This window comes from Triturus cristatus, chromosome 2_1 (genome assembly GCF_964204655.1).
Source record: "Triturus cristatus chromosome 2_1, aTriCri1.1, whole genome shotgun sequence".
Lineage (NCBI taxonomy): Eukaryota > Metazoa > Chordata > Amphibia > Caudata > Salamandridae > Triturus > Triturus cristatus.
This window is the reverse complement of record NC_140581.1, coordinates 834,158,728-835,312,160: the sequence shown is the minus strand read 5'-3', so window position 1 is coordinate 835,312,160 and position 1,153,433 is coordinate 834,158,728. Positions and strand designations below refer to the sequence as shown.

At 44.9% G+C, this 1,153,433-nt stretch overlaps 1 protein-coding gene, 1 non-coding gene and 1 pseudogene across 2 annotated transcripts; 2 read left to right on the top strand and 1 right to left on the bottom strand.

The window, feature by feature from the left end:
• The first annotated feature begins 85,850 nt into the window (after positions 1 to 85,850).
• LOC146865948 (2-aminoethanethiol dioxygenase-like) lies at positions 85,851 to 86,369 on the top strand (annotated as a pseudogene).
• A 190,546-nt stretch (positions 86,370 to 276,915) lies between these two features.
• On the top strand, positions 276,916 to 845,369 carry DAPK1 (death associated protein kinase 1). The gene is made up of 26 exons (XM_085632914.1): positions 276,916 to 277,085; positions 277,691 to 277,873; positions 467,153 to 467,374; positions 594,264 to 594,402; positions 605,463 to 605,592; positions 609,356 to 609,404; positions 609,506 to 609,532; positions 609,969 to 610,121; positions 610,432 to 610,477; positions 621,710 to 621,799; positions 623,462 to 623,554; positions 656,089 to 656,208; positions 664,855 to 664,953; positions 665,655 to 665,753; positions 688,684 to 688,782; positions 693,729 to 693,926; positions 700,325 to 700,522; positions 709,145 to 709,243; positions 744,363 to 744,440; positions 766,355 to 766,577; positions 801,823 to 802,011; positions 802,887 to 803,084; positions 814,498 to 814,636; positions 820,702 to 820,822; positions 836,927 to 837,115; positions 842,816 to 845,369. The coding sequence occupies exons 2-26, from the start codon at positions 277,812 to 277,814 to the stop codon at positions 844,046 to 844,048; spliced, it is 4,293 nt and encodes a 1,430-aa protein (XP_085489040.1). The 5' UTR covers positions 276,916 to 277,085; positions 277,691 to 277,811; the 3' UTR covers positions 844,049 to 845,369.
• Positions 845,370 to 902,614: 57,245 nt separating this feature from the next.
• On the bottom strand, positions 902,615 to 902,756 carry LOC146865946 (U4 spliceosomal RNA). The gene has a single exon (XR_014977537.1). It is a non-coding gene; the product is annotated as a U4 spliceosomal RNA (small nuclear RNA).
• Positions 902,757 to 1,153,433: the final 250,677 nt, after the last annotated feature.

Sequence of the window (1,153,433 nt, the reverse complement as noted above, 5' to 3'; positions counted from 1 at the left end):
GGGGACTTTAATTCGGTTGTCTCGGGTGACCTGGACCGTCATCCGCCCAGGGCCCTCCCTGCTGCCCAGGCGTGGCTGGGCGGGCTCCTGGAGACCTTCGGTCTGGTGGACTGTTGGAGGTTAATGCATCCGACACAGTGTCAGTACACCTTTCACTCTGGGGCCCATGGGAGTCTCTCCAGACTGGATTATTTCCTTATGCCCGCGGCCCAGGCTACTCGGATTCGAGAGGTCAAACACCTGGCCAGGGGTATTTCTGATCATTCCCCACTGTGGTTGCTTTTTGACACCGGGTCGCGATCCGCTGGGCGGATCGCTCCTATTAACCCTTGGTACCTGCGAGACCCCAAGATCCGTGATAGCCTGATTAAGTCGATTGATCAATATTTTTCTGAGAATGAGGGGTCGGTGTTGTCCTCGGTGTCCCTGTGGGAAGCTTTCAAAGCAGTGCTCCGCGGGCATGCCCTGTCCCAGATAGTGGAGGCCAAGAGGGTTAAGAGAGAGGCGGTTGTGACGCTGGAGACTGAAATATCGGGGCTGGAGGCAGCCTTGGAGGCGGGTGTCACCCCGGAGGGGTGTATAGGGAGCAGCAGGGTAGGTTGTATGACGCCGGAGACAAGGCGGGTAAGCTGATTGCCTGGTTGGACAAGAAGGAGAGAGTGAATCGTGTGGTCCCGGAGCTTCGGGTGTTGGATGGAGTGTGTGTGACTGAGCCTGGTGAGATTGTTGAGTGTTTTGCTGACCACCTCCGTGCAGTGTACTCCCCGGTGTCTGATAGAGATGAGGACGACTCTCGTCTTCTGCTTCGGGATATTGCCCTGCCCGGCTTATCCGTCGAGGACCGCGAGCTGATGGATGCCCCTTTGTCTGTCGAAGAGATAGCTACTGTGATTCGCTCCCTCCGCTCGGGCAAGGCTATGGGCCCCAACGGTCTGCCGATTGAACTATATAAGTTGCGCCCGGATAAAATCGCGCCTTTCCTCCGTCACATGTTTCAGGAATCGCTCGAGAGGGGTTCCCTTCCTGACGACCAGCGTCTGGCTACTATAGTGGTGATTCCCAAGGAGGGTAAGCCACGTGACCGCTGTGCCTCCTATAGGCCTATTTCCCTGCTAAATGCCGAACCCAAAATCCTTGCTAAGGTCCTCGCCAATCGCTTGCTGAGCGTTATATGTGACTTGATACATCCGGATCAATGTGGCTTCATCCCACATCGTAATACCGCTCTCAACTTACGGCGTCTGCACGGCGTTCTCGCTAGGGCTGAGTACTTCGCTGAACCGGCCATATTGGTTTTCCTAGACGCCACGATGGCCTTTGATACCATTGAATGGCCATTTCTTTGGGCCGTCTTGGCAAAGTTTGGTTTTGGGGAGGGGTTCCTTAGCTGGGTGAAGCTCCTTAATGCTGGACCAATGGCTCAGGTGGTTGTCAATGGGCGGGTTTCTCGGCCTTTCGCTCTCGGGAGGGGAACTAGGCAGGGGTGCCCGTTGTCCCCGCTGCTCTTTGCTCTCGCCCTGGAACCGCTCGCTGCCTGGCTCCGTTGGGAGCCCTCGATTAGAGGGCTCCGGTGGGCCCCGGGCTTCGAGGATCGGGTTTCATTGTACGCGGATGATATTCTCTTGTATCTCACCTCACCGCGGAAGTCGCTCAATGTTCTCTTTGGTGTCCTTACTTCCTTCGGGAAAAACTCGGGTCTGATAATCAACTGGTCCAAATCTTGTGTGTATCCTATCTCTGGTGGTCTTCCTCTCTTGCCGCCTCGGCTTCCGCTTCAAATATCTCAGTCCGGCTTTAAATACCTGGGGGTGTACGTTTCGTTGGATCCGGCGGTCCGCTATGAGCAGAATCTCCTGTCTCCACTCCGGCGTTTGAGGGCAGATACGGCTCGGTGGTGTAAGCTGCCCTTGTCTCCGCTTGGTCGCGCAGCGCTGTTTAAAATGATGTCCCTTCCCAGATTCCTTTATGCACTCCAGAACTCCTTCGATGTCATTCCTGCGACCTACTTTAGGGAGGTGGAGAGTTTGCAGAGGAGACTGGTTTGGGACGGGCGATCGCGTATCGCTTTGGCCAAGCTGACTCTTTCCTGGTATGACGGGGGCATCGCGCTTCCTGATATTAGACGGTACTATTGGGCCTCCCAGCTGTCTGCCATTAATTATGCTACGGACGCTCCTTGTTCGAACCCGGCATATGAGATGGATAAATTCCTGCTCCCCGGCGGTAACTATAACAGAGCGCTTTACTCGCGGTCTGCGGGTAGGGATTGCGGTCAGTGTATGCAAGGCGGCTAACGTTGCGATGGGCTGGAGTGAGCGTTTAACGTGCGCCACTCCTCTATTCGACTCAATCCGCTTGGGAAGCCTCTGGACAACGAAAGGCTTCGAGCGCTGGGATACGATCGGCATCAGCAGAGTGGGGGACCTGTGGGTTAAAGGTGCGGTTAAATCCTTCGCGGCGCTTCAGCGCGAGTCTGAGCTTAGTGACAGAGAGTTCTTCCGTTATGCACAGGTTCGGCACGCCCTGCTTTCGGTCTTTGGGGAGGGGACCACGGTCCCTTCTTCTTCGCCTCTCGAGGACCGCATACTCGATGGTCACGTTCCCGACAGTACTATCTCCCTGATTTACAAAAAACTGATAAACAATCGGGCTGACCTCTTGGTGCGTCTTCGGGAGGCATGGACGGGAGATGGGGTGGAGCTGGACGATGAGGACTGGCAGACTGCACTGTCATCCCCTAAGGAGGTGGCCATCCCGGCCCGTCTCCGCCTGGTCCAGCTTAAGATTCTCCATCGTGTATATGTGACGGGCCCCCGCCTGGTCTCGATGGGGTTTTCAGACGACAGACTCTGTAAGCGTGGCTGCGGGCTCAGTGCTACCTTTCTCCATATCCTATGGGAATGCCGCGAGGTGGCGGAATACTGGCGCCGGGTGCATGATATTATGAGACGAGTCACCGGGGTCGCTCTGCTGCCGGAGGTGCGTCGTTGTGTGCTGAATGAATGGGAGCCCAATGACTGCAATGCGGCTCAGGCTCGGTGGGCGGCCTTGGGGAACATGATTGCAAAGAGAGATATTGCACAGCTTTGGGGTTCCCAGCGGCCTCCCACCGTGTCCGTCTGGAAGGAGAACATGGACTGGTGCATGTTCAGGGAGAAAACGGTGTATGTGGCTCGTGGTAAACCGGGGGCTTGGGGTAGAATTTGGGGGCAGTGGAACGCGTATCGTGGGTCTATCTGTGCTCCCCCTTTGGTGGATACGTCTGGGGTTGCCTCGTCCCCCTGATCCTTGAGGGTTCCTTGTGTATCTCGTACTTTGGAGTACAGATTTGGTTCTCTCGTGGCCCCCCCCTCCCTCTCAGGTCTTCCTTTTTTGACCGCCCTCGGGTGGTCGGGTGTTGACTCCCCCGGCTGGTGTTCGCCGCCCTCCATAAGTCGTTTCGCCTTGTTTGTTGTATTTTTGTATTTTTCTTTTTTGTTGTTATTTATACTAAAAGTGTGTATTCTGATTTCCCTTATGTGCAGTCTGATCTACTGTGATAGTGCGGAGCCCCTGTGGGCCAGTCATTGTTTTCTGATATGCTGGAACACTTCGACTACTAGCGGCTGGCCCTGGTGGTTGTAGGCCCGTGTTTGTAACCCTTTTTATGCACAATAAAATATTTTCATAAAAAAAAAAAAAAATATTATGAAAGTATATTTGCAAAAATATGTGATTTGAATCGAATGTGTTGGCATTAATCACAGTCACATGCAACAGAAATACATTATGAGTTTGGCGGTCCATTGACTGCCAAACTCACAGTGGTCTGAACAGCGTATTACAACTTTGGCGGTCGGACCACCATTGGACCGACGCAACCACCAGGAAACCACATTCGCTGGTTATAGCGCATCAGACACAATATGCTGGCAGTGCTGCTGTGGCACCGCCATGCATATTGCAAGTTTCCTGACCACCAGCAGTCTTATGAAGGTTCTTACTCCATGAAACTGCTGGCGGTCAGGAAAAAAGGGGGCCCTACAGGACCCACTTTGCCCCATGCATGTTGGTGCATACAGGGGGGGCACATGTTGTGCCCCCCCTGTGTGCATGTACCCCCAGTTACAGCACGGCATGGACGTCACAGTCAATGCCATGCTGGAACGCACTGTGGCAGTCCCAAGGCGATGCAGCATTAAGGCTTACATGTGAGTCTTTTTACTACAACGTCGCGAGACCAACTATCAGCATTTTTGGAAACAAGTCTAAAGCAAGGAAAAAGTGCATGTATTATTATCATTTTATTAACTTGGAAAATGCAGGCTTGTGACAAATTGGTACTTCATAGAGATACATCTTTCAGAGACCTATGGGCTTCTCATGTGAGGACAGCTAGGGAGAGAGTTTGTAAACTCCAGCAGTTCTTTAAGTAGGCTTGCAGAATCACGCATTGTCTTTTAAAAGAGGTAGAGGTGGTCCCTGCTGCGTCTAGCAGGTGAGGAAGGCCATCCCAAAAGTCTAGCTTTCAGATTTCTCTTGAAGGACATCAAGGCAGGCTGATTTCTAAGGTCTGAGGTTAGGGTGCTCCACAAGAATGCACCTAGATTCCTGATTTAACATTGTCCATGGAATTTGCAGGTGACAATCAAACATGTTTCCCATGATTTGAGGTCCAGAGAGGGCATGTAAATCAAAGTTATCTTTTCTATGTTTTTCAGGACTATTCTGTTATCTGAGTTCCATGCATAGTAGGGTGAATTTGATCTTTTGCGCCAGTGGTAGCTAGTAGAGTTTTTATAGAACTGAAGTTATGTGTTCAGATTTCTTTGGAGTGAGTCTGGCTCCTTGATTTTGCATCCTCTGGAATATAAGTAAGTCTTTTTAGTGTACTCTGTTGTAGAACATGGTACAGTAGTCTTGTAGTGATAAGATGGACACCATGGTACCTTTAATGTATTCAAACTAGAAACAAAGGGAGATCTTTCTGGTCATCAAGGGGTGGTGGTTGGTAATTTCATGAATATTGATATCTGATGCTTAAATGAAAGATCTTTGACAAACCAGATATTGAGGTTTTCAAGGATTTATTTAGAGCTGGGGTGTCTCCTAGTTTCCTTGGCCACTAGAAGAGGAGGCTGCATGATGTGTTATAGGTGGTTAACAAAATTTCAGTTTTTGAACCCGTTGGGTCCTATTCTTCATCCAGTGGCAGACATGTTTTAGGCATTTTCCTAAGTTTATATATTTTTATTTTGAGGGGTCAGCTGCCGGAGGTGGATTTGAATGTTACATGAATACATTTGTAACTGAAGTTGGAGGAGGGAGATGATCTGTTCATGGAGTCTCATGTAGACGTTAGACAACAACGGGGAGAAAGGAGGCCCTCTGAGGACCCAGTACCTAACGCAAAAGTAAGGCGTCACTACTTTATAATCTACACATCGAATAAATCATAAAATGGGATCACAAAAAATTCAATAGTTATAACTATGTTGCAAATCAGAAGCACTCATTCCTAAAAATGAAAAAAACATTAATTCGTCTATTTATTGTAATAGGATCACTGGACACATTCTCATCATTCCTATATCCATTACAAAGAATGTAATAAAAGTTTATACAGAAGTAAATAAGCACTATCTACATACTAATGAGTGTACATCTGCTCTCCAGTAGCCTCCAGCTGTCAGAAGAAATTGAAACCTTCTGGGGTTTTTTATCCACAAAAGTTGCCACCAAATGTGATGATCGTGGCCCAGCCAAAGAAAACACACATCAGAGGTCAAAGGCTGAAAAGTTTGAGACGGTGGGTCTGGATTTTTTAAAAAAACACAGGATACATGTGATCCAAAATGAGAAACCAGATCCAAAGTAGTTAAAGTAACGTAATGGAAATCAATGAAAAGTTTTTTTTAAAATCCTGAGAAAGAGGAAGAAAGAAGTTCTCATTTTAAAGACTAATAATTGTGGGATATACAAAGTATGACACGCATGTGTCAGAAATATAGGTAAAAAAAGACACAATAATGGGACATATAGCATTTACTATAATATATTTCCCGATCGAAGGTGGCAACCACAGTGATTACTGGGCACCCACGGAAGCCAGATTTTGCAGGTTTAAAAAAATAGTGAATTCATAAATATAACACAACTGCATAACCTATGGTGTAATAGCCCGAGCCGGTGCGCGCAGGCAGTGCACTCAGCTTCGGGCCTGCATGGTATGAGCAGGGGCATAACAAGGGCTGCCGGGAGGGCTTGGGCTTACTCATACTGGAGGGGGGACCCTCAGACCCTACTGATGTGAGTGTGAGGGGCCCCTTCAGCATATTTTGCAGGGGGGCCTCCTAACGTTTTGTTACGCCCCTGGGTATGAGCGTGCTGCATAATAGTAATTACTTGGAGCCACTTATTGGGTAACACAATGCGCGACAGATGATAGACCACGTCCAGCCCCAAGACCTGTCAGTTATTGACATTTATTGACGAGACACATCCATCGGTGTATGATATAGGGCATCCGTCTAGAGTTTCACCCACTCCAGCTCGTTTTGTCCGTTTGCTCCACTGACAAATACTACAGGTGGGTGACAAAAGGAGCTATAGAGTAATTTAAAAAAATAAATAAGTGAGTTTGAGCCACCTCTGCTCATGACGTCCGTAAAATCTGCAAGCTTAAACTCACAACTTATTTAAAAAATTATATTTTTAAAAAATGAAGGCAAAGCAAGACTGGTAGCTAGATAAAAGGATGCACAATTAAGGATGGGACAGGGCGTTTACCAGAGTCAAGACCCCATGAACAGCGCTTCCACATAGGCTAATGCTGCAGGGGTTGTACACAAAAGTGACTAGAAGCAGGCCCTGTAGTGAAATCCCCAGTGCTACGCAGAATGGATGTGCAAATGGTTGACACCAGACAGGCCCTGTGCCAACACCCACATTGCATATTCAAAGGCCATGTTCAACAGGGAATGGTTACAAGGCTGCTTGTGCCAGAGTCTGTCTGAAGGCCAAACATATGCCCAACCAACACAGCACATGGCTGAACGGGTGAACGCTGAAGGGGTTAGCTACAAGGGTGGTAGGACACAGAGCCTGGCTGTGGATGGGCTTCTGTAACTCAGTAGAAAAAAATATGGAACTTTGGGAGATAGATCAGATGTGATTTGCTTTGTTATGCTCAGAAAAAATAATTGATTTTGCTATAAATTATTTTTATACATGATAGTGACCTCTACGATCTGATTATTTTTTCAACACTTCAGAAAGAGCTCGCATTGAATGATAATTGATTCATGTAGATCAGCTGTAGTAAATTCTCCGTGCCATGTTTCATTGTTAGCATGTAAATTAAGGTTATTGTTAAGAATTAGATCATTGAGATTATATCTGTTGTTTTTGGAGAAATCATGCATTGAATGTTAGGTCTTGGAGTATCTAGTGATGGCTGATGATATGTGCAGAGATGTAGAAGGAGTGATGAGGTGTTGAGAGTGAAGGTAAGGTAAGTTAGGAATAGGTGGTAAGGAGAAGGTTGCTAATGTGGAGGTGGGGCATCAGATAAAGGTATGGAGAAAAGGTAAGGGTTGGAAGGGGGTCTAGGAATAAGAGAAGTCAAGTAGTACTGGAAAGTAGACAAAGGGTTGGTCAGACGGTAGAAGAACAGAGAAAGCAACAGTATTTTTTGTTGTTGTGCTTCCTTAATGGAGCATGTGGAGAAGACTTTCGTAGAATTTCCATTTGTGTATGTGTGTGTGTGAGTGTGTTTAAAAAGTAAATAATAAAATGTAGAAATAGATAGCAAGTGATTGTTATTGTTCTTGAAACATGGAGTGGCAAGAAGGGTGGTGTTATACATTTTTTGTGAAAGGGATTGCGGGAAGAGATATTGGGCACTTTTATAAACTGGTTGAGTGTTAGAGAGGGTTGTAGCGCTGTTGAATTAAACTGGAGGTAATATCATAAGAGAAAGGTAGAGCATAAAAATGAGCATGGGGGAAAAAAAGAGTACAGGAAGACTAAAAAAGGTGGGTAGGTTGTGTGTGGAAAGAGTTGTTTTTTAGAGACATTAGAGAAACAGAGAGTGAGAAACAGAGCCAAAGCATCTTATTACGACTTTGGGGGTATTACAACAGACGGTCCCATGCACCATCCGCTGTAGGACCTCCAAAGCCATGGTGCGACTGCCCGCTAGATTTGGAATTAAATCCTGGTCTGGCAAGTGGCCCAGCAGTGGTCTGACAGCAGTGGTCCGTTAGGCTCATAGAAGAGCCTAACATGCAGACCGCCGCTCTGAGCGCCGACTGTAGCTTCCTGCACAATGTGGCATACATGCCACACCATGCTGAAACATGCTACATGCAGGGAGCACATGTAGTGCCCCCCTGGTTTTGCACCCCAAGGTCCAAGAGCACTAGGAGGCCCTGTTAGTGCCCTCTTTGTTGCCTCCCATCACCCTTTTCATGGCAGACTCACTGCCATGTAAAGGGAGTTGGACATGCATCTCCAAATATGATTGCTGCAATTGACACCTGAGGCCTCCCTTCTTCTCACCAAGTTGTGGGATCTCATGTGCAGGGTCCGGTTCCTGGGTGGTAGGACTGAGAACCTACAAGTGTGGTCTCACCATAACAATATCTGATTGGTTGGTCTCTCAGGGTGGATTAAGGGATCTGATATGGCATCATGCCTAGAGAGAGGGATTCAAATAGAGGTGGCTCTCGCAGGGCCTCTCGGGTTTCTTTAATCTTGAATGGCCCCACAGAGTGTGGGCTCATCAGCCGCCACTTAGAGGCTGGTGGTCATGCACATTTTAAATTACAGAGACCGAGATGGACATTTTGTGATAGAAGACTACAATATTATGGTACTCCCTGGCTACTGGTGATACGACAGAAAAGAACGTGGATCTCAAACACTGCCTATGTGAGGCAGAGACCTTACATGTTTTGCTATTCCCTGCCAAGTTCAAAGTAATATTTATATCACAACCACCTTTTTAATGTCCCCCAAAAAGGCATGGGTCTGACTGGACAGCCAGGCTGGTGGAGGTGGAGACCTTGTGCCCCTCCAGAGTCCAAACGAAGACACCGGAAATGTCAGAGAGTGAGATGTCAAACCTCAGGCCTTGATGGCCCGCCATCAGCTCAGCAGGCCAAGAGAAAAAAAAAAAGGTTTGCATGAATCTGACAGCAGAGCACTTGATCACCTAGAGGAATGCCCAACACAAAGCCTCCAAGAACAGAAGATCTAGCTAGGGATTGCATACAGGCACTACAGTTAAGTCTTACAAGGATTGCCAGTACCGACCTACAGAATAGAAGATGACTTGTGATGAACATGGCATACTGTTCTTGTGTAGTTTAAGGGGTGCAATCTGGCAGGCTTAAGACTCAGACTCACCGAGTAAAGGTAGGTCAAAATGCAAGGACTCACAGCATATTTCTATGCATCGCGATTAGCTTAGGAGGCTGCAGCATACGTCAATCAACAATATGCCTTGACACATAGTACTGATACCACCCCACCATCACCATGCCAAATAAAGGTATCTTTGCAATATAGCAGAACAAGAACAAATATCAGTTCTGGATGCGGACAGTTTTAGCCCTATCCAGGGAATGGTCATTTGTTGGGGAACCTTTTGGAGGGAGTTGTGCTTGCAATTTATGCTGAGGATGACGTTGGGGGTTGGAAGTTGGGAGTTGGGGGTGGTTGAGGCAGGTGATGTGCCTCCAGGCAACCATGTTTAAACTGCATTAGGGCCGGAACCAATACCACACTGTCACCTGTGTATAGCAGATACTTCATTATAACTTGAAATGTTAGATGGCTAAACAACTTGCCTAAGCGACATCAGGTTTATTAATATCTGCCAAGCAGAGGTGCAGCTATAGCATTGGTGTGGCTCAGTATTTGTGCAAAATGTTGGCAATAAAATATTGTGATACAAAAATATTGTGTCAGGAATATCGGGATATCAAAAATATCGTCGTCATGAATTTACAAGATAAAAAATAGTTTTTTAGTGTTTCTTTTAATATTTGTGTAAAAAATATCAATGTAGAAGATATCTTTGTATGTAATATTGTTTGTAAATGTTCATTAGTATGTAATTGATTGTAGTGTGTTGCATTGTATGTTTATTATCTTTTTATTTGTAATTTTAGTAATTTTCTAACTTTTTATTTTTTGTTGGATTAATGAATATAAATAATTGTATAATATTTATTTTAGTAGCGAGATATTCGGATTTTAGGGGTAAAGTGTGGGGAGATTTATTTTAAATTATATTTTAAATTACATTTCAAGCTAATAATTTTAAAGAAATGCTAATTAATAATTTAGAAAGTTTAAATTAATTTTGTTATAATAATAGTGGGTCTCATTATGATGGCAGTTGGACGAGCGCCGGACCGCCATCAATTCGGGCACAGGACCGGCCGGCAAGGAGTTGGTGGTCCCGACAGCCCAATTACAATACGACCCCCATGCAGGCGGTCATAAACTTGCAGTTTTCTATTGCGGCAGCAGCACAAGCCACAATAGAAAAAGGGATGTTTTCAAACATCAATGCACAGTATGCCAGGCACCAGGCTAGCTCAAAGTTTATGATTATTTTTTGGGAGTTGTACTTATTTGCTTTATGTTTTATATGGTTTAAGAGGTCATAGTAAGTGCTGCTTTGTTTATTTGGTAGTAGGGTATATATAAAAGAGAGTTTTGTGTTTTGATATTCACCATGTATGGTGTATGACTGAGTGAATGGTTTGGGACACATTTTGAAGGTCCCATCCATCATTCATGTTTGATATTGGCTAGGTTTTACTAAGTTATCTGCTGTAGAGAATATTAGGACTTATTTCTCATTATTTAGGTTGTCGTGCAAAAGGAAAGATTCCTCATTATATGTGATTTTTAAATGTTCAGGTTTGTGTATGTCTTGGTATCTTCTAGGAGTAGGTGGGGTATCACTGGTGACTTTTTTAGTATGTAGTTTAAAGTGGATATATGTGGTAGTTGGCTTGTTAGGTATTCAGAGACATTAGATAGTCTTTAAGGATTTTAGCTGTAGGTTCCTGTGAGCTAGTGCTCCCTTACTTGTATTTCTGTCAAATTTGGGGGGGGGGGGGTGGAGTGGTTGCTCTCTACGTGAATTACAACATCATCTTTTGTAGTTGCCCTCCCATAGCATGCATTGGAATAATACGTAGTTCATTTTCAGTGTATATTTTCTGATGATGCACTTTCTTGGCTGTAAGTGTATCCCATGGAATTTAGCAACTGCTTTGCTTTCTGTGAAGTGATATACTTTGCAGCCGCTGTCATTGAATCTGAAAGTGGCATAATATTATAAATATATTTAATATTTTAAAGTTTATACATTTGTGATTTACATGTAAAAATATGCAACTGCTTCAATTTTGTATACTAACGTGTGTTCTGTTTGGATGTTTCACACAGTTTTGCAGCTTTTCTGTTAGGGCTGTTCTAATGTGGAGCAGGTGCTTTCTTTTCTATTGCATGAAAAAAAACATAAGTTTCATTTTAAATCTCAATTTGTTGGTAGTTTGTAGAGTTTGAGGTCGATAGGTTTATTTTTGCTTGCTAGTTAGTTAAGTTTATAGTTTTTGATTAATTTATTCTTACTTATTTTCCTATATCTGTTTGCTGGTTTGTGATAGTTGTTATTTTTTGGAAGTTTATCAGTTTCTCAATTCGTAGTTTTTTCTGTTAGGAAGTCTATGTAAAGAGATAGAAGTTGGAGAGTGTTTTAATATTTCTTGGCTATATTATGTTTTTAAGTTTGATAACAATTACCTTTTAGTTTAAATATAAGTTTTACTTACTTGGTTAGGTAGTTGTTTAGGTGTATATATTTCTTCTGTAATGGTTTCCTTGTCCTGCAGCGCTTGTCATTTTTGAAGTATTTAGTTGCTTAAATTAGAGTGCCATTTGTATTACTGATTACATTTTTCGTTGGATTTTATTGGTTGCATTTGTTTATAGTTTTATTTTATTGGTTGGTTCAGCTGTGGCCCTTGCAGGCAGGGTCGGATTGGTAACACGGGCACTCGGGAAATGGCAGAAGGGCCGATAGCCGACTTCTAGCTGTGGGATGCTTTTTAGGGCAGCCTGGGGGCTGTCTGTGCTGTTAGGATGCCACCAGCAGCCCAGTGGGTGCCTGAGTGGCCTTTCTAGTGGCAGATATGTAGGGGTATCACTCCCTTTCTCTCGCTGGGCCGGCCCATTAATATATGCTGATTGAGCGGGGCAGGGGGGCTGAGCAGAAGTGGTCTTACTTGCATTCATGTGTGGCTGGCTCAGCAGTGTGAACTATGCTGTGCATTTTTGTTATCTAAGTGATTTAATAAAACATGCCCCCACCCCCTTTGTTTTCATAAAACTTTGGTGAAGCAGTGTTTTGCGAAAAGGCAATACGCAAATGTGGGCCACTTTTTTTTGGGGTGCCCGGGCCGATTTGTTATCCCAATCCAACTCTGCGTGCAGGTAAAAGGGAAAATTAAATAAATAATTAATTTTCCCCCCTGTCATCATCCGTCGAAATCTCCCCAACCCGGCCCCACCTCTCTTACCTGTACAGGCAGTGGCTGTGTTGTTTTAGGTTTTGTTTGAATTTGTTTTTATCAGTTGAGTCCTTCCATGGTAAACGCTTATTTGGGGTATATTTTTGATGTATGAAATATAGTTTATCGTTTGGACTATACATTCATATATATATATATATATATATATATATATATATATATATTTATTAGCATTTAGGTTGGTGTTTAAATGTTTGCAGTTAATGCTAATTTTTTGGGGGGTTGTATTGTTAATATTTCAGTTATATAATTTACTGGGGTGAATAGTAAATATATTTTAATTTAATTTAAATATGTTTATAAAATGTTTTGGATTTATTTGAAGTAAAAGTTTTTGGTGAAAAGTATTTTTTTTAAATAGTCATTAGTGATTATTCAATTATTTTGGTGATAATATTGTAGTCGATATTTTGTGATTTGATATTTTTTACTTATTATGGGGCCGGTTACGATGCGGCCCGGAAAGGATCCAACCGTCAGTCAGTGCCTTTCCGGGCCACATCTCAGTTTGATTTCCGACCGCCGCATTACAATGCTGGTGGTCAGAAATTAAATCAGCCGGTCACTAAGGCTGGCTTCCGATGGGCTCAAGGAGCCCATTGGCCAGTTGGGGGCCGGCCCGTAATCCCAGAGGGTGGCCTTTCTGCCCTTGGGATTACTATACTCAGTCTCCGGCAGGCTTTCCATGTTGGGCTTTCTGACATGGAAAGCCTGTCGGAGAGCAAGTATAGGGGCCCCTGGCAGGGCCCCCTTGCCTCTGCGGCCTCCAGTTGGGGACCGAGGGGGCACCTATGGTGCCCCCTGTTCATCCCTACACTGTGTGGCAGGCACCATGAGGTGCCTGCCACACAGTGCAGGGATGAACACAGATTCCCATTTCTTCATGGGAGCTTGTGTTATGGTTGGTTTGCGGCTGTAACACGAGCTCCCATAGAAGAATGGGAGTATGCAAGCAAAACGAGTTCGGTCGCATAATAATGAGGCGGTTGGGACCGCCGCCCGGAGGTCAGTCGGTCCCGTTTCCGAGACGGTATCGGGCGGACGTAAGTCATCCCCACATCGAAATAGGCCCCAAATGTTTATTTAAAGGCAAGGATATTTTTGTTTCCGATATTTTTATTTTTGGGATAGGTAAAATTTGGCATTATTTACAACGATGTTTGTGTTCTTGATATTTGCGATTTTACAAGTTAAGGTATAGGAAGTCAATAGTTTTGTTATGGATACTTAATTACCGATATTTTTGAGTTTCAATATTCTATGCGTCAATATTATGTCAGTGATCCAGAGGCTCACCTCACATTGGCAGAGGCAAGGACATTTTAAAAAATGGTGGAGGGACAAATTGATCGACACTAAGTATTCAGCCTTCATCAGAAGTGCACTGATCTAGGTAAGGCCTTGAATTCCGTTTGAGATATTGAGACAAGTTATAGATCAGGAGGGAAGGAATGTCTTTCTGTTACGAAGACTAGATGGAGTGGTGGCAATATTGGTGGCCAGTATCTATGTGCTGAACTTGTACGAAGCAGACTTTTATGATGCCCTACCCACAGTGATCCATGGAGTGGAAGATGTAAACACTGATAGATCCCACTCACACTGTCCAGGCAGGCGCCATTGCACATAGCCATACCATTGACCAATTAACAGACACACTAGGCCCTGACAACTACCTGGTTGAAGGCTTACCCAGGTGTTGCCTGGTACTCCTTTTACTCGCCAATCTATGATTTGCATGTAACATTAGTCAAACTATATGGTAGTTGTTGGACGTGACATCCTTGGAGTAGTTTACCCCAAACATTTAGCCTTCAACACTCCTGTTTTTGCTGACTTTGATTTTGTTGGCCTTCGGACTCTGCTCACTTTACCACTACTAACCAGTGCTAAAGTGCTTTTGCTCTCTCCCTAAAACATGGCAACATTGGCTTACTCCCAATTGGCGCAGTTGATTTACTTGTAAGCCCCAAGTAAAGTGGTACTACATGTATTCAGCCTGTAAATTAAATGCAAATGGTGGTTCTGCAGCACTTACTGCGCCACCCACTTAAGTAGCCATTTAAAACATGTCTCAGGCCTGCCATTGCATCTTGTGCCCAGTTTTAAACAGCTATTTTGAACTGACAAAACAACCTTTTTGCCAGGACTAAACATTCCTTTTTGAACAATAAAGTCACCCCTAGGGTGGGCCCCAAACAACCCAGAGGGCAGTGGGCAGTGTATTTAATAAGTGTAACATGTACTTTTAACTTTTACATGCCCCTGTAGTGAAAATCTCTTAAATTCATTTTTCAGTGCTGCTAGGGATACCTCTACCATAGGATAATATTGGACTACCTTATTACATGCAATAAGTGATAACTTTCAATTAATTGCAGGTAGAGATATTGAGTTTGGTATCTAAAGAATTCTATTTTTAAAACTCTCTTTAGTGGTAAAGTCAGATTTTCAGTCCCAATTCTGAAAATGCTACTTTTAGAAAGTTGGCCCTTTCTGGTCCCAACCATTTGGTGCCTGCAGTCTGTAGCCTGGGTCACATGACTAGGTGCAGCTGGCAGGTGGTCTTTGTGCATTGCTTCCAGGCAGTGAGACAAAGGAGGGAATAGGTGTTGGCAGGATGGGCCATCTCTGACTTGATAGAAGGGTGGAGCTATAACCTACCACACTTGCATATCACAAATGCTCTGCCGCAACAAACTTACAAAGTGTTTCACAATAGTCTTCTGAACCTTAAACAAGCTGGTGCCAGTGCAGGGAGTCAGGAAATTTTAAGCAACTCTGGGCTGGAAACCTCCAGTACCTTCTCCTACTTCAAAGTGGGCAACGGGTAATCATAATGGACCGTCAGACCCAACTCTTCAGTGCACCTGGACCTGTGGAAGACTCAGAAGTACTGCTGTATAGCAATAAGGACTGCTAAGCTGCTGCCCTGCTGTCTGCTGCCCTGCGATCTGAGTGAAAAGGACTGAACCTGCATCCTAAACAAAGGACCACCTGAGTGACTCCAAGGGCTAGTTGGCTTACCTTCTGATCAGAGACTCAGGGACAGAAAAGGCTCAAACCACTTTGAACCCAGTACCTGGGCTCTGTCTGTGTGAGTCTTGCCCCCAGGTGGTGCCATCCCAATCCTGTATCCTTGGAGGTGGGTCTGAAGGTGCTCTGCCAGCCCAACTGTAGTCTTTTGGGCAGCAGTACGTATCTCCTCACAGTTCCACATCAGAACCACCTGTGTGAGAGGCATCCCCAACGCAGGACCTCACTTTGAAGCCCACAGCTCCTCGGAACCGCCGCTGCAGGATATATTCCAGATGCAGGACCTTGCATCACAAGCCTCATCAACGGCTTCCTATGAACCACCGCTGCATGATGCATCCTCAATGCTGTACCTCTCTTTGCCACCCACAGTTCATCGGAACTGATGCTGTGCAACGCACCCTCGACGCCTGATCTTGCAACACTCCGCAACCAGGATTTAAGGTACTTTGTTCAACTGGCCTAACTTGGTCCCTGTGTCCAGCCCATGCTCCATCGTGGTCGGCCTGAACTTGTGACTTTATCCCCGTCCGGAGTGACCAGAAAACCAGAGTTGGCGCTTTGTGTTTTCAGGCACTCACTTAAATCTTTCAAATTGCATATCTTCGGTTCAATGGATTTTTGTTGTTTTGGACAAAAATAATTTATTATATTTAACTTTATTTTCCTAACTTAGCATAAGATTTTCTTGTTTTCTGTTTTCACTTTATTACTGTTTTCAACTCTGCACAAATATTTTACACACTGCCTCTAACTTAAGCCTGATTACATTTGAGCCAAGCTACCAGAGGGTTAGGCATAGGGTAAATTGGGATTTTCTTGTGTTTCACACTGACAAGAATTGTGGCAGCTGCTTGAGTAGGGTTTCAACCCCCTAAGCCAGTCACCCAATTTCCTACAGTAGTGCAAACTTGCTCCCCCTTGCATCATGTGCTGAGCATTTGAATAGTGACCACAACCCCTTCACCATACATCTTACGCATGGCTGACAGTGGTAAGCAATCCCAGTGTGGAGATTGCAGCCCACAATTATAGATGATGTAGTGTTCAAGGCCAGAATAGGGGAGGAAATAGACTGCCACTATGATGCAAATGAGGGTACAGCGGAGGGAACCATCAATAACTGAGAGGGTACCAAAGGGATCTTGCGGGGAGCACGTATAGCAAGCAATCAATGATTTAGAAATACACAGATGTTGGATCTGGTCTGTATACAGGAACCGTTATGCACTATACAGCAGATAATACAGAAAAAGGAAGCTGACGAAGAGAGAAATGCCAAACTGCCGGAACAAGATGCACAGCAAACACACCAACTTGAATGTCACAACTATAAGCCTTACCAAATCACTAGGCATGCTGAAAGGGACAGGGTAGAAAGGCTTCTGGCATTGCTCATAGTCCAGGATCTGAGAGGGCTGTCCATTGTGCAAATAAAAGATAGCACAGGGCAAATTAAATACACCCAAGCAGATATCGATGGAGTCTTCCTCACTTAATATGCAACCCTATACACAGAACAGCAGGCCACCTGTAGGGGGCCTTTGGGGAATATCTGAGGGATTACAGCTCACAAACCTCACAAATAATCAAGAGAAATACATTAAGGGCGATTATGGAACAGGAAATAGAGACTGCAATAACACACCTGACCTCGGGTAAGACTCCAGGGCAATTGGCCTCCTGGCTGAATTTTATAAGACATAACCAATCATGGTTAGTCCCAATACTATTGGCGCTATATGATAGGGTGTGATGGTTGCTTTCCAAAATCCATGCGAGAGGCACTCATAGTCCCCTTTCCGAAACCAGGCCTAAAGGCAGGCAAAGGTGGAGCACATAGACCAATTTCAATGTTAAACATCTACTACAAAACTGTAAGTAAAGTAAGAGCTACGTGCCTCTTGGGGATGATGACAAACCTGGTTCACTCAGACCAGTGAACATGTAGCCCCTGACGCAACACTTCCTTGAACATACGAAGACGTGTACACATCATGGACTCAAGGCTGGATGAACACATTACACTGGGAGTGACACATTAAAGTGACCTCCACAAGGTGTTCAACATGATTAGTTGGCACCAATTGCTTGCAGTGTTAGAAAAGATGTGGTTGAGAAACAGAATACTCAGTGGTTAAAATATTGTACCTGGACCCACAAGCAGTGGATAAAGCTGGGCTATTCACCCTGGTAATGGAGCCTTTTGGTGCCTTGATTCCAAGCTGAGAGCTTGTCCCAGATTTGTAGGGACCATGCACACAATGTCTTTGTATGTGGGTGATGCCCAGTGCTTAATTTGTGCCGGTGGTTTCCGGTGCTTAGCACCGGCACCTATTTGACAGGGTCTACATAACACCGCCACGCAACTCTGAGACTGCACGTCATATACTTAGGCATATGGTAGGTAATGTGTGTCAGTATATAAAACTAAATGATCTCCGGCTCAGACGCGGCGCGCATCACATATTATTCATATTTGACTCCACAGACCTCGTATTCCAATGATGCAGCGTGATGACGCATTTCAAATTTGCTTTAAGCGGCGCGAAGCCGCAGCGGATAGCCAGCGGCCCTTCGGTGTTGCTGCCAATGGGCGGGCAGTGGCCCCGGGACACTGATTGGGCAGGGGGCTGAGTTTTGTGTTCTGCGGGGTTTGGGCTGTGCTCTGCGGCAGGCAGCGTGTGCGCGTACTTTTTTTTTTCAGTAAGCCACGCCTCAGCACACCTACGCGCACGCCTGTCCTCGCCATTACCAGGGTTCACAGGCAGAGGGTTAGCCTGACATCGAGTGCAGGCTGCAGCAGGCCTAGGCAGCCTATTAAATAAAGGCAGGCAGGACAGTGCCCGGCCGCCCACCACCACCAGCAAACCGTAAGTAGCAACGCTACTTTTTTTATATTTTGGAGCGTGGTGTTTGGAGTGACACGGTCTGCGACCGACGGTCACAGGCGTGTTGGGCGTAGGCTAGCTCCTGCTCCCGCTCGGTGATGAAGTCCAACCCTCCGGGGTTAACTTTAGAGGCCTTGCAGGCTGCACCACCCCTGCTGCCCTTCATCACCCTGCGTGTTTCCCTCACCTGGGCCAGTGGGCTCCCAGGCAGCTTTGGGTCATGGCTGCGAGGCTGGGGCCCCTCCTCCTAGGCTTGCAGCGGTACCGTAAATCATGGCTGTGCGGCCTACTCAGGACCCCTACCAAGGCATTGTACTTGCACACGGACAGTGCCGACTGCGGAGGCATGATTGCTCAGGGCAGACCTTGGACAGTGGACTTCACAGTTCACTTCATGTGAGTCCAAGCCGGCATGCTCTGAGCAATCATGCCTCCGGCACCGGCCATGTGCAAGTACAATGCCAAGGTCTACTGTTGCGGGACCTGTGCTAGTAGGGGCCGGGGCCCCAAATAGGCCTTGCAGTCACAACCATATTTTACCGCAGCTGCTCAGTGTATACTATCAGAACCATTATGCAAACTGCAATAGTGCACCTTCCAGTGGCATTCTGAAAAATAGGCAACACGTGTATTAATTATGCGTTGCCAAAACGTGCAGTCAGTATTTTTATGGGTACTGTACATGTACATCGCTGACAAACTTTTAAAACTTGCAGTGCGTTTTTGTTACAGAATTTTGATTACCCCAGACAATGTGTGTGTTCACTAGAGCACCGTGAAAACTGGGGAAAGTAGATTATATTTAGAGGTGAAACCGGTATGTTATTAAGAAAAACTGCATAGTGCTTAGAGGCTCTATGCAACCTAGAACTCATATGAGAGGAGAGGAATTAAAATTCCAACCATGCCTGTAAAATATTGCCCACACGAGCACAACAACTGTGTTTAATAAGTCAAAATACATTTTAAAAAAGTCTGAATTGTATCACTTTTAGGACTGAGGTGGTATGTAGTTGTGTTGGTACTGTCACTGGCAGGGGCAATGGGAGGTGCAGGCTGTCGTGATATCCCGAAAAGGTCCCTGGCACTTTTTATTTTACAAATTAAGCACGGGTAGAACAAATAGTCAGTGGGTGGGGCCACTGGAGAAAGTGGGTGTGGCCTCCTAAAAAATTAGAGCACCTGCACTTCATATTTTACAAATTAAGCACTGGTGATGCCCAAATTTACGTAGGATAAACAGACCGAGACCTGTGTCGCATGACTAAATTGTTAGAGGACTCTGAAGCCATTTCAAAGTTCATGGAAAATTGGTCCACAACATGCGTATTCCTAATTAAGTCCGACACCCCGGAACCCACGAGAGCGAAGTAGGGAGGAAACTTAAAATGCGAACCTAGCTTGTTCATATGTTTAGGAATACAAATAATGCAGAGCAAACAAGACATTCTTGAGGCCCATAGTGTAAGAGTCGTGAGGGGTTTGAAATCCACAAATCCTTTTTGGAGGAAGTTTGCTTTAAGTATAATGGGAAGGGTTGTGTCGACTAAATTGGTGATGTTTCCCAGGCTCTTGTTCTACTACAATTTCCCATATAAATTGTCATTGAGCTATTATAGAGAACCTGGCTCCATGATGGTAATGTGCTGTGGAATTATGGTAGACGACGGACAGTGATACATACACTGAAGTTGCCAACAAGCAGAAAGGGATTAAGGGTGCCAGTTCTCGAATATTATCATATGGCGGCTGCTAATTTACGATGGCTGGCGAAGTGGTTAATGCAGCCAGTGCAGGGAGAATGGGCATGGATATGTGCCTGGAAAACTCCCAATGATATAACAAAACATTTCATTATGCTGTTGGCAGTGGGTGCGGGTGGGCAGTCAGTCTTGGTGGTGACTCTGAGCTCATGGTGGTCAGCATTCCAACGCAAATGTGGCCCGTCTCAGGTGTACTCACCTAGCATACCACTGGGAAGCCTATCTGGAATTTCAAGGAATACAACACAAGTCTGGGCCCGATTGGGAATAGAGGCAATGGGGGATCTTTATGGGGACAGTGCATTGCATACCTTTGCTGAGGTACTGGAAGTTTATGGTGCCCGGGCAGGGCTATTTCTGTATCATATGACAGCATAGTGGACAACCTACGCATGAGGTGGGACTTAGTGGCTATCACAGACCACACCAGAATCACACCCTGCACACAATATAGATGTTGTGCAGGGGACACAAGACTGTCACACAGCTATACACGGCACTGCAGATGGACCTCAACAGGATTCTTGATAATTTAGACTTAATTGAGGAAGACTGGGACAAAGTAATGGCCCACCCAACTGAAGTGTTACAAAATGCCACGTTTAAATTCCAGCATTTTTGTTTTGTGCAGAGGATCTAACTCATCCCGAAGAGGCTGAACATAATGGCACGGAATGAGATCGCAGGCCTCCCTAGATGCAGAGTGGAGGGGCAGACTCCTACCATATATGATGGACTTGCCTGCATATTGTGGACTATGGGAGGGGTGTGACGAGTAAGCTTGAAAGGGAAATAGGACAATCAACATTGTTCAGCCCTCAGTGCTGCCTGCTGGGATTGCATCTCCATCCTACAAAGGGCAGGATGACCAACAGATTTTTAGACCTGGCCCTAGCATTGGTGAGGCGAGTTATCATCTCCTCCCGGAGATCCCCAAAAGTTTCAAGTCTATGCCAGCCCAGTGGCTCATTAGTGAGCCACTGGACAGTGGCAGTCCAGAAGCATTGGCAGGGGAGTGTATCAGAACCACCTCGAGAGGAGGGATGCCGCTATATCATAACCTCCTTGAGTACGTATGAAGCAATCACCTGTCTTTATCAAAGCTCACAGAGAGACATCCTGACACCCCTAGAGAGCCAGGTTCAAATTGATTAATTTTTATATTTTCTACAGGGCATACCTCACACCAGATAGAATTAATAGGTGCTTCGCTGTGGAAGGTGCACAGTGCCCTGGGTGTGGGGAGGTAGGGGCAGAGTTCATTCATATGTTCTGAAGTTGCCCAAAATTGGTTGATTATTGGAAGACGGTTGTGGGAACATTGACTGAGGTCACTGAGCGGGAGGTGCAATGTTCGCCTGTTTATTGCTTATTGCACTTGTTTCCTCATACAGCTAAGAATAAGACCACAAGCAGGGTCCGAGACCTTGCTCTCCTCTTGGCGAAGAGGGAGATAGGCAGAAATTGGAAGGTTCCGGAGGGGGGGGGGGGGGGGGGGCAGGGAGGCTATATGGAGAAAAGAACTGCTAAGGTGGGCAGGGTATGAAGGGGAAGTGCAGCTCTGAGAGGCCAGGAGAGGATGGGGCTCACTGGATACAGCTAGAGCTTGGGAGGCCCTGATGGAAATGCCGCAACTGCCTGATCCATCTACGCCAGACGAATGACTTAGGCATCCATGAACTCCAGGTGGGTTGAGTGGACTTACTGCTCACTAAGCTTCACAGCTGAAATGATGGGAAGAGGTGGGCAATGGGATTCTTTTTGATTGCTAGGTTAGCATTCCAACACACAAGGAATACCAATTTGAGTCCAGCATGCCAAGGTTGCGGCAACATCAATAGCTACTGTATGGACAACAAGGGACGACCACGGGTGGGGGAAGGGGTATATGGGGCTTGTACATGTTGTTGAGCCCTTATGGTTGGGCAGGCATTTTTTTAGGCCAGTAGTCTGCTTTGGGTCAAAGTTCATATTGTTGGAATTGGTGATTTCTGCCTCTATCTGCTTTAAGATGTAAGACATAGCTGCATATAACAGGAAACTGATTTGTATATGTGCTTACTGTCCATGTGTCTTTGGAGCAAAAGTGCAGTCCTACTTGATAAACTATGTATGGATGTAAGATCTGTCTTTTACTGAAAATTCATTAAAATATGTTGACAACAAAATAATTGTGAGCCACTGGACTGGCATAGAACTTGACAGATTGTACATAGATAATGGCGGGAGACTGGTCAACCACGAACGCACTGGGGCCTACCAGGAACTACCGGGAACTGATGGGCACTGCAGACAACCAGGCATCTTAAGTGGGGGTGAGTTTCCTAAAACTCCCCTATAATCAACTGACCCTCCCTCACATTGGGCCATGCCAATTGAAGTCCAAACCTCCCCAGCCAATAATGTCATGTGTTATAAAGACCTTACATTTGTAATATGTTTAAGGTCTAGTTGTCCAAGTCTGTCTTTCGTTGAATGGCACCTGTTGACATATTAATGTGTATCCGGGCTGCCACCATTCAACAGTGTCATTGCTTTCCTTGCCTCAAACATCCCGAGTCTGCATGTGATCATGATTATGCTGTTTACTGAACATAATAAAATAAATAAACACATTAAAAAAATTAAAAAAGATATTTGAATCTTGGAGTTTTGAACTTTAGTTCATAAAGCAAATTTCACTTAAATCAAATTAAGCAAAAGTTTATTTCTGTGACTGGACCCACAGAACCAGAGAGAAAAATGTTATTAAAGCAATGATTGTCCCGTCGTATCTCTTCTTCCTCCTTCAAACTGCATTGCTTTCTTCTGTAGTATTTATGCAGCCCTAAGGATCCTCTGAAGCCATGAGGCGCTCTGATACACAGGGGGTACCTAGGACCCCTTTTTGGAAGCTATAGAATATATTATGTTTGGCTTCTGCCGCCTATGCATAGAGGCCACGGGAACGTTTAAGGGAAAGAGCACATTTTAAGTTAGCATTGTTCAAGGTAGTGTCTGCCTCAGCACGTACAGCGTCCCCAAACCTCGAGAGATTTGCGGTTTCTCATGGGAGACGGGATTATCTGTGCTAATGAGAAATCCGCGCTTTTTGCTGCAGTGCGTAGAGGTCATTAAAGTGACAAACGGGAAGTATTTCTCCAAAGTTAGAGTCCGTGTTCCGACCTACTTCCTGTTTACGATCATTATCCCTGCACACTGCTGTCTGTACAAGAGGGGCTTCTGCTTCTGTCTGAGCAGAAATCAAGATTTGGATGGCACACTGGCCTTCTGACTCAGCCACCCTTTCTGACAACTTCAGTTATTTGGAAATGACTCTTCCACATTGTTAGCATGTTGCTTTTGAAAATGATTCCCCATCAATCAGTCTGACAATTTCTGTTCAGCATATATTGCCTTTCACTTTTTTCTTGAAGCATTGCCAGTGTTTTTTTAAGACTCTCGATTTCCAGACTCACAAGCCCACGAGCTTTGACTTGATTTTACCTTCACATGTGAATGCTTATTTTGCCTGCTGATGTGATTGCCCTGGGAGCAGAATGTGCCACAGAATCATCACTGATGCACGTGACACGCACCTTCCTGCACAGAAACAATTCATAGAAGCATTTTCCTCTTTCGATGTGTGCTGCTGCAGCACACATCGAAAGAGGAAAAAACGAGGAGAAATAAAGATATTTTTTCTTGTTACAACTCATCTGGCAGGGCGCATCTTTTTGGCGCATTGCCAGGGCTACCAGGTTTGGAAAATCTGGGAATGCATCAAAAACCATGGGATTTGAGTGGGAACACCAACCGCAACGCCCATGGAACACCACCCTTGCTCTAGGCAACGCAGTAATTTGCGCTGCGTTGCCTTACTCCAGATTTATGAAGCCTTTCAAAGCCACATAATGTGGCTTTGTGTGGCTTTAAAAATCTGACTTAGAGGCTTGCGTCACACATATATCCCTTTGCCTGGTGCAAACGTGGCATAGCTCTCATAAATATGCTCCACAGTGTGGGACCAGAATATTGTTGTCAGAGTATCGTCTGCCATACATATGGTGCCAGAAATATCATTTACAAAAATATTGCCCAATTGGAGTTAATAATAGAAAATGTACATCCAGATGCACAATAGTGTTATACACAAATCTAAGATATAATGGTCATGTCACACAATATTCCTGTTTACAAAATGTCTGCTGTGCAGCCAAGATTGGGCTGGTCATGCTGCCCCTGTGGCAGTCCCCTAATGGGCTACAGGTTTGGAGACTCCTTTCAGAGGAGGACGGGCTAGGCCCATGCTGCAGAAGATCACGACTAAGATGTGGTCATGGAGGCATGGTTGAGTCATACGGGATGCAACCATGCCTCCATGACCACATTTCAGTCATAACCTCCTGCAGCATGGGGCTAGTTTGACTATTTAAGCGAGGGCTGACTTTGGTTTCCAGTCTAGCCCTGACTGAAGCAGTCAGAATATATAATTTGTGTTACACTGAGATTACCTGGTAGCTTTACAGTTCTTGCGTAGCAGAGATGTGTAATACACAAGGATTATTTTTACAGCTATTTATTTCTTTTGTTTATATGCACATATTTGGTAACCAAGCAGCCAAGCACAGTTACCTTATTTCAAAGGTCAATGAAACAAGGGACACCGACATGACGTGTCTTGTAAATAAACAGGCAACACATCCGGTGTGGAATTTACTCTGCTTGAAAAGCCTGTTGCTATTTAAGTTGTTAAGGAATTGTATACTCTGAATAATTTTGTTTCCCACAATTATATGGTAAAAATGGCCTGTTCCTTAAACCGCAACCTCTTTTCAGAGATCTGTGCACCAAGTGTTGTTCCTACTTCCCCAACATTTTTTTCATTTAGTCCGCTCTAGGTACATGAATCTACTTTCAGCAATCTACAGGTTAAACAATCATTTTACACCTATAAAAGTTGTGATTCGAATGGACCAATGCTGTCATTTCCTTACAATGCACAAACAATGAAAAAGAATGCAATTTCTACATTAAGACTTTTATTATTGCATTTTATTGCAGGTTTTTGCACACTGTCATTGTGATGGAATTATTGCTGATGCTACAACCTGCTATAGTCACATTTTCTTAAATGTTTTTGTCGTGAAATGAACAAGTTAATGGATTAATGGTTTTAAAGAATCATTTTTATGTATATTATGTACTTAATGCTCTGCTCAATGAAAATTAAAAGAAAAATAAAATACTGTCATTTAGAGTCATACAGAACCAGGGCATCCAGCAAAAATTCAGTGTATGTCCTGTCTATTCAACTCAGTTAGAGGTGGGGGAAATGCTTGGTTTCTGACAGCAGAGCCTCGCCTGGCTTGCTGTTGGAAACCCTTAGTTAGTCTGCACTGTTAAAGACTGGCATTCCAAAGCTGTTTTCCCTGTTCATGACAGCTATGAAATGCTTAGTGGTGACATGAAGGAAAAAGCGACAATGACCTCCATGCACTGGGAGAAAATTGGCTTTTCGTTGTACAAAAACCATCCCTTGGTTCTGAAGTGTGTTTCTGTAAAACCAAAAGTGTAGACTGGGTTGCCATGACAGGGCAGCTGAATTAGGATTGCATTTTTGCCAAACATGCTCCTGCCATACTGCTTGGTGCACTTTTAGTGAAAATTCACAGCTGGCATGGCAGAGAACTTTAAATATCCAGACTTTGCAGGGAGAAGAACATGTTCTCTTTTTTTCCATCCCATAATTAGATGGGCTGTGCTCATTCCGAATTTGTTATATGGCCAAACCAAAGTTTGGAGTCAACATATGGGGGATGAACATTATGCTGCCTAGACTCTGGCACTTACAATACAACTAATTTGCTGGTGTTTGTGAGAATGAGTCAAATTGCACTTATGAACTCAGAGATTTGCAAAACGATGTTTTAATTGCAGTATGTAATTGTAAAATCAACATTTTATCTCTGCCTATAATAAACTTTCTTAAATCCTATTTTAATATTTACTCTTTCAATCCAAAAAACATATCACATACAGCAACCATTTTTGGAGGACAACAGACTGACAGTCCTGTTGATCTGTACATACATTTTCTTACAATCGGCTATGAAAGTGAAACTTTGTCCAACTTCCATGATAATGAGAAAAATAGGAGAGGGACATACTTGAGGGGACACCAGATGGATTTTAGCTGGGATAAAATTTAAACATTTAAAAAATCATTCAGACTGTCCCATTGAGGTTGATGGAGGCTTTTTTGGGGAGAGTATCCCTCTCAACGCTACTTAACCCAAAGCTAGCACATTGTGAAACCCAATAACAATTGAGCAAGTGACCTTGTGCATTTTCCAATTAAAAACACAAATATCACTCGGCCTGACAGCTTCACAGCGTTGTTTATTAAGACTTTTTGCCATGAGCTGGTGCCCTTCTTACCCAGGTATTTAATGCAATGGGGGAGACAGGATTGTTTGAGGGTCGATCCAGGAGGTCTCCATCACAACCATACCCAAACTTCGCATAGACCTCTATTCTGTGAGCCCGACCGCTCCATCTCTTTACTTACCATCAATGCCAAATTACTAACTAACTTTCTGGCACATTGTCTGGGTACTTATACATGCATACTGGCAGAACTGGACTACTCCGGATTCATAATGCAATTTCTTTGACAACACTAAACAGATATTGCCCTCTACCAATAAGGTGTGCCGGACAAGGAACAATGGGAACCCTGCCTGAAACTGTTCTCTACTTAGTTTAATGAGTTGACCTGCCCCAGATACCTTAAAGTTCTCCGGCTCAAACTGCCAAAGGAGGCACAGCCCAATAATTAAACCTAATACAAGGACTGCTTTCTATCATTCTAGGCAAACAAAGGCCATACTGTATGCAACTTTCTTGAATTGAGCTAGAGGTGGGAGTGGCAAGGGGGAGAGGGCTGGGCGGTGGTAGGTAAAGAGGGTATCGTTTCCTTTCTTGTTCTTTTTTTTTGTCTGATATTAACTCTCCGGCCATCGGTTGTAGGCGGGATGATGTTGTGTTTAACATAAAATCAATAAACAGAATTGAGTCTAAAAAACCCTTCAGAATATCCCAAATACATTTTGGAAAGAATTGTGCCTCTAATAGTGAAAATGTGTCTGTAAATTTGAATAAGGAATCACGCTTAGCTATTTGATATTCTTTGCCTGCAGGTCCTGAATAATGACCATCTAGACATCACAAAACCAAAAAATACATTTCTCCAGAAATGTATTGAAATTGAGTTGCAATTGTTTGTGGGTTTACAATAATACCTATCTAGAGCCTATCATTTTCACAAACCTGGTATATAGTTGCATTCCCTTTCATATTTTGCCTAAATGCAGTCCCTTTAAATTAAATGCAATACTTCATTTAAGTTGACGATATAATGTCCTAGAATATTGTAGACTGAATGGTACAATTCAGAATATACATAAAAAGATCTGGCATTTGCATCATAATATTGGCAAATACGGGGATAGCATATGTATGGTATCTATAGGCATTTGAATGTATTTTCTCAGTGCTCTTATTGCAGACATTATTCGATTTCACATGACTGATGATTTCAGCCTTTCAAATAATGTCAAGCAGAAATTCTTTCATAAGAAAGTAGACTACCAGGTAGAAAATATGGATCAAACCATTGGAAATAAAAAAATAAATATTGTCAAGAATGTCAAATTTCCCCTAACTCTTTCCAGTACCACAAGCCATTCATCCCTCATCACCAAGTGTCCAGAAGCATCCATGCTCAACTTCTCCTTCAGCTTCCAGAAAATGCTTAAGCCCGGAACCAAGTCACCTTCTCTCTTACACCCAGACTTAATACACTTTAATACTTCCTGCAGTATACTACCAGTATCTGTGGCCTTTTCCCATTACAACAGAGTTACTGCTACTCCATCTAATTCTAATGCATCCTTTATGTTTTCTACAACGCACTCTGTTAAATCACATTCACGGATATCATTAGCAAGTCTTCCCACTTCAATGGCATTCTTGATAAACACGCTGCTTGGATATTCCTCCAATCAGCTACATACTCACCCCATTATCAAAACTTTTGTGGTCTTGAAGCAACCGCCAACCTCAGTGAGCTATTGCCTGCACCACCAAATAGTAGAACTTTGAAGAGCAGTTTGTGATCTACATCCAACTTCAAATCTAACCCCCATAGGTATATCGAAAAATACTTGTACCTCATGATGTCGCTGTGGCCTCTGTCTATAACCGAATAGTTGTGTTCCACTTCATTCAAGGATCTTGAGGCGTAAGACATCAGTCTTTCCTTCCCCCTGTGTCTGCAGTCTTGACATGAGCTGAACCACTTGGTTTGCTTCTGATGATAACCCTGAAGTTGAATATCCACACGTAGGTTCTGCTCGACAAACGCTAATCAGCGGATGGCAGGTGCACTTGCAACCAAATGGAAGTAAAGGCAGCCTCGCAAGACCTTATTTTCCACAAAGAGCTCCCTGTGCCTGTGCGGGAGCAACTGACATCACTGCCTTGCAACTGACATCACTGCCTTGCAACTGACATCACTGCCTTGCAACTGACATCACTGCCTTGGAACACAGTGACCTCAGACCACACATTGGTTATGTTATGTTATGTTGTTATGTTATCTTTATTTGTGAAGTGCACTATCACACATGAGGGTATCCACATAAACATTCTAGAACTCAAGCAAGGGTTCGATGCAGCCGCCATCTGCAACAAACCAGATTCCATGGCATAAAAGGTGGCATCACAGTTCTCAGAAGTAAACCTCGTCGACATCTCGAGATATCAACACTATGATTAGGAGTTATGGTGTTATTTATTGCACCTGAAAATAACGATACCATGGGATATGACGATTCCATGGGATACGTCATTCATCTAGTGTAAAAAAATAAAACAATTCGATTTTGGGGGAAAAGATGCGGAATTTGGTGTTTAAAGCCCCACAATCCGCATGATGCGAAAAATACCATATGCTTTAACCCTGTTAAATTTCAGCAGGTTTGACCTGCCGCAATGTAACTATGGTTGATGTTTTAAATGCATCCGATTATTATCAGATGCATTAAATACCTACCAACTGGTAATTCCGACCCCTGAGTAAACAAGCTTGTATGCAAGGGTCAGAATATACCGACCAACTCATAACCAGGCCCTTAATAAGAATTTCTCACTGAAGCAATCACCTTCTGAAAACAAATATGAAATGAACTACCCATCCATTTCCAAAGGGCCCCCTCCATTCCCATCTTCAGCACGAGTCTTAAGTATGGCCTCCTTCACAGCCATAGAAACCACCGATTTCACTCAATCATTTTGTAAACTTAATATTTGTAGCCCTTCTATGAAACAGTATAAACTCCTTATCATCTATTTAACATATATGGTCATCTTATTGTCAAGGACTCTGTCACCCTGGTTTCGGGTCTTGTCCACGCTATAGAAAACGAAAAAAAAATGGAAAATTCAGTATTATTGTGTGATGTTTCAACAGGTATGGCGCTTCATTAGATGAAAGGCAAAACTGCGTCACCAGGAAGGCAGCAAACCCTTCACGAGTTCCAGACTGACTGAACGCTTTAAGATGAGTGTGTCCAGCTATGACGCACCCAGTGCATTCTTCCAGAATCGGCATTTAAATGCAAGTCTAAAAGTAGGGAGCAGACATTTGAAGGGGCGGAGTCTTCCCGGGGAGGATCGGACTACATTTCAAAAGCAAACCAGTTTTTCACTACAAATGTTCCAGTTTTCTAGGTACTGTCACGTGGACACAGTGTGTTGATCGATCTGTCCAGGCATATAGGGCCTGTCTGTTTACTTTGTTGTGTTTGCTGGTCAGTCCAACAGCCTTCCCGCACAACAATGCTGTATTGTCCAAAGTTCCGTCCTTTACATTTTGAGGCTGAATTACTTTCTGAGTGACAATACATTGATTGTTATGTGATAGCAGGACCACCAGTGGTGCGTCTTTGTCCCCCGTTACCAAGCGAGGCGCCATTGTTACGGCTTCGGACTATGTCCTACGATGTAAACAGTCCAGTTTGCCGAGCCTGTGACCCCATTTGCTGCATGTAATTGCAGCGATGCTCAGGCGTGGAAAAAACGGGTCCCTTTGTGCCTCGCCGAATTGCCTTTGAAAGTTTACTTAAACTGGGAAATGAGGTTGTGGGAAAATAGCATTCCTGCAACACCTGCCTAATCTCAGTGACCTTTACGAAATGTATTTTTATCTGCTGTGTGGGCAGAGTGCCATGCAATGCCCTGCGGTCCAAAACTTTATGGGCACGTTTTGAAAACAACTATCCCACTGTTAACATAAAAAACTGAGAGAAACGCACAACGGATACAGTCAAATTAACAAAAATATTTAAAATGTAAATTGACAGTAAGGCGTGCACAATTAGAGTCCCCTTTTCATGGCATGCGCAGTTCTGGGTACCACAGCATTCAAACGTCAGATTGTGCCTGCCCTTGCATATGTTTTCCATACAATAAATGAAAGACAGGGGGGCCTAGCATGAGATCCCCTAACAAAAGCGTTGGTGTCCGGGGCGTTCGTGGAATTACTTGTTTGTTATGCAGACCACAACATTTCAAGAGTTGCTGGTCCGCACAAACCAATGGGTGTGTTAGGCGTGGTTGACTAGATATGTCCCTACAAAAGCAATGTATATCAAGAAATGTAATCAAGCCAAATTCAATGTACAGAGAGGGCTTTACTGGATCTAACTTTGCCACAGATGTCTTTGCAATAAGGCCTAAGCATCAATGTGATTCCAAGTGTTTGAGTGGCTGTAGCATGTGGAAACAAATCCCAGCAGTTGGATATTTGAAGAAATAGGTTTATTCCATATAAAGGAAGCCCACCACCAGAGGAGCACCTAGGCCGTCTGACGGATATGCAGCGACTGTCCCAGCAGAACCCAGAGACCTCTAGAAGTGGGACATACATTAGAATAGCAACACATTTAGAAAGTATATAGGTGGAAATTAAGAACATTAGAATGTAGAATGCTACGAGTTAAATAAGAACATTGGGTATAGCGTCATCCCCTTTTCCTACAAATGAACACAAAAGTAAAATAATTTACTCACAACAAGTCATAATCAGCTAGATTTTATGGGAAACATACCACGGGTCCTCCCACCCCATGTGTCATCAACAAATTCTTGAACTTCCCCAGTCATAGGTTCTCCCACCAAAGTAGGTCTTGAAGATGGTTAGGTAGGAATGTAAATTGAGCTGGACGACGAAGAATCCTCAGAGACATTCCTTTTCTCTGATGAGATGTTGGAACGAGAGGAAAGTGGAAGATTGTGTGAAATGGCAGGAACGTTTCCTTTAAATCGAGCAGGAGCACTTCTCGTTCTGCTTTTCTTTGACAGTCTGAAATCTGGACCACATGCTGTTATTGGGTCCACAGTTACTATTGTACTATCGAATCCTACCTAAATTACCGACCTTGGAAGGATGTAAAGCTCGGTCGGACAAGTCAGGATTCGATGTAAATGGGAAACCTGTCATGTACAGCGCTTGGAACTGGGGAATCATGTTCAAGTCTCAGCGTCGGCTCAACAGCACCCTGTGATTCTGGGCAAATCACTTAATCTCACACGGTCGACATAAGGCGCTGCATACAACTGTTTCAAACTTTGTAAAGCAAGGAGTGCAATATTCTGTGCACATACTGCGCTGTAATTTTACCCGTAGCTGTATAGGGCTGCAAGATACCGGCAAAGTTAGGTTCCTGTCGTGTCATTCATGCATTTTTTTAGGAGCTGCGGTGTAGTTCAGTTCATCTTCGTGTGCTTGGGACTGTTGCTTGCCTTTAGAATACCTATAAGTGCCTGACACTGCCGTCAAAAGCAGTGCCCGGCCTCTGATTGTTTTTTTTAAAGATTTGGCTTTGCTATTCTAAGTGCCTTCCATACAGTTACAGCTTTCAGCCTTGCTCTTTCTCAAGGCACTTGACTCGGATGCCTGGAGGTTCTTCGGTTAGTAGTTTTGTGCATTAAAGGGGGCTTGTTTTTTGCCACTAGTTGGCTTTTGCATCGTTGTCTACCTGCTTATTATGCGTACATTGAGCCGCCTGACCGACCTTCAGAGTGCCTAGTGGTGCTTAACTTTACTCTCCTGAGCGCACTTGTACTTGTGTCTGTCTTCCAAAGTGTTGAAAGCTTCCTTCACTGTACCGAACACATGTACGCTTCACTGCCATTATTAGTGTTTTGAGGCGCCTGTGTCTGAGTGCCAAAGGAGCTTACCTTTGTCATTATAACTGCTTAGATGTGCTTGACTGTGCCTTTTGAGTACTTTGAGGCACTAGACTACATAGTGCATTCTAGCAGTAATTATATACTTATATCTCACAATACTCCTTGAAGGTTCCAGGCGCTTTCTGAGTTTGACTCCAGACGTGACCATGTGCCCCATTCGGACGTGCGCTACGAAGCCTCATATCACAGTGGTGTGCGCTGGAAATGCATGTGTCATGGCGGCTGTTTGTGCCTCATCCCTGTGGGAGTCGAGAGGATTTGGGGAATTTTAGTCTTGTTGAAGCTCAATTTGACTTATACACGCGAGGGCTATTAAACAGAAAACACAGGCTTGTGAAATGAGTGGCAAAGAGGCATCTGTAAATTCACCTGATTAACTAAAGAAAATGAATTAAAGCAAAGTGCAACGCTCTTTATTTCAATTTTCTCTTAACACGGTTAAACATTGCGAACCAAGGCAGTATAAGAGAAGCATACTGGCCACTTACGAACAACACCAAAATGCTTCCCACTATACCATTCATCCAATAAGTTGTTCAGGCCTCACACATTTTGTCCAGCATAGCCCATATTGGCCGTACTACAAACAAACACTACTACAAATATACACCCGGAGGAATGAAGATGTTAGAAATTACAACCGCGGTAATGCAAGATTGAAACCACATATAGCGCTTAAAAAATTCGACCCCAGCAAATACAGAATAAATGATACATAGAATTCTTAAGCAGTTACAAGCGGAATTTCTTATTCGGGGGCTGTCATGATGATGAAATCCAATTCAGAGCACAATAGCAAACCGAAAACATTAGTACATATCTGACAAAATCTGGAAGCAGAATAAGTATATCGGTATGGTTAAACTATAGGTTCTTTTTAGAGGGTCATGATGTAATTGGAATCAGGAAGAAGAGCTTTCTTAAGAGATGACTTAGGACAGCTTTTGGGAAAGGTGCAATAAACCAACATAAAATGGGTAAAAATAAGATCAAGAAAAGTGTGTTACATTTGGGAGGAAGCTGTTTTGAAGACCCAGTTGGTTCAAAAGTTTTAAATAAAAATGTTCCATTTATAGTATACATATGCAAAGATACACAAAACAACACATGCCTACCTGAGGGTTCCTTATTAATGCTATCAATAGAGGCTTGGACCAGGAAGCAGGAAAAGCATACTATTCACAGCTATATGAGACTCCTAACTGGAATGTATTTCATGTTGGATGTACCGTGGTTCTATCCAGTATGATTAAGAATAGTTTTGCTACTGCGGTACCAGTAAATTGTTGTTCATTTTAGTTCCATATTCCCAGAGCATTCTCACTATGTGTCAAACTTCTATAAGATCTCTTAGCTCCCACAACTCTAAACAGTAGTATTGAATGACCTTCTGGTTTGCTTGAAAATGCACCATTTGCCCACTTGTTTTTCAAAATTTTCTCAGGGGAGAACCCCCCCCCCCCCCGAACACTCCATAGGTGGTTCAGGCTCGCACGCTAGGCTCGCTTGCCGCAGTGAAGTACGACAATTGTTTTACGCTCACCACTTTCAAATATCACCAGCCGCCACTGCTGTTGGATCTAAGTGCAGCTTTTGACACAGTCTCCCACGGCCTCCTTCTCCAAAGATTAGAGACGTGCAGCGTGAAGGGCTTGGCACTGCGCTGGATGAAATCTTTCCTGTCTTCACGGTGTTTCCAGGTTCCTCAACACTCATATACATCCAAGTGTATTCCCCTGTTACAGGGAGTCCCACAGGGCTCAATTCTGAGCCCCACACTGTTCAATTTATACATGGGGCTGCTTGCAGATATAGTGGAAGGTCATAACGTGACCATTGTATCATATGCTGATGATACTCAGCTAATTGTCACACTGTCTCAAAATCCGAAATGGACAGCCCACCAATTCTCACAATGTTTGGAGGAGGTAGCAGCATGGATCACTAACCATTGCCTGAAGCTCAATGGAAACAAAACAGAGGTGCTGATTGTGGGAAAGGCTCCATCTGTCTGGACATCTACGTGGTGGCCTGAGATACTTGGTCAACTACCAACCCCTAATGCAGAAGTTAAAAACCTGGGAGTGTGGTTTGACTCCAAAATGACATTTGATAGTCAAATCCGGAAAGTGTAAAGGTAAATGCCTCCGGACCCTGAAAGTCCTGAGGAAGATCCTCTATCTATTACTAGTAAATGCAAGAAAAACAATAGTGCATGCCATGGTCACCTCCCAGATGGACTACGGTAATTTTCTCTATTTAGGTTCATCCAAAAAAGGGCTAAAAAAGCTGCAATTGATACAAAATGCTGCAGCCTGCCTAGTAATGAATCTCCCAAAAAGAACATCTATAACAAAAGCCCTGGCAAGCATGCATTGGCTACCTGTGGAGAAAAGAATATTGTTCAAGACAATGTGCTACTGCCACCGAATCCTGTCGAAAAAAGGTCCACAGTATCTCCAAGCAATGATAACAGCCTACACACCCAGCCGGAACCTTCGATCCAAAGGAAGGGCTCTGGTAATTGTACCGAGAATACAGAAGGCAAGGATGGGTGGACGCTCTTTTAGATACCTGGCAGCCAAACACTGGAACACATTGCCAGCAGACATTAGAATGGATCCCTGTGAAGCCACCTTCTGCAAAAACCTAAAGACAAGTTTTTTCCCCACCATCAAACCAGATTAGACTTTCGAGATCTCCAGTCAACTGCCCGAGGGCTGAGTGGGTTACTCTATACTTTCCATTTTCTGCCATCTGATAGTCTGCTACCAGCGCGGGGACACACAGGAGGTGTAATCAAGCGCTTCATAAATGGATAAATAAATAAATATGTAGTTTCTTAACTTCATTGAACGCACTTTCAACATATGACGACCAATCAAATTTGACGCCTTTGTTGAGTATAGATCTCAAAGGTTGTGCAACCATAGTATACCTAGGTACAAAACTGGCATTGTATTTGCATAAACCTACAAATGAGTGTAGTGTATCTAGGTCTGGAAGTGAAGGAGCTTTCTGTATAGCTTCAAGATTGCTACATTGTGGATGAATCTCCTCTGATGATATGGTGTGCCCCAAATAATCCACTTCTGTGGTACAATGTTTACACTTTTCAGCCCTGACTGTCATCCCTTTGTCTTTGAGAATATTCAAAACATGTTCAAGAGCAATTAAGTGTTGTTTAGGATCTCAATATAAATCACAATATCATCCTGAAACACTTGAGTGTTTGGCACATTACTAAATAAAACATCATTTTCTGAAAAACACTTGCAGCTGGTGCAAGTCCAAAAGGTAAACGTAATACTTATGTAACGAAGGTGATGAGATCTTGAGAATTTTTAAAAAGTCATATCTGGTGGTATGCCAAACGTAAGTCAATGATGGAGAAAAATATTTAGCCTTTCCAAGATTTGCAAACATTTCTTGGATGTGGGGAAAAGGATGGCAATCCACCACAATGTTCTTATTAACAGTATGTAAGTCAACGCACAGATGCAAATGTCCCGAGCTTTTGCGCGCTGAGACAAAAGGTGGCAGTCATTCTGGTTGGTTCAATTATGCCATGAGCACATAAATTGTCTAACAACATTTTAAGATCATCCAGAACACTTAATGCCACAGGCCTAACTTTCTGAAACACTGGAATGGCAGCAACCTTAAGTTTAATATCATGAACAAATCCTTTAACCATGCCCATTCTTTTGTTGAAAACTCCGGAAACTTTTGTGACTATATTTTTGGCCAAATTTCATCAAGATTAATTGTGAAAACAGGAAGTTGTCCTAACCCAATAGGATTATTGTATCCTGGTGTTAAATAGAGATCAAACCTTGCTCGGTCCATCCACCCAATTATGTCCCTTCCTTTAACAGTTCTGTACATTTTGGTTTCAATTTTTCTTCCTAAACACTCAAGAGTACTTGACCTTTGGGTTTACATCAGTGCACTGTAACTTTTTTCCTTCCGGACAATGTTTAAAATACGTGGTGTCAGCAATGATTGTTACCAGTGCCTTGAGACCCTCACGGGTGAGTAGCCACGCTGTATAAACCCCGATTGTTATGGGTGCACCTGAATCAGCCATTACCTTAATAATAATACCCCCATTGATTACATCACATAAGGGACCTTTGATGTTCCTATTAACTGTTTCTAAAACATCCACACCACAATCAATCATTAGCACAAAATCATTCAACCTGCTCTCACACTCACTAATGTCCCCACTACTGATCTTTGCGCCACTCTTGTTAGCACTACAGACAGACTGGAAATTACCTATTTCTTTGCAAACATTACATTTTTTCACCTATAGCAGGACATGTTGTGCTGTTCCCAACGTGCCCTCTAGAATCACACCTATAACAATTAGTCATTTTGTTCCAATTGGAATTCCTCTGATTTTTACTCCTAGTGCTTAACATACTCACAGCCTATACATCACTCACATAACTCACAGGTGAGAGACCTTCACCAGCAGATAATGCTTTGCCTGAAACCATTGATCTTTCAATGATCTTTGCAATGTCAATTGGTTCATTCAAAGTGGGATTTCTACATGTGAGGAGACGTTCTTGAATCTTTTTAGAGAAACAATTAAAAACAAACTGATCTCTAATATATATATACCTATACCTCGCAAGTTGAAGCTACAATGTGTAATGCTGTAACATATTCTTCAACACTTTCACCACTTCAATGCTGCCTTCTGGACAACTTATGTGTTCTAATAGCTCACTTGTTTCCTCTGAAAATTACTTTCTCATTATTTCTTTGGCTTCTGTATAAACATCCCAGACACCAAATTGGTCTTGTGGGGCCTCAGCTTCTGCGACGTTATCGAACACCCTATGTCCAGCTTGACTGAGATGATTGAACAGTATGGTGGTTTTCCTTGGAGTGTCAAACTTAGTAGCATCATGGGCCACCAAAGGATTTTCAAATATGCGTATCCTTTCTTTGCACTTTATATCTTATTTCCCTGTCCGTTTTAAAAAGGGAGGTAGTTGCGGTCCGTTGTGAATGGAGGCAATTACAATGAGAGGTATAGACGAAATAAAAGATATTCAATAGACTTGAGAAAAGCTATGGCAAGAGGCAGTAGGCAGAAGGAAGATGCAATTACCTTTATGAAAAAACTGCTTTCATTGAAAGGAAAATAATAAAATACCAGGAGTGAAAAACAAGGAAAGACAATGTTACTGTTAAACTTTCACAAGGATTAAATATCCATATAATATATTAAGCAAAGGTATAAACTAAACCAGGCAGTCCGGTGGAGTAAGTTGTTTTCAATCAGTGTAGCCAAACAATACAATAAAACTGTCCCAAAGAAAAATTGCCACCAGAGGTATCCAGACATTGCATGTATAATATAATGGAAACTGTTCAAAATAAAGATGGCTGCCTGCATGTGATGTCACACCCTGTTCTGCTGCTTCATGGGATGCAAGTCAGAGAGAAGCAGATAGCACACGGTGGGGAAGCACAAGCTTCTACTGGTAAGTAAACAGGCAGAAACTGCAAGTGCAAGCAAATAAGATCCTTTTTATCTGCTTGAAACACGTGCGCCCAATAAGTGCATTAGTCCAGCACCACTGTTATTATTTTTGCCCGAATAAATTCTCACCAATACAGGGTAAAAGAGTTGAGGTACCACTCTCTGCTGAGTCCACAATCAGGATAAAGCAGAAGCGGCAAATACAAAAGTATTCCCAAGAACAAATTCCAAGCAGTTGAGTTTTTGAAGAAAAAGGTTTATTCAATATAAAGGAACCCCACAAACAGAAGAGGATCCAGGCAGTCTGAGGGATCAGCAGTAAGTGTGCCAGCAGAACCCAAACATCTTCTAGAAGTGGAACATACACATTTCGAATGTAGATATGTGGAACACAAGAATATGAGAATGTAGAATGTTACAAGTGAAATAAGAACAGCACATAACAGTGACATTGGTATACTGGTTACACGGAAAATATTCATTAGTGTAAAAAAGTATACACATCGAGCCCCGTGGTCGGGTCTGTCACAAAGGCATTTTGGAGTACATAAAGTAGTGCTCTGGAAGTGCTTTTTAACCCCTTCGATGCGTGCGAGCACTACCTCCGGAGTGCTGCGCACGTCTGTTGGCCGACGCGGCCCTGCCCGCCAACGGAAACGCCCACACCGCGGCGGATTTTACACCGCGGTAAACGGGTTAAAATACTCTTACGAGCCTTTGTGAATTATCCCCAAAATATCTAAAATAACATAACAATAACATGAGAATGTATACTTGATGGAACTGATATGAATGAAAGTGTGATATTAACTATGGCAAGTGAGCTGCCATTTTAACAGTATCAGTGTCTGCTAAAAACCGAAGCCAGGGCATACAGTCAGTATGCAGAACAAAAGATCACTTTACTAGAGAGGCTTAAAATGCCCAACATTTCAAGTGAAGGCTAGGGTTGATGGAGCAGGGTTTTGCGGAAATAAAATCTGCTCGGATCAAACTTCTCATTGTGTGGATTATTAACAAAATGGTGTGAAAATTAACAGCGTAAAACTAAAAATGGGAGAAGAAATTGCGCAAACGCGGGCTGGACAGAAATCAGTATTTTCAGTGCTTTTCTAGTAGCTGCAAATGTGAATGAATAATGCAGAAATAACAGCCAAAGAAAATATTAATAGAAGCCATAACTTTAAAAGAGACATGACATTTTCTTTTCCAAGAACCGTTTGGAAATAATGCGCATAACGTAGAAAGAAATGCAAAGAAGCATTAATAGTGTTTTGTAAAATGACAATGATAATCACATGTGTATTTGTTTTCCCTAGAGCACATTTTACTGTTCTGCAGAGAAGACCTCAAGAGTCTTTTTAGGTTTTAATTTGCTTTCTAAACGTAGGCTGCAAAGAAATGTATTTTGTCCTCGTGAGTTCCTGAATGGCCAAGGCTGTGTGGAGGAGGTAATGAACGTTATTAATGGAATTTCCTTGCCGACCAGAGTATGTGGACACTTGTGCTACAGGTTTGATACATTAGCGAGTTGGAGAAATGTGCAAGCCGCGGAAGAGACTATCGGAGTTTCCTCTGCTGAAGGACAATGACGAAAGCTCTCTAAAGGCAAAGGAACTGTTGAAAAGTTAGGTACACTGGAAGTGGGGTGATCAGACACCCCCCGGTCGAGACCAATGGGATTTGTGGATTTTTCGTGTATTGACACATAATGAGGTTGGATATTTGGTGAATTAGGGTATAATTATTAGTGCTAGAGATTATATTTAGGACGGGCTTGATTTTGACTTTGCGAGTGGAGAGAGCTGTGTTGTTGTTTACTAACTTAACTGGCTGGCTGTTGTTCTGCTGAACCTGACTCTGACTTTGCTTCTCATAACTCCCTGAGGGTGCCCCAGCATACTCTTCCGGCCGGAGAGGAGCTTTCAGACTCCTAGCGTTCTGTGCTATAGGTTCGTATGATATTCGGAATTTGCATTTATTTTATTTGCAAATGTTCTTTACCTTTTGTCTCTACGCCTATCCACTCTCTCATGACACAGTTTTGAGATGTTGTTATGAATTAGTGTATTGTTGATTCTCTTGTGTGATGATCTATGATTCAAGCTGTATTGTGCTTGATGAGCATTCACATTAATTTAGATAAAAGCATATTGATAAATAACAGGAGACTGTCTTTATTAATGCCATTTGGTTATATTGAATGATTATTTCTTTATTTAGGTCCTCATTGTTAGAATTCTGTCAACCCTTTGCCAATCCCTGTCAACTATACAAGATTCATCATAGGAGAGAGGACATTATAGATAGTAGAAATTTGGTAACAACTCACGCAGTGTGAAAGGGACTGTTATGTATTAAATTGGGTCCTGATGGTAAAATTTGGCAAAGCCCCTTTCCGCTGCATCAGGGTCTATTCCTCAATCATGGAAAACTACCATTCTGACTGCTCTAATCTGTTAGACTCGAACACTAAGGTGAGTTTGTCATCTTCATCCAATTAAATCAGGCTGGAAACACGGCCATACACACACATTGCAGCATTAGCAACATAAGCCTGTTAGGCCTCACAGGGAGTATACCAATACCCTACCACACCATAGATGTCAGGGTCGGATCATCAGATAAAGAACTCATGCTTCTAACAATCTGGTTTTTTAACCTAAAATTTTTGTTGCTTGTGATTGCTTCAACAGAACTTCACTCTCTACTGGAGTAGCTCCTTGCATACTTCTGTTTTAATGGAAAAGGAAGCTTATAATCTTGCAAAATACTTACAAATACCCAAAAAGAAGCAAACCGATTACTGTCACCTGTTGGCCTTGGTTCTGATATAATATCTTCTTTTGATATTATATGTTCTAAATACATACAACTCAGGAAAACACAGTAACCATAATGCAGTGATACACATCACTGCTTTAAGAGCACACAGGCTTGTAGAGCCCTATCACAATATCTCCTTAAAGTAAGATGTCATGCTTTAATGCCATTACACCACAAATACTCCTAAACAGTGTTTAGGATGATTATTACTGCACACTCAGCCCTAAGTTTATGCAAAAGCTTTGTTTTCAAATGAAAGCAAAGGAGATAGAATATATAGGAAAGAGTAAATATTAGATATACAAAACTGATTTAAAGTAAAAGTGGCATATCACTCGATGTCTGTTAAACCTTGTACTGTTGAAAGCACTATGTTTCCAGTGGATCAATGAGACAGTACCGATCAGCTTATTCCATTGTAAGGATGGAACTCATCCAGAATTGAAATATATAGCTGATATATTAGATGACAGAATATAGATAAATGAAATGTAAGTCGAAATGGCAGCTAAAGGACATTGAGGGAAAATACACTCATTCATTTGGAGTATAATTGACCTAGACATATTATGTGACATTAACTGCATAAATATACATTGCACTTTCTACCATTGGTATGGTCTTCTAACAGTGGTGGCTCCTCGAGCGAGTGCTGTGGGGCGGTGGGGCAGGGGAGGGGCAGGGTGGGGGTAGTAAAGTCTGGCATATGGCTGAGAGCAGTTAAGTATATAAATAAATAAATAAAATGAATTACATTGCGCGTGCCGCATCGCGGTGTGTGTGTGTGTGTGTGCGCGCACGTGTGTGTGCGTGTGTGGGTGTGCATGTGTGTGTGTGTGTGTTTTCCATGGTCCTTTTACAGTGCAGGGCTCTAAAAAACAGTATGAGTGTCAATAAAAAGGGGGTGGTGCAGAACGGTGGAAAGGTAAGTGAATAGGAACCTATAAGTTATGGTGAATCTTGGTTAGCAAGGAGTGGAGTAGTGAACATCATAGTTAATACATATCTAAATATAGGGTTGAGGTTCTTCTAGGATCAGCAAAGATGGGGTTTATGAGAAGTATGCCAAAGTTTCCATAGTTTAGGCTTGATCTGATGATGAAATTACTGACTGTGATTTACAAGGCGAAAAATTACTTAGTTGTTAGAAAAATAATTTTTGGCTATTGGGGGAGGGTCCACCGAGGTATGGTTCAAAAGGTATGCAGAGAGCTAAAAGAAAATCACTTCTGTGACATCACAAGATGTGGAAAAAAGGAAAAAAGAGATTGATATACTTCTCCATAAAGGTATTTGTGAGTTCCACCCAAAAAAGTAGCATAAGAACATGGGATGTTTCTCAGTTCCTTGCAAGATTTTTGTGATTCTGCCCAGATGTCAATTAACATAGAGAGTTAAGGAGTTCTTATTGATTATTTGCGAGAGGTATGATTGTGTTGTAGCATCTCAAATATAATCGTATATGTGAAAGACTGACTAGGGGGAAGACTACCAGCAAGGCCTGCATTGTTAGACGGTTAGACGGTTAAAGAAAAGTAGAAAAATAACATCCATATTTCTTCAATTAAGGTAGTTTACCATCTTTGGACTGGTGGGTGGGAAGCAAGACAATGGAACTTCTGTTCGATAGGGGGCAGTTAGAAACATAAATGCTCAAGCTGTGAGATAAAGCAAAAAGCAAAATACTATCTTTTAGACTCTCTCAAAATTGTTGCAAGAACGTGAGCAAAAAACTCTCTTGGGGCTGGCCAGATAAGAGAGAGTATGAACAATGCACTGTTTTAAAGAAGGCATGCATGTTTGAACTTGAAAGCAATATTTGCTGCATGTGCGTCACCATTACATTGCTCACATACTACAGTTCCTAAATAAATGTCAGTATCAACTATTTCACTGATTAAACCTTTCGCAAAATCGGACTTGGAATTCATCTAGATGAGCCCAGTGGTTTCATTTATAGTATTAATTATTGGTTGGAAATATTTAACAATGCTGCATAGAAAGAAATGGCAGTAATCAGCAGGTCAAGATACTCTCCTTTCTGCCATCAGTAATCATTCTTTAAAAGCATGTATGAGAGAAAATATATAAAAGGAAAGCAGTAGTGGAGATATCATATCTGATGATTGTCTGATAAAATATCACAGAGAAACAAACCGTGTGGACAGAATATCTTGTCAAAAATAGTGAGGATCAAAATGTACATACATTGAAGATATATATATATATATATCATCAAGGTACATATATGTGGAGTTATATTGTGTAAAACTTTGCTTACCCACAGAAACGATATTTTGCCCTCAATATTCTTGCTACAATATTTTGTCCACACAATATTTTTAACTCAATATTTTGTTCGATCATCTATCTTCTTTAGCTTGTGAAATGGCCAGAGGGGCACAGTGGGAATACAGTTTTCCAACATTCCTGCTTCAGCCATAAACTCCAGAGCTGGTTCACAAAGGCATTTATGAGTACATTAATCAGTACTCCTATAGTACTACTTTATGAACACTCAAATCACCTTGTAAGTTGACCCCGAAACATCTCAAATTGGAAGTTTCATATACAATTAGTAGAAACAGAGAGTACTGCACCATATTTGTGCTTTTAATTTTAAGGAGTTGGACATTTCGGAGCCGATTGACAACGCCATTTCCGAGTAACTAAAGTAGTACTCCTGAGGTACACTTCACATACTCATGAATCCCTTTTTAAATCAGCCAATGTATTCCCAGCCAAGTCAGGAATGGGCCTTAATGTTTGTGGCAATCAATGTTTTACATTGCTAGCATGTTTTTAGGTCTCACCTACGCAGCGCGCAAGCGGTGCTTTGGAGTGACCTCTTGGAATCACTCCGGGCTTTTGTGAAAACTCGTGCAAGTTCTACACTGTTTCCAATGCGCACTCGTGCATGTACAGTGTTTACCTTACGGGAGCGAGCAGCGGCACCATCTGTTTGCAATTATCGCGCTCGCTCCTGCAAGGTAAACGCTGTACATGGACTGAGGCGGCAGCATCGCCCCCAGGAAGTCGCCTCGCGATATCTCCTCTCCCTCTCACACGCATGCGCTCATATAGCATGGAGACTTATTTTCCCACTTTTAAACAGCGGGTATTTTTTGTAACTTATGTATTCGTATATATACTCCAGCTTTCATGAGCCCTACTGCTCGTGCCGCCGCTGCTCCGCTTCAGCTGCAGTCTCTTTTTTTCCCAGAGGATCCTTTTATTTATTTATTTATTTTCATTTGCAAAGAAAACTTCACAAGTTTTTTTTGTGGTTCGTGTCTTTGTGCCGAAATGGATTTTGAACTGATCTTCAGTAATTTCAGCCCATGCAACGGCAGGATGTGGCCGGGGGGTCCTGCGCCCCTCATGCAGCCAGGGGCTCTTCCGAACCAAGTCTGGAGGGGCCGTGTCCCCGGTCACCAACCTGACCCTCAACCTCAACAAGCTGGGCGGTCTGGGCAGGTAAGGACCGCGCCTTCGCCAACTTTGCAACATCCCCACTTTTTCTACTCTCTACCGTGCTTTTGCACTTTCCTGTCTTCACCACTCCCCGCCCCACCCCCCCTCCAACTACTGCACTGACACTACGCCCATCACCCAAACTCTGTACCGCTTTTGGAGTTTGTTGATAACTAGGCCTGGTTCTTGGCCCTGCGTTTTTTTGTTACATTTGCATCGGTGCTGGCGTGTATTCTTTGTGTAGGTCCTGATGGTGGTTGGGGAGTCCATGGCCCACTAGGGAAACTGCTTCTTGTGTGTGCAAAACAGGCCTTGCACGCACCCTGCAGCTCCTACTATAACTTGCATAGAAGTCCCCTCCTCATTAGATTTGTGTCTGCATTGTGCCCCCTACATTGGATTTGCTCAGAGAGGCTCTTTCTGTCCACGACATTTTATTGCTAGACTATGTGCATGTTAAGTTATTTGTCCATCACACAATTCATTCATCAGCTTTGCTGTTGGGTGTGTTTTATGAACACCTAGTCACTGTCACCAATCCTTTACTACCTCTCCTGAATGTGAACTTTGGTGTGTACCTTATGACAAAGTTGTGTTTTATATTTACACAGTTATAGAATATCCACCGGTTGTGTTTTTACACTAGGGGCCTGTGCTACAAGAGAAGTCCTGCCTCTTCCCGTATCCTGAGGGGTGGCAGGCTCCTTCTGCACCCCCTCTTTTCTCTTAAGGGAAAAGGCCCAGGAGTAGTGCATTCACACACATTGTGAATCTGTGTTTTGCTTTTACATTAGTGATCTTTACTAGGAGGTCATCGCAGCCTGTGCCTGTGTGCTGTGGTCATTTCCCAGCTGCGGTGGGATGGCAGGTTCCTTCTTCACCCCCTCTTTTCTCTTAAGGGTTAAGGCTCAGGGTAGTGGATTCACACACATTGTGGACCTGTGTTTTTTTTTTTACACTAGTGATCTTTGCTAGATGGGAAATGCACCTCGTGCCAGTGCGTGTTATGATCAGTGCCAAGCTGCAGTGCGATGACAGGCATCCCCTCCTCTCTGTTAAGGGTTATGGCCGGGCAGTATTCCATCCACACACCTTGTGACTGTGTTTTGTTTTACACTAGTGATCTTTGGTACGAGAGAAGTCCACCCGCTGTCTGTGTGCTGTGGTCATTTCCCAGCTGCGGTGAGATGGTGGCTTCCTCTGCTGCAGCCCCTCTTCTCCCAATGGTTAGGGAGTGTTGCAGTCACGCGTTGTGATACTGTCCTTTGTTTTGCACTAGTGATCTTTTTGTGCCGGGTTCATTTCTCCCCTGGTGACCCGCCGGCAGCCTGTGCAGCGCTGATCCATCGGGGGATGCCGCATCCCTTCTTATCATCTGAGGATTATGGCCCTGGGGGGGGGGGTGTGGGTGATGTATGCACGAGCCTGGGGGCTGTGACACAACAGCTGTGCTGGTGGTGGGCTACCATGCTCATTACCATGAGAGAGATTACAGGCTGTCACCGGGGGGGGGGTGCTTTGTGCTGCTGGGGTTCACAGCTCGGGACCAGCAAACCGTGCAAGTGTCAGCACCGACGCCTTTACGTGCACAGGGCGTCACACCGACCACTTCACAGACTCTCGGATAAATAGGAGGAAAATGTGTGTCATTGAACACGCTGCAGGAATAATTTAGAGACAATAGGGGTTTGGCCATGCCAGGAAAGCTAAATGTAGCCAGATAAAATCTTCTTGTAAGCAAGTGTGCAGATGAATTCACTTTTATTGCTACAGCATCTTGCTTCGGGGAGAGCACTGGACTTTACAGAAGTTTATAGTACAGTTTTCCTGAGCCCCAGAGTCTCGGGTTGCCAAGACCTATTGGCTTTGAACCCAGGATAATGTGCTGCATGGCTAAACACTTATAAAGTCCAAAAGGCGAGAACTATTGGCTATGCCAATGCTTGTTCATTATTCTGTCACATGTGCTGTTTGTGCTTATATCCCACGTCCCTTCATACATAATGTGACATTCTCTGACAACAGCACCACTTCTGCTAGCCACATAACACCACATCAGCTCTGTGTGACGATCACAATAATGGGTCTCCAAGGCAATCGCCTTTGACACTTATTGACAGTGATGTTTTCCTTCGCTTTCTGAGGAGGATTAAAAAGCTATTGTGTGTGTCAAAGTAATGGGAACATGTTAATCACAATGAGTAAGTGCCTGTGAGACAAATTTACAGAACCCATGTCCACTCTGTAGAACAGCCTGCTTCTAAGTGCGGACTCGGAATAATCAACTTGCTTTTAGCAATAAACCCACTCCCCATTGGGGGTCCAGGCCCAAGAACAGCTGCCCTCTTCTGGTGAGTCAGATGTAGGTGAAGACTAGCACTTTCTTTTATTGAGGAAGCAGACAGGAAATCCTGGCTGACTCACTGACTAGCATAGGTGCTGGAATTAGGGGTGAAGGCGTGCTGCAGCACCCTCGAAATAAGCATGCTAGAGTTTAGAAGGTAAATGAGCAATAAAGATGCCTTTAAATTTCGTTTCTATCTTGACACTATTTCTGTGATTTCAAAGACAGAGCTCCGATGTCAGACCATGTTTTCTGACAAACTGCTACTTATTTTTTTAACATGGAGATTGGTATTTATTTTTCTTTCTCTGACTGCAAAGTGAGTGGATTTTGTAAAGTGCACTACATGACAATCTTGCTGGAGTTGTGGGAGTCTTAAAGGGAAGGATCCAGGATGTAATGTTTTCTAAAATACAACATTTAAATACCTGTAAATGATTTGTACAAATATTTCAAAATATATCAGTAGTTAGGAAAGCACAAATGAAGCACAGTTGTAATTCTGAAGTGCAATGAAAACAAAGATTTTAACTGGATCAGAACAAAACAAGACACTTTAATTGGTTACGGACAAGTTCTAAATATTTGCTGAAACCTGTTTTCCACACATTATGGTTTAATCAATAAAAATATATGTCTGCAAATTTACTGCCCATTGCAATGGAAAATGTGCTGCCTGTAAATACCAGAGTGCTACTACATCAAACGTTAGATATATATTTGTGACAGTGTGGTCCAAAATGCACCACCAGCTACATACTACATCCTTACCTCTCTTCTGCTGAATGATCTTGTCTCATCTGCAACACCAGTGTGACACTTGGATTTTTCACAGTCCCTATGGCTTCAGTGATGAAACATTGATGGCAACACCTCCACGCTGAAAATTGTTCTGGCACCACTGCTGATGAGGTGACTGCATACGTTTGGGTAGCACTTCACACCTCACATAGGACCTAACGATGCTAAGGCTATGCCACCCTGAAAACTACTTTATCCAGTGACTAATGGAGATTGGGACTACAGATGTGATGCTGAAGTAGTTTGAATAATTTCTGCCAGGATGGTTTCAGATCTTTCACTTCCCCCTTTTAAATCAGCCAAGTCAGCCATTTGGTGTGGTGTGCTAGAGATCTTTCCTATCCCCTATTATGTGCACTGCATATGTCCAACCCCTATGTGACCTGATAAGATCTTTCGGATGAAGGGCCCTGTCCTCAATTGATGGCGCGCAGCTTGTCATCAGGCTTGACAATCACCCTCACACATGGGTTGAGCAAGCCAAAAAGTTAGTAGGGAGACATATAAATCAACAAATGTCACATAAAAATATGATAATTACTTTTTTAAATTGTGAATTTCTTTAACATTTGCTCTTTAACATTTTGAAGCATTTCACTTTAGTACATTATATTATATTACTGCATTGAGTGTCAAACTAAATACAAGAGGTTTTTGTACAGAGCACATCCTGAGCTAATGTATTTCAAGATGCTCTCATATATGATGATGATGGAAAAGGAGGCACAGTGAAGTAAAGCAGCTGCCTAGGATCACACAGCTTGGTCAAACAAGGAAACCAAGATTGATCCCAAGTTCCCTGGTTTCACATTGTTCAGTTCAGCCACCAGATGGTTACCTCTTTCTCTCTTTCCTGTTTTACGTCAAAGGTTAATGCTTTGTCGTTATTTTTTTGAGAAGCCAGATCATTATTCTTTGCTAAATAAATACACCTGTGTGTATGTTGCATTAGCTTGACACAAGAAGCCATTCTAAAGAGACTGATTTCAAGTGAGGCTCATCTCCTGAGTGGAGTCCATTACCCACAGTAGAAAAACAAAGGTCTGGTAGAGCCCACAGAGTCACAGGTCTTCAATGAGCTATAATTGAAAATCAGAGCTCAGCTGCACATAGATTCACACACAGCTCACATCAAGCGGGCCTACTGCATTTTTGTTACGTCCCTGCAGAGGGGGTATATGGTTGATCTTAGCTGCTCCATCAGACTCTGTATAGTGCAGAGTACATGCTAAGAAATGGATGCAATGCTAGTGATTTTTTATATTCTCTGATCTCACGATAAATTGTTGAAAAGTCATTAGCATAGCATCCGTGTATCTATCAAAAAGCACCACCTCGAATATTCACTATCAGCCCACCTACAAAAAGACCATGCTGCAGTGATACTGTGGTATTCGTTACATAAGCATTTAGGTCTTGTCTCTTTAATTAGAACATTCTGTGTTAGAATACAGACTAGGTCATAGGATTGTGGAGTTCAGTGTGGCAGTTATGATTTAACCAGGATCCTGATGAGACGCTCATCTTATATCTCTTGTAACCTGATATCTAAGCTGCACAAGATATAAATGGCAATAAACCTATATCGGATTTATCTTATCGTGTGAGTTGGAGTTCGTGCAACGTGCTACAATTTGGTACCAGGAGAGGGGTTGAGTCATCGTGCTGCAAATCAACACGTTTGATCTCGGAGGACCTCACGGGACTAATTGGACTTCAGTTCACGGTGCGTTTCAACTTGAATGTTAACTGAGCCATCGTGTTCATCTTACAACTACTGGATGGATTGGCGCCTGGTGAAATTGTTTATTTGATTGTTTGATACTTGAATCTTATCGTGACAGCCTGCAGTGTGAAGTGCATTCAAGTGCCAGGTTGACGATCTTTATGAAGAAACGCCGTATTGTATGATTCCAGCTTCTTGTGGCTATCGAGTGTATTCGAGAGCATCCTGATTGGGAAAAATCGTTGACTGGCAACATTTTAAATAACGCTTACCTTCTGACATCGTTCGGACGCAGGAGTCACAGGCGGAGCTCAAGGTTCCATGTTCTGGCGTCTTCTCCATCTCAGCGCTCTTCCTCATTCTCTTCGACTGCGGTGCATTCTGGGATAAAAACGCGCTGACGTCACGCGCACGTTGGCGGCCATCTTGGATTGGGAAACATTTCAGACGAAGAGAAACGAGAATCATTTCCAGGCGGAAAACAGTAGAAAATACATAATCGGAATACACGGATGACCTACGCTTATCAGTGTGACGGTGATTCACACACCATTAACCAAGGATTTGTGCACTGTGAGTTTTTTAAAGAACATTGTGGGGAGTAAATAATAATTGTGTCAACAACTATAATAATACCAAGAATTAGTTCATAATGGCATCCAGCCAGGGTGTTATCCAACCTGCGCCATTTCTACCAAAAGCAGGCAAACCTGATCTGAAATGGGTAGAATGGCTCAGAGATTTTGAAAACTACCTCACAGCCATAGATGCAGACAATTACTCGCCTAAAAGGAAGTTGGCTTTGTTGGTTAATCACCTAGGTACGGCAGGCCGTAGGGTCTTTGACAATTTACCAAGACATCCTGCTCCCTCAGCTGAAGACACAATTTGGAATGTATATGCTGAAGGGAAACTACGTATGGCTAAACAATACTCGGACACTCCGAGTGTTCTCCTAGAGCGATATAACTTCGCAATGTGCAAACAATCCAGTGAAGAGTCAGTTGAAGACTACATAGCGACTTTGCGTGTTTTAGCTGAAAAATGTGAATTTGGATCCGAAATTGACACTTATATTAGGGACCAATTTGTGTTTCATTGTTTCTCAAAGAAAGTTCAAGAACGATTACTTGCTTCACGTAACCCTAATTTGACTGAAACAATTGATATAGCGAAAAGCATAGAGAGATCAATTGTTACTTCCAAAGTATTGTCAGGGCAGCCAAATCAGACTTTAAGTACTGATTTACAAACATCGGTACGACCGGTGTGTGCTTCTAATGTAAGTTTGGTTTCTGATGAGAACATAGTGGGTGCTATCAATAATAGACAACCCTATAACAGGAATAGAGGTTACAAAAACCAGGCTCAAAGGGGTCAATTGGTTTGTTTTCGATGTGGGTCAAGAACTCATATCGGGAACAACCTTAATTGCCCTGCTTTGAATAAAAGATGCACTAAATGCCCAAAAATTGGCCATTTTCAAGGCTCTTGCAGGAGTAATGTAAACCCTAGCTTGAACAGAGTCAGAATATCTAACATTGCATTGGATGAACAAGAGGTTCAAGAGTGTATGACAGAATTTGAAAACATTGTAGTCACCATTGAGGTACCGGAATCACTTGGTAAACCGATAAAAGGACCGTTAGTTGACATGAGTATAAGTGGTAAGATAATCCCAGCAATGGCTGATTCAGGTGCACCTGTCACTATTCTTGCAGATTGTACATTTTATCAGCTGTGGCCCAAGGATATGTCTCTTATTGCTCCTGACATTAATCCCAAAGCATTTGGGGAGCAAGACATAGATCTTTTGGGTTATTTTCTAGACAAACTAGAGTGCTTAGGAAGGGCTGTCAGGACAAAGATATATGTAGCCATAAAGGGAAGAAACATCATAGGTTGGAAGGATCTTGCCTTGTTAGGGATCATACTGCGGCCTGGTCAAGACCCTCCAATTGTTCTTGGTGATCTCCCTTCGAGCATGGTGGCAAGTATTCAAATTGACATGAAGGTGGATAACATCACGAAGTCCTTTCCCAATGTGTTCAGGAATACTGTAGGTGAGGTAAAAGGGTATGAACATAGCATAAAGCTAAAAAAGAACCCAGTACCAATAATACACAAAGTTAGACCAGTACCTCTTACGGTCAGGAAGGAGTTGAAGGTTTTGCTTAATAATTTAGAGGCTGAAGGAATAATATCGCCGATTGATTCATCAGAATGGATTTCTCCGGTGGTTTTGCGAAAGAAAAAGAGTGGGGAACTCAGGCTGTGTGTAGATTTAAGGTCATTAAATCAGAATATCCTTGTAGATTGTCACCCACTACCCCTTATACACGAGATGCTAGCAAAGATAGGGAAATCTAAAATCTTCTCCACTATAGATTTACACTCTGCTTATCATCAGATTAAACTCACCCCAGACTGTCAAGCACTCACTGCGTTTGTAACTCCCTTTGGAGCTTACAAATACTTAAGATTGCCGTTTGGGTTGGCATCGGCGGCAAGTGTTTTCCAAAAATTGATGGATGGTCTTTTTGGGGATACACCACAAGTACAGGCATATCAGGATGATGTACTAATACACACTGAAACTGAAGAGGAACATATAGAAATTCTAAAGAAAGTTTTGTCCATTTTGCAAGACAGAGGCATGACAGTTAAGGCCAATAAATGCAAATTGTTAGTTGATAATGTTGAATATTTAGGCCACAACATTTCATGTGAAGGTATAAAACCTAAATTCTGCAATGTAGAAGCAATACGCGATGCACCACCACCCACAGATAAGGATGCTTTGCGATCATTTTTAGGCTTGTGCGAATATTACGCTAGGTTTGTTCCAGGCTATGCACAATTAATTCAACCATTAAGACTCCTTTTAAAAAAAGGAATGAAATTTGAATGGAATGACATATTGCATGAAGTCTTCAAGGAAGTTAAGTTGTTAGTTATTAACGCCCCAGCTTTACACCCATTTGTTTCAGATGCAAAATCTTTCATTGCAGTGGATGCCAGCCAGAAAGGTCTTGGTGCAGTTTTTGGCCAATGGATAGATGGAAAGGAAAAAACTATTGCGTTTGCCTCTCGCACTTTGACTTCCACAGAGTGCAACTACAGCACAATTGAGCGGGAGGCACTCGCTATAGTTTGGGCGGTACAGAAATTCAAAACGTACGTTTGGGGTACTCGTTGTGAGATTTTCACAGACCATAAACCGTTGGTTTCTTTACTGAGTGGCAATGGGTTGGGGAAATCTTCAGCGAGACTAGTTAGATTATTGTCCAAATTGCAGGAATATAATCTAAATATTGTGTATATTCAGGGTGGTAAAAATACTCGGGCTGACTGTTTGTCTCGTATACCTCTGCCTGATTGTGGTGAAGGTGAGGATGATTGTCACAAGGATTGCGTAGTAGGTCTCATAGATGCTGTTGACAAGTGCAATGGGAGCATTTCTCAGGAAGAGTGGGCTGCTGCAATGGATATTGATGAAACACTCAAGAAGGTGGAGATTTTCAACAAAAGTAAATGGCCAGCTGAAAAGGGGTTGAGTAATGAGTTAAGAAGTTTTGCTCAAATCAGTGAGCAAATTTCGTTTGAGAACGGGGTTTGTGTGAGGAATGGATTGTTTGTCCCTCCTGCATCGTTAAGGAATAAGATCATAGATATTGCACACGAAGGACATTTAGGAATTTCTGCAACTTGTAAAATTCTTAGGAACATATTCTGGTGGCCATCCATGGATAAACAAGTAGCATTGTTTGTAGAGAATTGTCCTAGTTGCGTGGTATCAGACAAACACTGGAAAGTTCATGTAAAACCTTTGATCACGGTACCCTTTCCAGAGCTACCTTGGGACAAAATCGCTCTAGATTTCTCAGGTCCATTCAACATATTGCCCTCTGACAAAAAAATATTGCATAGTGGCGATAGATTATCATTCTAAATGGATTTATTATTCATTTGTTGAAGCAGCCAATTCGAACAATGCTATTTTATTTCTTCAAAACATCTTTAAAAGTGAAGGTACTCCCAGTTTTGTAATTACAGACAATGGCCAACACTTTACCTCACAGCAATTTACCAATTTCCTTGAGAGTGCTGACATAAAACATTGCCGTGTAGCGCTTTATAGTCCATCATCTAATGGATTTGTTGAGAGGGCTAACAGATTTATTAAAGAAGGGGTACAGACAGCCATTGCAACAAAGGTTGAGGTAGGTGCTTTCTTACAAAAGAAAGTATGGGCTTACTTGACAACGCCTCATTCTACTACTGGTGTTTCACCCTTCAAAGCACTTAGGGGAAGGGAAGCCAGATCTAAATTGGTGCCACAATGGTTTAGGTATGTGGAGGCTGGCTCTTTGTTGTTGGAGAAAAGGAACATCATGACGAATCTTCAAGAGGTGAAAACTAGGGTTGAAAACAAGCAATTGGTTCAAAAAAGGAACTATGATGGCACTTCTGCTCATCATGTTCCTTTTATCAAAGTTAATGATTGGGTTATCATAAAGAAACCTTTTAAAGTGGTTAAAGGCCAATCTAAGTTTACTTTGCCAGTTAAAGTAGAGAAAGTTACTGAATCTTCTGTGTTCTTAGGTAATAAGGGGTGGTGGAACAAAAACAGTGTGGCAAAGGTTTCTGATAATCAAGTTAAGATTTTCAACAAAGTTTATTCTGATGTGCATGATGAAGAAGATGATGGGTTTAATTTTGGTCTGGACTTGAATGACAACTTTAGTCTGGATAACATTACTCCCAATCATGATTTGAATGTCAATCCTGATTTGAATGTCAGTATTGATTCTTCAGATCAAGCCACCTGTTCCATGGACGAGGTATCTGCACGTGTTCATCGTGTTTGTAAGATGCCTCAAAAATTCAATGACTATGTAATGTATTAATTTTTATTATTGTTTTAGGCTTTGTTGTTTTTGTTTATGGGGGGGGTATGTGGTATTCGTTACATAAGCATTTAGGTCTTGTCTCTTTAATTAGAACATTCTGTGTTAGAATACAGACTAGGTCATAGGATTGTGGAGTTCAGTGTGGCAGTTATGATTTAACCAGGATCCTGATGAGACGCTCATCTTATATCTCTTGTAACCTGATATCTAAGCTGCACAAGATATAAATGGCAATAAACCTATATCGGATTTATCTTATCGTGTGAGTTGGAGTTCGTGCAACGTGCTACAGATACGCTCTACCTTCTCTGCTGCAGGAGGGGGGGGGGATGATCAGGGGTAGAATCTACATGATGGCTTTCCTCATTATTGGCTTATGGGTCTAAGAGGACATCGGCCAAGTCAGAACCAGGCAGCTTGCTCAAACCGGGTTCAAGCCTTCGATGGCTTGCCTACCTCCCACTTCCACTTTGAGACAGATGAAGTATATAGGACACTCCATGAATAGATAGGCCATTGCTTCTTGAAGCACAGAGCTGGGAAACAGAGCTGGTTGTTTAAAGAAATGACACAGATCGCTGGAACAGTGCCCTGTGTTCTGCCTGTATTAGATCAGGAAGCGTCACTGAAGACGCAGATCAATGCTGTGGCTAGTTCGTTTCAGCATGCTCAGTCTTCTGAACGAAATCTGTCCAGTTCTCCCAAAGAGTAACAATGCATCCATAGCTGCTTCCTGCATTCTCTCCAAGACCGACTATTGGAACTGTCTTCACTTGGGCTTGCGTGCTTACCTGCTGGCCATTTTAGAACTATTTTACAACAGGTGCAGAACATTTCGGTTGTGTAGATGTGTAACCACTCTGAAGTTCAATTGCGTTTGAAAGCTCAAAAAGAGGCTCAATTTTAAACCCAGGATTGGTTTTTTATGGGTGTGAAAAGTCAGGGCTTGCCAATGTATTGCAAACCGTTCACCCCAGCCTTGGCTGTGCACTCAACAAATCAGCGCTTGTGGTGCACCACACTTTTTAAGCAAGACCGGACTGGAGGACACTACATTAGTCTCCTGAACCCAAAACTTTGCAATAAACTGCCCCTTGAGCTAAGAAATATAGAGGATCACTTGCCTATCAGAAAGTCTTTAAAACATTCCTGTCTTGATAAATATTGTTTTGTTATGTATGGCTCTGATAGAGAGCCTCTATCACTTATTGCAGTTTGATGAATCTCTAAACCCACTGCAGTGACAAAGCAACAGTTGACAACACAACTGGTTGACCACGGTTGTGATGTCATAAAGGCCTTCCAGTCAATGCTGACCGGCCTCCCTGAGAGCCTGTCAGCGCAGCACTGCTTGTCTGCTTTGACTGAACGCCGAAGCACAGACACAAGAGGGAGAAGGAAGGCAGGGAAGGTGGTGGGGCTTGATGAAGGATGGCGGGTACGTTTTTTAAAAAACGTTTGGGACAGGAATACATGACAAAGGCCATCTTATATGCAGCTCCCCCATTAACCCTCTGCCACTGCGAAGCAGGTGAAAGTAGGGGCAGATGATTTTGGCAGCCATATATAACATGAAATTATAGGTGGGCAAAAAGTAAATTACAGGACTGATTTTCACCTTGGGGCTCTGAGTGACATCATAGACAACTCAAGCTTCAATGTCGTTGTCTATTTGATGTCACTCGGAACCCTCAGTGAAAAACATCCCCTTAATTCAGTTACCCATTTGTAATTCTATATATGGCTCTTGGCTCAGTCAGCTGGTGGTCTCTCCTTTATTGGCTCAGCATTCGGGAGCCTTTCGTATCCATTTGCACTTTATAAATGAAATAATGAATAAATACAGCATGCAATAAGGCACTGGCTGTGAAACCATAAAATCTGAATAGCATGATAGATCATATGCTGTCAGTGGATTAGATATTGGACAAGGAGAAGCACATTAGACCTTTAAACATGAAGTGATAATGAATGTTTCTAGTGGGTTTTGCATCCAGAGAAATATTCCAAATATTAGCTGCTGGAAATCTAAAGGTGCAACCTCCTTGGAGGCAAGTCGGGATTCAGACATATGGGGTAAACACAAGTTGCAAGATGCTTGAAGAATTGTGACATTCTCTGCTAGGTGTCAGGATTACAACTTTTAAATAAAAGCAGGCCACCTTAAATTAAATTATTTCGGGAACTGAGAGCTTGCAGAGATTAATTCTGGTTTCTGAGCCTTGCTTTTTTCATTATGCACTAGACAATGCTTAATTTGTACCGATAGTTGCCGGTGTAGGCCACCAGCACCCATTTTTAGGCACCGGCACTTATGTTTTTGCATCACACATTTATCAAGAGCAAGTGCAGGAAAAACACAGACAGGTGAAAGTCAGAGGAAATGAAAGACAGATAACAGTCACAAAGGAAGAAAGCAGCAACATATGCATCCCCGGTACTCAGTGTGCCTGCATTTACTTGCACCAACTACAGGCTTCTGAGAAGTGCGTTGGGCACCAGCACTTATTCTTTTGCAAATTAAACCCTATAACTTGACACACTAAGCACTCACCCACATTTTCTGCACACTGCAGTTTATTAATCAGTGTTATGCAAAGTCCAGCATACAATAATTCCCCCTTAAATGAATTATGACCACTACTAATTTTGATTAGCACCCCCACAAGAGCAGGGGAAGAATTCTCTCCAGTCTGAAACTATGAAGAATCCAACTTTAGACAGACAACCTATTTGGAACTCGGGCCTGGGAAGGCAAAGCCGGACCCGATGGGGGCCCGGAACAAATGCCGCCCGGCGGGAAACATGCCCTCCTTCCCAGTAGGAAGCCTGCGAATAGGGGCGACCAGGATTGGTTGTCCCCGGGCAAGCTAGGACGCCCCAATCAGGGGGTGAGGTTACTAGCGGCTAGGGGGGTTAAAAGAGGGGCACAGGGCCCTAGTAAATCACTCATTACCCCCCTGGAAGTGAAGAACTGAAGAAGGCTCACCTGGTTAAAGGACCGAACCAGGCGAGATGGCGGTGTGACTCCGGCATCTAGGTTCGGCAGCGGGAGGATCTTCACGAACCAGCAAGGACTGCCTGGAGCTTGAGTGGGGCAGCACTCGCCTGCAAATTGGAAGGCGGCCTGAAGACCACTCAACTGCCGGCAGGAGCAAGCATAGATCTGAAGCCGGCCCGCCTCGAGGTGGACTCCCGCTCCCTTTAACGGCATATCAGACTGCGCCTTGGCCCCCCCCTAACGTCCATAGGCGGCGGAGCGAACAGAGCTCAAGGCTGCCGGCAGGAAGAGTGCGTTAGCACTCCACGAGGGCTCCGGAAGCAGACGGGGCCGGGCAATTACTCGGCAGCCCTTAAAAGGGCAGGAGACATGTTTGAAAGGGTTGTTGAGATAGAGATCCAGAAAATCATTAAAAATGAAAATCCGCACAATTTCAATTTAACTAAAAATCAAAGAATAGCCATTAGCACTTTAAAAGAGGACATTTCTATTACTATCAAGCCCGCCCACAAAGGCGGTGGAGTGGTAGTTTTTGACACGCCAGATTATGAGAACAGGATGTTTAAATTACTAGAAGTGTCAGAACATTATGAGAAGATACAGGACACTGAATTAACAGTCTTAACAAGGAAATGTAGTCATCTCTTAATGGAGGCAAATGAAAATAATTGGATTTGTGAGGCAGAGTTGAGATTTCTAAATAATCAGAACCCTAAAATTCTTGCTCTATATGAGTTACCAAAAATACATAAGGATAATACAGATCCCCCAATTCAACCCATTGTTAGTTCCTTGGGCTTCTTGCTTGAGCTTGAAGCCGCTGGTGACCAAACTAAAATCTTATGTAAGGAATTCCTCACATATTATCAGCATGGTGGAGGGTAAACAATTTGTGGGGGAGACTCAGTGTCTAGTTACTCTGGACATTGAGTCTCTCTACACAAATATACCCCAACAGACCACAGTTGGGGTTATAAAAGGTATTCTGGAGAATATAACTTTGTAGGGAGTTAGTAAGGAATTGATAGTGCAGTGCACTGAGATGGTTCTCAAGAATAATATATTTTTCTTTTTAAAGACCAATTGTATCGCCAGAAGAAAGGGACCAGCATGGGGGCGACCTGTACCCCCAGCTTGGCGTGTCTATATGTTGGCGAGTTTGAAGAACGCAACATATAATAAGCTGGCACCGTTCTATGAGAACGTGTTAGAGTGGCATCGTTTCACAGACAATGTTTTCTTTATCTGGGATGGGCCTAATGATCTTCTGGCGGATTTTCTTATCTGGTTGAATCTAGGCGATGAGAATTTGAAATTTACTGCACATTAGAGCAAAGAAAAGGTGGATTATTTAGACATTACTGTAAAGGCGAATGAAGGGAGATTGGCAGTAGAATTATATTCTAAGCCTATGGCAAAGAACACCTTATTGCACTATTCTAGTTTCTACCCTAAATCGCAGAAAGATAAAATACCTTTCAGTCAGTTCCTCCGGTTACGGTGAAACTGTACTGACTTGAAAGATTTTTATGCTCATTCAGAAGTGTTGAAAATGAAGTTAAAAAACAGATGATACCCCAAAAAACTGATATCCCACTCGTTCAAACGGGCTAGTTTCTATGACTGAGATGCAATGTTGAATAGGTCGACAAAAGAACAGGAAAAGTCTAAAATAGTATTTGTTAGTCAGTTCAGTACCATGAGAATTCAAATAAAAAATGTAGTGAATAAGAATTGGAATATTCTTAATGACGAGGAAAACGTTAGATTAAAGAAACCGTTGTTTGCTTATAAGAAAAACATGAACTTAAGCAAACCAGCTGGTGCATACGTACAGAGAGGGACCTAAGAACAGACAGAGAACATGGACAATACTGTGGCAAAGGGCAATACACGTTGTGGTAACTGTTTAATGTGTGCACAATGCATTGTGGCAAAAAAGGTGACACACAATGATAGAACAATAGAGGCTCACATTTTGAGCAACTGCCGCAGTAAAAATGTTATCTACTTTTTGCGCTGCCCCTGTGGCTTAGCTTATGTAGGGGAGATAGGTCGTGAATTTAGGGTCAGATTGGCTGAACATAAATCAGCAATTAAAACTAAAACGTTAAATGCCGTTTGGTTTCACATTTTTGGAGCATGGACACAAGGAAACGGATTTCATGTGGTTCATTTTGGAAAGGGTGAACATGAATAGAAGAAGTGGCAACATGGAAGAAAAGCGCACAGTTAGGGAGCAGTGGTACATATCTTTAATACCGTAAGGGGTAGGGGTGAATAATCTAGCTATGGGGGCACCCTGGCCGATACCACCTTAATGGCAGATTAAAGGGGCCAGTCCCGAATTCAGGATTGTCGAAGCCTGGTGAATATACAGGGCGGCAGGAGGCAACCTGCACTGTAAAAAAACAAAAGGGGTACAAAGATCGACACAAGCAGGTGGGGCAGGGGCCAACAACCGGCAGCCAGCTAATATCGAGGGGCAGGAGCCCATAAACACTCTAAGGGAGCAGTTTGCAGCACAACCACAGCCAACCCAGTCAGGACAAATTCTAGCAAGCTCTCCGGAGGGGGCAGCAAACACACAGGAGTAGCCCATCCACCCCCTTCAGCAGCAGGATGGCCGGAAGACGTAGGGGGGACCGGAAGAGAGGCACGAATGCCAGCACGGTACAGGGAGCCGCAGAGGCAGCCCGAGACCCCCAGAAAAGGCGGGAAAAGACTGAGAGAAGACGCAGGACCGGATCTGGATGCTGATCTGCAGGCCATGTTGGAGAAGGCCAGGGTCCTGGTGGCCCTGAAAGGAAATAACATGGATGGACCAGCAAATCAAGGAAGGGGCGCTCTGGAAGGGGAAGAGACCTAGACAGGCACCCTCCCCGGAACCGCCTCCAAAGAAACCGGGAGACAAGGGGCATGCAGCCAAAATGGCGGCCCCCAAGAAAAGTGCAGACACCGGCCCTAAGGAGGGGAATGAAGGAAAAACAAAGGGCAGCAGGAACAGAAAGGCCCATGACATGAGGCAGAGGGCTGCATCCCCCGAGACGGTGCGTAGCTCGAACACCGAGGACAGCAGCAGAGATAAAGTGTCTGTGGCCATCACGGTGGCCCATCAGAATCCACACCGAGGAAGGAGCAACACGGAAGATGATGGCTGTGGTAAGCATCGCACACAAAGAGCAAAAGGAAGGCGCAAAGAGTTGCAGCGCACAATAACAATGGAAGGGGACCCAGGGCAAATAGTGAACCATGAGACACAGCAAGGGGTGAATAATCTAGCTATGGGGGCACCCTGGCCGCTACCACCTTAATGGCAGGTGGGGCAAGGAAGTTACCAACAGGGCTTCGAGGGAGAAGCATGGGGACAGGGAGAGACCCCCCCCCCCATGGCTTGATTGCCCTGGTGGCATGGCACGGGCAGGGCCCCCTTTTGGGGGGCACCCAACTGCAACACCGGGAAAAATGGGACAAGTCAGGGGCCGGACAACAGAGCAGAGACTAGGGGGGACCCCAAAAGGGTGAGAGGCAGGGCTTATGAGAACACCCAAGAGGCAAACCTGGACACAGAAACAGCGTCCTGGAGCTCAATAGAAGGGAGCACCGGCATGAGGAAACCAGCCAGCGAATATACACGTCCCTCCCCAGGTGACCCAAGCAGGCATAAACCTCAAAGCACAGGACAAAAAGGATGATGATAGGAGAGACAGGCATAAACTAAGGGTGGAAAGGTCCCTGAAGAATTGGCTGAGGGCTTTTAGGACCCTAGCATGTATGTGTTCATTGAAAAATTCCCACAAAGTGTGGCGGCACTCATTCTATATGAACAGAGCGTGCACCACGGCCAGCAAAAATACCAGGGGGATGGTTAGCTGAAATACAATGGAGAAAATGCAGACTTGGCCCATGATTGAATGGGATTGCCAAGACATGGAGGGCTTCACCATGCAAATGGTGGCGGCCAGAGAAGGGGTCGACACAAGGGAGCCCAATTTTCATCGTTACGGGAGTAAGGGAAAACAGGAGGGACAAGGAAAGGCCTTCAAAGAGAAAAAGCAGAGCGGTGGCAAAACTGGGAAGGCCTGTGGGGGCAGAATGCAGGTTCAAGAACGCATGTGGGTCCTGTGAAGGAAGCCACCATGCACTACCCTGCAAAGAGACCCAAGGGACAGGGGCCACCAAAGAGTAAGGGGGCCCAAAAAAATAGCGAGCAGGGAGTCCCACCAAAAGGCAGAAGAGGGGTAGACGGGGGGCACACACTCCTTCCCACCCCTATCAAAATAACCAGACTGCTATATTCATTAAGAAGTTACCCCAAGACAGCGGACAAACAAAGATTAGCGGAAAGTTTCACAACAGGTTTCCCAATTCCTTACAAGGGATCCAGGGGTGCCAGGGATAGCAAAAACTTGATATCAATTGGAGACAACCCGGAGGCCACAAGACAAAAAAGTGGTAAAAGAAGTGCAGCTGGGGAGGGTGGCAGGCCCATTCACCTCCCCCCTCTGGAGGACCTGGTAGTGTCCCCTCTGGGAGGGGTACTCAAAAAGGACGCAGGCAAATTTAGTCTAATACAACATCTGTCTCACCCCCACGGTGACTCCATCAACGATTGGCTAGACCCCGGGATTTGCTCACTAGCATACACATTAGTGGATGATGCGGTTGACCTAATTAGACAAGCAAGCAGGGGGGCACTGTTGGCAAAAACTGACATAGAATCAGCCTTCCGGCTTCTGCCAGTCCAGCCGGACAGCTACCCACTGTTGGGGTTCCGTTTGGACGGACAGTACTATTATGATAAGTGCCTTCCAATGGGTTGCTCCATATCATGTGCCTCCTTCGAGGCTTTTAGCGGGTTCCTGGAGTGGGAACTGGGTACATGGGCCCCGGCAGGGGGGAGGGTCAACCACCTAGATGACTTCCTATTCATCAGCGAGGCAGGTTCGAGCGAATGCACAAACCTCCTCCACAAATTCATAGACTTGGCACAAAAACTGGGAGTCCCACTCGCCCAAGACAAGATAGAGAGCCCAACAACAAAGCTATCCTTCCTCTGGATAGAGCTAGCCTCAGTGGCTGGGACATGCAGGCTACCTCCTGAGAAGGTGGCTGATCTAGGGTGGATCATTGGCCGCTCGAAACAACAGAAAAAGGCAACACTAGGCGAAGTACAGCAACTGCTAGGGAAGTTGAATTTCGCCACAAGGGTAATTCCCAGGGGGCGCACCTTCACGAGGCACCTAGCTTGGATGATCAGAGGGATGACGCAGAAGCACCACAGGGTACGCCTACCACAAGGGGTAAAGGAGGACCTGGGGCAATGGGAAATTTTCCTGACAGACTTCAACGGGCCCCTCATGTGGAGAGAGCCATGGGTGCAGGCAGATCAACTAGAACTTTTCACAGACTCCGTGGGTGGGTTCGTTTTCAGGGCCATCTTAGGCAGAGCATGGACAGTCGGGGCATTGCCTGAGAGCAGGAAAACAGCAAGGCTTACTGCTAACATATCACCACTGGAATTATTCCCATCATACGTGCAATCCACATATGGACACAAAGGCTGGCCAACAAGCAAATAGTTATTTGGTCAGACAACCACGTGGTAGTACAGGCGATCAACACGGGCACGGCAAAATGCCCCGCAGTGGTCAACCTGCTGCGTAAAGTATTCGCTAGCCATTTAAAGGCAAACATTGTGCTTAGGGCTCGACACATCCGAGGGGTAGACAACTCAATTACAGATGCCATTTCACATTTTCAGTGGGGCAGAGTCCGGGAACTTGCCCCGAACACGGACCAAGGGATTACCCCGGTGCCGAAAGAGGCAAGGGCATGGGTGGACCTGGGGTACTCGCTCGCATGTCATCAACTTAAGGTCCCCAGGCTACCACTTAGAAGACAGAGTACACCTGACGGGTGTGGGGATGGATATGTTCCTGCTAAACATCGTAGGGGTATACGAACAGATCTGTCTCATAAAAGGGGGAGGAGCAAGGAGCGAAGGGGGAGCTCCCTCCGGTAAAGAAACTGTAGGTAGCATGGTGGAAGAATCTTAGCAAAATTAAAAAAAAGAGAGCTAAAAATACTTAAGGTAAATGGAAGGCTCACACAGTGTCCTTGGAATGCCTCACGGCATGAGCAGTGAGGGAGCTAAGGATGGCGCAAAGCGGATGTGATGCTCCTACAGGACCCTTGGGATGCTTGAGGCAGGGGACTGAGGGAGCAGAATGTCAGGGTGCTGCTCTGGCAGAATAGATGAAAGGCTCACACTGGGTCCTTGGGGATGCCACACGGCAGGGCGCCCAAGAGAAGCAGGGAGGGGCCAACAAAGGGTCCAGGGCAAAGCAGAACGGCACTTGCATCCCAGGCCGGTCCTGACGGACACCCACCCATTCGGTAGCAAGTTGAAGCATGGAAGCCCCAAACAAAGGGCGAAAACGCTGAGGCCCTCCCACCAATAGACTGTTTGGGAGCACACAGCGACAATGAATGGACATTCTTAAAATTGCAAAGACAATGAAGTGTGAGTTATCATGGATATTGTGAATAACCAATGAATTGCAAATGATAATCATGTGATGTTTTTAATAAACTGCGACCCTTTAAGGCACCAGAGCACATTGTTAAGCGGTGTAATTTAAGTGAAAAGGGACGCAGTTGAAGGTGAGGGGAAGGGGAGGTGGACTCGCCCCTGTGAGGGGTTGTGGTTTTTTATACATCTCATGATAAAACATTATCTTAGGGAACAGATTTGCAATTTTTCGCACTCCTAAATTGAACCAAGGTGAACAAAAACATGTAAATTCTGCATTTCGTTTTATGTTCGGAACATGTATGCCAGAATTGGCACCATCAAAAGTGGTAGGGCTAGGGGTGGGCTTGTGGACATTTGTGGGTGAAACACCCTGCAAAAGATTATACATTTCCACAAACCGATAAGTAAGTCATTTAGGATTTCTATACCTGTTGCAAGTAGTCTTCTTACCATAAAAATATCTATGCTTGTGCTTGTCAAAAGTTGGATCAAGGTTTTTTGGATGGAGAGTGTGGAAAGGAGCAACCCAAATATTTAAACGTGGTGTAGGGTGAATGGGTCCTCCAGAGGGAGAATTGTTTTTCTTTGCAGAAAAAGAAATGACCTGCTAAAGCACATTTCCACCATGTTTACAAATAAGGAATTTTCCACGCAGTGCAACGTTTACGCACACACTAACATTGAAGTACTCCTGAAGTACTCCTGAAATTTAGAACTGTTGTACATTTTTTGAAGCACTCCTCTGCCCTTTTGTGGATTGTGTTGGAGTAATCCCAAGGGAGCTGATTCCTAATTTAAAAACATTTTAAGGCACTATGGGCCAAATGTACTAAGATTTATTTTGCAAAATAGCAGTTGCAAATTGCGCACCAACGTTTTAAAAATGAAATCAGATTTTACGAACCAGCCTATTTATAGATTGGTTTGCAAAATCACCATTCAGAGTGGGTTGTAATTCGACCTACTTCATCAATATTCATGAAGTACGTCACAAACTGCGACTCAATATGATTGGATACCATCCCAGGGATGGTGGCCTGCTGAGATCAGCAGCCCACTAAGTCTGTGATACCATTTAAATAAAGGACACTTTTTTAATGCAGCTTGTTTTCCTTAAAGAAAACGGGTCTGCATTTAAGAAAAAGGTGCTTTTCAAAAAAGTTTGTTTAAAAGTTGGTAGTTGTCACTCCCAAAGAAATGTTTTAATTTCATTCACAAAGTAGTAGGGGTCCCCAGAGGGATCCCTTCCCCTTTGTCACTAGGTTACCACCACCTTAGTGGAGGCAGTAACCCATCAATGGTGTGTGACCAAACTAGCAGTCACAAGCCATTGATACATAGCACTGTGAATCAGAATTTGGAAGGGACGCCCTAAACAAATTGATATTGGTAATGAAGTTTTAAACCCATTTTGAGATTCGGTAACCAGTTTCCAAATCGCAAAATGGGTTTAGTAAATTTGTACCATTACTGGCTGAATGACTTCATTTCCCATTCAACATCCAGTCCATGAGTTTGAACAGAGAGTCATGAAAGGAAGCAAATGAGCCAGGCTCTGCAAGCACTTCCAGAAGAAGTGGTTTGATATTCATGTGTGCTTGAATTGTTGCGGACAATTCACCCAAGAAAGCAAAGGTGCCATGTAACGGCTAAATATCAGCAGAATCCATGGTGACCATTGAGACACACCTGAGGCCAGAGAGCACTTCCTGGACAATTCTTTTGGCCTCTCAGTATGCTCCCAAACCACCTCAAGAACTTACCCTGGGGTCTCCACAACCATTGCCAGCCCATCCAAAAGGACACTTAGATGCACCATGTCAATGTCTGTGGCAAGTCCAATACGATACAAATGGCTGTGCTGCCCTCGTCAAACATCCACAGCAGTTTATCACAGAAAACAGCCAGCTTCCCCCCCACAAGGATGAAATACAAATAGACGATGACGTAGATATCCATGCTATTCCAAATAAACTTTGGAATTGGAAGGTCACCCCCTAATATTTGAGCTAAAATGAAGAGGAATGGAGTTGTTCACACCTGTGTTTTTCTGGAGGGGGGTCGTCAAAACCTCAGATCATTGTTTACCTCTCAGTCTTCCACTTCTGTAGGAACATTTTGAAACATAGTGTTAAAACCAATGACTGCATATAAAAATCAAAGTTCCCTAGAGCATAAATCACAAGGAAAGCGAATGTTCTTTCTCAATGCAGATTTGAGTCTCTTTGGGGCTTAGTTGCATGAAGCTGCTATTCCACACAACAGTAGTCTTTTATATACATGAAGCCTGCAATCTGCCTTCCTTATTACAGCCAAATTGTGATGCCTCTAGTCACATGCAGCAAGAAAATAATGTAGCTGCTCAACTGTAATAACTTATTACAACAGAGTCATAATGTCATAAACCCTGCCATTATGTCAGGGCCAGCTGCCAAGATGGAATGCAGGCCAAAAAGCCTCATCACAGCTACAGTTTAACCACTTTTATTTCTTATGTTTTTCAAAAATGAACAGCAATCCGCACAAAAGAAAGACTGATGGCAAAATATTTATTTTTGCATGCTGTAGAAAAAAAGAACATCTCAGCATTTTACTGCTCACTCTGGGCTACAAGCTTATTCTAACATGTTTTTGAAATAAATTGCTAATTGCCTTTTAGATTGTTTAATTTCACACTTTGGATTCTGCTTTTATTCTCCATGCTTATACCATATAACTTCTTTCATATAAAGTAACAAAACACTAATGACATAAGCAGTTTATATGATGGGTGATGGTGTAACTATGTATTATAAGGAATAAAATACCCTCTGACACTCAGTAAAGGGATTTTGAAAGGCAAAACAGAGAATCCTATAACCCTCTGGAGGAACTCTATGATAAACAGAATCTACTGGTATTTTTGTCTAAATAAGACAAAATATAAACAAATATTTTTGCTGCTACCACTGGGTGTATGGTCATCCCCTTGTTCCACCTGCTTACCGAAGCACTCACACTCTATCCAAATGAACAGGTCCATCCTTCCTCTGTCTACAGCGAATATGTGTCCTATTTTCCACTTTGAAGACATCTCTGCACCAGCAGTACCTGAACCTGATAGAAAACGACATTAACAACGCGGTCAAAACACCGCAATACATTTACATCGCTACTTTTACAACGCAAGTCATTACAACGACTTGCGCTGGACGGCACTATAGACTAAGGAATAGTGTGATTTACTATTCCAACACCTTCCCTACTGTACGTAGGCTGGAGTTGGAATAGTAAATCATACTATTCTTAAGTCCAGCGCCCTCCAGCGCAAGTCGTTGTAACGACTTGCGTTGTAAAAACAGCAATGTAATGTACCGCGATCAAACTGATTGCGTTGTAACATCATACATCCAACCTGACAGGTGGGGTTTCATGTGAACAACAGATTAAAGTTGTTATTTGTAAGGTGATGTTTTGTTAGAAAATAGTAAAGAAAACTGATAAAATTCACAGCACTTAAAGAAGGATCCTGATTCCATACCGAATTACTAGTGCTTATTTGTATTAAAGTAATAATAGTGATGATAATAATATTAACAACAACAACAATAATAATAACAATAATAATAATTATAATAATAGACCCCATTTTTTTCATACAACTCTGCCACCGGCTCTTCCAAATGAAAGGGTCACCAAACACCAGTGGTGTCTGGTTTTGCATCCACTTCATGCCTCTTTCTTCCACCACATCACACTTTCTGGTACTATACCAGACTCGTGAAGTTTCTTTTTCATACCTGCTTCCCCCCTATTTACCTGTTTTCCTACCTTTCTCTCCTTCCTTCCTTCCTTCTCACTTATGTGCCTTTCTCTCTCCTTTTCTGGCTCAAAGTCTGGTGATGAAAAACAAGCCCAAGTCTAAAAATGAGTGCTGGTGACCACTAGATGAAACTACTGGCACAAAAGGAGGGCTGCATTGTGTGGCCCCAGTTACCCCTTACCCTACAAAAACTCCTGGGAGCTTATGTGGACCAGCATCATTAGCACAATTACTCTAAAAGCAAGCAGTGGCAAAGCCAATAGGTTTGACGTGTGTATGTTGGGAGGATCGGCGTTCACATGCTGAACAAATGTCAAACGTATTGGCTAAGCAGTGGGAAGTGAGTGCAGACAAAAAGAATGTGACAAATAGAGGTGCTGCCTTATCAGTAGCATCTATTTTTCCAAACCTTTAAACAAAACTCTCAGTGCTTCCAGGCATCTCAGCTTGGGATTTCAGATGTAAAAGAGATCCTCATGCATTTCAGTTGAGGCAGAAAGACACATCAAAAGAACTAATGGAACAAGCATTAGCAAAGCCAATAAGCCTTGCCTTTTGTCTTTGCCAATGCTTTGTGCTTATGCAGCAAAAAGAAAAAATGCTTACTTGTCGATGCTAAACAGCACTGGCAAAAAAAGAAAGAAAAAGGTGTTAAACCCCATTTTAGAAGCAAATCATCGTATCACTGTGACTGTGAATGAAGTGTGTGTAGAATTAAACACTTCACAAATCAAGACAAGTGAACAAACAGGTTGAATGCTTTTTTAGTATAGAGCACCTGAGAATGTGATTCAACTAGCACACTATCAGTGGTGGAATATGAAGCTTGCTCTTCCTGGGAACTTTAACTAAATCATTTCACTGTTTCTACCTACACCAATTTAGGAGTATGCTAAATTCAAATTATGCTGGCAAAGTCTTGCAAACGGGATAACTAGGCAAAAAGCATATTTTCCAGTTGTTGCTACAGCAAAACTGACTTGTTGCAGGATTTTTAGTTGCTGTTTGTTTTTAAACTTCACCACTTTTGTGAAGATATCAAAGTTAGTCAAACTTTATAAAATACCCACAGATGTTTTGACTACCAGTTTCACAGGACAATGTATAAAATCTCTTGAAATACTGCAGGAACAAAACTCAGATTCTTAAAGGATAACACAAGCAACTTTCTTTTCAAATAATACTTTTACAGGAGTCAGGGGTTGCGTTCCCAGTGGACACTAGTAACATTGTGGTTCATAAAGCATATATGTGCAACAATAAATGGATGTAGTCACGCGTAAAATGACATCAGAATTGTACCATTTTCCTTACCCTGATGTATCCATGAGCACAAAGACAAGAATGACTTCAAATAACTGATCTTATACTGGTAACGCTAAGAGTATTTTTGTCAAAGTTAGGGATAACCGTAGACTGGGTTATGCAAAGGCATTCTATTTAGGTATTTCAAAGAAAGTAATTGACAAAAGGCACAACACGCATTGGTCTATCTAACTGCAGTTCTCAGACAAAGAGATTATAGGTCTGATGTCTCAAAGGGTTTTACACAAAGTATGTCTATAGGAAAGCATCCTTACAGTATTAAGACTTATGTTGCAAGAGAAAAGAGAAACTTGCACCCTGCGGAAGCCAGGAAAACGTGTACTCCATTTAGATGGGTCACCACTATTTTTCCTACAACACATGTGCATAACACAGGTCCCTGTAGGCCATGCGATGCATTGGGGCCCCAACTCTTCAAGAATCCCCAAATCCTTCCTAGGGTCCCATTCTGCCTGGGCCCCATGATTATCTGGGAGATATGAGAGATGCAGGGGCCTCTCTTCATATTATACAAGGATGCCCCATCATCACATTATGCAAGGAAGCCAATGCTACAACAAAATGTGACTCCGGCTATCATGAAATAAGGACATTAATAAACCATATCGGAGAAAGCTTTGCAGCCCAGGGAATGTGGTGGGAAGAAGAGTTATATCAAGCCACCACAATAACACCAAAATAATGCCTAACTTCCTCAATTTTAGAAGAAGAAATGCAGGGGGAGAATTCAAGGATTTCATTCGATACCCCACGTAGAAATCTTCGCTCCTACAATCTGCTGCTGGCCAATGTCCCCTGTTTTAAAAAGAGTCAGGAGGTAAGGCTCTCTCCTTCCTTGGACCTTTCCACTGGAACAAAATGCCCCTCCATCTGAGAAGCATTGAATCCACACCCTTGTTCCGAAATAAACCTGAACACCTGCCTTTTGCCCCTAAACCTTCTTCCATGCTACTACCACTCAGTTTTAGCACCAGGACACTCCTTGGAGTAGCAGTGTGCTCTACAAGTATCCCCAAATAGAGATGAGCCATCTACAGGACATGACTGGCCAATCTGCCACCTTGGCATTTACCTGGTAGGATTCAAGCCTGGAGTCTGCTTTCAGAGCAAGATGGGTCATCATGACCAAGTCATGCTTTATGGCCCCATTCTAACTGTGGCATCCTGTGCTCAGGTGCTGGTCTGAACTTATTTGCCAGGGCTGATTTTGGTTCTAATCTGACCCCAGTGATCTGGCAAAAATATCTACACGTTAAGGGAGTAACACCTCCGACCCTCGGTCTAGGTCCACTCTCTCCCCGCAGCTCCGCTGTGCCGTCTCTTGCCTCCAGACCCCGACCTCCTCCTTGGGAGGTTCGAGGCAGCTGCCTGCTCCTGCGCCTGCTGCCCACTCCAACTGGGACCAGACTGACTGCAACCACCGTAACCTTTCTCTGCCATTTTTTAATCTTAATTTTTCCCTGTTGTGCCACTGTTATTGTGCCCATCTGTGTCTTGCTCTAATTCCACCACTGTTTTTATTTTCTCATGCCTGCCTGTTCCTTTTGCCTTTTGGCGCTGCTGCCCCTGCGGCCCCTCCCCCCCTAGAATTCCCCCCCGGAATTCACCCCCAGGAATTCCCCCGCTCCCGCCTCCCAGCCTCTCCTCCCTCCCGCCTCCCCTACTTAATGGCAGCTGCTGCGTGGTCGTGCCACCGGCGTGCCAAAGGCAAGCCCATCTGCGCCCGTCCACGACCCGACCGCGGCCAGCACCATGAACCCTGGGCCTCCCACTACCCATTGCTACAGCACCACCACCCTCCTCGCACTCAACCCTCGAAGACATAGAGAATGCCAACAGGCCTCGCCGAACACAACCCACGGCAAGTTCTCCTGCCTTCACTGCCGCCAGACCCTCACTGCCACCCCAGCCTCCAACACCGGCAACGCCAGCACCGGTGACGCCCTAAAATGCATCCTCCTCAACGTACGCACCGTACACAAACACACCATGGAAATCTGGAACCTACTCGACTCTCTCTCGCCCGACATCGCCTTCTTCACAGAGACCCGGACAAACGCATCCTCCGCCCTCGACATCAGCACTGCCGTCCCAGACGGATACAAGATCCTGAGGAAAGACTGTCCCAACCACCCAGGAGGGGGCCTCGCCATCGCCCACAAGAGCGCCCTCCGCCTCACCACCTCCAGCGAAACCTTCCCCTCCGCCGAACACCTGCACTGCCAGATCCAGACCACCCCCAAAGCCACACTCCGAGGAACCCTTGTCTACAAACCCCTCCGGCCCCCAAACACCCTTCCCCACCACCATCACCGACTTCATCGCACCCTATGTCATCGCCTCAACAAACTACATACTCATTGGAGACCTGAACTTCCACCTCGACAACCCCAACGACCCCAACCCCACCATCCTTCGTGACAACCTTGCCAGCATCGGACTTAAACAACTCGTCAACACACCGACCCACAGAGCAGGACACACCCTCGATCCCATCTTCGCGGCAGGAAACAGCATCCAATTCAGCCACACACAGCAGCCGCCATGGATCGACCACCACTGCGTACACTTCGCCATCAATAAACCCAAGGCACCCAAACCAGCCCCACGCCCACCATGAAGGAACTGGAGCAACGTTACCGACGAGCAACTTAACTCCACCATCACCCATGACAAACACACCTGGGCCCCTGACGCAAACGATGCAAACAAAGCAGCCAGAGAACTCCACACCTGGATCTGCAATTGCGCAGACAAGCTCGCCCCGCTACGCAACCCGACAGACAATGCCCCAGGAAAGCCGCCTGGTTCACCACCGCTCTCCAAGAAGCCAGATGCTCCTGCAGACGCCTGGAGAAGAACTGGAGAAACACCAAGACAACCGAAAACCACACCACCTACAAGGACACCATGACGGACTACCACAACCAGATCAGAGCCACCAAGAGGAACTTCATCCACAACAAAATCCTGGCCAACTCCAGCAACTCAAAGGAACTTTTTAGTGTCATTTAAGAATTCACCAACCCACGCAGCGAAGCCACAGACATCTCCCCATCCCAAGACCTCTGCGACAAGCTTGAAACCTATTTCCACCTCAAGATCAAAAACCTCTACGACAACTTCATGGACCATCCACCAGGCCCCACAGACGGCCCTCCCCCCCCAGAAACACCGGCCAGCCCACCATCTCCAACTGGACACCGATCACGGCCGAAGACACCGCCTCGACCATGAAAAGCATCCACTCAGGGGCCCCCACCGACCCCTGCTCCCCTCACATCTACCACAGAGCAGTGGCCACCATCACACCCGAACTACAATGCACCATCAACACCACCTTCAAAACAGGCACCTTCCCAGACGACTAAAAGGGCGCAGAAGTCAGACCCCTGCTCAAGAAGCCCACAGCTGACCCCACCGACCTCAAAATCTATCAGCCCATCTCGCTCCTCCCCTTCGCAGCCAAAGTTGCAGAGAAAACAGTCAACAGGAAATTCACATGATTCATTGAAGAGAACACCGTCCTCTACCCGTCCCGATCCAGATTCCGAAGTAACCTCAGCACAGAGACCACCCAACTCACCGCCACAGACGACATCCGCACCCTCCTGGAACAAGGACACTCCGCAGCCGTCATCCTACTCGACCTATCAGCGGCCTTCGACACCGTCTCCCACCACACACTAGTCGCCAGACTACACGACGTAGGCATACAAAGAACAGCCCTGGACTGGATCCGATCATTCCTCACCGGAAGAAGCCAGAGAATCAGACTCCCACCCTTCCTCTCCGACCCCAAGAAAATCACCTGCGGAGTCCCAAAAGGTTCATCACTGAGCCCCACCTTCTTCAACATCTACATGGCCCCCCTCACAGCCATCGTCCGACAACACGGCCTCAACATCGTATCCTACGCCGACGACACCCAGCTCATCCTCTCCAAAGACCCCACCACTGCCAAACTCAACTTCCTGAAAGGAATGCAAGACGTCTCAGTCTGGATGACCAACAGCTGCCTGAAGCTCAACGCTGAGAAGACAGAAGTCCTTGTGCTCGGTACCAGCCCTTCTGCATGGGACAGCACCTGGTGTCCGACCACCCTTGGAAGCCCACCAACCCCCTCAGACAACGCCAAGAACCTCGGCATCGTACTCGACTCATCACTCACCATGAACCGACAGGTCAACGCAGTCACCACCAGCTGCTTCAACACCCTCCGCACTCCCGCAAGACCTTCAGGTGGTTCCCTCAACAACAGAATCAACTTCCATATACCCAAAAGAAACCTCCGATCTTCCAACCTCGCTCTGGCCGAAACCCCGCGTATCCACAGAGCCAGAGCAGGCGGAAGATCCTTCTCTCACATTGCAGCCAAGACCTGGAACGAGCTACCGGCAGACATCAGACGCGCCCCCTCCCTGAACACCTTCAGGAAGACCCTCAAGACCTGGCTCTTCGGCTAAACAGATCTGCGGAACACCCCCCCCCCCCTCAGCGCCTTGAGACCCTCACAGGTGAGTAGCGTGCATACAATTCCCTGATTGATTGAATGATTGATTGATTAAGTAGGTGAACTAACTCCTTTACCCAAGAAGATGGAATTCACCATGTTTTGGTGGAGCCAAAGGCAAAACATCTTGGCGAGGCCCTGTAACTCAAGAAGTGCATTGACCTTGAAAGGATGAAAGGTGAGAGGGTCTGCAGGCATCAAAATCTGTGATTTACAGGTTGCATAGAAATAGCTACAGAAGGCATCTTAACCCAGTAACCTATTCCGATTGTACAGACACATAGAGAGTGGGCTTAATAGCAGGTGGCACACCAGAACTATAAGGATTGATTATTTTGCATCTTGAGAGGGGGCAACTGATGTTCATGTTTTAAAGTGTGCTCCAATGACACTATATTCACACAATAACCTCTCTCCCGCTGTATTTCCTCCATTTACCCCCCTCTAGTAATGTGCCAATGTGTGCTTGTGAACACTGAAAAATGTCACCCATAGGACAGTGTGCACATGCTTTCCTGTAGTATTTCATTTTGCAGGAAGAGCCATCCTTCCTCCAAAAATGGGCCTCCTTGGCTCCAGCAAGGCACCTGTTAGCCTAATTTTACTGGGTGCTATTAGTCCCATATTGTCAGCTAAATTGCAGGGTCATGTTTTGAACGGGGCCCAGATAGGTTCTGAGAATGACAACATTTGCCAAGAGAGTTATATAAAGATAACTAGCAGGAACATTAACCGACTGAGCTGTGTTACTGGTCAAACCTGTGACTAGCAGCTTGTACGAAGATCTACGCACTTCCCATGTGGAGGGAAGTCCGAATTTTCAGATCCCATATTGGTTATTTTGATATATGTTTCATATTTGACCCTTTAAAATTTGTTAAGAATTGCTACGTGGCCTCATGTCTTCTGTATCAGACATAAGGCCACGTGGCAATTCTGAACATGTTTTCCTCCATGTACATGGTGGAACGAGAAGAGCCTAAAAGTCCCAGAATGCAAATCAATGTTTGATAAAATGCCAGAGCTGACAGAAGGTGTCACATACATATGGGGTTACTTGGCTGTACTCAACCCACTTCAGTTGGGACCTGGATGCTGCTCTCTTTGACCTATGGATGTTAGGGATTATATTTGCCATGGGAGACTGACACGAGTCTCCAGACCTGGGATTTTATATGACAATCTCATCTATTCTGGGAGTTGCAGCCTTGTTTAGCTTTCATTGAAGTAGCTGGACTGAAGCGCCTGATCACAATGATTTGCACCAGAATTGGAAATGTGATGTCCTGACAACATGAAGTCTAATCCAAAGCTGCCAAGTGGCCGTAGGACTTGCATGATACCTTTAACCAATCCCGTCTATTCAGCCAACAACAATCTGCATGATGGGCATTTTGAACACACTTACATCGTTAAAAGTGAAACTGAGACTTTCATCATGCAAGGTGCCATTGTCTTAAAAAGTCCAAAATGACTGATGCATCAAGCGACTTAGGACCACTTGTTAACCTGTATGAGATCCTCTACCTTCTCTCTGCTGACACTCCCCAGGTCCTTCAGAGAGAGGAGGACAATGGTAAATGTTTTCTCAGGTCCAACACTTTTCAGGCCCTCCAACTCATGCCCAAAAACGTATTTATAGATTTTGAATCACGGTCCCCCTTTTATGAATGATGAAGCTAGTACCACAGTTCATACTACAAGACTGCACCAGGCACTGCAGCTTCAGTAATTTCTCTGTCATGTAGGGCATTTCTTTTTTAAATTTAGAAACAGGTGTTTATGCTATGTGAGCCCTACATGAGGTTTTTTTAACCGGAGCCCAGAAAATCACCTGACCTGCCTGAAGCTCCCACATGACCTTGGAAAGATTAGAAGTTAAATGTACTTGTTTTCAGTCTGCTAAGAAGTCAGCAGGTGAAGAGAAGTACCATTTGACCACCATGGTGCTTAATTTGAGCCGATGCTCGGCAGTAGGTGCCACCAGCACTTATTTTTGGGGATCATCACTTATTCTTCCTCATCAGACATTTCCCAAGTACCAGATAAGGGAAAACACAAAAAGGGGAAAGAAGGAGGAAGAGGAAGATGGAAAAACCATCATCCTGGAAGTAAGCAGGAACCTGCAAGAGTGAGGTAAGGCACCAAAGAGTTTCTAGAAGTGGATTAAAGAGGTCTGAGGTGGATTAAGGACTAGCCATCTTGGTATCAGGCACGCTGACATTTAATAGAGCTGCCCGCGGGCTTCTGAGCAGTGCTTTGGGCACCAGCAATCACTATTTTACAAACTTAGCACTGGACCATCATCAAGAAAATGTTGCTAAAACAAAAGTTATTCAAATGTGAATTTCAACAGAAAATGTTGCATTGAATGTCTCTATCTCGCACCATGATTTAGGCACTTAACAGAACAATAAAAAGCAACATTTTAAGCAGAGCACAAAGGAAAGCACTAGCATTGGTTAGAGCATATTGTGAGTAAAGCAAACATAGATCACCTAAAATGCAAGATAGCTCCCCTTTAATAGCAATTTGCAGTTACTCAGTCATAGCCCATGATTTTCAGAGAGCCAAGCAAGCAGGACCACCTCATCCAAATCATTACTGACTCTGTTTTCAGTCCTTGTCTTTCATGTGACAACCTAACTTCCTAGGAGCTCTTGTCTTGGTTTCCATTTTTTAAACTAATTCGATCAGCATACAGAGAGCAATGATTTGTGGGATAAAAATCCAGAGTTGCTGAAATTGAAGGATTATGACATATTTTCCAGTCCTCAGCTTTCATGGGACAACCTAATGACTGGTTTGTCTTAGTTTTGCATCTATTGGACCAATTGGATTATCCTACCTGAGAGCAATGATTTGTAGGATCCACATCCACAACTGGAAGCAGTGCTCATGATGACATGGAGTGATGCACTCGCCCTAATCCAGTCTTGGCGAAACTGAAGGATCATGACATCTTTTCCGGTCCTCAACTTTAATGCAACTATCTAATGTCTGGTTTGTCTTGGTTGGCATCTATTGAACTAGCATACTCGATAGCATTGCTTTGTAGGATCCACATCCACAACTGGAAGCAGAGCTCGTGATGACATGGAATTATGTACTCACCCTAATCCAGACTTAGTTAACATGAAGGCTATGGTACTCCCTCTGCCCATGTTCTCCATTATTGCATGATTATTTGATGTCTCTCAGGAGCCATTAGCCATCTCAATCATAAATCATTGTGCTGTAGATGGGATCAAAATAGTGAGAAGAGATGTAGCTTAATAGAATTTACCAGCTGACGTTCTTGCCATACTTTTCTTCTAGTCAAATTCTGAATCGTTTTTTAGAGTAAACTATTTCACTTCCCAACTTTAGGTGTTGTAGATTGGAGCTACAGGTGAAGATCTGACACAATAGAACTTTATCAAAACTAAATCCCATATCAAATATCTGTGAGTACTGTTTGCCGAAATGTTTCACACCTCTTAGTAGTATATGAAGAACCCAACCAGGAAAAAACTGAAAGTAGGTACCATCTGCTTAAAGTAAAGAAGCCTCTTAGTATGGGCAATGTCAAATACAACAAAAACGGATGTTCTTCCAATGGATGTTCTTCCAATCTTTCATTAAATACTTTGTTGATGAGGGCCCCAGAATATATTCTCGAAATTTGATTACCTTAATAAAGCATTCCTTTGAAGGATATTAAGCATCTCACCATCTCTTTCAAGATGCCAAACGCCTGCATTAAACGAAGATGTGCTTACCTGGATCTGAAGGAATACCATGAGGCATTGGTGCTCCGTTAATCGAGATTTTAGATGGCGGGTCTAATAGGGCATACCCGCCATTGAACCCAGGTTGAGAAGAGATTTTCTACTATTAAATCAAGACTAATCATCAGAAAAGTGTCAGAAGAGAGAAAATGGTTCTGAGTTGGTATAAGAGTGGACACTAACCTACAATCTACTTGCTCTCTAATTCTGAGTATTTGCTCTAGGCCATATCAACTTACCAAGGATATAATGTAGCAAGTTAGCTCTGTCTTACTCCAAGGTGCACAAGCAATCACTTACACAAGGACTGGCTTGAACATAAATCCTACAAGGCAAGCATATCGGTATATAAAACCAAAAAGAGAAAAAGTGATGCACCAAGCCTATAGGTATTGCTCAGTGCTTAAAGTGGAAAAATAGAAGAGCAGGTACCCTATATAAGAGCACCTAAGAAGTGCTGGTATCTCCAATTCAAAGTGCTGCACCTGTGCTGAGAAGAGCAGGTTCTCCCCCTCTCAAAATAAAGAAGTGCAGGTACTGAGCACCTGACAGCACCTGCCCATTTGAAGCACTAGTGTCGGCTTTAAGACCTATCGGCTTCGCTAGGTGGATCGGTATACAGTTTTTTCAAATGTAACCCAAAAACGAGGTTAAAAAATATATATAGCGCTTTAAAAAAAAAATGTATCAGCAGTAGTATGTAAGGGAAGAGGTGGGGGTGAAGTAGCAAGGTGGGCAGGGGGAGAATCAACATAGTGGGAAGGGGAGAAACAACACAAGGGAGAGAACATAGAGCAAAGGGAAAAACACACAGATGAAACTGGAATGTGGAGCATAGGAGGATAAGCACATGGGCAAGTGAGAGCAACACAAGTGTGGGTGGGGGAGAAAAGCACATGGTAGAGAGAGCGAAGGGGAGAAAAGGCATACAAGGCAGACAGCTGGAATACACATGTGTGCTCATCGAGAATGTAAAGGAAAACAAAGTAGTTCCCTGGAAGCTGGGGAAGCATAGATGCAGCCAATGAAAGAGAAGGGTAAAGAAGTAATGGTCCATGGGAGGAACAAACACAAGATTGGCAAAACACCTATCACATAAGTAGCAGCCAAATGAGAGTAAGTGACAGGAAATCTGCTGGCAGCAGCACACAATACAAAGACAGTACTTAGCACCTTATCTTTTAGGAGGAGAAGGCAAACACTCTCTACCTCTAAAAAATGTGTCTTTTCACAGTTACCATCAACACTGTAATAAGTGGCCGAAGGCCTGAGGGAATGCGGGCAGGAGGGCACTTTTGTGGGAGTGTACGGTCTTCAGGAAATACTGGTCCTCAGTGACGGAGTGTATGGAGCAAATAAAAGGCAATAAGATCGACTGTAACATAAAACTATGCCTCCTGAATATTTGGGGCCCTACAGATTTAAACACTAAATAGAGAATATGGGTGACACATGGAATGATGGTTGCTAAAAGAAATATTGCAAAAAAGTGGAGGGCGCAAGAACCACCAGCACTGGATGAGTGTGGGAAAGACATGGATTGGTGCATGGTGACAGAGAGGACGGTATACGAATCCAGGCGGTGACCTACTAAATTGACGCATATTTGGGAAAAATTTAATGACTATAGGGGGGGACTCTGTGATCCCTGCAACCTAGACGGGGTACTGATCCGGATAGCCTTGCCATAAGTGGATCCAATGTAAATTGTGTGTAATAAGCTATGGTCTCAGGTTTGTTGTTAACTTTTCACCAGCACAAAACTCCAGATATACATGTCTGTATGATGTCTAATATGTTTAACCTTGTCCTCAATATAAAAGTTATATTAAAAAAACACTGTAATAAGTGAGTTTACAACCTTAGTGGAATTCAGAAAAAAGAAAATATCTATCTAAATCTATGAAAATCATAAATCAATGTGTTTATGCATAACACTAATCTATTGCATTTTCTGTTGAAGAAAAATCTGTTCACTCACCTTAACTTTTGTTTTTATTTTTTTTTTCACTTGAAAGAAAATATTTTCCAAGTGAGGAAACTTCCTAAACATTCTGTAAATTTTGATTTATGTGGGGAAATATTTGTACCTCCACACAGAAATGATGTTGACCTTTTTTTGCAGTAAATGTATTTGTGTAAATAGGATCAAAATAAGTAATTAACCATCCACAATATTATGAGCGGTCATCCCTTTGCCCCTTCCCTAGGAAGACCCATGTTCCAATGCCTAACCCTAAGAGTACCCCAGTAGAAAGCCCACGATCCTAGCAGATTTTCTGTCACAAGTACAATTTACATTTGTAAAATGACGTTGCTCATGCCGCGTTTGCTTTCATGCATGCAATTTAATATCATTTTTCATCCCTGCTTTTTTGCCTAGCAATTTTGTTAGCTGTAGAACGTTTTATAGCATGTTAGATTTTGTTTAAATTCACAGAAATGGTTTCTTTCTGTTGATTTTAAACTTGTCACTTCCCAAACCCCTCCTCGCTTAAGAACCTGGCAAATCTCAGGGCTGTGAGACCCCTCTTGAAGGGCTTCTGTGCAGGGCAGGCCAAACAGGGTCTCCTGTGAAGCAGCCTGCAGAGGGGACCTGGGAGCCTGTCCATCTCCCCACTTAAATGAACTCACTTATTGAGCCCAGTGCTTGTGCTGCTGACCCCACACGGTGCCTTGGCTCACGAGACAGAGAGTCTGAGGCTTGGAATAGAATGGCTTTGTTTCCACCAAGCTGGCTACCGTCGAGCTCCCGCTTTTAAATGCCGATCAAGCCCAATTTGCCATTTGTCACATTATGGACCTTTTCCAATGTAAATGACTTCAGACCAATGTGCAGGGCATTTATCAATGGTTTGAGGATGCTCGGAGCTCTCTGCATCCCTTGCTGATAATCCTCAATGTTCTCCTGAGTATCTCAATGGCGTTTGTTAAGCTTACCCTTTGATGTCTGTAGATTTAGAGTTTCATTCTTTGAGATCAACAATTCTCTGCAGAAAAAAGACTCAGACACACATCACACAACAGCAACAAACACAGCTAAACGCCCACATGACAAACTGGGAGCTTATCAAGCGCCCGGAGCATACTGATTAGCAAATGTCAAGTCAATGCATGCCCAATACCGCTGGCTTTACTCCTGCAATTTGCTTTACTTTTGAAGCAATTAACAAGCTCAAATGGGTTCTCGTGTATTGCATAAAAACAGCCACAGAGAAAAGAGTTGCAAAATAGTTTCAGAGGTTTTGTTACTCGAAGCACGTTTTGGGAAGAGTCTTACGAACAGGCCTGGATTTCTCACAAAGAAACACTTCTACTCAAGGGTGGACTGACTGTGTACCATATTTCCATCTGTGTTGCAAGCAGTGTTAACACATGCAGGTATTTTCACTCAGAACAAGGCACAAATACACCTGCTGCACAATCGAGTACTCGACTACTGGGCAAAGATTTAAAAAATGGGGCAGGCACCTAGATAGAGGCAGCAGCCCCACCTGGCCCGTAGCAGATTCAGCATCCCGAAGTCCAGTGTGCCCCATGCGAATCTGCAGTCGCCACCCGCTGAGCGGTATTCTTATACTATTAAATGATCAGTGCCCTGCAAACTATCCTGTTGCCATTACATGATCAGTTCCCTGTAAACTGTACCAACATGACACAGAATAGTCAGGATCCCATTGAACTGCACTCCCAACCCATTCAGAGAAGGCACCCTGCTGTGCCATAGAGAGAGTGGGACCCTCCTCAGTGGTACCCACTTGTGTAATCTGCATCCACTGAACTGTGCCTCTGGGTGATCGATACAGATAAAGTATCAGGGAGTGTCTGGAAGTGGGCTAGAGGGGCAGGAGGCTGATTCCAGAGTATGCCGCCCTGGTATGATGTGCGCCGACTCTGGGCTTCTGAGCAAAGCTTGGAGCACCGGCACTAATTCTTCAACAAATGAAGCACCGCCGCTTCATAAGATTGAATGATGGAGACTGGGCTGAAGCTGTGCCCTCTTGCTAATCCGTGCCAATGTGTTATTGAGTAAACTGTGTGCTGCTGAAATGGATCCATATCATATCTTGAGAGACTGGTGCCTTTACCATACAGGTGCTGTCAAATTTCACTCTTGTGCACTCTTTAGTAAATCATATTTCACCCACTGATTGAGTGGCTGATACCTCTAGTGATCCATACCCATGCCAAACTGAGTCACTCTCTGAGGACCTGGCCACTGAGTATTGGCACACTCCCTCATTGACATTCACTCTCTCCCATTTGACTGAACTGTGTGTAGCTAGATCTGAAATTATCAGTATGGTATGGAGTCATTTAGCAAAAGAGAAAAAACAAGGAAAGATGGTTGACTTAGTTAACGGGTGAACTACATTTTACGATTTTGGTAGTTGAAGGCAATCTCAGCAAAAATAACAATATTGCATAATATCTCAATCGTGCACATTTGAACCAGAACCTTGAGGCTGCAGGACACACAAGTGTGCAAAAACATGATGCCATTGGCGCTTTCAGTAATCATATTATACAAGCTGATAAGGAATTTACAAAATTGAAAACAGAAGTTGAGCTTAAGCAAATGCACCGACAAGAAGCTGAGACATTAAATGGAATGCTGGTGGTGGAAAGAATCATGCAGACAAGATTGTTTGTTTGTGAACGCTGAGAGGTTAAAGCAAACGTGTGATTACTGCAGTAATGATGCCTTGTGAATGATGGTCGAAAGGTGCAGGCAGAGAATGCCCTTAAATTGCACAAAGCCGATAAACAGGATTTATTGCAACAGCCACGTGCATTTGACGAAGAGCTCAGAGATGCGCTTGAAATGGCCAATCGTTTTGAGGAGACAAATGAGAACCCAGCTTTGATTTCTTGCTTTCACTGACAGTAAAATATAGTAAAGAAGAGCCTGGATTTTTGAAGGTGCAGATAGAGGCTTCTGATATGCACTCTTTGGGTCGCCATCTTGACTTAGGGTAAGCCAGAGCAGCAACTCATAGACTTCAAACAAGAAAAGCAGCAATACCACATCTCTGAGCCAGCAGCATGGAACAACCCAGGTACAAACACACCACATTGCCTGACAAAGGACCCTCAATACACAAAGGCAACAACTGGGAGTGCACCAGACACACTGAAATTTTCAATTCTCACTATCTTATACTTTATTATTGTCTGTGCGGTCTTCAGTATATGTATCCCTACACGGAGCCCGACATAGTGGAGGTGTAAAAAATATCCCTGACAAATAACCGTATTTATTAGTAAGATTAGAATAGTCACTAATTCTGACGGGTCGTAGGTAAGGAAGTAAAACAGCAGAGTAGGGTATCACATATCACTTTCATTTCTCAACCATTAAAATCAGATTTCTCATGTCTTTCCATTGTCTTTTTCATTCTTTCTCTTGTTTATTATCTCGCCAGACCTTTTTTGTGTACTCCTTTTTCAGATCTCGCCTACGCTGCGCGCATGCGCTGCATAGGCTAAAAGACCTTTTGGAATGGCTTCGGCTTTTCAGCCAAAAACGTGCACGCGTTCCATTGCCTTCAATGGCAACGCGTGCATGTGTGGCGATTGCCTTGCGGGAGCGAGCTTGACACCATATGTTTGTAATTAACTTACAAACACATGGTGCCCGTGGCTCTCTCCCTCAAGGGAAACGCTTTGTGTGCTCTCGCACTCCCCCCACCCCTCCCACTTTCAGCGCAAGGCACGCGCTGGTTCTTTTTTGCCATCTCTCTCTTTCTTGTTTTTATTCTGATCCTGCTGTTTGTGATCTCGGCTTTGATTTGCTTTAGTATTTAATTTCAATGTTTTCTATTTGCTTGAATACATTTTTTATATCAAGTTAGGTGATGTCATACAACTTTATTCAGAGCACCACCTTGATTCTTTCATTCTTTAACCTTTTTCCAATCTTGATGCTTCTGGTTTTCTAATGAGTATTACTCACTTATAATCCATTTAGTCATAATTTCTGGAACATCAGGTGCACAGCGCATTGGACTGTCTGTGGGAATAAATCATATTATTGATAGGGTTTAAATTATTTTTTCCATGAAAAATCATGTGGGTAAAACCACAGGATATCAAATGAGTGTCAGGCCTTGTGCCAGTTCACCTGGTCCATTGTGTCCTTGAGGGACTGTTCAACCCGGCAGAAGGAGTCGGGCCAGAATCATGGTAATTCCAATCTAAGATCTTCTTACTGCCGCAAATGCCAGAGTGACGAAGCATCTCACCACGAAGCTAGTAGCTCATTTTCAATCTAATATGGAAATTTCCATAACACTCACCCACTCCAAAAACTATTCCGCAAATGAGAATCCAATTAGCTAATGCAGGCATAATCATTCCAGATCCAACAGACTTATGCCCGATTGCTTCATGCTCTCAGCAGAAATATATTATTTGTCATTTCTCATAGTGTGACTAACCACCACAAAACATTGCACTTGCTGAAAAATCCCCATTCACACTTCTCTTATACTATCGAGTCGTGAACGGAAAAATAGCTTAGTTTACTTCAACATATCGCAGACTACCACTCGTGAATCACAATTTTAGACAGGGTCACTCTTTGCCACCCAATCGCTTTTACATAAAATGTACAGTTAACACTTGGATCTCCCCTCTAGACATAACATTTGAGCAAGCCTTGTACTTTTCTAAAGTGTAACTGCTCTAGCCCCCAGGGTAGATACCCTTAAGTGCGGGTGGCATTAGACTGCTACCTGGGAATAAAGAGGACAAAGCTTCTCACATGTTGATGTAGGACGCAGACCCTTTCTCCCATAACCATTCATGCCCAAAACTGATACTCACAGAAATCCTTCCAGCGGACTTGAGGAAATGAGGTACAAATCTAACAATCCACACCGACCTCCTACTCCGTCTCCATCTCCTTTCTACATCTGTTTTCCAGACTCAGTGGCCCTAAATAACTTTGCCGACTTAATTTATACAGAAAATACAAGTTGAACTTGAATTCTTCAAATATAATTACAAATTTTGCAGTACACAAAATGACAAAGCGACATTTCCCAACAGAAGCGTTGCTTCTGAAAAATTATATCACCCAACAAATATTCAATTTGCTCAGTTTGCATCCTATTAATATTATTGAAAAAGCATCTCAGAATATTTCACTTACTTTGCGGGAAGGAATCTACAATATGTAACACACTGCATGTTTTCCAGTTGTGTATGTGGAAATAATTGTAAGGTGTTTGGCTGAGTTGTGTTTTATTTAAGTGCTGCAAATATGCCACTATATAATGTATTTTATAGATTTTTCTCGCACAATTTAAAGGAAACGTGCAAATTCATTAAGTGTTTAGAAGAGAAGTGTTTATTTACAAACTCCTAGGTTTAAAATGTGCACGTTTCTTAATGTCCAACAAAAAGGCCAACATAGTGCATATTGTATAATGGTGGTTCATCCAGATATGGGCTGTCGCTAGATATCCATGGCATCTTATTGCCCTTTGAGAAAACACAGAGGCTGGAACAACTTACATTTGGATGCTAAACGTGCCCCTGGCTCGCACGTGTTGAAATCCTCTGGCCTTCTTTCCGTTCGACGCTTCCCCAGGTCGGAAACAAGACCATCGTCCATTAAAGTTCACCAGGACTAATACAGACAAAAAATCTATTTCATCACTTTATGCCGCACCAACAAGTTGCCATGGCCAGTTCAGAGTGCTGTACTAAACAACTGAGGATACGAGTCGCAACTGTGAACTGATACGCTACCTATGACAACTAATAATGTCCCTGAAGTTAACCCAGTATTAGACAACAATGGTTATCAGTCACTAGACCACAATTGCACAGATGCATATGTACCACATAATATGACTGACAGCTAGAAAAAACAAGCATTGGCATAGCCAATAGGTCTCACCTTTGGGACCTTATAAGCGTTTAGTTATCCAGCACAATATCCTTGGTGCAGCAACTGTTGCATGGCTAAACACTTATAAGGTCCCAAAGGCGAGACCTATTGGCTATGCCAATGCTTGTTATTATTTTCCTTCCTCTACTCATTTTCCTTTTTTCTCCTTTCTCTTTCCCTTTCCTCCTTATTAGGTCTCGCCCGGCGAAAGCAGCGCATACGCTGCCCTCGCCATGGAGAGGACCTTTTGGAATCGATTCAGCCAAAGCTGAATGCACGCACGTCCAGATGGACAAAGATGGCTGCTCTCGCTAAACATGCACGCATAGGGACAAAAAAATGCACGTGCATGTGGACAGCCCGACGCCATCTTTCACACACACGCGCATTTTTTTGTCCATACGCGTGCTTTCGCTTTTCCTCCCTCCCCCCGTCGGCCCCTAGGTACAGGTACACGCGCGTAATGTTTTTCGGGAGGAGGGGGCGAGGAGGAGGAGGTTGTTTTATTGTGTTTCCTGGAATGCGCGTTGCAGGTTTGACATAGGAGGGTTGTGTTTATAGTCAAAGGCTGGCTTGTGATTGGCAAAATGCTTTTAATGGGCGCGCATGCCCACTTTCACTTTGAAAGTGCAGCGGGGTAATGTGGCTGTTGTAGGCTTGACTTCACGCCCCCATACTGGAGTTTGCCATTAACATGAATGGATCCGGTAAGGATTGAAGGTTGTGGGGTTCAGGCTGTGCCTGCAATGTGTTAGCTTGACCACGGCGACCAGCTCGCGAGGCCACAGAAGTTCAGGTCAGCGCCGATTCGTAGGGAGACGAGGAAGATGCCACGGGATAACATGGACTCCCTCATCCAGCAGATTGCATGTCAAGCCTGGCTCATCTTCCCTGGCGCCACAGCCGCGGCCCCCATAGGGAGTAGCAAGACCTACTCCAACAACCTGAACCAGCTCAAGAACCTGGTGAACGAGTTGCGGGTCGAGTACCTGCAGATCACGCCGCGGAGCTGCAAGGGCGGTGCTCCGCCAGCCGCTCCACACAGCCCGCCCGTCACCTACATGCACATCTGCAAGACGGAGAGCTTCAGCATGAGCGTCTTCCTGCTGCAGAGCGGGTAGGGGTGTATCCCACTGCACAACCACCTGGGCATGCACGGCATGATGAAGGTGCTCTACGGCACCCTCAGCATCTGTGGCTTCGACCGGCTGCAGGAGATATCCGGTGCCACATCGCCCCCGCCATTCAGCCCGCTCCTCCAGCCCTTTCAGAGAGACGCGCTGCGCCGAGCCCTGAACCTTACCCGGGGTCCAGCGTGCCACCCTGAGAGCATCGGTGACCTGTGAGCACCTTAGTCAGAACTGTGTCAGCCACCCAGGAAAGCATAATATCTGTGCTTGGGGCCCTGGCTCTTTGAGACAGTGGGTGTGCGCTCCCATGTGTTAGGTGGATGCACAAGCAGACTGCCTGACTGCGTGTGGAGGTCACAGGATGGACCTGGCAGGAAGAGGTAGGCAAGGGGTCAAAGGACTGGGTCTAAAACAAGTTCCATTACTGGCCGGAATGTGTATGTTTGTGGGAGGGGGCAGTGCCCATGGATGGCACTCCACACGAGTCTCTGTGAAAACAGTTTATCTGTCATCGCTGTCCCTTAGTATTCCCTCTTGGGTATTTGAAGATTTTACTTTCGGAGTCAATCACTTTATCTCCTCTTACCTACCAAAAATGAATGTGTCCTTGTGTTATGTAACTGGTGCCCATGTAAAGCGCCCCAACACATTCTGGTCGAGTTAGCGCTATATAAAAAACAACAAAAGGCAGCAGCTTTCTTAAAGTATGCACCCAGGTTAGAAAGTCATCCATATCCAACAGGACTGCCTCACCAATGCTCCAATTAGAAAACTCACCACTTAAAAAAAATACTGCATTACGATGCAGTAACACTTTCGCTCTTAGTAACCAGCTATCCCTCCAAACACATGCTAACTGTGTCTTTGCCTTGGGCCCTTTGCAGTGCCGTGCTGCTTCTCGGCTACGTTTCATCTTCAATTAATCATGTGTATGCATACATTCATACATGTACATAGTTAGTGTTACTAGGTTGTTAAAACACGTCTACCTCTTGCGCAATCATAGAGATTAGACATCTACACTAATTACATGATTGGTCAACACCTAAAAGGCTATTTATTGCTGGATTCCATTCCAAAAAATATGTTTGAACACTGAAGATACAAGCACTTGCTATGTAATAGGTCTTGCATTTACGCGAGTTTGAGCTGTTGGCAGTTAAAGCCATTTGCTTTGCTATACAATACCGTTAGCAAAGCATATGGCTTTAATTTAATCAAAGGCGAGACCTATTGCATTTTTAATGCTTGTTTATACTCTGTCTCTTACCTTATCTATTTTTATATTTTAACATTGTTATCTTTTCAGAGGAGAATTTATCCAACTGCTGAAATTTGTAGTGTTATCCCAGGGGCACTTGTTGGGATTAGGTCTAAGGAATCAACCATAGCTGTGCCGCTCAGATGCTCTGCACCTCTACTTGAAAAGAGGTGGAGCAAGGCAATCCTACTGAACTTTGCAGTCATTCACATGTGCCACTGTTTTGGCCTCTGCCCATAATTAACACCCTCACCACTTCGCAGCATCTCACAGACCTAGGCACAAGCCCAACAAATGTTAGTGCTTGCCACTGCCGATTCCACCTCGTTGCCCTTGGCAAAACAATCATTGTCCTCACAAAACCCCCATGCTACACATATCATTCCCATACAAATACAGACTTCAGTGCCACATTTGTATGATTTCAAGCACATCCTATTCTTGTAATACCAACAGGTCGAAAATTATTTTGTGCAGAAGATGCAATTTGGCTTCTCAGTCCATTGCCAAAAGATGTCATCAACGATCTTCTTTCTGCTGATAGCTATCATTGTTACGTGGCAGGCCATGATTTGACCCACGACGCCTCCATCTACACTGCCATGGGCCGTGGTTCAGCCTGCAGCACCTCCAGCCTCCACTTGGGCATGCTGCAGTCCCCCGCAGTGACCCACTATTGTTTTCAGCTCATCTCGAGTGCTCTACCCAACGCTTACATCTACACCACCACAGGACATGGTTCAATCTGCAACATCTCCCTCCTCCTCTTGGGCACACAGCGGATCCATGAGGCGGCCCGCTATTATTTCACTAGCATCAAGGGTATGCCTCGGTTGCAGGTTTGGAACCACAGCTCCCTGCCCAGCGCTCTATTTGGGCCCTGATGTTCTTACCTCACTCCTGGGAGGCAGAGTTGATGAGTCCTCCAGCAACCATTCTCCTGCCCAGGGACCATTTTCCTGCAGGTCTTCACATGATTCTGCAGCTTTGTTCCCAGAATGCCTTGGGAAGGGTTTTCTTGCACCATTCTAAGATGGTGGCCTTTCTAATCTTTTTCACATCTTCTTCCCAATCCAAGGTGGTGACTGCTCACTTCCTGTCACATCACTTCCTGTCTACGGGTATGTAAGGGGTTGAATCTTTCATTTCTTTGCATTGCAACACTCCTCATTCCTTCTGTTGTATCCTCGCTCTTGTAGGTATATCTTCATCCCTATTGACCCTTCTTGTTCCTATTTTGAATTTCCTTTTGGACCTTCATTTCTGTTGGACTCTTCTCTGTTTCCTGGTCTGACCTCTCCTTGCTGGTTATTTTTTCCTTGCCTAGTCCTGCTCCCTGGTTTTCTGTTGTCTTCTTTCCGTTCCTGGAGTCTCCACTTCAGCTATAGGTTTTTCTCCCTTTGGGGTTTTCTCTCTTGGGACTCCTTCTTGAAGGCAGTATCTGCCCTGGTGTTACATTGTCAGCAGCACCGTGGCTACTGGAAAGGGACACCCCTACCTCAGGCAGACCAGAACCTACAAGACCAAGAATTGGGAAACATCTCTGCACACCAGAGTCAGAAAACGAAGTTTCAAACCAAAATTATAAAAATCCAACATACACAAGTCAAGTTAGGAATTTTGCAAGATGAAATCAAAATGCTGTGCTTAGAAATCAATAGCTTCAACTGGGGCTAGCTGGTCGTGCTTGATCGGGGCAAATCCAAAAGTTCAGAATGACCGCAATGAAGCACGGGCTGGATGCGGGAGTCATGCAGACCCACAGACAGCACCTTGGATGCTTAGAAGCTCTGGGATGATGCTTTGAGCAAAGGAGAGGATACGTCGGTCTCGAAGGCGATGCGTTGTATCCAACGTCCGGCAACGTCGTTGAGGAGTGAATGATAAGGAAGATTCTTCCTCTTCTTCCTTTTGATGCCAGACGGGTGTTAGTCCAGTCGCTGATACTTTCGCGACTGGACTATGCAAATGCAGTGTACCTCGGCGCACCCCTGGGTGCTACCAACAGGTTACAAATTGTTCAGAACTGTGCTGCCTGCCTACTTATGAACATTCCCAAACATAGTTCAGCTAAACCAGCACTTGCCGCCCTGCACTGGATTCCGGTTCAGGCCAGAATAAGTTTTAAGGCGATGTGTATTGCTCACAAAGCCATCTCTGGGAAAGGTTCCCCTATGATTCAGTCGCTGGTCCAACTTTATTTCCCTAACAGGATGTTGTGATCTAAGCACAAACGCTTACTCATAGTGCCTATGATTAAGCGAGTTCGTTCAGGCGGTCGTCGGTTCTCATACAACGTAGCCAAGTTATGGAACCGTTTGCCTGAGCATATTCGCTTGGAACCTAACTATTTCAGTTTTAGGAAACAGCTGAAGACCTTCCGTTTTCCCTGAGCTGTGCCTGTTGAGTGAGGTGTCATAGTAAGCGCTGGGATGCCTACGGTTAGCCATGCGCTATACACATGCGTATTCATTCATGAGTCGATGTCAAGAAGATATGTGCATCTGGCCGATGAGTCCATGTTGAGCCAATGGGTTGCATCGGGGTCATAAGACCGTGCATCACAGACATTGGCTATGCGGTGTCCCGGGCTCGGGCAGCAGCGGTAATGTGGAGGCGCTGCTTTGGCAAAGTTGGGCTGCATTGTAAATTGCAGTTTGCACCTCAGTTGGTGAGTGGTGTTGCGGCTCCGGTGCAGGCAGCGGCGGTGCGTCGAGATCGCAGGGAAATATGCCTGTTCCAATTGATGCTTCCTGATGGAATGTCTTCAGTTCCAGAAGCGCTCTGGGTATATGGCGCCAGAGATCCAGTACTTATACCCATTTTAGCCTTTAATTTAGAAAGAAAGGTCTTTGTAGTGCACAGGTCCCACCCCCCAATTCTGCCCTGGCTCCAGACACACTACAGGGGGGTATGCAACTCTTTGTGTGGGGGCAGACACAGCCCTATACAGGTGCAAGTGTCAGTTCCTCCCTCTCACTTTAGCTCAAGAAGACCAATAAGCCTGGTGATGGGCCATCAGGATATGTAGGGCACACCTCAACTTGCTTGTTGTGCGACTGTCTAGGGGAATGCACAAAGCCCATTTGTCACCCAACCCATACATGTATTCCAAAACCAGACAGAGGCATAGAATGGTTAAAATAAGAAAATGAAAATTTTCTAAAAGTGGCATTTCCAGACCTGTAACTTAAAAAGCCACTCCATTAAAAGATGTGCTTTTAGATTTTGAGTCCAGAGACACCAAATTGACTTTCCCCATCTTTTTCCAATTGAAAGTTACATTTGTAAAGTGTTTCAAGGCAGCTCCAATGCTAACCTATGGGAGAGATTGTCCTTGTGGTAGTGGAATTTTGTTTTGCAGCTTTTCACTACCAGGACATGTAAAATGTAAAAGTACATGTCCTGCCTAATAAATACACTGCACCCGGCTCATAGCGCTACCTAGGGGTGACATATGTAATAACAGGGAAGGTTTGGGCATGGCAAGTAGGTGAACTTGCCAGGTCGAAAAGGCAGTGTGAAACGGCACACACAGGCTCTGCAGTGGTAGGCCTGAGGCATGTTTTAAAGGGCTACTCATCAGTGCTGCAGGCCCACTAGTATCATTTAATATACAGGGTATGGGCACATGTAGCACACTGTACTAGGGGCTTATCAGTAAATCAGATATGCCAGTCATGGAGATAACAAATGCCATTACATTTTAGACACAGAGCACATGCACTTTAGCACTGGTCAGCAGTGAAAAAGTGCACAGACTACTAAAGCCAGCAAAAACGGAGTTCAGCACACAGTCAAAAACAGGATGTCCGAAGGCAAAAAGTCTGGGGAAACCACACCATAAGATGTGGGGTCTAACAGAAGCCAAATGGATGTTGGTCCAAAACGCAAGCTGCAAAGGAGAACCTGCCTTTGAAGGGCAAATGGAAAACACTTCGGAGAAGGGCTACTCTAATGTTTAAGCAGACAGGCTGGCTCTGGGGACAGGAGAGGTGAAACCAGTTGTCAGACTGGTTTTCCAGGGGCGTGTGGCTCCCTTGATAGGCGCTAACTACGCAGAGAGAGGGGTCTCGCCATGTTGGAAGTGGGCAGAATGGTGCATCTTCGAATAGCTAGATGCCGCATTTCTCAGGACGTGATCAAGTGGGAGGAAACCTGATAGCCCATTGGTTACCAACTAAATCCGACCCTGAGGGCATTTCTGGGCATGAAAAGAGCACCCTGGTACCATGAACTCAGATCTCGGCTTGACTGGAAGAAGGACCAAAGAAGGACTGCCCTGCTGCACCAAATGCCCGGCAAATAGAGGCTGCACTGGTGTGTACTGTGCCTGCTGCACCTGGTGGCTAACAAAGAGAGGGTCTATGCCTACTGTGTCCTACCTGGGGAGAAGACATCTTCCCACAACTAGACATATTAAACAGAACTAACAGAACACCTTACAGCTGGCCATCATATTCCAGACAGGAATTTATGTGGCAAACATGGTTTCCCTACAGCATCTACTACCATCAATGGCTTCATTCGCATACTACTGGCTGTACAATAATCATGACAAATGATCCAGGTGGCACACTATCAATTTTATAAGACCTTCAATCACACCCATCAAACAATATAACTCACTAATTAATACATGCAAACAGCAAATAACCCCAAAAACACTTGCGATAATAACAACACAAGCTTCCTTATAACAGAGGAACAACACTAGCAGCAGTACAAGCTTGCCTCAAACATAGAGATACAGCACTAGCAGCAGCACAAGCTTCTGTCAAACACAGTGGTACAACAATACAGCTGTGCAAGCTTTCTTCATATAAACAGGATCAAACTAGATGCGGCACAAGCTTCTCTCAAACACAGAGGTACAAACACTAGCAGCGACACAAGATTCCTTCAAAACCAGAGGAAAGCACGAGCAGCAGTGCAGGCTTCCCTCAAACACAGAGATGCAAACACTAGCAGCAGCGCAAGCATCCCTCAAACATAGAGGTACAATACTAGCAGAGACGCAGGCTTCCCTCAAACTGGAGGAACATAGGGGTCCTGAGCCAATTTAGAGATCCTACCACATGCTATGAGCAATCCAGAGTATTTGGATCCCTATTGCCTCATACTCCTGCCTCTAGAGATATTTGGGGGCCTTTACAAATGTACCTGCCAGCCTTGGCTGCACAGTATTTGATCTGTATATGTAACATTTGTCTAATACCTCATTTCATAGATCACAACCTCTCCTCTTAAAATCCCTATTCCTGTAATCTAACATTAACTAATCTCTGCCAGCCTCTGTCTCCCACCAACCATTCACATGAAACCACATAGTCCCCACTAATGATTACACCTAACTGGTATTAATATATCACAAAGTAACTGGATTAAATGGATGCAAGTTTTTGTCAGAGCACATTACTATCTAGCCCTTGTTAACTGCCGGATGTGCATCTTTCAGCGTATCGTGTGGACGTATATGTGGACTATGTAGTGAACATTTACTGTTGTAAAGCACTCTGACTTAAATGCTCTATATTGATGGGAACATTTACGGTTGTAAAGCATACCGAAACTTCGGGTCTAGACAGCGCTGTATAAAATTCTCAAATAAAAAGCTCAACAAGCCAAATCAGACTGAGGTCTGCAATGTAATCCTCAAAAATCAAGATGAACGGTACTCAGATCCCTTTAGTACTGCAAAACTATAGTAATGATAGCATACACACTACGTTGATAACTGTAAAACAACATAAGATAACTGCATAGATTATTAAAAATATCCAATTTTTTTGCTGAGTTGGAGTTAAGGCTCTTGAGGGAACTTAAGTGGATTATGCGCATTGACACCATGAACTCAACACTCAATCAACTGGAAGACTAGACAACGCTCTTATAAAAACCTTATGACTTTTCCTTGCTTGGTTGCTTTATTCCAACCATGTGACTACATTCTTGCTCTACACATTCTTTGAATATATTTTAGTAAAGTTTTTCATTCATTTCAAGTCTTGATTATTGTGGTTTGCATTATGAAGTCAATTTCTGGAATCCTGTTTTTATATGTGCCTTTGGAATGTGTCTTTCACCTCCTTCTATTTCTACATTTTCTACAGAGTACCCTCTTTCAATGTGTCCACCGCTTCTGGATCCCATTGCTATCCCAAATGCGATGGGCAACAAATCTCTGTTCTCTTTCTTCTTCCATTGTCCTTCCTATTCCTATCTCCATTACCATAGGAGACGCTACTGTTCAGCCTGACGGACCTGATCCAGCGCAGCTGGCCAAGGACAAGTACCTTACAGTCAATCATTTAATGGGCCCATACACATATTACCTAAATCATTCATTCACCATCCTTGGCCAAAACCCGCTGGGGAGATCAAGTTTTATTATTCACTCAGTTCTGATTAGTTAGCTTTCAAATAGACATAAACATAGTATTACAGTATTTCTTTACTAACTAATCTTTCACTGATCAACACTTTTTCCTATGGTCGATGGACCATTAGTCGAGTAGTTGCTGGTGATATTAACTTTAACTAACCAACTCACAGATCTAGCAAAATAACCACAGACTCTGGGTAAAATTCATAAGTTTTATCTAAATTCTCAGTCATAAATTGAACGCTCACAGATACAAATTCTCAGTGCGAATACCTTCATTCAATTCATAGGAGAGAAAATTAATTTAGCATTCAATTTTCAACACAAGCACATTCAACAATGAAATTGCATAAGAGTGGATAGTTATAGAGACAGCAGATTCAAGATAAATTACATTTGCAATGTATTATGCAAATTCGAAGAAGGCCCATAGTTACCTAATACGGAAATCTGGAAAATCAATCTCCTGGCCAAAGGACTGATGGTGGCCTCCTGAATAGAATCAGGAGACAAAGACTATAGGGACAGGATCAGGACAGGACAGATACTTACTAATATTCTTTCTAGAACCCGACGCACCGGGATGCTTGCCTCTCTTACACTGTCTCCCTCCTCGTGGTTCTTCCGGAATCTTCAAATCTAATCAGACTGTCACTGGGGTTTGAATCTTCTCAGTCTGCACCCTCTCACTCTTCTTCTAGCAGCTATAGTTTCTCTGGATCTGCATCATCTCCTCATCAAAGTTTCTGGCATCAAAGGAAAGAAGGAAGGGGGCTGGATCTGAAATCGTCTCTCTCAATGCCTACTACCTTATTCTAAACTACTCTAGTTATAGTCTTAAATCATCATGTCCCACCCTCTAAAGTTGCAAATCTTAGTGAATTACTACATGTGATTGGTCGGGACCCAGGAAGTTTCATCATACCATGCTTACGTTTTCATCTTTATTAGTACTTTTAGTGTTTTACAAACCCGCCTTCATTAAGTCATTTAAAACATTCTTTCCCATACGTGTATTGTTACAGAAACTTTTAAATTCATAATATAGTCTTCATAGATGAGGGACACATGACACTGTGTTCCCACGTTTTCTGTCCTTGGCTCTTGGCCGTTGTTCAATTCTTCGGGCACCAGGTCACATTCATATTGGACTGGGCATGCGTGACTCATCCGTCATCTGGCCGCCATCTTTACTTTTGTCATTGTCGCATTGGGCCCAAACGTACACTATTGATAAAAGAATCAAAAACACTTGTTATTTTCTTAAACATATGATCCTCACTGTTCACCACCCACTTCTACTCTGTCCCGTATTATTCTTATATTTCTAAGCAAAAGCATTAATGATAGCAGCTTTCTTTTAAATTCAAGCAAACAGATGCTAGGCATGTGGTTCCTCACAACCACAGGTTAGATTTTCTTGCGCATGCGTGAGAGTTTTTCCCTCTCAAAGCGAGTTAGTCACATGATTACTTCGAAATACAGGTTCACACATGTGCAGAGCATTTTCTGCACATAAAGCGAGTAAAAGTCACGTTGCGTTGTAATTACACATTAATTCAAGCACACGTAAAAGCTTTTCTCCCCATTTTTGGTACCTGGTGCGTATTAATTTTGATCCACTCACAATTTTTAACAGTTAGTAGACATTTAACGAGGATTGCTTCTGAGTAACTTTCGTTTCTTGAATCCTTGCTCCATCAGACCCACACTTTGCGTTATGACTCTCCAATGCCCGCTCAACAGGACAACTCCACTTCACATTTTTGTGAGACAGCAGCTGCAATTGCAGCCCCTAATTTCATTTTTGGGGATGAATCCTTAACCCTTCCAATCCTGGATCTATCAGTCTTCCTGAGCACCAGCTAACTTAACCTCTTCCACATACGGGTCCCTCTGTCTCCAGTAAGGACCGCCACCCCATTCCTTATATATTGCAGGTAAGAGCCACATCTTGTTCCTCACAAGTGGCAAATTCACTTCCAAACCTTTTTTTACCCTTTGTCAGTGTCATCTCATTCCTTCTCCCAGCTGCCTCCATAGTCCCTCACTCAGGACACATTGATGCATCTCCCAGACACCTATACCCATCATAACACCTTACATCCATTGTGGCTTCATATAGAGAGTCAGTCATTCTCAGGTTTTATTTCAATGAGGCACAAACACCATTTTCTTCTAACTAACCTTTCTTTGTATGTACTTCTCTTCTGATTCCTCTCAGAGTATTAGCATTACTCTGAAGTAAGTAAAACTACTGACCCACTCAATTTGAGCTTCACAATGCTATTACAACACTTTTATCTTGCTATTCATTCTTTTCCCCTATCCTTTCTAGCAATCTCTCAGGCTCCTTATTATCGTGGTCCTGGTGATGATTCCACACCCTTAAGGGATCAAAAAGCTATCGGCCTTCCTGGAAAACCCGTATTAATTGCTTTATCTTTAATATATAGATCATGTTGAAACTTCGTAGATTCACATATGTATTGCTATATTTGCACGGGTCACATTTGTCAGAAAACCAAGCACGTGCTTACCTCACAGGCACTCTTCCAATTTTAAAGAGATGATATGATTTTAGTTATGACTACGCCTACAAGCACTGAGGTAAATATAACCATAGCTTCCAGTGTAATGCATATCTCATCTACGTGCAAATTGAATTCATTGTTCAGACGTCAATATGATTTATTTATTTATTCATTTTACATCCTCTGTGTCATAAGTTGCTGCTGGAGGCAGCTTCAGATCCCCAAGATAATACAGAAACCAAAGATGAACAGCCAATACCCTCACAGTGGATTTCAAGAATGTATGAGTGTGTATATAGGAGATTTATTGTATTAATCAAAAGAATACAATAAAAACAAAATATCACAATCAGTGCAAATATCAGGTGATGGTTAAAAAATTCTAGGCATGTATCAGTTAAGATCAATGATATAAGCTTTGCTAGCTCAAATGACTAACGCTTTGTAAACTTCATCTAAAAATGTCATTTTCCTTATAACTGCACTATTATCCCTGGCACTAAAACAATATCTAACAGCCTCAACAGTCAATCTTATTTTTGCATTGTTAAAGATCGGTGATAAGTACATTTTTCTTAAATACAAAGGTTTGGGGCAGATACATATAACATGCAATAGGGTTTCAATTAAATGGCTGCAGAGTTGACAGGCAATCTTTCCTTTAAGCGCAGGGTTCCAAGTCACCTCAAATTCATAGACCGTAATGTAAAACAGTATAAGTCTGAATTTCATTTTAACATAGCGAGGAGATTTTACCCTAGATATTCTTGGCTCTGTGAGGTGAGGGTATCAGGTACTAAGTCCATGTGTTTACATTGTTGTGACTTGGCAAAATCGTTATCCCTCTATCGACGAGTTAAAATTCCGCAGAATAGACTTTTTCGGGCCAGTCGGTTTACCTTTGCCAGTGACTCTAGGTAAATGCCAGGTAAATTGTGAATTTCTAGAGTCGTATTTGACAATAAAACATTTAGTTCCACATCCTTATATGATGTTATTTTTAGTTCCTGGTTGATTAAGGATTTTGAAGTTAAAGGATCTACCCTTGCACAGTCACAAACATAATTCAATCTGCTTCTGTAGTTAATTGGCATCAAATATTTTAAATTTAGTTCAACTCTGATGACACAGTGTGAAGTGATTGCTTACACACCGCATAAATGTTTTATCCAGACTGGCTATAGCCTTGTTATTTATCGCAGTTGATGCATACAGTAAGTATGGTTACAACTATTTAGACTATTTACTGAGTACTGTAGACCTTTTGGAGTTTGCGGCAGTATCAACAAGTCGGCGTCATAGGCCAAATGTGATATTCTTGTGTCTCCCAGCTTGGGTGAGATACCAAGGTCTAAATTGGGGGAGTCAGTCAGATCAGCGATGTAGAGAGAGAATTATAAGGGGGCAAGAATGCAACCTTGTTTAAGCCCGCCCTTGGTGTGGAATTTGGGCATCAAAACATTGTCATGAACTCCAGAAAGTGACTTCTGGTTTGACCAGATCTATGGGTATACCATTTGGGCCTGTGACTTTAAAAGGGCTGGAGCTTCTTTTTCATTTTGTTAGTTCCTTCTTGGTGATGACAAGAGTATAATGCAAAGGCAGTTAAAAATTTCTATACGCCACTGAAAGCTGATTTATATAGGAACTCTATTTACATTTTCCACTTATCGTTTGATATTAACAGGTCATTTGGCCAGTGATAGGACCCAGAACCTTCACCAACCAGACTCCAAAAGGTATTTTCATTTCACAAAAAGATTGTACGTATCAGTAGGGCCCAGGCGTTTTCTTGTTTGTCATGTGTTATTTCTTGGTTTTCCTTTGAATGTGAGCTTCAAGTTTTTAATTATTGTGTTGCGGTTCTTAAAAGGAGCTTGTTTTAAGGTATGTGGTAGTGTCTTACGGTGATTCCTTTTTACCTGGTTTAATTACTGAGTAATGGACGAGTGAAAAGTGGCTCTCTGTACTATGGATAGCTTTGTGATCAAGGCAGCCAGAATGATGTCTAGGTTATGCTGCCAGGTACAGATCCATTCCCCTCTAGTCACGAAAATTGAGAATTCACTTTCGAAGCATGAGCGTAATGGATGCAGCGCTTCACGTAAATTTGATGCTTTATTTTGAGATCGACATTCCATTTAAGCTTCTCGCAGTTGACAGCTGTCATACAATTACTGTTTGGCATTTTCCTAAATTCCAGCTGGTCTGGTTTAATGTTAAAAATTATCTTTTGTGGGTCGTGGTCACTCTCAGACCACACCATAGTAGCATAGCTCTAGCAGAAATTGAAGTTGGAATGCTGAATGAAGGTGAAATCGATGACGGTAGGTGCCGCCGGGCCGCGGAATGTGGATTTGGCAACGAGAACGTCGGTAAATCTACTATTGAGTGCTCTATAACTGGAGTCTGTCAGGAGATTATAAGTGAATCTGTTTGAATGTTTCGGCCTCTAAGTTTTCCAAGCCGGATTGTTTTAGGAAAGGGGGTGTTATAACTTAAATCCAGATCCTCAGGAAAGGATATAATTCACTGGTGGAACCAGATTTTGATTGTAGTCCCCAGTGATAATACAAAATAACATACTTCTCCAATAATGAATCCAGCTCTTCTGGTGCGTTGTGATATTTGTGCTTGTTTTTTAGGAGATGAGGGGGGAAAGATGTTTATAATCAAAAACCTTACAGTAGTATGGCACTTTAAAAGACTGCATATATATATAATCAGAAGACAATTTTAATTACGGCAGGTAACTTTCCATCTGAATGGAAAATCGTCTCAATCCTTCCTCTGCTAATAAACAACACTGGATCCCAAGGAGGAGAAACATTTTTGCCCAATCTCACGGTTACCTTATGCAGCTAAGCTACTTAAAAAAACATCTCAACACTAGCCTATTTGGTTACCTGGAAGGGAATAATCTTCTGAAAAGCACACAGTATGGTTTCAGATCGGACTATAGCACGGATACAGCTCAGATAGCTGTCTCAGAAGAGATCAGAGACATCAAAGAGTGGCAGTGGTCCTGTGGGAGGGGAGGGATGGGCGGAAAAAGAAGCGAGCAGGCCGTATCGGTGTAATGTTGACGTTAAGTTTATTCACAATTCAAACCAAGGTGATCGTTTTAGCAGATTATCTTCTGTAATGTTGTCCTTTTTTCTTTTCTTTTTTTATTTTCTCTTCTAGGTCTTCCACCTTCTCCGGAGAGGGCCACTGGGAGACTCAAAGATAAGAGGAGAAGAAAGAGACGGTAAGTATGTAGGTCTGGCCACGAAGGGTAGGACAGGCACCTTCACCTGACGGAAATTGGAATTACTGGTTCAGCGCATGATCTCATTTCATCTTTTTAGAGAGATAGGGAGCAGAGGGTGGCACTTGGGAAGTTTAACTCTAAATCCTTTTCCCTCCCCTGTGGGGTTCTCAGGGGTTATCGCTTAGCCCTACGATTTTCAACATCTATATAGCGCCGTTGGCTAAGCTTATTCACCCTTACGGATTCACCGCAGTAGCCTATGCTGAGGATACCCAAATTGTGGTATCAGTCCCAAGCAACGTGGAGGAGGTTGCTGATAAGTTCAGTAAATGCATAAAAGCCATCATAACTGGATGACTGTTAATTGATTGAAGGTAAATTCAGACAAAGCAGAGGCTTTTATTTTTGAGAAAGAGCCCAACGTTTGGACCTACTCAAGGTGGCCACAGGCCCTTGGCTCTCACCCTGAGCCAGTTTCCAAGGTAAGAAATCTTGAAGTGGTTTTTGATGCTGATTTGTCCTTCAGGGAGCACATCAAAAACTGACAACCTCTTGCTTCTTACTGATTAGGTCTCTGAGGAAAGTGTTGCCCTTAATTCCTTTTCAGTTCCAAAAATCAGTTTCCCGTGAGGTGAATAGTTTCCAACTCTTTCAGTCACAGCGGGGTTGTCCTGTTTCGTAATTTGACAAGGCTCCACGGGACATCTAAACATCCTTGAAACTTATATATTTCCTCATAAAAAATTAACCGAGCCGACATCACATGCCTTGTTAGGAAAACCCTTTGGGACTTTTATATTCATGTGTCAGGAGCACCCACCATGGCTATATAGAACCGACACAAACAAGAACATACTAGTTTGTTGAAGCGCCATAGCGCAGTGACCGATTCCGTCAGTGCCGTCTTTTACAGGGTTTCTATCGGATATTAGATGCATATTTGCACCAGCTGTACCCCTTGGTTGGTTGTGATAAACCATTCTATTTGGCAAGGTCCTGAAGAAGGTGGTTTACCATCTGTTCAACCCCACCGAAACGTGCGTCGACCTTCCTGTCAGATCCTGTTGAACCAGTTCATCCGTGGAGATTAATTAGTGCTAAGTCTCCCCATGACCCAGATATGATTGATGGTTTTGGGTGATGTATGAATGTCTGAGCTTGTGATTGAGTGAGTTTTAGACTTGACAATTGTTTTGCATTATCTATAAATTCAGGGGTCCAGAGTAGTATGTTGCATAAGCCTGCAATGTGCTGGCTGGTGTGCAATCATGTATAAAGAGAAAAATTAAGTATAAACAGAAATGAATATAAATTTTGTTTTATAAAACAAAGTAAAAAATAGACACTGTCTACATAAATGTTTAGCCCATACTAGTTTTTTTCTACATAGTAAAAGAAATAGAGGTCGTGAGGGAGCTTGTATTGTACATTAAAACTCCCGAATAATCAGCTGAAAATGTATGACTAGTTTCTGCCCGTGAAAAGATACTATTTTAGGACAATATAAAGTGTTTTTGATTTTTTCCCTTTAAAAGATTAGGTTGTAAGCAGTTGGGTAAACTTCCTCCATATTTTGATATCGTCCATATGTTTAAGGAAAACAAGGTAGACTGAAAAACAATGTCTGGCGGTAGCTTTTTTTTTGTTTTTTTATTCCTATACATTTTAAACTGTTTCCTAGTTTTGTTAAAAATCATACTACCTGTCAAAGACATTTAAAAACCTAAATATAGGGGGGCGGAGCTTGGCTCGCGACGAACATGGCCGCCTGAGCCCGGAGCTCCTCCACACCGGCCTACTATCCTGCATTTATCCGACTGCCCCTCAGGCATAACTCATCTCTGGACGGCTGTTGCTGGGTCCGGGGGCCTTGGCGTCCCAGATCTGGACTTTCGACTCTCGGGGCCCCCCCCGTTCCGGAGCTGTGAGGCGGGGACTCTGGCGCGCTGCTGGGCCTCGCATCCCCGAGGCCTGGTAGGCAGGAGGCGTGGCTGCGTCGCCTTGCGTGCGGCCGGGCTCTGTCGGGACGGGCCGGTCCCCGGAGCGACCTGCGGCAGGATTCGGTGGCCCTCGGCTGACTCGCGCCGGGGCGGAGGCGGAGTACTGGTCTGGCCGCGGCGGGGTCGGGACGGCCCCACGGAACGATCGTGTGAGCTGAGCCACCTGCATCGCGTCCTGGAGTGGGGACCCCGTGTCCCGCCGCCCGCCCATCTGCGTGCCTAGAGGGGCCTGGGCAGCGGCCCGCGCCGCGAGGCGACCAGCCTCGAGGAGGAGCAGAGGTGGACTCGCCTGCTACAAGGAGGTCAGTGGAGATCGGACTGTGATTCGACCTATGCGGTGTGGGCGGCGCCCTGCCGCTGTGTGTTGCGGCCTCTCTGCGGCCTTCTGAGGGAACTGTGAGCGCCTGACCCGGGTGGGGCCCCTACGGAGACTGCCGGCCAGCACGTGTAGTAGTGGGATACAGTGCATCGCCCTTGTGCCTGCTGCCTTTACTCTGACTTTTGCTGTGGGGACCGTCGCTTTGCCGGTGGCTGGCCGGGGCTGTGCCTCCCCCGGGGCAGCGGGCGCTGGGGCGCCTCGGGCATCGGCGGTCGCGCCGTGGGGGCGATCTGAAGATATCTCGGCCCACTGCGGCTCCCGTGGTCTGGCGGCGCCGTCCCCGGGCCTGCCCTGCACGTGGGTCGGACACTCCTGCGGTAGCCCTGTGCCTGCATCGGCCGGGATTGGTCGCGGAGACGGCTTGGCACCATGGGAGGGAAGGGCCACCGCAGTGGGGCACAGGCGAAGCTTGAAAAGTACGCGTTCTGTCAGGATCAGAAACAGTCCCCCCCGGACGGGCCTGCGGAGTACACACTGGCGGACGTCATGGCCACGCTGACACAGATGCAGGCCTCGATCGGCACTATCTCCACAGATGTCGCGCTCCTCCGGGCGGATGTCGCCAAAATTAACTCCAGACTGACTGAGGTCGAGGCCACCACGGAGACCCTCACGCGGGGCACGGCAGACCACCACAAACGCATACAAGCTCTTGAACTGGTGCAAAAGCAGCTGCTGGCCAAGTTGGATGACCAGGAAGGCCGGTCCCGACGCAACAACGTGCGGGTCGTGGGTGTGCCTGAGAGTGAACGCGGCCCGGCCTTAGACCTTTTTGTTGAAAAACTGATCACTGAACAGCTGAAGCCCCGCGGGCTCTCCAAGTTCTTCTCGGTTGAGAGGGCACACCGGGTGGCGGGTGGGAGGCCTAGGCCTGGGGCCCCCCCGCGCCCGATCCTGGCCCGCATTTTCAACTTCCGCGACCGAGATGCGATCCTCCAGGTGGCGCGTGCCGCCCCCCCCGCTGCGGGTAGACAACGCTAAGGTCACCCTCTATCCGGACTACACCGCTACAGTAGTGCGGCAACGTAAGGACTTCATGGCAGTTAAGGCAGACCTCCGCTCTCGAGAGCTAAAGTATTCAATGTTGTATCCAGCAAAGCTGCGAGTGGAGGCGGAGGGGCGCACATGGTTCTTCACATCGCCTGCGGAGGCCTCGGAATGGCTCGAGGGGTGGCGTCCGGCAAGATTGAGGGGCAGGGGAGAGCGCGCCCTGGGCGGCCTTCCCGCCTCTCACGAGACCCTGGACGTTGAGGAGTCAGGCGCAGGTGACGAAGTGCCTTGAGGCATGGTGCTGTGATGCGACCGGACTATTGGACGCTTGGCGACCTGGGGCCTTGCTGCGGCTGTCGGCCCTTGGGGGCCTTGAACCTACATGGGGCTGAAGACCCCGGGCCCTTTTTCTATCATCTGACAGTCTGCTGCTTGAGGGGACAAGCTCACGGTGTGGGGATTGGCGGCTGTGTGCTGAGCGGCTTCCCCCCATACGCACGTACCAAGTTTATGGGAACTAAGCACTCTGCTGAGTTGGGGTGGCGGGTAGTTGTGAATCCGCAGGGCAGGGAGGCAGGGAGGGGGGTGGGGGGATGGGGATTTCGTTTAAATGTTGATTTGTGTTTTGTTTTAGGTTCACCAACCACTCAAGGGTGCATTCGGCTGATTGGGCAGGTACAGGTACACAGGGGTGGCACACGGCAGGGCGCGTTTCACACACCCTCCCTTGGAGATGGCGTCACATAGCCTGACCCGGGCGACCACTGACTCACTGCCGGGTGCCCCTGCTCAGCAGCGTTCTCCTTCTTTTGCGGTCCTCTCCTGGAACGTTAATGGATTGGGAGACAAGATTAAGAGGGGGCTAGTGCTGCAATATCTCAAGCGCAAGGGGCCCGCGGTGGCGCTCTTGCAAGAAACACACCTAGTGGGTACGTCCACCAAAGCCCTGGATAGGTGGGGGTTTAAGATGGCGACACATTCAGAGTTTACGACAGGGTCCCGAGGGGTGGGCATACTGGTTAACAAGCGTTTTCCCCTGATTCTTCTTGACTCTCGTAGAGACGACTATGGCCGCTTCGCGGCACTCACCTGTCAATGGGAGGGGAGGGTTTATAATCTGGTTACTGTCTACATCCCCCCGACACTACACCAAGCCTCCTTCAGGGCACTGGGTGAATTCCTTTTGGCGCTCCCGCCGGGGGAGCTCATCATGGGCGGAGACTTCAATGCAGCCATGGACCCTGCACTGGACAGGTCCTCACACAGGGCTCTCGGGGCCGACGCCTCCACGCTCGCAGACTTTGCTACCGCGCTTGGCTTAGTGGACGTGTGGAGGGCATACTGGCCTGATGAGAGACAATACACCTTCCTTTCCGGGGTACACCATACCCTCTCACGTATCGACTACATCTTCACCTCACCGGCCGGGTACAAAGGGGTGACTGAGGTGTCGCACCTCCCTAGGGGCATCTCGGACCACTCGCCGGTGGTCATCACGTTTGCGTCCGGTGACCCATGTAGGCGCACGTTGTTCCCGATCCGCCCCGGATATCTTAAAATCCCCAAAATCGCTAAGACCCTCAAAAAGGCGACCAAGAACTATTTCGCCGAGAATGCTGAGTCCGTCGGGAGCGCAGCAACCCTCTGGGAGGCCTTTAAAACCGTCCTCCGTGGCCAGGCCATCTCCATCATTACGGACCACACGAAGACCCAGCGGCTCGCTGTACTGGAGCTGGAGCGGGCGATAGTTGAGGTGGAAGCATCCCATACACTGCACGGGGATGGAGATTCGGCACATACCCTCCATATGGCGCCGCAAGAGTATAGGTCCCATCTTTGGGAGGGGGCCCGTGCTAGACAAGTAGCGACCCAGCACACCATCTACGAACTCGGTGACAAGGCTGGCAAACTCCTGGCGTGGTTGGAGAAGGGGGACCGAGCGTCGCGGTGGGTGGCGCGGATTCGCCTGGGCGAAGGGGACTTTACCTCGGAGCCCCAGCGCATAGCCTGGGCCTTCGCGGCCCATTATCAACGCATCTATACCCCTGAGGCCTCCGCTACCGTTGCGGACAATGAGCTCTTCCTGAGGGACATCGCAATGCCTAGGCTGACCGCTTCGGGGGCTGAGGCCCTGGAGGCGGATCTGACGGCTGAGGAGATCACGCTGGCGATTTTGGCCCTCCGCAGTGGTAAGGCGATGGGGCCCAACGGAATCCCAATCGAATACTAGAAGCAAAATTCCGCTCTAGTGGTCCCTTACCTATTGGCCATGTATAGGGACGGTCTATCGACGGGGATTCTCCCCCGTGATCAGAGGATGGCTACAATAGTGGTGATCCCGAAACCCAACAAGCCGTCCCACGAGTGCTCCTCTTATCGCCCGATCTCGCTGCTTAACGCCGAGGCGAAGATTCTGGCCAAGGTACTGGCAACGCGGCTGCAGCCTTACCTCTCGACCCTAATACACCCTGACCAGTCGGGATTTATGCCCCACCGGAACACCGCTTTGAATCTGCGGCGTCTCCATGGCATCATTGCTTGCCGCTCCTCGATCGAGGAAGATGCGGCCATACTGTCGTTAGATGCGCGGATGGCGTTTGATAGAGTGGAGTGGCCTTTCCTCTTCGCCGTCCTCCGCCACATGGGGCTTGGCCCCATGATTTGCGCGTGGATCCAGCTGCTTTACACTCAGCCGCTTGCACAGGTGGTGGTAAATGGCCGCGTCTCTGACGCCTTTCCGCTGGGTCGAGGGACTAGGCAGGGTTGCCCCCTCTCCCCGCTCCTCTTTGCTATGGCTCTCGAGCCATTGGCGGCGTGGGTGCGACAGGATCCAATGATCCGTGGCCTTAGGTGGACGTTGGACTGGGAGGATCGCATATCCCTTTATGCGGATGATGTGCTCCTCTATCTTGCCTCGCCGGCGCGCTCTATCGCCTGTCTCCTCAACATATGTGAATCGTACGGCAGTAGGTCCGGATACGAAATAAACTGGGAGAAATCCATTTTATATATGCTCCGAGGCTCCCCACCGCGGCTTCCGCGAGGCTGTAACATTCTAGTAGCTCACGACGGGTTCAAATATCTTGGCGTGTACGTCACGGCCGATCGAGACAAATTTGTCGCGGAAAATCTAATGAAGCCCCTCCAACGGCTTCGCACCGACGTCAAACACTGGCGCGCCTTGCCACTGACATTGCTTGGAAGGGCTTCGCTCTTTAAGATGCTCGCCCTCCCGAGATTCCTCTATGCGCTGCAAAATACCCCCTTCCCGATTGCACCCTCTTACTTCACGGCAGTCAACGCTGAGATCACTCGTCTTCTTTGGGAGGACAAGTCGCCTCGTATTGCCCTCCACAAGCTTACCAGTGGCTGGTATGATGGAGGTATAGCCCTCCCAGACATTAAGACCTATTACTGGGCGTCACACCTCATGATTATTAACCAGTGGCTCCATGTGCCAGGGGATGACCCCGCATACCGCATGGATCGACAACTACTCGGCCCCGGAGGGGTGATGGGAGCCCTTTACAACCCAAAAAGGGGTCGCGTTCCGGCGGGGCCCGCAGCCCATACCCTCCGGATATGGCACGCGGCGCAGCGGGCGATGGGCTGGGCCGGAAAGATTACCCAGGCAACGCCGCTTTGGGACACTGGGCAGCTCGGGGTACTTCGCACTACCAAGGGGTTCCACCAGTGGGATCTTATTGGTATCTCCAGGGTTGGAGACCTCTGGCGTAAGGGAGAGGTGATCACTTTTGCCCAATTGCAGGCGGATTACGACTTGGCGGACACCGAACACTTCCGATATTTACAAGTCCATCACGCTCTTCGGACGGCGATTCCATGTGGGACTCGGCTCCCTGAGTCATCGCCCTTGGAAGACCGGCTCCTCATGGAGCATCTGCTCCAGAGAGCGACGTCCCTAACGTACCGGAAGATAATAAATAACCGCCCGACCCTTTTTCCGCCCTTAAGGGGAAGTGGGAGGCAGAACTTGGAGAATTTGATGAGACGGACTGGAATTCCGCACTCTCGTCCCCCAGGGAGGTGGGCATATCTTCCAAGCTAAGACTGGTCCAACTTAAAATTTTGCACCGCACATACTACACCCGTACCCTCCTATTCAGACTCCACCGGGTGGAGTCCCCGCTGTGTCTCAGGAACTGTGGCCACGAGGGGACCTTCTTGCATACCCTCTGGGAGTGCCCTGTCGTGGCGACTTATTGGAAAGGGGTGTTGCGTATTCTCTCCCAGGTAACCAGAATTCCCACCCTGCCGGAACCTCGGCTGTGTCTCCTTAATGTCTGGGAACAGACGGACCACAAGAGAGTGACCCAGCTTTGGGTGACATTGGGGCTCATGCTTGCGAAACGTAATATAGCCCAGAAGTGGGGATCGGGGCAGGTGACTACCCTGACGCAGTGGATCCGAGATATGGACCTTGTAATGGTGACTGAAAAAACTGTGTATGTTCATAGAGGGTGCCCCAGGAAGTGGTCCCAGGTCTGGGGTGGATGGAATGTTTACAGGGGGAATATCTGTGAGCCCCCACCGGATGCAGCAGACTCGGATCTCAGTGACCAGGACTAGTGGCTCCACCGCTGGAGATGGGCGGGGAAGGAAACGATGGTATGATATCATTGGGCTGTTTATTCCTCTCTGTGACACCTGTACTGTCATTGCTCCGATACCTCGTAACCTTTGTATGCCATGCCTTGCACTAAACGAGTGGTGTTTGTTTTCTGTGTTGTTGATAAACTCAATAAAAATATTTCAAAAAAAAAAAAAACCTAAATATATTAATGTTTGACGTTGTTTCAGTAATTTTACAGTTTAGTCGATTCTCACAATTGCCTTTGTGTTTCCTTTTTTCCCTCTGTTGGTCTTGTGCACGGCATAGTAATCCTTCCCAGCTCAAGAGCACTATTTATTATTAATATTAATCCGATTTTGACAGTGATCTCCTATCTCCATGGGTCTTCGACAGTTCTCTCCGGCTACACCTTATATTGAACACTCTCGTATAATTGGGTCCAGTGGACCTCCCATCTACGTAAGAACACAAGCTCGGAGCAGCTTCTCAAATGCATGGTGAAGCTGCAGTTCAATCACCAGACGCCCTCTGGTCTCCTGAGACCCACCACGCCTTTTGATACCATCTGGCCTGGAGTGTGAAAAGGCTGCACAAAATCTAAATCAAACTTTTCTAAGGTCTATTAGGTGCTTTCAGAGGGAACATAGGAGGTTTACGAACTACTGAAACGCTGTCACTGTTGCTACAGCAGCATACCAAAAGACTGTGAACTCTGCTGCTGGTTGTGAAGTTACGTCTTAACACAAATTCCTGGTAGTGGTGTGGCCCAAACTTCTGCAGGTAAGCTTGTACCGTAGACATATTATTGGTGTGTCCTGTGAAAGGTAAACACTACCTATGAAATCTGAAATGCTCAATGGCCAGCAGCCTTCGCACACTTAAGGCCACGTGTACGAAGGATTTTTCTGGTCACAAAAGGCCCGATTCTCAGAATCAGTCCATTTGTGACCAGAAAAATGCATTTTCCTATGTACCAAACCCATTTCGCAATTCAGTAACGTGTTACTGAATCGCAAAATGGGTTAGCGATTCGGTATTGGGAAGGGCCGTTTTAAGGGCGTGCCTTCCTAATAGCGACGCGCAGTTCTATATATGAATGTTTTGCGACCAAATTGGGGTAGCAATATTTTATCGCCTACTTCAAGTATGTGGTAACCCATTCACAAACAGGAAGGGGTACCCAGGGGACCCGTTCCTTTTTGTGAATGCATGCATAACGTGTTTGTTTTTAAGAGCAGGCAGTGATCCCAAGGACCACTGCTAGCTCTTACAAAATTAAACTGAAACGTTTCATTTTTCTTTTTGAAACACACCCCGTTTTCCAAAACCTTTATTGGTCATTAACAAATAGCACACAGCTGTTCGCCTACATCCTGAATGAACAGGCCGGCAGCGACAATACGCAGTGTAATAATCAAGAAGTACAGGCTGAAAAGAATCAACTGATTTACACAGCATGTCGCCTACAACCCAGACGGGCCGGCCGCAAAGTATTGGAATTAAAGCTGTTTAAGTATGCAGTAGTAAGCAGTCATATCAGCAAGATGTATTCGAGCATGAGATACATGAGGTTTCATTCAACTTTAGTAACCAACCGTAAAGTGCTATATGAACTGTTCCCTCCCAGAAGGTATCCTCCATACACAGTATGAGGCGTAAAAGGCCGTGCGGTGCAGAGCTGTGAGGGCAATACATCCCACTATGGAGTGCAGTCAAAAACCGGAGCGATGACGCCCTACACCTCAATGACTCATCCAGTGCTCCGGGAGGATATGGCTATGACCCACGCAGAGAACGTGACCTGATGCTACTTCCTGTAATGCCGTACAGTATGCGCCGTCGTGGAGTGGACGCCACCCCACCCAGGATCCAGGGGGACGACAGACCCGCAGCCCACCTCACCTGTGCAGCCTGTGGATGGTGTGCAAACCCCTCGGGAAGTGTGTAACCCTGCTGGATGTACTAGGAACGCATGCATGTTATGTATGGGAAGGAAAGGATTAAGGGAGGGGAGGGAATCAATCAGTTTCGGTTGCCAGTGGAATAGGTGCTGGATCTAGCGTGGTGGACGGGCCAGCCCCTTCTGTGTCCCTATTCGCGTCACTCACGGAGACATCTGGGGCCTGTGCCCGCAGGAGATATGCAGTGAGGGGACCCCAAAGGTCCCTGGGACGTGACTTGTGAGGCAAGAGGTCCGCATAACTGTGAAGTTGTTCCTGCCAAGTTGTCATCGTATCCAGCCAAATCTTGAATTTGGGCGCTCGCCCTCGCCCCCATCTGCATGCCACGTGTCGCTTTGCCAACAGAAGTCCCAACGCAAAAAATTTCCGGTGTGCCTTAACCGCGGGGTTTGAGTGGCCCAGCAGGGCAATCTTAGGACAGGGTGCGATGCTTACTCCAATCATTTCAGAGAGGGCCTCAAACACCGCCACCCAATAAGTAGCCACGGCCTGGCATGTCCATGCCAGGTGCATGAAGTCCGCGCCTGCCCTCCTGCATCTCAGACAGCGATCATTGTCCCGGAGTCCGAAGCGGTGCAATTTGGCAGGGGTAAAGTAGAGGCGATGCAGAAATTTAAAGTGAACCAGTCGAAGGCGGGCATTACCTGTCACCGCATTAGTATGAGAACAACTTTCCTCCCACTGGGCATCCGACAGTGGATCTCCCAGATCACTGTCCCAGTCAGTCCGTGCTCGGAGAGGGGGGGGGGACGGAGCCGCTTGTGCATGGTTATATAACATGGAGACCACATGTGTCGGATTGCCCTCCTGCAGCAGAGCATGTAGAGGCGCCACGGTATCCGGCTCATCCGGAAAGTTAGGCGTGACCGACTTGATATTTTGCCGAAGCCGAATGTAAAGAAAGGTATCCATTACCGAAGGAGCACTCTCGCCAAAGAAGTGTATCGCCATGCGAAAACTCCCCTGGTGGTATAGATCCCCCCAAGTGTGAATCGCGAGCCTTGTGAGCAGTTTACGACCAATTTCCTCACGGGTAACACTCAATCTGGGATCATGTGCCAGAGCCATGCGAGGAGAATATAGGAATTTCACTTCCATATGGTCCGCCAAACGCTTCCAGGCACTTACAGTGCAGTCGACCGTGGTGGGGTCCCGATGTTCTATTCGGGCTGCCGTGTATAAATATCCGGAAGGTAGCTCAGGCCTCATATATCCATCCTCCACTGCCAGGTGTGCCATAAAGGGAGGGGGATGGAACCAATAGACAGCGAAGTGACCCTGTGCGCAATCATAGTATCGCTGAAAGTTAGGTACATCAAACCCACCTTGGTGATAGGGCAACATAAGGGTCCGCAGCCCAAGTCTGGCCTGTTTCCCCCCTACAGATAAGTCGTGACAACTGGGAGTTGAGGGCACGGAAGAAGTATGCACCGGGGCTATATGGTATATTGGTAAAAAGGTATAACAATTTGGGAAGGACCACCATCTTAATCAGAGAGATCCGACCCGCCATCGACAGCGGGAGACGGATCCACTGAGTCACTTTGTCCGTGAGTTTGTCTATAACAGTCCCGTAATTGGCTCTAAGCAGGGCTTCCCGATTTCTGGTCACTTGAATGCCCAGGTATTTTATCTCGTCCGATTCCCACACCAGGGGGTAATCTAGAGGGAACTGCGTGGTCTTGTCAGTCAAGGGGAACAAGGCTGACTTTGTCCAGTTTATTTGAATCCCCGCAATGGCTCCGAATTTAGTGACCTCACGCAGCAGAGGGTTCAGGTTTTCTTGCGGTTTGTGGACATAAAGAGTCATGTCATCCGCATATAGTGCAATGAGTAGCTGGCGCTCTGGATAGATGAGAGATCGGTGTTTGTGATGCTGCCGAAGTTTGGCCGCCAAGGGCTCTATGGCGATCGCGAACAGAACCGGGGAGAGGGGACACCCCTGCCAGGTACCACTGTGGATCGCAAAGGGGGGGGAGCGGGCACCATTGAGCAGGACCGCTGCTCGAGGCTGGCGGTACAACAGCCGGATCCAATCCAGGAAATTAAACGGCATGCCCATCCGTTCCAGCAAGGCCAGAAGGTAATCCCACTCAAGGGAATCAAACGCCTTAGTGGCGTCGAGAAAAAACGCGGCAGCCTCACTCATAGGGTCAATATCCTGTATCACCGCCTGCAGCGTGCGCAGGTTGTGAGAAGTCGCGCGGTTGGGAACAAACCCGGCCTGATCTGGGAGGACGAGACGTTCCATCAGAAGGTTAAGGCGCGTGGCCAGGACCTTCGCCAATATTTTAACATCCATATTTAGCAATGAAAGGGGCCTGTACGAGTCACAGTGCTCTGGCGGTTTACCAGGTTTCAACAGAGATGTTATGAGGGCTTCTCGCATCGTAGCCGGCAAGGAACCCTCCTCTAACGCAGAGTAGTACACTTGCTTCAGAATTGGGGCCAGTACATGTATGAAGGCTTTGTAAAAGTCAATCGGTGACCCGTCCGATCCAGGTGCCTTGCCTGACTTCATGGACATTATTGCGTCTGTTATTTCATCTAGTTCCAGTTCATGATGAAGGAAATTCTGCTGGGATGGGCCTAACCATGCAAGCGCAGTGTCGTCGAGGTACTCATGCAATGCAATCGGTGTTGTCCTGTGGGAGGTGTAAAGCCTAGTATAGTGGTCTGTAAGGACTCGGAGTTGGTCAGCAAGATCCCGCTGCGGGGTGCCGTGCTCGTCTAGCAAGGAAGTTACGTAGTTTCGGTACCTAGGGGGCCGGACTGTGGAGGCCAATGCCCTGCCAGGTCTGTCACCCTCGCCATACCCCCGCGCGACAAAAGGCCTCCCTAGAAACTTGCATTCTTTAGCTGCAGCTTCAGTGTATTCATTAAGCTTCTCTCGAAGCTGCACCGCAATGCTAGGCCCCCCGCACGTTCTGCGCCATTTCGCGTTCTAAGTTACGGAGTTCGCCTTCCAGCTTGCGCAAATCTCCGCGCAAAAACTTAAGGACACCTCCCCCCTTAGCTATGCACCAACCTCTCACGGTGACTTTAAACGCCTCCCAGACCGTAGTGAGGCTGGATACTGAGTCTATATTACGCTCAAAAAAGTCTTTTATGTCTTGCTCTAGTTCCGCCCGAAAGACTGAATCCGTGAGGTGCGCAGGATTTAGGCGCCAACTCAGGTACGGGGAGACCTCAAGGGGAATACGTAGGGAAAGCAGGACTGGAGAGTGATCAGAGAATGTGCGAGCAAGATGAAGCGCTCCGACCAGCCACGGAGAGAGGCCCGCCGACATGAATACGTAATCAATACGTGCCCAAGTGGAATGTACAGCGGAGTAGTGGGTGCCCTGCCGGAGCGAGGGGTGGGAGTGCCTCCATGCATCGACTAAATGGTGCTCGTCCACTATTTTTAACAACGTGCGTTGAGTGTGTGTGTAATGCGACAACTGCGATTGTGATCTGTCCATCTCAGGCTTGAGCGCAGTGTTGAAATCCCCCCCCCAGTATGATGTGGGATATACCTAGGGTCTGAATCTTACCCCACATTGTGAGGAGCGTGGATGGGTCATCCGTATTGGGGCCATAGTAGCAAGAAAACAGTATTGTGTGTGAGTGCAGTGTCTCCCAGACCATGCAGTATCTTCCACCAGAGTCCACTTCGGTTCCCGCCGGTGTAAACCCCATCCCGCGTCTCACCAAAATGGTCACTCCTCTAGCATAATTCGAGTAAGATGAGAACACCTTGCAGGCAGCCCAACGTGATGCAAATGAGGGGGTCCCCCCCGGTTTTAAGTGCGTCTCCTGGAGCATGGCTATTGACACTCCCTGTCTGGTCAGGTAACCCAGGACCTGCCTCTTCTTTCTCGGGTTATTTAACCCGCGTACGTTCCAGGAGACCAACAGAAATTTCAACGCAGGGCGAGTGTCCGCTAAGTCTCCCATTCACCCGGATAAAGATATATTTGGCATGTACTCACGGCTGGTAATTTCACGTAGCGTTCAGTATCACAATCAAAACAAAATCCCCAAAAAACTGCCCCACCCACCTGACTCCTCGCACACTTTACTGATGAGTCAGTAGTCCCAGAAGAAAGTCGGAGTATCCGCCCACCCACACCGGCAACCCCAACTGGCCGGGTACACAAATCCCGCCCGTCCCCTCCCCCCGCCCCCATCAAAGCCAACTCAACAAACAGAAAAAATATAGCAACCACCCCAGCCTTAATGAGGGAAGGGATGTATTGGGGTTCGCCCATTGGGGGGTCGATAGCTAGGGGCGCCCGACCTGCCTACCACCTCCCTACTTACACCCACAAGAACCCAGACATACACCAGGCTCTCAGTGTGGGACGGAGGTGGGTGACCGGGCACAGAATATAACAGTGACCAATTCAAGTGTCATCTTTTTAAAAGAGAGGTACCTCACCGGGAGTGACGTTGGCCCGTTCGGGCAAGTTCAGCTGTGGCAGCAAAGTGAGTCCGGGGGTGCCACCCCGACACGCTCAGTCTTGCTGCTCCATCGGCGATGGTGACCGAGAGTGCCGTGGCTCTGCGCCCTCTCTGGCTAGGTCCCTCCTGTGCCGCTTGAGGAAGTCCTCCACTTGTTGCGGATGTTGGAAAAAAAGTTGTTTGCCTTGGTGCGAGATTTTCAGTTTCGCAGGGTAGAGCATGGCGTATGTAATCTCCTGGGCTTGTAATTTCTTTTTTACCCCAGCAAATTTCCGTCGGGCTTCCTGCACTGATGCAGTGAAATCGGGGAAGAAGGACAGCGTTGTGTTGCAGTATCCCACTGTACCCATCTCCTGCGCGCGTCTGAGCACCACGTCCCGGTCCCAGTAATTAAGGAAACGCGCAATGATGGGCCGTGGCTGGGCGCCAGGGGGGGGACGGGCAGCGAGGGATCTGTGGGCTCTTTCCATGATGAGGTGTGGGGAGAAGGACTCCCTCCCAAACAACTCAGCCACTAGGTTCTCAATGAAGACCTCCATTTTCCCGGTGTTGGTGGACTCCGCAAGGCCAAGGATGCGGACGTTGTTGCGACGGGACCTCGCTTCTAGGTCCTCATTCTGGTCTGCAATCATTTTGAGAAGCCTGTCCATTTGGGTTACTTGTCGGTCTGTAGATGTGGCGCCATCTTCCAGTGTGGAGATCCTGTCCTCAGTCTCTTTTGTGCGGACATCGTGTTGCTCCAGTTTGGCAACCATGCTATCCAATCGGGTATTGATGGTGTCAATCTTGGAGTCTATGGTCGACAGGCTTTGTTTCATGCCCAGCAGGAGGGATTTCCAGTCCTCGTCCGGAGGGCCGGCGGTGGAAGGACCGCTCCCCGGCTCCGGTGTCGTCGCGGGGGTTTTCTTGGTGTCGAACGGTGACTTGGACTGCCTAGCGTCATTGCGACCCATGATGCGGCCAGGAAGACGAACCCTGTATAGACCGCTATGCAGACAGGCTGGGCGATGAGAGGGGCCGTGTCACTCCGACCGATGAAGGACCCGCCCGGGTCCAGCCACAGCAACGCAGGTCTGATAGGGCCGATGTGGCACCCGGGCTTACCTCGAGGAACGCGGAACCGAGGGCGGCGTCCCAGCCGGCCACCACAGGGGCAATCTGCACGTGGCCGTTCAATCAGGGAGGGCAGGAGTGAAACTATATCCAGGAGGCCAGCCACGGCTCAGCCGTACATCGCCACTTCAGATGACGAGAGGGCGACCCGGACGGGGCAGCAGCTTCAGGCCAAGGCAGCTCACAGTGGTAGGCCGCAATGAGCGCCCGCGAGTCAGCGGGGGATGCCCAGGGCGCGATCCCCCCACATCCGGTGGACCACGGGAGGCCACCCCACTCCACCTCCGGAGCAGCCCACAGCAGCAGGTCAAGGTGAGTCCCGTCCCCCGGCGTGATCAGCAGCCTGCAGGCCCGAGTCCCGGGGGTAAGCCCCAACTGGCGGAGAATGGCCGGACGAGAGTCCCTTTATGCGCTCCGTCCCCAGAGGTGCCAACGCCTACCTCTCCGTAGACTGCACCGCCACGGCGGGGACAGCTGAAGGTATTCTGGCGCCGCGGTCCGCCTCGCGGGTCGGAGGTCTCGCGCGACGTGTAGGCCTCAAAGCGCCGGACTTTCCCAGAGTGTTCCCGGTGCCAGGCCTCAGACGAGCACGTTTCCCCGCCCGGGGGAACCACAGCGGATATCTCGGCACTCCAGCGGGCTTTGCAGGCGTTTTTGGCACCGGAGCGTCAGGCAGGTTATAGCGGACACAGCTGTAAGGGTTAGGCACAGGATATCGCGGTCAGGATGCTAGAAAGGATAGTGAAAGTGCCCGGTCCGGTGGGAGCCTCACTACCGTGCGGCCATCTTGGTTTGGCGCCCTCTAGCGCCCCCCACCCCGTTTACCTTTCAGGAAAAATGGCTGAAGTTCCAAAAAAAACCTTTGCTTTATTTAAAAGCAAACACAGACATGGTGGTCTGCTGTCCTCAGCAAGCCACCATCCCTGTGGGTCCCAATGGGTCGCAAATTACAACCTGCCTCATGAATATTAATGAGGCAGGTCAATTGTGACCCCCATTAGATATCTGTAAATGCGTCAAAGACACATTAGTACATAGGTGATTGCGATCTCCTAATAGCGATATCACAAAAATGTTCTATTAGAAAATCGCAAAATGAAACCATGTGGTCCTTTGTCTCATCGGAGACTGCAGAAATAAGTGGATTAGGGCATGCAATGTGCCAGAAAACACTTTTTTCCACAAATCGGTGTTCTGTGAGAATGCACTACCTAAACACGGGACCACTTAAAAAATAAACTAGATGTCGTGGTTTTCCTTACAAACTCCCCAAGTTTATCGCCCACAGTATCTTTGCTGGTATTGGATGTACGAATGCCAGATATGAGACATGTAGATTGTGGTAAGCAACCTGCTAGGAAGAAAGGGAGAGAAGAGAAGGCACGTGTAGATGACATGGCTTGCTGAAGAAGGATAAGTGCATGCCCCTGACCATGCTTCTCTCATACCCATGCAAGGACGATTCCCACTTCCTCAGACCCAACTCTGCTATGATATTCTTTTAAGTATTTAGTCAGGATCCAGATCTAGTCCAGCATGACCACAAACTTCAAATCCAGTTGCAAGTGTGTTGATACTGCTTTATATTCCACAAAGATACTTGCTGTGACAGCAGAGCTTTCCCTGTAAAAAGACACATCTTCATCTTACCACCTTAGACAGCAGTCTTACTTGCAACATGACACATCTTACCAACTTATACAGCAGAGTCTACCCTACAACATGACTCATCTTACCACCTTAGACAGCTACCCTACAACACTACACATCTCACCACCTTAGACAGCAGAGTCTACTCTACAACATGACTCATCTTACCACCTTAGACAGCAGAGTCTATCCTACACTATGACTCATCTTACCACCATAGACAGCAGAGTCTTCCCTGCAACATGACACCTCTTACCACCTTAAACAGCAGATCTAGATTATACTGATCCTACACTCATAGGTATCAGACAGTTGTTAAAATTAGTGATAATCAAAATCTAGCATTGCAGACGATGACATGCCTCCTCACGCATCATGAAATAACCATCACAGTGGGGGCACTAGAGGGCGCGCTGCAAAATGGCTGCACAGTAGTGCTGCTCCGCCGATCGGGGACACGCTCCAGCATTTAACTGCTGTATTTGGTGCTCACGTCTATACCAGCAACATAAAATTGCAAATCGAAACCACCCTGCTCCGTGATGCTGGCATCAGATGTGAAAAATATTGCGCCATCGCGGAGTAATTTGACTTGTAAGATGATCCCCCGTGGGCTAAGTGACTGCCTCAAAATGGCGGCGACACAGGCAAGGGAATAGGCGAGAGTGAAACGTACGTGCGGCTCCACTGTGGGTGAAATAACGACACTGCTGAGAACTGCCTGCAACCAGAATATCACTGCCACAAAATCAACTGCGGGTGAGTCGATATTTGCACGACGATTACCATGCCTGCGCTTATTTAAACGTATTGGCGCGAAGCACTGGTGGCCGTTAGGGATGATACGCGGTGACTGCCTGCTGCGCTGATTGAAAGGCGTCATACCCCACCATAGCCATACTGAGAGGGAATAACGGCGGTGGCATACCCAGGTGGGAATATTTTACAGACTGGCGATACTTGCACTGTAGGATACCTCGCACTGCTTAGCACGCCTCAGTGTGCGTCGCTGGAGCTACGGACGTTCATAATGCCGCACGACACAATGCAGCGGCCATAAAACCCTGAACGTCCTCCAAGACCGACACCAAGGTGTATATGCAGCTCAGGTGAAACATATGGACGCTGCCGCCGCTGCCATGCCTATGTGAAGAGGCCCTCCAACTACATCATAGCTGGTGTCCCACAGACATTACGGAAAGGGCGAGACATTGACAGAGGCAAGCAATACTCCACAGCAGCCACCCTAGCCCATCATTTTTCTTTAATTTCACTCCAGTTGTATGTGTACCGGACCTACACAGGTATGTCTATCCTGTAGCTCGACCGGACTGCGCTACGGCCACTGACCGTGCTGCTAGAAGATCCTCGCATTACCTGTGAGACATGAGGAAATAAAAGCTAACATTTCATTACTGTCCCTGACTATATGCATGAGCTATTGCAGGCTGTAGCTCATACTCACACAGGTTTGGCCACTCCTTTGAGAGTCCAGTGCCTCGTGCAAAAAGCGGCGGTGGGTTCGGAACTTGGTGTAGACCCTACTGTGTTCAGCATAATCCAATTGCCTGGACACCACTATCATGGGAAAACCAGACCAGCAACAGCCAAAGATATTGTTTGATAACCGACGCTCAACCAAACAGACGGCGGCGCATTCAGACACCGAGTTGGACTCGGAACATGCACAGCAATCTAACACTCCATACAACAGAGCCTCCAAGCTATTAATGGTAAACTCGACACACTCACGCAGAGAGTGGATAACATGTCCTCCAAGCTTGATAAACAGGGTGAGAGACTGAACGCAGCGGAAGCCCGTATCTCTGCGGTTGAAGACACATCTAATACGACGACGTGCAAATGTGAGGAGATTGAACAGATCCTGGAAGTCATTAAGCAGAAGAATGAAGATTTAGAAGCGAGATCCCCCGAAATAATGTGCGCATAATGGGGCTTCTGGAAAGTACCAACACGGGAAAAGTGGAAACATATGTGGAGGAGATGTTGCGAGACATTTTTGGAGCCGAAAACATTTCCACCATGATTATCATTGAATGGGCCCATCGATCACTGGCGCCCATGCCACCACCAGGTGCTCCACCGCGGCCCATTGTCACATGAGTGCTTAACTACCGGGATAGAGATGCGATCTTACACGTGGCAAGGGAGAAAAAGCTAATAAATTACAAAGGCAATAATATCTCCTTCTATCCAGATTTTATGATGGCAGTGCAGACGGCACGCAAAGACTTAAACCCAGCCAAAAAGAAACTGAGAGACATGGGAATAGAATACGCGATGCTGTACCCGGCGAGACTGCGCATCACACACGAGGGAAAAACGAAAATTTGTTCAACACCAAAGGCAGCACAGGACTTCATTAAAAAGACTATCTCCAGCCGTAAGACACAGCAACGTGAGAACCCTGATCCAGACTCGGACTGATCGAACTATCGCTGGTGGTAACGTATACAAGATATTGTGAACACGAGGTTGTACATGGAAACCAATTGCTTTCTGTTGCATTCTTTCTCCTTGTCTTACCATATAAAGGTGTCTAGAATCATCCTGTGCAATGTGGTGTAACATACACTGGTAAAGTTTACTGTATATATGCACACTGTTACTCCACCACTTGCATATAATGTGGCCTTCTATCCCATGGCTGGTATCAGATGAATGTATGACGTTACAACGCGGGGTTTACATCGCGATGCCATTACATCGCGGTTTTTACAACGCAAGTCGTTACAACGACTTGCGTTGGAGGGCGCTTGACTTAGGAGTAGTATAATTTACTATTCCAACTCCAGTCTACATACAGTAGGGAAGGTGTTGGATAGTAAATTATACTATTCCTTGTCCTAGAGCGCCATCTAGCGCAAGTCGTTGTAACGACTTGCGTTGTAAAAACCGCGATGTAATGGCATCGCGATGTAATCTCCGCGTTGTAAACGATGTTTCCCATATCAGATGACTCCTTGCCTTGTAGTACAATACACATAGGCCATACCTTTTCGAACATGAGCTAACTACCTGTTAGACTACAACTGTATAGTATTGCTCTATGTGTCTGTTCACTGCATGGAAATTATATGTGGTCAGTTGACTATGTGTATGTAGCATCTGGACTTGTACATGATGTAGGCGAATGATCTGTTCTATTGACCTATTGCCAACTCATTCATGACGAAATTACAGTGCTATGCAGGTTCTGTAGATTGCAAGCTGGGATGCGAGGTTTGAATTTTCTTGTTTTTCGTGCTGTGTCATAACTATGCAATATAGCAAAATGTGATATATAATGCGAGGTGGGATGAACTTCTATACTAGCAAGACATATAGAACTTGGTTCTTGTACTGTACTGCGATTTTCTTTAATCATATGCGTTGGATTTAATGCACCAAACCTGACAAATGAAACCCGACCACATCCGTACGTACGGATGTCGTGATGAGCACTCAGCGTCCCCCCCCGAGGGTCCTCACCAGAACTGTTAGTGCAATGGCACAGTTGGTGATAAGGGTATGGCTTTGGCATGGTTGGGGTGCCGAAGTGGGTGGGGGGTTTGGGGGTAGGTTTATTGTTACTTACGGGCTTCTACACACGGAATACACCATGCACAGTGTCACGGCACATACATATTTAGATGTGATGATGGTATTGATACACATTACACGCTATGAGCATCAGCGAGACAATTATGTTATACGCTATCACATATATATCCGTATTAAAGTATTGTGACTAAATTAAGGTCGTCACAAATCCGTTTCTTATCCTGGAACATAAGGGGTTTAAATAATCCTAAGAAAATACGACAAGTATTTGCATATCTCAATCGTCACCAAGTTGACTTGGCAATGTTGCAGGAATCCCACCTTGCAAAAACCACCAAATGTCCATTAGGGAGTAAATGGGCCGAGACCGTTATACTATCTTCATATTCCAATTATTCAAGAGGTGTCATTCTCTTAGTAAAAAAAGGCGTCCAATTCATCGTAGATCACACCATAACTGATGAACATGGCCGCTACATCATACTCACAGGGCACATTCGAGGCCACTATGTAGGCATGATCAACACATATGGGCCAAACATAGATGATCCTGAGTTCTTCCAGAGCATATGGCGTAGTCTTAGAGAATTACCTAACATAGAACTAATATGGGGCGGTGAATTCAACCTGTCCCTTGAGGAGAACTTAGATAGATCAGGGACTACTAAAGAACCACACAAGGTCCAGGAGGTAAAGGATGGTATGGCAGAAGTTAACATGATAGATATTTGGCGCCTGCGCATCCCACGCAGCACAGAAGCAACACATCACTCCACATCTCATAACATGGGATAACATCTCGCGCATAGACCTCTGGTTAATAACGGGAAAAATCGCCACATGGACTAAGGACATGCAACACTTGCCGAAAACACTATCTGACCATAAACCGGCCCTCTTGGTATTTGAGCCTCCTTATTATGTCCCGCCACCATATATGTGGAGATTCAATGCTAAGGCGCTATTAGACTTGTCCTATAACACCACCGTTACGACGGCTATTATGGAATATTTTACAATAAACCAACCCTCAGTCAATGACCCGAGTATACGATGGGAGGCCTTTAAGGCAACTATCGGGGCGTGTGTATTACCACGACTGCGGGCATCCTGAAGGACATACATCAACAACTCACTCAACGTGAAACAAAGCTTAAGACCTTAGAACCAATGGCGTAACGAAACTTGAGGGGGCCTCCCTGCAAAGTGCAAGGAGGGGCCCTCTTCTGGACTTACTCGGGAGCTCGCAGGACAGTGTACTGTGCTGAGGGGGCCCCTTGGAGCTCGGCCCCCCCCGCACTGTGGAGGATGCGGGGGCCTTTGTTATGCCACTGCTTAGAACAGGAATTTGAACGTACCCAAAACACTGGGCGAGATTCGGAACATAATATCTGAATATCCAACTTTTGCTGAGGAAGAACTTAAATATATCTCTAAATGTAGTATTGCCCGGACTTACGGAGAGGGGGGTAGACCGGGACGAGTATTAGCACACAAGATATGCACCGTACGTACCACCCACACTGTACTCAAGATTAAAGATCGTCAAGACAGGGGGGGCGGAGCCTGCTGGCGTTGATGGCGGACGTGTGAGCGCGGAGCTCTCCGTCCCGCTCCTCGTTTTTATCCGTCCAACTATCCTTGGCTGCCGAGCTGCAGTGATTTACCGACGGGGGCAGACCTGCAGAAGCTGGTGACCTGTGCTGCGGCCTCCTGCAGGCTTCTGAAGTTACGGCCGGAGCACCGGCGCGTGGTGACAGAGCGCACGCTGAACCGGGCCTCGATCCCCGGGCTGGTGTTTGGGGCTGCCTGTGCTGCGTGAGCCGACGTGCGGCTGCACGGAGGGGAGCAGACCTGGTCTCCCGGCGACTTCGACGGAGGGGCGGCGGCTTGATCTGCGGAGGTGAGGACAGCTCGGGGGTGCCCCCGCTTGAGCTGCGGAGTACAGGCCGTCCACCTTCCCTTTTGGCCCAGCTGTGACTGGCGACTGCGGCCCTACCTGTGTTGGGCTGGAGTCCAGAGTGCCCCTTGTGCCGTGCGGCCTTTCAGGGCCGGCAACAATTGCGAGCGACGGAGCTCTTTGGTGCAGCCCTTGAGGTGATCCGCTGGGCTCCAGCGGGAGCGGAGGAGTCGCAGGGGCTGACGACGCGCGGAGGTCCGGGCGGCAACTCTGGACGTGTCCATCGCTGTGCCTCCCGGGATCTGGAGCGTTCCGGAGGGGGAGCCTGGGAGTGCTGAGCCGCGCCGCACGCTGGACGCAGTGTTGCTTGCCGGGCTGATCCCGGGGGAGTCGCGCCCTACCTGGCCCGATTGGGTCGGGGTGCCAGGCGCACGTGGAGCGGCGGCCCTAGGGGCTGGCTGGACTGCCGTGAGGAGCGAGTGTGCCCCTGACGTAGAGACCTTGAGGCGCAGCGCCTTGCACACAGGAGCGACTGGAGGGGTCTGCGCCGGAGGAGATTTGGTGGTCCGGTCTGGGTGCCACTTTACATTTCTTCTGCCTTGGGGTGCCCGGATCGCGCAGTGGCGCACTGACTGGTGGCCGTGGTTCTGGCGGAGCGGCGACAGAGAGGCATAGCCATGGGTAAAGGCGACAAAACACAGCCCAAGCTATCCTTTGATCCGCGCAGACCGAGGGGGCTGCTGGCACTGGTGCGGCGCAGGAGACTCCGGTTGGCGAGGCAGGAGTGGAGGCCCCGGCAGGCGCGGACATCAAGGCGATGCTGGTGGCGATGGAGAAGGGCCTGCAGGGCAGCCTGACCGCAATTGACGCTAAACTGGATGCACTCACCTATCGCATGGACCGTATGTCGGAGCGTGTAGACAAGAATGCGGAGCGGTTGGACATCGCTGAGAGGAGAGTCTCGCAGGTGGAAGAGGCCCAAACAGAGTGGGACGCGGACCGCAAACAACTCAGCAAGCTTCTACAGGTTATTCAGGATAAGTCAGAGGACTTGGAGGCCCGTTCACGACGTTCGAACATTCGCATAACGGGTGTTGCGGAATCGACCTCGACTGGGAAGATGGAACTCTTCGTTGAGAAACTGCTGCGTGCCTTGCTGGGTGAGGATGTGTTTTCTCCGATGTTCGTGGTCGAGAGGGCTCACAGGTCGCTCGGCCCGCACCCCCGGCCAGGGGCGCCGGCGCGGCCGATCATCGCGAAGCTCCTGAATTACAGGGACAGGGACGTGGCCCTTAGGATGGCCAGGGAGAAAGGCAAGCTGCAATACGAGGGCATGGATATCTCGATCTTCCCAGACTTCACGGCGAAGGTTCAGGAGGAGAGGCGTCAGTTCGCACCGTATAAACAACAGCTTCGGGACCTCGGCCTGGACTACGCCATGCTCTATCCGGCGAGGATCCGGATCAACAAGCAGGGGCACTCGCATTTCTTCACTGACCCGAGGGAACTTCAGAAATCCCTGAAGGTATGGACAAGGGAGCGGCAGAATAGCCCCAGAGCTTTGGGGGACGCTTTGGAGGGGACCTCGGGGCTGGAGGGTCAAGACTAAGTTTTGTGGGGAGTTCGTACATGGCCCACAAATAGACTGTTCGGCCAGGATTTCCGGGCGGGGGATCCCTTACGCTGTGGGTTAACTGTGCCTGATCTGACGGTTGCCGCTGATGGTACCGGCACTTGAGCGTTGAGGGGTTCCTCTCCTGAAGATACGTTTGTGGCTGCCTTGAGAATAGTGCTGAGCCCTTAAGTTGCCCTGGACATTAGCCCTCAGGCGATTTGACACTGGGTTGGGCTTGCCGTTTGCTGGCCCTCAGGCTGTGTTTAATCGAGCAGTGGCCCCCCATCGAACTAGTGTTAGGGGTTTTACCGTTTGGCCTTGTTGATTTGTGATCCTGGGTGGGGCGACCCCCGGGGTGCGGGCCTGGCGGGGCTAACTGTGTTATCCTGGTAGGCAGTGAGGTTGACCATAGCTAAGCGCTGTAGGGGGTCCACTGATAACCCAACAGGAGATTTAGCGTAGCTCGCTATGCAGCTAGGTTACTTGGGGGCGGGGCGGTGGAGGCGAGCTACTGACTGGCGTCTTGCCAGATTGTGATTATTGCAGTGCCTAGTAACCTCGGCCCTAGCGCAGTAGTTCAGTGGGGAGCTAGTGGGATTTGGTTGGAGTGATGTTTGGGGGGTGTGTTTGTGGTTTTGGGGGGCGGGGGGATGTGTGGGAGTACTGTCTGGCCAGGTTGGGGGTGGTCGGCTGTGGGTGGGGGGGCGGGATCGGGTTGGAGGCGGGGGGAGCGCACATACTGTGGAATTGTAGGTTGTTTGCTACCTTGCTTGGTGTCAAGATTGAAGTGCCTGGTTATTGTCAGCTGGTAGCACGGTTCACTGGTCTGTTTGGACACTATTACTGTAACACAGAGTTTTGGCGATGGGTGACCCGGGGGAATTGACTGGTGATATAGACACGGCGTCCCTGAAAGCATTGACATGGAATGTGAGGGGTTTGAACGATTTCCGTAAATTGAGGAAAGTAATGAATTACTTGCATAGACATAATATAGATCTTGCGCTCCTCCAGGAGACACACCTCCCTCTTACGAGCCACATGCTTAAGGCGAGAGGCCTGGCGGGAACCAGTGTTGCGGCCGGCTTCACCTCGCACTCCAGGGGGGTGGTCACCTGGGTGAATCCTCCCTCCAAATTAGCGCTGTCGGTACTAGAAGCAGACTCTGATGGGCGTTATTTGATTGCCCGCTGCGCTGGGAAAGGTCATGACCTAGTGGTAGTCAACGTGTACGGACCTAATTACGACAATCCTGAGTTCTACGCAGCGCTGGCTGATAGTTGCCGCCGCTATGCACACGCCCGCATGGTGTGGGGGGGTGATTTTAATTTCACGTTTGACCCGGCTTTGGACCGTTCCTCGGGTCCGACACGTCGCCCGGCGGCGTCGGCTTTATACATGCAGGCTGAGCTCACCAGGCTTGATTTAGTGGATGTCTGGAGACATAGACACCAGGGTAAAGGGAGGTATACACACTACTCCGCACATTACGACGTCCACACCAGAATTGATTATTGGCTAATGTCACAGTCGTTGCTCGCGATGGTCAGGGGCTGTGCGGTCCTCCCGCGTACTCTTTCTGATCACTCGCCGCTACTCCTACTACTCGACACCTCGGTTCAGCGTATCCCTCCGTTTACGTGGCGTTTTCCGCGGTATTCGCTACTAGACGAGGTGTTCCGGGGCGAATTGGCGGAGGATATAGAGGCCTTCTTCGACACCAATCTGGGCTCCGTTCAGAGTTTCCAGACGGTCTGGGACTCGTTTAAAGCCTACATCAGAGGCATGGCCATGTCCAAGCACTCCGGGGTACTGAAATCTATACGTGGGAGGCTTAAGGTGATAGAGACCCAGTTGGGGCAGCTGGAAGAGAGACAACGGTTGTCTCCCGACCCCGCTGTAGAGACTCAGATCCAAGCGTTAGTTACGGAATATCATGCAGAAGCCGACCGGGAGGTGCAGCATATGGGCAAGTATGCCACGGGCCGCACGTATGGGGAGAGCGAGCGCCCAGGCGCTCTACTTGCGAGGATACTGCGTAATAGCCGGAAACCCCTGGTCATAGACGAGTTGGTGACTGGGGATGGTGCAGTGGTCACAGGTGAAGCGGAGATTTACACCACCAGGGTAACGCAGATGGAGGAGGAAATAGAGGACTACCTAAGCTATATTAAAATGCCTTTTCTAACCGACTCCCAGCGGGAGTTCCTGTCGCTCCCCATACAGCAGGATGAGATCCTGGAAGCACTCGCTGGAATGAAGGCTGGTAGCGCCCCTGGAGCTGATGGGCTAACGGTGATATTTTATAAAACTTTCCAGGATAAGCTCCTCCCCCATCTGATCACCTTATTTGATAGTATATACCAGGAGGGATGCATGCCGCACTCTATGCGCGAAGCGCTTCTCGTAACTATTTTGAAGCCAGGCAGGCCACCTGACGTGTGTGGGTCCTACCGGCCGCTCTCGCTTCTCAATGTAGATGCAAAGTTATACGCTAAGGTGCTAGCCACGCGTTTGGCGCTGCTGGTGCCGGAACTTGTGGCGCCTGAGCAGGCGGGATTTATCCCTGCCAGGAATCTCACATATAACATTCGTACGGTACTGGGGACAATGCAGCATGTGCGCCCGGAAAACAAGGCTTTGGCCGTTTTCCTTGATATGGAAAAAGCGTTTGACTCGGTGGAATGGCCCTTTATGGTGCGTGTGTTACGGAAGGTAGGACTGGGTGAACCCTTTCTGCAGATGTTGGGAGCATTATATTATCAGCCGACGGCCAGGCTGCGCATGGGCGACCGGGTTACAGATGCCTACGAGATCAGCAGGGGGACTAGGCAGGGCTGCCCTCTCTCTCCCATCCTCTATGCCCTGGTGGCGGAACCGTTGGCGTGTGCTATCAGGGAGTACCACCGGTACGAGGGCATTAATTTCCCCACTTACCAAATTGGTATTTCCACATACGCTGACGACACGCTGCTCTACGTTCGGGACCCAGAGGAGAACCTTTCGTCAATATTACGGGAGGTTGTCCGGTTCCGCGCGCTGTCAGGCCTTAGGGTGAATTGGAACAAGTCGCTGGCGTTTCCGCTGACGCCGGTTACGGCCCAGTTTCCTATGGACTATCCACTGCAATGGACAACAGACTCGGTCAGGTACCTAGGGATCCGGCTACATAAAGACCCTGAGGTGCTCCTTAGAGAAAACTAGGGAGTGGCGTATGCCAAATTGGAGGAAGATGTTGAGTCGTGGAATCGACTTCCTTTATCCCTGATGGGCAGAATAGCCATCATGAAGATGATCATCTTACCGAGATTCTTGTTTCTTTTCACCAACATCCCCATTGTATTGTCCAAGGCCTTTTTTAAGCAGCTAACTCAAACCCTGATCAAGCTGGCCTGGGGGGGCAAACAGCCTAGAGTACAGTGGAGGGTGCTTACTCTTCCGTATGACAGGGGGGGTCTGGGGGCCCTGGACCTGGAGAGTTATTATAGGGTCGCTCAGGCGGCGCACCTACACGCGTGGATACATGCTAGCGCGGATGTCCCCCACGTCATCCTGGAACGTCTGTTTGCCGACCCCCTTCCGTTGCCTGCGGTCGCCCTCCAGCCCGCGGATCGCTCGGTGGGGCGACTAGACTCCCTCAAAACCACGACGCATGCATGGCAAGCACTGATGAAGGCGCACGGCTGTGCATTGCTGTACTCACCTCTGCTACTGTTGGATTGGGTGGTTTGGCTCCCCCCGTTAAGGGAGAGGGGAGTGGTCCAGGCATTAAATGCACTGGGTATTACGCGGATGGAGGACTTATTTGTGGACGGGATTGCCAAAACGTGGGACCAGCTTGGGTCGGCCCCATCCGCCCCCACTCTCCTGCAGCGCTTTCAGTTCCATAGGGTCCGGCTGGCGTTATCGGCGGCGCTGGGCCCCGGCATGGCGGAGCCTCAGGAGATACCGGAACTCACCTACATTATCAAAACGACCGCACCGCCCAAATTGATCTCGAACCTTAAAAGAATCGTAGACCGGCGGCCGGAGCGTCAGTCTGTCACGGCGCGGCTGGCCTGGCAGGAAGACCTCCATTTAGAGCTTACTGACGAGATGTGGCGGTATTGCTGTCTCAGCACCAAGACGATATCTCTCAACGGTCAGCACAGGTTGGTGCACTTTAAGTTCCTTCAGAGGGTGTATTATACCCCGGAAAGACTACAACGGTATGGGCTCCGGACCTCGGCGGAGTGCGAGCGCTGCCATTTCCCAGTGGCTGACTTTATTCATATGGCTTGGCACTGCCCGGGAGTCGCTGGGTTCTGGACTGAGGTGTTCTTGGAGCTGAGCCGGGTCCTGGGCACTGAAGTTGCCCCCAACCCAGCCTTAGCACTGCTGGGGTACTCCCGGCCTCTTCCGGTGGCCTTGCGGCGCCTGGTTGACATGGCGTTACTTGTCGCTAGAAGAGTTGTAGCAATCTGTTGGATGAGAGGGCCCCTCCCCACCAAGAAACGATGGGCCAGCGACATGCTGTATTGCAGCACTCAGGCTGAGATATATAGTGAATTGCTGCCGCCAAAGAGTCGCCCTAAAAAATTCTGGGGATTATACAGAACGTATCTTGCGGCTGAGGCCCCGGTGCAGGCTGTTGGAGGGAGCTCCCAGGAGGGGACACAACTAGCGCGTGCTCCTGCGGAGGGCGCATTGGCTTCGGACCTTGACCCAGGGTGAATGTGTGGATGAGAGGTGCGGGTTTGTGTGTCGCGCTGGTTGTTTGTCCGATGGCCGTGTGAGAGGGCCGGTAGTAGGCCCAAAGGGGTCTGTGTAGCGGGGGCGCCGCGCGAGTAACCGTACAGAGCAGAGTGGTGGGCTGTCTGACAGTTGCGGAGTGCCGCGGCTGGCTGATCGTGTCCGACGTGACAGTGGACACACACAGGCGGGGTAGTTAGGGTAGAATCGACAATGTGCGTGCGTGGGGGGGGGTGGGGGGTGAGTGTTTGAGTTGTGTCAGGACCTCATGAGGGAGTGGTTGGGTCCACCAGTTCAGGGTGACAGCCTTCAGCATGACGGGTTACACTCGGACCACTACATAGGCTCGCTGTGGCATTGCTGCAATACGCAGCCAGGCTTCGTAGAGTGTACTTGTCTCACGTTTTGGTAATCAAGACGCCGCCGGTCCCCCGGGATGTCGGCTGAACGGCTGTGTTATTGACAGTGCAGGGTCCTGCCCGTTTGGAGGCCCTTTGTCTGTGTTCAACGAACGGCGGGCAACGACCTGTGTATCCTCCTTTTGCCAATAAAGGTTTTTGAAATTTAAAAAAAAATAAAATAAAAAAAAGGTCGTCAAGACAACCTACACTATGACATGGCGGGTATACTACACGCATTTATGGACACATATGGAGATATGTACGCCACGTGTGATACAGCTAATTCGCCAGAAATGTTCCAATATCTTGAAGATATTGCAATAGCATGGCTCTCGGATGCCCAACGGGAGTATCTTTCACAAGCTGTCACAGTGGAAGAAGTAACAACCGTGATTAAAGCACAAGCTAATGGTAACGCCCCAGGCCCAGATGGCTTCACTAGTGAATTTTGTAAAGAATATGTTGACTTAATACCCCCACATCTAGTTGAAATGTATGGTGATTCTCATGACAAACAGATACTGCCACCAACGTTAAGAGAGGCTATGATGAGACCCCTTTTGAAGCCTGGTAAAGATCCAGAGGTCTGCGATTCATATAGCCCCCTTTCATTGATTAACACATATACTAAAATATTAGCTCAACTGCTAGCCACTCGACTTCAGCCACTGATGCCTAATATTATACTATCGGATCAAGCGGGTTTCATGCCACACCATTCTACAACCCATAACATTCTTACTTTATTTGCATTATCTCATCAGCTCAACCCTGACTTGCAAGCAGCAAAAGCATTTGACTCAGTCGAATGGACCTATCTATTCACAGTCTTACATAAAATGGGAATGCCCCCTGTATTCATACAGTGGATCAATATCTTATACACAACGCCAGTTACGAGAATAAAAGTCAACCGATATGTATCAGAAACAATACAAATTACACGTGGCACTCGGCAAGGTTGCCCACTATCATCGCTCCTTTTTGCCATTGCGTTAGAGCCACTGGCATGTAACATAAGACAATGCCACAAATCTACAGCCCTACAATTTCCTCAGTGTCTGCTGAATATTTCACTATATGCTGCTGATATGGTGCTGTTTGTCAGTGTTCCCGATGTTAATTTATCCCCCCTGATTAGGGAATATATTAAATTTGGAAGGCCCTCGGGACTCCAAATAAATTGGAGCAAATTGACAATTGTCCCTTTAACAGACGCCACCAAACCCTGCCCGTCGGAATTTCCGTTGGAATGGCAGGCAGACCCGATTAAATATCTGGGAATTCTGTATCACCGGAACCCCGACGTGGTTATTTATGAAAATTATGGAACGGCCATTAGTAAACTAGAGGAGAAGGTGGAGAAATGGATAAAATTACCTTTCTCATTTGCAGATCGTATGGACGTTGTTAAGATGGTTATATTGCCAAAATTTCTATACCTTTTCAATAACATCCCTATTATGCCACCATCGCACATGTTTCGTAGATTGTCAACCGCGGTTACCAGACTTATATGGGCTGGGAAAAAGCACACATTGAACTACATACACTTACACTGCCCTATTCGGAAGGCGGCTTTAAAGTTTCTGACTTTTTGCTCTATTACCTGTGTGCTCAAGCGCAATATGCGCAATACTGGTACCATCCGATTAGTTATTTGCCGCACATGGCGGTTGAGGATGGTGACGCATCTCCCATACCGTTACACAATATACTACCACTCCAATGCACCCATGTGAGTAGGCAAGAGATAAACACGATCCGCACTACAACTCTAGCCTGGCAGAAGATGGGCAAACTGGCAAATAGATTACCACTGTACGCGCCAGCACTACCACTGCAGCACCACCCAGAGCTATCGATTATGCAAGACAAGGTAGGAATGGAACAACTACAGCGAGTGGGAATAGTTACAATGGGAGATCTTTACAATAACGGCACATTTATAGACATTACTGATCTCACATATATCAGCAATCAAACGCTGTTTTTCAAATTTACATATCACAGACTATGGAGAGCCGGCAAAAGGCTGTACCCTTCGTTCCCACAAGAACCCCCCACACTACAGGCACTGCAAATGATAATTACAAACCCTCATAATATACATCTTGTCACAAAATTATATGTATTGCTTCAAACAGACATTGGGGGACGGGCGTCCAAAGCATTAGACCGATGGAATACACAACTGGACACGAAACTTACAGATGAGGAATGGCATACTAGCTGCTCTTTGAAATGCTCACTCCAAATGGTAACTTGCACATAATACATTATAAATAACTGCATCAGATTTACCACATGCCTCTCAAACTACATAAATGTGGGCTCCGACCCGATGCACGATGCCAAAGATGTGGTACTGATAATGCTGACTTTCGTCACTTGGCATGGAAATGTCTCCATATTAGAACATACTGGGAAAATGTTATAAAAATGTTGAGTGAAATGTTAGAAACGCCGATAGATTGTACGATTCGGATATGTCTACTGCGGCTAGTGTCCAATTTGTGATCTCTCAAACGTAAATTTTGTGTGATAGCATTGCTACTGGCAAAAAGAAGGCTTTCAATGTACTGGGGAGGCAGACGTTATCCTAGCATTAAACAATGGCTTCAAGATCTAGCATACTGTAGAGACACTTTACAGACCTATGAGGAGGAACTTCCTTCTGGATCCCGACCTAGGAACCTCTGGATACCATTGATGGACTATCTTCAAACTCATCAATGTGTACCTGCATCACCTAAGGAAAATACTGTTGTGAATTGGCTAGATGCACTGTGTAACTCTGAAATGTATTGTACTACGCATCATGATTCCGTGTGTTATGCCCGGTTTGTTTTGTTTTTTTGTAAGATTTATATGAATACAATAAAACAAAAACAAAAAAAGAAAGGAAAGGAAAGAAAGTAGGCAAGAGAGAAAGAAAACAAGAAAGAAAGAAAGACAGTAACAAAGAATGAAGAAAAAATTAAACAAAGAAAAAAGGAAGGAGAGAGAAGGAAAAATATGGGGGGGGAAGTGTTACAAGTACTGCAAATTAAATACAATAAAAGCTGTTTCTCTTCTCGTGCAAAGTTTATTTAAGAACCGTTGGTGGAATTGAGTCCAGAATAAATGTGTTCTGAAGATTAAAAAAAAACAAATAATAACCATCACAGTGCATGAAAGCTTCCTTTGCAACAAAGGAACACAGTCCTAAAACAAATGAATCAGAAAAACGTGCCACTCAACACCAGGGTGAAATATTTTCTAAATGCACTCATTTTTCAAAAATGATATTTTTTTCTAATTTCTTTAAAACACGCTTGCTGTACCATAATGTAAGGTGAGTTTCATCTAATTGTTGCTCTGTGATATATTCTTTCTGTCATTCTATATACAGGGTCAGGCTCAGACCATTCCTCATGTACATAGTTGATACTGTACATTAGTTGTAGTCTCAAATCCACCTTTGAGTAAATAAACCCATTTGTTTCCAAATATAAGCAAAGTGTCCACAAACATATTTACTTTTATTTTTATAAATTAATACCTATCTACCGGGCATTGTAATAATATTCACAACTATTATTGCTGCACGATAGTCAAAGCATCATGTGCCCACTGCGTGACTGGGCTCAGTCCACTATCCGCATCCTAGATTGTTGAGTGGAACAGCTGGTTCTTGTGCTAGAACATCAGGATAACTACTTGGTTGGCACAAGATAATTTAGGGGCCAATATCTAAAGAATCACCAGTTTCAGTTAAGAATTTCCAGTGCTAGGGGTACTCACAGGTCACAAGGCAATGGCACTGGTCACCATCAATGGCAAGAATAAAGGTGCACACAGTGTGCCATCTGTACAAGGAGTTCACATGTGAAAATCTCCTGAACTGCTCGAGTTAAAAGGGCAACATAAATAAACTACATCACTAAATGCCCATGCCTTGGGGTGATGTCAAAGTGGTCCTCAGGACAACTGGAGGCAAATGGAAAGCGCACATGACCTCTCTGTGGTAAAGTCTACATCTGGAATGCACTAGGCTGTCTGGTTCAGCTGGCCAAAGGCAGATGTATCCTCAGGAGTAGATCAAATGAAACACTAATCTCCTGAAAGTGCCACCGTTCACCAATATATCAGAGCAGACTTTAAACATTCCCCCAAGCTGTAAGGAAACAGAAGACAGTAACATGAAGGGAGTTGAAACAAGACAAGAACAAGAATTAGTAAGAAGTGCTATGGTACAATGGGAGTCTATGTTTTGGCTAATCCTTCCCCACCACCAGACTTTCTTTGTGACCTACCTGATCTAGAATGAACTGTTGCGGGAACTTGCAGATGATATGAATTCTCAGCACCAATGTCAGAGAAATAATGACCTATCCCTCCAATGAATGATAGGAAGTACTGGACAGTTGTAGACGAAGGGGTTTCAGTCAGAGAGGACTCCCAAGGATGGATTCACTTGATCACGACTGAATAGGTAAAATTAGGATGGAGTAGAAGAAGTTTGAATAAGAAAGGAACAATATCCAAAGGAATTCTTCTTGTGCAAGAAAGAGAACAATCCAGGAATTGGAACAAAGTTGTAAAAGTTCTAGTTAGCTAAACGTTCAATTGCAGGAGCAGGCCTGGGCAATAGAAACAGCCTAGATTGTGCTACTTCTGATTTAGGAAGTTGTTGAGACACTCGTTTCCAAAACTGCACCTTTTATACGCCTTTCCTTGACTGCAAATAGGTTGTACTGGCTGGATTTGTATTCAAAGGCGGCGGGACCAACCAAAGATATCTTCACTATAAACGTAGGCCATGCTTGGCAGGAGCTTACAGCTCGTGGAATGGTGTTGCTGCTTGCTGTGTGGACTGCCACGCCCCACAATGAGTACAATCTTTATTGCACTCTTCCATATTGCTGCAGACTCCTGATATCACCTCTATCAGTGTGACCAAGGTGTGTATATGATTGTGTATGTGTTGTTTGCAATGAGGGGTGTGGGGAAAACAGTGATGCAGCCAGTGCAACAACGCTCAAGCCTAACAGAGATTTATCTTCAGAAGGTACTTTCCCTGGCCCGAGGTCATGCAGACAGATGAAGCTGAATGATCCGCAAACACCAGGTAAGTGTAGGACTTCTTGTCCTGGAGATGCCACAGTCCTCTAATGGCTCCCACAGATCCTCACTGGTTAGCTTTGCTCTGGAACTCAATGGCAAGTGGGGGCATCTCCTGAAAGGTGCACACCAGCGCCTTTCTCCACAAGCAGCAGTCTCTCCTTGTACAGAACAGTCGCAGCACCACTTTTCTCTAATCTTTAGCCCAGGCTTGTCGCAGCCTCAAAGGAAGATGGTCACTAGTAGAGTGTACCTCTGAAACTAAATCTTCTCTGCTACACTGGTGTGAAGCTTCACCTTACATGTCAAGAAAATTGTGGAACAGTACTTATCATTAGGACCGACCAATGGAGGCTCTTGCAACCTTTGACTCTTGAGGTCCAGATAGAGTTTGTATCCATCCCTGACAAGGAGCCCAATTCCTAAGAGATGCAGATTGCATCAGAAGGAGGGGCAGAAACAAATAACACTAGCAGAAATAGTGCAGCATGTTTAAAGGCCTGGCAGCCCAAACCCCTTAGACCCATAGGGACAACTGTAGTAAAGGGCAGGGGAGAACCGGAATGTCTATGTGTAGGTCCCAAGTCCAAGATGGACTTTTGACAGCCTGGCACAAAATCTTCCACCATACAGAATGCTACACACACACATGGAGTCCAATGCACTACACCATGACTTGAGCAGACATGCGTACAGACTTCAACAACCCCCCCAAACTAAAATGGGCATGTGAATTCACCCTCCATAAATGTCCCTCTCAACATAAATGTGAAGGACATATGTTAAGGGTAGAGATGATGGATCCTTTCCCCCCATAGGAGGCCAGCAGGCATCTCCCCTGCAATGTTACAAGTAACAAATCCTGTCCCTTCACTATAATGATGCTGCCAGTACCGTCAGTCTCTTATTGCAGCGGTAGAAAGGGTAGTTGCCACTCACTAAAAGAGGTTATATATAGATAGGGAGGACCTCCAGTGGGCTTGCATGATTATCAAGCTTGCTGGGGAAAACAGAATAAGACAGGAAGAAGAGACAGGGCAGCACAGCTCTCCGAACCATATGGAAGATTTTCTATCTCCAGACCTAGAACTTGGTGCTCAGAAGATGTTCTGCTGCTAGAACTAGAAGCTTAGGTTCACCAAGCTGGATTTTTCCTGTGCCAATGTCTTTGTGAGATTCTCATCCATAAAGCACGCACAGTTCAGGAAATATAACTTTTCATTGTAACAGCAGTTATGGTTTGCTTAGTTAAATAGTAGCACTCCAAGAACTGTACAGGTTTTTAACCCTTTTAGTATCCCTGATAGGATCAATAAACCATTGTATGATCTTGGAACCTGAAAGAAGAAGGATGTGACTATATTTACAAGACCTGATCCTCTGCTTTTTAACAGCCAATTTCCCGAATTTGACTCCCAAGGATGTAGAAGTCTGCAGACTTGCTGAGACCTACATGGGCTGCCTAATGGTTACTAAACTTCTTTCTGGTTTTTACAAATCACTGATCCTGAGATTCTGGCTGTCGTTTTAGCTTCATTACTGCTGACGTGGGCCTATTGTGTCTATTGGATAGACCATACTTTCCTGTAGTTTTGCAGGAAGACTGCTGATCAGTAGACCAGTGTCTTGACACGATGACACATGAACATTTGCTCAAACTTAAAACTACTTGCAAAACGTGGAGCCACTACACCCTGGCTCAATTTTGCTTGCCTCTATGCACCTCAATTGCTCGAGGCTTCCCACTGAGACCTCTAACTCAATCCTTATCACCCAGTTTGAAGCAACTGAATGTTTACCAGCTTGGACCATAAATCTGAAACTAATGTCAGTGCTCCTGACTTTGACGCGCCTCAACTACAACATGCATGGATCAGATTGCCCACCAGGAACTGACATTCCACACACTATTACAATTTGCACGAAGTTCACTCGGTTCGATAATTTCAAGACTGATTAGACTGAACATCATGCATCAGCGTCCATCTTTCTTCATCACCAGAGATTCGCCTCTTCATCCCCTGGTTCAATCATAGAACTGCTGGTTATTGATTCAAAGGCTGGTTCAACGAAGTTAAGTGACACATCTGTGTATTTTTTTATCCAGTTAATCTGCATCTTGTCTAAAGAAGACTCAACTATGTCTATCCTTTATTTTCATCAGGCACTTTGATGATTAATAACTTCATCCTCAGATCCAATTTTGAGGCAGGACATTTCTTAAATCTTCATATTGTGATCCAAAGTTAATTTGGACCATGATGCGCTTTATCATTTTTCAATGTGCTGCTGTGCAAATTGTGGTGTACAAATCAAACACAGTTTGCCTTGGAGCATAGTCTTGCAGCTCAAGCTACGCAACCAATGGTGAACCAGTGATACTTTATGGGAATGCCTTGTTTGCCCTTGTAGGACTAGCGTGTTGGGCCACCTCCTCACACTTAAGCGTTCCTTAAACTGATATACACCCATTTTCACAAAAATGTGATATGTCAAAATCTGGCTATGGATTGCCTGAGTTGCCTCCCCTAATGGTTGTTGTCTGAGTCAATGTTCTCAGTTCAGTTTCAATGGGTATATGTAGAGTCATTGGGTTCTTTGTATACGTAGAGTCACTGGCAGTAGCGGTCCGTGGAGGGAGTTCAGTGGGGGCAGTGAGGCGGGGCGGGGGAGGGTGAGGAAATGTAAACACCGGAATATGGATGAACGGAGGTAAGTACACATTTAAATAAATAAAACGAATTCCTTTGCGTGTGCTGCATCGCAAAATGCGATGCAGCGCGCGCAACGAAATTCGTTTTATTTATTTAAATGTGTACTTACCTCGGTTCATCCATATTCCGGTGTTTACATTTCCCCACCCTGCCCCACCCCTGCCCCGCCTCACTGCCCCACCGAACTCCCTCCACGGACCGCTACTGGTCACTGGGTACTTTGTTTATGGGACATAACCTGCACTGCTATCACAGTGCTTACGACTCTCAACTATATGTCTTTACTACAGATATATCTCACACTGAACTTGCAACCCTAGAAGTCTTTCTGACTGAGGCCACTTTGTGGATGCTTCACAAGCAAACTTTATAAAAACAATAATATCACTCTAAAATCAATTACTTAATCCCAAGTGTCAGAAATTAAAGTGAGTGGCAGAATTTAAGGGTTGACTTTTAACATATGACATTCATTGATTACTGAGATTTCTATACAGCTGTTTACCAGGAAACAAGTAGTCCATGGATAGATTCAGTGCCTTTCTTCCATATATCTAGTTCTCCAAAGGTGTACCTTCTGGTTAAAAAGTTCAGTTCTCTAACTTAAGAGCTGGCAGGATGGTTCCAAGAGAGTGTGGATGTTTGATTACCTCTTAATTACGGTGAGATAGAAGTAATTGCGAGACCAGAGAAGCGCCTGAGGAAGGACTAGAGGGTTTTCAGGTTTCATTGAGAAAAGGGGTATAAATTCACATTTAAAGTGTACAAACGAGGAGTATTTTTGATTGCACCTCAAGATGTGACAGCAAGTCACATCAGTGGTCATGTCCAAATTGTACGATCTATTAGTATTCTGTGAGTTGTGCGGCCACCAGTTGGCTAGAGATCTTCGGTTATGTGACCACATATTTGCCGTGATGCAACCAAAATTCGACAAAACCTTATTTACAGAGCACCTACGTGGGTTAGTTAGGACATTACATATAGTGTAGATCCTAGGCGTTTGGATACTGAGATAATATTACCCAAAAACTATCCCTATTCTACATGATACAAACAGGTGGCAAGTGAGCAATTGCATGTAATTCAAAATGGCCACAATGCTATATAATACTCTGAAGGGTCTACCTCCCTCATATTTACATATCTAGTTAATTCATTAAGTCAAAAGACTGTACCTTTGTGGTACTTAGAGCAATGACTTCCTGGTATCTTTATTACCCACCCAGTGCTGAGAAGGTGTCTGATCGTCTGCTATGCCATGTGCACTAGCAGTTCTTGAATTGCACAAGACTCACTGTTCATTTTTTCTGATGCATAATTGTTATGTAAAGTTGGGACTTTTGATAGTTGTGTATTGCAATCTAAACAGAGGTGAGTCATTATTTTACCGAAAGGCCAATGAATGACTAAATTAAGTAAAAGTGGCAACTTTTTTAATATGGCCAACTGTATGCCTTACCTTCAGTGTCGATGCCTTCAAAGAATTGTATAAGGGCCTTTTCTATCTTTCAAATTCCGGAGGATTTTGCATTATTCCCTCTTCTTTTGTTTTTAGGTTTGGGGCTGTAAGTTGGATTTCTCTGACTCTGCTACTGCTGCAACTAGAAATAATTCTTCATTCAGTCACAGAAATTGGCTTATTAGTTATATAAATAATGAGTGGGGTAGAGCCAGCCAGCCTGCCTTCGGTGAGAACTTGTTTCATTTTGGCTACACTACCATCTCCAGCAGTAAGTCTGCTGCAGTCATGGAGGCCCACATCTGAGAGACGTTGTAGCTGACATCAACAGGGAGGGGCAGCAAACCAGGCCTGATGGCAAGCCTATTTTCAACGTGAGCAGAGTGGAAATGCTTGTGACACCCTAAAGATCTTTGCAGACGAGAGGGTACAATGGAGGATTGGGTTTGTCAGCTCAATGTAGGTCACTGAAAGAGAGGTACTTTGAAAATGTGGTTGATAGTAAAAATGTAAATCTTAAATTTAGAGTATTAGAAATAAAATGTTCTTTTTAAAAGTATGGAAATGTGGAGTACAAAAATATTGTTTGCACTATATTTTCTTAAAAGGTTTTGAACTACAGTTCAACATTTTAATTACATTTTTTACATTGAGCGAAATAAAACAAACTTATACTCCGTTTAGTAATAATGGAGGCACGGCATTATTTTAAAGAAAGAGGAGTGGTGCGAAGGGCCCTTTGCATGTTAGAACAGTATCAGGAAAACCAAGAGGTCTGAGTTTAATGAGCTAATGCATGCAGACAGTCTTAGCACATTAAAGCCAGGCAAATGTAAGAAACGAATGTTGATCCAAATTTTAAGCATCTTTGCCTTCGATCTAGGACTGTTGTTGATTCTGTGTGAATGAAATAACGATCTGATGGTAAGGTAGCTTTCCTTAAAGTCATTCTTTCATTTCTATGACAAATTATAGAAATGAAGGACTATAATGAAAGAGAAACCAGGACTGGGATAAAGGCAAAAGAGCCCTCAATATAGACTGGCTTTCGTGGCAATCAAATACGAAGATGGAACCGCAAGAGAAACTTAAAAAAATACATCAGGAACATATGGAAGGGCCCCCTGTTATTCACTTTAAAAAAATAATAATAATAACGAAAAGGGAATATCTGCCCGCAGCAGGACTGTTGAGAAACCTCTGTGATCTTAAGTAAGACACTAGGATAAAGAGGGGGTTGGGATGAGAGAGAGGGGTAGGCAGGAAGGAAAAACAGCAACACGCAGGGGGTAAACAGGGAACTGGGAGACGGCAACAAGGGGGCTTCAAACGGGGGAAAGAGCAAGAGATTTAAGAGGGAGCAAAGAGGCGTGGACACACAAGTGAAAGTGTTCGAAGTGGCAGGGAGAGGCCATTATTTGTATCATAACCCCTCATGCTTTGCAATGGAAGCATGAGTGAGGCAGAAGGAGGCACTCATTAGGCAGTAAGTAGCATGAGGTGAGACAGAGATATTCTTCCGTTATAATGAATGCGATTGACAAAGTCTTAAGCAAATAGATTAAAGAGGATGGTCCAAAACCCCCAGTGGTTGAAGGAAGCATATCAAAAGTCAACTGAATGTATACGGAAACCAATAGATATGCTTCGCAGACGCATTGTCAAATCCCAGACCTGAAAATTATTAGGGAGTGGTTAATGCCTCCCCCACTGATTAAATAGAATTTCATAATTGAAGCTAAGAACAGTTGCGGACGACGGCTGACACGGTAACCACACTCCCCTGCTGTGTTCCCTTCGCGGTCATGTTATCACTATGATCGGTCTAGTGTGCACAAAACAACTCCAGCACCTGCCGTCGTTGGGTGCCAGCTGCTAGGCAGAGAGAGAACGAACCAAACGCTGGAGTGGTGCACTACTCTGAAGCAAAGTTTGTTTCACAATAAGTCATATCTCTTGTTTGTTTTGTCTTGGTAAATCCTTTCTTTTCATAAGCATCCAAACAGTTAAAGTTACCAGTAACTTGGTTCGGTATAATTTCACAATTGATTGATAATTACCATATTCATGCATTATTTAATTCATACAATTATTTAATTCATAATCTTATGAATTTAATTAATTATAATGTAAATTCATAATTGAGTATTTAAGTTAATCTATTAAATAATCTTATTGGTAAATGGTGATGGAAAGAGTTTTTAACTTAAATTACAAAGTATTCACTATTCTTTACATAAGGATCTTGCATATGATTTCATATAAAAGTATGCTTGATACTGGTGGTTGTTCCCTGTGTTTCCTCCTTCCTGATCCCCTTACACTATAATTTGATAGAGGATTTAGAGAAAACAAAACTGAATTTAGATGAAGAATTTTAGTTTAGTGCTCCTTTAGAGCCCTTATGCGGGTGAGATGTTGTCCCGGTACCAAGGATCTAAAGTGTGGGAGTTGTACCACAGTATTGCTGTAACAATACTGACTCAGAAATAAGTCATACTGGACTTAAATAGTAATTCAACACTTACTTTGACAATATTCTGGAAATCAATATCAATTGTATATATGTGTGATGGTCGATAATCTGACATACAACTGTTCTTGAGTGTCAACCATGTCCCTATAGCTTGCATTAAAAAAAGGTGTATGTAAAGGCTAACAACTTCTTTACATTCATAGGTCAATTTTACAAATGCATATGAATCAGATGTATTTGGGTGATTTCTCTTACATACTGCAGAGTGTACCAAAAAATCTAGGCAGGTGTGTCACATTAGTACTCAGGGGAAAACTGGATTATGAGCACTGGTGCCAGAAGGGTGCCCACATGTGTACCTCAGACTTTCTCGGGGGTGGAAGAAGCTAATTGAATAAGCTCCTGCAATTAGCACTTTCTGCTGAAACTGCCAACAAGAGTGCCAGTTTTCTCCAAAGCAGAGTGTGTTTTTGTGAAGCCCATGCATGCAGCAAGGCGACCGTCTCTATTCCAGACGATGCAGCAGAGGGGTTCATTTAAACAATCCTGTAGTCAATGTCTGTCTCACGGAAGGGGGAGGGACGCAGGATGCTCTCGGGGTTCATATGCTGCATCACAACGCAAGTTATGGCAAAACCCTTCCCATAATTCCTCAGACGCCATTTTTCTTGTGGATGGTAGGATAACTCCTCTCTCTCTTTTGTCACCGCCATGGAAACAAGAGCCCACCATATTATAACTTATGAGCTACACTTGTAGGTCAAAGACTCCTTCGGCTGTTTCATGAGGGTAACTAACTACATCCCTGTGGACTGGTAATCACTCCATCAGTGTGATTTGGTACTTAGGTTCCTTTATAACTCTTCCTTTCAGCCAGTATCAGTTGGTGCATACAATTAGAATAAATATGAATACAGTTGGATTTTTAAATAAACCTGACATCTCTGTGTTAAATAAACCTAAGCTAGGTACGTAAGCCTCAGGGTTATGGAGCCGAGTGCAGCTGTGTAGGGAAACCCATGCTATTTTTAAAGGGGCCGTCCAGATAATGATGTCACAGTCCATTTCAAAACCACAGCTGACATCATCAAGCAAAGCAACGTTCTACCATGCATATTGTTGGTGATTGCGCGAGATGTACGACTAGGATAAGGGAATAAGGGGCATAGAATTGGGGGCCGGTGTTTGGGGTGCAACACCCTCTCTAATAAATCTCTTCTTTAGTAAGTAGTTCGGTACAGGTGTTTTGAGTCGGATGTGATCAACAGCGGCCCATGCAGTTAAGAGAGGTGGGTGTAGTATCCTGCTGGATACGTTCTAGTGGTCCACCGAGGATGTAACCCTCACTATTCACCCACCCACCACAAGCGTCACCATTCAGGTGACCCTGTCAATAAAAGGGGCCAGGGGCACGTGCCCTGGGCCAGTTATCGCACCATACAACGGAGTGTCTGTGTCCCTCCTTTTGTTACCATGTGGGCCTGAGGCCCAAACACCACAGTGGGGCCGGGTTGGTGGGGACTCGACAGACGACCACGAGCGAAAATTAAATAAATAATTAATTTTCCCTCGTCGTCTGTCGAAATTTCCTCCCCATCCATCACCAACGCCTCGCTGCTCTTTCCTGCACGGGCCGCTGTTAGGTGTGATGAGTCTGTCGGATTTCACCTGGGATTATTTTAATATTGTCTATTTTGTAAATGTCATGAAAAATATTGGTTTTATTACAATATATGTTGTTTTAGGTATACCTTACAATCAGCACTCCGCTCCTTTTCCACCGCCTCTTAAACTCCCCTTCCGCACTGCTTCTCTTATAATATATTTTAACATGATATGCCAGGATGGTTGCTGGAAAACCTGAAGCTTACATCCCCTAATCTTACTGACTAAACTACGCCCCTGAGGGGAACGGTGTTTTTTTTCTCCACACAGGATGGTCTCTATAAAGCTTCATGTTCAGCTACCACTGGAATTTTCCTGAGCCAGTGCGTGGGTGGACGAAGAGCCTGTGAGTCCCTCTGAATGATAGCAGCCATGTGACGGACCACTGAGCATTAAGGTATTCGTCTATAGTCAAGGCAACTCAAAAATCATGAACCAATTAAGAGGCTTTAAAAAAAATCTTTTTTTATGAAAGAGCAACACTGTGACATGAATTCACACAAAAAAAACAATAACTAAAAGAAGTATGCATATGTTTCCTGACGCGTTAATAAAATACTTTAGGGAGTATTGTTACATGTATCAATAGATCAGTACGCACATAGTGCACAGTACCACGCTTAAAGCTATTTTTCTGAGTTTGTCCCTGGAAGCCCTTACTAGTTTCCTATGTCTCTATCTACAGAAACTCAAGAAATGAGGTGACAGGTATATATATAAATTCACTGAAAAAACCATAGGTTTCAGGGGTGTTATAGTTAGCTGGACTTTTCACTTGTATAAAACCATTGAAATTCCCCCATTATAGTTAGTTCAGCTAACTATAACTCGCGCGCCCGCAATGCACTGCTGATGACGTCACATATTACATCACTCATGACATGGTCAGTGACATCACTCATGACATCACTGATGACATCTCAAATGACATCACTGATGACATCACTGATGACATCATCCAGTGAATGTGTGTTTTTCTGAAAATTAAATATGTTTTATATATGTATATCTCAAGGTCGATGGAAGAATAAATGGGTATATAAGTGTCTAAATGGATGATTTGTTTTTGAAAAATTGTTTGTGTAACTGACTGATTAAGTGTATCATAGTGAATACATGGCTTAGTGAGTAATGTTTAAATATGTAAATATCTGTATCAGTCTCTCACTTTGTGTATAAGTGGCTGCATGGGTTGGTGAGTAGCTACATGGGTGTCTATATAGGTTATTAGTTGGTTTTTTGAGTATCAGTCTGAGTGTCTGCATGGTTCGGTGGGGGGTATTACGTAGTGCATAGGTGCATGAATGAGTGACTCACTGTTTGTATGTGTTGAAGACAGCATGTGTGCAGGACTGTATGGGTGGATGAGTGTGTGTATGGGTGTGTTAGTGAGTGAATGACTGTCTCAATAGTGTCTTTATGAGTAACTACATATGTTTTAAACTAGTATATGTGACTATTGGTGTATATAAGTGAGTATATGTCAGAGTGAGAGATTGAAAGAGTTCCTGAATGAATAAGTATGTGTTTCTATAAGTGATTGTTTAAAAGACTAAGTATGTGTAAGTTTCCCTAGAAGTAAGTGTGGTGGTGTGTGTATAACTGTATATGCAAGTAAATGTATGTTTGATTCTTTATTAGCATGAGTGACTATGTGTGTGAATAACTCTATGGATGAGTGGCATTGTGTAACAGGATGTATAGGTGTATGAGTACATATGATGAGTGAGTACATGTATGAGTGACTGTATAGGACTGTTGGTGAATGAGTGGATGTGTATGTGGATCTTAGAATTACTGAAGAGGTTGTTGTAACTGGTATTGGTATGTCCATTGTTTTGAAAATTGTAGTCTCTATTTCTGAATGTGTGTATCAAAGGATATATTAGGGTGAGAGGAGGTCTGCCACTCTATCACAAGGATGATGTCATCAGTGATGTCATCAGTGATGTCATTTGAGATGTCATCAGTGATGTCATGAGTGATGTCACTGACCATGTCATGAGTGATGTAATATGTGACGTCATCAGCAGTGCATTGCGGGCACGCGAGTTATAGTTAGCTGAACTAACTATAACGGGGGAATTTCAATGGTTTTGTACAAGTGAAAAGTCCAGCTAACTATAACACCTCTGAAACCTATGTTTTTTTCAGTGAATCTCTGAGGTTTTTTAAATGCTAATTCCTAACTATAACGTGCCTGAAACCTATGGTTTTTTCTGTGAATTTCAAAGGTTTTTTAAATGCTAATTTCTAACTATGCCTACAGAGATAGGACATGTGAAGAAAGAAGAAAAAATGCACAGAAAGAAAAAAACAGAAGTGCAGAAAGAAGCAACAGAAGTCCTCAAAGACGAAGAAAAGTGCAGGAAGAAGGATAACGTGCAGAAAGAACAAAAAGAAGAGCAGAAAGAATCCTTGTTGCAAAATCATCCTGTACCCTCAACTTTTTCAGACGGATACTGGTGGTAACTGAGTCTGACTAACCAGTCCTAGAGCCAGTGCTATGTTAAAAGACACTTAGAATAAAGTGAAAACACCTACATACACTAGGGAACATTATGCGTTGGGGTCCCCCTGTGATTAGCATGACCTCCTCTGTAAGCCCCTAGTATATAATAGGGCAGGGGGATTAAAACTACCTCTTAAAACAGGCCACAGGGCGTTTTTGCACACGTTAACTCAGGCCCCGTCCCCTCCCTTCACCACTGTGTAAACACGCCCTGTGTCCGTTTCTAGTTGGGAGATTAAGTTCATTTGAATCCCTAGGGTCCAACTAGCCCACTAGGTACCTCCAGTAAGTGCCACAGAGCTGCATTGCAGAGAGGTGTAAAAAGTGCCACGGCCTGGACCACCTCTCTGCAATGCAACTCAGTGACGCTTACTGGAAGCACTTGGTGGGCTAGTTAGCCCCCAGGGGCCCTCAGTATTGAAGGGAAATTATATCCCCAATTTAAAACGTGCCATAGTGCGTGTTTGCACAAGTCACCTCAGGCCCCATCCCCTCTCTTCACCACTGTGTAAACGCGCCCTGTGGCTGTTCTAAGTTGAGAGATTAAGTCCCCTTGAATCCTAAGGGTCCCTAGGGTCAAACTAGACCACTAGGTACCTCCAGTAAGCGCCACAGAGCTGCGTTGCAGAGAGGTGTAAAAAGGGGCTTGGCCTCAGAACACCTGTCTGCAGCGCAGCTCCCTGGCGCATACTGGAAATGCCTGTTGGGCTAGTTGGCCCTCAGGGACCCTCAGTATTGAAGAGGAATTAATTCCCCAACTTACAACTCGCCAGGGGGCGCGTTTGCAGAGTGCTGCAAGGAGGGGGCGTGGCCTCCGGCACGATGCCAGTCTTTTATTTATTTTAATTTTTTAAGAAGGGGGGATGTGTGGTTCCCCTTCTTATTCTAATTTAATTGCCCTGATGACCCCATCCCCCAGGGCCTGTCTCCTAATTATATTTTTTTGACCCCAATCCCAGGGCCGGCCACTGTTTTTTAATATTTTTAAAAAATATATATTTATAGACACACCTAGGACATGCTGGACAAACCGTACGTACCTATCACCATGACGATTTGCGTGATATTCATTAAAAGGCGACTATGCATACAATGAATCCACGTGGAATGTATTTACACCACTAGTGAAGCTCTGACATGTCTGATGCCCTACCGTGCCTAATCCCGGTAGACACCCTTGTCGTTTATTTATACAAACATGGGTAGCTATTGACGGGCACATTTAATACACATGCACACCAAGCCATTCAAAGGGGATTCGACAAAAATTCGACCAAAACTATGCAAGAAACCCCCCTCCCGGTTAATAAAACACACATCCACTGCCGGATGTGTAATACTTTTTATATTACTCTCTGGAAAGGGGACGAACATCACTTGAGAGTCACAGCGCGCTCCTGACAGAGCCCAATGCTGTGTTACACCCACCATTGCCTGCCGAGTGCCACACACCTCTGTGTTGTATTCCACTAGCTAGTGCATATGCTATGACACTCTCTAGCCCATGTGCACTGTAACACCACCCCGTGAATATGTCATGCCACACTTGTCTTCGCACGGGTTATATTGCCCCATCTAACGTGCCTTCCTCGATACCTATGTTATAACGCACAGTGCTATGCCATACATATTACAATCTGAGATCCATATCTTTGTCACAGTGCATATGCAACGTTACACTCCCCAGCACATATTTTATATTACAACTTTAGAGACTAGTTAGGTTACACAACACTGCCCTGTGCATATTACACTCCAAGGCGCATATCGCATAGCACGCGCTAGTGCCTGTGCTATCTCGCGCTCTCCAATGAATCTGTCATTGCGCACAATGTAGTGCATATTATATTTCACGCCCGGTTCATCTTATATCACACTTTTTGGTGCATAGTTTATACCATACACTATATCTAGTTTTCATTTTCAATCGTGCTCTCAGGACTATGTTCTATATAACACTGTGTTCACCTACCCTTTTCACGGGCATTACATTTTGCGATAGGGGGTGGAGGGTCAGGGGGTGTTTCTGCCAAGTGAGCCCGGAGTCACAGTCACAAACGTCCTCTTCTTCCTGAATAAAAGTGAGATTATGCTGCATACTTGTTCATATTTTAAGTAGTTCGCACAGACACACGTTTTAAAAACAATAAAGTTCCTAATACCCGCCGTCTCTGAACAGTTAGCTTGCTGCCCCATCCCCCTCCTCCCTATCCTCTGTTGTGTGAATCCATGGACTAGCCTCCTCCCTCCTGCCATGCATGGTCTGATGTGCTGCCACTGCCCTCAATTTAGTATGATGTACCAGTCCACTCCTCCTGCCCTCCATTGCCCAATTCTATGCCCCATCATTGACCTCCTGCTTAAACTCTGTGCTTAGCTTGCTGCCCCTATTCTCCTTCCCCCTGCCCTCCGATGTCTTTGTGCATGCCCCTGCTCCATCCTTTTTGCCCACCATGTTCCATGGACCTGCCACTCCTATCTACTCTGAGTGTTCTGTTGAGCTGCCACTCCCCTCCCACCTGCCTAGCATTGTCAGATGACTGTAACCTGTCCCTGCCACCTCCACCCTGCCTGTCCACATGCCATGCCCCTATCCTCTTCCTCCTGTCCTACATGGTCCATTGTACTGCCACACCCTTCTGCCCTCCCTGGTCTGTTGTGCTGCAACTGTTCCTCCTGCCTGCCCCGTGCGGTCTGTTGTGAGGCCCCTTCCCCTGAACTTTCTTGTCTGTGCACAGGTCCTGACCCTCCCTTCTATCCTCCATCGTCCTTTGTGCATGCCCCTGCACCCTCCTTCTTGCCCATCATAGCCATTGTGCTGCCACTAACCCTCCCACTTGCCATGCATGGTCTTCTGTGCTGCCATGGCCCCTCCCACCTTCCCTGTGTGGTCAGTTAGCTGCCCCTGACTCCCTCCCTCCTTCCCTCCATGGTCTGTGTGTATGCCATCACAGTCTCACTGTTGCTCTTCACGGTGTGTCTTGCTTCTAGTGCCCATCCTGCCTGACCTCCATGGCTATCTTGCTGCTCCTGCCCTGCCCCCTTGCCCCCAGCCCTCTGTTTACATGTACAGACCCCTACTCCCTCCCTCCTGGCTTGTCTGTTCCATTGTAATGCCCCTGATCCGTCCCTCCTGCCCTTTATGGTCTGTTATGCTGCAGCTTTCTCTCCTGTCTGTCCATTATGGTCAACTAGCTACCATTGCCTCTTGCCCCTCTGTTCTCTGTTGTCCATGTGCATGGTCCTGTCCCCTCCCTCTTGCTTTCTATGGATTGTTGTGCTGCACTCCCGTCCCGCATGCCCTGTGTGGTGTATTGTGCTGCTGCAAACCCTGATGCCTGCCCTGCAGGGTCAGTTTGGTGCACCTCTCCATGTCCCTCCTGTCCTCTGTTATCCAAGTCCATGTCCCTACCCCATTTCCTTCCATGATCCAATGTACCATACTTGCGAACATTTTGAACTTGGTAAGAGGGAGATTTTGAAAAAAAACTGGTGTATTGATTTTCCCCTTTGAGTTACATTGAAAAAGAGGAGATTGTAGACAGGAGACAGATCAAATAAAGCCCATTTGTGCTTAAAAACATTGGACGTTTCCTGGCTGAATCGGGTCTGTTGGCATGTATGGTTGTACTACCATTGCCTCTTCCTTCTGCCCACAATGGTCTATTACATTGCCACAGCCTCTCTTGCAAGTCCTGTATTGTTGGTTTGTTGCCCCTGCCCCCCTTTCCACTGCCCTCCATAGTCTGTTGTGCTGCCACGGCCCTTCCTGCCTGCTCAGTGTGGTTAAATTGTTGCCTTTGCACCCTCCTACCTGCCTTCAATTTTCAGAGTCCGTGTCCCTGGCCTCTGCCTCTCAACAGTATCCTAATGAACAACTAGATTGCTAACATTCTATATTTATTACAAAAGTGTGGAACGCCTGACGTCATCTTGATGTAATCAAAACTGTAATACCTAGAGCATTTCCTTTAGAAATTACATATATGAGAGGGTCTTATTGGCATCAAAATTATGGTTAGTGCTCTAAAAGACTAAAATAAGGACATATTTTCTGAGTTTTCAAATAGCGACAAAGCACTTTTAAATTATTTGCTATCTTTATGTTTTTTTATCCAGTTGACCACTTGATTAAATGTTGCACTTAGGGGAGAGGATGTGGTGTTACTTCCAGAACTGCAGACTTTGCAACTGGGGAACCAGGTTGGAGTTTCTGCTTCAGCTCGACATTCTGTGATTCTGGTCAAATCACTTAGTCTCCCAATGTCTACAACCAAAATGAATTTGTTCTTGTGTGATGTAACCAATGCTCATGTAAAGCACTCCAATACCTGACAAGTCTGCACTATATAACACTGCTGCAAAAACACAAAATAATAAGTGTTTTGCACACTTCTGTCATTGGGCTTTATTTGGGCTACATCTGGGTGATTTTGGGCTACATTTGGGCTCTTTTGTCTACGGTGGCCATCTTGGGAGATTTATTTGTTTTGAAGTTTCCTAATTTCCTCATGTACTGCAGTCTCCTCAGTAGGAAATGCTTTCAGTTTTTTACTTGATTCCATCATGAAGGTATTCAGATATGTCACACATTTGCCATAAATTCTGAAAGTTAGCACTCTAGTTGCTCATTAGATCACTGTAGTAAAACTACTGTTCACCATGGAAGTCTGCTCCTGGTATTAAAAGTGCATGTTTCAGTCTGCATGTCAGAATTTTTTAATGAAATAGAAGAGGATTTGAGAAGTCACTCAAAATGTGCCCTCATTTTTTCTTTCTTCAGCATTAATCATAATTTCTATGGCAAAATGAACCCCCTCATTGTGTTCCTTTTAAAATTAAATGTTTTAAGTGTTACCAGTTTATTCCAATCAAGATGGCTTCAGGTGTGCCATACTTTTGTCATAATGAAGACAGTAAGCGCTCTAGTTGTTTTTAAGAACACTCTGGGACATTCTGTCATTGGGCTATACTTGGGCTACATCTGGGTGATATTTGGGCTGTTTTGTCTCTGGTGGCCATCTTGGCAGACTTATTTGTTATGAAGTTTCCTAATTTCCTCATTTACTGCAGCCTCTTCAGTAGGAAATACTTTCAGTTTTTTACTTCGATTCCACCAAGAAGGCATTCAGATGTGTCACACATTTGCCATAAATTCAGAATGTTAGCACTCTTTTTGCTCATTAAATCACTGTAATAAAGCTACTGCTCACCAGGGAAAACTGCTGCTGGTATTGAAAGTGCATGTTTCAGTCTGCATGTCAGAATTTTAATGAAATAGAAGAGGATTTGAGAAGTCACTAAAAATGTGCCCTAATTTTTCTTTCTGCAGCACTAATCATACTTTTTATGGAAAAATGAACCCCCTCATTTTGTACCTTTTTAAATTAAATGTTTTAAGAGTTACCACTTTAATCCAAGCAAGATGGCTTCAGGTGTGCCATACGTTTATCATAAGTAGGACTGTTAGCGCTCTAGTTGTTCTTTGGAACACTCTGGGAAGCTGCAGTAGAACACAAAGGAATCAACTGACAGTCTCTGCCCTTGTTGGATGTACATGTTTTACTGAGAATGTCAGACTTCATTCTCACATGACTGAGAAAGATAATGTGAATTTACAGAAAATAAGCTCTCAGTTTAGCTTATAGATCACCTTCCAAACCTCTGTGGGAAAAGCATGAGAAAATATTTTTCTCTCAATCATGATATCCCAGCAGAAGGTTTTTTCACATGGTGAAATCACCTTAGAACATACCACAATTCCTAATATGAGTATGGTACCATCAACAAATGATTTATAATGTAACTAAAGTCTTAAAACCTTCTATTAACTGCAATGCTTTTTAATGAGGTGCTATCATGTATATTGGTCCCAAGATGGCTGCCAACACTTCTTGGATGAAGTGCTGACAGCCAATCAGATCTCAGGATGAGATGTGTGGTTAGGCTCCGCCCACATATATATATGATTTTACTTATTGATTTTCTCAGGAACTACTGAACAGATTGACACCAGACCTGCAAAAGGCACTTCCCTGACCTGAGGACTACCTCTCTGCCAAATTTCAAGTAATTCTGTTCAGCCGTTCGGGCTGTACCTTGGACTAAAGGTCCCTACGGAAAATTGCATGGGGAAAACGTGTTTTGGAACCCCCCTTTTTTCTCAGCCCCCGCTTGACGAATCCGCCCGAGACTTTCAGGGTAGGAGCGGAGCGGAGCGCCCCACCTATTTTGAAAATTTCGCGAGGATTCGTCAACCGGCGCCAAAGTTATTCCAAATAGAATGTTGCAGATTTCCTAATTTCCTATGGAAACACGGTCCTAACTATAACTATCTACTGGCGACCGCCAGTAGATAATATATATATATATATATATATATATATATATATATATATATATATATATATATATATATATATATATATATATATATATATATATATATATATATATATATATATATATATAGTTTGCATAAGAAACACTGTGCTGCTATGCTTCTTTCTCCACGGCCAAGTAATTTGTTTGCATGCTTATGCCAAACGTTATTGCGCCTGTCCACATCTGGAAACCCAAATGATCAGACCTGGACAGATGTAATCTATGAACTGGGGAGATGTAGGAGGTATTGTGAATTGTACTCCAACAGTTTATGTTTTTACTTTATTATTTAGTGGGCACTCTGAAACCTAAGCAACAACATAGACAAACAAAACCAAACACTGGCAAAGCCATTCTGTCTCACCTCTTGGCTTTGCCAAGGAAGAGCTATTGCCTCTGCCAACGGCTTTTGTAGACGCTGCTCAGCATTTATTTATTTATTTATAAAGTTTTATATAGCGCGAACATTACTCACGAGGGTATCAGAGCGCTTTACAATATAACATAATTGAACATTAGATGGTTGAAGTGGTGTGCATACATTTGGTGCTCGCCATATTACAAAGGAGGTAGGTGATAGTAAATAGATAGCTTGTGACTAGTAGTCAACAAAGAATGATCCACGAGGGAATCGGATCAATTCAAATTACACCGTTTTTCAGCTTTAGGAGGTTGAGGTAGTAAAGGTACAATTGGTATTTGCAATGCAACACAAAAAAGTAGATAATAATATATATGGAGAGCATAGGTGCCTAGTAGTCAGCGGTGAGTGATCCACGAGGGAATCGGAGAGCATCACATTACAGTTATTCAACCTTAGCAGGATGAGGAAGTATACATACATTTGGTATTCGCAGTTCAATACAAAAGAGGTAGACGGTAATAAATGGATAGCATGGTCACTAGAAGTCAGCGTAAAGTATGATGCCTTAGGATGTGAATTTGTTCATTAGAAGCATTCTCACTTCTTTTTTGAAGGAGGTAAAGGAAGGGATTCCACGTACAGCTGGAGGTAGGGAGTTCCAAATCTTCGGTGCGATCCCTGAGTAAGTTCTGCACCCGGTACTCGTTTTATGGAAGGACTGTGGTTTCAGTAGTAGTGAGCTCGCACTTCGCTATTGTCTGCATCCTCCCGATCGTTCTAGCTTTAGTGCTAAGTAACTGGGGGTATTGCTGTGCAGGGCTTTATGGGTCATGCAAGCGATTCTTAGGTGTATTCTTGCCTCGTAGGGTAGCCAGTTCAGAGCTTTCAAGGTAGGGGATATGTGGCTATTTCTTTTAGATCCTGAGACCAGACTGGCCGCAGCATTAAGAGATGCCCTCAGCAGTGCCAACTTGTATCTGGTGAGACAGCATAGAGTGGTACTTCCATAGTCCAGTCTTGGTAACACTAGGGCTTGTACCACCATTTTTAGGTCGGTCTGTGGGAGGAAGGGTTTAAGTTTCCTTAGTAAATTCAACTGGTGATTGGCTCCCATGGTGGCTTTAGCATGGGTGAATTTTGAAAAAATACTTTTTATTGCTAATGCCGAACAGAATTGGCAAAGAAAACAAGCCTTGGCAAAGCCGATAGGTTTGGTATTGCCTGCAAGCCTTTCAGCATTGTCAATGCTTCTTTTCTTTTTGCCATGGCTTTTGTGCTGGTGGAATCACTGAGCACCTGCCAATATTTTTTTTAAAAGGTGGCCAAAAGCAAAAATATTTTTGGGACTCAAAATGCACATTGCCATAGTGGTTTCTGGTACTGAAGGAAACTACCATGAGGGCAGGTGTGCTCCTTATGAAAGAGTAAAATGCCATCATTCATAGTTAAGTTGGTCCATGGCTGAAGTAGTAGATGGAAGAAAAATGTGAATGGCACAACAACAGACCAATGAATGAGGATTACTACCTGAAACCCACTATAAGGGGCACCCTTGCCTACAGACCGCCAGGACCTTGTGCCCTGCTTCTGCAACACCATCCCTGACCTCTTCGCCATGATTGCCATTGACTCCAAGCACTACATCTTCCTTGGGGATCTCAACTTCCACCTCGACAACCCAAGTGACACCAACACAACCAACCTCCTGAAAAGCATGAGCAACATCGGCCTCAAGCAGCTTGTCACTCTAAACTCCATTTTTACATCCAGCAACAGAGTTAACTGCAACCACATCTCACAGTTCACCTGGTCCAACCAATATAGAGCGTCCACTTCACAATCTCAGAACCCACCAACTCCTGCACCATGCCCCCCAGCTCAATGCGCAGAAACTGGAAAAAGATATTCGACGACCAGTGGAACAACATCCTCAACTCCCACCTCCCAAATGCAACATTCAACTCAGACCAGGCTGGGAAAAACCGCTCCCAGTGGATCATAGAATGCACCATTGCGATTGCCCTTACCAAGCCAGCCAAATCCAAAAGATTTGCTAGAAGAAGCAGCTCGTTCACCACGGACTGAAATCCACCAAACGCTACTGCTGGCAACTAGAAAGGAAGTGGTACACCAACAAGACACAGGAGACCATACCACCTTCAAGACAGCGCTCAACGGATACACCCGCCTGATGAAAGAAACAAAGAAGAATGCATTTGCAGACCGAATAGAAGCCAGCACAAACCACAGCAAGGAGCTGTTTGTGAGAGAGTTCTCCAACCCCACAGCCACAGAGAATAGCATAACCCCCTCCCAAGAACTGTGTGATACCCTGGCGGACTCCTTCCATGCCAAGATCTCAGTCATCTACGAAAACATCAAACTCCAACCCTCCACCGCCAACAGCATCAGCCTGCTCACACCCAGGAACACAAACCCAGAACATCTGCTTACTCATTGAGACCCTCTCACAGTTCAAGCCACAATCTCAATCATAAACTCCATGCACTTAAGAGCACCCACAGACCCCTGTCCCCACCACGTCTTCAACCTTGGGAGCAAGAGGAACGTCGACGAGCTCAAGAAAGTCCATCTCATTGGCCTTCTTCCCCAAGGACTGGAAACAGGTGGTAGTTTGGCCTCTCCTGAAGAAACCATCTACTGACCCAGGAGAACCACAGAACTACCGCCCTATCTCCCTGCTCCCCTTTCCAGTGAAAGTTCTTGAGAAGGCAATCAACCAGAACCTCACTGAACACCTGTAACTCAACAGCCTCATGGACCCCTCTCAATCCAGATCCCGAGCCAACCACAGCACTGAGACAGCCCTGATTGCAGCCATCAATAACATCATGGCCCTCCTGGACCATGGCGAAATGGCAGCCCTCATCCTGCTGAACTTGTCAGCTGCCTTCAACACCATCTCGCATCACATCTTAATCAACAGACTCCACCAAGTCGGAATCCAGGGAAACGCCCTAAAATGGATTGCTTCATACCTCACCAGAAGAACCCAGAGAATCCGTCTCCCACAGTTAACCTCGGAACGCAACAAGATCATCTGCGGTGTCCCCCTAAGATTGTCCCTCAGCCCCACCCTCTTCAACACATACATGACCCACCTTGCCAACACCATCAGATCACACGAACTCAACATCATCTCCTACGCCGACAACACCAAGCTCATTCTCTTGTTGTGAGAAACACCGAGCTCATTCTCTCACTGTGAGAAGACCCCTCCACCACCAGAGACAATTTCCATAGATGTATGATAAGAGTTTCTGTGACAGGTATAATGCTGATGCATATACACCGACTAATGTGGGAAGGGGAATGCTATTGATCACATTTTAGTCTCTGCTCCATTGATTCCTTTCAAATTTGAGATGTTGTCTTCTCCTTTTAGTGATCATTGACCAATTAGTCTCCTATTTTCTTTTTTATCCGCATCCCACGCCTTCTAGACAGATTGCATCCTTGAATTTCTCTTGTAACCAAGGTGTCTGTAGAAACTGGAAAAATGTAGATACCTCCAAAATTCACTCAGAACTGGCCTCGACTAATTTGCACAAGTTTATGTCTTGCTGAACTGAAAGTGCAAACCTTGGGACAATCCAGGATAATTTTGAGAAAATCTGTACCTCTATCTCTGGGTTGCTAAAAGAGGAAAACCAAGGAGGGCTTGCCCAGAATACTCACGGTTTAATAAAGACTGCACCAAGGCTCCTAACCTCCAGAAAAAGTAACTAAAACAAGAACCAAGCGAATGAGAAAGACAAGGAAGCCATCTGATCAAGTGCAAGGGTTTGACCCAAAGGCCAATATATGTATATACATGCATACATTGTAATGTATTGAAGACAGTAGGAGCCTGATTCACAAAGGTAAACTTACACTTTTGTGTAAGTTTACAATTTTACACAATTTGCAAAGAAATTTTGTGAGAAGTATATTTAAGGCTGCCTATCGGCTGCCTATCTTTCTATGTGCGGAATCTCCGCCATGAGTGAGGAGATTTCGCAGTTGTAAAGATGCGACTCGTAAAATTCCTTTGTGATTTGCAAAAATGTGTAAACTTACACAAAAATGTAAGTTTACCTTTGAGAATCTGGCCCTAGGTTTCCAATACCAGACACCAAAAGCTAAAGCTGTCTGTAGGCGAGACCTAAAAAGGAAGACGATTTGTGAAGTTTGAATACTCCGCAAATTGAAGTGTAGAAGAGTCCTCAGGTAATGAGGAACCTGGAGATCCATAATTAGACCAGTGTTTCAAAATGGCCTGCAGGTATGGGAAACGTCAGTCAGTTATGAGACTACTGAAACATTTGAAAAGTATCAGGCAGACCAGTGCCTCCAAAAAGGCCTATGAGCAAATATCAAGATTTCTAACTGGTCTCAAAAACTCAGTGTCAGATCATAAGAATTTCTAAAAAGTCAATGTATCTGAAAGGGAAGCTTCAGTGGGGAAACCTGGCTCAAATTCAAACAGAAGTTTATTAAGAACAGTATGTTACACACTAAATTACAGCAATAAAATGCATCTTAAAATTACGCAGAATACAACAACTTATACCAATTAAAACAGCTAAACATTGAGAGTAGAATACTTTAAAACATAGGTTTTAAAAACTTTCAATGAATTTTAAAAAATTAACAGACAGTCTAATAACATGTAAGTGATTGAACATGTATTATTGTATGTATATAGACACATTTCTTCTTTTGCTTTCATCTTTGAGTAAAGACCTCTATGGCAAAAATGGAATTACATCCAACCTGATTGTAATTTACATTCTGATAAACAATGGGTATAATGGAAGACATTTTCATTCCATGTGTTAACATAGTTGATCAATAATTTGATAAGTATTCATTATCCATTTTAAGGAATATACATAAAACTGATCAATTCAAAGTTAATGTCTGGAAAGGGTTGCCAAAGATCTATTTTACTCAGTAGCATATGACTGGGTTTATATTTATTTATCTGGCTTTTAATAAATGTTTTGCCTGGTTCTTTTTAGCTAGAGCCTCTTTCCAGCATAAGCTTGAGATTTTATAAAAGTTATCACTAAAAGTTAATTTATTTTAAAAACACAACATGCGTACCCCTCCATTTCTGCCCAACAATTCAGATTTTGTTTGCATCTTATTATCTGTACTATAATCCTTAAAGACAAATGTAAAACTCATTTCATACAGCTACCCACCATAAACTCGCAAAAGGCTCTTGGATTATGACACAATATTTCAGAGCCGTAGATACTCAAGGTGGACATCTCATCCCCCCAATTGTTAAGTAATAGTGCAGGAAAATACCCCCTCTTATTCATGGTTAAATCTGGCTAAATCACAGGGAGCAAAGCTCTAATTGTAAGGGCATCAAAAGATTTGCCCCAATTTAGACTGCTTGTGATCTGCAACCCTAAATACTTGATAAATATGAATTCCTCCTCGCACTTTACTATCTTATAAAAGCTATGCAAAATTTGGTTGTATTTTATCCAATAACAAATACTTTAGTTTTATCTCTGTTAACAATCAAATTATTAACGTTGCCATAGTTAAAAAGAGCTGTACGTTTCTTATGTACTCCCACAGCATTGTAATCTAATAATATCAGGTCACCCACATACAAAAGACATGGTGTGAGAAATTGGGCTGTTGTTTGAGGGGTGTGAAACCCAACTCATGCAACAGCCACAATCCTTGTCAGGGTGAATCACAAGAAAGTCACTAAATTAACCTGTGCTTAACCCTCTCTCTCGTAGCTTGACACAAAAACAGTCAGGCTTAACTTAAAGGCAATATGTAAAGAATGTATGCCGCATCAAATAGTAATATAGATAAAACACAACAAAAAATCCGACACCAATTTAGAAAAATTAAGTAAAATTGAATAAATATTTGATACCAAAACAGTAAAAATCCAATCAGTAGAACTAGAGATATACAATTTCAAAGATTCAAGGTAAGTATAGCTCCTAAAAGCAGAAAGCAGCACTCACGGTTATCTGATTGTGCAAGCCTGGGTGAAAGTCACAAGTTCAGACCGACCTCGATGGAGAGCGGGACGGTCATAGGGACCAGGTTAGTGCTGCTGAAAAAATGACCATCTAAAGTCCAGAATGAACAGTTCCGTTTGTGGTGGAAGAGGCCGCAAGGAGCAGGAAGAGATTAGAAGATGAGTGTCGCTGTAGCGAGAAGAGCAGGCCAGGTGTCACAGATGTTAGTTGAGGAGCTCGAAGATCCTGGCGTGCATCGCAGACGGTCGTTGCTGGAGATTTGCATTGGTGGTCACTTCGGGCTGTCGATGCTGTAGAGTGAAATGCAGATCTTAAGATGCCGGTCAATTATAGCACTCACTGTAATATGAAGCATTGGCTTCAACGGAGCTTCACGTTGGTGGTTGATGTGGGCTGCAAGATCTTGGTGCAAAGAGGCCCATTGATGGTCGAGAAGAGCCCAGAACTTCAGGATCTCTCCTTTTCTTTAAGGAGGAGCTCGTCTGATGACACACTAAGGATCCAGGATTTAAGGGGCACTTCTTGGGGATTCTGAACTCACTCCAGCAGAGGCCAGCAGGGCTCAAGCAGGTCAGTTGCAGGTCCAGGTAGGTCAGTGCAGCAAAGCTGCTTTGCAGTTGCAGTGAGACCTCTGGAGCTTGTTGTGTCCTTGTAGCTCAGAACAGGAGGTCAGTCAGCTGACTCTTAGAGTCACTTCAGCCTGGAATGAAGGGTACAGGTCCAGCCTTCCTTCTCAGACAACAGGGCAGGCCTCAGGCCGGTCAAGTTGCAGGTCCAGGCAGGTCCAGTGCAGCAGGTCAGCTGGGCAGTCCTTCTTCTGTAGTAGCCACAGGTCAAGGTAAGGTACACCAGGGCCAATGCTAGGTCTCCATTTTAGCTACACGTTTTAACTGGACATCTTTTTCTAATGGTGACTTTTTACATGTTTTACACTTACACGATAATGCACTGAGAAAGCTATTTTACATGCAGTGCATTTCTTAGTAAGTATTATCATCATGTCGCTTGTACACTCTCTCCTAGGCTAAGCACATAGAACGCTATGCCCTTGTATGTGGTTGCTCAGTTGGAGACAGCTCTAAGGTTCTAGACAAGCCATCGCATCAGCTTTGTACCTTGTTGTGCACTGTGACTGAGATACAGCCCTGCTGACTCTGACCTTCATCCTACAAAGGGGGATAGCCTTTTTCATCCAGACTAGTTTCCTGGCACATCATACTCAGGTATGGATGAACAGGCTGTTCAAATGGGTATGGCAGAGGGTACTCCCACTATGCTCTCGATAGTGCAAGTAGTATTAGATAGGAGCATAATCATATAATCACAAAGTAATGTTATAATGGTTGATCTGCTTATCTTTTTCACCATCCTTGTAATTCTAGTTACAAAGCTGTGTTTCATGCAAAAGTAACAATGAAAGTGTATTCCTTGGGGAATAGGAGTGGTCATCTTTGAGGTTGCAGATACCATTTAATAACCTGGTGAGTTTAGGGGTTCAGAGGGGGCACTCTGAGCTAGTTTCTGTGGTGCACAAAAATCGGGACTGGATAAGATAGGTCCCTGTGACATTAGTCAGATTGTGGCCCAAAACAGCTGCAGAATGAAAAGCAATCCCTTCATATCACAATGTTTCACTTTTCCTCAAGTGAACATGTGTGCAAAAAAGATTTTGTTAGAAACAAGTGTGATATTTATCTAAACTTTCCCAACTACAGAGTAGTATCTGGTGACATAGGTTATTTAACATCATTATGAGTCAATTAGCATCAGCAGTAACCAAGTGTTAAGCGTGGACAAAATTTTAAAATGGAAAAAGAAAGAAAAATATTTGTTTGAATGCCTAGTCTATAAAGACTGTAATGTTTGACAGCTGCCATCCTATTGTTTGACACATACTTTAAATTGCAAGCATTCATGCCTGCTGTGGTGGTGGAAGGTGGTATCCCCGAACTCAGTCAGAGGGTGCAGCACATATTTGACTTCAGTCCTGCAGAGCAGAGTGGTGGGTGCAGGAGATGTTACACTCACTACCATAAGAGTGGATACAAGCCTAAGGCATCCAGAAGGTAAAGCTTGTCTAAAGTGAGAGTGCCAGGTACAAGAAGAGCTCTGTGGCACATGGAGGGTCCTCAAAGCTGAGTTTCAGTAATTCGGCAGGATTGACAAAGATGACACAGATGAAGCCAGGGTTGAGGGTGTCAAGCTAAAAGAAGTCTCAGTCAAGATTCTATTCACGCAGCTCACTCAGGTCTTAGTGTAGTCTGCTTCATGCCCATGCCTTGGCTCATATGAACAGCAGAAATCACACAGTAAAGAGTCAAGGAACTACCAATAATTGAAGATGGCCAATTGCAGCTGGTAAACACTCTGCCAGGGGCATTGCATTCTACACAATATCACACCCAATCAATATCTAGCAACCATTTCCCTAGCTATTCAGAAACAACAGTAAAGTATCCTCTTGAACAGCAACCACTCTACAACTATGGAGGAAGAAGGAAAACAGTAGGAGCTTGCGATGGCCACTCATGAATGGTAAGAGTGGCATGGAAGGGGAAGGTGAGAGCAGCGGGTGCTTGTGACAGCTCTGCTGGCTGTTCATGATAGGAAAGAGTAGTCCGATGGAAGAAGAGGAGAACAACAGCGCCCATAAAGGTAACAGCAGCCCGACAAAGGAAGGGAAGAGCAGAAGGTGCTCATATTGGCTGGGCATTTATGAATGGAAAGAGTGGCCTATTGGAGGAAGTGGAGAAACATCTGGGCTTGTGATGTGTCTGCTGGGCACTCCTGGTTGGGATAATGGCCAACAGATGCACAGAGGTATCACCAAAGAGAAATGGACACTGGTGAGGGGATTGCACAAAAGAGCAGCAGGCACAGAAGCATGGAAGGGATGCAGGAAGGTAGTGCAGCCAGTATGTGTGAGATTGCAGAAAGGGACTACTTTTTAAATACTAACACTGATGGAGACTCATTTTAGCTAGTGACTGAAGTCAGCTGAATAGCAGTAGGCAATAAGTGAAAGCAGCTGTCCAAGTACTCTATAGGCGATATCTAAAAAGTTAATCTCTAGCAAAAAAAGACTATGACACCTACACAGAAGGTACCAGATCCTCTTTAAATTAAGAGGGGCAGCATTAACATACATATGATACTACACTCACTAGTCCCTATTTGGGGTCTGCCCTTAAAAGGAGGATAGTGTTCACCCACTGAAGTCGCATGCTTCATCGGTGGGCCCCATTTCATGTGGTTCGCAAAAGTTAGACATGGTGGGGTTTCCCTGGAGTTTTTAATGGGGTTTGACATTTGTATGCCTCCCTGACAGTGAGGTGCTTTGGACTTACAAAATAAATAAATGAGTGAAGAATGATGTGTGGTGCAGACCTTTTATGAACTCAGCTTCCTCTGCATTAGTAAAAACATTGTGCTGAATAGTCTGTGCAATGGAAACCCCAATTCTATAGACAACATTCTTCTACCACCCAGTGTAAGGCCCTCCACTGTTCTGAGGCATTTATCTAGAATAATTTTACTTTACTTCTGTCCCAGTCACCTGAAATAGGTTTTGATTCTCTACTTATATGTGGATAAAGAAAGGAACATTGTTAGGAAATGCCTGCCCTTGCCTGGAGGAGAGCAGCTAATAGTTTGATACCCTATTAGGATGAAGACAACACAGTAATGTTATCAGATCCGCAAACATTCGATTAGGAATCAAATTTCTCCTTGTTATGTTTTACCCAATACTACACAGTTGTTCTTTTGTGTTGGAGAAACTATCCAATTTTTATTTTTGTAGGCTGAGCCAGTGTTCCTTGAAAGCAAATAATTTTTGCATTATCGTCCTGTGCGGGTCTCCTTGATTCGAGGGACTTGGAAAATAGGAAGACTCCACAAGCACAAAAACTGGATGTCAGTATGCTTCTTCAACAATATCTTATCTCTCAGTAATGTAAAATACTATGTGAGCCATAAAAACGATGTTTGAAGTGAGCACAATGTGCCATTAGTAGCAAGAAAAGGTTGACGGGACTCAGTAACATGATCACATTTTTGACTCACAATTCCCATGGCAAAGTAATGGACTCCCTGAAGGATTATCATGGAGTAGGTTGGTAGTTTCAGATAAAGACCTTTGCAAAAATCTAACTTAGCATGAAGAAATTATGAACTTTCCTCAAAAGACAAATGATGGGAAAGCAGCTCCCAGCCACTGCATTTACCAGGCTCAACAGAGATACCTGATGATCCAATATCATGCCCAAAGATTGAACTCTGCCACCAGCACCAGGGGAGAGCCCATGCCTCATCACCTCAACATGCGCAAACACATAGAGGGTAGCACCTGACTTAATAGCTAAATGACAAATATCTTGAGACTGCTTTCAGGAAAGCAGAGTCCTTCTTGCACAAACCTATAATCTATAGTCTTGTTTTTACCTAACTGTTCGTTAGCAAGCAAACAACTAATGCCTTTTCAGTCACTCTTTCTCTAAGAGATAGTTATTGCAATTATCCCATTGTTATCTGTTGCACATTGAATTCTTTCTAGTTCAAATGCAATAATAATTTATTGTATAACACACTACAAGAATTAAAATATTCCACTTAGTAGGATGTGCTGTTTGATGCTGCAGACTGTAGAGTTTAGATCCCAAGTCCTTCTAATGCATATTTACTCAAAGCATTAACACAGTAATATGTCAAATTGTTAATATATTTTCTTTAATAGGCACTAGGGTATTAGGTAGATTTACCCATCCCCTGCCTCACCACCACTATTCTTCAGTACTTAGATAATACCCAACAAATACTCTGGATCATAACAAACATAATGCAGATTTTCCTACCTGACAGTAAAGGTAATTACTAATTTTATTAAAAACAAGGAGGCTATTATTATTTTTCCTGTCATGCTACATGTTAATACTAACAACCACATACACACCAAAAAGAACTACATTAGCCAGCAACCCAGGGCAAATGGGACTACTAACAGCTGCCCAATCAGTGGACATTTTATTTGTTTTTATTTGAAATGTTTTATATAGCGCTGGCTAGACCCGGGGGTATCAGAGCGCTTTACATGAGCAGAAGCAGTTCAGGAAAAACAGTTGTTCATTAAATAACACAGACAGGCAAGCATAAAACATATTAAGTTAAAAAGGGGCAGAAAAGCTATTTACATGAATCTAGGCAGTCAAGAAGAGCGATTTAGCAAGGTAACAAAAATGCAGGTACGGCTCAAAATTAATTAAAGGGGGAGAACAAAAATTCTGGGTGGATTAGAGGGTAATGAACAATTTGGCTAATATAAATGGATGAGAATAATTTAGGGCAGAGAAGAGAGTATCGACGAAGAAGAGACTGAGGGAAGAGATGGGGGTAAGGGTAGGAGACGGGGGTGGGGAGAAAAGGGGGAAGGGTGAGAGTAAACATGGTGATATGTAAAAAAGGGAGTGAGGTGAGAGCCAAGAAGCAAATAAAGGAAAACCAGAGCAGAGGAAGCAGAATGTAGGGTCGGAGGAGAGGTTATGGACCCCAATATTTGTTGAGAAGGTGATGTTTTAGGTCTTTTTTAAAGCTGAGATAGGAGGGGTTACAGCGCAGGTCCCTAGGGAGAGCATTCCAGATGTTCGGGGCGTTTCCAGAGAAGGAGTGAGATTGGGTGGTTTGCTTTTTTCATTGTGGGGGGGACAAGGAGGAGTGTATTTGTGCTTCTCATCGGTGGGGAGTAGCCCGCTTTATTGAGTTTGTTTGTAAGGTACGACAGGGTTTGTTGGTGAAGAGCTTTGTGCGTAATGCATGCAGTCTTGTATAAGCATCTTCCTTCAACGGGTAGCCAATTAAGGGCTTTAAGTGCAGGGGAGAAGTGATCAAATCGTTTACAGTCAGTGATGAGCCTGGCCACTTGGTTTAGTACAGATCTAAGGGGGGCAAGGTGTACTTTCAGGGTTCCGGTGAGGATAGCATTACCATAATCAAGTTTAGAGAGGACTTTTGATTGGACAACCCATTTGAAGTCGTCAGATGGAATGAGGGGTTTGATTTTCTTGAGATGTTGGAGAGTGAAAAGTGCTCCTTTAGCCACGTTTTTTATGTGGTTGTTAAGAGTTAGGTTTTTGTCAATAGTGAATCCAAGTGATTTCACCGAGTTGGATAAGGAGAGTGAACAATTGAGGGCATTAAGGTTCGTGATTCAGCCTTGGATGGGGAGCCGGTTGTTTTAAGAGAGAAGAGAATGATTTCGTTTTTTATAGGGTTCAGTTTGAGATGGTTAGAGTAGAACCAGGATTGGATCATACTCAGAGTATTGTTTAGATGAAGAACATCAGTATGGGATCTAATCTTATAGTAGAGTTGGGTGTGATCAACATAGAGGTGATAGTTGATTCCTGCTTGTTTCAAAATGAGGGTAAGGGGTTCCATAAAGAAGTTGGAGAGAGAGGGCGAGAGAATGGAGCCCTGAAGGACGCCAAGGGAGACAGGTGTAGGATTAGAGAGGCAGTCATTGATTTTGATTTGTTGTGTTCTGTATTGGAGGTAGGAGGCAAACCATTTGAGGACCAGACCATTAAGGCCAAAGCGAGCTTCAAGCGAATTAAGAAAGGAAGAATGGTTAACTGTATCAAAGGCAGCAGAGAGGTCGAGGAGTATAAGAAGGTAGGTTTCACCATTGTCAAGGGAACAGTGGATGTCATCCACTATGTTCAACATGGCGGTCTCTGTACTGCAGCCTTTTCTGAAGCTGGATTGCAAGGAGTCAAGTAAGTTGAAATTGCCTATGTGTTGGTCCAATTGAAGCAGTGCACATTTTTCAAGGGTTTTAGAAAGAAGTGGGAGGTTAGAGATAGGGCGGAGATTGTTAGGGTCATTGGGGTCAGCTGTAAGGTTTTTAAGAATGGAAGTGATTTGTCCGAGTTGGCAGGAGTCGGGTACACATCCCGTGGCAAGGGAGGTATTAACCGTGCCTAACAAAAATAAATGTGTCCTCATGTAATGCAACTGGTGCTATGTAAAGCGCTCTGATATCCGATTCGGGTCAAGTTGGCGCTACATAAAACTCTGTAAAATAAAAAATAAATTAATTAATGACATTAGTCCAGTATTGGGCAATGATGTGGTTTAGATCTTGGAAGAGGTTAGGGGGGAGGGGGTCTTTGGTGTGTGAGGTCAGCTTTAGTTTAGCAATGATATTAAAGACTTCGAGCTCAGTCACAGGATGGAAATTATGCCAGGATTCATTATTTTTCAGCTGTAAGTTGGTAAGAATGTCATCCGGAGAAGTTGGGACGGGTAGGTGAGTGGAAGGATTAGTACGTAGGGTGGAGACAACAAGGGAACATCTACGGCATCTTGTGGGCTGGGCGGGACCTGAATTAGGTGGAAGGATTGATCTATTTTGGGGATTTTGTCCGAGAGGAAGTTAGCAATTTCCTCAATCAATCAATCAATCAACCAATCAGAGTACTTGTAAAGCGCGCTACTTACCCGTGAGGGTCCCGAGGCTACTGCTCGAAGAGCCAGGTCTTGAGGAGTCTTCTGAAGGCCAGTAGGTCTTGGGTCTGCCGTAGGTGGGTGGGGAGGGTGTTCCAGGTCTTGGCGGCGAGGTAGGAGAATGATCTGCTGCCGGAGGTCGTTCGTTGGTTGCGGGGGACAGCGGCGAGGGCGAGGCTGGCGGAGCGGAGCTGGCGGGTGGGGGTGTAGAAGCTGAGTCTGCTGTTCAGGTAGGCTGGTCCGGTGTTGTGGAGTGCTTTGTGTGCGTGGGTGAGGAGCTTGAAGGTGAACCTCTTGTCGACGGGGAGCCAGTGTAGGTCTCTCAGGTGGGGTGTGATGTGGCTGCGGCGGGGGACGTTGACGATCAGTCGGGCGGAGGCATTTTGGATGCGTTGTAGTCGTCGTAGGTGTTTGGCTGGAATTCCTGCGTAGAGTGCACTGCCGTAATCCAGTCTGCTGCTGATGAGGGCCTGTGTCACCGTTCTTCTTGTTTCGGTCGGGATCCACTTGTAGATCCTGCGGAGCATCCGGAGGGTGTTGTAGCAGGAGAAGGAGACGGTGTTGACCTGTTTAACCATGGTGAGCGAGGAGTCGAGGGTGAATCCTAGATTACGTGCATGGTCGGTGAGTGTTGGTGTCGTCCCCAGTGTGGTCGGCCATCAGGAGTCGTCCCAGGCTGAGGGGGTGGATCCGAGGATGAGGACTTCCATTTTGTCCGAGTTCAGCTTTGTTGAAGCTCTCTGTTGAAGCCGTAAGCTCTGGGGGGCGGAAGATGTTTGTTTTCTAACAATATTAAACAGTTCTCTGGGCCCATTTTTGGATACTATGCTAGTCGGTCGGAACAGAGTCAGAATGATCGGCCAATTTACGTTCCGACCGTGAAGATCGTAATCGGACGGTCGGACTGTAAACTGACCGAATCGGTCGGAAGGGCTCCAACGTGGTTGGTAAGATTCCAACTGTCGGGTGAAGGCTTTCCGCCCAACATCGTAATAAGCCCCTACGTGTTTAAGTACTGTTCATTTTTTTTTACCTTTTAATAAACATTTTAAAACATTCTTTATGTTCTTTAATAAGGTAACTATTATATTTCAAAATAATAACATGTCAAATTATAAATTTTGTATATTTTTTAATACAAAAAATATATATGTAAAAGTCCAAATAATTTAATTATTTGAACACAATATCCTATGAGTATTATTTTAACTTTCCTTCCTTCATTATTTTCTATGGGTGTATGTTGCAGTACCTGGAGTGGCTATGTGGTGCTTGACTTACTCCAAGGAGGGGCTTGAGTAAATGTACACCTGTTTTGTAAGCTTTGTTATGTTGATTTGTATAGCACACTAATCACCCCAGAGGGTATTCAGGTGCTTGGGCAGGTGTATAGGTTTGTGGTCCCCAACTTGCCTATACGAAGAGGCAGCTCTTCAGCTTCTTGCGGAACTCAAGCTTTAGGGCTATAATAATATTAGAAATGTAGTTTGTGAATAGTAATGGTCTACAGCCCGAGTCACAAACTGCATTTTGTAGTACATAAGGTACTGCTAAAGTAGTATTACTTACTACTAAATTTAACTCATAAACCTACGAGTGTAAACCTCCACCTCCACCGCCCCTATCTTTTCTATGGAGATATCCTCACTTATGTAAGTTTACTACTTAGGGGTCGATTCTGATCCGGGTCGGACAGCTCTCCGAGAGCTGTCCGTAGCCTTACCATGCGACTGACACATACCCGTAGCCGGTCCGTCCTGTAGATGAAGTACGATGCGCATAACTGCCAAAAACCCGACCGACACGTAGGCTGTGATTCAAGCTTCATTCTCCGTCCGAGCCGTAACTCCTAACGCCGAACCGATTCGCCCGTAAGCAGTATCCATAGCAGTTTCCGCCCTGACAAGTACGATGCGTACTTCCTACGCGCCGGACAGGTCACCACGTACGGCACGTCACAGCATCCGGAAAAGAAGCATATCAGCTACGATTCGCGCCACAACTCAATCCACGGCTACGAGACGGACCAGCTTGCAACGGATACGAGACGGAGCAACAAGCAACATGTACGAGACGAAAACATCATGAATCCCATCGCGCAGGTCATACCAGTACTCTACGTCTATGACCGGATCAGGAACAGACGCCGACGGCGCAGACGGTAAGTCAGACACCTACCATACAAACAAACGGCACGTACTCGCAAAATGGCACACACACACAGGGGATCCACATCCTGGCCACTAACAACAGGCCACCATAGGCTTTGTATGGCCAGCACCACTACCACCCCCACCCATAGGGCTCATGTTGCCCATCACTACTGCCACCCCCACCCATAGGGCTCATTTTGCCCATCACCCCTGCCACCCCCACCCATAGGGCTTATGTTGCCCATCACCCCTGCCACACCCACTCATAGGGTACCTGTTGCCCATCACTACTGACACCCCCACCCATAGGGCTTATGTTTCCCATCACCCCTGCCACCCCCACTCATACGGGACCTGTTGCCCATTACTACTGCCACCCCCACTCATAGGGGACCTGTTGCCCATCACCCCTGCCACCCCCACTCATAGGGGACCTGTTGCCCATCACTCCTGCCACCCCCACCCATAGGGGACCTGTTGCCTATCACCCCTGCCACCTCCACCCATAGGGCTCATGTTGCCCATCACTACTGCCACCCCCACTCATAGGGGACCTGTTGCCCATCACCTCTGCCGACCCCACCCATAGGATGGGTGATGCACCACACATCCATCATACTCCAACATTAGGTATGTCAGCAAAATACATCCCCCTAACATCATGACAACAGTGTGTAGTCTATGACAAACTCCAACAACAATGATTATGATTTCAAACATACAATGTAACTAACAGCACATGTGTGGCCAACAAATGAGTGTGGCCTACACAAGGCAATCATCACTATAGCACTGTGTCAATGTAAAACTAACACCCCCTCACTGTGTATAACAAAAGTTAAGTGTGGGGGTTCCAAACTGCAGCAAATGTCGAGCATTGTGGTGATGGGGTCTAAACCCCCCCTCATCACAGTGACCAAAAGGTAAGTGTCATCATGGTCAAAGCTGCAAATGCCAAACAGCATGTATGATTCCTGCTCCCAGCACATGAAACCCTTTTGGGGCGAACTATTGGTTGTGTCCCATACCCACAGAGATGTGGTGAGGCTAACAGTGCAGTGAAAACAAAACATACTCTCGACCATGTGCAGACAAGCACCACACATGGGGGCTGACAATGCATACAGTGTACAATGACACAAGAGCAGAAGTGACCATCACAAAGCATACACACATCTCGAAAATAGACACACTAATCAAAACAACCTGTGTAGACTGTAGGTGTCAGTTCACAAACTCCCATTCCATTCCAGCAATGGCACCTAACAACCAGAATGAATGTGCAGAATGATGTGATATGGCTCACAGGGACAGCAGGGAAAATCACAGAAACAGCATCCAGACAATGGCCCACAACAGCAATACCAATGCACTGATGCAGATGCACAAACACAAACAGGCAACCTCACACTGCACATCTCATACAACATGTGTGTGTGTGTGTCTCAGTATCCCAGGCAACTACACAACACATGAGGGGGGCTGAACCACAGTGACACAGATGTGGACACAGTGCCATACAAAAGTAAACCATCATTGGGACACCCTTAGTGGGCAATCAGGCATTGTGAGATGAGAGGGAGCACAACAGACACATGTGACACAAGCTGGAATGAACACAAACTAACACAGCAAGAGACTGACACACAGCAGCACTATCCCCAGGGACCAGACATTGGGGTGACACAAGCATGCATGACACCTCCACTGTGCTGACAAAGGTAGATGTCATACAAACTGTGAAACCCAGACATGTGTCCTGTGCCACAAACGTACATCACACCTACACAAACACAAATCACTCAGCATGGCCCGTCATCCATGGACAAACAGGAGCTAGGGGCCCATCCATGCAAACATTTACATCAGTCCACCCTCAACACCACACACCCTGAACTGCACCAATGTGCATCTGTGAAGCCCACATGGACAGGTGACATTGCACATGCACCCATGTCAAACACAGGATTGTTGGGAGGAACTAAGGTGCACAGACTCATCACACAAGGACAGTTTACAACCCTGGTGAATGACAGACATACTGCACAGCATGCGGTACATGGCCATGACGCCAAAGCTCAAGTAACCTTCCGAATACCTGCCACAGTCCCAGGACAATGCAGAAGCCAAGGAGAACCACAAGGCACACATGCTGACACCTGCAAACATTGCAGCCCTGAACCGGACAAGTGAGATCAGTCACACACACATACACATGTCTCAATCACTTAAAGGTACCACCTAGGGACAACTACATGATATTGCGAACAAAGAAGTGCCTTGGGGACACCTGACTGTGTCCCATCTGCATCTGACCACATCATCACCACTCAGAACGGACATATCCCAATGATGAAACACCAATTAACAGTAGTCTGTCATGCACCCACACATCTGGTAGCCCATGGCAAAGTTGTGGGATGAACACAGTACTACTCAGCAAGCATCAACAACAGGAACATATCAAGGGAACATTGCCTGTGTATGAAAAGGGATGTGGACACACACACACACATGCCCACACAACACACAACATGGGCCCAGGCTATGTCACGGAACAACACATCCGTGACAGCCTGAGGGGACCCAACTCCTGTGGAAGCCCAGCTGTGCCAAACATAGTCACAGCACGTCCCACTCATGTCAGCAGAACACTTGGTCAGTCAGCCATCAGTTACCACACAATGAAGGCACTGGTCACAAAAGCCTGGGTACGTGAGTCTCCCCTAAGTCATCTGCACATACTCAACACATATGTCCAGCAAGTTGCAAAGAGGAACCAGTTGCTTCTATACCAATGATGCCCACAACTGTAGGTCCAGTGGAGATGCGCACAAAGCCAGGGAAATAGACAAATTGGACAATGGGAAGCACATCCTATGTGCATGGGTGCAAGCCACAGATGTGACCATGCAAATGAAATGTTCACAGACATGTCCACAAATTGTTGATCATGACACACCCAGTTAGCTGCAGAGGATGACATGGATACCGACCAGAATAGGATACATATCTCATGGACCACATGGAGTACCTCACATCAACACCTCAGTATTCAACATTGGAAACCAAGCATTACAGGTGCAAGGGCATGCTAAACATCATCAACCTAATGTACAACTAAATTAAGTTCACAAGGATAAAGAAAAAAGCTTTATTCAGCATATAAAAATTGAAACGTCCGTTAAAACAAAAGGCCAATGGCCAGTCCATTATCAAATTACAAGGAGTGAACTTGAGTGACAACTGTCACACGTTGCTTGCCTGCACTGGAGGGACAGGGGATATCACCTCGGAGGGGCATACATGGGGGCAGGCCAGACACCACAGGGACAGGATCAGGGCACAGCAGAAGGAGGCAGTGAAGGGGTGGTGGATGCAGGAGAGTCACTTGCGACTGCAGTGGAGCTGACTGAAGTGGTGGGTGCAGTCACAACTGTGGGGCACAAGTCAGATGGGGTGGGTGCTGGCACAACTTCAGTGGGCAGGTTAGATGGAGTGGATTGGGTCCCCACTGCAGTGCCCAAGTCAAACGGGGTGGTCGTGGACTCCACTGCAGTGCCTAAATCCATGTGAGCGGAATGGGGTACAGGTGAGGTCGGCAGGACAGAGGGGGGACACGGTCCCCACATCAGTGGCACAAACCGTCTGTCCGAGTGTGGAGGAGCAAGTGGTAGGGCGGAGGGCCTCAGCATTTTGGGGATGGTATATCTGTGGGTGGGGGAACACGGGGCAGGGTGTGGCGGGGGAACCTCTGGAGTGGTGGCCTGGGGGATGGAGGATGGAGATTTTGCCTTGGAGCTGCGTGGCGGCGGTGGGGTCTTGCTCCTCCGGCTCTGGGGGGACTTGCGGGTGGGGGCCTCATTCTGACTGCGCCTAGGGGAGGGTGTCCGGGTGTGAGGGGCACTCCCCTCTGTGTGTGGGGACTTCCTCTTCCCCTTGTAATCTGGATCTGCTGGGTCGGTGGGGAAGAGGCCAAGATCACAGAGGAAGAACTTCTGTGGAGATAGGGTTGCAGGTGAGGCAAGGGAAGGGGGCTGGAAGGGAGAGGTTTCGGAGGACTGCGGAGTGGTTGTGGATGACTGTGTGTGTGTCTGCAAACCAGCCCCTGTGAGTGTGGTATCAGTCCCCTGCGCTTGCTTGTGTGCATGTCTAGACCTTGGTTTGGGTGTTTGTGTGCTGCCCTTGTCTGTGGCTTTGTGAGAATGTGCAGGTGTGTGTGTCCTTGGGACAGGTAGGCTGCTACGAATAGTGGGTGGTGCAGGGGTAGGAAGGGTGCGGGACTGTTGGAGGAGGGACACTGCTGCCGTCAGGGAGGAGGCCACGGACTGATTGGTCCTCTGTAGGGCAGACATGCCCGATGAAATGCCTTCCATGAACGACACCAGTTGCGTCAACAGAGTGGTGTGTGCATGGAGGACACTCAGCGTCGATGTCTGCCCTACATGGATCTGTCTAAGTAAGTCCACAGACTCCTCACTCAGGGCAGCAGGGGACACAGGGCAGGGGGTGCGGTGCCTAGCACAAAGGAGACATGCTCCCGAACACGGGAACCTCCACGGACCTCTGGGATGGGAGCCGATGGGAGGGTGGTGATGGTGGTGGTGGGGGCGGTGGCGGGGACAGCCTCACTAGCTGGGGTTTGGTGGCTGCTGACACCCGCCTCCACAAGGGAGTCATCCTCAGAGCTGCTGTGGCCCTCAGCTGGGGGGGATGGTGCTGACGACTCCTCGGTGTGGCTTCACTCGCCCTCCGTGCCACTGGGTCCCCCCGACTCCTCTCCTTCTGTACCAGTCAGGCTCTGTGGCTCCTCCTGGTCCGTGGAGCTGTCCCCTCCTGTGGCCGTGGATGTATCTGGATAGGAATAGGAAGAAAGAGAACCACATCAGTCACCTGCACTGACTGCACACACCACAGTGAGTACATCACATCACAGGGCAAGCCCTGGCTTCATCAGCTGAACACTGCTCAAAGTGCCAACACTGTTTAGAATAAGCCAATTGTCATTCACAACATCAACCATGGCACACATATCCCTCCTTGACTTACACCCATATGTCTGTTGCATGTTGGATGCTAATACCCTAATGTCCCGACATGCACCACCCACACATCAGTTGGACATGCAAGTGAATATGTAGGAGTATGTCACTATACACACATCACATCTCTTGCCACTGACTCAGGACAGGTGTCCGGATGAAGGGATGGGCAGAGACTCATTTCACATGCGTGTGATGCATGCCAGCAACACACACTATGATGTTTTCATGTCCTGATAGTCAATGCCAGAATGGTGCACACTTGAACACAATGCAGGATCACTCATAGAAAGTTAAATGCCATGGCACTGGCATGCCTGGAAAGTCAGTCAACACTGTCTCCTGTCACAGGGGCAGGGCATCCAGACAACAACAGTATCCACTGTGTCACAATCATAGCTCAGGGGTAAAGCTAACTCTGCAGCTGACAAGTGCACTTGCCCATCCCCTGCAAACATCATATCCAGGACCCAGAAGACCCCACATCATGCAAATGAGACACATGAGTCTCTGCAAACACAATTCCCTGTACATTAGCACATCACGGTCTGCCGTGCATGTAACCCAGCTGCCTGAAGTACAAAGTTGCATACACCATTGTGCGCTGTCAGATGATCACACACCTATATGTCACACAGGTCTTGTCTCTCACACTCACATCTCAGATGTCCTGCTGACCCTCAAAATCATGGACACCCCAGTTGTACGTAACAGGAAGCCACACCATTATGACACAGAGGCAGACACCTGAAGGCACATGTCACTAAGCACAACCTGTAAGTTGATACACAGGAGTGGGATTACAGAGTTTCTAAATGCCCTTGAGGAGGCATGACTGCCCAGGTCTACGTGAAACAGTGTTTGGCCCTGGACAGTAGTCAGGTGGCTAAGCAAGTGTGACACACTTGATATACATACTCCTGAGGCCCACAAATTGGAGTGCCCTGCTGCATGGTTTTGTTTGAAATACCCCAGCCACATGTGGCGAGTCAGACCAGCAATTGTAACACATATCAAGGGCACACACAGATCACTTGTCAGATCCCAGGCATTGGGTAAACAATTGAACCACCCATGAAACACACAACAGAGTCACGGGAACAGATGCTGTCCGGTAGCTGAAGCATAGCTGACTGCAGGGACACAGTGCCCTAGTGACACAAGCAACAGACTGTAGGGGCCACACCTGTGGAACAGATGAGATGGGTGCATCACACAATTGAGGGACCTGAGTATTGGACTACAAGATCTACGTAATTTGGAAGTGTGACCAGGCCAAAAGACTGCAATTAGCATGTCAGACATAGTACACAGATTAGGCATGGACTTACCCCCTTCCTGCTGCTGTCTGGCCTTCAGCTGCCTATCCAGGTCCGGGAAGACCACCGCCAGGATCCGGAGCATGTGGGGGGTCAGGGTCCGGTGTCTGCCTCTCCTGCGTGGAGGTGACAGTTTCAGCTGGACTCTAGCGATCCTCCGGGTCCAGCCCTGAAGGTCCTGCCACCTCTTCTGGCAGTTGCGGATCCGGCGCTTGTAGACCCCCACCAAACGAACTTCCCGGGCGATGGTCAGCCATATCTCCTGCTTCTGGTGGGCATCAACCTGTGAGGATGACAAAGTTAAAAGTCCATTAACACACATGCCCCATATTTGTGCTGCACACATTTGGATATACATGTAATCATCACAAAGGGAAATGAGTTACACAGGTAGTGCAACCATGGGGAAGGACAAATCACCTGCATGTCTGACATGTTAACAATGTCTGGGAAGTTTAAGCTTGCACTAATGCACTTTAGCAGCAGAACACCTGTTCATTACATGTACCTACACACTTTGGAGGATGAAAGTAGTCAGTGAGAATGCTTGCCACTGGTGTACACACTGCTAGTACTGCTAGTCAGACAACATGCACAATTAGGAAGGCAGTGGACTGCACACTCACCTGCTCCCCTGGTTTCCCATACAGCTTGCTGTACTGTGGAAGGAGCCCGTCCAGCAGGGCCTGGTTCTCCTCCTCAGTGAAGGCTGGGGCCCTCTCCAGAGTGCGTGCCGTAGCAGGAGCCAGAGGGTGCAGAGACAGCAGCAGTGGTAGCAGGGATGTGGTCCAGGAGCATGTAGTGCAGGCAAGTGAGCTCCCTGGGGGCCAGCCAGCCTTATATCTGTGCTGCAGAGTCAGAATCTGTGCCATGTGTCCCAAGTGATAGGTCCAACACGGTTGCATTCTATGAATCTGGCCAATACATGGAAATGTACAACTCGTACACGCCTTCCGCATCGTTTAAATCTTCACCTTCATGAAACACTAGGAATTGCAACATTGTTGTAAGCATCCAGTTGAATTTCCAGCGCACATCTCGTACAAGTTTTGAATCCGCATCGGTCTCCATGACAGTCCAGAGCCAATGGGTGCACCTGGCTCGGTCAACTGACTGTACAACGCATATTTTTGAAAATACACATGCACCCATCTCCATACGATTCAATGGCCAAGGCATACGCCTGTCTCGGACCATGCCTGCCCGACACGCATGCATGATAGTCACCCGCGTCGGGCCTCATTGCAGTCAATGGCAAAGCGTACGCACGGCTCAGTCATGAACCGTGCAATGCGTATGCATTGTCACCCGCGTCGGACCTCATTGCAGTCAATGGCAAAGCATATGCACGGCTCGGTCATGAACCGTGCACTGCGTACGCATTGTCACCCGCGTCGGACTTCATTGCGGTCAATGGCTAAGCATACGCATGGCTCGGTTATGAACCGTGCAATGCGTACGCATTGTCACCCGCGTCGGACCTCATTGCAGTCAATGGCAAAGCATACGCACGGCTCGGTCATGAACCGTGCAATGTGTACGCATTGTCACCCGCGTCGGACCTCATTGCAGTCAATGGCAAAGCATACACACGGCTCGGTCATGAACCGTGCAATGCGTATGCATTGTCACCCGCGTAAGACCTCATTGCAGTCAATGGCAAAGCGTATGCACGGCTCGGTCGTGAACCGTGCAATGCGTACACATTGTCACCCGCGTCGGACCTCATTGGTGTGACTATTCGACTGATTCAACACACAATTACTTGCCAGGGACACCTGTGCACACCTACCACACTACAGCATTGGCCACACAATGTCCCATGGCATATAAGGCTGCATTCCCTGTGTGTTGGGAGGGGGCACATTTGGTTTGTTGGGCGGCACCTTTGTTCAGCCACTCCCAGGCTGTGCACGTGTACATGGGGGCAGAATCCTTTGTGTGTTGTGCACATTACCACTGTGATGTGCAAATGTACAGTAATGGGCATGAGTCACGGACACAGTTTCATGTTGGATATGTTTAGGACATGTCACATACACCCTGAGTCCTGGGGGTGATGGCATGTACGTCACAGTGAGACCTGTAGCCACAATTCTGATGTGCACCCACAGTCTGTGTGCATGTTGTGTCTCAGATGTGTCTGATCAAATGTGCCCGATGGGAGACAGTCTCCACATCCATGTGGTATATGCATCAACCTTGATGGTGTGTGTGTGTCTAAGAGACGTACATGTAGGGCCTGCAGGGACAACAGTGGTCACTACCTGTGGGACTCATGCTTGCCTTGTGGTGTGTACGTGATATGCCATGTCCATGCCAGTGTCGATGTGGCAATACAGGGACTCTGGGTATCTGAATGGCAAAGATCTGTGATGCCTGGGAGACATCAGGCCTCACTTGTCACTGTGGTGTGTGTTTGTAACATCACAGCAGTACATAGGTCGGGTGACACAGCCAGATGATTGGCCATTGCACTACATGGGACTCATGTGGACATGTGGAATTGAGATGTGAGGTGATGGTCATGTAGGTGACATATGTGTCCATGCCCAACAGCACACACCTCAGTACATTGTGTAATGTCATGATGTATCATGTGATATTGAACCTGGTCATGGCCACATGGGTAGATGAACCGACAATCTTCCTTTTTTCATCTCTGTTCTGCAGGGCACCAGCTGTCCATCAACCACTCCCAGACCTTGAAACCATGAAGGAACGCGACTGCATCCAGCGGTACCACTTCACCAGGCCACTGATTGAGGAGTTGGCGGAGCAGTTGGCGTCACATCTGCTACCTGGCCGGACATACCCTACAGCACTGACCCCAGAGGTGAAGGTGATGGCAGCCCTGCACTTCTTTGCTACTAGTACCTTCCAGTACACTGTGGCTACAGCAGGTGGGATGTCGCAAACTATGTTTAGTTGTGTGCTACGCGATGTCTTGGAGGGGATGTTGCATTTCCTTGACATGTACATCAAGTTCCCTAGCCCAGCTGAACTCCCTGAAATAAAGGATGCCTTTTATACACTGGGGAGAATGCCGAACGTCATCGGATCTATTGATGGGACACATGTGGCCCTGATACCACCACAGGCACATGAGCAGGCATACTGTAACAGGAAACATTTCCACTCGATCAATGCTCTGGTGGTATGTCTTGCAGGCATGTGTATCACACGTGTGTGCACGGTTCCCTGGTTCTGCGCACGATGCCTACATAATGAGGATTAGTCGCATTGCAACACTGATGTCACAGATGTCAGCTCAGCATGCCAGGCTTGTCGGTGTGTACTGACTGTTTATCATTGTGTGTGTTTGTCAATGTTGTATTCCGCACTCCTACAAAACTCAGCTACTTGTTCATTTTTGTGTGTGTAGGTGACTCCGGATACCCCAACATGCCGTGGTTGCTGACACCCCTCAGGAACCCTGTGACACCAGCCGAGATGCGCTACAATGAGGCACATGGTCGGAGCAGGAGGGTTATTGAGAGGACATTCGGCCTCCTGAAAAGCCGCTTTCGCTGCCTGGACAAGACCGGAGGGGCCCTCCCATATGAACCTGCAAAGGTGTGCAAAATAATCCTTGTATGCTGCATGCTACACAACATGGCAGTGCAGAAGAAGGTGCCTCTCATCCAGGATGACGATGACCAACCTCCGGCACCTGTGGAGGATCCCGGCCTAGGCCAAGATGCCAGTGATGATGAGGATGAGGGTGACGACCGCTCACAGCTCATCAACAACTTCTTCACCTGAATGTGAGTTTCCAGGGTTGTTATGTCAATGTATGGAGTTAGCCTGGAATGTGTTGTGGCTGCTCTGTTGCTGTATGAGTGTGTCTGTGTGCCACTTGACTGGATGCGTGCCGTGATGTGTCCATTCAGGTGGTGTGTACTCCACAATAGTACTGCTAACTTGTTTTTGTGTAGGTTTCTTGTGGCATGTTTTGTGCATGTGTATTGCATTTCTTTCATGTTCTGCTGTGCTTTTGACTGTGTCTTGTGTCTGTCCTTCACAGGGTAATTTGCCTGTTGTTTGTTCAACACTGACCCCTAACACCCAGAATTTGACACCAGTGTGGGAGTAGTCAATTGACATCAAGTGATGTGCCACACACCCCTGGACTCCTTTTCTCAGACACTCTGTGACCGTGTGTCCACCGTAACGTACAATTGCCTTGCAACTGTTTTTTAATAAACATGTTGCTGATGTGTAATGAACCTGTGCTATGCTTTGTTAGGTGCGTTGTCTGTCTTCCCACATCTGCGTGACATTTTCTTACCTCACCTGTGGACTTGTTACCACTGACTGTGGATAGGTGTTGTGTTTGTGCATACCTATGTGTTTCAGGTCAACATCATTGTGTGGGATGAGTAACATGGCCATGGTGAGTATGTGTTGTGTTGCCATAGTGGTGTGTCTCCCTCACATGTGTCACATCACCATGACTCACCTAACGTTGGTCACATTGTTGCAGTATTTGGCATGCACTGTGTTGTGTAGCAGATCGACATCTCCATGACACATGACAAGTTGGAATCACAACAGAGGCAAGTATCGTGTACTGGTGAGTTTATTTTTGAACATGTGTGAGGAAAGTGCACAGGATGGAGGGTGCTGTACATTGGTTTTGGAATCCAAAGTTCACATTAGAGTTGGAAGTGCTGGTAGATGAAATGTCCAGAGTTAAGTCCACAGTCATCTGCTACATTGGCCCAACTTGAACCCTCCATGTCATGTGGGCGAGTTGTGTGCGATTGAACAAGCTGAACGGGTTGCGCACAAAGAAAATTGTCCAGAACAGGTTTAGAGGCCCTGGGGGATGTGCTGGGACATCTGCCTCTCACATGTCCTTCTTCGGACGACCCCTCTTCTTCCTGGGGGGGGGATCCTCAGGTGCAGGCCTCTGCGGTGCAGTGGACTCTCCGCCAGAGTCCTCCTCCCTCCCTGTGGTGCTGGCAGATGGTGTTGCAACAGATGTTGTGGCCACACAGGGAAGTGTAGACAGGTTTGTGTTGATCTGGCGGAGGCATTGGAGTATGTCCCGATTCACCGCAGTAAGGGCATCCCACTTTGCCTTCATGCGGGCATGGTGGGCAGCCTGCTCCTGTTGCATGTCCTTGAGGATCCCCACTACCTAGCCAAATCCTCCGGTGCTATTCTGGTACGCATCTATGATGCGTGCCAGTTGGGGGTCATCATGCAGTTCAGACCACTCTGCAAGGCGCGCCCTCTGCCTCCCACCCCTCCCAGCACCCCTATCCACACGGGCAGGACCAGCGGCGGTACGCACAGGTGACACTGGGACCCCTTGGGTGGTGTTGCTGGTGGTGTTTGCTGTAGCTTCCGGGAGGTCCTGTGTCCCTGTGCTGTGGGTGTTCAGTGGCCTTGATCTGTCCGAGTTGTCGGGGGTGCCCTGTTGGTTTCCAGATGCTGGAGACGTGGGTACAGGGGGTGCAGATGTTGATGCTGCATGATGACTCACACTGGAGGGGCCAGGTTGGTCGTCGTCATCCGAAGAGGACAGAGACAGAGTCAAACCAGAGAGCTCAGTGTCCACCAGAGTCTGGGACTGGGAATCGTCTTCATTTGGTGCTGGGTCCCCAGCACCACCTGTGTTTGGAAGAGACACACAATGTGAGTTATATTTCTACAGGCATCAATGGCTCACAAACATGACATTTTCTACAGTACGAACCGATGCCAGCCTGTACACTGCCTTTTCCAGCTTGTCACGGACAGAGTTTGATATTGTTGTTGCCCATTTCCCAGCAGGGTCTTGTGCTCCCCACAACAGAGCCCAGTGTCAGACATCTTGTCAGTCCCTTTCCACTCCCTGTGAGGCGAGCATGGTTCAGTGTTTGCTTGCTGAGCCATGTGGGTGGGTGTGGATTGTCTGTGACTGCAACTCCCATCATACTCTTGGCTAAACCCCCCTTCCCAGCATGCCCATACTTCCTCCCTCTTGACTCTGCTTCCCTGTGAGGGTGTGTGACAGCAATGGCAAGATGGCTGACTGTGAAGTCCTGGTGTTTGTTGTTGCCCATTTCCCAGCAGGGCCTTGTTCTCCCCACAACAGAGCCCAGTGTCAGACATCTTGTCAGTCCCTTCCCACTCCCTGTGAGGCGTGCATGGTTCAGGGTGAGCTTGCTGGGCCATGTGGGTGGGTGTGGATTGTCCTTAACTGCAACTTCCATAATACTCTTGGCTACACCCCCCCCTTCCCAGCATGCCCATACTTCCTCCCGCTTGACTCTGCGTCCCTGTGAGGGGGTGTGACAGCAATGGCAAGATGGCTGACTGTGAAATCCTGGTGTTTGTTTGGCTACAAGTCCAAAGAGAGCCCCTGTGCTTCACACAGCAGCACCCAGTACGGGGTATCTTTTGCTGATATTTCACTGAGGTGTGGGTCAATGCATTCTACCCGGTGAGTTGTGTGGAGTTTGTGTTGGGGGGGTGTGTCTCCACATGCTGGTAAGTATGGTCAGAGCTGTCAGTCCTCCTTCCCACCCAGCCAGACATCCCACCATCAAACGTGCTTCCATTGGAGGGCATGCAAGTTGTCTTTCAGGATGTCAGTCAGTGGTATCCTGCTTCTGATTTGCGCACATGCCCTACCAGGGCCTTGTGCTCCCCACAGCAGGACCCAGTGTCAGCCATCTTGTCAGTCATTTTCCACTCCCTGTGATGTGGGCATGTTTCAGAGAGGTCTTGATTGGCCAATCAGGAGGGGGAGCATTATCTGTGACTACAAACCCCATCATGCTTTTGGATACACTCACTTCACCTGCATCCCCACTATTCCTTCCTGTCAGTCAGCTGCACTGTGAGGTAGTGTGTTTGTGGTGGCAAACTGTCTGGCAGTGTTTATTTAGCTTTGTGCCACTGCCTTGCTCTATTTGTTTGTAGGTTGGTGCATGTCATGACACAGTTCCAAGTCACTATGAGATGGCAGGTATTGTGTTGTTCTGACTGGCATACACATCTTGGGATGACTATCTATTGTAGCTTTGCTTGCAGTGCATGGTTTCACTGTCCCCTTGCCACACAATCTTAGGTATGTTGTTTGTGTACTCACCAGGCTCTGGTATGTCTGTTAGACCATGGACACTCTCTGGTGGTAGGCACCTTCTCCTCCCAGGTCCTGAAGTAGACTGGTTTGGCAGGAGGGCCACCGCCGGTGCACTGACTCAGGGCGTGATCTTTTTCGATGAGTTTCTTGACCCTCCTGCGCACATCATACCACCTGTTCTGGATATCGTCCTTTGTGCGCCTTGCTGGTGCTTGAGTGTTCACCTTGTCCACAATCCTCGCCCACATCTTGGTTTTCTGTGACATGGGGGTCCTTTGGACCAATGTACCAAACAAATGTGGCTCTACTCTGATGATCTCGTCTACCAGCACTTCTAACTCACTATCTGTGAACTTTGGATTCTTCTTTGGGGGCATGGTGATGGGTGGTGGTGGTGAGGGATGTGTGTGTGAGGGTGCAAGTGAGGGTGGGTTGGTGTTGGTTTTGCTGGCTGTATGTGTGTGTGCTTTTGGATGAAGTGCTGATGGTGTGTGAGTTGTGTGATGGGTGAGTTGTGAGTGTGTCTGTGGTTGCTGTGTAATGGTGTTTGCTGCTGGCTGTGTCTCCTGTTTGCAAGGGATCATGGTAGTGATTGTAGTCCTTTATATATTTGGAGTTGTGGGTGTGTCTTTGTCCCAGGTTTTTTTTATTTGATATTTATTGGCTTTGTCATTGCTTGTTTGGTGCTTTTTTTGTCTTTTTTCCTTTGGGTTTTGTGGGCATGAAGGAGACGTTCTTCTGACAAAAACGGGCGCTGATGTTGGCTCGTGCGGGCTTCTCCGCCTCATTCACGCTATCTTCTGTGTTTCATACGCGTCAGTCGCGGAGATCTCTATTACTTGTGGGCCCGGTTTTCTGTGCGTGTCGGTCGTGCGGCTTGGTCTCCGTGCGAGTCGGTCTGGGTTTACACGCATTGCATCGTACTGCGCAGATCGGACATCGCGGGTACGGGTTGGTCGGGTTCATTCCAGTTCGTGTCAGTCGGTGAAAATCGCGTCGGTTTTCCGTCCGGTTCACTATTTTCCCTACGGCTCAGTCGTACGGCTTGTATTCCATACGTGTCGGTTGTGATTCACACACGTTGCATCATACTGCGCGGGTGTTACGGCACTGGTCCGTGTCGGTCGGTATCCGGTCCGGGTCCGTGGCGTTCGTTACGATTAGCGACCGGAATCGGCCCCTTAGTAGTGAATGTGAGAAGGACTGGAGGAGGGGGATGGAAAAAGGGGCATACTTACTACTACATGGTTGTGGTTTAGAGAGGAGTAAGAATTGAGTTAAGGAAGGTGAGGGAGGGTTCAGTAAGGGACATGTGACTTAGTGGACTAATACGTTCACTGTAGGGGCCTGTACCTCATGGCCACAGGTTCAAATCCCGGTGGATCCACTCAACCTTTCATCCTTCTGAAGTCAATAAAATGAGTACCATTGAGTTGGGTAACAATAAACATCTATTATTCAATGCCAAGATACATTTATGGGTTAATGTGGGCTTCACAAATACACATGCACCAAACCGCAAAAGAGTGAGCTCATTGCTATTCACAAACTGCACTTCTAAAGCTACTACAACCAAAAAGGATCTTAAACAGTAGTATATATACTACAGCTCTGAGATAATGGAGATAGGGACTTAAAATTAAACCCTATAGGAAACAATTTTTAATTAAATAAGTTGAAATAGAATTTAAAAAACGTAAATTCTTACAATCTAATGTTACAAAAAAATCATTAATTTATTTTAAAATATTTTGATTCATGTTTTTTCATTTAAACATTATTGTAAACTTATTTTCATTAAAATATTATGAAATTACTTTTATTTAATTTTATACTTCACTTTAAATAATACTTAAAAAAATATATTTCTTTTACTTTAGGTGGCCATCAAGTGGAGAGCTCCCAATGGCAAAGTACGAGGAAAAGTAATGTTATACATGTATGTCAAATATAGAACAGAATAAAAAATGCTCCAGAAATACTAACTTAATTTTTAATAAATGTATTATTATTTAGATTTCTCATTGTAGCTGGTAATCAATCCGGTATTGTCATGTAAAGTGTCTGGCTTAAACGTGTTATCCATAGGGGATATCCATGTTCTTTGAATCTCTTAGTCATCACCTCTAATTGAGCTGGGTAAAACTACAGTTTCTACTAACCAAGACCCCTTCAGCATAGGGGATGCTACACTTCAATGGATCATGCTGGCTGCTATATATGCATGCAGTAATATGTAGTGTGTGTGTTTATATATATTTTATTTTTCCACAATTTTCTGCTCACATAGAACAAAAAAACTCAGATGTTCCAATATGCTTGATCCTCAATTTAATAGCTTTTCGACGTGTTTTGGCATTACGCCTTGCTCATGGTCATGGTATACAAGCCACAAACTTCAGTGTTAAATAAAAAACAAACAGTGAAAACGGACTTCAACACATATCAACATAGAGAAACTGGATCGGCCATCTTAACACAGAGCAGCATGTCTTCATTTTGTACATCAAAATATACAAAAAATGGAGCTCAAAGTCAAAACTTCATATGTACAATAAGTGTCACTTTATCAACTCCATGATTCTATTTTACAACAACCATACATGACTTATGGGCCATCAATAATAATCGCCCAAAAGAACTCATCCTACGTAAGTAATGATATTATCAGCTAGGAAAGAACAAACAATATCAATGTTTGGACCCTGCATGCAAAATCACAATGAGTGCACAAATAATGCTGTATTACCTTAATTTTTTCTTATAAGGTTACAGATAATGCAATAAAACCCAACTGATTCAGTCCAAGTGGGCAATGCATGCATTAACATAACACATACAAGAAAAAAAAAATTCCAAGGCAAGATTATGTTCAATATTATGGAAGCACCCGGATATATATCCTATTGGCGGTCGCCAGTAGGTAGTCATAGTTAGGACCTTGTTTCTATTCAAAAAGCATTTTTTCTTTTGACAATATCTTTGGTACCATTTGACGAATCTTCACCAAATTTTCAAAACTAATGGGGCTCTCCGGTCAACTCCTGTCTTGAAAGTTTCAGGGTGATTCGTCAAGAGAGGGCTGAGAAAACGGGGGGTCCCAAAACGTGTTTTCTCCATGTTAATTTCCATAGGAAACTTTAGACAAGGCTACAGCCCTAACTGCTGAACAGAAGTACACCAAATTGGGCAAAAAGGTAGGTCTTGGTTCAGAAAGCGACCTTTTTTTAAATGGTGTAAATCCATTCAGTAGTTCCTGAGAAATACGTACATAAAAAAATATTAGTATCTGGTGACTGCGGTGGACTGCAAACCCTCCCAAGCACGAGCTTGATTCTGATTGGCTGTTAACACTTCAAACCAGAAAGTGTTGGCAGCCATCTTGTGACTCGGTTGAACCGAGTCACAAGAAAAAAGGTGAAAAAACATTCAAAAACAAGAAAAGGGGGCAGGGTAGAAACACCCTCACTCCCTAGGCCTGGTCAAAAAGCATGTTTTTTTCTTTTTGGCGGGATTCGCATAGGGTCTGCGAATCTCGGCGAAAACTTTTTAAAAAACAAAGCGCGGGCTCCTGCACTTTGTTTTAAACCCCCGGGTGGGCCAGGTCCTGGGGCAATACATATTTATGTAGCAAGGGCCCCCGCAGCCCTAGGGACTGCCACCTTCCTGGGGCATTGTCAAAAATGTGCGGTGGCATTCGGCCCCCCTGCAGCCCCGGGGAACGCCACCTCCCCAGGGCTTTTTTGTACAAATGGGTGGGGGGCTCCTGCCCCCCATGCTGCCCCGGGGACTGCCACCTCCACGGGGCTTACATTTATTTTGAGTTGGGGGCTTCGCGGGTTCCCCAAGTTCCGAGGACTGCCACATACCATGGGCCTTAATTTATTTTGGGCGGGGGGCCCCAAAGCACCGAGGACCACCACCTCCCCAGGGCTATATGCTTAAAATGTGGGGGCCACGTGGCCCCCTCGCAGCCCCATCAACCACCACCTCCCCAAGGCTACTTTTAACAACTAAGTGTCGGCACTAATTATTCTAATATAGGGTCCGTTGCGGACGCCCGGCCCAAGGGACCACCACCTCCCACGGTTCCACACATGTTGGAGGGGGCCACGTGGCCCCCCTCATGGAGTCCTCCATGGCCCTGGGGACCACCACCCACCAGGGCTGGCTCCAGCAATGGCCGGGGGTGCCCACCCCAGGGACATTGCAATTTGCTATGACAGGGCGAGAGCACAGCTCCTGCCCAGTCATAGCAAACACTGCTTTGCTTCATGGAAGCGAGAGCAGGAAAACTGCTCTTACTTCCATGAAGCGAAGCAGAATTGCTTTTGGGCAAAGGGAGCTGCATATTCTGCAAATTTGAAAAAAAAACTTGTTTCTAGCTCAAACGGTTCAAACTTTACCAAAAATGCAGCGACAAGTGTTACAGCGTGGTGGAAGGCACTTTGCAAACCTGGGATGGTCACCTGTTACTTATTGCTAAATGTGGGTGTTAAATTAGTACTAATGGTGCACTAACCACTCTTTCTTCTTTCTGTGCCTCTCTTGCCTCTTTCTGCATTTCTCTTGCTTCTTTGTGCACCTTCTTTCTTTTTCTGTACTTCTCTTGCCTCTTTTTGCACATCTCTTCCACGTTCTTTTCTGCACCTCCCTTCTTTCTGTACCTCTCTTGCTTCTTGCTGCACCTCTCTTGCTTCTTTCTTCTGTACCTCTTACCTCTTTATGCACCCTCTTCCCTCTTTCAGCACCCCTCGCCTCTTTCTGCACCTCTCTTGCCTCTTTCTGCACCTCACTTGCTTCTTTCTGCACTTCCCTTGCTACTTTCTGCACCTCTCTTGCTTCTTTCTGCACCCCTTTTGCCTTTTTTTGCACCTCTGTTACTTCTTTCTGCACTTCTCTTGCTTCCTTCTCCACCTCTCTTGCTTCTTTCTGCACCCCTCTTCCCTGTTTCTGCACCCTTCTTCCCTCTTTGTGCACCTCTCTTGCCTCTTTCTGCACCTCTCTTTCCTTTTGCTGCAGTTCTCTTGCCTCTTTCTGCACCTCTATTGCTTCTTTCTGCACTTCTGTTGCCTAATTCTGCACCCCACTTGCCTCTTTCTGCACCGCTCTTGGTCCTTTCTGCACTGCTCTTGCTTCTTTCTGCACCTCTCTTCCATCTTTCTGCACCCTTCTTCCCTCTTTGTGCACCTCTCTTGCCTCTTTCTGCATCTCTCTTTCCTTTTTCTGCAGTTCTCTTGCCTCTTTCTGCACCTCTATTGCTTCTTTCTGCACTTCTGTTGCCTAATTCTGCACCCCTCTCACCTCTTTCTGCACTGGTCTTGCTTCTTTCTGCACCTCTCTTCCATCTTTCTGCACCTCTCGTGCCTCTGTCTGCACCCCTGTTCTCTATTTCTGCACCTGTTGTGCCTGTTTCTGCAACTCTCTTGCCTCTTTCTGCAGTTCTCTTGCCTCTTTCTGCACCTCTGTTGCTTCTTTCTTCACTTCTCTCGCCTCTTTCTGCACCCCTCTCGCCTCTTTCTGCACCTCTGTTGGTTCATTCTGCACTTCACTTGCTTTTTTCGGCATCTCTCTTGCTTCTTTCTACACCCCTCTTGCCTCTTTTGGCACATCTCTTGCCTTTTTCTGCAAATCTCTTGCCTCTTTCTGCAGTTCTCTTGCCTCCTTTTGCACATCTGTTGCTTCTTTGTGCACATCTCTTGCCTCTTTCTGCACCTCACTTGCCTCTTTCTGCACCTCTTTTGCCTCTTTTTGCACCTCTTTCTGTACTTCTCTTGCCTCTTTCTGCACCTTACTTGCCTTTCTGCACCTCTCTTGTCTGTTTCTACACTTCTCTTGACTCTGTCTGCACCTCACTAGCCTCTTTCTGCACTTCTCTTGCTTTTTTTGCACCTCTCTTGCTTCTTTCTGCAACTCTGCTGTCTCTTTCATCACATCTCTTGCTTCTTTCTACACCTCTGTTGCTTCTTTCAGCACTTCTCTTGACTCTTTCTGCTCTTCTCTTGCCTCTTTCTGCACCTGTCTTGCCTCTCTCTGCACCACGGTGGCCTCTTTATGCACCTCGCTTGCTTCTTTCTGAACTTCTCTTGCCTCTTTCTCCACTTCTCTTCCCTCTTTCTGTACCTCTCTTGCCTCCTTCTGCACCCCTGTTCCCTCTTTCTGCACATCTCCTGCCTGTTTCTATAACTATGTTGTCTCTTTCTGCCCCACTCCTGCCTGTTTCTGCACCTCTGATGCCTCTTTCTGCACCCTTCTTCCCTCTTTCTGCACATCTGTTGCTTCTTTCTGCACTTCTTTTACTTCTTAATGCACCTCTCTTGCTTCTTTCTGCACCCCTCTAGCCTCTTTCAGCACCCTTCTTCCCTCTTTGTGCACCTCTATTGCCTCTTTCTGCACCTATTTTGCTTCTTTCTGCATGTCTGTTGCCTTATTCTGTACCCCCTCTTGCCTCTTTCTGCACCTCTGTTGGCTCTTTCTGCACTGCTCTTGCATTTCTGCACCTCTCTTTGTAAATTTCTGCACCCCTTTTGCCTCTTTCTGCACCTCTCTTGCCTCTGTCTGCACCTCTCTTGCCTCTCTCAGCAGTTCTCCTGCCTCTTTCTGCACCTCTGTTGCCTTTTTCTGCACCTCACTTGCTTCTTTTTGCACCCCTGTTGCCCCTTTCTGCACCCCTCCGCCCTCTTTCTGTACCTCTATTGCCTCTTTCAGCACCCTTGTTCCCTCTTTCTGCCCCTCTCTTGCCTGTTTCTGCACATCTGTTGCCTCTTTCTGCACCGCTCTTGGTCCTTTCTGCACTGCTCTTGCTTCTTTCTGCACCTCTCTTCCATCTTTCTGCACCCTTCTTCCCTCTTTGTGCACCTCTCTTGCCTCTTTCTGCATCTCTCTTTCCTTTTTCTGCAGTTCTCTTGCCTCTTTCTGCACCTCTATTGCTTCTTTCTGCACTTCTGTTGCCTAATTCTGCACCCCTCTCACCTCTTTCTGCACTGGTCTTGCTTCTTTCTGCACCTCTCTTCCATCTTTCTGCACCTCTCGTGCCTCTGTCTGCACCCCTGTTCTCTATTTCTGCACCTGTTGTGCCTGTTTCTGCAACTCTCTTGCCTCTTTCTGCAGTTCTCTTGCCTCTTTCTGCACCTCTGTTGCTTCTTTCTTCACTTCTCTCGCCTCTTTCTGCACCCCTCTCGCCTCTTTCTGCACCTCTGTTGGTTCATTCTGCACTTCACTTGCTTTTTTCGGCATCTCTCTTGCTTCTTTCTACACCCCTCTTGCCTCTTTTGGCACCTCTCTTGCCTTTTTCTGCAAATCTCTTGCCTCTTTCTGCAGTTCTCTTGCCTCCTTTTGCACATCTGTTGCTTCTTTGTGCACTTCTCTTGCCTCTTTCTGCACCTCACTTGCCTCTTTCTGCACCTCTTTTGGCTCTTTTTGCACCTCTTTCTGCACTTCTCTTGCCTCTTTCTGCACCTTACTTGCCTTTATACACCTCTCTTGTCTGTTTCTGCACTTCTCTTGACTCTGTCTGCACCTCACTAGCCTCTTTCTGTACTTCTCTTGCTTTTTTTGCACCTCTCTTGCTTCTTTCTGCAACTCTGCTGTCTCTTTCATCACATCTCTTGCTTCTTTCTACACCTCTCTTGCTTCTTTCTGCAACTCTGCTGTCTCTTTCATCACATCTCTTGCTTCTTTCTACACCTCTGTTGCTTCTTTCAGCACTTCTCTTGACTCTTTCTGCTCTTCTCTTGCCTGTTTCTGCACCTGTCTTTCCTCTCTCTGCACCACGGTGGCCTCTTTCTGCACCTCACTTGCTTCTTTCTGAACTTCTCTTGCCTCTTTCTCCACCTCTCTTCCCTCTTTCTGTACCTCTCTTGCCTACTTCTGCACCCCTGTTCCCTCTTTCTCCACATCTCCTGCCTGTTTCTATAACTATGTTGCCTCTTTCTGCCCCACTCCTGCCTGTTTCTGCACCTCTGATGCCTCTTTCTGCACTTTTCTTGCCTCTTTCTGCACCCTTCTTCCCTCTTTTTGCACATCTGTTGCTTCTTTCTGCACTTCTTTTACTTCTTAATGCACCTCTCTTGCTTCTTTCTGCACCCCTCTAGCCTCTTTCAGCACCCTTCTTCCCTCTTTGTGCACCTCTATTGCCTCTTTCTGCACCTATTTTGCTTCTTTCTGCATGTCTGTTGCCTTATTCTGTACCCCCTCTTGCCTCTTTCTGCACCTCTGTTGGCTCTTTCTGCACTGCTCTTTGCAAATTTCTGCACCCCTTTTGCCTCTTTCTGCACCTCTCTTGCCTCTGCCTGCACCTCTCTTGCCTCTTTCAGCAGTTCTCCTGCCTCTTTCTGCACCTCTGTTGCCTTTTTCTGCACCTCACTTGCTTCTTTTGCACCCCTGTTGCCCCTTTCTGCACCCCTCCGCCCTCTTTCTGTACCTCTATTGCCTCTTTCAGCACCCTTGTTCCCTCTTTCTGCCCCTCTCCTGCCTGTTTCTGCACATCTGTTGTCTCTTTCTGCACTTCTCTTGCCTCTTTCTGCACCCCTCTTCCCTATTTCTGCACCTCTGTTGCATCTTTCTATACTTCTCTTGCTTCTTTCTGCACCTCTCTTGCTTCTTTCTGTACCCTCTTGCCTCTTTCAGCACCCTTCTTCCCTCTTTATGCACCTCTCTTGTCTCTTTCTGCACCTCTCTTTCCTCTTTCTGCAGTTCTCTTGAATCTTTCTGTGCCTCTTTTGCTTCTTTCTGAACTTCTGTTACCTCATTCTGTACCCCCTCCTGCCTCTTTCTGCACCTCTGCTGGTTCTTTCTGCACTTGCTTCTTTCTGCACCTCTCTTCGCAAATGTATGCACCCCTCTTGCCTCTTTCTGTACCCCTCTTTCTGTACCTCTCTTGCCTCTATCTGCACCCCTGTTTTCTCTTTCTGCACCTCTTGTGCCTGTTTCTGCAACTCTCTTTCCCCTTTCAGCAATTCTCTTGCCTCTTCTGCACCTCTGTTGCTTCTTTATGCACTTCTCTTGCCTCTTTCTGCACCCCTCTTGCATCTTTCTGCATCTGTGTTGGTTCTTTCCTAACTTCTCTGGCTTTTTTCAGGATCTCTCTTGCTTCATTCTGCACCCCTCTTACCTCTTCCTGCACCCTTCTTCCCTCTTTCTGCACCTCTCCTGCCTGTTTCTGCACCTCTGTTGCCTCTTTCTGCACTTTTCTTGCCTCTTTCTGCACTTCTGTTGCTTCTTTCTGCACTTCTCTTGCCTCTGCATCCCTCTTCCTTCTTTCTGCACCCTGTTGCTTCTTTCTGCACTTCTCTTGCTTTTATCTTTTTGTACACAAATTTACAGAGTATGCTGTTTGAAGCACAGATATTCAAGACTTTGTATGTTTATTTTTATGTAACATGTCACTAGGTAAAAGCAGAGAAACACGCATGGATACCTTCACAAACGTGGTCAGACATACAACAGTGATATGGTTAGGATTGCTGTTTTACATTTGGTAGGCCTACAATTTTGAGCAGTCAATGAATAGTGAACCTTCAAGAGAAAAGTGAGATTTAAGACATCTTGGGAGAAGGATTAGTGATTAGGCTACTTTGTATGAGTCTGTGGAAAGGTACAGTCGAAGTAGGCCTCTTTCTGCACCTCTGTTGCTTCTTTCTTCACCTTTCTTCCTCTTTCTGTACATATCCTACCTATGTAGGCATAGTTACAAATTAGCATTTCAAAAACCTTAGAAATTCACTGGAAACCCCATAGGTTTCAGGGACGTTATAGTTAGTATTGGCATTCAAAAAACCTTAGATATTCACTGAAAAAAACACAGGTTTCAGGGATGTTATAGTTAGGCTGACATTTTCACTCGTACATAAGCAGAGAAATTCAGCCGTTATAGTTAGCTGAGCTAACTATAACTCGCGCACCCGCAATGCACTGCTGATGACACAATATATTACATCACTCATGACATGGTCAGTGACATCACTCATGACATCTCAAATGACATCACTGATGACATCATCCACTTCATATCTGATGAACCTCCTCACACCCTAATATTACCTTTCATACACCCACTCTAAAACACAAACTACCATTCTCAAAATCATAAACACATCAATACCAGTTAGTATATACACACACTCACTGATTCATAGGTCTACACACTCATCCACTAACTCATTCACACAGTCACTCATCAATACAGTTACTGATATATGTACTCATGTAGCCATACAGACACTCACACACTGCAACCTTTGGGTTTTTTAATTGAATGTGTAAGGTTTTTCAAATTCTATTTCCTAACTATAACGTCTCTGCACCTTTGGCTTTTTAAGTGAACGTCTATGTTTTCTTAACTAGCAGTTGTGTTTGCAGAGTGGTGGAGAAAGGGGGCGGGCCTCTGACCAACTGTCAGGAATTCCACTATATGAGACTTACTGGAGGTAACAGTAGGGCTTCTTGGCCCCCAAGGACTCTTAGCATCCAAGAGGACTTCATCCCCTAACCAGTAGCGTGCCAGGACGTTCATTTGCAGAATAGTGGAGAAAGGGGGAATGTATCTGAAGTTCTCTCCGCAGCCCAGCTGTGTGGGACTTACTGGAGGTAACAGGAGGAGTAGTTGGCCTCGAAAGACCCTCAGCAACTAAGGGGAGTTCACCCCTCAACCAGTTGTGCGCCAGGAGACATGTCTGCAGAGTGATGAAGAAAGGGGGCGTGGCCTCTGATAAACTCTCAGCAATCTAGCTATGTGGGACTTACTGGAGGTAACAGATGGGGTAGTTGGCCTCCAAGGAACCTCAGGAGTAAAGTGGACTACATTCCCCAACCAGCAGTACACCAGGGGGTATGTTTGTGTTGTGGCGGATAAAGGGGGCAGGCCTCCAAAGACCTCTCAGTAATCCCGCTGCATGGGACTTACTGGAGGTAACAGGAGTGGTTCCTGGCTCCCAATGAACCTCACCATCAAAGGTTTCATCTCTCAGCCAGTAGTGTGCCAGGAGGCATGTGTGCAGAGTGGTGCAGAAAAAGGGAAGGCCTCCGATCACCTCTCAACAATCCCCCTGTGTGGGACTTACTGGAGGTAACAGAAGGGGTTGTTGGCCTGTCACAGTGCTGGCCCTGGCATAACAATACTACCTCTCTGCATGTTGTGGACATCCATGATATGATGATGCCCTTCAATGATACAATACTTACTCTGGTATACTAGTGGTAATACTTGGCATATTGTTGGCACTAGAGCATGTTGATAGGTAATCCTAGTATTTTGCTGGCCATTGTATAGTGGTGGTAATGGTAATTCTTGGCCTTCTTTGTTTATCCATCGCAAAAGATGTTCAATTTCTGTGGTGTAATTGTATGTAATTTTAGCTGAAAAGCTGAGGCCTGCAGAAAAATGATTGCATTTTCAAAGAGATATTTCATGTGTGATAAAAACTGCTGCATCTGAGATCATAGCCTCTGTGAATTGGAACCTGTCTGCAGTCCAAACCTCTAAGGCCTACATAACATGAGCAATAGCACTGGTGTAAGAGCGTTAACATCTACAGCTGTGCTGTTTGCAAGTCCTTACACTATGTATTATTTTACTCTTCTGACGTACTCCTGCTGTAGATTTAATGGAAAATGATATGTGGACCATAAGAAGGCCAAGACATCCATGGGTGACCATGAGAAATTAGTTACTTCATCCTGAAAAACCTGTATCGTCTATTGGTTTAAGACACATCTTGGGGAAATTGTGCTGAAAATGTATAATTTATCACCATGTTCTTGATATTTCTCCAAATCACTGGGATGTATCAGGCTTTCTTTGCACATCATGAAAGTACTGTCATATTTCATAAGCATCCATATCGAACCTTTGTGTAGATAGCCACTTTATGTCAGCACCATCATTATGTCAAGGAGGGCCTCTTTATCTCAGACCAGCAAAAAAACATGGGTGGCCACTATGCAGCCTGAGATGCTCACAATATGATAAGGAAAGACTTCTAATGAGAAGGGCATGATAATGTGAGGGAGCGACTGCCAGGTGTCAGGAACTGTCCCCCAGCCGCGGCCCGCGCAAGTAAGAGCAGTGGAGCAGGGTTGGGAGGGGTAATTCAACAGACAACCACGAGGGAAAATTAAATAAATAATTAATTTTCACTCCATGTCGTCTGTCGAAATCCCCCCAACCCGGCCCCACCACTCTTTCCTGCACGGGCTGCGGCTGCTGCGCCCACAGATATATGTCACAAATTTGCACGTGCTTACACACATACACATGCATGCAAGCACATACACAAACACAGAGATATTTAATTCACCTTATGCTCTAGTACCTTCTTTTAAGCTTAGATTGTGAATTTTGTCATTCGGTGGCCATACACCAAAATGGACTAGGGCTTCTTTGCTGTATTGCTTATCTATCTGCTGGAAAGACCATCAATCAGGCTTTGTTTATTTCCGCATTTTATCTTAACCCCTTGTGTGCCCTTGACGGAACCACGCCGTCATGAGCCACGGGCACCGTGTGCTCATGACGGCGTGGTTCCGTCATGGAGCGGCCGCTCCTCCCACGCGGCTCGAATTCCCCGCTGTGCGGGCGAATTAGAGAGTGGGCGGAGTCGTGACGGAACCACGCCGTCATGAGCACAGCTCGCCCGTGACTCATGACGGCGCGGTTCCGTCATGAGCACCGCGCCACCGTGCTGCCCCCAAACCCCCCCAGCGCTGCGGCGGAATTCGCGCCGCAGCGAAGGGGTTAACTGTCTGCTCAAATTCTTAAGACTTATTTTGAATTAATATGGGATCAGATCTACGGATATTCATAGAGAATGCAGTGTTGAAAAATTCACGTAACCTTTAACAATTTTGTGAAACGAGGATATTTACATTTACAAGGTGCACAGAAGGTTTTTATCTCTGAGCATAATGGATAATCAGTATGCATATGCAGAATGGTGTGCTGCAGTGATTTGCATATGGCAAACTGGGTGTTTTTCTCTAATGGATGTTTAATATATGTCCTAGCACAAAATATGCTGGATGTATATATTGATGCACTGTGATTTTTATGGAGAAATATGAAGAATATCTATTCATGATTGACTGCATTGCCTTTGTTTAGAGTGTTATTCTTTCTCCGTCAAGGAATCAAACACGCATTACAACAAAGGAACATGTGGGTGCACTGAATGTAAGGAAAATACCACTTAAAAGAACATCTTACCATGAGGGAAGCTGGGACGCGATGAAAGCTGAGTGGGGGCCCTAAGAATCGCGTGGAGGGTCTCCCACGACCAGGCAGGCCTTCGGAAAAATTGCTGGAGGGCTTTTAAAAACACATAGCCAGAGAAGTTTTAAGGCAGGGGCAAAGTGGGCTCTGGCCCAGGGCTCCAGCCTCTTAGGGGTCCCTGATTGAGCCACTTCTGTTCTGCAGATGACCTCGAATAATTCTTAAATAGAGTGTTTTAAATCCCCTTTTTCTTACATTTACTTGTAATGTGGGTTATGTTTGAGAGTCTACTATAGACAGTTTGCAGAGAAATGTTGTGTTTGTGTTTCATGCAAAATCCATTAACAAAGTTACTTTTAGATCAAAACATTCCCCAACCAGCAGTACACCAGGGGGTATGTTTGTGTTGTGGCGGATAAAGGGGGCAGGCCTCCAAAGACCTCTCAGTAATCCCGCTGCATGGGACTTACTGGAGGTAACAGGAGTGGTTCCTGGCTCCCAATGAACCTCACCATCCAAGGTTTCATCTCTCAACCAGTAGTGTGCCAGGAGGCATGTGTGCAGAGTGGTGCAGAAAAAGGGAAGGCCTCCGATCACCTCTCAGCAATCCCCCTGTGTGGGACTTACTGGAGGTAACAGAAGGGGTTGTTGGCCTGTCACAGTGCTGGCCCTGGCATAACAATACTACCTCTCTGCATGTTGTGGACATCCATGATATGATGATGCCCTTTAATGATACAATACTTACTCTGGTATACTAGTGGTAATACTTGGCATATTGTTGGCACTAGAGCATGTTGATAGGTAATCCTAGTATTTTGCTGGCCATTGTATAGTGGTGGTAATGGTAATTCTTGGCATTCTTTGTTTATCCATCGCAAAAGATGTTCAATTTCTGTGGTGTATTTGTATGTAATGTAATTTTAGCTGAAAAGCTGAGGCCTGCAGAAAAATGATTGCATTTTCAAAGAGATATTTCATGTGTGATAAAAACTGCTGCATCTGAGATCATAGCCTCTGTGAATTGGAACCTGTCTGCAGTCCAAACCTCTAAGGCCTACATAACATGAGCAATAGCACTGTTGTAAGAGCGTTAACATCTACAGCTGTGCTGTTTGCAAGTCCTTACACTATGTATTATTTTACTCTTCTGACGTACTCCTGCTGTATATTTAATGGAAAATGATATGTGGACCATAAGAAGGCCAAGACATCCATGGGTGACCATGAGAAATTAGTTACTTCATCCTGAAAAACCTGTATCGTCTATTGGTTTAAGACACATCTTGGGGAAATTGTGCTGAAAATGTATAATTTATCACCATGTTCTTGATATTTCTCCAAATCACTGGGATGTATCAGGCTTTCTTTGCACATCATGAAAGTACTGTCATATTTCATAAGCATCCATATCGAACCTTTGTGTAGATAGCCACTTTATGTCAGCACCATCATTATGTCAAGGAGGGCCTCTTTATCTCAGACCAGCAAAAAAACATGGGTGGCCACTATGCAGCCTGAGATGCTCACAATATGATAAGGAAAGACTTCTAATGAGAAGGGCATGATAATGTGAGGGAGCGACTGCCAGGTGTCAGGAACTGTCCCCCAGCCGCGGCCCGCACAAGTAAGAGCAGTGGAGCAGGGTTGGGAGGGGTAATTCAACAGACAACCACGAGGGAAAATTAAATAAATAATTAATTTTCACTCCATGTCGTCTGTCGAAATCCCCCCAACCCGGCCCCACCACTCTTTCCTGCACGGGCTGCGGCTGCTGCGCCCACAGATATATGTCACAAATTTGCACGTGCTTACACACATACACATGCATGCAAGCACATACACAAACACAGAGATATTTAATTCACCTTATGCTCTAGTACCTTCTTTTAAGCTTAGATTGTGAATTTTGTCATTCGGTGGCCATACACCAAAATGGACTAGGGCTTCTTTGCTGTATTGCTTATCTATCTGCTGGAAAGACCATCAATCAGGCTTTGTTTATTTCCGCATTTTATCTTAACCCCTTGTGTGCCCTTGACGGAACCACGCCGTCATGAGCCACGGGCACCGTGTGCTCATGACGGCGTGGTTCCGTCATGGAGCGGCCGCTCCTCCCACGCGGCTCGAATTCCCCGCTGTGCGGGCGAATTAGAGAGTGGGCGGAGTCGTGACGGAACCACGCCGTCATGAGCACAGCTCGCCCGTGACTCATGACGGCGCGGTTCCGTCATGAGCACCGCGCCACCGTGCTGCCCCCAAACCCCCCCAGCGCTGCGGCGGAATTCGCGCCGCAGCGAAGGGGTTAACTGTCTGCGCAAATTCTTAAGACTTATTTTGAATTAATATGGGATCAGATCTACGGATATTCATAGAGAATGCAGTGTTGAAAAGTTCACGTAACCTTTAACAATTTTGTGAAACGAGGATATTTACATTTACAAGGTGCACAGAAGGTTTTTATCTCTGAGCATAATGGATAATCAGTATGCATATGCAGAATGGTGTGCTGCAGTGATTTGCATATGGCAAACTGGGTGTTTTTCTCTAATGGATGTTTAATATATGTCCTAGCACAAAATATGCTGGATGTATATATTGATGCACTGTGATTTTTATGGAGAAATATGAAGAATATCTATTCATGATTGACTGCATTGCCTTTGTTTAGAGTGTTATTCTTTCTCCGTCAAGGAATCAAACACGCATTACAACAAAGGAACATGTGGGTGCACTGAATGTAAGGAAAATACCACTTAAAAGAACATCTTACCATGAGGGAAGCTGGGACGCGATGAAAGCTGAGTGGGGGCCCTAAGAATCGCGTGGAGGGTCTCCCACGACCAGGCAGGCCTTCGGAAAAATTGCTGGAGGGCTTTTAAAAACACATAGCCAGAGAAGTTTTAAGGCAGGGGCAAAGTGGGCTCTGGCCCAGGGCTCCAGCCTCTTAGGGGTCCCTGATTGAGCCACTTCTGTTCTGCAGATGACCTCGAATAATTCTTAAATAGAGTGTTTTAAATCCCCTTTTTCTTACATTTACTTGTAATGTGGGTTATGTTTGAGAGTCTACTATAGACAGTTTGCAGAGAAATGTTGTGTTTGTGTTTCATGCAAAATCCATTAACAAAGTTACTTTTAGATCAAAACATTGCCCAACCAGCAGTACACCAGGGGGTATGTTTGTGTTGTGGCGGATAAAGGGGGCAGGCCTCCAAAGACCTCTCAGTAATCCCGCTGCATGGGACTTACTGGAGGTAACAGGAGTGGTTCCTGGCTCCCAATGAACCTCACCATCCAAGGTTTCATCTCTCAACCAGTAGTGTGCCAGGAGGCATGTGTGCAGAGTGGTGCAGAAAAAGGGAAGGCCTCCGATCACCTCTCAGCAATCCCCCTGTGTGGGACTTACTGGAGGTAACAGAAGGGGTTGTTGGCCTGTCACAGTGCTGGCCCTGGCATAACAATACTACCTCTCTGCATGTTGTGGACATCCATGATATGATGATGCCCTTTAATGATACAATACTTACTCTGGTATACTAGTGGTAATACTTGGCATATTGTTGGCACTAGAGCATGTTGATAGGTAATCCTAGTATTTTGCTGGCCATTGTATAGTGGTGGTAATGGTAATTCTTGGCATTCTTTGTTTATCCATCGCAAAAGATGTTCAATTTCTGTGGTGTATTTGTATGTAATGTAATTTTAGCTGAAAAGCTGAGGCCTGCAGAAAAATGATTGCATTTTCAAAGAGATATTTCATGTGTGATAAAAACTGCTGCATCTGAGATCATAGCCTCTGTGAATTGGAACCTGTCTGCAGTCCAAACCTCTAAGGCCTACATAACATGAGCAATAGCACTGTTGTAAGAGCGTTAACATCTACAGCTGTGCTGTTTGCAAGTCCTTACACTATGTATTATTTTACTCTTCTGACGTACTCCTGCTGTATATTTAATGGAAAATGATATGTGGACCATAAGAAGGCCAAGACATCCATGGGTGACCATGAGAAATTAGTTACTTCATCCTGAAAAACCTGTATCGTCTATTGGTTTAAGACACATCTTGGGGAAATTGTGCTGAAAATGTATAATTTATCACCATGTTCTTGATATTTCTCCAAATCACTGGGATGTATCAGGCTTTCTTTGCACATCATGAAAGTACTGTCATATTTCATAAGCATCCATATCGAACCTTTGTGTAGATAGCCACTTTATGTCAGCACCATCATTATGTCAAGGAGGGCCTCTTTATCTCAGACCAGCAAAAAAACATGGGTGGCCACTATGCAGCCTGAGATGCTCACAATATGATAAGGAAAGACTTCTAATGAGAAGGGCATGATAATGTGAGGGAGCGACTGCCAGGTGTCAGGAACTGTCCCCCAGCCGCGGCCCGCACAAGTAAGAGCAGTGGAGCAGGGTTGGGAGGGGTAATTCAACAGACAACCACGAGGGAAAATTAAATAAATAATTAATTTTCACTCCATGTCGTCTGTCGAAATCCCCCCAACCTGGCCCCACCACTCTTTCCTGCACGGGCTGCGGCTGCTGCGCCCACAGATATATGTCACAAATTTGCACGTGCTTACACACATACACATGCATGCAAGCACATACACAAACACAGAGATATTTAATTCACCTTATGCTCTAGTACCTTCTTTTAAGCTTAGATTGTGAATTTTGTCATTCGGTGGCCATACACCAAAATGGACTAGGGCTTCTTTGCTGTATTGCTTATCTATCTGCTGGAAAGACCATCAATCAGGCTTTGTTTATTTCCGCATTTTATCTTGATTGTCTGCGCAAATTCTTAAGACTTATTTTGAATTAATATGGGATCAGATCTACGGATATTCATAGAGAATGCAGTGTTGAAAAGTTCACGTAACCTTTAACAATTTTGTGAAACGAGGATATTTACATTTACAAGGTGCACAGAAGGTTTTTATCTCTGAGCATAATGGATAATCAGTATGCATATGCAGAATGGTGTGCTGCAGTGATTTGCATATGGCAAACTGGGTGTTTTTCTCTAATGGATGTTTAATATATGTCCTAGTACAAAATATGCTGGATGTATATATTGATGCACCGTGATTTTTATGGAGAAATATGAAGAATATCTATTCATGATTGACTGCATTGCCTTTGTTTAGAGCGTTATTCTTTCTCCGTCAAGGAATCAAACACGCATTACAACAAAGGAACATGTGGGTGCACTGAATGTAAGGAAAATACCACTTAAAAGAACATCTTACCATGAGGAAAGCTGGGACACGATAAAAGCTGAGTGGGGGCCATAAGAATCGCGTGGAGGGTCTCCCACGACCAGGCAGGCCTTCGGAAAAATTGCTGGAGGGCTTTCAAAAACACATAGCCAGAGAAGTTTTAAGGCAGGGGCAAAGTGGGCTCTGGCCCAGGGCTCCAGCCTCTTAGGGGTCCCTGATTGAGCCACTTCTGTTCTGCAGATGACCTCGAATAATTCTTAATTAGAGTGTTTTAAATCCCCTTTTTCTTACATTTACTTGTAATGTGGGTTATGTTTGAGAGTCTACTATAGACAGTTTGCAGAGAAATGTTGTGTTTGTGTTTCATGCAAAATCCATTAACAAAGTTACTTTTAGATCAAAACAGGACCTCACAAATGCGAAATGGGAGTGTGTAACGAAGATTACTTACAATAATATTAGTGATCTACTGTGTTACCAATATTGAGAATATCACTATCCCTCAATATTAGATGTAAATACATTTAGAATTTGAACAAGTGGGCCTGTTCACTGTCAGTAGAGGGAATGAAAATGCTGAAACTGGATCATAAATTCAAAGCTGTTCCGAACAGGGGCCCCCAAAATATGTTTGGCCCAGGGCCCATAAAACCCTTAATGAATGGGAATTTGTTATAAGGTAAACTGTCCTAGTGGACAGATTAAGTGACATAGCATGGGTCCCATGGCCTTTAACGAAAGAAATGAAAAATGCCCCCTTTGACAGCATTTAGATAGTCTAAGATAGCCAGAATGTTGTTTCCTAGAGAGGGAGCCCTCACCCCCACTGGAACCCTGTGCTGCTGCACCTGCTGCACTACTGATTGCTATGCCCATGAACTGGTTGAAAGGCAGTTGCAAGGGAACAGTGCACAGTCATAAAACATTTTAAAAGATCTACAGTTAAAATCAACGAATGTTACGTCCCTGTGAGTTTAAAGTCTTGTGCCGAGGAAGAGAGAAGATATGGCATTTCAGACTGTCATCCATTCCCTACCAGGAGTGATTACAATATTTCAGAAGGTGGAACCAGAGAGTATTGTAAAAAGAAAAACATACTGAAAGACTGCAATCATGTAATACACCCATAGTACCACACAGGACTCTCCTTCGTCAGAGTATATGAATATCCTAAAAACAGTGACTCATCTGGTATAATTTCACGATACAACAACACCAAAGAGGATATGAAAATAAAAGATTGTCAGATTTACCCCTAACAACTACTGTTTTTGAGATATTGTAAAGAAACGTTCAGTGGCAGCATCATTCATAAAGCACAGCCGTCAAGCACACCTGGGCATGCTGTGTATAAAGGTCCATCATTTGTTTGAGTAGAAATGTTCGCCATATGTGGGACGGGTATGCCCAGACGTGGGTCCCTTGCTCACTGTGCCACTGGATTCAAGCTAGCCTGCTTGATGAAGGGTGTTACCCTGAAACCGGTCCCAGGATGTTTGTTTACGGTCAAGGAAGGACCTGGCTTGGCACTTCGGGCTGGACTGTTCCCATGAGGAACAGGTTCAAGACTGATTTGCATATGGCTGGGTCTAAACTGGGGTGGCGAAGTGAGCTAAAGAACGATGGATTTGACCCAGATCTTTTGACTGGGGGGTGAATGCATGATTTATTCAGCATTCTGTCAATCATTTGTCTGTGTATAAAGGTTAGACACACTTCTGGCCCAATTTGCAAAGCTGCTTGAACCCCTAAATTTAACTTAGGCATATACATTTCTTGATTTACAAATGTTAAATATATTTGGTATAGTCAAAATGTAGATTTTCAGTCTAAAGGACCTACTCGTACATACTTATTCATGAGAGTATTCAAGTGACACCCCAGTCATTAGGAGTAAGTAATAATCTTGTGGATGCCGATGGCTGCTTCCTCATTAGAGCTCACTGATGTTTCTTAGTCGGCGTCTTGTGCACTTCTTCTGATCCTCTGCACTGTAATTATTTTGGGCTACACAAAGATTGCTATACTTCCTTCTATTTGTATTTGTTCAACTTTTATTTAAAGCAATAAATGATATTAAGAAATGTTGTAGAAGGAAAAGCAGGAGATAAATATAGGTGGTCACTTTCAGAGTTGGCTTATTAATTTGAAAAATGAAGGGCAGTAAATTTGCATTTCTATAGGGAATGTGGATGGGACTATTGGGAATATCGTGCTGAATGATTACTGAGACAAATTTAAATCTTTGAGATTTGACCTTTGTATATGGGGCTGCTTTATATCGCAACTCATGCCGTTGTGCATTACCAAAATCCTGGATTTTTACTGCCTTCCATTGGACAGAGTCAAAAAGAGAAGCTGAGACAAACCTCATCTCAGTCGCAACCTCTATATCAATCAATCAATCAATAAAACGTTATCTCGGTCAATATGACTTTAAAAGTGCAAATAACAATGCATACAAATTTGTTCAAAGACAGTTGTTTAAACAAGAGTAGGCATAACTTGGCATACATATTAGTCGATAAAGATTGCCACAGTTTTAGGATGTCCTCTAATCAATTTACTTCACCAGATAAATTGATCGCTTCGGGTATGGCAGTGGATTGGTCAGGACAGGAGGCAGTGCTCACATTTGAAAGTGCATAGTGCGAAATGAATAAATAATTTAAAAGATCAATTTATCCTAAAACATAGTCTCAGATACTACATAGAAAAGATTTAATTAAAACATTATATGGACATTATATGTGGCAAATATTTGTAAAAAAAAGTATTGCCTGCCATAACTATAAGGTGGCCTCATTTCGGGTTATTTCACCAGGAAATAATCACATCTAGTATGACAATAAATTAATCAGGGCGAAAAGCAGTACTAGCATTTAAAAGTGCATAATGCATAGTAAATAAATAGTTAAAACAAATATTGATTAAAAAGTCAGTTTCTCCAGAGGCGTGATGCCAAACACTGAATACATAACTCAGGTACAGCTAGTCATTAGACAATAGGGACTAGGTGCAGAACGGGTCCATGGATGCGTACTTTTTACAGACTGCCAATAATATAAGGGGGTCCTTAAGAAGAAACCCCATTTCCTTTGTGCAGAGCCATGGTCTGTACTATTTAAGATAATTTTAAAAGTGCTCTGTGGGTACACCACATGGAAAAAAGGAATCCTTTTACTGAGTATACTATCGGGATGCTACAGTCATGTTTCAGAATCCTAAAGGCCTCATATATAAATTCACATTTTTTAAACATAGCGTAGCCTGGGAAGAGTAAATACTGTGGAATCAGGTGACAAACTGCTTGGTATCTGAGTTCAAGTAAATACAGACATTAAAGCAGACTAAAATGATTTTAAAAAAAAAGGTTATTCCCTTACCCCTTCCTCTCATTTTTACTTCTCTATGAACAGAAAATGCGTGAGATGCTTCAGCTTTTCTGCAAGTTTCTGTACACATTAGAAGATAATAAGCATTATTGCTGCACAGCTAAGAATATTTACAAGGGGTTCTCTAAAATTACAGTGAAAATAAAACGTTTATTGAAAATCATTGAATGCAATAAATAACATTTAAAATGTGCACTTTTTGCCAAGGCACTTCAGGGCCTTGATCTAATTGTTAACACTAATAGACAGAGGAGAAATTTATGAGCATAACGTGATGGTATATTTGAACCCGGGTGAAGATTCCTTCCCTACCTTCTTGGGACGTGCATTCCATACCGTATCTCACAGCTAAAACGTCTTCCGCCCTGAATGAACGTAGTGCTGTCCGCTGCCTGAAGCCCGCCTTTTCAAGTCATCTATTTCTCAAGGGGAGCTAATGGGATACTGACCCTTTGATGCACTGATGTAGGATGCTGAGGCTCCTGAAGTGGAATTAATCCCCCACCAAAGTCAGGGAATATTTCTACTGACCTCAGACATGTGATCTCGCTGCGTCAGATCTTTTGGTAGCCAGACTACAGAGGATTGAGCAACTTGTATTTAGTTTGTCTTGGTTCATGCATTTATGTCAAAGGCGTGATGCAGAGAAGCTCGCTCTTGTTTGCTCTAGGGTGACTCCTTCCAGCAGCCACTGTAGCACCATGCACTTAACAAACACATGAATTGTGTCACAATGTGTCTGATAGAGCGCAACTTGCTCTGTCAGTTGTAGGGGTGCATCATACTCATGGGTAGCCCCCAACAGCATATAATCCTTTATCGTGTTAACATTTGTGACCTTAGGAGTTATTGTAATAACGTATAAAGTGACGTGATCTAAATGTTTCTGTATAACGTGGAGAATCGGCATTAAAATTACATACGATGAGACTAAAATCTTGATGTGAAGAATGCTGCAGGTGACTAATGAGCATTAATTCGTATGCTTATGTCACACATTGATTTAAACGTGCCCAGTATCCATAATTATGAACACATTTACCTTATGAATTTAAGTGTTGTTTCTTATGTTAGCCGTATTCTGTAGGCCTAATGTGTATTTCTCCTTAACCGACATACAGAACGTAAGCGCAGCAGTCTGTTGCTTGAGATTGAGAAATTAGGAATGGAAATCAAGAATTTAAATTTGCCAGAGGCAACTGAAAAACATTTCAATATACTTAAAGAGGTTTCAAGCGCACATCAGCAGTACATTAGAGACAAGAAAATGAGAAAACTTCAACGGGATGACAATGATTACAAAAGTGGAAGAGTATTCACTTTTGCAAAAAAAAATGATGAGACTAAACCACGACAAATCATAGTGAGTGGTGCTAATGTCCCTCCTGTGGTTACAGCCTCAACCAGTGAATCAGATATATCAAGTGCTCACAGTGAGATGAGTGTAGGAGGCCGGGCAATCTTGGCTCCATACATGATCCAACGTCATCCTCTTTTTTAGAGGAAATGGCGCGTTATCGCAAGGGCACCAGGAACAACTTCAACAGGGCAAACCCAAGAAAACAAGACGGGTGGGTGCCGCAGCAAACATAAGAGAGGGGGCAACAAACACCAGGTCCCTGTCGTGCACTGTGAATAACTGAGTCAAACTTTAAATGCTTGTACTTCAACAAATGGTGTGAACATTGTCAACTTGTCAAATGTAACGCTTTCTCAGTGTGACAAAAATGTCTTAACCAAGGGTCTTAGTTTTTGTCCGACTGCCCAGCCAGACATTGTCAAGCTACACATAGATTTGTTTAAGTTTACCCGCCGGATCAAATTGAAGAAATTTTGTGAAGAGAATCCCATGCCAGTCACACCTGCTCCCATGGGCGTAGGAAGTGTGGGGGACGCGGGGGATATATCCCCCCCAGATTTTGGAGTGGGGGGGACACGGGGGACAAGGGTGGGGGGGACGAGGGGACAAAGGAATTTCCCCTCTCCCTTCTGTTATCGCAGGGCCATTAGCACGCGAAAGCGCTACCTAATGGCCCTGCACTTGACCTGCCTGGAGTCAGAGGCCACCCGCCCTCTGCCTTTTGTTCTGCTGCAGGAAGGCTCAGCCCTTCTGGGAAGGGCAGAGAATGGAGAAAAAATAAACGCTGTCTCTTTTCCTTCATGGCAAGGACCGTGTCCACTACTCCTGATCTGCCTCTGGCGGCTGCCCTCCTCTCTTTATTCCTCCATCTCTTTCTGTCTCTGTCTCGCTCCTGCTTATGTGCTGATTTTAAGAGGCAGCTCTTAAGGTACTCTCTCTTGCCTCTCCTTTTCTTTATTTGTTCCCCTGTGAAATTGATCCAAAAAAGGCTGAACACTTTGGCTGTAAATGTCCTCATTTTCTGACCGTTTTCTATTGAAAAGAAGAACCTCGGAATGGAGAGAAAAAATAGTTAAATACCTAAATAAAGCAATACAGAGTGGACAGCAGACAGGCCAGACTGTTAGTTACACCCACACACATTAGCGCCACTTTACAGAGTTTGCCAGTGAAAGCGCTACTTTCTTTTTATCTTCTTTCTTTGAACAACATTGTTTTTCCAGGGTGGGTAAGTGCGCCATTCTTAAAGGGACTGCAATACCTGGATGATGGGTAGAGTGGAAACGTTTAATATGATAGTTTTCAACTTTTTAATTATTTTAGCTTATAAAATGCGGCTCTGTGTTTGGGGATGTGGTCTTTTTTAAACCAAACTGCATACATTTTGAAAGGATATAAGCAATGGACATTGAAAGGGGTCCCTTCCTGGTCCTGTAGCCATGTCTTGAACTTTTCAGGCAAAATCACTTACTGATTTCTGAATAATGAGTTTAAAACCGTTAAGGTAACCATGTTTTTTTCTGATTACAGTTCACATGCTTTGCTTATTCTTGCATTCCCTATGAGTGTTTGCTTTTTCCAGGGTGTTATTCATTTTTTTTCAGGCAGCATTTTACTGTTGTCTAGTGCATAATTTGAATTTAGGCGCAGCACAACTGAGTTGTGCTGAAGGCAGTGCGAGTTTCTCTCAGTGGGGCAGTATGGTGTTCAGTGTGGGAGAGAATGTGGCACTCTGGCCAGAGCTGCTGAATTTGGAACTGACAGAGCTTATTCCGATGCTACACCTTAGAAGGCCCGATAGACCTTAGAAGCCCAGGTGTCTTAGCACCCGCAGGTGGACCTGTCCACCACAATCCATACTGCAGTTCACTTCCAGTCTTACGGGCAGGCATATGAAGAAGCACATCCTAGATCGACAGTGAATCTGTCACTGAGGTCACAAGACCCTTGAGGCCAGTCCACCTCACCCATTGGTACCTCCATTGGCCTTTATCCAGCACTAGCAGTGCAACTTGCCAGGGGTTGGCAATGTAGGATTTGCATGCACACCAAACTTAGGGGGTGATTATAATGGCAGTGGGACCGCCACGTCACCCCGTTGGTGGCGGTCCCACCGCCATTGGTGACTGCATCACAGCCCGCCATATTACAATGGCGGGTGGTTACCTGGCGGTCGGAAAGACCAACCACCACGCACCCGACGGGCTTCTTGAGCCCGCCGGTGTGGTGGAGGGGCTCGTGGTTCCTACAATGCTGGTGGTGCCTACCATGCACCGCAGCAGGGATTACGATGTCCCTTACCCGCCAGCTTATCAATGGCGGTTCACCTGCCATGGAAGTGCTGGCGAAAGGGACATTGGGGGCCCGTAGCAGGCCCCTTTACCCCTGGCCCTCAGACATGGGTCCTGGGGGGCATCTATGATGCCCCACAACATATCACTGCACCATGTGGCAGGCACCGATATACTTAACATGTTCCTTTTTTTTTTTACTTTGCGGCGGATGATGCAGCCAGCAGCACCTGCTGCAATGTAAAAGATAGGCACTGCGAACACCGTAGTGGCAGTCGCATTGTAATGCCTATCGTGGGGCCTCCACCTTGAAGGCCAGCGGTCCCATTCCCCGATTCGATGGCGGTGGTACTGAAGTCCGCCTGCCATCGTAGTCAGCCCCTAAGTTTGCATTTTATGAATATGAGTCAGCGGGAAATAAATTGATGTTTGCAATTTAATTGACTTTGGTTGGCCTCTTATCTATGAGATTCCCCTGTTGAATGTGCCTTTACATTATACATTTTTGGTTTTAGGAATTGATTGCATACTACACTCTCCTACAGGTATTAATTTGAGTGTCATTAGGAGTGTCTGGGACCAATTGTTTTCTTAGGAATTGTTTTCTTTACTAACCTTTGCAAAGGGTCCTAAACTTCACAGCAACACAAGTCACATTTCTTTTAGTAATTTGGGATCCGTTTGAGCTACAAAATAAATTGTTTTGGAGGAAATTGTTAGATTATGCAGCAGATGATGTATTATGTGGCAAATATGATACAGCCATAGTTAAGTGGAAAACATTTTTCCACTTAATTTTGCCCCAACATTGTAGTTGATCAATTTGTAAGTTCCCCAAACCCAAAAGTCGAGTTTGGGCACAATTTGCATTTTAAAAGCAGCCCTATAACACAGGGCTACTTTTAAACTGACCTTAGGCTTCAGCAGTGCACACATACAAGCGCAGAAAGGGCTGCTGGCCTCTAACCTGCCATGCCTTATTATATTCTAGGGACTTAAAAGTAGTTCTAATCCCCCTGCCCTATTATGTACTATGGCCTTATAGGAGAGGTCATGCCAATCATAGGGGTACCCTAACCCATAGTGCACCCTAGTGTATGTAGGTGTTTTCACTGTATTTTTAAGTGCCTCTTTCAGAGTAGCACTGGCTGTTTAGGCAGAGGCCAGGGTCAGTCAGTCAGGTACCACCAGTACCAGTCAGCAAAAAGTTGGGGAGTGCCCAGGGCGGCTTTGCAACACTAGAGAAACACAAACTCAGAATGTAAAACATAACACCATGGTTGGGGGGTTCTCTTCAATAATCAGAATTGATTTTTTATATCCTAATGAACCCATTTTCCAACATTAGGATAGGGAAAGACTGGGAACAAATCATAACGTTCTAATCTATACATTGAAGTTTTTATGCAGCTCTTTGATGACGGTTAATAGCTCACTGTTCAATGTTAGGATTTTAACTTATAAACTTCAAATACCAAAAGAATATCTCAGACAAAAGCAGTAACTCACTGACCTATTGAATTAAAACTTTCACTAGACAAGCCTTCGATTTCTCTCAAAAAAAGAACATTAATCACCAAAGTTATCTTCACATTTTTATTGTTGCCTGAAAATTGCTGGAGACCAGGAATGCAGCAGCAGGTACTTTTCAAACCCTAATGCACTTGCAAACACGACGCCCCCACCCTAAGTCAGCGGCCTTTGTTTGCTTTGTGCATTAAGATGCAAGATTCATATATATGTTTTTTTTAAACATTTGGTCTCATTACTATATGAATGTAAATAACAATAAAGCATACATGCAAACTGTGACTACATGGCTGCTTTTCTCAATATTTCACTTCGAAAGTATGCAATTGTATTTGTTTAACGGGCGGTGATTTGTCTAGGGTCACTGGAAAGTGAACAAGGTTGTCCCTGTCCCCCCCCAGAATTTTAGTGTCTCCTACGCCCCTGCCTGCTCCAATTTGTGTACCACCCTGCAATAAAACAATCTGAGAAATACAGGATGTACATCTACTTCTTTCACTTGATGATTGCTCAAATACGGTCTATGACACATTATCTGATTTAGAGATCACATCAAATCTTAATACTGATAGTGGGTTAAAACGTAAGTCCAAATTTGTCCCTGTGTTAGCTACAGATAACATGATAGACACTTTCCATCGGGCTGTAAGCAACGATCTCTTTCTGCTAGAGGACAAATTGGGTAATGCACACAACACACATGCATTCAATTTGACCAGAAATTAATATCATGCTTTAAAGAACTTAGCAAGCAATTCTGAAATTGTTATCAAGGAAGCAGATAAGGGAGGAAATATACTGGTGATGCAGGATCAAGACTATATTCATGAAATAGAGAGGCAACTTATAGATGACTTGGCCTATATTAAACTCTTGGCCAACCCATTGAAGGACATTACACAACAAATTGAACTCAGGTTGACTCATTGGAAACATCAGGGCCTCATTTCACATAATGAGTACAGATATATTTTTGTGTCATCTCCCAGGGCACCATGTATTTACATCCTCCCTAAAATACACAAAACAGGCATATTCCCTCCAGGGAGACCTACTGTCTCCGGTATTGGGTCACCGACGGAGCGTCTGTCCGAGTACGTTGATACTATCTTACAACCCTTTGTACTCAATCTCCCATCATATCTTAGAGATACGGGTGATCTCTTAACTAAACTTGAAGACATTGAATGGACAGGGGAGTTGTCACTTGCAACTTTAGATGTCTGCTCCTTGTATACGAGTATACCACTAGAACAAGGCTTACAAGCATTGCAGCAGACATTATCCCAGAGAGATGCCACCCTGTTTGAACACACGGAAATGGTCTTAGACCTGACCGTGATGGTGTTGGAAAATAATGTCTTCTTGCACAAAGGAACATGGTACAGACAGGCTATGGGCGTAGCAATGGGCTCAAAATTCTCACCTTCCTACGCTAACCTATACATGCGTATATTCGAATCCAAACATCTATGGTCCTCCAGAATTAATGGGACATATAGTGTATTGGGTTGGTTTCCTTGACGACATTTTTATCATTTGGGCAGGCAATGATGTAGAATTTTCTGCTTTTATAGACTATCTTATCATCAATAGTTACAATTTGAAATTCACCACAAATTACAGCAAATCGGAAATTGAGTTCTTGAATGTAGTGTTGTATCACAAGGAGAATAACATCATGTCCAGGCTATACAGAAAACTCACAGTATGCAATGCTGTCTTGCATGCCTCTAGTGCCCATCCCTTTACACAGATAAATGCAATCCCCTTAGGGGAAATGATGAGAATAAGGAGGAATTGCAGTGAGGATTCCACTTTCTTTCAAGAACTAGATAACTGACAGGAGCGTTTCAGATGCAGGGGATACTCTCCTGGAGTTCTCAACAAATCCAAGAAGAAAATCATTAGTACGCCAAGCGAGATGCTACAAGGAAAGAAACACAGAGCTAAACACAAGGACAAACTAAGTTTTATCACAGAATATAATACCCAGAGCCACTCTATTTTTAAGATCATGTCCAAACACTGGCATCTTCTTAACTTAGACAAGTCATTGGAAAAGTACATCACGAAGAAGCCTAGCATTGTACATAGGAGAGGAAAGACACTTAGATATGTTCTTTGTTCTAGTTATTTACCTCCTAAATCCCCTACTGTGACATGGTTACCGGACAAACCAAAAGGCTCATACAAATGTACCCATTGTAATATGTGTCTGTATGCCCGCAATAAAATGCAAGAGTTTAGTTAGAACACCATGACTACCTATAAATCTTAGACTTCATCAACTGCAGCACCAAACTCGTTGTGTACTGAATAAGATGTCCATGTGGACTTATTTATGTAGGAAGTAGTGTACGGCCCTTGAAGGTGAGGATACAGGAACACATGAGGGCCATTCGCAAAAACGATGCGAGTTACCCGTTGGCTGTACATTTTAACACCAATCACCCAAGAATGACCATGACCAATATTAGTTTCCATGGAATCGTACAACCATGATGTGGTCTGAGGGGAGGTGATAGGACTTTGTCACTTAGAAGAGCCGAATCCCAATGGATTCTACGCCTTCGGGCTGTGGAAAAGGGATTGAATATTGACAAAGAATTACATGTATTCCTTACTGACTAAATGAATAAGAAGTGCTTTCTTTTCTTGTGTTTTCAGAATAATTGTGTCACCGACTGATGTAAACTGTTTTTAAACTACCGTTTGTGTAAGAACAAGATAACATCACTGGTAGAATGCTGACTAATGATGATTTTTTCTTTTAGCTACTGTAAGATCACCTTGTTGATACTATTGTTTACATTACACATGTGATGTCTCAATTAATGAAAATGAATTTCTTGCCCACCTATGGTCAAAACTTTAATTAGTGAATATGTATTCTCTGCTCATCCATGGCTGGAACTTTAAAATTGTACCATATCCAGGTTTGAAGCAATTCTTAACAAGGAACAAATAGCCATGTATTCATATTACATCATTGTGCTCTGGGAACATCTAATCATATTTGTTCAGTTTCATATGTACTTTCTGCTCACCCATGAGTGGAACTTTTAATTTTAAGTTTTATTATATCCAGGTTAGCAATACTTAATTAAAAGATAATTAAAACCCACATATCTTATTGTAAAGCTCAATTGTTTCAATTCCATGATCGCACAGTCATAACCACCATATTTGAGAAGCTATTGTGTACTGCCTTACAAGTTGATGAAAGATTGCACTGTAGCTACAGGCAGGAGGCATCAGGCATCGTGGAGGAAGGCAATGGCACTTTAAAGATGAGAATGGCAAAGGTGTGCTCATCAACTTCCCTGAGTTGGCCTGATGCATTGCCTTTGGTACTGATGAGTTTGCGCAGTATTCCAGATAGAAGGACTGGATTATCCCCGCATGCAGTTTTGATGGGGAAGGGTGATGCGCTTGCCTGCAGTCAAAGAGAAAGGAAGGTGCTCTACCTATAGGGGTCCACTCAAGCCCTAAATCTTGGATTTTGAACATGTACTCTTTAGCACAGCATTGAATGTTCATATGCTTTTGCTTATATATTGATTAACGAGGCAATGCTTTGGACCCCCACTCGACTAGTGGCATTTTTATGAGTAGATGTATGATGTTTGTTTTTAAGGTCTGATATGATACCGGTATAAGTTTGTGTGTTTGTGTGTGCGTGATTGTGATTGGGACCTATCTATTATCGCTGTTTGTGTTTTGTTTCACGATATTGTTTGTTATTCCCACAAATTATTGAAAATTTCATTCATTTTTTGAATCCCTTTGTCTAAAATTGACTAAAACAAAAAATAAAAATATAAACGAATTTTTCTTCGACCATGTGCTGAAAGTTCTTTGCTCTGTATAGGTCTAGTTTAAGTGTCAGTATACTGACATGATACACTGTACATTTAGAAAAATATAGGTAGAGTACCTTCCTTTCTCTTTAATTCTTCTTCCCCCTGAGTCTCTACCTACATCCTTTTTACAGGGGTTCCCCTTGTTATATTGGTTGCGCTTGCCTGCAGTGCCTTCTACAGCCTGGAAAACATCACTGATGATCTGATTCTTGATCACTGCAAGAGACTGGCTGACGTGGTCTATTCTGTTTCTCACCAGTTCGAAGCTGCGACTGCTTCGACCTTGAAGGTCCTCTGCCATGACATATGTCCAGAGGACTGGGTCTTGGTCCAGAAACATGTGAGGAAGAGCTGTTTCGATGCCCATTGGAGAGGTCCATATCAGGTGATCTTGGTAACAAACACTGCCGTGAAGAGTGAAGGCTTGCCGAACTGGATTCATGCCTCCCATACTCGCAGAGTTTCAGGACCCTTGGAAGAAACAGCTCCTCACCCTGAAAATCCAGCCATGGCTGCGAAGCCGCTGGAGAGGGCAAGTCAAGTTGTGGGGGTCTCTGACAAGGCTGGTCATCCACCAGGTCGAGCTGAGGGGGGGTCACGCTACACAAGGCCCAGGTATTGACTGTGAGGGAGAAGGTAACTTTGCTAGTGGTATAGAGTCAGACTCAGCTGAAGAGACTGGTGTGGAAGGTGGTCGAGTGCTGCGAAAAAGAACTGAGGTTGGGACAGAGGAGGCAGAACTTGAGACTAGCACCTGACAGAGGTCTTGCTCGTGTATCTGAAACGTCTGAATCAGAGCAAAGTGATACGGAACAAGCACCTGGGAGCTTGAGGAGATCCAGGAGAGCGAGAGTGCCTTGCTGGAGATACGCTGCCCTGGAGTAGACTTATGTGATTACAGATGTTGGGAACAGTGAGGTCCGGAACAGTGAGGTCCGGATGAGTGAGGCTTGGAACATCAGTGTTGATAATTGAAATTGAACTGTTCGACCCTGGAGTAGAAGCCAATGGAGTTTTGACACTGACTGTGCCAGAGCATCCGAGACAGAATGGCCTGAAGATCTTGATTCTGGACGACCTTACGTTTCCGACTTTTGGATATCAGCTCCCAGATCAGGAGATTGCAGCATTTAGTTTTGAACTTTTGCAATGTGTCATCGAGGAAATTGGCTCTGATCTTATAAGGGATGTAAATTGAACTGTGACTGTAAACATTAAAAAAAAAAAAAACTTTTGTTCCACAGAAGATAACCGAGGCCCAATTGGAAGAAGAATACAATTAGGGTATCAGGTATCACCATTTACCCCTGACATATGGTTATCATTTGTAGTTTGATGCTTAGCATGTTTGATGGTACGGGTCATTATGAGTACAATTTCTCCAATTACGATGTGGTGCTTTCAGAAGTTCCAACTTTTAGGCATCTGAACAAGTATGACTATTACAAGCAAGAAGAGAGAGTAGGAAAGTATTTCATACCTACTGTTACATTAGACACAGCTTACGCACATAGACATAATTTGACTTGACTCTTAACTGACATAGAGAATAAGTTTAGAGATCAAGTAGAGGATAGACATAGATCATTAGCAGTTAAACTCATTAGTAGAAAAGAAAATTATAAATGGACCAAGGAGGAGTTGGCTCACAAGGCTATGGGGAGTTATGGTCCAATAGCTTCAGATTAGGAACTAGGGACGCTTCGCATTAGGCAAGTGCAGACCTATTATGATAAGATCTTTGTGGGACAGTGTGTGACCACATTTTCACGATTGAGGTCACTGCAAAGAAATTCTTACAGGAGGCCGTACCAGTGGTGCCAAATGTGTACTTTGTGTGTGGCAAAAAGGCATATATCTGATTGACTTTGAATTGGTGTGGCTGTAGTGTTTCCTAAGATATATCATGTGGAGGATTTGAAGCTTCTGGAGGAGAAGTCACCGCTCAGATTGTAGGAGATGTGTTCAGAGCATTGATACCAAGTTTGGGAGTGTTTTGAATGATGTCAAGATGAGAAAGTTGTGAACTATAGTGGATAAGTTGGCAGTCAATGCAGCCCAGTCATTACTACTCGTGGACGGAGAGATGGTCTCGATAAGAGCTATGGTGATGCAAACCTGTTTTGCTTTAGAAGTGTTATTAGCAAAAGAAGGCGGAGTCTGTAAAATGCTGAGAGTTAAACTGCTGTACTTATATCCCAGACCATAGTAAGGATCTGAAGAAGTACATAAGTAACATCACTGAGATACACCATGAGGGTCATGACTTGGCAACAGAGGGACTTTGGACTAAGGTTGGTAAGGGGCTTGGAAAGATTGGAATTTGGTTTGCAAATCTTAGAAAGGAAATTCTTGGGTACATTCTGAAGCCAATAGTCATAGTTGTGGTTTGTGTCATTCTTTTGATGAGGATGTTGAAAGCTTTCAAGTGGCATAGATCCAGGCAAGTTGACAATTTTCTTAGAGAGCTTGAGAGGAGATTGGAGAGACTGCAGGACAGTCACTAGGAGAATCTCAAGAGTTTGGAGACGTTTCAACAGGGAAGACTGGCTACGACTTCTGTTTAGGTCGATTCTTTCTACAGGGAGTAAAGTGAGAGTGATGACACTAGACATCAAAGGAGGGGATCTGATGGAGTGCACATTGATCTGGCAGCTATAGGGGTGCATGATAATCATGGGTAGTCTCCAACCGCATATAATCCTTTATCGTGTTAACATTTGTGACCTTAGGAGGTATTGTAATAACGTATAAAGTGAAGTGATCGAGATATTTCTGTATAACATGGAGAATCTGCATTACAATTACATACGATTAGACTAAAATCTTGATGTTGAGAATGCTGCAAGTGACTAATGAACATTAATTAGTATGCCTATGTCACACATTGATTTAAATGTGCTCAGTATCCATAATTATGTATACATGTGTCTTATGATTTTACGTGTTGTTTCTTATGTTAGCCAAATTTGTAGGCCTAATGTGTATTTCTTACCGTCGATCTCTTGTTGGGTTTATTATTAGAATTCATGTATATGCAGAATTTGTTCTTCCTCACGTCTCTGTTGCAGGTGGAGAAACACAACTTTGTTAGTTAGAATAATGTCTTCGTTTTAGGAGTTAGGCTTAGGGAGGAGTAGATACATTGACCGACGATGCTGATAATGTGGGATGGTGTTCTTTCTCACCAGAGAGAGCCTGGGAATCAAGGTTATCGAGCCAAGGCCTGGGAGCATCGCTGCTGCATGGAAAGTTACATACAAAGAGGTGTCTTGTGTGGCTGGGTGATACCGCACTATCCTCTGGGAGTTTGCATTAGATTCTTGTATTGGGGTTAGGGACAGACTCAGGGGACTTCTGCCTTGCCTTGAGAGGAGAGAGCATCTCTGAACGAGCTCTGTAGCTTTATGCTACTTGACCCGTTCAAAGTGAATGGTCTTCTCAGGAAGCCTTCATGAGCTGACACCTTTTCAGAAATTGCCTCTGGGAGATGTTAAGTAGGGATGCCACTATAGTGCTAGTGTAGGGACAGACTAATGCTCAATACCTACGAACTTCGATGAAGAAGACTCTTGCTGTTGGCGCAGTTATATTTTGCGTCCTGATTCTGGAACTGGTTATTTTGTCTATGCTACATCGTCTTAACTTCACCCATAGATTTGGCTTTGTATTAGTTCCAATGTATTTCTACACCCTCAATTTGAGGCGTTTGTATGTCCAGCTGTTCCTGGCTTTGTAATAAACTAACTAAACTTTGAATCTGGAGTTGTGAATCTACGGAGTCATGGTTCATTCGAACTGTAATGTATAATTGGCTAACTAAACTTTCACCCCTCTACACTTCCAAGCAGACAAAAAGAACCATCGGCCAGGGTTTTCTAGAGTAAGTCTAGAACGTGGATCCTGGCTCCTTCATGTCTCATCTTTCTATATAAAGAAAACCCCACAAAAAGCAATATGGATAGTTCTTGATTGAAGATGAAGCCTTTTACAAGAGAACAGAACTGCTCCCGCTGCCTTTTCGAAAGAAAGCATCAGTCTCCAGCATAAATTTGTGGTGTCAGGATGGTAGTTAGGATTCAACCTGTATACACAAGTGATAGGGTGTAGGGCTAGCCAGGGCTGGAGATTGAGGAGAACAGAACAGTGGAAACTAAAGAGACTGCGAACACAGACTGCTTACTGACTGATACAATTAAACACTGACTCACTTCCTGGTTATTGGTATTCTTCTGGGGCATAAGGAGCAGAGTCAGTGTTAAAAGCCATTCTGACATTGAGTGCTTACCTGGCAACATGTTGGTACTTGTAGATCTCTACTTCGTACCAGTTCACATTCAGTAAACTGGCCCTGACATAGGCTGTTTTCCCTTTTCCGTTCCCATGAGTTAGGTTCCACTCCAGTTCTTCTCTTCAATTATCTATAATGTTGTGCTTGATACCCATGGGTATCCTTCTACTTTTTGCCTCCTGGCTGATGTAGTTAGCAGTGGTGTTCTGGGGTTCCTGTCAGGTATTGTGGTCTATCTTGGGCTCGGCATACCAACACCTGCTGCTGAAACATCTGCAGGGGGCCCGACAAAGCAACATCTGCTTCCAAAACCCGTAAGCTATTTCTCATATGTTTTAATAGTTCACACATGCTTGTACCATACTTACCTGTCGTCTTCTGACTATATTATAGGCGGTTCAGTGATGCATCATACCCCAAGCACCAAGGTTGCCCTGTATGCTCCCAGGGCGGTAATAAATATATTCCAAGAGTTAGACCCTGTTCAGTGTTGCTCTCTCACTCCTTTTCCCTGTTTTGTCACGATCCTCAAGCATGTGCATTTTTCATCTTTCTTACCCGCATACGTGTTCAAGTTTGGAAGGAGTTTTCAGCAGGTCTGCTCACCAGGAACCATACAACGGTGTAAAATAGGAGCATGAGCAATCTTTCTCGTAAATGTATTAAATGCTTCTTTAGATTAAGAAACCCAAGAAAAACCTCCTTTTATATTTTCCTTCTTAATGACATAAGCAATATTGTCAGTGAGATGTGCAAAATTCTAAATGAATGGGCAATAAAATTGTGCAAATAGAAGAAAAATTTGAGTTTACTTCACATTAGCAATTAAAAGCCATCCCTTCAAGCATTCAACCTAAATCCAAGTATTCAACTGTTTCCTTTTTGAATTCACATTTCTCATGTTTACGAGTTGTTAGCAGTGGTATACACCTTGTCCAAGTAGGGACCCTCACTCTAGTTAGGGTAAGTAAGTTACACACTAAGAATAACCAATGCTCACCCCCTTGGTAGCTTGACAAGAGCAGTCAGGCTTATCCCCAGAGGCAATGTGTAAAGTATTTGTACACACACACACACACACAGCAGAGTAACACAATGAAAACACCATAAAGGTACTCCACACCAGTTTAGACAAGCATTGAAAATGCAATAGGTCTAGCCTTTAATTAAGTTAAAGCCATTTGCTTTGCTAATGGTATTGTATAGCAAAGCAAATGGCTTTAACTTAATGAAAGGTGATACCTATTGCATTTTTAATGCAAACCTTTTGTCCTGAATTTTGACCTCTTGTCCTGATTTTTTGTCCTGAATTTTTACCCTTTGCCCTGAATTTTACACTCACCGTCCTGAATCTGCACCCATGCCAGTTGGTCACCCTACAGGGGGAATGGCTGTTTTAAGAATGGCTGCTCCTGTTCTACAATGGCACAGATGAGCAAAAGAATGATGGAGTGAAATACTATGCTGAAGCTACCAGTGATTCAATATAATTTGAGCATTCTCTCCCTCTCAGTGAGCCAGCCTGGGCCATGTGCCATGAAGTGGGCACTGTAGCTCGTTGTGCTATGAGAACTCAAGCTGTCTTCATTGGTGAGGTCCAAGAAAGCCAAAACACGCCCAGGGTTCTTGTTCCCCCTATGAAGACAGACGACTCCAAACCACTTTGCAATTCCCCTCGCAGCGTTTAAAAAATAAGTAGCATTAAAACAAAGCATTAAAAACTTTTTTAGTTTTTTCAGCCCCAGAAGTTACGCAGCTGAGTAAGGCCAGTCCTCGTGTGGAAGGCGTCACAAGCAGCCGGGCAGCAACTGTGAATCCTAAAGGCCGTAGGTACAACTGGGTTCTGCTCACACCGCACTGAAAGAACCCCTGCCCCGTAGCCCACTGCGGATGCCCCGGCGCTGAAAGAACAGCTGCTCGATGATGCCCCCTCATAGCCCCGCACACCTCTGCACGGGGGCGGCACAGCAGGCCAAACACAGCTTCCCCAAGGGGTGCAGGCGCAGCCGTGCGTGCAGAGCAGGATGCTGACTGCAGGTTCGACTTTGAGACATAGCTAAATGCCCCCACCTGACCTCCCCCCGGTGAGAGCAGCCACACAGACTCACTGGCTGTCTCAAAGCAAGGCTCGTCCAGAGAGATACAGTCTCTTGGAAACAAAGTGCATCTCACAGGATGTCAGGGAGACCAGTGTCAGGCGTCAGGTCACGCCGTCTCTCTTAGTCCAAGCGAGACCCAGGTCAAGGGTCACATCCTCGGCGGTCTACTGTAAAGATAACATCTCGTGCCACATTAAAGCGCTTCAACGACTCGACAGGAAAGTAAGCGCTATATAAATATAATTATAGAGGATCAAATCTATCTCATAGTGAGGCCACGTCGAGTGTCAGGTCCCTGCTAGTGAGAGACACACCCAGTATTAGGGATCACGCTCAGCTCTCCAAGTGCCTTAATAGCCCCCACCCCACCATTTACCCCAATGCAGTGCATGGAAAGCTCTAAATCTACGAATGCACTTTTTTTGTGCAAGCATTAAACGGTGCTCCGGGATCTCTGCAGTTATTACACCACAGGTTGGAGTAAAGAACCCCACAATCCCAGGTGTTCTACGCCCCCACCTCCCATAATACAACCCAAACTCGCCAACTTTCCCCGAAATGCAGTGCAATTCCATGTGCTCAAAGCCAGTGTTCCGAGCCCCGGCAGTTCGGTGCCCCGAATTAAATCCAGCCCCCTCTAGTCCATGACACACGTAGGCGCTCTGGGCCCCAGGTAGCGCTGAGCCGCCTAGACTCCAGTGTAGCACTGCGCCCCCTGGACTCCTGTGTAGCGCTGCGCCGCCTAGACTCCAGTGTAGCGCTATACAGTGGCGTCCCTAACGCAGCCCTCGGAGGCCGCCCCTTCCCTGAAGCTCCGTCTCATTCCTGCTCTCTGAGATCAGCGGGCACTGCCAGCCTCTTATTTGTGAATGAGTCCCACATGCCAGTCCTACTCCAGAAGCCATCGTGTGTCAGGGCAAGCTGTACCCCGGCCCAGCCTTGCAAACTGGCAGCTTCAGCAGGGGGTGCATCTCGCTCCGGGGGAGGTGAGGCGAGAAATACATACCTGCCTCCCCTGTGGCACACAAATACACGTCCGTAGATTATGCACAAAAACAGAAATCGCCCAGGGGCACACAACCTGCTGCTCTCTACACGTGTGCCGCGAGGGTACATGACATGCGGGTGTGTGAGATGGAAGTACAGCTCTCCTTGGCCGCATCATATGCACGCCTCTCCTGAAGGGTAAACTCTGTGTGTGGAAGTGCAAAATTTACAAGAGACGTATTTTTGAGCCCCCCCACACACACACACACTCTACAGATTCTGAGTTAAACAAAAGGCGTGGCTCGCCTGGGGTGTATCGTATAAAGCTTATTGCACTGTATACACAATAAGTACATCTCTCTTGGGGTGCACCCTTTGCAACTTTCTCGGGAAAGTCACCACAAGGAGCTCTCTACGCGTTTCTTCAGAGAGGAGACATTGTGAGGGGCCCGCACCGAGAGACGCAAACATTTGTTTTCTTTAATGATGTGTTCACAATATGCAGATTGCTCCAATAGGTGCACACAACGCATGTGTCACCCGTCGACATGCTTTATGCGGCTATCCACTATGCAGTAAATAAGAATGGGAATGGAGACAGCAAAATTAAATGACACACTGCGGAACCGGAGAGAGAATGGAGGCAAGATGGACTAGATGAAATAAAGAGAAAGCAAGAGATAGACAGAGAGTACAAGCGTGTGGACGGCGCTGCAAATGAAAAAAAAAGTGCTTACTGTCCTTTAAAGGAAAGAGTGTAAATCTGCCCGTAAAAGATCCAATCCTGGTGCTCGGGGCCAAATGTGGACAAGGTGGTAACCAGGAGGGACTAAAAAGCCACACCAATGAAAATTACATCCGGAACCGAAAGTGAACTTCGCAAACCATATTGATTCCAAAAGCCTCGCATGGCGATGCAGCGCATGCGCGCTGCTAACGCCAGCCGAGACCTAAAAAATAGTCAATATTTATCTGAGTAAATCAAGACCAAAACGTCAAAAATCCAAAATACACAAATCAGGTTTTGAAGTGTTTAATAATAAATAAAGATATAGTTCTTAGAAAACGCTCCGACTGGGGCACTCTGGTCGCGCTTGACCAGGACAAATCCACAAGTTTAGTCCGACCGTGAGGGAACACAGGCCAGATACAGGAGTCACTCAGACCTCAGTACAGTACCTTGGATGCGTCAAACATCAAAGATGATGCAAGGCACATGGAATGTTAGACGTAGAGAAAGAAGGTGATGCATCGGTTCCTTACTGTTGGGTAGGGTCGTTGGCACATTGGCCCTTGGGATGGTGCATTCCACAAAGGTGGTGAGGCGCCACGGTAGCAAGTGAGGCGTTGGTTCCTGGAGGTGCTGCAGGGTCGTTGAGCTACTAACGCCTGGGAATGATGTGAGGTGCAGGGGAGGTGATGCATGGGTTGCAGATGCGATACCTCGACTCCATACTGCTGTGTGGTATCAATGATGAAGTCGGCGGTCATGCCGCAAGCCCTCGATTTCGCAGCATTGAGGTCTAACCACTAGGCCACAGCTGTGGCATCTGAGTCAGAGCTGTGTGAAACGGATATTGGTGCCACGGTGCTCAGGACTCCCGCAGTGGCACTTCTTCGGAGGCACTGCATCATAGTCGATACCTGCATTGTAAGTCATGTTCGTTGCATCAAGTGGGGATTACGGCTTCGTGCAGGCAGTGGCACGGCATAAAAGTTGCAAACAGGCACTAGTTTCTTACTGTAGCACTGAAACTCACTTTCAAGGGCCTAGGAACTGGAGTTGGCACCACTTGGCAAGTAGGGCTCTCAGCAGATGAGCCCAGGTGCTACAGGTGAAGTCTTTGATGGCATTGAGGCTTCAAACAGAAGGCAAGCCCTTTGAGAAACTTTAGAAAGCTGGATGTAGAGAGCAAAGTACAATGCTCTCACTCCCAGGACAGAAGCAGCAGACAGCAGGCCAGCACAGCCATGCAAACCGCAAAGTGGCAGTCCCTCCTGGCAGCCCAACAGCTCATCTTCCTTACAGAATGTCCTCAGTCCAGAAGTGTTCCAATTATATGGCAACGGTCCAGTACTTATAACAAATCTAACTTTTGACGTAGGGAGACTTTAAAGGAAAGTCTTTGCAGTGCATAAGACCCTGCCCTTCCTGGCCCGGTCTCCAGGCACACTACAGGGAGTGGAGACTTGTTTGTGTGGGAACAGGCACTGCCCTATTCGGGTGCAAATGTCAGCTCCTCCCACCACTCTAGTTCAGGAAGGCTCATCGTCCTGGTAATCGGCCATCAGGATATGAAGCACACCTCAGCCCTTTGTCTGTGACTTTCTAGAGTGAATTCACAAAGCCCAACTGTCATCCATCCCAGATGTAAAGTAAAGTACATTGTGTTATTTGCATAGTTAGTTAAAGCCAGTGCAAAATAGCCAGCTTAAGGAAGAACTGAAATACAATGTAAAAGCCACAGTTAAAAGGTAGATACAAAACACAATTGCATAGCAGTTAAAATGACATAAAGCAAAATTTTCCAGGAGCACTAGAAGTTACAGTTGGTCGGTCCAGTGCAAGCAGAATCTTGCAATATGCTCTTATAAGACAGGGGTACAGATTTTCCAGTGTTCCAACTCTTTTGTGTGTGGTATACCTGGGATAGTGCAAAGTGTGGTGTATTCATCAAAGGAAGGGAGATTTCCTAACAATGTGTCAATGGAGAAGTTGTCTTTTATGAACCTGAACATGGAGAGTAAAATGCGGTGCTTATGAGCCGAGTTTGAAGATTGTGGGTTGAAGGCCGCTTGCTTTGTGATGGCTGCAGATGCATAGGGTTTTGTGTGGAGGCTGGCTCTCTGCATTTTCTTTTCTGCTAGAGCATGAACCTTTACCTGCCTGCAGTTAAGCAGAAGGTCCTCTGTCTTAAAGCAGGCCAGTACTGCCTGTCTCCCCGTGAGGATCTTTCTTAAGTTAAACTGAGTTTTAAGCAAGCAAGTCATTTCTTCCTTCAGATTGTTACAGATGCAAAGAAAGTGTGGCAGGTCCTCCATGCCTCTTTACCACACAAGCAGCAGCAAGTTGAGGTTTTCTCCCTCTGCCAAGGTGGAAGATGCATAGCAGACTGGAGAATGCCCAGACAGTGTTTGAAGACTTTTCCCTTTGTGTTCTTAGAGTATCCTAGGCTAAAGTATTTTTGTGGAGCAAGTGTATTTTAGCCGTTGATCGTCATTCAGGCATGGCTTCGACCTGAGAATGTGGCCTTGTCCTGTACCAGTGAGAGACTTTTGACTGATTTCCGGACCACTTTTTCAAAAAATGCATGGCTAGGTGGGAAGACCCAAAGCTGGAACAGCATGGTACTTGCAAGGTATTCTTGAAGGAAGCTTCTGGCAGGCGATGCATTTCTGTGCTGCAGCTCTTGCCAGATCAGGTGGTTCAGAGTGTTAGGAACGGAGTTCCTAATCTTATGCCAGCAGACTATGAATGCTGCATGCCTTGCCAAGGACTGTTTAGTTAGGCCAAACTCCAGCCGGATCTGTGCTGGCGAGGAGTAGTTTAGAATGTAAAAATGATTCTGTAGGTCTTGATTAGTGTGCTGCCCAGAGTTCTAGAATCTCTGCCTTTCATGGCTTCACTTCCATAAGCGTTTGAAGGTAGTATTTTAGATTGAGCTACCTGGAGGAGTGGTAGCTGTGTCGGACGTGTCATTTTTAATTTTTGATTTGTCATTTTTAATTTTTGATTCCTCAGTGACAATGCCAAAGCCAGTCCTTTCCTCCTGATCGCTTCTAGCTGTTTAGCGAATTTGCATACATTATCAATAATTATTCCTAAGTGTTGGACTTAAGGGGGTGAGCAGGGGTTATTTTAGGAGTGTACACCCTTACCCTGACTAGAGGCGAGGGTCCCTATTCGTCACAAGTGCATACCTGTGCCAACTAGAGACCCTCAAGTCTAACACTAAGTATTTATAATTTGCTGTAGTCTGGATTTGTGTGTTCCCTAGTTGCTAGTCTGGGTTTTATTTCCTGCCCCAGTTGATGGTCATTGTTTTTATCTTTTCGAGATTTACTTCCAGGAAATTCTCTGCTGCTTTGGCATCCATTGCATTGAGGAGGTGTTGCAGGCGCACCTGTGTGTGGCTGACCAGAACCACATTATCTGTAAAAAGAATGCTGGATAGCGCCGTGCCCCCCAACCTGGGAGAAAGCAAATTGCAGGAATTGAATATCTGCGTCAGGTCCCCCATGTAAAGGTTGAATAGTGTGGGGGCGATCACACACCCCTGTTTGAACACTTTGGTAGTTGGAATTTGCATGGAGAGGTGTGTGCCCTCACCAAACTTCACCTGCACCCAGGTGTCTTTGTGGAGTGGGATTAGCATATCCAGCAGAGACCGCCAGATGTTCCAGTAGGCTAGTTTCCTCCAAAACCCAGCCCAGTCTATGTTGTTGAATGCTGCCCTGAAATCTGTGAAGCAAAGATGGAAAAGCTGCATAAGGACCTTGTCACTGATGGTTCCGCTAACAGAGTGCCAGCAAAGTGTTTTGCCTGGTTGTCGATCAGATCGACCAGGTGATCGTTTTTTGGTGAGGATTTGTCCCTGCTTTTGTGTAGTTAGAGGTGTGAATCCCACGGATTGTGTCTCAGTGATCTCAGCAAGCAGTTTATGTTCCTTTTGAGTTGCTTCAGTTGTTTCCGCTAGGCACTAGGAACACATCCTGCTACCCTAGTAGTAAGATGGGATTCTGTTTTGACTAGCGTGGAGAAAGAGGTTACCAGGTTGGCAGTGAAACTTTCCCATTTGTTGGCGAAGCCACTTGTGGATGGTTCTTGTAATTGTAGTAAATCCTTTGCCGATTGAAGCACCTCCCCAGTGAACGCTAGTGCAGTTTTGATTCACTTAAAATTGATTGTGTAGCTGATGTATAGTACTTCTGCTGAGCATTTCAATGCAGGTCCAACTGCTAGAAGAAGCATCTCCTACGGCTAAAGAGACACGATGGAACAGTGAGGGGGAGATGAGCGTGTAGTCTAGTGTTGAGCAGGTAGATGCAGAGTAAAAGGAAGCCACAGGTGGGGAGTCATCACAAAATCTACCATTGAGCGCCATGAAGTTGATATGCTTCAAATCCTCCAGCAGGAGCCGAGCTGTTTTGCTTGCTCTGCTGTGGAGGTTCCTACTTTGTTCAGGGATATTTCGATGTGAGGACTGACCCATCACTTTGTCACCCGGCGAGGAGCATAAGAGGTATAGATTCAGATCCCCAGAATTGCAGAAGTGCATCGGAAGCTGATCTACGAGATGCTCCGGATCCTGTTTTTTGCATTTTGAGTGGAAGTAGGCTTTAACATGTATTTCCTCCTCCTTGTTTCCATTGAAAGTTAGGCTGGTCTTGACTGTGATGGTGGTCGTTGAAGTGAAGTGTACTTCTTCTGCCACAGTTGTGCAGGTTGATGATAAGTAAGTTGCCAGCCCGCCTGATAGGTAACCGTAATGGGACGACTTGACTGCTGGCATGGAAAAGCACATGAAGCCCGGTAGTAGGGGCGATTCAGCCAGCCAGGTTTCATGAAGCAGAATTATATCAAAGGATTTAATGTAGAGCAGGAACCATGGATCAGTAACTTTGCTTGCCAGCCACTAATGTTTCATGAGCATTGGCGGATGGTGGATTTGCTCTGCATAAGTGGTCCACCTTGGTGCAGATTTTGTCATTGGCTGCCAGTGAGACCATTAATGGTTCTGGAAATCCACTGGACATCAGAGTTCATATTTAGTTGCTGTAGTGGGGGCTGAGGTTGATTATGCCTGTTGTTTGGCGCTCGCCCCCTTGCAGTCGACTGCCCGTGGGCTCCTCTTAGTACCGAGCTGATGGTTTTTGTCATGCAGATGGTTGCATTTCCAATGCTGTAGTGGAGAGTAGTGTGTAAGCCCCACTCTGTGAATGTTTATTTCTTAGCTAGTACTTTTTGGGCGATTACTGATGATCTCCTGATGGCCTTGGTGACTTCACGCGCCGAGACTGCTTCTGGCTTAATGAACTCCATCATGAGCAGGTCAGTTGACCTTATGTCAGCTACAGTTGGAATGGTTGACAGCAGCCGTAGGATTTTTACCTCTGTTGAGGACATCGCAGTTGCCTCTTGACTTATACTCAAGTTTGAAGAGTAGGATATGAAAATCAGTAGGTTGGAACGGCGACATGTTTTTTGTCCCCATCCCCTAAGGTACTGGCTGGCTGATCTGATCCCTGCTGACAGATTTTGCTCCCCTTCTCTTAGATTGCTTTGACCTGCTGATGGAGTGAACCAATTGGTTTGTGGGGGCTCAACGTCCGCTAGCACTTGGCGGGTCGAGCCTTCTGTGCTGGAGCCCCTGGTCAGTGGCCCATATGCTACCGGGCAATATTTGAGGGCCTAATCCCAAATCAGGGATGTCTGCTATTGAGGTAGGAAGGCTGGTGGTCTTTGTCTGTACTGCCGTCAGGTCTCAGCTGGGCCTGCCTCCTGCACTCACGGTTTCTCTGGCTGCTGCCAAGTTCCTAGCTGGACTTTCCCTGTGAGCTAGATTGTTCGGGCGGTGGCGGAGTTGTTGACATACTGTGAGGCCTCTGTGAACTGGCGATGTTCCCTAAGGAGGGACTGGGGAGACCCCTGTTCATGTGTGGGGTGGACCTTTCATCCTCGGTGTTGATTTTTCTAATGCTTGCCGTATGTCGGCTCTCCTGAGGTTTTGGTGGTGGGGAGTGGAATTCTTCTGAGGTCGGTTGGCTGGTCGCTCCTGAGTTGTCCGTAGATTGGAGAGCTGGGCTGGAGGGTGCATTCTCCGAATGGGTCTGTTGCAGTCGGAAGAGGGGCTACACAGCTGATTGATTTGTGACTGTTCTTTTATTCTGGCCTTTCCTCCTTTGCATCCATTTTTGCTTGCCGTTTTGAGCTGGGATAACATCAGGCAGTGGATGTACTGTGTCAAAGGGTTAGAGGGCTTACATTAGGGGTGCCTTACATGTAATAATAGGGAAGCTTTGGACCTGGCAAGTGGGTGCACTTGCCAGATCGAAATGGCAGTTTCGAACTGCGCATACAGGCTCTACAGTGGCAGGCCTGAGACAGGTTTGTGAAGCTACTCATGTTGGTGTCAGAATCAGTGCTGCAGGCCCACTAATAGCATTCGAGTTACAGGCCCAGGGGCACTCATGGTGCACTATACTAGGATCTTACTAGTAATTCAAATACGCCAATCATGGAGAAACCAATTACCATTAGGATTTAGACACAGAGCACCTGCACTTTAGCACTGGTTAGTGGTAAAGTGCCCATAGTCCTAAAGCCAGCAAAAATGAGATTCAGCAAACAATCACAAACAGGAGGTCAGAAGCAAAAATATAGGGGAAACCACACCAAAAGATGCTAGGTCTAACACAAGTCAATTGATGTTGATGGAGCCTCGATTATAATTTTGCCCCATGTTCTAGATCAATGTTTTCCAAACTATGAGTTGCAACCCATTGGTGGAACATGAGCTGATTTTCGGTGGGCCGCGAATGTCAGAGCAATGAATAAAGAAGCCTTTAAATTCTGTCTTTAACTTATCACAAATCCTGGTGATTCAAAGACAGAGGTCAAATGTCAGGCTGTGTTACTCTTTTAACGTGGGGATTGGTGTTTGCTTTTCTTTCTCAGACGTCAAAGTGAGAGGAGTTTTTAAAGTGAATTATGTGACAATGTAGGATGTTGTTTTTGCAATACACAACAAAATGTAAATACTTTTAAATGAACTGTAAGCATCCAGCTGTTAGGAAAGCAGAAATTAAGCACTTTTATGTAATACTGAAGTGTGCTAGGAACAGTTAACAGGATTAAAACAAATCAAGGCACCTACTTGGTAATGCACAAAAGATAAAAAGTCAGCGAAACCTGATTTCCACACATTATCATTCATGTGCTATATAGTTTTAGCTGTAAAACTGTATGTCTGTGTAAATGTAATGGCTATTTCAATGGAAATTGTGCTGTCTGTAAATGGCAATACTGGAGTGTCACTTAAAAGACCTTAGCCACTATAAGAGCTGAAGTAGATGTGGACTGTTTCAGTCCTGCCACAGGACGCAGTTAACTCCAGAAGCATAGCAATGATTATGACAAAACTGTGATGATAATGGTTTTTTTCTGGTAGTCCAGATGAAATGAGGATTGAGCCTCTTCAGCAATGAAATTCCAAAACTCACAACATTGTTTGGAGAGGTTATTAACTTAAAATAAAGTATTTAGCTATGATCATCAAAGACACCTGTAGTGGAAGTGAACTTTTGTTTATTACTGAAGATATTAGTGCACTATAAATAGTCTGTGCTACTTCAGGTACCTTTTCAGCTTGTCAAAACAAGATTGATAAACATCTCACAAGCTCTGCTTTTGAACAGCGCAGGAATAGCAATAGCTGTCCCATCTTCCATCTCAACACAATATGTTACAGGGAAAAATTACTATAAGAGTTACCCATAGCAAATCCAATGTAGGGAATTGAGCGCACTTCTATCCTTTTCTCTTTCACAGAGGTTGGGGTCTTCTCTAAATCCTTTTCAGGGCATATAGAGTAAGAATGGATTGAATATACTGACTCTGACGTAAAGTCCCTATGGTCTGACACCATCTTGAGCAGTCCAAGACTCCATATTCTCTATTTTTGCATTATCATTGACATGTCTGCCTTTGATGCAGATGTTGTCTGTTCTTATTTTTCTAAGAACCTGTGAAAGTGTCACATTATTCAAACAATGACATCGGTAAGACACCTGATGCAACATCAGTCTGGAACAAGTGCCTTCTTATCTCTATCTCATAGTCAGATAATAAAAAAGTACAAACAGTGTAGTTTGAAGTGACATGTTTTAACTTCTTTGTTTATAAGAATGCATCTAAGATTGGCATATTGATACACGCAGGTTATGTCAGACATTCCAAAGTTTACGTCAGAATTCCTATCTCAGATAAGATAACGAATACAATTCCTGCCAATCAACCACTTGTCAGGAGAGGTCCTTCACCCCAGATTATCGAGCATGATACTGCCAAAAGATCTTCAGACTGCTGTGATGCTACTTTATTCAATTCTGCACTGAAAGCTGATACCGAGCCAAATCCAGGCGGAGAAAAGCTGCTGCTGAAGTGTGTTTTCCTTTTGAGATATCACTTACTGCTTATAAAGTGCTTTGCTGTAAACCGGTATGCAGTGCCTTGATTCTCCCTAAGCAACTCTAGATGCAATTTATACTACTCCATGCTCTCATAGTATTGCGCAAGAAGTAGGTTATAGGGTATTAGGTTGCTAGATTAAATTTTAAATGATCGTTTTTATTACTTTCTCTTGTATTAGCTCTGTTTTAATCATAAAGTGTCTTTTGTTAGTTCAGTATTTGTGGGTGGTACTGCAAAGAATGAAATTTGGATTTCTCAAAATTACCACTGCTTTCCTGCATCCCTGTTTAGGGCCTGTTAGTAGCCTAGAAAGCACGAACACAACTTAGACTATGTATTGAGTGGGATTATGTGGGGCTACAATAGCCTGCTTCTTCACATTCACTGAGCTAAGTTTACTCATGACACCCGTGGGGTGAAGGCAAACCTTGTAGTGCTAAACCAGAGTCTAAGCTTATGCAAAAACTCACTGTACAAAATCCCAAACCATCTTTCCATCATCACTCTTTTAAATGTATCAAAGGCCCTGCTGTACCTACTTGCATAGGTCCCTCTTGAAGAAAAGAGCCACTATTGCTTTTTAATATTAAAAAATGTTTAGACTCTTGGAAATTTTGAAATCCCGACTTGAGACTTCTTTCTTTCATTACATCTCTCTCGAAATGTGTATTCAGTTACAAAACTATTTGAATAAGTACAGTAAAAGAAGTAGGAGGATGAGTACGAACTAATTTGGCCTTGATCTTTTCTTTTAGTTCACAAAGACAAAAAGTCATTTGGGTCCTGTCAACAAAAGTGGTCTCTGGTGGATGAATAAATTATTTTAAATGTAATAAAGTGGGTGTATATGTTAAAGGCAGGACAACTGAATTTACGTGATTCTGTGGCTGTGATGTTTTCTGTATAAATATAGATGTACAGTGCTTGCTACATACTCCATCATCTGCATGAATTGCAGATTTTAACAAAAAAGTTGTTTCTAGCTAAAATTGATTAAAAGTTACGAAAACCACTGCCACACGTGTTGCCATAAAGTGGCAGGCCCTGAGTGCTGTATTTAGATATTTAACCGTATATGTGCGGAAAAAGTCAATATAGTGATGAAATACTGCCAAAAAATATGCTACACTATGACACACCATTTTTTGCTTCTTGAGGTGCAATTTAGTAAGCCCTGCTGCATAATTTGGTCCTTCCCTGCTGCATAATTTCAGTTGCCCTACCCTAAGGGTCAAAATACACAATCTGCGGTTGCTCAGTAGACACAAACGGTCTGATTCACAAATTGCACTTTGTAGTATGTTTTGTAATACTATAAAACGTACTACAAAATGTAAGTTTTCTGTATACTCATGCATGCAGTTTTCTCCATCCAACTGTGGAGTCTCTGTACATAAAAGCATATATTTTAACAGTAAATGTGGGAGGGACACAAGGGAGTGGGTGGGAAGAGAGGCAGACTTACAACTAGGAGAGGACATGGCCTAACAGCTCTGGCGGTCGACCTCGAAGCTGGGGAACCGGGCTCGAGTCTGGCAGGGACGCTCAACATCCTGTGATTCTGGGCAAATCACTTAATCTCCCCGTGCCTACCAAAAATGAATGTCTGTAAAGCAACTTATATAACCCCCCCCCCCCCCCCCCCCCAAAAAAAACTACACGGATGGAATTAGTGAGGAGTTTAGGAAGGGTCAGGGAGGGATGTCACTCACCCACACAAGAGTAAGTCAATTGCTTTACTCTGGGGATGGAGACATGTAACTTACACTTTTGTAGTAAGTTTACAGTCAGAGTTTTTGAATATTGAAAGTAGTAATCTTATTACAAAGTTTAACTTACTCAAAAGTGTAAGTTACCTTTGTGAATCAGGCCCACATAATGGACTCAGGGAATACAAATATATAACAAAATACAAGAAATCAGTCTATTACGTATTCTATTAAGCAAGGAGAGTGAATGTGTACCTGGACTGCGTTGTCTATGGAACAGTCAGTGTCCCACCTGGAAGCATGTATTGCTTTCTGAGAATTTATAAGGGACTTGTGCATGACAGCTCAATGTACTCACCTCAAATACTATTGATAGTAGATTCTATCCTAAATTTCTTAAATTGAGGGCACAATAGTTTGGTGACCTGATGATACGGATGGGTGATTTTAATGACATAACGAATGGGATGCATTAAAGACAGGCACTGCCTGGTCTTCATTAGTGCCTTCAGAAGGGAACTTTTGATCTCAAGATTGTAAGTTTTTGAAGGAAGCAACATCCTAGCCACAGGGTGGTTTCATTTTACTGTGCAGTGCATGAGGAGTATGTAAGATTTTGCACTTGCTTATAACTGCGTAGCATTTCATTAGTTGAGTTAACAGGCTGTTTTCCTCTCAGGCCTTTCCTCGCTGTAAACGGGCAATAGCTAGGGAGTAAAATGCTTTTAAGTCTCAACAGAAAGACTCTTCAGAGGAAATCTTCACTCTTGGTTTCTTGGGAAACAATTGGGAAACAAGGAGGAGACTGCTTAGAGGATTATTTGCCTGAGGAAAAGCACAGGAACAAGCCATGAATGGAAGCCAGTCTTATTGCACTCAAAAACAGAACAGCAGATATTGAAAACAAAGTCATGCTAATATATCTGGCACAGAAAAGGACGTTGTTCAAGTTAATCGAAATACTACATTGCTCTCAAAAGAGGGATTTTACACAACTTTTACAGATACATCTGGACGTCTTCTTGCTGGCAGGTATTGATGGCGGCATATGCCATGCTGCCCCTATACTGCTGTAATAGACCCAAGTCTATAAGGAGAAGGGCATTGGTGATGGATTGCTCACTTATCTGAGGGAACTATAGACCCAGCTCCTCTACCTGCCTGGATTGGACTAATGAGATCCATGGCACGTGCAATCTCTAGATGCCAGGTGAGCAGCAGGACAATTTACAAGTGCTGATTCGTAGAGAGGAAATGATTCTGTAGTTAAGGGCCTGTAAGCCCTTTACCCCAATCCGCGAGAAAAGGATGAATAGTGATGGTTTCAAAACCCAAAAAGGAACAAACGGATTATGAGGCGTACCGTCCTCTGTCTGTGATCTTACATGGATACAAAGATATTTAGCAGGACAATAGATATTAGACTGCTGAAAATTTAGCTACAACTGATCCAATAGAATCAATGCCATTTTAAGGTCCTCCTAAATGCCTTGACTCTTGCACACACTGTACTGTACTGTAGTTGCATTTATAAGGTGCATCCAAACCCTGAAAAGGTCCCGAAGTGACTTTCCTTGCAAGCAGCATGCTACGTGCAGCTACTCCGTGAGAATTCTATTGATAGAAGAGTGTTTGTCTGTTGTGGACCCTGTGTAATGGTTGTTATGATGCAACGCATGAAGACCAGAGTAGTGCTTTTTTTTTTAAGTTTGAAAGCTTTATTAGAGAAAAATAAGTAATACAATAAGGTGACATCAGCCAATATGAGAACAAAGGTATGAGATGGGACAAAGAAAGTAGAGGCAGCCAATATCACAATGAAAGACAAAGCATTTTAAATGGCGGGGAGGGAAGGAGGGGGGGGAAGGGAGGAGAGAAGAAAACAAAAACATGGTATTGATCTTAGAGGATGGGTAAGCAATAATAGGAAATACAGTCAATGGCAATCAAAAAGTACAGTAAAAGGCCATCATATGAATAATTGCATGAGTGAAAAATAAATATGAATAAGGTCAATATAAAGCTAAATAATAACAATAATGAGACTGAAAAATATCATGAAAAACTGCAGGCAAGAGTACATGAGTTCAGGGGGGCTTGAAATTATCTGAAGATAGTGGAGAGTAACACTTTTTGGCGGATTGATCAAGGTGTAGAGTGAGAGGTAGCCAGTAAAATTCAACACTTCGGGAGGGTTTACAGGAGGAGGCAAAAGCAACATCAAGTCTGTGTGAGTGACATACAAGATTCCACCAACAATTGAGAGACAATTTGTTCAGAGATTTCCAATTAGAGACAATATGTTGTAATGCCAGAGCCAGCATAAGGTCAAAAAGACCGCGAGAATGTGGGGGGAGGTGTAAATCCTCTGAAAGGCTACCAAGAAATACTAAAGGAGGAGAAAATTGAATAGAGAGGTTGAAAATGCGAGAAAGGCGAGAAAATATCTGAGACCAGAAAATACGAGTTGAAGGGCAGAAGAAGAAGAGGTGGAAAAGATCCGCAGAAGGGGCATTACAGGTCCAACAGTTAGATACAGCATCAGGTTGAAAGCCGGAGATAGAAAAAGGAGAAAGGTATAGTCTGTGGTAAAAGAAAAATAAGGATTGAGTGAGAGAAGCAGTACGGGAAATCTTCAAGGACCGAGCCCATATTTTGTCCCAGAGAGAAGTCGGCCATGAAGAAAGTAAGTCTGTCTCCCAGGACAATTCTAATTTTGATTTGAGACGATCTGGATTGGGGGCTGAAAAGTACCGGTAAATGATGGAAGCTTTAGGAGTTGTAGAAAGGACAGTGAGTAGAGAGGAAGATGAGGCAGGTAGGTCTTCAGAGGGGAGAGAGTAATAACGATCTAGAATGGTTTCCATAAGGATGGGGAATTTCTTTGCAAAAGAAGGAGGGCAGTGGAATTGAGACCGAAATGCAGGAAATGAGCAGGGGGATGACCCATCAAAAAGATGACGTATCCAAATGATACCTTTCGCTCTCCATGAGGGCCATGCAATGGGTCGATTGTTAATTAATAAAAGTGAATTGTACCATATAGGCAATAGTAGGAAGGATTCCTGCGTTACTGAGGAAGGTGAAACTAAAGGGCGCAGAAGAGAAGAAGTGTGCTTGAATAAAAGGGGATTAAGGCATGGGGCTTTAGAGGTAAAACGAATTACTTCTTGGAAAGAGTACGGAAGCAGTAGTTCCTGTTCAACAGAAAGCCAGAGGGGAGAAAAAGGGGAGGGTTCCTGAGATAACCAGCGGGAAGCCTGTCGAAGGGAAAAGGACTTATGATAAAGGCGAAAGTCTGGAAAGTTGGTACCACCATTAAGTTTAGATTTACGTAAGTTGGAAAGCGATATGCGGGCTTTTTTCTGCTTCCAAAGAAATTTGGACAACGTAGAGTCAATGCGGCGGAAATAGGAGTTTGGGATACGAAGTGGGAGCATGGATAATAAATAGATCAAAATGGGGGCAATCATCATTCTGATGGAGTCAAGACGGCCCCACCAGGAAAGAAATAGTGGATTCCAAGAGGTGAGTAATGAGTCTATCCTAGATATAACTGCATTCATGTTGAGTTGAATGGAGGAGGATATAGAGCTAGAAAAAAGAACGCCGAGATATTTAATTTTTGTAGAATTCCAAGCGAAGCCAGTAGCCGTGAAAAAGTGGGGGAGACAAAGTGTGGTTAAAGGAAGAATCTCTGTTTTGTCCGAGTTTATTTTGTAACCGGAGACCAAGGAGAATTGCTGAAATTCGTTTAGTAATGCGGGGATTGAGGTAGGCGGGTCAGAAATAAATAAAAGAATATCGTCAGCATATGCAGATAATTTAAGATGACGTTTACCGTAGGGGAAGCCAGAGATGGATGGATTACTGCGTATGGAGGTAAGGAAAGGTTCAAGCGCTAAAATAAATAAAAGAGGTGATAAGGGACAGCCCTGACGAACACCCCGTTGAAGTGTGAATGGGGAGGTGAGCTGACCATTAACGAGAACAGACGCTTTGGGCATAGAATATATCAAAGAAATATAGGATATGAATTTAGGGTTAAAGCCGTGCCATTTTAAGGAAGCCAGAAGAAAAGACCAGTCAACCCGGTCGAAGGCTTTCTCAGCATCTACTGAAATGGCTGCAAGGGGAATCGATAGTGAAGGGGCTTTACTTAAAACATTAAGAAAGAGTCTAGAATTGTCCGAGGTCAAGCGGCCCCTGACAAAGCCGCATTGTTCTTTCCCTATAAGATGTGGTAGGAGCGGGTCAAGGCGAAGAGCTAATAGTTTCGCAAAAATTTTATAGTCAACATTAACTAGAGATATAGGTCGATAATTTTTACAGAACTTAGGGTCTCTACCATCTTTAGGGATAAGGCATATGGTAGCGTCCTGAAAAGAGCCTTGGGCTGATCCAGTAGAACAAAAAGACTGAAATAGAGATAGAAGGTGGGGTAAAAGAAGGTCTGAGAAATGTAGGTAGAATTCAACTGGGAAGCCGTCCGGTCCTGGGGTTTTCCCCTTAGTGAGGGAGGATAGAGCAGAGGACAGTTCCGAAATCGTGAGGTCAGAATCAACAGCCGAAATATTAAGGTGGGAAGTATCTGGTTGAGGTATGTTGTCAAAGTAGGATTGAATAAGCTCTGGGGTGGGAGGGTTTTCCGGAGTATATAGAGTTTTATAAAAAGAGTGGAATTGTTCCAAAATTTCTGCATTGGTATGAAGAAGTACATTAGAGGGGGAATAAATAGAATCAATATTAGTACGTTCTTTACGAGATTTTAAATAATTAGCTAACAGTTTACCTGATTTATTTCTACCTCCATAAAATCGCGCGCTGCTCCGGAGAAGAAAAGAGGAGGCAGAGTCTGTGGTAAGTTTGTTAAAGGCAATTTTAGCCTTAAGCAATTCAGGAGACATAATCTTATCAGAGGAAGTATAGAATTGATGTTCCAGAGATTTAATATGAGCAAGGGAGACTTTACGTTTTTGAAGGAATTTTTTCTTCTTTTTAGAGACAAAATCAATAATAAAACCTCGGGCTGTGGCCTTGAAGGAATCCCAAAGAATATGAGGTAGGATATCAGGCGTAGAGTTAAGATGAAAAAATTCAGAAGCAAAAGCACGAAAAGAGGAGGAAAAAAGAGGATCAGTAAGAAGAGAAGGGTTGAAGCGCCAGCGAGAAGATTTAGGAGTAGGAGGGAGAAGGTCAAAAACAGTAATAATAGGAGCATGGTCAGAGATAACAATTGGTTCAATAGAAGAAGAAATAAGGTGTTGAGAAAGAGATGAAGAGAGAAAGATATAGTCTAAGCGGGAGAAGGAAGCATGAGGAGGAGAGAAGAAGGAGAAATCCATAACGTCTGGGTGAGTGAGTCTCCATGAGTCTACAAGATGAGTTTGGGTAATAGTGTCAAGGAATTGTTTATGTGGTTTATGAGGGGAGAAACGAACAGAGGATCTTCGGTCTAAAAATGGGTCAATGATCTGGTTACAATCTCCACCCAATAGAAAAGCATCATCTTTATGTTGAATACATTTTGCTGTAATGGAGGGCCAAAAAGAGGAGTCAAAACATGTGGGACCGTAAACATTGAATATCGTAAGTGGGATATTGTTAATTAGTAGTTTAGCTAAGACCCAACGTCCCTCGTCATCCTTTTCTTCTAGAACTACTTTACAGTGGAGTCGCTTATGAATCAAAATGACTACTCCATTCTTTTTTTGAGAAGCAGGAGAAAATAAAACAGTTCCAACCCATAGTCGCTTTAGCTTTAAAGATTCGATGTCAGATAGGTGAGTTTCTTGAATAAGGACGATGTCTGGATTATAAGAGGAAAGGTGGGAGAGTACTCTTTGCCTTTTGATAGGGTGATTAAATCCTTTCACATTCCATGAAACGACTTTGAAGGTGAAAGCTTACTAAACTGATCTAAATCAAGAATTGCAAAAGCATACTGTACATGTAGTAATAATTCAAACTGTATAGAAGTATTAACCATAAAACTCTTCAAAAAGGAAGAAGGAAGAACAAGTAGAAAAGGAAGAAGAAAAAGGAAAAGGGAGGAGGAGAGGGATGGGAAAAGGGAAGGGAGATCAGTGGGGAAGGAAGAAGGAAGAAAAGAGAGAATGCAAAGAAGACAGTACAAATCCAAAAGGATGACTGTATTAAACATACCTGAAAGAGAAAAAATACACATAGGGAAGGTGGGGAGGTGGTGATGCTTTACAAGACGTACGGACCAGGATCAGGAGGAGAACCACATCGAGACCGCACAAAGGGAACATGGAATGGGACAAGGTGCTGAGAGGAGTATCCGATACATATCCGTCTGGGGAGAAAAAAGGGAAAAATGTTAACAAACATAACATGTAGACGTAAAAATAGAAGAAGTCTAGAGAGTAGGAAAAGAAAATAGAGGGATATATAGGAGACACCAGAAACAGATAAAGGAGAGAAGAGATACGAAAAGAGAGTGTAAGAACTGAGATGAAAAGAAGGAGAATACACGAAGTCAAAGACAAGCCATTAGGAAGACAAACAAGTTAAACAATAAAAGTCCAATTTCAGCCACTGGTCGAAGCAGAAGAGGAGGCGTCCATCCCTTCTCCACTGTGTATAAGAAGAAAGTTCCTTAATTCTCCAGGTTCCTGAAATGACCAAGTTTTTTCTCGATAGGTGACTCTGAAAGTACAAGGATGAAACAAGCCATATCTTGCTCCCAAGGCGCGCAGAGAGGGACGCATAGCCAGAAATTCTTTACGTCTGGAGGCGGTGACACTAGAGACATCTTGAGAAAAATATACTCGTTGACCTTGCCAAGACACTTGTTTTTTACTCCTCGCGGCTGAGAGAATCAATAAAAGATCTGTGTATTTCAGAAATAAAATAATGACTCCACGAGGTTTTGAAGAGGAGCCCGTTCTGGCACCTAGTCTATGAGCTCTTTGTATACTAATGGAGGTGGAAGGTGGTAGGTCCAGAAGTTTCGACAAGAAAGTGGTGAAGAAAGTTACTGGATTATCCCCCTCAAGATTTTCCGGCAAATTGTAAATACGGAGGTTATTCCTCCTATTTCGATTTTCCAAATCCTCTGTATGCTTTTGGAGTGAGAGGACCGTTTTTTCTAAAGAGTCTATACGTTGTGTGTTGGACTGAACTTCAGGAAGGTGCTGTTCAACAGTAGAGAGACGGGCATCCATATTTTCCCATTTATCTTTTAAAAGCTGCATATCTGTACTCGTCTTTTCAATAAATGGGCGCAGCGCACGCAATTCCTCTAGAATTTGGTCAATAGAAGAATGAGAAGGATTGTCTTCTGGTGTAGGAGAATTTTGCTTGAGGCGCTTGCCCGCCGGAGCGGGTGGGGAAGACTTACTAGTGGTAGTATGAGCCAATGATGATTTTGGAGTCGTCATTTTCGCAGATACAGTGGCTCTATTTGTACCAGATGAAGATGCACCTAAAGCACTCCTCGATGGTATGAAGACAAATTTAGGTTTGCGTAAGTTGACCATAGAAAGGAATGAACGTGCGATAATATAGGCTCAATTCCCTGTGAGAAGACTAAAGGTGCATGTGAAATGTTCCAGAAATATCTCCAAAGAAAGGGAGAAGCACCCAGACGTAACTCAGTGGGAAAGGCGACAGGGAATTAGAGTATGCTAAAATAACGAGTACAAAAGGGGGAGAATGGCTAAAATGGAAGCACAGGAAGGAGCATCCTGAAGTAACTGAGGCACAGGAGAAACGGGCAAAAAGTCTCAGAAAACATTGTTATCATAGCGCCATGAGGAGGAAATTTAGGATAAAAAGTATTTCAGAGCAGCGAGCGTGTTAGAGCGGGAAACATCCAGTTGTCAGGGGTGAGGCGCCGTAAAACTGCGTATTTGGACGTTTCCTCTAATGTGGAGGAGGAGAGAAAAAAAAAAAAAACGGAGTAAAGGTGTCTTGTATAATATATATAAATCTCACCCCTGAGGTGAAGTCAGTGTCTGAAAGTTCATTGGTGTCCAGTGGCACATCGTGTATTGACGGCTCGTATCAGCAGAGGCTCAGATGCTCGAAAGAACTTCAAAATGGCGGCTCCGTGAGGGGCAGGGAATTCATCACGGAGAGGGGCGAAAACGGCTCGACCAGCGATGAAAAGCTGCTCCGCCGATTCCGCTTGTGTTCCGCCAACCAAGTCCGGCAACGGTGCTGAGTAGCGGTCCCGTTTACATCGGGAAAAAACGCCGTGAGGTGTTCGATGCGGCGGAGCTCCGTACCTAGCCGGCCATCTTGCGCGGCATCCAAGCCACGCCCCCCAGAGTAGTGCTTTTAATATGTTTTGTCATAGCAGCTTTGCTGAACTTTAAAGTGAGAAAAAAGGGGCAGATAGGACCATTAATATTTGGATGGTAGTGTATGGATAGATAGAAATGTGTGAGTGCAGTGTGTGCATGTATAGGACCTGTTTTTGAGTTGTGTGTGTATGGTGATGACTGTGTGGGCACAGCATGCATGAAACAGCACCCACAAATGTGTTCTGGAGAAACTGCGAGAACAGTCATGGTCCGCGATATAGATACTTGCCATGTTTGAGTGGTCCATATGAAACACAATAAACCATATTAAATAAGGGCAGAGGAAGTGCCTTAGGTGAATTATATTTTCATTGAAAGGTGCACAGAGGCAATCTAGATTTTATTAAAGAAAAGGAGGCTGGTATTACATGGCAATTTCTCCTTTAATTACAGCAGGAAACATTATAAATAAGGGATAATGTCACCAGGCTAAAAGGTCCTGGTACCAGGATGCTGTCTGTTGTGATTGGTGTTCACGGGCCAGAACGAAGAAATAAAAGGCAAACAACAAATAACAACAAGTGTTCAACTAAAGAGGGTTGACCAATGGTGAAGAACTGGGAGGTCAGTGAAGAGCAGTCTAAGGAAAGGTCTTCATGACCCATGAATCACCAAGCTGGATATTTGCAGCACTCTGTAGATATTGGAACATGTCACCCAAAGGTTGACAAAGTTGCACTGATGAAGAAGAAAGCCAGCATTGTGCCTCAGGTCACTCAGACTGCGAAGAGAAAGGGGAAAGTATAGAGGAACAAGGAAAGACGGCTCTACGAAGCTAGAAGAGAGGACCTGCAAGCACAACCAGTATGACAAAGCAAAGACTAGGCAAAACATAACTGAAACTGAATGTGGAAAGAAAAATAACAACTATCAACAGAAAAACAGGTGTGTGCCTTGGATTGCCAGCAAACCATGCCCCATCGGATTCATGGGTGTTCATGAGTGATATATTTCTCTCCTTGTCCTTAATAAACGTGATTTATTTTCTATGCATGCTTCGAGAACCTTCATTTTAAAGCAAGAGAAGGAGGCATCAAGTACATGGCATGTTCAAAGCCCTTCAAGAACAAAGGGGGCTGTGTGTCTGAGGGGTTTGAAGTAAAACGCCCTGGAGATGGAGGAATTGGGCCAATCAACTGTCTTTAAGGTGTCAGACAGGCCACAGACCAAACCCCAAGGTCTTCGAGGTTACAGCCTCCCAGTATGAGTGGATTTGAAATCTATTCTTTTAACCTCAGGTTCAGCCATGAACCAGCAGAGCCAGGCAGCTTCGTGCAGGAGATTCACAGCTGGAAGGTCATGGGAAAACAATGAAGAGATGTATACCTCTTTTACTTATACGACTACCAACCATGCACACTTTGGGGCAACCTGGAAAGTAAGGATGTATAAGACATAAGATGACTTACATTTGGATGACATCCTACGTGGAGATGTGAGACAGACTGTGGTGTAGTTCCTATATATCCTATACAGGATCTGCGCGTTTGGATAACATAGACTGTGGGATTGGTGGCAGACTGGTTCCAAGCAGCCCCACCGGATATGTTAGCCTGTTTGCATTAGCTAGCTAACGGTGCCACTAGAATCTTCTCTTATCGGGGAGAGAATAGTTTCTGGCAACCTCAGGACATGACAACCCTGATCCTCCAGGATCGTGGAAACAATATACTACCTTTCGCTCAGTCACTCATGCTCACTTAGTTTGTCTCAGAGATACACAGAATAAACAGTCTGGGCGTTTCAATAAGAATTTATTGAACAGTTGCTATTCTAGTGTAAAATAGATGTGCTTTAACAACCATTAGACAGTAGCAGAGATATATGATTAGCAGTACTACGAAAGTAAGGGGATGGAACAGTTCTACCTTTTTGCATTAATCATGAATACATACAGGTATATAAAACACATGATAAAAAGTGCGTACTCCTACGATGTCTCCCTAACTAGATGTACCTAAATGTACCTAGCATCTGTGTAGCTGTTATGCCAAAAATCCCTCTAGGTTCTAGTCGACCCCATTACCTGAGAATGAGAGAACATGGGACTGCATCCTGGTCTCGAGTTGGATACACCGCGAGGGATGTTAGACCACTGCGAGCTAATGTGTCTGCATGCAGGAACCTCAGCGTCTCTGGTCAGTGTGTCAGCCGGGAAGTCACGGTCTCCTCTGTCTTTCTAAGCAAGACATGATGTATATATACCCACAGGTCTACCCAGGGGTCCTACTTTGCTGTGTTACTGTGTGTCGGCCTAAAGGAAGACGTCGGGCCTGAACTTTATACAGAGATATTATACAGGAGATGTTCATCCTGCTGTCAGTCCTGCTGTGCTTCCAAGAAGCCTCATGCATAATGTATGAGTTTCGAACTAGGGAAAAACTTGCGTTCTGAATGCAGTGTCGTATCTAGGTAAAAGGTCAGTCCTTATGTATTGTTATGTATGTAATGTAGGGAAGGATATAGGTGAAAGGTTGCAGTGTTACCTGCGCCTATATAGGGTACCTATATGGAATATAACAAGACAACAGGGGATGAGAGAAAGATACACATTTTTCTCACTGGTCTACTGACCAAAGGACCCTTCCCAATTGGAAGATTTTACAGAAAGGGATGATTAGGGGAAATGGTAGCAGTGCAATAGGGAATACTTCTAATGTGTAGGGAAGCCAAAACGGTATCTATCTGAGAGGGAATGGAGACTAAGGGATCAACACACATTCAGTGCCCCAGTCCACCCAGCCTGTCCCAGTCCACCTATTTTAATGTTAGGCACCTACGACTCAGGTACAAGTCACAAAGTCTCTGATAAAAGGTATTGGAGTACTCCCCAACTCGGGTGATGATCCAGGCCTAGAAAAGAATGTGTAAACCCAAAGCTTGAGGATTCATAGGAGAGTCCCACAGGATATCAAATACAAGGGCAATAGCTGTGGAGTTTCCATTGAGCACTACAAGGGACAGACAACAGGCCTGTGAGGTCCAAGAGTCACAAGGAACAGGAGAACCAGACTATGGCAGATGTGGACCATGACCAAGAGAATCACAGAGAAGGGGAACAAAGTAGCTCCGATAGAGGTTTCAGTTTAGAATAAAGACATCCATTGGCCAGGATTCTGGATCAGGGTGCCAGCTCTGGGAAAATAACAGTTGAGGCAGAAGCACAAAGGTCTACCTGTGAGGGTCCAAGTGGTGAGCGATCGCTTTTAAGTCCTGGGCTCCTGCATCCAGTCAATGGAATCCTTAAGATATCTCGACTGCCAGAGAACTGCAGAGGCTTGGGAGATTTCGGCTTGAAAAGTGAGATGTTATGCTAGACCATTTCATGTTCTTTGACCTGACGCCACCTGGTTGTTCATATAACGAACCACTGAAATATTGACCATTTGATAAAGAACAGTACAGTTTAGAGCAGTTCCTGGCTAGGCTTTTTATAATTCAGTCAAAGAGGAGCCAAAGAGGGAAAACGTGCCAGAACGCCCTCCAATCAACAATAGTTTCAACACAAAAAGTACTGGCACACTGTAGCAAACATTTATTTTTATTCTGGAATGAGTGGAGGAAGTGTGTTTTATCACAAACCACCCATGCTCATTATATTGTATAGAATCACCCCATCCAGAATGCTACAAAATTAAAAATTGTATAAGTCAGTAAAGTCAGAATGAAAGAAATGTGAAGTCAGTCCGCAGATAGAAAAACTCTACACACACCCTCGATGATGAAGAGGTGAAAAATGTGTAAAGAGAGAGAGAGTACCTCACGTGCGCACCACCAGAGGAGCTACTGGTTGGTTCTCACCAGCTTGCCCACGTCAATTTCATCATTGGTGACTCTCTCTCAGAAAAAAAGTGTGCAGTGTCCAGTGAAACAACACATAACACAAGACGGTGTAGTGTGAAAACAAAAAGACACATAAACTGTGCGAACAAGAACAGGAAAAAATGGGGAGGGGTATTAGACTCTCAAATAATTGTTTATTCTGGTTAGGAGTCTATCCCCCAATTTAAAAACACAGCATGTTGCATACCTTAATAATGACAGCCAACATGTTTCATTGCCAGTTGATTTGTGGCAAATTCATCAGGGCAAGAAGGGGTCAAAGATCGCCTTCTCTGGACACACACCTTTAAAAATGGACTGACAAACACAAAAGAGACAACACACAGCTAAATTGGTTCAGCGGGAAATATATACACTGTGCATCCCAAAAATGGTTAGGATTATGAGCTCAGATCCATTACCTATTTGGGGCTATGGGCCCACATACCAGCCACCAACCAGTCGCAGGGGCGTTCTAACCTCTTTACTTTCGCCTTCCTGCTCTGCAAAGTACGACCGTAGTTAGTGCCTGCACCTGTGAAAAGAGTATGTCGATAATGTATGTCTAACCCAACAAGACACGATCCCTAATCTTGTAATGCTCCTAGAGCTCTCATGGATGCTTCACCTGACGAGTCGAAAGAGCACACTGGCGGTGATTCACCCATTTGTATAATGTACCGCAAGACTACCCAGTTCGTAGCTATATCTTCCTAAGTCCCCAAGCTGGCTTAAAAACAACCCTCTAGCACGTGCCATGCTACAAAAAAGCTCGGGTTCTACACACCATAAACTTCCATGCGACACTCTAAAATACGGGCAGCTTTCTCTCAGTGGCTCGTGTACCCCCCGCTTACCCTGTAACTTTACTGCCAGGCGGAAACTCAGCACTGGAACAGATTGCAGCCCGACCGTGTCTGTTTTCAAGACGGCTCTAGCCCCATCTCGCGAGACTCGGCGGTTTCACATCTCGTAACGATATGTTCTAAGGAAATGCGGCGGCCATCTTAGAACTATCTCTGGTCCTATTTACAGATAGTAACAGCCTAGTTGGAAGGAATGTTCCCAGCCACAGAAGGATAGTTGAGGGTGTGCCATTTTACTTTCCAGCTACGGGCATACTCATTACCCATACCAATATCAACCGTAGGGTGAACAAACGAATATCGACCATAGGGTGAGAAACGGGGCAGCCATCTTTACAGTGTGTTAGATATCGGAAGATATAATCACCTCAAATTTCTTTCAATAAAGTGTACCCCAGACTATAGCACAAAGCTCAATCATGGGTAAGAGGACACGATCGTAGGCCACTTGATATATTGCATAAAAGAAGGTCTCAGCAGTCCAAAGGAAATTGTCCCACATGCCCGGAAGAGACCATTTCAGGGACAACATCAACCCCAATTAATCAATTCGGATCATAAGGCTACACCTATTATGTATTAGGCTGCACTCAAAATATCACACATAGAACATCAAGAAATGGCGAATGTCGTGGGGTCGTGTTTGCATGATGTTATACTAAACTTACAGATGACCACCTATCTGCTCACTTTGTTCCACTCAATTTGGTCATTAAGACCGATGGTATCCCCCTTCTCTGAGTAGATCCAGCGAGCCTCCTTCACAGCCAATTTTTTTGTCTATTTCGCCAATGTCGCCAAAAACTTTTTCCAGAATGACCCATTTTAAAGATCTAAAGGGATGTTGCTGGTCTCGATAGTGTTGTTCCAAGCGTGTGGTGAGCTTGCCGGCCCTGATCGTGCTCAGATGTTCCTGTATGCGAACCTTGACCTTTCTAGATGTTAGACCAATATAATGTAAGCCACATGGGCATGTCAGTCTATAAATTACATGACATGTATTGCAGTTGGTAAACTGACGGAGAAACCAGGTTCTGCCACTACCTAGTACAATCTCAGTTGTTTTCTCCGTCAGTCCACACACCGAGCAACTACCACAGGGATGATGTCCTGGGGGAAGGCTTACATTCTTCTTCCCATGCACAGGTCTCGTATGCACCAGTCTGTCTTTTAAGTTTTGCGTCCTTTTGAACGCAAATCTGGGCTGGGGCATCTGAAAATCGCTGGTCGATAGCAGTGACCAGTGTCGCCTGATTATTTGTCTGATCTTGTTAGACAAAGGGTCAAACGTCAGAACTACTGGCAAGCTCTCCCTTGCTTCCTTTTTGTTCCTTTCAAGTAAGGCCTCCCTGGGTGTGTTGTGCGCCCTTTTGCGAGCTCTAGTAATGATTCTCTTAGGGTAAGCACGTTGTGCCAATTTCATACTCAAAACTTCTGATTGATGCAGATAGTCTGTTGTAGAGGAACAATTTCTGCGATATCTCAGAAACTGGCCAACCGGGAGGTTATCCCTTAGAGCTCTAGGGTGGTACGACTGGTAATGCAATAAGGAGTTTTTGTCAGTAGGCTTGTGATGAACGCTGGTGCTGAGTCTATCATCAACCACAATGATGTCAAGGTCAAGGTACGTTGCCGTTTCTCTACTGAACTGCCAGGTGAAATTTAAACAGGTATCGAGCGAGTTAAGCCATTCCAGAAATTCACAAAGGCGTTGTTGAGTGCCCGTCCAAATACATAGAACATCATGTATGTATCTCTTCCAGAGGCAAATGTGCCCCTGGAAGGGATTGTTTTTAAGCCAGCTTGGGGACTTAGGAAGATATAGCTACGAACTGGGTAGTCTTGCGGTACATTATACAAATGGGTGAATCGCCGCCAGTGTGCTCTCTCGACTCGTCAGGTGAAGCATCCATGAGAGCTCTAGGAGCATTACAAGATTAGGGATCGTGTCTTGTTGGGTTAGACATACATTATCGACATACTCTTTTCACAGGTGCAGGCACTAACTACGGTCGTGCTTTGCAGAGCAGGAAGGCGAAAGTAAAGAGGTTAGAACGCCCCTGCGACTGGTTGGTGGCTGGTATGTGGGCCCATAGCCCCAACTAGGTAATGGATCTGAGCTCATAATCCTAACCATTTTTGGGATGCACAGTGTATATATTTCCCGCTGAACCAATTAAGCTGTGTGTTGTCTCTTTTGTGTTTGTCAGTCCATTTTTAAAGGTGTGTGTCCAGAGAAGGCGATCTTTGACCCCTTCTTGCCCTGATGAATTTGCCACAAATCAACTGGCAATGAAACATGTTGGCCGTCACTAACCAGAATAAACAATTATTTGAGAGTCTAATACCCCTCCCCATTTTTTCCTGTTCTTGTTCGCACAGTTTATGTGTCTTTTTGTTTTCACACTACACCGTCTTGTGTTATGTGTTGTTTCACTGGACACTGCACACTTTTTTTCTGAGAGAGAGTCACCAATGATGAAATTGACGTGGGCAAGCTGGTGAGAACCAACCAGTAGCTCCTCTGGTGGTGCGCACGTGAGGTACTCTCTCTCTCTTTACACATTTTTCACCTCTTCATCATCGAGGGTGTGTGTAGGGTTTTTCTATCTGCGGACTGACTTCACATTTCTTTCATTCTGACTTTACTGACTTATACAATTTTTAATTTTGTAGCATTCTGGATGGGGTGATTCTATACAATATAATGAGCATGGGTGGTTTGTGATAAAACACACTTCCTCCACTCATTCCAGAATAAAAATAAATGTTTGCTACAGTGTGCCAGTACTTTTTGTGTTGAAACTAGGCTCTTTATAACAAAAGTCTTAATGCCAGGCAATTGATGTACCTTGAGGGACAAGACCATCCATCATGAAATCCTGAATGTTGGTGCCACATTCAAGCCTGCTCATTCTGATTCCAGGACATTACTGGATGGAAGCCGAAGATGGTCCTACTATTCCATGCTTCTATGTTGTTGTGTTGTTCAACCACAAGTGTACTTCCTCCAATTTGACTCACATAAGCACTGTCTTAAATGAAGGCACTTCTAACTCTGGGGAGGATTGAAGTGGAGTGGTTCTGGAAAGATGGCCTGGACAGAAGATGAGAGAAGTTCTCTCACATGGGTAAGGTCTCTGAGAAGGAAGAATTTCTGGTCTAGTGTCAGCTTAACTTCCTTCTTCAGATAGCAGAGCTCCTTCTCCCTCTTACCGAGAAGTTTCAGAAAGCAAAGATAATCCACAATGAAGTCAAGGAACTTTTTTGCTTAGGATGAGGCGGGAGCAGATTGTTAGAAATTTAACTGGAAGCCCAGGTGACGGAGAAGGCCTGTGGTGCACAGAAGCTGGTCCCATGGTAAAAACGGGCATTGGGCCATCAGAAGAATATTGTGTAGGTAGATTACCAGTCAAAAGCTTCAGTGTAAAGGTGACCCACAACAAACCAGAGGAATTTGAAGCATGCTGGTGCTGAGGAAATGCCAGAGTGAGGGCAGTGGATCTAGACATCTGACTTCCGGAGACATTTTAAGGCATGGGCAAAGTGGGCAGTTGCCCACGGACCCCACCCTGCAATGGGCCCTCATGGGAAAGTGAACTTACACCTCTGTCTATTCTATTTCTCGAGCTAAATTTCTCTCCATCTCTCCCTGCCACTACCTTTGACTCTGTCTCTCTACCTCATGTCATCCCAACTATTTTTGGGGTCCCTGGCAAGACATATTTCAACTGTTTTAGAGTGAGTCGATTTAAGTTTAACATAGAAATTATTGTTTGGCACCATGCCACTTGAATTCACAAGAAATGGGTAATAAAATTCAAATATACTCAATAGAAAGAACCCAAAATATGTTGTTCCCAGGGTCCCCAAAATCCTTAAGATTACACTGCTGACTGCCCCATTGAAACTTGAGAAACTTCTGGTAGACCTTACAAATAAAAATGGGATATAAGCATCTTTGAGATCTATATTCACTATCTAATCTCCAGCGATGAGGGTATTTCTGAGACGATAGGTACCCTCCATCTTGCAATACTAGTAGAGAACTCACCTGGTTAAGGACTACGGATGTATCACTGGGTACATGCCTTTCAGAATCTTCTGTTCCAGGAACACTGACTGGTGAAACCCCCTTAGAACAAACTGCGAACATTTACCCCTTTCTTAATGACCTTTGCCTTCTCCTGTTCTACTAAAAGCTTTCTTCAGAATATAAGAGATGACATGAGAAACGTCAGTGATGTTTGGGAGCTAAAAACTCTTCCCTAACAGACTGGAGAACTCAATAATAACAAGTTAATTTTTCACAACCTGGGAGAAAAAAACATGATATGCCTATTCATTTTACAGAGGGTGGCATACCTGACTGGAGGATGCAGAAAGGAGGTTACCTTTTAATCTACCACCCGGAGCTTCTCTTTTGTTGAAGAACCTCTGGATGGAATGAATATAAGAGTTACCTCCACTTCTAAGACTGAGACCAAAGAAGTGACCATGGCATGGCAACCAAGAAACTTCTGCCAGTCTCCAGTCAAGGCAAAAACATACTTTTTTTTTTACACAAGATACAATGCAATGGATCAATGAGCCGGAAGTGAAGGATGATAGGTACTTATTGATACCCATGAGGAACTGGTCCCCAAAGAGAAGATCTCCAGAAGAATCAAGCTGAGTTAAAGGTGTGATAGTAGCGATTTTCATATCCATACACAGAAGATGAATTTACAGCATTCAGAAGCACTGGTGGCTTTTTTTGCTGCTTGTGACTATGTCGTGATGTCAGATGGCAGGCATTCGCATTCGTGTCAGCGTCCGGAGCTGAGCTGAGCCGAGCCGTGCCGCACGAGCTGTGTTAGCTGTGAACCATTATGTGGGGAGCACAGGCGGGCAGAATCTCTGCATAAAGCACGGCAGCGGCTGCGGCTGCGGCTGAAACAGGAGCAGTAAAATCGCTGCACCGTGTCTCCCCTGGTTCTCTCCTGGATCGAGGGAGGGAGGACAAGATGCTGCATTCTGCGCCAATCAGATATGAACAGGAGGAACCGCATATCAGTGCACAAGAGGTAAGGTGAGCCCTGAGCACGGAGGTAGTAGCTACCACCTGCTGAGAGAGAGCCTGAGCATGTCCTGGAAGTGGCCCAGCTAGGTCTGGGCATGGCTTGCGGTCGGCCCAGTAAGATCCCGCTTTGGGTCCATCCACCTTGCCTCAAGACCAAGAGAGGCCTAATTAATCCCTTAGTTCCCCTGCTTCTCCGGCTCCCCAATCAAGAAGGCAGCTGGGAGTTTGAAGCAAAGGAGGACAGGAGGAGAGTAGTTCCGAAAGAGAGGAGAGGGGTACAAGGGGTAATGTGCGAAGGGACATTAAAGCGCAAAGTATAAGATTTTGAACTCAAACCTGAACCTGAACTGAGCTGAGTTTTAAATTGGCAAACAGGCTATGACCAAGACATCAACCAGGAGCGAGCCTGAGACTTTCAGAGCTACAAATGCAGATTAACAAATCTGTCTACACCCTCTCTGTCCATCATTCCATGCTTAACCCCCTTTTTTCTCCTCATATAACACATGCAGTCTGGCTGGTTGGATGGTGTATTGGAATAGTAGAGCCACTGCTGCTAATATCAGCCCTCTTGCATATATTATTTCTATTTACTTCTATTTACGTAGCAGAGCAGTGTGTACTTTATAAAAGAGTCTTCACTACTAAATGTAATTTCCCTTGGCTGCATAATCAAATTTCTTCCTTTTCTACAGGAGCAGAAGCAGCCGGCTTTAGGTCAGTGCGGTTTGCCCCAGCAGTGAACCTGTTATCCTTCTCTTGCTCTTTATTCCTATCTCTGACTCACGGACTAGGAGGTGATCATCTGCCTGAGTTGATTATTAATCACCAAGAAAAGCTTAAGAGTTGAGCAGGAGCACAAGAATTCAATCCCATAGCCCAATTCCTCTCTAACCCAGGTAATAGAGTACTATCCGTAGGTTGAAATTGGATTCTTGGTATCCCCTTCTAGGTGGAAATTGATGAAACCACACAGGGCTAGTGACAGAGGGTAGCTAAGGGTGGAGACATGACTGCCAAAAAACTGCATTTAGGAAAATTGTTTTTTATAAGAACTTGCAAAAAAAAAACAAAGCCAACCCTCTAAGAAACAAGTCGATACAGATAAATACGCTAAAAGGTTTTAACGCTATTTCCACCTTCTTCTCTAAAAGAGAGACAGGGTTAAACAAAGTGGCTGCTATGGAGAATAAGTCTGAATCACTCCCCGTAAAGGTCGAGGAGGAAAAAGAATAGCCTCTTCAGCCAAATCATACTGTTTATCCACCTGGAAATGGAGCCCTACTATAAAGATGCAGCTTTTTAGTAGTACACCCAATGGAATCTGTCTAATAAATTCAAGGGCGTCTGATTTGTCTCTGAGTCCACATCTCCTAAACAGCCATCCAGAGAATAAATCTGTAACTAATTCCGATCACATCTTGGATTCTCTTTTGTCCATGACCAAATCTGTCATCTCAGACCAAAGACCTCTAAATGGTAAAGCTACCCCTTTTTTCTCATATAAAAACACTCCTTCCAATGGGTATTTTCCTTCCCTATACCTTTGATGCATCTCTAATCCAAACAAATCCCCCCAAACCTATGCTACTCCCCACCATAGTCGCAGGGACTTTGGATCTCAGGCTGGTGCACTCTTTGGTAGTAGGAAAAATAAGGGCAAGGAAATTGCAGACTTATTTGAAGTAAACTAGCCCCTCTTGCTACAGCAGTTCTTCAAACTTGAGGAACCTTTACCTTTACTAACACCATTGACCTTTCTGTGTCCAGAAAAGAAAAAAACAAATACAGAACAGAATGTTTTCCCCATCTTTTTAAAAACAATGGATGCAAAAGTTGAACAATCAGCAATAGAGGAAAAGGAAACCAAAAGCAAAAGTGCAGAAGAAGAAAAAAAGGGAAAAGCTCTGTAGAATAAACAAAAAGAGAACAAAACGACTGAGCTTTGACCCTAATTTGATCGTGAATCCCATCTCACCTACTCCTAGGAGGCAAGACGGTCCTGTCGAAACCATCACAAGAGGTTCTTTGCCATCACCAAAAATCTTACATGATTCTCCTTCGATTACACAAGGAGATAATCCATCAGATTCCTGTCCAGCATTGGTGTCACTGCACAATTTGAAGCCTAATGCTGCATTATTTTCTTCTTCTTTAGGCAGTAATGTCATTTACAATCCTATTTGGAATACGCCTGTGGGAGATAGCCAGGCTAGTCAACTGCTGTCAGCATCTCTCTCTTTAGAATTTTCTTTAATTTTTTATCATGAGTTGTGTATGAATAGGTCTTTCCTACTGGGTTGTTTCACTGATATCCCTGACATCCAAATGGTTTAGAGGTTTTGAGTAGTGACCTTAAATGGTAACCATGGATGGTCTAGAGTGACCTCCTGCTCTAAGGTGATTTCCAATCTAATAATGTTAAATAGCGATAAATTGCGATGTTGCTGTATCTATGTTCTTGTTCCCCAAAAGGAGTTTTTAAAATAGTTATACATAACAGCCAGTTCATCACCCATTTTGATCTGAGTCTCCATCGGAAAAGGTGGAAGAAGAGTTTCCTGCTTGCTGAGAGAGAGGGAATAATCAAACATGGACTATATATGAGGAAGATAGGAAATGGAGTTGGGTGGCAGGGGCTCTTAATACAAATAGCTCTTTAGGGCTAAGTTACGGGATATATTCATAGTAAGGATCTCAAACTAATTTCTTGGAATGCAGCTGGCTTACTCACTAATAAAAACAAATTGTTATTTATGAAAGAACAGAAAGCAAACATAATATGCATACAAGAGTCTTGGATTGTAAAGAATTGGTCTATTGAAGAACACATTATGCTAAGCCGCCATGCGGTTCCAGTGAATAGAGGACATGCGAAAGAAGGCATTGCCATACTGCTTAGAACTAGTTCTAGGTGGGTGTATAAAGATATTCCCCACGTCTCTAATCTAATTCAGGCAGTCAAGATAGATTTTAAGGAGGAGCAAGAAAGTTTAGGCACTCTGCTTATATCCCCACTGACTCATCTTACACTTACCTACTAAAAGACCTATTTGTTTTTATTTCTACTATCATGGAAAGAGGAGATTGTAGGCATTTAATACTGGTTGGTGACTTGAACGCCAAAATCTCTACCCACAGTATAAGGTTATTCGCTAATGCCTCAAAAGACAAAGCGCTAAAAATCCCCCCTGCTTTCTTTCCGAATAATAGTCGGGTAGATAAAAGAGATGTGATTCTACTCAAAGGCTTCTGAAATGTAGACCTATTAATTTGCCAATGGGAGATTAGGAAATTATATCCCAGCAAAAATTACACATAAATTGTCTTCTGGTGGAACTATTATCAATTACTTAATAGTTTCAGCGGATACTTTCAGTATGCTCTCTTATATGGAAGTTCTGGAAAATTCTTATAGTGACGATATGGTGATCTCCTGTAAATTTGAGATGATCCATGGAATTTTAAGAATAAATCTGTAGGTTTTAAAAAAACAAATGGCAGAATATATTGGAATATAAAAGCTGCCTCAAAATTAAAAGAAACACTAACAATTTTAATAGGAGATCAGCAGATCACAGTGTTAGGAGATCAACACTCTCCTCAGCCAGATCCATTGGTATTTTAAGGTCGCAGTATAAGCACTCTGGTTACTACATGTAAAACTAATCCTTTACCAATTAAGCAGAGACCGCATTCTAATCTGCTTCTACATATAAATGGGGAAATAAATAGATTAGTGAGGGCCCAATTCCTGAACTTCTCCCTTGAGGGAAGTAAATAAATTAACATAACTAAAGAGGAAAAGACTCCGGAAAAATCGCTCCCTAAGGCAAGAAAAGGAAGACTATGAGTGGGTTCAGTTAAAAGAGTCGGCTTCAGAAAACGACGCCAAAAGGTATTGGAAACTAATCTCAGAGTGCTACGGCACAAGGGTAAAATCCCTCTCAATTCCCATAATAGAAGAAGACTGGACACTCTATCTCGCAGATCTTTATTTTGCAAATTCTAATCCATATTGGTCTTCCACTCCTTTAAATAAATCTCCTAATATCCTGGAATCCAGCCATACCCCTTCAAGGAGCGAGGTTGAAGGACTCATTAAAAGAATTAGAGCTTCAGGAGCAATGGGTCCCGATGAAATTCCTATGACAATAATCAAAAAAGAGCCTCTGCTGTGGGATACATATCTTACTTCTCTTCTTAATTACTGCTATTTGCAAGGAAAGACTCCCCCTTCCTGGTCTGGTAGTATTCTAATTCCACTATTTAAAAAGGGTCTCAGACACCTTCCGGGTAACTACCGGCAAATAGCTCTACTAGATGCAGTAGGGAAAATATTTGCACATAGTATTTTGGATCATCTCACTTACTGGGTGGTGGAGAAGAAAATTCTCCCCAAAGAACACGCAGGATTTAGAAAATAAAATTCCACCATGGATAATATCTTTATGCTGAAAATAATAGAGGAGAAGTACACTTTATCTCATGGGTCAAATGTATATGTGGCATTTATAGACTTTTCAACGGCCTTTGATAAGGTAGACCGGCCAATACATTGGAAAAAACTGCAAACAAATGGGAGTGCCTGGCCTCCTTTTATTGGTAGTTATTGCTTTGCACTCCCACACGTGGTTCCAGGTGCTATTAGGGGGAGATCAGGGCCTATCGGCTGTAATACCCACAAAAAATGTCCTAAATCAAGGCTGAATTAGCCCCGCTACTTTTCTCTTTGTATGTAGCATATGTGCCCGAATGCTTCTCTCCGCTAGAGGAAGATGCGCCGAAGATAGGTGGCCACACTTTCTCATGTCTCATGTATGCAGATGATATTGCAATTATGGATTTGACTCCCATTTGGCAGAATAACAAGTTGACGTCACTGCAGAAATATACGATGGCACATTATTTGAAGATAAACTTCTCTAAAAGTAAAGTTTTAATTTTGAAATGTAGAAGGAGCAGAAGGTTTTGTAATTTCAAATGGAGAATTGGCTCTGAAAATCTTGATTCAAAGTAGAGAGGGAGTGGCCCCACTATCCAAGAGATGGGGTACCAAATACAACAAGTGTATAAACAAAGATTTCTCTCGGATTACAACTCACAAAGGGTCAATTTACCACATTCGACCATATACAGGACATACAAGTATATTAAATCCACTATTGTTTAAGAACCCATAAACCAATTATAAACACACAAAAAATCTTACGTAAGTATTGCAAAAATTCAGTTATTAAAAACACAATATAAAACAAAGTAATATAACCAATTATATCTAGACAAGTTAAACAATTATATTTGGACAAATTCATAGTTATAACAAATAAATTTCAATATACATGGGAGACAAAAACAAGTGACACATTAAAAATCATCATAAATGTGTTAATTAGATTGAATCTGTTACGTTGGAGTCTATCAATCCTTTTATAACTAGACTCAAACGTTCTTCAAATTTAACAATAGAAAAGAGCGTCAACGCGTTTCGGTGTGCTATGTATTTTTACGCCACCTTCTTCAGGACTATTAAAATGAATGTCTCTCTTAGAGTTAGCACAGTGTCATATGTGCCTGTATTGATACAAAATATATATATCAACAACCTAACTAATATATAACCAATAAGGACAACACCTATAGTCATCTTTAATTAAAAACCTTGCACATAAAACCAGCAGTTTAAAATTAGAAGAATGGTAGAAAAGACTTTTTTCCCCCTAATTTCATAATGAAACAGCATCACAATACAGTTTATAATTGTTTTAGGGTCCCGTATTTAAATTAACCAATCAATTCACACCACTGGACCTGATGTCACACTTCTTTTATTCTAATGATTAAGTATCACTACTCACTTCCCATACGGGACTATGGTAGTGTGGCCAGAAATTCATAGCTATCCCCATTGAAGCTCTTGTAATTTTATCTAGGGATTGGGCCTCACTATGTATCCATGAATTGTCAATAGGATATCAGAGATATATGTTTATCTATATTCAGCTTTTTGTATTAATGTAGATCATTACGCTCATATTATATACCTCATTATTGCACTGTCCAATCGAGAAGAAATAAGTGCTCAATTGTGAAGTATTATTGGCATATAATATCTTTTATTTGAGATTGTAGGTTCTGAATTAGAAAAAATAAAATGATAAAGGCCATAAAAATCCTGAGCGAAATATGTTCTCAGAATTCTTGTTATGGAGTAACTGTAATAACCCACCTGGAACTTAAATGTTCTCTTGCTTCACAATGTGTCAACCGCTAAACAATTAGGCAGTTCTATACCAATATATCAAAAGGCCTGCCAACGTAAACGGAATTCGGCAGCCCTATGAAAAATATAAAGGTAGTGGATATCAAGTGTTGCACAGCTTCTAGCTCTTATTCAATTAGAGCCATAATGTCAAAAATCTGAGCCACATACCTCAAATTGCAGCAATCTTTTAACCAGAGGCAAATCAGTCCTCCGTTCACTATGAAGGGGTTTCAAATCACCCTGAATCAAACAAGTTGTATCACTGTATGTTCTCACAATGTTCTCACAATCCATTCTCACAGGATTCTGAAAGAATATATGTATGATATTTAGAAACATATTCACCATCCATCGATTTGTATGAGCGTTATTTAACGGCTAAATTGTATATCTCTATGTCCAAGAAACAGTTCAGAAGATGACCTCGTTTTATGAACACAAAACAAGGATGTTAAATCTCCCAATCCTTTTAGACCCTATGTTCCCTGTTTCTTACCTTTAAGTAAATGAATCCGCCGCATGGTAGAACATCCGGTACCGCTCCACAATAGGAAGACAGCACAAGCGTTCATCCAGCAGTCTTAAATACCTGAAGTTAATGGTGGCTAACGAAGCATCATCAATGTGCGTATGGCGTTGTATAAGCCAACGTCTCATGTGGGCTGATCATTACTCATTGCACGCTACTTGCGCTATGTAGGAGAGTAGGATTTGCACTTATGTTGCCCCCACTTTTTTTCTGATGTATACACTGGTTTCTGGCTATAGTCTGGCTGGGTCCCTGCTAATCAGGGCCCCAGTCTCACTGATCTATCTAAACAACTTAGTGTGCATATTAGATGCACTAGTGATTGGATACTGTGGTACCTTATGAGCCCCTAGTATATGGTACCTTAGGTACCTAGGGCATTGGTACTCCACAGGCCTACCAGGGGCTGCAGCATGTATTATGCCACCCCTGGGAAGCATTCACAATCTGACACCACAGGCCTGCTACTGCAGCCTGTGTGAGGTAGTGTTAGCACTCCTCACTGAGGTATAGGTTCCTACATCTCACCATACACACACATATAAACCTATCAGCCACCCCTCTTGCAGGCCCTAACAATCCTGAGGGCAGGGTGCTTGGTTTACTATGTGAGGGGGTGCTTCTGCATGAGCAGGACCCCTCTGCAGCTGGCAGAGTCTATTCTCTGCTGCTGTTTGTGGATGCGGTTAAACCATATACTCTTAAGTGCATTATAACCTCGCGGTAAATGCTAACTTTGGAATTACTGCATCAAAACATGTCGTGTTTGGTGTCAAACAACTTGGAATCATACCCCCACACCAGTAACTGGTGTGGGAGTATGATCCCACCCTTCTAGAGGGGATGACATGTACCCACTGTACTAAACGGTAGAAATCTTCTAGAGCCCTGGCATCACAAAATGGATGCCACCAGCACAGACACTGGGCTGCTCTCCTGCTGCTGACCGAAACTCGCAGTGGAGGAAGCCCAACAAAAGTTATCCTGTCTCAGGGAGGTATCACCACCTCCCAGACAGGATTTAGTGTATTGGAGCAGGGTGGGTGCACTCTTAGAGTGCTTTGACGTCCTGCCCTGGGGGAGCAGTAGGCTCCCCTGTGCATATGCCAGCTCAAGCCGGTTCAGGGGCTACCTGCCCCTGCTCTAGCGCGAAACTGGACAAAGGGAAGTGGGTGTAACCACCCACTACCCTGACCCTCCTAGAGGAGTGATCATAGAGCTAGTCCCTCCCCTATCTTCACTATAAGATAGCAAGCATTGCCACTGCAATCCAGATTACCCTGGACGACGCTCTACAAAGAAAAGTCCTGGCCCTTCGACGTTCCACTATCTCTGGAAGACTGAAGAATCTCCCTTGGAGTCAAGGAGTGACTCCCCTGCTTGGCAGGCACCAAAACTCTTCATCAACGGTTGCAAACTTCACCGCTCCCGCCGGAGTCCGAAGTCCCTGTGTCTCCTGAAGCGGATTTCCGGACCTCTCGACGGCCATTTTGAGTCCCCAGAGAAGCTGTGGCATCTGGACCCCACGAGTGACGAGGAACAGCAATACCAGGGAACCGTGCACTGATTTCGAGTGCAAACCCTAAACAACGTTCTACGAACTTGTGCTTGGACCATCTATAGTCCAAGTCCCTAGCAGGTCTGGTTCCGAAAACCAGCGGCCTACCCCGTCCCGAGTGACCGTGGGCTCCTGTGAAACTTTTCCTGCAAAGGCGTCTTCGCGGTTACTTGCCCGTTGGCTAGTGACTCACCCAAAGACTTTCTCATCGACTTCAAGGGCTCTCCTGGTTGCTCCGGGCCTGCCCTCACTTACTCTTGCTGGGTAAGTCTATCAGACCTTGCTGGTCTGCATCATCGTCAATCTTCAGTCTACAAGAGACTTGCATTTGCCAAGGCTTGTTGGCGCCAATCCGGTTGCCGACACCTCCATCAGCTGCAGACGTCGTGGAACCCTCCAAATCCAGCTGCTGATTGTCGTCGATCACTCCTGGACCTCGTGAGCGAAGAGACAAAACTCCATCAACAGCCTGAATCGACGCGACATCGGTGGTCATCCATCTTGCTGGCCACCGGTCACTGGCAAGTGACCTTGAACACTGTCCCCTCAATTTTAAGGTCTTCTTCAACTTCAATCCACCTTCGGATTCCAGCGGGCGCCTCTCCAGTCGTCACAAGCAGCAAGTCTTCAGTGATCTCCATTGAAAACAGCATCTCGACCCGACACCAAAAGACACCTGTGCACCCGGCTTCCCTGGGTGAGGTAACTCGTGCACTCCGGTGCCCAAGTGTGTGTTGGCCCTAGAAATACTTATCTTGTAAGTGGCTCGCTTGTTGACCTCTTCGAAGGGCCCTAAAACTTTAAAATACAAACCGCGACTTGCCCCATTGAAACCAATAGGAAACCCGCTGCTGTGTTTAGACACTGCACGCGTCTCCCGTGGGCTGATTACTTACCTGCTAACACTGCAGAAGTGAAGCCCCAGCGATTCCCAAGGCCCTAGGCCTTTTCATTTTGCAAGTCGGGTCTGTTAAACCATTTTTTTAGTATATGGTCTGATACGCCCCTAGGGCTCCAGCCATATACCTGTGTGGTGTCCTTTTCATTTGGTAATTCGAGAGATTATAAGGTAAAACAAGCTGCTTTACATTCCTCAGAGACTTAGCCTGAAGGCTGCTCTCCACAGCTACCACTAGGATAGCTTTCTTTAAAAGGTTGTCTTTAACCTATCTATCATAAGAGTCGAATTGGACTGGTGCAAGGTGGCCACTATAACTAGTGACCAGCATATGCCAGGCCAACTTCTCACACGCTATCGCTAGTGCTTCCCGGGCAATTTAAAAATAGAAGAAATACTATGACCACAGTGTTCAAAGGTTATTATAGGGAATATTATAAATAAAACCTACATTAATTACCAATAACTGATATATTGTTTAGGTATACCCGATATGTTCCATATTGTTTGGGTTACCTTATGTTTCAAAATAAACAACACAAATTGCTTTAACTAGCAATGAAAATGATCACAATTATATGAGTTTAACAATGTATTTATTACAATAATTGTAGATAAAGACCTGTAATGGTAATAACTATATTGTTGTAGGATTACCTATAGTATTTAAAAGTTACTATGTTATTAAGGTTCATTTAATAACAGTAAATGTCATATTATACACATATATATATATATATATATATATATATGACAATAACAAAATATTGATGATGTGGAATAGTTAGCATCCCTAAGAAAAGCCAATTGTGGTTTCAAATAATTGTGCAATAGGTCCCGGCTGGTACAAGACCCTCATGCTTAATTCGAAACCTTCTGTTAATGGCATAAAGTACCTATATTCACCCTCACTAATTATTTTCAGGTGGTTCCCGAATTAAGGGAACATTCCTGATTGTGCATCAACCCCTTTTACAAAATATATTGGTAGGATGCGAATCCAGATTATGGTGACTAAATCTATGATAAGGTCCTCTGGTGTAGAGTGGATATTAAATAATATCCAACTCGCATGTTGCCAAAGATGGAAATTCAACTAATTAGTCTCATCCAATCTTCTTTAGAGTTTAATCCTGTTCTTACAGTGTCTAAAATGGAGCTGTACCACTGATCTCGATTTTTTCGTTTGACAGTGAGATTCCCTCCTCTCTTATTTCCTTAGATTTTTTCAATGATTAACCACTTAAAATCAGTACAAGCATGACCTGCCCTTTTGAAATGATCCACTAGTGGAGCATTCTCTTTGCTATTTTTTATTGCAGATTTATGCTCTGATAGACGGACTAGTAATTCTCGTACTGTTTCCCCAACGTAGCCCAGATGACATGGGCATACAAGTAGTTAAACAATATTGCTGTTTCTACAGTTATTAAGGTCCTTCGCCGAAAGAGTGTATTTATTATATATTATGTTTTTCCCTACTGTGCACTGATCACAAATCATACAACTACCACACTTATAGTTGCCTATGGCTCTAGTCCCCATAATCGTGCGTTGTTCTGATTCTATAACATCTACATAGGTGTGTACCAATTCTTTTTTTAAATTGTTATTACGTTTAAAAGCAAACTGTGGCCGGTCCAAAGTATTTTGTTCGTTATCATTCAGAATGCTCCAATTGGAGTTAATGATATTTTTTATTTTATTACTAATGCCCGAGAACTGGCTCACGAATACTATTTTTTGCATGTTATTTTTCTCTTGTCGCTTTTTATTTGCATTGATAACCATGCTTTCGCGGTCATAGAATCGGGCACGTTTAAAAGAGTGATTTATAAATTTCTTTGGATAGCCTCTGTCTTTAAGTTTTATTTTAAGATTCTCTGAATGCTTATAAAAAATCTTCCAATGACGAGCAGTTCTTTCGAAGATGAAGGAACTGCCCGAAGGGAATATTATCTTTCTGGGCTTTGGGGTGGTAGCTGGTATAATGCATTAAGGTATTCTTATCAGTGGTTTCGTTAAAAGTTCCACTTCCAGGCTACCACCCATTTCCTTATTGTTAAGATCTAAGAAACTTACAGACTTATTGCTGTACTGTGCTGTAAATTTTAGGTTCCTATCCCCTAGGTTTAGCCATGCTAGAAATTCGCTTAAAAGTTCTTCTGGTCCATTCCAAATGAATGAAATATAATCTATGAATCTATACCATTTTGCCACGTTTTCAAAAAATGGTGCAGTTTCATTGAAGATGTGTTTTTCTTCAAATTGACCCACATAAAGACACGCCAGACTGGGAGCACAAGTGGCCTCCATACTGGTCCCTTTACATTGAAGGTATAGACTATCCTTAAAAAAAAACATATTGTGTTTTAAAACTAGTCTTGTACATTCAATTATAAATTCTGCATTGGCCCTCTGCATTCTGCAGGCCCCAGGATGTTCCTGATGACAGATATAGCATCATCCTGGGGTATGTTCGTATAAAGGGCCTCAATATCAAGGGTTACCAATAACTGTGATTGATTGTTGAAAATGGAACCCTCAATAATGCTAATCATATGTGCTGAATCTTTAATAAATGACCTTTGCATCTGCACTAAAGGTTTAAGAAAGCCGTCTACGTATTTACTTAATGGTTCTAGAGGTGAACCAATGCAGCTTACAATTGGCCTTAGAGGGGGATTTCTTCACTTTTATGGATCTTTGGAAGACCGTATATTGCTGGTATAATGGCATTATCATTGGTCAGAAATGTATATTCACTATCTGTTATCCAATCATTCTCCTTCGCAAGGGATAGGAGATCAGCAATCTCTGTTTTTAATGCTGTCCATTTTCCCATGGGGGCCTTAGAATAATGTTCCTCCACGCTTAAAAGAGCCATAATCCTGTGTTCATAGTTTGGGGTGTCAAAAACGAGCACCCCTTCTCCTTTGTCCGCAGGTTTTATAGTAATACTTAAGTCATTTTTAAGGGATGTAATGGCTTTCTTATGTAGTTTACCCATATTGTTAGTGGTTGGTACTGATTTGTCCCAGATATGGCATATTTTTGACTCTACTATTTGTTCAAATATATCAATATTCCTACTAACCTGGCTTATATTAGGGGTAAAAGTCGACTTGGGTCTTAAACCTGAAATATTGTTGTCCTCGGTATAATCCCTATTTTCAAAAAAGCGTTTCAATCTGATCTTTTGGAAAAAGGATTTAAGATCCTTTTCCAGCATACATTTGTTGACATATGTTGTAGGTGCGAAACTAAAGCCTTTCTCTAAAACATCCAATTCAATTTTATTTAGGATCTGCTAAAAAGATTAATAATGGGAAATTTCTTCACCGCCAGTATTTCTGGTTCCTGGTCTGCAGGAATTCCTCCTGGGCGGGATTTCTCATGTATTGTCCTCTCCCATAATTTCAGTTCATTCGGATTCCCCTCCTCGGACGTTGATCTAAAAAAGAGGAGGAAGAAGAAGAGGTAGAGGCCCCAGGCCCATATACCTGGCTTTGATGATAAATGCCTTGATCTGATCTTAGTGTTCTCTCGTCTTTGCTGCTTGAACCAGAGGTCTCTGAAAACATAATGCGTTTCCTCCCGCCTCTTGAGTATGTAGGTCTTTGTGGAAGAGGTCTATCCCAGTCTTGTTCTCTTTTCTGCTGATAATAATCTTTCCCTAGATAAGGGTAATTTAACTCTATACTGTACTTGTTGACATCCTTTTGTAATTTTTTTGTCTTTTTATTAATCAAGTAATCCTTATAAGCCTCTACTTCGGTGTTAAGCTCTTCTAATTTCTTTTTTGCCTCCTCTAAGGCTGTGTTCTTTATAATTTCTATTTCCAGTTCTTCTATTTCTTGTTTTTCTAAAATAATGATTTCCTGGACGGTTTCAATGATGAGCAGGATCCAATCCCTGCTACATCTATTGGCGATTTGGGTCCAGGTTTCTAGGAATTTCCTATTTTCAATTAACAAACCGGGTTCGTTTTTAACTTGTAGACCAATGGGGATGATACCTGATTTAACATATTCAATTAAAAAATCTGCGTGCATCTCAGTCCTTATCGATTTTATCTTTTAGTTTAGGATTTTGCCCCATTTATCATTGTTACTTTATTACCACTTTTGGTGCTCATATTAATGATTTTATTAAATTGTTACTCACTAAATCTTGAGACAGTAGATTCTTATCTCTATTTGGGGAACTTATAGTGGGTAACACAAAGAATAAGCCCCACATTGAACACAGCTCCTGTAAAGCTGCTTTACATGCAAATGATCTACATGTATTTTATAGCGTAATGGGTCGATAGCACTTCCTACACTTGTAATCTGTTTTTAAAATGAAAATCCCCCCAACACTATTATATACTATTGAATCCATTCCAGTAGAAGTTTGGAGTTTCCTTGATAAGATAGCAGGCCAGATTTTACGTAAACTATGTAATTTTAATACACTGGTTCCCACACCTGCTAATAGATTGGAATTTGGTCTGGTAAGCTCATTTGTTTAAGGCTTAGCCAGGGTAATTCTGTGGGGATACCAGTTGAAGAATAGTGATTTGTACAACATAAGGGGTTTCCTATTTCAAGAAATCTTTGGAGAAAAAGCATATAAACAATCCTTCTCCTGTCACTTCACTAGGGCGCTAATTCTTTTCGACGCACAGGAGGAGTGTGTGATCTCCCTCCCGCTCCTGAATTTAAATAATTTTTAAAAAGCACTGGCTGTGTTGTTTGTTTTCAGAGAGGTGTCAAGTATTGTAGATCAAAGGAAAGATTGGAGATAATAGCCACATCAAGTACCCCGGAAGTGGCTGAGAAATATTTATCCTGGAATTTAGACCATGGTATCCGCCGTTGGCTAACTTTATTTTGCAGGAATCTCTTACCACTAATTGATTTAAGAGCAACATGGCCCCCTGCTATGAAAATAGAGAAAAACTGTAATATGTGTAACTTGGGCATTCAGAACCTCAATCATACTCTGTTTGTTTACTCAGCCTTGTTACATATGGTCTTCGACCAATGTTTATACAGAATAGCATCAAAGCGTAGCATCAGCTTGCGAGTTTCTCTTCTATCCAAAGAACAAAATGGTTTGTACAAAATTATTCAATTTTAAAGCAGTTTTTGAAATTATTTTAGTTCCTACTATACTACCACTCAAGAGGAAGGAGTTTATTACTGTACGACCTCCCTTCAGTAGTATATACCATATCTTATTGGTTATGGATAAAAGGAGGCCCCTGCTACAGGAGGTAGGTGTGAGGAAGAGCAAGTATATTACCCATGGAACCCTTTCACGTACCTCTCATGACCCCATCCTCCTGCTGTTCAAAGCTGCGGTCATCTCGCAGCTGGAAGGAAAGAGAACAAAGGCTTAAACAGCTTTCCACTAACTCTCCAGTGCAGGAAGAAGGCGTACCCACCCAATGGATCAACGAACCAGGAGCCCAGGAATCGGAAGAAAAAGACATCAACCAAGCAAGATGGCGCAAACCTGGAGATGAAGGGCAAAGCTGGGAAATGCAGGAAGACGCCACAGAGAAGAGCCCGAGGGGAACGCCATTGGTGGAAGCAGTGATACCAAGTGAGGATGCCAGGACCGGAGATACAGAGGCCGGTGAGGAGACTCCAGAGGACTTGAGTGAAGAATGGTGGACACCCCCAGGAGAGGCCTATCCACCGCAGCAACTCAGAAGAGTTGCGGCACTGGCGGTGAGTGTCCCGAATGGGGGAGGGAGGGAGACATAAGGAGAAAGGGGTTTGGGACAAACCAAGACCTTAAAGGATCGGAACCCTGAGGGGATTATGGCGAGCGAAGCCAGATATTGTTTGTTTAAGCAGCATTTTCTTTACCTTCAGTTTATTTTTGTGCGGGGTCAGAAATTAAACCTTGGATACGAGTGAGAGCCAATAACTGATCTGGCTGGGCTAGTATCACGAGTGAAAACAACTCTATGCTAAATTATTGATATTCCAGTATTCTAAAGAGACTGGATGAAAGTGGGTCATTCTTTTATTTATTATCTCTTGTTGTCCAGTTGAATTCCTTGCGTATCCCTCACTACTTTGGTGTGATTTTTCCGTTCACATTGAGGAGGGAGAGGGGTGGAAGAGTGTGTGTGTGTAAAGGGGAAAGGATCCAACCTCACACCATTATTCTCTTCCACATCTAGAACACACCCCTTTTAATAAACCCAAAGCGCCTGAGTCATTTCCCTCTCCAATCAATCCGGGTGTGGTGAAGGATACTGTCCTATCCACAACCCACAAAAAAAAACAAAAGATACTTACCACTGTTTTCTTCTCTTTTTGACCCTCCTGGGGTCATCCTCCTGGAAAAGACAACCCTGAAAGAAGGAAGAAAAGAGAAGACGTAACCAAGAGGATGAAACCGGGATTCTGAGCACCAATCTTAATATATATACCCCAACTCTCTAATAAAGCACACCAAAATTGAGAAGCTACCTCGATTCTGTTTCCGCCCAACCCTCCCACAGGAGGAAACCCAAACTTAACTCCTGTTACATCTTGAGACCTATGGCAACTCTTATGACCAGCCGCTTACGTACTGGGCCTTTTGTAGATTCTTATAAAGGGTACTGGTGTTTTATGCTCTCTGAAATAAATTTTGCACTCAATTATTGCTGCTAGGGGGAGTGGAGTTTTAGCTATAAATGGTTCCGATCTTTCTCTTTTTTTAAATGTTGCACATAAATCTCTGCTGCTATTAGGTCGCTCTTTGCATAAAATTGGAATACATTTTGCACTTAACTACTGCTGCTAGGGGGAAGTGAAATTTTAGTCTGTCCTATCCTCTATGTGGACCTCATTTGAGATCCAAATCTTAATAAAGGAATTGAATTGAATTGGTGGCCATGGTAATATACAGCTCTCTGGGCCTAGTCTCCAAGTCCCTTACTGTATCTTGTATGGAAGGATGGTGGGCCAACATATCAAGGAACCTCATCAGTGGGCATAGGAGAACTAGAAGGTGATCTTGGCAGCACCTTAAGGCATAATCAATGCTCCTGCTAGGAACTCTATCAGATCTGAGGATCAAGGATATTTCAGGGCTACATTGTGGGTCTTGGCTGGGTCAATTGTTGGGAAAAGAGCATGGAAGCTGCATCTGTTCCTTTGGCTTGGCCGCCCCCTTCGATATTACCATGGCTACTCTAAGCTGCAAGTGTTGCTCCGCTGTGCTGGGGACAAGGAGCCGTGAGTTGCTGGTGGCTCAAAAAAGCAGGGCTCAATGCGGCTAGTGTGAAATGCAGTTAATTCCATGTCCTTTCAAGTAGTTTATAATTCTGTCCATATTTTTTATTGGGTTAATGCCAACAGTTTAGGCTCTGATTTACTAGTTGTTTAAAGCTTGTATATGGGATTTTTTCCTCCTATATTCCTTCCTATGTTTCTAGGTCATTACTTCACCTGTACCCATTTAGATGGGCAGCTCACTCTCCAAAGTTCATCACAACTTTGCTTTTTCTGCTTGTTGCTCTTTCTGAAGGAGTTATACCTTTTTATTTAAATTCCACATATTATGCTGCCTGTTTCTTTGGGTTGTTAAATGGTAGCGGCAGTTTCAGTCGATAACCTTTCAAGGATTTGCCCGGCGGTAATCGCCTCTCATACCACTCGATAATTTACCAATGAAAGAGGCAGGCGCCGGAGACTGGAAGGCAGGAAACAAAGTTTTATTCCGTCGGAGCAGAACACATCAGATCAGACAGCAAGGTATCGTCACGAGGTGCTCTAACCGCATCTCTGAGACCTGGTCTCTTATACACCGGTTTATTGCTTTATTACACATAGTACATTCTTGAGATTCTCTTGATGCATGAAAGAACATCCCCTGAAGCCCCGGCTCAGATCCGATCCCACACATAGTTACAGTAGAGGTTCCCACCCTACCCGCAGTGGGAGATGGCTATCGCGCAGCAGGGAATTCCGCCAATTCCCGGGGGTGTGTGCGACCGGCCGGGTCTCAGGGGGTAGGGGCTTTGATCCACTGTAATCCCTTTGATGTGGGGTGTTTCCCTTACAGTAGGGGCAATAAACTGCATCCGCAGGGCTAGGTGATGGCCTGGGACCAGTTCGGACAATGGGGCGCAGAGGAAGGGGGTTATCAAAGGTGCGGCATGACCATGTATGGGATGTCGGTCGGATGTGGTTCCGTAGCAGGGTCGCGCTGAAGGAGAGGGTTTATGGCCCGTGTATGAGAGAGCGGGGGTGGCCGGCGCGCGGGGGATGCTCGCAGCGCCAGGGGAAAGCGCTGGCGATCGAGAGTGAGCGGGGAGAGAGTGGGGTGCCTAAAATGGCGGCCGTGCATTCGCTGTGCGTGGCGCTGGGGAGAGGCAAGATGGCGCAGATAATGTTCAGTTTGCAAGCTAAATTTCCACAGTCCTCCCTTTTAACATATCTCGCCAGCTTGTCTAGTTCGGATTTATCCCCATAATACTGCGGACCTCCACCTCATAAAGGGCTTTCATCCGCTCTGTTTCAAAGTTCAAAGTCTTAGGGCAGATGCAGTTCATAAAAAGCGAACATAAAGGTGGCAGACACTGAATCCCCAAACAACATCCACATAGTATCACAATCGGTATTAGGATAAATGAAAACAGCCTCCATCCCCAACTTTTAATAGTGTCCCAAAACCAACTCCCCAGCGACCATTCTTCTTGCTCTTGATGGACCTCTGTGGACAGTCTGTGGAGGTGTTCAATTGCTTTGTAGACTGAGGGTGAGTTATCTGGTACGTAGGTACAACAGCTGGACCCAATGATGCGGCATGCTCCTCCACGATCAGCCAGAACCACATCTAGAACAAGGCGGTTCTGAAGAGCCACCAGGCGGACGGCCTGAAGCTCAGCGGTGTTGTTGGCGAGGGCGCCAGCTGTAATGTTCATTGCTGTTTCGACTGCCTGGGTTAAGTGGCGGATGGCACGGCTGTTTGCCATCGGACCCCAGAGCGGAACAAGACCTTTTACTGCGTCCATGAACTGTGCTCCGGCGGAGTCGGCTTGTACAATGTCTTTGGCACGTTTCTGTCGGTGATGGTTTGCTGGAGCCACATATGTCGGGGGAAGGACGAAGGCGATGTAGCAGGTGCCTCCCCAACCTTTCGGGAGCCAGGTGTAGGCCTTAGTACCACAGACGAAGTACATATTCGGGGAGGCAACAAAGGAGGGTGGGTCAACTGAGTCCAATGTTCGGGTGATGAGGCAGGAGCTGTGGCCCACCAGCTGTGCCCCCAGGCCTTCGAGGCATACAGATCCAGTGATGTTGATGACGGACAGGGCCACTGTTAGGGTGGCGGCCGTCCGCTTTCGGAGGTAAGAGAAGGTGGGTCTGGCTGGATTGTTGAACACTTGCATTTCAACTTGTTCTTTGGCGGGGATGTCCATGTGAAAGGAAGTGTTCGATCTCAGAGGGCAGAAGAGGGCGGAAGTTCTACCAGTTTTGTTCAGCCAGAACCCATGGTAGAAGTGTGACATGGTTCTGCAGGAAGTGGCATTGTCCTTGTAGCTCTCCTGCAGGAGGATCAGCCAGGCGAGGCAGGAACCATGGACAGAAAAAGGTGAAGGGATGAAAGGGATTGAGTGCCCAGTGGCATGTGGTAGCAATCCACAGATCCAGCAGTTAGTGGCGTTGGTGGCAAGATTGTGTTGGTGGAGCAACTGCACAAAAGAGTTATTCCAGAACTCCTTACGCCTTTCTCGGAGTTGGGGTGAAAGTGAGATCAGATGGTGTTCTTTCGTGGTGGTAGGTTGAACGGTGGTCAGCAATGTCTTATGAGCGGGTGTGCTCTCCTCCATGATCCAGAAGGTGACCACGAGGAGAAGGCAAAAGAGAAGGGTAATGAAAAGTGCTATTGTCTTAAAGCTGTGCATTCGGTCAGTCTTTGGGTTTTTGTAGTGGATCTTCGGACGTCCGGTTGCTTCCATCATCTTCATGTCGGGCGCTTCCATCACCTTCAAGAGACTCGGTAGCGGGCAGAACCACAGACTTTGTTTTAGTTTCTCTCCTGGTGGCCTAGATACGTTACTTGGGGCTGGCAGAATTGCAATTTCTTTCTGGAGACCTTGTGACCGTTCTCCGCAAGGAAGCGGAGGAGGTGAATGGTGGCTGTGACGGCAAGTGGAGTGGTGTCGGCCGCCAAAAGAATGTCATCGACGTACTGTATCAACACCACTCCATCGGGTAGTTGGACGGCATCCAGTTGCCTCTTGAGGGCTTGGCTGTAAATACTGGGACTCTCAGTGTAGCCTTGGGGTGCCCTGCAGAATCTGTATGAACGGGCTTTTAAAGTGAAGCCGAACAGGTAGCGGCTGTCTGGGTGGATGGGGATGGAAAAGAATGCGTTCTTGAGATCAATAACAGTAAAGATGGTGGCAGTGGATGGAATCAGGGTGAGGATGGTGGTGATGTCTGAGACCACGGGGTACTGGGGTATGACTACTTTGTTAACCTCTCGCAAGTCAACAATGAAACGGTAGGCTTTCTCATCCCCCTCGCCTTGCTTCTTTACAATGGGTAGGATAGGGCTGTTGCAAACATTACTGACTACTTCTTCTACCACTCCTGCCTCCACTAGGGACTCGATGATTTCCACCAATGCCTTCTCGCCTTCGGGTGATATCCGATACTGTGGAAGCTTTGGGAGCACTGCGTCCGGTCGGACGGTTATGTGTACCGGGTCGATCACCATGCGCCCTACATCTGAGTCGGTTTTAGCCCATAGATGTGAAGGTAATGTGTCGAGTAGGGACATGTCAGCATCGGTTATAGAGAGCATACGCCGTGTGTGACAGGGTCTGGACAGATCTGGGTTATCGTGTAGGATGACTCGAACTCCGTCTGGGGAGCATCTGATGGTAGCTCGAAAATGTTTTAGCAAATCAAGTCCCATAATAGCATCGGGGGTGTTGGAGGAGAGTAGAAAGGTCGTGTCAGTGGTGTTATCTTCTAAGTCAAAGGAGATTGGTGCTGATAAGGGGTTAGTGGAGGGCGTTCCGTCAAAGCCTATTGAGGTTACGTGTGAGCCAGACAAGGGTGCCCTAGGAATCAGTCGTTTAGATAACGCACTACGTGTCGCCCCAGTATCTACCAGGAATGGAGATTTTGTGCCCAAGACCTTAGCGGTGACGTAAGGACCTTGCTGGTCAACACGGAGTTCGACTGGATCCCTCCCTTGCCCCTGGCGGTCCTATGCGAAGTCATGAGTGCTTTCGTGGTCGGACTGCTGACACTGGTTTTGTCGGGGGCGATCAAAGGTGTTTGGTCTGCCTGGCCTGTCGTTGATGGCGTTGTTCGTGTGCCCTCGTCCCTGTCCTCTATTTCTGGGGTCATATGCTGTGTCTCTGGGGTCCCTATTTTTGTTAAGTTCCAGAAGGACCGGGCACTGGGATTTCCAGTGCCCAAACCCTCTACAGAACGCACATTGATTCCCATCTAAGTCTCTCCGTCCGTTGTAGGGTGTAGGTGTATGGTCTCTAGGGGGTAGCTTTCTAGGGGCTGTTGGTTGGTAATTCTCTTTCGGGGGTTCCCTTCCCATGGTCACCCCTTGCAACTGTGCTATCATTACCCTCTCCTTTTTTTTTTTTTTTTTTTTTTTTTTTTAAAAGTTTTTATTGAACAATAATTCGATTACAAGCACGGGCCTACAACCACCAGGGCCGGCCGCTAAGTACAGAATGAAATATACATTTATCAAAGCTGCAGTCGGTTCCCGGGGGTCGGCCCCGTAGTGAGTCCGGATAGTTCTAGAGGCACAGGAGACTTAGATCCAAAAAACACAGAAAACTAAAAGAAAAACAAAAGGCGAGGCATAAAGACAAACGGCGCAGGTCAGGCTTCCTCCGGGGAACTCCAGGTCAGACCATTAAGCAGCACACGAAAGGAAGGAGTACCGGGAGGCTGGGGACGGGGGGGGGGGCCAAGGGAACTGAACGTCCATATGTAGTCATTCCAAAAGGTGCCAGGAACCGTCAAGGGTCAGGGGGACATGGCGATATCGGTGTCCACCAGGGGGGGCGTACAGATACCCCCGCGATATACATTCCATTGCCCCCAGATTCTGCCCCATGTCCCCGGCTTACCATTACCCTCTCCTTTAATTCCTTTTTCTTCTTCTCTGATGCCCTATCGTTCTCGTTCTTCTGGTTTTCGTAGTATTGGGCCATCTGGAGAATTGCTGCGGGTTTGGAGGCTGCCCAACTACTCTCGCTGGTCTGTAGTTTCTGGGAAACTTCTGGCGACAGACCCTTCACATAATTCTGGACAAAGAGGTGATGTCCGGTTGCGGTGGTCATGTCTTGGCCACTGTAATCGGAAAACACAGTCTCGAATCGGGAGAAGTATTCAGACACATCCTCCTGGGGTTTCTGGCGGCAAGCCGTCACTATCGACCAGTCTACCTTTCTTTCTGGGATTAGAGTCTTCAGCTTTTGTACAATCTTGTCTGGGAGTTCTAAGATGGCTTTCGGGGGTTTCTGTCCTGGTTCTCGCTGTTTATCTATGGTATCGAGTTGTACCCAGGTATATCCGAACGGCTCAGTGTGGTCAACTCTCCGGATTTGTTTCCACACATCAGCCGGCAGGCATAGCCCAAAGAACAAGTCGATATCTGCTAACGTCATTATCGTTGAGCCTAAGGCTGTACCCAATTCAGTGTAGAAGGCAGTCGGGTTCTTTCTCAAGTCGGGTAGAGTCTTTCTAAAGGTCAAAATATCTTGCCGGTCCCACGGCTGGTAGACCCAGTTATATACAACCCTTCCCTTCGCATCTTGGTGGTTGATGTCGTCATGTGTTCCCAGACCTCGTGGGGGGACCCAGTAGGGGGCAGCTTCTTTAATGGGCATCATGGCATCAGCCCTTCCTTCCTGGGGCTTAGTCGCTATGGGGGTTTCTGCTTTGGTGGTCTGTCCATGTTCTTTAAGGTGTCGGTAGACCTCGAGTGTACGAGTGAAGAGGTTTGTAACGTCGCCCTCTCTTTCCTCTCCGATGTCTACCTTCCTATATAGGGCTGCTAAGCCTTCGGGACCTTTATCGTGGTATCTTTCCTCATATGCATTCAGGGCGTGATAACAGAGCCGTACGACGAAGTGTCATCTGCGGCTGTCAGCATACGAGTTATACACGTCTGTTATATACTCCTCACTTTCTTTTCGCTCCACCAGTGTCCCTACTATCTTATCAATTCCTGCTCGTTCATCCTTTGTTAATCGATTCATTCTGGTGGACTCTTTCTTTCCCATCTCATGGTCATCTAGCGTTGTAACCGACATTGGGTTCAGTACAAGAGGCTCAGCCGGCGCGGAGGCCGTGAGGGCCGAGGCCCCTGTACTGCTTTCGATCGTGTTCGGGGGTTGTGGGTGTTGCACTACTGACTGGGAGGGTGCATATGGAGGGGGCATGTAAATGATCGGGGGACCTAACAGTAATTCATCATTCGTTCGCTGCTTGGAGGACAACTCAGGGTAGAGCAAAGAAGGGGTCCTAACAGCGTACTGGCCTGAGGTTTCGGGCTCCTGTCTTAGTTTAGTTTCCCTTCTCTCCTTTATGTCTTCTTCTAACCTTCTAGCGGCAAGGTGAGCTGCCTTTTGTAATTCCTTTTCTGCTTTTACTTCTTCCCTCTTTTTCCGTTGCGTTGCTTCTTTGCGCCACATGCCGATACTGTCAAGCATAGTAGGCGTCGTCTTATTGCTACGCAGAGCTACTTCTAGCGCTTCTATCTTATGGTCGTCGAAGGATCCCATCAGTGGCCACTGACTCTCGGGGTCCTTCTTTGTATATTTATGCCATAGCTTGGTATAAGCTACGGCGACTAGTCCATATTTAGTGAACATGTCCTTATTAGGGGTGCCCTCCAGTGGAGCCGGATGGTTCACCTCTAATAAGCGGTCCGGGCAGAACCAACTACCAATCAGTGGGGAGAAGATAGGCATGACGGGTTTCAACGGGGACAAAAGTCAGCACTACTTATCTTTTCCCTGCTTGCAAAGACTAGACAGAATATCTCTATTCTTCGTTATTTGTAAGCAGAGAATACCTCCAAAGAACCAATATCGAACAACTAGTGTTCGGACAATCAATCAATCAATCAATCAATCAATGGGAGATAAAGATAGGCATGACGGGTTTCAACGGGGACAAAAGTCAGCATTACCTACCCTTCACTATTTGCAAAGACTAGACAGAATATTCCTATTCTACGTTATTTGCAAACAGAGAATATCTCAAAAAGCACTATTCTCCAAAACAATCAATGTTCGGACAATCAATCAATGGGGAGATAAAGATAGGCACGACGGGTTTCAACGGGGACAAAAGTCTGCGTTACCTACCCTTCACTATCTGCAAAGGGAGAGAGAGAGAGTATTTCTACTCCTCCCCGTTTGTAGACAGCGAATATCTCAAAAAGAACAATCAATGAGCAATACTAGTATTTCCAAAGCTTTAAACAATCAATCAATTATTTCGCAATTTGTCGTGTATCACGACCTTACCCGGACCGCGTGGACAGTTTCTCGTCTACCGCCTCCAGCGCCCGATCGTCCTCTACTCTCCGTATTTGCCGCGGCACTCCTGATGGTTCCCAGTCAGGACCGTAGATCACTCGAGAGAGGTCTGCTCGGAACCAGTGAAGTTCGGATGATCGGCTGCCAGACGAGGGTCTATTGGGCAGGAGCTCTCCCGATCGTTGCAGTCGTTCACTCTGTCGTCGGGACCTCTCCCACTGGATCCACGTTTCGCTGATGGGCCCCACGTTGGGCGCCAATTGTTAAATGGTAGCGGCAGTTTCAGTCGATAACCTTTCAAGGATTTGCCCGGCGGTAATCGCCTCTCATACCACTCGATAATTTACCAATGAAAGAGGCAGGCGCCGGAGACTGGAAGGCAGGAAACAAAGTTTTATTCCGTCGGAGCAGAACACATCAGATCAGACAGCAAGGTATCGTCACGAGGTGCTCTAACCGCATCTCTGAGACCTGGTCTCTTATACACCGGTTTATTGCTTTATTACACATAGTACATTCTTGAGATTCTCTTGATGCATGAAAGAACATCCCCTGAAGCCCCGGCTCAGATCCGATCCCACACATAGTTACAGTAGAGGTTCCCACCCTACCCGCAGTGGGAGATGGCTATCGCGCAGCAGGGAATTCCGCCAATTCCCGGGGGTGTGTGCGACCGGCCGGGTCTCAGGGGGTAGGGGCTTTGATCCACTGTAATTCCTTTGATGTGGGGTGTTTCCCTTACAGTAGGGGCAATAAACTGCATCCGCAGGGCTAGGTGATGGCCTGGGACCAGTTCGGACAATGGGGCGCAGAGGAAGGGGGTTATCAAAGGTGCGGCATGACCATGTATGGGATGTCGGTCGGATGTGGTTCCGTAGCAGGGTCGCGCTGAAGGAGAGGGTTTATGGCCCGTGTATGAGAGAGCGGGGGTGGCCGGCGCGCGGGGGATGCTCGCAGCGCCAGGGGAAAGCGCTGGCGATCGAGAGTGAGCGGGGAGAGAGTGGGGTGCCTAAAATGGCGGCCGTGCATTCGCTGTGCGTGGCGCTGGGGAGAGGCAAGATGGCACAGATAATGTTCAGTTTGCAAGCTAAATTTCCACAGGGTTCTTCTTTGTCCTGTATGAAACCTTTGGGGAGGTGTTTCTGTACTCCAGTGTTTTTCCTAAGGTCCTGGAATATTTGAGGTTACTCCTTGTTCGATTGCAGTCTCTAAACTCAACCCTGGGCCAAACATTGGACAGAAACAAAGAAGGCCTTTCTTTTCTTTGCCAGAAAGACTGAACACCTCTGTCACCAGAAGTCTTACCGTTGGCAATAGGAATGGGCATTATACAACCAGCCATGGTGTACGCCATCAGGAGTCCTTCTTGGAATTGCAGGTATCAGCCAAAAGGAATGGGCATTATACAACCAGCCACAGCATATGGTTTACAGAATCCCAAGAGAAGTGATGTGGAACCACCCATGTAAATGTTCAATGCGCAGACAGCCATTGGCCTGCTTCAGCGGGGGAAGGAATAAGCATCCTTCAAACATCCATATTATATGCTCTTAAGGTTCCACCCATGATTAACGGAGCAGCAGTAATTGTGGTGCCAGCCCTAGTGTATGCTTAGGAGTTCACACAGGTGTGGCCAGTAGCGACCCCCAGGTAGGGTGGCCACCTGGCCGGTTTTTCACTGTCCCCCACTTGTAATTAGGGTTTGTATGCCAATGCCAGTAATTATGAAATACAGATGATATACTGAAAAGTATTTTGTGTTGGGGTGTTACATAGCAGGCACCAGGCGCGCAACGCCCATTGGGTTCAAAGGGCTTAAGCAACCCCCCTGTCGTGTGTGTCAGCCTGGGCTGAGAAAGCTTCCCGGGCACACACACAGCCGCACCTGAGTACTTCGCAGGTCTTTAAAAGACCATTTACTTGTTAACGAAGCTTTGTTGTTTTTCACCTCTTCTTAGAGCCCCTGCATCTCCACTATTATTGGAAGAATCAGCTCCCCCCTGAAATGTTTAGTTGCCCCCCCCCCCGGAATGTGGCTCTAGTTGCGCCTCTGGCAGGCACTTGCATTGCCCTGCGAGCAATATATAAGTATCAGAGAGTAAGGCAGCAATTTTAGGGTGTGGGGCAAATCACAAGCAAGGGGAATGCATATCTTTAAATTACTACAGGAGGTTTGTTTGGATTACACAATGTTATGCCCCAAGTGGATTTGAACGTGTGACGTTCAACGTCAGTAGCTTTTCCCTTAGACCACAACTCTTAAACAGTGGCGGTGCATCCATTGGGGCCCTGGGGCATTGCCCCACTAATGCCACAGGCCGCCGGCACGCACAGCCCCATTCGTTTCAATTAAAATAAATTCATTGCTCCCGGGCCGTTCGTAAAATAAATTCTTCGTGAATCGTTTGTGACGACACACTAATATCCAATCAGGACTCAGGAGGACGCTGAGGGGGTGGGGCTGCAGAAGCACAGAAGGGTTGATTGACAGCGCATTGCCACTAATGGTGCGCATGTGCGGTTTGGGCTGGTCATTTTTATGACCAGCCCGAACATGCGCACTAGCCTTTCCCCCTTAGGAGAGCGAGGGTTGCCATGCCCCAGCACCCGGTCTCTCTGCTCAAGCCAATCCTGGCGCTGCTGGAGCAGTGCCAGGATTGGCTGAGAGGCACGCGCATTTCTAAGTTTCCGGGCTGCGCCTCAAAACGTCTCACAGATTTCCCCCAAAGCAGTAGTAAGCACCCAACCCCTGCCCGCATCCTGATTGTGTTGGTTTCCACGTGGCTGGAGAGTCAGTTGGTCCGACTCATTGCGGCTACTGTAGCATACGCAGAGCTGTGTGGCGATTGCAGTGTCGGCACAGCAGTGGCTGATACGTAGGGATTGAGGTACATTGAAAGAGCGGCGGCGCTAATCTGATGCCGCAGCATTGCTTGCAGACTGGCGTGATGATTTGCAGACCAGCCTGGAGTGACGTTCTGCTACAGCGGTGCTTAACTGCTATGCTTCGGGATTGAGGTATATTAAACGAGCAGCGGTGCTAATCTGACACAGCAGCATTGCTTGGAGACCGGTGTGAGTTGCAGGCAAGAGTGTGAGTGGCGTGCTGCTTCTGCGGTGGCTGGCTGCTATGAGTGACAAAAAAGAGAGTGTGACTACGGAGGACTGAGAGAGAACAAATAGAGTGCTAGAGACAATAGAGAGAAATCAAGAGACAGACACCGAGAGTGAAAGAGGGTGCAAAGAAGAGAAAGACATACCTAAAGAAATATGGATGTAGAGATAAAACAACAGAAAGAGATACAGGTCTGGAAAGAGAGAGAACAGATACTTGGAGATAAAGTCAATGGAAAGCAAAGTGAAAAGAGACACAGAACGCACCTGTAAACCAAAATGTCATGCCTGGTGTGTAATGGAACTAAACTGGATGTAAATGATAACATAAGAGAGAATAGATAGATAAATAAAGCAAGAGAGATGAAGCGAAATTGAAAGAAAGATGAAGAGCCAGAATGAAAGAGAGGAGATAGTGAGAGTGAGAGTGTGTGTGGGAGAGAGAAGCGCTAGATTGTTAGAGAGAACGAGAGAGAGGGGGGGAAACAGAGAGATATGGAGCTAAGCAGAGCCAGAATGAGAGAGTGTGGCAGAAAGAGAGAGGGGTATAACGAGTATGTTGAGCTAGAGAGAGAAAAAGAGGGACATAGAAAGTAAGACAGATATAGGTATGAGCATACGTACACAGTTATCTCTACTATAATCAGACACTGGAACAGACCATTGAATGTTGGAATATAAAATCTTGTCCCGCTTTGGGGTAACTTAAAATGTTGTCTGCCTCAGGAATTTTTAAATATGAGAGAATGTTAATTTGCTTTGGCAAGTCATGCATTGTAGACTGCACCTAGCCCCCTTAGGTTGTTCGGGCTCACTCGCTATGCTGGCTCGCTGTGGTGCAGTATGACAATCATTTTACACCTCAACACATTCAAATGTCACCACCAGCCGCCACTGTAGTCTCAAAGAACGATGCTCGCGCGGTTCACATAAGTAACACCAGCAATAAATACCACTTAAAAGGCTTGTGTTTGCACGGCTGCTTTGAAACTTGAATGCCAGAAGCTGGACTTGTTTCGGTGAATGGGATTTGTTATTAGAAATGGGAGGTGACGTCACGTGAGTGAGTATGGTAGTAAATGAATGGGAAGGACAGGGCGTGTTTACCGTGAAGGGCCAGAGAGGGTTAGGCGCGCTTCTTGATGTAACGATTGTGCAGGTGTTGGCCCCGTGCTGTTTCACTGTGCTGACTTCTACACAGGCCGGCCGTGTGCACTCCCACGGCAGATGAAACTTACTGCATGTCTGCTTGATTTACGGCTAAGAACCGAGACATCGAGTTTTGCCGGTATTTTGTTCAAACAAAGGAGGCAAGTTTACCACAGGAACAGGCATCAGATGGCCAGACTTAATGAGTGGAGGCCATTTAGAAGCAGCTCGGAGAAACCCGTAGTGATGGGCACACATTCCAAACCAATGTTCGCCTTCACTGATTCCAATGGGAACAACACCCGACAAAGCCACTCATTGGCACCTTCCTTGAAGGCTCAAGAGATTGAGTGATACCTGAGCCTGTGTTCTTTTCTCTTGCATATTATTTTCCGCTGATACCTGCCTGCAATTTTGGAGAGTTTTCTCACGCTGTCTATTCCACTGCGTAATAATTCCCTGCGCTTTGTCTTGTTTCTGTGTGTTTTTATTATTATTCCTCCCTGTACTCGGATCATGTCTCATCCGGTCCGTTTCTTTCCTTGGAACCTTACTGCCTCTGGCTACCCAACTCCCCCTCTCGTAGGTCTCTCTACTCAAGTCATCTCCTGTGTAACCCCCCTTCCTAGTCTCTCCCCTGCTTGCCTCATCTTCGCATGTAGTCTTCTTTTAATTTCAACCCCTAGTTTTGCGTCTCTTCTTCGCCTTGCTCTCTCTCTTACGACCTACCCCGTCTCTCCCTTCCTTCCACTCACGCTGCCTGTGTCACTCCATGCTAGGTATATCCCTCGTCCTCTGCCTTTCCCAGCTCGGCGCGTGTACCCTCCCTCTCCCACGCTCCGTCCGCCTCCTCCTTCGTTCAGGCGGGGCTGCACCGCGCGCGCTCCTCCCCCTGCTCGCAGCAGTTCCTGGTGGCGAAGCAGGCAGCCTCCCCCTCTCGCCTCTGTTGTCTCGGATCGCCTCTCGCCCCCTGGACGGTGTATGCTGCTGCCACCTCTGCCCAGCGCCGGCTGCTCTGCGGGCCCCGGGAGCTGCCAGGCTGGGCACCGCTGCCTCGGGTAAGGGCGCCCTGCGCGTTCCGTATTGTGCGCACCTGCCGCCTCCTGCTGCCTGAGTCCGGGGAGCACGGCCCGGTTAACTGTCCTCCCTGCCCGGTGACTGTACGGGCTGCTGGGCAGCACTCGCAGTGACAGCCCGGTACCCGGCTGAACCGCTTCTGCCCTCGCCCGGAGCCCTTGGCCCGGTATGCCCTGCACGGCTCGGTCTTCATACCTGCCCTGTGCACGTATGCAGTTGACCGGGCAACGGAGGGAGCAGTGCATTGCATGCTCGGAGGGGCAGGGCACTCTTACTGCCCGGCTCTGGCCCCTCGCCTCGCATCCCGGGGACGCGAAGCTGAACAGCCGGCTCCTCCCCTCCTGCACCTGCCGCTCACCCCGAGGCTCAGCGCCGCCCGCCCGGTGCCTGCAGCGGCGTCCCCAGGTGCTGGTGTGGGTACAGCTCCGGCCAGGCTCCAGGGTGGTGGAGGGGGTGCACCCTGTGGCGCCGAGCCTTTCTGTGTGTGATTCTTGCACCCATTGCCTTTAGGGAAGATCCCTGCCCCCCCCCCCCCCCCCCCCCAAATAACCCACCTCTCCTAACATGACGGTCTTCCTTGTTTCAGGGTGTCTGGATTCATGGCATGCCTCTGGATGCGGGGCTGACGCGGCGGCAGAGGGTCCTGGGGCGATGGTGGTGTCTCCCGGAGCCGGTGGTCTTTGTTGCTTCTGAGCAGAGGAGCTACCATGACTGTCTTCAGACAGGAAAATGTGGAGGATTATTACGATATCGGCGAGGAGCTGGGCAGGTAGGTGACCCCACCTGTGCTTCTGACGGGCATCAGTACCGGGAGGGTTGGCAGTCTCCGGCTATAGCCTATGAGCCGCGAGGCATGGAGGGCCCGACAACATGATATGAGGAGCTCTATCCTGAGGGGCACACGCATGGCGAGGAGTAGAAGAGCACTCAGTGACGTCATGCCTTAAGTTCAGGGCAGCATGTACCATGGCTTGTTGACAACGATAGTTCTAAGTAAAATTCTGGTTCTGCACTAAGATGTGTCATGCTATACATACATCAGCGCATCCACAGGGTAGGCTTTCTACACACAACCCATTGACTTTCAGTGTAAACTGACTGCCCCCACCCAACAATTGGCCAACCCACCCACCGAGCATCTGAGTAGCTCCCTCCACCGGTGCACATCCTCACTACAGCATGGGCCACCACCTACAGCAAGAGCCCTAATAGCAGTGTCCCCAACCAACAGCAGCAACCCCGCCTGTGCTGAGCTGTTTGTTGTGGGTGAGTGCGCTGGTGGTGGGGCGGCTGCACGGATGCTCTGTGGATGAGTTGGCTGACGTTCGCGTGCGTGAGTAGTTTGATTATACGGACAGGTGCGTGGATGGACAGCATGTGCAGAGTATCATCCTCTTCCCTATGCTGATAGTGTCCTGCACTGCTGGTGGCGGAACGCCTGTGCTGATTGTGGGTGGGCAGTGCTGGTGCTTGTTGACGGTGCCTATGGGCTGTGTTAATGGTGGATGGAACACCCTGCTGACAGGTGAGGTGCTCTACTGATAAGCATCTAGGGCTGCTGAGGTTAGTTTGTGGGGTAAGTGTCACGTGGCCTACTGCTTTTGTTGTAGTTACCCTGTCCGAGCAAGACCGGCATGGGTGTAACTTCGGCCCCTGCAGGGTGACCCTGACCATGAAGGAAGCGGCTGCCAACGTTATCCAATCCAGGTCTGAGGGTTTGAGTGCTCTACCACAGGGATCCCCGATGGCACCTGAATTTTTACTTGCGGCTCTGGGGAACCCCTAAATAACCATGCATTATAAAATGCACAACCGTGCATGTGTTAGTGGGGTAAATGCAACGAAATCTACTTCCAATTGGCTCCCCCACTTCACAATTTACAAACGGAGGATTTTACATTAAGTAAGGCGCTGCGGCGTAGGGAAGCGTGATTGTAGGCAGTGTGTGTTGTTTCCTGCTCCTTCTCTGTGAGTTACTGAAGTAGAAACGAGGCCTTCCTCTGAATATTTGCATATAGATGCAGCTGCTTGTGGCTTTGCTCTTCTGGAATGAGCACACCTCGTAAGGCAGCACAGGTTAGCATAAATAGCCAGGCCATGCCTCCTTCCTACAGCAGACTGCTTCACAGGGCGTTCTCCTCTTTTTTTATGCAGAAGTCATCGCATGTCATGGCCGAATTTGTGGAACTGGGCCTAGAAGGACCTATGACACACTTTTAAATGCTCATGTTGCTGGTAGATTATTTAAACCTGTAGCAGCAGAATCCAGGAAGTGAGCAATTAACTGTTTTCGGTTGACATTAAGATTTGCAGATATAATCCTGACTGAATTATGAATAATTCTCTACAGTTGCATTAGAAGTAGCATGTTGGTGGTAAATTTCGCTGCTCCCCTCTAAATCCTCTTAGAAGAACTTTTCACCTGTTTGGTTCACACACAGGGACATGTTGAATTTGCTGCACATTAAGTCACAGGATGCCACTTTAAAAAGTATCAGGAACCTTCTAGAATGTTTTGAAACTCGCCTGTGTGCACTCTGTATTAGAGCAATGTGGGCCCTGCCTCTGGAAGGCCAAGAAGTGCTATCCTGTGTGTCATCCAGTTCGGGTCTACCAACCTCTAACAAGGATCTTGTGATACATAAGTGCATAAATGTAGGAATTGTTCTAAAAAGAGCTATCTGTAGAAAAATATGTGAGTGAGGCAGAGTGGGGATTAGCTTCCACTCATGTAGAAGGATCATTGTCATGAAATCAGAGTTGGCTTCTTCATATCGGTCTCTCGAAGGTGCAAACACGTGAAAATGTTTTTTAAATTCTCTCACTAGAATTCTCCAAAGGTACACGATGTTCATATCTAGGCCTCACTCCCCTATTTCCAGGCAGTTATGATTTGAGGATGGTTCATGATACACTGTGAAGTACATTACAGCGCAGCTGTGAAGATGTTGCACCAGAAAGTGTGTCTGAAACTCTGCTGGACTCTTTCAGTGGGATGTACTGTGTTTGTCCATCAATGTTCTACTCTATCACATGTGTGCAGGCCCAATCAAACAAAAGAATATGGTGCGGGATTCACATGGGTGGACCTAAAACAGCGAGCCTTATTTGTTTGTTGGGCGAGAGCCTGCAAGGGGCTGGATTTTGGGCTGTGGTGTTGGATGACATGGTTTAGGGGACGTGTGGTACATAGCTATGAAGGAAATAGCTTTTTGTAAATTTGTTTTTCCACACCCAACTTTGTACAATTAATTAGTCTTTCATCTGCACCGTAGCTGGTACGCACTGCTTCAGTGTTTGCATGGAGGGAGCTTACATTTCTTTCCAGTGACACAGCTCGGCAGCTGCAGGGAGCACAGTAATTAATCATTTCATATGTTTGAGAATGGACATTTTTGCTGTAAAATGTAGTTTTGTGAACTGGTGCGTATCCAAAAGCTGTGCTAGTTCGTCCTTTGATTAATTTAGTGCTGACATGGCATATACATGATGTATCTACGATACATTTTATTGGCCAAGCTTCAAATGCACATTGACTAAAAATGAAAAATTACGTTTTTACATTACCTTTTTTCAAGCAGTAGTGAAAGTTAAAATCTGCAAAATAAACGGATCTGCTGCAGCATATAAAAGTGTACATATTCTTCTGTTGGTTAGTGACAACTTAAGCTGTTTCATAGATTTGCTTCTATGTCCTGGAGCATCTGTAAAACTTGTTTTATGGTGGGTCCTTAGTCGCTTAACTAACTATGGGGGTCATTATGATGGCGGAAGGACCGCCACCCGCGCGGTGGCGATCCGTCCTCCATCAAACGTGGATTGACCGCCCGCCAGATTAGGATGGCAGGCGGATCCACACTGCGACCATGGCGGACATAAAGACCGTCCGCCGCGGAACCGCCACAGGCAATCTGACCGATTTGCCTGGCAGATGGTCCAGATAGGGTGAAATGGTGGCAGTGGCTAGCAGGCACTGTCCACCACATTATGATACAGGCATCAGCCAGCCCATGGAAAGGCTGGCAGAGATTGGGTTTCGGGGCCCGTTGTGGGCCCCTCTTGTGTTGGAGGGAGGTGGTGTTGTACTGTGGGGCCCCTGCATCTCCCTGCACTGAGTGGCAGGCACTGCGTGGTGCCTGTCACGCAGTGCAGGGAAATGGAAAACATGCATTTTTACCATTGCGGCGGGTGCTGCAGCCAGCAGCATCCACCGCAATGGTAAACATGCGCGATGCGACTGCCACGGTGGCGGTCGCACCGTAATTGCACGTGGGAGACTGCTGCCATATAAGCGGACGGTCCCACTACCACAACGATGTCCGACCGCCATCGTAATCGGCCCCTATATGTGGTAGTGGACTATTCAATACAGGTCACGTGAGAAAACAGGAAGTACTTACCTCAGACAGGAAGGGCAGACAAATGGCTATCAAGAGGGTGATTGACAGCATGGCTGTGCCTGTATATTTATTTTTGCCACATCTACTGTTTCAAGGAAACGGCTCCCATGTTGGTGCCTTTGCCACCCTCAAATGATAGTCGACTGAAACCCATTCACATATGAGCTTGTTATGTTGCTTTTCATCGTCCCTAGTGACAAGGTGCAGAGCGCCTTCTTTTGACCCACTCTTTTAGTGGGTGCCCCAATCCCTGGGAAGTAGGACAAAGAGCTTCAAGGACCCAGCAGTTTTTGTTTTTACAAGTAGTGAATCACAGGTGTGGAGGCAGCTTGAAATTCAGAGTCCAGTTGGAAAGTGCGTAGGCAGGGCTGCTAGCAGCCCACTTTACCACGTCAGACTGGTCTTCGAGAATTGTGACAAGTCAACAGGAATGTGAACCAATGAGAGGTTTTATCGCTAACTGGCCACACTAATGACGCAGTGGGTAGGAAGATCCCTTTTCTGAAGAAGTGTTGACTTATCCAGTGTCAAAGAAGCGTGGGCTGCCCGACGTGATCATTATCACTGTGCTAGGTATGTGTCCTTGCTGTGGCTGGTCTGTGTGGAGTCACACCTCGTGATAAGCAAACACTCTGCGGGCTTGGGTTAAACAAGTGCTTCTTGTACCAAATAGCTGAGAGAACAGTGCACTTAGCTAGCCTCTGTTGGCTCTATTGATTCACAGTAAATAGGCCGCTGTTCTTGAATAGAATGTTTATTATTTTTTATACTGAGACGTGAAGCGCATTGTGTGCACATTTGCTATAATATAGAGGAATTGTACCTATTTATTAGGTTAAGCCTTTCCTGTCAGCTGGAAGCGGAGGCAGTATCCTTAGGAATCCGGTCTGAAGAATCCACAAGTATGCAGACAGTGTGTTTGGTGTTTAGTTACCAGGGAGTGGCATTCCTTGGGTTTAAGGTTAGCGAGACTTCACCTTCAGTTGTTTTTTGTTTGCTTATAAATAGAGCGTGTACTGTCATGGAGATGCTTTGAGCATGGTTAGTTTTACTTATTCAGGCCTTAGTGGAGTCCAAGCCAACACATATACCGTCTCTTTGGTAAAGTCTTTCTGATCCCAAATCTTACTAAAATTGATACATTCTGCAAATGTTTTCTGAAGAAGGTTGAATAATCTTGCATCTTATCACCTTGACAATCCTCTGAGTGGATATAAAACTTTGTGGGAGAGAAATCATTTTTCAGTTCTCAAACTATCTCCATGTATCATGTTTACAAATTGAAGGAACAAAAAGGGCTATGCAGTTCCTTGGAGGGGGCAGAGATGGGCTAGGTTACTCTGCGTCCTTCGCGTTACTGCTTATTGTGGTTCCAGCCAGCTTAATTAGCATGGCCTCTGCTTTCATCCGAGGGGGCCTACCATTAACCCTATTTGGCTCGTTTTTTATTTGAAGGTATTTTTATATACACTTCTTCTTGTTTCTGATTAATGGTGGTGATTGGGTACCATTTACTAATATTCCTAACACTATTCCAATCACTGTGTAGATTAGGGAGCCCGGTTCTGATGAATTGCCATTGCTCAATAACGACTAACAGCAGCAACAAACATGTTTACCCACCTATGCGCAACTTTTTAGGGCTGACACAGACTATTTCTTCTGTTTCCAGCAACCCACCACTATTCGGTTATAATCTAGACAAGAGGACACATAGATTTAAATCACCAGGGTACCTCTTAGCCCATTTTAACCCACATTCCACTCACACCAATCTACACTCTACTGGCACCCACACTTCACATACGGCTAAAGAACAAAAGATCTCCAGCAAAGAGCCCCCCCTTGAGGGTGCCCGTCAGGCATTGCAGCTCCCGCCCGACGAGGAGCATACCCTATGATGAATCTGGGTGTGAGAGGGCTCTTGCTCCGGAGCAATCAGATGCCCCCATCTGATTCCTCAGTTCATACACCAACCTGCCTTTTTATACTTCTTATTAAGGAACTGCTTACCTCTTCTTGTTACCTAAGATTTATTTGGAGCACGTATGCTAGACCTTTATGCGCTCCTTGTGCCACCCAGCCCCCATTTGTTGATATTACAGATTTAGCGAGTCTATTTTGCACAGTCCCCATGTTCCCTGTAGAGCGTGGGTCTTTGAGAGAGAGAGGCACATGTGCTGCTTTTGATGGCTGGCAGGATGGAGTTGAGCCTCCTTGTGGTATAAATGGCACTCTATAGACGTGTAGGCTACGAAGCTTCTGCAGTGTGGATCGGGCACACAACAGAACAGTTGCTTTCTGATGGTATCTCTAGACTAAGCTAGGTGGCAGGTCAACAGATGACATCTCAGTTAGTTTCTGGGTCTTTCGTAACAAGGTTCTGTGAGATCCGAGTAGACAATTAGTTGTGTCCAGCAGTGGTGCAGTGGATTCATTCTCTCTAATGGAGAAAAGGCCATTTTGGGCATCATGTCACATCCTCCCTTGTAAAAAAGATGCAGTACTTGCCACATGGTCATCTGAGCAGAGAGTGCGGTAGAGTGGTTACCCCTTTCCTTCAAATAAAGAGCTGCCCTATTTAATGAAGCAATTGCGAACGCGAGCAAGGCACATAAGCAGAGTGAATACAAATGCGGGTGAGGCTAGTGAGTCTGACGTAGGGGCACATGTTATGTCCGGCTTAGAGGCCGCTTTGGCTGTTATGCCTGCCTCCTGTATTGCAAAGAGTCCATTATAAGCACATTGATCTATAGAAGGGATTTTGTCCGCCCTGTTCAGGCATTGACCTGTTCAAGTTTTACAAACACTTTACTTCTTCCCCCAACAGCATACAGAATTGGGAAATGGGTCCTCCCGCTTCTTCCGCTGGCTGTTATGCACTGTAAATGCAAGTTCTGTTTTTTCTGATCACGTGCACAGCCACCAGAAATGAAATGGACTCCAGGGCCTGAGCTGGTGGACCTCGGATACTCGCCACTCCTTTATTTGAATTTATTGCTATATTTTTGCCATTTTTTTTTACATATTTCACGTTTACAAAATAAATAAACCAAAACATTGCTCACACAAGCACTGTCCATGCTGGTTTTAATAATATTTGTTTGAGATCATCTTTAACCAGGGCTTTAAGTGGGCCGGATCTCACCGGGTCTGAGCACCGGCAGTTTTTTACAGGTGGCCACGAAACGGGTCTCTATCGGGCTCTGTTTTGTGCCCTGGCACAGGTGGTCCGTTTTTCCCCAGACTGCAGTGACAACAGGCACATCGATGTGCCCTGTTCACACTGCTCACTTCTCACTAGTGGAGAAGTTACGGCATGACGTCATGCCAGGTGAGTCATGTAGGGGAAGGGAAATCCTTTAAAAAGAGACATTTTCTCTCTTTTTGAAACTCAGGAGCAGCAACATTGTGTGGTGTCACCAGGGCTTTAAGTGGAAGTTTTTTCAATATTATATATAAGCCATAGTTGCTGCTTATTTATCTGATGCAACTAACAATCCTTGACAAAGCCAATAGTCGTGACTTGTTGCAGTTATAATGTTACTTGTTGTATCATATATCTGTATGCAATGACAGAAACAGCAAAGTACCAGTAGGGCGGTACACTATATGCTAAGCACAGATTTATTAGCTACATGTTTTTAAGCCACGCCCTTAATTACATTGGCCACGCCCCTTTGTGGACCCCCCCCGTTTTTTCATCCCACTTAAAGCCCTGTCTTTAACCAATGTTAACCCTCCACCCCCAAAACCCATGGCGCTGAATATGCAAACTATACATGAAGAAGAGGTTGGCTTTTAAGAACTTGTACAGTTACAAGATTGGCCTTGGTATACTCGTGCGCGGCTTGCGTGCCCTTCAGGGGGTCACGTTATTCAGCAAGCGGAGGGGTCAACATTTGCAGCACTTGCCTTTTACTTGTCCTAAAGTTAGTCAGAGAACTCAGACCATTAGAAGGTGACCGTTTGCATGTTGCTGTGTGTCGTTTCCCTTAGCGAGTGTCAGGAAGGGAATTTTAACTATGTATTATGTATTACTTCGGGTTTGTTTGTTTACTTTAAAGTTGTCACTGACCTGTTTCCACACCCGGTCTTCCTTGTTTTCCGCATTGTCTTACAGTGGTGTACATGGACTGGTTTGGTGTTGAGCCTGTGTTGAATGCAGCAGCAGGGCTGAAAGTTTCCCTATTAAGTGCACTTACCTGGCAGCCCAGTGCAGCACACAGAGCGAAATAAAAGAAAGATGGCTGTCAAATTGCCCTTCTTTGGAAGCAGCGGATCTGTTTCGAGCAATAACAGTTAAAATAGTTCGCTGTGCTCAATTAAAATATTTCATACCGGGTTTCACAACATTAGTTGCTAAAACTCCACAGACTTTAGACAGAGATACCAATCCGGCTCTTTTTTTCCGAGGGAAGGTGAAGACTGGGGGCCTGGGAGGTGTTTAGATCCCAGCAGTGTTACAAAGAAAGCCCTTTCGTTAAACATGATTTTTGTTCACTGTTTACAAATATGTAACCTGAGCTAGAGTTTACCAGGGTACAGCTGTCACAATAGAGGTTTGTCGTGTTACTGCTTTGTGCGTTGGGGTCATTACTCTAGCATGAATCTCAAATCTTTGCTGCGACCCTTGGCTCTGAGACATTACTGGGATACAGAATGCTCACCAGAAAGCACTGTGCTCGCCACTCGTTGACTGAGCCCTGCTGGTGGGGGGTGGAGTAGATTGGGGCAGTAAAAGTGTATGTGGGTGCACCAGGCTCACCAGAAACCATTGTGCGTCTTCACACATTGACTGGGTCCTGCTGGTCAGAGAAGGGGTAGATTGGGGCAGTAAAAGTGTATGTGGGTGCACCAGGCTCACCAGAAACCATTGTGCGCCTTCACTCATTGACTGGGCCCTGCTGGTCAGAGAAGGGGTAGATTGGGGCAGTAAAAGTGTATGTGGGTGCACCAGGCTCACCAGAAAGCATTGTGTGCCACCACTCGCTGACAGAGCTCTGCTGATCAGGGGGTGGGGTAGATTGGGGCAGTAAGAGTGTGGGTGCATTAGGCTCACCAGAAAGCATTGTGCATCTCAACTCGTTGACGGAGCCCTCCTGGTCAGTGAAGGGGTAGATTGGGGCAGTAAAAGTGTATGTGGGTGCACCAGGCTCACCAGAAAGCATTGTGCCACCACTCGTTGATAGGGTCCTGCCGGCCAGGGGGTGGGGTAGATTGGGGCAGTAAGAGTGTGGGTGCATTAGGCCAGAAAGCATTGTGCGCCACCACTTGCTGACAGAGCTCTGCTGATCAGGGGGTGGGGTAGATTGGGGCAGTAAGAGTGTGGGTGCATTAGGCTCACCAGAAAGCATTGTGCGTCCCTACTCGTTGACGGAGCCCTGCTGGTCAGGGGAACGGTAGATTGGGGCAGTAAGATTGCATGTGGGTGCACCATGCGCACACACACCCTCCTCCACGGGGTGCACTTTTAGGACCCACCCTGACACGGAAAAGACTCATGCCAGGCGCCCTGTGCTGCTAGAGCTGCCCCTTGGAGGAGGGTTAACAGACTCCTCCCCCCAAGTCTGCCCTGTTGGACTCTTTATGCAGGGAAACTGGAATTATGCAATTCTGCGGCTGTGGTGTTTTCTGCATAATTATGGATTTGCTACACTTGCCACATAAGCCATCATTTTCTACATAATTTGCACATTTGTGCCAAACTATTGTTTCTTACTCAAATGCGCAAGAGTTACTTACAACGCTACCACATGTGGCCTTACAGTAGCAGGCCTTTTGTTTCACGTAGACAGACCACCTTTAAGTTGCTGATTGCTGTATTTAGATATTACGTTGAAACAGGGATCTTTTCCCATATAGTGGTAATGTGTACAACTGTCAAAATAGTGAAAAAATACAGCTTCAAAATATGCTCATTGTGCCTCATGACTTACTTTTTCAACCTTACCACATAGATTGGTCCTCCCCCTGGTTCATAACTCCATCCTCCACTGCCACATAGTTCCAGTCACTTTGCCTGTATGCATAGGTAATCCGTGGTGGTGTGTAAATTCTCAGCCAATGCAGAATGTGACTTCTCACCTGATTGTTAGGTGTGTTCTCAGGTTTGACTCATTCTCTGAACTCTATTGACGGTCAGCAAAAGTTTGCGGCGCTATGCTTTCGGGTCAAACAATGTATAAAATGGTGTAATCCTGTAGAAAGTACCTTTGTTTTTACTTGAAACATACTGCTGGTTGGGTGTGGCTGTATCACTAAGATTTTGATGGATTTCAAAGCCAGGCCCAGTGTTTACAGTTTCTGAGCATCGTCATCGTCTGCTAGTGTCAGAATGAGTTTTCATCTGCTGAGTTCAAGGTGTGGCGGGCCTGCAGGTCACCTCGTCACAGAACTGAGGTTCAACACAGTTTGAGATCATGGACAGTGGCCGAAGAGGTTCCCTTTATTAGCAAACAAGCAATCTGCGGTTTCAGGATAAGCATCCATCTTAACTTTCCAAAGAAGTGAAGATGTTTTAGTGATGCAATCTGAAGACGTTAAACAGTAGTTAAAATAATAATGCATTCACTCTAGTACCTAAATGCAAAAATACACTAATAAACCGTAAGGATTTTTCATTGTCCCTTCTAATAGGGGTAACTAGTGGTGTGAATGCTAAACGCGGATTTCAGTGATTGCGTTGAAAGGCGAGCTGCACCTGGCCCAATAGCTGGGAGTCTGTCAGAAGTTCAGTTCCCTTATACTCCGTGTCGGAAGGAATCTAGCATAATTATCAGATTTTTATGTTAAAACATTCTATTGTTTGAGAGTGGCTTACACTGGTTGAATCATGGTCAAAAATACTGGAAACATTTCAAGATATCAGAAATGGGTGAGTGGCGGACGGACTCCGTCACAAATCAGTTGACTGTAGAGTAAAATAAGAGGCGCATTTAGTTTCTGGAAGGAGGTAGCTGACCTTCCTTCCAGTAGGTTCTGCTCATGATCCAAGGTGTCCAGCCACATAGTAGGGGATTGCCCTCTTATGCAGGCTACATTCTGAACTGGCCTCCAAAAATAAGTCAAAATCAGAATTGCGCAGTGTCCACAGGGAGTCCTGCTCATGAGTTTTCGAAGACGTCCTATCTTTTTTCTGATGTCAACTCAGAAGTTTGCCGGTTCATGGCCAGTAACATGTCTGCTGTAAATAATCCTTTCACCATTGCACCAAATGCAGGGTTTGCTGAGTGAGACTCACTGGACTGCAGCACTCACGAAATATAGGACAAAACTAGATCTTGGTACATCTCTTTTTTTATTTGTAAGGATTAGCTCATGAGTTCATGGAGAAGGGGGACATCCACTGACTGAATCGGGGTTGCTTGGTGAATCCCTATTGCCCAGAACTAGCTGAATGGGATCAATATTGTCTCCGCATGAGCACTCTCTTTGGGAAAATTTGTGATGGAAAGGAATGGTGTGATAAAGATGAGTGCTTTGTCTCTGCTTCGAGCAAGGAGGCATATCCTTCTGCTGTGGGGCGCGATTCGGCCCCATCTTTCGATGGTTGGTGCAGGGATGTAGCTGAAGGTGAATTAAACAGTGGGTGATGTGGATATGGTAATGTAATACAGAAAGTTCTGAGAGCATGTCTAGAAGGTACCCTGCCACAGGGAGCAGTCTGTTGGGGAGCTGATGTAGCGACTGGTGAAAATATGGAACAAAATGTACATTTTGTATTGCTGCTTGTTTTGAAGTCTGCATACTTTATTTATTATTGAGAAAAACTAGCTTATTAAAAAAAATAGTGATTTAAAGAATGGGTGGGCAGACCGAATGATGCTCCAAAGGGTTTCCCTCGTAGTGCCTGCAGGGGGCTAGACCGTATCTCTGAATCAATGCCCCACGCCACCCACAGCCTTGATCAACACCTACACTACAACCCCCTTCAGTTTTTTATCATCTCTGCACCTCAATAGTGACAAGATGATTCTGCCAATAAGAGGCGTGCAGTGCTAGGACTGAGGCATTTTAGGAGCATACTAGTGGCTGGGTGTCTGAAAGGTCAGAGGGCTACCACGTACCTCCTTTCTGGAAGCAGCCGCTCCCTCCCGGCCGTAGGTGCACGTGTTATTGATGAGTCCTTAGATGAACGACTGTTTGTGTTCAGAAAGTAAGTCTTCCTAAAATACGCATTTTGCAATGCAATTTGAGAAGTAGATGCCAACGTGGTAGAGAGCCAATCCAGTATGTCCTTTTCTTGCCACTGCACCAAGAATGCTGACAAACGGAGGAGCGGTGAGCTCTTCCAGGGGAGCCTCACCAGGAATGTTAATAAATTCTTTTAACTCAAATGTCACTGTGATTTAGACATGTGGATTGTGGTATTTGGGGGAAGCTGCTGGGTATGGTAGTTTGCCCAGGGCAAAGGTAAATAAGCATGTGTTTATTTATTTCTCTTTTTAATAAAGCACGCTACGACCCTAAGGAGTTTCCTGGTGGTAGTCAATAGCTGGTACCATGATACTCACTAGCAAGGATTTATTTATTTATTTGAGTTATATATAGCGCTGGCTAGACCCGGAGGTATCAGAGCGCTTTACTTAAGGTTCCACAAAATTTCATCAGTTACAAGTTACATCAGTTACTAGAAAAATATTTCAAGAGCGTAGAAGACTAAATTAATGGAACTAAGAAGGGTAAGGGGGTGGGGTAAAGGGGTAGGAGGGAGATGGAATGGAGAGACGAAGGAGAGTCTGCCCAAAGTCCGGCTGGGTAGGTGACGGCAGAGGGGGAAGTCCTCAGCCCATCTCCTCTATAGCTATCGGGTAGCTCCACCGGGCATTAGCCAAACAGCTAGGTCTCAATGGGAAAACAATTAAAGAGCAAAGAGGAGGGATAAAAGGATTGTAAAGGAGAAAGTGGGTGGAGTATAGGGTTAGAAGTGAGAATATGGCAGAGAGACGAAGTAAGGTCTGCCCAAAGTCCGGCTGGGTAGGTGATGGCCGAAGGGGTAGTCCACAGCCCATCTCCTCTTTAGCTATCTAGTAGCTCCACCGGGCATCGGCCAAAAAAGCTAGGTCTCCACGGTCAGGGGCCTATCTTAGGGTGATTGTTTTTGTCCCCTGGCAACGATCTTCTGCAGGCGCCATTTTGGGGTCAGGCACGTTTCACAAAAAAGGCTCACGGAGAGTATTGATTTCAATTACCCTAAGAGTCTAAAGGAGGACAGTTCATTGATATGTAGCTTTTGTCAGTTCACCTCTTGGGAGAAGAATTGATCTGCCCTTATTGTCCTTTCTGGGCCCCAGTCTTGTGGTTGCTCCTTTCCTCCTGCACATTATTTACCTTGCACGCCGTCTCTGGCACTCGCGGAGGTATTGATTCCTGTATTTGTCCCAGCAGCCGCCATATTGAAGTCAGGCAGGCCGCTTGGGGGCTTTCTTACTCGTTCAGGTGCTGCTGGGGAGTCCAGGTCCTGTTGTCCCCTATGCCCCAGGTGCCGATGCTCTGCTGCGGCGTCTCAATGGGTGTCAGAACGTAGCATGCCAGGCCCCCGCACTTGTCACCTCTTCCCCTCTCTCCTCACCGGGTGAATCGCCTGACCGCCAGCTTCTCGCTGGTGCTGTCTTGGGGGGGTGGGGGGGGGAGGGGTCTCTGTAGAGTCCGCGTGCTCAGGTTGCGGTCCTATAACATCACCTCAGCTCCCCTCGGAACGGGTCGCGGTAGCCTCATGGAGCGGAAGCCGCGGGCTCTCCCAATTCAGTCTTTCAGTCCGACTTAACCTTGAAGCAAGAGCCACATTTTAACATTTTTCCTAACCCTATTGTTATTGAGTGTTTGTTCCAGTTTGTGGGGAAAGTCGGAGAAGATTTTCTACCTTTCCTTTCTGTCTGAAAATAGTGTATCTTAAGCAGTTTCAAATTTCGGTTCTGAGAGTACTCTTTTCCCTCTCCCCTTGCACTACTTTTCTCTACTTTCACGGCTATCGACCCCTCGCCACATCCTCTTTCACTTTTCTTCACTGTCCCTGCTTTACTAGGGGGTCCTTGTTCAAATTCCTGTTCACAAGCAAAAAGTGAGTTTGGGAGCTATGCAAGAGAAACCCATTGATGAACATACTGCACATAAATATCTTCCCAGCAGCCACCCCTCCTTAGCTGCTCATCGAAGTCTCATAAAACGAACATTACAAAAAAAAAAAAATATGAACAACTTTGAATTGAATAGTAACGGTACTCTAGCGCTAAGAGGTAATTGTAATGTGTTCTGTGCACATTACTTATTTGTCTTTTGCTCCTCTCGGGTTTGGGGAGCCTCTTGGAGGCGGGAGTGAGATGTGTGCGATAAGCGCAAGAATTTGCAACACCAAGAGTTCTTATTAGTCTTTTGGTTGCTGACTAAATATAACATAAAAAACCTGCCGAAGTGAAAAAACAAAACAAAAAATGTGCCTTCTCTATTAAGTGTATGTCAGAGAAAAATACGTTAATGTGCCACGATTCCGTGTACTTTTTAGCTGTAATAGTCACTCGTGCACTGCAATGACAGCATGCCTTTAGAGCCAGACTGGTACTCCTAACAGCAGGACGCTTAATATGAGAGAAGAATACTTCTCTGGGCAGAGTGAAACCCACTCAATGTATATTTTATTGATTTGGAAAGGTTATGTCCTGCAGACACCTGTGCAGTCAAGCCAACCTAAAAGGGATGAAGTGCGTGTTGTTGATGGTCTGGGGTTCCGGGCAGGCCTCCCCTTCATTGACGTCTCCCCTCGTCCTTCCTCTCCATCCTTGCCTCTTTGTCCTCTGACATGGGGGAGACCTTTGAAGTGAAAGCCCCACTCACACGCAGAGGAGCTCCAGGTTCACCTGGATCCCAAATGAATGAGTAGGACTCTTACAGCTCCGAGTATTCCCTTACTGGGCAACGCACGGCCTGTCTGTTTGTCTGTCTATGGCCAGCTGTCTGGCATCCTCCAGTCTGGAGAGGAAAGACACTTTAATGTTGCAGCAGGATGGCTACACCTGCAGGAAACAGAGGCACAGTGAGACACAAATCAAGGGCCCAGAGCAGGCAAGGTGTTTCTGGGGAGTCCAACAGTATTTCGGCCGAGGAGATCGGAATCCAGCAGAGTGCATGTCCCAGCAGCGTGAAGGCCTGGGGGGGCTCCCTGTGCTGGCACGTGGGCCATCAAGGAGTAAGGGATTCCAATTGAAGAGTTCTGACTTAACAAATGCTGACTAATAACCAGAACTCCTTCTTTCACAGAGGACTGGCTTTCCCAGTCGTGCATTTTAACTGAGCTGTAACCAGATGGTACACCAATCCAATTTAATGACTCCCATCAGATTGAGAAAAATATGAAATGGATTTGAACACCATACACACAGTTTGCTGGCCGAGGCACATTGACCCACTGAGTTGTAGTTGCTATTGAACCTATTGGTCATTTGAGATGCAGTTTTTATATTGGATACCACAGGTTGAGTCATTTGATATGTGAGGCATGGAACACTGCCCTCCGGGCTCCATTAAGAAGTCCTGCTTTCTTTTCCCGACTCTTTATACTCGATTTCCCCAGTGTAGTCAGGCTCAAAAAGACTTGGTGGATTTAACAAATGATATGTCACTCAACACCTAGACTATGTTAGCAGTTTTTCTGTCCAGCGTGAAGTGTTCGTAGTCGATGCAGTACTGACTGCACAATATGTTTGTAAAGATCCATGCATTACTGACATAAAATGTTGTGATTAGTACACAACTTCGGCTTTCTAATCTGGGAGGCTGCTTATTTCACACTTCTGTTGATTCAATGCAATGGTGACAATAGAGAGGTGACATTTTGTTTCTGTATCTTCTGTTTGGGACTGGCGTCGATAACAAATTCCCTTTCAGCATAGGGAGTAGTGCATGTCCACCCTTCTTTCTGTAGCTCTAACCCATAGGGGCCTCTGCCCCGTCTTCCCAGTTTTCGCCCTCATTCCTTCTCTGAACTGCTCTGCACATGGTGTCTCCTTTCTCCCCCAAATCCCCTTGCAGCCCCAAACCACCTCTTCTTTACCACTTTCCACCCGTACTTGCTTTCTCGACATCCTTATGTAGTTTGTTTCTCACACATTGTCCTCAGCATTTCATGGCAGAGCTAGTCCTCACCCACAGCTCTACCCGTCTACACCTGAAGAAGACTAGTTGCTCCTTTATTCCTCACACTAAGACCTTTCACAGAGTTCTCTCATCTCCACTAAATGGTCTCTCCTCTGCCCAACATTTTGCTCTCCCCAGCATGGCACTGCATCTCCCCCCCCCCCCCCCCCCCCCCCCGCCGCTCCAAGTGTACTCCTGCACTGAGTTGGTGGAGGCAGTGAATAGGGACCACCCTTCCATGAGGCAAGGCAAGCCACTGAGGTTCCAGCTTGGGTGGTGTGCCAAATTCATGCAAAAGACCCAACAAGTTGGCTTTTTAAAGTAAATGGAAAATCTGTAATTTTCATGGATTTAAAAAAATCCTGTACCCTTTCTGGCAAGGGGCACCATGACTAGAAATGCACTGGTGGCTTCAAGGAACTGTACTACCCTATCCTATCTTAGTTGTAACTATGTGACACTGATCGGGTCTGCACTTACCTGCTGCTTGTAGTTCTGCAGATTCTGAAGCTCCTCGAATTTTGGAGGGAGACAGAGGCGATAACTTGATCAGCCTTGTGCTTGGATGCTCCAGGCCACCACAGCCTGTCACTGTACTAAAGGAACCACCACAGAGGTTGCCACACTGGCACTTTCCCGCGAGCCCTGAGCAAAGTTGGACAAACAATGTGAAAAATGCAAGTGAGCTGGGGCAAGCATTTGTTTCTTGTCATTGTTTATATGAGGATCATCTAAGAACAAACACAGCATATTTTCAAATTTTATAGAAGTGCCCTTTGGTTTCGGTCTCATAAATCCATGATTCAAATCATCAAAACCTTCTTAATACAAAATGCGCTTGTAGAAGATTGTCGAACCATGCAAAAGCAAAGCCTTAGCAGTGTCTACGATGGATATGTGCCAATAGCATAATCATGTTTTTCCCAAATGCATATCTTTGCCATCAACCTCTCACTGATATTCCAAGTCTGTACTGTGACTGTGCTCTGATAGTAACGGAAAATGTTCTCTCTCGGTAATTGAGTAATATTTCTGCTAATGACTTCTGTTCGGTGTATTTTGCTCTATCCAAAATAAGATTCTTTATTTTAGAACGGCGATATCCAGCACCATTTGATTTTTTTTTTAATGATATGTGTAGTATACATATAAGGGCATTCAGCCATCTCTCTTCATCTATTGGTTTGACAATGTGTTAATCAAGCCACATTTTTCTTTCACCCACTACAACATAAGGCATGGGGAACTGGAGTCAGCCCGATTAAGCCATTGGCTAACTTCGCCGTGAGTGATGGAATACTACCCTTTCTCAAAGGGCACATTTAGTTCCAGGTACTTCAATTGTAATATGTGCTTTTAGAGACAAACAAAATAGTTATGCTTGTAGTCAATGTTCCTTTTTTAAATTTATTTTAAATTGTTGGAAGGCTGGACAGCTTTACCAACAATAAAGTTTTGCAAAAACCATGACAAAATAGGCATTGACAAAGCCAAAAGACTGGCAGTCAACACTAGAACGATTGGCTTTGCCAATGCTTGTTATATATGTTGTGTGGAATGATCTTGCTGACCATGCCTCTTCTGGGAGACAGACCTAGGGTGTTTGTACTCGAAGATGAGAGGTCTGAATTGTGTGCCCATAGCTGATGCCAGTCAGCCGGCTTCTTTGATTATTTTGTTTTCCTTCAGAGAAGTATGTGGAGTGTTCCCAAGGTAAAATTGCCAATGTTTGAGGAGTTACATTCTTGCTTGGTTGGCAGGGCAGAAGATTTGAATACAAGGGAATTGTTTGTTTGGGTGTTAGCTGCATTTACTTTTCAGTGATACATTTCATTAACTTTGTTTCACTTTGGGCTGGGACCTTAACATGCAAATCAACATTTCATCATGGCTCACAGTAACTGCAGAATTCCATGTGCATGTTGCATATTTTTGTGAGTTATTCCACATTTGTATAGTACATTTTCTTATTACTCTTTTTAACATTTGTATTAATTGATTTTATGGACAGGCTGATTCTCTATTATTTGTTTTCTTATACCTTCTTACATATTCTTGCCAGTTTTTCTTGCGTTTAAATAATGTTTATTAGTTTCATTAAATAGACCTTAGTGCAATAGTGACAGGCATATAATACAGACTAGAAATGTTGTGCACTACACATGCAGCAATTTGCTTTAAAAAGGTACACCGATATTTATAGTAGATTAAGATATAGATTAAAAAGGAAAAATACCAGGAGAACTCTAATGTACAGATTCAAAGTGATAACAATATAGCTAATATGACATGCATTCAAGCATATTTCAACTACAGTAAATTTAATACATATCTTTGGTCTGCTACAATGAGTCCAATAAACGATAACATCAATCCTCCCACCCACAGTAGCCCCTAATCAAGTAAAGCAGTCAAAAAGTGTCAAAATATTCTACATGGACAAGTATATCACAGTAGTATCCATTATCACCCTATATATCAGTATTAAACTGGATTTCCCATCTTTCACCCACAAGGAGTCTGGAAGCTATTTGACAAATCTGTGTCTGCTTCCAGGGGCAACATACTATTCACCAGGTTGTCCCACGCTTTCGCCGTTTCACTTGTCCCTCTTTCCCTGAAACAACACAGCACTCTCAAAACATGCCCATTTAACTGTTTCTTTACGTACCAGTGTTTCTTGTTCCAGCTCTTACAGTAATTCTGAAAGAGGTGGAAGGATTCCAGGTGAGTTTAGACATGGAGTTTAATATAACAAAGGCCTTGCCAGTGGACATATAATGTTCAATTATCTGCATTCTTTGTGTGTTTTTTTATTTTTTATTCTTCTGCATGGTAGTGGCCACCTGTGATCCTCATACCGCCACCAGTCCACACACATTGCGGGGTTCCCCAAACCACACAAAGCCCTGTACCTGGGATGTCTATTTATTTGTGTAAGGTATGTTTGTATTGCATTCATTGCAACACTGTAGCAGTAGGTACCTTCTCTCCTTGTCTTTGGGAATACCAGTAGAGACTGGAATCTGCTTGTCTTGGTGCTTTAGGATCTGTAGTTCGGATGTTGTTGTTTACAAGACGTGTTGTTTATTAAGTGATAGGTCAATGGGATATGTAGTTTAGCAGTGTGGCTGTAGGTCTTGCCAAAGCAACCGGGTACGTCTTGGTTATTTGAGTTTTGTGCCTGTCCGGCTGATGAAGAGAGGGTAATAGGGCAACAGGTGGTTATAATGGGTTCCTTGTCCCACTATTTGGTCTGTGTTGTTTGGGTGTAAAGACTTCCTTTTACATGTTCGCTTTGTTGTCATGTGGAGTGATGCTAGTGCTTCTGCTGTTGTAAGAAATGTGGTACTATACTTTATGCCGTATCTGGTGTGTTGCATGCGTCTATTGTGGTCTCTAACATGTTCAGTAGGATGTTTTTTTAATGTGTGGTTTCATAGTGCAAAGTGCAGTAACAAGCAAGTTCAAACCCAACTAGATAGCATAACTGATCTGTGCTGGGTCCTTATTCACTGTTCTGTTTAAGGTATCCTGTGGGAGTAGGGATTGGTGCTGGGGCACCAAGATACGTTACAAAGAAATGCCCTCCTTTTTGATTTATTGGTTATGCTGTCTCTTATGTGGAAGAAAAACAATCCAACTTAGAGTTACTACGCAAGTGGCTGGTTAGATAGATTAATCTTTCCATGATTTTGCACATTATCATGCTTGGCATTGAAAAAGAAATGCATTTCCAGGCGCTTATATTTCAGCAAGTTTGTGTTCTATCAATGAAGTATGTTGAAATTGCACCATCTCGTAATCCGACTACGAGTAACGTGTATATAACTCATCCATCAACCATGGCAAGAACTGCGTGCTTGTGACGTGTACGTGGACGTGCCGCCCCTGCATTTCTTGAATCCCTAACAGCAAAGGACTTTTAGATGATAAGGAAAACTTTCCCCACTGAAAAGTACCAGATAGATTTTATTAAGCTTTGGGATCTAACACCGTTTAAAACAGGAAATATGGATTGCCTGTAGCTAGTAGGGTCACAACAGGTTTTGCATCTATGATTGTTCTGGAATCTTATTGAAGGACATTGCTATGTATTAAATGTAGATTTTTTTTTTATGTATTACAAATAATGTACTTTTTCGGAATTTTTTCGAAATTTTAAGAATAGTAAAAATTATTTTAACTGATAATAAGTGTATGCATTGCATTTCAATTTGTATTGTATTTTTGCTTGGAAGACGTTTGCTTGAGCCAGTGGAGAGTGACATATGATGTTATGTAAGGAGTGCATAAGAATTAACAGTGCATTGGTATGAGTGTGTTCTCCAGGGATCTACCTCCTTGCTTATTTATGACGTGTACAAACATGATTTCAACATATTTGCAACAAAAGCAATGTCAAATGATTTTTACGTAGACCGCCCCATGTTTTAAACAGGGGCTTGGTTGCTCAGTGGCCAGTGTTTAGTTTATATTGGGTTCTCTCTCTCAAGTTTGTTTTAAAGGTAGCCCCCGCTCAATTATATTGTTCCACTGCTTTTGATCCCTTCTAAAGGTGGGCGAAAAATTCTGCTCTGCCGGCGGAGTTCATAGAGTTTTGTACACTCCGTGCCCCACTTGGAGCGCGGGGTTCCAGCAAAACTCTGCCGAGTGGCAGAGTTTTTCCTCACGCACAGCTCATCAACGTTAAGTTAGCTGCAAGAATTTGCATCTTCTAGCGCAATTTTCAAGCACTAGAACGCCTCCTGGCGAGATTCCTAAACGCAGGCGGTTTCTACAGGTCTCTACCGTTCGCGTTGAGAAAGCTACCGCTCGAGTAGAAAATTTGCTTGAGTGACAGAAAAAAGCTGTGCCCTCTGGCATACCGTGTGGTGCCTTTTATGCTGATTTTACAGCGCGGCACATGCTCCCTGTGCTAAAGATCAGTGCGATGTGCCAAAATTCCACCACTCGCAGAACTCTGTGGAATCTCACTGGGTTTTTAGGTATCTCTGCGGAGTGAAACTCCCTGAGTTGGGCCAACCCCTAATCCCTGCCTGGGTTATTTTATTTGGGTGTTATCAAGACATGGGCTGTATCAGGCAGCATAAGCATGTTAGCTCCCTATGAATTCTTCATGGCCTGTGCAAGCCATGTAAAGTCTACAAATCATGGTAGAATAGTGGCATATTTGATTTTTGATCTTTTTAAAGGTGTTGTACCCTCAAACGTTAGTTTTATTTCCACGTTTTCTCGTTATTTTTACATTGTTCTGGGGTGCAAGCACTGCATCTCTCTGCCACACTGTAATAGTCACTTAAGGCGTATGTATGTACTGTGGAGAGTGCACGTGAAATAATGTCTCCACAGTGTTTTCTTGGGCCAGTGCCAGATGAAATGTATCACATCAGTCATTTTGTTTATGATGCGCATTGAGTAAGACAAGTTGCCAGTCCTTTCCCCTGAGTAAAGGTGGTACTGTACACTGTAGTTCCCTCGTGGCTTTCCCTTCAGTGCCGCTGAGCTGGGCTTCCCCCTTTCGTGGACCCTGCTTCGGCCGTGGCCTGCAGCAACTGGCGTAATGAAAATTGAAGGGGCCTTCCTGCAAGGTTTTTGGAGGGGCCCCCTCTGAACTCAATCAGCAGCACTCCGGCCAGAGTGCAGTGCTGAGGGGGCCCCCTGGAGCGTGCCCCCCGCCCCCCCACACACACTCCGCACCGTAGGGGCTGCAGGAGCCTTTGTTACGCCCCTGCCTGCAGCCTCCTAATTTCCGTAGCAGGAGGTGCAGGTGTTTGCCATGACCTTGCTCAGCGAAACAGGCATGTTGGCATCGGGCATCAGATGCAGTACACACTGGGCTTGAACCCCACAGCATGCAAGGGGAGATGTAAGCATCCCTGGGCCTTCTCGGGGCTCGCAGCTTTCAGTCCGTGCCAAAAGGTGGAAGAGGCCTACTCGCCGCCACCCACACAGTGGACTTCCGTTGTCCAGCCGCTCATCCTACTTGAAAAGAGCGACATGTCCGTGGCTGTGATTAATTTGCGAATATTTGGGAAACTGAGCTGCCCTAATTGCAGGGTGTGGGCCTGCTTGGAGTGACTGTGTGAAGCCGTTCATCTGCGTTGTTTGCGTTGGATTCACGTGCGTGAGTGTCTCAGGGCAGTGTAACAGAGCTGAGCTGCAAGCGCTAAATATGCTTTCTTTTGTCAGGGCAGGTGATTAACTCTTTCCATTTATGTCCTGTCGAATACGGGGCGGGGCTCCGAAATTGAGCGTGACTTACTGCCCGCCTCCCCCTCCCACCCAGAGTGGTGGCGCCCACGGTATCACGCATGGAGCGTCCTTCATTTGTTTGTGGCGGAGGAGCGCAGCGTTTCTAATGTGCTGCTTTGATTTATTATACACGGTCTCAACACAATTTATTGAGGAACGTTAATTCTCACTAATGCATTCATTTGTTTATGATATTTCGATGACAATATATGTAGCACAATAAATGTTATTGAGCTCTTCCGTAAACTGAAATCGATGTAGTGTGTTGTGACTATTAATTGAATGATACGGCCCTAACAATGCGGCATGTACGTTTGAATGTGCCGTATGTCATTTCACTGTTCGGCGCGTGGAGGTGTGCGCGTGCGCGACCGGGCCCGTCGCTCACAGAGCTGTGGTATAAACGAGATATTACACGCTCTGCTGCCGCGCATGTTAAATAATGTCCTTTCGGGAAAGAAGAGCCTGGGGGAGTTTTTGAGTTGGCAATTAAATGAAACCAGTCGTCTGTCCACGTTGTTCGGGATAATGTGCCTTTAGCGCCATACACACGCAGATGGTGGGATATCACTCATTCTGCAGACTTCAGTGCGCAGCGATTAGTTTATTATGTAGTGATTTATTATTTTACTTCGTGAACGCTGTATGCTGAATCTCTTTCAGGCGCTTTTGTGAAGGTAAAGTCACGGGTGACTCGCGTGTATTCAGGACGTGACCCTTGTGCATCGTGACGCAAACACTAGTTAAATGTGAACAGTAATGGTGCTGTCAGCCACGTGGCCGCCCGCGCTCTTACAGAGGCTGTAGTCACAGCATTTTTGTGTCTTGGTTATGAGGTTCTTTCGTTATTATATCACGATTGGCTCAAACCAAACCCTTGTTAACCACCCGTCATGAGTGCAGCGCGCCGCAGTCGCACGATCCGAGCTTTGTTTCCTGGTGGGTTGGTCGCGCCTCGGGTTTAAGAGGCCTAACTAGTGTTTAACATTGCAGGTCATGCATTCCATTTCCCTAACATTTCCACTCCACGTTCACCATCTTTGATGTGTAACGAATTTAGAGACAAATATTATTTTAATAATAATATGTTGCTCGGTAACCACCAACCCCACCCTTGGAATCTATCGCATTTCTAAGTTTGCCTTGAATTTGTCTGCTTCCTTCACGATATTAGGGCAGGCCTAGACACAACCTAAGCGTGGGCCTACATAGTGGGACTTTCATGATTCTACCCTGTTTACCCATTGGTCTGTTCGAGAGTCGTTAACATTTTACTTCCTCACACCATAGCACGCAGAAGGGGCCGGTGAGTCAGCCCACTTCATCCGTTGGCCGCTTTGGACTGTGAGCAAAGGCACTCTTTCCCTTATCACATTGATTGTTCTTCCTCATTGCTGGTCTAGCGTTCAGAGCGGTGACGGGCGAGGTCGCCATCTTGGGCTGCTCCGTGTTTGGCGGTGCAGTCTTTTGGCCCCTCCCCCCCCCCCCGCCACGCCCACACTGTTGCCTATACACTCTATTTTATGGCATCCATTTTCCGGCAGCGCAGCGGACGAGCGCAGCGGGCGCGACGAAGGCGCGCCGAAGTTGCGCCTAAGTTAAGCACGTCTGCGCCCGTCCGCGACGGGCCGGGACTAGGGGCCACAGATTCTGCTCCATTGTTGGCCTATTCCTCTGCAGAACTGCTCTCACACACAGCCTATGTACCACTTCCTGTACCTGTACAGCAGCGCCTTGACTCTCTTGGTATTGCTGCACCTCCTGTTTTTTTCTGTGCCTCTTGCTTTGCCCACTAGCCCCTTTTCCTTGTCGGGACCTCTCCCTGCTACTCATATTTCTACTCCTCCTCATATCGCTTCTGCCTATCTTCTCAACACCCGTTCGGCCGGAAAGCACCAACTGGAACTATTCAATCTTTTGCACACTGAATCCCCTGATTTCCTGTTTCTCACTGAAACTTGGTTTGCGTCTGATTGACTTCCTGATGTCCTGGCCATTCTCCCCGATTCTTACTATGCCCTCCGGTCGGATCGCCCTGATGGCAAGTTTGGTGGGGGGGTGGCCATGATTGTTCGCTCCAGTCTACAGTTTCAGCTTCTACCCCATCCTTCCATACCTGGAGTGGATTTTCTGGTGGCTCGTTCAGTCAATCTTTTAGCTCCCCTCACGGTTGTTCTTCTGTACCGACCTCCCCAGCACATGCCCCTGTTTGTAGCTGCCCTCCAGGAACTTCTTGCCACACTTGTGGTTAATAATTCCTCGGTTCTCCTGCTGGGCGACTTCAATTATTGGCCGGGCGATCCTAAAGAGGATATGTCCTCTAAAGATTTCTCGGCTACTCTCCAGTGCCTCAATTTTTTGACTCGTGTCACTGTCCCTACCCACGACCAGGGGCATATTCTCGACCAAATTTGGTCATCTTGTTGTAAGATTCTCCCTTGCACTTGGTCTGATCACTTTCTTATCTCTTTCTCTATTAATCTTGGTGTCCCTGATAAAATTCCTTTACCTAAAAACATTGTTGCACGCAACTGGAACCGGGTCGATCTGAACTCTCTTTCTCTTGTTTCTTCTATTCCTGATCTTGCTGAACTTTCTCTTGATTCTCAAGCTGGAGCGGTTAGTTCCTGGCTGTCTTCTTCTTGCGACCGGGTTGCTCCCCTCAGGAAAACTAAGGCCGTCCGTCCTCATGATGCGCATAAATGGTTTAACACCGACCTTAAAATCCTTAAATTGGACCTTAGACGCTCTGAGCGACATTGGAGCCGTAATTACTGCCCCATCCTCCGGGCTAAATACAAACGTCTCTTAAATGGATATAAGAGAGCTGTTCTCTCGGCTAAAACCAAATACTTCTCTGAGAAAGTCGCCCTCTCTGCCAACAAATCCAAGGAGATTTTCTCTTTGGTTCATGACTTAGCTATTTCTGATCGCGCCAATTCTAGTCTCATCCCCTCTTAGGCTCTTTGCTCTTCACTTAACGATTACTTCATCGAGAAGATCGCTAAGATCAAATCTAATATTCCTTCTGTACCCCCTCCTTCTTCCTCCCTTGTCCCTCCTGTGTCCTCTTCTTCTTTTGACTCTTTCCCCCCACTTATTCAAGACTCATTTCTTGCTCTGCTCACTAACATCAAGTCTGGTTCTCCGGCCGACTGTGCCCCGGCACGTATCTTGAGAGCCCTATTCACTTACTGTCCCACTCCCCTTCTTTCCTTTCTTAATGCTTCCCTTTCCTTGGGTTTGGTCCCTTCATCTTTTAAATCCGCTATTGTTTTGCCTATTCTTAAAAAACCTGGCCTAGATTCTTCCCTTCCTTCCAATTTTAGGCCCATCTCCCTTCTTCCCTACTTGGCTAAGATTTTGGAAAGCCACGTCACTTCCTGCCTCTCCACTTATATCAAGGAGAACCACCTTCTGGCTTCCCATCAAGCGGGCTTTCGCCCGGGCCACTCTACAGAGTCGGTGGTTCTCGCAGTTCTCGATGAACTGAAATTAAAGGCCGATTCCTCCCTTCCCCAAGCTTTGGTCCTCCTCGATTTGTCCGCTGCGTTTGACACGGTGGATCATTCCATCCTTCTCGGCCGTGTCAGCGCAGCGGGCATTTCGGGGCTCCGCTTCTTCCTGGCTGGCCTCTTTTCTTACGGGACGCTCTCAAGTGGTTCACCTATCTGGTTTTTCTGCCCCCACTCGTCTGGTCTCCTGTGGGGTTCCTCAAGGTTCTTCTCTTTCCCCTCTTCTTTTTAATCTCTATATCTATCCTCTTATCACTTCTCTTCTCGACCTGGGGGTCTCTGTGTATAATTACGCAGATGACCTCCAGCTCGTCTTTGATCTTTCTTCCCCTTCTTTGTCCCTTTCTAAATTTCGTTCCACCCTGGTCTTTATTTCTGAGTGGATGAGCTTCAATCACCTTAAGCTCAACCCGGACAAGACCGAGTTGGTCTTGACGGGTGGCTTATCGAGTCCTTGGTCTTCTGCCTTCTGGCCCTCTACCTTTGCCCCCCCCCCCCCCTGCACCTGTCTCCTCTGTTAGAACCCTGGGTATCCGGGTTAGTCATGACCTTTCCATGCACGCCCAAGTCAGTTCCGTTAAATCTTCTTGTTTTCTCTCTCTTCGGCTCATCCGAAAAATCTCTCGTTTTTTTTTTCTTCTGATGCCCTCAAAATTATCATCATGGCCCTGATCACTTCCCGTCTTGACTACGGGAACAGCCTGTATGTGGGCATACCAGCCTATGAAATACATCGCCTACAAGCCATTCAGAACCAGGCTGCCCGTCTCATCTTTCATCTTCCCAAAACCCATCACATCACTCCTGTACTTAAGTCCCTTCACTGGCTTCCCGTTCACCAGAGATCTCTTTTTAAATTGGGTTGCCTTGTTTTTCGGGCTCACGCCCGTTCTGCCCCGGCCTTTATTTGTTCTCTTATTTCTTCTCACGCCCCTACTCGCACTCTTCGCTCCTCCTCTCTGGCCCTTCTTAATGTCCCCCGTTTCCGTAAATCCAGAACGGGAGGTACCAGATTTTCCGTTTTGGCCCCCCGTTTCTGGAATAGTCTTCCTCTTTCTATGCGATCTATTCCTATTTATTCTCACTTCCGTTCTGCACTGAAAACGTTCTTGTTCTCTCAGGCGTACTCCCGTTAACTCCCCTGGACTGACTTCTGTGTTTGCTGGTTCAGAGCCTTCAGCGCCAGGAAGCCGCTTGGTCACAGTGCGCTTAATTAAATTCTTTTTTCATTCATTCATTCATTCATGTGCGTAGCCGTGTGAAAAGAGTGCACTTTTTGCATATTTTTCTTTGTGAACATTTGCGTCACCTTCGCACAGCAGCATTTTTATCTATTATGCACATAGAAAAAAATACAAAAAGGCCATGTATAGTCCAGGCCAGGCCTAAAAGATTTGCCAGTGCTTGTTCTATTTTGGGACACAATTAAAGGCCAGCTGGATGCCTCTGCTGTTGCTTCAGGAGATAGCGCTGCCATTTTGTTCCACTGCTCTGTTTCTGTCTTTACTCTGAAGAAACCTCTTTCCTTTCACTGGAAATCGCTCAAAGGCAGATGTAATATAGTTTTATGGGCTGCCAGGAAAACCAATTCCTGTGCTTGCACTCTCTGACCCTGTACATCTCACTCTCTCACATACATCTTATTTTGTCCAGCACATCTGCTTTGGTGGCTCCCATCCTAGCTTTGCAATAGTGTGAGGCCAGTTTCCTGGGAATGTTTCTCTTCTTTCTGGTCTACCTGTGTCGTTACTGGGCTCTGCGATGTAGAGGTGTGGCTGTGTGTAGGTTCCAGGGACATCAATTCATCAAAATGCCAGGGGTAGGTAGGGGAAGTGACATCACATGCCGTTTGACCTCCACTTTCACTCACTCACACACACATACTTACACATACACACAAATTCACACATATACATTCTAACACATAAACACACTCACCTGCAAGCATGCACACAACATGCATTTTAAAGTATTTTTCACTTACCTCCGCTGCCATGGAATGGCATATTCCACCTTATTGTACTCCATTTTCATTACACTATTAGTAAATAATATATTTAATTTTTTCACTATTAGTGTAATAAATTGACAGAAAATAAAGAGTGGAGCCCCAGCTGTCCCTGTGTTCCTTGCACTGAATTTGCGACCTCCGAGGCCAGGGGTCGCAAAGGCAGTGCTAGGGGTAGCAAAGGGCAAGCCAGGGCTTGCATCTGCGACCCCTAAATGACGTCAATGGTAGGTTCTTGTTTAAAAGTAAGAATTGAAGTGGAAGTTGGGGGTTCCAAAACTTTGTTTCGTGCTCTCAAACACATTCAATTGGCTGTTTTGAGGGAACTGTGAGAACAAGCATTGGCAAAGACAATTAGACTCACCTTTTCAACCTAAAGGATTTGTCAATAATTGCTGCAGATGTTGTGCAGCATTGACAAAAAAAAAAAGGAAAAAGAAACAGTTGTGAGCACAAGGCTGCTTCATTCTGTGGTGACAAGTTCCCCAATGGGGAATAACGCTCCTGCCATTTTATGTGTTTTTGTATTTGCTGTTTCTAGAAATTAATCGTGCACAAAATTGTTTTTTGAAATCTGAGCTGCCAGGGAGCAAATGGTTGCTACTGGCCACTAGAACAAATTTGGGGAAACATAATTCCACGCAGATGGACTAAGTGGAAGAGAAGTCAACATTGGGTAAGCAGTGGAGGAGTTTGAGGTGCAGGTGTGAGGAAGAATTATTTATAATAAAAAATAAAAGAAAGCCCAGGTGCGGGAAACCTAGGGTGAGCTGGGGGGAAAGGAGGCTGATGTAAAACTGAGAGCGTTAGAGGGGTTGAGTATTTGAGGGGGGAAGCAGTACACTAGGGAGAGCGCAAGAAAATGCATGATCGATCATGGAGTGCTTAAAAAAAGAAAAATGAAGCTCCTTACATATGAGCGGAGGAAGAATACCAAATTAAAAGGATGATAAAGAAGCAAGATCGGGAAGGAAAGCCATTGAATAGGAAGTAAGCAAGAGCAGCAAGAGTCGTCCAAGTGCTAAGCAGTTGGCTGATTTAAAGCCTACTGTATGTTTTTGGTCCAGAAGAAATCTTTTAATGACAGACATATTAAAGCTGTCTCTTAGCGAGACCTAAAAACGCACAGCATCTTCTCTGTGTATGTCCTTTATTGAACCTAATGTGAAAATAATTTTGCCTTCCATTGGAATAAGTTATTGTTGATGGTTATTTCCAGCGTACTTTACACGCGCTTTTTCCACCTAAAGTTCCCCTCTATTAGAACGAACCCTGAGGCCTGTCATAGTCCTTCAGCCCTGAGAAATCTCATATGCAAGAAAGTTAAATGGTCTAGGGTTTAAGTGGTTTGTTCCATTTCACCCAATGCTTTGAAGTGATCCTTGGAGCAGACTGACCATATGGAAGAACTTGCCACTTTAACAGTGTCAAACATTGGGTTCATTTTCAGTATCTCAATACGGCATTTGAATGTCTATAGAAGAACAGTTGATTAATTGAGGTCGATGTTTAGTTTGGCGAGTAGCTTAGCTTGGTGAGTTGCAAGTGGTAATTTTCATTCTATAAGTCATACTTGCTTCGTGCGATCTGAAACCCCAGGTATTGAATGTTTTGTTTGAATTTGGATTTTTAGTGTTGCATTCAGATGAGTCTCTCTAATCCTAGCCCTACTTATGTTTTGCATTCTGGAGGTTTTTATTCCGCCCTCCTTAAGTGTCTGACGTATCTATGAGTTTTTCCCCATTCCGTGACTATGGAAAAATGTTAGTCTATAGAGGCCTTAGTTTGTAGTTCGATACTGCTCCATAGGTTCTAATGATTGTCTCCAGTGCTCCGATTGTAACTACAGGTTCATTAATGTCAAGGGGTATGTCATCTGTGAAGAAGGATATCGGATTATCCACCTTTCTGCCTTGCCACTCTTTATGTCCTCATTTTTCACTGTTCCTGTCAAAGGCTCTATTACTAGGTACAATCTTATTGGTGACGACCGTGCCATGTTCTGCTTTTGGTTCCAATTGGTGATTTTTGTGCACCACTTGTCCATGATGTTGGGTTTGAGCATAGTTTCTAAATGAACCTATAAATCTTTATTGGAATCTCATTTTGTCCCAAGACGTGACCCTCTGTGGGTCACCGCTTTTTTTTGTTTTTTTTTAAACCGCAATTACTTGAGCGCCAACTACCCATTCCTATTTTAAGTTATGCACTGTCAAGAGTCTCCTTACTTTTCTCACCCTTTCTGATGTTCATAAGTCATGTCTCTAAAGCAAATGCTGCAAGAGGCCTTTCTTAAGGCAATTCACCTTAACCATAGCAATGCATTCTTAATCAGCAGTGAATAATAATGTTGGGTGCTTTCCTCAGCTGAACCTGGTCAATGGGGATATTTTAGTTTCCTGTTATCCCAATCCCCACAGATACTTATGTTTTTAAATATCCAGCATCTTATCATGGAGGCCCAGTTTGGATTTGCATGTCGGCTGCTTCTTTGTGACACGTTGTTTCATCTCTTTTTATTCCTGGGAGGATTTCTATGTCTTAATGTGTCATGTAAAGTTCTCTGAATGTGGGCAATTTGTTTTGGCGCTGCAGTAATTGTACCAGTTGTAGGGTCTCTCACTTCCAGGATTGTGTTGGTTACATGCTCTTTGTGTAGTCTGGATAGCTGAAAGTTTTCTTGCTCAATTCTTATGCTCATCATATATGTTTTAATTTCTCTACAGGCATATTCTACCTGGTCCATTTTATTTTTGTTTTTGTTTAGCTTCTGAGATGAGAACTCTTCATAGTACGGCTGTCAGTGCTATATATAATTATGGGAGCCCAGCTCTTCATGTCATTCATCACTGTATTTAGTTTTTTTTTACCTTCTGTGTTATTGACTTGGGTTGTTAATGAGGGTTTTGTTGAGTCTGCATTGTTATCCTCTACATGCCCATGGGCCATGTTGTTACTCTGGCGTAATCTGATAATATACACTCCCAAATTCCTACTCTGTAGGTATGTTGGGTTTTTGGATGACAATCATGCCCAGGGGCCATGCTGGTTGTGCACGTGTGTGAAGTTCTATTCCGGATGTGTGGGTTTTTCGAGCCATATCCTTCCAAGCCTTGTTTGTGAAGTATGCCTCATGATAAAAGGTGATTCTCCACTAGTCAGTAGCCTGTATGCATTGTTTCGGTTATGAGTGGTTAGATTTAGTGTGCTGAAGCTGCCTTCTCTAACTAATGTATGGCATAAATAGCGAACTACTTGCAACTTCGTTATTTGGTGTTCTATATATTTTGGAGAGGTTTGTCAACCATGCAATGGCAGTAACTTGTAATTATAAATTCTTTGCAAATGTTGCGTCCCCTTTGTGTAAGTCAGCGTCAAGGAGCATCGCACCCTAGTACGCAAAGCGACCCACTCTAACCTGACCAGATAATGAAGGCCTATGTGGGTCTTCATCATGTAACATGCACCTTCCGCATTCTTTATAAAGTCCTTGCGAGATCACATTAAATAGGGACTTTATTTTTCAGGATGTTATGGTAAAACGTTCCAGTGCCATGTCTACTTGTTGGCACCACCCATAGTCCAATAGATAAGTTACCCACTAATCCTTGATAAGTAGCACATTAACTCCTGATCGGTTCAGTGACAATCCATATGTGGCATGTAGTATGACTAAGTCTATGGCATTGAACTATACTTTGGGGTAGTATTTTTAAGCATTAGTTAGAGTACTATGCATGACTCGGGAAAGTGGTAGCTACAGTCAATACTCTCCCCTTTTTTGCCAAGTTTTTTAGCACACAGTGCTAACCTCTATTTGATCCAAATTTCTTGCAGGAACTTTTTTCTGCCTACCGTTCTGTTCCAATATTTTATTGTAGCATTTGTCCTGCAGAAGCGCCCCGCTTTTGCACTGGAAAAAACTTTGACCAATTTTTAGTTTTTGTTTTGAATGGGTCCCCTTCCAGTTGTGCATATTGAGCAGCCTCATTACACTCTCCACACAAAGCATCCAAGGCCTACAGCAGATAGAGACCAGGGGATTGTCCACTCTGCTGGGAATGGCCTCATTGAATAATGCCAACAGGCTCCATCTTCCTTTGCCCTGTGTATCTGCGAAACCTTTCTGGTGTTTCGTTACTTTGTACCAACACTGCCAAGGGTTTGGGCTTGAGTCACACTGTTGATTAAACCCCCAATGATCCAATTGTAGGAACTAGAAGCAAATTTGCTTTACTGTGAGAAGCCTTTCTTAGTATCCGTTTGAGAAGCACCCCTAATTGGGAGTGTATTATTGGCCCTTTACAGTTGCACAAGCAGCTGGAATTGTCGTGGGTGAACGTACTTGCCCATCGTGTTGTTAGAGCATCTCTCCTTTAATGAGTACTTATGCACGATCTTCTAGAGATAGTTGTTCACTTGCACCTTCTTCTTGAATAGAACAGATGTGGACCACACAATTTCTAATACCACATAGGTTTTGATGTGGTCTCTTGTGGCATGTAGCATGCTACAGGATAAAGTCGCAGCAAAGTTGGCCAATCAAATGCAAATGGTGTTTTGTTTCTTTTTCCCCTCGGAGTACATGCGTTCCTCCACACCTTCCCTGTCCTTCTGTTGCCAAACCGCTGACCTGTCTATTCCTGATCACAGCCCTTCCGGCTCGGTGCTCCGCCAATGGTGATGATCTTTGGACAGCACTCTTGGTAAAAGCTTTGGATGGTCTGGGATTCCCTTGATGACATTGGAAGCTGTGCCTTTGCCTTACGAGTACAGTACCCTCTTTGAGTTCTCTTTACCCATCTTGGTTCTCTACCCTTATGGTGTTTGCTGCTCCGACCAATGTCTGGTTCTTAGTCATAACATACCCGTTAGCTTCTGTCAGTGAATTGCAACCTTCATTATTAGTCTCCTCTCCTATGGACCACATCGCGGAGCTTTATTTTACGCATGTATTACTGCCAGAAATTCATGGGTAAGTCACACCCTGGTGTAAGATGCAGTTGCGGAGAGACCTCCATGAATCCCGCCCTGGAGTTTTCAAACCAGCACAAGGAAGCGAAGCAAAGGAGTTCTTAAGTTTGAGAGTAAAGCCTGTCTCTCATCCTTTACTCTTCCAGAACCCATTACATTCTGTCAACGTGCTCACTACAAACATCAGATAGTAGCAATAACATAGTTTTCGCAAATATCTAAAATCATTTATCAGCAATGTAAAATAATTGTGAGGGTGAAGTATTTTTCGCCGGAAGCTCCATCACCGCAGTCAACATGCGCACTGCCATCTACCCTGGTAATTCTGATATATCACCCGTTCACACCGCTTTATTACAGAGAAGGGATGGGTCTGGTTCTTTGCAGGTGAAGCAGGTGTTTATCTTGCAACAGTGGGTTATGCAAGACATGACATGTGTACCATGGGCCTGCTTTCATCTGTAAGGTATGTTTTCTAACGTTATTTCAGTGTGTTCGTTCATCCGCCATCCCACAGTTTGTCCCTGCTCTTGCTTCTATTGTCTACACTGCAGGTGTGATGGAAGCATCACCATTGATTTTTACGCAGAACTCTTGTTGGAGAGATCCATGGAGGTTGTCGTCGAAAATATCCAAATGAAAGCGGCCAGACCCGTCACTTTCCTAGATCCATCGGCGGAGTTGTGATGGTGACTTCAGTAGGCATGTGTCAGAGATGCTTAATTTCAGGTTTCGCCCTCTCGATAGAGGGGATGGAAATTAAAACAATTGAGGCTGTAGACACAACCATGTCGCTGTCCGCAGACACGTGGGAGGCTGAGCCTGGAAATAAGCAGTGTTTTACTCCGCTCGTACAATACCGTTTCTACGTCTATGCACATCGTGACTCCTTGTTTACAGTTCATAAATATTTCGAGTGCCTACATTGAAATTATCTAGAACTGGGTCATACTTTCCAGTTCACATGCCAACTCTCCAGCAGTTCCTTCTCAGAGGTTGCTGCTTTATGTGCAGAGCAAAAGGCGTGTGGTATTTCTAGTACTTGGATAAGCTGATACTATGGAAGTAGATGGCCATAAACGTAGAAATCGATCTACCTTTTTCATATGCCTTTGGTGACCTCTTGTGATAGACATGTTGACATAAGATGGTGTGTTGCATCTCGCAAGGGGAATGGAAAGCACTATATTAAAAAACATATAGTACAGTGGCTGTGATTGGTGAGGGAAACCTCTGCGAGTGCTAGCAGAAGGGTAGAGAACAAGGTTAGAGAGTAGAAACCTACGGGTCAATTGAAGACATGATCCAGGAGTCTTACATTTGGAAATAATTAAATGCAATTATTTGTTAGCTCAAAAATATAACTTTAATGACTTAAATGAAGTATGAAATTCAGAAAACCCTATCTCACGGACTTATACCTTTAAATCACCGGTTAGCGATGTCTAAATGAAAATGTGCGACGACGACTAGGTATATCTGTTGCATTAACTAAAAGCTGTTGTCGGAGAGTGCTTATCATACCTTACCGCCAAGATCCCTCAGACTTTCAGTTCTTTCAGACTTGAAAGTCTAATATGAGTAGTTTGTCAAGGAAAAAGGGAAATTAACAAAGGTGCCTGGTTGGTGGAGTGTTCTTGTCGATTTCCTGTTTACATTACTACAGTTGGTTGTCGGTAAAATTGTTGGATTTATTTATAAACTTATTTTGGTTCTTGATATTAACAGCCTTTTCTCGCCATATCTTAATTGTCAATAACACTGTTCCATTACAATGCAGCTTATATACTTGTCATGCCCAGTTGAGAAAGTGTGAGTTGGTGGCTTTGTTGAGCACGTAGAATGTCCTTAATGCACTTCAGTGAATTTAGAGTTTGGGTGCTGAAACTGAAGTCCTTTACGTCAGTGGGACCAGCCTCCTGCGCTCTGCGTGGGTGCCTTCAATCTGATTGGATGACTGAAGGGATAAAGAGGTGTTGTCTCTGTGCTACTGAGAGACTTTGTCTCGGCCAGCGTGGCGTTAGTTGTGATTGAGGTCTTGTCGGAAAGAAGGCAAATGTAGCTCCAAGGTAGACCGTGAGAGGATACACATGGGCATAGATGGAGGAAAGCGGTTTGGTGATTCCTTGTGACCGAGATGATAGAAGAGAGGCTACCACCTCATGGTTTGGGACTGACATCTGAGTCAAAGTCAAGCTTAGAGAAGTGGGCATGCAGGAGGGTTGTCATATTCTTATCATACTTTTAGGGGTAGTTGTGGGCAGGATTCATAAAGCTGGCAATAGTTTAGCAGTGTTTTAGTTAGTATAGCTCAACTAGCCAGCAGGAAACCATGATTTATGCCTATTGATCAACAGCCTCTTGTGCTGTCTAGCCAATACTGCAGTGTACCTATGAATCAAACTTTGCCCAAATTTCCAGACTAGTTTAATGATTTTAGAAGGTTCCCATGAGTAATATTGCACAGGTAAAAAACAGCCGTTTTCCATGTGACCTGAACTGTTGCCATTTTATTAACGGAGACGGTTATAAGACTCCAATGGAAGTCACTGTATTACAAAATTGTGACGCTATAAAACGATATCGTATTTGTGTGTGCTAAGCTTAAAAGTGGTGGCCATTGGGAAGGTAGGGCACACCCACCAAGCTACATCTTTCATATATATTCCAAGTGTTTTTTCCCAGCCCATTTCCACATAAAATGTACTCAAACAAAGGGCTAGAATAAGTATGTAAAGGGGGTGCTCATATTCCCCAACCCACATGTTTCATGAGGTGTAGAGAAAATAGTTTATCCACTTTCTGTAATGGATAGAAAAAGAATAACTTAAATATGTTAATGCACAGTTCTACCTCCCTTCATGCCTGCATACAATCTACTGGAATAATTGTAGGTGAGTAAGAAAACTCCTGATGATGTACAGCTTGCATAGATTGCCAAGAGTAATCCTTGGAATTTCTATTGATTACCCAAAAATCAGAAATCTCTTGTCCTTTGTGATGCATGTTTTACTTTTCAAGTTTTATATTTGATTACGCCACCACCTGTTCACATAACATAATGTAGCCTGCTGCATTCGCAGCATGATCTGAAACCATGTTTGGAGCTGTGCAGTAGATGGCTGGCATTAAATGGATCTTGAAGTTGAGAGTGGATTGCTTTTTTTAGTGATCTTGCCAATGATGGGTAGGTGAGTGCTGGACTCGTAGGTCGCCAGGTCACCTAGGTCTTCTGTGGGTTTCTTCAGAAGTGTGAAGATTTGGCTTGTTTCCAAAGATGTCTTGCATGTCTTGCATTGAAAATGGTGAACCGGGATGAAATAGTATCTCCGGAGTCGGCTTGGATGCAGGATGAGGGTGAGATGATATCTTCATAGGAGATGGCTTTGCTGGAGTTGAGTATCTTGTTGAGAACTGCAGCAAACAGGGCTTTGAAGGATGACCATTGCTGGATGCTGCAAGAAGGGGTGGCTTTAAGAGGAGGAGCAGACTTGGTTGTATTGTCAAAGTGCTGTCCAATCATCCGTATTTTTTTCAGGGAGGAATAAGTTGATGGTGTTACACTTGGGTGTGGGGAGGGAGGGTCAGGAAGAGGATTTATGTTGTGCTTGATTGTTTCGAAGAGCTTTCTTCTCCTGTTGCCTTCTACATTTTTAGGTTTCGGCTGCACAGCGCTTACACTGTGCTTGTGAAATCTCTTGTATTTAATATATCTTGATAGGTGCCTCTTATCAGTTCCCATCACCAAATTACTGTGTTCATTCACTTTTGTGTGGATGTTTTTTGGGTTAACTTACCCTCGCTGCATGCGTTTACGATACTTCTACTAAAACCGTTCACACTGTTTAAGCCCCATTCACTGTCTAGATAAGATCTCTTCCCACTGAACAGGCAGACAGATTTTAACAATTTGCTTGAATGCTTGCTTTTTATTACTTAGTTGTGTATAGCAGATGCTTTTGCCTTAGAACGTTTTGTGGCATTTCCTATTCTTGCCTCAGTACCTTTCTTTGCACTTTGTAGGCATTATCGGATTGATTTTTATTCAACTTAGTCTATTTGGTCATTATGATCAAATTCTAAATGTTGTAATAAACATTGTGCGTTAAAAATGAAGTTGATATACAAAAGCTATGCTATATTTTACTACTAAACAGGCAGCCATAAGTGCTGTTAACTTACAGACAACAGAGCCTTGATTTGAAGGTGCAGTAGCACCAGGCCCACAAGTTGTCAGAACTCCTCTAAACACCTAATATTATTATATTTTACTACAAATCAGGCAGCCACAATTGCAGCTATCTTGCAGTTAAAAGTGCCTTTTTAAAATGGTGCAGCAGGTGCAGTGGCACCAGGGCCAAAAGTTCTCATAACTCCATTAAACACTAAATAGTGCTATATTTTATTACTAAACAGGCAGTCACAGGTGAGTTATCTTGCATGCAACAGGGTTATTTAAATGGTGCGGTAGTTGCAGTGGCACCAGTCCCAAAGGTTACCAGAACGCCTCTTAACACCTAATATTGCTATATTTTACAGGGAAACAGGCAGTCACAAGTGCAGTTACATAGCAAGTATTAGGGTCGTAATTTCAACAGTGCAACAGGTGTAGTGTCACCGGGACCAAAAGCTCCAGACACCCCACTAAACGCCTAATATTGCAATATTTTATTCGTAAACAGGCAACCCGCAAGTGCAGTTACTTTGCAGATAACAGGGTCATGATTTGAATAGTGCAGGAGGTGCAGTAGCACTGAGACAAAAGTTGTCAGAACTCCTCTAAACGCCTAATATTGCTATATTTTACTACAGTACAGGCAGACACAATTAGTTATCTTGCAGCTAAAAGAGGCTTGATTTGAATGGTGCAGCAGGTGCTGTCCTTTGGGCCAAAAGCTCTAGGAACCCCACTAAACGCAGAATATTGCTAAATAATACTACTAAACAGGCGGTCAGAAGTGCAGTTATCTAACGGGCCCTAGGGCCATGATTTCAATGATGGTGCAGTGGCACCAGGGCCAAATGTTGTCAGAACTCCTCCTAAAACCAAATATTGCTATATTTAACTACTAAATAAGCACTCACAGGTGTGGTTACCGTGCAGGCACTAGGGTCATTTTTCACAAGTGCAATTACCTTACAGCAATAGGGTCATGATTTGAATGGTGCAGCAGGTGCAGTAGCACTGGAGCCAAAAGTTGCCATTGGTCCTCTAATTACCATACATTGCTATATTTTACTTCTAAACAGGCATTCACAAATGCAGTTTTCTTGCAGGCACTAGGAGCATGATATGAATAGTGCAGCAGGTGCAGTGGCACCAGGCCCAAACGTTGTCAGAACTCCTCTAAGCACATAATATTGCTATTACATCAATTAATCCTGTTATTTCCCTCTCATTTCATTTTTCAAAATGTTGCTAATACTTACCCTCGCTACACCACTAGCAACAGTACAATATATTGCCTTTTTGTATATAAACAAGTCATAACACTTTAACAGACTTTCTGTAACTTATATTGTACAACTACTCAGCAAGCTACAAATTACAACAAAACACTGCTTTTTATTAATCACATAGGCGAAACCTAATACATTTACTAATGCAGGTTTTGTTTGAATATGTCTTTTTAAGTTTTTAACGAGGTTCATCAGAAGACTTGCCAAGGAAAAGATATAGTGCCATTGATGTACAAATACAGCGGAGGACTAATATAATAGTATAATACAAAGCACATGGACAATTACAGTGCTGTGATAGGTGAGAACCAGGCATACATTAATACGAGATGGACAGCCATTACATATACATCAGTGTAATAGGGAACATGCAAAGTGATCATAACAGACCAGCAGGAGGACCGACAGCATGCAGACTGGCAGAGGAACAAATGGTTTCCACATCCAGGAATACAACAAACGAAAGAAAATGTACCGATCTAGAGTCCCATGCCCACTCCATTCTGCTCAGTTGCCTATGACTAACAATGAAACACATGGCTATGCTGGTCAACTTACTAATTCTTGATCCTGGTGCAGTGCGAGTGAGGACAGGCCAACTGCCTCGTGATGTGTCCACTACGCTATGTTGCCTGAAGTCTCTGCATCCTGCCCCCCCCCCCCTTTCCCTTCCCATGGCCTTATCCGGGGATCCTGGATCAGGATGCTCCTCATTTTAAGAATCATGCCGGGTGGTGCCCCAGTTGGTGGCAATGGGGTATTTTATGCAGCCCTAACGTATCCTCTCTATGCATCACAGCGCTTTTGGTCTGGGCACATTCTGGGAGTCATTGCCTCCAGGCTGCTAGTGGTGGGGGTTCAAGTGATTTCAAACGCAGTGTGATGAGGCGTTTAGCTGTCAGCATGCCCAAATGAAGGAAGCAGGAGTTGACCTTTTGCTTTCTGCCCCTATTGTACAGGCCCAGGATGCACAATTCCCACGTGTGTAATGCAGGGAGCCCGGTGCAATCAGATAGCTGAGTTGTTACGCCAATAAGGATAGAGGGATGGGCAAGCCCATAGCATGTGGAGTAGGTCAGCATTGAGCAGGTGACCTAGAAGGGCAAGGGGCGTTGGTGCAGTGAAAGTACCGATTTATCTTGGCGGGGGTAAGGTAGGCCCTGTGGACTTTATCCAATTGGATGAGGCAGAAGCGAGCATTACAGGGGACATGGACAGGGCTTTGTAAAAAGGCAGCCCATTCTATGTCCATGCAAAGGCGGCCAGAACCCCTTCCCTCCTGATGCCTGCTTCATTGAGGTGTTGGTATATAGTATTGAACTTTGGCTGGTATGTAGAGTTGTCTGTGTGTTGTTTGGCGGGACTTCAGCAGTGTGAGGTCATCCAAGGTTAGTCTTTTGCCATTTATTTTCTTTACTAAGTGCAGCTGAAGTGTTTATCCTTGGTGATGTAGTTTGTTGTGCCAAGGCGCTGAAGGTATCCTCTTTCACTTGCGTGTTTTAGATGGAGTCTGGGTCTGATGATTTACGTGTGGAACATGTCATGATCTGGGGATTAGTGGCCTGTTTTACTTTAGGCTTTTTGCATTTCAGACAAATTCGAAATATAGTTTATAGTTAAAGCACACTTGGAATCTTCCTCCCTCAGTGCACTGTCAACCCATTTAACCCGTTCCGTGCTCATGACGGAACCACTCCGTCATGAGCCACGGGCGCCGTGTGCTCATGACGTAGTGGTTCCGTCATGCTGCGGCCGTTGGCGGGCGCTCCGCCCACGCGGCGCTAATTCCCCGCCTGTGCGGGCGATTAGCGCCGTGGGCGGAGTCATGACGGAACCACTCCGTCATGAGCACAGCTCGCCCGTGACTCATGACGGAGTGGTTCCGTCATGAGCACGGCGCCGCCGCTGTGCCCCCAAACCCCCTTCCCCCCCCCCCAGCGCCGCGGCGGAATTCCTGCTGCGGCGAAGGGGTTAATTATGTCTCACTTGTAGTTTTTGTCTGTGAACCAGGAGAAGAGCCATACGGGGAATCCCCTGCAATTAGTCTTTTGTAAGGGATTCTGCATGGTAAGTCTGGAATAGTGTGCAAGTGATGTCTGTCGATCAGTGGCATTTATGTCTCAACTGATGCATCAAAACCTTCTTACGAGGTGCAGCTGGAAGGGTTGTGTATGTCTTTTTAATATGGTGAGAATGTGGCCCACAGTATACTTTACAATATAGAAAAAAATCTATTTAAAAAAGGCTGCTGAGGAAAGGTGTGAATGGTTTCATATGGCCAAGAGTGGATGGGTTTGCCTGCTCTTGGACAGTGGTGAGTGTCTGCGGTGAAAGACGCAAGATAATGGTGTAAAGTAAAATGATGGGGCCCCTTTGCAGAATGTGACGAGGAGCCTCACAGCCAACCCCCCCCCCCCCCATACCTCAGAAATCTGCATTGGCTTTGAGCAGAAAGGGACCTCTTAGAAAGTTTTGGGGGTGGCCTGAAGGGTTGGGGGGCCTCTTGCAGCCTGGTCTGGTGGCTCAGTGGACCAATGCGTCCACTGCAGGAGCCTGTGTTCGACCTCATGGTCACAGGTTCAAATCCCGGCTGGTCCACTCAACCTTTCATCCATCTGAGGTCGATAAAATGAGTACCGTTGGGTTAGAATAAACATTTCTTATTCAGCGCTAATATACCTCCGAACGTGCTCTTTAGAAATACACGTTATGTTCTGCACCGCAGGGGCCTGTGTCTCGCCCCTGTTTCCTGCTCCTGGTGATATAAATATTTGGCCATTGGCCGCTGCACTCATGTAGGCCTTTGTCTTGGTATCAGTTTATGTGCTTTGGATCAAGATAAAACTACAGATCCGAGACCCCAAAATGTAGTGCATCCTTTCAAAGGTAAAACAGGCTGCCCCGATGCTTAGCTGCGATAACGGGTGGCGGGGTCTGTTCAAGCCATCTGTCTCCTTTGAGTTTGGTTTGTGCAGATTACGTTCTCTCTCCCATAGGGCAGGATTTCAGGCGATGGAGGTGAGGGGGGCGAGCTGGGCAGTGTCTGCAGTCACTGCACACACAGCTGAGGCGTCGCCTGCGTGAGAAAAACTGAAGTCATCGGGCGTGATGTAGGGAAGTGGCTGATCTCTGGAACCACAGGAAGGCACGTGCTCTCAAGTGTTCTCAAAAGTTAGACTGACAAATCCATCAAACATAACTCGAGCCTTTGTGCGGGCTGACCCGCGTCTGTGTCTCTGTTCCTTAAATCAGTCAAAAGGAAGCTAGTTGTGTACTCTGTGGTGTGACAAACCTCGGTGCGACGCTGCAGGGAAGTCTGGCGTAGTTTGCATTCATTGACCGCAGTTGTTCCCTCGAGACCCCAGCCCAGTTATTGTGACTTCCTTCCAAGGGCCCGTACAAGGGCAGCTGTATCTCCAGTTGTGATGCTCTGTCGTTGTCTATGTTAACCCGAGGTGAAGGTTGCATACTTCAAAGTGGTTACTAGAGTGAGCGAATACAGTACAGTACGTCATCCTCATCAGGAGCCATACGCTGTATGTAACTGATAGAGATCTATTGGCGCAGCTCGAGCTTGGGGGAAAAGCGGCCTACATAAACAAATGAAAAGCGCATTCCATTCAATTATATAGTTGAACATTTAAAAATAAAAATAATGCGGGCAGGCGGTTACCCAAAAGCACTGAATGATGCTGTCACACAAACATAGTACAAAGTACAAAGAAGGGAAGATGGCAGTCTGCGCCTCAGTCGTGCTAGGACAGTGCCTGTTTCATTGTGGAAGCAAGAAGATTGTGCTGCATGGTTCAAAAAGTGAACTCCGATTCCTAAATCCAATATGAATGGGATAACCCCAGTCAAGTTGTCCTTCTTATTTGGGAACGGGTATGTTTTAAGTCAATACAACAAATGTCACAGTGGGGGTGAGCAGATCGCCAGAGGTAAAGTGAGCCTGACACTTGCGGCATGAAAAGTTACAATAATCTGCCAATATGTGTGACTCTCCTCTTTCAGGATGCCAAGCTGTGCCAGGCTGCTCACTGTGAGGCTTTTGGCTCCATCCAGTGAGCTTCAGATTGGAGACAGGATAGTCATGCTTCTGTAAAGGAGGCTCAGGCAGCTAAGATTCAATGTAAGCCTTGCCACAAACAATTGTCGGTGAAAGGATGTCAACATTTTAAAATTCCTTTCGAGATGTCTCGAATTAAACCCAAATGGGGTACCTAGCCTTTCCAAGAAAAATGAATCGTGAGCCAACTGGAATTAATGTGTAGTCTTTTTCAATTTTATCCAGCTCCTCCTCCTCTACCTTTAATCCATGTTTTTTTAGTACCTTTTTTGAAGGTAACAGAAATCGAAGCCCCTGGTAGTGAGGAGTTAGGCCCCATTGACTTCTAACACCGGGGCAGGTAAGTGCCAACGAGTGACATGTACCAGGTAATTGTGGCACTGCCTCATCTGATCGGCTCTCATCATGCAAACATATGGAAGCCATTTTCGGAAACCCGCTTCAGTCCTTCGATTATTCAAGATGACATTAAAACAGTTTCTTCAATAATTTTTGTGTGGAAAAGGAAGTATGCACACATCAAAGACGCACATGTTTTGCAAAAACATATTTTCCATGCCCATGAAACACTAATTTCATGAATATTTTGGGTCATTATGCCAGTTTGTTTTCTAGAAAAAAATGTAACTATATCAAATATGAGCTGAGGAAAAGAACACTGATCTAAGAATTGTGGCGGACGTACTACTCCGATACAGATGTGGTGCAAAAGATCACACGTTCAAATATGCTGAAGAAATGTTGTGCAGCTTTTTACACTCTGTCAAAGATGGCTCACTGATTTATTTGCTTGCTTTTGCAATAGTTATTGTTGCTGATCAGTGTTCTGTAGCGTACACTCTCACATTAGTAGGCAGTTGTGATGCCTGGCAGAGAGAGCAGGGTTATGGGTGGGGTGGCATGGCATAGAAGATACTGCAAGGGCTTTAGGTGGGATGAAAAAACTAGGGGTCTCTCAAAGCGGCGTGGCTGATGTATTTAAGGGCGTGGCTGAAAAACACATAAGCTAAAAATCTGTGCTTAGCATAGTGTGCCGCCCGACTGGTATTTTGCTCCTTCTGTCATTGTATCCAGGTATATAATACAATAACTAACGTTACACCTACAACAAGCCAGGCTATTGTGTTTTCAATGATAGATAGTTGCGTAAGATAAGCATCAACTATGGATTTTCTGTAATTAAATTGAAAATGCATCAGATGTGAAATGATGAGACTGTGAATGAACTATGTAACAAGTCTCTTTGAAGTAACATCAAATGCAGTGAAGGGTGGTATGGATGCAGGGTTAGGATTTGTTTGTTCACCCAGAGGGTGAGGGCAGAAATGGTGAGCCCTAGAGGGACCCGTATCAGCACCTGCTTTTTAAAACTGCCGGTGCTGAGCACTGGAAGGACCTGCCCCCTTAAAGCCCTGGACACTGCACAGATTGCAATCCTAAGAAGACGAGTAGAAAGTGTGCCATTCAAGACCCACAACAGCCTGGCATAAAAACCGGCATTAAGAGCATGCAGTGTGTCCCTTGCCTTCCATAGAGACCTGGAATATGGCTTTGCACAGGCTAGAATAATGCTTTCGAAAGCTGAGAGGAAAGAAGTTCAGATCATTAAGCTACAGAATGAGACCCGGTATTTGGTCACTTCTTCACAGCCTCCTCTTCAGTGGCCATGTTCGGGTTTCTCTTCATTCTGGGGACTTGCTAGGTTTCTCCAGTTGCTGGTGGCCTGTGACTTCGGGTTGAATACCACCCGTAGCACACAGGAGATGGATCCTATAGGCCAAACTTGGAATAGGGTAATATCAAGCGGACGATATTTTGTTTTTCATTATTGCATTAACCGAAAATAAAGAGAGTTGTGGATCAGTTATGCACGACTTCTTTATGTAAATCTGGAACACAGCAAGCAGACCGCAATGCAGTGGTCATCAGACACCAAAATATATCCATCTGAAGCCTGAATGGGTAAAGCCTTAATTTCCCTTCTGTTAGTGACTTTCCTGTATTTCTGGAATAAAGTACACCCAATGATAAATTTCCTCTTTTGCCAATAAAGCACCATTACAGCAAAGGCTATGGGGTGTATTTTGGATAGCCACTATTTTCAAGAAAATTGGAATGTTAGATTTTCAGTCAATCTGATTTATTTTGGAAATCATCCGTAAAACCAGTTTTAGCTTACACTTGGAAATCAATACAGTTGACTCCCTGCCCCCAAAGGAGATTACATGTTTAATTACATAGAATAAATCTGAAAACGCTATGAAATCTTGTATAGTCCTAAAAAGACGGTTCAGTCGTTGTCCACTTAAGTGCCCTGTGCTAACGACACGGATGGAACTTCAGTTAGAGCTGGACACACCAATGGCCAAATAATATGAAATAATTAACAAATTAGAAGTACAAATATCAGCTGTTGGAAAACGAGGCAGCATCTGTGAGGCCTGCACAAATAACATGACTACATTTGTCCTTCACTGGGAACCAAACACCCAATTGTAGCGCCTGACTCTCAGAGGGTAGCGTTGCAGAGCAGTCTGAGGCTTACTCAAGGGAGGTGGTGTGGGCTAGTAATCGCCATTTGCAGGTGCACAAAAATAACACTCAATAATTGATTGTCCAGTCTGTACTTTGCTTTATAAAAGTAAGAGTACATTTATTAAACACACACACTACTCAATACTATGCACCAATTTACAAATATACATAAGCTGTTGGAATTACTTTGTGACATTGCATAACATCTCCACCCCTCCCGCAGGGGGGGGTGGGGTCTAGTACCACCACTCCCATGTATGCACATCAACTTGCCCCCAATGCAGTTAGTTGAACATAACCTGGAGCGAGGGCCCTGCGCACTGGCACCATCCCAGTGGCGACCCACCCCATTACCTCAACAAGCATTAAAAAGGGGTAACCCTGCCTTGGTGACACATGACCCTGACTAAGCATCTCCTACTGACCATAAAGTAGGCACCTCTATATCTTAAGGGCTAGCAGTCTGGGGTCTTCACCTAAGCGCAGCAGCAAGAATCCATGTTTACGCACACTTTAGAATGACAGTACTCATCAACTTGGTTGATCATTTGAATGCATTGCAATTACAGCCCCTTAGGGCATCACAGATGAAATCACAGGATTGCTCATATACAGCCAGACACCCTAGCAGGACTGTCTGGCCACATAGCCCCACTTGGCCTATGACATCTCCTTACACATGTGACTTACAGTCCCTTCAAAAGAAGTACTCCTGTCAACTACACTTCTCCTGCAGTGTGCCTCTTCACTTTAAAAGGAATCACAAAAGCATGGGATTACGTAAATACAGCCAGACCCCCTAGCAGGAGGGTCCAGCAACATAACGCCATTTAGCTTAACATCACCTTACACAGGTACTTCACTTTACACATGTGACTTTCAGTCCACCTAAAAAGAAATAACCAATAGTAAATGCATTTCGGTGCAATTACACCACTTCACCTCCAGAGGATGCCCTTCTCCAGACATCCCCAACTCAGCCCTTCTGCTGAGCCCTTGAGGGGTTATTCTTTCAGATGCCCCGTGAAACTGAGGGTTGGACTGTTCTTCTTTATGCTGGTGGAGACTGCGGTGCTCCTGCCGCCCCCCCTGCACCCCTTTTCACAGATGAGGTTGACCCCCTCCTCTGGAGGCCACCAGGCACAAAAATGGCAGATTTCTTCGTGCTGGGGGGGGGGGGGGGGGGGAAAGACTGTGCTCCCCCAGCACCTTTTCACAAGTGAGGGTGGCCCCTCTCCTCTGGGGGCCACAAAGCACCAAAACAGCAGATTTCCAAATTCCTGGCGAGGCATTATGGGGCACTTCATGCTCCTCTTTACCAGCCCCCGCCACTGGGAACACTCTCCTCTTCCCTCAGGGTCTCTGATTCAGCAGGGTGCTGTCTTCCCTGGCTCCCTGCGCCAGCCTCTCGCCAGGCTCTCCTTCTGGGACTCACCAGCCCCCGCCACTGGGAACACTCTCCTCTTCCCTCAGGGTCTCTGATTCAGCAGGGTGCTGTCTTTACTGGCTCCCTGCGCCAGCCTCTCGCCAGGCTCTCCTTCTGGGACTCACCAGCCCCCGCCACTGGGAACACTCTCCTCTTCCCTCAGGGTCTCTGATTCAGCAGGGTGCTGTCTTTACTGGCTCCCTGCGCCAGCCTCTCGCCAGGCTCTCCTTCTGGGACTCTGTTCTCCCTGCGCACAGGCCCCTGCTTCTGTGCACCAGTCCTGGGATCTTCTTCTGGTGCTGATAGGGTCCTGGGGGCAGTCAGGGGGTCTCTCCTTCCAACTGCCCATTGCACCAGGCTCCAGCACCTTCACCCTCAGCAGACCACACCCCAGAGAGCCCTTCTCTTCCTGTGCAAGCACTTTTTAAAAGTTGAGTAGGGGGCTGGCATAAAGTCTCTGTTGGTCCTATCAAACAGCGTCGCATCACGTCCCTGCCCCTGCTCCCTCCTTCTTGTCCAGCCTCTGAGCTTGTTCAAAATGGTGTCCTCCAGGGTTTCTGGCCACATGTCTGAAGCCTCATCCCCCACGCTGCCTTCCCTCCTTGGTGCAGCCTTTGTGCCTGGCACCCAGTGACAGCTGCTAATTGATGAACCTGTATCCCCTCCCATCTTCTCTTCGTGGAGAGGAGGCCCCTAGCTTGTGGAAGAAAGGTTATCAATCCATCCAGCTGAGGTCAGCCCTCAGCCTGGGTCTGGTCCTGGCTGGCTCACAGAAATATGACAGTTCTGGATGACCCAAAAGCAGTACAGATATGACTTTGGACTCTGCAGAATACTTCTTTTCACCTCCAATACAATGGACTTTAGTGCATGTCTGGAAACTGTAGGCCTTGTGGAAGTTAATTTAGCCACGGGCCCCACATTCCCTTAGGGAAATAATGAAGTGAAAACACACTGACTTTCCCTGGCATGTTTCCAGTGTATAAAGCCTATTCCACCCAATACTGCATAAGTCCTGCCACACCATTCACTTTGTAGCCGCTCCTGGACTGCACACGCTAGGAATCTCCCCTGAGCTGCCCGTACACATGTGCACACGCATGTACACGTGTGTCTGCATGTAATCAGCCCGGTGTCCCTTACTCCAGCTGCTGCGCAGTGGCCTGGTCAAGCCAGGGGAACACCAGTAAAATCCCCATGCAGTCTCTTACATCCTGAGTTCACTGTGGGTGAGTCCCAACTTATGAGGCTCCCCCACAGTAAAAGCTCAACAATTAGGTGCTCAAAAATCAAAAAATCCGGGCGGCCCATAGTGTCAGAACCACCTTCTAACACACGCCGCGCCCAGCTGATTCCTACAGGGAAGAAGTAGCCACTCTACATGGGTACACTTCCCGTAGTCAGCGATAACTAGTTATAAGGGGTTCTGACCAGACCCCCCTTACTGACCAGTTATCCGCTTAGACCACCTACTCCTCCCATCCATGAAATCTCCACCCATGACAGGGATCCCAGACTACCCTAAGAACCCTCCGGGCTCTAGGTTAGATACCTCTAGGTCACTCATGGTCTACATGGACTCAGCCTAACTATGCTCACCTTTGCCCTTGGGCATGCAACACTATGCCTACCACTTCTCTGGACAAGGGTCCAGTGCCTCAGCACCGATGCGGTCTTCTGGGATAGGTCTAAATCCCATCCCCTGGGTCACTAGCTGGTCTCCCTTCCAGAGTTTGTTCCAACCAGTACCCTCTCTCCGTTTGGTCCTTGCACCCCAAAGATGCAATCTCTCTGGACCCTCACCCTCAGCCTGCCGCTGAGGTCATTCTGCTGCCACCACCCTTTCGGGATGACTGTCTTCCCTAAAGAAAGCACAGCCACTTGTACTTCCCCACACAGAAAAGCACCCTTTGGCCACTGGCCTGGCTCCCTGATAGGACCTCAGACCGGCCTCACCACCACACTGGCAGTGCCAGGGAGGAACACTGAGGGTGCCTCATCAGACATCCTACAGCTCATTCCCCCCGTCAGTAGCTCCACCCGGAAACTACCCCGGGAACCTAGACCCCTTCCTTGTTCTCCGCTGCGAGAACAGGGCCTATGTACCCTTCCCTCCGAGAGGTGCGCTCTCCTCCCGGAGTACCCTTAGAGAGCCTGTGGGCCCCGAGTTAGCTAGACCCAGGCCCACCTCTCATGGCTCTCCCTGGTCTCCCTGCAGCGCCTTGGGAGACCGCCCAGGGACCTACATGGTCCCTGGATGGCCTGCACCACCCCTTATGAAGAGCAGGGTCCCTTCACTTAAGATAGGCCCCACCTGCCTTCAGGGTAGTACTACCACTCTCAGCTAGGGACCCTAAAGATCCCGGCTAGGCCTGCACCACCCCTTCACGAAACACAGGGTCCCTTCACTTAAGATAGGCCCCACCTGGCTTCAGGGTGGTACTGCCTGACAGAAGTCCACCTCCTGCCTCCAGCTGGGGGAACACCCCCATGCTCTTGGTCCTTGAGTCCAAGTCCCACAGGACCTACCTGACTGGTTACTGGCTACCCGACCCCGACACCTCAGGGTCCACCACTAACCCTTCCCCTGGAAATTAGGGAGCTCATCGCCCCCACTCAGATCTCCACTGGGTCAGTTACCTAGCCCACCTAGGGTACCTAGGGGCTACCACTACACACCATCACTCAAGAACTCCCCTCCTTGGGGGCCACCCACTACCAGGGGCCACCCCTGGGTTGCTCACCTCCCCACCAGTTAACCTGGGGGGACCTGCCGGACACTCAACTCTACCACACCCTCCTCCCACTGTGGGAAAAGGTTCTTGGGGTCCCCCACCATGGGAACCCCTGGGGCGCTACTACCTGGGGTAAAGAAACCTCCTGCCCCACCCTTCCAGTGGTTTTGGCCTGCGCCATTAGCAAGAAACTTCCAGTGGGGGAAGGATATCTGGGGCCCCTCCTGTGGAAACCCTCCCTGCCCTTAAAAAGCGCGGGAACCTCCCAGGACCCCTACTTCTCCTGTCCCCCTTGAAGGTCAATCCACTCCTACACCCCCACCTGTGATGTAGGTATCAGTTGCTGTCCCTATCTCTTGAGGAGACACCCTCCTCATGCAGGTGTAGTGTATGTAGTGTTAGGGTTCAAAAGTGTACAATATGGCTCAGAACATTTGTATGCAATCATTTCCTGGAAAGCACCATCCCGCTAGCACATTATAATCAACATAGTGCGGTCATATCAATACAGCTTACATTTAAACCATAATAACTTCACATGACACATATGGGCGCGGGGCTTTCCTTTCCCATACCTTTAGTTCACATAACCAAAACGTTGAACCTTTCTCAGAGCCTTGCGCTCTTCCATTTGCTCATTGCTGCATAGGTAATGTGTGGCAAAACTGGACTTATCAAATGCTATAAATGCACACCAGAATGGGATACTATGTTTCCCGCCGCTAGACACCAATGTTGGAAAACGAGGCAGCATCTGTGAGGCCTGCACAAATAACATGACTACATTTGTCCTTCACTGGGAACCAAACACCCAATTGTAGCGCCTGACTCTCAGAGGGTAGCGTTGCAGAGCAGTCTGAGGCTTACTCAAGGGAGGTGGTGTGGGCTAGTAATCGCCATTTGCAGGTGCACAAAAATAACACTCAATAATTGATTGTCCAGTCTGTACTTTGCTTTATAAAAGTAAGAGTACATTTATTAAACACACACACTACTCAATACTATGCACCAATTTACAAATATACATAAGCTGTTGGAATTACTTTGTGACATTGCATAACATCTCCACCCCTCCCGCAGGGAGGGGTGGGGTCTAGTACCACCACTCCCATGTATGCACATCAACTTGCCCCCAATGCAGTTAGTTGAACATAACCTGGAGCGAGGGCCCTGCGCACTGGCACCATCCCAGTGGCGACCCACCCCATTACCTCAACAAGCATTAAAAAGGGGTAACCCTGCCTTGGTGACACATGACCCTGACTAAGCATCTCCTACTGACCATAAAGTAGGCACCTCTATATCTTAAGGGCTAGCAGTCTGGGGTCTTCACCTAAGCGCAGCAGCAAGAATCCATGTTTACGCACACTTTAGAATGACAGTACTCATCAACTTGGTTGATCATTTGAATGCATTGCAATTACAGCCCCTTAGGGCATCACAGATGAAATCACAGGATTGCTCATATACAGCCAGACACCCTAGCAGGACTGTCTGGCCACATAGCCCCACTTGGCCTATGACATCTCCTTACACATGTGACTTACAGTCCCTTCAAAAGAAGTACTCCTGTCAACTACACTTCTCCTGCAGTGTGCCTCTTCACTTTAAAAGGAATCACAAAAGCATGGGATTACGTAAATACAGCCAGACCCCCTAGCAGGAGGGTCCAGCAACATAACGCCATTTAGCTTAACATCACCTTACACAGGTACTTCACTTTACACATGTGACTTTCAGTCCACCTAAAAAGAAATAACCAATAGTAAATGCATTTCGGTGCAATTACACCACTTCACCTCCAGAGGATGCCCTTCTCCAGACATCCCCAACTCAGCCCTTCTGCTGAGCCCTTGAGGGGTTATTCTTTCAGATGCCCCGTGAAACTGAGGGTTGGACTGTTCTTCTTTATGCTGGTGGAGACTGCGGTGCTCCTGCCGCCCCCCCTGCACCCCTTTTCACAGATGAGGTTGACCCCCTCCTCTGGAGGCCACCAGGCACAAAAATGGCAGATTTCTTCGTGCTGGGGGGGGGGGGGGGGGGAAGACTGTGCTCCCCCAGCACCTTTTCACAAGTGAGGGTGGCCCCTCTCCTCTGGGGGCCACAAAGCACCAAAACAGCAGATTTCCAAATTCCTGGCGAGGCATTATGGGGCACTTCATGCTCCTCTTTACCAGCCCCCGCCACTGGGAACACTCTCCTCTTCCCTCAGGGTCTCTGATTCAGCAGGGTGCTGTCTTCCCTGGCTCCCTGCGCCAGCCTCTCGCCAGGCTCTCCTTCTGGGACTCACCAGCCCCCGCCACTGGGAACACTCTCCTCTTCCCTCAGGGTCTCTGATTCAGCAGGGTGCTGTCTTTACTGGCTCCCTGCGCCAGCCTCTCGCCAGGCTCTCCTTCTGGGACTCACCAGCCCCCGCCACTGGGAACACTCTCCTCTTCCCTCAGGGTCTCTGATTCAGCAGGGTGCTGTCTTTACTGGCTCCCTGCGCCAGCCTCTCGCCAGGCTCTCCTTCTGGGACTCTGTTCTCCCTGCGCACAGGCCCCTGCTTCTGTGCACCAGTCCTGGGATCTTCTTCTGGTGCTGATAGGGTCCTGGGGGCAGTCAGGGGGTCTCTCCTTCCAACTGCCCATTGCACCAGGCTCCAGCACCTTCACCCTCAGCAGACCACACCCCAGAGAGCCCTTCTCTTCCTGTGCAAGCACTTTTTAAAAGTTGAGTAGGGGGCTGGCATAAAGTCTCTGTTGGTCCTATCAAACAGCGTCACATCACGTCCCTGCCCCTGCTCCCTCCTTCTTGTCCAGCCTCTGAGCTTGTTCAAAATGGTGTCATCCAGGGTTTCTGGCCACATGTCTGAAGCCTCATCCCCCACGCTGCCTTCCCTCCTTGGTGCAGCCTTTGTGCCTGGCACCCAGTGACAGCTGCTAATTGATGAACCTGTATCCCCTCCCATCTTCTCTTCGTGGAGAGGAGGCCCCTAGCTTGTGGAAGAAAGGTTATCAATCCATCCAGCTGAGGTCAGCCCTCAGCCTGGGTCTGGTCCTGGCTGGCTCACAGAAATATGACAGTTCTGGATGACCCAAAAGCAGTACAGATATGACTTTGGACTCTGCAGAATACTTCTTTTCACCTCCAATACAATGGACTTTAGTGCATGTCTGGAAACTGTAGGCCTTGTGGAAGTTAATTTAGCCACGGGCCCCACATTCCCTTAGGGAAATAATGAAGTGAAAACACACTGACTTTCCCTGGCATGTTTCCAGTGTATAAAGCCTATTCCACCCAATACTGCATAAGTCCTGCCACACCATTCACTTTGTAGCCGCTCCTGGACTGCACACGCTAGGAATCTCCCCTGAGCTGCCCGTACACATGTGCACACGCATGTACACGTGTGTCTGCATGTAATCAGCCCGGTGTCCCTTACTCCAGCTGCTGCGCAGTGGCCTGGTCAAGCCAGGGGAACACCAGTAAAATCCCCATGCAGTCTCTTACATCCTGAGTTCACTGTGGGTGAGTCCCAACTTATGAGGCTCCCCCACAGTAAAAGCTCAACAATTAGGTGCTCAAAAATCAAAAAATCCGGGCGGCCCATAGTGTCAGAACCACCTTCTAACATCAGCCATCCCATTATCCTGTAGCTGGGGCCCCTGTTCAAGCCCTCCTTAGAACTGGCTGGCAGCGTGACCCCTGGAGTGGAGGATTGCCTCCTTGGCTACTCTCCTTCTTCAAGGGGCCACGCTCTGTGGCCCTTGAAGATGCGCTGAAGCCACTAACCGGGGTTGGTTCTGCTCATCTGTGTGACTAGGTACGGGTTGACTTTGACCTGTGACCTACATCAACTAGAGTGTTGCAGTTGCACCTGTGGATAGATGGCGCTGCAGTCTGCGCTTCAGGGTTTATGGACTGTTGCTGAATTCATACTATGAAAATGTCTGGCATGTGTGGATAGGTTCAGAGGAGGAGTTGTGAGGCCGCTGGTGAGGGTACAAGTGTAAGTTAAACATTTTGGTAAAATTGACCATGTTTGCAGGGAACATTCAGCTTGAAAGACAGGGACAACCCCCCCCCCCCCCTTCCTTAGAACCCTGTCTACGCAGTGCTCTGCGCGGTACAGGCCGTGTGGTTCTTTCCTCTGGCTGCTGCAGCAGTGAAGGGCCTGTAACCGCGCGCTGCGTCAGAGGGAGGGGAGCGGTGCAGGCCATGCTGCCTCTTGGGGAGAGGGGCTCGACAGGCCTATTACTGAATCTGACAAGCGTGGAGGGAGACGTGCTAAAACGGGAACCTTTCTTGTCAGATTGTTCAGTGAAAGCCCAGGAGCTTTCTGTGTGTATCACCGGTGTCAATAGTAGTTTAAGCCTTCCTCCCGAGTGCTTCCTCCATGCTCACAACTCGGACGCCATCAGTGGGTATTTCTAATTACCAAGACCCACCTTTATGTTTAAAAAACATAATATATATATATATATACACCCTATTTCAGATACTGCTAGCTGCTGGACTTCGATATCTTGAATCTAGTGCCCACCCTCTCCTGTGCAACTTGATGTGCACCTGGCACTCTGTAGAAAAGCGTTTCAGCTGGCATTCTTAGTCCCCGCCATCCGTTTTCTTTGTCACTAAATAAAGCAAAAAGGATGGTGGACAAGTCTAGATCTCTAAAGGAAGTAAGTGGAAAAACAGAGAGACAAGTGTATTAAAAGGATAACCGGAGGTATGGAATGAAATAGATTTACAGTTTCCTCAGAATATTTCGAATGCAAGTACCCTGGTGTGACAAGTTGACAATCTATTGTGAGGTCACAGGTCCAGAGAGCGAAGGCATGGAGCAATGGCCACCACGTTAACTTAGTTCTCGACTTCACCATGCTCCGCAGTAGTCTGCTGTATGAAACAAAAAGAAAGATTGTGTAAAGAAGGTGTAGAAAGGGTAGCACAATTTCTGGAGTGTTTTGCGCATGGATAATTTAAAATAAAGAGGTTGATGTGTAGTTGGGAGTAAAACAACAGTATCTTGAGTAACGGTGATAAAGGAAGGTGTAGAGAAAAGGAGTGATCCGCCCAGTTCAGAACAGAGAGAAAAGTAAGAGAACACTAGACCTTACATTTTTTACCTTATCGATGGGCATCCCGGGCAGGCTCAAGCTAGTCTTAGGCCATGTGTACTCCTCTGCCATCCCGGGCAGGCTCAAGCCTGGCTTAGACCATGTGTACTCCTCTGACTTGGTCAGTTTTCCATATTCATAGCATCTTAGAGTTGAGCCGAAACACGTTATTTAACTTAAAAAGAAATTCAGCCATGTCCTACTAAATGAAGGTGAGTTACTGTAACACATCAAAAGCATAAATACAATTTGTGTCGTCTTTCTTCTTGCGCTGATATGACCGCTCGTATTAAACGCAGCGCTTCAGACCTGTCCGGTTGAAGGCCTGTGACCTTCTGCAATTGTGGTGGTGCTATAATCTGTTAGTGTCTATATCATAGAGAATGGTTTATTCCAGTGACATTAGCATATAGAGTGCTTCACATCTATACATTTAACTTTCTATCATAGGGAACAACTTACGCATTTAATCGATGTAATTTACAGGATTCCTTTATGGTAATTCTGCATCCCGTCATTCTCATTTGTGTTGCCACTTATGCTCGAATCATACCTGCTTTTCCTAATGAGTTCCTAGAAAAAAAAGTTAGATGGGTCTGGCTACGTGACTTGTACTTAAATTGCAAGTCGTCATTATTAAAGACCGTTTATTAATTTAGCTTTTGAAAGACAACTGTACACAAAATATTATCCTGTCTTGTATGACTACAGATAAGACATAGAACTCCCCAGCGGAGTTGAAGACTGTTGGACTGGGAAACCCGGACTCAAATCCCAATCCGATAGTTAAAAAATATAAAATGAACTGTTTAAGCTTGCAAATCAATCTGTGCATATATACAACATGCGTCCTTAGCTTACAATTTGGGAGAAGTGATCAAAATCGTGCCTCTTCCTATTAGGCTGGATAAAGGACAAGGGGCACACACCGACCCCATCACTGTGTTACGGTGGGAAGTAGACCCTTACAAATATGTGAGGGCCAGTTCTTATCATGATGAAGTAAAAAGGAATATGGGGAAACTTGGGGAACAGCAGCGACTTAAGCCCGCCAGTCCATCCCCTTCTGGTGTAGGTCACCCTTTCCCCTATGGGCAGACTGGCGCTTGCCAGAATGAGAATACTCCCATGGCTCCTATACCATTTTTTAGTATTCCTTGGGATACTACACGGGTGACAGTCTAAGGAATACACATGATGTTTACTGAACTAATATGGGGTACAGAATGCAAAAGTGTTAACTTAGGGACACTGCAAAGACCATCAGATAAGGGAGTACAGGGAAGTGTGGAGCTCTGAGGTACACTACTCAGCCACCCAGCTGCCATGGTCATTGCAATAGTTCAGGTACAAGGCCACCTTGGAGGCTGATAATGTATATGTGGGTTCACCCCCTGGCCCAGTGCGTACAGAGAATCTACCCAGTATGAAATTAACATCTGCTCACGCTAAACTCTTGCTCACGTCCAGACACTGTTAATGAAGGTACATAAAAAAAAAAAGTTGAAGAATCATTCACACTTAACAGACCAGTATGGTGTTTCCCAAGATTCTATAAAATAGTGTGTACATTAAGTAATCCCCTGTGGATAAAAACAGGTGCCGAAAGAGTGGTGTAACTATATAAACCCAGTTTTATCTTTTGTACCATTGGCAACGTAAGGGTACCACATCAGATAGCACCGGAGCGATTCCTGGCACTTAGCGAAAAAACCCGGAACAGCAACACAAATGGAGGGGATACGGAGTGACAGACCAAAATCTAACAGAGCAATAACAGCTGCACAGCTCTACCCTCCTCCTATAAGGACGGCAGTGAATTAAAGGAAAACATGATGTAAATGCAGATAATGGGGCAGCATATAGTATTGGACAAAGTGCCTAGAATTCACACAAAAAGGTTTCCATGTAACTGCTAGAATCCAATGCGTATTAAGGTTTAGCATCAAGAGATATAGTTAAGAAACCACTTGGAAGCCCTGTAGTTAAACCTAAATCGTTCTGCTTGCTGTCGCTGTAAATTGGCAAAATAAACTGGAACCTTTCTGTCATCACATAAAGCAATGATCACCTCTGGTCATTTTCAGTAGATGGATACGGCAATAATTCCTGCAACTTCATTATTTAACGTATAACCAGATTTGTCCACACTGCCCAACGGGCAACCAATGAAAATACAGGGGTGAGCTTTCAGTTCTGGATTTTTAATTTCTTGATATTGAAAACATTTAGGCAGGATAAAGTGATCTCATAACAGATTAAATAGGATTACTTGCATACGCAGACGTACGTTGACGTTTTTCATAACTTTACCATTCGGGATGTGGCGCATGTTAGCAGTTCATGCAGTGTGCTACTGGTTTCTAAGTCTTGGTCTGAGTGTGAAAAAGACTCTCCTGAAGCACCTTAGCTTGCAGTCTGGTAACTCCTAAAGTAACTCTATAACATTCTATTGCTTTGTTTCTTTATTTGCTTTCGACTGCATGGCGCTATATAATGTCTTATCACTTTCTAGTTGAAGCTAGTTTTGTAATCTGGGATAGATATGAAATAATTGGATGACGTTAGGTGATGGAAGTGGCCTGCCCTCCACCTTAAATCCTGGTTGTAAAGTTGCTAAAGAATGTATTAACCCCCACAGGCCCTTCCCCAGTGATCCGCTGCAGATCCCTACCACCACTTTCCTCTGTTGGTGCTGCACCCATGTCAAAATACCCTACACCTTGCTGCAAATTATTGAAGCATGTTGAGTAACACATACATTCCATTAAGTTGTGTTGATGCTGTTTAAAGTTTCTCTGTGGTGTTCTGTTCAGTAGAGGTGAGAGTGCCTTCTAGTGTTCTCCAGATCCAGTCATGGTGCTTCTCTCTTGGGCATGGGACCGTGCGTAAAACCAAACCAGTGCGAGTTAGAGCAGGGAAACGGAGGCATTTTATCACTTCCCTTTTTCAATCAACCGTTCCTCTTTAGTTTCTGACACACCACCGAATACACACGCAGTTGGTTGCCCAACCTGCGTCTCTGTTTATTACTTCTAAATTAACTGCATCTCCACGCAGGATTTTCTCTTGACTTCTACACAGTAAATAAATCTCTGGTTGGTAATGGGGGAAAACATTGTGCAGCCTCTTGTGGATGACCATTCTCAAGCATGTACCTCATCAAAAGGTCCTTGCTTGCTGCAGGGGTGTAGTGCCAGATGTTGCTTCCTTTGTCTGGAAGTGGTTAGGGAGGGGTGCTCTAAAAGGAACTAAAACCAGACACATTGTACACAACGAAGAGTTCAGCCCGCAGCAGCCGTGTGGCAAGGAGTCTGCATGAAGGCAGGAACGGGTGCAACACCTGATCAGCACCCTTCAGTAGCAAACCTTTTTCTGCATGCCTGTCAGTCGAAATCATGTTCAGTTATCAGACGTTACCTCAACTTCGTCCCGTGTATTTTTTTTAATCGTTTCTGCAAGATTCAGTGAAAAGACCAAAACGTTTTTCCCAGACAAGTTCTCTAGTTATTGCGCGAGGATCTGTTCCATTTAGAAGTGAAATATTCCAAATTAGTAATGACTGTGGTCTAAACAGATAACTAGACCTTTAAGAGAGTGAGTGGAGTAAAGACTATCAATAAATTATCAAATGCCTCCATCCATCCATCCTGCCTGAGAAATTAACTTCAGAGCTTGTGGTGACCTTAAGTTAGATCCTACCTTCTTAAAGTACCTTCTTGTGTCTCCATTGTTAACGCTGATATGTTGCCTTGAATCCGCATGTTTAAACACCATTGATTTTTCTACCATAATACCGGTCGGAGCAGCTGCGCTATAGGAAGATGTTCAACAACTACATAAATTGTTTTATGGCCAGAATTGCTTGCATATCCAAGTTTGACCTTTTTTAATCAATCCTTTTTTAGTGGCAGATGGAGCAATAGTGAAATGTGTCTGTTCAGCACTCCACCTTCTAAAATGTGTTTTAACTGAGTTGAAATGCTGGAAGAAAAACGGTTCAGTTGTCGAGCTCTGACTGAATCCAAAAGGAACCCAGGGCACATCAGATTATCCACTTTGTTAAAGGCTAGAGAACCGGTGGATTCTATAATCCCTCCAGTGATCCCAGGGACGATCCTTTTTGAATGGTAATAAGTCGTCCAGTTGACATTGGTGGGGTAGGTGGAGGGTAAGCAGTAGATTAGTTGTGTATTGCATTGTATTGTAGCATTTATGTAGTGGTGCCTTCCCAATTGCATGGCACTGAAGCAGATGGGTAGCACACTACCGGTTTGTGGAATTTGCCGTTGTCCCTGTTAGATCAGTTATGATCCTATGCTGGAAGTGTTTTTGCGTCATGCATGAGTGAAGAGAGGGGTGCTGTTATGTTGTCTTGGCATGCGCCACCTAACAGTGTGATTGGGAGTGTGAGAGATGGGCACACATAATATAATTATAATTCGCTTGCAGTTATAAATTACACTGCAGGTACGGTTAGGTTTCATGTTTTCTGTTTTGCAAAAGGCATGGGAAAGAGATGAACTGCGCTTTTTGTAGTACAGTTGAGTGAAGAAAATGGAGACTGAAAGATAGCGGCAGCTACACAGCAACTAGGTCGCCAGAGGGGCATCCGAATGCTCTGTGGGTATCTGTACACCAAAAATGGAGCGAATAGGAGAGGGCCGAGTAATCCACAGAGTAACGTGCAAGATATAGAGAAGCTGTCCAAAGAGAAAAATGATGTCGCATGGGCTAGAATTTGAGTTGTTTGCATGAGCAAGTAGTCCTGCACTTTCCTAAAGGCAGTGATATGGCCTACTGCTTTATGGCTGCAACCCATGAGCAAAGAAAAGGTGGAAGAGCAATCTAGGTAGCTAACTAGAGCAAAAACTGAATCATCTTTAAAAGGTAGCTGGCATTGCAAATGTCTGTACAAGGCTTGTTTCTATTCATGGTGGTTTAAAAGCAATGGATTGCAGTGAAACTTAAGGAAGGATGATGAAGTGTGGCAGTAGCGTCTCGGGTGTAAAGTCAGAATGTGATGGGGAGCTCTATTTTGAATGGGACCATGGATGAGTGTTGATATGAAAGTGTGAAGCGGGTCCTGATAATGGTTCTTTGGGTGTATGGGGGTAATAGAGAAGTAGATTATTGGATCTTGTATGAGGACTTGCAGGTGAAACACACAACATTTTTAAGACTAATGCTGGTGGAACAAGGGACTGGCACTGAGCAGTCAGAGGTCAGCACAGGGGAATGGCCTACCACACTACTGCTAGATTATGGAGTAAAATGTAGGAATATTAAATGACGCTTAGTTTGCTGAATAATCTATTTTCTTTCTACGATATCCTTTGCAGATGTTTTCTCTATTGCACTTTATGTATGGGAGAAGAGTGAACAGATGTGTGTTGTCTTCTGTCTTTGATCACAGTTGATGAATTGACTGAATGCATGCTTGGTGTCATGGCAGTCTATGGAATAGTGCAGTTTGGAATGGCTATCATGGGGTGGGAAACCTGCATAAAATGGTTGTAAACAATAGATGCTGTTTTGTGGTCTGTGGAAATTAACCAAAGGTATTTTTTGTCACCCCCATTGGCATTAGGTTCTCTGGGCTGACTCGAAGTGTGTGCTGCCTCACCCACTCTTGTTCTGGGTGTACACAAAGTTTTTCAATCTCCAGGGTTTTAACCGGTTCTCATTTCCTGGAAAATAATTTGCATTTACACCATACCCCCAATAGCGAGCTACAGTTGAAGAGAGGAACATGAAGCCTAGCCTCTCAAACTTTCAAACTCCGCATCGGCTTGGCCTATTGATGCAAGTTTTATTATGTGCGACTGTTCCCTAGTTACTGTTATGCTTGCGTGCTCACATAACCTAAGCCCGATTCATAAAAACTAAAAGAAAACACAGCCGGGTTATTGTACAGTCCTAAACCTGTGAACCATCACACAGCCAACTCCTGAGTTTAAACATTAACGTGTTGAGTAGGAGTCGCCAGTGCGCTAGGATCATTTTCTTCCTTCTTGACTTACTAAGTGTAAAAGTTTCTTATTGCTCCATTCCACCATCCCTTACATTCCACATATTAATGTTATCAAGCTCTGCTCGAGTGTAGTCTATGATGTGACTTCTGTTGACCAGTCTATGATAATATTGGAGATTAGGGCTTTGTAGTTGCGCTTTCCCTCTACCTTACCAAGTTTAATCCTGACAAAATATCTGGGACTGTATCTCAGATGCACCGTTCTGCTGCACAACTGAGAACAACTTCACTGCAGTAGCCCAGGGAAGACAAATTAAAATGTGAATGCCATCATCTTTTTCAAGGAAAATAAGGAAGGCCACATGCTTAGGATAAATAACAACACAGATTGTACCAAGGGAGAAGAGTAAAAAGCAGGCAGCACACTCGACGTGTTTTACACCACCAAAAACACTTCCTCAGAAAAAAGCCATTCTACTTGTGTTTGGCTGTGTTGTTCTCCACATTGGGAGCAGCTCACCTACGGGGTGTTTCGTGTTGGTATATCATCATTGCTCTTGCTAGGTGTGGCATGTTTCCTTTTATTAGAAGTATGTGCCATCGCCATAACAGCGTGCCTAAGTGCTGGACTTGCCCTAGATCCGTGAGGCAGATACAAACACGTGCAGAGGCTCATGAATTGCTGGTCCCCAACTGAGCACTCTTGTACCACAAGGCTAAAGCAAATGCTAACTCATATGTCCTGGTACTCCCCCGAGTCCCCTTTTTACCTTTTGTAACCACAGTCCTTGTCCGGATGGGGTCTCCCTCCCTCCTTCAAGGCAAGCATTAAGACCACACCATTTTTGGATAGGGGGTGTAACCCCCCGGCCTTGTTTATTACAAAATTAAAAAACATTAGTTATTAACATTATGTACAATTACGCAGAAAGTCCAGATACATTGTTGGACAGGTGATGTCAATGGCTAACCTTAAACTCTAATACACACGACACTCCTACCGTAAATCTAACAATGCATATATTCACTTTCTGCGTGTCCGCTCTGGAGCCTACGGCAAGGTCAATGACTGGCAGCCTCTAGATCCCAGCAAACTACAAATTACTCAAAATAAATACGGGCCGCTGGTAGCCTGGGTGCTGTGCCTGTGGGGAGCGAAGGAACAAGAGACTGTTCTGCTCCCCACACCCCCTTTTAAGGGGGGGCATGGGCCAGGCTGGTCTGAACCGGTCAGACCCCAACGCTGGACGCCCGTGTGACCCGGAAGCACTAAAGTGCTTCCTGTTCACGCACCGCAGAACGCCGTCTATTTGGATGCTCATGGGGAGGTGGGAGTGCTCCCACCTCCTCCTTTTTCCCCAGGATCTGGTCCGACCGCCATAATGGTGGCGCGAGCTATTTAGCGCTCGGCCTTGCCCATAAGCACAATGATACATTGATGCGAAGGGAGAGGCGGTAAAGGCAATAAGCACAAACTCCCTCAAGTTAAGGTCTGCAGAAGACTGCTTTTATGCACTCTTGTCACCTTCTCGGTGCATAAGAGGTGTAGGAGCCTGACTTATGATTCCTGCAGCACAGTAAACGGGAAGTTGTGGCAGAAACTTTGCCCGCCATACAGCTGTGTAGCGTGTGTTGCCAGCGCACGGGGCAAGGCAAGTATCCTTCCACTTTTCTTTAAAAATGTTGCTCCCCTAAGAATGCCCCTAAGAATTTTGCACCCGGGGCAACTGGCCCTCTGGCCCCGCCCATGCTATGCCACTGCCGCCATAGGCCTTGCTATTTTATTTTGCCATGATTGGTAAACTTCCTTGTGGGTGTTGACATCAGAGTTGATTATACACTGAAGCATAGGATGATTGGTGAAAATGAGGTCTGAGACACAGATTTCATAGCTCTGGTTAAATGGTGAAAATGGTTACAGTTAATACCCGAGCTGTAAATGCATTTGTCTTAAAGAAAAAAAACAGGGCTTTATCGCACATAGCACATGCATATCATGTTTCTACTAGAAACCCCTTTTGCATTTCACGAGGGAGGTTTTGCTTATGATTTCACAGCTTTAGTTTGCAAGCTTCTGTTTATCTAAGTCGCGCTAGGCAGGTTCCTGTGACAATCCACACATTATATTTGCACAGTGACCTTTTCATCTCCAATCCATGACCTTCATTGTGTTGCAGATCATGGTCCTGTCAGTCGAAGCAATGGAAATCAATATTATACCACTGCTGTGCCTGTAACTAAAATGCTATCTAGGTGACTTCACCTGTGGCACCTTGTACGTTTCTTCTAGTGGTGGACACGTTTAGTGGGACACCACGTGACTGTGGCCGTGGTAGGAGTGAGGATGTCAGGAGAGGAATTCCAGAGAGCATTACTCCTTAGCACTGATTGATCCTTCGCACACTGGAAGCAGGCAATGCTTTGAATATCATGGGTGTCTGTCTCAATTTTCAGATGTAGCAACATGAAGCCCAGGGTGAAGGCCCATTCGTACTCGCCCACTCAAGTCACTGCGGCCCACATTGACACAGGCCGTGCAACTAATGGCTGTGGGAAAAGGTCTGGTGTTCTTACATTATACGCCTGTGTGCACTGAACTGAACGACCCAAGCTAGGATCTTACTAATTGGTGATTGAGAAGGATCCTGTTGCTGCAGGATCTCAGCTCGGGCATCACCACATGTACACTCCACACTGTTGCATAAAACAGCAGAGAAATGGCCATTTACCCACTCAACAATTTGAGCCATACCATGACTAGACTGATGCTGTGTAACTTGCCCCAGTATACCTTAGCCTCCCGAAATTGTGCTCCAATCATCTGGTTTATGTTCCCATGAAACCCACTTGGTGAAGTGTGTGTTCATCTTTCTGAAGCCTCCATTCCTTATTGATTATGTGGTCTGCAATTTACTAATTGACTCTAGGTTAGAACTTCTCAGAAGTGTTTTTATGCGAGTTTACAAAATGGCTGCTGACGCCGGCGTACCTCTGGAACGCATCTGCCTTCAGCCACCGCTCGTGGGCTGCTCTCCAAGTCTGTCGCGGTCAATACAGCCCGACGTAAACAGGCGCGCTCGAGACGGAGGACGTGTGCGAGTTGTTCTTGAGTGGATAATTAGACTTCATCTTTGCTGTGAAGCTGGGCTCCCCATCGATCTGCCCCGCGCAGACATTGGGCTGCTTGAAACGCCCAAGAGATGCAGATGGTGTTGGCAATAGTTTCTAACTGTATTCTGTGTCTTATTAAAAGTGCTTTCTGCGATGGATTAATGTCTGCCTGCATCGATCGCTTCTGCTGCTGTGTAATTAATTGCCTGGCGTGTTCTCCCCTTGTTGTTTCTACGTGTCTGAGTGAACCTTGGTAGGTGATTCCGGTTCAGGCACTCACCCGTTCAGAGGAGACCTGCACGCGGGCCTCGGTTTCCTTAGAGTGGACTCAGGCGGCTGCCCGTGTTAGGGTCGACGGCTGCCTCTCGTGCCGTCCGGCTGCCTCTCGGGCCGTCCAGCTGCTCCCGCTCCTGTTCAAAGTTTGTGGCTGTTCTTGCAGCTGCCCAACGATTACACGAAGCCCGAGGTCAGCTCCTTGCTGGAGTCCGTGTATGCAGATGTTCGTAACGAACGATTGCTCCTGTTGTCTTGGTGATTTAAATCATGGAAACCGCAATTGCGCTTAACTCAACTTTACAGTTGAGAGACGATAAACGGGGTGTCTGCCTCACGTTCCTAACTTTATTTTTCTTAGTCGGGGCACATCATCCTCTGACCTGACAGCTGCTGATGGCCGCAGTAGGCACGTGCTCTGGTCTGTGTGAAAGAACCTGCCATCCTGTTACAATTGTGACGGCCTGCTCAGGAATTAGACACAGTATTGGTTTAAAACTGAAATTATTCTGTACTTGCTCTTTCCAGAATTCAATAAATACGTTACAGATCAGCTAAGTTCACACGATGTTTAAATGTGGATTTTTAGAACATTTACCTGTAGGTTAAATACACCTATTTCAAAGGCAGAACCAAAAAAATAAGCATTGCTTATACTCTCGAGAAGTGGACATATATGTGCCATCTATAGATCTTTCCAGACGATGTACACAACAGAAGTACAGCCTAATGCGGAGCACTCCCTAACAGTTCATAGGCGGGATGAGCCAGCCCATGGCTGCTTTTCAGCTGTTTGCAGAAAGAAATGTGTGCAGTACCTTTGTCACGTCAGTTTTTAGGGCGCCTAAACCTGAAAGTATCCAGGACCGGCTAACCCCAGCTCGCTACAACTCTGCAGAGCATATGTTACAAACCCCATGTGACGGCTTTGTCATGATGAATGTTGTTGTTGGAGGTGTGTTTTCAACTCTTTCCTAAATTGGAGCAGTGTTGAGCCTATCTTGATGGGTACAGGGGATGTTGTTCCAGATCCTGGGTGCAAAGATGGAAAGGGCTGTTGTCTTATTTTTTCTATTTCAAACTTCTTAGTCCCCAGTCTGACGGTGTTTGCCGTGAGCGTGCTGAGAGCCATCAGAGATGGGGAGCTCTTTTGCAAGATAACCAGGGTGCTGGTCGTGATGCCTTTGTAAATAATGCAGCTGGTTTTGAAGATGTGCAGGCCAGCAAGGGGAGCCATCAGGATGGGGTGATGTAATCGTATTACTTCAGACCCTGGAGCAGATAGATGTGCTGCGGTATATAGATTCCCTATAAGGGGTGTCCATGTGGAGTCTGGGAGGTCATGGATTAGGGCATTATTACCATCCAGATGTCTGGTCCAGCAAGGAGTGACAATAAAGTTCCACCAGGATGGAGGCGATGTGATCATATTGCTTGAGGCCCTGGACGAGACTTGCTGTGGGGTGTAGAGTGCAAGTAAAGGTTGGGGGGGGACACTGTGGAGTCTGGTCGGTCATGGAGCAAGGCATTACTACCCTCCAGATGCGAGAGTCTGAGGGCTTGACCACCATGATGCAGTTTTGCATCATTTGTTGACTTATCTCATTGAGGGCTACTGCTTATGCCAATCTCGCCCTCCAGAGTCTCAAGAAGACAGTCCAAGCCGACGTTTGGGTTACGAGCAGTAACTAAACTACAACATACAGTGAAAATTCTGCTCAAACAACCCTTCTTACCTGCAACGCTACGGAGGCGAATTTTCATATCTACACACTTTGAAGTACCACTTCAACATAAACACTGTGTTTGGACTAGTTTTATTTTCAAACAGGCAGTCTGATTTTTTGTTTTTGTTTGCCCTAATAGAATCAAACCACTTAAATCATGTCAAATGTCTTTCTGAGGATATAGGTTGTGTTTACTTTGTTTTTGAGACCGTTCCCCCAAGTCCACCGCAGTAAATTAAGGCTGTCTCCGTCTCTCTGCCACGAATTTCATTTTTACTGTGTGCAGTCTCTAGATTAACAGTTTGGCTTTTAATTAAACGGGATGATTAAAGGGTTCAGTCAAGCACCTCATAAATAAGCTTTCATGTTTTTTTGGTCTTTGCTAATTTCCATCCATAACAAATGTCCCTTCTAGCTCTGGTCGGAAAGGTGGGCCTAATCACCCACGTGCCGAAATTAATGGCGCGTGTTTTAGAGAATTGTTAGTGCCCGAAATAAACAGACCCAAGTATACTAGCTGAACACAGCAACAGGAGAGCCCAGGTACTCCTTATGCCTTTATCGTGTTGGAAGTCGCCACTAGGTACGTTTTATGCCTCATCCTGCACTCCTTCTCTCTATGGATTTTTTTTATATAATTCCTTGCACTTCTTTTCCACGCTATTGAGGGGGAATCAATATATCTTTGATCAACATCAGTAGTGTTGCTGAACTGACTATACCTATTTACAGCTGCTGTGTTCTTTCTGATGTGGTATTTGCATAATTAACACATCATCCCATTCTAGAAAAATTGGTTAATCCAATCCTTTCCTGTACATGTAGAATAGATTACTGACTTTTTTCATTATTTCGTTTTGTTTTTATCTTATGGCCATGCGTATTCTACTGCCTAGTGACCGTGTATTTGCTGTTTTGCTGTTATGCACTTTCAGGCTTGCTTTTCTGGCATATATGCCCTAGGCAAACACACTAAACATGGCACAGAAGAAGAAAACAATGGGCAGGCCACTCACGGTAGTTCACAAGGGTCAATACGTCTGGCTTTGTCTAGCTGGTTGAATGTTTAATTTTTAAAATCCATTGTTTAATACAGACATAGCCACAAAACTGCAAAGGAAAAAAAAAAAAGAAAATATACAGCCACCTGAACGGGATGGCCACACGCTTGGAATTACAATTTTTAAGTAAAAAAAATAAATAACCATCGCCTATAATTGTGTGCTTCCTACCAGGAAGGTGTATTTAGCAAACGATAGAAAGTTTTTATTTTTCATACACATCCCAGGAAAATATGGTTCTTACTGGTGCAAAGAAAATTTGCTATAGGCTTTTAATTATCATCATTTGAAGACCTAGCTGAAACACACAAGTAGGATTAAAAAAAAAAACGAAAGGCCAGAGATAGTAAGAAAAAAACATTGGCAAAGTATTGTTTTGGGCCACCTGTCCTTGCATGGATGTGCACTTCTTTTTAGGTAGATATGCACATGTGATCAATAAAATACACTCTTGTTCACAAGAAAGCAAATAAAATGACCCAAGCTGTATTCTGTGGTGAGCAGAAAAAAATATGAATTACAGACAATTGTAGGTACAGGACTAACATAAATCTCCGCTATCTATTTAGTATTAAAGTTTTTTTTTTTTTTAATTGCACAAGGCCGGCAAGACAGATTCCTGTAGGCCAGACCTAAGAAACGCAAAAAAAGTCAAGCACCAAGACCTACCCTTAATTAAGAAAGACCTTTCTGCCATTTGAGTGATGGTCATTTACCTGCCAGCACCCCCATTGCCTCCCTCATCGAAGCCCCTTGCCCCTGTCTTCTCTCCTTCTAACCCTTGGATCAGTTAACTGTTCTTATTGTTCCAGCCCAATTAATTACGAGTGTCCATGAGAGCCTAACCATAAAGACTCTTGTCGTCTTGGTAGCTGAAATCTGACCTATTTGGAAAAGCCTCAGTAGACTTGGGTATTTCCGACTGAACATTTCTTTGCTAGAATGGACTGCATTTCAAGGAGGTGATGGCACCTTTCTCTTGTGACATTGCCGCATTGTGTTTGTAAGGTATGGGAGTGCCATGAGGGGCTCTGTCTGCACATGAAGATTCTGCTGCCTTTTGGTGGACAGTGTGTGAAAGCGCTGTTGGACCAAGGAACCCCTCTCTACAGAGATCTCTCTGTTTCAGTGCTGAAGAAAGCAGACACGCATTAAGTGCTAAAAACCTACTTGACCCTATTATAAGCTCTCCATTCCCAGAAAAAGTCTTGCTGCAGAATGAGTTTTTCAGCTACACACACACAGTTAGTTTAAAGTCACAAGTGAATCATCAGACAATTGAAAACTCCCACAATACTTAAACCGGCACTCTACTAAAAACTTGCAGTTTCCTTCTGCACAAAAGGAACAGTCCATTTCTTCTCGGATTTTCAAATTGGTAAGTTAATTCAGGTGGTGAACTAATTATTAGGACTGATACAGGCACCACAATACATTTACGAATAAGGTAGGGCCAAGTAATGTTTGTCCTCAAAGCCCAGGATTAATTATTGTACCTTGTTAACTTGCCAGGAGATTGATTGTTAAATATTCTACAGATCAGACTCCAGTTCCCCAAACTATATCTGTTCCTGGAGACAGTTGAAAAAAATTACTTGAAAATTCGCAGTGAATCGAAACTCATGGTGTAGAGAGATTGTACAAATGGAATTGAAAAATCAGTGCTAACACCAATTGTGCAAAAAAAATAAAGCCCACTAGTAATACCTTGGCATCTGCTTTGAAGTGTCTGGATAACCTGACTAAAGAGTGGTGATCACAGACCTCATGATAATCTTCACCCAAAAGAAGTGGCTTCTGACCCAGTAGTGAAACATACTATTAATGGTCCTGCATGACGTGTGCATGTGAAGTCCACAGTTCTGATACCCGGCTTTTGGTACATTGGTTAGTGTTAGTCCATAGTGCATTGACCTAATACTTGTAGTATAAAATTAGAGCTATGGTACCTTGAATCTTGTTTGGGAACCCCAGGCAGGTAAAGATGCGTTGCATTGGCATTTGTAGGGAGGCTTGGGTTAGCTGGATTTTCTGAGGTAGAAAGAACAGAATAAAGCCCATAATCCCACAGAGGTTCTTTACCTTTATGGAAGATGTTGGAGGAGGTTTGAGTTAATGTGGCCACCGAGCTCTGTGGCAGCCCATGGACTTTTTTCCGTAAATGGGGATCTGCTGTTTGATAGTGTTGAGTTTCTATCATTAAGGCCCATTCAGCTGTGCACTGTGAACAGACACAAACCCATGGTGCAGGCATTTAGATCTGAAGGTTTTTCAAGTATTATTTGCGTGGTTGGGGCAGGAGATGCAGGCTTAGATGATGTCTGAGAGGGTAGAGGCAGGTGTTGAAGGGACGGGCCAATGGTGGGACTGTAGGGAATACCTGCATCAATGCTGAAACATAAATGGCAGGACGGAGAGAGGGTGTTTATATGATGCCTGGTAGTAAGGCCTGAGGAGACCCAATCAAACACATTCCTTAGTATTCTGAGTTTATCTAACCTGTTGATCAGAGCTGGATGGTGACTTGTATCCAATTTGCTCATTGGTCAAATAGGAGAGCACCAACTATGTTGTGATCAACAAATGTTTTGAGGCCATCTTAAATCTATGTTACGTTTCAGTGCCTCCGCCTGATTGTATTCCAGTTTGGTAGTCCTATAGAATGCTCTTTCCTTTGAATAAGAGTGGTGTGTGAATGGCTGCACTCTCAATGTATTCGCCAAAGACGTTGACATTTGCAGTTGAAAGTTGGTGAAAAGTTTGCTAGGTCAGAAGGATCCAGAGTGAGACCTTGTTTTACAAGCATAGAGGTCATATGAGAAGGAGCCAGGAGTTAGTGAGAGATGAGTGTCTCCAGCAGTATAAATTCTGTGTGTGCTGAGGAAAATGTGTTTTAAGGTGTGCGGCGAGGAGGATGAGTGGGAAATCCAGGGGTCATTGGCTTTTCCTAGGTCCAGGAATTCAGCCAGAGTAAGTGGGCTAAAGGAAATGAGCAGAGGAAGTGTGAAAGAGTGCAGCTTTTTTTAAACGAAGAAGAGGTTTTGATGATGAGGAAAAGTGAGTATAGTTAGGAGTTCTGGGCATGTATCTTACAGATGTAGTGTGTTGTCCGTGTCTCACTTAAGGCTTGAGTTTGGTTGGCTTGCGGTATCAATGCTGTTTTTGTGGGGCCCTCTGGAGGTGCAGGCGGAGTTGAACATTTTGTTTGTGTGGTGGTGATCTTGCTTTTCAGGTGTCAGCTTTGCTTCTGAAGAATTGGGATTGCAGTTTTTCATTAGCATTGTTAGTCCTTCCAAAGTCTTTCAAGGGTTCTGCTTTTTGCTTTAGTGGATCCAGCTAAATTGCTCCAAATCCCAGGGTCCTTGGATTATGTACTGAGAATCAATGTGTCAAAGACCGAAGAAAGCCAGAGGTCAGACTATTATACCCTGATAGAGTCCTTCGAAGGCATCGGAAAGGCGGAAACATGTTGATCGCAGACTTCAACCCGTACTTTGGAATGGCCTTAATCAGCAGTCTGAGCCGCCTGGTTGATAGGAGTAAAGAGAATTCCTTTGGGTTGCACTTCTTCAAAAATGCACAATAAAAACAGGTTTGTTTTTGAAATGTGTTTATTTCTTATGTCTAGTGATTGTAAATATAACAACATGCTGGTGTCTCACTTAGTATTCACAGTCTAGACTGAAGAGTAAAGGTGCATACTGCCTTATATAATCTAAATAACGTATATTGTTTACTCTGATCAACAAACGCGTATTTTATTTGTAGCTAAAAATAGAATTCATTGCAGCTCAGGGTTTGAGGTCGCATCCTTGGAGCTTGTGGTGGTAGGGGTTGTTTGGTGTTTCTACCAACATGCAGGTGGATTATTTATAGAACATAAAATATAAATAGGAACTTGTAAATCGTTGACAACGTAAAACAATCTGAAGATAATATTTGTAGATGGTAGTTATGTATGTCTGTAGTAAGAACGGCTGCAAAGATGCATCGGTTTATGGAATAAACTTCCTTCACAGATGGTGGTGCGAATTCCATTTGAACTTTGAAGGTGAACTGTGCCGCTCTCTCCCCCGAGCTCTGGCGTCGGGGTGCAGGCAGGGCACTGACTCACCTGCAGGTGGCGTTTTCTGGCTGCAACTTTCCACAGGCGTTTAGCTACAGCTTGTGTTGTGCACCTGCACGGCTGCTGCTGCAATGCACCGGAGACACGGAAGTATAAAGACTGCCTCCTGGGGAAAGGGGGAACATTCTTTGGAATGCGCTACTCTGGAATGTGCACTCATGATGCGCTTAATTTGAGCTAGTGTAGAAATGTGTGGAATATGGGGGGGGGGGGCAGGCCTAGTGGGGTTAGGCGCTCCAGACAATAAGGGACACAGCAGTCAGGGTTACTGGTGTGGGCCAAAGACCACGAGCGGTCTTGCGCCCGTTTATTTATGCCTTCGGGCGTGCCCGCCCTCCGGGTGCGTGGATGCGTGCCCTGCGTAGCGGAACGGGCCGGATGGCTCCGTTACCACATCCCTCCAATCTTTCAGATATAGAGATCACTCGCTACGGAACAGTTCAGCTCTTGCGCACACCACGCAAAGTCCCTCAGTCTCTGATTAGGGGCCGGATTCGGCCGACAGCCATACTGCTGGCTCCGGGGGACGTCTCCTCGTCCGGTCCCGCAGGTTCCATTTCTACTGGGTACCCCCGCACCTTCGGAGGACCCGTTCTCCCATGCCAGACGGTGGGGGCGTGCTCCGCTGTGGGCTCGCCTGCCCTCCTGGTGAGCTACCCCCTTCTCCGGCCTCCAGTTCCTCCTCCTGCGGGTCAGTCTCTCGTGGGGCCGTGGTGACCTGCTTGAACCAGGATGTGTTCCGGGTCACTACCCGTGTTCCTCTCTGGACCGACACCATGGTGCCCTGCACCCTGACTACCTCCCACACCTCCGGTTCAAACGGGGTGCGATACTTCCAGTTTGGATACCGGTCCTTCATGATGACCTTGTCCCCCACCTGGAGACTCCTCGCCTGGGCCCTCCGAGCCCGACTGGCGTTCTCATTGGAGGTCCGCCTCCTGTCTTGAGCCGCGCCTTGGTCCAGCGGCCGAGGCTGCCACACCTGACTCGCCGGGATGTTGTCTCTGGGAGCCTTCCTGAATAAGAGGTGCGCAGGCGCGCACCGAGTGGTACAGTGGGGTGTCCGGCGGTACGCGCTGAAACTGTGAGAGGCATTGATCCGCATCTTCCCCTTGGTCCACTCCTATCTTCAGCGCCCGGTTCATCGTGCGCATAAACCTCTCTACCTCTCCGTTGGCCTGGGGCCATTGCGGGGTGATCTTCCGGTGCCGGACTCCTCGGGCTGCCAGGTATTCTTGGAACTCTCTTCCCTGAAAGGGCGGCCCATTGTCCGACCGGACTTCCTCAGGCAGGCCCATCATGGCGAATATGCGGTCCAGCGCCGCTCTCACCTGGCTGAACGCTGTGGAGGACACCACCTCCACCACCGGGAATTTGGAGTGCGAGTCCACTACCACCAAGGTGTCGCCCATCTGGGAAAGATCCGAAGTCCACACACAGCTTGGACCAGGGTTCTAGACACGGGTCTTCCGTGATCACCGGATGTGGTGCCGGCTCGCCCCCGGTGATGTTGCACGAGTGACAGTTGCGGACGACTTCCTCAACCATGGCATCCATCCGAGGGAACCACACTTTGCTCCGTAGCCTGGCCTTGGTCTTGGAGACGCCTTGATGCCCTTGGTGTGCCAGGCGAACCACCTCTCCTTGGAGACTCCTCGGAATGACGAGTGACGCCCCTCTCATGACCACTCCCTGTGGCCCCTCGCTGTGCTCACTCTGCGCCTTCCACACCTGTTGCCGAAAAACTCTCTCGTCTTCAGTGAGGGCTTGCACCCCATCCAGGAAGTTCCGCCAATTGCGGTTCACCAGCGTGCGCTTCACCTTGACGAGGCACTCGTCTAACTTCGTGGCTTTGCCAATGTCCTCCAGCGTGAGTGCCACCGGGCACGCCGCTTGTGATACCATCCGGACGAACTCTTCCGTGCAGCTCGCATCTGACGGGTCGGGACCCGATTGGGCTGGGCCCGGGTGTCTTGACAGAAAGTCCGCAGGGTTGTTGGCCCCGGGTCGGAAGACTACCTCGAACCTGTAGGCTTGCAGCTGGACTGCCCATCTCTCGATCCGCGGTGGGCCCAGCCGTGCAGTGCCAGCGAAGAGCGGGACAAGGGGCTTGTGGTCGGTGACCACCCGGAAGCCGTGACCATACAGGTAGAGATGAAAATGCTGGCAGGCCCACTTGATGGCCAGCACCTCTCGCTCGATTTGCGCATACCGCATTTCGGTGGCCGTCAGGGCCCTGCTGGCGTATGCGGTGGGGACCCACTCCCGCGCTTCCGTCTCTTGCATCAGGACTGCACCCAGCCCGACGGGGCTTGCATCCACCACCACCTCTGTTCGCCTTTGTGGTCTGAAATACGCCATGACTTTGTCGTCTATGAGCGCGTCCTTAACCGCCTGGAATGCTAGATCTTCCTTCGCTGCCCAGGTCCAGGACTGGCCGCTCTTCGTGAGGAGCCGGAGCGGCTCCGACAAGGACGCGAGATTGGGGATAAAGCGTCCACCGTAGGTTGCCATCCCTAGAAAACTCCTGACCTCGGTGGCAGATGTGGGCCTCGGGGCTGCTCGGATCGCTTCCGCCTTCTTCGGATCAACTCTCAAACCTTCCCTGGAGAAGACGTAGCCAAAGAACTCGACCGACTCCTGGTAGAAGGAGCACTTGGCCTCGTGCAGGGTGAGGCCACTGTCCGCCAGCCGCTGCAGCGTGTCTCGAAGATGCCTGTGATGCTCCTCCAAAGTCTTCGAGAATACCAATATATCGTCGCTCAAGTTGATGACCCCCTGGAGTCAAGAGAAAGTTTCCCGTATGGCATTTTGGAACACCTCCGCAGCTGACGAGATCCCGAAACTCAGCCGCTTGTACCTCCGGAGGCCAACGTGGGTGGAGAAAGTGGTGATGTTGCGGCTGTCCGGGTTGGGCTCTAGCTGATGGTATCCTGCGTTGAGATCCAGTTTTGTGAACCACTGGGCGCCGTTGAGGTCGGCCACAATATCGTCCATGGTGGGTGTGAGGTGTCTTTCGCGTTTCACTGCCTTGTTCGGGAGGCGCATGTCGACGCACAAGCGGATGGCGCCTGGCTGCTTGGGTTTGGGCGCCACAACGAGGGGGGACACCCACGGGGTGGGGCCCGATACCTTTTCGATCACCCCCAGGTCCTCCAACTTCTTCAACTCCTCCACTCGTGGTCTCAGGAGGAATGGTATTCTCCTGTGCCGGAGCGCCATGGGCCGGACCGTAGGGTCCACGTGCAGTTTGAACTGTTTCCCGCGCAGGCATCCAAGACCTCGGAACAGCATGGGAAAGTCCTTCAACATCTCCCTGGCATGCAGGTCATGCACCTGGTTCGCGGAGAACACCAGCGCCAGATCTTCGGCGGTGTGACAGCTCAGCAGGGTGCCCCGCTTTCTTTCCTCCACGTGGAACGTCGTGGCCAATTTCCTGCCGTCACTAACGACTTCAACTTCGATCACCCCTCGCAGGGACAGTGGCTTGTCACTGTCATACGTGAAGATTTGGGCCTTGGAGGGTCGCTGGGGTGGTCGTGGCGACAGTCTCTCGTACTGGCAGCTATCCATTACGTTCACCGACGCCCCAGTGTCGATGAGAGCGCTCACCGGAGACCCGGCCACCGTGATGTCACACATGGGCGGCGGCCTGCGCCTCGTGCCTTCCCGGCCAACGAACGAGACGAAGAACACTTCGTCATCCTCCGCCTCGCCCTCGAATTCCCCCTTGGTGTTGTCTCCTTGGGCGGTGGATTCCTCCAGCGTCAGTTGTCGCACACTCGCCGCTGCACCTCCCGTGCCCCCAGCACTGCTGCGCACTCTTCCGCCTCTGCAGACCTTCGCGAAATGGTTCGCCCGTCCGCACTTCAGACACGTCTGTCCTCTCGCGATGCACCGTCCGCCTGGCGGGTGATCCAGGCCGCAGTTACCGCAGGCGTCCCTCTGGGGAGCCCTCGTGGCTCTGCGCTGCTGGGTTGGTCGCCTCTGCAGTACATCCACTCTCTCCTCCTTGACCGCAGGCGCTTTCGGGACCTCAGCCGGCCGGTTGAGGGCCGCTTCCATCGCGTCCGCGCGTGCATTGGACAGCTCGTGGGACCGGCCCAGAATCAAGATCTCGTCCAGGGAGATGCCTGGCTGCCGTAGGATGAGGCGCCGCAGTGGGACCGACCGGCAACCCTGGATAAGCTGCGCCCGAATCTCTGCTCTCTGTTCCGGTAGCGTGCATGACAGCGAGAGTTTACGAAGGCGGGCATAGAAGACGTCGATGGTTTCCGTTTCCTCTTGTCGCGCCTGGCGGAGCTTGAACCACTCGAAGTCGGGGTTAGTCTGGGGGTCAAAATGGCGATTTAGGGCCCGTATGGCACCCGCATAGTCGTTGGCGTACCCTCTGTCTGGTAGAGTCTCGAAGAGGTCGTACAGCTCTTCGCCACCGTAGCACATGAGGAGAGACCTCTTGACTGTTTCATCCGTCTCTCGCACCCCGACAAAGTAGTGCTCCAGCCGTCCGATCCATGAGCGCCATCGCACTGCCGCCGTAGAGGGGTCCGAAAGCTCGCTAAACGGGGGCAGCGGGGCTACTGCACTATGTCCGGGCGCGGCGGGCGCTGGCTGCGCGGCCCGCTGCTGTGGCGGTTGCGTGGTGCCTCCTCCGCTAGTGGTGGGGGTGGTCATGCCTGCTGCACCTCTCCGTCACCACCCTCCTCTCTGGCCGTGTCTGCAGGTCCGCTCTCCGGGCGAGACCACAGTCTCTCTCCTCCCCCGCTTGGGATGAATGTAGCTGCCTGGCTGGCGCTGCGCGCAGGCGAGACCACTGGCTGCTCCCTTCAATGCAGCTTCAGCTTCCAGGCAGGCACTGCCGAGGACGCCCCTCCAGCTCTCCTCCCTCGCGCACAGATCTCAGGGCAGGTGGGGGCCTTGCACAGCAGACGATCAAAGGCACTCCCCACCCCACCCAGACACAGCCCGGGCTCGCGAGGGTCGATTTCCCCCTCCGGGGCGAGCTTACCGGCAGTGGGCGGGCCGATGATCCTCCCCCAGGGCTCCGGAGCTTCTCAAACGGCCCAGCCAGCGCGCGCGAGGGCGCGCGTGAGGAAACGCGGACTGCTCCGCCTCCGCGGACTGCCCGGAACGCCGCCAGCTGGATCGCCTCACAGCAGGTACACGGGAGGGGCGATGCGCGGGTAGGCTCCGCTCTCGTCGCCAATGTGGAATATGGGGGGGGGGGCAAGCCTAGTGGGGTTAGGCGCTCCAGACAATAAGGGACACAGCAGTCAGGGTTACTGGTGTGGGCCAAAGACCACGAGCGGTCTTGCGCCCGTTTATTTATGCCTTCGGGCGTGCCCGCCCTCCGGGTGCGTGAATGCGTGTCCTGCGTAGCGGAACGGGCCGGATGGCTCCATTACCACAAAATGCACTTAAGTATGAAATAGCGGGGCATTGTTTACGATATCGCTAAATTTGAGGTAACCTGTTTTTAATATAAATTGAGATGAGAAACTTGGAACTGGAGCAATCAATGTGATGTCCATTGCTGTGAAACGGATGCAGTTTGTACCAATAATAGCTATAGAAACTTGACTTTCAAAGTGCACGTGCGTTGATATTAAATGGTTGGAGACTGTGCCTCTGTATAGTGTGTTCAAGGCATCCAGGTTTCAGAACTTCAGGTGTTTGGAATACGAGCTACAAGTTAGACCTTGCATGCACTATCCTTTGCGCGGCATATTGTGGCTGCCCCCCCGAGCTGGCTTGCTTTTCTGTAATTCTCTTTTGCCGGTTTCTTATTCGTGTCCGATAGTGTGAGTCTGCCTCAGAGTATAGCCTCCGAACCATCGCTTTGTTTGGCTAGCATCTCTTCTTCTATTTCTTGCTTTTCAAGCCCAACTTTTTTTCTTTTGTGTGAAGTTCTCTATGAGAACGCATCTGTTTTTGCACTCTTTTCCTCACGTACAACCAAATAAAACGGTCATGTCAAAGACTTTAAAAAAAAAAAAAAAAAAGTTTAGCTATGCCGCTCAACATCAGGGATGCTGTCCAAGCAGTGTGGCTAAAAATCATTGGCAAAAACAATGGGTCACAAAGGTGAGACTTATTGGCTTTGCTTATGTTTGTTTTCTGAAGCTGTGGAGAGGAGGCGGAGCTAACAGGGCGGTCTTCCTTCTTTCCTCTTTCTAAGATTGTGCCTAATATAAACTCTACAGATGGGCTTGTATTTTTCATCTAGAACATTTGGAGCGAATGCTCATATTTTTCTCTGAATACCACTGCCTTTCTGCAACGACTTTGACTGGAGGCTGGTAATATCCCTTTTAACGCAGCCAAGAACACGTTGCCATCCTTTGCAGATCCCGCTCCCTGCTGCGACACAGCCTCTTGCTACTGCCAGGACGGGGGCAGCTGCGATCGCTTGCAGTTGTCACGAGCAGACTTCAATGTAAGATTTCTTGGGGCGAGGAGAATGGGAAACAGGCAGCTGCTGCCAGAGGTTTTTGTGTTTCCGGTACCTTTTAAATCTAATAATGGCAACACAACACTGGTGGTTAATGAATGCACCTGCTGGGGTGATCTGTTTGAAATCTGGTTTCAGGTTTGACTCATAAAATAGCTGAGATGTCAGTTAGCAGAGCTTGTAACATGCACGTCGCAGAATTAAAAAAAAAAATTGTATGGCAATTCAGTGGGTAATTGCTTTTGTTACAAGTAACAATCCTTATAATCAACCTGTACATCTTAATTACAGAGCTTGAGTAAGTCAAAAACTGCTTCCATTTCTTCGTTCCTCTCCTAGCAACTTGTGAGCTGACATGCTGAGTTTCTTTCTGTGCCTCAAGGTGTTAGGTTCCTGCTGCAAGCACTGGACTTTCACCTTTGTCCTGTGTGTGCCAACTGCCCCAGGACACAGTCCGTACCATTTACTGGGACAGGCCCAGATTTGGTGTAGGCGTGACCATGTCCTGAAGGATTCATGTTGGGTTTCGAGCAGGTAGGACAGAATGTCCGCAAGATGACAACCTCTCTCTACTTGGGTGAGCTAAGACTCTTAGACCCCTAGGAGAGTGATGTAATTAGCAAGTTCATGAAACAAACAGTGATTTTTTTTTTTTTTATGGTCCAAGAAGATTAATATGTCAAGTAATGCAGCAAATACAACTGTTAAATGTATAAGTTATCCAGATGAGCAACTAGGATAGCCACGGAGGTTAATATTTGGAAATTATTTTGCAACCAATATTTGTGAGCGATTGATAGGATCATTGGTGTAACAACGGTGCTACCACTTCCTAAGTAGAGCATAAAAATGGGTCCCGCCAACCCAGTTCTGAAGTAAAAGCTGTAATTGGGGTTCAGCGTGCCCCTCACATTTCTGGTCCTGGCACCACTGCACCTGCTGCAGTGATGAGAGCTGCAACATTGAATATGGCTCATTTTTACCTTGTCGTGATGGATTGCTGTTCCAGGGACGGGTCATGTTGAAGCTGTACATTAAAATGCACAAAGCGTGTTTTTTTCCCCTTCAGTAAGTGGCAAATTAGCAGGTATCGCAAAACTTACGTTTTCTCTTCTACCGCTTTGGAATCTGCAGTGAATACAAAATGAGGCAAGGGGCGGGATTCGAACCCAAAATACTTCATTACTGATCTAGAACATAGGTCTCTTCTACTGCCTGTGCCTACCCATTGAGCTAGAATGTTTACCCCTTCAGTGCCAAACTCTTTTATCCTTTGAGCCAAACAGAACACACCTTTGAAACAAAGCGCTGGATTTTTGTCTTTCATTGAGATAGGAGGAGAAGATGAACTTTAAACGGGGTAGTGGTTAAAGTGAAGTGGAGCTTCGTAAAGAGGCGTACCATGTGATAAGCTGTGAGTTGTCCTCTCTGTTGGATGTTCGTATTGTAGATACTGATAAAGTGATGAAAGGGTGAGATGGGTCATCCCAAGAGAAAGGGGAATGGGAAGTCATTTAAAAGGGAATTGAGGAATTGTGAGGCGGCTCATAAAACATAATTAACCTTTCAAAGTCCCACCTGGGAATAGTATCTTGTAATAGGAACTGTGGAGCATGCATGCCCTTTCCTGTGAGATTAGATGAGGACAGGGACTAAATGATGTGGAGATCATGGTCTGTTGAGTCTTCCAAGAGTGTAGGTTGGCAAGGGACCCTGTACACTGCAGGGTACTCCGAGACCTACAAACCTCCTTTCAAGATGAACCACATAGGTTTGTAGTTCTGTTTAGCTGCTTTGCTGAACTGCATGATTGAACACGGGAATCCAACTGAACCAGCAACAGCTCAGGCAGACCAAGCTGGCCGTGTAGTCATGCCTACATTTTTTGCTTCCATTGTTATAGCTCCTGTACAGTTCTTTTTGGATTATCACACCGGGCAATTAATGAAACGAGATGCAACATTCTGTATTTACTCAGATACAGATGTTGTGTTCCCTTCATTGCGTCGCATCTGACTTAAATTCAGTGTCAGTCCAGAGAATATTAAATCCATATAATATTAAATGTTTCAAAACCAGCATTTCTTGGCAATGGTTTCATACCCATGAATCATTTTCAGAATTAACAGGAATTGTATAATTAATATGAATTACAGAAATCAAACGTTTGGAGGCCTAGGTAATTAGCTCCTGTACTCGATTGCTTTCTCACCTGATAATTAGCCTCTATTCATGACAGTAACTGTATTCAAAACAAAATGCCCAACTTAGAGCCCGATTCCGATCTCGCTAGGAAAACCCTCCGTACGACTCGGATCCGTAAGGCTTTCCAAGCGAGACGTGCCCCCGGAGTCCGAACGAGCAAGTATGATGCTGCAGTATGCTTACGGACTCGGTTCGCTCGGACTCCCATTGAACTCTATGGGAGCCCATGTACAGAGGCTTACGCAGGCTCCCAAAGCAGAAAAGGGGTGGGTGGGGAAAAGCGTACACCCTGTGGTGGGCACCCAATGGTGCCCGCCACACTGTGCATGCCTGGATCAGGGGGACCCATGGACACACCCCCATGACAGTTTCGGAGGGCCCAGGTGAAGGGGGGCCTGCTACAGACACCGAAGTATGCTTCAGACAGCTGTTTTGTCTTGCTGAGACCTAGGCGAAGTGGCTGTCCGAATCGTGCATCGTACTCGGTCGGTCGGAATACTGCTCCATAGCACTGCACGATTTGACTCCGAATGAGTCGTACGGACAGATTCAGGTTCCGGAAACTAATCGATCGTCGCGTACACAATCTTCGCATCGTACTTGGTCATTCGGACCTGTGTACAATTCGGTCCTAAACCAGGGCTACGAATTGGATCTAGGAAAGCAAAATCAGAGGCCTTCCAAACGACATTGGAATCGTGCCCTTAATCATTGCCTTATGATCAAAAGTCACTCTCCATGAGAGAGAAAAACATAATCGCAACACTCCATCTGCAGTCAGTTGTACGTTGTTCACTGAACATTGAGAACAGAAGCTGCAAAGCCTGTTGTTTCTGCTAACATAATCATCATTTAAACTATGAACGCATGTTTGCTAATGCCCACATTTTTGCATCTTTTTTTTTTTATTGCATGCAATCGAATAGTATTTTGCTGCATTTCACATACTTACTTTAAATAAATGATTCTCTAATTGAAATATGAAATAATCCACAATGGGTGGCATGCAATATGGTCCAGCAAAGTACTTTTCTAGTGACTTACTTGGGAAGTGGCCAGGATGAAACACTTCCTGCTGAATTATCTTCTGGAGAAAAAAAATGATTTTATAACCAGAGAATTAGCCACATGTTTTCAAAATGTATCGTATATAAATGGGCAGATTCAAACACAAATGCCCAGTGTCTTTGGAGTGAATAAGTTGGAATCTCTATCCCTGAGTGAATCGCACCCTTTTGCACGGTTCATGGTTACTCTTAACATCCTCTACTTAGAGAATGCTAAACAGAAGGAGCAGCTTCACCCACGCAGAATAGAGCTTTTGTGTTTTTTTTTCTTTTTTTTACTGTAGATTGTTTTGTGTGGTTTTGCGCACAGTGAACACGCCACTCGAGCAATGACTTGAATATAATATGAACTCCTCTGCGTTTCTGCGCACCACAAGCATGTCCCTGAACCATCTCTTTTCTGCGAGTTTTCCATTGGCTCCTTCCCCTGTGGTTTCAGGTTGATAATCCAGTTTCAGTGACAGTATTGAGGAGGAAGAGGAAAAGTATATCTTTTATTTTCGCCTTCTTTCGTCCTTGAGATGCCTTTGCTCCTTTACACTTCCATTTTGTATCTACTGTCTCCGATGGCCTACACCGCAGCAAAAGTGGGTGGGAAAACAGACACTCATCAAGACATTAGAGGATATTTGATTTGGCCTCATTGTGCAATTACCTTACATTTGTTTTTTTCTACAGATGAAGTAAGTTTTGACCGCACCCTCACGGTGCGAATATCCCTGATCTCCTCCCCCCACCCCCTCCTCCCCTTCATAGCTATCTTTCACCCATGAAAAGTTTGTTAAAAGTTTAGGCATGGTGCTTTTCCTCTGAGATGATAGCTAAGCGAGGTTGCCAAATTGAGTTTTTCCTGCAAGAAGGTTCCCCGTCTACACCAAAGAGGCCATTTTGGGCCTTTTGCTTTAGTTTGTTGCCATCGTTAGATGTCTTCTCTTGCTTTATGCAGTTATCAGCCTTGCTCCCACATTCACCACTAAAACACATTAGAAGCAGGGTTCTCCTAAAATCTCATGGCGTTGCTGCTGGTGCTGCAGAATGATGGAATGAAACTGATCTGGGCGGGCAGTTCAGTTGATCATTTTAGTCAAGCAATCTAGGCTGTGAGGGCCGGCGTGATTTATCTCTGACAAGGTTAAGGGAGAAAGCCCTCCTCTACAGACCTAGCAGAACTGTGCTGTGAGCAGACTCAAATGCCATGACTATTCAATTCCAAGGTTTGGGCTCATCCTTGGGACTGAAGGTCATTCTCAACTGAGGTGATCAGCTACTGGAACCTGGTTCTTTTGAAGTTCTTCATCCAACAGCCAAGGAAGTGGTTGTTAAAGGTTATTATGCAGACGAGTTTCATACCTACATGTATTTTTATAGCTCGCCATGCACAATTTACCAATAAACCAAAGTAAGTGGATATTTTGATTAAGAAAATCTGCTTTTGGAAAAGGATTCTTTAAGAGGGAGATAAGTGCATGATTCGGCGATTTCTAGTAGGGCCACATCACCAGCAGGTTGTTGCTGGTAGTTAATGTGTGTGTGAGATGTGAGCTCTGGTCGCCTGATTTTGAAGGACTTAGTTTAAATTCTTCTCACTCGCCTGCCATTTAATTAAGAATACAAGAATGAGGCTTTCTTCGATCAGTGACTTTTGCCCTGTGCGTACAAAAATGCAAATGCATGAATCGGAGCCGGTCTTAAGATGAAGATGATGTAGGAAGCTAAAGTGACTAGCTTTCCGACACCTGAATTGTAAATTGGGAAGCAGCGACAATAGATGCCAGCAGTAAATGGTGATTACCTCTTCTTTTATCTTCACAATTGTTCGTGACAAGGATTGGTGTGATGCGCTTCTAAGGTATTGTTACAGCAATTATACAAATTGCTCCTTCACATATCTTAATGCATAAAGCATGAGTGCTGTATTGTAAAATTCGTGTTTCCAATAGTTGGCAGATCAAGGCAGAGTATTACAGTAATTATTGACTGAACAATCGTGCCTGGTTTCAAACCAATGCTTCAGGTGAAATCTTTGGGTGCTGTTGTTTGAGTCCCTTCTCATGTTCGACCGTAACCTGCGTAACTATAGCTTTAGCTGCTGCCGTAATGAGCCTATGTAGTACATAGTCATCCTGCTGCATAATACCAATGCTTTTCTGTTTGGGCATTGCATTGCCCTTAAGCCAAATCTCTAGTGTTGTGGTGTGCTTTTCCAGGCACAGGTTTGATTGTTGTACCTTATTTCCCTTTATGACTTCGTTGATCTTCTTGACCAGTTTCTATATTGAAAATTGCATGTGGTCTTCAGAACCTATGGCTTTTCAGCCAACTTATGTGAATGTAAAATGCCCCATTTTGTCACATTTTTCCCAAGGTTTTCTTGGTAGTTTCTTGAAATACCTGCAGAAAATTACACGCATATGATGTAATTTGGAGCAAGTATTTATACTTCACCACTTTCAAAGTTCAGCAGCCACTACTGAAAGTGATTGCTGATTACAGACTTGTGCGCCCTATAATAATGCTCACATTGGGAGAAAATAACCCGGGTTCTAAAGGTCAAAATGCAGGATCACAGAAACCAAATCAAAGCAGGCATGGAAGTGCATTTTGTGAGTTCTCAACACCTGCCTAACTGCTGTAGATTTCGGGGGATTTAAATTGTGTTGAAACATTCAAGGAAGTGATCTTGATGGAAAACGTACCGTGAGAATTGATTTTGGGACTAAACACGTAGGTTATTAAAACTAAAAGCCTTTGCAATAACTTGGATTCAAAAGGCTACAATCAGTGCTTTAAGTGGGCCGGCTCTCTCCGGTCTCAGACCCAGTAGTAATTAAAAACGCCCATTGAAACGGGATATCTATCTAGCGCTATATTCGTGTTATTAATCTTACTGGCAAAAACACTGGTACATTTATGAACAATGAATTTCAAAATCGTTGAAGTAATCCATGTCAGCTATTTAGTTTTTGTATCTATTTCACATGTTTCATACTCTTAGGGAATGTAAGATTAAGGAAGCTATTTCCAGGGTGTTGCATTTCTGTATTTTTTAGTGTAGCCTATTACACTTGTATAGTGCATACTTTGAAATAGGCCGACCCCAGGTGTTTACAGTGGCCACGATTGAGAGCTCTGAAGTTGTGGCCAAAGGCAATGTTATTTTCTTTATAACAATGCCTGTCAATGGGTTTAAATAGGTGTTCAGAATACATGGTGTTATATATCTGGATGCAATAACAGAAAGCTCATAGAGGCACCAAAATACTGGCCAGGTGGTACGCTATGGAAATCACCAACATTGTTTACATATTTAAGCCACACCCTTATTTACGTAGTCAATGCCCCTTTTAGGGACACCTCCCATTTTTTCATCCCACTTAAAGCTCTGGCTGCAATCAAGTTAAATCACTGTGTCCATAGGCTCCTTGACTAACACTTCTTTTTCATCTGACTTTCTCCCCCTCCACTCGCCGCCCTTAACCTGCATTACTCCTACAAGTTATTGAGTACATCTGGGTTCGAGAGCATCCACAAACACATTCCAGACATCCATAGACTTACGGTCCATGTGTGGCATATTCCAGAAATTCCACCAGTGTGGTTGATTTTTTGGCACTGTGCAGAGAGCCCTCAACACACCTGAATAACGGAACATTACTAGAAGGAATGCAGTTATACTCTCAATGTCAAAGATCTGTTTCTCCAGCTAGCTTTAGTTTTGGTTCAGACACCACAAAGTTGACAAGTGCATTTTCCAAAACGGGTTTCCCGTAAAGCTTGCTTGAAGTTTACCCAGTTCAATTACCTGCATCACACTGACCTCACCCCACACTGTCTCCACAGAATGTTCCTGGGAGGGACTCCGTTTGCCCTAGATATAGTCAACATGATGCAACTTTTATCCACATGGTGTGGGAATACCCCCATTGCTGCAGATATGGAGACAAGTCTTGGTCCATATCTCAGAGATCATTGATGCGCGCTTACCGACTGATGCCCTACAATGCCTGTCGGGTATTATGAAATGCACTAAGTGCACTACACATTACTCAAAACTAGCCGACTTAGCTGTGAGGCGCTTGAAGAGGCCCATGGCCATGTCATGCTAAGCCGTGAAGCCACCTTCAATAGATTGATGGCTCCGATTAGTACTCAAATGGGCGTCAGCTGTGGCTGATGTTATGACAATTGAAACACTTGTGCGTAGTGGGGCTGGGGCTGCTACCTTCTGGGACTCCTATGTACTTAGGCTGCAAGATAAGTAGGATGCCTCCACATGATTACTGTTAGACCAGGGAATGCCTCCAGCTTCCTACTCTCCGCAACCTGATCGCCAAGTTAGAGTTTTTGGAGAGTCCAGGAGACGAAATCTGTTATCCCCTGTACATTCATGACATACGTGACGTGATCCCCTTCCCCCGTTATTTCCCACGGCTCTGTGGCCAGACAGGCAGGAGAGTGCCTTCTCACGCATGGCCAGTTCATGCTGCACCCGCTATCTGCCCCCTTCTAAACCCCCACACAACCAACTCCCCTGGTTCAGCACGATTGCCCCCTGTTAAGAATATGGTTGTTTGTTTTGGACTACAGACTTTATTGGCCACTATTGTCGAATCACAAACTGTAGGTACCTTTACTCGGTGTGTAATGTGATACTTTCCCCCTCCCTTCCACTGCAGTTGAAGTAAATTTCTAGGTCTTATAGATACTACTCCTTACAAATGTTTCTCAGTGATACTTCATATTTTCATTTTTATCCGGCTATGATTTTTGCTATTGCGGGAGCTGTTGTGAGCAATATGCCTGTTACATTATACCAATGCCCTGTCTATTGATGTACTGCCATGATGTTAAAATGGCAATAAAGTTATTTTTTTTAAAGTGCATCTTCTTGACCTCAGGAGCCTGCAAAGTTACTTCAGCTCTTTAAGCTTGTCTGAAATGGAATTCAAACCACATGCAACTCAGAAAATCTAGATAGGGAACTGATCAATGAGGACCTGGGCTTCTGCATTCCTTCCCGTTACTAGCTTCCTTCATTTTTCCTTTGCATATTTCGTCCCCTCTTCTACCCTCTGCATTTCAGATTGATGTACCTTTTCAGTCACCCTCTCAGTATTCTAAGCACTAACTTTGGTTCTGGTTATATTTATTTTGATTGCATTGCAATGGCTGTGCTTTTGTTGCTTAACAACTGCAATGCGACCATTGATGCAGCAGCGCCATTTTGCTTTGGTTCCTCAATGCTGTCTGGACACATGGAACATTTGATGGATTGCCTTGATGAAGTGGATGAATTCCTTTACTTGAAACGTAGGTCGACATACAAGGGGCAAGTATTCTTCCTTTTTCTCGTGTCCTGGACCCTTCCTCCAGCTCTAGCTTTGTAGGATACCAGACAATTAAGGACATTAGCGGCCTTGAACAAGACTGAAGTTTCTTTGTTGCTTTTTTATAGAACATTTAAAGAATCCTTACTGACACAACAGCTAAAAGTGAGACAAACTATATAGCTAGCTGCCTGTGCAGAAAATGAAGACTGGAGAGATGTATGGCAAAGAGCTTCTGCCTCTATTGCCACAAACCTTAAAACCTGTATGAAACCAATTTAGGAGAATGGAAATCTCATAAAAAAATGTTAAGACTTATTAGGTGACACTCCAATTTCCGCATGTATTTCTTCTTTTGGTAGAAGAATCTTTCCCACCGTGTTAGAATGGAGCACAACCTAAATTCATTGCTAAAATCATTATCTTACAGCATTTAATGTTCAGTCAATGATGAGAGGTTTGATTAAGTTTTAAAGTTTTATTTCTCATTAAAGAGATTAGTTTGTATTTTTGTTATTTTATTCAGGTTAGTCAAATCTGTTTACAGAAATAATGTATTTTTTTTTAAATTAGAGACAAGTTACAAAATAATAGCATGTCCCTATCCTAATCTAAAGGACCTAACCTATCCTAATGGGAACCCACAAAGAGTTCCTTTGGAAAAGAGCAAGTAAATGTAGAAAAAAGCGAATAGCTATGAAGGTTCAAACTCCTTGTAAGGAGTAGTTCTGGAAACTCAGCCGAGCTCCTTAACAGCTGCCGTAACCACCAGAAAATTAGGTAAAATAAATTATCGCAGCAGTAGCTATGATAAACATAAAGATAGGGAGTCTCCTCATAAAGGGTAAGGAAATCGAGGAAAACCACAGATAGCAGTAGCTTACAGCAATCCTGGGCAAGAGTAGCACAATCAAGTGGTAAAGGGCATGGCATGGAAGGTGTGCATAGAATGTATTGACTCTCAAGCTAGGAACACGTACTATATAGAAAAGCACAAAACATGTTGCAAACTTGAACTGTTGACTTCATCCCTGGCCAATAGGAAAGGATCTTCGGATGGTTTGTCGTCTTCCTCGATTCCCACAGCAAACACCCACGTCGACACGTCGTTGCTTGAAAAGCTGCTATAAAATGTTACAAAAGATACATCTAGATATGTTCTCATGAGAACCTTCAGCAAGTCTACTCTGTCATCTGTCCAGTGTCCCATTGTGTAACAATGGCCTGCTCTGTGAAATGAAACATTAATATCTAGCATGTCCTGGTTAGATCATGGACATCAGAGCTCGTAGGAGGCATTTTCTTTTAATATATTTGTTCATTATAAGCATGTGGCAGAGAACACTTCTCTAAATACCATGAAACCGTATGATGTGAGCTGAGCAGAAATACATTTTGGAGCAAACCGCACATTTTATGAAGATGTCAAATTTTGCAGATCAATTATAACGTTAAGTCAGCATCTAAAGAAAAGCGTTCATCATTAAAGGGGCAGAAAAGAATAAAAATTAATTTGAGGCCTAGTAGTGAAAGAAGGATAGAAATAGGAGCTTTAAAAAAACACAGCATTTTCTATTTGGCACACGTTTCATTAAAAAAGTGCATATGTTTCTAACCATTAAATGAACACACATTTCCTATGTTAATGTTAAAACACCTTTCTACATTGTTAATAGGTTAAATTTCCATAAAATTTTCAACTTCCACACTCTGTACCTATTTCTGGACCTAAAGATTAATACTGTATACAGCCATATTAAATCAGATAAACCCACATGTGCCAAAAGGATGCTGGAGAAATTGAAAAACAATGACTGGTGGTATTGCTAGAATGAAATTATTGTAAAGAACTATTATTAGGATGATATTGGAGTTTGACTTGTTAAAGTTCCATGGTAAACCTACTATGACCCTTTTGTGGTTGCTAGTTTCTTCGTCCCCAAACTCCCATAAACTGCATTATTCTCACAAATATTATCCAGTGGTCTAAATGAAAATGACAAGGAGATTCCAGTAAAAGTTCGTGAGTCTCTTCTAAAAATTCTCATCACCCGAGTTCAAAACTACAAAGGCCTTGCCAGAAGCAGGGTCTTTTTCCTTTGTGGGAATTGCTGGGGTCTACATTATGCCTTGTTTTGAGGCAGATTGAATGGAAATAGTGCGCAGTGCTACATCTTCGGTTGTGCTTGTTTGGACAGAGGTTGGTTGGATTATAGTATGGCCTACGTGGGAAGTGTTTTAGTGTCAGGCGTGATATGCACGGGGGGACTTTAGATCTGTTGTGTGTCCCTGGAGTTAAGCCCTATAATAGGGAATGGGAAGTGGCAGTGGCAAAATGTGTGAAGAAAATAAATGAAAAATGGAATACTGAGAATATAAAAGCGCACAATCCTCCGGTTTGTGAGATTGAATCTGCAAATGCCAGTTATTTCGTAGTAGACTAGTCATTACATTGCTTTATTTTACATCAGGAGTGACTTTGCAGCACTTGCCATTACATTGATAGTACCCTCAAAACACAAGCCTGTGCATCTGCAGTCCTTAACTTCGTGGGTGATTTTTACTCTTGTACATGTTAATATTAATTCTGCATGTATATATGACTTTACATATGTGCACGTCTGTGTATATATAGATGGAATTTATGTAAATGATTATATTACAGTAAATGTAATTAAATTTTTGCAATTATAAATGCATGTATTTAACTTTCATAACTGACTTTACTTCGTAATCAATTTAAAACACCAATATCTATTGATTATAATTCCCTTAGTATCCTTATACACAACCTATTCATGAACCGCAATCCTTCCTTACTGTCCCAGTACACTACCCATCCCCGACCCCTGAAAAATCCTTACTATTCCTAAATGCAACCCTCTGGCATAAAATACCCTTACTACCCCTATACACTACTGATTTCTAAAGATTCCTTACTCCCCCATTCACCACCCTTCCGTGAACACTAAAAGCTCCTAAATACCCCATACATTACCCATGCCTGAGCCCTAAAAACGTCCTATACGCTGCCCATCCTGGAGATCTAAAAACTGCTTACTACCCCTGTATTCTACTCATCCCTGAACCCTAAAAAGCTTGTACTACCTCATACACTACCCATTCCTGGACCCTAACCCCCCTACTAATCCTGTCAAGTACCATTCTGTAAACACTCAAACTCCAAACATTATGTATTTTTTATATGTATATACACATGTGTGTATGTGTGTGTATGTATGTATATATATATATATATATATATATATATATATGTGTGTGTGTGTGTGTATAAATGTACATACACGTGTATATATATATATATAAAACATACTTGCCTGTGAAGTAAAAACCTTTACAAAAGGGATGCAGAGTAAAAACTCCAGATGCACTTACCTGTGATACACTAACCTTCTAAGTAATGCCTGTAAGGTAAGCGTGAAATGCCGGTATTTGCTGTGTAAGCGTTCAACATGCTGACTTGTGTTTGGAGATTCAAGCTCATATACAATCTAGATTAAAATTAAAGTCTGTGGCGTTTCGCGCCTAACATCTCAAGAGTGGTCAGTACTGCTCATGACTCCACTTTGAAGACTGAGACTTTAACCCCTTTACTGCGGCGGAATGGTGGTTTTAAAGAGTGTGCGGGGCCGCGTAGGCCAACGGACATGCGCAGCACTAGTCCGGTAGTGCTCGCGACGGCTGTTGGCCGACAATCAGCGAACGGGTTAAGAGACAGATGTGTCTGTGTGGCTGTTCGCTATACTCTCGCATTGTTCCTCAGTATGCTTGCTGCTCTGTTTTATTTTAGGGGCTTCTGCCAGGGCTGGAATAATCATTAAGCAAAATAAGCACGTGCTTAAGGCATCAAAGGAAGGGAGGGAGGGGGCACCACCGAAATTTTCCATTGCCGGATTTACCACGGACCATATGGTGCAAAACTTCAAATGGTGCAGCTGAACCTATAAATAAAGTGGAAGTATAGAAAAATAAACATTATTTTCCATCTTACTGTAAGTTTCATTTCGAAAGATAACATTTTATTTTACGGTTTATTGTTTATATTTTGAATTAGATGGGGGCACCAAAACATAAGTGCTTAGGCCCTCAAAAGGTCTTAATCCTGGCCTCTGCTCAGGGGTGTCAAGTGGCTCAAGGATTCCCAAACATCGAAACACTTCCGAATCATTGGTAACACTTTTACCCAGCGGATAAACAACAAAGCACTGTAAAGCTCACCCTTGTCTCTGTGCACAGCTTTCAATTTCCTGGACTTTAGGTTGCAAATGTGCTACAAATTTTCGTCTTCTCAGTTTAGAAAAGTGCCGACCTTGACCATGTGCCAATATTAGGGGAACGAAAACCAAAACTGCAAGGCACTGGTAAAGAACAGCAAAAAGGACTGCAGGTTTGGGTCTCTAATGATCATTTTGGAGAAGGACCTCTTTCCTTCCAGAAGTCAATAGAGATTGAGGAATGTGGATGCATTCAGTGTGAGCAAAGCCCTCAGCAGAAATGTACCAGAAGTGCTGCATTTTGTTCAAAAGGCGGAGCCTTTGTGGGGCTCATGCTCAGAAAGAGCCACCTCTTCCTCGTCAAAGACTGCGAAAAAATGAATTCGCCCTCTCGTCCTGTGAGCTCCTATCGGTTATCGTTTGAACTCATGGCTTGTGAAGTGATGCATTCTATGATGTCTTGACCCCATCTTGTGTATGGTAGGTAATATTGTCCTCTAAAGCAGGGTTCTCCAAAATCGGTCCTGGAGTGCCGGATCCATGCCAGATTGTTAAGATAACTACATTTATCTATTTGGGGATATGCTATAAATCTGGCATGGATCCAGCCCTCCAGGACTGGATTTAGAGAACCCTGCCCTAGTGACTACTTAAATGAATTCCAATGCTATACAATGTAGGAGCCTGAACCGTTGAACATACCTGTCTCCTTAAACCCAAGTGAACCCCAAATTGTTAGGCATAAATCCGGGTGTAGAACCCTTGTCAGCATAGACCTGTTCCTGGCAGGCATCCCGGTTGGACTGGAACTCTTTACTAGTTTTAACTAGAGCCAGGCGCCCCATGTTCACTGTAGATTGGGAAACCGACTACTGCAGATACGGGCTGCTTGAGTAATTTCACAGTTGATTGCAACAGAAGGGCACAGAGCATGGCATTGCTTATCCATGTAAATTCCTGCACAACTAATACCATACGGCTAGACAACCTATAGTGAACTGCCCTGCAATCCAGAAATCCTTCCCATTTGGGGTTTGGCTTTAGGAATGCTGCTTGTGCATTCATTTATGCCATATCCTCTGGACCTAGAAGAACAAACGAGGCAAGAGGGTGACGCAGGAGGAGCTGCAGTTATTTGAATGATTGAGGGTGGATTGTTTAGTCTGTGCAGCTTCATAATGTGGCACCGCTGTTTTGATGGCACCGGTGAAAAATCATGAAGTTCTGTCTTTAGTGAAAGTCTTTCAAAGATCAGTGCTTGCTGTGCAGGGTCTGTCTCTCTCCTTAAATATACTGCACACTGCTTGACACAGTAGGTCCCTAACTTTACTGACAGCTGGCTCACACCCTTGTCCCATTCAAAGATTTACTGCATGGGTCCCGTTGTGAGAAACGCAGTATAAACACAGGATCCTGCAGTGGCGTAGCTGGACCTTTAGCCGCTCGTGGCAGGTAAGAGCGGGAAGGCCCTCCCGCCCCCGTGCTACGCCACTGGGCTAATTAAAAAGTTCTATAGCCCAGAGGAGCTGGTTAATTTCTTTCATTTATTCTTGCAAAATCCCAAATGATCAGCATTTCTTTGTAAGCAGGAAAAAAAAGGTAAAATTCCTCTTGTTAAGAATACAAAGAGGGTTATCTCCTGAGTGTCTTGGAGCAGATACCTTGCAGTGGAACAGTTCTGCAGTTGGCTAATTGTGACCAATTTCCTCCTCATCTGCCTTCCTTGTTACAGTCCTTACTATCTCCAGTGACTGCAGTCCTTGGTGGCTATGCCACCGGTCCTTCTTTCATCGATAGTTTTGGGGCCAGTGAGACATCTGAAGATGTGTGGTCACTTGATGTTTGCTCTTTTCAAGGTTGTGAAGCACAACAACTGGACTCAACTGCACGGAGACCAGGGCCTGCTTTATAAAGAAAGGGCACACACTCCCAGTTTGCACCGTGGTGCACCTTTAACTACTGTGACATATGCAGACTGGGGCAATGCACCACATTACACATAATGCGGTGCCCCCAAAGCAGCCTCAAACTCACTCTAGTCTTGGGGCAATCATTAGTGAAAAAGGGACCGAGATCTCCCTGCAGGCAGGTGCAGTGAGTACCCATCTGCTGGAGAGGGGATGTCTGGAGAGGGTCCATGCAACCAACTCCTCCAAACTTTAGGGGTCTGCTTTCAGGGGGTGCACTGACTGTGCAAACCATTTTTTGGGTCACACAATCTGTGCGCCTCCTGATAGCCTCTGTACCTTTGTGCCTGCACCCATAATACAGCGTGGTCGCTACGGCAAAGTGTTTCCCTGATTTGCATGGAGCCACGTCCCCGTGGAAATGAGAGAACACTCTTCGGATAGCACCTGCGCTATATGTGTGCTGGCATTACAGTGCCCTAAGGAGCAAAAAACAGCTACAAAAACATTATGCACCCCCAGGGCACTGTTTGTAATGTAACCCCAGGAAAGAAAATGGAATTTGCCAGAAAAGGCTGCAGGCATTGTCAAAGCCAATAGGTTGGCATTGGCTGCAAGCCTTTTTTTGGCTTTGTTAGTATTTTTTTTGTTGTGCTTTTTATAGAACTCTATGGTTGGGAGAGGAGGAGAGCTGCTGGACCCTCGCCAATAAAAAAGAAAATATTGCCTAGAAGCAAAAACATTTTTGGTCTCAAACTCACATTTCCTTACTTTTCTCTGGCACTGAAAGGAATTACTTTGTCAGTAAATGAGCAGACTGTGAAAGAGTGTCGTGCCTCACAGTGAAGTTAGCCAATGGCTGAAGGGGGCTGATCCATTATCCCATGCTGTATACTATAGGGGCTGGATGAAAATTGACAAACCACAACAGACCAATGGATGGAGAGGGAAACTGAAAGCCCCTTTGGGCATATTATGTGTCATTTTAGTAAAATCTAAAGGCCTTGGCTAACGCCGGGCCCCAAAATGAACATGATGGCACAACTGTCGCCAACGTCCAGAATCGTTTGCCTTTACAGACTCCATACTTTTGGTTGATTTTGTGTGAAGGCCTGCACCGAAGGCTCCACTTACGTATGTGGCAGAGGCTGTGTCCAGGGCATGTTCTGTGTTGAGCAGAGCATTAGACTGCTGTGTAGCAGTGTGTGTGTGTTTGATGCACAGATTGTCTGGCACAAACGGTGCTGTACTCATTACAAATTCTGCCTTGGCGAAGTGCTCAGATATTGCAGCTTTACAGGTCTGTATCTGTTAACCAGGCGGCATGGACTTTTTGCCTTGGAGGATAATTTGTGATACTGCAGGTAGTACTATAAGAAATCAATCCTAGATATAATTTTCTTTTCTTCGCAGCACCTTTAGAAATGTGCAACTGTAATTAAACACATTCGTTTGGGGGAAATGCGAACCTAAAATCTGAACCACGTTATTAACCCTTTACTTCCGGGTACCTAGCTCTTTTACAATACGGAAAGTGCAATGTGTGGTATTTATCATGAATGTAAATATTTTTCTCCTTAACCGTAAATCGGGTAGTGGGTTGGTAGTCTACACCTTTGAAGATCCATTAATTTAATTGTTTTTGACCCCATCAGCTACACAAATGCTTGCATTGGAGGGCAAATGTGGAGCACAGATAAAATATACTGAGAGGATGAACAATACTGTTTCTAGAAGATAAGGCGTTTTCCTTTTTTATGTGATAATCGATGTGTGGTTTGTGATTTCATGCTTGGGGTGGGATGGTTAGTGCGCATAAAGCCGCCATGTTGCGAAAGAGGCAAGTGAACCTTCTGTGCAGTACCCTTTGTGCTTCTGCAATATGTTCAGGGTTTTACTTGATCTTGAATTTAATTCATATTCCCTCCTGCCATATGGTGTGTGATTTCCGGCGCGGTTAAAGGGACCGTCCCTGTGGAAGGGATTTCCTGATCTGTTAACCACTCACAGCTGCCTGCACCCATGGCATGATAATAATAAAATACCAGCTTGAAACTGGCTGGTACTCCATTGTTCAGTCAATAAGGTACAAGGACGACCCTATTTAGTGCAATACTGGGTGGGGTGTGTGGGATTCTCCTTTGATAATTTGTAAAATGTGAGGCTGCCCACACATAGTAAGAACCGAGGCAAAGAGTGACAGCACAAGATGGCGGAGGAGGAGCGAGGAAAGCCTTGGAAGAGAAAGCCCTGGGCATGTCAAACACACGCACGCCATGCTGCGGAAGACCACCTCATGATTTTGAGACTCTAGGATACACTTGGACCTTAATGAGGCTTCCACACTCGGATATCTGAACTGGGTACTTCATTCTACTTACAGTGTGTAATATCTAGTACAGTGAAAGGCCTGACGGCACACAATACTTGCTTTCAGTGCCGCATAATGCTGAAGTGCCTTCCTTAGGCTGTGAAGTGCAGTATAACTGTTTACCATGCACCATGGAGTGTATTTTATACGCTTGGAAGCGATCCACTGAAAGAAATTGCTTTTTGTCAGCAACCTTGAAATCATGTGTTTTTCAATTTTTGAGAGACAAAGAACAGTGTTCTATCAAACGTTGTGGTCATTGGTCGGCAGAGACACATCGTGGATCAACCATGCGGCAACACTCATGTTCCAGTGTTGCGTGACTTCCTTACCAAATATGTCACTGCTGTATCCTTCTAAAAGTTCTTACCTTTGATTGCTCTGTCTAGTGACCAACCGGTGTCTCGTATTAAAGTACAGTTAATGTGTAAATATTTTCGACGACCCAATGCTTCATTGATATGAGTGACAAGGGTAAGATTTGGGGTACTAATTGGCTTAATTATGCAATGGCATACTTATGCGAGTACGTTTCACTGCTCTTGGAAATGTATTTAATTTCTTCTTTAATGAGCGTCAGTCCTCATTTTTGGCAAGCTTGGGTTCATCTGGCTAGTATGACGGAATTTCAACAATGATAGCTTGAGAAACCATACCTGTAGACTGATTTTGGATTGTCATTGTGGGTTTTGGCTACTAACTCGCAGATCTTCCTGAAGCTTGTTGAACTGTCTGATTGTTCCTCTTGGCCCATTCTAAGCCGAGACTAGGGAGGTAAGAACCCCTGCTCTAGAAGTATTTATGCTGCCAAGTTTGATCTTGTGATGGAATTAAATGCAATTAAACTAAATAAAAGCGTGGATATTGTCTTTGTTAATGACACTGCTTTTCTTGGCTACACAAGTAAGCAAATTATTATTGAGTACTGTAGAATCTTTGCAGGTATCTGCCTCACCCTCTAGACTTTTTGTTTTTACTTATTTTCTGCCCAGTTCACTAATTGGGTTTTGCACAGATGTTGCCTGGCGGTGTGTCAGGCCAGGTCATAGATATTAAGCACAACAAATCTGTCACTTCCCCTCATTGAAAAAGACTGGGAAAATTAGACCCTTGAAATGATGGTAAATTACCACCTTTGAAAATCGCTGAGATTATTGAAGGAGCCGTGGTACTGCGGGCAGCTGCCAGAATCTGTAGAGTGATGCGTCTAGCAGGCTGCAGGAGCGGAAAGGGAAATGAAGCGAATAAGAGTTCAGAAGTATAGTAATCGGAACCCACTGATCATCCAATCAACGACTCTGTTTTTAATGGTTTCTGCCCTTGTTCTAAATGTATATATAATCATTAATATTCTTTGCTTGAGCCAAAGGATTCCGAATAATTTGCATCGCTTGGTATCATATCAGGTTTCATACATCCAAAAATATGAAAGGAGCCTAACTTTTCAGCATAATATGCCGCCATTTTGTAGTGTGCTAATGCAAGATTGCTTTGAAACAGAAAAGGTGTTTAAATCATTGATTTAAATTGAAGTGCATGCAATATTAAATTTTTAATTCGTACTTCATGCATCTCATCTTGTGTCGTGCCCGCTTTCCTTGGCTTGCATCTCGCGACTCTTGAGGAACGGTCCTTTTGTGCCATAATTGGCCTCTTGTTTGCTCCGGCACAATTGTGCGGGGAGCCCCTGGGAGCGGTTTGTCTTCAGGGGTGCTCGATAAAATGAAGAACAATTAACAAATTGATTCCACGGAGTCCTTCAGCTAGAAGTAAATGGATGTGAAATGGGACGGCCTGCTTGCAGTGCCTAGTCCTCAACGGGAACACCCATAGTGTTCGTGAAAAGGCTCAGTCCCAAGAGACTATCGCTGCCAGGGGTTCTTTCATCCAGCTTCATAATTGCCAGGTTTGGGAAAATCAATTCATTTAAGGCAAGGGAACTTCTCTCCTGTGACAAGTTAATTGTTCAGATTTTAGTTTAAGACAAAAGTAATTAGCAATGCCTTTCGTCGCACATAATATTCTGGGCTCGGCTCCTTCATTTGTTTCAGGCCCCCAAAAGGGAGGAGGACGACCCAGTCCTAAATTGTACCTCTTGTTCATGGTCTTTTTACTACAAGGCTGATTTTCAGGGTTTTTGATAAATCCAACCTGGAAGTAATTTTGTGGTAAAGTTGTCAGTTTCTACTGTATCAAAATCTGGCAATTGTAAACTAAAACAATTATTTATGACCTATAAGGTAAATCTGAGTACAGTGGCTATCATCGGGAACCTTATTGAAAGCCCCCCCCTTTTTTTTTTTTTTTTCCCAGTCAACTGCAGCGGCGGTAAACATCATTTACCACAGATGCCATTACAACGCGGTCGTTACAATGACCGCGTTGTTACATCACATACCATTACAACGCAAGTCGGAACAAAGACTTGCGTTGTAGGGGGCAGAAGGTGTTGGATTTAAAATCCAACACCTTCCCTACTGTTGCACACACTGGAGTTGGAAGAGTAAATTATACTATTCCAACATCCAGCGCCCCCTACAGCAAGTCGTTGTTCCGAATTGCATTGTAAAGCTATGCAATGTAACAACGCGGTCGTTGTAACGACCTTGTTGTAAAGACATGCTTTGTAAACGCATGCAGACTAACGTGCCATATTCGCAGAGGCGTATGGTTGTGGTTTTTGCTGGGTGAGTGGGTGATGCACTTTAGCGTTAAGCTAGTTTGGTGTTGGACATTAACGTATGTAACACAGGACTAGGAGGTACTGTTCCGTGGCTCCTTGGGCTGCAGCCATACAAGCTTCGTCAGGATGTACCCAGTAAGCCACAGAAAGCTTGCATAGCAGTACAGTGCCACTGCTCTACCTGCTTGTTATCATTCTTTCAGCCATGCCTGGCAATGAGCAGCACTTGTGATTTTGCCTTGTGCTGAGTGGGCACAACAACGTAAAAAGCAGAGATTGCAGGCTTTGTAGAAGGGCATGTGTTGTGGGCCATAGGAACATACATGCAAATGCATCAAAACACTGGGACTCAGGCGAGTAGCTAATACCACGAGCCCTGCTGCTTACTATGGTGTGTTTAGATTTACTGGCCAAGAACAACGTGTGGAAGTAAGACTCTCAACACATCCAATGTCAGAAGATATTCTGAGCAGCTTCTTGCCAGTGGTAAGAATACGCCCAAGTTATTACCGGAATATTACGGCACAACATTCTCTCCCTTCGGAAGAAAACAGTGCAGTTGCAGTGACACCATGTGGAAGATAAGAGAGCTAATGCAGGGTGGTATTCCCCAAACGAACTGTGCCCTGAAAGGGAGAAATGGGGATGGTCAAAACAAATACTTACTTGAAGTCATCCTACAAGAACGCCATGGATAAGGATGATGAGGAGAGAGGAACGAAGCTCAGTTATGAAAGTGGTTAGACTGAGAAAAGACAACATGGACAAGCAACCTATAGTAAGGCAACAGAAAACCTCTGAGCTGCACTCATAGAGGGTATACATTTGCTGACCAAGATCATCTTGGGGAAATAAAGACTCTCAACACACTCTTAGACGGAAGATATTCGAGCAGCTTATTGCCCGTGGTAGGAATACATCCACATTTTTGCCGGATCCTGAAACATTTCATACCTCAAATGAGCCCTGACTGCCTACAATGGGGAGATTGAGTGTCAATAGTAGCGTAGTGGGGATGTCATGAACCAGGGTGCAAGCAAGGACAATTTACCCTTTGACTGCTGTTAGAGCAGCAAAACACAGCAATTATAAGTGTTCAATAATCCTTTCTTGGCTCTAGGCCCCAGTGACCTGCAACTGCTGCACCAATGATAGCTTCGCCCCGATTGTCAAGGCTAAAGCCTCCTATGGGCTGATAATGTATTCAGCAACTAAATAACCCAACAAGATCGTTGAGGTTATCCAGGATTTATAATCCTGGGGTTGCTTGAGCATAGCTTTGAATTGTCCTTGGCACCGCACCCTAAAACCAGTCCATCGTGATCATAAAGGTTCAGCAATGGATGTAAACATGAAATGGACACAACACTGGGTGATGAGAAACCTTCCCTTTCAGGCGTTCGAACCCCTAGGACATATTGAAACTTATATTGATCCTCAAAATCACTTGTGGGCAGAGTATGCACTTTCCATTTTGGCCGCAGCGTTATGAGGCTAAGTTGAGAATCGGTCACTTGAGTCTGTATCTGTCCCTAGCGAGTTTTTAAAAATTCATTTAGACTTCCTTACTGAAAAATCTAATTCTCGACCCGACAGTACTTAATTTCTGACCCTCTTCCGGGGCTGCAGTTGCAATCAAAGATCTGGAAAGCTGCGGGTAGAGCAGCTGCAGCTCTTCCTCTGAGAGGAAGCTGTCCTAAGTATTCAGCTATTTAGGCCTACTTATGACTGAGACCCCATCATTGTTGCAGTGGTAAATACAGTAACAGTTTCCTGATGAAAGCAATACCAGACATTAAAGGACCACTGCACGAGTTAAGTCTGAGCCGTAAGCAAGGGTCTATAACAAGGGAGAGTGTTAGAATGGTTCATGTAGCCCAAAGGACAAGGGCTATGATGTTATTAGACCATTTGACTTGGTCATTGTAGGATGTCCTGAATTAAAAAATGAGGAACAGAAAGACACGCATTTAAATGTCAGAGCACAAGATCCATACCAGCCATTGTTGGTCCTCTACCACTCTTTCGTCTTCAGTGGGGCTCCCACTATTCCATTGACGTCTTATCCAAAGATGGCACTGGTCTTTTGTCTCCAGTGATACTTTAGGACTTGTCTGTGAATTTCACCTCTGTGGATCTTGCTCTTGTGGTGCGCCCGCTGCCATTGGAGTCAAAAATACTGCTATCTTTTGTTCACCTGCTGTCCTCAGTGAGAGAAAAAAAGGAGAACATGGGGCCTTGTTAATCGAGCTTGCGCCCGGGATGAATGTGCGGCCCTTGTTCCCCAGCTCTGTGGACTTGGTTTTCTCTTTCATAGAGGGTGCACACAGATTTGCTAGAAGTTGGTCACTTTGGTAATTGATTATTTTTATATAGCATGCACTACAGTTATGTTTTTCTGGCCAATTATGTCTGTATTTGTGCTGTGGAATTGACACCTGGGTAGGAATTCTAATATTGAAATGTTGTGATGTGTTTCCTTAAAGCTGAGATCACTACACAGGGATGTCTTATGCATGTCAGAGAAACATTATAAATTGAAGGGGGGAGTGCTCAGAAATTCAAAATTGACTATGTGACCGTTACCTATCTGAACCTCCCAGGATATATAATTCATTGACTTCAGAGATGTTTCAGAACATGATTTCATGGCTGTTAGTGAGAGCCTATGGCACTACCTCTATTAAAAAAGCAAATACTCAACATGATATTTAAAGCCCATGTCGCTTCACATGTACATTACAATCCTTGGAGCAGCTCATTTACATGCGCCCAAATCTAGATGCAATAGTTGTGAGGCCTGAAAGCTTTCGGTCCTTTTCTGCAGTCGTGCCTCTTGCAATAAGGTGAAAGACCACACTATACTTGTAAATCTGGATTCCCAGACCCATACCATCACATTAGTGCGGATTTACGACTCTTGTCAGCCACCAAACTTTCCTGGAATGTTACATAACACACAGGTTTCCAAGTACAATTCAGGAAAAAGTTGACACCAGTGCATTGGCATTTTTACTGGTGTAGTGTTTTTTTTTGCTTCTCTGCATTTATTTTCCTCGCGGAGGAATCAATTTGGTGGTGATCCCTTCCACCTTCCTTCCCTTGCCTTTACAGGGTCAAATTTTAACTATTTCCATCTTGTAGTTGTGAAGTTTGTGGGTGTTCTCAAACTTTCAAGTGAATCCTCACTGGACTGACTGCTCTCGCTTCTGAGGGGAATTTACTTGTGTGTAGTATTTCACCTACTTGGGGTATTATTCCATGTGAACAAAGGGCTTTGCGAGTGCAAGGGTTCCTTTTGTGAATACCTTGCGCTGTAAATCAAATTACTGTCACGCTCTGTCATTTGTCATTTTGTCACTTTTGCTTCTGTATGAAGTCTCTTATTTCTATTACGTTTAGGGTGCATGGACAAGCTTTAGTTAACATCATTTTTTTTTTTTTTTTAAATATTGTGCTTTTGGTTTAATGTAAAGCATTGTTCAAATTCCATATATGGTAGATCGAGCAGCAGATAGTAAAGGTCTTGACATATAGTTAGAACAAGTAATTTATGTAGAAGGGCACTGCACCTTGATGTGGCACACGATCCGCCACACAATGAGCAATAGCTTACTTGTGCTGACCATTGAAAGTATCAAATCAACAGGTAGGGGACCGCATTGAGGCCAGTAAACCCAGCCGCGGCCCCCGGCCTCAGACCGCACCCCTTTTAACCACAATGAGAGTCTGCCAAGTGACCCAAGTCTCACTCCCATTCTTGCGTTAGAGAATATATTCCATTCTCAGGCCATATTTATAAGACTTCATGAACACAACATATCAATTAAAAACATTTTAAGGGAAAACATTTGCAAACAAATTTATAATATGTACAGTAGAGTAACAGTTGGTGAGTTAGTATAACTAATACATTGAAATCTCCTACCCATATTCCTTATACACTGTCAGAGTCCTGATTGGCCACCCCTCTGGTCCCCTGTGGCATCTCTTACTTGACTTAGGCCCAGGGTGGTAGCCCCCTCACTGGGCCCACCATTAGCTATTCTTTACAAGGCCAACCCACCAGCTCTCTCAAGATAGAGGGCGCATGGGCCAGCATGAAAGCTGGTCCCCCCAAAACAACCTCGTGTTCCAGAGCCAGCCAACAGTGGGAATCCCTCTGGCACCCGATTGGGAGATGGGCCTGGGCGACCGGGCCGTTCCTTGGTCCCCTGGTGCAGTCACCATCTACAATAACATTCCCTGGGGTGAATAATGTGGAACCCTGTCGAGCTATGGACAACCGCGGTAGCGGGCGTCACTAGCCCTTTCCTAGAGACCATGGTACCCCTTCCGCGGGTAGAGCCAACGGCTTAAAACCAATTCCATCTTGAGTTCACCTGCACTTATATTCCTGATGCCAAGGTTGTCCACCTGTTTTGTGGCCAAATATGACTCATCCTCTGCTACAGACCTGGATGGTTCCTTGACCAGCCATGACTACCCCGCCCCCTAGTGTTGTGAGAAATGTTGCATGGCGAAAGCCACCACGGTCTCCTCTAACAACTTGTTTCCCCTGGTTGATAAATGAACCCCATCCTTGTGAAAGAATGATTCCCATCTGAAGCGCTTTGTCGGTCATCAGGAGCAGCGAGGCAGGAAGGTTGCAATCAGGTGAGAGATCCCCTTATTTGACCTGCCTGGCTGCCCCTGCTGGCCACCCAGGTGACCCATCAACCCCCAGCAACCAATAGTTGTGCTTTCATGGGAGACCTGCAAAAATGCGGCCATCTTTGGCACACTGCCCTAGACTTGGCCAAATCCAGCCCGCACCTGTCTCATGTGCCTTTGAGCCTGCGGTGAGGCCCCCGGTCCACACTTCTTCTTGCCCAGCTCCATGATTGTCATGGAGCGACCAACATTGTTGAGATAAAATGAAAAAAAATGTGGCCCTGTTCAAGGAAATACATTTCAGTGTGCAATCATGTGTGCATTGAACATTTTATGCACTTCTATAATTATGTTTGCATGCACATTAGGCAATTGCTAGTGTACAAAAGTACAGGACTGCAAAACATTTTGGTGAGTTTTTTTTCCACTAAAAGCATAAAGAATTGCTCATGAGAGAAGTGTGTGCCCTCAAAGGACAGGTATGTAGAACCCTTGGCACCATTCAACCGTTCCAGGCTAAAGTCGCAGGGCTTGACGTGGTCTCCATTTCACCAAGCTGCACACCTTCTTTGCGGGGTGGCATTTTTGAGATTGTCCAGCTGCAAGACGTCTGTGTTGTTGTGAATGCATGGGATCCTACAGAGGGTGGTTCTCAGTGATTGCACGATGACCCACAGGAGACCTTTGTTTTGAGAGGGGATTTAGAAGTATATGATCTTAGTGCAGCACGGCACGAGTGGGTTCTCAGGCCTAAGTGCTGGTGTATAACAGTGTGATGCCCAGGATACAAGTGATTATCACGTGATTGAGGAGGAGGGTGCTTTTACTTTCCATTAAAATGCACTTTTCTTTCCTCGTGTAAGCCAGGTTGTACAGGTGTGAACTTCTTGTTAAATTCTGTTCATGTGGAAGGTGATCTTGGCATTTATTTGGACAGGACATCGTGGTTGCGCTTGAAAGGCCGCTGTAGTGTCCGTGCCCCGCTGTATTTGTGTGCTGCTGCGCAGAGATTTCTAAATGTCACCACCCAATGCTTTAATTGGGCAGGTACTGTCCGGTACGGAGTACCTGCACTTGTTTAATTTGAAAGGGAGAGAACAAGCACTTAGCACTGTTGCCATACATTGAATAGGAGAGCATGGGCACTTCTACAGGGACAAACGTGTACTCTGGATAATGAGTACCTGCACTTCTATATAGAGTTAAAGCTGCAAACCTCTTCCTTGCAGTTTCTTCGGGATATGCAAACTATGGAAAACGAGGAGAATTGAGAATTGTTTTATTTAGAGACAGTGGCGTACCTAGACCATGTGCCGCCCTAGGCGGGTCCTGGGTTTGCTGCCCTCGGGCACGGCATGTAAGGCCCTAAGGGGGGGAGCTGGCGATCCCCGTGGCGGCCGCAGATAAGAGCGGGGGAGGCCGCCGCCCCCACAACTCGTGCCGCCCGGTGCGAACCACCCTCCGCCCCTCCTTTGCTACGCCATTGTTTAGAGGACTGCTATGAGTATATTCAGGTGTATTCTGGAAACGCTTTACTTTAAACACCGAAATTGAGTTTGTCATTTATGGAAAGACACTAATTCTGCCCTTAAAATCCTAGTTTTGTGTGCGCTTTTTAAATTTTTGGTAAATAAATGTATTATTCCTTTAAAAAAAAAAAGTAACATTTTCAAACTATATGTAATTTACATTTAAATGAGGTTTTAATTTCTAGTAAATAAACTTCGTGCCCATGTATCACCATACAATACTAGAGATAAAATGTACATGTTTTATTATATCTTAATTCATTATGCATGTTTTGTCTCTTCACATGCACATGTATCACCATCAGATACCAGAGATACCTACTATAGGCATGGTATAATAATGAGACAAGTGGTTGGCAACACATCAGGATTGCCCACCCTGTGCCAAGGTTGTTCACTAGATACAAAGAGTACGCATCATGTTCCATGGACTCACGTGTATACCTCTCTCCTTATGGGGAGACACACACACACACACACACACACACTTCCACTCTCTCTTACATACACACACCCACTTCTATCCGATTGGGCCAAATGTAGGTATAGACAGTGACCTGGCAAGGTTTCACTACATTCTTCACGGCCAGCATGCAGGCTGCCCAGATCTCCCCAGCTGGGGTCGCTGGAGAGTGATACTTCTTCAGTGTTTGATAGGCCTTTCCTACTCTATGCAGGCTCCGCCTTCCCACAGCAGCCGAGTATCACCCTTCCGCACTCCTTCTCTACTCCTAGCTGTGAGAAGTTGGCCTGGTATATGATGTTCACTAGTTAAAGTGACCACCTTGTACCATGCCAAGCAACCCTTATGGTGTGGTTGTAAGTCAGCCTTTTCGGACTAGCTGCCCTAGTGGTAGCGTAGGCTAAGCAGTCTTTGAGGCTAAACTCGTGAAACGTGTTAAGCAGGCTGTTTTACCAAATGTAACCCCCTTTTATACCAATGAAAGGACACCACACAGATATATATTCAAAATATATATGTATTTATTTCTCAAAGTATCCCCTAGACTCTTTATGAGCACAGGAGCACAAATCGTTAAACAAGAATACGTTAGAATACACAGAAGTTGCACTTTATATGGATGGGCCCTGGTGGCCACTCAAACCATATACTAAAATAGTGGTATAAGTACCACGAACAGAAAAGGACAAAGGCCTAGGGCCTCTAGAATCGCTGGGCCTACAAGGAGCTAACTTTAGTTAGTGACCAGGAGGTCCACGGGTTGCGTGTGCAGAGCAAACAGTCACACGCGGGCTCCCATAGGTTTTCAATGGGTGCATAAAAGTTACAAAGTTACTGCAAAAAGGATCTTCCGGATGGACTATGAACTCAAGATTGGAAACACAGACACTAGAGATGATACTCTACACTTGGGCACCGGAGTGCCAGCTTTACCTCACCCACAGGAAGCGGGTGCATAGGTCTCGAAGTGCGTCGGGTTTCTTCTATATGTTCACTGGAGCCTGAAGACAAAGATGCTGCAGGCGGTCGGTCCGGAAGAGATGCGGTGGATCCAAGGGTGGATCGGAGTTGTAGAAGACCTGTAAGCAGAGGGGACAGTGTTCACAGTCCGTAGCCCGTGACCAGCGTGGCACCAGGTGGGTACCAGGCGATGTCGGGTGCAAACAGGAGGAAAGGTGTAGCTTGTCTCTGCAGCCACGTGGTCCCTGAAGGTCGACGACGTCCAGGAGTCTGTTCACGAGCTGTCCCACGCAGGCTCTCGCTGTCGGCGGTGTCAGCGACTTGATCGAAGCAAACAAGCCTTGGCAAAAGCAATTGTTGTGGAAAACGAACTAAGCCGATGGTTCTGACCAGCAAGGTCAGAGGGACTGCTCCTTTGGAGGGGAGCAAGGGCCAGTCTGGAGCAACCAGACCAGCGGTGTAGTTCTTGAAGTTCGTTGCCAAGATGGCCACTAGCTAACGGGCCAGCAACCGGTTAGGCGCGTCGAGTGGCAAAATGCAGAGGGGCCCCACGCAGATCGTGGAGATGCTGGAGGGCTCACCTTTGGTGCAGATGCTGCTCGGGTATTGGGCCTCTCAGGACCCAAAGCACAACTTGGAGGGAGCCTCGGTTGTCGCGCTTGCAGCTTGTCGTGGTCGTTTCAAGATGGCTGGCTCCACGTGTCTCGGTGCCTCCACGGGTTCCTTCTTTTCAGGGACTGTGGATCGGGCGGTGAGAGGTCTGGAGGTCCAGGTCTTGTCAGTCTCTGGGCTCGGGCTCCGGCGGGAGGCGGCGGCAAAACAGACGTTGATTCGCTGGATGGTGCTTGCGTTTAGCAAGGTGGTCACTCCCTGACCACAGGGGAGATTTCCTTCAGTCCTCTGTGCAGCAGAGCGTCGAAGTTCCCGTCTTCTTCTTGTAGTTAAGTTGATTCCAGGATGTCTGAAGTCTTAGGACACAGCTCCTACCTTTAAGCGGATTCTAGGGGCCGGACTACCTGCTAGGTCCCTCCCTAAGGGTGGGACCAGGAAGGGGGGTGGTTACACCCCCAATCCTTTGTCCAGCTCGCCCCAGGTCTGGTGTGCCCCAGGACCGGTTTGAACTGGCATATGCACCGAGGCTCCTTGTGAGCCTCAGGCATGTCTGGTTTCTTTCAAGCCCTACCTGACCAATACACAAAATCCTGTCTGGGGTGGTGCATGCACCTCCCCTGGCAGGAAACCCTTTGTCCACGTCTCCCAAGCTGGAAGGACTCCCAGCAGCAGGAGGGCAGACTTGTGTCTGTGGTGGCAGCATCCATTTTGTGGAGCTGAGGCTATGTCTGATTTTACCCGGGTTTCAGGTACTGTACATGTCGTGTCCCTCTAGAAGGGTGGGATGCTAACCCCGTCGCCAGAAGTGGCGAGGGGTTAGTATTCCAATTCGTATGACACCTTAATCGACATGTTTTGATAAAGCCAAACCAAAGATAGCATTTAACCGCGAGGTTCATAATGCACTTGAGTATATGGTATGACGATATCTGGAAACAGTAGAAGGAAGTTGTTCCGACCACTGCAGACAGGCTCAGCTCATGCCAGAGCACCATCTCACATGGAACCAAGCACTCTGCCTTCAGGATTGTTAAGGCCTGCCATAGGAGTGACTTATAGGTTAACATGTGTCCCATTTAAGGTTAGGTATAGGTATACTACACCTAAGTAAGAGGTGGTTACACCAACTTACCCCAGCTGAGTGATCAGCCAGTTGTGTCAAATTTGTTAGACCAGGCCAGGGGTGGCATAATACATGCTTCAGCCCCTGGTAGGCCTTAGATACACCAATGCCCTGGGTACCTAGTGTACACTGGTACAGGGGCTCACAGGGTGATCCACTTCCAATTGGTTATGCACCTAGGGTGCATGGAGTCCATTTTAGAGTGAGAGCAGACAGCCTGAGACCCTGAATGGCAGGATCTCAGGCCTACTAAGTCGAAATACCAGCTAGACACTAGGCAAAAAATTGGGGATAACCATAGTCAGATATCCACCTTCCTACACTAGCCCTTCGGAGATTGGGGGAGGAAATCTCAGTGCTCAAAGGGCTTACAAAATCCTGGCACCGGCTAAGGAACCTCGCCTTCACCACCGCACTAAATAAATGTGTGCCATTTTTAGAAACTATGCACACATGCATAGTGGGTGAACGGAGGCTAGAATAATGCCAGATACATGGTCCATTTTCAAGGGCTGCTGTTTTCAGTCATGGCTGGCTCTAAAACGGGGAGTTTGAACCCACCCTCTCTTATAGGCCAGTCGCGACTTTCACCCCAGAACGCCACTACACTCTCTTCATGGTATGGAGTGTGCACTGCCCCATCGCCATCACATCAGAAGATCCAGGCATGCACTTGTGACCTTAATCTCACATAAGTTTTACTTGTCACATGTGACAAGATATAACGTTTTTGCAATTTAAAGTTTCTACTAAACTATAAACAAAGGTTAGAAATCAAAGAAGTGGCATTGGTAAGAGCAAACGCGAAAGTAAATCAAATGATTCACAAATGTGTGAACTGCATTCGAATGCGGACTAGCTGAAGCAACACAAATTCGTATGTATTGTGTAATGAGGCGTGCATGTAAAGGCGTGCAAGGCCTTAAGCGGAAAGGGATGAACTCACAAATGCACTGATGGAATAAGTCATTGTGGCAGGTAGTGGTGATCACATAAAAGATAGAGCACTGAGTGAAAGCTGAAAGGAATGAAAAAGATAGGTTATTGTCTCAAAATGTATTTAGTTGTTTCCCTGTTGTCTTTCATTCATCGTAGTTCCATAGAAGACCAAAGATTTGGTGACTAAAACGATAACTATGTAGTAAAAGTCAGCATTCCAGTATTTGTATTTTGTTTGTTTCAACCGATCTAATTCCTAGTGCTGGAATTATAGGCTTTATTAAATACGATGCATTTTAGTGTATTTTCAGTGGTAAATATTTGTAATGGATCATTTTCTAGTCCCATGGTTGGTGAGTCTACAAGACATGCTGGAGCTTTCTCCCATTAGATTAAAACCGGTCTATACCCTGTATCTGTTCCCTACGTTGTAGTAAGCCCCTCCCCACCACCTCATCCAAAGGCAGAGGAATATTTGCTTCCATTCCACCCCTTCTCTTACCCAAGGGCAAGGGGAGGGGAACTGTGATCCTGCATTTGTTTTCAGTTGCTTAACTCCTATCTACCTTCAACAAGGGATGGTTTTGTGGGGTCCTACGGTAAGACCTCAACATTGACACCATAACTCTGCCATTGTAGGTGTAACTGCCGTGTCCTGGGCAGGAGGGGACCAGGGCAGTTGTAATGAGGAAGGTGGCGTGCAGACCTTTGAGCAGAGGTGGGAGTTGTCGTTATTCCTCTTTTGGTGACCAGTTGGCTCTCTAAGTTGGTATTAGTCTTCTCCTTGCGGTCATTGTCCTGCAGAGGACAGCGTGATGTCCGTGCATTCCCTCCAAATTGGCATAGGTTTTGCTGCCAAATATCCAGGATACTTGTGAGAACATTTGTGTGTGGTGCCTTGGCTGCTCCTTCTGAGTGAAGAGGGGAAGAATGGATTGGAGACAAGTCACTTCCCTTGTGGACTGTATTTCTTTCAAACTATTGTTCTTTCAGTCGATGGAAGGAACTGTCATTTAGTTATTGTTTACTTTGTACTTTTACTGGTGCAAAATAGGTTGGAGGAAAATACTTAGAAACAGGTATGGTGTTATGGCCTGAAGATGACCATGAGTCCAGTTCTAGCTCTCGCGGGTCCTTAAGTATATTTTTCTTTCCTCGGAGGTGTGTCAGACCACCTGTGGCTGGAGGCTGAACTCTTTACTCAATACTGTGTTCCAAAGAGGGCCTTGATCCCGTGGGGTGTCCAATCGTAAGAACTGAGGGTAAGAGGGGTGATCACATGCAGCTTTAGTGGGAGGCATTTGAGGCTCTTTTTCTTTCTATGAGGGTGGGGGTAAGGGTATTTGGTGCACTGACAAATCTACCATTAGTGCAGGAGGTACATTTTTACTGTGACAATTTTTGAGGAGCCCACTGCACCCCAATTATGTCCACCCCTCTTTTTACCCACCTGGGATGGGATCCCTTTGTTGTTCTTTGCCCTTGGGCCAACTCGACCCTTGCTTCTTAAAGTGCCGAAATTGCAGGGCTAAAGAAATGAAAAGAGGCATCTAGAGATGTGTGGAATTTTATTTAAAAAATCGGATTGTCTAAAGAACAGAATGCTTCATAAATCTATTTGCCCTGCATGAAAATCCACTTGATGCCCAGCAGTGAGTTGGCAAAGTATGCCAGCATGCCCATGTCAAAGCTCTGACAAAATCATCTCCGATTGTGCCGGGGCTCATGTTAGGTCCATGTTGGGATCCTAGGAAGGCCCAAGTCACATTTTTGATTATACTGAATATAACAGGGTCCAAATTGAGTCAAATATGTGAATACTCACAGCCTCTCTTGATAAATGGCATTTATTAATGACCGCTTTTTGCTCATCATGGTTTTCTGAATGTGCAGCTCTTTTGTTATGCCAGAGTTCTGATTATAGTAGAGCTCAAGCTATACCATTGTTCGAACTGTACTGTTGCTCTCTTTCTTACTTTAGTTTCTAAGGAAGCGTCTTGTGAAATGCTTTGACAAATTTACTTTTAAGCATTCGCTCCGTTTCCTAAAGTGTTACTTTAACAAAGATTTGCAGCCCAGTGCCGAGGCTCCCAATTGAGAATCAACGTGACCACTCTGTCCGACTTTCTCCATTTTAGCACATTCTGTAATTCTAGGGCAAATAGTTTAATCTCCCTGTGCATCCGTCTCCTTGTTGGCCATAATTCTGAGAGGGTGCAGCTACTAGTTCGCATTTTACAACTAGATAAACACTGCAAGGTCTCGCACACTCCGATTTTTCAAATGTATTTAGGTATGTAAGCAAGGTTTACGTTTGCAAAAGTTGGTTTTACACTTGTAAAAGGATTTACTCACAGTATGTTTTTGTGAGCAAATCTACTCACGTGGACTGAAGCAGGTGGGTAGTTGGTTTCAGGGCTGGAATTCCTGTGGAGCTGTACACACCCACAAACCGACCTGTTCAATGGCGTTCAATAACTACTTTTTAATTTTAACCCATTTCCATCCTGGAAAAGGTTGGAAATGTACTCCAGAGAAGCAAAGGTGTAAAATGTTTTCCATGGACCACCCCAGAATAAGGTGAGGGCGGGGGAAAAGGAGTTTCTCCATGGAGAAAATATTTTCTGACTGGAAAAAGAGAAACAAAAGTTTTAAAAGGTTAAATTGGACTTGTTCTACAGGTTTGTGGATGAACCACTGTATACGCGTTCAAGCCAAAACGGAATTCACCGACGTTTAACGTGAGTATGGCTTCCGGCCTATTGCTGTGGACTCTTGTGAATGCCTGCAAGTCCTAAATCCGCACCAATTCAAGGCCGTAGAACAGCAGCATTGTTCTGTGACTTCTGTTTTTTTAAAGAATAGAGCCTTTGATTTTTCTTTTTATCTTGTTGCCTATAATGCTGCCCTTTAATGGTTTTACACTTATTCTCCATATCTTTAAAATGATGGCATATATCAAACATTTTGTTAAATATGCCTTCTTTAAATAGCCACACATTTTTACTTTTTGCAAATGTGTACATATTTGTCGCTTTATCGTCGCTGTCCGTATCATAAACAAAGCTTAGCAGTACCTGTATTTCCATAGTATGTCCACCCTAATAATAAAGGCTTTGCGTTAATGACCCCTATATACAATTTCGAACGTCTTATACAAGTGATGCATGCCTTAGTAGCAGGCAATACTCTTTCTCACAACCAAATTGCACAATGTAAATTGCCAGCCAAAGGTTGGGGTCTAGTGAACAACGGACACAATAAACCTGAGACCTTGGTTTACTTGACCTCAAACAATGCCCTAGAGGGTGGTGATGGGTGTAACACGCTCTGATTAAAGTCCACAGGTGCGCGCGCGCACACACACACACACACACACACACACTCTCTCTCTCTCTCTCTCTCTCTCTCTCTCTCTCTCTCTCTCTCTCTCTCTCTCTCTCTCTCTCTCTCTCTCTCTCTCTCTCTCTCTCTCTCTCTCTCTCTCTCTCTCTCTCTCTCTCTCTCTCTCTCTCTCTCTCTCTCTCTCTCTCTCTCTCTCTCTCTCTCACACTCTCTCACTCCATCAAAGTGCTTCTGTGAGAGTGGATTGGCCACAGTGCAGGAGAAGCAGCCAGCCCCTCGTCACGTGGGACAGAATGTAGGTTGAGCAGTCACGCAGAGGAGATTGGCCACAGTGCAGGAGAAGCAGCCAGCCCCTCGTCACGTGGGACAGAATGTAGGTTGAGCAGTCACGCAGAGGAGATTGGCCACAGTGCAGGAGAAGCAGCCAGCCCCTCGTCACGTGGGACAGAATGTAGGTTGAGCAGTCACGCAGAGGAGATTTGCCACAGTGCAGGAGAAGCAGCCAGCCCCTCGTCACGTGGGACAGAATGTAGGTTGAGCAGTCACGCAGAGGAGATTGGCCACAGTGCAGGAGAAGCAGCCAGTCCCTCGTCACGTGGGACAGAATGTAGGTTGAGCAGTCACGCAGAGGAGATTGGCCACAGTGCAGGAGAAGCAGCCAGTCCCTCGTCACGTGGGACAGAATGTAGGTTGAGCAGTCACGCAGAGGAGATTGGCCACAGTGCAGGAGAAGCAGCCAGCCCCTCGTCACGTGGGACAGAATGTAGGTTGAGCAGTCACGCAGAGGAGATTGGCCACAGTGCAGGAGAAGCAGCCAGCCCCTCGTCACGCGGGACAGAATGTAGGTTGAGCAGTCACGCAGAGGAGATTGGCCACAGTGCAGGAGAAGCAGCCAGTCCCTCGTCACGTGGGACAGAATGTAGGTTGAGCAGTCACGCAGAGGAGATTGGCCACAGTGCAGGAGAAGCAGCCAGTCCCTCGTCACGTGGTACAGAATGTAGGTTGAGCAGTCACGCAGAGGAGATTGGCCACAGTGCAGGAGAAGCAGCCAGTCCCTCGTCACGTGGGACAGAATGTAGGTTGAGCAGTCACGCAGAGGAGATTGGCCACAGTGCAGGAGAAGCAGCCAGTCCCTCGTCACGTGGGACAGAATGTAGGTTGAGCAGTCACGCAGAGGAGATTGGCCACAGTGCAGGAGAAGCAGCCAGTCCCTCGTCACGTGGGACAGAATGTAGGTTGAGCAGTCACGCAGAGGAGATTGGCCACAGTGCAGGAGAAGCAGCCAGTCCCTCGTCACGTGGGACAGAATGTAGGTTGAGCAGTCACGCAGAGGAGATTGGCCACAGTGCAGGAGAAGCAGCCAGTCCCTCGTCACGTGGGACAGAATGTAGGTTGAGCAGTCACGCAGAGGAGATTGGCCACAGTGCAGGAGAAGCAGCCAGTCCCTCGTCACGTGGGACAGAATGTAGGTTGAGCAGTCACGCAGAGGAGATTGGCCACAGTGCAGGAGAAGCAGCCAGTCCCTCGTCACGTGGGACAGAATGTAGGTTGAGCAGTCACGCAGAGTAGATTGGCCACAGTGCAGGAGAAGCAGCCAGTCCCTCGTCACGTGGGACAGAATGTAGGTTGAGCAGTCACGCAGAGTAGATTGGCCACAGTGCAGGAGAAGCAGCCAGTCCCTCGTCACGTGGGACAGAATGTAGGTTGAGCAGTCACGCAGAGGAGATTGGCCACAGTGCAGGAGAAGCAGCCAGCCCCTCGTCACGTGGGACAGAATGTAGGTTGAGCAGTCACGCAGAGGAGATTGGCCACAGTGCAGGAGAAGCAGCCAGTCCCTCGTCACGTGGGACAGAATGTAGGTTGAGCAGTCACGCAGAGGAGATTGGCCACAGTGCAGGAGAAGCAGCCAGTCCCTCGTCACGTGGGACAGAACGTAGGTTGAGAAGTCACGCAGAGGTGAATACTTGGAAGGCCAGAGGCGCTAAGCGCTGGTGTCTCTGCCTGGAGCAGATGCTGACAGGTAGAGGCTGGACGGCTGACTCAGCAGGGCCCACTGCTCTCGTATCTCGTTCATGAAAAATTCAGCACCCGGCAGCACTCCTGTTTTTCCCTGTGTTGTGCTGAAGTGCCAACTATCTAATCTCCAGAAAAACTCCCTCCAACAAAAAATAATCTACGCACGAAGCACAGCAGGTGAACGTGGCATGAAACTCCCACCGGCCGCAGTTTGATTCCAAACACATCTCCATGGGCACGTCACCGTCATTTACAAGCTGGGGTGATGGCACGGGCTTTGTCACCAGCTGCTTGATATAGGTTTGTCAGAAGGACTTTGCGATCAAGGCAGCTGAATGTGCAAGAAGGGTCAAAGTGCCTCGGAGAAACAAATAGGTGCAATAAAATTAGTAAAGACAAGCGCCACGGGGGCCACTAAAATGTATTTCAGAGAAGCACTTCCTTGTGCAAAGCACTGATAACTCGGGAATGTTTTAGTAAATGTAACGAGGTAAATGCTAGATTGGAAGACTAGTCTGTCACTGGGAAAGAAATCAACAATAGAAGTGTTTAAATTCCGAGGTCTCCAGAGCATTGAAGACAGGTGACTGTAGGGGGGTGAGGGAAGCCATCGGGCACACGTCGGCCACGGGAAGGCGCGAGAGGAGTTTAATAACCCCATTATTAATTCATGATGGACGAGGCTTGAGTGAAGGTTGTTTGCGGCGTTGGGCCTTAAAATAGACCGTTCGTAGCCCGGCATGGACCGGTCAGGAGTGAGACGGTGTTTATGTGCGGCTCTGCAATGTCGCCTGAAATTAATATTCAGGGGAAGAACCTTCACTTCAGGACAAGTTCGTGTTTGCATTGCAAATGCCCAAGCACACCCGTAGCAAACAGAAACCTAGCAGTAATGCGGGAATACAACGTGCGAATTAAAAACAGAAAACGCCTTATTGAGGGAAAATGTCTGGAAAAAATAGATAAAAACTGCACAAATGCGCTTTATGCAACAGGGTCACCCCAAACACAAGCTCGAATCGTTGCCAAAGAATTATGCTTCTGTGTATAAATGTCCCTGTAAAAGTGAAACTCTCGTGAACAAAAAATGTTGCGTACAAATATGCAAGGCAAACCAGGTGGTAAGTAAAATGACACATACACTTGGAATACACCAGTACAGTTTGTAATTCTATGAAAACTTGAGATCGGGCATTTGCCATCATCTCCACAGTCAGTGGCGGCTGGTGACATTTGAAAGCAGTGGGGCGTAAAATCATTCTTATACTGCATCATAGCAAGTGAGCCGGAACAACTCAAGGGGTGTTGGGGGGGATTCCCCCCAAGAAAATTTTGAAAAAATAGTAGACAAATGGTGCATTTTCAAGCAAATTTGAGAAGGCAGGGAGGTCAAATAAAGCAACTGTGAAAGTGCAGTTATTACATTAATAAAGAGATTTGATATAACATAGGTAGCTGCTTATTTAGTATAACCACACAGCTTCATAACAGACTTCGAGATACAATACATTTCTGAGTACAGACACAGACATAGCAACTGCACCAGACTCTGGGCCCCCAGACCAAACTACCATGCAGCCGAGAATCCATTTATTTCAGTTTATATTTCTAAGCCATCCAAAAGAGACTACAAAACTTACAAATTACGAATTTAATTATACCCTGTCAAGTTTTGTAGTCTTTTCTCACTCCATCACCATGTTTGTTCATGAACCCTCAGGCATTCATATTTCGGGGGGCAGTTGCACACATAGAATATTGCAAAGAAGGACTGTGCTGATGAAAAAATAGCTTATTGCTGGTCTATAAGGAATCTTCCTCAAATAGAGCGCGATGGCACGCTGTTGGTTACAGACAACGTGGTGGTGTTAGCGTGGTTTCCATGCGATGGAGGGCTCGCGTGCTAAGTGCCAGAGTCAGAGCAGACCACACCTTTGTGAGGGGAAGTCATTTCATTCCTTCTAATTTCCTGAAAACATGCAACACAGAGATATTGGGTCTCTCGCACGACCACAAAGAGATTGTCATATTTATTATGCTACCAGTAAAGTTTAAAGAAATGAGTACAAACTCTGAAGGTATAGCTTCAATACCACAAGCCATAGAGCACAACAGAGGTTTTCATGCATTGGTGTGGCGTTTCCATGTACAGTTTTCACCAGGCATTATTTTGATACATTTCTGCTTTAGAAAAAGTTTTGTACTTTCGTTTTACTTGTACATCTCGATTCAAGTGCAAACACCTGTTGGCGCCTCCAAAAAGGATTTTCGAGCCCAATAAAATATTGGCCTATGAGTCGAGATAACTTTCAAATGGAACTACATGTGTCAGTGTCTCCCATACAATCCGTTGACATTCTAATATACCAACACCTTTCAGAAAGTGCTTCAATTGAAGTAGAAGCAGATATAAGCGGAGAGGCCTAATAAAGGCAGTTTCCCACTCATCAGAGGTTTGGTGGATATGGCGGACAGGTATGATCCAGGCATGACAGTGCTAAGCTGCACAGTTTGAGAGAAGCCTTCAGTGCTGTGTTTGTGATGACAGCCTGAACATATTGGTTGTGCTCCGGTGTACGAAAGAACTGGCAGTATGTGGATGTGCTGCTAGGAGTCGCAACTCTTCAGCTCTGACTGAACCCGACCGCACTGTCAAGGCAGCCATAACAAGAAGACCGTACACAGTTACATGATGACCGGAAATTCCGGAATATCGCTCAGGGTCAGGGATGCGAGCCTTCATTATTAATATTCCCTCCCGGTCCCACTCATTACCGCGGCGCTGACCTTTCCGCCTGCACTCGTCGTGGCTGCTCCTCACATCTCTCTGGAGTCAGTCACTCAGATCTCTGACGCCAGTCGCGGCTTGCAGTATTCGCGGGGGTGGGGGGCCGAGGGAGAAAACTTACCTGACCGCCTCTCTCTGCTCCTGGTCCGCGTTGGCAATGGCGCCTCTTGGAACAGGACTGGAGTGACAACCCCTCAGCCAATCCTGGCGCTGCTGCAGCGCCAGGATTGGCTTAGGGCACGGTTGCTCTTTGCCCGCCGCCTGCCCATTAGGAGACCGAGGGGCTCCTAATGGGCATGCGCATACCAGTGGAAACGCAAGTGCGCATGACTGGGCACGGGTGAAAAATTCACTCACCTTCCCCACTCATGCGCACTTGTGCTGCTGCCTGTCCCTGGCTGGTCTGACAATGCATGTCAGTCAACATGACGCCGGACCGGCCACCCCCTTCAGACTCTGAAGGGGGTGGGCAGTCCGACGTCAATCATGCTGACTGACCTGATTGTCAGTTCTCCCTCGGCGATCTGAACTTAAGTAAACTAAGTTCAGAGACGCCGAGGGAGCTGTCGGGCGGGGGGCAACGCCCCAACACCCCCAATGGACGCACCGCCACTGTTCACAGTGCGCCCGAGCGAGTGTGTTTAATTGGCAACAAATTGTTAACTAGTTAATAAGCACAGTTTCAGTTCACTGTATGCTTCTTCCAGACGGTCAGCCTGTTTGCTTTTGTATTAATTATATTGTTTTAAGCTTTCCCGATATTGGTCAGTATTGTTCATTTCTACCTTTTAGTGTAAGTCTCAAAGTAGCACTACTTAAAGGCATCTCTGACATCATCCACACGTCCCATGGCTCAGTAAAATCACGTAAAGTCTTGTTCATGTTCTCAGTATTTTAGGGTTGCGCTTCCCATCGAGGCGTGTATTCCCACTTGTGAAAAGCTTTCCTCCACCTTCTCTTCACACAACTTTGTGCGTGGCCAACTACAAGCGCTTTTAACCCATAGTCTGAGAGCTTGGACATGAAGGCTGGGACGCGCGGTGGTGGAAGGCAGTTTGCTTTCATTTTTTGACCAGTTCCGGATTGAACACTGTGTTGAGTCTTGCCATTGTGTTGACCCGGAAGTCCATTACCAAATGTCTAAATTGTCCATATCACTTGCGTGCTTCTAGCTGGCGTCTGAATCGAACCTGAACACTACATTTCACTGTGGTGTCCAGTGTAAGCGACGCCTGAATTGATCTATGAGTTGAAGGTGCGTAATAATTCATATTTACTATAGATGCTTTAGAGCTATCTGCAAGCACGTATAGCTATGTTCAGATGACAAACTCAATTGGAGTCTTCATTCCTAGCTAATCAAAAAGCTAAGTTTCTTGGCTGGGTATGTTTGTAGTAGTTTTTGCAGTATTTACCAATGGCCCCTACTCCCATCCGTGTATTTGATTGGTACCTTTTAGCTTCTGGTCATGTACCTGCATCAAGTGATAGTAAGGAAACACCCTGCACAAACTTAGGCACCCCAAAGGTCACTAGGAGATTTCAACCAACCTAGAGCACATGGCCGTCTCTGTGCAGATGGCGCTCTGCATTTAGAGCGCTACTTTTTATTAATCCACTGATTCCAGTATATTGGATTATCATTTTCCTTGACATGCTCATCATGCCGTATTGGATCCAGTCACTCTGGTATGTATCACGATTGCATTTGTATTAGATTATTGTTGCATTTATATTCCAATTCATACAACATAGCCATCGGACTTTGGTATTTCCAAATTCCTCATGATTTAAATATTTTCCAAGATAATTACAAAGCGAGAGAAGTGTCCAAATCAATCAATCTATTATGTTAAAAAAAAAATCTGTAATCAATATAAGCAGTCACGTTTTTAGTAATTGAATATTATGTGGAAAAATAATTTTTTCCTTCTTTAGCAAAATATGTATTTCTTTGTAGCAATTAGTTTCATAAAGTTTATTACCTACACATCAATAGATTTATTAAATAGGCCAGCTGAGGTGATAATGTTCCTTGATGCACAGAGTAGGTCAGGGTTAACGAGGTCACCATGCCCCCCCAAGCAGTAAGAATGCCCAGTACAAGGAAATTTAAGTAAAAATGGGAAAACCAATCTAACCTTGAGGGCCTGGGCAAAATTAGATTAACAGGTAAAGTTGCGGTCAAGTGATTTATTTAGAATACACAGTGATAAAATTTCAAACTCTTATTCTAATATAAGCTTTCATCAATTGCTTATTAGTAAATTAATTCTTAGATTTTGTTTGAACAATATCAATCAATTCTTAATACAAATGAAGAATTTAGTCAAAGATTATACAAACACGGGTGTATCTAAAAAGAATTTTATATTTTTCAAAGAATTTTTAGAGGGTACTGTGAGTATACACATACAATGTAACAAGAGGAAGTTTGATAACAATTTAATAGTCCTACAGTATTACATTTGTATACACTTTTCCTTATATAAGTACATTTTCGAAAAAGTGTCTTAGGTCGACGTTTCGGTCTCTTATGCAATCGTCCATGAGACCATCTTCAGGACTATTGTGTACTATATGGATGACCCCTGAAGTCGATTAAAATAATCCTAGTAGCTGCACACTGTTAATAGTTGATCGCGATGTATATGGTCGCTGGCAGTCTTTTAACAAGTATCTGCTTTTATAGATGTCAGAACGATCATCACAAACAGATGATATTCATAGACTCGTATCTTTACTTAGAGTCCTCGAGATGAGTACATTCCCATGTCAAAGTCATACATGCAGACCTGTATCGAGAGCGGTAAAACTCCCCGGCGAGGAATTAATTATCAGATTCATTCATAATTGAAGCCTTACCTTGATGTACTCATCTCGAGGACTCTAAATAAAGATACGAGACTTGTCAAAATAAATGCTATTCTGGGAGCTTCACTGGCTCCCTCTGCCCATAAGACTCACATTCAAGACCTTCTTCATTGTCCACAAGGCAGTGAATGACCGCTGAGATGACCACTATATCTGGTGACCAAGATCAGGACATTCACTGTTCTTCATAAGACATTTAGCATCACTATGAGGGAATCCAGGAAGAGCAGAATAGAAAACGCAAGACACCAGAACTACGTCTGCTATTCTCGGAGAATAAGGAAATAATTGAAGTCCAGATTCCCCAGCACCATCATTCTCTCTCCTCTGAAAAGAACTCATAACCCTTTTGGCAAATCCTCACCACTGTGTAACCTCCTGGTTATTGGATTAATTTAAATAACCCACTTTCCACCCTTTTAGTTCTCATGAAATCCCCCCCTCCTCCAGTCCCAACATTTCCATCCTTCGGCCTTCTGATCTCTTCCTTTCCACCCACCTGCGCCCTGACTCCCAGCCTCCATCAGCCTGCCCCCACACATCTTTGAACATTAACCAGCATCTCCTCGCCACTGTGCAGCAGAAACTAGGTTTATGTTGATGTAAACACGGAAAATAACCCACGCCTGAATTAGAAGACTTGGACTCTTTTCATTCTCCATTGTACCATTCTGAGATTGGTGGGTGTCTTTTCTGCAGGATCCAGTGGTGTCTGAGCGCGCAAGAGTTTCCCCCTCAATGCAGTGCCTCAAATAAAACTGCAAAATCGCTCCAGTCACAATTACGATATAAATACAATGAGCAAGCAGCATGTCAGCAGGGCGGCTGGGGCCACGAGAGCTATGCTGAGGATGCATGGAAAGAGGCCGCATCTCATGAGTTGCCATGACAGTTGACCGGTGCCAGAAAGCATGCAGAAGGTTCCTGACAACCTTTTAAATCAATGGGAGGGCAAAGAATAGTATTTGTTTGAATACTTTAGTTTGTTCCGTTCTCGCTGCTGATGTATGTTCCTGTCTTCCGCCTTTGCATAACTGCTGCCTTCATTTTTTGGCTTGGGCTGTCATGAGAGAGAGAGAATGCAAAAATGCGGCTGTGGAATATTCTCGCGGTAGCTGCAACTCACATGCACACTAATGTAAACTATGGCAAGAACGTATACGCGTTTAGATTGCAGAACAGGAGCCCAAAGGCTTCTGGGAATCTCATTTGTCGTTATTGCGGGTCCGATTCAGAATTTTTTTGTGTATCCAATCTTTATTTGTGTGAGCAAAAAAGTCATTTTTGAGTTTGTCAACCAAGTTCTCGATAGTAACATAGTCGGTATTTTCGCAATTTAGTACAGTGTGAATGTTTTTTTTCCACAGAGCAAAATATAGCGGCAGGGGCGCGAACTTGTGTATTCCTTGGCGGGGTGGATGGGGTTGGGTGGGGGATGTGACCGCAGATGACTCAATCCACTTCCGAGTTTGAGATTTAAAGCCAGTGCTCACAAATGCTGGCTGTGTAAATGTAGGTGTTGGGGACAGCGAAACACCAGCGTTTTTTATATAGAGAATTTCAGTAAGGGTTTGATTTTCACAGGAAAAAAATGTATTCCTTGTGAAGGAAACGACACTGGGAGGAGGAAAGTTCAAAAACATACAAGTACGTTGTTACCTTTAACCTAAACCCAGGTCCATCTAATTTTTAGGCGATCCGAAGTTCTATAGTTTTGTCGTCATGAGCATGCATGAAGTCTTGCTTTGTGTAGATTTAGGTTCTAAAATCTAAACTATTCCTAGAAGAAAAAATTCTAATTTGTACATATTTCTCCATGTGACTCTGACTCGCGCCCTATGTGATTTTGTTTACTTCATGTGACATGTAGTTGCTGCACAACAGTGGCATTGATCAAACCATGCAGGGCCCCGCCCGGTGACTTGCTTAATTTCAGTCAGCTGCATTTCGCGCGCGCCGTCTGACGCGTGTTATTTTGGATGCATGTCTTCAGTCTTATTTGGGCAATGCATTGTACCCGTTATAAGCTAAAATACACGTTTTGTAGTGCATTCATCATATGGTGTGTTTTAAGGTCTATTTAATCTTCTTAGAGTCAGGGGCATTCCTTTAAGTTAAATCTTAACTTTCACTTGGCACCAAAACGCGATGGTGGCAGTCTAAGCCATTCTTGGCTTTTCTAACATCAACACCGAGCATGCTGGCACTTGTACAAGTGCTGGTTGGTAAAAAAATAAAAAAAAGAAACAACTGTGGGCTAAAAGTCGAGGGGCGTGGACAGTTGGATGCTTCGAGTGCGTTCTTGTTCCCTCGTATGCTTCACTCGGGCTGCTTGTTTTGAGTCCCAGGAATCCTACTCCCTAACTGCCGGTTTCGAAATCCTCTAAAATAGCAACTAAAAAACAGACCGACTGACCTAGCCGGCCGATGTTTGCTTTGAATCAAGGCCAGTGGCTTCTTCTGATGTTTGTTTTGGAAGTCAGATTAAGCAGTAAGTGTATTTGTTCAGTGCCTTGATCAAATGCAGCAGTCTGGCGGCAAGCACAGAGCTTTAGGTCAGGTTTTGGGATTAAGAGACGTTGCATGCATGAATAAATCAAGCGCGTCTTTTTTAATTGGGTGCATTGTAACGTGAGTGAGAGTCACTCCTGTTACACTTTTTGTGTCCTACACTCTGCTTGCTGAGACTTATTTTATTCCTGGAGTAACCTGTTTTATTGTGTATTTATCTGTATTTCTAGAGAGAACAGTGTATAATCGGCCCGTTGCTCGCTCGTGTACAGACTTGACCATGCATTTCAGGAAAAGTCGTTTTCACAATTAAGGCTTTATATAAGAAAGTCAGAAGAGATTCGTAGAAAGGGCAATTCGTTGTGCAACATTCTCCGTGTACACATGTGTTTCAGTAGAGCACTTATTTGTGCTTCGTCCAACTGCAAGTGATCATTGAGTGAAAATATTACAATGCATGCAGTAGCTTAAAAACCGAAATAGGTCGCATCCAAATTTTGTGTATCAGGTTCACTTCTATGTGATAAGTATAATATCGCCCTGCTTTGCAGCTTCCGATGCTATACATCAGCAGCACGCAGTATTTGTGGCTGAAGAGAGCAGCTGTGCAACTTTTGGGATTCTGTAGTGTCTTTCCCCGCCCTTTCACAGCCTCTTGGGGTGTAGCCACATGACAACACTCTCTATCTCACTTTGAGTCATATGAAAATGTATACTTCCATTTTGTCATCTAAGAAGTAAACCTGCTGCATCAGCAGCTTCAACAGTTGCCTTCCCTTTTTTTTATTGACAGCTGGCTGTGCAAGTTGAATTCTGAGGTCCAGATAATGGAGTTTTTAGTGTTGTTGCTTTATTATAACCTGGGGCATATTGTTGGCGGGAATTACAGAAGTAGAGCACAGTGCAGGAAGTTGCTTCCTTCTCAAAAGGTTGTGTCAGTTGCTGTGCATTTCACATTTGTGTAAGTGTGGTGGCCATTTTTTTAGACTCCAATGTTTTTGCAGGTTTATATAGCGCAAACTCGACCCTAAGGTATCGGAGCGCTTTACATGAACACCAGTTGTGTTACAGACACATTCATGTTTTTTGTTGGTTTTTGTTTTGGCTAGACACGGGGAGATTAAGTGATTTGCTCAGAATCACAGGATGTTGACTGTTCCTGTCAAGATTCAAACCCGGTTCTCCAGCACTGAGGTCGGCCGCTCCAGCCGTTAGGCCACATCCTCTCTCCTAAAGTTAGCCACTTGTGAATTGTGGAAAATATCTTAGGGGAAAACATACAGCAGAACTCGGTGTGCACATTATACCTAATTTATTACACGGGCCCCACACTGCCACCCACATGTGCAACACTCCACCACTTGCACCTACATTTTCAGTTCCCACCGCCTACATTCTGCGCAAGCAATTACACCTTGCATCATACACTATAACCTGTGCTCACAAAATACCCAAAGTCTGTATTGTCCTACTTTCAGTGTCATTAACATGCCATTAAAATTCTTAAGTCCACACTAATGTACATAATATGCTTTGAGCTGCACTATTTCTTAATGATTCTCTCGCGTCAAGAGATTCCTGACAGTTTTTTAATGCGCTAAATCCAAATATTCACCAGTCATAGCTACTATAGACAGCAATTTGAGTTAAAATTACCAACTAATTTAATCATTCAATTAGAACCATCAATGCAATACCGTGTCACGAATTGGCTTTGACTACGAATTGTAAAAGTGCACAGACCAGACCAAAACTTTTAGTGGAAAACGGGGCACTGATCCTGGCACTGGTTTTGGTGTGAAAATGTTAACTTTGGCAACCCTGCTGCATGCCTCAACTAACCGAAGTTGAGTCACTAACGTAGTTAAGTACTTGACGAGTTTGCAGACCATGTCGGAGACTTGACCGGCAAATTGAGTTTCCAGATTGTGACTGCAGCAAGTCGCAACAAGAGACTGGTATTGTGGGAGGAGGTGACTGCCTCCTCCTCCCGCTACACCGTGTTGACGTCATGCATGTCTCCCTGTTGCCACTTATGTAAATTATGTAGCTTAGGGTAGGGTTTGCATATGGGAATGTGCCACTGTTTTTATTTCTTGCGGGGACACATTGTTAAATCCAGAGAAGGTGTATCTTCAGAAGGGTGCCTGGGGCGTGACGCCCCTCTAATGAATATATTCTTGAGTCAAGTGGTATAGTTTGGTTGCAGCAGCACTCATGGCACAGGTATGTGTCCCTGAACCGTTGAACACTATTTGGACCCAGCAGCTTATCTAACTGCTTCTTAGCACCATCAGTGAGTCATACTTTATTAATGTTTAGACAGTCTTTAAAACCAATTTTTAAAAAATCGGATAACCCTTTACATATAAATACACTATATCAATACTGATTCATCATACTTCAACTAAAACGCAGGACCCCTACCACCTAAACACATTAGGACCCTAATCCAAACATATATTAAATGTAGCCAATGCGCAAGCCACATCCAAAAATTCCATTCTCAAGAAAAGTGCAAGTGCATCATTACGGCAATTTATATTATATTTTTTTTTTTAAAAAAAAGGTTTTAAAATCAAGCAACGAAGCCTATAAAAATGATGACACTCAATTAAAACATGAATGTTGAAATTCTGAGAAGGCAATCCACATGTGCAGTTATTCTCTTGGTCTACACTCTAGAAGGACTTCTTAGCACTAAAATGCAGGAGAGTCAAAAGGGAGCGATTAACACCCATTGAGATGATCATTTACATTTAAAAAAAACAAAAAAAAACCTTCCCATCCATTCTGCAGTCACAAAATACATTTATTTCATTTGCTTATTTTTAATGGGGCAACTCAGAGGATCACAAGCACTGAATGCCAAAATGTATTTTCTGTTATGGAGAAGTGGAGAGCAGACGAAATATCAGTGGTTCCCCCCCCCCCCCCCCCCCCCCACCATACAGTGGGTAATGTATTTTCGGGGAATGGAAGAGTGGGGAGAGCAGGAGGCAAATAAACCTGCCTCCTCAAATAAACAAATAAATAAGAAGTTTTATATAGCGCAAATATGAACCATCAGGGTATCAGAGCGCTGAACAGAGAAGCAGACATGTTAAACAAGTATAGACATAAATAGTGAATACTTTACACATAGAAGTTTAAGCATACAAAATGAGAAAAGGAACAACAAACAGTAGATATAAAGTAACAAAATGACTTCTTTTTTTAATAACTGTATATTTGTATAGTGAACGTAGAGAATGTGCTTCCCACCTTCCATCAGACTCCCGCTTTAGCAACATGGGATTGAAAACAAGGCCCACATTTGGAAAATGTATGGCTATTTGCTCTTATAAATCCATGCTGCTGATACGGAAGGCACCTTTATCTGATGTTGGAAAGCCGGAGTTATCAAAATGATGTTAATAAAGAGAATTACATAATTACTCTTGTTCCCCAATTAAGCAAGCCACTTTTTTTTAAAATATATTCCAATGCACTTCTTTTAACCCTGGAACCTTCAAGCGTGGTCAACACCCTCTCACTGTGGCAAATCACTGCAACTTTCTTCAAGTGAAATTGTATAAAATAAAAGCTAATTCTACACGGTGCTGTCTAGTTTCACAATGAAATGTTGCCATCATTACATTCTGGTGTTTGTAGTCTGTTGTGAACCATACCTCACATACAATGAGAATGTGCAGCACCTCTACGTTAAGAGGCTTCCGCTCATCAGTGATTGCTCTCTGTAAAGCGCTCAGCTCTGCCTTGGAGTTAGGTTCACACTGTATCAAATACCTGAAGTAAAATAACCTTGATGGGATCCACATGTACACATGCATTAGCCCTGCTTGTTGTTTTGCTGCCATTGGAACCTGCGACCAGCATTATACGAGCATAGCAGCGCAACAAACATTAAACGCCCTGAGCTGCCTATTGGAGTTTGTAGCATACAGACTGTTTGTGTGGCATGGGTCCAACCTACCGATTATTATATTGCCAACTTTTCTCCGGCTCATTTCAAACAATCAACAAAGATGTCAATACTTGGATAGATTTGAAGGGCCAATAGAATGGCATTTTCTTTTTAGAGAAACTATTAATCCCCACCCAATATCTTGCCAATATCTTTCAGCACTACTGGATGCACAGACTCTCGCATCTCTTCTGTCCACGACCCCATCCTAACCTTTTCAGTTTGGTACACTGTTCTTATTATCCTTAAATTTCCATCTTGTACCCTCATATTCTCAAGGATTAAGGTTCGCTCCAGAGGCATGCACAGAGGAGATGCTTCTCCAACTTTGTTGTATGTAGTGCTCCCTTGCACTGCTGTTAATGTTTCGTCACTCTAACTAGTGTGTCCTAAGGTGGGAAGTCAAGCATTGCTCGAGTCTGGCTCGGGGTGAATGTCGGGCTCTAACTCTGCCTTGTCCCTTGGGGCCTGGTGAGCCAAAAAGAGTTCAGCCTATCATTCTAGTTTCTACCTGTTGCCCCCCACTACTGCACTTTTAAAAGACAAAACCAGTGTTGGACAGCTGAGCACTTGACATCTAAAAATGTGCTTTTCTGATGGATATCTGCCTCTTGGAATCTCTGCTGCAATTTCCATGTATCTCAGTGAAGTAACCAGAGAGCAACCTCTGCCAATCTATGCTGGAAGTCAGAGTCCTGTTTCTTTTGAAGTGAAAAAACAAGACCGCAGACCGTTTCTATCTGTGCACACTGGGATATGGAACAACATTCCTGTGTCCATTAGGCCCGCCTCGTTGCTGGTCCAGTTTAAGAAAGAGTTAAAGACACATCTCTTAGAAGAACACTGCATCACAATGCATTCACTATCCAGAACTCAACTTCCTCTCCTATTACTTCTTGACTTTATCCTTGTCTTTGACCATCTACAGTGCTCCGCTGCATTTTGGCTAGGTGCACGCTATAGAAATACAATATACATATATACATATTTAAGTGTGGCTTGTGACAAAGCTGTAACTCTTAAAAGACTTTAACTCGGGATGTGTGTTTTCTTCACTCATGGCCTTGGCCCGAGGATATTTGGTAGTGGAGAAAACATAATTTTTTTAATCTTAGACCATATACATATAGTGACATAAGCTACTATACTAGAGTGAAACAAAGCCATCCAAGATATAATCTATTTGTATTCTGAAGGAGTCTCCTCTAATATTTTTCCATAACGTTTCCTCTATCACTTGAATGTTGATATGGGAGCTGGAAGTAGGGGTGCAGGAGGTGCCGCAGTACCCACAAAATAACCATGATGGAGCTCAGGAGGTGAATGAGCAATAAAGAGAGCTTTACATTTTGTTTTTATTTTGTTAATTTGGAAATTGGTATTTAATTTTCTTTTCATTCCCTGATTACAGAGTGAGCTATGTGATAATTTTGCTGGGGTACAACGAGTGTGAGTGAAAAGGCTGTTTGGGGATCTTCTGTTTTCTATCACACATCAAAATGTAAATACCTGCAAATGAACTACACATATTTCATAATATATCATCAGAAAGAAAAGCACAAATGAGAAACATTGTTTTTCTATAATTTTGAAGTGTGATAGAGGCAAATATTGTAATAGCATCAAATGAAGACACTTTACTTGTGTGATACACAAATGATACATTTTCACTGAAACAAGATTCCCATTCATTATGCACCATATCAGGTATTGTGGAAAAATGCATGTCTTTTGCAAATTTACACCATATCGGGTTATCTGTAAAATGCATGTCATTTGCAAATTTACAGGCCATTTGAATGGACATGTGCTCTCTGTATATGACAGTGCACCACCACACCATGCTTTGGTCATACATTTACAACAGTGTGCTCCAAAATGCACCTTCGGCTAACTTTGCTGGTGAATGGGCGTGGCTCATATGCGACAGTTTTGTGTGTGATGTGTAGATTTGAAACAATTCCTGTGACTTAAGTCGTGTAAGCAGGGCTTTCAGTGGGCCGGGTCTCACCCGTGCTGTGCACCGGCAGTTTTCTAAAGGGGGCCTCGAAACGGGTCCCTATAGCTCCCTATCGATCTGTTTTTTCTGGACTGCAGTGACAGCAAGCACATCGTGTTTACACTGCTTACTTCTCACTAGTGGAGAAGTTACGGCATGACGTCATGCCAGGTGAATCATGCAGGGGAAGGGAAATCCTTTAAAGAGTTATTTTCTCTCTTGATTTCCCTTCTCTTATTGAAACTCAGGAGCAGCAACATTGTGGCTGTGTCACCAGGGCTTTAGGTGGAAGCTTTTTCAATATTATATACAAGCCATAGTTGCTGCTTATTTATTTTATGCAACAATCATTGACAAAGGCAATAGTCGTGACTTGTATCGTATATGGATGCAATGGCAGAAACCGCAAAATACAAGTCAGGCGGCACACTATGCTAAGCACAGAGTTTTATTTTACGTTTTAAGCCCCCCCCCCCCCCCGTTTTTCATCCCACTTAAAGCTCTGTATGTAACACTGATGCCAGCACGCAGTCTGAAAATTGTTCCAGTGCCACTACATGGTGACTTTTTGGGGGGCTCGGTTAGTGCCTTGGATCTTAAAACCAAGCCAGATCCCTGCCTCGGCTCGCTGCATGAATTTGCTGGCTTGGCCACCTCTGCTGTGCGCTTGTTGTGGTTGTGCGGTTACCACGTGCCAGGCACACTACTGGTCTGGCAGAAAAGCAGCCAGAGTCTGTTTACATTCTGCTTTCGAGAGAACAGAAGGCCCAGATGGAGTACATCGGGGGGAGAGCAAGACGCACAGAGACGCTTCTGACAGCACTGTCAGTTTCTCATCATTCTTTTCGCTCTAATCCTAAACCAGGCCGAGGCACGCCACGTGATCATCCATCTGCCACGTAACATTTAGGTTGGATTTTTAGTTACAAAGGGTTTACCTCCAGTGCTGTCACACGGATTACCTCTGGGCCGGGCACGCACATCTTCTGTTTTGGATTATGCGCGTTTAATGATGTCAACAAGTAGCCCCGGCCTTTCCTTTGTTGGGAAGATTACACATTAATTTGCCCACTTGACGCCGGGTTTCGGTGACGAGGCACGCCCGCCGCGCGCCCCTATCCGCATCCAGCGTGGGCTTCCGTCGCGTGCACGTGCTCGAGGCCCTGCTGCCGAGCGGCTCACCGCAGCTCTCAGTCACAGGGCCGCGATGAGTAAGAGACACTTCAGAAGTGTCTGAATGGGGAGCCGGGAGCGTTAATTAAAATGCGATAGTTTTACAAACACATTGTGAAACAACGAACATTAGTAGTTGCGAACGTCGTCCAAAATAGTCATTCCTTTCTAGGAATCCCTGGTTTGTAATGTTATCTTCTCCTGTTGGGCGCTGTCCAGACACTGTGTATTCTCCAAGCTGCCCATTTTTGCTGAGGGGTCAGGTTGCTGATGATATGTTTGTTTATATGAGATATTAAAGGCAGTTCACAGAAAGGCTGCTGTATTGCACAATCTTTGAAAACCGAGTTTAACTAATTCCATCTTTTACATTTAATGTACTGCAGTTGTATTGTCTAATACATGTACATGTTTTGTTGCTGCATTTAAAATTCTAAACTCATTTGTAAAACGCTGAAAACCCAGGCAATAATTTAGTGAAACGGAAAGCGGGAGAATACACAAAAATTGATGGGCATAAATAATAAATTAGATCAGCAAAGAAGCCTGTGTTCGCACATGGAAGGTCATGTAATTAATTATTTTTCAGATTCCACTTGTAAGTCTGTTCCAGTGATTGACAGCATTCTCACACAAGTGTTTGCCACCTCCTCGACCACTTCCAGTAATGATCACTAGAAGCACTTTAACCTCGCTGGCTGATCGAGTCTGTATATTTCTGCAAGATGACATAGTAAGGGGTCCTTGAAGCTAGCACATGATTTTACCAGAAGCTAATTTCATTGGCACAGATCCCTTGTGGTATGCATTCTACGTACCGCCCAAGTCACAATTGTATTTGTCTTTTTAATGGTGTTTTTTATACTTGTGTTACTACTGTGCACTGATTTTATACATTGCCTCGCTGAAAAATTAATAATGTCAGAATTTAAACTACGGTCATAGAGGCAAGAGCAATTTTAGTCTTGCACTTTATGATATATTGTTCTATTTTGGATCATTCCTAAAGTGTACATCATCACATGAGGGCCGGCTCACAACTTAAAAAGTCGGTGTGGCACAGAGTGGCCTAAAAATCACAGATATTTACTCCTCTCTCGGACGACGATGACGAGCAGAAAAGGAAAGATTTACTTCCTGCATTCAAATCCAAGCAACCCATTGGTTGGAGCAGGCTATCCAATTGCTCATTTTGAGGCTGGAGGCCTGTGCCTGCAACCCCTCGGCTGTTTTAAAGCACTGTCATTATGCAGGCTGAAGTGCGCATGTCAGACTGGCCTGCTGTAGACAGCCTGCCAATCTGACATGCCCACTGAGCACCCACAACGTCATCCTGCAATCTGCAGTAATCTGCCCCGCCCCACCATCCACTTGCCATGGCCGGCAGCACGTAGAATAATAAAATGGTAATGACCATTTTATTATTCTGTGTGTACCTGCTGCAGTCGCAGCAGGCGAGGCGACGTCGCGCTCCTCTGCCTTAACGGAGGACCTGCCAATGCATCACATTCTGCAACATAACAGACCTATCTATGTTTTTGTCAATGCATGCGTTCATGTAACCAGCGAATAATGTTGTCCTATTATATCGTACTGTTACAGTTTTCTCTGCACTAAGCACTTTAAGACTTGCTCAGAGAGCCACTCCAGGGGCTTATGCTTCTCTGTACTTTTTATATATACATATATGATGTATTTTGTTTTTATGTGCACTTTTATTTCATTTTATTCAAAATCGAATAAAGGATTGAACTGGAACTGTATTGGCCGGAGCAGAGTGTTGAAAGCAGCCAAATGATGTGCAAAATAAAGATGGCCGCATCCTTTTGACATACAATGTTCTGAATGTTCCTCAGAACGACCACTAGTGCCATTTCTGTCCCTCTACCACATCCGTTTCAGACTATAAGGCTCTATGGATGTTTCAATAGCTGAAATGAGTCAGGAAGTGAATGTTGGCTACTCATTCCAGTATATTAAGTGATTATGATGCTCTTGATATGGACTGATATATGGAATGCTGCAATGGAGCCAGTGTGATATTCTATAGCAGTGGTGTAAGCCCTGCCTTTTTAGGAGCTTCAGTGAATGATCTTAAATTCAGGTACCCAGTCACTGAATACTAGCTTAGATGTGCATGAGCGCTGTGTTGGTCGGCTGCTTAATTCATACTTGGTATTTTCACCAGCCTAATTCTAAACCTGGATGGTGCTGTGTTTTTAAAACGTTTCTATTGGAAAAGGATGGTACCTTTTCAATCCATTCTTGATCAGCAGGTATGATAGTTGTGGTGATGTAGTCTGTTCAACTCTAAAATCCTTGGCTGCATGCTTTGTGCCCTTGAGTTTCATAAGTGGCTGCCGTTGCAGCAGTAATGGCCTTGTGGTATGCTTTTCAGCGAGCGTTTGGCATATCCTTGTTCTCCATGGATGGAGATTCGATGAAAGATGACATGGTTTACTGATATTATTCGTAAGTGCTTTACATATGCAGTAAACCATTTGAGCTTTGTCGTGCACTTAATGGCCATCATTATCAAGGAGGCCAGGTCAAGGACTTGGCTAAGTGTTGCATCAAGCTTTTATTGGATATGTAGTATGTGCATACATTTTGCTTACATTCTGTTTTGTGAAATGTGTCCATATTCATTAGTTCTGAAAATAGATTACGCAAAGATTTGGTATTTCTTATGGTTTCTGCAAATACATAATCCAGCAAATCTGTTCTGAAAAAAATGCACAATGAGCTCTGATCAGCAACATCCGTTTTGTAACATCAGCACCGCAGTCCTCTGGGAATTATTTGGCTGATGATCACACCAGTGACTTGCTTTGCTCCCAGTTTGCCACCGTATCGGCTATAATGTGATTTGCTGCAAATAGGAGCCACAAACTGCATAAGAATTAAACTCTTACACGCGTGAAGACATTAACATGCTCAGGCAGGCTTGAAGGACGAAATAGGTCCATAGCAAACTGTTGGGCCGACATGGGAGTTTGAACCCGCTGTAGAAAGATAATTCATGGAAATTGATTTAACCGCTCTTGTTGCTTACAAAAACCATTTCATATTTTGCCCTTGAAAAGTTTATATCTGGATGAATTACCAGAGTAAGTCTAGGGGACCTCGGCAAAGGGATTCAGCAAAGACCTAGCGTGTACTATGTCGTTGGCATGATTCCATGATCCAATGCTATGGATGGTGGATACGAATTTCTGTTCTGTTACCCCTCTCTATTATCCAGTTCTTTGTAAAAAGTGATGAGCAGTGGAACCCCACTCTCATCCAACAGTGTTTTTTGGCGTAGGATGTGTAATCGCGCTCAAAAGAAGAAATACTGTATGTCAGAGGGCTAGTAAAACTGCTATACAATATTTTTGGGCGGAAAGCGTCACATCCTTCTGTAAGTTTAAATAGACGGCAGTCAAAAAAGCTCATTGAAAAATAATGAAGCAGAAAACCCCATCTTCATTTGTGCTGTAAACCTTTTCACTGGAGGGATATGGAGGCCTTGGTTGTGGTGTTTATAACAGATTCCGTATTTGTAAGTACCAATTTATTTGTAGCGTTTCTTTAAATAAAGTCTCCCCCAGGCCTGTTTTGACCTTCATTTAGGTGCATCTGCTCTACGAATTTATCTCACTGCACAGATTTGCCACAGTCAGGTTTCACCATTCTCGACATTTAGCGCTATTCGTGACACTTAAGAGCTTTGGGATTTTTTTCTTAAGTTAGACGCTGTCTCCCATCAATAGAATCTGTTCCTCTCCAGCTGCACGGTGAAACTTACACTTTATTAAACGAACTAAAACTATGCTTCATTCATTCACCCGCATCCACGTCACGCTCCCGGATCTCTCTATTTTAGATCCCTGTTCGCACAAATGAGGTAACTGTAGTGATTAAAGCCGAAGTACAACTTAACTACGTCAGAAACGGTAAGCATCGCATCTGGTTTTGAAACCCCTGCCATAACAAATAAAAATCCTCTGCTCTCGGTGTGCATTTCATACAGCTACCTGTTATCGCTTTATAGCTCAATGGCGTGCAGGCTTTAAACAGTAAACGTTTGAACTTTAGATATTGGCCTAACGGTTGCATATTTCTGCAATCGGTTGAACGATTGTTGTGGAACTCATTCTGTTGCTTCCACAACAACCGGTAGAACATTTACCAGTGTGCCTGCTAGAGAATTCAGCTATGGTAATGAACATGTAATAAACTGACTATTACGTTTTTCAAATCCTAGCTGAGAAGATTTGATGACCACATTTTTTAATCTTTCAATACTAAAAAAAAATCAATAAAATAAATATCCAAAGTACACCATTTTAATAGCTTGAATGATTATTAAGTCAAACACGGTTTCCACCTTTTTTCGGGACTTGGACTCCCTCCTTAGTACGTTAATTTGGGGAACCACCAGACATAGAATAGGGCTGACAAAACTGCAGTTGCCCACCACACAGGGCGGCTTGGGCGCTCCCTCATTCGAGACCTATTTTTTAGCTGCGCAACTAGTGGCTGTCCCATTGGACGGCAGACAAATATACTGTGGAAACACATACCATAACTGGGCGGATATCTGTTCCAGAGATACGTCGCCTACTACTCCCTGGCACTAAGCCGAAACGTATGTACCCCCTTCAGGTAGCAGTGGCACGGAGGTGCATGCAAAGAATTCACCGCATGTCCTCGGGGACACCGTTGTATTCCCCATTGCTCCCTCTGGTGGGATGGCCCAACCGGGAACACTATTACACAAGCAGAGTGCTTCGCACGTGGACATCCTGTGGCATCACGGAGATGGAATCCCTTTTTGAGGACAGGCAGCTTCGACCCTTCCGCAATCTTGTGGATGAATACGACCTGCCCCCAGGGCAGTTCCTGCTCCACCGTCAACTACTAGATATCTACCGGCGATATCAAGACCTTGCAGGGGGGGAACCGCACGCACATCCAGTCCTCCACACGATTCTACACATGGGAGCGAGTCGTCATCTAACTACATGGCTCTGTAAGGCCATACGAGAGCTGACCATTAGACCACTAGAGACCTTGCGGGACACATGAAATTGGGCGTGTGCTTCACGAGAAGGAGTGGGAGAGGGCTCTAGAGTACCCAAAGAAGGTATCTAGAAACGCACGCTCTAAAAATATTCAATACTACATACTTCACAGAGCTTATTTAACACCAGCGCGCCTTCAACGTTACTACCCAGACACACAGTTCCTTTGCCCCAGATGTCACACGCAGGGTGCAGATTTCCAACACATGTTTTGGAGTTGCTCCGTCATTCGAGTTTTCTGGCAGCACATACACACTGCTCTGGTTGACCTTACAGGGATTACCTGTATGAACACATGGGAGGCCAGCGCCCTAGGGATCTTCTGAGCGCATGAGCAACACAAGGTGTGGACTCGTTTTCTCTCCCTCGCGGTGCTATTAGCCAAACGCAGCATCGCCATGCACTGGCGATCCCCCACCGGCCCTCCACTGGCAGCTTGGGTGGGAGCTACACTTAAATGGGCGGTGGCGGAGACACTGCGGGAGGAGGAGGTGAGAGGGGTCCGCAAGAACCCTATATCCATGGAATGGGCCTTGTTATTATATCAATTCAAGCAGTGGACCCCGGGCGAGGACCTTACAGACGACGCACACACACTATCAGCCCCGCTTGAGCAGTCTCAAACAGCCTTATAGTGCATACTATTAATGTTACCGGTCAACCCTACAAGGAGGTCCACGCACGATTCATTGAGGCGCCACACCCACACGACAGGTCTTGCACTCGTTTACGAGGTCCAGAGGTGAACTTCCATGCCCTTCGCCTAGTTTAAACCTGTTTTACACCCTAGTTCAAGCGACCTATTATTCACTCGAACCCCTGGGGCACACGCATTGTCTCGTATTTGATCACTTCATCTCACTACTGATTCTGCGTCAGGTTTTACAGATATGTGATACCGCATACTGTACTTTATGCCATAATTGCTGGAAAGATTTGAATAATGTACAGTATATAAATTCTGAAAATGTCAATAAAAATATGTTACAAAAAAAGTCAAACACGGTTTCCAACTTTGCCCCAGCGACAGACCCTTCCACCACGGACCATTTTATAAACTATATTAAAACACCAAAACAAGACAACTTGGGTTCTTGTAGCATCTAATGGAAATGAGAGGCTTATTTTAAAATGTCTTGTGTATCTATACCTTGCTTCTTGCTGCATTTCTTTCCTGTTGATTTGGCTAACAGTCACTTTTTGGTCAGTTACTCTGATGGGTATCTATTTGGCATTGCCGATTTCCCGGAACACAGTGAAAGGTAACTGACTTGCCATACTGCTCCCACAGGGTAGGTGGCAGCAGGTTACAGTGACACTGTTGAATGTTAGAGAACCTGCAGTTCCCAATTCTGTGGTAGGAACAGTAATAACCCTAAGTAGGGTCACCACCAAGGAATGAAGAATATTTCAACTCTTGGATCTTCTGAGTGTAGTAAACTCTTTATTCAATTCAAGTGGCCATTGCCTACTCTGACTTGGAATGCACCTATAGGTGACTCTAAACACAGAGTGCTTTGGTCCTGAAGAAGCCCCTTGCCCTGCTAGCAGGACTCTGTGATAAGGCTGAAACAAATCGGTCAAAGATACAGGGTTGAATTATCCCCTGCATATAGGTATAATTCTTCACACTAGAGACCCAATAAAGCAGAATGTCGACAACAAGGTAGTAGTTCCACATCCCATCTGGTTTCGTAGAGACTTTATACATTACATACATCTAAAGTTCAAAAGAGGTCAGCGTCTTAGCAGATTGAGGAAGGGCCAGATGATGAAGCATGCCATCCAGTAGGCAGTTGAGGGCATATGTTCTTTAACAAAAAGGTTGTTTCAAGGATACACTTCCAGTAGGGTCAGGCGTAACGCACATTGTTTCACAGAAAGTTCCTATATTTGGCTGTGTTGGATACATTAGGAGGGTGCATTCTAGGGTTTAAATCCTGTCCTGCCTCATAGGTTTATATTGGAAAACCATTTTACACAGCAGGGGTGTCCAAGGCCTGTCACGAAGGGCCAGAATCTGTTCAAAATGTCAAGATATCTAGATAACATAAATGTACATGTAGTAAATCGAAATGGCAACAGTTTACATAGGGACAAGTTAATATGGATTACATTGCTTGGATTTAGTGGTCCTGGAGCAACATTGGGCACCCCTGCGGCAAAGCCCCCTCCACACTACTATTTCAAGACATTCGCCACCTTTGAAGCATGTATGTCTATGGTATTTGTATAGCACCAACCTAGCCAAAAGGTAGCGGAGTGCTGTACATGGTTGACGACAAGCATAACGTCAATGAGTAATAGGAGAGGAAGCTGGGTTGTGGACGGTTAATGCACTGTGGTGTAGTGTTCTTTAAAGAGGTGAGTCTTCAACTCTTTCCTAATATGAAGAAGCATTTAGAGTCGTTTTATTCTCCAATTGAAGTGGCCATGCTACCAGTCCCCTCCTCTCATGCAGTTTACCGCCCTGGCTCCGTCTACTAATTGGTCCGATCCCCCATTTCTGAAGACTTCTTAACACAATCAAGGAGCAGACAATGGAAACAGCAAATCATGTTTGCATTCCTGTGATGTGTGGTTATCGATAGGAAAAGGTTCTGTATCTTAATTCCATAGTTGAAGCTTCTCATTCTAAGCAGTCCTTCGCCAGGGTCCAGTCCAGTCACTTCATGTCATTTTCAGCGCATGAAGATACCACAGATGCACACATCACAGACCGTGTCAGTACATCCCTGTGTGCAAAGTATAGTAACTCTGGCAATGACTGCTCCACGTGTGGCTCTTTGATGGTGTAAGTATATACCATTGAAACCCGATGAGGATGAGTACTGTTTCTGAGTAGATGCAGCATTACTTCTACAGTCCAGGTTGCATTCCTTCTACAACCCACGTTGCTTGCAAATGGTGAGCGCCTTATAGAAGCCCATTAAACTCTTCCAAAATACAGAGGCCTTAGTGTTTGAAACTCTGTCAGACTCTGTTTGGTGGGGCCACAGAGCAGTTGAGTTACTGGGCCCAAAACCGGCTGGTTGAGGTAATTTGACCTTGGTGTCTGGGAGTCCGTTCTGCTATATCTAGGTAAACTGTACCACAGACACCCTTTCTGCACATGGTTCTCAGGGTAGAGTGGGTGAGCAGTCAAATGCTTTACCTGTGAGGTAATGTGGGAAGCCCAACAGTCAACCAAAAGACTCAATAACTATTGTCCAGCCCAGTGCTTATCCTTTGAATGAAAGGGAGGTACTTTAATAATACAGCCTAGTGTAATATTTCTTAGTGCAATTCGGGGAATCAGACTCGGGGTTGTAATCCTTTTCATGATCTTCCTTGAGCCGCTACTCCCATAGGTACCCTTCCCTTGCTAACGGAGTTCCCCAGAGTCTTGAATCCCTTCTATATACCTTGGAACAAATTAAATGCCAGGTGCAGCTCAGCCACATCACCCCAAGGCATAGATGCACCCACAATTCAGTTTGCTTTCACCTCTTTCTGGTGACTGATTAAGTCTTACGTTAGTTTTGCAGACCTCAGCCGATACTCTCGGCTGTTCACAGTTCTTAAGGCTCACATTCTGCCGTTGCAGCCTAGGGTGGTGTGGGACAGACACATGCAGTGGTCCTTCTCCTGCAGTTGTGGTTCTTGAGCAGTTGGGGCTCGCCTCGCTTGGAACTTGATAACTTGAAGATTTCAACCAGTGGCATCTCTAGTTTTTAGCAGCTGTTGCCTTCCTGAGCCAGGTACCGACTGCGACACTGGAAATGTAGGTGCGGCCTCCCGTCTCATATTGACCGTGTAAACGTATTTGACAGTTGCAGCCTCTGGGCCCATCAGGGGCTCTTACCTCGGCTTCCGCAAAGCTTTCCCACTTAGTTGACAGCAACAGCGGCAGTCTCTCAGTTACAGCAGACTGCCAATCACACATGGTGATTGAGATTTGAAGAAGTCTTGATATGGTTCGTGACCAGAACCATTTAGGGAGACTAGGGAATCCCTCCCACATGCAGGTTGATGTTGGTTTCAGAACCAGTTTGGGGTGGTTCTCTTTCAAATGTAATTTTCTGGCTGTTACTTAGCTAGATGATGGCTCTCACATCCGGCAGTAATTATGCTGACTCCAAGCAGGAGTATCCAAAACCAAGGTGCAATTAAATGCGAGATCTCTCTGCACCTGCTTGACGCCTGTCTTTCTGAAGCAGAAATTGGTGACGCTGAAAAGGAAAAGGCCTTCTTAGAAACCTCCTCAATTTGAAGAACACAAACTGTAGTCCCACTCCATCACCTCTGTCATCTACCAATTAGCAGTGCTCAGGGAGGACTATTCAGCAGCCCTTTGCTAACAAGAACTTCTTCGAATTTCTAAGGAGAGCCCTGTCTCCATTCTCTTTCACTCAACCAGCCACAGAAATGGTAACAATGCATTTCTACTGACTTGGCATGTTGTATCCACCTCCCAACTTTGTGACATGATAATTCAAGGGCCATACAAATTGGATCACACTGGTACCATGGTACCAGTATTCAGACTCTTACCATAAAGTGCTACACACGCTCCACACATGTACACATACATGCACAGGATGTCAGCACAAGTGCCTGGGTTCATATAACGGCAGAACTTTATGTGAGGGGTCCGGAGACTACTTCTCCCTACTACTAAGTCACCAAAATTAGAGAGCCTGCCACCACCACTTTATGCAACGTATTGAGGGCATTGGCTGTATACCTACACCTGCTATGAGGGCACACATGCCCTTCCAAGTTACAAAACTGCTTGTGGACATCACATTACAAGGGATAGGCCTAGGCCTGTAGCACACACCAGATTAGCATGATGCTAGAACCAAATAAAAAGTCAAGGAGGGACACTAGTTTCCCAAGCTGAGGCCTTAGGCCAGTGAAACACACCCGTTTACCATGCCGGAGACATATCCACCCCAGTAGATTCCTTCAGGTTATTTAACCACCATCCTTGAGAGCATCCAGAATAAGAGTTGTGGTACAAAGTAATTATTTATGTGTGATAGTGGTGGAAAACAAGGCTTCAAAATCTGTGCCACCTCACCTTATTACAGCACATCCCCCAAACTCTCGCTTCATCACTGAAAATGAATGAATGGTTTATCTGAAGTGGTTTCGGAATTTCCATTTTACAATTATGCTCTGATTCTTGATATTGCCTCAGTTAACAGTCTTACTTGGAAAGGGGGGGGGGGGGGGGATTTTCATCAACTATACTCGAGGATGCATTCTCTGCCACTAGCCTTCAAGTCAAACTGTATTTTTAGGTTTGGTTTAATATGTATGGCGCTCATGTTATTTATGACAAATATTGTTTTCTATACTTTAACCCCTTCAGTGCCCATGACGAGATGGTCCTCGTCATGGAGCGCGGTTGCGCTGTGCCCATGACGAGACTATCTCGTCATGAACCCTGCCCGCTAATGCAACGCCCGGCACAGGGCGGGGAAAGGGCGGGGCACTGAAGAGGTTAAGCGGCTTTGGGTCAGCCACATTCAACCGTTGTCAATTACGTCAGCCCAGAGGAGTATTCAAGTCTCACCATTTTTCTGTTCGCTGTTTTGGTGTATCCTTTCTCCTCTATGGGGATGCATGAGGAATTATTTTACATTTGAAATCAGTTCATGACTATGTGGTACCACTTGGGGGAGCAAGAGTAGGTGCTCCAGGAAACAGTTTGTTTTGTGTGGCATCTGTTTTCAGATGCTTTTGTCAGTACAAAATGTTTGACGGCATGTGCATGCTTTATCTTAATGTCATAAAAATGTCAGGCCTATTGGCTTTGCCAATGCTGGTTTGTAAAGTTTGAAGGGAATTTGTTGGAGAAAAAAAAGGTTTTTTGAAACAGGCCGTGTCCCTTACTCTGGCAGGGCTTCCTGACACCTGCTCTGTTAGATGCAGGTCAAATTTGTAGGATAACCAAGGACCATGTAAACATGAAGTTAGTCAGTCTATGTACATTTAAATTATGCGGATATTGTAAATATCTGGTTTTATGTTGGACAGCCATGTATTTGTTATGCATATTAGTTAGCAAGTAACATTAAAAAAAAAGCTGTTTCCTCAAATAATGTCTGTACCAACGTTGAAATTCTTAAATTAGCAGCTTTGTCCTTTAGTGAAAGGAAACATTTCTCCTAGTAAGAAATTCCAAACGAATATAGGGTGCTGCAGCATACTCTTTAAATCGGTACGGAGGACTTTTTAATATGTACTTTCCTAATGTGTAGTAAGAAACTGTAACTTAGTTTCATAGTTTGACAAACTAAAATACAGGCACGCAATGCCCATTGGGCTGAAAGGGCTTCAGCCGCCGCCCCCACCCCTCCCTCGTTTGTCTCCGCCCGGGCTGCTGAGCTGGAGCTGCTGTGGGCTCAGCTGGGCAGTGTCTGGAGTCTCCTCTCCGGCACGCCCGAGTTTTTCACAGGTCTTTAAAGATCCTTTGCATATTTAAATATCTTTGTAAACTTTAACAAGGCTTAGTTTTTTTCTGGTTTCCATAACCCCCATCAACACTGCCCCTCCCCCCCACCCCAGGCCCCAACTCTGCCTATTCCTTACATTTGATTATATTTCTTTTTTTGAAATGCAGTCTCACACTACCGCAGTAAAAATATAAAGTAAGGTTGCCAAAAGAAAAAGACCAGTCATTTGTTGTTTAAAGAGCCTGCAAAGACTTGTCTTGACACTAAATAGGGTTATAAATAAAATCATATGAATTGATTTGTAATGTGCCTTTTCTGTCTTTGTTCCCTTTAATGATCAGTCATGGATCATTCAGGCAGCCCTAGAACACAATAAAAAACGTTTTCTGTCTATATTTGCTGTTCCTAATATACACAGATAAGTGCTGAAAATAGGCTTTAGACGACTGCTTATTTTTGTAATGTCTGGGACATCAATATGATGAGCTGGCAACCCTAATCACAAAACTGGAAGTTTGTTTTAGGATGAGCACATTATTTATTTCCTCCACCCTCGATCCCTGAACAGGTCCGGACTGGGAACGCAAACCGGCCTTGACAGTTGATTCTGACCGGCCACGGGGCAGGGAGTGGGGCATGGGGGGGAGGGGGTGCGCGTGGAAAACACTGCAGCTACTTTTGGCACAGGGGGCCGATATTGCTGCACTGCTGCAAAACCGACCCCCTGTACCAAAAATGCCCCCCACCGGTTCAAACACTCCTCCACCCTTCCGGCCCACTGAGAAAACTCCCGGTGCCCGCTACTGACAATCTGGCCCTGTCCCTGAATGCCATAATAACAATAGTTTAACCAGGGCACAAGTTGGGGGTACACGCGGGTGCACTATTGTCACAGGGTGGATGTCGTCCACCCTTCAAGTGGTGGGCCTCAGTGAAATACGCTGAAATTTTCATGCACCGGGACACATTCAGAAGCACGCCGGCACCGTGCCTGCTTTCTTTCAGAATGCATTCAGACAACTCACTCCTCATTCTCACCCTTCACTTTCACACTCAACCTGAACTCACAGCGATCACAATGCACTCACATTGATCATCATGCACTCGCACTATTCATCCTACACTCACAAGGACCAAACAGCACTTATGCCACTCACCATGAACTCACACCGTTCTCTCTCCATTTACCCTGAGGTCATCACATGAGCACACCTCTCACTCTGCTCTCACAGCGATCACTCTGCAATCACAATGCACTTGCGCTGTTCACCCTATACTTCAACCTGCAGTCACACAAGCACACTACTCGCTCGACACTCGTGGGATGCTTAACTCACCTGTCCCCCCTCGGTGCTTACACTGCAATCTCTCTCTCAAACAAGCCATCACTAACCATACATTCATTCGTCCCACTCTGCACTTGTATCCACACCCAAATTCATATGGTCACCTCACTCACCCTGCAGTCACTCCTCTCACACTGTTGCATCACATGGGCCAACCACACAGCGCAGATGGTTAATGTGCCTGCTAGAAAGAACGTGTACCAAGCAGATCACAGATCTAAGTGTGAGTAAACTACGAGTAGCCCTATAGAAAAAATGAAATGTTGTCAAAGTGGCTATAGAGAGATGGAGTGCATTGTTGGCGAGTGGTAGTGAGGTAATTCATGGAGAAGGAGGAAATGGGGGTGCCAAAAAATGCTGTTGCATTGTGCGCGACCAGTGCTAGGGCCAGCCCTGGCTGGGAGGCTTAGCGCCCCCCTTCTCCCGCCCCCAAAATTCGGGTCTAGTTACGCCCCTACTGAAATGTATTTAAAAACTACTGCAAAATACACATGACCTCGAAAATCAAGAAGCGTGCTGTAGTTAAGTCTTGCTCGCTTGCCTGTGGAACCCCCTCACTGGACAGCCCTAAAGTCTGCAAAGTCCCCCTCCCTGATCATCCTGGTAGGTACTGAGCGTCCAAGCACATGGTCGCCTTTCCCCATATAGCACTCACTTTGGGCCCCCAAAGCAAGCATCCTTTCTGCACCTGCCCACATTAGATTAAATATGCAAAAGGAAAACTGAAAAAACACTAAAACTTTGAAGCAATAAGTTAAGAGGGCAAAAACCTATAATGGAGTTGAGGAGTTTTTTTTTTTTTTATTTCAGTATTTTCGGGAAAATACAACTTAAATGAGGATAGCCAGGGCAAACCATTACAAAAAAAAACATAAAGCTCAGAAAGTTGTTTGGGGCATCAATTGGGGGAAGGGTCAGGAGGGGGGGCAAGAGAGATATAGGAAGAAAATTAGCAATAAACCAAGCCTGCATCTGCCGTGCAGGATTCCACGTAACAAATCTTTTTTTTTTTTTTTTTGAAACCGTTTATTACAGAATCCAAAAAATATACAAAGATGGGCCTACAACCTTCAGGCCGGCCTCTAGCAAACAGAAGGAGCGTGTAATACAGACAATCGAACGCACGCTGCGGCAAAAGGGAATTCACAGGAGTTGACAGACGTTGGCAGCCACACCATCCGGACCCCACACGACGGTTTCATTTTTATATAAATAACAACAAAAAAGCAAGTCCACAAGGCAACCCACAGTCTGAAACAACAGCATGTGCTCCCCTAGGGGGGGGACCCCACTGGTTCATAGGAATATCGAGGGGGGGAATAGGTCAGGACGGGGACTAAGTAAACTCATTGCCCAGAACCGGGAAGACAAACAGGCTAAGGAGACGGGGCCGGTGACGGATCAGGCAGTAGCGGCGGGGTACAGATTCCCCCACGGTAAGCGTTCCAGGGGCCCCATACTTTCACCCATGTCCCAGGCTTACCTCTCGCAACATACACCACCTTTTCCCGAAACATACACCAATCCATGTTGTCCTTCCACGCCGAGACAGTCGGCGACCTCCACGTAACAAATCTACACAATTTCATTATTGACAAACCAGAGCATGGAAACTTGGTAAAAATTGACAAACCGAAATAGACTAAAAAAATGAATAGTACTTGGAAAAAAGTATCCCAGATAGACCAATGCATGGAAAAGGTTTTATTTTTTATTTCTGACCAATTATAATTGGTTTTAAAAATTTCAGTCTACAAACGCAAACTGGATATATTTTTTCATTAAAACCCATTCTTTCAAATGCATCAGTTTTCAAATTGAACTGAAACGTTTCTCATGCAGCCATACCCCACAGCAATTACACTATGGCCAAAGCCTGGATTGGTACTAACTTGCTATACGCTTCTCCACTGAGTTTGACAATGCTCAGGGCCAGGCTGAGGACCAAGATCAGCCCTGGCAAAAATGTATTAACCAGCTGTAGGAAGCTGGCTCTCTATATAGTGCATCAAAATGAGGTACACTGTGCAGAGTCCAGGCGACCCATATTGGTTTGCAGAGGCAAAAGTAATAATCCTAAATGTTCTCTTTTGTGGTAGTGTGGGCGAGCATTTTAGGCTAAGCATTTGTTCTACCCAGAGAGGCAATGAATGAGAGACACAGTCTAGAATAAATCCGAGACCAATTTAGAAAAATAACACACAATTTTATATATTTTTCAACAATAAGAACATTTTGATCCAGCAAGTACTTTCCAAGTTGTTGATTATTACAGGTAAGTAAAATGTTCACATAAATGAGTCTTTATGCAGCAATGCTTGCCTATGGGGCAAAAAGGCATATACTGCTAGCAGTTGCTTGCAATAGGTTTCTGTGGGTCACCTTTAGGGCTTAAGGAGGTAGGGGCCAATGTCCAAAGAAACACCAGCAGTTTCTTTATCTGCCATGGAGCATCGGGGTGCAGAAGCGCTGGTCAGGTCAGTAGCTTTACGCTCTACAACACAGGCGAGAAAGGGGGGGGCACCTAGAAACAGGCTGCAGTGGGGGACCTCGGCGCAGAGTGGTTAGGTCGGCTGGGCTTGTGTGTCACAGGCACTCAGTTGTCAGTCTTGCCTGTTGAGGGGAAAAAAGCAGTACAGCTGGGCCACTTTCCAAGTGGTTCTCTGCGGTTCTGATGTCCCTCAATAGCTGCTCAGTCTTGGAGTCGTTGGAGTTGGTTGGACTCAAACGAGCTTTGGTTCCTGCAAGGGGGTCCAGTGCCCCAGGTTTTGGTGCCGTGTGGCTCCGGTTCGTCCTGACATCTTATCACTTGGTGGGGAGACTGCTTTGACCTTCTGGAGTGCGGAGACCTCTTCCTGGGCGGGTATAGCATCTTTGGAACTTGGGGGTGGCAGAACAGTGGACCAACTTTGCTGGTTGGTGCCTGCAAGCTGCATGGGAGTAGCTCCTCTACTCCAAGGGAGATTGCTGGCAATTTGCGAAGTGCTGGTAGCCCACTGGGGATCTTGGCAAATGCACAGTGGCAGGTCAAGTTGGTTTGTCGCAATTGCTGGGATGGGTGGGCAGGGTTTGGTGCCAAACGGTCCGCAGCTGAGTCTCTGTTCTCGATTCTTTGTTTGCTTCATCCTCTTCTTGTGTCCATCAAATCTGAGTTCCTGGTGTCAGGTATGCCAACTAAATATTCAATTTAGGGGCGTTAAGGGGAGTGAAAGATAGTAGCCAATGGGCTATTTACCTCTGGGTTGCCTACACCCCCTATATGAGCACTTCCTGTGTGGAGTAGCTGTAACCCTGATCGAGTGTAACTTTTTTCACCAAAAACCAAGATGGTGGAATTTTACTTTTCTTATTCACTTCAGGTAGCCAACCTTAGGGGTGTAGCTAGCCTGAGAGTGAAAATGCCTACTGACTAACAAATTTTCCCACCTGTCATGGTGCCAAATGGGCACTGGAGGAAGCCGAGGTCCCGCATCAAAGGTGGCAGAGGTCTTTGAAGCCTCCTGCCTTAATATATACTGATTATCAGCCATCCTGCTTGGAGGAGGTGACAACACCTCCAGCCAAACCAGGCATTGTTTCTTACCTCAGACCGTGGGCTCTCACCGCCAGAGGGGGTCAGGAACACAACGTTGGCAGGCTGGTCGATACCTGTCAGCCAGCACACTCGAGGTTGGTTGGTAGGTTTTCAGGGGGCGCCTCCAAGGCACCCTCAGGGTGCATGTCTTAATAAATCCACTACTGGCATCAATATGGATTTATTAAGACTAGGTGTTTGATACCAAACACCATAGGTTTCAGTAAAGCCATTCTGTAGCTGGGGAACTCGTAATGATCAATGCCCAATACATGTAACCAAGATGGCTTCCCTGTTCAATATTACTATCTAGCAATTGACCTAGACAGCACAGGGGCATATCTGCTCATGCAGATATGCCCTCACATGTAATATAAGGCACCCTCCCTTAGGGCTGTAAGGCCTGCTGTAGGTATGACTTACATGTATTTCATGCAGTGTCTGGGGACATAGCACACAGGGTGTGTACCATGTTGGTTTTCACTTTTGTCTGCACCATTTCGCACAGCCTGCAATGGCTGTCTACATGAGTTTGGTGGTGGATCTCTGAGGATCGCACAATACATGCTACAGCGCTTAGGGGACCCTCATTAGTACCCATGCCCTAGGTACCAGTTGTACCATTTACCAAAGACTTACAGGGACGCTAACGGTCTTGCCAGTTGTGGAACAATTGCTCAGTTACCTTGTTTTTGGGAAAGAACTCTGGCATTGGGGACCTGTTTAGCAGAAACCCAGTGCACGCAAGTCAAAGTTGTTTCAAATACCAGACCAAACATGGGGGTGACCATGTCAAAAAAGAGCACTTTCCTACACCAGCCCTGCTCCCTTTGTTTCTTCTCACAATCTCTTTCCACCCACCCATTCTCTGTCTCTCTAATCAATTTCTCACTACTTTACTCTTCCCTTTCTCTTGAAGCTTCATGCCTGCTTCATTCACTCTCTGGAGCTGGGGAAAGTGACAGAGGCACCAGGAGAGGCCCTCGTTTTTCAAAACCAGCCTCCAAGGGCTCTAGCCCCCCACCTCCCCCTTGGGAAAATGCCTGAGGGAATAAAAGGCCGGTCACAATGCTCCACAAGCGTTTGGAAAATGCACTTGGACATAGCATCTCACCAGCTGACTGTCATCAAAAGAACACATGCCTGTCTTGTTCCTTAAAAGATGGTGTGTTTGCATGTTACATTCTTTGCAATTTACAGCTCTATTCAGCATTAACCTGTCTGGGACGCATTCATGTTTGTACAATAGGTCCAGATGAAAAGGTACTCTTTGGTACATTAGGAAGTTTTCAGAGATTGGCTTATTTTTAAGAGGTAAAATAAAAATCAAACTAACGGATTCTATATAAGATTTGTGAGGATGGTGCTTAATTAGTGTTGGTGGTTGCAGCACACATTTTTGGAGACTGTAACTTATTTTTAATTAACAGACTTTGCAAATAATAACGCAACGCCAATAGGTCAAAATTTTAGTAATGCGAGACCAATTGCATTGCAAATATTTTTTGTTTTTTTGCATGAGCCTACGTGTGGGAAAGGGTAGCGAAGAGAGCTGCGAATAAACAACTCGACAGTGTCTGAAGGGGTAGGGTGGAGAGAGCAGGAGTAGCCTGCTGATAATTTGCACTGCATTTTGTATTCCCGTTTATTGTAAATTGGGAGAAGCAGCAATTAAAGTAAGGCATGAGTAGGAATCACTCCCTGTTCTCACGCCTTTGCATGGGGTTGCGATTGGGTATACACAGAAGGGGAGGGGGGGGGCGAATAAAAATAGACCTTTTGAGATGTTGTGACATGGGCCTGCTGCTTCGAAAAATTGCTGTTGCTGTGACAAGCGTTCGGCACTCAGGAGACAGTAGCTATGGAAGTGATTCTGGATGGAGGAGGGTTGGGGAGATGAGAGGCTGGAACAGTAGAGCAAGTTGGATTTACATTAAACAGTGGGGGGTGATTGGTGTACAGGAGAACAATAAGATTGAAAGCGGCGCTGTTCTTAAACAATTAAAGGTGCGCTTAAAGTCAAAGCGGCACAGTTTCTACATAAACAAAGGCGAGAGGCCATGCTACAGTAATGGAAAAAGAGAGGCTAAATTATGCCCCGCTCACCTCCTCACATATGAAACACCCGACACTGCCTCTGCTCCTCGTGCCACAACCGGAAAAAAGGCCGCGTGCTAGACCGCTAATAAAACAAGTTGAATACGGTGAGCTACGCAAAGAGAGAAAAGCGCATGGCCGCCATTGTGAAAGTAAATGCATGCCTGATGCGCTGCAAATTAAAACAAGAAGCGGCTGCCATTGCTAAAGCGCAGCGTCCTGCGAGTGCTCTGTGGGGCTGTAAATAACATACGCGGCCGACATTGCTGTAGCACGGGGTGCCGGGCTGCTCTTAAAAAAAAAAAAAACGTGAATATTGAAAATCCAATTGAGGGGACAGGGTGGATGCCACGCTTAATCGCTGCTTTAAAGAGGCAGTGCTGTGTGGGGCTGGATATAAGAGAAGCGGCCTCATTTCTATGCGTTCGGCCTGCATGTGCCTGCTTCAGCAAGACATTAATTAGATAAATAGTTCTTCCTAACTGCTAATGAAAGCTAGAGAGTAAGGACACATGTAAGAGGGGCTGTCCTCATTGGAGGTAACAATAGGAGAGAGGGAGGTACTAAGGAGGGACTAGTAAGCCTATTGATCAATCAAAAGCTATTGTTTACAAAGGACAGGAAGAGGAGCCAATTATAAAGATGGGCAGAAAATGGAGGAGCTTAAAGTCCAAACCTGAATACAGCATGTCCTGAAGAGACAGCGTACGTGCTGCCTAGGCGAGACATAAAAAAAGGAGAAGGGCGAAGGAAGACTAAGATAGGAAACCAGTGATGTGGGGAGAAACGCAGATATTAAAAACATTCTGCTAGAATAAGATAAAGAGAAAGTGTTGAATAGTGGAAGAAAGGCAAGAAGGGATATTTGGCAAACGCTGGAATTCGGCAGCATCAGCAGTGGACTTTTAATTAAAACCTCTGGGTTCCTGCACTTTTTATGTACAAATTAGGCACTGACCAACACAGTCTGGACTGGAGTTTGAGGTCCAATATATCAGTTGCTTTAATAGACATAATTCTACTAATAAGGCCATAAAGTGCACACCTTATTGAAAAGTGGGTGTGCAGATTGGTGTGGGAATGGCCAAATTTTAACGCTTAGAGCAAGCTTTATAATACCTGAGAAGTTTTATAAAAGTTATTCGTTGAATGGTTTGTGATTAAACTCAAAGGGCATCCCTTCTAGATAAACCTAATTTTCATGGGAAATCCTGAGCCGTGAAGGCTATAACGCACAGCGATGCGCGGTTGCTATCTATGATTAAGCTTGCATTTACAGCCTAGTACACGGAAAGTGGTGACCATTCAGCTGGGTAATTGAAAAGGCTCTAATTAAATTCCCTGCTGGAAACTAAATTATTGCTGTTCTGTTTTATTCTGGTGACTGATACTACAGAGACCTTACCCTTGAAATATTGGAACGAATACAGTAAGCCCAGATTGTGTGGAAAAAAATAAACAGAATCACATAGCTTTAAATTAGAAATATTCATGAACGCATGTAATTAAAAAAATAGAATGTATTCCTCGAGAGTCATTATTCAAGCCTTGGTTTGATTGTGCTAAATTAAAGATTGAAAAGAGAACACCTAAACCTTGATAGTAGTTTAATCATAAAATGGAAAAATGTTCTTCCTTACTAATGTTTGCTATGAGTAAACTGTTTGTGCTCTTGTTGTGTTTTTTTTTAATGTCATGTGAGTTTTGATTCTTCTAGTAAACTAATTTTTATTTCATGCCAAAACGTTGTCTTTTTTTTTTTTTTTACTACATCTTTCAAGCATCTCATTTAAGGATTCCCACCTTTCAGAAACAGATGATTTGATCCATGTTTTTTTTATTTATAAGCCTGGTCTGCGAAGGGAATCAGTTGTTAGGTGCAGGTTGAAGGTAGTTTTACTTATTGATATGAAAGTACATTTACCCTGGACACCTGGGCATAATTGTGTGTTACTGAAAGGGGTCCTGCTTGCTTTTTTTCTTAGATGTCATTTAATTTCCGAGGGACTCTATGCTACAAGCTGTGCAGCCGATCACAGAAGCTTGGATCATGAATGGCCATGTATTGGAGCTTAAGGCTGTTCCTCAGTCATTATGCAGACCTAATCTGCCTATGCGCCATAATGAATGTCTTGAGATTATGTATAACTCTTCCTTAACCTACATGTGGGTAATTTAAACCTAATCAATATCCGATGGAAGCAAAATCACATCCTCAGCATCCCTGACCCCAGAGTCTCTCGAATGCCCTTAGTTTTGTTTTGGTTTTTAGTATGCTAGAGTTCTGTTGCTTTTTGATGTGGTACACACCCCTCTTAGATTTTACTGACTTACCTCTGTGGCTGTTACTGCGGTAACTGGTTTTCTGAAGTTCTAATCCTGTAGGACTCTGATAATGCTGCTTGATCTTCAGCTGATGAATGATGCATTTAAGGGAAAAATGAAATAAAAAAAATGGTATAATGTTTTTTAACCATATTTAGAACGCACAGCAAAAAGTAAGGAAATGTGCATTCCACGCAGTACATTATACATCATAATAGATTAAATGAATTAAATTATATTACAAAATACATTAAGATCATGCTCATGAACTTTGAATTGGGTTTCAAAATGTTTCGATTGGTCAAGTTTACCTCTCGTAGGGGCAAGGGGACTAAGACTGCTGCATTTGTCATGCTTTCTGTGTGTTTTTGGATTGCGGTTGTGTAGATTGATTCTGTTTCAATACCATGTTATTCCAGCTAAGTTCATTATGAGTGTTTGGATTCGATGTGGACAAATGGAGAGACTTTGTTTGACATCTGCTCATTTAAAAGCCTGACTTTGCTACATTATCTATTACGGCGGTAAGAGTTGCTGACAGACAATTCTGAGGGTTTTTACTTTTCTGTAAAATGTCCTTGGTGTATGCTAGGAACTTGTTTTGCAAGCAGCATTCTCAGTGCCTTGATTTAAGTATTTCAAGAATTCGTCTTGCTCAGTTACTAATGCCAGGATGAAAGGTAAGTGGCAAATCTAACATGCCACTTGTTAAATGAAGAAATGTTTTCATGGATAAATACATTTATTTATTTTATCTATAAAGTTTTATATAGCGTGAACATGACCCCTGCGTGTATCAGATCGTTTTGCAATGATCAAGGCGACATGTAATAAAATAACAGCAGCATCATTGAGCATGGACAAGGTGTGAGCATCTCTCCTTGAGAGCAGACCACGGGGTCCAAGTGGTCCGCAACAAGTAGACTAAAGTAAGAGAATAGTTTGTGAGGCGTAAGCATGCATGCAGGCAAGGGTTAAATCAAGTTCTTGATTATAGTTTATGCGTTAAACGGCATAGATTTGTTCATCAGTATCCTTTTTTTTTTTTTTCTCTCCCTGAAGTTTTATATAGTGCAAACTTGACCCGAAATCGGGTATCGGAGCGCTTTACATGAGCACCAGTTGCATTACATGAGGACACATTCATTTTTTGTTAGGCACGGGGAGATTAAGTGACTTGCCCAGAATCAAAGGATCTTGAGTGTCGTTGCTGAGACTCGAACCCGGTTCCCCACATTTGAGGTTGACCGCCTTAGCTGTTTAGCTACATCCCCTCCCTTTTGACTTCTTTCTTGAATGAGGCAATTGAGGGATTCATTCTGATTTCAGGGGCAAGGGTGTTCAAGATTCTCAGGCAGTGACCGAAAAGGTATGGTTATAAGTTTTCTTTTTATGAAATTTTAGTGGTTTCAGCAGAAGGGAACTAGTGCTTCTAGATGTTCTGAAGCCCCTAGACAGCTCTAGTTTCTGTGCAAGGTATGTCGGAGTGTGGAAATGCAGAGCTTTGTGTCAACCACGCAATTTCCATATGAATCCTCGCCTCCTATAGAAGCCAGTTAAGTGATTTTAGGTCCAGAGTGATGTGATTGTTCCTTTTTGATCTTCTAATGAGTCTAGCAGCAGAGTTAAGAGAGGCCCTTAGTGGTGCCTGCTTAACTCTGGATAGACCGCAGAGGGTTGCACTCCAATTGTCTAACCTGGGAATCACTAGAGCATGAACAGCAGAATTGAGGTTTTCCAGGGGAACGGAGGGTTTTATTTTTCTTAAGATGTTCATGTGAAAGTTTGTTCCTTTGGTCGCAGAGCTGATGTGCTCATAACATGTTCAGATTCTTGTCCAGCGTTACTCCCAGAGATCTTGTTGACTCTATAATGTGTGGTACGCAATTCAGTGCTGATAGTTTCATCCATTCTGCAATGTCCGGGGAACGCGTGGGTAGGGCAAATAGAAGGAATTCTGTTTTGAGATCATTTAGTTTGAGGAGGTTACAAGTAGTGTTGAATTTAGAGACCTAAAATCTATCCTTGCTTGAGATTTAGGGTGTAAGTGTGCAAAACACATTTTTATGAAGCACAATTGAATTCTGTTTTGGTGCTGAGTTGCAGGAGTTCCAATGTGTCATAAAATTCCCAGGATTGTAGGGCCATTCACCAAACTTGGAATGTGTTATTTGAAAAAAATAGGTCATTTATAACATTTGCCTGATCACTAAAATCGACTGGATGTCCAAGCTGCAGTACTCGATAAAGAGTCTACTGTTAATTTGCTTTCTACAGTTATTTCTGAGGTGGGACAGGAGTTTCCAACCAAAACCAACCCAAAAATGTTTTTTCCGTCCTTGGGGGAATGTACTGATGGCCCTCAAAATTAACATGGAATTTCTTGAAATGCCAGACTAACATTTTCCACTATAGTCATCTAGAAATTAGTCGATGATTTTGATGGGTAAATGATATTAACATTTTCACTGTATTTCTGGGACACATATGTTAAATAGCTCTATGTCCTTACAATACATCTTAACTTGAATCTCCACCCTTTGCCTCTTTGAGATAGACTGCATGCTACGTATGTGGGCTTTAGGTGTTCTAGCCAGCGCTGGGGCAGCACCGTTTTTTCTCCTAACATCAGACACATCTGACACTATATGCTTGCAAACAAGCTGCCTCCCTGAAATTACCTAATAAACATGTGAATACCTTGCACATAAACAACGGTAAGGTTATTGTGTCTCAGGTAAAATTCAGTGCTACTTGCTGTCACAACCCCTTGATATTTAGGGAACAGTTTTGTATGAAGTCACTAGCACATTGCAGTGTTTTTAGGTTGAAGCTTTCCAGACAGTGCAGCTGTCCAATTTGCTAACAACATCTTGGGGACATTCGGAGAGCTGGGGACATTCGGAGAGCTGGGGACATTCGGAGAGCTGGGGACATTCGGAGAGCTGGGGACATTCGGAGAGCTGGGGACATTCGGAGAGCTTGGGGACATTCGGAGAGCTTGGGGACATTCGGAGAGCTTGGGGACATTCGGAGAGCTTCCCTGGGAATGCAATCCACTCATTACTTACCATCGGATTTGCGGTTTGTAACTCACATTTGCTTGCTTTCTATTTGCTGGTTTTTTAATGGAGAACATGCTAAGTGCGCATGAGTGTCTGCTGGCCCAGGACAGCCGGCCAAACCGTAATGCGCACTTAGATAGTGCCCCAACCACTCCTCCCCCTGCTCAGTGAGCAGCCCCGCCCCGCAAAACTGCCGCAGCAGGGAAAAATAAATTGATAATAACATCGTTATCATTTTATTTTTACTTTTTGTGCTGCTGAAAAGCAGAGGGGTGACGCTTCAATGGCGGCCGCTTTGAAATACAATAGGTCTCGCAATGACAAGAGTTAGAGCTATTGGCTTTGTAAATGACTATGCTTTTTTATGTGTTCATTATCAGAACTGATAAATAAAAGGCTTTGTCATTTACAATGCCAATAGCTTAAACTATCTAAAATGCGAGACCTATTGAATTGCAAATGTTTGTTATCCGTTTGCTACTGATGTTTTGGACACCACATCAAGGCTCCAAGGCAAAGCTGGCCTGGCTCCCAGGAAAACATCTCTGTTCTTGTAAGTAGTCGGATAACATACATAGCACCTTTCCACCTCCTTTTCTGAGACTAATCAGATGCGGGTCCCGCACTGGAGAGAACAGTGTCTTTTCGTGTGAACTCGGTGTTCCACGGTAAAGAATTCTGGCGGCCATAAATGAACAGATTAGATTCGAATGCGCAAAGCCCGGCCTGCTCCCCACGAAATAATGTAATCTAATCAATCCACAGAAGTGCAAACGCAGAGCATGTTTTGCTGCGTGCTGTTAGGATACATTTTCGTTTAAATCTCAGCAGAGTCCGCCTTAAACGTCTGCGGCTGCACTTACTGGTGCTTATTTGTTCCTGAAGCTTCCATGAGGTTCCCAGCCCCGTCGAGCGCGCTCCAGCATGCAAATAAGCTGCAGAGTGCACTTGAGTGAACTGTCCCGTTTTAGGGCAGCAGACATGCTTTTGTGGTACAGAATCGGACAATTGCCCTCTCATTATCTGGGCTAGTGCTTAAGCCTCTGCCACCATTAGAGTACTGTACAAAATGCGCCCGGTTCCCCCAATTGAAGGAAGTACCGGATTAGACGACACTGCATGAAGTCTTAACTCGATAAACACATTCTGAATTTCATTGCAAAAGGTTCAAGTGACACTGAACAAAGTTGTTTCCATGTGCATAATGGAAAACACCAGCCTATTTACATTTGTTTGATATACGTGTGGGAACCAGTCGTACATTAACTGCCATGTTTTATTTTTGTGTATGTACTCGCGACTGTGAGCCATAGGTGAGCAGTCATGGTCTCGCGAGACTGCTTGTCTCCCAGCAATTAGTTGTCACAGATGGGAACCAACCCGTAACTAGCGAGCTGCCGGTGACCGGTCACATTTCCATCATCGTACACAGGGCCGGCGCTAGGCATGGGCAGTGTGAGCAGCTGCCCAGGGCTTCGCACTCAGCCCACTAGCATGGGGCCCCACACCAGTTTAACACACCACCAGCCCTCCAGTACACATGCTGGGTCACTTGAAAGAAAGGCGACTCTTTTGAATTTGGCCCGTGAGAGGGAGGGAAGGGGGCCCTCCCTGGGCCTCTTTGGGATGGTGTTCCAGTTGCAAGGAGATGCATTTTTCACTTTTGTCCTGCAATTCGGCCACCTCTCGGGCTGCCCATTCAGAGACACCGCAGGACTTCCATTGTCCAGCACTTCAGCACCCTACAGTTTTAACTCTCGGCCCCCAAGCAATTCTCACACCTTCAGCCCGAAATGGGCTGTAAAAGAGGTGCTGTAGGTGGCTGAGAGGAGGAGCTGTGGCCCAGGAGGAGTCTGCACAAAGAACCTTCCGAGCCCAGGAGGTGTCACTTATGCAAATTAGAGGGGCCTCGCACATTCCCTTTTTGGTCCAGGGCCCCAGAAATCCTAGAACCAGCCCTGATCGTACACAATCCTGTAACAGGGCCATCTGAAATGTTTCTTCTCAAAAGCTGATCATAATCAGAGAACAATGTTGCCAGTAATTCCTCCAGTGAAAACGACTAGGGCTGATCTAGCCATCCAGAAAATTAGCAGCCCCATTGGAGGCGGCCATGTTTAGAGCCTGCTTTGAGGGTTCGGGTCCTGCTCTGAAAGCAGTGAGGACACTCACAAATAACAAGAAAACAATGTCGTCTTTAGTCAGATCAACGTTTGTGAATATATCTCTTTGGAAAATAAGACCATATTGGGTTGTTACCTGGGCTAAGGATGATTATTATTATTAATAAAATTAAATTTGTATTGCGCACAGCTACCCTTGACAGGGTTTCCCGGCGCATGCGTGTCCACAGCTGTAGACTAAGTGAACTGAGCTAATTACTGAGATAAGAGCCAAGTTTTAAGATCACAGCGGAACCTGAGATAAGAGGATTCATGTTTCATGGAGTTATGGAGAGAATTCCAGAGTTTAGGTCCAAGACAAGCGAAAGAGCGGCCACCCATTCTAGTTAATTTGAATCTGGTGAATACTAGATTGCCTAAGGTGGAAGAACGTAAGGATCGGGAGGGGACATAGGGACGAATAAGTTCCTGCAAATAAGCAGGGGAAGAACCTTGCTTAATTTTAAAAATATGACACAGGGTCTTGAACTTAATACGGCTTTCAATACGAAGCCAATGCAGATTCCGAAAGTAAGGAGAAATGGGGGTTTTCCTGGGGACGTGGCAAAGAAGGCGAGCCGCAGAGTTTTGAACCACCTGGAGCTTGTTCAAAAGTTCCTGACTGCCCCCTAGGTAAAGTACATTGCCGTAATCCAGGCGAGAGATAACAAGTGCCTGGACCACAGTTTTTTGAGTGGAAACAGGAAGCATCCAGATGATCTTCCGCAGCCATCTAAGAATGGTAAAACAGATGGCAGCATTACTGACCGCCTGTTGGCGCGTAGACAGTTGGTTGTCAATAACAAACCCCAGATTGCGGACCTGAGCAACAGGCTGGGGGAAAGGACCCATTTCCTGGGGCCAGTGGTGAGGGCTCCAAAGAGGTTTGTTTGCCCAAGATGATAACCTCAGTTTTGTCACCGTTTAATTAAAAAAAATTAGCACTCATCCACTCTGATACTTGACGTAAACCACTCTGCAAAGAAGATGCAGGCGCTTCTTTAGTAGAAGATAAAGAAAAGATGATTTGAGTGTCATTGGCGTAGGAATAGAGGGAGAGGCCAGCGTCCTCTACGATGGTCGCAAGAGGTCTCACATAGATGTTGAAGAGCAGTGGGCTCAGAGTGGACCCCTGGGGAATTCCATACGCAGATGGTTGAATAGTGGATGAAGAGTCGGAGGAGAAAACCTGAAAAGTACGGTTACTGAGAAAGTAGGTCAGCCACAATAGGGCAGGACCTTCAACTCCTGCTGACTGGAGAGATTTTAACAAGATGGAATGAGACACAGTATCAAATGCCGCACTCAGATCTAATAAAATGAGTGCCATAGTCTCCCCTCGGTCAAGGCGGGAGCGCAGTTTCTCGGTTACCCCCAGTAAGGTGGTCTCTGTTGAAAAATGGGTCCTGAATCCTGATTGAGACGGATGCAAAAGCCTGAATTTTCTATGTGAGTTGTGAGCTGAAAATTTACATGTTTTTCTAAAATTTTAGAGAGCGCAGGTAAAAGTGAAATTGGACGGAAGTCAGACAGGATGGATGGGTCAGCGTTGGGCTTTTTTAAAAGGGGGACCACCATCGCGTGCTTCCAGTCCAAAGGAACAAAGGACTCCCGTAAAGAGGAATTAAGGAGTGCCTTAAAAATTCCCAAAACAACAGGAGATTATTGTTGTAAAATATTAACCGGTAACGGGTCAAGGCGAGAGCCCGATTTCATCCTGGCTAAACAGTCAAAGAAGGATCCATCTTTAAGGAGGGGCCAGTTTGAAATTTTAAATGTCGAGTGAGGAAGGCTCATGCAGGTGGTTCCTGACTGAAGCCTGTCGGAGTTAGCAGGAGCAGAAGTTGATAATTTGCTGTATATAGTCTCCACCTTGGCAATAAAGAAATTGGCAATATTATTGCATTTGGTAGCATCAAGGGCGGGAGGTGAAGGAAGGGTGTTAGCGCCTGCCAATTTCTTAACCATTGAAAATAGTACTTGGGGGCGTTTCAGTGAATTATTAATAGTATTGGAGACAAAAGTGGCTCTTGCAGCCTTACAGGCAGAATGATAGGTGTGGAGAGCGGCTTTATAGTCAGATTTGCAACTGGGAGCGTATAATTTGCGCCATTTTCTTTCCAAATGCTTACATTTGGATTTCATAATCTTCAGATCATTATTAAACCAGGGGGCAGGGGGATGATGGGAAAGCTGAGTTTCGGTATCAAAGGCAAACAAAGATTAATGGATGTAGATAGCCAATTAGATACCGCCACATTTAAAGATCGAAGAGAAAGGTTTTAAATCCGGAAGATTAGCCACTAGAAGGCTAGCTATTTAATGAGCCTAAATTTAATTTATGCCATGGTCTTCTGCTACCAGAGTTGCGTGCAGGGATAGGCGTGAAATCTTCTGAGAAGGTAAGTTGAAAATAAATAGCGAAATGGTCTGACCACCCTAACGGAGAAGCAGGTAAGCTACAGTCCAGTAAAAAGTTGGACAAAATAGGATCCAATAGGTGCCCCGCCTGGTGTGTGGGCCCCTTATTTCGTAGTATCGGATTAAGAGCTTCAAGATCAGCCAAGAGAGTAATGCTCTCAGAATTCTGGGGATCTTCTAGATGGAGATTCAGGTTACCCAGAATAGTAAAATTGGCCACTTGTAAAATAAAAGGGGCAATTAGGTCAGGAAAAGAGGACAACCATTTCTTAGAGTTACCAGGGGGACGATAAATAAGCATGCCGGATAGGGTCATTCGGGGAGAGACGGCAAGTTTAAACAAAGCAGCTTCGCAATCCGGAAAGGGTTGAGGTTCCAGCTTGCAAGAGTACTTCGATTGAAAGATTATCGCTATCCCACCTCCCCTCCCGGTGCCTCTATCACTCCTGGCAATAACATAGCCAGGGGGGAGGGCACACGCAATATCAGGGCCCGAACTGGCGTGAAGCCAGGTTTCCGTAAGAAACAAAGCATCAGGCTTCTCTGTATATAACAAATCAAATATATGTGCTTTGTTCTTAGGAAGGGACCGGCAATTGAAGCTCCAAAAATGTAAGTGCTCGCCTACCTTTGGAAAGGGATTTTTCTTAAATGCAGAAGAAACTGAGGCCCTTGAGGCAACAGTTGGCCGCGTGGTGTGACAGAGGCCCAGCGCAAAGCTACAGTTGGAGCATACAAATCTCCGTGACTGGGGGTTATACGTAGTGCACAGCGGGAGACATTGCCTCTCAATGACCGAAGGTAATCGGCAGTATATAATAATGAATTTAACATAGGTGGGGCAGGTGAGAAGTCGCCGATGGCCGCTGGGAGCGTCAGGGCGCGGACGGGCGCAGACGGGCTTGCCTCTGGCGTGCCTCCGGCACGCCATCGGTGCGCGCGCTGCGCGCTTGTTTCGGGTCGTTTAAAAAGAAGCCGGTGCAACCCTAAGGATTCGTAGGAGATGCATACATCACTCTTATATAAACATCAATATGAAAGCATTATCACTTTGAAAGAGACTGAGCATGTTTTTTTTATTAACTTGCACTCTTAAAATCGACTGACTAAGCTGCTATCCTGTTTTTTTCAATATGGTGTCCCTTTGAGACATTACTAAGCTCAATTGCTTTCCATCTCTAAATACTCGTTCATCTGACCGTTCCAAAGAGGGCTACCAGCTCATAACATGCAACTCAGACATGATCTTTGCGACATGACCAAGGGTTCCACAGATCAGAATCCAATACCTTGTGGCTTGTATTATGCTTAATGCGCTCACAATGTGCAAGTCGCTGTCCCCTCCCCCCTCCTACTGAAAAAGTCTCCCTAGGAGAGAGACCACTTCAATTATGGTTTAGCCAAGGCATAGACCTTTATCTTTATTCACACAGCTTCAGTGAGAAAAGAGAACCACAGTTAAGCAGACATAATTACGAGAATACAGGACATAAAATCAGCAAAACAGCTCAAAGATTGTACAAGCAATACAACTGTCTCCACTTTCCATTACAGCACAACACTCCAGAATGCATAGTGCCAGAAGACCCCATTCCTTATCCATCACCCATGCCCTCAACCAAGGGCATCCCGAGGATTATTGGCAAGCATTCCTTAGTGGCAACGTCCCTTCCGTCTCTCAGAAGGATGGGCAATACGTGCAATTCTATACCTAAACATATACCAGGGCACCGCATAGTGTTTTGCCCATGCTGCGTTATGTCACTTGAAAAATTCCCCCCAAAATGTTCAATTCCAGGCATCCCAGGGTAGGGTAGAAAAGGTCCAGGGTCACCAGCAGGTCAGCACCCCCTCCATCCCCTCTGCACAGTGCCCACACAAATGCACACCCCTCCAAGGGGTCAGTTCAGTGAATCATTTGATATTTTTGGGTAGTCCCCTTTTTCTGCTGCTAGAATGTTTTGATTTTTGCCTTCCTCCAGGGTGGGTGGGTGGGTGGTTTGTGATCTGATGTGCGGGAGCGTGTTGGAGAGAAAAAGCAGCTAATCCCTTGCCTCTCCATGCCTTAAATGTTCCCGTCCCAGACGCCTCCCAATGCTGTCATGATCCTCCTTTGTGGCGAAACAGACACAAACAACAGACTCCCTGCCTTGGCTCCTGCCTGTGGAACAACTGATGGCGACCCTCCGCTATTAGGGGGCTTCTGACCATTAAAGCTGGCGGTTTGTGAGCCGAAGACTAAGTGCCTTGAAAACCTACAGATAAAATGAAACTTGAGTTATCAGGCTGCAGATAACCAATTTTAATCGTACTAAAGAGCATAAATATTGGAAAATCAGTTTTTTGCTGTAAGTTTCATTTGAATGAGCAAAGAGGAAAAAACACAAAGAAGTGGGAAAAGAGATTTAATATACGAACCATAGGATTTGCACTCTTTAGAAATTTAAATGGGGGCACCTTTATCTAATTTTAATTGGCTCCGTAATATCGTGGTGGTGGGACATAACGAAGGAAGATGTGCATCACTCCTTAAAAATGCAATATTAACATGGGAGGACCTAGTTAGCCGACTCCAAGGGCCGCAATTACCGGCCTGACAGCCAGTTGTTGCAAAGGTACATGTGACTTACGAGATTGATTTAAAAAAATGGTAAATGTTTTCACAATTTTGTGTGAAATGCATGTGTTTTTTGAGTTTAATGCTCACAAGCAAGCCCAAAAAAATTAAACCTAAATGCTAGTGTGTGCTCGTGTATCCCAAACGGCTCATGCAATATTTTTAGAAATATATGTGTTACTTTGTCTCCCCTTCGTTTTTTGATTTTGAAAAGGCCTTAGGTTGGTGGTATATTTTGACAATGGTCACTGGGGAGGCTGCTAATCAGTTTTGTGTGTGTTGCTCCTACCCTAGCATATTGAGAAGGCCAAGGTCAATTGGCACAGCAGGCTTGATGTAAGGCTAGGGCAAAGTTTTGCAGAAAAGGCGCACCTGGCATTAAAGTGCGGTGTCACATGAGTAGCCTTGTGCATTTACACCACTCACTGCAGCTGCCGTAGGACAACGCTGCAGCAAGCATGTGTTAGAATAAACCTCTCTGGCAAGCTTAAAAGCATGCTTTCAATATGAAAGTTCATTTTAAAAGGATGAGCTGAGAAACATGCTACAACTCCATCTTAATTAATTTACAGTTTTATATAGTGCAAACGTATCCTGAGAGGATCACTTTGCATAAGAAGAGTTACAGTACATAACCACTTTCAGATCGCTTTGTTACATTTTGCTGAGGGTTAGATCATTAGGCAAAAAAAAGTAGCTCATGACAAGAGATTCTGTGGCCAAATTAAGCCCAATCACTCTGATCTGCTGGTGTAGACATAGTCTGACACTTTGCTAGGAGGTAACCTCTCACCTTTGAGCCAATTGGTCTTACCCTGACTCCGCTGTGGCCATGCTCTCAAGACAAGGAAGTCCATGCAGGCGACCTGTGAAGTCACGTCCAACTTTGCAGCCGTTCCAGCCAACTCATGGTATATACTAATTGATAGGATCATTTTTCAGCCATACTTAATGACCAGGGGATGGGAAGGGTCAAATGAAGATCTCAAAGGAAGGTCAAATGAAGATCTCAAAGGAAGATGTCTGCTAGTAGAAAGTATGATCCAAGGTGAAAATGGTGCATTAGTTGGAGAAGAGAACTCTTCTCAATTAGCATTAAGTGGGTGGGTGGCCGGTTTTCCTTCCAGCATAGCCGCCATCTCAACTCTCTTTTCCTTTGCTGGTTTTAGTTGGTAGAGGTGAGCCATGGCAGGACATGGAAGCTCCTATAGAAGGCTCACGTTCAACAAGCGACTACAGAAATCATCTTGCTCTGGTCTCCCTCTGAACGAATGGTAGTTTCTCACATGCAGCAGGGAGGAGAAGAGAGTAAAAAGGACATTGAAGTTCTCGAGTAAGAGAGCACGAGAAGAGTGGAAAGGAGTAGGGAAAGTTATCTGGAGAGAGAAATATTACTTCTGGATACCACAAAGTACCATTAGATCACCTTCAGAATGCATGTAAAATGATGGGTTTTTAGCCATTGCATCTGAAAAAAATGTACAGTAAAGTGCACTGTTAACAGCCATGCAGCAGTTAGGGAAATTAGTAGAGTATATGGGATCTGATGGCTAGCTGCAATAACTATCTGTGCGTCTATAGAACAAACTGTTCAAATGGTTAAATGGAGAATATGAATGTGTGTAATATTATTTTCTGATAAACTTTCTTTGCATTATGCATCAATATTTAGCATAGCATTGCATGTTTTTAATGAGTGCTTATTGGCACCGAAAATTAAACATTGATCTGTGGGTTAGAGAATCAAGTTCTGGAACAATATTCTCAATAATGGGTACTCTGGTTTAGTAACATTATAAATGTACCGCTGAATTTTGCTAATTATTGCAAAACCTCACCTTCTCGGTTGCCATATTAAATTTGATAGTCCATAGGAAGTAACCAGGCTAATTTATGAACTTTCTGAACTATCTATATGTGCGTAAATGCATACAATTGGTATTTATCAGATTGTATCAGTGGCTTATCTGTGTCTGTAATCCTTGTGAATTGCTTGGTAGTTCGATCTGCAGCCTTGTATAATCCCAATGACCTATTTCTTTGAGAATTAGGACACTCACCGTAATCAATGTCAGTATTTTTAAAATTTTTGATTCTCAAAAATACTTTAATGTTCTTAGCAAAATTATAACTTTGCTTCCTCACTTAATATTAATTATTATCACACAATTCATTGTTACTTAATGGGTTCCACCCATTTAGCCCATCAGGATTTTTCGCAATTGACTACCTGCTTTTTGGACTTTTATGTGAGCAAGTCTCACTACCTGAGTCTCACTTGGTGTAAATTCAGATCAAGCTGGTGCTGCATAGCTAGGGTAAGAGGAACTGGGTTGGATACACCGGTGTGCACACTTGTGCGGGCTGCATGTGTGAGGATACTGTTGTGCACAGCCTAGTATCTGCACACAGGTAGTGTCACAGGAGGAACTCTGCTATGATTGGGACTGACCTGGAGTTGGCCTTATAATATGAATGGGCATTCATAGTGTAGTTATGCAGTGCCTTTCCACAACATCTGTGGTGTTTTCACTCTAGTATGCATATGGGTGAAATCTGCCCTGAGTATACTTTCGTACCACTTGGGCCCCACAGGGTACAGCAACGTACCAAACTCTGGTAAATCATGCACACTGTGTTTGAATTTGCAGTTCCAAATAACCCACCGGCACATCTTGTGGGACTTCAACATTTATTTATCATATTTCTCTGGCTTCTAATCAGATTTCAGGCTTTTATCCCCCTAACTGGGCAAAATTAGTTATTCCTCTCCCCAGCAGAGGGATCCAAGGCCTCACCACAGTAAAGGACAATTAACAGGGATTGACTTAGTACATGGGAAAGGAATGGGTGGGCAAAAAGCTGCATTTAAGAACAAATTTTTCACACTGCTCCCGGGCTGGGAGAGCCCTGGCCTACTGGAGCAAAGGAAGGGAGCCCAGACCTCTGGAGCTAACATATAGGAGCTTTGGCTCTCAAGGGAACTCTTACCAAAGACAATTTGAAGTCTCCTTTTTGTATTGTCCCAGAGTGGTATGCATGCGGATTTTGAAGGGGTGGAAGAATGATGTGGCATTCTGGTATTGGCCAGGGGTGCCTGGGACCTAAAACTTTCCACCTTCACTTAAAAATCCCTGCACAAAAAAGAGACAGTTAAGAAGCCCCGGGACCTGCGACTGACGATAGCAAAATGATACCCAGCTGGACGGAGAAGCCACCTGATGCCCCTCATGGATGAAGTAAGAACATTCACACCAGCTGACCCTGACATCTATGATGGGTCTCTCCAGGGCCAGTGGTTCTGCCCCCTTTATGTTCACTGAGAATCAGTTTGGGAGAGCGGACCTGCTAGGGGACTTTGTATGGGTTCCCTAGGAATTCTGGGGTCTGGCGCTTGACTCCTCTTCTGAAAGACAGGCGTTCTGCAAGGCAGAAAAGAGGCAAAAGGGTCAAGGGAGAGTGCTCTGCTTGCTGGCTGTGGAAAATGCCCCCAGCAGAAGAGAGCCTCCGGAGAGCAGGCAGAGGACCGGTCTGGTGCAGGGACTGTAAAGATCCAGCTCCTCATGCAAAGAGCCCTTTAGAGGCCAGTAGGTCTGAAGGAAATGCTCCTAGTGACTAGGGATGGCCACCAAGAACAAACAAGCCAAAGATTAAGAAAATCTGTCGAACAGGGCAAGAGATGTGAATCTTCAAAGATTTACCTTTTGTTAAAAAAAAAACCAGTTGACTAGGAGAAACAAAACATGTGATGCTCTGCTGGTCTTCTGAAAATTCCCCCATGGAGGGCCAAGCCCAGGGGTTCACGCAAACCCATGTATGCTTTTATAAAGAGAAGACCAGTCGTGTTCTCCTTGCCCGCAGGAGGACAGCACAGGCGGGGGATCAAGTGAAGTGTTGCTCCCACTGCTGTTGGAGCTGCAGATACGGATGCCTGCTCCCATGCCTAATGATGAAGGTGTGCAGGGAGACCGCTGGGGTCAATGGGGCTTAGTGCTCTCCCCAGAGCCCTCAACTTTACATGAGGTGGTGAGAATTGAAAAGAAACATGTGGCACAAGGCCACAGTGGTAGAAACCTCCAAATAAATATTCACAAAACAGGCCTAGAAGCACCCCATAATGCCCACGAGGGCGTGATTTGCATATTTGCTCTTGTTCTATGGTGAACTAAAATGGGCAGAGGCACCACCAGTGTTACTCCAATGCGTTGTGGAGGGGCCGTAGGATGTGCAGCAACCACCTCCCCCAAGACTGTCCTTTACAGTCACCCTAAGCCTCAGAGGGCTGGGAAATCATAATCTCAGAAGAGTTTCTCTTTCATGTCATGCTTTCCTAGAGCTGGAACCTTTGCTACTGGGCGCTGGAGTGTGGGGTGCCCTTATGGTTGGTCCCGTGGCTGCATTTGTGGCATGTAGAATGTGAAGAAAGACTAGGACACACGTTGCTTTGACTTTGAATGCTTTACTGACATCATTGATCTTGAACAATAAATGTTTATCAGTACAATGAATGCTATTGATGATTAATACTGTTTGATTTTAATATTGGAGACCTAATGAAACAAAATACGTGGCTGATTTTATTAATGGGGTGACACCCTCACAAAGCCAGTAGGCCTGCCTCATATATACTGCCTTTCCTTTAATTGTAATGTTGCATCTTATATTTGTTGGGGAGTTTGGTGGTTGAATGGTTCAGGAGCCAGTAGGGGTGTAGTGTGAGATGAGGGTGTCCCACTTGCTTAACACCAGAGTACCCTCCCGGGTGATAGTGTGCTTTACAAATCTGTAGAACATAACCAAATATATTTCCTTCTACCTCATGTACATATTTGCAATTTACTGTATAATATTTAATAGTGTGTACAAAGAACAAGCACTGACTGAATAATAATTTATTGAGTGATGGGATTGTGTGCCAGCTAATAGGGATTGCTAGCCGTGCCACTTCCCCTGATTAGGCTTCAGACTGCTCTGCTTCGCTACCCTGAGAGAGTCAAGTATTACAGTGGGGTATTTGGTTCCCACTAATAAAACTATTGTGGACCAACTACTTGTGCATGACTCACATTCTTTACAAATAATAACCCAATTTCTTTCAGTATCTTTACCTCCCAACACCTTTCGGGACGTTTGTCTCATCATCAGGTAGTGTCACTTAGAAATATTAAATACTAGAAACAAACCACAATTTCATAAAAAATCATCAGTTGAATGCTATTTTTATATTTATTATTGTCTGGTTCACGTTTGATCTTGATAACTGTGTTTTACACTGACTTCCATTCCCCTCATAGTGTGCAGGCTATATCACAACTAGGCCTGGGCATGAAATTCCGCTCCGCTTGTGGAGTTTGCAGAGTTTTTCCCACTCTGCGTGAAGTTTTATACCTCACTTGCGCTCGCCAGTGTTAAGTTGGTGAGCACAAGCGAGGAAAATCTTACTCCAGACCACCTCGCGGCTAGATTTCTCAATGCGTGTGGTCGCGGATGGCTGCTACCACTCGTGTTGAGAAACCTTCCGTTTGCGTTGAGGAAGCTGTAGCTCGAGTACTTCATCTACTCGAGGGGCAGAAAGAAGCAGCACCCTCTTGCACTGCACATGGTTCCGTGCGCGATGCGCTAAAAATCGGCGTGAACGGCATGACCTAATGCACTCCGCCACTTGCAGGACTCCACATAGCACGGCTGAGTTTCGCGGAACTCCGCGAACTTCACCCTCGTATAATCGCAACCCGCCCAGCCACTTCATATCTATCCTACAGACATCTCAAGCTCATGATTGGTCATATTATCAGGTGCTGGATTATGATTATTCAGCACATCTGATCTGCTGTAAACAAAAATAATAACATTACAGTGCATATGAAGTTGAACATATCTTAAATTTCATATGTTAAAAAATTCCAGGGATATTTTAAAGACAATAGAAAGTCTGTTGTTCATGCCTATCGACAAAGGCATCCAAGTCCTCGTAGTCTTTTTGTAGTTGTTTACATTCTATAAATTCAACTTCATTATTTCATGTCCTAAATACCCACTGTTGTTCCTTTCATGGTCAGCCGGGGATCACTAGCCTTTTAAGATCTCATACAAAGGAAAAAAAATAACATTTTTCATTCATTTAATCAGGGTGATCACTCTTTGACAATTCATGCTACCATAGTTCTCGTCCCAGCAATATTTTAGTATTGTCTCCACCTCTTGAGTGTTGATTTGAAATTTCCCTAGCCATATCAAAAATTGTATGATTATTTTCATGCCTTCTTTAATGAAAATGTCTCCCCACTCTAGAATTGATAATATTTCTACAGCTGTTACTCTCAACTTTATATTTCTTGGCATTTGGCTGACATCTACAACTCTACACGGATATTTCAATATATATAAATAATTTAAAATCACATGTTGCAAAATGGTGTGCTTTGTATCCTTTGCCAGTTTTTGTATGTATAATGACATTATTGCAATGTGCACAGTGGAGGTAAGGGAAAAGTCCTTTGACTCCTGCTTTAAGGGTATTTTGTGGAGTCACCTTGGTAATATCTGCCTTAACCAAAATTTGTTGTGAACTCTTCATTTTTTGTAGAGGTCTTCATTGGAAAGTTTTTCTTGAATGGTGGAAAGTTATTGTTATGTGTTATGTTTTTTTGATGACCAGTTTAATTTTAAAGTTTTCTCTTTGAGTATGGCATGATCATCTTTAGAGTATGAAAGCATTACATCTTCCCTCTTTGCATTTTGTATGTGTTTTACGCCTACCAAATTATTTCATTAGAATAGTTGCTTTATATTTTTTTGTGGGCGCATTTCATATTCTCCATTCAGATCTAGTTCTTCATCATTAATAATTCTCTTCAATATTAAAAACTGGCTGTATGGCAGGTTGGCAAACCCAACATGGGATGGAAACTTCGAGCATCTAAAAAGCTGTTCTTATCAATATATTTACCATAAAGGTCTAAAATATTTGTTGCCCCATATCGTTATTTTAATATAAGAAAATGCGATCCCTGGTGTACCAACTTAGAGATTACATTTGATGGTATTGTGGCAAATATTGATGTAATACTCCGTTTCAAACCAACCAGAGTCCTCTGCCATATTCCTAATATGTCATCTATATGCCACCTCAATGTTACTAAATACTGTTTCCAGAGTTTCTATTGCAAGTATCATTTTCTATTTTTATTAATATACTTATGTGGGACCATGTTATTCCACATCATTATTTCAGTGGTTTGGAACAGGAATAATTTCTTAAATCTAACATATCAGAGATAAAGTATAAGATGTATTTTAAGCAGAACACCTTTGTCATGGTCAAAATATTATAATAGCAGCTCCTCTTCTGCTTCTTTTCACCCTTCATGGGGGATATTGCCATACACGTTCACCTCAAGTTCTGAATTGTCTGTTATGTCTAGTTTGAAACATAATTCAATTCAAATGAATAGGTAATTGTTGGCTGAATTTAGTTTTCTTTTTGGGATGTGATGTTAGGTTAGAATGGAAGAAGCTTCTAATGTCAGCTGGTTTAGTTGATGGATGTAGGTTGGCCTGGATGCTATGTATAGTCTCATGTTGCCATTTCCATATTTGTATGTCACTGATGGGTAGGTGGAACTGTTTTTTACACCTTCATATGCCAAGAACTATATTAGCTTGGCCGATTACAGATTTATCATTTATTTTACTATGTTGTGACAAGTCACTTTATGATTGTCTTGCTGAATGTTACTGGAAATCTTTTGCACTCTATGTGAAACTGAACTAGTGGGCCCACTACTCGTTCCCTGATCTGGATTGTTTATTCCGTGTGGTATTACTGTGCTGACCTGTAATGTACGGAGTTTATTCATGATTTTGCCTCTGCGCGCAGCGCTCTGATACCCGCAAGGGTCATGTTCGTACTTTAAAAAACTATTCAAAATAAATAAAAAAGAAGGGGGGAACTTCAAACTTCATTAAGCATTTGAAAATTTGATTTTCGTTTGCTCTTAGCTTTAGAAATTGTTTGAAACTTGGAGATCTCAAACGGTTCCAAGTGTTATTGGCAGGCATGCTTTTAGGAGGCGAATGCATCCCTCACACCATCTTTGTAATTGAAGCACCATTTCCGTTCTGCCGTTTTAATGGCAGATTTAACATGAGTGAGTTCTGGTTCAAACCATGGTATTGGTTTAAAATTCTTCCTTGATGTAAGACCGGTCCATCTTTTTTTTCACCAGCTGAATATGTGATTCATAAATATTAGTCATGATGGAAAAAGTAGTTGTTTGCCCTATTTTCCGCATACAGACAAGCAAAATCCAACATTTCCTTCCAAGTCTTGCATAATACTAAACTGACTGGTGACTTTAAGGCTGTGCTAGAGCTCTGGCTGTGCCCAGATTATCTCCTCACTTCCTGATCATCAAAGCCATTGAACCCCAGGTTCTATAGAGAGTTATCCTGAATGGGATTGGAGTCCCTCCTAAGTGAGAGCTGCCTCAGTATGGGTTGCCTGACTTTGAGTGTGAAGGTCGGTGGCTGCTTTGCTGATAATTTATTTTTGGCATTTGTAGAGCGCCCAGCTACCTCCAACGGAGGTGTCCCGGCGCTAAGTCAGTGGGATAAACACAGGGCACACATAAGCTTAACGACAGTTAAAGAGCCATGTTTGTAGGGCTCGCCTCAAGGCAGATTCTGGATCAGTCAGGCAGAGACGGAGCGGCATGGCATTCCACAGTTTTGTGGTCCTGACCACGTAAGCTCTGCTGCCTACCCTAGCCATGCGAATGTGGGGAGTGGGGATGCGCTTAAGGTGGTTAGATCTCAAGTCCCGGTCATGAGGGTAGTGTTGGAGTCTACCTTTCAATTAGGCCGGGCCTCGGCTCCTGGTTGCTCTGTAAGCAAGGGTTGGTGCCTTGAATTCTATTCTCCTTATGACAGGCAGCCAATGAAGGCTTCTCAAGTGGGGAGTGATGGAGTGACGGTAAGGCACCTTGCAAATCCGTCTAGCCGCAGCATTCTGTATCATTTGTAGTCTGCAAATCAGATATGCAGGGAGATCCAAGTAAAGGTCATTAGCGTAGTCTAGATGAGCTGTAATTAAAGCACCTTCCTCCTGCAGTCCATCAGGAGGAAGTGGAGGAATTTCCACAGGGTACAAAGTTTCCCGAAGCAGGAGGAGGAGACTTGCAGGATCTGGGACTTAAAAGAAAGATCATTATCAAATCTGAAACCCAAGTTTCTCACCAAGTCTACTGGCTCAGGAGGGGGATTCAGTCCTTGTGGCCACCAGAGCTTAGAAGGTGGAGAGGACCGTTGGTTGAGGAAGAGCACCTCAGTTTTCTCAGAGTTCAGCTTTAGACAATTTTGGGTCATCCAAGCCGAGATGTTACTCAGACAGCTTCTAAAGTTGATAAAGGCAGCCTCCGATTGTTCTTTAAAAGAAAACAGGAGCTGGGTATCGTCAGCGTAGGAAATCACCTTCACCCCCAGGGATTCGACCAAGGCTGCAAGCAGGGAGAGGTATACATTGAAAAGGAGAGGACTCAATACTGATCCCTGGGGAACCCCACAAACAGGGGTTTCTGGGAATAGACGAAGGGATGTAGAAAAACTTGTTGTGTTCGGTTCTCTAGGAAGGACCGGATCCAGGCAAGGGCCGTATCCTGAATTACCAATTGTTTTAATCTCTCTAGGAGAATCGGAGAGAGGCCACAATGTCGAAGGCCTCAGACAGATCTAGCAGCACAAGCATTGCTGCGTTGCCCTAGTCAATAGTCTGACGGACACTCTCCGACACTTATAAGAGTGTAGTCTCCGTGCTATAGCCTGCTCTGAAGCCGGATTGGGAGCCATGGAATCTATTATTGGATTCCAAAAATTCAGATAGTTGACTCTGGACTATCTGTTGAAGGATGTTTGTGGGGCAGGCAGAAGAGAGATGGGCCTGAAGTTTTTATACTCTGCAGGGTTGGCGTCCGGTTTCTTGAGTATAGGCAGTAGGAAAGTCTGTTTCCATGCTGCAGGAAAAATGCCTTAATTTAAAGAAAAGTTCCATATTTGGTTCAGGGACATAAAAATGAAGGTAGGAGCGAAAGTAAAAATTTCCAAATAACGGCAGAAAATCTGATTGTCATTGACAGTAATACTGTCGTCCTGTGACTTATGCTAGGGATGCAGAGAACCCTAATGCTATATTTGCTCTTTTTGCACTATGCCTTTAGTATTATGTTGAAATGAAATCTGTTATTGGGGATTCATTTGTTACAACTGTTTTGAACAAAAAAAAAATTAAAAGCTTCCATTCTCTGCTCAGTCACCTCAAAATCTAGGCATCCGGTTGTTGCAGTCCAATAACATCTTTGCTATATTAAGGCATAAAGCATATTTTAAAAATGTGACGCAGTCGGCCGCGGCCCGTGCAGGTAAGAGCGGTGTGGCTGTGAGGCACAGTCGGGGGGGTTTGGATTCAACAGACGATCATGGGGGAAAATTTAAATAAATTATTAATTTTCCCCCGTCGTATGTCGCAATCCCTCCTCCACCCCGCTCACTGCCCCACCACTCTCACCTGTACAACGGGCCGCGGCTGCACACAGTAAAAAATGCAGTACCGAATCTGAATGACCTTTGTGATGAAGACTGCGTATCACTGATCTGCCAAAGGTACAGGAATCCATACGCCTTTCCACAAAGTGTCTTGGGTGTCAATCAGAGAGAACATATTGAAACTGAAATTAGTCTCATGAGAGCAAATTTCATAGGCATGCCAGGAAGCCTGCGCGCTGTTGCCAGCTCTCCGAACTATCTGAAGCGTGCTGTCCCGAGTGCTGTCAGGCTAATGACTGTCACTGTGTTTGTTGAAATACTGTATATACCTGGGTTTCTCAGTTGCATTCGAGTTAACTCTTGGAAATGTTCGTGCCTAGCTACACCAGTGACGTAACGCAAAATATTGGGGTCCTCCTGCAGAATGTATTTAGGGTCCCCTGAGTCTTATATCTGAGATATTCATTGACTTTGGTTTGAATGGGGCACAACTGAAGGATTTGGGGCCTCTTTTAGGATTTGGGCCCCCTCGTGCTGTAGGGATCTGCCTTTAAGCCCCAGAGCTGCACACTTAAGCTGGGCCTGGTGACTTAGTGGACTACTGTGCCCACTGTAGAGGGCCTGTGTTTCACTTCATGTTCAAGGGTTAAAATCCTGACTGCTCCACTCAGTCTTTCGTCCTTATGAGGTCGATATTATGAGTACCATTGAGTTGGATAACAATAAACATCTGTTATTCAGTGCCAAGATGCCCTCCTGGGTGAATGTGCGCTTTATGCACTTGTTCTTCCGCAGCATCTATTTGTCGATCTCTAGGGGTCTGGAGAGCTTATGACCTGCTGCCTTCAGGGCCTGCTTATTCCTGTACTATATAATCTCTCTCTCCTAAACATATTTAGTCCAATGTCCAAAAATGTATGTGTTGGAATTCGAATCCCTAGACACCACAGTAATGGACAAATGGAAATTCCAACAATCCCAAGAGCAAATAAAAAGCAAACCAAAGGAAGAGTCCTTCTGAAGGTTAAAGCTGCTTAAGTTTATTTTTCGCACAAATTCACACTTGATGTAAAACAAGAGCCACGCCTACAACTGCATATTTTAAACCACCCACCCACACCATGTCCTTCAAATTCCACCCTTTCTGATTGGTCGGAGTTCTACACTTCCCATAGAGCGATGATTACAGGTGCCTTTCTGCTTCCAACAAGGCGTCTTTCCCTCCTGGGTGCGGCTCTTTGTGTAATGGAGATCTGACGTTTTTACTGCTGGGGGCAGCTTGTGATGTTTACTATTGCTGGTAAAGCACCTGTAATTGCCCTCCAATCCATGGTAACACGTTAAGTGCTTTTAAATGAGCTCCAACGTCTTTAGATGAGTTTTAAGCTACTTAAGAGCTGTAAGCTTCGGACTGCAGTACATTCATTAGTCTGAAACTAAGCTTTCCCTTTCAGAAAAGCACTTGGTGTCAATAGACAGATTAAAGCGGGCTGACCCGAAGTCTGTTCTTTGATTAGATCCTTTTATTCACATTTGCTGGCTTTGAAATTTTCATATAATTTACCTTAAAAACATGTATCCGATGGTGAGGAAGACACCATGTTTGGTGCTTGTCACAGAGTAGTGGATCGTATGCCACCTTTGTATTTATATTTTTAGTTCTGCCTTTAACCAGGACCTTTTTGATTTTACTAAAACTATATTTACAATGTACTAATTTGTATTGGCTTTCATCCAGCCTGTTTCACCCGTTGGTCTATTATGGTGCCATTCACATTTTTCTTCTGCCCTCAGAATACAACATGGTAAAATTGGTTAGCCTACTGCAGCCATTGGCTAATTCTACTGTAACGCATTAACAACTTTCACAAAGTGCACATCCACACAATGTGTTTTTTTTAAAGACCGAAAATATTGTTGCTGTCAGCCTTTTTTAGATTGATGAGGACCCATTTGCTTCTCACACAATAAAGTTTTGGAAAAGCCACAGCAGAGCAAACATTCATAAAGTCAAAATGCTAGTGGCCTAAGCAGACATGTTGGCTCTGCCAGTGCTTGTTTATTTTAGTTTGGCTGACAATTTGAATGCAAGCAGCTCTATTTCTTGTGCTCGAGCAGAAAGAGTTCCAATGAATTCTGCCTATTATTTGCCTACAGGCAACAAACAATAGCTACATTGAAAGGCTATTGTCTTTAAACGCCCCCTTCCAGCCAGCGAAACAGTAGTTTGAGGGGGTTGATGGAGCGAAGCAGTGAATAAGAAATTCATTACTTAATGCAGTTCTATTGTGTGTCACTATTTTATGTCCTTTCAATAGACTCTGAACTCCAACCAGGTATTATTGTCTATTAAGGATTTAAAAAAACAATTTTTCATGGTGTAACATAAATTTATGAACAAATTTATTCCAGAACAGCAGGTTTTGGAACCAAACGTTGTTCTTTGTCTTGTCTCGTATATAATTTTTGCACAATATTTTGCTGCCTTGGCTGCGTACTCTAAAATAGATATGGGTCTTCTGGGAGGTGCTGTGTAGTGTCTTTTATTTACATAGCCATATCGTGTCGTAGCTGCACAGCAAGTTGGATATGTTATGACAAAGGCACGCTCAGTTTACCACTTTGCGCCTCCCTGTGATGACAAACTTAAATGATAATAATTTTGTTTTTTATATACCACTTGAAACAGCACCATTACTTAATGTAATGATGCAATTCAGGTACCATTAGAATATTTTTTGTTGTTCTTCTACCACTGTAGTTTTTCCTGCTCATTGACAGTGGGCCTGCTTCGCTTAGTTTATGTGCTTGATCGGTCTCCCTCATTAGTGTAGTTTTTCTACTTGTGGACCCGCTCTCTGCTTGTGTAAACATAACGTTGGGAGCGTACAAAGCCAGTAAAATCCATATCCTATTTTGAGCGACATGATTAGTCCTGTGACACATGCAGGCTTGGGAGTTTACTAGCCACTCTGTACATTAGAGTCCACCATGCTGACTACAAGTGTAACCAAGCAAACGCAAGGAGATGAGGGACGGAGTGCTGAAACTTTTCAGACACTCGCCCCCAGTCACAGATCTGGGTTGAATCCATCATCATTCTTTAGGTCACTTCGCCACCCAAGTTCAGAACCTACCATATGAAAATCAGTCTGGACTCTGTGCCTCATGGGAACAGTCCAGCCCGAACTAACAAGCCTGGTCTTCCCTGGACTGGAAACAAGCATCCTGGAACTGGTTTCAGGGTAACACCACTCATCATCCAGGCTAGCTTGAATCCAGTGGCCAAGTGAGCAAGGGACCCACGTCTGGGCATACCCTGCTAACTTAGGGCGAACAAAGCAAACACAGGGAGATGACGTGCGGAGCGCTGACATTTTCAGACACTCGTCACAGATCTGGATTGAATCCATAATTCTTTAGCTCATTGCGCCACCCCGGTTCAGACCAAGCTATATGCAAATGAGTCTTGACCTTCTTCCTCATGGGAACAGTCCAGCCCGAACTGCCAAGCCAGGTCTTCCCTGGACCGGAAACCAGCTTCCCAGGACCGGTTTCAGGGTATGTCACCCCTCAACAGCCAGTCTAGCTGGGATCCAGTGGCAAAGTAAGCAAGGGAACCACACATTCTAAAACATGACTATTGAGTTATAGGAAATTTCCTGCCTTTAACATCCTGATGTAGCTAGTAATGAATGCAATTTTGATTTCCACCATTGGCTCGTGAAGTTAACACTGGAACTAATTAATATTTATTTTTCTTAATTTGTGCGTTTTTTAAAAAAGTTAATTTGAGTTTTATGTAGCACAGCTGTACCCAGCTGGGTTTCAGAGCACTGCACAACACACCATCAAAAAGCATTTAGATGACAATCTGGAAGCCTTAATATGTTTTTTTAAAAAACATTTAAGTAATACACTTTCAAATCAGATCTGAGAAATCCCTGCACGGATACAAAAGTCATGTAGTAAAATATTTTAATAAGTTAATAGATGGAATCTGTTAATAATTTATATCCAAATGTGTACAGAATTCCATATCTAGGAACAAACGTCATAGAGTAAAGCACTTCTGATATGTCAAGTGATGAGAGAGCAGAGAGGGTAAACATGGGAAGGAGATATACAGATAGAAGGGGAAGCACTATGAAGATGTAAAACTTTAAACAGTTTAGAGCTTTGCTTTGAGCATCTAAAATTGGTGCCTGTCCTCTGGTGACCTGGCAAGTTGCTCTGTTGGTAAGGATCTCGCTTATAAAGGAGGAGTGCTTGATCTATTCTTTGAGATATGCTGGGAGCGACTGAGTGTGTTCAGTTCTTCGCAGGCAGTGAGCTACTTTTCTTCTTCAACAGTGGATGTATTAATGAGACTGGGCAAAATATTATTATTTAGTTCCTATGGCACCAAAGAGCAATTAGTTGGAAGGTGATTAAAAAGAATTCCAAAAGGCTTCTGATCCACTGTTAATAAAAACAAATAATCCACCCCACTAGTGTCTTTGGCTCAAAATGTTTCAGAAAGCACAAAATATATTTATTTTTTTATTTGTTGAGGATGGTAGTGTTGCTCGGACCAAGCCACATGCCAACAGTACACATCCGATATCAGTCGAGTACTGTGTATTAGTAGAACTAACAAACGTTTCTTGAGGAGCAAGGCATGGGCAAGCTGAAGGAAGTCAGTTGAGTGAAATCTTGAGTGAGTGAGTGTTCATTACCTCAAGAAAGGATACCTTGTCAGAATCCAGGTTCTGGGTGTTTATGGCAGGCAAAGACTGAGAGATTGTTTTGGATTTTGTTTTGCTTTTGGCATTTTGAGAAGGTGTAACTTGCTCCTGCGTTCTTTTGATCCGCATGCTCTGTGATGTTTGAGGGTCTGTGAGTGAGCTAGACAGCAGCATAGCTTTGTAGGCATGCGTGCCATCTTGAAGGTAATTCTGAATCCTAAGCATTACAGGGTGAAATCATGACACAGACATACTTGTGCCCTAAATTAATAGATATGTAAATGAGGGCTTTTCTCTGTGTTATAAGGCCCATTGATGCAGTGTAAGAGGATAGCCACTGCTCCAGATTCTTTTACATAGGGATTCACTAGCTTCCATGAAAACCGTGCATGGACAAATTTTATTTTCTGAATAAATGGGTCCCTTGTGTGCCTGCATTCTGCCAGTAGCCAGCACCTTGGTCGTTCATCTACATAAAGTGGACTTTCTCCTTGAGAGCTCTCTTAATGTATTGATTTGTACTTTTCCTAATATGTGCCTCAACCCCGATGACCTTTTGTACCAAGAGGTATCTTCTCTTTACTTCATGCAGTGATGGTCACCAAAACCTCTAGACCACTGCAATGGCCCATGTTACTTTCTGTAAGCTATAAAGTGTGAATATGTTGACCTGTGTTGTTGTTTTAGTGTTTTTACTGCGGCAAGGTTTGCGTTTCTCGAACAGGATGGCTCTTGATGTGAGTGACCATGGATGCTGTGTCTAGATTTTACTGTCCTCTCCCTGAAGACATTTTAGGTGAACAGATATAACTATTGTGGTAAATGTCTCAACATTTGTCTCCTCAAAAATGAGGCCACTTTCGCCTGCGTGTTTTAGATGGCACTCAAAGAACCAAACCACCTCAAGATACCAGACTTAAATATTAAAATATTGTGGAGCGCATGGTGAATAATGGGGTCATGGTTACGATGACCTGCAATAGTTCTGCTTGGCAAAGCGGCCAAACAGGTTCGCTAGGTTGCAAAGTAACATTTCTATCTCCTTATGTTGTCTGCCACAGCTAAGGTTTTTGTTTGAGTCAAGTAGTGTGGCCATTTCAGTGACCAGTAATCATAAGAAATGTACTTTCTGTATGACGTAATCCTGAGAGTAGAATGACGAAAGTGATGAACTGAAACTCGAAGACCTGAGTAATTGCACATTGCTGTCTGTTTAATCAGGTCACTGTAGCGGTATCAAAGGAGAAATCAAAATCACAATGCATTGAAATGTTAATACCCCGGTTTATAATTATTTTATTATGATTGCTTTATGAATGAGATTTTTGAAGGAGAAGCAACAGATTCAATGTGTGCTTCTTAGTCATTGTGTCCTTATGTGCTGCCAGTGACGGCCCATTTCCGCTATCTGTCATGGCAGAGATTCCAGTTTTGTTGAATGAACTAAAGAGAATATGCCACACTGAAATCTCAAATGCAAACCATGAATGATCAGTGTCTATATTCCTGTACTATGCTATAAACCATGAATATACGTATAGAAAGAAATGCCAACTAAGATTGCAAATTTTTGTACTAAAATCTAAGTTCCTATGTAAAATTTGGTGCAATGAGAGAAGATGAACTCTTTAGGCAATGTCCACTCATAGGGAGCAGCATTCATTCACATTAGAGATTAAGGTTGCATTTTTGTTTCACCTTCTCTCTGGGACAAACATTTGAAAGAACAGCACAGGGAAGTCCACGTGAGCACTAATTACTACACAATACACAGTGCAAGAGCAACCAACCAATTTGGCAAGAGGACAGCGCTGTGGGAAACAGCATCACAAGTATGCATAAACAGGAGAGACCGGTTTACGCTAATGTCTTAGTACACAGGATGACTTTGCACTGAATGCAGAAGGATTAACATCCCTGGGTCCAGCATGACTTCACAGGGCTTGACCTAGTAATGGAGTTGGTATAAATCAAAAGCAGGTGCAAAGGGGTGCTCTAAGGCGCTGTATAACATTGTCTGAAGTAACAATAAGCGACTTAAAGCTTCTGTGGTCCCTAAGAGACAATACTTGCAGGTCAAGAATATCAAGAGGTTTTTGTAGGCTTGAAGGTCCATTGCTTTTTTAATTTTTTGTAACATTTGATTTTTTTTATTGAGCCGTAAGTATAACACAGTATAGTACAATCAGCAAAGAAAAAGACGAAGAAAGACAAATAAGTAAGACATAGATTGTACTTGAATTAAACCTTGGCGTTGGAAATGTTGGCTTCACATAATTTCAAGTCCTTGGATGCCTCTGTCATGGCTGGAGAAATAGGAGTACACCAGCTATCGAAGCAGAGACCGAATAAAGTGACAGTGTGTCATTAATCTCATTGAAGGCAAGCCCAAATACTGTTAAATTTAAGCCAGGAACGAGGCCCTCTGGCCTTAGCCAAAGCTAATTCCATCTCGTATACCTGCCGAGGCAGAACCCAGACTTTGCTGCCATTTGGACCGATATTGTTTATCCAGACTCTAGCTATACATAATCTGGCACATACTATAATGATAGTAGCTAACAGACTTGCATACCTTGCATCATCACATTTGATCCCCAAGAATATTTTCTTCTCAGTAAGCTGAAAGTTTTCGCCGAGAAGTGAAATAAGACTATTAGAGACCTCACTCCAAAACCTTTGAAGCCCCTGGCAGTCAATAAACATGTGCCTTAGGTCTGCAGCAAAGAGTTGGCATTTTGGACAGAATGACTTGATAGACGGTCAGGATGCAGCACACTTAACAATGATCGCCGGTGAATAAGAGAGCATATACATTGTCCGATGCTGTTGTAATTTCAAATTGACAGAAGTTACCACCCTGTCCAGTACGCCCATTGACTCCTGTATTTCCTCAGCCATTATATCAACCCCAAGAGTCCGACTTAGTTTGGTAGCTCTCTGTATGCTATCCTCATTAGCTACAGCAAGAAATTTCTGGTAAGCAGTGCCAGTTGCGCCTCGTCCGAAACTCCTATATATTCCCGTTAATATTTCCAACGGATTTGGCATGACTAATAGCTTTTGGCCTCTTAGAAAAAAAATCCCTGATTTGTAAATACTTGAAAAAAGTATTCTGTTATAACTCAAACTCTTCTTTAAATGAGACGAAAGATCGAAACCCACGAGCATCATACAGTTGTCCGATCTGATTAATGCCGTTGCATTGCCAGCTTTATCCAATAGTATCTTGAAATATATCGGGGCAGCACAGGTTTGAACCATAGCAGCGTATAATAATGAAGCCTGGGTATGGCGTATTGTTTACAGATGTCCTGCCACTCCATAGTAATATCTTGAGCTACCTTAAATTTAACACGCCTGAAGTAATTCGGATCAGAGGTCTTGTATAACATAAACCCAGCTGACGGACCGCAAGCTAACTGATGGGACAGCTAAGCCGGACCACCATCCGATCCGCAATGCAAGCCACTGATTCGGCCAAGACAAGTGGCCCAGTAGTAAAGCTTGAAGTCTGGGAGCTTAAACCCCTTTGCGTATAAGGTAGTTTCAAAAACCGAAGAGCATTCCTGGCACGTCTATACCCCCAAATAAAGCTACCTATGGCACGGTCTAATCGCTTAAAAAAAGACTGAGGGAAGGTCCATTGATAAAAACGTAGGTAAATTGGTGCCTGTGGAAAGTTGTTGCGTGAGTGAGTGAAGCCTAATAAACGGTGATAAGTTATGTGGAAAAAACTCTCTAAACTCCCGCGCTGCCTCTTGTAGTGCCTGTATTTAGCTAGCAGCTCTATCTTTATGGTGAGTAAGCCAGACATCTGTTAAACCTAGAACTCGGATAAGGTTCTTCAATGCTGTTCTGACCTGAGGTAGCATTTCACATCGCAAAGGGTTAGTAACATCCAATAGTCAATTGATCTGACGGTTTATATCGCCACATTGATTTGTTTCCTGACAATTGGCAAGTTCTAACATAAGAAAGTTAAATAGCGATGGATCTTCAGTGTTAGTGATGGGGAGTTGGCGCCACACTATATGTTCTGTGTATGGTACTATCTGTGTAGCTGCCCATCTGCCACAGTCGTCGGCCATTTTTTAAATTATCTTGATATTTCTAGTAGGTGGACAAATGAATATTCCCAGGCAAAAATGTCTGGTGTGTGCATATTATTATTACTGTCAAACCTAATTGCTTTAACAGAGCACGTTCTGCATGGGATGTGTGTCTCTTGAAGGCAAACAATAATGCTTAGGTATGCATAGTGTGCATAGGTATATTTCGGGTGCTTTGACATGCCTAGTGTGCTTAGGTATGCTTCTAGTTCTTGCTTGACTAATAACCGATCCTGCTGTGTATTCAAGCCAATAACATTCCCAATTAGGGTCTTTGATACGGTCATACAGAAATATATGAAAAACACAAATAAGTTCCCGATTCTTTTATTACCTCTAATAACATTATTTAACTTTGCATTCTCATTTTCCCTATCCTGTGTGCCCTCTCAAAGTCCCTTCCTCAACCCTACTACCCCTCTCTTGTGCACGCTATCCTTAATACCCATTAACCACTACCTCCCAGTAGGCTGAGGAGTAGCTCTGTCGCTGTCAAGGATGAGCGGACAGGCATCGTGTGGGTGGATAGCTGGTGCAGGAATCAACCCCTCTGATGAGGATTCAGGCGACTAATTGAACAGTGTCCTATTTAGACTGAGAAGCCTCTCCAACGTCCCGAGCCAGTGTATACTGCCCCGCCACTAAATTCTCCTGTTAGAGGACTGCGCGGTCTGAGCCTTCACTCCCTGTGCTTTGATGTCAGGGATTCTATGTCAGGACCGGAGGCTTCGGATTATGCTATCTCTCTTCGCTTTATTAGAAATAACAAACACACAGCAGCCAGAGAGATACGTAAATATCAGTGTAAAACCATAAAAAACTACAACTCCCTACAACCAGGGATAAGTAGAGTACATTAGTCCATCAACTATTTCCATAACATCCTGTAAAGTCCTCTGTCCGCTCTCATTCCTCCTCTTTCTTCGCTGCTTCGCAGCCAGTTAAGTGCTCTTGCTCTGTTTTTTATCTGTTGACGCTTTGTGCCTGCTATTTGATTAAGATCTGCATGTTGGTTGCATTGCGCGCGTTTATATTTCTCTGTTCCCTTACAGAGCCCCAACCGGCCGCGGGAACGTTCTCGCTCCTCACGCGGCCGGCTTCCCTGCTGTGCGGCTCCTCCGTATGCCGCTGGGGGCGCTCGTTCGCCTTGTGACACTCGCGTCGCGTCTCCTCAGATGAGGAGCGCGCCGCGAGCTCAACGGACGACAGAGCCTGCCCCTGCTGCCTCTCCCTTAACGTCCGCATCGCGGATTGTATTTATCCCCCTAATTATTGACGCCCCGCTGGGGTCTGTATTGCGGTTCGATCCGCGGCGAACGCGCTGCTTATACAGCGTGTATGCACTACCAAACACCACGCATCTCGCGAGCGGTGTCAGTTTCATTTGGGCATATTATCCGCTTTCTGAGCACATTACCAACGTGAATTTCAGCGCGTTTGGAAGGCAGCTGCCCTGTCAGGTGAATCCTGAGGGCGTATACGCGTTGAGGGCCTGGTGCAGCCCCATTGTAACCCTCTGGGCTACCCAAATTGCGGCCTCAGGCCTTATAAAGTTATACCACCTGCTGATTGTGTGACCCCCTTGCCTTTCTCTAAAATACTTACCTTTGCTAAAGATATGGCGGGGCAATCTGAATATTATGAGGAGGAAGTCCAGGAATACTTACCTTTTAGCGATGAGTTCTTTGACGCAGTCGATGACTCAATATATCGAGTAGTTACTGAGGTAGTGGGTCCGATGGAGCAGCGTCTTTCGGATAGAATTGTGCAGGAATGCAACCGATTGGCGGCGGCTCGCGGCAGCGCGACGCCGGCCCCTGGGAATCTCGCTGATGCGGTTCCTCCCCCCCCTAAAAAACAGCGACCGGACGGGGTGGATGCAGACGCCTTTGCGCGCCTTAAAACGGCGTTTTTAGCAAAGACGGCCCCGTGCGCCCCCATCCCAGCGGGTGACCAACCTCTAGATTTGCCAGATCCCCCTTCCCCGGCGACTGACAATGATACCCAGGGTGATACCGATGATGACGCGAGTTCTTCCCGTCCTTGGCGCCCGACCCCGGCGGCCGCTTCTGAGGCGCCGGAGGAGGATGCTGATATGCTAAACCCAGATGATATAATGCATCCCCGGTCTTCCGCTTGGGTCCCAGGGGATAAGGTCGTTAGATTCCTGTCCAACCGGCTGCGTAAGCCTCTGGAGAAGGAGGCGCGGAGTTGTTTGAGGGCAGAATGTCCGCGTCCCTCCTTGCCGGACAAAATCGCGCTTACTCCAGAACTGGACTCTAAAATGGCCACCTTCTTGGCGAAATTTGTAAAAGATCCCCGTAAAGGCATTGATAGATCTTGGCGGTCCTGTCAAGATAAACTCCTCGATGCCGTCGGTCCCATGGCAAAGATATTAGACATGGCGGAGGAGGCTAAGGTGACTGGTTCAACGATTTCCCCTGAGGTGTTATCTAATTGGGCCCAGCGGGCCCTTATTTTTATGGGAAACGCAAATTGCGCCCTGTCAACGGAGCGTCGTCGTTCCTTGTTGATTAAATTGGACCCCAAACTAGGAGATTTGGCTTCTTCTGAGGCCGGGGCGGTTGCGCAGGGGGGCCTTTTTGGCGAACCCTTTGTGAAGGAATTGGGGAAGTTTGTGTCTACTTTTACTTCCTTAGACAAGGCCCAGTCTGGTATTAAGAAGGTGTTTACCCAGCGGGTTTTCCGCGGGGCCGGCCGAGGCAGGGGCCGCTCGTCCGGCCACGGGTTCCAGCAAAACCCTCAAAAGGGACAAGGCTCTGGTCGTGGTCAATACAATTCCACCGCAAATTACACCAACTTCTACCCAACGCGAGGACAGCGTTTCAGAGGTCGTGGAGGCTACAAGTCCAACTCTGGAGGCGGGAGCTCTAGCGGTAAGTGTCCTTCCCGCATGTCAAATACAGTTAGGGGGGCGACTGGCGTGCTTCAGAGAGGCTTGGGCGGCGTTAACGTCCGATGCATGGGTCCTTAAGACGATTCAGGGCTTTCATGTAGAATTTCGGGACAATCCCCGCCAGCTGGCGCGGCCAACTCCATTACAATTCAGCCTTCAGGACGCACGGTTGATCGACGAAGAGGTCGCCGACTTGCTTCGCAAAGGCGCCATTTGTCGCACATCCCTGCATCCTCATGGTTTCCTCAGCAATATTTTCCTCGTGGACAAAGCCGATGGAGGTCGTCGTCCGGTAATCAATCTCAAGGAATTCAACACGTGGTTAGTGTACCGCCACTTCAAAATGGAGGGAATTCATCTCTTGCGCGATCTCCTGCGCCCTTCCGACTGGTTGGCGCGTTTGGATTTGAAAGACGCCTACCTCGTGATTCCGGTGCACCCGCCCCACAGACGATTCCTACAGTTTTGTTGGGGGGGCCTGATATACGAATTCACGGCCCTTCCGTTCGGGCTTTCCTCGGCACCATGGTGTTTCACCAAGGTGCTTCATCCCGCGGTAGAGTTTCTCCGGGCACGGGGTATTCGCATGATCGTCTATCTGGACGACCTTCTTCTAATGGCTCAATCTCCCCAACTCTTGTTGGTGCAACTCCAGCAAACTGTTTCTCTTCTGCAGAACCTAGGGTTCGTTATCAACACTGCGAAATCAGTACTTCAGCCTTCGCAGTCAGTGACCTTCCTGGGCTTTGTGGTAGACTCCGTTCAGGCGACGTTGAGCCTTCCCTCTCGCAAGTTGGCAAAAATTCGGCACGAATTACGCCAGACGGTATGCAGGCCCTCCATTTCCCTCCGTCGCTTGGCCAGGATTCTGGGCCTCCTGTCATCCTCGATTCAGGCGATTTTCCCGGGCCCTTTACACTATCGGGCATTGCAACGATTAAAGGCCTACCACCTCAGACGGGGTCGGTCGTACGATCACGTGGTACCACTTTCGGCAGAAGCCAAAGAGGAAGTTCAGTGGTGGCTCACTCATATGGAGGCATGGAACGGTCGAGCGATTTTTGGCTCCGTTCCGGACTTGGTCATCGAGTCCGACGCCAGCAAACTGGGTTGGGGTGCTCGATGCGGGGATTTCTCCACCGGAGGTGTTTGGTCAGCAGACGAGCGGGCCTTTCACATCAATTGCTTGGAACTGTTGGCCGGTTCTTTCGCAGTGCGCTGCTGGACCAAGGACAGGGTGCAATCTTGTGTCCTCCTGAAGATGGACAACGTCTCTGCGGTCCGTTACGTCAATCGGTTGGGAGGGCCCCGTTCTCGGGCTTTGGCCAACCTAGCGAAAGACTTTTGGGGATACTGCCTGGACCATCATATATCGGTGACAGCGGAGTATCTCCCGGGCCAGCACAATCAAGTAGCGGACTGGCACTCTCGTCATCTCTACGACTCCAGCTTATGGAAGCTGGATCCTCCTGTCTTCCTATGGTTGAACGAACTCTGGGGTCCCTTCTCAGCGGACCTTTTTGCCTCCCGTTTGGACAACCAAGTGCCCAGATTCTTCAGTTGGCGACCGGATCCGATGGCTCTAGCCACGGATGCCTTCCTCCAGGACTGGAGGACGGAAACCGGTTACGCGTTTCCGCCATTCTCCATGATAATGAGAACAACGGCCCAGATCCGACGACAGTGCGCGGAGCTGACCTTGATCACCCCCCTATGGAGGTCTCAAGTTTGGTTTCCAGTTCTTCTGGAACTTTCCTGGGATTCTCCAATCCTACTCCCCCTGTATCCTCAACTTCTTCGGAACCCAGAAGGGAACCTTCATCCCCTGATTACTCGGGAGACGCTCAGACTCATGGCGTGGCGTCTTTCAGGCGCAGATGGTCGCTGCCGGGACTTTCGGGACAGGCTGAGGCCCTCCTGTCAAAGGCATGGGCAGACAGCACCACGAAACGTTATAGATCCGCGTGGTCACGATGGGTTCGTTGGTGTCTTCGACGGGATTTGGATCCCGTGGTCGCAGGAATCGTTCCCCTCTTGAATTTTTTCGCCGATTTGGCGTCGGACGGCTTGGCATATCGCTCCATTAATGCTATCAGATCGGCGATTTCTGCCGGTCACGAGCCTCTAGACGGAGCGCCTGTTGGGGAACATCCGATGGTCTGCAGACTTTTACGGGGCGTGCGCTTATCGTTACCCCCAGAACCTCGTTACTCTGTTCTTTGGGACGTCAACAGAGTCTTGAATCTGTTTCTTTCCTGGCAATCTAATCGATACCTCTCTCTGAAAGAATTGTCTTCCAAGCTTGCTATGCTTCTATGCTTGGTCTCCTGCAGACGGGTTTCCGATGTTCGTGCACTAGACGTCTCGGCGCGGGTTTTCTCCCCGGAAGGGGTTGTTTTTACGATCGGACGCAGAACCAAGTCGCATTCACGTACAGTAACGTACCCGGCTTTCCGGGACTCTCCCAAACTGTGTGTGGTAGATTGTTTAAAGTCATATGAAGATTTAACGCAGGAACTCCGCCCGCCGGGCGAGCGACAACTCTTGATAGCTCTCAAGAAACCACACAAAGCAGTCTCTTCTCCCACCATTGCCAGGTGGGTGCGATGGGTTATGCAAGAGGCTGGCATTGACACAAAATTATTTGGTGCCCATTCTGCCAGAGGTGCTATGACCTCAAAGGCTTTCGCGCTAGGTGCGCGTTTGAAGGATTTAATGCGAGCAGCGGACTGGTCGTCCGACTCTACCTTCAAGAGGTTTTATTTTAAGCCAGTCCTTAATGTTGCACAGTTAGTGGTAAGTAAGCTTTGAACTAGCATAATCCGAAGCCTCCGGTCCTGACATAGAATCGGAATTTGCCTAGTAACATGACGGTAAGTTCCAATTCTATTAAGGACACGGAGGCGAGGATTATCCCGCCCGGGGCACCTTTGGTGCGAACCCCCCCGTATGGCAGTAAGTACTTATTTTCTCGACCTTGATTGGCGGGACATGCTTGTTTCGTTTGATGTGTTTTCTACTGTGACCTTGCGTAATATGCACGGTTTGGTTCGCACGGTTCTCACCTCCCTGCTTGGTTTCTTTTAGGCAATGATGGATCCAAGCAAGACCAATAAGGAAATGGCGTGACTTGCGCGAAGAAAGAGGAGGAATGAGAGCGGACAGAGGACTTTACAGGATGTTATGGAAATAGTTGATGGACTAATGTACTCTACTTATCCCTGGTTGTAGGGAGTTGTAGTTTTTTATGGTTTTACACTGATATTTACGTATCTCTCTGGCTGCTGTGTGTTTGTTATTTCTAATAAAGCGAAGAGAGATAGCATAATCCTCGCCTCCGTGTCCTTAATAGAATTGGAACTTACCGTCATGTTACTAGGCAAATTCCGATTCCACCCGCATTTGCCAGCAATTGTGCACTTTCTTGGTTCCGTATCCAAATTTGTTTCAACATTTGATTTGTGAGCCCACTCTTTTAATATATTCCTGCTTGGTCTTCTGTCTGTTTAGGTACCGTTGTCTGTCCTTTTTGGACAGTTTACTTTCACTGCTCTTTTTGCTAATTTCTTTTTCTTTTCATACCTTCTTTGTATCTACTGCCCCTTTCATTTTCGTTTAAAAATATAGCATCCAAACAACATTTATTGGTATCTTAGCAAATATGTCACATGGATATCCACCTTTTAAAAAAGCTGTGAATTAACACATTCTTTCAAGTTCAAGCTGCGCGTTTATATGAATGCATGTCTAGCGTTTCCCTCAAGGTTTTGCTTTGTGCACCATCTCCAGCATCGCTACATCTGTTTAAACATCTGTTTTAAGCTGGTAAACCATGTAGAGATCCCTTCTTCACACTAGCTTTCCCTGGCAAACCAGTTCCCAACCAGCTCTCCATCTCTGACGAAAGGCGGAGAGCTCTTTATTAAAATCTTTTGGACCCTTTTAAAACATCTTGTGTTCCCTCAAGCATGGTAGTCTTACTTTCCCATAAACTTTCATTTGTTGTCACATTCCATAATTTCCTTCTCATTGTACCATGTATTTTGCTTGCATTCATACACAATACAAAATAGTAATTTGTGCAAAGGAGAAACACAAAGCTGGTGTTGTAAATTTTGCTCTACTTGGAGTAGTTCTCATGCTAGAGCTGTGACACGTAGTTTTAGCTGCATGTACCAAACAACAAAGCATAAAATTTGGGAACAAGCACTACACACTTTTCCCTGGTGACCAGAGTGATATTTGTCAAATCTCATACACCAGAAAGCCTAGAGTCCAGCTTCAGTTCCATGAAAGGGAGGCTGTTCAGCTAGTTATAAAGCAGTGAACGTGCCCGACTTTGGCTTTATCCATCATCCATCTCTAACCTCCATTCCCCGGTGTATTTAGAGATGCTTTAATATTCATAGAAAGTTATTCTTCCTGTTTCAGAAAGCACTATGTTGAATTAGGGCAAGTCGATTAAATACTGCTTGATGCAGAAGGCCTTTACAGTATAACTAATTGGAAGCATGTGGTGTTTAGTGTTTGACTCTGCATCTGCCCTCATTTATTCAGAGGAGCGGTGTTGTGCATTTTATTGCATCTTTTTGTATTATGTTTGTGATTGGAGGACTTAACAATCTTTGGCTTTAGATGGCTTAGTCATCCACTAGCAACATGATATCTGCCTCTATAAACCTTTCTCATCGAATATTGTCTCTTTACTCTTGGGCCTGCAAATACTTTAACTATGCCCGCCCCAACCAAAGAGAAGATGTATTACATAATATCGGTTTAAAATTTGCAGTTGTCTAACGCCGTGTTCACTTATATATACCGTCTAGATCTACTTTTGTATTAACATCTTGATACAATAATTAATTATTGCATTTTAACTTTTTATTTGGAAACCATCTCATTGCCATAGAAAAGTGAAGCCTAATATCCGAAGCAATTTAGAGCGTTTTGGACCCCAAAATAACTTCTTGTGCTTAAATTACCTTTATCTTTTCTTTTTTTTAAAGCCAGTTGGCCTGTATCCACCGTTCAATGTTATTCAGGCATTCTTCTGGGTGATGTACTTCTCCGGGCATTTATCCCTCCACAAGGCTAGTAAAATGGTTTGCTCTAGAGTTGGGCAGGTCTAGCAGATACAACCTGGACAATTATGCTAAGATGTCCAGTACACATCCTCCAGTGGTGTTTCTGTCCAGTGAAATGGACAAAGGCATAGCTTAGGGATATACTATCACCTGCCACATGCTGAGCAAAGGGTTTTCACCCAGTACCTTCTGGAACCCTTTAGTTATGTGATATGTAGCCCATAAAGATTGTAGTATTACGTTTGTCTATTAAAGGCACCAATCCTTTTATTTATAATGCAGAGAGGCACATGGTAGTCACCCAGTTCACTACATAGTTAATTAGCAAGTACGTTCTCTAGTTCTTGAAATGAGAAGTCCATATGATAAAAAGCCAGATACTGGGCAGACTCTTAAAGCACATTGTCATTTTTCCAATAGCGACTTAACGTGTCTGGTTTTGAGGGAAAATGGCGGTACCTTTTCAGAGAGAGGTTAGAAATGTGTGTCACAAATATTTGATCACATAACCTCACCACAGAAGCATTGGTCCACAGGACTGTGGAATTGGCCCATTTGTGCATAGGAAAAAAGCGCATTTCTGTTGGACCAAGATCAGTAGCAAACTGTAGTAACATTTCCTCCATGGATTTGTGAAGGGGAAATTTAAACAAACTTCCATGATGGATTTCTAGAAGAATCCTTTTCCAGTATCCAGAATATTTAGTTCCCTACTTTCTTATCCTTAAATTGGAAAAGGCATCTGTACTATAGAAATAGTTTTCTTTCAGGGTTTGCATGGTTGTCTGATATTGGACAACCTTGAATATGTGGGCGCTATTATTAATTTGCTTGGAATGACACCTGTTTATATTTTGCTGCTGAGCTCAATGGTAGTTTTTGATCTAGAATGAAGGTCTTTTACTCCACGTCCTCTCATTTTGCTGTGGGATCATGGAACCAGAGGGCTTAGTGAGATTGTAAAACGCAGGTGAAATAGTTCTTCTAACTCTATTAAGGAGATTTTGCACTTTATTATTGACCATAATGTCGAATGGCAAAGCTCGGAGCCGGTTAGAGCCTACGAAGGGAGCTAAGCAGTCCTTTTTTTTTTTGTGAGATCTTTTGTATAATACCATCACTATTCCAGAGCACCAGGTCCACTGCGTAGCCTCAGGCGTGTGTCTAAGAGCAGCCGCTAATTGAGTGAAATGTTAATTTATGAAGTCATCTAAGAACCCGTCAACCAAGTTATATTCTGTCTCCTTCAATCACAGGGGAAAGTCCATAGGTGCCAGTATCCTATGTATTTTGTAATAGAAAATAGATGGGACATTCACTAAATGCTTTATTTTATTGTCTGGATCTATAACTGATCACAGTGAGTGTGTGCTCTTGTGACGGAGCATATGTTGCAGCTCAAATCTCACAAGCAAGTTGTGAATTTGCAGTGTATACTTAACAGTCAATCTACAGTTAATTCAACCTCACATAAATTGCTTATGCACCGTCCCCTTCGATCTGGGGACTTTAAGGATCAACCACGGTTGGAAATGGGTAATGATTGATTCACCTAATGAGAAACAACCTCACAAAATTGTTTTGGATCCTGGAAAAGAAGTGTTGCTCACCTTCAATTTCCACATTGTAATAGGGCTATAACAGTAACTGTACTGGTACATTATTCCAACCTTCGCACAAATCCTAAATCTGGTGCGTGTGAATTACAAGTTTTGCTGTAGTTATAGTAATTGCCTATACTTTGCTTACAAAATTTCACCAACTAAATCCTGGTTTAACAGGGCACATTCTATGTTTGCTCACCTTAGGATGGGTGAAAACATGCAACTAGGTGCTATCCCTGAAAAATGAACAAATTGAAATGATATGGTAAATACTGCATCCCACAGTATTGCAATTTCGGGGTGTTCAATCAATGGACCAATGTTTTTTAAGCAGAAATTTGAAGGAGCTTACTAGTTTTTAGATGAGTTGCCTCTCTTTGACTGGTCACACGCATGGACATAAACTTGCAAGAGGCTTTACTCTAGTGTCCATCACTTGCAGCTCCTGGCTCAAACAAGCGACAGCAGGTACGTGGCATTTCTAGCTGTTTCTTGGGAAGAACCCTTCAAACCCGTTCACTGTCCTTTCTTTAAGGGCAGCTCCATCAGTATGTGTGGGTGCAGAAGCCCTGGTAGATGGTCCTGAAGTGTGATGCATACGCTCACTGAAATATTATCTGGTTATGTGAATTTGTGGTCCAAAGACCAGCCTTCTCACTTAAACAGGATAGATTGATTTTAATGACTGCAAACTTCACTTATGGCTAGTGTAAAATCATCAAGTAAGGAGTTGTTTCTATAGTCCTGTTTTTAGTTGTACTGAGGATAAGAGGAGGTTAGGGGAGTGTTATGGGGCATCTATACGCAATTCTTGAGATACCTACTAAGTTGAAATAATTTTGGGTATTTAGAAAGATTTGAAGCACTATTTTCACCCCAGGAACACTCCTAAATTTACTCTTAAAGTAATGTGTAGGTTTGTTTTCAGGGATGTAAAAGTTCTGACTAACTCCATATATTTCAAGTGCAGAGGAATAAATACTTCAACAACATACATGTGTAGAAGACTTTTTGTTGCAGGTTGTTGGTGCAATGGGCAATCATCCTGGGTATGTATTGGAGAAGAAATATTGAACAAGATTTGCATAGGTCTCCATGTGTATGTTATACGTTTGCTCAAACCTTAGGTGAAAATATTTGATAAACAGACTTAATTTTTCTAAATCTTGGTGAACTGGGCCCAGAACCAGCAGTAGGTTTTATTTGAGCAAAGATAAATGCACATCTACTTCTTCGGGCATTGCTATCCAAGCTCTGATCACCTACTCCCTTTTGTCATTCTCTTTATTTCTAGCCTTTTAATACCATTCTTTTTGTAAAGTAATTTAGATCTATGCACTATGGAAATGCGATTTTTTATTTACTACATTTTGTACTGTGCTCATTGCAAAACTGAATTGCTTTTAAGAGCTTGTGAGAAGGCAAAATGAGGAAGAGAAAGTTTCTCAATGACTGAGTCTTGCTGGAGTTATGTATGTGCAGTGGGAGGTTGTACCAGAGGCGCTCGTTCGCAGCGTAAGATCGCTTGCCTCCTCTGATCTTGCAGTTTGTTCTAGGGACCGTGATGAGGTTGATGTCGTTTGAGCATAGACATCTGAGGCGTAGTACTCAATTGTTTTTCCATAAGTAAGTGGTTGGAGAGCCTTGTAATTTTGATGAGCCCAGGTGTGATGCGAACGTAAGTTTGCTGGATTTTATGGAGTCTAGTAATTTGGTAGAAATGTAAATTAAATAAAACCAAACTGACATGTATTTATTGCAGGATATGTAATGTTCTGGTCATCCCAATTTCTTAAAACACTGCTTGTTCTAATCTTCCAAACTTGATCCTAAACTTGAAGCGGTTGTGTTTTGTATTGCAGCGGACAGTCTGCAGTGGTGAAGAAATGCCAGGAGAAAAGCACCGGGGTCCAATATGCTGCAAAGTTTATCAAGAAAAGGAGGACCAAATCCAGCCGAAGGGGAGTCACCAAAGAGGACATCGAGAGGGAGGTCAGCATCCTGAAGGAGATCAAGCATCCAAACGTCATCACTCTGCATGAGGTTTACGAGAACAAATTAGATGTCATCCTCATTCTGGAGCTGTAAGTCACTCAGTTCTATTGTGGTTCAGGCAGAAGGTGGTCTTGGGCAGCACTGATGTTGGACCTTTGGTGAGAGTTGAGAATGGGGAGGGTAGTTCAGGAGGGCCTCGTTGCTTAGGTGATGGGTTGCTTTGTTGACTGCAGGCCATAGCACTGTGGCCTGGTCCATCAGTAGGTTGAATGGTCTGTAATACAGAGACAGATTTCAAGTGGATTGTCATTTATGAAAAGACTTGTTTGGCATTTCTCTGCATGTAGCACTTTCTTCTTGTCTCGGTGCTTAGAAGGCCTAGAGTCAGTGTGCGAGTTAGCAGGTCCTGGTACTCTCTGAAGTACAGTCAATGCAATGTGTCTTTTTTTTTATTCTAAAGCAAGAGGAGTCTTATATTGTGCCTCCCTTACCTTGTGCAATTGCAATCAGCTTGCCACCCGCAGCTTCCTCCAAATAGCCAGAGCCACTCTTAGTGATTTAATTTTTTAATATGTCTCACCATAGCACAACGCTGGCAATTCAAAACTCTGCAAATAACGTGCTTCAATGTGATTGTGTTCAATTTATGGACATCTGAATGATGGAAGAGTAAGTCCGCTTTGCATGCATTCAATTTCATAACTTGTCAGCAGCAAGTGTTGAACTCACTGAGCCATCCTGCTAGCTTCAGTAGACCTGAGTGAAACAAGTATTGTCTCCGGCAGTCCCTGCACGCTAAAGTGAGAAATATCAACTAGTGGAAAGTGGAGCTATCAACAGTTCTAAGAAGCATTGTACCCATCCTCAACCACTCTGACCTTCTTTTCCCACATCTAATTTATGACTCCTGTGCATTTTTGTTGTTGAAATATTTAATACTTTTTAAGATACATTTCATTTAGACAACCACCTGACTAAAATGTTTCATGTAGTTTCAGTCATGGCACATAGTTCAGCAAACTCATTGATGGTAACAATAGGACATCACTGTTTGACAGTGTCTACCACCTTGAGTGTGCGCTGATCTTTTATGCTCAATTGGTTTATCACTAAGAGTATCCAGGGCCCCTAAAACATGTTCAACCGCTCTTATCTAGCCAGGGACCTTTAAGTTAGGATGCAACAAGCCTCACCATAACAGGACCAAATGGGCTTCAGCTTCATGAAGGCGAAAGAGAATCATGGCTGGGGGATTGGAAATAAATGTGAGCGAAGGAGAAGAGGTCCAACTTTTGGGTTTTAAGTTATGGAGGAAGAAAGTGGGCAGGCAGGCCAAAATAAAAAGGGAATGTTGGATTGAAGGTGCCCATGGAGGGAATCATTCACTTCACTCAAAAGTCACTGCTCAAACATGAAACGAGGCCCATAAAGACTGGGGTTGGGTCTCTAAACATTTACAGCTCTCGATAGTCTGTTCAGATCGACCAGGACACTACAGGGTGAGATGACAATCAACAGTTTCATGTAAAGTTTGATGGAGTGGGTGATTGTGAAACATCTGTCCTCTACGGGGGTCTAAATGTCTATTCACATCAAGAACACTATGGAGAAATCACCATCTCTCACTATGCAGAACCTCGTGGGTTGGAGAATCCTAGTCTGTAAGCCCTTGGCTCCAGATTGTTGACGAAGGGACATGAGCTGTCTCCTCAACTTCTCTCTCACCTTTGAGGTGTCTGGGATAAAATATACATGTCTAACCTTAAGAGGTATCTTACCTCTTGTAGTGTCCTAAATCTAATCCTTCACAATTTATTTTTTCAAAATTAGCATAGCTGTCGGACCGGCTCCTTTTTAGGTCTCGCCCAGCGATGCAGCGCAAAGCACTGCTCGCTATGCGAGATCTATTGTTGTCGACTTGGGTCGGAAGGGGGACAGGACATGTGCACGCGTACGGCAAGGCCTGGACAGGAGATGTGCACGCGTATGGTGCGAGCAGGAGTTGTCATAATGCCGCAAGCCGTACCCATGCACATCAACTGTCTGTGCCGAAGCTTAACAGACAGGAGATGTGCACGCGTACTGCTCGCGGTTTTATCACAACCCCTGCTCGCACCATATGCGTGCACATCTCCTGTCCAGGCGCGGCGCGCTTACGTCAACTGCATGCATTATCAGCCGGTGGCCATGTACAGCATGCCTCTTTAACCACCTGCAGGCTCCCGCTCAACCCCACTCGACGGCTCTTGTGCGGACTCTGCGCTGCTCCCCGGCTGCTCTCCTCGATGGCAGGGGGGACTTGCCTCTTCACCCGGACACTTCCAGCCGCGTGCTCCATGCCCCGCCCATGTTCCAGGCAAGGTTGCCTGACTTCCGGGTCGTGAAGAGAGCGGCCCGGAGAAGGCTTCCAGAACAGCTCGGGTTGCTGTGGCGAAACACTGGGTGGGCTCCCGCCTCATCAATAAAACACCAGGCGGACAATAAGGGGTAGGCTTCCTCTCCTTAAAATACAAGCATTGAAAATGCAATAGGTCTCGCCTTTGATTAAGTTAAAGCCATTTGCTTTGCTAATGGTCTTGTATGGCAATGCAAATGGCTTTAACTTAATGAAAAGCAAGGCCTCTTGCATTTTTAATGCTTGTTTACTCTGTTGTGAGGTTGGCTATCTTGAGTCGGGGATATCTCCTTAAGGCCGCAGACAGGTCTTCTATAGGTATCCTGAACTCCTCTGCCATCCCAGGAGACAGAAAGATGAAAGATCATCCTCTGCAATACAGAATATCTGCAGATTCCAGGCTCTGGCCATCTGCTCCAAAGGCTAACAGTGGAGCATGTGATGTGGCCCTTTGCAGCTCTTTAATCTCTTTATGAACCTTGTTTCTGGTGTCAGGGAAGGCCTGGATGGACTTTTCCAGTTGTGATACTCTGCCAATACAAAGCCAAGCAGCGTGTTAAACTTTGAATTTAATGTCTATTCTTTGAAGCATTCCTGTCACAGTAGAGCTATATCCTTGAGCGTAGTAGTTCTCAAGTTTCCCCAACACCAGTGGATTTCTTTTTCCTTCCCCTGCCCTATGGTTGCTGGTGGGCCAGTCGGGGCAGTAAGTCGACCTTATCTCCTTTTTGTTCCAAGGATGGGGCATCGTTGGGGGCAACTATCTACCCAGTAAGAATAAGCAAGATAAATTACCCGAGTGGAAGAAACACTCCAATCCAATGTGGCCGCCACAAAGCTAGAAGGATTTGGACCCTTAAGGACTAGTGCAGCTGGACCACAACACCAAGTATATGCACTAGATAAAGGCTTCCCTAGTTACACTTGAGGAACATTCCCATAGAACACTCAAATCTGAACGTTCCAAAAAAGAATCCAATCCTAAATTTCTTACTTCTATTCATTTATACTGCATTGTGTCTCTGACTTTCTCAAGGGGCATTGACATGTACATATTTTGCAACAATAAATCAAGAAATCAGATTAAGCAGGGCGAAGAGAAAGCGAGCAGTCACCTGTGAGCAGATAGTGAATACTTCATGAAACATATGAACACATATTTGTACATGATTCAATTAGGTGTCTTGTATAGATAGCCAAATCAATGCAGGTCTAAAGTATTTTGTACAAAACCGGTCAAGAGAATTTCATCTTGGTGTGTATCATAGTTTATTACAATTGTTCCAAAGCAATTTAGTGTGCCCTGGGTGATAGGCAAAACAAAAACAAGAGTCCTCCAAAGCAAGGGTCACTTCTTCCAAAATGTTGTTTGCCGGACCCGTATTCCTTCAAGAGTCTCCTCCGGAAGGGGGCCTTGTTTTCAGAAATTGTGTGTGGTTAGACTCACGTATTCATGGGATTAGAGCTATGATGAGGCTTATTGGAGAAGTGTCACTTTTGACTTACTACATGGAGTGCATTGTGCTTGCAGCTTTATAGACGGTTGTTGAAGAAGTTTGATTGGTTTCTTTTTTGGGATGTTCAGATTCATTTGAGTGTGATATGCAAATGTTCTACTGTAGCAGCCATGTCACGTTGCCAAGTGTGTGCTCTGGGCAATTATCTCTCCCCGTCCATGATTGCCCCTTTCATGGTCTGGGTTGACAGTGCAGCGTTCGCCATACAATTATGTAGGCATCACTCGAGAGGGGCTTTGGCTCCATGCACATGTTGGGCGCCAGGAGTACAGGTTTTGATGGGGCAGAAGTTGTGTGCTTCCACACAAAAATGTGCTTACCCTCCACACATCTGTGATCTATTTTGTTTGTTTATTTATCCAGCTTCCTAAACTTGAATTTTCAGCGGCACACACATGGCATTGGAATCCTTATAGTGTCTTGGATAACTAGATCATTTGTTACTTCTCTAGCAGAAGCACAGATGACTGGAGGGCAGTCATTAACCTAAGTGAAAATGTAGGTCTGACTTGACAGTGCAACCGTCACTTGACCTTTCACAGTACACCAATATTATTCTACAATTCTTTGCTTCCACACACTGATATCTATTCCCGTGCTATTCACTCGTAATGCTTCTCAGTACTATACAACGTTCCTTTAAAGCCAGGACTTTTGACATTGCCAATGCTTCTTCTCCACTGAGTTAGACATTCACACCACTTTGTGGGTGCTCTAAGGCAGCTTCACATACTTAACTGTTGCCACAAACCAGCTCTCCCTCCTTAGTTTGGGCAGAGCTAATGGGGTGACAGACCGTAGCACATCCACAGATCATAGCTCCCCAAAGTCACTCGCCGATTACTGATTGGCTTCTCCATCCAATGATCTGTCTCCAAAGACTGACTCCCACGCTGGAATCAAAGTAAAAGCGTGGCAGGAAATAGCGGAGACTGTTCGAAAAGAAACCCACTGCTGCACAGCCCCACAAGGTTCACATTGTTCATCTGCCATTTGGACATCCTCCTATTTAAAGCATTCTTATCTCCATGCTGATCACGTACCACGCATGTCTAAGCTACCCCTCCACAGTGTCACAACTCCCCACTCTTATTACTTTGGAGTGGAGAACAGTGACTGCACTTGACCACAGTACCTTTAGATTAACAGAGCCCCTCCTGAGCCAGCTGCCCTTCACCTCCTTCTCTCTTATCCCAGGGAGCCATGGAAGGTGAGGGTGTAGCACAACATTTTGATTTCTTTATTCTTTCAAGTCTGAAAGACCCGTGGAAGCAAGATTGGGGAAATAGTAAAAATGGTGCTGTGCTGCAGTCATCTTCTGCTATTCCATGAGGTCGATAGAGGGCTGTGGCCTCAGCGTGGCGTGGTTATCTAGCACCTGCGTCTGTCTGCCCCCAAATACTGAGGGGAGTCGAAAGTGGGATGGAGGTATGCAATATTGTGGCTCCACAGCAGATGTGTTCTCTCAATGTCTTTCATTTCTGCAAACTCCTGAGGGAGGTGTGAAGTCTGAGGACAATTCTGCAACATTCGTGTCTCCTCAAGCGTAGAGAAACGTTTGTTTGGGAGTGGGAGGGGTAGAGTTTCAGGGTGCCTGACCCTCCTACATTCCAATGGTAGGCATGCCTACGTATTTACTAAGCTCTGTGAGGTCACTTGAGTGTACAATTATTTTGGTATGATGTCACAGCACTGTTTAATAGCCTGCAAATCTGCCTCCGATTAAAATATATGGCACCCACTCTGGGCAGTTTGATTTTTTTATGTCACTTGGAGTGAGAGGACGTATTTTTTTCACAGTCCCCCAGCTGTGTTTTTTCTCTCTGTGACCGGAAGCAAGACTTTTTTTCAAGTGTGAAGCATGCCAATTTACTTATTTGTAATTGGGTACTTTCTTGCACTGTGATCTAAAAGCTGCGGTTGTGTTTTGACTTCCTCGAAACCGAAGCAGTTCCTCATGCATCACTTCCTGTTATGAAAGTAGCAACTGATGGAAACATATTATCAAATCCCAGATAGCGTTTAAAATAGCAATGCTAACAAAAACATGTTTTGTCAACGTAGCAGATCCTTCAGCCGAATGAAAATAATAGTGCTAAATTCAGTCCCATGTTCGGGTTCTACTTATGAGATACATGAGGTTTTAAAAATTCTTTGTCAGCTTTGAAATTCGTCCTGAAGAGAACTGGAACAAGTACATGAAAACAAACCACTATCACTTTCCACCTTAAGGGTAGACATGAACGTCAATTCACCAAAAGGCCATGGGTAGCGGGAGTGACCCAGGCCCCTTGACCTTGACCTTTGCTCACACATACATATGCTTATACATACACTCGCTTATACATACACTCATTCACACACTTCCTACTCATACATTCATATATGCACACACTCTTACACAAACACACTCGAGGCTGCAAGGACGCACACAATATACATTCATTTAAGCATTTTTTCCTCTCCTCGGTTGCCAGGGAAAGCCATATTCCAGCTGTTTGTACTCAATTTTGTATTCAACTAATAGCGAATAAAGTAATATTATTCACTATTAGTATAATAAACAAGCATTGGCATAGCCAATAGGTCTCGCCTTTGGGACCGTATAAGTGTTTAGCCATGCAACAGTTGCATAACTAAATACTTATAAGGTCCCAAAAGCGAGACCTATTGGCTATGCCATGCGGCCGTGAAAGTGATCGCGATCAAATATCAAAGCGGCCGCAAAAGTGGAAGTAATCGCGGCCAAGCGCGGCACGCGCCCGCGCACATGCACTGTAGCTCTAGGCTGGCCTGGTAGCACTTTTTGGAGCCCTCTCAATAAGTCTCCCCAGACCAGCGCATGCGCTGGGTCAGGCGAGACCTAAAAAATGACAAAACACGAGGCGAGTGAAGCCCTCACCTAAGGACCACCTGCTTCTGTTCCTGCCTCTGATTTTGCCACTGCTGATGCTAGGGGTCGCAACGGCAGTGCCAGGGCTCACAAGGGGCATGGCCGTGGTTATGTTATGTTATGTTATGCACTTTTGTATTGCGCACAGCTGCCCCAGCTAAGGGGCGTCCTGGCGCATGGCAGGCAATGTGCAACAGATAGCAGAAACACAACACAGATAAAAAGATCTATTTAAAAAAGAAACGTTTTCAGAGCTTTGCGAAAGGCCAAGAGGTCAGTCAGTAGCCGCAGGTCCACTGGGAGGGAATTCCAGAGTTCAGCCGCCCTCACCCTAAAAGAGCGACCACCAGCCCGACACAACCTGTATCGGGGGACCACCGCGAGCGCTTGGCTTCCCGATCTCAAAGCGCGGGAAGGAACATACCACGACAGGAGGTCAGCAAGAATTGGGGACCTACTCCCCTCAAGATCTTAAACGCCAAACACAACACCTTGAACTGGATGCGTGATTTAATGGGGAGCCAATGCAAGGATCTCAAGACACCTGAGACAGAGCTCCTTCGGGGTAAGCCTACAATGGCTCTAGCCGCGGCATTCTGCACTCGTTGAAGGCGGGTAATCTCCGCCGTGGTGGTCCCTACCAAAAGCGAGCTGGCATAGTCCAGGCGAGATAATACCGTGGCCTGGACTATCAGCTGCCTGGTACCACGGTCAAAGAACTTAAGAATGGGCCTCAGCGACCGCAGGATGCCAAAACAACCGGCCGCGATTTTCTTCGAGTGGCCCTCGTAACTGAGAGCGGGATCCATCCACACTCCCAGATTCCTAAGTTCAGTGACCGGGAGAGGGGCCAGCCCCAGTTCACTGGGCCACCACTTGTCCCCCCACAGTTCCGCCTTCCTGCCAACAATCATGATCTCGGTTTTCTTCGCGTTGAGCTGGAGACAGTTGTTCTTCATCCAGCTTGCCCCCGCCCTAAGTCCACTCTGAAACCTGGGGGCATCCCGATCCGCATCCCCGCTGATAGTCACCGCTAGCTGAGTATCGTCAGCATACGAGACCATAGTCATGTCCCATTGCTTGACGATCTCAGCCAGCGGTCTCACATACAGATTGAAAAGCGTGGGACTCAGCGAGGAGCCTTGCGTGACCCCCTGTCTCAGAGGAAGGAATTGGGACTGGTACGGTGGCAGCGCAACGCTAAAGAGACGATCGTTTAGGAAAGAGCGAAACCACTGGAGGGCAGAGCCACCCAGCCCGACCTCCTCCAGGCGATGCAGCAGGATAGGATGGGACACGGTGTCGAACGCGGCGCTCAGATCTAATAAAACGAGCGCCGCTGTCTGCCCCGCATCCATCACTGTGCGTAGGTGTTCAGCCATGGAGAGAAGGGCAGACTCCGTGCTGTGACCAGCACGGAAGCCATTTTGGGTGGGATCCAAGATGTTAAACTGGATGAGGTGGGCCGAGAGAACTTTGTTGACATGGGCCTCCATTACTTTGGTAGGCCAGGGAAGCAAAGAGATAGGCCGATAGTTTTCAGGCTTGTCTGGGTCCAGTGAGGGCTTCTTAAGGATGGGGGAAACCATCGCCCGCTTCCAGCTACGGGGGACCGTGCCCGACTCCAACGAGATGTTGATCAGGGAGTGTAACACGGTCCGACCCACGAACGACTCATCTCTAAAGAGAGCCGAACTGAGAGGGTCGGGGGGGGACCCAGATTTCACCTGCTTTGCCAAGATGTTAAACCCTTCCAATGTCAACAGGGGAAGCGAGTGCAGGGCTGTGTCTCCACAGATGGAAATCGGAGACTCAAATGGGGGTCCTGTGGATGGAAAGGTCATATAGATGTTTTGGACCTTTTCCTGAAAGAACACCGCGAGAGCCTCACAATGAGCAGTAGAGCCCGTCGTCGGAGCATCGGGGCGCTTGGCTAGAAGATCCTTCATCAATTTGAAAATAGTTTTCGAGGGGTTAGAGCTGTTGCCGACTTCGGCAGTATAATACAATGCCCGAGCACGGCACACAGCCCGATAGTATACTTTGACGGAGGCGAGATAGATAGCTTTTTTTCCCGAGTCTTACTCCTTCCGCCAAGCCCTCTCTGCACGCCTGCAACTGCCCTTGAGCGCACGTAGGGCGCCATCGTACCATGGGCTAGATTCTCTGGCACTGGTCTTACAGGCGGTGAGTGGAATGAGCGCATCTAGCGCTTTGGAGATCCACGCGCAGAACCCATCGTAACCTGAATCAACAGTTACAAACGGATCTAATGGCTCTGCAGCGAGGACACGGTGCAGATCTTCCAACCGTAATTTGCCCCAGTGCCGCCTTACGATCAGCTTTGCAGGAGGGATGACAGTCCTACCTGACAAAGGGGTACTAATGGCGACCAAAGAGTGATCAGTCCAACCCAGGGGCGAGACGGCAGTGACAGAAGCATTTGTCAAATTAGTGAAGAAGGGATCTAGCGTATGGCCACCGATGTGGGTGGGCTGCTGAACTAGCTGCAGCAACTGTAAGGCCTCCAAATCCGTGAGAATGCCACTGACCGCGGGTAGGTTAGGTCTATCGAAATGGAGATTAAGGTCCCCCAGAATCGAAAAATTGGGACACCCCACCACCAAGGAGCTGACCACATCCGGGAAAGCGGCGCGAAACGCCGCCTCGTTCCCTGGGGGACGATAGACCACCATCCCCGAGAGTGAAAAGTGTGGAGTAACCAGAATCTTAAACAACGCACTTTCACATCCCGCAATGGTCAGTGCGGTCCAGTAGCAAGTAAGACTAGAACGAATAGCCAGGGCAATTCCCCCTCCCCTAGAAGATCGATTAAGGGTACGGACTGTATAGTCAGGGGGGAATGCCAGATTAATAATGGCTGCGTCCTCGTCTTTCAGCCATGTCTCGGTGATAGCCACGATGTCCGGGCTTGCATCCTGCAACAGGTCAAATACTGCCTGATAATGTGACACCAGAGACCTAGCATTAAAACTAAAAATGCGGAGAACATGCTCCGGGCAGGTGTAGCAAACGGCTGCCACCGGACGTGTGGGGGCAATAGAAGTAGCTTGCTCCAAAAACCACTGACAGCCAGCACAATGATAAGGACCGTCCAATGGATGAAGGAGGGGTAAGCTACAGCCAGCAGTCCGGCGCCCCAGGTCACGCAGGGTGTCACAAGAATATGTCAACATGGCTGGAAATAACCAACCGCTCCTCGTACCAGCAGGGCCTGGCCAGAGTCCCGCGCGTCCTTAGCGCGGACGGGCGCAGACGGGCAGGACTCTGGCACGACTCCGGCCACGCGACGGCGTCCCAGCTGCGCGTTCCCGCTGCGCGGGGAGGACGACTTTAAATAGGCGTCCCCTGGACTGAAGCGAGCGTCAAGACGCTCTAAGATGGCGCCCGCAAAAGCGCCAACAGCCCCAATCCAAAATGGCGGCCAAAGTTGTTTAGATATGCCCCCTCGGGACCCGGACCCGCCAAAACGGCGGTGCATCAACACTTTAAATGCAGGTAAGTGGAGACCCTTGCCCCCAGGCCAAGCAGCAAAGCACAAGATAAAATAAACGCCAGCAAAAGGACATTAAGTTAAAATGCAGCGCTAAAGAGCGACGCGCTAAAAAGCTAGGACAGAGGTAACAGAGGTAACAGCAGAGCCTGACCGCCGTCAAACCCCACGAGTCCGCCTTAAATAGGCGTCCCCTGGACTGAAGCGAGCGTCAAGATGCTCTAAGATGGCGCCCGCAAAAGCGCCAACAGCCCCAATCCAAAATTGCGGCCAAAGTTGATTAGATATGCCCCCTCGGGACCCGGACCCGCCAAAACGGCGGTGCATCAACACTTTAAATGCAGGTAAGTGGAGACCCTTGCCCCCAGGCCAAGCAGCAAAGCACAAGATAAAATAAACGCCAGCAAAAGGACATGAAGTTAAAATGCAGCGCTAAAGAGCGACGCGCTAAAAAGCTAGGACAGAGGTAACAGAGGTAACAGCAGAGCCTGACCGCCGTCAAACCCCACGAGTCCGCCTTAAATAGGCGTCCCCTGGACTGAAGCGAGCGTCAAGACGCTCTAAGATGGCGCCCGCAAAAGCGCCAACAGCCCCAATCCAAAATGGCGGCCAAAGTTGATTAGATATGCCCCCTCGGGACCCGGACCCGCCAAAACGGCGGTGCATCAACACTTTAAATGCAGGTAAGTGGAGACCCTTGCCCCCAGGCCAAGCAGCAAAGCACAAGATAAAATAAACGCCAGCAAAAGGACATGAAGTTAAAATGCAGCGCTAAAGAGCGACGCGCTAAAAAGCTAGGACAGAGGTAACAGAGGTAACAGCAGAGCCTGACCGCCGTCAAACCCCACGAGTCCGCCTTAAATAGGCGTCCCCTGGACTGAAGCGAGCGTCAAGACGCTCTAAGATGGCGCCCGCAAAAGCGCCAACAGCCCCAATCCAAAATGGCGGCCAAAGTTGATTAGATATGCCCCCTCGGGACCCGGACCCGCCAAAACGGCGGTGCATCAACACTTTAAATGCAGGTAAGTGGAGACCCTTGCCCCCAGGCCAAGCAGCAAAGCACAAGATAAAATAAACGCTAGCAAAAGGACATTAAGTTAAAATGCAGCGCTAAAGAGCGACGCGCTAAAAAGCTAGGACAGAGGTAACATCAGCGACCCTCTAAAGTACGTCCATGATGGTAGACCCAGTTAATAGCAGCACATACAACAGTTTACCTTGAGTTACATTTACACAGTTCAGTAGGCCCTATCTGGGAAAGGCAGATTAAACCGAAGAGAAGTCTCCATGACAGGATCAGCCCTACTCCTCCCAGTGCCCTTAGTTGATGTATCATAATCCACAACATGAGGGTGATGAATAAACTAAACACCCCTGGAGTATCTCCCACATTCCCCATGGCCAGGTCACAACATAATCAAACCCCCAAAAAAGTGTACCCATTGCTGCTTTGGCATGTCTCCTTACGGTTTTCAGGTGGGCTTCCTCCGCTGTTGCCCACTTAAGCTATATTCCACTATTTTACCTCTTGTCTTAGACATCCACACTCAGTAAGCATTTTTTAGGTGAACACACTAAAAGGAAAGGCAGTAAACTCATGCAAACTCTGCACAGTACTCTCCCAGTAAGCTGAGCGCGCTGTGCTGGACCTAATCATTTCAAAGACGGATGTGTTGATATTTCCACAGCCCGGCAGGCTGATGACCTGTCTGTGTATACTTCGCAGAGCTTTACTTTGTCCTGGTCAGTACAGTGAAGAACATTAAAATGTATTAGTTTAAAGTGAGCTTTACTGAAGATCTCCCTTACTTGGGAACACGCTTTTGACCCTCTGTGTCTGAAATAGGTGTTTCAGGTCCTCTTTCCAGTATTGTTTTGTCCTCAAGGGAATTTGTGCCCTCTCCCATTTTTTGATGCTTTCTGCAGCAGGGAGATCTGTCCACAGACCTAGTCTAGCAGCATAGTTGCAAGTGGAAGTGGAAGAGGTGTGGCGCCGCGTCCAGGGCGACTGACTCTGGAATCTGGGGATCACGGTTCGATCCCCGGCGCCAGATCAGCCCAGCACCATGTGACTCTGGGCAATAGCTTGCTTAATCTTCCCGACGGCCCCCAGCGCCTAGAGACCCTTACGGGTGATTGTTTGCGCTTTACAAATGTGGATTATTATTATTATTAAGTGTTTGGGTGGCATGGGTGCATGAGGGAAGTCCCTTCAGATCGATTTTGCAATTTCTGACGGTTTAGCGTATTGGAGGAATTGAGTCGGACTTCAACCCAAAAGAGTTGGGGGCCTGAACAAGCATAATGAAGGTATCTCCGTGATAAGTCCCCTAGGATGACACCCCTCCCTTTTGTCCAACAGCTCACTGACATGTCTCGGGGTGTACACCTAAAGGGCTGCATACTGGAAATGTTCACTTCTCTAGAAAACAGTGATTGTTGAAAGACTTTTCACCACCACAGGCTTTCCCCACCTGTGTCATCCTTTACCAGTAGGCTGAGGGGCATCTACTCCCCCTTATCAACAGTAACCGGAGAGGGTAAGTATTGATGAAACCTCCTAGAAGTCTGTTTTTCCATGTATCATCCGGGGAATTATCACCATTTCGCCCTGAGTTGGAGCTGACTGGCCATTATTATAATTTTACATCTGAGAGAGCTAAGCCTCCATCCTCCCATTCCATTTTAAGTGTGATCAGCTTCACTGACTCGGTGTACCAGCGGATACCGGTGTAGTTGCCAGCCTGTCAATGTCCTGAAAGTTGTGTGTAGGAATAAGACATGTAGAGTTTTTAATCCATACAGGCATCTTGGTAAGAACACCATTTTAACAAGTGCAATGCATCCCATGATTAAAATAGAAAGTGAATTTCGGAACCCAACTGACCATCTAAGGCATTGCTTAATTTATCCCTTATTATATGCGTATAATGACTCCACTGTGGAGTCACCTGCGTGCCCAGATATTGGAATTTGTCCTGCGACGAAATACTGTAAGATCAACAGTGGGATGCCCACCCTACCGGAATATTAAAGATTAAGCCCAATTGGTGATTAGGCCGGACACCCTCTCTAAATTGTCAAGCTCATTCAGGAGTAGTGAGACTGACGAATGTGTGAATGTGTAGACTTGTGTGTCATTGCACACTTTGACACAATATGCTCCACACCAGCCCCCTTGGTTCCCCAACCTTGCAAATGCTTTCCAAGTGCAATTGCCAGGGGGTGTGGTTCCAACACAAACAGAAGAGGGGAGACCCCCCCCTGCATAGTGCATCGCTCCACTGTCCGACTGTCTGATATTATCACCATGTTTTAGTCTAATTGTGGAATTGGTGTACAACAAGCAGAATTATCCCAGGAAGCTCCTCCCTAGTCAATATTCTTTTAGTCTCAAACATTTGTTCCCATTACAGGTAATCAAATGCCTACTCTATATCCAAGGCTATAAGAGAGGTATTCTCTGTCCCCTGCATAAAGTCATGTAATATGAGTTAGTCTTAGTATATTCATTGAGGTGCTACGTTCTGGTAGGAATCTTGTTTGGTCTTCGTTAACTAGTCTCCCTACCTTGCCCCTTTTCCTGGTTTTTAGTACTTTTCAAAGATTTGTAATATCAATGCTCATCATATGTCTAGTAGGTCTTTATCTGGTTTAAACATCAAAATTATGATGGCTTCCCTCATTCACAATGGGGCGATTGTCTTGCTTTTTGGCCTAGTGAAACACATCAAACAATTTGTCAAGGAGCTGTTATTTAGACGTCTTATACGAATCGGTTGAGAAGCCATAACCTCTGAGTTTTCCCACCCAATATCCCATCTATTGCCTGCAATAATTCCTCCCTTTGAAACTCCATTTCAAGCTCCGTTAACTGCGTATGCCCCAGACAAGAGTGTTCTTGATCCCTCATATAGAAATGAGTCGGAGAGGTCAGGGTGCACTGACGATTTATGTACTGCAGCTAGGTTACTGGCCAGGGTCTTTCTTAACCGTGTTTTGTGAAACCGCTAATAACCCATCCATTACATTTATTATTAATATGACGGGGATAAGGCCTTTCACTATTTAGTAAACATGAAGGTAACTTCTGGATTTATCGCCCTCATTGTGTAGGCATTGTCTGTAATTTTTCAATGTAAGCCTGTTAAGGGTATCCCAAGTACAACCAAGCACCCTTTTGGGCTTTCAGCCATTGGAATCTCTCATGGCTGCCGTGGTTTTCACCTCTGAAGTAGGGACAATATTTTCTTCTGGGCTTTCATAGCTTAATGCAACTGCCTCTTAACCCAAATATTTTCTCCTCTTATCCCAAATGCACAATTTTAATTTCCTCTCTCTCAGTAAGCGTAGTAATTTCCCTGGAAATACTTTGTTTTGCAGTTTTTACTTTCATGCGCAATGCCGTGTCAGTTAAAGCACGTGGGATCAACTTCCAATTGGGAATGCATGCCCTGGGTCTGTCCATCCCGAGCTCCATCATTAGGGATGAATGATTGATAGATATTGGTTAAAGTATTGGACACTGTTCACCTGAGTGCTAACCGATTGGTGCATTAGTGTTCTATCTAATCTGCTGTAGCTGATTTGGGCTAGTCCTTTGTATACTTCCCAGAGTGCCTGTCCTCACAGCTGGAGGAATGGGAGAAAATTGGGAGTTGTTGGGGGATCCCCGACAGGATGAGGCAGGGGTGCCAGCACTTGAACTAGGCTCCAGCCCAGCCTCCACATACCTCTTTCCAGTGTCCATCCTGTATGTGGTCCTTTCAGGACCCCACGACAAGGCAAGGAGTGGTGCAGTGCCACCTGCACTTCTTTCTGGCCTCTAATGCTGGGAGAGGCAGCGACACTTCCAGTGCTGCTCCACCATGCACGATGAGCGCAAGTCACAGAAAAAACCCTGTTGCAGGCCTCCACCAAGAGGAACAGAAGGTTCTGGTCACTCACAAAGGACACAGCAGCCCCCGGGACCCAAGAACTTCCCAATAGCAGTCACCAGAATTTTGTGGGCTGCACGAGCCCTCATGGTCACCCACAAGGGACCAAGCACCACCCAGGCCCCAGGTATAGTAGCGGAGGTGGCTAAATTTAACCTACAGGGTCGGCTGAGACACCGTATCCCCCTGCTCCAACTCAGCACCCCTCAGGGTTCATCAACACCAAGGGCTCGGAAACCCAACACTAGGCTCTGTCCGTCTACAGAATAAGCCAAACTGTAATAGCTCTTGTATCCTCTGACAGGGCATCACATTCAGGCAGCTCTCACTGGGCAATCCATTTGTTCCCTGCCTCCAGTTTTGGTGATGGGTGTTCCTGATACTCCACTATTTCTAGGCAACCTGTCTTGGTATAATTGCCTCAAATGGAAACAGGAGGATGTAGAATTATGAAGGACCACAGTGGGAGCTCTGCGATACCAAAGGGGATGATGGACGGAGCATTTGAGCAAATCAAACACTCACCCCCAGTCAACTGATCTGGGTTTAATCCATCGTCATTCTTCAGCTCACTCCACCACCCCAGTTCAGACATGGCCATATGCAAATCAGTCGGACCCTGTGCCTCATGGGAACAGTCCGGCCCGAACTGCCAAGCCATGTCTTCCCTGGACCGGAAACAAGCATCTTGGAACCGGTTTCGGGTTCATAACCCTCATCAGCCAGGCTATCTTGAATCCAGCGGCAAAGTGAGCAAGGGACCCACGTCTGGGCATACCCTGCCAACTTAGGGCGAACAGTGGGAGCTCTGGCTCAGGGTGTCTTGTCAGCTATAATGTTAACCCAACCCCTAGATGTGTGTATTTTTAAACTGGTCTAGTCAAGATTTTGAATTTCCTACCCAGCTGTAGTTTTGGGGGAGGGTAGGTAATGGAAAGTTTGATCATCAAACACAATTATACCATTGCATAGTATGAATGAATTTAGCAGCTGCCGTAGGATCACTCATAGTTAATCAGTGTAGCTGGATGTATCAAGAACTGGTACATCCTTCAAAACTTCTGGGATGTCCAAGACTGGCAAGTTGGAGCACCTGGAGTGTGTGTTTGCCCAGCGTATGGGCATTTGTGGTCTGTGTGAGACTCCCTTAATTGGATGCTGTTAAATGTAGATTTTTCATGGAATGTGGACATTGGCCTCACTCTTGGTGGACCAGTGGCGCATCAGGGTCACTTTTTGTGTGTATGGCAGACCCTTTTCTCATGATGGTCTTTGCAGAGCTTGGAGGAGGGCGAATATGAAGTGGGCCAGCACATCGGTACTTTGAAAACATCCATTTCCTCTGGAGCCCTTGTGACTTCTGCCTGAAGGTCCTCTCTCCCATGGATAGGCAGAAACAGTATAACCATGGGGTGGTTTCATGGACGTTTCCCAGATTTACGAGACGTCCTGTTTTTATGGATAAACAGGAAATACTAGGCCTCACCTGGAACTGAAAATGGACATGAAGGAAGGACTGGCTTCTTGACACCCGCTAGTTTGGGGCAAAACGTGACCCCCCATTCTCAACGTTCAGATCTCAATGTCTGCTCTTGTACATCTTGGGATCTCGGCCACTCTGGTCACCAGCGCAAAATCTGTAGAAATTGTTTGTGATTCTGATCAACTATGTGGCCTGTAAGAGAAGAGTTTGATATCAAATCTCTTTGCTTATAAAGCTAAAACTCGCACCCAATTATTTGGACTCATCACATACCTTCTGGGGAGTCCGTTATTGCTGTAACTTTATTAGTCTTAATAGTACAGCTTTTGTAAAAATGCTTATTCTGAATTGCACTGTGCTTGTAAAGGTGATGTTGCTGATCATGCTCTCACAGATTTTGTGGGTGTAGATCGAGCAGTTTTTTTTCCCTATCTAAACTCCAACTTCTCGTGCATACTTTCCTGATGTTCCTTGAGGCATCCACCATATGTCTGAATTTTTTTTTTTTTAAATTGAGCAATTTTTGGGAAGTACTGAGTCTCCTGGATTTTCCAACCAATCAGTCGATGCAGATGTCTTCTGTTCGCCGTTAGCTCAAGCTAAGCTGTACCCATCAACAGATTTTGAAGTTCAGTTTAGCCTCTTTCACTGCATTCCTCTGGTTTAGCAGTTTTTGAGCATGGTCATGCTAGATTGCACTCAACGACTAAGGGCTAATGATAGTTTCTTGCTACTCTTGCAAATGCATCTTCTCCACATCTGTTTGGACTGTACCTTTTCACTGATGAAGCACGCACCGTGCCCTCGGCTTTTCAACAAAATTCCGTTTAGCATTTGAGAGTACAGTCCTGTAGACCAAATTATTATTTTCTAATTGCTGTGTAAGCCTGACCAAGGCAACTGACCGATGTCCCGCTCTCTCACTTTCCTAATGTAATTGCAGCATTTTACTCTTCCTCTTTAAATCTCTTTCAGATATGCTTGTCACTCACCTGCTCATTTTCTGTTACTGATCCTAATTTGGTGGCTATTTGATTCGTCCTCATCTTCACTCCCCCTCCCCCCTCCCAGTCCTCCTAACTTTTATAGATCTCCTAGGTGCAGAAGGATGGGGGAATTTTTCACTTGTTGAATACATTTTTTTGTTCAAAAGATTTTATTGAATTTACATTCATGGTCAACAGTTGTATTAACTGATTTAGAAGCTTAGTGTCAAAATAGCACTTCTAACAAGATTGGGGTGGAAATTAGGCCTAAGGGCTAATTTGGAAGGAGAGCTGATGGCTTTGAAACTGGGTAATTGGGTTCAAATTCTGACCTTGGCTCAACCTCCCGTTATTCTGGGCAAGTCACTTTACTACCCAGGGCCTAAAACAAATGTATTAGCAAAGCCACAAAGCCAACAGGTCTAGCTTTGAAGGAATGTTGTAATGTAATGTGAAGAATTAGCAGCAAAATATCATGGGAATGGAAATGCCTTTCTGTGGAAACAAAGAACTCTAGAGTAATATTGGTGTAGGTTGAAAGGTATGGTTAGAGTTTCACTGTCAAGCCAGACCTAAACATCCACGTAAGTTAATGGCTGCCCTCCTCCCATCTGTCCTGCTGCCAGAGAAAAACACCATAAATGATCAAGTTATCTAAGACACTTTAAATTAATATGGCATGTCTTGTGTGCCCCTAAAAGTTCGAGCTCAAACAGCTGAATAAGTAAAATGAACAGAGCTGTCTGGAAGGCAAGCACTTTTTGTGGAAGCACACAACTTCTGTCCAATCAAAAAGGTACTCCTCGTCTCCGATATGTGGGCGGAGCCAGAGACCCTCTCTAGTGATGCTCACCAAATTGTGTGGCAACAGCTGAACTGTGAAGCCAGACCATAAATCTTGTGTAAAAGTGTCTGGCTCTCATGTAAAGTGCACTGACTCTTTTGGGCCAAGTTTGCACTAAGTAAAACTGCAAAAAATCAAATAAATAAATACAATTTCAGACACTGACAGCGGGTATAATGCAGTCAAATGACAGATTTTCTTCAGCGACCGCTGCCATAAACGGGTGGTGGGGCTGGTGGGATCGAGCAGGTGGGGGGGAGGGGTGATTGAATAATAATTTTTTTTTTTAATTACCTTTTGGCGTGGGCTGCTAGAGTCACGTCTCCTCTCACTGCCTCTCCTCTTCCTGCCTGCTGGTCCCAGCAGCCTCTGGTACAGACTTCTGTGGGGTTTCTCCAGCCTTGCTGCACAATGCAGCTGGGCTGGAAAAAACCGAAGTGGGCATGTGTGTTTTGGTCAGACTGAGACGGCCGGCTAAAACCCATATGCGCACCTAAGGAGTAGAGTGCACTAGCCTCACCCTTCCCAACAGCACTGGCTAAAAGCCGGCAAATGTGAATTAAAACGATGCAAGAACATTGTTTTAATTTACATTTGCTGGCTCTGAGCCAGGGAGTGGGGCGACGCTCCTCCGCCTTTGCAGAGGAGCCGCCACTGGTTTGCTTACCTTTGAATGCAGAGAGAACTTCATCTTAGCTTTCACTACCTCTTTTTAGCAGATTTATGTCTAGTTTGTCATGCTTAATACTAGGGGGGCGGCCATGTTGAAAAGTTGAGAATGGCTGGGAACGCCCAACATTGTGAACTGGGCGGCCTGGTTTTATACATCGGGGCTCCTGCGTCCGCAATCAACGTACCCGTTTGACCACCTCTTTTACCACCGCTCTTACTTAATGGAGTAAAATTAACTGCCAAAGCATTAGGCTGAAATTGAGCAAAACAAATTACGGAACGCCATTTTTGTGACAGCTACAGGATGCCAGGTTTGAACAGCTGTAATGCTCTGTTTACTTTGCGTGTTTCGGTGCCCTGTTGCTTCATTGTCCGGTCACCTGGAGTGAAGTAAAACACGCGTAGCGCGTATTGATTCAGTAAAAGATTGAATACTACAGATATGAAATGGATACAAATATAATGTTTTTAAAAAAAAACCTCAGTAAAACCTCAATGTATACTATATGACGCAGCCCCGTAGTGCTGCCAGCATGTGAGGCCTGCGATAGTTTGTTTTGTGGGTGGGGTGTGAAGCGATTGTATTTCTCAACTCCTGCCAATCTATAATTATACGTGTAAATAGAGTAACAATACCAGTGTTGACACGGTTTGTAACTTCAACATAAACATCCCGGAATAGGGATGTCGCTGTCAAAATAAAAAATACATGCTTCAAAAATCACAGATTTTTCATTTATTTGGCTTCTTAAGTTTCTTGGAACGTATTTTTCAGTCAGAGTACGAAGCAACACGCTCCTGGGTGTATGTGTCAATGGCGCAATTTTCTTCCTGCGACACATTGAAGGGTAAATCTTGCTCTTGTTCCCAGTCCCACTATGATTATCTTTTGTCATTGTATATAGTCTGCCATAAGGAGAGGATCTTCCACAAAGTCTGGGCCGCTTTCTTAGATTGTATGACCTCCTCCATGGCCCATTGCTGGAGCTGTACCTTGTGGCCCAGTGATGGGCAGTGGGCACCCTCATACTCAAAGTGTGAGACGGAAGCAGGAGTATGAAAGTGTGAGACGGAAGCAGGAGTATGAAAGTGTGAGACGGAAGCAGGAGTATGACAGTGTGTGACGGAAGCAGGAGTATGCTTCGTGGCTGGCACGCTCAATGAGGGGTGCTGGTGAACCCAACTTTCTAATCTTTTGAAGAGGAAGGGTCTTAAAGATGATAAAAAATGAAGTGTTTGGAGATACTGATTATTTCAGTATTTTTTTTAAATAATCTGAATGTAGCACTAGTCACGTGAAAATTCCCCTTCATTATCTAAAAACGTGGAAATTTAGAAACTCGAAGTTTGTACTAAAAAGATGAATTCCCACCATTGGTTTTAAATGGTATAAATTACATTGCGCCACTCTGAAAATGTGCAATAATGTATGGCTTACCTCCATAAAAGGAAAGATGCAGCTTTACCTACTGCTGGATTCCTAACATCACAATAAAAGAACACTGTTTTTGTTGAGAGCAGAAAGATTAACACTTTTGGCAGAAGTGGGGGCATGGAGTGGGATTCCCTATGATCAACTCACGTGTCCACTTTGTAACAAAGGCATTCAGGACTCGAACATGCTTCCATCCTTGAATATTCTTTTCACATGTACCCATCTCAAACAGTATCGCACAAAATATGTAGAATCTTATTTTCGGTAATGTAGTATTTCTAAGTTAGTGACAGTAGATCATTGGTTCTTTCTCCCACATATGAAAGGTTGTGTTATCTAATATTCAAATTTTTTAAACGTTTTTCAAGATTTGAATAAATAGTAATTTTATTGCACAGTTTCCCTTTCGTATCTGGACAAAAATAGATTTTATTGGATGTATGTTGTATTACATATATTTTTGCCTCTAGACCGGGTCTAAATCAATAAAGTTGAAGTAAACATTTTAAACATGAGTGAGGCGCGCCTCTGGGAATGGGGAGAGAAGGTTTTTCAATGGAACCCATGAGAAGCAGCCCTTGGGAGTGGAGTATGATCCTGCCATCGTAGAGTAAATATTCCTTCTCTGAGTCACACCATATTAAAAAAGTTATTGATGTTTATGTGGGGTAAAGGCAACAAAGTCTCAGAAGAAAAATAGCACACATGCATCCTTTTTAATGCCAGTTCGAAGCACTAGTTATAATTTGGAGGAGCATTCCCCAGTGGCGTCTCTAGAAATTATTTTGGGGGAGGGGGCGCAGAAGGGGTCACAGATAAGTGGTAGGGTGAAGTGGTCTTGATTCTGCCTCAGTCACTCCTTGACACGCCCCCTCCCAGATATACTAATATTTTGATGCAAGGCAGAGTAGAAACCAAAGCTTGCTGCGCAGCCCTGTGTCCCAAGAAGAGACAAAAGTGTACCATTTCAAACAAAAAGAGAGTGGGAGCATACTGCCTCAGGTCCCAGCACTCTGATCACCCCCAATGCATCATGGTTAATGCAGTGCATGAAAACACTTCCTTTAGTGACAGTCTTTAGTTTGTCACCGTTGTTGGTGCAGCCAGTGTTGTGCATCTCTAGACACATGTTTCAGGATAGCTGTCCTTCAGTAGAGAGCAGCACGTTCTATTGGGGATTCTGCAAAAGCTGCTCAAAGTCTTCTCAGTTCTCTGTACCACTCACTAGGCCCAGGTGCATCAGCCGGAGCTCGTCAGCTTTTTAGCTCAAGGGAGCTTTTTCAAACAAAAAGAGGGTGGGAGCACACTGCCTCACATTACAGCAATCAGTTTGCCCCAGTGCACCATGGTAAATGCAGTGCGTGATAATACTTACTTCAGCTGGTGCTGTACCAACAAGGGTGAAAAACGGAAGACTGTCGCTGAAGTAAGTGTTATCATGCACTGCGTTTACAATGATGCATTGGAGTGAACGGAGTGCTGGGATGTAAGGCAGTGTGCTCCCACCCTCATGTTGTAAAAAAATGTAGCATATCTACTAAGAGATGTCACATATTTTTCTCTCCTGGCACACTTTTGGCTGACAACACAGACAATCTTTTTTTTTTTATTTTTTTTTTATTATTCCTCATTTACTGCCATGGTTCCAGACTACTGAGAGCCTGCTGCTTGGGTAACAGGAGCTACGGGCGCACCGTTGTGCTGGCACAGCAATTGCTGGGAGGGCAAAAGATGAGAGATCAAATATAAGAGCCCTACAGCCACCACGGCCGCCCTAACAGCTCAACCCTTGCTAGCCAGCTGACAGAAGTTAACCATCTTTGTGGTTATTCGTGCTGGGAAAGATATGTGCGACCTGGGCAAGAGAAAGAGGGAGACCATCAATGAGACAGCAAGGTGGTACTATGGCAGAATAATCATCGGAGCTGGGGAAAAAAAAAACCAAAAAAAAAACCCCCAGCAAGTTCAAACAGTCCCGTCCAGCATCTTCCAATAGTTTCTCCTGTCACGATTACCGGCCCTAGCTATATCTAGTTTAGAGAACTGAAGCAGAGATCTACGCCACTCAAAAAGAGATGGTGGCGTAGGTTCTTTCCAACGTTTACAAATTTCTCTTCGAGCCGCTAACATTGCGTAGAATAGTAGGTTACCAGCCATAGATAGTGAATTGTCTGCTGTTCCAAAAATTACAAGTTTCAGATCTATTAATATTGGACGACCCAGGCTGGCCGAGAGTTTACTGCTAATTGCATCCCAAAATGGAGTTAAATGAGAACACTCAAAGAACATATGTGTATCTGCAGCCTCCATAAATCCACATCTCGGGCAAACCACCGGGCCTCCTGCAGCAAATTTCGAGAGTCTTTGTGGGGAATAATAAGCTCTATGTAAAGTAAACAGGTGGTTCCTGCGTAGCCAAGCTGGTTTGACTAATTCCCACAGCAGTTTACAGGACATCAACCAGAGATCTGCAACATTGGAGGCTGGCAATGAAGAGCTCCAGAGCTGTTCTGGGAGATCAAAATCGCCGTCCATTTCGTCCAATATTAAAGAATACCATAGCGAGACCTCCTTTTTTTACAGGAGTCTGATCAACCAAAAGAGTTTCCAAGTGGTTTCCTCCCCCTAGAACAAACTTATCAAACCGTGTGGGTCGTGATGTTACTGCTTGGGACCAACTTACTATTTGTAGATACTTAAATCTTGAGAAATTGGGCCCAACTTTACGAGCTAAATCCTCCCAGGGGATCAAGGTCCCTTCCACAAAAAGATCTCCCCAAACAGCTATCCCTGATTCCCTGAGTGGTACTGCAAGTGCATCACTTAGCCAGTTTGGGGGCTCTGGAAGATCCCAAAGGGGAGCTCTACTAGAATAATACCCTAGTTTAGTAGAAAATTTTATTTTAGCCCAAGTTCTTGCCAGGCCCTGTAAAATCTTTAACTTCACCTCAACAACAACACAGACAATCTTGTGCCAAAGTGCATGGGTGTGCAATTAGATGTGCAATTTCTCTAAAACATAGTTTTCATACTGAAAGTGGAACTTTTTAATACAAAACCTATCCTCTAAAAGTATGTGTGCTGTACAATGAATGCAGATAGAAAGTTGAAAAAAATAAGGAAAAATGAAACATTACTCTTCGTTATGCCTGCCTCAAAAAAATGTAAGGTTTTGGCACTGATCCCTTTATAAACATCATAGTAGGTGAGGATTTGCATCAAAACATATGGGCAGTTGCGTGGGAACAGCAATCAACCCCCCTTAATGACCGTTTTGTCCCATGTTGACCAGTATATAATATAAGCTTTACCTCATCCATGAAATAATTAATCAGATATACTTATAGGTCAACTTGAGATGTATGTGCAGGGCAGTGTAGGTACGGGGAGCATGGCTGCAAGACAAGTTACGTGTCTCATGTTTAAGAAACATATATAATCTTTACATGTGCATATTGAAAAAGCATACCGCTTAGAAGCAAACATTTTGGAACAATTGCCATAGAAATGGCATTTTCTGGCAGTTCCTGGAATGCTGTGTCAGTGAAATTGGGACATGTTACGCTTCACAGCAAGATCATTCGACAAAAGCAATGCAGGGAACTGAGCACAGCAGGTACAATAAAGACTAACTCAAAGTCCTGACTCTCAAATTTATGTTTAGAAGCCCTAAATCTACTGGTCATAAATGTCACCTTGCAGTTTCAGTAGATTTATTAGACTTAGTGGGTTTTAAAGTTTTTTTTTATGTCATCTTAACGACACTCTTTAATCTAGGTGGAAAACATTTCCCCTATGGAAAAATTCCTATACTAAATACGGTGCTGGTTGTATATCTTTACAATCCACTTTCCACTCTTCAATCTTTTTATTGAAGATAGGTATAGGTGTGTTAATATGGTTGAGAAATTCCTTGGAAATTCCTTCTCAATAACCAATTGACACTTTTCTAATTGTAACCGTGACCCCTTGTCCTGAGTGCACTGATGCTACTGACAACTTGAAGCAAGTAGCCTCATGAAGGATGTTTGTGGAACTTCCACTATTGAGGATCAATTTTTGTACACCCAAGGCACAGTTGAATTGAGCCCTAAATACATATCCTTATGTGGGATTAATCCCTGCACGTTTTGTTTGTGTCATTCTGCCAGTTGCACAGAAGTCTTTGTGTAGGAGGTTACTGTTGTGAGACAATACATCTGCACAATCCTGCGGGTTAAATCTTCACTGTATTCACGCCTCACCTCCACAGCAAATTGAAAACTGCCGCCATGGTGTTAGGAGGGACTTTCAAGCGAATTACAGCCTCCAAATTAATCCGGAACTACTCCTTATCTTCTTACTTATGTCCTTTATTTATTGTTTTAATTGTTTTTTCCAATAGAATAATATAAATAAGGTTGAAAACACACAAGTTTCATCCAAAATACCAGCACCACACTTGATTCCTTTTTGATGTCTGCTCTAGATACAACTCTGAATGTTTGCCAGCCTAATGCAATAAAATCATGAATAAAAATACTTGTAAATGTACATAAAGGATCTAAGGGTTAACTCTCTTCATCCATTGGACTTCGCCACTCATTTTGCTTCTGCCCATCAGCAGCATTCAGTAGGGAGCAGTGTCTCAGCCCAATTCAGATGCTGGCTCTCTTGCACTGGGAGTGGAAGCATTTTGGCGTTCACAGGTGCATTTGTCTTGGAAGAAGTACACTTCAGTGACTATACTTTATTTTACTAATTGAAATACATTTTCCTCTGATGTGCAGTAACACTAAAAAGGGCTTCCATACCTGTTGTAAACACACCTGTTTGCTAGGAAGTAACCACACTCCTAATTATTTGTGATGGCAATTTTTAGGTCTCGCCTACGCAGCGCGCATGCGCTGCATAGGAGGACCTTTAGCCGTCGTTCAGCTCTTTTTCAAAGCACATACTCATGCTTGTGTCGGCATACAGCTTGCGGGAGTGCGCAGCAGCGTGCCACAAGCACGAGTATGTGCTTTTAAAAAGAGCAGGCTGCGCGCGCGTGCATGCATCTTCACCATGCTTTTTTTTTTTTTAGCAATAAATAATTCTCTCTTCCTCCTCTTACATCTTGTGGAAAGAAGGCCACTCGCATTACCAACTGCTCCTGCATCCCGACGAAGATTACAAGGGCTCATTAGCACGAGGCTGACCTTCCGTCGGAATTCACTTGCCCAGATTAAAATCCATTACAACAAACAAATGATGGACGGAATGCTGACAATGCAGACATTCTCCCCCAGTCAAGAGATCTGTGTTAAATCCATCGTTCTTTTGCCCACTACACCACCCCAGTTTAGACATGGCCATATGCAAATCAGTCTTGACCCTTTTTGCATTTGTCACCCCGAGTGGGAAGGGTATGCTCAGACGTGAGTCCCGTGCTCTCCATGCCACTGGAATCAAGCTATCCTGGCTGACGAGGGCTGAAAGCCCGAAACCGGTCCTAGGATGCTTGTTTCCAGTCCAGGGAGGACCTGGCTTGGCAGTTCGGGCTGGACTGTTCCCATGGGGCACAGGGTCAAGACTGATTTGCATATGGCTGGGTTCAAACTGGAATGGCATGGTGAGCAAAAAAACGATGGATTTAGGCCCAGATCTCTGTACTGGGGTGAATGTATGACATTGTTCTGCATTCTGTCTATCAATTGTTGTTTTTGCAGATTAAAATCCAGGCCTCCATCCTGGTAGCTGCCTTTGCTATTCACATGTACTCCAGTGGGAGCCGATAATGCAATCACTCATTGTACTCATTACTGAGTGACCTCTGTTAACGCTCCAGCGAGGGACTGACACACACTGAAAGGAGGAAAGGCGGTGTGACGGAGTCTTTCACTCTCTATGCCTCTCTCTCTAAGTCTTTTTCGTTCTCTCTCTCCCACACACACATGAATACCGGAAGTCAGGCAAACATATGCACGACACACAAGTAGACAACTGTGCACACAACGGAAAAACAGACTGCAGAGACCAACACGTAAACAGACAAATACACACATGTGGATACAGAGACACGTACACAAACACACATGTGCATTGACAGACAACCGGCAGGCATGTAAGCACAAACACAGATGCATGCACAAACACACATGCACAGCAGAACAGCAGACACACAAGAACACAGACCTCAGTGGGCACTCTGATGTAACAGATACACAGATGTAAGGACACAGCAACATAAAAAATACACACACACATTTACAAGCACAGACACACACCTACACAAATATCCTATGCACAGACACTCAGCAGAAGGCATCACCATCAAGTGCAAGCTGCCCTCTGTCTCTCACGTTGGTGAGTTGTTCTCGGTTTCCCGTTTAACAACATTAGGCACTAGATTTTGTCTCCTTCTGACATGGCACTGCCTAGCAAAGGGTTTGCACAGGGCTCAGAGGATGTAGGCAGGGATTTTGTATCCTAGGAGAGAAACCAATGGGACGCGCACAGCCCCAAATTATTTCACAGAAGATGAACTCAACCACCAGTGATTGTGCAACGTGAGTCACGGACTACGACACATTAAAGACCAATGATTTGGGCTGCTGCCACTGCACAGAGTCCTTTTAGAACTAGATCCCAGCGAAATTTGCATAATGTACTTTGCATAAAGTATGCAAAATGTCACACCAAATTCAGCATTATTGCATGAAATGCCAGCGTCGGCACTTTGCACTATTTATTTATTTATAGTGCAAAATGCATTCTGGCCTCCATTTTTGGTGTGCTGCGCTAAAAAAAAAAAAAAAAAAAGGAAAATCACATTTGACGCAAACACCCACTTGAGCTCACTTCATTACGTTTTCCCTTGCTCCTGTGAGAGGCTTTTTAACTGAATGAAGCCTTAGTTACTTGATATGGCGCCATGCTATAACCTCAGTTATTTTGTTTAACAATTGTAATGCTCAATTGCAGAGCTGCCGACTTTGGATCTGGGGGACCAGGTGCGAGTCTTGGCGTGGGCTCAACATCCTGTGATTCTTGGCTAATCACTTAATCTCCCTGTGCCTACCAAAAAATGTATGTGTCCATCTGTAATGCAACTGGTGTTCATGTAAAGAGTTTGCGCTATATAAAACTGCAACAACAAAAAAATAATTACACAGGCACGGATTAAACTTCACTCTGTGCGTTTAGGCCCTCTTCAGCCAGACCTAAAAGCTATCTAAAACCCAGTCTATGACTTGTCATAGTGCATTTTAAATACTGACATTTCTTGTGTCAGAATCCTCTACGAGACAGGCAGGAACAGCAAGACGGGGCACATGCAAAGGCAGCCCAGTATAAGATTGATTGTACTTCAGCGCAGACCCACCTAGATAATTCCCCAGTTTCCCAAAAACCCAACCTGCTAAGTCATTAAATTATGAATCAAAGAAAAAAAACTCCCAGCAATGACTGTGACTAAAATAGCCAGCTTATTTGTTCTTCCATTAATTCCAAGTCTGCTGCCCAGAGGTGTTTGGCTCTCTCTTGAATCCGGTATCAAATAGATCTGCAGACGCTTTCCAAAATTGACATCTTAGGTGATTTTACATCGGAACCTTTTCCCCTGCTGTGCGGAGTCTCACAGGGCTCCTCAGTGAGTCCCGCTCTTTTTAATATTTGTTACCCTGCTGGCCATATTTAGGCTTCTTCTTGTACTGTTTAATTTTTTTTCTGGGTAAGTTTGAAAAAATCTTAAATTGTTTCACCAGGGGCGACTGGCTAATAGTTTGCAGTAAGACCCCAACAAGCTGTAAACAAGCATTGGCATAGCCAATAGGTCTCGCCTTGGGGACCTTATAAGTGTTTAGCCATGCCAAAGTTGATGTTGTTGCACGAGGATATTGTGCTGCATAACCAAATACTTATAAGGTCCCAAAAGCGCGACCTATTGGCTATGCCAATGCTTGTTTTTTATGGCAAGCATTTGCCCGCCGTGTTTGGTAGGCACATCTTTTTTTTTTTTTTTTCCCCTCATTTTTATTTTGGTCTCATTTGCTTGCAATAAAAAAACCTGACCCATTGCACCAGTTTGCCAAGGCCAAGCCTACTTGCTATGCCAGTGCTTGTGCAGATTATATCCTCTGATAAATTAGCATATTCAAGTATACAATAGTAATTTTTTTAAATCGGAAAAACAGGATTCGCTATATTAGCGTTGGTCTCCATCTTTGCTGCCTGGAAATCAATGGCAGGCCTTATGCCCCATGTTGTATCTGTATTTCAGTTACGCTGCCAGCTGTGCGATGCACGTAACTTCCTAGTTTGTAATGTTCATTGGCGCCTGTCTGCTTCATTATCATACCAGCCTTTACCCTGACGAGACGAAAAACAAATTACTGTGCTCAACAGCGCTGGTGGCCCTTGAGGGTGAAGATTGGCTGATGCAGTGCAGCTCCCGACATGCTTCTGCCACAGATGCGATTGCTGATTGATGAAAATTGAAGACTGGTCACCAACTGTGCATTTCATGGTCCTTTACTTACACTGACAAACTGATCATCTGCTCGCGTTGTGATAGGCAGTCGCAAGTATTAATTGGCTCTCGCCTCTCACGCCTTTAGAGCAAGGTTCATTAGCTGGTGCCGCGTTCAATTAAGGCGCACCAAGTATCCAGATGGTCGTCCAAGTAAGATGCTATCGTGCACAGTCTCGTTTTGGGGCGGTTTGACGACTCAAATAATTTCTAATCTTTCTTTTTCAGCTGGATTGATTCATTAGCGACATAAAGGAAAACCCGCCCTTAAAGTCACAAGGGACTGTGTAGCTCGCCTTCTCATAGTCCTGCCTTTGTTCCATTTGTGAAAGTGTGAATCGCAAAAACACAGCATTTCCTGTTCATCACCTCCCAAGAAACAAGCTTGGTTACACAATCCCTCAAGATTAGGATGGCTTCCTATCCATCCACTCTTAGATGTGCAAGGTGCAACTGAAAGTTCCGGAGCACAGTAGAGAAGGTACCATTGCATTGGTTGATTCCATCGCTTTGGCTTGTATGGCTCTAGATTGTATGATAATTGCCTCCTGCATCACATTGCCCTCTCTCTGAGCTGGCACGCGGTGGTCTGCATAGCCAACTGAGAGTCGCTACTTTATTCCGTACATTTTCTTCATTGGATGCCCTGAAAAAGCTGTCGTCGCTTGAAGTGCCATTTATAAAGTTTCATCAGGTGCAGCAGAGATGCATAGAAAAAAGAACTGGGCAGTTAGTTTTAGAAGTTGCGATCAGCTACCATAATTTCAGTATTAATTGTTCGCAGTCAATAAGAGAAATCTTAGTAACTTGTCCCAGTAGCCCTGTTAGCGACCACCTCCAGGGCTAACGATGGAGATCTGCAGTTATGGACCGTGTGTTTACCTCTTGTGTAATTCATGACAGCTGTTTTGAGCATGCCCCTAGTACACCACGTTTGCGCTCAGCACGAAGACTGTGTAGAGCGCACTCCCTCTAGTCTTGCAAGCGCTGTTAGGTGGGCAAACTCCTACTGTGTAATGTCAGAACTGAGAGCACAGATTGTGCGTAGAGCCCACGCCATCCAAAGATCCAAACTGCATTAGGTGCGCAGGCCCCCATTGTGCACAGCCTGCGCGCTCTGCGCAGCTCTTCATGGTGAGCCCCCTCCCTCCAGGTACACAAGTCCATTTAAATGGGCGAGCCACGACTACAGAGAGGCTGCGCTCTTACTGCAGCTCCTTACTTAGATAGCGCACTCCCTGCACATACTCATGGCTCCTTATGCAGTGAAGGCCCGGCTAATAGCTCACTCCCTCCACATACTCATGGCTCCTTATGCAGTGAAGGCCCTGCTAATAGCTCACTCCCTGCACATACTCATGGCTCCTTATGCAGTGAAGGCCCGGCTAATAGCTCACTCCCTCCACATACTCATGGCTCCTTATGCAGTGAAGGCCCTGCTAATAGCTCCTCCCTGCACATACTCATGACTCCTTATGTAGTGAAGGCACTGCTATGTACATCTAGATACGTTTGTAATATTTTACTTTCCAAAAGTAAAACCTAGAAATTCTCTGAGAAAACAAATGTTAAGGTGACATTATACTTAGAGGTGGTAATATTATCTTACTTTACATTTAAAAAAAATACAAATTCACTGAAAAAATAAAGGGTAAAGTGAGTTTATAGTTAGCTGAAAATGTCAGTTAAAAATACAATTTTAAACAAAAAAACACTGAAATTCACCAGATATACTTTACTGAGATAACTGTGTGCCACCTCCATGCACTGCATATGATCTCACATATTACATTACTCATGACATGTTCAATAGCAACTTTGATTACATGAAGAATTTTGCCAAGGGCACTCACTTGGTCTTTTCTATGTATAAGACCAGGGGTGTAACTCAGTTTTTTGTAGCCCCCGTGATGCAGGGGGGCTGCAGTTCTCTAGGGGGCCTATAATCCTTCAAGGGGCCCCATTCTGCCCCAAGCCAATGAATATCTGTGAGAAATGAGACTCTGGGGCCCTTCATCCCATTAGTTTGTTATGCCACTGTATTGGATTTAATCAGTCAAAATAATTAGCATTACAGTGGCAATGTAGTTGTCAAACATTAGTACCAATCATCAGTAAAACAGTATGCTCACAGCACATAAATGGCCTGAAGAAACAATATGCAAGCCAGATCAGTAGAGAGCAGGGGCGGCTCCGCCGCTAAGGCGGGGGAGCGTCGCCCCACTGCTCTTTGAGCATTGCAGCGTTATTGGCTATGGGGAGGCTGGGTGCTTCCTGGCTCTAGAGAAGCGGAGGAGCGACGCGGCCGGCGGACGAGGTAAGTGTTTTATTTAAAAAGCTATTTTGTCCCCCCGCCAACCACCCACCCTCATTCCTGTCAACCGCTACTGGTAGAGATTAGCCAAACTATTAGACTGAGCAACAGAGTGTTCCACACAACAGTTCCAAAGTGAGCTAAAGTGTGCAAGCTCGCCAATAAATGTGCGTATTCTCATAGGGGTTTGAACAGTATGAAAAATTCCTGCACACAGAAATAAAATTATTTGACACATTTAATACATATTACTGTCGCCCACAGAAATTAACATCAATAATGGAACATGAAAAATGAAAACATTTTCCTCTGCTTTCCGTGTGGACACTTGTATCTTCGTAAAATACAAATGCACCACACTACGATTTTCTGTGCGGCCTATCCTTAATTTCATATAACTTTCACCAGCAACCTTTTCTTGCACGTCCATCAGACTGGAAAGGCTGCAACATAAAATATTACCCTATGAGAACATTTGCACTTCTGCCAAAACGCACTGTTAGCCATGGAAAGAGGCAACAGACCAGCAAGCCAGACCGTTTCAACGAATTCGCAATTTTCATTTTCATTTTACAGAGAAAGAAAAATGTGCATGTTTAAGGCCTAATGTTTGAGAAACTACAAAATGATGTCATATATATTTAGTACTTGATGTGTGCTTGTGGTTTCCGGTGCTCAGCACTTACACTTAATTTACAAGGCCGGTACTATAGATTTATTTAATGCGGGCAGCAGGAGTGCAGATAATTTTTCAAAAATGAATGCAAGTGGCTGGGCACACTCCTCTCTGGCTGGTCCCAAAAGCCCTTAAAACGTCTATCCGCAACCTGCCACCACTTTCATGCTCTTTGCACCGGTAACAATGTACCACACTGAGGCCTAGCACGGTTTCCTCCCACCAAAGCCGGTGTCAAGGCCCAGCAGTACCGCTGTTACCTCAAACTGCCTGTGCCATGAGAGCTGCTCTGGAGCAGTACCTTGGAGACGGGAGATAGCTGTACACTGGACGCTGGGATGCCCCTCACTGCTGAGAGGTAATTAGTCGGGGCAGGGAAGGAAGGGGCGACTCAATGCCAGTGAGTGACTCTCTTCCTTCCCCTCCATGATGGGCCTCGTTCAACAGACTCCGCTATGCAGAGAGAGAAGCCCCGGCAGACGGGCATGGCCCGGTGCAGCATGTGTTCCCCACTCAGCGCCTGCTCACCAGCCCCATTAACTGCACTGCTATCGGCTACAATCTCAATACAGTACAACTGACACACAGAGCAGCCAAATACATAGCAACAGACCCCCTCCTCTGTGTACTCAACAAGTGTGACAAAGCTGTGGCATGCTTCCAGATGTTGAATCGGATATATATACGCTGGGGTGTTTTCAGAGCTCTGCAGGGCCATAATTCCACATTCTGTAAAAAGCAGCTGAAAAGGCAGCCCTGCTGTACAAGTTCTGTGCCCTCATTCACTGTCTCCAAATTCCTGTAGCTCTTACTCTGTTGCTGATCCTGCAGGCTCCCTCTCTCCAGACTTCAGTAACAGGACTTAAAGTTCCTATAGGCTCGTGCATCTGTAGAAACTACTAACATGCGCCTGTTGGGCCCCTCCCTCACTCTAGGTTCCTGTGTAAGATTCCCCATTGGCTCTGTGCTACAAGGACACCACTTTTCCATTACTGGGCTTTGCCTGTTACACGTCTTTGTTATAAGGCTTTTTTGTCCAATTGGCTCAATTAAAATAAACAAAGACTATGACTCCCAGAATGCAGTGATATGTCAAAGCAAAGTCATGAATGCAAAAGTAGAGTCTCGTTGACATGGAGCCACTTGTTCACTCTAATCCTGTTTTTCACCCTCTCCAAAGGCCCCTGTCGCACCGTGTCTTCTTTTATTTCATAAGATCACTTCCATCCCTTCTGAGACCTGCAGAGCTCACGCCTTCAAATCTCCTGACGCATGTACATTTCTGATTCTTATTTTATTCATTTGCAGGAATCTTCAGCAATGCTTTTCTTCAAGTTCCTGCACCAGTCTTCTAGGCGCTTGCAGCGGCCTCTCCTTTGAGATTCCTGTGTGCTCCCTCCTGCTAGGCGCGTGCAGCAGCCTCTCTGAGAGTCCTGTGTGCACCCTCCCGCTAGACGCGTGCAGCAGCCTCTCCTTCGAGAGTCCTGTGTGCTTCCTCCCGCTAGACGCGTGCAGCAGCCTCTCCTTCGAGAGTCCTGTGTGCTTCCTCCCGCTAGACCCGTGCAGCAGCCTCTCCTTCGAGAGTCCTGTGTGCTCCCTCCCGCTAGACGCGTGCAGCAGCCTCTCCTTCGAGAGTCCTGTGTGCTCCCTCCCGCTAGACGCGTGCAGCAGCCTCTCCGAGAGTCCTGTGTGCTCCCTCCCGCTAGGCGCGTGCAGCGGCCTCTCCTTTGAGATTCCTGTGTGCTCCCTCCTGCTAGGCGCGTGCAGCAGCCTCTCCGAGAGTCCTGTGTGCTCCCTCCCGCTAGACGCGTGCAGCAGCCTCTCCTTCGAGAGTCCTGTGTGCTCCCTCCCGCTAGACGCTTGCAGCAGCCTCTCCTTCGAGAGTCCTGTGCTCCCTCCCGCTAGGCGCGTGCAGCAGCCTCTCCTTTGAGAGTCCTGTGTGCTCCCTCCCGCTAGGCGCGTGCAGCAGCGTTCACGTTTACAATGCTCCTCTTGTACTCTCCACCATTCCAGGTTCTTGTAGCACTGCTCCCTCCTTTAGGATCTTGACATTTGCTGTCCCTTACCGTGGCTTCTTTTGCTTTCCCTCCTTACTTAGATGTTTGCAGTTCTCCAGGGGGTCCATGATTCCGATGGGCCCCTGGGGCCCTGAAAAATACATCTCCTTCTGACTCCTGCACAACCTCCTTTTTCATGTTCGGAAGCATTCCTTACTTCCATTCCTTGAAGGAGTTACCTTACTAACACGAAAGCATTCCTTACTTCCATTCCTTGAAGGAGTTACCTTACTAACACGAAAGCATTCCTTACTTCCATTCCTTGAAGGAGTTACCTTACTAACACGAAAGCATTCCTTACTTCCATTCATTGAAGGAGTTACCTTACTAACACGAAAGCATTCCTTACTTTCATTCATTGAAGGAGTTACCTTACTAACACGAAAGCATTCCTTACTTCCATTCATTGAAGGAGTTACCTTACTAACACGATATTATGAAGGTGACTTTCAGCCCCTAGCAATGTTCCACTTTTTATTAATTATAGTATGTCTCATAGGCTCATAAGTAAAACAGGAAAAGTGAAACTACAAGTCCCAGGATGCTTTGTCCTGTCATAAAAATGGGGCATGTGTAGTTCCCCTAATAGCATGTGGACAGAGCACAGCTTTGCTTGGGTCCTGCCCTCCATTCTGGCTCTTTACTAGTTACTGGAGATCTACACCTCCTCCCTTCAGGATATGGCTGACTACAGCTTAGTATCTGGACTCCAGCAACATCCCTACTAGAGTTTGTGGTTGGCTGCTCGGGTAGCGTCGGGCGTCTTCAGTTAACAGAGTGGAAGAAACCGATTAAATTCTTTTTCACGTAGGCAACTGAAAATGACAGGGAAAAAAAGTGCTTCACTTTATCTGCCCAATTTACATATTCCCAGTTTTTGCGCTCTTTTCACCTAGCACAGAAGTTCCCAAACTTATTTGGCCTACCGCCCCGTTTTCAGAGAATGTTTTTCTCGGTGCCCCCCCCCCCCCCCCCCGATCCCGCCTCCCCCCATTCCTGAAATCTACCTTCAAGCGAACAAACAGAAAGATGCACTGACAAATGTGCGTTTTTTTATGCATGTATATTTATACCTACAACATTGTAAAGAAAGATGTTGTTGTAAATAAAACCTTGAAATTATTTGCACTACTCACAGAAAATTAAGATAACGAAGGATATTAAAATAAAAATTATGAGTAACATTAAAACAATCCTAATGAGAAGGCGGAGCCTGCTGCGCTGTTATCAATTCATCCATGTTCGGCTCGTTTTACCATTTAACACAGATGGTTCCATTGGATGGAAATAAATGTTAATGTTCAACACTTTTTTACGATTTAATTCCCCTGTTTTCCTTACTATTGCAATGAAAAATGACAAATATATTGATTGTACACTTCAAATAGTATTGGACTGACACAAGCCTGCTGCTTTTTAATTGTGAGTAAGCAAATTTATTGAAGCAATAATACAATTTGCTTTGTATGTGATCTGTAATCTGTAAAGATCGAAGGTATCGGATATGAATTCAAATTTTTAAATACTTATTGCACTTACACTTTTGTTAACTGCTTGTTACAGAATTCAGAAACCATCTAAATTAGATTTCATACTTGTCGCCTATTTATAGTATGGTATTGTAAGCAAGTCCTGATTGCACACACATATTCCTGCCGGTGCATGCTGGGTTTCCTGTTAATTTGCTTTTTAAGACCTATCGGCGGACTTGACTGCCGATCGGTACCTTTATACCTTGCATTTTGTTTGTTTATTTGGAAAATAAGGTAATCACTACGACTCTAACTCTGTTACACAACAGATAAAACATGTCCGAATGGTTTCTGAAAATGGTCTTCTCTTCTTTCTTTATGCTTCCACCGCCCCCTTATTTTTATTCACCACCACCCAATTGCACCCGAGGCTTCTACCAAACGTATCTGCAAAAGTAAGATAAAGTGGCAGGGAGTGACTAGTGGCAGCTGAAACAAATGCCAACCCTGCATTCGGCAGGGCAGGTAACAAGCTCCTGTGAAAAACTTTGAGCCCTGGCAATTATTTATTTTTACAAATTAAGCATTATATAGATTTCTTATTTGTCAATTCGCTTTCTCACATCTAGGCACACTTTTTATACTACAATAAGCTCTGTTCATTTTAATTGGAACGTGTATGCACAAAGTATGGCCGGAAGGAGCCAAACATGGCTGCGTTGTTTCATGCATGCCTGCTTCAAAACCAAGTTCTTGCTGGCATGGCTATTTCTTTTGAATTAGATGTACTCAACGGACCTCTTCATTTTGGAATGCTCACATATTTCTATATATAAATGCATGCTTAACAGGCAGAAATATGGATGTATTTTTGTGAGCAGGCTGTTGGAAGTGTTGCTTGGTTGAATACGGGTATTTTTTATTTCCAAACGGTTTTGCAGAGATATAGTTGGACATCTTTTAATTTGTAAGATTGACAACACAAGTCCAAAGCAGTCAAAAACTTCGTTCCTGGATGAGCTGTTCGTTTTTTACATTACCTCATCAGTTACTTTCTGGTGATTTTATTTACAGCAAACTCGTGGGAATTCTGGTTGCCTTTCAGAAATGTTACTTATGCAATTTTGTCGTGTTACAAAGTACAGGTTGTGCTCTCATCAAATAAAGTTGCTGACTGAAATAGCTATCTTTTTAGGTCTCGCCTGACCCAGCGCATGCGCTGGTCTGGCGAGACTTATTGAGAGGGCTCCAAAAAGTGCTACCAGGCCAGCCTAGAGCTACAGTGCATGTGCGCGAGCGCGCGCTTGACCGCCATTACTTTCACATTCGCGGCCGCACGGCCGCTTTGATGTTTGATCGCGATCACTTTACTTTCACGGCCGCTGGGCATAGCCAATAGGTCTCGCGTTTGGGAACTTTTAAGTATTTAGTTATGCAACTGTTGCATGGCTAAACACTTATATGTCCCAAAGGCGAGACCTATTGGCTATGCCAATGCTTGTTTTCCAGATTGTATTGGAGTTGTGAGGGCATTTAGGTGATCCGCGTTTCTGAAAGCTTCTGTTACATAGTTCCATTAAACTGAGACAATGATGATTAAATATTAAAATCTGTGATTGTCTCATCCTATCAGGAAGTGCAATAATTGTCTGTTGCTGAAGACTGATTGTTTCCAACACATTAACATGTATATATATCGTGGGCTTGGGTCAGCCCCCTTCTCCTGATTGGGTAACTTTCTTGTCTATCTCATTCTTTAGAAGAATGTATTTTTTCAGGTGAGAAACAGGTCGCATCCTTTTTTAGCGTCACTATTAAGATTGTGGTAAGATAGCCTTTAATGTCCTTCATTACTGTATTTATTTAAAGTTTTTTTGTGTAGGTTCATATGTAATGTGCACTGACCCCACTTACTAACATTACTTCTAACATTGCATCTGGGACCCTTTTTGCTGTACCAGTTATTTAGACCAATCAGTCCCCAGTACACTTCCATGCAGTGTAGGACAATTATTTTCTAGAAAGAAGACCCTCTAGTAAAACCCTATACTTATTGGACACAGTTTGTCCTTGAGGATATGGTTTTCTTGGGAGGACAACACCAGCCGGTCCTCTCTACATGATGTGAGGCTTAGGGGATGTTGGGAGTCCCCCAGTATGTAAGTTTTGGACTGCTTATAGGGCCTACTGGACTCCTGCGAGACTATACAAACACGAGTTATCGACATCAGCTACATGTTGACACTGTGACCACCCCTCTGGTGACCTTGATCACTTAGTATTGTATTGTAAATACGTGCAACCTTTCTGGAGGCAGGTTGGGAAGACCCTGATCGGCATTTTTTATATCACACTGCCCCTAAACTACCTAATTGTTACACTAGGGATACTTGCTTGCTCTGACAGCTCTCTATTAAACCCTCTAAATAATAGGGACTGCTTCTTGATTGATATATTGCTATCTATAGGCATCACGAGCATCCTTTCCAACTGGAAAAGTTAGAACAACATCTCACATCATACATGGTGGGCCTGTGTATGTTTTATTAGAAGTAATGATAACATCCTGCACAGTGGTGACTTCAACCACAAATCCGCATGCTTACTGTGGTCGAAGCTATACTTGTATCTACAAAAGATAAATCCCCCCTGAAATACACCTATACCAGATGTGGTTGTTTATACATCATTTTACAACACCATATCTTGCCTCTCTCCTTCGCTTCTACGTTCTAAACTTCTTTCATACCTTTTCCTCTCCCCCTTGTTTCTTTTTAAGCTTGACATATATTCTTATTTGCTCTAATTTTGATATGATGAAGCTAGAGCGACGTTTATGTGACTTAATTCTTTTTCTTTTTCTATTACATCATGAAATGTAGTTTTAACTGTTTTGATCGATCTGCACTTCTCATGTTTATCAATATTATTGTAACACCTGCTGATGATTATCTCCCCCAAAAATATTGAAAAGAAAAAAACATAAAAAATAATTCCCCAGTATGAAGGGAATGCTAATATGGTTCAGGTGAGGAATTTGAATTGTCCCCCTGCTTGAGACCTGTGTGGTCCCTAGAGGACTGGACGTTTTAATGGATTTTGTTTGACTGACAACTGGACATTAAATTATGGTAGACACAGTCAGAACTATTTGACTATTTGAGGTGTTAATAAAGGGAGGTGGAGCTGCAGCACCAAAGGTATTCTGTTAAACACGTCTTTAGAGGCACATTTGTTTTTATCTTTAGCAATGCTAACAAGAAGATATGTGAACATCTTCTGTAGAGTGGCCATCAGCGGATCAGTCTTAAATCATCAGATGAGCAGCCATAAAGCATTTAAGGCATCTCATGCCCCATGATCTCCAGTTTGTGACGGGGATCAGTCTGCCACTAAATACCTCTCTTCTTTAGATCTTCAGCCACATAGATTTTAAATTTGACAATCTCTTAATCTGGCGCAGACTGCCCTCGTAGCTGCCAAAACTTGTGCTGCCGCTGCCTAGATGGTTCATCTGTACATGCACTGCTCTTAAAGCCCTAGCATCCGCTGTATACTGGCAAACTGATCTTTCCTGGCACCACTGTCCTGCAGTAACCCCAACTATTGGGTCAGTGGGTTTGCTTGATGGACATCCGGAAGAGGTCTACTGGAAATATGCATCTGAGGCAGAGTTTGTGTGTTTCTGAACAAGGGGAGTACACACAAAGGGGTTATGTCTGTGCAGTGATATGTGTATTTTTTTCCATGCCTGTGGTGGGGGCCTGTACCAGGGCTGTGTCTGTTCACGTGTTAATGTGGCACTCTAATTCTACAACTATGTGTTTGTCTACAGATTATGTCAGCAAAGGGTGTGTCAGTGCGAGGGAGGAGTGTGCCTGTGGAGGGTCAGTGTGCAGGTTGTATCATTGCAGAGTATGTCTGAAGGGAATGTCTCTGTGCTGAGGATGTGGGTGTCTGCATGTGGGAGGTTGTTTTTGGCAGAGGCAATGCTTTAGTGAGGGGATTGTGTTCTGTGCAGAGTTTCTCTCTGCAGGGAGGGTGCGCTGTAGGAGGTATGTGTGTCATTCTCTCTATGAGGTTGTCTACAGAGCTGAGTTGCGCTCTCAGGTGCTGTTCCTGACCCGAGATTTTCACACAGTAGAGTTTAACAAGCATTTGCAATGCAATAGATCTCGCATTTATGAGAGTTTGAGCTATTGGCATTGTAAATGACAATGCCTTTTATTTGTGTTTTGAAAACCTGCAAGCGGTGCGTAAACACACAGTACTTATAGTCCTTGCTTACAAGAAGCAGGGCTGACAGTAAAAAAGACGCAGTTACTGAGGTAATGTTAGATTGTGTATATGAAACATATGTGAGGGGGTCAACTCGTAACATTTTTAATAAGTCCTCCTAGTTTCACCAGTCGCTTCTAGTTTCATTAGATACTTTGTGTTTTGTGCTGTGCAGACCACAATGCATTTTTCATTGCATCCTTATTGTGAGGCTTTGTGCTCATTATTTATATTCTAAGCTTGTTTTTATTTTCTATGCAGCTTTTAATTAGTTTGTCTTTAATTGAGTGTTCTGATGTATGATGCAGGTGCAGACATATTAGCATCATGAAAGTCTATTTGAGTGGAAATATACCACATAAACGTTTTTATGGTTTTCCGTTCTTCACAGACGTTGCCTGTCTCCTCAAGCTTTATCTGCCGGGGACCTATGACTTTTTGTTCCTTCTCTAGAGAACAAGCCTTCTATTATTTTCAGTGGGTTTCACACTTTTTAGCAGCAGTGAGCTGGTAGTCAACCTCACTCTTTTAGTTGAATGTGTGTGGCAGTTGCCTATCTGTAGAGTGCCCAATGACAGGATTGAAAGGTTGTCCTGTCTGCAAGGTCCATGGGTTTCTTTACAATCTAGACTACTAAACTGGCCAATCATATCTTATAGACGTTGATAATCCATCGTGAGTTCAACTCACTTCTTTTAAAACATGGCCTTGTTAGAGCGGTTTCAGTTGGGCTGCAGTGCCACACCTGGATGCAGGCAAATTGCCTGAAACAGACCAATTAAACTGGTATTACTTGTAACCAGAATCCATTGCCTTCAACCTGTTGGTGTAGCTTGTCAAGGAACATGGCTTCCATGTTGAAGAAATGCTCCTTGACTACCCATGTGAATGCAGTGGTTTGTTTCTTCAGTTCCAGCTCAACCTTGCGGTGAGTTTTCCCTCTTCTGTAATTTGTCTCTGTGGTCATTGGAACCATTCAATAGCTTGTACTTTATATGCAGAAGCAAACAATGTTCCCAGTACCAAACTCACTATACTGGCTTCCAGTGGCACCCAGGGTACTGGTCAAGACCCCATAAGCAGTACTGTATGGTTTGCCATTATCAAAACTGCTTGCCTTGTCTATTCATCAGTATGTATACATTTCTTCTTCGCATTTTAGGCGTTTGCCAAAAAGTTGTTGTCAGTGTCTATGTGGCATTAAGAAATGGATGTCAGCCAGCTCTCTTAATGAGAGCGCTGCCGAGCCAAAAGTATTAAAGGTGTAGTCTTTACACTTACAATAAAATGCAATTTTGATGAAAGCTTTTCCTTTAATGTCCTGCCAGTTATTAAAAGCAATAGATAACTGTTTCCTAGAACACCTACTACATACATATCTTTCAATTATACAACACTGGTTGTTCAGTGAGGCGTTGCCATACTTTGTAGTGCGTAAAGAGTAAAGACTCTTGCTAGCCAGCCTGCTGGGTAAACATGGCTCAAGCAGATATACTGTGTATGTGGCGAGGAGAAGCAAAAGCAGCATGCCGCCATCTTCTTTTCCCCGATACAGTAACTTTCACTTTTCGCTTATTTCTTGTTCTAAGACTGGTTAAGAAATTAAAATGTAGATAAACCCCGTTTAATCTGGGTCTACAAGGCCTTGCATATATGGTGCCAATCTGTTTGCCAACATAGTGGTAAAAATCTTGGCATCGTTATTTAATAAAGATATTGGCCGATATGATGAGTAATGTACTGGGTCTTTTCCTGGTTTAGGCAGGACCGGTATGGTAGTTAATTTCATGGTATCCGTTAGGGAACCCGTAGTACTGAATGAGTTGTGTGATTGAGTGAGTATGGGAGCAAAGGAGGTAGCAAACAGCTAATAGAAATCCTGCTCCGGTCCTGTGGGGATAAGTGTTCCATAGGGGCCTGTGTTAAATATAGGGCAGAAGCACCTTCTGCCAAGACATGGGCTGAATAGAGAGTGGTGTAGAAATGTTCAAAGGATTGTCCAATTTGCTCGTCTTGAAGTAAGCGTGCGGCCTGCAACCCCTCCACTTCAGTTATCCGCTGCCTAACTGCTTGGGCTTGCAGACGGTGTGCCAAGATGCACCCACTTTATTACCCCCTATGAAGTCCTTCTGTTTAGTGTGTAGGAGTGCGTACTCTGCCCTATCCATGTCTAAAGCTGCAAGCTGTTTGCATGCAGCTGTGAGCTGGCGACTAATTCTATGCAAGCCCAATTGTTTATGCACCTTTTCCAATTCCTTCACCTGTGCCACTAGTGCAGTTCTCTTGTCCCTTCTGTTATGATTTAAGTGGGCCACTAATTCAAGCAATCGGCCGCGTAGTACTGCCTTCAGTATATCCCAAAGCAGTGCTATAGGAGTGTCCGAGTTATCATCGGTGTTTAGAAAATCGTCGATTGCTGCCTTTATCTCTGTAATGCGAGAAGTTTGATTGAGGCGCCAGATACAATGTTGTGGGGTGGAGACTGGCAATCTCAAGACAACAGGAAGTGGGGCATGATCAGAAAGGGCAATTGTATAGATATCAACTGCAGTGGTGGATGCTGTAAGGCGCAGGGTTGTGAAAGAGGTCAATCCTGGCATACGTCTGATGCACAGCTGAAAAGGTGTAGTCCCTCTCTAATGGATCTTTGCGCCAGGCACCTGTAAGCCCATGTGAGGTCAGTTGGCCTAGGCCCTGGAGAGAAAAGGTACCAGTGTGTCCCACCCGTTGAATGGACCAATGGACATTGGTGTCAGCACTAGTCATTATCTGATCCAGTGCATTTAGAATAAAGGCCTCCTGATGATCATTCGGGGCATATAAGATGGCTAATGTAAATGTGTATGTTTGTATAGTAATGCGAAGGACTAGAATTCGACCAGGGACTTCAGCTTGTGTTTGAACAACCCTGCAGGGGAAGTGGGGAGGCAGGAGAATTGCCACCCCACTCGTTTCCCTGTGCCTGAAGAAAAGTATTGTAAGTCAAACCACCTAGAGCGCAAGTGCCTGCAACTGTCTTAAGAAGGTGCATCTCTTAGAGTAGGCATATGTCACACTTGGATTCCCTCAACATAGAAATGAGGGACAAGCATTGTGATGGCGCGTTGAGTTCCCGAATGTTATATCTCATAACTCAAATCATCAATCAAGTTATAAATATAGGCAGGTACAGGGCCGGGTATGGCAATATAGTCCTGAATTGAAAGTGTGGTCCATTTGATGTTCATGCATGAAGGCTGTAGCCCGTAATGACCCTGAGATAGATGGGTAGAGTAGGAATAAGGAGGATAAAAGAAAGAATAATGAATAACAAAAAATGCTCTCTCCCTCAGAGATCGCAACCTGCAATGCAGCTGGGGTCCATGTCGCAGCAACCAGGAACGGTCGCACATCGATCTCCGCAGCAGGGAGATCCGCTGCTGGCACAAGATAGTTTGCTGAAGCTGAAACCCAGCAAACCATTACAGGGAAGCATTCATTATTATAGTTGTCTGCAATGTAGGGGGTACATAATATCTGTATCGTGGGAGGAGGACGATCAAGCAGTTTCTAAGTCAGATGTTTTCTCCTGGTGCTTGAGTTGACAGATGAGGGCCTCTCTCTCTTGGTGACTTTCAACATCTGAAAGCTTGATCAATTTTTTGTTTCGTCTTTGTTCGAGTGGAGCGTCTTGAATTTGTTGAAGAGTGTGAGGGGCTACGCTGAGGGGAGCGAGATGACTCAGTCTCTTTTGGTTTTTGTTCAGCAAGGTGTAGGCTTCCTCTAAGGTACGCACGTTATGCGTCTCCCCATCCCACATGAAAACAAGATGGAGTGGGTGCCCCCATCTATAGCAGATTCCCTTCCCTAGCAGAAACTCTGTGATAGGCCTCAGTAAACGGCGATGTTGTAAGTGAAAGGCGAAAGGTCTTGATATAGCCAAATCTTGTTGCCATCAAAGTCCATAGCAATAACTTGTACAGCAGACATGATAGTCTCTTTCTGTTTGTATTAATGCAGGCATGTTAATATATCTTGGGGCCTACCTTGGGATTTAGCTGGACGACCTACTTGATGTGTTCTATCCAGTAAAATATCTTGGTGGTCGAGATCTGGCGCAACATGGTGGGAGAGCCTGCAGACGTAGTCCTCCAAGCCCCCTGCTGCCGCCAAGAGTGGGACACCTTTAATTCATATATTCAGTCTCCGGGACCTGTTTTCAAGGTCTTCCACTTGTTATCGTAGCTCCTCGTTTAGGTGTTGTAGTTCCAGCAGTTCTCTCTGATGAGCTTCTAGCTCTTCACCAAGTGAGTCATTTGTTTCTTTCCACATTATCAATTCTGTCACCCAAATTTACTCACTTCTCAGGGGAGATCCTTGATATCTGCCATCATGGCGATTCTGAGGGTTGCAATATCTGTGTGCAGAACGCCAAAGAGATTCTCCAGACACACACAGGTAACTGGTGCATCTCCGCCCGCTACATTGGAACTGGTGTCACCTGCTTCAGGTATTAAGGGGGGGTGGGGTGGGTAGCTTCCCCAATATGGTCTCATCTTTTTTTTTTTTGGCCTGGCCAAGAGGCCCTTAATGGAGGCATCTTTCTTGGGATTTCCTTTCCCGTCATGATGTCACTGAAGTTAAGAGCTTGTCAATTCAGTGCCGTGGTAAGTGAGCGATTTGGCTAGATAGGCGAATGTGAAAACCACTTAAAGGTAACAATGGTTAAACTGGGCCCCCTCCAATCAAAATTTGTTCCAAGCGGCACCCTAAGGGGAAACTGGAGCCAAGGACTTGGTGGCCTAATCAGCTGCACGGGAGAAGGCCCTACCCCACCAAGCCCACCGATCCTCTCAATCAGGCGCACAGCCAGGTCTCACACAGCCCAGATGAGCACCAATAGTGCTGCACCAATTCCAGTGAACAAGCACACTGTGTAAGGGTGTCATTTCTGCCCAGAAATGCCTGAAGAATATTCTAGTCTGGGAGGCTAATGCTGTGCTCGTGTCAGTAAAAATCCACTTACGCTGTTAGGTTCCATAATCAGTAAAATGTCATAATTGGGCAAATATGCGTTCCAATTAAAAAGACAAATCCGCACTCCCTCATTATTGGAATCTTCCATGAATGGAAGAATAAAACACACCAAACCAATAAGTTATTTAGTCATTGCGAGGATGGCATAAATACATAATCATTTTTAAAATTTCCTATTCAAATTTATACACAGTAGGATGCATAGTGCGATTTAAAAGTTTCCACCCGTAGATTTTTCCTAATTTTTAAATCCTGTCATAAATATGAACTCATTGCACGACAAACCTGTGCATTATTTAGTTGTTGCAAAAATAGTCAAGGTCAAGGAGCGCTGGCTCCGAAACACGTCGGGCGCTTTGCGCTATATGAGATAAAAAAAAATCCACACTAAAAGGAATTGGGCTCGGCATTAGTCTTTCATAAAAAAGAAACTAAGGAGTGAATGTATATATTTATGTATATATGTATGTATATATATGTATATCTTTCCTTGCTGTACAGCACTGCTGAATAGTTTTCAGTGTGTGAAGAGGCGGGAACAATGGCGCTCTTCTCAGATACACCCACACAGAACTGCTTCCCTTGGAACCACTCACTGCTGGGTGGCTCGGGTCACTCTTGGCAGCTCAGGTCTTTACCTCTTTCAGCTATGCTTGATTGAAAGGAACCACAACAATGCACACTGATTTTTTTTTTTTTCTCGGTTCCATTCCCCAGGTGTGCAACTGTGTAATATAGCTGTTTGTGTTTTCCTTTGTTCTTTATTTTGCCAGCGTGCTGGTAGCTTAGTTTGAATGATGAAATAACACAATAGGCTCCCATCTTTCAAAAGAGTGTGACTGCTTGGAGAGGGTGAGGCGACGATAAATCTCTGTTTGTGCTCTAAAAACAGTTCTCTCTGGGGACAGTCATTGTGTTTAAGAGGAAATTAAAGTATATCTTATTGTTTCTGTTGAAAGTCAGGTGCCCTCTGAGGGACTTTGCAGATATTTTACAGAGCTGGACTGCGGCCAGTGCTCCCTGTGAACATAAACACCGGAGCCACCCTGTACATTTCGAGGGCCAGCACTCAGCCATCCATTCTGAACCATCAGTGATATCTACTGGAATTTATGTGTTTTATTTCTAAAGCAAATTACATTGTGCAAACTCCGCCCCAAGAGTGCTTATTTGTTCACGCTACTACGGCGCTCATCCCCCCCCCCACTCCACTCCCCGCGAGCCTTTCCCGCCTTCCTCTATTTGACATTTATGTGCTTGATAGTAGATAGTACAGCGCCCAGTATAATGTGCTGCATGGCTAAATACTTAGAAGGTCCCAAGGGCGAGACCGATTGCATTGCAAGTGCTTGTTTTGATTACATTCCTGATGACTACAGAATGTGTACACTGCTTTTTCTTCTAAAATGTTGATTTCTGAGGCTGGCATAGGAATTAGTAGAATTTTAAATATTCACATCTTGGCTATTTCTAATTTAAGCCATCTGCCTATTGCTTTAAAAGTTATCTTTCTCTACCACAAAATACCCATTCAAAGCAGTCATTTAATTCAACATTTCCCCTGGTTTTTTAAAAAGAAGGAAATGCTGCTACTCTGAAGCAAAACTATATATTTATAACAGACTAAAAATCAAGTTTCAGACTAATACAGAAATTACAGTAAAACAAACGACATTTGTTCTTTGAAACTATAAGATTGCGGCTGAATTTACTGCCCTGCTCTGTGTTTGCTGTGATAAATCTTCCATGCTCGTCTCCTTGCCCCCCCCCCCTAGTCTGAAGCTTGAATAAGAAAAAAAAGAAATAGCTATATATAGGTGCCTGTGAATAAGGTTGTGCTGCAAATCTACAGAGACCAGAAATAGGCAACATCCGCTGGAAAATCTGCGAGGAGGATCCAGCCAGTGCAATGTAATGATGATAAAGGCCTGTGATGAGCCGAGATTGGGTTTACAGCAGCTGCAAGAGGGCAGGGTACCTGTGGCAGAGACTGCTAAACTCTGTTATGGTGAGAACAGTGGGGTTTTAGAACCTCCTGTAAAACAACCCCTGCTTGTGCCTAGTTGTAGTGTTGCTTCTGGTGGGTGATACCCTCTGACCATTCTCCATCACACACCTTGTTGCAAGCCTCTGGCCAAGGCTGAGATACTCAGCAAATGTAGGAACTGAGCAATCTGTCTCTAACAATAATAGTGTTTTTTTGCATAGGGCTTCTCGCGCTGTAAATAAGACGTTAAGTTTGATCAAACTTACGGTACTCAATTTTCATTCAGGGGCTGGATAATTGAGGTGGGATCCAAAATTCAGAACTTTCTATAAATAATGAAGTTTTGAATGATTGAGCTATGGCTCCAGAATTCTGAAAAAATAGTTTCAAACCTGAAAGAAGTGTGCACAGCAGGACCCATGTATTAGAACAATACTTTCTTAGATATGCCCTCACACTTGAATCAATGTTTATTCAGTGTGCTTAGTTGTAGGGATTCCAGCACATAGCCGAGAGGTAAAATAATTGCACACTATGATTAAAAGAAAAAAAAGGAGTGAGTTTCCTGCCAATATCAGCAGTGTAACCTGCCAAGCTGCTTCAAAAGATTAAGAGGTCTGGGAAATTGCAGGATTGGCATGAAGGTTTCGGTGGGAAGTGGCTATGTCCTGGAGGAGCGATCTGAGCTGTTGGTGGATCCGGGGAGTGATTTGTAACACAAAACAGGGAGCATTTTAACAGTACGAAGAGCAAGACATTTCTTTTCGTTTTGTAATTGCAGCGACACATTACTGATGTGAATTACATGCATTATACAGTGTCCTATGATCTTTATTAACTATTGTCTCCAGAGACCGCATTCAGATGGTCATTTTTCACTTTTTTTTCCTCGTGCGTCATTGTTTTTAACAAAAACAGTGATTATTTTATGGGAGGGAGGGAGATCTGCTGAACGCAGTGCTGGAGAATTCAACCTCAAGAGCAGAGACAGAACAAAGAGGCTAATGTAAAAGTTAACCTTTAAGCTATACATTTAGCAGTTCAATCAGGTAGGTAATTAAAAATGCATTTTCAGTGCCTGGTGTAATATTATTAAAGGGATTTCCACCCGCTCCAGTGGTTTCATTTCCTGAGCTGTTGAAAATATCTGTTGGTCCAGGTGGAGAACACAAATGGTGGGGGTAAGATTTTTAGTGAGGTGGACCAGAGTGCAGCGAAGTCCTTTGTCACCATTCAGTGCAGCTCTGGGTTTGATGCATTGGAATTATTTCTCCCTATGTGCAAGTATTACTGCTGTCGCTTTTTGCAGACTTTGTTCTTTGATATACAGACATGGATGAATCTTAGTAATTCACTCTAGTTTCAAACAGCTGCTGGTGTCATTTTATATAGAAATACTCAGCAGTACCGATGGTTAAGTACATGGCAGATTGTGGTATATCAAAACAACAAGAGAGAGAGAGAGGGTGAAAAACTAAGGACCCGCTCTTAGTCCCCCTAGGTTAAATATAATCAAAACAACAAAAGAGTGTATCCTTAAAGTGGGAAAGAGTCACTTTCAAGTAGAAAAAGAACCCTCACTATTTGTGGTATACTCATCACAAGAGTTATGGAAAGTGCTGTACAGGTAAACCATACAATAGTCATCACAAGATGTATGGAAAGCGCTGTACAGATAACCATACACTCCAATAATGAATGACCCTGACTGGACGCTCTCTTTAGGTCCATCCTGCCATTGGCGCGTTTTCTTAGCACACACGAATAAACCCATACACAAAATCTGCAACCAACCAGTAAGCTGAAAATGAAAATACACCTCTTACAATGTCCATAAAAGTCCTATTTCGCATTGTTCAAATCGTTTTTCCTACAGAAACACTACTATAGATGTAGGTGTTTTAGATATCTTAGCATACTCTACAGTATCGACCAAGCAATGAGTGTTAACAAGTAACTCATCAGGGTGCATTCCCCTTAACCTGTGCAGTTCAGTATCCCCAAATTCTGAGGCATCAGTTTTGCATGCACTTGAATAATTGATCTTACAATCTGTGTTCAACATGGTAAAAGCACTGTGCACACAACCCTGTTAACGTTCTTTGTTCTAAGAAACTCACTTCTCTGTATATAACAGTTTTACAAAACGCATAGTAATATGGCGCTTCATATATAACTTATTTGGGCTCATTTAAATTTGCTTTGCAACAGACCTCAATAAACATGGGTAGAAATTGATTGCAGCAAAGCAGAAGAGCCGATTATAGAGCACAATGGGAAGTAAACCTAGAACTGAGTAAATAATTGGTCACGGAGGGTGTTAATTAAGGGGGAATTAATTCTGGCATGCTCTGCTTTTATTAGAATAATGGAAAAGAACAGAATTAATAGAATAATAAATACTTTATAAATAATTCCTGTGAGACGTTTCCCTCATGGAAATATATTATTAGCAAATGATGCCTGTACATGGGTCACTGTAGAATTCTTTATCCCTTAAACACTTCTGCTTTTATCATAGACGTAAGGCACCCAGTTTCTTAAACATATTTGTTTAATATTTTTATACAAATCACTCCTTATCCTAATCAATCACCGAAAAATTTGAGTCAATTCCCTAAAGTCCTGCAAAAGTATTGTTAAAATGTTGTTAATCGTGCATTAATCATGAATACCAATGGCTGGTCCATGAATACACCACTTCATTGTCTTTTGGTTTAGTTCTCCACCTTTTTTTAAATTCACGTTTTATATAGATTTTCAGCAGGTTGGTACAGTAGTAAATAATGCAATTAGATTATGCATGGAAACTAAATACTAGAGTTGATTATAGCACTTAAGCTCTTCAGTTATTACATTGTTACTGAGATTGAGCATAATACATTGGGTTTAGTGGACTTTTTTTTTAACACACTAGATGTGAAGTGAAGCTAGCGAACATCGCTCAATTTCTTGTGACCATTGAAGTTAGTAACACTTACGCTGTATAGGTAGGGGCCACAAACAGCAGAAAAGTTTTCCATCCTTTCACATACACTAGTTTTTATAACATTGGTTTGCAATTGGTGCGCTAGAAATGTTTTTATTTTGTTTTTTTCCATAGGTTTTTTGCAGATGTATCCAATGGTGCTTTGTCTCGGACTAGGGACATGTTTTTCAGTGTGACTGAAGAATGTTCTACTGCTGCGCCAGTGAAGTCAATGTTTTTTTTTTTTTTAATAAACTTTTTTATTAAAGTTAAAGCACAATATCATTAATACAGTACATTTATGGGGTATATTACTTAAGCAGCACAGCAATTGATGTCCAACATATCGCACATTAAGGCATTATGGGTTTTCAATTCTGGTCCGTCTCATTGCCATATCAATGAGACGGAGACAAATCATACATATTTCCCCCCTAAAGTTGTTCCACCCTCCCCATTTTTTTATCCCACTTCTTAGGGCAGCCCCTTCTTTTGTAAACCTCTTTTTCTGCAGTCATGCATTTGTCCATTTCAGCTACCCAGCCTATCGTAAGCGGCATTCTGCTGGAACCCCAGGACATTGCTACGGGATGTTTAACCAATAAGTATCCCAACGCCACCCATTGCTGCTCGACTTCCGTTAGGTCGGTAGGCTCCCATATATTTAGGAGCCCAATTTTTGGCAACAGTTGAATGTGTTTGCCCAAAGCATCTTTCATCTTGTGGTGGCTGTGACCCAAAACGGGCATATGTGGGGACAATCCCAGAGGATGTGATAAAAGGAGCCATCTTGTCCACATCCCTTCAGGCATAACGCATCACTCCTGTTACCAATTTTTGCCAGGAGGATGCCAGAGAGGTATGTTTTATGGAGTATTTTTTATTTTATGAGACGGAAGCGGTGGTTCACGGCTGTTTCTCTGGGGGACATTAAGGCGGTCTGCCAGTCTTCATCATTCAATTCCCCCAAGTCTGCTTGCCAGCGATTTCTTAGAGCTTGTGTCAGGTAAATTGTTGCAGAGTTTGCGGTAGGTGCAAGAAATGGCTTTAATAAGAAGTGTTCTGTAAGTAATTGGTCCTCTAAAGGGGAGGCGTCTGGTAGGGAAGAGAGGTCGGAGATATTGGTGAGAATGGCGTGTCGGATTTGTAGGTACTGGAAGATCTCTCCTTGTGCAAGTGAGTATTTGGTTTGCAGTTCTTTGAATGTGAGGATTTTCCCTTTGGCAACTAGGTCCCCTAAATTAGTGATTACGATAGTATCCCATCTATCAAATCCTTTAGGAAAGCAGAGCGACCCTAATCGTTGCGAGGCCCACAACGGCGTAGCTTTGGTGAATTTATCCACCCAATCCAGGCGTTTGTTTGCCTTGTGCCAAATCGCCACCGTATGTGACATGGGTCCTAAGTACCGGCTATTGCGGACTTTGCTATAGAGAGCTCCCATATAACCTTCTCGGCCTGACTGATATTTCTTTAAATGAAAGGTTGGGTTTGTTGAGGGTCCATGGATCCAGTGGTTGATGGGTACTAGTTGGGAGGCCCAGTAGTAAAGGCGGAGATCCGGAAGGGCTATTCCTTCGTCATACCATCCCATGGTGAGTTTCTGAAGAGCGATGCATGGGGCTTTCCTGTCTCATAGTAATGTACGGAGCTCTCCTTCTATGGTGGTGAAATAACTGTCTGCTATGCGGAATGGGCAGTTTTGAAGGACATATAAGAATCTAGGAAGGGCAAGCATTTTAAATAGAGCCGCCCTGCCAAGGAGGGACAGGGGCAGCGACCGCCAGTGTCACATGTCCTCCTGTAGCCACTTTAGGGGGCCTAGGAGATTGTGTTTATAGAACAGTTTGGGGTCGGATGTGATAAAGATGCCCAAGTATTTAAAACCTGCCGATGCGCATTGGATTGAATATCCACAAGGGAGACTAGGTGGAGGGCCATGGAGCACATATAATACTGATTTTGACCAATTGATAGAATAGCCTGCATATTTGCCGAAATTTGTGATGATATTAAATAAGCCGTTAAGGGAAGTTCGGGGGGATGCCAAATATATAAGGATGTCATCGGCGTATAGTGATATTTTGTCTTCTATATCCTCACTCCATTTTAGTCCCCGTATTGACACTTCCCGTCTGATCCAGTGGGCTAATGGTTCCAAGGTAAGAGCAAACAATAAGGGGAATAGAGGAAAGCATTGTCTGGTACCTCTTTGTAAGGCAAATGTGCGGGAGGTGCGATTGTTTACCCTGACCTGTCCCAGTAAGTCTTAGTATAGTAGTGCCACCCAACGTCTAAACTTGGGACCAAAGCCCAGCTGAGCCAGTACTTCGAAAAGATAAGGCCATTCTTTCGAATCGAAAGCCATGGTGGCGTCTAATGACAGTATGACCGCCTCTTTCCGCAGATAGGGTTGCCTATCCAGAAAGTTTTGGACCCTTCGAATATTGAGGGCGGTGTTTCGACCTGGTATGAAACCTGCTTGGTCTTAATGGACCAGAGAGGGGAGCACAGCTATTAGTCGGGAAGCCAGAAGTTTGGCCAGCACCTTGGCCGCTGAACTATTTAATGAAATAGGCCTGTATGAACCACAGTGTGTTGCTGTTTTACCTATTTTACGGATGAATATTGTGTTAGCTAATCTTTGATCTAAGGGGAGGATCCCTCTCTCTATACTCTCATCGTACATGCTTTTGAGGTGTGGAGCTACCTTAAGAGCCATCCCCTTGAGGAATTCAATGGGGATTCCGTTAGGTCCCATCGCTTTTCCAGAATTTATACCAAAGATAGCTTTGCAAACCTCGTCCACCGTGATGTCGGCATCCAAGGCGTCCCTGTCAGCATCCGATAATTGTGGCAGACCCATCTCTTCTAAGAGCTGGCGAGAATCCTCAGAGGAGTATGAGGTTTTGGAGGTGTATATGTCTTCCAGGTGATTTGCAAACGTATATGCTACCCCTTGGGGGTCTGTCACTCGCCTCCCATCTTCTAGTATGATTTCTGGGACCCATCTCGACTCCTGATCCTGTTTTTCTAGCCAGGCCAGCATTTTCCCAGCCCGTTCCCCGAGTTCATAAACCCTGTGTCTAGTTTGAAGCAGCCTGACTTGGGCTTTTTCTCTTGCTAGCTCTTTGTATTCTAATTGTTTATTGCGGAGTTTGTGGGCTGTGTCGTCAGTGGGAGAGGTATTGTGCTCTGTTTCCAAAAGAAGCAAGTCACTTTCTAGCCGGGTTAGTTGTTCGTTGTGGTTCCGGAGGTATCCTATTTTTAAACCCAGAGCACGACCCTTGATGACCGCCTTATAAGCCTCCCATATGGTATTCGCTGAGTCTACAGAGCCTAGATTTTCAGTGAAGTAGTGATCTGTGTGTTCGGCTAGGTCTTCTTTGATGTCAGGAATAGTGAGTAGCCATGGATTGATAATTATGGGGCCACGGGCCAGTTGTCGATGGAAGGTGAGTTCTACCCTGAGGGGAGAATGGTCAGAGATTCCCCTTGGGAGTCCCTGAAGATGTTGGAAGTTCCCTATGTCTGAGAGGAAGGTGAAAAAAAAATAAATGCGGGACATGCTGTTGTGTGTGTTAGAATAGTGTGTGAAGTGAGGTCGATCTGGGTTCAACGAACGCCATAAGTCTGTAAGTCCCATAGCGTGGGTAAAGTTTGCTAGGGAAGTGTGGCGTCCGGGGGAGATTTTGTGTGGGAATCTGTCGATCATATCATCCATGGTCATGTTGAAGTCTCCACCTAGATGGAGTGTGCCCGGGGGAAGATCTATAAGTATTTTGCCAGTATGTGACTGAGTTGTCTTTGGGAACCCCTCTGTGCTACATCTTTTGATTGTCAACAAATGTCGTGTGCTACGGTGAGTAAAACATTCCCTACTTTTTTTTTTTTAAGTTTGAGTTTATTGAAACCACAAAAGACATTACAATAAGCAATCAAAAACCGTTAAGAGAACATAAGTAACCATAATATATATAATAAAGGATAAAAAGTATAAGGGTTACAATAAACACTGCATCCTAGAAAAAAGAAAAAGGAAAAAAAGGAAAGCAGGGGGGTTGGAAGCAATATAAATGTCATTGGAAAAGGTTCAAAGCAAAATGAAACAACAAAGTGAAGCATTGCATGTAATTAAAACTCTAAAAAAGATATAATTATATAATTGTGCAAGTATAATATGTAAAACAGCATTAGATTGTTTGACAAAAAGACAACGAAACAAAATCATGGCGGTTTACGGACATCATCTGATGTTCTCACAATAGTAGTAATTGAAGTATTTGAAGAGGCGGAAGCAGATAAATATGTAGTGAGAGGGAGCCATAGCAAATCTCTTTTAATTGTTAATGATACAGGGGTAACATAATTAGTATCAAGTCTATGATGGAAGCAGAGGGCGTTCCACCAGGCTCTGTAAGTAACTTTATCTGCATGTTTCCAATTGGAGGTGATTAAGTGTAAGGCTATTGTAAGTAACAAATCAATTAGCTGAAAATGTGATGGGGATTGAGGCCAAGAAGGGGATAAGGAACCTAGGAAAATATTTGGAAGGGAAAAGGAAACCTTAGTGTTAAATATTTTGTTAATTTGAGACCAAACTAAATGCTAAGATTTGTCAATATTGGGGCATTCAAATAACATGTGTTTTAAATCAGCCTTTAAGCATGGACAGGACCAGAATAGTGATGGGGTGTGAGAGGAAAAGGAAGCTAAAGTTGCAGGTGAGTATAATGAACGTTGATACACAAAATAAAGAGTTTGAGTAGTGTTGGCCGCCCGTGAGGTTTTGTGAATCTTTAACCATAATTTATCCCAGAGACAGACCAGCATTGCGATAGGTCCTTTTCCCATGCCAACTCAGTCTTCGTTTTGCACCTTGCCGGAGATGTTAATAGACATTTGTAAAGGGAAGATGCAGAAGGGGAGGTGTTTAATAATGGAAATAATGTAGAACATGTTATAGGGAGATCAGGAAAGGGTGGAAGTAATGAAAGATATTGGTGGAGAGAAGGGAGTAAAAGATCATATTGTTTCTTGAAAGAATTAGGAAGAGCAAAGTTATATTTAAGGTCTGAAAAAGATAAGGGTTTATTATCAGACAAGAGTTGAGAAATCCATACCAGTCCTTTGGATTGCCATGATTTCCAATAGAAAGCGCGATTTTTAATGCGTAACAGTTTATTGTGCCAGATAGGTTGTTGAGAAAGTGAAATAAGCAAGGGGTAGGAAGATGGCAGAAGAGGAGTTAAAAGTTTATGTGTATAAGAAATGACAGAATGACGTAAAGAAGAGGTGTTAGCAGAGAAAGCAAGGGATTCCAGATAGCCAAAGGGGGAAGTGAAGAATTTTTCTATGGGTAGCCAAACCGGAGGATATGTGGGAGAATCAGAAGAAAGCCAGCGAGAGGCTTGTTTTAGGGAAAACGCATAATGGTAAGATTTAAAGTCAGGAAACTTAAGTCCGCCATTTGATTTATCTTTTTTAAGAGTAGATAAAGCTATTCGAGAGGGTTTGCTTTTCCAAAGAAACTTTAATAAAATGCGATCTATTCTCTTAAAATAATAGCCCGGGATATGTACAGGAATCATTGAAAGAGAGTATAAAATAATGGGAGCAAGCATCATCTTAATAGTCTAATCAACCCCACCAAGAGAGAAAAAGAGGATGCCATTTAGTAATTGAATCATTTAATTTCTTAGTAATATAATCAAAATTCAGTTTTAAAGTTTCTGAAATAGTTGGGGAAAACCATAATCCTAAATATTTTAATTTTGAGTATTGCCAGGAAAAACCTGTTTGAGTAAAATAGTGTTTGAGACACAAGACATTAAGGGGCAGAACTTCACACTTATCTCGATTTAGGCGGTACCCCATAATTTCGAAAACGCATCTACCTGAGAGAGGAAAGGGGGGGAGAGAAGTGTCTGGATTGGAACAATATAAAAGAATATCATCTGCATAAACAGACATTTTGACTTGGTGGGAGCCCAGATGGAAACCTGTAATTTGAGGATCCTGCCTAATTATAGTTAGGAATGGTTCTAATGCGACTACAAATAATAGGGGGGATATGGGGCAACCCTGATGCACACCTCTAGAAAGAGAAAAATAGTCGGAAACCTTACTGTTAGAAAAAATTGATGCTTTGGGACCAGAATATAATAGAGAAATCAAGGGAACCCTATCCATTTTAGAGCATGGAACATAAAGTCCCAGCCAATCCTATCAAAGGCTTTTTCAGCGTCTAAAGCTATGGCAGCAAGCGGGTAATCTATGGAAGAGGCCTTGCTAAGAATATTGAAAAAGACTCTAGAATTGTCAGAGGATAAACGACCTTTTACAAAGCCCGACTGTTCCGGTCCAAGAAGCTCAGGCAAGACCGGATCAATACGTAAGGCAAGAATTTTAGCAAAAATTTTGTAGTCTGTATTAACTAAAGATATAGGGCGATAGTTTTTACAAAAAGAAGGGTCCTTGTTATCCTTAGGAATTAAGCAAATCATAGCGTCTTAAAGGGTGCATTGAGACGATCGATTCGCAATAAAGGAGGTAAATAAAAGAAGAAGTTGTGGGAGAAGAAGCTTCGAAAAGTGCTCATAAAATTCAATGGTAAATCCGTCGGGGACAGGGGTCTTACCTCGTCTTAAAACCGAAACAGCATGGGAAATTTCTGTCAATGTAATTTCTACCTGTAGCGAATCAAAATCAATGTGTTGTGAAGGGGGGGGACTGATTGACTGAAAATAAGAAGATAGATCAGAGTGAAGTGGTTGAGTCTCAGGTGTGTAAAGATTTTTTATAAAAGGAGACAAATTCAGTTACTATATCTTCATCTTTGAGAAGAGTGTCGCCACTAGAATTAGTCAGAGAGTCTATCCTAACTCTATCCCGACGTGCTTTGAGATAATTAGCCAATAATTTCCCCATATTATTCTGACCCCCGTAGTAACGAGCACTACTCTTCAGAAGATAAGAAGAAGCCGCTTCCGTGGATAATTTATTAAAAGTCATCTTAGCAGTAATAAGATCTTTCAAGGAAGTTTCAGAATAAGAATGATAATAAGCATATTCTAGTTTTTTTAATTTGGGCAAGTAATTGAGCCGAGTGTTTCTCAAAACTTTTTTCTTCTGAGAGACAAAATTGATAATGAAGCCTCTTGCAGCTGCCTTGAAAGAATCCCAAATCATAGCAGGGGAGGAATCCTGAGTAGTATTTATGGTGAAGAATTCCGAAGCAAAAGAACTGAATTGGCTAGAAAAATTAGGATCCACAAGCAATGAATTATTAAATCGCCAACGTCCAGCAGACGGGCTGTAAGGGATTAGGTCAAAATCAACGGAAACCGGGGCATGATCAGAAATTAAAATGGACCCTATTTCAGAGTGGAGTACATGTTTCGTTAAAGATTTACAGAAAAAGAGGTAGTCAATACGAGATTGTGATTTGTGTGTGGGGGAGAAAAAGCTGTATTCTCGAAGATCAGGATGGCACTATCTCCAGATATCAACCAAAGATTTTTGATGAATGGTAGAAGTAAATTGTGAGTGCATTTTATTATTTACAAATCTGACTGGGGAATTCCTATCCAGAATGGGATCACAAATTTGATTAGTCACCTCCAAAAATAATATAATCATCATCAAATGAAAGTAACTTATCAGAAATTTGCAGCCAAAAAACATTGTCAACAGAAACTGGAGCATAAACATTAAAAAGAACCAGCGTTATTTTATCAATAATTAATTTAACAATAACCCAACGACCTTCAGAGTCAGTTTCTTGAGAAGTAACAGACATTAAACTTTTTATGAGATAAAATGATAACACCATTCTTCTTACCCAAAGCTGGGGAACAAAACACATTACCTACCCAACATTTCTTTAACTTAGACGCTTCAGCATCAGATATGTGAGTTTCTTGAAGAAAAGCAACATCAGTTTTTAATCTAGCTAAGTGGGATAATACTCGTCTTTTAATAGGATTATTCAATCCCTTAATATTCCATGTGGTAACCCTGAACTTAACTGGATATGAGTCAAATCATTCATCCATGAACATACAATGCGATAAACAGTTATAAGATTAAAATTAGTAAATAAATGAGAACTCAGGAGCATACCAACAAGAAGGTAAAAGAGGAAAAAATTAACGACCATAATATTAATAAACTCAATAGGAGAAAAGAGCAATGAACAAAAAGTATGAATTTGCAAGTAATCAGATAAGAAGGAGAGAGAAAAAAGAGTAGGATATGGGAAGTGCAAGGGAAAAGAAAAGAAGGGAAAAGGAAAAAGGAAAAAGAGGAAGAGAGGAACATTGGTAAAAGGCAACAAAAAAGACATAAAAAGAACATGTGAACAGGAAACATACTTACATGAAGATGATTCAAGGAAACAAGGGGGAGGGGTGAGGCCACATGACACAGACGGCACATCCACGATTGACCAAACGGAAGACGAGGGGCAACACACCAAAAAGGTAAGATATCTGCGGAAGTGAAATAGGACAAAAACAATAGAACTATTAGTCTAATAAATAGTGAAAAATGTCAAACATAAGATAAATCAGAGCGATTAATACATTGAAGTACCAAGTCAAAATTGCAAGACTATCAAAGCCAAGAGAAATAACAGATGGCACATAGACGGTAGAGAGAAGAAGTAGTAAATGAAAAATCTGTAAGAAAAAACATAAAGTCAAGTAATATTTGAGGACGAAGATCCAAAAGCATCCATAGCATCCGTCTTGCTAAAGTTTATAAAACTCTGTAGTTGCAGCGGATCTTCATAGGTTGTCGTCTTGTTATTGAACGTGACCTTAAATAAGCAGGGGTGAAAGAGCCCATAGCGTGCACCCATGGAACGGAGAGTAGACCTCATGCCAAGAAATGCCTTACGTCTGTTAGCAGTAGAGTTGGCATAATCTTGTGCGAAAAACAGAGTTGAGCCAGACCAAGTGATGCGCTAGGAAGATTTAACCGCTGACAAAACCTTCAGTAAGTCTGTGTATTCCAGGAAGTACAAGATGATACCTCTCGGCCTCTGTGGAGATGAAGTAGACGAGGGAGGACGTCCTAATCTATGGGCTCGTTGAATGTTAAGACCGGTGCCTTCTGGCATATGAAGAATCTTGGGCAGGAACGTTTTAAAGAAGGCAGGAGGATCCGATCCCTCCGACCCTTCCACCAGACCATAGATGCGCAGATTATTCCGTCTATTACGATTTTCGAGGTCCTCAACTTGGCGCTGGAGTACAGATACTCGAAATTGAAGTTGAGACACATTGGTAGCGGTATCTTTAAAAGAAGACATGTTATATTCAACTGCAGTAATTCTTGTGTCAAGTTGAGACCAAGTATCAGTGAGAATTTGTAGTTTGTTGTTCGTGTCCTCCATAAAGGGTCGAAGGGCCTAATCTCCTCCAACAGAGTCTCCATGGAAACAGGTGAAATTGTTTTAGGTGGAGAAGGAGGGTTTTGTTTTAGACGCTTGGTGACGGATTTTCCAGAGGGTGCTGGTGGGGGAGAGGGATCTATACTTGTCGTAGAAACTTGAGATGGAGACAACAAAATTCTCTAATTTGGAAAAGGCAGTAAAATATTTTGACGAAGATATGCTTAGGCGTGGGTTGTTTGGAGAGAGTGCCTTTTATTCTACCCATAGAATTCAATGCAAGCACAAAATCTATTCAAAAAGGTTATAAACGTGGCCACAATAAAAATAAGAGCCACTGGCATGGAGAGAAGGCCGCAGAAGGCATAAACCAGAAATATAACAACTTTGGTCAAATACCCAACGGCAACATCATATCCGGCAAGTATCAAGTCAATATTAACCAAAAGGGGGTATTCCTGGAAAAAGGAGAAGTAATGAGCCAAGTTATAGCCAAATGCGCAGATGAAGCACCAAAATGCAAGGAGGGAAAACACAACACTGCAACCACAGAGACGAGGGATAAGCTACAAAATGGCTGCCATGGGTGCCTCTCCTCAGGTAACCTTATAAATAGCTGTAAATAAAAATAACAGCATCTGGTGGCGAACGTTATGGGAAAGAGAGTGAAAGCACATTCATTTGAGCGCTTCAGGCGTAATTAGCAGCTCAAAAATAAAGCCCACCTCTGCAAAAATTCCTTAGTTCAAAATTCGGAAAAAAACCACAAAATGGCGGCCGCGAAATCGCGTCGCCGCCACACAGGGACTCACTGTACTGAAATTAAACATGTCCCGCTATGAAACGGGAACGAAGAGGTCCGCGCGGCAATCAGCGGGTCTTCCAACGCTCGTAGACAGCATTCTGCCCGCAGGAGAAGATCAGGTAACGCGGTGCCGCCAGGTCGCACCGGAGAGCTTCACCCGGATGCCAAGCCACGCCCCCCAAACATTCCCTACTGATTTGTGTATATCGTGCAACAAAAACCAACTATCAAAACCCCAACCAATCCCCCTTCCCCTGCTCTGCGCCCCCCACCCAGCCCCCCTGCCAGTGGAATCTGAACTATCCACTCCCCAACAAGGCAGAGTGCCTGTCGCCCTCCCTCCCACCCATTCGTGAGGTGCCTGGCTAACCACTTCCAGCCCCCGCCGTCCCTCATAATAATGTTATGCAATTAAACGATTTGTAATAGTGTCCAATCTAATAGTAACTTTCCGATAGTGTCAAAACAGTGGAGCTTCGCTCGGTTCTGTAAGTCCCCCAACTAACAGTTAGTTTGATACAGTTTCATGGGGTTTTCGTATGAGAATTAAGGATTATCAATTCAATAGGTGTGAATCTTGCTTCTGAGTGAGATCTATGGGACCTTACAGCTTGAGTCAGTGTGCGTCTTTTGGTTCTCCCTCCGATTGTCTCCCGCCCATTGCGGGAAGTGTCCGTCGGCCACCAGTAATGCCACCATTATTTCGTCCATCTGGGTGTTTGCCCGCTCGGCGCCAGCCTTCTATCCAATCCCAGGCCTCTTCTGGGGACAGGAAGAACCAAGTCTTGCCTTCAGACTCCACACGGAGTTTGGCTGGGAATAGCATGGAGTATTTGATATAGTGAAGTCATTGTTGAAAGCTTTTAGAAAGAAAGAAATCTAATCCTCTTTAAAACGGTTTTTAGTTATTGGTGTATTTCTTCACAACTAGGCTTAGGTTTCTCAGAAAGACAGTAAATCTAATTCCTGTATTAATAGGCCTAGTATAAATTGTATCTTTGTTCTGCAAGGATTTTGTATCTTGGAAGCAACATGTTTTGGGGGTTTTGATGTAAAAGTTAACACCAACAAAAAGAGCATGGTCATATTGCCTTCATAATCGCAAACTCTGGTACGTAATGTTCCCATAATCGATATCTGTATAGCATCAATCTCTCATATTTGTCCATTTATTTTAATGAGGAAGAAGCTCAGTATCCCAGCACAAAGTGGTACTTCTCTACAACTTCCATCTTACCACCTGAAATCAGTTGTTGTCAGTTGTTGTGTGTTATGCTATGTTATGTTACTTTAGATTTATATAGCGCACGTACACCGGGTTGGTTTCTTGGCACTGCTTGGGTAGGTGATGGGTGGGGAGAAGAATCAAGTGGTTATTCGAACGCCTGTTTGAAGAGCCATGTTTTTTGCAGCTTGCGGAAGGTCGTGAGATCTGTGCAAGATTTGATCTCTAGGGTCAGAGAATTCCAGTACCTAGGACCCAATGTGGCGAACCTAGTGCCGCCGAATTGTTCCTGTTTAAAAGAGGGTGTTGCCAGGCGGTGCATGTGGGTGGATCTCAGATTCCGGTTTGGAATATATCTATTAATCAAGCTGTTGATAAATTTGGGGTTTTTGCCGTTCAAAGATTTAAAGATGATGCAGCCCATCTTAAAGGCGCATCTTTGTGAAATAGGGAGCCAGTGCAGTCTCCTCAGAAGGGGGGAGACGTGTTGGCGTTTGTTTTCCTGCAGGATCAGCCTAGCCGCCTGGTTCTGTATCAGTTGGAGACGGTAAGTAAGATAGGCCGGGATACCAAAGTATAAGGAGTTAGCATAATCAATGTGCGAGATCACCATGGCGAGGATAGCTTGTAATTTTGCTTCCTGAGTCAGGAACCAGCTGATTTTCTTTATTTTTCTTAGTTGGAAAAAGCATGTAGAAGATACCGATCCTATTTGGGTTTTCATGGATAGATCGTTACTGACTGTAACTCCCAAGGTTTTGGCATGCTTGGAAGGAATCGGAGGTTGTTCCAGTTAATTTGGCCAGAATTGGGTACTCCAGGGGTTCACTGAGCCTCCCGTGAGGATCAGTTCTGTTTTATCTGGGTTTAGTTTCAGTTGGTTGCTGTTCATTCAGTCGCGGATGAACAGCAATGTGGATTGACATTCGAAAATGCAGGCCGGCGAATTTGTTATAGGGAATATCAGTTGGAAATCATCTGCGTAGTTAAAGGTTTGGATATTTCTTTCTTTTAGTGCATGGATCAAGGAAAGAGGGTATAGATTGAATAAATGAGTAGATAGAGAGGATCCCTGGGGGCCTCCACAGGTATTTTTAATCATGGGAGTTGAGAACCCACCAAGATGTACAGCCTGTGATCGATTTGTTAAGAAGGATCTGGTTCACTCAAGGGCTGTTCCTTCGATACCCGCATCTCTGACACGGTCGATCAAGATGTTCTGGTCGACCGTGTCAAAGGCAGCAGAGAGATCCAACAGTACCAGGGCTTGGGGGAGACCTTTATCCACCTTTTCTCTCAGAGTGTCCAACACAGATAGTATTACTGATTCTGTGGAGTGAGCTGGGCGGAAGCCTGCTTGATGGGCATCCAGGTATTCAGATTGCTCCAAAAAGGCCGACAGACTTTTGGCTACATGTGCTTCGAGCAGTTTGGCCAGATACGGGAGCAGTGAGATCGGTCGGTAATTAGTTAAGGTTTTAGGGTCGGCTCCTGACTTTTTCAGTAGAGGGATGATAATAGCTTCCTTAAAGATCTCTGGTACTTGACCCTGGATTAGCGACTTATTTAGGAGAGTCATGGCTGGGCCAGGGCAAACAGCAAATGCTTCCTTTAGGATCCAGGGGGGACAGCAGTCCCTTGGAGATCCAGACTTGACTTTTGCCAGTAAGTCATTGAAGTTTTCCTGATTTATTATTGGAAATTCTTCCAGTTTGTACGGGTTCGGCGATTTTATAGGGCATGCAGGGCTCGGACAGCTGGGGATTCTTGAATTAATGATTTTGATTTTTTCGATAAATTATTTAAGGAATCACATAAGGATTGGGAGGGGGTGGGTTTTAATGTTACTCTGTCCGGGTTGGATAATTCGTTAATGATTGAAAAGATGTCTTTGGAGCGATTAGTGGAATTAATGATTTTGGATGAAAAATATTCGGCTTTGGTAGCCAATATAGCCGTTTTGTAGGTTCCCAGTGCATCTAAGTAGATGCTTTTGTCATCAGGTGAATATTTATTTCTCCACTTCCTTTCTGCGTGTCGAAGGGCAAGTTTTAAGTTCTTTAATTCAGGGGAAAACCATCTCTGGGCTTCATGGCGACGAGTGCACAATGGTTTTTTGAGGGGCGCATGTTTATTACTGGCTGTCAGCAGCCAGTTTGAGAGGGCTTTCTCACTTAGCTCGATGGAGGATTGACCAGTGGGAATAGTATTGGTCAGTGACTCCAGAAATAGGTCTTTGTCAATAGTATTCCAGCTCCTGCATGCTTCAAGATCGCAAGATGTTGTCTTAGTCGGGGTGGGGATATTTACGGTAAATTTAATGAAGTAGTGATCAGACCAAATACAGGGGGTGACTACTAGGTTGGCTAAGACTAGATTGCTGGACCATACCTGATCCAGAGTATGCCCTTTGATGTGTGTGGCAGTCGAAATATGCTGACTTAGGTTAAGTCCAGCGAGTAGGTCTGTTAGTTCCGCTGAGTGTGGTCCCTCTGCTGGGTCATTGGCCCAGTAATTGAAATCCCCAGCCATCAGTACTTTGGCATGGTTTGTTACAAGGTGTGTCATTTGTTCACTCAGTGATTTTGGAAACTGGGGCATGTTCTGTGGCGGTCTGTAGAGTAATACACAGACCAAAGGGGTGAGAGCGGACTCTAATTTTAATACTAAGTTGTTCTATTTGAGGAATGTCTAAGGAGGTGAGTGCTGTGAATTTGAGATTTTGGTGTATTATAGCTGCTACTCCCCCTCCCTTTTTTCCCTGTGGACGGTGGCTTGGAGAATATAGAACTCGTTAGGTAGTGCTGCTAGAATGTCGGGGGCGGAGTCTTGTGTTAGCCAGGTCTCGGTTAATAGTAATATATCTGGTTGTTCGGATTTCAACAGGTTGTATATATCTAGTTGATGTTTTGACAGGGAGCGGGTGTTTAAGTAGATAATCGAGAGAGACTTTCCTTTATTTGCCGCCAGAGGTTCGGTGAGTTTCCTATTATCGTTGGAAAGCTTGAGTTCAGGGAAGGATGATCTTATTTCCCTTATCCCGTTCCTGCTCAATCTGCCTGCGTGCGTGCGTGCGTGTGGTGAGCCAGTCCTATTTATCAGGCCAGGTTCTTCCTCTAGCAAAAAGGCTTCAACCGAGTGAGGCAAGTAGAACAGTAGATGAACCATCCCTTACACAGGGTGTGAAGTTTTGGCCTTTTTTGTAACTATCACATAAACATTCTACCACTTGGCTACTTTTCTACCGTACTCAGGAAAAATGTCTGTAGTGTGTCAATAATGGACCTGCTCTCCACTGCTATTTAATCACTTGCTGCCAACCGTTAGTGTCTTGGCATGGTCATGAGGAGGGTAGTTGCACATGCTAAAAAGAGTGCCATATTGGATTGACCCCAAGCATCCAGCAGAGTTTAGTACTCTTTTGATGAGCAACATAAAACATTATTTGGAGCACTCTTCACAAGACTAGTGACACAGTTCCTGCACAAAAATACATACCGGCGAGGTACAAAATTGAAATTTAGGATCAGATTGTGTCTTTATTATGGACTTTCAACTCTACACATAATGTGCTTTTTTGGGTGTCTGTTGAACTCTTAGCTGCATCATATGCTGTCTAGGAAAGTCCTCCATGTGATTTAGGCATTGGTCCTCACAAGCTGGCTTTGTGATTGTTATAAAGACTTCAGAGTTGTGGCTGTGCTTGGGTATTGCAGAACAGTGTGTGTTCAGTTCGTTGCATGTGGTAAATGCGGTGGTGAAGTACATTCTGTATGATTATGAGCCTTAACTGCCCAGGGTATTTGTCCGTCTCGCAGTCGTTCTTGCATTGCAAATGCAGAACAGCATGACCCCCAACCTGAGTGTTTCATTGACTTTGGTGTTTGAAATGACTATGCTGATTTCCCTACCAGCATTTCTAATCTGGTATTTAGCAATCTACTTCATTAGATTCATGGGTGCGGTCCTAAACTTTAAATGCATGGAGGGAGGAATCAAAATGTAATACCATTATAGATAATTTTTGTGAAAAGAATAGCTCCTGCCCAGCCCTTCCTCTGTCGCCCTGAATGAATCTTCTGCATGATCCATCATTGACCAGCAGCATGCAGACAATGGAGCCTGATCTTTGCAGCTTCTGCTGAAGTCGGTTTGCCTCTGATCCCTTCTTTTTCAATAGACGTTCCTAATATGCTTCTCTTGCTCAAGATCACAGGTGTCCATCGTAGGTTCAATAGGGCTAGGTCAATGCCAGAATTTCAGGAGATCCACATCAGAAGTTTGCAAAAAATAAATCTGAATAGAACTTATCAATATTCTGGATCCCATCCTCCTGGACCTGAGTTGGACACCGCTGCTCCATATTCTTGTGCATCTGATAGTATTATTTTGTGATCATCATTTTTGCCTTAACTGTTATTGTAACTGGTTCAGTTAATAGATATGTTGGGTCACTGCAGAATAACTTTTTATAAGGATTCCCATTACTCTCCAAAACACTGAGGCTATGCACTTAACAGACACTTTGCTGATGTTGAAATATTGACCGTCGCCCACCTTGCCATTAATTCCAACTTTTCTTCTTCCTCGCTTCTCTGTTTATTTTTAGTAGAGCAGCTACTTTCAGCCAGCCATTCAATCCCTCTTTGATGCATTTAAACTGTTGCTCCTTTGTAATTAGTATTACCCACATGGAGAATTTGGGAGACAGCTGACCCAAGGGAGATCTGTACCCGCCCCCCCGGGTATTTTGGAGAAGTGGAGCAGTCCACCAACTGCTCGTGGAGGGGGGGCGTTGTGCTCTTTTTGGGCTACTTTTGTAGCCCAAGCTATATCTAATTTGCCATTTTAAGGTACCAGCCACCATTGTGTCTTGGTGATACGGTGGCTGGTACCTGTGCAGTAGCATTTTTGTCCCCTCCGTCCTGTCCTCTTGAGTAAGGCTTTTGGGGAGAGGTGGGGGTTGGTTTCCGGCATAGTTCTCCCCCCGCCACCCCCTCCTACCCCCCTTTGGGGCTGTGCAGTTTTTTATTGCATTCAGGTGCGCAAGAGAAGCTATGTTATTAGGTTGTCACTGATTCAGGTGCATATGCGGTTGGCTTAGAAGTTGCCATGATTTGCAGAAGTTTATTGTTGTAAGTGGCAGTTCAGGCTGAAAGGGAACATGTAGGCAAGTTCAAAGCTGGCGGACCTAGGAAGTTCAAGGTTAGGTAGGAAGTTGAATAGGTTCAAAGGTTAATAGAGGTGGAAAATGGGAAGGGATTTTAGAGGTCCCAGTTACAGTTGAGCAGCTATGATGCAAGTTTTTTATTGATGATTTAAGTTGGTATTTGGGGAGGGGGGGATATTTTAGGGGTGGGGATAACTTACCATAGGTGATTAAATATGTATAGCGAGGTTAGAGTTTTGTAAGGCAAAGGCCCAGGTAATGTTGTAATGTGCACCTGTTTCAAGAAAGCAGCCTTTTTCACACAAACCTGGTGTCAGTGGTATATGCTGCTCCCCTCTTCCCCAAATACAACATTTTACATCCCCCTCCGTGCCATCTTTCTTTCACCCGCATACTTTAAAGTCTTTTGCCAGCATAGTAACCAGTAAACTCCTAGCGGAAATGTGTTCACTCTGCTGGCCCTGAAGGACTTTCCCCAACAACAGACCCTATTTCTGGCTCAATCTTGCCGATGCACTTGAACTCCTATCCCTACAACCGGCTCACGCCTACCTGTTGTCACTTTTCTACCCCGCCCCCTGCTGTTTCAGTGCTTTCAGCTGAACCTGGAGAGTGTTATCTCAAGGGTGTGAGTAAGGTGAGGGCGAGTGCAGGTGACACTATGGGGGGATGGAAAGAGACGAGTGTGTAAATATTAGAGAGACCGATATTAAGAAATCATTGAAATGTCTAGAAATTCATGTTGGTCCATCTTTTTGTTCGTGCGTCGGTTTACCTTTTTCTATCATTAGTTTTATTGATTTGTTTAATTTTTTGTATCTTTTATTTGCGTTCCTGCATTCATTAATTCTGTACCATAAATAGATGCTACTATTTCAAATAAACAGTAATGCATGGGGATGATGTCTGAGGAACAACATCAAGTACCATACCCCGCCTTTGAGTACAGTTCTCAATATTTAACTTAGTTCCAATTTTACATAAGCTAATTTAGACTTCGTTCTTGTCATTGTCACGTCAAACTCCCACCAGGCTGTGCAGCCAGCTCTGCGAATGGGGAATATCATATCGTGCACAAGCAAGCCTGAGCGCTGGTTGCTACGCGCTTACTTAATAGTCTGCATTAACAGCATTATAGGAATATGACAGCTGTAATCCCTACCGTGATGGGTGAGAAACAATACCTCGGTCGCTAACCTTCTTTTATGTGCTGATATATTTTGTAAAAAAAAAGAGGAAACTGGAATGCGGAAGGCAATGGAATGAGAATATTGAAGGGACAGTGTTGTTCAGTACCATAGATATAGTTCGCTGTGCAGTGTGCAGCGCATGCATTCCAAAGACTGGACTTCAAAGTAGAAGTAGTGCCATAAACTACTAACATAATTTATATACTGTCACTAAAATACCTTTCCAAGATGTCCAGGGACTGTGCTGTCGTGCCTGTGGACACTGCCGCCTTGGCCACCCAGTCACGCCGAGTGCCTTGACAGTTATGCAGGCTTGTTTTCCTGCGAGCTTCTTCTGTTCTACTTAAAAAAATATATATATTATTTAATGTCATTTTAAAAGAATTGGTGCTTTAAGAATAGTAACTTTTATATTATTAAGGAACTGCAAAGTCATTGCACATTTGCTGTTAATTCCTTCTCAACTCTCAGCACAAGTCTTCGGTATCCCGCACAAATTGCACTTTCCACTCTCTAGTGTCTGAGTCACTTTTCCCCGTCTTTTATTATTCCCCATTTTGTTTTGAGCCAAGTCGTAGACAGCTGAGCACCCATGCGACAAGCAAGTCCATCTGCACCAAGACCGCGTTGTAGTGGGCTGGCCCCACGTGTACAGGTGATGAAGTAGACTTAGCCGAGATGATTTTATGTAGGTTATTAAGTCTGTAAGTAGAAGTTGCAGCAAGCTAGAACAAGCCCCACCAGAAGCAGCCTCCTAGCTGCTCAGCCCATCTACCCAACTGTCTCACACACACACGCACACACACACACACACAGGCACCCAAGCATTCCACTAACATTCTACGCGGAACACTCACACTGGCTGAGCAGGTAGGTACAGGATGAAAGGGAACATATTAACATGAACTGAGGATACTACACGCGTCCAGTGGCGTACCTAGCCCTTTAGCCAAAGGGCTAGCTACGCCACTGGACGCATTTGCTGCCCCACGGCGGCCGGGATTGCTTTCAGTAAGCTTTGGTATTCTTCCACATATATGGTTCTTAATGACAATCTTGCGTCTTGTTCTAGATGTGTACCTTTTATACCCCTAAGAGCAAAGTCCTTCCTCCTCTGTTGACTTTTCTAGTTTGCCGGCCACCTTGACAAACCTCTGGACAGGCATGGTCTTTAGGCGCTGTGCTTTTGATTAGTAGCTCCTGTGCCTTTCCCTTATTCTGGAAGATAGGTTGGATTTGGTCTTTCTCACCGAAACATGGATTCATGAGTCCTCTGCAGCAGACATAGCCAGGACTTTGCCTGCTGGCTATTTGATAAGTCCATGTAACAGATCTCTGCGAATCTGTGGTGGGATTTCCATAATCTGTACATCTGGCTTCAGCCTCGCCCGAAAATCAGTTCTAGAAGAGGTTTTAGTCACATGCTGTCTCGTCTAATTTTATCAGTCTCAAATTTGCATAGGTTTACAGTGCTTCCACAGATACTAAGGAGTTTCAATACAGTCTTTAGCCTTTCAGTCAATTTAACGATTAAAGCATTTATAAAGCTATTGTCGTGGGAAACGTTTGTTCGGATGATTCTTCCAATTCTAAATATAATCCGCCCCATGTTTGGATCAACCATATACTCGTAACCTTAATATACGAGAAATTGTTGAGTCTTTGAAGCAGGTTGGATGCCGCATCTGCAAGCAACTGAGTTTTTAAGCTATGGAAAGCTGTCTTCTAAACCTAATACATGCCTACTGCAAACATTTGATCACTATATTCTTTTGAGAAAACAGGTTTGAAGCCACGCTTCCCTAAAAACTGTTTACTTCTAACCTGAAACTCGAGTGACTGCAAGTGCTGCAATTGACTGGCCTACTGAAAGGAACTGGAACGCTATAAACACTGTCTTTTTAAAGTTACATCGTTTTTTTGTTGATACTGTTGTCAGCTCTGCTAATTTCTGTTGAACTTTTTTAAAGATTGTGTTGAAGCAGACTTACCCTAACAGCATGAAGGTGGTGACCACTCCCTCTTAGTCTTCATGTAATAGCTCGGCGACCATTTTTCAAGATGAAGTTCAAACAACACGTGCCAGCATCACTCGTTCATTAAGACTTTCAGGGCCGTGTCTGTGTGCTCCCACATTGATAGCGCTCCCTTGCTTCACTGAACGAGTTCTCACCCTACTCAAGGCAGTAAAGTCTGGCTCTATGGATGATACCTACTCTGTTAAAGCTATCCTCAGCTGTTGCCCCTACTCTTACAACCATGCTAAATGCTTGCATTTTATGGTAGGGTCCCAAACAATGGAAAGAGGCGGTAATCAAACCCTTTTTGAAGAAACTTTATTATGACTCTGTTGCGGAATCCAGCTATAAGCTCATCTCACTGCTTGCTGCACTCGCCAAAATCAGTGAGAAATGTATTACCGATCGGCTTATCTTGTATTTTGAAGAGTATGAGCTTTTGGACCCAATCAGAGGGTTTTCTATCCTGGAATGGGTACTGAGGCAGCATCAAAACAGTTGCTGGTGATCTTAGAAGGGGGCTAGATAAGGCCTTATCCTACTCGATTAGTTTGCCACCTTAGACACAATGTATTATGCTATTCCCACCCAGCATCCAGGGGTGGTTGGTCTGCATGGGTCAGTATGGACAAGGCATCATTTTTTGTCCCCCATTTTGTTAACATCTATATACGGGTCTTTGACAGGATTTTCATTGTCTTTGGGATAGCGGATATCTCCTTTGCTAATGAGTCCGAAGTTATCTCAAGATTGGATACATCTGTTGGCCAAATTAAGGAGAATCTTAATGGTTGTCTCTCTGATACCCTAAACTGGATGAATGTGAATCTCCTGAAGCTCAGTGCTTCAAAACAGAAGTTTTGTCTCTGGGCCAAGTGCCAGTCTGGCTGTCCATTTTTTGGACTTCTGTTATGGGAGACAGCTCTGATCTTTGTGTCTCACATTGGGAAGAAAGTAAACCTCAAACAGATTAATACAGTGGCCTCATTTTGTTATTTTCAGATGTGACTAGAGCAAAATTCTTCTTTTATTCCCAGCTAATCTCAGAGCCCTGTTAGTAAGTGCTTAGATTGTCTCCAGGCACAACTATTCCAATGCATGCCATTAGGGTTTGCTCACCTGCTCTCTTCAAAAGTTAGTGAGTGCACTCCATGGCAGTGTGCCTGTTTCACGGTGTAAGGAAATGCAGTGGAAATTCGGAAGCCCTTAAAAGCCTTCTTTGGCTTCCTGTTACACAACATATACAGTTTAATTGTTTATAGTCCACAAAACACACTTTTTACAAGTTTAACTCTAATCTGGTCTATGGCAAATTGTTAAATACTTCCCCAGTCCATCTCCTCTGCTTCCTCCTGTTTATTGTTCTGTGTCTTCAGCGAGTCTGAGTTGGTGGATGTCCTTTTTCTGTGATGGATCCTTCTCTTTGGAACAACCATCTGCTCTCTCTGAGACAGATTAACAACCATTGCAGATTCTGAAAAGCACTTAAGGCTCACCCGTTCTGTTGAACATAACTCCAGGCCTCTCAAGTCAAGGTGCCTTATGGTGGATGTTGTGCTGTACAAGTAAATTTCTCAGTCCATGAATTATAAAGAATTAGAAGCACTATAAATAAGACGTGGCCTGTTACTTGATCGTGATGTTGTGTTCTTTCAGGTGCGTCTTAAGCTCTTTCCTAAAAGAGAGCAAAGTTAGGCCAGTCCTAATGAAAATGGGTATGGCGGTCCAGATTCTTGGTGCTTTATTCTATATTGAAAAACAGCATTCTGATTTTGATTAATTATGTGGTAACTATCCAAGAGAATGTTGGGCTCTGGGGCGTGTAATTCTGGATGCATGGAGAGCAGGAGGGACGAGGTCTGCCTCTCACCCATTCTAAGTATTCAGCACTTTTATTGCACATTCCTTTCCCGTTAGGCTGAAAACGCAAGTTTTTCATGTTCTATACTATCCTGAGCTGATGTCAAAACGTAGATAGTTGTGTGCTTGAACTAATGCTGGTGAATAATTGTTGTTTGGTGGTTGATTAATATTTAGCATAGTACGATCCTCAGTCCAGCAACATGTACCAGTGGCTTTCTTTTTTAGATTCATTGAATACCTTTTAACACGGCAAACACAAGGAGATGATGGACCGAGCGCTGAAACTTTTCAGACACTCACCCCCAGTCACAGATCTGGGTTGAATCCATCATCATTCTTTAGCTCACTTCGCCACCTCAGTTCAGACCCAGCTATATGCAAATCAGTCTTGACCCTGTGCCTCTTGGGAACAGTCCAGCCCGAACTGCCAAGCCAGATTTGCTACCTTTTAACATGTCCATGCTTTTTATATGTTGTTGATGTCTTGCTGTTTTGGTGGTTATAGTCTGAATTAAATATTTTTCTGGATCTGCCCTACTCAATGATCCCGCTTTCCTTGAAGATCTCAAATCTTTGTTTATAGTTCTTCTGAATCTCAAAGCAAGTAGCTTGATGTCTTAAGTTCGTGAGAGCTTCAGACTACTTTATGCATTCAAAAGAGAGAGCTCGGGTTAGGCAGATCGCAGCTGATGAGAGGTAACTTTGCGAGGTTCTCTCCAAATTTGAGCTGGTGCTGAAAGGTTACACAGGATCCTTAAAGGTTAGGGTAGACCTTCCTAGGCTTGATGCCGTAAGGGGTTTGAATGATCCACACAAAATAACAGTGTGTACCTTTAAAGGTAGCTGTGCCAAAATGTTGTATGAAGGCTAAGCTTTGGGTTTCATATAAGCAGTCAGGTCCTTCACCATGCAGCAGATTGTACTAGTGGTATTAAAACAGGGATATATTTGATATAAGAGGACTTAGTTACAGGTTCTGATAAATGTTCTATAGTATCTCATTAATTTGTTATTGTCAATACCAAGGTTTGAATGTAACTAGGAGGGAAAAATACTCCAGATCCCTTCAAATTTGGTCATGGGGCAGAGTCATGCTGACCAGTATCATTAGGGTTTCAAAAGCATTGGATGTTACTGCTAAAATTGAGTGTGCATCTAATAATAAAACTCAGTGTGCTAATTCATACTTTTCCTGTGCTTAACCAACAGTCCATCATTTCAACACTGCCAAAATATGGAAATCTGTTCCTTAAGCGAGAATACAGGCACCGCAAAGTTCATGCCTCTTTTTTAAAAATTTCTGTAGACGTTCTAAAACAGTACCATGAGAACAATCTTTTGGATATCGTAATATCCATACTCGAGCAGCGCTCCTGCTTTTGAGAATTCGGAGACTTACTCATAGCTCTCTTCTTGATAATAAACACATCTCACAAAGCTCTGGTCCTAAAAATCCCAAGATTCTTAGTACTGTGACATTGATTTTTATTTATTTTTATTTAGTGCATTTTTATAAAGCGCGGACATTACCCGAAGGTGTCAGAGCGCTGTACAATAGAGCCAGTTATGTTACAAGAGAAAAGTGTTACATAGAACATTACAAAGATAAACAGGAGACTTAAAATGAAGGGTACACAAAATCCAACACAGCACGCATGGGTGAGGAATGTACAGGAAAAAGTACAAATATACAATAAAGAGCAAACTTCCTAGAGAGGCCTGAGAATGAAGGTATGAGTTCTGAAAGTTTCTTTGGAAGAGAAGAGATTAGAGGTCAGCTTTGAAGATCCGGGTAGAGGAGGTGGCACGGAGCAATGGGGGAAGCGAGTTCCAGATTCTCACCGCATTGCCTGAGAAGGATTGCACCATCTATCTTTCCCTTTTAAAGGCGGGGGGCTCAAACAGAAGCTTTACCACATTGCGAGAAGGTCGAGAGCCACCGGACAATTTCAATTTATTCGTCAGGTAACGAGGGGAGGACGTGTGTAAGGCTTTGTGTGTGATGCAGGCAGTTTTGTAAATAGATCTTGCCTCGATCGGAAGCCATCGAAGAGCCGACAGGATAAGAGTGACGTGGTCGTTTCGTTTAGTCCCTGAAATAAAAAGAGCTGCTAAATGGAGGATGGATTTGAGAGGGGAGAGGTGGGATTTGGGTAGGCCCGTCAGAAGAGAATTGCAATAATCCAGCCTTGAGAGAACCAGAGATTGTACCAAGGTTTTTAAGTCTTTCTCCGGGAAGAACCGACGGATCCCCCATAGAAGGCGCAACTGGTATTGTGCGTTCTTAGCAATAGAGTTGATGTGGGTGATTAGGTTGAGTCTTTTGTCAAGAATGACACCTAGGGATTTAGCGCTGTCTACAATGATGGGTTAGTTGTTGGGTAGGTTCAGCTGATCCATCCAAGATTGAACAGGAGGAGGTGAGCGAGAGGTAGAAAGGAGGAGGAATTCAGTTTTGGCTGGATTTAGAATGAGCTGGTGAGCTAACATCCAGTTGTGAATAGAGTTGAGAGTAGAGTTGAGTAGTGAGAGATCGTGTGCGGAAGACACCTTGAGGTAGATTTGAGTGTCATCTGCATAAAGATGGTAATGGATCCCAGATTTGCTTAGGAGGTTCCCTAATGGTTCCAGGTAGAGATTAAACAAAGTGGGTGCCAGGATAGAACCTTGAGGGACGCCTTGACCTACAGCCAATTGAGATGAGACTGTTCGCTATCTTGATCATTTGGGATCTGTCCGAGAGGAAAGAGGCAAACCATTTAAGCACTGTGCCATCCAATCCCATTCTCTGTTGAAGAGTGTTAAGGAGGGTGCTATGATTAACAGTGTCAAAGGCTGCAGAGAGGTCAAGAAGACCCGATTCCTCAGAGTCTAGTATATGCAGCGCATTATCAATCACTTGCAGCAGGGCTGTTTCAGTGCTGCAATTTTGGATGAAGCCAGACTGGAAAACGTCTAGGAGATTATTGTCCATAATATGTAAGGAAAGTTGTTTCGCAATACATTTTTCGGTGATTTTCAAAAGAAAAGGGAGGTTGGTGATAGGGCGGAAGTTGTTGAGGTCGTTCGCATCAGCGGAGGTTTTTTTTTTTAGAAAAGGGGTAACCTGTCCTGATTTGCGGGCAACTGGGAGGGAGCCTTAACTGAGGAAGAGATTTTATAGCCTGGTCCAGTAAGAGAGAGTATGGGTGTAGAAAGCGATGGCAATGACGCTAGGGATGGGGTCAGAAGAATGGCTGGAGGGTTTAGTTTCGAGGATGCATTTGAGGAGGTCTTCTTCCGAGATGACGTCAAAGTTCTGCCAGGTAACTAAGGATTTTTGCTCCTCAATGGGGGTGGGGTGGGCAACCTGATCCACCAGTGCTTTGACCTTTTCATCAAAGAATATAGCAAAATTTGCTGCTTTCTTTGCGGAATCCTGAGGCTTAATGGTTAGGGGAGAACAGTTTGGGTTTTTGATGAGGTCAAAAAGTTTTTGGGGTCTGTTTTTGGCTGAGTTAAGGAGGGATCTGAAATGTGATGCTTTTTCAAGGAAGATGTGGTTGTGGTATTTGGATCTTGCTGAACGTAAAATAGAGAGATTGGAGGTGGAAGGAGATTTTCTCCAGGTTTCTAAAGTTTTTCCTTTCATTGTAGAGAGCTTTATTGAACCAAGGTGCCGAGGGGCTGGGTCTTTTCCTTAGCTTTGGAGATGAGCGACATTGTCGATTTCAACTGCTAGTACTGAGAGGCACTGAAGTGACAACGTTGCCATCCACGTTAGGGTCTAGTCTAGGAAGTGCCTGCATAGCAGAATCACAAAGTGTCAAGATCAATGTTTTTAGTGTTGCGGAACCAGGTAGTTGCTCTTTTAGGATGCTCGAGAGTTATAACATGTGATAGGTGAAAACGGAAGGGAATGAGGAATTGGTCGGACCAGTATACATGGATGGGGGAGCAGTAGTCGGCAGGTCTGCTTTGGATATAACAAGGTCCAGAATTGAGCCCTTGGAATGTGTGGTTTCTGAGCAATGTTGGAAGAGGTCATTGGCTGAGAGAAAGGTGGCAAGCTTGTTGGCAGCCGAGTCTTCCAAAGAGTCCCAGTGGAGATTAAAGTCACCCAGGAAGATCTGTCTGTCACTTTAAGAAAATTGGTCACTGATGAAGTCAGTGAGTTCCTCCACAAAGGAAGAGCAGTTCCCGGGTGGGTGGTAGATGGCATGGAATCTAAAGAGTGAGCTGTGATGTATTTAAAGTTCTAGGGATAGGCATTCAAATGTATGGAAAAGGGTGGTAGGGAAGGATTTCATTTGAAGGGAGTTCCTGATGATGATGGAGACACCACCCCCAAATTTGTCTGTTCTGTCATTTCTGAGGATAGAGTAGTCAGTGGGCACCAGAAGATCAAACAAAATATGCAAGGAGTTATTAAACCCTGTCTCAGTGAGGAAGAACATGTCAAGATTCTGGTGGGTGATAGTGCCAGAGATTTCCAATTTGTGTTTGATTGCAGATCTGCAGTTGTGGATCAAGCAGTGCAGCTCTGACGCAGATGTTTTGGTGATGGTTGATACCCAGACTCAGTGCTCTGCTCCTTACACTACGCAAATGTACTCATAGCTCAGCTCCCAGTAATACCGAGCTTCACTCCCAGATAATCTTCTGATAACACCCAGATTCTAAGCTGTACTTCTGATGATACCCAGATTCAGTCGGAGCTCTGTTCTGCATAAGCCTTACTTAGTGTTCTTTAAATTTAGTAACTTAAAAATAGCAGTTTTAAATGAGGAAATGGGTGGGGTCCAAATAATGAATAATATGTACAATATCTTGATGATGAATTATGGTACATCGGAGCACTTTGTCAATTTTGAATACATTATGTTGGTAATGTTATGTTAAACCTATTTGTAAAGCGCACAAACACCATAGGTTGCTTGGCGCTTAGTTGATGTGAGGTAGAACAACAAAAAAAGAAGGCTACAGCAGGACCCTTCTAAGAGGTAGACAAGCAGCCTATAAAGAGCATGATGTGTGTTGGAAAAGTCAAATGTTTAGAGAATGCCTGAATGCAAGGAGGGAGTGTTCATGGTGGATTGCATCAAGTAGATAATTACAATTCTTGGTTGAGCATACTGGGACTCTGCGGCTGGTAATTAAACTTGGAAACAATGATTAGATCGGCTGAAGCTGAACCTAAAGTCTTATTAGGAAGATACAGCAAGAATCGGCTGCTGCCTAAGGAGGGGGTCTTTTGAGATAGGGCTCTATAAACGCTACAAGGAGTGTCTTAAAATGGATGAATGCTTAAAAGGGTAACCAATGAAGGTGGGAGAGTAAGGGCCTAGTGCAGGAGAATCAAGGAATCACAAGGAGTACATATGTAGCAGTAAGCTGGATAACTTGAAGCTTGCGAAGTAGATAGTTTGAGTGTCCCAAATGGAGGGCATTGGCATAACCTAGGTGTAACTCATCAAAAGAAGAGAGCAAAAGAGGCAACTAATAACCCTCCACTCATAAGCTTCACAACAAAAAAGCCTGGTTATTAAAACACATATCATGTGGCTCTCCATTAAAGGGGTATCATATCCTGCTTGGAAAGGGTACGCCGTTTACTTAGTCATGCCCGAAGGATAACTGCCCCTCACAACTCAGGGCAGCCGAGAACACCGCCGGGCCAGGTGCGCGCGTATCGATGCTCCGTTCTTAACCTAAGTGTGAGCCAATCCGGGCTGAAAAAGTCACACATTTCTGAAGCATGAAATGTATGCAAAGGGAGAAGAGATTGTTCTATTCAGTCAGTCAGTCAATCAGATCTACAATCAATAAAAACCATAAAACTATTATTCTATTCAAACAAGTATTACTCCTAGGCAAAACTCGGAAAGAGTTAAAATCTTGCACTACTTTCAGACCATTCTGTTTTTTTTAGGACTGCCTGCCGACCGAGCGCTTGATCTTTCACCTGTACCGTACCACAATATGGCCAAGTTCTCATTTTCCTGTTTCTGCTTTGAACTCTTTGTGAATTGAGACCTGGTCCTGGCATCTGAACACCAGCCTGAACATTACACAGCTGCCTTCACTAGCAATTGCTTTTTTATGTAATGTTTGGTTTTTGATGTTCACCCACAATAGAATATAAGAAGCAACATGGAATGAAATGCCCAAAGATTTAAGGGCTTGGCTTACAAACACATTCTGTTGAATGAGGTTTATACACCTCTCCAGGTGTGGTCACGATTTGTGTTGATCAGCAGATGGAGAGGAAATTTGCTCGTGGTAGTATGCAAGGCAGTTTACATATGCTACTCAGACCAGTACACCAGATCCATGTACTATGCAAGTTGAACTCCCCCTGTTTCCTGCATATGGACTTGTCTTTGGACCACCTGAGGTGGTCATTGTTCAACTTTAGCTCAAGCAGTGAATTTGCACATATTTACCAGCACATGGTCTGGATGCATTCTGTCACTGGTCATCTTGTTCAACTATACCTGGGTATGAGATTTGTAAGGTGTCAATGAGGGGACACATGGGGAGCAAGAGGCATTACACCGCATTCCCAACAAGTGTGTCTCCGACGTTGTCCTGTTGAATGAAAGCTAAGCAGTGAGGCTTCGGTGCCTCTGGAGTTAGCAGGTCCTATCTGACCCAGCTTTCATCTTCTCCCTTTCTAAGAGTTCCACAGCCTTTCAGCGACACAGTGCTCTCAAGGGAAGCCTAGAGATTCCTATCGACCTGTGCATCTCAGGAGCAAACAGGAGCTCTCAAGAGTGAGTGCCTGCACTCCTACGTTTCCATTTAAAGCACTGCTCACCATAACATATGTGCTAACATGTTTGAGCCTTCTCTTGTGCCCATGAAGGGTTGTTGTCTTTTGTCAGGACAGTTGGTCTTAAGCATGCCCACTTCAAGACAAATATGTTCACATGCAACACACAACATGCATCACTAATGCTACTTGCGCTGTCATCCAGTTGTAGGTATATTAAGTTACCTGTCATTGTTGGACCACAGACACTAATTGCAAATCAGGCTGTGGGATTTGCATAGTTCTATTAAACCACAAGCAAGCGCATCCCTGACACACTTTGATAAATGGATAAATACAAAACAAGGAGCGGATGTAATATGACATAGATTCCTCCTTAATTCGGCAGCCTTGTAGAAGACAATAGGACCGAAAAGATGGGAGAGCGAAATGAGTGGAGCACTTTCAAAGAGTGAATAAGCAGAGTGACATTATAGAGTTTACACTTCACACTAAAATACAAAAAAAGCGTGACCGGATTGAAGCAGTGCTAAACCTAGTGACATATTCCTATCACATCCCAGCAAAGTTGTACGAATGGGACTCGCGCGAATCAGAGACTTGTAGGCAGAGGGTTCACGCACTCTTCGACACTTACTATAGCAATTTCCGAAACACAGACCCCACTTGTTGATGACTGTACGCAATATTAGAAACTGCTATCCTCTGATTATCCTTGCATTTGGTGTAGGGGATGTCGAACAAACCCAACTAGCGATTATACTTGCACAAAGGGAAACAGATGTCACATGATTTGTACGCAGCAAAATGGACCACCACTGTGGTGTGGGGTAAAAGCTAGGCTGCTAGAACACAGGCAGTGGTTACATTCGCTGTTAGACCTCTTATGGATGGGTAAAATCTCCTTGACCATAGAACAGAGAGGTGATTTGTTTGGGGAGGTGTGGGCCCCCTTCCTGGAGTATCTGCTGAGTTCAGAGCGCTCATGTATACCAGGCACCTCAGAGTGCTACAATTTACGTCAAACAGTGACCGCATAAGAGGGCAGGTAATAGGAACAGATAGCAGCAGCACACAGAGTAGTCCCGGAGGGTTGTAGCCAATTGGCCAGTATCTTTTTTTTTTTTTCTTTTCTCTGTCTTCATCTTTTGGGAATCAACTATCAGCGGGGGGTGTGGGCGGTGAGTAAGGAACAACTGTGACAATTCATTGTTTATTCCATTGTGGTAGAGGATGAGCACGTCCTGCTGGCCTCAGGATGTGTGCATTTTCAGTCAATACAATTTTTTTAGTTTTTTTAATTGTTCACTTAAAGTAGTGAAATTGATGAACGTGGTCCTGGTGTGGCCTTGTCAGCCCGCTAGGATTGACTGTCCCTCAGCAAATTGATTACTCCCTTTACAAGTGTGTTTTCCTGCTGGGGTGTTTGCAGGATTGGGTCCATTTCATCTCTGAAGCAAGTTGTCATATGTTGATGACACGCCGCTCATGATTACACTAGCTAATGATGATGAGAGGGCCGCAACCAATTTTAAACTATGCCTCGCTGACCTAGCGACGCAAACCAGCTGCTTGAAGCTGAATGCTGAGAAAACAGAGGTGCTGGTGGTGGGGAAACAGCCCTCCATCTGGTCCTCTGCATGGTGGCTGGTCGATTTGGGACTCACCTGAGCCCAAAACCCAAAGTGAAAAAACTAGGCATCATTTTCGACGCAAAGCTATCTTTTGACAGTCAGATTAGGGCCACAATGAGCATATGCTTCGGGGTGCTGAGACTGATAAAGAAGCTCCTGAGGCTAATGCCGGCTGCTGCACAAAAAACAGTAGTGCAGGCCTTGCTGATGTCGCGGCTGGATTACTGCAATGTGCTCTATATGGGTACATCTATTGCAGGCTTCTCCAACGAGTAGCTCATGAGCTACTGGTAGCTCTCCAGCAACCTAGAAGTAGCTCTCCTGGGTGTTGCCAACCCTAATAACTTAGGAAAGCCAGTGTAGGTCGAACATGAGCAGCGCATGCGCTGCTATGTGAGGCATGCTGTATTAAGGTATGGCTGTGAAGCTCCGCCACTCTCGGCCCAGTTTATTCCTTGGCTTGTGTCATTGTTCATTGTAAACTGTGGCTTTTCATAAGTCAATAGGCTTAGTAGTCCGTCCTTAGTACCACCTTTTCCCATTTTCTAACCTCCCAAGACGGCACCCCCTGTTATGTGTGTTGTTGCTCTGTAGGCTCTAATTACAGCCTCCGAGCACTATTTTCTCAAAGAGCTTTGTCCTGCCTGCTGTTGCTGGCAGGTAAAGACAGCTTGATAATATCAAAATGGGGTAACCCAGTATCCCTCAGAACCTGGGCGGATTATCAAAAATAGTACAAACGGTTCTGTCGGGTAAACAATATTACTTCAAGAAACAAACTTCATTTGTATGCATATACGAACACACATAGAGACCATAAGTAGTTTTTCAAAAAGGCTTTATGAATTGCATCATTCATAAATAACTAATGACAATGGCTGTCAAATATACAACACAGTTGTGACAAAGTGGCATAAAGTGACATAAAGTGCTCAGTGCTGTGGTGAAAAGTGCGTAATATATACAGTGTGATTTTTGCGGGTACTGATAATTTACAAAGGCCAGTTTAAGCGAATAATCGGAATGATCTGCAAATCGATTGAATCAGTCTTTTGTGCAGAGTATTTCCAACTGGTCCTTCAAGAAGTGTCGACGTTTCAACCCAAGGTAGCGTTATTCGCTAGTCAAAACGGGTCTTCATCAGGACAGGGAGTGACAGCCTATGAAATAATGAGGAATATGGTCAGGTGCGTTCGAAAGACTGAATGCCGTCTAAAATTGTGCATGCAGGGTGGAGACTCACCAAAAGTAGGAGGCCCAATGTAGCTTGTAGGGCGAAATGTAAAGGGAGGCAAGAGCAGTTGTATCCTGTTCTCCCTGGTTAGGAATCAATTAAAGAAATTGGGATTTAATAATAGCCCTGTCGTGGCTACTGAAGTGATCGCATGATTGAGGAGAGATAGATAGACTCACTTGGTAAATGCGTGAATTCTGTTCAATACATCCGCGTTGGGGATTAATCGTCCTGTGCGGGAATGCGTAAGCATAGACAAAGTTACGATTCACTGTCAGGATAAAAATAATAAAAGAGCTCAGTCAGGATTTCAAGTTCAATCAGGCATGGCGGCAGAATCAGGGAGGGGGGAGGGGGGAGGGCTTGGCGCGCACTCACCATCTGAGTTAGTTACGATTCAAGCAAATGCTTTGTAATCAGCAGCGCGCAGGCAAACGTCCTGTCATTCGCGAAGTCTGTCAGTGAGTGTGACAGGCGCTGTCAGTTAAATGGAGAAAAGGGCGCGTTGGAATTGGCGCGTGCGGCCGCGTCATATGCCGGTTGCTAAGAAACGCTCGTGACTCAGACCTCTGAGTCTTGATTGGTTGTAGTGGGGGATCCGGATTGGCTGGAATGTACGTTGTTAAGGTAACAACGTCAAGCTTTTGTTGCTAGGGGCCCCGGTGTGTGTACTCAGAATGGGGCGACGTCGAATACGTCAAGCCTTCGTTATTGGAAATTATTAACACAGCGCTGTCCATTTAAGCGCGACCAGTGATGATAGATTGCGGTCTCATGATGACTCGCATGGTTGGAGTCAAGGAGTGAATTGAGAATCAATCCATGGTTAAATCGATTGGATTACGAACATAACCCGCATTAATAGAATTTACGTAAGAAAAGAAAGGCAAGGAGGCACAGTGAAGACTTGTCTACATGCATTCAAATTGTTTGTATACATCGGGTGTTTGAAAGGCATTAGTGAAGATGATATAATCAACGAATAAAACTTATATATTAATTATTAATACACCAATGGCTTTCCTGCAAACATTTGGTTCGTGTGAACATTGAGATTATGTACATTTAAAGGTCAACAAAATTGCGGGTGGTTTTGACACATCTGACCTGTATTGTTTCCATATTTGTGAAATGAATACTTAAAATTAAAAATTAAAATTAGAATTCTTATCTATTAGTGTGCCAACCATTTCAAACGTTTTGAATACACAATAGTTAAAGTTTTGTATAGATATACAAATGATCAGATTACAGGTGATTTCTAACATAGGGATCTATGCAGAGTATTCTAAGACATATCTGATTGCCTCAATTTATAGCACAACCTTGTCTATGTCAAAGCAAGGCACAGCGTAGTCTGTGTCCCAAGCGGCACACCGGGGCATGCACGAGGGAATCATGTTGCAGTATTACCCATAGCACTAGAAATATTTAGAGGCTAAAGTTGCCCCATCTGTTTTGCAATCTCCTCAATTTCGTTCAACCCGGTCTGTACAGAGTTGAGCAAATGGATCCATCTACACTCTTTGTAGTTTAGGGTCCCGGAAATTGCACCACCTCTGACATTGGTGCTGACTTTCTCTAGGATCCACCATTTGATGCTGTCTGGAGGGTGATTGTGTGTCACAAAGTGCTCGACCATAGGTGCCCCTTGTACTTTGCACCTAATCCTGCTGGTATGCTGGAGAATTCTGGCTTTTGCTTTTTGGATGGTTTGGCCTACATAAATAAGGCCACAGGGACAGATAATGGCATAGATAACCTGTGAACTGTTACAATTGGTAAACTGGGGCAATTTGTATGTTTTATTTTCATAACTGAAGCTATTCCCCTCCTGGCAGAGGTCGCATGCTTTACATTGCCCACATTTATGGTGTCCCGACAGTGGTGGTATTCCAAAATAGTTCCTCACATCTGGTTGTTTTGGTGGTTCAAGAAAGGCTCGTACTAACGAATCTTTAATGTTTTTGCCCCGCTTAAATGCAAAGATAGGGTCTTGCTGGATCATCAGTTCACTCGCTACCAGGTTCCAGTACTTTTTCACGATTTTTTTGATGTCGTTGCTCCTTGTGTTAAATGTTGTGACGCAAACGATGTTGTTGATTTTGGTGTCTTTAGTTTTGACTTCTAACAGCTGTTCTCTTGGACAGTACCAAGCACGTTTTTTTGCTCTTTTCAGCAGACCCATGGGGTAGCCTCTCTCCCTCAGGCGGTTCGTGAGGACGTCAGATTCCTTAAAGTAGTCCACTCTACGAGTACAGTTTCTTCTTAGTCTCAGGTATTGTCCGTAAGGCAAGTTGTCTCTCAGATTACGGGGGTGGTGTGAGTTGTATCTTAATAGTGTATTTCGCTCCAAGGGTTTGCGATACAGATCACAATACAAGAGCCCTTCCTCCACTCGAAAAGTAAGATCCAAGAAATCAATTGACTCGTTGTTACTAGTCATAGTGAATTGTATATCGTTGGACCTGGCATTGAGCCACTCATAGTAGTTATTAAGCTCCGTTCTATCCCCGGACCACACCATGATGACATCGTCAATATAACGTTTCCAAATTGTAATCTGGTTGAGGAATGGGTTTTGGAGACTGTATAGATGTTCCTCTTCGTAGTTGTCCATAAAAATATTCGCCAGGCTCGGCGCATATGTGGCTCCCATCGCCACTCCTTTACACTGGTAGTAGAAATGTTTCAGAAAAATGAAATAATTCTTTTTCATTGCGATCTCTAAGAGTGTGATCAAGAAATCGGTCGGGATCCAGTGGGGTCTCTCTCGTTCATCCAGGGTAGTTCTGATAACTGCCAAAGCTTTGTCTTGAGAGATTGAGGTATATAGTGAAGAGACATCCAATGTGACGAGCAGTTGTGTTTGTGGATCGAATTCCTGCCCCTCCAAAAGTTGGATAATATGCATAGTGTCTCTCACAAAAGATTTTGTTTTGGGTACCAATGGTTGCAAGAAATGGTCGATAAATTTGTTTAGTGGTTCCAAGATTGAGCCGCAACCAGAGACAATAGGTCTGCCTGGTGGTTTCACTAGTCGCTTGTGCACCTTAGGTAACGTGTAGATTGTAGGGATACGAGGTTCTTTGTTGTTTAAGAAATCATGTTCGTGTTTGCTCAGGAAGCCGCAGTCAAGTCCGTTTTTGGTCACCTGTTCAATCATTGATTGTATAGTTGGTGTTGGATCTTTTCTGATTAATTGGTAACTTTCTGGATCTTCCAGTTGGTGTTCAATTTCATCCACATAATCCTTGGTGTTCTGTAGTACCACAGCTCCACCCTTGTCTGCTGCTTTGATAATGATTGAGTCGTTGCCGCTCAGGGAACGGAGTGCCTGCTTTTCTTCCTTGTCAATGTTAAACTGGATGTATTTTCTCTCATCCAAAAGTTGCATGGTTTCATGGAGAACAATCTTTTCAAATGCTAGAATCTTCTCACTCATTTGGTAAGCATTTGGGGTGAAAGTTGAAGCCGGCCTAAAGTTCGTCGCTGATGGTGCTGGATTGAAAGAATTTTTGCTAAAGTAATATTTCAGCCTGATTTTGCGAAAGAATTGTTGGAGCTCCAGTTTGACTTGAAATGAATCAGGTATGACAGTGGGCACAAAGGACAGTCCTTTAGTGAGAACATTTCTCTCAGCATCAGTCAAGTTATGTGTCGACAAGTTAATTATTGGTTCTTTTTGATCAGTTGTGATGAGCTTATTTAGACCTTCGATCTGATCTGTTACTCCAGTGGTGTCAGGTAAAGCTCTCGGTGGTGCTGTGGTATCTTCCGTGTCAGTATTGTCAACCACAACTGTCCGTTGTACACCACTGTCAATGCTCTGTTCAGTGGCAATACTCGTCATATTCTGATGTGTCCTTTCATTCTGTGTTCCAAGTATTTGTCCTCAAATATAATTCCCAAGGGATTGCAAGTACGCAACGAACCAGCAATTTTCATAGATATCCCCAAGTTCAGGGAAGGATTCAGCTACGTGGCCAATAACTGCTCCAGACACTGGATGGTTCTCGGTGTGGAGACTGCTATTGAGTACGTTAAAAAACTTACGCAAGAAATCTCTGACCTTAAGAAGGAGATTCTTGAGGACAGAGCTCTTTCTAATGCTAGAGAAGCTCTAGAGCGGGCAGAAAAAACATTGGCAGAATTTAATACAGTCACACTGAATAGGAAGTTGGATAAACTAGCTAAGGACATAAGAAGTTACGATAAGAACAACACATATCCTTACCTATCTGACGATTATTATCAGCAAGACAGTCAAGGTTTCTTCTCTAATAAAAGCAGACAGGGCCCTAGGAGATTCAAAACCTTCTCAGATTCTTCCTTTGGCAGTGGCTCTGATACGGATCTAGACAGACCCTCCACCAGTTATCAAGGTAACCAAGCTAACCAAGGCCCCAATTTTTTAGGGGAAGGCTACCGCCAAACCAACAGGGGCGGTGGCAGAGCACAGAATTGGGAAAGACCAAGGGGTTGGAACAGAGGCAGGAATTCACAACAAGGAACATCACGTGTTCGCTTCTACCAACCGGAAACACACGGGGAAATATCCACCCGGAGACAAACATACAGGTGGTAGATATCTGTAGCCCGAGTGCACACATCCTGACACAGAGTACTCCGACCACTATCCAGACATACGGTACTCTGACCATCACTGGAAACCAGAGAAACAGTGCTAATACTCAGATACAGAGTGTCTTGACCAACACTGATAACATGAACAACGAAGCCTTGTTACTGAACCCTAATAATACCAATCCGGGAACACAGAATGAAAGGACACATCAGAATATGACGAGTATTGCCACTGAACAGAGCATTGACAGTGGTGTACAACGGACAGTTGTGGTTGACAATACTGACACGGAAGATACCACAGCACCACCGAGAGCTTTACCTGACACCACTGGAGTAACAGATCAGATCGAAGGTCTAAATAAGCTCATCACAACTGATCAAAAAGAACCAATAATTAACTTGTCGACACATAACTTGACTGATGCTGAGAGAAATGTTCTCACTAAAGGACTGTCCTTTGTGCCCACTGTCATACCTGATTCATTTCAAGTCAAACTGGAGCTCCAACAATTCTTTCGCAAAATCAGGCTGAAATATTACTTTAGCAAAAATTCTTTCAATCCAGCACCATCAGCGACGAACTTTAGGCCGGCTTCAACTTTCACCCCAAATGCTTACCAAATGAGTGAGAAGATTCTAGCATTTGAAAAGATTGTTCTCCATGAAACCATGCAACTTTTGGATGAGAGAAAATACATCCAGTTTAACATTGACAAGGAAGAAAAGCAGGCACTCCGTTCCCTGAGCGGCAACGACTCAATCATTATCAAAGCAGCAGACAAGGGTGGAGCTGTGGTACTACAGAACACCAAGGATTATGTGGATGAAATTGAACACCAACTGGAAGATCCAGAAAGTTACCAATTAATCAGAAAAGATCCAACACCAACTATACAATCAATGATTGAACAGGTGACCAAAAACGGACTTGACTGCGGCTTCCTGAGCAAACACGAACATGATTTCTTAAACAACAAAGAACCTCGTATCCCTACAATCTACACGTTACCTAAGGTGCACAAGCGACTAGTGAAACCACCAGGCAGACCTATTGTCTCTGGTTGCGGCTCAATCTTGGAACCACTAAACAAATTTATCGACCATTTCTTGCAACCATTGGTACCCAAAACAAAATCTTTTGTGAGAGACACTATGCATATTATCCAACTTTTGGAGGGGCAGGAATTCGATCCACAAACACAACTGCTCGTCACATTGGATGTCTCTTCACTATATACCTCAATCCCTCAAGACAAAGCTTTGGCAGTTATCAGAACTACCCTGGATGAACGAGAGAGACCCCACTGGATCCCGACTGATTTCTTGATCACACTCTTAGAGATCGCAATGAAAAAGAATTATTTCATTTTTCTGAAACATTTCTACTACCAGTGTAAAGGAGTGGCGATGGGAGCCACATATGCGCCGAGCCTGGCGAATATTTTTATGGACAACTACGAAGAGGAACATCTATACAGTCTCCAAAACCCATTCCTCAACCAGATTACAATTTGGAAACGTTATATTGACGATGTCATCATGGTGTGGTCCGGGGATAGAACGGAGTTTAATAACTTCTATGAGTGGCTCAATGCCAGGTCCAACGATATACAATTCACTATGACTAGTAACAACGAGTCAATTGATTTCTTGGATCTTACTTTTCGAGTGGAGGAAGGGCTCTTGTATTGTGATCTGTATCGCAAACCCTTGGAGCGAAATACACTATTAAGATACAACTCACACCACCCCCGTAATCTGAGAGACAACTTGCCTTACGGACAATACCTGAGACTAAGAAGAAACTGTACTCGTAGAGTGGACTACTTTAAGGAATCTGACGTCCTCACGAACCGCCTGAGGGAGAGAGGCTACCCCATGGGTCTGCTGAAAAGAGCGAAAAAACGTGCTTGGTACTGTCCAAGAGAACAGCTGTTAGAAGTCAAAACTAAAGCCACCAAAATCAACAACATCGTTTGCGTCACAACATTTAACACAAGGAGCAACGACATCAAAAAAATCGTGAAAAAGTACTGGAACCTGGTAGCGAGTGAACTGATGATCCAGCAAGACCCTATCTTTGCATTTAAGCGGGGCAAAAACATTAAAGATTCGTTAGTACGAGCCTTTCTTGAACCACCAAAACAACCAGATGTGAGGAACTATTTTGGACTACCACCACTGTCGGGACACCATAAATGTGGGCAATGTAAAGCATGCGACCTCTGCCAGGAGGGGAATAGCTTCAGTTATGAAAATAAAACATACAAATTGCCCCAGTTTACCAATTGTAACAGTTCACAGGTTATCTATGCCATTATCTGTCCCTGTGGCCTTATTTATGTAGGCCAAACCATCCAAAAAGCAAAAGCCAGAATTCTCCAGCATACCAGCAGGATTAGGTGCAAAGTACAAGGGGCACCTATGGTCGAGCACTTTGTGACACACAATCACCCTCCAGACAGCATCAAATGGTGGATCCTAGAGAAAGTCAGCACCAATGTCAGAGGTGGTGCAATTTCCGGGACCCTAAACTACAAAGAGTGTAGATGGATCCATTTGCTCAACTCTGTACAGACCGGGTTGAACGAAATTGAGGAGATTGCAAAACAGATGGGGCAACTTTAGCCTCTAAATATTTCTAGTGCTATGGGTAATACTGCAACATGATTCCCTCGTGCATGCCCCGGTGTGCCGCTTGGGACACAGACTACGCTGTGCCTTGCTTTGACATAGACAAGGTTGTGCTATAAATTGAGGCAATCAGATATGTCTTAGAATACTCTGCATAGATCCCTATGTTAGAAATCACCTGTAATCTGATCATTTGTATATCTATACAAAACTTTAACTATTGTATATTCAAAACGTTTGAAATGGTTGGCACACTAATAGATAAGAATTCTAATTTTAATTTTTAATTTTAAGTATTCATTTCACAAATATGGAAACAATACAGGTCAGATGTGTCAAAACCACCCGCAATTTTGTTGACCTTTAAATGTACATAATCTCAATGTTCACACGAACCAAATGTTTGCAGGAAAGCCATTGGTGTATTAATAATTAATATATAAGTTTTATTCGTTGATTATATCATCTTCACTAATGCCTTTCAAACACCCGATGTATACAAACAATTTGAATGCATGTAGACAAGTCTTCACTGTGCCTCCTTGCCTTTCTTTTCTTACGTAAATTCTATTAATGCAGGTTATGTTCGTAATCCAATCGATTTAACCATGGATTGATTCTCAATTCACTCCTTGACTCTAACCATGCGAGTCATCATGAGACCGCAATCTATCATCACTGGTCGCGCTTAAATGGACAGCGCTGTGTTAATAATTTCCAATAACGAAGGCTTGACGTATTCGACGTCGCCCCATTCTGAGTACACACACCGGGGCCCCTAGCAACAAAAGCTTGACGTTGTTACCTTAACAACGTACATTCCAGCCAATCCGGATCCCCCACTACAACCAATCAAGACTCAGAGGTCTGAGTCACGAGCGTTTCTTAGCAACCGGCATATGACGCGGCCGCACGCGCCAATTCCAACGCGCCCTTTTCTCCATTTAACTGACAGCGCCTGTCACACTCACTGACAGACTTCGCGAATGACAGGACGTTTGCCTGCGCGCTGCTGATTACAAAGCATTTGCTTGAATCGTAACTAACTCAGATGGTGAGTGCGCGCCAAGCCCTCCCCCCTCCCCCCTCCCTGATTCTGCCGCCATGCCTGATTGAACTTGAAATCCTGACTGAGCTCTTTTATTATTTTTATCCTGACAGTGAATCGTAACTTTGTCTATGCTTACGCATTCCCGCACAGGACGATTAATCCCCAACGCGGATGTATTGAACAGAATTCACGCATTTACCAAGTGAGTCTATCTATCTCTCCTCAATCATGCGATCACTTCAGTAGCCACGACAGGGCTATTATTAAATCCCAATTTCTTTAATTGATTCCTAACCAGGGAGAACAGGATACAACTGCTCTTGCCTCCCTTTACATTTCGCCCTACAAGCTACATTGGGCCTCCTACTTTTGGTGAGTCTCCACCCTGCATGCACAATTTTAGACGGCATTCAGTCTTTCGAACGCACCTGACCATATTCCTCATTATTTCATAGGCTGTCACTCCCTGTCCTGATGAAGACCCGTTTTGACTAGCGAATAACGCTACCTTGGGTTGAAACGTCGACACTTCTTGAAGGACCAGTTGGAAATACTCTGCACAAAAGACTGATTCAATCGATTTGCAGATCATTCCGATTATTCGCTTAAACTGGCCTTTGTAAATTATCAGTACCCGCAAAAATCACACTGTATATATTACGCACTTTTCACCACAGCACTGAGCACTTTATGTCACTTTATGCCACTTTGTCACAACTGTGTTGTATATTTGACAGCCATTGTCATTAGTTATTTATGAATGATGCAATTCATAAAGCCTTTTTGAAAAACTACTTATGGTCTCTATGTGTGTTCGTATATGCATACAAATGAAGTTTGTTTCTTGAAGTAATATTGTTTACCCGACAGAACCGTTTGTACTATTTTTGGCAGGTAAAGACAGGACACGCTCTCTCCTAATACATTTGCGATGCAATAGTCTTGCATTTGCGAGAGTTCAAGCTATTGGCATTGTAAATGACAATGCCCTTTGTTTATCTGTTTCAATAAAAGCACATAAATAAAAGGCATTGTCATTTACAATTTCTCAAACTCATGTTAATGTGAGAGACATTGCATTGCAAATGCTTGTTTACATTACTGCTGGCAACCATGTCTGATGCACTGAGGTGATCGCTGGGAGTGAACTGCTAGAAATCTTACATATAGTGGCCATTATTACAATGCTAATATTATTAGTAGATCTCAATGAATGTTATTGAATATAAGTAACTCATTATAGAAAAGGTTGGAGACCCTTGATTTATAGGCAGGCTAGCTATGCTGCAAAGAGTACAAAACGCTACAGCCCGGATGCTTCTGAGACTACCTAAATGGTCTTCTATTAGCCATGGTTTGGCCGAACTTCACTGGCTCCCAGTTACACACAGAATCGCGTATAAAGCCCTGTGTTTTACGCATAGGATAATGTTTCAGAGGGGTCCTAGTTACCTCTTTCCCCTGATCAAGACTCATACTCCCTCCAGAACACTCAGATCTGGAGGAGCAGCGCTAGGAGTGATCCCCATAGTTCATCGTGCAAGACTGAGGGGATGCTCTTTTGGGTTACGTGCAGCCAAGCTCTGGAACTCTCTGCCAATTAACCTAAGACTTGAACAGTCGGAGGCAAGCTTCCGGAAAAACCTGAAGACCAGGCTTTATAGACAGAACTAGAAGTCCACCTGCTCCGGACTCGTCAGGGCTTGATTTATGCTCGGTGCGGGGACACTCCCTTGGAGTAACCAGGCGCTTTATAAATCTAAAATTCATTCAATTCATTCATTCATTCAAGTGGCAACGGACAGGGATGCTCGGATGTCTGTGCACACTGGGAAGCAGCAGTCTCCAGTCTGCTTGTGACCCAGGAGTGTTCTAGGAGCACTCTCAGAAAGCACAAGAATGTAGTAATTACATTTCATGTCTGTCATTTACAGACTCCGCATTCTTCACCAGTAACTGTATTAGTGCCTTGATGTGTGCTTATCCTCTATAATCCTATATTTCTCGCATGTCTTCCGAAATTGACCTTTCAACATTGAGCTCTGCAAACATACTTTGGAATAAAAACCAACAGAGCAGCATCGCCAGATATTCCAGGTGATTGACGCTTTACGATTGCTATGGAGGATGAAAATTGTAACTGAGAGGGGATTCATTACCGTCCTGTGTAGGATGGAATATTGCTCTGTGTCAGATATTTTAATGCGTCTATGTGAGCGAAGACCTTTACGTGTTACTTCTGAGATCTAATTCCACTCTATATAATGATGATGCCTCCATCTTTTTACAGCACAGCGACTGCGTTATTGCGCATGGTGCTGGTGGGTGATTCACTTTATTGTACATTGGTGTCCAAGGAAGTCTCTAAAATGTAAATCTAATCTCCTATTAAGACTGTCTAATTAACTACGCAAACTGAAATAGCAAATGGTTACTTCCAAATGTTGGATGTGCGAGTGTAATATTATAGATAAAAGAGAAAACTAATCATTTGGACCAACTTCACTGAACAGAAGAAACAAGATAACAGTTGACATCAGGGTCAGATACAACACCGAAAAGAGTCATGCTATCATGCATCATGTTGTCTCGGAGTCAGCAGTGGAATTAATTCACATTTAAGATTCCTGAGGCCAGGCATTTATGGGAACAATGAATCCAAACTGATGCCTAATCCACAGCGAATACGCGCCATAGAGTATGCCATTTATGGCCATATCATGTCCTGGGTGGTCACAGTATTGCTTTTACAACTTAAAACTCGTTTTCTTAGAAAGGTGTTGAGGACATCTTGAAAAACGTTCAGAGTAGGAGCTATTGTGTTAGAGTGGTTTGGGGTTCCATAGTTTCAGACCACCTCCAGTGAAGTCTGGTGAATTGTCCTTTGTTTCAGAGTTTTGGGGGTTCTTGGCTGCAGTGTTTTCGAGTTTCTGGGAGTATGTGTACCTCCAGACTTAAATATCTGTGTTTGCTACACATTTAAGGATGTTTAAATCGTCCTTGTAAGTTATACTGGCAAGTTTAAATTAAAATGTTGATTCCAGAGAGTGGTCTGACACTCGGGTGATCTGGTCCCTTCAGCAGATTCCAAAACGCAACAGCATGTAAGACTCTGAGTGGTCCATTCTTGGTTTGGGGAAGCCAATTAGGAGCGTGTTTCAGGTCATTCCTGGTGATGCCAGTACCCGCACCATTGCCTGTTAACACAGCCCCTTTCACGGAGTGTTCTCCTCTAGATCTAACTTCTTATCGAGCATGAAGGCCACCGATTTGGCTTTTCTACCTCGTTGGGTGAGGATCTGTGGGATATGAGCCAACTGTGTGTTTAAGGAGTTGTTTCAGAGGTTGTAATCCTTGAGAATTGGGCCTTGTTTAGATTGAGACCAAGTTTGTGTTGAGACACCCAGTCTTTGCTTTGATCCAAACAGTTTGCAAAAATATATACATGTATGTGAGAGTTGTTTCTAGGAAAGAGTTAAGTGTCAACATGTCGAGGAACAGCATGGGATTGAGGATGATCTGGCACACATGAGGTGTGAGATGGCGAGTGGAACAGTGTTTGTCCATATGGATTGCCATTTTCATTTGTAGAGGAAGTCTCTAGTAGTGGTAACTATTTCACTACATGACTTAACACCCAGTTTCTTTTGCGGGTGTCAACACATTTTGGTCAATGGTGTCCATGGTCACAGAAAGATCCAGTAGAACAAGGGTACTTTGCTGTTCATGGTCCAATACTTTTAGAGTATAATCAACAAACTTGGGGGTAGAGGATTAACCTTTTGTGATTGCATGATAAGCTACAGTCTGCATCCCAGAAGTATCCCTAACCCTGAAATGAAGGTGCTGATAAAGAAGTAGTGATCAGAAGAGAGGTTATATGTAGGCAATATGCAGAGCAGCACAATATGTTCCTAGAGAAATCCACGCTTCTTAAATGTTTTGGGGAATTTAGGACTACGTTTATTACGACTGTTAAAAGAATTAAAAACAATTGTCAGTCAAGGTTGATAAATGTGTGCAAGAGTCTTGAAGTAAGCCTCATGGTGAAGTACTTAGGCTCCCAAGATGGCTGCATTCCTCTTGAGATCCAGGTGCAGGTTAGTTATCATTGAAGTCTCCTCTATCCAAAGGGAAGTTTATGTCCCAGGAGCTAAAGGCGTGGGAGCGACTGAAGTGCTGATTCTTTCTGTCTGGTTGTAGCTGCGGCAGAGTTCCCTGGCATGGATTTATGAGTTCCACGAACCCCACCCCAAGCATCTTATAGGGAGGAGCCTGGAGTGCTGCTGGTGGTGATGTGAGTACAATCATTAGCCCCAGAGATTTTCAGAAGATTAGGAGGCTTGGCAGAGGGCAAGGATACTACTGATAGGCACCTGCGGTGTACCGAGCCCTGTGAAGATCATCATGCCAAGTTGGACTTGGAGTGCAGTGAGGAAAAGACTCCCAGGTGAAAGATGAATCGATCTCCACTGGCAGCCGATGCTCTGTAGCAATGTGTGTTCATGGATGAAGTGGCTGTGTTGTCTTTCCTCTCCTACATCCTCCCACTCCCCAACCCGATTGGTACACTTCACCATTAACTTGAACGGAGCGGTTAGGCTTTCTTGCTGCATGTAACCGATGCTGTGCATTGGAACTTGTGCCTAAAGTGGTTTCCATTTTGGATTCAGAAGCTGTCCATAGAAATGACTGAGAAGAAGGGAAGACATGGACACGCTAAGAGTTAAGGCAATCATAATTAATCCAGCTAACCTTAAATTCGAATGACAATGACACTTAAACTAGCATTATAGGGTGGACAAATACACCTGCTCACAAACGGTGGTGGCCAAAGGCTCTATGGTAACCTGTTTGGAATCACCACGTGAGTGGACTGTTTCTGATTTTGATGCAGTGCTGGTTCTCGCTGGTGTGGAGTCATATATGGTCTTAGATTTGATGTTACTAAGTTTGAGAGGGAGTTCTTCTGGGGAAGATTCTTTGTAGAGTTGGAGAGTGAGTGAATTTGTAAATGGGTTAGCTGACGACTATCTGCTTTTCTTCCTCTATGTTTTCATTTATTTTCTTTTCTGTTATTTGTCCTTCCCTCTCTTGGTTCTTTGCACCATGCTGTTTGTTTTGTTTGGTGCTTGGCATGTCAAGGTGGGGTACCTAAAAACGAAATTATTGTAGTGTTTTGTTTCTGGTTGAATTTTCGTATTGCCAACATCTTTTTTTATTTCTGCCTCTGCTTTATGATAGTAATAAACAATTTGAAAATTAATAAAGGCGCCCTTTGCACCCAACGAGGGATCATCTTGGGCCTCCAGTTAGGTTCCCGAAGCCTGACCTTCTTTTCTGCCTCATTGCACTTTTGCCAGTGATGCCTATGCTAAGGTGGCAGACTAGAGCCTCAACCTCCAGACCACAATTTATAGAAAAATATTTAATGGAATTCCTGGTTTGTCAATTTAGTTATTTTTTGTTATTAGAGTCCGTTCACCCAAGATGACGTAATGATCAATGGATTGCCCGGCCACAGAGGGTATCTTTTTTTAAACTCTTAATCCCTTCAGTAGAGCAGGATTGTGTTCTTGACTTGCAAAAAAAAAAAAAGAAAACTGTCACAAGGTTATGTTCATTTTTTCTAATAAGACTATGAGGTATACTTTAGAAATGAAATGTTGTCTCTGCAATTGTGGATATATCTGGAATTACATTTCTGAACGGAACTGTTAATTGCACTGACCTGAATTCCCACTCCTATGTATCCTTTGAGCTCAGGTGGTGGTGCTCAATGGAAGAGTTTGTGGAATGCAACACAAATCCTGGAGAAACGTGCCCTCACACATTTTCTCCAGAAAGTATCCATGCCATTGACCAAACATGAAGGATCAGCAGGTTAAGGATGTGGAAGAACATGATGCTGCAATGGGTCAAGGATGGTCGACTACGGGTGGTTGGTACCGCTGCAGGCCACCGTTCCCCTGAACTAGAAAATAAAATCCTTTCAACAGCTTCCCAATGATTCAGTCTAACCTGACTCTTGGCGAGAAAGGCTGCCCACCTGAAAAGGAATGCTGGATGACCCACGCTGTTTCTGCACCTCAAATAACTAACTAAGAAATAATTGGTGGCTCAATACATTGAGTTACACTTGGATAAATCACATTTGATTATATCACTTAAAGCAGTCTGATTTAAACCACCCGGTCCTCTTCACCTAACTGAACACCAGAGATAAGCCCGCCACAGAAGGCTGCACAGATTCTAGGTGATAAGTCCCAGTGACTTGATATTTGATGTACACTGTGCTATTTCTGTGAATTAGCTGTGCACGCTCAATGCGATATGTTGGGTGAACCGCTTACTGCTGAGTGTGGTCACAGGCAGGCACTTTGCCCCAGGGCCTCCCAAGATGAGCGATGGCGCTCTTTCGCTCTTTCTTACAGTATTAACTTTACCTTGCTAGATTGCATACCCCTTCACAATCTTTCTTAGCAATTGCAGTCAGTTTGCTTATCCAAAACACCATGTAAAAGGCCACTAAAAAAGTTAACCGAGTAAGACTTTTAAATGTGGTGTATGCATTTCTGGTAGATTGTTTAGCCAAGGCTGCAAGCATCCCAATATCTCTTGGCTTGCACGTGTCATCTGAAAACTAGATCATCTCTCCCCCCAACAGTATGCGCTTTATACAAAACCTGAACAATTACATGGCGGACCTCGATTATTTAGCAAAGAGTGAACCTGCAGAAAGATGACATTTACAATAGAAAATCAATTACTCCTTTTACTTTGATGTCCAATGAACTGCCACCAGCGGTCCAAGGAAATAATCTAACTAAAATGATTGGCCTTGCAAAAACAGTAGCCAAGGGTGCTATCAGTCTGAGAGAACAGGGCAGCGTGCTTCCACAGAGCCCTCAATAAACCGGTCACTATCTTGAAGGCACCAAGCCCAATTTAGTCTTCAATGTCACAGTCGTTATCCAACAAACCAATGTTTAAGTCCTCAGAAGTTGCAGTTGCATGGAATATGATGCTCTCCGATTATTGACTGATTCAACCACTAGCCTGCTGTCTGGCTAAAAAAAATAATATACGTCTGTCTATTAATTGGTCATCTCAGATCTGCAAGGCAACTACAATTAAGAAATGGGTCATAAAAAGTGATCTTCCTCTCCAAAACAGATCCTTTTATGTTGGCCTCCTCTGATTACACTATTGCTTACCCCCTATGGCGCCAAAACCCATGCTTCATGCCTGATCATTGTACAGATCCAACTCCTTGATGCAGGGACTGACTGAAAAATAGGACTGTTTTATTAGAGTATTGAAGAATGCACTCAAATTCCTTAGCCCTGACTGAACTTCCTCTAGCAAGTAAATCCTGTGATGCATTGATTGTGCAAGAGCGGGTGAATAACCACCCTGCGGATACTGTGGGCAGAGCAAGATTTTGCTGACTCACTAGGCCATGTAACTGGTGTAAAGTAAATTTCCTGCCTTTAAGCAAATGTGAGTTGTCTCTTGCAAAGTCCTTTATCAATGGGCAAGCGACAATGACCTTGTACCAAATCAAAATTGTTGCCAAGGAAGGTCTGGCTTGTGGAGGGACATCTCATTTTTTTCTCTTGCTAAGTGCACCACCGAGTTATTGATTGGTGCTATGAAAAACTCAACGATTTCTGTGCGATATGAGATCCCATGCACGCACAAGAACAGGAAGCTATCCTGCTAAGGAATCATTTGTCTGCAAGCAGGCATGATTTTGATCGACCACTCCAGATCTCTAGGACAACCCAGCTGTAATCAGAAGACTTATTCAGCATCTGTTTTCTCCACTTGTGTCCCATTTCCAAAGCCTTAAGCTTTTCCCACCAGTTATGCCAGAGAGACATAACACACTGAGCACAGAGATGGTTTGATCTCGAGATAACTAATGAGCCTTGTGGGACAGATAAATTGTGAATCAATGTAATTTGCCCAGGCATCTTTTTTTGGTAGGATCCCCGCTGGGGAACATACTAAATTAGGGAATGGGGGATGAGAAAGGGACCTTTCTTTCTCAGTCAGGTTATCTTTTTCTGGACCTAAACTGGGCTGAGCCTAACATCCCCTAGAGTAAGGTGTCTGCAATAATGATCTTACTTTGAGGAAACATTGACCGTATACGAGGTGTTTCCAGGGGGTGGGATGCCGGCAAGAGTATTGAGTAAGTGGATTGCAAATGAATAAAATCATTTGAGCTGCATTTGCATTTCAATGTTTTAACATGCTCACGACCCTATGTCTCCTCCACTCTACAACATCACATTTGAAAAACATGGGGTGGTAGGTCGGGAAGAGGAAAGTGTGAATCTTTCCGCTTTTTTTTCCAGGGATACCATGTTGCCTCGAAACTGCCCCGTCTCTCTTTACAAATACAATTTGATGCATTTTCAGCCTTATGTCCATTGTTGGAAGTGCGCCAAAAGGGCCAAAGCAAGCTGGCACAGAAAGATTAAAATCGATCAATGAAATGGCCTGGCTGGCTGCTGATCAGGCAGTAATTGTATGTTTGGTTTTTTAGTTTCACAAATGAACGTTTGCAAATACCACACAGCAAATGGAGTTCACCTATTGAAAGAACTAAGTTAAACTCTGCAAATATGAAGAGCAAGCCAACTTTCTACTATATTTATTTTTCTGTTAATTTTGCATCAACTGGAGCAGAGAATCGAATACTGGACGCAGCGCGTGTGATGGTGTCCGGTATAAAATCGGGTTGGTGTTTAGCGCGTCACATGCGTTCTTTAGGTTGCTTCAAAGCATTAGGGACAGTATGTACAATTCCAATACATGCTTGCGTTTGGGAGGAAAGGGCGTTGGGTTTCGGGTACGATTGCTGGAAATGGTTGGGTTTTCAATTTTTTTTAAATTAAAATATTCACCTTCAATTTTCAGCAATTTCGAAGAAGAGTTCCAGAAAGTAGAGCTTTGCCCTGCATATCATCTACACTAGCACGCCTTTTTAGGTCTCGCCTACGTTGCAGCGCATGTGCTGCTAGCTGGTGAGAAATTTTGTGAGAGGGGGATTTCAGAAAAGGGCTTTAAACTTGCACTATGAAAATTCAACGGTCCGATTCTTCCCAGACTTTATGCTCCAAGTGCAGCGGGACCGGCACTCCTTTGACGGGGTGAAGGCGACACTCCGACAAAGAGGTATCAAATATATGATGTTCTTCGCCGCGAAGCTTCAAATCCTAGTCAACGGCAAATCCCTTTTCTTTGCTACGCCATTGGAGGCGCAGGATTGGCTGGATAGGGTGGCCACACAGGCATCGGCAACTGCGACAGTGGTCGACTGGAGAGACACTCGTGCCAAATCACCGGGTTCATTAGATGGAAGATCGGACATTGACAGACTGAGTCAGCACCCCTGGAGATCGAGGTCAAGCAGCCCGGGTACGTTGGTCGCCCAGAGGAACTAAGCGACCCAGACGGCCTGCTGTGACAGGCACGGACCTACCTTGACAACTTGTAATTTATAAACCTTTAATATGATAAGGAGGGCGAGGGGTATCCCGTAAGGCACTAGCCCGACGAAAGTATTGCTCTTGATACATATCGCCAATAATGAGGGTATACTGAAGACCAGAGACAATACTCGAACTTGACTGTGCGAACTACACTGGTGGACTGGCCCCACATTACTGTAGGCAACGATAGGGTCATCAGGTAGATGGCAGGATATATCGTGTTATGAGTCTGGCCATATTTGGGATGCCTTAACCTGACGAATCGTTTAAAGTACGGGGATGGGCCTCTAGCGGCCGGAGTTGGTGCTAGCGCATTTCCCCACCTAATTGTTTGAGTTTAAAAATATTTATATAGCGCACTTTCACCAGCGGTTTCATGGCGCTGCAACAGACAGATCCCCAGAGTAGGAGTAACAAAACATAATAGGAAAGAGACAAAAACAACAAGTGATCTAATTAAAAGATTTAGCAAATAAATAGGCTTTAAGTTTTTTCCGGAATTGAGGGTAAAGAGTTAGAGATCTAAGCTCCAAAGGCAGGGAATTCCACAGGATTGGGGCAAGGGTCGCAAACTTTGATCCTCCCCATTTCTTCCTCCAGAAACGGGAGACTGACAACAGGGATTGCGTGGATGAGCGTAGTTCCCTAGTTGGAACATAGGGAACGATCTCAGATGTTATAAAGGCCGGAGCCGCGCCCAGTCGTGCTTGAAAGATGATAGAAGCAAGCTTAAACTGGACGCGTTCACGGACAGGGAGCCAGTGTAAGGATTTGAGAAGGGGGGGTTACGTGGTAGGATTTTGGAAGATTGAACACCAAGCGTGCCGCCTGGTTCTGGATCAGCTGCAAACGCCTTAAACTATATGCAGGTATACCTGCATATAGGGCGTTGCCATAATCCAGGCGGGAAATAACCATCGCCAAGATGATCAATTTCAAGGCATCGAAGGAAAAAAAGCGGGATACCTTGCGGATGGTGCGTAGTGACAGGAAAGAAGAGGACACCACAGAACTAACCTGGGAGTGAAGAGTGAGCTGAGAATTAAGTTTGATACCTAAAGTTTTAACTGAGGTAGAAGGGACCGGGGGAGAACCTAGGGAAGGGGGCCAAAAAAGTGAAGACCAGGGACTGGAGCAACCACCCGTCAACACCAGCTCGGTCTTATCCGGGTTAAGTTTCAAGTGGTTGTAGTTCATCCAGTCCTGGATAAAAATCATAATAGACTGGAAGTTTGAGATGGAAGCAGAGGAAGAAGACAGATTGAAAACAAGTTGGAGGTCATCCGCATAATTGTATACGCTGACCTCCATTTGCTGCAATGAAAAAATAAGGGGGGCAATATAAAGGTTAAACAAAAGAGGTGAAAGGGAGGAACCTTGGGGGACCCCGCACTGAACTTTCCGGAAGTCCGCAGAAAAGTCACCCAGGCGAACAGCCTGGGTGCGGTCCCTCAGGAAGGAGGATAACCATACCAGAGCGGTACCCCCGATCCCCGCCGCCCCGACACGGGAAAGTAAGATGGTATGGTCAACCGTGTCAAAGGCGGCTGAGAGATCGAGGAGAACCAAAGCCTGGGGCTGGTTGGTATCCATTCCCTCCCTGAGGTAGTCAAGGACCGAGAGTACTACGGACTCCGTGGAGTGTGCGGGGCGGAAGCCGGCCTGGCGGGGAGCCAAGACCCCATACTCCTCCACAAAAGTGCTTAAAGACCTGGTAACATGGCGTTCGAGCACTTTAGCCAAAAATGGTAGGAGGGAGATAGGGCGATAATTGGCGGGGACCGAAGGGTCTGCGCTAGGCTTCTTTAAGATGGGAACAATAACAGCTGTTTTCAGTGGATTGGCTACAACCCCCTGGGAAAGGGAACTGTTAAGGAAGTGAAGAGGGGGATCTGGACAAGTTGTATAAATGTGGCGAAGGATGTGCGCGGGACAAGTGTCCAATGGGGAGCCGGATTTAACAAGGGGAATTATCGAGGTCAGGGATTCCTTAGTCAGGGGGGGAAAGGCATCGAGTTGTCCATTAGATGGAGGACACTGAGGGTCAACAAAAATCGGGGGGGGTGAGGGAATGTTGGCTTTAATAATAGCAATCTTCTCGATAAAGAAATTATTTAAAGAGTGACAAAGGTCCTGGGAAGGGGAGGGCTTGAGAGATGTCCTATCGGAGAATGCCAAATTGTGGACAATCGAGAAAATTTCCCTTGGTTGATTCTCAGCTGCAAGAATCTTTGAGGAAAAGTAGGCCGTTTTTGCAGCCAAAATGGCCTTCTTATATTGAGCCAGGAGAGTGGTGAACTCAGATCTGAGTAAGGGAGAATAATTCCTCCCCCAGGCACGCTCGGCTCGGCGTACCGCTAGTTTGATGGTCTTAAGATCCTCGTTAAACCACAAGTAGGCATCCTTCTCCCGCTTTGAAGTCACCCGCTTCAGCGGGGCAATGGAATCACAGCTTGAGGCGAGCCAATGTTCAATGGCAACGGCCTGAGAAAGAGTGGATAGGCCTTGTAGGGTAGGGTAGGAGGAGGCTAATAATGCGGATAGATTCTCCGGATCCACTCGGCTCCATGAGCGGACCCAAACATTCTTTGGGAGCGGGGGCCTAACCGTAGGGTTGATGGGAAGGGTAAACGAAATCAGGTGATGGTCGGACCAGGTGCAAGGTAAGATGGACAGAGAGTCTACCGGACAGTTCAAGGACCAAATCTGATCTAAGATATGTCCTTTGACGTGAGTAGGAAAATGAACGTGTGATACAAAATTGAGGGATTAAAGTGTATCTGAGAACTCTCTTGAGGACGGACATTCCGCTGGGTCTGAAGGCCAAAAGTTAAAGTCTCCCAGTAATAAGATGGAAGAGTTATTGACCGTAAGTGTGGCCAATACCTCCTGAAAATCAGAAAGAAAAAGTAAGGGTGACTGTGGGGGACGGTAAGTGAGAACACAAGTAAGAGGGGGAGTGGTAGATGTAGTACGAATGGCAAGGTACTCTGTTGTGGCAATATCTGGCAAAGATAGAAGTTGGAAAGGGAGGTCAGCCCGGGTAATGACCGCTACGCCACCCCCAGTCCTACCATCGGAACGATCTGCTCGTAGAGCATAGTATGGGGCAGGGAGAGTGGCCAATAAGGTAGGGAGAGAATCCTCACTAAACCAAGTCTCTGTTAGGAAGAGGAGATCAGGTGCGTGAAGGTCCAGCAGCACCGACAGTTCGTGTGAGTGGGCCACTGCTGACCGGGTGTTAAGATAATAGGCCGAAAGAGTCCTAAGTGATGCTAGGCTGGCGTCTTCTCTGAGAAAATGAAAGGGAATGGGGGAGCGAGAGGGTGGGAAGATAACAAAACGGGGGACAGATCAAGTGAAGATATGCGAGAGCAAGTGGAGGCGGGCAAAGGCCACAGGCCATGAAGACTGCGGAGTTGTGAAGAAGTGCAAGTGATGATTTGAGCAGAGTGACGTGCCCCTAGCCCCGGTCGGCCGCGGACGGGCGCAGACGGGCTTGCCTTGGGCGCGCCTTCGGCACGCAAACGGCGCTCCCGCTGCGCTCGCCCGCTGCGCGTCCGAAATCTGCACATGATTTATGGATCTGTGGGAGGGGGCTGGGAGGGAGGGGGGTGTGGCCTCAAAGGGGCGTGGTCACGGCAAGTGCCGGAAATGGCGCCAAGAGTGTCCCGGTACTAGCAACCGTGGCAACGCTAAATCCGCTGCGCGGCGTAGTCAGGGCGAGTGAAGTATGCAAGCTACAGCTTTGAAGGGAGCAGAGGGTGAGTGATTAAAAATAGAGAGAATAATGTGACACTCAAATTTTAAAAACACATAAGAATCGTGCTCCCGGCTTTCCGCCTCAGGAGTATCAGTCTGTCTGCCCAGGCGTTCGTAGTCGGCGCCTTTAAAGGGCTCAGAAGGGGGCGTGGCCTCAAAGGGGCGTGGTCACGGCAAGCGCCGGAAATGGCGCCAAGAGTGTCCCGGTACTAGCAACCGTGGCAACGCTAAATCCGCTGCGCGGCGTAGCCAGGGCGAGTGAAGTCTGCAAGCTACAGCTTTGAAGGGAGCAGAGGGTGAGTGATTGAAAATACGGAGAATAATGTGACACTCAAATTTTAAACACACATAAGAATCGTGCTCCCGGCTTTCCGCCTCAGGAGTATGTCTGTCTGCCCAGGCGTTCGTAGTCAGCGCCTTTAAAGGGCTCAGAAGGGGGCGTGGCCTCAAAGGGGCGTGGTCACGGCAAGCGCCGGAAATGGCGCCAAGAGTGTCCCGGTACTAGCAACCGTGGCAACGCTAAATCCGCTGCGCGGCGTAGTCAGGGCGAGTGAAGTCTGCAAGCTACAGCTTTGAAGGGAGCAGAGGGTGAGTGATTGAAAATACAGAGAATAATGTGACACTCAAATTTTAAAAACACATAAGAATCGTGCTCCCGGCTTTCCGCCTCAGGAGTATCAGTCTGACGAGTTTTCTTTGGGGCGATAGGCACTCTGCTAGTTGGGGATGTGGGTAGGTTCAAACCTACGTGGCAGGGTAGCAGGGAGAGGGGGGGCAGGGAGGTTTGAGGGTTCAGTATTATGTACAATTTTTTTTGCAGTGTTTGGGGGTGGGAAAGGCGGGTATCCACATTGGTCATGCAGAAAACGATATATTGCGATTGAACAGTGTTGCATGTTGAACAGATGGCACAGAATTGTTTTTAGTCTAAATGAATACGAGGTGAGATAAAAGTTTGTACGTTTGGAACGTCAATGGGCTGGGAGATAATGTTAAAAGGGGCATCGTTCTCCTATACATGAAACGTCACCTCCCAGATATCGCCCTACTACCAGAAACGCACCTAATCGGAAACAACTGTAAGGCACTTAACAGATGGGGATACAGAATGGTGACACATGCCGATTTTACATCTGGGTCCCGAGGTGTGGGCATTCTGCTCCGACGTACCTTCCCGCTCGTTATCGAGCATACCTGGACTGATCTCTGGACGATGGGAGGGGTGCACACTCACTCTACTAACGGTCTATATCCCACCAGGCCTCCAAACCCAGTCATACCAAGATCTGGGTAAGCTCCTCCTCTCCCTCCCTGAGGGACAACTCATACAGGGTGGGGGACTTCAATGCAGTAGTATCGGGTAGGCTCGACCGGCATCCACCTCGAGACATCAGTACTCGGCAAAACTGGCTCTCTAATTTTATTGAAGCATTCGGCCTAGCAGACCTCTGGCGAATGCGCCATCCAGACCTCCAACAATATACATTTTTTTCGGGCTCCCACCACACCCTTTCCAGGATAGACTACATCCTTATGCCTTTGCAACGCGACACTACCATTCAAGACATCAAGCACCTGGCACAGGGCATATCCGAGCATTCCCACATATGGGCCCAACTATCCACAGGAGAGAAAAAGGTAGGCTGTATAGCACCTATAAACCCTTGGTACCTTCATAATCCAGAGACCAAACCGCAGTCACCCAAACCATCGACCAATACTTCCAGGAGAACGAGGGGGCAGTAAAGTCCCCTACTACCCTGTGGGAGGCGGCTAAATCAGTGATCAGGGGAAACGCCCGCTCAGCTATAGCCTGGCAGCGCAAGGAAAGAGGAAAGCAAATGCTCACTATCGAGCGTGATCTTCTTAGTCTCGAGGAAGCCGCACAAACAGATGAGGATCCGGCAGCTCTTCACCAAATGCAAATCAAGGCAGCCGAATACAAGACATTAGTGACTGAAGCTGCTAAAATCCTCGTGAGAGACAGGGATGGGCGACTATACGACCAGGGAGACAAAGCGGGCAAAATGATGGCCTGGCGGGACAAAAAAGAAAAGGCGCAAAGATTATTATCGGAGCTCAAGGGCAGTTCGGGTACTCTTTTGACCAAACCTCAGGACATAGTCCGTGAGCTCACCGCGCATTTTAAGCGAGTGTACCAAAGGGGGTCAGAGCTCCCGGAAGAGGACTCCTCCATGCTGTTAGCGGTCATCCGATTGCCTACCCTCTCTGATCCAGACCGTGAGGCATTGGAGAGTGCGCTCACTGATGATGAACTGGCTACGGCGATCAGGGATCTCCGGCCCGGAAAAGCATTGGGACCAAATGGTCTACTGATAGAGCTGTACAAGCTAAAGCCCGATGGCCTGGCCCCTTACCTGAAGCGCATGTATGAAAATAGTAAGGTAACAGGAATACTACCGGGAGACCAACGCATCACCACGTTGGTGGCCATCCCTAAGGAAGGGAAACCCAAAGATGAATGTGCCTCCTATAGGCCAATCTCACTGTTAAACGCTGAACCCAAAATACTCGCAAAGCTCCTAGCAAACAGGCTCAATCAGATTATAGACCAATGAATCCACCCAGATCATTTGGGCTTTATGCCACACCGCAATACCGCACTTAATCTGAGAAGACTCCACGGCGTGTTGGGGCGTTGCTCTACAATCCAGGAGGACGCAGTGGTGGTCTCGTTGGATGCCACAATGGCGTTCGATACGCTTGAATGGGCATACCTGATGGCAGTCCTTAAAAAGTTGGGCTTCGGCCCTAACTTTATTGGATGGATACTGCTCCTCTGTATGGAACCGCTGGCCCAAGTAGTAGTTAACAACAAAATATATGAGGTGTTCAACCTGGGAAGGGGGACACGGCAGGGCTGTCCACTTTCGCCCTGTCTTTTTGCCCTCTCCCTTGAGCCGCTCGCAGCCTGGATACGACAGGACTCCTCAATATGTGGACTCAAATGGGCCGAGGGGTGGGAGGACCGGATTTCGCTTTATGCTGACGACACCCTTCTGTATCTCGCCTCCCCCCCCCATAAATCACTGAGTGGTTTTGGACATATTCACCAGTTTCGGGAGAAACTTTGGCTACAGCATTACTGGAGTAAACCATTGCTCTATGTCCTGCGCGGAGCCCCCCCTTATACCAAACGGCTGCCCAATTCAAACAGTTACAGAGGGGTTCAAATATCTTGGTATTTTCATCACCACTGATGCTAAAACCCGATATGAGCAAAATCTCCTCCCACCCTTGCAGAGGTTCAAACGAGACACCACCACCTGGAAAACGCTCCCGTTGTCCCTATTGGGACGGGCGGCTCTTCTTAAGATGACACTGCCGCGTTTCCTATACGCCCTCCAGAACTATCCGGACTCAGTCCCGCAGGGGTATTTTAAAGAAATTGAAGGCAGAGGGACCTATTATGGGACGAGACACCGCGTATATCACTCCACAAACTGACACTTGGTTGGTACGATGGGGGTATATCACTTCCGGACTTTAGAAAATACTACTGGGCAGCACACCTTTCAGCCATCAATCAATGCACATATCGCAGTGGTGACGACCCCGGCTATCAGATGGACAGATGGCTTCTCCCGGGTGGGAATTTCAAGGCGGCGCTTTATTCCAGACTGAATAAATATCTCCTTACGGCGCCCACAAGACACTCGATCCAACTCTGTCATACTGTAAGTCGCAACCTGGGATGGGCTGATAAACTTATGCTAGCTACCCCACTCTGGGTCTCTGAACGGCTGGGCACACTGGGTCAGACTAAAGGGTTTGACAAGTGGGACCTAATAGGGATCTCTCGCATAAAGATCTCTGGGGACCAAACGGAATAGTGTCATTTGCTTCACTACAGCAGACATATGAATTAGCAAATACGGAGTACTTCAGGTATGCACAAGTCACTCACTAACTACAGGCCAACATTCCAACAGGAATGTCCCTCCCGGAGTCCTCCCCCCTAGACGATAGGCTGCTTGACGGTTACTTGCCGGAAAAGGCCATCTTTCTCACATATAAGAAACTCATACACCACATCCCCTAGTCGGTTTAAGAGAGAAGTGGGGGAGGGACGGCCAAGAGATAGATGACGAGGAATGGCGGGAGGCACTGTCTTCCCCAAAGGAAGTGGCCATTTTAGCGAAACTAAGGCTGATCCAATTGAAGATATTACACCGAGTGTATCTCTCTGGTCACCGACTGGTGTTGATGGGCAGGAGTGAAGAGGGGACGTGTAGAAGGAAATGTGGCCTAGAGGGGCCATTTTTGCATATACTCTGGGAGTGCCCCTTGGTCCAAACCTACTGGACAAAGGTGCATGAATGCATGAGCGCAGTATGGGGGGTGGAAATGCGGCTTGAAGCCAAAAGGTGCCTTCTGAATATTTGGGAGCCCACGGATCTGACTGCAAAGGGTAAAACCTGGGCAACGCTTGGGCAGATGATAGTGAAACGTAACATTGCACGTCTTTGGGGAGCAGTAACACCGCCAACACTCAACGCATGGAAGAAAGACATGGACTGGTGCATGATGCGGGAGAAAACAGTATATGTAGCTTGGGGTTGCCCCCGGAAATGGATAGCGATTTGGTCTAAATGGAATGTATACCGTGGAAATCTATGTGAACCCCCAATAATCCCCTCCCTTGACAAACCACTAACGCCCTAATTGATGTAGAAAGTGACCATCTTGTATCTGAATATGTAACACTCCAATAAGCAATGACTTGTATCAATAAAAAGAGTTTAAAAAAAAAAGAAAAGCTTTAAGCCCCGCCCCTCATTGCCATTGGCTGGCGTCACCTTTTATGCTAAGCAGTCGCCTGCCATTGGAAATGAGCTGTTTGAGTTGCCTCCCTTTCGCCTTTTGGTCCGACCCATCCGGACTGGGTCGCTTACTTTGCTGCTGTCGCAAAGCACTTTCTTATCTTTATGGGGCCATGTGTTTCTAATTAGCGTGGAGGAGCGCAGTGCCCCCGATCGCTCAAAGAAAAAAAATCTTGGTTTCGTCAAGATTTTTTTTCCTTTGAGAGGTGGGGGGCCGTGCGCGCCTCCACGCTAATTAGAAACATATGGCCCCATAAAGATAAGACGAGAGACGAAATACATTGCATTTCAATCACAGTTCTCTGTGGAAAAAGGAGCTGGGCTGGGGCGTGGAGTGTGTAAAAGGGAAGGGAGCTCGGTAGAGGCATGTGACTTTTTTTTACCAAAAAGTACATTAAAATAGCGAAGACTTTCCCCACACAAATGTTTGCCTTCGTTTGCCACATAAAACTTCCACACAAATGGTTCTCTTCATTTGCAATAAAACTTTCCCACAAATGTTTTCCTCCGTTTGCCGCATATCACTTTCCCAGACGATAGCAAGCCATGAGAGTGAACGCTGAGCGTACCGTGCAGAAACATCTCTGCAGAGAATCAACAAGTTACAAAGGAGGGCAGCAGCCACGGGCGTGGACCATGGGCGGACTTCTTCAAAGGGGGGGCTGCAGCAAACACGTATTTTACTGCACAGGGGGAGGGGGGGCAGCCACCATGGTTTACCACATTTACCACATGATATTTGCACCCTTTACAGCAGGGCGTGCGCACCCGCCACATTTTACCACATAATATTTGCATCCTTTACAGCAGGGGGTGAAGCACCAACACATTTTATATTTGCGTCCATTACAACAGGGGGTGCAGCACCGCCACATTTTACCACATTTACCACATGATATTTACATCTGTTACAGCAGGGTCATTTCACACCCACTGATAATGCAGGATCTTAAGCCAGTGACTTTCCTACACAGACGTGCCCCAGGGGGCTTTTACCACTGGAAACTCCAGCCTTTGCAAAAAGCATGTATCCCAGTGTGCAGAGAGTGGGGAATAAAACACTTCCTTCCGCAGCCAGCAGGGCCGCGGGTTATAATAAGGTCTAAGGGCCGGGGATATGGACGCGCACAAACACAGGGTGAAGGTAGAAGTGCTGAGTTCTAACAGCTCCGTCCATGGCGCTTCCTTCATGAGGGTCGCCGTGGGCTCTGGGGGCAGGTTAGGGCTTGAGGCCTTGTTACCCAGTGGGACTGAGGGCCCCGGCTAGGGCACCCGTGACACACAGGCTTTACTGTTTCTACACTCGGGACTTTACAACACAGGGTCCCTGCCAGCTTTTACCACACATCACCAGCAGGCCTTACACCACAGGGGCAGGAAGCCACCCTACGGCATGTGGGGCTGGGGTCATTCCCCCCCCCCCCCCCATCGCACGGGGCCCACCAGGCCTTTCACCAGAGGGGCAGGAGCACCCCCCCTGCCCTTCAGCCTGTGGGGCTGGGGTCGCCCGCCCTCATCATACGGGCCCTTATTTTGACCACACGGGCCTCTTTTCTCAAGGCTCCCTACCTGACTCGAGGCCTCTTCCAGGTGCCACCTCTTCTTCTGGGAGTTCTGCCCTCTTTGGGGTGGGGGGGGGAATGGCGTGAGTGGCCTGTGGGGTTCAGGACCTCTGCTCCCCCAGAGGGCCCCCGGCAGCCCCTCCAAGGACAGCCGGTCACCTCTCTCTACCCCTCACTGTCCATCTTCTACCTCACTCTGTTCCTCTCTGTCCAACGCTGTGCCTCACTGTCCAACGCTGTGCCTCACTGTCCACCCCTCCGTTCCTCACTGTCCTTCCCTCCTCTGCCCCTCACTGTCCTTCTTCCCTCCTCTGCCCCTCACTGTCCTTCTTCCCTCCTCTGCCCCTCACTGTCCTTCTTCCTCCTCTGTCCCTCATTGGAATTGCAGTCTCCCTTGTCTCTTCCTCTCCAGGACTCTCTGACTGAACTCCGCTCTCCCTGTTTGAAGGACCCAATCACAGGCCTCCCCTGCCCTCCCAGCCAACCAACGGTGTGCGTCTGAATCCCGCCCTGTCTCCTCCTGCTCCAGGCTCGGGGCACTGCGCCTGAGCAGACACAAGAGGTAAAAGGCGGGAAGAGCGGCCACCTGGACGAGCTCCACAGCCCCTCAGCTGCTGCACGCGCCCTGCACGTGGAGCATGCAACACAAAAGACCAGACGCGAAGAGTGCGACATGGAAATGCATGTAACACCACAGACCAGCTGCGAGGAGTGCAACATGCTTGTAACACCACAGACCTGGCACAAGGAGTGTGACATGCACATGCATGTAACACCACAGACCAGGCGGGAGGAGTGCAACATGCATGCAACATCACAGACCAGGCGCGAGGAGTTCCACATACACATGTGATGTGGTTTTAGGAGTACTTCAAAGCAAGTTTGCTCAACCTGTAGAAGAACGTTATTTTTAGTACAACAGGCCCAATCTACGTTTAATGGGACAGTTACAGCACTTCTCAGCGTGCCTGCTGAATGTTCATCCACAAAATACCAACACTTTGCGCAAGACTGCCTTTCTTTAGTGGAGAGTACTTGTACCTCTCAGTAGAGCTGTTACACTTTTAGTGGCTGAGTAGCATAGCACTACCATTGCTCATTGGCCATGCAAACAAGCTTTGTGTGTGTGGGTGAGTTGGCTAACCTTGTGCCAGATGGTAATTATCTCATGGCTCAAATGCCGCGCTTTTTTGATGGGTATTTGTGCCTTATCTGTGAATTAAACTTGATGTTCTGGGTATAATTCGGGGCACATTTTCTCTAGGTAAATGTTGTCCTTCTGCTTTACTTGTTCTCAGGAGAAAGACCACTTACTTGCAGAAAAAAGATTAGCGATTCACTAAGCTTTCTTTCTATGAATAGGTTAACAACAACTAAGACAAAAGTGATCAAATAAAATAATTTGTGTAGAGTTGGGTATAATTCAGACAGGACTCGGGGAGTATGTGGTGTTTACAACATCGCTGAGAGATGTCTGTGTCACTCTCTCTATGGAAATATCACAAATGACACTGCCATTAGACCAGGACACTGAAGAGGAACAATCTTAGTTAAACAGCTCTCTTTTTTTTATCTAGTTTTGGTGACATTTTTGAATAAGGAATTTGGTAGTGAATTGTTTTAATGTTTTTTCAGGGAGTACATCTTTAAATATAGTTGACACTATGCGGTGTCCCATGTTTTTACTGACACTTACATGACACATTAGATCACCTTCAACCAACCCCCGACCCCCAATCCATGTAAGGTTTTTTTACCCAGAAGCACATTTTAGAATCTAAAATAAGTAACCAGAAAAGTTACATGCAGTTCAATCAGACTTTTCTTTCGTATTTGCAAAACATTTCTGCAACTCCATAGCTCAGAAAATATTCCCAGTACAGATCACAGCGACCCTTCCTTTAACAGCGGCAGCGAACCTTTCTTTAGACGCCCCTCATCCAAACAAAGGGACGTGGACTCTAATAGCGTGAAAATGCATTATGGGGCACTTGAAAACAAGCATTTGCAGTACAACAGGTCTCGCATTTTATAAACTTTGACCTATCGGTATTGTAAATGACAATGCCTTTTATTATTGTAGGTTTTTTAAACACATAAATGAAAGGCATGGTCATTTACAATGCCTGTAACTCAAAATCTCCCAATTGCGAGACCTATTGCATTGCAAATGCTTGTTTTGTGATGTTTTTGAGAACGCTTGAGTTGTGAGTTGAGCCCTGGCTCCATAATCGTGTATTCAACAAAGGAAGTCGAATTTGGGATGGCAGCCTTTTTAGATTTTTGGGAAATGTATAAAATCTGAAAATGCTTGTGCCCATTTTTGGCTTCCCGGAGCATGGGTTGTTGGTTTTTGAAACTCATTTTACAACCGCAGTGTTTGGTATCCAGGCCTGTTGCAGACTGCAGTGCCCACTAACACCCAGGCTGTAATTAGCACTTCTCTTGACGACTGGTCTCCTGGTATCTGATTTTGCAGAATCGTATTTAAAGAAGTGAATTTCAGTATCAGGCCAAAGCTATTTGCGAGGATTTCGAACTGCAAAAATGCTACAATTCAATATTTCTGCATTTCTTTAAATTGGGTTCAGTGCTAAACATTTTTAAGGTCTTGCAGAAAAGTCTGTATTGAAAAAAAAATCATTTTGTAAAGAATCTAGGTGCCTTTTCTTTTTTGTAAAACTTTTGCTTTTTTGACGAGGGGCACATACATGTTGAGTTTCAGTAAAAATTGAGTACTCATGTGCACCCTGGCACATTGATCAGAAAAAAAAAATCCTAGCCATGTAGGGGAAATGATAGCAAAAGAAGTCTTGTCTGCTTCTGTGAGCTTCCCCATGAAACAAAGTGTGGAGATGATTCCTTGGTCACCATCTACGAGCACCTTTGGGGAAGGCCTGCCCAGCAACTCTGGGTGACTGCCATTCTAGGTGTGTCTTACATTGTCTGGTTTTCTGTCTCTGGGGATAAAGGGGTATGTATGATATGGGTCAGAGGCCTACTGCTCCATCTTGGGATGGTGCTGTGCATTGAGCAGACAGAGGGTGATTACAAGGCCTATTGGTGTAACCTTACATTTTTCTCAATAAATATATCAGCCCTACAACTTTTTGTAATTAACAGCACTAACCCCCCTGCGCTCTCACCTGCGGCCATCATGGGATGGCAAACGCAGGGACCGCCACAGGCGGCAAAAGGTGTAGCAAATCACTGGGCATATGGCCTTAGCCATTGACTATAACCAGCTCAGGCCTATTGTGCCGAGCATAAGCGTTCCACTGGGAAGCCCTCAGGCACTCAGTCGCAAATTGCAAATCTGTACAAAATTTCACACAAAGCCTCTACACCAGGGGTTCGTCAGAGGAGATAACAAAAGAAAAAAACCCTTGCCTACTAAGATAATCTGTGAGCTGTCATGTAGTAAAATACCTGTCCCAAAACACAAAGGTAGCCATTTTAGGTCTCGCCTAGGCCGCGCGCATTCGCTGCTCTAGGAGATGACCTTTTGAAATCGGTCTGCTCCTTTTCAAGCACACTCGTGCTTGTGCTGGCATCCACCTTGCGGGAGCGAGCAGCAGCGTGTGTGCGTGCTAATTGAAAACATATGACTCTCATGCCACTGCTGCTCGCTCCCGCAAGGCGGATGCCAGCACAAGCACGAGTGCTTCAAAACAGCTGTAATTAACGTGGCCCCGCTTGCTTACATTTGCCTGTGCACTCCCTCAACCCCTCCCACTTTTTTTATTTTGCGGGCGCGCGTTAGGAAGCATTCCCAGGGCGTCACTTCCGTTCTGTGCACTCAACCCCCCCCCCCCCCCCACCACTCTCACTTGTTTATTTCGCTGGCCGCTGTCACGAGCAGGGCTCCCACTATCACCATACACCGGGGCTTCAAGAGCATACGTCAGAAGACGGGGCGCAGCTCGAGACCCTCAGTCTGCCGGTGTGGGCTTCAATGCTCCACACAATATATCAAATTTACTTACCGCCCAGAAGCGGTAAAGCTCGTGCTGTGCGCTATTCCAAGTCCCCGCACTGTGCCTATGGTATCTGACTTCTAACCACACCAAAGGCCAGAGACCTGCTTGAGATGCAGTCAGGGTATGGGAGCCTCCTCGGAATGCCCCGCTCTCTCTCTCCCTCTTGTCACTCCTCCCCAGTCCCTGCGCTCTCCCTGGCACGTTAGTGCTGGAACCGCCTAAAAGAGGTAGTTAACAGGCTGGTGTCTCTTATTTTCCTCCCCCTCAGCCCTGCCACGCCGTGTACTCCCTCTGGAACCCGCACTGCAGGTGACCTCATAGCACCCCGGAGCAGCCCCTGCGCACCCCGGTGTCCCTATCGACACTCCTCATACTAGAGCCCGCCTGAGCACCTCACTGTCTCGCGTTTCCTCAGCACCATCCCCGCACAACACCCTGCCTGCTTCCTCTGTGGTGACTACCCCCTCCACAGTACTGAGTGCTCTACTGTAGCTGAGCTCAGTCAGCATCCGTGCATACGCCTCCGCCGCTCCTCCCCTCCCGCCTGTAGTTGGAAGGTACACAGCCGGCCCAGCCGGGCCCTGATTGGCCAAAAAGAGAGGCAGGAAGAGACCGGGGCCCAGGCTGGATGACTAAGGGCCATATATATGAATACCTTCTCCCATAGACACAGAATGGGTAAAACCCTTTAATACATCTGGCCCTTAATTCTTAGAGGCATTCCCGCCCTCTTCCTCTCCCTACAACACCATCCTCCTCCCGGGCAGTGATTCATCCCTGAGCCAGCTCTGCAGCCGCCGGAGGGCTGGGAGGACGCTTAACCCTTCAAGTCCAGGGTCCAAGGAACCAGTGGTGTCCAATCTGACTTCCATCGCTTTTCTTTTAACTTCTGTCTTTACTTTCAATGCATTCCTTCATTTAACGTAATCCCTTTATTTGATCCATCCTTTTTCCTTTCTCTCCCTTCCATTATTTCCATCAAGAAATTTTCATGGTTTCCTTTTCCTTTTAAGAGTGCTTTTATTTATGCACTTGTCTCCCTTTCTGAATGTATTCCAATCATGCTCTTTTTCCCCTATTGTATTCCTGTCTGCCATTGAAAATCTGATGTGGAAAGTACCAAAACTTTCAGTGAGCTAAGAGTCAGTGCATTGCTTACTATTAGATAGCTTTTTTATCAATCTTGTTTGCTTTTTTATCAATCTCACAGCCAATAGTTCTAGCTAAACACTTAAAGGGTCCCAAAGGCGAGACCTATTGGCTATGCCAATGCTTGTTATCAGTGCTGTGGTACAAATCACTGATACCTAAATTACCAAGAATCTGGTGTGGATAGGGGTAAGTCCAAGATGAGAAGAAAGGCCAGTCTTATTGGAAGCGGAAGCCTCACTCACATAATGTGCCATGCTTCATCATAGGCAGCCTCTCCCCGCCCTGGTAGGACAATGGCACCAGGGCGTACTTGACCTCCTAGTAAACCTGATGGAGGGAGTTCTTAAACAAGACCATTTCCTCGACAAAACAAGGGGATCCAGATAACGTTAAAAGTACCCAGAGGCAACCGGGTTTTCACATTTACTAATGGTGACATCTGGTGCATCTAAAACCAACCATGCAGTGGAATTAGAGCTCAATGGCTCAGGCCATCATCTTATCACCAACATGTTTCTGCCCTATTCTAAGTCGCCTATATTGGTTGAGACCATTCATCAGGGCTAACGATCCCTAAAGACCTAGTCTACAAAATAGTAAGTAGTAAAAAGTTAAAACCATGCACTAGAAGGACTAGAGTGAATCCTACCTGGTCTAAGTGTTATAAACCCTCAATAAGGGGATATGCTCCATCCAGTTTGGGGAGGGACGATGTCCTCGGTAGTCAGTCATCAAGAGGTACACCATGCAGGAACATCTATCATCCATCCTCACCCAGCCGCAGGTACCTGGTACAAAGTAGGATTACTTTGGGAGGATGCATGGTGGCATTCACTCCCCCTCTCCTCTAGTGTTTTGAGTAAAATTCTGGTCTTCAGGAGACGAGGGTGAAATGGCAAGACCGGTTAAAAAAGGACTATTCACCAGAAGAGTGGGCACCTTTGCTTGATAGGATATTGAGTGAGGCGTGCCTAAAAATACCTACTTTAAAATATTACACGACTGGCAAAGGTCGTCATCTTAATTTCACATGGTGGGGCTATCCATAAACTATGTTTTTTTTTTTTTTTTTTTTTTTTTTTTTGGAAAACCTTTATTGATATTTCAATCAATTACACGTATGGGCCTACAACCCCCGGGGCCGGCCGCTAAACAGTCAGAATAGCAGAAAGCAATTTTATCACAGTCAGCACCTCGGGGAGCAGAATCTCCACGCTAACATACTCTCAGTCTCTGAACGGCCCAAGTAGGAGACCAGGATAATAAAGGTTTACATTTTATAATAGAGGAGGATGGAAGGATCAGGTGCCAAACAGTTTCCCAGCAGCGAAAAATGGCAGGCAGAGTGAACGTAAACAATAAACAGCAGTCTATCTAAGCAATGGCGCTGAAACAGGAAGTTCAGGATGTGGAGGAATATCACGGCCACTTGCGCTCGCAACCCCCTGCCCTAAGACCCAAGAAACACCACGGAAATTATGGCACACAGGAAACAGCAGCGATTATCAACTAAGGAGTTCTACCATGCTGATCCCAGAAAAAGACAAAGAAGAATAAAAGAAGAAAAGGAGGCCATGGGAAAAAAAAAAGGGTTAAAGACTAAAGAATCCCCTCCCCCAACCCCCCACCCTGCACCTCTGCGGATGAGTACGGCCCCCCCCCCCCCCCAGCAGTGTGCCTGTCGCCCCGGAGTCAGACCCGAAATATAGAAGAAACAGAGAAAAAGGAGTAGGAAAAGAACCCCCACCGGACGGGGGGGTAGAGAGAGTATTAATAAACTGGAGGAGGGCCTGCAAAACATGCCCCCGGCTTCTCCCTCCCGCACCATCTATTTTCCCGCAAAGCATACAATAAACAACACAGGATCGACCCTGTCAAAGAAAAGTAAGGAGCATTACGCACTTAGTACACTAACAGTTCTGCCGTGAGAGCAAGCAACCCCCGAGCCCGCCCGCCTATTAGATGACCACGTCTGAAGGATCATCCTTATCCTTGGCCACTCTTTGCAAATCTACCCATGCATACCCCTCGACCCAGTGCCAAGTCCAATGTTACAAGGAAGAGGAGCGTCCAATAAAGGTCAGGAAGCGACACACACAGGTAGGGTAGAAGGCTCTGAAGATCGACACAGTCAGCTCTATGAAGGGTCGTCTTTCCCAGTGCTGCCCCAGGATTTACACTGCACACCAGGTCCAGGAAGGCGGAATAAGCCAGAGCAGGCGACCGTTGCTTGGATATTGCCTGAGTCGCCGGAAGCCGGGCACAGGACAAGGCCACCACCCCCCACTCAGGTCCAAAACCTCCGGAACAGTCCAGGTCCACAGCCAGCTGAGCGCACGTTAGCATACTGTCCGGAGTGTCCAGTTGTGCACTATTCACAGGGGCGGCCACGACACTGTCCTCCCGCGTGCAGCGCAGGAAGTCCCAGCGCACCTGGGGACAGGCAGGCCGCAACTGCTCCGACGCTGTTATCACTCCATCGAGCTTATTCCCCAACACCCAGGCGCCGTGGACCAAGGTGGAATGAAGGGCACCGAGAGCTTCGAAAAGGTCACCGTACCCCAATACAGCTCCCGGCGCTCGCTCCGCTACGCTCCTCAGAGTCGCACCCTCCCAAGCTTGCTGCGACCCAGTGCACAGGATGGTGGACCTCGTCCTTCCAAAATGGCCGCTGGGTAGGTCCAACCCAGTTTGGGACCGGGACTCAGGCACGAGCGCCTCGGGTTCCATGTCACTGGAAACAGGGTTCCGGGGGCAGGCAAATAATGTGTCCGGTGTGGTGTCACGGGCCACAGTCAGCCCCACCACGGACCAGCGCCCGCAAAAATCCGGGAGCAGCCCGCAGGAAACGGGGCAAGTTACGGGCGGCGTCCGGGCAGCTCACCAGCGAAGGCTGAGGCAATCACCGGAGAGTCTTGGAGTTGCCACCTCGGGCATGCACTCGTTCCGCCACGCTTAGTGGTAGGAGCGACCACGGCGAAATGTAGGCCGATATTCGCACCGCTCCGGTAGTCCGACTCCACCCAGTCACCAATGGCCGCTGTTGTTGAACTGCCACCCGGCCATGGTGTCCACTCGAGGTCCCGGTTCCAGGGTTGCACAGGCCGCAAACTTCAGACGGACATTTCTCCGGCGGTACCGCTGCCAGAAACTTCGGGGTCACACTATCGGTTGCCGCTCTCGTTCACCAACACGGGCAGATAGCGCAGGCTAAGGATCTCATGCAGGATATCTGTGCGGGGTGCGGAGGTTCACGGAGCCGGGAGCCTACGCAGCTGTCCCGGTCGCCATCTTGGCTCCTCCCCCTAAACTCTATATGTTGAAGATGCAAGACTGTGACCTGTATTACATTTTATAGTCCTATGACAACATTTCGACCTGCTGGACAGACATATGGCACTTCATATGGCACACTAGCAATTGTCCCAGTTACCCATCAGGTAAAGTCGCATTACATCACAACTCTTGTATGACATTACCACACCTTCCTTCACCATGCACCTTTTGACACAGCAGATTTTACAACGCATACCACTACCAGGCATTTACATTCACTGACATTTGAAACACCTTCACCACGCAATCCACAACAACGCATACTTTCACCATGCTTGCTGTTATTGACAAATCCTGTCCTAGTCGAACACTGCTGCCTACTGTTAAAAAATATACATTAATTCCTAATGTTATTAACTATAGATATATATATATATATTTTTTTTAACAAATTACTTTTGTCGTTTACAGGTTTGGTACTATTGTAGATTTTTTTGGGGGGGTGGGGGGTGACCCCCTCCAGCCCAATTTTTTAATTACACTTTAAAATATACTAAAAAGATATATATGTCTTATAGAGAAAAACTGCCACTTACCGTTGAAACGCGTGGTAAAGTCTTGTGTTAGGACATGCGTGACAACAGTCTTTATAATGTAAAAAATGTGTGGTAAATATTATACGAAGTAAAAACTTAGGAGTAAAGGCTGTTTACCATCACAACATATTCGATTCCGAAGTAACTATATCACCCCTGGCACAGGTGGATCACAGCGTCACTTAAAGTGGCAAAAAGATGCATTCCTAGACACTGAAATTCTAATTGAATACCAACACAAACTGAATGTATAACGAAGTTCTATCTAAGCTCTCAGGCGCGCATCCTACACAGACTAAATGGCCAAACGCCTCTATGAGAGAACGTGGGAAGCCTGATAAACCACGAGTGACTCCATATAAAGTTAATGAGTATGAATGAATAGAGTGATCCGTTATTTGAATGTCCACTTTACAGAGCCACAATACAATCATGCTGACATTACAGGACCATGATTATGCTAAGAAGGTACAATGAGTACTGAGTACTTGTTGAGAATATTTAACCCATCAGCTGCGTTGCAGGAAAAGACCTATACCACCTACTAAAAGACCATAGTTTTCATATGCCGCGCACAACCCGCATACGGTCCTAGTAACAAAAGGTATGGAAAGATTAAAGAATATAATGACACAAATGCAGATGTCAAGCACGGATCCCCAGACTCGTATTTGCATTGCACCTTACTTCTGAGGTCGTGAAAGAAGGATGGCCATTGGGAAGGGTTTCTGAATCCGAATGCAGACTAAACTGAATGTCTGCCTACCATATTCCCACTCTAATGTAAATTGATACTTGTATAGCGCACTACTCACCCGCAAGGGTCTCAAGGCGCCTGTACGAATACCGCTGTGGAACCCATCCTGGCTTTCCCTGTGAGGCGTCCACTCCTGGGCACCCCCAAGGTGGAGGCCAGGCATCCTTAGCGTTGTGGGGGCCATTGTGGAGATTAAGCAAGCTATTGCCCAGAGTTGCAGAGTGGGACTCCATGATTGGAATGGCACCGAGGCGAGAATTATCAGGTCTGTGGAATTTTTTTAGCCCAAGACCCGCCGAGGCGGGGAATTGAACCCTGGTCCCGGGCTAGACCTCTGCATCAGGGTCTGCCGCTCTAATCATTGAGCCACTGTTGTCCCCTTCCCCCGTCTTTACCCTTCCTTTCTGCATATGTGCATCTTTCCACACCTCTTTAAGGGTTTTATCTAATGATTTCTTCTCCCACTAACTCGATTTACAAACCAACAAAGGGGTAGGTTAAAAATAAATCCGAACCAACGACTAGACACTCGCTCGGATGATTAATCCAGTTGACCGATTCCTCTTCCAGACTTGTATTATTATTGTTTGGACCAATTGGATACATATAGCATTAATACTGATACTTGGGTATGATGTCTCAATTTGATAAATGTCTGCTATTGATAATTGTCTTGCTACATTCCATTGATTGTACCAGTCAAGATCATTGTTATTATGTTAAAAATTGTATGTTGAAATGATAAAGAAATATTTTTTTTAAGTTGGACTACATTTTTGGGATGCTTCGCTCCCTCTGAGGAGGTGAGAAGATGGGCCTAGTGATGTCCAGAAAGGGGAGGTCTTTGAAAAGGCTTCTGTTCATAATACTTTTACCTGTGGGTTGGTTGGCTGTACAAGTCTACGCATATGACGTTTGAGTTGTAGGCCCATGACCTAAATTCCTTTGCCTGAGTTTTGATGGTGAATGTAGATTGCGTGAACAGGTTAGCTGTGCTTGGTTTCAGGATTTCATCAGGTATGTATTTCTTTGTCAATTTCCTATGGTTGAGGGGTTAAGCCCTTGTATGTTTTAAAGATTGAGCACAGAAGTTTGAACTTTATTCTGGGGCAGCTGAGAATCAAGAGTGCTCTTTGAGAGCAGGCGTGATTGATATGTGCAGGTCATCATTATTTTTTATATTTTAATTGAAGGAGTGTTTGGAAGCTATGAGGGAGGGATGGTGGGTGGCAGTTTTCATTTTCTTGTACATAGTGGGAGGTGGGGTTTCGAAGAGTAGCCGGACACCAGGTGTAATGTTGAGCAGGGTCATATTTCGTATGCCGCCCATGACAACTTTCTCCTGGAACAGCTGATGTATGTGGTCACGGGGGGGGGGGGGGGCAGGCTGGAGAAGGAAAGCAGGAGTGATAAAAGCGTGCAAGTGCAACTAAACTACACGGAATTGTAGCTGACTATGTATTAATTAAGGGGTGTTTTCCACCCAATGATTGAAAGCCACATCATAAATAAGTCTTCTTGGGTATTATGCCACTTGGAACACTTCTCTGGGAAGCAACTGTATTTGTGACACTGCTTTTCTTAGAAGGCATTGTCTGAGGAGAGAGGTGTGTTTGAGTAAGACCTGCTGAGGCGCCATGATGATCAGCGGGGTGAGTGTTATGTGTTCTCAAATTCCTCACTAGATGTGCTTGTTGAACATAGTGCAGATGCGTTTTATTCACACGGTTGTTATGAGAACAGTAGAAGGTGATGGTTGTTTGTGGCATAATCATACTGCGGCAAGAATATTCCTAGAAAAAGTTGGAAAGAGTCTTTCTCTTCTGATAATTGAAAGGGACAGACCGAAACAGGAAGCAGAGTACAGAGTAAAGCCGGGTCTGGTGGCTCTAGCTGACTATTGCATCCACTTTAGGGACCTGTGTTCGACCTCATGGTCACAGGTTCGAATCGCGGCGGGTCCACTCAGCCTTTCATCCATCTGATGTTGATAAAATGAGTACCATTTAGTTGGGTGACAATAAACATCTGTTATTCAGCGCCAAGATACCTCCAAGTGAATGTGCGCTTTACAAATACACGTTATGTTATGTTAAGGGAGTGATTGAACGTGGAGAAATAACTGCATTTGGGGTTCGATTCGTATAACCCTATCTTTGACTACTCTTGTTGTGCTTTTGCCCTATATCTGAATTGCCCCTCAATTTCCAGACCTGATTTGAAAAACATTTTCTCGAAGCGTTGTGCTGATATTCCCTTGCCCCCTCACACCCACAACTGACCTGGACGAGATGCATATAACTATAGAATGCAAACCATAACAAAAGACAAGGCTGAAGACAGCTTAGCTGGAGGTTTATTCTTGCATATGTAGGCAAGAACAAAATGGATTGACTTACGAGCTAGACAAGGGCAGCTAGTGGATGAGCAACTTATGCTGATCACCCACCTGATTAGCCTACAAGTGCCTGGACTACCCCCTCATCCCCCCAGGGCCTGACATATAGCTTATAGTGATTTGACACCCATCAACCCAGTACTTGTTTTCCTACCAGCGGTGAGGCCTGCATGCTGAGGGAGCTAGATTGAGGCAGGATCCCATTATGTCACTAAACTGGTGACGCTAGAGAGAGGGGTGCCTTACACATGGCACAGTTGGTAGCGCCTGACAGGTGGGTGAGGTTCCAAGCATGCTCTAACCAAGGTCACTGGGCAGTAAACAGGTTCCCCAGGGTGCCCAAATAAATGGTCCTACCCTGCCCCCTTTGGCCCTTTTTAGATCTGCGGACCCTTATCTCCAGAGCCCTGTCTGTGAGTGTAATGTCATACATGGCCCGGGCATGCATGCCGGTATCCCTCTTAGACTTGGCAACTAACTTGCCACACCTGAATGCCCCAAAAAAGGCTAATGCAATGGCTGCTGAAAAAAGGGCTGCTTCATAACTGGAATCGATGTCTCTGTGTACCCAGTTTAAAATGTGGAACTCAGTCGGTGCTCTGCTATCCGTCTCTATGTTCTTGCACCTCCCCCATCCCTTCAAAGCCACTCTGAGGGTCAAGGAGCTGATTGGGTCTGGAAAACCTTGCAGCTTAACGTGGTGGGCCACTGCTGCGAGGTGACCTTGTCACCCAAGTGTGGCTATTTTCCTACTCGCAGTCTTGCACTCTTGCTGCCAATGGTGAAATGGTGCTGGTCCTGGCTGTTGACACAAATCCTGTACCTAACCAGAATTCCTGGAGCAAGCAATAGCTCACCAAAATTGGTGAGCTGCGGGTCCACTACAGGAGGTGCCATAACTGGGGCGGAAAAGGTGCCATGGGGGTGTTCGCCTGTGGCCATGCAGCCCGTATACGTTGCCACTGGAATTGAGAAAGAGCGCTAGCAGCATTATTCTTCACCCCTTCTATGTGTCTCGCCCTGAACCCTACATTTCTGTACAAGCACCCCCTCACCAGCTCTTAACGGACTCAGCACTATTGGGCAGGTGGTAGATTGTGAATTAATGGCCTGCACCACTGCCATGTTGTCGGACCAGAGGAGGACCATCTTGTCTGATAGATAGTTCAGCCATATGTGTAGTGTGGCCTCTTTGGGGAACAGTTCCAACACCGTAATATTTGATGTAGCCTCCCTTTATGGACCATTTCTGAGCACACCACTCCTTCTCGAATATTATGCCGAAGCCTTCTCTGGCAAAAGCATCTGTGAAAAAGGACAGTCCTGATGCCCAAGGTGATCTCCATTTTAAGGAGGCGTTAAATTGTTTTCAGAACTGAGCCCACATTAGTAGGCCTTCCTTAAGTCCTTTGTTGAGCCTCAGTAAATGGTGTTTTTGAACGTTCTTTGATGTCGCCCGAGCCAATCTCCTGCCTAAAACACTCCCAGCTGGGATGATTGGCTGCGAAGTTAAGTTTTCCCCGTAGGCTTTGGATGGCACCTAGCATAGCTGTTTCCTTTGCCTAAACAAGCTAATTGTCAGACAATAGCTCTTTGATCTTTTCCTCAGGCAGCCTTGCCATGCCCTCCACTGTGCCCAATTCTATTCCTGAAAATTCAGCCTTGTGGCAAGGCCCTCAGATTTTTCCTGGGCAAGTGGGACCCCAGCTCATCAGCTAGTTTCTGGAGTGCATACAAGAAAAATTTGCAGTTGTGTGTGCCAACCCTGCCTATGAACAAGAAATCCTCTAGGTAGTGGGCTGAGCAACCCTTCGGGTGTGCTTTTGACACTGGCCATTCCTAGAGAGTACAGAATGTTTCAAAGAAGGAGCATGAAACAGAGCAATTTATGGGCATGCATTGGTTAAAGTAGAACCTACTAGCCCACTGGAAGCCTAGGAGTTAAAAGCTGTTGGGGTGGACTCCATATCTGCCTCAGTCAGCATAGCTCCTTTTTCGGCCTGCCTCACCATGTCATCTGCCTCATCAAATGATTTGTATGTAACAGAGCAAGCCTCGCTGGGCGTTCCCATTTCAAGTTGGACCAACCAGATTTTGATGGACTACGCACGTCTCACGAGTGCAGAGAGTACAGGGTGGTCTATAGTCAAACACATTCGTCAAAGATCCCGACCCTGCCACGTCACCTAATTGGTCTGCACCTAATGGCGTGAAATGGGAATGCCTCTCCAAGGATAAGTGTATCCATACGGCGTTGTTTTGTGGTTTGAATAATTTTTAAACTGACATATCATTTTCATAATTCCAGGGAGGGATTTGTCATTCACTTGTGTCCTGATGAGAGCCACAGACCCATAGGGCCGTTCACTGGCTGAAACAAGTTGGCATCCATAGGGTCATAGGACAATTAAATCCTTGGAATACCCTCTTTTTCTCTACTTTAATAACCAACATCTCTCCATATTAAAGGGATACCTGGAGTGTATGGTGTTTTTTTAATCTTTAATCCCCCCCCCCCCTCCCCTGACCTTTTCTCATAGGAGCTCCCTGAAACACTGTAGAAGTGAAATATCTTATCTGTCTCACTGGTGCAGGGCCACCCTTTGTCTACGGGTTCACAAAATGAGGATCGACACTGGAGTGGAACAAAACACAAGTTTATTACATCTCATGAGAGGAGTCCATCATACAGACACTACAAGTGCATGAGAAAGAACTGATAAGCATGGTTTCAAACCTATCTTTTATACATTTTTGGTACAGTAAGACAAGCACTAATACCCCTTTGTCATTGTCACATAATGCTTACACAACCCCTTTCGGCATTTTTACATAATGCGTACATGCTGAACTGTTGAATCCTGATAAACCCCTACCCACGTCATCTTTGTAGATAGGCAAGGGAGGTTACAGGCGTTGGTGGGCTAACAGATTAGACATCTGTACACTTTGGCCCTTCGTCAGGGCAGGACTCCTTACTGTGGCATGCAAGTATTATCAGTACAACCAGCTTCCCAGTGAACATGTAACTTCTGACTTTATGAAAGTCCCCGCAGAAACACAAAAATGGGGGCTGGTAGACAAAATGGAAGAGGAGTAGAGGCTAACTTAACAGAATACATTTTCCCCGTTCAACACTGTTGAGCCCACCCTGGCCTTTCGGAGCCAGGGTGAACCCGATGATGAAGCATGACACTATTAAAGTGTGTGAGGGTTCCTATATAAAGAGGTATTGCTCCCAATATTGGTAGTAGCAACTATCATTCCTCAGATTTAGAACTGTGCCTATACTTTATACTTTAGTTCCATTCTTTTGGGTTGGTTACTTCCTAATTGTAGTTGTGACTAGATCAGCTGGACACCTGAACACTCGGATGATAAAGCACCCATAATAATGATGCTATTCACCTAATTGAAAGAGCGGAGAATCAACATATACCGCACACTGGGTTAATGTGAATGAGGGTCTCTAGAAAAGAAATCGAAAGACCCTGGAATATTAAGACACATGATTCACTTTCATCTGATTATGATAGCAAGTGGGAAGAGATCCACTATGCCCCCCCTACACTTCAAACCTAGGTGGAGCATTAAACTTTAAAAAATCCACTCCAATCAAAAGTAAGCAAGAACCATATCTTAACATCCCGTAATGCTGTGCCTTTGTATTACATCAAACAGTTTAGTGATTATGGTGGAAGCTTCTTGTGACCTCGTGCAGGTTCTAACTCCTGACCTGCCAACTATTCCCATATCGGAGTGGAACGTTAACCTGCTGGACTATCTCCATGGCAGTGAAAACGGTTTTTAATTCACTTATCCGATGCGATAAAATGCGAAGAAGACGTTTATTGTTAGAATAAAACTACGGCCGCTTGTGACTGCACTATGCCATCTTGGAGAGAAGAGGAAAGGAAACTGGATTATAAAACAATCAAAATTTAGTGCCTGATTGCCCCGAAACAACGGCATCCCCCTTGTAGGGACGTGCCTGCAACAGTGAACATTGACATTAGCATTGCACATTAGTGTTTATGAACTATCTCAAAAATGCTTGCTGGTTACCATAATCAAAACTGTGCTCCCTTAACTGAGCGGCTTGTTAGATTCTCGCACCGGTAGCTGTCCCCGCATAAGAACCTTGGATAAAGTGAATGAAGACTGAAGAGTCCTGTTACAACTGAAAACCTACGGCTCTGTCCGCATGCCCTACTCCGTATCATGCTCAGGCCTTTGCAGACTTTACAAACAAGAACAAATGGCTGGTCATTTGTTCTTGGAAAGGAGGCAAATAAACCTGTGAGGAAGGCTAGTCCTGTTGCTCTCACAATCAGCCCATCCCTTTCCTAAAAGTGTCTGCAAGGCCACATTGAAGTCAACCATAAATGATCCAGTGCTTCCCCCTCTCAGTTAGCCTCTGAGTGTGGACAAGTGCCAGGTTCTGCTTCACGTTGGGGCCGAAAACGTGCTTCCGGCTGCTGCCTCCGTGATTTATGAGACCTGTTACCAAGTAATGCAAGTACAGGCAATCTGTGACTCACTTGACCCTCTGTGACCCGGTCTCATGGCTGGTAAACCAAGGAAAAAGTGCAATTGACTCATTGTGATACTGGCATCCGAAGTTGCCCCCATTGCTAGAAGCGCAACATTTTAGGCAGGCAGGGGATCTGAGTTTATTACCAGGGGCGGCTCCTCCGTTATGGCGGAAGAGTGTCTCTCCACTGAAAAATAAAATGATAATCAAACCACTTTATTTTCATTTTATTTTTCATTACTCCAAGCTGAGGTTAGGGTGGGGCCATCCCGCTGAGCATCACGCTACAGGATGAGTGTTGGGCACTTGTAAGTGCGCATGTTGGTTTGGTCGGCCAAGCAGACATGCGCACTCATGTTTCTCCTACCCAGCTGTGTTGCAACAGCTGATTTGGAGAAAGCACCGGGCTCCGTGGGCCTGAGCAAGCATCAAGTCAGCACCTTCAGGGCAATCACATAACAGCAGAGCCGTTCTTGCTTCCTGGGAGCCTGTGCATCCTGACCAGCCTCGGAAGAGGAGCACTGAGGCAGCGGGTGCAGGAGCAGGTGTATTTTTATGTATTATCTTCTCACCTCCCTCCCCCATGTTGCCCCACCAATTCAGCCGCCACTGTATTTAACTGCATACCGGACATTAATTCCATGCCTTATGCTTGAAAATGTGTGTTACACCCAAGTATGGAGTAAAACACATCTAGTGGTACTTTGTAAATGGTAAATGTGTTCTCTTGAAACTCACACATGTATCTTCATATAGCCTTTCATTAGTTGTCGAGAAAATCTGAATAACTTTTACATACATTCCTTTTGTCAGTTTAACTCTGAATTCAAGCTCACAGAGAAGAGTATATGCAGTTTTCGTCTGTATATTCGCTTTTCCGTTTCTTAAGCGCACACTTTTGCTTATCTCAAACGCAGCCAAAGCTGAATTAATTCCTACATCTGTGAATTCTGTGTGTTTTGTGGTTTGCTTTGAGGAATACCTCCTTTGAAAATGTATCCGGCTGTAGGATGACAGATTAGGTTTATGACAAATGTACATTTATTTTTAGTTACCATAGATTTAGCTCTGATTCTCTGCCTCTCGGTAATGTGTGCTCTCTCTTTGTCAGTGTTGCAGGCGGAGAGCTCTTTGATTTCCTTGCTGAGAAAGAATCTCTGACGGAGGAGGAAGCCACGGAATTTCTCAAGCAGATCCTTAATGGAGTGCATTACCTTCACAGCCTGAAGATCGCCCACTTTGATCTGAAGGTAGGTGTCGGAGTTGTTGAAATGAAGCGCCATCTATAGTTACCATAAAGAAGTCTGAACTGGAAGCTTGACAGCTTGTGTGACTGCTATCCTGCAAGACTTGGCTTACCACAAACCACCTGTTGAGGGAAATGGATTTCTGCTTCCCACCATTGTCTCTGGTTCTTCCAGCCGTGTTTTTTTATTTTTATTTTTTGCAGTTTTCTATTGCGCAAACTCACCCCGAAGGTATTGGAGCGCTTTACATGAGCACAAGTTACATTACAAAAGGACACATTCATTTTTGGTAGGCACTGGGAGATTGGGATTTGCCCAGAACCACAGGATGTTGAGCTGACGCCAATGCTCAAACCTGGTTCCCCAGCTCCAAAGTCGGAAGCTCTGGCCGTTGGGCCACTACCTCCCGGCTTTTGCATGCACATCAGCGGATGATCATATTCTGCTATCTAAAATGCAGGATCATTTCATCAGTCTGCATTCCACACATTTCCCTCAGCTTGGCTGGCACTTTTAATTGTGTTTTTCATACGCCTTAAAGTTGTTGTAGTCTATTACTGGGGGACTTTCAGGTGTTTCCAGCAATATTTACGATTTGTTTTCAGCCATTCTGTAATTGAACTATTTACTTGTTAATCCAAATTGGGGTAATTAAAAATAAAAAGGGAAATTCTTTGCTCGTGTTGCAACATAAATACCCACGTTTTAAAGAGTGTTCATGTTAAGCTGGCTCTATATATAGTGGACCAAAAAGAGGTACACTGTAAAGAGCACAAGCAAACTCTAATTGGTTTACAGAGGTGCAAATGATATCCCAAATTCTCTCTTTTGTGGAAGCGTGAGTGAGCAGTTAGGCATATCAGATGGTAGAGCTAAGCATTTGCTAGCACACTCACACATGCAATAAAGGAGACACACTCGAGAATAAATCCAAGACCAACTTAGAAACATTTTGTATTTTTTTAATACATTTTGATACCAAGAATTTGCTGTGGGAGAAAAGGCATGTGTAGCATACTGTTAATTACGTACAGTTTCTAGGGGTCTCCTTTGGTTCTTACGACCATATTGGGCTCAGGTCCAAAGTACTAGCAGCAGATTCCGTTACCTGCCCTGGGACATTTGGGTGCAGAGGTGCTGGTTGCATTGGTAACTGTGCGTGCTACGCTGGCAAAGGGAAGGGGGAGCACCAAGAGACAGGCTGTAGAGGGAGACTCTGAGACAAGTCAGAGAGCTCCTAACAGGGGGCTCGGGTCACAAGGACCTTCAGGTTCGTTGTTACCCAGGTATGGGCGCTCTGGTGCAGAGTGGAAAGGTCAGCTAGGCTCTGTGTGCCTTGGAACCTTGCGGTCGCCAGTCTCACTGGTTGAGGGTGCAAAATCAGAACAGCTGGGCAACTCTTGAAGTGGGTCTTTGTAGTGCTGACGTACCTTGATGGCTGCTTTGTCTTGGAGACATTGGAGTCCCGACTGGACTATCTCGGTCTCTGTTTGCTGCAAGGGGTCTGGAACTGCCGGTATTGGTTCTGTGCAGCTTTGGTTGAACCTGGTGTCCTCTCACTTGTTGCGGGGACACATCTGATCTTCCGCAGCACAGGGTCCTCTTCCTGGGCTGCTGCAGCGTCGGGTTGACTGGGTAGCAGCAATAAGGTAAACCGGACTTTGCGTATCAGTGCCTGTGGACTGCAGGGGAGTAGCTCCTCTACTCCACGGGAGATTGCTTGGTGATTTGCGATGGGCTGGCAATCTCCCAGGGTTCTTGGAAGCTGGTTACCTGCAGTACGAGTCGGCGTCGAGACTTCGCACAGCAGGCAGGGTTTGGTGACAAAAGTCTGCAGCAGTCTTCAGTTCTCTCTTTTTTTCTTGTGGCTCTCGGTGTCTTTCTCTTCTTGATCCATTGAATCGGAGTTCCTGGTGTCATGGGTGCCACCTGAATACTCAATTTAGGGGTGTTACAGGGAGTGGTACGTAGTAGCCAATGGGAAACTTACCTTTAGGTTTCTACACCCTCTATATGACCACTTCTAAGTTGTGTTCACATTCGGTAGCCCACCTTAGAGGTGGTACTAGCCTGAGAGAGGAACACACCTCTTGACTAGCTCAAATATCAAAGGCTGCAGAGGCCTTTGAAGTCTCCTGCCTTTATTTGCTGATTACTTAGCTATCCTGCTTGGAGGAGGTGACAACACCTCCAACCGGAGCAGGCATTGTTTCTGCCATCAGAGAGCTCAGGCTGTCACCTGCAGGGGGTCAGAAACCAATCTGTGGAGGCAGGCTGGCCTACATCAGTCAGCCAGCACACTCGGTAGTCGGTAGGCTTTCAGGGGGCACCTCTAATGTGTTCTCTGGGTGCTTGCGTTAATAAATCAGTCAAAGGAATGAATGTGGGCTTATTAATACGAGATGTTTGATACCAAACATCTCTAGTTTCAGCGGGGAACTCGTAAATGTCAGTTTCCAGCACATGTACTCAAAATGACTTCCCTATTCACTTGTAATATCGAAGAATTGACTTAGACATCACAGGGTGACCTCTGCTCATGCAAATATGTTCACACATGTTGTATATTGCACCGTGCCTTAGGGCTGGAAGGGCTGCTGTAGGGGTGTCTTACCTATCATGCATGCAGTGTCTGCAGGCGTGGCACACAGGAGGTGTGCCATGTTGAGTCTTCACTTTTCTCTGCACCATGGCACGCAGCCTGCAATGGCTGTCTGTATTTTGGTGTTGAGGTGTGTCTTAGGGTGGCACAATACATGCTGCAGCCCTGAGGGACCCTCTTTAGTACTCCATGCCCTAAGTACCGGGGGTACCCATTTACTAGGGACTTACAGGGGGTGCTAAAGGTATTGCCAGTTGGGACATAATTGCACAATTTTATGGAAAGAGATCTGGCACTGGGGCCCTGGTCAGCAGGAACCCAGTGCACTTTCTGTCAAAATTGCATCAGATACCAGGCAAAAAGTAGGGGTCACCAAGTCAAAAAGGGGCACTTGCCTACTGTTCAGAATTATATAACTACTGTGCATCCATAGGTCTTTGTGATGCTACATTTGTGGTAAGTGCACATGTAATTTGACTCGAACATGAATGATGAAAATGCTGCTAATGCTTGTCTTCACTCCTGATCTTATAGATGTTGATGTAGAAGATGATGGATGCAGCATTCCAAACTAATTTGTGTTACATATGTACTTAAACGGCACCCTCATGGTCCTATTTTGGCAATATTTAAAGAACTTGTTATTTTGTTTTAACCGTACCTCCCTCGCTGAGATTTTTTTTAATATTGATTTGTTGGTTCCATTGAGAAAAAACTACTTTAAAGTCAATATCTTTCTTCTTCAGATAGCCTCTGTCAGAATCCCTGTAGAGTTCCTGTCTTTCTCAGGCCTGTTGAAGGACATCTCTGCTGCCTGACTCTCGTTAAAAGCGGGTTAAAGTGGCAGAAGTAGATGGTTGTGGAAGTCATAGGCATGCCTTACTAGCTGTATGATGCTGAGGTGTTCTCCTGCAGCTGCTGAAAGGAAGTGAGCAGAAGGACAACCATCATGGTGATGATCACGATCGGATCCTCCCCATCTTGAATGGTGTTTTCCTGTTTGTCCTTCTTTGGGACAATTTTCTCCTAAAGTAAGCACCATCATGAGACTATCTCCTCAGGCTCACTGGCTGGTGCAGTATTCAGTATCTACTTTAGAAGCACCTCTGTATGGAGCAGCTGGAAGAGCATGTGTGACAGCGCGACGGTAGGGATGGAGTATGAACCTAAATTGTGTGGTACGCATACTTTGTTTATTCCTGCTACTGTGCAGACAAAATAAGCAAGAACCTCAACAGAGCTTTGCCTACTTGCATCACCACTGTTGGCAGTTGTTGTTTATTTTACCTGTGCAACAGTAGCATTAAACGTCAGTTGATGCATAACACTGAGTTATATACATTGTGTTGTGATGATAGTGAGTGCTTGAATAAGGACTTGTTAACTCAAGGCCTAATGTTGAGGTTCTCTGTGCGACATTCTGTACATCTGGAGCTGTCCTTTGCATTTTCTGTTAATGTAATGCCAGAGTGTTAATGATGTTAAAACTGCACAAACAGTGCAGTGTCACCAGCCCACTAAACTCCCCTCTTTGTGATTTGGAAGTCAACTGTATGCATATATGCTTTTTTAGGCTTGGTCTGCGCAGGGGGGAGCGCGTTGCCAGGGGTTTAATGATAAAAATATAAACAATTACCTAGTGCTGCAGGCCGCCTTGTGATCCTCTGCTACAGGTTCTTGGTCCAAGCAGTCCCTGGGACAGCATCACGACTCCCCATTCAATCCCTGCGCTGCTCTCAAGCATGAGGGATTGGCCTGAGCAGGCTGGATCAATGCTCGCTCAAGCACAGGGAGTCTGTAATGTTTCTCCAACCCGGCTATACTGTGGAGAATCCTATGTTTGCATGTCAGTTGGGCCGGCCTGAAACAGCCGTCCCAACTGACATGTTCACTTAAAAGTGCACATCTACCACTCCTCCTCCCCCTCCCGTGGCCCAGCCCCGCCCCTCCCTGCACACGCTGGCTCTAAGCCAGTGGGGCGACGGTCCTCCGCCATTGTGGAGGAGCCGCCGCTGATTCTAGCTGATGTCATTACTGTTTCAGCATGCACTGCAAACTTGGGTAGCTTATTTATCACAGTAATTTTAAACTAATCCCTTTCTGTGTGGTTGTGCTGTAAACTGACCAGCTCCAGCGGTGTAGTAACAGCATCCGATTGTGAACTCCTGACATGGCTGTGTATTTAGGTGATTCAATGATTCTCATCAAGAAATCGGAGTAATTTAATGGGGGTTAGCCAAATATGATCATCTTAGGATGCCTTTGAGGTGTATATCTTGGGCCTGTTTACTAATATTTTCAAATGACACTTTGTAAGGAATAAAATTGAATCCTTTTAGATTCTGAAAACACTTTTCTATCAGCTTTTGAAATAAAACAGGATTATGCAAGCACAGCAAATCTAGATCAGCATAGCCGTAAGAAGCACAGCGAGGATACCATAAGATCATTCAAGCGCTAACTATATTAAGAGTATGAGAGGCTAATGCAGGTAATTTAAAAGTTTTAAGTACATCTACCATCAGGGAATATTTTAATAAATTTGAATATTTCCTGTACTAAAATTGGGAAATTAATTCCCCACTTTTCATCATCTTGTAACAAGATTTGTTTCTGCCAAGTGACTAAAGCACTGATGTCTATGGAAACTGGAAACATTATATCTCTGAAAACGGTAAAGTGGCGAGTCCTGACTGTATGCCCACAGTGCTTTGTATGACAATTCTACATTGATTTAATTTGTGTTCTGAGTGTACTGATGCAAAATGTACATCAATACCATTCCTGCTAAGTGAAATGAGTCTTGAATTTATGGTGATCCCTGAAAAGACTGGCTCCTGTCAAGTGTGCCTGATCCTGGTTGTTTCATAGTTTCTGAAACCTCCTTGTCCCAAAGATGACTGCGGTTATGGCATACTGACCCCATAAAAAGACAGACATCAAACATCAACATTTTACCTTCTCTCTAACACATTTGTATCAATATCAGGAAGTAAATAGAAAATGGAGCAGGATCCGCCCATCTGAATATTCACATGACCAGGTTGAGGACACTCTTAACCCCTTCGCTGCTGCGGACATTCCGCTGCAGCGCTGGGGGGGGCAGGGGGGCAGCGCGGCGGGCCTGTGCTCATGACGGAGCCGCTCCGTCATGAGCCACAGTTGAGCTGTGCTCATGACGGAACGGTTCCGTCATGACTCCGCCCATTTGCGTTGTCGCCCCGCACAGGCGGGGAAACAGCGCCGCGCAGGCGGAGCGGCCGCCGGCAGGATTGTCATGACGGAACCGTTCCGTCATGAGCACACGACAACCGTGGCTCATGACGGAACGGTTCCGTCATGAGCAGGGAAGGGGTTAAACAGCCAATGAGGCACAGTGGACAACATGGATGAAAACACTAGCTTAAGCCTAATGCTCATCCGATGAGAGTCTGCATTTTCATTGAAACACTGTCCACAGTGGAGGCGGCACATGAAAAACGGATGCAAAATAAACTGTAATGCAGTTTTTTTTAAATAATAGGTTAGTTGGTAGTCTTCAAGAAGTACACCTTCATAATGGTATGGAGTAATGGAGAGACCTTGAGGTAATCTACTTGCTAGGTTGGAGTTTAGACAGACACTACTAGGGTGATACTGTGAGAATCTCATTTGCTACTCAACATGTCCTTAAAGCACCTAACTTTGAGATTTTACCATGCCCCTCTACTGTGCTCGTTTTGCATGACTTGAGTCCAGTACCATTGTCATATCCCTTTTATTTCAAGACCTACTACCAGCTTACGCTGCAACCTTACACTTGCAATCGGTTAGCAGCGAAGACTTGTTCTGCACTTAAATTTATCATACCTTTAACAATTGAGGGGCAACAACTCTCCCTGGTGACTATTGTACTCTGAATAATATTAGTTTTTACTACAGTGTTGGCTTTTTAGTAATGGGTGGTTAAGATAATGCGAGTGTGTGCAATAAGAAAACTGCAAATTTAACTTGAGCAGATCTATAGGACTTTCTCATTTTCAGAAGCCCTTTCATAGGGCCACAGAGCAGGGAGTGGTTGAGGACTTTTACTCCTGATGTGCCGGGCCCGACCTACTATGGGTCCTGAGTAATTGTGCCAAGTGCTACCCCGTCCTGCACTTGATTTTCAGTGGCAGAACAGGTCAAGCAGTCAAAGGATTCTCAGGGGGAAGTAGGTGTTAGGCAAGGTAGGCTCATAGCTCAACATATGGACAATAATAGCTATAAGTGGATTGTCCAGTCAAATACGAGCGTCTATGAAAAACTGAGTATTTAATTTGAGTGTATAAAGCATTTATGATTCACTAAATAATCCTCACATCCATCTTGAGTTCAGCTCTGCTACTGCTCTTCTGGGCACAACCCCAAAGACCCTTGGTCCCTTCTGGTATGGGTGATCATTCCCCATTGCATAATGGGGGCGAGTCTCTGATGCACCCCTTGCTAATCCCATGCACCCTAAACTCGTATGCCATGCTTTAAGAGTTCAGGTTCTTCTGTATCCATTTGCTAACTTCATACAAGTCCCAAGCAGGCCCAACAGCCTGAAACTCTTACCCAACCTGATGGCAACTGTTAATCTGGGGAATCCACAATTCCCCTCTGTGAGCCTACTGAGGGCCCGCAACCTCTCGCTGTATATCTTTGCTGACTTAGCGACCTCCTCAGTCTGTGAAAGGCCAGTGTTGCTGTCAGACAACCATGCTCGGCTGTGATGATCGGTTTGTGTCCCTTCCTACTTCTTTGGTACAACAAACCAGGGCAACTGATCTGTTGCCATGGTCACATGGCGGTCCCCGACCTTGGCCCACACATGAACGACAGCCTGCTTCTTGTGGTGGCCCACATCCTGGCAATACAGGAGTTGCTGACTTCAGCGTACACACAGGTGATGGCCCACACTACAAAGAAGCCACCTTTCTGGTCATCCAGGGGTTTCTTATTTTGGCGACGGCCTGCACTCCAAAGCTGGCCCATTCCTGCTTACACAGGTGTTGCCGACTCTGGCTCACGCATGGATAAGGGCCTGAACTTAATGGTGGTCCCTTTTCTGGCAACACGGGGGGACTACGGGCATCACAGGATTGGTACAGATGGCCTGCACTCCTGCTGCAGTACTGACCGAGCCAACCAGTCTCACACTTCACTCACTTGGATCCAGTTATCAGGATACCTACTGAGCCTCGCTCCTTCCGAATACACTCCTCCTCCTCACAGGGCTTCACTGTTTTTGGGAGGCACAAGGCACTCTCCTCCTCACAGAGTGCGCTGATCGTGGTGGGCAGGCAGCCTCCAGTAACTTTCCTCCTCCTCACAGGACTCACTGGTTGTGGCAGGCAGACAGACTCTAGGCAACCTCCTTCTCACAGGGTGCTCTGATCTTGGCAAGAAGGCATAGGGCTGGTGCTCCAGGCTCATGGCAAATTATCTTGACTCCCTGGGTGATATCTCTTCAACCAGCAGGGAGCCTGGTAGACCTTTGTCCCCAGTCCTAGCTAAAGCAGCCAAAATGTATTAGTGATATTCCTCCTCTGATGAGATGGTGCAGTTCAACAAAGTATGGGGTTCATGCTATCCCCTTCGTAGTCCAAATCCAGACACGTGTGATTTAGTGTCTCACCTTTACAATTTGTGTTGGGGCTGTCAGCTCCTTTGAAGTGATCTCTCCTTTGCACTGCTCTTTGTCAAATAGACAGTCGGCCACAGTAGGCCTATTCTGAGTGACCCACAACATAGGCCAAGGGAGTAATCTGGGGTCACACCTGGCTGTCAGCCTCCACTGTAATAAGCTCATAGAGGTTCGAAGGACTAAGTCTTCCTCTATATTATATTCTCTGGTAATCAGTCCTACTAGCGTCCTGGCAATGTTCCCAGGCCCCACTGACGAATATATGACGATACTTCGCAAACTAAATCAACGCATACTTTTACAACGTTGTTTTTAGTTCGCAAGTACCGTTACAATGCATATTTCTACAACAAACACCATTACTTCGCATTTGCTTTTAAATGCATAAGAAATGTCTTTACAACTAATCCCAATTCCCTGCATAGATTTACAACGCATTTTTTTTAAAAAAAATAACCCCCAACACTACGCTAATTTCTACATCCATATACACTACATCACACACTCCACAACACTACCCTAAAACACTACCCTACACTACACTACCCTAAACCCTAAAACACTACCCCCAGCATGACACTACCCCTACCCCCAGTCCGTTCCCTACACTGAAACACTACCCTACACGACCCCCCAACACTACCCTAAAACACTACCCTACACTACACAAACACTACAACACTATCCTAAACCCTAAAACACTACCCCCATCATGACCCTTCCCCTACACTGAAACAGTACCCTGCACGACCCCCCGACACTACCCTACACAAAAACCACAACACTACTAATCCCTAAAACACTAACCCCTGCACGACACTACCCCTACCCCCAGTCCGTCTCCTACACTGAAACACTACCCTGCACAACCCCCTGACACTACCCTACACTACACAAACATCACAACACTACTCTAAACCCTAAAACACTACCCTCAGCATGACCCTGCCCCTACCCCTAGTCCGGACCCTACACTGAAACACTACCCTGCAAGACCCCCCAAACACTACCCTACACCAAAACCACAACACTGCTAATCCCTAAAACACTAACCCCTGCACGACACTACCCCTGCCCCCAGTCCGTCTCCTACACTGAAACACTACCCTACACGACCCCTCTCGACACTACTTTAAACCCTAAAATACTACCCTACCCTACACACACTACAACACTACCCTAAACCCTAAAATACTACCCCCAGCACGACCCTGCCCATACCTCTATTCCGGTCCCTACACTGAAACACTACCCTGCACGACACCCCGACACTACCCTACACTACACAAAAACCACAGCACTACTAATCCCTAAAACACTAACCCCTGCATGACCCTCCCCCATCCCCCACTCCTGTCCCTACACACATACTACCCTGCACGACCCACAGCACTACCCTAAACCCAAAAACACTACTCTTCAAACACAAACCCTTTAAAAAATATACACTGCCCCTCTTACCTCTCTCTCCTCTGTGCACGACCCTGTCAATCAAAAATGCCCCCATCCTTCGCACAGGAGCCTGCAGATCCGCCCCGGGCACCAGCGCCTCTCCATTACTTCAGTCATCGAGGCCTCCTCTCTGCCATCTTGGCGCCGGGTCCTCACTTGCAGCAGATTTCCACAAAAAAGCCCCCAGCCAGCGCACAGGAGCCTGCAGATCCGCCGAGGCACCAGCGCCTCTCCACTACTTCCGTCATCACAGCCTCCACTCTGTCATCTTGGCGCCGGGACCTCAGTCACAGCCATACACGCAATACAACGCATGCGAAGTAATAACATGCGTAGTAAAGGCTACGCATTGTTACAACGCATGTGTTGTTACGCTTGCGTTGTAATGGTATGCGAACAAAAAGTCGCGTACTAATGGCTGTTTACCCCCACTGACCAGTAACTCCTGGAATGAATCAGTGACCTCTGATGTGCACAGAGGGTGCTCAGCTTCTCTCTCCACCCTCAAGAATGTCAGCAATATACATTTTCCTATCTGGGGGTTGTAGTCCTCACTTCTCCCACCTTTGGGCTTCCAAAGAGGAATCCACAAGCCTCCATGTCCTGTATTATCCACAGGCACACACATGCTATCCAGCATGCATGGAAGCGTCATGCGCTATCCAGCGCTGCACGCAGTCCATGCACACCAAGAGTGAGTCACATACACAGTCAGATAACTTTCCATGAGCTGGTTAGTAGGCCGCAGTTCTGTGACACCAAACGGGTATGCTGCCACCACTGTGCTTGTATCACTTAACTCCAGATAGGGGCAGTAGCCCCCTACCTTCACAAGGGTAGCGCCTGGTGCCCCCCTCCCAGTCTAAACAGACTGCAGTACCGTGAGACATGCCTGGGTCATGGCGCACACGCATAATGTATGTTCATCCATGATCAACAATTGGTACTAGGGATCCAAATATCGTTGCAGCTGCGACACCCTTTGCATGGGTGCATGTCTGTCACCATTCAGTGGACATTTCCGTCCCAAACACTCGCCACTACAAAGCAAAACGTTGATAGAACCGCGGATTCTCCGGTGCATTTCAAAAGTAACACTTTGAACTGCCCATGAAGAGTCCTCTAAAGTCAAAGACTAAGAGGAGGGCCAGTATAGGTTGAAAAATATTACCATGAAAATACCATGCGTTATCTGACGCAGACATATATTTTCTTTTCCTGTGTGCCACTCAGTGGAACCCTCCTACTCAGTTCCGTGTTGTGTTACTACTTTGCTTTTTTGTGTGAATATTATTAAATATAAACAAATGAATAACTTACTTCTGTGTTAATGAATTTCGAATTGTCTTTCTTTCGAAGCCTGAAAACATCATGCTTCTGGACAGGAGTTCGCCGAAGCCTCGCATTAAGATCATAGACTTCGGCTTGGCGCACAAGATTGACTCAGGAAGTGAATTTAAGAACATCTTCGGGACGGCCGAGTTTGTTGGTAAGTGAGATGTACATTTAATGCACTAATTGGAGAATGCATATGCTTAATCGTTCCTGCGGCTCTGAGCTGGAATGTATTTGTGGAAATTTAATAATAATGGAAAAGTTAGAGTTAAAATCACACGTCATAGCCGCAGGCTTCCTAAAGGTGAGCAGTATCTTTAGAACCTTACGTAGCGCCAGCTGAAAGAGCCGATGAGTGAATATATAGATCTGCCAATAAAATTTCAAATGTTCTAGTTTTTAAAAAAAATAGATTGGAAACTCTTAGGGTAGCTTCTCGACGAATTAAGCCTGAAAAACACAATAATTTACCTACCGTAACAGTCGTTTGCTAAAGTCCAAGAAAAGAAGCAGAGTAAAATAAAGGAGAAAGCGAATAAATATTGAAATCAACTCAGGAAAAGGTATGATTTGGTGGAGAGTCTGGAAAAATTAAGCCCAAATTAAGTTACAAATCGAATTCAAGAGGGGTAAAAATAATTAATGAGGAAAAAAGAGTAGAAACTGGAATGCTAGAAGAATGAAGAGATTGTGTACGGATACACTGAATGAATGCCGCACAGTCCTATGATCATCCGCAGGAGTGGGATCCTGTATAATAGTGTCCGCTTTCCCGCAACATAAGCCACTGGATGTGAGCACTCCAGTGTACTGTTTAATTTATTTGGTGGCTACATTAAAACACGTTTTGGGTCTAGAGAACCGTGATCGCTCAATGAAAAAAAACCTAGTTAATTTGCTATTTTAAGTGAATCCGGTGCAAAACATGAAGATGGAGTTTGGTTTCCAGTCCGTGTGTAAACCTAGAAAGGGGTCTGTTCGTGTTACAATTCACTAAACAGTGCAAGTCAGTCAAAACTCATGTATTTCAAATTCCATCAGAACGCTTTGATTCCGTTTCTGTATTCTGCTCTAGTGGGCATCAATTTCAAAGCCTTATGACATGTTTTTGTCCCTACACCCATTGTGTTATTTCATGTGGGTTATGGTGTCCACCAGTATAGGCGGGTTCTCCATTGTATCGATTTCTACCTAAAACTGGACTATATCATTTAACGTGGTATGCAGAAGAAGAATCCGGCTAGACCAATACCCGATATGTCAGCAGTTCATGTGCTGCACCCTCCTCTTTAAAGATTATGTAAAGGGACAGCCAGGACCAACAAAATGAAACAAGGTCTTAATTCTCCCCGCCTGAGTTTCACAGTAATGTCATCCCACAAAACGCCCAACATTGTTTGTGTCCTTAAACATGTATTTGTCCGATAGATATTCCTAAGCACCATCTTAACTGAGGGGTGATACTTTTTTTGTTAGTTTTCACTGGGTAAACTACCTTACCACTCTACATACTCTTTCTACTTGTATTGTTCCCGCTCAACACACTTTCAGCTCTATATGATTTTCCCCCATTATTCACTTCTAACATCTTTTTATTCTCTACTCCTTCCTCGTCCCATTACAAGTTCTACTCTAAATCCCCACACTCCATGATCACACTCCATTACCTCTTCACAGCCTCTACCACGTGCTAGTCTCTGAGGTCCTTGTCTCCTACTATTTTCTGCTGTTTCTGCTACTCTGCCCAGACGTATTGTATTTCTTTCCTGAGCAAGTGAAAAACAGACCCAACTTCCCACAAAACAACTCGGTGTCGTTGGACCCCACCTTTTTTATGGTTTATCCATAACCTCTTCGTTCTCTTTGCTGCATAGCGCAAGACTATTTTTGCTTACACTGCACATTACTATACTACTGTTACCAAAATAAAAATATAATTTTTCAATAATTACATTTGAATAGCCATGTCAATTTCCAGATTTTACATTTTGCCTGCATTTTTACTGCATCAAAGTCCCAGCCATGCGCATTATTCCTCCTCAGAAGGAAAAAACAAGGACCCCCTGAACAGCAAATAGTTCAATTCCTAGGACAGGGTAATAATAGTATGGTGAAATAAATTCCTAGGCAAACCTAATATAATGATTACAAATTCTATCTTATTACGTTATAGGGAAACAAGAAAGAAATTCATAAAGCTACTATGTAGTTTCAGTATTTATTATTTTTTTTATTTTATTTTTTCCTCATTTGTATTATGAAAAAAAGTTATTTTATAAAACACATTACATTCAATTTTGTTTAAAAACAGACGAATCAAACATTTATAAAAGCTAATACAGCATAAAATATATAAAGTGGCAGATTTTCAATAATCGACGCGCGTTTCGGCGTTCACAACGCCTTCATCCGGAATAGCCACAAAAGGAATCTACAATAATAAAGACATATAAACAATTACAATTGACATTATAATACTTATACCTCATCAATATATTCATAAAAAATTCTTTCCATGTATTACACACAAATCCAATTCGATTTTATTCTTAGATTCCCTATATAAGAACAGTTTAATTTATTCTATAATACAGTGGCTGCAATAGTATCTTGAGCAGTTAAATATCTAATTTTCTGAATGATCTAGCGAAAAGGACTAGTATGAATTCTGTTTTTAAACAAAATTGAATGTAATGTGTTATATAAAATAACTTTTTTTCATAATACAAATGAGAAAAAAAAAATACTGAAACTACATAGTAGCTTTATGAATTTCTTTCTTGTTTCCCTATAACGTAATAAGATAGAATTTGTAATCATTATATTAGGATTGCCTAGGAATTTATTTCACCATAACATTATTCCTCCTCACCCCTCCCAGGTATGTGGCTTGGTTTGCCCCAATCATTGCGGTTGGTCTGTTCTTCACTCGAGAAGTAGTCTTGTAAAGCGATTGTGTGTAGCCACTAAGCCACAGACTGAGTAGCAGGTACACCTAGGCTGCATCAAATGTCATATAAACTTTGAAAACCTAGCTTTCCGATGAGATATGGCATTAAGGAAAAGCGTCTTCCTGAAGTGCAGAATACTATGTCCATAGAGGCTGAACTCTGACATTCCTTTCATTCCAGGAATTGTTGACACTTATGGAAGCACTGGACCTGATTTTTCCAGCCAGTCGCCAAACATGGTCCCCCTCTCCCTTCTGATTTTTAGGTCTCGCCTGACCCAGCGCATGCGCTGGTCTTTCGAGACTTATTGAGAGGGCTCCAAAAAGTGCTACCAGGCCAGCCTAGAGCTACAGTGCAAGTGCGTGGGCGCCGCGCTTTACCGCGATTACTTTAACTTTCACGGCCGCTTTGATGTTTGATCGCGATCACTTTCACGGTCGCTTGGCATAGCCAATAGGTCTCGCTTTTGGGACCTTATAAATATTTAGTTATGCCACTGTTGCATAGCTAAACACTTATAAGGTCCCAAAGGCGAGACCTATTGGCTATGCCAATGCTTGTTTTCTCTGTCAAGGGTGCAGTATTGCCACCGTGTTATTTACTGGTAGCTGTTGTTGAGCACGAAATGTGCAGTCCACCAGTACTCTGGAACTCTTTTTGGCTATCCCTAAACAAACATTTAAATGGCTTTCCTTTTGTGATAAGAATGCAAAACATCTGTGGCTCCAGTACCCAAAATATATATTAAGGCAACATATCACAATAATTGTATTTCTAGGTGCAGTCTTAAGATCAGATCAATGGCATGAATACATGTTGTGCCTTAACATCCAAGAATTAATAAAAAATACATTTTAGAGGTGGCTTATGTTTTGTTTCAACATAGTCCAAGCAAGAGTGTTGCTGGTGGGAATTAAGTGGCTGCTTCCCGTGTTTGTTTATTGATTGCTTATTTCTTTTCTTCAGCTCCTGAAATTGTAAATTATGAACCACTTAGTCTTGTTGCGGATATGTGGTAAGTTGGCAGATTGATTTTTTTTTTTTGTAATCCTATTTCAGAGAATAATACAATAGGCAATACGTAATTAACTTTACCTTGTTTATTTTTATCCCTAGGAGCATTGGTGTAATAACATATATTCTGTAAGTAATACGGGTGTTATAGTATGCCCTTTCATTTATAACTTCTCCCCCCAGAGCGAATTGTGAAATGCTTCAGTGTTCATTTGAAGAGATGTTTTCATGTTTGTAATAAATGTGAACAGAACTTCCATTTTAACGTATAAAATATGTATGCATTAATTCCCAGGTCTGCATAAGACTTGATGTTGTGGGCTAGTGGTCCTCTTTTACGTCAGGCACATTGATACTGTGACAAATTGGTAGCTTCAGTTGCCCACACCACATTCAGTTCTATCAGCTAGGTTGGTACCAAGGCTCATGTGGATTCCATCTCCAGACGTCTATAGTTTGTTCTTGGAAAATTGGTTGTAGTTTGTTCTTCCTCATTAATAAAAGGATGAGTTGCATATTTTCTAAGTGCAAGTCGTTTAGATGGCTGTCCCTTTTCTGTTTACAGCTTAAGCGGGGCATCCCCGTTTCTGGGTGAGTCCAAGCAGGAGACGTTGGCGAATGTGTCTGCTGTAAACTATGAATTTGATGATGAGTTCTTCAGTAATACCAGTAACTTAGCCAAAGATTTTATACGGAGAGTTCTCGTCAAGGATCCAAAGTGAGTGGCATTACGATTGTTTTCTTTAGTCAGTGTAAGATTTTGGTTCTGCATTGGGATAACTGTTTTTAATCGTGAATGTTGTTTTGTATTTATGAATTTATTCATCTAACACACCTTGCATATTGCCTCTGCTAAAGAAAATCATTTATGTACAGGCTGATAAGTGGTCTCTATAGCAATCCCACATGGATCTAAAGACCTGCAGTATGATGTGAATTCTTCCACACTGGATTGATGTAAATATTCTTTTATGCATCCAGTGCTTAAGGTTGTCTAACTGTACCCATTCTTAATTTCTTTTTGAAAGGAGAAGAATGACAATTGAAGAGAGTTTGAACCACCCATGGATCAAGGTATACTTTAAATTTGTCTCTGTATATTTTCTTCAATGCTTATTGTTAATATCCTTTGCTTCTTCTTAACCAGTGGACTTGGGTTTAGTTCAGACTACAGGTTCACTAGAGCAGTAATATCCTACCTTTGCCGTTTGATACTGCGTAGAATGTGATCGAAAGTTGCCTCTAGCTGTGTTTGCAGAGTGTGGTACAGAGGAGAGAACATGTAGAAGTGGATAGAGAATATAGTGTTAGAGGTTACTTTTCTCGTGAGGTTCTTTGTTTTAGGAATTTCCAAAAGTGTAATAAGCTGAGCCAGCTAATAGGCAGTGAGGTGAGGCAGAAAGAATGTAAGCGTGCATGTGAGCAAAGAGGGAAAAAGATAATCGATGTGAATGGGAACGTTTTCCACAGTGGCGGCTGCTTGTTTTTGAAAGTGGTGAGGCGAATATATTATCGAGCCACTATCGGGTACTCCTGCAGTTCCCTAAGGCACAACCCCAGAGTTCTCAATCGTGGACCTTTATAAACAGTGTTTAAAATGGGCCACGATTAAGAGCTATGGGGCGAGAGTGAAGGAAGTGTGAGTTTCTCACACTGCCTGACAGTGTGTGAAAATAAGTAAAACAATTAAAAAAAAAAATTAAAAACATACTTGCCTTCTCCACTTCGGTCCCGCAGTCCATGCCAAAAAGGCAGCAAGGGACCTCAGCGACAACTCCTTTAACCAATTCAGACACTGCTCTCATGCTGTTAACCAGCATGAGAGAAGCACCAGGATTGGTTGGAGTTGGCTGGATCAGTACTCCTACAGGCACTAGAGGCCTGTGACTGTGCCTGCTCTCCACCCAGCTGTCTAAGACAGCTCAGGTTGGAGAGGTTTAAAGTTCGCATGTCAGGCTGGCTATCGCAAGACAGCCAGCCAAAGTGACATGCGCATTTTAAACTGGAGTGTGCACCACTTCCACTTCCCCTTCCCTGCTCCTAGTCTGCAGTAATGCCCTGCCCCAACACTTGGCTCAGGCTGGCTGGCTGCAATAAAAAATAAAATGGTAATAAAATATATTTTTTAAAAATGGGAGCAGATAGTGGATTAAAAAGCAAAATTTTCACATGTATTTGCTAAAATCCAAAGGTTCTCAAAGGGTACATATTCATATTCAAGTTCTTTCAGGGCGCAAAGCCAATGAAACCTGACACTCTCGAGTTAACCCCCATTGTTTTCACAATGTGCTATGGATGCCCCCTTACATCATATAATCACCTCGGTTGTGCCAGGAACAGCATTTTGTCAGAGGTGCCCCCATATGCAATATGTGCCAACTTATGCAAAAAAATTACCTACAATATCCCAGTTGTTACAATTAATTCTGTCATATCCCTTAGGTTACCCTTTTGTCATATTACCTCTAATACGTCAGGGCCCGACACTTGTCATGGTTCTCATTAGCAAACACTTGCTATTTAGTACCCCCATTATTTGAAAGAACTGACGAGGGGGTACCCACATTTCAGACAGAACCCCTGCAGTGAGTACTGTAGTTGCTTTGGGAAAAATGGCCTGATGCATCATGTTCTACACTTTACATACATGCCAGCATGACCTCCTGGGTCCATATTACACTAACTGCCCTGGGGGCGCAATGGGTGTTTGCACCTGCTTTACATGCTCCAGGGGCACTTTGGTATTACAAAAGGGGCCACAGACACTTGTGTGGCCCCTTCTGCAATACTGAAAGCGCTAGTGCAAGTACAGCGCCAGAGCTCTTAAGAGGGCACAATGCGAATGAGGGACTCCCTTGGCTTCTGCAGCCGCGCTGTGTTAAAGGCGTGGGCACAGAGGCATAGAAGCTCTCAGGAGGCGCACTGCTAGATGGCGCACTGTCAGTGCAGCCCCTGATAGCAGACCTCTGGAGTTGAAAAGGGGGTCCTATGTACCCCCCCGGACATCCCCTTGCAGGTGGGTGCAGTCATTTACTGCACCCACCTGCCACCTATACAGTGAAACACGGAGCGGCTGCTTCAAAACGGCCCCATATTTCACTTGAATTCGCTGTCCCCAGGGCATCGCATTCTTTGTCATAGGGCACGCTTTCTGTTTGTGCCCAGTGCACCTGTTTTAAGGTGCACCAGGGCGCAAACAGGGAAAGTGCGCCCTATACTTAATAGGGCCCCTGGTGCTCCTGTGCTTAGTTCAATGGTAACTGGAGGTTCTCTGTATTAGGACCAGGACTCTGGAAGTTCCAGCCACTCGGAGGAAAACTCACCTGAATAAACTTTTATTTCAAACTAGTCCCAGGATTGTGCCATTCAAGTCCTCTGATTATGCTGTTCTTCTGCACTGTGCTATAACTTATTATTTGATTATCCATTTGATTTCCTGTTTAACCTAGAGACTTTAGGTTTGTGGTGTGCACTATATAAATAATTAAACACTGAACTGGTTGTGCCTTTTCAAATATGGCATCTAGACTCTGAAACCTCTTGTCATTGGGTGTAAGAAATTAGATGCCTGTGTTCTAGGCCACATTGACTGTGTTTGCCTTTACCTTAAAGAACAACCAATGTATGAAATCGATTTATCCCATAGTTTCTATTATATTGAATGATGATGTAACCATAAGAGGAGTGAGATTTTACGTACATAAGTCACCGCATTGCTGTGCGCTAAAAAGGAAGTATCAATTCAGCAAATTCAATAAGGAAGTTAGTTTGGAATAAAATGGTTCACTAAATGCAAACCTATATTGATGTGTACATTCAGTAGATTCCACAATAAATGTGGCCTGGTTGGCATACAGGCCTGTGAAAGGCCTTTGCCAGAAATATTAATTTAGGTGTTGTATACCTGACCCTCCCCAGAAAGTGAAAAATGTTGAATTCATTTAGGACCTTCCATTCTTCCAAACGCAGAACACAATCAAATAACCTTGGCCATGGTACTATGCAATCTGGGATACTCCAATATTTTCTGTGCAAGGCTGGCAAAGAAAGAGCTTAGAAACGTGAGGGAAAACAAAGGCATGTGGCAGATTTTACTAAAATGTGTATAATTCTGACTGTTATCTTACACTGAAATAGAAATACTGCATCTCAGTGCAAAAAAAGACTCCAGTTCAAAATAGTCTGCACCATTTACAAATTATTTTGTGTGGGACCAGAAGTATTTTCAGCATCTTTCCACAATAGGCTCCCAGCCATGCCCTCAAGAACTGCAACTTTACACTGGTCTACAATCGGGATTCAATCACTCTAAACATTGGTGTAAACCTATCCAAGCACTGGACTGGTGGTGGCTGTAGAATGACCTGCAGATCAGCAAGCTCTCCCACGTGACTTTGTTCTACAGCCTTGAACCTTTCAAAGAGTTATGGTTCCATTTACCCACCTCTAGGGCCACTCCTGCCCACCACCTTTCAAGAGTTGATTTGAGCCTCTTCACCCACACTCACACCTTAACATGTGTGTTAGTCAATTATCTATCAAGCCTCTACAAAGATAATCTGAATTATCCTTCTTCCTCTGGAGGTCAACCATCTGAGGTTCACAAATAGACTGCCGCAAAGTAGGCACATTTCAACATTTTGGTGTTTTGCCATACTAATATCTCTGCTACTTGGAACTAGACTTGTAATCTGTTTTCATAAAGATACCTCATTTTCCAAGCAGTGATAGTGTGATAGGCTATTGGAAGAAAGTAGGGCCACCAATACCGGTTTATGTTTTGGGTTAAAGCATAGGCCTCACCTCGCATTTATCACATAGTGTTCATCACTGGGTGCTTTATTTCTCTTCATAAGCAATGCAGTGGCATCTCCATTAAATACTACTAGTAACTAAACTTGCAGGCAATAAAGGCAAATGTGTGCAAAGCAAGACATTTTTCATTGTTTTCACTGAAATAATGAAGTTAAAAAAAGTTGAAAAGATTGCACATAAAACGCTTCATACTAATCGGAATAATATCCAGTAAATATGATTTTGTTTGACTCCTGTCATATAAGTATGGACAAAATTCACACTATGCAGACTGGCATTTGAAGGAAAATAAGCATGTTATTGTATCAACGTTTCTTTTTGGAAAAAGACAACATAAAGCAGGACAGACTCAATAGTTGTTCCTAACGTTCAGGTTCTGTCAGACACTTGTGTAAGGAGTGCTTTTTCTCCTTTTCAATGGTGATGTTCTCCAGTAGCTTCTGGGGTTGCCATCCTTGAGATCTTTGTTGTCCATGATCATGCAACAGTAGCTGGTAATACCCACTTCATATGTTTGCTTGCACTCGTAGCCACGAGCATTGTGAAAAAGTGGGTTGTTCATTTAGTTTTTGGTGTCTTCACTGTTGTGATAAAGAACTATCTTACTAGGTTGCACCACAATACAAGGAAGGCGTGATAGGGTCAAGCAGTATGATTCATCATTAAAGTCAAGGAAACAAGATGAATCCTGATTAGAGTCAAAACAACATCAGAAAAATGCAGTAAGCCGCATGCAAAAATGGTTAGAATATGAAGAAAGGAACTGGAGATATGGGTATTTTAAACTCTGAAGGTGAAAAGCACCTAGATACGAAACATATCAGTCAGTCAGTGCTGGCAGTAGCCCAGCATGTTTCATCTAAAAAAGCCTTCCTCAGCGTTCTGAGGCTAAATTAAAAAGTGCAAGTATGTGTTTCATGGTGAAAAATTTATCTGCCCTAATAGTGGAGGAGGCAAAAATAGTTGTAGGCCCTGTGGTGATAGCTAGATAGGGCATGTCTGAGTCAGCTAATCAGAAAAGAACTCCCACTCACTAGAGTAGTCCGCAATATAATACATCTGTTTGGTCTGTGGTAAGCCAGTACAGAGAAACAGGTGAGAATAACCTGTTCCTCCATGAAGATAGGGGGCTTTTTTCTTGAACCCCTGCTTAAGCCTTGAGTTTTGGTACCAACAACTGCAGAGCGTAATAGAGATGTGTTTTGTTGCCTCCAGGCTGACTGTGCTCTAGGATATATTTGCGGCTCTGGTTAGCATGAAGTTCTGACTTTGTCTTTTTTTCAGTTCTCTGATCTCAAGTAGGGCAAGAAAGGACACTATGCCAATGTTATCTCCAACAGGTTGGGTACTTTGTAAGGTGGTTCCATGATAGCCTTCATTCTTACTGGAAAAAAATCTGAGTGGAGCAGACCGGAAATCTATAGCGGGGAAGGATGCTCCTTTCTCTGGGAGCCAAGGTGCCGTATTCCAATCTTGTAGAGGCCAAAGAACTGGCAAGCACCTAGTTATTGTGTATGCTGTAAAATTCACTCCTAGTCTCTCCTAATCTTCCAGGAAGCCTGCAAAGGTCCAGCCTCCCTCCTGCCAGGGCTTCCAAAGGGTCACATGCAGTCCACTGCCAACGGGGAAGCTGGCTTTTATACACATGATGGTGCCCTTCTTTAGCCTTTTGTGTCCCTGAAGCCAGCAATGGACCCTTTAATAGCACATCTAGCACCTGGGTGTAAGAGGCGAGCAGGAGACACCTTTAGGCTTCTTCACAGGTAGTATTCTTCCTTTGCTGATGCCTCTTACATGTCCAGGATGATGAAGTGCAATCTTTGTCCTGTGCACCGTTTAGTGATTGGTAACCTCCCCAGGCCCAATCCATGTAGCACCTCTGCCTCACTTTACTGTAAACTGTCCCAGAAGCCTTTGTTCAAAATGGCACATCAAGCTAGCCTCGCCAGAGCTCCTAATCTCCTCCCAGGTGTTGTGGTACGGAAATGAGGAGCCGCGCCCTCTTCCTGATCTTGAAACTGTTTTTTCGCCATGCTGAAAGAAGAGTCAAATGCCTGAGAGACTCTCCAAATGATAGGCCTTTTCTATAGAAGTCCGTCCCCAACATCTTGTTGAAAGCCAGTCCCCAGTTCTGGCCGCGTGTGTCATAGCGTCTATACTAGACCACCCCAAATTCCACATCCTAGATACATGAAGTCTCATCAGGATGCTCATGACTGTCCCTGGGTCTAGCAGAACTGGTTTATTACTGGCAGGCTTCCAGGAAGCATAAAGAATGATTTTTGAGTGTTCCATTTCCATATCACAAATGTACCTTCACAGTTTAATATGATTTTTGTTAAGTAGAAAAAACAACATTTAAGCAATTTTTAGCATGTTCATGACCACTCATTCTGTGGGAAAATTGACAATTTTTTGTGTGAATCGAGCCCAGTGTAAGGAGTTCATTTGTGCTTGGTATTTGAGGGTTATATTTCTTCATTGTGCAATCCTGAGCCTTCAGTGTGTCCAAACAAATACAATTCATACATTTTGGCATGGGGTTTTTGGTTGGAGTGTTGAGGAAAATAGACTACCTGTGGATAGCAACTTTATTAAGATCGTACCTGCTGGGTACTGCATTTAAGTTGGAGGCACCAGTTCTCTGGTAACATTTATTCAGAGGTTCATCTGAGTGTTGGTTGCCATAGGTACGTAAAATCTTGTATGTATTTTTCCAATCTGCTGCCTCAGGAGCTACTGTAGGTATCCGCACCAATTAAACTGAGCTGGCTACTAGCCAAAGGTTGAAGGTAGGTGTCTTTCAGGCCTCTGGCAGTCAAATTAGTTTGTAATTGTGATACACCCCTACTGCATACCAGGTGGATACAATTTTAATTATTTTAAAGTTTGATTAAGCAATTGTGGTGGAGAGCTGGAGTTCCCGAAGGAGCTGGATAGCTATTATTACTACGGACCCCCACATTCTGTGTACATGTGTCTCTCCTTGGAGCTCAGCATCCTGGGTAAAGAATGACTCTGCCACCCTTTTGTCACTGAACCCTGTAGTGTATTCAGATGTTCTGCCCAGAAGGCTGCCTGCACATCTCCAGACATGGGCTGTTTTGATGGCTGTCCCCTGGAGAAACTATAATGTGGACTTGAACTTCAGAGCTCCAGTGCCTTTGTCTTTAGGTCTTCTTTCTTTTGGAACACCAGCCAGCATTTTTGTGTAGTGATTTGTTTTCTAAATTCAAATCTCATGACCTTCTTTCCATCCAGTGTCCATCATCTGTAGAGGAAACTTCCCTGTCAGGGACTTTTATATTCCGGAAATCTTTTTAGATGCAAATAAGACATTCTATTTTCTTCGGTATGTCTTTTAATTGTGTTTTTGTCACCTCAAACTTCTCGTCAAATAGTCTAATGAGTGGGATGAGAGGAGGAGACAGGCACACTGAGCAGTAATTCTTTTTGGAGTCCCACCCCGGCCCAGTTCACGACAAAGGAAAGAGACATGGATAGTGTTGGTGAGATTGAATTTGGTGGGCTTTAGTTATCAGTGTGCACTTTGTCTCTCCCCTCTCTGTCTTAAAAGTCTATGCCTCTTTAAAGGACCAATGTTCGATTTACTCAGATGATAACCTTCCATTTATTAAAATACTTAACATGAAGAGAACCATACACGTTTGCAACAAGTACCTTTTAGCCATAACATTCACTATGCAGTGCAGTTTTCCAAGCTGCAGACTTTGATACTCAATAAAGGGCAGCATCATTGTTTCACATTAATCAATTTCTGAAAGTGCTCATATGCAGGCACTCACCCCACAGGCAGGTACGTGCTCACTCTGAAGGGCAGCAGGCCTTAATTCTGCATCCAAAATGTGTCGCACTGTTTCACCAATCCTTGGGCACCTGGCTGTTTCTGCTGCCTCTTCATGGGTGGCCATTAGTTTTATTGCACTGCTTTTTGATTAAATAGTGTAGGAGTGTAGAGCGTACCCCAAAATGTAGACACACCAAAAGTTACTTCAGTCAGATCTCCCACAATTTACTGGATCACACAGTGTGTTAACCTCGTTTTTATTAGGCAACGTGGCCCCAAATTATGGCACCTCCCAAAACATCATCAAGCTAAATACAGTATATTAATAATTTAGATAGATTAGAAATAGAGCGCGGATCCAACTAATAACCGAGTTGTAGATCAGTGAAAGGTTAAAGGCTTTTATTACAATATTCAAAAATAAACAGTACAGATTCAATGCCATGAGGCATTCTAATGCAGAGTTACACAAAGTGTGTAAAAAGCAGAAAATATTCTAGGTCTCAATGAGCAGAAAAATCTGAACATATTCAGACATGGTCCCTAAGAGAACAGGAAAGTCTTCTGAAAATCTCTGCTTAGCCCCAAAATGGAGGGTTCTTATGCAAAATTCTTGCATACACGAGAACATTTGCAGAATCATCATGGTGTGAGCCAGTGTATCATTTTGTTCAGCAAATCGGAGCATGAGAAAAATAAATGACACATTACCGTAACACATTTAAGTGAAATCGCACTACATTAATAGTTATTCAGCACCCACTATGCTAATCTCACCTGGGGAACTTCAAACAAACAAGTTGCATTTACAGTGTCCTGCTATTTGAATATATGTAAGGAAAGAAACGGAAGATATAATATTATGTTGCCAGCTACATGCGAGTCTGAGAAAGTTTATCCTGAGCAGAACAATAATAATAGTGAAAATAAATGTAGTATGTCAGCTTGACTTGTGCTGCAGAGCCTGTAGGGAGAGGATGGCTGCAGGGAAGAAAGCCCTGAAAGAATAACAGACATGACTTCCATCTTGGTTAAAATGGCGTTTTACACAGAAATCTGACCTAGTTAACATCCATTAGAAAAACACAGCTTCACACATCATTGAAAAGTCGTTTAGAAGGAAATTAATGCATTAAATTAATCTTCACATGTGGAAATCTAGTGTGAAACTGCATACTGTACATTGTTATTGACGCACAAAAATGATAAATACATAATGCATTTACAATATCGCCTCTAGCATAACATTGACGGGTTCATGGCAGTTATAAATAGCTCCCTCTGCAGGGAACTAGATTTATAGATATGTTTGCTTCACATCCTAGGTCTCTGATGCCTTGTATACAGAAGGCATCATATATATTTCATGTGACCTTTTATTGCTCAGTGATATTTCCAGAAAGCTTTTTATGTATTCCATTTTGCTTCCTCTTCTCCCTTGATCTGCTGGTTCTATTCTATTAGTGCTGCTAGGCAGTCTGTTTGACAACACAACATGCCAAATAATCCTTCGTTAAATTGTACGCCTCACTGTTCAGCAAACCATCATCAGTCAGCCCTCTAAATTTTGAGATTTACCCCACTATTAAATCTTTTTACCTGATACTTACTAGAGTAAATCTCAGCAATTTTGCTTGGTTGCCATCAGCAGTCCAAGTATCAATCTCTCTCATTCTGCCTCCCAGACCCCCGAAATAGTCAAGTGTAAAGTAGCAAATTATGTTTCTCATCAAGAACAATTATGGCAGAAGCCGGAGGTGGTTCTTTCCTTTGAGTTCAATTTTAATAAAATGTTTGTAGTTCATATTTACGCAAACTATAAAGTTAGTCTGATTTCTACCAACTGCGGTATTCCACCTGGCTGCCCTATTAGGTGCCATCCCACTAGGAGGCGCTATTCGTGTGCCTAACAATCTCCTCAGTAATTAATTTCCGAAGTATTGCAAGGTAACGTGCATCAGGTCTCAGTACTATAAACTATGACCCAGCTTGAGTCTGTGAAAATCTTATACAACACTTTATATTTTCTACAGTTGCTGAAACCTCTTTATGTGCTATTACAAGATATGCATAGGTATTTTGACAGATCGTATCCTGGCAATGGAATAAGTTTATCTCAGGGAAGCTCCACTACATCATCTAAAAATGTGGGGGTATTGAAACTCTCCAAAAACTTTGTCTTTTTTTTTTTATCTATGAAGACCGGTTGCATACAATACGTATGTATTATCTTTATGACTTCATAAAGTTGAGGCCGCAGGTAATGTAGGCATGTCATTATGTAAGCATGTAACTTATGAGTGTGAAGCAAAGGAGTACTGTAAAAGATGCGCTTCGCTGGGTCGGGATCTCTTCAGCAGGAAATGGGAACCAGGTAGGCAAATAGAGACTGGACATAGTTGAAGAGAATGAGTTTTGAGAAAGTTTGTGGTGGGTGAGCCAAGGAGTCTCGTGCGAGCGAGGCAGTTGGTCACAGAAATTAAGTTTACATTGTGAAGGTGTTGCTTGAAGAGCTGGGTCTTCCTTGAAGGTGACGGTGAAGCGTGGTAGTTATGGACTCCGGGGATGTTTCAGATCTGTGTGGTATAGCAGGAGACAAGGCCCAGCATCTGGCGTTCTCGTTTCTTGCATCTTCTGGAGTTCAGCCTGGCAATGCTATGTTCGTTTAGCTTTCGCCTTGCTTACAGATCATGACCAGAAGCCATCACAATTAAGGCGAGAACAGTGCTACTATGATACAATACTGATATGATAGTGATAATAAAAATATTTAAACCCTTCCCTTTAGATCGCTAAATTAAATCCAGTCTATTTTTTTTCTGGCCTCTGGATTTTTTCCTCATCATTTTTTCAGATTTGACAAAGCCAACATTTCATATACTATATACAGGCACCAAGAAACCATTTGCTTGTTTGGGTAAGCCCCTTTCAAACACTGGCTTGAAACATTGTCAATCACATATTTGATCAGCCCAGAGGAGTAATTCATGATCACCATCACGCCATTGGCTGTGTGGATGTAGCCTTCTGCCACCTAGAAAGTGCTTATAGTGGAATGGATGAGGGGCTATTTTACTTCTGAAAAATACACAGCGATCAAACTTTTGGTCATTATTTATCTCACACATGTAATACAAAAGCCAATCCTTTTTTTATTCCCCCCCTTCAAGACACAGTGGGTCACTTCAGATCAAAAGGAATGAATTGCTGGTGACACCCAGTAGTCTTTCCCTCAAATTGAATCAATTACAGGGATTAGCCTTTGGCGTCCCCAGCAAGCACTGTCAGCACACTTGGCTGCTGATGAGACGCGGCGCACCTGCCAGCTCCCCGGCTCCTGTCAGCGGGCCACTGCTGAAATACAAATTCAGCATGCCCAGCGGCTTTCGCAAAGCCATCACCTCTAGCTTGTAACTGAGATGCGAGCCAGACCTGTTGGCTTTGCCTATACTCGTTTTTATTACTTCACTTCTCTCTTATTTGTGTTTTTGAGTTCCTGATACTTGTACTTTGCTTGTTCCACCATGATGGAAATGATTGATTATGTAACTGGAATATTACACCTGCATCCTTTATGAAATGAGCTGTGCTGCAGGGTGGTCACAGTAGAGCGTAGGTAGCGCTGATAAGTTCCTTTTTACAGCCCGCTTTAAAAAGTAACTTTTTTGTATCTTATCTTTCAGCCGAAGGATACGCAGCAAGCACTTAGTAGAAAAGCTTCCGCTGTCAACATGGAGAAGTTCAAGAAGTTTGCCGCGCGCAGAAAATGGAAGGTAAATGATGCACACCATAAACAAACCTTGATTAGTGTAGTGATCGAACTCAAGCTGTGAATTTCGCGTGCCTTCAAAGTTAAATCATAGAAACCTTAATAACCTGCTGTTTTCAAAGTCTTTTGAGATGCATGCTAACAGCGTGTCGAGTCGATGCTAGCATGGATTCCATTTTGTTTTAATGTGTTTTGTTAGTATGCCAAAAGTATGAATTCATGCATTTGTTCCTTTCCTTGCCCTGAACTGTTTAGTCGTTAATATCCTTCTTAGAATCGAAAATTTCACAAACTTGAGAGAAAGGATTGCTCGCTCCCAAGAAACGCGACCTATATTCTCTAAACCACTAAACACTTCCCCGCCAAGCCCACACTTACCACACTCAGGTTGGGCATTAGGACCCTGCTCCAGGATCTGTGGGAATTGGACATCACTTCCTGTGACCAGAAGGCACAGAAGGGATGTAGGAGGAGGTATGGAACATAGTGTAGAATAGCCAGAGGGCAGCATTGATGAATACTCGCTTACCCAATGTTGGAAATGACCAGGTAGGAACCTGTGGCCAATAAAGAATCGCAGAGATGCAGGTACCTTGTTATTGTGTGTCATGGGCCTGCAGTCATGCTGTGTAATTGCGGACTATGACGTGTGTGGGTCCAAGACCCCTCTTGAGCATACCTCTCATTGCATCAGGTCAGGAGTACACTTGCCAGTCGATTGTAGCCTCGAAAAACAAGGGTCACACTAAATCTGCATGCTCACCAGCAGTCAGACGCTCGTTAAAAAAGCCAGCATACCTATTGCCAGTCAGCAACTCATGCGGACGTGTGGCTCTGGAGCAGTCTGCAGTTATGCACCCGGCATAATGCATCGCCTGTACAAGGAATCACCTGTCGGATGTACGCAGGTCATGTTGGTGTCCCCACCTAGCACAAGGAAGTGGCGGCCCTCTGAGAGACATCCGACATGTATTGCAGCCTGGGGCAGATGTGTGCACACATTCCCTCCTGCCACCCATTTGGCGCCCACTTCAGAGGCACAAAGCCAGAACCAGCACCTCACTACTTGTAGATCCAGGAAGGGCCACCAGATCCCGAGCCATTCAGAAGAGGGTAGCTGTGAATTTTCACACGACTGCAGGCTGATATTGTGGAGTTACGGTGCAGTCATGCTGCATGGCTGGATACTGCAGCAGGACAGGCCCTTTTCACTCATTCCTGTACTAAACCCAAAGGTACTCTTACCCATTATGAATCTACACACTCCTTGTATCCTCACTCAGGGTAAGAAGAGTTGTTGTTGCATTAAATGCAATTGTCGTTCACTATCATATTTCCATATATCAGATTAAATTGTAAAGACCCCTGATGATTTAGGTCAAATTTGCAATAACATTATCTTTATAAACGCATTCACTGCTTCTATAACAGTATTACTAATATTCAAGGTAATGCTAAGCACGTTCTGTATGTGGACCATGAAGAGGCAAATCATGGTATTGTGCAAGTTACAATAATCAGCTCTTGCTGTTCTGTTTCTCTATTCAAACGGTTTCATGAACAAGGTAACCATTCCTGGTTCTTTCACGATTATCACCTATTAATAAAAATGTTTTAAAAAAAGGTTTTTTTGCAATCCCTGAATCCATTTTGTTTTTCTTTACAGCAATCTGTGCGCTTAATATCCCTGTGCCAAAGACTATCTCGGTCCTTCTTGTCCAGAAGTAACATGAGCGTTGCGAGAAGCGACGATACGCTGGTAAGTGAGTTCATTGGTTTCACTTGTGCGTACTAGGTTTGAAGTTTTCTGAGCACACAATTTCCACTAGGTAGCGGTTATGATCTAGTTGCCGTTGTGCTGACTTTGGATCTTGGAGATCTGGGTTCCAGTCCCAGCTTTGACACTGGACCATAATAGTGGGATTTTAAAGATTTGACATTGTCTGAATGCGCTTTTGGTTGTAAATATTGATAATGTGAATGTGCAAAAATCTGCTGTAGATTGTTTCTACCCCTCCAATACATCTGGGTCACAAACATATTGATCTGTACTGCACCTCTTTATTTAGATGCTCCTGCTATAATAAGCATATTTTCTGTAAAGCGGTCCATGGCCCTTTGGAGATGAGCCTCGTCTATTTCAAATTCCTAGACGAATGGGCAGGTGTAATTCACACCATTGTGCAAGTCATTTACTCTCTGGCTCGGTCCTTAATTTGTAAAAAAATAAGTGCCAGAGCCCTCATCGCGAGGCTACTGCAGCTTGCACTAACCATTGCCCCCCCAACAGCACTGCCAATGACAATACCAACACAACTACTAACTCTCACACTCCTACAAATGTGACAGTTCAGACTAATCCAGTTCCCCAAAGTTCTAGGAATGGCTTGGGCAGCAGCTATTAGTAATTTTTAATTTATACTGAATTAATAAACTATTGTTGTTTTGATCATCTCTAAATTAGACAATCAGCACCACCATGTGGCAAACTGTCATTAGTTCCGGTGTTGACAATTAAGTTCCGGTACTGAGCACTCAAAACCACCGGTTCAAATTAAGCACTGCTCTGGCTCCTCAGAATTATGATTTTCTTGACTTTGTGAAGCTTGTCTCAAAAAAACTTACAGTGAAAGCCCACTGCTAGGTTGTCTTGTGATTAACCTTAAAACCGTCATCCCTGCTGCGTGGATAGCGATTGACCTCTACCAAGGTCACAGCAACGCACTCCGAGGGCTTCAGTATGGCTTTTTTCTGCTGCTGAATCTTGGCATTGATTGTACTCAGGAAATTAGGTCTGTGTTCCCGACAATGACCGCTGTAAATAAACCTGCTCCAAGGTGATTTCCCTTATGCTGCAGGGCACACAAGGGTTGTTCAATGACTTCCATTGTTGTTGGAAAGGGGGATAGAATGTGGAACAGTGTTTGTGAGAGTTTCATTTATTCTTTTGAATGTGGGCCTTTTACCTGGCTCTTTTTACTGCAAATTAATTTTTCACAATCGCTCTGGATTTCCTTTGTTGCCAATTTGTTGCCAATTATTCTTAAAATAAAACGCATGACGTACTATCGTGGAAGAGAAGCCAGGTGGAGGTTATTTATGCATCTAGAGGTTTTTAATACTCAAATCAGGGTTCTTAATGGCATTGGGGTACATTTCTAAGAATACGTTTGCAGGCTTAAAGAATACTGCATCTAGCATGGAATTTAGTGGAAGCTCAAGAGAATTAAAAAAAAAAAAAAACACAGGTCCGTTCTCTCTGTTCCATATATAGTGGTCTGGTATTGTAGGCCAATGGGATTTTGGTCTCCAGGACTCTTCTGACTAATGTTGGGACTATATTGCCCCCTGAGACAGTTTGTGTCCCCAATAACGAAGTAGAAGAGAAATTTGCGTAATGCCCATAACATGACAGGAAATATGCATTGAAACACAAAATGCAAGTACAGCATTGTTGTAATCTAGTTAGGAATGTTGCTCACCAGAATTTAACGATGTCATAGAATGTTGGGGAGAGGGTTGGACATTAGTTCAGGAGCTGAGCTGCAGGCTGGACCGTTGATGCTGGATTTAGATAACTACTAAATAAACCACTAGAATAATCTATCAATGTGGTGAGGAACTTATTATTACAGCATTTTGTGCTGTTTTTTAGTGCTAAATTCATCCTCGTGCATTTTGAATAAGAGGACGTATTTTGCTTTAAAAAAAATCAATAAAATAGCACAAAGTTGCATTTGACGTGAACAACAGTGACTCCATTCTTTCCGTTTGCATTGTTCTTGTGCTCCCACAATAGGATTTTAACCTGAATGAATTCTCAATTATGTGACGTGGCGTGATGACGTGTTCTTGGGCATTTCAGATAACAAAAGCGGTGTGAGATTATACCGGTACCAACAAAATGTCGCCTGAGCCTAATAACTTTTTTCTAATTGCAAAAAATGTGTCTTTGATGAAATTAAAATGTGTCACTGACTGAATCTGCCTGTGCTGCCTGGTTTGCTTTGAACTACCTTGAACACATTTACCTGCTTTTAATTTCCTTTTAATATCGGGATCTCGGTCCACTCTCGGTCCACTGACCAAGGGTTGCCTGGCCCTTTTAGACCGCTTGTGTCTTAATTTTACTTTATTTTTCTGAATGCTTGTTTCCTCCTTGTATCTCCTCTTTCCTGGATTGCCTAGCCTCATTTATTGTTTATTTTATCTTTATTATTTTAACTCTTTTATTTCACCAGTTGTATTCTTTCTGTGGCCCTTTTGCTGCCCAGGTCTGCCCACCCTGCCCTTTTGGGCAAGCCAGCTGTTGGTGCCTGCTCCCCTATCTCCCACTCTCTGGAGCTCTGTCTAACCCCCTCTGGGGGCCTTAAACAGCAACTGCAGCGTGGAAGCTCACAATAAGGGCACTTCTGATATACCAAAGGTGCACTTAGGGCAAGCCTGTCTGCACCCAGACTTTGCCTAGTGCCAGAACCCATGGCCCCCAAGCTCACCAACAAGGTATGCCGCCTTATCTACCCCTAGCCTTTCCACATAGGCTCACACCTCAGCTGCACCAAGACCCACCCTCCCAAACTAGAGGGCACATTCAGTTGCGCAGGTGCAAATTGTCTTGCTGCCGGACCCCCAGCACCCATCCCACCCTTACAACTGGCTGGCCTGGGCAACCCACACACAGTCATGCCTCATATGCCTCTGTATCAATATTCATTCCCTTCCTAAACATCAGGTCGAGTTGTGTGACCTCTTAGACTGCCACTTCGCGGACATACTCCTCCTCACGGAGACTGGGTTCAACAACTCCACCAATATGGATTTCGCCACTGTGAGACCCTCTGGATGCAAAATCTCCAGACAAGATAGATACTATAAACCTGGCAGCGAAGTCACTGTTATTTACAAACACAATTTCACTCTCTTCATCCTCGACATCTGTTCATAGGATTAGTGACTACCATCATTTTTAAACTCGCCACTGAGAAGGACCACCACTTCTCCAGCACCCTCATTTATAGCCAGCCCGTCCGGAGCAAAAAGGCTTCAGTTCCAAACTTGCAGATGTACTGCCACTTTTCGCCCTTTAATACTTGAACCTGATCGCCCTAGGGGATTTTAATTTCCATCTAGACATGCCCATAGACCATAATTCACACATACTTCTTGATGACATGCCGTTTTGGGCCTCCAGCAAGCTAGTCACTGGCACCTAGCACTCAGCAGAACATACCCCTCGACCCAATCTTTTCTAACATCCCTGACCTCTCTTTTCTCCCCAGTTGTCCAGTGACCTGGTCGGATCCCTTCTTAATCACCTTTAGTATTCTGCTTTCACTCCCAGTTCCTGAGGTTGACCTGGGATAACAAGCCGTCACCTCCAGATCATTGAAGCTTATCTTTTCTGTCAAACTCGGCAAAGTTCTCACCACCTACCCCATTCCCTTCGTCAAACAACTTGTCTGTGGTTAATTCCCTCAACAACTTGATCTCCCACTCACTTAATTTTAGCCCCTCTCTTTCAAAACATTGTCTGCCTCTCCCAAACTTACTTCTTCAATCTCTGATTGCAGCTATCCATGACATCCACTCCATCCTAGATCAGGGAGCTTCAGCAGCCCTGACCCATCTCGATCTGTCTGTGGGTTTCGATAGTTTCCCATGTCGTCCATCTTAACTGACTCCATGATAGCAGCATCTGTCTGGATGGCCTTAGCTTCTTCTGATGGATATTTATGACTGCAACTTTAGAATATTCCCAGGCACCAGACTGGATTTAGAAGATTTAAACAGCATTGCTCCCAAGCAATGGTAGGTGGCGCCGTGTGGCTCTGCAGCATCAACTTCATCCCGCCAGAAAAGTTAGTGTAGCTGCATATAATCTGTGTACTCACTCCAAACTTCTTCCTTGACAGTTGATAAGGTTTTACTTGCAAATTTTGATTTTGTTTTCCAGTGTGCAAGTAATCTATGTCCCTTCCTGATTATACAGTAGGTAAGCCTTTTAGGGACGGTTGCAGACTAATGTCTGGCAGATCCCCAAGAGGTGAGCCTCTGGTGTTTGGGTTCACGGCCCAACTCCAAGTCCTGTGAGGAGTGTGCCCCTGACTCCGAGGGTGACCTTGGAACGCAAAATCTGTACGTCATTGAACACAAAAGGAAGTCTTGGATGTCCTCCTCCCACTTCAAAGTCAAGGGTGCGGACTTGTTCCCACTCTCTGGGCCATTCCTATGACAGGTCCATGTGCTTGTGGTTGAAGCAGAAGCACAAGGAGGCCAAGCAGGGTTGGTCCAGTTCGCCTACTCTCAGCCTGAGAAGTCGCAAGGACATCAGGATGTCTTACAGTCTCACTCCCAGTCTCTCTGTGGAGCTGATTCCGCACCTGATCACAATGCAACTCTGCGTTTCCAGGTTCATCAGCGATGTTTCAACACAGTGAGGCCTTTTGAGACACCCTGCTGCAAATCTGGCACTCATCTAGATCCCTCTGGTGCGCCTTCAGACCCCAAGAATTAGTGGAGGCCTCCTGTCTGGTTACTATCCGTGAGTCCTCCCTCCGCGCCAGCTGTGCCTATTGAACCAACCAAACACTATAGGTATGCAGTTCCTAACAGGGCAAGGGGAGTAAGGTCAGCTAAGTGGGGGAATGTCCTCACTTAATAGTGGGAGGAAAGGGGAATTCCTCCTTTTGGAATAAGGGCCCTCACACACCCAGCCATCTGGGTGTCATGCCTTATCATAGGGCTTGCTCCTCGTCAGGTCAGTGCTGCAATACCTGACGGGCTCCCTATGAGGGGCTCTTTGGCAGAGATCTTTTATTCCATGCCATTTGGTGCCGTGGATGTGAGGGGCCCAAGGGTGTAGATGTGTGGAGTGAGGGTCAATGGACCGTGTAGGGATAAAACAGGCGATGGAAGTCGAGACAAAACAATTTTAATGAATATGGCTTCCAACCTGGTTAAAAAAATATAGCAGTGGCGCACTCCTGATATGATGCGTCAGGATCCCGCGCTCTACTTTGTGGTCAACCTGTTTCTTGCCTTAATGTCATAAGATCTGGCAGCAATTCATCAGGACCTGAAAGCAGTCTATCTACACTAATGTGATCCTCTAGTCAATTAACCATGATAGACCACAAGAAGCACCTTAAATGTGGTACCTGTAAGTATGATGGCCAACACAAGGTAGGTTGGTGACTCACGTCATCGACTCCCGGTTAGACACCTGGTAATGCCAGTGTCGTGTCTCCAACCGCGAGGTCGTGAGTGGACCTACCCATACACTGCCAGGGACAGGAGGTGCAGCCTGAGAAGTTGCATGGACATCAGGATGTCTTACCGTCTCACTCCCAGTCTCTGTTTGTGGAACTGATTCCGCACCTGATCACAATGCACCCTGCATTTCCAGGTTCATCGGCGATGTTGCAACACAGTGAGGCCTTTTGAGACACCCTGTTCTAAATTCGGCACTCATCCACATCCCTCTGGTGCGCCTTCAGAGTCCAAGGATTAGCGGAGGCCTCCTGTCTGGTTACTATCAGCGAGCTTTCCCTCAGCGCCACCTGTGCCTATTGAACCAACCTCTGGTACTGCTCAGATACCGCAGCCAACTTCCAGTCGAGCACGAAAATCCATGCCAGACCCCCTACCTATTGTCCAGTGGCAGCTTGTGATCTTTGAAAGTGGTGGGAAGTAATACTAGCCAGGAGTTCACCCCATTTTAAAAACAATTTGCCTTGAGAATTCCCCATATGTTAAGAATGACTTTCATTGTGCTAATGCCAGAATTAGATAAAGTATTCAAGTGCTAGAATCTTGCCATTGATACTGCCCATATACCATGGTTGTCTCGTATGTTGAAAATTACCTTCAGTATTTCAGAGCCAGCATTTTGTCGTGGTTTGCTTCCCCCAATCCACTCCATCGCTGTGTCTGCACCATGCTTCAGTCCCCTCAGCACCCGTCGACCCACCCCACCCTCCCTATCATTAGGAGCCTAGAACTGAGAGGTCTGACCTGCACATTGGCAGTGGTCATGAAAAATTATATTTGTGTTTTCATGAATACAGTTCAGTTCAATAATCAGCAGTTGTGGCAAGAAGCAGCAAGTGTGCGCCTCACAGGAGTCCCAGCCACAACCATAAACCCCTGAAGAAGATCTGCAACTGCAGTTCTATCTGGCACTGAAGAAATTCATCTCTGCCCCATCGAAGTGATGCCCCAAAGCTGTATCAACGCACCCTCGCCAAGTTCAGTCTCATTCAGACTGCACTCCCACAGACGTTTGGATCTGACTATGTTCAGAGTCAACCAGCCTTTGTTGATGACAGTGGAGATGACGGGAATTATTTCCTCCAACTGTGCAACGACAATCTGTACATGAACTGACTGGAGGCCAGTGGGTTGGACACTTTCCCAGACACTGAATTGTGGTCTTCCCTTCAGCCATCAACAGAAGTGAGTGCCTCCTTTGCTTTGGTGATGAGGCTGGCAGTCACGGTATTGAACTTAAGCTACCAAGTCATAACTATATGTTTTGGTAGAGTTTCTGCAACCCGGACAGATCTCCTCTGAGCTTCTTCTATCGGCCAGTGAATCCATGATGCATACCCGAATGGCCACCTGCTCTAAGCTTTGTCTGTGCCTTCCAGTGAAAGCAGGTTGCTAGGCACCACAGACCAGTGCTGTCTGACCCAGACTTCTTCACACAGCACATTATGCCAGACAGTTTGGTGATTGTCTTCAACCAGCAGGGTGAATCCTAATCCCTTTCTTACTACTCCCCCATGCCGTAGATCAAAATGAACAGAAACGTTCAAGAAATGAGGATGTTTTCTTCAGCCGGTCTAGCCTGCCAGTTTTTCAAAGCCAGCTGTTTGCTCGGGAGATATTCCCATGCTTTATGTGACATGGTTGGTGTGATCTTGCCGGCAATCATCCAAAGAATTTCGAGCCAACATGGCTCAAGCTATTAAGGGTGGTAAGAATGCGGCCAAATGCATAATCCATTTAGGACTGCTTGGGCAGGGCAGTTGACGCTGGCGTGATAATTTGGCATCCTGCTTGGATGAGAACCATGGGCTTCTCTGGGGATGTGCAAGCCTCTTTGATGGACACGCCATTTGATGGATCTGTATGCAAAGAAAGTCCATTCTGTGTTGGAATGCATAAAGGAAAGTGGGCCACTGCACATTCCTTAGGCTTTTGTACCCCTGTGAGACATTAGCCTGAACACTTTTGCCCCTTTCGATGCTACTCCAGGGAGTTGGCATATAGGCAATGCTAAGGCCCTCTGCCCTCGCAAAAGGCACTCCAGCCCTCTTGGGTGGGGATCAAGCCAATGTCCAAGATCACAGGGGGCAGAACACGCTCCAGGCGTCTGCCCTTCTGGCATCATCCTCCAAGCTGGCAAAAGCCCACTCTGTAGAAACAGGATCCAACATTTTTTCCAGAGATGGCAAACTATAACATCCGAAAGAGGAGTCCTACAGATTGCTATGTCCTGCTATTCCTTTTTGACAGGCCCCATTTTCCACCTACTTCATGTCATTTTTCAGAGTAGGACCTATCCATCTTGCTTCAAGAAGTGCAAGATGAGAAAAGACCACAATAGGGGTGCAATTAGATGGCTGGGTGCAGCCTAAGAAATAAAAGTGGAACTCTGACTACACTGACAAATGTTGTCCAAAATTATCTAGATGCCACTAAATCGACACTTGAAAGTCCAAAAAGAGTTAGTGAAGTATTGTATATCCAGACAAAATGAGACAACAGGGCCTGAGGGCCTCAGCAATGAAAGGAAGGAAGGAGGACCTGCAACAGGTAATGGCAGAAGAGGGCAAAAACCTTAATTCCCTTTGACAAGATGATGTTCAAAGCTGAGCGTAATGGATCCGGAGGAGAAAGCGGAGTGATCTGAAGACCACCTCCACCACTGAGGCAGGCAAACTGAAAGAGGTGATCTACTCAATTACTAATACTTCAGGAGAAGTGTAAAGGTTTAGAAAACTACATTCAAAGCAACAATGTCCGAATCGGAAAATGTTTCAGAGAAGACGGAAGACACCTGGATTATGGAATAATTGTGGTATTGCGGGTATTACTGTGGAATGTGCGGCGGTGTTAATTCCACCAGTGTTTATGTATGCTTAGTGGAATGTTGATGACACAGCTGGAGTTAGGACTCTGGTGAAGCTGGAGCTATGGTTAGAGCCGGTTATATGGAGTAAACTTTTACCAACAATAATACCGCTGTCTGTCCAAATTCTAAATCTGAAAGGAGACGATGTAAATATAGAGAAAGTACACAAAGTGGGCCCTGGTAATAAATGACAATTATAGACCTAGGGTCATTATGGCTAATGTATCATCATTCTGACAAAGATCAGCTGATTAAGGAAGAACATTTTAGGGGACTGCTAGACTTCTACAGGGACAAGACAGTATTCCATAAAACTTGGCCTGACCAGTTGTGGAAAGGCTAACACAAAGACAACTCTGCTACTGATGGACATATGCCTTTGGCATCAAATTTCAAGTGAATGGGGAGAGCCAACATATCAAAATGGTAAATGGACGGGAGGCCTGCCATACATGAAGAGTACAGACTGGCAAAAGGATAAAATGAAGGGAGAGAGCTCGGAGCTATCACAAAACCATCACACTGAACAATGTAAACAAAAACACAGGCAGTTGAGATGTGGACATTCTAGAAATCGAAGAAAGGTTGGAACAGAGCTAAAAATCTCCTTCGGACAACATCCAATTAAGTTGTAATACACCAGACATGGTTGACTGCCTGGACGTCAAGAAGAAAAGGCTCATATTGACCCACAGGTGGTGAAATAAAGTTGGTCCATTAATCATACGGTATTCTCTTTCTTGAGGGTAAAGACATATCGAAAGACTAAAAAAGTCAGATGAGCCCAAGGAATGGCATCGACTACGAATGTCAGCTGCAAAATGGGGCGAGTTTATTTGTTGTTTAGCACTGGCAAATGCCATTGTCACTTTGGCTAAATTATTGTGGTTGAAGACAGATTTTATGGGGGTGCTGGATGGGGTGCTGCCTGCAGGATGTAATGGGGAATATACAAGGGACACAGCTAGAAGGAACTCAGACCCCCAATAAGAATGGGTTCCCCTTTAAACATGATGGGCTTGACTTCCCCTACACAGAGATCACCGATAAACAAAATAGAAGTGATTGGAGCAGATCTAGTCTTCTGCAAGAGATTCAGCTTACAAATGGATAGTCAACTTTCATTTGAGGATTGGGGAAAGAAGGCTCTCTTGTCAGACTACTATACAGTGCCATCTTCAAAGCGGGATAAATTCCAGACACAGCTGGACTCTTTTTTTGGATAATCTGCAACTCTCAATGATATTAGTTGAGAAGAGAGAGTCATTGATAGACCCTATTGGAGAGGAATAGGTGAAATTGTCATAAGAGGACTGAAGTCCCACATATCCCCAACAGACATACCAGGGAGGTTTACAAACTATTGATCAATCACCTAATTCCGATTCTCAAATAGCTAATTTGGTTCATAGCAAGCAAGGGGGAGGTCTCAAGCACCATACATGAGGTAGATGCAATAAACCTTCCAAAACAGGAGGGTTATGCACCTCTGCTCAACCCAAGGGCTGACGGCCTCACTGAATATTGATAACAAACTTTACATGAAAATCGCGGCTACTAGATTGTCCCTTATCCTTCTTGGCCTAAAACATACAGAGAAATCTGATTTTTATTAAGGGAAGCAAACCTTTGACAGCATAACGACAATGGCCCACTTTATTGAGAAAGCTTAAAAAAGAATCTGGCTCTGTTCGCATTGGATGCTGAAAATGCATTTGAAAGGGTTTTAAAAAAGGCAAGGCTGTGGTTTGGAATAACAAGGGACTGGGTCCTTGTGTTCATGCCCCCCTACGAGAACCTGAGAGCCACAATTATGATCAATGACATTTTTTTTCAGCCAAAACACAGATTCAAACATGAATAAGTCAGGGGTGTGCATCGTCTAACCTGCTGTTCGCGAGGGCTATTCAACCTCTGGCGGTAGGAATCTGGCTGGAAGAGGCAACTAAGGGTTTAGACTTCAAAGGAACCCAACATAAGGTTTCCTCTGTTCGGAAATGGTGTCCCCTTTACTTGACGGGCCCAGAAGTTACAATTTGTCTGCAGATGCATCTTATTAGAAGCTCTCAATCCAAACTATTTCTCATTCAGACGGGAAAATAAGGAAAACCCTGGAACAGGTGATACTTTTATGATGGTCATGCAGTCCATAAAATACCTCTGGATTCAACTTACTGCAATAGTCCTGGGCCTTTTTTAAAAAAAAAAAAAAAAAAAAAAGACTGATTTGCTTTAGGTAACAGCCAAAAGACATTGCAAAATTTTGACTGGCGAGGGAAACCATCACAAGTGTATGACCAAATTCTGAGAATGCACAACTCAAACGAGGGTTGAGATTCCCAGATATCAGAACAGATTACATACAGGGCGCCACAGCTTAGGTTTGTCAGAGAGTGGTCACCAAGGTACTTGAGCAGCCGCGGGGTGCACACAAACATGGCAATAACTGATAGATTCCAGTGCAATGTACTATGACAAGAATCCCTGAGACCACAAAGACTGTATTAAATCCAGAACACAAGCACGGTGCTGGGACTATGGGGCACAGTTACAATAACACACAATCTGACGTCATTTTTGCCCCCTTTCATGCCCATCCATGATAACCAAGAGTTAACCACGTTGGTGTAGGCAAGGCCTATAAAGCGTAGCAAGAAAGATAAGTTATATAAGCTGATCTCCATGTCAGTGGTAAAATAAGACCCTTTAAAGTCGGGTTGAAAGCATTTAGCTTATCTGAGGGTAACACTACGGATATCAACAGCTAAAAAACTGGGTGACTCACACCCCCAACAATAGTGACCACTAAACAATTGACATAATTTGAGAAGTTGGTGGTGACAATGGAATGCTTTAAAGGAGTGGTATCTAAGTTGAAGAAACTCCTAGAGACTTCCTGGGCTCATTAAATGGGCAGCCGGAGGCATCCAAGTGAGCGTGTGGGACAGCCTCTGGAAAAATATAACCAGCTTCAACAAATCAGTCCAACATAGGGAATCTTCCTATACAGTAAAGAAGCATTGGTGTCTGGTCCGCAGATAAATTGAGCAAAATGAAGGAGTCTGTGATTAGTGCGGCAACAGTGAGTATCCCCTAAATACCTGGTCTGAATATCGGATATAATCACTTTCCTGAAAAGAGATAGTAGGCTTCCAAATCCCAGAAGACCCCAAAGTAGCGATACTGGGGATTAAACCTGGAACATTGGAATAGATGGGGAAAAGAGAACAGTCACTAATCTTTCAGTGGCTGGTAGCTTCTAGAATGGTGATTGCACGCATGTCTTGCAATGGCAGGCATGTTCACGCCGAAAACGCCTGATGAAGAGGAATGTTCCACCAAACCATTCTCCTGCAGGTGTCTCACAAGACTTTTTAATATGAAATACGCATCCCCAAGATACCTTCAATTCACATTTCTCAGAGAAAGCTTAATTTTGGGAAATGTAATGAAATTTGGCAAGTAAATATTACTTGAACTCGCTCGGCCCCTGGAAAGAAAATGCATTTAGCATTTGAGAGACATCTGTTGTTTCATAGATAGGGTTTTGTTCTGCGAAAGTAAATTGTGGCAAAGAGGCCCCTGGGAAAGCAGACGATAGACAAAAGATTTCATGAAATCACCGCGTATGCCAAAAACTGCCAAGCATATCAAAGATAAAAGACTCCTGAATCTAAAAATAACACCCTGCGATAAGTGAGCTACTGTTCATTTGATTGTGAAATACGAACCACAGCACGCGCAGCACAGAAGTAACCGAGAAAGAGGCCGGGCGACTGGTGGGAGGGAAATTGATGTGTAATATCGCGCTGCTGAAAGCTTGATTGCTGGATTTTCCTAATTGTTGTCTGCCTGGTGGCGTTTCAATAGCATGGCGGAGTTGTTTAAGAACCCTTATTTACATTCAGCTGCTCTTAAGTACATGTGCTCGGTCTACGACTTGTGTGCGAGGTTGCTAGAGAAATTGAGTTAATGTACATACACATGAGGCGCCAGACACATCTTAAATATTTGCTTGAAATTAAATTTAGAGATAAGGGTCTCGGGAAACGTTTGAATACAGTGTTATCCATGTAATTATAGATTTGCCATATTTACCACATAATCCTTAACCAGCAGCATAATTTCCACATTTGAATCAAAACTTGTTTTTTGCTCATAGGTTAAAAACTAGCTAAAATAGTGCTCATTTGAGTCCTAAACAGCTAGCAAGGTTTGCAAAAAGTGAAATAGTCAGACATTCGTGAAAAATTTAATTGTATTTTGTGAGAAAGTGCCATCTTTCTTGCATGGTATGCCCCCACTTTTTGCTGAATTGCTGAATGTACTTTGAATGAGTGTACCCTGGACTCCTGCCAATCAGGTGCCCAGGGCCTATGTTCCTTCCCTAAAAACCTCAATCCCAAATTGGCAAACCCAGGCCACATGTCGGCCCCTGGTAAATTGTACCTTAGGTACCCAGGGCCTTGTGACCAGGGAAGGCCTCTAAGGGCTGCAGCACTCATTGTGCCACCCTTAGAGGCCCTGTACCCTAACACACACACACGCACACACACTGCCCTTGCAGGCTGAGTGTCTGGGTACAAGACAAAACAACCAGTCAACATGGCACACATCCCTGTGTGCCATGCCCACCAACTACCTACCCTGGCATACATCAGCCACCCCTCTAGCTGGGTGCTCTATGCCAGTGGTGTGGGCACAGGAGCATGAGCCCTGTGCCCCTACAGTACCCAGGTCCATTCCTGGGCACTTTAAGTGCAGTGCTGCCATTCAAGAGTACATGGTACTGAGAGGTCGTCAAACACGAACTCCCCAGCACCATAATGGCAACACTGAAGACTGAGAAGTTTGGTATCAAACTTCTCAGCACATTAAAACCGCACTGATGCCAGTGTGGGATTTAATGTACAAAGCACCACAGAGGGCATCTTAGAGATGCCCCCTGAAACCTAACCTACAATCCACATCTGGTCTGGGAGGCTGCCTAGGCTGCCACACAACAGACATGTTGCTGGACCCCTGGGTGGGAGAGCCCCCGCTCTCCTGGGCCTGCAACAATGCACATCCTGGGCGAGGTGCTAGGTCTCCTCACCCAGGATGGACAGGGGGAAGCTACAAAGGCATGCCGCCTCTGTGAGCTTCCCCAGGCCACTTGCTGTACCCAGCAAACTGGCCCCCACCGGTTCTCACCCCCACTCTGGCGGGAAGACTGGCCGGAAACCCCAAATAAGGACAGGGGATGTGCCAGCCTGCCAACCCCACCCCTCAGGTGGGGAGGCGAGGTGAAGCACATCTCCGGGCACTCGCCATCTTGGAGATGGGAGGCCCTGCCCAATCAGGACTAGGCTACTGCCCCCCTCCCACAGGAGAGTGGCAGGATAGGGGGTGTACCCACCCCTGGGCAGGGACCCATTGGTCCCTGCCCTTTACCTACCTGTAACGCCCCCTAAATCTAGTATTTAGGGGCACCCTGAACCTTCCTTCCTTAGATTCCAGATTCTGAAAAGCAAAGAAGAGCTAGAAGAAAGAAGACCTGCCGTGCAGTTAGTAAGAAGAGGAAGACACCAACTGCTTTGGCCCCAGCCCTACCGGCTCGAACCTGCTCCTGCTACATCCCGGCACCTCTTGTGGCCAGCAACCTCACAAACCCCGGAGGACCTCGCTACCTTTTGACTCTAAGCACCTGGGACTCCCATGAGCAGTGGCTCTGCTCAAAACCAGCTTCTAACCCTTGGCATCATCCCAAAACCGTGAACCCTGCACACTCTGCACCCGCCAAGCCTGGCCTGTGCCGAAGTGAACAAAGACCCCGAGGACGTCCCCCCGGCGACTGTGACCCCGAATCCGGCATCCAAGGACTCACCTCAACGCTCCTGACGACACCTGCAGCCTCAGAACCAGGTACCCCCTCAACTGCGTGTAAGATTTCCCGACACCAAAAGGCACCCCGGCGCCCTGCGGCCCCCTGTGCCCAACTCCTGGGTACCTACCTATCCTCCAACTACCCAATTTACCTCTCGAAGTGATGGTGGCACCTGAAGAACCTTTGTCCCCGAGCTTGCAGCCTTTGTTCATCCAGGAGCTTTCCCATTGAAATCCATTGAGCGCCCGAAGGCTCAAAAGCACCCTGCACCCAGCCGCCCGAGTGGCCCTGGCAGTGTAACCTCTACTCCCATCTACTTCCCCATTTGCCCAGAGCAAGTGACCAGGAGCTCAGCTCCCACAGCCGCGTGGCCTGCTAGTCAGCAGCCACCAACCAAGGGCCCCCTGCCTCCCATAGGATAACATTGGGCCTAACTCACTCTGCACCCGGCTGCCCCTGTGCCACTGAGGGTGTAACAACTGTACTTACCTGACCCTGGGTGACACCTGAGTCTGTGCCCAGAACCTTAACTCTGCCAGTCGAGTACTTACCCAAAAGCCGATAACCCAATTTTCCTCCATAGGGTAACATTGACTGGTTTCTTCTGAAATTTCTTCTAAGTGTGGAGTTTCTAAAACGTAAAATATTCACCTAAAATCAACCAAGTAACGAAAACGAAAATACTCACCTGCTATTAGGAGAGATCCCAATGCTGGATCTTGGTGCCCAGCATTGACCCTGAAAAATACTCACAACCGTACTTACCATTAACCCAATTTTCTTCCATAGGAAATCATTGACTGTTTTTCTGTGAAATTTCTTCAAAGTGTCGATTTTTGCAAACTACAAATATTCTTTAAAAATCGTACCAACTTTGAAAACGTAATTGCTTACCTGTTTTAGATTGAGGTCCCAGTACTGAGCCTAGGAGCCCAGTACTGGAACAAAAGTAACGAGAACATACCATATCTGTAACTTGAATTTTCTCCCATAGGTAATCATTGACTGTTTTTCTATGACATTTCTTCGAAGTGTCAACTTTTAAAATAGCAAAATATTGCCTAAAAATCACAACAGTAACTAAGTCGACTTTACTCACTTGTTTCCAAGAACTGTCCCAGGACTGAATCTAGGATCCAGTCCTGGAGTTAGAAAAGTAATCCTGAAAGTAATCTATTGTAAATAACTTAAAACTTCCATTGAGCTCAATGTACTATTGTGATTGAAATTGTGTTGCCTATTGCAACAACCTGTAACTACTAGCTACAAAAGTCAATTGCATATTGCTAAAGTATTTAACCAAAGCATCTCATTCTGAGAAAGTATATTTTAATACCTATTGTTGGTTCTAAAATAAAACAAACATATATTTTTTATATAAACCATTGGCCTAGAGTTCAGTTATTGAGTGTGTGAGACCATTTGCTGACTGAGTGTGTACAACAAATGCTTTACACTGTCCTCTGATACTGCCTTACTGCTCAACCAAGCTACCACTTTAGAGAGTAAGGTTATATCTAACTTTAGCCTCTGCCAAACCTCTGGGGACTGTTGGACTCTGTACACACTGTACCTATTTGGGAACAGTATATACAGAGCCACTTTCTCACATATTTATATAGTGCTTACTACCCCTGATGAGGCATTGAAGTGCTTTACGGCGAGTAGCACGCTACTCCAAAACCCAAGGTTAGTTGTTAATCCAGTGGTTAAATGTTGGTTATTGCGATTAGTCATGTGCTCTCAAGAAAAAAAATTGCATGTATGTACTCCTGTTACTTTGTGATAGATTATATTAATACCGGTTTGGTGTGATCGTTAGTAGGGACTCTGCGGTATCAGGTGATTGTTGGTGGGATAGGCTGGCGGAGATTAGATAATGTTCGATTACAGGAATAGGGATTTAAAGCAGGAGAAGTTGTGATCTATGAAATGAGGTGTCAGCCTTTTGTAGAATTACAATAGGAGAGATTAAGGCAGATAGGAGTGCTATACTCAGAAATAGAAAGCATGTGGAAGATAAGAGGTGAGAAGGTCACTGATGAAAGACAGGAGTGAAATCAAGCCGAAAATAATCAGGTCAGTCAAGTTCAGTTTTTTCATGCAGGGTTTAAAAAGAGACTGTTGCTTTGATGATACTAGAATCCTCACAGGGAAAGGTTTTTGTTTGCAACAGGAAGCAAAAATCCGACCTATTTAAATTGAACCCAGTGAAAAGAATGATTACCTTTTTCACAAAAAACTATTTTGCTATACATGTAAATTATTATTAGTGTTCTCAGAGCTGCAGTAATTTCAAGAGGGGACGTTGAGTTTTGACAAAACCCCAAAATGTTGAATCTCTTTATAAGGCTTCGCAATTTAACTTGAAAGTGACGCCTGGTGAACTAGGTACTTGTACATAATGCACGATGTTGTGCTGCGGGTCTCCTTCTTGTTAGTGTCCCTTCTCATCTCTCTTGGAGATGCATTGAATGTGGAAATGGCTGCTGCTGTCCCACGGTTGAGAGGGCCCAGTGTAGTGTTATCCCCACTCTGTTGGACAGTCCTAGATCAAAGACATGATGTACGCCTCCCAGTTGTGGACTGGGAGGCGTGGGTGCATGATGTGCCTCCCCAAGTTAGATACATGTGCATGGTTGGACGGCGACCATATTATTTCCTGTGTAAGGTAGCAAGGTATCATTTTATAACAGAGATCCTAGAATTTGCTCTACCTCTTACTGTATTCTAAATCTTTGTCGACTTCCAAGTGGCGTTTTTATTTGAGAGATGTGGAACACTGTATTATTTCTGCCTATATTTTGTAGAGCGCGTTTCATGACCACAGAATTTGACACAGAAAATGGGTGTGTTTGAAATGACGTACTGGAGAAGTTCGTACAGCAAGATTCAGCTTGTACCTTGAGATGAGGCATCAAGCCGATTTAAGCAATATTTGGTTATTCTGGTCATTAACCACTACTATCATTTTACTATCTTGGAAATAGTGTAGCTTGAATTGGCATCCATTTTTAATAGCTAGAACCTTCCTGGTATAGATTTCGTAGTTAAGGTCACTGGACATGTAGAAAGGTAGTTTGAGATGAAGGTTTCTTTCTTTATGCCATTTTGATTGCAATGTTTTTTTAAAGTATATATGTACTGAGAGCATCGGTTTGTATAACAGGCCTGACTCAAAACGTGGTCTTTTAGGGTGTTTAAGCCAAGAACATCTGCACTCATCTGGAAATATGGGACATTCTTTCTGATTATTTTTTTATGATGTCAGTTAATAATAAGGGTATGAAGTGACACTAAATGTTTCCAGTGTCTGTGAACCCATGCAGTTATTTTACTTTTCTCCAGTGGTCATATTCATCTTCACCATACCTTGCGTTGAGTCATTACCACCTCATTGGGAGACCATGTGACCCACATGCTTGACCTGATCCATTTTAAGATAGTCTTCGGGTATGTGGCACACCATCGAGGTTTACCAAGTCTGGTTGACACTGGCCTGATGTTCATCATGTTGCTCCAGGGGTCATGGGATTAAATTTGGATAATTTCCATGTAGATGATGAAAAATGTACCAGTCAGTTCACAAAATAAGTCATTCTGCAGATATTGGAACACTGTCATTTTGAAGGCTGTTTCCCCCTCAACAGCCTGCAGTTTGCCAGATTTAACACCCTTCTGATACCTAAATTGTCAAACACAGATGTTGTATCTTGTCTGCGAGTAGTTTGTCAAACACAGATGTTGTATCTGGTCTGTGAGTAAGTAGTTCAGGACTCCGAATAGTGTGGGGTACCGATTTTTGGTCATAGTGAGGTTCATGTCTCAATAATCGTATCACTGTCATAAGTACCTATTTTTGGGTCGAGCCTGGGCAGCGCATGCACTGCTGCGAGGCATGCAGTAGTGGAGTATGGCTTTGAATCCTCGCCCACTCTCCGCCCATATTATTATTTGGCTTGTGACATTGTCCTTCGTAAATGCTGGCTTCCGAGTCGTTAGTAGGGTTGTTAGTCCCTCCTTGGTACCGCCTTGTCTGCATTTGTTACCTCCCATAACGACTGGACCTTTTACTGGTGGTGTTACATGGTCTGCAATATAAGGTGGTAAGCACTATTTTCTTTACTGCTCTTACCCTATTTCATCCACGACATTGCAGCACGCCCCAGGCTTTGACTACTGTATTTAAATTATTATGCGGTCCGCTTTAACTATAATAGCCACGCTTATTCAATTATTTTACTTACGGCACGGTCTGCTTTCAGTTTAGCATCCGAGCTAATTTATTTATTTTACAGGCGGCCGCTTTCACATTAGCGGCCACGCTTATTAATTTTATTAATTAATACCGCGGCTGCTTTCACTTCAGTGGCTGCGTGGAACATTTCTAAATTATTTTAATTTTGCTTTGTGTGAAAGCGCACCATATGCGCTTTCACTTTAATATTGTCCATGCCCTTCTATTTAGATGCTTACTGTAACCTGAATACAGTGAGCAGCATCTAAAGAAAGGGGTGCGGCCAACATTAAAGTGCTTTTGCATTTGCGAGAGTTTGAGCTGTTGGCAAAAAAAATAACTGCTTTTTATATATGTGTTGGCTTTAAAACACATAAATAAAAGGCATTGTCATTTACAATGCCAATCGCTTAAACGCTCGCAAAAGCGAGACCTATTGCATTGAAATGCTTGTTTAACTAATGAAGAAGTGAGGGGATGCAACCAGTACGTGGCATGTCAGGTAAATTTTCCTGTAGTCAGTCCTCGAAGTAGGAACTAAACAACTGTTCTCATTTGGAGATCTGGAATAGAGCTTCTTGTGTGAGATAAAACTGCTTGGTGTCTGGCCAATAGATCCATTGTGAAATCAATGAGGTAGCAATACCTTCGTAGCTTGGAGCACATTGCTGTAGCAGTGCAGTATCTGGTGTGCTGCCCCAAATGCCTCGGTACTCTAAACATCAGTTGGAATTTGCACTATACGACAATTAGATCGCAACAGGATAAGGCACAATCTAGGCTCTTCGTAGTATGACTGGTAAGCCATGACATTTTTTGTTTTTCCTCATATTCTAATGCCACTCCCTCTACTAATTCCTTCTCCTTGGTTGTCCAGCTTCTAGCCCCTTTTCTCAATGCCAAATGGCAATATCAGGAGACCGCTTACGCGTGATCTCGTTTGCTCAGTTAAACTTACAACATTCTTGCTCAAGTTTTACCCAGTTATTTGGTCAGTCCATAGTCTCATCAGTTTTCTTATCCATTACCACACATTGAAACCAAACAAGAAACAAATCTAGTCCATATGGTCCAAAATGTCACTCCCACTATTAAAAACTATCTGTAACTACGCCTCAAACATCATCTGGTAATTTCTAATCAGTTTGCCCCTCAAAGAGGAGCTTGTTCTCATATGCAGAAACCCTGACCCTACTGTAATATTTCCTTACCCAAACCTATGACTAAATCATCCCATGCCAAACTTCTTTGGCTGCATTCATATGAAGCTTCCTCTAAGCAATTTGTCTTGAACAAGAAACTGCTCAATAACACCAAGGAAGATGTTTAGTCGGCAGTGCTTAAAATGCACAGAACTCTCAAAAAGCATTAGATATCTTACCATCCATACATTTACTTCTTCCTCTCAAGGGTTCTGTGAAGCCTTAATGAAGTTTTGTTTTGCAACAAAAGTATTCAGGCTACTGGAGAGAGTAACTTTCCCCCTCCATTTCTAGTATTTACTCTCAATGTTTGGCTTCTTTTTTTCCCATTTTCCTCAGCAGACTTTCATAACTGAAGCGACAAGCTCAAATCGAGATCCCCTGGTGACTCCAATAGGTTCACAATGGGTAAAATGGTGTAGCAGTTTTTGGTTCCCTGGGGAAATGATTTACGAAAAGAATAATTGTAAAGAACTCCTGTTAAAAAATACAGTGTTTCCTTGAATTTCAAAATAGGGATCATTGGTTAAAGCAAACTGGAACATGCAACGGAGTGAGATGCGCAATGCACAGCTGAAGACCTTGCACTAGTCCTATGCAGCCGAAACGAATCACTGTCATAAATTAAAGACATGAATTGTAAAATAGAAATGGCACACACACAACAGTGTGAAAATTGTTTCCCACTTAAATAAAGCAGATAAAAATTGAATCAAATGTTCTTCGATCATTGTATCACTCACATGATACACACTTGGCAGTAGAAAGTGTGTTTTGATGTCCTACTCAAAAATTTCATACGGCCCATTAATGAGCGCGGAGGTCTTGTAAAGCGTGTATTTGTTACAGCAATTAAGTATTCATGAACCTTTTAAATTCACGGAAAACCCCTACTTGAGTTTGTCGGATGCAATAGCACTCCACTAAATTGCCATTAAAACGTTTAAAATCTTATTTTAAACTGTTTATCTAGTGACAATGTTATGATTCACAAATCCTTAATTGGTAGCTATTGAATACACTGCTCCTTGCTTCATTTATGAGACCACCAACTGCTTCTTTGGTCAAAGAAATGGGGAAATGGAACTGTGCAACCTTTGTAAGGTAATAAACACCCAATTGTACTTAATTGGTATTCACATAACTTCCTAGTAGTTTTTCACACCTCCATTTTCCCAATAGAGAAATAAAGTCAAACCAAGTTTAATGTGCTCATCCGCCTTTCCATCACACTTACGTCTGCAGATTGTCAACCCTGTGCCCAGCCTCAAGAACAAGCATAAAGCAGCAGTAAAGCGAATTGAATTACATGTCTACTCCCAAAGATCTATGTGAATATCCAAAATCAAAATTCTCCTAAAATTTTTGGAGGAAAGCTGCAATGAGTAGGTTTCTAGCTTTTAGAAATATTTGTGAATTGACTTGCTAGATTGTCTGTGTGCGTGATCATAGAACCTAGGCGGCACGGATATGATTCAAACACACATTGTACAAGATGTGTGAAAAAAGTTACATACCCTTCAAGTGTGTAGAAACTCATCTTAGCTATAGATTTAGGCATATATTAGTCTAGGGAAACAGGTAATATGTAAAATCGCATCTGCTCCTACACAATGTGCTGCAAAAAATGCCGTCATTAGAAAATGTGAAGGACATATACTGTGAACAATTCCTATGCCGTTTTTGCTTCAATATGCCTTCCTCAATAAGAAGCGTTAGCACAGAGTGATAAAAATCTATGATGCCATTAGTGATATGTTAGATGTGATGTAACATCAGGGTATGGATTGTACCTTATGGGGGGAGAAGGTTTTGTTATGCCATCTTGGCCCCCTATAAGAAAATGTCTTACTTTAATCCCTCGAACTTACCAATTCCCTCGTAACTTGTTAAACAGACGTACAAAAATGACACACATGGATTGATCATACTTTTCCTCAATTTTCTGTCTATTTGGGGCTATGAAATAAGTTGTGCGAGGTCATAAAATTACATTTTTTGTCGCTCTGCTTGGTCATAGAAGTAATATGACAGTATTGCAATCGGACTGCAGGGCTTTGCCATCTAAATTAGTTATCCTATTTGTTATGCCCAGGTCTTTTTACACGCAAGGCCTCTGTTGGGTCCACAAAGTCACCTTTCAAACAAATTTGGGAAGATGTACATTAGAATTAAAATTCATAACACGTTGCAAATTAGGATATATGAATAAAAAGCAATTATTGGAAGACAATTATTCAGGACTCCCTACAATAATGAATCCCCTGTGACTGTCTTAAACTAAACTTAATGTGGGCAGAATAAGAAGTCCAAAGGTAAGTTACAAGTGTAAGGGATTTTTGAAAATGGTATATTAGAAGGTTTTTTGGTTTTCTTGTCGAGGCATGTTGGATTTAGTGATTCCTATAATTCTAGGTGTCTTACACAACAATACGTTGAAAACTATAAAGCACATATCTGATTTCAGAAGCATGAAAATGTATTGAACTGTTTAATTCTTGTGATGTGTTTTAAAACCCATTTTAACATTATATAAAATTTTAGTATTGTGCAAGCCCCCAGTAATAACAGCGAAGCAGTTTTGGATTATACCAAAAGTAAAGAAAAATTGACTCTCCATCTAGAGTTCATAGATATGTTATAAAACAATTACCCTGCAAATTCCCACCATCTTACATCTGACTTTCTATGGACCATTGTGTTTCTGTAGTTCCTCTTTTCATACCTTTCGTAGCATTTCTTTCCATACGTTAGAAAGTATGCCAATGAAGCATATGGAATGCTTAGTAACGGGCATGATGACCACAATCTTTGCAGCCCATGTGAAATCGTGCAGCTTGGTCAAGTGTCATAGTTTTGTGTATAAAAAAAAAAATCTTTCCACAGGCATGCTAGTTTCCTTTTGTGCTAGCATCAGACCGCAGTAATACCTGAGTAGTTAAGTAGAATAATCCATATGAAAAAAGTCTTCAGTTTCTTAATGTCTTTGACCCATACTGATCAGTCTGTAAAAAACTATCCATATAAATTGTATTAAACTTGTGATCAATCTAAAAGTTTCACGCAGTCTCACACCAATTGATCAGTGAGAAGATAATAGGAATCCCAAGATATAATTTTCCTATGCAAGTTTCTATCGGGGCGCAAGCCGTCACTAATATTAATATATAGGACATATAAGCAACAAACATGGCAACAAATCATTGCCTACACACAGCGTTTTATTTTATATAAATTTGCCAGAAAGTGGGGTAAACCGTTCATAAAGGTGAAAGTTCTCAGATTTCTACAGCTCATGCAATTTGAAATCTAAACTCTGAATCTGATTTTGCTAAATTGTCATTATATGAGATCCACAAGCCTCCTATTGTTTAAATAATTTCTCTGAATCCTTTGAAGAGCAATGTCGATACACTCTATCCCCAGGGAGACCTGGAGGGATTTCTAGCGGGTTAGAAAACCTAGGTTCCCAGCGGAAAGCTTTTGGCTATGGGGTCTGCAAACTGAACGTATGACATATTTCAAATTTTTCATTCCTCATTAAACTCTCCCTTATCATCTTGACACTGCTGCTGTCTCAAACTCATCATCAATACCAGTGTATAGGGCAGACAACTTAATTTGGATTGCTCTCCCAACTTGGGTATGGGTAGAGTATGTGGGTGTATCTCACTAAAAGTGATGAAATGCTACTATCCTAAAGAAGCAAAATAGGTGTGTGTAAGGAAGGGAGGCAAAAGAAATAATTTCTTTTAAAGACGAGAACCCTCACTCACCCGAAGGTGACATGCTTCATCATTGGGTCCCCTCTTGCACACTGTAACCGCAAGGTATACAGTGTGGGCTACAACTCTCAAAAAAGGGGGGGCAAGAGAGGAGCGTGAGGTGTTTTAAAGGGGATACCAAAGTTGGCAGGGGGAGTAAGGGGCAGAGTGTGAATTAAACAAAATGTGTGTAAATAAAACTAGCTACAGGGTAACAAAGTCAAATTTAATAATAGTTCCCATCAGCTAGAGTTAAAATGAGGTGATCTAGGATTGACAAAATATCCTAGTTATTGGTGGTCGACATGTTTCTGCCAGATGACTTATATGTTCGCGGCATTCATCAGGACCTCTCAATATTATCACTCTGCTCGTATACTCAAAATAAATGAATTACAGACCATACTCATTGGTAAGGTGTAAATGACAAGAGGACCAGCTGCAGTCCGGTACAGTGTCACTAGAAAAAGATAATTGATAAATTCAGTATCATTTCTAAAACCTTAAGGTCAACCTCCACACACCAAATTAAACACCACACACGTGATGTGTTGCACACGTGATTAAAAACAAACAACCATCATTCAGGTAAGTCAATGTATTGTAGGAACTCACCTAGGGGTAGTATTAATTTACCTCTACCTTGCGTAGAATGATGCTACAGAGCACAGATTACTAGAAATATAAAAGACCGGTTCAGTATGTTTCTCACATGTTGCACAAATATGGACACATAAACTGATAGATTAGAGTTGCTATCATTGGATGTCAATATGATTAGCACAATCTATAATTTGCACAATACACAATATCCAGGACAAAAGATAATCAGAACTTTATAAATCACATGTCCCAAAAAAAAGTGACTAACAGTCACTTTATAGCCACGTGTAGCTTGTTGAAGTATGAAGCGGACAGCAAGCAAGATAAATTAAAACAAAACACCCGCTAACCCAAGAGTCCTAAAGACGCGAGGGAATCAAGAGCGTTACACGCGAGCTATAGAATACCTAGGTATAGGTTCAGTAATAGTGGCTAGGTCGGTAGAAAGACTGCACAAATCAGGTCAAAAAATCACTCAATATCAACAACGCACAAGCCATCAACGGCTACCCTCACTCGCTCACTCCAGTACCTTCCGTTAAACTGTGTCGTCCTATTGGAGCACCAACCCGCTGGGGAGAAGCTGCGCGTCTCACAATGGTTTTAAGTCACCCCTGCATCTTCGTTAGTGCGTCTACCCGGAAGTAGAACCAATAGCATCCGCGGTACACAGAATCATGGGAAATGTAGTATTATGCGGGAAAATAGAGGTAACGCTAAACATGATCAAAATGTATCAATGTATGCCGTGTTTTATACTTTAAAAATTGCCACAACCAGTCTAGGTACTCTAAAAATACTATTTGTCCACAATGCCGTATCCGGATTGGTTAATTAAAATACGGAAAGCGGGGCCATGCCATGACGAGTTATAAGGGAACACGGAAGATGTAGTTTGTCACCTGAGAAACAGTGGAGTACATTACAGTAGATCAGGGGACACCAGACGGGAAACAGCAATACCCGCAGTCTCGCTAGCTCGCAAGACATAGACACAAATAATCGTTGCACTCAGAATGACTAGTGTGCCCACTGTGTACTAAAAAAAATATATATATATATACGTCGGTAATTAAGAGCTCTACTCCAGGAGAGGGCTGTACCACCACGACATAACACCTCCAGGTTAGGTGGCTAAATAGATGGAAATACTCCATACATATAGTTCCATACACAGAGCAAGGTGCCACTTCAAAATCACACAGTATTTGCGATTGGGTACATGATGCACATTCAAGACTGTCTATCCCATAAGACATCGAACCAGCGTGTGTAGACAATATGGTGGTAGTTCAGAATGTATATGATGTATCACAAAGTTAAAGATAAAATTCTATCATAATGCTGGCATGGATTCAGTGAGGATCAGTCATAATGTTATGCACCCCCTATGGGAAACATCATTATTCCCATATTTGTGTGTTGTAAGCCATCCAAAAATGGATTAAAGTGCTACGGGGGACCTGGAAAAGTTAAACCGAGCACCAGGGAATTTCTTCATTCAGACCTCTCAGATGGCTTTTAAGACGGAACACCCACCGTTGTTCACGGCGGAATAGAACTTGTTCCAAAGGTCCCATATTCACATCATAATGAGGTTTGTCAATGATGACCCATTGAAGGTCGTTTTCCGTGTGACCCTTCTCAAGGTAATGCCTTGTCATACGTGTGTTAGATTTTTTACATCGAATGGTACTGCGATGCTCAGTAATTCTTTGTCGTACTTTGCGACAAGTCATTCCAATATAAATCAGTGAGCAAGGGCATTTGATCATATATATTACCCCACTGGTGTTACAGTTTGTATGGTTATTCAATTTCCATGGTCTTCCCGGTAGAATGTCCAGCTCTGTTATGTGGCTTGTAAAGGGACAGCAAGAGCAGGATCCGCATGGAAAATGACCAACCACAGGATTAGTGTTCCATAGTGTTGGCTGGCTGTTGTGATGTACAACAGTTCTTGGTCGTGTATGTACCATGAGGTCCTGTAGATTGCTGCTCCGTTTCAATGCAAAAAGGGGTGAATCCAGTGTCAGCTTGCCTGTGTTAAGTATGTGCCAATTCTTATTGATGGCCCTTTTAACATTTGTAGTTAGGTTACTGAAAGTTGTCACACATACCAATCTGTCTGATTTCGGTTTGGTATATGTTTCCAGGAGTGCCCCCCTGTCATTGTTACGGGCTCTCTTGGCCGCTCTTTTTATCAGTAGTATCGGATAATGTCTGGCAGTTAGCTCCTCAGTCAACTTCTTGGCATGTTTGTTATACTGAGTATGTGGGTGACATCCACCTCCTGAGCTCTTAGGCAAGCCTAGGGAGGTAAGTCATTAACACTGCCCATCTTTGGCAAGACGGGGGGAAGGGATGGGGAGAGTGCGATTAGCTTTCCTGGTTCAAGCTTCAAGCCAGGGGGTACAGAAGGAAAAGTCCTTATTTCTCCCTGGCCTGTCAATATATTCATGAGTGGGCAGGCTTACCTCCCACTTAGGAAACATGCAGCATTGACTTTTGACTCCTACATTAAGCTGCTTTCTTTTTTCTTTTTTTGCTTTGGTTTTCTTGTGTTTTTCTCCTAATGTACTCAAACTTTGGAGGAAAACACTTCTTAGTATCCAGTGTGCACGCACAAAGTGTTGTGCACACAAATTGGGATCCTATTATTGCTCATGTTGGGCAAATGTATTGAATAATATACTCAGTGTGACATTGCAGATACTCCCACGGTGCTCTATAGCTCCAAAACGGCTGAATGGGAATTCACCAAACCAAGAAAATGCACTAAATGGCAGAAAGGCCACCCGTCTAAAGTTTTGTGACTGTCCATTCAGTTGTTTTGGAGTTAGACGCACACTAAAATTTCAAATTTGTGATCCCATTTTAAAGGTGAGTGAAAACGCAATTGGAGGAGCTCCTTTGCTCCCTTTCATAACTTTTGATCCGTTTGACTGATCTGCACCAAACTTCATAAACTAAGAAATCCTAAAAATGTTTTCCAAGCTGGGTGCAGATTGGTCGAGAGGGCCAAAGATATTAAGGATACCAAAATCTGATTTTCTGTGGTATGTAGTTTCAGCTTTAACTACTGAGGCTCAACTGTGACTCCCTGGTAAGTGTGTGTGTGTGTGTGTGTGTGTGTGCGCGTGTGTGTGTGTGTGTGTGTGTGTGTGTGTGTGTGTGTGTGTGTGTGTGTAAAATGTGTCAGTGCATTCATGAGAGAAAAGCATCTACCATCTAAAATATAAAAAATTGAAAATAATAAAAGGCATACTTTAGACTGTTGTTAAATACACAACAAAAATGAAAATTGGGTGCTAATTCACAGATAAGTGTGAGTATATTAGAGATGAATGAGACCACAGGTGAATTAGAATACAAGTGTATAAATGTTCAAAACATCGCTTGATGGCAATATAGTAATACTCAAATGCGTTTTTTAAGAAGACATGGAGAGATTTGCTATTGCCATGGATTCCACCATTGTCAGGATGCATATAACCTAAATGGTGCTTTTACACAGTACTCCTTACATAACTTCCTTGGAGAAATTACCTTGGAAAAAATTAATTAATAATTAATTAGTTGCGGTGATTATGATGTAACAGTTTACATGATAAAAACTGATCACATATTGTTGGTAACTCAGAGGGTATTATGTAAATATAGTCAATTTTCATTATTATGACAATGATAAAGCATCGAAATGTTGGTAATGGTCAGCATGGTGTATAGCCCAAGTGGGCAAGGATAATATGTTATTAATCCCATGTCATTTGTGATTCATATTGCGTGGCCTGTGTGAGTTTAGTATATACTCATATAAAGTGTGATCGGAAAAATAATAGCCGATGATCAATAGAGATATATGTAAAAAATGCATATATTCCAAAGTGAAAATAAAATAAGATTTGTGCCAAACGAAAATAAATATATCATGTTAATGAAAAGAGAGAGAACCACATGCTGCGGATAGGATTAAAATGCGGGAGCAGCAAGGTGCATTTTAGTAATGTTAAGAGGCTTGTTTTATTCAATTTAAAGATGTACATTTAAAGCCTTGTCAGCATTCATCCCATTAGGGATTTTGCAATCCAATAGTATGACATACCTGGATTCTAGTCTCCTGAGGCACAATTGTCTATTTCCTCCCCTTATATTTCTGGCAATACTGTCGATCACAAAATAGGAAAGTTCCTCTGCCTTGCCCCCATGGTGTGAGTTTATATGTCTCGCTGCGGGATACGCTGGGTCATCATTCGCGATGGCTCATAGATGCTGTAGGATCTGGACGGACATGTACGGGGTGTATAGTACTACCCACATACATCTTGTTGCAGGTGCAGCGAAGGACATATACGGCGAAATCCGTCTTACATGAGAAGCATCCCCGGATTTCAAAAGGGGTTTTTCTAAGGGGAAGATGAATAATTCTAGTGTTTCCATCATGTTTGCAGGCCTTACACTTTGAGCACTTCTGAAAACCTCTCTGAGGTTTAAGCCAATTTCCTCCTTTGTTGTGTACTGGTGCGTTGCAGACTAGTTCTTGGCGCATACTTTTAGCTCTCCTGAATGTAAGTTGTGGAAACTTAGTACACGTGGGTCCTATCGTAGGGTCACTACGCACTAAGGGCCAGTGTCTGTGTAGTATCTTCCTTAGGTTAGTGTGGTAAGAGTTATATCCAGTGATCAGTCTAGGAGTATTGTCTATCACTTTCGGTGTGTGTTGCTTTCTGTCTTTGAAAATCAAATCCTCTCTTTTGATTTTAGCACATTTCTGTTTTGCCATTGTCAGTGTTTTAGTCTTGTATCCCCTGTTCTTTAGTCTCTTGAAGAGACCATCCGTGGAATTTATGAGACTATCTTGGGTGCTCCAATTACGTTTCCTCCTCAAACATTCTGCATATGGAATGCTTTCTATAAGATTGGTTGGATGAAAGCTGCTGCTGGCGTGGAGGATAGCATTCCCAGATGTAGGTTTTCTGAAAGTTCTAGATTGTACTCTATCGTTCTCTATGTATAATTCTAGATCTAAGAAAACAATAGACTCCTTACTGGTAGCACATGTGAAACTTAGGTTGAAAGAGTTGTTATTAATTTCTGATGAAAAATCTATTGTACTCTGTTCAGTGCCTCGCCACAAGATAAAAATGTAATCTATATATCTAGTATATAATATGACATTGTCAAACATATGGATGTCATGTGTCTTCAGGAGTACTTGCTCCTCCCACCACCCCATATGCAAATTAGCATAGCTGGGGGCGAAGCAAGTACCCATGGCAGTTCCTTGCATCTGTTTGTAAAACAACCTGTCAAAAATGAAGATGTTATTTTCCAGGCACCACTCTGCCATCTGTAGTAGCATGAGTGTGTGTTGGTGTAGCCCTATGTGACTAGTGCCTAAGTAGTGACTAAGTGCATTCAGGCCATCTCTGTCTAATACTGGTATACAAACTCTGGACATCTAATGTCATGAAAACATAATCATCATGCCAAGAACAATCATAGATTTTTGCTAAAAAATCACCAGTATCTCTGATATAAGCTGGAAGTCTTTGGACAAAAGGTTGTAGAAAAAAGTCAATAAATCTACTGGTGTTCTCAAACAAGCTCCCAATTGCAGATATGATTGGTCTCCCAGGGGGACACAACACGTTTTTGTGTATCTTAGGGAGTAGGTATAGTTGTGGCGTTATTGGATAGTCATTTTTCAGAAACTCAAGCTCTTGCTTCGAGAAGTCCAGCCCCTCTCCAATCATATAGAGATTTATGGAATTTTTCTTTCACACTTGTGATATTCGTGGCGCTAATACGATTATAGCAGTTTCTATCTTGCAACTGAGCCATCGCCTCCTTGTTGTACATTTCTAGAGGCCAAAGAATTACATTTCCCCCTTTGTCGGACCAGCGTACCACAATATCAGTTCGATCTTTGATTTTTTTGCATGACATTCGAATATTCAATTCTGAGGTTGTGTTTAGTTTTGGTGAAATCATTGCTACTTTTTATGGCCAAATCTTTAAAGATCTCAATTACCCTTTCTGAAAAAATATAGATTCCATCCTTGGGCATGAGTGGAGTGAGTACAGATTTAGGTTTAAAAGACGTTTGAGTTGTTTCCAAAATGTTTAAATCAGATCTGATTTCGGCTTCCATTGTTGTAATTTGACATGTTTCTTGTTCACAATCCAAGTCTCTTAGTATAATCATGTCAGCAACACTCAAACTGCCCAACATTGCCGGGGTCGTTGCCTCCTTATTGCCTCTGTTATTGTTATTAAGGCTGTTGAAAAAATATTTGCGTAGTTTTAACCGCTGGGTAAACTGGTATAAGTCTACCCATGTTTGCGTATAGTCAAAGTTTGTATCTGTGCAAAAAGACAAACCCAGAGAGAGGATTCTTTCTTCTTCTTTAGTCAAAGCCATATTAGTGAGATTTATAACTGTATTTCCAGTTTCTGTTGTCGTATTTATCTGCGTCTGTTCCTTCTGTATGTAGATTTCCCCGTTTTCTGTGTTATGTTTGCTCCATCTCCTGTCCTTCCTTCTTCTCCTGTTTGATTTTTTTCTCTGTGTTGTGTTTGATCTTGGCACCTGGGTCGTGGTCGCAAACTCATCATGCGTTCCATGCGTAAAAAACCAAACTCTTGGACGGGTGTCGGGCCTTTCGGGTCTGACTTACATTACCTGTGGCCTCTGAGTTAGATTCGATTTCAGAGCTCAATTCAGATTCACTCGGTACAGCTGGTCTTGTCGTGTGTGTATATATGTATAGGTGTGTGTGTGTGTGTATACGTGTATATATATAATATATTTATTTTCATTCTTCCTTGGTAGAAAGACCTGCAGTGATGTGCTCTTTTGTGAGGCCACAATTTGACATCGTAATGAGAGCAAAACGGTATTTTACAATTGCTTTTATTTAGCATAAAGAGACCTGGTTGCAGAATTAAGTGGCATTTATTTATTCTGCTCAGAGCCTCAGCGTTTCCTAAGATGCTTTATGTGCGTGGTGAGGGAAAATAAAACTGCTGCCCGGTGTCTTTCTCTGTTTGGAGATGCCTCCTCTTGCAGATTGAGCGCCCTAGGGGGGCGTCTTAGTCGCATTTATCCGGGAGTTTTTAGCCAGCTCTTCAGGTTTCTCTGTGTTCCTCTGGTAAACAACCTGAGCGCAGCAGTGATGAAAGATGGTTGAGTCACTCTGCTTCTCCCTCTTGCCCTTCACCTGGCTGAGCACAAAACACTCTGGACAGAAAACAAATTTTTGGTTTCAGCTTGGATTCTTCTGAATGCCTTTTGAGAGTTAATTCTTGGTAATGCAAGTTTAAAATGCGGGTTACTAGCGGGTGCTTCTGCACCTGTGGTAACGAGCTCTGTCCCGGGGCAACAGCTAGGGCCAGACTGATCTTTCTGGCACAGTGGCACTTGCCATTTTCCCGGTGGGCTACAGCCTAGAGGACTGCTTTCAAGCTATGATGAGTTGCATGAGCCAACCATTCCCTCAGGACTCCATTCTATGTGTGGCCATCTGCACTATGGTGCGGTTTTTAACATTTTTGGCAGAAGTGATTTTGGTTTCTGTAGCAGGGGAGCAGCTGCCCAGTCCATGCTGTAGCCCCTCAGGTCAGTGGCTGCTGGTATGTTCCAATGCTAATATACCTAGAATGAAGCCTTCTTGTCAATGGTACACCAGACTTTGAACGAAGTGTACTGAGATCCAGAGAAGACGCTGATGGGGCTTCAGAATCATGCAGGACATGGCTCAGTCTTGTAAGATTTAACGACCAATCATATAATGCCTCCCACTGCGTGCAGCGTTTGTGGAACGTGTTATTGGCCTGCCTTTTAGTTACATGGTGTTCTACGCTTTGTATGCCCTCCTTTGATCTGCCTCTCACTTTCTTCCATGCTTTTGAAACATATGGGGCAGTTAAAAGGCATATTAACTCAGAAGATTGTACTCCTCCTGGGCTTAATTTCATTTGACATGCAATCATTCTACAGTGCAGGAAAAAACTAATGTACAAAGTAACAAAATGATGGCAAAGTAGATCAATGATGTCGCATGTGATGGCATTGATGCTTTTTCTGTGATGCAGCTTAAAAAGGTGTTGTCTAACATTGGTTGTATGTAAACTGCGTATTTAGTATACAGTATATTGTTTATATAAAGGTTTTCAAGCTTAAAAGGCTCCAGCACTTTAATGATACCCGGTGAAATGCATTGTACAGCCTTTTTGGGGCTGTACGCTTTATAAAAAAGAAAAAAAACATAAGGGCAGTTCCCCTTATTTTTCAAGCAAGTAACCTCCACATTCTCAGCACCAGCATTCATCTATAAAGGACCGGTTGATGACTGCTGGTAGAGAAGAGTCCGTTCCATTCTTAGTCTACCCCTTCAGACATGCTTGTGTTCTTGCGACAAGCTTTCGCTTGTTTATTTTTCTCTTCTTTACCTTTCTCTTCTTTCCATGTTGCTCCAAAGGATGAAGAGGACTCTTTTGTCATGAAGGCCATCATCCACGCCATCAATGATGATAATGTCCCCGGGCTACAGCATCTTCTGGGATCTCTGAACAGCTATGATGTCAATCAGCCCAACAAGGTCCGTATACAGCATGCTGTAGCGTTGCTTCTTTCATAGACAAGTCAAAATTGTTCTCAAGGTGAAAGATAGAGCTTCAATGTATAAATGACTTACTCGATATTTTCTCAGCCCCTACAACTGTAAAAAAGTAGGAGGAGAGTGTGTTTAGTAAGACAATGCGGAAGGCTGTGGTGCTGCAGGTCATTCTTCTTTTGTGCTGCATTGTGGGGAGGATTTGAAGTGAGTCCTTGTTGGATGAGTATTAGGAGCTGGTTTTAGTTCTTTAACTACTTGTGGTCCAGCAGGAAAGCATTTGATAATGAGGCGATGCTGCTAACAGGCAGACAGGTTTATGTCAGTCACGTTGTTCTGCTTTCAAATACTTGGAAACTGGAGACTTTTTGTTTTGGGATGGGAGGGGGTGGGTTATACACATGATGGCATTTCCATCATTATCCACTAGTCCACAAAGGCATTGACTCCCACAATAACCAAGGAGCCCCCAGTCTCTGCTTACAGTTCAACTCTCACCCAGGATCCACCAAACCTGGTCTCGCCCAGAGTCCATCATCTTCATCTGACCCTGTGGCCCAATTTTTATGGCGCTAAAACATGACGACTTCTGTCTAAGGAAGTCCACACGATAAAAGCAGAATTTTGCATTACAGAATGCTAAATGCCACAATCACAAGCTTACCTTGAGCAGTGTTTACTCAACTTTCTAAATTTATGGAAGAAAATGATTTGATGTCAGACCGACAATCCCACTTCAGACCAGAGAGAGTCACAGATTCAGCTATCCTATTCATTTGCAATGACCTAAAACTCGCGGTGGACCAGTACTGAGTAGCCGTCTTATTGCTTCTGCACCTATCAGTGGCCTTTACCACTGTCCACCAACGCATGCTGCTACAAAGACTCCATCATTGTCATTCATTAACATCTACCTATCCCCTTTATCAGACCTGATTACATTCTTCAACCTCAGCTGTTTGAACTATGCAGATGACATGCAAATATTTCTAAAAATGGATGGCCCTTAAGACCTCTACAATTCAAAACTTAATGACTTCCTTCTGCTATAAATACATGGATGACGAGTAATCACATAAAGCTCAACACTGCAGACATATGACAGCACTTGGTACTTTATTTTGCTATTGAACTGCGATGAGATGTAAATGTGTTTTATGTATTTTAATCTAAATCAGAATAGTTGAACTGTTAAAATGTGGGGTATTTAAATGCTTGGCTAACTTGTCTGCATAACCGTGTTTTTTACCATCAGGTATATTGCCCTGATTTCAAATAGACCACCGCTGAAGCACTGATATGTGCTAAGTTTTTTTTCCATTTCACTGAGACTAGCCGACATTTTAGGGAATGTTCCTCCAAGCCAGGGAGACGGTGCGCTCTAAGCTATGTGTAGAACTCCCTATATAAATCACCATATTGGAAAAGGCACACCAATCTGCTCCCATCCAATATACAGGTGTGCCATGCACCAGGGACTGTGCTTCTCACACCCCTATTTACAATATTCAAAGGAGGACTTGATTGGACTTAAAGGACAACCCGCAGCTCAGGATGCGAAACGGTGTGGCTCAGAGTTGACACAGGAGAGTTCTCTAATATCAACAGATATCTCTGTATTAGATAGTGACAACTTTGCCACACATATTCAGTCTGGAGCCCAATAAAGTTTTGGGGGATGTCTGAAATGTGCTCTATTTAATGCATGTTCTTTATGTGTGCATATTGTAAATCTCACACTTTACACCGAGGAGTTAAATCCAGATATTGTTTTTATTACGGAAGCATGGTTGCAAGAGACCTCCAACCATGGCTTGGCATTAGCTTTTCCCTCTGGATACTCCATACTACAAAAAAAGCACTTAGATAAAATGAGTGGCAGCCTTGCAATAATGTTTAAAACAAAATGCTGGAATGTGGACCCCCTTCTGGAAGTCAACTTCAAATTGGCAAAGATCCAAAATTTTAAAATATCAAAGAATGGGACTCTGTTATTGCAGGTAATTTATTACATCTCTCACCAGGAATTAGTGTTTCTTTTGGATCTAATTCAGATGATAATTTTAGGCCAATACTTTATAAGGTTCTGAAGTTTCTTCTGCTGGGTGATTTTAACCTTTGGTTTAAAGATACAAACCCCTGGTACGTAACAGAATACTTCGATTTTGGAATTGGTGGGTTACCTTTAAAGGTAAAAACCTAAAACTTATGTAGTTGGCGACGCTCATCGCTATGTTTTCATCTGAAGAGATTTTGATCACTATTTTAGAGGCTACTCAAATACCTGGGTCGGACCATAAAGTTGATATCCTATATGATAGAAGCACCGGCCTTAAAACTGAGGCCACCTGATCTGTAAATAATGTCAGAACATTTCTTGCCTTGAAAGAAATTCCTGCTGAGACATTAGAATACATAAAATAAATTACTTTTGACAAAGGCGACAAAAATAGGTCCCCCAACACAATTAAATATTTACATTATTGCTGGGGCGTTAGTATTCAAGAGAGATGATGGTCGTGCATCAATCATTGATATGTTGGCACCTGCAGGTATTAAGTGGTTTTCAAGATCCAAATCACAAGTACAAAGACTGTAAAAAAACATATCGTGGTCCTTCATACCCCGGGCGGCACCATTCTGGGGGCAATTTGAACACCCGATAAATATCGATAGCACGGAGTTCGGTATTCACCAGGTGCGCAATTCCCGTTCAATTTTGAGTTTCGGGCGCAAACATGGGCGATAGTGCGCTAATTTATTATTCCTCGTTCCAGAATAAGTGCAAACAAATTTTGTGGAAATGGACCGTGTGGCGTTGCCAAGTTTAGCCAGGAAAAATTATTTTTAGCTGAAATTCACTGGTGTGGGCTTTAATGTGCATTTGGCGCCCAAGTGCACATCCTATATACGGGCCCATCTCCTTTAAAGTCTGTTCCCCTAGGAATGCGAATGTTAAAGTCACATTGAAGTTGTACCCAATTTGGCAAGTGTCAGCTCATTAAGAAAAAAGAACTGCAAAAATGTTTCCCTTGAGCAGAATTTATAACACTTTCTAATCTTGGCTGGTTCTGTGACGGTTGTAAATCATTAAGAGCGGAAGGAACAATTACTTTTGGTGCCAAATGGAAAAGAATAGCTGGAATCAGTAGCTGTAAAAGAGAAGATGAGAGAGATTTTAGAAAGCAGTGTAATCTTTTGAAAACCCTGCCATACCAATCTTCTACGCCGCGAAGGTTAACCTGCAAGTGCGAAGGTCATTGGTCGACTGCTCCTGACAAAGGTCAACCTTAGCAGTAGCAGAAAGTTCCAGCCTTTATTCCTTCACTGCCAGACTGAATTCTTAAGAAGTGCAGTTTTCCAATTTAATTATAACTTATTTTTTTGCACTTTCTGCATTTCCTCTCTTCCTACATCATTACCTTTGTCCATCTTGCAAGTAAGAAATGTAACTATTTCTGATTGTGTCCAGCTGATAGTTGAACATATTAGCACCAGAAACAGTTCCAGGCAGTGAAGCTTTCTTTTGCTTCTATGTGGATAAGGCTTATACTTGTGTATCTCCAGACATTGTAAGTTTTTAATTTATTTGTTTAGTAAAATAAACGTCTACTCAATTACATTTTTTAAGTTTATAAAGCGACCTTGCCAAAGAACTGTGTTTTAAATAATTCGGTTCAAATTATGGCAAGGCACATAGGAACTGTGACAGGAAAAGTGACATGATGGTGTCATCATTAATGAGATTCATTAAATGAAGAGCCTCAGGTACTTGTGGATGGAGTAACCAGGAAGGCCGCTTTGGGTGTGAATGGATACTAAATAAGCCTGTTGCTTCAGTACAATGGAGGGAAAAACCGGTCTGTGGATTGGAAGCGGCCAGAAAACTAAAAGAATACCTGACCCTAGTACTAGAGGAAAAAATGAACATTGAACTGGTCTGTCTATTGCCTTAAACATAGATTATTACCAGGAAGACAGACTGCCACACATGAAGAGTTGAGAGAGAGAGACTGAGAGAGAGAGAGAGAGAGAGAGACTGACTGACAGGCCAGGCCAGGGTGAAAGGAGAGCTGCTGAAGAGCTTGAAGAGAAGGATGGATAAGAGCAGTGAAAAGTAAAGGGAAAAGGAGGAGCAGAGATGATTAAAATAGACAGAAGTGGGACCTGGAAATGAGGAGGGAGTATAACAACAAGAGCAAGGGTGAGAGTTGGAGAAAAGGCTAATGAGGTAGATGTAATCTGTATAAAATAATAAGAGTGGGAATGCGACCGGGCAGTAATCAAAGAGTCAAAGGTGATGAACAGATTAAAGTCAGACGTCATAGCAGGAGACCGTGAGAAAAGCACTAGAAACTGGCATAAGCCAAATACAGGGCGTGGAGAAGAGAAAGAACAACATTTTGGTTTTATTAGGCTTAAGATGAAGAAAGGGGAAGTACATTTGTTCCTAGACTGAAGAAACTGTTGCCAGTAGTATCACAGAGTAAAAGAGGCGAAGAGCTGAGAGGTGTCTGCATAAAGGAGATTAAAGAAGCAAGAAGTGTGAGATAGATTTTTCATCTAAAAGAGACACTTGTAAGATCCCTTAGACATCAGCTACTGTGTGATGTTTGAGCATAAAAAGAGGAATACAAATAATAAATAAAAAAACAAGCAGACAAAGTAAACCTTGCTGAGATAGCGAAAGAGGATTCTACTTTTTGTGCCTTTCTAGCGAGCAAGGAGTGAGTGTTATACATCTAGCATTTTACCTGAGATGGGGGTTCACTCTTCCGGCTGTTCGTTTTGGCTGGCAGTTTCCATGGCTCATCCAAAGTGGTGACCAGACATTACTTCCTGAATGCCGGATACCAGATCAGGATGACTGTAGGGACAATGCTCCTAACTTGGTATTCCCATACTTCCAAATACAATTATAGGTACTAGGGCGCGTACAGCAAGCTGATATGTTTGCAAACACAGTTGCACAATAGGACAATAACACACGGAGAACAGCAAATTCATACACTTGGGCAGCTTTGTGCAAGACGTATTTGGAGGAGCAATATGGTCTGCCTACGTCTCCCTGTTTAAAGGTGTGGTCTGGACTTGGGTCTGAATTTGTTAGTGTTGTGATCATGGTAGGCAATGGATCGTGTGGAAAGTTTGGTGGATTCATGCAGTGCTTCGGTGGTGTCAGCCTAACATGCAGTTTTTGCCACATCTTGGAGCTCATACTGAGGATGGTTCGGGTGCTGCACTAGCACTACGGAATGGAAACCTCTGGATTTGCTAATTCACTGGGATGAGCAGATATAGTGGTCTGTTACATGGTGATGGCTTTCATATAAGGGGCTGGGGGAGATTTCCATTAAGGCCAAAGCTTTGTTTGTTTAGAAAGGTCCCAGAAAAGAATGATGCATCTGTTGTGACCATTGGTGTGTAAGGGTTTGCCGGACAAGGCTGTGGAACTTGTGTGTTTCATGTGGCTCAGGGAAGATATGTAGATTTGCATGGGACTAGACTGTAAAGGGAAAAGTAACCAGAAGCTGATTTCTGCTGAGGTGTGTGCAGTCAGAAAGAGTTGGAAGTGTGATGAATTTGAGGTGCTGGCTTCTCCTTTGTATGGTACTGGTGCCGAATGAGCATTGTTTATAGAATTGCCTTTTTATAACGGTTTTAGTGTTTGGTGGTGAATCTATTGAAGTATACTATACTGGGTTTAGCAAGGGGGTGATGGCAGGCAGTGGGTAGATGTTGCAGCTCGCCTGGTTTGCGAATATTGTAGGTTATTGATGGTTGGAGAATAAGTAGCTTCCCCCGGGTAGACTACAAAATACACTTAGAGACTAGTTTTTAATGAGTATGTGTTTTCTGTGTGCATTTTGGCGTGCCCTTGCTGATTGTTACTTTGTGAGTGAAGCCACAAGATAAGTTGGAGTGTGGTTGGATGTCACTGCATTGAAAAAGAACTCTGTGTCTTGGGTGGGCAATTCTGGTGCTAGAACTGGATGGCGGCATGGGGGAATAAGAGGCCATGAAAAAAACTTTTAGCACCTATTTTATTTCAGCCAGGATCTTCGCTGAGCCACTTTACACCTGATCCATGATTTGGACACTTTTCCTGCAAGGAGAACCAAACAACCTGTTTTTCAGGAAACTTTTAAAGAAGTCATGCTCATATGTAGAAAATTGATTTATTGCACTGAATAGGATGCTGCCCTTAGGCTCAATACAAAATTTATGTTTTTTCAATGATGAATCAAGAGCTTGATTTAAACATTTATGACTGTTGAACCTGAGCTTTGTGCTCCTTGACAGTCTCTTAAGACATAGAGGTCAATGCGGTTGCAGAGGCACCCACGCTTGTACTACTGTGCATTTCTTCCTGGAGTGACAGTGGGGGAATGCAGAGAGAAGCCTACTGTGTTAAGTTCTATTCAGTTGACTAGATTGAATTGCTGCTTCTGTGTAGGCAAGGTACATTAATAGTCATCAAATCTTAAAGTTCACATTTTTGTACTTTCTCTTCTCTTGTTGTCTTCTTCTGGGACACTTGACTGAGTCCATAATGCCTCCATGTCTGATTGAATAAGCAAGAAGGATTCACCATTGTTAGAAAGGTGGCAGTGTTGCAGGAACAAGTTGGAGCATTTCATATGCTGTTAAATCTGCAAAAGAGGCCCTGTGTGTTTTGGGTCGGCAATTGATACCAGAGATGGCAATACTACATTTTATGCTGGTGAAACATCTGATTGTGTAGTCCAGGGACTTGAGGGACCCAATGAAAGTCACTGGACTTCCTGTGTCTGACTCACGGATGTCCTGGGCAGTGTCCTGAACTATAACATCCAGTGAAATTCCTAGGGCCTGACGTCTTCCATTCCTAGGTTGCAGAGCTGTGGAGAGTGGAATAGGAGATGGTTAAGCCTGGGGTAGCTGGAGCACAACCCGTCAAGAAGTTGTAAAAGTTTAGAATCTTGTCTAGAGATTGTAGGAGAAGATGAGGTGGGCAACCGGAAGACTAATGCAGTAATCCAGTCCACTGAAGACCAGTGAGTTAATGACTGATTTAGCTGTTGTAAATGGTATCATTCTGCACATCTTGCTACATCTGTCATTCTTCTGTCTCTTTTATGTATAAGATTAGGAACTCTGTATTCCTCAAAATGGAATGGAATGTGCTTTTGTATAGCGCATGGCTACCCGGGGGCATCCCAGCCCTGTAACGGGACTGCAGTGGGGAGGGTGATGAGGCTCAGGGGAAGAGCCAGGTTTTCAGCTGTTTCCGGAAGGCCAGGAGGTTGGGTTCTTTTCTCAGAGCAAGGGGGAGGGAGTTCCACAGCTTGGCTGAGTTATATGAGAAAAAGCGGCCCCCGATCTGGACCTTCTAATTCTAGGAACCTCTGCTAGAAGAAGTTCATCCGATCGAAGACTTCTCAAGGCCTTGTAAGGTTTGACTAAGGCCTTGATAAGGGCAGGACCAATTCCCTTCAAGGATTTGTGGGCGATACACAAAGCCTTGAAGTGGATTCTCTCCTGTACCGGAAGCCAATGAACGGTTCAGAGAGCAGTTTTGGTGAGCAGCGGAGGCTAGTTCCAGTGAGTAGTCGCGCCGCCGAGTTCTGTACCACCTGAAGCTCAGCGATGACTGAAGAGGGGGCACCCAGATAGAGATATTTGCCAAAGTCCAGCCTGGACAGGATCAAGGCCTGCATCAGGAGTTTCTTGGCTTGACTAGGGAGCAGGGGGAGGATTTTTTGGGTCGTTCTGAGGATGCCATAGTCTTTCGTGCTTGGGTTTTAAATGATAGTTCATGGTCCAGCCAAATTCCCAGACTCTTTATTTCAATTTTGGGGATAGGGGCTGGGCCCATGCAGGCTGGCCTCATGGTGCTTAATTTTAGACTCAGCTGGTTGCCCAGCACCATCAGTTCAGTCTTGTCACCCTTGAGCTTCAGATGAGAGAGGCACATCCAGTTGGTGAATTCCTTAAGGCAGGAGTGGAGAGCAATGGGTGACTGCTTGGCCTGGTTTAGTTCGACAACCAGCTGGGTGTCATCCGCATATGTGACTATATGGACCCCGAAGGGGGATACAATATCCGCCAGCGGGGCTATATACACATTAAAAAGCGTGGGGCTCAAGGAGGAGCCCTGAGGAACTCCACACTGCAGGGGGAGGGATTTGGAAAGGGAGTTTCCTTCGAATACTTGGAAGTGTCTGTTTTCTAAAAATGACTGGAGCCAGGCCAAGGCTGTTCCAGACACTCCCACCTTTTTGAGGCGGTGTACCAAAATTTGATGGTTCACTGTGTCGAAGGCCGCGCTGAGGTCGAGGAGTATTATGGCGGAGGACCCTCCTTGGTCGAGGATTTTTCTAGAGGTCTCCACCACCGAGAGTAGGGCTGTTTCGGTGCCTTGGTGGGGCCGGAAGCCAGTTTGGGAGAAATGAAGAATACATGAATATATTGAAAAGTGTATATATCTAAAATGTTTGTGTAGTAACATGACTGCCATATTCTTTACAGTATTTCACAAAAAAATTGAAAAACTTTTTTATCAAACCAATTACTTCAGAGGTCGATTACCTTATATGTATTATTCATTCTATGGGACATTAAATTGCCATTCTTTCCTGTTTTTTTCAGCATGGCACACCGCCCCTGTTGATTGCAGCTGGTTGTGGAAATATACAAATGATAGAGTTACTCATGAAGAGAGGTTCACGCATCGATATCCAGGATAAGGTTTGTGGAGGACTTCATAAAAATTGAAGTATTTTGTCAGTGTCCTAGGAAAAGGTGACCTAGTAGATCACTACTATTTGCCACAATGCCGACAATTTGGATTGAACACTATTGTAGATCCACTCGCATATTTGGATTAAAATATTATTTTTTCCTCTTTGTTTTTATTTGATAATCAATAATCCCAGATCGAAAAAGCATTGAGTTTGATTTAATTTGTTTCCATGTGTAAAGAATGTTGCCCTTGACAAGTTTGCTATGCACTGTTGGGTATTTTACCATAGCCTTATAGCCCACTGCCAAGAGATGTACGGGTTGTTAAAAGTCCTGCAGCTCGGGCCTATAAAATGAAGGAGAGAGCCTTCAACAACCAGTATAGCTTGAGACAGAAAGACCATTAGATAATTCCACTGAGGGTAGAATGTTCTAAATTAAAAAGTCAGAAACAGAAAGACAAACATTGGAATGTCGTAGCAGAAGGTCTATACAAGCCATTATTAGCTCTGAACCATTTCATTGTTTTCAGTGAATCTCCCACCGGTCTCATTCCCCTTATGCCTCTATTGTAATTGCTAATAGACAGTACCTATTAAAATATTTAACTTTCTTTGGAGTGTCAGTGAGCTTAGTTAACTTCAGAAGCTTGAAGATATTTAACCATGTTGCTTTGCCCTGTGTGTTCGTCGATTGTCTATTTGTAGGCTGGATCGAATGCCATCTATTGGGCCTCACGACATGGCCATGTTGAGACTCTGAAGTTTCTTCACAACTGTAAATGCCCTCTGGATGTTAAAGATAAAGTAAGTATTTCATAGCTTCACAGGTTGAATGTGGCAATATTCGATGCCTATTTCTTTTGCGGATGTGCTCATTCCTACTGGGCATATGTATGTTTGGAAGGTTTTATACAACATGCAAATATAATTAAAATGCTTTTGTTTGATATTTTGTCAGTCTTTTCTCAATGGCACCTCATAGTACAGATTAATGATCTTTTAATTTTTGTAATAATTTTTGATAGGATGAAAGTTGAAAACTTTAATATTCACATAATGAACGTTTCAACTCCCAAAACTAGTTGCTGTTTTCTATCATTAGAAAATGACCTCTAAGCACTTGTTATTGCTTAAGAGCTATCCACCTCTCTGGAAGAATTCTTTTAGATGTTTTGTGTTGTTTGGACTTTCATATTTGTACTTTGTCACTAAGTTCTTTCATTTGTACTTATTTATTTTAATTTTAGTCTGATTTACCTTTATTTCATCTGAATGGCATAATGTATTGTATGTAGTCCCTTCATGTTTCATTTAACATCTTTTTTTTAAAATAAATTTTGATATTCTTAAAGTCTTCGGCACAAAATAAATGTTGTTTTCTTAAGATGATTGAGCAGGACCTTCCTGATTATGAATGCTATGCCACAAAATGTCCTGCATCCCCATTTCAGTGTGACCGCTGGTTGATAATTTAAAGGCAGGGTGACTGAGACACACTTGTTAGAATGTGCATATTCAAAGCAATTGGTTCATCAAATTTTCAGATATGTGGATAATCCTCAAAATAAGCAGGAGTTTCTACTTAGAAAAAAATTAATTGTACAATAACATTTACAGTGTCACTTAAACTATATGCACAGAATTCATATCTAACATTTAGATCAGTATTAATTAATTCACAGATATTTCATGATCTATCCAACAATTTGTAACTGTTCAAGAATTTTGTTGATTTACCTTGTGTGTTCCAATAATAGCACACTTATTAAAACAATGAAATTGTCTTTATAAAATTCAGATTAAGCATGGAGAGTGGACTGACTTGGATGCACCATTCCTCAGAAACTGGAGGCAACTAATCAGAAAAAGGTTCTTGCACATTCACCACAAGGATGGTGGCATGTTGGCGCCAGTGGAGTTCATTATTATGTGACTCTGCTCTTCAACATGAATATGTATCCATGGGTATAATTAATCATTCCACAGCAATTGTAGAAGAAGACAACTCACCGATCCTCCTCTGTTTTGAAGATGAATCCATAAAGCAAACACTAAACTTGCGGAATATTTTACCAACATCTGGGCGTGGCTGATTGAAAGTGTACAATGCCTTCATCCCACGAAGACTAAATTGCCATGTCTGACTGAGAGAAATATTCCCCATATCCCTAGTTCTAGGAACCAGCTAAATTGAAGTCCAACAAAAAAGGATTCAACAAATAATCTTTGATTCAAGCCTTTCATCACTACTCTTGTAAAAGCTCAGATAAAATGGATTATCACTGCTGCACAAGAGTTTACCACTCCTCCAAAGTGAACACCGAGTGTAGCTAGCCTGATCATTATTCATAGCACGTCTGTACTACTAAAATGTGATCTACAGGGGTCTATCTAAGTTACAGCAAATGCGAAAATCAGGCATCAAGGTTGGCCCTCAACTGGAAGAAGCAGAAACACATCTTATCCACTGTAAAAGTACTCTGTTTTCTACCAGTGAAAGCCAGGATCAAATTCAAAGTCCTGTGCAGCCATGAGGGTGCAGATCACCTGTTGGAATCTCAGGAAACTTCTATGACTGAACTATTCAAACCTATGACTTCGGGCTGTGATATACATGCACAGAAAGATTATCGCTGTATGGTTGGATTTCTGCTGTGTTTGACTCCTGCTTACAGCAATCAACAGCATTCCGGTTTCTCCACAAACTTCTTTTAACTACTCCTACCCTCATTGTCCAACAACACACCACAAACTGATGCATCAGCGCTGTTGTTTTTAAATAAATTATATTCTGTCCACACCAGCTTCACTCCAAGTCCTGTCACTTAACGTAACCACCACTACCTCTTCTCTGGTGTGCCTCGTGCTCAGATGTTGCCAAAAGGTGGTGTGCTAGAGCTGTACAAACATCAAAATATATACAAAATACACATGGGCTTCCAGGAGCTGGTTCTTCAAGCATCAACACAGGCCATTGAGCATCTTCATAAGCTAGGGTGTCACATCATCCAAAACTATTTAATTTCTCTTTTGCTCAGAAAAAGCTTGCCTTCATGCAAATAGAGATGGCGTCATTCCCCTGGAGCCTTTGTTATTTCCACAATTTAGCTAAACTCAGTAGACTGTTAAGCTGCTGTATCCACACTGTATTCTGTCTGCTCATTGTTTCAGGGCCAAATCATGGGTTCCAACAAAAAGGTTCCCTCCATTATGGAAGGAATCTTTGAACCTTTAAAGTTTAATACAGCCTTAGTGGTGATGTTCATCACAGGTACGCTTTCTAGACTGAGCATTCATTGGGTTGACTTTGGGCAATCAGACCTAGACTTTAATAAGATTACTGTTAACTTTCCTCGGGACCACACATGTAAACATCCTATTAGCAGCAACCCAGAAGTCAAATGATATTCTACAGAGAATGTTCTTTTCATGTATGTATGTGTCTACATTTTCGTTTGCTTTTTCATCTCATGGTTCTGGGTGTGCCAGGGTTGTGTTGGGGTGTAAGGATTCAGCCGTGTGTATATATATATATATATATATCTGTCAATCAACATCACACTGCCAGAATTATACATTTAAAACCATGTATTATTTTGTTCTGCCTTGTCTCTTCAATAGACCTACCCAATGCTAGAAAAAGATAATTATATTTTTGTAGCGTATGTGGCTGTAAAACAAATATGTATATATAATCTCCCCACAGATTCTTTGGCTTCCCCGCTATACTCTTCAAAACCAAGGACTAGGTTAACAACCTACCCAGCTTTTCTCCCTCAGGCAAAACTGCTTGACCTTCTCTATAAACCACAGCTTCGGTGCCCTACTGCCTTCACCAAATAGAAGCATTTTCCAGTTCCTTCCAAGCTTGTTTTGGGGAATGAATTCAGGAAGGGGGTGATGGAACACACACCCTTCCAGTGATGTCGATGGTGAACACAAAAGATCCTTGGTTGGACCAGCATGATATATGCAACCTCTTCCTCAACACCAACAAGACCTTGTTCGAGTTTTGCCTTGACTTTCTATGCAAGAAGAACCTGAGGTATTGAAGGGATGAATGCTGGGCTTATCCAAAGATGCAACAGCAATCCTCCACGGAGCCCGCCAACATTTTTTTCGGGAACATGACCCTCTCAACATTGAAGGTGAGTAGACAGGCCTTTACGGGGTGCCGTTACCCTAACACTGCCCAGCACCGAGATGCTGTCTTCAAGTACCTCTGGAAGGGAAGAGCAAGGCAGGGCATTACTCTGTGTCGAAACAAGCAGGACGTTCAACAGTTCTCCAAACAAAGAAGAATGAGGGACATGAGTAGCACAGTAAAGTCAGTGCGTGAAAACCCATGCAATTAAACATGCCCACACAGAGCACTGCTCCTCCTGGAGACGGGTGTCAAGCTCCCACCAGGGGAGAAAGAAGCAACCTCTGCCTAACAGCACCAACAGCAGACCTTTCATGAGTCTCAGGAAGTCAGAGGATATGCAAGAGGTGGTTACAACAAACGAAATGCCAGAGGCGGGTGTGGTAAAAAAGCCGCCACCTCCAAGCACTGACTAGCAGGCTCTCTCCTCACCACCCGCCTCCCATTTCACACTATATCTGTTGGTGGGAGACTATAGGATTTATGTGCCCACTGTGAGGAAATCACCTGAGACCAATGGGTTTAGCAGTAGTTCAGCAGGACTGTTCCTAGAATTCCACATCACTCTCCCCTAAACATACCCCCTTGTTGTCCCATCCTCACTCAAGACCACCTCAGACTTTGGGAAGAGAAGGTTCAATATCTCCTCAAAAAGGGTATAATACAGGTCTTGCCAACCCACCAACAAGGCAAAGGCATGTACTCGCTCTACTTCCTCATTCCAAAGAAGGACGGATACCCCCAACCCTTTCTAGTCCTGAGGTTGGTGCTTCTTGCTTTAGCACTTTCAGAGGGCATCCTTGCAGTACATCAACCCCTTCTCCGTCAAGGAGACTTCATGATGGAGCTTGATCTCAAGAATGCCTATTTTCCTATTTCCATCCATCCTGCCCCTCGCCAATACATTATGTTCATGGTAAGTGGACATCAATATCAATTCAGAGCTCACAGGGTGTTCATGAAGTGCCTGCATCTCCGCAGAGGCGGCGTTCATGTCTTTCCTTACCTTGACGACTAGCTGATCAAGAGCAGCGGCAGGCAACAATGCCTAACACACATTCTGGCAGGGGTGGCCCAACTTCAGAGCAAAGGGTTCACCATAAATACAAAGAAATCCTACCTCCAATCCCAGCAGACCGGCCCTTCTTGGCTCAGTGTTAAACGCTGTCACAAGGAAAGTGTGTCCTAACCAGCCTAGGGTAATGGCATTTCAGCAGCTGCGGCCTCTTTTCAAGTACATTTATCCACTCAAGGTCAAAACTTTAATAAAGGTCTAGAGCATGATGGCTTCTTGTATATCTGTTGTGCCACACGCTAGACAGCATATGCACATACTCTGAGTACCTTGTTAGTCAATGGCTACAAGTTGAGTCATTTGGAAGATCTGGTGTGGATAAAGCTCAACACTCAACACTCTCTGTAATGGTGGCATAGCAAAAATCTGTTATGCGGACGGCCTTTCTTGAACCCACTTCCGCAGGTCACCATCACCACCAAGTCATCAGTCACCAGGTGGGTGCACATCTCGCTAACATGACCACAGCATCGGGGCCAAACACACCAACTAGCTAGAACTACTGGCCAGTGTCATGTAGCCTTTGTGGATCACCAACACAAGATTTCATTAATTTAATATGTATCTGCCCAGCCCTAAGTCTAGACCGTCGCAAACTGCTGAAGAAATTATTCAACGCAAGAGGCATTTGTTCTTGTAGAACTGCAGTATTAAAATGTCTCGAACTGAATGGCCCACCGCTTAACTGTCATCTAATAAAAATGTTAACTACGAGAAAGTATTAAAACATGGCTAGTGGCCATCTTCAACAGCACTTTAGATACTATGGCCTGTGTCTCTTTTTCATCATCCTATGCATTGTTTAGCTTAACTATTATGTATACCCTGTGTATTTATGAACCATTGACTAACTGTCATTTAGTAAAATCTTTAGTTTTAGACACGAGAAGCATCATAACATGGTTATGGGTGAAGCACGACGGCACTTTAGAGATTGTCTTGCGTCCTTTTTTCGTTATCCTTTGCATTCTCACCGACTTAGATTCTATACACCCTAACTGAATGTTTATGGTACCGATGCAACCTGTAACTTTTAACACACATAATTTAATGTACATTTTAATGGTGTTATGTCTTTTGATTTATTGGTATATTGTTATGGTTTAATTAACTAAACAATAAAAATATATTCTGAAATTCTAATTCTAGTCCTGAAAACCTTTTTCAAGTTCAGTTCAGGGCAAAGTAGTACCCATAAAGATGTACGACGACAAGCATGTACTTCATGCAGAAGCCAGGGAGAAGTTTTTACCACCAACTGTCTGCACTATCACAATACATCTGACACTGGGCAATCTGCAACAAGATACACCTGTTAAAAGGGCTCTAGCCGGGCTGGGTGCGAACTTTGCGTATGTGCTAAGCTGGACACATCAAGAAGTCCATGAGTGTAGTTCCAGAGGTGCAGAACCCCAGCCATCAAGCTGTTCGCCATCCCAGAAAACTCAGAATGCCCAAGCTTCACTTCCAAGTATCCACATCCACAATCCATTCTCAATACTCTTTGGAGGATCTGCTTAGAATTATTTGCCTTTCCTTCTCTCCCACTAATCCAGTATGTGGCGAGGAAGATAGGCAGGTGTCCATGACCCGCATCTTAGTCTCTCCATCCTGGGCCACACAGCCCTGGCTCTCAATCAAACCTGGAGATGTCCATCAATCCCCATTAAAACCTATACTGATCAGGCCAGACCTTCTCCTGCAGCAACACTGCCAAATCAGGAACGTAGACCTGAAATAGCTCAACCTACCAACCTAGCACCGGAGGTCTTAGAGTTGACCCTTTCAAACCAGTATTCAAGACATCATCTACTTCTCTTCACCTACAGAAGAGCATGTACCTCCATACGTCTTCACCTATCCACTGTCACAGCATACATGCAAATTAGGGAGAAAAAATCCCTCTTCGAAATTCCTGTAGTTGAGGCGGTCATGGTAGGCCTAAAAGGGTAATATCCCCAAGGACTTCCGCAGTCCCTTAAGGTGGAACCTTAACATAGTTCTCACAAGACTTATCAGACCCCCATTTAAACCCCTCCTTTCTTTCAGCCTAACCTGTAAAGTGTTTTTGTAGCCATAACCTCACTCAGACATTTCAGTGAGTTGCAAGCACTCACTATTCAAGAACCATTCATTCAAGTGCACAAGGACCTTCGAATTAATCCAATATTTTTACCCAAGTTAATCTCGCCGTTCCACATCATCCAGACTATTGAGCTTGCCTCTTTTCTTTCCACAACCGGAATTGGTAGCAGAAAGTGCTTATTACATGAAACGGCCACTTTTGTACTGTATTGATATACTAACTCCTTCTGCAAGACTAACCATTTTTGTGTAGCTTTTGCTAAACCCTATAAAAGTAACCCCATTTCCAAGGCAGGCATTGAAAAGTTGATTATCAAGTGTATTGAGACTTTCTGCACCAAAGCTAAACATGTTCTCACTATACCTCCCAGGGCACACTCTACACTCACAAAGGGGGCTAACATGGCTTTCTTATGTAACGTTCCTTTAGCAGACTTCTGCAAGTCACCTGCCTGGTCAATGCCACACGCCTTGACAAAGAATGTCTGTGTGGACATAGTAGCCTTTCAACAGGCTGTGGTTGGCCAAACTGTTGCGAACATTGTTCCATACATCTGCATGCTCCCAAAATCTGCATCATCTGCCCTCTAGGCACTGCTGAGGAGGTAATTGCTTTACAGTCAATACAAGCGTGTTCAGCCAAACATGCTATGAATGGAAATATTACTTAGCCTGAAAGCATCAGTTCGTAGCATGTAGTGCTGTAAATTCACATGTGCCCACCCTCCTCCCCGGAAGCTGGCAGTGATGACACGTTTACCTTTATCACATATTACTTATTTGACAATTTACAATGGCACATCACATTAGTGTTACTCTACACTCCACTTTCAGCTCTCATTCGCGGAGTGGAAAAAAAGTCTAGGGTGGAGTCAGTGCCAATGTGCATTGTGGACTAAGGGAGGAGTCACAGCACAACCCATGGCTCAAACCTTCTTTGAAGAAAGCTAAATTATAATATCTTAGCCCAACACTACAGTACTACAAGCAGATAATTACAGGATTTATAACATTTTGATTTTTGTTTATTCTTAGCCCAATATTCTGATTTTGAAATTCTTTATTTCTAATGTATTTTCTACTACTTTGTGTTTGTGTTGCTCATGTAACCTTTCAACCCATGCATGTGAAGGCGAACGCTCAGCGTTGTGCACTGTGAGATATTGTGGGCATGATAGAAGAATGCATTTTTTAAGAGTAGGGGAAATTGTTGACTAAGAAGTCCTGTCTTTCTTAATTATAGCTCATGCCTTCTGAGTCCTTGTATTCCCTAGGCCACATATCTTCCTTACACTTACTTGCTGCCAGCATTTTCTTTTGATGCACAGCATTATTCAGGACAAAGAAACTGACAAACTAGACAGCAGTTGTGATCTGTACTTGCACCTCTCTTCTTTCTCCCATCACTTTCCCAACCTTGCTTGGGCCGCATTCAGATCCATCTTTTTTCACCCACTGTGTAACTCTGGACAGTTCAGCCATATTTAAATCAGTGTAGGTACTGCTCCATTTAGAACAGGCAAGCCACATCTTCCTGGCCAGACTCCTGCTGCATGGAAACACATATCAGCGTATGATGATTTTTGGTCTGCTTAGGCCTTATAAGTGAGAGATAGCTTGGGGTTTATGGTACAGGAGCACTGGATCCACACATGTTTCACTCTAGTGCATTGACTGCAACAAAGAGATGGAAGGAATGCTTGGATGCATTCCTGTTAACCTGTCACCCGGCACTGGGGTCTATTTCTAGAGGAGTGGTGGGAGGCTGAAATTACCAAAATGGCCTCCTCCAGACCTATAGCATGTAGTGAAATAGGCAAAGTAGACTGCACTTTCTCTCATCTCTATATTTCCACCTCCCTGGCCTTTTTTCTTACTGTCTCTTTATGCCCCTCAACTCTCTTGATTCATTCTAGCCCTCCTCCCCCACTCATATTTGCTTGTGTAATTCTGAAAAGGACTAAAGGAGGTACAGAGTTGTGTGAGTGGTCCTTTTGCTTCATCCCTGAACCAGATTTTGTAATGCACATATACTTTCTCTCTGTTTTGCTTTTGCTCTTTCTCACTCTCTCCGTATTCTGCCCTCTTTCACTCCCTATATCTCTCCTGTATCTTCTGATAATTCCCTTCTACCAGCCCGCTGCTTGCCCATCTTACCCTATATGATACTGAGTTGTTTATTTATGGTTATACATGATCCACATTCGTTTTGTTTATTTTAACTGAGTGGATCTCCTAGGCACCCCAAAACCCCATCCTTTCTCATGATCAGTTCCTCTTATTCTTGGCCTGCGTCCACACTAACGGCCACCGCCTCAATCTCCTCCTTGTCAGGCACTGTCTGTAAACTCCACTGACTTCGTCCCAGCTACATAGGTCTTCTGTTTGTCAATTGCTGGACATCCACCAGAACAGGTAATCCACCACAACAGCATTAGACTAAGGCCAAAGTCTTCCTTGAGAAAGTGGTAGAATTACTATCCCAAACTGTAGTATACAAGATATTAATTTTTCTAGCGATGAAACAAGCATGCTTTGTCTTTCCATCTAATATATAAATTGTCACTTCCTTGTAGTGGGAGGTAAAAGGAGCGAGAAACCTTTTTTTCGGCCATTTAAGAAGCGGAAAACCACCTCCTTTTCCATACCTAGTCCCCATCCATTGGAGTGAAATGGGAAACAAGTACAGAATGGAAAATGACTGACTCCTATTAACTTCTCTAGATTAGAATGTGTTACACTCTTACAAACTAATATGAACAGAAAGTCTCAATCACTTGAATTGTTAACCATAAAAGATCAGCTGGAAGTCCTTCAAGCTCAGCTATCCCCCGAATTAATGTGCAGCAGACTCCATTACTGTAAACATGAACATCTTCTTTTAGTTTTTGACCCTAAGCTTGTACAATTCCAAAACAGCAGTTTTCACCTGCAGCTCCATTAAGAAATTATTGATCTCTTCTATTTCCCCCCTTTTGTTACTAGTTTAGGGGCTGAAGTAAGCTTTTTTAACACGTTCTCAATAGTTCCTGTTTTAGGTGTTCAGTTGTAGTTTCCCCTTTAAGCACCTTATCTCTTACTGATTCTGCACGCAGTGTCTCTAATACTTTGCCACAACCATCTGCCTTTCTCTGCCTTGTGTTCTATCTTGCCTCTTCCAAGGAGTCAGAATTCTCTATTTATTAACATTGGCATTTAGTCTGCATTGGGCCACATTTTTGGGCCCTGTGTTTTTTTCAGAAAATACTGCATTGGGCTTTGCAGTTCTAAATTCTGTCATATGGGCTGGCCTCCAGGATCCTGATCTTTGTCACCATTGTTGGGCAATATACATTGCTCTTCATGCAGCTTATTTATGTGCAGAAATTCTGCAAAATTCTTTTTCCACTCTTTAAGGTAGTTGTATTCTGTTTCCAGCGAACCCATAGTTCCTCCCATTTTCTTTATCATCCCCTCAACTCCACAAAACCCTGCTGGTCAGGCTCTTAAATTTGTCCCCTAACGCAGCAACATGCAGGTTCCCCCATCTACCTTTTGCCTCATATTGGTTTTGCTAAGGTGATCTCTACTTCCTTTGCGCTGGAGGCTTACCTCCGTTCAGTACCTTTTACTTGACATGTTATTTTATCAAATTTATTCTTTAGCTTACTGAGGGTCTTCACTTTTCTTTTACCCATACCCAGCAGAAGAGCTCTACGAGCCACAGCCAATGCCCACAAAGTTTTCTGCTCACGCATATGTGGCTGTGCATGTGTCTGTCTCTCTGGAAAACAATAGCCTGATGTGGTAGTTCATTGCTGCTCACTCACATCTTACCAGGTAGAAACTGCCCTCTGTGACCTGCTGTTAGTTCCCTCCCTCCTCTTTGCAACATGTTCCCATTTTTACTCCTGTGACCTTGGAGGCCAACCTCTGCTTTGATTCCGCATCACTGTTCTCCTTGATGCCGTCAATCTGTGGCTGAAGCACTGGCATCAAGCTAGAGGTCACTGTCACAGGAAGAGCAGTGTGCTCCTTCACGGCTTCGGGGGGTACGATGAGTGGAATTCCACTGCTTCATACCGGTCATAAAGGCTCTATCAGCTGCCCTCATCATAAGATGCCCAATGATCTCCTTCTATAGTGGAATTTCCAGATAGACCTTTAAGTCTTGTGATGCTCGCTGAATCAACAGAGAAAAAAAGTTGGGGAGTAGCTCTGGGACTACTTGTCTTTCTCCATTTCAAATTGCCTTCATTTTCTACCTGCCTTTGAAGAACCTTGAGACCACTGTCAGACAACAGATCTGTTCCCGCCTTCCTTTCGTGTTTGTCTTCCTAATGCTCAGTGGTTTGCCTGCGAAATAAGAGAATAAGTTGCTCTTCTGAGGATCCTCACAACCAAACACTCCAACCCCAAAATGTGCTACCCTGAACTTTCAAAATTAAAACAAATCTATTTATGGCTCATTCATGGCATTGCACAATTTCAATCAAAACAAAAGGGTCCTTTCCTCAAAAGCACTTCAATATCATATTGAAAAGGACCTTCATTCACATCCAATCATTTTGATAGGAAAGCTCCTCCAGGCTATTTCAACCTCCTTAACCCATGCTGCATTGCATCTCTCCTGCCACTACTAGACTAAAACAAATGTTACATGGGTAAAAGTCCTGGTGGTGCAGAAATACACCTCTACCAGATGAAATACTCATAACATTTCCCAGCTGCTTCTAAACATTCCATTCCCAAGTCTCCGAATTCCGGTAATGCCGACCTGTAGAAAGAACATGCCTAGCTTTCCCTTTGCCCTAGCGCTGAAGCCAGTGGTGCCTCACAAACCAAAAGAAACGAGCCAGAATATCTATTTGTTTAAACTACTTTGATGGGCTAAAACATCTGCATAGGAATATCGACTGAATGTAACTTAATTTACTCTTCTATTGATTATAGTCGTTGGGAAACCCCTGACTTGCGATGAAAGTTCTAGGGATTTCGTGTTTGCTGTTTTCCAGTTTAAGTACCACATGGCGCTAGCCGCTGCACCTCTGCTTCCTCTTTGTTTTTTTTTGTTTTTTAAATGATTTAAATTTTTTTAATTTTTTACAGGGTTGCCGTCATAGATTGAGGTCTGCCTAGCTCCACCCTCTCAAGTTTTGAAAAGAATTGCGCAAAGTTTTACCCAAGATACCGTATGCAGCACAGGTTACGGGGATGGAAAAATGACTCCTACAAACGTGACATCCTGAGAAACTCCTGCCCATTTATTGTGAAGGGAGGCTGGAGGGAAGGTTTCAGGACATGAGAAAGGGCCAAAACACACTTGTTGCAAAAGAAAGCTGCTCGCATGCAGAATAATTGGTTTCTCTGCATGTATGGTATCTCATACAACCATTCCAGCCTAGCCAGGTTTGTAACTCCGACACCTATACACTTCATAGTGATATGGAGTCCAATAGTTATCGTTTGGTGATGAGATTCTCCTGAGGCCCTCTGATCCGCTCTCACCTTTGGCGGATACTTCAACATCACGCGGCACTCTACTGTATCCACAGTCCATGAAACCGTTAAGTTTAAGTAGAATTTACTGTTCACTCAAGTTACTTGGCTTGTTCAGATGCTGGCAGACCTGGAGCCCAGAAGTGGGTGAGGAGGTCTCTTTTTAATACAGTAAATGCCAGTTTTGGTTGGTAGGAGAAGTGCGTAAGAGTGACCTACACAGAGCAGCCAAGAAGCTGAACAGTTGTACATGGCATTATGCCTGCAGTGGAAAAACATAAACATGGCGTCTGGTCTTGCATTGCAGTTCCTAATTGCCCTGCAGTTATTGTTTCAAGTACGTCCCTCTGACTGTTTATGGCTGTATTTCCGACCATCTAGTTGAACCGGTTCCACTTGTGTTTCCAAAGCCTCTGTGCTGCCTTTAGAAGCTACAGTGAAAACCTCGTGTTGTGGGCGGACTACCTTTCAAAGGAACAGCTGAGGAAATAATGCGACCTGTGGTGTTAAACTGCCCTTCCAAGGCTCTCTCCTTCGTGCCAGAATTAGATGGCTGGTAGCTCCTCGATTGGAATGGTTGTATTCATTAACGCAAGTTTTTTAAATCCAGTGCCTGAGCCCAGACTCCTAAAAATGATAATATAATACCTGTTATTCTCCAATTTTCTAAAATCTCAAAGCGCTTATAAGGTGTACTTGTGATTCATGAAAATGTGACAAACCTCTAAAGTACTAGAGAAAACCTCACGTACTGCAGCGCCTTGAGACCATCACGGGAGAGTAGCGTGCTTTATAAATACCTGATTGATTGATTGATTGGGAGAGAACATGTGAGCTCTTTCCCATCATGTGTCTCTGTAGGGTGGTGCAGAGCTGTGACAAATTGTGTTTTCCGCCCACTTACCACCTACGTCTAGAAGTTTGAACTCTTAAAGGTAAAAATAGGAACATTATCAAACTCTGAAGAGGCGTCCTAAAAGATCTTCAAATGTCTGCACTCAAGACATAACTTGACAAGTGAATCCACAGACTTGGTTCTGCCTCCACAGTTTACAGCTGAAATGGTGCTTTACTTTAACATATGGATTCCTCATTCTAAGCGCTTTGTAGCAGGTGGCACGTACCCATCTGTGCAAGTTGCTCCTCCAGTGCATCTCCTTTTCAAGCCCATGACCCAGGCTGGACCTTACGTCTATGGAACTCTTTACTGAGTTCAGTTCTGGGGATTTTCGGGAATCTAACGCGACCCTCTCCCCCAGCATTGTAAAATCTGTGTTCTCCATCTCTTTAAGAGCATGGTGGCTGGACTTGCGTAGTATCATCTGCGTAGTAGGTGCAAGAATTCCCATAGTCGCGTACCCGTCTGGAGGTATGGGGGATATTGAACTGCACAAAATGTAAATTTGTAAAATATGTACCATAAAAACATCAAGCCCTAAGGGCCACACCTTTACCAGCTCGAGACTCCTGTCCTCTCCACCTGCTTCACTTGATGACACAGTCCAAGAATGCATGCGGAAAAGAAATTTGTGCTAAAAAAGTATGGTGAAGCATACTTACAGCAGACATCTACAGTCCATTCAGGATGCTGTAGAGCGTTCATTTGGTTTGCCCTGGCACGCCATATGGCTACTCCTACGTGTTTGCTTAGATTACATCTCATGAGCTTTTCTCTGCATGGATCCGTATGGCAAAATGGCACGGCCGTAACAGAGCCCGGTGCCCTTTCTTTGAGGTTATGATATGAAGATTGGACTGAGAAAGCCCAACCAAGGCAACTGCATCCTTGTTTCTTCTTCCATGCAGGAATCTGTGTGCTCTTAGTGTATAGGTTTCTGAAGTGGGAAGGTTTTTATGGATGGGTCGCATTTGTAGGACACGTTCTTGGCCTATTTTTCTCACTGTTCCCTAAAGCGATCCTTTTTTTCCTGAAATCGCAGTCTTTCTTCCAAATGCGTGCCACACATGTTATTCTTTCATTGTCTTTCAACATTTAAAAGTGCACAGACTTCGTTCCCGTCACCACGGCTGATGTGCATGATGTCATACCTATTTTACCTATTCCAGAGTTTAATCCTGCACCATACATCACATATTGCCCTCTTTAGACCCAGAAACGTACTCTTGGCCCAGGTAACACAACCAGAACACTCACAAATTCACGTGGACCTGCACAGGTAAGAAATAATTCGACCTTGGATCATTTTCTCCGTCAGTTTTTCATCAATTTGGCAAATTGCTCCTCCGAGAGGAAAAAAGCCCTTTAAAGTAAAGGGTTGTAGGATTTCTTCAAGGCCATAAACAGCAGTATCCACAGTGTCAGGGGGCTCACCACACAGAAGCGGGGGCAGGCTAACCGGAAGTACTTTGTGCTGCGGCCAGGAGATGAGGCCGTGTCCGCCTGGATTCAAGCGCCGGTGCCCACGAGCCTCATACATGATCTGTGAATTTAGAGAGTGAGACCTTGTGTCGTACATTGGGCTGGAAAGTGTTTAAACTCGCATGGAGTTAAAGTCCGGGGGGGAATGAGCTGTGATGAGCTGGTGGGATTGATCCACAAGTCAGTTCTTCCGTATACGATTATAAGGGATGTTGCGGAGCGGTCCTAAGTGAAGATGTCTTTATATAAAGTCGGATCCAGGATCAGCTGCGTAGGTTGGAGGTGAGCACCTTCAATGGATGCTCAAAGGATACTCAAAATGTCACTGAAAGGGGAGACAAAGGCTTGAATAAATGCAGTCATTTCTCCTGAATTACCTATTGCTGTGAAGGGGAGCGCACAGGACGGGCTTGGGGTTAGGGGTAATTCGTGAGGATGCTTGGTGGCAAGTAAAGCCCTCTGGCATGAAAAAGATGATTGAATCCTGCTGGTATGGCGACACAACCAAGCATTCACATTTACCCATGCAGCGGGGTGATTACATTTTTGGGACGGACCCTATGTATAGCACCTGGGGCATCTTCTCAGGTAGTGAATGTTTATAGGGTTTTCATTTCGCAGTACCGCGCTTTACAAACTCGATCATTATTTAAATCATTTAGATTTTGACTGTTGTGAATGTTTAGCCTTCGAAACGATCCTTAAGGCTTCCTTATTTTTGTGCCCTAAATGCATCGTGGGAAATAATGTGGTCTTTACTGAATGGGAATATAGTTTTGTCCGAGGAATCTGGTTATTTTTTAGCACAGACTGTCACTTCCTGTAGGGAGCATTGTTGAACAAAATAGCTGATGGGGATTTAGACAGATGTTTTGTGACCTCTTGCTAAAGGATTATCATTCAAATGTCAGCTTCTGAAAACGAATTTCAGGGTGCCAGATGTTTACTCAGTGTTTCCAATGTGCTGCTAGATAACTGAAGTTTTTTTTAAAGGGTGCTTCACATTTTTTCTTTGTTTTCCTATAATGGGTATTTTGTATTTGCTCCTGAGAGGTGTCTAAATGATTTCTCCTATGTAAAATTCCTTTGTTCAATTGTTTGCAATTCAGTAGCAAGAGTTCCGCGCAGAAAACGACATTGACGATGCCCCACCTCCATGACTAATAGTCCTTGCAAATCTCTCTTTGTTGTGGATTTCTCTCCTCCATGATGTTTTACTCAAATGTGTTGTCTTGAAACCCGTGTTTCCTGGCACCCAAGCACAGCGAACAAAGGATCCTCTGCAGAGATCATAACATTTGCAGGCAGAATAGCGTGCCTTGTGCTGTGTTAAGGCAAGAGCAGTGACCCGCTTCATGCAGTCGGGTCTACATAGACGTCTGCCTCCTACCACCGCCATGTCAATGTCCACCCTTCCCTGTCATGGCTGCCAGTGACTCAGGATTCGCCAAACAGGCAGCTCGCCTTTAAATATGGCCGTCCTCAGGAGCACAGACAACAAAAGAAGACAGGAACATTCTGCCGCTGTCACCCCTCACCTTTTAAATTCACGACATTGCAGCTGCTCGTCCTTAAGTTCGTACCACAGCCTCCTTTGTGTTTTCTCTACCTGGTTGCCTCCTCCGTCTAATTCACTAATATTGTGGCACATTGGAGCAATAAAGGGGACATAGCAACTCAACTCTCATTGCCAAGCCTAGCTTAAAAAGCGGACTATTCTTCTAGCACTCAACGATAGAAAGTCAAAGCCTTAAATACGTTACCTGCAAGGTCTTGACATTGTAGATGTTGCGGTTATTGATTGTGTCTTGGCTGGACTTGATCATTTTATGTAGAAGGTGTTTTTTCCATCTACCTTAGCCAGATGGCTGAGTAAAGCGATGGCCAAATGTCAAAGGTCAATTGGAAGCTATAGTCCGGGCCACTGGAATATTGTGGCAGGGGAGGATTAAACCATGCAGCAGGGTTGAGTATAGTATGCGCAAAGAAAAGGCAACTTATGCGGCAAATTTTGTAGTAGTATAACTTTATTATTTAGTCAGTTTTAAACTTGTTAACACTGTCTGGGCATTTGTGCCAGATTAACACCCAAATATAGCAATAAGCCACAGAAAGTTGACCAGTCACCCTCTGCAAAGGCCCTTCCACTGCGGAGCAACACGTGTCATTGTGTTTTAACAAAATTTGAACCGTGTTAGCTAGAAACAAATTTTTTGGGTTCAAATCTGCAGATTATGCAGCAGATGCTGGATTATGTGGCAAATGCGACAAATCTACAATTATGCAAAAATCCACTGGCCCTGACTATAGTTAACATTAAAGAAATACTTCCATGAACAAGCAGGTGTTAACATCTGCTAGGCCTGCTTTGACTGCTGTTGACATGTGCGTCGGTTGCAGCTTTCAGGAGATTACCTGCATCAGCCGTGTTTTGCTCTGTTGCTCACATCTCAGCAAATATGTCTACTGTTTTCTTTGGATTTTACGGGAACCGAATAGTTTTTACCAGTTTGGACACTCAAGTGCTAGACTATTTCAAAGTAAAAATAATTTGTACAAATTTTCCGCTGTGTTAAAGGTATGATTTTTCTGATTTCACGAGCAGCATTTACTGTTTTTGGAAAAAATAGGTTTGAGGCATGTGAGCTGTAGATCACATGCTGTGCATACCCCGCCATCTAGTGTTGGGTCCGGATGTTTGCACTTCGTTTTTGTTTGAAGAAGTCTTTTCCAGTCACAAGGTAGGTGACTCCTCCGTTCGGTGATAGTGTGCATGGGCATTGACTCCATTGTTAGATTGTTTTTTTTCCGCCATCGGGTTCGGATATGAATTGCTGCACTCCGGTTCGGCACAGTTTCTCAGGTTCCCTTCGACGCGCAATCCACTACCCTCGATGGTATTGTTTCTCGATCACGTTTCCTATTCTCTGTGTATCGTTTTGAATCAATCGGAAAACTCGTGGAGGGCTGTTGGGCCTACCTGCGCCGGGCTCACTAGCAGTCGATGGAACGAACTCCATTCAAGCTCTGTCTTGGGTGTTGCACCAAATTTCTGCGTACCGACCTGCACAAAGTGTGCAATCTTTGTTTTTCCTCATAACATGATGAGAGAAACTGTGACGCATGCTGATCGTTTTGATCGAAGAAGACGCTTCGTGACCGTCGGGCTCGATGTCCTGAAATGGAACAACAAGGCGGCTCCGTACCGGACATCTTCGGAGAAGATTCCGACCAAGTACACCCTCTAGGAGCCAAGGAAGAAGAACATGTCTCCGTGTCCGAAGCTGACTCTGACATGGAAGAAGAGGAGCAAGTTACACCGGGTCAACGTACCGTGAGTACAGAAACCCCCTTGCCCCAACATCCAAATCTAAAAAGGCTCCGGTCCTTCCTCTGCCTGCGGGATAAAGTCGGCACACCGCCTGCGGGCCCGGCTCCAAAACACAAAGAAAAGCCTTCCGGCTCGGGATTGAGTCGGCCCCCTAGCGGCACCGAACCAAAATCCTTGGCGCCGAAAACCAAGCAGGTCCATCCACCATCTTTGTCCAAGCCTAAATCTTTGGTGCCAAAGAGTTCGGAGCCGAAACTCTTGATGCAGAAACTACAACTAAAGGGAAAAAGACTCCAACAAAAGATTTTCGGTCCGATGTTCCACCTCCGGATTCAAAACAAAAAGTACTGGTTATCAACCCAGATACTGGATATATTCATGCCAAATTACCTGAAAAAAGGAAATTGGCACATAAGGATGAGCATCATATACCACTAAAGAAAAGGAATATGGGTACAAACCCATCACCACCTGATATTCCACCTCCTTCACCTACTAATCCTCACCTACTTATTACCCACACTAATTCACCACTGTCACCTGACTCACAGGATGAGAGGGATGGGGATGACAACAGGCCACAAGATGCTGATCCATGGGAGGATTATAATACTGATCCACATACAGACACTGACCCTGATTCGTATCCATCAAGGCCATCACCTCCTGATTATATAGGTTATATTGAGCTTCTTAATAGGGCTGCTCACTATCATGGGGTAGAATTACATAAAGAAACTTTAGAGGAGGACTTCTTATTCGAGACATTAAGCTCCACTCAAAAAACAACACAAACTTTACCAGTGCTTAAGGGGATGCTTAAGCATGCAGATGAAATTTTCAAAGACCCTGTCGGGGCAAGAATAATCACGCCCAGGGTTGAGAAAAAATATAAACCAGCACCTACTGACCCTGCTTACATCCAACGGTCAACTGCCCTTAGACTCTTTGGAGGTCTCTAATGCTTGTAAAAGAGCAAATTCAGAAACAGGTGAGGCCCCTCCTCCTGATAAAGAGTCAAAGTTAATTGATGCCTCTGGTAAAAGGGTAGCTTCTCAGGCGGCTAATCACTGGCGCATTGTCAATGCCCAGGCTTTGCTAGGCAGATATGATAGAGCTCATTATGATGAGTTGGAAAAACGTATCCAATATCTGCCTGATGAGCATAAAGCTAAGGCAAATGATCTCATTCAAGAAGGAAAATTCATTACCAATACCTCCATCAAAAGCGCATTAGATGAAGACACAGCAGCATGTGCAGTAAACACAAGCGTGTTGCTACGCAGACAAGCATGGTTAAAATTTATCAGGTTTAAAACCTGAGGTACAGGCCTGACCAGGAACACCTCTTTGGTCCCGCAGTTGACACCTCGCTGGAGAAAATGAAAAAGGACACTGAGGTCGTAAAGTCCATGGGGGCTTTACAATTACCTGCTAGTAGAGGTTTCATTTTGCGACTCCTTTTACAGGGGTGGTTCCAAAACTGTTACCACAGAAAATCCCTCCTCCTCCTCCTACAAGGGCAACAATCAATCACCCTCATCAAGAGGATATTTTAAAAGAGGTTTTATGGGAAATAATGGTAAGGGAAGAGGCCGAGGCAACTCCACACGCACTTCCCCCGCTAATACCAAACAGTGACTTGCTTCCACTACCCTCCGATCATGCCACTCCTGTCCGGGGACGTCTCTCTCAATTTGTACCTGTCTGGAACACCATCACTTCAGACAAATGGATTCTACAAATTATCCAATATGGTTACTACCTGGAACTTACAGACACCTACCCAAACATTCTTCCAAAATCACATGCAATGTCACAAGAACATCTCACCATTCTAAAAAAAAAAAAAAAAAAAAAAAAAAGAGGTTCAATCTCTGTTAGAAAAAGGAGCAATAGATGCAGTCCATTAAAACATCAAGGAACCGAAGTAAAGGAATACTTCTTAATTCCCAAGCAGGGTGGATCTCTCAGGCCTATACTGGACCTCAGAGAACTCAATCTATACATTCAATCAGACCACTTGCACATGGTCACTCTACAACAAGTACTTTCACTCCTTCAACAAGGCAACTTCCTGTCCACTCTGGACTTAAAGGATGCCTATTTCCATATCCCAATACATCCTGCTCATCGCAAATACCCAAGGTTCCTAGTAGCAGGACAGAGTTATCAGTTCAAGGTGCTCCCATTTGGAGTAACAACCGCACCCAGAGTTTTCACCAAATGCTTAGCAGTAGTTGCAGCTCATCTTCAAAGACAACACATTCACGTCTTCCCATATCTGGACGACTTGCACTTAAAAGCCAGCTCGCAAAAAAGCTGTCTTAGTCACACTCACAAAACAGTGCAGTTGCTCCATGATCTTGGATTCACAGTAAACCTGTCCATGTCTCATCTACAGCCATCCAACACACAGGTGTATCTGGGAGCCACAATAAATATACAAAAGGCTTTGGCCTACCCCAGTCCGGCCAGAATCGACAACATGCAGACTCTGATCTGCCAGTTTCAGTCTCATCACTCATTGCCAGCTCGAGTGTTCATGCAGTTACTAGGGATGATGGTGTCTTGCATACTAATAGTCCCTTACGCAAGACTTCACATGCGTCCCCTTCAAGAGTGCTTATCCCGTCAGTGGAACCAGGCTCAGAGTCGGTTATCGGATCTAGTGTTGGTGGACGGCGGCACCCATTGCTCTCTGCAGTGGTGGAATACACAAAACCTTTCAAAAGAGCGGCCCTTCGTCGACCTGGTTCCACAGATGGTGCTAAATTCAGACGCATCGCTCATCTCCAAACACATACAATTCAGGGCATGTGGAGCCTGCAGCTACACATTAACCATCTAGAGCTGCTAGCAATTTTTCTAGCGCTCAAAACGTTTCAAGTTCATCTAATAGGCAAAGCTGTCCTGATCCGTACAGACAACATGACAGCAATGTACTACATACAAAAACAAGGGGGGACACAGTCTCTCCAGCTGTCACAACTAGCACAGACCATCTGGAGATGGGCAATACATCACAGAATGTTTCTTCTGGCAGAACACCTTCCAGGAGTAAACAATCAGATTGCAGATCTGCTCAGTCATCAAAGACAACAGATCCATGAATAGGAACTCCACCCTCAAGTTCTCCTCCCATTCTTTCAAATGTGGGGTTTTCCAGACATAGATCTGTTCGCCACAAACTTAAACGCAAAATGCCCAAACTTTGCATCCAGACATCCATACCCATTGTCCAAGGGCAATGCACTATGGATGAATTGGTCAGGGATATTTGACTACGCTTTTCCGCCTCTCCCACTCATTCCATTAGTGGTTCGAAAGCTCAGACAGGCATCCCTGACATTAATCCTAGTTGCTCCTACATGAGCTCGACAACCGTGGTTCACAACCCTGTTGGAGCTCTCAGTAGTTCCTTGCCAAAAACTACACCTCACTCCCAATATGCTCACTCAGAGCAATGGAGAAATAAGACATCCAGATCCCAGCCATCTCAACCTTGTGATCTGGCACCTGAAATCTTAGAGTTTGGCTACCTTAATCTTCCGCCAGACTGTATAAAATTATCAAAGAGGCTAAACGTCTTACCACAAGAGCATGCTATGCAGCAAAGTGGATAGCGATTTGTGATAGACTGCAATAACAATCAAATAGATCCACTGGACACTTCAGTTCAAAACATCATTTGCTATTTAGTACATCTGCAGCGTTCGAATTTAGCGTGCTCTTCCATGCGCTTACATATTGCTGCAATAGCTGCATATCTACAGAACAGACATCTGTCTCTTTTTAGAGTGCCTGTCATCAAAGCATTTATGGAGGGACTTAAAAGAATCATTCCTCCAAGACTTCCACCTGCTCCAGTGTGGAATGTCAGCATTGTCCTCACCAGGCTAATGGGTCCACCCTTTGAACCATTGCATAAATGTGAAATACAATTCTTACTTGGAAGGTAGCTTTCCTCATAGCTATCACATCTCTGAGGAGAGAGGGTGAGCTTCAGGCACCAACCATAGAAGAACCATTCTTACAAATACATCAAAACAAAGTGGTTCTGCGGACCAACCCTAAATTTCTACCAAAAGTCATTTCTGCCTTTCATATCAACCAATCTGTTGAGTTGCCTGTGTTCATCCCTCAACCAGATTCTGTGGCAGAACGTGCTTTACACTCTTTAGATGTGAAAAGAGCTATTCTTTACTATATAGAAAGGACAAATCCTTTCCGCAAAACAACTATTTGTTCCTTTTGCTCCACTACATAAAGGCAATACAATATCAAAGTCAGGGATTACAAGGTGGATAGTAAAAATGCATTCAGATATGCTATGCAAAAGCAAAAAGAACGTTAACAATTCGCCGTAGAGCACACTCCACTCACAAACTAGGGGCTTCTATGGCATTTCTAGGAAACATACCCATAGATGATATCTGTAAAGCTGCAACATGGTCTACACCTCACATATTCACAAAACACTATTGTGTAGATGTGTTAACGAGACAGCAATCTAGTGTGTGCCAAGCAGTTTTACTTACACTATTTCAGACCACTGCAATAGCTGCGGGTTAGCCACCACTTTGGGAGATAACTGCTTTTTAGTCTGTGCACAGCATGTGATCTACAGCTCACATGCCTTGAACGGAAAATGCTACTAACCCAGTATGCATCTGTTTTTGGCATGTAGAGCTGTAGTCACATGCGCCCACCCTCCTCCCCGGGTACCTACCCCTGTTGCAATTACATCTTACTTAGATAGATGCATACATACATGCATGGACATCTCTTACTAACGCCAATATCACCCTATGCGGCAAACAATCTAACAATGGAGTCGATTCCCATGTGCACTATCACCGAAAGGAGGAGTCCTCTACCTTGTGACTGGAAAAGACTTCTTTGAAAAAAAACAAAGTGCAAACATCCGGTCCCAACAGTAGATGGCGGGCTATGCACAGCATGCGACTCAACAGCTCTACATGCCAAGAACAGATGCATACTGGGTAAGTAGCATTTTCCTTTTGTAGATTTATGCTTTTGACATCTGCAGGATGCTGGTTCCAAACGAGTGTATTTTTAGATTACAACTGTTCTCATGTACTGCCATTCAGCATGCTCCCCTTCGTTTCAACAGTGAAGCTTTTACTTGAATGTTGTCCTATATATTATCATATGTTAACGAGCTCTGTGAAATAGCTGACCCATACAGTAATGCACTATGCTCTCTTTTGATTGCAGTCTGGGGAAACGGCCCTTCATGTGGCATCTCGCTATGGCCATGTAGATGTTGTCCAGTACCTCTGCAGCATTGGGTCACACCCGGACCTTCAAGACAAGGTGCGTCTGCAAGTGTCTATACTGTGACCTACTGTACAACAAGAATGTAGTGTATGCAGCTCGACAGCCCTGGAGCTGTGTGTAGGACGTTTTAATACATTTTCTTGTGACCACTGGGGATGGATGTTTGTTTTATAAATGCTGCTGTAAGAGAGGTCTCTTGCACCCTCTTCTGCCACAGCTTTAATGATTGTGGCATGGTAACTGTGGAGGAAAATATAGGTTTGCTTTGGGCAAAAGGTCCCCACCACTATGAATGGAGATTTGCAAAATCTATTGATATTGCAGCCTTTTTTAACAGATGTGCAGCTAATCCTAGTCCCCCTAGTGATGTCACGGCCCCTGTTCTTGATCTTTTTTTGACGGTACGATCTGTTTTGCATGTGCGGGTTTATGGGCTTCAGGTCTCGCTCAGTAGTGCTCATTTGCTTTTTTAGTCCATTCGCTACCTCAAATTTAAATATTAATGTACAATTATTGCAAAATATTTACCGAAGGTGGGTTTTAAAAAAAAAAAGCTCAATTGCAGTTGATGGAGGAACCTAGGAGCAAATATTGCTAACGTAGAGATCCCACAATGGTGGTGTGGAAGCGGAGACTTGAACTCTGTAGCTGTGTTTCTACAACCAACAGTGTGGCTGTAAAACCAGGAGACCAGAGCAGACTTCAAGATCTACTATCTTGTCTCTCATCCACCTCCTACCCCACTCTTTCTAATGCCAAGTTGATGCCCCTCCAAAAACCTCTTGCTCAAATTTGGCATACCTGAAACAAAATGCAGAAGAGATAAAACAATACACTAGTACTATTTATCCTGCTGTACCTAGCACTTGTGAGCTGAAGATGATGACACCTAAAGAGGTTGGGTGGATTAAAGGTAGTAGTAGGAAAGATGTACTTGTGCTCTGAATACACTACACCTGCCCTTCACCTTCAAGAGTGAGTGGATGGCCGACCCTGCCCGTAGTCACCCCACTCAGCTGTAGTCTTTGGCACTACAAAGAGTGTCCTGGACACATGGTCCTCCAAGTCCAGCGGCCACTACGAGTTTCCTTAAATATTTCTCCTTACCAGAGGATAGTGGAGAGCAGAGCAGGGTGTTTGCTGATTATCTGAGGGTCTGCACACTTCTTTAAATGACCTGCATTGGATGTTTTGAGGTATCGCCAGTTCACTCACTAATAGCAGACTCCACTATATAATACATTAAAATTTGTCAAACTGTGCATTATCTGCCCAGCAGATCGTGAAATGCTGCAGGGGGACTGCTGTGGTCGTCCATCGCCTTTGAGAAGGCTGCCTGTCAGAAAGAGGCCTGTTAATGTCCTCTAGGTGACCTTGGGGTCAGTTGCAACGGTCCATGGTAGCTTCGTATAATCTGCTTCAAACCACATGGTCAGTAGCTGTGGTCCAGCTGATTGCTTTATTCACAAATGGAAACAAGGAGCGGATCCCTCTTAGTTTTATTATGTTCGGATGTTCCTGTTGCCTTTTGTGGTAATTTTACTGACACCGGTGACATACTCACATCTACCCTCCTCCCTTAGGAGAGATACATTAGGTCAGTGTGTTGGAATGAAAGATTTTTGAGCATTGTTCGAAGTGTAACAAAGTATGGGATCTGTAACCTAGGATAGACAATTGTGGGGGTGTGGGGGACATCTGGGGTTGGGTCAATGAGGCATGGATAGAAAGATCACACTATTCTGGATTCTACTATCCGTTTAGCTTTTCATTGACCACTAATTCTTTAGGAAAAATATTTGGTCGAACAGCACACCCATCTAACGATGGACATGTTTAATGCAAGGATCTAAAACCTGTGACCTTTGCACTTGAGGCAGTACTCCATGCTCAAGAAATCTTTGGCATCAGTGCCAAGACTTTCCAGCAAGAAAAGTAAACAAACTGTTGGAGTAAAAAGACTCTGCAGCTCCCTCTCGTCTAGCTAGTGATGCGCCCCTGCACCTCTTCTCTTCACTGCTCACCCTTTGTTTAATAGGCAGTTCAGGGCTGTATGTTAAGCACCTTCTCTCCTAATAGGTAAGCCCGCACATGTAGCCAAATGTACCCGTTTTCTGTTGTAGGCCGGGGCCACCTCTATTTTAGTGCACAGCAATACCTCCCTTTGGAGGAGTTGTCAATATCACCTAAATGGCCAGCCCATGTCTGTGGGCAAATCTATCCATGTTCTTGGCCAGCACTGTGGGTTCATCTCTCCATTATCTTTACAGTTCTCAGCAGGTCAGTTGTCCTTCATGGTCACAGCATCTAGCCGTGCTGTCGGCTAAACCATTGGTGCTGCCCACTCCGCTCTAAAATGTATATGGTCAGCTAGTGCTGTCTAAAAACCTCTTGGGGACATAACGTGCACCCCCCGGCCCATACATTTGTATTGTTCCATCAGTTCTCAGGGATACACTGGTGGTAATGCTAAGGTTGGACTCTCTTGAGCTTTTTGTTTGGGGGAGGGGGGGAAAGAAGGCACTAGTAGGAGCAGGGAGACAAGAGGATAGAGAAGAAAGCCAGAGAGAAAAATGGGGTGTGAGCAGGGGCGCAACTAGACCGGAATTTCGGGGGGGTTAAAACTCCCTAGCACTGGCCGCACACAGTGCAACAGTCTTTTTTGGCCACCCCTCCCCCATGTACTCCTCCATGAATTCCCTCATTACTACTCACCAGCAATGCACCTTTCTGACAAACATTTCATTTTTTTATAGCGCTACTCATAGTTTGCTCACTCAGTTCTGCCCTATGGGCGTTGTGCACCTGGGTGTGAGGGCTGAGATTGGTGAGTGGGAGGTGAGAGTAATGAATGCATGGTGTAAGAGAGGAGGAGGATGATGAAGTGGAGGGAAGGGTAAGATGCCCCTAAAGAGAGGGAAGAGAGACAAAAGTACACGAGGGAAGAGACAAAGAAAAAGTCAGGGGAAATGGGCGGAATAAGAGGGTGGAGAGACAACTCCCACGAGGTGTGCCGGATGACAAAAGAAAGCAGAGAGAAGAGGTGATGTAAGGACTGCAGTTAGTGAGAGGAAAGAGACACTAGGAAACAGAGTCAGAGAGAATGGGGTGGTAGATACATTCAGTGAAAGGGAAGCGGGGCAGGAATTGATGTGGGGTGGTTAGGAGGGTGACAGACCGCGTCCAGCGACAGGTGAGCGAGAAGCTTGAGTGTATGATGGGCTGAAGGAAGATAAATACGTTGAGGAGGGATGAGAGAGCTGCAGCTAGCGAGAGGAAAGAGGGACATGAGCTCAGGAGGGGAGAGGGGAGGAAGAGAGATCAGGAGGGATGGCATGACCTGCAGCTAGTGAGAGCGCGTGGAAGTGCGCGAGGACATGCAGTGCTGCCAGGAGGTCCAGGTCCATGCGTAATTAGCTGCTCCCGTCCGGGATTTCTCGTTATGTTCTCGAACTTGTAGTCCTGGATTTCTGTGGGGTGACAGGACTACAAGTTGAAGAATGTAAAGCTAATCCTGGACAGAGGCAGCCAGCCATGCAACTAGGCATATCTGTGCGTGCGGGAAGAGACACGCAAGAGGTCAGGCAGAAAGATGAGTTTGAAGCTGGTGAGAGTGCGGTGCGAGAGGAATACATGGGAACAACGTCCCAAAGTCCCAAAGAAGGGAAGAATAGAGTAACACTGCCCTAGGGTCCGATTATTTCTCACCCTTGTGTTACTTTTTTCCCGTAACATATTTCGCCTACTGAACTGTTTAAAAAACACAAAGGGCGCCGCTTGTCCGCTTCTAAGGGACGCGGCTGCAGTTTGTTACGTGCTGCCTCCACGCGGGAATGTTCAAGGTCAGGCGAATTGTTATTCCTGTAACAGACTCCAGGTGAAATATGTTCCCTGGGGCGTAGCTTCAGTGTGTGGGGGGGGGGGGGGGGAGGGAGGGAGTTGCATTCCCCTAATAAACGTATTTTCTCATGAATAGTTGGGTACAGGTACTTTCAGTCTGGTATTGTGAGGTGTCTGTTGGATTTCACCTGGGCTTGTTGCATCCACACACTGACAAAAACACACTCTCCCTCATCTGTTTTAAAAGCCCTAACATTTTTGTATTTAAGATAATATTGTATTTCTCTCAGTTGATATGCCTACCAATCTGCATTCGTCTCCCTTTCCACTGCCTCTTAAGCCCCTCTCATGCGCCCTGCTTGTCCTGTAATGTATTTTCATATGAATAGTTGGGTACGGCTGCATTCAGTCGGGTAGGGGGAGGTGTCCGTCGGATTTTACCTGGGATTTTTGCATGCACATAAAGACAAAAACGCGCACACACGCTCTCACTGTGCTAAAATGTCCTGCTTATTTCAATGTGTGGGAACGTAGTTCCCGCCCACTCCAACCTCCTCTATTGGTGAGTATAGGTGTAACTAAGATAGCCGCCCACTCCCTCATTGTCTACCCAGTTTCTCAGAAAACCTCTGCCTGTTTAGTCAGGGATTCCTCTCCGAGGCCTGAAGCGGAGGTGTGTGGGATGCAGGCTGAACACAAAGGATGCCATGCTGTAAATGCATTTACACCTCAGCACACTTGTGCACGAGCTCCCTCGCTTTACAATCTAGGAGTATGTTTTCTGATGGATGCAATTACGTAGATTGTCATCTCCTTGACCCTCCGGTCCCATATTTCTCAATCTTGAGAACTCCTCTGCACGTTTCATGCCAAACCGTGTTCTACACAAAAATAATTAATTTCTGAATCAGGCGGGGGTATATGTTAACTATAATTTTCCTAAGTGACAGCAGTGACGACCTGCAGATTCGCATGGCTCGTATAAAAAACATTTTACAAAAAATTCCATGTAGGATATGTAAAGCTCCGTCACTGTTATATGTGTAATGTAAAGAGAATTCTTAAGGACGTGGGCAGACAGACACCTTTATTTCTTCAATATTTTAATGCACTATGCCTGCAACGGTTTGTTCCATGAACAGGAAGAAGAAACCCCACTGCACTGTGCGGCCTGGCATGGTTACCACCCTGTGGCCAAGGCGCTCTGCGAGGCTGGCTGCAACGTCAACATAAAGAACCGTGAAGGAGAGACGCCCCTTCTGACGGCGTCAGCGAGAGGCTACCACGACATCGTGGACTGCCTAGCAGAACATGGCGCCGACCTCGACGCCACCGACAAGGTGAGGAAAGGTTATGTGCAAGGGTGTATTAGATCGCAGACTTTCATAAAACAGAAAGCATATCTTTTGCACCTCTAATTTACTGTCTCAAATGTATTTATGATAGGCTTTGAAATCCCTTTTTTTGTCTTACCCAAATTTCTTTGCAGGATTTTACTTAATCTATTTGCAAATCTTTTTAGCTTTAGGATGCTTCTTTTTAACAACTTTTAGTAGTTTTTAGGTCTCGCGCAGCCTTGCTCGCGCAGCGAGAGTCCTTTTGACCAGGGTTTCAAAACGGAGCCTGGCATCGCACACGCTCGTGCGTGTGCTTTTCCTTTTGGCTTCCGCTATTGGGCTTTGCGTGTTTTTTTTTTTTAAACAGAGCACGCAATAGTCCAAAGGCGGGCGCATTGCTCCGCCCATGGCCTATTGGTGTCTGTTACGCACACCAAAGCCCATGTGGTTTCAATTATCGTTCCCAGACACGGGCGCGATAATTGAAAACATATGGCTCGCTGTGGCGCGCGCACCACTCGCGGGCGTTTTTATTTTTTACATTTCACTGCCGCTTGTTTTAAGTTGAAGCCAGGCACCCATATGGTGTTTGCGTAGACGTCCGAACATGTCTATTAGAGCAGTCTCTGGGCTTATAGGGGTTTATGAGAGCACTCCTGGAGTATGTGCTGTCTCTGCGTATGGCCCAAGGGTCCATGGATGACTGTGAGTGCAGCCTATTTTTTTTTTACACTTGTTACACACATTGTAGCTGCCTGTCGAAACCAGCAGGAATGTTTTGGGTTGTACCCTTCGCTGATTCATCTTGTAATTAATGTGTACAAACCACTCTGCTTTCAGTCGCCATAACAACTTCCCTACATGCCGCACAAACTGGTGCTCTCCACCCAAAATTCAATGGCCTGTTTATTTTAACATGCAGTAGCCGAACAGGTTGTGACATTGTTTATGTGGCCACAGATGAATCTCTTTGAGGTGTCGGGTGAACTCAGCTGAACTAGATGTGGAAGGCTTTCAGTCTTTACACCTACTGATCTTTTAACCTGTAAAAAGCATGTCAGATGCAGACTGTGCTAACCGCCATCAGAAAACAACCCCACGTTAGCATCACGTTGTTTAACTAAAATATGCGTTCCTTGTGATAATCGGTACTCGAGTCTACCGCACCATTGCATTGTATGCAGGCATTACATCTCAAGGTATAGGCAGGAACAGATGTGGCTGCGCACTTTGTCAGAATATCAGAAAGTTTGTTGCTACGTTTTTTTTCTGTCAAATGCTCAGTCCTTGTAGGTATTGGCACCTCACACATGACCACATTAGACAGTGACAGGGCCCTTGTTAATTTGCTTTTATCTGAGTTTGGATAAAGTGTCTGAGCTGTGGAGTGGGAGTTGCATCATCTTTCTCTTCCTCAAATTCATACAATTGGTCCAGAAGCAGAGGAGGAGATATAATTTTTGCGAAAAAGCAAACTGGTGAAGTACATGACTCGAGTATGCATTATCCACTCGGACAGTGTCAGGGTCCGGCAGACTAGCAACAGTAAAGGATGTTCATGCATGCTGTCATGGGAAATAGGCATTTAGAAAATTGTGGTTCATGTGCAAATTATTAAGGTTACGGGGTTGCTGGGAGATTTGAAATGGAGCTGTTTGACCTGCTTTTTCAGCATTTCCTTGTTACAGGTGATTAGAGGGTCCTGAAATCTTCATCTCTTGTGAGCATACATTGGGGCAAGGGCGTAAGACATGCCAAGCATAAGCTTCAGAACACTGCATGTAGCACCAGGGTCAGAATTCAGGTGGCAGACACTGCTTTTTAGTTCTCGCCTCCTAGACTGCGCATGTGCTGTCTGTTGCTAGGTACCATCTCCGTTTACAGATAACTTGGAGCAATTCATTGTTTACCATTGGTTGGTTTCAATACCACTCATTTGCTTGGTTGCTTGTTATTTGTTAGCTTGTGTGGACTTTACCTCCTCTTCAAGAGTTTGTCACTCCCTTGGATCATGGACTAGCTACTTGTATCCTTCAACTTCTCACTTTTTAGCCGCCTTTTTTATTCTTACTTTAAGCACTTCATGAGAGCAATATGTACCTTATGCACAGCTTGAATTATTTTTGTAAGAACATGCCTTATTAGCACACTGGAACGTGGATTTCTAATCTTTCTCTTTTTTTTCCAGTTTTGTATAGCGCTTACTCGACCCAAAGGTATTGGAGCACTAGGTTTTGCAGTACTGAAAGTTTGCGCTTTTGCTGTTGTATTGTTATTTGCAACTCTAATAGCTCAAACTTTCAGTAATGCGAGACCTATTGCATTGCAAATGCTTGTTATTCTAATATTATGGATCTTAAAGTACGATGAGACTTGTATTGTTGGACTGTAATTTTCTAAACGAGTTTGTATTTCTCACAATTAAAAAATAAAAATCATTTGTATGTTTTTATTGCTCTTTTATTTGAAATGTTTTATGGTTCTATTGAACCGAAATAAAGGAAATATGATGATGATGTGCAAGGGTTTTGCAAAGGGTTGAGCTTGTCATTTTTTTCTGAATTCAGTAAATAAAGCTTAAGTTTCAGTCTACTCACTGTACTATGCGGTGCTACTGCCCTTTAAATGCAGATGTCTAGAGGTAATTCTGTTCACTGGAGCTTCGAATAGCAGCTTCATGGCCTATAGTCTTCTATTGCCTTAAGCCAAACCATAATTCAACTGTGTTCTTCAATTACATTTTTTTATCAGAGAACCTTAATAAATGTCACTATCTTTAGATTCCAAAATGTTAAGGTGGTTAGGTTTGGGTTCTGGTTCTAAAATTGTGCAAGCATTTCATGTATTGCATCTTTTTATGTTTCTCCTTGCTCACAAGGGGAAACTTCGGCTGATGAACTATCAATACCCATCAGAGGGGGGCGTTCTGCTAGCCCCTGGGTGGCCTTCCTGGTGATTCAGTAGGAGATAAAATATCCCAGAGTCTGCCATTTGATCATAACCCATTGCCCTTAGATCTTCCTTGGATGATGATCTTGTTTGTGATTCCTACTGAGCATATCTGGTTCCAGGGGGAACTCTTGTCAATCTACTCTATGCTGCTTTATGCACCTTTAAGAAGTTTGGGAAGGCATGTTTTTCTTTCTTAATGCCCTGTGAAGCTTGTTGACGGGCACTCTACCCTGGAATTTGTTTCTCCATGTTAGAAAGCAGCACACAGTGCAGGACCATAATATTGTGTTTTCTTTTTGGACTAAGCCTTTTTAGCACAGGACCATCAGTCATCTTCAGCTATTTTTCCTTGTATTTCCCTCTGCTCAGAGCATTTGAATGTTAGACTCATTCCTCCTGTGAACATTTAACAGTTTGACGCCGGTGTAAGGTTTTTCTTCCGTTGCATCCATAACATTACATAATGTTTTATCAGACTTCTGTGTCAGTTAGGAGATATGTTTGCTTTCTTACCTGTCCAAAGATAGTTTCACGCGAGAACGTGTGCAAAAGTCTGCAGGGCAATAAAATTCGTCCCGGGTTGCCGGAAGGTCCTTTTGAATTTAGATAGGCTTTTTGTTCTCTATGGTGGTCACTCTTGACAGGCATGCATCTGAAACCTCCATTGTTAACAGATTGGCATCTTGCCTCTTGGAGCTTTACATTAAAGCACAAATTTACACTTGAGTGTGTGTCCACACTCAAATTCTGTTAGGAATTGAGTGGATCCACAGTGTCCTGTCCCCCTGAATAGCAACTTTAGTACAGTGATGTGGCCTACTCAAGCAATTTGAAAGCACTTCTCCCTAGGCATCAGCTTCAGAGTGAATGAGATTAAATTGGAAAGATGTTGTACACAAGACATTGAAAAATGTGACAATAAACTGGTATGAATAACTTGTGTGGATGGCGTGCTGCCAACATCTACTTCTAGTGGGATTCATAATGGAGATCAATGTGAACTTAAATGAAGTATTAAATTTGTAGATGAATCAAGAGAGACAAGAGTTATTATTCCATGAAAGTCGAACACAGCAAAACATGGTTTTGTGGTGTTGGAGATGAGTTAGGATAATTTGATAGCTTGATTTAAAACAACTCCCATTTTTACTGAAAATGAGAAGTGAAAAAGTTCTGGAAGGCCTAGGAAGCACATTACGTGGCACTCGTGTGGAAAGAGTAGAAATAAGCAAAGCTAATTATGTTTGATCACACTGCAAGAAAATCTAGCATTTGAACTCCGTACTCTTGAGGTATCACTCAAGTCCTAAGACCACAGACAATAAATGGTGTACAACTCAAGAATGATGCTGAAATGTATGAGTTACTGTATGAACCACATTAATAATTTTCCCTGCCTCCCAAGGGAAGCTGAAATTGGTTTGATTTTTGGGAGCAGGAGGTGGGTCAGGAGTCTCATCCTTTTGCCTCTGAAATTGTAGCACCTATGTTGATCTGCTTGACACTGCTGCAGCTCTTGACATCCAGGGTATGTCCAGTTTACACCCTCCTTCCACTATTGACCAGGATAACTGAGAATACTCATGCAGGGCTTCCCTCATTTCTCCTGAGTGCAAGGTCCCATGTTGTCCACTAAAGCATTCTTTCTGAGAGGCCACCAGTGATTTCTAAGGTTGTAAAATGCTCAACCTTATATCAGTGCGGTTTTCCAGTTATTAGATTTCATTGAATTGCTGAGTGTATATTGGCGGAGGTAAAAGAACAGATTACAATATTTGCAGCAATTGCTAACCTGCTATGAATTCTCTCACATCTTTTACTGAGCCTTTTCTGCCCGAAGTCCACGTGCCTATTCCAGTTCAAGCCATCATGGATTCAGGAATACAGTTCTTGTAATGCACTGTATATGGTGTGCTCCAAAAGCTACCACATAAGGTGGAACATGTGTAACTACTTAACCTCTTCCATGCTCATGACGTCTCCCGGCCGTCATGAGTCACGATGGGCGTGTGCGGACGACGGCCGGGAGACGTCATGACCACGCCCAGGAATGGAATGTCCAGCACTGCGGCAGCGCTGCGGCGGAATTTGCGCCGCAGCGAAGAGGTTAATGCTTTCAGCAGCCACCAAGGTCACCTATAGAATACCCATTGCAAGAAGGTTTCACAGATACCTAATGAACTGAGTCAAGCCAATAGCTTTCACACAATTTGATAAGGAAACAAATACACACCAGCTCGTGTTCTCCACTCTTGCTCTTTTTATCTCCTCTCCATTCCCAGAGTAAAGGGTTGCTTTGGAAGCAGTCACTGGCTTTAGATGTCCTGTCACTATGCAATGATCTGGTGCAATGCAGTCTTTATCTGACCAAGTGTGTACCACTTCTAAAATCAACTATTTCATTAATGTGGTCAGAGGTGCTTACCAGCAAAAGCGGGTGACTGATAGTCATAAGGTTCTTCTTACGCAGGCATCTGCTCTATAAAGGACAGAATTGAAGTCCATCAGGGAACTATATCTGGAAGATTAATAATGTTTAAAGACAATATATTGATAATGCTTAATTGGAGACTAAGAATCCTAGTACTGAACCGCAAAGGGAAGAAGTCTACATGGATAGTTTATATGAAGAAGTTTGTTGTGCTTCTCTGCACAAACCCAAAGACCTGTTCAAAAAAGGAAGTCTACTTTCACATGCTTCTCTTTAGCTTGAAGCAGACTTCTGACTTTTGTGGAGTTTGTGGGATTTACAAGCACTTAGATTTCCATAAGGGGTCATTCTTCTAATCGGGTGGATTGTCCACTAGAATAACCATCTGCCTATCTATATATGCTTGAAATGTGCATTTGCAGGCTTTCCTAATGCGCTCCACTAAGTAAATATTTTCCCTGTGGTGAAACGCTTAACCCATAACCTTAATGACTTTTGTAAAGGTTTCCTTCTCATTCCCACCTGCAATATTACCGTCCTTTGTTAGCAGTAACTTTGAGTGTTTCAGGCCAGATATGTTTAGTAAATCTGACAAACTTCTGAATTTCTCGTTCCATGCTTTCTGCCCGCTTGCTCACTCTCTCTTACCATTCATAACCCTACATTTAGGATGGTAGATGAACCACTATGCTAGTGGATTCTCTCACATTATAAGTTTACGCCAGAAGAGTTTAAAATTGCGCTTATTTCAGGCCTGCGGGCCATGATGTGGAATTCACACCTATGACTGTCTTTTTTATGTTGTTGTTGCAACCTAATCTCTACTTATGTACCTCAAAAAAGGTTGCAAAACTGACACAGAAAAAGGCCATGATGAGAAATACAGCAGACCATGTGTCCAAAAGCTCGGGACACCTTCATCGTGTTGGGATAGTGGGCACAGAGTCATGGGGTCCTTAAGCAGAAAGTTCATTTTAAATCTGACACATGACTGATTTCGGCTCTTTTGTATTTTCAGGATGGTCACATAGCCCTGCACCTTGCAGTCCGAAGATGTCAAATGGAAGTTGTTAAAACTCTCATCAGCCAGGGCTGCATTGTAGATTTTCAGGATCGACATGGCAACACCCCAATGCATGTGGCCTGCAAAGATGGGAATATTCCTATTGTAATGGGACTCTGTGAAGCAAACTGCAGTCTGGATATTACAAACAAGGTGAGTGATACCTTGCAGTAATTTGTATGTTTAAAGTTGCACCTTTAAAGTGAGTAAGAGGCTGAATGCTGTACTTGGTATCGGTCTTCTTCATAGTAGAGTGTAACTGAGCATGTCTGTTTGACCATATGATAGCACAACTTTGCTTAACTGCATTCCGTACACTTATTTTGAACTGAATTGACCATTTCCCTTTCTACTGTGCCACCTTTCTACCACTTCTTGGTGCTCCTCACCTGAGGTGATTTAAAGCCGACCCATTCTACACCTATTTTGTTATATAGAGAACAAATCTGTAATCGCTGCGTACTCCTTTTATCCTTTTTTCATACAAGACAGGTGGAAACGTGTAGATTGGATCCCTTTTGTTGTAATGGTTTCCCGCTCCTAGGCACTTCCTGTTTTAATAAACTATTTTCTGATAGCTATTCTAACCACAGGTTTCTCCACTTTAGAATATAACCAGGCGCCAGACTCTTCTGGTTCCCACTGGTGTGTCTTTGAGCTCCAAGAATCCTTCAGGTTCTGCACTGGCTTCAATACTGACTTCTTTGGCAAAAATCTGCGGTGGTCCCTTCGACGTCAGTGCCTGCGTGACACCACCAGAGCAGGACCCTTCATGAAAACCAGTGTTTGACATTGATCCAGTCATTTCGCCTTAATTGACCCAGACGCATCTGATCACCGTACAGTCAGATTAAAGCAAAACGCTGCCTGTGCTGCGAAGCTGCCCTCAGGTGCACCACCTACTTTTTGGCTCAGACTTTGATCAGAGTCTACCAGCACTTGGAAATGTCTTACCCGCACACTATGGTGATGGCATGGACTTACAGGAGGTCCGTGGGCTCTAAACTTCTCCTTTCTCTTAGGCTTCATTACAATTCAATGAAGCTCTTTACTTACTGACACATCACTGGGCACCTTGGCTAAACCTTGTTCTTGCTCACTAGTGAACTGGGAGGTAACCAGACGATACAGACCAATGCTAGGCAGCCCCGATTTTTGACACCACATCCCCCTCCTGAGAGTCTGGTAGTCAAGGCTTCCACCAGTAAACGAGGATTGAGGTATTTAGGAAGCAAATGTTTACATCAGCCAGCTTTGTGTTAATGGCGGTCAGTGCCAGTTGTCTGCTTGGACAATATACACATGCCCTCTGGGATATTGTCAACAAGATGTTGCTGGCGGTCCCTGAGGAATTTCGGGTCTCCCTGGCTCAAACCATTCAGGATGGTTAGTATGAGACCAGATATGTTATGCGGATTTGCCTGGATACTACCTTATGCTTGGACAGAGTTGTCGGCCCTAGTGTGGTGCTCCGTCACCATGCTTGGATGTGGTCTGCAGGCTTTTCTCTGGATGTACAAGGTTCACTTATGGATATTTCCTTTGACTGATCTCCCCTATTTGATGAGAACGCAGATTCTGCCCTGTAACACTTCAAGAAGGGAAAGGCCATGGCACATTCTTTGAGTCTCTCACTGCCTGCCAATTTCAATAATTTCATCCCATTTAAGGCTGTTCCAGAGGATTGGGATACTGGCACCATCAAGCCCTTGTCCATCCCAGCAGCAGACATTCCACCTCTTTTGGGGTCTGGGATCACCCAGTCAACGTACATGCCACGAGGGGCAGCTACCTTACCAGTCCCACATCCCTGCAACATCAGCCTCCAAGCCGCTTTCGTTTCCCTTAGGAGAGCACAACCACCCTGTTTGAGACCATATCAAACATTTCCTCACTGGGTGGAAAGCTGTAACAGTCGACAGTTAGGTCCTTCTTATTGTTCAATGGCGCTGTGCCCTTCCATTTCTTTCTGACCCACTCCTTCTTCCATCCACATCAGAGCGGCTTTTTAATGAAAACCTTTATGTCCTGTTGGGCTCCTGCATCCTGCTCATCGACTATCCCAGGTGGCATAGTCTGGCTCTGCAGTGGAATATGAAGTCTCAGTGGAGCCAGCACCGAGGGAACCTGTCGGAATTCCTCCAAGTTTCAGAGGGAACTGCAAAAAATCTTCAATGGTGGCTTCTCAAACGCAATTGGACCAGTAGCAGACCCCTCTCCCTTCCCCTCCAAGAGCTGATAATGGTGACAGACGCGAATTCAGAGGACTTTGGTCTTGTACGGAAACTCTGCTCCACATCAGTCTGTTGAAGTAGCAGGCCTTTAATCTGATATTGAAGGCATTCCTACCACCCATCCATGCAAGGCAAGTACAGATCTTATGGAAAACACAATCGCCAGGTGACACTGGATCAAGAAAGGTGGTGTGGGTTCCAGGGTCCTAAGCTTAATCACCTTATGGGACCTTTGAATGCCAGGGTGGACGAGCTTATCTGACAGCTCCTGGTGGAACACAAATGTCAGTCAGACCCTGAGGTGGCCCTAGGCATTTTCCCACCATGGGGAGGAATCTAGATGGTTCTTTTTGCCACTGTCAAGAACACACAGTGTCAAAACGGTTGAACACTGGAGTTTTCCAAAATGTCTCTCTCTGAGTGAGGCATTCTGGCTATTGAGTTGAGCATGGAATTCCTGTACACCCTTCCGCCTCTGCCTCTCCTGCCCTGGAATAAGGAAAAAGATCCGTAACAAACGGGCCCAGGCCATCCTAGTGGCCGTGGATTGGGCCAGGAGAGTATGGCACCCAGAACCTCTGGATATGAACGTCTGGTCCCCGATTAGGATTCTGCTTCAGGAGAATCTTCTGTGAGGGCAGCTGGGCAGGGTTCTGCACCGAGCCTGTGCAATTTACACCTTGATACATGGAGATTGCGTGGTTGTAGTTGACTGCATTTGATCTACATCCTTAGATCCTAGATGTTATCCTTGTTGCATGGAGCCCCACTACAAAGTCCATTTATGCTGAGTACTGGGATCAATTTTGGCCTGGTGTAGAGTCCGCAACACAGACCCATTACAAGCCAAACTCTCAGATGCTTTGTTTTTCTCTGGTCCACCAGTGACTTTAAGCAGGCTCCATTAAAAGTTATTTTTTTTAACCTTCCGGCCTTATCCACCCAATCTTTTTTTGATGACACAGGAGAATCTCAAGTTGGTCCTGACGTTCCTCACGTATGCTCCGTTTGTGCCTGAGTGAATATCAGGTTCCCTCAATGCAGCCACTCTACACCACCTTTTTCTGGGCAAACTGGTGTTGAGGACCATGGTGGTCTTTTTGCCAAAAGGTGTGACCTACTTTCCTGTCAGGCAATCCATCACCCTCCCAATGATTTTTTTTTTTACGCCATGCCCCTCAAAACAGGAGGAGAGGACTAATTGGCTAGACCCCAAAAGAACCTTGAGCTTTGTGCATCAGTCACACCAGAAACCACCAGCTGGATGATCAACTTTTTGTGGGGTTCTCTGGGGCAAAGAAAGGTTAGGTGATGTTCTGGACATTTGTCAGACTGCAATGTGAGCATCGGTTCACACAGTCACAAAGCAACACTGCCTTGACAGCCAGGTCCAACGTGAAGAGCACTTTTTCTATTCTGTCCTGCAGCACTTTTTGGTATGAGGCCATTCCACAGACCCTCCACTTTGGGAGGTGCTGTTTTGGTATTTATTTGAAGGGTGTGGAATCTGTGATTAGATGTATCCATCATGAGGGCAAGTTACTTGCCTTCTTAACATTCTTTCTAGTGAACATTCTATCTAACAGCAGATTCCCACATCCCTGTTCCATGGAATGGTCTCTTTTCCCACCTCAAAAGGTCCCAAATTGGAGATCTACACACTCGTACCTCTCATTACTTTTTTCCTCCTGGTCCGAGCGTGGATAGAATCGAGAAAGAAACTGCCATGTGTGCAGGGGTGGCGCTCATGATTGTTACTTCGAGGAGGGAATGAAAGTCAATTCGGAGCAATATGGCGCTGCCTAGTGGTGTGCAGGAGGACTGCTGTGAAAGCGTCTGGATCCAGTCTGGTGCCTGGGGATATTCTGTAGTTGAGGACTCTGCGGTTAGATAGACCACAAGAAAGAGCATTACTGAAGGTAATTAACTTGTTCATTGGGCTCATACTTTCACATGTCTGATCCTCCTTAGCTCCCTGTGCCCCAAGTGACAAATCATGGATGCATCCATTCCCTGTGTGTCTGATCCTTCTTTACCCCCATGCCTGGTCTTTTTGTGTTCTATCATACTCTCAAACTGCTTGTCTGATTATTTTTTTTGTTGATTTTTTTTATTTATCTAACCCCCTGCATGTCTGATGCTGTCTGACCCTCGACCCATTCTTGTCTGCTTTTTAATTCCTCCTTTACTTGTGTCCAGATCTCTTTAACCTAGTGGCTCTCCCCCACCGATCCAGTTCTTGGTGTCACTCCCTTTAACACTGTCCATGTAATGCTTACATATCCAACTCCTAAACTCATTATGCAGTCCTCCTTCCCCTCAGTCAGTCTGCGTAGAATGTTACCTAGATCATTTACCCGGCCTCACCCACCATCGCATTGACCCTGTAGTGGTTTCTTAGCATTACATTTATGGTACACAAATTGGACTCTGTGAGTTAAACCCCCCTACACTCCCCTCAACTAATCATTACTGCAGATGTTGATTTGCAACCATTTGTTGACACACATTTGAGGTGTTGTGTGATAAAAATGATCTCACTGTCCTTATAGTCAAACGCTTTTTGCCTCTATTAATTGTAAAGGAGTTGCATCCGGAGTAACTAACATGTTGCATAGAAACCAGTTCTACACAACGTCTGAGAAAGTCCAGATTGTTGTACAGTCTCTGAGCAACCAGCGCTTAGAGGTTAGCTCTGTTGACCTGTAAATCTTTGGTTCCTCCCCAACATCAAAGAGTTTACCTTGTAGTCGGGTAATGGGAGTGCAAAGATAATGGGTTGGATAAACACCCCCCTCTCCTGGGAGACTAATAATGCTGTCCATCAGCAGTGCGTGGTCTGTGAACCCAAGAGCCAGACATGCCCTGACAGCCCTCCTGTCCGCCGCTGACCTGCGTCAGTACCTAGAACAGCACCCCATAGGAGACCCACTTCACCAGGCATGTCTATCTGAGCCTCTCAAGCAGCTCGCTGGAGCCCTCGCGGTGAAGGAATCCTTTCACATCGTGTGATGATATCACCCAATATAATCATTCATAGGCTGAAACTTGTAACCTACGAATAATGCTACCGTAGTACAGTGTGCTGAAGTCACCACAGCCAACATGCTGGCGCTACATGAAACTCTGCACATAATACAGACATCTTGTTTAGGCTATAATTGTGTTTCTCAGGGTGATAAGCTTTTGGGTAGAGAGTGTAATGAAGATGGTTGATTCACAGATAAGTTTCAGGGTATTGTGTGTGTGGACAACTGTGTGAAACAAAATTATTCAGAGTCGCTTTTGCCCGGGAGGTGGGACGGCTCTCCCTTGTCCTCGTTCAGAGGCTTACTTGCAGCAGGGGGGGTTGTACAGGCATTATCTGAGCAGCAGGTCTGCTATTCGTGTCCTCTGAACTGCTGAGCGCATTCCTGACTTGGGGCCTTGTGCTCTGTGACCTTCCACCCAGCTCTGAGTGACAGCAGGAGACCTGACCCTGAGGGTCCTTCTCAAAGCTGAGCTTCTCGGACCATACCAGGCCTGGTCAACGGCACAACGCATTCTGAAGGGTGACCTTTAGCCCTCCTAAAGCCAGTGTGGGGCTTTTAAGGGAGTTTTTCCTCGGCCTTCTTGTTTATGTTGAGCCACGGGTATGGAGTTTACATGTGCCATGACCGAGGCACCTGTGAGCTGCATCGGGGACAGTTTGTAGAGAGTTGGGGACAGTTTTCAGACTGCGGACAGTTAGAAACGGAAGCCACTGCCCGCTGCTTCACTTTTGGGAGGTGAAGGTTAGAGCTGAATCAGTGTTTACACCCGGGTGTTTACTTTTTACTGTGGCTTGTGCTCTTGCAGGGGTTCCCAGCCACGTGCATCCTGCACTTTCCCCTGCACTTGAGATTCTAGCTCCGCATCTGACACACGAGGGTTTAGACCGCATTCCTTCAACCACTGACAGTCATGATCCAGGCATTTTGTGGCGCCCTTGCTCTGTAAAGGTTTCTGATGATGGCCAAAAGCATGAAATGCGCACAAGAAGATCTGCAGCACTGCCCGGTATATCCTAGACTGCAAACATAACTGGAAAGGCCCCCCATCTCCACTGTCACAGAAGCAGCTTCAGATAATGGCCCCTCCATGTACCAGAATTCCTTGGGTCCACCAGCTGTGCACAATACGTTAAGGCTGGGCTGTAGGAGTCAGCAAGGCTGGTGACATCTGTCCTACCCGTGGGCCCCTTGCCAAGTGGCCTGTGCAATCACATCAGCTGTTTGCATGTAATCTTATCTTGTGGGTTAATAATGGTGAATCTAATTTCCCATGCACCATTTTTCATGCTTTATTAGCATTATTTTGATGAGTGAGCCAGCAGGAAAGCAGGTTAGTGCCGACTCCCATCTCCATTGCTATTAATACGGTTTTCTTACAGGTCTTTTTGTTTCATTTGTGATGTGAAGCAGGAGTTCAGCATCTGTGTTGCGCACTTGTTATGCATAAGCTCCAGTGCCTCTATGCAAGGCGCGTTGTGTCTGCAACACTTTTGCAGTGGTGTCAACTATTTGCTGGAAAGAACTGCTGTAGGAACAGAAAACTTATTAATCGGTCAGAAACAGCTTCATAAAACCATTTTGATATTGGACTGACATTCATAATGCATTGGATGCACAGCTCACTTTTTGCTGCGACATTTTGCATTATTCACATCTGTCTGTTTCAGTACAGGCACACTATGTACAAATGCATGAAGGGCACCCTGTGCATTTCTTTGCAGATCACAATTTCAGCATTAGCTCACTTGTTCGTGAGGTAGAGCCGTTGCTAAGCTTCAGCCCGGCTTTTGTTTAGACATATTTGCATTAAATGGAAATGGTTGTAGAGAACATGCTATATAAAATAAGTCTATATTGAGATTCAACTACCCCACTTTTATGGAGGTGCCATAATTTGGTACTGTATGGAGGACAGGGAGTTTTATCACCCCACTGTTCTCGAACACTGGGTAATACCTTTTTAAAACGTATTCTTTAAAGGACATTGGTTCAGTCAGAATCTTTCATAATGAAAGACATGAAAAATTATTTTTCATGAATATATAAAAAAACACTTTTATCTGGAATCTTTACCTTAACTCCTCTGCAGTTCCCACATATGGCTGTTGGTAAGTTTCCGATCACACTACAACTTCCAGTAATTCACGTGTCCAGAATAATGCTTGAAGAATATTCATAGTTTTAGGGAGTTAACTCCTTCAGTCCTTTGGGACTGCTTTATTTGCTTTTGCCAAGACTGCAGTTTTTCATCCTTTGTGGTTTACAATAAACTTGCTACACATGTATTGTACAAAACAGAGGTCCCTTCATAAATACTTTAAAAAGAATTACAACTAGTAGACAGAAGTAGGCTACTTTCAAGGGCCGAAGTGTTTAGGAAATCATTTAAATTAATTAACGTTTACTTACATGAAAGAGGAGAACGTTAAGAACCCAAACTAAAAGTGGAACTGAAAAAGCTTAAACAGCACTTTATTTTAATGGGTGTAAAGAAATGTAATCAATTGAAAGACTTTACAGGGTCTACATAAAAACTGTGAGGTGACTGGGCAGTGCCCTCAGGTGAAGCAACATGAAAAGATGTCAGAAACTGGTATCACACATAAAAACAAACAACAATGCTCTGGAAGTATTTATGTAGTGGAATGTGGAACCCGGGATCAGTCACTTTTTGGAGTACTAGACCACATTACCAACACATTAATCTGTGTCCAAAAATACTTTTGACCATCTGCACTTATTTTACTGGAGTCTTCATCAGGACATGGCCAACAGACCGTTCTAGTAGCAATCCTGAAAACGAATGTGGTAACGCAACTCTGTTATCTGTGTCTAAGGACTAGTCTAAGAATTTGTGTTGGTACTTAATTTGTTGCCCTGTCCTAAGAACAAACATAATTGTGAATGCGTTTGATTGATTCCTTAAACACATTAGGTGTGAAAGTAGTCGATTTCTTATCGCTCATACTAACCTTTTTTTAAGAGTCTTCAAAGGAACCTGTGTTTTTGTGCTATTATATATCCAGGTTCCTAGAAATGAAGGCTGCCCCACTGTTTTGAATTAACATTTGTATACGCACAATCTGCCGCTGGTCCAACCTGACACGGGACAGGGTACTCCCGTACATCTGCCTCACATGAAAGTGGCAGCCTATTGGAAAGATGCCTTTCTCTCAGAAGAGTCCGATTCTATAGAGCCAATATTCACAGCTTTTGCAATACGTACAATGGATTTCTTAATGCTACGTTTAATATGCACCTGTATTTTAAAGAAAAATTTATTTTTCAAGAACAAATATTTTGGGTGAAAAAAACAGTTTTGCTAAAAATTTAAACTTTTTGGGATGGAATTTCTCCATTATTGTCAAGTAGATGTTTAGTCTTCTAGAATGCAGTGATATTCATCGTGGATAATGAATGAAAACTCAGAATGCTCTGTGTGGGCCACCTAAAACCACCTGCTTGTTTGAGTTCCTATGTAACCTTACTGTGCATGTTTTCTTTCTCAGTATGGAAGGACACCTTTGCACCTGGCAGCAAGTAATGGGATACTGGATGTTGTGCGCTACCTCTGTCTTGTTGGGGCTAATGTGGAAGCTTTAACGTCTGTAAGTATGCTTGGGACCCCCAGCCTGTATGTTTTTACACTGCTAAGCCATTTTCATCTTTATGTTCCTCAAGGGCACCAACATTCTCTGTTTGCATTGTGAAACATTAACCTGACCAGCAGTATATTCCTGTGAATGAATACCCAATGTCGCCATAGTCTCTACTTTCCCATCACATGTTTGTAGCCATAAATTCTGTAACCATAGAAGGCTGCCTTCTAACAATTGAGAAATGTCTTTGGAAATCAACTGAGCCTTACGTTTTCTGCATCAGACACTTATTGGAAGGAGAAACTAATAGGCATTTTCTAGAAAGATCAAAACAGACTGGCGTCACCTCCTATTCCTGACTCGCTTTGTTTAGCTTTTTTCCTATCCTCAGGCATTACTGTTGTTAAACTGTTTTGCATTGGTTCTTCATTGATGAAAACAGCTGGGGAGATCATGTTTACTGTTTTTTGTTTTACAGTGGCACATGCCGCAATACATACCCATTAATTTTAGGGGGGGGGGGGGGGGGAGGCTGGCTGCAACAATAACTGACTGGCTATTTGGTAGTCCCGGAACTGCTTTTGTTCCCTGCAGTCTCTGGGGACATGAAGGCAACTGAAGAAACACAAAGTAAGCATGACTGCCAGAGTGCGGTTTACTTTCTGTTGCTTGCTTCACCTGTAGCAGAAAATCAAAGGCTGTAAAGGAATTAATAGTACGATAAGGTGTTATCTCTGTTATCAAAAAAACAAAGGGAGATGCCCTAGAATCCAATTGGGACAGGGTGAGATAATACAAAACTAAAACAGTCCCCTTTATGACCATGCAGTAACCCTACACATTCTTGTATTCATTCATTCAAGCAAAATATGCCACTGGCCTATATAACAAAAACTACGTACGTCAGTTGAGCACAGTTAAAAATTAAACAATTCCAAAAACATAACGTTTTAAAGCATACATTTTTATTTTTGTTCTATGCAAAAAAGAGGGATTAGCCTCCACAATTTAAAAAAAAAAACAATTCATATACAGAAAACAGACAGTCGACGCAGCGTTTCGGTGAGTTATTGATGTGGCACCTTCTTCAGGATGGTTTTCTCTAGTTTTTTACGTTGAGACTAGTAGTCAAACTTTCAATTTTAAAAAACAACAAAGTGGCATCATGATTTGCACTGTTGCTGGTTACCGGTGGTATTCACTCAAGCGACCTGTTGATATAAAATAAAAAGCATATAATATGCTGTATGTGAGAAGGCCACTGTGTTTTAATTGGTTCCAATTTCGTAAATCACAGTAATAGCTTATAGGAATGTCTCCGTGATTCTTAGCTTTCCTCTTATTATTACGCTCAAATGGGCACAAACTTCCTCGTTTTCTTAAAATCTCAGTGCCTCTGGACCGGAATCTGTACGTCTGAGAAGGCAGGGAGGCTGTTGCTCTGGTTGAAGACCCTTAATGATAAAAAGAGTGGTCCAGAGGCACTGAGATTTTAAGAAAACGAGGAAGTTTGTGCCCATTTGAGCATAATAATAAGAGGAAAGCTAAGAATCACGGAGACATTCCTTTAAGCTATTACTGTGATTTACGAACTTGGAACCAATTAAAACACAGTGGCCTTCTTGCGTACAGCATATTATATGCTTTTGATTTTATATCAACAGGTCGCTTGAGTGAATACCACTGGTAACCAGCAACAGTGCAAATCATGATGCCACTTTGTTGTTTTTTAAAATTGAAAGTTTGACTACAAGTCTCAACGTAAAAAACGAGAGAAAACCGTCCTGAAGAAGGTGCCACATCCATAACTCGCCGAATCGCTGCGTCGACTGTCTGTTTTCTGTATATGAATTGTTTTTCATTGTTTTTTTTTTTAAATTGTGGAGGCTAATCCCTCTTTTTTGTATAAACCAATAAAAAAATTATGCTTTTTTAATACGTTATGTTTTTGGAATTGTTTCATTTTTAACTGTGCTCAACTGACGTACGTAGTTTTTGTTATATAGGCCAGTGGCATATTTTGCTTGAATGAATGAATACATGAATGTGTAGGGTTACTGCATGATCATAAAGAGACTGTTTTAGTTTTGTGTTTCCTCTGTTATGTCATTGGTGGTCAAACAATGCTAAATTTTACTTTCCCAACCCCTAATCTCTTGGTGAGTAAACTCCATGCTGCAGTGGTAACTCATCAGGTAAAGGAAAGAGGCCCCTACCAGGTACATATAAAGATCTAAACGTTCTTTATTAAAACTTTTGATTTTTTTCTTTGCAACTTTGTGCATCTCCAGCTGTTCTCTTTATTCAATCCAGCTGGGATGCAATAAGTCTTAAACATGTTGTTCAAGCCCCCGATTACCGGAAAGCTTGGCTTTCTTCTAAGGGTTTCTCCTGTAGACTCCCAGTGAATGTTCTTGATACCAGCATCAATGTACAATCGCAAGCAATCAGGGACCAATTGATTATTGATAAATCTGTCAGATTTGTGCATTTCTCCAACTCTGTCTTCTTCACAATGAACACATAATAGAATATTAGAAGTACCCAGGGAAGAGATTAGAGCAGGTTCAGAAGGAATACAAAGCATTCAGCAAGGCATGAAAGCAACACTGGAGCGTAACAAATCTCCATCTAAGAAGAACTAACTGCTGCGATATTTCTAGAAAGCTAACGGTGTTCATTGTTGCTAAACTCCATGGCTATTTAGTTAAAACTTCAATAAACAATGTATTATTTCTAGAGAAATGTAAGACGTATCGTGGCAAAGCCCATTGCAGAATACTCAACCTTTACAAATTAATTGAGCAAAGACACAACTCGCATGCACAATCTGGACACTCGGCTATAGGTTTCTCTATAATGGGGTGGCTGCTTTATGCCGCTGATACTGGGGGTTCAGATACAGGTGCACAGAGACCCAGTTGTGGATCCAGACCCCGAAAGTGTGAATTCAGATGTTTCATTTTAAACATCTTGAACTCCACATGATGGTTAATTTCTCCTGCTGGAGAATCATTCAAGTGTTAGATATTTACTATCATAAACTTTGAGAAATGCTAGGAGCCAACAGAGGCATCTCTGAGCTTCTTGGTTATGGGTCGATGGATTCAAGTTATAGGCTGGCTTTGCAGTCCGGTTTCGTCAGTCTGTAGATATTGGATTGTCCTTGCTGTGGAGTCGGCATTTAGGAAGTTGCAATAGTCTACACGCGATATGATGATGACCTTTATTGGAGATGTTCCATGATTCCTGCGGGATAGGGGTGATGTTGTTCACAAGATGGCGGCATAAGTTGCAGGTCTTCACTGCTTGACAAATGTGGTTGTGGAAGGAGGCTCATAAAAAATTACATATTCTTCGTTTTGGAGAGTGGGGGATTCCTCAGTGTCTGGCCTGTATGAGTTTCCTCTCCCCTCAGTTAATCCCTTGCATATAGCTTCTTCTTTTAATCTTCCTTTTTCTATGAAATGATTGCCATTTAACTTTTACAACTCTTTCCTCACTCTCTCAAGTAATCAGCACTTAACAAAAAACCTTTGGTGCCTTGGCTAGCATTTGTTTCATCATGGTAGTCTATTGCACTCTAAAGTAAGTGGCTTAAATCCTGCAGTACAGTTCTTACAAATACACATGCGCAATGCCTCCATTCTCTGTATTGTTTTATCAAAATGTCTCCATCTTTTTTGCCTTATTGGTTTCTGCTATTTGTATTGTTCAATTGTGCCCCACACGTTTGTCTTCACCCCTGCTCTTCCTCTTGATCCCTTCTTGTTGATCTATTTCCCCCATGTAGGAGAGTAGGATCTGCTTCTTATGGTTACCCCCACTTTTTGCTGATGTAACACTGTTTTTCAACTTTAGTCTGGCTGGGGCCCTGGTATTCAGGACCCCAGCCTAGCTGCTTCCTCTCTAAATGGATTCCTTGTACCTTAGATACATAACAGATTGGATTCTGAGGTGCCCTTATAAGACCCTAGTATATGGTATACTATGTACCCAGGCATAGTTACCCCAAAGGCCTACCAGGGGCTGCAGCATGTATTATGCCACCCCCTGGGAAGCCCTCCAAAATGACACCACAGGTCTGCTACTGCAGCCTGGGTAGGGTGGTGCATGCACCCCTTACAGAGATATAGGATCACTATATCTCACCTATCACTGCACATATAAACCTATCAGTCACCCCTATGGGAGGCCTTATCAATCCTGAAGGCAGGGTGCTTGGTTTTGTGTGAGAGGGTGCCTATGCATGAGCAGAGCCCCTCTGCAGCCATCGGAATCTCTTATCCGGGGTGTCTGTGATGCAGCCTGACCATATACTCTTTAAGTGCATTATAACCAAACGGTAAATGCTAACTTTGGACTGTGTTGGACAGGCCACACAAAGGGCTTGCTCCCTCCCAGCATGACAGGGCCCAAGCCCCGGCCCGCCAGGCGTGACCCACGAGAATCACCCGCACCCCGTCTCCCGACGGAACTCCTGCCCTCGGACCTCCATGTATCACGGGCCCAAGCCACCACCGGCTCCCTCGGCCGGGTCAAGCCGCCATCTGGGGCCCTGCGCCACGAGGCCGCGTGGCCTCCACCCGACCCTAACCCTGGGCCTGGCCGGCCCCGACATCCCGGCACCACCATCCACCCAGGAGGTGAGCGGACCACTTGGCAGGTCAATGGGAGAACGAAGCGCCAAGGACTCTCCCCCGCCAGGTGACGATCGCCTCCAGCTTCCCCAGGCACCGGCTCCACCCCCCGCTGGGTGTCTGGACACCTTCATCCCGGACCCTCCGACCTCCAAGTGCGAGGGTCCGGACATCAAAGGGCGCCTGCCCTATAACTGGAGCAGCTCCGGAGCAGGAAGGCAGTTGTATCCTGGAGTCGAGAGACACCGAGAGAACTCAGCCTTGACGGACTACTGGCGCTGCCGTAGCCCTATCTTGTGAACTATCGTCCTGCCTGCTGGCGCTGCCGCGGCCTTCTGCAACATCCATCCTCGTCGGGACCTGCTGGCGCTGCCGCGGCCCGTTGTAACGACCACCTTCACCGGGACCTGCTGGCGCTGCCGCGGACCGTACATCGACCATCTTCACTGGGACCTGCTGGCGCTGCCGCGGACCGTGTATCGACCATCTTCACCGGGACCTGCTGGCGCTGCCGCGGCCCGTACCAGCTAGACCACCAAGCTCGAGGATTGTGAGCTACCCACCATACCATCTCAACTACCAGACTGGTAACCAGACTGTCCCGCTACCCCCTTTTCCCATCTTGAGAGACTTGAATCGAGGGGACCCCTGAGTCCAGACCTCCTTGTACCTTTTCATCGTACCTTAAGAAGTGCTTATAGAGAACGCTAACTCATCTCCTTGTGTGGTATCTGTCTGTGGGGGGGAAGTTATTTGTCTGTACGATCGCTGGAGACGGCTCTCCCCGGAGACCTCTCCCCTTGTCCTCGGCCGACCCTCCCGGTCCGTCTAACAGACTGGCTGCACGAAAACATGTCGTATTTGGTGTCAAACACATTGGAATCATACCCCCACACCAGTAACTGGTGTGGGAGTATGATCCCACCCTTCTAGAGGAAGAGACATGACAGCACCGGTATACCCGGTACCAGCCTAAAAGAGCCCTGGCATCACAAAATGAATGCTGCAGCCACAGACATGAGTCTGGCCTCCTGCTGCTGACCGAAACTCTGGCAGGGGAGGCCTGGACAATAGGTTTCCTGTCACAGGGAGGTGTTACCACCTCCCAGACAGGCTTTAGTGTATTGGGGCTGGGTGGGTGCACTCAGAGTGCTTTGAAGTCCTGCACTGGGGGCTCATTTGGTGTCCCATCTCAAACCGGTTGCAGGGGCTACCAGCCCCTGCTTTGGCGCATAACTGGACAAAGGAAATGGGTGTAGCCCCCCTCTTTCCAAACCATCCCATAGGTGGGTCCCCTGAGTTAGTCCAACCCCTTCCTTGGGTATAAAGAAGGAACCTCTGTAACCAGAACTTTAGATATCCCTGGACGAAACTCTGAAACTGAATCCTGGAACTTTGACGAAGTGCACGACGCCAGATGACTGAAGAATCTCCCTTCGGAGTAAAGGAGTTACTGCCCTGCTTGGCAGGCACCAACGAAGCATCTGACCGGTGTGCATCTCCGAAGACTTTGCAGCACAGGAGGTGGATTTCCAGACTTCCCCGAGGCCGACCCGAGTCCCCAGCAAAGCTGAGACCCGTAGCTGTCGTGGGTAACGTGGAACCGACCTCCTGGTCACCGCGAACATTTGCACGGGCATCAGCTTCTCGGCGTCCCTTGAGACTGTGCATTGGGTTACTTGTAGCCCAGACCCCGAGCACCTTTTCCACCGAAGATTGCTGGCCTACACTCCACGAGTGTTCCCTGAGCCCGCCTTTTGTGTGTTCGCTCGAGGTACCTTCGCAGTCCCTGGTCCGTTGACTCTTGGGTCCCTGTGAAGGCAACTCTTACTTCCATTGGGCTTCCCTGGTTGCTCTAGACGTGCCCTGATTCTCCATCGCTAGGGAAGTCCCCAGGACCTTGCTGGTCCGCACCGAAGTATTTCTTCTCTTCCTGCGTGGGTTGCTGTTACCAAGGCTTGTTGTGTCCAATCCAGGCACCGACGCTGCAGCACTCGACATCCTTTGTGGGACAGCTCGAATCCAGCTCCTGGTCATCTTGGACACCTCCTGGTCCTCGTGGCTGAAGAGTCAAGCTTCCCCTCTTCTCACCCGAAGCACCTGACATCGGTGGGCATTCGTCTATTGTGCCCCTGGTCACTGGCAAGTGGCCCAGACTCTGTCCCCTCTGCTTTCAGGTTCTTCACATCTTTGATCCAGGCTTGGATCTCTTCGGACACTTCTCCTCTTCACGGCATCAGCACTTCTTCTTCTCCTGCCATTGAAAACGACGACGCAACCAGTCACCATTTGACACCTATGCACCCGGCTTCCCTGGGTGAGATAACACAAGTACTCCGGTGCTCCCGTGGGTGTTGGCCCTAGAACCATCTAAGTCCAAATGGGTTTGTTCCTAGTGCATCTCTAAGTGTCCTTAAACTTAAAAAATCTAACCGCGACTTTCCCCATAGAAGCTAACGGGAGCTCGCGGCTGTATTCTCACACTGCACACGGCCCCCGTGGGTCTCCTGTGTCACTACCTTGGGTGGTTCCTTGGGCTCCCAGCAATTCTACAGGTTCTAGGCCTTGTGTCTAGTCAAGTCGTGGTTCTTATACCACTTTCTTAGTATATGGTTTGGTCCGCCCCTAGGGCCTAACGTGTATTGTGCTAATTTACTGTGATATTTGAAGTGTAACTTATGTGCATTTGCCTCTAGCTAGTTACTGGAGGGGTGTGTTTAGTAATAAATAGATATATTTTATATATATATCTGGTGTGGTCTCCTTTCATTTAGCCACTCAAGAGATTATATACTGGTAAAACAAGCTGCTTTACATTCCTTCAAGACTTGGCCTGAAGGCTGCTCTCCATAGCTACTACTAGGATAGCTTTAAGTAAAGGTTGTCTTTAACCTATCATCAATAAGGGGTTGTTTGGGCTCGTGCAAGGTGCCCACTATAACTAGTGGACAGCACGTACCAGGCCAACTTCTCACACCCCATTTGCTCAGTCCCATTCCTGCAGGATTTCCTTTCAGGTCTCTAAGCGTTGGGTCTTATCTGATGACATATTCTTGTCACAACTGACCCAGATTTGTTACACAGCCACTAAAAAACATTCTAGTTTTCCATGCCTTTCTACACTGTGCCATCATTTTTGTAAACGTTGTAATTTTTCTTTTACACTGGTGTTGTTTTTCAAAATGTCATTCTGTGCTAAATTGCATGTAATATCCAAAAAATGCAAGATGTACCCTGATATCTTCTGGCAGTCAGATGCACGACCTGTTTATTGCAATTATGCACCAGGTTCAAGGGTGACGTCAAGGAAAAATCAATCAATGTATTCTAAATTTCCACCAGCAATTCGCCTATATCCTCTTGAATTTGCATGGAAAGCTGTGAAAGTCTCCGCTTTACATGTGTGATTCTATTACATTGAACTGCTGCAGTTTGTCTGTGGGGGCCTAAATAGTAAATTTCCCCTTAAAACCGTATTCTTTTTTCCTCCAAAAGAAAAACGTTTATCATCATAAGGTAACTTCTTCCACTAAACAACTCTTCCCATTTTCTCTCCAGAAAAACATGTACTTTATAATTAGAAAGTACAATTTCAATTATTTCAAGGGTGGAAATGGCCATGCAAAATGTTTTTGTAAGGGTCCCCCAGTACAAGGGCTGTCTTCCTAGCCGGTGGTGCACCAAGTTCCCTTGCACCCACCCAGCTGCCTACCTCCCTGTGTAAACCTGGCCGAGCTCGAGGAGAAGAGAACTTGGCTGCTCACAAAAGCAGTTTCCTGCCAAGGTGAGAGTGCCAATCCATTCATGGCAAGGGATGGATGCCCTCCCAGGCTTTACGCTGAGCGATGCTTGCTCTAGGAGGGCAGAGGCAGTCAGCAGCTACCCACCTTGCTCGCCACATGGCTCCCATCCCTAAGACATACAGGAAGCCCAAACCAAACCCCTGGTGGGGCCTCATATATGTCACTAGCTCTAGGGTATGCCATGGACCTTTCAAGTCGCTTATCCACCCTGGCGGGCTGTGATTCCACTTTCAGTACCACCTGCTTGAGCCTTGTTTTCCAGGGAGGGGCTGAGCTCCCCAAAGAAGCCCCGCTCGGCCTGCACTGCATCACATGGCTAACTAAGCCTGCAGTATACTTCAAGATTTGTTGGGATTGAAAGGTGGTATTGCTTTGGCCTCCGGTGTTTCTCTCCCTTGGTTCTGTGGCCAGAAGGAGCTCAGTGATACCAACTCCTTAATCTTGGTCAAACCAGGGCAGATATGAGTCGTGCCCCATGGATTTATGCCTTCCCAGCTCAGGAAACCTTTAGTAGAGAAATAAGCAGAGCTCCGGGACGTTTTGAGCCCATAGGCCCGTTTTACTGACACCCATCAGGGTAAGTAAGCTCTTTGGTGGGGTGAAGTTATCAACTAAGCCCTCTGCATTAGACTGTTGTGCAGGGGAATCCTGGTCGTGGTTCAAGACGGAGGGCAGGCGCCATGCTCCAATTCGTTCCCAAAGACAACTGGACTGTGGTGAATTCACAGCGAGGGATCGGGCTTCTTTGACAGAATTGCAACGTCTATTAGAAAGGGACTTCCATCTGGGACTGATTTGGTCAAACTTTCCTTTGTTCACTGGAAGAGTCCATACTTCCTTTTGATGGGATCGTGCTGAGGAGAGGATCTGCTTCTGAGTGTTCAGCTGTTTAGTCCTGAAGTCTAATCCTGGCTGTGTTGGAGCTGCCTTAAGTGAATATTGGAGCTCCCTTAAGTGGAGAACTGTCTCAGCCCTGTGTCTGCAATGGAACATACCTCTCCTTTCCAGTGGAGCCAGTTGAGCCACTGACCGGTGAGCCTCACACACCCACTCTGCATCTCTAGTGTCGGCTGTATTCGGACTCTGGCCAGTTGTCCAGTCTCCCTGCTACTGTGTTACTTGTTTGGTGTAATTGAGGGCGAGACACGACCTAGACTTAATTTGCTTGTGCGTTCTCTGATGCAGGTACAGCAGCTTGAGAGTTGTGACCGGCCTCCATTTTTCATACTGCTCCTTAAAGTGTAGCCATTTTGGAGCATTTCCCCACAGAGGGCTTGTTCAATACATTTAATGAACCTGAACTGGTCTCTGAAGATGAGAAACGAAAGTGCTGCTGACTTTGTGTACTTCCTTTGCTGATGGTTTCATTTTTTGGATAAAATGTTATAAATATTAATCCCTGTACATATATTTTGCACTAATGATGTTTCACAATCTTACTGCTTGGATTTGGATTTTTAAAAAACTTTTTAGGACATTTTACCCCCTTTTATTTTTAAGATGATGCCTTCAAGAGGTCCTGCATAATGAACCCAAATCATGCAGTAAATACTGTCCATATTACTTTGAGGATGTGAATCGTTTTTGAAGATCAGAATCAATTGTACACAAATACCCAGAGATTTCCCAAAATGGAGAGCTGTTTTTTTCCACTTATGTTAATAGACCGTTTTATGCTATAATATTTTATGCCTTCTTTAATGTTTTAAATTGATTGTGATATTGGAAATTTCATAAAAGTTTTGGAGGAAAGTACTAATTATTGTGGCGAAAAATCCCGTTAACAGATACAAATGAGGGATTCTGCTTGAGTCAGCAAACAGATTGTGGGCATTGAACTATATATGTATTAGTGTTGGTAATAGCAATGCTACTTTAGATTACACCACGCTTCCCATAGAAAATATATTTTGTGAATTTTGCATCTCTTTTGTCAATTTGAGTAAACCGCACATTACTTTTCTAAGATTTGATTCAATCAGGTTGAGTTGGTTCTGGCAAGTTTTTTGTAGATGTGCACTATTGATTTTGCCAGAGCTGTGCCTATATCAAGAAGCAGTGATATTGCTAACTCACTAAACCTCTTCCAGTTGGTAGAATCAATTTGTGCAGGTATACTCCTGTGAAACCTGCTGGACAGGTTCGATAGCCTGTTTCCTCTTCCAATTGGCCTATTCCAGGCCACCTGGCTGGCTTGTTGCGTCTGGTCCCTTGCTGTCAGACGTCCAGCTGGCAGACAGGGCATGCACACTGTTTTCTCCCACTTTATGCACATATGAACCAATGGATTCCTGTGACATAAGGCTGATCTTCTGGAAAGCACCCTTCTTGACGTCATCACTTTTACAGTGTGCATTACAAACTCTGTGTGCCTCTGATAAGGTCGTACTGTGCGGCACAATCTTCCTTTGGAGCCAAGGTGTTGAATCCACTTTGCCTGAATGATGAGTCTACACTTACTCAGCTGAGGAAGAAATGCACAACACTGGTGTAAGGTGCGGTTGTTGACATTTTCTGAACACAAGAAAGTCTGTGATGTCGTTCCCAGCTTGTTATCTTCAGGTTACAGACAGAGGCAAGCCTGTGCCCAACACCCCAATTGCTAGGTAGGATATTTTGTACATCTCCCATTGGTACATCTTGCACATGGCATCCCTTCCGTCAATGTCTGTACACTGTCCATCAGAATCGCTGTGCCATTCTCTAGCCTTGTTGTTGTCAGAATTGCAGAGCATCTAGTTTAGCCATCCATTGTGCCTTCTACTAGCACTACACTTGTGCTTCATCTCAAACCGATGTGCAATTTGGTCAAGAATTCTTAGAAAACGTGTTTGTTCAAGCATGTGTCGTTCCAGTGCTTCCTTTCTTCTTCATTGTGTTCTCGATTCTACCCACAGGTTACAAATAGTAGAGACCCAGAACATAGTAGTAGAGTGCAGTGTCCTTTATGGAAATATGTTCCCTCTTCTCCTATTGTTTCTCTTTTTTTCACATACCAACAGACCAATTCTTTGCCATCAGTCAGCACCATACCACTGAAATGGTGGTTTTTTTTTTTTTTTTATAGAGGAAACTGATGTTGGTGTACATCTTTGCAATGAAAGATGTTGTACGCGGTGCCTGTAGCACATAGGTCTGAGTTGTAGTTAGTGTGAGAAGTAGGCACCTGTCCTAACTGATCTTCAGTGGCAGAATACCTATAAGTTGGAAATAGGAAAGACAATACAAACTACTGTGGGTCATGGTGGTGTTGTACAGGTAACTTTATCCTTATATGCAAGGCAGAGGAAATATTTTCATTATTTATGTATTCACATCTCCGTGTTTAAATAATTTATCAAAATCTTAGTGCTCGTTATCCTCTTGTTTTGTTCTTAGGCGAGCATGAGGGATTTCTGGAATTTTTCCTTTAATTTCTTTCTAGATGCTAATTGTAGGGGTCCTCGGCGTTCCTTTTTCGATTTAGTCAGCAATAAGTGTATGTAGCAAAAAGAATAAATGGAGATACCCCAACTAAGTTTACTTGGACTTTAAGAGCGAGAGAGAGTCTATCCCTAATTGACAACACATTTATGGTGGGGTGGCTATTTACATGTATTAGTCTTATATGGTGTGTTTTACAGTTGATGGTGACAACTTTCAACAGTAATTGTCACCATGTCCTCATAAGAATGTATTTCTAAATGATGGATCTTTATATTGACAATTCTGTCATCAACTCTATACATTAAAGGATTCTTGACACATTTTTGTGAATTATCATAATTGCCATGATCCATTGAAGTAAAGTATGTGCTACTGGTTAAGTCTATAACAACTGCTCTCAGGGTTGTACAAATTCCTCTCCTCAAAAACGACTTTGTCTATGGGACTGGTGTGTGTGTATATAATATATATATATATATATATATATATATATATATATATATATGTATATGTGTGTGTGTCAAGAACCTGAGAGGACATATTTTGCATCAGAATTCATGAAAACTAGCATGCAGTCTCTCTGAGCATGGATGGTGGTATGATGGGTGTAGTTTTGTTCTTTTTCAGTATTCAATCCAATGATGAAAGAGGACATAGCATCCTTCACTCTCAAAGCATAAGCTTCCAGTATTCTTTCTAGGCTGTGTCTAGCTGCTTGTCTCAAGCGGTTGCGCCCCTCTTTAAAAAGTGGCTTGCAACTGTTGATGAATTCCTTCCCTCTTGGGGAAATGTTCCAAAGTCCTTGACGCGCCTCACACTGCTGCTGAACCAAAGCTAAAAGCCACTCTTATCTTTAATCTCCCTGTCGTAAACAAGATCTTGGAAAAGGAGGTAATGAGATAACTCCAAGATATGGTGAGCTGAATCACATCCTTCATGACCATCAATCTGTCCTCAGGCTTTCAGTTTGCACCAAATCCAACATACACTACAGAAAAGATCACTACTTCCCTGGATGAACATACACATTCAGTTCTCATCAGTCTATGATATCTTGGCCGCAGTGTATTTATCTATAATCTGCATGAAATGGGCAGTTTGTGTGGAACTGCCCATCCTCCCACATTGTATCTTATAGAATTCCTCAAGATTCTCCTTTGTCCTGCCTTTTTTATCTTTTAGAAGTGCCCTCTCGCCCAACTACAAAATAGAAGCAGGAGAGCACTACAACTTGGCTAAATACAGTGTTATTTGCCTGAAATAGAGCTTGGTCCCTAGCTTCAAGTCATGTCACTGGGAGCGCATTTTCAAAAACAATCTACTTTTCACATGCCCTTTAATTTAGGCCCACCTCCTTCCACTAAAAAAAAGTACGGAACTTGGAAATCCTCCTTGACTCCAATATCTCTTTCCTCCCCAAACTTGTGGCCAAGTGCATCAGTTTGCACTTTCCCTTTCATAAACCTCTCCTTGTCCTCAAGACAAATCTCCAAACTGGGCTGAGAAGAGACATGGTATTGCAATGCCTTTATGTTTGCAGCATCCTTTACACCAGACTCCTGAAAAGATTGATTAACGGGCTGCAAAGGCGCCATACTGTGCTTGAACACACCATTTTGGCCCCTGCCTGGAAGTACTTTGCGAGCTCGATGTAGAAGTTAGAAAAAAATGTAAGGTTCTTTGTACTGTGAACAATGTACTGGAGTACGGGTCTAATTTATCTCTGAATCTTACCCCTGTACGGTCTACACAGGCCCTTATAGTACGGAATTGTCAGAACCTCTGTCGTCAAGAACAGTACCTCCTAAGTCCATCTTCTGGCAGCACCAACTCAGAGCATTTATGACACAGAGAATCAGCGTGGAAAGATGAGGGGAATGGTGTTTGGGAGGCACTGCGGAGAGGATCTGGTACACAGAACAGAACACTATGAGTAACTTTGTTATATAATCACCATCAATAAAAGGCAAAAACTTCAAGCTCAGTCACCTAAATTAACTAGGCCGGCTCGTTCCTGCAAGCAAGAGGTCTCTTGACCTGAAAAAGAAATCGCTTTCTCAGACAATCACCTTTTCACTTTCATGTGCTTATTAAAGTCACCAAAGAGCGTTCTCAGGGACTTGTTAGTAGTTCTTGAATAATCTCGAATCTTGAAGTGTTCACACTGAAAGTTGGCTATGCTTTTCTTTAATCATGGAAAAGCCTTTCAGAAGTTCATATTCTGGAACATTTAGATCTTTTGCTTAAAGCTTTAAGATTTCTTGAATAAACTTATTACTCTGCACCAAATTAAAATAAATATCAAGAATGGTTTTGAACTGATTGGCCTTGCAATAATCTGCCTCTCTTCCTTTTTGGATTTTCTATTCACATTTTTGTTTTATTTTCACTAGACTTCTCTGTACATCTCCTGATATGGTTTACTTGTACTACACTGCATTCTTTTATCTGACAGAGGGCCGTCTTAAAGGCTCTTGTGTATATGAATTCAAAATAATCTCAAACTTCCTACCAGAATTCTCTCTGCGCACTGAGAGGATGACAGCTAAATATCCTAATGCTGCTTTGCATTTAACTTTCTTGACTGCTTCCCCGCGAGTGTCTTCAATTTGAAGTGTCTTCTTGCATCAGGAGTCTTGAACAGAGCTCCTCCTTGAAACCTCCACTCACCACCAACGTTCCGAATTATGACAATTCTTGTTAGCATTAGTAAGTGTAGTTGAACATATCTCAGGGAATGTGGGAGAATCCAGTCAACTGAAGTTAGTTTCTACAGATGGTCATAACTACATTGGAAACATGAATTCAGTTATTACATTAATTAATTACTTGTGTCATAGGTACCCGATCTTTCTAATTTTGCTGTCGGGTTAGTTGGTGGTAGATACCTGTGTTGCAATTGCTATGCTATTAACCAAATACAAACTGTGCTTATTTTCCAGAGGGACAGTGTTCTGCCTCCCATTCTATTTTTAAATAGTTGATCACACCTCTGTCCAATTATTGACTTACAACATTGTTAATGATGATGATAAATCTTGTTACCACACCTACCTAAATGTGTTAATTATAGAAGTTGGTTTGTGGGTCGCACTGACAAGATTTCAACGATGCACGATTGCCTATGGGCAGCTTATCACACAGGGCTGTGGAAAGGTCTAGTAGCCCAGGGGCTGAGTCATGAGCTTAGAGCTATGGTTTTCTTAAAAGGTACTACATGTGTGGAAGGACAAAATTGAGGGTTGGAAATGCTTGAATCAGTTTGAACTTTTGATAATTACCCTGAGCACCTTTCCTAAGATTATGAATTAGTTTTTGCCAATTGAGAAAGGAATTGTACTATGCTCCCTTTTAACATAAGCACTGTCCAAATTCCCTTTCTCTATCCTACAGAATAGTTTCTTATATGAATATGATGTTTTTCTACTATGGCTGACCTCAACAAAGTATGCTCTTTGGAAGTAGGCTCCTTGGTACTTACTCAGTTCTGGCAGTGACGTACAAGGGCTGCCGAATGAAAGCTGGGTGTGCATTAAGAACATTTCACCCGTGAATCACACCGTGAAATTCCATTTTCAAATTAATGTGCATGCTCGGAATTGCCTGTGTAATCTGAGTTTAGACCTATAGATCATTTCTGTTCCACTCTGCTACCCTTGGCATGATCTACTCTCATAATGTCATCTTTTTTCTGGGATTACCATCTGAATATTTGGTCATGCATCTTTATCTGGCCTGTGCGTTATCGTGATTGTCTAGTTTCTCTTCTCTTTCAAGACTCTGGAAATTATTATCCTGCCATCTCATTGATTGGATGTTTGCAGTCTCACGTTTTAGCTATGTACTGTCATGTCTTAACCCCTTCAGTGCCCATGACGAGCTGGACTCGTCATGGGCCGCGGTGGCGCTGTGCCCATGACGAGTCCAGCTCGTCATAGACCCCGCCCGCTAATGCAACGGCCGGCACTGGGCGGGGAAAGGGGCGGGCACTGAAGGGGTTAAATTTACATTATTGTTGTCTTATGGGTGGTCCACTCCCGTCAAGCTTTGACAGCATCAGTTCCATAAGTCTTTTGGGTTCCACTTAGGTCTGGAAGGTGTTCCATCAAGACTGCCTGGTGGCATTGAACAATATGATCATGAGCTGTAGATTGCGTTCGGATATTATCTATTTAGATTCTTAACCCCAGATCATGCCCCCTTTATCTTAATCCTTTAGGCCCATATTGACTCTTACTTGGATTGTCTGTCTTAAGATGTATATCATTCTTCTTTCTTCATTGGTTTCTCAGCTTTTCAGTAATGTCTCAAATGCTCATTCACCGCACTCATCTGTATGTTCTCTTTCTGGGTACTTTACATCTGCGCTGACCCTTTCCATTGTCTCTGTTCTCTCCACTTATTGGCATCACATCCATCGTGGGTTCCCTAAACTCTGCTCTCACCAAGGACCGAAAATTGGTTTCAACTTTATCTACCCGTGGCAAGATAATGCCCAGAGCTATTTTTCAGTGTTGAGCTAAGGCACTAATTTCAGGTTCAGAGTATGTTTCTCAGACCTTCTTGTTTGCTCATTGCTACCTGTTGAAAATGCTCCTTGCAGTGCAGAGTCCTGTGCTCCCAGGCCCTCCCCAGCAGGACAAGTCTAAACCAGCACAGAGCAGACTCCTTTATGGTCCAACCCGGTGTAGTGATTTAGCAGCGCACTGCTTGCTGCCTCAGGCTGCTGGGCAATGAAGTCAATACGTCCTGCAAATAAGCAGGGACTCCCATAATGTCATCTCTTTTCTGTCCCACTATGTCCCTAGAAAGTTTCTATATAGTTTCCATCTTACTCTAACTCACCGTCTCCGTCCTTGGGTATTGTCACTTGTTATTATGGTCATAGGAAACAAAAGAAGTGATAAGCATTTCAGAAAATTTCTGACAGAAAAAGATTTGCAGTGTTCACAGGAAACAGTAAAAATATTATGCATTTCAATATCTTTCTGGTAGAAGAGTCCTCCTACTTGACCCAGTGTCAAGTAAATCGTAGTGAATTAAATTACAATCTAAGCCGAGTTGTAAAAGAAGTGTAGATCCCAATTTTTGTTTCATGACTGTAGCAGTTTTTCAAGAATAATTGCAGAGTGAAAAACCGTCCAAAATAGCATTAAGAAAGATATGAGAAGAAAAAATAGGATTTAAAGAGATATAGAACGTGAAAGAACATACAAAAAACCAATACAGAAATCGACAGAGCATTACTATCATCGAGAGGGGTGAACACTGCTCATTTCAAATATGTGTTAACAATTGGCGTAGATTATTAATTTGATAGGGGAAAGCCACCACCACTAAGGCGAGGCAGGAGAGGGGAGAGAGCCAACAGGGGCTCACCTGGAGAGAATGTCTGAGACAATCATGGGCATTTTGGTGAGCATCATTCAGCCAAAATCTCTCAATGCTGACGTGAAATTTAAAAAAAAAACATTCCGACCCTATGTGGGATTTGGAGCGCACAAGCAATGCATCCTTCTATCTCCTCTGTTGCGCAATGCGATGACTGGGCGGTGACGGTTACACCATGCGCTGCTTGAGCCTGTGTTGTGAAGGAACTCTGGGGCTACAGTGAAGAAGCTAGGAAATGTATTGTTGAACACAACATAGTGGTGGAGGAAATGTACTGTGGAACACAACATAGTGGTGGTGCAGCACCGCAGGCCAGCCATCTTCCCAACTGACACCAGAGATCCCCCACAGAGACTATACAGTCTGGAACGTCACGAGATTCCACATTTTGTTTAAGATACGACAGCCTGCTTGGTTATGAAGTCACTACTGCCTTTTAAATAAGCTGTGAATCCAGTCCACAGCACCATGTGCCAAAAACAGACTAAAATGGTTTCACTCTTTCTCTCTGGGACTGAGCGTTTAGCTCAACCTCAGGTCTCCCTTCGTTGGTGTCAGACAGTTCCTTTAAATAAGGTAAAAATGACATTTTATTATGATCAGAGGAAACAGAAGAAAGGCTGTGTTTCAATAACTTTGACAGCGCAGTAACTCTACTTAACACTGTACAACGGAAATTAGAGTATAATACATTAAAATCCCTAAGAAAGTTGTAAATAAAAATCGCAATTCTATCAAAGACGGGTACAAACAAAGTGCTGCCCCTGACCCAATATGGTGCCTGCGCATGCTCAGTCTGCTTCTTCCAGCGCGGCGAGGTGCGGGTGTGTTTGAGCTGCCTGCGGCAGAAGTACCAGTGATTAGCGGAGGTTGGGAGACTGAGGCCTGTCAAAGCTGATAGATAAGGCTGATGAATGTTTTCCTAGCAGTATTTATTGCTAGTTAGTAACCATGACAAATGGAACATAATTACTGATTATGATGGGCTTGATTCATGGGTCTCTCAGAAGCCTGGCTGCGCAGCCGTAGGTCGCGTGCTTCCCTGTCATTTATTTGAGGTGTTTAGTGCAAGAAAGTGCTGCACTGAACGGTATGTTATTGACATTGTTCGTGAGCCCGGCCCCGTGGCCTTTCTTGGGGCGGGTGGGGTAACCACAACAGGCACGGTATATTGTGTAAAAAGAACCTTTAATTAGACAGGTCTGCACTAAGAAGAAACCAATCCCTTGCAATGCCTTGCATGCTATAGCCATCCCTCCTTGCTAATACAATGTCACTTCCTAAGAATCCACACTTGAGCAACCCCACACAAGCCCTAGCCATTTGAAAATATCTCCCAGTTCCTCTACTCCAGCAATCTTCACTCTCTGTGGCGTACCATCACTTGCCTTTTCCCTTATGTGCCCTGTGCCCTCTTTCAGCTCTTCTCCCTTGCCTCGTCTGTGATTGGCAGAGCATCACAACTTCTAGCTTCCATCCTGTAACCCCAAGTGGACTATTTTGTTCATTGTTCGGGCCAACCCTCTTGTCACCTCTCCAGCTTGTGACCAACCCACATCCCCCTTGCTTCAAAATCCACACCTGCAAACCTGTCCTCCATCGACAGAAATATTACATCAAAGTCCCCTCATGTCCAGGCCTGTTCCACAAGAAAACACTGATGACGGCCCGACCTATAGGAAGCCCCTCACAAATCCATAAATTGCCAGAGGAAGAGTAGGGGAAAACCGAACAGCCGCGTGTGTGCGTAGGGAAGGGGAAAGAATAAACCCTTCCCCTGTGCAATGGCCTTTAGCAAGCCCCAGACCACGCCTGCACCCAGACCACGCCTGCACCCAGACCAGTAAATGGGATCCTCCATTCCACTCAGGCCCCACCATGCCGGAGGTGAGGCCTGCAGCCTTTTGTCTCCGTGGCACCTCTTGCCAACCTCTAGCGTCCTCTCTTTTCTGAACTCCTGGTACAACCCTACCTCAAACCAAACTCCCCAAATGCCCTATGGCTCCCATTACCAAAAAGAGTCAGTGCTAGTGATAGAATGCGTTGACCCCCACATATAAACGAGCATTTGCAATGGAATAGGTCTTCCATTACTGAAAGTTTGAGCTATTGGCATATTATTATTATATGCAACGCCAATAGGTCAAACTGTCAGTAATGCGAGACCTATTGCATTGCAAATGCTTGTTTAATCTTGATCTTACCTCCGGGATCCCATGCCATTCTTCAGCAGGTCACTGGCATTTAAAAAAAGGCCTAAATGTTCCCCCTCTAGATAAGGACATGGATGGACGTTGCATTTGCCATGACAGGAGTGGGGGGGTGCGAGCGAAGATTCAAGAGATGGCCAGAGCTAGCCAACCAAAAGAATCAATTGATGATGTTTGCTGGGAGGGGACCAAGCACCGAAAGGAGGGACAGATGCACAATATTAACCAACAAGAGAAAAGGAATTTTAAAAAGCAGCCCAACTAACCAACGGGTGTGTCCAAAGTACCCGATAGCCCATATACCGAATACAGCATACCTCGCAGAGCAGTGCATGCGCTGCTCCAGCTCGACCTAAAAATACAATATATTGACAGGCAACAATCTACATGTATCAATCCGGGTAGCCACAGCTATAGCCTTCCCAACCCTGGTCTTGAGGGTCATGAGGGCCATGGCAGGTGCAAAATATGGCGTGACTTTAAGAGCTGTGTTTACTTTCTGTAGTTATTTAAAAACAAATTGTTACACGCTATTCTATAAATATATTAGCTCAAGTCAACCTTTCTAATTTGTCGTTTCTATTGTTTGTCCTAGTCCCTCCTCCACAACAGCAAATAGAAAGATGTCACCATGGAGAAGGAAGGGGGGAGCCCTCTGATGCCCAATGACGTGAAAGGGACTGTGATGTCACTTGCGTCAACAGCTGCGACCAGCTGATCGCCCTTTGAGTCTATTTACCTGACGCCATTGAACCATAAGAAGTCTTCCCCCATGCCCGTGCCCAGATAGTACAGCATTGACCGATCCCTCAGTTTATGCACAAAGGGGTGAGAGCTCACTGGAGTCTGTTCAGCTGACACCATTCACGATAAGAAGCATCACCCATGCCCGTGGCGTTTGTTGGTGTTCCTTGTGGTCTTGTAAGGGGTTGTTCCTGGCAGGACAGTAACATCCGCCTTTATACCAAGTTTCTGATGCAAGTCGCAGGATCTCTCTGTACCTCGGGGACTCTCCGCCCATAAATGGCTCGATAACTTTAGTGAACTGCAGCACTTATGTCGGATATATTGTAAATGGCTTCATAAGTGCAAAGCCCTGGGCTCTGCAGTGTGGCACCGTCTGCAGAAACGCGGCTGCATTAACACAGCCATACGGGAATAGGAGGCAATTTGTGTGGCATCTTTCAGTTAAATTAGCTGACCTTGGAAACTCGAGTAAATACACCTGAGGACCGGGAATACATGCTGTGGGTGTGCTCATTTTTCAGGAAGGACTTCGACTAATCAGACCTACTGTGCAAGCTTTAGTTTTCTTGAAAAACGTCATGCACATCTTTGTCTTCCGTGTCCTGGCGGGGAGTGTCAGAGGGGGGTCATAGCTGCAATGTTAGACTAGTTACTTCTTCGCCATCCGTGTCCCGGTTCAGAGTAATTGTCAGGGGTGGTGGGGCGGGGTCATAGAGCAGTGTTGCAATAGTTATTTCTATGCCATCCGTGTCCTGGTTCGGAGTGAGTGTGGGGGGGTGTGGGATCATAGCGCATGTTAGAATAGTTACTTCTTCGCCATCCGTGTCCTGGTTTGGAGTAAGTGTCAGAGGGAGGGTCATAAGTTCATAACGCAGTGTTAGAATAGTTACTTCTTTGCCATCCGTGTCCTGGTTCGGAGTAAGTGTCAGGGGGGGTCATAGCACAGTGTTAGGATAGTTACTTCTTTGCCATCTGTGTCCTGATTCGGAGTAAGTGTCAGGGGGGGTCATAGCGCAGTGTTAGAATAGTTACTTCTTCGCCATCCGTATCCTGGTTCGGAGTAAGTGTTGGGGGTGTGGGGTCATAGCGCATGTTAGAATAGTTACTTCTTCGCCATCCATGTCCTGGTTTGGAGTAAGTGTCAGGGGGTGGTCATAGCGCATGTTAGAATAGTTACTTCTTCGCCATCCATGTCCTGGTTTGGAGTAAGTGTCAGGGGGTGGTCATAGCGCAGTGTTAGGATAGTTACTTCTTCGCCATCCGTGTCCTGGTTCGGAGTAAGTGTCAGGGGGGGTCATAGCGCAGTGTTAGGATACTTACTTATTCGCCAACCGTGTCCTGGTTCGGAGTAAGTGTCAGGGGGGGGTGGGGGGTCTTAGCGCAGTGTTAGGATAGTTACTTCTTCGCCATCCATGTCCTGGTTTGGAGTAAGTGTCAGGGGGTGGTCATAGCGCAGTGTTAGGATAGTTACTTCTTCGCCATCCATGTCCTGGTTTGGAGTAAGTGTCAGGGGGTGGTCATAGCGCATGTTAGAATAGTTACTTCTTCGCCATCCGTGTCCTGGTTCGGAGTAAGTGTCAGGGGGTGGTCATAGCGCATGTTAGAATAGTTACTTCTTCGCCATCCGTGTCCTGGTTCGGAGTAAGTGTCAGGGGGGGTGTGGGATCATAGCGCATGTTAGAATAGTTACTTCTTCGCCATCCATGTCCTGGTTTGGAGTAAGTGTCAGGGGGTGGTCATAGCGCAGTGTTAGGATAGTTACTTCTTCGCCATCCATGTCCTGGTTTGGAGTAAGTGTCAGGGGGTGGTCATAGCGCATGTTAGAATAGTTACTTCTTCGCCATCCGTGTCCTGGTTCGGAGTAAGTGTCAGGGGGTGGTCATAGCGCATGTTAGAATAGTTACTTCTTCGCCATCCGTGTCCTGGTTCGGAGTAAGTGTCAGGGGGGGTCATAGCGCAGTGTTAGGATACTTACTTATTCGCCAACCGTGTCCTGGTTCGGAGTAAGTGTCGGGGGGGGGGGGTCTTAGCGCGTGTTAGAGTAGTTACTTCCTTGTCATTGTGTCCTGGCTGGGAGTAAGTGTCAGAGGGGGGCCATAGCTGCATTGTTAGAGTTGTTACTTTGTGAGGCGCTGCCTCGTGGTCCCATTGCTTGTGAAACATCTCCAGCCGCTCCTTTGATTTTAGCCAGAAGAGCTTGCATCCGGCTTCAGTCGGTCGCACCTGAAAATAAACACACGGGACGCGCATCACTCCATTGATCGAAGGTTTCTGAGTGCTTCGTCTGCCATGAAGTGGTTGGCATCAAGCGTGTGTTTAAAGGTTAATTGACCCTAATGTGGACCGACTTCCTGGAAATCGACTGGTCGGGAGAGCGGGTTCCGCCACGAGAGGCTGTTTATTGTCCCGGTACTTTTTATAGCCTGCCAGCACCCCTTCACGGCCCGGTTCACTGTTCTGTTCTCTGAGATGTCTGCTGTAGGACTCTCTGCTAGCGCAACCATGCTGGTCAGTGAGGGCGCCATGTCCTTGCCTTGCCCTGGTATGACAGGGTGCCACGTGGAGATGCCCAGGGCATGCAGATGCCTCCACCCCGTGATGCTCTCGTCACTCCCGTAGGATGACTCGGTTGCCCCTCAGAGTTAGCCAATCAGACACTGGTGCATGCGTCGCTCTAATGGCAAACAGTAAAGTATGTGCATCAGCTGTCGAAGCGTGATACGTTTTGTCAGTAATTGTGCACTTGATGTCAGATTTTTCATCCACTTCGCCATGTGCTCTCCTGGGGTGGGGAGGACACGTTTTCGGGCCCACTTCGGTGAGCCCTGTGACTGGAGAAATGGTACAAACGCAGTCTGAACAATCCTGGTATGAAAATATTCTTTTTTTTTCTTCTTTCTGTTTTATTTTGCAATTTTATATAGCGCATACTCGACCCGAAGGTATTGGCGCGCTTTACACGAGCACCAGTTACGTTACACAAGTACACGTTCATTTATTTATGTTAGGCACGGGGAGTTTAAGTGATTTGCACAGAATGTTGAGCCGACGCTGAACCTGGTTCCCCAGTTCCAAAGTCGGCAACTCGTGGCCAGTAACCCACGGGGTCAATGACAAAACTGCTCATTGCCAATGGAAGGGAAAGAAGGTGCATCGGTGATGTTAGAGCAGCTTTGCATTTCGACCTTTTCTTCCTGTTCTCTTTTATGTGAAACCTTAAGTTTCATTAAAACACATCACTGAGCTGGGAAACATAATATCGCATACATAATAATCTCGGTTTAGCTGTGGGAGTACAGTTTTAAAGATGAAAAGAATTTCACAGGGTGAATTGTTGGCAGTGCACTTGGGTGTGTTTCCTGTTGTTTAGAGATGAGCCCTTGGATAATATGTTTTAATGCAGCTTCGTCCTTTATGGCTTTGCCGCAGTGCTTTGCGACGCTGTGGTAAATGTACGTTAAACACTTCTGGATGCTTGATGTGTAAATTGGAGAGAGAGTAAGATGTTAATTGGGGTAGTAAACAATTAGTCAGCTGCTTGGCTTGGAGCAGCATTGCGCGCGTGATGGTGCCAAGTGTTTTATCTGACGTGTTCTGCGCGTGCAGTGTGAAGAATGAGTATTACCTAATGTGGGACTGCGATATTGCATTGGGTCATGATATCTGTGTTATGGTGATGGGTGCAGGGCCGGCCTTTAGCATTGACGAGTTGTGTCCAGGCCCAGGGCGCCAATTTTCTGAGGGGCGCATGGAGCTGTGTGTATTAAGGTTAAGTATGGCAACAGCACTGCCCTGCTCACCTTGCTCCAGCTTTGTTCTCCCTCCCTGTTCTTTTCTGTCTGATTTGTTAGTTTAAAGTGATTTTAGTCCTTCATTATCATCCGGCGGGCAATGTTTTTAACACCCCTTTAGCCCCTTCCTCCTTCTTCCTCTGACCCCTCCTGGCACACATCAACAAAACCATCATCTGCATGAGGAGCTAAGCGATTGGTGATTTAGGTGAGCTGGGGGATATCTGGGGATGTTTGTGTTCAGGGGCCAGTCCCTGCTCATCCAAGTACTGACCACTGAACACCAAGGGACCCCCTTCTGCCTCATTTAATTCCCTACCATCGGCAAGGGTGCCAAATTTCAATCTGCCCAGGGCACCATTTTAGCAAATGCTGGCTCTGGATGGTAAGTTGTTAGTGTAACATGATGTAGCTGTATTGTTGAGAAGCTAGGTGAGCTGCTTCGTGGTGCCAGGAGTTGTCTCTTGCGTACAGTTATGTTCCGGGAACTCTTGGTAACTGGGATTAGGTTGATCGGGATCAGTGTAAAATTGGATGGATATCTCTTTTGTGTCCAAAAATGTTTTGCGGAAATAAATCAAACCATAAAGTACAGAAAGGCATTTACATCTTACAAGTACTTCAATCCATAACAGGTATTTAGCCAGGATTAGAAGGTTAACAAATCTTGAAATGATTAAGTGGTATGTTACTAGGCAAAGAGCAGATGATGAATGCCCAGTGTTCAAGGTCATCTGGTCCTTGGCTGCAGTGTTGCAGCAAAGTTTCCTCTCGATGTGAATCTGCACTGATGTAGGTCATACCATGGAGTCATCATCTGTCATGGGCGTATGTTGATTGGCTGTTGTATCCTTCTCTTGATGAAAAAGGGGTCGCAGTGTAGGCTTCAAAATTATTGCGATGAGTGGGTATTAGGTGTTTGGACGAGACTTACTGTGAGCCTAGAGTTTAATGGTGGACATATTGACTATGATAGGTAGGTGGAAAGGGAAGAATGTGGGTATTGCGATGGAGGCCAGTAGAGTGGGAAAGGGCGGAGAGCCCGTGGGGGTCATGCCTGGTATTGTCAGGGAAGACACCAACATCAAAAGAGTGATTATCGAAGGTCATGTTCAGACGTGCCAGTTTGAAGTCCAACATGAGACCGTGTGGATGGGAGAAAGAGACTGCACCCCAAGACCCAAAATTGTGGCTCGCATCATTTGCCATTGCTGTTTACCCTTGTTAAGTTCCTGTACTTTACAGAGGTTGCCAAGACAAAGAGAATAAATCATTCCTTAGGCACAACAGAACGTAAAACATCTGGCAATAGACAGTAGGGCTAGCTACTGTTTACACACAATGTATATATTTGAACTTCACATACTATTGCTGCTCATGGTGGAGTTTAGTCTGATTTATGGTACGTGCTCAGGCCCGAATATTTAGAGCAGATTACTCAGATATAACTGTCTGGAACTTTAGACATTACAACTATCCCTTAAGATGTAGAAGGCAACATGTTTCCGCTTTTGCTAGCGGAGCTACACCTCCAGATTCATACTGGCAGGCTGGACGTCACTCTTCGCACAGTTACTAGGTAACGTCCACATGAATACAGGACAACTACTGCCCTTTGTTGGACCTCCACATATCCAGACACGCTCCATTTTTGGGTGACCAGATGTTCTGGTTTAGCGTATACGGACTTGGTTATTTAAATGCCCGCCCTCCTAGTCCAGACTGTTTCTTATGAAATGATTTATGTGAAAGTTAATTTAAGTATTTTGCAAGTTCACATGAACAACTGAAGCCATGTTACAGTAAACTCAAGAGGTGATTGTTTAGCGACCATTTTTGTGCAGTTTCAGGACACAGTGTTACAGAAGGAGCTGCAGACTCTTGAGCGGCCACTTATGTAATATGATTCGTATTGGCGTACATTTTGCACCATCGCGATCAGGGCATGGCTTGTTGTGTGCTGAACTTCCTTAGTGGCAGTCCAAGATATAGAATTGTTTGCTTAAATAGCGTGAACCCTACTCAGGCGGTAGAACACTTAGAAACATGGGCTGAGGGAGGCGAAGCTGAACCCAATAGGGGCCCGCGTTGAACGCCTCCTGGAGACGGGAACACCCCCACCCTCTGCAAGCCTGCCAAAAGGGGGCACACCGGATTGGTCGCCCCCCAAACTAGCCGCTAGCCGCCCAATCCGAGTGGGAGGGGGAAAGCGGCCTGGGGGTCGCCAGAAAGTATGGATCGTGGGGCACTCTTACATAACCCGGGAACAACAGTAGGCAGCGACATGGCGAGAATTCAGAGGTATTTGGCTCCGTAACATGAAGGTGACTTGGCTGGGTCAATCTGGGATGAAGTGGGACCAGCTGCTTCTCGCGGTGCTTCGGCAGGGCGAGGGGCCGGACACGGGGGTGGTTCATCTGCAGGTAATGACCTAGCAGTCACAGGGAGGAGAAGTCTCTTGGAAAAAATGGTCACGGACCTTGCATTACTGGCTAAGTTAATCCGCCCGGCAGAGGTAATATGGTTGGAAATAATAGTGCACAGGACATGGAGAGGGGCCATAAACCAGGGTACGATTGAAAAGTCCAGACGCGAATTGAACCTGGCAAAGATATGCAGGGCCAATAGTTAGGGCTTTGTGAGACACGGTCTGATTAACCTGAGGTCCCCATGTTACCACTTGGAAGATGGGGTGCACCTGATGGGGTAGGCATGGACATGTTCATACTTAACATAGTGGGAGTCCTGGAACAGCTGGGTTTCTCTTGAGCAATGGCGAGGATGGCGGCAAAGGGGGGAGCTGCCCCAGATCGTTAAACCGTAGGCAGCATGGCAGAAGAAACCCAGAAAAAGATTCAAACGGGGAAATTACTATAGGTAGATGAGCTGTTCACACAGTGTCCTTGGGGTGCCTCACGGCAGGGCCAAAGAGTGAGGGAATGACAGCACACAGCCACAGACATAGTAGATGATATGCTCGCACAGGGTCCTTGGGATGCCACACGACAGGGACACTGAGGAGCAGGCGAGTGGCCAGCAAGGGTCCAGGGCAGACAAAACCGCACTTGCAGCCCAGGCCGATCCTAACGGACGCCCACAAATTCGGTAGCAAGGGAAGCCTGGAACAGCAAACACGGAGGCCTTGATTAAAGGGGCACCTCGAGCAAAGCTAGTGCTGTCAGAAAAAGAGCAACGCCAAACTTGGAGAACAATGCATGATGTAAAAAATGACATGGATGTTTATGAATGATCAACCAAAAGTTGTGAGATGTATAAACTATGTTTTGATAAATTGCGGCCTTTCTATGCACCATATCATGTCGTCACTGTAATGATTGATGGGGAAAGGGACGTCGTTGGACAGGGTGCTAAGAAGGGGGGTGGGGGGAGGGGGGGGGAGAGACTCGCCCCTGGGAGGGGTTTCATCAAATACGGACATTTTTAGATTGTTTATATTTAACTTTTAAACTCTTAGCCCATCCAATCCGACTCTCACTAAATTTAAACATTCCTGCCAAGTAACGAAAATATGACGGATGCTAATCTAAAGCAGATGGCTTCAAATTGTGGTGCGTACCTGAATTGATGTCAGTGGAAGCACCATGCTCTTGCCAAGTGGAAAAAAACTATTGTGCACCTGAGAAGCACAAACAACATGCTGAAAAAAGCACTGTGAATTTAGTGAAAGAAAAGAGTGGAGGAGAGCCAGTCTGTAATGGGTAAATAGTAATTCTTTTGTCAGCCAAGTCCTGGCTGGCTGTTGTTGTTGAGGGGGTCCCCCAAGTAACCCCCATATCTCACGCCCCTCATTTCTGATAAACAGTCAAACCGTAAACAGTTTCAGGGTGAAAGGTCCGCCAATGGTATGATACCAATCATGTATTGTTCTACCCTGTTAACCACTGGCAATGCTAAGAGGTTTGGCATATAGCTGAAAGTTCACCTTCAGTCAGTGTTGACTTCATGCACTCTGTGACACATCCGTGCCCTCATCCCTCCTTTCATCCACTCACGGACTCATTCTGGCTTTCACCCACTTACCCATCCACACAAAAACCGACACAAAAATGTATATGGAAAAATAGATTAAAAGTAGGAAAAAGAAAACCTACTGAATTCTAAAATTTGGCATATGCTTGCAATACAAACATAAAATTAAACATAGTAGTAGGTGGTTGTCTTGCAATGGAATTATACATATTGTAATGATTTAAAGAAACTACATAGCTGCTACTTTTAAAAGCAAATTGTTTGCTGTTTTGGAGCAGCAAATACAGTAATTATGCACAAGAACATTCAACAATGGCCACTCAGTAAATATTTTGTTGGGTGGTCATCTCCGAATGCTAAAGTGCATAGTATATCACTGTTTTACTGTTCCAAGATAGTGAACATAATACTTCCAAACAAAGTGGCCATCGTGGAATGAAAAAATTATGCATTAAGGGCGTTTTGGACAGGAAGGTCCTCTGCATGGTATGAGCGTGTTCCTCCTGAACTGAGCGCCCAACTATACTGTTGTCTGGATCCTTAATGCCAAGTTTTTTGTCATTTGTAAACACGTATCCAGTGTGTGCGCCATGACATAGGCCTGTCTCACGGATTGCGATCTGTTTGGATTGGGAGTGACACCCAAAGGGCTACCCTCCTTGTGGTGAAAGGCCACTGCCTTTGCCTAGAGTTAAGCAGCACGACAGTGCAGTGATCAGTAGGAGTGAGCAGGTCCTTTACACCCTGTGTCACTGGCGTGAAGACTACAGGCTCACTCCCCTTTTTAAAAGTTCTGCTACTGTGTGCACATCAGGTAGATGTGGAGTGCTGCACAGTGCAGGAGTAGCAACTCTGAGCTGGATGTATGTGTGTCTCTGGGAAGGGTACAGTACAGGGATAGTGCAGGATATGTGTGGTTAGTGCATGTACTGGATGTATGTATGCCTCTGATGAATAGGTTACATGAGAGATGGTGTCCGTGCATCCTAAAACCATGTGCTGGGTGTATGTGTGCTTTCGTGAAATACTATACTTGCAGGGTGAAGTGTTATGCAGTGTGCTTTTTGGGAGTATTTGTGCTGGCAAGGTGTATTTTTGCAAGTAGCACACCCTGGTAGAATAGAGAAAAGCTGCCATACTGAACAGTGCCCGCAGACTCTGAATGTATGTGTGTCTGTAGTGGCACATTGCAAGGAGGTAACTGTACTGGAGAGTATGTGTGCTGTGAAAGTACCCGGAGTGCAAGTGTGCCAGCATAGGTACATTAAATGTGAGCCATTTTGGGAAGCCCAGGTCTGCCTGGTGAAGACATGGAGAGTAGAGAACCCCCCCCCCCACCCACCCTGCCCAGGCAGATGTGTGTATTGCTGCATTCCTGCGAGCGGGCGGGACACACACTGGAGGAAAGGAGGAAGAGACTCCCTCTTTACTACAAAACGTTGATCTTGATTCAGTGATAAATCAAAAAGAATTTGCCTGGACACATCTCAGGAAGCAGATGGGGCTGATAAGGGAATCCTAAAGAGCAGGGCTGGGATTAACCCTTTGGTGCACACATCACTGTAGCTGACATCCCAGTGTGAACTCTGGTCACTCCCATGAACAGTGTGGTGGAACAATCGGCTTCGGAGTCTTGCCTGGTGTGACCGATATCCTTTCAAGGTAAAAGAAGAAAGAGAAGTGTACACTTCAAAATAAGTAGAACACCAACATAAAACTTAAGACTCAGACCCTAAATCACATTTTAGAGTCTTGAAATGGACTATAAGAAAAGGGAGGTTACGACCCCAAACTTTGTCATCTTGCAGGCAGCAAGACGGGCTGTGTGAGAAGGGGAAGCTCTGCAAGACTCGTACCCTTGACCAAGACGGGGGGGGGGCAAAGGCCTGCTAGTCTCCCTGCTGGGTGAGGGGACATCACAGAGGGAACCAAGACCTCCTGCCTTGGAGCCTAGTGCACCAGCCACTGCCTGTTTGTCAAGACCAGTGTTCCCTGAGGACTCTCTGACCGAGGTGTGGAGTTCGGCTGCGAACCGATGAAATAGTTGCCCATGTTTTAGAATGGTCCGGCCACCACCCATGCCAGGAGTTGGCTTCCGTCATCCGAGTCATGTAAGGCATGCCGTACGGGAAGGGCCAGGCCCACTCCCCCTCAGTGCGGTGACCCCGTATGCCAGAGGGGGACTCCATTTAATTTATTGGACCAAGAGCGTTGAGACATGTGTCCTCTATCAGTGACCCCGTATGTCAGGAGCGGCCGCCGTGGTAAGGGTGCTCGCACTGGAAGAGTCTGCACCAAGGCAGACAATATTGTGGCAACCCTGTATGCCAGGAGGGGCTGCTGATACTACTGTGGGTGGGAAAGGGATTTGCCAGACAACTAGAGTCCCAACCTCAAAGGGATTGTGTTATTGCTCGTGAATGTTATTCCTATGAATGTATAGAGTTAGAAATAAAATGCTTATTTTTCTTATAAAAGTAAGTATTGGACTGGACGTTGATTTATTGTTCGTACTGTTTGCACTTTGTTATGAGTCGTGTTCACTTACAAGTATCTACCCCCTCCCTCCCCTCGGAAACGCATTTGTCTGCTCGTCCACAACTACCACTGAGACTTAAAAACAGATGGGCTACTTGACCCTGCAGCTCAGGATCCATAGTAGGTTGGGCCCTGGGACACCAGGAGTAAAAGGCCTCAACTACTATGATTGAGGCCAGTAGTCCCTGCGTGCCTCATCGCCCTCTGAAAGGGGTTGTGACAACGGGCAAAACAATTCCAAGATGACTACCCAGTTTAGAAATAGTGACCAGGCAGGATGCGGCACACTACGAATAAAATAAATTAAATGAGCGGCAGGCAAGCTGCCTGGTAGGACTGTCTAGGGAGGAAAAGATGAAAAGTAATTACAGGAGACCTATATATGGAAACACAGAAAACTAAGACTGGGTAACAGGTCAGACACTAAAGTGCACTTATTTTTAGGCAGATGTGTACATGCTCAGGCAAAATGCATTTATTGAGAGTACAAAAGAGCTGGTGGCAGACATGGGCTCACCCATTGCATATTCTTCATGCTATGATCGGGAGAAGCTGAATCTGAATGGCACTCGAACAGACAGAAAAGGGCTGACCCAAAGGCTCCCTATGTAAGTATATGTATGTAGGACTTTTCTTAGATTTTAATTACAAGGGCCTGGCAGACAACAACTGCTGCCAGGCCCTACGAAGAGTCTAGCAAGCATTACCAGGGTATTTTGTCTACCCCAGGGTTTGTCAAAGGAAGTTAGCTACTTCCAAATCTTTGCTTACTATAATAACCTGTGAGAGTCCATGTCACAGAAAACCTGTCTACATGCATTTACAGAGTGTAATATCGTTCCATCCTTAAATTCCTATTGGCTTTAACATTTGGCTTTCATAATAAACAAGTCAAGCCTGCTGCTTTTGTTGAACGCAAAGGATGACATGCACCCTCCTTGACCCTGCTCACCCACAGTTTCATGAGCCGCCATTTACACTAATATACTGCTCCTACCTTTCAGTACACTTGCCATGACTGACTGACTGCAGGCCGGGTGTCACCACACCGGGCACACTCCATGGGTGCCCTGTCGTCCCCAGCAGGTGCACACATGGGGCATTTTGTATCTAGTAACTGTGGGGAGACGGGGCCACATGTCTCGCCCCCAAACACCTAACCTACCTCAATGGGGAGATTAGGGGATAGTTATAGGCTGCACATACTCCTAAACCCAGACATGCCACAGCACACTAGGTGGCGCTGAACGTGGATACTACCCTACCTGTCTACATGGGGTCCAGGTGTTGTGAATGTGCGGGAAAAGGGCCCACCCACCTGGCAATTGAGTTGGGAACATTAAGCAGTACTCGCCGTGTTCCAGGCGTGCTACTACAATACTGTTGAGATGCCACTGTCAATGTTTTAGTTGGCAAGCAATGACCCACGTGTTTTTGTATCTGTGCTGAAAATCTCAATAAAAGAATTGTGAAAAAATAAAGCCTCCTGTCTTTGTTGTGGTTTCTTATAATAAACATATTGGATTTATAGCATCTGACATAACTTTTTGTAATGAGCCAGTCTGACTATACCTTCTATCATTAGCTCATCGCCAAAACGAACTCAGGCCTACTAGATTGAGCACAAGCTTTCCTACAACATAACTGTCAAGGTATGCAGTCATGAACGTAGAACTACGGACAAAATTAGAGTTGATGAAAGAATCTTCAGTCCCTCCTAAGAGGGCATGACAAGAATTTTGACAGTGCAGATCTTCCGCTCTTAGTGTTTGTCATGGAGGTAACCAACACGAGAGGCCTTGCCTGTTTTAGCAATCTATGAGACACCATGGGATGGAATACCTATGTAAAGGCGTTTACACAGTGCATTAAGAATCCACCTCTAAAGACCCAGTAGCATTCATTAATGCATTTCACAAGAAGGCAGGCCTGCTGCCGTTCTTCATAATAAACAGATCAGACCTTTGACATCTTGTTTAACATGAACTAATCAAGCTTCTAGCCTTCAGCATTGGCTTGTCTCCATAACCACCTGAGGTCTCCAGCATTGCATGTAAGCTAGCAACCATCAGGCCCACAGTCATAACATATAAATATATGCAAAGTTATAGCTGGCAAACAACAAAAGGTTGGCATTGCAAATCTTCAATTCTGAGTCTTTGCCACAGGTGTAACCCACACCATAATCTTTGTTTACTACAGTAATATGTGAGATTCCATGTAAGAAAATATAAATTTACAATCTTTAACAAAATATAATGTTAACGCCCTTAAAAGCCTGTTGACTTTAACAAACTCGTTTCATAATAAATTGGTCAGGCTTACTGCCTTTGTTGTAAATTTTAATAATAAACATTTCATTCTTGTGGCATCTGGCATAAATGTTCCCAAATAACCAATCCGTCCTATTGCATTTATCATGGGCTCGTCGCCATGAGGCAACCCTCAGGCACACTGTTAGAAAATATGAATAGAAAATATGAATAGACACAACTTAATAGTATGTAAATCAATATTCTACTCCTAACAGGATTATCTAGAATTACTAAACTGCAAATCTTTTATTCATAGGTTTTCTAATGCAAGGAAACCAGAGGGGGAAATAAACACCAAACCCCTTGCTTATTACAGTGATTTGTGAAACTCTGTGTAACTCAATGCAAGTCTACAGGCTTTAACACATATAATAACAATCCATCCCGAAATCCCTATTGCTTAACATATGATTTTCACAATAAATAAATCAGATCTACTGCATTTGTCTAAAATTGTTCACAATACCAGATTGGACCAATAGCGCTGACGTAACTTTTTCAAGTGAACCAGTCAGGCCTATAGACTTTATCACTGGTGTGTCACTATAACCAACTCAGTCTATTTGTATCTCGCATTAGCTTTCCCATAAGGCAATTATCAGTATACAGTCATTAAGGTACAAAGTAGTACACAATTACAATTTACAAAACAATCTACAACCCTTCCTAAAAAAGCACAGCAAGGATTCCTAGAGTGCACGGCTTCTAACCCGAAGATTTGCCACAAGGAGCACCCAACACCAAACTGAATGCCTACCGTGGTACTGAAATACCTGTCACAAAGCTTTAACACTGTGTAATAACCGTCAACCCTTAAAGGCCTATTGACTTTAACACATGCTTTTCACAATAAAGAAGTCAGGAGGACTGCCTTTGTGGTAGCTTCGCACAATAAAGGGATCAGAACTAGAGCTTTGGTCGACGGCATGTCACCATAAACAACTCAGTCCTGCTGTATTGAGCATAAGCTTTCCCACAAGGCAAAAAGTGCAAAACAAGTAATTTTCTAAACTTTAGACCAATCAAATCTTTACTTAAACTAATAAGCATTTGGACAGAGTCAAAGCCCTTCTCTCAGTAGTGATTCTTAACACTCTTTTTCTGTTCACCACATAAGGTCCGGCAACAGCTTTACTGTCAAGTCAGACCTAAAAAGCATGTAAGTGAACTTAACTGAAATGTTCGAATTATCAAATAGATTTACAGTTACCAAGTGGTCCCGTTTATTGTGAAACATCTCCAGCCAGTCCCTGCTATTTAAGCCAACAAAGCATTTCCTTTTTGGGGACTTGTAGTTTTGGAATTAATATTGTAAGGATGCGCTGAGAACATTCAGCTTGCAAAGAGCTTTTGGCTGCAAAGCTAGAACTGGCTGCCAGCTGGATGTGATGATGTGAAATAATAAAAGCCAATATTGAAGATCAGATTTTGTCATTGTTTCTTTTGCGCTCTGTAAAATCCATTACATGTTTTGGCTTCTTTGCTTGTAATTTTTTTTAATTTACATATTGGATTTATTATGTCAAAACAATAGGATAGACCGTTGCTTTTGGACAGTACTTTTAATATGTCCGTCTGGGCCGCAGTCGGACTTGACAGCAGTGTTTAACACACTGGACATATAGAATAATTGTGAGAAAATGTTTTTATGATCTTGAGGACCCTGATCAAATTATTGTTAAACACACTTTTTAATGCTGTACACGTCTCCTATAGCTAAAGTGCTAGTCATATTTGGCCAGCAAGGATTGCTGACTTTCCTTGCACTTGTAACCTCTGAGATGAGGTGATAGTTTCAGTTCCAAAGTATTTTCCAAAAGGTTTGAGTGCTTTGCTGGGTCTTTTGAATATACTCTGAACTGCTTAGGTGTCACATAGTGTGATCTACACATAAGATCTTATTTTACAATATACCCTTCCTTAGATCTCTAGCTTTAGTCTGTGCTCTTTTCAAACTAGCGACTAGACTTCACTCGCCCCAGATATGACCGACCTTCGACAAAGCATGCACATAGGCCTCTGGCATGGACACACGGCAAGGGCATTAATCCGCCATATCAACTGCACTGAGGAGAATGAGCAAATCCATCAGGTTTGTATTGTTCAGGGCTAAAGTGAGTGTTTAATGAGAGTGATGGCTGGACTGAAATATTCTGGATATTCTCTTTGGCATGTTTTAACCAGGTTATATGTTTATGCCCTATTGAGAGGAGCACTTTTGCCTCCCTGACTTTGCTACCAATGCTTGTATTAATTGTCGTCAATCTCTTTTGATAGGATGGAAAGACCGCTGAGGATCTTGCGAAAGCTGAACAACATGAGCATGTAATAAGTCTGCTTGCAAGGCTCCGGAAGGTAGGATTGCATGTTGTCGTAAAATTTACATTTTAGATGTAGATTCCTTGATACCAGATCCACATAGCATGTTAAAGGTAGGCCAACTGTTGAAAATGTATCTCCACTCATCACCGGTCCTTAGACTCTACTTCACCCAAGAGCGACACTCCTCACTCGGATTAACCTCTGTGATAGGTCTCTGGGGATTCAACAAACCTCCACAAATAGGATCCCGGGAATTTTTCATGTGACTAAGTTCATCAGGAATTGGCAAAGCCAGTAGGTCTGGCTGTGGCTACCAACCTTTTGACTTTATCAATCGTCGTTTTATGTTTTTTGCAAAACTTCATTGTTTTGAAAGATGCCATACCCTCATCAACCCCAAAAAAGCCTGGTCTAAAAGCAAATATATTTTTGGTCTCAGAAAGCACACATTGCCATAATAGTCCCTGGCACAGAGAGGATCTACTTTGTGCTGCTTGCTTGTGAAAGAGCAGAAAGCTGCCATGCACATTGAAGGTAGCTATTGGCTGAAATGGGCTGACCCGTGGTCCCACACTGTATGCTGTAGTGGGCAGAAGAAAAATAACAAACCAATGGATAAGGCTGAAAAGCCCTATGAGTAAATAGGTTATACATATAATTTTGGTGAAACCAAAAAGTCTTGGCTAACGCCAGACATAAAAATAGGACTCCTTGCATTGCTCTGCTGCTCAAAGATTTGGACATGATGCTTTATAGGCTGCCCTATGCTGCAGCCAAGGGTTATATGCCTGGGTATAATCTGAATATTTTCCAGATGCTCAGAGGAGTGTATCCTTACAGTCAGTATCTCCTTATGCGCTGTATATAAGGATCCATGGGAACCTACGGGAAAGGTAGGAGTCTGTTTAAAACAGTGCTGCATTTGGCCCTTTTGACCTTTACATGCAGCCCCTGGTCAAAAGCAGAACTGCGCTGTTGTTTACTTAACTCAGCACTAACATTAAAAAGATGATAAATTACCGGGCAAGCATTCATTTAAATTAAATAATAAATGAAGTTAAAGAAAGAAAGTAACAAGGGCGTCTTCACCGCTTACCTTTGGGAATACATTCACTTTTTAAGACATCTTGCATCATACCAAGACAAAGCATCTAACTAGATCTGCTTCTGGTGGGGTAATGTATGTATCAATTCAACTTACAATAAACCCTCTCTTATTGTACTGGCGGTGTCTGGTTATTTCTACGTGCCAATATGCATCACAACAGCCTGTTAAACAATCTGGCCCTATGACTCATATTTTTGTTGCACATAGTGTTGCTTTTGAAGCATGTCTGTGCCCTGCACTCTCCCATTTCATATTTAAGATAAAAGCCTGGTTTCCTGAAGACCCCACTGGTCTTTGAAAAATCCATGAGAGAAGTTACCGGTCTATATCTGACGACATTGACATCTAAACAGAGCTCCGATTGGGCCATTTCTTTTGTGTTTTTTTTTATATTAAAAAAGATGTAGGCAAGCTTGAACAATACACACGAGGTAGCACATGGGTGGAAGTACCTGATGATTACTTCTTACACACAGTGTAACGCTGTTGTATATTAAAGAAGTTTGGCGAGTAGCTTTTCACTATCAAGCCCAAACCGATTGCCACTTTCAAGGAGGAGGAAGAGGAGCAGACTATGTAAGAGGGCATTGGCTAATCTGGAATTGCATGAGGTAAAGAGGGAGCACAGGTACAAGGGATGGAGCATGCACTAGGCGGGGTATAAGGTACAAGAAGGGAGGATGCATGGGGGAAAGGCAAGAGAAGGGTTAACATAGAGCACCGACCTGGGAGATAGTGGTAGATGAGAGTGGAAACCACAGACATGATGCATTCAAAGAGGTGTTTTGGAAGACACAAGCACATTGAGGCTGTCAGCACACAGTGTAAGGGCACACTCGCCACCCATTAGAGGACCAAATCTGTAACACAGACTTGATGCAGCCCATGCAGTTGCAGTGCAATATTCCCTAGCACATACATAATTATTCCAGCATAGGAGCTGTGGTGGGCTGGCCAGAGCAAAATATAGAGGATTGTACGCATTGTCCAGAATGTGTGCGCACAGCTCGGATTGCTATGAGCTGATGATGGCTTCTCCACTTCTCTTAGGTGCAGCATGCTGTGCACTTGTTTTGCTTGGCGGGTGCATTGTGCCCCCTCACAGATAGCGCAAGGGCACCCCGTGTGCAGTACCGGGCCATTCATCTTTCTAAGCGCTCCTCATTCTGTAACATCAGGCCAACAGACACCACTTGGTTGGTCTCTGGAATTTCCACTCGTACCTACAATTTTTTTCTAGGTTTGTGAAGCTTTTGAAAAGACGGTGACTGGGGTGCTTTGGTCTGAAATTAGTGCTTCCGCCTAAACTTTCCGAAGTGAAGTTGTGGTCTGAATGAATGTTCTCGCTGTAAAGCAGACTGGTAAAAAGAATATCAAATGAGAGCTGGGCCATCAGAGGACACCTGCCTCTGACCAATTCACAATGCATCTGATGCCCCCTACTGGCTTCAGGCCTAAAGTGCAGCTAGTTTCATTGTATCGTCTACTTGATCATACTCTGCGCCTGTGAGACTGGGCGGGGTCACCCTCAGTTTTGCACTAACAAGCTAAATTTGCCTTCCCTTTTCCATTATTGTAGGACCCCTAACACCTAAACAAATGTGAGGATAACCCTGCCTTTTGTTCTGAACATTTAAAAGCACCATCCTTTATTTATTTTAAAAGGAAAAAGACACATAAATATGTGGTGTGAATTGCCAATGATCACACAGTGTGTTCGTTGTGAAGCTGGAATTTGAGATTATGAGGCAAGGGTGTTACTGTCTGATACCACGCCTCGCTAAAGTGCAGACTGGCCTGCAGGCAGTCTCATGGTGGGGCAGCTGCTTAGAGTGATGTCTGGTCTGCAGGTGGGGCTGCTACTGAAGTGGTGACTGGACTACCAGCTCGTATGCTGCTGAAGTGCAGGCTTGGCTTTACAAGGTTTGTTGTTATAGTGCTGGAAAAGCTACTGCTGGTCTGTAGACGAGGCCACTGTTTAATTGCTGATTGGTCTGCCGGGCGGGATTCCCTTGAAGTTCTGGCTACGTTTCTTGTAGGCACCTGGTAAAGTGGAGGGGTGAAAGCAGGAATGCTATCGCTGCAGAGCTCAGATGGAAAGGCAGCATAGTAGCGGGGTGAGATATGACAACCAGCTATTATTTTATTAGCCCAGATTGTCTATTCTTGGTTCTTCGAATTAAATGCTTTTTTTGTCTACCACTGTCAGTTTGAACGATTTTTTTCATGCTGCATATTCATTAGGAAAAAAACCCCAGAAGCTGTAACCTCCCCTGCTGCTGTGTTTTTGTCCCTTTCCATATGGAGCAGGGTGTAATATACGGCTCCTTTATGTAGGTTCTGTTCCTCATTGCTCTCTCCTTGAGGTAAATTCCTCTCTCTACCCTCCATGTTCCCATGCGTCAGCGCGCTCTACCTTGGGCGCGGGTCTCCGAACGTTGGGAATGGAATCTTGGGGAGGGAATCCGTTATCGAGTGATTAAAGGAACTAGCAGCAGGCGTTCAACGACGGGATTACGTGTGCGGTGGTCAATACATTTATGCCGTGTACTCTTCATACATTTGTCGTCATTACACATGGGTATGGACTGTAAGGCTGCCCGGGGGGGGGGGTTGCGCAGCGGCCCGCCCCTTTGAGGGCGGCCGCCTTAGTGCCACAGGAAGGCACAGGGGTGGGAGGTCGTGTCCCTGGGATGGACCAAGGGAGACCCCAGCAGATAGCTGCTTCCGGCGGGGAGGAGCCAGGGGGGTACATATTCTGTCTCCGCCCCCTCCTCGCCCTCTTGTCCGCTCGTTCGCCTTCTGGTTCTCGCCGTCTCGCCTGTGGTCGCCGGAGTCTACACCGCGGACATCGAGGTTAGTTTGCACCCCTACTCCCCATCTCCATTGTTGCGGTGATCCTATCGCAGTATGGGTCGAGTCCTCCCACTATCATGTGCGGGGGGTTGGGGCAGACAGCGCGGCAAAAAATGTTGAACTCCCAGCGGGCTCTCGGTAATCAGCTACGCCGCTCTAGAAGGGCCTAGCTGCACATCTCGGATGTGGTGCGTCGGCTTAACCGGACGACTCCCGTTGGGTATTTAGGGTCCCCTCGGCGCAGAAGGCGGCGCGCGGCAACTGCTGCTCGGCACATCTGCCGTTTACTCACTCGAGTCTCGAGGGCAAGTCCTCACCCGGGAGCTGGGGATTATCACGCCCCCCCCCCCCCCCCAGCTTTCCATGGCAAACCCAGAGCCCGGTCATGCTTTGAATCTGGATTGCAGAGCAGTGCCTTTGCTAGTGGCAAAAGCCTTGGGTGCGGGGTTCGGGCAGCTAGTTAAGGCCTGGGCGAGCACATCGTCCCGCCCCCCCCCCGCACTAGGGGGGATGGGCCTGGGTGTGGGCCGGCGGCTCAACTTGCCGAGTTCGGTGCCAGGGCGCGTCCACATCTTTGGGAGCCGGGGCTTAAGCACGCACACACCCGTGTCAGACTCATGATTGTTTCCCGATGCCCACGTATAGCGCTCCAATCATGTGTAATGCTTTCATGGGCTTAGGTGCAGCGCTCCGATCTTGAGCAATAGTAATTATGCGGTGTTGAAATATAAGGCCCAACCCTGTGCAATGTTTCACGGGTGCTCAGAGGGACTTGCATATTGTAAAAGGGGGGGATCCGGTGGCCTTTTGAGAATAGTTGACTGGGGAAACGGGAGACTCGAGTTCTAATCCCGACTTCACCACTTCACAGGCAGTGTGGTCCGGGGTGAATCATTCATCTTAATGTGCCCCGGTACAACTTCACGGGGCGCATGTACAGCGCTCCATCTCCGGCACTGCTACGGTGCTCATGTATAGCGTCACACGACCGTTCCTGAGGGTCATTGTTCCCGAGGAGGAGAGGGGGGGGGGGGTCAGCGAGTTCCTCGCGGGCTCCCTCTGGGGCGAATCAGAGCTTTCTGGGAGGACGGGACAGGGGGCAGCGGGTTCCTCGCGGGCTTCCCCTGGGGTTAAGTCTCTGGTCCAGGGGCAGGGCAGGGAGTCCGGCTCAGCAATGTTTCCGATGTGCTGGGGCGCAGCGCCCGGACTGCAGGCAGACAAGCAGGCACCGCAGTGGGGGACCGCAACGGCCTGAACGAGGTAGCTACGCTGCCGGAGGTTGCAAGTCAGAAATTATGTTCCACTGCATCCAGTGGGCTCTGGGTGCGATGTGCGTTCCCTGCTAGTAGAAGCACAGTGTGCCTTTAGTGAGCACAGTGTGCCTTTAGTGAGGCCATTGTGTCGAGTTATGTTAGCAGGCATGAGCACGAGCCCTGGCTGCCTAACAGCCAGGCTGCCGTCTTTGGTGCTGGAAACCAGGGCTCGAGCCTCGAGGTTGCGTCCTCACCCGTGATTCTAGGCAAATCTTTCCTTCGCCACTTGGCCCCAAATGGCATGTCAGAAGTAGACATGCACAAGCACACCTCACCTGAGATGGAGAACCAACAGTAGATTATAATATGCCACATTTAGGCGGTGAACATGTAATTCCATAGCATGTGACGTGTGTGAACTGTCCCCTAACATATATGAAAGTAGTTCACACGATGACCCAAAAAAAAAAAAAAAAAAAAAAAAAAAAAAAAAATGAAAAACGCTGTACAATGACGCCGATGTGGCAGGGGGGGGATGACTGAGGGAGTCTCAGCCCTTACTTGTAGAGATGAGTGCGTCGCATTGGGCCTGTCAAATGTATGCTCCTTTGGCACCATATTGCAATCCAAATCGCCTCACTGCCGCCTCTGGGGCAGGAACCAGGGTTCGAGCCTCGTGGGCGTCCACTTTCTGTGATTTACGACATATCACTTACCTCCCCGTTCATGAATTGTGATGTACGGCTATGTAAGCCCTCCAATACCTCCGGTATCATGTAACTCATTGGCTGTTACCATGAGCCACATTTCGTGCAAGCCTGTCCACGGCCAACGCGCGCTGGCCTGCCTCCTCCACGGGCTGCTCTGTGGGGGAGCGTAGGGTGGCGGGGTAGATCAGGTTGTGCGGGCGGTACTCCGGCGGGAGCGGCTGGGGGCCTCCCTGGTTCGGGGGCCCGCACGACAGTCGCCTCTCCCGGTGGCGAGAGGAGGTTTATCTGAGACCCTCAATAGACGTGCTCTTGCACAGCGCTCCTATCCTGCGGGTCGAGTTTGCGCTATATGACACCCGTGGCTCGCTCCTTGCGACCACGGAGTCATGTTAGCATTCTCACAGTAGAGAGGACTGGCACTGTGAGGTCCGCATTGCCTCGTTTGCGGGGCGACGCTCACCTCGGCCTCCCTGGGTCGCCAGACATCCCGGGTTGATGGAGGCGCAATGTCGGCTGTGGGGGGTGTGGAGCGCCTCGTTTGTGCAGGGCCCTGAGGCTCAGGCTGCTTACTTTGGTGCAGGATACCAGGGCCCGAGCCTCGAGGTCGCGTCCACATCCTGTGATTCAGGGCAAATCACCTAATATCCCCGTGACTGAGCATGTAATGTAATTACGGTGCTCATGCACACCGCTCCTATCCTTCGGGCTGAGTTCGCGCTATATAACAGATGCCAATGTTAAGAGTACATTCATTCATTTCAGAATAGAGTATAGTATTTCTATTGGATATTGAATACGGCAGGAGGAGGGACTTAATTTTGGGTGCTTTCAGTCTTGTTACACTTTAGATGTGCATCACTTACAAGCCTTGTCCACTGTACGGGCACAATTAGGACATTTGGAACTACATGATTATCCTGCTAGGACATGCACTTCCCATAGATCACCCAGCTTACTATTTTCATTGATAGCTTGTTCCATCAGTAGTCCTCTCTTCCCTCAGGCCTCTCCAGTGGCGCATTTCTGGGCTAGGCCTTCACGTTGCTGCACTCACTTGGACACGAATGTAACCGATGATACCCAGATAGTCGGTCCTTGGGCCACACAGCACGCTCCGTGATGCTAAGGTTATTGTTATGTAATTCATGTGCGCAGCTGTGGTCGGGTCACCAGTGCCGCTGCGATTCCGCCAGCAGTCCGGCAGGTGCACAGGCCAGGTCACGTTCACCAATATATTTTGCTAGCGAAGTACCTTGAGCCGGGGGAAGACGGACAACTTCTATTAACTTATTGTAATGGTGCAAGGGAAGTGAATCTCACAGCTACGCTGGAACTGTGGCAGTAAGCGGGTTTCTATGAAATGCTTTGCCATGCCCGCTCATTACCTTTTAATCTACATACAGAGTGCAGTTCTTTTACGTGGCTCAGCAGCTCGGGCCGGTTGAGAGTAACCAGCAACCGTGCCTCAGAGGCAAGGTTCTCAGCATTGGGTGCGACTAGTCCCTCCAAATCAGGGTTCAAGGCCAAGCAGGGAGGGCAAGATCTCCTTACTATGAGGACCTTGTTACTTCCAGAGATGGTGCGATGCTGTTAAAAGTGATTGTGTCCAGAAAGGGCGTATTTAATATAGGGATGCATGACATGTGCTCAGTATTTATGGGTTAGGCAGTGGAACCGAGACCACAGTGTTTTGTTCATTGTAACTGAGACTGTGTGGCCTTGGCTTGTTCTTATTTGGGGGTCTGGGGCTCTGGTGGAGCGCAAGAGCAAGGAGTGGGGGCGGCTAGCTCTCGGTTGCCTGCAACTGAGCTATAATGTGGCTTCTCACCTTATGCAAATAGAAGCACTGATTAGCAATAGATGGGCTTGTTGTAGGTATTGCCTTTTGTAGTAAATGTAGGGATGCAATGACACGTGCCTGTATATCATGTAACTGGAGCTCATGTTTTACGTTTCAACTCCTTTACGTTCACATACATTTACATTTGTATAACTTGAGATGTATTTCTCAATGCGCGTTCGATTAACGCTAGGATTGTCGATCAGCTAGGCTTCTCAGTGAGCTGAACACCTAGTAGCTGCGCGGCGTGCTAGTGGCCGGTCTGACCCCTTACGCATTGCCTGAGCAACGCTGGGTAGTTGTGATGTTCTATGTTTACAGCACAGCAGGAGCTAAGTGTGGACCTAACTGATGGGGCCGCTTTGGTGAGTCCTGGTTAGAGTTACACAACTGTCCTGCTGTAGGGAGCAGTGAGTAGGCAGGGGGGGCCTATATGGGGCTTGGGAAGTTCACAGGACGGTGCGGTCATTGAAGGCCAAGGTGATTCACCAAGGAGGTGACAGAATATTATTTGCAGTAATACCAGTGAGCCGCGGCTGTCTTTCTATGTTGAAAACACTATCCCAGAATATTGAGGAAACACAATTCGCACTTGGCCAGAGTGCTCGTGCAGTACCAGCATGTGCGGGAACTTTGGATAACGGCGCAAGATAATTACTACTTAAGGTCCCGGCCAGTTTTTGGTCAATTACCAGCAGAAACTTTTGGAGGGAGGCGGTTGATTGGCCCTAGCATTGTTTGCCTTGTCTCTCGGCCAGTGATGTTCCTTTCTGGGTTTTGGTGAACACTTCATCCTTCGCTGGCGGTCGTAGAACGTAGATTATGTGTTGGATGTAGCATTTCATGTCCTGGGACACTGAGCGTTACGCCGGCTAGCAGTAGGAAGAAAGCTTCGTTAGTAAGGGAACCCCCTGGGTGAGGCGCGCACGGCTAGGATCTGAGGGCATCCAGCAAAGGCTTGCTTCCAAGGTTTGGGAAGTGGTTGAGGGGCCAAGCTGTGCGGCAGTGCACCATGTACCTAGGGCACGTACATCAGGCAGTGACATGTGAACTGGGACCATGTGTACTAGAATATGCAGGAGTGGTTCCCACCACGGTCGGTCAGATGGGAAGTTGTCATCTTGATTCTCACTGGATACCCTCACTCCACCACGCCTATTGTAAGCCGAGGACGCCTGTTGACGCTGTTAGACCTGCTATTAGTTAGTACCTCACTGCTGTGCCTTGGCCCGGTTTGTCTCGCATCAGGGCCAGCTTGGGGGTACCGGCGAGTTGTTTGCTCCTCGGCTGAAGCGGGCGCTGCTAGAACAGGGCAAGATTGATGAGGCCAGGCAGCATGACAAAGGTCTTTTCGGCACTGGCAGAATGGTGCAGGCGGCGAAGTAGTGCCATTACAGAACATGGATTTGTCAACATTCAGCTAGGAAATGATTAGCAGCAGGAAGGTATTAAACCAGGGTGAGCAATTGGTTTTGGTTTCGTGCTCAACAGGAGCAAGGGAATTGCATTCTGTCCCATCAGGGTACGGGGACCGTCTATAGCACCAGATACTGTAATGCTGCCATCTTCGCCCTGGGCTGGGGGGTCAATGTCTTCCAACTTTTACAGCCAGACTCTGAGCAGGCAAAGGCATACTTGCGATGGTGCAATGGGCACTCAGCAGTAGAGTTAGATGGGTCATCATACCCCGGTATGACGCAGTGATGAAACATAGGTTATGGCCTCACACGACCAGGCACTCGAGGGCAGCTGTGGCGGGGGTGTGCCAGTGCCAAGAGGGTGCGGGTTGGCTGAGTAGGGCTGCTGGCTTGGAGGGAGCACTACTCTGATCGCCACAAGGGCACGTTTGTTTCATAGAAGGCTGAATTGTTACTTTTATGGCATGGTGCCAGTTGCTTTAGTTATGCGCATGTTTCTTGGCAGTGTCAGAAACATTCAGAACGCAATGCTGGTGGTTAGCCTGTTGTCAGGCTGTTCTGAGGTATTTTAGCTCAGGCATGGCCAAGCATGGGTTATAGGCCGGTGGTCTGCCCTGGGATTCGTGTTAACAGGCAGGTGAAGCAGCAGAACTTGGAGGGGCTTGGGTTTGACCTCTGGGTACTGGGGCAGAGTCTGGTTGCTCACTTAGTAGCACGCCCTTGAGTTTGACGAAACAGGTACCTTTGCGAGCATCAGTACCGGGTAACTTCGCCCGCCCTCCAGCACTGGCTGGCAGCTATGCAGGTTGTGGAAGTGGCCTTCCAACTGGGGCCTATGGTCCATATGATTAAGGGAAGCACCGGGGGAACACTTTAAGCTATAAATCTGTTGGAGACCAATTGGCTTTTCCAGTATTCAAATAGAGAAGCATTTTACACGTTGTTCTCCTCGGTGGTCACTCTGACCTGTCTCTCCCTGGTATACTAGCAGAATTTTGGGAGGGCAAGGCTTTACATTTGGTGGTGACTGATGGAATACGATGGGCGTACTCCAACGGAGTGAAAGAGGAAGGAAGGCAGGCTGGGCACTGCCAGGCAGGAGTGTCTTGGCAAAGGGATTGTTATTTAGCCATGCGAAGGCAACTTTGGACCATCGCCTATTTAGGTTTAAGGTCATTTCAGTCAAATCCACGGAGGAGTTTAGAAAGGTTGGGGGAACCTGTCCTGATGGTGCACGCTGGCCGCCGGCCCGGTTGGGCGTAGACTTGTTTTGACTGGACCTGGGAGAAGCCCGGTATCAGTATGCTGTAGGTATGATGGCCTACCAGGAGCCATGCGCAGTTGCGCAGAGCAAAGAGGTCTTGGCTTCATCAGGCATGGTCTTATACACGCCAAGTCCACAGGGTGCCGGGAGGGAGATGGGGTGCACCTCCCTAGTTTAGGCACGGTTCTTTTCCTACTGGACCTAGGGGAAGCTTTGGCTGCAGCAGGTTGTTAGTAATAGGCTACCTTGGCAAGGAGCCCGCTCAGGAGAAGCCATTGAGGTGTCAAGGAGAAAAGTTAATAGCGCCATGTGCAAGTTCACTGAGCTAAGAGGCTTTGGCTTCATCAGGCATGGCCTTTTACACGCCAAATCAACAGGGTGTCTGGAGGGTGATGGGGTGCGCCTCTCCACGCTAGGCATGAATTTAATTTTACTTGACCTTGGTGAAGCCTTGGCAGCTGCGGGTTGCGAATAGACTGGACCTACTGGGCCTAGGGGAAGCTTTGGCTGCAGCAGGTTGTAAGGAAATAGGTCTACCTTGGTGGGGGGCCCTGGTAGTGACGGTGGCCACTCCCAAGGCTGTGGAGGAGTTACAGGGCGATCCAGGGTCTGCACATACCAAGGGGTATAGCATGCAGCAGCACCGTGTGGTGCTAAGCCAGGATACCCAGGGATCTTTAGCGTGTCCACTGGAAGACCGACGGCGCCCCGCTAACCGACAGGCGGTTGTGGGTCTGAGCAACCGGGGGCTGCCATGTATGCTCCGCCCACCCATCACGGGGGGGCGTGTGTAGCAAGTGGACTGGTGGTCCACAGGTGGGAGGGGGGGACCCTCCCAACATTAGGTATACACCAATTGGCGTTGCCATGGTGACTCTAGGCTTATCAGACGGGCAGGCGGCATAGGGGCTGGCCTGCCCTGGGATCGCCCGTAAGATAACCCACCATGTTTGCATATTGCTTATGCTAATAAACCTGCAGCAATATTTCTCCACTTACATTCAGTGTCGTGTGTTTTATTTATGTACTTATGTGTGTTGTGATAACTGTTGCCGATATTGGCACTATGTAAGGCTGCCCGGGGGGGGGTTGCGCAGCGGCCCGCCCCTTTGAGGGCGGCCGCCTTAGTGCCACAGGAAGGCACAGGGGTGGGAGGTCGTGTCCCTGGGATGGACCAAGGGAGACCCCAGCAGATAGCTGCTTCCGGCGGGGAGGAGCCAGGGGGGTACATATTCTGTCTCCGCCCCCTCCTCGCCCTCTTGTCCGCTCGTTCGCCTTGCCCGCCCATCCGCTTACCCGGCGTCCGGAGGGACAATGGGGGGGCCAGGTTTTCTAACAATTCTCACTTTGTGTTGCAGGAGGAGTTACAGGGCGATCCAGGGTCTGCACATACCAAGGGGTATAGCATGCAGCAGCACCGTGTGGTGCTAAGCCAGGATACCCAGGGATCTTTAGCGTGTCCACTGGAAGACCGACGGCGCCCCGCTAACCGACAGGCGGTTGTGGGTCTGAGCAACCGGGGGCTGCCATGTATGCTCCGCCCACCCATCACGGGGGGGCGTGTGTAGCAAGTGGACTGGTGGTCCACAGGTGGGAGGGGGGGACCCTCCCAACATTAGGTATACACCAATTGGCGTTGCCATGGTGACTCTAGGCTTATCAGACGGGCAGGCGGCATAGGGGCTGGCCTGCCCTGGGATCGCCCGTAAGATAACCCACCATGTTTGCATATTGCTTATGCTAATAAACCTGCAGCAATATTTCTCCACTTACATTCAGTGTCGTGTGTTTTATTTATGTACTTATGTGTGTTGTGATAACTGTTGCCGATATTGGCACTATTATATTTACATTGTCATTTTCGTATTCTTTCTGTATCAGAGCACTATTGTAAATTACCAGTCTTATTGTAAAAAATATATAAAAAAAAAAAAAGACAATCGTCTGCTCCTGCAGTGTGGTGCTTCTGCCCTTCTTGGAAGCTGTCCAGATATATAAAGAGGGTCTTGGAAAGAGCTGCGTTAATCCAGCGCTGGGCAATGCCCTGTTATTCCCGGGATCCGCAGCCAGAGGCGAGCAGGCGAGTGACGCTCTCTAATGGATGCGGCTGAAAATAGAACTAGGAGCCGAGGTGGTGTGTACAGATTTACAACCCGAGCGCGGCCTCTAATTTGAAACTTTCCCTCGGAGGGCGCTCGTTATGTCTTGTGACTCCGCCCACTCTGTGGAATCGCGCCGCTCGGCTGCGCTTCAGAAGCCCGGTGGTTTATTGAGGGGCCACGGCTGCTGCAGCCAGCTACATTTGGCAGGCACCCAGGTCTAGAGTGCTTTAATGGTGGTTTCTGCGAGTAACAATAGAAAGTGTTGCCAGGTGTTTTAAGTTTTGGTTCACAAGTCTTTCGACATGACCTCTTAAACCTAGCTCTCTCACACTTGAGGCTTACTTTTCAAGGCACACATTCCAGTGTGTGAGTTTTTTGTACTAAACTAATTTGTATGTTTCAGCCAATTTTGGCAGTAAATGGTATCCCCGGTCTACACACATTAAGTGAACCTCTTTTTACCACAGCGTCCATCCACTATCCCCGTGGAGCTTCTAAGTGCTAGTTTTCCCTCCCTCGTGGCGCATCTCAAAATGAGTGACCGCTAGGAAGGAATGGGCAGGCCACTCAGAATGTGGAAAAAGGGAGTGGGATCTTCCTTTCCTGTTGGAGAGCGTGCAACATACATGACAACTAGTCCTGTGTCCTTTATGCATTGTTGTAGGCTTTACAACTGGCGATGGGGTCAAGTGATTCCTGCCACACCTTACGAGTGCCATCTTGCTGCCTGGATCCTAATGCCATGTTGCGGTCTGCAGCCGCCCTGCGCTTCAGCCTGTCCATGCATCACCATTGATGTAAGCCTGCTACCAGGCTGTCATTCCAGGTTATGGCCATCTTGGCCTGAGTGGTGCTTTGCGTTTGAATTGTTTACCTTTGTGGTTTGTACTTGGCATCGTTGTGGAGCCAATGGAGGTTGAGTGAAACTCTCCTTTCGACCGTATTAACATAATACGGAGCCAGCGGGGCGTACCGGTGTATTTGAGCCTGGCCTTATTGCGGGTGTCTTGAACTCCTCCTATGCACGCAAGTCAGTACTGCCGTGCAGAGACTATTTTGAGACCGGACATTTCAAGGAAGTCCACCACATAACCATATACAACATAGACTGTGGTGCCCAAATGTGCCTGCTGGTCAGTGCATCACACGTGGCCCTTGGTCACCTGCAAGAGCTGCTGAAGTTGCCAGTTTTGGAGGACGTGGACCTCTAATAATGGTGAAACATCAATTATAGTGGGCAGCAGGGGTCCAGGTTGTTTGTTCTTCCTTCAGATTTCACCTAATATTATTCAAGCGTAGTGTCTTGGGGTGAATAAAAAAAGCAATGTTATGTTTTATGTCTTCCACCATTTTCAGAGGTCAGAGTTACAGATGCTGAGTCAGTGTTGGGGAAGATGTCATTGATTAATAAAACATGCTATCGCTGTGCCTGGTGCCTGAAGTAAGTCTTTGAAAAGCGCTTCTCGAAACCTACAAAGCAAATGTGAGAGCTTGAATGCAAAGCCGCACTCCACAGATGGGGTAATCAAGTCAACATCATGTCCGGTAAACTTGAAGGGAACCAAGGAATGGAGGCCTCAAATGGCTTGTTATCTGCAAAGTCTGGGTTAGGTGAGACTGTATTTGATGACATTTAGGTATTGGATGTTAGTCCCTAGTGTCACGAGAAATCAAAAATAAGTCCCCTATCATGTAATCTAAATTCCTCTGGACTGGAAAAATAGTAGACAACCATGTCGGGACACATAACTGTATAAGATATACTACCAAGGTTGCCACACTCAAATGCATAGGCCATTTTCCTTCTGGTGTCTAGCTCTGGCCATCTAGATCTTTGATAGCAGTAGCCAACATCCAGAGGCCTTGATTGGAACATTTTGACCTGGAATTATAGCAGTGTCGGGAGGATGGCTCATGACCCATAGGAGTTGAGGGTGAAGGCTTAATTCTTCTGCATACTTGTGTACTCCAAGCTTGACGGTACCGTATGGTGCTCTAGATTTCGCTGTAGGCATCCATAGGGGTACGCACTGTATTGTGGCTCATATGGCATCTTGAATTATCATCTAGTCTACATTTCTAACTTGGTGTGGAATGGAGTTATCCTCCTATTGTGAGTGATAACAAATTCTTCCATTTGGATGTGTAGGGAAGAGGTTGACCTGCTGCCTTTAAAGATAATAAGGGATTTCATTTTCATAATAAAAAGACTGATTTATTATATAGCCATGAGAAAGACAGGGCTTCCTACACTGATCTCAAATCACAGATGGTGGTGTTGCAGTCCATAAAATAAGAGATATAGTCAGTGATAAAATGCTGCACCGATACACATCATTGTTGACTCATGTGACGGATACAGCAGCTAGATAGTTTCCATAATGCAGGCGATCATGTGATAGAGAACAAACTAAAGCAACAACACACAACTCCAATCAAACAAATCTGGCTTTTAAGTGGTTCAGCCAGTAAATGAGTTTAGGTTTTCCTGTTGATATTTGTGTGAAACAAGTGTAAAAACACAGTGAACTCAACCTTTTATCATTTAGAAGTAGATTGAATAAATGTCAGTGAGCTTGGTAAACTATCACCAGTCACTAACAGTGCCGCAGTATGGCAAACCAGCCGCAGCAAGCACTGTATACTGACAAAATGTTATAAGGTCTTAGCGATGCTTGGTCTTGGTGACTGCCACATTCACCTCTAATAGCACTACTAAGTGCTGATCTAAGGATTGCTCAAATTGTCATGTTAGGAGGAGTAATTAAAATGAGTTCTGCTTGCTCTTACTGTGTCCTTTAGGAGGAGAGAACGATCTTTGCACTAAAACAGCAATTTCAGCTTTGAGTTTGATATGCACAAATCTATCCATACGTCCGACTCCTGTGTACCGTATTTCACCATCTGTGTAAAACATAGTTCAATACAACATGTTACTAGTACCTGCGGTATAAAAGCCTCATATCAAAAGAATGTGTTTGTGCAGTACCATATTAATGTTGCAATCCTTTTTATTGTTTTAAAGCTCTCATCTACTGGTAGCTGTGGTCGGAGGCCTATTGCCTAAAATACAGCAATACAAAGAGCCGGCTATATTTTTTGCCCTGCTCCTGGAGCAAGGCTTCTTTATCATTTTGACTGTATTAGTATCTCTCCAATGCTGAAATCATATCCCTGTGTTTATCCTTGGAAGTGCATGTTTTCTTGCCCTCTTCCACCATTTGCTCGCCCTCCTCCCCCCGCTCACCTGTTGCACCCCAGACACTGCTTTAAAAAAAAATTACAATTGCTTTTACAGAGGCCTGGTAGCTACTCAGTGCCACCGGCCCACTTTCTTACCAAGTAGATGTACTCTGTTTATAATTTAATGTGGTGGAAAAGTATTTGTACAGCTAACCTTTGAAGACCACCCTAGACCTCCGATCCTCTAGATCAGTGTGATCAGAGTTTCCTAACCTTTTGACTTCTGTGGGCCCCCACTTGATCACTACTGGAATCTGAGGTCCCCCACTGAATCAGCATTTTAATTCAGGGACCCCCACTGAGTCTTTACTGGAAGCCAGGGACTCCGGCTTAAGCAGTTTTGATGATTTGAATTATAAAACAATACAAAAAGCACAGAAGACATGCATTCATTAAACAAATACACAAATGATTAAATAGTTTATTTAATTCACAAATAAATACACAAAATCGATTTTTTTCTTACAATGGGAAGGTTGGGTTTTTTCTTAAGTCAACTGCGGCCACCCATCATCCTTACTAAATTCTGCCCACCTGCAGTTCCGCCCACAGCTCTCGCACCTATCTTCCCTCGCTGGAATATAAATCAAACTTGCCTGCCTCGTGATGTAATTTTTTTTTCTTTTGCTGTTACGGACTCTAGTGGTTTTTAGCAGTGAATCTCAGCTGAGTTCACCAGCTTTTTGTTTCACTGCCCACCTGTTTTTGTCGGTTTCCGCCTCCATCCCTGAGCAGGCACGGGGGTCAGGAGAGTCCCAGTGGGGCCCTTAGGATCGGGAATCGGCAGGTTCAGCTCGATTTGGTCAGTCTGGCCAATGTTGTTTGGGCACGACCACGATAGAGCCCCGGGCAGTGAAACCTCCAGATACCTGCAGTCCACTTAGACCCCTTGGGCTGCGCCCAAACCCTGCCCACCACATTTCCCCCCCCCAGGATTGAGGAGTCTGGCCTGGTCGGAGTGTGCTGCAGGGCGGTTCTTGGCGGCTTTATCAACTGGGCCATTTTACCTCTTTGTGGCCTAGTGGGCTCTAACCACAGTCCGGCCTTTGAATAGCCAGGATTTGAGATGGCGGGCATGTAAATTAAAGACCTCATAAGGGAATAACAAGGTCATCAATACAACAATAACTTCCTAATTGCAAGCTTCAGCTGTGGGTGGAGGCGGCGACCCCTAAGCAAAGACTATTTCTCTTGGCATCCCTGCATTTTTTCCCCGGCTCTAGTTCCTTTCTTTACCAGTTATGACAAGTGCAAACCCCCCTAGGCTTTTAAAGCCATCATGGCTTACAAAGATTGTCACCAGGAGCAATGCTTTCCCCGATTTAGATAACGAGGGAGGCCTCCCCTTCCCAGTCTATGACTACCTTATCACTTCCTTCTTTGCAACATCAGCTGCACCTGATTTGCCTCCCAGGAAAGGCTGTTGAAGAAACAAGGTTAATAGAAAGCACTCTGGAGTCCCCTGAGATTAGGCGAGAACTAGGGCAGCAGGAGGACAAAGACTCTGGGCCTAATTTAGATTTCGGCGGACAGGTTACTCTATCACAGCGGTGACTGATATCTCGTCTGCCGCAATATAAATCAGGCCCTTAGAAGGGCAGGCAGCCTATCAAAATAGACCTCTAACAGTACAGGCCATACTGCATGCTCACCCAACCCACACTGACTTATCTTTTATGGAACTTCACTTGCTGGGGCAGCAGCAATAAACATCATTTTTAAGTCCATTCCACAATCTGCAGGAGACCAGTAAAAACACTCTTCAGCTCCAACTGTGAAGGAAACACACAATCAACAACTGGCCATAACTGGCTAAGAGTTTACGCCATACCTCGAAGAAGTAACACAATCTTCTTCCCCAGGGGACACCCTTCTACAGTGCTCCCTACGGGGCTCAGACCACTTACTCGTGGTTGGTGACACTCTGCATTAAACCCACTATGCAGAGCGGTACCTCTGACTTAGCCCCTGCAGAAGATTTCAGACAGTACATTAGTGGCCTTATGCCACTATTTGGAGGCCATCAACGCAGCACTAAACTGGCAGTCCGACAAATTGGAGATACAGGTTGAGCTGTTGCAAACCATGTCCACCTTCATTGCCTCTATTGATACCAGAAGGGCCAGTCTGAGCTACCTCATTGCAGCCACATTAGCTGATTCAAAATCCATACAGCCTTCATGCAATTGTTGTACCAATATTGACAAGCTGGTCGAATTGCCTATTCTTATAGAAGTGTAAAACATGAGAAGTCTTAGCTGTCACTCACTATTAGATTCACACTATAGAATCCCAATGGGGGACCTAGAGCAGCCGCCTCTTGGTCCGGTTGCTCCAGTATCACATCGATCTGATACAGGGGGTGAGTATGGCCTAAGGGCTATAGCTACTCCTCCTCCCCCCCCCCCCCCCCCCTTGCAGGACCGACTTGTAGATGACAAGGAGTTACCTTCCACTGCAGCTAAAATGCAGGTTCTTAAACCTTTGACAAGGAAACAGATGACAAAACTGTGCAAGAGCTCAAATATGCTTTTGGGTATCCTATTGCTTGCACTATACTTACGGGTGACTTTAATTTAAATACTTCATATGATTTATTAGAGGATCAATCAGTTAGTCAGACTGATCAGCTTTGGAGTGTTCCCTGGGTGCCCCCTCCGGTGCAACATATTGACTCAGTGTCCTGCTAGCTCAGTAGAATGCTACTCACTTACAATCTACGCTCTTTAAATGGCAGACTGGACGGAGATATCGTACTCATTTTTCAAGACCTCGAAATGCAATCTTAGATTATATCTTTGGTTCTGTTGAGTTTCTCAGCTGGTTTTCTTCGTTTTGAATTAAATCCTCGACGCCCCCTTACCCCCCACCCACTGGGAAGTGGCTATTCTGCCCAACGTGCTTGTACAGTACATTTTAGTCTGCAATTAGGCATCCAATCTTTCAATCAATTGGAGCTCCAACCGGCTCACAGTTTCTAAGGAGAATCAGATGGTCCTATACCATAGGCAAGCAGATAAACAAATGGCTCGGTCAAGATTGTATTCAATATTTTACACAGACCTTATGCTAATCTAGTGGTTAGCAGCATAATTTGTCTGTAATCTGGTCTCGTTTGGTAAATTCCTTATTACACTCTTATCCACACAACTTCAGCAGGTCTTATTTCTCCCAAGCAGTGAAACCTCTGAATACTTGGTTCAATAAGGGAATTAAAGAAACATTTAAATAGGGTGGTTGAACAAGTTAGAGCTTTACCTTTTAATTTAATAAACATCAGAAAGGTCAAATTCCTACGAAAACAAGAAGATATAGGAGGTAAAGAGGACCCATATGGAAACGCAGTGGGTATTGATTGTTGAATTCATCAAATTAGGTTCATTAAACGGTTTTTGGCTATTCAAATATGCTCGCAGCATCCAGCAAACCTGGGCAACAATACTTCTGAGCCGGTTTGCACTCCTCACATAGAGTCATCATTCTTTAACCACTCACAGGGATGGCCTGCCCATTGACGCCTGTTTACGCTCCTTACCCGGTGGAGGCAAACAGAATGCGGTTGATAATCAAGGGCTCTAAGACGCCCTGAGACCCAATGACCTCCTGAACAATCTTTTTATATCTATTGTGACCTATTGGCAGCCATTTTTAACAAATTTAGCTTCTTATTCATTCGAAACACAGTGCGTTCCCACATCATGGTCCATTCTCCTGACAATTTTTAAGAAAGCTGATCCTGCCATACCTATGAAATATAGGATAATAAGCCTGCTTGATGTAGAGGCCAAAAAGTATGTCAATAGACTTTTAAATTAATTAGAAACTTGGGCTGGCTCTATTAATTTAATACCTCCCACACAATTTGGTTTTAGGGGAGCCAGCAACACTTTAGATATTTTCCTCAATCTCTCTTTAATTATCCACGAGACGTAAAAAGGACTAGCCTGTTTGCTTGCTTCATAGAATAAAAAATCGCCTTTGACGGAGAGGACCGTGTCCAAACTTAAAAAAATGGGATCCCACCTCTATTCTTGAGAGCCATTCAGTCTCTATACTGGACGGAATACCTGGGTACAAGAGAAATGGACTCGTAATGGGTACATCGCAAAAAAGATAGAAATGAATAGAGGGCTGGAACACTGTATGCTGGCTCCACTGCTTTTTAACGTATATACCGCAGATTTGCCTGCTGCCATTAAGGTTCAAGTGACTTGTCCCCCTTAATTAACTTCCTTACTATTACAGTCTTTGCAGTATGCAGATGATATAGGGATTTTAGGCCACACGGCTACAGGTCTTCAACAAGCTCTGAACACTTAAAATGTAACTAATCATTTAAAAGTGAATATTGACAAGTGTTTGGTTGTAGTGTTCAGTAATAAGCTCTGTAAGCTGACTCAGTGCCTAATTGGGATGACAAAGGAAGTATTGCTATTTAGAAGTTTGGCTGGATGATAAAGGCTCTCCTAAGCAGCCTCAATTTTGTTTGCCATCAAATGACTCTATAGCAATTTAAAGGCCCCTTCCTTAACTCGTCTACTTAGTTATTTGTGCAAAACACCTGCCTTCCTTGGTATATGGTTTCCTGGCTTTTTCCTGGCGTGGCAAGTACATGTCTCAATAAGTCACTTTCCGAACTTTTTAAGTATATTTTTCAGCTTCCTAACGCTACTAGTCCTTTTCACCTTGGGCTAGAATTCAACCAGATACAGCCATCATTGACACTCATGGTACAGCTTTTAGTAATTTGCCATAGTCCAAGATCCGCTAGGGCTTCTCCTTTCAATGGGTAATTTGGTCTGCTATTTCCTTAGACTCAGCCACCTCTGCTCCCTGGAAAAATCACTTTAACTCTGCGAGGATCACTTTGGAGGCAGAAACCCTCTGAAGCTTACCCACCTCAGTGGCACAGTGTAGGAAGCTGCTAAAGAAGCAAGTGAGTGTTATCTCCCACACTGTAGATTTGAGTGCTTTCAAATGCAAAAAGAGTTCCTGTTATATAGCTATTACAAACAACATTGACCACCTATCTTGATTTATGGACTCAAATTAAACCTAAAGAAAAAGCCATTGTTTTACTGTAGAAATATAATTGATTATTTTGATGATCTTTTTCTCCTCTTTGCACACTTCTATGAACACTTCTTTATGCACTCTTTGGAGCAGCGGTGAAAACTGTTCTAAAGGTCTATATATATATATATATGACTGGATTTCTTTAAAATATAAATAGAATAGATTTTTGCAAAACTCAAGTATGTTTTCTTGTCTCTCTCTCTCGCACGGATCAATTGGGTTGATCATAAGCTACATGAATTAATATCATATTTGTCTGTTAAAATAATTGCGATTAGGACCACACTGTTGCATGTATCGTACTATACCCAGTTCCTGTGGCTCACCTTGGGTTACCGCGTTAGTTCGTAATGGTATGTTACTTATTGAAGCACTGTTCCAAGTTTTGAGAGGTTTTCAACTGATAGTTTAGGCTAATTCTGATTATAGTATTGTCAGGGGTTCGTTAATTCATTTTCTAAGGATGTCCTAATTTTAAATTGTCTTGCATTTTGTGCCGATGTATTTTGTATTAAATGGCTGGTGGTATTGTACCCCTTTATGGTATTAATTAACTAAAAAATGGTCTTCCAACTAAAAAAAAAAAAGTTTGTTTGGTGCATTTGTACTGTTCCCACAAATCAATCTGAGGAACCCAACTTAATTTTTAGCCTCCAGTTCCAAATTCCTTCACATTTATGGAAATTCTTAAAATGTAAAATTGTACATTTTGCTCATTTTTTTATAGACACTTTGTTAATCTGTTATTGTTTCATTTTTTAAGTAGTTATGGACCCCTTGAGTAGTTGTTGCGCCTCCCCCTCCCTGAAGGGGCCCTGGACCACAGGTTAAGAGTCGCTGTTCTAGATATCAGTCACTTTGTTTAGCTTTTTAAGTGGTTTATTGAAAGCTACTGTGGACTGATTTTGTTTGTAAAATAGCCTTGCTTAGTCTGGGTGCACAATCGTAGCCTATGAAAATCAAACCTCGCTAACGATCTAACGACTGTGATTGGAAAACCCTAACCTTTTTCAAGCTAGCCTGAGAACATTAAGACTGAGACACTTTGTCTTATTTTTGTTTTTTTCTGAATTTTAGGATACGCACAGAGCACTTTTTATCCAGCAGCTCAGGCCGTCTCAGAATCCACAGCCCAGAATAAAGCTTAAACTCTTTGGAAACACTGGAGCAGGGAAAACAACGCTGGTGGAATCCCTCAAATGTGGACTCATCCGAAGCTTTTTCAGGAGACGGCGGCCCAGGATTTCCTCTACCAGCTCTGCCCGATACCCCCCATCACCCGCGTCCTCCAAGCCATCCGGTATGTGCAAAAAAATTGCATGGTCTGATTAAGAAACAGAAATGTGCTTAGCATAAAGGAAACGAAGTCTGAGGATGATTTGTCGGATTGAGATCATGTAAATCATCTTTTTCATGGAGAAAAATCCCTATTGCTTCAGTTTCCATCTTATAACTGGTTTATAATGTTAAGCCTTTTTATTGGGGGCTATTGATTCCTTTTCCTACTTGGTACTGATAGAGCAGAGGTTTTACATTTACAAATTCGGTATTTAAACTGTTGCATTTTAATAGTTGTTTTGTTAGTCCATCGTCTGAAAACTCACAAGCAAACTTGGAACAAAAACAACACAGAAGGGAGATGCCCCCTCTCTGAGGTACACAGACTTTCAGACTTAGGCATACTGGATGCACAGGTGATGCCCAATCAAGAGGTCATGTGTCCAAATAACTCTGCCCTCTGTCACACTGATTCCACTAGCTCTATTATGTTATTGTCTTGGAGCGACCTTCTGTTTGGAGATCAGTGTCGCCAATTAAAGTTAGAGGAGTGACCAGCAAAGTTTTAAGTGTTTGGTAGATTACACAACGCCAAGTGTCAACCACCCCTTGCTCTAGCTGCTAAAGTGGTGGCTTCCCGATGCGCTTTTCTGGCTTTCTTGGGACGCTTTTTTTTAATTTTTTTACACGTTTTGGGGCGTGGGGGCACTGCTCATCTCCTGAAAATTGCTTAAATATTGTAAAAAATGTAGTTTCCTCTATAGTCTTTCAAAAGTCTAGGTGTGTCTCCAGCAGTTTGTGAGAACATAGGACGGGACAGATATTGAATGGTAAAGCTGATCCGTATTATCTGTTCTCAAGCATGTGACCATAAATAAACCAATTGGGTTGAGATTTTAAAACATCGGGGTATCGTGGATAGTTTTGTTAAAACCTGCTGCAGTAATGTTTGCAAACTAAAATGCTTATGTTTTAAATTATAAAATGTTCGCTAAACTGACAAGAACTTCAAACAAAATGTAAGAGCCTCACAACTGCTGCAGGGTGTCAATTTAAGAGGAGGTAGAGCGGTCTGTGAAATAAGAAACCTAAATTTGTTTAAAAATGTGATGCCATGGCTTCCCCAGGATTCAAGATTTCCTAAGCATTGATCAATTACTTAATTACATTTGTTTTCAATTTTATTGCTATGAAGTAACAGATTTCCCCTTTGAAAGTCCTGTATCCACACAGATTATGTTGCAGAGTTAATGGATTATTGGAACCGTGGTACAACCTTGAGTATCAAATCGAATGTATTAAGTGAAATACCGTCTCCTAATAGAAACACTGGCTATAGGTAGGGCAGTTTCGAAGAACAATTAAGATTTGGTTAAAAAAATGCACTATTCTGTTCAGGAGGGTATATCCTGGATAGAAACCTGTAGAACAGCACAGCAAGGCCTTTCTGATAGATACTTCTAACCGCAGACTCCTCACCTTTGGAATATCCCCAGGCTGCAGACTGGATCCTGAGAGTTCTTCAGCATTGCTCCAACTCATCAGTAGGTGGCACTGTGTGGCTCCAGAAGTCAAAGAAGGCTAGACAGTGGATCCGTATATAGCTCAGCACCTAACTTGCTATCCCTTATTTGTATAAACGTAATCTGGAACTACCCACAAAAGCGTGTGCACACCGATAAACACCCACTGTCACGGTGTAATTCCAATACAGGAATATGAAAACTTGAGAGCAACAGCACAGGTGCACCACAATAAAGATTGGAACAAGATATTTTATAAAATCCACGTCCAAAGCGTATTCTTCCAAACGTTTCTTCTTTATTCCATATATTTTTTTAACAACGTGATCTGGATGATCAAGACACAGCCAACGCATTTCATCCTTGTTAAAAGGACTTCTTCAGGGCGAGATGAGTCTTTTACACTGTCACCATTGGTAAATAAACCAACATGGTGACCCAAGAGTACAGTAACCAGTTGCTTGCGTCCTTAATATATAGAATTAAAGGTTTTGATTGGCACCCTAATCTATTAGGATAAGGGTGTTTGGGAGCATAATAACTCACAAAAAGAACAAGTCCAAAGTCCCAGGTCAGGGAACTTGATGAATTATGACAAAGGTTGCACAGTTGCAACACCGACCTGAATCAGCCGAAATCCTCCTCATCGATGGCAGACCAGACGGGTGGCTCCAGTTTGACTCCGTACCACCCTGGAAGTGATGAAGGCCAAACAATATTTAGGTGTACCTTTCAACGCAGATCCAGAGCTCTGCTCCCAAATTCATGGGTCTTCCAACGACTTTAAAAAGTGTTTCACAGTGTGCTAGGGAGCCATGTCTTCTACGAAAAAGAGAGGACTCAAGCCGTGCTGAGACTGCAGGAAGCAGATGTCAGTCATGGACTCGTATAAGGTATGCTTGTGGTGCTTCGGCTCCAATTACAACCCTTTTATGTGACAAATGTGCTCTTATACGCCCAAAGTCTTTTCAGAACTTAGAAGCGAAACTCTGTGTCTGCGCACATAACAGGTTGCGGTCAAAACACGTCTCAGTCCCTCCTGCTCCACTTCATCAGCCCAATCACAGTCTGATCTAGAGGCTGCTCCCGCGAAAAGTCCACTTCCCAGTCCGTCTTTGAGTAAGTCCAGGTTGAAGTCCTGACACAAGAATAAGAAAAGCAAATGGGACTCAAATTACATCCTGTCACTTGAAGCCTAACGAGAAGGTATGTGGGTGTCAAGATAAAGATTGCACTCCTTCGACGCCCCCTAACTCTGAACTGATTCTGCATTTGGTCCAGGGGTACCCCAAATTTCCCAGGCAGTTCTCAGAAGCAAATAGCGATCATCAACAAGCCCACGCTGCAGACGTTTGGTGCTACTGACGTCCCCTCTGACGCGCTCATGTGGGATTGAGGTCCTCTCTGACATGCTTTTGTGCCCTGCCGAGCTGCAGGAGTTTCCAATCTGAATTTCGCTGGTCGGTCTGCCTCTGACACCATCTGGCCTCAAGAGTCTGCCACCGGGCCCATGTCAGATCAGGCAACGACTTCCAATCCGACACCAAGGTCTGCACCAGTTCCTTCTGTGCCAGCGTCCGCACCAAGTCCACTGGCGACAGTCAGTGAACCAGTCCCGACGCAGATTTGTGATCTTGAACCAACGTCCGGTCAATCTTTGGCCTATGTCACACTACGAAATTACAAAAGTGCAATGGGTAGCCATTCAGACAGATTTAAATCCCATTCTTCTGTAACAACATTGGTACCTGCAAAGGATTCACACTCCTTTTAGCTCTGATTCGGACCAAGTACAAGGATCCCTCAGGACGCTGGTGATGAGGAAGTGGACAGGGAATCGAACAAAATTCATACAAAATATCTTTCTGACCAGTTCTCTTGACATTGAATCAAAAATAATTGATACACTTTGAAAGAGACTTATAATCTTTGGCAAGTTTGGTCTTCAGATCCATGAATGCAGTTTGTCTTCTGGGGCGGTACAGCCATGCGCTGTGGGACATGCCAGCAAGATCTTGCCAGCTGTCCCGGAGGACCTTAGAGCCTCTTTAGACCAGAGGATACATGATGCCAAGACACGGCTAATAAATTGCTCCGAACTGGACTGAACACTGCAGACTGCATCAGCAGAGTTATTTGCACCAGTGTTGTACTCTAAAGCCACGTCAGGACGTGAGTGAGCAACTGGGCTTTCTGAAGACTTGCAAGCATCCTAATTGGAATGCACTTCGATGGCTCCAGTCTAATCGGAGAAAATGTTGATTTAGCGCTAGAATGATTCAAGAACAGTCTTGATGCATCATGAACTCAGGGCTATTGATGCCAGGTAAACAATACAGAAAATTCAAAGGCTTTTCCAAAGTGCTAACTTACAGGCAAAGCCAACCCTGTCAACTTACACTGCAGCACCAGCGGAAGCCACTCCAACCAGCTGCGACAGCAGACCTTCAGTTCTTCCGCCCCTGCTGCTTTAGGTTGCCTTTTCAGGCTCATTCCTGGCTGGTAGGTGGCAGGATACCGCATTTCATTCTGGGCTGGAGCCACATGATGTGAGGCAGATGGGCCTTAAAGAACGTGCAAAAGGGCAGTCCGTGCCCTGCCGTTCACATCCCCCCAACCCGCCTTCCTCCCAAACCTGAGTGACGTTTGGGAGAACATTCCACACTCCTGATGCAAGACGTCCACCTTCTGTTCTGCGAGGATGCCATAGCGCAGGGTGTTGCAATCGGAGAAGTCATCTTTTTAATGCTGAAAGCCGCCTCCTCGTTGCAATCACACCAACACACCATGCGAGTCAACAACAGGCACATTCGCTGCAACGGCCTTACACCACCTGTTTCCCTGACAAATCGGTGTTGATGATGCCAGTGGCTTTTTTGACAAAGGTTGTGACTGGGGAAGACGGACTCCGTTGTCTTACCCCTAAGAGAGCACTAAGCTTTTACATTGATCACACAAAGGACCATCACGTGGTTTCAGCATCTTATGGGATTCTCTGGCACAAGAAAAGGTGAGGCAGTGCTGAAGAGGGGTCTGTCAAGGTGTATATTTCCCTGCATCAAAATCTTCTATGTAGTAGCCGTAAAGAAGCCGCTTGAAGGCCATCTGGCTCGTTCCAAAATGGAAAGGGCCACTACTGAAGCATTGGCGTAAGGGGCATCTGTTCTAGATATCTACCAGGCTGCGACGTGTGCATCAGTGCAGACGTTTACAAAGTGCTCTTCCTTTACAGCCAAGTCCGGGGGGAAGTTACCCTCGCCTGCTTGGGTCTGCAAGACGTTTTGGTTTGAGTCCACTCCCCAGAGTCTCCAACTTTGGTATTTATTCTAAAGGTGAGGAATCTGCGGTTAGAAGTATCCATCAGAAGAGCAAGTTTCTTACCTTTGGTAGCCCTCTTTTTGGTGGGCACTCTGTATCTTGCTGCAGATTCCTCACTGCCCCCCAGTTCCGCATCCTGTGGCAGGACCTCTTTAGCATCTGAGAAGGTCCCAATTTAGAAGAGCATCACACTACCTCGGACAATTTATAGAGACACCATTGACCCCCAAGAGTACCTTTCTCATCCCCCACTTGGGAGTGGAGCTCATACCTTAAATGCACATTCTCAACAGTAACAAACCAATCTGATCTCTGAAGTCACAGCCACCGATACTGTGCTTTGCCCCTGAGTTGTTGAATTCCTGTGCAGAGAACCATTGTTGTGCTTCCTCACTGCAGCTCACACAAGGAGCTAAAACTGCATTTACTTAATATACACGGCAGCGAAGGTCTCCCTACACCTCCTACAGTCTTCCATGCATCCTTTGCACAGAGGAGGAGCAGGCGTCCCTTGGCGGGAATGCAGACTCGATCAGGGTGGTTCGGCGTTCACCTACTACTGCCTGTGCACATTGCAGAAGGACACGAGCAATGGGGGAGGATGTGCTCGAATCTGTCCTCTTCTACCCTACAGTACAGGGCTCGTCAAACTAAGAGAAATTAACATTGAAGTCGGGTTTATTTTGAAAAGGTTAAATTATCTGGGAAATGGAATAGAAAATTCCAAATGAGCACTAAGACAGTAGCACGTTATATCCACTAGGGGGAGCTGTCGCATAAGTTTAGCAATTTGACAATTTTAGTTGCTGTGGCACCTTGTAACAAGCATTTACAATGCAATGGTCTCGGCATTGGTAAAGTTAGAGCTATTGGCATTGCTCATGACATTATTTTTGTTTGTTTTTGTTTTTAAAACATTTAAAGAAACGGCATTGTTATTTACAATGTCAATAGCTTAATCGCTCTCAAATGCGAGACCTATTGCATTTGCACCCACACACAGATTAAGCTATTGACATTGTAAATAACAATGCCGTTTCTTTACATGTTTTACAAACATAAACAAAAATAATGTCAGGAGCAATTCCAATAGCTCTAACTTTAAGAATGCCGAGACCGTTGCAATGTAAAGGGTCAGCTTGCTCCCCTCATGCCGAGGTCTGAGTTGTAAGCTGTGTGGGTTACAGGTAGTTGGTCGTCCGTAAGGAGTTCAGCCTTCCACATCTAGGTACATAGGTTCAAATCTAGATTCGGGGCGTCCATTCTCAGCGCCCGGTGTGACGTCAGCTCTACATTGTTTGAGGCCGAGTTGAACATTAGCCCACTCTGAGCCAGAGGCTGGCCACAGGCCCAGTGAAGTTAGAGTGCGTCTGGGATATCTTTGAGTGACGTGCAATGCCTAGGTTGTAATGTGATCAGGGATCAAGTTGGATACTTGGACTTTTATGAAGGCAGAGCAATACCCATCATTACAGCGCCACGAAGCACCAAAACTACAGAAGCAAGCACTGAACAAAAAATATAGAACTTTCACTCCCAAAACCACGCCCACTGACATAACCCATGGACATGTATTTACTTGTGTCTCAGGAAAGTTTAAAGTATACTCCTGACCACTGCAATTATGCTATTCTGCATCGTGGTTTCTTGTTTACATAATTATTTGCCACATATTCCATCATCTGCTGCATAAACTACAGACTTTCGAAACAAATGTAGCTTAAACATCAAACGTTACAACAAACGTGGTGACCGTTTTGCACGCAGAGGAAGGCCCTTCCCAAAAAGTTTAACTGATCATCTGTGTCGCTTATTTTTGTATATTGTTGTTAAACTGGCATTAATGGGGTGAAATCCTTGTCCAGGTAGTATTATCATGTGTAAAAATTACAAAGTAAATCATACTATAAAAAAGCGCCAACTTATACCACATAATTGTCCTTTTCTTGTGGCACAATTTAGCCACCAATACCGCATAATTCCTGTGGCCGCGCTCATATGCCTGTCATTGCAACAGTGTGAGAAGAGCCCTGCTTGTGCATTCATGCAGGTGCACAGTTGTGCATAGATGGGCACCGCGCAATTTAAACCACAGTGAATATGAGAATACTAAGAGGACGCAGCCCTTGGAGGAGCAGTCTTAAGCCATCCACAGTGTGCGCCCTGAAGTCCACAGAGGAGTTTCAGTGGCGCTACCTGTAGGCATGGGCATTAAATACGAGTCATGGAATAGGCCGGAGAGGGGCACGCAAGTGTGGCAGGGATGGGCATCATAAAACCAGCGACGGGGTGTACCCAGACACCGCGAGCCAAAAACTCAAGGGGAATGCATTGGTGCCCGTCTGCAGCCTTCCGCTGAGTGCACCGAAGTCTGCCAGAGAGCTCTGTCTCGTGCTGTTGCGATGTCTCCCTGACCCACATGCTGTAGACCACCCTGCCGCTGGCTGATCCCTGCTCACTTATCTCTCTGCTGCGGCCGCTGAGTGCACTGAAGGTTGCCAGAGAGCTCGGGCTCGGGGCAGTTCACCTCATTACCACTGGGCCCTCAGTTCCCTGGAGCACTGCTTTATGTACGGGCCCCATCCTCTATTGCGCCGTACCTTGACTAGAGCCCCTCCGTTGCAGGCAAAGTGGACGCTGTCTGGGTCTTGTGTGCTCCCCGGGGTGTCGCTCATCCAGGGCACAGCTAGGGTCAGTTTGCGGCCCTTTTTCATGCGGTCGACGCCATCTCGTTAAGGGCGGTTGGCAATCCCGGCTCTATGCGGTGCCTGTTCTCTGAATCCACATGTACGTGTTAGAACTTTCTACAGTGTAGGCCGAAACGTTGCTTTAGATGGGTCAACTGCTAGAAGACATACAATCTGCAAGCACCCAAAAAAATTGAGCTTTTTCTTGTAAGCTGCATGTCATCGATTTAGTATATAACACCGGCAGATATTTACATAGGTATAAAATGTATCTGAATTATCAACTGTTTTTCCAATAAAACGAGTGTCGTCAAGGAAAGTGACCTGCTCTCAAATGCTACTGGACGGACGGCCTTTGAGACATCTGCCGTCTAAATAGATGCCCATCTGTTCGTACCACTGGGCATGTAAACAGTATATACACTGTAACAGAGGTCAGGTAAAAAAACAAACCGCTCCAAAATAACATTAGACTTTTAATTAGAAGAGGCATACAGCGGCTGTTCAGAAACAGTTTTTTGCCTAAAGTTTGCGTGACGTCATAGCCATAGTGTAATATGTGTTAAACTTTCTGTTGGACGAGCTGACGATGAGGGAGGGGGCAGGGGCGACCTTAAAAAGCCATGGGAATAAATCCATCCCAAGATGGCGAGAGCCTTATTGTTTAGAGGGCAGAAAAAATGGAGGATATTGCAATATCCACAATGGGATAGGTTTCAAGAACCAGAGCGGGCCGCAGCTGCTTCTCTTCTTTCTAAAGCAGCAGCACAAAAGGTGGAACAAGTAAAAAAAAAAACAACCCAGAAAGCAACCGGCAGGAGAAACCCGAGGAGGAGGCGAGGCTTCACTTAAAAAAAAAACACATCTCATAACAGAAAAGACTTCAGAGGCTAGGCTACCATGTAAGCAAATAATAATTTTCTGTTTTAAAATTAATCACGAGAACTGTGAGTGTGTGTGAGAGAGCGGGGGACAGTGTCCTTGTAGCTGGTTAGAAGGCAGGGAGTTTTCAGAGGTCTTTCAGGCTTGCTTACTTGCACATTCAAACAACTCACACCCCCAGATAGCTCTAGCCAGGAGACGAGACCCCTGGGCACCAGCATTTTCAAAGGGAATGTTTTATAGTCGGTGGTTGAAGCAGGAAACGAACTGGGAGCGCTAAAACTGAACAGTTTGGACCGTGTACAGGCAGAAGGGTTTCTGCCAGGAGACGGTGTGTTATCTGCAAATCGCTGACATTCCAAATGGGAAACGTTAGAAATGTGTTTGCTTTTGTTTTTTTTAAAAGAGGCGAGTACGGGAAACAGCAGTTGGCTCTCCGAGCCCACTGAAAGGGTAATACACAGAGGGTGGCGAGCACAGATCTGCCGGGAGAGGAAGCTGGAAAAATAAAGCGCCCCCGGGAGGGGGAGGGAGTCACGGGGAGAAGGGAGGTGGGGAAAGAGCCAACCGCCGACGGCAGCGAAACCACCGCCAACCCAACCACCCTCCCCATGGGTGGGCGAAAAAACTTTCAAACCGCTCCTCACATGCACACACAGACGCACAACCGACAAAACCGCATCGGACATGCTGCGAACGGCGGCCGAGAAGGGCCGGAAACCCGACGGAAACAAAACACACACGCAGCACAAACGGACAGAGCCCCGGATGGCGGGAGGGGAGTAGAAAAGAAACACAGATGCGGGAAGATGCACGCGTTTTTCTTAAGACTCCCCACTCCTGTCCCACCCCCATCGCTTAAAGTCCACAAATATCCGTACACGGTTTAAAAGACTAAACCAAAACAGGGCCTCTTGAAACATTCCTTGTTATCATTTTTGCGGCTCACCTCAGCTGCTGGGGGAGGCTTCCCCTTACTTTCCTACGGACACCGAACTGCAACGAGAGTTTAGGCTGATCGTTCCAGGGGTCTGACACTCACCTTCATACTAAGAGCGCAGGCACGGATAAGCTTTACGGGGGCTGCCATGACAGTCATGACATACAAGGTAGTCGTCACTGCCACTACTGGTCACGTGACTACAAACTGAAAAGAAAGCCACAAGCAGTACTTCCGCCGGCGAAGCATACTTCTCTATCGTATCTGCCATCTTGTAGTGGACACATTTCAGGTGTAAATCATAATATGCAAGAAATACTACAAACATATTAATTGCACAGGACTCTAAGATTCTCTATTTTGGAATATAATAGAGTATACTATTTATTTGTTACCACTGTGGCAAATTGTGTTATATAAGAAGGTTTCTGTTTAAAACGCAGAAAAATAACAGTTTTTGCTCTTCGTTTTGCAGAAATGTGGTCTAGAGCGACAGAGCTGCCGACTTCCGCACTTCAGGCACATATACATTGATAGCTAATATTATATACGTTTCGATTCACGGTAGGGAAAAGGGCTGAACCAAAAGAACAACAGAGAAGGAGACGGGCATAGATGGAGGCCACCCCTCCTTTCTATGGAAGACTTGTTTGTGAAGTAGTCTCTAAAAATAAAACGGAGCCTTTGCAGATGGTAACAGTCCTACCGTTTGCGCTTCTAGTATGGGGTTTGGCAGGCTGGTCTCAGCTCCTCTCACCGCCTGTTTATTTTGAAACGTAGCTGGGCATGTGAGCGCTACTGTTTAGCACACGTGCTCTCTCTTTTGCTTCTCTCATTCAACGCACTGGTAACTAAGTCACTGCTCTTCCCCGTACTCACCAAATGCAAACCGATCTCCGCTTCTCTTATTTAACGGAAAACACCCTATGGGCCGCACGAACATAAAGGGGAAACAAGAGGGAACAAGCACACCACCGCCTTTCTCCGAGGCAGAGCAGAAATGCCTCGGAGAAACGCAGCGTCCATTTCGGATTCGGGGGCGTGTTTTGCTGTTCTCTCCTCCAGCCATTGGCTGGAGGAGAGAATGAGACTTTCTGCAAAAAACACGCCCCCCGATCCGAAAAGGACGGGGCATGATCGGAGTGACGGGACCTCTTCTCCAATGGCTGGCCAGCATTGAAGAGGCCAGCTAATGGAGAACAGGGGAGAAGAGGGGCGGGTTCAAGCCCCTCTTCTCCAAGTCATTAAATATCGCGAGCGAGACTGCGCAAGCGCAGCCTTCGCTAGCCGAGACCTAAAAAGCAGTTCGATACGGGTCTTATTTTGAATTTATTTTTGGTAACCGTTAAGAAAATATCCTACTTAGTATGCTGTGCAAATTTAATTTATGAACATATCAAGTGGCCTCGCCATTAATACAGACACAAAATGAGCCAACACATCCCCAGATAAACCACTTTTTGGAAGATTCTCTATTAAAAGGGCTATCTACTCCAAATCATTTTTATTTCTCGGGTCCCGATTCACACTCCTGGCAGGACTCATTGCGAACTTGTGAGTTCCAGGGGCGTGAGTGCTTCTTGCTTACTCCCGGAATTGAAGAGTACGCGAGAGTACTAGAAGAGTCACCAACACTCGTAGTAAAATGCGCGTAATTCGAGCCCTCCTTGGTCTGCTCTCGTCGACATCCTGTTAACTCACTGAGGTGAACTCACCCTTAGGTATCCGTCTCCAAGGAGAAAGTACAAGGCCAAGAGGACACGGACCTGGGGGAACGCTTGTGGCAGAATGGCAGTAATGAGGATACAGGAGTATGTTAGTGTGGCTTTATCAGGCTGTAATACGATGTGGGATCCGAGAACATTTTCTCATGTAATAAGAGAGCCTGAAGATGGCCTACCGAGAGGCACTGTTGTATCACTGGATGCGGGACGAGTAAGGTGGAAATTCCTCCTTGAAATATTGATATATGGAATTAAACACTGGTCGAACATCACAACATTGTGTAGATTATCATATGCACTGCCATTCACTAAATGGCCGCTTTGATGGCTCTGTTATCTGATTATGGGCATGATTCAAATGCTGGGAGCTGGGTATTGGTGCGGATATCTGCATGAGGTAGACAAGATGGCAATCTGATGGGAGGGGCGCGGGCACAGAGTTGTGAAATGGGTAACTTAACTCCCATATGACAAAGAAGCGCTGCATTATTTTGTAGTAAAGCAGATTTTTGACACTACAGTGACATTGCTTGCTCTATTTCACAAGTAGCTTGACTGCTCAAATGCCCAAATTCTCAGTGGAAGCTGCTGAGACTGAAGAGCACAGGTGAGATATTTATTCCACACAGAGCTCAGGCAAGGAGGCATATAGGGAAATGTGTTAGTTTGAAGCAGGAAGAAGAAACTCCATTTTCCCTTCGCAGAACAAGATGGCGCCTATTTCACACTGTCAGAGGCAATGATATGTGTGGCTAGGTGAATGTTAGAGGTCAGGCCCTGCGAGACCCGTACAATGAACGACTGATGATCACACAAATGCTTATGGGAATGCAGATGGGCAATTCCAAAAATAAGTTGAGTTGGGAGGGTTTCCCAGACGGCCCACACTGCATATCCTGGAAGTGAAGCTGGAATTAAAAATAGGAGTTTCACTATTGACATCCTTTCATACTGTGTAAAAGAAGTCCACACACCACCCCTGAAGATGAGGCATTGGTGGAACTGGATTTGGGGAACGAATGGACTGACTCAGATTGGAACAGAGCATGCGTATTTTTAGGCAGGGTCACCTACAGTTTGTTATACCTCATCAAATATATTTAACCTCATGAAGATTAAAAGACTGGATTTTTTAACACATGAGAAAAGGTCGTGTGGTTTTGTGCATTATAGGATTTTCCAATACTGGGTGGGTTCCCCCTGTTTTATGTTCCCCAACAAACCTTGAGCATCAGTGATTTATATGGGGAGTAATGTATAAACATAGATGGACCCAGTGCTTAATTTGAACCGGTGGTTTCCGGTGCTCAGCACCGGCACTTAATCATCAACATCGGCGCTTGAGCACCAGTCAAGGACACATTAATTTTTGGTAGCACAGGGAGATTAAGTGAATTGCCCAGAATCACAGGAGGTTGAGCAGACGCCGAGACTTGTACTTGGTTCCCCAGCTCAGAAGCCGGCAGCTCTGGTCATTACCCCACATCCGCTTCCCACTTGAAGGGTTTCATGGTTGGTAGTTGGCTCTGTTTTAGGGGGCGGTAACAGGAGAGGAGCTGCTGGTGGAAGCTACCTCCTGACGAAAGCCCCAGCACGTTTTTTTTTTTTTTTTTTTTTTTTTACAAATTAACCATTGGCTGGACCTTATTTCCTATCTTGGAAAGACTATCTCTGAGGGATTGACCGACTGTATAGAGCGAGTTTCCTCCCTTCTCACGACATTCTCTACTCCAGCAGTACCCCAGTCCCGGTCCGGGCAGGCGGTTGTAGAACAGTGGGGAGACCGCCGGGTTAGGGAGCCAGCTTCACCTGTGCAGGGGTCTACTCTGACAAGTCTTCCACTGTGACAAGGTGACCCTCATTGAAGACAGCTTACATCACTCTGAGCCTCTTGACAATCCCGCTAATGACACAAAGCCAAAAAAAAAAAAGCAGTTGATCAGATTCTGTCTTTTTAAACTTTTTTTTTGTTGCAGTTTTATATAGCGCGAACTCGACACGAAGGTATCAGAGGAACAGTTGCATTACAGACACATTAATTTTTAGCCATGGGTAGATTAAGTGATTTGCCCAGATTCAGAGGATGTTGTGCCCTCTGCCAAGAATCGAACCTGGTTCCTCCCCTCCAAAGTCGGCTGCTGTAGCCCCTAAGCCACATCCTCTTAAGCTCTAATTGTTTGTTGGGTGTCTAAAGCGCTAAGCTGAATGCTATAGTTTCTAGTTCAGCTCCATTAGGCTCAACCCTTTGGATCTTCTTCACACTAATAAGGGTTTCTTCACTTGACAACCCACCCACGCCGCTGCATTTCCAGCACCAACACTTTCCTACCAGTGTTTTCGGTTCCCGCCCTAGCATTGGTCCTGCTCCACTTCACCCAGGACTGGTCCTGCTAACCTCAATGGTTGAGCCACGTCACTTCAAAGTCACATCTGTGCAAGAAAATTAAAAGTGGTGGTCTGAATACTGACCAGGACCTGGACGATGCTGGTATCACTCCAGTCGCTATACGGGCATGCATCAAACACAGAAATGCTTCTCTGTCCTCCCTAAATGGCTTTAAGCGTTGTCCATTCATGCCTTGGCCCCCAAATTGTTTACTGATTTGGCGGGGTTTGAAATGAGACCGGCTCGTACTCTCCAGATGCCTCTCTTCCATATGTCTGTAGCCCACAGGCGGGGATGCAAAATACCCGTCTGTTTTCCATTTCTCTGCACGGGCGAGGCTGTATTCCTAACTTAGAGGGTAGGGAAGTTGTGATGGGTGTGCCCTGTAAAGGTAGTTTACACAACAATATAACCCTTTCTAGCACTTCTGCATAGAGGTGGACCCTCAGGTCAACCTGCCTATGGGGTTTCAGCAGCTCACCTTGGAGAGCCCTGGGATCTGTTGCTAGCGTGCTGGTTCAGACCTATCTCTGTTTATTCATCCGTTAAAGCATCTGTCTCTGAGGCGGTGGACCATCCTCCAGGTGCGTTCCATCGGCAGTCACAAGTCCAAGTGTGGACAGACTCCTCTGTCTGCGCCTGACCATCTGAGGCTTGTTGGACAGATCAGAAACATACCTCCAAGTACACTTGTTACAATTAACCCCTTCGCCGCGGCAGGAATTCCGCCGCGGCGCTGGGGGGGGTTTGGGGGCAGCGCGGTGGCGCTGTGCTCGTGACGGAACCACTCCGTCACGAGCCACGGTTGAGCTGTGCTCATGACGGAGTGGTTCCGTCACGTCTCCGCCCACTGCGCTAATCGCCCGCACAGGCGGGGAATTAGCGCCGCGTGGGCGGAGCGGCCGCCAACGGCCACAGCATGACGGAACCACTCCGTCATGAGCACAGCGCAACCGTGGCTCATGACGAAGTGGTTCCGTCATGAGCGGGGAAGGGGTTAAGGATGAACTTCATAATTAAGGCTCCCAGTTCTCCGTTTCTACAGATTTTTACAGATAAATACAGACAGAAAACAATCTGTTACCTGTCTGCATCTATTTTTAAAAGCAGAAAAATACGGAAAGTTCTGCTTCTTGTGAGTGGGTCTCCATGCTGTTTTTTTTTATGATTTCCAGGCCTACATCTGAGCAGATAAGACAGCATTGAAAGTTAAAAAAACAGGTTGAGATTTCCCCAAATACAGGTATATGTTAACATGTATTTGTCGTATAATGCTGATATTTACCTGTAGGTGTAGTGTTTTGCTATATTTGGCTGCTTAATTCGCTTAAACGCAACAGACAGCAAAGTACAAGCATGTGTTTATCAGTTAAATAAATGTGGAAATATATCATTTTATTGCTCAGTTTGTTTAGCAAAATAAATATGGATAAATACCAATAAGATGGCTAATAAATAAATTTGGGTAAATGCAGGCAGAAATGTAAAAAAAAAAAAAAAAAAAATACCATTAAGCCGGGAGCCCTATTCACACTCCTAAAGCCTTCCTCCTGGTGGTCCGGGTCAATGTGGTGAAGGCTTATACAATTGGAATTCTTACCCATATTCTATATCATTATTTGGGGGCAAGTGGGGGTACTCGCTCATCACAGTTGTGTTGGGCCACATCCCTGGTTATGTTTCTTCTTTTCTCTCACATTGTAGGGGTATTTAATGGCAAGACGACCGTCTTAGCTGATGACTCCGCTAAATATAAACGGCATAACACGTTTCACAATTGGTTGTCTCAGAAGCACGAGAGCGCCCAAATACAGATGTTTTTATGATGCATCTTATTAAAAAATGGTACAACTTGGTTCCCGGGATGAACCAGAGTCCAGATCCATTGGGTACAGTCTCATGCTGGACTGGGTGGGGAGCTTTCTGTAGGCCTTTACTCCGACTCCCTCACCTGCTCCAAAGTGTCTTTCATGAAACCAAGGACTGTCCCAGAGAGGTGGAGTTTGAGTCTCAGCCTGTATATCAGACAGATACCAACATGAACCCACACTAGGCTCAAACGGTAGGCACAGTGATGGGGCCGCCTCAGAGATAATTGGTGGATGACAAAAAACGGTGCATGATACGGCGGAGCACTGTGAAGGAACCCATTCGACCAACGCTGCCTCAGAGCCACCCAGGAAGGAGATGGGGAGAGACTCCATGTGGTGTTGAGGCAGACCCGCTGGAACCGAGACCTGACACCAAGGATCTAGGCCTGGCACCCAGCCCATTGGAAGGCATGACGACTCCGCAGGGAGCTATTTCCCAATGGTGCTCCTGCTCCCTAATAGTAGGGCTCTCATCAGAGATGACCGTGAATGCGGTGGATTGGCTGTGCCTTTCATTCAAAGCGGTCCAAGGTGCCCTTAAAATTTGGATGCCTTTGTCATAATACTGGGGATGCCTGAAACATCACAGATAAATTTGCCCACATTGATAGGGAAGAAATACCATGAACCTAGCCATCTTCATACCTTCGTAAACTGTCCCTTGTATATCACACTATATAATACCCGTGTGCTCATTGGACATGCGGTGTATTCTGGAAATTAAATGATGTCCGCACGCTCTGACCGCTCAAAGCTGCTGGCTTAGTACCGCTACCATCAAGGCCATTAGTCTAAACAAGCTATTTTGAAGCCATTTCTTAGACTTGTTTATTTGCTGATGATCTGTTCTTTACACAACTCTCGTGGGCCTTATTCTGCTGCACCTTTTTGTTAGTGACGTGCGGGCACTAACTAAAACCTCAAATAGACTTAACATATTTTGCCCATACACCTCCAACATACTCTCGGGAGACTTTGCTAGACCCTTACCATATGACGCTCTGCTACTGTCAACAATGCTCTGATAGTGTGCTGTTATTGGCTATCTTCCTACTGATCATTAGTGAGAGAACCCCCTGAACTTTATATGCCTAAATATAACTATAAGGCCTCAACATCTACTGTTTTAGGAGGTGATGGGCGGCAGGCACAAAACATACCCCAGTCCCTCAGTCGAAATGGTGGTGGTTATGTTAGTGTCTTTCATACCTGGATTGGAGAGCATTAAGCTATCAACAGGTACAATTGAAATCTCCACTAGAAATCGCAAGGGAGATGAGGTCGCTGCGCTAAGACCGTGCCACTGTAAATGCCTGTCTGGACACTACTGACAAAAGATGGAAACAGTGGAAGAACCATTGGTGACTACCGCTGATTGAGGGCAAGACATTTGGAACTTCCAGAGAAAGGTTACTGGCTTCAAAGAAAAAAGTAGGAGAGAGAACGCATCCATTTATATGAGGTCTGAAAAGGAAGAATGAATGGGCATGCATCTTGACATGCTTTCAGCCCGATATTCCCATTGACCCCACCCCCAAATTCTGCGTTCACTTTGCATAATGTATTTTGATGGTGTCTGTCCGCAATAATTCTCTCCTTTTTGGTGGGTGAGATGTGGTGTAGCTGTGCTTTTGAATGGGTCTTCTATTATAGTTAGCCATTGTATTAGTCATTTTGTAATAACAGTTGTGAGCTCTCTTGAATTTTCCGCTCTTCCCCCATCCTTCTAGCAACCAGTTTTTCCCCCGTTCTCCTCCTTTCTCATATACCAAACACACCTCTATGACCAATAGAAGGCCTCTGAACATCCTGTTACGAAACATAAATGGACTCACTATATCAATAGAAAAAAGAGCTTTAATACCTAGCCACCAAATATTGTCCTGATACTTGAAAAACATCTTACTGGCAAATAATTTGAAAAACGTAAGCAGGATTGGATGGGCGGAGTTGTGGAGTCTTCTACTTCCACCCCGTCCCCTCAGATATTGGGTTCCCTATTGGAAATTGCTATAGGAAAGTGGTGATGCTATATTATTTTAGAAAACTCTCCCTATCCGACTTGTAAAAATGTGTCCGGATCCTACTTGAAGGTTCTTTGCCAAGTTCAAGTCACAGGATAATACATTCATGGTGGGATTGGTCTCTACTCCCAGTTGTTGCAGTTCTGACTTCTTTACGTAGTTGACTAGGTTGCTGAACGAATTCAGGATTTCCAAAGTTGCCATTGAAGGAGACTAGAATCTAGCTACAGAGCCTAGACTGGTCAGTTTTTGTAAACCCCTCCATACAAGAGGTTGAAACGGGTGAATACCGCAAGACCTGATGTCTGATCATTCCCTTATTGATCCCTAGAGGCAGAGACGTCCACATGATCATGAACATACGTTCCTTTTGTGTGCTCAGTGGAACAAGCGAAATAGTTATTTTTTGCCATGGCCTACCTCACCTGTCACATTGCTCTGTCATGGAAGGAAGTATATTTGACCACTCACCTATTGTCCTAAAACTTGACACTGGCCCGGTAATGCCAGTGGTTAATCGTGGAGAATGAGTGTCAATAATTATAGATGGTCTGAAGAGAAAAGATTGCAACATCATCTCTGGGCAGCTGGTAAAGCATACTTACAAGGCAGTGTGAAGAGAGATGTGGCAATGGCAAAGGAGATGGTCTCGGAGAAACGGAAAGCACCGTAATATTTTTATAGATCCCTCGCCCTCCAATAGAACAATCTATTTATTGCTGCTGTTTTTTTCCTTCACAAAACCATTTCAAAAGGGAATGTGCTCACTTTACGTGATGGCACCCAACCATACCACATGTGCGTCTTTCACACACTAATTTAGAAATAGGATGTGGCATAACAGCCAGAGCTACCAACTTTGAATCCAGAGAAGCAGGTTCAAGCCCCTGTGTTGACTTAACACCCTTTGATTCTGGGCAAATCACTTCATCTCCCATGCTTATAATAGTAATGTAATCTGGAGCTCAGTTAAAAAGTGCTCCAATGCCTGTGGGGCGTGTTCGCTGTATATAACTGAATATATATATATATATATATATATATATATATATATATATATATATAGATATATATATATATATATATATATATAGATATATATATATAGATATACATACATACATACATACATACATACACATTACCTACTGGCGGTCGCCAGTAGGTAGTTATAGTTAGGACCCTCTTACCATAGGAAATCCGCAACATTCTATTTTGAATAACTTTGGCGCCGGTCGACGAATCCTCGCGAATTTTTCAAAATAGGTGGGGCGCTACGCTCCGCTCCTACCCTGAAAGTCTCGGGGGGATTCGTCAAGCGGGGGCTGAGATAAAAGGGGGGTCCCAAAACGCGTTTTTCCCATGCATTTTTCCATAGGACCTTTAGACACAGCTACAGCCCGAACGGCTGAACAGAATTACTTGAAATTTGGCAGAGAGGTAGTCCTCAGGTCAAGGAAGTGCCTTTTGTAGGTTTGGTGTAAATCTGTTCAGTAGATTCTGAGAAAATAGCCTTTAAATCAATATATATATCTGAGCCAGCTTACGGTGCGCTTACGGTGCGCTTACCGTACGCGTACGGTGACGTGCGTGAGGGCGATTCTGATTGGCTCTTAGATCTTAGTAAACATTCGAATCGGCCGAAACCAGGAAGCGGCGTCCGCCATTTTCTCTCTCGCACTCTGAGTGGGGCAGCATAAATGAAGCCAAAAAATGTGTAAAGGGGCAGTATATTGAGATAATAATCACCCAGCAGTGATATACGGGTCCCCAAACAACCCCCAAGGCCCAAAAAAATTTATTTATTTTTTTCGAAAAATCGCCGATTACGCTTACCGTACGCGTACGGTAAAAATTAAAAAAAAAAAAAAAATTATCCACACTCTCTCCACCCCATGTGCAAATGGGGCCCGAAGGGCACCATTTGTGCATGCCATATCAAATAAATGAAAATAATAACGAATACATTTCACAACGATGCGCATAATATGTCCCCCATGTGCGCACGGTGCGCGAAGCGCATCGTGCGTACATGACCCATCCCGCATAACGTGGGCACGCGGTGCGCGCAGCGCACCGCGTGACTACCGTGCGTGCATGGCACTAACTGCGTAAAGTGGGCGCGCGGTGCGCAAAGCGCACCGCGTGCTCACTGTGCGCGCACGGTTTGCGAAGCGCACCGTGCGCGCACGGAACGAACTGCGTTAACTGGGCGCGCATGCCACGAATGGCGTAAAGTAAGTTAGCATTTAAAAAACCGTACAAATTCACTGAAAAAACCATAGGTTTCACACACGTTATAGTTAGGAATTAGCATTTAAAAAACCTTGCAAATTCACTGAAAAAACCATAGGTTTCACACATGTTATAGTTAGCTGTACATTTCACTCGTAAAAAACCAATGAAATTCCCCCGTTATAGTTAGTGCAGGCAACTATAACTCACGCGACCGCAATCTTCTGCTGATGACATATGTGTCTTTATGAAAAAAAAATATTTGTAATATATGTATAGCTAAAATTTAATGGAAGAAGACATGGGCAAATAAGTGTCTAAATACAGTATTAGCATCAGCCGAGGATTGCGGTCGCGTGAGTTATAGTTGCCTGCACTAACTATAACGGGGGAATTTCATTGGTTTTTTACGAGTGAAATGTACAGCTAACTATAACCTGTGTGAAACCTATGGTTTTTTCAGTGAATTTGCAAGGTTTTTTAAATGCTAATTCCTAACTATAACGTGTGTGAAACCTATGGTTTTTTCAGTGAATATATATATATATATATCAGTTATCTGATTATTTCTCCTCCAAAATAATCAAGCAGCACACCAAAGGATTCTTAACAAACGGGTCTCCTTTATTCCAACGAGACACTTGTCAACGCGTTTCGATAGCTTCACGCTACCTTGCTCACGACATTGCTCTTTCGTTTACAATTGGTTTAAAAACATCGAAACAGCAAAAAGGGACTAATCCATTTGGCATATACTTTCACCTTTGTTTCATTTACCTACAAGGGCGGCGCCATTTTGGAGTGGCTTTATTATTGTGTTTTGTTTCATGCTAGTGCTAGAAAACAATCATTTACTACACAATTAAAACCTTTACTTTTCTACTTTCTCAAACTTTCCCTTGAGAGTAATTAAAACTTGATTACTCATATTATAAAGTGCAAGTGCATTATTTACAATAATCAAGGGCTAGTTAAAAATTAAACTTTTTGATAAGGCGAGATTCATGATTCATTTCTGTAAGAGTCTACGTTTTGATCACGTAACCGTTTCTTTTATGTTTCTTTTGGTTACAAAGTGCAAGTGCTTATGTAAACCAACATCCATTAATCGTTACAAAGTGCAAGTGCTTATGTAAACAATTCCTGAATTCATAAAATGTTAAATGCTTCAAATAAACCTATACAATACAGGAAGTTATTTTTCAGTACTACAAAACCAAGTTCTTATTTCTAAGTACTTATAATGTACATGAACGCCTTACTTCTCTAGAAAAAGTTTGAAAATTATATATCTATATACTTATTTTACTCCTTTACTCAAGTCCCTCAGTTTGCTTACTTTAAAAATGTTTTTAAGAAAAAGGCGGATAAAATCTTTTCTTTATTTTATCTTTCCTTTTCTTATTACTCTCAAAAATTAAAAACGAAACTTGTGTTAACGGCACTTTCTTCATTAGGCAATGACTGACCTCTATTCACAGTTAATATCAATTCATTATTCATTTATCATTTTTCTTCTTTCAGAGACCGGTGAACAGACCCTCATCCACATTAAGTCCATAGGGCTCTTTACAATCAAATTCCAGTATATAGTAGGTCTCTAATTTTCTAAGTTCCTTCTCCCTATCTCCTCCTCTTTTCTTCTTAGGGATTTCTGCTATACAACTGTATTTCAGTCCCTCAGGATTACTTTGATGATATCTCTCGAAGTGTCTAGCAATAGGATATGTTCTATCTTTGTTCACTATAGCTCTTCTATGCTGGAGGACACGTTTAAAAACCGGTAAAGTGGTGCTCCCTATATAAATCTTCTTGCAGGGACATTGTAGTTGATAAACTACAAAACTAGATCTACAAGTTAAATGCCCTTTGATTTTGATGATTTTATCAAAACTCGTTTTAAATTGCGTGCAATTTACTCCGTGTTGACACGCCTTACATTTAAAGCATTTAAAAAATCCCACTTTGCTTAACCAGCTTATTTGTCCCTGTTTCTTTTGTTCTGTGAATTCACTGCTAACTATTCTGTCCTTTAGTGACTTAGATTTACGAAATGTATTATCCGGATGTTTTTTCGTCATTGGGCCTAGTACGGAGTCACATTTAATCAAATGCCAATGTTTTCTCAGGATTTTCCGAACCTCTACATGGCTTGTATTAAAAGTGGTTATAAACCTACAATTATTCGTGCCATCTTTAGTGTTCATTCTCCTGATTGTTTTCGAGGCTTCAAATAATGCGTTCTTCCTATTTATTTTTCTAGCTTTTAAAGCGGCCTTCTTAATTACACTCGATGAGTACCCTCTTTGTACAAATCTTTCAGTCATCTCCCCCTCAATGATCAGATATTCTTCATCATTACTGCATGCTCGGCGGGCTCTATAGAACTCCCCAAAAGGAATACTCCTAATCAGTGGGGCTGGGTGGGCACTATCTGCATGTAGGATTGTATTTCCTGCAGTTGTTTTACGGAAAATTTTTGTCTCTAATTTCCCTTTATTCACCTTCACCCTAACATCTAAAAAGTATATACATGTTTTGCTGTACTCTCCGGTGAATGCTAGATTCAGCATGTTATCATTTATATCTTTCATGAATTGCTTGACTTCAGTCTCCGTGCCCTGCCACAGCACGAAGACGTCGTCTATGAATCGTACCCATAGCAAAACATGTTCCAGCCAATGTTCCAATTTTGGTCCTTTGAGTACCTGCTCCTCCCACCAGCCTAGATGTAAATTAGCATAACTGGGGGCGAAGCAGGTACCCATTGCTGTCCCTCTCTCCTGTTGGAACAACTCTTCACCAAATAAGAACATATTCTTGGTAAGACACCATTGCATCATTTCCAAAAGCATGCAGTTATGCCTCGCAAACCTCAAGGGTCTCTGATTTAAATAAAATTCCGTAGCTCTAAGACCATCCTCATGTCGTATGCTGGTATAAAGGGTTGTTATATCTAGTGTCAATAATAACATATTATTCTCCTCCCATTCCACATCATATATATATTTCAAAAAATCTGTTGAGTCCTTAATATATGAGGCTAGGGTCTTGACAATAGGGTTTAAAAAGTAATCTACATATTTGGATGTATTTTCGAATAGGCTCCCACACGAGGAAATAATAGGTCTCCCCGGTGGTGTGGTGGCATTCTTGTGGACTTTGGGAAGCATATAAAATACAGGTAAAACAGGGTTGTGTTGTTTTAAAAATTTTAATTCATCCCAATTAATTAATTCTTCCTGTTTCCACTCATCTAACTTTTCATGATATTGTTCTTTCACCAAATTAAAATCTTTCATATCCATTCTCTTATAGCATTCTATATTGTTTAATTGGTTAAAGGCTTCTTTTTTGTACAAATCTCGTCCCCACAAAACAACATTTCCGACATTATCAGACGGTTTGACTATAACACCCCCATCCTTTTGTATTCTCTCCACTGTTCTTTGTATCTCCCCTTTGCGGGAAGTTCTTCCTTTCCTTTTCTTATTCCTAGTTTCCGCCAATTTACTATACAGATTTTTAAGGTCTCTAGTAACATTGTCTGAGAATATGTCCACATTATCACGCGGTGTCTGCGGTATATACTTAGACTTCAGTCTATATGGGGTGTGGTCGCTATTTTTCAATTTGAATGGAGTGTCTATACTTGAGGCAATTCCATAGACAGGTATCTCATTGTGACTAGTTTCATCCTCTTCGCAAAGGTCCAACAGGTTTTCTAGGATTGGTGCATCCAATACCATCAGTTGATTTGCTTCATCAACTTCTACGGGGGGGAACAAGACTTTTCTTATTAGCAAACATTTTAGCTAATTTTAATTTACGCACATATTGGTATAGGTCCATTCTACTATGAGGATAATTAAAATCATTGTCATCACAGTATGTTAGTCCCAAATTTAACACACTCTCCTCTTCTTCCGTCAGGAAAATCGTGCTTAAATTAATAATGGTTTTATTGGGATTTATTTCCTTGTTGTCTTCTTCACATTGGACCGCATTGAGCGTTTTGTTTGCTTTTCTTGTGCTTCTCCTATAACCTTCTCCACCCCTTCTTTGCCTCCTCTTCCTCGGCCTCTTCCTCTTCCACGACCTCTCGAGGGTTGAAAGTCCGTTTGACGTTCCAACTGTAAAAAACGGAACTCATCTGTTACCCCCAAACGGACATCTTTTGGATCTCTGCGAATCTCTTGTTCTTGTTCAGATCCAGTATCCGAACTTATTTCACTCACTTCACTTTGAAAAGCATCTTGCTGTCTAAACATTCCACTTTGGATTTGTTGCCTCCTTACTGAATCGAATTTTTTGGCAAAGGTGTAGATGCGTCCTGCTTCATAGTCAAGCCTATCCCGTGTAAACTTGGTGGCTTTTCTATCCTTTATACGCTTTTCATATTTCTCTAATTTCAATTTTAATTCATTCTTAAATTTTTCAATCCTCCCTTTTTCCACATGATCATCCAATATTTTATTTAGTTCCTTAATTCTTTCCAGTACCTCTTCTCGTTCAAGCCCTGCATATTTAACAAGTATGCGTATCATATTAGTGTCATATATATATATATACATACATACACACACAGCCACAATAAAGGCTGCTTTTTAAGCGAACCCGAGCGTGCTGGAGCCTGTTTGCAAATTGGGAGCAGGCGTGTCGAAATATATTGATATTCACTGAAAAAAACTAAGTTTCAAGTAATGGTGTGGTAAAGTGAATATGTCAGCGACAACCATAACTTTTTTAACTAAAAAAAAGAAAAACACAGAAATTCACCAGTTATAATAAGCAGAACTAAGTATAACTTGTGCCCCACCATGCACTGCTTATGACCGCACATATTACATCACTTATGACTCTAAGACATCATTGATGACATCTCAAATGACCAAATTGATGAAATCATCCAATGAGTGTGTTAGTTTGTGCTATAGTTTACATAGTGGCGGGTAACTACTGTATCACTTATCTACCTAATTTTATACAGCCTGCATCTAGTAAATCGGTATAAGTGTTTACAAAATGAATGTGCTGCTAATGCTCCATAGGTGTGTAGGGGTATTGAACATGTTATAAATCTTTGAATTGAAGAGTAACTCTGTGTGCAAGTGGCAGTTGACAATGTGTGTTAATTATGTTCCACACAAGTTTTTGGTACAGAAGAAAAAGTTTCCAGCGGGCTAAAGATTCTACATACTAAGTATTGTAAGCAGCCTTGAGTTATTAGGCAAAATTGTCTCAGCATGAAAATTTCTACTTAACATAGAAGACTGTGTGCACCAGGTACTAACCTATGTACATGTGCTTGTTTTGCTACAGAATATGGGCTATCTGCAAAGTTTTCACCAAAGTATGATGGCTGTACATAGTATGATCTTTAGCACCCTCAGACTTTGGTTATTTTAAGTTAATAGTCCCTTTTTGGGCAAGTTTTGCATAGTGTACTTGGTTCTTAGTAGATACTTTTTAATACTCTGTAGTGTATTTCTCATGAGAGTTTCACTGTCTGCAAACAGTGTGGTACAGAGTAAACAGTACCCACTTTTTTTTACTTGTATACACTACTTTTCTTAATGTGGGTTCAGTGACAGGGGTTTGAAACTGGTAAAGAATGTCCATGGTATGGTTTTAGTTACATAACAGAGGTTAAGGATCTGGAGGAACTTGGCTTTCCCTGAACAGTTGTATACAGATTGAACAATGCCTGCAGGATAGGTTACCCTTTATCTGTGGTTTATAGTCCGCATCAGTCCTCAAAAAATCATAATAATGTTATTAGATCTGCAGGTCTAGTGACTTAAATATCTACTCGACCTATTTGTAATGTTCTTGACCCATAACCTAGTTTCAAATGATGTGATCGTGGGCAAATATTTTAATTCACTGTGCCGCCATTTTCTTCATCACATATGAGAGCACCTTCAAATATGCGAGTTCAGCATGTCTGCGGTACAAAAAACTCTTCTGTTTGATTTAATAGGCTAAACGTTTTTTTCCCCATATATAATACAAATCTTGTCGCATATAGAATACACACGAAGCCTGACTTGCCTCTTAGTTCATTAACCGCATTGTCATCAGGGCGGGGCAGGAATGTTTCTCAAATCACTCACTTTTAATAAATATATAACTCAAGCCTGAAGTTGTCCCTCACTGTCATTTGTAATCAGCAGATTTGACCTTGAAATGGCCACAAACTTTCCCACTGACATGCAGCTTTACTGATAAAACTATTTAGTGTACAAACAATCATGTTTGGAAATAGTTTCTGCAAATATATGTCATCTGCACATCACCAAGAAAGTGTTCTGGTTTGTTTTGCTCCTATTTAACTCTTTGTTTGCATCACAACATCTTTATTACAGAATATTTGCTTAAGTCAAGTCAAGAAAGCTTTATTCGATGATTGTCATAAAAGCATACAAAATTTATATATATACACAGTTACAAATAACATATTAAAAAATAGTTTAAGACAATAAATAAAGGCATTTGCAGAAAGATTAACATTACAGAATATCGGGATGGTTATCCCGCCAACATTTTATTCCTGATCACCCATGCCCTACCTAGAAACTTGGCAACAGATATGTAGACAAATGGGATTTCAGCAGAACGCATAATACGCACTGCCACCTTAGCATTTCTGGTACCCAGCTGTCGGCACATTGATTTTAACCAAAACTTGCGGGGAATTACATAGGATGGACATTGGAACAGAAAATGATTAACCGATTCAATAGGTGCAGTACAGCCAGGACAGTTAAGCGCGTTGGACACGGCCCATCTAGAAGTAAACTCTCTTACTGGGAGACTGCCAACCCTGAATTGAAAATATAGCTTCCTGTCCAAAGGATTTGTAATGTCATCCCAAAAAGGTGCCAGAGAAATAGTATCCTTAAAATCAAGAAAGATACCAGACAATGAAAGCGGGGCTGTGGAACTAAAAACTCGAGTTGCTACCTTTTCCCAATATAAAGCCTTCAATACTTGTTTAGACGGGAAGCTAGCATTTAGTGGATCCTCCCACAAGATTTTTAAGCCCAGGTCTTGGAACGAATCACGCATTCTACGGAGCCACTTGACCTTGTGAAAAGTATCCAATTTAATAATATCCATCAGGCCAAGAGCAAAGAGCCTAAGTTCAGGAGTCACCCATAGGCGTCTCCAATATAAAACTGGGCGAAACAGGGCAATTAGTGCTATTGGCCTTATACCTAGATCATAGGACAAGGGACAAAGGGGAGTACTCTGAGGTAGTTTAATGAGATTCCTTAAGAATCTATTTTCAGAGATAGATAGTTTATATACATTATCAAATCCCCACAACTCTACCCCGTAGAGCGCAGCACCAACCACTTTGCCATCATACACCCGAAGAGCAGGGTTAATGGGTTTAGTCAGGGATTTGGCGTGTTCTTTACTTAACGCGCCAGAGAGCTGGGAATGTTTAAGGGATGCCAAATCTACTTGTTTTTTCCATCCCAAATCATGTTGAATGCAAATACCTAAATAAGTAAAATCTTGGACCTGGTCCAATGGCATGTTATTCATATATATTTTACTTTTAAAAGATTTCGACTGGTTAAAAGACATAAATTTAGATTTTAAAACATTAATTTCGAGGCCGCGGGCTAAACAAAAGTCCTCAAAAATACCTAGAGACTTCTGCAGGCCACTCGGCGTTTTAGAAATTATAAGACAATCGTCAGCGAACATTAAAATAGGAATTTTTCTACCTGCCAAAGAGGGGGCATCTACGTTTGCATCTATCAATAATGCAGCCACATCGTTAATATACAGGGAGAATAAAGTTGGTGCAAGTACGCATCCCTGTCTGACCCCCTTCTGGATAGGAAACTGTTTAGTCACTTGGCCGACACCACCCCATCGGATCTGTGCAAAATTATCTACATGAAGTCTGGCAATTAGGGAGATTTGCTTTTGTCATTTCTGATATATTTGATAATATTTGTAATATTAATTTACAGGCTATTTATTTAAATGTTATGTGTTAAAGAAAATTAACTGACATCTTCAGACAGCTCACTTGACAAAAACCTCGAACTCTAGTAAGAGATTAGTTAAGACAAACTGATATTTGGCCTCTTTCCTTGAACAGACAGCAAATGTGTCGAGATAAAACCAAGGTTTAATGGCATGTTTGCTACTCATTCACTTTCTGAACGAACAGGACACCTGTTCCTTTCCAGCCTTAGTTTACTGCCAGATGGGACTAGTAGGTGCTAAAAATAGCTCGGCCTGATAAAATTTTACATGTAATTGGGAGTGTGGAATAGATTTTCCGAGGTATCTCTGCTAACCATGAAGTGTATGGTATAGGGTCAATGTTGCACATAACACATGCATGCTTTACCTATGAGTGTTGTTTGTATGATAGCAGTAATGATGCTTTATATTATTCTGAGTTATTTTGGACTTACTTTCATAGCTCTGATGCTATACGAGTCTAATGTGTACAAAAGAAGCTTGGATGATCTAATAAGTGATGTCATCAATTATGTCAATTGAGATGTCAACAGTCATGTCATAAATAATGTCATATAACATGTCTTGAGTAATTTAATTAGTGAGGTCAAGGGCGCAAGTTCTGTTTAGCTCTGCTAACTTGAACTGGTGAATTTCTGTGTTTTTTTTTTTTTTTAGTTCAAACCATTAATGTTGTCACTAGCATATTCACCTAATTATAACATTACTCTAACCTTTGATTTATATCAGTGAATTTCTAGTTTTTTTTTTTTAAATTTAAAGTAATATTTTATTGCCATACTTGAAGACAACTCCCCGCCACGCACTTGGCAATGTGTGGTAGGGGGTGCCACAGGACCTTATGTTTTTTTGAAGGGGAGGGGTCCATATGCCTCTCTACCGCGAGCCTTATTAAACCCTGTATACCCCATCCCCCAGCGCTGTTTTATTATTATGATGATGATTATTATTATTATTATTATTTTTTTAAATTAAAGCGGAGGGGAGCCACGTTGCCGCCCCTCCCGAGCCTTATTACGCCGTGGGGACCCCATCCCCCAGGGCCTTTTTTTACATTTAAATTAAAGGGGAGGGGGCCGTGTGGCCCTTCTCCCCAAGTCTTACTAGGCCCGGGTGACCCCATCTCCCAGAGCCTTTTTCTTCAAAGACGAGGGGGTGCTTGCCTACCTCTTCCCGGGCCTTATTAGGCCCTGTGGACTCCATCCCCCAAAACCACTACTTAAGTTAAAGGGGAGGGGGGGGCGCATGGCCCAGTAACCAGAGCCGTATTAGGCCACATGGGCCTGATCCCCCTAGGGCCTTTTTATTTAATTAAAGGGATAGAGGGGGGCGTGGCCCTTCTCCCCGAGCCCTTTTAGGCCCTGGACCCCCATCTCCAGGGCTGACATTTTTCAAAATAGGGAGGGGGCTGTGCGGCCCCCCTCTCTGAGCTGTTCTCAGCCCCTGGGACCCCATCCCCCAGGAACCTGCACCCACCATATACTTGTTGTGGGCTGCAGTGGGAGCCCCAGGACCACCCGGTCCCAGCATGCAGCAAGAGCCAGCATTACTCCTGCCCGGAGGGAGCAGCTACTAATGCTGCTCCCTCCAGGCCGTAGCAGTATTTTGATCTGTTTCCTTGCCTGTATCTGTGCGGGCAGAGAAACAGATCAAAAGTCTGCCCCCAGCCGGCGGGAGCATTTTCAAATGTCCCGCTGGCTGGGAGCAGACTTTGTGTTTACTCTGGCTTGCCAGGAGAGGGAAACTACTATTGTCTGGGGGTGGGCTCTCTGCTACATAGAATGTGATTCGGCCCTGGGGTTCCGGCCCCAGGGCCAATAATGGCTCAGGGAGGGGGCCATGTGGCCCCCCTTCCCATTTACAGTAACATTAGCCCCAGGGATTGGCTTCCCCGGGGCCTTTAGAGGTTCGGGGAGGGTGGCTGTGGGGCCCCACTCCGCATTTTCAATCATTTCGGCCACCGGGGGTTGCTCCCTGGAGCCTTTATAGGCTCAGGGAGGGTGGAACACTTGGTAGTTCCCAAGATTTAGGTGGAGAGCAGCTCTTTTATATGTTCACCTCAAATGTCCTTTTTCTACCAGAGTTTTTAAGGAGCAGATTAGCAATTGCCATCCACACCAAGCTGCTGGCTGAACAACACAGACAATGGAGGGTGGCCAGAAGGGGTGGGGGAAACAGACAACAAAGGGTGGGCGGAGGAAGCACAGGGACAGCAAAGGGTAGGCGGTGGGGCTGAGGCAAGGACACGGAAAAAGGAGGTTGGGCAGGTGGTGATGGGGAAGCACATGGACAATAGAGGGTGGGGGGGAGGAGAATGAGGGAGGAATGCTTAAGTACAGGAGGGAGACAGCTGGAAAATACATGCATTCTTGTAGAGTACTTTAAAAAAAAGCTGCACCTGAAAAAGCAAGCAGCGGAGGTGCACAGTACTGCATCCTGCTCCAGGGGAGGGACAAATACAAGAAGAGGAAGGAAAGCCTACGAAAGTTGACAAATTAGCAGCAAGCAAAGGAGAGCAAAAATGAAGACAGGCAATGGTAAGTAAGGGGTGTGTTCTAAGCCGACTGTAAGGGAACAAAGTATCTTGCAACAGACAGCGCATGTGCTGTTTGAGGTGAGATGTTTAAATACATTTGCACTCTCAAACTTGATTGCCTTTGCCTTATGAAAAAAAGAAACTCACAATTATATTGTGGATATGTGGACCTAAAGTATGCCTTTAGCATAAGGAATCGATAGGTTATTTTTGAGGTTGCTTGGTATGCAAATACCAGATACATTTTTGAGAGATCTAGTATTATTTTATGAAGGAACTTGGGCTAATGTCTGTATAGGAAATGGTGGGGGCTCTGATCAAAAGAATTCCGAAATATGAAGGTGGCAAACTGGATTGCTTGTTTGCATCCCTCCTTCGTCTGTTGATGTCTGACCTCCATGTTGCTTTATTGAAAGTGAAGGTTCCCATGAAATGGCAAGCAATTCATCTCCCGTCTCTTCAACTGCAAGCATATGCTATTGCTGAGTGATACCACAGGGGATCTACAGAGACCAACTCTTTGGCCCTTTTACTGCCTAGGATTGTGCTCTAGCAGCCATTTTCTTTGCAAACCAGTAGAACAACTTAAATTGCCATGTCAAAAATGATAATATGGGAGTTAAACTACAGTAGTCCGCTGGGTCATTGCGCACTGCTCCCCCAGTTATTGGAGTACAGTTCAGATGCTCTGGCCTTCCTACTGTATTGGTCTAAACCCCACCCCCCGCACTCCACTCAGAGGCATTATGGTAAATGCAGTGCATGGTGACACTTCAATAAAAGTCTTCAGTTTTCACCATTGTTGTTGCTGCTCCAAAAAGGTGTAGTTTATGCAGGCATTATTCCAAAGCATCGGAGAGGATGTGGCGCAGCAGCCAGAGGTGCCGACTCGAGAGCTGGGGATCCGGGTTCACGCTGGGCGTCCGCATCCAGTGATTCTGGGCAAATCACTTTATCTCCCCGTGCCCACGTGTGATACGCCGCGCTGTATGAATCTACATATTAATTAAGTGGCTATTTTATGTTCATGCGAAGCGCTGCATACGTAACTTATACTTACTACACAGTGAGGAGCAACCTAGCGCCTTGAAATGTATGCACTTATTAGATGGGCAAGATGTCTGCAACACAACAAATTCTTATATTCCACAAACTGCTTTTAAGCATCTTTTTTTAAGTATCTTTTTTTAAGTATCTGTTTTTAAGATATTGGATTAGTGTATTTGTACCATAGCGTCGTTAGAAGGTGCACAAACCTGATGCACAATTAAACTGAATTTCGCATTTAAACTTATGGCTCGTAGTGAAAGCAGTGAAAACGATTCTCGTCTCGCCATTGCCGTCTTTGTTTTTTTGATGTAAGCTTTGGATCTATTCTTTGATGTGTCATTAATGCGAAACGGATCGTGTCTGTCTGTCTCGATCGGCGTACTGCCCTGGAGACTTAACGTCAACTTGATTGTACGATGCAAAGGGCCCGATCCAGAATTTGCATGAGTAGCTTTTTGCCAGAAGGTGGCAGTAGATAACCATGAACAGGCTTCAGGTTTCCAATTTCCTCCCGTTATTGCTGATCCCCTTGGCTTCTAAACATGTGACTGGTAACGCTAAGCTTGGCTCACTGAGGCTCTACATTTTTGCAATTCATGGTATTCTCACCAATCGTTAACAGTCGGTTTCAAAGTGCACGCGCGTCCAGGCCCGCCCTGGCCTGTAACCTTTCGCCCATAACGCAGTGTCTTAGTTCCCAAGTCAGAAAGTACATCTGGAGTCACTCCCCCGTGAGTCAGCACGCGCCTTTTCACCGGTATACTTATGTTCCCTGGGGGAAGACAAACTCTGGAAAGATAGCTCAGTGGGTCGAATGCTCACTGCTGAGATTGGTTTGTAGAGACGTATAAAGCGCAAACATTCACCCCAAAAGAGGTTCATGGTGCTTAGCTTTCGAAAGGTGGAAAAAAGAGAATACCAGTCGGACTAAGAGCTAAATTAGATAGCAGGTTCCTTTCATCCCTAAACACTAGGGAGTTTAATCCACTGGGAGGCACCGAGAACTCTAACGGCCAGATGTACAACGTATTTTACCGGTCGTAAACGACCCATAGGGCCGTTTACGACCAGTAACATGCATTTTCCTATGTACCCACCTTATTTTGCGAGTCGGTAACCTATAACCGACTGTCCAAATAGGGTTTGCGAGTCGCTATTAGGAAGGGGCATGTAAAGTGCGTCCCTTACTAATAGCGATTCACACGGTTATGTATGTATGTTTTGTAACCAGGAATGTGGTCGCAAAACATTTGCAGCTTACCACCAATTTCAATTTAGTGGTAAGCCATTTGCAGATGGGAAGGGTCCCTAAGGGACCCCTACCCCTTTGTGTATGGGGGGGCGCTAAACATTTTCAGTTCAAGTAGTGGTCCCACTGACCACTGCCCCTCTGCAAAAATGAAAATACATCTTTTCATTTCTGAAATGTATTACTGTTAAGGAAAACGGCCAGCATTTATTTAAAAAAAAAAAACTGCTTTACTTTAGAGTCACAGACATGGCATAGCTGCCAATTGGCCCATTTTTGTCAAGACAGTCTTGGCAAGTTGGAAACTACCCTGGGTAATTCACTATCCCGCGACAGTCCTGGCAATTGCACTTCGGAGAGAATTGCGATGTTTAGGCAATGGGTGTGGTAAATTTTCCAGTAATTGGTAGCTGTGCTGCAAAGTACCCCCGGAATTTTTTTTCATATGTTTGCAACTATGACATGGTGGTCTGCTGACCCCAGTAGGCCACTATCCCTGTGAGTGCCGGTCATTCCCAATGCGTCACAAAGTGTGACCTGCGTCATAAATATTAATGAGTCGTGTCCATTGCGACCCATTTGGAAATCGCAAATAGTGTCTGAGACACTATTGTACATCAGGTCAAAAACCCTGATGGTTGTACATGTGCCCCAGAAGTCTTACCACTATAAGATGCTTGGTTAAACGTAGGAAGAACTAGGCACCTTTGAGAGGCTAGAGGGCGGGAGTGACTGGGCCTGTAGATGGTTACATTTAACCCCTTCAGTGCCCGCCCCTTTCCCCGCCCAGTGCCGGCCGTTGCATTAGCGGGCGGCGTCTATGACGAGCTGGACTCGTCATGGGCACAGCGCCACCGCGGCCCATGACGAGTCCAGCTCGTCATGGGCACTGAAGGGGTTAACACTACGCTGCCATACAAACCGAGATTAAACATGTCCCGAAGAGAGGTCACGGTCTCGAATCCAGCAGGTCCGACTTGCATCCTTTAGTCGTCATCTTGTTCTTAGTAGGGGGCAGGCTTGGAATGTAGGATACAAACAGTATGTAATGTTGTAGCTTTTACCTGAAGAGAGATGTATTCCGATCATAAAGAGCCGAATGGGCAATGTACATCACATTGAAGTTATGTTGCTGAATGTGGAGTCCGTACAGGGAAAGAAGTGTTGGTAAGATATAATCCTTAATTATACATATTTGTAAAGTGCATGTTGGCTCATGGATTTCTTGCCACTTTGTTGTGCATGTTGCCGGTATATTGTGTTATGGCCTATACAATTTTCTGTCGCACTCACGCAAAGTATTTCGCTGCAGAAGGCTGATTAGAGGAGAAATCGTCTCATGGGAGACCAATTTGAGCAGAAAATTTGTGGCAAGTGATATTTAAACCTCAAAACCAACCCTCTTGCTTGCATCGCGAGTGACTTTTGAACGCAGGGTGTTCCTTTGTGTTCAGGTTTTACTCTGGATACCCCCAAAGTTCATTGTGCACATCTTATACATAATTTCACCTTACTTTCCTGACATCTTGCATAATTTTAGGTTGGGAATACGAGATTTCGCACGCATTTGTTACTCACTTTATGGTACTCCATTTATTCACCACAGAAGGATGAATGCATACCTGCTAACTTACAAAATAACTTCACCGTGTCAGGAGGGGGGGAGTAGGGGGGGGGTCCTTGGAGGGGGCAGGGCCTGGTGCCGAGAGTCATCTAAGAGGCACTCTGCCCCTCACCAAGCCCCCCCCCCAAAAAAAAAAAAGAACAATAGAGTCTGAAGTCACATATGTGAAATTGTTTTCTATGTGATAATGAAGAAAAAAAAGTTTTGGTGAAATTAAATATTCGTCTAAGATCACACAGTTTATCTGGGGAAGCCTCGATTTATCCAGGGTTTATGGTTTCACTTTCGACAAGTCAGCCAGTAAATGGGTATCTATGTGTCTTTCATTATGTTAAGGCTTTTTTTTTTTTTTTTTTTACCTCTTAGTGCATTTTTCTGTAGTTTTCTAAATATAGTGAGAACTCTACTCGAAGGCCAAGCCCTATACAGCAGCACTAGTTACATGACACAAGGTCACATGCATTGTATGGAGGCTTGGGAAGGTTATGTGATTTGCCCAGAATCACAGTGTGTTCAGCCGAGGATCGAATCTGGTTCCCCAGTGCTACAGCCGGCAACTCTGACTCTCAGGCCACATCCTGGTTAGAGGGAGTGAGGCAGGCAGAAACCACATGAAAGCTCGGCTCCTTATGGGCTCGAGGTTCCACCGGGACCTCGAGCTGAGCCAGGGCCAAGCTTCAGGCTTGAAGTGGCTCGCCCACCTCTAGGAACCGATCAGTAGCAGATTTACTACAACACTTACACTGCCCTTTGTTGCACAGCTGCATGTTGCTCACTCTTATACTTGAAAAAGAAAACGTGGGAGGCGCCTTCAAATTGAGGTGGTCTCACAAGGCGCTGTATGCTTCGATAGGCTTCAGTTGTATCAGTGCCTTTGTTACTCCTTTCTCTTGATCTTCTCTAACCGCCATCATAAACTCTGGGACATATGTGCCCAATACAGTGTTGTTCCTGGTCTTTCCACTTTTAATGGTGTTCTCTGCTTGCTTGGGGTGTGGAGAAAAGCACATGACCATTCAAGATCTGGGCAGCAGATTACATTTTAAAATCCTTCGCAGATGGGTACATTTCAGTACTGCGCAACCAATAAATACGACTGCATTTTGCAATGAAAAAGACCAGAGGTTTAAGTTGCAGTGAGTTTTTGTTACATTGATCACCATTACAAAATTAATTTATTGTATTTTTCTTCCTGTTTTCTGCAGTTTCCGTCAGCATCTCCAATTTGTACCCAGGCTGCGAGAATGTCAGTGTGAGGAGTCGGAGTATGATGTTTGAGCCTGGCTTGACCAAAGGCGTGCTGGAGGTCTTCGTGTCACCGTCCCACCATTCCCACTGCTCTGCAGACGACCAGTCCACCAAAGCCATCGACATCCAGAATGCAAACCTCAACGGTACACATGATCTTTCTGTTTGGTATGAAGATTAAAGTCGTGTTTGGGGTGGGCAGGAAACCATGAGTAATACTCTTATTTCAGACTTGGCTTTTTTTTTTTTTTGAGTCTTACAAATCATCATAACTGCATAGGCTTAGAACATACATCTAAAGTGTGGTCAGATAGTATTAATTCCTTTCTGTGCATAGTCCCCAGATTGCTCTGGAGCCAAACTTCAAGACTTGACCAGGAACATCTACTTGCCCTTCCTCTCCCACAATCTTTGGCTACCTCGTCAAAGACAAACAGCTAAAAGCATAGACTTGAGTCCACACAAACCAGCATAAACTTGCATTCGTTAATACCGAGTCAAAAATGTAGTTGTGGTTAAACACTACCCCAAACCCAATAAACACGATACAAGCCATCTCTTTAAAATGGCAGTCTAAACTAAGTCAAGGAAAATCCTCTGAATGCTAGGTATAAACAAGCATTGGCATAGCCAATAGGTCTCGCCTTTGGGACAATATAAGTGTTGAGCCATGCAACAGTTGCATAACTAAATACTTATACGGTCCCAAAAGCGAGACCTATTGGCTATGCAAAGCGGCCGCGAAAGTGATCGCGATCACTATCAAACATCAAAGCGGCCGTGCGGCCGCAAAGAAGTCCTTCACCAAATAACACTGAACAAGTAGAAGAATGCCTTGTGTTCATGGTAAGTGTAATACTACTCCCTAACAATACATCACACGTGACCATCAACCAACGCACCCAGGGCAGATCCTTTCAAGCAGTGCATGCGCTGTCTTTTCAGGTGTCTAGACCTCTCTTTCCTAAGCATTTACAATACTTGGTTATGCAGCTGACCTTTTTTTCTTTAAATTTTTTAGGTATTGGCGATTTCAGTGTCTGGGAATTCTCTGGCAATCCCGCCTTCTTCTGCTGCTATGATTATTTTGCTGCGAACGATCCCACTGCGATTCACGCTGTGGTGTTCAGTCTAGAGGAACCGTATGAGACGCAGTTAAACCAAGTCATCTTTTGGCTCAATTTTCTGAAGTCGCTCGTTCCAGTGGAAGAACCTATAGGTAAGTCATGCAGGTATACAATGGTCTATTAAGCAGGTGCGTAACGGAGGCCCCTGTGGTGCGGGGGGGACCACACCATTCACTTCAAAGGGGGCCTCCTTTGGCTGGCCAGCTGCAAACAAAAGCAGCATGGCAGTTAGGGAATGGGTAATGGGGGATCCCTCACCTTACCTTCCAGGGGCCCCCATGAGGTTTTGTTACGACACTGGTATTAACACTCGTATGTGTAGAACAAATTCCATCCTTCCACACTCCTAGAACTCCATTGACTTGTGCATTTTCAAACCCTGCCCAGGTGTTGCTGAAAATAACTGTTGTCCATTGTGACCCGCTCTCCAGTGGCCTGTTTCATGGACACGCTCAGGGCACCAGGAAGTAAAAACTTGAGGCCCGCCTTTTAACAGTGGACATGCATCTTCTGCTAAGCGTTCTCGCAATCTGCCTTTATAGGTTCTAGCTCCAGTTGCCTTGGCGACAGATGTGATGGCTTTCACCTTCTCTCTGGTCTTCCTTTTATGAAAAAAACCTTGTCAGTCAGAGGAAGTGGAACAGTTGTAATTAATTATAAACCACAACAGTTGCTGCAGTCCCAGAAGAACCCCCCTCATCGGCCATTCATTTCTTGGCAGAAGAGGGCGCGCTCTCTAATCTTCTCACATCAAGGGTGGGGCTGGAAGGCCTGGGTTTTGTGTGAGTCTGGTCTTTTCTTGGTAAACTCATACTTTACCTCGCAGGTGTGTGACTACTGTTTCCTCGCCCAGGCTGCTTTCTGGCAATAGTCCATATTGAGCTGTCTGTAGAGTTCAGTGAGTTCCGAGCGTGGCCTTTCAGAGTGTCCGCAAGCTGTGGCCTCTGCGTCGCAAAGAGCCAGATATGAGGCTTTGCCCCCACCCCCACTTAGAGTGCTTAACTGTCCTCACTTAAATGTGTATCACGCCCTACTCTCCCTGTCCCTCTGAGGTCATCCATAGTAGTATGCTGGGGATCACTGCTTCAACAAAAAGTGTAAATCCGGTCTGGGGACTCACTGCGCTAAGGCATTCACTGCATGGATCTGCATTGACTTCATGCTCACTGGTTCAAGCCCTAGCAGGCCTATCCAGCCTTTCATCCTCCTCGTAGAAATAAAATGAGTAATATTGAGTTGGATAGCAATAAACATCTGTTATCTGTCAGTAGCACCAAGAAACCAGTGTGGTTAAGTGTGCACTACAACACGTCTTTTCACCTTGTTGGGGGCACACACAAGAAATTCCTTTCATAAATTCAGGAAGTGAATTAAGACTTCATTTTTCTTCCAGTCATTTTCTGCAGGTCCAGTGCCAAGGTCTCTGAGCTCACTCCAATCAGGACCAGTCAGGGCACTCTTCCACTTTGGCACTTTCCCCAGGGGGCAGCAGGCTACAGAGCTTAATTTGAGCCGGTGGGAGCCACGTGCACTTACTTTTGGAATCTAACACTTATTTTTCCGCCTCTGAAATTTACCGAGATCAAGAGAGGGAAAAGTACACAAAGGGGACAGGCGGAGGAAGAGGGATATGGAAAAAATGTCACAAAGGGAGAAAGGAGGAATCTGCAAGAGAGAAATAAAGAGACAGGGAGTGTTTGGCAGTGAAGTAAAGAGGCATGAGGCGGATTCAAAGCTAAGCAGCCCTGGTATTCAGCGTGCTGACATTTAACGGTCCCGGCCAGAGGCTTCTGAGCAGAGCTTTGGGCACCGGCACTCATTCTATTACAAATCAAGCACAGGGTACTACCAGAGCAGGATTGCCGGTTATGACTCATTCATGAAAGCCCTGTGGCCACCCTTTGCCTCCTGCAGTGTAGGGTTAGTTTAAACATTTCTACCGAGGTTCCCAGTCAGGCCATGACTCCACGGCGTGCTTCATACCGCTGCAGATTTCATAAATCTGAATACATTAGTCACTCTTTCTCTTCAAGCACATTGCTAACTTTATTTTATACACATTTTCTCTAAAACTATGTAATGTTCTGTGACCGTTCCCTCCCCGGCAGTCAACCTGTAGCAAACGATGCAATTATGAGAGCATTTACACCCTTTCCATGCATTTTCATAGTAAGAATTCATATCCATTCCAACTTTCAGTTACATAGCATGTGTGACTTTTTTCTTTTTACATCCTGTGCTGTAAGTTTTTCTTTTTTTCAAAGGTGTTTAGCGTCTAAAACCGAGCACATTTTGATGGTTTAAATGATGAACGTATTTGTAAGAAGTGCCAGTGCGGACTATTTTGACTTCCGATGAAAACTCCATTTTGTTTCCACCCTCCCCTGGCAATGAGGCCGTATTTACCTCTGGGTGCAGCCTGTGCCTGTTCCGCTGCTGAAGCGTCAGGACGCCTCTAGTGATCGTACGCTTGATAACACTTTTGTTAGAATCTTGGAGTCTAGGATTTCTCTATCGTTAAAAGGTCCCTGCTTGTGAGGACACAGGTGTTGACAGTGCTGACCATTGCTTCTAGTTCAGACACGTGATGCGTGGCTTTCTTGTATTCGGACGTTATCTAATCAGCTGGAAAGTCTGACGCCGTTTTGTGGGTGCGCAACGGAAGCCACGCTGTTGGCGCGCGCTGGCAGCAGAAACTCACTGGCTCACGTTTGAAGTGCAACTCGATTACTTAAAGTGACGGAGCACGTGATCTTAGGAACAGTGATCTCAGGTCAGTGAGTTCACAGCCATCTGTTTGTGAATTGTTCCTCAATGGAGCAGAAGTGCCACACCCGGTTTCAGTGCCTGCCATTTTGGAGTGCACGTGCCGTAGTGTCTGCTTCTTGCTGGCTTTACAACCCACCGATGGCGTGCCGAGAAATGGTACTTGAGCATGCTCTTCAAGGGTCCCTCAGGTTGTGGATTCACCTCTCTAGGCCCCACGGCCTGAAACATGCATCTAATCTGTTTTTGATAAAGGGCCTTAATTTTTCCTCCTCAGTAGACGCTTTGGTTGGTCGAATTGTACAGTCTATTGGTTGACACGTGCATACAAGGCAATGATCCTGCCTGGCAGTGGGTGTTTGTGCCTGAATCCAGGCAGGCTAGCGCTGTCCCAAGGTACCTGCTTAGATGTATGACCCAAGGTGGCAGGTTGGATGACTTGGCTGCAAGTCACGTCGCTCAGCTACTTGCACGATGCAGTATATCACCTGCTGTTTGCTACCTTGGCCCTCTTTACTAGAGGCCATTTCATGTGGATCAGCAGTACTGGCAGTCACAGACCCCACTGGGAATATGAGATGTGCAGACACCCTTCAGATCTGTTTACTTTCACCTAGATATTCCAGCTTCTCAAGCAGTCTCTGGGGGAAACTGGCTGGACGATTGAGGCATTAACCAATGGAATCAGACCAAGAATTACTGATTCTCACTTCCCCTGGTAGTTGCTCATTGCTTGGAGGTTTTCCAGAATTCAACTGAGAATCCTCATTCATTCTGTGTGGTAAGAATTTACGGGATCCCTGGTGTTACCTCTAGGATGTAGAATTTACTCCCCTGTGTCCTAGATACTCCTCATGAGGTCCAGAGCGCTAACCAGGGAGGGAGCCGAAACATCAACCTCTACATCGTCCTGCTTTCTTCCACTGCTCCTGAGGTTAATTTGGCTAAAGGAAAGCCCTATAGAAAGAACTCTTCCTCCCCCCCTCACTAAATGGAAAGGGTGCAAGGAGGAGACTGAGCGATTTTAAGGGATGGCGTGTTAAGTTATCATTGCTCTGTACTGAGATGGTCTTCAGCACAGATGAAATCTGCCTCTGCATTCCAAGTACAAATAAATATGAAGCGGGCAGTAAACACAATTGCTCCCAGATACCATCTATAGTGCAAACTTCTTCCTAAACCAGGACTACTACTACCACAGTTTGAGAGAACTCACCGCCCCTGCAGAGTTATCACCTGCCTCTTAGGAAGCTGCAGTTTGAGCCGAGGTAGCATATTTAATCTACCAAAAGCAACCTTTGGCAAAGGGAGTGTGTAGATCTCGGTTACCAATGGACGACTGTGCATGCCTTCTGTAAGTAGCACTTCTCGAGTGGCTCATCGAGAAGTTTTTGAAAGTTTCACTATGTTCACACAAAACTGTGCTTTATTGCAGCATGCCTCGTGCCAATGTAGATTCCTTCTCCTGTATTTTTTTTCTTAATATAATCCCATCACTTGCAATGCTAATTGAGATCCATGAAGAAATGGCTCTTTGCAGGCTCACACCCCCTCTTTTTGTCCCACCTGTTGCCTAGTAGGTACTGGTGTAGTGACTCTGAGAGTGCACCGAGGCCTGCTAACCAGACCTCAATGCAAGTGCCTTGCCGCTTAAAAGTGTAGGTTTATTTGGCTTATACCAAATTTACATAATTTGTAATTTATAAGTCCCTAGTATATTGTACACTGGGTACCCAGGGCCTGTAAGTTAAAGTGGTCTTTGTAGCCACTGGTAGAGCAGTTTTAAACAGATAACTCGACTTTGGCATTTAAATTAATGACAAAACCAGACATTCCCTTTTGATATATGTCACCCCTATGGTAGAAATGTCGAACCCTAAAGTAGGACATATTTTTGTATGTCCTAACAGTAAAAACCCCAAACTGTTGTCGTTACTGTAGAAAGACCTGTATCCCCATTCGTGAGTACAGTGTTATGCTGACAACTCAGCTGTACTAACTTCTGAATGGAACTACTAAAGTTGGTACTTCGAGGTGTCAAAATAATTATTACATTAAACCCAGTTTCATCCTCAGGTCAAATTTAATGTAGCTTTTGAGTGAAAGACAACTTTGGCAAGTAGCAACTCTGTTGCCCAAGTTTTCCAGTGGCTATTCTCAGATGCTGGCCACAAGATAACCTTCTGCCGTCCTGGGAAAAGGTGTGAATGACTCCCAGAGAAGGACACAATAGAGGCCTGCCTTTGGAAGAGGTGTTAACTCTCCCTGGCAGGAAGACACACAGGGTGTGAGCTCAAAAGGCCTGCTTCAAAGGGGAAGCTGCCTTTGAAGGACAAATGGGGGGACACACACAAGAGGGGCTGCTCTTTTGTTCTGGCTTTGGGGACAAAGAGGCGTAAACAGTTGCTAAACCAGTTTTCCCATGGGTGTGTAGCCCTCCGGTATCCACACCTACAGGGTGGGCTACCAAGCTCCACACAGCGAGAGAAGGGTCCAGAAATCTTGGACGTGGGTAGAACATTGCATTCTGGGATAGCTAGATTCCACACATTGTAAGAATTTGTCATCAGGCAGAACAGGACCTGGTAGCTCATTGGCTGGATGTCACCGTATCTCTGAGGGCACGTTGTGGGCAAAAAAATGTTGCCCAGACCTCAGATCATACCTGCAAGGGAGAGAGGACTGCCCTGCTGTTCCCTTAACCCAGAAGAGAGAGACTGCAATAAAGACTGGACTGCGGCATGCTGATCCTTGGGTTAGCAAAGAGAGGACTGTGCCAGTGCCGTGCTCGTGGAAGGCGGTCCCTGAGCCCAGACAGAAGAGGTGAACTCCAAGAGTCAGTTGGCTGACTTCCTGTTACAACTCCAGGGCCACAAAAGTTGAAGAAGGCACCTTGGCAAGTTGGTAGCCACAAGCACTTGATCGCCAAGATGGGTCTTGTGAATGGACCACTTGAGGAACGCGTATTAACTGGCGATGTAATTTGAAACGGGTCTATATTGCCAACTATGAACTTTTTTTTCTTACATTACCAGTTGCAGTGTGTAGTCGGACATCGTGTTGGTGCCAGGAATAGGATAATACCTAAGGACCGTATTATAAAGGAAGATTCTGTAAATGTATTGTTCCTATTCAACACTGGCACTTCTTGATGTTCTAAAAATGCCCTTACAAATGTTCAACCGGATCTAGAACACATTACCAAGTGCATCATATAGGTCTCATTGCACAACCAGCATTGAAGGTGGAGGAATCCTATACACTGCTGATTGCCATCAGCGTATTTTTGGTATTTTTGGCAGTAGGTGAACCTCAGTCAAGGGTAGCCCGCCTTGATTGAGGCTGAACAGCTGCCAGTTGGGGTGGTGCGTTTTTGATAGTTTCTTAAAGTCTGCAACAGAAATCTGGCCTCATCCTGAAATTTACAACAAAAGAAAATTTCATTATAAATAAAACTATTTGGTCCCAGATTTTGAGAGAGATTAAACCGCAAACATGGTATGATATACAGAGTAAGTTAACAGATACATCAAGATGGTGAAAAAAAGTTTCCCTAAAGTTGAACTGAAATCTGCTTTAAATAGTCTAATTGTTCACCGCTGTAAACGCGCCTTTTGCTAATGCAAGGCGTGCTAATTTGTGGTTAGAAGAAATGCACACCAAGCCATTGCAACTCTGGCTAGACTCTGCATTCGTATATGGTATGAATCACTAATGTTTCTTGATTGGGGGTTGTGAAGTTTTATTTTTCAGAACCCTCGTTTATCTTCCACAAAATTGCAATAAATATGAGAAGATCATAAATGTATACTCAATTGGGCTTGTGCCTGAACAGTCTGACTTTTGAAGTTCTTGCAGTATTGCATACTCCCAATTTTCAATATGTTGCACATAAATATACTGTAATGTACTTTTCCCCTCAAGTGTCGAGTCAACCATGACATGAGGAGAAATTAAGCAAGATGAGCATTTGCGAGCAAAATACTGTTCTTAAAAACATCATCTACTCAATTGGGAATAATCGTGCAGAGAAGGAATGATTAGAAAAAGGTTCTTTATTATTTGGGGCATGTTTTTGTGCATGTGCAAGCTTAACTGGGGGTAAAATATACTTGGATGTGGTGAAAGGAAACTCCACGAACTACATGAAAGCCATTAACCAGGAAACTACATGATAAAATTTCACCTATTTATTTATTTTAAAAGTTTTATATAGCTAATCCAAATATTGATAGCTGGTGCCTTATTACTTCAGTTTTGCAGAGACATTACGGGTGGGTGCACCCATGGGGCACTAACGTACTACAGAAAACACTAAAGACACTTATGTGACTCTTCTGCAAAACTAATCAAATAGCCATATATATTTGCGACTGTGATAGCCCAAAGGGATGTTCCCTCATTTGCATTGTGGTGTGGTCCCATGCAAACGAGTTAATGCCTTTGCCGTCATGCTGTATTTTCTTAGCATGTGCAGGGACAGGACAAGCTCTTGAGTAGCGTACTGAGTGCATCACATCGCTAGGAGCGCACAGCACAGTTAGTGCACCTTTGAGGATACCTTTCGGGAGGGGGAATTTAGGTTCACAAGGACCCTAAAGCATCTCTCTGCAGGTGGGTGCAGTCATTGAATGCTACTTCCTATGGGAGGGATCCATGCTCCATCTCTAAAACGGGTCTGGTCTCATTATAGCGGAAGATGGATCAGCTGTTTGAAACCACCAGCCCATCTTTCAGTTTTGGGCTTTCCTCAGTGCAGGTGCATATTTGTGCTTGGACCCGATGTTTCAGTTTTTGGGGTGTTTTGGTAATATGACAAAAAATTCAGGTCTTCTGCCAGATGCACCTCATAGAGCTGTGTCAGCGCAGACCATGTGCCATATTAATGTAATGCCGCCCCTGCTCCGCCTTATCGCTGAGCACTGCTTGAAGTGCTTGTTTCTGCAGGCCCAAGTATACAGAGAGCAAGCAGTCATGCTTCACTGACTGAAGCAGTTTCAGGATGTACTTGGACGCTGGGATATCAAGTAATATTGAGAAGAGAAGTAAAGTTTCACCCTAGATTTCTGTTTGTGAACCTCCCGCCTGCTGTATTTGTTGTGTATGTTTATGTTCACGTTTTTTCATTGTTATGTCATTCAAATGCCATTTTGTATCTTTCTCTTCTCATTCTCTTTCTTGCTGGCTCCCAGGCGTTGTTTCTTACTGTTCATGTCTAATGAGGGCCCCTTGTGTAAGTACTGGACACAGGCATTCATGGCACACGGCATGAATGTTAACAGTAGAGCGATCCTTCGCTTCGATTGTAGCAACAGTACTTTTCACAATGTTCACAATATCACAAAAAGTTCACTGGAGGGTACTGAAACCATTAGTATTAGAAAACATTTGTGTGTGCTTATACATTTTATAAACTATTCGTCCCGCTGTGGTGAATGCGCACATGGCCTTTTGTTTTGCATTGACCTGTCCTGTGATATCAGATGATGGTTGAATACAACAGCTTACATTGATATTCTTGACCTGAAGAAGGACACACTATGGTACATTTCCCAGGGTCCCTTCACTAGGAGCTGCCTGTCAGAAACATGGGGCTGGGATACCGGGAGCTCTTTTGCTATTGACATGATGGTGAATTGGTGTTGTATGTGAATCTAAAGAGTATCTTCCATATTATACCTTTAGAACACTTAATAATGTGGACCAAACCAATTTAAGTGAGGGAGTCATCATGTTAGAGCAAAAAAGACCGGGGAACTTAACTGAACAGGCAGTTCTCCAGACCTTTCTTGAATGCTAATAAAGAGTGGATATCTTGAAGTTGACGCGGTTGATGATTCCATAGCTTGAGATCCAGCAAGGAGTATCTTCGATCCCTATAGATTTGCAGCAAAAACAGTATTCTGCAGTAGTTGCCACCTAATCCTACATTTTTTTCCGCCTACTGATACAATTTAAAAAATAGTTGTGTTCAGCGGCACAGAGTCTTATTTAAGGTACAGTCCTAACATATTTACTCTCCCCGAAAAAGGTGCAAATTATGGCTGAGTAGAAAAAATGTCCGTGGAGGTGTGCCTTTAAGTCATCTAATCATCTTTTTTAGCACATCATTGCATGCATTTCCTTTGTAAAATCAATTCCGCTGCTATGTGGTGACTATAGCTCTGTGCTCTGCATCATGCTTCGGGGGCCTCCTTTCGGGACAGTGGCATTCTCTTATTACATGTTCATGCCAAGTACCATATTTGTAATAAACATTTGGCAAGACATTTTCTGTCTGTAAATCTTGGTCACAATTTAGTTCGTTCCACCAGAATTCAGCAAGGATTGGTAATGCCAATAGGTCTGGCTTTGGTAAGCACACAATGTATTTTTCTTTTTTCGCAAATATACGGAACATGAAAAAAGCATTTGGCAAACAAATATCCATTATAAAAACAAAGGAGTGGCTGAGCGGCTCAGGCACAGCAGCCCTAGCACTGAAGGCGGATGTGGACAAGTGATTGGTCAAAATTGTGTCCCTCTCGTTGCAAGGCAACCAGTGGATGAAGCAGACAGATCCACTGACCTATGCCATAGGTTGTGGAGGATGGAAGCATTACATGAATGACACATGAGAAGACCAATGAATAAAGAAGGTTGTCTGAAAGCCCCTATATATATGTATATTTATTTTTAAAAAATTAGGTAAACCTGAAGCCAGAAAGAGAGCTAAACCTAGGCCAGTCTTAAAAAGAAGAGGACAGGTGACGGTTCAATGGCAATGTTGGGGTAGAAAGATAGAACTGGCTTGTGTTGGATTAAATTAAGGAAAAAGCCCATAAGCAATGAGGAAGAAACCAGAAAACATACCTTTACAAACGTTTTTAACTACCATCAGTACTAACTCTACAGCCTCACCTGCTCCCCAGCTACAAGTCGGAGAGACGCAGTACTTTTCAAGGAGTGCTTTAAATGGGCAGGTAATGTCCGGTACTGAGTACCTGCACTTCTTTAGTTTGAAATGGCGCGTACCTGCACTTCTCAGCACTGCTGCAATATATTTAATGCAAGCGTACCAGCACTTCTCGGGAGCAAACAGGTACTAAATAGCGAGTACGTACACTTTTACATTTTCTTTTTAAGCACTGGTTTCAGGCTAAAAATGACAAACTCTGGGACACTGGTGAGAGTCTGGCATGAGTGACCATTGGTCATGTCTAGTCTTCCTGGACCCTTATTCCATTTCTGATATTTCTAGGAAAGAAAATAGCGTAATGCAGATCCAGTATTAAGATGGGGGAATTCTGTGTTTGCCAGACAAAAAGCAGAGTTGTGGCAAGAAAAAAAATCGTTTTTCATGTTTGAATCATTTCTGATTTGTTTTTCTCACTTTCTGATAGTCACTAAATTTCAAGGTGCCTAATGAATCCATTTCTCAAGTGATTGCCGTACCTGCTGCAGGAAGAAGCCTGTTTAGTCCTGAAACACAGAAGTATTCAGTGTAATGGCGATACCAGTCACCCTCATAAGAGGACATGCTCCTTTCACCGTTACTTTAAAAAATGGTAGTTGGAGGAAGTATGTTTTAAAGCATAAATTCAGCAGATCTGAGATCAAATGGGAAATATAGACGCATTAGGTAAATAGGGAGAGAAAAGAAGTTGAGAAGTAAGGGTGAGACAAAACCTGGAGCACACAGCAGGGAAAGGCATGCATATGGTCCATACATATGGTCCAGGCAATACAAGTCTTTTTTTGCACTACACGGAGGGATCATGCGATTTCGCATACAAATGTAGTAATTATTAATATTGCAAATGTGCCATTCTCGTCATCCGACATAACTGTGTCAACAGTGAAAGAACAATATCGCTTTATAAGTGTGGTTTCTCCCCCTTACGTCTGTCATTCGCTACAGAAGCGGATATCTTATATTGCTTTGTAGAATGTATGAAGAGCTGCCAAACCCTTGCAAACTATGTTTGTTACAAATTGACAGCAACGCGCTGGTTTGCTCAAGTGGCAGCCGCGTTCCGCTTGCCAATAGCAAGTTTTAACATAACCCTTGGAGTGAAAGCTCGTGGCTCATAAGGATGACTGTTAGATGACGTAAGGTGCTTTTGTAATTTCAGCATGAGGGGTGGCTTTCTGGAGCAAGCTCTGACTAAGAAATTATTTGAAGAACGTCCTGAGCTTTAAAGCTAAACAGTCACAGAGCCTTAGAACATAGCGCAGTTGAGCTGGGTCAGAAAAAACAGTGATGACTAAGCGATTTGGCAGTACAACCAAAAGAGCAGAACTGTTGTGTTTTTTAACAGCCCTATGAAGGACTTTTAAGAATCCTACGAGTAAAGACAACCGAGGAAGGAAGCTATTGTTTAGATGAAAACCAGACCAAGATCAGTTTCTCCTCATGGTAAACCAGAGGCTGCAGAGTTACGGCTAATATGGAAATGATAAAAAAGGTAGTACTTCATGAGGTGAAGTGGTGGCAGGAGCAGAGGGGGCATGGGGAGTTTTATCAGATAACTTCCTCTCAAAGGGCATAGGCAGGGCTAGATGAACAGTGGCCATAATGTTTGATGCAAAGCGCAGCCAGGTGGTTGATAGAGAAGGGCGTGTGTGGGGGCCTTGAGAGTTTTGCTGAAGATGTGACAAAATGAGGTGGCGTTAGGAAGGTTGGGTTGAGAATGCCAATTTATAGAACAAGCTCTAATCTGGTTTTCATGTTTTTCTCTCTCTCGGGTCCGGTTAAAGCATTTGGCGGGAAATTGAAAAATCCCTTGCGGGTCGTCCTCGTCGCCACTCATGCAGACATTGTGAATCTTCCTCGTCCAGTTGGTGGAGAGTTTGGATATGACAAAGATTTGTCATTGCTGAAAGAAATAAAAAACCGGTAAGAAGTTTTTGGAGTGTGAATCAGAAACGTTGTCTGTGTTTTTCTTGTGCCTTTGCTGGATCCATCCAGGCCATAGAGATGAGTTGCCATGAGCAACCTTATTGCGGCAATTAATTTGAAAAAAATATTGACTTTGACCTTTATTCCATCTTGTTGTGCATTTTTGGAATGACAAAATGCAATTACTAATGGGGAAAAGGGAGTATTTGGCTTTTGTAGTGCATTTATGCCATAAACCTTTTCATTGCCCATCTTACTCAGGTAGTCTTATGTAGAACTGACGCGATGTGTCCATGCATTGTGCAGTAGCTGTGCTATTCTGCTCCTCCTTTGAATGTTCTTGCTGAAATGTAGTTGGTCCCTCAGTTATCTATCATTTGTGCAGGCCATTGTAGAATCCGTGTCCTTGGTGACTGTGCATCACAGACCACACATCTGCTTTAACACGGTCATGTTTCGGGCTTTACTATATGCCTTTTGTCCATTGACCTGAGGAAAAAAACTGATCAAAAGTGCTTCTGTTGCTCAGCAGCTCTGCTTGCAGATCTGATAGAATATGAACTGACACCCACCCAGGGTATTAGATTGGGGTTAGCTCAAATCTATATCCCACGGTCTCTTCCTTTGTGCTCTTCCAAGGACTGTATGTAAGTGGCTGGGAATCCATACACCTGTCTGGAAATCCACATTTTTCTGACACATTGGTGCCCGCCTGTATCTACCTTTTTTTGTGATGTCCCAGGATAGTAGCAGCTAAAAATGTTCACTACTTTGTTTGGCTGGGGGTATTGTAATAAACTGGTGCCTTACTTGACAAGCCCTGTATTCTCAAGCGTGCCCACAGTTTTGCGTTTATGTTGACTTCCATGAGCTATTCTATTTGTATGGAGTTCTGCAGAAGCTTTGCTGCACCACAATTATGTGGTAGATAATCATACGCATACATTAACTGCCCTTCCCCATTGTCCACTTTCTTCTTTTTAAGGTAATCATTAAAAGTATATAAAACCTAAATAATTTAATTTCAAGTAATGCCTGTTGTTAGCTGCACTTGAACGAAGACCGCTATGTCAAGCTAACTAGCCCAAGTGAAGCACATAATATAACAAATACATAACGGGTAATGTGTCATATAGTCCTATATTGCCATGTTGTTGTTCTAATGACATTTACAACCCAATATGCTTTAGAACATTTGATTTATGATGCCACCAGAGTCCCTTGATGTCAGCATTGCACAAAATTAGATGGCTATACACACACACACTCACTCACACCCACACACACTCCACAGTTCGAAATAGCAATTGCATTGTTATGGTTAGATCACAGTTTCTATTGAAGGAATGTTTTTTTTTTTTTTTACTCATAACTTTGGTGCAGTTTAATGAATCTGCAAGAAATTTTCAAAGTTCATCTGCTTTGAGTTCAACATGGAAAGTTTCATGCAAATTTGACAGGAAGGGGGATGAAAGCGGAAGTCAAAAAAGTGACAATTTCATTTTTTAACTCGGGTACTAATCTTTACTCTCTGCTACGGAAAGAAACTCTGAAGAGAATTACATACACCAAACTTAGCATGAAACTAGCTCTTTATTCAAGGAAATGCCTTTGCTTGGTTTGACATAAATCTAAACAGTAGTTTGAGAGCTAGGTGTTTCAAAGTGTCAGTGTGCTAGAATATTTTAAAATGTTAGCAATATCTGTCCAATACTGACTCCATACATTGGATTGTAAACATTTAGCAGACCCAAAATATTATTTATTTTTTTTCTCAGAAAAGCAGTCCTAACGAACGAGAGTTTTTTGTTTCATGCCTTCCATTTCAGGTCCGCTGATTGAATTTGGGTTGCAGACCCAAAGGCTCTGATTGAAAAAAGCTGCAAGAGAAAAGGTGTTATTGTCTTCTATTACGAGACACAGGTCACATAACCTGCGTAAGGGGGTAAATAGAGCACGCCCTGCCCCCACCCGAACTCTAAGCTGCAGATTTGTCACGCTTAGCAATGTGGTGGACGACTTCCAACTGAGGACTATTTGTCAAGTCAATGAGTTTTTAATTGGCTTACAGTTCAATCAACCTTTTACCATATCGAAAAAGTGCTTTTTCTTTGCAACAAGCAGGCACATCCACCATTTTGTGAATAGCAGTTCAGATTTGGTGTAACTGGTGTTTACCAGCTCCAAGTAATGATGAGAAAAAAAAACTCGGCACACGATTTTAGCACCCTAATCTGCTGAGGAAGGAGGTGCTCTACACTGTGGAGATGGTGAAACTTGAGAAGAACACAAAAGACTCTATTTTGGGGGAATTCTTTAGACCAGCGGTTCTTAACCTATTGACTTCCATGGGTCTCCACTGATTTACTGCTAGAAGGCAATTTCTGTTATTTTAATCATTTTATCTAATTTACAAGCACAAAATAGGCAAAAATCGAAATTTTAATGGGACGGGTGGAGCTGTAAAAAATTAGTTTTATTTCTAAAAGATGAAGCAGTAAGAGAGACTAACATATCACTTTCTTTCTCCGAAAACATGCTTTCTTTTTGTTGATGCACACCAGTGCTTCAACTGAGGTCACTAATTGTCCCCATTAGTTTCTGCTTGCTGTACCTGCACTGCTGCTACGAATAGACGAGGATACCAGCATCATTTTAGCCTCCAATTTTAAATTGCTACGCATTTAGAGTATTCACATTTTCAATTTTTCTTTCTATGTGTACATACTTTCCTAATCATCATTACATACAGACCCCACGAATTGGCACAGAAAAGATAGAGGAGAACTTTCTGAAAATTCCACCAGTTAAAAAAAATATTAAAAACTGTTTACCACAACAGTTATTTACTAAACCATCTGAATTCCATGCATATCACAGGTTGGTCGGCAGCCAGCATTTCATTGTATTTGGCATGCAAGTTATGGTTTGCATGGCTGTTTCGCAAGTCATGGATTGCAGACTGACAAATTAGTGTTTTTTAGCATTTGTAATAATAATTTTCATTTACCAGTGAGCGTGCATCCATACTGATGACAATCACAGAATTGAAAGATTACTAGTGAACAGCACTAATCTCTCTTAGCTTTGAGAAATTATTCTATGTTTAAATGCTTGAGGCTCACCACCTCTCCATATTGGTGGAAGATCATCACTTTTTTTCATTTTTATTTTTTACATTAAATAGGGTAACAAACATAGCTTTTATAGCCATGATAACTTTTAAATTCACGATACATTTACATGCTGAAACATGAATTCAAGATAGCTGACATTGAAATGACCCTTCTCAAAGCTCTGCTATATACTCTGTACTCAAAAATGAACAACCATGTCAGGTTGGCGTATCACCATCTTGTTGTGGTGAATTTACAGGTACCTGCAAATGACTGTCTTTGGAGTGTAGAGGCGGATGCTTTCCGTGGATGGTGTGAAGAATAAGGGCTATTTCTGCATAGTTCTCACCAATCAGACAGCATTTAGCGGTCTGTACATGAAACCCGAGTGTACCATACAGAAAATTACAGCTGGCTTAGTGCCCACCCATTGCATAGCATTGGTTGGATTTGTCACTCTCATATGCTGGTTTCCTATTGGTTGGTTTCCTTTCGTCGTCTTGTGTTCATCCTTCCCCTTGAGCATAGCTTCTTTACCAGCAGAATTGTATAATTCCAGTGGCCCTGGATATAACTTAATCATATTCACACATTTTTTAATGTATGTCTGATACATTTTCTATATTGCTATAGAACACAGTTCAGTTTTCTAGACACCCAGGCACTAAGGACCAAGTCAGCTTGACAACCCGAGGCACAAAACCAGTTTGACTGCAACCAACTCATAACCCACTGAGCAATACGTGAGTGAGATGCTTCAGGCAATGATCATCCCCAAGAGACACTGGGAAATCAAACCCCAAGCACTTTTTGTTGAGGAAAAACATTCAAGTATACTAGAAAACAAAGGATGCATTTTAAAGATTTATTTTTAAAATCAAAATCCTTTCCTAATGCTCACAGTACGAAATGTAATTATAATAAAGACAAACACAATGCTAGATGCTACGTTTGATAAACGTGTATCAACCTAAAAAACGGCAACATATTTACTGTATGATTTTATAGCGATCCTACCCTCGTTCTTCTATTTCTGTTCACTAAACCAATTTTACCATAAAAAAGAAAAGAATGCCTATTTTGTGTTTCAGAGATGTTCACACCCGCATACTTGTTTGAACAATAAGGCTGAAGTTCAATATTCTAGCAAAACCTCCTGTTCTCATTGTGCAAGGCCAACTGGGCTAATAAGCTCAGCAAGTGAAGGCTAAATGCATCCCCGGTTGCCTTGAGGTAAAGTGAGTGAGGCGTTTCTGCGTGACTGCTCTCATTGTCTAACGGCACAAAGGTTGCTCTGTAGCCCTTCACGTCCTATGCCTGGATTTTATATTTAGAAGTTGTTGAACCTTTTAGGATAAACAATTGACAGAAAATGGCCAGATGTCCTTTTACTTACTTACTCTGCAAAACTCAGTTCTTTGAATAATGGCAACAAAGAAAATTGGCAGTTATCAGCTTTCCATGGAACTCTGTTCTTAACTCAAAACAGAACAACACTTTCAGCACATATTAAATACTATCAATATAGTATTTGATTAGATTTGATTATTACATTGCAAGGAAAAAAACAACATAAAATAAACGTGCATTAGATAAGTCACGCTTTCATTTCTAAATGATTAACGTGTGTCAATTAAAGGGGGAATACCTAAAATGGAGAAGACACGATAATCATAACATGTCTCTTAAACCAGTAAGTAAACATCATGGTCTTCTCAATATCTTTTGTTTTTTGTGTACTCACTTTTATTTGTTAAAGATTATGTACATGATGCTGTTTAAATCTCCATTCCTATCGGTTGGGCTTTTATTCTACTCTCTTGGTCTCCCATTCTGTTCTTAAAGTGCACATTTTTCAAAGATGTGATATTTATTTTAGTGTGTTATTTTACACCAGTGAGATTTAAGGCAACGTTTGCTTTTTCAGAAATGTGCTGGAAGGGAAGTGGTGAAAACACTATGTCCCACGTCATGTGGTATTGTCCTAAGATACTGCAATTTTGGTTTCAATTGATCTTAATCATGTCAGGAGTCACAGAGCTCCATTGTTCATATTACTTGGATATGCTGGTGAAGATAGGCAATATAATTTTTCAGCTCGAGTAGGTCATTTAATCGCCCATTTATTTCTGGCAGACAGGATGTCTATTGCAGATGTTTTGGAATTGCTCAATCCTCTTCCAGTAGGCCTATGGTGGTCCAAAATGTATAAGGTCTATACCATGAAAAATTGAGACTTTTGATTGGGTTTGGCTTCTCTTCACAACATTTATGAATGAGCAAAGGGCAGGAAATACAACTACAATTTGATGCCGAATGTGGTCAATCGACCCAAGATGTACTGGTTGTCTCCATCTTAGTTTAAAGGTTTATGAATGTGGTTCTGCTTATACGCCTTCCAGGAGAAAGAGCTGGTTTTATCTTGTTGACTTAAAATTTGTTCCTGATCTTACTAGAATGCACATGGGCAGTTAAAGAAATGCTATCTCAATCGATTCTTGCGCATACTACATAAACCCAAATGTAAGGTATGATACTGATTATAGTGTACTCCATGATGTTGTGCATGAAAAACCTGATAAAGTTTTTGAAAAAGATGTTGCATTCTAAAATTTAAGTAGCGTTCTGTCTCACCCCGACACAGGCACCAAGACCAATACTGGTTTGCTTCTGTATTGATACGAACTTACCGTTGTAGTCCTCTGGTGATACGAACTTACCGTTGTAGTCCTCTGGTACTTTACCTGTTTACTCCGCTTCTGATGTAAATCATTTACATCAGCAGGTGTGTGTTAGGAGGTCTAAAAATAAATATTTATTGGTTAGTATTAGATGTGTGTTTCATTTTTACCATTTTCCACAATATTGTCTCAGTTTATGAAAAAGACGTAAACAATTGCAAGGTTGGCTTGAAATGGTATAAATATTTTTCTCTGATTGTTTTAGGTTTGGGAATGATCTTCACATTTCTGATAAGTTATTTGTTTTGGATGCTGGGGCATCTGGATCCAAAGATATGAAACTGCTGCGGAATCACCTGCAAGAATGGAGGAGTCAATTGACTTTGGTAAGCGTTTCCAGATGGGTGGGAAGGAAGGTCTGCATTTGAAACGGGTGCCACTATTACTTGCATGCTTGCCTGTAGAACCACAGCAATGACAAGTAGAAAGTAGATTGTTTTCCTATGAGTTTGTTAGCTCCGCTTAGGTTTTTGGTTTTACATGAATACCGAGCGGGAAATTTGTACGCTTTGCGACTGTTTGACAGGCTACATAATTAGCATCTAGGAACTATTATTTTGACATTTATGGTAGATGTCTGGTCTCTGCAAGATGAATGTGGCTGCTGCTGACACTGATGAGATTTCGTCTGCCCTCGGCATATGATAAATGGCAGCTTTGCTACATCTCTTTGTAATAAAATGCATGTGATAAACAGTTATCAAAAATCTAAATGGTTCCAATTAGTTCACTACATCTGTAACTATACTTATGGTTTTGCCAAGGTCATTACCCAAAAGATTCCATCCGGTACCTCAAGCAGTATCGAGGACATCCTAAAAGTAGAGCTAGTCAAGCAGCTCTTGGTAAAAAAAAAAAACAAGCATTTGCAATGCAATAGGTCTCGCATTATTAAAGTTTGAGCTATTGGTGTAACACTATTTAGCAATGCCAATAGCTCAAAGTTTAATAATGCGAGACCTATTGCATTGCAAATGCTAGTCTTTCCATGCTTCAAGGTTGACATTTATCGGCGCTACACAAAACAGGCGCATTCTTTTAGATTCCATGCAAAATAGAAAGGAGTGGGTGGAATGGATGAATATATTGCCCTGGCCAATGTTTATTTAAACAAGAAAAATATAAAGATTAGATTCAATAAAAATGACAGTGTCAAGCAAGCGATATAAATCTTGGCAATCTACACAGGATGCATTCAGCAATGTAAGATTATATCACATGGAAGTAACTCTGAAACTCTCTAGAGCTAGCCGCAGCCCTGAAATAAAATAAAATGACCTCAGACATATCTGGTAATTCATTCCAAAGAGCAAAAAAAAAAGCAAAAGCTCTATAACAATATAAACAAGCATTTGAAGTGTATTGACGGGGCAGTGGGAGAGTGGTAGCAGTCTCGACGTGGGAGTGGTGTGGGAGGCAGGAGGAAGTCAGGACGGGGAGGAGGGGAGACTGGTTGCTAGAAGAAAATGCACACTCATGGAGCACATTAACAAGGACGTTGCCTGACTTCCACAGTTGGGGGTCCCCTATGTTAATGCCTACAATGCAGAAGAGAATATAATGCGTGCTCCGTCTAGCCTGAAAATCAGACATTATTCGAAGAGACTAGAACCACCAGCCGTACAAAGTCATTTTTGCACGATGCGCCGCATCTCAGCAGGTAACCTTTGAAATCTAGGAGTGAGAAGGGATTACAAACCACACAAGCCATCAAATTCACACAAACTAACCCTCAAGAAATACATCACCAAGAGAGCACAAGTCGATAATTCTGCTCATTGCCACTTGCAAATCCGCGATTGAGCTTTTATTTTGGAGAGATCTGCAAAGATTCTCAATTACAGAAACAATTAAGAGACAGAATCAGGAGATGAGCGGGGGGAGGGGGTCTCTTTGTCTCAGGTAAACCCAGTATAGCTATGTTTTGTGATCTTTTGCAAGACAAGGGGCTACAGACCCCGCCATCAATGCAGAGATGGGAGACCTGGTGAGAGCGCAATATGACAAGAGATTTCACCTCTGCTAACAACCAACGCGCACAAGCGACACCTGCAGGAGACTAATCAAGCATGACCCTGGTGCCGGAAGACAATGCTTCCATGCAGGATGAACCTGCCCCTGCCTCGATAGAAGGCAGGGCCCTCTACCCCACACCTCCTAGTTAATGACAACCCGCTGCTGCCTGCTGCTTGCACTCAAAGCACACAAGTCTGGACTGACATCAAAGGGGAGTGTAGAGTAAACTTAGGCATCCTTTTAACCAGACTCTCGCACCCCGCCCCCCTCCCCCTCCCCTCCCCCCACCCCAATTCCCAGACAAACACTTTCGAGGTAAAGAAGAAGCTTTAGAAATAAAGGAAAATCAAAGGTAGACGACTGGAAACATTTCACCTTTAGTAAGGTGCCCTATTAACACAACAAACTGATTGTTTTAAAGGTGAAAAAAGTAATAACATTGTGAACCCGGTGTGGTAAAATCCTGAGGACTGCAACGCTAGTCGCGAGACATAATAAGAGACTACCATCATTCGCTTCCCACAATCCCATCCTTAACTATCGTCTACCCAACAACTTCCCCTTCACTGTTTTCAGTATATATTGTATAATTAGCCAAAAACTTCTGGTGCATGGCAAAGTTTTGTATTGACCAATGGGATGGAGTCAGGAGGAGAGATCGCCTGTCCATTAGACATACTCACTACAGGAGAGTCTTAGGATGTGGATAATGCTTTCATCACTGAAAGGCTCTTTAGGCTGTGGGATGAAGGAAAAGACTTCTTCAAATGTGTACTTCCAAGAGTTGAATCAAAGTGGCCAACAATGGACTCCACAGACGTGTGACATTGCTGATATGCTGCTCTTCAACAACTCTGGGTTCTAGTTTCTGGGAACAGAGTGGAAATAACTCCAGGGCGAGAGAAAAGATACAACCTCCATGCGTCACTAAAAGATACGTCATCACCAGACTGACACTCAGAGAAAGTGCATAGACACACCTAGAAGAAAGGCATATTACCAAGATGGCTTCTGGAACAACTGAGAAGGTTTCATCGCTAGATGAATTTTGTTTCAATGTCCCTTAAGCAATGGCCCGTGTTTTGTTTTTACATCTCCTACAGTTTTTGTCCTATTATTCTTAGGCCCCTTGATAATCTGGCCCGGGGCCTGGTCCAACAATAAGTCACAAAAATGGAAGGGAAGACATGGCACCTAGCACAGCAAATGCCTTATTTAAATAATGATTCTTCCCGTTTGGAACTTCCAATTTGTAATCTATGGTAACAAAATCTAATGTAATAGAACTACATAGTTTTTGGATTGTAGTGCTCGGACACCCAGCTGGTCCAGTTTGTGCTATGTAAAGCCCCAAAAATAAATTAAATAAATAAAACTTCAGCTGCACATACTAGTAAAGAGAGAAGGCGCAGAAGATGCATGCTTGCGCTCACTGACCACAAGATGGCGCATGTAAGCAACAGTAGAAATACTGCTGGAGATGCAACAGGATTCATGCATGCACGGGGCCTCATCCTCGTGGAGGGGTGTTGCCAGACACCCCTGCCATAAAAAAAAAGTTTGTAAACTAAATGCACATAGTAACAGGAAAAATAGACACGAGTTAGTGTTTCCTAAAGACCTCTATTCTCTGTTGTCGTGACCCTAACACTGCCTTTCTTTTTCAGAACGCTCGTGAGATCACACTGGCACTTTTAAATGAACACCCAGTCCGTGCTACTTTTAAATAGATACACAGCCAATGACGTAGCGCGAAATGATGGGGCCTCCCTACTAATGTGACGAAGTTCCCCTGAGACTCGCATATTGCACAAATACTCATATGTCTTGGACTGAAAGAGCCCCCTCCCCCATAACGCGTGGATTAATTTCAGGGGGGCGCCTTTATGCCCTTGATCCAAGTCTCCGCGGCGGTCACGATGCACATTCAAGAGCAGTCTCGGTGCGCTTTATGAATTTCTAGTACGTCACGAACCGACCAGTGTTCTTTTTAGAGAGGGCTGTAGTCCCTTGAAGTTCGTACCGTCCAGCTAAATTTCTCTGCGGCCGTAGACCGTAATCCCTCACGTGGCCTAGCGCTCTTATTCGTGCTTGAAAATATCTTAAATATTCCAGTGCTTGCTAGAAAAAAAAACATATTTCACACTTTCTTCCCATCGTGCTCTCAGTGCCCTTCTCCATACCCAACCGATAAATACACAGCATTCTCCAGCTTCCAACGTTCGTCAGCGCAGACTGCCCTTTGAAAGTGTAGTTAGTTCTCTCAGAACTCTGTCCCCGTGCCTCTCACACATTATTTGCACAACCTGTTCTCGGTCACATCAGCATTTTTCTGCCGTCGTTCCTGAACTCGCGCTGCACAACCTAGTGTGGGGCTTTCGCAGAGCTTTATCTCAAACTGAGTTGCTGATGTGACTGCGGACTGTTTATTCCTTGGCTGCTGAACAATGGATTGTTAAAAACCCTTAAAGCACCTTGCATTTGTGATTGTTAATGATGTATTTTGGGGAAGCGTGTAAGATTTTTTCTTTTCACTGGACGACCCTTTAAAATGGCACTAATGGTGCAGCTGTGCGCCTCTACCTGCTATGTCGTGAACACAGTCAGAACCCCCCACACCCACGCTCTGACATACGCCATTAGGCTTCCTTTCGAGGTCTCACGGCCCAGTCTCTCCTGCTGTGTGGGCATGGGTGGACTTCTGCCCCTCACCCCTTGCTGTGGCACCATCCCTTGGAGCCTGCTCTGATCGATGCACCGCTCCTTCACTCAGGATTACCCCGCCTCGCTGCACACCAGACCAAGAAGCTGCTGCGCGCGCTGCCGAGGCCTGTCTCTGAAATCATTTTAAGTTAAGCACTCACAATCTTCCAAACACAAGCTACTGGTGAACTGCCACGATGCACTGATATAGTGACATGCCGGTGAACTGTGGCACCACTTACCCGACAACTTTTATCATCTGAAAAGTGAGTGTGATCTTCGAACTAAACTGTGTTAACATGATGTAACCACGACAAAAGGCCGCATACAGTGACTTGAGGCAACTTATATTGTTTGTATCCGAGATAAATGAATTACTACTCACAGCCACCAGGGTGATGCAAGAGCCTGAAAGACAAGATGAGGAAGCACTAAGACACATCTCCTAGTTTCAAAGCCGCAGGGGAAATGTACAAAACACGGCCGCGAGTGGTCCACGCGACTCAGCCAAGCATGTGATTTCAAGTATCACGCCCGTGTCTGGTCACGATCATTGCTCCTCCCACGGCCTATTGGTGTCTATTACGCGCTTGGTGCGCGTAATAGACACCAATAGGCCGTGGGAGGAGCAATGCACCCGCCTTTGGCCAATAGCGTGCAGTCTTTTATTAAAAGACGCACGCTAAGGCCAATGGGGTAGCTGAAAAACAAACGCACGAGCGTGTGCGATTCCTAGATCAGCATAGATTCTCTGTTTTTCACCTACAAAATGTCTCTCACTGCGCGAGCACTGCTCCGCAGTGCACCGCTAGGCGCGAGACCTAAAAAGGCAGGACTAGGTTTTTTGGTCCACTGCAAAGTGTGGTGGTTGATCAGTCTTCTGGCAGCTGATGCTAAGATCATGGGGAAAAAATGGACTACCTCCTTTTTTCCTGAGATAAAAAATCTGTAGAAGATGCCAACACCAGCTTTCATTGTTACTGGGGCGCCAAGATAATGATCACAGTAGATGTCACTAGTGCCAGAGCCCTAATCCTTTTTGTTCTATTAGCAGCGTCAGAAACTGTCGACCATGGCACACTGTTATTCAGGCTCCACAAAGGGGGAATGGTTTGTAAAGTACTAAACTGGTTCACCTCATTTCTGAAGGAATGAAAACCATGAATTATGCTAAGTATCTATACACCTGGAAGTCACCTAATGGTCTGTACAGTATGGCAAGGCGTACTTGTATCACCCTACCTTTTTAATATTTATGTTAAACCGCTAGCTTCTCTTATTTGAGCACAAAGTAAAAAAAAATTCACCTGTGTCAATGACACTTAATTATAGTTTCAACTTAATGGTGCTTATATTAACATTTTCAGCCTATGTGGGTGCCTAAGGAGGAGGAGGTAGTGGCTGGATTATTTACCAGTATTATTCATGACACCAATTCTCACTTCCTTGTCGTAATTTTTATGTTCCTACCCTTCTGCTCTAAGAGTTTCATCTGCGACCCTAAGTACCTACTTCCGTACTATTAATCAGCATATTTATAGCACAACACTGTCACAGCTAGGGGTATCTGAGCGCTGAGGGTGTGGCATCTCAGTCAAAAGCCAGGTCTTCAGCATCTTTCTGAAGTCTGCCAGGGAGGATGCCATTCGGAGGTGGAGGGGCGGGTCGTTCCAGGTCTCGGCAGTGATGTAGAAGGCACGGCCTCCGCTAGGATGGATGCAGGGGATGTGAGCTAGGGCGAGTGACGCGGAGTGCAAACGTCTTCCGGGCAGGTGGAAGTTCAGCCGATGGTCGATGTAGGATGGTTCTTGATCGTGTAGAGCTTTGTATGCGTGCGTGAGGACTAGCAGGATGAGACTATGGGGAGTCTTCCCTTGTAGCCCATAGAGGAGGCAGAGCATAGTTAGGGGGCATGGCTAAAACTTAAAGAATGTTTAGGTTACAGGTTGCTTTCAGAGAGGACACCTTTCTGGAGGAGCTTGATCCTCTTCAGCGAAGTAAGGACTGGGTCGGGGAAAGAAAAATCGTAGTAATGGATAATTAAACCAGCCATTTGTGCATGCATGTGGTTGTTCCATTCTTTATACAATGTCTTTTGTGTTCTCGCTGTCTGGCTTCGATCTTTTCTCACTCTGCTGTCGAAATTCTTCTTTGTGCACAGACTTTTTGGTGCCGACTTTTAAAATAGAAGAGTTGATGTGTTCATGCCCAACCCCCATGTATTTCTTCACAAGACCCTTTAATCAAATGGACGCACCTTCATTGCCACCGAAAAATGTTTTCCACATGTACCACATTATAGTTCTCATTGTGGTGTTTCCTAAACAGGAAGTGCTGCATAATGTAAATGTAAAGCGAATGTTAATTTGACCACTTAAAAAGTAAAAACTATTTTTTGGGCTCCACTATGTGTTATTTCTCTTTTCCAATAAATGTCTATGCTGTCCGTGTTTCTTGTATGTCACTGCTGTAACACCAATGTCATCACCTGCTTTTGCACGGATGTGCCTCGATCAGAGCCCTGAAGCTTGCAGCCACTTGTTGTAAGCATTACTGTCTGGAATCAGGTGTCCTTCACGGTGCACTTGTTTGAAGCCTGATATAACTTACATAGTTACTCTCTCTAAATCCCTCTCGGTCTTGTCACCCATCAGATGGGTATGTAAAAGAACCAGATGTAAACGGAAGGGCTAATTGCTCACAGTACCAACTTGGATACTTGTGTTCTCATGGGTACTCGTTCTGCTGGTGTGTTGACGTGTTAGCAGAACTGAAGCCATTAAGAACTAGCCACACACCCCTGCGGTGTAGTCACCATGACCCTTCACTTCCACTTTTCAGTCATATGAAACAATGGTTAGACTTCCACACCTATGCTCGTGACAAACTGAGGGGGCTGCTCTCAGCTAGGCAGATGGCACTGAATGTGTTCAGAATGGAGGCATGGTGAAAGGGTTAGATACAGTGGCCTCCTGACACCCCTTTAGAAACTGGAACCCCTGAGGGGAGAACTGATACTCTTCTAAATAGATTGGGATTGTTACGGTCTGTTAATCTTATATTCCATTTCATATTTATAAAAATATCCCTTTAAAGAGTTTCTCTTATAAGTTTGTAAATTGTCATTGTATGTCAGTTTATCGTTGTGTACAGTCACTAGTGCCGTTTTGCTTTGTATTATACTTATATGCTAGTCCCGTTTGTAAGCAATGGGGCCTTTCCATTGTAATTTAAAATAATAATATAAAGTTTGCTAATTAAAGGAACATTACATGGCATGTTACAGCTTTATATAATCTGAGTGCCTACCAAAGGCGGTTACATGTATATTGACATACTTGGACACATTTTTATAGAATCATAACTACAAAGCAAGCATTTGCAATGCAATAGGTCTCGCATTGCTGAAAGTTTGAGCTATCGGAATTTTATTATTATTTGCAACACCAATAGCTCAAACTTGTAGTAATGTGAGACCTATTGCATTGCAAATGCTTGTTTAGTCTTGAGTATTGAGGAAGAAGCATTTTTGAATGTCGGAAGGGTCTATGTTTAAGAGCAGCAAGGCCGCATCATTATGGCCCTTTTCCTCCCTCAATTATAGTAACAAAGAGCGTACTACTGGCTACAGGTCTGTATATATGGCTTGTACCATCAGTTTGATCATGTACAGCAATTAATAAACAAACATTGGTAACATGAGCACATGGACCTAAATCCATCCAGCGAGACAAATGTCATTAAATACGCCTTATGAGTAAGGACTCCTTAGTTTCCTGTGTAAAGTGATTGCAGCATGAATCTGTGAGGCTGTAAGTATTGATATTCCAAGTTATTAAGGTTGCACTATGGTAAAAATATGGAATTTGACGCTTGCACTGTAGAAAGAAGCCTGAGCACACTTGTTCTACATACCACGTTTTATTGGGTATATATATGTGCACTGACATTGTATGAGCTTTATGCTCATCGATTTATGTCTTGGGCTGTCTACCAGCATCTATAACCAGTCACATCACTACAGTTCAGATTAACATGATCATTACAAGTTCCTTTTTAGCACTCACACAGCCCATCTTTCAAGCACTTAGTGACACTGCCCCCAGAAACAATTAAAGAGGCAGGATGGTGTCTCTTTCAGGATCCTTTAGTGGACACAGTAATAGTCTATGAATGAAGCAGGCTCGCTAGAGTGGAGCTGTGAGCAAGGACAAGGTGTGTGTGCCTTCAACAGACCAAGGACAGAAAAGCACTGAGTCAGGAGTGTGAGGGGTCCACTGCACCCCAATTAAGCATATGTTGTACTACTCTACCAGCCACTGGCGTAAAACGAAATGACGGGGACTCCCTGCCTCTCATATGTCATGTATATTCCCAGGCCTTGTGTTGAAAGGGCCTTCTGAATGGTGTTGGCACCACAAGGGCCTGCATCACACCCCTGCTACCATCGAACCTTGCCTGCATTACTGCTCAGGTGCCTCTTGTTACGTCACTGCGAAGCAATCGAGTTTAAACACAGCACGTGGGAAACAGAGGAAGTGCTTCTTGGCTAAAGAAGGAATATGTATATTTTTTTTATCTAGCTATTTCTTGTGAAGTACATTTTGAATGCTGCTATGAATGACTGGAATGTACACATCGACATATAATATTCCAACAGCTGAGACCTCAAGATATCAAGGATCATGTTTGGAATTTCATATGTAAAATGGCTTGTGGTAAAAACGGCTTTAAAAAGAATTTATTGCATTGCTGTTACATGCATCCTATCTCACATATACACTTGTATTCAAATGTCGACCGTTGCAATTTCTGATATTTAAGAGGGTATTTCGGATGGTGTTTAAAGCTTTGGTTATATGTGTTTGGGATGCGGGGATCAAATGGGGGAGGGGGTCTGCACGCAGTTCCTTGGAAGCAGGAAAGAGGCTAAATGAGCTCCCAGAAAGCGAACGGTGGGCAGGTGTGGCGATGGGGTGTTTTGTATAAAGCATGACACACATAACGTGGTCAGTGGACCCTTGCATATAGAAACTGATCATTCTGGAAAGAAAGACCCCACAAGGTGATAACACTGGAGCATTCAGGTTCTGCTGTATTTATAAGGTCTGCAAGGGACGTTATAAAATGTGAGTGGAAAGAAGTGGTAACACTGCAGCCGCTTTACTGCATGCTTTAGCATACAGTGTCTGCATTATCATACATTATAATCTTGTGAGAATATACACAGCGTCGCTAGAGAGACAATTGTGACTTCTCACTTATCCTGAACTTCCTAATTGGCAAAATGTTACTGCATGTGACGTGGGCAGTGTCTGTTGGTTTTAATAATGCAGGTGTTCACCACCTGCTTTTCGGTCGTGTTTAAGTGGTACTTTAGTCAGTTTTAGGGTTCGTTGGACAGATTTAAACTAGGCAAACTAACACATGGGGTGTTACTGCACATGGGATAGTAGTGGTAGAATTGTGGCATACGCAATGCGATAATTTCTAGTGGTAACTCACGAATCTTGATTTACCATCGTACTGTTAACAAGGCAAGCATTTCTGTCTGTGATTGGCACGCTTTGATAACTCTCCACACTTCCCATACATGCACCCAGAGAGCCAACTGCGCCTTTAGCTCGGATTTCAAATGGGGACCAGATTAAGAATTACGAGCATGCAACAAAACACAATTATTGCATGCCCAAAACTGAAGCCAGTAAGTTGGCAACCAAAACTAAAATAGGTGCCGACCATAAGTGTTAATAAGGAACTAAAGCAACGCATTGCCTGACTTTAACTTGTCTGCCATTGTGCTACCGACCTGTGTGCATATACTTAGTGATAGACAGCCTCTTTTAGATGGTAAAACTAGCAAGCACAGTGAGAGCCTAGGGTGGCGCTATGTGAGGCTGCAAGACGCAGAACCAACATCCTGCATAGGTAAGTCAAGACACAGAAACAAACTTCAAAGAGGAAGGCAAATTAGAATGTGTCCTTGTGAAGCGCAACTGGTGCTGATGTATAGCGCTCTGATACCTGATACCTTCGGGTGAAGTTCGTGCTATTAAAAAAAAATAATACTGAAACCAGCCTCTAGGAATGACATTTTCCGTGTTTTCAAACCGACCTCAATCACAATACCTTTAAGCAGGGCTGGGGGTACCTGAGCTGAAGTTCGGGCCAAAGCGCTAGTTAGAGGAGATAGTCCTGCCACTGTGAACAGGCGGCCGAGGCATGAAGTCAGTCAGGCCTAGACAGGAAGGAGAAGACGTACACAATCAGCTTCCTGAGCATCGACGCTGTGCCCACCTCCCCTCACTGAGGAGCCATGGGCACCCAGTGACTGCCGCACTCCCCCATCCCTGCTAAAAAGGAATTAATTGTGACTGAGGTCGGTCTACTTAGCAAACACACAACAAGCGGCACTGAAAGCGATCGTTTCGCAATCGCTATTGTAAAAAAAAAAAATGTTTCTAAAAGAGCCGCATGCTTTTTGCCAGTAAAACCATTTCCTTGTTTAAAAGTGTGACACCCACTGTTATAGCAGCCTTTTACTCCATTAACAATTTTCATTCTGCGACGGGGCACAACATGCCGTTAAAAAAAAACAGTACAACTACCTGTCCCATAATGCTACGCTCCACTGTCAACAAGGAGAGAAAGAAAAGACAGAGTATGTGTCAGAGAGAGAAAAAGACACAAAGTGAGAGTGAGGACGTGTGTGTGCGTTAGAGAGAAAGATAGGTAAGAGAGAACGTAACAAAGATACACCGAGTCCCTGTGTGTGTGTATCAGAGAGAACAAGCCACGAAGGGGCTGCGTGGGAGGATGATCGAGCTGGAGGGGGGGGCAGTGTGCGTGGGTGGATCGGACTCTCCTCAGGAGGGCTGTGTAGGGGAATCGCGCAGTGCAGCGAGACAGCGTCGACTTCCAGGGGCAGATGAGGAACGGAGGGACCTGAAGGAAGATCAAGTGAACGTTGCCGATAGATAGGAAGCAGTGAGAGACAAGTGAGAAAGGGAGGAGCCACGGGGGGGAGGGGGGCTTAAAAAAAGCTAAGCAGGACAGGTAAGGGTGGGGGCTGGAGTAAATGAACCTGGGGCAATACAGAGAGCAAGGAAGAGGGATGCGAAGGGGACGCAGCACACACAAGGGATAGAGGCTGAGTGACTAAGGCGCAAAAGTGAAAGCAGGCTGGCAGGCGAGTGGTGTGCGATGTGCGATCAAGCAAGCAGAAAGGAAACTGATTAGAAGGGAGGGGGTAGTGTGAAAACAGCGGGGAGAGAAGGGAGGGTGTAAGAAAAAACAAAGGAGCCAAAGCTATAGAGAAGGGAGGGGGGGTGGGAGCAGCTGTGCACGTGCATGTGACCGTGCACTCAAGGTTTAGGCCAGCCAAACTATGGGTAGCACTTTGAAAATCCCACATATAAAATGTCTCTTCGAGCCTTTGGCTCGCGAGACCTAAAAACGTGTTCGTAGCATGTGTTGCTGTAGAACACATGCTCTGCATGCTACTACCATCTAGTGTTGGGCTCAGATATTTGCAAGCTGTTTTGCTCTGCAGTATTCTTTCGAGTCACTGGGTATATAGTGACTCCCCACTTAGCTGGCAATGCGCATGGGCATCGACTCCATGTTGGATTGTTTTTTCCACCATCGGATTTGCACATGCACAATCTATACTTCCAAGTTTTAAATGCGCTTTCATTTGGGCCAAGCCCGTTGAGTTCTCAACACCGATATTTGGAAAACAACTGTACTTTCCTTCTCCACCCGTTACTGTCTAGAGACCGATCTACATCGACTGCACCCATCACGGGGCCAGGAGCCTCGCCAGGACCTTGTGCCCTTTCCCTCGGTGTCCTTTTCATTGCAGAATGTACAGAGAGGAATAGAATGGATGCCCTTTCAAAACTGTCCCTCCTCAGTGCCAAACAAAGTTCCCCTGGAATGACCACCACCAGATGTGTAACCTTTGTCAGTCTCCTGACCACAGGATCACCTCTTGCAAGACCTGCCTGACCTTATGTTCTAAGAAGACTCTTTGATATCGACTGGAGAGCTGGGTGGTACACCACAAGATGCAGAGGCAGACTTCCGACAACATGCCCAACATCTTTGAAGAGCAGTCCTCCCCATGTGTTGAGGAAGGTGAAGAGGCCAACTCCTTGGGCCGTCTACCTCACCAAACATCACCTAGTCCAGAGGCCATATTTTCCAGCCTCCCAGTGACTCCACACCTTATAGATCTCGAATGAAAACCACGGCATGGAGCTTGAGTATGGCTAAAGTTGAATCGCACATCAGTCATTCTATGAGGCTTCGGGTCAAGGCAGAACGCTGCTCTTGAGGGTGTCGGGGTCAAACCCTTTGACAAAGGTTTAGCCCTCTGATGCCACACTGCCTCATGGCACTGACCAAAATCCTCTGAGCCGCCCCTTTCTACAGGCGCTACCCTGTCGAGCCCAAAAGCACTTCAGAGTCCTTAGATCCTTTTGAACATCCGCGGCAAAGCCAGCCTTTACTTCGAAGCCAACATCAACTCGGAAAAAACCATTGGCACCTTAAACACCTTAATTTTGTAAAACGTCCTTGGTGCCTCAGCCATCGGTGTCGTATAAATCATCAGATCTAAGACCTGCATCCATGCCATAGCCGTTGAAGACTCCCTCAGTGTAGAACCCCTACAAAAATGCCTTCAGGAGGAATTGTATGCAAGACAAAAAAAAATCTCTTTATCCATCCCCACATCATCAAGATCTCCAAGGGCTGTCTCCAACACCGGTAGAGACTTTGCTTTGCAATCAAAAGCCTACCTTTAAGAGGGAACTTGCCTTCCTTGGTGCCCAAACGTAAGAAGCACATGGACAGAGGCACTAGACCTGTTCCATTTAAGCCTCCTCCTTCACCACCACCTCACACTTCACCACTTCCATATTCACCAGAGAGCTCTCCTTAAATCCTGATATGGACAGGGCTGGGCTTTCCTCATTGCCCGGGTGACCCCAATGATGCACCTGTTGACCCCATACCCATTGATGGCAGTAACATCAGAAGTAGGGGCAAAGGAAGCTCTGAGAAGGTGGCCTCCACCACCAAGTTTTGACTCCCTCAACTTCCTCAGTGATCACACAGCACCTGTCAGCAGAGAATCCAGTATTTTCTCCCATGCTGACAGGAAATTGCATCTGAATAGTGGGTCTTACCAGTGTATCGCCATGGTTACTGCCCAGAAATGTTCACACTCCCTCCCAACATCTCACACCGCAAAGGTCCAAGCCCCTCTTCCAAAAGGGACTATAGAACCAGGCTCTACCCCTTCACCAGGGCAAATGGGTTTACTCTATCTACTTCCTCATCTCTAAGAAATACGGTTCCCTCAGGCCCATCCTAGACCTCAGGCCCCTCAACTGGTATATCCTGTCCAAACACTTCCACATGGTAACCTTACAAGATGTCATCCCTTTGCTGCAGCAAGGTGACTTCATAATGGCTTTAGACCTCAAGGGCCTATTTTCATATTCCCATAAATCCTGCCCACCGGCACTACCTGCGTTTTGTGGTAAGTGGCTGTTGTCATCAATTCTAAGTGTCACCATTTTACTTGAAGGCCCAAGGGCCTTCACCAAATACCTGGCATGGTTGGCGTACATTTTAGAAGCGGATGAATCCACTTCTCCTACCTGGACGATTGGCTGATGCTTGTCTCACACCCAAGCAACCTTCATCTTACTCCACAACCTCGGGTGCACCATCAGCACTACCAAGTCTCATTTCTTACACCTGCAGATGCATCCCTTCTTGGAGTCAACTCTACATTCAGTCACAGACAAGGCCTAGCCCAGCCAGCAGAGGATCTCTGCTTTTCTAAATCTTGCATCTCTTTTTCAGCTGCATCATTGCCTTACAGTCAGAATTGTTATGCGCCTCCTCAGCATGATGGCCTCATGCATTGCCATAGTGCCCAATGCTTGGCTACACATGCGCCTGTTGCACAGTGCCTCTTTGCACAGTGGTCACAAGCGCAGGGACTGTTAAAGAATCTCGTGTTGGTTAATGCCAAAGTACATCACTTTCTGCAGTGGTGGAATAGACACAACATGTTGCAGTGCAGGCCTTTTCTAGACCCTATCCTGCAGGTCACTATTACCACAGACTCCTATCTCACTGGCTGGGGTTCAGATCCAAATCTCACCACCATAGAGGAGAGTGTGGGCCCCCATCAAAAGGTCACATCATCAACTACCTCGAGTTGCTAGAAATTCATCTCACCCTCAAAACCTTCATTCCACTCATTCGGGGCAAAGTGGTACTAGTCAGGGCAAACATGACTGCCATGTACTACCTATTGTCTTTGTAGGATTTAATAGTGCGTTTCTTCAAGTGAATTGAAGGGACAAGAAAAACAACCAACCTAGGCTGTTTTTCTTGTCCCTTCAATTCACTTGAAGAAACGCACTATTAAATCCTACAAAGACAATTCTGGTGTTGACGTCCTTTGTGCATTTTGACCATACCCTATGGTCTCACTACACTGTGTTTATTCCGTAAACGTGTGCGCAGAACCGGTTTCTATTTTGTTAGTGGGTGTCTCCTACACTCCAACTCGCAGGGGTTCTTTTTTCTTGCCAGGGTTTGTTTACCCCTGATCTCGCAGCACCGTACCTACCTTTCAGAACTGGACCCTTGGTGTGTTATGTTTGAGCGCCATTCTTCCTTCTCCAACTAAACCCCTCACAGAACCAATTTCTTTATATCTAAAGCAGGTATCTCTAGATAGATAGGTAAATGCATTGAGACTTGCTATCATGAAGCCGAAAGAGCCCTCCCTGTTACACCCAGGGCCCACTTTACATGTAAGAAGGCCGCAACTATGGTCTTCCTCAGAACCAGTCACCTAGCTAACATATGTAAAACAAACAGCTGGTCAAACCTCACACACCAACACTACTGTGTGGACGTCCTCACTAGGCAACAGGCTAAGGTTGGCCAGACAGTCCTAAGGACCATATTTTAGATATCTGCATCATCCACACGCTAGCCACTGCTTGTAGGAGGGTACTGCTTTGCAGTCTATGCATAGCATGTGTATCTACCGCAATACATGCTACCAATGGAAAACGGTACCTAGTTTGTATCTGTTCATAGCATGTAGTGCTGCAGATTCACATGTGCCCACCCCTCTCCCTGGAAGTGTGTGTCACAAATCTCTTCATTTTACTACTTAAGCTCCTTTCGCAATCTAACATGGAGTTGGTGCCCCTGTACATTGCCAGCTAAGGGCAGAGTCACTATATACATCATGCCTGGAAAGACTTTGTTGAGGAAAAACAATTTGCAAACGTCCAAGCCCAACACTAGAAGGCCTGAGCATGTACTGCAGGCTAGGTATAGATGCTTACAAGGTAAGTAAGATTTTCCATTTACCATAGATGTAGCCAATTGACTTGTATTGCTGTAAGTTAAATATCTTAGTATGGATAGTTCACAATAGTAATGATAGCTCCCTGCTGAGCTGACAACTCGAGCACGATTAAACACACTACTGCACCCAACTGTTTGTAGGATAGTTTTAACTTTTCTTTATCACCTGTGTTATGTTAACCCTAGCTATTGTAATGGTTTTACTCAATTGGTATTAATTAAAAGCATTCTTAGTATTAATTGAAGGTAAGGCAATGCATGTATTAAAGTGTTTTCATTTGTTTGTTTATTTGTTTTAGAATTGTGAACCTATGACTCCGCTGTGTGAGAAGATCATCTCCGTTCTTCCTTCGTGGAGGAAACTGAATGGGCCCAACCAGTTGATGTCCTTCCAGCAGTTTGTGTACGATGTGCAGGAGCAGCTTAATCCACTAGCAAGCGACGAGGATATAAGGCACATTGCACAGCAGCTGCACAGCCTGGGCGATGTAAGTGTCTGGCCTTTATTGATCATGTTTGTTTTCAGTGTAGCTCGCCATTGCTTCACTCAGCAGTTTTAGTGGCATGTAGCTCTTAATCTTTGGAGGAAAACATACGCAGCTGGTTGTCTGCTCTAATCCAGATTCCTGGTTGAGTCCTTTCTGGGGGTTACAGACTCAAAATGCCTTGGGTTTGCGTGATAGGAAGCAAGTTGCTGAACAAAAGTGTCTCGAGAGAAGTTTTGGGGTGAGGTATCTTCCGCTCCTAGTGTTTTAAGTAGGCGTGAGTTCTTTATCCAGAAAGTACAGTTGTGGGCAAGATCTTACCTGTTGCAGCCATAAAACATACTGCAAAGTAATACAGAGAACCACTAAAAAAAAAAACACCCCCTACCAATAGGATGAAAACAACTGTTGATTTTGGTAGGTATTTGATGAAAATCTTTTTTATTGAATAATTATATTTATACCTGCGGCCTTGGCTGTAGGTCTGTAAACAGGATGCTCCATGAAACATTGTTACTGAAAATATTCCTCAAAGCCCATCCAGAGAGCGCACTCTGAAAAAATCCAAAAGGCTGACTTCTGTTGGTATGCTTTGAGTTGGTACAATAGTCCAAGACTTGATGATGAAAGGTTGTGAGAAGGTACCTGCAGGCCGTATTGCAAAAGTGTGTCCTTGGCCACAAGGGGTATGTGCACCCACTTTCTGCACCCTCGGGGTACTTTGATATTACAGAAGGAGCCTCAGATGCGTGTATGGCCCCTTCTGTAATACAGATTGCACCAACGCACATATAACTCTCACACGAGTCTAAGGCAACGTTCCTTCATTAGCATGGGAATGTGGTCCCTTGCCAATAAGGGACTGACTGACAGAGATGGTGCAGTCACTGTGTTCTCCTACTGCCCTCAGAGGGCGATCCCTCCAAAATGAGGAAAGGTGGTTCTGTTGGCCCATCCAGTCATCCCGCTGAAGGCGGGTGCAGTCACTCACTACACCTGCCAGCATGGGGGGTTTGCTGCCCTTCGCCTTCCAAAAGCAGCCCAGGTGCCACTTGCAATGTGAAAGATGACCTTTCATTAATGTGCTTCTCCCACGGCAGGCACGAGTTCGGGCACCACTTTATCTGAACACTCACCTGCTCTGTGCCTAGTGCACCGAATTAAGTGTGCCACGGCAGTGCATCCTACATATAATAGTCTCTGGTATTTGAAGCCCAACAAATAACCTAATGAAGGCCTGCAGCTGAAGAGGAAATACTTGCCTTGCTGGCCAAAGATGCCAGTGGCTCTGTGGTCTGCCATTGGGGTCAAGAAGCCCCTACACTTGTGAGCAGGCCCCTCCACTTCACTCTGTAAATATCTGGAGGCCTTCTTGGCCTATATACGGCATGGGCCCTGGCATGGCATCACTGTATTAGGCCACATTCTGGTGTGCCCACTGGCATGTCCTGAGGACATGCAGCTACTAAGAGATGCAGGCAGGGAGGTGGAGGAATCTGTTTCTAGCTACCCCGGCACATATGGTCTGTGCACAAGCTGCAGGGTCTTGGTTTCCCTCTCACAACATGGCAAGAGGACTGAGAAAAGATTCCCAAATACATTTATGGGCCTTGCTTTCGTTGAGGTTATTTTCACAAAACCTCTTTTTCCCACGGTCTTACTCAAAGCAAGGTGCAGTTTTCCTATTCACTTAAGTCTGAAAATCCGGATTATGTTATTTTAGACACAAGAACAGTTTGCACGTGTGACTTTACTTATACAACAATGTTAGCTGCTACAAAGTAATTTAATCAGCGACCATCAACATTTTATTATCAAGAGGAACCCCTTATTTTCCTGTAGATATGTAACGTACTTAATGTATTATGTGGTGTGGGCACTTGCAACTATCCCAGTGCTATATGAAGCAACAATCGTTGACATACAAAAAATGAGAAAAATTAAAGACATTGGATCAGTTCAAAAGAAGTTAACGCTGGCAACCCCCGGATGTCAACGAAAACCTAGCAAGTATCGGTTTCATTGCTTCTGAAATTGACGGCTAGCAGGCACAGCTCTGAATTTGCTGATTGCCTATTCCATATGGAATACACAAATACTAAATAGGCTTGGGCCATAATCTTAAATTTCCAAAGTTGATCAGTTTCCAACAAAGCACCCCATTGCTTCTGTGCTCAACAGAGGTTTTTAGATTTGTTAGCATGGTAACTAGTGCAGAACTTAGAATTTTCGGAGCACCACAATTTATTGGATCCATGCCAGGAAAAGAAGAAATATTGGTCACGTCGTCCGAGTCCAGCAACCAAACTAGCTTCTGCCTGAATCACATTTTTTAAACAAGTGAAGCTGGATTTAGGGAGGAATCTAAGACCAAGGTTCCAGTTTCTGTTCTAGAGGTTCCCAAAGTAGAACTTAAACAAGAGAACAAAGGTGAAAGCCTAATAAAGCATGTGCTAATTAAGTGTTTTGAAGCCTGCTAAAGGTTTTGTGTTATGTTCTGAATTCCGGCCAAATCCTATGGGTTTGGAAGAAATGGCCACATTTGGAGTAGTTCTGTTCAATAATAATTTATTCAGTGGTTAGGTAGTAGCAAGATCTCAATATTGCAGCTGAATTTCAGAAGATGGCTGACCATTTCTCCTAAGGCATTCCTTCAGATAGGTTATGTCACAATTGACATGCAAAGTTAGATGTGGGTGTCTGCTGACGGATGTCCAAAGGTTGGTGATCAGATTTCCCTGTAACTCAATGAGCACACTAGAAAACACAGATAAACCAAACCTGGGAAATTAGGAGCATTAGTGTCACCTATCAGTGAAACCCAACAATACAAAGCCCCTCATGTCCTCAGCTTTTTTGCTGTATTGTTCACAATTACTGGGTAGAAGTTGGCTAAGGTAATTGTACAGCATTATCTACAATTCAAGTGTATACAGATGATGCACAGATCCATGACCGGCTATGATGTGCTCACTGGCAGCCGCAGGTGAGAAGAAAACTAAAATGATGCAATTGATTTATTCTTTTGTTTTTCAAGTTTTTAACTCTGTTGCCATTTCCTAACCTCAATTTGACAGACCCAGCCAACACGTTTCATCTCTTAGAGGGACTTCATCAGGGCACTTGTATCTTTTTCATTTCAAAGTTCAATTTTCTCTATTTTCTTTGATTTTTCTCAGTTTCTCTCACTTTTAAATTAACGTGCAGCATGTGTTCCCGTAGCCCCCTTGAATCATTGCTTCGTGATGTTAGGAAATTGGATGTTTAATAAAAATAACTTTATATGAACACCAACGTTTTGGCGATTGAGAAAGAAAAGAAGGACTTTGCATGCAAGAACTGAGATCAGAAAGAATGATTACAGCTGCAAGCAATTATATGTGAATGTTCAAATATGAGCAAAGATATACTGTTGCCCGCCTACTAATGAAAAAAGATTGTAGTTAGTAATATATGCATCTTGGTAAAAATCAAATAAGTACGTTTATAAATAAATTATGGTACTGAATTTCTCCAACCCTTGCAATTGGACGATATTTGTAAAGGCATAAAAGAGCCAGTCTATACAAATTCCATCCAGGGGTTTGGAGATATTGTTAAGTTCTTTGTTGACTGGAATAGAGATCAAACACCCCCAAGAGATGCTCACTCCAGGCATATGACTCCAGGACTTTGAACACCTGGAGGATGGTAGTTTCAATGCGTCGACATCCTGTGAAGAGGAATGGAGTGTAAAAAGACTTGAATGATTGTTATAGCGAGGAGCACTCAAACTCAACAAATTTAAATACAATTTATTATTATAGTTCTTTCACTCGGATTACCCTTATCGGAGACACTATTCATTATAGTTACAGTGCCTTTATGATGAAAGCAAATCCAAAAAGGGAGTGATAATTGAACTTATCGTTGTTTAAATTATTAATGGGCAGTGTATCTCATTTAAATGTTTTTAACATGCAAATTTATCAAAAAGATCACAGTTGGACACTTAAGCTAGAAAGGGGAACACATTGCTAATAGAGTATTACTTTGATTAAAGCTAGGGTTGTGTTGTTACACAAATACTAGGTCAAAGTATGAAATAAAATGCATCATATAAACACTAGAAGGAAGTCTTTGCTTGATGTCACATGTAACAATTGTTATGCATCCATGGCCGACTGAGGCACGTTTGTCATTATAGCAAGCCTCATCCTCCCTAGTTGTTACTAGGCCACACCACTTCATTATGTTGCCATTTTTAGAGCTCTATCCATGCCAGAAGCACAATTTATATTGAGGCAGAATATTCTTTTCCATCTGTTTTGCCACTTACCGCGAGAGATACTATAGCCTTCGAGCCCGCCGTAGCGGGCTCTACCTGCCATTAAAGGCCTGCTCCAGCATTCTGTGAGGGCCTTTAACAAGGGAGTGGGCCTTTCATGGCCGGTAAAGCCCGCTATGGAGGGCTCTAAGGCTATGAGAACATTCCGCCCCTAGAGGGCTGAATGTTCTAATTTGTAAAACAATGGCCTCACGGACCCAAGGGGGTTGAAATCCCCTCGGGCTCTGTGAAGCCTTTGTTACACATTGAAATGTTGATGCTCCTGGTTTCTACCGGTCATTAGATGCCCGGAGCACTCCATTGTTTCCAATAAAATGCTCAACATTCCAATCTTCTAATAAAAGGTCAATTATTAAATCAATCTGCATCCCAAAATAGTTTTTCAAAATTGATGAGGCATCTTAGCGTTTAAACACTTTGAGAGAACTCTGTGAGGCAGAGACTTTAAACATACAGGAACAGCAGAAGTTCAGAAGACTAAACCAGTTTTTCAAGAAGGATGTGCGGCATCAGAATCTGCGGTAGTGACAATAAACAAAAGGCTACTTGTTCAAATGGTTGAAATATTGTAACTGGTGCATTTCAAATAATGGCTAAAAAATCGTGTTGATGTATTTTCTAAAGGATTTTTGAGACCTTCTGTAGCCAGAACTAAATGTGCTCTGCTTTCTGAGCCCACCTTTTACTGCATATTTTATCCAGTTCACCCACCCCACTGAACTAAGTGTCCCAATGTATTTTAAACGTCCGACGTATGCCCTTAAACTCCCATTAGACCACAAAAGTTCCAATAGAACAAATGCAATTTCATACATTAAATAAATGAACCTCTAATAATGCGTGTGGCAACAGCGTTTGCATGTACCTCTCGATCAGCTAGGACACATTACAGCAGATCAACCACCAAATCCCTTTTCAATGACCATAAAGAGGTGAGGTGAGTCTGAATTATGTGTACAGTTGATCCAAACTTAAGTGTCTTTTTCAGATTTCCTTAATGCTCATGCATGGTGAATCTCTCCTCCTTGCCACATACAATGTTATGCCTCATGTTTCTTTGCTATATTATAGTCATTTATCATATGCTGTTTTCCCTTCGTGTGTTGCTGATGTAAAGCACGCTGTCACTCAGATCGGGTCTAGATTAGCGATATATAAACAACGTAAATAAGATCTACCCATCCCTGGCCCACTTTTTTGTAATTTAGACATAGACAAGTTAATCAACTTGGCCTCAGTTGCTTCATTTGCAGAGCCAAATGTGGGTAGCTCTGAAAATCCATAAGAATATGAGAAAAGTTGTGATTGACAGTAATCTATTTGTCTCCTGCATTCTTGAAATTGCTTCCGATTTACATGTTTCTTTTTTTTATTAGATAAATATCATGCAGAGCGAAACTGTCCAAGATGTGGTGCTTCTGGATCCTCGCTGGCTTTGCTCGAATGTCCTGGGAAAGCTGCTGTCCGTGGAAAACCCCAAAGCCTTGCATCATTATCGAGGTCGATACACGTTGGAGGATATCCAGCGCCTTGTCTCAGACAGCGATGTGGAAGAACTGGTGCAGATTTTGGATGCGATGGACATCTGTGCAAGAGATCTCAGTAGTGGGATGATGGTGGACATTCCTGCTTTAATTAAGACGGACAACCTTCACAGGTCGTGGACAGATGAGGAGGAAGAGGTTATGATTTATGGTGGTGTCAGAATTGTTCCTGTGGAACACCTCACCCCTTTCCCATGTGGAATTTTTCACAAGGTCCAAGTAAACCTGTGCCGGTGGATTCATCAGCAGAATGCTGACGCAGATGCAGATATAAGATTATGGGTAAATGGATCCAAAATTGCAAACCGAGGGGCTGAAGTTTTAGTCTTGCTCGTCAACCATGGTCAGGGTATTGAGATACAAGTCCGTGGGTTGGAAACTGAGAAGATCAAGTGCTGCTTGCTTTTAGATTCTGTGTGTAGTATTGTTGATAACTTATTGTCTGCAACTTTACCGGGACTTCTGACCGTGAAACATTATCTTAGCCCTCAGCAACTGAGAGAACACCATGAGCCAGTAATGATCTACCAGCCAAGGGACTTCTTCCGAGCTCAGGCTCAAAAGGAAACCTCATTGACAAACACAATGGGAGGCTACAAGGAGAGCTTCAGCAGTATCCTGTGCTTTGGTTGCCTTGATGTCTACTCCCAAGGGACCTTGGGGATGGACATTCATGTTTCAGATCTGAATTTGCTTACACGTAGGAAGCTGAGCCGGCTTCTGGATCCACCAGATCCCATGGGCAAAGATTGGTGTCTTCTGGCCATGAACTTGGGCCTCCCGGAGCTCGTCACAAAATATAACACAAATGGTGGTCCTCAAAAAGACTTCCTTCTAAGTCCCGTCAGTGCTCTTCTACAAGAGTGGAGTAACTCCACGGAGAGCACAGTGTCTCTGCTAATGTCGAAGTTGAGGGAACTGGGTCGCAGAGATGCAGCGGACTTTTTGCTTAAGGCATCCTCTGTCTTCAAGATAAACTTGGATGCTAATGGACATGAAGCATACGCTTCAAGCTGCAACAGTGGGACTTCTTACAATTCCATTAGTTCTGTGGTGTCACGGTGAAGACAACCGATAGTCTGCAAGCGAATGCATAAAAGGAAGACCGTGCAGAAAGAAAGTAGCACAAGAGTCTAAGGCCTGGACATAAGTTCTATATACATTAATTTATAAGCTTCCAAAATATTGGGCTGTTCCATGCCCTGCACTCGTTCCCTCTTCCATTATGAAAATATCCTTTCTGTCTTGGACAGTGGCATTTCTTTGTTTTACTTATCAAAAGACAGATGTTCCTTCTGTATTTTGCAACTCATTTTCTTCTATACTCAATGTGCTGCTTAAAATCGCCACTTCGATTCGCTAATTGTCTTTCTTTTTAACAGATGTATCATAGCTCTTTTTTAAAAGCTCTGCTTTTTCATTAAGAGTATTTCCAATGCAAATGGTATTGTTTCCACTTTGCACCATTTCACTCTGGTGAACTTTTGTAGGATTTTAAAGGGGCGGGAGATTTTGAGGGAGACGCAGTTGGCAATTTCAGCCGAAACTTTGAAGGAACTCAATGATGTATTTATTTCCAAATGAAAAACAAGCAAAGAGTCGTGCCTTTGAGGGGTGTCTATTAATGTTGTACATTTGTGCTCACCGGTGTCATGATGCCCTGCCTTTGCGCTAATCTCAATGTGCATTTCATTGCAAACGTAATTCAAGCTTTTAAGAAGCGGAAATGTATGTTCCGTGTGACCCTCAACATTTTAGAAGTGTTAAATGTGCTTCACGAACTTGCAGCACTCTTACCGGTGTTGTGTTCCGCAGCATGAGCTAGGACCAGAGCTCGCTCATAGTAAAGTATTCATCTCTTGCAAGACCCTAATGGTTTGTGGGACAAAGTACAGGAAGCATTCCTTTCAAGAAGACATTGCTGCGATATTGTTACATATGCTCTGCCTTGTATAGTTGTACTCGCACATTCTCCGTTCCGCCTCAGCCATATGTACTGTGAAAGATTATTTTAACTCTTTGTATCATTATCCCCCTCATCTCAGGTAAGGGTTTTTAAACTGCAAAGCCGAATATGCACAACTTGGGGAAAATGGAAGGCATGCAGGAAGTCCAAACATAAACAGTTTCACAACACCCGACTCTGCCCAAATGTACCCAGAGTACAGAAGAGGAGGGAAGCCCGCTTCCATTTTCCCCAAATGTGATTTTAATTTAAACTCATAGGAAGGAATATGTCACATCTTTTCTTCAGGAAAGCATGTTGTTTGAATGAGGTACAGTATATATGTAAATACATTAATGCTGTATTTTTTCTTAATCTCCAAGATGTAGTCAATTTTTAAATAAGGCCTTTTTTATACATATAAATAAACAGTTGCCTGTTGCCTCGTTTCTTTATTTCTAGTAGGAACCATGGCTGGTTGAAGTTCTGAAAGCGTGATTATGGAGCTTTTTGTATTGGTGAGGTGAGCGTACAGGGGGAAGTGGATAAAAAAAGTTTAATTTAAGTTTCTTTTCATTTTCTATTAAAACTTTAGCAAGGTAAACCATTATTATTTTTTTCTTACACACACCAAACGTGAAGTAATAGATACTTAGGGAGCTTAATACATGGATCACCAGTAAGTACATTTTAAGTGTTTATTGCAATTGCGCCTTATTTCACTTGCACACTTGGTTTAAGGAATGTGTCGCACATTTTTTATACTTTTTAAACTCCAGGAGCATGAGGTGTATGTGGCCGATATCTTCTACATTCCAAATGGGCATCTCTCAGCTTATAAAACACGTTTAAGTCTGAATCGTGTAAGAAAATTAAACTTGGGTAGCATTTTTAGTAGTTTCCTTCATGTGAGAGTCTCATAGAAAGCTCTGTCAGGAGCTCTAACTTCCCCTGAGGATCCTAAGATTGCCTACAGCGATCTGAACATTGAGTAAGGGTGGGCGTAATTGGCAGAGTATTACTACGTGGAATTCCACGAAGTTGAACAAAAACTCTGTGCGACTCCCAATTGATACAACAGAAACCTCATATACTTTTGGTAAAATAACAAGTATCTCTGTCTTTACATGCTAAAATGCATATAGTCATTTCACAAAAATTAAAATTTAGCAAGCAGTGAGAGAGGTGATGATTTTGGGATCCTCCCTAACCTAGGGAGAGAACCAAGCAGATGCCTTGAAAACAAAGAGCACATCTTGCTGAAGGATTCGGTGGTGGTCCCATCCTCTTGGGGCCACCCCAAGCACAGTTATGGGCAAAAATACAATCCCAACCAAAGGCCCTGCAAAGCTATATGGGACGAGATTAGCAGTGGGCAGTGAATATTATAGTATCCAATATCAAAATAATTCTACAAAGAGATGCAGTTCAACTAGTCGTTACTAGGTGTCCCTCCCGAGTCAAATGCAAAAGCATTGAAATTATTACATCAAGCTGCAGTTCCACTAGTCGTTACTAGGTGTCCCTCATGAGTCAAATGCAAAAGCATTGAAACCCTTTCATGAAGCTGCAGTTCCTCTAGTCGTTACTAGGTGTTCCTCATGAGTCAAATGCAAAAGCATTTGACTTGAGGGAGACCTAACGACGACTAGTTGAACTGCAGCTTGATGTAATAATTTCAATGCTTTTGCATTTGACTCGTGAGGGACACCTAGTAATGACTAGTTGTACTGCAGCTCTTTGTAAAATTATTTTGATATTGGATACTATAATATTTACTGCCCACTGCTAATCTCGTCCCATAATGCTTTGCAGGGCCTTTGGTTGGGATTGTATTTTTGCCCATAACTGTGCTTGGGGTAGTCCTAAGAGGATGTAACCACCACTGAATTGTTCAGCATGATATGCTCTTTGTGTTCAAGGCATCTGCTTGGTCCTCCCCCTACGTTAGGGGGGACCCCAAAATCATCACCTCTCTCATGGCCTGCAATTTTTCATTTTCAACGTTCCCTTTTGTGAATTGGTTATATGCTTTTAAGCATGTAAAGTTGCTTTTATCAAACCATCTGTGGGTGCAGTTTAGTAGCTGACTCCATTATGTGGAGTAATGCATGCTGGAGTGGAGTTCATTGCCCAGGTTTAATTAAGAGCGTGTAGAGTGCTGCGACTTAGTCAGTTTTACTGAAAGATGCATTCGCAAAAGGGTATTATATAGCTGCTAGAAACCTTAAGGAAGAATAGCTAGAACGCTAACCCACACTCATGTTTCAAAGAGTCGTGGAGTTAGCCAGTCTGCAAATGGGCTGTCCGCATTGGTAGAAGTGATGGTTCTCTGGCTGCATTTAATGTGGGCAAAGTTGTGAGGTATTTTTGCATTCTTGACAAAGGTCTGTGTAAAGCTTCAAAGAGTTTGCCAAGGTTTATGCTTCGCCACATCTGCGCAACAGTCATGACTTTGCCATCAGTTTAAATTGCATGAATCGGTATGGTCCGTGAATAAAATGGTTCTGCATAATATACACTTCATAGACAACATTGATCATCTCGCGCTATGCCACTGTGTATCTAAAAGACTCATAAAATGGGTACATTTGCACCCCAAAAAATCTGCATAAGTTTATCAGCTTACTTTAGTTTGCAGTGAAAAGTATCAATCATTGGTGAAAATCTCGTTGCTTTGAGGAGAAAAAAGTTGCAAAGAGAATCCTAACAGACCGGGGTAGTTAATGTTTCTGTGGAACTATGTGCAGAGACAGCTGATCATCAATAGAAATGTAATAGTGTTTTTTTTCTTTCTGTTTTTTTAAGTATTACCTACTTGTTCCTTGTCAATGGTTCCACACCACTGACCCCGCAAGAGCCTTCAGGATCTTGACGTGCCAAGTCTACTTGAAGTAGAGTCTGAAACACCTCCTTTTTCCAAAGAATGAGACGCCGTGTACATTCCTGGACAAACCACACCCATCCTTTGTTTACACATGGTCTACCCTTGATGAGTGTAGTTTAACCATCATTTCCATGCAGATGTTAACTCTAGTTTGAATGTTTGCATCTTATTGACCCTGCTCTTTACCCAGGACTTAGACTCTTCTCAACGAGGAAAGAATTTGAGTTCTGTGAAGATCAAGGTTTATCTCAACAGAGTTTGCATTTATTGGGGTGAAGACTGAGGCTAGTTTTTAGTTCGCTCCAGTTGAACCATTTGGTATTCCTCGTCGTGGATTTGGAAATACCACATACATGCATTGCACACCGCCAGTCATTGACGTGGGCCCTCTGTGGACAGGGATATGCTTCCGGATGCTCCATAGCCGTCTCTGTGATCAAATCAGTTCTCTGAATGCCACTCATGCACATCCCCTGGGTTCCTGAGTGTATCGGAGTTTGTAGGGCATTGGTTTGGAAGACTAAAAAACACACACCATGGCTGAACTCTTTTAATTGAGTTCAGGTAACTTCAAGTTCTGTGCAACAGCATGAGGGCGGAGCGAATAAAAAGGGAGATGCAACAACAGTTTGCATCCTAAAAATTGTGCCTGAAGCCTGATTGCCCAGACCCAGCTACCTCATGCTCTGGAAAGGTTCTCACAGACCTACCAACTCCGCTCACAAGTGCACAGCGCTGCTATGTCCGGTGAAGGCAGGCCCAAGCACAGGTGCAACAAGACAAGCATTGACAGTGCCATTCATTTTGTCGTTTGGGGCAGTTATATCAAAGGCAACAACATTCCCTTTCACACCAGATACAGTATCTACTGCAGCAGTGTAGGCTACCCTTCTCTCTCTCTCCCTCTCTCTCGCTCTCACACACACACTCTATGCCAACCCAGTGCCATTGTACTGTCTCCCCAGAAAGCTGCCATTGGATCAACATGGCGCAGTGTAACACAGAAAGAGAATGGCTTTAGCAATGTTGTGTTGTATCTCACTAGAAGGCTCGGCTTGTATTTGCCAAATAGCGCTGTACTGTGTCATCATTGCTGAGGTGTGTTACCAAAAAGCCACCTTAATGCGAAGTGTAATGACTCCAGACCACGAAGATTGACCAGCTACATACAAATTATTAGTTTTTTTATATATTAGTTAATTAGAGGATTCGCATGTTTTCCATCTTTTAGACAGATAAAGCACAAGGAGACAGGCAGATTTGCCCAGGACCGCACAATGTGGTCAGGCAGGGTGAGCCAGTATGCAAAGCATATCTCCCGCTTCGGTGGCCAGCAATACAAAGCGCCAGATATGTTTGTTCTCTTTGGATCCCAAGTGAGGGCGTTAAAGATCCCGGAGAGGTTACTCCAGCAGTAGATTGCAGGTAGGCTATAGGAGCCATTGGTCTAGAAGGCTTGATAAACATTGCCAGACAGCTAAATGGGGCAGTGACAGAAGGGCTTGGAGTGCCAAGAGGAGACATGAAGGCAAGTTTCGGCCAGGGAGATATGAGTCTGTCGAACAGGGTCAAAGTGAGGAAGAAAGGTTTGAGGATTCAAAAGCAGCAATAGGCAGGGTGGTACAAAGTGGGTCATGTCACGGCTGGTCGGTGCCCAATATAATACAAGCAGTTGGGCAGCACATGAGGGACAGTGAAGTCGGTAAGATCCATTCAGCTGAACAGGGCACAGTGGTTCAGGTGGTGACACCAGAGGGAGACACAGGAGGCTGAGGGCTCATGAAGGAAAAATAGGGTGGCACGTGTGCTGGTTGCCCTGCGAGTTATAATGGTGTGAATGGAAAAGCGACAGGGAGGGTCTTATGAGTCATTCAAACCAGAAACAGGCCGCCAGGAGTTTTATTGGCGATGAAGAAGGGTCTTCTTGGAGTGCTGGACAGGACACAGGCCAATTTGGTGGATTTTGTGTTTGTGCCCGAAAGGGGAGGGTATGAATAGGAGTGCCAGATGTGGCACATGTGGGTGAAGGTTAAGGAGTACTGGAATGGAAAGCAGGCAGTGGGGGGGGTGAAGGGACGAGGGTGGAACACCATTGGAGAAGCGTGGCAAAGCGGGACGAACACCCAGGCAGTGGGGCAGGTGAGATGGGATGGAAGAGCAGCAAGCTTTACGGCACAGCTCAAAGTGAAGTGAATACATTGAATGAAAATGTCATCCATTGCACTGAATGACCGTTCACTGCCCATAAATTACAGTGGAAGCACTTATGTCTCTTGCCCTTGTTGTTATATCCTACCTGTAAAGATCTCAACTCGTACTTGTGTGGTATTTGGCCCTATATCTGGAGCGACCAAGGTTGGCTCTGCATGTTTGGTTGTAGAAATGTGTGTTTTTCTGGGAAGAGTTGGGTGTGGCGTGCGAGGTCCTGACACATAGCCTGTGGTGCTGCTGATGTATGTGCTCATGCTTAAATGGTATTTGAGGGAGATCACACTTCATGTAGCTTTATTTTATCTGAATGTTGCGTTTTGTGTTGGAAGATGTGTATCGTCTTTTGTATTGTGATTCGCTTCTTTTGTGGTTAATGGCTATTTCTCTTGAAGGTGCTTAGGTATCACTTAGGGGCAAGAAAATTCGAGGAGCATTGTTTTTATGGGCTTTCTAAAAGCAAGGTGTATTTCTGAGTGCCTTTTGTGTGTGGGGGGAGGGGGTGCCCACAGCCTGCTGGGATTGAGAAAGAGTGCTCTGCGAATCTGACTTTGTTAAAGTGTGTCTCTTTGGAATGTGTTGGATTGGCGGATTTGACTAGGGTGGTGGGTTTGAAATGTTGTTCCTAGATATGTTGATACACTTCAAACAGTCATCCATTCGTTATACACAGTGTTTGCACGGGCTCCCAGTGTCTTGTTCAATGTCACAAGATCTGGTGTGATGTGGCTTGTGTGTCAGAATATAGACTACAGAAATATCGTATTACGAAAGTATCAAGCAAAAATGTTCACAGACGTAATATCCTGGATGTAAGTACATACGACAACATATAAATACCATGAAAATATTTGTCTATCATAATGGTGCATATATGTGGACTTTAGTAAAGATTAAAGTGGTTGTAAGTCATCGACTTTAATTGTGATCAGGCATGTTACCCATCTGGATATCATAACGTTATTGAGTCTCTTGAAGTTGAGGATAATCTGTGTGTTATCAGCGTAATTTTAACACGACAAGCCAGAGGATTCAATCAGTCCACAGAAAAGGGAGATAGATGTTAAAAAGAAGGGGGGAGGTGGTTGAGTTCTGGGTTTTCTGATGGATACATCTGCCAGTGGATTCCTCACCTTGTGAATATCCCCTGCGCCAGCAACATTCGGAAACTTTTGTAGCAGTCCACGCCGATGAAGTCGAAGATGACGTCACAGAGACACGGCTCCGCTCGCGACTCTGCTGACGTCACTGGCTCCATAAGAAGACCTCGTCGGCGTGATGACGTCAGTTCCCTTTTTCCGCACCGTCGACGCCAACGGATTTCGGGACTCTCTCTGTAGCTGTACTTGTTACTTTGTTTTCTGCTGGTTTCTCTCTCTCTTCTTCAGCTGAAATGTCGACGAAGAAGTCTGGTTTTAAACCTTGTCGAGAATGTGGAATGCACATGTCGATAACGGATCCGCATGAAGACTGCGTGTGGTGCCTATCATCGGACCACGATGTGGATGGATGTCCTTGCTGTCGCAAGATGAGCTCCAAGGCTCTTAAGGAGAGGGAAGCAAAATTGTTCATTGCCAAGATGAAGAAGGAAAAAAGAGGCCGGAGAAGATAGAGGTCGGCGTCGAAGTCGACTTCGGGGCATGCGTCTAAACCTAAGAAGCACAAGAAAAAGAAGAGGCGTGGGTCTCGACATCACTCGGATAGGGATGCAGCTCCGAGATCGACATCGCCCTCCCGGCGCCGTAAGGACTTTGTATCTCCTTCACCTGTTCCTGATTCACCTATTGGCCTGTCGTCACCTGTGGCTTCACCGGAGCATTCTCCGGCTCCATCGCCGGCTCCATCTCCGGCTTCGTCTCCGGTTCCGATTGAGGAGCTTCCAGCTCCGGGTGAGCCTTCGGCTCCGCTGATTCCACGGTCGGCCCGAGTCTGGTGATGCCTGAGCAATATCCATCGTTTTCAGGCACAGGTCAAGACCCTATGCATTATCCTAATGCTATGTATGGAGTCTTCTCCAGAGCCATGTATCCCTCTGGTGCACCTTCGGGTCCTATGGCCTTCAGTTTGGGAGTTCCCCAAGCTTATCCTCAGGCTCCCTTCATGCCATTTTTTCCGGCGACGCCGTCTTAGCATCTACCAGCGCTGAGGACATCGACGCCGCTCCCTTCTTCACCGGCGCCGTCTCGACCTCCTTCGACGACGGCTGTCCCTTTGGATCCACACTCTTCAGAGTTCTCCCCTGATGTCCAGTCAACACTCTTGGACTTGCCTTTTGATGGCTCCGGACTTTTTGGCAAGAAAGCGGATGCTGCGCTTGAAAGATTTAAGGAGAGTAAGGCCACTGCTAAATCTTTGGGCCTTCAAACTCAGCCAAGGGGTTCGTTCAAGAGATACAGGGGTTTCGGAAGATCAACCTTTCGATCTTACAGACAGCCCCAGCAGCAGCAACAGCAGCAGCAAAACACTCTGTATAAGAGCTACAGAGGCAGAATCAGAGGTCGCACTCGAGGTCGTCAGCTCTCCTCCTCCTCCTCCTCCTCCTCCTCCTCCTCAGCCCCTTCCACGACTGTAAAGCAGCCCTAGATCCACCATTCTGGATTATGCTGGTCCTGTGGGGGTGCCGGCTTACCCATTTTCTACAAGATTGGGAACCGGTTACTACAGACCTTTGGGTTCTAGATCTTGTAGAAAATGGGTACGCCCTTCCCTTTCGGGAATTCCCTCCAAATTACCCTCCTTGTCAAGGGGCTTGCTCAGAGGACCACCTTCTTCTCCTGCAGGAGGAAGTCCTGACATTGCTGAAAAAAGGTGCGATTCCGAAAAAGGACGGCAGATTGCATCCAATATTGGACCTCAGGATCTTTAATCTTTTTCTGAAGCAAGAGAAGTTCAAGATGCTCACCCTTGCGCAGGTTCTTCAAGCGCTGCAACAGGAAGACTGGATGGTGTCGATCGACTTGCAGGATGCGTATTTCCACATCCCCATCCTGAAATCACACAGGAAGTATCTCCGGTTTACGGTAGGGTCGCAACATTATCAGTTTGCGGTCCTTCCGTTTGGTCTTACTACTGCACCTCGAGTCTACACCAAGGTGATGGCATTGGTGGCAGCCCATGACAGAAGGTCAGCGATTCCGGTTTTCCCTTATCTGGACGACTGGCTGATCAAAGCGGAGTCGCCTGAGAAGGTGCTTCATCATCTGCAGGTTACAACTCAGCTGTTGTACAAATTGGGTTTTTCGATAAATGTGCCCAAATCTCACCTGGTGCCCTCTCAGCGCAACCTGTTCATAGGGGCGGTACTGGACACTACTGTGTGTCGAGCATTCCCACCCCCACAAAGGATTCTCGACATACAGGAAATGATTCCCTTGTTATACAATGAAGCGGTTGTTCCAGTCCTGAAGCTCCTTCGCCTGCGCAGTCTGTTTGCTTCCTGCATTCTGTTGGTCAACCATACATGCTGGCACATGAGGGCGCTCCAGTGGTGCCTCCGCAGGCAGTGGTATCAGCACAAAGGAGATCTCAGGGAGTCTGTGAGGATCTCCAGAGAAGCTGCGGCGGATCGGTCTTGGTGGAGCGTGGAGGGCAATCCGTCTCAAGGAAAGCTCTTCCATCTACCTCCATCGGTGGCCACAGTAATAACGGATGCATCCACTTTAGGGTGGGGTGCTCATCTGGGGGATCTGGAGATCAAGGGTCTTTGCTCTCCAGAGGAAAGGTTGCTTCATATCAACCTTCTGGAATTGTGGGCGATAAGTTTGGCACTCCAAGGCCTTCCTCCCATCCCTTTGCGGTCAGTCAGTTCAAGTCCTGACGGACAACACTACCGCGATGTGGTATGTCAACAAGCAGGGAGGAGTAGGGTCTATTTGTCTCTGAAGAGAGGCTCTGCGTCTCTGGTCCTGGGCTCAGGATCATCAGATTTGTCTGATGGCAAATCATCTGGCCGGGGTTCTGAACGTATGTGCAGACAGTCTCAGTCGGCAGTTCTCCGCCGACCACGTGTGGAGGCTTCAGCCGGAGGTGGTTCGTCACGTCTTTCGGACGTGGGCAACTCCTCGGATGGACCTGTTTGCCACTCACGAGAACGCTCACTGTCCGTCATTCTGCAGTCTCCAGTATCCGATGCAGGGAGCTTTCGGGGACACGTTTCAGTTGAGATGGGACTCACATCTCCTTTACGCGTTTCCTCCCATACCCTTGATTCCTCGAGTTCTGAGGAAGATTCGCCAAGACCGGGCCCAAGTCATATTGATCATCCCGGATTGGCCAAGAAGGGTGTGGTACACAGATCTTCTCCACCTCTCCTCGTGCCCTCCGCTCCGTCTCCCTCTCAGGGCAGACCTCCTCTCGCAGTCGGAGGGGCAGGTTCTACACCCCCACCTCCAGAGCTTACACCTTCATGCCTGGAGATTGAACGGGGCAACCTGAATTCCTTTTCTCTCCCGCCAGATGTTGTAGATGTAATTTTGTCTGCCAGACGTCATTCCACCAAATCTATCTATTTCTGTAGGTGGTCTAAATTTGTGCTCTGGTGTGGGGAGAAGTCAATTGATCCTTTGAGGGCTCGTTTATCTGACATTCTTCAGTTTGCCCTTTCTCTTGCTCAGCAAGGTTTTGCTGTAGCCACTGTGAAGGGATATCTTTCAGCCTTGTCAGCATTCCTTTGTTTGCCGGATCAACCATCATTGTTTAAGTCACCTATTGTTTTACGGTTTCTGAAAGGCCTTACAAACAAGTTTCCTCCAAATCCTTTTATTGTGCCTCAATGGGACTTAAATCTTGTCTTAACTTATCTGATGGGTTCTCCCTTCGAGCCCTTACATAAGTGTCCCTTGAGACTGTTGTCTTTCAAGACGGTTTTTCTCATTGCGATCACCTCGGCAAGGAGGGTAAGTGAGCTTCAAGCTCAGAGTTCAAAACCCCCATTCTTGACCATTCATGCTGAAAGAATGGTACTCGGGACCAGGGCTGCTTTTCTGCCTTGGGTGGTAACTCCCTTCCATCTGGGGCAGTCCATAACCCTCCCTACCTTCTATCATCCCCCTCACCCTTCCAAGGAGGAGGAGCGGCTTCACCGTCTGGACCCTAAGAGGGCGGTGAGCTTCTACCTTGATAGGACAAAAGACTTTCGAATTGATGATCAGCTTTTCGTGGGCTTTGTTGGCTGCAGGAAAGGCAGAGCGGTGCACAAGTGCACTCTTTCCAGATGGATTGTCTTGTGCATCAAGATATGCTACTCTTTGGCCGGTAAGGAACCTCCAGAAGGTTTAAGAGCTCATTCTGCTAGGGCTAAGTCTTCCATGTCTGCTTTGTCTAGAGGTGTTCCTGTGGAGGATATTTGTAGGGCGGCAAATTGGGCCTCCCTCCACACTTTCGCGAAGCATTACTGCTTAGACACCGAGGTGAGGAGGGACGGACACTTTGCTCGTTCCGTCCTTCAGGACTTTCTGGTATAAAAGGGTGGACACCCTCCTCCGTGAGTGGGACTGCTGTGGGAATCTTTTCACAAGGTGAGGAATCCACTGGCAGATGTATCCATCAGAAGAACAAGTTACTTACCTTCGGTAACGCTTTTTCTGGTGGATACAGTATCTGCCAGTGGATTCCTCACTGACCCACCCGCCTACCCGTTGTCCACCCTTGTATACCTACAAATTTAATGATGGTGTTTCTAAATGTATTTGTTACTGTTAAAGGCAGTGTGTTATTTCTTTTGCCTTCTTATTTATTCTCCACACTGTGTGTGTTGATTTGTATATTACGTACTGTGTATATATTGCTGTCAGTCCGTCCGTGTGCCTCGAAGGCACTGAAAAAAGGGCAGAACTGACGTCATCACGCCGACGAGGTCTTCTTATGGAGCCGGTGACGTCAGAGGAGTCGCGAGCGGAGCCGTGTCTCTGTGACGTCGTCTTCGACCTCATCGGCGTGGACTGCTACAAAAGTTTCCGAATGTTGCTGGCGCAGGGGATATTCACAAGGTGAGGAATCCACAGGCAGATACTGTATCCACCAGAAAAAGCGTTACCGAAGGTAAGTAACTTGTTCTTCTCCAGTGGCTAATCACTGGCGCATTGTCAATGCCCAGGCTTTGCTAGCCAGATATGATAGAGCTCATTATGATGAGTTGGAAAAACTTATCCAATATCTGCCTGATGAGCCTAAAGCTAAGGCAAATGATTTCATACAAGAAGGAAAACTCAATACCAATACCTCCATCAAATGTGCATTAGATGCAGAAGACACAGCAGCACGTGCAGTAAACACAAGTGTGTTGCTACGCAGATACGCATGGTTAAGAACATCAGGTTTCAAACCTGAGGTACAGGCCTCCATTATTGATCAATCTTTTGACAAGGAACACCTCTTTGGTCCAACAGTTGACACCTCGCGGGAGAAAATGAAAAAGGACACTGAGTTCGCAAAGTCCATGGGGGCTTTACAATTACCTTCTAGTAGAGGTTCCTTTCGCGGCTCCTTTTACAGGGGTAGTTCCAAAACTGTTACCACAGGAAATCCCTCCTCCTCTTACAAGGGCAACAATCAATCGCCCTCATCAAGAGGTTATTTTAGAGGAGGTTTTAGGGGAAGCAATGGTAAGGGAAGAGGCAGAGGCAACTCCACATGCACTCCCCCCCGTTAATACCAAACAGTGACTTGCTTCCACTACCCTCCGATCATTCCACTCCTGTCGGGGGACGTCTCTCTCAATTTCTCCCTTTCTGGAACACCAACACTTCAAACAAATGGATTCTACAAATTATCCAATATGGTTACTGCCTGGAACTTACAGACACCTACCCAAACATTCTTCCAATATCACATGCAATGTCACAAGAACATCTCACCCTTCTAAAAATAAAAAAAAAGAGGTTCAATCTCTGTTAGAAAAAGGAGCAATAGAGGCAGTCCATTAAAACATCAAGGAATCAGAGTATACTCCCTATACTTCTTAATTCCCAAGAAGGACTGATCTCTCAGGCCTATACTGAACCTCAGAGAACTCAATCTATACATTCAATCAGACCACTTTCACATGGTCACTCTACAAAAGGTACTTCCACTCCTTCAACAAGGTGACTTCCTGTCCACTCTGGACTTAAAGGACGCCTATTTTCATATCCCAATACATCCTGCCCATCGCAAATACCCAAGGTTCCTAGTAGCAGGACAGCAATATCAGTTCAAGGTGCTCCCATTTGGAGTAACAACCGCACCCAGAGTTTTCACCAAATGCTTAGCAGTAGTTGCAGCTCATCTTCAAAGACAACACATTCACGTTTTCCCATATCTGGACGACTGGCTCATAAAAGCCAGCTCGCAAAAAAGCTGTCTCTGTCACACTCACAAAACAGTGCAGTTGCTCCACGATCTTGGATTCACAGTAAACCTGTCCAAGTCTCATCTACAGCCATCCAACACACAGGTGTATCTGGGAGCCACAATAAATACACAAGGCTTTTTTTTGGGTCGTTCTGTGCATCACAGCCTGTTACTCCTTCACCAAGAAGGAGCCTCCTGTGGGACTGCGTGCCCATTCGACCAGGGCAACTGCAGCCACTACTGCCTTGGGACGCGGTTTCCCCTTGCAGGATATTTGTCAGGCAGTTACTCGCTGCACATGCTTACCAAGCACTACTGCCTTGACAGTCAGGTCCGGAGAGACAGCTTCTTTGGCCGTTCTGTGCTCCGTGACTTTCTGGTGTAATCTCGCTCGTTCGCAGACCCACCGCCGGGGTTGGTATTGCTGGGGTATCTATTCTAAGGTAAGGAATCCATCACTAACGTGTCTCTTTCAGATGCACAAGTTACTACTTGTGTAACGATATATCTGTAAGAGATGTTAGTTAGTGATCGATTCCTTACTGCCCCACCCATCCTCCCCGTTCTGCGAACTGATTACTAGGGTTAAGGTCATCCCCTTTTAGGGCCCTAGTTTTATGCACCAAAGGTCAGTTTCTCGCATGACTCTGCGTTTCGGCGCGGAAAGTTGTGTACAGAACTGGCATCAGCGCATATGGGTGGCGCCGTCCCGGCGCACATGACACCAGTGACGGGCGCGGAGCCGCATGGCATCACCTACTGGTGCGCAGGGGTACTGCGAAGCAGAAAACTTTCCGAATCCAGACTGACGCCTGGGGATTATTCTAAGGTAAGGAATCTATCACTAACTAATGTCTCTTACAGATATAGCGTTACACAAGTAGTAACTTGTGCTTTGGGTTGTGTCCAATGCCAAAAGCAGGAGACGGGTCTAGTAGGATCAAGATGGCTGCTCCTATAGCATCTACCTGTGTTCTTAGTTCATCGAATTTAGAGACAAGGATAGATTCTGAACCCAAATGAAGGATGGAAGCTAGACTGTGCATCTGAAAATATATTGGTCAGTGAACTGTAGTATTAGATTTAAGCTGCCTTTTCAGTTAGCTTGCTGTTGGTCTTCACAATTGCCAAGTTTTTTTGCATCTAATAGAATATATGATGAAATGCGATGAATCCACCAGCTATTTGGTGCCAACACTCCATTTCTTGAAAGATACTCTGCTATAGTTTCCTCCTCGTCGTCGTTGTTGCCTGCCATTATGCAAAAATCTAGCCTGTAGTTTACAGCACATTCCATTGGAAATCCACTATCTGTGTACTAAATTGTGGGATGAGTAGAAGTGCAAAAGTGTTGGTCATATTTGTACAGGCATACAGTGATAGTAAATCAGAGAGGAGAGACACTTACTTGTTCCCAACCATGGTGTCACACTCCAAAAAACCTCCAAGATGGTTGAAATCGCTGATGGAAATAGGTGAATATATTCATCTTACAGTGGCATCACTATTTTTGTTAGTATAGATTTATATAAACGTTTCCAAGGTGCCAGGTGTAAGCATTCAGTATGACAGCAGTGCTAACACCATCTGCAAGTAAAAATGTTCCCCTTTATCCTGAACAGCAGTCTACTCCGAAGGATTCTCGCTAAGCGAACTGCAGTAGTGTGTAAAAGTGTTCACTTTTTCTGAAAGTTGCACAATAGAGCCTCAATTTACAAATAATAGCAACAGGCAACTCCCCACAACTCAGCCCATCATTTGTGCCCCTAACGCTTGGCTCCCAGCACCTAACCAAACAGGCATGGTGCCCTTCTAGTGTATCTGGTAAGCCTTTTCTAGAGCTCTCCTCTTTTTACCTTGTATCTTAAGCACTTTCTCTGCACACACACACTCTAATAAACCTTTTGCTTCCACTTTTGCACAATCACAACACCACAGCCACCCACAATGACTCTTCTACGATGACCCACTTCAACATCATCATCTAACATCATCACCCATTGATATCCAGTCACAGCCCTTGCCAAAGCACTTAATAATATTGACCAATAACCACATACAATATAGTTCAGCCACAACTATTCAAATTACATCCACACTTGAGCACTCTAAATAAATCTATTGTTCACTTAAACGCTATCCCCAAACACAGCTGCTGCACTCATCAGAACCCAACCTCAGCATCCAACAGCCACACCCAAACCACTTACCTGCACCACTCATGTACAACTGTCCTGTTCATGCCACTTTTAATATCACTCTTCTCTGATAATCAACAGCAGGGCCGGGTCTATGATTTGTGGGGCCCTGGGCAGACTGGAAATATGTGAGGGCCCTCTATAATTACCAGTTTCTGCATTTCGAAGGACTAAACGGGGCAATCGGGAGTGGAATAGAATGGATTGGAGGGGAGTGGAGTGGAGTGGAACTGAGATGAGTTGGGTAGATTGGAGTGGAGTAGGGTAGACTGGGGAGGAGTGGAGTCATGTAGACCGGTGTAGATTGGAGTGGGGTAGACTGGGGAAGAGTGGAGTGGTGTAAGTGTTGTGGAGTGGAGAGGTGTAGAGTGGAGGGACGTAGAGTGGTGTGTTGTAGGGTGCATTAAATTGGAGGGGTGCTGAGCCAACTGGCGGTGCAGTTTGGGTGCCGCAACAGGTATGCCTCCCTTGCTACAGTAGAAAATATACCAGAAGAGGAAAGTGTGATAAGGTTGTAAGTCTTATCTTTGCTTCAAAGTTTGAGGGGTACAATGGAGGGTCTCAAGGGCCTTGAGAAATGTGGTGGAGGACTTGGAGAACAGGGTGATAAAAGATGTGGTATCAAGTACAGCAAATCAAGCATAGGTGATAGAAGATAGATGTGAGGGGTTTCTTCACACAAATGGCCATCAGGCTGTTTCTTTACCTTACCCAGTGATGCCTGTCCGGCAACCCCTTACTCAGAATAACTTTCGTCCCCACTTTCTAAGTGGCCCTCTTTGGGCAAATGATATGCCTTTTGTTTCTCAAAGTGCACTACGAATTAGAGGTTTAAGTAGAGGGACTGAAAGAGGAGAAGTACCAATAGATGAGTGCGCTTCACACGCCTCCAGATCCGTTCAGCCCCACTTTAGGGGGTAATCACAAATGTCTGTTCTTTTAAAAATCGTACCCAGAGGAAGTAAAATGTAGTTTTCTTTTTGCATGTCCCAAAACGAACCTCTGCAGTAAGGGAGGATCATGATTCACTTATAAATAAGGCTACGTATTGGTTTAGGTAGACCCACCAATGCTACTCTATTATAAGGGATGATATCACCCAAGCAGAAAGGATGTCTACCCCTGGAAAGGCAAACAACATGGTGAAAGTATGCTTTGCCCATAGCGATTTAGTAGATGGCCTGATGGCCATAGACTCTCACACCATCCCCATTGATAATACAAACATTGCGATCAAACACTGCAGTACCTTGGATGAGACTCCCTTAAAAGGAAGGGACACTGGCGAGGGGAGGGAAAATAAGGCCAGTGGAGCTGTTGAACCCCATGATTGACTTCAGAAATAGGGCATAGGTAGAACTGAGGGGGACACACTAACAGTTGGGACAGTCTTGTGCAGTCTCCCATAACCTAGGCTTTCTGCCGTGTCCCATGTCCAAGGTTTGGTTGGGTAGATCCCAGTGAGCAGTTTGTCTGTACATACAGTCATCCAAGAAATTGATGATGATGGGGGCGGGGGGGGGGGGTCTGAGGGAGGCTCTTGCTAGCTTTAGAACAACCCAGGAGACTTGTGGAAGTGCGATTTTTGCACCATCGAGCTAAACCCAATACTCCTCTAGTAAAGCAGTGTCAGACACAAAATCCTGGTTTGGAATGTAGCAGGGATTGCAAGGATGCTGTTAGATGAAGAGTGGGGCAAATTAATAGATTCTCATGATGTGTGTCTGTTCCAGTAAACATGGAATCTGCCACCCTTGTACAGGAGTGGGTTTACTGCCTATTGCCAAAATGCAATCAAAAAAGGGAAAGTAAGACCATCAGGGGGTTTAATGACCTGGGTGAAAATTTCACTACAATGTAAAGTCTAAATGGTCATTGTAGATTCCCCGGATATTTTGGCAGTTGAGCTTGCTTTTCAGTCTGGAATGAAATCCAGGGTTTATACTGTATATAACCAAGTGGGATCGGGTAAGGCAGATATCAGTACTATAATTGCCCTAGATTATGCCCTTACTGAGAACAAGGGCACTAACCCTCTATTGGTAGCAGAGGATCTCAATTGTACTTTCGAACCCTTTGCTGCCACTCCTTCATATCTGACTCTAGAATGGGACAGAAATTGGAAAATCCCCCAGTTAGAGCTTCCTGCTGTTAGATGGACAGAAAAATCAGCTCTTGTGTTAGCTTTAACTCTGTAATATGACTTGATGGTGGGACCAATTCTGATCAAAATGGCAAAGTGAACTATAATAGACCAGGTCACTCAAGTCATATTGACTACTGCTTGGTCGACTGTAGACTCTGGCTAGTTGTCCATGATATGGAAGTGATCAAAAGAATAGACTGTGCCCACAATGTTCTGAGTCTAACTCTAGGTGATTTCAAAGCCCCAGAAATAACTTATGAGGGTTTCAGGGATTTGGGTGTATTGTCAAAGCCAACAACCTCAGGACTATAAGATGAGACTGGGTGGGGAAAAAAACGTGGTCCTTTAAAGTGTTAAGCGTAGACTAAGAATAGGAGGTGACTTTTTTGTCCTCCCTTCCCCAAGAAATCAGAATAGAGGAGATGAAATCAAAGCATGATATAATTTATTTGCTGATTAGGGGGATACCTTGGGACAAGCTAAATGGGTGGGGAGAAATCCAACAAAAGAAGCAACTTGGTATTATCAGGATTACTTGAAGGCGAAAGATATGCTTCTATTTGCAGCCAAGTGCAACTCATGCCAGGATCTTGCGAGGGTAGATGAAGATAACAAGTATTTCTGGAACAAAGCAGCATTATGTTTGAATGGTCCTAATCATGCCCTCGACTTTACTGTCCAGCCAAATGAGTGGGCGAATCACTTTAGTGTATTGTACACATGTGATTAAGGCGAGAAAGAATACAACTGTATCCCTTTGGAAAAGGACTTATCCAGTAAGTTAGATGCCCTCGCACTTTATCCAATGAAACCTATGCAGCAACCAGTACATGTATTCCAGCCAGAGCCCTTGGTCCGGATAGGATCCCGAATGATCTTTATAGGGAGGACTCAGGAGCGTGGGGTGTCTACATTAAACTCTTGTCTAATGCCATTCGCTTGGATATGGAGATTCCTGCTTGGTGGGAATTGGCGGAGACTATACCAATTTTTAAAAGGGAGATAGAGCCAACCCTGGTAGACCCATCAGTTTAATAGATTCTCTCCAGAAGATATTCTGTAAACAAATATTGGCGCGTCTCCAGGAGTGGATTTCAGAAGGAAATATTTTGTCTGACTTTCAGGTGGGGTTTCGTGCCAATATTGGCACCCTTGATCAGGTTTTTCTGTTTAGATGCATTTCTTTGGAGAGAAGTATAAATAAAAGGGGGCAAATCATTGGTAGCGTTTGTTGATCTGCGGACAGCTTTTGACCTGGTACCAAGGGGCAAACTCTGGAAAATGTTGGCTGAGATGGGGATCCCAGATAATCTACTCGCTATTTCGAGGAGATCACATGTAGACAATATGTCCCACGTTAGGTGGGGGAGGAGGTGGAGGGCCCTTCAAGATCATGTGTGGAGTTAGGCAGGGTTGCAGTTTGGATCCCATTCTGTTTTCACTATTCATTAATGGAGTTGTGGTCTATCTTGACAGAGATGGGTGCAACGCCCCACAAATCGGAGGGAGAAGGGCTCCTCTTCACCGAAGATACTTTATTGATATCAAAATCTCCCCAAGGGCTCCAACAGTTATTGAACGATTTTAACAACTCCTGCGACAAGCGAGGGTTGGAACTAAATGATACAAAGACAAAGTACTTGGTCTTCTCAGATGGTGTTCTTAAGTCTTTTAAAAAGAGTATGCTAGTAGGGGGCAATCACATTGAACTGGTCCCCAGCACGAGAAAACTCACCTTTCACTAATTCAGAAAATCTCACAAGTAATCTGGATACACAGAAGAACTATCAAGAAAAGTGGCCCCAGCACTTGAAATTTATAACACCAAGACAATAGGCTCATCCTTGTATGTAGCAGAATTGTGGGGAAGTGGGAACATTGATAGCCTATCAGTGTCTGGCAATTGTTTTATAAGATCCTTACTCAATCTTCCAGTGAGTACCCCCTTAACCCCAGTTTTCCTATATTTGGCTCAAAGGAAGATTTCCCATAAAATAGAGTGCAGACTTTTAATGTTTTGGCATCGGGTATGGTCTACAGAAGCACTTGCCTCCTATCGTGTGGTGTCACAAAGAGGGTTTCCTTTGGACTAATAACTACCAATCTCCTATTGCTAATGTTATTTCCTCTCACACTCACAATCTTCAGAGAGAACTCATTACTCATTCAAAACTTTTCACACTTCATTTATACCATCCATGCGATGCGAATAGAAAGTTAAACCCAAACCAGGGAAACTCAATTTTGTTTAAAACAATGGTTCATCAATTTATTAATATCCATGTAGATAAAAGAAAAATAAATTGTACAAAAAGTTTCAAGAAAAATTAAAAACCCATCTAAAAACAATATATTACACAATACTTGAGAATGACACAAAGAGTACACATAACATAAGGCACCAGACTTTGTCATAACACACACATCCATGTTGTAACAATAACCACAGACTGAAACCTGATACTACAGTTGATTCGTGATCTATGGTTCCAGCAGGTACACAGATTGTGTAAAAAGCGTCGACGCGTTTCGATGGACGAGAATTATTGCACCATCATTGTCAAGACAGATTTTTTTTGCGACTCTCTTGATTCGTAATGTTTGTCCCAAGAAAATATGGCAAATATTTACGTAAGGAAGGAACTCTTTCCTCGATCTGGCAATAAAGATAATTATTCTGTTGCCTTAGGGGATGAAAATTTCGGCCATTTATATGTTAAACAAACGAGATTTCAATCCAAAATTTTTCTGGTTCTTTCTATTTCTTAGAATACACTGAAATCCTTCCAATTAATTCATCCTGATTTCATATTTTGTGGCGAATCTCAGGCATGAATCTCTGTGTTCAAATTTTATATCATTCGACTTTAGCAGTACCCTCACTATGGTAGGGTTTCTATTGTGCGCAGAGCGTCACATGTATTCTCCGGTCAGTTTGATAATGAGTTTCCCTGGTTTAGGTTTAACTTTCTATTCGCATCGCATGGATGGTATAAATGAAGTGTGAAAAATTTTGAATGAGTAATGAGTTCTCTCTGAAGATTGTGAGAGTAAATAACATTAGCAATAGGAGATTGGTAGTTATTAGTCCAAAGGAAAACCTCTTTGTAACATCATTGTTTTGTACCCTATTCCTTTGGCGTTAAAGGGTCCCTCTCATTTCCCTTAAACTCCAATCGTGTGGGTCTTATGCATCTTATTTGGTCTCTATGTGTTTGTAAAATTCCTTGGCTACGTTCCCCTAAGGCACTTCTGAGGAAATTAGGGTTGGAAACATATTGGATAGACCCAGAGAAGAGGGCTCTGATTCATTCTAAGAGTCAGGATCACAGAAATCTACTGGGAATGTATCCAGGTGGAAAGTCTAACTAAAGCTTAGGGATCGCTCACTCGAGCATTTATAGATTTAAAACTCTGTCCTCAATATAAAGCTACTATTGATGAGATAATCCCAGTTCTGGTGCGGAAATTGTTCCTCCAATTTAGATACAAGTCTCTCCCCACCAAGGTGTTCTGCAATAGATGGCGATCCCAAGAACCACTTGGTGACCAGTGTCCAGCATGCAAACGAGGACCTGAATCCCTGGTCCATTTAGTATTCTTTTGCCCATTTTACAAAAAATTGAGGTCCAAGTGGATTGTCCCCCTATGTAGGTGTATTCGTTTTAGACACCAACTTGAGATGCTTTAACCCTTTTAGCGCGGCACAGAATCCGCCGTGGTGCGGATGTTTCTGTGCGCACGGGGCCGCGTCTGCCAACAGACGTGCGCAGCACTACGGAGGTAGTGATCGCGACGGCCGTTGGCCGACGCACGCAACGAACGGGTTAAATTCTAAGTACTGACACTAGAAGAGTTGTAGTTTTGGCCTAGCTAAATTTCTGATGGCCTTCTGGATTGGACGCAAGACGTGCATTGTGTAACCTTTTAGTCCATCCAATATCCATGATGGTATTTGTGCGAGTTTATCTTTCAAGATGTATATTCTAAGGCGCTAGACTTAGTTTTAATATTTATGTATGGTTTGGATCATGTATTAAAATTCCTTAAGATGTTATAACGAATGGTATCTGTGTTGTTCCAGGAATGACTGTGCACACATGGGTCTACATTCGATTAGGAAGGGTAACATTCCATATAACAATGCCCTTGTCAAACAGGCCTTTTGTCTCTGTTCTTCTTAAGGAAGCATTGTTGTGTTTCATTATAATGTATTTTTAACCTTTTAAATTATGATTATTATATGTGTAATAATATTGTGATATGCACTTTATAAGAGCCAAGTGATCAAAAATAAAGATCATACAATCCCCTCTCAAATGTTTGGTTGAGGGACCGACCCACCTAACTCTCCTCACAAACAAGATATCATATTCGTTGATTAAAATCCGAATTTCGGGCCAACCAATGACAGACTTTGTTTTTGAGCTTGAGAGTAAGTTCATCCCTGGAAGAGTTTAGGTATGGTACACCAGACCTGATGGCTACATAAGGGCAACAATCATGGGGAAGATTTAAAAAGGACAGATTGGGGAAAGACTGAGTCTGAAAGACAGATCCATGATTTAACAATCCATTGTGGGCTCCAGATCTCCCCTGCAAGCCTCCACCTTCCTAACATGGTAACGAGGCATCCACAACTTGTGAGGAGGAGAGCTGAACATCAATAACGGGCGTGACTCCATGGGGTTGTTGTAAACCTGGGATAGAATCGTTGCTCTGAGCGAAGGCCTTTCTAGGCAAGGCACGGGTGGGTGGGCATGGACCTGATAGACCAACAAGTTTGTATGGGAAGTTAACTGTGTAATGGCATCTTCCAGGCCACTTCTCCTGTCCACCAACAAAGTAACACATGCAACAACCAGGGATTTAAATTTCTCAAGAACAAAATCCCAATTGCTGTTTGGGGCTTCACCAGTAACGCAATTTGCAGACAGTGTTGAATGGCAGTGTGGTGTAGATTGGAGTTGCATGGCGTGTAGCAGAGTGTTGTAGAGCACAGTGGACTAAAGTGTCCTAGAGTGGAGTGGAGCGTGATGGTAGAGTGGAGGTAGAGTGGAGTAAAGTAGTGTAGAGTGGTGTAGCATACAATGGAGCACAGTGTCGTAAAATAGAGTGTTGTAGATGGAGTAGAGTATCGTGGAGTAGTGTTGTAGAAGGGAGTGAAGTATAGAGGTGCAGAGTGGAGTGGCATGGAGTGGTGTAAATTGGTGTGGAGTGGTGTAGAGAGGAGTGGCATAGAGTGTAGAGTGGCACAACAAGTGGCGTAGAGTGGAGTAGCGTAGAGTGTCATAGAATTGAGTGGAGCAGTGTGTCATAGAATGGAGTGACAAATGCAAAAAGAACTGATGGACAGAATGCAGAACAATGTCATACATTCACCCCAGTAAGAGATCTGGGCCCAAATCCATCGTTTTTTTGCTCCCCATGCCATTCCAATTTGAACCCAGGCGTATGCAAATCAGTCTTGACCCTGCGCCCAATGGGAACAGTCCAGTCCGAACTGCCTGGCCAGGTCCTCCCTGAACTGGAAACGAGCACCCTAGGACCGGTTTCGGGGTTTCACCCCTCATCAGCCAGGATAGCTTGACCCCAGTGGCATGGAGAGCAAAGAACCCACGTCTGGGCATACCCGTCCCACTCGGGGGGACAAATGCAAAAAGAAAAACTGATGGACAGAATGGAGTGGCACAGAGTGGAGTGATGTGAAGTGATTTGACATGAAATGGTGTGGAGTGGAGTGGCATAGAGTTAGTGGCGTAGAGTGTCGTAGAATGAAATACCATAGAGTTGAGTAGTGTAGTGTTGTAGAGTAGAGTGGAATGGCATAGAGTGGAGTAGTATTGTATAGTTCCATAGAGTGGAGTATAGTGTCAGAGTTGGCGTAGAGTGTAGTGGAGTAGTGTTGGAGTGGAATAGAGTATTGTATACTAGAATGCCACAGAGGTGTGGCGAAGAGTGAAATACAATTTTACAGAGAGGAGTGGAGTAAAGTTGCATGGCGTGGTATAAAGTGTAGTGGTGTAGAGTAGAATGTTGTAAAGTGGAGTGGTGTAGAATGGAGTGGAGTATAGTGTTGTACAATGAAGTGGCATAGAGTGAAGTACAGTGGGGTGGCATAAAGCAGGGTATCGTGGAGTGGTGTAGAGTGGAGCAGTGTCATAGAGTGGAATAGAGCATCGTAGAGTGAAGTACATTATCATGGAGAAGAGCAGAGTTATGGGGTGGAGTGGCATAGATCAGAGTAGCGTGGAGTGGCGTAGAGTGGAGCAGAGGGTTGAAGCGTGGAGTGGTTTGAAGTGGTGTACAGTGGCATGGAGTGTTATAGAGTTTAGTGGAGTAAAGTGAAGTAGAGGGGTGTAGAGTGGAGTGGCATAGAGTGGAGTATCATATAGTGGAGTGGCGTAAGGTGGAATAGAGTGCTGGACGGTGGAGTGGGACAGCATGGAGCATAGAGGGAAGTAAAGTGGCATAGAGTTATTCATGGGATATGTACTGGCTTGAAGCTGCTTTCCCTGTGTGGGTCTCAAATTTAAAAAGATTAAACCAAAATATGTGCGTACGTGGGTGGGTGTGTGTGTGTGTGTGTGTGGGTGTAATCTAAATACCTGAAACCCAAATCCTCCTAGTGCCCTCTGGAGCGGCCTGCAAAATTAAACCAGCCCACCTGCCGCGGACCAATGAATACAAAAGAAGAGAAAGTGATGAAGACTCCAACCAATGGTAAGTAATGAGTGCGCTCTAAGTAGATGCTTTCGTCCAGGGTTGGAAAATCAATGGCATGTTTGGTCCTGTTTTCAATGGTGTGCATCCTCCAAGGATGGGCAGAAACAGACAGGGGCAGTGCACCTCAAAGTTGTCTTCTGTGCATATGCTACCTTGCTACGTTAGCACATTCGCTACTGATGGCACAGGACTAAACAAGGAGTGGTGGATCAAGTGTGGCTCACTGTATAGTTGCCACCGCCCTCTTTGTATCCTTCATGCCCCTCCTCAAGGGCTGTGGTGTAGGATTCACCTGAACAACCATTGATCGTGTGATCCCTGATGTGCTGCCTTTGTCTCTGTAGGGACACCTGCAACCCAACCTTTTAGGACCAGCTACTAATTGGAGGTTTGGGCCCCTGAGATCCTTGATGCTTCCTCCTATGGGTGTGAACTAGCTGCAATCCCTGTGTGGTGAGTCGTCAGCTGCCCAGCTGTGAATGGTGCCAAGGACCTTTCACTCTATTGGGGGCTTGGGTCCCTGAGACACATGATGCTTCCTACTAAGGAGGTCATCTGAGGTAAAGTAACTGCAAAACCCTGTGTGGCACTTGGGTATCCGCTTCATTCTGCGGTATCGCGCAGGCGTATAGACAAGTGCATTCCCCTGTTTATTTCGGAAAACACCGTCATCCACACCCCCACTCAAGTTAGGGAGCATCCCCTTTTCACTCAACGTTGGGGAATGTTGCTCCTGCTTTTGTACCGCTTTTTTCGCCATAAGTTGGCAGGGTATGCTCAGACGTGAGTCCCTTGCTCACTTTGCCACTGGATTCAAGCAAGCCTGGCTGAAGACGGCTGAAATGCCAGAAACCGGTCCTAGGAAGCTTGGTTCCGGTCCAGGGAAGGCATGGCTTGGCAGTTCGGGCTGGACTGTTCCCATGAGGCATAGGGTCAGACTGATTTGCATATGGCCATGTCTGAACTGGGGTGGCAGAGTGGGCTAAAGAACGGTGATGGATCAAACCCAGATCTGTTGACTGGGTGTGAGTGTTTGATTGGTTCTGATGCTCCGTCCATCACCACCCCCTTTTGTACCGCTTTTTTCACCATAAGTTGGCAGGGTATGCTCAGACGTGAGTCCCTTGCTCACTTTGCCACTGGATTCAAGCAAGCCTGGTTGAAGACGGCTAAAATGCCAGAAATCGGTCCTAGGAAGCTTGTTTACGGTCCAGGGAAGGCATGGGTTGGCAGTTCGGGCTGGACTGTTCCCATGAGGCACAGGGTCAGACTGATATGCATATGGCCATGTCTGAACTTGGGTGGCAGAGTGGGCTAAAGAACGGTGATGGATCAAACCCAGATCTGTTGACTGGGTGTGAGTGTTTGATTGGTTCTGATGCTCCGTCCATCACCACCCCCTTTTGTATCGCTCCTGCTTTACGGACCCTGATATATTAAAATATATCATTTCTGCCTGTAAAGCAGTTGCTTTTTTCAATTGATATGGAAAGGTGTGCTCAATAATGCGCAGTATTGCCCCGGCTTGAAATATTCATCAACATACCCCACCCACAAACCCCACAGGGAACAGTTGGGCTCCATTGCTTGGTTGCTCAGTCACAACACGGGGTGTGGGTTTATGCTGCGCCAGCTTAAATATACAAAAGCTGTCACTGATGGCCTCAATTCTGGGGGTATTTCTAGTTGTCCTCCCTGTATTGCAGTAGGGGTAAGGAAAGTTGGTACAGTCTGTCATGGCCAGGACCAAAGATTCAGGGCAATGGATACTCTTTCCAAAGGCTACTTGTAAGTTAGGAGACAGAAGGGCTCTGGCCTTCAGGCTGAACGGGATCACGAGCCGAGCAGCCCGTAACAAACCAGTGAATAGCTGCCACGCGAGCATCCTTCAGTCACTTGACATCAGGCTTAGAGGAGGCCTTGTGCCTAGAAAGAAGAGCTCAGCAGCAGGACTTCTTCCAGTGAAGGCCATTCAGAAAAGCACACAAGACCCTGTTGGAAGGCCCCAATATTGACTACCAGGGAACCCAGCCAAGACACAAGGAAGAAGGGAAGTCTCAAACGCTGGGCACCGAGCCCACTCTAGAGAGCACCCATTCCCATCATCCCCCAAGCTGGAGCACCAGAGTAATTTTGTGGCACCCCCCAAAACATGTACAACCTGGCATGGGCTAACCCCTTTCCCATGTACCCCTACATGCCATCTTATACCACTGCGGATCCAGGCCTGGTCCACAAAGGCCACCTTGGAAGAATGCCAGGTCCCTCCATCAGGGGAAGAGAGGCATGTGATTTTAGGGTCTCTAAAGCATATCCTTAGATGTGTGAGGGGGCACCAAAATACTTTGGGTATGTAACTACCAGTCCCTGATGAATTGCTTGTGCTGTGGGTGGGTGGGAGTATGCTTCCCGGCCATGTCAGCTAGCCAGAGGCAGTGTACATGGAGAGCCATGGTGCCTTCTGTCTCACTCATAGCCTGGCCAGGTTATGCTGACGTGGGTGCTTCCCAGCTGTGGCTGGTGGCTGTGAGCCATGATTCCTAGATGTGGGGTCTCCCTTTTTTTACCACGTGTGTGCTTATTTGACCTGGATGATTTGAGTGGGATCTGAATGTAGAACTTCACCTGGAATCGTGGAGGTTACCCGGCCCAGCCCCTCAGCCTCACTGTCACATTGTCCTGCTTAGTGTGACCCATTGTAGAGCCTCCGAACTGGGCACGTGCTTAGTACACCTTCACAAAGAACGTGAAACAGGAGTAAACCCGTATACCCAGTTGAGACCGGGTGAATTATAGTATCCAAACAACAATGTCTCAACCAGTAATTATAGGAACAATTTTAAAGAAATGCATAAGTCATCAAGGAGGGAAACAAGAGACCGCAGTAGGAAAAAATCTTTTGTAATTGTTATTATACAAAAAACTTATAGCAGCACTATAATACAATTAAATCAAATTAAAGTAGCCAAACATACACCAATTGTGTACTGACCGTGCTCAGTGCAAGTGATGAGTGCAGTGACACAAGTGATATATACAGTGTGGGCGGCGCAAGGTGAAAAAGAACAGCATTAATCAGAAACAAATTGCTTAAGTACAATGAATAATTTGCAATAAGGTATAAATCCTTAGGTGGCCGTAGGTTACACTGGGATGTCGACGGTGTTTCGACCTTATGCACTTGAGGTCATCATCAGGACAATGGCTACAATTTGAAGAGTGCTGTATAAAAGTAAAGAAAGAAAGGAATAAGTGGATCATCTTTAGGAAAACGTAAATAAGAGGAGAATGAAAGTTTGGGAAAAGGGTGGAAAAATTAGATAAGGGTCGGGGGTGAGGGGGGGGGGGGGAAGGGGGAGAGGGCGGGGGAAGGACCGGGGGTGGGGAAGGGAGGGGGTGGAAAAACAGGGATGGTTATTGTGATGAATGCCATCACGAAAGTAACGACTGGGGATAAATCTCAAATTGGTGAATCAATATGTAAAATCACCTGATATTTGGTCTAGAGGGGTCAAGCCGGGCGTTAATAAAGAATATAGCAGAGGCTCCTCCGAGGGATATATTCACGATGTATTATCAGGCACCGGACATGTAAACCGGGACTGTAAAGGAAAAGACCAATGTAATCAATGTTATCAAGGGATGGGGGATACTAAAGAATAAAAGGAATTTACCATACCGAACAAGAGCATAATCTTTTGAGATCGTCAAGCCGCACTCCAAGTTATCTGGGCGGTCTACAGCGTAGGTGGGTACAATTATAGGATCAACTCTGTAACCAAGGGAACAGAATTTAGTTACCGGCCTTAAATCCTAATCAAACGATAAAGCCATGTCGATTTAAAGGAGCACTTACCGATTGTTCTTAGTCCTTGAATTAACAAGGGATCAAATCAGGAAGGGAACTAGGGCGTAACTCGGATGCACAATGGCCATTAGCTGGACATGAGAGCTCTTTGAATGTGCCGGGCGACAAGTCACCGACAGAGCACACGGAATCTAATCCCCAGAGTAACTTTGTCCCGCGACGCGAAGTGCCGGTACCTAAAAGTACAAGCCGTGCGGAAGTACGAATTGCGCAGACGCGCCTCCCAAAGGAAAAACTAGAACATGGGCTCACAGCACAATCAAGTGCCCCGGGGGAACAAGTAACGATGATGCCTTCTGACATTCTAACAATTGAAAAACTGGTGCTACATGAGGTTATGGCATTGAAGAAGCGATTCGAATTTGTGCCTTATAATCTATCGCTCTTGGAGAAAGGGGTTATTAACAGTTTGAGCGATAATAAGGGTATAACAATAAAGCCAGCAGATAAGGGCGGCGGAATAGTCATTATGGACCAGGACAAATATGATGTAGAAATCATGCGCCAGCTGATTAACCATAATCACTATTTGGCTTTGCCGTCTGATCCACTCTTTAAGATTCGTGAAAAAATTCTGACAGCTACAAATCAGGCCCTCCTATTGGACATTATAACAAAAAAAGAACACGCTTTTTTGAATAAACCACACCCTAGGACGCCGGTCCTATATGTTTTGCCAAAAGTGCACAAAAATGTTTCTGACCCACCCGGCAGGCCAATTGTCTCCGGATGTGGCTCAATTTTGGAGCCACTGGGAAAATACATTGATTATTTTCTCAAGGAATTTGTTCCTCTGACAACTACTTTTGTACGAGACAGCACACACTTGATTAATATTATAGAGGATTTTCCATTCAATATCGGATCAGACCTCATGGTCGGTCTAGATATAGAATCCCTATACACAAATATCCCCCATGATGAAGGACTTGCGGTCATTAAAGACCTCTTGGATACAAGACAAAGACCAGTTCGCATTCCAAGCAAATTTATCTTACAGCTGTTACATATTGCTCTAACGAACAACTACTTTTTGTATGAAGACACATTTTATCTTCAGATAAAGAGAGTTTCAATGGGTGCTTGTTTTGCTCCAAATTTTGCAATATTGTATGTTTACCATCTTGAAACCACTTTTGTTCTATCTGCCCAAAATCCTTTTCTGACCAATGTCAAACTTTGGCATCGTTATATCGATGACGTTCTTTTGTTTTGGCATGGCACACAGGAAGAATTGGGATCATTTATGATTTGGTTAAATGGCTGTCAGAATCATTTGACTTTTACGTCTGATATTAGAACGAACGATCTACCCTTTCTAGATTTGACTCTACACTGTGAGGATGGTACAGTGGGTACCAAACTTTATCGAAAACCCACGGAGCGTAATACCTTACTGATGTATACCAGTTACCATCCACGTGGCTTACGCGATGGCTTACCATTTGGGCAGTTCCTTCGAATTAGAAGGAACTGTAAATGGAAAAAAGACTATGTGCGTGAAGCAGCCATTTTGACTGAAAAACATTTGTGCAGAGGTTACCCAAAACATCTGGTACGTAGGGCCTCTAAAAGAGCTTGGTACTCCCATAGGGAAACAATTCTATCACCGTCAGAAAGAATCCAAAATCAACGGATCCCATTTGTCAGTACATACAGTCCCTCGAGTAATAATGTAGGGAAAATAATCAAGAAAAACTGGACTATTCTTCGGACGTCCGGTTTATTTAAGGACCCTCCTTTGTTCTCCTACAAAAGAGGTGACAATCTCTCTGACAAACTGGTACATGCGATTACGTGGCCTGTAAAGGAAAATACAACCCCGTCAGTTTCGTCTCTGTGGGGTCTGCCTCCTGTTATTGGCCATTTTAAATGCCAGACATGTACCGCATGCGATCTTACTTTTAATACCAAGGTCTTTGTGACAACTGATCGCACCTATAGTCTGAAATATTCTTCAAATTGTCGGACTACCAATGTGATTCACGCCATACGTTGTCCTTGCAATTTGTTATATATTAGACAGACTACTCAGATGATAAAACAACGAATCAGCCAGCACAAAAGTCGCATTAGATGCGGTGTTGAGACGGCTCCATTGGTTACACATTTTAAGCAATCGAAACATACAGAATCTGATTTTACTTGGCAGGTAATTGAGTGCCCACAAGTACCGACAAGAGGCGGCGATCTTCAACTTCTACTTAATAGATGTGAATGCCGCTGGATCACATGCTGTAATACAGTAAATTGTGGTCTCAACTCCCTTGATGAATAGAATTCTGTTGTGATGACATCATAAAATCTGTATATGCTTTAATGTCCTGTACTTGTAAACATCAGTGGAGCCTGAGCAAAATAACCTATATCCCTCCTTTCCCATTGTATCGGATATAGGAGTTGTTTAATGCTTTGCTTGGTATACCGAAGATTGCTTACATTGATGATCTATGCGACTCTATGAACCTGTAATTCTTTCTTTAATTCTTCCTGTATTTATTGATGACCATGTGTACACTTATCTACCAGATGTTCAAATTTGATTTATTCGTTGGTATATTTGTGATATATGTATACATTTATTTTATTATATAAGCTCTCTATTGTTATTTCTCTACATATTTCATATTCAATATGTTAACTTTTGTCTCCCTTTATCATTTGTCTTTCTTTTTCACTCTCCCCTTTCAATATCATTTTCATTATTAATTTTCTGTTTGTTTATACGACAGATAAATTTGTTTATCTTGTCGCTTTTCAATTCTTTCAATTATGACCGTCCTTTGTCTCCCCCTTATTCTCCCCCCGCCCCCGTCTTTCTTCCCTCCCGCTTGTTTCTATGTAACTGCATCGCGCAGCTTTTCGTTACTTGTTCCCCCGGGGCACTTGATTGTGCTGTGAGCCCATGTTCTAGTTTTTCCTTTGGGAGGCGCGTCTGCGCAATTTGTACTTCCGCACGGCTTGTACTTTTAGGTACCAGCACTTCGCGACGCGGGACACAGTTACTCTGGGGATTAGATTCCGTGTGCTCTGTCGGTGACTTGTCGCCCGGCACTTTCAAAGAGCTCTCATGTCCAGCTAACGGCCATTGTGCGTCCGAGTTACGCCCTAGTTCCCTTCCTGATTTGATCCCTTGTTAATTCAAGGACTAAGAACAATCTGTAAGTGCTCCTTTAAATCGACAGGGCTTTATCGTTTGATTAGGATTTAAGGCCGGTAACTAAATTCTGTTCCCTTGGTTACAGAGTTGATCCTATAATTGTACCCACCTACGCTGTAGACCGCCCAGATAACTTGGAGTGCGGCTTGACGATCTCAAAAGATTATGCCCTTGTTCGGTATGGTAAATTCCTTTTATTCTTTAGTATCCCCCGTCCCTTGATAACATTGATTACATTGGTCTTTTCCTTTACAGTCCCGGTTTACATGTCCGGTGCCTGATAATACATCGTGAATATATCCCTCGGAGGAGCCTCTGGTATATTCTTTATTAACGCCCGGCTTGACCCCTCTAGACCAAATATCAGGTGATTTTACATATTGATTCACCAATTTGAGATTTACCCCCAGTCGTTACTTTCGTGATGGCATTCATCACAATAACCATCCCTGTTTTTCCACCCCCTCCCTTCCCCACCCCCCGGTCCTTCCTCCGCACTCTCCCCCTTCCCCCCCCTCCCCTCTCCACACCCCCTACCCTTATCTAATTTTTCCACCCTTTTCCCAAACTTTCATTCTCCTCTTATTTACGTTTTCCTAAAGATGATCCACTTATTCCTTTCTTTCTTTACTTTTATACAGCACTCTTCAAATTGTAGCCATTGTCCTGATGATGATCTTAAGTGTATAAGGTCGAAACGCCGTCGACATCCCAGTGTAACCTACGGCCACCTAAGGATTTATACCTTATTGCAAATTATTCATTGTACTTTAGCAATTTGTTTCTGATTAATGCTGTTCTTATTCACCTTGCGCCGCCCACACTGTATATATCACTTGTGTCACTGCACTCATCACTTGAACTGAGCACGGTCAGTACACAATTGGTGTATGTTTGGCTACTTTAATTTGATTTAATTGTATTATAGTGCTGCTATAAGTTTTTTGTATAATAACAATTACAAAAGATTTTTCCCTACTGCGGTCTCTTGTTTCCCTCCTTGATGACTTATGCATTTCTTTAAAATTGTTCCTATAATTACTGGTTGAGACATTGTTGTTTGGATACTATAGTACACCTTCACAGCCCGTCGACGCCAGCTGCCCTAGACCCTCTGACTTCCCTGTGACCTTTTCTTATGAACGAAACGCAAGCAAGGGGCCTGGTGACACCCCAGTAGTCCTGGAGAAACCGAACCCCAACAAACTAATTACACATATCACAGGTGATTTGAGTTTCTTTAGGCCCCTAAACGTGTTAAGGTTTACTGTTGTGCATCAATGCCAGGTGGGGAGAGGGTCGCACTCAAGGGCAGAGTGCCTCTTGTGTTGTGTGAAGCCTTGTTGGCTAGGAGAGGCTGCATTGATGCTTTTCTTTAAATCTTTGCACGCGCCCCTGATTTTCAGCCCCTCGTATGCTGCCTATTATCATTATGTCTGAAATGTAAACCATACGAGGCCACTTAGACAGGCGAGCGCGCGCCAGCACTGGAGGTAAATCAAGATGGTTTTTAAATCTGTACTGCCCAGTAGAGGGCATCCCTCGCCAACATTATTAAAAAATATATATATATATACCACTTGCTCTGCACAGCCGCGTGCTTCCGGCAGGGGTTGGACACCTCTCTGTGAGATCCGTGGAGTCCCTGATGTTGAGGGAAGAGTTGACGATTCCCTTAGATTGAAAAAAAGAAACGTCCCATTAATGCACCTGATCTGCTCACTAGATCACGAATGAAAAGCGCGAGGAGGATGAACGCTGTAGGGGGGCCATGGGCTCGACCAGAGTTAGTGGTAAACTTCTAAAACTATCTTATGGAAATAATTTGTACTGTCTTGAAAAAGTTTTGAGCCCCTGACCGCGGATAGCGAATCCCCTTTCGGATCCACCTTGCTAGTTTGTTTGCATTTGACCCAGGTGCCATTCGCGAACACTGGTAGGTAAACAGCAGTTCGCCACTACGTGCACGTCAAATCCCAGTTTGCTCGTGATACCAAAAACATTCACTGGTGCCGCCTGCCTTCCACACGCCTGCCTGGCCAAGGCTGTAATTTGCCCCGCTCCACGCCCATGTTTTGTTCTAGCGCCTACTTTAGGAGTGACTATGCACAATAGTAGTTTCCTCCCACTGAATGTCTGATAAGGAATGCAGGGCACAAGGCCAGCAGGTCAGGAACAAACCAGGAATGTCACTGCTGGTGAGGTGTGCAAGCGTTGTCAAAGGACTGCTCAGATGAGGCTGGCTGAGTCAAGGGTGAGAGGAGGTCAGGTGTGCCTCACATGGGATACCCTACATGGCACAGTGGTGAGAGGGATAGTGGGGCGCATGGTCCTACATTGTAGAGTAGGTTTCTGTGGGGGAGGGAGATATAAAAGGACGTGAGAGAGTTGTGAAATGATTGCCTACACCTCAGACCAGACTTCTTAAAATAAGGTTGGCTGCAGTGTGCCAGCCCCCGTTCAGCGGGCAGACGGGGGACACTGGGCCAATACCGTGGTGGTCGAGGTGCTTTGCCACTGATGTCAAGAGGTCTGTATTTCTGTAGATCTGCAAAACTGGACCAAGTACACCCTCTTATCACTTGCCTCAAAGGCTGCTCTGGGGAGAACAGGGTGATGGACAATTGCTCGGAGCTCAACAATCAACCAGTGGACACAATAACTGATTGTCTAGCCCAGTGCTGATCTTTGATTAAAATGAACTATTTAATGATACAGCATAACGCACAGTGGTGTAACAATAGCCCCTGTGGTGTAGGGGGGCCCCTGAGCTCTAGAGGCCCCCCTCCGGCACTGTGCATAGGCAGTGGATCCCTGGCCTAAGAGTTCCTGACTGGGTCAGTGGCGTGGGGACGCCATTCCATGTACTTTGCAGAGGCTCCCCTCAAGTTTCGTTACGCCACTGATAACGCAATACTTAACTGCGCAATTAGTTGCAATCCTGTTTACGATCTTGAGATGCTAAACTCTTCGGTATTCTTGCTACTCAGTCTCCCGTTCTCTCTCAGTTCTCAAGCCCGGCAGTTACCTGCATCTTGGTGTTGCAGTCTGGCAGGTGCCGAAGTGACTTATGCAGAGATCTTGCTCCTGCTCCTGCACTGGTGTGGCTGTTAGCCACCCTTCTTGAAACTTGATGACTTGGAGATTCCAATACGGCGGACCATGCCTTTGGCAGCTGTAGCCTCCTTAGGCCCGGCACAGGCATCTCACTGGTATGACGAGTGCATCCTCCAGGCAATTCAAGATCCCATGGTTGACTTCACAGTTGTGGCATCTAGGGCTGTCAGGGGACTTTACCTCAGCACGGATTAATCATTTGCACCCCGACACTGACAGCAGCAGGGTTTTGGTCATGGCGGCCTGCCAATCACACCAAATACTTAATTGAGCTAGAGGTATTGAAGTGGTACACAACTAGAACTGTTTAGGGGGACACCTCTGGGAGACTGGCTGTCATGCGGACACCAGCCCTCGTCACACAAGTCCTTCCAATACTCTGCAGAGCACACCCTTCTTGGTCATTACGAGCGTGGATTTGTCAATAACTGGGATTTTTGGATACCACTTTTATACACATTTACGAGACAGAGGATGTGAATCCACAGGCTAAGAACTCAGAACTGGTTTGGGCTGGTTCTCTTTCAAAAGTCATTTTCTGGCTGCTCCTATCACACAGCCTTTGTGCAAGGTGATGTTTCTTACAGCAGATAGTAATTCGGCTTGTGCCAATCAGGATTATCCAGAACAAGGACACAATGAAATGTGAGATCTCTGAAGCTGGCAGTCAGTAGTCTTCCAGAAACAATGATCAAGAACAGACAAAAGTGTAGGCCCGGAATACAAACTTCCTCACCTTCAACAACAGAAACTCCAGTCCCATAATCTCACTCCTACCATCCACCAAATGGCAGTGGTCAGTAAGACTTAATGAGCAGTCCTTTCCTACCAAGGACCACATTGGAGTTTCTAGGGAAACCCTATCTCCATCCTCCTTAAATTCAGTGCCTGGGTCGCCATCGCCCATTCAAAGCAGTGCAGTCAATTCACGTCCACTGTCTGGGGAAGCTCTGCGTACCTTCGATCAGTGTCCTGCTTCTCCCAGGGGACATTTAGAATGATCCTAGTACTCCAGACTCTCACTACACACAGAGTTCTATTACGACACATGCATCACACCTCTCTGCACGTATATGCACTGGACATACAATATCGACGCCAGGATCTGGAATTCACATAACAGCTGGACTTTACATCAGAGGGGTCTACCCTTGTCCTGACACACAGAAAACCGTCTTGTCATACAACTGGTTCACAAAACCTTTCTGACTTACCCTGGGAATGAACAGCAGTCCTAAGCCGACTGTGGGGGCACCCTTTGTGCTCCACTCCAGATCACAGAACAGACTTTGGACATTACATTAACAGAAACAGGTCTATGCATATGCTAGCTTAGCATGAAACTAGGGCCCAACAAAAAGTCAGGATGTTAGTTTCACAAGCAGTTAGGCACTCTGGGCAAGGGGACATGCCCATTAGTCATGCAGGGGACATTTGTGTCCCAGCATAGTGTGTGAACTGCCAAGGTATTTTCCACTTACGTTCTTGTTAATATCCTTCTCCGTTCTTAAAGAATATCAGTTTATGGTCAGAAGAAAGAGGAAACTAGTTTGGCTACTACTTGTCTGCTTGCAAAATGTAAACGCCAGCAGAAGTATCTTAAGTAGCCTACATATCTATAATCTAATACATTTTCTTTTCCGTATAAATGAGCGTGTTTTATAAATACTTTTTCAATTTTATGAAAAAAAATGCTATATTGGGGAATAGTGAAACTTCCTGCTTGGCAGCAGCAGGGTTTCATTGTAGGAAGATTGCAATTGTGTTCTATGGGAAATTACTGTTGAGAAGTTCATTTGTCCTGGATGTAGGGCTTGCCAATGCTGATACTGAATACCGCCACACCAGAACCCTAATGTTGTTTTAATCCTTGCTGAGACATAAATGGAAACCGGTAGAAGGCAGCGGGCAAGAGCAAGACAACCTTATGTACAAACATAAAAACAAAATTCTATAGAGCAAAAGAAAATGTAAACATTTAAATCAAAATAACTGTAAGCACACATTAGGATAGTAATTGGTTTCTGCTTATTTCTCACTTTGAGAATCAAGGTTGATGTATTTCTGGTTCTGACTGGACTTCTACAGCTATATTACTATATATGGTTGCATGGCTAACATTATTGTTATGCTATACAGGCTTTCAGGAACCTGAATACCAAAAAGCAATGATCTTCCACACTGTAAATAGCATGTGCAAGAGGGTGGAGTGATGGACCTGTCATGCTGTACCGATGGACACCTGACCACTCAGAGCGAATCCTTAGGCTCCCGCTTGGGTGAACATTCAGGAGATCTATTTTGCCAGAACTGGGGTGTACTGAGAAGCGATTTGCCGATGCACCTCCAGCATCCCTTTGATCAGCCACCCCCACCTAAAAAGCTTCTTAAGTGACAACATAAAGCTCCTGCCTCCTTCTAGTTGGTAGACATTTAGCATGTCCCTTGATAGCTACATTCCTCCTTCAAATGCTTCCATGATGACCTCAGGCTCAGACACTAAAGGGCTTCCTACAATTTGTGATTGCACACTCACATACCCATGTTTGATTGACACATTCCCTATTAATGAAAGTGCCTTATGACCCCTTTTGTAATACCATACAGTGGCCTCAGAGTGAAAACTTCAAAAATTGCTGTTCGTGCAGTGGCCGTCGTTTCTATAATTGAGGGATCTCATTCTGCCTCATCGACATTGACGTCAACTGTATTTTACCTGTACATTAGGTGTCCAGAGAGGTTCATTTTTATACCCACCATAGCACCTGGGTGACTAATACTTTGCCATGTTTGTCTAGGCCAAGAAACAGACACACACCCAACCACCCACTGCACTGAACAATGGCCAAATTCATCATTGCTTATCACTAGGGCAGGTACTGAACAGTCAATATTCAAACTAGCACTAGTGAAAACACAGTTCTTTTAGCTTCACAACTTCACTTTGGAGGTGGCACACTGAATGAATGTGAGTTTAGTTCAATTTCAAAGGAATTCTAACAACCTAGGCCAGGAAGGGACCAGCCTCGGCACAGTCAAGCAATTACTATTTGTAGCAAACTGATATAACACAGGGTGAGCTATACCTTGGTAGGATACATTAAGAACTTCACGATGCAGCCGTGTGTAGTGGGCAAACCCTCTGCAAGACTGGATACTTAAATCAATGCACTGGTGACTTCAATATTAAATGTGACCATTTTATGGATATTTGGTTGTGAAGAAGAACAATATAGTTTACAGATCCTTTAGAAACTACTAAGCCTTGCATTGGCTCTTTAGGTTCAAGTTGAATAGTGTTCTCCTCAAGTAAGGCTCTATTACCAACTTTCTATATGATTTTCAATGTGCACCCGCTATGCCCTGAGTACCTTGCCACCCCACCCTTGATGATGAATGTTAGCGCCCATATTCCAAAACCAGGCACTCGCACACGGAATTACACTGAATAAATGCATGAAAAGGAAAGGTCCACAACCAAATGACCGAGGCCACGCCAGTTTTGTTTGGAGAAAGTTGTTGCGGGTTTATTTGTTAAGGTAAGGGGTTAACAGATGGACATTCCAAGGGAATCCAGTGACGATACAACCTAAGCTGGCTGTCAGTCTGATAATCTGGTGAGGCTAGAAATACACATCTTTTGCTGAACCTTTGGGGGTTCATCCCACATCTGGACACCCAATACCCTGGGGTATGGGCGCAACACTCCCATGGGCTCTTTCTTGTGCTTGGTTTTCACATCGAAGCGCTTTGCATCATCCTGTAACTCTGCCTGCAATGTAGAACAAGAGAAGCTAAAGCATCATAAGACTTGCATTACATCAATAATCACAAACATGTCAATAAGGTAAGTGGTAGGGTGGCCTCCGCTGCACAGGATTGCCTAAAGAGGATGGCCCTTGGAGTTACGGTGCATACAAAGGAGAGCCCTCATCCCAGAAGTGACTTAACTGAAGGGCATGGACTGCATTTGGGGGTAGTGAGGGGTCGCAGCTGCAACCTCTAGCTTGCTCCCTGCTCCTTACTTTGCGACCCCTGGCCTCAGAGGAGGAAAACGTTTTGCCCCCTCTGAGGCCAGGGGTCGCAAAGGAAGTGCCAAGAGTAGCAGGGATCCAGCTAAAGGTCGCAGCTGGGACCCCTGACTACCCCAAATGACGTCCATGCTGAAGGGGTTTAGCCTTTTTCCTGAGCACTTCACCTCTCAAGCCCCATCCATGCCATGAGGGTGATAAAGCAGGTGGTGTAAGCTGCACAGCCTGACAGGGGAGGGCGCGCTAACCTCCTACCTGCCCAAATTGTAACCCAACGATGGTGCGAGCAGCCACATAGCACTGATATTCCATAGTCAAAAAATCTTTTCCAGGTATAAGACAAAGCAAAGTAAGTCAGTTGACCTCAACGGCCATGTTGGGCCCTGGTAGCCACTCCAGTACAGCACTATAAGCGCCCGAGTCCTATCGGATGGGCATTAAAGTCTACAAGAATAAGACACTGGGCTAAAATCGACCAGTGAAGTAAATATCTGATGGGCACTAAAGTCTACAAGAATAAGACACTGGGCTAAAATCGACCAGTGAAGTAAACAAAATCCTGGCGCTGCTTGCAGATCTCGCTCCGGCAAAACTGCAGGCTCGAGCGATATAAACATGTTAAAACATTGCCACGAGTCATGTCGAGAGGTTGAGAAGTCTGGTGAAATTCACTTCGTATAAGCCTAAATATCATATTGCTTTGGACAGCACATACACCTGCAATGTGTGAGCATGCAACAACAGAACAGTAAACAATTACCAAGGGCACAGTTCTAACGTTGCTGGAGCTATAGCACCTGGAAACAGAGGGGCTTATTTAAGAGAGGCGTGCGCCACCGGAGAGACACTTTTTTTTACGCACTGCCAGTGCAAGCCTCTCAATTACATCCATGAGGCAACGCAAAGCTACTCTGTGTAGCTTTGCATGGCCTCATGGAGATGGAGTAAGACAAAGCAGAGCAGGTCGCTGCGTTCGTTGCCTTACTCTGCGTCAAAGAGCCGTTCCATGGGCATTGCCATGGGATTTCCTGCTCCGCACCCATGGATTTTGGCTCTGCCCCAGATTTATTTAATCACGTAACCTGGGGCAGCGCCAAAACCTTACGCCTCCCTAGAGCAGGCATAATGAGGAAAAATATTTGTATTTCTCCTCGTTTTTTCCTCTTGCCATATGTGCTCCAATCTGCAGCACACATAGAAAGAGGAAAACGCCTCTCTGCATTGTTTTTGTGCAAGAAGGTGCCCCTTCCAGCACAAACCCAATCCTGCCTGCAGTGGAGGTACCCTTGCACCATGCTGCCTATGTTGGCATTAGGTAGCAAATTGTGTGCCAGCGCAGGGGGAAAGGACAGAATGCACCGTATTTTATAAATACGGTGCATTCCTGCCCTTTCACATGGGCCTAGAACAGCGCAACAAGAAGGCTTGCGGTGCTGCCCTACGCCAATTCCCCGTAAAGAGTCAACGAGTGCTTCCTTGAGTTAGTCCACTTTTAAAGATGTTATTTGTATGAAGACTTCTGCCATCTCGGAAGGATGCAAGGCTGTGACTGCCCTGCGAGGATTCAGACTTACGACGGTGGCCTCGATACATTTACAAGAGCCTAGGATTAGATCGTTCTCCACCATTCTATTGCCCCAGGAAGCTGACACTTTGGCGAGACCTGGCAGAGCATGAAACTTTCCTGGTGAGTGGCACAGAGGGATGTGCCCGCACAATGAAAAGCCAAAGGGGAGCTTCATGAAAAACAACCTGGCATACACGATTCAACAAGCACTGCAGTCGCGACAGCAACGAATAGAATTATTGGGCGGCTGTAGGTCTCTTCTTACTACGGAGACTCTCAGTAGGCATCAAGCAATTCCGGTTGAAAGGTTGCTAGATCATGTCAGTCACTCGGAAATTCAGTGCCTCCAGCTACGGAGGTAAGGGAATGACACTGCCACGCGCTCGCCTTGTATACAAAGTTGAAAAAACAGACCCAAAGCAACGTCTGCTCCATGCTGTACAGGATTGCAAAGAGGACAACCTTAGAGCTATGTTCTATATGAAGGAGGACCCCAGAAGTGACTTACTGAAGGGATTTAGCCTTCCCGCCTATAAGTGGGCCGGGTCCTGCTGATGCTCAGCACCTGCAGTTCTAAAAAGCAGGTGCTGAGACAGATCCCTACCGGGCTCTCCATCTTTGGCCTCATCCTCAGTGTGAAAAAAATAAATCTTGACTCTGTAGCAGTGCCACCCTTCACTGCCTTTGATGTAACTTCTATAGTTCTGTTACAGTTTCATCATGTCAGAACTGAAGCATTTTCAATATTTTATATAACAAAACCATAGTTGTTGCATATTTATCTTATGGAACTAACTTCACTGCCTTCGATGTAACTTCATAGACTGGTTATAGTCAGTGGCGGCTCCTCAGCTAAGGCGGAGGAGCGTCGCCTCACTCCCCTCGGGCCGCCCAAAACAGTCATGTGCACCTTCCCTGTTCCCCATGCACGCTGCATTACAGCCTGCATGGAGAACACGCCCACCCCTCCAGCCCCTGACTGAGTGCAGTGTGACGGGGCTCAGACCAATCACAACGCTGCATTGCAGTGTTGCGATAGGCTGCAGGGAGCGTGGGATTGCTAGAGATTCCTGTTTCTGTCAAGAAATAAGAGGACGCAGGAGAGGTGGTGGCGGCCGGCCAGATGGCCAGCCGGTAGCTAAGTGATTTAAAAAATAAAAAATGATCACGATCCACCCCCAGCCCCTTCTCCCCCACCCGCCCCACTGCCAGTGGGAGGTAGCAGCCGCGACTGGTTATAGTTCTGTTACACTCTCATCATGTCAGAACTGAAGCATTTTCAATATTTTATACAACATAGCCATAGTTGTTGCATATTTATCTTATGGAACTAACAACCATTAACCAAGCCAATAGCCCTGGCTTGTTATAGGTGTAATGTTACTTATTGTATTATATATCTGGATGCAATGACAGACGCAGCAAAATACCAGTCGGGCGGCACAGTATGATATGCACAGATTTCCAGCTTACATGGTTTTAAGTCATACCCTTAATTACATTGGCCACGCCCCTATGAAAGACCCCTTCAGCTTTTTCATCCCACTTAAAGCCCTGCCGCCCTGGATGAGAGCACCCCTTCTCCCTCCCAAAGCCCAGTCCATGCCATGCACGGAATAAAGTGGGGTGTGCAGCCTGGCCTGGGAATGCTGTGTTAAGCTGCTGCCTCCACCAATTGTCACCCTGCATTCAACGCGGGAGCCACATTTTATACAGTTGAGAACCCCCACCAGCTATGCAAGTGAAGATAACATTCCATAACATACTTTTACTGCTCATAGAACTGATGTCAGCACAGTTTAGGTAATGCAGCAAATCAATATAATTCATCACCTTTGTTCTGGTTCTTTACACAAACTTCTGAGCTACAATGCTCTGCTTGTTTCCTTAATCTGCTTCGGGTAGCAGTGCCCCAAAAAATAAATAAAGCCTCTTTGTCTTTAACTGGCATATGCAAGTGGGTCATGTTAGGAAAACGCTAAAGCAATGTATTATTCTAGGTGCTGATGGGTTTACCTAATGGAGCAGGCATCCTCTGCCACATTACCACACTGAGAACCATCACACCAATGTAAATAAAGCACAGGACATCGAAGCTATATCATTATATTTAATTATTAACAAAGCGGTTCAACAGCACTAACACTCAGGCAGGGAAATCAACAACCTTTCAACCTCGTGAATAGTCTAAAAGGCAAGGTCTTGCGGTGCACACGTCACTCCCATATACCATCAACCACCCACCCTACAGAGCAGTCTTTGCTTCACTGATAAAACACGATCACAGTAGTTCACCTTGACTTGGCCATAGTCGTTGAGAAATTGAAGATTATGCAGTAAGGATGCTCGTATTTAGAAAGCGCTACGAGACCATTAAAATGGCAGAAATGCGCTACGCAAATGCTAGTAGCAAAACGTGTGATAAATCAAAGTGTTCCAAGAAAAGACCGATTCAGGTCGGCTGCCCAAAGGAAGCCAAAGAGAACGGGTCAGAGAGAATGTAAACAACCTTAGAGTACAGACTCTGGGGCTCCGCAGGCCTGCTAGCCTCATCCAGGGCCCTGCATGTATGGGAAAGCAAACCAGTGGCCGCTGGGATTAAAGCGGCACTGGACCCGGTTCAAGGTGTCACACTCACGCCGGCGGAAGGATACCGAACTAGGGTCATGTTATTTATACCTCCGTTTCTCTGCGTGTTATCTTTTATCTGAAGTGTTGTGCATCAGCTCACCCACTGGGTGATACTATTGACGAAAGACCAAGCTGGCTAGAGATATGGGCACACCACACTCACGTTAGAACTTGGACTGTGTCTTTAATGGCTCAGAAGTCCATCTGTAGAATGCACATTAAAAACGTTGGCTAGAATTAACAATGTTAAACTAATAAACATATTTTGAGGCGTTCTTGCGGGACAAAAAACGCAATCCTAAACTACTTCTATTAAACATTGTTGCGAATTGCTGGACGCTTGTCACGAGGATTCCGTCAGTGACTGGAACTGCCCTGGCTGAAGGCCGCGGTGCTCAGCAGAAGTTTGGTTAACCGCTGACTGCAGCAGGTTCCCGGTATCCGGGATGCTGAAGTGCAGGGGTGAGCTGCGCGCGCTTCCTCCTGGGGCAATGCAAGGCCTCGGGCGCTCCCTCCCACGTGACTCCCCAGGTTCGACCGCCCTGATGATCTCTGCCCAGATGATCAGGGTGACTCCGGCTTGTTGCGTCACGCCCAGCGACTGTTGTCGATGCAGCTGGCGAAAAACAGGTGAGTCACAGTCACGAGACGTGAAAGATTCCAATAGCTCTCGTTTTCTTTGAATGTATAGAGCGGACATGTCAAACATTAAAGAAGCACAGGGTCGGACTGACACCGAAAATAGGGCCAGGCCCCATCAGCGAACCAGACCGCTAAAAAACGGGCTCACGTTTGCAAACGGGTCAGTTTTCAACCCGTGAAGACGCACTCCATGCATTTGTGCTTGCTGTAGGCAATGTTTAATGTAATATCAGAGAAATCAACAGTAACCAGCCCATTAAACAGGCCCACAAACAGCCAAAAACCGCCCCAAACACTGACCTGTCAAACCAGTCATTCTGGCAGTGCCAGGTTGCCCTACAGGCCAGACCTATCACGAAGAAGCAACCACTCTTGGTAGTGAACACATATCAGAGGCCTCTCAAACCTTTTAAAAATAATAAGCGCACAATTAAACAAATGCCGGTACAATGTGACTATTTCTAATGTTGGGTGAAGAAGTAGATGCACAAACTGATGGCGAGCATATTTTGCCTAAACCCTGACCCGGAAAAAAGAGTCCGAGCATAGACTCCATGTTTGAGAATGCACATAGTTGGCTGAAAGGTCCTTGGCCGCCCAGAAAACCTAATTTTACTACTTCTATGCTTTTCTTGATCCACTTCTTTGATGACGGTCATGAATCAGGGCCGGCCTTTAGCATGGGTGAGCTGGGCCCAGGCCGCCAATTTTTTGAGGGGCGCATGGAGTTGTGTGCATTAAGTTATGCCAAGAGCAGTGCCCATCTCATCTTGCTCCAGCCTTGTCACTGCCTGTTTGTTTCTGTCTAATTTGCCACTTTAAAGTGGTTTTAGTCCTTCATTATCATCCGTCGGGCAATGTTTTTAACACCCCTTTAGCCCCTTCCTTCTTCACCCTCTGAACCCTACCGGCACACATCAACAAAACCATCATCTGCGTGAGGCAGCTAAGCGATGGGTGATTTACGTGAGTTGGGGGAGGTCCGGGGATGTTTGTGTTCAGGGGCCAGTCCCTGCTCATCCAAATACTGACCAGTGAACACCAAGGGACCCCCTGCTGCCTAATTTAATTCACTACCATCAGAAAGGGTGCCAAATTTCTCTCCGCCCACGCCCAGGGCGCTATCTTAGCAAAGGCCGACTTCGGCCATGATGTTGTCCAGTCCCCAAGCAGTTCCGATATCCGGCAGGAATAGCTGACCCAGACTGGTATACTTTTCATACATTTTGATTTAATGTATACTGCATGCAGCATTGCTGTTACAATATTACATATGTTATCAACATACCACATATATCATTCCATAAACACAGTCAAAAATAGACACTTGGGAGTATCGGAATTCGCAATGAACGGCTGTTTGGACAGTCTTGCCCATTAGTGCTGGAAGGGGTTGGCATTCAAGCCCAGGCTCGCCAGTTACTGCGCTATATTTTGACTAGTGTGTGGATTGGAGCTACACAGACATTCAACATTGCTGGAAGTATTGACCAATATATAATTTTTGTTTTGGGTGGAAACCGTTCCTGATGAAAGCGGAACATTTTAAAAGGCACTGACACATGTAGACAAGTTTCTGATCCTGTTAGAAGCGCCACTGGGCAGACAGGGGCTACTGGGCTACAACTGTGGTGATTTGTGTCCTCTGCCTTTGGTGTCTTGGGGCCTGCACTACCATGGCTCTGCAAACTGGGCTAAGTACACCCCTTCTGCACTTGGCCGGAAGGGCGAGTAGTCTCAGGCTTCTCAGGAAGGTAGTGTGGGGGCAGGGCCAAGTCTCAGAGCCCACCAATGAACCAAAAGACACAATAATTCATTATCTAACCCGGTGCTTGTTGTAAGAAGAGAAGTTCTTTAATATCACAGTAAAACAAAATACTACACATGCTAATGGGGTTTGGTAGAGGGTTTGAAAATACAAACTTTACTTTATTGCTAAGCATTCCACCGCCTCTGATGCTCTCTTGCTGGTTCCCATGGGGGTCCACGGTCTGTGTCATCTAATGGGGTTTCCAGAACATAGGCAACAATAGGCGCAGTTACGAGTTCACTAAGCAGTCACCATGTTTCAGAAACTCATAGGTCAATTTGTGTGATCTTGAGCAAAAAGCGTTCATGCTGGCAATTCTATTTCCCTGACAGCAGGCTTGTCTTTACAATTTAAAATACAGTCTCAATCTTACAGCTCCAGGCCAGTTACCTGTCCAAAGGGGACAGAGCTGTAGGAGTTCTGGTATGTGTGCTTATCGGGTTGACGGTGGGGTCCATGGAAGTGCCACAGAAAAGTTGGTGGCCGCCTCACACCTCGCTATAGTTGCTCAGATGAACAGTGCAGCAGGCCTAGTCAAGACGGTGCTTTGTTGTTGGTAGTTGTGCCTTCAGGGCCACAGGGCAGGTTCTCCACTACAGCAGTGGCAAAGATCTTCTCAGAAAATGCAACACTTCGAGCAGCAGCAGGACCAGTAACTCTGAATACTCTGTTGCTGTGGGTTGGAAATATTCTTCATGTAGTTCCTCACATCAACCGTGCAGGGAGACTGGGTGTCCTTTCACATTTTGGTTCGTACTGGTTGTGCTCTCAAAGACAGTAAGTAGGCTTCTTCCTGGCCCTACACAGGCTGGGAAAATGGCTAAGCTTCTCCTCCTGTACAGTCTCTTCTCTTGCAGAGCCAGGCACACTACTTCTGTCTCTAAGCAGGTATACTTCTAGGTAGTAGGCAGACTCTGCTTCTCCAGAAAGTTGCACAGACTTCAGGTGATGTCCCCTCACCTCTGGGAGACTGGCTGTCATGTAGACATCAGCCCTGGTGTCACAGTAACGGGTTGAGTACTTTGCTGGTACTGCCGTCTTTGGTCAGTGACGCAGCTTGGAACTGAACACGGGACCCACTTTTATACTTGTTTTTCAGACACGGGATTTGGATCCACTGTCTAAGGTTGTAGAACCAGTTTGAGGTGGTTCCTTTCAAAGTTCAATTTCCAGCTGTAGTCCTAACAGAGACTTTTTGCAAGGTGATGGCTTATACAGCAGATTGTGATGATGGTACTTCCAAGCAGAAATTTCCAAAATATGAGCTCAATCAAGTGTGGAGGCTTGCACCTGACTCTCATAAGCCTTCCTGATATTCCACTCAGAGAAAGGCAAAAGCCGGCTCCTGCCTAGAAACTTTATCGCACTTAACAGAATCTGCTGAATCACCCCTTCCTCCTATCATCCACCAAATGTCAGTGCTCAGAAAGTCTACTCCGTAATCACTCGCTAAAAGATCCTCATTTTCAAGAGCAGCAGTGTCTCCATCCTCCTTCCCTTCAGTGCTTGGGACTGTACACTTCAGTCACAGGAATCCAGACAATATACTTCCACTATCTGAGAACGCTCTATTCCAGGGCCATAAAAATGGATCCCAGTGGTACCAGCGATCAAACTCAGACCACACACGGAATGTGGTTACTGCACTCGTTTAGTACATCCACCATGCCCGAATGCTCTCAACACACCCATACGGAAGGTCAGTGCAAGGATCTGCTGAACTTTACCAGAGTGACACCGGTAGGCCATACTCTCACCTGGAACTGAAAAAAGGTCTGCTCAGAACTATTTATGTACAAAAAAGTGTGCTGCCACCACCACATTATGTCAACAATTCAGGGCATGTACTCAAGTCCCATGTCAGCAAAGATGTGATGCTTGGCACACCCTTCCCATTCACAGATTAGGTTCTGAACCTTGGCTTTACCATGGATAGTCCTAGGCGTCTGCACACTTGGTGGATTCGTTTTCTATCTAGGCCAACAAAATTCAAAATACCAATTTCTCATGTAGTCGGGTCACTCAGGGCAGAGGTACACATCTGCATACAATATAAAGGACATCCATGCCCCAGCAGCGAGCAGGACCTGCAGGGTCTGACACTAGGGACCGCTTGTTTTAAAACTTGTCGATAGAAGGGTGTGAATAAAAAGAAATCTCATATGAGTGGCCCACCCACACAATTAAACCCTCTTAGGATTCCTCTTTGACGGATACTTGATTTCCATACAAAAACAGTTCTATCGGATGCCTCCCAGTGCTACGTGGTCGACCTTATGATGAAGTATGCCACGTTGTGTGGATGATAGTCTATCGTCCTATGACTGCTATTATCAGATATCACTGAAAGATAATGGTCCACTTACGAACCACATGTGAACCTAACCTGTGTGTATAATAAAGTGATTATGCCATTACATAAAAACTAGCCTAAATATGTTTATTGACCTGAATTTACAAATTGTGTTAAAAAAAAATGAATCTTCTAATTTTAACTATTTGAGACTCTGGTTAGTCCCTGAGGCATGGCCTGCCAATTTGGGCCGAACTGTTCCTAATGGAGCAGGACCAAGGCTACTTTGCATGGCGGGGTCTCTATTTGACGTAGCATGAAGTGGGTGAAAAACTACGGAGTGTGAGTTTGTGTCTTCATACATAGCAGAACCACCCATACTCCTAAAATCATGGCAACTCTTCAAGTAGAAGGGCGGTGTTTACTTTCTCTTGTGCTCTCGAGCTCTCCGTAAAGTTCTAACACCACCGGTAAAAAACACTCTCTGTACTGAAGCAGACTTAGTGAGTGGACTGGATATCTTTTACGTTAAGAATGTTTAAAGTGAACTTAAGTCCCTTTAAGCAGAGTCCCATAAGTTGGGCAAATATAGAGAAAATGGCTAATATTTGCCACGACTTCTTAACTCCAATGACCCACTGAGGCCCAATTAGGATGGCGGGCGGACTTCCATCCGCCCGCCACCCTAGCAGTGCTGGAACCGACCGCCAGTGGTGCGGTGGTCCCACACTGGCGATTCGGATGCCACCGCCACCGTGGCAGTGGCATCCTCCATTCCCAGCATTGTGGTGGGCGGTGCTGTGAGCACCGCCCGCCACAATGCTGGGAATGCACTGCGTGCATTGTCATGCACAAGGTGACAGGCACCGTGAGGTGCCTGCCACCATGTCCATGACAATGCAGTGGAACCCCCCCTGTGCACCCTCCACCCCCCCCCCCCCCCAATACCCTGGGGCCCACAACAGGCCCCCGGAAGAGAATTCCGCACGCCACGGAAAGGCATGTTTTCGCACCCATGCTAATATGGATGGTGGTGTCTAGCAGACACCGCCACTATATTAAACCCTTTTCCACCCGGTCGACTTGTCGCCCGCGCAGTAAAGCGGCGGACGGTCTTCCCGTCCGCCGCGGTACCTCCCGCCATACTAATATGGCGGGGGATAAATGGGTGCCGGGCGGGGAAGGATGTAGGGCGGATCGCCTCCGCCATGCGGGCTGAGGTGATCCGCCCTACATCCTAATGGGCATCACTATGTTCTCAGAACTTTTCCCATCCCAAGATCAAATTCTTGCACCTACAGGGCGTGGCCCTAAGCTGAAATGAAAACTCATATTTTTCTTTCTGCATAAACATTTTGCTGGCATGTAACATTCAGTGCCCCAATTTACCATTCCGCCAAAGAAGTGTAATGGGAACATGCTACTGTAGCTGGTATTTTCAAAGATTTGCTATATCATCTATAACAAATTGGGTTTTTAGTTGAAAAGGGGATAAAACCACAACAGTCACTAAATAAATCTGTGCTTAACCTTCTGCTAATTTACATAAATTAGAGGCCATGTTTAAAGTATTTATTCAGTTTTCAAACATTAATGAAGTTAAAACACAATACAATAAAAATCCCAAACCAATTTAGAAACATAGAGTAAACTTTAATAAATAATATGACACCAAAACGTCAGAAAAACATTTAGTAGAACCAGAGATGTAAGCTTTCAAAGTTTCAGGTGATAATAGCGCCAAAAAACACAAATCACCACTAGTGGTTATCTGGTTGTACTGGACTGGGGAAAATCACAAGTTCAGGCCGACTGCAAAGGAGTGAAGGTCGCATATAGGAACCAGGTTCATCCAGTTTAGGATTACCTTCTCAAGTCCATGCAAAGAGTGCCGTTCATGATGTCGGGAGCTGCCTGGAGCACGGCGGCAGTACGAGGAGCCGGTTGGTCCTTGCTGATGACCACTGTTGTTACCCGAAGCGCTGGTCATTGCTGGAGTTGTGCATTGGCAGTCAATGTCACCTGTCACTGTTGGCGTGAAGTGCAGGTCTCGCGTTGGCGGTCATCGCAGACGGTCATTGTCAGCATGAAGAGCAGCCCCCACTGGAGCTTTGCATTGGCGGTCATCGATATTACTTACCTAAAATAATCGATATACTTGACATCGATATTCTTGTAGCGTTACTGCAACTTGCTGGAGGACACCCACCATTTGATCTTCCAAAGTGGAAATCCTTGATTCAGCTTCAAGGAATCTAGCCCGGAGACTCGATACCGCTTCTTCAATTTTTTCCATACGCCGATGAATAGCCTGAGTTTCGACAAGATGGATTCAGCATAGTTTTAATATCCATCTGACATGCAAATTCCTTTTCTTCCTGAATTACCAACAAAGCTTTTTGAGACTCTGCCTGTAGATCATTTTCTTGCAGATTGGATGTAGAAGCAGCTAAATCTGAGCCCAGTATCAAAGAAGAGGGTTGCCTATTGACGGGCCCCTGAGGCAGATCTAACCTGGCTGGCCCATTTATCATGTCTATCTCATCGGCCTGATACTGATTCTGATCAAGATCTTGTGGCAGTATTGAGGGATTCGAAGGAGATTGTATAGTTTTCATGATTCCATAATAAGGGGAAAAGGGGGGCACCGGGAGTAGACTCGCGGCGGACACTGCCATCATAGTCTCAGAATTTTGAGGTATACTCCCATCCTTCGCCAATGAAGCTTTTAGCTAATTCATTGATAGAGGAGAAATTTCTTGGGCTGAGATAATAGTACCTCCAGAAGGCTCACTCGTTGATGCCCATGTAGCCGGTACCAGCTCTTGCCCAATGTCTAGCGAGCTTTTTGAAATACTCGGAGAAACCGTTTTTTTTAAAAAAAGAAGAAATTCTTTGGTATTTTTCACTAGCCTTTTGGGCTGTATCTCAACAATTCCTGGAGGAGATTTACCATCTTTTTCCGAGGCCATCGGCATTCTAATAAGATTCAGAGGAGAGTCCTCTAGCTCCGAGCTTTGTGAGCTAAAAGAGGACTCAGGTTGTTGATGTTTATTTCTCCCCTTAAAATTAGTTGATTTGACTTTCAACGAACGTGTCTTAATTTTAGCCGTCAAAATAGCCTCTGCTTTAGGAGCTGCAGTTGCCATTTTATGTTGTTTTCTGAGCATACTTCGCCTTGAACTAACAAAACTCCCAGAGGAAAAAAAAAAAAAAAAAACCTGAGGGAACACAAGCCTGCGTCTGAACACCCTATACAGTTAAAGTTTTTCTAAAAAAAAAAAAAAAGATGCCGCTGGTTTAATTTTCCTCAATTTTGGCCCGGTATAAAACTAGGAACCTTAGTAATGTTAGTAATGTTGCCAAGTCTCATATATAAATATTTATCCAACTTTTTACGTGCCTCCTCCAGTAAGTCCACTAGCCTGATCAGAAAGCCTCCAGATTTCTCGAATCCAGCATAACGCCACAAACAATAGAAATCTAAGACCGGAGCACCAAACCGCCTCCACATGATAGAAGGGAAAGGGGAAACACACCCATTCTGATATTTTCAGCTGGCTCACAGTCACTTGTAACGTTGCCCCCAGACTAAATTAGCTGGAGCTGATGAAAACGAAAAACGTGGGACCCCCAATATGACACTAGGCATATCCCTCAATGCATATTTGAATATTTGTTTCCATGACGATTTTTATTCCAAAATTATCCAAGCTGCCCATTTCTTTCCCTTCTTCTCCCTTCTCTCCCTTATCAGTTCGATCTTCAGTCTTGTTTCATCTCGCATGCAGCCGACTTATTTTTTTAATGGGCCATAAACCACCAACCTTGCCGCCAGAATGCTTCCAGTTGCTCTCACATAGCCGAGAAACTTCTTTCCCTTTTCCGATCACAATAAGAATTTCGTAACAGCCACTTGTTCTTGAAAGCTGCAAGCGATGTAAACTCGTGCTGGAAAGCCTCTGTATTCCAAAAAAAAAACTTCAGCAACTGAACACTAATCACCGAGACCTCGGCAGCCAGACATTCCCTTTCGCGCTCAGCTCCCAGAAATTTTCAGCAAGCATAGATCACCTCGGCAGTGTAGCGTTATTCACCATGCTCATCGCCATTCCTTCTCCTCGGTTTCTCCCACGAGGGGCGGAGTCACTCACCTGACTAAAGAGAGGCGGGGATCTCCATAGTCCGTCCTCTTGTCATCGATATTCTTGATGTCGATATTTCCATGTCACGATATTTCTGACTCCATATTCTTGTCTGTCGATATTTTAAACTCAATATTTTGTCTGAATACTCCAGCCACCCTGTCAAGAAAAGAACCTTCTACCCTCACATCTAGGCCTCTTTGTCAATGTTTGAAAGCAATACAGAATCCAGAACAGGAGAGCCATTCACCGTCATGTGACCCAAACCACTGGCAGAAAGGCACAGATGGTTTACGCAGAAAAAAGCCAACTCTCTAAAAGTGGCATTTTCAAACTTGTGACTTCAAATCCGACTTTGCTGCTAAAGAGGATGTTAAATTACAATTAATTTGAGTGTAAACAACATTTCTTGATTTGGTTCCCAACTGAGGTGAGCACCTATTAAGAGTAATAAAATAACTCAGTGTTAGTCTAGGGAAGAGACATCAGTAAAAAACGACTGTAGGCATTTTCCCCTGCCAGGACATGTAAAACGTAAGCACACATGTTCTACTTTTTAAATACTGTTCACCCTGCCCTAAGGAGTGCTTTATAAGTATTAAAAATGAAGGTTTGGGCCTGGCAAAAGGTTTCTTTTGCCAGGTGGAAATGGCAGTTTAAAACTGCACTTCAGGCTGCAGTGACAGGTCTGACATTTTTTACAGTGCTAATTTAGTGGGTGGCACAATGAATGCTGCTGCACACTGGTAGCATTTGATTTCAGGCGCTGGGTACAGGTAGTACCATTTACTAGGGACTTAAAAGTAAAATAAATGTGCCATTTGGGTGTTTACCAAGTTGACCATGTTTACAAGGGAGAGCACAAGCACTTTACCACTGATTAACATGGAAAAGGTGCACAGAATCCTAAAAAACTGGGTTCAGCAAAGGAAGGCAGAAGTCTGGGTGACCTTGCAGAGAGGGCTAGGTCCAACATAATCCATTTCTAAAATTGTTACTGGGCATGTTTACCATTCCCTGTTTTACAGTTTATTGAGCTTGCAATATTACCCAGTTGGAGCACCGACTTCAACACTATGTTCAGCTGAAAGGGGGATTACCAGAGATAAAGAGTACAGTTCCATGCATGTACACATGTTACTGTATGCCAGAGCACGCAGCGGGCAAAGCTTTTTGTCCCTTCCTCATTACTGCTACTTTGTCTTTCTTAGCTGCTGTAGAGCTGCTGCCTCACATTCCTAGGGAGAGCTTTTGAAGTATGATGTGGGGCAGGAGAGCCTGAGATGGGACCAGGCATGCAGTGGACTGTCTGATAGCAGTACAGCATCTGAGGACTACATTTCAGAAGAGGACATTTGTGCATTGTCAGCAGCCTCCCAGGGTTTCCCCTCCAGCTGAGATGGAGACAGCAGTGTAAGAAATTGGGTCACTAGTTGGGGGGAGGGGGGTAAAGTACCCACCACAAGTAATAATTGTAGTTTCTGTTAGGGTGAATCACTAAAGTCAATAATGAAACCGAAGTTCAACCCCCGGTAGCTATGGCACAGAGTACAGGCATAACATAGAGGCAATGTGTAAAGTATTTATGCAGTACTAAAACAGTAATAAAGTCAAATGCAAAACTATACAAATTCCAAATCGAATTAGAAAATATAATACACTGTACTAAACAAAACAATACCAACATGACAACAATCCAATAAAGGGGAACAAGAGATATGAATTTTAAAAGAAGCACAAAGTGCTAAATTATAGTTGATGGTTGTGGTATAACAGGACCTAGACGCAATCTGATGCTGAGCGCTGGTTGGATCCACTAACAAGGATCGTCCTGATCTAAGATTTTACCTTCTGACTTTAATCCTTTAATTCTCAATCTACCACAGGAATGTACTCCTAAAGTCCACTAAGACTTCGGGGGAGGCACTTAGAGACTCACCAGGTGGCATGCAGAGGCCAATAGGAAGGTCCAATCCTGGTGCTGTGTTAAAGGTGCGCAGGGCATTTGCAGAAAAAGTCCTCTTGTAGATTGTTGTGTCTTGGTGGCTTTAATTGGAGGTTGGTCTTATGATCATTGAAATCCACTTCTTTGTCCTGGGTGCAATAGGGAGAGCAGGTTTAGTCTTCTAGGCTCTTCACATGTCTCAGACAGCAGGTTCAGTCATCTTCTGAACTTCCACAGGTCCAGGAGTATTCTGAAGTAGGTGCCTAGGGTTGCCACATTTATGCTTGGCACAGAGTGGGAATGACCTCTGGGGATGCCCTAACCAGTAGGGTAAATGTTGCTGGGCCTAACCCTACCCAGTTGGGCGTTTTAAATATGGGTGAGGTTTTTAGCCACACTAGACTTAAGCTCTGAGTGCAGGTGTGTGTGTGGGGGAGTATACTATGGCAATCCTGGTGTCCTCCCATATCTGACACTAGTTTGAGAAAGGTCCTATATCTACAACATTCTCAGAGACAGAAGTCAGTTAGAACAAAAGCTGAGTTGTCAGCAACCCAACAGGGGACACACAAGAATTTTTGTTGGCTTCCTGTCTTTGTCCATTGAAATGCACCCCAAGTGTGATATATAATATTCTAGCAAACCTGTCAAGCATTTCTTGACACTCCAGCAGAATCTGAGGCTGTATCAACAAGAAGCCCACTGTGAAGCTTGGGGAACAAAAGACGGGTGCAGGCCTGGTTGTTAGCTACATCTGTTTGTGACAGGGTAGTTCTCTTTAAAGTTAATTAAGTTTTTGGGGCCAGCCCACCGGCCATCCTGTGCAGGGCAAAACACCAACTCCCCACTCCAAGGCCTTTGTTCCCTTTTCTGGGAGCAAGTTCACACCTCATTCAAATGCTAATTACTAGCTGGCAGACGTGGGAGAGTAAAAGTAAAGATTTCGCTTCCAGAGACCTCAGGCAGGGGAAAAAAAGTGTATTTCTAAAAGTCTTCTTTCCAAAATAGTTATTAGAAACCAGTAAATTTCGCTTATAATAAACAGTTCAAAAAGTCTGAAACTCAAAGTTTTTTAAAACTTAATATAGTATCCCAGTGCTTTCCTATGGAACAGCCAATCATGACACAGTGAAAATGGCTTTTAGGGCTTTTTCATGTAAAGACATGTTTAACATTAAGAGGCCGATTATGATGTCGGTCGGAGTTGCCTCTGACCGACATCATCGCTGAATTGGGACCCCGCCTAATTACGATGCGACCGCACATGGTGCAGTCACATACTCACATTTTCCTATGGGAACGTGTGCTACGGCCGTAAAACGGCTGTAGCACAAACTCCCATAGGGAAATGGGAGGTTGTGTTCATCCCTGCACCACGTGGCAGACACCTCAGGCTGCTGGCCACACGGTGCAGGGAAAAACAGCCCCCAACCGGAGGCCACAAGAAGAAGGGCACCCTGCCAGGGGCCCCCAAACTCACTATTTGACAGGCTTTCCATGTTGGAAAGCCCGGCATGGAAAGCCTGTCGGAAACCAAGCATCATAATTCCAACGGCAGAAACACCCTCTATTGGGATTACGGGCCAATCTCCGGCTGGCCGATGGGCTCCTTGAGCCTGTCGGAATCTAGTCAGAATGACCAGCTGGTTTAATTTCCGACCACCTAGATTGTTATTAGGCGGTCGGAATTGAAACCAAAGATCATAATAGGCCCCTAAATGTTTATATGTCCTACTTTTAACTACCATGCACCCTGCCTTATAGCAATAAGGACTACCTAGGGGTGGCTTATTAATATTACAAAGGAAGGTTTAGACCTGTCAAAAGAGGTTATTTTGACAGCTTGAATTTTCAGTTTTAAAACTGCACAGCCTGGCTGTAATAGTAGGCCAGTTTTACAATGCTACTGCAGTGGGTGGTGCAATAAGTGCTGCAGCCCACTGGCAGCATTTTATTTATAGGTCTTGGGTACACTTGGTACCATATACTAGGGACGTACGAGTAAATTACCAATCTTAGTATGTTGAAATGAGAAGCATGAGCGTTTTACTACTAGTTAGTAGGGGTAAAGTGCACAAAGGTCAATGGCCAGCTAAGGTAGGGTTTAGTAAAAAGACAAACAATTCAGGGTGATCCAGCAGACAGGGCAGATTTCCAACACATTGCATTTGTTTTTATTTATTTTGAAAGATTACACAAAACATTTATAACTTCAACAGGACTGTTCATGCAATTCATAATTTTTCTCTGGTTGAAACTAGCTTGTCTAGATAGGCATTTCCAAGTCTGCCTCAGTCTAGAATGCAGCCTGCGTAGCAGGCTTATCCTCGCCCCCTACTGATTTATTTATTTACTCTTACATTTTATATAGCATTGGCTAGACCTGAAGGTATCAGAGTACTTTACCTATTATGTGAGTAAGTTTACTCGAAGTACATGAGAGGATTCTTATGGGACAGAACAGTCTTCATACAATAAAGTAAAGAAAGTATAGAAAATTCAGAATTGAGGTAGTGTTAAATAGTCACAAAAAGATATAATAATGCAGCATTAAGGTAATGGCATTATAGACAAAATAGAGACTGAATGAGTCAGACGACTGCCTCTGTGGGTCTAGTGGATGAGAGTAGGGTCTTTGGGAACTTGGATCAGCTTGTGTTTGTGTTGAGGTAGTTGTTGAGTGGTAGAGCTTTGCGGTCCTATTGAGGGACATCTGATGCTTGAGACAGGCAGCTACATTCACCATTGTCTAAAGGAAATCCAGCTCAATTCCCAACTTTATCTAAAAGTGTTAAGTTGTTATGTTATTTTAATTCTATTTGTAGGTCACACATTCGCCACATGTTTCTTCGGGCTAAATTAGTGAGTGGAATTTTGAGCTCAACAATTAAATGAAGAATGACTGTTCACAGTTCAAGGCACGTCTCAAAGGAAGGAGATTGGATTCTGCTTGGAGGCTATGGGGGCAGAAGATTCCAAAGCCTTGTAGCACAGAAAGAATATCTGCAACCTCTACTTTTGTTTTTTTCCCACTTTGGGGCCACTCAGTAGGTTGTCAAAAGAGAAGCGTAGAGTGCGGCTAGGGAGATATTTTCACAAATGGAAGATAGAAACTTGAGGCTGTTCCATGAAGGGCATTAACGATTACACTAAGGGGCATATCTACAAGGAAATGGCACAGCGTGGTGCTGCAGCAAATTTTGCAGCGCTGCGTCATTTTAAAAACTCTGGGTTGTGCAGTATTTACAACAATATGGTGCACCCCTGTGTTTTCCCTTGCGCTGGTACTAAAAATAGCTGCCTAGCGCCAATACAGGCAGACTTGCACCATCGTGCAAGGGTGCCTGAGTTGCAGGGAACGATTGTTTAACTGCAGGAAGATGTCCCTTCCCGGCACATAAACAATCATTATAGGTGTTTTGCTCTTTCTATGTGTGATGCAAAATGCAGCACACATAGAAAAGGAAAAACGGGGAGAACTAAAAGTTTTTTTTTTCTCGTTGCGCCGATCCAACACCTGCTTTTGCATAGCATACATTTTTGGTGCTGCCTCAGAGTTACAGATCTTTAAAAATCTGAGGCTGCGTCAAAAAGTAATGGGTGTTGCTGTGGAACCCCCACAGCAACACCCATTGCACGCCCCTTTCACGCAGAAAACTGCATGAAAGGGAATCATATTTACAAAGCGGAGTTAAGGCACGCAAAGTGGCTTAATGCCACTTTGTAAGTATGGTGCAGAGCATTTGCCACCGGCACATCGTAAAAAGTGACGTCCCGGTGGCGCAATCCCCTTGTAAATATGCCCCTCAGAGACTTCAACTGGCTCCTTCGTCTAATAGGAACTAAGTACAAGCTTTGAAGAAGAGGTGTTGCCTTTCGGCAGTATTCACCCTAGGACAGTGTTTCAGTAACTTAGAAAGCTAGATTTCCAACCACATCATCAAACCCTGTCCATCAAACCAATTTTTCTGCTTCGTCCTTTTAGTCTGCACCTCCTATTAAAAAACACAGAAGCTTATCTCTTTATCCACAATTGGTATTTGCACTACTTTGAAGTTCCCTGCACATTCCAGTGGTTTTATTCTTGATGCTTTCTGACTATTGCGACTCCATTCTCACCATGGGAAAGGTATGTTGTCTACTCTCTAGTTTAAGAAGATTTCATTCTTTCACCTTCCTCAAAATACTATTCCAAACTGATTGCCTGTTTCTACCTGGTCACTACTTACAGTTGCCTGTGTTCGGCTGCTCTAGCACTACTTATGCCATTGTAGAGTGTCAGAGTACTGTACATCACATGCAGAGAATGAAGAGACAATGAATCATACGTGTGTAAATGAGTTTATAGGAAATGTTACAAAAGACAAGGAGAACTACAAGACGTAGGAGTCACATGACATCCATACTGAGAGGTAGTATAGTCTAAGAGTACTTGGTTTGGAGAAGCACAAACTAAGGATTTAAAACGTAACACAGTGGTTGGGGTTGGTTGTACAAAAATGAATTTATTTCTAACCAAACACTTTTTAACAGTATTAGGATAATGAAAACCTTGGGAAAAACATAACATTCGAACCTTGTAGTTTGCATGCTGCTCTTTGATGACGTTATATGAACAGTGGTTCTGCCCGGAAAAGATGTATTTTTGATTTACTGTATGCTCACAGAGGTAGGACAGTCACTCAATGATGTATCAAACCCCATCACTGAACCCACAAAGTCACAATAGAATTGAAAAGTGTTTTTAGATATATCATAAAAGGCATATGTCTAGTTAAATTAGTAAAGAACAACAAGACTGATACACAATGTACACATATACCAAAACATATGTACAACACTGGTGACATAAACAGTGACTGAAAAAATGATACATATATTAACAGTACAAAATTGGCACAATATGCCACATATATAACACATACAGCATGAATTGATTGTGCAGCGTTGGTTAAGCAGACGAAACAACTCTAAAAAGACCCATGATATATATCATTTTGAAACACTTAATTGGTCTGTTTGGGCAACAGCGCTTGTACGGTGAACGTCTGGTAAAGTTTTCAATAAGCACTAATCGCGCCTCGGATAGACTTCATTGGCTACGATAGTGCCACTGCACAAATCTCTTTGATGACAGTTCATAGCTCACTGTGCTATATTATGAATGTAACTTATGAACTTCAAGTAACAAAAGGAACTCTGTGACAAAAGCGTAACACTGAGCTCTCTACAAAAAATACAATTCTGTGATCTACATGGTAAATGTTCTCTGCAGCAGGCATATTAACCCTCCACACTACTTTATGATGAGTCAAAACTGCCACTAGACAAAACTCTGATCTCTCTCCAGCAGGTACTTTAATCACAAGTGGAAGTAATGTGAACTGGGTGTAACGGCGATCACGCAGGCTATGAGTCTAGCTTTCTGAGAACGGTGCTGTGCGCTGGATCTTAAGAGGCCTTTCATCCTGTCTTTATTTCAAGCCTTGATTCAGTTTCATGAAAGTTAGTCTCCTTATCATCGTGGATAAATGTGTGGCACACCCAATCAGAATCTGGTGTGAGCTTAATAGTAGTGAAACAAAATACTTAAATGCTGTACGGCCTTTCCACCATAGTGGAACTCAGCATGACAACGGATGTTGAGTATCTTACAGCACCAAAGCAGGTTTGTAGATCATTCTCAGGCACAACTACCACATAACACTAGTGCCTTCACTAGTGCCCAAATAAATACCAGAAAGCGCTACCGAACGTCTATGTCGAACAGGTAGCGACTAGCGACTCAAGACCTTAGCTTGCAGTTCTCCCCACAGACCGCTTTCACACATCTGTACAGCTGCGTATGCTAAGAATTACTGCGCAGACCATCTCCTCCTGTTACGCAACAGGCGCAGCAGTCAGCTACTTGGACCTTCAGTCTTCTACAGCCAGTCCTTCCAGCCCCTGTGCTGGACTTAGAAACACACAATAACACTCTGCCTTTTAGAGCCATTGTCCTGTACTGTGGGGCCGCCAGGTCGTGCTGGCAGTGGTGAGGTTATATTCTTTTCTCTTCGCTGCCCAGACAACCTTCTCTTTTCACTCCTCGCTACCCGTTGTAAAAAAAAAAACTGATGCACATTCACCTGATCTGTCTGGGCAGCAAGCCTAGTCTGTTAAGTGCCGCGGCTTCACCTGGCTGCGGGTGACTTGTAGCTCTGCAGTCAAAGCACTGCACAGGGTGAAAGGGCTGGAGGCAGACGGTGAAAGGCCAGGTCAGCCATGTACCAACTGCAAAGGTTGGCAAATTAAAAAGCCTTGCTTGCGGTCTGCGGATCACCAAGTCATTATCCGGTTGGTTTTGAATTTGTACTGGTGGCGCCAGCATGGCCTGAGTGACGTCCCCAGAGCCATCTCCCCTAACCAATCCTGACACTGCCTCATGCTGTTAACCAACATAAAAGCAGCACCAGGATTGGTTGAAGGATGCTGGCTCAGCACTCATACTGGCACTATGGGCCTGTGCTGTTTAACACAGCTCAGGTTTGAGAAGTTTAAACTGCACATGTCAGACTGGACGTCACAAGAAAGTTGGACAAAGTGATATGCGTAATTTAAACTGGTATAGTCAGGCACCCCTGCTCACAGTCTATACTGCAGCGTTGGCCCCGCCCACAATGCCCTCACATGACTCAGCTGCTCCAGCGGCTGGTAGAGCAAAAAGTAAAATGGTAATAAAGTCACTTTACTACTATTTAATTTTTCACTTTTGCTGTGCCCACAGTGGGGGGGGGGGGCACTCCTTTGCCCAAATGGAGCAGCTGCCACTGGATGTCTCCGAGACAATAACAGAGGGTTTAACAAATAGTGTATGCAAAGGAACAAATTAAAAGTCTACTTCTTACACATTAGATTGTGCTGTGGCAGCAACAAAAGGTTCTGCAATCTGAGGTGTTCGACATAGACGGTAGGTAGTGCTTTGTTGTCATTTTTGGGGCGCTAGTGAAGGCACTAGTGTCATGCAGTAGTTGTGTCTGAGAACGATCTACAAACGTGCTCCGGTGCTTAAGATGCTCAACATCCTTTGTCATGCTGAGTTGCACTGTGGTGGAAAGGCCATACAGTGTTTATGTATTTTTTTTCACTACTATTAAGCTCGCACCAGATTCTGACTTGGTGTGCCACACATTTATTCAAGAGGATAAGGCGATTCACTTTCAGGAAACTGAATCAAGGCTTGAAGTGTAGACAGGATGAAAGGCGTCTTTAGGTCCAGCCAGCATCACCTTTCTCAGAAAGTTGGACTCATGGCCCATTTCACATTACTTCCTCTCGGGGTTCCTACAATTAAAGCAGGGTCCACTTTCGGACATAGGTCCTTGCATCAGTGCTGCTCAAGGGCAGGTCCCGCCACAACTTTCCGACATGCATACATTATATGTGTCAAACTGAGCCAGTCTGCTCCCATTTACAGATTTGCATCTGAGAGCACCCCATGTATGTCAGAGCACGTTATTTTACTCTAGTGCTGTAAAGAGGTCTGCAAATGCAGAATAGCTACTGAGAGTTGCACATTATCGCTACTGTTAGAAACAGCAGGAAAGGCTCTTTGCTGCGTAAGCTAGGTGGCTGACAGCGCCATTTAATACTTTTAACTTAGTAGCTTGAATCTAGTTCTCCTTGTGCCCAAGGGTAACAGATGAGATACATTTACCCTCTGACGCAATGCAATTTGCGCAACAGATTCTGCTGACGGAAGGCGGAAGACGAGGGAAGTGGGAACCCTTCTCTCAGCTGACTCCTGAGGCTGAGTGAAGTCATCACTAACCCGGCGAGGCAACGGTTAATAATGGCAAGAATGGGCTGTTTTTTAATGTCTGTGCACCTGTTTTATGGTCTGGAGGGCCGGCTTTACTGTTTATTTCTTTGATAGTACAACAAACATTGCCTGCAGCAAGTACAAGTGCATGCAGTCTCCCATACCTTGAAATACATCTGGATGTTTTTGGACTTTGATGTTACTGGGGGTGCAGAGCTGGCCTTGGGCGGCTGTCCAATTTGCATTCAATTCTACTGATTATGCACTGTTGTGCTTTGTTATGATTTTAAAATATTTTTTCATCAGTTTTTTAAAATTATTTTCAACTTAGTAAACCTTACTATTTCTTACAACGTTTCGCTTTTATATTTTTGTAGAGTAACGACATAGAAAACCGAATCATGTGATTCATGTTTCGTTGTGAGAAATGGTTAAGAAATGTATTTGGTAGATGATGTATTCCGTCCAGTGTCCTTTTTTCAATAAAAGCCACAATGCCAAAGCAGGACAGGTCTGTTGCTGTGTCTGGCTTATTTATTACAAAAGGAAATGTGTTTTCACAATAAAGCTTTCCTGGTGGGTGTTGGGTCTTACACTGGCCACTGATGTTTTTATTTTATGTTAGATTTGTGGCAGATAAAAATATAAGTCAGGTATTGTCCAAAACGATATCTCTAGACAATGCTTACTGGGGTGCAGGTTTAATTTACTAAAAGCGTTCAGCCTCTCCCCTTACAATAATGACATTAATGAACTAAAAGGCAACTCAGTTGTCATGTGCACCCTATATGTGGTCTAGATTCTTATTGTTTAAAGTGCACTATTTGCCCCTTTTTTCTTTTGCATTTTTCTGAGGGGGAGACCCCACCCTCCCTGATCCTGACTTATGTCAGTCGGTCTCATTTGTGAAGTCAAACTTGCCCCTAATATGTATGCCTCACCACTTTGAAAAGTCACCAGCCACCACTGGAGACGTCAGAGAGATGTTTAGGGACAGAGAGTTGGGGTGTCTTACTTCTTGCAGAATTTCTTTTCCTCGCTCTCATATCTCTATGTCACTGTCATCAACATTGATTTATAATTTAGCTGTAAATGTCACTGCATTTGCTAACATTAACAACAGAACATAACACAATGACATGCACAAAACAAAACCATTAACCACATCGATGCGAGTGACGGAGCGGTTCCGTCATGCGCGTCGGTTGCGCTGTGCGCATGACGGAACCGCTCCGTCACGGCCCCGCCCGCGCACGGAACCTTCAGCACGGCGCGGTAATCCGCGCCGCACTGAAGGGGTTAAAAGATGAGTGCACAATGTAGCAAAGCATCCAAAACAGAAAACAACACAACAAACTCAGTACAACAAAACAACATCCCATTGCAATAATGCAGCATAAAAAACAAAGACAGCCTTGTACCAGCTGTCTCTTCAAACAAAAGGGAAATTGTTTCTTCCAGAAAGCAACCTCAGAACTGCTGTTCAAGCCCTTGTACTCTGGCATCTGGATGGCATCCCATACTCTACACTGGCGCATTGCAGCACGTCTCATCCAGGGCCACGATCACATCATCCCGGCCATGATGAACCTTTATTGGTTCCCTTTGCAGGCCCACACCATCTTCAAAACCAGCCGCATCATTTCAAAGCCATCTGGGCTAGCACCCCTGCTTATTTTGCAGACCAAACTCACCAACCCTAGTAGCCCTCGGCACACCCACAGCCAGGACAGCACCTGACTGCAGACTAAGAAGTGTAAAAAGACAACAAAACTTTAAAAAACAAGTTAGCAGGCCTTTCCATCTATGCTCCCAGGATCTTGAATAACATCCCTGTATCCATCAGGACCACCCCAACTATGAGCCAATTTAGGAAGGAGCTGAGGACGCTCCCTGATAAAGAACACTACTTCACAATGCACTAACAGCTACAAATCAGCCATCTCTTCTATCACTCATTGACTATATGCTTGTCTTTGACCCTGAACAGCGCTCCCTGCCTTTAGGCTAGGTTTGCGCTAAACCCAACATACATACATACAAAAACACAGCAGCAGGAAAAAAACTGAACACCTCATCACCACAACAAAATGCCACCCAACAATTATGAACATTCTTATCCAGGGCCGGCTTTACAGCAGTGTGAATGGTGCGGTCACACTGGGTGCTGACCTGTGGAGGGGGGCGCTGTGACCTCAGGGGGGCGCTGTGTTTAGCAATATCTTATGATGGGAGAGAGAAGGGACACTTTTGTAGGTGGTAGGGAGAGAATCCGAAGAGATGGTCATGGGATGTGGGGGTGCCAAAAGTGATTGTCGCACAGGGCGCCATCAGCGCTAGAGCCGGCCCTGCTTATTACACATTACCACGTCCATCAACCTGCTTTCATATTACAGCGGTAAAAGGTGTTTGCCTCAAACCCTGCCTTAACTTACCACCAAGGTCATTGAATAGCACCAGTAAAAACTGTTTTGCATATGGCCCTACGTGATTCTGCTGTAGAAATGGGCGCTGCGCTGATACAGATGGGGTCCGTACATTTCTTTCCGTTTACAGCGCATGCATTAACTCTAAAAATCTTCGAGTTAGTGCCTGTGTTGCTCACAGTAGAGCTCGGAAACACGAACAGCAATTAGCATTCCAGCTGTGAGCACGAGATTAGCCTTTATCAACACAAACAATACGCCCCTCCACGGCCAGACTTTACCTGCACCTGCTTCTTCTGCAAGCACCCAAAGCAAAGAGTGTCTGCGAGACGTAACCTTGAAGCGGGCAGTACGTCAGCTGCCAGATAAGAGCTCTTAAATTACCTTGGCAAACTCCTAAAAACAACACCGCTCACTGAGCCCGGTCCACCCCGGCAGCGGCCTCGGTGCAGATCTGTGAACTCGCGGGGTCTGGCTCAAGACTCCTGGAGCCTGTCACATCTCGGGGTCATTTTCACAATTTATATGAAATGACTCTTCGAAACCACATTCGCGGCATCTCCACCATTTCCTCCGTAGGCTCAATAGAGCTAAGTGCATGCCCAGGAGAACAGAACCAATGCTGTCCGCTAGCTGCACCCACCTCAACCCCCCCCCCCCCCTCCACCCCGGCTAAAATACAGGGCTGAGCTCCCCCGTTCTTATTGCATCCAGGAGCACCGCTTTGCAGAAGGTTTAGAAGATGGCAGAACTGCAGGGCGTCCAATGAAAGGCTCGTGGCTAACGAGTGACTGGAAAGCCTCCTTCTGACACTGATAACGTTCTTGTATCTTTATTTAGCTGGTATACTCGAACCCTGACTTATATGTCACTTCACAACTCCATTACTTACTAGCAATCTCAATTTATTTATTTTAATGTATTCTTTTGTACAGCGCTGACTCCACCCATATGGGAGCATCCTTGAAGGTAGGGACCCATATGGTGACACGATTTAAATCACACCGCAAAACGAGCCGGAGAAGCATTGAATGCAAATAATTCCAGGGTGGGTGCTGTGTAAAAGCGAAGAACAAACCCAGGAGGCTGTTCAATGCCTTTCCATGACAAGCGAAGATTGATTAGAAACGATTAAATGGGTCATACTGGGATAAAGGTAGTTATGTGAGAAGGGGTTCAGCTTATCGACAAAGATGTATGAAAATTATATGAAAGCAAAAACAGGGATTGGTTTGAAAATTGCTTGTAAGGTTCAGATAACCATCAAACCATAAAATATGGAAATAAGTGTGGACGTACCAACAGAAGTCGCAGCCAATGTATGAGCAATGCAATCCAGAGACAGCACGACGCAGCAGAGTGCAGCAGAGAGGTAAACACGATAGGTGTCATCTGGGGTGAGTAAGGTGAGGTTAAGGGAGTGCCATCGTTATATCATCAGCTGAGCATGATTCCTAAACGGTGAGGCCAAAGAGTAACTCAGGCAACACAAATAACATGGGCTGCTACAGACAGCAAAGGTATAAGGGATCATCCAGTCACCTCAAGGTGGTTTTCATTTACCATCTTTGAAGAAGGGGTTTAAAAGGAGAGGAAAAGGCCATTTACTCCAAGTCCAGAATATCTCATCACTGTTCCTACTTTATGAGGTTAGTCCGCCCAAGGGAGCCAAACAACACCTTGCTCTCCAAAGGAAAAAAACAAGTTTAGGGATATGAGTTTCTCTCTATTTTTACCTGTTCTTGAGCATAAAGGCCCGTGTCCCTTTCTCCTTCTATGTCATACCAAGCCTAAATGTGCATGGTTGGAGGGCCACAGCTGAAGTGATGGATGGGCAGGAATGCATGACTGTGACGAGGAAGAATTGGACTAGAGTAATTAAGATTATTGGTGAGAAATCAGGTCATCATGACCTCTTTCATCAACCCTTACTCTGCAGATTTACCAGTCTGAAGTATCCTCGCCCATGCAGCAAAAGAAGCCCAGAAACATTGTAACTCGAGCCCTGTGTGCAAAGAGAACCTGTTGATATGGAACATTTAGTAACAACCAGCTCCAGCAGCCAGCCAAGATGGGAAACATTATTCCCGATTTGTGAACTCAATTGATGCACTGTACCCATGCAGAGTGGCGCCCTAATGAGCTGCCGATGAATGAAGAACAGAATCGGTAGCTGCTATCCACCCTTCATTGACAAAGAAATTACAAAATGTAAACCTGTTGTTCATGTTGCAGTTCACTGATCCTTGATTCCTGAAACATCAATCAGAAGTAATGACAACTTCAGGCGAAACAATCAGAGACCAGCTAAACCATACACTGAAAGAGGGAACACCGCGGCATCCAAGGCAATGTTTACGCCATCAGTCTTTGTGTTATTCCATCACTTTCCATGAAGTAGGACTAGAAGACCAGCAATTATCATGGTCAACATGCCTTCCAAGCTAAGCTCCCAGCATGTTCCAGTGCGTGAAGATTTGTTTAGTGCACCACCAAGTCTTGTGATTCCTCATTTACCTCAGAGTACCTGCCACCAGATGGCAGAATGGGTGTCACCCACCTCGGATCATGGGAGCGTTGGAGACAGTCATCACCAGACACCGTGAAGGGCCTCCGACCTGATACCTTCTCCAGCACCAGAGACCCTGACAGGTCACAGACCTTACATCTTGTAGGAAACCCAAGCCTATGATACCTCTTGCTGTGTCAGAGGGACTGAATGAAAGTCAAAATAACTGGTTCTCCTGGAGAACTGTAGGATCAGCGAAAGACAGCCTGTGCATTACTGTACATTGAATTCATTTGCTAAATTAGCCTGAAATACGTTATGCACTCATATGCCTCCTCTCTGTTTCTTAACTATAAGGATGCTCCCGGATACTTACCATCAACATCAAAGTTATCGTTTCTTTAGATCTTGCCTGCAGGCAGCGCTCATGCGCTGTCGCTTGGCAATTATCTCTTGTGTTTAAAAGAAAACCCTAAAAAGGAGCTTTTAGTTCCCTCATTACTTACCATTCATTGGCATCATTATCTCTCTTCTTTGCTGCCTTCTAATTCGGCATATGACAAAAAACACACTGGTCCCCAGTAACAATACTTTAGGTGCAAAGAACCAAATGGCGAATCAAATTTATTCAGAGGAATTTATGAAAAACAATTTCAAGACACATAGCCGCACAGTGAATATTGGTACAAAATAATGTGCTCGGTGCTCTCTTTAGAGATCATACATTTAAGAGATAAAATGTGATCAACAAGGGCATCAGCAAACACATGAACAGCTCGGACTGTTACAGCCAGTGCTCAACAATCATATAGGGGAGGGGGGCGAAGGGGGACACAGTGTGACTGAGGGCACAGTTGTTAGAATCAAAATACCTCACCCCCTCTCCCTCACATGTGGTACAGGCATAGCATGTTGGTGACGGACAGCACCCCGGGGAAATAGAACAAGTGGCTGACCCCATTTATTTTTGTTCTTTGTTTTCTTTTGTCTTCTCCCCGTTCCTTGGATGACTGGAGCCCAAGGCGTGAACATCGCTAGGAGGAAGGAGGACCTGACAAGAAGGCCCCAGCAGGAACTAGGACCCCAGAGACTTTTATGTTACTCCTGTCCCGGCATAGAAACTAATACCCCAGGGATCCTGACTTTCAGGTTTATACCCTTGTGATACTAGTTGTTTTACTTTAAACCCTCAGGAAGGATTGACTGTTCTTACAACCTCCCCATTAAACAAAGTTAGGCCTGACCCTGGGTTTCATGGTGTCTTTTTTCTGGGGCTTTTAAGTCCATTCGTCCCCCCTTGGGACCAGGAACTTAGAACATTCCACTCGATGGGCAGCTGGAAAGGTTTATTGCAATGCCTGGCCCCCCACTGCCTTAAATTAGTAAGTACAACAAGAATTGGCAAAGCCAATAGGTCTTGTTTATGCGAGATCTATTAGCTTTGTCAATTTATTTCAACCATGCAGCTTCTTTGCAGCATGGCTAAAAGTAAAAGAAAAAATCTATGACGCAGTCAACACTGGTTGCTTTATAGACCATTTCTTTGTACTTTCATCCATGCTGCTGCACAACAGCCACGCAGCTGTACAACATTGCAAAAAAACATTGACAAAGCCAAATTGCTCTACTGCGTCATAACACTTTTTTTTACACTTTCAGTCATACTGCGCAACAGGTGGGCTGCTGTATAACATGGCTAAACAAGATTGACAAAACCAATAGATCTTGTATAGGCAAAACCTATCGACTTTGCCAATGCTTGTTTTAGTTTACATGCATTATGCAGAGCTCACGCTCAGGAGTAAAAATATATCAGTTGCTCTCAGTCAGCTCAGTAATCTACTGTTTACTTCAATACAGTTTAGGAGTAAAACACTGTTTTTATTTATAATAGTACTACAACTGATATAATGTTAACATATGAACATTCATCCTTTAAGTACGCCTTCTTCTTAGCAACCTAGTGCAGAAAGATGTTCATTTCTTAACCAGCCTGTGACTGCTTGTAAGGATACCGGTGCTTAACATCGTAGGCGGAAACATGGCAGTAAATTATATTTCCCCTGTACTGTCCTAAGTAAATAACAAACTCTGTTTTATGAGCTTCATGATCATTGCTCTAATGTAATAATCAATTATATATATGACATACTCTAGTCAGTCTGTCTAGCTAGTCTGGCACTACATCTTTTATTACAGCAAAGACATTAAAAATCATTTCTGTGAATAGTTTGTTCTCTGCAGAGGAGACTCGAGTATAAATATAGGTCTGTTTCATAAACACATACCTGCAAAAGAAACAATTGATGGACAGAATGCTGGACAATGCAAACATTCAACCCCAGTCACAAGGATCTGGGTTTAATCCATCATTATTTTGCTCACCACACCACTCCAGTTTGGACCCAGGCATATGCAAATCAGTCTTGACCCTGTTCCTTGTGGGAACAGTCCAACCCGAACTGCCAAGCCAAGTTCTCCCTGCACCGGAAACAAGCATCCTGGGACTGGTTTCAGGGCATCACCCTTCATCAGCCAGGCTAGCTTGAATCCAGTGGTGTAGGGAGCACGGGACCCACGTCTGGGCATACCCTTCCCACTTAGGTCGACATATGCAAAAGAAACAATTGATGGATGGAATGCTGGACAATGCAAACATTCACCCCCAGTCACAAGGATCTGGGTTTAATCCATTATTTTTTTGCTCACCACACCCCCCCAGTTTGGACCCAGCCATATACAAATCAGTCTTGACCCTGTTCCTTGTGGGAACAGTCCATGCCCAGACGTGGGTCCTGTGCTCTCCATGCCACTGGAGTCAAGCTATCATAGCTGATGAGGGGTGAAACCCCGAAACCGGTCCTAGGATGCTTGTTTCCAGTCCAGGGAGGACCTGGCCTGGCAGTTCAGGCTGGACTGTTCCCATTGGGCGCAGGGTCAAGACTGATTTTCATATTGCTGGGTCCAAACTGGAATCGCATGGTGAGCAAAAAAAAGATGGATTTAGGCCCAGGTGACATTGTTCTGCATTCTATCCATCAATTGTTCTTTTTGCATTTGTCATAAACAAACACCATCACACTCATTCTACAGTACACTGGTCTTAGGAAATATAGGGTTGTCTACGCTAGGTCACCTCTGAACAGCATTTATTATTCTTTTTATAATGTCTAACCGGCTGTCAGCATCATCTTTGGTGTAAAATGACCAAACCTTCCAGAAATGTCACTTAAACGAAAATTCCTTATGGTTTGCTCTTACCCTCTAATGAGTCCACCTCTCACTTTGCAGCTCCACGTTGTTGTAAGGGATGGTGATCTAAAACCATTCAAGGATTTCAAACACCAAAGACCTTCCCCATGACTACCAAGAGCTAGGTCCTAAGTAGGTTTACTTTAATAAAACTCTACCCAGAGACTACTTTCATGAAGATTCTTCTTGGGAAAAACTGGCCTAGATCCTTCCAGTCTCTTGGTTCCAATCTCTGTTGACTGCTTCTCTGTAAGCTGATTGACTTGAACTCCCTAATTCCCACTGAAGGCTGTCAACTCTTCTGAATCAGCTTACACACCATCCAATATTTTATGGGTGACATCCACACTTGCTTAGCTCAGGATGTTGGTGGAAAATGCTCTCCCTGAGCATATAAGTATATCGAGGGCAGAATATTGTGAAGAAAAAATATCAAAAGGTAAGTGCATTTAGGGAAGTATAGATTTACTATTCCTAACTCCACATCTTTATACCCCGAAGATATATGTACTACGTAAGTACATAAATAGGGAGTTAGGTATAGAAAATCTAGATTCAATATTTTGTCCTTGATATTCTTTCCCATCGATATCGAGGGTACACACCTGGTTTGAAGGGTAGATCCTATGCTGATGATACTCAGTTTAATAATAATAATAATAATACTGGGTTTTGTAAAGCACGACAGCTACCTCGCGAGGAGGTGTCCCGGCGCTAGTAGAACACAGAAGACATGGGAAGTAGTTAAAATTAGCAATTAAAAATTAAAAAGCTAGCGTGGTTGGTTAAAAAGCCAGGTTTTTAGCAGTGTCTTAAAACAGGATTCGGAAGGGGCCTGTTGAATTTCTTGTGGCAGGGTATTCCACAGAGCGGAGACGTTAGCCGAAAAAGTCCGACACCCGAGTCAAGCCTTTTTCGTGCGTGGGACTGTCAGTTGAACACGGCAGTTAGACCGCAATGCGCGGGTTTGGGAGTATCTGGGAAGACGGTTTTTCAGTTTCTGTTCAGATTTGACTGCCCAACAGAAGAAGTTCAATGTTTTCTGAAGTTATGTCTATCCTCAATCTATTCATGGATGAGTAATGACAGACTGGCACTTAATACAGTGAAAACAGAAATGTGTGGACTTTGTTGCCATTGGATTGCTGATATATGGCTACTTAGTCTAGGCTTCTCTCCACCTCTGGCTAATGTTGTAAAGATTCTTGGTTTCAAGATGAACAAAATACTTACCTTACAAGCTCAGGTTAATCCTCCTGTTTATATCATCCCAAAATTCTTAGGAAGAAACTGAAGGTAGTTTCTTCAAAATGGCTAAATCAAAAGAGGGAGTAGAGAAGTCTTTTTTTCACGGGTTGATTAGGATTCCCAATAGCTACATAATAATCAAAGAGAGAATCTAGCCACTGTTTATCGAACTTGAGTCTCCTTAAATCCACCCAGAAAAAAGTTTGCTCCTTTTCGCACCTTAAGGGGCAAGAAAGGGATACCGATCGCAATATAGAGAATGTCTCCCAGATCGGTTTGTATGAATGTTTGGAATAATTCTGCTTGAGCAAAATTTGCTTGTAAGAACAAGTAATCAAATTAGGATTCTCGGGAATCTAGGAATTTTATCTGGTCCTAAGGTAAAGCCACATGGCCATAAATTGGTGGAAAAGGTGGCTGAAACATGTAGACCGCAGCAGATGCTCAAGCAATAATATCTCAAAGGCATCATCCTTTGTTTTTAATCTTGCCACACGGACCCACTTTAAAATGTAAGACTATGGTACCACATAGGCAATTTTACTTTCTAAGGGGCATATTATCAAGAAACAATATGCCCTTGAGAATTCCCATAGAAGCCCATGTTCTGGTGTCAACACGGGCTTCTATTGGAATTCTCTGCGGCATATTATCAAGCCCATTATCGCCGCTTTAGCGATAATTTTAACACCGTGCTTGATAATATGCCCCTAAGTTCCCTCCCAATTCACCTAGTGCTCCCTTGAGGGTCAAGGTTGAAGCACACCCAATACAGTTCATATCAGGGAGAACTCTATGATGAAACATGCCACTGTATGAATCTGTGGGTGAGAGTTCTTGTAAACAAAAGCCATTTTCTTTCCTTTTCTAGGTGGATACAGAGAGATTCTAGTGCAATAAACAGTGGGTTGATTCTCTTTTTGATTATTGCATTTCTTTAAATCAGCAACCTGCAGTGGTGGCAGTGTCTATCCTATTCCAAATTGACAACACAAATGCGCATTACCTGTGCCTACCTGCTAAAGTAATATCTGCTTGCAGCTGATTAACAACACAGCAGTCAGACTGGCATCTAGACTGCGGAAATTGGATCACATTTCAGACGTTAAGCTAAACTGCACTGGTTACCAGTACATCAAAGGATACTGTTTAAGGCCTTCTGTTGTACTCATAAAGTTATATTTGTAGCAGGGTCTCCTGCCCTCAGGACTCGCATCAGAAAATACTATTCAGATCGTACTCTTCTCTCCTCTTTCAAAGGTTTGTTGGAGGTGCCAGGAGTAAGAAAGGCTCATTTTGGGGACAGATCATTTTCAGTGCTGGTGACGAAACCTGGAACCAGTAACCCGCCACCTTGCGATCCTTTGTGGATCACAGTGAATTTGAAATAAGCTTAACCCTCATCTTTTTACTTGAAGTGGCAAATGTTCAACTGTTTTTGCTCTTTGTTTTTCTTATTTTCATATTCTTGTTTTTTTCTGGTCTTGTTTTTTTCCCTTATCTGATTAGTCTTTACAGCGGCTAGATGCCCGTTTAAGGTGAATGTTCCTCCTCTACCAGTATCTTTTTAATTTAATTTAATTTCCACTACATTGATAGTTTTTGGCCCCTGTGCATAAGAAACTGGCCATCACACAGAAATGAGAAGATGGATCCTCGTTTGAGAAAGTTAATATGAGGCACCTGCATAACAACACCATAACTGAACTGTTGCTATCTGTACACATGTACTGGCTCAGTAGAAACTTCCATTGCATAATCAAAGGCATATGTCATAGCCAGAAGGACTCACAGGCCTGCCCTTGGAACGAGGCCGGCAGTGTCAGCTGCTTAGTACCTGTACCTACAAGTGGAATATTTTTACTTCTATTGGAACATGGAACTATTCACCTTAAAATAAAGGAACACTTGCACAATGACATAAGATGCCATCTTGATTTATTGTGAAACAGAGGACACCCTGATTCTCTTTTTTCAACTATCACGTAACTCGGGTAAGAAAAGTCCAAACCCCATTATAGTGTTCACCCGCAAGAAACTCTGGGTATTTTAATTGAGAGGAAGAGGGTGCTGGACCTTGCATCCTATTTTCCCAGACAGTGGAATCACATCATCCCTACTACTGGGCAGACAGGGTGTGCAAAGAGCGGTGAGAGCACTATACTGTCTTAAATATTGGGTTTTATCAGAAGCTCCCAAACCAGTTGTGGCTAGCTGATGCCAGAGATATCATCATCTATGAAGAAAGTTCTGATGGCTTAGTGTTTGTGGAAAGGGAAACTCCTCCCACTGCAAAAAACATAGATCCCCAGATTGTAACATTATCATCTATGGCCAAAACTACTGAACAAATTTACACTAAACTTGTAATAAAAGTAGACCTTTAGTCATAAAGAGTGTTTTGTTGGTTTAATGTAAATTTGTTCGGTAATTTTAGAGAAATTGAAGCTTTTAATAGGAGCTGGGTGGGCTTTAAGGGGTAAACACTTCAGTATATCTTGCTGATTATAGCCTGCAATAAAGATGTTCCATTTGGCAAGGAAATGTTCTGCTCCTGGTGACCATTTTGGGCCCTAGGACAAAAAGAGAGGTCCCTGAGTGGCTGGTCACAAGAGTGAACTTATTCCTGTGGCCACCATTACAGGACATAAGGCCCCACAAAGTATAAGAAAAGGCCCATTGAGGGGCCAGGTTGAGCACTCGCTGACCTCCAGGTCAAAGTGGGGGTGAGTGACCCAAAAAGGGTCTCCCCATATGACCCAAAAATTGTAAATAAAAATTCAGCTTGCGCCAGGGTCTGTGGACAATTTTTCAGGGCCATGGAAACACCAATAAATGGCACCCCATGTCCATGACCTTGAATAATAGCCTACAGACCTCTCGCTACATGGTCCTACAGCATGAATCGTAGTCCATAGATATAAAACCAAGGCAAACACAAATAATCAAGGGAGGGAGAGAGATAAGAGCAAAAAGGTTCACTTAGTCCCCCAACATAATGTGCATAATCAAGGAAAGTAAACTAAAGTATTTAACAAAGTATTCAAGAAGGTAGGTAGAGGACTTCATTCAAGACCCTCAACCACGTATTTGACCTCAAAGTGATATGTTTTGCCCCCCTTGGGTTGATTTCGTGGGTAGAATTGTCATTGGTTCTTCTTCACTTGAGTATCTCGTTCTCCAAGTGAAGGAACGTCCTCCTTCCTAAGAGGTCAGCTGTCTGCTTAGCGGCAGTGGTGAAGTATGAAGTGAGTTTAAAATTATCTCCAATACCAGAAAAATAGGATTTACTTAGGACAACAAATACAATGGGATAGAGATCAGGTTAAAATCAGGAAGCAATGTTATTAGGAAGAATTACTTATCCCATACATCTAGGGTGTGAGGTCTGGTCAACATGTTTAGCTGTGAATAGCCCTGGTGGGTCTCTAGCTTTCGTCAGGACCGGGTGAAGTGTTAGCCCTCCGATTTTGAAGGAACCTATGTAATTAGCTTTCTCTTGCAAGTATTCTTGTCCATGCAACTCCTCATAGATGGACATGTCAAAAATATAAACCCGATAGTGGCTTTATCCGGAGAGATTATTGCCTCATGGGTCCAGGGAGGACGTGTGGGTCACTTCACATGTGGGGACAGGCAATTTGCACAAGTGTCCTGGTCTCTCCATCCTGGAGAGAAGAGACCAGGACACTTGTCCAAAGTGCCTCCCAGAACCAGGCGGCATGAGGAGAATTCGCTTTATTTCTCCTTGTTACTGCCTCTTTCAATGCGTGCTCCAAACTACAGCATGCTTAGAAAAAGGAAAATGCCTTTAAGGATTGTTGCTATGCAGGAAGGTATCCCTTCCTGCACAAAAACAATCCTGCCTGTAACGCAGGCACCCTTGCATCTTGGTGCAAAGGTGCCTGTGTTGGCGCTAGGCAGCATACAGTGAGACAGTGCTAGAAGACAGCCAAAATGCACCATATCTTAGTTGATGTGGCGCATTTGTGCTGTTTACCTTGCACGCAACATAGCTCTGCAACTTTGCTTGCTGCTCTGTGTTGCGTGAAATGCAAGTAAATATGTCCCTTAGAGGATGCAAAACACTGACCTTCCTCCTCCCAAAATGACCCACTCAGCTCTGCCCTGGCAACATCTTGAACTTTGAGGGTTTCATTCTACCTTAACACAACGTGTTTTTTTAAAACACTGCAGCCTCTCTCTGGGGAGGCTCTTGTGACCTAGGGAGACCGTGCACCCGAAATAACGAGCAACGAGGCCAACATAGATCTGCTGAATATTTTACAGTTTAAAGGGCAATCTGAGTTACCGCTTGGTTGCCAGATAAAGCCATCTTCTCCCATGGCATCCAGAGGCTTAAAGCATCATTTTGTGAGAAGCAGAGGGTGTTTCTGAAGCTCACTGCTCCATTTTGGCCATCTATGGCCCAGTCGAAAGAACCAAATCCACCAGGACCATTGGCAGCAGCTGCAGAGGAGGAGGAAGATGTGCAGTGCCTTGGTGAAGCTGTGAAGACAGAAAAAAAGTTTGAAAGAGAGGGAATTATTTACCCACCCAGAAGCCAAAAAGAAGATCAATGCATGCAGAGTAATTTGTAAACTCTGCAAATTGAAAATGATTAAGAGGATATGAGGTTTATATTCATTTAGCACCTTTACAATGCGAAGACATCTTAAGTCTGAGCATGAGAAGGAGTACACATAGTGCAGAGCAAGAGAGCATGTGCGGAGATGCAGGAGGGCCCCAGGAGATGTTTGTTGGGGAGGAGACCGAGGTGAACCCACATGAGGTGCTTTGTTCTGGATGCAAACTTCACATCTCGTTTAGTGAACACAATAAAGAATAGGAGCGGAGAATATGGATGAGCATTTCCAAAAGTACCACCAAGAAAGAACAATGAAAATCACCATTAGCCTATGTTTATCAGTGTAACAAAATGTTAGAACACAAAAACACAGCAAAAACACAGGCCCTGAAAGCAACCTCTGCAGCACATGGCTGAAGGCTGTGCTCGGCTGGGTTTGGCTGCCCTCATCGAGTTGGGCACAGAGTCTGGCCTGAAACCAGGCCCAGCAGTCAACCCCTGCTGCACAAGGCCAGACAACGGCCATTATCCACATGTTCTACGGTCTAACAAAATCTAACAATGCAAAATAAATTACAAAAAAAGTTCTTTTTAGAACCATCCACCCAAAAATTAGGACCATGTCTCAATTAACTAAGTCATGCACAGATTGGACAGTCCCTGTAGTCAACGTGCGCTGTAGGTTGAGCGCCTAGCTTCCCCAACCCCTGCTGCAAACAGCCAAGAGCTCTGCTCTTTGAGAGTGTAAGCCAAAGCAGAGCCTGGCCGACGTACAGTCCCCTCTATGCACCACAAAGTTTGTATCACAGCAGGGGTTAGGAATAAAATGCATCATAAACCCCCCAGGAATTCAATTAAAAGACCACAGAGCAAAACTGAGTTATGGTTCTGATTCAAGAATCAACAGTTCGAAAGTGAGTTATGGTTTGGTCTCAAATGCTAAAAACCACTGAAATTCACCAGTTGTGGTATGCAATGCAAGTAATGCATGACATAACTCACATCACTGGTCAAACTCAAAACACCCATTGCACAGAAAAAGCAAGCAAGAGAGGGCACGTTTGAGCCAGAACCATTACTCAGCTTCAAATACATGTTTTGGTGTTTTTATTGCACAAAATGCAGAGGTATAACATTTCACAGGGACCCATGAAATATTTTGCGCAATTCACTGAAATGACATCATAATACGAGCCTCTGCAGAACTTCACTATTGCCCATTGTTTCATTAGTAACTTCTTCACGAGAACTAAAGCATATTGGAATGTTCCAATTGCAATCAGGGCTCTTGTTAGCTGAACACTGCAGGAAAAGCTTAAAAAATCTCTAAGCTTAGAAACTGTTTATTGTTTAATTAGCAGTATGTTTGTAGACGTTAACCTGAACTTTCTAAATGCAAGGAGTGTTCACTGTTAGCTGAACCCTGCAGGAGTAGTTTAAAAACTCTTTAAGCATAATCACTGCACAGTTAACAATGGGCCTGGTTGCAATTAGAATGTTCAGCTTTCATGAAAGAATGCTTGATTAAACAATATCCAATATTCACGTTACAATTCCAAGATGGCCACAGAGGAAAGATTGCACTCTGTAGCCACCTTGGAATGCTACTGGGCATGGTGTATCAATGTTTTACTGTTCCAAGATGGTTGACGTATTGAATCAATGTGTGGTATCCATTGAGGCAAAAGCAAAATAATTAAACACTATGGAGAACACCATTCCAAGGTGGCCACCTTGTTTATAGGCTGTGGCTGAGGGGTGGGAGGGGGGAGCACACAGAAGATGAAAGGAGGGATAAGTGAGCAGCCTTGAAACACTGCCTGGGGAGTTGTGGGGTACTTTAAAAAGCAAAGCAAATAAAAAATGGAAAATGGGGGTGTTGCCTGATCGACAATGGCACAGGACATGTGGGAAACAATCTCCACTCTGCCCGAGTATACGCCCCAAACGTTGCCTTGAGGGACCCAGGAGAATCAGTTCAGTGCTCTGTTCATGGAGACAAAGCTGGGATGCGTTCAACGACTGTGTATATGGACCAAGGTAGAGATGGCGCCTTAAAGAAAAGATGGTGTCAGTCTATCCATAAGAGAAAGGTGGGAGAAGAAACAATGGTGGCTTCTGGCTAGTGCTGCATCCTTTACATTAATGTAAAGGCACGTGGGAAGAAACTTGAAAAGAGACTTCAGGGGCGAGGAATGAAGGCAGCCGATTTCGTCCAGCTGTGGAATAGCACAGAGGCCATACAATAACAGAGCCCAAAAGTGAGTGATGAAGTATAGGGGCCGCCTTGGGGCAAGAAGCCTGTCAGTGATTGCTGGAGTAGGAATTGATGGCCTGGTACTGAGAAAGGCGCCAGGGCCCGATGGGATTCCCCCTGATTTATTCAAAAGTCAAGCAGATCTCTGGGCCCCTAAATTGACCAGGATGTTTAACACAGCCAGGGAGGTGGGTATGCCAAGATCTTGGTCCACGGCCGCTATTGTTCCAATCTTTAAAAAGGGAAATAGAAATGACCCAGAATGTTATCGCCCAATATCCCTTATAGATGTTACGGCGAAAGTCATGGGGAGAGTCATTTTAAATCGTTTATTGGACTGGGCCGAGGAACATAATATTATTACTGATGTCCAGTATGGGTTCCGAAATGGGCGCTCAACCACAGACCAGTGCCTTAATCTTTATCATTTGGCCGCCAAATACACTCTGGCTAGGGAAGGCACCGTGTATATGGCATTTATGGACCTCTCAGCAGCTTTTGACTGTGTCAATAGAAAAAAGTTGTGGGGAATCCTGGGAACTATGGGTGTCGACCCAGGACTGATTCAAGTCCTGCAAATGCTACATTGCAATACAACGGCACGGGTAAGATTCACTGATGATGGTGACCTCACAGAAGATTTCCGGTGCCGGGGTGGGGTCCGGCAAGGCTGTATCCTAGCGCCCTTTCTGTTTACACTTTATACAAATGGGCTAGATAAGGCGCTGGGACTACTGGAGGCAGATTGCCCCTGCATTGGGAGGAGAAGCACACCAGTCCTCCTATATGCAGACGACGCGGTCCTCCTGGCGCGCACAGGAAGGAGTCTACAGGCCCTCATTAGCGGTTTTGTCAGTTTTATGGCGGATTTAGATTTAGTGCCCAATCTCTCAAAATCATATATTATGGAGGTGGGCAAAACACCATCTAAGAACTGTAATTTTACAATAGGCGCCCACAAACTAGAAAAAGTAAACATTTTTAATGATCTGGGGATTGTCTTTGATAAAGATCTTAATTTCAAGCCACTAGTAAGGCATAAATGTAGCCAACATCCTAGCGCTGTGGGTTCGATCATGAATTATGCGACCAGACTAGGCCGTTGGTGACCGAATGAAATAGTACAATTATATAGTTCGGTATGCTGTGCTAAGACCCTGTATGGGAGTGAGGTATGGGGTTTTACAGATGTGAGAGAAATTCAAGTGGAAGAAGATAAGTTCTTAAAAAGGCTTTTGCAAGTGCCAAAATTTATACCCTCCATCATCGCTCATGAGGAGTTGGGTATTGCTTATCTTAGTGATAAGGCCGGCCTCAAACCAATCATGTGTTGGATAAACATTTGGACAAACCCGGAGGCAAGCCTAAGTAGACTAATTCTAGAGGACTGTATGAGAGGGGATAAGGGGTACCAAATACCATGGCTTGAATATGTAAGGGACGTCTTGACTATTTTGGTTCCCGAAAACATTATTAATGAGCCACGTACATTGGTTAGCAGTGACAAGGGCGTCATAAAGACAGATTTTATGCAGCATTTAGCTAGGGTGAGACAGGACAGAGAAGGGTGGAAAATTACTGTAAGGGCACATCAGCTTACTAAAGCAACCCCGGGTATGGAATTTTATCTTTCCAACATGTATAACAGGAAGGATAGATTTTTAATGTCTAGGTTTAGACTAAATCTTTTACATCATATCCTGTCAGTCCCAGCGGGTTTTGTACATGATGTAAGCCTAAAAGGATGTTGCGGCTGCGATCTTAGATCTCCGCAAGACACCCTTCATTTCGTCCTAATTTGCCCTTTCTATGCCCACCCAAGGTCTCTGTTTTTAAAAACAATTTTAAGACGTTCCAATATAAGACAGGCCAAAGTGGCACTTTTATTTCTCAAACTCGCTTCTGATCCTTTTACCTTATTCAGCACAGTACATTTCTTACGACTGGCAGTTAAATTAAGAAAGACAAGAGGAGAGGATTAACTATGTTGTGTCAATTAAAGGGGGAAGGATTGAAAGATTTACATTTATAACGGCATAGAAAACTTTTGCCTTGTGACGGGGGAAACCTTTTATGGCAAATGAATAGTGTATTGTATAGAATTGTCCTGGTTTTTAAACGCTCACAGTGTTGGGCTTTTTTATTATCATTGTTTTAATGTGTAATATGTATATTGTGTTAAAAACCTTTTAACGGAAGAATGTCCGAATATAAGTTGTATCTTTTATGGCTATTTTTAATATCCGAATAAAGATTATTTGAAATGAATGATTGCTGGAGTAGAGACACACAGGACTTTGAGAAAGGATCTGAGCTGCCTGATGGGATGGTCTCTGCCACACTAAATCTCCTAAACAAGGAAGTGGAAGAGGAATGACAAGCTGTGGAGGGAAGACTACCACTGACCAGGGTGGAGGTCCCCCTAGAATAGAGAAACCAGGAAACTCATCTGTAGGACCCCCACATTGGAAGCAGTTATAACCCAATTCGAAGAGGCTTCCGTGTTGTAGCACATGATAAGTATGAGTGACAACTCTAGAGCACCGGTGCATTGAGTGCTCTCTGATCCGCGATAGCCATTGCTGTGCAGAGTGTTAATTGGGAGAGGCAGGCAAGTGGCGGGCCCTTGGGGCAGGGACTGACACAAACTGTACACCAGCGCACACCGTGGTCATGAACTTGGGGCCTTAAAGAATGGAATCTTTTTTTTTGTAAATTCTTTTTATTAAACCAATTCGACTGAGATACATCAATTACATCTTAGCAGGCGACTTCATTTTCTTTCCTCAACAATTTCTCATTACAGTATATTGTACAAGCAATGTTTCTTTGCGGCTATGGGGTTCCACAAGCCTCGTCTTCCGCTTGCTGGCTAGGTGGGGAACACACATCCCCTCTATAATGGTTCCAGGCTCCCCACACCCTGCTCCACTTCCCGGGGCATCCACTGGCAATAAACACCGACTTTTCCCTAAACATGCACCAATCTAAATCCTCCTTCCACCTCTCTAAAAGGGGCGGCTGGACTGCAACCCACAACTGCGCGATGTTTCTCTTTGCAATCATGAACGCAGTGTAGCCCACTGCTTAGTGCATGCGTTGAGGTAAGTCGGTTCCCAGACATTCAGCAAGCACCGTCGCGCCTCTGGCTGCATATCAACCCCTAATACTGCCCGCATGGTACGATGTATGTCCCTCCAATACGCCTCTATCCGCTGACAGCTCCACAGTATGTGCATGAAGGTTCCAGTGTCCCCGCACCCCCGTCTACACTCTCCGCTCTCCGCCCGCCCCATGCGCACCAGTCCGGGGCCCGTTACATAAGTCCTATGCAATATTTTTAGCTGCACTAATCTAAGCCTGGCTTGGGCTGCCACCACCCTCGGGGAGGAGACCGCTTCTTGCCAGTCTTCATCATCCAATTCCAGGCCTTCACTGTTCCACTTGCTCTTAAGGAGCTGCAGGGGGTCCTCCATATTGTTGATTAACTTCCTGTAAATAAGGGAGATAGTCTTCTCTGGGATGTGCCCATCCAGCACCCTGGTCTCTAGAGGGGAAGCCTCTGGCAGTGTATCATCCCTAGGGACCTGCGCCAGTAACGCGTGGCGAATCTGGAGATACCGATAATATTCAGTGTCCATCATGCTGTACTGTTTTTTAAGGGATGCGAATGGCAAAACCGTGTCCTTCCCCCACACATCTTTGATTCGTGTGATCCCAATGAGATCCCACTTATCAAAGCCCTTGGATTTCCAGAGGCTCCCTAACTTCTCCGAGTTTCATAACGGCGTGGCCAGTGTAAGCTTACCGTCCCATCCCAGATGCTTATAAGGAATGGAATCTTGACTATTGAAAAAAAGAGATTACAGAACGAGATCCAACGCACATAGAGGAGTGCCCTGTCCAGTAGCCCATTTGTGAGACACAAAGGAGTCCATGTGAATGGGTAAAAAGGCCACGGCTGGAAATTCAGTACGTTTCATCACATACTATCATTTGGTAAACTTAGAAACATAACTTTGTTCACTACTGCAAAATACTTCATAAACTGTACAAGTGGTACAAGCCATGGTAATTAGTAAAGCAAAAAAGGACCAAAGGCTTCATTGAGGGAAGTCATCCTAGTGATAACACCAAGAAGGTGCTACATCTGATAGATATAGCTTAGAAACAACTGTAACTGTTTTCGCTTGGCACAGAAAAGGCTTTTGACTGGGTGAATTTGTTCTGCTTTAAAAGGACCGTATTATTATAATTACTAAAAATGGGCTTCAGGTAAGACCTCATGACATGGATTCGGGTAAATTATTGGTCACTAAAGTCAGAGGTGTGAACTAATGGGTTCTTGTCACTGCCCATTAAAATAAGCAGAGGTACCAGTCAGGTATGTCCCATGTCTCTGCTCCTTTTGCTCTCTAACTGAAACTGTTGGTACAGAGGGTCAGAGGTCATGTACAGATATGAGGGAGCTCAGTAGGAATAGACACATTCAAAATCTTGATGCTTCTAAGCAACATCCTCCTCACTCTTAGTTCCATCTGCTGAGAACTTATTGGGAATGCTGTTGGAATTCCAGATAGTTTCTACAATAAAAATGAATGTGGCAAAAAGCGAGGATCTTTTGGAAAGATAGGAACAAATCTGAAAGTTCAGATAGAATACTCTCTGTAAGTGGCCCACATCACACATTCGTTATTTGGGAGTTGACATCATCACAAAGGTGGATGATACTGTGCAGAAGAACTATGAATCACTGTAAACGTTGATTACAATGCAGTTACTGGGTTGGAGCATTTCTGCCGTCTTATGGCTTAGGCGAATAGCAGACATCTAAATGACGGGACTGCCTAAGCTACGGTATGATTTTGAAACATTACCCATGTGGATTGGGAATTTAAATCTTCTTGAACTACAGAAGCTCCTGGAAGATTACAGATGGGGGGTGGGAAGGTGACAATAAAGAGCTCTCAACATGCATTACAAACTCATCAGGAAGGCCTAAGAATACCAAACGTGTTCCCTTTTTATCAACCACCTCAGATTACATTCTTGATTGAATGGAGAAACTGAAGAAGGTTGATGCATGCTAGAACCTTAAGGGGTAGGCCACTATTCGAAGTTTTGTGGATACCAAAACAACAAACAAATAGAACCCTCTATAGCTTTGCATGTTAGCTACGCTCTTGAGAACGTGGGACAGACTGAGAAGAACACAGGATTAACATTAACCCCCCTACCCATTAAACCCTTGTGGGGCATCTGGATTTCCCAGGTATACAGAGAGATGTCTATAAAACATGTTAGGACAGTGACTGCTTTATATTATGAGAAATGTTCCATGGGGTATAACTGAAGAGGTTCATGGAATGTAAACAGGAACATGGTGTACCAGAAGTGGAACACTTTTGACACACAAGTGTTTGGCACTGTGTGGTGCAACTTTAGGTAACGCAAGCAGTGACCAGGGGTCTCATGGAAATGGTGAGGTGTCTACAGGATCAAGGAGATATGACGTGCCTTGTCCGATTTTTACAGAGCCTTCCAGATTAAATGGGGGTCACCAGACTACAGTCCAAATGACCTGGGAGCGGTAATTATAGGCACCGTGAAACAAAGACCAATGGAAAGATAAATATTTTTCAGGAATACTAATTACACCAGGCATGCTAAAATTAAAGAGCCTTGTTTAAATGTTTGTATAGGTGGCAAGCTGTCAGTCCAAAGACAAAAATACTTTGACACACACATAGCTAAATGCTGCAGATAAAATTACAAATCCATACAAAAGTTTGCAAAAACCAATATACAATCCGTTCTAACAATGTTTAGCGGGGATTTCCCTAATACAAACTTTCTACCCTCAGGGTTTGGCAGAGGGAGTAACCTACACCAAAACTCTTGCCTTCTACAGTAATCTGTGAGATTTCATGTAACAAAGATACCTGTTGACATGCTTGCACACAGTGTAGGAACAATCCACCCATACAGGTCTATTGTCTTTAACATATGTTTTTCACAAAAAATAAGTCAGGTCAACTGCCTTTGTCATGTTTTTTCCTAATAAACAACTTAGATTTATGGCAAGGAACCAACTAGGTCTACAGCCTGTATTGTTAATGTGTTATCACAACCAAATAACCAACTCAGGCCTGACTGCACTGCGCAGGCACTTTTCAAAAAGTCAATCATTAGACATAGAGTACGATATGTACAAAATTACTGTTGACAAATTTATATACGACTCCTTCTAGAAGGGCCTAACAAGAATTCTCAGAGCGTAAGTCAATAACCCCAAAGGTTTACTCGAGGGGTAATGAACCCCAAAACCCTGGTAATCCATGATGTAACAAAATACCAGTTTACATACTTTAACAAATCCACCCTTACAAGTCTATTGCCTTTAATATATGTTTTACATAATAAATATGGCAAGTCTACTGCCTTTGTTATAACTTTATCACACAAAGAGGGGGGGACCTAGGAGCCATTAAAGGTCCAGTGTCTATGCTCCTAATGCATAAATTTAAACCAACAAAAGGACACTGTTCCTAAAGCAGGGTGCATAAAGTAACCCATACTTAAGGGTGCAAAAAGTCACCCGACTTATAACTTTCCCATAATAAGCTTATCAGACTTTTAGTATCGGGATATCTTTACTTTTCTCAATGAACCAATCAGACCTTCAGCTTTTTGGTATGGGCTTGTCACCATAACTAACCCAGGCCTGCTGTATTGAACATTAGCTTCCCCACAGGGCAAAAATGAGTCATAAAATTACAAACATGTAGAAAATTATAGCAGTCAACAAGATGTAACACATCATAAGGAGATCTAACAAGGATTATTACACTCCAATTCTTCTACAACCAAGGCTGTCATAAGGGTATGCCTTTCAGCACCAGCATGTTCGATAAAGAGGAGAATATATAGTAGAATTAAAAAAACAAAAATCACAAAGAAAACAAAACTGGTGTGGGACTTGTCTTTAGTATGCTGCACTGGCTGGGTGCCCCATTTCTGGCACAAAGTCAGAAAAAAACAGGGCATGGTGGCAGGAGGAGGTGGCATTATTAGGGAGAATGCAACTAGGAGTGCCAGTGATAGAGGATTTTTTTTATCTCTCAAGACCAAATGTTTAGAAAGGGTAGGCCAACGCTCTGTGTTGAGGCGAGACTTGATTCGAAAGGTAAATAATGGGAAGAAAAAACTGAGGCATAATGTATTATTTGCCTAGATTTCCATTCATACTCCTGGGGAATTTTGTGACTCCCTAAAAACGGAAATCTACCTAGGTCATAAGAAGAAATATTCAATAGGTCCTATTTACAAAGATACATTTACACTTTTAGATTTACTTATGTAGGATTTACCCTTTCACTTAAGTGTAAGTCTACACTCTTTCACTACCCACCATTTCCGATGTATGTTTACATCTAAGTGCAGACTAACTCCCTCAGTTTATGGGATGGGGACATCTAAGACATAATGGTTGAATGTAAAATTACTACTAGTAACTTTTCATGCATAGCCAATGCTCTCCCTAAGAGAAAGTATAGGGAGTAATAAGAAAGTGTATAGGATCTTAAAAAATATGTTACTGAAAAATCAAAATGCAAATTAATTTCAAATAAGTATTATTAACTAAAAACTAATAACATTAAATGCTATAGCAAATTAACTTAATTTTTTAACTAACACTAGACCTATTATATATATTCGTTTCTTGGTTCCGCCAAAGCCGCCGACCAACAAACACAGCGGGTGCTCCGACACATGAGGGCGGTCTCACAATATATACAATTCCACCGTTTCCAGAAACCAGAAACAATGCCACGCACTCACGGAGGGTTGATTATTACAAATGTATTTGCCACACAGAAAAAACCCTTGATAGATGCGTTTTGGCACTCAGCCTTTCTCATTAACAGCATTACTTTAAATGTTGAATGATATTGAGAAGTCAAAATTGTCTTGGAATTGCACTTTGCTGCACTGGGTGTGAAACCTAGCCAGTTTCAAACATGAGGTTGATATTTTTCAACCAAGCATGTATTTTGATAAGTACCAAAGAGTTGAGACTGGCAGTTTGTTTTCCCCAAGAGTGATGAAATGTAAGTTTGTGGCAACAACGTAACTTGTCAGACTGTTGTCGCATGTGATCTCAATTTTGAAGCATGTCATGTACTGAAACCAGAACAACAGGTATTTGTAACATGCCTAATGTGCGAAGAAATGTCATGGGAGTTTTCTCCTTGGTTAGATTCCCCCATATAATGTTGTATTTTTTTCTTTCACTCCGTTTGCATTGTATATTTTAAATTTGACTGCTCATGCATTTTCCTGATTTCGATATACGCCAAGATGGCTGCCATAGTCCTACGATCCCAGGGGCGTTGTCATGCAACATCCATTGTTGATTTCATGTGATTTGTGCTGCCCAGTGAAATGTTAAGTGTATTTAAACAGCACAGTGGTGCCAGCAAAGACCACATTGACAAAGGCTCAGTGCTGAAATGAGTCTGTCAAGCGTTTTTACTGTGTGGCAAATACATTTGTAATAATCAACCCTCTGTGCGCAACTTTGTTTCTGGCTTTTGGAAACTGGGGAAACAAAAAAAAAGATATGTATATATATATATATTACTGCCTTCCTCGGTGTTTGGTCGACAAACACCGAGGAAGGCAGGTCGCCGAAACGCTTTTGTTTGTTTCGAAATAAAGATCCCGAGTGAACGTTTCCCGTGAGTGCTTACTTCTCTTGGAACCTGGAGAATGAGAGCCGAAGTAATTTGTGGATAGCACCGCCACACGTAGAGCACCCGCCCGCGAGTGAATTTCAGACTAGGTGCAATTTGAGCGCATATATATATATCGTTAATTTAAAAATCTATGGGCCAGATTTATCAAGGTAAATTGCGTTCGCAAATGCTGAAATTCGCAGCATTTGCGATCGCAATTTAGCTGTATGCAATGCAGGTAAGTAGAAACCCACTCGCAAAATAAGGAATCGCAAAAGTTTTCCTAAGGGGTATTATATAAATCCCCTGCCTCCATTATTTTCTTTGGGATTGAGTTGCGTTACCACTGAGTAGCCATGTGTGGTGCTTGACTTACTCCATGTCTGAGCTGGAGTACATGCACTCATTTACCACTGTATTGGGAAAAATATGGCTGTAGTAACTTGTAGAAATGTAGTTTGTGAATAGCAATTGGCTTACCCTTTTGTGGGTGGAAGTTAGTATTTGCATGCCCCTTCCTAAACCCCCTACCAGAGATTGCCCCACTGCTTTAAGGTTGTTAAAGCAGTCAAGTCAGAGATCTAGGGGTCCATTACGATGGCGGGCGGACAAAGTCCGCCCGCCATTACAACAGAGCCATAGACTGACCGCGGCGGTCCTGCCATGTGTATTAGGATGCGCCCGCAACACTGGCGGGCGCATCCTGGTCGTTTTACATTGCGGGTGGATCTGCTGGCTGCAGACCCGCTCGCAATGCAAAAGGACTGTGCACAGCATTGCCATGCACTACATGGCAGGCACCACGTGGTGCCTGCCACGTAGTGCATTGCAATGAGGGGGATAACAAAGGTACCACCCATGTGCACCCCCCACCCCCGAAACCCTGGGGGCCTGCAACCGGCCCCCAACAGCATGGTCCGCATGCCTTTCCATGGCGGCGTTAAGGCGAATCTCCTCCTGAATCATAATATGGATGGCGGTTTTCTTGCAGACACCGCCACCATATTATGCCCCTTTTCCACCCGGTCAACAAGTCGACCAGCGGAAAAGCGGCGGACGGTCTTTCCATCCGTCGTGGACCCCCTCAGCCATACTAATATGGTGGGGGGCATTCAGGCATGGATGGCGGGCGGATCACCCCCGCTGGGACAGCGGTGGCTATCGCCAGCCCGGCGGGGGCGATCCGCCCGCCATCCTAATGGGCCCCCAAGTTTGGTGCTGGGAGCCAATAAGCTACCCTTGACGGGAACTGTCTTCCTGAGGAATGCCCGTGGATTCTGCTTCAATGAGGATGCTCGGAGCTGGGCCACCAGGGTATTTATTTATTTTTTTATTTATTTTGGCATTTATAAAGCGCGAACGAATACCCGTAGGCGTCTCGGCGCTAGACTGAACGACTGACTCTCCACAGTATGGTGAAGGACCCGGGGAATTACTGGTTAAACAACCAAGTTTTCAGGCTCTTGCGAAACTGCAATAATGATTTGCTTGATCTGATATGCTGAGGAAGCATATTCCAGATCTTGGGAGCTGCAACCGTAAAGCGACGGTCACCCCATGAAACAGTTTTAGAACGTGGGACCATTAGATTATTAAGACTTGAAGATCTGAGTTGTCTAGTTGGTCTATAGAATTTAAGTTGGTCCTTGAGAGGACGTGGACCTTGGTCGTGTAGGGTTTTATAAAGTATACAAAGAGATTTAAAAGTGATCCTATTCTTAATTGTCAACCAGTGGAGTGTCTTGATGGTGTCCGAAATGGGTGAAAACTTGGGTGATCTTGTCAGGAGGCGTGCTGCCGCGTTCTGAATGGTTTGTAGTTTTTTTATAACTCTGATTTGACCATTAAGAAAAAGCGAGTTGCAGTAGTCCAAAGAGGAAAGGACCAAGGAGGTTACCAGGGTTTTGGCAGCTACATCGGGAAGAACTGGCATGATTTTCCTTATCATCTTTAACTTGTAATGAGCGGTGGCTGCTACCTTGTTGGCATGTGCCATAAAGTTTAGATGATCATCAAAAATTATTCCCAGGTTCCTAACCTTGGAGGTCGGATTGGGTGGAGTACCGAACTCGGGGGGCCACCAAGGAACAGGACATTTCGGAGAGAGGGGTCCAAAAATGACCACCTCCGTTTTGTCGGAGTTGAGCTTTAGGCAGTTCCCTGCCATCCACTCTCCTATCTGGTTCATGGTATTTTGAAAGCGTTCCGCCACTTCCGTTCCTTTATCCTTAATGGCCAATACGAGTTGTGTATCGTCAGCATAAGAAGTTAGGCTCATCCCAGATGCCTTTATTATACTTGCAAGGTCCGACACATAGATATTAAATAGCGTCGGACTCAGGGATGAGCCTTGGGGAACCCCACACGGAAGCGACAGCTTAGCTGACTGATATGGTCCCAGTGTGACCACCTGAGTTCTATCGGCAAGAAAAGACGCGATCAACTCTCTGGCTAGATGGTCAATGCCTTTCTTCCCGATACGGTCGACCAGGATCTTGTGGTCGACCGTATCAAAAGCCGCCGAGAGGTCCAGCAGTACAAGCAGCGCTGTCATGCCCTGATCACGGGTAGTTCTAATATCATCCGCTGCCTTGAGAAGGGCTGTTTCAGTGCCGTGGAATTTACGAAAACCGTACTGTGTGTCATCCAAGAGCAGGTTTGTTTCTAGGTATTCTGAGAGCTGCTGATTCATCGCCTTTTCTGCCACTTTAGCTAGGAAGGGAAGACTAGCTATGGGCCTATAATTCTTGAGTTCTTCAGTGTCCAGACTGGGTTTTTTTAATAGAGGTTTGATCAGCGTGTTTTTAAGGCAGTTAGGGTAGATCCCAGAGGTCAGTATAGTATTGCAGACCTGAGTAATGGCCGGGGCGGTAATGTCCATCGCCATAGAAAATACTGCAGGGGGGCAGGGATCCAGGGCCGAACCTGATTTAATAGATTTCATGATGGTAATTATTTGATCCGTGGAAAGGGTCCTAAAGCTAGTCAAGGAGCTAATGGATCTGGTGTGAGTAGGGGGGGCCTTGCTGATGTGATTTTGAGAGGAAAAGGCTTGGTAGATGTTATTAACCTTAGAGTAGAAAAATTCTGACAGTGCGTCACAAAGTGGTTGGGACGGAGGTGGGTGAAGGTCTGGCGCATTACCAGTCAACGTTCGTGTAATGGTAAACAGTTGTCTGCTAGAATTTTTGGATGTTTCGATTTGCTCGCAGAAGTATATTTTTTTGGTAGCCACGATCTTGGATTTGTAAGTGGCCAGGGATTCTTTGTAGATAATTTTACTTTTAGAGTCATAGTTTCTGTGCCATTGCCTTTCCTTGTTCCTGCTTATCTGTTTTAAGACTCTTAGTTCTTCGGTAAACCACGGAGCAGAAGGAGTGCTTCTGTTCCTGGAGTAACGTTTAGTCGGTACCAGATGATTAGAGGCCTCGCTAAACCAGTCGTGAAATTGGCTGGTAGCGATGATAGGATCAGCAGATAGGATAGGGTGGGTTTCATCCAGTAATGCTACGAGTTTGTTCCGGTCTAGACTCTTCCAGTCCTTGAAGGAGGATGTTATAGAAGGTACAGTGTTGTTCTTCGCTGCTTCCTTAATTTTTAAACTGCTGAAGATGGCATAATGATCCGTCCAAGGCATGGGCGAGATGTGTGATATATGTAGGCCCTCTGCGTTGGAGAAAATACCATCTAGCGTATGTCCTGCTTTGTGAGTGGGGGCAGTAACTAGTTGTTTAAGACCCATGATTTCTAGGTCCGAAATGAGGGCAACGGTATCCCTATCCTCCAGCTGTTCTAAATGAAAATTCACATCGCCCATTATTGTAACAGATGCTTCTGTGGCTAAGACCTCTGTTAAAACACTGAGGTTGGTGAGGAAGTTTGCTTTGGTCCCCGGGGGACGATATAAAAGTACACCCTTAAAATTATAGAGAGCTGTAAGTTTTATATCGAAGTACATAGCTTCACAAGCGGTAACTGGGATGGGTGATGTTCGAATTTTGAGGTGCTCTCGAATTATAATCGCTAGCCCCCCGCCCTTTTTTCCAAGCCTGTCCTGTCGATAGACTTTATAGCCGGAGGGAGCTGCCACCACAAAGTCGGGACCTGAGGCGTCATCTGCCCAGGTTTCTGTAATATACAGTACATCCAGGTTATTATCATTAATAAGGTCAGCAATTTCTTGGCTGTGCTTGACTAAGGAGCGTGCATTAATAAGTGCCATTAAAGTGACCACTTCATTGGTGTCATTCTGCTGGTTAACAGCGACCATAGTGTTATAGGTCCGGATCATAATGCTGCAGTGTGGGCAGGTCAGGTAGGCGTCCTTATATAATAGTAAAGGATCATATATGGTGCATTGTGAGGAGGGGGCAGGATGAAGCTTCATAAGAGTTGAGCGGTCATATGTTTGCCTGATTTGAGAGGAGAACACAACAGGGGTCGTGGCCCTTGGCCCGGGACAGGCGCGGATGGGCGCAGACGGGCTTGCCTTTGGCGCGCCTTCGGCGCGCCGCCGGCGCGCCCGCTGCGCGGACGAGTGGTCCCCTCCATTTATCCGTGTGAGGAGGGCGTGGGCGTCGAGCAGCTGCAGCGCTACCCCTCCCTCACCCAAGATGGCCGGCCCCTTCCTTCACTGCGCGAGAGCATGACAGAGCGCGTGAGGAGTGATGGCAAGGCAGCGAGGCACAAGTAAGTAGCAGCAGTGAGTTGTTAAAAAGTATTTAAAAAGGTTTGACACAGCGAAATAAACATCAGTGGCTAAAATACAATGCGATAAAAATTCTGAGCGCTAAGTGAAATCCCCCGGCTTCCGCCTCAGGGGAGAGACCAGTGTGAGTCAGCGGGATGCAGAAACTGACTGGCTAAATACTCTGGGAGGGCGTGGGCGTCGAGCAGCTGCAGCGCTACCCCTCCCTCACCCAAGATGGCCGGCCCCTTCCTTCACCGCGCGAGAGTATGACAGAGCGCGTGAGGAGTGATGGCAAGGCAGCGAGGCACAAGTAAGTAGCAGCAGTGAGTTGTTAAAAAGTATTTAAAAAGGTTTGACACAGCGAAATAAACATCAATGGCTAAAATACAATGCGATAAAAATTCTGAGCGCTAAGTGAAATCCCCCGGCTTCCGCCTCAGGGGAGAGACCAGTGTAAGTCAGCGGGATGCAGAAACTGACTGGCTAAATACTCTGGGAGGGCGTGGGCGTCGAGCAGCTGCAGCGCTACCCCTCCCTCACCCAAGATGGCCGGCCCCTTCCTTCACCGCGCGAGAGTATGACAGAGCGCGTGAGGAGTGATGGCAAGGCAGCGAGGCACAAGTAAGTAGCAGCAGTGAGTTGTTAAAAAGTATTTAAAAATTGTGCCTAGTGGAGGAGAGGGAGTTTGTACTGCATCAGCAATACCAGCGCTGAATCCACAGCAGCACGAGACAGTTACCAGTGATGGATTATGGGATTTGAAGGAACTGGCATCAGAATGAGAGAACTGAATTCTGATACCCTATAAAATACAAGGTACTTTATTTCCAACACCTTGGTGGCTGTAAGTGCAGAAAAAGGTGCCAGATATTATTTGTGCAATACTTACGAGTGATGGTGACTATAAATTATGAATGAAGAAGTATTTCTTCAATGGCAGTCTAAACAACATCACTTTGTGGACACTAGTTGGTAAAAAGGAGCTATTGGCTGAGAAATGCTGATAATACAGCCGAAATGCGCTCCAAGGAAAAGCGCTGTGTGAAATAAAAGCAGTGTCAACTTACGTGCCAGAGTGCAGAATGTTCTTTTATGGAGGAAAAGGTTGTTTTCATGTTTGAATAGAGTGCCTGTGTGGCGGTCTACTTCTGCACCACCAGTGATTAAGCTGCACACTAGCAAAACTGCAAAAGCAGGAGGATATATATCTCAATCAAAAAGCAGAGTTCCCTCCAGGTAAGAAGGCCACACAAGGCAGGTTTAATCCTTTTAATCTGGGGATAACATGAGCAAACAGCCTTGCGCTCCTCGCACATATCAAAAAGCCAAACGCGTATCGGGCGTGGTCCCGCCCTTGTTCACTGGCTCAACGAAACAGTAGCTCTGGTGATCTACGCGCATTATTTAATGTCCCGCCCCAGTGGGCGTATGCGCAATGAATCTTGGTCTAAGTAGTTCACCATTTAAATAAGACCCCAGTGGGCACCACAGTACCTACAAAATGTCACAATATACCCTAGTGGGTGTGCAAGGGGCTCCTTAGGTCGATGCCATGCCATACACCATCCGCAGACCGGACCCGTCGCATCACTGCACCTCTTTGTCAATGGTGCAGCAATCCCGCAGGTTAAGCAGTGGGGCCTTCTTGCGGCTGAGGCGGCCGCAAATATCAAAAAGCAGAGTTCCCTCCAGGTAAGAAGGCCACACACGGCAGGTTTAATCCTTTTAATCTGGGGATAACATGAGCAAACAGCCTTGCGCTCCTCGCACATATCAAAAAGCCAAACGCGTTTCGGGCGTGGTCCCGTCCTTGTTCACTGGCTCAAGGAAACAGTAGCTCTGGTGAGCTACGCGCATAATTTAATGTCCCGCCCCAGTGGGCGTATGCGCAATGAATCTTGGTCTAAGTAGTTCACCATTAAAATAAAACCCCAGTGGGCGCCACAGTACCTCCAAAATGTCACAATGTACCCCAGTGGGTGTGCAAGGGGCTCCTTAGGTCGATGCCATGCCATACACCATCCGCAGACCGGACCCGTCGTATCACTGCCCCTCTTTGTCACTGGTGCAGCAATCCCGCAGGTTAAGCAGTGGGGCCTTCTTGCGGCTGAGGCGGCCGCAAATATCAAAAAGCAGAGTTCCCTCCAGGTAAGAAGGCCACACACGGCAGGTTTAATCCTTTTAATCTGGGGATAACATGAGCAAACAGCCTTGCGCTCCTCGCACATATCAAAAAGCCAAACGCGTTTCGGGCGTGGTCCCGCCCTTGTTCACTGGCTCAAGGAAACAGTAGCTCTGGGGATCTACGCGCATAATTTAATGTCCCGCCCCAGTGGGCGTATGCGCAATGAATCTTGGTCTAAGTAGTTCACCATTAAAATAAAACCCCAGTGGGCGCCACTGTACCTCCAAAATGTCACAATATGCCCCAGTGGGTGTGCAAGGGGCTCCTTAGGTCGATGCCATGCCATACACCATCCGCAGACCGGACCCGTCGTATCACTGCACCTCTTTGTCAATGGTGCAGCAATCCCGCAGGTTAAGCGGTGGGGCCTTCTTGTGGCTGAGGCGGCCGCAAATATCAAAAAGCAGAGTTCCCTCCAGGTAAGAAGGCCACACACGGCAGGTTTAATCCTTTTAATCTGGGGATAACATGAGCAAACAGCCTTGCGCTCCTCGCACATATCAAAAAGCCAAACGCGTTTTGGGCGTGGTCCCGTCCTTGTTCACTGGCTCAAGGAAACAGTAGCTCTGGTGATCTACGCGCATAATTTAATGTCCCGCCCCAGTGGGCGTATGCGCAATGAATCTTGGTCTAAGTAGTTCACCATTAAAATAAAACCCCAGTGGGCGCCACAGTACCTCCAAAATGTCACAATGTACCCCAGTGGGTGTGCAAGGGGCTCCTTAGGTCGATGCCATGCCATACACCATCCGCAGACCGGACCCGTCGTATCACTGCCCCTCTTTGTCACTGGTGCAGCAATCCCGCAGGTTAAGCAGTGGGGCCTTCTTGCGGCTGAGGCGGCCGCAAATATCAAAAAGCAGAGTTCCCTCCAGGTAAGAAGGCCACACACGGCAGGTTTAATCCTTTTAATCTGGGGATAACATGAGCAAACAGCCTTGCGCTCCTCGCACATATCAAAAAGCCAAACGCGTTTCGGGCGTGGTCCCGCCCTTGTTCACTGGCTCAAGGAAACAGTAGCTCTGGTGATCTACGCGCATAATTTAATGTCCCGCCCCAGTGGGCGTATGCGCAATGAATCTTGGTCTAAGTAGTTCACCATTAAAATAAAACCCCAGTGGGCGCCACTGTACCTCCAAAATGTCACAATATGCCCCAGTGGGTGTGCAAGGGGCTCCTTAGGTCGATGCCATGCCATACACCATCCGCAGACCGGACCCGTCGTATCACTGCACCTCTTTGTCACTGGTGCAGCAATCCCGCAGGTTAAGCAGTGGGGCCTTCTTGCGGCTGAGGCGGCCGCAAATATCAAAAAGCAGAGTTCCCTCCAGGTAAGAAGGCCACACACGGCAGGTTTAATCCTTTTAATCTGGGGATAACATGAGCAAACAGCCTTGCGCTCCTCGCACATATCAAAAAGCCAAACGCGTTTCGGGCGTGGTCCCGCCCTTGTTCACTGGCTCAAGGAAACAGTAGCTCTGGTGATCTACGCGCATAATTTAATGTCCCGCCCCAGTGGGCGTATGCGCAATGAATCTTGGTCTAAGTAGTTCACCATTAAAATAAAACCCCAGTGGGCGCCACAGTACCTCCAAAATGTCACAATGTACCCCAGTGGGTGTGCAAGGGGCTCCTTAGGTCGATGCCATGCCATACACCATCCGCAGACCGGACCCGTCGTATCACTGCACATCTTTGTCACTGGTGCAGCAATCCCGCAGGTTAAGCAGTGGGGCCTTCTTGCGGCTGAGGCGGCCGCAAATATCAAAAATCAGAGTTCCCTCCAGGTAAGAAGGCCACACACGGCAGGTTTAATCCTTTTAATCTGGGGATAACATGAGCAAACAGCCTTGCGCTCCTCGCACATATCAAAAAGCCAAACGCGTATCGGGCGTGGTCCCGCCCTTGTTCACTGGCTCAACGAAACAGTAGCTCTGGTGATCTACGCGCATTATTTAATGTCCCGCCCCAGTGGGCGTATGCGCAATGAATCTTGGTCTAAGTAGTTCACCATTAAAATAAAACCCCAGTGGGCGCCACAGTACCTCCAAAATGTCACAATATACCCCCGTGGGTGTGCAAGGGGCTCCTTAGGTCGATGCCATGCCATACACCATCCGCAGACCGGACCCGTCGTATCACTGCACATCTTTGTCACTGGTGCAGCAATCCCGCAGGTTAAGCAGTGGGGCCTTCTTGCGGCTGAGGCGGCCGCAAATATCAAAAAGCAGAGTTCCCTCCAGGTAAGAAGGCCACACACGGCAGGTTTAATCCTTTTAATCTGGGGATAACATGAGCAAACAGCCTTGCGCTCCTCGCACATATCAAAAAGCCAAACGCGTTTCGGGCGTGGTCCCGCCCTTGTTCACTGGCTCAACGAAACAGTAGCTCTGGTGATCTACGCGCATAATTTAATGTCCCGCCCCAGTGGGCGTATACGCAATGAATCTTGGTCTAAGTAGTTCACCATTAAAATAAAACCCCAGTGGGCGCCACAGTACCTCCAAAATGTCACAATGTACCCCAGTGGGTGTGCAAGGGGCTCCTTAGGTCGATGCCATGCCATACACCATCCGCAGACCGGACCCGTCGTATCACTGCACATCTTTGTCACTGGTGCAGCAATCCCGCAGGTTAAGCAGTGGGGCCTTCTTGCAGCTGAGGCGGCCGCAAATATCAAAAAGCAGAGTTCCCTCCAGGTAAGAAGGCCACACACGGCAGGTTTAATCCTTTTAATCTGGGGATAACATGAGCAAACAGCCTTGCGCTCCTCGCACATATCAAAAAGCCAAACGCGTTTCAGGCGTGGTCCCGCCCTTGTTCACTGGCTCAACGAAACAGTAGCTCTGGTGATCTACGCGCATTATTTAATGTCCCGCCCCAGTGGGCATATGCGCAATGAATCTTGGTCTAAGTAGTTCACCATTAAAATAAAACCCCAGTGGGCGCAACAGTAACTCCAAAATGTCACAATATACCCCAGTGGGTGTGCACGGGGCTCCTTAGGTCGATGCCATGCCATACACCATCCGCAGACCGGACCCGTCGTATCACTGCCCCTCTTTGTCACTGGTGCAGCAATCCCGCAGGTTAAGCAGTGGGGCCTTCTTGCGGCTGAGGCGGCCGCAAATATCAAAAAGCAGAGTTCCCTCCAGGTAAGAAGGCCACACACGGCAGGTTTAATCCTTTTAATCTGGGGATAACATGAGCAAACAGCCTTGCGCTCCTCGCACATATCAAAAAGCCAAACGCGTTTCGGGCGTGGTCCCGCCCTTGTTCACTGGCTCAAGGAAACAGTAGCTCTGGTGATCTACGCGCATAATTTAATGTCCCGCCCCAGTGGGCGTATGCGCAATGAATCTTGGTCTAAGTAGTTCACCATTAAAATAAAACCCCAGTGGGCGCCACAGTACCTCCAAAATGTCACAATGTACCCCAGTGGGTGTGCAAGGGGCTCCTTAGGTCAATGCCATGCCATACACCATCCGCAAACCGGACCCGTCGTATCACTGCACCTCTTTGTCACTGGTGCAGCAATCCCGCAGGTTAAGCAGTGGGGCCTTCTTGCGGCTGAGGCGGCCGCAAATATCAAAAAGCAGAGTTCCCTCCAGGTAAGAAGGCCACACACGGCAGGTTTAATCCTTTTAATCTGGGGATAACATGAGCAAACAGCCTTGCGCTCCTCGCACATATCAAAAAGCCAAACGCGTTTCGGGCGTGGTCCCGCCCTTGTTCACTGGCTCAACGAAACAGTAGCTCTGGTGATCTACGCGATAATTTAATGTCCCGCCCCAGTGGGCATATGCGCAATGAATCTTGGTCTAAGTAGTTCACCATTAAAATAAAACCCCAGTGGGCGCCACAGTACCTCCAAAATGTCACAATATACCCCAGTGGGTGTGCAAGGGGCTCCTTAGTTCGATGCCATGCCATACACCATCCGCAGACCGGACCCGTCGTATCACTGCACCTCTTTGTCACTGGTGCAACAATCCCGCAGGTTAAGCAGGGGGGCCTTCTTGCGGCTGAGGCGGCCGCAAATATCAAAAAGCAGAGTTCCCTCCAGGTAAGAAGGCCACACACGGCAGGTTTAATCCTTTTAATCTGGGGATAACGTGAGCAAATAGCCTTGCGCTCCTCGCACATATCAAAAAGCCAAACGTGTTTCGGGCGTGGTCCCGCCCTTGTTCACTGGCTCAAGGAAACAGTAGCTCTGGTGATCTACGCGCATAATTTAATGTCCCGCCCCAGTGGGCGTATGCGCAATGAATCTTGGTCTAAGTAGTTCACTATTAAAATAAAACCCCAGTGGGCGCCACTGTACCTCCAAAATGTCACAATATGCCCCAGTGGGTGTGCAAGGGGCTCCTTAGGTCGATGCCATGCCATACACCATCCGCAGACCGGACCCGTCGTATCACTGCACCTCTTTGTCACTGGTGCAGCAATCCCGCAGGTTAAGCAGTGGGGCCTTCTTGCGGCTGAGGCGGCCGCAAATATCAAAAAGCAGAGTTCCCTCCAGGTAAGAAGGCCACACACGGCAGGTTTAATCCTTTTAATCTGGGGATAACATGAGCAAACAGCCTTGCGCTCCTCGCACATATCAAAAAGCCAAACGCGTTTCGGGCTACTGTTTCCTTGAGCCAGTGAACAAAGGCGGGACCACGCCCGAAACGCGTTTGGCTTTTTGATATGTGCGAGGAGCGTAAGGCTGTTTGCTCATGATGAAACCTGCCGTGTGTGGCCTTCTTACCTGGAGGGAACTCTGCTTTTTGATGTTTGCGGCCGCCTCAGCCGCAAGGATGCCCCACTGCTTAACCTGCGGGATTGCTGCACCAGTGACAAAGAGGTGCAGTGATGCGACGGGTCCGGTCTGCGGATGGTGTATGGCATGGCATCCACCTAAGGAGCCCCTTGCACACCCACTGGGGTATATTGTGACATTTTGGAGGTACTGTGGCGCCCACTGGGGTCTTATTTAAATGGTGAACTACTTAGACCAAGATTCATTGCGCATACGCCCACTGGGGCGGGACATTAAATTATGCGCGCAGATCACCAGAGCTACTGTTTCCTTGAGCCAGTGAACAAGGGCGGGACCACGCCCGAAACGCATTTGGCTTTTTGATATGTGTGAGGAGCGCAAGGCTGTTTGCTCATGTTATCCCCAGATTAAAAGGATGAAACCTGCCGTGTGTGGCCTTCTTACCTGGAGGGAACTCTGCTTTTTGATGATTGCGGCCGCCTCAGCCGCAAGGATGCCCCACTGCTTAACCTGCGGGATTGCTGCACCAGTGACAAAGAGGTGCAGTGATGCGACGGGTCCGGTCTGCGGATGGTGTATGGCATGGCATCGACCTAAGGAGCCCCTTGCACACCCACTAGGGTATATTGTGACATTTTGTAGGTACTGTGGTGCCCACTGGGGTCTTATTTAAATGGTGAACTACTTAGACCAAGATTCATTGCGCATACGCCCACTGGGGCGGGACATTAAATTATGCGCGCAGATCACCAGAGCTACTGTTTCCTTGAGCCAGTGAACAAGGGCGGGACCACGCCCGAAACGCGTTTGGCTTTTTGATATGTGCGAGGAGCGCAAGGCTGTTTGCTCATGTTATCCCCAGATTAAAAGGATTAATCCTGCCGTGTGTGGCCTTCTTACCTGGAGGGAACTCTGCTTTTTGATATATATATATATATATATATATACATATATATATATTTTTTTTTTCTCTCAATGTGGTTTCAGCCAGATCGCTCAGCAGCGGGTGCGGGCGTTGGGCCAAACCAGTGGCCATAAATCAATTTTGATACAAAGGACACCCGCACTCTGGAACTTTATAAGTTGTTTCAGAATTTATTAACAGAGTCCAGTCTGTCACACCAACACGTTTCAGCCTAACCGGCCTTGCTCACGGTAGGTGGCACTACTTTTCGCAACTGTTTTATGTCATTTCCTGAGCGTCATACATTACCCATAGATTTTTGGGATTTGTAGTTCAAAAATATTTCAAAAACAGAACACCTTGTGACAGTATCGTTTTGGAAACGATAAACACATTAGTATTTCATTTCACAAATACCGGCATTTTTGTATGTGATTTTCTAATGTCTGATCACAAATGAGCATGATTGTCATTCTTGGAATAATAAAGTATTAATGACGATGTCTATTTGTATATTACATTGCGCTCTTCACATTTGCATCATTTCTCAGTATGTATTACATTGTATTAATGTATAGTACAACGTTTATGGGGTTTTCCCCATTCATGCATAGTGATCCAGATCTCATAGGGTGGAATGGGAATTGTGGGTATTAGAGAAAATTATCTTGTGGTCACGATACATAGACGATTTGTTCTTAATTTGGAATGGAAATAAAGATGAGTTCATGGAATTTTTTAAAACACTAAACGATAACAACATTGGACTCTCTTTCACTTGTATTACTAGTCGACGAAAAATTGATTTCCTGGATATCTCAGTATATATCGAGAACGGTCAAATACAAACAACACTCTACAGAAAAAAGACCGCCACTAACAGCATCCTTCATGCAGAAAGCTTTTATCCCAAAGCCTTATTGAAAAGCATCCCCTGCGGGGAAATCATTCGAATGAGAAGAAACTGTTCAACAAATGAAGATGCAGAAAAAGAAATTCTTAACAGTGCAAAGAGATTAAAAAAACGAGGATATAAGGAAAGAGATCTCAACAAAATAATGAAAAAAGTCAAAACAATGACCCGAACAGAAATCCTCATCAAAAAAAGTCTATATCCAGAAAACAAGAATGAACATGAAAAACAGGAAGCTCCTAGATTGATTCTGACATTCAGCAAAGAATCCTACAAAATAAGACAAATCGTCCAAAAATACTGGCCACTTCTACAACAAGACCAAGATCTAGTCAAAATTATTGGAACGAAACCATTAATTACTTACAGGAAGGCACCCTCTATCAAAGATACAATAATTCCGAGCCATTTCCAAACAAAAAAAGAAAAAGGAAAGAACTGGCTAGAAAAAAACCAAGATGGTTTCAAAAGATGCAATAACTGCAAAGCTTGCAAAATCGGGGTCAATAAGAAAACCATAAAAGACCCCGAAGGAAAAAACATCAACATCAATCAAAAAGTAACGTGCACAATGAAATTTGTAGTTTATGTCATCCAATGCAATTGTGGTATGATGTATATAGGCAGCACCATCTGCATGTTGAAAAAACGCATCTTGGAACACATCAGAGCAGTGAAAAATAAAGATCAGACTTATGCAACTGCCAAACATCTACTTATATGCCAGGAAGGTAATTGGCGAAACATGACCTTCTTTGGAATTGACACAATAGAAAACAATGAAAGGATGGGTGACCGAAAAAAGAAACTCCGACAGCTTGAATCCAAGTACATTATCAGACTTCGAACAAAGAACCTGAGGGGGATGAATGCTGATGAAGAACTCTATGTTCATCTATAAAACACAATATCACTACCATGAACAATGTCAAAGAAGAAGAAGAAAAACTTTGGAAAAACCTCAAGAAAATTTCCTGAAATCAAATTGATGAAAGAATGTATGATCTGAGAAGTGTGGGAATAACAAAAGAGACTTGATCTTGCGTTAGGAAAACTACAAAGATCCTTGCCTGGATGTTATCATTTTTATTGGATATAACAATTATAAAGGAAGAGAATAACTACGGGTACTATACCCACAATTCCCATTCCAGCCTATGAGATCTGGATCACTATGCATGAATGGGGAAAACCCCATAAACGTTGTACTATACATTAATACAATGTAATACATACTGAGAAATGATGCAAATGTGAAGAGCGCAATGTAATATACAAATAGACATCGTCATTAATACTTTATTATTCCAAGAATGACAATCATGCTCATTTGTGATCAGACATTAGAAAATCACATACAAAATGCCGGTATTTGTGAAATGAAATACTAATGTGTTTATTGTTTCCAAAACGATACTGTCACAAGGTGTTCTGTTTTTGAAATATTTTTGAACTACAAATCCCAGAAATCTATGGGTAATGTATGACGCTCAGGAAATGACATAAAACAGTTGCGAAAAGTAGTGCCACCTACCGTGAGCAAGGCCGGTTAGGCTGAAATGCGTTGGTGTGACAGACTGGGCTCTGTTAATAAATTCTGAAACAACCTATAAAGTTCCAGAGTGCGGGTGTCCTTTGTATAAAAAAAAAATATATATATATATATATATATGTTCACTGAAAAAAACATAGGTTTCAGGCACGTTATAGTTAGGAATTAGAATTTAAAAAACCTTGGAAATTCACTGAAAAAAACATAGGTTTCAGGGGCGTTATAGTTAGCTGGACTTTTCACTCGTACAAAACCATTGAAATTCCCCCGTTATAGTTAGTTCAGCTAACTATAACTCGCGCGCCCGCAATGCACTGCTGATGACGTCACATATTACATCACTCATGACATGGTCAGTGACATCACTCATGACATCTCAAATTACATCACTGATGACATCACTGATGACATCATCCAGTGAATGAGAGTTTTTCTGAAAATTACATGTGTTTTATATATGTATATCTCATGGTCGATGGAAGAATAAATGGGTATATAAGTGTCTAAATAGATGATTTGTTTTTGAAAAATTGATTGTATAACTGACTGATTAAGTGTATCTTAGTGAATACATGGCTTAGTGAGTAATGTTTAAATATGTAAATATCTGTATCAGTCTCTCAGTTTGTGTATAAGTTGCTGCATGGGTTGGTGAGCAGCTACATGAGTGTCTATAAAGGTTATTAGTTGGTTTTTTGAGTATCGGTATGAGTGTCTGAGTGTCTGTATGGTTCGGTGGGGGGTATTACGTAGTGCATAGGTGCATGAATGAGTGACTCACTGTTTGTATGTATTGAAGACAGCATGTGTGCAGGACTGTATGGGTGGATGAGTGTGTACATGGGTGTGTTAGTGAGTGAATGACTGTCTCAATAGTGTCTTTATGAGTAACTACATATGTTTTAAACTAGTATATGTGACTATTGGTGTATATAAGTGAGTATATGTGAGAGTGAGAGATTGAAAGAGTTCCTGTATGAATAAGAATGTGTTTCTATAAGTGATTCTTTAAAAGACTAAGTATGTGTAAGGTTCTGTTGAAGTAAGTGTGGTGGTGTGTGTATAACTGTATATGCAAGTAAATAGATGTTTGATTCTTTATTAGCATGAGTGACTATGTGTGTAACTCTATGGATGAGTGGCGTTGTGTAACAGGATGTATAGGTGTATGAGTACATATGATGAGTGAGTACATGTATGAGTGACTGTATAGGACTGTTGGTGAATGAGTGGATGTGTATGTGGATCTTAGAATTACTGAATAGGTTGTTGTAACTGGTATTGGTATGTCCATTGTTTTGAAAATTTTAGTTTCTATTTTTGAATGTGTGTATCAAAGGTTATATTGGGGGAGAGGAGGTCTGCCACTCTATCACAAGGATGATGTCATGAGTGATGTCATTTGAGATGTCATCAGTGATGTCATCAGTGATGTCACTGACCATGTCATGAGTGATGTAATATGTGACGTCATCAGCAGTGCATTGCGGGCGCGCGAGTTATAGTTAGCTGAACTAACTATAACGGGGGAATTTCAATGGTTTTGTACGAGTGAAAAGTCCAGCTAACTATAACGCCCCTGAAACGTATGGTTTTTTCAGTGAATTTCTAAGGTTTTTTAAATGCTAATTCCTAACTATAATGTGCCTGAAACCTATGTTTTTTTCAGTTAATTTCAAAGGTGTTTTAAATGCTAATTTCTAACTATGCCTACAGAGATAGGACATGTGAAGAAAGAAGAAAAAACGCACAGAAAGAAAAAAAAAAATGCAGAAAGAAGCAACAGGAGTCCTCAAAGACAAAGAAAAGTGCAGGAAGAAGGATAATGTGCAGAAAGAACAAACAGAAGAGCAGAAAGAAGCCTTGTTGCAAAATCATCCTGTACCCTCAACTTTTTCAGACGGATACTGGTGGTAACTGAGTCTTACTAACCAGTCCTAGAGCCAGTGCTATGTTAAAAGACACTCAGAATACAGTGAAAACACCTACGTACACTAGGGAACACTATGCGTTGGGGTCCTCCTGTGATTAGCATGACCTCCTCTGTAAGCCCCTAGTATATAATAGGGCAGGGGATTAAAACTACCTCTTAAAACGCGCCACAGGGCGTGTTTGCACACGTCACCTCAGGCCCCGTCCCCTCCCTTCCCCACTGTGTAAACACACCCTGTGGCTGTTTTAAGTTGGGAGATTAAGTCCCCTTGAATCCTGAGGGTCCCTAGGGTCCAACTAGACCACTAGGTACCTCCAGTAAGAGCCACAGACCTGCGTTGCAGAGAGATGTAAAAAGGGGCACAGCCTAGACCACCTCTCTGCAACGCAGCGCAGTGGCGCTTACTGGAAGCACCTGGTGGGCTAGTTGGCCCCCAGGGTCCCTCAGGATTGAAGGGGAATTATTTCCCCAACTTAAAACGCGCCACAGGGCTTGTTTGCACACGTTAACTCAGGCTCCGTCCCCTCCCTTCACCACTGTGTAAACACACCCTGTGGCCGTTTTTAGTTGGGAGATTAAGTTAATTTGAATCCTGAGGGTCCCTAGGGTCCAACTAGCCCACTAGGTACCTCCAGTAAGCGCCACAGTGCTGCGTTGCAGAGAGGTGTAAAAAGTGGCACGGCCTGGACCACCTCTCTGCAACGCAGCTCAGTGGCGCTTACTGGAAGCACCTGGTGGGCTAGTTATCCCCCAGGGGCCCTCAGGATGGAAGGGGAATTATTTCCCCAACTTAAAACGCGCCATAGGGCGTGTTTGCACACGTCACCTCAGGCCCCGTCCCCTCCCTTCCCCACTGTGTAAACACGCCCTGTGGCCGTTTTTTAAGTTGGGAGATTAAGTCCCCTTGAAACCTAAGGGTCCCTAGGGGCAAAATAGCCCACTAGGTATGTCCAGTAAGCGCCATTGCAGAGAGGTGTAAAAAGGGGCACGGTCTGCACCACCTCTCTGCAACGCAGAGCAGTAGCGCTTACTGGAAGCACCTGGTGGGCTAGTTGGCCCCCAGGGTCCCTCAGGATTAAAAGGGAATTATTTCCCCAACTTAAAACGCGCCACAGGGCGTGTTTGCACACGTCACCTCAGGCCCCGTCCCCTCCCTTCACCACTGTGTAAACGCGCCCTGTGGCCGTTCTAAGTTGAGAGATTAAGTCCCCTTGAATCCTAAGGGTCCCTAGGGGGAAACTAGCCCACTAGGTACCTCCAGTAAGCGCCACAGAGCTGCGTTGCATAGAGGTGTAAAAAGGGGCGTGGCCTCAGAACACCTGTCTGCAACTCAGCTCCCTGGCGCATACTGGAGATACCTGTTGGGCTAGTTGGCCCTCAGGGACCCTCAGTATTGAAGGGGAATTAAATCCCCAACTTACAACTGGCCAGGGGGCACGTTTGCAGAGTGCTACAAGGAGGGGGCGTGGCCTCCGGTGCGATGCCGGTCTTTTATTTTTTTTATTTTTTTAAGAAGGAGGGCTGTGTGGCCCCCCGTTCTTTTTCTAATGTATTGGCCGTGGGGACCCCATCCCCCAGGGCCTGCACCCTAATTTTTTTTGTTGAAAAAAATTAATTTGGCCCTCCCAAGGCCTTAATCGGCCCCGGGGCCCACAACTCCCGGGTCATGGCCTTTTTTTTTTTTTTATTCTTTAGGAGGGAGGCTGCGTTGCCCCCCTCCTCAGGCCACTTATTTCCCCGGGGACCCCATCCCCAGGGCCGGCCTTTGTTTTTTATTATTTTTTTTAAATATATATTTATAGAAACACCTAGGACATGCTGGACAAACCGTATGTACCTATCACCATGACGATTTGCGTGATATTCATTAAAAGGCGACTATGCATACAATGAATCCACGTGGAATGCATTTACACCGCTAGTGAAGCTCTGACGTGTCTGACGCCCTACCGTGCCTAATCCCGGCGCCCCCGCCGGTGGGTACTCTCCAAGTAGACACCCTTGTCGTTTATTTATACAAACATGGGTAGCTATTGACGGGCACATTTAATACACACGCACACCAAGCCATTCAAAGGAGATTCGATAAAAATTCGACCAAACTATGCAAGAAACCCCCCTCACGGTTAATAAAACACACATCCACCGCCGGATGTGTAATACTTTTTATTTTACTCTCTGGAAAGGAGACGAACCTCACTTGAGAGTCACAGTGTGCTCCTGGCGGAGCCCAATGCTGTTACACTCACCAGTGCCCGCCGAGTGCCACACACCTCTGTGTTGTATTCCACCAGCTAGTGCGTATGCTATGACACTCTCTAGCCCATGTGCACTGTAACACTACCCCGTGAATATGTCATGCCACACTTGCCTTCGCACGGGTTGTATTGCCCCATCTAATGTGCCTTCCTCAATGCCTATGTTATAACGCACAACGCTATGCCATACATATTACAATCTGGGATCCATATCTTTGTCACAGTGCATATGCAACGTTACACTCCCCAGCACATATTTTATATTACAACTTTAGAGACTAGTTAGGTTACACAACACTGCCCTGTGCATATTACACTCCAAGGCGCATATCGCATAGCACGCGCTAGTGCCTCTGCTATCTCGCGCTCTCCAATGAATCTGTCATTGCGCACAATGTATTGCATATTATATTTCACGCCCCGGTTCATCTTATATCACACTTTTTGGTGCATAGTTTATACCATATACTATATCTAGTTTTCATTTTCAATCGTGCTTTCAGGACTATGTTCTATATAACACTGCGTCCACCTACCCTTTTCACGGGCATTACATTTTGAGAGGGGGGGGGGGGGGTGGAGGGTCAGGGGGTGTTTCTGCCAAGTGAGCCTGGAGTCACAGTCACAAAAGTAGTTCGCACAGACACACATTTTAAAAACAATAAAGTTCCTAATACCCACCTTCTCTGAACAGTTAGCTTGCTGCCCCATCCACCTCCTCCCTATCCTCTGTTGTCTGAATCCATGGACTAGCCTCCTCCCTCCTGCCATGCATGGTCTGATGTGCTGCCACTGCCCTCCATTTAGCATGATGTACCAGTCCACTCCTCCTGCCCTCCATTGCCCAATTCTATGGCCCATCATTGACCTTCTGCTTAGCCTCTGTGCTTAGCTTGCTGCCCCTATTCTCCTTCCCCCTGCCCTCCGATGTCTTTGTGCATGCCCCTGCTCCATCCTTTGTGCCCACCATGTTCCATGGACCTGCCACTCCTATCTACTCTGAGTGTTCTGTTGGGCTGCCACACCCCTCCCACCTGCCTAGCATTGTCAGATTACTGTAACCTGTCCCTGCCACCTCCACCCTGCCTGTCCACATGCCATGCCCCTATCCCCTTGCTCCTGTCCTCCATGGTCCATTTTACTGCCACACCCTTCTGCCCTCCCTGGTCTGTTGTGCTGCAACTGCTCCTCCTGCCTGCCCCGCGTGGTCTGTTGTGAGGCCCCTTCCCCTGAACTCTCTTGTCTGTGCCCAGGCCCTGACCCTCCCTTCTACCTCCATGGTCCTTTGTGCATGCCCCTGCACCCTCCTTCTTGCCCATCATAGCCATTGTGCTGCCACTAACCCTCCTGCTTGCCATGCATGATCTTCTGTGCTGCCATGGCCCCTCCCACCTTCCCTGTGTGGTCAGCTAGCTGCCCCTGACCCCCTCCCACCTTCCCTCCATGGTCTGTGTGTATGCCATCATAGTCTCATTTTTGCTCTCCATGGTGTGTCTTGTTTCTAGTGCCCATCCTGCCCATCCTGCCTGACCTCCATGGTCATCTTGCTGCCCCTGCCCTGCCCCCTTGCCCCCAGCCCCCTGTTTCCATGTGCAGACCCCTATTCCCTCCCTCCTGGCTTGTCTGTTCCATTGTAATGCCCCTGATCCGTCCCTCCTGCCCTTTATGGTCTGTTATGCTGCAGCTTTCTCTCATGTCTGATCATTATGGTCAGCTAGCTACCATTGCCTCTTTCCCCTCTCTGTTGTCCATGTGCATGGTCCTGTCCCCTCCCGATTGCTTTCTATGGATTGTTGTGCTGCACTCCTGTCCCGCATGCCCTGTCTGGTGTATTGTGCTGCTGCAAACCCTGATGCCTGTCCTGTAGGGTCAGTTTGGTGCACCTCTCCATGTCCCTCCTGTCCTCTGTTATCCGAGTCCATGTCCCTACCCCAATTCCTCCTGCCTACCATGATCCAATGTACCATACTTGCGAACATTTTGAACTTGGTAAGAGGGAGGTTTTGAAAAAAAACTGGGGTATTGATTTTCCCCTTTGAGTTACATTGAAAAAGAGGAGATTGTAGACAGGAGACAGATCAAATAAAGCCCATTTGAGCTTAAAAACATTGGACGTTTTCTGGCTGAAACGAGTCTGTTGGCATGAATGGTTGTACTACCACTGCCTCTTCCTTCTGCCCACAATGGTCTATTATATTGCCACAGCCTCTCTTGCCAGTCCTGTATTGTTGGTTTGTTGCCCCTGCCCCCCTTTCCACTGCCCTCCATAGTCTGTTGTGCTGCCACTGCCCTTCCTGCCTGGCCACTGTGGTCAAATTGTTGCCTCTGCACTCTCCTACCTGCCTTCAATTTTCAGAGTCCGTGCCCCTGGCCACTGCCTCTCAACAGTATCCCAATGAACAACTAGATTGCTAACATTCTATATTTATTACAAAAGTGTGGAACGCCTGACGTCATCTTGATGTAATCAAAACTGTAATACCTAGAGCATTTCCTTTAGAAATTACATATATGAGAGGGTCTTATTTGCATCAAAATTATGGTTAGTGCTCTAAAAAACTAAAATGAGGACATATTTTCTGAGTTTTCAAATAGCGACAAAGAACTTTTAAATTATTTGTAATCTTTATGTTTTTTTATCCAGTTGACCACTTGATTAAATGTTGCATTTAGGGGAGAGGATGTGGTGTTACTTCCAGAGCTGCAGACTTTGCAACTTGGGGAACCAGGTTGGAGTTTCTGCTTCAGCTGAACATTCTGTGATTCTGGTCAAATCACTTAATCTCCCCATGTCTACAACCAAAATGAATTTGATCTTGTGTGATGTAACCAATGCTCATGTAAAGCACTCCAATACCTGACAAGTCTGTACTATATAAAACTGCAAATACACAAAAAATAAGTGTTTTGCACACTTCTGTCATTGGGCTACATGTGGGCTACATCTGGGTGATATTTGTGCTGCATTTGGGCTCTTTTATCTCTGGTGGCCATCTTGGGAGATTTATTTGTTATGAAGTTTCCTAATTTACTCATTTACTGCAGTCTCCTCAGTAGGAAATGCTTTCAGTTTTTTACTTTGATTCCATCAAGAAGGTATTCAGATATGTCACACATTTGCCAGAAATTCTGAATGTTAGCACTCTAATTGCTCATTAGATCATTGTAGTAAAGCTACTGCTCACCACGGAAGTCTGCTGCTAGTATTAAAAGTGCATGTTTCAGTCTGCATATCAGAATATTTTAATGAAATAGAAGAGGATTTGAGAAGTCACTCAAAATGTGCCCTAATTTTTCTTTCTGCAGCACTAATTATAATTTCTATGGCAAAATGAACCCCCTCATTGTGTTCCTTTTTAAATTAAATGTTTTAAGTGTTACCAGTTTATTCCAATCAAGATGGCTTCAGGTGTGCCATACTTTTGTCATAAGTAAGACAGTAAGCACTCTAGTTGTTCTTAAGAACACTCTGGGACATTCTGTCATTGGGCTATACTTGGGCTACATCTGGGTGATATTTGGGCTACATTTGGGCTCTTTTGTCTCTGGTGACCATTTTGGGAGATTTATTTGTTATCAAGTTTCCTAATTTCCTCATTTACTGCAGTCTCCTCAGTAGGAAACACTTTCAGTTTTTTATTTTGGTTCCATCAAGAAGGCATTCAGACGTGTCACACATTTGCCATAAATTCTGAATGTTAGCACTCTAGTTGCTCATTAGATCACTGTAGTAAAGCTACTGCTCACCAGGGAAGTCTGCTGCTGGTATTCAAAGTGCATGTTTCAGTCTGCATGTCAGAATTTTTTATGTGCCCTAATTTTTCTTTCTGCAGCACTAATCATAATTTCTATGGCAAAATGAATCCCCTCATTTTGCTCCTTTGCAAATTAAATGTTTTAAGTTTTACCACTTTACTCCAATCAAGATGGCTTCAGGTGTGCCATACTTTTGTCATAAGTAAGACTGTTAGCGCTCTAGTTGTTCGTTAGAACACTCCGGGACATTCTGTCATTGGGCTATACTTGGGCTACATCTGGGTGATATTTGGGCTACATTTGGGCTCTTTTGTCTCTGTGGCCATCTTGGGATATTTATTTGTTATGAAGTTTCCAAATTTCCTCATTTACTGCAGTCTCCTCAGTAGGAGATACTTTCAGTTTTTTACTTTGGTTCCATCAAGAAGGCATTCAGATGTTTCACACATTTGCCATAAATTCTGAATGTTAGCACTCTAGTTGCTCATTAGATCACTGTAGTAAAGCTACTGCTCACCAGGGAAGTCTGCTGCTGGTATTCCAAGTGCATGTTTCAGTCTGCATGTCAGAATTTTTTTATGAAATAGAAGAGGATTTGAGAAGTCAAAATGTGCCCTAATTTTTCTTTCTGCAGCACTAATCATAATTTCTATGGCAAAATGAACCCCCTCATTTTGTTCCTTTGTAAATTAAATGTTTTAAGTGTTACCACTTTATTCCAATCAAGATGGCTTCAGGTGTGCCATACTTTTGTCATAAGTAAGACTGTTAGCACTCTAGTTGTTCGTTAGAACACTCTGGGACATTCTGTCATTGGGCTATACTTGGGCTACATCTGGGTGATATTTGTGCTACATTTGGGCTCTTTTGTCTCTGGTGGCCATTTTGGGAGACTTATTTGTTATGAAGTTTCCTAATTTCCTCATTTACTACAGTCTCCTCAGTAGGAAATACTTTCAGTTTTTTACTTTGATTCCATCAAGAAGTCATTCAGATGTGTCACACATTTGCCATAAATTCAGAATGTTAGCACTCTAGTTGCTTATTAGATCACTGTAGTAAAGCTACTGCTCACCAGGGAAGTCTGCTGCTGGTATTGAAATTGCATGTTTCAGTCTGCATGTCAGAATTTTTTAATGAAATAGAAGAGGATTTGAGAAGTCACTCAAAATGTGCCCTAATTTTTCTTTCTGCAGCACTAATCATACTTTCTATGGCCAAATGAACCCCCTCATGTTGTTCCTTTTTAAATTAAATGTTTTAAGAGTTACCACTTTATTCCAATCAAGATGGCTTCAGGTGTGCAATACGTTTGTCATAAGTAGGACTGTTAGCGCCCTAGTTGTTCTTTAGAACACTCTGGGAATCTGCAGTAGAACACAAAGGAATCAACTGACAGTCTCTGCCCTTGTTGGATGTACATGTTTTACTGAGAATGTCAGACTTCATTCTCACATGACTGAGAAAGATGATGTGAATTTACAGAAAATATGCTCTCAGTTTAGCTTATAGATCACCTTCCAAACCTCTGTGGGAAAAGCATGAGAAAATAGTTTTCTCTCAAACATGATTCATGATATCACAGCAGAAGGCTTTTTCACATGGTAAAATCACCTTAGAACACACCACAATTCCTAAAATGAGTATGGTACCATCAACAAATGATTTATAATGTAACTAAAGTCTTAAAACCTTCTATTAACTGCAATGCTTTTTAATGAGGTGCTATCATGTATATTGGTCCCAAGATGGCTGCCAACACTTCTTGGATGAAGTACTGACAGCCAATCAGATCTCACGATGAGATGTGTGGTTAGGCTCCGCCCAGATATATCTATCTTTTTAACTCAAATTTTCTCAGGAACTACTGAACGGATTTACACCATTTAAGCAAAAGGCATGAGTCTGAACTGAGGACTACCTCTTTGTCAAATTTGGTGTAATTCCGTTCAGCAGTTCGGGCTGTAGCTTCGTCAACAGGTCCTATGGGAAAATGCATGGGGAAAACGCGTTTTGGGACCCCCCTTTTTTCTCGGCCCCCGCTTGACGAATCACCGTGAAATTTTCAGGATACGAGCGGACCGGAGCTGGCCAAATGTTTGGAAAAGTTCGCGAAGATTCGTCAATCGGCGCCAACGTTATTCCAAATAGAATGTTGCGGATTTCCTATGGAAAATAGGTCCTAACTATAACTACCTACTGGCGACTGCCAGTAGGTAATATATATATATATATATATAAATATATATATGTATATATATATACACCCAATGCTAATCTTCATAAAAATTAGCGGGACACTTGCTCCGGGTAAAACAAAGGATTTATTGAGCACAAATCCAGCGCTGTCCTTTCAGTCCGTGAAACGCTTGGGCAGACGCGTTTCTGGCCGGAAATGGCCGTCATCAGTGCCGGTTTCACGGGTAGGTTCGTGTTTCTGGGACTCAAAGACCACTCCTTATAAAATGGTCTCTCGGCTCCTCCTCCATAGGCAGGTGTGTTAAATGCGCTGTACGGCTCCAGGCACAATGCATGATGGTACATGCAGTCTTTCGTAGTTCCTCATTACAGTGAAGTGGAACTCCCAGCATCAATCATGCTACCAAATACATGGCGTCGGACTGCATACCACCACAGAATTCCCGGATGTGATAGTCCCGCTCACACCTTTGTTTAAACCCTTATCAGACAGCTCTATGCTGCCTCCTCTCTCCCCTTGCAAAAATAATCACCCAATGGTAATGTCTCTGCTCGGGGGGGCACCGCGATGTACCCTACGTACTCCAACCAGCATTTGCTAATATTCGCGGGGCTCCAGAACGAGAGGGCGTGTCCCAATGCCGGTATTAGCAAAACCGGCTAAATATACACCCAATGCTAATCTTCATAAAAATTAGCGGGACACTTGCTCCGGGTAAAACAAAGGATTTATTGAGCACAAATCCAGCGCTGTCCTTTCAGTCCGTGAAACGCTTGGGCAGACGCGTTTCTGGCCGGAAATGGCCGTCATCAGTGCTGGTTTCACAGGTAGGTTCGTGTTTCTGGGACTCAAAGACCACTCCTTATAAAATGGTCTCTCGGCTCCTCCTCCATAGGCAGGTGTGTTAAATGCGCTGTACGGCTCCAGGCACAATGCATGATGGTACATGCAGCCTTTCGTAGTTCCTCATTACAGTGAAGTGGAACTCCCAGCATCAATCATGCTACCAAATACATGGCGTCGGACTGCATACCACCACAGAATTCCCGGATGTGATAGTCCCGCTCACACCTTGGTTTAAACCCTTATCAGGCAGCTCTATGCTGCCTCCTCTCTCCCCTTGCGAAAATAATCACCCAATGGTAATGTCTCTGCTCGGGGGGGCACCGCGATGTACCCTACGTACTCCAACCAGCATTTGCTAATATTCGCGGGGCTCCAGAACGAGAGGGCGTGTCCCAATGCCGGTATTAGCAAAACCGGCTAAATATACACCCAATGCTAATCTTCATATTCTATTTATATATATATATATATATATATATATATATATATATATATATATATATATATATATATATATATATATATATATATTATCTACTGGCGGTCGCCAGTAGATAGTTATAGTTAGGACCGTGTTTCCATAGGAAATCTGAAAATTCTATTTTGAATAACTTTGGCGCCGGTTGACGAATCCTCGTGAAATTTTCTAAACTAATGGGGCGCTCCGCTCAGCTCCTACCCTGAAAGTCTCGGGGCGTTTCGTCAAGTGGGGGCCGAGAAAAAAGGGGGGTCCCAAAACGCGTTTTCCCCATGCATTTTCTCATAGGACCTTTAGTCGAAGGTACAGCCCGAACGGCTGAACAGAATTACTTGAAATTTGGCAGAGAGGTAGTCCTCAGGTCAGGGAAGTGCCTTTTGCAGGTCTGGTGTCAATCTGTTCAGTAGTTCCTGAGAAAATAGCATTTAAAAGCATATAAATATTTATAAGCGCGTACCGTGCGCGCACCGTGCGCGCACCGTGCGCGCACCGTGCGAGCACCGTGCGCGCACCGTGCGAGCACCGTGCGAGCACCCTAACTTGCGCGAGCGTAATTCTGATTGGTGGTTACATGTTAGTCAACGTTCGAATCGGTCGAAATCAGAAAGTGTCGGCCGCCATTTTGTTTGTTTTCAGTGCGAGAGTGAAAAAGGAAGGTGGCGAACGTGAAAAGGGGGCAGGGTAGAGAGTTCCTGACCCCCTAGCCTTTGTCAGGGGGTCCCTGAAGGACCCCGAAGGCAGAAAAAAAAAAAGTGATTTTTTTAAAAAAAAATCGCGGGGGTGCGCACGGTGAAAAACCAAAAAAAAAAAATTTTAATACGTAGTTTATTGTAAAATAAATATATAAAAAAAATAATAATACATACATAACTTAGCATTTAAAAAACTGTACAAATTCACTGAAAAAACCATAGGTTTCATACACTTTATAGTTAGGAATTAGCATTTAAAAACCTTGCAAATTCACTTAAAAAACCATAGGTTTCACACATGTTATAGTTAGGTGGATATTTCACTCGTAAAAAACCAATGAAATTCCCCCGTTATAGTTAGTTCAGATAACTATAACTCACGCGACCGCCACTCAATCACAAGAATGATGTCATCAGTGATGTCATGAGTGATGTCACTGACCATGTCATGAGTGATGTAATATGTGACGTCATCAGCAGTGCATTGCGGGCGCGCGAGTTATAGTTATCTGAACTAACTATAACGGGGGAATTTCATTGGTTTTTTACGAGTGAAATATCCACCTAACTATAACATGTGTGAAACCTATGGTTTTTTAAGTGAATATATATATATATATATATATATAATTTAAAAATCTAAATGATTTAATGTATGTATTATTATATCCTAAAGGGTGTTATATGAATCCCCTGCGACTTATTTTCTATGGGATTGAGTTGTGTTACCCCTGAGTAGTCATGTGTGGTGCTTGACTTACTCCATGTCTGAGCTGGAGTACATTAACTTATTTACTACTGTTTTTGGAAAAATATGGCTGTAGTAACTTGTAGAAGTGTAGTTTGTGAATAGCAATGGGCTTACTCTTTTGTGGGTGAGAGTTAGTATTTGCATGTCCCTTCCTACCTCCCCTACCAGGAGTGGCTCCTCTGCTAAGGCAGAGGAGCATTGCCCTTCTGCTTTAAGGCAGTGCAGAGGCAAAAGAGAATGATAATAACGAAATGCGTTATTATCATTTTCTTTTTCCTTTCCTCAGGGCAGGGCTGGCCAGAACAGAAGCCACGGGAGGAGTGGTTTGCCCACTCAAAGTGCACATGAATGTTTGACCGGCCCTCTCGGGCCAGCCAAACATTCATGCACACTTTGCATGTTCCTTACCAGGCTGCATTACACAGCCTGGTGGGGAACCACAGTGCTCAGACAAATCGCAACGTTGTGATTGGCTTAGGGGAACTTAGGGCATTGCATCGTTGTGATTTGGTTAGGGACCCTGGGAATCCGGGTGCTTGCCCTGCAACGATGAGACTGGAGAGGCTGCAGAGAGGCGGTGGCTCAAGCAGTAGGTAAGTCTTATTCTTTTTGGTTAATTTCTTTATTTTGTAGCTCATCCCCCCACACCTCCCCTCACCCCCCTGCCACCGTTCCCTACCAGCCGTCACTGCCACCTACTTTCCCCACCCTAAACCCCACCCATTTTCCAACTACTCCACCTTGTCCTTCCCACATTTACTACCAAAACATATATGTACATGTGCTGAGATCTCGGCACAGAAAAGAAAGGTGTGGCAGAGGTAGGTTAGTGAATAGCATTTTGGAGTACATGAGTAGTACTACTTTCAGTTCTACAAAATGCAGTTTGTGAAACAGGTCCAATGTGTGGATTCAAGTGTTCAAAAAGGGTCTTTGGAAATCAGGTTCTACATATTTAAGGGTCCTTGATTGACATGCACTTTGTGTTTCACCCGGAACCGCTGTTTTGCACAGTCATTAAAAGATAAAAGAGTGAATGTCCAGCAAAGATATTTCAGCCCGGAATTTAAAACTAATTGCCAATGAATGCTCTGATCCGTATGCATTATGCTGCAATAGTGCATAGAATGACTTATTCATTCCTGCATTTAATTTCTACTTTAAAGTCGGCAGAATTTCTTGGAATCAGTATCACAATTGCCCTTCAATTACACTGCAGTATCCAAACCAGAATTAAAAAAAATAGGTTTACCTGATCAACTAATGAAATCGAAGACTCTGTGACAGACAGACAACACAACTCTTCAGTTCCTGCCATAACAAATTCACTTCAACATTTCAACTCAATGAGGGCCTCATATTGTTATGCTATGTCATGTGTATTTGTATAGTGCGCATAATAATAATAATAAAGCTTCTTCTAGAGCGCAAGGTCTAGGGCCTGGCCTACCAAGGCTGGAGCACAGTACTATGGGGAGCTAAGGCTCACCCCGAAACTAATCTAAGGTGAACTAAACAGCCAGGTTTTGAGGCTGTTCCAAAACATCATTTCAGATGGTTCCGCTTTCAAATGGATGGAAAGGAGTTCCAAATCTTAGTTGCCAAATAGCCGCAAGAGGGGGCACCTAGCCTGGGCCTAAAAACACGGGGTACCAACACTAGGTTGGCTCTCGTGGATCTCAGACTGCATGAAGGAATACAGGGTTGTACTATTGGGAGTGAATATTTGGGGACCTTGTTATTGAGCATTTTGTGACAATAACACATGGTTTTAAAGATAATTCCTTTATCTAATAGGAGCCAGTGAAGAGTGGCATGGGCAGCAGTAAAAGATGCCCTTCTGGAAAGATTCAGTACCAAACTTGCAGCCACGTTTTGGCCTCTTTGGAGTTTTTTCAAGCTCCCTTTTGCTACTTCAAGAATTAGGACATTACAGTAGTCTAACTGTGAGGTTACCAAGGTGTAAACTATGGGTTTTCTTGACGGTTTAGGGAGCAGCTCCGAAATCTTTCTCTTGGTTTTAAGGGTCCTGAAACATTTCCCGGCAACACTGCTTTACTGACTCTCAAAGGACAATTTAGGGTTGAACCATACACCCAAATGTTTAGCTTTGGATTTTATGACAGGAGTCTGGTCCAGAGCATCAGGCCACCAAACAGACATCCAGATGGAAGGGGATTTGCCAACGATGAGGACCTCCGTTTTATTAGCATTAAGCTTCAGACAGCTGTTAGCCATGCAAGTAGCCAGTCCCACTAGAGAGGATTTAAACTGCATTGTTGCATCATCTCCTGCTTGGTAGAGTTTCACAATTAACCGAGTATCATCGGCATATGACACAAGTTTCACACTGAGTCTCTCAATGATCTCGGCTAAGGGGCGAATATTTAGATTGAATAAAGTTGGGATTAAAATGGATCCCTGCAGCACTCCTTGTGTTAGTGGTAGTATCTCTGACAAAAAAGGTCTTTGGGCAAATTGGAAAGTGCAATGTTTTAGGAACCATCATAGCGCATTACCTCCGACCCCACACCCCTCAAATCTTAGTATGAGTAGGCCGTGGGATACGGTGTTGAAGGTCGCGCTAAGGTCCAACAATATCAAAGCTGCAGTTTCTCCTCCATCTTTGCAGCGCCTCAAGGTTTCTGTGGCCATAGCAATAATGCTGGCTTACTGGAGTGAGATGCCCTAAATCCTGATTGAGAAGGATATAGCAGGTTATTAGATTAGATGAAGCTTGCACGTTGCTTATTCACATGTTTTTCAGTTATTTTGGCAAAGAAAGGGAGGAGTGAGATGGGTCTAAGATTTTCCAAACGCATAGAATCAGCTGTAAGTTTCTTCCATAGTGGAAGCACAGTTGCATGCTTCCATTTTTGAGGGACGTGTCCCAGTTGAAGTGACATTGCGAACCACTGCCGAAGGTCTGAGAGAATAGAGTTCATACCATGGATCAAGATGGGCAGGGCTGGGTCAAGGGGGGATCAAGGGGGATCCTGATTTAATTTGGATAAAGAGCCCTTTTAACTCAACTAAGGAGGGGGTTGTGAAATTTACAAGGCTGCTTTTATCGGCTGTATCTTTTGTTGTCACTGCGAAGCCACAACAATTCCTGGCCTCAGGTGGAAAAGTATTGTAGATCCTCACAACTTTGGTAGAAAAGAAGGCAGCAATTTTATTACAGCTTTCTCTAGAGTTACCATTGCAGAGATAAGTTCCAAAGATGACAAAGAGTTAAGTATTGAGAATAATTCTTTGGAATACTTTGGAAGACTCACACAGAAGGGTATCCTAGCTCTGAAGCAGGAATTGTATGGGCCAAACCAGGGTTGGGGCTATATGAAGAGCCAGGGTCTTCAGTCTCTTGTGGAATTCTGGAACTGAAGAGGAGGCTCTGATGTGCAGGAGCAGGTCATTACAGATTTTAGCAGTGACGAAGGAGAAGGCACGACTGCCAGTTCTGATTCTGCATATGTGTGTGGGGGGAGGGGGTGCGAGAAGGAGTCCAGCTGAGCAGAGGTGTCTGGTATGTTTGGGGAAGTTTATGCAGTTGTTCTGGTATGTGGAGCCAACGTTGTGTAAGGCTTTATTTGTGTGTGTGAGATGTTTGAAGAGGGCTCTATTGTGAGTTGGCAGTCAGTTAAGATCTTTGAGGTGCAGGGTGATGTGTGAGCAGGGTGTGAGGTTGAACGTGAGCCTGGCTGCTGTGTTTTGTGTGGTCTGGAGTCTTCTGCTCAATTGAGTGTTGATTACAGCATAGAGTGTGTTGCCGTAGTCCAGTTTGCTGGTGATGAGGGGTTGGGCGATGGTTCTGTCAATGTTAGTGGGGAGCCATTTGAATATCTTCTTTAGCATCTTCACTATGTGGAAGCAGGAGATGGAGACTGCATTCACTTGGCCGGTCATGGTGAGTTGGCTGGCGATTACTGTTCCAAGATTCTTTGTGTGGGTTGCTGGTAGGGGTGTGGGTCTGAGTTCAGAGGGACACTAGGTAGAGTTCCAGAGTGACGTGTCTTTGCCAGAGGTTACTGTTTCTGTCTTGTCTGTGCTGAGCTTGAGGTACTTGGTTTTCATCCATCTGGTGACTTCGTGTCATGTTGCCAGAGAAATTTGTCCAGATGTTTGGCGTCTTCTTGGAGAGGGAGAGTATGAGCTGGGTGTTCATCAGCATAGGATAGGATGTTGATTTTGTGGACGTGGATTATGAGGGCGAGTGGGGTCCTGTAGACTTTGAACAGAATGGGACTGAGTGAGCATCCTAGTGGAACTCCACAGATTAGGTTGACGGTGTCCAAGTTGAAGGGGGCCAGGCCAACCAGCTGGGTGCAGTCTGTCAGGAAGGAGTAAAACCAGTGAAGAGCAGGACCTTGGATGCTGGCTTCATTCAGTGGTTGGATTAGGATGGGGTAGGCGACGCTAGCGCATGCTGCAGAAATAACCAGTAGAATGGCCGCCGCAGAGTCCATGGTTATCCGCATGTCATCTGTGGTGGCGATTAGGGTGGTGGGGCATGAATCCAGATTGAGCAGTGTCAAGGAAGTGGTTGTTTGTGAGGTGGGTGTCTAGGCATCTGTATATCATTGTTTCTATTACTTTTGCCAGGTAAGGTAGCCGGGACATAGGCCAGTAGTTGGCTAACATCTTCGATCCACTAACCCAGATTTATGGACAAATGGAAGTTGGTGAACAAATCTAGATTACAAGAGGTTCTGGTACTGGGCAAGCATCTCAAAATAAGGTCCAATGCTTGTTGGACAGATAACCTTGGTTCTTTGACATCCCTTAGCCCAAGGTTAAGAGCCTGGGCATCTGATTTGAAGCACAGATCAATGCACTTGCAGGATAGTGTTTTGGGATATTGAGGTCTCTTAAAAAAATTCTTCATCTTCTTCCTGAAGCTGCCTAGAAAATAGTGGTCCAGGCTCTGATCATATCCAGATTGGACTACTGCAATGTTCTGTTGCTGAGTGTTACCCAATCGCGATTGAATAGGCTTCAACGCGTCCAGAATTCTTCAGCTCGGACATTGCTTAGGCTCCCAAGATGAGCCTCCATGAGCGCCACAGTGAAGAAACTACAATGGTTGCCAGTGAAACAGAGAATCACCTTTAAGGCCCTCTGTTACTGTTACAAAGCGCTTGTCTGCCAAGGCCCTGTTTACGTACAAGCTATGGTGAGCCCCTATGCCCCAGTCAGAAATCTGAGGTCGGCCGCGCCAGACTGGCCTCCTTCCTCAGATTTGGTGGTTGCTTCGGCTATTCCCCTCTGAATTAATCTTCAGGAAGAAACTGAAGACCTGGTTGTTTGGCTCCAGTTAATCCCCAATCTGTCCTGCTGCATCTCTTTTCCGTTCAGCATACTAGCGCTAGGACACTTCGTTAGCAGTAGCCAGGCGCTCTATAAATTGCATTATTATTATTACAAGTAGTGCAGATAATGATGTACTGCAATAACAAATTGTTTTCTCCATGCAGCTATTACAAGGAAAAGCATGTGGAAATGTGAACTGGTCAGCTAAACATTTCGGGCCAGATGTATGACCAAGATCATTGCGCATCGCAAATTGCAACTCTTTTGCGATGCGCAATTTGCGAGCCGCAATTTCCGATGTACACTGTTTGCGATTCCCAATGGGGTCACAAATTGCGAGGCTCATTAATATTAATGAGCCTCTCGCAATTTGCGAGCCCATTGGGAATGGTAGCCCTCCCAGGGATGGTGGCCTGCTTTTTAATAAAGCAGCTTTTTTTTTTTAAATGCAGCCCGTTTTCCTTAATGGAAAACGGGCTGCATTTAAAAATGAAACCTTTCAGTTTCATTTTTTTAAGGGCAGGCAGTGGTCTCTGAAACCACTGCCTGCTCTTAAAAAATATTTTTCAACATACTCACAAAGGGGAAGGGGTCCCCTGGGGACCCCTTACCCTTTGCAAGTGGGGACCCCTTCCCCTTTGTGAGTGGTTTACCACCTACTTGAAGTAGGTGGTAAACTGCGAGTGTTTTGCGGCCGCAAATGTGTCCTCAAAACACTAGTACATAGCATGTTGTCTCGCTATTAGGAAGGGACGCCCCTTCCTAATAGCGAGAGTCGCAAATGCTATTACCCTTTTTTGCGGCCGCAAACGGGAGTTTCTCCCGTTTGCAGCCGCAAAAAAGGGTCGTACATCTGGCCCCAAATCTCTTGTTGTTCCTGTCCATGTCTTTCAGAGGTATATTCATATTGCCAACCAGCCACACAGTAAAGGCTATGCCCTGGATTATTGGAGTTGGAAATTTATTTTCTTGAAGGTTTCCTCTGGCAATGGTGTGAGTTGAAAGCGCCTGTTGATTTAAAACGAAATTGTGTCTGCAAAAAAACCGAATGGCATCTATTAAAAAAGAATATTGTGCAAGTAAATATGATTCATTTATATGATTTCGCACAGCTGGATAGCAACCATCCAATGAACAGCGGGCAGGGTTTCCTTGCTGGCCTTGCATCGCCTCTCGCCCAGTGAGAATGAGTCACTTGCACAGGAAGTTCGGCGTCCTATTGCCAAATGTGCAGTTCAGCTTGAGCACCGCGAGACACACATTCGGATTAGTCAGCACACAAGAACAACCAGTCAGATGGCACTGTTCGTCTTAAACTATGTGCAATCCTGATTAGCCATTGCCTTAAAAAACATGTATATGTGGGTGTAGCACAAAATGCATTGAGTCAGCTGACAAGGTTAGGAGCACCAAGGAGGTGTCACATGTCCTACAAGTGGGAAATAAGCTCGATAAGTGCAAAGGAGAAGGTGCTCAAACGCCTTGAGCGCGGATAAACGCGAGGAAAACAGACACTACTTTGTAATTGTAATGGTGCCAGAGACAAAATGTACTTTGTTTTATCTAATGCCCGCATTTTCCCATTAAAATGTCATTAAAATATATTCAACTGAGCACTGTTTAAAAAGTGTCATAACAAATATGAAAAATAGGCATGTACAGGCAATCTGCAGTAGACTGCTGAAGGAGAGATATGATTCACTTTCTCTGAAAAGATTTTTTATGGTCATATTCAACCAAACACTGCAGTTTTATGGCCGTGAATGCAGTGTCGAAATGGTCCCTTATAACTCATTTTAAGCAGACAGCTGCAAGCACTGGGCCTCGTGTACGGGGAACTGGCGTAGGGCAGCGCCGCACGTCTTCTTGCTGGGCTGCCCTACACCACTGTGAAAGGACAGGAAGGCACCGTATTTATGAAATGCAGGGCATTCCTGCCGTTTCCCCAGTGGCGTAACGAAAGTTGAGGGGGCCCCCCTGCAAGGTACACGGAGGGGCCCCCGCTCCGGATTTAATCCTGAGGTCTCAGGCCTGAGTACTGTGCTGATGGGGTCCCCTGCAGCTCGCTGGACCCCGCACCGCAGGGGCCTGTGTTACACTCCTGGCCCCGTCACCTCGCCAGCCCTGCCCCGTCACAGCTCCTGCCCAGTCACAGCTCCTGCCCCGTCACTGCCCCTGCCCCTTCAGTCTCAGTGAACAACATTGGCAAATTACACAAGGCCGCAAGTTCCCCACAGTACTCTGTTTGGGGAAAGCTCCTCTGTAATCACCAACTATGATCTACTGGCTCCAAGTGAGTCACTGGCCTCTAAGGCACTCACTCACACGATATGCTAAAGGCAGACGGAGCATTGTCATTCAAAAGGGGATAATCAGTCTCAGTCAGAATGACAATGGGCCTGTCTACAGTGTGTGCAAGCTCAGTGAGGGGCTGCTGCAGCCTCTGGAGTTCAGCAGAGAAGTGCGACCTGGCCCCTGAGAACTTTTAATCTCCTGGCGCTTCTCAGGGGAATAGCACATCTCGCTGTAATTGATCTTCAAAATTACGGACAAAAGGCGTCCGTAAAAGGAATGATTACGGACAACGGACATGACACCAAAATGAGGGACGGTCCGTGAAACTTACGGACGGTTGGTCACTCTAACTCAGAGTTTACAAACTTTTCAAATAGCTCAGTTTGGAATGTTAATAAAGAAATAGGTCTGAAAGTAGAGAGGATAGTCATATCCACAGATTTTTTAATAAAAGCATGTTTCCATCTTGGCAGGAGTTCAGCAGAGGTCAGAGACTTATTACAAATTTCCGAAAGTTTCGGGGTCACAAGACCAATAGCAAAATGTAATAACCAGGGGGGATATTCACAAGGAAGTGGCGGAGAGAGGCGTTAGCCTTCTTGGCTTAACGCCTCTCTCCGCCACTTCGGAAACACAAGGCTGCACCATATTCACAAGGATATTGTGCAGCCTTGCGTTTCCCTCTGCGATGGCGCTAAGTTTCACAACTTAGCGCCAACGCAGGCACCTTTGCACCAGAGTGCAAGGGTGTCTGCAAGCAGGGAGGTTTGTTAATGTGCAGGAAGGTGTCCCTTCCTGCACATAAACCTAAAATGCCAGTTTGTAACTTACATGTGTGCTGCTTCATGCAGCACACACATAAGTTACAAAAGGGCATGTTTAAAAAAGGTTTGTTTATGTACAGGAAGGGATACCTTCCTGTACATAAACAAACCATGGCATTTTGCTTTTTCCATGTGTGCTGCACAAGGCAGCACTCATGGAAAAAGCAAAAACGAGGAGAAATAAAGCATTTCTCGTTGCGCCAACTTAAGACCAGGGTGTTCCTGGTCTTAATTTTGGAGCTACCTCCTATTTACGCTGCCCTTGTGAATAAGGGGCAGCATTAAAATCAATGGGTGTTGCGGTGGAACGCCCACCACAACACCCACTGCACACCCCTTTCACGCTAAACACAGCGTGAAAGGAGCCTTATTCACAAGGCAGCTTTAAGCCACGTTAAGTGAATAAGGTGAGGCCCCTACTAAAAGTGACGTTGTGGTGGTGATAGGGGCTTGTGAATATGGCCCCAGGGGTGCAAGGGTCGGAGGGTGAGCCTGATTTAACGGTATTCATTGGGGATCTCGATGTGTCTGTAGTTATAGGAGGATATTCCGTCAAATATAATCTAGGCTTATAGGAAGTAACTTGACTCCCTGAGCTTCCACAAACTGTTACAGTCTAATCAAAACTGGACCACATTTTTGGGATTTTATCCTTAAAAATATTGTCAAATCATTACATAAGTCCTGAGAATGATTGATTGTGTTGGAGCCTCATTAATATGCATTTTGTGGAGAGTTTGTTTCTGTATTTTTGTAGCACTGTCATTTAAGAGTACATTTGGATGGATGAAAACAGAGTAAGAGATAAAGTAAAGAATTGGAAATCTAAATCATGTAAACTAGACCCCAAAAAATACATATATTACATAAAGGGCCTTCCAGCAATAAGTGTCTATATTATCTTCAGTTTTCATTATATGTTTTAGCCTTCCCCTCTCCCAGCTCCAACGGATGGCTCAGCTAACTTACACTGAAAGCAACCCATGGATATGTATCATGTATCCACAACCCATAATACCACACTTTTCTTTCCCTCTGCAAATCGACATGGTGGATACATTTTCATTTAGTTACAGTGCAGCGTGTGCAAAAAAAAGAGGCAAGACTGAACAACCAGCACTTTGAATGACACGTGTGCAGACGCCGGGTTATGTCACACGCACCACAACCATAGCTGCCAAGGTTTCAGACTGCTTATGTGTGACATTTTCATAATTCCATTGTAAATATGAGTGACACTTTCTATCGAGCAAAATCAAGGAATGAAGACGAGGGAAACGTTTAAATAACAGAAACTACACCCATTTGAGCAACAAGAAACTCTAAGATCTTAAAAAGGCTTGCAAAGCACCTAAATGTACTGCAGACAGCGACTCACTGCAATACAGAGCTCTCAGCTGTACTAACTTTACTTATGAAGCTTAACACAATTTTGTGCAGACTGAAGACAGTGCGATTGCTGCAAAGTAGAGCCCTCAGCCATAGCTGCCAGGTTTTCTGCTGCCTCATAAGCGACATTTAAATGTTTTCAGTGTCCTCATGAATGACATTCCAATGCCATAAGTCAAACTATGAGCGAGACTTCATTGCAAGAACAAATGCATTATCTCACCCGCATTGAGCTAAACTATAGAAATGACTTTTTTGTGTGCAATGCAATGGTCTAGAAACGCCCATAATAGAGATCAGCATCTTTCATTTTCTCATTTAAGGGCAATATCTTAAATCCTTCTTTCAATAAGATAAATCTGAATTTTTAAAAGAGTTTGTTCTGAAGAAAAAAATGAATGGTGTTGTTTAGAGACCGCTTGAGTTTGTGTCCCCTGCCCTTTTGAAAATGTTGAAATAATTTATGCAGTATGGTGACAAAATGAGAGGGGTGCAATGTACAGCAGGCAAAACAGTGCTGTTCTATTACAGACCAGCACAATCACTAAGGGGCATATGTATCAAGCCCTTTTCCCATTCGCAAAAAGGCCGATTCTCAGAATCGGCCCGTTTGTAAACGGGAAAATGCCTTTTGGGATGTATCATCCCAAAAGGGCATCGCAAATTAGAGAATCGGAAATTTGTGATTCTCTATTTTGCGATTGCATTTAAGGAATTGCAAATTGCGATTCCTTAAATGAGATGTAGCAAGCATCCAAGTTGTGCGATCACTCCTTAAGAAAGCGCAAATTACCACCAACTTCAAGTTGGTGGTAATTTGCGATTTCTGTGAAAGATGCACTTTTTGGCATTTTTCAAAGTGTCATGTGGCGCACATACATGCCCTTAGGGCATGTATGTGCGCCACTTGCGCACACATGCTCATTTCAGGGGTGCATCAGGGTGTCCTTATGACATCCTTGCATCCTTGAAATTATTCTCAATTTGCGATTCTCTAATTGCGAATCGAGGATGTCTTCCCATTCATTCCTATGGGCCTCGTGGCCCATAGGAATGAATGGGAAGGTATTCCTTAATTGCGATTCGCAATTTGCTAATCGCAATTAAGGAATGCCAAAGAGTCGCTAACAATTTGCGAATTTTTACTTACATCTCGTTTGCGATTCCCAAATAGCGATTCTCAAAAAAATCGCTATTTGAGAATCGCAAATAGAGATTTTGATACATATGCCCATAAATATGTGCTAATCTGCCCATTAGTTCTGTCCTAGCATTGCAAGGTGATGGTTCAAACTTAAGTAACAGGGTAAAGGAGCAGTGCTTTACAGAGTGCAACTTGAGGTAATGGAAATAAATGGGCAGTACCGGACTTTAAGTTATATTACTGGGCATCAGCCATACAATATATGAGGGGGCTTATGGGAGGAGATAATTCAGATATCCAGATTAAACTAGACTCAACTGATATTTATGCATTGCTTATAGGGGAAGATGCCGGGAATTGTTTTTTGAAATATACGGACCCTGGGTATTATAAACGAACCAAATTTAAGACACTATCAGTAGGATTTAAAATATGGGCAGCATTGAGTAAAAAACTTGGGATGGGCAGATTTAATGCCTACACTAGGATCGAGGGGAATAAATCTCTTCCAGTAGAGATATTTGCGGACGGGATCATGAGGGATTGGGGACGGCGGGGGATCTGTAAATTTGGGGATTTTATGGGAGATCAAGGTTTCCTAGAGTTCTCGGAGCTTCAAGGGAAGTATGGTATTCCTAGGAATAATTTCTTTAAGTTTTTACAAGTTCGGAGTTACCTGCAGAATAAGAAGGGTGGGTCTGCTGGGTTTAGTAAAAATAGAGTCTTCGACTTGATTGAGTCTGGAGCAGACTGTTCCATAAAGAAAATTTATGCTGAGTTGTCTTTATTAATAAGCGATGATTTGGAAAAATATGGAAGGAAATGGGGTGATAAACTTCAGATCGATCAGGACTGCTTCCAGGACTCTCTTGAATTAGGGCGGACCATACTTTGCTCGGCAGCCCAACAGTCTCAGCACTACAAGATGATTTATTCACTATACCATACTCCTGAATTACGTGCCCCCGATGTAATAGTAGTGAGGCTGATATTGTTCATATTTTCGCACTGTGTCCCCATCTTATTCTTTTGATTAAGGCTATCGAATCTTTTCTAGACATAAATTGAGGAATTAATGTGGTCCTTACACCAGTATGGATCCTTCTGGGAGTAGGAGGGGCAGAAGAGCAATCTGCCTCTTCTCTTTTTCTGTTCGTGGCTATGTCCGTTTACAGAATATGTATTGCATCAGCCTGGTTGGATAAGACAGCTCCAACATTCCATCAATGGTTGGCCAGATTATTATCAGCATATAATTTGGAAAAAGGGATATATGATAGAAAGGGGAAAAAGGGTAGAGCCTTAGGTAAGCGTATATGGGAACCTGTTAGGAGATGGAAGGAGGCTCCCTGAATATTGTGAGATTGTTTTCGGAATGTAAATTTTGGGGTTTTTGGTTGTCTTCTTTATTAATGTTCCTCCCTTGTATTGTTTAAAGCTATGTGCAAATTATTCTGATGTAATGAGTACGGAAAAATTCAATAAAATTAAAAAAAAAAAAAAAAAAGGAAATACATGCCACCTTGAGAGATCAGCACACTTGCTAACCGGAACCAGCTGGATGCACTAAAGCTGGTCTAGTTCTCCCCACTCTTTCTGTCCAATTTACCACATCCCATTCTCTCACTTGCGCTCTCTTCCCTTGCTCTTTCATCCACTCTTCCTTTCTCAAACTTCTCTCACTGTTTGCTTTTCCTCCTCTTCCTTTCTCTTCTCTGCATGCTCCCTCCTAGCGCTTCCATCCATTCTTCTCCTTTCTCACGCTGTTCTCTATGCCCGCTTTTTCTCCTTAACTTTTATTCTCTCCCCTGTATTCTCTGTTCATCTGTCTCCCCTCCATCCACTTTCCTGTTTCTTCTATGTTTCTTTTCCACTCGATTTCCTCTTTTTATTTGTTCACCTTCTTACTTTCACTTCTTACTTTTGTTGCACACTTTCTCTCTCTCACTCCTTTAGTCTACTTGTGCAGCAGTGATGGCATTGCTCACTATAATCTGTGGTGGGCTAGTACATTGGTTGGTTCATACACCCCAGCAACAAACTGCAGAGGCACAAATAAACAAAAAACACCACTGCCATAACCACTAACCTTTGACTCAAAAAGATCTTAATTTCATTAAAAAAAATTATTCTAACCTATACTGAGAGGACTTTTTGGCCTCTCCATAGCACTCAAGTGAAAATGAAATGCCTTTCTGTATTTGAAGTTAAAGGCATTGAGTAAATTTAGTAATTTCTATAATACACAAAAAATGCATTGCATTTGTTAGTTTCTCATTGTTAATCGCTCCACTTTTCAAGTGCATTGCTATTTACATTACATTAGCTGCAATTCCCACAATAAAAACGTCTGCATTTTTCGTAGTATTTTTTTTTTTTATAATGTTTCCTCACCAGTACTTTGGTAGCCATAGTTCATTCAGGCCTAAACTCCTCGTCTGCATTGTTGGATTAAAATGAAACATCCCTACGCTCACGGAGCGAGGCCTAAAACCTACAGAGCTTCTACACTAGATGTGCTGTGAAGTGAACAACGAACTCCCAGATTTTTAATTGCTGGACTTTAACCAGTATTTAAGGAGACAGGCCTTTCTGTGTCCCCGAAGTAGTAAGGAAAGTGAGCACTGCAAGCCGTAAAAACAGCTGCTGGCAACAGGGAAGGTGCCACCCCCAGGGGATTAATGTACATATGCAAAAGGAACGAACTACAAAGGCCCCATGACAGGCTCCTGCAGGGTCCAGCGCGCAGTTCTACTTAATTTGCAGGCTCAGGCAGCCTCCTAAAATTGAATTATTATTAATGTTGTAAATCGACATCATAATGTCAGAAAGCAACATGAATTGTCAGACCTGAGTTGCAGATGGGACGAGAGGGTTCTCTTCTTTCATCACGGCATTGTGGAGGCACTCAGATTTCTAGAGATCTTCCCTCTGCACAGATGACTGTCTGACCTCTTCTGCTGAGTGCTCTGTGGTCCCGCATGATGATGGGGCAGCAAACTACGGGCGGCACACAGGCTGGAAGTAGTGCGCCCAAGAAACATTAATGCCCGCGTTTAATTGCCGCATTTCTACCAGTGACTCTTCCTGTTGGAAAATAGAGAGTCACGTGACGGCACGTAACGTGAGGCCGTCGCAAGTAAACCAGGACTGTACTTATGGCTGAAGCTGAGTGCCCTATTAAAAGCGCTCTCGTTTGGGTTGACACTAATGTCAAAAGTCTTTATGTATTTGAGAGACGAGAGGAAATATGCCATTTCGTGATGCATTTAATTTCTTTTTTTTAAAAAACACAAATGTTTGCCCGTAAAATATATCCTGTTTCCTAGGCAGAGTGTTGCAGGAGTTGTGTTCTGATGTCAGGTGGCATACGTCACTGGGCGGTGAGGGGGCCCCCTGGAGTTTGGGGGGCCCCCCGCACCGCGGGGGCTGCGGGGGCCTGTGTTACGCCCCTGGCTGTGTTACGCCCCTGCATTTCCCCCTGTGCTGGCGCACAATTTGCTGCTTAGCGCCAACGCAGGCACCCTTGCACCATGGTGCAAGGGGGTCTGTGTTGCATGGAGGGTTGTTGTTGTGCAGCAAGGGGCAATTTCATGCACAAAAACAATTCAGAGAGGCGTTTGCCTCTTTGTGTGCTGCAGAATGCAGCCCACATGGAAAGAGGAAAAACGAGGAGAAATAACGATATTTCTCCTCCTTACGCATGCTCTGGGGAGGCGTAAGGTTTTGGCGCTGCCCCAGGTTTACATGATTAAGTAAATCTGGGGCAGCGGCAAAATCCAAGGATGTTGCTTTGGAAAACCCACCGCAACGCTCATGGAACTCCTCCCTGAGAGTAAGAGTTACGCAGAGTAAGGTAATGCAGCGACTTGAGCTGCTTTGTTTTACTCCATAACTAATGGGCCATTCAAAGCCACGCAGAGGATGTGGTTTAATGGCTTGAGCGGTCAACCTCGAAGCTGGGGAATCGGGTTTGAGTCCCGTCAGGGACGCTTAACATCCTGTGGTTCTGGGCAAATGACTTAATCTCCCCATGCCTAAAGTTTTCTTTTTTTTTAAATGAACGTAGCCGTCTGATACGCAACTGCTTGTGTAAAGCGCTCTGATACCTTCGGGTCTAGTTCGCGCTATATAAAACTCCCCGTTCCCCCCCCCCAAAAAAACAGAATGGCTCTGCGTGGCCTCATAGATATGTTTGATAGATTGGTGCAGCCGGAACCTCAGAAAAAGTGACGCTCTGGCGGCTCAATCTTCTCATAAATAAGGCTCACTGTTCATTTATCAATGATTGGATAGCACTGCAGTTCCAGGTACACCATGTCCTTTACTGTGTGTTTTGGCAATCCTTTCCCATGACAATCTATTTGGCTAGTCTGTGAGGTTAGGGTTGATATATTCTGCTAAATTTTAGGGCCATGGCTTGCAATTTATTAATATCAGTAAAATATTATGGAGCTTAAAATTATCCCTAATCTGAATTCTAGATTTACTTTAAATTGTGGTGGTGCACAGATGACACATATCACATGCTGATCAGTTGTCAGTTTTTTTAATACATCAGTTGTATTATTAATAGCATAGGTCTGGTGTGGCAGAGCTACGGAATTGCAATACCAGATTTAAAGGGACTACAAATTGTTATTTGCAGAGATTGTAGTACATGCCCTGTGATGTAACAGTAAATAAAACTCCCTGGGGAGGGAATTATAAAGATGGAGGGGAGCAAAAAAAGAGAAAGGAAAGTAAATATAGATGCAGAAAGTGACTGGAGGAAAGACTCAAAAACAACTCAACTGTCAGCCCTATCAGTTACCATTAAAGCTTTCCTCCCGAGATTCAATTTAAGATACTCCATAGATCATGCTATGCACAAAACCTCCTGCACAAAATAGACAGAGCAAATTCCCCACTATGTAGAAGGGGCTGTGGGAGTGAAGGGTCCTTCTATCACATCCTGTGGGACTGCCGGCGGATCCAACTTTATTGGGCCCAGATCACGTCAATATTGGCAAGGGTGACGGAGGTAGAGATCCCGGTCGAACCTAGATGGATACTCCTAGGAATAAAAGGGGACCAAGATTGGCCTAAGTCAAAAGAAATTTGGGTAAGATTGGCGGCGGGGGTAGCAAAATGTAATATCGCAAGGACATGGGGGGCTGCGGTCACCCCAGCAGTCGAGGACTGGAAAGCAGACTTAGATTGGTGCCAGAGGGTGGAACAAGTGGTTTACATGGCTAGAGGCTGCCCCAAGAAATAGGAGAAAGTGTGGGGTGATTGGAGAACTTACAGGAGTTAGGGATATGGGGCGGGCGGGGGATTACTCGTAGAGTGAGGGGATAACTAGGTGCACTAGGCAAATCGAATTGTATGGCCGTAAAAGCGCCTTGATAATCCATCTGGATCATGTAACATATGGGGTTCTGTGACACCAAGACAAATACACATGTGCAATGACCTTATTATACCACTGCAGAATGATATGCAAAGCCTACTGTTTTGTTTACCAATAAAAAGATATTTAAAAAAAAAAACCTTTCCTTCCAGTCGTGTGCCACAGTTTTTCCGTGATTTACAGAAGGGTTCAAGCAGTGTCATCTGTCAAAACATACACAATCACAACTTTAAAAACACTCAATGATCAGCCCGTTAGAGTGCTATGTTTAATGCTGTCCAAGAACATTTGCACCATTGTCATTTTTGAAGGAATTTAAGACTAGTCATCATGTACTAATTTTAATTTTGCGCGATTTCCACACCCTATAATTCCTTAGAAAGTGCTTTAATTAGCTTCTTTCTGAACTGAGTGTCGGCACTAAAGTCCGAGAAAAGCAATACTCCTTTGTTATCCACCTGCAGTTTCTGCTTCGTCGTCGCTTACTTTTTTATTGTACCGTCTTCTTGATCGGGCGCTCTAATTTCTTTAACAGTGGTGCAATTGCTGGTCCCAAAGGAAGATCTCAGTGAACTGGAGGGGAGCTTTCTTCACCAAATTCCTTTGATTGGGACTAGAAGTGCTAAGCACTCAGCAAAGAAGGACTGCATCTCTTCAATAACTGTCAACTCAGAGACCACAGAGAGGAATGCCAAAACCTTGATGTTCAACGGTCTCTGCGTGCTCTCGAAAGATCCAACTGTTGTAAACGAATTCCAATAGCCGTAGGGTAGGCCGTATGAAGATTTACTAGCTCTTAGTTTCAAGTAGATAAGTAGATAGCTAAGCCCCACCAGGAGCAGCCTCCCGCTGCTCAGCCCATATCTCCTACTGACTCTCCAATCTCACAAACACTCTCTACATTCTAGATGAGCAGCAGGGATATGGAACACCGAGGAGGATGCATTAAGTTACAACACCTACCATATAATCTAGTAGAAGCATTGCACCAGGCGCATCCCTGTGTAATGCCATCCGATCCCAAAGCTTGTTGCGTCTTTATTACCATTGACAAACATCTTAATTCCTGATGCCTAATTTTCCATTTGCTTGAGGCAAGATTCACTGCTGTAGAAAGCTCTGCTTCTCTCTCCTCTGTTGCTTACTAGACATCCTTCATTACTCATGGCAAAGCATCACTATCACTTTGCAATTGAGCCAGATCAATAGCCCACTGTAATTTAATGCACATGCCAGGGAGCACTTCCATGCTTTCTCCTGCTCCCCAGCTCCAAGGTTCATCCCAGCTTCAGCCAGGGTGTAGCTGACACTCTTGTGACCCTGGGAGTCCCATCCTTCCCGAGGGTGAGCAGCGGCACATAAGCACCTCAGCAGGTGCTAATGTGCAGGTATGCCATGATCACTAACTCCACCAGACACCCACCATCTTCCCACCTGCTCAGGCAACAGAGATCACTTCACTCCTCCTTTTTGTGAACAACCAAAGGCCCAGGGTCAACCGGACAGTACTAGCCTTTGCACCCTTAGTTCTACTCTCCAATGTACTTGGTTGCATCATTCACAGCTCCATTAGAGCTCTGTAAACATGGAAAATCAGGAATGACATCAAGAGCTTAGACAGAAGTGGTCTGTGTACTCTTTGACAAGTTTCCCACCTTTAAAAAAAGAATTTTTAAAAGAAGAACTCTCTATGACAACTACGTTTTACAATTCTCATCCTGTCGTAAGCAGTACTGCTTACTGCTTAAGACTCGGCAAGCATGTGGAGCAATGTCCCAAACCCACTCACACCAAGTCCATCTCAGTGTAGGAAAAAAACTGGCAGTTTGTGCAGAGTGTCAGTATTATCTGGACTTGGGTTTTGTGTACATGACAAATGCAGTACACCTCAGGAACCCGACAACAGACTACATTTCCAAATGAGGAGAAGACGCGTCTGTCGTGGCATGCCCACTGTATCATTCGGTGGGACCGTTCCAGTGGTCCGGTTGCTTCTCCATCATCTATGAAGCCTTTGACCCCTCTCTATTGAGGCGGAGACTTCACATCTGGACCCTAATGAGGGTTCGTAACCGCTTGTGGTAGATCACTTGTACCCTTTTATAAGAATTGAGGTATATTCACATATTGGTCGTTCCACGGTCCTGAAGAAATGTCGCTCGATCCTGAGCATTGATGACACAAAACATGTTGACCTTTGTCAACTAAAGGCTACCCTGATACCTAGAATCAAAATAGTAGCCTCCCTGGTTTTATTTAGTCCCAGCCCATCACAACCCAATTAAAATCACTTAGGGGCCAGGGTCTATTTTAGTTTTTCTAGTCCCTACACGACTTAGGAGTCACTGTCCTCCACATTTCCATTCATAGTCTTCACATTACGGCGTTCTCAGATCAGAAGATCTCCGCTAAAGATGCCACCAGGCCGGTTGGACATTGCAGCGCCAGTCCGACGAGGAGCGCCCAATGATGAAGCATGACACCCTAACAGGTGTGTGAGGGCAACAAGATCTGAAATTTAAATTTCCCTCCCAGAACCAATTAACAGCTGGCTGATAGTGATCCCTATTACCTCGGCCTCTAAGAGGAACTGTTCTCTTCTGTTTTTTCCTACATTTCCAAATAAGCCAGAAATTCTCATGTAGGTTGCAGACACAGCAGCCATCTTGGATTTCTGGGTGTAGCTTCACTCATGGTCCACAGTGATCGTGATACAATATTGCTGAAGCCTGGACCTTGCTACGTGGATCTAGGAGTTTGCTTGCAAAGAACATTTGTTTTCTTTGGAGTTGTTTGAAGGACACTGTGAATACATAGAAGCATTTCTGAAACTTGAATTGTGTGGTGGAAATAAACTTGACTTATTGAACACTTAATATGAAACTTTCTGATGACTGAAGGATTGTTGCATTACACTTCAGGTTTATCATGTGACTTAAGAGGCAGGGCTCTAAAGTCAGGACTTTGTTGTTCAAGCACGAATATCTGTTAATTTGTAAAGCATTAAAGTTCCAGTAATGTAATAAGAGTTGCTAAGATAAGGGCGGCAGAATAATGCTTGCTAATCACTTTGCGGTGATGCTAAAATCAAGTCTAAATTAATGTTCCTCGGAGACTGCATAGTGACAAATCTTGAGATAGTTATTCTACTTACGCAAAGAAATGGTAATGAACATATATTTATGCTACTCATCTCTGATATGTTTAGCTTCAGAAATTACAATCTCCACTAAGTGCAGAGGGTTGGTTTTGCTTGGTTGGTTGAGTGTATAAACTGCTTAGGTAGATCCATTCACTATTACAATTACATACAAGACTATCAATGGCAAGTCACTAAAGATATGTCCTTGCCTTTGGACACCCACTATGTCATCAAGGACCAGCTGATGTGACAGGTCAGAGTGATGAAGCCCAGTGTCCAGTTTTCTCTCTTATCCCATTCTACTTTACCAGTTTCTATCACTGGCCCACTTATGCTTTATCAAATGTGTCTGAAAAGTGGCTTATTAGTTGGGGTGATTGTAAAGCTTCAAGTAATAATGTCACTAATCTGTATCAGGTCCAGTTATTATTCTATACATCCAACGGTTGCTCAGCCCTGGGTAATTGTAGCAGAGCGTAGTCAGGTTTTACTCAGTGTAAAGCATTTATCAGTGCTAAAACAGTTAATGTATAAGAATCACAACAACATAGAAACCCACTACGATTTATACCACAGTTTATAAAAATAGTACATATTGCTACCTTTAAATAGACACCAAAATGACAATAATCTGATGAAGGGAACCAGAGTTATGATTTGCAAGGTTTTCATAAATCACTGCTATTCATTCCAAAATTTTCTCTAAATCACTGTTTTTCACTCTTAGGAGTAACAGTAAATAATTAAGAAGCATAACAGAATACAAACCCACTCCAATTTATAGAAATAGCATACATTTTTATCTTTGAATAGACATCAAAACAACAAAAATCTTGGAGCTCACCACAACCCAGTTAAGATTCTACCTCTGCACTTAAAACTTTCTGGTTCATTTCCTCGATGACGGGCTCGTTGGTGAGGTCCTCTGCAGCTTGAGTACGGTGCGGAGTTTGACAGCAGTGGACAGGTGATGTTCAAAGGTCCGTTGAAAGCCTTGGTTCTCGATGGCGTTCAAGGCTACCTAAGATCCTGCAAGCAGCTGTAGTATCTGGGCCTTGGAGTCTGTGCCCAAAAAATATTATCTTTTGCTTTAGGCTCACAAGCTGCAGTTGTGTGGGGAGAAAGAGAACACTCTAGCACCAGCCATGGGTCCAGGACCTGTGGGACACCTTATGGGGGCTAGAACTTGATGTCACAGGCTACACCAGTTGTGTTCAGTGCAAGTCCAGTGACACTTGATCAGCTGGACACTATGCACTTGCTGACTTTTTTTTTTAGCTTTGAGTCTCTGAAGCATAACAAGTAGTTAGCCAACTAGGCCTGGGAGTCCACTCACTGGTCCTTGGCACAAGTACACAAGTAGAAGCAGGTCCACCTCTTGCAGTCTCTCACCATGGGTTCAAGAGCAGGAACAGCCCTTCTCTTTCTGTAGTCCTGCCTTGGTTTAACTGGTGCAGTCTTTCTTGGTGCAGCCTTTCCTTCTGAGGTCCACAGGTTCAGCAAGTGCAGTCCCCCTTATGTTGTTTCAGAGGATGGCAGTGTTCTTAGGCTAGAGGCTTTTACACAAATACACGTTTTTGAGCAGAGAGGACTCCTTAACCAACAGGGACAAAATTCCCTCTTCCTGTGGGGTAGGTACTAAACAATACCACAGAGCATCTCTCTGCTAAATCCAAAATGTCAAGACCCTTCTTCCCTGGGTCAGAACTATGGCTGCACATTTGAGATGTGTCCAGTATAATGAGCCACTCCCTGACCTCCCAGACAACTAGTTCTGCAATGGGTTTTCCCCCAGTGGAAGAGATGCCAGCATGTCTACCTACACAAAGGATCGGGCAAGCTAAGGCGTGATTTCTATTTTCTATCAGTTATGGCAACCTCTTTGAAGCTGGCCCATCTGTGCCCACAGCACTCCAGCCATCCTGTCAGGAGGAAGTCACACCTCTTCTCACTAGCAGTCTTTTTGTTTTTGGCTACTACAACTTTTGGGCAAAAAAGTGGTGACTTTGTAAAGTCACCTTTATTTTAAAATTTTCCTTAAATCTGACTTCAGCAATAAGTCAGGTTTAAAGTAACAATTAATGTGATACCTTGAAATACTATATATGGTGGCCCCACATGGAAGTTAGCTCTTAGTGGTTGGGCTAGTGTAGCGTGCAACGACAATTGCGAGTTTTTATTGTCAGGACATGTAAAGCATAAAAGAAACATGGCCTTCTTTTTAATTTTCAGTACCCTCCCTCATGGGCTAGTAAGGCCTGCCTCAGGGTTGAGTTATAAATATTAAAAAGAAAAGGTTGGAGTTGTAAAAATGGTTGTGTTTTACCCAGAAAGCAGGTTACAGGAAGACAAATCGCAGGTGCCACATTACTACGGTGAAACAGCTATATTCCACAGTTCATGATTACACTGGCATATATCTTGTACTGCTCAAGTCACAAAGCTTATGAATCGAAATAGCACACTCTTGTACCTTACCAAATGATTTGCCATGGAAGGATGCAGCAGGTGGTATTTATTTAGCTACGAATAACATGGAGCTGGTAAAGTTATGACAAAAATATAATTTCATTGAAAAAATGACATGCATCCAATAGAAGGCTATCCTTCATAATAGCCCCCCACCTCCATTTGGGATGGTGAGAATAAGGGTGAATTTGTTCCTGAATATTAGCAGAACTTAGAAGGAACTTACCGTCAGGACTCAGTATTGTAGAGTAAACTTGACTAACATGTTACATAAAAAAGTAAGGGGCTTATTATCATGCTGCCGATGGTCGGAGCCTTTCCGGTCCGCATCTCGGTTTAATTTCTAATAGCCGCATTACAATGCTGGCGGTTGGAAATTAAACCGGCCGGTCGTTACGGCTGGCTGCCGATGGGCTCAATGAGCTTTTCGGCCAGTCAGAGGCTGGCCCATAATCCCAAAGTGCGGCCTTTCCGCCCTTGGGATTACAATACTCGGACTCCGGTACGCCTTCCATGTTGGGCTTTCCGACATGGAAAGCCTGTTGGAGAGCGAGTATGGGGCCCCTAGCAGGGCCCCCTTGCCTCTGCAGCCTCCGGTTGGGGGACCCTGAGGTGCCTGCCACACGGTGCAGGGATGAACAGAGACTCCCACTTCTGTATGAGAGCTTGTGTATGGCCGGTTTATGGCCATAACACGAGCTCTCATAGGGGAATGGGGATATGCGACCAAACAGTGTTCTTTCGCATCGTGATTAGGTGGTCGGGACTGCTGACCTAAAGTCAGTCGGTCCCGTTTCTGCGTCAGTGTCGGGCAGACTTAAGTCCACCTGACATCGTACTCACCCCCCAAGTTATTAATTTATGACAAGTGCATGTGAGTACATCCCATTTACTATTTCTTTCATTTTTGTAAAGGGAAATATTAACGAGTGCAGAAAACAAAGTTATCTGAATGGTGTTGACATGTTTGGGATGCACGCCTCACACTCACTTAGGCCATTTGTAAATGTGTATTACAATAAAAGAACGCTGTTCACTATCTGCTTTGCTGGACCTGGCATATGCAATGATATCTCAATCAGCATCCTTAAAATATTATAACGGAAGAGCGAGTTCCATCCTTTACCTAGCTCATCAGGCTAGAACTCTCATCCTGAAGGAAGGGAACCCCAAGCCTCCTATTCATCCTGATTCCAAATATTAGAAAATTTGCATTACATCCCCAAGTTTAGTTCACCACCAAACATGAGCATCGGATCCTGTCCTTGTGGTTTGTCTTTCAAGTCCTCGAGGGCACAAAATAATTTTAAAAAAGCAAAAAAATGTTTTTATAGACATTCATGACAATGGAGAACAATCCTGACACATCTGGAAAAATTATTTTTAAATAGAGTGTGTTTGTATTCTCAGAAGGTACCCTGACCAAACTGTAGTAGGTCACTGCGCTCCAACGCACAAAGGAGTGACTGTTATCCCTCTGCATATACGTGGTAGACAGACACTGCACTGTATCTGGCAAAAGGGAGAGGGTTTCTAACTTTCCCACCAAGGAGGAGGGGAATCAGCAACCTGCATTATTTAGCACTGACAACTCCTGGGTGCCATTGAAACAGAACACCAGAACTTGAACCTGCGACATTGGGCTATCTCTAGTTTGGGACCATCCGGGTGACATACATAATTTACTCTCCAACGGAAATTCTTTCCTCTACGTTACCTCAATTATTTTTGGGTATGGGTAAAATTTCGACACATTCCTATCACTTTGTACAAAAACACTGTCCATTCGTTGACAGGGCGCACACTATTCCAAAGCACAGACCATTGATCACAAGATATTTCAAACATCCTGCAGATAAGACTCCATTCCTGGCCACACGTCTATTTATTAGAGACCCTCATCTCTTCGGAGTTCTACTCTGAACCTCTTCAAAAATACCTTTACATGACATGCTGTTGCAGATAAAGCAGGAGAGGGTGTTCTCAACGCCCTTACCGTATTAGAAATTTGAGCCTCACTTTACACAACACCCTGCAACTGGAGGGAATTTCTTAAAAGTGTGGGGGATTACAGTGGCAGAGACACGTCAACAAGACCTATCCTTCGGTCCCGGTGAAGCACTTCCACCTTCCCAGCAGACTTTCTATGCACACTCTTAATTCATCTGTGTCATTAGAATGTTGTTGCCACTACACCTCTCTCAAGGGTTTGGATTACAATCTAAGGGGCATATCAGCAACACCCCGCGGTGATAATTATCGCTCAGCGCTCTTAGCGTGAGGATAATTATCGCCGGGTAATGTGGATTTTTATCTCTGAGATAGCGTTCTATTAGCAACGCTTATCTCCTCAGCGATAAAGATCCTCACGCTAACTGCCTAACGTGAGATTATCTCTGGAAACACAGTGATAATCTCACGTAGTGTGGCGTTAGCTTGCTGATAGGGACTCACAAACTTAGCCACGATATCCACCTTCCACAGGATATCATGGCTAAGTCAGTCCTGAAGCAGGCGTAAGGAAAGTAGCGATAACAGGGGTTATCGTTACTTTTCCTGACGCTATGCTTAATGAGTGGGGCTTGATGATAGGAGAAATGTCGCTTAGCGACATTTCTCCTGTCATGTTAGGTCAGGAACGCCCACTTTGCATCTCATTAGAGATGCAAAGCTGGGCGTTAGAAATCCCCACGCTAAAGCAAGGTTTCACGCGTTAGCGTGGCTTTGCTAATTAGGCGATATTATTATCGCCGCTTTTCGTCCGAAAATGGCCGCAAAAGCGGCAATAATTTTTTATCGCCAGCTTGTAAATATGCCCCTAAATGAGTTCACCATAGGAGCTGGAGAGGTGCTCATGTTTCCATGATCTATAAAGGTGTCAACTGTCCCTGGTAACCACTGCCACATATACTGCTTCCTTTTATAAACTTGGTGGAAGTCTAATTTCTTACATCTTCTATGTTCACTAGGGGACAAAGGACAGCTGAGAAGCTTTCCTCAGCTTTTTTACTTCCTGTTCTGGTGCACACATTGTCTTCTTCTATGCAAGAGGACAGGCAGATCACAAACTGAAGAAAGAAAACTTTTTCCAAATGCACCGTTACATTCCCTGCGGTAGAACTCAGGGTCTGATTCGTGGTAAGGATACTTAGTTGCAATGGCCAACATAATTGTCAGCCCGCCCGATTTAGATGGGGGCAGACCATAAGTTTGGCTACGGCTGTGACTTTTCCATCACCACCAGAGCCAAACCTCTCCAACGGCCCGACCAAGTAATGCCTGTTGGATTAATGGCTATATGTTCACCTACCCAATCAGGATGGGCAGACATATTGCCATTTGTTTTTACTGTCCGTCTTCAGCAGGTTTGACAGTAAAATGCTAGTAAAGCCCCCCTCGCCATGGGAGATGACTCGCAAGCCAAAGGGAGCATAACATTTTTTATTCTCAAAAAGAAAATCCTGTTTTGGGATTTTCTTTTTGAAAATAAAAAAAGAAAAATGTTTGGTTCAGGCCTGTCATGCTCATGCTGATTCTGCCCTGCATCAAACAGCAAGATGTATTGGCGACTCTTGACAATGCATTATAAATGACCGCCTGCCCGGTGTTCATTTATAAATTTCGCAGACAGTCCCTCCACCATGGGTACGGAGTAATTTACTCCGTCTCCCTGGTGGAAAGACGGACCATCCACCAAATTATAAATGAGACCCTCAGTCCAATCTAGGTACTAGCCCACCCGGGAATTCTCCAGGATCACTTACTTCACACTCTCCTGTCATTCACCCTGTGGCCAGTCACTATTCCTTTGCTTAAAGCTGATAGAAGGGTACTGAGGTTTACCCATAATCTATGGTATCTGAGCTCACCCGCGGTGACTAAGAGTTCCAAGGGGGTGACTCACTCATGTCAGACAAAACCTCTTAAATCCAGGGGCCCATCCCACACTACCTGTGAGACGGCCCTGTACCACTTTAAACAAATGCTAGTTTGGGTGCATTAATGAAAGTAGTTCCACTCATGAGTCTGACAGGACTTATAATACACTCCCCTCTGGTTGCAAGCTGCTCCTCGTTGACACTCCCATTAGGCAACCAGTGCTAACTAGCATGGGCGCACTGCTATGATGTCACTGCTCAGTAGCATGCAAAGGTGGATTACATGACATACTAATAGCCCTACAGCTGCACTGCTAACTTCACTCAGACGCCACATGCCCTCCTCACACACAAGGAATAAACCCAAAGCATACATGCCAACTCTCCTGATTCAGGTGGGAGACTACCAATGTCAAGGCTAGTCTCCCACCTCCTGATTCCTTAATGTGGAAACTTGATTCGGATTGCTAGAATCATGATCTGCTGGAAACAAGGCAAAAGTGAAATGTTGATGCCTGTCACGCATGCTCCTATCTCCCCCTCCAAGAATTACCTCTCAAATCAAAAGTCAACACTTTGTCCTTAATTCTTGGAGGGGGAGATTAGAACGTGTGACAGGCTTCGACATTTTATTTTTGGTAGTTTTCCAAAAATGTTATCATTCAATCACGGTGGCAACCAGTACATTGCACTTGTCCATTAGATATTTTGGATATAATGGCTGTGAGGAAAAAATAACAACACTCTGACGCACGCTACCATCTCCCCCTCTAATAGCTACCTCTGACATCAAAGATTAACACTTTGTCCTTGTTATGTCACTGATACTGGATAAAGTGCGACAAATCACCTCTGAAGGGGTATATTGGTGCTAGAGCACAGACCCAGAGAAAGGATGAAAGGAAGCGAGGAGCGGCTAGAAAAGCCAGGTTTTAAGAAGTTTGTTGAAACAAACAAAATCAGAGCAAGTTTGGATGTGTAGCGGAAGTTGGCCAAGATAGGAAAAGGATTGACCGCAGTGTATGGCTGAGCAAGAATTGATCCGTGGAGCTCAGATTTCTGGTGGGCCGATAAGGGACGAGTTTGTTTTGGAGGTACGCCAGAACTTTACCAGATAGGGATCTATGTACCAGGCATAGTAGATTGGAAATTGCAAATTTGCCCGACCAGTAGTTGTCAGCCTTGTCAAATAGCACTATCTCCTTTTTATCACCATTGAGCTGTAGTCAATTCTGGGACATCCAGGATGCAATTTTCCTCATACATTCACCAAATTTGAATTTTGTAGATTTGGGCCCATGGAAATGATCAATTGTGTGTCATATGCATATGAGATGACATCAAGGCTACAGGACCTTACTACTTGAGCCAGTGGTGCAACGTATATGATAAAGAGTGTGGGGCTCAATGAAGAGCCATGTGGTATTCCATTGTCTAGTGCCATGACATGAGATTTGAAGGGACCTAGGTTAAAAGTTTGAGTGTGGTTGCTAAGGAAATTCTAAAGCCAGCCGAGGGCTTTACCCTCAACACCTATCTCATAAAGTCTTATGACCATGATGGAGTGTGAGATGATGTTGAAGGCAGCAGACAGGTAAAGTAGCACCAGCATGGCTGGACAACCCTCACCAAGGGAGAGTCTGATGGTGTCCAGAACCCCCATCAGTGTGGTTTCTGTACTGTGTGGGGCTCTGAAAGCAGATTGCGAATGATCCATGATGGTACTGGATTCCAAATAGCGGCAGCGTTGTTGATAGACTAGGCTTTCTAAAAGTTTACTAAGGTAGGGAAGAAGAGATATGGACCTATAATTTGTTGGTTTCAGATGGTCCGCATTGGTTTTTTTCAGAATGAGCAAAACTTGCACGGTGTTCCAAGCCTGAGGTACAGTGGTACTTAATTCTTGGAGGGCAGAGTAGAGAGTAGAACATTTGACAGGCCTCGACATTTTATTTTTGGCAATTTTACATAGTGCATACACAAACAGAGTCAGAACTCTGTTTTTATTTGTGCTATGATATTAAACTGCCAACAATGAAATGCTGATTGTCTGTCACCATACATGCCAATGGACCCGATTCAGGCAGGTTGCCTTTGCTTCAAGGTAAGTCATTGCAGAAAATACATTTCCCCAGCAATTTTTCACAAGCTCCAACTTGCCTGCTCTAAAATGTTGGCATGTACACCAAAAGCCCACGTTAGCTGCAGCCTACACTACACCCACAGTACAAACTGGGGTTTGAAAACCCGCCTTCCCTCAGGGCACGACCAAGCCACTACTTGGCCAGAGTGGAAAACAAATATACTCGTCTTTTAAAACTGCTCCATGGCCCACATTTCCGGGAAAAGACAAACTTCATATTTATGTATTTATTTTGTAGATTTACTCCATCGTGGACGTTAGAGTCCAATCGGCACAGAGAGGCCCCGGTCCTACATTTTTTCAAGTGCTCTCCCATTTTCGAGGCATCGAGTAAAGGAACAGGCTACTTCTCAAGCCTTTTCTGAACCAGTGCCTCAGAGTCTAACACAATCCCTTAGGACCAGCTGGGGTCCATTGCCTGACCAGTGATGCAAGGGTGTCCCACATTGTCAGCCAGCTTCGCTCCCTTGTCTCTCATTGCAGATACCATACTTCAATAATGCACACTTACCTAGATACCTTTGCGTAGGTACCAGTAGGGGAATATCTGCAAACCATATTTTTCAAGGTTTGTGCACGGTGTGATCAAAGACTGACTTTCCCAAGCCTAGGCCAGGATGATTAGAACATTGCCCTGCCTAGCCCACGCCAACAACTGTGGATCACTGGATGGACTGTGCAGTAGCGCGCTCACCTCCCTCGAGCGAAAACTAGATACAGCGAGCTCACCTCCCTCGAGCAAATACTAGATACAAGGGTTAGACGGATGGAACATCGAAAAGTCAGAGGCATGGGGATTTGGCACTACGCAGACCATGCGACATGGGAGCTTATGTCACCTAAAGAATGGGTCAACTTTAACCAATACATTGCACAAGTCGAAACAAAAACACTTGGGAAGCATAAAGCACAACATGCTTCAGAACAGTTGATGAATCTAAAAGGATATTGAAGCGCCCTCTCGAGAACTGTAAAACGATTCCATACTAGGTATTCCCTTAGCTCATAGTTCGAGAATAAAAGTTTAGCATTCTAGAGAACTCCTCGCCGTGGCAACCAGTACATTGCAGTTGTCCATGGGATATGTTGGATATTGTGGCTGTGAGGAGGAAACAACACTGTGAGGTCGTTAAAAGACTGAAAGCAGTTGTAGAAAAGTATTTGGCATCTCGATTAGAGTTGGAAGTGCAAATGTTGGTGGGGGATGTAAATGATCCCATGTATCCACTGACAAGAAATTGGAGGAAAAGCGGCTAGCTACAGTAATAGGTAAAATTGATTTGGTAATAAACCAGCAACATCAAAGACTGCTAGGGTAAGAGTGAGGATGTGCATGGAGAACATGTATTAGTGTGATGTTCCTCCAGGGGGTGCCATAACCAATGTGTTCCGAGATAGAAAGTGACATCACTTCCTCTTTGCCTGATAAGGAGGGTATGGCAGCAGAGAGCAGGGGCTAAGTCGGTATGACTTACAGTGCCTGCAAGTGGATGACGGATCGCACACTGGCAAGGGATTGATGTTGAGGAACTATTCACATAGCTGCGCGAGAGAGCCAGAGAGTCCAACAAGTAACGTATCTGTGGCAGGCTGAGCTCCTGCTCCTACCCCTGCTCCGCTCCCTGGGAGTGGATGAGTTGTTCTCTTCTGAAAGCCTCTAACCTGGGACGGGCATACCCAGGAGAAGAGACAGGACCATCTGGGTACCAAAGGCAGGAGGGGTCAGCTGCAGCCTAGATTAGGTCCCTCGGTATGCTACCAGAATACCGTAACAAAAATACTATGTGACAGAATATTGTGTTCTACATATCGACTACATAATTATTGCCCCATTTGAGTTATCGACAGAAAATCTACACCCAATGGGGCCATAATTTTCTAAATTAAATCTAGGGCACAATCTTTCTGATGATATTTTTGCTAGCTATATACTGGCATTACTGGCCACAGCAAGCTGATTCCCTGTAGACTCCCAAGTCTGGTGCCACCTCTGCAGATGGAGGCGAGACAGGAGTTGAAAAGGAGCTACTTGGAACCTAGATTGGTGTGACACCTGTGTGGCAGTAAGTGGGTTATGCAGGGAGGGGGGTGCCATCATTGTTAGGGCTATCAAATTACGTGGGTGAGGTAGGCCATGTGTGCCAGCCCGCCAGCATCAATTTCACTTCACTTCACTACATGCCAAGCAGCAATTTCTGGATCAGGGTATCAAGGCCCTTTTGAGCCGGTGGTTGCATGTGGGGCCCTCTGGCAGGTATTTTTCCTCATAAAACTTTGACCCAGAACAAAAGAGAGAAAAGCAGAAAAGGTGAAAAGAAGGCGCAATAGAAAGTCTAGAAATCAGACCCAAAGGGAGAAAGCAGAGATGAAAAAGCAACTTGCAAGAGTGAGACTAAGGGACAGGAAGTTTCTGGTGGTGGGTTAAAGGGGCATGAGATTGAATCAAGACAACAAAGCCTTGGTACTGGGCTTGTGGTCATGGCTGCTCCAAACATGTAATGGATACAATGACTGTCCCAGTATGCCTTCCAGTCCCCTTAGTTCAAATGTATGTGCAAAGTTGAGGTAGAAATTTGCACCTGGTGTGTGCCCTCCTTTTATTTTTATTACCATGCACAAGGAAAAACATCCGGAAAGGGATAAATGTGTAGCTCTTACGTTTATGTGTCATTAATGAATACATTTGGTTTTTGACTGCAACTGATTAGCTGCTGTAACTCAACATGGCTCAGAACATCCAGTAATTTCCTCTTCCAAGTGTCCCAGTACTGCTGTTATTTCTGGAAACAACCCAATTTCGATTTCCGAACCAACTCAATAGACGTTGAAGTCTGATGTTATAATGTATTAGTTTATCTTGGTTACACTTCCTTCCTAAAATCTCATTTCTGTGGGTATTAGAGTGATCAGACTTGTTATCTTTTGCGGTCATATCAGCGCGAAACCCCAGCACCGCCACATCACCACATGTCAGAGCGGAAATACACGAGCTGCCCCACAGACACAGGACAAGAATGAGCGATTCGACCGAGTTCAGACACTGGAATCTTCCTGACTCTTCTTTTAGGGGTTGACAGCAAAGCTATCTGAAATGACCCATTGTTACCAGTTCTTTCAAATATAAAAGACCCTCATTATGACCAGTTTCTTCATTTTTTGTTTTTTTGGTGATCGGAGATGTTAGCTGCTGACATAGCTGGAAAGCCTGGAGAAACATTAGGAGTTACCATGAGCAGCAGGGGTGTAGCTTCAGGGGGGTGTTGGGATGTTACACCCCCGTAATACATTTCTTTTCAGGTAAATAGTTGGGTACAGGTGTTTTTAGTTGGGTTTGGTGAGGTGTCTGTCGGATTTCACCAGGACATTTTACATACACACAGACAAACACACACAAACACTCTCCATCTCTAAGTTTTGAAAGTCTTCAAAAATGTTAGTTATTTACAAAATATTGGGGCATATTCACAAGGACTTATCTCCGATTTATCTCCACCTTAACGCAACAAAAGTGGAGATAGATTTAACACCCCATTCACAAGCAGGTGCAAACCGCAGACATCACCAGTATTACCGCAATAACTGCCCCAAATTCTAACACCACGGCGGACACCACCAACTAACTCTAATGAGATGCAGAGTAGGTGTACCCGTGCAAAAACACACGAAAAACAACAACACCACTTTCACAACGAACTGCCAGAACTGCGAAGCGAACCAAAAACTGGCGATAAGCCGCGGTGGCCGCAGGTATTTAACACCTGTCTCAAGCAGGTGTAAAGACGGACACCTACCTGCAGATGGCTACGGAGCCCCGCACACAGCCACACCCAAAGAACAAACGACGCCATGGAGCTACTCATCATGCAGCTCAGAGCCCCAACAGGGCCACAACACCCACCCCCACCAACCCCTGGACCACCACCACCACAAAGACCCAGCCCCGCCCCCCGACCACCACAGAGGCAGCGTAGAGTAAGACCGCGGACCTACCAAAAACGCACCACTCTCACAGACCTAACGCCCGCGGAAGTCATTGCCCACTACAGGCTCAAAAGGACAACCATTCTCCGCATCATGACCCACATCGCCCACAGGCTGACGGTCCCAACACAGCGGAAAACCAACATCCTTCCACAGACATAGCTGCTGGCTGTGCTGCACCTGTTGACCTCTGGTACCTTCCAACCAACAACTGTCAGAATCGGAGGAGTCTCACAGCCAGCCCTATCAAAGTTCATCACACCTGTCCTGGATGCCATCCTCAGCTTCATACCTCAGTACCGTCACTTCTCCAACACTGAGCAGGAACAGCTAGAGACAAAACAAGGCTTCAACGCCATAGCCGGATTACCGGCCGTGTTGGGGGGCAATTGACTGCACACATGTTCCACTTGTGCCCCCAAGCGGAGACTCCACACTACTTCCGCAACAGAAAGCACGCACATTCCAACAATGTGCAGGCAATAGTGGATCACCGGGGACTCTTCACCAATGTCGTCACCAACTACCCAGGCATTGTGCACGATTCCTTCATCTTCCGACAGTCCATCATCAACCAGCGCTTCCAGGATGGCACATATGGAACGGGACTGCTCGTTGGTAAGTACCAAATCAACACACCACACATTCCACAGCCAACTACGCACAGAGCACATCAGTGGGGATGCACACGTGCCCAAGCCACATTCAACATGTCAGACTACACGACCACCTACCAGACACGACTACACCACTCCATGGTCATCCGGGGCTACTCCCTGAGGGCTGGCTTACACTCATCCCACACACAGCCAGCACAGGCGTCACTGTATTAGTGGGCCTGCCATCACATTCTGCCGAACCATGTATTGACTCTTTTCTCCCTGCACTGTCACAGTTGATCAAGGATATGCACTCTGCCCTTAGATGATGACACCCCTCCGTGACCCGAACACACCCACCCAGAGGCAGTACAATGTGGCCCACTAAAGGACCAGGGGCATAGTTGAACGCACATTTGGCGTGTTGAAGTCACGTTTCAGGTGCCTGGACAGCACAGGTGGGAAGCTCCTGTACAGCCCGGACGTCGTGTGCAAGATGATCGTTGCATGTTGTGTGTTGCACAACATCTGTGTTCGCACCAGAGCCCCATGGATCCCAGTTCCAGAGGTACCGAACGATGATGATGTTGATGGGGCAGGTGTGCCACATCCCACTGCAGCTGTGGCAGGAATGGCCCTTAGGAACTTCATCATTGACACCTACTTCTCATGAGCACGTCACATTGTGTCGGTCTGTGGCAATCATGGGACAGTATTAGATGTCCAATTGCACTGCATGTGTGAATGAAACATTTTTGCAGGTTACAGGTTGGAATTGTGCATTGTAATGTTACATATCCCTGGGATTACAGAAGTGATGTGCCTGGTTGTGCATATTTGCCGATCCAGTTGTGTCTTGTGTTCAGTTGTGGAGGGGTTGCTGTTTGTACCGGGATGTTGCCAATGTCGAGGTGCACTTCTGCTTATGTGCGTATGCTGTACGGTGGGTGTGTCACTCCAGCGGCTCCGATTTGTCTGCCACTGGTCTATTTCATGCTGTGTGCCTGTGGGTTCTGTCCTTCCACGGTGCTTGGATGTTGTGGTGTACATGTTGTCCTCTGCAGTTGGCCAGGGTGCATCTGTGGTACTCTGCTGTTGCTGTATTTTGTTCAGTAACATTTTTCGTATGCTGTTCCTGTGCTTGTTCCCGCATTGCGCGTGAGAATTGCTGCCCTCGCGCTGCTTATCCCTGCTTTCCTCATCGCGGAAGGGCTTATCGCAGGTTTTCTGGTGTTGTGGTTTGTGTTTTTATCTCCGTGGGGGTGGTTGTATCGTGGACATTGTCCGCGTTATCTGGTGTCTATCGCATGGTACCGCCTTGTTGTGAATTCCACGTTGACACGGGGTTATTTTCCCGCGCTGGGCTGCGATATTGAAAGTTGTGTTACACTACTCTTGTGGTACTTATCACATGTTCTTGTGAATATACCCCACTGTGTTTTCTCTCACTTAGTACCCCTACAGGTCTACATTCATCTTTCTTTTCATTGCCCCTTGAAACCCTCTCATGCACCCTGCATGTGGTATAATGTATTTTAATATCATACGGTTGGAAAATCTAAAGCCCACCCCCTCTCAACCTCCCCACCCAAACTTACTGACCAAACTATGCCCCTGATCATGAGGATCAGACCTGGAATTTGTGATTTCCACAGTAATTCCTCATTTCGTGGCATACCCTCAGGATCCAACTAATAATGGATTTTTTCCACCCACAGAGTTGCTAATCCCTTGATATCAGTAACTCTGGAAGTGGGAAACATCTGGCCCATTTTCTGGGTGTCTTATTTTCAGGGCCATAGAGTGGGCTTTGACTTCACCCAGACCTACACGCCATTAGCAAAGCAGAAAGAGGTTGATTTTAAAACACATAATATGGGGATATATTTTCCATCCTGACTTGTATTGGAGTAGGACAATTTCAGGCGGGAGAAAGCTAAATTGAAACCAAATGGGCTTTAAAAAACACAGGAGTCTATTGCCTGAATTGGTGTTGTTGACATGCATGCCCAGATTAGGATTTTCCCTTCACCTCATGCTGTTGGGTGTTTGCTATATTATCCCACCTCCATTGCTTTGCAATGCACAAGGGTCTATTTTACATCACAAAAATACACCGAATCATCAGATTTCCAGTACAGCAGGTTTTTAATGCTTTAATTAAAACACAAACTGCAAACTAGACCTATGATTTTTTCCAGTGCTTGTTTTACAGTTGTCATCTCACTTTTCATTGTGACTTTACAAAACTTCACATAAGTGCCTTGATTAATGCTTTTGTACAGAGGAACATGCATGGACTGAAGCTAGAGCTCACCTCTTAAAAGCATATGACCACCTATCTTTAGTCCCTTCCTTTCATTTACCTTATTACTTTTTTGTTACTTCCTCCTTCATTCTTATATCTCTTGCTTGTTACCTCTTGGCGCTTGTCTGTGACCTGCAAATGAGTTAGCATTTAACAAACCACTAAAATGCTGTTGAATTGTGCTCTCTCCTCCCCCCATATTCCTACCTGCCTGCCATCTTACCTTTCTGCCTCCACTGCATGTTGCCTCCTTCCCTCTACTGTTCCTTCTCAACTATTGAGAGACATAAGCACTACACAAACAACATCTAATGTTAGATAACACATTTTAACATTTTATTTTTTCAATGATTTTATTTAGCATTGCTCCATCATAAGGTATTTGTGTGCATTACATAGAACAAAAGCTAAAATATGCATTAAAAGTACATTACATAGCATGTGAAACACCAGATTTAACAAGAAAGGAGGACTGCTCAGTGAAACAAAGAACGAGTTATTGAGTTAGGTATCATGACTTAGTTCCAGAACATCTGGACGAGATGGGTTATCAGCAGAGGGCCACAGGTCAAGCAGGAGTTACTGAGCCCAACCATGGTGGGTGAGGTCCATTACTCCCGATATCCCGGGGCCGGCCTACTATGGGTCCTGAGCAACTAGACCAAGTATCCCTTCAGCACTTGACTCTCAGTGGTAGCGTGGGTCGAGCAGTCCAAGGCTTCTTGGTCAGGGGATGGGTGGAGGAATGGGGGCAATGTACACAGACTCAAGATTCAAAATACATCCACCAAGCCCAAAATATAAATATCCAGTCAGATGCTCGTTTTTATGACAAAAGTAGCATTTATATACAAACACAAAGTGAAATGTTGTAATTTGTGATTGTAGCTGTAATTCCATTTATATAGATCTTACTACCCTTGATGAGGCATTGAAGCCATTTTCGGCAAGTAGCATGCTATTTCGGAACTCAAAAAGGATTAGTGGTGAATTAGTATAGGGAGAAATGAAATTAATTTGAGCGGTGGACATGTGAGTTTGTTTTTTAGATTGAAAAAGGGTAGTTGAGGGATAGAAGAGGGAAGGGTTTGCATTTATATAGCGCTTGCTACCCCAGATGAGGTGTTGAAGCACTTTTCGGCGGGTAGCATCCTACTCCGTAACCCAAACAGAATTGGTGGGGAATTAGTATATGGAAATATGAAATTAATTTGAGCTGAATTGAAAAAGATAGTGGAGGGATAGAAGAGGGAAGGGTCTAGAAAGTGTTTTTTTCAGAGGCCATAGCAGTAGGAGAAGGTTTAGGATGAGTAAAGGGGAGGTGAAGTGGGGAAGAGTTAGAGGGAAGGGTTTAGAAAGGCTTGTTTGGGAGATCTGAATAGTAAAAGAGGTTTGAGATGATGCAAGGAGGGGTAGAGGAGGGAAGAGTCTAGAAAGGGTTATTTTGGGGATCATAGTAGGAGAATGAGGTTTGTTATGAGTCAGAGAGTGGAGGTAGAGGATATATCGAAAGAGGTATAGGCTGAGAAATAGGGTAGTGCTTTGGAGATGCTGAATTAGAATTAAAGAAGCAAATATACAGATACATGGAAGGTATATATGTATAAGGAAGGTAATATATGTTGATTTAAGTTGTATTTAATCAACTCAGGCTTTAAAGTGTTGCCGTACTTTAAGCTAATTTTATTTGTTTTTACAATGTATATTTTTTTTAATTCAATATTGAAGCAATTGTTGATAAAATAGTTATGATAAAAATGTACTTTTTTATGCAGTGATCTATATACCTTAGAATAATATAACCATAGGTAATATGTACATTTCTTAAGCAGAACTAAAGAATATCTATATATTTATAAACATAATTATTATACATGTTTATGCAAAGGAATACACATATCTAGGTACATGTATATATATGTAGTCCAAATAAATGTTTACATACACAGTAATATGTTGTATAGTTGTATATTTATGTTTGAGTATGGTGGTTATGTGGGGAAGAGCCAACTCTTGAGTAGTCTTCTGAAGATAAGGTTATCATCTGTGGATCTTTTGTTTGTAGGTAAAGAGTTCCATAGTTTCGCTGTTTGAACAGAGAAGAATGTGCCACCTACCGTTATTTTCTTGCATGGTGGGATTTGAGGTGAGGTGCCAATCTAGACTGGAGGTGACTTTGTTTAATGTATTTGGTGATTTTTATCCTGATGAAAAGCGGTCCTGTTCCATGTATCGCTTGGGGTGCTTCAAAGCAGCTTGAATGTGGATCTTCTGGTAACCAGTAACCAATGTTGGGCCTTCAAGGTAGGGGAGATATGGGCTTGTGGCTTTATATGTAAGAGTAGTCTGGCAGCAGAGTTGTGAATCTTTTATAGTCTTTTCATAGTTGTTAAAGATGATCCAAGGTAGATGCTAATGAAGCTTGATCTTGCTTATTTGCCCACTTGGGCATTCATTGGAGTCCATGGTAATTCCAAGGTTTCTTACTTTCTTAGATACTTTAGGTGATGTTCCCAGATTGTCAGACGGGGAGTGGGTCATAATGCGTCCAGTCGCCACACATAAGTATTTCTGTTTTGGAAGTATTCAATTTTAGATGGCTCCATGTTGGGGCAAGTTCCTGAGTCCCACTTCCCTGTATACTGGCCGTAGTTATTCCCCATTTATGATAGGTAACATTCAGGTTAGGTCTATTACAAAACGGTTAGATACCGGAGGGTCAGAGGGAACATATTTTAAGACCGCACAGGATTATATCCCCAAACAAAGTATTAAAGACACTAAAAACCCTGAGGTCTGGAATAGCAAAGAAAGAAAGATGAAAAGGTGGTGTGTGAGATGAGAAACAAAAGCCCAATGCACCTAGTGAAAGGGCAATCCCTTAGGAACGTAATCACTCACTCACCCTGGGTGACACGCCCCATCACATGGGATTTTCATCCCAAAGAAAAATCTCAGTCTCTCTGGGGGCCGCAAGCCCCTCTACGAGAGGTAGGAGCTCAAGGATGTTTATAGTTTGCACTGAAGGGTGGACTAAATCCACATATGAAGAGCTGGGTGTGAGTAGGGGGTGCAGTGCTAATGAAATAATAGTGCAGTAAGAGTGTGTTAAAACTAGTTACGGGACGGCAAGGAGGAATCTCTTTAACACCGCCGTACCGATGCTAGATTAAAAATGTGAGCCCCACTAGTTCAATATAACCAATGGTGCAATACATAAGACAATGGTCAATAAGGCATTGGGCTTTTGTTTCTCATCTCACACACCACCTTTTCATCTTTCTTTCTTAACATTCAGGTTAGGCCCTGCTCCAAGTCACAGTCTCAGAAGTTGCACTTTGGCTTCCTAGAAGCCAATGGGCCTGATTATCAAACTGCACTTTGTAGTACACTTTGTAGTATTTCAAAATGCAATTCACAATTTATGTGCAGAGTTTTGCAACACAGCACTCCCTATACTTATATGTGGGGAGTTCTACACCACGACTGCAGAGCCCCCAGGTGTGAAGAACTCTGCACACATAATTATAGGGAGTGGGGAGTCGTAACATTCTGCAGGTAGTTTTTGAATTCCAAGAAAGTAGTAAACATACTACCCAGTGCAAGTTTGTCTTTCTGATTCAGGCCGAAAGTAATACAGCCATATAGTGCAATGAGACAAACCGAGTTCCTCTTGTACTCTCTGGCCCGGTGATCTGTCTTACTGCTCCCACTTGTGTTGCAGAGCAACACAGAAGCGTTCAGCACTCTGGTTTCTTGGTGGACTGAAGCATATGCTGTCGATAAAAAGTAGTCTTGTTGCTACAGACAAGGTCACTGGATGAAGTGGTAAGTTCCTCTAATACCTCTGGCAGGCCAGGGGCAGTCACTCACCTTCTGATGTTTCAGTTGGGGCTCTGGGTGCACCGGTAAGCACCTGCTGCTCTTCTGGTCACATGATGTACACAGTGATGGCCCTCCCTCTTGGAATATGGTGCACCAGTATGATGGTCCTGGCTCTTCACTGTGGCCTGCTCTTGCATACAGTGTTGTTGACTTTTGGGCAGCGCACAGGCAGACGGTGAAAGTGGTGTAGCAGCAAATATCTTCACGGCGGCCTTCTCTGGTGTATGGGTTCTCCAACTTTGGCAAGCACACGGGTGGACAGCCCGATTAGTATGTCAGCAAATACCTTCACGGCAGCACCCTACGGACTATTGGGTCACCGTTTTTGGCCAGCACATGAGCAGATGGTCCAATCGGTGCTGCAGCAAATATCTTCATGGCTGTCCCCTCTCACATACAGGGTCGCCGACTTGGGTCAGCACATCGGCTGAAGGTCTGATTGATGCAGCAGACATTATATCTTCATGGCAGCCCCCTCTTGCATAGGGGTTGCTGGTATTGATCATTACACTGCCGAAAGGTCCAAACAGTGCAGCATTTATCTCACACCTCCACTTGCCAGGATCCCCCACTGGATTTCAATCCCTCCAGGACCTCTCCTTCTCCTTGCAAGGTGCTCTGATCTCAGCAGGCAGGTACATGCTGGTGCTCCAGGCTCCTGGACAGGTGGTCTTGATTTGCATGGGTGATGTTCCATGGCAGACCTTGAAACCCCATTCCTGGTCACACAAGGCAGAAGTCTTGCTGAGCTTTGTTGAGGTACAGCCATGGGTGACTGCTTGACAGTTGACAATTTGGGAGACTCAAGCTCCCTTTTTATTATCCAGTTCCAGACACAGATGTCATTTAGTGTTTCATGTTTTGAGGTCCGTGTTGCAGGGGGCGCCTCCTTTGAACTGCCCACTGCTCCGTCCTGTTGTTTGGCCAGAAAGCGTTCTGTCACAGCAGGAGTGACTCCAACCCAGATAGCCACACAACACAGGTGTGGATCACACCTGAATATTAGCCTCACTGAAATATGGCTACCTCGCATCCAAAATGGAAGTGAGGGGGCATTTCTGCACTAAGAAATAGCGCTAAACGCACAATTACTCTTGTCGCATAATTCCTTGTAATCTCACGGAATTCTCAGGTAATTCAACGTGATTACCCCCACGCCAAATGCTGACACGAAGTAGGCCAAGGATGAGTAAAGCATACAGCAGCAAAACTTTACATTAGTGGGAAGGTAGGCCCCACTCCAGTGACACAGGTAAAAAAGCCTGTTCGGACTACCAAATATCATTATAAGAACAGGTTATGCTGCCACCACCGCGCTCCTGCTACTTAACTCTTGGTAAGGGCGGGAGCCCTTTACCAATGCAAGGGAATCACTTTGGGTGCCTATTCCATGAGGCAGGCCTAAGTCATGCCACACATGCATGATCCGTGTACGCCCATAAGCAAAAATCAGCACCAAGGGGCACTCATGGCAGGAGTGCTCGTCCATCACATGCAAGGGACTTTTCAGTCTCAACATGGGTCTTTCGTTGTTTCCTGAAGGGGCAGAGAGTTTTTTTAGTTGTTAAAAGCGGTGGACGCAAGTTCCAGTGGATATTATTTTTTCCTTCAGAAAGAGTTAATCTGCCCCAACCTCCACTTTTTCTACACTGCTAATAGATTGAGAAACAAATGTGTATCTTTCCTGTTCAAGCCCACAGTCATGGTCGAAATGTAGCTCTTATTGAGGCCACAGTTCTTTATTTCTGGGAAATGTATTTGGCTGATATTTTTTAGTTGACATTTTTGGGGTGATACTTTAGCTGTTCTATTGATCTATTTGTTTAATTGTTCGAGTCCTGGGCTTGCTGCACTTCGCCACTTCGCCGCCCTTTTCATCCATCTATCTTCTAATATGTAATCTCTGCTCTCTTTTTATTGGTCTGTCCCCCATTCCCCCAACCCCCGCCGTCTTAGCACAGATTGACAAGAGGACTGCCGTCTAGTCTTTTGAATCATGTGCCAGGGTGCCACTGTCTAGTCAGGAATCGCCATTGCATAGCATTTGAACAGTTTTTTCACTTGGAGAGGGTTACTCTGCCCCCGCTCCTTCTACACTGTTGACAAACTGAGAAGAATTTCGTCTATTTCCCGCATTACCCCAAGACTATTGTTTTTAATAGGGTGAAACTTATCTGGACAATTGTTTTAATTGGAACATGTTTAGGTGACTTGTGGCTCAAGTCCTAGGCTCACAGCACAACATGCACAATGCACCTATGATCCCTCTCGTTTCTAATGACCAGCCCCTCTTGGGAGCTCAGACTGACTCAAAGGCAGCAGTCTAGTCTTTTGAGTCATGAGAAGGGCTACTGCTCCCTTTTAAGAACAGCCACTGCATGACCACCTGGTGGACACATGCCATAGAGGTGCCAAAGGCAATCCCATCAATGCCTATCTGTGCCAAGACCATGCAGTCCAGTGGGGATGCTGTCCTTTAAGCTATGATGCCATCAATCTTAGCTGAACACAGGCCATCATCCTGACAGAAGGTTGTTTCCTGTTCTAGACCACGATTTTTGCTGCTAAGTTCTGTTCCTGCTGCTGCTGCATTTTATTAGGCACACTTGCACTTTAAAAACGATTTAACAAAGGGTACATTTGGTCCCTTATTTTACATTAGTTTAGTCTGGCTGCTTTCATTCGGTTTTAAAGTTTTATTTAGCATTTCCTTACTGACCTGGTGTCCTTCTTCTGTGTTCCTTAAGACACCGGGGGCCGCCATTTTGGGCTGTTGGCGCACTAGTGTTGCTTCGGCCTCAGATATTTATTGAGACAGATGCAAGCGCTCGCCCTGACAGAAGGTTGTTTCCTCTTCTAGACCACGATTTTTGCTGCTAAGTTCTGTTCCTGCTGCTGCTGCATTTTATTAGGCACACTTGCACTTTAAAAACGATTTAACAAAGGGTACATTTGGTCCCTTATTTTACATTAGTTTAGTCTGGCTGCTTTCATTCGTTTTTAAATTTTTATTTAGCATTTCCTTACTGACCTGGTGTCCTTCTTCTGTGTTCCTTAAGACACCGGGGGCCGCCATTTTGGGCTGTTGGCGCACTAGTGTTTCTTCGGCCTCAGATATTTATTGAGACAGATGCAAGCGCGCAACGGGCGCGCCGCTGGCGCGCCGGAGGCGCACCAGAGGCAAGCCCGTCTGCGCCCGTCCGCGCCAGACCGCTGCCAGGTGCCAGAGATGCTGTAGAAGCTACTACGGTAAGGAAACGTTTGGGGCGCGAATCTATTTTAGCACTAAGAGATATCGGTGACACGTGCACTCACTCTGGGCAAGAGGCTCATGAGGGTCCTTTTAGTTGTGGGGCCTGTCGGTATACTTCACTAAACAGACATTCTACTGCCATTTTTTGTCCTACTAATATCAGACGTGCTGAAAAGATGAGGAAGATAACGATTCTTTCCCTTAATTGTCGTCCGCTGGTTAAGCATCACGAGGACATTTTTGTCCTTTTGGAGAACTATTCACCCGATATTTGCTTTCTTACAGAAACATGGCTTACTGATTGTACCATGCCTGAAACTCTCTTAGCGCTCCCCGCTGGTTACAGTATTAGGACCGTGAATAGAGAGACCAGGGGTGGGGGTATAGCGGTTGTTTTTAAATCTTACCTTACTTGTAATTTGGAGAAACAAATTCTGGCGGGTAGTGAATGTGCAAGTTTCAAAATCACTATCTCGCAAAATTATACGGTAGCGGGGCTCTTGATCTATAGACCACCAGGGAGTTCGAGCGTATTTAGAGCAGCCTGTGTAGAGCTCGTCAACAGATTGGCACTTGGGTGGGCCAATTTTACTATTGTGGGTGATTTAAATCTCCACCTAGATAATAGAGAAGATCCCGATATAGCTAATTTTATAGCAGACCTTTGGGCCTGTCAATTGGTTCAGTTGGTGCAAGGTTCTACTCACACAGCGGGTCATCTTCTAGACCCAGTGTTTACCAACTTGAACTTCTTGTCTGTAGCGGCACCATTAAAATTGCTTTGGACTGATCATTATTTGATCATGATGTATCTGTCAATCAAAGGGGCAAGAATTAAGGATTGCTGCCACCTCACATGCAAGAGAGCATGGCATAAGCTCGACTGGGCTAATTACGCTGAAGAATTGGGGACCTCCTGCCCTATGTCTAATGCGGACCCTAACATGGCATATACTGCTTTTCTACCTGGATCAGACAGCCCTTGGACGAGCTAGTTCCGGAAAAATGGCAACCATCCCGCAAATTTAGCTACAGCCCCTGGTATAACGAAGAACTTGGCGTATTGCGAAAGGACTGCAAAAAACTTGAACGCACTTGGAGAAGGGACTACGACTTGATGGCTAAAGAAAAATATCGTTTGGCCATTAAGAACTACCAAAAAAGGATCCAGGTGGTCCGAGCCACTTTCTATGCATCACAACTTGCAGGCAGTGGGAATAAGGCTAAATGTATATTTTCCTTAGTTGCCTCATTAACGACAGCTCCTACGGAGCCTTTTATTTCATCCAACAAGCAATGCGATGATTTAGCGGCATATTTCATTTCCAAAGTGGAAAGGATTTATAAACAATTTCCCGCGTCAATACAATCTACTGATTCGGTAGAGGCAACGGCCTGCTCATTGGATAAGTTCCCGCTGATCGTGCCTGCCCAGCTGGAGGCACTCTGTTTTAAAATAAAATCTGGTTCTCCCCTTGATCCGCTTAGGCCAGGTCATTTTCTTAAGCTTCTTCCTACAATTCAGGGCCCTCTGTGTGACATCTTAAATGCTTCATTGACCACAGGAATCGTGCCCACTGCTTGGAAGATAGCCAAAGTCCTGCCTCTAATAAAGAAACCCAACTTAGATCCAGATCGTCCTGAGAACTATAGACCTATCTCCCGCCTACCTTGGGCATCGAAGATTCTGGACACATATGTCAATGCCACGCTCTCCAACTTCCTGTCCTCTAATAACATCTTGGATCCCTCGCAAAATGGCTTCCGCCCGGGTCAGAGCACTGAGTCAGCACTGTTGGCCGTGACAGAACATCTTTGGGCATCTTTGGATAATGGGCACACTGCGGCATTAATCCTGCTAGACTTGAGTGCCGCATTTGACACCGTGTCCCATGCCATTTTGCTGAGATGATTAGAGGAGGTTGGGATCAAGGGCTTGGCTTTACGCTGGCTGGCATCCTTCCTAGAGGATAGGACTTCCGAGGTTTCTGTGCCCCCGTTTTCCTCAGGGACTTTTAAGGTGAGACAAGGTGTACTTCAGGGCTCATCTTTGAGCCCTTTGCTTTTTAATATCTACGTGCTGCCACTGGCTCTTCTCGCAAAGAGCCGTGGTTTGACCCTTGTCTCTTATGCTGACGATACACAGTTGGTGGTAGCCCTGTCTAGCAATACTGTTAGGGGTAATAGCCTAGACGCCGCCCGCTTCTGCACCAATTTGGCAGCAGTGGCGGACTGGCTTACCATCAACTGTTTGCAGCTAAACGCTAAGAAAACGGAAATTCTGCTGACGGGGAAAGACCAGGGTCTTTGGAGTAATGATTGGTGGCCCCAGAGCCTTGGACATGCACCCCCTCCAAAGACGGTGGTGAAAAACCTCGGTGTTTGGGTAGATAGCAATCTTAACTACCAAACCCAGACTAAGAAGGTGGCTGGCACATGTTTTGGGCTGCTTAGGAGCTTTAAGTCTATTTTTAAGTTCTTTGATGCCCCTACTAGACAGCTGATTATTCAAGCCACAATCCTGTCACGGCTGGACTATGCTTCGACTCTCTATTTGGGGGCCAATAAGGTTGAGGTCCACAGGTTACAGAGAGTCCAGACCACTGCGGCTAGAATGTTGCTAGGTCTACGTAGATCTAGCTCTGCCTCGGATGCAATTCGAAGACTACACTGGTTGCCTATGGAAAGACGTATAGAGTTCAAGGCACTTTGTGTGGTCTTCAAGGCATGGAAGCTGGCTTCTCCACAGATATTAACAGACCTGATCCAGCCTTATGAGCCCACGCGCCAACTTCGATCTTCTAGCCAAAACCTGTTGATGGTGCCACGGGTTAAGAAAACCAGGGCAGGCGGTAGATCTTTTAGCTATAAGGCAGCCAGGCTGTGGAATTCTCTCCCGGCATTTATTCGTGGTCTAAGGGATTATCTGCCTTTCAGGAAGGCCCTTAAGACCCATCTCTTCCCCAAAGTCTAATCTGTGTTGGAAGGTGTCTTGAGGGCTTAGTCCTTGTCAGGAGCGCCGGGACGCCCCTTTGTTGGGGCAGCTGTTGCGCTATATAAATTGTTATAACATAACATAACATAACATAACATCCTTCTAAGACACATGATACTGTGGAGATGGACCTCAGGAATTACCTCTGCCTGCTGTTTTGAAACAGTCAATATCTGGTGAAACGCCGGTGGGAGTTCCACTCCCTTGTATCAAACAACATCTGGGGTTTGGTCTCTTTGAAATGTGATTGCATGAGACCTCAGGGCCTGATATTCTAGTTGTTGCCCTTGAAAAGTACCCTTTCTTCAGTGCAACAGGGGAGCCAGGAGGAAAGCAGGAGCTCTCATTTTCAGGTTTCACCTTTAACTCCCACTAGAAACTTGTCGAGCCCCATGTTTTGATGGGAACTAGTCTCCAACACCAAAGGAACAAGATGAACTGTTTTTTGGCAAGTGGACTGCATTATTTGGTTCAAGTGACTCAGAGGAGATGGGGCAAACCTTAGCAACTGTTTGCCTCACATTTAATAAATTTCTCCCGTCAATGAAGAAGACCAACTGTTAATGACAGTCAAGGAACCAGGGTACACCCACGATTTAAACCAGGAGGGCCTCAGTGTTCTGCAGGCTGAACGAAAGTGGCATCACTCTATCTCCATCTCTCACTTGTAGCTCTATAAAACTGTGTCTTTTCTTGGCAAAACCTGTATTATTTGCACCTCTGTCTCATAGGCTACTAATTCACCTAGCGTATCGTTTAAGACATTCTCGGATTTGCCCTAAAGTGCTATCTCAGCCATCTCTCCCTCACATGCCCTATGCAACAGGGTGGCTGCATACCTTCTGAAATAAAGCATTATTTGAGTATGCAGAGTGAAGGGAGTGCGCTATGCAGATGACACCCAGCTAATTCTGGGATTCAACCAACCTGCTTCAGAAATTCAAGACACTCTCCGCACATGCCTTTTGGCCACTCAACATTGGATAAATAAGAATTTTCTGTTGTCCAGTGCTTGCAATGTGAAAGTATTGCTACTGGACAATGACACCTTTGGGCCTTGTCCCTGATTCTAAGGTGAAGACAAAGATCTCAAGCTGAATGGACAGTTCAGCGCTGTAGTCTCCTTTTGCTACCATCAGTTGATGCTCATTTGGAAAATTCTGCCATTTATCACCCTCCCCTACCTGCGAGCTGTGGTGGGGAATACTGGAATGTGTAAAGGTTTAATTACGGTAATCCTGCTGTATTGGTTTACTGGCATGCACCATCCAAAAGCGCCAAGGACCCCAAATTATGACCATTCGCCCGGTTTACAAGTTCAGAAAATTTGAGTCCGTGAAATCCAAAGGGATCTTCATTGGCTACTTGTGACTCAGTGAATTTGCATACAACACCTTCCATGGTACTGGAAATACCATGTACTACGTAAACTGATCATAAATGTCTTGAAGTGCCCCCTTCTTTATGACTTTTCCATTTTTGGTTCCACAATTCAGACACTTGCAGCATGAGGACAGTGAGTTCTCTACTATTCCCTTATTGCGGAGCTCCCTCTATACTTGCGTCAGATTGCTGCCTATAGCACGTTTTGAAAAGACTTACTTTCTTGCTTTCTCGTCCCATTGGGATATTCCAATTTCAAGCACCAAGATTCATTTTGGTGAATATAACACTCTATAAGTATCTCACTTACGTACTCACTTGCAGTAGGCAGGTTTTCAAGCTGAATGGATTCTTTGAATGAATGGTTAGCATGCCAAAAAAGTAAACTTTAAATTTAATTCTGGCCTGATGGGTATCTTGTGTAGGTCTTTTAGTATGTGTGGGGTGTACTCACATTTTTTGTCAACGATAATAGTCTGATGTTGAGTGACGCACTGCCTTTACTGGTGCGGCAGAGGACTTCAGAATTCCTGCTAATAGATCATGAAAAAAGACACATCAAGAAATAACCAGGACATGGGCTACTGCTCTCAACTTGGGTGAAGAATATAATGGTTTTATCTTTTTTAGTGAGTCAAGGTGAATGTCAATGGTTTTTCCTGTTTTCTTGGGCGAGTGGAGTGGATAGTGAATCCTAGGATCAATGAGATTTTAAGTTTAGATGCGACAAGTAGAACTGTTGTTTGCGGATTAAGCATCAAGAAGTTACTCACATCCATATTTGCAACATACCTAGGCAAGAGCGAAGAATGAGTATGTCAGTAGTTGATGAAACTTTCAAGTAAAGTGTGTCATACACATACGAATATGGCCAACATAGCCTCAAAAGACCTTTGTACGGTCCACAACAAATGCGCACAGATCTCCAGCAAACATCACTTCCTACTGAGACGCAAGTTGCGACTCCCACAGTGTTTCCCTCATTCGCCATTACAAAGCACTGAAGTTAGCATTTGCTCACACACTCCCCCTTCTCCACCTTATCTGTAAATTCCGCTTTCTTGCCCAGCATCTTCACACCTGTTCTGGTACCTCCTCTCACATTGGGGATGAATGTCTTCTTAATCATTCCAGTGAGCACACATCTCTGGAGTGAACCCCGTGGGTGCAGTTCAATATCCTGTCATCACCTCTGTCCCTCCCAAACACTATCACACTTCCTCTTTGTCTCGTTCTATGGGATTGGTTGGCTAGGCACTCTTGTCTTTGATGGTTCAATAGTCAGAGTTCAGGTCCACCGAATACCAGCACAGAAGATGTTTCACTAGTGTGGAAAACCTCTAACATCAAGTAAGTTGAGGGACTTTGGGAAAGGGACGACAGAGGAAACCCCTGACCATCTTGCTGAGACCATTTTTGAGGACATGTAGTTCTAAATATGCTCAGGTGTGTGTTTTGTGTGAACAGCGTATTATAAGTTTGAAAACTAGGCCTCTACTCCTCTACCCCTTTTCCGAAAACCGAGTTTGTAAAACTTATGACGTCTCGACTGCCATGCCTCGACTCACAAACAAAAGGGCCTCTTTCAGATTTCGCAGGTTGCAATGCATGGATCTGGCTGTGCTGCAACAAAAAGGAATGAAAGGCAAGCCCTAAAGTAGGCCTTCCTGGGCCCGACCAGGGGCAGCCGCATTACATTGGGGGTGCTCCAAGTATTTGTATGTTCTTGCTAAGCACACAATATGTCTCGCAACAGACAGCGCGTGTGCTATCTAGTATGTCCAACCTACAAATGAGAGGAGTGCCAGTACATCCTGCACAACCCAGTCAGCAGGAACTGCACACAGTATAGTGTGTGTTTCTTGCAGAGAGCGACAGAAAAGCAGTTTCAAAAGGTCTTTCTCATGAGATAGGCAACTTAAATGGATGGCAGGGGAACAATGACCATTTTCCAAGGACATTCTTCCCACTTTTCCCTATTTTGAATGGAATCTCTCTTAGTTTAGCTACATATTTTGCTATTTCCAATGGGTTTCAGCACTTTAATGCAGTCCTTAAATAGAATAAATCCTGTACCTGCAACCAGCATTGCAGGGGATCATGTTCTTCTTTCCTCTTCCGCAAATCCTCCATCTCTTGCTCATCTTTCCTTCTGATGTAGCGCTTAAAAGTTTGAAAATTGTAGGGGTGCATTATACTCACTGTTAGTCGGCACCCGCATATAATCAAATGTGTACTCAGGTATTTTGTGTGCAACGTATTACGAATTGTCTAACTTATATCGATTTTAATAGAAGTGCTAGCCATGTACAAGCCCATTGTAAACGTATTAGAGAAATGTATAGAGTTTAGCTTATGTGAAATGTAATGTGGTGTTAGAAATGTGTACCCTAGACTTCGTGTCTGTAGTTTGTTTAGCTTGACCACACATGAAAGAAAGACGTAAATGTCAATACTGTGATTGAAACCTGCTTGTGTAACCGAAGTAGTGGCCAGAATTCGCATATATCGTTGAGGCGAAAGGCCTGGTATTTTCTTATGTTAGCCAAGGGCAATAGGCCAAAAGGATTTATTCCAGTAGAGGTTTTAGGCTGTAGTAAATTGCAACTTAAAAGATGTGAAGAATGTCTGCTTTGCATGATCTCACCCCAGGTGCAAGGACAGTTGCTCGTTAGTAGAGAAGCTCTTTGTTCACAAATTGACTTATGTAGTAAAAGCCAGACATGGGAGTGTATTGGAATGTGCCAATCGTAACTCCTAGTGCGGATGGTGTCTGGGACTCAAGGCCAAGCGATGGACGATGGAACTGGACAGCGCTCTGTGGAAATTTACTGAAAGACGACCCCGCAGAAGAGGAGGCGCAAAGGGCGTGTTCTGGGATTTGGGGTTCTGTATTAGGGACAGCGCCCCGAGGGTGGAGGCAGATCAGAGCAGCCCTGAGCAGAGGAAGGCTAGGCGAAGAGATAGAGGGGGCAACTTAGACCAGCTCTCTAAGTGAAGACTTCTTATGAAGTTTCACTCTGACACCTTTTATTCGATGAGGGTCTCAAGGGGTTGCTAAGTAGGGATGTCATCTAGTGCAGAGTAGGGACAGAGATGGTATGGTTCAGTGTCCCTAGTATCGACATTTGCTTGGTGGTGTTCTACCTCATGCTTTTAGAGATTGTACTTTTAGTTATTTTTAGCCGTATGCGGATTCTCCGTAGAGTAGCTTTTGTGTTAGTGCCTATGTACTTGTTGTGCCTCGTACTGAGGACTTTGTATCTGCAAATCTTTATGCTGATAATAAAAACCAGAGAGCCAAGAGATTAAGTCTCGAGTCCTTGATTATGGCAAATTGCGGACAGTAATTTTGATAATTGTGTTTTCCCTCCACGCTATTGGGCAAGTAAAAAGGTCCATCTGACCCGAGTGGGTTCCAGTAGATAATTGCGAGATACCCAAATGGGCCGGAGCAGTTGGTAGCAGAGGATGGTTTCTTACTGATAGCGAGGGAAGATTAGAGAAGGATAAGTGACCCTTGAGGCCCAAGAGACGATAAGCGATGCTGAATCATCAGATGGCGAGTAGCAGACGGCAGCAGATGAGCATCGACGGCGAGTAGCAGCACGGCCGAAAGCAGCAGTTCCAGGAGTGAGTATGAAAATGAGATGTTGTAGATTGCGGTGTTGATTTGTTGTGTGATGTCTTGCGGAGTTGTTGTGTATGTCGTGTGATTGTGAGATCAGGCTGTGAGCGCGCGCAGCCCGGGAATTGTGGTGTAGAAGACACCTGAGATAGATTTTGTTGACCACCCAAAGGAGATCGTGAGGTACCATCGATCACCTGGACCGAGATAGGGGGAGCGAATGCGTGTGTGTATGGCAACGTAACGCTGGTCGTGGGTTGTAGTGTGTAGATCGGAGTGTTAGTAACCTATCAGAGGCGAGTCGTCTGGCCGGACGGGGCAGACGGGCGCCAATCGAGGTCAACAAGGTCGAGAGACTGTGGACGAACAGTCAGAGGCTGTGGACGGACAGCCAGAGAAATAACTTAATCGGTTATTTCAGTGTATGAATGGGACGAGAGGAAGCGTGAAACGAGTTTGGGGAAGGGAACTGCTGCGAACGAAGGAAGGTGACGTCAGAGAGTGTCGCGCTGTGATAGGCCGGTTGGTGTGAGTCGCGCTGTTATTGGAGGATTGGAGAACCAGAAGTAAATAGAGCGCGAGATCGAATTTGCTCATCATGAAGTGCCTTAGGGCTTTGCGAGAGTTGTGTAGAGGCGATAAGCATGTGGTTGTTCGAGGGGGAGAAGAAGCCCCTCCTGAGGATACCCCGGCGCATTACATGGCACAGAATGTGGGGTTACATACTATAGTTTGGATCGAGAACTGGCACAAGGTTACACAAGGTGAAGGGGAATTAGCTTTCCCGAGGTACGGCTCATTTAGATTAGCGGTGCTGTACCAACTGAAGACGGTGATGGGGTCCTTAAAACCCTTGCCAAGACCAGCACAGTTTGAAGCATTACATGCGTGGATTAGAGCAACGCATGATAAGGAAAAGGGAAGAAGTCAAGAGAGAATGAGGAAGTCGATTAGGGCATTCCAGGATGCCAAGTGGGACGCAGCGGAGAAAAGATGGAGAGTGCAGACAATTGAGGAAGCGAAACTGTATCCCGCGCTAATGGAGGAGACTGGGATAAGGCATGGGAAAGCACAGAAAGAGGAAGATAGTGATTCTGATGATGGGGTATTGCAAAGATTGCTAGACGAGAGACCACCCCCTTATAATCCAGATGAAGAGGATGATAGGTGGGGTGAGAGGGGAGACTCTAGGAGGGTAACAATCCAGCCTGAGACCCGAGTGGAAGGGTTGGTTTCGTTTGAAACAGCGAGTTCACAGGGTCAGTCGGAGACCAGTGGAAGGATTGGAAGAGAGATGAGGTTACCGGATGCCTTGAGGGTACCGGTCACCATTGGACCGATTGTGTCAATATATAGTCCGGAATCAGAGGAAAGAGAGAGGTCAGAACAAGTGGCAGAAAGAACAAGGAGAGAAAGCGGGGAAAGTGAGTTGGAAGGGGCAACGGCCCGACCTCCAAGCCCTGTACAATGGAGTACACCATTAGCAGCGGTGTCAGACACATCTAGGGGCGAAGAGGACGAGAGACCGGGGAGGCCGAGGACTCTGATGGAGTCGAGATCAGATTCAGGGTCATGGGTACCGCCAAAGAAGCAAATGAGCTGGAATATGGGCCGAGCGGGGACAACCCCAGTTGCCTTTACGAGCCATTCTGCTCCCATAGAACTACCAGAAGAAAGGAGAGAGCAGGAGCCGGAATGCGAGTATGATGAGGGACGTGGAGCAAGTTGTCAGATGTTGAAAGGGGCCTTGAAGGCAGGAATGATAGATGTAGTAAGACTTAAAGCAGAGGCGGATGAAATAATATATGGGAATCTACCTCTTGAGAGAGTAGTGACATATACTCCAGATGAATTGCTTTTTGTAGCAAAAGATGTGACTCGGAAAGCACGAGTGGCACATGAGAAACTGGCGGGTTTGGCTAGAGAATATGGGGTGGATCTATCCAAGACTAGAGCATTACAAGGGAACCATAGGATGCATTGTACCGAGCGGGAATTGGAAGAGAAAAGAGTTGTTGGTCTAAGGTCACATACTAGGGAACTGATTGTAGCTATGAGAATATGGCTGATGCTTGACAAATGGCAAGAGAAATGGGCTAGGAAAAAGAATTCTAGAGGAGCGAAAGGAGGGAGCTCTGAAGGAGATTTGCAGGAGGTAAAGATCCTTCCCTTGAGAGAGGTGGCGAATGGAGGATATGTGCATGTACCATGGAGCAGGGGGGATTTGGCATCATTTACGAATGATTTTCCCAGGCTCAGGGAGAAGCCTGCAGAGTGGTACAAGCAAGTTGAGCGTTTCGTTAAGATTTCGAAGGTGTTGTGGATAGATCTGAACACCTTATTCGATATCGTGGTTCCGGGAGATCTGTGGAACGCATGTAAAATTGCTGTTGATTGGCCGGATTATGAGCCTGATAGGAACATAGTTACAAATGGTCCGTCGCCCGTGGTAATGAGGCTATACGATAAGGTAATTACCTGGTTGAAATCGAAGGTTTCACCCCAAGACATCGATTGGGTGAAGATAGATAGGACAGTGCAGGAGCCAAAGGAGACAGTACATGAATTTTATGAGAGACTTTTGAAGGCTTTTAAGCAGTACAGTGGCTTAGATGAGCTGGAAACGAAGGACATGGGACAGTTTGTGTCTAAGTTCGTGCTGGGTTTGAAGCCCGAGGTCAGTCTTATGATACAGCAGCATTTGATCTGTTGGCAGAATAAGCCTGTAGATGAGATCTTGCGGTACGCCAGGTACTGCACGGATGAGATTGAGTCCAAGCACAAGAAGATGAAGGATAACTTATTGCTTATTCAGATGCAAGCTGCTCAGGGACCGCCGAATGGGGGTCAGGTGGGGCGGAGACAGGGAAATTATCAGACAGGGAATCAGAACGCGCAGGGTCAGGGAAGGCCGAGGCCCGTTGACCCTAGGACAGGCATAGATGTAGCGATCTTGAAGAAGACGACTGCTTGTCACCAGTGTCACCAGGTGGGACATTGGAGGCGCGAGTGTCCCTTGAACCCCTATAATCAGCCGCAGATGGAGGGAGGAATGGGTCAGGTCCCTGGGGCGGAACAGGTACAGACGGTGACTGTACCGAGAATGATGCAAGGGGGGACCGGCGTCTCGCAGGTGCAGGTTCCCCAGCCACCCAGGATGCAGAACATACAGCAGGGAGCTCGGACTTATTTGCAGATGCCCATGTTCGAAGTGGGAGACGAGAGGGATGCAGATTTGCTGGCGCAGCTAAGAGTAGGTCAGGATGATGATTGCCTACTTAGGGCTATTCTAGAGGTAGATCAGAGAGGACCCTTTGTGGAAGCAGAACTCGATGGACACCCTACTACCTTTTTGGTAGATACGGGGGCTACCAGGTCAACTATAAGATCAGCGGTAATTCCGGGGGTAGCCCTTTCGGGGGAATGCATACAAGTGGTTGGAGTGGCGAACAAGAGGTTAGTGAGCCCCTTAACGGAACCGATTCCAGTCAGGATAGGAAACTTTAGGGATCGTCATCAGTTCGTGGTGTGCGATTCTAGTCCCGTTTGTCTGTTGGGAAGAGATTTATTGTGTAAGCTCAATTGCACAATCTACTGTACCCCGAAGGGAGTAGAGGTACAGACCAGGGATGATGACGCGACCTTTAAGGTTGCAAATCAGCGGGTGTGCGTGGGAATGTACCCAGCTTTGACAGTGGAGGAGCTTCCACAGGATTTGAGGGAGTCTGTATCGACCGATGTGTGGGATCTAAGCGGAGAGGAGATCGGCTTAGTCAGGGGAGTGGAACCAGTGAAAATACAGGTTAAGCCGAATGCGGAATTCCCGAGAACACCTCAGTATAAACTATCGCCTGAAACAGTTGCAGGGATTAAACCTGTGATTGAGTCTATGATTAGGCAGGGAATACTGGTGGAGATCATGGGTAGTCCATGTAATTCACCCATTATGGGACTGCAGAAACCAAGTGGGAAGTTCAGGATAGTGCAAGATCTGCGGAAAATAAACGACATAGTTGTTCCATGTTGTCCAGTGGTACCGAATCCATCTGTGATACTGTTCCAGATCCCATGCGAAGCTGGATGGTTCACAGTAATTGACTTGTGTCAGGCATTCTTTTCGATTCCCCTACATGAAGAGAGTAGATTTCTTTTTGCATTTAGGCTAGAGAATCGTATATTAACGTGGTGTCGTATCCCACAGGGGTATACGGAGAGCCCGTCAATTTTTAATCAGCTCTTAAAGAAGAATCTTGAAGGTCTTGTGTTGCCGAAAAACTCTGTTTTGGTGCAATACATTGACGACCTGCTTGTTGCGTCAGAGACAGAAGACGCTTGCAGGGTCGATACCATTGCATTGTTGAACTTCCTGGGAGAGAACGGTCACAAGGTGTCTCCAAACAAGCTGCAATACTGTTTACCTGAGGTACAGTATTTGGGGCACAGAATTGAGAAGGGTAAAAGGAAGGTGTCTCCAGATCGCATTGATGCGATTCTGAGAATGCCAGTTCCCTCGACACAGAGGGAAGTTAGAATGTTTTTGGGAATGGTGGGCTATTGCCGCCAGTGGATCCCAAACTTTTCCTTTGAAGCGAAGCCTTTACAGCGGCTGACGCAAAAGGATGTAAGTGATCCGGTACCATGGGACGACGACTGTTTGAAATCATTTCTGAGGCTGAGAGAAGCCTTATGTAGCGCTCCTGCGCTGGGAATGCCGGATTACAACAAGGCATTTGCATTATTCTGCTGCGAAAGAGAAGGTTGCGCATTAGCAGTGTTAACCCAGAATCATGGAGGTGTCCGTAGACCAGTTGCTTATTTCTCAGCTACTTTAGATCCAGTAGCTTCTGCGTTGCCCGGATGTCTCAGATCCGTTGCGGCAACAGGTGTCAGCATCGAGAGATGTGAGAGCATTGTGATGGGGCATCCTCTTACTGTACATGTGCCACACTCTGTTGAATTGTTGATGACTAGGACTAAAACACAGCACCTCACGAATAATAGGCTGACTCGTTATGAGCAAGTTATCCTTGCAGCCGATAATGTGACATTGAAGAGGTGTGCTGTTTTAAATCCTGCTACCTTGTTACCTGTTCCAATTATAGATGATAATGAAGATTGTGAGGACCATGATTGTCTCGATGTGACTGAACTATGCACCAAACCGAGACCCGACATTGTCGATGAACCGCTCCCAGTGTCAGATGAGATTTTCTTTGTAGACGGTTCATGTTTAAGAGACAGTGTCGGTCGACTGAGAGCAGCGTTTGCTGTATGCACCATCACGGGTGTGGTTGAAGCCGCTTGTTTAGAAGGAGTACACTCCGCACAGGTGGCTGAGCTCATTGCCTTGACTCGTGCCTGTTTGGCAGCCGAGAAGATCCGTGTAACTATTTATACGGACAGCCAGTATGGGTTTGGTGTGGTTCATGACTTCGGACAGCTATGGTCCCAGAGAGGGTTTATGACGTCTTCAGGTTCTCCTATAAGAAATGGTGATCATGTGCGGAAATTGTTAAAAGCATTGCAAGGTCCTGATGAAATTGCTGTTGTTAAATGTGCTGCACACACAAAGGGGAACGATTTCGTTTCGTTGGGGAATAACTATGCTGATGAAGTAGCCCGATTTTGTGCAGAACAGGGATGCAACTTCACTGAGACCCATGTTGAGGAAACTGGGGAGGAGGTGGTGTACGGTCAGATGTTAGCAATGGCCGACTCATGGGAGGAACTGAAACAGCTTCAGGAAGGGGTCTCGGAACAGGAACGTGACAGTTGGATACGAGCGGGATGTGAGAAGGGAGATGCGGATATATGGGTTTCGAATGATGGACGAGCAGTATTGCCGGAAAGTTTGTTGAATCCCATGGCGAGGTTGATACATGGTGCTGTACATCTTGGTAGGGATGCCATGATGAGAGTGTTTCGTCAGACTTGGTACAACCCGAAGTTTCGTGCAGTGGCTGAAACTGTGTGCCAGAGGTGTGTCACTTGTCAACAGATGAATGTAGGGAAAAGAACCGCGGTGACGTTGAGCCACATAGGGAGGTCAGGGGGACCTTTCAATAGGATGCAGTTGGATTTTGTCGAAATGCCGAAGTGTAATGGGTTGAGGTACATATTAGTGATAGTATGTGTCTTTTCCAGGTGGGTGGAGGCGTACCCTACACGCAGATGTGACACACTCACAGTAGCGAAACTTTTATTGAGAGAACTCATTCCAAGGTACGGGTTCCCGACGTCCTTTGAATCGGACAGAGGAACTCATTTCCACAGCGAAGTTATGAAGTTGCTTTGTGCTGCTTTGAATATAGACCAGAAGTTACACTGTAGCTATAGACCAGAAGCTTCAGGGATAGTGGAGCAGGTGAATGGAACTCTGAAGGCTCGGATGGCGAAAGTGTGTTCGTCTACGTCTCTGAAATGGCCTGATGCATTACCTTTGGTCCTTATGAGCCTCCGAAGTGTGCCTGATAGAAGGACTGGGTTGTCACCCCATGAAATCCTCATGGGAAGAGCGATGCGTTTGCCTGCAATACCTGCTACTGCTCTGATAAATATCACTGATGATATGATCCTGGACTATTGTAAAGGCCTTGCTGACGTGGTCCGTTCTGTGTCTCAGCAGGTGCAGACAGCAACGGTTCCAGCTGCGAGTGACCGGTGCCACGACTTGGACCCAGGCGATTGGGTCCTAGTCCGAAAGCACGTGAGGAAGAGTTGTTTGGATGCTAGGTGGCGCGGCCCTTTCCAAGTGATCCTTGTCACGAACACCGCTGTCAAGTGTGGAGGTTTACCGAACTGGGTGCATGCTTCTCATACCCGTAGAGTTCCAGCACCCTTGGAAGATACAGCCCCTCTCGAGAACAAAGATCCCAGTGAGCCGACAGAGCCTCCTGAGAGGGCCAGTCAAGCTGTAAGGGTTGCTGAAGCGGCTGATGGTGCACTGAATCGAGTTGAGGAAGAACGTGAAAGGAGTACGGACCCAGAAACCGGCGAAAGAGCAAGAGGTGCAGTGGGTAGTACAGAATCGAGTTCGGGCGAAGAAGAGGAAGTCAGTGCACAGGGTATCGGGGAGAAGACCGGAGGTGCCACCGAAGCAGAAAGGGTTTGGCCCGCAAGACAGAACCGGGTAAACCTGAGGTTGGCTCCGGACACAGACCTTGCACCAGTCTCGGAAGAGCCAGAAGAAGAATCAGGAGACGAGGAGAATCCTCAAGGTGGTGTGAGAAGGTCCAAGAGAACTCGAGTGCCAAGTCGGAAGTACGCTTCACCCGAGTGGGCATATCAAGTGACTGATGCCAGGGTTACCGAGCACGGGAAGGTTGAGGTCGATGACATTGGTCAACAGTGTCCCGCTCCAGAGGGTGGAAGTGTTGCTGAAGGTTCCAGGATTGGAGATCGAAGGAATTTTGACGATTCATATTCCGAGTCCGCCATTCCTGAGTGTCATTCGAGGTATGATCTTGGACAATTTGGAGTTCCCGACGTTCACGACTGTGCCAGACCCACAAGAACTGATCATTCTTAAGCTCGAAATATTGCAGGGAGTCTTGGAGCTGTTGGGACCAGCGCTTATGTTAGATTGATTTGAGAAGGTTGCAAGCAGAGAAGAAGATAACCTAGATCCGAGCGGAAGAAGAACAAAATTAGGGATTTTCCGTTGTAGAACGAAGAAAAGTTAGGGAGGTTTGCCTAAGTTCCCGAAAGAGACACTGATGAGAAAGAGACTTACCCTTTCAGAGACTGTATTGGACACTGAGTACATTCCGAAGATGGCAGATCCTGCAAACCCACATCGTAGGGCCAAATTGATAATAGGCACATTGGTAGGAGTTGTGATAATCACCATATTTGCGGTAGTGATAAGTTCGTACATGGTGGCTCACAGGCAAGAGGGGAAGGTTCAGGGAGCACCCACACCTATTACCCCAGGGGAGAGTGGTGTCAGTATCAGGGAACAGGAAACATCGAAGTTGAGGGATGATCGCAGACTCCACATGGATTTGTCCAAGGGTGATTTTAAGCTTAATGCGTATGCAAGGTTGCTGTATGAGTATGTTGATGCGATGGATGTGAAGGATTGCTATGTGTGCATGCAGTTGCCTGCTTCAGTGGATGAGGGTATCAAGTATCATCATCTCCCATTGACATATGGGATTTCTTGTAGTTTAGTGCTCAGTTTATTTTATGACAGGAGACAGTTCGAGTATTTCTTTTCAAATTTTGACACGGTACTTCCTGAAGTTCCAGCAATCAAGCATTTGAACAAATATGATTCTAATAAGAAAGAGGACAGACTCCTGAAGTACTTTAGACCGACTATGAAGTTGGATACGGCGCATGCTCACAGGAATAACCTGACATGTGCGTTATCTGAGATAGAGAAGAAATTCATAGACCAGGTAGAGGACAGATACAGACAGTTGACCCAGACACGACACACCGGAGATAGTCCAGTAGATTGGACAGACGAGGAGAGAGCTCACAGATCCAAGGGAAGTTATGGACCAATAGCGTTAGATGAGGTACAGAGAGGGAATTTGTGTATTGGGCGGCCTCAATCCGATACGGATAAGGTCGCAGTCGGACATAGCACTTGTTCTCAGACCTTCACAGTGGAAGCTTCTGCTAAGAATTTTATGGTAGGTCCAGTAGAGGTAATTCCGACAGTATATTATGTATGTGGGAAAAATGCTTATGTCAGGCTACCTGCGAATTGGTATGGCATATGCTATTTGGCCATTATATTCCCGAAGATCTATCACACCGAGGACTTGGAGTTGTTAGAGACGAAGCGACAGTCTAGGAAACGTAGGGCTACGAACGCCGGTGCAGTGATTGGGGACATATATGGAGCAATGATACCTAGTATGGGTGTGGTGTTGAATGATGTGAAGATTAGGAGGTTGGCGACTGTGGTTGATGAGTTGTCTATGAACACGGCGAGATCTTTGTTGTTGGTGGCTGGAGAGATGTTGTCGATACGGAATATGGTTATGCAGAATCGCCTTGCTTTAGATGTATTATTAGCAAAAGAAGGCGGAGTCTGCAAATTATTGAAGGTTCAGGAATGCTGCACATATATTCCAGACAACACGAGGGAGATAGGGAAGTACATAGATAACATCACGACTATTCACAAGGAGATTATGGATTTGACGGAGGAGAATGTGTGGGAGAAGATTGGATTAGGCTTTGGAAGAGTGGGAACCTGGTTTGCGAATTTGGGAAGAGGATTTCTGGGATCAGTGTTGAAACCAATTATCATTGCTGTGGTTTGCGTGATTTGTTTGTGGGGATGCGTGAAGGCATGGAAGTGGTATCAAGGAGGCAAGGTTGAAAGGGCTCTTAAGGCAAACGAGAAAAGGATGGCGAAGCTCCAGGAGCAGCAATATGAGAGTCTTAAGAAACTGGAGGGAGTTCGACATGGCCAAGTTATGACTAGCGCGGTTTAAATCAGTTCTAAAGAAGAGAAATGTAATGGTGTGATGACGGATGTCATCAAAGGGGGGAACTGATGTAGCGCTTAAAAGTTTGAAAATTGTAGGGGTGCATTATACTCACTGTTAGTCGGCACCCGCATATAATCAAATGTGTACTCAGGTATTTTGTGTGCAACGTATTACGAATTGTCTAACTTATATCGATTTTAATAGAAGTGCTAGCCATGTACAAGCCCATTGTAAACGTATTAGAGAAATGTATAGAGTTTAGCTTATGTGAAATGTAATGTGGTGTTAGAAATGTGTACCCTAGACTTCGTGTCTGTAGTTTGTTTAGCTTGACCACACATGAAAGAAAGACGTAAATGTCAATACTGTGATTGAAACCTGCTTGTGTAACCGAAGTAGTGGCCAGAATTCGCATATATCGTTGAGGCGAAAGGCCTGGTATTTTCTTATGTTAGCCAAGGGCAATAGGCCAAAAGGATTTATTCCAGTAGAGGTTTTAGGCTGTAGTAAATTGCAACTTAAAAGATGTGAAGAATGTCTGCTTTGCATGATCTCACCCCAGGTGCAAGGACAGTTGCTCGTTAGTAGAGAAGCTCTTTGTTCACAAATTGACTTATGTAGTAAAAGCCAGACATGGGAGTGTATTGGAATGTGCCAATCGTAACTCCTAGTGCGGATGGTGTCTGGGACTCAAGGCCAAGCGATGGACGATGGAACTGGACAGCGCTCTGTGGAAATTTACTGAAAGACGACCCCGCAGAAGAGGAGGCGCAAAGGGCGTGTTCTGGGATTTGGGGTTCTGTATTAGGGACAGCGCCCCGAGGGTGGAGGCAGATCAGAGCAGCCCTGAGCAGAGGAAGGCTAGGCGAAGAGATAGAGGGGGCAACTTAGACCAGCTCTCTAAGTGAAGACTTCTTATGAAGTTTCACTCTGACACCTTTTATTCGATGAGGGTCTCAAGGGGTTGCTAAGTAGGGATGTCATCTAGTGCAGAGTAGGGACAGAGATGGTATGGTTCAGTGTCCCTAGTATCGACATTTGCTTGGTGGTGTTCTACCTCATGCTTTTAGAGATTGTACTTTTAGTTATTTTTAGCCGTATGCGGATTCTCCGTAGAGTAGCTTTTGTGTTAGTGCCTATGTACTTGTTGTGCCTCGTACTGAGGACTTTGTATCTGCAAATCTTTATGCTGATAATAAAAACCAGAGAGCCAAGAGATTAAGTCTCGAGTCCTTGATTATGGCAAATTGCGGACAGTAATTTTGATAATTGTGTTTTCCCTCCACGCTATTGGGCAAGTAAAAAGGTCCATCTGACCCGAGTGGGTTCCAGTAGATAATTGCGAGATACCCAAATGGGCCGGAGCACTTCCATCTCATTCATTGAGTCTTCTACTTAGTTGCCCCATTGCATTTAATTTGTGTATGTATTCGAGTGCACTTTTTTCATTTATAAATGCATGTTTCATAACCATTTAGTATTAATGGCCCATGTTTATCGTATAATGTTTCCCTTTTTTAGGTGTATAGTAGACCAATTGCTCATATATCGTGTATCAATATGAATTATAGGATGTAGTAGATTTTAATGAATGTGCAGTATAATTTGCATGCTAATTATTCCATTTTACATCATTAATCACAGGGTCTAGGGTTTCATAATACTCTGAAAGGATATTTAAGTCTGGTACAGACACATCTTCAGGGAGAGACGTCACCAGCTTTCCTGGGGAGCTTTTTTTGAGCTGTGCACTGCACATATCTTCAGCAAAGGCCACATACTTTCCGAAGATAGGCCTTATCTGCATGTTTCTCAGCTCGGGAACGCCCTTCTCTTCTCAAAGTACATAAGGTGATTGGAAATAATTCTGTTATTCAGCGAACTTATGAAGTTTAGATGCCACCTAAGAAACTGAGGTGAGCACTTTGGTGCTTTTAATGGCATTCAATAAATCATAGCATACAATGATCAAATTAGTCTTTGTTAAAATATCCCTCCCTTCAGGACTGATTGTTTCCCTATGTACACCTTCCTCATGTCACGCATGGGATGCTTGAGGGTTAAAGTTCGCCAGAACGCCCTGGCTCAGTTTGGTAAATTGGTTAATCTTGCGCTTTGCCAGAGGGTTTAGGAAGTTTAAATCTGGGTGGTATTTGCTGCTAAGGCTGCAAAATGGATCACGTCCATTGCATGGCCCTCTCCCTTCCTTCTTGCGCTCTCTCCCAGCACGTTGAGGAGGGCTGCGGGGATCTAAGCACTATATAAACCACAGAGATGGCATTTGACACATCTTTCGTGTTCGTAGGGAAAGTATTGTTTTTGACAGCTCTACTGCCACACATCTCATGATTCCATGATTAGACAGTGCTGATGCATATGCAAGAATGGCACATAAATTATTAGATATATGCTGTTTTCCCCAATATATAGGCACCGCTTCAAATAACTCCGAATTCTCCCATTCAACCTCTGCTACTCTCAAACTCCTATTCACTATAGTCACCACAGCATTGCAATAGGCCACACATGGCCACTGATCCACTCTTTCTGAGAATGAATCAATGAGTGGCCCATCGGCAGCTGTGAGACCAGGTGCTGCATGGCAGTGTGTGCCGCGTGCAGTAGGTAGGCTAGAAAAGATACTCTCCTGTACATGTGGTAGCCATTTTGGAAAGAGAAAAGGATTGAACAAAAAGGGCACAATTATGTAAGGCACATGTCAGGGGGCAACTTTGCTTGGGATATCGTGCATGGGGAACACTGTGCTTAACTACATTATGCATGTTCTATTTTTCCAGTGGTGGCTGCAGCTCTGGGTTATTTTAGGCAATGATGTTATAAAAGGTCACAGGGAAAATCACTCTGCCTGGCAACATTGTGAGTAGGTGGGTCTAGCTTACTCTCTGTATAGTTCACACCCAGCTTCCCAACCTTTCATATTTTTGCCGCTCCCTCTGTTCCCTTGCTTAGTGGGCTTACTCTTTGTTGCTTACACTCTCTCTCTCTCTCTCTCTCTCTCTCCCTTATCTCTTTCTATTTCCTGCAGAGTCCTGGTTCAACTTTGAAGTCTTTTCCGAACGCCTTCTCTGATCACAGCAACCATGGGGCCTTTGGTGGGTAGGTTTATTGTTCATTTCAATTATATTGCATTCTTGACCGATCTTTTCAAAGTTAGGTACATATTTCTTGTTTCTACCTTTGCAGAGCTTGGAGTAATTTTTAGGCCGAGCCTGGGCAGCGCATACGCTGCTCTACGAGGCATGCTATATTGAAGTAGGAACTTGAAGCTCCGCCCACTCTCCTCCCACATTTTTCATTGGCTGGTGTCATTGTCCACTATAAACTGTGGCTGTGCATTGGTCAAAAGGCTTAGTAGTCCCTCCTTAGTACCGCCCTGTCTCATATTGTAACCTCCCATGGCGTCACCTCCTGTTACGTGCGTTGTTGCTCGGTAGGCTTTAGTTACAGCCTCCGAGCACTATTTTCTCAAATAGCTTTGTCCTGCCTGCTGTTTCAGGCAGGACACGCTCTCTCCAAACGCTTTTTTAAATTTCTATAGCACGCATTTGCAATGCAATAGGTCTTGCATTTCCAAGAGTTTAAGCTATTGGCATTGCAAATGACAATGCCTTTTATTTATTTGTTTTAAAAACAACACATAAATAAAAGGCATTGCCATTTACACTGCCAATAGCTCAAACTCTCATAAATGTGAGACCAATTGCATTGCAAATGCTTGTTGACACTTCCTCTGCATCAAGCCTGTTTCCCAAGCATTGTCTGTATGAGCACAGTGTCACAGGCGATTCGGGTTCGGGAGGGCCAGGGGTCGAAGAATGGGTCTAGTTTGCATACACTCCTCACTGGCCTCCTGTAAGAAGTATAAAAGCCCAGAAAACAATTACTAGATAAATATAATGTTACTATAGTTCCAATCTTGGTCAATCAGCCTATTTGTTTAATCTAGCAGTGAAAGAAAGTCCTGATTCTATTAGACAATTATTAATACAAGTATTAATCATTATATTTTGAATTATAAACCGCATACAATTATAAATTACAAATGCAATTATTGTTAATAAAAAAATATAGACATGTGTTGTGCTTTCTAACGTTGCTTTAATTTCTATAGCAGCTGATAAACACAATCTACACTTCCCAGAAATGTTTGTGAAAAAGTTAAGTAATTTGAATGTTAAAGTGCCCAACAATGAGGATCAACCATAACCCATATAAGTTCAATCTGTAGCTAGCTGATTCTCTTTTCCTGGTGACAGCAAACAGCAGGGGCGTAATAGCTTGGTCAGTAAGTTTGGGGGTTGTAAGCTTCAGATTTTCCAACAATCACGGCCAGGTATCTCGTTAAAATACATTATGAGAAGCAGGACACAAGGGGGGCTTAAGAAGCAGTGGAAATAGAGAGGGGTGCGGATTCTGATGGGTACTTAAAACGTAATAGTTTTCAAATTAACCAAGCTTTATGGCAGACAAGAGAGTGCGAGAGAGAGTGTGTGTGTGTGTTTTTGTTAGTGTTTGCATTTAAAAATCCAGGGTGAAATCCGACAGATACCTCACCATACCCGACTGAAAGCACTTGTACCCAACTATTGACAGAATACTTTTTTTAGAGGGGTGTAACATCCCCTCCCCCCAACAAAGCTACACCCCTGGCAATCCGTGCATATGTGAAGACATAAAAAAGAACAATGAGATTAAATACACTAATAAAAAATACTGTCCAGCTTTACTTTCATATTCAGTCGATGACTCATCAGCGCATTTCCTTCACTGAAGGAGTGGAAGCTTGGGAAAAAAATGACAAAGAAGCAACATACGTCAAAGGAGTTATGATACGGTCTCTAATAAAATCATGACTTTCCTTCACAACCAAGTTAGGATATGCTGCACTTTATGACAAGACTCAAGGCTCCTTGTAATGTGGATTTGTAGAGCGCTGCTTATCACCCGTGAGGGTATCCAGGTGCTGAATAGGTGAGAGTAGGTAAGTGGGGAGGCTGGGCCTGAGTACAGGCAGTCTTGATGGTCTTGCAAGAATACCAATAGAAAAGCCAGGTCTTCAACTCCCTGCAGAATTCAAGAAGTGAGGAGGAGGCCCTGATGTGTTGGGCGAGGTCATTCCAGCATTTGGCAGCTTGGTAGGAGAAAGATCGACCTTCTTTTCTGCCTCTGTGGATGCGGGGTGTGTGTAAATGAGAGCGATGCTGAGCAAGGTTGTATGGTGGGTTGGTGGAATGGAAGCTGGTGATTGAGGTATGCTTGTTTAAAGCTTATTGACAACCACCACAGTAGACAGAGCAACCAGTTTTACAATACAAATGTCCTAAAGGATAATCTCTAGAGTAGACAAATCACCTAATTTACGAATGGCGTCAACTGTTGAACCTGCCCAGAAGACCTTGGCCGACATATCTCCTTGGGATAAATGGACTCTGAACTCTCGGTGTCTATCTCAGCAGATCCCATAACCCACTTAACCAAGCGGGTCAGTTTTTGAGAGAGAACATCTGAACACAATTTATGATGATCTAGACGATAATCATATTTGATAGCGACTAAACTTCATTTAGTGTTCCCAGTGGCAACTGGACCGGGACTGGACCTGCTCTCGGCCTCTGACAGACACCCTGTGAGTCTCTAAGTGTCTCCCTTGAGGGCCTGGGGTCTTTAGAAGTGTACTCCTGCTGTGGCTTGGACCAATTAAGAAGGGTCTGGGAAGGAAGAATTGTTTAATATGAGAAATCCTCTTAAAAGAAATGAGGGAGATAAGCCTTGTTCATTTGGTGGATTCATCTACGAGATATAGTAATATTATCTGCCCGTTCTGAAAGATGTTTTACGAAGAGGGTAGGCTCTAATAGAGCAGGATACCTAGCGAAGGGCATTTTGTGAACCTACATCTTTTAATAACCAACATACCTTCAAATGTTCGCCAATTGATTCCGATATGATATATGGAAACACCTGCTGCAAAAAGATTTTCCATCGGGAGCCGGAGAGCGCATAATTGGCTGTAGAGATTGCGGAACAATCAGAAAGTGACCCTCGCACTGAGAATTCAGTAACATCTAGGGCAAAATAGCAAAAGAATCAGAATGGAGTGGGATAGCTCGAGGAAAGTAGAGCTGCCAACTTTTAATCACCAACAGAGAGCTACCAGAACCAGCAATAGTCCCTGTTCTTTACCTCCGAGCCATGGAAAAAGGTCCAAAAGTTTAGAGATGACCCTAAAACCCTTCTTGTAAGAATAATAAGGAACAATAGCTCACTACAGTCTCATTCATTTCAAATTCAATACTCAGGGGCATATTACTTGTCCAGTACCATTGCATGCAGAGAATGGATTATAGAAACAGTATGTACCAGCAAGCTAAACTCATTTATCCTCTGAGTTTAAAGTAAACAAAGCCCTGAAAGTTAGACAAACAGTGATCAAGGTTATCACTTAGTGAAGATATAAACGACAAATAGATCAGTGCATACGTAGAGGATGCAATTGACCAAGATGCAGTACATAACAATTTAGAAACCAATTAGTGGGATTCATGACACAGAAATTAGTACGAAACGTATACCACTAGTCTATTGCATGGATATTTACAGTGTTTCATCACTTTAAGATGTTCATCATAAAGGAATACAGGGCATCATAAATGTCGCCTTAAAAAATGGCTAGAGAAACTGCTTCTAATCACTGTTGTGGCATACTACAACACAAGCACACAAATAACCACGTGAAGGTTGGATGAGCACTACAACGAGCATTATCAAAGGCGACAATTGAAATCAAACTAAAAGCAATGAAATTAGATAATCAATGTCCCTGGAGAGAACAAGAATTTGAGTGTTCACCATTACCAATGGGTCAAATTGGCTGAATACTCTTCCCAGTGTCCAGTTCAATGCACAGTAGCCAGGCCAAGTCCTGGACGCAAGAGCTCTGCATGGTGAACCATCACTCTCTGAGATCAAGATGCTTCGGCCTGCACAGGAGCGGCTTTTCCGGTTAAATATGGCGACCATGCTTCGCAGGCAGAGGAAGCGGCAAGCTTCAGCTGTAAGTGAACAACACTCAAAAAGTCCCCAAAACTAAATCAATTGCAGGAACCAACCCCAATGTGTGCAGCCCCATAGAAGTTAAAAACGTATATAAAACATTGCTTTGGTTTTTCAAAAAGAGAAATAAGAATCACATCACTTTGTGTCCACACTGCTATCAGAGGCAAAAAATCCTTAAACTATTAGGAGAATACATAGTAAAGTGAGCCAATAAAATGCTTCCGTGTGGGTAAGGTCTGAAAAAATGGGGTGAGGATTGTGAGCTAAGAGCTCGATTTAGAGTTTGGTGGACAGGGTACTTTGTCACCAATGTGGTAAAGTACACTACCCGCCAAACCGACGGTCTGCCCAACGTATTTAATATCCGACGCACTGCCATCTTTCCAGTGGTGGTGCCCATGCTGACTTTGCCATTGGAAAACGTACTCTGATTGCCTGACATCGTAGGGGCTGTCAGAATAAGGACATCGACTGCCCACCCCCCTTAGAGCACTTATTCTGAGGTTCTTTTTCACTGCTTATCACTGCCAGGACATAACATAGTGGTACCGACCAGACTAAAATTAAAAACAACCCCTGAGCCTCTGTTTTTCAAACACAAATTCCAGCTTTGGGAGTTTGTTTACGAAAAACAAAAACGTCTGGTTTGTGGCCACCTGAATGTCAGCAATGGCGCACCAAATAAGCAGTGCCAACTGACAACCCGCAGTGACGACAGTTCCTCTCAAGGCACAGAGATCACGACTGAGCCGGTGGTAGTCTCTTAGGGTTGTGGACGTAAGGTCCTTTGTCACCCTAATTGACAGTGTATCACCTGACAAACTTTAAATTAGGCCCTTCGTTTTTAGGTCTCGCTTAGGCAGCACGCATGCGCTGTTCTAGTTGGGCCTTTAGCCATCGGTCTTCACTTTTCAAGCATTGCACTCGTGCTTGTGGCTGCATCCACCTTGCGGGAGCGAGCAGCGGCGCGCCACAAGCACGAGTGCAGTGCTTGAAAAGTGAAGACTGCTCTCCCAAGCGCGCGCACCACTCGCGGGCTCACCCCCTGCTTCCCCTCTCTTTAGAGGGCACCCTTGTTAGGCCGCGGAATCACTGGTGACCCTAGCTTCATATGTTCTAGTTTCAAGTATGAGCATAGATCATGCTCTGTAAATGGCTTTTCACAAAGCAGTTAAATGAAGGGGTGTTGGACTCCCCGCTGCCTTGTAGGTATGGTTTTTCCTGGGCTCTTTTCTGATTACAAACAGCTTGACCCTTGTGCACTGACAGCACCTGCAGTATACAGAGGACACCCTTGGCCTAGGGCTAGGTCTGCTCTCAAGGTCAGCTTTTGTCGCATCCGGGTTTCCAGCTCATGTCTCTTGTGAGCATCAGGTTTATTACTCCAAAGCAGGACACTGAAATTATGGGGAAGACCAAATTAAGCGGTAGGGTAAATTGTGCATCATAAGGCAGCTCATCTTGTGATATTAGTACCTGAGTTATTACTTTGTCATTTTTACACGTTACCACTATCTGGGCAGAGGTTTCACCACAAGCATTGGCATAGCCAATAGGTCTCGCCTTTGGGACCTTATAAGTGTTTAGCCATGCAATAGTTGATGATGTTGCACTAAGGATATTGTGCTGGATAACTAAACACTTATAAGGGCCCAAAGGCGAGACCTATTGGCTATGCCAATGCTTGTTTAAAAATTACAGGCTATTGCATGCAGGTGGCAGCACAGGTCTGAAATATAAAACACAATAAATCATGAAAAGAAAAAAAACCGAATGCTTCATTATAACATTAATGCACACAGCATATATAATATTGAAGTACTCTTTCTTGTAACAGAATTCCATTCTTCTATGACGTTTCAGTATGCCAGGCAGTGGCGTAACATGGATGGCAAGATAGCTCCTGACTGGGTCTGGAGCGGGGGGCCCTCCAATTATTTTGCAGGGAGGGGACTCAAGTTTTGTTACGCCACTGATGCCAGGGAAGAGTTAAAAACCTCTGTAATACATGACATAGTAAGGATCAGATTGTTATGGCTGAGGTTTATTCCTCCAAAGTGTTCAGTCCTTCCTAATGTACTTACAACGTTAGATCCACTTCCATTCTTGTCAACCCAAAATGCCATGAAGGTCTTCTCCTCTTGGAGGTTTAATTATTGTATCAATGACCTGCCACCTTGTGTCACTTTCATTATGATCTGTCTGTAAATAGTGAGCTGCCAACCAGACTCAGCTCCTAGACTGGTTTATTCTAGCCTTAATCTTTTATGAGGTCTGACCAATGCACATAAAGTCACAGATGCACCAAATGCAGGAAATAAAGTTGCTGGAATTGCAGGTGAAAAGGATTTCAATATATGTGCTATGTCTTGCATTTAAATTCCTTTGCATTGGTTGTAATCTGTAACACGCCATATCCACACATATAACGACCAATGACAGCTAGGAGCTCCAAGATGCTTGCTGTAATTGATGTAACTGAGGAATGATGTTTGTAAACAGGTACATACTAAACGGTTTATGATATTACAGCCCCTTTTGTAAGGTAACAAGCACATGCCCAATGTAAGATTACCTACTCCATGTACATCCCAAAGTTTATTAATGCTTTTAACAAATTTATTATTGGGCGCAAAAGTAGAATTATCTTGAATTTTGCTTGTTAGGCTTATCAAGCAAAAGTTCCTCTTTGGGACAGTACCACAATTGCTTCAAAGAGCTCCAGAGTAATTTGCATCAATACTCTCTTCCATGCTTATCATATGCCATAAAGTAGTCAATTTTGCCATATTCTTTGAAATTGGCCAAAATGAAGACATCTCTTGGTACATAATGTGGTATCTTTAACAGGGTACTTTCTTATGTAGACTTAGTATAGGAAATTCGCCTTTTCCGCTAGGTCACCCCCTATTTTTCGCCTTTTGCTGCTAAACAGTGGTAAAGTGCCTGTGCTCCTCTTTTTAAACATGGTTGAATTGGCATATTCCTACATGGTATATTTAACTTACCTATAAGTCCCTAGTATATATCACAATATGTACCCATGGCCTGTAAGTTAAATGTCAGTATTGGACTGCTGCAAAGATTATGGGGCTACCCAGTAATCCTGGACGTGGGTAAGGCAATTATCAAAAACACAAATGGTCCTTCAAGGGGAAGTATAACCCTAGACTTCCACGGCAATAGTTATCAACAAACCTTCAGTAGATAGGTTACAGTTAAAAGAATGTATTTATTAGAAAAAATATCTTATTCACATCAGGGACTTAATTTGGTTCAGAATATCAAACATATAGCAGGTGTTCCTAAAGGTGTAAAGTGATCAAGTGAGTATAGTGCGCAAGTGCTATACAAGATGCAGAAATGTACATGTGGCTGATAGGGACAATTGGGTGGAACAAGCAGCACTCAAAATAGGAGTGTTATAATGTTATGTTATAAAGATTTCTGTCCTCAATCAAACTAAAAAACCAGTCCACTGCAAAAGCTGTCGACGCTTCGACCCACAGTACTCAATGACTTAGACAAGGAGCGAAAATACATGCAGGAGACACCTGAGCATGAAAGAATCATCCATTAATGAATGTATATAAAGCAAAAGAACCTGTTACAATAATGAGCCTGTATGTTTGATATAATCCACTACTTAATAAGACTTACCTAGTGAGATAAATCACCACCACCATCCAAAGATCCATGTGGTAAGGTGTATTTCCCTTGACGCTATGGCACAGTATTTTTGGAACACAAGCTTGAGCCGCTAATGGAGAGAATATTCCCAATTAGTCGTTCCAATGAAGCTGTGAAGAAACAAGAATACATCTTTGTGTCAACCCTCATATAGTAATATTCAAACAGTGATATGCTGAGTAGCAGCAATGCCAACACGTAAATGAAATCATCTATGAGGAAAGGGCAGTGTATATTGTATCTCAGCTACTTCACTGCGAGGCATACCACAATGCCGCTTCCTTGTTGTTTATTCTCGAGTGCCAGCCCATTGCTCATGGGCATATGAGTTCAAAGGACTCTCGTGACATTGTTTCCCCTTTTGTGTGAGCTGCCTGCATTTACTTTTGTCAGTTCATTGCCCTGGGGCATATGATTTTAAAGGATTCTGCCAACTTTGTTTCCTTGTAGAAAGAGCTGCCAGCATGTTACTGGTAAGAGGTAAAGCCTTATAGGCAGTGTTCCAGTTGTGAGGCCACTTCTTCCTCCAGGTTGTTTTGGAGGTGTAAGAAGTTACAGCGGCGGCTCCTCCGTAACGGCAGAGGAGCATCACCCCACTGCAGAATGAAAAATAAAAACATTTATTATCGTTTTCTTTTTCACTACCAGCTGATGCTGCGGAGACTAGGGAGGGTCCAGGCAATCCTCTCTTGACAGTGCAGGGATCGGGAGGAGGAGTGGAGGGCACTTGTATGTGTGCATGCCAGTTTGGCTGGCCGTCGCAGGCCAAACAGACATGCGCACTTAGATTTCTCCAACCCAACTGTATTGTACAGCTGGGTGGAGAAATGGCCGTCTCCGAGTCCCTCAGTAAGTGCCTAACCAGGCCACTTAGACTAATCCAGGCGCTGCTCTACCAGCATGATAGCAGCATCTGGATTGGATGGGGAGTGTAGAAGCCTGGGTTGGCCCAGGGACTTAGGAAAGAGAGGAGTACCAAGGCAGTCGGCAGCGGGAGTAGAAAGTATGTGCCCTTTTTTTTAATCATTTGCCCCCACGCTACCCCACCACTTTATTTTAGCAGTAGCCGCTGTTGAGTATTAATTATAATTGTTACCCCGCATTGTACACTGATGGTGTAATATTGTTAGTACACCGTCAGTATTTATACCGTCAAGCCATCTACATCATGCTTCATGTCTGTGTTTAATTGTGTCCTTGCATTGTTAGTTATTACATTGTCAAGATATTTATAACACTATTTATGTTTGTATTTAACTATAGAAATGACTACATATGGTCTTCTGTTTTCAGCTATGTACATCAATATGATTATTTTTCATGTATACTAAAAATCTTATTAAATAAGATATATGTATTGATTTATGATCTCATGAATCTCAAGTACACTTTACACATAGATGTTTAATATATTTTCATGTCTTTTTAAATTTGAATATTTTATTCTCTTACTATTGCCCAAAAAGCATTAAAAAAACGAAAATATATAGGAAAGGATGAAACAATACCTTTCCTGATTATGAGTTTATATTTGACCTAATTGTTACACTACATGTTGTTCAGGATTACTGTATGCCCACAGATTTATGTAAACTAGTTCTTGCTCAAGTATGTTTTTAAATGCATAGACGTTTTTCCCTGATCTTGGCAAGTTATTTGTGTGGAGGGGTCCCTTCTTTCCAAACTAAAGTCAGAAGGTAAAATTGTTGACCAGGAGGAACCTGGTTGGTGTATTCGACCTGTGATCCATCACGGTCAGCATCAAATTGTGCCTAAGATCCGGTCCAGCGTGACCATTGACCACTTTATGCTTCTTGGGGCTATTCCTACTTAAAACTTTAAAAAATCATTTCTCCAGAGAGTTGGGGGAGCGAATACTCATCAGGAGTTAGCTATTAGTTGAGGGAACATATGATGCATGTGATGTGTTGATCAAATGTTTAAAAGTGGAAGTAGTTTGTTTTATGCAGGAAGATAAAATAAACACAGTTATTAAAATTTAAATTCATAGTCATTTTGGTGTTATTTTATCTATTAAATTTTACTCTGTTTTTTCTAATTTGGTTTGGGATTTTTATTGTTTTGCATTTTGACTTTATTACGGTTTAATACAGCTATGCGCTTTAGAAATCCGATAACATTAACATTAACATAGCCTCTAAGTTAAGCCTGTCTGCTCTATGCCGTAGCTAACAGAGGATTGACTGCAGGTTTATTTAATGACTTTAGTGGTTCACATTGGCATGGGTTGTGATTATTCCTTGAGGTGGGTGGTCTCCCACCAATTTCTTACACTTTTACAATTAGTAAATATTGTAATATATAAACAACCATCAGCTACTTTAACAGTAACCGCTAATTAGTAATGCTAGTGTGTGTGAATTTCAGGTGTAGTTGAGAGTTGTTAAGCCATTGGATGAAATTTGATAGATCATCTTTGTCACCTATCCATATCATGAAATCATCTTTGGGGGCATGGCCAAGCAGGCCTCAATGGTGGACGTGCCGAGTTGATTCTCCGACACCAGGCACGAATCTCGCCAGCCACACCACACTGAAGCAGCTGAAAATGAGCCCACAGCCGCAGGAATATCGCAGGAGGCATATACTGAGCTCCCTATCTTAGAGTCATTGTAAATCGGTGCTAACACGCGCACCGAGCTGGGATGGTGGCCGTCATACTATGAAGGTGGCGATCACCCATATGAGCCGCCAGATAAGCACCTGACGCGGCACCTAGAGAGCAACAAGTTCACCGTAGGCACATTTGCGGTGTTTGAAAACGGAGGAGAACAAGCACACAATTGACGGAAACACGCAAGCTGCCGTCTGACACTCCGGTCCCCCTTCCCCCATGACTGACAATGACACAGAAGGGCGTGTGAACCACCATGGGGTGCGGAATGGCGCACCTGAGTATGGGGTGCCCACGACATTGTCCCGCTGAGCAGCAGCGACATTCCTCATGAGTGCAGTTAGTAGATGCTGACACGCGCACTGAACAGAGATAGACCCGTACCTGAAATGGTGCCCGCCATAATGTACCGACAACTCCGTAGATGGTGCTCTTCCCTGGGAGCCCCCAGATAGGCCCCTGCTGCTACACTCGGACTGAGAAGTGATTTCACAGTAGAGTCAGCGGTAGCAATAGAGAAAAACTAGCCACCAACCGGAATCAACACACAAGCAGTGGCGTCACTAGGGGGGGTGTGGACCGCACCGGGTGACACCATCACATGGGGTGACACCGTGACACCAAAATGCTAAATAATGGGACCCCCGCCCCGCCCGCAGACCAGCCTGCACAGGGGAGCCCCGCGCCCAGAGCCCAGGCAGGGACAGATTGGATACAAATTGAACGAGGAGCATGCGGAGTAACCGGGGGCCATAGGGGTGGGGGGGGCTGAGAAAATACTGGTGGAGACTGGAGAGAGATAAAAGGGCGGCACCACTAGTACAGTAAATGGGGTCCCCCGGGCAAGGGCACAGGTGTGACAAAGAGGGAAGGTGTAAGGTCTGTGCCACAAATTCACGGTGGGACACGAGGCACCCCGCAGACACATTACAGAGTGACGGCAGATCTGACGGACATGCCCACTCCCTGCCCCACAGACGCCCCCCCCCATTGTCCTTGGGAACGTAGCACCCTGTCCTGGGGTGACACATGAGTTCCGGCACTGGGTGACACCAACCCTAGTGACGCCGCTGCACACAAGCACCCGCCTGACATTCCACCCCTCCCCCCACAATTGGCAACGATACAACGAGATGTGGGGAGTGCCGCGTGGCAAGGAACTGCACACCTGAGCACATGGTGCTCACGCAGCCATCCCGGTGAGCGGCGGTGACATACGGGGCACTAAAGACATTAATAGGCCCCCCATGAATAGGCCCTTGACACCCACGCAGCATACCAGAGCTCTCGGGGACCACAGGATCAGAAACCTGCGGCTTTCTCTCACCTTTCCAAACAGCTCTACTGGAACCAGCAAACACTGGCCACAGCTTCGGGGCGTAGATGGGTAAAACCATGGCATAATAATGCGCCCAGAGATCCTCCCCACGGCAGCACGCAACCAAACAGAACAAAGACCCCCTGCTGTGCCTAGCACCTCTTGATAAGAGTCAAGGACCCCAAATACTCATCAAAACTCCTCTCCTCAGACCCTGCGTAAAACCTAAGTACATAAGACACAGGAGACTGGAAACGCTGCACGCACACCTACGATACAGAGCGCGCTGAAGCACAGCGAGCAGACAGGTACCACACACTCCTTGCACCCACAAGCTCTTTTTGGATGGGGTCGACCATGGGGAGAAGGTCAGTGGCCAAATAAACACGCTTCCATCCAAACATAACGCCTGTCTACTGAGTCCGGGTCAGAGCTTCATCGTACAAGCGGCCTCCCATCCTGAGTTGAAGCACAGACCTTTTCATCAACCGCGCGCAACTACCCTAACAACATGGCAAATAGCGCGCCAATGGGAGCTTGGTGACGCCAGCGACAACACAAGACAATTCCACAGGTACTAAAATGCCACAAAAGAACGCAACAGCTCCTCCAGAGCTGACACTCTCCCAAAAGATGTATAAAGTGATGGACCCTATTGAACACTCTAGAGTATCAATGGAGGAGCGATTTGGCACTGTGACTACAGATCTTAGCTTGCTCAGGAATGATCACCACAAGCTTGCAGACAGGGTATCAGACAGAGAGAAAACAATCCCCACCATGCAACCCTCGGTCAAGACACAGAGCTTTTGCAGACACTACTGGGCCAGATGACAACTATGGAGGAACGCATAGATGACCTCGAAGGTCACTCGAGGCACTGTAATATCCGGGTCCTGGGGCTTCCAGGAGGCATTGAAGGCACCCATCCTATTGCATTCATGGAGACATGGACTAAGTCATTCACGCCTGCCGCAGACTGTACAGCATTCTTCTCCATAGAGAGGGTCCACAGAGTGCTGGCCCGAAAACCTCCAGTAGGATCCCCACCCTGCCCGATGCTTGCAAAGTTCTTGCACTATAGGGATCAGGACACTGCGCTCAGGGCAGCCAGGCAGCATGGCCCTATTCAAGTCGAGAACAAACAAATAATGCTCTTCCCGGACTACTCCAGAGCGGTGAAGCAACAATGATCCTCGTTCCTAGAAGTAAAGTGTTGACTTCGGAAAGATGGAATCCAGCACTCCTTATTGTTTCCCGCCCATCTCACAATAATGCATGGAAGAACTACCGTCTTCTTCATGGGGCCAGAGGAATCCCACAACTGAGCAGATCAACATTGTCACAAAAATCTCAGTGCAAACGTCAAATATGTCAGGCGTCCAACAACACAGCGTAGCAAGAGACGCCTGCCCAAAACGGCAAAGCAGACAGACCAACCCTGAACTCCATAACCAATCCATGGGATCGCTAGATTTGGAACAGATCATAAATGAACGTCCGAAAGCCCTACAGGTCGCAGCGGAGCTACAACCGCCCTCACCTGCAACGGACACAGACAAAAGGCCACACATCTTCTCATCGGGGGAAAAAGAAGGAAGTGAAGGGACAGTGTCACGGGTAGACTCAGAGACCCCACCACTGGTCACACCACAGACTGCCGATATGTTGATATAGCCAGGTGACGGCAGATCCTGTGAACTGTGTAATTCAATGAGCCAACCTGTAATACCACCTGAGGTAGGTAACAGAAAGAATCGCACAGCCAGTGATAGATTCTCACCAGGCTTCTTGGCGCGAGATGATCCTACAAGTGCCACCGTATAGAGCCGCCTCGCAGACACACGCCACCACCCCCACGATACATTAGAGTTCTCTTCTTACATCAGGCTGAGTTTGGACGTATGGCCAGTTGCGATAGGCCCCTAGTATTGGGATTGCACCCCACCCCAGTTGTTACTCCCTACCATGTCATTCATCACTACACTGTATACTCACATGCACGCAGATGAGGCGCTACAGCTAAACCAAGACACCAGCATCGGGCATCAGGAGAGATGTGGACCACAACATGGTTGTGCATCCTGTTGTAACCCCTAACCCCAGACCCCCACAAATACCCCATGTCACATAAGGGCAACATTACCATCCTCACACTGAACGTGCGAGGTATGCACACGGCACGTAAGTGATACGCGGTATATGCATACATAAAACGGCAGAACGCACAGATTGTACTGCTGCAAGAAACTCACTTAGTGGTAGGGGAACTAGAAAAGCTGTGCAAGCGATGGCGCAGGATATTCTGTGTTTAAACAACAAGAGAGAAAGGGTTTTTAAATGGAAAAACTCCTGGTCCCCTTGTAATCAATATATATAAACAACAAAAAGAGTGATAGTGATTCTGAATCAATTATATGTGCACAGAGCAGAAGGAGTAGCAATTGCTTTTAGAAGAACAAGGGTGGAGGGGTAGTCATTCAAAATAAAGTAGACTACCAGACTGAGTGTAGACAACATCTGAATGACCAGACCAACTACACCCTCTGAGAACTAACCCAGCCCAGGTATTAAAAAATAAAATCACCACCCTGGTAGACTTTGCAGAAACCAGCGGGCACGTTTCTAAACATGAGGCAGAATTTTTACTAACAGGGGATGAAAAGACCCCCTACTTTTACACTCTGCCGGAGATACATAAAAATAGGACCCCTCCCCTCGGCCGCCAAATCGTCTCGGGAATTGGGTCCCTCTTGGAGCCTCTTTCCAGATTTTGTGACTTCTTCTTAAAGCTCTTTATTCAGAAGACTCCCACTTACCTGAGGGATACTAAGAGTTTACTAACCCTATTGCAAGACATCACTGTGGATGATGACACGACTATCCTAGTAAGTCTCGATATTGAGAGACTGTATATGAGCATCCCACAAGACGACACCATCAAAGTAGTCAGTAAAGCATTGGCAGAGGCAAATTGAGATTTCAATACACCTCGCCAATTCATTATAGAGTGCGCCCAACAAGCACTCAAAGAAAACGACTTCGAATTTGAAGGTGGCCTTTTTCTCCAAATTAGAGGCACCTCGATGGACAGCACCTTTGCCCACAGTGTGGCGGGATTGTACGTTCATGATTTTGAACAAAAATATATACTGAGCGTAAACAATCCCTACAGGACGTGGATCTCTTTTTGGAAGAGATACATAGATGATGTCCTTGTCATTTGGCAAGGACCAGAGACAGCCCTGACCAATTTTCTCAATTGGATTAACACATTTGATAGGAATTTGAAGTTTACGCATTCCATAGACAGAAATAAAATGGTATTTCTGGATGTAACCATCACGAAAGAACAAGGTAAACTTGAAACAAGGACTTACCATAAGCCCACTGCTAAAAGCAACCTATTGGAATTTAGCAGTTTCCATCCAAGAGCCCTGCGGGAGAATCTGCCCTATGGGCAGTATCTCCGCCTCAGGAGAAACTGCAGCAAACTGGATGCTTACCGCACTCAGGCGGCCGACCTATCTAGAAAACTGAAAGACGTGGGTACCCAGAGCACATTCTGAGCAAATGCCAAAAACGCGCAAGAAATCAGCCACGAGAAGTGCTGCTGGATGGAAATCCTAAACAAAACAATGAACCTCCCCTCACCTGCGTAACAACCTACAGTACAGTTTCAAATGAGGTCACTAAATCCATCAACAAACACTGGAAAATGTTACAGACAAACAACAGAAAATTGGAAAAAAAACTCTTTTCATTCAAAAGAGCAAGGAGTCTAAAGGATGCCTTCGTCACCACCTTCAAAACAGGCACCTTCCCAGATGACTGGAAGCGCGCAGAAGTCAGACCTCTGCTCAAGAAGCCCACAGCTGACCCCACCGACCTCAAGAACTATCAGCCCATCTCCTCCCCTTCGCAGCCAAAGTTGCAGAGAAAACAGTAAACAGGAAACTGACACGATTCATTGAAGAGAACGCCGTCCCGACCCGTCTCAATGCGGATTCCAAAGCAACCACAGCACAGAGACCGCCCTACTGGCCGCCACAGATGACATCCGCACCCTCCTGGACCAAGGCCACTCCACAGCCCTCATCCTACTTGACCTATTAGCGGCCTTTGACACGGTCTCCCACCTCACACTAGTCACCAGACTACACGACGCAGACATACAAGGAACAGCCCTGGACTGGATCCGATCATTCCTCACCGGAAGAAGCCAAAGGATCAGACTCCCACCCTTCCTCTCCGACACCACGAAAATCACCTGTGGAGTGCCACAAGGTTCATCCCTGACCCCCACCCTCTTCAACATCTACATGGCCCCCCTCACAGCCATCGTCCGACAACATGGCCTCAACATCGTATCCTACGCCGACGACACCCAGCTCATCCTCTCCCTCACCAAAGACCCCACCACTGCCAAACTCAACTTACAGAAAGGAATGCAAGACGTCGCAGTCTAGATGACCAACAGCTGCCTGCAGCTCAACGCCAAGAAGACAGAAGTCCTCGTCCTCGGTACCACCCCTTCTGCATGGGACAGCACCTGGTGGCCGACCGTCCTCGGAAGCCCACCTACTCCCTCAGACCACGCCAAGAACCTCGGCATCATACTCGACTCATCACTCACCATAAACCGACAGGTCAACGCTGTGACCTCTAGCTGCTTCAACACCCTCCGCATCCTCCGCAAGACCTTCAAGTGGATCCCCCCTGAGTCAAGGAAGACAGTCACCCACACACTCATCACCAGCAGACTGGATAATGGAAACGCACTCTACGCCGGCAACAACAAGTCCCTACTCAGCAAACTCCTGACAATACAGAACACCGCCGCCAGACTAGTCCTCGGCATCCCCCGACAGGAACACATCAGTCAACACCTACGAAGGCTCCACTGGCTCCCAGTGGAGAAAAGAGTCACTTTCAAAATCCTCACTCACGCCTACAAATGCCTACACAACAACGGACCCAAATACCTCAACGACAGAATTAACTTCCACGTACCCAAAATAAACCTCCGATCTTCCAACCTCGCACTGTCCGAAACCCCTCGCATCCACAGAGCAGGAGGAAGATCCTTCTCTCACATTGCAGCCAAGACCTGGAACAAGCTACTGGCAGACATCAGATGCGCCCCCTCCCTAAACACCTTCAGGAAGACCCTCAAGACCTGGCTCTTCAGCTAAACAGCTCTGCGGACCCCCCCCCCGCGCCTTGAGACCCTCAGGGGTGAGTAGGGCAATTACAATTCCCTGATTGATTGATTGAATCTGCACCCGCCCAAGGAAGATGCAGAAAAATTCTTACCCCTCAGTCCTGAATGCCTGGGGCCATCCAGATGTGATTGGACACTTCCCATGTGGGAATTGTAGTGTCTGTCATTTAACATCGCCGGCAAAAACCCTTGATATAGAGCCAAACAAAACCTGGACCTTAAGGTCACACACCAACTGCAACTCGACAAATGTTGTGTACCTGATCACGTGCCCTTGTGGTCTCAGATACCTGGGAATGACGGGCAGAAAAATTAAACAAAGTATCTGTGAACACAGAAGTAACATCCGTTGTAAAAAAAACACTACTCGAATGACGGAACATTTCCTGCAGAGTAACCATACCACCAATGACCTCAGATGGACAGTAATTGAGCAGATAGTGTCTAACACAGAGACGTCCAAACTCCTGTTTGAGAAAGAACAACGATGGATTTACCGATTGTCTACCCATAGACATGGTCTAAATGACAATATACCATGGAATTCGGTCAAACGCAAATAAGATCAGTCGCCATCTGTTGTTTGAAACGATCTGACACCACTTTGATGCACAAACCAGACAACCTGTGGCCTTGTATTCCAGCATCTAGCTCGCCAAATGAGCAGCTGCCTTTCTAGAGCAGAGATGGGAGGTACCCCTTTGTCAGCATTGTACATTGCTGCCCCTTGATAGAGAAATGAGTGTAGCCTCTTGTCCACACAAGTTTACCTACACCAAATCTGGGACTATGTGCATTCTTTTAGCGAGATCCGCAACATGTGGTTAGTCCAACCAACTGACCAACAAATCCGTAACCACTAAGTTCTGTTTTAACTAATATTCTTCTCTGTCTCTGCACATCAATCTGGCAGCAAGTACCATCTGCTGCTAGTATTGTAAACAGTATGTACCAGTTCAAATAAATGTTCAAATAAATGTTCCTAAACGACTTTTTAAAAAACTAACATACACCTTGTGTCAAGTGGTGCATCACTATCGGTGCTCGCTATATTGATACCCTGACATGTGGTTAGAACAAACAAACTGACCAATAAATCTGTAACCATTGAGTTCTGTTCTAATTGATATCCTTCCCTGTCGCTGCACATCGATCTGGCAGCAAGTAGTATCTTCCGCTAGTTTTGCAAACATTATGCACTATTCCATCAAACCTATCCAATTAAGTGTTCCAAGTATTTTTTAATAAACATACACCTGGGGTGAAGCGGCGCATTACTATCAGCGCTTGCTTTATTGATACCCTTCCTTGAACTAGCAACATGCACTATCTGCCACTAGTAAACTACTTTTTTCGCACTGTTTGATAAAGTTTTCCAAACAGAAAGAAAAAAAAGCAAACACTTGATGAGAAGCGACGCATCACCACTAGCGCTCGCTTTGGAGATGTGCTGACGTATTGATGCCCGACGTTCGCGTCACTACGTCACCACGCCTCTGACGTAATGCGGAAATCACCCGCCTTTCCCGCTGGAGCAATAGTTAAATACAGCCGTCGCCGGGACCCAGGCATCAACGGGGTCCTGGACCAGCAATCAATTAGGTACCAGAAGCGGGAGATCGGTCTTGGAGTAGTGAGTACCTGTCCACTTCAAACCAGCACGAGGTAAAATCTTGCGTGTATCCGTATTTCTCGATACGAGCCTGATACTTAACTCCCCCTTTTTATCTAGAGTGTGACTACAGACCGACCCCACCCCGGTAGGATTCATGGGGCAATAATTTAATACCTCAGATGTAAGCTACCCTTTTACTTTGCTTTTCACCCACCATGCGTGTGTGTATGGTAGCCTCACTGTCTAGTGATGCTCACGTTGTCTGGTCATTGATCTTCCCTAATCTCTGTTATATAAAACTAGTCGTCTTTTAGTCACCAGCCCTCAACTTGCGATGGATTGGTAGAACTTAGGAACCGGCAAAAATACACCTCACGGGTAGGTATTAACCACTCTACCACACGATACAGATATGGTTGAAATAGGGCTAAAATAAGCACTCCACGTTAGGCACCTTAGGTATGTGAGCCAAATTCAACAATTATTTGCACATATGGCAGCAAAGAGTTTGAAGCGTTCCATTATATTGCCACAGTTTTGACATGTACCTATAATTGATTTGGATGTCTTTACAATCTGCTTTCTCTTTCAGAAAATCATATTTCCTCTCAGACAACGCTGAAAGCACAAAACCGTAAGTTTGTAGTACTTACTGCCACAGGAGAAGGTGCACCTTAACGTGTGCATACCACTGTGACAGTTTCGGTCCTGAAGAAAGCCTTGCTACTTTGCATTCGGAGGCTGAAACATGTAGACCGGCCACCTTTAACTGTTTTTATGTAGGGATGTCACTGGTCATTTAACACCAGACGGACATCCTCATTGTAGTTTTAACCTTACCTTACTTTTCCATCATTAAAAATCTTTAGGTCAAGTAAAGGTATTTTTAACCAGGACAGCTCACCCTGCACTTCAAAAAAACTACCCGCTCCGCTGTAGACAGGCGTCGCAGCACACCCGAGTGGCACTTGGCCGCTCGGGTGCGAACCCCATGATGAAGCATGTCACCAACTAGGTTGGTGAGTGAGGGTTCTTCTAAAAGCAATTGCTACTCCTTCTGCTCTGTGCACATATAATTGATTCAGAATCACTCTTTTTGTGGGATATTCTGTGCCATGACATATTAAGCCTACGAGCGGGGGATACTTATTTGGCTATGACCAGGGGTTCCATTCCAGTAATTGTCCAGAACAATAGACACAGAGGGTTGCTATGTTGTACTACAGGGGCTTCTTGATGGCCAATCAATAGTACTGGGAAGTATTTATGCGCCGAACACAGACCAGGGCAAATTATGGGACTCACTCTCTCACCCATTAAGCTCACACACCCAGGTACCATGGATACTGGGTGGGGATTATAACGTTATGCAAAACACACTCCTGGATAGATCCTACCCACCACACCCAGCCTCCCCAGCAATAGCACTAACAAAGCTCTTTACTGCATGGATAATGCACTGGCATTCTAAATACCCTGATGCACAAATCTATTTGTTCCACTCGATACTGCATGGTCTCAGGGTTCACCTGGATTGTTTCTTATGCTCGCTCCCCATACTGCCCAAGATACAGGAATCTGAATATCTGGGTCTGGTCCTGTCAGATGGGCCAGGGAGAAGAGGGAGAGGAAGATGGGGTGCAGTCCGCAGCAACACAAGACCAGCGTTGAGGAGGTGACAGAACACTACCAGCAACTGTCCCACAATCAGACTACCAGGAATGCAGACGGAGTGTCGAGGAGGCCAATGGAGGAGGCCAAGAGGCTCTGGCATGACCTGAAAACCTAAACCAGGCACAAACCCGCCGCCAACAGGAAGGCAGCAACGGCGACAGAAGGTAGGAGTCCTGCGCCGCAGGATGAAATGGAGGCCAGTCATCAGAGTGTAGACGGTGCAAGGAGGTGGGAGTACGGACACAGCTTGAGAGGACCTGACACAACAACAACAGGGTGTGTAACGACCAGGGACTGGGGGGATGGGGGAAGATGGGCAAAATGGCACACTTGCACAATCAAGTATAGCACACTGCACAACCACAATGACCCAGGATCATGTCCCTCATCCCGTGGCACAATGCAGCACACACACATAGCAATCACAGCACATCCCATGACAATGTGGCACCAAGTGCAACACTGACACTGCAGAACAGGGGACACTACTGGGTCCGCTCATGCGCAGAAACAGGCCAATCACATTGGACAGTGCAGGGAACTGTGAGATGCATATGTACGGGTACAACCTCACATCCGTCATGTAGTCCCAATGTCCACTCTCCCCCCCAAATTGCCAGCACCACCCAAACAGTCACAATGTACATTGTCACATAGTCTACATGTAAACAAGAACAATGCTCAAACATAAATGTCAACACAATGTCAACATGCATCTCACCTTCACACTGCAGAGGGACAAAAAACACCTACAGCAGGTCAGACCAGACAACTCATCAGTGATGCCGGAGACGACCACCAAACCTCTGACACTGACGCCCTACAACAGCTCATGGACTTCTCAGGCACCCCACCCCCAGGAGCAGGGCAGCCAAGCTACATAGAGAAGACCACAGCCCCTGCACAGATCACACAGCAGGAAGCACCCACCACCACGGCTGGCTCCCAACACTTCACCGAGGTACACATCGCATTCCAATGCCAGATGTCAGAATGCCAAAAGGAGGTGGCCGAACAGGTGCGGGTGGGCTCAGAGCTCATGGAAGCCGAACTAGATCACATACGTGGGTGTTCAAGTCCCATCAGGGACCACATACACCCCACAAAGGAGACCCACACCGCGACAGATACACATGCATGTGCACATGTCCTGCAATGAACCACGCCCAGAGCCACGGAATCATCATTCACACCCCGACGTAGGACCTCCGTAAGACGGCCCAGTCCACTCCTCATATGCATTGAGTAGCTGACGACAAAGCTACATGTCCAAGGTCTTACCCGCTGCCTGCGGTGACATGTCTGCATCTGCTGTACACAGCACAATGTAATGTCGTAGGGCCCAGGGCCCTCATGCATACAACAAGACCACAGGGACACACGCATATATCATGTTGAACTGGCTACGGGCACATGCGCCCGGACCCTTTATTAGCAGGGCCACATGTACAGTGACGCCTGTGCAGGATGTGTGTGGGGTGAGTATAAACCAGCCCGCACTGAGTGCTTGGTGCTGGCAACAACTTGAACAGTGGACACCAGTGCAATAGAAACACCTGCATAACAGAGTCAACTGCTGAGCAACATGGAGGGAGCCGGAGCAAGGACAGAGGTCACCCAACATTCAAACAGAAGTGTCCGTGAGTTGCAGTGCACTGAGGTTGGGGCACTAGAGATGAGCGCGCTCATGTGAAGAAATTGCTAGAATTGTGTCCCTTCGGGTTAGTCCTGATGAAGATGCAGTGGGGTGTGTTACAGCTGCATCAACTTCCTCATCAACCTCCCAGGTCTCCCACTGTGCCTGAGGTGACATTACTGTGCAACCTCTCCACAGCACAAAACTAAATCAGTAATGGTCCATGGGTTGCAGTGCACCTGGAGTGCTGAGCAGGGGATCAGGCAGATGATGGCAGCCACGGCAGGCCTGAGCAAGTCCGTTAGTCTGCCAGTCCCGTCTCCACCTCCCCTGGTGCGCGGTGCCCGTCCGTGCGAGTGGGCCCGCCCACCATCTTCCGGTGAGGTTAGCGCTCTAGTTTCTGCCTTTGATGCCCATAAAACACACGCTGGCGCGAGCGCGCAGCGTGTGTTTGAGAACAGCAGAGAGCCATCTGAGAGTGGGGTTCGGGCTGCGAGTGGGTTCCTGAATTGGTGGACAGCTGTGCTAACCACTTTTAATCAATTTTAACTAATGTGACAGAATTGTTTGGAATTTTTAGTTGTATTGCAGACACTGTTTTAAGGATTCTGCAGACTTTTAAAACTCCGGGTTTTACCTCCTTCATTCTCAATTGTCCTTTGGAGCACTTCTCCCGTCTCCACCTCCCCTGGTGCGCGGTGCCCGTCCGTGCGAGCGGGCCCGCCCACCATCTTCCGGTGAGGTTAGCGCTCTAGTTTCTGCCTTTGCTGCCCATAAAACACACGCTGGCACAAGCGCACAGCGGGCGCGCCAAAGGCGCGCCAAAGGCAAGCCCGTCTGCGCCCGTCCACGCCAGGAACGCGCCAGACACCTTGCCTTTGGTCGTCAGGCATGCCTTATATTATACTCGGGAGAGATTGTTGGAGCTAAAGGTGAGCAGCCTCCCTCAATGTATTCCCCTGCATGTGCATGACGACACACATAAGTATCTGTGCCCGGACTGTCGCTACTCTGTGGTCAGGGAGGCCAGCATTGATGGAGGAGACCTGAATACCGCCTCATGTAGGACTGGGGACAGTAAGAGGGTGGGGGTTGGACCGGAGGTTGGTCCCTACGACACACAGACCCGAGTCTCAATCCCAGCCTCACGGGCAAACTTAGGGAATCACTTGTTGGGGATCCTCTTAAACGCACCTTCCGTGACTAAACATAGAATAGAACTGGAGCTGCTGCTAACGGATCATTCCCCTGATTTGGCCTTTGTCACAGAAACGTGGACAAACGCAGCCTCCTGCCCTGACTGGAACACGGCTCTGCCCCCAGGGTATGCGTTACACTGTCTGGATAGAAAGGACGGCAGAGGGGCGGCTTAGCTATCATCTATAGAGACCATCTGAAGTTACAGGTCGCAGTGGTTGAAAACCTGTACGCTGAAGCATTACAATTCAGTATATTTTCAAAAGATATAATTGTCTCCCATGGGCTTTTGGTCTATAGACCACCTGGACCACGGGTCGCTTTTTTGGGGGGCGTGCAAAATTATTTGGAGTCCTGCACTAAGCTTGAGCCGTATATTATTCTTGGGGACATCAATTTTCATCTGGAGGTCAAGAACCATTCAGATATGGCCAGACTGTTGGATAGTATGGAGGGATATGGATTCCAGCAGTTGGTTTCCGACCCGACCCACACGGGGGGACACACTCTAGATGGTTTATTCTCCAGCCATCCTGACCTTCTATATCTTGGGACAGAAGCTCTCCTATGGACTGACCATCGGGCTGTGCTATTTAGTGTGGGAGTTAAGACTAGACCCATAGGGGGTCCGCAGAGACCTGCCAGAATCATGTTCAGGAGATGGAGTAGAGTCACACATTCATCCCTTCTCGAGGCGCTGGGTACCCCCCCACACCCTGGACACTAATAATGACACAGCCGCTGTGCAGTTTACAGACTGGATCACTAGTGCTGTCAACCAGGTCGACCCCCTCCAGGTAGCTACCCAGAACAGATGTCCACCTGGTGCCCCTTGGTATGGCCCAGAGTTGAAACGTCTCAAGGTTGAATGTAGGCGGCGGGAACGGTTGTGGAGAGGAAGTTATGACAGGACCTGTAACCAAGCCTACGGTCTGGCGTTGTCCAACTATAAGCTTGCCATTCAGAATGCTAAGAGGGATTACTACTCTCGGAAAATCTCGGAGGCAGGAAATTCGACCAAGGAACTTTTTAAAATAGTATCTTTTCTGGCGAATTCCCAACAGACGAACCAGTTTAGACCGGACCAGTTGTTCTGCAATCAGCTAGCCGATTTCTTTAAGAACAAGGTTACCACCATCTATGATGATCTGCTAAATACCGTAGGTCTCCCGTCTCCTCCACTGGAGGTAGCTAGCTGCAGCCTGTCAATTATTCCTCCCTTATCCAGAGATCAGCTCAGGATAATATTAGGTTCTATAAAATCGGGTGCTGCATCAGACCCCTGTCCTCCCCATATCTTACACCAGGCTACCGACAAGGTTACACCTACTCTTACGGCTCTGATTAACCAAGTACTAGCTGCCGGTCACTATCCAAGTACGTGGAAAACGGCGAGTGTAAAACCCCTTCTGAAGAAGTCCTCGCTTGACCCCGCGGAATTCGCTAGTTACCGTCCTATTTCCGGCCTTCCTCTAGTGGCTAAAATTGCCGAGAAGGCCATTAACCAGAGTCTGATGGAGTATCTTGATAAGAATGATATACTGGATTGGTCCCAGCACGGCTTCCGACCTAGACACTCCAAAGAATCGGCTCTTATAACCACAGCTGAGGGGATTCGGGCTGCAGTGGACGGAGGGGGGCGAGCGGTGCTTGTCCTCCTGGACCTGTCCGCTGCGTTCGATACCGTTAACCATGAGGTATTGCTCCAGCGTTTAAAGGGGGTTGGGATTGTGGACCGTGCTTTGGCTCTTTTGGCGTCCTTTCTGGACAATCGTACACAAAGCCTACAATGGGCCGGGCTACATTTGGCCAATTTTTCCCTACCATGCGGAGTTCCACAAGGGTCGGCTCTATCTCCGACCCTTTTTAACATCTATGTCAGACCATTGGCTAGTTTGGTCAGACGACATGGATTCAGGCTGGTATCCTATGCGGATGATTCACAGTTAGTAATATCAACTGTGGATCACCCTGACCAAACAGCGGCCAAGTTTCATGCTTGCCTTATTGACGTGATGGACTGGATGCGCCTGAGCTTTCTAAAAATGAACACTGAAAAGACTGAAGTGATGGAGTTTGGGAAAGGTCCCTCAATCTGGAACTCCCTTTGGTGGCCGTCGGAGGCTGGGCAATGCCCCCTCCCTGTCACTAAGGTAAGGAACCTGGGTGTGATTTTCGACGACAAACTAGATATGTCCGCCCAGGTCAACAGCTTAACGTCATCATGCTTCTTTCTCTTAAAGACCCTGTGGAAAATCTTCCCGTATATTCCTCTGGCGCTCCAGAAGACTGTGATGGCCGCTTTATTCATGTCCAGACTGGACTACTGCAATGCCATGTTTTTGGGGATGGATAAGTTTCAGGTGGGAAAAATCCAGTCCTTGCAGAATGCTGCAGTTCGGGTCATTCTGAACCTGCCTAGAGGTTGCCCCACCTCTGAAGGGAGGAAATCCTTGCACTGGCTTCCGGTCCAACAGAGGATCGAGTTCAAGGCTCTCTGTTTGGTTCACCGGGCCCGTTTTGGGGGTGGCGCTAATGATGGAAGGGACAGATTTAGACCCTATGTTCCGCCTCGCGCTCTGCTTTCTGCTAACCTAGGCTTTATCTGTACTTCTAGATTTAAATTTGCGAGATGGGGTGGTCGCTCTTTTGGCACGTGTGCAGCAAGACTATGGAACCACCTGCCTTTGGAGTTGCGACTGCAACCCAATTATGCCCTTTTCAGAAAAATGCTGAAACATCGCCTATTTCAGGTTTAATCATATTCTGCTCTCCTGCCGACCATACACACCATAGCGCCAAGACACCTTCGGTATTCGAGCGCTCTACAAGCTTTTTTTTATACTTACTTATACTTATACTTAGTACCACTGTTTCGACTTTAGCAGATGGCGGATGGAGTTCACCCTTGCGATGGTGGCGTGTGCCTCCTGCGGTGATGCAACGTCCGGGCTGGTCAGGACTCGATTTGATGTGTGAGCCCTGGTGGTCCGCAGTTTAGGCCGGAGGAAGTGGACAGCGCAGGTTCACATGCCTGGCGTCGATGACCCTAAGACCGCCATCACAGAGGTCATCCAATATTCATTCAGACAGGGTCCCTGACATGAGCTGCACAGAGTTAGTGGCCCCGGATGCACAGTGGTCGGTACAGCCACACCGCCACAGGACGGTGACTTGTGGTGCACTGAGGTACGGCCACGTGGTGAATGTGGCGGAGGTTTGCAGGGGACAGTGGAAGGCATCCTCCAGGGCATGATGCAGAGATCTGATGTTATCCGGAAGCAGCAAATGGAGGAGTGGAAAACAACAGCCTCATTGCCACCACCAATTCGGTGACAGCCACATGAGGATGAAAAATATCCCCTAGTCCATAGACTCAGACTGCACCAATGTACAACCAGAGAGTGTCCATGAATGTCGGCGAACAGACTTAGAAGCACCGGGGCTAGGGGGGGGGTGCAGTCTACGATGATGCCAGTACACTGATGTGAACTCCGCCATCGCTAAATCAAAACTCTGTGACCTACTGGACCGCAGTGTAGGCCGGAGGCAGCGGTCAGCAGTGGCCCACAGCCACGTATCGTCAGCTCGTGATGCACAGACTTAGTGACACCTGGGCAGTTGTCGGTAGTGTTCGATCAACTCCATAATGAGGATACTATTCCCTCCGGACTGCAACGCGTCATCCTCTTACGCCTCTCCTTGCATGCAATGATATGTATTCTGTCTTTGAATAATCGATGTCCAGTTCCAATTCTGTGACCTACTCGTGCGCAGCGTAGGCCGAGGGCAGTAGTCCGTGTAGGCCCACCGACACGTGTGGTTGTAATGCTATGCACAGACTTGGTGGCACCACATCGAAAGGAGTATAGTGACATAAACTGTGCCTTAAATAATGTTCACTGCCATGGTGTAATAAAGACTCAGTTCCAAATGTGTGACCTACTTGTCCGCTGTGCATGCCGCTGGAGTACGTCAACGAATAAGGAGTACTGCGGGCCTGTGCTGCAGAGACTGTGATGGTCTGAGGTGGTTGCCACAGTTGCAGGCCTCGGGCTTTGAGATTGCACCAGCATGTGGTGGGCCCCCTTCGACACACGCCGGGGTCGGCAGGTGGGTCATTAAGGCATGGGTGCGCAGGGGCAGGCAGGACTGGTTCGGGGACCAGCGTCCCGGAGTGCCGCAGGCACACAGGATCGCTGGCGACTCCGCTCACGGCATCGGCCTAGTGGCGGGGTGGGAGGCGCCACCCTGGCAGAGACGTTTGGCATTCCGGAAGAGGACCACGCCCAGAGTTACGTGCCTTTTATTCACACCCCTACGCTGGCCTGGCGTACGGCGGGCCAGCCCACTCCGCTCACGCTTACGGAGGGACGTAACAAGCTACATTTCTGCGATATTCCCCACTGGCTGGGGTGACATGGTTGCGTCCACTGTCCACTACACTCCAAACACCAGCGGTGTGTGTCGACATGGATATGTGTGTGGTCTGCATACTGCAGTCTGGCCATCACATCCACGCCACACTTGGCATTGTGTACAGTCTCATTCATGGGTCGGTTGCCTCCTTCGCACATGCCTGGTTCCCACCTCTTCTGACATTCTGCTATTGTGTGGCCGAGGTGCCATGCTGTTGATGGCTAATGTACATGGCTGGCCCAGGTTCCCACAGTGAGTTGTGCTGTCGTGTCTGGTGGGTGTGCATGTTGTATGTGAGCTTGTGACATGTGCATTCCCAGTGTTGTGTGTTGCATGATTGTGGAGTTGAGGTGTGTGGTGTGTGCATTTGGTATTGGCCAACGAGCAGTGCATTTCCGTGGCTGCCATCCTGGTGGCGCAGGTTGATGATGGACTGCCGGAAGGTGTAGGAATCATGCACACTGCCTGGGTGGTTTGTGGCAGTGTTGGCGGAGAGTCCCAGGTGGTCCACTATTGCCTGCACATTGGTGGGATACGTGCGCTTTCTGTTGCGCTTCTTGTGTGCTGTGTTGCCAGGGGCCACTAGTAGGACATGTGTGCAGTCAATTGCCCCCTGACTCGTGCGGGAAGCCAGCTGTGGCGTACACACCTTGCTTGGTCTCCGGCTGTTCCTGCGCAATGTGTGAGAAGTATAGATATTGGGGTACCAAGCTGATGGTGTCATCCATGACTGTTGTGAGGGACTTGGTTTGCCCTGGCTGTGTGACTCCTCCATCTCAGGTGGATGTTGGTTGGAGGGTACCAGAGGCCAGACCCTGCAACACGGCCAGCAGCTTTGTCTGAGGTGGGATGTTGGTTGTCCGCTCTGTTGGTACCGTCAGCCTGTTGGCAATGGTGGTCCGGATGGGGTGGAGGGTTGTCCCTTTGGGCATGTAGTGGGCAATGACATTCTCTGATGTTGGGTCTGGGTGGAAGGTGCATTTTGGGAGGGTCGCTGTCTTTGTCTGCGCTGCCTTAGTGTTGGTCCGGGGGGGGGGGTGGGTGTTTCCTGCTGCTAACGTGCCTTATCGTATGTTTTGTGATCTTATCGCCGATCTGTCTGGTCGTTGAGAATGTTGTGGAGTGGTGTTGTCGCGGCTTTTGGCACGGGAACGCCTACTCTTTATCTCATTAGCGATAGTTGTCGGGGTCATCTGTGGCGATGTTTTTTGCGGCTGCTATCACAGGTAAACTGGTGCTGTGGGCTGTTAGCGCCAGCTTGCGAATGGGGTGATACATTTATCGATACTTTGGCTGCGTTAAAGTGCCGTTAACTCGGCGATAGCTCCTTGAGAATATGCCCCCTTGAGATTAGATTGAGAATTCTTGCTTTGCAGTGCCAGGCACTAAAACAGGGCCTGTGCATGTCAGAAGCGGGAGGACCCAAGCCTGTTCGTTTAACGTGGGCATGCAAAATGGTTGTGGATTAGGCAGCATGACTTTAGTTATTTGAGGTATATTTCAAAATAAATCAAATGAATTCACACCAGCAGCAGAAAGTGTTACAGGGGGAGAGAGAGACAGACGGACAGAGAGGGGGAGAGAGAGATAGACAGACAGAGAGGGAGAGAGAGAGATAAACAGACAGAGAGGGGGAGAGAGAGATAGATGGACAGAGAGGGGGAGAGAGAGATAGACGGACAGAGAGGGAGAGAGAGAGATAGACGGACAGAGAGGGGGAGAGAGAGAGAGAAAAGAAGAGAGGAACAGGGAGAGAGAGTGCCGACACTGCGCACCCAGGCCCCACTGCTCACCTGCTGCCACCGGTGTGCCTCCAACCATGTGCTGGTATGTAGTGCAGTTCACCAGGTCCCACATCTGAGACAGACCCGTCATCTGAAACAGAGTCCAGATACATGAATGGCACAGTACATACAATTGCACACGACATCATCGTCTGTTCACCCCTGCGCACCCAGGCAGCTGCACCCCAGCCCTTCCCACCGCCCAGCGGTGCATGCCCACCCCTGCGCACCAAGGCCTCACTGCTCACCTTCCACTGCCGATGTGTAGAAAAGAGGGCCCACCACGTGCCGCTGCAAGCCACAAGCCCATGGCCCGCGGACATGACACCCTCCACATCATGCAGCCACACTCCGCAGGCCAGCAGGTCTCACTTTTGATGCTGGGTCTTGATTTCGCCATGGCAGAGGACATACCAGTGCACAGGGCATCATCAGCTGCACATCTGCTCAGCACTTGATGTGACCCGCGAGGCCACGCCACGTGGCGGTAGGCCCCCGCTGTCCACTGGCTCAGGCCTACACTGCGGTCCAGCAGGGCACACAAAACCTGAGCAGTCCGGACCGCCGGGACGGGGCATCCTCGCAGGCTGCACACCCGCTCAGCACTTACGGTGCCCCTACCTCAGTGCACCCAAAGTCACCGTCCCATAGGGGTGTGCCTGTGCCAGCCGCAGTGTATCCGGTGCCACCAAGTCTGTGCCCCGCAAGTCATGGGCCCTCTATGATTGGGATTCGTGATGCGGATGACACCATGTCACCTCCGGGCCTGCGGAATGTGATGTTGCAGGCCCCTGTGCCCCATGCCTACATGCACACCACACGGATACACCCAGAGAGAGGTTGGAAATGGCATCGAGCATGTTCGCCCGGCCTTGTTTATTGGCAGGGTCACATGTGCTGTGATGCGGGTGCTGGATGGGTGTGTTGTGGGTGTACACCAGCCGTGAGGGAGTGGCTGTGGCATGCTGACAACTAGACCTGTGAGCAGCAGATCCCTACAGGGAAGACCTGGGACATCTAGCGTTGTCGTCCCCCCGTGTAAGCGTAAGCGGAGTGGGCTGGCCTGGCATATGCCAGTCCAGCGTAAGGGTGTGAACAATGACCCCGGGGCTCTGGGCGTGCTTCTGTCCTGGACTGGACAAGGAAGTAACAAAGGCCTGTGTCGCTGTTGTTGCGTCGGTGCCACCCTGACAACATTCGTCAATGTGTCACCCTGTGACCCAAGTCCGACATGAGCCACATGGACGTAAGAGGAATTAACTGACCCTACATTCATCCATACTACCACACTTGAAAGACCAGAGGCACAACACATCTGTGTGATTCGGAATGTTTAATGCACATTCAGTGGAGTGTTGCATCTGGAGCAGTACAGGGCCATGCAAACCTCACTTTACAATGTTGGCCCGTGGAGGGCCAGCCAGAGTCCTTCAGGGAATGACAAGTCCAAAGGAAGAGGAAGAGTTCAGTCCGCAGTCTGTTAGCTGTGTCATTGGCGATCAAACAGAATATGGCAGTTCATTGCGAGGTCTAAGGTGAGTGTTGCAGAGTGTATCGGGTGACAGTGGAAGGTGACGATGCAGAGAGCAGAACCAAGTTGAATCCGGCCATATGGCGGAGATGAATGCTACAGTTTTCTCTGTACCAGTAAGGCGGTTTCATCCGCATCTTCGTCCTCTGCTGTCTTATGTTCCTCACGTGTTGGTGGTGCTGGCCTCTCTCCAGCACTGTGTGGTAGTGACACCTCAGTGGCCGGAGGTGGAATGTCTGCCGCACTGTGTGGCACTGACACTTCAGAGGGCGGAGATGTGGATGTAGTGGTAGCAGCAGCATGCATCAGCGCCACCAATCACTGGTGTGCAGCCGTGGCAGCAGCTCTTTCCGCATTGGCCCGCTCCATGGTCTCCATGAGCCTCCACATGAGTCCCAACTCCTGGGCGACCTTGCTGGAGCCACTCTGACTAGACAGTCGTTCTTGTCTCAGAGTCAGGACTGTGGCGATGTCAGCCATGGTTCAATGGAGAGCATGGAGCGGACTGTGGGTGTCCGTTAGGGACTGTGAGTGGTCCCTGATGGGACTTAGACACCTACGTATGTCATCTAGTTTGTCTGCCATGCGGTCAAAGCCCACCCGCACCTGTTCAGCCAGCTGCTCCTGGCATCCCAACACATGGCGTTGGAAAGCCATGTGTTCTTCATGGGGGTCCTGGGAGGCAGCCGTGGTGGTGGGTGGTGGGTGCTACCTGCTGTGTCGTCTGTGCAGGGGGTGGTGTGTCCTTGTTGCAGCTGGGCTGCCCTGCTCCTGGAGGTGGGCTGCGGAGACTGTCAATGAACTCTTGGAGGGCGTCGGAGTCGAAGCTGTGGTGGTCCTCTTCGTCATCAGAGAAGAGAGGTTTGGGCTGCTCTGCAGGAGGTGTTGATTGTCCCTCTGCAATGTGAAGGGAGATGCAGTTTAACAATGTGTTCACACGTGTATTGTCAGATTGTACGTTTACATACAGACTGCATGACTGAATACATTGTGGCTGTTTTGGAGGGGCTGCCTATTTGCTGCGGGACAGTTGACATTTCGACAAGATCACGGATGTGAGTTTGTACTTGTACATTATCTACTCACATTTCCCTGCAATGCCACTTGTGATTGGCCAGTGTCTACACCCAGTAGGCACCAGTTGTGTCCTGTGTTCTGTTGTGGACATGTTGCGGTTTGTGCCACATTCTTGTCAGTGTTGATGTGCTCTGCATGTTATGTGTGGGTGCTGCATTGGGGGTTGGCCCCTGCTGCTCTGTTTTGCTGCCCCTTATCCCTTTTCTGCAGTGTGCCTCTGACTTCTGTGCTTCTACAGTGCTGAGGTGTTACATACTTGGGTACATTGTTCTCTTGATGGGAGTTTGGGTCTGGGGCCTGGTTTGTCCGGAGATGTGCTCAGCTCAATTGTGCATGTGTGCCATTGTGCCCATCTCCCCCTGTTCCCCCAGTCCCTGGTCGTTACTCACCCTGGTGCTGTTGTGTCCGGTCATGTTGAGCAGTGTCCAGTCCCCCGACTCCAGCCACTGTCTCCCCACTGATGACTGTGGACACCATTTCCTCTATGTCATCCAGCTCCTCCTGTGGCGCAGGACTCCCACCTCCAGTCTGTATTGCTGCCTTCCGGTTGTTGGCGAGTTTCAGCTTGGTTTTGCGCTTGACGTCATTCCAGCGCCTCTTGGCCTCTTCCATTGTCCTCTTCAGCACTCCGACTGCATTCACCTTGTCCATGATAGACTGCCATAGTCCTTTTTTTGTTGCCAATGACACAGTGGAGGTGACGAACAGTTGTTGATGGTGTTCGACCACCTCCGTTATCAGGATCCTGTTTTTCTGCGGACTGAAGAGCTTCTTCCTACTCTTCTTCTCCTTGCTCTTCCCTGACCCCAGGGTCACAGGCAGGTCCACCGGGGGGCTTTTGGGGATCTGGTTCTCCTTCGTACTTGCTCCGGCAACGTCCATTGTGCTTGGCTGTTTGGCATTTGTTTGTCAGTTTTTTTCTACTCTTATGGTGATTTTTCCTGCATGACGCGTGTGAATTGCAGGCCTGTGGCTGGTTTTCGCTGATTTTTGTATCGCGACTGGCCTCATTGCAGCTTTTTTTGCGTTCGGGCTTTGCATTTTTGCGGCGCGGCGTTGATTTTAACGCGGTCAGTTGATGCGTTATCTGGGGAATATCGCATGGTGCCGCCGTGTTGAGAATGCTTCGTTAACACAACCTAATTTTCCCATGATAGACTGCGATGTTGGTAGTTGCGTTACGTTACTTTTGTGATGGTTATCACACGTTCTTGAGAATATACCCCAAAGTCTTTTACACACTTCTCATGAGAAAGCCACGCACCTTCTCACACCACTATCTAAAGTTTTGGATTCTGTCACGTGTATCCTCCCTCGCCTGCCTAAGTGAAGAAAATATATAAATATTGATAAATTTGGGGGAGGGTAGAATTAGATGCTCCACTGTTTGGGGAGGTGAAGCTTTATCTCTGTGTGTTATAATATTGTTTTTTTTTAGTTTTGCAGATTTATATAGCGCAAACTCGACCCGAAGGTATTGGAGCGCTTTACATGAGCACCGGCTACATTGCTACGTTTGCACGTTTTGCATAATAAATATGTTTTAGACTTTGATTGGCTTGTAGCTAGCTACCTTCCTTCCACACCGGTAACTTTGTGTGAGCAGGAATAATAGTGGATGCTGTTCGGAGTCTGGTCATGTCAATGTTGCCGATATCTAAGAAGAAAGAAAGTAACTTGATTTTTCTGAACAATTGCAAGTAGCACAAGCTCAGCATGAAGAGTAAAGATTGGTCAGAACCACAAGTAAACCTAATGCACAAAAAGTATATGTGCCAGGCACACAAGCCAAGTAAGAGTGTGCAGAGGTGGTGAGTGGTTGCTTGGAGACTGGTGCATAATTCAGATCTAGGGAAAAAAACCCTCAAGGCCGCACAAAAAACAGGGGCACATGAGCACTGCCCAGGGACTTTGGACTGCTAAGAACATGAGGGTTGCACCGTGACCAGGGAGGTCTAGATTATTTGTGATACATTACTCTCTATGGCAGAATTCAATCTAGGGCTTGTGAAACTGATCTTTCACCATATTAGGAATATATATTCTTGCTTACTTTTGACATTGGCAAAAGGGAACATTTGTTCATTAATGCCAATGGTCTAACATATTGCTATAATTGTTGTGCATTTGTTATATTCTAGGATAGTGTATTATAGTACTATGTAAGGCTTACCCTTTGTTAATGACTCACTTCCCAGAACCTGTTGGATGGCCCCATTAACAAATGACTACTGAGTCTCTAGCAGGTCTGCTGCACTCTCCATACTGACCTACCATGGGGTGCCAGTGCGAAGCAGGTCTGTTTTCTCCACTCATTGAGATCAGCAGAAATCCTGATGTTCTTTACGCCAATGGGAAGTATACTGGGTTGTTAATAATCATTTGGCATACGACAGACTCCTAACAAGTCTATGGGGCTGAAGGTAATACTTTATCAGTAGAGAGGTGTGTATGTAGTGGTTCTTGAATGGTGCAAACTTACCTAGGAAGTAACAGAGTGCTGATCTGTAAAGAGGTTGAGAACTTAGGTTGATCTTTCGATGAAAATGTAACCACATATGACCAAATTAAGATGTAATCAAGAACTAGGGGTGTCTGAAATTCAGAGACAACAGTGATACAGCTGAACTAGAGTTATGACTACATTTCCAGGACATTAATAAATACAACGCTATACATCCACCCAGAATAGTGTGAACAGTATTTTTAACTTTCTGCAAATGACTACTGCTGTAAGATATGACTCTGCCCTTTCCAGTTCATGAGGAGCAGAGTGGTTGGACTATAAAATACATGGCAGTGGCACTTTGGAGGACTGTGTATTATTGTACAAAGATATGCGATCATGTTATGGTTGTAGGAAAAGAAAGAGAAAGAGAAAGTCGAGGTGGCTAGTAAGTAGTTAAGCCTTGCTGAACATATATAAATGAAAGAACTCATGCCAACGTAGCTTTATCCAGAGGTGATCGAGTGAGAACCCCTTTCCTTTTGTTGATAAATAAGGTGCACTTTAAAGATTAAAAAAGGGGAAGTGAGGCACAAAGTAAGGTTGAGGTGTAGGCTCAATTAAAACTCATTCGTTTGTGTATCAGCATAACACACATCTCCATGTTGTAAGATCAGAGGGCCCGATTCACAGAACCAGACTGAGACAAAATCCTAAACGTACTACTTTTAGTATTCACAGAAGGCATTTAGTAGTAGTAAAGTTAGGATTTTGTCTTAAGTCTGTCTTAAGTCTGTCTTAAGTTTGTCTTAAGTTTGTCTTAAGTCAAACTTAAGACAAAATCCTAACTTTACTCCTACTAAATGCCTTCTGTGAATACCAAAAGCAGTAAGTTTAGGATTTTGTCTCCGATTAGTTCTGTGAATCGGCCCCAAAGACCAGAGATGAGTTGAAAGGAGCCTACATGTCAGGTTATTTGAGTAGTTGTATATCAACTACTCTGTTACGCTTCTTTCCACTAGGCCGAGCACTGACAAGCGAGCACTTATGAAGACGCTGTGAATTTATTTCTACAATTCACCTTTTCTTTGAGATACAGATGTCACTACCTCATAACACAAACAGGAGAGACTCCAGAGTATGAGGCGGCTAGGAGGGATAACCTTGGTGTTGCTACCATGCTTAATCGGAGAACCTGACACGGCTGGTGCCATTGCTTTCTCTTCCATGATAGACTACTGATAGAAAGGGACAGTCATGTCCCACCTGCCTGCGGGGAAGTGGTAGCTTAGCCTGTGACCCCCTCCATGACTTCCAAGACGTTTCAGGCACCTGCTTCATAGCATGTGGTATTCAGTACCTAATTGCCACCGGTGGTGGCAGGTGGTGCCCACTGTCACTAATTTTTCTGGACATGCATTTATTTATTCTCATCAGACTTTGACCCAGAGCAAGAGAGGGAAAAAAACAAAAGCGAGAAAAAAGGAGGAAGAGAAAGACTCAAACCCCATGACAAAAGGAAAAAGGAGGGATGAAAAATAACCTGCAAGAATTAAATTAAGTGTCAGGGAGTATTTGGTGGTGGATTAAAGAGGCATGTGGTGGAATCAAGACTAGGCAGACTTGGTATCCAGCACGCCAGACCTTCAATAGCACAGTTGCAGGCTTTTGACCAAATCTTTGGCCCTGGCATTTATTCATTCACAAATTAAGCATGGGTGCTAATGTGGTGATTCGTTGCTTTGCAAGCAGTTGCATACATGTGCATACAGGGCAACCAGTCTAATCAGTGTTATCCTATCTGAATCGATGAGCATTAGGCTCAGGCTGATAAACGATTGTTCAAACGCTGTTGGACCTATGTAAGCGGTTACAAAATTGTTGTAGTCAAGAGTGACTCTTTTTAGGTCTCGCCTATCAGAAAGTGCATGCTGTCTCACTGCAAAAGACCCTTTGTTGTTTTATTTAAAACGTCTAATGACCTTACAGTCCACCATATGCTTACCATTTGTTGGCTTTGTCTGCAAGCTTCTTATTTGATGGCTTCCCTGGTCTCATCTTGTCAGTCTTGTGTTGTCCCTCCTCTGAGGCATACCGTCATAATCATTCTTTTTATTGGCTGACTTGTATCCTTCCACTGTTCATTTTAGAGAACACATTTTTGTTTCTTTTTGGTTAAGCACTCCATGACAGTGCATATGTTTTCCAGCTTTCTCTCTTTTGTGCTTTTCCCCCTGCATCCCCCTGCCCTGAGCATTCCATGTTGCTTTCTCTATCATGTACTTCCCCTGCCACAAAAAAAGCCTCTACTCTGGGTTGCTTTCTCTCTTGTGTGCTTCTCCCCATGCAAAAACCCCCTATGTTCGTGTTGCTCTCTCCATCTCCCTTTCAAGATACCCTTAAACCCTGTGCTGCTCTCTTTCATGTGCTTCTCCTCCAACAAAATCCCCCTCCCCTCTATGCTCCATGTTGAGTTCCCTCACGTTTGCTCCCTCCACGAAAACCTCACATGTTGCTCTCTCCTTCATGTGCTTTTCCCCACAAACCCCCTCCCCACTGTGTGTCATGTTGATCTCTTCGTTGTGGGCTTACCCCTTCCAAAACACCCCACTGTGTTCCCTGTTGCTCTCTCCCTCATGTGATTCTCTGAGCCCCTTCTCTGCACTGTGTAGCTCTCTCCTTCATCTGCTTTTCCCCCAAGCAAGCACCCCACCCACTCTCTGCAGTCTGTGTTGCTCTGCCCCTCGTGTGCCCGTCCCACATTATTTTAGCCACTTCTACACGTCATATGCAAAATATGCTTTTATCCAATGCTACACAGCATCAGAAAAGAGCACAGACAAAGCCAATGAGTCAAAAAATCAAGAACTATTGGCTTTTCCAATGGATGTTAATGACTGGAGACCTTTCGTTAAACTGTTCTCCCTTAATAGCATGAAATGCATTCCCCTGTATTTACACAAAAGTCTGACTTTCCTCTTCAACCTATAGTCGTCTAAAACAAGCTACATTAATTTCCACTCCAGTCTAGAAAGAGGCTCTCCATTTGGAGGTCACGTGTGTCTCAGTTAACGGAGGTGCTGTTACTTCCATTGATTGTGTTATGTTGGGCTTATCAATACAAGTCTACTGTTGCACATAGTGCAGATTGCTAAAGAAAAGTACTGATTTCCTGATCTGCTTAAATATGTGGATTACTTTATCTGAACTTAATTAATGTAGTTCCTGACCCTTGGAAAACTCCTAAGAAAATCAGCAAAACATATTATAGTCAGACTTGGCTTTAAGGACCATCCCTGTATTGCCGCATGAGGATCTGAGGGACTTTCTTGACTATGTAATAGTGAAGCACAAATGAGCTCATAGTCAAGAGATTAACTCTCCCCTGTATTGTTCGAGCCACCTACACGAACTGTGATTTGGTTCCATATTCCTAAAATATGTTGCAAAAAATAATGGCCATGCGGAGCCTGTTGCCATGGATCGTGGATGGATAGTGGCAAAACTCTGGAAGCTACTGTAGGAAGCAGTAACACTGATAATCTTCAATTCCTATAAAGGAAAATGGAATATGCTATCACTTACATTTCAACAGGTATTGGCAATTCCAAAAGGTTTGGCTAAGACATGAAAGTGCCTCTTCAGTCATTCATACAATTAGGCTCTCATTAAGTGCACACATGCATCCTATCACTCAGCCTTTCACTCATGCATCCTTTCGCCCATCCCCTGACTCATTCTTACATTCACCCACTTACACACCACAATAAACACACACAAAAACTCAACAACATACACAAGAGAAACTCACATTTTGCAGTAACTTACACCACTAAACATAGCAGCAGTTGGCAGTCTTGCAGCTGTATTGTACATGGCATATCTTTGTTTTAAAGTTTGGGCATGGACCCCATTTTCAACCAACTTGTTGACTACCTTGGAAAAATAAAACATTGTCACATTATCAACATACCCAACGCATTATGATCGCCTGGTTTAGGGGCAATGGCCATGTGGGATGTGAAGTACTGCAAATAAAATGAGCAGCAAGCAAGCAGCCCATTACCTCTGTATGGGGGGGGCTGTTTTATGCTCTAAAATAAAAATAAAAGGAAGAGAATGAAAGAAATGAATTCGGACATAAAAAAAGAGAAAATGGAAAACTGAAAGACTGATCTACTAGCCCTGGCACTGAAGCGTACTCATTTTCAGGCAGATGTGCACATCCAATCAGACACATTCAGGGGGCAGGAGAGACCATGGCTAAAGTGGGCTGACTCACGCTGTACACTGCCATGGATGGAAGCAGAGTGTAAATGACATTCATATAGTTGAATTGCAGAACAGGGCTAGCCAAAAACCCTTGTATATATGTTTAAATATATATGTATATATGTAAGTATTTTGATTAATGAGGGTTTTGATTATGAGATCCTGGCAGACAACTTCTTAATGGATTCCGGCAAGAATTATTCTACGCCTAAGGTTTCTTAAAGGGTATAATCCATACAAAGATCCTTACTTGAAAAGGTAATCAGTGAGATTTCATGTAACAACATGTCTGCAGGTTTTAAGATGGTACAACAACAACCCACCCTCATAGGCCTATTGTCTTTAGCATTACGTCAGAACTGCTGCCTTTGCTGTAACTCTTCCTGATAAACCCATCAGATATACAGCATTTGTCATAACATTCCCCAAACCCCTGGTTAGGCATATATCGTTTATCATTGGTTTCTCACTCTAACCAACTAAGACCTACTGTATTGAGCACAAGCTTTCCCGAAAGGCAGCCATCAGGAGACCATAATAAAATAATAAATTACAAAATTATAGTTGTCTAAACAATCTAAAATCCCCCAAAGAAGCCCTCTTAATAATTATCTTAGTGCATATCTTCTATTGCCACGCTTTGGTCGAGTGGGTCATCAATACCAAAATCTTTGCCCATTGCGGTAATCTCAGGGATTCCGTAGAACAAAGTACCTGCCTGCATGTTTGGCCACAGTTTAATAACAATCCAACCTTAAAAGTGTATACCCTTAAAACATGTTTTACTCAATACGTACGTCAGGCCTACTGGTTTTGCCATATCCTATAAAAACAAACAAATCAAACGTATGGAATCTGACATAATGTTTCCCTACGAACGGACAAGGCCTGTATCCCTTACCATTGGCTTGAACCCATAGCCAACACAGGCCTACTGAAATGTACATAACATGCAAACCATTATGCATGCAAATATGAACACAATTACAGTTGGCAAAACAATATACAACCCCTCTTAAAAGGGCCTACTATGGATTATCACAGTGAAAATCTTCTACCCCTAGAGTTTGTCAGAGGCGGCGACCAACACCAAACCCCTTGCCTACCAAAGTAATCTTTGATATCTCTTGTAACAAAATACCTGTCTACAAGCTGTAACACATTGTGGTGAAATTCAACCTTTAAACCATACTGGCTTTGATAAATGCTTTTAACAATATAAATGCCGTGCTTACTGACTTAAACACACACCCCAGGGAGGTACCCAGGGTAGGGAACTAGAGGCTTTGAGGTCTCAAGGGTGAGTTGGCCTCCAACACAGCTTACTGACTTTGCCATTACCTTTCATAATAAACAGATAAGACTTGTGGCATCTGACATAATTTGGCTTTTTCAAAAGGCAACCATCAGACATAAACTCAAAAATGTGTGAAAAATTACATTTAGTAAAGCAAAAACTATTTCTCCTAGGTGGGCCTAACAAAGATAATCACAGTGCACATCTTCTATCCGTATAGTTTGTCAGAGGGGTAGCCAACACCAAAACCCTTACCCACTACTGATTATTTGCTAAAAAACAATTTGGAATGTCTACTGCTTTAATATAGAATAATACCCATCCACCTGTAAATGCCTATTAACTTACAATTTTCGCAATAAATACATCAGTCCCACTGCCCTCATCCGGATATTTCATAATAAACAGATCAGGCCCATAGCTTTGGTCATTGGCATGCCACCCATAACCAATACAGTCCTGCTATATTGAGCATAATCTTTCCTAAGAAGCAAAAAGTGCAATAGAAGCATTCTTTTTCAGTGTAGGCACACATCTTCTGCCCAATGAAATGCTGCACTCAAGGCAACCAACATATGGTTGGAGCCTAAGCCCTATCTCAGTAGTACTTCTGAAAGGTATTTTTCTGTTCCTCACATAAGGTCTGGCAACAGCTGCACTATCAATGCAGACCTAAACATGTTACATTAATTACTGGGAAGATTTCAAGTGAATCATATGTTGCTCTTGACCTTAGATGTTTGGGGATATAGTATACCCTGACAGCATCCTCTAATAGATGTTTTTAATCTTGCCAAAACAATCCACAATAGAGAGATCACTTTAACTGTGATTGGAGTAACCAGCAGGCAACTTTAACCACAGATCCCATAGCAATAAGAGCTCTGCTAACAAACAGCGTTGGGCCCACCCACACCCACTAGGTGCAGTGGGTGAGGATCCAATGATGAAGCATGCCACTGGTGGTACTAGTGGGTGAGGCTCCTTTTATGTAATCCGATAGATACCAGGGTTCCCGTCCCCTACCACCAGGGTCTTCTGGGAACAACAAAGCATAGGAGTGCCCTCTCATTGTGATAGAGCTTGTGACATTAAACTACTGGAAGGAATAAATATTTACACCTCACATGTGACAAATACTATATCTTATTGCACCGAAATTGTGATGTATTGACCATTTGTGCAAAGGTGCTTAATTTAGTGTTAAATAGGCTGTATCAAGTAATAAAAGTGGTCAGGAACTCAATAAATGTTGAGTACATTGGAGGAACACTCTCATTATATGAAAATACTCACACAAAGATAGGTACAATTTATTATTTGTGACCAGTCATGTGATTCCTTTGAGTCTGGTGAAGGAGGGAAGGAGGTGTAACAACTTGCAGTTGGAATTTGTCCAATGCGGTCTGGTGTGACGAGCAACGCTAAATATGAATGCCAATTAAACAGGCCAACAGAGGGCTGGCGAAAACGATCTTTCTGTCTATCTATCTATCTATCTATCTATCTATCTATCTATCTATCTATCTATCTATCTATCTATCTATCTATCTATCTATCTATCTATCTATCTATCTATCTATCTATCTATCTCTCTCTCTCTCTCTCTCTCTATCTATCTATCTATCTATCTATCTATCTATCTATCTATCTATCTATCTATCTATCTATCTATCTATCTATCTATCTATCTATCTATCTATCTATCTATCTATCTATCTATCTATCTATCTATCTATCTATCTATCTATCTATCTATCTATCTATCTTTATTAGGATATTTTGGGAAGGCATGAGGCTAGCAAGACAGCTAAAACTGCCTTTTTAGGCCAGAGACCTAAAAATAAGGGAGCGTTGTGGCTCGTTAAAATACTTTGCCTGTACCATGTGCTTTTAGACTTGGGCTTAAAAACAAATATTTAAATATTTCATTGGCTTTTTTAAAATACCTGTTTTCTCCTATGTTGTTCTGTAGGGTTTAACATATCTAAAAACGACCACCATACAAATAGGTCACCTTGCAATGAGTTCCACTTGCTCTGTGAACTACTGAATATTGGGACACCACACAACTTGCAACAGTACGAGAAATGCACATAACTGGTGTGCGTTCGCGGTGCCGCCCAGTAAATGCAGATTGTCTCCACTGTTTTATGCGGTTTGTGACTCGTTTACCGGTCACCTGCTGTTCCACCTGAAGATGGGAGCTATCTGATCTTGAACACCAACAATCAAAGATATATGAGAGCCTGATAAGAGTATCCCAGACCTGCCAACACACACCAGCCCACCGTGTGTCACACGATATCAGCTCTGGTCACACGATCTCCCAGGGAGGATTAGGTGTCACACTGTGGGAGACAACATGAGCTCGAAAACCTCTGTGCAGTGTGGGTTTACAGCTCATGTTTGGAGGCTGGGCACTGCTGGTGTGTTTTGTCCTGTAAAGCTAGAGAGATGAATGTAGTGGCCCAAAGAGGCCCATTTCAAGGTCTTGTTTTAATTACTGCCAGGTCTGCAACTGGGAGGGATTAGTTCCACTTAAACCCCCCCTTACCAACCAAATCGAAAGATTTTGTTTAGGATGGAGTAGGATCCGGGGCCAGTACTCAACGCAAACAGCATGCCTCTGCCCCCACTTGCCTTGTAAAACTAATGGGAGTACGACCTCACTTTCTATGCAGACTCCGCCCCTTTAAACCTCCGCCTCCTCTCACACGGTGAAATGTATATACAACTCAGCAGCCCTGCAAAATACATTCTGGGGCAGATTTACAAGAAAGTGACACATCTGTAGAGATGCATCACTTTCCCTGCACCACCCTGAGAAACGCTTGCGCCACCATGGATGCAGTACCATGGCGCAAGGATTGACCAATGCATCAGAAATTTTGATGCATATGTTGGGGCAAAAGTCACGCATTGCTGGAATCGTGTCGCAAGCATGATGCAACTTCAGCAATGCATTTTGAGGCCTATCCCCACCACACTGCATCACTCCTTACGCCTGTTTCAAGCAGGCATAAGGTTTTGATGCAGTGGCGTCCTAGAAGTGACGCAGTGAAATCTTGTATATTTCACTGCGTCGCTTTTAAGAGGCTTTCTTGCGTGGGAACGCCCACCCCGCAAACATTATACCTGATGCAGGGCTTTGCAACATGATGCACCTCCCTAGATGTATCACGTTGTAAATTGGCCAAATTTTTTACGCCGCTGCTGCGTCACAAAAGGGACGCAACGGCAGGGCAAAAGAATCGCAAGGGGCTTGTAAATCTGCCCCTTCGCTTTTTTGCATTTTATAAAAAACAGAATAATTGTGTGATTGTGTGCTGTCTTTCTGTCTCTCTTTCTGCAGTCCCTCTAATCTATTCTGTTACCTTTTCTTTTGTGTCTGTGCTTCCTAAATGCTATTTTTGCTGCTTTCCACACCTCTTATGCGTTAGCTATCTCTGTTGACACCCCTGGAGTGATATGAAACAACTGCATGGAACTTTACACTCAAAAGACATGCAGCTCTTATGAGAAATCTTTAGGCTCACAGGGCACTTAATTGACTTCTCTAGAAGTTATGCAACCCATAAGCACAGCTTGAGTAAGAGGATCCTGGTAATGCCTTTTCTGAATAGATACTAAATAACAGGAACTCGCATCAGAAAAAGCACGCGCGCCCAGTATTTCATCAGATAAAAAGTACATACCGTTTTAGCACTAAAAATACAAGTCCTTATAGCCTCCGTAAAAAATGAATTGATGTCGATAGGGATCAAAAAGAAATTAATGTGTCCTGCAGGGCTTTAAGTGGCCTGGTCTTGCCGGTGCTCAGCACTAGTCGTTCTAAGAAGCAGGTCTCTCCCTTTGTGCCCTCACCCTCAGGGTGAAAAAATTAAATCTTAACTCTGCAGCAGTGCCTCCCTTCTCTGTCTTTAATGTAACTTCGAAGAGACTGGTTATAGTTCTTTCATGCGCTCATCATTCATTTCAGAACTGAAGCACTTTCAAAATGATATACTACGAAGTCGTTGTTGTTGCTTATTCATGTTATGCAACCAGGGCACAAGTCGGGGGTACACAGTACCCACCCACTATATTCACAGGGTGGACGCCGTCCACCCTGCCAAGAAGTTGGGCCTCACAGAAATATGTTGAACTTGTCCCAGTGTAAATTTCGGACACCGGGACACGTTCAACAGCTCCTGCACCATGTGTGTTGCGATATCATGAATAACAAACCCGAAGAAGGTAGCAACAAAATAGAGGTTCAACAATCTCCAAAAGCCCCGTCCCACACCCCCCAAGAACAGTCGGTGAATATGTTTTGCAGAAGACAACTTAATCTTCCATACTACTTTGATTAAAATTTGGGACTACACAAAACGCAGACCTACCCAACAAATGGGTTAACCTCCAGAGTTATCTCACCATTATTATTCCCTGAGATTTACTGGGCACCTCTGCAGCAGATGCCTTAACCCCCATAAAATAATCAAAAATACATACTTCGCAACTAATTAAGCAGAACATATGTACTACCATGCTTTTCAATGTTTCCAATTTCTTTGTGGCTGGGTTTAAAAAATAATGTATTAGTTGAGGTACAGATTTTGCGTCAGGATTGAACCACTCTTTTGGCACCAACCAGACTCCAATTCTCATTTGTTAATTATCATAATGCACTTAATTGTGCTCATGATACACCTGATACACATATGTGTGAGATCTTAGTATCTGATGTCACTTCTTGTGATGTCACTTCCAGTGAGGTTATTTAGGGCCCGATTCCGATTCCGGCCGCAAAACGAACCGACCGACACGGACCCGGACCGAATACCAACCGACACGGACCAGCGCCATACGACCTGTGCAGTACGATGCAACGCGTGTGATTTACAACCGACATGTACGGAATACAAGCCGTACGACCGAGCCATAGGGAAAATAGTGATCCGGCCGAAAAACCGTCGCGATTTTCACCGACCGACACGAACCCGGAATGAACCCGACCGACCAATACCCGCGATGTACGATTCACGCAGTACAATGCAATGCGTGTAAAACCAGACCGACTCGCATGGAGACCAAGCCGCACGACCGATACGCACAGACAACCCGGCACACAAGCAATAGAGACCGCCGCGACCGACGCGTACCAAACACAGAAGATAGGCAGCGTGAACGAGGCGGAGAAGCTCGCACGTTTCCGTCACATGAACGTCTCCTTCATGCCTACAAAACTCAAAGGAAAAAAGACAAAAAAAGGACCAAACAAGTAATGACACAGCCAATAAATACCCCCCAAAAAAAACATGGGACAAAGACACACCCACCACTCCAACTATATAAAGGACTACAATCACTACCATCATCCCTTGCAAACAGGAGACACAGTCAGCAGCAAACACCAGTACACAGCAACCACAGACACACTCACAACTCACCCATCACACAACTCACCCACCATCAGCACCTCATACAAAAACACACACACATACACCCAGCAAAACCAACACCAACCCACCATCACTTGCACCCTCACACACACATCCCTCACCACCACCACCCATCACCATGCCCCCAAAGAAGAATCCAAAGTTCACAGATAGTGAGTTAGAAGTGCTGGTAGATGAGATCATCAGATTAGAGCCACATTTGTTTGGTACATTGGTCCAAAGGACCCCCATCTCACAGAAAACCAAGATGTGGGTGAGGATTGTGGCAAGGTGAACGCACAAGGACCAGCAAGGCACACAAAGGACGATATCCAGAACAGGTGGTATGACGTGCGCAGGAGGGTCAAGAAACTCATCAAAAAAGATCACGCCCTGAGTCAGTGCACCGGCGGTGGCCCTCCTGCCAAACCAGTCTACTTCAGGACCTGGGAGGAGAAGGTGCGGGACATCCTACCACCAGAGAGCGTCCATGGCCTAACAGACATCCCAGAGCCTGGTGAGTACACAAACAACATACCCAAGATTGTGTGGCAAGGGGACAGTGAAACCATGCACCGCAAGCAAAGCTACACTAACCAATAGATAATCAGCCCAAGATGTGTATGCCAGTCAGACAAACAGAATACCTGCCATCTCAGAGTGACTGGGAACTGTGTCATGACATGCATCAACCTACAAACAAATAGAGCAAGCCAGTGGCACTAAGCCAAATAGACCCTGCCAGACAGTTTGCCACCACAAACACACCACCTCACAGTGCAGCTGACTGTCAGGAAGGAATAGTGGGGATGCAGGTGAAGTGAGTGTAGCCAAAAGCATGATGGGGCCTGTAGTCACAGATAATGCTCCCCCTCCTGATTGACCCATCAAGACCTCTCTGAAACATGCCCACATCACAGGGAGTGGAACATGACTGGCAAGATGGCTGACACTGGGTCCTGCTGTGGGGAGCACAAGGCCCTGCTATGGCTTGTGTGCAAATCAGAAGCAGGACACCACTGACTGACATCCTGAAAGACAACTTGCATGCCCTACAATAGAAGCACGTTTCATGATGGGAAGGAGGACTGACAGCCCTCACCATACTTATCAGCATGGGGAGATACCCCCCCTCAACACAAACTCCACACAACTCACCGGGTACAATGCATTGACACACACCTCATTGAAATATCAGCAAAAGATACCCCATACTGGGTGCTGCTGTGTGAAGCACAGGGGCTCACTTTGGACTTGTAGCCAAACAAACACCAGGATTTCACAGTCAGCCATCTTGCCATTGCTGTCACACCCCTTCACAGGGAAGCAGAGTCAAGAGGGAGGAAGTATGGGCATGCTGGGAAGGGAGGTGTAGCCAAGAGTATGATGGGACTCGCAGTCACAGACCACCTACACGCACCCACATGGCCCAGCAAGATCAAACTGAACCGTACTCGCCTCACAGGGAGTGGGAAGGGACTGACAAATGTCTGACACTGGGCTCTGTTGTGGGGAGCACAAGGCCATGCTGGGAAATAGCCAACAACAAACATCAGGACTTCACAGTCAGCCATCTTGCCATTGCTGTCACACCCCCTCACAGGGAAGCAGAGTCAAGAGGGAGGAAGTATGGGCATGCTGGGAAGGGGGGTGTAGCCAAGAGTTTGATGGGACTCGCCGTCACAGACAACCTATACCCACCCACATGGCCCAGCAAGATCAAACTGAACCATACTCGCCTCACAGGGAGTGGGAAGGGACTGACAAGATGTCTGACACTGGGCTCTGTTGTGGGGAGCACAAGGCCATGCTGGGAAATAGCCAACAACAATATCAAATTCTGTCCGTGACAAGCTGGGAAAAAGCAGTGTACAGGCAGGCATCTGTTCGAAAAGTAGAAAATGTCATGTTTGTGAACCAACGATACATATAGAAACATAAATCACATTGTGTGTCTTTTCCAAACACAGGTGGTGCTGGGCACTCAGCACCGAATGATGAGGATACCCAGTCCCAGACTCTGGTGGACACTGAGCTCTCTGGTCTGACTCTCTCACTGTCCTCTTCGGATGACGACGACCAACCTGGCCCCTCCGGTGTGAGCCATCATGCAGCAACAGCAGCATCAACATCTGCCCCCCCGTACCCATGCCTCCAGCATCTGGACACCGACAGGGCACACCCGCCAACACGGACAGACCAAGGCCAATCAACACCCACAGCACAGGGACACAGGACCCCCCGGAAGCTACAGCAAACACCACCAGCAACACCACCCAAGGGGTCCCAGTGTCACCTGTGCATCCCGCCGCTGGTCCTGCCCGTGTGGAGAGGGGTGCTGGGAGGGGTGGGAGGCACAGGGCGCGCCTTGCAGAGGGGTCTGGACTGCATGATGACCCCCACCTGGCACACATCTTAGATGCGTACCAGGATAGCACCGGAGGATTTGGCCAGGTAGTGGGGATCCTCAAGGATATGCAACACGAGCAGGTCGCCCACCATGCCCGCATGGAGGCCAAGTGGGATGACATTACTGCGGTGCATCGTGACATACTACAATGCCTCCGCCAGATCAACACCAACCTGTCCACACCCCCCTGTGTGCCTGCAACATCTGTCGCAACACCATCTGCCAGCGCCACAGGGAGGGAGGAGGACTCTGGCGGAGAGTCCCCTGGACCGCAGAGGCCTGCACATGAGGATCCCCCCGCCCCCCGGAAGAAGAGGGGTCGTCCGAAGAAGAATATGTGAGAGGCAGATGTCCCAGCACATCCCCAGGGCCTCTAAACCTGTTCTGGACAATGTTCTTTGTGCACAACCCGTTCACCTTGTCCAATCGCACACAACTCGCCTACATGACATGGAGGGTTCATGTTGGGCCAATGTATCAGATGACTGTGGACTTTACTCTGGACATTTCATCTACCAGCACTTCCAACTCCAATGTGAACTTTGGATTCCCAAACCACTGTACAGCACCCACCATCCTGTGCACTTCCCTCACACATGTTTGTAAATAAACTCACCAGTACACCATACTTGCCTCTGTTGTGATTCCAACTTGTCATGTTCAGGGAGATGTCGATCTGCTACACAACACAGTGCATGCCATATACTGCAACAATGTGACCAACGTAAGGCGAGTCATGGGGATGTGACACATGTGAGGGAGATACACCACTATGGCAACACAGAACATACTCACCATGGCCATGTTACTCATCACACACAATGATGTTGACCTTAAATGCATTGGCATGCACAGACACAGCACCAACCCCAGTCAGTGGTAACAAGTCCACAGGTGAGGTAAGCAGATGTCACTCAGATGTGGGAAGACAGACAATGCACATAACAAAGCGTATCACAGGTTCATTACACATCAGCAACATGTTTATTCCACACTAGTTGCACGGTAATTCTATGTAACAGTGGACACACGCTCCCAATGTGTTGGGGAATGGAAGTCCAGGGATGTGTGGTACATCAGTTGATGGGAATTGTCAACTTCCACACTGGTGTTGGCTTCTGGGTGTTGGGGGTCAGTGATGACCACACAACAGGCAAAGTACCCTGGGAAGGACAGACAAGATACAGTCAAAAGCACAGAAGAGAAATGCAATACACATGCACAAAACATGTTGCAAGACACCTACACAAACACTAGTTAGCAGTACTACCCTGTTGTGGAGTACACACCACCTGAATGGACACATCACAGCACGCATCCAGTCAAGTGGCACACAGACACACTCAGACAGCAAAAGAGCTGGCACAACACATTCCAGGCTACCTCCATACATTCACATAACAACCATGGAAACTCACATTCAGGTGAAGAAGTTGTTGATGAGCTGTGAGCGGACGTCACCATCATCTTCATCATCACTGGCATCTTGGCCCAGACCGGGATCCTCCACAGGTGCCGGACGTTGGTCATCGTCATCGTCATCCTGGATGAGAGGCACCTTCTTCCGCACCACCATGTTGTGTAGCATGCAGCAGACAAGGATTATTTTGCACACCTTTGTAGGCTCATATGGGAGGGCCCCTCCGGTCTTGTCCAGGCAGCGAAAGCGGCTTTTCAGGAGGCCGAATGTCCGCTCAATCACCCTCCTACTCTGACCATGTGCCTCATTGTAGCACAGCTCGGCTGGTGTCACAGGGTTCCTGAGGGGTGTCAGCAACCACGGCATGTTGGGGTATCCGGAGTCACCTACACACACAAAAATGAACAAGTAGCAGAGTTTTATAGAAGTGCGGAATACAACATTGACACACACACACAATGAGAAACAGTCAGTACACACGGACAAGCCAGGCATGCTGAGCTGGCATCTGTGACATCAGCATTGCAATGCGACTACTCCTCATAATGTAGGCATCGTGCGCAGAACCAGAGAACCGTGCACACACATGTGTGATTGACATGTCAGCAAGACAGACCACCAGAGCATTTATCGAATGGTAGTGCTTCCTGTTACGGTATGCCTGCTCATGTGCCTGTGGTGGTGTCAGGGCAGCATGTGTCCCATCAATAGATCCGATGACGTTCGGCATCCTCCCCAGTGTATAAAAGGCATCCTTTATTTCAGGAAGTTCAGCTGGGCTCGGGAACTTGATATACAGGTCAAGGAATTGCAACATCCCCTCCAAGACATCGCATAGCACCCGAATAAACATCGTTTGCGACATCCCACCAGCAGTAGCCATAGTGTACTGGAAGGTACCAGTAGCAAAGAAGTGCAGGGCTGCCATCACCTTCACATCTGGGGTCAGTGCTGTAGGGTATGTCCGGCCAGGTAGCAGATGTGGCGCCAACTGCTCCGCCAACTCCGCAATCAGTGGCCTGGTGAAGCGGTACCATCTGATGCAGTCGCGATCCTGCATGGTTGCAAGGTCTGGGAACGGCCGATGGACAGATGATGCCCTGCAGTACAGAGATGCACAAAGGAAGATTGTTAGTTCATCCACCCATGTGGCCATGACCACGATGAATATCACATGCTAGTTCATGACATTACACAATGTACTAAGGTGTGTGCTGTTGGTCATGGACACGTATGTCACCTACAAGACCACCACCTCACATCTCAATTCCACATGTCCACATAGGTCCCATGTAGTGCAATGGCCAATCATCTGGCTGTGTCACCCAACCTATGTGCTGCTGCAACGTTCCAAACACACACCACAGTGACAATTGAGGCCTCATGTCTCCCAGGCATCACAGATCTTTGCCATGCAGAAACCCAGGCTCCCTGTATTGCCACATCAACACAGCAATGGACATGGCGTAGCACGTACACACCAGAAGGCAAGCGTAAGTCCCACAGGTAGTGGCCACTGTTGTTCCTGCCGGCACGACATGTACGTCTCTTAGACACACACCCCATCAAGGTTGATGCATATAGCACATGGATGTGGAGACTGTCACCCATTGGGAACATTTGATCAGACACATCTGAGACACAACATGGACACAGACTGTGGGTGCACATCAGTATTGTGGCTACAGGTATCACTATGGCGTACATGCCATCACCCCCAGGACTCAGGGTGTATGTGACCTGTCCTAAACATATCCAACCTGACACTGTGTCCATGACTCATGCCCATTACTGTCCAACTGCACATCACAGTGGTAAAGTGCACAACACACAGAGGATTCTGCCCCCATGTACACGTGCACAGCCTGGGAGTGGCTGCACAAAGTGCCAGCCAAAAAACAGATGTGGCCCCCCAAACACCCAGGGAATGCAGCCTTACATGCCATGGGGCACTGTGTGGCCAATGCTGTAGTGTGGTAGGTGTGCACAGGTGTCCCTGGCCAGTATATGTGTGTCGCATCCGTATAATAGTCACACTATTGAGGTCCGACGCGGGTGACAATGCATACGCATTGCATGGGTCATGTCCGAGCCGTGCGTACGCTTTGCCATTGAATGCGATGAGGTCCGACGCGGGTGACAATGCGCACGCATTGCACGGGTCATGTCCGAGCCGTGCGTACGCCTTGTCATTGAATGCAATGAGGTCCGACGCGGGTGACAATGCGTACGCATTGCACGGGTCATGTTCGAGCCGTGCGTACACTTTGTCATTGAATGCAATGAGGTCCTTCGCGGGTGACTATCATGCATACGCGTCAGACAGACATGGTCCGAGACAGGCGTACGCCTTGGCCATTGAATCGAATGGAGACGGGTGCATGTGTATATTCAAAATACGCATTGTACAGTCAGTTGAACGAGCCGGGCGCACCCATTGGCTCCGGACCTTCATGGAGACGGATGCGGATTCAAAACTTGTACGAGTTGTGCACTGGAAATTCAGTTGGATGCCTACAACAATGTTGCAATTTCAAGTGTTCCATGAAGGTGAAGATTTGAACGATGCGGAAGGCGTGTACGAATCGTACTTTTAAATGGATTGGCCAGATTCATAGAATGCAACCGTGTTGGACCTATCACTTGGGACACATGGCACAGATTCTGCCTCTGCAGCACAGATATAAGGCTGGCTAGCGCCCAGGGAGCTCACTTGCCTGCACTACATGCTCCTGGACCACATCCCTGCTACCACTACTGCTGTCTCTGCATCCTCTGGCTCCTGCTATGGCACGTACTCTGGAGAGGGCCCCAGCCTTCACTGAGGAGGAGAACCAGGCCCTGCTGGACGGGCTCCTTCCACAGTACAGCACGCTCTATGGGAAACCAGGGGAGCAGGTGAGTGTGCAGTCCACTGACTTCCTAATTATGCATGTTGGCTGACTAGCAGTACTAGCAGTGTGTACACCAGTGGCAAGCATTCTCAATGACTACTTTCATCCCCCAAAGTGTGTGGGTACATGTAATGAATAGGTTTCCTGCTGCTAAAGTGCATTATTGCAAGCTTAAACTATCCAGGCATTGTTAACATGTCAGACATGCAGGTGATTATTCCTTCCCCATGGTTTCACAACCTGTGTAATTAATTTCCCTTTGTGATGATGACATGTATATCCAAATGTGTGTTGCACAAATCTGGGGCATGTGTGCTAATGTACTTTTCACTCTGTCATCCTCACAGGTTGATGCCCACCAGAAGCAGGAGATCTGTCTGACCATCGCCCGGGCTGTTCGTTCTGTGGAGGTCTACAAGCGCCGGATCTGCAACTGCCAGAAGAGGTGGCAGGACCTTCGGGGCTGGACCCGGAGGATAGCTAGAGTCCAGCTGAAGCTGTCACCTCCACGCAGGAGGGGCAGACACCGGACCCTGACTCCCCACATGCTCCGGATACTGGCGGTGGTCTTCCCGGACCTGGATAGGCAGCTGAAGGCCAGACAGCAGCAGGAAGGGGGTAAGTCCATGCCTAATCTGTGTACTATGTATGACATGCTAATTGCAGTCTTTTGGCCTGGTCACACTTCCACATTACGTAGGTCTTGTAGTCCAATACTCAGGTCAATCAATTGTGTGATGCACCCTCATCTGTTCCACAGGTGTGGCCCCTACAGTCTGTTGCTTGTGTCACTAGGGCACTGTGTCCCTACAGTCAGCTATGCTTCAGCTACCGGTCAGCATCTGGTCCCGTGACTCTGTTGTGTGTTACATGGGTGGGTCAATTGTTTACACAATGCCTGAGATCTGACATGGAATCTGTGTGTGCCCTTGAGATCTGTACCAATTGCTGGTCTGACTCGCAACATGTGGCTGGGGTATTCCAAACAAACCCATGCAGCAGGGGACTCCAATTTTGGGGCCTCAGTAGTATGTATATCAAGTATGTCACACTTGCTTAGCCACCTGATTACTGTCCAGGGCCAAACACTGTTTCATGTAGACCTGGCCAGTCATGGCTCCTCAAGGGCATTTAGAAACACTCTGTAATCCCACTCCTGTGTATGAAATTGCAGGTTGTGCTTAGTGACATGTGCCCTCAGGTGTCTGCCTCTGTGTCATTAGTGTGTGGCTTGTTGTTATGTACAACTCGGGTGTCCATGATTCAGAGTGTCATCTGAGATGTGTGGTAAATATTTCGTTACCGGTACTATTTTTTATGCGGTAAAATCTATCAAGAATAACTCAGTAAATATAAGAGGCAGAATCCGTGGTATTAGAGGTTTAAAAATGCTTTATTCCTATACAAAGGAAGACAATTCGAATTGTGGGCCTTCTGTTCCATCACCACGAAAGTTCAGGAAGGAAGGGAGCATATATTATTGACAGTTAAGCAGTTTTATAGAAAATACATTACAGTGAAACAGATGCAAGAGGCGTAACAGCTGATAAAAGGTGCATACGTAGCTAATAGAGGGCGTAATTCAAGAAACGTCACTAAACATGATGTCACTAGTGGGTGGATCCATAAAAGAATCCTGCAATGTCAGCAGAAATGTTTGGCAAAGATGCGCACGCAGCCGCATGACGTGTGATTGACGTGCAACTAGAGGGTGAAGGAGACTTGACATTTAGTTCTACATGTGGAGACAGAAGTCTGGGGTTATGTCAACCTAATTCCAAATCATATCTAATATCCTATGTTTAAAGAACTGTGTTATCCAAAAGGAAAGGTCTCTTAGGATAGAATCTTATTCTATACTGACTATACTGACTGTTAGTGCGTGTACAAGCGTCTAAGTGTCTACACTAGATGCGAGGGGGTAGGAATATTCCATGGTAACGGGGCTATGAATTACTTGCATGAGGACAGCGAGGCCTGGCCCCTTTGCATGGTAGCTGGAGGAATGTTTACCTAAACTGCTAGACAGGAATGCATCGGATGGGGAGCGGAGGAGATAATCTCGAAGGTGAAATACAGTTTTTGGCAAGCGACAGGCTGGATCAGGCACCGTTAGCCGCGCAAGGAGTAAAACAAAGTTCATGGTCGCAGATGCAGGCTCAGACTGGAGCTTTCAGAGGCAGAAGGCAGGAAAAGGCTTGATGACAGCATTCGGGCCTACTCGCCTGAATCTATGAAATGTGGAAAGTGAACCACATAAAGTCGATGGCCTTTCATACTTAGGAATGGAATATCTGACCCATTCATGGCGGATCTGAAAGAGGGCATGTTGACGGTGGACGCACATATATTTGCGTCTTCAGAACTGGAGCAGGAGGGAACATACATGTACTTATAGCAGGCACACGGAGCCGTTGGGGTCTACGATAGGGGACATAACTGATCACAAAAATTCATATTTCCTCATTCCCTCCTTGTCCCCTTCGGACCCTTAGGAGATATCGATCTTCATCAATCCATCGATCTGTTCATATAGCATCATTTGTTCTTCTTTCTTCTTCCGGGATCTCGAATGAAAACTTGGATGTGGGATACACGAGGTGGCACACAGACCACAAATCGCTGGCCCACATTGTAGACATAAGCAGCAACTGAATAGTATGAGAAAGCCAATACCTAGGAAGGATAGTATTCTCCATCCCCAGGCTGACAACACGCCCCAGAACCAACCGGACCAAGTCCAGGTGCCTGGACTCTGGTGTATCTGGCTTATAATCTTATGAAGGCGGGTTATGGCTTTATATACAGACGGTGAATTTTCTGGTATGAAAATGCAACAACTTGATCCGATGACCCTACAAGCTCCGCCCCTATCGGCCAGGATGACGTCAAGGACAAGACGATTTTGAAGCACAACAATCCGCATAGCAGACTGCTCTTCTGTTAAATTGCCTAAGGCGGAAATAGTCTCATTCACTACTGCTTCAAGGGTTCTTGTTAATCTACGTATCAGCTTACTATTAGTGACTGTACCTATATAGGGAAAGAAACCTTTATTGAAATCTGTGTATTTCTCCCATGCTGTTTCAGTGTAATCGACAATTGGGAGATCTCTCTGCTGTCTATTGTGTACTAAATGAGTATTTCTATGATAATCAGGAGGAGCTAGGAAAACAGGTGGCAGAAGGAATGCTATGTAACAGGTACCATCCCAATCTAAAGGTAGACATATATATGCGGTCTGGCCACATATGAAGTAGGAATGATGGGAAGCTCTAAATGTAGACTTGCCTTGATCACTGAATTTTATTACAGTGGTGCATTTACTGTGGCCATGTGTATGGAACCATTCTTTTGTATACATAATTCCCCTTTTACTTGGAATACTGACATGGCGGGCAAGATTGGTGTAGCTTCAGATTCAACGTTCAGGATCATGAGGTTAAGTGTAAAATTACCTAATCCATATACTTCATTTTCTAGATCAGTTCCTGTTCTTTTGGGAAGTCCCTCCTTGTTAGGGTAGCAGACTTTAAGCAAAACTAGGTTCAGGTTTCCCCATACCCAATTGTCTTGATAAACTGCGGAATTTGAATCTAGGGTATTAATCAAACTAAACCATGCTCCACAGGAGCCATTGTGTGTGAACGGATAGGGAAAGAGGGGCAAAACTCCCTTATAGTTCTGATAGGGAGGGAGTCGGCCACATATCCAACAATTTGTGGCATTGCTGGTCTGATGGGAATGATGTAGCATACTAATGAATGTGTTGTTGCGCAGCGCAAATCTATATGACAACTCATGCGGAGGAAATTCACTAAAAGAATGTTCTGCAGTTATATTATAAGCACGTTTAGGAATAGGGTAATACATGTGCAATAGGATGCTGACAATGATGATCAAAAGACTTAGAAAAAACAAAATTAATAATGTTACTGTACAATGACTACGAAATGATTTACAATACGCTTGCTTCTTGAGCAGCATTTGATTATTTCTTTCTCTATTCCGGTCCAGAGGATACATGTCAGAGACAAATTCAACCGATTCACCTTGGAGAGGACTTAAACAATCAAATTGTCTGACTTACTGGACCTCAATTTTAGTTTATATAGTTCTGAGTTCGATTGCTCAACCAAAGGGAGCTTTGAGTCTGTCTTTGAGGAAATACAGGGTTGTGTATCTACACTGGGTGGTAGTCCATAAAATTTCTTGATATGACTCGAGTGCAACCACCCTTTTCTTCCTTCGATTTTCACGGCTGTCCTTGTGGTGAGTAGAACTAACTTCGGTGACTTCCACCTAGGATCCAGTTGGGTCTTCCGGTCAAAGTTCCTGACCAGCACCAGATCACCAGGAACCACGTCATGGGGTTTCACCTCAGTGTTGTCGGGAAAAGCTGCGGATACCTGTGAACGACAAGATTGTAGTGCAGACATCAAGGAAGCCAGGTAATCTGTCAGCATATTACAGTCAACGTCAGTGATTTTACGAGGTATAGGCGTCCCCCACATATTTGGTGGTCTACCGAAGATCACCTCATACGGGGATAGCCCTGTTCGAGAATGTGCTACCATTCTCATGTAAAAGAGCGCAACTGGTAAGGCTACTATCCAATCAACTCCTTTTTCTCTACATATTTTGGACAATCTAATTTTCAAAGTTTGATTATGGCGTTCTACGAGACCTGCCGCCTCGGGATGTCGGACACAGTGAAATTTCCATTGATAGCCTAATAGAAGGGAAACGTGTTTCATTAGTTCGGATGAGAACGGCTGGCCGTTATCTGAATAGACAACACGTGGTAAACCGTACCGTGGGAAGAATTCTCGAACTAACTGTTTGGCAGTAGTCGGGGCAGTGTAATCTGAAACCGGGTATGCTTCTGTCCAACGGGAAAGAGCACAGACAACTACGAGAACATATTTGAATCCTCGACATCGTTCCATCTGGATATAATCCATCTGGAGGACTTCAAAAGCATGATTAGGAGGTTGAAATCCACCCTGCTCTACGGGGATGCTTTTACCTGGATTAAACTGACAACATATCATACAGGTACGAACCTTTTGTTTAGCTGCGGCTCGCAAGTGTTTGTTAAACCAAATGTGTTGAATGCTGTCTAGCATAGCTTTTTCTCCTAGGTGCGCTGGACTATGTATAGTATTAATAATAACTTGGACCATTGAGTCGGGAAGAAACCATATAGATTTTTCCTTCGTCATCCATCCTTGATCTGTTTGGATCCCTCCTAATTCAGTCCATTTCTTTATTTCTTCTGGTGTAGCGTGTGTCTGTATATCAATTACATCAAGGGCGGGATCCTTAACTGTCATGCAATGTGTTAGTGTCGGGACTATTGTCTTTGTCATGTCAGTTGTGAGAGTCTGATTCTGAGCAGTCTGTTTAGCTGTTCTGTCAGCTAGGTCATTACCCTGAGAAATGATATTGGTAACTTTTGTGTGGGCTTTGCATTTCATAATCGATATTGCAGTAGGTAGATGAATCGCATCTAATAGGGCTTGAATGAGGGGTCCGTGCTGGATGTGGGCACCGTGAGAAGTTAAATAACCTCTCTCTCGCCACAGTACGCCGAAGTCATGAACGACTCCGAAGGCATAACGTGAATCTGTGTATATGTTGACTTTTTTATTTGTGGCTTGAATACAGGCTTGTGTCAGAGCGATGAGCTCTGCTGCTTGAGCTGACAAAGTGTTAATACGATTTGTTTCAATGACTTCAGTGTCTGTTGTGACTGCGTAAGCGGCCATTAGCTCTCCTGTACTTGTTCTCATACATGACCCATCTACATACAATGTCAAGTCTGGATCTGACAAAGGGATATCTGTCAAGTCTTGTCTGGGTTTCGTCGTGATAGTAATAACTTCAACACAATCATGTGCCAATGGATCTGTTCCGCTCACTGGTAACAGTGTGGCAGGATTTAACGTATTACAACGTCTGATTTCTATATGTGGCTGAAACAATGTCAGTTCGTAACCGGTGAGTCTCGCTATAGTCAAGTGTTGTGTTTGTGTGCGGTTCAAGAGAACCTCTACTGCGTGTGGTACTTGTACTGTCAATTGATGTCCTAACACTATGGCATCGCTTTGTCTGATTGCTAAAGCTGTTGCTGCCACTGATTTCAGGCACGCAGGAAGAGCCTGAGCTACTGGATCTAATGTACTAGAGAAATAAGCACATGGTTTGTGCGATCCTGCTTGTTCCTGAGTGAGTACTGACAAGGCAGTACCTTCGCGTTCTGTAACAAAGAGTATAAACTGTTTGGTGTAACATGGTGTTGCTAGGACAGGTGCTTGGCATAAAGCTTTCTTTAAGCTTTCAAAGGCGTGTGTATGTTCTTGAGTCCAAGGGAGGACAGTCGATGTGGCTGCCTCCTGTGTTGTCAACTGGATGAGTGGTTTTGCTAGAAATGCATATTGAGGGATCCACTGCCTACAGTATGAAGTGAGGCCTATAAAAGCCCGTACCTCCTTTTGTGTCTTGGGTGGTGGCATGTTAGCGATTAACTGGATGCGGTCGGGTGTAAGCTGCCTTCCCTCCTTGGACAGCGAGTGCCCAAGGTAAACAACTCGCTGGACACAGAATTGCAGCTTAGAAGGGGACACCTTGTGCCCTTTGTCAGCCAAAAATTTTAAAACCGTCAGTGACGCTTTTTCACATTCAGGTTCGCTTCGGGCGGTGATCAGCAGATCATCGACATATTGAAGCAAGGCAGTGTTAACTGGCATGTGGATACTGTCAAGTTCTCGTTTCAGTGCTTGGCTATAGATGCTGGGGCTTTCTGTAAATCCTTGAGGTGCGCGTGTGAATTTAAAACTTCGTCCATTTAAACTAAATCCGAATAAATATTGACTTTCCGGATCGATTGGGACACTAAAGAAAGCATTCTTGAGATCAATTACAGTGAAGAACGTTGCTTCTGAGTCAATAGCTGTGAGTAATGAAGAGATATCTGGGACCACGGGGTATTGTGGCACAATACATTTATTTAATTCGCGCAGATCAATAACTAATCGATATACTGGTGGAGCTTTTGGATCCGTTCTTTTAAGAATCGGAATTATCGGAGAATTACATACATTGGAGTCAGTTTCAACAACCACTCCTTGTGTAATGAGCTCGTCAATGATTTGCAGCAAAGCCACAACAGCATCGGGGGGTAACTTGTATTGTCGTATTTGTGGTAGTACTATTCCTGATTTCAGTGTAACTCGATATGGTGTAATATTCATGCAACCAACATCAGTGGGGCCTTGTGCCCATAAATGTGTAGGTAAATTCTGCAGTCGGTGATCCATATCTCTGGATACGTAGTGACCTTTAAAGTCACGTAAAAATAGTCGTACTCCTTCCGGAGAACAACATATTATAGCTCCTAGAGCTTTCAATGTTTTTATGCCTAACAAGTTTTCTGGACATGATTTAGTAAGCAATAAATCTGTAGTACGTGTCAATGGACCAATCGTAAGTGGAAGAGGTTGTGTTACATCATTAATTATAGGTTTTCCTGAGAATCCAAGGGAAATATTCTGTGAGCCTGAGAGGGGTGCCCCTGGAACTTCACTGCGTCTTATAGTTGTTCTGCTTGCCCCTGTATCAAGTAAAAACTTTCTGTCTTCCCCTAATAGTTCACTATGTACATAAGGTCCCTCTTGGTCTACAGGAACCTCAATAAGGGGTAAGCCAACTTCCCTCTCTAGGCTATTTCATGTGTATCGTTGATAATCGGGATAATCTGCTTGTGCATACTGATACATCTGTTGTGTCGTTGCTTGTGTTGCAGCAATAGGCTGCGCTTGTGGTGGTGCTACAATTTGTTGTGGAGCTGCCTGTTGCGGAGCTAGCTGTTGCGGAGCTAACCTAGGTTGTGCTTGCTGAGGCGTCTGTTGTTGGTTCTGATCCTGTCTAGGTGGACGTGGTCTCTCATGTGTTCTACCTGTAGCAATATTATGTTTCAGGACTGGACAATCGTGTATATAATGACCTGGTTGTTTACAATAGTTGCATGTCCCTTTTGCAGGGCCTGCGAAATCACCCTTTTGATGACTATCGGCTGGAACCGACTGTGCAACAAGCATTTTCATTTTTGTATCTTTCATACGTCTTTGTTCGTGTTCTTGTTCTTCTCTAATTCTATTGTGATGATATTGTAACATCTGTAGCATCTGTGATGGGGTATTACCTTGCCAGGTACTTTCAAATTTCAATACTCTATTCTTAACTTGTATCAGAGAATTTTCAACTAATTTTGTCACAAACAGATGTGGGTATGACTCACTACTGGCTTTTATGCCACTATTTATACCAAAACATTTTTCAAATCGGGAATAGAAATCACTAGTATCTTCGTCTGGCTTTTGTTTACAGGCTGAGATTGCACCCCAGTCTTCCTTTTTCGTAGTTAATAAACGTGGCAGTACCTGTATTAGTAATCCTGCTAGTGCTGTAGTCTTTTCCCCAAGCCCTGCTCCTGCAGCTCGGGCCTTTTCTTCGTTTTCTAATGCTGTCCAATCTATCTTTTGGTCTCCCACCTCCCATTCTTTTTCTTTGAGTTTTTCATAAACACCGGCGGGTAGTAGGACTTTTAATATTTTCATAATGTCGGGGTAGGTATACTCTCCCATGAGTAACATGTCTTTTATCTCACGGTGGAAACCTGCTGGGTCCTTGTCATGGCTGGGTACTACTTTCTTCATTTCTAATAATTCTAGTTTAGTTATAGGCGTGTACACAAACACGCGTGTAAAATTATCACCGGCACCTCTGATTGGGTGCACTTCGCGTAACGGGTTCTGTCTATCTATGTGATACATTTTTCTTCCCATAATGGGAACTGCAACGTGTTCTGGACATACGAAATTTAAATATTGGTTTCGGGATTCTAGTATTTCTTTAATCAAATCAGTACCTGACCCTTTCCATATGTTCGTGAGTAGTTCTGTCAATATGTCAGGTAAGGGTCCTGGATCAGAGTGTTGGCTTTTATATAATATAAGGAGGTGTTGAATCATGTATATACTAGCTAAACGCTGTTCATATGGGTCTAGATTCAGAAACGTGTGTGCAAGTACATCGTCATTGTATTCGCTGGGACTGTCAGCCCATTGTACTGCTGATCTGGCTAATTCTTGTTCGTCCATGGAATCGAGCATATGGTACCCCCTTCGATCTCGGAGTAATTTATCAGCGGCTTGGAATAAGTGTTCGGGGGATTTTGTATTTAACATAGGGTTTGGAAAATGTCTATTATATTCTGGACGTATTGGACGTACCGGATCATTAAAACCTCTGGTATTATTATGGGGTCTTCCTCTACCTACATAAGCTATCGTTTCTACTTGCTCTGACTCTTGCTCCTCCTATTCTCTGTTTAGGTCAGTGGCGTCTACCTCTAATCTTTCTTCGTGTATTCGTTCTACTTCTTTGCGGATCTTTCGGTACATAGCTACTATACATAACTGTTTATCATGTCTCCCTTCTGATATATTCCGGCCCCAAGTGACAAGTTTTTGCATTTCTTCCGGATTTACCCCAGGCCGGTCTTGATTTCTAATTACACAGTTTATGAGGAAACGTAACAGTTGTCCCTGTACCTCCGCTTTCTGGTACTCCATGGCTCTGCTAATACTTTCAGGACTTCGCCCTGACTGGACAAAGTGATACATACTTTCTAAATGTGTAGTCATTCCTGGTAGCTTCGTTAAATATATTGCAGCTCGTCGAATACGTAATGATGACAGCAGCATTTCGTCCCGTTTACCGGGCACAGGATCATATCTACAATCTACTAGAAGTTCCTTAAGCATGTCGGGAGTCGCTAGTTTGGGCGTACGTTGGAGGGCTAAATCTCTAAGAGTCTGTTTATTTCGCGGCGGAGTGGCAAACATGTCTGTCGTACCTCCTGTAGCACCGTCTGAGGTGCTAGGCACGAAAGGATTCGTTGGGTGTAGGATAGAGATTGTAGATGCGGGAAAAACTGTAGAAACTGACGGGTCTGTTGGAACTTGTGTAGGAGTTTGTACTTGCGAGGATACAGACGGATGCTCTTGGTATTGGGCACCATCGGCAAGCGGTGTGTGTGGTATGGCATTAGCATATTCGGGAGCAGCGTCATCTAAATAGGAGGAAAGAAAAACGTCCTTTGCTGTTTTGGGATGTGATTTGGGATGCGCTTTTATCGGAAACAATGGAGGTGGCAAGTCTTTTGGTATTTCCGGAGTAGCCTTAGGTAACCCTTCGGCCAGAAGTGGATACATACCATTCATAAGGGCGTTTCTTTGTCTATCTATTTGTTCTGATTTTACTCGAGTACCTTCCTCAAGTAATAGATTTTCTCGAGTTTTATTTGAATTCTCTCTACTTTTCTCTTCCTGTCTGTGTGCTTTTTCTGTACGTCTGTATGATTCTTTACGCCATAATTCAATGGCATCTTTCTGTGACTGTCTGGCTTTCTTTTTCCATAATTCTTCTTCTACTCTCATGATGCAATCTGCATCCCAGGTCCCCGCTGCGGGCCATCTCTGACTCTCTGGTAATTCTTTGGTGTAGTCCACCCATAAATCAAGAAATAATACGGCATCTAGACCATGCTTATGATACATAAAGTATCCTGGTGTATCCCTAGGTGGAATGGGAACAGCTTCTTCGAGTACACCTTTTCTAGTTTTAATCTGTCTTAGTTTCGAAAAGAGCGGCATCTTTAGATCTTGTTTCTAGAACACACTTTATACAAGAAAACACAATAATGAACAGTCATTCACACCACAATATATAGAACGTATTTAAAACATTTAACGCTTAACAGTTTTACGAACAATGATAACTAATAGAAAACTAGTTACTGACATTATACTGACACTAGATAATACTTATTTATATGCGAAACATACTATATATACTATATATACTGCTAAACAGTACAGATACACTGCTGAAACAGTGCAGACCGGATTTGTGTACCCAAACCCGTCTTGACCGGCACAGACTATGTGCACGTAAAATGCCTCCCCGATAATGGTACTCACCGGGTAACTCGGAACGGAAGGCCTCGGAACGGAACTGAAACTGGACCGGACTGGACTTGACTCGACTGGACTCGGAACTTCGGAACTCGGTGGGACTCTGTATACCTCGGATCTTGCTCTCTCAGCTAGGCTCTGGTCGGGATACTTCGCACTTCTCACCGCCTCGTCTGGGTGTTGATCGCAGCCTCAGTCGTCCCCGCTTGGCCGGAGGGAGATACAGGAAATCCTGCGGTTACGCGTTTTTGTCCGTTCAGCTGTGGCAGGAGACCGGGCCTGCAACGCACCGCCGGCGCGTGAGATGAGAAAGTGTCCCTATTCGGGCGCCAATTTATGTGGTAAATATTTCGTTACCGGTACTATTTTTTATGCGGTAAAATCTATCAAGAATCCGTGGTATTAGAGGTTTAAAAATGCTTTATTCCTATACAAAGGAAGACAATTCGAATTGTGGGCCTTCTGTTCCATCACCACGAAAGTTCAGGAAGGAAGGGAGCATATATTATTGACAGTTAAGCAGTTTTATAGAAAATACATTACAGTGAAACAGATGCAAGAGGCGTAACAGCTGATAAAAGGTGCATACGTAGCTAATAGAGGGCGTAATTCAAGAAACGTCACTAAACATGATGTCACTAGTGGGTGGATCCATAAAAGAATCCTGCAATGTCAGCAGAAATGTTTGGCAAAGATGCGCACGCAGCCACATGACGTGTGATTGACGTGCAACTAGAGGGTGAAGGAGACTTGACATTTAGTTCTACATGTGGAGACAGAAGTCTGGGGTTATGTCAACCTAATTCCAAATCATATCTAATATCCTATGTTTAAAGAACTGTGTTATCCAAAAGGAAAGGTCTCTTAGGATAGAATCTTATTCTATACTGACTATACTGACTGTTAGTGCGTGTACAAGCGTCTAAGTGTCTACACTAGATGCGAGGGGGTAGGAATATTCCATGGTAACGGGGCTATGAATTACTTGCATGAGGACAGCGAGGCCTGGCCCCTTTGCATGGTAGCTGGAGGAATGTTTACCTAAACTGCTAGACAGGAATGCATCGGATGGGGAGCGGAGGAGATAATCTCGAAGGTGAAATACAGTTTTTGGCAAGCGACAGGCTGGATCAGGCACCGTTAGCCGCGCAAGGAGTAAAACAAAGTTCATGGTCGCAGATGCAGGCTCAGACTGGAGCTTTCAGAGGCAGAAGGCAGGAAAAGGCTTGATGACAGAATTCGGGCCTACTCGCCTGAATCTATGAAATGTGGAAAGTGAACCACATAAAGTCGATGGCCTTTCATACTTAGGAATGGAATATCTGACCCATTCATGGCGGATCTGAAAGAGGGCATGTTGACGGTGGACGCACATATATTTGCGTCTTCAGAACTGGAGCAGGAGGGAACATACATGTACTTATAGCAGGCACACGGAGCCGTTGGGGTCTACGATAGGGGACATAACTGATCACAAAAATTCATATTTCCTCAGATGTGACTGTGAGAGACAAGACCTGTGTGACAGATAGGTGTGTGATCATCTGACAGCGCACAATGGTGTATGCAACTGTGTCCTTCATGCAGCTGAGTTACATGCATGGCAGACTGTGATGTGTTAGTGTACAGGGATTTGTGTACGCAGAGACTCATATGTATGATTTGCAGGATGTGGGGTCTTCTGGGTACTGGATATGTTGTTTGCAGGGGATGGGCAAGTGCGCCGGTCATCTGCAGAGCCCTGAGCTAGGATTGTGAGTCAGTGCATATTGTTGTTGTCTGGATGCCCTGCCCCTGTGACAGGAGACAGTGTTGACTGACTTTCAGGGCATGCCAGTGCCATGGCATTGAACTTGCTATGAGTGATCCTGCATTGTGTTCAAGTGTGCACAATTCACCCCATTGTGGCATTGCCCATCAGGACATGGGTACATCACAGTGTGTGTTGATGGAATGCATCACAAGCATGTGAAATGAGTCTCTGCCCATCCCTTCATCCGGACACCTGTACTGAGTCAGTATCAAGAGATGTGCTGTGTGTATAGTGGTATACTCCTACATGTTCACTTGCATGTACAACTAATGCGTGGGTGGTGCATGTTGGCACATTGGGGTGTTAGCATCCAACATGCAACGGACATATGTGTGAAAGTCAAGGAGGGATATGTTTGCCATGGTTGATGTTGAGAATGACAATTGTCTTATTCTAAACAGTGTGTTCAGCTGATGAGGCCAGGGCTTGCCCTGTGATGTGATGTACTCACTGTGGTGTGTGCAGTCGGTGCAGGTGACTGATGTTGTTCTCTTACTTCCTATTCCTATCCAGATACATCCACGGCCACAGGAGGGGACAGCTCCACGGACCAGGAGGAGAGGAGTTGGGGGGACCCAGTGGCACTGAGGGCGAGTGGAGCCACACAGAGGAGTCGTCAGCACCATCACCCCCAGCTGAGGGCCTCAGCAGCTCCGAGGATGACTCCCTTGTGGAGGCGGGTGTCAGCAGCCACCAAACCCCAGCTAGTGAGGCTGTCCCTGCCACCACCACCACCCTCCCATCGGCTCCCATCCCAGAGATCCCTGTGGGCTCCCGTGTTCGTGAGCATGTCTCCTTTGTGCCAGGCACCGCACCCCCTGCCCCTGTGTCCCCTGCTGCCCTGAGTGAGGAGTCTGTGGACTTACTTTGACAGATCCATGTAGGGCAGACGTCGATGCTGAAGGTCCTCCATGCACACACAGGTCTGTTGACACAACTGGTGTCATTCATGGAGGGCATTTCCGTGGGCATGTCTGCCCTACAGAGGACCAATCAGTCCGTGGCCTCCTCCCTGATGGCAGCAGTGTCCCTCCTCCAACAGTCCAGCACCCCTCCTACCCCTGCACCAACAGCGATTCCTTGCACCCTACCTGTCCCAAGCACAGAAACCCCCAAACCAAGGTCTAGACGTGCACACAAGCAAGCGCAGGGGACTGATTCCACACTCACAGGGGCTGGTTTGCAGACACACACACAGTCATCCACAACCACTCCGCAGCCCTCCGAGCCCTCTCCCTCCCAGCCCCCTTCCCTTGCCTCACCTGCAACCCCATCCCCCCAGAAGCTCTTCCTCTGTGACCTTGGCCTCTTCCCCACCGACCCTGCAGATCCAGATTACAAGGGGAAGAGGAAGTCCCCACACACAGAGGGGAGTGCCCCTCACACCCAGACACCCTTCCACAGGCGCAGTCAGACAGAGACCCCCACCCGCAAGTCCTCCCAGCGCCAGAAGAGCAAGACCCCCCTGCCACCACGCAGCTCCAAGGTAAAGTCTCCGTCCTCCATTACCCAGGCCACCACTCCAGAGGTTCCCCCGCCACTCCCTGCCCCGGGTTCCCCCACCCACAGATACACCAGCCCCAAAATGCTAAGGCCATCCCCCCCTAGCACTTGCTCCTCCACACCTGGTCAGACAGTTAGTGCCACTGATGTGGGGACCGTGTCCCCCCCTGCCCTGCCAACCTCACCTGTCCCCCATTCCGCTCCCATGGATGTAGGCACTGCTTTGGAGTCCACGACCACCCCGACTGACTTGGGCACTGCAGTGGTGAGCCAATCCACTCCATCTAACCTGCCCACTGGAGTTGTGCCGGCACCCACCCCATCTGACTTGTGCCCCACAATTGTGACAGCACCCACCACTTCAGTCAGCTCCACTGCAGTTGCAAGTGTCTCGCCTGCATCCACCACCTCTTCACTGCCTCCTTCTGCTGTGCCCTGATCCTGTCCCTGCGGTGCCTGGCCTGCCCCCATGTATGCCCCCCCGAGGGGATGACCCCGGTCCTTAGCAGTGCAGGCAAGCAAGGTGTGACAGTTGTCACTCTACTTCACTCCTTGGCATTTGGACATGGACTGGCCATTGGCCTTTTGTTTGCACAGACGTTTAACTTTTAAAATGCTGAATAAAGCTTTTTTTCTTTCTCCCTGTGAACTAGATTTAGCTGTACATTATGTTGATGATGTTTAACATGCCCTTGCACCTGTGATGATTTGTTTACAATGTTGAATACTGATGTGTTGCTGTGAGGTACTCCCTGTGGTCCATGAGATATGTATCCTATTCTGGTGGGTATCCATGTCATCCTTTGCAGCTACCTGGGTGTGTCAGGATCAACTATTTGTGGACATCTCTCTGTGAGCATTTCATTTGCATGGTCACATCTCTGGCTTGCACCCATGCACACATGATGTGCTTCCCATTGTCCAATGTGTCACTTCCACATACTTTGTGCTCATCAACACTGGACCTACAGGTGTGTGCATCATTGTAATAGGAGCAACTGGGTCCTCTGTGCAACTTGCTAGACATATGTTTTGGGTATGTGCAGATGACTAAGGCTCACGTACCCAGGCTGTTGTGACCAAAGCCTTCATTGTGTGGTAAATGATGGCTGACTGACCAAGTGTTCTGCAAACATGAGTGAGACTTGCGGTGAATATGTTTGGCATAGCTGGGCTTCCACAGGAGTTGGGTCCCCTCAAGTAAGTGTGTTGTCCAGTGACATGGCCTGGGCCCATGGTGTGTGTTGTATGAGCATGTGTGTGTGTCCACATCCCTGTTCATACACAGACAGTTTTCCCTTGATATGTTCCTATTGTTGATGCTTGCTGAGTGGTACTGGGTTCATCCCACTACTTTTCCAATGGGCTACCAGATGTGTGGGTGCATGACACACTAATGTTAATTGGTGTATCATCATTGGGATTTGTCAGTTCTGAGTGGTGATGATGTTGTCAGACACAGATGGGACACAGTCAGGGATTCTGGAGATTACGTGAGCTTTGAGGTCATGGTCATGTACCGCATACTGTGCAGTATGTCTGTCATTCCCCAGGGTTGTAAACTGTCCTTGTGTGATGTGTCTGTGCACCTTATTTCCTCCCAACATTCCTGTGTTTGTCATGGGTGCATGGGCTTCACAGATACACATTGTTGCAGTTCAGGGTGTGTGGTATTGAGGGTGGACTGATGTGAATGTTTGCATGGATGGATGGTTCCCTAGCTCCCGTTTGTCCATGGATGAGGGGCCATGCTGAGTGACTTGTGTTTGTGTATATGTGATGTACGTTTGTGGAACAGGACTGGGTTTCCTAGTTTGTACGACCTCTGCCTTTGTCATCACAGTGGAGGTGCCATGCATGCTTGTGTCCCCCCAATTTCTGGTCCCTGGGGGTAGTGCTGTTGTGTGTCAGTCTCTTGCTGTGTTAGTTGGTGTTCATTCCAGCTTGTGTCACATGTGTCTGTTGTGCTCCCTCTCATCTCCCAATGCCTAATTGCCCACTGAGGGTGTCCCAATGATGGTTTACTTTTGTATGGCACTGTGTCCACATCTGTGTCACTGTGGTTCTGCCCCCCTCATGTGTTATGTAGTTACCTGTGGATACTGTGACACACACACACATGCTGTGTCAGATGTGCAGTGTGAGTTTGCCTGTTTGTGTTTGTGCATCTGCACCAGTGCATTGGTATTGCTGTTGTGGATGCTGTTTCTGTGATTTTGCCTGCTGTCCCTGTGAGTCATATCACATCATTGTGCACATTCATCCTGGTTGTTAGGTGCCATTGCTGGCATGGAATGTGAGTTTGTGAGCTGACACCTACAGTCTACACATGTTTTTTTGATTGGTGTGTCTATTTTCGAGATGTGTGCATGCTTGGTGATGGTCACTTCTGCTCTTGTGTAATTGTACACTGTATGCATTGTCAGCCCCCATGTGTGATGCTTGTCTGCACATGGCCGAGAGTGTGTTATGTTTTCACAGCACTGTTAGCCTCACCACATCTCTGTGTGTATGGGACACAACCACTAGTTTGCCCCAGAAGTGTTTAATGTGTTGGGAGCAGGGATCATACATGCTGTTTGTTAGTTGCAGCTTTGACCATGATGACACTTACCTTTTGGTCACTGTGATGAGGGGAGTTTAGTCCCCATCACCACAATGCTCAACACCTGCTGCAGTTTGGAAGCCCACACTTAACTTCTGTTCTACACAGTGAGGGGGTGTTCTTTTTACATTGCCACAGTGCTATGGTGATGCTTGCCTTGTGTATGTCACACTCATGTGTTGGTCACACGTGTGCTGTTACTTACATTGTATGTTTGTGGCCATAATCACTGTTGTGGGCATTTGTCACAGACTACACACTGTTGACATGATGTTAGGGGGGATGTATTTTGCGGACATACCTGATGTTGGAGTATGCTGGATGTGTTGCGCATCACCCATCCTATGGCAGGGGTGATGGGCAACAGGTCCCCTGTGAGTGGGGGTGGCAGGGGTGATGGGCAACAGGTCCCCTGTGAGTGGGGCTGGCAGGGGTGATGGGAAACAGGTCCCCTGTGAGTGAGGGTGGCAGTAGTGATGGGCAACATCAGCCCTATGGCTGGGGGTGGCAGGGGTGATGGGCAACAGGTCCCCTGTGAGTGGGGGTAGCAGGGGTGATGGGCAACAGGTCCCCTGTGAGTGGGGGTGGCAGTAGTGATGGGCAACATAAGCCCTATGGGTGGGGGTGGCAGGGGTGATGGGTAACAGGTCCCCTGTGAGCGGGCGTGGCAGGGGTGATGGGCAACAGGTCCCCTGTGAGTGGGGGTGGCAAGGGTGATGAGCAACAGGTCCCCTGTGAGTGGGGGTGGCAGGGGTGATGGGCAACAGGTCTCCTGTGAGTGGGGGTGGCAGTAGTGATGGGCAACATCAGCCCTATGGCTGGGGGTGGCAGGGGTGATGGGCAACAGGTCCCCTGTGAATGGGGGTGGCAGGGGTGATGGGCAACAGGTCCCCTGTGAATGGGGGTGGCAGGGGTGATGGGCAAAAGGTCCCCTGTGAGTGGGGGTGGCAGTGGTGATGGGCAACATCAGCCCTATGGCTGGGGGTGGCAGGGGTGATGGGCAACAGGTCCCCTGTGAGTGGGGGTGGCAGTAGTGATGGGCAACATAAGCCCTATGGGTGGGGGTGGCAGGGGTGATGGGCAACAGGTCCCATGTGAGTGGGGGTGGCAGTAGTGATGGGCAACATAAGCCCTATGGGTGGGGGTGGCAGGGGTGATGGGCAACAGGTCCCCTGTGAGTGGGGGTGGCAGGGTGATGGGCAACAGGTCCCCTGTGAGTGGGGGTGGCAGTAGTGATGGGCAAAATAAGCCCTATGGGTGGGGGTGGCGGGGTGATGGGCAACAGGTCCCCTGTGAGTGGGGGTGGCAGTAGTGATGGGCAACATAAGCCCTATGGGTGGGGGTGGCAGGGGTGATGGGCAACAGGTCCCCTGTGAGTGGGGGTGGCAGGGTGATGAGCAACAGGTCCCCCTGTGAGTGGGGGTGGCAGTAGTGATGGGCAACATAAGCCCTGTAGGTGGGGGTGGCAGGGGTTATGGGCAACAGGTCCCCTGTGAGTGGGGGTGGCAGTGGTGATGGGCAACATAAGCCCTATGGGTGGGGGTGGCAGGGGTGATGGGCAACAGGTCCCCTGTGAGTGGGGGTGGCAGGGTGATGAGCAACAGGTCCCCTGTGAGTGGGGGTGGCAATAGTGATGGGCAACATAAGCCCTATGGGTGGGGGTGGCGGGGTGATGGGCAACAGGTCCCCTGTGAGTGGGGGTGGCAGTAGTGATGGGCAACATAAGCCCTGTGGGTGGGGGTGGCAGGGGTGATGGGCAACAGGTCCCCTGTGAGTGGGGGTGGCAGTGGTGATGGGCAACATAAGCCCTATGGGAGGGGGTGGCAGGGGTGATGGGAAACAGGTCCCCTGTGAGTGGGGGTGGCAGGGGTGATGGGTAAAAGGTCCCCTGTGAGTCGGGGTGGCAGTGGTGATGGGCAACATCAGCCCTATGGCTGGGGGTGGCAGGGGTGATGGGCACCAGGTCCCCTGTGAGTGGGGGTGGCAGTAGTGATGGGCAACATAAGCCCTATGGGTGGAGGTGGCAGGGGTGATGGGCAACAGGTCCTCTGTGAGTGGGGGTGGCAGTAGTGATGGGCAACATAAGCCCTATGGGTGGGGGTGGCAGGGGTGATGGGCAACAGGTCCCCTGTGAGTGGGGGTGGCAGGGTGATGAGCAACAGGTCCCCTGTGAGTGGGGGTGGCAGTAGTGATGGGCAACATAAGCCCTATGGGTGGGGGTGGCGGGGTGATGGGCAACAGGTCCCCTGTGAGTGGGGGTGGCAGTAGTGATGGGCAACATAAGCCCTGTGGGTGGGGGTGGCAGGGGTGATGGGCAACAGGTCCCCTGTGAGTGGGGGTGGCAGTGGTGATGGGCAACATAAGCCCTATGGGTGGGGGTGGCAGGGGTGATAGGCAACAGGTCCCCTGTGAGTGGGTGTGGCAGCAGTGATGGGCAACATCAAACCTATGGCTGGGGGTGGCAGGGGTGATGGGCAACATCAGCCCTATGGCTGGGGGTGTTAGTGGTGCTTGCCATACAACCCCTATGGTGGGCTGTTGTTAGTGGCCAGGATGTGGATCCCCTGTGTGTGTGTGCCATTTTGCGGGTATGTATCGTTTGTTTATGTGGTAGGTGTCTGACTTACCGCCTGCGCCGTCGGCGTCGGTTTCTGAGCCGGTCTTAGATGTAGAGTACTGGTATGACCTGCGCGATGAGATTCATGATGTGTTCGTGTGGTACACGCTGCTTGTTGTTCCGTCTCGTACCCGCTGCAAGCTGGTCCGTCTCGTAGCCGTGTATTGATTTGTGGCGCGAATCGTAGCTGATATGTTTGTTTTCCGGATGCTGTGACGTGCCGTATGTGGCGACCCGTCTGGCGCGTAGGAAGTACGCATCGTACTTGTCATGCCGGAAACTGCTATGGATACTGCTTGAGGGCGACTCGGTTCAGCGTTAGGAGTTATGGCTCGAACGGAGAATGGAGTTTGAATCTGAGCCTACGTGTCGGTCGGGTTTTTGGCAGTTATGCGCATCGTACTTCATCTACAGGACGGACCGGCTATGGGTACGTGTCAGTCGCACGGTAAGGCAACGGACAGCTGTCCGATCGGCTATCGGAATCGGCCCCTTAGTGTGATGCCATGTGGAATGTCACGCGTCGCAACATCATGTGCTGTGATAGCACACGTCATGATGTCACTTGCATACTGCCTAACTTGGTCAGTCCCCCCACTTCTTTTTATAGGACTTGTGCTGTGTATGCAACTAACACCCATTGACAAAGCCAATACTCATGGCTTGTTGTAAGTGTGATGTTGCATGCTGCATTATCTATCTGGATGTAATTACAGAAGCAGCAAAATACCAGTCGGGCGGCACAGATTTTCAGTTTAGGTGCTTTTAAGCCACACCCTTAATCACATCGGTAATGCCCCTTTGAGAGCCCTCCCAGTTTTTTCATCCCACTTAAAGCCCTGGTGGCCTGCAGTAAAAGCGCTGACTGCGATGCACACACTCTAGAGCAGGGGTCATCAAACAGGGGGCGTGCCCCCCAAGGGGGACCTCAGGTGATCTCGGGGAGGGGGGGCTCCAGGCTCTGGCCAAAAGAAGCATTATGCTCTGTAATGGGCCATAACTAACATCTTTTGTCATTTATATCCTAGCTGGGAGAATGAGTCAAAAGGGAAGGGACTCCAAATATTCTTCAAAACCCCAGCCACACACTGTGGATACTTTTAATAGATACAATGTAATCGAATAACAGTGAAAGATTCTGAGGGGGGCCTGATAATTTTTTTTCCACTGGGGGGAGGGGGTCATTAAAAAGTTTGAAGATCACTGTTTAAGAGGGTGGGACAAATATACGAAACTGCAACAAGCAGCAGGGTTTCTATTACCTAACACATTTCCTAAGAATCTGCTTGACCCAGAAGGCAGGAGATGATGTTACAAAAGTGTATAAAATGCAGAAGTAGGAAAAGCTATGTTGCTGCAGGTATCAGATGACTGAAAAAAAACACCAGAAATAGCCATGAGCGACAATCATTGCACAAGCAGTGTCTGTGACAACAGATGCCTAATACTGTGGTTGTAAAATCAGTCTGCTGACACTGTGAAGAAAAACTGCCACGGTAGACATCAATAAACAGCGCCAGACTATATATCCCAACAAGCGGAAGCATCATTCCAGGGTCAAGGCTCATGAAGATGTCCGTGTCCGTAGAAGGGCAAAAATCCAATCACCAACTCTGCCCTAAAAACTTAGCAACTTAACTAGGGATGCTTTATGTTAGATATGTATTCACTTCATTTAGAAAAATGTGAATCTTTTTGGAGCCATTTTGTGTATTATGTAATCATGCATAAAAGTATTCCTTTCTTCTGGACAGAATTGTGCCATCAATGAAAGCAAATTAATGATCCAGTAGCAATATTTTAAAAAACAACAAACACACGTTAAGATAAAGACAATAGAGAGATGTAGTTAGAGTTGGACAGGCCTAGGTATCGCAAAGTCAACATTAGAAAAGTGCTCTGCTCGTTTTTGTGTTGTGAATAAGGGAGAGACCACCAGACAAGACATTACTCACTTTTTAAAAATTATTTTCCTGCTCCAGAATCGCTTACACGAACGTCAATTCACCAATATTCCAAGGGGCATGCAAGTAGAATTATGATTATGAATCCTTTGGACATCTTTGCTGGCTGTGTCACCCTTAGTCCCTTAACAGTCTTCCATTTGCCAGTAAGGGGTTAGGTTTAGATCAAAAAGTAAACACTACTGAAAGTAAACTTATCCCTTAGATGCATGCTTACTTTTTAGGTCACACCGACAGACAACTTCAATTGTCTTTTATCAAAGATCTATTGTCTCTAATACATTAAAGTATATACAGAGGCCCTGATTCACAAAGAGCCTCCGCACTTGTTGCGGAGTCTCCGCAGTCATGGCGGGATTCCCACACTCTTGGTGAAATCTCTGCAATCAATCAATCAAATGACACTTGATGAAGCGCTCAGCTACTTCGACAGAAGCGTCCCGGTGCCATGGCAGACAGTATAGGCGAACCAAAAGAAGGAAGACTAGACAGAGTCAAATAGGCTGGTTTTGACAAAAACTCAATCTGCCATAAATTACGCGGAAAATATTTCCAAAGTTTTTGCTGCGCGTACAGTAAAAGAGTTGCTGCCACAATGAGGCTTCAAGAATTTAGGAATGAGCAAAACGCAACTATTGTTAGATCAAGTGCTCTCTTTGGAGCTTATGGCAACTGTCTATTCATCAAATAACATGAGGCCTTACCATGATAAGCTCTGAAAGCCAACGTTGAAGTTGATGCGCTGGTCCACCAGGAGCCAATGCAAAAGTCTCAGATGAGGAGAGATGTGATGGCGCCTTGGGACTCACCTGGTTAGTCTTGCACTGCATTTTGAATTAGCTGGAATTTACGTATCAAATATGCCGGGAGGCCAAGATAAAGACTATTTGAGTAGTCCAGACAGGACGCGATCAAAGAGTGAACCACCACTTTCCTAGTCTCCTCAGAAACAGGCTCAAGAAACTTCTTTAAACTTTTCATTCTCAGAAAACAGACTGATGAAATATGTCTGATTTGTGCTGCAAAGGGGAGGGTGGAATCAAAAATGATGATCACATTTAGCAGAGGAAGTGGGGATGGGAGGAGAGTTCAGCAGGCCACCAAAGGGAAGGCGGTGGGGTGCCAATCTGGCTGAAAACCAAAACCTCAGTTTTATCAGAGTTGTGTTTCAAACAATTTGCATCCTTCCAACTTGCAACTCCTCTAAGAGATTATTTAAAATTGAAAAAGGCTACCTTGGTGTTATCCCGGAAGGAGTAAAGCAATTTGGTGTCATCAGCATTGGACACTACGTTAACCCCAAAGACTCAATAAGGATGGCCAAGGAGGAAAGATATAAGTTGAACAGAAGCAGGCTTAGTGCAGAGCCCTGTGGCACTGCACAAAGCAATGGTTTAGGGGATAAAAGTATGGGTGTAGATATATCCGTTGGTATCTACCCTCCAGGAAGGATTTAATCCATTGAAGAGCCTTGCCTTGAATGCCAAGTTTGCTAAGTTTGTTCAACAAAATAGCATGCAACACAGCGTTGAACACTTTAAACAAATCATGGTGGAGCGCCATAACTGGTGTGCTCTTGTCCATATTTTTCATGTCAAATTCAGCAACCTCCGTACTGGAACCAGTCTGAGATCCTGATTGTGAGTCATGGAGAATCAAATTAGCCTCCACAAAAGTGGACAATTGTTCATTGGCCACTTTCTCCAGAATTTTAGCTGAGGCTGGCAGGAGAGATATAGGCCTATCATTACTCATCATGCAGGTGAGGGCGGTAGGCTTTTGTAGCAACGGTAGGAGAGATACTGTTGGGAATGGGGAACTGAGGTGCGGAGATTACACCACGAGTGCAGAGATCCTGCTACGACTGCGGAGCCTCCGCCCGAGTGCCTAGTCTCTTTGTGAATTAGGGCGTGAATGTGTTTGTGAAAGCTCCCTGCTCTTGATCTGATAGTTTTCCTGCTATTCACACTTACTGGCATCTTATTCGGTAGCTTTTTCTCCTTATTTTTTGTTAGTCCCACCTCTGCAGCATTTCTTCTTTCCCACCTTCTGATTGTATGACTTTGGTCCTTCCACTGCTGACATTCAGGCATCAACTTTTTTGTTTTGCTTTCAGTACTCTGGGTGAGTGCAGGTGTTTTCTGGCAGTCTTTTACTTAATGTGCTCCTTCCCCCTTCAAATTTTACATCCACTTCCCCCACGCTCACCATAACATTCGGAAGCTCCCAGCTTGTGAGTTGCATTCTTCCCCTTAGTCATTTATCTCTTTAATATACACATCTGTACGTTTATGTATCTGTTGTTCGTTGAGCTGCTTTACAGTTTTTGCTGAAACTGATATGGCTGCACTGTTCTATGAGTTGTTGCATGTCTGTTGTTGCTTTTCTTTGTATTTATTTATGCCCTAGTGTTGTTTTCTGTCTCTGCATGCCATGGTGTTGTTTTCTGTCTCTCCATACCTCACCCAAGATAAAATGCAGTGTACAATGTGGTGAAGTATTTGTTAGCTGTTGCAGTGTGCATGTTTTATAATTCAGTATGCTTAACTATATATTGTTTATATGTTTTAATACTTACCAGTAAATCCATTACTCTGCGTTCAGCCTTCCTTATTTCACTCATTACAAAAGAGACGTGTCCACCTCTTACCAGACAATTCTAGCCCCCAAAGACTTAAACGCTAAATGTATAAAAGGCTCCTCATTACCTCCAGTTTTATCCAAGTTCCAGACAACCAATTTTTCTTATGTCTTAAGTGAACCTGGAATAAAAATAGAGAGGGAATAATGAACGAATTGAGGAAGCCTGGAATAAGAGTACTGGAATAACTGTTAAGTAATTAAAACATTAACTCGTTGTCTCTCCCTTCATTAGAAAATGAGGTGTATCAAAGCAAAGACAGGATGACTTAAGTTACAATGCTAATTTTTGTTTTGCAGAGTTTTATATAGCGCGAACTTGACTCAAATCTAATCGGGTATCAGAGCGCTTTACATAGCACCAGTTACGTTACATGAGGACACACATTCATTTTTTGTTAGGCACGGAGAGATGAAGGGGCATATCAAAAACAACCGGCGATAATTATCTCTAAGCGCACATAGCGCTAGGATAATTATCGCCGGCTAGCGTAAATTTTTATCGCTGAGATAGCGTGCTATTAGCAACGCTTATCTCAATAGCGATAAAAATCCTCACGCTAACAGGCTAACGTGAGATTATCGCTGGAAACCCAGCGATAATCTCACGTTACCTTGTTGATAGGGACAGGCAAACTTAGCCATGATATCCTCCTTCCATAGGATATCATGGCTAAGTCTGAAAAATACCAGACGTAAAAAAGCAGCGTTAACCGCGGTTAGCGCTGCTTTTTTTGTCTCTAACAGAGTTAGCGACATTCTTGATAATAGGAGAAATGTCGCTTAGCGACATTTCTCCTATTATTTTACTCTGGAACGCCCCCTTCATTAGAGATGCAAGGGGAAGCGTAGAGTAAAAGGGTGCTAACATGCAAACTTGCATGTTAGCACCCTGTTGTTGATAGGGCGCTAGTTTTATCTCTCCTTTTTTGGCTTTTAAAGCCAAAGAAGCAGAGATAAAGCCCTTGTTGATATGCCCCTAAGTGATTAGCCCAGAATCACAGGATGTTCAGCGTCATTACCGAGTCTTGAACCCAGTTCCCCAGGTCCGAGGTCGAGCGCCCTAGCCGTTAGGCCAACTCCTTTATAATTCTTTATATTGAAAAATACTCTACATATGCACAACAGAAGAGAGTACTTTTGAAACCAACCCCTCTTGTAAATTAAAATCTTGTACACTCTGTAATGCTTTACAAATATTTAAGGTGTTGACCAATTAGCTGCCCTAAACATCTCTGCAAGGGAAGCACCCTGAGGTTCTACCAAAAAAGCTGACATTCCCCTAGTGAAGCATGCCTGGTTTCATAGAGGTCAAGTCTTATAGGCTACAGCAGTAAAACATCATACCAGCTGGCATGTAGACTGTGTAGAAGGCTTCCCCCTTATGGTTATCCCCTCTCTTAGCTGAAACAAAGTTTACAAACCGACAAACTGCTCTTTTAACATCTGGGTTATGCAATCTAGAAAACCTTTAAAGAATGGATGTTGCCATGAAAGTGGCCCTATTTCACCCCAATGTTTAGTTGAAGCGATAGCCATCAAAAAAAGTTATCAACTTTAAGACCTTGAAGCCTACCGATTCTGATAGATTGGTCATATAAAGCTTCCAAAATTAAATACCAACTGGAAAGTGCAAGTTTAAAAGTTGGCCTCAAATTAAATAAACCAAAACAACCAACTGAACTCTGAAGGAGAGAACCTTCAAACCTAATCAAAAACCCTCCTGCAAAAAAGACAACATATCAACTGTATTTATCTTTAAAGATCTAACTTATCCTTTTCATACCAAAAACTAAAAATGGACCAGTGATGAGAATAGATTTTTAAAGCGAAATATAACCTAGTACCCTTAGCTGTTATTGCCAACTGTTCTTCCAGACATTTTGTTCTCAATTTGGTTTGTTCAATCTCCGGGACGCTAAGCAGAGAGGGGATAAAGTTTCCTGCTGGAAGGTTAGAGAAGAAGGAACTGTTGGATGAATAAACACTGATTTAAACTCCATTAGAATCACAAGTGGATACCAGGATGTGGGAAGTGCATATAGAAGGGTTGCGATTCACTCCATGTGTTCTTGTGCCTCCCACCAGGGGGCCTAATTGTGGGATTCTCTAGTGCTCTAACCATCTTTTGGACCTTCCATTGTATGCATATACTATTTTCCAGATGCTTGGACACTATTCGGAAATTTCTATCCAGTTCAGATCCATTCCGGGTTTTGTGGAAGCCAGTCTCCAGTTCCTAGAATTTTCTGTTCACTGTTTTGTCTCCACCCCTGCAATCCAAGAATGGGTGGAGGAATTCAGCACACATGTGGCTAGCAGCTGCTAACCTGTTCACACCTGATGCATGTGATCACTGTGAGCTCTTTTAAGCCCCAGCTCCCTTCAGTCCAGCGTTGGTCATTGTAGCAGTGTTCCTGTTTGGCTGATCCCTTGTTTCCCGAGCTTTTGCTATCCTTATTTCCAGAATTCCTGAGCTATAGTTATTTCTTGTTTATTGTTAAGGAGCTGTAGCTATTATCTTTCTTCCAGAACGAGCACTGCCTGCAGTGCTCCCTTGGGTTCTGAGACAGCACTATCTTAGTGCACTCTTGGAACGCTCTCCTTCTGTATATTCCTTTTTCCCTGTGCCTGCTTTATTTACCTTTTCCTCTTTTTCCAGTTTCTAGTTGGTTATTCCTGCTGTCTTAATATTCTAATTTCCTTGTGTGGTTGTTATTTGCTGTCTGACAAGTGTGACCTTTGTTTCCTTCTTTCCTGTTAAGCACTCTTCCTTGCTAGCTCCTTGCCTATTGTGTCTGTGTATTTAGTTCTACACCCTTGCTGTTACCGCCTTACATTTTCCTGCTTGATCGTCAGGATCCATGGGCACAGCTGACAACCAAAGAGGTGTTTCTTGTCCACTGTAAGTACTGTCATTGAGTTACTTTTATAACGTCCCCATAACATATCTTCACCTTAGGTATCAGCTCCACATACCCAGCCACGCATGTATATCCTATATGTAGGTATTTGCAAGCAGTGTCGCTAGCAGCAATTGTGGGTTCGGAACTTACCTAGCTTCAGTCTTACCGTGTGGAGCTCGCAAGTTCTTACGCCACATTCCCTTTCTTGGTAAAGTTGTTATGTATATGCCTTGCACAACTGTCCTTGGTGTTAGTTAGTCTGAATACCAAATTGTCTCTTGATTACCTACATTTTCTGAGCTTTGACCATCTTGTTTCCTTGTGCAGAGCTTCCCCATTTGATCTCTTTTCGCCTCTGACTCTCTGTTTGATCTTGGGCAACTCTGTACCCAATATTCTTCTTACTTTTTCTAACCAGTTCTTGCCAGAGTTCCTGACAAGAAGAACCCTGGGCATGATATATCTCCCCCTCTAGCATTCTGCTCCCCTCCACAAAGGAATTTCCATGAAGGAATTCATCACCTCCATGAATGTGAACTGCTACAAGGAATATCACATTCCACTTTGCCCATATGAAACTTTGGTTGGAAATCTCTGACAGACTCTTTGAACATGTATAACCCCCCGCTCCTGCAAGGTATATTTAGGTCATTGAAGAGATATTGCGTACCTGGAAAAGGTTTGCCTTTCCCACCAAATGGGGAGTGAATCTCATCAAAACCAGTCGAATTGCCTCCGACTCCCTTTGGAAAGATGACCAGCTCGCTTCAATGACAAAATTCTCCATCCACGCACTGCAGCCCTGACCCCTTTTGTTCATTGTTATGACTGTTCAGACTGGGGGAGATGGACCTTTTAAGAAGGTTCAAGCGATTCAATCATCAGTCCAGCACCTGCTATATATGCTGTGTTAGAGGTATTGTCAGGTCAAAATCTTGACACACACAATTCTAATGATGAAGAATGTAATCTTCTGAAGTTGATATCGGCCCCAAGGAATAACATACAGAGTCACTGCCACACCTCCCTGTGTCTGAAACCAATACCTTACTTCCCAGCTAATTAAAAATGCACGGTCATGGAACACTTTGATGCTTTCTATAATTTTCATCAGTTGATCTCTTGCTGCACAGCGCAGGAACCAATTGCCCAGATATGGGAGGAGTAAAATTCCCTTCATGGGAAGAAGTGTTAGTAGAGGGCCTAGCTCTCTGGTGAACATTCTCAGGGCTGACTTCATCCTGAAAAGCAGAACCTTGAACTATAAATGGTGTTGACCTACCGGAAACCTCAATTTCTTAAGGATTTAATGTATAGAATTTCTAGGTAGGCATCCTGTAAATCCAGAGTGACTAAAAAATCTTGTCGCAGAAGTACCAGAATACATTTCTGAATGGTTTCCATCTTGAAATGGACTGTTTATATCTAAGAATGTGCTGTCTTTAAGTCTAAAAAGGACAAAATGACTTCTGACTAAGCTTACTGCTTGGAATTGGTTCTTGAAATAGTAGTAGGGATGGCTCCTGAATCTGGAGGAAAAATGTTTAAGACTATTTGACTGACTTTCCTGATAATACTCAATACAAGCTGATCCAACACATCTTTTTTCCCAACTTGAAAGGAACTTTTGGATTCTTCCTCAAACATCACCCTGACTGCTGTCACATTATTGATGGTCAGCACTTCTGTTTAGAAGCTAAAGGCTGCAAAGAATTATCTGATTTCATCTGTCACAAAAAACTGGAGATTTTTTAAATCACAATAATCCCTGCTGTATCAGTCTGAAGATCTTCAGGATTTTTAAGATGTACCCTTGTATGGTAGAGCATGCATTCCATTCTTGAAAGCTTTTGTTGCCAACACATTCATCTGCTCATCATTTAGTCTTTTGGCCTCAAAAGGGATTTTCAATAGTGAAGACTTTTCAGCAGTGTCAGCTTTCCAGTCTGCCATCCCAAGATTTCTACTATGAAGGATAGAGGAACCTGATGTTAAAGCTGCTGACATCACAAAATATATCAGACAGTAATCAGATCTTCTGCTTTTAGATCAACAAATCTTACCAGTCCTCACCTTCCTGCATGGCTGCTGCTAAACAATCAAAATCTTTGACCTAAGATTAAGCTGTATTGGGAGCATACGTTTTGTACGTTTCTTTAGCACACTTCCAAACTTCTTATCTACAGGATCCAGTGGAGTTCAGTCTTCTGGATTCACAGACATATGCCCAGTAAAAGTTCCAAGAATAAAGTCAATCTTGATCATGTGAGGGAGAACATTCTCTGTTTCATCTTGAACATACCTCCTTTAATGGCAACAGAACACATTAGTGGAGAAGTGTGGCTCAATGATTAGAGCGGCAGACCCTGATGCAGAGGTCTAGCCCGGGACCAGGGTTCAATTCCCCGCCTCGGCGGGTCTTGGGCTCAAAAATTCCACGGACCTGATAATTCTTGCCTCGGTGCCATTCCAATCATGGAGTCCCACTCTGCAACTCTGGGCAATAGCTTGCTTAATCTCCACAACGGCCCCCACAACGCTAAGGATGCCTGGCCTCCACCTTGGGGGTGCCCAGGAGTGGACGCCTCACAGGGAAAGCCAGGATGGGTTCCACAGCGGTATTCGTACAAGCGCCTTGAGACCCTTGCGGGTGAGTAGTGCGCTATACAAGTATCAATTTACATTTACATTTTTATTAGTATGCTCCAAATCTTTCCATTGCTTAAGTTTATTGGCAAGGCTAGAAAGATGTGCTTATCACCCTGGGGAAACAAAACCTCAAGGTCCTCCTCTCTTCTCCTATAATTTGCAGAAAAGGAAGTACTATACCTTGCCAAGGGGAAACATTGTTTACATCGCATTCAGTACAACGCGATGCTGTTACATCGCGGTCGTTACAACGAACGCGATGTAACCACGCGATGCCATTACAACGCAAGTCTTTACATCGACTTGCGCTAGATGGCGTGCTAACATTACAAATAGTGTAGTTTACTATCCCAACACCTTCCCTACTGTTAAGTGGACTGGAGTTGGAATAGTAAATTATGCTTTTCTAATGTTAGCACGCCATCTAGCGCAAGTCGATGTAAAGACTTGCGTTGTAATGGCATAGCGTAGTAACATCGCAGTCGTTGTAACGAATGCGATGTAACTGCACGCGTTGTAATGACTCGCGTTGTTACGTCATACATCCCTTGCCAAGTCTACATCCATTATAAACGTATCAGTCAGGTTGTCCTTGTCATAAGATTTGGCATCCTTTTTTACCTGTGTCTTTGTTTTCCAGAAGAAAAAGCTTTAGAAACAGCTTCTTCGGTAATCTTCTGGCTATCTGTAGTAGTCAAGTGTCCTAGTACCTCAAGCTCTTTAGAAGCGGAGGGAGGCCCATTTTCACTTTTCTGCTCTTGTTCCCTCCATGATGAGGAGCAAAAGGACTCCAAAGAAAAAAGACAGATTTAAATAATTATGAAAGAGCTAGGCATAGGCCAACCAAAATCTAAAGACCCAGTCAATCAAAATCTAACTTTAAAAAGAAAGAGTTCTTTTCAACCAAGCAAAGACAGGCGTTCTATTCCCTAATAAAGGGAAAAAAGATGCCTAATTAATGGACTTTCCTCCTCTAAATATCAATAAAAACCAGCCCACACAAAGAAGAATCCCAAGAACCCTAGCACGTTATATGTTAGGGAGACCCCTTACCTCTTAATGGTGAAGCAACTACCTCACAGCGCAGCCATACCCAAGATTTCCCTCCTGGAGAGGGGGACCCAATATATTTAACAAAGAGGCTTCGAAAACAAGAGTTTCCACTGCCAAACCCAGGCTTCACACTCCCTTTCTGAACGCAGAGGCATTTGGGCTGCTCTGCCAACTCTGACCCAGAAGGGAATGGTCAGGAAGCAGGGACATTAAGTGAGAAACATTATCATTACGAAGGACAGATCTTTCAAGCTTCATGATTGAAGTATGGGAGATATAGAGTGTATCACAAACCTCAGCAGCCACGGTATCGCTGATTTCAAACTGGTTGATGTATGGAGTAACACGATCACATTTTTTGAGGTTGAATACCAGCCAGATGGTAGCAGTTTGTAGTGTTTGCAGAATCAGTAGATTTTTTCAGATACACCTAAATCGTCAGAATTACCATAGGCCATCCAAGAATAGATAAAGGCGTGACTAAAACTCTGTAGAGAAAATTAGAAATATGAAATTTGTATGCAGAGATTTTAAGTGGAAAACATGACTCAGAGACTGCTAAAATCTAAGGTTTCAAGTATAACTTTGTATCCAGGATAATTGCCAGATTTCAGGTTTAAGGAACTAGGTCTGGGTGGAGATCTGAAGCCAAGGGCCAATGGGCTTGGTCCCATTTATTGACTTTATTGTAGAGGGGTAGAATTTCTGTTTTTGGAAGGATTTAGCTTCAAGAAGTCTACAACATCATGTTTTGAAGGGGGGCTTGCACTAAAAGTAAGTCTGAGGAATCCTCGGGTGTATATTTTTATATGCTAAATAATTCAAGGGAGTATATCACTCCCCATGGGACTCTCCATAGTATCGGTTTAGAGTATGCCTTCAGTGAAAGTGACCAAGCTGAATTACCTGAGACCCGTTAGTGAGGAATTAAGTTATCCAGGTCAGGACTGCACGGTTCATTGTGAAAGTAGCCAGGGATTTTAGTAAAATTGTCTTATGTGGCAGAGAGGTCCAGTAGTATCAGGACTCCTTCGTCACTCTCAGCCACCATCAATCTCAGGTCCGCAATGGTGAGCTCACCATTAATTCCGTGCCCCTACCATATCTGAACCCTGCCTGCCAACAGTGGTTTCTTTCAGCAAAGTTCTAAGCTCGTCCATTTTGAGTGAAACTGTAATAAAATTATGGGTCTCCAGTTCCTGTGGAAAACAGGATTTCAAGTGGGTTTTGTTTTTTAATGAAGGAAGAAAGGTTGCCTTCTTGAGTTGTTTGGAGGAAAACCCAGTTAAAAGCTAGGTATGTGAAATTTCTGTTAAACAGATCATTTATGATTTTCCATGTGTGACCTGGAAGCAGATTTCTGGCAAACCTGAAGGTCTGCTCGGTGGGAATTATATTGAAGAAGGTAAGAGAATCCGCTACAGACAACATGGTATTCAACCGATCATCGTGAAGGTAAGGAGACCTGACTAATCAGGGCTTTCCAAATTAGGTTTTACCAATGAGTTTGAGGTGTCAAATCCCCCTCTGATCTTCAGATTTTTTTCAAAGAAAGAATCAGCTAAGTTATCCACTAGAGCCTGGGTGGGGCGACTATATTGTTGGAAGCCACATCATGAGCAAGTGAATTGGTGGTTTGAAATATCTTTTTAATACAGTTTTCCATCGAGAGGATTTATTTGAGTAGTACAATCTTTTATCAGCCCAAGTAAAAAATATCATATTAATGACGTTGGAGGCACTAATTTAATCTGGCTGCTCGGCTGTAGGTTTCCTCCTCTGCCTCCCATATTTGCTCAGGCAGGCCTTTTCTCTTTTCAAAGCTGGTGTAAACCACTTACAACCTGCATGCTGGAGGTGTGCAGTCAGGGCCGGCTTTAGGGCAGTGCGACCGGTGCGGTCACACTGGGCGCTGACCTATGGAGGGGGCGCTGGTCTCATAGGGGGGGCGCTGTGTTTTGCAATAACTTGTGATTGGAGATATTAGGGGCACTTTTGCCCGGTGGTAGTGAGGGGATCGAGGAGGCAGTCATGGGATGTGGGGGCGCCAAAAATAAATACTGCATCGGGCGCCACCATCGCTAAAGCTGTCCCTGTGTGCAGTTTGGGTTTGTAACAGACATGGCTGCTCTATGGTTTGCTCGATGCGGTTGTTAATCTTTTTAGTAGGTGAAGTATTGGAGACTCAAGACCTTCCCATGCAGCCAACGCCTACCGTTCATGGCCAAAATCCTGGAGCAGCACGGGCTGGCTGCTCACATTGGAATGATCGCAGGGCTTGACCAATTGTCGAGTATAGCAGGGGTTGTCTGCCTGGTGAGTTGAGCACAGGTCCTGGCTGGAGGCCTGGGGCCAACCTATGCTATGCACCGCCTTGAGGGCTCTTTCTATCAAAGGTGTATCACCAAAAATACCAAATATTCAACTGAAAAAATACTTTATTAAGGATTGATTATGGTTTATTCTGCTCATCACACAGTATTATATGTTTAAAACAAACTCAAACATTCCCTTACAACCACAGTTAAAGTGAATCCATAGTTACAAAATAAACCAAAACCCCTGAAATTGACCAGTTATGGTTAGCTTCACAAATGATACCTCACACCCCTACCTTCCACTGTTCATGCACTTACCCATTACATCAAACCTGACATCATCAATGACCAGTGGAATTATAAAACACTGCCCATGGCTTAACAGGTGAAAATTACAAGACGGATTTCAATGATTATACCATTTACACCACCCTTTACTCCATTATATATGAGAAAACCATCTATATTCTGTCTCTATCTGGTGCGTAATACATGTGAACTTCAGAGATATGCTAATCATTTTTACAGATGTCCAGCGTTTTTTGCACGCAGTTCATTTGTGTGTAGTGCAATCTTTGTAATAGTACATATTGCAGTCACACTCCAAGGTTTCACGCCTTCCACCCTGCATAACATGTCTACAGATTTGGTAGAAACGACCATCTCCTTGGTTACAAAACAAAACCTAAAAACCACTCAAACTTTCCAGTTTTGGTTAGGTGAACTGACCATAGCTTGCGTCCACCATACACAGCTTATAACATCACTTGTGACATGTTAAATTAAATTACATCACTGAGGTAATCGTAACTATGTCACTGATGACAGCATCAGGAGGTTCCAATCCCTCCATGCAAGGCCTTTGGTGGTGCACGGCAGGGAATGAGCAAGACCCTATGGACAACCCTCCACGGGAAGCCTTCAGATGTGCGTAGGGGGAACTGGCTGCAGGGCTAGAACTACAGTCAGCCTTTAAACCCAACCCTAAAGCTGTGGCCACCCATACTGCACAGCGCATTTAGCCACGCACAGCAAAAGTTGGCCACAGGGCCAGGCCTTGAGCCCAGCACAGCCCAGCACTCTTACCAGCCCCCAAGTTGCATGACCTTCTGGTTTGCACAGTTAGGGTTGGCAGCAGGACCTGACCTCGGGCCAGGCCAAGCACAAAAGACTCCATGGGAGAAAGATCTTCGCTGTGCAGAACCTTCAACTATGTGCAGTGGTGGCTGGCTACCGGGCCTGGCCTTTGGTCACGACCTGCATTGAAACGTTTGCCCAGTGGTTAGTCCCCATTACATTTTGATTTACTTGTAATTGCACGGCACTAAATGGGCTTTACCGCTTGGTTCTGGTGTTTATGGGTGCAGAATTTACACTTCAACAGTACAGCGCACTTGTAAATGGGACCTTTCTTCAACTCACGTTTTGCAGTCTTAATCTCATACTAAGCAGATCATGGGTGCTCCCGGCTCTGTTACTAGTTTAGCGTTGATATTTGGGGACTGAGCTGCCATCAGCTTATTTGTCTTCTGGGTAAGCTTTGCTAGCCCTTATGGTGCATCTGGTATTTCATGTCTAGAAACCATTATTGTGTACTCATTGAGGTAGCAAGAGTCTGAGATATCTGGACTATAATGTGTGGTCACGGTGTAACCAGCATAACAAACAATCATTGGCAAAGCCAATACTCCGCAATCCGAGGTCAATGGTGTTGTCAATATTATTGTCTTTTAGCCATGTGTTATGGAGTGGCATAACTAAATTGGTTTAGCTTGCATAGGGTATCAATCAACCCTATGGGTATAAAAATATTGGACCCGCTTCACAGAACTAACTTAAGACAAAATCCTAAACTTACTACTTTTGGTATTCACAGAAGGCATTTAGTAGTAGTAAAGTTAGGATTTTGTCTCAAGTCTGTCTTAAGTCTGTCTTAAGTTTATCCTAAGTCTGTCTTAAGTCTTTACTACTACTAAATCCCTTCTGTGAATACCAAAAGTAGTAAGTTTAGGATTTTGTCTTAAGTTAGTTCTGTGAATCGGGCCCATTATATATATATATATATATATATATATATATATATATACAGTCCAATGCCCTCTCAAATGAAAGAATGAGGCCGACATATGCTAGGGCAACACCAGGATTTATTCCAAAATTCACGGAGGCACAAAGCATGCAAAGAGTCCAAAGGGTTCCGGAAACGCCAGGCAGACGCGTTTCAGCATTACTGCTTTCCTCAGTGCCGGTTTCAGTTTCCACACAGAGTATCTTACTTCGGGGTTGTTATGAGTCCTATGATGCTCTCATTGGCTCTGTATTTTGCTCCGCCCCCTACTCGCAGCTGTAGTGCATCCTGCAATCCAGATTGGGACCAGAGGCATGCTGGTCAATGGAGTCCAAGCGGCAACCCGTAAAGTGAGGGGCTGACGAACACCAAGTGGTGTCTCTCGTAGACCTTTAATTCTCCGGTCCCAACTTCGCCGATGTAATACCTGGAACCCAGTGTTGCCCCTGCAGTAAAATACTGCATCCTCTCTCCCCTTGTGCGGCACGTTGAAGCAAATGCTTTTGAAGCCGCTTGGGGGGGTGACACGCTGTATTTTCGTACACAATCCAAAAAGGGGTGGCTTGCGTGTCACACCAGACCGAGAGGGCATGCCGGTAGCCGGTGCCAACCGGCACAAATATATACAGTCCAATGCCCACTCAAATGAAAGAATGAGCCCGACATATGCTAGGGCAACACCAGGATTTATTCCAAAATTCACGGAGGCACAAAGCATGCAAAGAGTCCAAAGGGTTCCAGAAACGGCAGGCAGAAGCGTTTCAGCATTACTGCTTTCCTCAGTGCCGGTTTCAGTTTCCACACAGAGTATCTTACTTGGGGGTTGTTATGAGCCCTTTGACGCTCTCATTGGCTCTGTATTTTGCTCCGCCCCCTACTCGCAGCTGTAGTGCATCCTGCAATCCAGATTGGGACCAGAGGCATGCTGGTCAATGGAGTCCAAGCGGCAACCCGTAAAGTGAGGGGCTGACGAACACCAAGTGGTGTCTCTCGTAGACCTTTAATTCTCCGGTCCCAACTTCGCCGATGTAATACCTGGAACCCAGTGTTGCCCCTGCAGTAAAATACTGCATCCTCTCTCCCCTTGTGCGGCACGTTGAAGCAAATGCTTTTGAAGCCGCTTGGGGGGGTGACACGCTGTATTTTTGTACACAATCCAAAAAGGGGTGGCTTGCGTGTCACACCAGACCGAGAGGGCATGCCGGTAGCCGGTGCCAACCGGCACAAATATATACAGTCCAATGCCCACTCAAATGAAAGAATGAGCCCGACATATGCTAGGGCAACACCAGGATTTATTCCAAAATTCACGGAGGCACAAAGCATGCAAAGAGTCCAAAGGGTTCCAGAAACGGCAGGCAGAAGTGTTTCAGCATTACTGCTTTCCTCAGTGCCGGTTTCAGTTTCCACACATTGTTATGAGTCCTATGACGCTCTTATTGGCTCTGTATTTTGCTCCGCCCCCTACTCGCTCTCTCTATATATATATATATATATATCGATAAAAAGTTCCTCTCGCTTCTCCTCCAAGTGTTGAAGGTACGTCGTCGATAAGAATCACAGCACCACAAAGCACATTCCAGTAGTATTTATTTTAGATGGAACAGGGCATACGCAAAAGACGGTCTATATATATATAGTCACTTAAAAAACCATAGGTTTTACACAGGTTATAGTTAGGTGGACATTTCACTCGTAAAAAACCAATGAAATTCCCCCGTTATAGTTAGTTCAAATAACTATAACTTGCGCGCCCGCAATCCACTGCTCATGACGTCACATATTACATCACTCATGACATGATCAGTGGCATCACTCATGACATCACTGATGACATCATCCTTGTGATAGAGTGGCGGTCGCGCGAGTTATAGTTATCTGAACTAACTATAACGGGGGAATTTCATTGGTTTTTTACGAGTGAAATGTCCACCTAACTATAACCTGTGTGAAACCTATGGTTTTTTAAGTGAATTTGCAAGGTTTTTTAAATGCTAATTCCTAACTATAACGTGTGTGAAACCTATGGTTTTTTAAGTGAATTTGTAAGTTTTTTAAAATGCTAAGTTATGTATTTATTGATATATTTTTTTTTTAAGGTTTTTCACCGTGCGCGCACCGTGCACCGTGCACGCACCGTGCGCGCACCCCGCAATTTTTATAAAAAAAAATAAAATTTTTATTTCACCCATGGGGGTCCTTCTGTGACCCCCTGACAAAGCTAGGGGGTCAGGAACTCTCTTCCCTGCCCCCTTTTCACGTTTTTCACCTTTTTTCCCCCTTTCCTTTTCAGTGCGAGAGACAAAATGGCGGCCGACACTTCCTGATTTCGACCGATTCGAATGTTGACTGACATCTAACAACCAATCAGAATTTCGCTCGCGCACGGCACCGTGCGCGCACGTGCGTGCACGGTGCGCGCGTATAGATATTTATATGCTTTTAAATGCTATTTTCTCAGGAAATACTGAACAGATTGACTCCAGACCTGCAAAAGGCACTTCCCTGACCTGAGGACTACCTCTCTGCCAAATTTCAAGTAATTCTGTTCAGCTGTTCGGGCTGTACCTTCGACTAAAGGTCCTATGGAAAAATGCATGGGGAAAACGTGTTTTGGGACCCCCCTTTTTTCTCAGCCCCCGCTTGACGAATCACCCCGAGACTTTCAGGGTAGGAGCTGAGCGGAGCGCCCCATTAGTTTTGAAAATTTTGCGAAGATTCGTCAACCGGTGCCAAAGTTATTCAAAATAGAATTTTGAGATTTCCTATGGAAACTCGGTCCTAACTATAAACTATCTACTGGCGACCGCCAGTAGATAATATATATATATATCACACATGTTATAGTTAGGTGGATATTTCACTCATGACATGGTCAGTGGCATCACTCATGACATCACTGATGACATCATCCTTGTGATAGAGTGGCGGTCGCGCGAGTTATAGTTATCTGAACTCACTATAACGGGGGAATTTCATTGGTTTTTTACGAGTGAAATATCCACCTAACTATAACATGTGTGAAACCTATGGTTTTTTAAGTGAATTTGCAAGGTTTTTTGAATGCTAATTCCTAACTATAACGTGTGTGAAACCTATGGTTTATTCAGTGAATTTGTACGTTTTTTTAAATGCTAAGTTATGTATGTATTATTATTATTTTTTATATATTTATTTTACAATAAACTACGTATTAAAAAAATATATATTTTTTTTTTGGTTTTTCAGCGTGCGCGCACCCCCGCGATTTTTGTAAGAAAAAATCTAAAAAATATTTCTGCCTTCGGGGTCCTTCAGGGCCCCCCTGACAAAGGCTAGGGGGTCAGGAACTCTCTACCCTGCCCCCTTTTCATGTTCGCCACCTTCCTTTTTCACTCTCGCACTGAAAACAAACAAAATGGCGGCGGACACTTCCTGATTTCGACCGATTCGAACGTTGACTAACATGTAACCACCAATCAGAATTACGCTTGCGCACGTTAGGGTGCTCGCACGGTGCGCGCACGGTGCGCGGCTATAGATATGTATGTGCTTTTAACTGCAATTTTCTCAGGAACTACTGAACATATTGACTCCATATATGCAAAAGGCACATCCCTGACCTGAGGACTACCTCTCTGCCAAATTTCAAGTAATTCTGTTCAGCCGTTCGGGCTGTACCTTCGACTAAATGTCCTATGGGAAAATGCATGGGGAAAACGTGTTTTGGGACCCCCCTTTTTTCTCGGCCCCCGCTTGACGAATCCTCCCGAGACTTGCAGGGTAGGAGCTGAGCGGAGCGCCCCATTAGTTTTGAAAATTTTGCGAAGATTCGTCAACCGGTGCCAAAGTTATTCAAAATAGAATTTTGAGATTTCCTATGGAAACTCGGTCCTAACTATAAACTATCTACTGGCGACCGCCAGTAGATTATATATATATATATATATATATATATATATATATATATATATATATATATATATATATATATATTCACTTAAAAAACCATAGGTTTCACACATGTTATAGTTAGGTGGATATTTCACTCATGACATGGTCAGTGGCATCACTCATGACATCACTGATGACATCATCCTTGTGATAGAGTGGCGGTCGCGCGAGTTATAGTTATCTGAACTCACTATAACGGGGGAATTTCATTGGTTTTTTACGAGTGAAATATCCACCTAACTATAACATGTGTGAAACCTATGGTTTTTTAAGTGAATTTGCAAGGTTTTTTGAATGCTAATTCCTAACTATAACGTGTGTGAAACCTATGGTTTATTCAGTGAATTTGTACGGTTTTTTAAATGCTAAGTTATGTATGTATTATTATTTTTTTTTATATATTTATTTTACAATAAACTACGTATTAAAAAAAAAAATTTTTTTGGGGGGGTTTTTCAGCGTGCGCGCACCCCCGCGATTTTTGTAAGAAAAAATCTAAAAAATATTTCTGCCTTCGGGGTCCTTCAGGGCCCCCCTGACAAAGGCTAGGGGGTCAGGAACTCTCTACCCTGCCCCCTTTTCATGTTCGCCACCTTCCTTTTTCACTCTCGCACTGAAAACAAACAAAATGGCGGCGGACACTTCCTGATTTCGACCGATTCGAACGTTGACTAACATGTAACCACCAATCAGAATTACGCTCGCGCACGTTAGGGTGCTCGCACGGTGCGCGGCTATAGATATGTATGTGCTTTTAACTGCAATTTTCTCAGGAACTACTGAACATATTGACTCCATATATGCAAAAGGCACATCCCTGACCTGAGGACTACCTCTCTGCCAAATTTCAAGTAATTCTGTTCAGCCGTTCGGGCTGTACCTTCGACTAAATGTCCTATGGGAAAATGCATGGGGAAAACGTGTTTTGGGACCCCCCTTTTTTCTCGACCCCCGCTTGACGAATCCTCCCGAGACTTGCAGGGTAGGAGCTGAGTGGAGCGCCCCATTAGTTTTGAAAATTTCGCGAAGATTCGTCAACCGGCGCCGAAGTTATTCAAAATTGAATTTTCAGATTTCCTATGGAAACACGGTCCTAACTATAACTATCTATTGGCGACCGCCAGTAGATAATATATATATATATATATATATATATATATATATATATATATATATATATATATATATATATATGGTATAAAAATGTGAACTGGAATGTCTAAAGCAGGCAGCTCGCACGACGAGAGGGGCCTCAGATAGACTATAAGCAAACTTCGCTTGTGCTTTTATCACAGCCCAGATAGGACTGTCGGGTTCAAGAGATGGTTGCAGCGAATGCTTATACACATGAGCGGTGCTTTCTGACAGTGCCCGGGCAGCTTCTGGGCGCAGGAGATGGCTAAATGAATGAATGCGTCAAACTACGGTCTGGCTCATATACGAGATACATGTGCTCGAGGCTAAGAAGCCCACTATCAGTCTTCTGCAGTTGGGACAATTCCCGATAGGACGAGGGAAGAAGAAGCATACGCTGCACAAGTCGGTTGTTGTTTTTATTTTGCATGCCAGGGTGAGGTTATTTGTAGTATGGAGAAGTTACTCATTTAAGCATGAGACCACGAGAAAACCCAGTACATCCCACTCCCTATCTTTGCAGCAACTAACAGAGCTTGGCACTGATCAAAGTGGGTTGTATGGGATTACAGGCGAGCAAGGGAAGTGAAAACTGCGAGCTGCACACCGATAGGCGCTCTGGTAGCTGGTTACTAGTGCTCTTAAGGGAGGGCGTAGCACAGTAGTGACTCATGTTCCGGCAGGGTGGTGGGGTGGGGGCTTTGGGGGAAGGAGGGGATGGACAACAAACAAAGGAGACAAAAGAAGAAATAATAACTTGCCTGCCGCTTCGCCGCATCTCCACTCTTCTGAACCGTCATCACTAGCACACGCTCCCATAATCCCCTGCGGCCAATCCTGACACTGCTTTCATGATGCAGAAAGCAGTGTCAGGAATGGCCTGAGTGCATAGGATTTGTGCTCCCAGTCATGCGGGGAGCCTGTACTTGCATTTTCCAACCCAGCAATGCAGCTGGGGTTGGAGAGAGCTTCACTGCGCATGACGATTTTGCCAGCCTGAGACGGCCAGCAAAATCATTATGTGCAGTGACAACAGCGCCCTGCTCAGCACTCCTCCTCTATGACGGCCCCACCCCCAAGCCTCCCCAATGTAAGAAAAATAAAACGATAATAAACACTTTTATTATTGTTTTATTTTTAATGTTTTGAGGATGATAGGGGGGGGCAACGCTCCTCTGTCACCACTCAGGCAACACTTGTTTGCAGAATCATGTCAATGAATCATTAATGCATTGTCTGTGGGCACACAGTCATAGATGCAAACACCAGCACAGTGTAAAGAAGCTTTACCATATAGACGTGTCTAAGTAATCCTGCAGCACTAGATCACAGATATCCTCAAACTGACGGCTTTAGAACGTTGGTTTGTTCATCGTTGAAGGATACAGTGTCCCAAAATATTGTGCACCTCATCTTTGTTCCCTTGAAACTTGCTCTGCAATTTTCATTAAACAAATGTCTCTACACAAGGATAATAACACCGGAACGGGTGGAGCTGTACCCGACGAAATCTCAGCAGCTTTTGATTATACAGGTTTTAATGAAACCGATGAAAATGCGAAAATCATCGCTCCAAATGTAAGGAGAACCATCACTCTAAAACTTATAAAACATGGCCTAACACCAAGAGGTGGTAGAGCAGTTTTTGTGATAGAGGCACATGAATCTCACCAGACAGAGGTATTCTATTCATGGATAGTATTCCCAGAATCAAATCCAGTAACTAAAACGTTTCACTTCTACAAAGAAGATGAACCACCTGAGGAATATATTCCTTTCGAGGATATTGAAATTCCACTCACATACCAGGAGCATGATCTCTGGTTTAAAGACGCCCTAAAACATTACAATCACATTACCAGACTCGGTCCACTAGGTAGACCAGGAGCAACATGGCCGATTTTAGCCGGCTACACACCTCATCCTGACATTGAAGAAATGTCAGACATAGAATTACTTACTCAACTTAAAGAGTTAATAGAAATCTACAGACAATTAGTTCAATATGTCATGCGGACTTTCACAGTCCAACCACCGTTAACCATTCAAAATCCAGCCCCTCATCAGGGTAATACACTAAAAATTACTCCACAGACGTTACATGCAGTCATGGGTAAAATGCCCACAAAACGTGAACAAATTCCATTCTGGATAGCTCAAAAAATTACTCAAATCGAAGCGGTATTTCCTAATACCAGCCCTTATGAGAAACATAGGATTCTAACAATCTGTTTACCAATGGGGATAACACCACATCTTGAAGACTGCACCACTTGGGGCACAGTCTTTGCTGCTATTTACACTAAAACACATGGTGTTCTGTCTATGGCGGTAATACCTGAAGTCCTGAAACAAATTCAAAACGAATACGGGGCAGAGCCTGCTCTGAATTTAGGTATGAAGTTACTGAAAAATTTCGACCAGGTCTCAACAATAATATTATCTAATATTAAAGGAGAAGCAGCATCAGTGGCAATCCGCCACAAATTAAGGGAATTTGATGTAACAGAACAACCACAAGAACTAGCCCGAATAATTGAAAAATCCTATGAAGAATTTAGGCCGAGACAGTTTGGGAGGGAAACCAGTTAAACCACAACTGTCTGAAAGTCCTGAAAAGGCCTTTACTAAAAACAATCCTACCTCTTCTAAAAAGAAGTGGGAAAATAACAAACAACATTCAAAAGAAAAATATTCTCAATCCCAAGGTAGGTCTCCTCAAAAGGAGCCTTCTGAAAGGAGGTATAGCCTCAGGAATAGGGATAATTTGAGAAAACCTGACAGGTATCAAGATACTGATACACGTTCCTCTCGTACCTTTCAGATATCATCACAGACATCCGAAAGAAGAGGACGGTCAGATCAAAAAGAAGAATGCGTGAAGTTCAAAGACGATCAACACGTTCAGAAAAACAAACCAAAACCTCAATTCACCAAGAAGAAAGTAGCAGGTCTGAAGATCAGACATGCAGAGGATTCTGAGAACACAACTCAAGAAGGGAGAATGGGCTCAGACAATGTTGGACAGCGTAGCAGAAGTAACAATAGCTCGCCAGAACCTGAAGGGACTTCTGGAGACAGTGGACTTGAATGAGGACATTCAAGTTGAAACTGTAGACACCAGGGTTAGCTCTCCACATAGGTTATATGAAATAACACTCCGGATGGAGGGAGACATACCAAGAAAAGTGAAAGCACTCTTTTGGGAGCATCTTTCAATGGGTTATGATATACTTCTAGCAGAACGGGACTGACCACCAGAATTTGTCAGAGAGTGCCCACAAGACATCATTATGCCAGCCTTCTCTAACCATGTTCCAGTACATTTAAAATATACTCATGCCAGGAAATGGGCAGTGGCCCAAGCCCCAGCATTATACACAAATCATGTATGATGGGATGAGGACTCACCTCACCATAAGATCCAGTTAAAAAATCAACCAACTGCACAAAGGCAGTATCCAATTAAGCAAGAAGCAAAAAAAACTGGTCAGGGAGATCTTAGATAAACTTGAATACCAAGGGGTGATTGAAACATGCACCTCATCAATGAACAATCCTTTGTTTCCTGTTTCCAAACCAGACAATACATATCGTCTAGTTTTGGATTACAGACACCTAAACTCTTGTTGTAAAACATTTGCAGTGCAAAATGCACATAGTACAGCATGAAGTACAGTTAATGAATAACATTGTGCGGGAAAAAATATAAAACCACATTAGACATTTCTAATGGTTTCTTTTGTCAAAACATAGCACCTGAAAGTAGGTATTTGACAGCTTTCTCAATAATGGGGACCCAGCATCAATTCTGTCGCCTCCCTCAGGGATTCAAGAATAGTCCAGGGTTATTCCCAGCAAGGGTAACAGAGTTACTACAAATTTATGATGACGAGGCATTGTCATATGTCGATGATATCTATGTGACAGACGATGACCTGAACAGGCATTAGAACAGGGTGAATACTATTATACTGGGCTTCACCTCTGAAGGTTATAAATTCAAACACATATTCCCCACATTTCTGTGTTGGAAAGTTCTGAAATCTGCGTGGATCCACAAATTTCCACCCACCCCGCGTCCCCCAAAGTCTTCCGATAAAAATGGTACCTCACTTGTGTGGGTCGGCCTAGTGCTCGCGACAGGAAACGGCACAAAACGCAACGTGGTCACACCTCAATTTTGCAGTGAAAAATGACCCTTTTTTGGCAAAGTGCCTAGCTGTAGTTTTTGAACCATAGCTCTGCCGGCACCTAGGGAAACCTAGCAAACCTATACAATTTTGAAAACTAGACAGCCAGGGGAATCCAGGATGGGGTGACTTGACTGCCTCCCACCAGGTTCTGTTACCCAGAATCCCATGCAAACCTAAAACATTGTCAAAAAAACACATTTCCCCCACATTTCTGTGGTGGAAAGTTATGGAATCTGCGTGGATCCACAAATTTCCACCCACCCCACGTTCCTCAAAGTCTTCCGAGAAAAATGGTACCTTACTTGTGTGGGTTGGCCTAGTGCCCGCAATACATTTTGGGCCCTTGCCTGTCCCTTGCCTATCGCGAGTACTTGGGCCTCCCACACGAGTGAGGCACCGTTTTTATCGGGAGACCCAGGGGAACGCTGGGTGGTAGGAAATTTGTGTCAGCCTGGTGATGCCACAATTGTCGAACACAAAATTTTTTGAAATTAGTGATTTTTTCTGCTAAAATTGAGGTTTGCAGGGGATTCTGGGTAAGAAAACATTGGGGGATCCACGCAAGCCACACCTCCCTGGAATCCCCGGGTGTCTAGTCTTCAGACATGTGTGGGTTTGGTAGGTTTCCCAAGCTGGCCGCAGAGCACAGGGCCAAAAACCCAGGTGACCCCCCTTGCAAATCCAGGTAGTTTTGACATAGGCAATTTTGATGTCGCCTCAATACGTTTTGGGCCCTTGCCTGTTGCGGGTACTTGGACCTCCCACACGAGTGAGGCACCATTTTTATCGGGAGACCCGGGGGAATGCTGGGTGGTAGGAAATTTGTGTCAGCCCAGTGATGCCACAACTTTCCCACACAAAAAATGTGTGAAAAAGTGATTTTTTTCAGCTAAATTTGAGGTTTGCAGTGGATTCTGGGTAAGGAAATGTTTGGGGATCCACGCAAGCCATACCTCCCTTGACTCCCCCGGGTGTCTAGTTTTCAAAAATGTGTGGGTTTGGTAGGTTTCCGTCCTTGGCCGCCAAGCCCGGGGCCAAAAAGTCATGGGACCCCCCCTTGCAAAACCAGGTTGTTTTGTGATAGGTAATTTTGATTTCCTAAATAGGTTTTGGGCCCTTGCCTGTTGTGGGCACTAGGCCTACCCACGCAAGTGAGGTACCATTTTTCTCGGAAGACTTTGGGGAACGCGGGGTGGGTGGAATTTTGTGGACCCACGCAGATTCCAGAACTTTCCACCACAGAAATGTGAGGAAAATGTTTTTTGGGGACAAATTTTTAGGTTTGCAAGGAATTCTGGGTAACAGAACCTGGTGAGAGCCAGTCAAGTCACCCTATCCTGGATTCCCTGGGTGTCTAGTTTTAAAAAATGTATAGGTTTGCTAGGTTTCCTGTTATAATCTGGTCCAGCTTTCTCCCTCCCCGGTTTTCCCCCCTTCCCTCCGCGCCTAGTGGGTCTGCCCAGGTTTAGAATGTTGGGGCAGAAGCTCTGTGTAGAACGTTGGCAGTCAAGAACGGGAGGCTGAAGGATCCTTGGCTAATAAACCTGTTCTCCTGAACTTTTGTCTGGGAGCATTATTACAACAGTTTAATTGGCGACGAGTGAACCTACCGGGCTGGGGACGGTCTGGATCCTTCCCCCAGTATCATTCTGCCTTCCGCTGAGTCTCCAGGTCGCCGTACTCTCACCGACATCTGCGTGAGCTTACTGGTCGCACACCTTTGAGAGCGCTGTTTTCCTTCTATATACAGCCTGGTGCCTGGCGAGTTCCTGCTTCGTTAGTGACCAACCCGTGTTCAAGGGTCTGTGGTCATTGTCACCGGGTTGCCTGCTCCTGTATCCTTCTAAGGAGAGTGCCTTTGATGGGCTTTCATCCGGAGCGCCCAAGCAGCGCCTGCTTCGTGCTGCATCCCGTGAGGTGTTTTTCCTGTTCCACGGGTGAATGTAACCCTGTCAGTCTTCAGAAGCGTTCTGTGGAGAGTGCGACCCTTCCAGAGTTCTAGTGGCGACTGTGGTGAGTGGAATCTTGTCAGCGCGTGTAATCCCTTCAGCGCTGAGGCAGTGTTCGTCTCCGGCTCATTTCCTGAGTGTAGCCCTGTCAGCCTTGAGAAGCGTTCTGTGGAGAGTACGACCCTGCCAGTGTTCAAGTGGCGGCTGCGGTGAGTGAATTCTCCTCAGCGCATGTAATTCCTTCAGCGCTGAGGCAACGTTTGTTTCCGGCTAAAGTCCTGGAGTTCTGTCCTGGTAGTGACTTTTTCCTCAAGGAGGACGCTCCCCAGTGAGACACTGCTCCCCATTTCGTCGGATCTGCCCCAATTGTTTATAACTGCTCCACCTGCTGGCCACAGAATCAACAGCGCATTAAACGTTTTTACCAACCTTTCCAGCCTGCTTCGAACCTATTCGCTGACAGGCTCAGCTTATTTAACTCGCATTGATTTACCTAGGGGGGGGTTAGCCCTTTCACAGTTTCGCTTCAAATTTGGGTGGGGTTATTGTTTCCAGCCAGCCATCTCATTAGTTTCCTGACCCTGGCTGTCATTTCTTCCAACTTATCGCCCTAGCACCTTACCTTTCACCTTCCCCTAGTTTCAGTTTATTCTCTTTCCTCCTTGCTCTCCTAGCATGTCGGCATTCGCAATGTCGCAACCCCCTCCATTCCTTGATGAGAGCGGTGATCCAGCAGTTCCATGGAAAAAATGGGTAAACCTATTTGAATCCTACCTTATCGCTATTGGGGTGACAGATTTTCTGCGGTACGTAAACAACATGTTTTGCTGCATAATTTGGGTAAACAAGGGAGAGAAATTTTTGATGACTTACCTGATTCTATTGTTGACAATGTAAATGTGGAGGCAGTGGGGGAGGGGGACGTCCAACATGATGTGTATCAGTTGACTTTATTGAAATTGGAGGCACAGTTTGGTGACAAAATTAATATTGTCTTAGAACGTCACAAGTTTTTCTTGCGCATTCAGGGGAAATGTGAGAAAGTGATAAATTACATAGCTGCTTTGAGAGGTTTAGCCTCTACATGTGAATTTGGAAGGTTAACTGAGTCGCTAATCAGGGATCAGTTAGTAAGATGTACTAGTAATAAAAAAATTCAAGAAAGACTACTAGCAGAAGCCCCAGATTTGAAACACGCAATTGATATCGCTAAAAGTATAGAACATACAGCTTACTGTATGAACGAAATGAAGGAAGCAGTCGAGGTAAAACAAGTAGCAGAGTGCAGTGTGCACAAAATATCTAGTAAAGACAACAAGCACAAAACTCCAGCTTCTGGTCCTGAAGTACACACTGCAGGGGGTAACAAACCTAAATGTTACAGGTGCGGGAATCCCAATCATATGGCCAACAGTATGAATTGTCCTGCTAGGGGTGTCGTGTGTAGCAAGTGTAAGAAAAGGGGGCATTTCTCCAAAGTATGTTATAATGCAAAAACCAATGTCACCCATATGATAGGGAGTGATTTAGAGCCCCAACCTATTAGCGATGAGATAGTGTTCCAAGTAGCCAATTTTTCTGAATGCAATAGCACTGTCTACCCGAAGTGTGAAATTTTGTTGGACAATATTAAGTACGAAGTTTACGCTGATTCTTGTTCTCCATATACACTTGTGAATGAAGCTACTTTTCAAGCTAATTCCGGAGCACGAGCGTATAGCCTTCTGCCCACAGACATCAAACCAGGGGGGTACAACCAAGATCCTATACCACTGGTGGGGATGCTACTTATGAACATTGACTTCAAAGACAGATCGACCGTGGGGAAAGTCTACATCACAAGGAACGGGTCTAACCTGCTAGGATGGAAACACCAAAAGGATTTGGGAATCAAATTAGACCCCAACGCACCTGAACCGGTGTACCTGATTGACAGGTCCAACATTGGGAGGGAAATATGCAACAAATTCCCAGAGGTGTTTACGGACAAATTAGGACTCCTTAAAGGTTTCCTCCACAAAATCAAACTTAAGGCCAATGCCAAACCTATCGTTCACAAACCAAGGTCCATCCCACTTTTGACAAGAGAGCCGCTCAAGATGGAGCTGGACAGATTGGAAGAGTGCAAGATCATAGAGAGAATTGAGAGCTCAGAATGGTTGGCGCCCATCGTGGTAGCGGCCAAAGGGGGAAACAAGGGTATCCGTCTATGTGTGGACCTCAGGAATTTGAACTCGAATATTTGGGTGGACAGACACCCTCTCCCCAACATAAATGAAATGCTGTCTGCAATCCACGGGGCAAAAGTCTTTACAGTTCTTGACCTATCCTCAGCATACCACCAAGTTGCTCTCCATCCAGAGTCCAAACCGCTCACCTCTTTCATAACCCCGCAAGGGGCTTATCAATTTTCCAGATTACCGTTCGGATTGGCGTCGGCGGCGGCAGTATTTCAACGCATCATGCAACATATACTGCAAGGTCTGGGAAAGGTTCTTTGCTTCCAAGATGACATCTTGATTCATGGTTCATCCCCAGAAGAACATAACAAGAATTTAGAGGCGGTGTTGACCAGGCTCAGTAAGGCAGGTTTCACCACGCAGAGGGACAAATGCAAAATTGGAGTGGAATCTGTGGTCTATCTCGGTCACACCATATCAAGTGAGGGAATCAAACCTAAATCCAGTTTAGTAGACTCCGTTAAGCTAGCCCCGGAGCCGACAGACAAAGAGGAGCTCAAATCATTTCTGGGCCTAGCGGAATATATGGCTAAGTTCGTCAGAAACTTTGCAGACGAAGTGCGCCCCCTCAGAGAGTTGCTGAAGAAGGGTTCCAAATTTGAGTGGAATCAAGAGCATCAGTCAGCTTTCCAACTCATCAAGAAGGCAATCGTGGAGGCCCCTATTCTGGGTGCTTTTGACCCCAATGCCAAGACCACGCTTACCACAGACGCTAGCACGAAGGGTTTAGGAGCTGCACTCACGCAGAAGACAAATGGACAAGAGTCTGTGATAGCGTTCGCGTCCAGAACATTGAGGGATGCCGAACTAAACTACTCCACAGTTGAAAAAGAGGCTTTGGCTTGTTTCTGGGCCATAAACCACTTTAAGTATTTCTTGTGGGGTATCCCATTTGTGTTGAGAACGGACCACAAACCCTTACTACCGTTATTCTCCACTAAACACCTGGAATGTACTACGCCGAGAATATCTAAATGGGTGCTGAGTCTACAAGGGTTCAACTACTCCATGGTATACGTCCCAGGATGTGATAACAGGGTAGCGGACTGTCTCTCACGGCTACCTGTGAGCGGGGGTGATCCGATGCAAAACCCACCGGAGGAGACAATACTGTGGGTGGAGATTCCAGCCATCAATCGGGAGGAGTGGGAGAAATCCTTAAGGGAGGACAGCGAATTGGTTACATTGAAGAATATGATTCGTACAGGATGGCCGGTTAACAAATCGGAGGTGCCGGAATCTATCCGCCAATTCTGGCCTGTGCAAGATGAACTATCCATTGAGAGTGGAGGAGCAAGTAAAGAATTGCACAGCATGCCGTTCCAGTGACAAAACCAAAGTGGTTCGCAAGTCACCGCTGATCCCAGTCGAGGTCCCTGCCATACCATGGGAGAAATTAGGATTGGACATAATCGGTCCCCTTAATCTGCTGAACCAATCTCATAGGTTCATGTTTGTCCTGATTGACTACCACTCTCATTGGATTGTAACGAGAATGGTACCCTTTCTGGTCCAGCTTTCTCCCTCCCCGGTTTTCCCCCCTTCCCTCCGCGCCTAGTGGGTCTGCCCAGGTTTAGAATGTTGGGGCAGAAGCTCTGTGTAGAACGTTGGCAGTCAAGAACGGGAGGCTGAAGGATCCTTGGCTAATAAACCTGTTCTCCTGAACTTTTGTCTGGGAGCATTATTACAACATTTCCCTAAGTGCCGGCAGAGCTAGGGTTCAAAATCTACAGCTAGGAACTTTGCAAAAAAAGGGTCAGTTTTCATTGGGAAAATGTGGTGTGTCCACATAGCATTTTGGGCCGTTTTCTGTTGTGGGCACTAGGCCTACCCACGCAAGTGAGGTACCATTTTTCTCGGAAGACTTTGGAGAATGCGGGGTTTGTGGAATTTTGTGGATCCACGCAGATTCCAGAACTTTCCACCACAGAAATGTGAGGAAAATGTGTTTTTTAACAAAGCTTTACGTTTGCAAGGGATTGTGGGTAACACAACCTAGTGAGAGCCAGTCAAGTCACCCCATCCTGGATTCCCCTGGGTATCTAGTTTTCAAAAATGTACAGGTTTGCTAGGTTTCCCTATGTGCCAGCTGCGCTAGGGCCCAAACTCCACAGGTAGGCACATTGCTAAAAAAAAGTCGGAGCCTAGTGGGCTTTCTCCCGCCCTGGGGGGGAATAGGGGGAGGGGGTTTGTCCCGATAAGTCCCCAAAGGGGGCAGAAATACTGTGGCTATTTTTTGTGGGGTATGACCATTTTGAGCAGTCCCCATGCATAAAAAAAGCCTGTGTACTCGCTGGCGCCTAGTGGGCTTTCTGCCCCCCCAGGGGGCAGGTCAGGGGCCTCTGCCACCATCTTCCCTCCCGGGGGGGCAGAATGACTGGAATTTCTCTGGGGTGGGGTGGGTGTATTGTCATGCCCATTTTGGCCAGCCCCTACCCCTACACTAATAAAACAAAAAAATCCATGGTTTCTAGTGGGCTTGCTGCGCCCCGGGGGGCCAGATTGGGGGGTACAGCTCCCATCTGCCCCCCCGAAAGGCTGTAATGGTGGCAGGTGGGGTGGGGGCATTGGCGTGCCCGTTTTGGGCAGCCCCCACCCCAAAAAAAACTTCAAAAAACCAATCCCTGGTGTTTAGTGGCAGCCACCACCCTAAAAAATGGCGCAAAAAAAATCCCTGGCGTCAAGTGGGCTTTCTGCCCCCCCGGGGGGGCATATTGGGGGCTCCTGCCCCCCAGGGGGGGCAGAAAGGCTGTAATGGTGGCGGGTGGGTGGGGGCATTGGCGTGCCCGTTTCGGGCAGCCCCCACCCTAAAAAAAACTTCAAAAACCAATCCCTGGTGTTTAGTGGCCTTTCTGCCCACCCGGAAGGGGCAGATTAGGAGCCAATGCCCCATCTGCCCCCAGGGGAGGCAGAAAGACTGTAATGATTGGGGGTGGGTGGGGGCATGGGCAACCCATTTTGGGCAGCCTCCACCCTTATTATTACTTTAAAAAAAAATCCCTGGTGTCTATTGGGCTTTCCGCCCCCCCTGTAGGGGCAGATTAGGGGCCAATGCCCCATCTGCCCCCCAGGGGGGGGCGAAAGGCTGTAATGGTGGCGGGTGGGTGGGGGCATTGGCGTGCCCATTTCGGGCAGCCCCCACCCTAAAAAAACTTCATAAACCCAATCCCTGGAGTTTAGTGGGCTTTCTGCCCCCCCAAAGGGGCAGATTAGGGGCCAATGCCCCTTCTGCCCCCAGAAAGACTGTAATGATTGGGTGGGTGGGGGCATGGGCATGCCCATTGTGGGCAGCCCCCACCCTCATTTTTACTTTTCTATAAAAATCCCTGGTGTCCAGTGAGCTTTTTGCCTTTTTGCCCCCCCGGGGGGCAGATTGGGGGCTACTGCTCCTTCTGCCTCCCAGGGGGGGCAGGAAGACTGTAATGATTGGGGGGGTGGGGGCATGGGCATGCCCGTTTTGGGCAGCTCCCACCCTTATATTTACTTTTCTATAAAAAATCCCTGGTGTCTAGTGGGCTTTTTGCCCCCTGGGGGGCAGATTGGGGGCTACTGCCCCCATCTGCCCCCCAGGGGGGGGAAAAAGACTCAGTTGTGCCAAATTAAACTGGGGGGAGCAAAGGCCCTTGCCCAAGGGTCCGCCCCTCCTCCCTGTTGTCTAGTGGGTGGATCCCTGCTTGGGGATTGCCCTCCTGTGGCTATCCCCAAGAAGGGATCCACTGTGGAGGGGTTCCATTGGAAGGGGGAGATTCTCCCCTTTCCATTAATACCTCTCCCATCTTTCTACGTGCTCAGGGGGCTATCTCAGAAAGGGAAACTGAAATGAGCCTCTTGGCTCATTTCAGTTTCGGTTTCACTGAAATGACGTCAGCGCGACGTGCGCGCCGATCGTCATTTCAGGGAAACCAGGGGGGGCCCTCAGGTGCTGGGGAAGCTCTTCCCCAGCTCCCGAGGCTCTTTTGGCAGAAAGGGAATCCCTCTGGTGCCCGCACCAGAGGGATTTCCAGGGTGATGTTTCATGACGAGCTGGACTCGTCATGAGCACACGACCACTGTGTGCCATGACGAGTCCAGCTCGTCATGAGCATCGAAGGGGTTAAACCTCTCTACGAATTAATCAAACCAGATTTTAAAATCACACATTGGACACAGAAACACACAGATATCCTGCATTCACTTTAAGCTGACATGTTAGCAGCAAAACACTTACAAACACGCGTAAACGTAAGCAACTTAGTGATCCGAATCATTCTGGGTCAATGCGAATTCACCTATTTAACTTTTAACGAAGGTGATAAAGTTCCAAATGCATACAAATCACATTTGTATACGCATGCAGAAATGAAGTTTACATCAACAGAAAAAATTCTGACAGCAGTTTAAACCGCTGTAGACAAAGAGAGAGCCCGAGCACAGGGGAAACGCATTATGGTCGTAACCCCTGTACCATCCTTAGAGGCAGTTACAAAAGCGAGTATTCCGAATGCAAAAGCTTTACATCCAAGATGGATACAGTGGGTTAATTCTCTTGCTGCAAAAGATGTTGAATATGTTTTTGACCCTATTTAAAAACACAAGCATTCCTGCAACACGAACACGAAATTCCTCTGCCTACTGAAATTCTCCCTCTTGACCAGTACGAATTTATCATTTATACTGACGGATCTGCACAACCCGCTACGGAGGGTAAGCAAGCTTATAGTGCAGAATGCGCGATCGTTAAAGGTCGTATGCAAGATGGCAAATTTAGACCAATGGTCACAAAAACGCAATCTCTAGGAGATTGTACAGCTCAGCGAGCTAAACTACAAGCATTTAAAATGGCACTTGAACATACGGACCGCGAATTCCCCACACTCATAGTGTGCGATTCTTTTTATTGTGCTCAATCATACATTGAATATTTACAGAATTGGCTTCAAAATGGTTTCAAAGATGCAAAAGGTGGCACAATCAAGCATAAAACGCTTTGGGAACAAGTAGTTCAGTTGCGAAACGGACTACAAAACACTCACGTGATACACACGCTGAGTCATCAACGTGATGGCGTTCACGTTGAAGGGAATTCATTGGCTGATAAAGCCGCGAAAGGGGCTTTGCAAACGGCTTCCGTAGCTGCAATCACTCATTTAAAAACAAAAATAGACAGTGAAATAATACTGGCTGTCAATGCTTCAAGCAAAGGCAGCGTTGCAGCGTTACCTAAAAAGATTTCACTCAAATACTCATATATAATTGATGCGAACAATGTTCCGTTTGCTCGAATCTCTGGAGTGGGGGATAGGGTAATACCAAACATGGAACATAGATTATGACTAATCCTAGCAGCACATGAAGGGATCACCTCTGCTCATGCAGGTGTTTCCGCCACAGTATTGTTATTAAAACAGAGATACTGGTGGCCAGGCATTAGGAAACAGACCAGGAATTATGTTTTGTACTTCGAAATAAGCCAGAAGATAAAAGTCTCTACTGTGAAACGTCCTGCGCAGACGCCCCTGTTAATTTCAGATAAACTATTAGCAATTTGTTTACCTGGACCACTGAGGTCCCTTACAAAGGGATGGTTACTATAAATATATCATGGTCGCAGTGGATTTGTGTTCAAGGTTCCTTTGGATGTGGCCTCAGCGCTCGGCTGACGCTCGAACTGTTATAAAAGATTTGCGAGTCTTTATCGGCACATACACAATTGGCACACTACATTCTGACCAGGGTCCTGCGTTTAGCTCTCGAGCTTACAAAGAAGCCATGGCCAGTTTGGGCTTAGCATTGTGGTATTCTTCTGCATTCCATCCTGAGGGAAATTCTGTTGTGGAAAGAAAAAACCGGGACATAAAGCAGTCTATAACAGCTATGGTATTAGGTTCGGGTGATGGGTGGGTCCAACATCTTTATGAGATCCAACGCTCATTAAACAATTTGCCAAGAAGTTATCTAGGGGGTATCACTCCATATGAAGTCCTATTTGGAACTAGAATGTTGATTCCTTGACATGAAAGGCACAGTGGTGGAAAATAAAAAGTTTGATATCAAAGATTGTTTGGCTGTTAAACAGAATCTAAATGAACTAAGATCGAAACAAAGCAACGTGTTCCTGAAGCCAACCACCACTGGGGAACAAGCATACCGTCACAGCAATGCCTGTCTGAAACCCAAAGCTTGGTGATCTAGTCAGAGAAAAGATCGCAGACAAGAAGGAATTTGGGCCTTCTTACAGACAACCAGTACCTGTCCTAGCAATTCACGGATCAAGAACAGTACTACTGCAGCCCTTGCTGGTAAAAAGGAGAAAAGATTTGTGTCCATCGACCTGATCAAATCACACTATGTGGCCAATACTAAGCAGTAGGTCAAGTGGACTCCAAAGATGTAGCAGGCACACTCCGCTAGCTACAATCCAAGAGGTTCAAACTGAGAGACTCATCACCTTTGAAGATTCTGCAGTGCGAAATAAAGGACGAAGCAACAAAGCTATGGAACTCGTCCCTCTTGAGACCCTAATAACAGTTCGTCCTGCTACACATGTCTACAACGAAGTAACAAGTGATCAATTGGTTCCAGCTAATTCAACGAATCCTGATGCAATTCAAACCATTGACAGAACTGCCTCTGGCTATTTCATTAACTTTGATACGTTTTATGAGGATCCCAGCGAACCTGAAACGATGCCAGCACAAAGAACTTTCAAAGAACAAGCAACAGACTGTTTTCATCTCCTAAAAAAGACTTATCTGGTTTCACCATGGATTGAACTATGGATTGTTTTGGGAATATTCTTCTTTCTACTCTGGTTAGCTGCGGTGATAACTCTGGGTATGCTGATAAATGGAAGATATATTCAAATGGACACAGCAAGTAAAAAGTGAACTTACTTCTCCAGCCACACAAATCATTCCATCGTGAAGCAAGAGACTTGTCAGTAGTGAACATCACAACCGTTCCTATACCAGATGGTATAGTTTGAGACAGAACTGAATATGACATTTTTGGCCCGTCGGAACATTTGAAGATTCCACACTAATTTAAAATTTAATTAAGTGACTTTATTACCTCTAGTACCTTTTCTGATGATTGGGACTTTGAGACTGTTAATAACATGATGTCTGATCTACAAATGTCTGCAGTATCCACAAATCATGAATATTTAGAGGGTTCATCAGACTATGAACAAATGTATTGTTATAACCATTATGGTCATCATTTCTAGCATAAAACTGCATCACCTAGAAATGTATTTATGTATAACCAATGGGAACATTGTCCTACACCTCCAAAGGGTAGCTCAAAAACATTTGCAATGAAATTTCCATATTTTTCAGGGTTCAACCTATCAAATACAGAAACATTTTATTTTAAGAATATGAACAAGACAGGAACGAAAAATATGTTAACCAATGCGAAACAGATTTATTTTGCAGCCTTTATTGCCCAACTGTCTAGACAGGGTTTCGACTTTTGGAAAGACAACACTGAGACAAAATCTGTCTGGGGTACAAAAGATTGGCAAGTGCAGGGGATAGAAGCTTTGTTTAGAGCCTGTATCATCCCAGAGCAAATTATGTTTTTGAATGACACTGTCCAGCAAACGCCTTGCCTTGGGTTAGCCAAGATCGAAGACATGAACACACCGACCATACCTATACCTGCAAGTAATAGCACTACACGGGGGGAGGTCGACGTACATAATATTTTGCATCACAAAAGATCAGATCCAGAATGGAAAAAATGGTTGCTCTGGCCCACAGACACAAACAACTGTCAAGATTGATTTCTGAACAAAACACAGGGTTTTACTATCAATAGGCCAGACTCACACTATGTTCAAAGACAGCATCCAGGGGTAGTAACAACATACAGTGTAGGGAAACTCTGCCTTGATTGGCTACAGAAAGCTACACTGCAGGATGTAAAACAACACTTACCTTTACTTAAAGAAGGTGCAGACCTTAGGGAATTCTTGCTAGGACCAAGAAAACCGCGTCAAAAACGTTTCATATATGCCGGTATCTATGCTGCTTATAATGAAATATGGAAGATTACCCAAGCAGAGACTGCAGAACGAATACGAGAAATTGATGGTATTAATTTAGAGAAATCTCTCTCTGTAGTAGACAATGGGTTAACGACTCTGTCGTCCTGAATATATTCATTGGACTGCATTGTGCCTTCTGCCATAGACATCATGGAACAAGTCTTGGTCATGTTTCAACATGGTCAGTCTCAACTGCGTTCTATCATGCTATTAGGCTAGATGCTTCAAAACTTACATGCAGGCTATGTGCCTTGGCGTTTAATCAACTCTACGTCACTGTTTTCAGAATTCAATCTCACTGATAAACAGATCAAACTGGCACAAAGAGGAGCAGACTACATGGTGCTGAGCATTGAAAAACTGGAAAAATTACAATTCACGGTGGCAGAAAAAACAGCTACTGGGTGGATCGTACATGGTAAAATTACTCTGCCTGTTACAACTTTCCATTTTCAGTATTGCCTAAAACAAATACCGAGCGATACCAAAGGGGATGATGGACAAAGCGTTTGAGCAAATCAAACACTCACCCCTAGTCAACTGATCTGGGTTTAATCCATCATCATTCTTTAGCTCTCTCCACCACCAAAGAGCTAAAGCATGATGATGGATTAAACCCAGATCAGTTGACTGGGGGTGAGTACTTGCAATGTTCAACACTTCGTCCATCATCCCCTTTGGTTTTGCTTTGTTCGCCCTAAATTGGCATGGTATGCCCAGACATGGGTCCCTTGCTCACTTTGCCACTGGATTCAAGATAGCCTGGCTGATGAGGCTTATGAACCCGAAACCGGTCCCAGGATGCTTCTTTCCAGTCCAGGGAAGACATGGCTTGGCAGTTCGGGCTGGACGGTTCCCATAAGGCACAGGGTCAGACTGATTTGCATATGGCCATATCTGAACTGGGGTGGCGGAGTGAGCTAAAGAATGATGATGGATTAAACCCAGATCAGTTGACTGGGGGTGAGTGCTTGCAATGTTCAACACACCGTCCATCATCCCCTTTGGTTTTGCTTTAAAACATATACCAGCAGGCAAATATGAAAGGTTGGGTAAAGAATACATCAAGACATCTTGGGATTTACCTTACACACATAGATGTTGAAGGGGGGGCGTGAAGTGTTTCTAAGCGGTACAAACTGTGAAAATGCACTAAGTGGTTCTCTCCTTTGTCAGGGTATTAATTTACACGGGGCCTGCGATGGTTCCACTACAAACTTATCCTGTCACCTGCAAGGCTCACCAGCTGCAGTGATTAATCCAATTTTTGGACTACTTCCGAATGGAAGTTACCTCATGTTGAATGATCACAGCTGCTGTGGCATGTTGCCAGGTATCCCATATCTAGTAATGGTTACATCCAGGGTCACTTGCTGTATGCAAGTCTTGTTTCCACAAATACAGACAGTCAGGGAGTCACCTCTATGGCCTTCACTGAACATCTCTTCTATACGAATTGATACTCTAAGCAGAATGAAAGCCATTCTTTTGCAACAAACTGTGCCACTGACCCCGGCCAAAGAAACCTGTGATCTACAAGTCGCAAGGACTTCTGCCGAGATACTTGCCCTTTTAAATACAAACAGCCCTATACATTTCTCAGAAATGTTAGAACGTATCTTAAACATGTCTGATACGAGCGGTATTGTACATGTATTTAACACCGTGTGTTCGGGACTGTTATCACCTTTTCAAGCAGTCCTCGGAATAATTCCCAATTTCGTGCGCTCTGTGTTTGGTGAACTGCCACTACTTTTTGGACTTGTTGCAGGGATCCTATTTTTGCTCCTATTGCTCCGATATGGCAAGCCAAATCACCAGCGTCACTCCCAGCACCATAGAGAGAGCTCTATTGGAAGTGAAGTGTCGTGAGCGCATCGTCCAAACTTTAGGTTTACCTCGTCTACGAGAATTAAATACCACATGGTTTCTGTCATTTAGACCAATCTGGCAAGATTGTATCTTACCTGTTCTACGCTGCCTGCTTTGCGGTGAAGAATGTGTGCTAGCCATCTGTCTAACACTCCCATCAGTCATGCCTACGGATATTGATACTCTGCTGGACCCGGTAACAGCCCATGCTGTGTGTTGTCCCCAGCGGTTACCAATCCAGATGATGGCATTCATTGAGATCTCACAGACGCAAATTGCTACTGCTGAGGTACGAGAGGAAACAAGAGGCACGCAGGTAACATCCGATACGAACATGGCTGATGCGACCAATGCTGAAGGCGATGCTTCTCATCTATGTGTGGTTAATCTTCTAAACGAGGTAATCCAACTTTCACCTACAACGGTAGACGACTTATTGTCTACAGGGTTAGGAGATTTCATGTTTTCTCCGTCCTCATACACTGACTTTTGATTCAGCACACAGTGTACCGGGAAGACTCTGAATTTGGCCTTCATTTTTTCAAAACAAAGACTAAACTTTTAACTTTTTCCTCTGATTAATTATTTATTTTTGTTCTCCAAATTTGAATTTTTCTTTTTATGGCACAGTAATCTGCTTATAGTAGAACTATTCATAGAGAACAGATTTCTTTGATACTCTTTCAGAGACAATATGTCACCTTGTCAATAACAATTGATTTATGTAACTTGACATGAAATGGTTTCGGCCTTTTTTCTTCTGTATTTACGAGCCATTTCATAATGTGTATATATATGTATGTTCATTCATTTAGCATTCAATGTAAATATATGCTTAGAATGAAACATTGCTTTAATATGTACAGCGCCAATGCATTTTTATGCATGGCAACAGTTTTTATGCATTTTACAATGTATTTTTAGACATGTTCTTAGCCATCCATGTGTAGCTATATTTTAGATATGTTTAGCATGTTTAGAATTCAGTAATGTCGTTCATACGATAGTGGAGTGGGTGTTGTGTGTCGATTTAGATACCGTATATAGGTTTCCTGATTTATGTCCTTATATAGGCACATTTCGCATTGCCCATATTTAGGCATAGAAATCCTACCCTTATTTAGGCATTATCCATGCTAACCAAATACAGGCATGGCCACCTATATCCGTTCATCTACGTCACAACGAGTTCTTGGAAAACCAGCCTCTTAAGCCTTTAGGACTTCTCCTTGCTTGGATATTGATTTCTCCATTTATAATGCATGAACATCTATTCCTTAGGGGTTCATTCATGACGTTCTTCTGCCTGACTTTTACATCATTACTGGCATTCCTATACACCTTCAAGGTATAAATATACCTTCACTTTCCATGGCACACCATGGTTCGGCTGCCTACTTGCACGACGCGGCTCGCCACGGCAAGTTCGGAAGGAAGTGTGGTAAATAATTTAATTACCGGAACTTAATTTGATGCGGAAAATCTATAACAATAGCTCAGTAAAATAAGAGGCAGAATCCGTGGTATTAGAGGTTCGGAACGGGCTTTATTCCATAATCAATTTAAATCGATGAGCTCCATATTCCATCACCACGAAGGTTCAGGAAGTGAAGACCGTACTTTATTGATAAGTAATCATTTTTATACAATAGGCATTACAGTGAAGCAAATGCAGAAGGCGTAACAATTGATAGTAAAGATAAAACATACATGCGTAGCAAAAGTGGGTGTAACTGGGCGTAACTAAAGAACGTCATCAGGTATGATGTCATAATAGGGTGGTTCCATGAAAGAATTTCGCAATGTTAGCAGAAATACTTGGCAGAAATGCGCGCGCAGCAGCATGACGTGTGATTGACGTGCAACTAGGGGGTGAAGGGGACTTGACATTTAGCTCTACATGTGGCGACAGAAGTCTGGAGGGTCAAGTCAACCTAATCCCAAATCATATCTAACATCCTATGTTTAAAGAACTATGTTATCCAAAAGAGAGGTCTCTTAGAGTAGAATCTTATTCTATACTGACTATACTGACTGTGAGTGCGTGTACAAGCGTCTAAGTGTCTACACAATATGCGGGGGCAGAAAATCTTCCATAGTAACAGGGCTATGAATTACTTGCATAAAGACAGAGAAGCCGGGCCTTTTGCTCGGTAGCTGGAAGAATGTTTACTTAAACTACTAGACAGGAATGTATTGGGTAGGGAGCGGAGCAGATAATTTCGAAGGTGAAATACAGTTTTTGGCAGGCAACAGGCTGATGTCAGGCACCGTTAGCTGCGCAGAGAATGAGGACAAAGTTCATGGATACAGATGCAAGCTTGGACTGAAGCTTTCAGAGGCAGAAGGCAGGAAAAGGCTTGATGACAGAATCAGGGCCTACTTGCCTGGACTGTAAAATGGCATAAGTGAACCATATAAAGCCGGTGGCCTTTCATACTTAGGAATAGAATATCCGGCCCCTTCATGGCGGATCTGAAAGAGGACATGTTGGCGGTGGACGCACATGTGTTTGCGTCTTCATAACTGGAACTGGAGGGAACATACATGTACTTGTGATTTATACATGAAACCGTTGGGGTCCAAGATAGGGGACATAACTGATCAGAAAAATCCATATTTCCACATTCCCTCCTTGTCCCCTACTTGCCCGTCAAGAGATATCAATCTTCATCAATCCATCGATCTGTTCATATAGCATCATTTGTTCTTCTTTTTTCTTCTGGAATGAATGAAATCTTGGTGGTGGAATACACGATGTGGCACACAGACCACAGATCGCTGGTCCACATTGTAGACATAGACAGCAACTGAATAGTATGAGAAAGCCAATACCTAGGAAGGATAGGACCTTCCATCCAAAGGTAGATAATACACTCCAAAACCAACCGGACCAAGTCCAGGAGCCTGGATTCTGGTGTATCTGGCTTACAATCTTATGAAGGCGAGTTATGGCTTTATATACAGATGGCGAATTTTCTGGTATGAAAATGCAACAACTTGATCCGATGACCCTACAAGCTCCGCCCCTATCGGCCAGGATGACGTCAAGGACAAGACGATTTTGAAGCACAACAATCCGCATAGCAGACTGCTCTTCTGTTAAATTGCCTAAGGCGGAAATAGTTTTGTTCACTACTGCTTCAAGGGTTCTAGTTAATCTACGTATCAGCTTACTATTGGTAACTGTACCTATATAGGGAAAGAGACCTTTATTGAAATCTGTGTATTTTTCCCATGCTGTTTCAGTATAATCGACTATTGGGAGGTCTCTCCTTTCTCTATTGTGTACTAAATGAGTGTTTCTGTGATAATCAGGAGGAGCTAGGAAAACAGGTGGCAAAAGGAATCCGATATAGCAGGTACCATCCCAATCTAGTGGCAAACGTATATATGCCGTCTGACCACATATGAAGTAGGAATGGCGGGAAGCTCTAAATGTAGACTTGCCTTGATCACTAAATTCTATTACAGTGGTGCATCTACTATGGCCCATATGTATGGAACCATTCTTTCTTACACATAATTCACCTTTTACTGGAAATACTGACATGGCGGGCAAAATTGGAGTAGCTTCGGATTCGACATTCAGGATCATGAGATTAAGCGTAAAATTACCTAATCCATATACTTCATTTTCTAGATCAGTTCCTGTTCTTTTGGGAAGTCCCTCCTTGTTGGGGTGGCAGACTTTGAGTAAAACTAAGTTCAGATTTCCCCATACCCAGTTATTCTGGTAAACTGCAGAATTCGAATCTAGGGAATTAATTAAACTAAACCATGCTCCACAGGAGCCGTTGTGTGTGAACGGGTATGGAAAGAGAGGTAGAATTCCTTTATAGTTCTGATAGGGAGGGAGTCGGCCACATATCCAACAATTTGTAGCATTGCTAGCCTGATGGGAATGATGTAACATACTAATAAAAGTGTTATTGCGCAGCGCAAATCTATAAGACAATTCATGCGGAGGTAATTCACTAAAAGAATGTTCAGCAGTAACATTATAAACATGTCTAGAAATAGGATAATATGTGTGCAACAATATACTTGCAGTAATTACTAAAAGACTTAAGAAAAACAAAATTAATAACGTCACTGTGCAATGACTACGCAGTGATTTACAGTACGTATGTCGTTTCAACTTTATCCTTCTGTTTCTTTCTCTATACAGGTCTAAGGGATACATGTCAGAGACAAATTCGACCGATTCACCTTGGAGAGGACTTAAACAATCAAATTGCCTGACTTGTTAGACCTAAGTTTTAGTTTATATAGTTCGTGGTTATTCAATTCAACCAAAGGAAGTTTTGAGTCACTCGGGGAAGACACGCAAGGTGTGTCGTTTACGTCTGACGGTAGTCCATGAAATTTCTTGATATGACTTGAATGTATCCAGCCTTTTCGTCCTTCGATCTTTACGGCTGTCCTCGTCGTTAGCAGTACGAGCTGAGGCGACTTCCACCTAGGATCCAGCTGAGACTTCCGATCAAAGTTCCTCACTAGAACTAAATCCCCTGGAATTACGTCATGGGGTTTCACCTCGGTGTTGTCGGGAAAGGCTGCAGCTACCTGTGAACGACAAGATTGTAGTGCAGACATCAAGGAAGCCAAGTAATCTGTCAGCATATTACAGTCAATATCAGTTATTTTGCGTGGTATAGGCGTCCCCCACATATTTGGTGGTCTACCGAAGATCACCTCATAAGGGGATAGCCCTGTTCGAGAGTGTGCTACCATTCTCATGTAAAAGAGTGCAACGGGTAAGGCTACTACCCAGTCGACACCTTTCTCTCTGCATATTTTGGACAATCTAATTTTCAGGGTCTGGTTATGTCTTTCCACGAGACCTGCTGCCTCGGGGTGTCGGACACAGTGAAATTTCCACTGATAGCCTAACAAAAGTGAAACGTGTTTCATTAGTTCGGATGAGAACGGCTGGCCGTTATCTGAGTAGACAACACGTGGTAAACCGTACCGTGGGAAGAATTCTCGAACTAACTGTTTGGCAGTAGTCGGGACAGTGTAATCTGAAACCGGGTATGCCTCTGTCCAACGGGAAAGAGCACAGACAACTACGAGAACATATTTGAATCCTCGACATCGTTCCATCTGGATATAATCCATCTGGAGGACTTCAAAAGGGTGATCAGGAGGCTGAAATCCACCCTGCTCTACGGGAATGCTTTTACCTGGGTTAAACTGACAACAGATCATACAGGTACGGACTTTTTGTTTAGCTGCTGCTCGTAAATGTTTGTTGAACCAAATGTGTTGGATGCTGTCTAGCATAGCTTTTTCTCCTAGATGTGCTGGACTATGTACAGTGTTAATAACGACTTGGACCATTGAATCAGGAAGGAACCACACAGATTTTTCCTTCGTCATCCATCCTTGGTCCGTTTGGATCCCTCCTAATTCAGTCCATTTCTTTATTTCGTCTGGTGTAGCATGTGTCTGTATGTCAATTACGTCAAGAGCGGGATCCTTAACCATCATGCAATATGTTGGTGTCGGGACTATTGTCTTTGTCATGTCGGATGTTCGAATTTGAGCAGTCTGTTTAGCTGTTCTGTCAGCTAGATCATTGCCTTGAGAAATGATATCAGTAACTTTCGTATGGGCTTTACATTTCATAATTGATATTGCAGTGGGTAGATGTATTGCATCTAATAAGGCATGAATAAGGGGTCCGTGCTGAATGTGGGCACCGTGAGAAGTTAAATAACCTCTCTCTCGCCACAGCACGCCGAAGTCATGTACAACTCCGAATGCATAACGTGAATCAGTGTATATGTTGACTTTTTTATTTGTGGCTTGAATACAGGCTTGTGTCAGAGCGATGAGCTCTGCGGCTTGAGCTGACAAGGTATTTATGCAATTTGTTTCAACGATTTCGGTGTCTGTTGTGACTGCGTAAGCGGCCACTAACTCTCCTGTACTTGGTCTCATACATGAACCATCTACATACAATGTCAGGTCTGGGTCTGACAATGGGACGTCTGTCAAATCTTGTCTGGGTTTCGTCGTGATAGTGATAACTTCAATACAATCATGTGCTAGTGGGTCTGTTCCATTCACAGGTAACAGTGTGGCAGGATTCAATGTACTACAACGTCTGATTTCTATATGTGGCTGAAACAATGTTAATTCGTAACCAGTGAGTCGTGCTATAGTCAAGTGTTGTGTTTGTGTGCGGTTCAAGAGAACCTCTACTGCATGTGGTACTTGTACTGTCAATGGATGTCCTAATACTATGGCATCGCTTTGTCTGATTGCTAAAGCTGTTGCTGCCACTGATTTCAGGCACGCAGGCAAAGCCTGAGCTACGGGATCTAATGTACTAGAGAAATAAGCACATGGTTTGTGTGATTCTGCTTGTTCCTGTGTGAGTACTGACAAGGCAGTACCTTCGCGTTCTGTAACGAAGAGTGTAAACTGTTTATTGTAACATGGTGTTGCTAAAACAGGTGCTTGGCATAAGGCTTTCTTTAGGCTTTCAAAAGCTTGTGTATGTTCCTGAGTCCAAGGGAGAACAGTCGATGTGGCTGCCTCCTGTGTTGTCAATTGAATGAGGGGTTTTGCTAGAAATGCATACTGAGGGATCCACTGCCTACAATATGAAGTGAGGCCTATGAAAGCCCGCACCTCCTTTTGTGTCTTGGGTATTGGCATATTAGCAATTAGCTGGATGCGATCTGGTGTAAGCTGCCTTCCCTCCTTGGACAGCGAGTGACCAAGGTAAACAACTCGCTGGACACAGAATTGCAGCTTAGAAGGGGACACCTTGTGCCCCTTTTCGGCCAAAAATTGTAAAACCGTCAGTGAGGCTTTTTCACATTCAGGTTCGCTTCTAGCGGTGATCAGCAGATCATCGACGTATTGAAGCAGGGCAGTGTTGACTGGCATGTGGATACTGTCGAGTTCTCGTTTCAGTGCTTGGCTATATATGCTGGGGCTTTCTGTAAATCCTTGAGGTGCGCGTGTGAATTTAAAGCTTCGTCCATTTAAACTAAATCCGAACAAATATTGGCTTTCCGTATCTATTGGGACGCTGAAGAAGGCATTCTTGAGGTCAATTACAGTAAAGAATGTTGCTTCGGAATCAATGGCTGTCAGTAATGAAGAAATGTCTGGGACTACGGGGTATTGTGGTACTATGCATTTATTTAATTCGCGCAGATCAATAACCAATCGATATACTGGCGGGGCTGTTGGATCGGTTCGTTTAAGAATCGGAATTATCGGGGAATTACATACATTGGAGTCAGTTTCCACAACCACTCCTTGGGTAATAAGCTCGTCAATGATTTGTAGTAAAGCCACTACAGCATCTGGGGGTAACTTGTATTGTCGCATTCGTGGAAGTACCACTCCTGCCTTTAGTGTGACTCGATATGGTGTAATGTTCATGCAACCAACATCTGTAGGGCCTTGTGCCCATAAATGTGTCGGTAAAGTCTGTAGTCGGTGATCCATGTCTCGGGACACGTAGTGCCCTTTGAAATCACGTAAAAACAATCTTACTCCTTCCGGAGAACAACATATTATGGCTCCTAGAGCTTTCAAAGTTTTTATGCCTAACAAGTTTTCTGGACATGATTTAGTAAGTAATAAATCTGTAGTTCGTGTCAAGGGACCGATCGTAAGTGGAAGAGGCTGTGTTACTTCGTTAATGATAGGTTTTCCTGAAAAGCCAAGGGAAATATTCTGTGTGCCTGAGAGGGGTGCCCCTGGAACTTCACTACGTTTTATTGTTGTTCGGCTTGCCCCTGTATCAAGTAAGAATTTTCTATCTTGACCTAACAGTTCACTGTGTACATAAGGTCCTTCCTGATCCACAGGGACCTCAATAAGGGGTAAGCCAACTTCCCTCTCTAGGCTGTTTCATGAGTATCGTTGATAATCAGGATAGTCATACTGTGCGGTCTGATACATCTGTCGGGTCGTTGTTTGTGTGGCAGCAATAGGCTGCGATGGCGGAGCTGGCATAGACTGTTGCGGAGCTGGCATGGACTGTGCATGCTGCGGGGCTCCTTGTTGGTTCTGATCCTGTCTAATTGGTCGTGGTCTTTCTTTTGCATTACCTATGGCAATATTATGTTTTAAAACTGGACAATCGTGTACATAATGACCTGGCTGTTTACAATAGTTGCACGTCCCTTTCACAGGACCTGTTGAACCACTGGACTGTGTTATACCCTTCTTATGACCGTCAGCTGGCACTGTCTGGGAAACTAGCATTTTCATTTTCGTGTCTTTCATGCGTCTATGTTCATGTTCTTGTTCTTCTCTAATTCTATTGTGATGGTACTGTAGCATTTGTAACATTTGTGACGGAGTGTTACCTTGCCAGGTACTCTCGAACTTCAATATTCTATTCTTAACTTGGGGCAAGGCATTTTCAACCAATTTTGTCACAAACAGATGTGGATACGACTCGCTACTTGCTTTTATTCCACTATTTATACCAAAACATTTCTCAAATCGGGAATAGAAATCACTAGTGCCTTCATCTGATTTTTGTTTACAGGCTGAGATTGCACCCCAGTCTTCCTTTTTCGTAGTTAATAAACGTGGCAGTACCTGTACTAGTAGGCCTGGTAGTGCTTTAGTTTTGTCCCCGAGCCCTGAACCTGGACCTCGAGCTTTTTCTTCGTTTTCTAATGCTGTCCAATCTATCTTCTGGTCTCCCACCTCCCAATCCTTTTCCTTGAGTTTTTCGTAAATGCCCGCAGGCATTAATACCTTCAATATTGTCATAATGTCGGGGTAGGTATATTCTCCCATGAGTAACATATCTTTAATTTCACGATGGAAACCCGCTGGGTCTTTATCATGACTGGGTACTGGGTACCACTTTCTTCATTTCTAATAGTTCTATTTTGGATATGGGTATGTATACAAACACACGTTTAAACTCATTGTCATCACCCTTTATCGGGTGCACTTCTCGTAAGGGATTTTGTCTATCCATGTAATACGTCGTTCTTTCCTTGATGGGCAATGAGACATGTTCAGGACATACAAAAAGAATATACTGCTTTCTGGATTCTAGTATTTCTCTAATTAACTTAATACCGGAACCTCTCCATTTATTCGTGAGTAATTCAGTCAATATATCAGGTAAGGGACCAGGATCGGAGTGTTGGCTTTTATATAATATAAGGAGTTGTTGAATCATATAGATACCAGCTAAACGCTGTTCATCTGGGGCGAGGTTCAAAAACGTATGTACTAGTGTATCATCACCATATTTTCCAGGACTATCAACCCAGTGAACGGCTGACCTGGCTAATTCTTGTTCGTCCATAGAATCGAGTATATGATAACCCCTTCGTTCTCGGAGTAATTTGTCAGCGGCTTGGAATGAATGTTCGGGGGACCTTATATTTATTATAGGAGTTTGGAATTTTCTGTTTTTATCTGAACGTATCGGACATATCGGATCAGTAAAGCATCTAGTATCATTGCAAGATCTTCCTCTACCTACATAGGCCATGGTTTCTAACTGTCCTGTGGGCAGTTCTAATTCTTCCTCATCCTCGGTTTGTTCTGGTTCGTCTACTACTAATCTTTCCTCGTGTATTCGTTCTATTTCTTTGCGGATCTTTCGGCTCATAGCTACTATACATGATCGTTTATCGTGTCTCCCCTCTGATATATTCTTACCCCATGTGGTAAGAATTTGCATTTCTTCCGGTTTTACCCCCGGTTGATCTTGATTTCTGATCACACAGTTTATGAGGAAACGTAACAGTTCCCCCTGTATTTCCACCTTTTGGTACTCCATGGCTCTGTTAATACTCTCAGGGTCTCGCCCTGACTGAACAAAATGATATATATTTTCTAAATGTGCAGTCATTCCTGATAGCTTCCCTAAATATATTGCAGCTCGTCGGATACGTAATGATGCCAGCATCATTTCGTCCCCTTTTCCGGGCACAGGGTCATATCTACAGTCTATTAGAAGTTCCTTGAGCGTGTTGGGAGTTACTAGTTTGGGCGTACATTGGTGGGCTAATTCTTGAAAGGAAAGTTTATTTGTTCTGGGTGGCGTAGAAAAAATGCTTGATGTACCTCCGGTAGCACCACCTGGGGTGCTGGATGTGAAAGGATTCGTTGAACGTGATATAGCAACCATAGGTGTGGATGCAGATGTAGAAACAGATGTGCTTGCCGGAACTTGTGTCGGAGTTTGCTGTTGCAGAGGTACAGACGGAGGAGGGTCTTGGCGTTGAACCCCCTCAGCAGGCGGTCTATGTGGCGCAGCATTAGCATACTCGGGAGCTGCGTCGTCTAAATAAGAGGAAAGAAAAACATCTTCTGCGGTTCTGGGATGCCCTTTGGGGTGTACTTTTATCGGAAACAATGGGGGTGGCAAGTCTTTTGGTATCTCCGGAGTAGCCTTAGGTAATCCTTCGGCCAGAAGAGGATACATACCATTCACAAGGGCATTTCTTTGCCTATCTGTTTGTTCTGACTTTACTCTAGTACCTTCTTCAATTAATACACTTTCTCGAACTTTATTTGAATTCTCCTTACTCTTCTCTTCCTGTCTACGTGCTTTTTCTGTACGTCTATACGATTCTTTACGCCATAATTCAATGGCGTCTTTCTGTGATTGTCTAGCTTTCTTTTTCCATAATTCTTCCTCTACTTTCACGATGCAATCTGCATCCCAGGTCCCAGCTGCGGGCCACCTCTGACTTTCTGGTAATTCCTTGGTGTAGTCTACCCATAGATCAAGAAATAATATGGCGTCTAGGCCATGTTTATGATACATGAAGTACCCTGGAGTGTCCCTAGGAGGAATGGGAACAGCTTCTTCGAGTACCCCTTTTCTAGTTTTGATCTGTCTTAATTTCGAAAAGAGCGGCATATTGAGAACTGATCTGATACCTAATTTTGAACACGTTTAATACCATAAAACACAATAATGAACAGTCATTCACACCACAATATACAGAACATATTTAAAACATTTTAACATTTAACATTTAATGAATAAACCATGATGGTCATTTTAGGGAACTAGTCACTAAGCATAATACTCGATACTAACTAGGTAAATCTGAATTATATACTAGACATACTTGATATACTGCTAAACAGTACAGATACACTGCTGAAACAGTGCAGACCGGATTTGTGTACCCAAACCCGTCTTGACCGGCACAACCTATGTGCACGTCAGAACGCCTCCCCGATAATGGTACTCACCGGGTAGCTCGGAACGGAAGGCCTCGGAACTGAACTGAACTTGAACCGGACTGGACTCGACTCGGAACTTCGGAAACTTCGGAAACTGGTGGGCCTCTGTATACCTCGGATCTTGCTCTCTCAGCTAGGCTCTGGTCGGGATACTTCGCACTTCTCACCGCCTCGTCTGGGTGTTGATCGCAGCCTCAGTTACCCCCGCTCGGCAGGAGGGAGATACAGGAAATCCTGTGGGTACGCGTTGTTGTCCGTCCAGCTGTGACAGGAGACCGGGCCTGCAACGCACCGCCGGCGCGTGAGATGAGAAAGTGTCCCTATTCGGGCGCCATTTATGTGGTAAATAATTTAATTACCGGAACTTAATTTGATGCGGAAAATCTATAACAATAGCTCAGTAAAATAAGAGGCAGAATCCGTGGTATTAGAGGTTCGGAACGGGCTTTATTCCATAATCAATTTAAATCGATGAGCTCCATATTCCATCACCACGAAGGTTCAGGAAGTGAAGACCGTACTTTATTGATAAGTAATCATTTTTATACAATAGGCATTACAGTGAAGCAAATGCAGAAGGCGTAACAATTGATAGTAAAGATAAAACATACATGCGTAGCAAAAGTGGGTGTAACTGGGCGTAACTAAAGAACGTCATCAGGTATGATGTCATAATAGGGTGGTTCCATGAAAGAATTTCGCAATGTTAGCAGAAATACTTGGCAGAAATGCGCGCGCAGCAGCATGACGTGTGATTGACGTGCAACTAGGGGGTGAAGGGGACTTGACATTTAGCTCTACATGTGGCGACAGAAGTCTGGAGGGTCAAGTCAACCTAATCCCAAATCATATCTAACATCCTATGTTTAAAGAACTATGTTATCCAAAAGAGAGGTCTCTTAGAGTAGAATCTTATTCTATACTGACTATACTGACTGTGAGTGCGTGTACAAGCGTCTAAGTGTCTACACAATATGCGGGGGCAGAAAATCTTCCATAGTAACAGGGCTATGAATTACTTGCATAAAGACAGAGAAGCCGGGCCTTTTGCTCGGTAGCTGGAAGAATGTTTACTTAAACTACTAGACAGGAATGTATTGGGTAGGGAGCGGAGCAGATAATTTCGAAGGTGAAATACAGTTTTTGGCAGGCAACAGGCTGATGTCAGGCACCGTTAGCTGCGCAGAGAATGAGGACAAAGTTCATGGATACAGATGCGAGCTTGGACTGAAGCTTTCAGAGGCAGAAGGCAGGAAAAGGCTTGATGACAGAATCAGGGCCTACTTGCCTGGACTGTAAAATGGCATAAGTGAACCATATAAAGCCGGTGGCCTTTCATACTTAGGAATGGAATATCCGGCCCATTCATGGCGGATCTGAAAGAGGACATGTTGGCGGTGGACGCACATGTGTTTGCGTCTTCATAACTGGAACTGGAGGGAACATACATGTACTTGTGATTTATACATGAAACCGTTGGGGTCCAAGATAGGGGACATAACTGATCAGAAAAATCCATATTTCCACAGAAGTCAAGTCCCCGCCTGACGCATTGACCAGACGCTGTCATCCTCCTCACAGAGAATCCAGCTCCAGTGTTTCTGACTCCCCTTGCGGGGTGTTAAAGATCGAGACTCGGAAAGAGATTCCAACCTCACTCATTCTAAGGTATGGAGCGGACTAGAACCTAGAGGGACTTTTGGCAAATCTTGGCAACTATAGCTAAACTAGACTATAGACAAACAGCACCTACTTCTTACCTCACACTACACTTAGGTTAGGTACACTGGGGTAGATCTAGCTAGAAGCATCAGATGAGTATTAACATTTTAGCCTGTGTTATTTATGTATGTATTTTTTAGGAATATCTGTCATAGCTATAAACCATTCTATTGCAGTATTATTTTATCTTACTGCTAACGCTGTATGTATTATACTTCGCATTCTGTCTTACGATTGTTGCAGTTCATATCTCTTGCATGAGAAATAAGACTGTTCAATAAACCCTTTTTATTGAAACGCCCGTCTATCTATTTCTGTGTGACTCTGTAGAAACGAAGCATGCATGATTGACTGAGTGAAACTATTATCTATTGTTTACACAATTCTGAGATTGTTCCGATTCTAAGGGAAACAAAGTTGTCATGTTTATGCGGTTGTCAGAAACAAATTCCTTTTTGTTTATTCAAGAAGTTTCTAGTGTCCTCTGAGTTAGCTGGCACACACAAGTAATTAAGTTTAACGTACTCAATAGAGACATACTGACCTCAGTCCTATGTCAAAACTATAGGGTATATTAATTATTCCAATGCGCAGAGCCTATCAGGAATATAGGAACTACACTACAACGTAACTCTTGTTTTGGTAAAAAATGGGGCATTTCTTCAGCCAACTTCTAATGAGGGACTGAATGTGTTCAATTCAATATTGATTTCGGAAAAACATTCCATAAAGCAGCGGTTCTTAACCTTTTGACTTCTGGTGACCCCCATTGACAACTAACTGAGCGACTAACAGCACTGATTGAAGTGGGTTGTGTGGGAGTAAAGGAGAGCCAGTAAAGTGAAAGTACAGGTGGCGGTGTGGCTATCGGCTATCGGCGATGCGTATTGCTACCAAGCAGAACTGAAGTTTAGTAGAGGAGAATAAGACCGCCTGGGATGGTTACAAATGTGACTATCCTTAATTTCTTACTAAATATTTTTTTTTGCTGATAATAGATCAGTGGGCTACGCAGTCCATTACCATGCTACACTGCAACAGGTAGAAAACACTGGGATTGGGCGGGTGGGAGGAAACGGGAAGACAAGCGCTCAAACACAAATAAAAAAGTAGCTCCTAACACGTATGCATGCCATGGGCAAATGGGGACAAAGGACAAGACAGCGATGATGGATCAAGCAAATTGTAAGCCTATGGGCGGGCTGAAGCCCATGGATTGAACACAAAACATCTCTTCGGAACAGCCCATGCACTGCCTAGAAGAGAACTGAAAAGATACTGCTATCAATGGGGTTAGTGGTATTGCATTTTTAAAACCCATGACAGCTGTCCAAGAATTGCTGTCTCTGTGTGTTGTTGATAAAGTGTTTCCGAAACTCTGGCACTAGATCAGTTATTTGAGCACAATCTTGCAATAACAGCCTCAGGTTACAGACTCCAACCCTGAGATATCACAAGGCTGCATTTCTGCTGCAGTTACTTCTGATCATATGGTCATATAGGTCATATGTTTCAGTGCCAGTGAGAGGGGTGTGTAGAGAAAGGGAGGGGGGTAAGGAGGGTGAAGGAGAGAGAGAGAGAGATAGACAGAGAGACTCAGAATAGCACAACATATTGAAATTGTGTGAGAGAGTGAGAGACTCAGAATACCACAACATTTTGAAATCAGCATTATAACTTGGGTATAAATGGGGAGCCCCTTTCCTGAACCGACCACATCACCAGAGTTGAGTAATACCCTCAAGGAAAAGTCCTATGAAAGTCAAAGGATGACGTTTGCATTGTAAGCGGTGAACTTAAAAGGCATTCATATTGATTTATTGCTCAGGTTTCACTTGTACAAAAACAGAGAAAATCAGCAGTTACCGTTAGCTGAGCTAACTATAACTCACGCCCCGCAATTCTCTGCTCAAGACTTCACATATTGCATCACTCATGACATGGTCAGTGACATCACTGATGACATCACTGATGACATCACTGATGACATCTCAAATTACATCACTGCAGGTCATACGTTTCAGTTCCAGTGAGAGGGGACACAGTCACTGGTCATCATCCAGTGACTGTGAGTGTTTTAAAAAGTTTATGAATGTTAAATATATATGCCAAGGTGTATTGGTGAATCTGTGGGATTATGAGTGCCCGTATGGTTGATTCAGTAGGTGTGCGTGACTGACAGTATAAGTGAGTGATTAGGTGTCTCAGTGACTGTATGGGTGAGTGACTAGGTTGTGTGAATGTCTGTATCAGTCTGTCAGTTGGTCTAAGTGGCTGTATGGGTTGGTGAGTGGGTACGTGAGTGGCTGTATGGGTGATTGATTGGTTGTCTGAGTACCTGTATGCCTGTATGAGTGTCTGTGCAAGTGGGTGAGGGGGGTGTGACTGTCTGCATGGATGAGTGAGTGGATGAGTCCGTGGCTGTATGGGTTAGTGAGTGCATCTGTGAGGGGCTGTATGGTGACTTAGTGTGTGTATGGCTGTGTTGGTGAGTGAATGGATGTGTCAGTGGTGTATAGGTGAGTAAATGCATATGTGAAAGGCAGTATAGGTGAGTGTTGGAGTATATAAGTGACTGTATGTGTGAGTGAATGATTGTTAGAGTGACTGTATGGGTGAGTGTGTGCTTGTATCAGTGACTGTATAGGTGAAAGAGTATTTGTTAGTATCTCCATGAATAAGTGAGTGGGTGTGTGAATAACTGTATAGGTGAGTAAGTGGCTATGTGATTGAGCTCTATGGGTGACAAGCAGTGTATGAGTGACTGTATGGGTGTATAAGTGGATATATCAGTGGCAGTATTAGTGAGTGAGTTGGTGTATGAGTGGCTGTATAGGTGACTGAGTGGATGTGTGTGTAGACCCATGAATCAGTGAGAGGGTGTGTTAGTACTGATATGGGTGTGTCAATTGTTTTGAGAATAGTAGTGTGGAAGTTGGAGGTGGTGTATGGAAAGTTACATTGGGGTGTGAGTGGGGGTGTCAGAGATTCTGTGGATGATGTCATCAGTGAAGTCATTTGAGATGTCATCAGTGATGTCATCCGTGATGTCACTGACCATGTTATGAGTGATGTATTATGCAAGGTCTCTGTAACCTTTGGTTTTTTCAGTGAATTTCTAAGGCTTTCTAAGGTTTTTTACATTCCATTTTCCTATGTATAATGTCCCTGTAACCTTTGTTTTTTTCAGTGAATTTCTATGGTTTTTTTTAACTAATAGTCACATTTGCAGAATGGTGGAGAAAGGGGGCTGGGCCTCCGGCCAGCTCTCAGGAATCCCACTGTGTAGGACTTACAGGAGGTACCAGGTCAGCTTCTTGGCCCCCAAGGGCCCTCATGAGTAAAGTGGACTGCAAGCCCCCAACCAGTAGTGCACCACGAGCCGTGTTTGCAGTGTGGTGGAGAAAGGGGGTGTGGCCACCGAAGGCCTCTTAGCAATCCCGCTGTGTGGGACTTATTGGAGGTAACAGGAGAGGTAGTTGGCCCCCAAGGACGTCCTTGGGGGCCAAATACCCCTCCTATTACCTCCAGTAAGTCCCACATAGCAGGATTGCTGAGACCTGATTGGAGGCCACGTCCCCTTTCTCCACCACTCTGCAAACACACCTCCTGGTGTGCTACTAGGAGAGGGTGAAGTCCCCTTGGCCACTGAGGGTCCTCGGGGCCAACTACCCCTCCTCTTACCTCCAAGAAGTCCCACACGGTGGGTTTGCTGAGAGGTTTTTGGTGGCCATCCCCCCTTTCTCCACCGCTCTGCAAATGCACCTCCTGATGCACTCCTAGTTGGGGGATGAAGTCCCCTTGGCTATTGAGGGTCCTTGGCGTCAACTAGCCCTCCTGTCCACCTCTCAGCAATCCCACTCTATAGGGATTACTGGAGGTAACAGGAGGTCTTGTTGCCCCTAAGGACCCTCAGCAGCCAAGAGGATTTCATCCCCCAATCAGGAGCACGCCAGGAGGCACGTTTGAAGAGTAGTGGAGAAAAGGGGCATGGCTTCCAGCGAGTTGGAGGCTTTTTTTAATTTAATTTAATTTTTTAGGAAGGGGGGCCATATGGCCCCCTTACCCTGGACTATTTTTGGCCCTGGGGACTCCATCTGTCGGGGCCTGACCCTTTTTAATTTTTGGAATAAAAAAAACAGGAGGGGGGCTGTGCAGCCTGATTTTGGCCCCTGGGACCCCATCCCCTGGGGACCGGCCTTTATTTTATTTTTTTATAATAGAAAGGGAGGGAGGCCGAGTGGGTCCCCTCTGGCCCATTTTCGGCCCGGGGGACTCCGTCTCCCGGGGCCTGCCCCTTTTTTATTGTTATTTACTATTTTTTTAAAGGGAGGGGGTCCATGCAGCCCCCATCCCGAGGCTGATTTTGACACCAGGGACCCCATTCCCCGGGGCCAGACTTTTATAAATATTTGTTAATTGGGAGGGGTGCCACACGGCCCCACTCCCCAGGCCGATTTCTGCCCCGGGACCCCAACCCCTGGGTCTAGGCCTTAATATATATATTTTTTAAAGGGGAGGGTGGCATGAGGCCCGCCTCCCCGGGCCATCTTAGGCCCCATGGCCCCATTCCCCGGGGCCAGGACACTTCCTTGAGGACCGCGGGGGAGCCTCAAGGCCCCCGTGGTCCCTGCCGGCTCCCCGCCTCCTGTGGGACCCGGCATTGCTTTGAGACCCAGGGAGCTGCTAACATGCAGCTCCCTCGATCCCAAATCAATATCTGTTTCCCTGGTCGCTTCACAGCAGGCAGAGAAACAGACACATGCTCTGCTTTCAGCAAGCTAGAGCATTTTTCTACTCTCACTTGCTCAAAGCAGAGCGCTTGTTTGCTATGACTTGGTGGGAGAAAGTCATTGCAAACGGCAATGTCCCAGGGTTGGGTACGCTGGGACATTGCTGGAGCCGGCCCTGGGGGTGGCAGTCCCCAGGGCCATGTAGGTCTCCACAAGGGAGGCCGTGCGGCTCACCTCATTTGTTAAGTAAGCCCTGGGGCGGCAACGGACCCCCTTCATTATTGTTTTTGTGCCCCAGGGAGGTGGCAGTCCCCGGGCCTGTGTGGGGAGACCAGAGCCCCCACATGCATTATTATTTGTTTTCGGCCTGGGGAGGTGCCGGTCCCCGGGGCTGCAGGGGAGGCCGTAGGGAATCCCCCACATTGTTTTTTATAAAAAAAATAATTAATGTGTGTGCCTCAGGGAGGTGGAGGTCCCTGGGACAGCTTGGGGGTGGGGGGGTGAGCGCCCACCCCACATTTGTATACAACAGTGCCAAGGGGAGGTGGTGGTCTCCGGAGCAGTGGGGGAGCTACAAGGCTAACCCGTATATAATTAAGTTACTGCCCTGGGGAGGTGCCGGTCCCCAGGTCTGGCCTCCCCCACATTATTCTTATATTGCATGTGTGCCCCGGAGAGGGGGCGTCACCGGGGCAGCGGCTCCCCCGCATATATTAATGATACTGCCCCGGGGAGGTGGCGTCCCCAGGGCTTTGAATAGCCCTAGGAGGGGAACCCCGTGTGCCCCTCCTACATTTCCACAATGCCCCAGGACCTGGCCCACCCAGGGGTAATTCTAGAGTAAGTGCGCACTTGCTTTTTAAAAAAATGTGCAGTGGATTCGCTGATCCACCCGCGAGTCCATGTCAAAATTTTAAAAATAATGCTTTTTACTCCCGGCGGGACCTCCTCACCATATCTGGGGGGTAAGGGTATTCCTACCCTGCACCCTTTTCTTTATTTTTAACTTTTTTTCTGGGACTCCGCTTTAAGCCGGGTCCCAAGATGGCTGCCAACACTTCCTGGTTGAAGTGTTGGCAGCCAATCAAATTTTAGTAGGATATGCGAGTCCACTGCAAGGACTCGCATCCCCAGATATATATAATTTTTTAAGTTAGATATCTCAAAAACTACTGAACAGATTTACACCAAATCACAAAAAGCACGCTTCCTGGACCAACATCTAGCTTTCAGTCACGTTTGATGTCATCCTGTTCATCAGTTCGGGCTGTTGTTGTGTTCAAAAAATGAAATATCCCCTTAGACTTAACATGAGGCATTTTGGGACACCCCGTTTTCTCGGCCCCCGCTTGATGGATCACCCCGAAACTTTCAACTCAGCAGCTGGACTAAACAAGCATTTGCAATCCAATAGGTCTCACATTTGCGAGAGTTGGAGCTATTGGCATTGTAAATGGCAATGCCTTTTATTCATTTGTTTTGAAAACCTGCAAGCTGTGCATAAACACGCACTTTGTACGTATAGTCCTTGCTTACGAGAAGCAAGGCTGGCAGTAAAAGAGACTGCCAGCCTTTCTTCTCATAAGCAAGGAATATAAGTACAAAGTGCTTGTTTACGCACAGCTTGCAAGTTTTCAAATGCATAAATAAAAGGCATTGTCATTTACAATGCCAATAGCTCAACCTCTCGCAAATGGGAGACCTATTGCATTGCAAAAACTTGTTATAGCCTGAGGCCGGACCGACAGTGTCACAATAATGACACGTGCCCTTGTCCACGCCCAACCGGAAGTCCCCTCCCACCTGAGGGCTCGGTTTTCAGAATCTTTCCGCGCATGAAATGATAGAGCGCTGCTAATACCCTGCGTATCTGATGGGATTTCACCGTTCACTGCTTATGAGGTCGTGACTGGAGGTGCGCGTTATGCTCTAGTGACAGATAGTGCAGCTGTTGTGCATTGTACGTCAGTTACAACAAATGTTTCCAGGACTCCATTGGTAACTTTCAAAGGATGGAAGGAGGAGCTGCTCATAGTGTGGAAAGTGACCCTCACACAGGCATCTTTCCTGGTGCTAGCGCCTGAGTGCAAGGCTTGGTCGGGAATCGGGGGTAGCCACTGCTACCCCAGACATGCATGTTCACAGTCTGGACAGGCGTCCCGCAGCCAAGCACACACTCCGAAAAGGAGTCCGTAGCCCACACAAACACTTCTATCATGCCCCCTGCACCTCTCTCAGTGCCATGATAGCAGTGTTGATCGCTATACGTCACCATGGTTTCGGTTTGACCTCAATGCAATAAATATTATCACAAGTTAATTCTTGTGTTCAGCACAACTATATGGCCCCTGCCACGTCTAATTCACTGCAAATAGAGAGCCATCTAAACTAAGCACGCTGTAGAGGAAACCCCGAAACCGGTCCTAGGATGCTTGTTTCCAGTCCAGGGAGGACCTGGCTTGGCAGTTCGGGCTGGACTGTTCCCATGAGGCACAGGGTCAAGACTGATTTGCAAATGGCTGGGCTCAAACTGGAATGGCATGGTGAGCAAAACAACGATGGATTTAGGCCCAGATCTCTGTACTGGGATGAATGTATGACATTGTTCTGAATTCTGTCCATCAACTGTTGTTTTTGCATTTGTCACCCCGAGTGGTACGGGTATGCCCAGACGTGGGTCCTGTGCTCTCCATGCCACTGGAATCAAGCTATCCTGGCTGAAGAGGGGTGAAACCCCAAAACCGGTCCTAGTAGGCTTGTTTCCAGTCCAGGGAGGACCTGCCTTGGCCGTTCAGGCTGGACTGTACCCATGCTGCACAGGGTCAAGACTGATTTGCAAATAGCTGGGTTCAAACTGGAATGGCATGGTGAGCAAAAAAACGATGGATTTAGGCCCAGATCTCTGTACTAGGGTGAATGTATGACATTGTCCTGCATTCTGTCCATCAACTGTTGTTTTTGCATAGGGGCTTATGAGGCAGATATGCCCTCCATAAAAAAAACGTAATACACTACCTCATGAGGCAGATGTTGCTTTCCACCAAACATAAAATAGGTCATAAGGTTCATTGTCACCCATGGAAGTGTTCAGTCCAAATAAACACCAAGGGGTTCCTCTAAAGGGTCCCTTTCGGGTCTGTGCTCCCTCTCACTGTAATCAATACATATCTCCATGGGCAAGTGTTCTCTCTCATCTGAAAGCAATCTAGGTCCAGGTAGGTGAGCTGTTCCCTCTCACTTAACACAATGGAGGTCCCATTCGCTCTGGTGCTCCCTCTAACTACAATATAGGTCTATATGGAGCAACTGTTTCCTCAACGTTTAAGCGGCACCAAAGTAATAGGTGAAATGCTTTTCTAATGGAAACTTTGGTCCTAACTATAACTAACTACTGGCAACCCCCAGTTGGTTGTAATATATATATAGCAGAATGATATGTTTTAGATGCAGTTGGGGAAAACATATTTTCCATTCACACTTTTTCTGTTTCCATGGAAGCTTTAAAGGGGGACCTGCACACAAACATTTCCCACACCATTGTACACAGATTTAGAGAAATTTGAAAAGAAAAACGCCAGTCATTTAAACACAGCACACATGACTGGGTCTGGTTAACAGGCGTAAGCCACTGCAGAGGTAAACAAGCACTGACAAAGCCAATAGGTCTGGGGTTGGCACCAGCCTTTTGGCACTTCTTGTTTTGTTTTCTCATGATTTTTATATTTTACAAAAACTTTTTGCTCTGGAAGTTGCCTGGCCTTTGACACATCTTAAAAAAGGCACAGGCTAAAGACAAACAATGTTTTTTTGGTCTCACAAGTACACACTACTATAGTATTCCCTAGCAATGAAGGGTATTTGTGTTTGGAAGCCTGCCATAACTCACAGTGAAGACAGTCAATAGCTGAAGTGGGATGTCATATGGCCCCTTGATGCATGCTGGAGTGGGTGGAAGAAACATGTGAATGACACAATTACAGACTAATGGATGCAGTCTGGCTGAAACCCCTGCAAGTAACTACGTTATACACACTTTTAGTAAAATCAAAAGGTCTTGGATAATAAAGACCTAAAAAGCCATTTGGTCTGGCAGCCTCTTGCCGTTAAGAAATAGGGTGAGAAAGGAAAGAAAGAAGGGAAGAAAGGAAGGAAGGCAAAAAAGGAAGGAAGCCCGGCAATAAAGGAAGGAGGGAAAGATTGAAGGCAAAATAAGGAAGGGAGGCAAAATGAAAGGAAGGAAGACAAAACAGGAAGGAACAAGAAAAAAAGAAGAAAAAAGGCAAAAAAGGAAGAAAGATAAAATGAAAGAAAAGAAATGTTGGTGCTTGACAGGAAAAAGATCCTCAGG

Excerpts from the sequence above, each read along its gene's own strand:
- DAPK1 (XM_085632914.1), top strand. The coding sequence starts at position 277,812 with ATGACTGTCTTCAGACAGGAAAATGTGGAGGATTATTACGATATCGGC. Across the intron at positions 621,800-623,461 it reads CCGCGCGCAGAAAATGGAAG|CAATCTGTGCGCTTAATATC; the intron begins GTAAATGATGCA and ends TTTTCTTTACAG. Across the intron at positions 802,012-802,886 it reads CCAGAATGCAAACCTCAACG|GTATTGGCGATTTCAGTGTC; the intron begins GTACACATGATC and ends TAAATTTTTTAG.